Genomic DNA, 1,153,433 nt, shown 5'->3' on the forward strand with positions numbered 1-1,153,433 from the left:
GGACAAGATTCGATGTTATGACAGTCGGAAATTACTGTCGTACTAAATGAGTATACTTATGGTAAAGTACAGCATGGGGTATGAGTTACTCCACATGGTACGCCATGTTGACTTTTTCCACATGATTCATGGAAGGTTAAAGAAACATGAGTACGGGGAAAGATCAGGCTGGGGGCAGAGGGGGATTGGGGGTGATGATGGTCAGTTAAGGTGCCATTGCTCTTTGCAGCTAATTTGCAGCTAATTGACTCGACCCCATAAATGATATGGTAGTCGTTTTATGCTTCAGTTCAATGTTAATGTATACCTACCATATTAAAGTTTCAATACTTTTAAGCCTCTGCTTGGTTATATCAATTTTTATACCCTTCAGAAACAGGTCATGCTAACCAGCATCAGACTGAGAAGCACTAGAATACTCATGGCACCTTACACGTACCAGGGATATAAAATAAATCTTGTACCCTCTTTGCATTATATTAATATACTGAATCCACTTTGTATTATACAGTATAATGAATAATTGTGCCCCATTGTATTTAATAAGTTCCATTAATTTTTCTGATTTTTTTTTTCAGTAGCATAGTGTGATGATTAATTACCTACCATTCTCTCTTTTTCTTGATTTAACATAATCCAAATTGAGAAATAAAAAAAAGCAAAATTAGAAAAAGTCTACTTGACAGATGGGCATCCAATTAAGAGTGGTCATCTCTGATGGATATGTGGATTGGATTGGACATCTCAATACATTTGGGTCTCCTCCCTAGAGGACTGGGAACGATTTTTGAGAGGAATGGGATGCTACTGAAGGGCAATATTTTTTTTATTATACTACTGAGAAGGAGGGTTGACTGGTTTAAACTACTTTGGTTTAAACCAAATGTTGTTTTGTTTTTTTGTTTTTAATATGCTGTGACTACAGGCACAGTGTCATGACTTTTTTTTTTATTATTATTTATTTAAAAGCCTATTATAAGGGAATCCCCATGGCATTATTCCATATTCATGTTGCTTGTGGTCTTCATTTGAGTGAGTTGAACCAATACAGTGAATTCACACACACAACAGAGAAATAAGGAGGGTGGGATGGTGAACCATATCAGAGAGGTACTAAATCTGCCACCATCAGCTAAGGCTCTACAAACTCATCCCCTGACAATCCTATAGGACAGGAGAAAACCACAACTAACATTCTCAATCTTAAAGGGTAAACAACTCTAACACATTAAAGAGGAAATACACATTCCTCATGGTTTAATCTTCATGTTTATTTCAATTCAAAACCTGAGATGAGTAGAAGGAAGAAAGACTCAGGACCTCATTTATCAAAGAGTGATATTCTTATTATCACTCGTTACTATTCATAAATGGTGCTCCAACCAATCAGCTCCTAACTATAATTTTTCAAACCCATGACAGTTAGAAGCTTATTGGATGAAGCACCATTTAAGATTAGTAACGAGTGGTGACCAGAATATCAACCGTTAATAATTGAGGCTCTGAGTCAGGTTCTCTTTTGATGAAATACAAAAAATACTAATAACTTTGGTGTTAATGTTAGAAAGCATTACAACATTGTTAGTCATGGTTTCTGATACATAGCAATGTTTCACTGTATTAAAATAATAAGCAGGATTCCATTTTGTCTCATTAAGGGGTCTATTCATTATGTTAATTATCGGACCCCGATAATTAACAATCTATCTCGAAGCAAGTGCCAGAGCAATTCATCATTGTTCCGACGTGGAGACAGCTGATCCGAAAATCAGCTGTCTCCCCGAAGCAGGTGCGCATGCGTGACCTACAGGAGGAAGGAGCCGGACAGGGGCGGAGGGAACCAAAAGGATCCCTCTTCGCGACCCGGGACTCTTTCCCATAGAGAAGGAGCAGGTAGGGGGAGCAAACACCATCTGAGGATGGCGAAAGCTCCCTCACTCAAGCTCCAAAAATATTGTATTTTCGGGGCATTCCGCGAGAGGAAGGTAAGCAGGAGATACAGTAGCTGTCATATCTCCTGTTTTACCTTCTTGATGAATGGCCGATAACGTAATTTCTACAATTGCAGGTGAAAATTTTAATTTTCACCTGCTTGTGATGATGAATAGGCCCCTTTAACATTAATGAAAAAGAAACTGTTTTTAAACAAAAATAATGGTTTAAACAAAAAAAAACATTTTTTTTTTCAACTCTGTTGAGAAGTGATATAGCTCAAAACTCCTCTCACAACCGTGTCTTTTTCCTGCAAGATTTTTTATTTTTTATTGTCAGTGGTTGTACAGAGGGCCTGATTCAGACCCGGTCGCAAGCGCTGAGCGCTCGCAACCGGGTCGATGATGGCCCAGAGCGCATGCGCGCGATGGAGCCGGCTCCGTCGTGCGCATGCGCGAGACCCGGATAGCGACGGGCAATCAGTCGCTCTGGGTCTCGCACCAAATGGGGCGTGCTGTCGATGTTGAGTGACAGCATGCCCCCTTTGGTGGGCGGGATGGGGGGGTGGCTGCCCAAACGGAGGCGTTCCCATGAGAACGCCTACCGTTTGGGGCCGGCCCCACTGACATCACAAGTGATGACAGTGGAGAGATTCCGGCTCTGTTAGAGATGAAATCTCTCTGGGGCTTGCGGCCACGAGACCCTACCACAAGGGTCTCGTCTCAAGCCCGATGGTCGCGATGGTCTTGACCATCGCCACCATCATCATGGCTGCTCGCTATAGCTGTGGGTGACCACCCACGGCCAGGAGGCCGTTCTAAAAAAAAAAGACCGGCCCTGATTCAGAGCGAGCACTCTGTCAGAGCGAGCGGCTCTGTATCAGGCCCAGATTTCCAAATTATTTTTTTTTTCTCTTTACATTGCAATACAAATTAGAATAGCCATTTTGAATACGACGCTTTGTAAAACTTTCTGGCAGTTTTGCTGCGGCTTTAGTAAATCTATTGGATTAAATCATTTTTTTACAGAAATCTACTACGAATCGCACTTTAGTCACTATCCCCCCCACGTCTTGTCACAATTTGAAACCTTCTTATTCTTGTCTTTATAGAAGCCCATTTTTCCAACGTCTAAGGCAGCTGGTGTAACACCTCCAATGCCAGGAACATATAAGATGGCGATTTTGTTTTTTCAATTAATACATTTCTACATAGACATGTGGTTGTAGCAATGACTCATGTTTGTGCTTCAGTTCAATTAGTTATACGACTAACGGGGAAATGTATCAAGTCTTGAGTAGAGATATTGTGGAGTAGTTGTCCAAAGCAACCAATCAGCTTCAAAGACACATTTCAAAGCCTGTGCTAGATAAATAACAGTTTAGAGGCCAATTGGTTGTATAGTACAACTTCTCCACTTTATCTCTCCAAGGCTTGATACATCTCCCCTTACGGGCAATATTTATTGTAATATAAATGCAGGATATCCCTCAAAACCAGTCGTTTTGGGGGGATATACGTAAATATTAAACATACCCTGAATGTATGCGCTGCAATCCCCCATTTTTTTATTGCATAACCAGCCGCCATATGTTTTTAATGGGGGCTGCTAATCTGTGACATTTCCCTAGCTCTGGAATGCAAAGTATTCTGGAGCTTGGCACCAGTAGTTAATGCCAACAGAAGATGTCGTTAGCCTTGTAGCCTGTGGGCTACATTCCACAAGGTTTTCCAGGAGAAGGATCCAAAGGATATCTCCACGGCATTAGCGATCACTTCTTACACATCGTAGGGGCGCTCTCCTATCGGAGCCGCTGTCCCTGCATGTGAGCACACCAGACGCATCAGATGGTAATGCAGCATCTATAGACACTGAACATGGGCATCTCAGTACTGGCACCAGAGCCGTAACTAGACTTTTTGGTGCCCTGTGCCAGAGAGAGCATTGGCGCCCCCCTCCCATTTTTTAAATAGGGACATAATATAGAGTACCTGAAAAAGGGCCGTGGCCTAATGGGTAAGGGCCAGGGAAGAGATAGGGGAGGCCAGGAGATGCCGGGGATGAAAGAAGAGGAAGCTACAAGTGAGAATGATAATAAACAGGAAGATTGACAGTTCCAAACAGCGCCCCCTGCCCTGCGGTGCCCTGTGCCATGGCACTGGTCGCACTACCCTAGTTACGGCCCTGCATGTGGCCATCACTGTAATGTAGGGGCACTGGGAAAACTTCAGGAGACTGAAGCGTGCCTTTACGTATGCCATGCCTTCACAGATTCCAAATGACCCAAAGATGAGCACCACTTATGTACTACAATTAAGAAACTTCCTATCAATCAAATTTCAAGGTTTCATGTTAAAAAGGAAAAATCTATTAAGAATGACAGGGAAAAAAGATAACGCTGGTACACTCTGTATTCCAATTTCTGGTGAAGGGGACTTTCTAGACGTGCGGAGATGAAAATGATATGATTTTGAATCCCTAGGTAAAATATATACAAAATAATCAGCCTGCAATATACATATCAGCCGCAAGTGTTGTTGCAACGTCGTATTCGTTTTGAGGTGAAGAATATGTGTGTAATTTCATTCCCCTGGAAAAAATATACACAAATTATTATAAAGAAGAATTGGTGATTGCAACCATAACTACTTTAGCGTTGTTTACTTACCTGAGGGCCTGATTCAGAGCCAGACGCTCTGAAAGAGCGCTCGCTCTGAATCAGGGCGTTTTTTTTATTTTTTGGTGCGGCCTCCGGGCCACTCGCATAGCTGTGGGTGACCACCCACAGCTATTGCAAGCGGCCAGGAGATGGTCGCGATGATATCGACCATCACGACCATCGGGGCTTGCGACGAGACCCTTACGGTAGCGTCTCATTCCCGCAAGCCCCAGTGATGAGCTTCTGGCTCTTAATAGAGCCGGAAGCTCACCACTGACATCACTCGTGATGTCAGTGGGGCCGCCCCCAAAAGGCAGGCGTTCTGTCGGGAACGCTTCCATTTGGCCAGCCACCTCCCCTGCCCGCCTACAAAACGGTGCAAGCTGTCGATCAAAATCAAAATCGACAGCCACCACCTTTTGGTGCGAGACCCGGAGCGACGGAGCACCCGTCGCTAGCCGGGTCTCGCGCATGCGCATGTCGGAGCCGGCTCTGGCGTGCGCATGCGCAGTGACCAAACATTGACCCACTCGCATGGTGTTACAATGGTTGTTTGTTTTTTTTAAATCCTGATAGCTATGCCTCCCCTGGCTCCTTTCTGGTTACTGTGAAGGCACCAGGGCATCTACATGGGTTAGTTGGAGGCTATCTCTCACTCTCTGTCTGCCTCAGACGTGACACTGCTCACAGTGGCGTAACTTCATCCCAGGTGCCCGGAGGCAAGATGAATGTTGGTACCCCCCAAATTAAAATGTACCACCCCCCAGCACCTATGCCAGCCCCAGCTGCCGCCACCCCCCCTATACAGTTCATTTTATACAATGCCCCCAGTAGAGGTCCCCCTATGCAGTGCCCGCCTATGTATCGCACCCCAGTAATGGTCCCCCTATGCAGTGCCTCCACTAGTGGTCCCCCTATGTAGTACCTCCAGTAGTGAGCCCCCTGCAGTTGCCTCCAGTAGTGAGCCCCCAGTAGTTGCCCCCAGTAGTGACCCCCCTATAGTTGCCCCCAGTAGTGAGCCCCCTGTAGTTGCCCCCAGTAGTGAGCCCCCTGTAGTTGCCCCCAGTAGTGAGCCCACTGTAGTTGCTCCCTGTAGTGAGCCCCCTGTAGTTTCCCCCAGTAGTGAGCCCCATGTAGTTTCCCCCAGTAGTGAGCCCCCTGTAGTTGCCCCCAGTAGTGAGCCCCCTGTAGTTGCCCCCAGTAGTGAGCCCCCTGTAGTTGCCCCCAGTAGTGTGCCCCCTGTAGTGAGGCCCCGTGCGCACACGCACAAAAAAAAACCAAACACTTACCTTTATCCCTGCTCTAGTGCTGCTGCCGTCCATCCCCGGCATACGCTCCTCGGCACTATGGGAATGACGTCACTCACATAGCGCACTGCGGGACCAGGAAGACGGAGCTCACTCCTGAGCTCCGTCCCCGGCGTCCGCTCCTCGGCACTATGGGAGTGACGTCATGACGTCACTCCCATAGTGCACTGCGGGACCCGGAAGACAGAGGTAGCTCCGTCCTCCGGCTGCCGCCGGGGGTTTGAATAGGATCCGGGCGCCCACTGGTAACACACTCAGTGGGCGCCCGGCAAATGGAGGGAGCAGGGGGTGTGACCGCACCCCCTGCACCCTCAGTAGTTACGCCAATGGAGGTGGAGCGCCGATCAGCGGCGCTCCTTCTCCATGCAGCTCCAGGGGACAATGGAGCCAGGTGCCCCCTTCAGGGCTGGTGCCTGGCGGCAAATGACTCCATAGTCTCCAGGACTTCCGCCACTGACTGCTCAGCCCCTGACTCCCTCCCGTCTCTAGGCTGCACCTAAACAAAAGGGCACATTGCTATCTCCGATTGACTCAGTTTCAGATGCTCTTTTGCTGTTTCAGCACCCTGGTCCGCTCCTATACTGCAACTTGGTGCAAGATTTTTTTATCTGTGACTTGCTTCACTAAGATCGTGACTGCTCGGCCAATACACCATCATCGAACCAACTCACAAGTACTTTCCATAGGCAGAAAAATAATACGGGAGAATGGTGTCTGCAAACACAAACGTAAATGGTGCAAACTCAGGCCAAAATAGACCACCTCCTCAGCAGCATATTCAGCAGAAGCACTGCACAGATCTGTGCAGGCTTATGTACGCTATACAGGAAATAAATGGTTAAAATAAATTAAAAAAATTATGTGTGACCTTTTCTCCCCAAAAGCACAACCAGCCCTGGATCTTTGAGCCCATTCTGGGACAGGAGAATTGGGGTAAAACCCTGATATGGAGTTCCCCTTATTTTCCTATTACCAGCACTGGGTGGAAATGCCACAGCCCAGTTCTGGCAATCCTCGGGAAGTGGGGACCCCAAAAATAAAATGGGGTCCTCCCTCCTAAGGATTAATCAACCCTGGACTGAAAGTCCATGGCTCTTCCCTGCACCCCTGGTGGCGGTGGGTGCAGGGGTAACAGGTGAAATACAGTAATAATAATATTCTTCACAGTGGAACTACAGGTTCCAGCCAGCCTGCCCTGCAGCACCTGTAGAACCACAAGTGCCAACAGGCCCCTGGCACCTGTACCCCCACTGTAAATCAAAAGATTGAAAAAAAAACAACAATACACACACACCACATGTTTAAACACTTTATTACACATTCATTCATTCACCCGCATTCACACTCCATACTTACATACTCACTGGCGCTGGGCGGTCCTCTTCTCCATGTAGAATTCAGTCTTCTGAAAATAACAAATCGCTTTGCCCGGAGGCCACAGACAGCTATACTGTATGTACAGGATAGCGCTACCCGAAAAACAGGTAACCCACGTTAGCCTTGATTGGCTGCTCTTAGCCAATCAGCGGCCATTGTCATAGTAACCTCCTTAGTTGCCATGTCCTCTCCTTTTTCTGCATTTATCCTTTGTGGTGCTGATGCTGAGTTTAAAATCAGTTATGCCATAAAACACCTGTAATAATAACATATTAAAGCACATTTGGTGAGCTCTGCAGGATAGGCATATATGCGTCACGTTTATGCCAGACATACATACACCCACATATTCATACACACAACCAGGTCATAAGCAGAGGAACATTTGTTTACATTAGTTTTGATAGCAATAAGTGCATAAGTTATTATGCTATATGGCAGATATAATATTCTATCTCATCTACCAGTGAAAGTAGCAATCTATGAACTTCAGGGGTGAATCTGCAATAATCCCCTCAGATGCTTCCATGGGCACGTACAGTACATGGGCTGCCATGGGCACGTACAGTACATATGCCTCTGTGCAGGTCTGCATCTGTTCACAATTACGTGAACATGTCCTTACTATAGTCAGCGGAGCAGTCTGGGGGCCCGGGCTTGCTGAGGAGGTGCAACCAATTCCCCATTATGACATTGCTTCTCCTCTTTCAGTGGCGCTAAGAGATCCCTGGTAATCACAACAGGAAGTGTACTGCGCTTGTACATGTATATGTCTGCAGACCATTCTGTGGGCATTTGCAGTACTAATTTGTGGACTTTGCACAATGCATACAAGTGTATGTCTAACGGCATAAAGCACTATGACCCGTATTCAATTTGAGGCGAAAAATCCAGACTTTTTTCGGCTGCTGGACTTTTCGCCTCCTTCGCCTGTTTTCCAGGCGGAAAAGTATCGCACGCGTGCCCGCTATTCCCCGTATTCAATTCCAAAGTGGGCAACGGGAACAGGCGAAACTTGGATCAGCAAAAAAATACTGGGTTTTTTTGGAAATAATTGTAGGACCCCCCTAAAGATGTCCAGACCTGGGGGATCACTATAGGTACCCCCGTTTTTGCCTGCAGAAGAAAGACAGGTTTTAAAATAGCCACGGTAGGTGCTTTTTTCCCGACATTGAAGAAGTGATGCAGAAGACTCCTTAGCTTTTTTTTTTCGTTTTTAAAAGTGGTCCCATCAAATTTGGGGTACTTGAAAATGGGTACTAGTATATTTTTAAGTTCCTAAACAAATTTTTTGAAAATTCTGCAAAAATGCACCTGCCGCTACTCTGTGCAATGAAGAAAACACCTGCCATATATAAGGGAACCCCTGTGGATTTAATTTGTGTATTTTAGAAGTGATTTTTAGTTTTTTTTTCACCCCAAATTTTTTTTTTTTTTTTGTGGGGTGTCACGATTTTTTTTTACTTTTATTGCACATTTCATTTTAAGGGGACATTCCCAAGGGCTATTTTTTTAAAGCCTGCACCCCTAAAACCCAAATCTGCACTTTTTTTCACCTGCTAAAGGTAATTGAAAAATTATCCCTGTTTTTTTAAAATTACTTTTTGCACCATCTACGAAAAAAAAACGGGAATTTTCGGGAAATATGCCTGGGACCCCCCTAAAGATGTCCAGACATGGGGGATCACTATGGGTACCCCCATTTTTGCATGCTGAAGGAAGTCGGGGTTTGTAATAGCCGTAGCAGGTGCATTTTTGCGGCTATGAAGAAGTGGTGAAGAATAGCACTTACATTTTTTTGTGGGGGAAAATAGCTATTCCTATCAAATTTGGGGTACATGAAAATGGGATAAGCATTTTTTTAAGTCCCTAAAGTTATTTTTTAAATTCTGCAAAAATGCACCTGCCGCTTGTCCCCGCAATGAAGAAAACACCTGCCACATACATGGGGACCCGACCTGAATTAATTTAGATAGTTTGGCACTTTGTTCCCCTGTTTTGTTTTTTTTACCGCCAAAATTAAACTTAATTTTTTTGGGGTGTCCCAATTATTTTTAAACTTTTTTTGACGCAGTTTTTTTTGTAAATGACACTCCCAGGGGTGCAGGCTATTTTTTGCAAGCCTGTACCCCTAAACCCCAATTCAGCACTTTTTTTCACCAGCAAAAAGCTGGTGAAAACTTATCCCCGTTTTTTTATCGTTGACTTTTCGCACCACCGAAAAGTCAATGTAATTGAATACGGGGATAATGCAAAAGGCGAAAATGACGTCATCGGCGTTAGATTATTGCCAATTCCGACATTTCGCCTCAAATTGAATACGGCCATATGTGTATTAATGTACACTTTTCTATTTTTTACATTTTTTCTGATTTGATTTTCATTTATCGGTTCTAAGGAGAAAGAAACCCACAGCCATATGTAAGGGGTAATTTTCTGGCATGCGGTTAAGATACCGTCGGCCGGAATGCTGCCTGTCGGAATCCCGACACTGGAAGCTCAACCAGGGACTAAAGATAGGCATCTAAATCCCGACGCCTATCTTTAGCCCCACGACGAAATCCGGATGCCCGGCATCGCGTACGAAAGTAAGCCGAGGCTTTCTAGCTGTTAGCTGTGGGGGGGGGGATTTAGGGTTAGGCATCCCCCAGGGAGGGTTAGGCTAGGGGAAAGGGGGGTTAGGTATAGGCACCACTGGGGGGAGGTTAAGGTTAGGCACCCCCCCAGAGGGGTATATTTAGGGTGCGAGAAGAGGGATTAGGGTTAGGCACCACTGGGGGTGGGGAGGCTAGGGTTAGGCTCCCCTCCAGGAGGGCTAGGTTTAGGGTGCGGGATGGTGGATTAGGTTTAGGCACCCCATGGGAGGTTAGGGATAGGCACCACTAAGGGAGGGGAGGGTTAGGGTACTTACCAGTCCTAATCTGGATCTTCAATGTTCGGGCTTCCAGAATTGGTTTAGGGTCCTCCTGGAATTGATCCGGCGGCATTGCATAACGATTCCAATTTTCTAACCCTGCGGAGAGACACAGAAACACTAGAAATGGTCCTAAATGTGACCATTTCATGGGGCTTCCCAATTTCCTTGCAGTACTCAGGTCTTAAATTCTGAATTATCAATTGATATCTAATGCATTCATATTTATATTATACACTGTATATGGCTGGGTATGTGATGAGCTAGTTATCTTCAGCCTGATTGTAGATATGTCTCTGAGGACTCAGGAGTCCCACTCAGAGACTAATGGTCGTGACTTGTGACTCCCTTTCATCAGCCCGATGATCAGACTACCTGGGAAACATGCAGCTTGTTGTGATTCCTCTATCTGGAGACAGAATTGCAAACTAGATCATTGTCATTATTCCCATGCTGAGTTAATGGGGTTGGTTTAAGCTTTATAATTATGTGCATTTATTACGCTATAATGTACAGCACAAAGGATTAATTTCAGGCAATGAAATCAGCATTTATTTCAAACCGAGCCTCTGGAAGATTTGTGTACGAGTATCAGCTGGTCATGAAGATGGAATGAGAAACAATTCACAATACTTGGAATGTTGTGTTATTAGCAGACACTTTGATATGCTGTAACTTCTAAGGAATTTCTATATTGCGCTTTCATCTATGTCAAAATGTATATCCTTAGTGCATGCAATGCAAGGAATCTGGTCTAACTAAAGCCACAAGCATTTAATACAAAATAACCTACAATAAATATAAACATTTCATGTATTTACAGGTTGAGTCTCCGATATCCAAAATGCTTGGAACCAGGGATATTTTGGATAACGGAATATTCCGTATTTTGGAATAGTTGCATATCATAATGAGATATCTTGGGAAGGACACCCAAATATACACACAGAATGCATTTATGCGTTATATGCACCTTATATACACAGTCTGCAGGTCATTATATACACATTATACACACAGCCTGCAGGTCATTATATACATCTTATACACACCTGCAGGTCATTATATACACCTTATACACACAGCCTGCAGGTCATTATATACACCTTATACACACAGCCTGCAGGTCATTATATACACCTTATACACACAGCCTGCAGCTCATTATATACACCTTATACACACAGCCTGCAGGTCAATATATACATCTTATACACACAGCCTGCAGGACATTATATACACCTTATACACAGCCTGCAGCTCATTCTATACACCTTATACACACAGCCTGCAGGTCATTATATACACCTTATACACACAGCCTGCAGGTCATTATATACACCTTATACACACAGCCTGCAGGTCATTATATACACCTTATACACACAGCCTGCAGGACATTATATACACCTTATACACAGCCTGCAGCTCATTCTATACACCTTATACACACAGCCTGCAGGTCATTATATACACCTTATACACAGCCTGCAGCTCATTATATACACCTTATACACACAGCCTGCAGCTCATTATATAAACCTTATACACACAGAGCCTGCAGCTCATTATATAAACCTTATACACACAGCCTGCAGGTCATTATATACACCTTATACACAAGTTGCCGGTCATTATATACACCTTATACACACAGCCTGCAGGTCATTATATACACCTTATACACAAGTTGCCGGTCATTATATACACCTTATACACACAGCCTGCAGGTCATTATATACACCTTATACACACAGCCTGCAGGTCATTATATACATTTTATACACACAGCCTGCAGGTCATTATATACACCTTATACACAAGTTGCCGGTCATTATATACACCTTATACACACAGCCTGCAGGCCATTATATACACCTTATACACACAGCCTGGCGGTCATTACATACATCTTATACACACAGCCTGCAGGTCATTATATACACCTTATACACACAGCCTGGCGGTCATTACATACATCTTATACACACAGCCTGCAGGTCATTATATACACCTTATACACACAGCCTGCAGGTCATTCTACACACCTTATACACACAGCCTACAGGTCATTCTATACACTTTATACACACAGCCTGCAGGTCATTCTATACACCTTATACACACAGCCTGTGAGTCATTATATACATCTTATACACACAGCCTGTGAGTCATTATATACATCTTATACACACAGCCTGCAGGTCATTATATACACCTTATACACACAGCCTGCGAGTCATTATATACATCTTATACACACAGCCTGCAGGTCATTATATACACCTTATACACACAGCCTGCAGCTCATTATATACATCTTATACACACAGCCTGCAGCTCATTCTATACACCTTATACACACAGCCTGCAGCTCATTCTATACACCTTATACACACAGCCTGCAGCTCATTATATACATCTTATACACACAGCCTGTGAGTCATTATATACATCTTATACACACAGCCTGCAGGTCATTATATACACCTTATACACACAGCCTGCAGCTCATTATATACACCTTATGCACACAGCCTGCAGCTCATTATATACACCTTATGCACACAGCCTGCAGCTCATTATATACATCTTAGACACACAGCCTGCAGCTCATTATATACACCTTAGACACACAGCCTGCAGGTCATTATATACACCTTAGACACACAGCCTGCAGCTCATTATATACACCTTATACACAGCCTGCAGCTCATTATATACACCTTATACACACAGCCTGCAGGTCATTATATACACCTTATACACACAGCCTGCAGCTCATTATATACGCCTTATACTAGGGATGTGCAGGCTCGGTTCTACTCGGTTCCGTTCGTTTTTTTTACCGAATCTTATTGGGTATCAGCTGTCACAAGTTTTGGATAGCCAATAAGATTCGGTAAAAATAAACGAACGGAACCGAGTAGAACCGAGCCTGCACATCCCTACCTTATACACACAGCCTGCAGCTCATTATATACACCTTATACACACAGCCTGCAGGTCATTATATACACCTTATACACACAGCCTGCAGCTCATTATATACATCTTATACACACAGCCTGCAGCTCATTATATACACCTTATACACACAGCCTGCAGGTCATTATATACACCTTATACACACAGCCTGCAGCTCATTATATACACCTTATACACACAGCCTGCAGGTCATTCTATACACCTTATACACACAGCCAGCAGCTCATTCTATACACCTTATACACACAGCCTGCAGCTCATTCTATACACCTTATACACACAGCCTGCAGCTCATTCTATACACCTTATACACACAGCCTGCAGGTCATTATATACACCTTATACACACAGCCTGCAGCTCATCTATACACCTTATACACACAGCCTGCAGCTCATTATATACACCTTATACACACAGCCTGCAGGTCATTCTATACACCTTATACACACAGCCAGCAGCTCATTCTATACACCTTATACACACAGCCTGCAGCTCATTCTATACACCTTATACACACAGCCTGCAGCTCATCTATACACCTTATACACACAGCCTGCAGGTCATTATATACACCTTATACACACACCCTGCAGGTCATTCTATACACCTTATACACGCAGCCTGCAGCTCATTCTGTACACCTTATACACGCAGCCTGCAGCTCATTCTGTACACCTTATACACGCAGCCTGCAGCTCATTACATACACCTTATACACGCAGCCTGCAGCTCATTCTATACACCTTATACACGCAGCCTGCAGCTCATTATATACATCTTATACACGCAGCCTGCAGCTCATTATATACACCTTATACACGCAGCCTGCAGGTCATTCTATACACCTTATACACGCAGCCTGCAGGTCATTCTATACACCTTATACACACAGCCTGCAGGTCATTATATACATCTTATACACACAGCCTGCAGCTCATTATATACACCTTATACACACAGCCTGCAGCTCATTATATACACCTTATACACACAGCCTGCAGGTCATTATATACACCTTATACACACAGCCTGCAGCTCATTATATACAGCTTATACACACAGCCTGCAGGTCATTATATACACCTTATACACACAGCCTGCAGCTCATTATATACACCTCATACTTGCCGACTTTTAGGCTGGGGAATCCGGGAGGGGGCTGGCAGGTACGTCCAGCAGGGAGGATGGGGGCAGGTCAAAGAGGCGGAGCGGGGGAGTGCCGACACGACCGCGTCATCGTGGCCCCGCCCCCCGGTTTATAATGCCAATATTACTGGCATTATAAGGCGGGGGCGGGGCTAGGATGACGCGATTCAGCGCGAATCGCGTCATCACACCCCCGCACCGCCCACTTTTGCGGCTGGCGCGGGGGATAGAGGGGTGCCGGCATCCATTCCGGGAGACTTGTCTAGTCTTGCGGGGTGTCGGGAGCGGCACCCGATTTTCGGGAGGCTCCCGACAGTCCCGGGAGAGTAGGCAAGTATGATACACCTTATACACACAGCCTGCAGCTCATTATATACATCTTATACACACAGCCTGCAGGTCATTATATACACCTTATACACACAGCCTGCAGGTCATTATATACACCTTATACACACAGCCTGCAGCTCATTATATACATCTTATACACAGCCTGCAGGTCATTATATACACCTTATACACACAGCCTGCAGGTCATTATATACACCTTATACACACAGCCTGCAGGTCATTCTATACACCTTATACACACAGCCTGCAGCTCATTATATACACCTTACACACACAGCCTGCAGCTCATTATATACACCTTATACACAGGGCCTGCAGCTCATTATATACACCTTATACACAGCCTGCAGGTCATTATATACACCTTACACACACAGCCTGCAGCTCATTATATACACCTTATACACATCCTGCAGGTCATTATATACACCTTATACACAGGGCCTGCAGCTCATTATATACACCTTACACACACGGCCTGCAGCTCATTATATACACCTTATACACAGCCTGCAGGTCATTATATACACCTTATACACACAGCCTGCAGCTCATTATATACACCTTATACACACAGCCTGCAGCTCATTATATACACCTTATACACGCAGCCTGCAGCTCATTATATACACCTTATACACACAGCCTGCAGGTCATTATATACATCTTATACACAGCCTGCAGCTCATTATATACACCTTATACACACAGCCTGCAGGTCATTCTATACACCTTATACACACAGCCTGCAGCTCATTCTATACACCTTATACACACAGCCTGCAGCTCATTCTATACATCTTATACACACGGCCTGCAGCTCATTATATACACCTTATACACACAGCCTGCAGGTCATTCTATACACCTTATACACACGGCCTGCAGCTCATTCTATACACCTTATACACACGGCCTGCAGCTCATTCTATACACCTTATACACACGGCCTGCAGCTCATTCTATACACCTTATACACAGGGCCTGCAGCTCATTATATACACCTTATACACACAGCCTGCAGGTCATTATATACACCTTATACACACAGCCTGCAGGTCATTCTATACACCTTATACACAGCCTGCAGGTCATTATATACACCTTATACACACAGCCTGCAGCTCATTATATACACCTTATACACACAGCCTGCAGGACATTATATACACCTTATACACAGCCTGCAGCTCATTCTATACACCTTATACACACAGCCTGCAGCTCATTCTATACACCTTATACACACAGCCTGCAGCTCATTCTATACACCTTATACACACAGCCTGCAGCTCATTATATACACCTTATACACACAGCCTGCAGGACATTATATACACCTTATACACACAGCCTGCAGGACATTCTATACACCTTATACACAGCCTGCAGCTCATTCTATACACCTTATACACACAGCCTGCAGCTCATTATATACACCTTATACACACAGCCTGCAGCTCATTCTATACACCTTATACACACAGCCTGCAGCTCATTATATACACCTTATACACACAGCCTGCAGCTCATTATATACACCTTATACACACAGCCTGCAGCTCATTCTATACACCTTATACACACAGCCTGCAGGTCATTCTATACACCTTATACACACAGCCTGCAGGACATTCTATACACCTTATACACAGCCTGCAGGACATTCTATACACCTTATACACACAGCCTGCAGGTCATTATATACACCTTATACACACAGCCTGCAGGACATTATATACACCTTATACACACAGCCTGAAAGTAATTTTATACAATATTTTCAATAATTTTGTGGCTCAAACAAAGTTTGTGTACATACATAAAATTCAGTTATGTTTTATATACACCCTATACATACAGCCTGAAGGTAATGTTATACAATATTTGTAATAAGTTGTGCCTTAGACAAAGTTTGTGTACATTGATCCATCAAAAATCAAAGGTTTCATTTTCTCAGTCAAGCCAAAAAAATGCCGTATTTCAGAATATTTGGATATGGGAGACTCAACCTGTACTCACTGTACATTGCTGATAACAACAAGCTTTCAGTTGTATTCTATCAGTACTTAAAATTACCAATTCATAATAAGTTCAACACCCTGTGTTCATGTCCGGCCGTGTCCATGCGCTGGCATCCTATGCAGCATAAGTCATAGTGTCCCCCCGCCGCCTGCCTGGCTGGCTGGCATCACTCCTATGGAGGGGCTGTCTGGCATCTTGTACACATAGTAATGGGCAGTGTTGTTTTTGTTCAGCCTTCCCTGCCATGTGCCCCCACATGTTCAGCCTTCATTACCATGTAAGAGGTTTAACTTTCATTGCCATGTGCCTCCCCCACAGTCCAGCATTCCCTGTCATGTCTCCCCCCCCCTCCCAAGTCCAGGGTTTCCTGCCCTGTGCCCTCTCAGGTCCAGTATTCCATGCCACGTGCCCTCCCAGGTCCAGCATTCCCTGCCATGTGCCCTCCCAGGTCCAGCATTCCCTGCCATGTGCCCTCCCAGGATCGGTCTTCCCTGCCATGTACCCACCACCAAGTTGCAGCCTTCCCTGCCCTTTGTCCCTCCTCCCTAGTCCAGTCTTCTCTGCCCTGTGTTCCCTCTACTAGTCCAGCCTTCCCTGCCCTGTGCCAACCGCCCAACATCTATTGCCATCTCTGTGCCCACAATAGGTCTAGACCACTCTGTCCAGCACTTTTTCTTAGTCTAGCCCTCCTTGCCCTGTGTCTTTCGGGTCCAGCCCTCCCCCAGGTCTAGCCTTCCCTGTTCTGTGACTTTCCAGTTGCTGCCCTCCCATATCCAGATATCACTGCTCTCCCATACATTAACCTCACCACCAACGTTGCCGCTGTGCCATCACCACCCACCTTTTCCTTGTGCCCTTCACAAATCACATTTCCTCTTCCCGACACCCCCTTTTCATCTTTCACTTCTCCCTTCCTCATCTCTTACCATCATCCTCCTAAAGGCGATGGAGTCCTGCTGTGCGACGATAAAGAGTGACGTGTATGGCAGGTGAGCACAATCTTCTGATATTATTTTTTTCCCTATCAGTGGCGTCCCCATTTGAACTGCATCCACCTCCAAAGCCGAAACTTTGACAATTTTTTTTTTATTTGCTCATGCACCAATGCCCCACCCCCACTGCAGCTCCACCTACATTTCCCACATCTCCACCCACCTCTGCCCTTCCCCAATTGGTTCCTGAATGTACAGTATTTTTCTACATAAATAGCACTATATCTATCTATCTATCTATCTATCTATCTATCTATCTATCTATCTATCTATCTATCTATCTATCTATCTGTACTCTATATATCTATCTATACTAGGGGTGTGCACCGGCCACTTTTCGTGTTTTGGTTTTGGATCTGGATCTTTCTTCGTGTTTTGGATCTGGATTGGTTTTGCCAAAACCACCCTTCCGTGTTTTGGGTTCTGGGTTTTGTGTTTTGGATCTGTATTTTTTTTGAAAAAAGCATAAAAACAGCTAAAATGACAGAATTTGTGGGTTTTTCTGCTCCTATGCTATTATTAACCTCAATAACCTTAATTTCCACTCATTTCCAGTTTATTCTGAACACCTCACACCTCACAATAGTGTTTTTATGTCCAAAAGGTAGCTGGATGACTATGCTAAGAGATTGGAGTGGGCGGCACAAACACGTGGTCCATCTAGGAGTGACACTGCAGTGGCAGACAGGATGGCAGTTTGAAAAACTAGGCCCCAAACTATACATAATGCAAAGAAAAAAAAGAGGTGCAAGATGGAATTGTCCTTGGGCCCTCCCACCCACCCTTATGTTGTATAAACAGGACATGCACACTTTAACAAACCAAACATTTCAGCGCCAGGGTCTGCCACACGACTGTGGCTGAAATGATTGGTTTGTTTGGGCCCCCACAAAACAAGCTGGCAATTAATCTGTCCCTGCACAAACTGGCTCTACGGAGGCAAGATGTCGTCCTCATCCTCCACATCCACCGATTCCTCTTCAGTGTTGTGTACATCCTCATCCTCACAGAGTATTCATTTGTCCCCGCTGGAATCCACAACCACAGGTCCCTCTGTACGTTCTGGAGGCTGGTCTCCCTGGAAGAGTTGATAATTCATTTTATGAACATCATCTTCTCCACATTTTGTGGAAGCAACCTCCTACGCCTTTCGCTGACAAGGTTCCCGGCTGCACTAAACACTCTTTCGGAGTACACACTGGAGGGGGGGCAACTCAGGTAAAATAGAGCCAGTTTGTACAGGGACCTCCAAATTGCTTCTTTTTCCTGCCAGTACAGGTACGGACTGTCTGACATGCCTACTTGGATGCTGTCACCGATGTAATCCTTTAACAGACAGACGCACGCTTGTCGCTGCTGCTTTGAGGATGCAAGTGCGGCTACAGCCCACACAATTCACAAAGACAGAAAAAAGAAGAAGAATATTTTTATTGTTTGTGGAGCGCACTTTGAGGGTTACACCACCCTTTAACAGACAGACGCACGCTTGTTGCTGCTGCTTTGAGGATGCGTGCGGCTACAGCCCACACAATTCACAAAGACAGAAAAAAGAAGAAGAATATTTTTATTGTTTGTGGAGCGCACTTTGAGGGTTACACCATCCTTTAGCAGACAGACGCACGCTTGTCGCTGCTGCTTTGAGGATGCAGGTGGAATCTAGACGGGATTTGGAACCGGGGACGCACTACCTCCATCAATTGTCTAAATCCCACTGCACTAATGGCGGATACCGGACGCACGTCTAACACCAACATAGCAGTCAAGGCCTCAGTTATACGTTTTGCTTCAGGATGACTGCTGTCGTACTTCATCCTCATCGCTAGGGACTGTTGAAGGGTCAATTGTTTAGTAAAAGTAGTGATGTTCCTACTTCCTCTCTGGGATGATGAACAACTCCCAGCAGCAGCAACAGCACTAGGAGGAAGTGGTTCTTGATCTTTCCCTATTTTATTTTTATCGGAGAAAGTTTGGTCCTCCATTTATGTTATATTGATATATACGTGTGGCTATGGCGCACACAAACACAGAAAATATTTTTTTATTTTTGCTGGAGAGTAGTGCACTTTGTGGGTTACACCACCCTTTAAGAAATGAGCCAGCCGGCTCTTTACTTATGGGACACAGGCGCACGCTTGGCGCTGCTCCTTTGTTGATGCACGTGCGGCTACTGCGCACACAATTCACAAATACAGAAAAAATATTTTGTTTTGGTTTGGACTGGAGTGTACTTTGGGGGTTACAGCACCCTTTAATGGTCAAGCCAGCCGGCCCTTTACTTATGACACAGGCGCACGCTTGGCACTACTTTGTTGATGCACGTGCGGCTACTGCACACACAATTCACAAACACAGAAAAAATATTATTTTTTTAGCACTTGGGAGCACCCCTGATGGACAGAGCAACCCCTGGACAACACTACAGCACCCCTTTAGGACTGGGACACTGCACAGGACTTTGGAGTGGACACAGCCCCTATGGAGAACTGACTGCACAACACAGTCCAGCCAGCCCCTAAGAACTTTGAAGTAGTGGACACAGCCCCTATTAACAACAGCAGCACAGCACAACACAGCCAGCCCCTATGGACTTTGAAGTAGTGGACACAGCCCCTATGGACAACAGCAGCACAGCGCAGCACAACACTACTCTGCACTACACTACTCTACACTACACAGCCCAGCCAGCCCTAACTCCCACCCTCCCTCTTCACTGTCCACAGCCGAGTGAGAAAATGGCGCCGAAGCGGGTACCTTATATAGGATCCAAAACCCGCGAGACCCGAAAGGCGGGATGATGACGTTTTGCCTCGATTTCAGATCCGAGTCAGGCGGGAAAAGTCGAGCCTGACTCAGATCGGCCTCGGATCGGGGGGGCTCGGGGGGGTTCGGATTTCAGAAATCCGAACCCGCTCACCCCTAATCTATACTGTATCTATCTATCTATCTATCTATCTATCTATCTCTCTATCTATCTATCTATCTATCTATCTATCTATACTGTATCTATCTCTCTATCTATCTATCTGTACTCTATATATTTCTCTATCTGTACTCTATCTATCTATCTATCTATCTATCTATCTATCTATCTATCCTGTTTCTATCTCATATCTATCTATCTATCTATCTATCTCATATCTATCTATCTCTTTATCTATCTATCTCATATCTATCTATCTCTCTCATATCTATCTATCTATCTATCTAACTATCTATCTATCTCCTCTAAGGTCTGTCACGTCTCCAACATGTATGCACAGTGAGAGCCAGCATGCCGCTGCTAGAGGGAAGAGGAGAAGAAGCAGGAGAAGAGGAGGGTGAGGACCAGCACCACCAGGAACACAGTAAGTATAGGGGTGGGACTGAATGGGGAGCAGGACTAATGGGGCAGGACAAGTGGGAGGCCCAGGGTGGAGCAGGACAGAAGAGTAGGCAGGGAGGGGTGGGTGCAACAGCAGCAGGTAGAATGGGGGGAGGGGCAGAGCAGAGACGCATGTGGTCCAATTATTCAAAACTGGTGGGCATGCGGGTGAACACAAGTATATCGTCAAGGCACTGTAGGTTTCACAATGCAAATCCCACCCTTAGAATTCTGCTGTTCCAATACAAAAATTCTCTGGGGAAGAGACACAATGCAGATACAAATAGATGAATTGCAGCTCCTGCCAACCAGCGCTGTCTCTCAGAGGCCTGGAAAAGAAGCTGATCTTTACGAAAGAGCTACCACACCCAGTAGATGGCTTCCAAAGCAGGGGAAGAGATAGATCCCCTTCCGTAGATGTACGATGACATCATCTGCCAGTGTCCAACGTCATTCCCTACCATCCAAGTGGGCACAGAGGGGGAATATATTCATGTGGTGAGCGAAGCGAGCCACCGTGCCCGCAGCGTGCTGACCGAAGCGAGCCCGCAAGGGGCCAACTTTCTTATTTTTGGGTAAAGTGTGGGCAGAAATCTCTCCTTCCGCCCTCACTCATGTCACTTCCAGGTACGGCTATGGAAGGGGTTTTATGCTCTTCCCTCCCAGCAGTTGGCTGATAATTGTGGGTTATCTCCAATCAGTACAATGAGAACCTACCGACACTCATGCCTTTATATGCAAAGCTAAAAAACAGGTAAGGCAAACAAAGAAGTCACGGCGTTGTACTACACAGTGGTTAATGTGACAATAATTGGTGGTGTGATAAACTCCACCGGACACGCCCACTTCACCTTGTGTATCTGTCTTTATCTGTATATAATATTTGTGTATTTATTGTCCCCACACGTATAGTACATAGCATTGCGGGAGATTTATAAATAATCAGTAATAGACATTATACTGTGCCACGGAGTAATAGACCCAGATGATGACTGGATGATGGATGAGAGGCTCAATCAAGTGATATTGGAAATATAAAGCATGATCTTCTTACTGTCTGGCAGGTTTATGTGACTGTATGAGTTTATATGCAGCTGCCAGAATATACTGTACATATATCTCAGTAAAAGCGAATATAACTTTGCATGTTTCCAGATAAGGAGGAGACTGGTCAGTAATCATTATGTAAACCCTTGCATTAAACTTTCTTTAATGAATTGCATTATTTTAGAGAAATTATGATTACTATAATATGTGATTCTCATGTTAGTGAAATGAAAATTATATAAAAGAGAAAGAATACAGCACATGCATTTACTAAGTCTATTGCAAATGTTATTGTAATATACAGTAACAAGGAGAAATAGAAATGGGATAGTACTGTGAGTATACAAAAGCACAAGGCTGCTAACTGGCTTGTGCATGCACAGGGGGGCTGAGAGCCCAGACTTTCAGTTCCACTAATAAAAATAAATATATAAAAATATTTAAAAAAGAAAAAAGTTAATTAAAAAAAAAAATGGACCTGGAACCACACCGTGCAGCCAGGATCGTTGCTGCAGCGTCGTCGGAGCGCCCTTTAGACGGTCCCTGCAATCTGTGCCGCTGATTATAGTGTCCTCTGGACGCCCCAGTCAGCGATGCACTTACTGTACTGATTTATTCAAATTATATGATTTTTTTAAAATGATTTTCCTCTATTATTTCTTTTCTGAGATGGTGATAACCGAACAATTGTTGCGCCTGTATATGTACGCATATGTACTGCTGCAATGCTTGTTAATTAGGTTTCCCAATGCACAACATGAGAATACTATCATATAGAAATTCAGCAAATCTTATCATCGATGGGGGCTATCAATGGACGTAACCACTCGATGTAGTATGGGCTAAATCTCTGCTGCCAGGCTTTTAGACCCTTTGATAACCATGCAGCTTAGTTACTTCGGTGTCTTGCTACATTTCAATTCATTATATTTTAATAATACTAATTTGTCTGTCTAACTAAACATTTACATGGTTATCAGGGAAATGTATAAAATCTTGGAGAGAGTTAAAGTGAGGAGTGACAAAGTACCGAGCAATCAGCTACTGTCATTTTACAGGCTATGATGGAACGACATATCGCCTACATCGCTCAGTGTGTACGCATGATTGCACGCTCCCGTGGTCGCTAGCGATGGTCGCTAGGTTTGATGTGCTGCACATCAAACCTAGAGATATCACTAGAGGCCAGCGCATTGTTAATGAATGACGTAAGGGTGATTGTTCCGTTGTTCATTAAAGTCATCCAATGTGGACACACAATCACTGTTCATGGGCATTCACTCTGATGTCGGAACGAATGCCCATCACTCCTGTGTGTACCCACCCTTAGTTAAACCCCTGTCCAGAGGCGCCGGAACAGGAGGGGCCAGGGAGCAACTCGTCCCCCCACAAACATTGGCGAGACATTACGACTGACGCACAGGAGGAGAGATGTGAGTTCAGATTAAAGGCCGCACATTACATCCCCCGTTCAGTACAGGGACAGGGCAGCTGCAGCCTTTTCATGCTGCATAATATGCAGCCTCTCCTACGCCCCGGTGGTCCTGGCAGGCAGTCACACCTTTAACATACTGATGGTGCTGGTTGCAATGCTGCTGCGGTCCCAGGCTCCTCCCCCCCGTCGTAAAGCCTCCGTCCGGACTCCCGGCCTCATCCTGCCTCCATCTCCTCCCAGTGGCAACGCCATCCTAGTCCCCAGTGGCTCCGCCTCCAGGGCACCTCACAAGGTAGGCACCATGACAGTTTTACCTAAGAGATCTGAATTTCCACGGATCGCAGATGCAACACAGGGGCTCTTATTGGCTGCAGCAGGAGCACCATGGCAACAGAACAGAGAGAAGATATTTGTACCCAGCAACAGGTAAGTTTGAAGGGGGGCTTAAAGGGTATAGTTAAGGACTGAGCAATTTAAGTACGTCAAAATGAGATTATATCTTGGGCCCCTCAACCTAAAAACGTTCTAACACCTGCGACCCTGTCGCTGGGGCACAACAGTGATGGTGGCTCCAATGTTTTATTGGTGTGTTTATCAAGCAGTGAAAAGCGTGGAGTAGTGACCCAGTGGAGAAGCTGCCCAGAACAACCAATCAGCTCCTACCTATTATTTTATAGACTGTACTTGATAAATGCTACTTCAAAGCTGATTGGTTGCTATGGGCAACTTCTCCACTGGTTCATTTCTCCACACTTTTCACTGCTTGATAAATAGACCCCATTTAGCCTTTTGACTTTTCCTGGCTCCCAGTTAGTGCTGAGTGGAGCTGAGCTGTTTAGTATCGAGCAATCCTGTGTATAAGAAATAAGCCCCCAGCCCAATCTTAGGGTTTCTCACTTGACTCGTCTGATGCTCTGGGGACAGGAGGTTCACTGATCGTCCCTCTACCCACAACCTAGTACTGTGTGGGATGCACAAATTTATTTAAAAAGGAGGAAGATTATTTTTAAAATGATGTGTAAAGCAAAAGATTTTCCTATTTGAATAGCTGTAAAAACAGTTAAGTCTGGTAAAAAGTGCGCAATTAAAAATGACGATACCTAGTATTTCATTCTCCCATACTGCAGGAGTTCTGCCTGATCTCTGTAGCTTCCCCGCATGCTATATTTCTAGTGCTAAGATCTCAATATGATCTTTACAACTAAAAATAAAGTCTATCACCTTATCTAGTTCATTCTGCAGAGCCAGCGCTCTCGCTAAATCTTCCAGACTTTTATATCACTTGAACACTGGAACTTTTTCTAAACTTGGTAAATGAGAATTTCGCTAGAAGTCTCCTTGTCCAAAAACATTCTCAGGATCATTTTTGGGCAGCATAAACTTTAGGGCCTGGTTCAGCACGGAACGCAAGTCTGCATACGCACGCACCCGCCCGCTGCGAAAATACGCTAATGAATGCAATCACAATGCCACCGCAGCACAAAATACAGACACCCAGCACTACATAATACCACCCCCTAACCTTTACTCACATCCACAATACCAGGCTATACTGCGTAAACATCGGTAACATCGAGAACTATCGAATCCATTAGCATAACAATGGCTGACCTCACTCAGGATTTTGGATGCTTCCTGGGTGCATCTAATACTCAAGCTGCGTCTTCCGACGCTGGGGCTTAATTATGCATGCCCCTGTAGTGGCGTTAAAACGCACAGACACGTCTGCGTTTCACTGACCACCCCTCGTCACCACCCACAAACGGCCACTTACTGTCAATCTCTTTACGAGGGGACTGCGTGCTCATTGTGTTCACTGCACGATCGCAGCGGGTGGTTTACGCACGCGCACTGCAACTTACAGTATATGCATGCGCAGAATGCAAACATAGGCCGGGTGCGTGCATCTTTGCACTTGCGTTCCTTGCTGAATCAGGCCCTTAGTCAAGTGCTGAATATGAGTTTTAAATATAGTTGCATAGCCCTCGCCTGTAATTACTGCAGGAGAAGTGTGGGTAGAGGCGCAATAGTGACATCATCATCACTGTGATGAATGTGTGAGGGGGCGGGGCTTACCCTGCACTACAGAAAATAAATCTACCATCCCGGCACCTACAGAACTGGAGTTGGCCTTGCATGAAAGAGGGTAATGGTCTCTTTCAAAACATGGAATTAGCCAATAACACCAACTGTACGCTGCAGAAAACATTAGAAAGTCCAGGGATGAAGGGGATCTCTCCCATCCTGGCTTCAAATAGCACAGGGTTACCCACGTTTCGAAGACCGGAGTCCACTCTTTCAAATGATGTGCAGATTTGCCCACTTTGTTGGTCTGTGGGAAGCATCAGGTTTTCCAGGAATAGGGGTAAGCCCAAGACTGTAGGATTATGGTTTGAAAGACCCCCCCCAGTAAAATCCATCACACCCCCAATGAGCCTCCATCATCCCAGTAAGCTGCCCCCGGTTTGTTATTGCAGTTTACTACACTCAGGGGTCTATTTACTAAGCAGTGTTCGGAGACAGAGTGAAAAGTGATAAGGTGCCAGCCAATCAGCTCCCAACTGTTATTTTTCAAACACAGCCTGTGAGATGATGGTTGGGAGCTGATTGGCTGGCACCTTATCACTTTCCTATCACTTTTTACTCTGTCTCCTAATGGGGGGTATCCACTTAGCGATTTAAACAAGCCATTGCACGATAACAACGTCGTTATGTTGCAATCGTTTGCAAATCACGCATGCATCGGGCATGTTTTGGACAGAAGCGACCCGTGATGCGCGTGCCCGCGGGTCGCTTCCGACATCCGACATCGCCCGTACATGCAGGTCAACCTGACAATCTCGTCAGGTTTCTGCATGTGCGGGGATGAGGGATGTGTCGGGACTGCACGAGTGAACGTTCAGTCTAGCACATCACTAGCTATACAAACGAGAGCATGATTGCAATGTCGCAATCGTGCTCTCGTTTGTATATCGCTATGTGGATACCCCCCATAACACTGCTTAGTAAATAGACCCCTCAGTGGCTTCAAAACCGTGCTTCTAGGGTCTGCGGCTGATGGATGCCCCTTTAAAACATGAGGCAGACTCGCTGGTAACTCTCCGATGCCTGCAAGTCGTAGGCTATTACATTTACAGACCTTCCAACATTACCCCTTCCATCCGGTACATATTGTTCTGCTCCTGGACTTCCTTCTTAATTGATGATTGCAGACACCTGTCTCATCTATTAACTAGTTCAACACAGGTCTCTGCAATCATTAATTAGGTGGGAAGTCCAGGAGCAGAGCATTTTCTATCGGGTGGAAGGGGTCATGTTGGAGGGTAGGTGATTATCCCATTGATTTTGTCAGCTTTTGTTACCATTTCCAAAACACTTAAAATAACTGAAACTGTTTAATTTACACAAAATCTGTCTCACACCATGATACCTGCCCAGTCCTTTTGCTGAAAGCTGAAATTGTTTACGGATTGCACTATAAAGATTGGTTGGTTCTTATTTATCTAGATTTACCCTGAATTACGAGAAGTATTTTGAAAGACTCAGTTGAGAGCATAGTTATGCAAATTGCTGCTAAACTATGGGTGTGTATTAAAGGAAATATATGACTGCATAATGCATTTAATTAAAATCTGTGTACATAAGAGAAAATACACACTGGAAAGCGGATTAATGTGCTCTGCACAACATAGAAACAATAGCAGCCGCCAGCCCTGGCTATGATCAGTCACTTACTAATTATTACAAATAGTCTTTTGAAAATGCTAATTATCTGGAGTACGCTCTCTCTCTCTTTTCCAATACTATACCCAAGGAGTGATGACCTCATATTTTTCATCAGTCTAACACTGGTTCCCATTCATCTTCATGTAGGCTTTTTTCTGTAGAATATGTACATTTATTGCACAGTTGCTCACTTACCATGTGCCCTTCACGTCTGTTTTTTCTGCATGTTAAGTTGACAATTAATTATATTTAGCCCCATTGATCCCCCGGGTTCTCTGACCCAATACTATCATCACTTATCTAGGAGATAGACATTGTACCGCACCAGTAAAATTTAGCTGAATTGCAGGTTGAAGAAACAAGTCAAGAGAATACAGCCATACTGGAATCAGAGATGTGCGCCGACCCCATGTTTTGGTTTTAGTTTTGATTCTAATTCGCAATCTGGTTATGGTTTTGCCAAAACCGCCTACGCGTATTTTGATTTTGGATCTGTATTTTTTTCAAAATTGGCAAAAAAACCAGCTAAACCCACATAATTTGGGCCTGTTTTCATCCCTACAGTATTATTGGACTCAGCATCAGATAATTTGTCACAGCATCGGCCAGCTTAGTGACCCATGGCCGACGGTGATCCTGGCCTCTTTCCTTCTCCCCAAAGGCGGCAACACGCCTTCATTTCGGGAAATGGAGGCCTTTGCTGCCTCCTTCCGCCCACAAACGACAGCAGACTGTCAATCACTGACAGTCTGCTGTCACTCTGTGTGCATTCACGCAAGACCCATACTGAACATGCGCAGAGGGGTCAGGTTCCTGCGCAGATTCCCGACCATTGGCAATCTGCATTCAGCAGTGCACTGCTGAATCAGGCCCTGTGTCCATTGGAAAGAAAGACACAATGTACAACTTATACCTGGGATCAAACACGGTTGCCAAAATGTATTGATTCGATTTTAAGATGCTGACAATACTTGCAACCTGGTAAAGCGAATAAAGGACTTGATTTACAAGTCCGACATACTTAGCGGAATCGCTTTGGCTCCTTCAGTTTCTCGAGCTGCTTTTCCAAAAGACTAATTAGGGGAATGACCTGACTCAAGCTGGCAGTGTCTGAACTCACTTTACAGGTAACAACTGCGGAGGGTTTTAGCACCTTGCACAACATGGAAAGTATTCTCCACTTCTCTGGAGTAAGGTACATTCTCCCTATGTCATGGCTTATTGTGTAGCTTTGGATGGCTTTTTGCTGTTCCTCTGTCCACTAAAGCATATAAAGGGTGGAATTCCACCTTGTTACTACCTTTTGCTTCAGCTGGTGGCAGGACAAATTAAACTGTTCTTGCAAGTGCTGCAATCTTCTAAATGCACCTGCTGAAAGCCGAAAATGTCCTGAAATTTTTCAAGCCACAGACAGCATATCCTGCACACCACTGTCATTTTTATAAAATTCTGCACCACCAAATTGATTGTGTGAGCAAAACATATCACATATTCTAAATCACCCAGCTGTAATGCTTTTACAATATTTGTGGCATTGTCAGAAATCACAAATCCTGAGGAGAGTCCAAACTGGGTAAGCCATTTTTCAATGAGTTTTTCTCAAGACCTCAACTATCTGTCTAAGACCCACTGCATTAATGGCAAATATTGGACGCAGATCTAAAAATAGCATAGCTATTATGGCATCAGTTATCCACTTGCTTCCTCTATTAAAGGATTGTTTAACAGTCAATTACTACTTACGAACATGATTGAGGATATTGATGGTGAAGGTGTTGGTGGTGGAGATTGCAGGTGCTTGGATCTAGCAAAGAGAAGGGAGCTATCTGACACTGGACTGCATGTTGTTACTTTTTTAGCATACATTTCTGATTTTGCCAAAAAGATTTCAAGCACGTGCTGCAAATGATGTTACAGGGAGGAGGTTCCAAGATAGTTAAAGTCCCTACCTGTACTTGCTGTGGCTTTACAAATGCTACAGATGGCAAGACAATTGTTGCCGGATTTGGGTAAAAATAATTCCACATAAGAGGTTGATATTTTTGCAATTTTCCCAGACATGACAATGGCCTTCTTCTTATCACGGGCAAGAATTGTTACCACTGGTGCCTTTTTTACACAAACAACATCCTCATCATCAACATTCTCATTAGTGCCTGCATCAGCTACACAAATATCCCTCTCATCTTGTGACACTTCCACTGTAGAATTCTCAATGTTTAGGTCAGCATCTTCTTGACATGTGCTGCTCATCCCCACATTGGTAGAGGGTGCGGAAATGGAGGAAGGAGGCTTCTCTACAAGTATCAGAAAGGTCTGGCTCTCAAATAGCACTAGCAGACACAATAAGACTCTCCTCAGGGATTTGTGATGTTTCTGAACAACACACAGTTTGTTCTACTGCCTTAGTGTCTTTTTCACCACTGATATTCCGGTTTAATTTTTTTGACACCTCTGCTAGAGTTAGATGCTCTTGCATCATTATGTGAGGCAGAAGAATATGCCTGACTGATAGCAATTGCATAAGCACCACTCAGAATTAAAAGACAAGGCATGAACCTTTCCTTGCCACTGTTTGTGATGTATGGCAAATTAGCAATTTTATGTTTTTCAGCCAGAAATTTTCCATTTATTAAAGGTGTTTTTTTCTTTAGCAATATAGTAAAATATACTTTATTTATTTTAGATCCCCTGGCTCTATGCCCTTGAGCATCAGCTTTAGTAGATGACATTGAAGCGGAATCATCATGATGACTGGTGTTGGCAGCAGCTGCAGCACTAGTGATCATTGTGTTTCATATTAATGCCTGAATTTTCTTTCACAAAAAAATATAATTGAAAAGAAAAATGTGCCCACAGACTGCAACACACTGTGCAGATAGTATAAGAGGTGGCCCGTGACCTACTGACCATTACTGACTATTATATATCACAGACACAGTATCATTGCCTGAAGTTTTTAGCCAAATAAAAACATTTTCTTTTTTAAAGTATTTTAAATTAAAGCAATGAGCGTTACATTGAAAAACATACACATAAATCAATAGAATGACCATCACTGTGTACATTTCTTAAAAGTCAGAAATAAACTTTTTTTTTTAAGCCACACAATATTAATTATTAAATGATGTTCCTGCACTATAAAAACAAACAAACAAACAATGATTTGCTGACTGCCAATTGAAAAAACTAGCTCGGCCAGTTTTACCTAGGAAACTGTCACTGTGGGTGGTACTGCCCATCAAAGACAGTGGGGTCTATGTACTAAGGTCCTGATTCAGAGCCGCTCGCTGCTGGCGGGCGCTCGCTCTGAATGTGGGCGTTTTAATTTTATTTATTTTTTTTACTCCGGCCACTCGCAAAGCTGTGGGAGACCACCCACAGCTTGTGCGAGCGGCCAAGAGACCGTTGCGATTATTGCGACCATCGGGCTTGTGACGAGACCCTGGGGTAGGGTCTAGCTGCTGCAAGCCCGAGTGGACTTCCTGCTCTAAAAGAGCAGGAAGTCCACTACTGACATCACTAGTGATGTCAGTCAGCCCTCTTACAAACGCCAGGCATTCCTAAGGGAACGCCTGTGTTTGTCCGGCCACCCCTCCCCCTAACCGCTTACAAAATGTGGCAAGCTGTCAATCAATATCGACAGCCGCCCCATCTTGTTGCGAGCCCTGTAGCGACTGAACTTCAGTTGCTCAGCAAGGCTCGCGCATGCGTATGCCGGACGCAGTGCATGTGCAGTGTGCAACCATCAAGCCTCTTGCAAGTGCACAGCGCTTGCGCGCTGCTCTGAATCGGGACCTAAGCCTTGGAGAGAGATAAAGTGGATGGAGATAAAGTACCAACCAATCAGCTCCTAACAATCACTTTACAGGCAGTGTTTGAAAAATGACAGTTAGGAGCTGACTGGTTGGTACTTTATCTCCGTCCACTTTATCTCTCTCCAAAGCTTAGTACATATACCCCAGGGTCAATAAACCTGTCCTACTCCTGATTCTCACTGTCTCACTCAATACTAACTGTCACTTACTACTATTAGCTAAGCCAGGGCCGGCCAAGATGTCAATCGCGATCTACTGGTAGCTCACGGAGCTCCTGTGGGTAGATCACAACCAGCTTGCTACAGCAACTGGGAACGCTGGTCTCTGAAGTGATCAGAGACTAAAGAAGCCTCTAATCGCTTCAGAGGCCAGCGTTCTCAGCGATTCAGTGCGCTGGTGTGTGGGTGACGACATGATGTCACTTGCGATGAGGAACCTGCGCATCTGTTGGATCTAGTTAGATCCAGTCGGTGGCAGCATCTACTGGAGTGAAAGCAGGAGCACTGACGCCGTGGAGAGGTGCCCAGCATGAAGACAGGTAAGTGCTGCACAGTAGAGTATGGCCTGTTGTACACTGGGAGGGGGCACAGTATTGCGGGCACAGCATAAGGGTCATTACTGGGGGCACTGCATAAGGGGCACTACTGCAGTGGTCATTGTAATGGGTACTACTGTGGGCATTGTGTATAAGTGGCACTTCTGTGTGTCGTAACGTGAATAAGGTCACAACCCCTTTTTTGCCTACCACGCCCCCTTTTTTAGGGCTTGGCAGAGCACAAAAGGTTTTTAGTTTTAAAAGTAGATCACTGAGTCCAAAAGTCTGGCCACCCCTGACCTGAACTAAGTAAATTGCCTACCCTCCTTCCCCTCGTGTAGTCCTGTGACAAATGACTCCGAATCACTGTGGTAGGGATTTATATCAGATCCAAAACACATGAGATCTGATGCCGGGAAGATGATGTCGCTTCTCGTTTTTGAATCCCAAAATGGCGCCAAGATCCGAGAAGCGTATTTTATCCATACTTGCCAACTCTCCCTGATTGTCAGGGAGACTCCCTGAAATAGTAGCAATCTCCCTGATTCCCTGACGAGCCTAGCAATCTCCCTGATTGCACCTTACCCCCATTATAAAGCTGTTATATATAAAAAAAACAAAAAACAGATATATACATTCAAATGGGATCATTAGAATAACTTCCCTGCATTGATTATAATGCACAAAGAAACCGTGTGTACCCAGCCAATGAGCGGCCACTGCATGTAAAGCGGCTGCTGATTGGCTAGCGGTCCATGGGAAATACAAATGACAGCGATCATCTGTCATTTTGTGTAGTGTATGTGACAACATATACTTACACGTGTCCTGCATGGGTTGGGACCAATCGTGTTTTTATTTTGACAAGTACAGGGATGCTACAGAGAGTTGCGCGAGGCTGAAGGTGAGTATGGAATCTTTTTTCCAGGTACTCCCAGTGGATTTCTACTTGGAGAAGGGGACAGAATGACGGGCAACAGGTAAGTATGTGTGAGTGAGGTAGGTAGGGGTATGTAATAAAGTTGTACTTGTCACAGTGTGTGAGTGTTGTGGTTATTTAACTACCTATTTTACAGTGGGGGTACGGGTGCTGGCCACATGCTGGCACTTGTAGTTCCACAAGAGCCAAAGGACAGGCATGCAGGCACCTGTAGTTCCACTGTAAAATACAATAGTTTATTTATACACCATTATTACCCCCATATCCACCGCTCCAGGGGTGTGGGGAAGATCCCCGGGCTTCAGACTAAGCCTGGGGTGTCGGGAGAGGGAGGACCCCTTCTTGGGGGGGTGGTTTCCACCTCCCCTGAGATTCCTGGCTTGGGCTAACTGGCTTGGGGTGTGAATGCTTTGGCTGGGGAGACCGGGTGATAGGGTCCCCTGGCTGTGGTATTACACCCTGGTTGGTTTGGGTCTAGTGCTGGTTTAAAATATAGGGGGATCCCTATATTTAAAACCAGGACTGGCCCTGCAGCCAGGTGCTGGTTCCTAAATTATGGGGGAACCCTACACGTTTTTTTTCCTTGTAAATTTAGGAACCAGGACTTGCTGAGCAGCCCAGGACTGGTTATGCTTTTGGGGGGGATCCTACGTTATTTTGTTTAAACATTTAACCCTTTTTTTACAGGTACAACACACAAGCAGGCTTCACATATCTCACTGATATGTGCAGGCTGCTTGTTCGGGAGAGTTTGTCAGAGAGAAAACACTTGGTATGTGGATGTGATCTTATAGGGCGCACCTAATGGAACTGTATAGGTTAAAATCTAGGGTCAATGCTGTCAACAGATGTTCTATCGTATACTACTATGCGTGTCTATATATATATATATATGAGTAGATGGATATAATGTATACAGATGAAAGTATATAGTTCCATTAGGTGCGCCCTATAAGATCACATCCACATACAAATTACTTATTCTGGTGACCTTGGAAGGGGTCACTTTGATCTGTGGCAGCCCTAAGGATTTATAATACAATTTTTATATCACTCCCTGTCATAATAGCGCGGATTTCACCCTACTACTATACTAGAGAGAAAACACTGCAAACTCGGGTGAGTGATCTCATCTAAACTTGCTACTCGAGGGTGATATCTCGATCTGCTTTACCATCGGAAAACACAATCTCAGCTGGCTGAATTCCAGAAAAAACATAATGTTGGTTTTTCACTGCCTGGTATTGATAAGAGTAAAAATAGTGACATTTTTCATAGACCAATAAATGTTGAAAGAAGTGTAAAATCTGTTCAGAGGAATGCAGTGATAAAGCCTGTCTCACAGACAGAGAGAGTAAGCCTGAATTCACATTGTCCCAGAAATTCCATGGGGAGGGGGAGTGAATCGTCACAAGTAAGAGTTGAGATGTCAGCTAGCGCAGAAATAAGTGCTGATTTATTACACACAGAAAGTGTAGAAATTAGTGAGCTTGAAATACAAAGAGAAGTGTGTCAGAAAGAACTTGAAACAGAAAATATGATTGATCAGAGGAGTCATTGTGTGATGAAAATGTCTGATGGTTTCACAAAATGTGAACAAAATGTTGAAATCCATAAATGCAAAGAATATGTCCAGAAATCAGAGTCAAAATTGAATGCAAATGAGGTTTCTGATAATATGCCATTGATTTCTGGTACTCATGAGTTGAATGATGATATGTCTGAATTGCCCAGGACTGTCCAGCTTGCCATCCATTGTGATATGAATGCAGAACAGGATGTATGTTTGTGGCCATTCAAATGGGTGTCGTTAAGTGAAGGGGTGGTGATGATGCCTTTTGCCTTGCCCAATGAGACATGGGAGTTGCCCAAAGTCAGGAGGTAGGAATTAGGTAGGATTTCAGTAAATGACCATGCCCCTGAGACTGAAGACTCCCCCCATGACAACATTACTTTTACATGGCATAATCAACGTGTCATTGTTGAGTTTAAGAATGCAAAAAGTGAACAAGATGTGTTTTCTGATGAAACATCCATTGTCAATAATGTTCATGGTTTACTTGCTCATTGTGAAGGAGGGGTTGGTGGGTACACACTGACTAACCACAAGGGACTTACATACATCACAGACACACTGATTGTGGGAATATTTTGTGACAAAGTTGCAGATTTTGTGATTGGTAATGAAATTCTCATCCCAATGTATTTCCTTACAAATCCTTACCAGCCAAAGGTTTTGAAGCAGCTGAAAGACACACAGTTGCTAACGACAATGGCAGAAACTCTCATGCTGATTAAGGAGATCAAAGCGCTACTTGCTGGCCGTGTGAAATTTAAACCAATGTTTGAACTGTCAATATTGGATTTCTTTATGATCACAGCTCCACAGTGGTGGGAAGATTTCCAAGACAGAGAGCATTATTGGTTCATGGACTATGGTGTTGCCTGTGCCCATACAGGACTGTTGTGGACCTTTGCTGGAGCAAAGCAGCTATCTTTACAAGCTGACAGCTGAAAGACAGAAGAAGGGGCTAGCGAACTTGTGGAATCTATGACTGTTTTATTAGTCACTCACAAGACTGGATGCCCTGTAAATCTTCACACTGAGAAATGGACATTTGACACAGAGTCTATATGCGCTGCTGTCCAAAGCTGGAAGATCGACATGGGACATGCTGATACGCACACCTACAGCTTCAATGGTGTGTGCACAAGTGAACTACAACACTGATGGTGCTAGGAGAACTGTTAAGCCATAACGGAGCTGAAGCTGCATTCAAGCAAGCTCAAATCAAAGGGATTCCTTATATCCAAGCCATGGTCAGAGACATTGCAAAAACCTGTTGTGTTTGCCAACAGCTGGAAATGTGGCCTACCTTGCTTGCTACTGATAAAGGCCTCAATTACTGTGAAATGACTGTGCAAGTCTGGCAGGTTGAATTCATCATTTGCCACCAAGAAGATGGCGGACGAGTGTTGTACTGAACAGCTACAAAACACTGTTATTCAGGAGTGAAGTTGTCTTAATCAGAGTAATACAAGATAAGAGACGTTCCTGAAAATGTGACGCAGACTGACTTGTTGATATTATGGGATGTCTGAGAAGACTCAAGCAGACAAAGACACCCATTTTACAGAAACAACATGGAGTATATTGGGTTTTTCTATGCTTCATACCATTCACAAAACATTGTTTAGGAAACAGGAATGTTTATTTTTATATGCAATGTTGGGGTTTTTAGAGTAGGATGTACAGTATATATATTTTGATAACCGGAGGGTGGTAAAGGTTGAACTTTTAAAGTAGGATATCTGGTGCACAGACACAAACACTTATGATAAGCTTGTTGTGATGAAATATTTAGTAGGAAGAGAAATAGAGACAGGTAGAAGAGATATTTGCTGCAGGATAAGTAAATGCTTATTTTGTTTTGTTGTTATGGTTTATCTCACACTGTTTAATTGTTTAAGCCAACAGGTTGCTGGTTGGAGCAGAAGGTGAGAGAACGTCGCTGGAGGCATACCTGAGATGATGATGGCCAGAGAGTGATTTCTTATACAGAGGAGAGAGTCCAGGAGGACAACAGAGTTATAAGATCTGACAGCACAACCATTACATACATCTATGTGTATTGTGCAAGACTGAACTTGTGCCTTATATTGGTTGGATTCACACACTCACCAATATTCTCAAGACTTTTCCAAGATTTCATTGAACTGAACTGAATTTTACTTTACTTTAGTGATATTAATTACTTTATTAATACTGATATATTTGATATAATCATATGTATTATTCACTGTTTTATTAGTGTATTCACATATTAAAGGGGATTGTTTATGTTTGAGTGTATGGTGGGTAGGAAGATATTTCATATACGGGATGTAGAAGCTCAAGTGGTTAATACTGCCAGGGAATGGCGGGCTCTGTTAAACATTACACGTAATTGTAGTAATACCCCAGACATGATGCAATTAACACTTGATCCTGATAAGAGCAGAGATCTTTTGGCCAATGTATACACTGTGGTGGCTAATATTCCATATATTTTTCCAGATGATGTGTATTACCTTTGTGGGAGAAAAGCCTACAAATGGCTGCCCTATGGGGGATTTGGTAATTGTACATTCTTTACCGATGGGAATCAAGTTAATACCAAACAGATTCCGCATCATTTGTTAACCAAGAGAGCAGTGCGGCCTTTAAAACAGTATTATGAGGAAAGTTGGTTACGGTGGTTCAACCCTGTAATAGGGGGTTGGTTCATTGGCTTACTGCATATGCTTATTTATGGAATCATGATTATAATATGTATGTATCTTGGGATCAAGGTATTATTTCTTTGTGCAGGGAAATGTTGTAAGACGCTGGATTCTGTTACATTGATGCCGATTACGAGGAAAGATTCCTATGAGAACATGATATACATGTCTTCCACATCATAACCCCAAGGGTGGACTGTATTGGGATAGCAAAATGGCTACTGACAGCCATTTCTATTCATGGTTTTTATGTGTGTATCAGACATGAGGTGATATATCAGGCATGAAATGGTACAGGAATGTGGAAAGCAAACAGGCCATAAATCCACAAGGCATTGTCTACTGTGATGTATGCTTGCGTTAAGTTTTAGAAAGTTCTTATCAGTAGTTAACCAATAAAGTAGTTTGAAGTATGTTTATGCCCATATTAGTAAGAGTTAGATGGGTATGCAAGTAGGATACAATATAAACGAAGAACAAAGGAGATTCCAGTGGCCTGCCCTAAACCTGGACCAGACTGCAGTTGGTGGCCAGGAAATTGTTCATTCCAGCCCTCCATTCTGAGAGAAGAGGCTCCTGGATCGTGTAACCATCTTATATTCCGAAGCTAAGTAACTATTATTCTTTCATATCTTGTTATTTGTTGTAATAAATTATATCTTTTTTCAAGATACTGGTTTGTGTGGCTTAATTAACCTTCTGTATCCAAGAACCTTATTTCATTCCACCGGGAACAGTGATGATGATGACTCCAGCAAGAAGCACAATCCTCCAGCCAACGGCACATTATTTATTCGCTTTGCAGCTATATTCAGTTAAGATGCCTATTTGCCTTTTTTATTTACCAGTTGGACTACTGGAGGAAAGATCCCTATTTTTTAAGCTTTGCGGATCATGTTAAATACCGTGCCCATAGAAAACTGTGGGCTTGTCAGCTGCGGGATCCGGCGGGCAGAAAGCAGGAGCTGCAGGATCCGACGGACAGCATGCGCAGAACGGATCCTGTGATCTCACTCACAGATTCCCCATGCAGCTGCAATGATCAAAGTGATCCTGTTACATGCAGCATGTAACAATACATTGCGCCATCGGGCGGCGAATCGTGCAGTTTGTACGACGAGTGTGATGTATCATTACATCACTCGCCGCAACGCTGAGTCGCACCACCAAGCCCTGCCTGTTGTCTCACATTGACTCATTCTGAAAGTGTTACATGATGGAATTCATAACAGAATAATCACTTATGAGTTACTTGTTTCCGTGCAGCTTTAAAAAAGATACACAATCCTGCTTTATTACGTTTTATTGCCGATTCTAAAGCTGTAAAACAAACAGACACAACACATTGCGCTGTGTCTGAACAATTTCACTTTTATGCAAATAACTGGATGCTTTGAGGCTGGCTGCCGGTTTAGAATTAAACCTATCTCAGTAGCATCATCATTGCAAGGGCAGGGTTGTATATAGTATCAGCGTTGCCTTAGGCATTGATAATAAATATGCCGTTATCTAGTTACCGCGCTCCCTCCCCTGTTATTTTTACAAGGGAAAACAGGTGGCTGGCACGGCCAGGAGGGACTCAGACTAAAACTATTCCTATGCATCACCACAAGCATCTCTATCGTCCGTTCTGTGCAGCGATGTACACTATCAGACACAGCTGTCCTGCCAGTGCCAGCTTGCAATATTGTTTCTGCTGCCTGGGATACACAGATTGGGACAACAGCTTGAACCTGATAGGCTCTCTGGGTCCACAAAGTGTCTTTGGGGGAGATATATCAAACCTATGAGAGAGATAGTGTATAAATTCTACAGTGAGGAACCCAGGATCCTTTTCAACTCACCTAAAATAGGTGAGATGCATTCATCAAAAGGTATCATTGTTATTCTTACTCCTCGTGTATTAGTATGTGTGAAGCAACAGATCAAAGAAGAGGTCCAAAAAAGGGTATTTTATTCCTTAAAAGACAGCGCGCACAATTTAAAAAAATCCTTGTTCCATTGAAGTTGATGATTCCCTTTCCATAAATATGAGGCTTGTGAAGACACTTTAATCTGCAAAAGTGACTTTTTCCTTTTAGAGGAATAAAATATCTATATGGAAACTACCGTGATCCTTAGAATCCATTCATGTATATGAAGTTCTTAAGGATATAACCGTGTTGTTGGTTTATACAGTGTCAAAGGCAGGATTTCTAAAGGGGGGGTTTCCAAATGCTTGACTTTACGAGTATGTCCAGTCCATGAAGAGGGCATAATTAGCACTTATCCAGCTTTAATATGCATCATACAAAGTGTTTAAAACTTTTGAGTGTCATAATTCCAGCCTACACAGGACCAGAGATCACAGTAAGCCATTAGATGCGGCAGTAGGGCCATCCTGCCTGAGCTGAATGTTTTTGTTTCAGATGTGGGCACCATTCCAGGGCATGGGAGCAAGTCCGATTGTCTGAAGGAGCAGCAGAAGAACCTAGCACTTAATTAATAATTCGACGAAAAACTAAATGCAAATAATTCTTTAATACCATCCGGTTTCAATAAGGATTTTGAATGAAAGTGGTTCCTTTAGATAATGGTAATTTGATGTGATGTTTTTAATATATGATTTTTAGTGAATTTTTAATTTTTTTATTTATATCACCGCTTTTAAGCACAACTCCGAGATCACGGTTGCTAATTCATTGTTTACAAAACATATGGGAAAATGTCTGCCGCTACAACAAAAGGAAATAAGCAGGAGAATTATTGTTTCCTCTAGTGAGGATCCCCGAAGTCCGAGGCCCGGAAGTGTGTCACCGGAAGTGACGTGTAATGAACTGCCGGTGGAATGCAGATGGCAGCCGTGTAACTTCCGGTCTTTTGGCTGGAGGATAGATACACGTGGATGGAGATTTTTAGAACAATCAACACACCTGAGGAAAATAACTTTAGACTATGCACCGGATCATGTGGATGGGAAGTTGCAATATGCATATGGGCACTTATTACAGTTAGTTTATTCCGTGTCTGGCAATAGGTTTCTCCTGAGAGGGAGTGTCTTTATGTTTGGGGGTATAAATATGGGATCATGTATGCCTTCTCCTCATGCCTTGAGGAAGATACCTTGTGTATTGAAACGCGTTGGAAGGGAAGGATACGGGGGTGCTTTGGACCTTACCTTGGTTGGGGGACATGGACTTCCGGGGATGCCTGGTTTTTACTTACCTTTGCCTTTTAGTCTACCTGTGTTATATGTAGACCATACCATCTGGTAAGCATCCATCCGCATCTCTCTTTTTATATATGTACAATGGTTATTCTTTTAGCTCAATAAAACAATGTTACACTATCGAGAGTTTTATCTCTTTTTATATACAATACGGGAGTACATCATCTTCTGAATATAAGAAGAAGGCCCAACATCATTTATGCCATATGGGACGGTGTCTTCTCCATGAAAAGATAATTTGTCTACGTATTCTGGTAGACCTCTATTTCTGGTACGAGTTTATGTGTCACATATTTTAAGGATGTACTTATAAGGTCATAAGTTTTACACTACAGTCTTTTTTTTCTCTTTCTTCGAGTGTAAAACAAAGATTACATTTGAAGGATATTGATTACCTCTACGAGTTGGAAGTCATCTAGTACTTCTGACCATAATCATAGTGGCGCCTGACGGACCTGGTGGTGAACTCTTGATATTCCGATTGCTTTTAGGCGGCCTTAGGGTGATACCACTTTATATCACCGAGTCTGTTTGAGCAGCTTATTTTAGGCGCACTGATTTTTATCATCAATATATTGTTTACTGCCCTGAACATACTGTATATGTAAATATTGGTCTCATTATGCACTGAATAGTGTATTATTATATGGTATTAATAATTAACCCTATTGATGGTCTATAGCAGTTTACCCCTAACAGTGCATGTTTTCTAGATCTCCTAATTGATGCACAGGTGTATTTATTACTGACTGACACATGTTAAAAGATCCAGAGGTGGTGCTAATTATTTCATTTGTGATGCTTAGAAGAATATGCAGCATTAGTAATATTCTGTATTTATATTGTGGGCTGGGGAGGGGGGTTTCCAGGCAACTGGAAACCCCCCTTCATTTGCCTATGGGTGTATATAAAGATACCTATAGAGGAACGTCTATACCTGTACCTAGGAGAGTTATTCCCTTAAGGGACATATATATATATATATATATACCATTTACCTGGAGTGACAATAACAAAGATACCCTTTGATGATTGAATCTCACGAATTTTAGGTGAGTTGAAAAAGGATCCTGGGTCCCTCACCAACGAATGTTTACACACTATTGACTAATTGACACATTGTGTTTTTCTTCTTTATCTGAGAGTGGCGTATTCCATTACATCTGTGATCTAGAGAAGACCACTACACTACATTTAAAGACAGCGCCTTTTGGACCACTCATTTTTCTATATACAGTATGTATATCATGGGATGGTGCTCTTGGGTGAGGACTGGGCTATAGTCCTGGAGTGCAGGCTGTTTGGACATTTGTTTTGTAGTATAACCAGTTTAATGATAAAAGTAGTTGACATCGATCAGCAACCATTGATGTTTTGAAAACATTGATGGTCGATGTCCACCCCTATAACATTGCGAGGGGGCCTAATGATGCAAGGTGCCCCCATTAGCAACCTGCCGCAGCTGCTGCATCAATATTGTAAGTATGTTTGTGTACTGTGTAAATATGTGTATCTATGTGTTAGTGTGTATGTATGTGTTATTGTGTAAGTGTTAGTATGTGTATACTGTGTATGTGTATGTATTTGTTATTGTGTATATGTGTTAGTGTGTGTATGCTGTGTATGTGTTAGTGTGTGTGTATATATATATATGTATGTGTATGTATGTGTTATTGTGTATATGTGTTAGTGTGTGTATACTCTGCATGTGTTAGTGTGCATTTATGTGTATGTATGTGTTATTGTTTATATGTGTTAGTATGTGTATACTGTGTTAGTGTGTATATATGTTATTGTGTATATGTGTTAGTTTGTATACTGTGTATGTGTTAGTGTGTATATATGTGCTATTGTGTAAATGTGCTAGTGTGTATACTGTGTATGTGTTAGTGTGTATATATGTGTATGTATGTGTTATTGTGTATATGTGTTAGTGTATATACTGTGTATGTGTTAGTGTGTATATATGTGTTATTGTGTATGTGTTAGTGTATATATGTGCTATTGTGTATATGTGCTAGTGTGTATACTGTGTATGTGTTAGTGTGTATATATATATATGTGTATGTATGTGTTATTGTGTATATGTGTTAATATGTATATATGTGTATGTATGTGTTATTGTGTGTGTTAGTGTGTATATATGTTGTTGTGTATATGTTTTAGTGTTAAAAAGTGGGAGGCACATATAGAAACCGTTGTAATTCCTACACCGTTCACCTGATTTGGATGTAATTACCCTCGAATTAAATCTGAAAGTCTGCAGTTAAATCACATCTTGTTTGTTTCATTTCAAAGCCATTGTGGTGGTGAATAGAGGCCAAAATATGAAAATTCTGTCAATGTCCCAATATTTATGCACCTGACTGTATATACATACATAGAATTTTTAAGCAATATGAAACAATATTAGAACATACTGATAAAATAACATTAGTTCTACTTTAGAGTATTCATTACACACATATATATATATATATATATATATATATGTATGTATATATAAAATTTTAAACACACTAATAAAATGAGGTTACTCACAAAATATCTCCTTAATTGTTTGCTCCTGTTGTATAACAGATCATATATAAATCCCAGACTTCTCTAATGCTTCTTTAACCTGATATTCAAATTATCCAATGTTAGGCTCAATACTATAGTAAGGCTAGTTTAGCCAAAATAAAATAGTGATTACTTACAGAAGTATAATCCTTGTGAGTCTGGGAGTGAATGACCTGCATTGTCCTGTTGCTCCCTTTTATACCTGACAGTCTATTACATCACTTCCTTTATTGAAGTATCTTATCTTAATCCTAAAAACCACATAAGATGATATGCTATATATATATATATATATATATATATATATATATATATATATATATGTGTGTGTGTGTGTGTGTGTGTATGAGTGAATTTTCAGAAAAACACATTTACCATTTACCATCCAGGGTTCTAAAGTTAAAAGATCTGTTGAAATCTCTTGTGGCAAGTTCCCCCGAGCCCTTATATAATGAAATCATGAAATTCATTTTTGCCATTTTGCTGTGTTCTACAATAAGGAATACATTATATATCTGTCACTTGGCGCATAAATTGCACCCTTCACCTGTAATTAGTGATTCACTATCTGTGTGTAATGCTTTATCATTATAACACTGCCTAAAATTAAAACACAGAGGGTACTGTACAGATATATGAAGAGTATGAATTGCATGGAAAGCATTGGAAAGTAGTTTGTTTAGGAGATTTCTTTCAAAGAGAGTTCTCCTACTGTTCAAAGGTGAATGCGTTTGTTAGGATTACCTATTGGGCTTTCTGGACTACACTTAGCAGGATGAGGTAACGGGATCGGTATGAAACACCCGATGCTGGAAGACCGGCAACAGAAGATCCCGACAAGTAAGTTTTTCACTATTACTAACCCCCCCCCCCCAACCCTCCCTTAGTGGTGCCTAACACTAACCTCCCCCCAAGTGCCTAACCCTAACCCCCCCTCCCCCTGTAAGAGCCTAAACCTAAACCCCTTTCCCGGCAGCCTAAACCTAATCCTCCTGGGGAGGGTGCTTATCCCTAACCTCCCCCTTGGGGTGTCTAACCCTAACCTCCCCTTTCCCTAGCCTAACCCTCCCGGGGGGTACCTAACCCTAAGTCCCTCTTTCGCGACTGTGATGATAGGCGTTGGAATTTTGACGCCTTTCATTAGTCCCCTGTCGGGATTGCACAGTCGGGAAGCCGGCGGTCGAGGCTTTTGGGAGAACAGAGGCGGTAGGGTGAAGTTTTGCCTACGTAGCCTAGAAACCTTACACAGGGCCAGAGTTTGTAGCGATACTTGCATAAACTCGCAGACGGGCAACCCCCAATAGACGCTGCTTCATGCGACTCAAAAACCAGCCATTATACAGAAAAAGTTATATGGCTTTATTACACTTTAGATTTTAATTTTACATTATTATTATTTTATATTTTGCAGTTTTCTTTCTACTTGTATTATAGAGAGGTTTGAAGCTTTCTATCCCGTATGTTTTATTTACGAATTCTCTACAAGAGCCTACTCCAGTTTTATGACACCGACGCCAAAAAAAAAAAAAACAGCCGCAAACTAATTAAACCGAATAAGATTGGAACAGCTGTCCCTGAGAGGGTTCCTGGCTCTGCTCTCACCTGGGCTCTGATTTAAAAGCTGCAAACATATGTCTATGGAAATCCGTACTCAACAGAGAAAGCTGCCATTTTTAAGGATTTTATCTTTTTCTTTAGAGAGATTAAACCTAAATTAGTATTTGAGGATTCCAGTAAGTCTATCAATCTGCATCGTTTTCCAGGGCAGTATTCTATTTGTACCCCAGCTCTGATTTCTATCAGATAGATGAGGATTTTAAGGACTCAGCTTTCACAAATGAAATATTATTGATTGAGATGCTGAAACCATTGGACCGGCTTGACGTTAACTTTTGGTAAAGCCAATCGAGAAACTATTTGAATTTTTTTTTTTTTGTATACTTCCACCACTGTGGTGCATGCTGTGTAACTGCTAAGCTGTTATGGCCAATTTGAAGTTCAAAGTCAAAGTTTGCGTTCGCAGGTCATGGTTTAAAATAAAATGTCAAATTTTGCCTTTTCTGTCCCTTGGATCACTGGCCCTGATTCACTACCGACCGAACCTGCGATTACTCATGCAATCGGACGATAGTTGCTGTCTACACATGCGTATGTATCACAGCGAGCATAAGCGAGCCGGCAACTGCGATCGGGACTGCGATCACAGTGACTACGCAGACCCATCGCAGAATGATTGACAGGAAGTAACCATATGGGGTGGTGACAGGGGGGTTGGTCAGCAAAACGCAGACGTGCCAGTGCGTTTGAATGCGGTCACATGGGCGTGCATAAATTATCCACTGCGATGCCGTAAGCAGCTTGAGTATTATTATAATTTTTTTATTATTATTATCCTTTATTTATATGGTGTCACAAAGGGTCCGCAGCATGCGCAGACCACCGGTGAAAACTTATCGGTGGTCTGCACAAGTGTCAAGTTTCAGTAGTGATGTCACTGAGGTTTTACTTGCAAATTGATTGACAGGCAGAGACCGTTTGTGGGTGGCAACAGGGAGGTTGGCGACTCAAATGCCGGCGCATCGGGACCGTCGTCATTGTCTGTGACTGCGATCTGATACACAGTGAAAATGGCTCCAGCATCTTGGTTCCAACGGCCATTTTGCGCAACTAAAGTTACTCAGAAGTCCGATAATCAACTGAGCTGTGTCCTAGTATGCAGTCGCTTGGATTTGTAAACCCGCCGGTGGGTGTCTCACTCCAAATTTGCATACAGATTTGCGGCTGCAGCGTCATTAGTTTCCATCTCTGATTCAGACCCTGTAGTCAAGTCCAAAGATTAATGTCGCAGTTCACATGCAAAATAATTATAAATACTATACAATGCAGACATTTACCATTGAATGTCCTCACCAGACTGAACATTGGGCCTGATTCAGAATTGTACGGTATTGCACAGCCGCAGGGAAGCGCAGGGGAGTGGCTGTGTAATACCGTACGGCTAATATGCTAATGCATCAGGTGTAAATAGGCGCCTCTTGCCGGCATCACAGATCCGAGTGCTGCGTTCTAAGACACAGCATCAGATCTTCTGAGAGACCATCGACCATCTGAGTAACCCTGAGGTTACTCAGATTGCCCCTCGCAGCTCCGCAGCTGAAGCCAGGAAGTCTGCATCAGAAGATGCAGAACCTGGCCTCGGCACTCCCAGAAATTGGGAGCGATATGCCCTCCAGAGCTGTGCGTCCGAAAATGGGATGTTGCCTAACATAAAGTGGGTGTGGACTCACGGGAAATACCTCTGTGGGCATGCCCAGCGTCCCCGGTGATGCTGGGCTGCCCTCGGAGACCTGTGTCTGCACTGTCAGCTCCTTCTCTGACAGAAGCCGAGTACTGCATGAGAATGTCACACCATGGCACCCGGCTCCTGTCACTGAAGAGAAGCTGGCATTTTGGTGTCACCCCCTCCGAGGGTGACCGAGGGTGACCTCCGGTGCGGCCCGCAACCCCAAAGCGACACAACTGAAGACTAATTTTTTCAAAACAGAGGATAACCTCGCCACCAAACGGCCTCAGCATGTCAATCAGGGTGAGGCTTTGGGGAACTGCAAGAGATCTAGCAGTAGGAGACCGGTGCATCCATAGTAGAGACCAATCTTCTAGCATCGGAGTAGTTTCTGCGTACTAGGCCCATCGTCAGTCCTGTTCACCTCGCACGTTGAACATAAACCATTATACCCGTCTTTTAACAGTCACATTTTTTTAGAAACTCAAAGTACACATAACCTAGGGTTTATTCTTCACTGTTTTACTCTATCTAAATAAAAGTTATGTGTTCTCGGTGGAACAAGGTGAGATTCTTGGATACAAAGAAGTTAATCAGGCCAAACAAACAAATATCTCAGTTAAAACGACATTTATTACAAAGTGAAAGAAAATATATTATAAAAACTTAACTTGCTCATCAGCTCATCTACTTAGGACATAAATGGTTAATACTGGATCCAGGAGCCTCAATACGTGGGGCTGGATACAAAGATGACAATTCCTGGTCACTGTCTGTAGATTAGGTCCAGGCAAAGGCAAAAAGCAAAGGCTGATGAAACTCCTTTGTCCTGAACTTTTTATACAAGGCTGCCATCAGGCTCCAGAAACCACTTACAAAAATGGGTATAAATCAGTTTCAAGCTACTGCATTGATTAAATACTGGAAAGAAAGGTATAACAATGCATAGAAACCTAAAGGCAACGTCTTGAGGATTTATGGCGTGTCTAGTTTTCACATTCCTTTGTACCACCTAATCAGTGATCGCGCTGAGCAAAAAAAAATGTGGGTCCTAGGGACCCCTTACTTTAAAAATTGGGGTCCTACTACACAGTTTCTGGGTCCCGTCACACATTATGGGAGGTGAAGGCAGGCAGCAGTTGGGACAGTGGTGGGGGCAGAGCCGTAACTAATCTATTTGGTGCCCAGTGCCAGAGAGAGCATTGGAGTCCATCCCCATTTTTTAAATAAGGACACAAAATAGTGCACCAGAAAAACAGTCATGGCCTCATGGGGAAGGGCCAGGGAAGAGATAGGAGAGGCCAGGAGATGCTGGGGATAAAATAAGAGGAAGCTACAAGTGAGAATGATAATAATCAGGAAAAGTGACAGGCCCAAACAGCGCCCCCTGCCCTGTGCCATGGCACTGGTCGCACTACCCTAGTTACGGCCCTGGCTGGGGCAAGTAGCAGTTGGGGTAGAGGGGCTTAAGGGCAAGCAGCAGTTGGGGTAGAACTGGGAGTATAGGCAGGGAGAAGTTGGGATAGAGCTGTGGCTAGAGGCGAGTAAGGGCAGGCAGTGCCACGGGTAGGGCGATGTAAGTGAAGACAGTTGTGACAGTGCTGGGGGCAAGGAGGGAGCTAGGGCAGGCAGTGCTGGGAGTAGGGAGGGGTGGCAAGGAAATATAGCAGCTGGTGCAGTACTGGGGGGACAAGAAGGGGGTTATGGACATGCAGTACTGGGGACAGGGAGGGAGCAAAGGTAATTAGCAGCTGGGGCAGTACTTGGGGCAAGGAGGTGGTTAGGGTCAGGCAGTGCTGGGGGTAGGGAGGGTATAAGGGAATGTAGCAGCTTTGGCAGTACTGGGGGCAAGGAAGAGGCTAGGGGCAAGCAGTACTGGTGGGTAGGAAGGGGGTAACGGTAGATGGCAGTACTGTGGGGGCAAGAAGGGAGTTAATGGCAGACAAGACTGGGGGCAGTCCTGGGGTTAGGGAGGGGATCAGAATAGCAGCTGGGGCAGTACTGGGGGTTGGGATGGGGTCAGGATACAGCTGGGGCAGCACTGGGAATAGGAAAGGGGTTAAGAGATAGCAGTTGGGACTGTTACCTTCTTCCTTCGGGTGGCCTTCTGCATGTAGTGAGCTGGGATGGAGCGCAGGTAGCGGTGCTGCAACCAACCGAGGGGGATTCGCCGGTGCCAATGTCAGGAAGGACTGAGTGCGCTGGTGGGCAGGGAGGTAAGGAGGTGCTCCGAGGTGGTCTCTGGTCAGTGATGGATGACACACTGCCGACAGCAATTGGTTGAGAGACACTACCGGCAGCGATTGGCTGAGAGAGAGGGGCCTGCAGGATGCACTGTTTGTGCTATGTCCACAGTAACCAATCACTGCCGGCAGCGTCTCTCAAACCAATCGCTGCTGGCAGTGATTGGCCGGGGAGACGCTGCCGGTGGTGACTGGCTGCTGCGGACAAAGAAGTCACACAGCGCATCCTCAAGGACCCGATCTGTTTTGAAAAATGGGTCCTCAAATGCCTGTAGTGCGTATTTTGCGATCACTGCCTAATGCAAAGCCTGACCACTATCTAATGCATGATACATTCATAAAATAACTGCACACAACATGGCTTTCCGCAGCCATTCTGCTCTCCCATTACATTATGTTATAATAAATCACTGCACTGAGCGCCCCAATAAAGAATACTGGGCCTGATTCAGAGGCGTTCCTAAAAAGCGAGCGCTCGCTCTGAATCAGAGCGGCCGCTTTTGTTTTTTGAACCGGCCTCCTGGCCGCTCGGTAAGCTGTGGGACACCATCGCGACCATCGGGCTTGCGACGAGACCTTTGCGGTAGGGTCTTGTTCCCGCAAGCCCCAGTGAGCTTCCTGCTCTAATAGAGCAGGAAGCTCACTACTGACATCACGAGATCCAGGAACGCCTCCGTTTGTCCAGCCACTCCCCCTCCCCGCCTACAAAACAGGGTGATCTATCGATCAACATCGACAGCCGCCCTGTTTGTAGCAAGTGAGCCTGCGCAATGCCCCACCATCGACCTGCATGCGAGCGCATAGCGCTTGCGAGCGGGTCTGAATCAGGACCACTGTCTTCTCGTTTTTTCCTAAAGACTTTGAATTAACAGAAGAGTGTAAATATAATTCTTCTCCTGACTCTTATAGCATTCAATGTACACAAAATAACTTATTTTCTTTTTTTGTAATCCCACCACCCTCCATACTTATATAGAAATCATTTAGCAAAGTTTATTATTAAAAAACAAAATAAAAAAACATTTGGTAGCTGGGAGGAGCCACCTGTTGTTCCTCGGTCACTTATGTATACTTAGAATTAGACACTTGTGCAACACTGTTTTTTTAAATGCTATTTTTGTCATTATCTTTACTTTTTCTAGTCTATATCTCCCATTTACTTTACTGTTTACATGGATGGCGGCTGACCACAGAACGCCGCCATCTATGTAAACAGGAAAGATGAGGGAAAGAGGCCAAAAAAGCCGACGGAGATCCTGGCCTCTTCCTTTCCCCCAATGGCAGCGACACGCCTCCGTTTGGGAAACGGAGGCCGTCGCCACCCGCTCCCCGCTTTCACAAATGGCAGCACACTGTCAATCACTGAACAGGCAGGACCCATTCAGCACATGCGCAGAATGGGTCCAGCGCACACACGCAGATTCCCAATAATCGGAAATCTACGCTCAACAGTGTAGTTGTGTGCATTGCTGAATGAGGCCCAAAGTCCTTAGTATATTGAGAATAAAAAAGTTAAGGGGTCCATGTACTTAGTGAAAAATTTAGTGTATTAAATGTTTAGAAGATAAAGGGGTCTATTTACTAAACCTTGGATGGAGATAAAGTGAACAGAGATAAAGTACCAACCAATCAGCTCCTGTCACTTTATAGGCTGTGTGAAAAATGACAGTTAGGAGATGGTTGGCTGATACTTTATCTCTGTTCACCTTATCTCCATCCAAGGCTTAGTACATAGACCCCAGAGTTGCAAAAGACATGAAGACACTTGAACAATGACAATAGCTAAAAAGTGTCTTGGGAGAAGAGTGAACGAGGCTAGACCATAAAAACTTGCAATGTTATCAAATAGAAAAATGTAACAGCTTTACCAATCATGTCATGCCATAACTGTTAGTAGAAAGTGACATCACTGTGTCTTCTCTTTCTGCTGCTGACTGAGGCCCTGATTCAGAGCCGGACGCTCTGACCAGAGTGCTCGCTCTGAATCAGGGCCGTCCTATTTAAATTTGGAGCGGCCTTTTGGACGCTCGCATAGCTGTGGGTTACCACCCACAGCTTATGCGAGTGTCCATGATGATGGTCGCGATGGTCAAGACCATCGCGACCATCGGGTTTGCGACGAGACCCTGCGGTAGGGTCTCGCTGCCGCAAGCCCTGGAGTGATTTTGGCTCTATCAGAGCCAAAATCACTCCCACTGACATGTCAGTGGGGCCAGCCCCAGACGGTAGGCGTTCCCATGGGAACGCCTCCATCTGGCAGCCACGCCCCTGGCACGCCCACCAAAGGGGGCGTGCTGTCAATCACCATCGACAGCATGCCCCCTTTGGTGCGAGACCCGGAGCGACAGCATGGCTGTCGCTATCCGGGTCTCGCGCATGCGCACGACGGAGCTCCCTCCATCGTGCGAATGCGCATTTGGGTACCATCGACCCGCTTGCGAGTGTCCTGCGCTCGCGAGCGGGTCTGAATGAGACCCTGAGTTCTGATCTCTAAACAATGTAGTGCACTTCCTGGCCACTTGACACATCCAAGGTGTCCATCAGTGCTCAAAGCACGCTCCCATACTCAGAGACATGCCTCTATTAGCTCTCTTTCTGGGCAGCTTACTGCCCGTGGTGTGGCCCCACCATCAGCTTTGCAAGCAGTGTCTGGCTATACAGAAGAGAGGCTGAGCTGTTACTGCCTCATCTCTCAACTCCCTGCAGTCCCAAGGAGCTCCACAAAGCTGGCGAGTGTTAACTTTAAAAATGAATACAATGAACAAAGCAGATGTTTATAAGTTATAAATACCTTCTTTGTATTATTGTAATAATTTTATATCAAATCACAGGAGTATAACAGGGGAGGCTACTTGTTAGTAGATTATGGCAGTTAGGAGCTGATTGGCTGGTACCTTATATCTGTTCACTTTATCTCCATCCAAGGCTTAGTGAATAGATGCCTCAGTCTTGCAGCCAGGGACACTCACACCACACAGCAGGCAGTGGTATCCGGTGGCGGTCTTCCAGACTTAGTAACACTGTGACAGTGTCACTCACCACCAGTGGCTCACAGCAGGCAGTGGCTGGCACACACGTGGCTGCACTCTCTCCGTCTCCTCTCCACTGTCTTCTCTCCAGTCAATTACTTCAGGCAGCGGCTCAAAGTGAAAAGTAGAAAAAGGAGGGGGATTTAACCCCCTATTGTTCCTCAGCACACTGAATAGTACTTGCAACAATATATGAAGACTATATGGTCATAGAAATTCAGAGATATTAGTTGCATGCATTTGCAAATACATGGAAAGCTGCTAGGCCTCGTCACGGCTTCTCTGTCACTAGCAGTCCCTAACATTAAGAGGTTCACGTCCGGGGTGCAGTGCACCCTGAAAAAACGTCCAGCCCAGGACCCCCCCAGGGCATCACATGAAAAATGGAAAAAGAGTGACAGTGCAGTGTAAAGTATAGATGTGTAAGACTAATTAATGAGTTGAAAAAAGGGGTTAAAATATATGTGAAATATTACATGAAAAAAATACAAACATAATATGTGATGTAAAAAGCAACTATGTGTATTAAGTGGTGATGCCATGAGGGGGCCCAGCCAGACCAGCCTAGGGGACCTTACGCCCAAACGCTCACCCCAAATGTAAAATATACCAATTATAAGGCCTCAAAGTGCACTCAAAGTGAGTCAGTGCATAGTTGCTCACCTCCGCGGGTGGCGGACGCGCAGGGACGGCTGTTGAGGGGGTGGGCTGGCGCAGCGCTGTAACTAGGGTAGTGCGACCAGTGCCATGGCGCTGTTTGGGACTGTCAATTTTTCTATTTATTATCATTCTCACTTGTAGCTTCCTCTTCTTTTGTCCCCAGCATCTCCTGGCCTCCACTATCTCTTCCATGGCTCTTCCCCATGAAGCCATGAAATGGGGGGGGGGGCGCCAATACTCTCTCTGGCGCAGGGCACCAAAAATTCTAGTTACGGCTCTGGGCTGGCGTGGGGCTGCGTAGCGTGACCTCTGACTTCACGCCCGCTGAGCCTCACAGCCTGCCCTCCACACTGAATGCCCGCCAGGCCGGAGCAGCGCGCTCTTACTCAGGGCTGCCTGGCTAAACTCATGTGCAGGTCACTCCCATAAATCCCAGGATTGGAAGCACCAATCCTGGGAATCAAATCCCGGCATATTTGACCTCAAACCCTGGGATCCCGCCGATCCTGATCCAAGAATTGGCCTCCCTACTGGTCGACGCAAATGTGAACTTCAGCCTTACCACTGACAGCCAAGGAGCTGACTCTCACTCAGCTGAGTCGACGTCACTTTCTTACTAAATTACGGTGATAACTGATTTTCTATGGCCATGAAAATCAATCTGATTCCTGCGTATCCCATGCATCGCCAAACTGACATCATTTTTCAATGGCACCAAATATAAGATGTAAGCTTTATGGCACAAGAACTGATGCATCTGCTTAAGTTTACCTGAATTATTTTATCATATACTATACTATAAATACAATCACAACTACTGGGAGACTATTACATGGATCTATCACACTTTCTATAAAAATATTATTTTCTTATGTTACCAGTCAGTCTACCCCCAATTCTAAGATGTGTCCCCTTGTTTTAGAAGTCCTCTTTTTTTAAACATGAACACTGCCATTAATAGGTTTGACATATACTGTATGTTTATATCATATCATCCCTGTACCTTCTCAACTCTGACCTGTACAAGTTGAACTAAAAGTCTTTTCCGATAGTATTTAGTTATGCAGACCATGCACCATTATAATTGCCCTTCTCTGAATGTGTTTCTATTTTGGTAAGAACAGCTGAATGATTAACTAAGAATGAGGCATATTAAACCCGAAGGCCTTATTTTTGTGTGTGTAAAGGCCCCTATACATCAGAGATTGATTGCAGCAATCGTGCAATTTGCAATCGATTGTGTATAAAAATCTTTCCCTTTTTCAATCGATTGTGGCAATTCTGCAATCGATTGAAAAAGGGAAAGATTTTTATACACAATCAATTGCAAATTGCACGATTGCTGCAATCAATCTCTGATGTATGGGGGCCTTAACCTGAGTGATATAAGGGTTTAAATATATCTGTTTTGATAGTAAAGTTCTATGATCATGTTATTAACATAACTGTGACTGGTTACGTGATTTGTGTGGGAGGAGTTTGGGGGTTATGTGATATATTGTACAGCCCTTCCTAATTCAGGCTCTTTACATCCCAAAGTTTTCCCTCCCGTCCTCTCTAGTGCTTTGTTTTGTCTGGTTTGGGGTTGAGTGTCCTGGTGTGGTTTGGGTGTTGCCGTGTGGAACGGCTCATGTTAGGTTTAGCAGTTTTATAAGGCTGTTGGGTGCATCCTCCCTTAGTTTGGTGATGGTGACAGACCTGGACGGGCATAGTGTTACTGTCCTTACTGGACAGCGGCACCATCATTTCTTCTGCCTATTTTCAAAGGCAAAAACAACATGCACAGGACAACCAGTTTTTTTTTTTTGTGTTCTAAAGAAACCAGACCACATTCAATTTTGTCACGTGGCAAAATGTTCCACAATGTAATGTGCAAGTCAATGACTGCAAAGCCCCTCTTATATCACAACTATTCCAATATATAAATACATACCAACGGTTGTTGAAAGTCAATATGTCGGCAGTAGTTTGCCGATGGTATAATGCTAACACCGTTCCAATGTTACTTAAAGAATATTTTTTCACCATGTGGGAACTATAACTTTAAATATGGTCATAACATATCATGTTAAAGTTATAATTTCAAAATAGTTCAAATGCTCTAACATTACAAGTGTGTCGGCATTCTCCCATCGACATATTGACAGTCAATATAATGACAGCTTTTACGCTTGTAACTACTAAAATATGTATACACTCAAGAGCTGTTTATCTCAATTTATTGCTACAATGTAATAATACACAAATACAAAGAGAATTGCAGTTCCTATAAAACATTACATACAAAGCTCAACATAATGTTACCAATATTGAATCAATGCATCGGTGGTCACAAGATAAAAGAATAATTCTATCAATCCTGATAATCCCATTGGGTAAAAACCTCTCTATTTAGGCAGCTTATTCCTCTCAGGATAATAGTTTGTTTAATATATTCCAGGAGTCAATCTCCAAGCTTGGTATATTGCAATCCACATTATTAAAGAAATGTGGATTCCTTTCAATTCCAAGAAAAATCTGACGACAGGAGTAAGCTGATGTCATTCACCGCTTCAACATCCAGCAGCAATATCAATCCGAGCAGCCCGGGATGTTACCTTTACTCGGCAGTAGCACTCAGTGTGGCCGGGATATGTCTCCTACATTCAGCACTGATTATTCATGCACCCGGAATGATTCTCCCACACATGGCAGTGTGTATACCATCTGTGTGTGTGTGTGTGTACACAGTATATATTTACTATATTTTAATAAATATATATAACCCCTATTGCAAATTTACTATAATAAATGTGTGTGCATGTATATATATCTATAATATTATTATCATTTATTTATATGGTGCCACAAGTGTCTTACAATAAAGTGACTTACAGTACAATACAATACAATACAGGACAAGGACATGGATAATATACATTGCTGCATTAGCGACCACAACACCCACATAAGCAGCAGAGTATAAGCAGCCAAGTGTTAGGTGCCCTAGTGGGGAGTAAGAAGTAGATGAAAGTAAATTAGGGAAAAGCACAAGAGGGTAGAGGGCCCTGCATGTAAAAGCTTACATTCTAAAGGGGAGGGTAGACAAACAGGTGTAACACAGACGGGTAGGATGGGGACAAAGTAATATGTAGCAGCATGTTAGGATGAGATCTGGAAGGCATTAATGAAGTTGTGGGTCTTGAGAACCTGTTTGAATGATTGATATGGAATCAGTATGTAATACCGCCAGACCCAAAGCCCTGCGGATAAAATCCCAATGCCGGAAGGCCGGCAGATGAAGATCCCGACTAGGGTACTTAAGTTCCCTAACCCTCGCCTGTCCCCCCCTAACCCTCCCTTAGTGGTGCCTAACCCTAACCTCCCCCCAGGGGTACCTAAACCTAACCCCGTTCCTCATACCCTAAATCTAATCCTACCGGGGGAGTGCCTAATCCTTACCTCCCCCAGATGGTGCCTAACCCCCCCCCTTTCCCTAGCCTAACCATAAACCTCTCGGGGGGCTGCCTAACTTTAAGTCCCCCCGGGAGTCCCTAAACCTAACCTTCCCCTCCCTCGGCTAAGAGCTCCCGACGCCCGGCTTACCTACATTCGGTATGCCAGGCGTCGGGATTTTGGCGTGGGGCTAATGATAGGCGTTGGTATTTAGATGCCTATCTTTAGTCCCATGCTGGGCTTTCACTGTCGGGAAAAGTGCCGACCGCCGGGATCCTGACTACATCCCGGTTGATATATATATTTTAGAGATGTGTGAGTCCGGATTTCTAAAATCCGAACACACCCGAATTTGGGGATTCAAGGTTCGGATTCACTTTTGTGACCTGGTTTGAACCGACACCTGGCCCGTTCTTTTGCCGGTTTGGAACTCGGATTTAAAAACCGAAGTCGGGTTTTGGATTCGGACATATTAGCTGTTTTTATGGAAGGATTTGTGTACAGCAGCGAAACTAAAATGCTTTGTGGCTCTTGTTCAGGACCTACACTGCTTGGCAGCCATTCCTTCCCTGTCCACTAACAGTGTCAGGGACGTGGGTACATTGTACACCACACAGATTACACCTCATATTTCCTCTATTGAGATCTGTCCCATGTACATACATTACACCTTTCTGGGGATTCTTCTGCATTTTCCTGCTATACTGTAACTAACATTTTTCAGATGAATTCATTAGAAACATTAGTCAATATCAATAGTCATATATATTAAAGCTCTTATCACCTGGGCACCCATAGATCGGAATCGGTATGAAATACCGCCGGCCGCGGTTCGATTCCCGTCAGCGGCAGCCCGACATGAGCAGAGTTCGGAGCAGTGGAAGCCCGACAGCGCTGGAAATCCCGATCGTGGATAGGTGAGTATCTACTAACCTAACCTAACCCCCCTAACCCTAACCGTCCTTAGGGGTGCCTAACCCTAACTTCCCCCCCAAGTGCCTAACCCTAACCACCCCCTTCCCCGCTGCCTAAACCTAAGTCCCCCGGAGGGGTGCCTAACCCTTAGTCCCCCCCAGGGGTGCCTAACCCTAACCCTCCCTCCCCCTAGCCTAACCCTAATCCTCCCGGGGGGGTGCCTAACCCTAAGTCCCCCCCAGGACCCCTAAACCTAACCCTCCCCCTAGTGGCTGTCCGCTCGCGGCACCCGGCATCACTACGATCGGGATGCCGGGCACCGGTCTCCCGGCGTCGGGGAAATGCCGGCGTCTACATCTAGACGCCCGCCATTTCACCCTTGCCAGGATATGACAGTCGGGAAGCCGGCTGCCGGTATTTAGGCAGTCGGCTTCCCGATTGCATACCCATAGATCTACTCCAACCTACAGTACATACTTTATGTGATAAGTGTCTCATTTGGTGATTGAAAGTCTGTTTAAGCTTGGTTACTCTAACATTATATTTTAATACCATTGTTTAAAATGGGATGCAGTTAAGATGCCAACGGTTGAAAAACCGGTGCTGGAATCCCAACCCGCAGGCAGAATACCGGCACCAAAATCCTGACATCACTTGAGATGCCGACACCGCAATCCCAACAGCCGGCATCCCGACCATAAGTATAGTTGGGTGGGTTAGGTCTAGGCCGAGCAGTTAAGTTTAGGCACCACCGGGGGGCTACAGTTAGGCTGCGGGCAGGAAAGTTAGGTTTAAGCACCATCAGGGTGGGGGGGGGGGTTTGGGTTAGGTACTAAGGGGGGAAGGTTAGGTTTAGGCACCTAGGGGGAGGATTAGGTTTAAGCACGGAGGGTTAGGCTGCGGGCATGGGGGTTAGGTTTAGGTGCCACCGGGGGGCGGGGCTTAGGCACTAAAGGGGAAGGGTTAGGTTTAGGCACTACCAGGGAGGGTTTGGGTTAAGTTGCGGGGGGGGGGGGTAGAGTTAGGTTTCAGGAAGGGAGGATTAGATGGTGAAGGGGGGTGGGTTAGGATATTTACCTACCATGCCCGTCGAGATTCTGAGCATCGGGATGCCGCTGTCGGTCTTCTGACCACCGGCATCCCGACCGCTGGTCTCCCGTATGAATTCTGTCTAGACTTGCTAGCACAATTCACTGTGAATTATTATCTATATAAATAATCTGCTAAGGTCTGTCCTATCTCCAACATGAACATTGGGAACCGGGCTGCGCCCTATGGGTGCTTCTCCGTGCAACGGCTCCCACTGCAGAGAGTGACGGGACAGGTCAGGTTGGAGGATCTCTCTGTGCCGGAAATAGGCAACTATACAGCTGGAAAGGGGCGGGACAAAGCAGGAGGCGGAACAGGGCAGAGCAGATGGGGGACCAAGTTGACCTGGCATATGCCGGTTCCCTTTACTACTTACTGATAATAATAATAATAATAATAATAATAATAATAATAATAAAATGCAAGCATAGACAAATATTTGTAAACATAAAATTATTTTTAAACAAACAATAGCTTAACATACAATTGAGCTCTATACCCTGTTAAGTTGTGTGATGCCCTGCACATGACATACATCATGTTTTAGTCTATCAGTGCTAACGTGTGTAGGAGGCTGCATGCTGAATGCCTGATTCACACAAGCCCCTAGGAAAATACTTTAAAAAATTGATGCAAACATTTTAAAAAAAAATTGTATAATTTAACAAATTAGTTGATACTGGCGTACAAAAATATGCATGGAATCTAAATATCTAAATAAAAAATGGTATTTATTTTTCTTCAATATGACAATGTTGTGAACTTTTTATGGTTTTATTTCCTGGCTAGTATAACAACTTTGTGGCACAAAAATATAACCACACTGAACATGACACACTCTCATCTCAGCATGTTACTATAGAAACTGTCTTGGCTCCAGCTCCTGCAATCCACAGAGGGTGGTACAGGTGCAGCATGTAGGTATATATGGTGAGTGACAGGGAGTCAGAGGAAGGGTGACTGAAAAACTTGCACTGAACATCGGTAACAGAAGGTGACAATTACAGTTCAGTCCCATCCCTGCTGCTGGGTCTTGTAAGCTCTTGAGTCTTCAGTCCTTGCAGCCAGTGATGCTGATGATGTAACTCTTCAAACTAGCAGATATGTTTATCAGAGCCTGGCAGGGCATTCTGTGAATTGTAGTTCCCCAACTGCTGGAAATCCTCAGGCTATCCTTGTTTCAAACAAATCTTATATCTTTGCACACAAGTACCCCCAGAAATAGAGCTGTCTAAGCACCTGGGGTGACTACCCATCATCCCTTGACCTTTCTAAGCTGTGCACAAGCCAGTCCCTGCCTGCTCTATCGATCCCCTCCACTAGTTTATTCATCAGGAGCAGGTGAGAGGCTGCTGTAACCTTCCCCACTATTGGAGCTACATGCACTGATCAGTCCTGAGGGTGGTCCCAGCAATTCTCATTGGGAAGGAAAGGGATGTGAGTTGTTACTTTGTACTTACATGTTGCTGCTGGTGGCATTGCAGACTTAATCATCATCATCCCCTCTTCTCCACTCCCAGCCAAACATGGAGATTAGACTGCTGGCTTTTATCATCAGATTCCAAGCAGCAGAGATGCAATCATCCCCGGCCAGGGGAGCGCTGTAAAGTACTTGCAGGGAGTGAATGTGGCTCAGACTGGAGGATAATCTGCTGGAGATCAGAGACTGTGCAGGCTTCCTGCTCACTGTGCTGCTGCTGGAGTGGGCTCTGGCTGGTGGGCTGCTGGAGAGGAGAGGGGCCCCAGGGAGACAGTGATGGGCTAGTGTGGGGGCCACACTCAGGAGCTGAGAGAACAAGTGACATAGGATGAAGGGGGGATCTCGCTGGCAGCATCTGCTCCTTACAGCCTGGGAATAGCTCCTGACTGCTGGGGAATAAGGGAATGCCAGGCATATGCAGCACAGAGCCGTCATTGTGTACCATGGATCTCTCTGCCAGCTGTGGACTTTTACTCCCCCTTCTCTGCATTTTCACTGGCATCATCCCCCAGACGTCCCAACAAGTACTACGGATCGGTGAGTGCAAATCTAATCAGTGACCTGCAGTGCTCTATGCATTGTACTGTATGGGGCTGTAACTCTGTGCATTGCACTGTATGGGATTGGGAGCTATTTGCATTGCACTGTATGGGGCTGTGAACTGTGTGCATTGCACTGAATGGGACAGTGTACTGTGTACATTGCACTCTGTAGGGGGGGGTGTACTCTGTACATTGTACTGTATGGGGGTGTGTACTCTGTACTTTGCACTGTATGGGATTGTGCAGTGGGTGCATTGCACTGTATGGGGGTGTGTCCTGTGTTTATTGCACTGTATGGAGCAGTGTACAATACACATTAACTGTATGGGGCTGTGCACTGAATGTATTACACTGTATGGGGCTGTCTACAATATGTGTTACACAGTACGAGGCAGTGTACAATACACATTACACTATATGGGGTAGTGCACTGAATTAATTATACTGTATGGGGCTGTGCACAATAAGCATTACACTAAATGGGGCTGTGTATTAAATGTATTGCACTGTAATCGGGCTGGGGGGATGTGTCCTGAATGTATTGCATTGTATAGGGCAGTGTACAATATCCATTACACTGTATGGAGCTTTGTATTGAACTGTATGGAGCTATGTACACTATGCTTTACACTGTATGGGGCATTGTACAATACACATTACAGTGTATGGGTCTGTGCACTGAATATTGCATTGTGTAGGGCTGTGTACAATATGCAGTACACTGTATGGGGCTGTGCATGGAATTTATTACACTGTATGGGGTAGTGTGCAATATGCATTACATTACAGTATATGGAGCTGTACACTGAATGTATTGTACTAGATGAGGCTGTGAACTCTGTATCGCACTGTATGGGGGGCTGTGTCCTGCATGCATTGCACTTAATAAGGCTGTGTACAATACACATTACGCTGTATACTGCTGTGCACTGAATGTGTTGCATTGTATGGGGCAGTGTACAATATGCCATACACTATATGGGGCTGTGCACTGAACGTATTGCACTGTATGGAGCTGTGTACTCTATGTATCGCACTGTATGGAGGCTCTGTGTCCAGTATGTGTTGCACTGTATGGGGCTGTGTAACAATACATGTTACACTGTATGGGACTGTGCAGTGAATGTATTGCACTGTATGGGGCTATGTACTCTATATAGCACACTGTATGGGGGAGGCTGTGTCCAGTATGTATTGCACTGTATGGGACTGTTTACAATACGCATTACCCTGTATGGGGCTGTGCAACTAATGTATTGCACTGTATGGGGCTGTGTACTCTGTGTATCAAACTGTATGGGGTTTTGTACAATACATAGTACACTGTTTGGGGCTGTGTACTGAATGTTTTGAACTGTATGAGGCACTGTATGAGGCTGTGTACAATATGTATTGCACTGTATGGTGCTGTACAATGAATGTATTGCACTGTATGGGGCTGTATACTCTATGTATCACTTTGTATGGGGGGCTGTGTCTCATATGTATTGCACTGTATGGGGAATCAGTATGATTTACCGCCGGCGGTTCAAATCCCGACAGCGGAAGCCCGGCAGTGAAGATCCCGACAGGTGAGTATTTTTTCTGTTTACTAACCTAACCTCCCCCTGTAACCCTAACCCTCCCTTAGTAGTGCCTAAGCCTAACCTCCCCTCTTCTCCGCAGCCTAACCCTAAGTCTCCTGGGGGGGGTGCCTAACCCTAACCCCCCCCCCTTCCCCAAGCCCAACCCTAACCTCCCCTCCAAGTGCCTAAACCTAACCCCCCCTCTTCTCCGCAGCCTAACCCTAAGTCTCCTGGGGGGGTGCCTAACCCTAACCTCCCTCTGGGGGTGCCTAACCCTAACCCCCCCCCCTTCCCCAAGCCCAACCCTAACCTCCCGGGGGGCTGCCTATCCCTAAGTCCCCCCCCAGGAGCCCTAACCTAAAACGTCACCGCCCCCCCTCCCCGCGGCTGTCCGGGATTTCGATGCCTGTTATTAGACACTTGCCGTGATTAGACAGTCGGGATGCCAACCGTCGGCATTTAGACCGTCGGCTTCCCGACTGCATACCCTGTATGGGGCTGTGTACAATATGCATTATACGGTATGTGGATGTGCAATCTATGTATCGCACTGTATGGTGGGGCTGTGTCCAGTATCTATCACACTGTATGGGGCTGTGTTATGTATGTATTGCACTGTATGGGGCTGTGTTATGTATGTATTGCACTGTATGGCAGATTAAGGTAGACTTTTGTCATTTGATACTAATGAGTATAGAATATATACATGTAATTCTATATACTCACCTTTGTTACCTATGGTTGGTTTGCCGAACTCTTAATCAGATCCCTGTATTAAGCTTTTTTAACCTCCAAACTGCCCAGGTGCCCATTGTGCTCCCCCGGCAGGGGTGGCTGCTGATGTGAGAGGGGGATGATGATGATGATGATGATGATGATGATGATGGGAGTATTCCCCAAAAGTACCAGGATACTGAAAGTACCAGGATACCCGATGCATAGGGAGCCACTTACAGTAACACGGACAAAGTGCCTCAGACTTTCTCAGGTCTGGCTGTCATAGAGACACGCTTGTTCTAACAGCCGGCTGCTTCTTCTCATCTACACAGCAGTTTATATACCTACAGTCTGTTATTATATCCCCCTATATCCTTATCTCAGCTGACATATAATCTATATATCAGCTGAGATAAGGATATAGGGAGATATAATAACATAGAGTGTTACGGTGCAGGGCAGTATTAGTTAGGTAGCAGTATACTCTTTTTTAAATATTCAATGTTAATTTTATTTCATTTTCAGTAAAGAATGTATTGTTGGGCACTTTGACTAGCCGACAAGTTTATTTTACAAAAGATTGTCAGGGCAATGTCTCATGTACAGTAGTGACATGAGCCTGACCCGTGCCCAGACACAGCGCATTTACATACAGCTCCCGGGGCAGCGCTAACTGGTAAAACATCCCTGGATTAGTGGTGAGCGACAATAGTGACTGTGTGCGACATAAAACTGTGCAAGGACATTGGGATGGCATGGGGGTGTCTATAATGATTACAGTGGCCATTTGTCCATTTAGAGTCATAGCATATGCTGTATGTACAGTACTGTACTTTGAAAACCACTGATACCCTTTACAGCGTTAGAGCGGACGTGTAATATATATCTGTACTATGTGTCACTGTTTGCAATCAGTACGTATTGACCCAGCGTAAGTTACTGCACACGGCAGAGAAATGTATTATTTATTTGCAGAGATCTCTTTTTTTTTTCTGAATGAAGTTCTGCTCCGTTGATTTCATTCACTGGCACAAAACTGCAGGATTTTTCTCTTTATTCTGCTGTACAATAGTGTAAAGATCCTGCAGAACTTAGAGCGTGCACGTACGGTGTAATTCCATATACATATCACACAGTATAATGTGGTATAATAGCGGTGGTGTGCTCAGTGAGTATAATGCACAGAATGTAGACGCAGAACCCTGTGAGACTTGGGTGTAGGGGAATTCATATTTACTGTAGCAGCTGTGTGCTCCTGTGTGTACCAGTCTCACTTGGTAGAAAAGTTATTATGAGTGACTGTGGTTTACACACGTTACCTAAAAGACAATTAGACAATAGTATCCCCACGGTTAACGTGAACGGGGCGTTGCACTTTAAAAAGCCATTAAAGGTAAACTTTATGAACATCTAGGCTATACTGTGGGGTCTATGGGGTCTAGTTACTAAGCAGTGTTAGGAGGCAGAGTGAAAAGTGATAAGGTGCCAGCCAATCAGCTCCCAACTGTCATTTTTCAATCACAGCCTGTGAGATGACAGTTAGGAGCTGATTGGCTGGCACCTTATCACTTTTCACTCTGTCTCCTAACACTGCTTAGTAATTATGCCCCTCAGTAACTAGAGTTATCTAGCAGTGAAAAGCGTGGAGAAGTGGAGAAGTTGCCCATGTCAACCAATCAGCTCCTACCTGTTATTTTGTAGACTGAACTTGCTAAATACTACTTCAAAGCTAATTGGTTGCTATGAGCAATTTCTCCATCTTCTCACTGCTTGATACATAGACCCCTGTAACCTCATAATTACTAAGGACTGATGATGTTTCATAGACTTGTGGTATCACCGTGTGAGTATAAAAGTCTGTAACTTTCTTGGAAAAAGTTCCACTTTGTGTAGGGGTTATTAAGTGAGCACCTATGGTTATTCTTGAAAAAACAAGCAATGTGTGATCATACAGAAAGGGTCATTACATCTCCCTGATGGGTTTCCTAATTATAGGAAACAGTTGGGATGTCCTAATCAAATCACTTTCAAATAGGTTTGGAGGCTTTGGGGTGACTTCTTAAGCTGGCCACACACTACACCAACTTTCATCCAACCATCCAACTAGCTGATTGGTTGGAATGAAAATCTGGTAACGTATGGGAGTAAATGATGATCAGCAATTTGCTCCTAAATGCCAGAAAACAGATGAAAATGGTCGTCCAGACAAGTTTGTTAAATGTTTGATCTAAACTATTTGTTCAAACAAAAGTTTTTGTCCATTTCCAGCATTTGGGAGCAAATTGCTGATCGTCATTTGCTTTCATACCTTAAAAGATTTTCATTCCAACCAATCAACTAGTTGGCTGGTTGGATGTAAGTTGGTCTAGTGTGTGGCCAGCTTTACACACCTGTGATTTGATGAGGTTCAACCTGGAATTAGTACGTTTTGGGTTTTCTTTTTTATGTGAAACTGTTTATTAAAGGTATCACATAGTGCATTACATGGGAGGCAGAACAGGCTATAAATACAAATTGTTGAATAAAACAGTTGACACAATCTAAGTCAAGCATACAGAAACGAGGTTATAATGCCTGGATAGACAATCCGATAACGTTATTTATAGAAGCAGAAGACAAGATCAGAGAGAAAAAGAAAAGAAAAAAAAGAGCGTGATTGGAAATAAGAAAAGTAATGAGAGGGAAAAAGCCAAGATAGACGAAGGAGGGAAGAAGGGTGATGCATCCACTCGGGGGGCAATCCCTGTAAGGTAGGGACACACTGAGACACTCCCAGAACCTGGCAGAGTTTAGCAGACTGGAAGGGTTTGGTTACGGAACTGAGCCTTATAGTTCCAGGTCTTATGCCAGGTACACACTAGACCAGGCCTGGCCAACCTGTGGCTCTCCAGCTGTTGTGAAACTGCACATCCCAGCATGCCCTGCCACAGTTTTAGCATTCCCTAAGAGCAAAACTGAAGCAGTGCATTTTAGACTTGTAGTTTTACAACAGATGGAGAGCCACAGCTTGGCCAATCCTGCACTAGACAATATGTCATCCGATCCGGCGGATCAGACGACATATCGGGCACATCGGCCAATGTGTACCCACTATGTTGCTGATGATTCGCGCTCCCGCCTGTCAGCGTCATCGTCCGTCGGGTCTGTATGCAGGTCCGACGGGCGTTATCGTCAGCGGGGGGCCATGCTGCTTTGATTCAGTCGCTGCCGGCATCGGCAATTGTGTTTGCACTTGCCGATGTCGACACCCCCTCCAGGTCCCGCCGCTCGTGATATCGCGCTGGGTACACAACGTTTAGTGTGAACCCAGTATTAGGAGACAGAGTAGTTTATGTTTCTAGTAGTTAATAGGCTACATGAAAATATTTATTATCAGTTTATTTATTTATTACCAGTTATTTATACAGCGCAGACATATTCTGGAGCGCTTTACAGAGATTATCTCAATGATTCACATCAGTCCCTGTCCCAGTGGAGCTCACAATCTATGTTCCCTACCACATGTACAAGCACACATACATACACACTAGGGTTCATTTTGTCAGGAGCCAATTAACCTACCAGTATGCTTTTGGAGTGTGGAAAGAAATCAGAGTACCCAGAGGAAACCCACGCAGGCACGGGGAGAATATACTACCACACAGTTAGGACCTCATACAGAGGCGGTCGCACGGAGCGATTGGACGTAGCGAGCCTTGTTTTTTTTCAACTGCGCATGCATACATATGGCAGTGCGCGTGCGCAAGCCTGTCTTTCCGACCGCAGTCCTCTTGCTCGCTAGTCACTACGAGGTCGTAGCTGTGATTGACATTTCGTGCCATTTGTGGGTGGTTACAGGGGAAGGTGCTTGTGAACGGGGGTGTGGTGGCTCGAACGCAGGCATGGTTGACCTTAAAAAGGGCGTTTTAAGGGCGTGCATATATTACTGAGCGAGTCATCACACACGTCATCTCGTTGCAATAACGATGCTACTGCTCGCAGTGCTAAAGGTAGCCCAGGGTCTACCTTAAGCATTGCGAGTGAAGGCGATGGTTTCGGCCTCAACCGATGTCTGTAGGCAATTAACAATGTAACAGGTGTTAATCGTCCTGACGTAGGTTGCCGCCTGCGACTGACTCTGAATTAGCCCGTAGAGATAGGAGGTATGCTTTCATTGTTGTGGGTGTTTCCGCGCTTACGATGTGCGTTGCGATTGAGCGCTCGGTTTGCATATTTTCGATCACTTTGGGTGCGACCGATCGCTCCCGAGCGACCGCCTCTGAATGAGGTCCTTAGTACCATGGTGGGAATTGAACTCAAGACCTCAGTGATGTGAGGCAGTAATACTAACCATTACACTAACTGTGCTACCCCCCAAAAAAACATATATGAGATTTTGGGGAATGGGAGAGAAACATATTTATGGTTGGAGGGGGTGTATCCACAATGGCAGTGTTTAAAAAAGATTCCTGACTTCTGGCAGAATCTTTTTGGACAGTCTCATCAAAGCTGAAGTAAACAACTGCTTCCGTGTACAGAGGGTAATGTAATGGATACACCAATTGAGCCTTGTAATAGTGTTTGTTAAGGACGGGGACTCGAAGATATCCTTATGGATCTATGGAGGATTTGTGAGTGGCACTAGGATTCTTTTTGGAACATCTTAAAAATAATAAAAGCGTATCTGGGGGTCTATTTACCAAGACCCAGCGCTAATATTCATTATGGCTGCTGCATTTTGCAGTGATACATGATGTCCTAGCACTGCAAATTACCATGCCAGTTCTTTACTGGGAGCCTTGGCAAAAACCTTGCACCTCAGGGAGGGTCTTCGCCAAAATGCATATCCCTGTGCATGTGCTTAGTGGTTTGACCCAGATTGGATCCAGTGAAGCATCTCTAGCTTCACTGGTCCCCGTAGCCCACTATTAGAGGTATTCAATATGGGAGCGAAAAGACTGTGCTGGACTTTTCGCTCCACATCAGAGATTATCCTGGGATAAAGTATCGGGCGCGCGCCCACTTTATCCCCGTATTCAATATAACAATTACGAAAACGGGAAGCTGCGAAGTGGGATCTGTGTAAAAAAATGAAATTTTCCTGGAATAAATTGTAGGACCCCCCTAAAGTTGTGAAAACATGGGGGATCACTATGGGTACCCCCGTTTTAGCCTGCAAATGAAAGTCGGGGATTTAAATGGCCGCAGCAGGTGTTTTTTCCCGACATTGAAGAAGTGTTGCAGAAGAGCACTTAGGTTTTTTTTTTTTCGTTTTTTTTATGTGGTCCCATCAAATTTGGGGTACATGAAAATGGGTACTAGCATATTTTTATGTCCCTAAAGTAAGTTTTAAAAAATTCTGCAATTATGCACCTGCCGCTATAAATCTATTCTAGAAAACATCTGCCGCATACATGCAGAATAGCCCTGAACCTATTTCCCTATTTTTAAACACTTTTTTCCCATTTTTTTTTTTTTCACCCTAATTTTTAAAATAATTTTTTGGGGTGTCACTATTTTTTTTTAAAACTTTTTTTGAAAGTTATTTTTAAAATGTTGTTCCCAGGGGTGCAGGGTGCATTTTTTTTAAGCCTGCACCCCTAAACCCCAATTCTGCACTTTTTTTGGTGAAAAGTTATCCCCGTTTTTTTTCAAAGACTTTTCGTACCTGCGAAAAGTCTTTGAAATTGAATACGGTGTAAAATCAAAACCTCCGAAAATGACGTCATTGGTGCTAAAACATCGCAAAAACTGCGTTTTCGCTCCATATTGAATACCCCTATATAGCTGATGTTATCCTGAGATGACTATGCATTTCGACGCTTTTTAAATTGAGTCCAGCTTCAGTCCCAGAGAGTTCCATGGGGGTGGCAGTCAGAGCGGTACCACAGGAGAAATCACTAATTTCTCTCAGATTTACCTCTTGGTAAATTGTGAGAAGCTGACAAAAGCCCTTTTCTCCAGCACAAACGCAAGAAAAAGACCTCCTCTTAGCTTCATAGATAGAACCCTTTGTATATGATTGGTAGGGCTTGCAAAATATATAATAGTTTTGTCAGTGCCTAACCCTAACCTCCCTCCAGGGGTGCCTAAACCTAACCCCCCCTCCCCGCACCCTAACCCCCCCTCAGGGGTGCATAACCCCCTCTGCCACTAGTCTAACCCTCCCGGGGGTGCCTAACCCCAAGTCCCCCCGGGAGCCCCTAAACTTAGCCCAACACCCCCCCCCCCGTGCAGCTGTCCACCCGCGACGCCCGGCTTACCTTCGTTCGGAAGAGCCCGTGGCGGGCCCCGGTAATAGCGGGCGTGGCCTAATCGTGGGAGGCGTGGCCACGCCCCCATGCCGAGAAAAAGAAAAGATTTGCAGCGCCGCCGCTGGGGAGAGGGGGCGCTCTGAGCACCCTCAGCCCAGCGCAAAGCCAGGGGGGGCGCAATCAGTGTGATCGCTCCCCCGCACAGGCATAGGAGACTGCTGTGGTTGTTGCTCAGCAGCCACGTGCAGTCTCCAACTGCAGCTCAGCACACGCTGTGTGCTGGGCTGCTGTGAGGGGGGGGGCTGTGGCGCTGGACCCGGGCCCCCACCGGGCCCCTCAGGAAGCCTGGGCCCGGGTGATCTGTACCCGCTCCCCCCCGCCCTCTCGGCGCCCCTGATGGCAGGCATCGGGATTTAGGCGGGTGGATAATGATAGGTGCCAGGATTTCACAGTCGGGAAGCCGGCGGTCGGCATTTCGACCACCGGCTTCCTGGCCGCATACCCCTTCCAGCATATGATCATCTTATATCAGCCGTCCAATTCTGAGTGACCTGGTGCTAAAAGGGATGGAAAATATTCACTATATATATTGCATCAAGGTTACTAGTCAGAAAAATCCCTGTAGTCGGGACTTAGCTCAGCGAGGCAGCAATAGTACGTCGCCTTCTTCTAAATGACAGACCTGACTCCTTATTAGTATAAAACATTTGCCCTTGTAAAGTCTGGTGAGATTAGATAATACCATAAAGATGTCTATGTATTGAGATGACACTGTACATGGAATTATTACCGTGTGACATGTGATATTAATTAAATTAAAAGCTTTGTGTAATGAGGTTATCATGACTTTTTACTGTGGTTGAGCTGTAAATTGCTTTGGGTATATTGTGCTTTTGTATAAGGCTTATTTTGTGCTAAAGGATATAAACTAAATGATATCACGTCTTAATTATGAAGGTCTCAGGGTTGTATGGATATTGAAATGGGTATAACATAGGACCTGACAGCTGGCAAGCTATACCCAAAACATGATCATATTTATAGGAATACAGGACCGATAGATAAAATACATTTCTCACTGTTACTTTGTTGCTATATGACTCTTACTGCTCCCAGTCTTGTGTTCCAACATGAGGGACTGCATAGAGTCATTGTTATCTCCTTGAAAGTAGAAAGTAATAGACAGGAGTAACTGCAGATTAGAAGTTATTCAAATGTCAAACAAGCTGGAGGTGACTATTAGGGAGAGTGATGGAAAATGGCCTTTATCTCTCAGAGTAGCAAGGTACCACTCTTGGGACCAGATTCGATTAAGTTCGTGGTCCCGTTGGAGCCTCGCACAATGTGTCTCCATGAGCTCTTTCTGGCACTAAACATAGCTTCATTTTGCTTGCACCTCATCTGGCTGAATATTGCATCAATATTATATTCAGAGAGTTGACTTGTTCTAGGCAAGGGATTGACTAGGTCACCTTATTACAGATGTGTACACCTTTCCTCAAAATTGCGCCAAATAGTCCCGTTTGGTGTGCCATGAAAATATGACTAAGCTGCGGCCGTGCATCTTTTTCCCTCAATAATTTACTCAATTTGTATTTTGATTTTTGGGGGTTTTTTAACGGTAAAAGCACGAAGTACGTGTATGCTGTACGCCATTAGCGGATTTACATGCTAAAGCAGTGCGGAAATGATGCTAATCTGAATAAAAAAGGCAAGAGACCACAGACATGTGTCACGCCACTCACATTAAGGGCCAGATGTACTAAGCTCTGAAAAGTGATAAACTGGAGAGTGATAAACCACCAGCCAATCAGCTCCCAACTGTCATTTTTTCAAACACCCTGTAACATGACAGTTGGGAGCTGAGTGGCTGGTAGTTTATCACTCTCCAGTTTATCACTATTCAGAGCTTAGTACATCTGCCCCAATAATTAATTAACACAGCCACGATTGCGAGAAAAGTACAAATTCTAAGCCCTCAGTACACTACGGTCGTGTTTGTGCGGCTGCAATGTGAATAAGACGCTGTGTGGTGCGAAATATATGCTAAAGTGCACAAATTCAAAACTGGATATCCATGGCGCAGCATCTAAGCGTCTTGCTCCACATGTGGCAAAAATGCTAGGTGTATGATCACACATCTATATATTACATTTCCATCTATAGATTATGTTCTGAACTTACAGGGATACAAAATCCTGTAGTCAATCAGATAATTGGCATGTTAACAGCAGCACTAAGTATTTCAGCAAGTGTGCTGATCTTGTGGGAGTCAGTGCATTAGGGTAGCGAGGGCAGGAGCAGAGTCATGTTATGAGGAAGGGGTAGCGGCAGAAGCATGGTCCTCCTGCAGCAAAGCTACAGTACTTGAGTTATTTCAACAGATGCAGGAAGATTTGGGGGTCTATTTACTAAGCAGTGTTAGGAGACAGAGTGAAAAGTGATAAGTAAGTGATAAGGGGGCCTATTCATCATACCTAAAGTTTCTCAGGAGGTAATTAGGCTTAGAACTCACATGGAGTTCTACCTAATTACCGGAGGAATTCATCATTCCTGCTCCCCATAACTATCTATTCCAAAAAGCTGTAATTTTTGCGATGACAGCTTTTCAGGAAATAGATAGTTTTCCCTCTCTACACTAACTGACCGCAGCTGTAATCAGTGCTGCGCATGTGCTGTTACATCTGTATAACCAACGCATGCGCAGCACTGCCTACACCTGCGGTAAGTTTGTGTCCCCCCTCCGCTCACCTGCCCCTCTCCTCCCCTGCTCACCTGCCCCCCCCATGTCCAGCACTTACCTGTCCGCGCAGCAGCCTCCGGCTCCGACTGCTATGCTGTCATGTGTTCTCCCAGCACACCACAGTACTGTTTAGAAAATAAAACAAGAAACGTTTTTGTTTTCCTTTCTAAACTTTATTGTGTTCTGCTGGGAGAACACGTAACAGCATAGCAGACGGAGCCAGAGGAGAGACCAGAGCGCCAGAGGGAGACGCCGGGGGACCTGCCCAGCTGGAAGCAGGTAAGTGTTACATACTATACGCCACCTCACAGTGGCAGATAGTGACACCATCAAATTCCGAAAATACATAATTTTACGGAATTTGATTAATACCATAATTACTAATGTATGGGGAGTGTGGAAATTAACGCAGGGGGACTTAGCAAGGAGATATCAGTGATATCTCCTGTGCTAAGTGTGTTCATGAATACTAAAATAACGTTAATTAAGGAAAATGTCCTTAAAAAGTTATTTTAGTGTTGATGAATAGGCCCCAAGGTGCCAGCCAATCAGCTCCCAACTGATATCTCACAGGCTGTGTTTGAAAACTGACAGTTGGGAGCTGATTGGCTGGCACCTTATCACTTACTTATCATTTTTCACTCTGTCTCCTAACACTGCTTAGAAAATAGACCCCTTGGTGTTACATGTCTTTCTGTAAGAATTGTAGGACATATAACCAGCTTGAGTTACCTTGCGGCATCTTTCATCCATGCCACCAATGCCACTGATGTAGTTTCTGACCTGGACTGACGCCTCTGACTGCTCATGGCATAAAAAAATGGTTACAGCACCCAGATGTAATAAATGCTATACAGGAGGAAGCCATGTTTCTGAATACCTTAGTACCACTATTGAAGACGTACATTCTGTCTGGATCTGAGGGCCCGATTCAAACCCGCTTGCTAGGAAGCGTTCGCACGCTGCCAGACAATTTTTGCATTCTGCGCATGCATATGCATGGCAGTGCCTGTGCGCGAACCAGTCCAAGCGATCGGGAAGCGTTCGCTCGCTGCGCATAGACTGCCCAGCTGAGTGAGTGACAGGAGAAGCCGTTTGTGGGTGGTGACGGGTATTGGTCTGAGAAAATGGGGGAGTGGAGGTGCGAGTGCAGGTGTGCCTGTGCGTCTCAACGCTGTTTCAGAGGCGTTCATAATTAAGATGCTGCGTCATAGTACACATCACCTGGCTGGATTGTACACTGAAGTGCTTGCAGTGCTTGTGGTAGGGTATGGTCAACCACAAGCTCTGCGTTGGCTCCCGATGGTTGCATATACTTCCTGTAGATGCCGTTTATAAGTGGGAGTAGCACGCAAAGACATAGTGGGCGTGCTTATGCCTTGCCGTGCGATCGCCTGCCTTGCTGTTAGCCGAATTTGCATACGCATCTAGCGAGCGTATGCATATAGCGAGCGTACGCATCTAGCGAGCGGGTCTGAATCAGGCCCTGAGTGTGATCCACAGACTTTCCCTGTATAGTAGCTGTTTATATCTACTACTTTATTTTCCATTTACGTGCACTCTAACTGAGGCGTAATTATATATCACAGCGGTGGAACAGATTGAAATGAGATGAGAAAGTAGTAAATTGGAAAGCGTAGGAAAAACAACCACTGGGAAAAAGATCAGAGAAAAGACAGAACGCAGAAGGGGTGAGCGGCACAGACGGAAGAACAATAATACACCCTACACATAAAAGAGAATAAACTGAAATGTTTTTTTTTTACCTTACCCAAAACCACCATTACTTTTATTTTGCACATTAAGCTTTATGAACTAAGTGAAGCACATCAATATAATAAGACTCTTATACAATGAGCGCTGTTAGGGCGGTCAGCCGTTTTGATGATGAGGATAATAATTGTATTTTGTGTTGCACTTTATTTCTATAAAGAGGACCCGACAGCTGTCAGCGAATGGACTGTTGCGGACCACATTCAGGGCCTGATTCTCAGTCACACGCTAGGCAAAAAGCTGCCGTGTCTAGCGATTCTATACAAACCGCACGTGCGCCACACCATGCATTCACACTTGTCGGTGGCTTTGAACGTGGCCGGTTCTCTGCATCCGTGAAATGGGTGTTACTGGGGTGGTAAACGTACTAAAGGTCGATTTCAAACCGATCTAAATCGATTGTGTTTCTGGAGTTAAATCACACAATTACTGACAGACAATTTTTTTTATTTGCGTTTTTTTTTTTTTTTTTAAATGGTAGTAAATGTGTGAATTAGTCCCAGAAACATAACATCGATTTTGATCAACGTGAAATTTAATCAAATTGATTGACATCGAAATTTACCCCTTGGTGTCAGCTGGGCAGCGACCTTGCAAATGCGCACAAGTGGTTCGAGTGTTGCCAGACTTCCATGCTATTCTGAGGCGTGCTTACAGATATGGGACTCTTATTCTGAGGCGTGCTTACAGATATGGGACTCTTATTCTGAGGCGTGCTTACAGATATGGGACTCTTATTCTGAGGCGTGCTTACAGATATGGGACTCTTATTCTGAGGCGTGCTTACAGGTATGGGACTCTTATTCTGAGGCGTGCTTACAGGTATGGGACTCTTATTCTGAGGCGTGCTTACAGATATGGGACTCTTATTCTGAGGCGTGCTTACAGGTATGGGACTCTTATTCTGAGGCGTGCTTACAGGTATGGGACTCTTATTCTGAGGCGTGCTTACAGGTATGGGACTCTTATTCTGAGGCGTGCTTACAGGTATTTGACTCTTATTCTGAGGCGTGCTTACAGATATGGCATTCTTATTCTGAGGCGTGCTTACAGATATGGCACTCTTATTCTGAGGCGTGCTTACAGATATGGGACTCTTATTCTGAGGCGTGCTTACAGATATGGGACTCTTATTCTGAGGCGTGCTTACAGATATGGCACTCTTATTCTGAGGCGTGCTTACAAATATGGGACTCTTATTCTGAGGCGTGCTTACAGGTATGGGACGCTTATTCTGAGGTGTGCCTACGCACCCCTGACTCCACAGGAATGCATGGTGCGATCACAGTGTGCGTCATAGCGTACCGTAATGTATGCTGCGGGTAATCGCATGGTGCAATGCGTGCGCACATTTGTAGCGCGATTGGCAAGGATGTAAGAGGACACATCTGTATGATAAAGGGACGACCATTGCAGACGGATCTCTTGCATCCAGAATGGAGTAGGTGACATTCTGACATTCAGTACTGATAGTCTGGTTTACATGCATTAGGAATCTCTAGTCTAGAGTGATTAAGGAATGAACGCACAAGGAGCCATGTTTAGTTCTCACGAGTGGAGATATAGGGGCATATTTATTAACCCTTTCTTTGCTAAGGGCGAGTGGCTTGAATGGCGGTGAAAGTCGCTTTGGGTAGATTGGTTTTGCCATGTGAGGAGAAATAAGCAAACTAATGGTATTCTCAGGAAATGTCAATTATTCTGAAAACAAAAAAAAAACCTGCATAAATAATTCCTGATACTGACGTTGGAATGTGACCAGCCCAAAAAGTGCTAATATAGGCTTAGCAGCAAAGGGTTTAATTGGGGAAAACTCTCTCTCCACTTAGGGCTGATTCAGAGATACACGTAATGCCGATATTTTCTGCAGATCGAGCGATTGTTTGCCTCGGTGCATGCGTGTAAGCCGCTCTGTGCATGCGTGTAAGCCGCTCTGTGCATGCGTGTAAGCCGCTCTGTGCATGCGTAGCAATTGTTTTGCGATTATGCTCACACAGAGGATTCACTCGCAAAGTGAGTGACAGGTAGTCAGCGTTTGGGGGAGGTAACGCAAACGCAAGCTTGTCTGAGGATTTAACCTCTGTTGCAGTCTCCTTCGAAGCATGAGAGCTCTCTGTGTGTCAGCAGAGCTGCAGTATATGAGGCAGGTCAGACTTGACTGACAAGCTGCGTGACTGACCGATCTGCATCGATGTTACCGATGTTTACACTGTTGTACGTCGACGGACAAAGAATGACAAAGAATGAGAAGGCAGCGGTGGCCGTCCCTTTGCTCATGTAAGCTTTGGAAACATTAGCATATTTTTGTAGTTGCATTCTGTGTGAAATTGCACCATCTCTGAATCAGATCCTTAGTGTTTCCTCCTATTTATTATCGGCTACTACTGATTATAGCCATCAGTGAGGCTATCCCGTAAAGGTTTACATATATATATATATATATATATATATATATATATATATATGTATCATACTTGCCTACACTCCTGGAAGTCACGGGAGCCTCCTGATCTTTCGGGCAGCCCCCCGCATCCCAGAAAGTGTAGGCAGATCTACCGCTCCTGCCCACTTCCTAGTGAAGCGGTTAGGATGGGGAGAATTAATAGGCAATTCGCCAGTCCACTAGGAGGGGGCGGGGCTAAATGGTGCACTTTGCATGATTAGCCCCGTCCCCTCCTCACAGCCCAGCGAATCGCAGACTTTTCTAGGAAAAGGGGTGGGGCCTACTTACGTCACCAGTCCGGCCCCGCCTGGTCTGCAGCAGCAGCTCTCTGTGCTGCTCCCGGAAAGCATGTATTCTGAGTCGGTAAGTATGATATATACACACACACAAGGGCTGATTGAAAAGTAATAAGACTGCCTCTGCTTTTCTGTCCCATAGGTAAATATATATATATATATATATATATATATATATGTCAGAAATCCACTGCACTCGCCACTCCTAGATTTGGGGTGCAGACCTGCACTCGCCATTCCCAGGACTGAGGTGCAAGTGGCCTGTGACCACATTGCTTAAATAAATAAAAACAGAAAACCCAGCACTCACCATGTTTAAACACTCACAATGATGTATAAATAAGTAAATAAATAATGGGGATTTAGTTCATGGATTGATCAATGCATTTAAGCCCGCAGCCCACATCACGGGACCCCACTTTCTGCAGGTCCTACACTATCCGTCACACTGATGGAAACCTGTTAGCTGCTATCACATAGTTTAGACTGAAAAAATGTTACCTGGTTTAAAGCTCACCTGCCAGCTAATGGCTTTTAAAGGTAAGACAGTCACCTGACATAGCTTCTATCACACTACCAAAAAGACAGCTGACACAGGTTAATATAAACGAGTTTGCACATGGGGTGCATGAGAGAGCTATGATCACAAAAGGTTAATAAAAATTAACCACATAAACAAAGTCAGAAATCCACTGCACTCGCCACTCCTAGATTTGGGGTGCAGATCTGCACTCGCCATTCCCAGGACTGGGGTGCAAGTGGCCTGTGACCACATTGCTTAAATAAATAAAAACAGAAAACCCAGCACTCACCATGTTTAAACACTCACATTAGCTGGCAGGTGAGCTTTAAACCAGGTAACATTTTTTCAGTCTAAACTATGTGATAGCAGCTAACAGGTTTCCATCAGTGTGACGGATAGTGTAGGACCTGCAGAAAGTGGGGTCCCGTGATGTGGGCTGCGGGCTTAAATGCATTGATCAATCCATGAACTAAATCCCCATTATTTATTTACTTATTTATACATCATTGTGAGTGTTTAAACATGGTGAGTGCTGGGTTTTCTGTTTTTTTTTCTTTTTATATATATATATATATATATATATATATATATAAGCAAGGTACCCATCAGAATACTGGATCACACTTGCGCAGAGGCTCCCTGCACTGAGCTGGTGAGGGCTAAGGGTACTCTTACCGCTGCCGGGCAGTATTGACGTGGAGCTGAACATCACTTAGCTGTTCCGTTTATATTTTTATAAATATCGAGGGTAAATTAGAATTTTACATGGCTGTGATAAGTAATAGAACTGGATGTATCAAGCATTGCATTGTGGATGTAATGCGTCCCGCCACTGATCGCACGCATAGCGGCTTTTAGCACCGCCGTATTCATGAAGATTTACGCAAAGTACAGCTCTCCCGATAAAAGCTGTCCCTTGCGGTGTGGGTACTTCTGGGTTTATGACCCGGGAGTCTTTCTGCCTATGCGCAGCCTTCGGATAGATGGCGCCATCGGCTATTGGATCCCTTTCAGGGAGAACTCAGATAAGAAGCCCATAAGCTTCTATTAGGCAACACCATCTATAAACGGCATTGCCTAACGGGTACAAGCTCTGGAGCTTGGTGCACATGGAAAATGCGGTCAGACCTCCGAAAACTGGATTTTCGGAGGTTTGACCGCATTAGTGTTGATTCCTCCTGCCCATTATCACCCCAGCTTAGTAAATTGAACCTATAATATCAAATGTGTCTATAGAAAATAACTTGGGGTCCAGTGTCCATTGCTCAGTTTGATTATATACAGTCAGCAGTGAACACTGACAAAACAGAGGTTTGAGATTTTAGAGAAGGACATTTTAGTGTAATGAGAAATGGTTTATGTGATGCCAAGCAGAGGAGCGCAGGAACAGTGGGAAAAACAAAAATGCATTATTTAATGTAACAGAACTGTGTGCCAGATATGTTAGTAAAAGCAAGTGGAAGAGAGAGCCAATATAGCTCTCCAAGAAATTGGCTAAGAAACCTGGATATAATACATATAAGCAGAGCCAATCACAGGAGAATAAAAAACACTTACAGCTAGTCTAAAAGAGAAACAACATACTAAGGAGTACACAGAAGATAAGATGACTGAACAAACATTCTTTATATATATAAAGTAAAACGTTAGCAAACTAAAAACAAAACAAATACAGCCCTACTGCATACTTGCCTACTTTTGAAAAAGCATTTCAGGGAGATTGTGAAAGCAGCACCTATGAGTGCGGCTGTAAAGTGGGCGTGTACTGCTATATCTGGGAGGCGTGTCATAAAATTGATTTACATCCACATGTAAATGAGCCCCAAAGCAGTTAGTAATATCTACTTGTCGATGAAAACACACTGATACTTCTCAGAAAATACATGTAGCCATAGGGATCATTGTGCCTTATAACCAATGCAGGGAAATTATACTAATGACGCCATTTGAATGTATATATCTCTGAGTTTTCTTTTATATAACAGCTACATAATAGGGGTAAGGTGTAATCAGGGAGATTGCTAGACTCTTCAGGGAGTCAGGGAGATTGCTGCTATTTCAGGGAGTCTCCCTGACAGTGAGGGAGAGTTGGCAAGTATGCCGTAAATCCTGTGAAATCGTATCGCAGGGCATTCTGTGATGCTTCCCCATGCAATTGCATGGGATATGTAATTTATCATGGACAATGTGAGTATATGTATCACTGTTATCCTCCAATTGCTAACGACAACTCAGGAGGATAAATCTTTTTTTTTTTTTTTTATGTTTTTCTATTTTTGTTTTTCAAAATAAATAGGACCCAAAGAGAGAAGTTTTAAGGCTAAGGGGTCTATTTACTAAGCAGTGTTAGGAGACAAAGGGAAAAGTGATAAGGTACCAGCCAATCAGCTCCCAACTCATTTTTCAAACACAGCCTGTGAGATGGCAGTTAGGAGCTGATTGGCTGGTACCTTATCACTTTTCACTCTTCTCCTAACACTGCTTACTAAATAGACCCCTAAAACTGAATGGGTAGAGAAAAAAAAATGCAGACCACTTATAGTACAATCTTTTTCTCTATTTCATTGTTGAAAAGTCAAAAATTCGCCTACACTAGCAAGGCCGGATAAGGACCGCATGGTCTAGTGGTTGAAAATATCAAGAGCCTATTAAGAGAAGTGAAAGAGCTGAGGGCCTGATTCAGACCCGTTCACTAGGATGCGTTCGCAAGTATGCAAATCCCGCTATCGCTAGCAAGACATTAGCTCGCCCACTATGCCGTGTGATCGCGGTATGTATTTAGACGCCCACCAGCCTGACACAAGACGCCCACTTTCCCTTAGTAACACACATCATCTCCAGGAAGTGTATTAAACAATCGGTAACATCGGACCCATACGCAGCACTTGTGGCTGACCATACCCTACCGCAAGCACTGCGAGGCGAGTGCTGCTGTGTGTAATTCAACAATTTGACGTGTATGCTGACGCTGCGTCTTAATTATGTACACCCCTGAAACGGTGTTCAGATTCACAGACACGCCTGCGTTTGCACCACCACACCCCCGTTACCATCGACCACCCCCTGTCACCACCCACAAATGGCACGTCCTGTCACTCTTTCTAGCAGAGCGTCTATGTACAGGTGCGAATTCTTCCCGATCGCATGGACTAGTTTGCGCACGCTCACTGCATCTTATACGCATGTGCAAATTGCAAACATCAGCAGGCTACGTGCGAACGCAGCCTAGCGAACAGGTCTGAATCAGACCTTGAGACCAGTGCTGTGTGGGTGTGGCCAGTACTGTGCAGGTGTGGCCAGTGCTGTGTGGGTGTGGCCAGTGCCGTTTGGGTATGTACAACCCCTACACTATCAGCCCCAATGTCACATCATTTTGTAAAGAAGATAGAAATACAATTTCAATACTTATGATTTATGGCCGACAGTATGGTCATCATTATGCTGTCATGATGATGGGCCTATTTTAGGAGGCCTGGTGCTGGTTGTTGGAAAATAGGGGGGACCCTAAGCTATTTTAACCCCCAATTTAACAATTGCAAACCTGGATAAGAGGTACAGGGCTGGATATGGATTTGGGGTCCTCAGGCATTTTTTTTTTAAATTAACCATTTCTTCTCTTTAAACATAACAAAAGTCTGCACAGATCATACTGATTTGTGCAGTGCTTTGGTCAAATGCAGCGCTCACAAGCAAGTCTATTTTTTTTTTCATATACTATTCATCTGTGATGTTTCTGTGGCTTCTATCGACAGTTAGTAAATCCGCGGTTGCTGTCTAAAGTCTGGCTTTTTTCCGATTTCCCAGTGGATTCGCCTTTAGTAAATCTCTGATTGCTAAATCAATGGAAAATCGCACCCCCCCTCAAATCGACACTTAGTAAATTTACCCCTGAATCTCTTCAATAAAATAAGTGTTGACTAATTCCGCAAGGAACGCACGCTAGCAGACGCACGCACTCGTCCACTACGAGAATATGCTAATTAATGCGTACACACGGAGACCGCAGTACAAGATGCCGATGTCCAGCTCCATATTAAGCCGCCCATCTCCCTCTACTCACAGCCCCATCAGTACGCAAGATAGCGTAAACATCGAGAACCATCGGACCCATACGCACAATAGTGACCTGCCGCAGGATTTTGTCCACTTCCTGTGTACAGCTTACGGTATTGCTGCGTATGCCGCCGCACTGCCTTAATTATGCACGCCCCTATAATGGCGTTATTAACACCTGCATTCGCCAGACCACCCCCCGTCACCACCCACAAACGGCACTTCCTGTCAATCAATATCGGAAGGGTCTGCGTACACACTGCATGTAGTCTGCGTACCATAACCCGAATGCACTGACTAGTTCACACACACACAGCGTGATGCATGCGCAGAGCAGAAACATCGGCCAATTGCGTTCCTTGCTGAATCAGGCCCTAATTACACATCACATAATCCAAGGCAGCATGGAATTGCGGTTAAGATATCATGTTAAGCAAATCTAGTGGATTACTTGGACTCAGTAACAAATGTAATTACTGTGGGCTTATGAAAATATATTCATTGTTTCAATTCTAGAAAGGGGTTTGATACAATATCCCACATTAAATGAATTCAGAAATCCTTGGAAAAAGTACCATTACTATCCTTTAGTTATATAGCACAACCGTATTACGCAGGATTATACAGAGAATATTTCTTCATTAGTCCCTGTTCCTAACTAAGGGCCTAATTCAGACCCACTCGCAAGCGGCTGTCCGCTCGCAAGTGGGTCGATGTTGTGCACTGCGCATGCGCACGACGGCGGGAGCTCCGTCGTGCGCATGCGCCAGACGCGACGAGCGAAGGACTTTCCTTCTCTCGTTGTGTCTGATCAAAGGGGGCGTGCTGTCGATGTTGATTGACAGCACGCCCCCTTTGGTGGGCGTGCCGAGGGCGTGCCTCCCTGACGTGGGCGTTCCCAAAAGAACGCCTACCGTCTGAAGCCGGCCCACTGACATCACTAGTGATGTCAGTGGGAGTGATTTTGGCTCTGATAGAGCCAAAATCACTCCGGGCCTTGCGGTTGAAAAACTCAACCGCAGGCTCCGGCTCGCAGTGGCGATGGTCGCGATGGTCAAGACCATCGCGGCCATCAAACTGCACGCTCGTATAGGCTGTGGGTGGTGACCCACAGCTATACGAGCGTCCAGGAGGACGCTCCATAATTATGGAGGGCGGCCCTCATTCAGAGCGTGCGCTCTGCTCAGAGCGTACGGCTCTGAATGAGGGCCTAAGACTCCGAAACCACTACGTACAAAGACGCGGTTGCAGGCTGCGAAGTGCCCCCAAAACACATCTACGTTTAGTCACCTCTCCCTGTTACCTCCCCCAAATGGTCTCTGTCTGTCTATCACTCAGCTTCTAAATCACGCTGCGACTGCTGTAAAATCGTCGCAGCACATTCGCAGTGCGGCACAGACCCAGTAGATAAAACATTGTAACTGCGTACATCTCTCAATTAGACTCATATACACTTGAATGAGTTGAGGCAGCAGCCATTTAACTTACCGGTATGTTTTCGGACAGTGGATTTGGTTTGGAGGTGGACGCAATTCACGTGCGTCTGCAATTTCGTACGGATCCGCAATAGTGAAAATATGCAAATGCCAGTTTCACCATTCACCTTCTGTACTAGCGTGAGATGCTCACTTCCATTACCTGAGCAAACCCGCTGGTGGTTAAGAACACTCCGCCATCAGTTGCACCATCGACCCCTGGCGCCGCCTATGGGTGGCACAGTGTATGCATCTCAAATCCCTCAATATATGGCCTCCGTATGCATTAATACGATACTCCCTATGACTTGCCCATAAAGTGGCCTCTTTTTGCGTTCACTTCAGGTCACGTCCCAGAAATGCCCGTGATTCGCGGTGACCTTTTCTAATGATACCATGACGTATCTTACAGTTACTAATGCCGGTATGCATGAAGAAAATTGCAAAAGACAGCGCTCTCGAAAAGAGCGTGTTTATGAACCAGAGTTCCCTTTGCACCTGCACAGAACGATGTGTGCGCCAACGGGGGTGCTGGGAGGGATCCGATTAGATCCCTCTCACAGCACTTTGCGGTGAGAAGTCCATAGGCTTCTATTGGGTAACGTCATATAAAGATGGTATTACCCATCAGGTCCAAGATGTGGAAAGCTTAGCTTGGTGCATATGAGAATTGCGGTCAATCCCACAAAAACTGCATTTTCTGAGGTTTGCTCACATTATTAATGACAGTGCATTCCATCGCTTGTACCAAATAGAGGACCTCATTCAGAGTCGGTCGAAGCGGCCGCACGGTCGTACGCCACCGATGTTCGCTATACTACGCATGCGTAAAATTCACAATGCGCGTGCGCAAACTAGCCGCTACGATCAGAAATTTCTCTCTCCTTGAACACAGCCAGGTCAGTAGTTTGAGTGACAGATGGAGGCGTTTGTGGGTGGTAACAGGGGAAGGTGCTTGAAAACGAGGTAGTGGAGATCCGAACGCAGGCGTGCCTAATTATGCGAACGGCGTTTTATGGGAGTGCATACGGTTTATGGGAGTGCATAATTAACAAAGTAGCGTCATGGCACATGTGACACTGACATGATCATAGAGCTTAAGAGAGGGTATGGTCAACCTTAAGCTCTACGACCAGTTCCGATGGTTCCCGATGGTCTCGATTAATCCTTATATGCCCGGAGATGACGTGCAATGCGTACGAGAAGGGGGCGTTTTTTTTTTTAAATTCCGGCCGCTTCCTCCCCTTGGTCACCAGCTACCGATCCGAACTTAGGGACGCAACTTGCGAGGGAATCATTTGCATATCCGGACCCTTTTCCCGTACGACCGTGCGGCCGCTTCGACCGACTCTGAATGAGGTCCAGAGTCCCATGAGCAAAGAAGATCCTTCATAGATAATTGGCTCCTATATTCCTCGGCTGTAGCATAAAGATATAAGTTCCGGTTAGCTAGTGATGGAAACAATTCCATAATTATGACTAAGGGGTCTATTTACTAAGCAGTGTTAGGAGAAGTGAAGAGTGAAAAGTGATAAGGTGACAGCCAATCAGCTTCCAACTGTCATTTTTCAAACACAGCCTGTGAGATGACAGTTGGGAGCTGATTGGCTGGCACCTTATCACTTTTCACTCTTCATTTTTCATTTCTCCTAACACTGCTTAGTAAATAGACCCCTAAATGTCTGAATTAGCGTCACCACAGGGGACCTAATGCCTTGCGCCAATCCCGCAGCATCGTCAGAGGTATCTGTAAGGATTCCTAGATCAGGTTGGCACATTTTGGAATTAGAGGGCCTGCGTCTGAGTCCCTCTATGCAGTTTCCTGGCCTTGCAAGCCGACCAGTGTGCGCAAGCTGATGATTAGTTAGCTGGCCGGCGGTGTCCACCATCGCAATGGTGATCCCAGCCTGCGACGTAGGTCGCAGTGCCGGGATCGCAGATGCAGCAGGTGGTGTCAGGAGCTTTTGCATATTTGCAGTGATGGAATAGCAATCTGTTTGCGTGCAGCTTTGCAATTCCGTCCACTACTGAATCACCTCCATAGATACAGTTGAAGATATTAAATATTAAATAGAACCAGACAACCCCCCACAGGCACAGCCACCCAAAAAAATCACAGTAAAGACCACCATGGAAAGGGCACAATAGACAGACCTATAGGGTCTATTTTTACTATCCCATTCTGCTTCTACGTTTCTGTGTGTCATTGACTCCGTCTAGGTAAACTCAATAGAGCAGACACATCAGTTCATGCCCCATAAAGTTTACATCCTATTTTTGGTGCCTGTGAAATGAGGAGATGATGTCAATTGGCCAATGTCACAGAGGACAGGGGTACTGTACTCTATTTGCAGAACATGTCTTTTGCATCAAATATCCCATAGGAGGAGATGATACAGTTGGTTACAGCTGTGAGTACAGACAATAGCTGGGATTCTGTAGTAAAGCATTAGTCCGCCTTTGATTTAAAGGCGTTTTTACTTTCAGACAAATGTATTTTGTTGCTTTTCCCATCAGCTGGTTTTTAAAACACAAATTGCTGGATCTTTTTGACTTCCGCCTGTTTTTTTTTTCTTAATCAGATTTTTTTTCCCCCTACTCTATGTTGCCCATGGATACATCACAGCTCAGCTATGCTCTGCATTGGATACAACTGTAACCATAGAGTAGCTCTGTGTTGTTTCCAAGGGAATAAAAATAACAGTTTGCTTGGAGGATGCAAATATATTCAGTATTATGTGTATGTACTGTGTGTGTATGTGTATGTATATATAATATATATATATATTTATATATACATATATACTGTATATAATTAGCCATTCCGCCCAACCATCGCTCCTCAGCATAATATTTCCCATTTTGGAGTACTGTCCTGCAATTAGATCCCTCCCAGCACCCCACACGGTACGAGCGGCACTCACAATATGCGCAGAAGGACTCCCGCGTCCTAAATCCTGAAAGTCCTTCTATCGCAAAGGACAGCTCACACCAGTGTTAGTTACACAGGTATGCATGCAACAGACAATGCTTTATTCCGCCCATAAAGTTGGGTATAATTCAATTTAGTTTTATTTTTATTTAAAAAAATAAAATAAAATGCATCTCTCCGTACTGCACCCCCCCTAAAAAAAGACGTGTCCCATTAGTCTGTGTGGAGAATGTCTAAGTTAGGGCTATTGGTAGGAGCCCCAGTGCTATCAGTGTCAGGTTATTTTTCATAAGGGCTGACATATCGCGTAGCGCTGCACTTAGGGGCCTATTCATCAACACTAAAATAAAATTTTTGTTGACATTTTCCTTAATTATTGTTATTTTAGTATTCATGAACACACTTAGCACAGGAGATATCACTGATATCTCCTGTGCTAAGTCCCCCTGCGTTAATTTCCAGACTCCCCATACATTAGTACATTAGTATGGGGATATGGAAATTATGGTATTCATCAAATTCCGAAAATTATGTATTTTCGGAATGTGATGGAGGTACTATTCGCCACTGTGAGGTGGCGAATAGCAGGTGACACTTACCTGCTTCCAGCTGGACAGGTCCCCCGGCGTCTCCCTCTGGCGCTCTGTTCCTTTCTCTGGCTCCGGTGGTTGCTTGGACAACTGTGTTCTCCCAGCAGAACTCAATAAAGTTTAGAAAAAAATAAAAACTTTTTTTTTTATCTATATAGTACTGTGCTCTGCTGAGAGACCTTGTGTCAGACCAGCAGGACGGAGCCGGAGGCTGCTGCACAGGCAGGTAAGTGCGGGACGGGGGGAGGTGAGTGGAGGGGGGAGGAGGGAGGGGGGCTTGGGGGGGCTACACAAAATTACCGCAGCTGTAAGTAGAGCTGCGCATGCGCTGGGTTTCCGAATGTAACAGCGCATGCGCAGCACAAATTACAGCTGCGGTAAGTTAGTGTAGAGAGGGGAAACTATCTACTTCCCGAAAAGCTGTCATTGCAAAAATGACAGCTTTTCGGAATAGATACTGATGGAGAGGTGGAATGATGAATTCCTCCGGTAATTAGTAGAACTCCATGCGAGTTCTAAACCTAATTACCTCCTGAGAATTTTAAGGTATAATGAATAGTGAGGTTGTGGTGACCTTGCTGGATGTGAGCCAGCATGAAACCACTGTGTCTAGTGACTAGAAAGCATGATATTAAGACAATCACTAGACTACACTGTAGTCTAGTGATTGTCTTAATATCATGCTTTCTACTGGCTACTGGAGCCAGGAAAGCTTTCCCCATGTTATTTGGCAGCTGCTGCCCCCAGGTAGGGAGTGGAGATCACCAAATAAGGGACAGAGATGATAAGAGCAGTGCTCACTGGTTCCATCAGCTGAGCTGAGATGGTTCCAGTAGAACTTCTAAATAACTTTGTCCTTGGTGATGCCTCCGGTGTCATTTCCCGCTGCCCGTACAAATCTGAAACTGTTTTATGTTTGTGAGAAGCTGATCTAATGCCCAGCCATATATATATTGCCTTACACATGGCGCTGCAAATTCACATGCGATGTCTCAACCAGCCGTGCCTGAAGATCTGACCCTTTTCGTACATACTGTAGGTTGGTTTGTGTAGAAGGCTCAGGGTTAAGCATAATGTAATAACACTTGTGAACACTAGAGGGCTCTGCCCTTATCGTTTCAATAAACAGGAACTCTATTTTGTTTTCCATTGAATGCAAATAAAATAGGTAATGGTAGAACTTAATGCCAATAATCATGTGGAGCGTTCTGAGTGCAGGAATACTATAAGTTTTATCTTTTATTGTTATATGTTGTTAATATATCAGGTTTAATTTGAGCGTAATCTAACCAAACAGCAGCTGCTATTAAAAACAACCCATCCATAGAATTTGCAGGGAAAGAGACTCATACACCTATTGTGGTATGTACTAAAGACAATGGTTTTATTGCAGTATTATTATTATATTATTTAGAAGGCACCATAAGGTTCCAACTGTCACAACTGTACATAAATGCATAATTACAATGTGCTATTAGCCATGCTTGCCAACATTCTGTCAGCCCCCTCTGGGAGGGGGCAGCCAGGTCGGCCAAGTGGGGGGTGGGCATGGTGCGGCATAGGGGTGTGTGGCCACCTGATCGCGTAATTTTGACCCCGCCCCCACGCTACATAATGCCGAGATTACCGGCATTGTGAAGCAGGGAGCAGAGTCATGATGACGCGATTCATAACCCCCCCCCCGCTGTGGGGGTTTGTCTGTGAATTGCGGAAGGATCCAGGGGGCCGGGAGGCTTGCCTACTTTTCCGGGGGGCCGGGAGGCTTGCCAATTTTTCTGGGGGGCCGGGAGGCTTGCCTACTTTTCTGGGGGGCCGGGAGGCTTGCCTACTTTTCCGGGGGGCCGGGAGGCTTGTCTACTTTTCCGGGGCCCGGGAGCAGCACATGATTTTTGGGAGGCTCCCGGCCGAATCGGGAGAGTAGGCAAGTCTGGACTTATATAATTACATAGAGAACTCAGCGGGCAAGACCTGGCAATCTAGAAGTGCTATGGGTGGATACAAAAGGGAGAGTACAGAGGGAGCAGTTTAGAATAAAAAGATGAGTTATAAAGGCACTTTTGACAGTTGGATGAAAGTCTACGTGAGTGTGGGAGGTTATTGCAGAGAAAGGGGGCGTCCAGGGAGAAAATCCTGAAGACGAGAGTGTGAAGTGGTGATCAGGGAGAAGTGGGTAGTGGAATTTTGCAAACCAAGTATTGGTGCATGGTGGCCAATATATTTATGCAAACCCTATCAAACAGAACAGTTTGACCAAAGACATGCATGCTTTATATAGTCTTCCACAATCCTTCATGGCTCTTTGGATCATTTAATAGGATGACAGACCATTTGCTCAGCTTACAAAATGGCTGCCTTCTCTGTGCTTAGGCGATGGACGCTAGTTATGCATTGGCTGTAAGTGATGTCTGATTTTCAATCCATGCAGGAGATGACTAACTGGTTACGTTTGGTGAATTGTAAATTCTGCATTTAAAACATTACAGTATATTCCACTTCCTTCAATTATATTCACATGTATGGCGTGGGTCTTCTTATTGCTTGTCAAAAGTGCTTAGGCTGAAGGGCATAATTAGAGTAGACCTATAAAAAAAAGAAATACATGCTTTAACACTAGCGTATGCTCCCAGTACACAGCAGGTGATGGTTAGTATTCCAGCTGCATTAATAGCAGTGTCCTAAGCATATAAAGTTCTTCCCGTTATAACACTGCAATCCCTCCTGCAGGCAGAAAAGCCTGATGATTATGTAGCATTGTCTGATATGACTGGGGGAGACGGAACGACTTTGCATTTCACAGATAGGAAATAACCCAATAGCATGAATGGATGAAACGCATTCTGAAATATAAATTGCTGTACTGTTTTCTATTTCCACCGTACTTTTCAGTATGGAATTTGTACAAAAACTAGACAAGCAAGAAATGACGAGTGCCCCAACATACATACCAGGTCAGAGAACCGCTAAACCCCAAAATTAAAATTTGCAGATAAGAACCAAAATTTACTGTTCAGTGTGACCCTGAGATTAGTTTCCAGCTATGTGAAAGAGTATAGTATTTCCTTTATAATGGGTTCAGGGTGGGCGGTGCACACGGCCCCCGGGTCCGGGGGGTGTCTGCACCGCACACCCTGCACCCATATTACTTAAAACTTACCTCTACGAGGTCCCGCGTGGGTGTCAGCGCTGTACAAAAAGCCGGAAAAATGGCCGCCACCGCCATTTTTCCGGCATTTTGTGCATGCGCAGTAGACTCCAGGGACACTCTAGTGCCCAGAGTCTACTAATGCTCCGGTGGCTGGCCAGCCGCGTTAGTCGGCTGCCAGTCGCCGATTAGAGAGGAGGGGGCCCCGGGCAGGGAATGCACACGGGCCCCCTCCTCTCTAAAGACGCCCCTGCCTGTGTCTTTACAATTATTCCCCAAACATCATTGACACTATAAATTTTTTTTACCCAAACGAGATACTTCTCCTTTTTTCAATATATACAGTAGCCAAATAATAAATCAATCTGTCATTTTCCATCAAATTATATTACATTATATATTTATAGATCAGCATAGATTTGGGATATATTTAGTTCTACGACATATTTTGCAAGCTCATCAGAAATTCAGAATGCAGGAAAAACATTATATAGTTGCTGGTCTCCTTATAGAAAGAGAAGCATTGCAATATACAGTATGAGGAGATTTATAAAACCTAAAGAGGAAAAGTGGAGGTGTTGCACGATAGCAACCAATCAGATTGTAGTTATTACTTATCGAGTACATTCGATAAAATGAAAGCTATTATCTGATTGGCTGCTGCTGCAACGCCTCCACTTGTCATCTTTAGAGGGTTCAACAAATCTCTCCCATAGTCTCGGGCTATAATATTAGAAGGGGGCAGCCAGATCGGCACAGATGGGGTGTGATGGCCTGTTAGTGGATGGCAATGGGGGGGGTATGAGCAGGTGGAGGAAGGCGCGTGGGTGGGTGTGGAAGACTTGACCACTTTTCTGGTTAGCCGGACTGCCACCTGATTTTCGGGAGCCTCCCAGCCATTCCAGGAGAGTAGAGAGTCCTAAAGCGTACATTGGGCAGTGACATTGGTGGGGTGCAAAATCACAAGACATAAATTATAATTCCGCATTTCATTATTAACATCATTATCATCATCATCATTGTTATTGTCGTTTTATAGAACATACTTGATAAATGATAGCTAGACATTAATTGATTGCTATGGAGCAACTTCTTAATTTGTCCTCCTTAGAAGGTTTGATACATCTCGCACTAGTGAGGAAGACCATCCTCAACTAAAATGTGCATAATGAAAGGATGTGTTTTGTACAAGCAAATTCTAGTGTACATCTCCTTTTACAGGTATCCCTGTAAAAGGGGGTATGGTCATACCTCATGGGGGCGTCACCAGGTAATGCTCGCATTACACACCCCCTACTAAACATGCAGAGCACTGAGAGGCGGAGCTAGGCCTTCATGCGGATGGACCGACCCATCTGGTTATCGGCCCTTTTGGCATTTGCTAGTATTGCCAGAATTATCCGAATGCCAGTCCGACTGCGGGGTTAGTGGATTCCAGTCTGTTGTCTCTTCTGATTCTTTCTCATTGTTCTATTCATCATCTTAGGCATGCCTTGTCCACCTCGTAAGGACAAATTATGCAGCTATTGTTATGGTTTACGTTGTAACATTTCCAATTTCTCCAACTGCACCACATTTGCAATCTAGTCTGAGGCTCAAATTCACCCCAGGTGTCAAAGATCCCACCAAACCAATTCCACTATACGTTGGTCCTGCGTGCTGCTGTCTGACCCACAAATATTTTACTAACGTCTGGACAGTTGCCAAAGAGGATTCTCTCCTCTACAATTGGTCTTAAAACGTAATAACAATTATATATTATAAATGTCTTTGTTAAAACTCCATAGCTCCATTCCTCCCTGTGTATTTCTTAAGTTTTTAAGAGTTAATGACTTTCTGATTTACAGAAAAGACCTTTTCTAATTTTTTTTTCCAGTTGCTGCCTCTGTTCAGAGTTTGACATATAAAGCAATTTCATGGGTTCTCTGTGGCTTTACTGTAGCAGATTAGAAGAAATTGGGTTACCAGCAATTAATCTCCCACAGAAGGTCTCATTGTAATGCCGGTAATCTCTGAATTTCTCATTGATTTAAGCTATAGGAAGGATGTTCACCAAGGATCATTCTTATAAGGAGAGGAATGGTCTGACACTGAGGGAATCAGTGGTTTACATGAGAACTATACAACCGTAGTCATTTAAAGAACAGGACAATACCAAAGCCAACTTGGCGCCACTTGTGTCTATTGTCACGTGCCTTGATGCTCAAGTCTACAGTGCATGTCAAAGATGGTAGTTTGAGTTGGTGCAGTGTAGCCTTCTACTCTTAGCATAGACACATCTCTGCTATGGTAGAACAATGGCCTATGTCCCAAAATCTCTGCCCTTAGCATTGCATATTCTACTGATCATGTCAACCTAATAGGAGCCAAACATGGGCCTATCCCGCTGCTATATCCAAGAGTTGAATGACCTGTGCATCCTCTTATTTGGGTATGCATGTTGGTGGCCAAATCAGACATGACCTCTCAAGTTGAGCAGTTGAGTTTCTTCCAGGTCTATTTTGGCTTTGGAACGCAGTCATCTTCTTCTTTCTCCATCCTCAACATTTGACCTATAGCTATTGGATTATTATCTAACACCGACATTGTTTTGGAGGACACAAAAATTATTTGTATTTATTTCTTACTAATGTGTTATACTTATAATTACCTCTTCACCAGTTGCCGAGATGATGAGTAGCGGATTTTGTCCTTCCTCTAGGACAGTGATTTTCAACTCGAGGCACACTACACAAGATTTTAAATTTGCCAAGGAACACTATCCGGCTATGCGGTGTGCATGACCAATAGGAAAAACATAAACCTTGGCTCCCACATATAAATATACACACAGAAATAAAACACACTACATTTGGCCTCCTTAGGAATAAAATACACTACGGTAGTAGTGCAATGAGCTAACTGCCGCGGCACACTTGACAACTACTCGCGGCACACTAGTGTGCCACGGCACAGTGGTTGAAAAACACTGCTCTAGGAAGACCAGCTAACTGATTGATACATATATGAATATTTAGGTAAAAAGTACCCTCTGTTATTTCCTGTGTTCTAAACCAGCAAATGGCTGCAAACAAAATACCAGTTGAGAGTTTTCAGCTATCTTAGAAACATTGTCAAGTACAATATCTCTACATGTTGCATCGGTTCCTGCGAATACTGTTTATCGTTTTTATGTTCTATTTCTTTATTGTGCTTTTGTTTGCATATTTTTATAAATCATTTATACCCTCCCAGTATCCAAGGAATACTATGCAGAGCAGAACATTAATGTCAATTCAAAATTTTCAGATGCAAAAAACACTAACAAAATCACAGGGAGGAACTGTTGTAATTACCTTTCTGCAAAACTACACGGACTGCTAGAACACCGCTATAATACCTAATACATTTGTAAATACCCTGTAATTTGCCTACTCGCTACACTGGAAACACTATGGAAAATGGAAAACGTTAAAACAACAGTTAAAAAAAGAATTACTTAAAAAAAAAAGATATATATATATATATATACAGTATATATATATTACTGCAGCCTTTTGAGTGAAATGCATTACTTAGGGTTAGGATTAGGCACTGGGGGGGGTGTTAGGGTTAGGCACCAGGGAGGGTTAGGTTTAGGCACTGGGGGGAGGGTTGGGGTTAGGCACTGAGGGGGAGGGTTAGGGTTAGGCACCAGGGAGGGTTAGGTTTAGGCACCGAGGGGGAGGGTTAGGGTTAGGCACTAGGGGGGGTTAGGGTTAGGCACTGGGGGGAGGTTAGGGATAGGCACTAGGGGGGGTTAGGTTTAGGCACTGGGGGGAGGGTTAGGGTAAGGCACTGGAGGGAGGGTTAGGCACTAGGGGGGTTAGGGTTAGGCACTGGGGGGAGGGTTAGGGTTAGGCACTAGGGGGGGTTAGGTTTAGGCACTGGGGGAGGGTTAAGTCTAGGCACTAGGAGTTAGTTTTAGGGTGCGTGGAGGGAGGGTTAGGGGTAGGGTACTTAACGGCTGTTGTCAGGCATCGGGATTCTAACCGCTGGAATCCTGAGCACCGGCATCCTGTACCCAACCTAAGCAAACAAGAAAACAGAAAAGAACTACATCTATCTATGGTTTGGGTACAGGATGCCAACTATCAGGATCCCAGCAGTCAGAATCCTGGTGCCCTTTATATATATATATATATATATATATATATATATGCAGTCAGGTGCATAAATATTGGGACATTGACAGAATTTTCATATTTTGGCCTCTATTCACCACCACAATGGCTTTGAAATGAAACAAACAAGATGTGCTTTAACTCAGACTTTCAGATTTAATTTGATGGTAATTACATCCAAATCAGGTGAACGGTGTAGGAATTACAACGGTTTCTATATGTGCCTCCCACTTTTTAAGGGGCCAAAAGTAATGGGACAAACTAAACAATCCTAAATCTAACCTTCACTTTTTAATACTTTGTTGCGAATCCTTTGCAGGCAATTACAGCCTGAAGTCTGGAACGCATAGACATCACCAGACGCTGGGTTTCATCCCTGGTGATGCTCTGCCAGGCCTCTACTGCAAATGTCTTCAGTTCCTGCTTGTTCTTGGGGCATTTTCCCTTCAGTTTTGTCTTCATTAAGTGAAATGCATGCTCAATCAGATTCAGGTCAGGGGATTGACTTGGCCATTGCATAACATTCCACTTTTTAGCCTTAAAAAACTCTTTGGTTGCTTTTGCAGTATGCTTCGGGTCATTGTCCATCTGCACTGTGAAGCGTCGTCCAATGAGTTCTGAAGCATTTGACTGAATATGAGCATATAATATTGCCCAAAACACTTCAGAATTCATTCTGCTGCTTTTGTCAGCAGTCACATCATCAATAAATACAAGGGAACCAGTTCCATTGGCAGCCATACATGCCCACGCCATGACACTACCACCACCATGCTTCACTGATGAGGTGGTATGTTTTGGATCATGAGCAGTTCCTTTCCTTCTCCATACTCTTCTCTTCCCATCACTCTGGTACAAGTTGATCTTTGTCTCATCTGTCCATAGGATGTTGTTCCAGAACTGTAATGGCTTTTTTAGATGTTGTTTGGCAAACTCTAATCTGGTCTTCCTGTTTTTGTGGCTCACCAATGGTTTACATCTTGTGGTGAACCCTCTATATTCACTCTTGTGAAGTCTTCTCTTGATTGTTGACTTTGACACATATCCACCTACATCCTGGAGAGTGTTCTTGATTTGGCCAACTGTTGTGAAGGGGTTTTTCTTCACCAGGGAAATAATTCTTCTGTCATCCACCACAGTTGTTTTCCGTGGTCTTCCAGGTCTTTTGGTGTTGCTGAGCTCTCCGGTGCATTCTTTCTTTTTAAGAATGTTCCAAACAGTTGATTTGGCCACACCTAATGTTTTTGCTATCTCTCTGATGGGTTTGTTTTGATTTTTCAGCCTAATGATGGCTTGCTTCACTGATAGTGACAGCTCTTTGGATCTCATATTGAGAGTCGACAGCAACTGATTCCAAATGCAAATGTCACACCTAGAATCAACTCCAGACCTTTTACCTGATTAATTGATAATTAAATAACGAGGGAATAGCCCACACTTGTCCATGAAATAGCTTTTGAGTTGATAGTCCCACTACTTTTGGCCCCTTAAAAAATGGGAGGCACATATAGAAACCGTTGTAATTCCTACACCGTTCACCTGATTTGAATGTAATTACCCTCAAAGTAAATCTGAAAGTCTGCAGTTAAAGCACATTTTGTTTGCTTCATTTCAAAGCCATTGTGGTGGTGAATAGAGGCCAAAATATGAAAATTCTGTCAATGTCCCAATATTTATGTACCTGACTGTATATATATATATATATATATATATATATATATATACATACATATTCCAATTTTGTAGTGCAGGACTGTAAGCATCAGGTATAATGCACATATTAAAATTTCAGTTTTAATTTCTGTTGTCTAAATAGAGGCTGAGCCGATAAAAACCAAGATATTTGTTCTTGTACTGCTCGGTACTTTATGAGAATGTTTGTTCCATGGTAACAGAGAGAGAGAGAAAGAGAGAGAGAGAGAGAGAGAGAGGATCCCTTTCTACACTGGGCTTCTTGTGTCAGCCAGGCGAGCTTGTCAGTGAATAGAAAACATGAGCACTGATAAAAGAATAGAGATAATTAATAGTCCGTATTCTTATTCCTACATATGCATTTAAATGTTTCCTGTTTGTGTATCACTGGTAAGAGCATACGGAACGGAAAACACTATTATCAGGAGCCAACGCAATTAAAATGACATAAATAATAGAATACTTTTATCACTTCTCTATTTGTGTGTATATTATCTATGTCATTTTAGTTTTTTCTCATTTAATTAACACTTATTGGTTTATCCTTACACATCTTTTCTTTACACTTCACTATCACCCTTTTCCCTTTTTCGTGTGATGCCCTGGGGATGGCCCTTGGCTGGATTTTTTTTGGGGTGCCTTGCTTCTCGGACGTGAACCCCTTAATGTTAGGGACGCCAGTATAGAGGTGCCTTGACGATGGCCTGGCGCTTATTCATATATTTGCAAATGTATGTAACTAATACCTCTAAATCTCTATTATCATGTAGGATTTAAGTATTGTTTTTGCTGCAGTGTGCTGGGGGCCAAATCTCTTTTTTTCTGTGTTCAGTGTAAACCCCGCCCTTTACAAGCACCTGTGTTATGCAATTAAGTTGATTTGAGCAACTACCATTTTTTTTTGCAGTTTGGAGAGGCATGAAGGGAGTCAGCATTAGGAGGATGTGCTGATGCTTATAGTGCCATGTGGAGGTTTTTTGGGGTACCTCCAAGGTAAGTTAGCTCTCAGCTTATATATGTACTATCATGCAGTATTCCAATTGTAATTATATGACCCAGAGTGGGTGCTAGTATTATGTAGCAATGATTATTTTGGGGTGAGCATTTGGGAGTGGGGCCCCCAAGGGGGTTCTGACTGGGCCTTTCTCATGGCATCACTACTTAATTCACATAGAATACTTTTATCACTTCTCTATTTGTTTGTATATTATTTATGTCATTTTAATTCTTTCTCATTTCATTAACACTTATTGATTTATCCTTACACATCTTTTCTTTACACTTCACTATCACCTTTTTCCCCTTTTCGTGTGATGCCCTGGGGATGGCCCTTGGCTGGAATTTTTTTGGGGTGCCTTGCTTCTCGGACGTGAACCCCTCAATGTTAGGGACGCCAGTATGGAGGAGCCTTGACGATTGGCCTGGCGTTTATTCATATATTTGCAAATGTATGTAACTAATACCTCTAAATCTCTATTATCATGTAGGATTTAAGTATTGTTTTTGCTGCAGTGTGCTGGGGGGAAAATCTCTTTTTTCTGTGTTCAGTGTAAACCCCACCCTTTACAAGCACCTGTGTTGTGCAATTAAGCTGATTTGAGCAACTACCATATTTTTTTTGCCTTATATGGAAGGGGGAGGCCAGGAGATGCTGGGGATAAAAGAAGAGGAAGCTACAATTGAGAATGATAATAAACAGGAAAACTGACAGGCCCAAACAACTCTCCCTGCCCTGCGGTGCCCTCTGCCACGGGACGTGCCACACTACCCTAGTTACGGCCCTAGTCATTACCTAGTATGTACTTGATGAATGATAGTTCAATTTTAATTGGTTGCTACGGGATACTGCTCCACTTTTTATTTAAACAAAAAAGGTTTGCTAAATCTCCCCCTATATAAAACTAATGCTAGCTACACACATGAACAATGTCACGCCTGATCCCACCGATTTATGATTATGACAGTATTACAATGATCTTGATAACATCCAATTTCTGTTGTACACACTCCTGATTTACTGTCCGGATCCAACTGTTTTTGGAATGATAGCCAGCCCAGGGTGCTGCATACAGTACATGCTCAGATGTTATCAGAACGAGCTGTGTAGTCAGGGCTGCCAAGAGAAATCCTGAGACCCGAGGCAGCAACTTCCCAGGGCCCCCCTGTAGGGGGTGTGGCCACAGCATGTTAGGGACAGGGCTGCACCTCTTTGGGGCAGTGTCTAGCATGTGAGAAGCACCCACAGGAGCATGACATGGCTACCAGCAGCTGGGACATAAGTATTCACTATTAGGATCATACCTTCCAACATTGGTGATCCAGCGGTCGGCACATCCGCGCGCTTACGTAGAAAAGGGTAGAATGATATAATGACACGTCCCTGTTACATCACTCCAAGGGCGAGCCCAGCATCCCCAGAGATGCAGGGCTTTCCCCAGGCCCTCCCTGCACAGTGAAGAGATGCTGTGCGCATGCGCACGGCATTTATTCACCCGCCAGTGGTGAAATTGATTTCTCCCAACACTGCGGCCCGCGGGTGGGACGGCGGGACAGTTCCTGAATAGCAGGAGAGGAAGAGAGGGAGAGAGAGAGGGAGGGAAATTTATACACACATATATTACACTTAAACATATATATATGGGCCACTGGGCCACCATCGACCCGCTTGCGAGCACATAGCATTCGGGAGCGGGTCTGAATCAGGCCCAGTGTGCGTAATTGCTATTGCATTCGCAGTTGCGTTCCGTAGTGAATCAGGCCCTTTTACTTCATGTCTTACATACCTCACCATAATTTCTGACACAAAGTAGCATAAGACGCATTTTTCTGACAGCTAACAACATTTGTTACTTATTGAAACTCACATATAAAAACAATGGAGTCGGTCGCAAAATAGGCATATATTACCATATCATATTCGTTTGGCTTAGGCCAGGCACACATCACTGACACTTACATCCCTCTTCTGTGCGCGTTGTAAACCATTTATTTTCTGTGCAACAAACGCATTTGCTATTACACACATACATGCCTACCCTCCAGTTAGTGACGTGGGCAGAATGGGGAAAATGTTCTCACCGATCGGTGGGTCCGCGAGTAGGGAGCGGGACCTAATAACCCAATTCTATGATAATAGCATCATTCTGCCCCGCCCCTATTCAGATATGCAGGGCTTAATGATGTGATTGTCTGGCCCCGCCCCTAACTCCACCCACCTGCTTCTCCTCCCCAGGCCTCTCCCGGGGAGGAACTTTTAAAAGTCGGCAAGTATGGCTACAGTCAGAACTAAGGGTCTCCCATGGGAATGCCTACCGTCTGGGTCCGGCCCCACTGACATCACTAGTGATGTCAGTGGGAGTGTTTTTGGCTCTGATAGAGCCAAAAGCACTCCTGGGCTTGCGGCAGCGAGACCCTACCGCAGGGTCTCGTCGCAAGCCCGATGGTCGCGATGGTCTTGACCATCGCGACCATCTTTTTGGCCGCTCGCATAAGCTGTGGGTGGTCCATTTTAAGCTAGGCCGGCCCTGATTCAGAGCGAGCGCTCTGGTCAGAGCGTCCGGCTCTGAATCAGGCCCTAAGTCCCTGTGGCACATATACAAGGCAACAGCAACAAACATTTGCCTAAATATGATCACAAAAGCACAATCTGCCTCTGACCTTCATCATATAATACATCTCTCACCTGCGTACAGTATATGTGTCTTTTACCCAGTATGCGTGTGTTACACAAACACACCCTTACTGTGCCCGTGTCAGCTGCTGAGGAGGACAAATGCCGGAGGGGGCGTGGCTGCTCCTCCCAGATTTGACAAGTGTTAATAAAACCTCCTCCCCTTCCTGTGGCCAAAGAGCACCCTCCTTTCATTAACCCATCAATGCCTTTCCCCCTGTGGCACTACCCCTCTGAGCGTGGGTCAGAGGGTACTGGTCACCAGTCCTCGCTGCTGTAGCTGATCACTGCACTTGCAGTACACTTGCCAACTTTATAAATCTCCACCCAATTTTCAGGAGTCCCAGACGATGCGGGAGAGTGACTTGAAATAAGCCAATTCATGTAGACGGACCCGGGATTCCCGGTATTATTCTTTCCATCCTGCCCACTACACTAGAAAGTGGGTGGGATGCGGGAGACACTTCCGGGGGACTCCTTGAAAAATGTGGAGTCTCTCGGACCTTCTGGGAGAGTAGGTGAGTATGCCCACCAATAAGGTCTGCTACAGCCCCATAATGCCTCATAATGCCTCATAATGCCTCATGCTCTGTGTAAAAGCAAAGCTTTAATTTCCACTGCTGTTAAGAAAAAAAAAAGCCTTTTCCTCCAGAACTGATACTCCGATTCTGGGGTGAGGGTGAGGGTGTGTGTTGAGCAATAGCTGATTTACTCAATACATAGATATTGGAATATTGTTATATCTCTGTAGGAAATGATTGGGTGGCAAGCAGTGTGTGAACACTATAACCTGCCACCGCAGCAAGGCTCTGGCACTGATGGGATTACATTTGGCATTCTTGCCGCATTGCTCCTGTTATTCGGGGAGTGCTGTCCCGCAGTGTCAGCATCTTTTTGTGGTTTCCACTTCCAAATTGATTTTTTTTTTTTCTGTAACAAAAACATTTATCAGACATTGGCGGTTGGAGAGAAGCTAACGCTTAAGATGGGAAGAGGTCACTGTACATTTTACTGTTCCGAGTTCTCTGTCTGTGGCTAAAGAAAGTGTTTGACCAGGATGTTCTAAGCATCGCATGCACGATGCGGTACATCCCACCTCTCTTGGGGTACATTCCACGGTTCATTACCGCGGTATGTACCTAGGATATTGCAAAGGCCAGCTCTCCCCATAAGCGCTGTCCTTCGTGATGGCTACGGAGAGAGGGAATTCTGGATTTGACACCCAGAAGTCCCTCTGGCGTCCTTCTGCGCATGCGGGGGGGCTGGTGGGAGCAATCCTATAGGATCCCTCCCAAGGGGGAGTGTACCGATACGCAGGGCCGGCTCCAGGGGTTGGCACACCGAGAATGGGGGCATGGCCTAATTACCATAGGCCACGCCCCATGCGTGACGTTATTAGGCGTGTACGCCTCCAAATAATGTTAGGCTTGGGGGAGCCTCACTAGCTGGGCTTCTCCCAGCCCTCTCCCGTCACTGAATGGATGCCACACGCATGCGAGCAGCTTTCATTTAGAGTCTCCGGGGTCCGGCACCGCCGCACAGCTGTGGCAGTGGGGGGTCCCCAACCTCCCGATTTAACCACCCGTGGGCCACTTCGGCCCACGGGTGTAACAGTGGGACAGTAATGTCCCACTGAAATCGGGATGTTGGGGAGGGGTGCACCCCTACAGCCGGCCCTGCCGATAAGAGCCCCATACCCACCGGGACGAAGCACCGGAGTACATTGCATTCTGGTGCTTTGTAAATATGGGGAATGCAGTAAAACCTCTGAAAACCACTTTTTCCCCGTTAATACATCCCATCTGGCTTGTGGGGGGGCGTAATTGCTGTTCGTTCCCTCTAGTGCTGCTCCACGATCCCAGGAACAGAGCGATTCACTGTAAAATCCCCTTCACTGCTAGGAAAATACAATCTACATTTGTGAACCTTAAAGGGATTATAGGGGAGATGTATGGAACCTTGGAGAGAAAGTGTTGAGGTTACCCATAGTAACTAATTAGCTTTTTGCTATCATTGATCTAGCCCAGTCTATAAAGTGTTAAAATATGATTGGTTCTCAACTTCTATCAAACCTACTACCTTTGAGTGACACAAGAGTGCCAGGATAGGAAGGGGGACCCAGATCATATGACCTGCTTGGTTAAATTACAAACCAGGACGGAAGTGGCTTGTAAACTTCCCCTAAACATTGAGTCTAGATCTGCCCATGTCCTTACCAGTAATCTCCTTTTAGGTTGGTTACCCACTAGTGTTAGAGAGTTGCAAGTGACACTAAAGGCCTGATCATGAGTCGTACATAAAGCGGTATCAATCCTGTCCACTTTCAGTGACTGGAAATCCATGCTAACATCCGACTGTATACCTTTACTATGTGTGAATGCCCTGTTGCCATCCAATAACACCCATTCAGCTGTAACAGTGACTTGCGGTGAGGTCACTGGCAAGCGTGCCTCCCCCCCCCCAAAAAAAAACCCAGTAACTAGCCCCGGACCTCTCAGCCTGGTCCGGTTTTGGAAAACCAGTCAAAAAGACAACATAATGAATCTCCACCTGGAGGGTAATGGCTCGTTTAAGCTCTTTTGCATGGCCGCTGCCCCCCAGGACTTCTGACATCTTCTTGATACAAGAGCTTTTGCCTGCTGCTTCACCAACGGACTCTCTGCTGCCCCCTGCTGGCTAATATGCTTCGGGTGATGACGTGGTGAGCCGCGATTGGCTCGCAGTGGCCATCTTGATTATCACATATTGTGCCAAGAGCGAGCCATTAACAGCTGGCAGCACCATTTTGTAATTGGGCTATGCTGCCGAACTCTGTAGTAATGGCCGTCCATGGCATCAGAGGTGTACATCAGAGCTCTACCATCTGCCTCACTGAGAGGGGCGTGTCTTGACATAAGCTTAAGGCATTGCCCCCTCAGTGAGGCAGATGTGATAGCTTCCACCCTGGTGCTTCATGTCAATGCAGTATTACTGCCCGCTGCGCGGCCCTGGCCTGCTCTCCAGGCAGTCTCTTATTGTCAGAATGGGAGGCTGAGTTTGTCGCTGTCTCACCTCTTGTCTCTTTCTTTACAGCGGAGCGCCGCAAATTTGGGAAGGTTTGACTATGGAAATTACTAGCAAAATACAAAGAAGATATTTATAACACAGCATCTGACTGTTATTAAATGTTCTTTGTATTATTCTTATCATCAGATCAGTGGAATATGGCAGGTGAGGCTCTGGCTCGCATGCCTCCCCTGACTGCACGTCACTGAGCTGTAAGTGAGGCACTACCGAGATGCATAAGGCTCTGAATCGCACACAAATGCTCTGAATTGCGTATGCTAGCAGCAATCTGACCACATTTGGTAGTATGTGCAAATCTGTATCAGGTCCTGGATGTCGATCGCATTTAACATGCAGCGGATCGGGACTCCGCTGCCTCCAATGAACATCCAAGGGGATGCCAACACTTATGTCTGAAGGCACTAATGCTTAGGGTGTCATTTGCAATAGTTTCCATACCCACATAGCTTTTGAATGCTGTTGCTAGCAGTACTGGTCAATAACAAAAATCCTAATTGTTATGGTGTTGGATCGGTTCCCTAGAATCGACACTGTCCCACCTGGGACTGTTGGGAGGAGTTTCAGTTACTACTTCTGTCCCAATAAGCATGCACAATCTGAGAATGACAGAATCAACCTGCATGTACGATTAGTGGGAGGAGACATGCAAATATTACCTTCTGTTCCAGTATATAGATAATTGCTTTCCAAGGTTCAGGCACATCCTTCATATGTAGAAATGGAGAATAACATGCAAAACTTCATTTAAAATATACAGTCACCTGTTACATATGTAAGGTTTCACCAGTACACAATACTGAATATTCCTTCTTAGAAGACAGTATTGACCAATGGTTCCCAAACCCAGCGCCATGGCACCCTGGGGTGCTGTGGGACTTGCAGGGGTGCCACGGATTAATGGTCCAGGATCAAATTAAATTACTTATGGTCAATGTGATAAGCAAAACCAGTACTGGTGGCTGCCAGTCATAAAATGTGAGTAACCTGAAGCTTAACCCTGGCCACCGCCATATAACTGACCCTAAGGGCGACAGGTCAGCACAATTTACTTAATTTAATCATCTTTTCTGAATTTCTCAATAAGAACATTTTGGCCTAGGGATGCCTTGAAAAACAAATGCTGATAAGCTAGGGCGTCGTGATTCAAGAAAGTTTGGGAACCTTTGGTATAGATCACTGTACACAGGGTGGAATGCCCATCCAGCTGTAGTTACCATTCACATACTGCAGATTAATGGCTTTAAGGTGTGCCATCAATTTTTCAACCCTGGCACCACCTATTGTTGCAATGGCTTTCAAATTGTCACAGTAGATAAATGGGCTAGAAGACAGTTAACTGGAACTGTGCATGACGACTAGTGGAAAAGACGAGGAGGAGCAGCCTATAAAGTATATGAGCATAAGAAAATAAATTGTAAATATTGTTACGTATTGGGGCTGCTGCAAAGCCGAACTTGCGCCCGTTTGTGGATCGTATCTTGTGCAAATTACTGTAGCTCTGCACATGCTCAGAAAATGAATTCAAGCAAGTATGGGCAATGCAGAGCACTACGCATTTCTATCACCGCTACACGTGCAATAGGCGAGGCGGAACGCGTGTGTGACTGGCTGGGCACAGAACAGTGAGGGTTCGTTCATGCAAATGTGTTGCATGCAGGCCTGGACACAAGCCAAAAGCTCCTGTTTGGAGGGGTATCTTATGCAGGTGCAAGTGCATGATAAGGATTATGGGGTATATTATTTACTAAAGTGAGAGTTTTTAGAAGTGGAGATGCATACTTACCTACCCTCCCGATTCGTCCGGGAGCCTCCCGAAAATCGGGTGCCGCTCCCGGCCCCCCGGAAAGGCAGGCAAGTCTCCCGGCCCCAGCGACTCACCTGAATTAACCCCGGCAGCGGGGGACCGATGACACGATTCGCGCTGAATCGCGTCCTCGTAGCCCTGCCCCCTGCATCACAATGCCATTAATCTCGGCCAAAAGACGTGTCATCCTCTGAACCACGCCCCCTTTCCCCGCGACACGCCCCTTTTTTGCCTGCTATACTCCCCCGTGTGGTTGCCGGTCAGCTCCCTCCCGGAAGGAGGGAGCTCAGTGTCGGCACCCCTGGGAGATGTTGAACCACCAGCCCCCCCTGATGGCAGCCCTGGTCAGGGGAGCCGCATCCGAAGAACGGAAGAGCCGCAGGTTGGACACCGCTGTTCTAGAAGGTGCTAGTTAAATGTTAAGTAGAGTCTGATTGGTTGCTATGGGCAACATCTCAACTTCCAAAATCTCTCACTTTAGTAAATATACCCCTATGAGTGATAGCAAACCATCTACGTTACACAAACAAATTCAGCCTCGTACAGCCCTTCCCCACAACCTTTTCGTAGACAGCAATACTTACCTTAGTCCATGATGTTGGGCAGCTCCTACCGCTGAGATTCCCAGCCTGTGTCAGCAGTGCAAGTCTCATGAGATTGATGATGTCATCCCGCCAGTGGAGAGATGTACTAAGCCCAAGCTTGCCGACATTCTGGCTGCCCCCTCTGGGAGGGAGCAGCCAGGTCGGCATAGCAGGGGGGGGCGTGGCTGGCATAAAGGAGCGGAAAGATCAGCTTTCCGTTCCTCTCCTGCGGCACAGATTCGCCATCTGAGGATAGCATATCTGTACCGCAAGGCGAGCAGAGAAGGGAAGTACCATACTTCCCAGCTATCTGCTCGGCACTCTGCGTTTGCTCCTCCCCCTTCTCCCAGCGTGCATTGCAGCAGGTCTGACCTGCTGCTCTAGGACACCGGCGCATGCGCAGTTAGAATACAGACATATCGGGCTCCTGATATGTCTGTATTCTCACTGCATCCAGGGATCGCGGAGGGGCCAGACAGGTTACTGTCAGGTTCCAGTCATCAAGAGCCAGAGGGCCTGATTTAAAGCTGAAAGCTCTGACCAGAGCGCTCGCTCTGAATCAGGGCCGTCCCAGCTAAATTTGGAGCGGCCACCTGGCCGCTCGCATAGCTGTGGGTGATCACCCACAGCTTATGCGAGCGGCCAAAAAGATGGTCGCGATGGTCAAAGACCATCGCGACCATCGGGCTTGCGACGAGACCCTGCGGTAGGGTCTCACTTCCGCAAGCCCAGGAGTGATTTTGGCTCTATCAGAGCCAAAATCACTCCCACTGACATCATTACTGATGTCAGTGGGGCCGGACTCAGACGGTAGGCGTTCCGGGTCTCGCGCATGCGCACGACGGAGCTCCCTCCGTCGCGCGCATGCGCAGTGGGGCAACATCGACCCGTTTGCAAGCGTCCTTTGCTCGCGAACGGGTCTGAATGACCCCCACAGTGCCATGCACCTGCGTCAACCCCAATAGCTCTGCCGCTGCGTGCTTCGTTTCAGCAATGTATGCCTAGTTTTCTTCAAACGCTGCATCTTCCCCATTGTGGGTATCTGAAGCTAATTGAGAAGGCTTTTGATTACAAACTACTTAGGTATTATTTTGCCTTTATACACTGTTTTATTACGCTACTAATAAAGCCTGTTTTATTTTTATGTGATAATGATCTTAAAACAAGTAAAGGAAGGAAAGGAATGATCGCTTGCTAGTAGCTATCCAAAATCCCTGGTCCTGGCCGCTTAACGCTCCAGTGACTCTGTGTGGAAATGTTTGTCTTATACTGATTTGAACTTGTACTGACTCTGTATGGATCCTTTACTTAAGTTCTTATCGATCCCAATGGAAAAAAAACCCACATCATCTATTCTATTCACAAAGACAGATGTGAGAAAGGACCACACATCAAAATGTTCTTGGCTTGTTATCGCTTACAGACAGTGAGGCAGCAGTATAGAGAGGAAACACAGTTTAACTCCTATTTGCATGGAAGGATTATGGTGATGAATCCACCAGTGATGACACCTACCCACAGATGACCTGATGCAGGAACGCCCTGGTGTAGCCCAGCATCTCGCATTCCAGGGAATATCGGTGAACGGGCAAACATGCTAATGGCGATGCATGGACACAAGTGGTAACAATAATGAGCAATAGGTCATCTTCTGATCGTGAATAAATTACATAACACTAATTTACAAGGTGACTTTATAGATGTCCCCACATACATCTTACTTCCTTGCGCGGTAATCAGCCCTTCTAGTCACACGGTGGCGTGATTCGGTAGCACAGAGCTTCTTTTCAAGCGACTTTTTACCTACAAATGCGTCTTATTCGCAAAACGATGGGAATAGGACACACGACCCGCTTCTGCTGATTAAAATGATATGCAGCATGCTAATATTCTGTGTGCGACTGCGGGTGTCGGCATGCAAAATGCTACGTTACGGTATCAGCGTCTGTGACACTCCACGCTCTCCCAGAACTTCCCTTAATTCCTCAGCCTTGCCCCCTTTAGGAGGGGGGGGGGTGTTCGTGAGCACCTGCCTCGTTCTGTGAGACAATCAAGAATTGCCTAAAAAGACTTAACCAGTTTGAATGCCAAATAAAAGATTACAAGCTCCTTGGGACAGGAACTTCTTTGCTCCTGTATTTAACATCCAAAACTTGCTGCTACTCCCCAACTTGTTTGTTATAGGATGATCTACATCTTTATTTAAATTGTGTGGCACTATATATATATTTATAAATATATGCATCCATCCATATGCTACAAATGTAGGACATAAATAAGTTGATTGCCTCAGTGTGCGTTTAATGATATACACCTCACTCCTAATTATGTGATGCACTAAATGTATGGATAGCGCAGGTTTAACGTATCCAAGTGGCGCCAGGAGCAGCATGTGCTGGCCGGGTCACAGCAGCTTCCATCCTGCCCACTCCATCACACATAGGCCCGTATTCAATTTGAGGCGAAAAGTCTGTATCCGCGATACTTTTTCGCCGATGACGTCATTTTCGCCTCTTTTGACTTTACTCCGTATTCGATTTGAAAGAGTTTCCACCTAGGCGGAAAGTCAATGCAATGTAATAGGCAAAAAAGTTTCGCCTATGAATAGCAGGCGGAAAAAAGTGTAGAATTGGGGTTTTGGGGTGCAACGTTGCGGGAACCCCTCTGCAGCCTTCAGACCCCAAAGGTAAACTGTGTCAAGAAAATAAAAAAAAAACACTTAAGTACACCCCAAAAAATGACTTTGAAAAAGGGGGCAAAAAAATTTTGGGGTACAAAGTTAAAAACTAGCGAACTTGACTCTGGGGGGAGGGCACCAAATATGCCCCAAGTGTTTTTTTGATTGCAGGTGCTTGCGGCAGGTGGATTTTTTCAAGATTTTTCAACTTTACTTTAGCAACTTTTAAATATGCTGACCCCCATTTTCAAGTACCCCAAATTTGCTGGGATAAGTTATTTTCTGGAAAAAAACTCCTGAATACTATTCTGCATCACGTATAGAAAAATGCTATTTAGCTGCTATTAAGCCCGTTTAAAAAAACCAAATACCTTCAGCAAGCCAAATCGGGGGGTAACATAGCTAACCCCTATGTCAGAGCATCTATTGGGGCGTGTCAGGCTGATTTCCCCAAATATGACAGTACTTTCTGCCTGTTCAAGCTTCGCTGGGTCCCGTTTTCACGTACTGAATACGGGGTTAAGCGGGCACGCGCCTACAAAACAGGCGAAGTAGGCCAAAAGTCCGGGACGCAGAAAAGTATTGCGGCTCGGCTCAAATTGAATACGGCTCTAAGGTGGTAATAATGGTCGGTCCAATCAGAAGGATCAACGCACCTTACAACTTGATCAGGACAATCATGAAAATTAATTAGATACAAGAACATTTACAGAGGAGAAGGTCCTAACAGAATTCTCAAACCTGAAAGTGGAGAAATCAATAGGGGCAGATAGTATACATCCAAGGATACTAAAAGAACTTACAGGGGTGCTGGTAACACCATTAACGGAATTATTTAACCAGTCACTAGCTACAGGATTAATTCCAGAGGACTGGAAAAGAACGAATGTAGTCCCCCTGTACAAAAATGGAAGCAAGGAATAGGCAAGTAATTGCCAGCTAGTGAGCCTTACATCATGCCAAACAAATCCTATTGACTTTTTTGACTGGGTGACTAAAATAATAGATGAAGGAGGGGCGTCGATGTAGCATATCTAGACTTTAGTAAGGCTTTTGACGTTGTCCCAAATCGCAGACTGCTAAATAAACTTGAAAACTTGGGATTGGATTCTAAGACGGTTGAATGGATAAAAGTGGCAGGATAGGAAACAGAGAGTTGTAGTAAACCCTCTGGAGGGGAAGGTTACCAGTGGAGTACCCCTGGGATCTGCACTTGGACCAGTGCTTTTTAATATCTATGCTGGTGAAATTGCAAATGGGATCGAAGGGAAAGTATGACTTTTTGCAAATGACACAAAGGTATGCCACAGGGTAGACACACCAGGAGAGGTGAAACAAATTATTGAGGTTCTAAGTAGACTAGATAAATGGTCAAGAACGTGGCAACTACAGTTTAAAGCAAAAAAAAGCAAAATCTTGCACTTGGGTTTTAAGGCTAAATATAGTTGGCACTATAATGGAAACTACAGGGGAAGAAAGGGATTTAGGAGTCGCTATTTCAGGTGACTTAAAGGCAGGTAAGCATTGTCAAAGCAATGAGGAAGGCAAGTCAGATGCTTGGTTGCATTGGGAGAGGAATCAATAGCAGAAAGAAACAATTAATAATACTACTGTATAGGTCATTGGTACGGCCTCATCTAGAATACCGTGTTCAGTTCTGGAGGCCACATCTCCAGAAGGCTATAAATACATTAGAGACTGTACAAAGAATTGCAACTAAAATGGTGAATGGCCTACATCACAAAGCTTACCAGGGAAGACTAAAATATCTTAATATGTATAGTTTGGAGCAGAGAAGGGAAAGGGGGGAATATGATAGAAATTTTAAAATATATCATGGGTTTTAACAAAAGAAGTACTAGAACACGAGGACATGCACTGATACTGGAGGGAGGTAGTTTCAAAGGAAATTTGAGAAAAAATGACTTCACAGAAAGGGTGGTAGATAAGTGGAATAGTCTCCCATCAGAGGTGGTAGAGGCTAAGGGCTCTATTTACTACAATCCGCATTTTTAATGCAGATTGTAGTGTGATATTACCGACTGAATTCGCATTGCGAATTCAGGCAATATTACAGGGATATAGTAAAAATCCCTTGCAGGGACAGAGCTCGCAATTAAGCTCTGTCCCTGCGAATCCCCTCTGCAGCCTTATCACGATATTTTCGCAAAAAATACAGCGACAAGTGTCCGTGCATGCGCCGATCGCCCGCCGCTGCTACCCCCCCACCGGTGCTAAGCCCTGCCCCCCGCGACCCCCCCTCCCTTATTTGCACTTACCTGCATAATCCGGGCTCCGGTGATGTCCTCCATTGCTCCGGTCAGCTGACATCCCATACTGCACTGGGACCCGGTCACCTGATGATAGGGTCGCAGTTCAGTATGGGAGACCAGCCTACCGGAGGGAGGACATCACCGGAGCCCCGAACTCCGGTTCCTGGACTCAGGTAAGTAAATTTTTTTTTGACTATTTATTTTTTGCAGTGTATCAGAATGTGGTCTGTTTAGACCACACAGCTGATCAGTGGGGCCGGCTCCGGGCTCTGCTCTGCACTTTAGAGTGGAGCAGGAGTCCGGTAACCGGGGGAGAACCTCCAGGTGGCATTATTGTCACAGGGCCTCCCCAAGTATTTTTTTCACAATTTATTCTTAGTAACTTGCACACAGATCACATTTCCCATTACAATTATGGGAAATGCGAGCTGATTACTAAAAATAAGTGATACTTAGGGGATGAAGTAGAATTTTATGAATTCTACTCCAATTGCCCTTTAGTAACTTTAGGTGAAACTAAAATAATGTGAAAAGGGTGTTTCACTTTATTTTTCACTTTATTTTAGTAACAAAAATGATAATAAATAGAGCCCTAAGACAGAGCAAATTAAAGGGCATACATAGGGTTGTGGATACCAAACAGGTAAAAATAAAAAAGGGGCAGACTAGAAGAACCAAATCCTTCTTTTCTGCAGTCTAATTCTATGTTTCTTTATCAAAAAGAAAATGATCCGTCTCTATGCTGGATGAAAGTAGCAGTGGTATGGTTTGGTGCTGTACGCAATGTAGACATAATGACTGTAATGAGGGTTTAGCTTAGTAGATGTTTGCAAAGTACTTATAGTGTTTTCGCGTTTATTGATTTGATTTCGCAATGGATTTATTTTCAATCAGCTCACGGGAGGAGGTGCTCTTTGTAATACTTATTTGCAGACTTCTTAACATGGCTGTCCTTGGTAAATGCAATAAATCTTTGGGAAGATCAGTGAAAAGGTCAATAAACCCTAAATCCATTCTAAAGTCATTTTGTAACTTCTACAGGTAACAGTCTGCACAAGACTGCAAATAATTGCCCATGACCTTGTAAATAGCCGAGTGATTTCTTTTATTATGAGCCTCTGAAAGGAGCTCTGCCGTTTCCGTCAATACGGTTATAAACAGAATGTGTGTATAAAAGAAAGGCATTCTTCATCATCACAACCTTACCTTAGAAAACAATTTGATTTAGTAATGGTCTACGCTCACGCAGTGTATATCGGCTGACATTGGCTAACTGGAAATTTTGGGAAGTGGTTTTGTTGCTTTGGGAGGTAAAACCTACATGGAAACGTGCCCCATCCCTCAAAGGTGTGTCTAGCATTTAAGAAGCACACCTCCCCCCACCCCTGTAAACACCCTCGCCTTGAGGACATGTCTCCTAAGTTTTCTGCAGATGGAACAAACATGCCAACTGTTGGGACAGTGGGACAGCCCCCTCTAGTTGGAAAAGTCCATCCAGAATCAGGACAGGTGGCAGGTATTCACAGAGGAAGTGGCTGTTTTGTAAGCTGAGCCATCATTACTGCAGAATATCCAAGACACTGGACCATTTATCAATAAATATTTTCGGGGGAGGGGGGGTAACCGCATATATTTAGTATCTCCCATATTTATGGTAGAGGGACCGCAGCAAATATCTCCAATATGTGCTGTGATCCCTCCATTCACGCCGCAGCCCCCATAGGTTTCTATAGGGGGTGCGATGCTGCCATATTTACCAAATTTGGGAATGCAATGAATTCCACAGACTGGCTCCCGCGGCTGAAGCTATCTGAAGATGGCGGTAACCCGCTGCAGCCTATGAGCTACACAGGGCAGATTTAGTCGGTGGAGAGTTCCCCGAGAACCAGGGGCGTATCTGTAATGGGTGCAGGGTGTGAGGGGTACACGGGCCCCTGGGTCCAGGGGGGCCCCGCACCGCACACCCTGCACCCATAGTATTACTTACCTCTCCAGAGTCCCATGTCGGCACGGGGGTCCGGCGCTGTAAATACGACTGGAAAATGGCTGCTGCTGCCATTTTCCAGTCGTTTGTGCATGCGCAGTACAGGGAAAATGGCTGCCGCGCCCATTTTCCCGATGACTTGCACATACACTATAGCGCCCAGAGTATATAACTCTGGCTCTGGCCGCGCACAGCTCAGTGCGCTGCCGGCCGCCAGCCAGAGAGGAGGGGGCCCGTGTCGGAAACTGCACACGGGCCCCCTCCTCTCTAGAAATACCCCCTGCCGAGAACCTTTCCCGTCAATGGCGGCACCGCATGTGCGGTCAGCGGTACTATACATGCATAGTAGCTTCGGCAGCACATCGCAGGGTGCCGGCTCCTTTCAGAGCCCCTGTCCCTGTGGTTGCCGGTTAATACATGCCATCCTGCAATGCCATCTTGGTGGCGATAACATAGTGCCCAGAACGCATTGGAAATACGATTTTTAATAAATGCCCCCCACAATGCATATAAGAAAAATATGTTTAAAGGCAGAACTATTGCAATGAGGGGGCCCAAAGCAAGCTTCTGAGTGCAGGTTCCGGCTCCTGGGTACATTCACAGGAGCAGGGGTGTTGGACATGTATTGCAGGAACACCCCGTATTTTGCTAAGGGGTGAGTGCATATATCACCCCAGCATAAGTAATTTCAATGTTCTACTTCCATGCCACTTTTATTTCCAATTGCAATAACCTGACTTTAACATCAAAATGTCTGGTCGACCGAACATTTAATTAAGCTCTACAGCAATTATTACAATTTAAATGTAAGTGGGCAAATCAGCAGGAATTAAAATGGATTGCACTTTCCGCATGACCTGTTTCCCCTAGTACACCATAGTTTGTTTCCATCATTATTTAATTTTCATTGACCTGGGGTGAATTCAACAATCCATTATGTTATTTATTTATGCATTTATTAACATTTGTTTATAAAACGCCAACATATTTTTGCAGTACTTTACAATGGGGAATAAACATAGTTATAAAGCAGGACTGTGTATTAGCAAACAGATAAACAGGTGAGTGAGCTATCCTCTCAGGCTTACACTCCATATTGTAGCAAGGGGAATCTGTGCTTACAAAGTCCTCCAGAAGGAATAAAATCTCAGTAACTGTACAATGTCAGGCACAGAACTGAGGGAATTATCCCTTCACTTATTTTATTTATGCTTTGTTTTGGATTTTCCCTTCAGTCTTCAGGCTATACACTGGCAGAAGCTGACTGCTACGCTGACGCATGCACTGGGTAATGCATCATTACAATCCAGCGATAACTCTCTCAATAATTGAGAACAAAATTTAACATATTTGAAATTTTTTATTTCTGGAGAGGAAAATTTATTAAGTTTACACCATAATTTTAGCGAATGTTAAGAAAAATAATTAAATAATACTTTAAAAGGTTTGTGCAGAATCGCTGGGTGATCACTTAAAGCCAATAGTACCTCACCCTTCTCCAAGATGGAAACAGAACTACCCCTGATAATATTCCTTAAGGGGCCTATCCAATAGCAGATAAAATGAACGATTGAACGATATATCGTTCATTACATCTGCTAATGGATAGGCCCTGAACGATGACAGATACGCACTCCTGCGGCCGAAAAATCGCATCTATCATCTCTCCAACATGTTGGTCAATTATCGCATTTATACGCGGTAAATGACGTACGATAAACGACGATAGATATTAGCAGCAGCTACAGAGCGCTGCAGAGAAACAAATCCGCTCCCTGAATGATGTCATGCGATATCGTTCATCATTCGTCGTTTGCCAAAATCTGTCATGTACATGACAGATATCGTTCAGCACAGCCACCGGAATTTTCAAGGGATAACTTTTCTCTTTCATCGCTCAGAAATACATCTGCTAATGGATAGAACCCTTTAGCAGATACAAGATAACATATTGGTAGTTCTGTATGCAGCGTGTGTTCTAATTTTGCACTAGTTGTTGGCATTGCCGGTTGTTTTTCTCCCCTCCATTTCCTCCTGTGACTCTCTTTAATTAAATTATTATACATTATGCAGGTAATGCATATATATATATATATATATATATATATACACATATATACACACTTTGTATATGTATATATATATATATATATATATATACAGTCAGGTGCACAAATATTGGGACATTGACAGAATGTTCATATTTTGGCCTCTATTCACCACCACAATGGCTTTGAAATGAAACAAACAATATGTGTTTTAACTGCAGACTTTCAGATTTAATTTGAGGGTAATTACATCCAAATCAGGTGAACGGTGTAGGAATTACAACGGTTTCTATATGTGCCTCCCACTTTTTAAGGGGCCAAAAGAAATGGGACTATCAACTCAAAAGCTATTTCATGGACAGGTGTGGGCTATTCCCTCGTTATTTCATTATCAATTAAGCAGGTAAAAGGTCTGGAGTTGATTCTAGGTGTGACATTTGCATTTGGAATCAGTTGCTGTTGACTCTCAATATGAGATCCAAAGAGCTGCCACTATCAGTGAAGCAAGCCATCATTAGGCTGAAAAATCAAAATAATCCCATCAGAGAGATAGCAAAAACATTAGGTGTGGCCAAATCAACTGTTTGGAACATTCTTAAAAAGAAAGAACGCACCGGAGAGCTCAGCAACACCAAAAGACTCGGAAGACCACGGAAAACAACTGTGGTGGATGACAGAAGAATTATTTCCCTGGTGAAGAAAAACCCCTTCACAACAGTTGGCCAAATCAAGAACACTCTCCAAGAGGTAGGTGTATATGTGTCAAAGTCAACAATCAAGAGAAGACTTCACAAGAATGAATATAGAGGGTTCACCACAAGATGTAAACCATTGGTAAGTCACAAAAACAGGAAGACCAGATTAGAGTTTGCCAAACAACATCTAAAAAAGCCATTACAGTTCTGGAACAACATCCTATTGACAGATGAGACAAAGATCAACTTGTACCAGAGTGATGGAAAGAGAAGAGTATGGAGAAGGAAAGGAACTGCTCATGATCCAAAACATACCACCTCATCAGTGAAGCATGGTGGTGGTAGTGTCATGGCGTGAGCATGTATGGCTGCCAATGGAACTGGTTCCCTTGTATTTATTGATGATGTGACTGCTGACAAAAGCAGCAGAATGAATTCTGAAGTGTTTCGGGCAATATTATATGCTCATATTCAGTCAAATGCTTCAGAACTCATTTTACGGCGCTTTACAGTGCAGATGGACAATGACCCGAAGCATACTGCAAAGGCAACCAAATAGTTTTTTAAGGCTAAAAAGTGGAATGTTATGCAATGGCCAAGTCAATCCCCTGACCTGAATCCGATTAAGCATGCATTTCACTTGATGAAGACAAAACTGAAGGGAAAATGCCCCAAGAACAAGCAGGAACTGAAGACATTTGCAGTAGAGGCCCAGCAGAGCATCCCCAGGGATGAAACCCAGCGTCTATTGATGTCTATGCATTCCAGACTTCAGGCTGTAATTGCCTGCAAAGGATTTGCAACAAAGTATTAAAAAGTGAAAGTTAGATTTAGGATTGTTTAGTTTGTCCCATTACTTTTGGCCCCTTAAAAAGTGGGAGGCACATATAGAGACCGTTGTAATTCCTACACCGTGCACCTGATTTGGATGTAATTATCCTCAAATTAAATCTGAAAGTCTGCAGTTAAAGCACATCTTGTTTGTTTCATTTCAAAGCCATTGTGGTGGTGAATAGAGGCCAAAATATGAAAATTCTGTCAATGTCCCAATAATTATTATGCACCTGACTGTGTGTGTATATATATATATATATATATATATATATATATATACACACAAAGCCACTAGTAATGCAGGTTGAAGAAAAGTTTCAGAACCTTTGTCAGTAATAGCGGCGACGCTCAGGTTGGAGCAAAACTGTATTTTTAATAATATATATAATTTATTTATTTATATTTATTTTGTTTTTAAATATATTAGTATCATGTCTTAAATTGTACTAAGACACATAAGATTATCTCTGTCTTTCCCATAATGACAGTCCACTCTTTAGATCTCCTCTTAGTGAAATGCAAGAAGAAACGCTCTATTTACTACAATCCGGATTTGTAATGCAGATTGTAGTGTGATATTACCGACTGAATTTACATTGCAAATTCAGGCAATATCACAGAGATTTACAACAAATCCCTTGCAGGGACAGAGCTTGCGATAAAGCTCTGTCCCTGCGAACCCCCTTTGCACACTTATCACGCTATTTTCGAAAAAAAATAACATGACAAGTGCCGGCGCATTCGCCTTCCGACCGTCGCTAAGCCCTGCCATCCGGCGCTAAGCCCCGCCCATCACTATCGCGGACCTACCCTCCCTTAATTACACTTACCTGCAGTCATCGGTGCTCCGGTGATGTCCTCTGTGGCTCCGGTCAGCTGACATCCCATACTGCACTCACTGGACGACCGGGTTCCAGTGCTGGCTGGGAGACCAGCTGACCGGAGGAAGGACATCACCTGGAGCCCCGATCACCGGTCCCTGGACTCAGGTAAGTTTTTTTTTTTTTAACTATTTTTTTTTTCTTTTTTTTACAGTGTATCAGCGTGTGGTCTGTTTATTATCACTGGGCTTTCCCCGGTATTTTTTCCCAGTTTATTTTTAGTAACTTTGGTCAGATCGCATTTCCCATTACAATTATGGGAAATGCAATCTGCTAACTAAAGATAAGTGATAATTAGGGGTTGGAGTAGAATTTTACGAATTCTACTCCAATTGCCCTGCAGTAGCTCTAGGTAATACTAAAATAATGTGAAAAGGGTGTGAAAACACTCTTTTTCACTTTATTTTAGTAAAAATAATGTTAATAAATAGAGCCCTTGGGACAGTCCGCGTGTCTAACAATATGATCAAACGTCAACATTAATTCACTTTTTTGTCTCATATGGTTTTCCGAGCTTCCTGGGTTACAGGTTTGCCAGATTCCTAAAGGTGCGTACACACACAACGATTTTTTGAACGATTTAACTATAACGACGTCGTTATCTTTCAATTGTTCAAAAAAATAGTTCAGTGTAAAACGATGCGCTTTCACGTTTGTCGATTGTAGCTTGTAGTTCAGTCAGACTGGCCAACTGAACAATTTTCAATAGAAGTTGCAACATTTTTCCTTCAACACACAGAAAATCATTTATTAAGTAAAGTAAAACCAACTACTTTGTAAAACAATTTTCGTTCACTTTTTCAAGGGAAAAACTGAACGAAAATCGTTCATTACTTACATCGTTGTGTGTGTATGCACCTTTAAGTGGCAAAAACCACAATGGATATTTTTAAAAATTTTGTTACATAACCGACTGTATCATTATACCAAGAACATCGACATATTAAAGGACCATTTGTACCATTCTATCCATCGATGTTATTGCCTGTGGTAACATCTGCTTCAATTGGTGCAATTATTTGCAAATCATTTGAGAAGGAGCCGTAATGCTTACAAATAAACAAATACACTCCAGCTAGCGAGGACAAGATGATGTCCTTGATGTACCTCATCCTCGTAATCAGATGTTCTTAAATCTGCAAATTTGCACAGAAAAAAAATAATACACTGCTCCTGATTTAATGGTCTCCGCGATCATTTGCTTCATCAGTTGTTGCTGTAAATGCTAAGCTGCCCCATATGTCCTCGTCTCCAATTAACATGTTTTATTTATTCCGCGGGTACAACGTCTCTGCTGCTTTTTCATTACTGACATCCGTGTATATCCTGGTAAGTAATACAGCTTAAGTCTTCTCCCGGTGGCATGTATTATAAACAACTGACAATAAGCTTCTTTTCTCAGAATTACTTCATTTAACTAACCAGACCAAAGATTGTAAGATGTTGAGCATCCTGGGCAGCCTGTGATTAGTTTTACTACCAGCCTTCGAACTGAGACCCTCCAGCTTATTCTATCCTATTTAGCTTCTGCTGTTGAGCTTAACGGTAACCCTTTTGTATCCAGGGTCCGAGCAAACCAACGACTAAGAAATTTGCTCATGATGGCTGAAGTCAGGTTGAAGACAGGTGTGGAGGTATTGTGAATCTACCCCGGAACTAGGGATTGGCACTGGCTTACCTGAGCACCTGATGAGTAATGAGTGACTGGTCTTCGCCAGGCACTTCCACAAGGAGGAAATGGATTGTGCTCGAGATATTCAGTTTGCATCCCCAAAGTTTTGCACACTTGGCGGCAGCGGGCTTTTGTACAAACCAGTAGGTCAAGAAACAAGTGGCAGGCCCAAAGCCAGGTTCATAATCTTACCATTGCAAAGTCAGATATCTTAGTTTGTGGTCATGGTTAGATGAAGTTAAAGGTAAGGTCAGACAAGTTCAAGTTGGCCGAGGAAATTCAAATAGACTAACAAGAAGCAGGAACAAAATGATAATATCAAAGTAAAAAACAATGACCAGCACCAAGGGACTGAGGACCTCATTCAGAGTCAGTCGAAGCGGCCGCACGGTCGTACGGGAAAAGGGGCCGGATATGCAAATAATTCCCTCGCAAGTTGCGTCCCTAAGTTCGGATCGATAGCTGACCGACCAAGGGGAGGAAGCGGTTGGAAGAATAAAAAATACGCCCCCTTCTCGTACGCATTACATGTCATCTCCGGGCATATAAGGATTAATCGAGACCATCGGGAGCCATCGGAACTGGTCGTAGAGCTTAAGGTTGACCATACCCTCTCTTAAGCTCTACGATCATGTCAGTGTAAAAACCTCCCATGTCACATGTGCCATGACGCTACTTAGTTAATTATGCACTCCCATAATCCATATGCACTTCCACAAAACACCGTTCGCATAATTAGGCACGCCTGCGTTCGGATCTCCACTCCCCCGTTTTCAAGCACCTTCCCCTGTTGCCACCCACAAACACCTCCATCTGTCACTCAAACTACCGACCTGGCTGTATTCAAGGAGAGAGAAATTTCTGATCGTAGCGGCTAGTTTGCGCACGTGCATTGCGAACTTTACGCATGCGCAGTATAGCGAACATCGGTGGCGTACGACCGTGCAGCCTCTTCGACCGACTCTGAATGAGGTCCTGATTGTGGCTCTGATGCAAGAATTGTGGATCTCATGGATATCTGCATACTGCGCTTTAGCTGTAGAAAGACATCGCCGACTGTGCGTGCAAGGAACAAGACCTACGCCCACAGACTGAGATCGCATGTGCGGACGGATCTTGTGCAAGTCCATATATCACTGATAACAGCAGTAACTGCTGACATAAATACAATGGTCGGAATGACCTTCCACGGGAAGATGCACGGATTACTAGTATAAACGGGCAGAACCTCGCATTGGCATCAGGAAGTAAGTAAGCCTCTGTGGCCATACGGAATAGTGTCCCCAGATGATTCTGACTCAGGGTTGGCATCCAAGTCTCTATATGACCTTTTCTCTGGCACTGCAGCCAGCACTGAGCTGGTCTCTTATATCTGGTGCAGGGGCGCCGAGAAGGGGGGGGAGCGGGTACAGATTACCCGGGCCCGGGCTTCCTGAGGGGCCCGGCGGGGGCCCGGGTCCGATGCCGCCCCCCCTCCCTCACAGCAGCCCAGCACACAGCGTGTGCTGAGCTGCAGTTGGAGACTGCTCGTGGCTGCTGAGCAACAGCGACGTCTCCTATGCCTGTGCGGGGGGGGAGCGATCACACTGATCGCACCCCCCCTGGCTTTGTTCCGGGCTGAGGGGGCTCAGAGCGCCCCCCTCCCCGGCGGAGGCGGCGCTGTAAATCTTTTTTTTTTTTTTTTTTCGCAAGGGGGCGTTACCACGCCTCCCGAGATTAGGCCACGCCCCCTATTACCGGGGCCCGCCTTGGCTCTTGGCGGCCCTGATCTGGTGCATACTGCCATCACCAGGCACAGCTCTGATCTCCCAGATGTTGTACAGAGGAGAGAGGATGTGGCCAGCCCCATAAGTACCTGCACTGAGAATGGTGTTTTACATGATCAATAGGTCCTAGACAGCCCAGGGTTTTGCCACAGGAAGAATGCCTTTACACACCAATCAAAATAAGTAATGCAAATGTAGGAAATGATATGTTTTGTAACCCGACAGTGACCTCGGACTGCAGCCCCTCCCATAACCACTAAACTTCTCCTCTTATATAGTGACAACCCGCGAGAAAAGGGGTGGTGTATCCTTAAGATGCGCCCCCTTTTCGTCACTCTTGGGGGCGTGCTCAGCACTTACCGACATGCCGGGCTGCCTCCAAGCCCTCCCATTGCTGTGATGGTGTGCAGCACCTAATCACCGGCGTTGATCGCTGCATCGAAATCCCCCCTCCGCGGGACACTGCAGCACTCGGGTGGGGAAAGCACCCGGCAGGTAGGGCAGGGTGCATTTTGCTGTTTTAAAATCAGGCAAGCAGGAAGACTATTATAGGATTAAGAGTGTTTACAATCCCCTTTGATAATAAAAAACACCTCAAGCGTCCTCTTTCTCGCTGCCCCCCTTGTAGCCAGTATGTGGGTGCTGCTCTTCATCTCTTTAGGAGAGAATTGAATTAACCGATGTTACATCATTTGGAAGGCAAAACAATGCCTACAATACATGAATATGCTAAAGCTGATGAGTAACAGATGATGTCCTTGATGTAACTCATCCAGATTATTATTAAATCTGCATATCAGCCCCTGCATCCCTTGCACACATCATTGGGAGAAGAAAACATTATATCTGCACAAGGTTTGACTGTGATTATTTTCATTGTTTCACTGATTGATACAAAGGAAGCAAAGGCTATTTCGTGTGGACAAAGAAAACGTCAATCCACATTGGTTAAGTTTGAAGGCACTAATCATAGGACACAATAATGATGGGCTACGTCGTGAAATCTGAGGACATTGTCAACTTGCAGCTGTTTGATAAATAGCAGATCGACCCACTGCAATTATAAGGCAGTTTAGTTGTGACATCACTTTCTGCCATTAGAATTGGCAGAATATAATATGTTTCCCATAATAGACTTGACGTAGTGTGGTTTTATCCAGCAGCTGTTGGAGTCTGTCTCTGATTGTCACCAGCTCTGTGAAGATGTGATGACACATTGTCATGTAGTTGGTGCTCCAAACGCATTTCACTTTGCACCACTGATCAGAGAAACCTCCATATTATAGGATAGGGGAGGTAGAAAGATCTTATTTTCCATTAGGTATGATTGAATTGCTGGGAAGGGCAAAAGACATGAAAAGTAGAAGATGAGACCCAACCTCCGTCAGCTCTGAGCTGGTGCAAGGTTCCAGAGCCATGGCACAGTGAGAATTGCTATTTGCCTTTCCACAGTGTGTATTCCTAATAATGTGCCCTCTCTGCCCCTTCTTCTAATTTCAATATTCTGGCTCCTAAAACTTGACCACATTGCCTCTCACAATCTCGGCACTTGCTCATACCTTGCCCGCTTACAGTATATAACAACTCCCCACTGGTACTGTCCTCTTCTCCTTTAAACATGCCCTCATCTCTCCCATTATAGAAAAAATCCTCCCTTAATCCTGACTCCCTCTCAAACTACAGCACATCATCCCATGTGTATGCACCTTCACAGGGGCGGCAACACAGCCCAAAATTAAAATAGGGGAGCCATACCAACTGCCATCCCAAAGACTGGCAGTTGGTGTGACTCCCCTATTTGAATTTTGAACTGTTCTGCAGCCCCACCGCTGGAACCGCCACTGCTCTCTTCCTCTTGGAAGGTTCTGTCCTTGGTCCCATCTCTTCTCTCTCTGCACATTATACTGTATTGTGTGTTAGTTGGTTTATTCTATTGTAATTTTCCATGTATGGGGCTAGGAACACTTGGTGGCACATTATAAATAAAAGTTAATAATAAAACAAAAAATTAGGATCTAATAAAAAAATAAAAATAAACTACTCTACTACAAAGAATGCCCAATATCCATTTCTGACCCATATAATCACTTACTGTATCCCCGCTCAATCCGTCTCTGCTCCTGTGTTATTTGCGTTTTGTTACACAACTAGCTATGCTTATTTTTTACTTAAACTTTGTGATATCTTAAGTGTAGGGTTATTTGGCATATTGAGATAATTGGCCAAGGGTCTGAATACTTTTGCAAAGTACTGTAGGTGGCACACAGTGCATGCAAATGATTGTATTACACTGGTAGAAGTTCCCCTTGAGCTTTCCTGTAACATGCAGCTGGAAGGTATAGTATGCTTCCCATTAAAAGCATAGAGGCAAGAATGGGTTTCCATTACATCTGATCAGCCAGACAGGAAAATAAGGAGAGCTAACCCATAAAAGAGAGAATTTCTAGTCCCCTATCCACTCCCATCTGCTCAGTAAAACATTCAAGTCCCACAAAATAAAATCTCCTTTTTCTACAAAAGTGCTAAATAAGAAAGATCCTTTATTTATAGGGACAAGATGTAAACTAATACAGGTTCTGTGGCAGAGTAGCGGAGTGTCTGTATGTAGGTTACGTGTGCCTTGTGGCGTGTGTTCCATGTCTCTTCTCTATCAGATCACGTCCACCTTTACAGCCGTCCCTGCTTATACCGTGAGTTTTGCAGCAGTTTAGCGCTCAGTGTGAACATTAACACCGTATATCACTCTGGTCAATAAGTGGAATTATATAGCAGCAGGATGCATTCGTGAGTTACAAAACATCAATTTTTGGAAAGTGCTCTCAACGATATAGATTTCGGATGGCTGTGTGCCAATACGCAAACCAAATGATGAGGGATATGGATTAAGCTTTATTCGTAAACGTTAACAACATGTAATAAAGAGCAATTTAGCGCATATGAAATCTATGATGAGCAGTAAATCAGTCTCAAGCTGCATCAACGATATAGATTTTGTGCTCTACATCCACTGTTTGCCATCTGTACTTTACACTGAATACATCACTTAATTGTGTATATATATATATATATATATATATATATATATATAGTTTCCTGTTTTTTATCACTAGTGCTTTTATATCAGACTAGGGGCTCTATTTACTACAATCCGCATATTGAATGCAGATTGTAGTGTGATATTACAGAGTGAATTCGCATTGCGAATTCAGGCAATATCACAGGGATTTACTACAAATCCCTTACAGGGACAGAGCTTGCGATAAAGCTCTGTCCCTGCATATCCCCTTCGGAGCCTTATCACGGTATTTTCGCAAAAAATACCGTGGTTAAGTGCCCGCGCATGCGCCAACCGATCGCCGCTGCTACCCCCCGGCGCTAAGCCCCGCCCCCTGCGCTAAGCCCCACACCCGCGATCACGGAAAAGAAAGTACTTTTTTTTTTTTTTACTATTTTTTTTTCTTTTTTTTACAGCAATCAGCTTGCGGTCTGTTTAGACCACACAGCTGATTACTGGGACCGACTCCCGGCTCTGCTCTCCCCGTTAGAGCAGGAGGCCGGTAGCCAGGGGAGACCCTGGATAATTCCACCTCCAGGTGGCGTTATTATGACAGGGCTTCCCCCGATATGTTTTCACATTTTATTTTTAGTAACTCTGGTCGGATCACGTTTCCCGTTACAGTTATGGGAAATGCGATCTGCTTTACTAAAAATAAGTGATACTTAGGGGTTGGAGTAGAATTTTACAAATTCTACTTCAATTGCCCTTTAGTAACTTTAGGTGAAACTAAAATAATGTGAAATGGGTGTGAAAACACCCTTTTTCACATTATTTTAGTAAAAATAATGTTGATAAATAGAGCCCTAGGGGGTAGATGTATTAAGACTTTGGCCCGTATTCAATTCGCGGCGAAAGCCGAGCAGCAATGTTTTAGCCGCCTTCGCGTGTTTGTAGGCGATACTTTTTCCCTGCGCTTCAGCTTATCTCCATATTCAATTCCAAAAGACGCGAAAAGGCAAACAGGCGAAATCGGCGGAAAGCGAAACTGGCGAAAAATCCCTAAGATTTTGGGGAAATCAGTCTGTACCCTAGAAAAAGCTGCAGTAACATTAGACATCAATATAGAAGTGTCCTAATAGCCCTAATAAAAGTGTTTTGTGTACTTAAAGTGTCAGAATTGGTTGTTATATGCTTATATGCATAAGTGCTGAAAAATTATAGAAAGCAATTTCTTTTGGGAAAAATAAGTACCGAGGTGAAATTTGGGGTACATGTAAATGGGTACTAGCATATTTTGATGTGTGTAAAGTGAAGTTTAAAAAAAAATCTCAAAACTGCACCTGCTGCAGCCTCGTGCAATCCCAAAAACACCTTGTGCAATCCCAAAAGCACCTTGTGCAATCCCAAAAAAACACCTGTCCCATCTATATAGCCCCCTAAAGTACCAGGCCCCCCACTTTTTACACATTTTCCAACAATTTTTTATAATTTTCGCCCCAAAAATGACATGACGTAATTTTTGGTGTCTTCTCAAAAATGTTTAAAAGTTTTTTTTGGACTGATTAGTCATTAGCGGGGGGTGTCCAAAGGGTTCTTGACCAAATCCCCACTTTTGCACTTCAAAATAGAGATTTTGCACTTCCAATTCGCCTGCCTATACATGGAGAAAACTTTTCGCCTGTCTTTTTCCCGCTTAGGCGAAAACTCCTGGAGTTGAATACGGTTGAAAACAGGCAAAAACATTCCTCCAAACGGCACATTTTGCGGCTAATTGAATACGGCCCTGTGAGAGAGATAAAGTACCAACCAATCAGCTCCTAGCTGTCACTTTACAGGCTGTGTTTAAAAAATGACAGAAGCTGATTGGTTGGTACTTTACGGTATCTCCATCCACTTTATCTCTCTCCAAGGCTTAGTGAATTACACCTTAGTTACCTTTTGGATACGTCACGGTCCCTAACTGCCTTGGTGATATAACTGCTTTGCTGAAGTAACAGGGATATCAGATTAAGAAATGTTACACACTGGAATTGTCAGGTAATGTCCTGTAAGCCGGAAATGAGGTACAAAGGTGATATAATTATTTTCAATGTATTAATTGAAGCTTCTACCACCTTGTCAAATCCATATACACATGTATGTGTATATACAGTATATATAATATGTGTACATAGATAGATATATACACAGATAAGATCAGAGCGAGTGCCCTATTTGGCACATCTATATTTACGTACACATATTTAGCTCGGAATGTATTCTGTCTACAATTATGCCATTCATTTCCGATAAGCGCAGTGTATATGTCCAGATTAATCCCATCTATAGACTTGCAGCACAAACCATAATTATAATCAACAAGACCATCCTGAATGTATTTATATTCTTCCTGAATGTACAGTAACACAAAGGGCGGGATGCACTAACCTCAAATATATGCTTAAGGCCCCCGAAAATGCTGTTTCCGCATGTTAGACAGTATTCCCTGTATGCACCAAGCTACGGAAAGCCAAACTTGCCAAAACTTGTTCCTGATAAGCAACGCCATCTATAAATGGCGCTGCCTAATAGAAGACTATGGGCCTCTTACCGCAGACTTCCCCCAGAATCCCTCCCTGTGTCCACCACGGCTCGCGCATACGCTGACTAATGGGAACGCATGCGCAGAAGTTCTCCCGGTTTATCACATCGCAAAGGACAGCTATGCACGCCATCAGTGGCGGGATGCATCACATTCAGAGGGTGATGTGTGAAGTATCCCCCGCCCAATGTATCCAAATAACTTCCCGTGTTTCAGGGATTTAAGGTGATGACCACTAAGTTTACCTGTCCCTGCGACTTGTAAGAGTGAAGTAATTGCATTAGCAATTACTTTACTGTTAGTTTATGGGGGCCGCCGCTCTGCCTCACATGAGTGGTCTACTGATTGCACATGCGTGAGTAGTGAGTGCTGGGTAGAGATCCTGTGGATCCCTCTCCCGCCACTTTTTGTGAAGTGTAGCCTGTAGACTCAGGGGCGTATCTATAATGGGTGCAAGGTGTGCGGTGCGGTCTGGGGCGGGGCCCACACCCATGTTATCTAAAACTTACCTCTCCGAGGTCCCGCATTGGGTCTCTCAGCGCTGCTCAAAATGCCGGAAATGGCCACCGCTGCCATTGTTCCGGCGTTTTGGGCATCCGCAGTGCGGAAATCGCTGGGAAAATGGCGGCCAAGCCAGCATGCGCAGTAGACTCTAATGCCCAGAGTGTACTGATTCTGCAGTGGCCGGCCAGCCACGCCAGTCAGCTGCTGGGGTGAGAGGAGGGGGCCCGTGGCAGGGGATGCACACAGGCCCCCTCCTCTCTAAAGACACCCCTGTGTAGACTACAATAGCTAACGCCATTTCTTCGCATTCTGGCGCTTGGTAAATTCAGCAAGATAGCAGCCCCCATACAGTAGCTTTCTACTGGGGCTGACTTTGCAGTCTAAGGGGTCTAGGTACTAAGCAGTGGTAGGAGACAGAATGAAAAGTGATAAATCTGTGATAAGGTGCCAACCAATCAGCTCCCAACTGTCAGTATTCAAACACAGCCTGTGACATGACAGTTGGGAGCTGATTGGCTGGCACCTTATCAGTTACTTATCACTTTTCACTCTGTCTCTTATCACTGCTTAGTACATAGACCCCTAAAACTGGAATCGCTGCAGACTTCGCCGATACCTGATGCACTCCACTGTAGATACATTTGGGGGATACTTATTATTTGCGGGTTTACCCGGAAGGCGGGTGTTTTCGAAGGATATCCTACAAATAGTAATTGATAAATAGCCCCCTTTCCGTGTAATGTCATTGTAAGCAGAACTTGTCACCATGAATTCACATTCTGTAGTACACACTGTATATGGTTCTAGCCATTTGATCTAAAAATGGCTTATTTATATCTATATTTATATATATATTTTTTTTTTTACTAATAAACAATTTATTTAGCAAAAATTGAAGGAGAAGATTCAGCAGCATTCTAGCCTTTTTAAAAGAAAGACTATCTGTTTTTGTAGCTTAGAGGAGAGTAGTAAAAATGTACTGGAAACAGTTGAGTTCTGACAATTTTTGTTAAAAAATGTCGGTAATTTACCCTGCATCCTCAATGTACCAAAAAAAAATCACTCAGTAATTGTCTTTTATTTAATAAAGTTTAAAAAGTATTTATTTTTTTAAATATATTTCAATATTTTATTGAAAAGAAAAAATTCCCAGGGGTGTTTCGCACCACCCAGTGTCCATGGGCCCCAATTGTACACTTGCCCCTTCCATCTCCCATTGACAATAGACCCCCCTCAGTGGCAATAGATTCCATTTACATTACCCCCCCACACACACACACACACACACACACACCTCCCGGGGGGGTGCCTAACCCTAAGTCCCCCCCGGGTGCCCTAAACCTAACCCTCCCCCCCCCCCCGCGCGGCAATCCACTCGCGGCACCCGGCATCCCTTCGATCGGGATGCTGGGTGCCGCTCTGCCGGCGTCGGGGAAATGTCAGGCGTCTACATTTAGACGCCCGGCATTTCACCCTCGCCGGGATATGACAGTCGGGAAGCCGGTTGCCGGTATTAAGGCAGCCGGCTTCCCAATTGTATACCAGTGTAATACATTCCTGTTTTTTTTACCCAGTCGTGGCAAAATGCAGTGAATCGCGGGACTGTGGGGAGGGATGGAGATTCAATTCCTGTCATTTAGCCCTACCCGCTCCCCATAGACCGGCGATTCAGGTATCATGGGGTCTATCTTCTAAGCCTTGGAGAGAGATAAAGTGGATGGAGATAAAGTACCAACCAATCAGCTCCTAACTGTCACTTCACAGGCTGTGTTTGAAAAATAACAGGAGCCGATTGATTGATAGTTTATGACATTTCTATCTCTCTCCAAGGCTTAGTCCATAGGCCCCCATGTCCCAATTCTGCCCACTTCACTACAATGAGGGCGGGATGCGGGAGATCCACCCACTTTTCTGGGGGTGCGGGTGACTATAATAATAATGTTATTTATATAGCGCTCTTCTCCTAAAGGACTCAAGTGCTTTACATTTACCTTTACTGTACAAAATACAGTACTAAACAAGCCTAACAAGGGACATCAGTGAAATGCTTGGGTGAATAGGTGAGTCTTGAGTCTATTTTTGAAGGATTCTAGAGTGGAAGCCTCTCGAACTGTGCTGGGAAGTGAGTTCATAAAGTCAGAGACACAAAGTTGAAAGCTCGACCCCCAGACGAATTCCGGGAGATTCTAGGTACTGTTAATAGTCCTTCATCAACGGATCGCAGTAATCGAGTCGGATACTAAGGAATCAGAAACTGCTTCAGGTACCTTGTGTCCTGGTCATGTAGGACTTTGAAAGTCAGTAAGCCAATCATGAAAACAATTCGCCATCTGACAGGCAGCCAGTGAAGGGAGTAGAGAATGGGTGTTATGTGGCTGGAACGGGGCTGGTTGGTTAATAGCCTGGTGGCTGCCTTTTCTACCATCTGCAAGCGGTGCAAATCTTTTGCTAGAAGACAACGGTAGAGGGTGTTGCAGTAGTCTAGGCGTGATGATATAAATACATGTATGATTTTAGGCAGACCTTCTGAGGGAAGTAAGTGCTTGATCTTGGCTATGTTCCCCAGATGAAAGAATGAGGATTTGGTTGTGGCTGGTACCTGATGTTTAGGTGTCAGATGCCACTATCCAGGACAACACCAAGATCCGCACATGTTCAGTGTTTTGTAATTCTGATCCCTCAAGTGTAAGTCCTGTTGGTTGGCTATTCTGTAGCCCTGTCCTGTGACCTATCATATGGACCTCTGTTTTATCAGGGTTCAGTCGCCGCCAACTGGCATCATCCTCTCCTGGAGCTCAGCTAGGCAGCCATTTAGGGTTGTTCTGGGGTTCTCAGTACCTGGAGCAAAGGACATGTACAGTTGTTTATCATCCTCATAGCAGTGGTAGACCAGGCCATGACGTCTGATTATTTCACCCAATGGTAGCATGTATACTGCAAAAATTATGGGAGATGGTATAGAACCCTGTGGGACACCACATGGAATTGGCACTGGTGATGAAAAGTTTACTCCAGAAGAAACTCTCTGTGACCTGCTGGTCAGAAATGATTTGAACCAGCTAAGGACGGGGCCATCCAGTCCACAGAAATTTTTCAGGCGCTCAAATAGAATCCTGTGGGCCACGGTATGAAATGCTGCTGAGAGATCCAGAAGGATTAAGACTGAACAATCACCTCTGTCTCTTGCCATCAGAAGATCATTAAGCACACATACCAGGGCTGTTTCAGTGCTATATATTCTCCTGAATCCTGACTGGAATGGAGCATAAATATCATGGGTAGACAGGGGGGTTTCCAGTTGTGTTGCCACCACTTTCTCAATTACCTTTCCTAGAAAAGGAAGGTTTGATACTGGTCTATACTTAGTTGGTCATGCAGTCGGAGTCTCTAAATTAATTTTTTTAAGAAGTGGTCTAACAGTTGCAAAGAGCATTGAGCTATTTTTGCAATTACAGGGCCAATCATGTCCGCACACGTTATGAGAAGCTTGGTTGAGGCAGGGTCCAGATCACAGGTGGTGGATCACAACATTCTGATAATTTTAGCAATGTCTTTTACATCCATTATGTCAAAGCTGTTCCATGAAGACAGGTGGTTTACCTTGGCAGGCTTGGTAGTTTGGCACTCCTTTGATGGCACTGTGGGGATTCCAGCCCAGATGGAGGATATTTTATCTGCAAAGAATTTAGCTAATTTATTGCATCTTGACTGGGAGAGGGTTTCATCAAGCTGCAGGCATGCTGGTTTGCAACTGTACGGAACTACTGAGCTGGCCTATTCTGTGCTGCCTTGATCTCATTTGAAAGGAACTCTGTTTTCTTGCGGGTGATTGTTGATTGATGTTCTCCAATATGTTTGATTAGTAACACCACCCGAAAATTCGGGAATCTCGGGAAAGTAGGTAAGTATGCTTACATGTAAAAATAAGAATTTCAGTTACTCTTCTAATCCCAATTCCAATGTCCCCTTCCTCGCTCTAAACCATAAATTGCTGTTATCAAGTCCACTGGAGAAACATTTACTGATGCTTTTAGAACACCAATTTGTCATATCAAGTAGCTTTTAAGCAGCATGTACGCATTTTTAAAAGTATGTATCATTATGTCTTATACATTCAGGGGCCTATTCATCAACACTAAAATAAAGTTTTTAAGGACATTTTCCTTAAATAACGTTATTTTAGTATTCATGATGACATTTAGCAAGGAGATATCAGTGTTATCTCCTGTGCTAAGTCCCTCTGTGTTAATTTCCACACTCCCCATACATTAGTATGGGGATATGGAAATTATGGTATTCATTAAATTCTTAAAAGTATGTATTTTCGGAATTTGATGGAGGTACTATCCGCCACTGTGAGTTGGTGTATAGTAGGTGAGACTTACCTGTGGTCAGCTGGACAGGTCCCCCGCAGCTCCCTCCGGCGCTCCGGTCCCTCCTCTAGCTCCGGTGGTTGCTCGCACGCTGTGTTCTCCCAGCAGAACACAATAAAGTTTAGAAAAAAAAAAAAAGTTTTTTTTTCTAAACTGTACTGTGGTCTGCTGGGAGACCACGTGTCAGACCAGCAGGACAGAGCCGGAGGCTGCTGCGCGCCAGGTAAGTGTGGGACGGGGGGGGAAGTGAGCGGAGGGAGGGGAGTTTGGGGGGGGGCACACAAACTTACCGCCGCTGTAGGTAGTGCTGCGCATGCGCTGGGTTTACGAATGTAACGGCTGTTTCCAGCTGCGGTAACTTAGAGTAGAGAGGGAAAATTATCTATTTACCGAAAAGCTGTCATCGCAAAAATGACAGCTTTTCGGAATAGATAGTCATGGAGAGGAGGAATGATGAATTCCTCCTGTAATTAGGTAGAACTCCATGCGAGTTCTACACCTAATTACCTTCATCGATTTTTAAGGTATGATAAATAGGCCCCTCAGTCTTATGGTGTTAGATGTAGGACTAACATTTGTTTCACCAAGGACCTAGTTCACATTCATTTTCCCTTTAACAGTATTGTACTTTTCCTTTAAAAAACCAGGTACACACTACACAATAGAGAATACCATATATCGATCTGACACGGATCGTAACGATATATATCGTACACAACGTATAGTGTGTACGGTCGTCTATGGCATTCTTCCATCTGCTGTCCTGCACAGCAGATGGGCTGTTGCAATGAACAACCTGGTGCTATTAAAAGCACCATGTAACAAAACATTGCGCCGTTATACCCCAGATCATGCAATGTGAATAGCGCACGCAATGTATTGTTACATCGCATTGCACCGCCGCTGGGTTCTACGCACATCGTATAGTGTGTACCCAGCTTAAGAGCCCTTTAGCATCTTGATTTGTGTGAATGCAAAGGGTTAATTTATTAACTTATTGTTAGTGTCATCTAGTCTAAAGACAACAAGATAAGCACTAGGCTGAAGAAAGTCAAAACTGGTCCTGTCAATTACAACTACAAGCATAGGGGTCTATTTACTAAGCAGTGTTAGGAGACTCACTGTGATAAGTGATAAGAAAGTGATCAGGTGCCAGCCAATCAGCTCCCAACTGTCATCTCACAGGCTGTGTTTGAAAAATGACAGTTGGGAGCTGATTGGCTGGCACCTTATCACTTTTCACTCTGGGCCTGATTCAGAACCGCTCGCGAGCGCTGAGCTTTCGCAAGCGGGTCGATGTTGGCCCAGAGCGCATACGCACGAGGGAGCCAGCTCTGTCGTGCGCATGCGCGAGACCCGGAGAGCGACGGACAAGCCGTCGCTCCGGGTCTCGTACCAAAGGGGGCGTGCTGTCGATGGTGAGTGACAGCACGCCCCCTTTGGTGGGTGTGCCGGCGGTGTGGCTGCCCAGACGGAGGCATTCCCATGGGAACGCCTACCGTCTGGGGCCGGCCCCACTGACATCACAAGTGATGTCAGTGGGAGTGCTCTCGGCTCTGATAGAGCCGAAAGCACTCCAGGGCTTGCGGCAACGAGACCCTACCACAAGGGTCTCGTCGCAAGCCCGATGATCGCTATGGTCTTGGTCATGGTCACCCACAGCTATACGGGCGGCCAGGAGGCCGCTCTAAAAATTAAGAAGGACGGCCCTGATTCAGAGCGAGCGCTCTGTCAGGGCCCCTGTCTCCTAACACTGCTTAGTAAATAGACCCCATAGTATTAAATGTAAAGTCATCCTTTTTCGCTCTCATAACTGCAGCAGCTGTTGACATCGGTAATGTCGAGCCATTGACTACATTCCTACTTGGTTACAATTACGACTCTAAACTCCGTCATTTTTTTAACTTAAATTAATAATACTGTAGGTGTGATTACAATTCTTTTTATACGATCAGTGCATTCAGTATACATTTGCCTGCCTCTTGCTCACAGGTATAATAGATGTAAGAAAGTGAGTAAACTGGTTCTGGGACAGGATTTTCCTGTAGTGATTGCTGTTTAAGCCGGTGATTCAGTTCAATCATTTGTGGATTTCTAAATTTGGTGATTGAATTTATGGATTGGTCACAAAACAGACATTCTTTTAAAACAAAAGCAAAAACCATTCTAATTATCATTATATAAACAGTATGCACTATTAGGTGGATTACTTACTACAACGTTACAAATCCACCTTAAGTTAAAACTAACTAATAATTACATAATAGCTGTCATTGTCTTACAGTTGCCAATATCCTAAAATAATTTTCAGGGACACCTCCTGCGCGATACTGTGGCGATAGACCCTGGGGAACTACAACCCCCATTATGCCGTGTTTTCCCAATTTGATTTTAGGGGGTCATTCAGACCCGCTCGCGAGCGCAGGATGCTCGCAAGCGGGTCGATGTTCCCCCACTGCGCATGCGCACGACGGAGGGAGCTCCGTCGTGCGCATGCGCGAGACCCGGCGAGCGACGGGCTCTCCATCGCTCCGGGTCTCGCACCAAAGGGGGCGTGCTGTCGATGTTGATTGACAGCACGCCCCCTTTGGTGGGCGTGCCGGGGGCGTGGCTGCCAGACAGAGGCGTTCCCATGGGAACGCCTACCGTCTGAAGCCGACCCCACTGACATCACTAGTGATGTTAGTGGGAGTGATTTTGGCTCTGATAGAGCCAAAATCACTCCAGGGCTTGTGGCAGCGAGACCCTACTGCAGGGTCTCCGTCGCAAGCCCGGTGGTCGCGATGGTCAAGACCATCGCGACCATCATCATGGATGCTCGCATATGCTGTGGGTGGTCACCCACAGCTATGCGAGCGGCCAGGAGGCCGCTCCATTTTCATGGAGGAGGGCACTGATTCAGAGCGAGCGCTCTGGTCAGAGCGTTCGGCTCTGAATCAGGCCCTTAGTTTGCTGATGGTATTTCAAATATTCCTTTTGTTATACAGTACATAACATATCCAATCAGAAAAGGCGGAGAATAAAGGAATGTAGTTGGTCAGTATTCATCATCTCTATTGTGTATGCAGACTGTGTAGCATCTGACATAGTCGTACAGATATAACATAGATAAAACGATATAGATAATAACAGGTACGTGGGTACAGTGCAGAATAACAATTACATGGATGCATTGAACAAAACAAATGGCATAACATGCAGAAACATGTCAGTATGACAGGGACAAACCAGTACAGCAAGGAGTAGACAGACAGGAGACATAATATAGAGAACACTGGGCCTGATTCACTACAGATCGCAATCGATAGCGATCGCAATGCCGCCCCAGCACTACATAAGGACGCCCACTTTACCATACATGCACATCCGTAATGATTAGCAAGACTGCGAAAACATCGGTACAATCGCATACCATCGGACCCATACGCACAGATAAGGCAGGTCAGACCGCACTCAGGAATTGCTTCAGCGCACGCTATGAGGCCTCAGGCTGCGTATGGTATCGCAGTGGATAATTTACGCATGCCCATGCAACGGCGTTGTAATAACGCATTGGCACGCCTGCATTCTGCCGACCACCCGTCACCACCTACAAACGGCACTTCCTGTCAATCGCTGTGCAATGGGTCTGCGTGGTCACTGCGATCACAGTCCAGATCGCAATGACGTTCACACACGCGCACTGCGATGCATACGCATGTGCAGAAGGCAACAATCGTCCGATTGCGTGCGTATTAGCAACTGCGTTCCAAGCTGAATCAGGCCCACTGCCCCTAAAGCCTGGTACACACTATTTGATTTCTCAGACCATATGGCCGATTCCAGCGGATTGGAACGTCATAACGTCCAAATCGTGCAGTGTGTATCCACTATGTCGGCTGTTGCGCGCTCCTGTGGGGTCGTCAGCCGCATCGTCAGGTCGTCCCTACATGAAACTCAACCTGACGATGCGACTGACCGACTGATGACGCCATGCAGTGGGATGCAGCAGGGGCCGACTTACGAGGTGGGCGAGCAGCGGATCATCTAGCAGGTACCTGCTGCCCGATATGTCGGCCCGTCGACTTGGGGGGGGGTCGGCAGTTGCATCGCTGGGTACACATATCTTATAGTGTGAACCCAGCTTAAGAGCTTACATTCTAGGGGGGGGGGCTAATGAGCGAGAATGGCCGCTAAGGTTACGTTAATGTTAGCGGTCCAGGCAAGTAGCACAGCAGGTGGAGGCTAAACAGTAGAAGTGGCAGAATGGTGAAACTCAATAGGGACATTTGCAGGGAGATATCTCCAGAACTTGTGACACTCCCTGGACAGCAGGGACAGTAGGCAAATACACTGTCTACCTTTCATTAGCCCTAGTATAAACACATTGTGCACTGGTTTGCCATGGATGATGTAGAGTAGGGGTGTGCACCGGCCACTTTTCGTGTTTTGTGTTTTGGTTTTGGATCAGGAACTTTCTTCGTGTTTTGGATCTGGATTGGTTTTGCCAAAACCACCCTTCCGTGTTTTGGGTTCTGGGTTTTGTGTTTTGGATCTGTATTTTTTTGAAAAAAAGCATAAAAACAGCTAAAATCACAGAATTTGTAGGTTTTTCTGCTCCTATGCTATTACTAACCTCAATAACCTTAATTTCCACTCATTTCCAGTCTATTCTGAACACCTCACACCTCACAATAGTGTTTTTATGTCCAAAAGGTTGCACCGAGGTAGCTGGATGACTATGCTAAGCGACACGAGTGGGCGGCACAAACACGTGACCCATCTAGGCGTGATACTGCAGTGGCAGACAGGATGGCAGTTTGAAAAACTAGGCCCCAAACTGTACATAATGCAAAGAAAAAAAAGAGGTGCAAGATGAAATTGTCCTTGGGCCCTCCCACCCACCCTTATGTTGTATAAACAGGACATGCACACTTTAACAAACAAATCATTTCAGCGCCAGAGTCTGCCACACAACTGTGGCTGAAATGATTGGTTCGTTTGGGCCCCCACAAAACAAGCTGGCAATTAATGTGTCCCTGCACAAACTGGCTCTACAGAGGCAAGATGTCATCCTCATCCTCCTCATCCACCGATTCCTCACCCTCTTCAGTGTGTACATCCTCATCCTCACAAAGTATTAACTCGTCCCCACTTGAATCCACCACCACAGGTCCCTCTGTACGTTCTGGAGGCTGGACTCCCTGGAAGAGCTGATAATTCATTTTGATGAACATCATCTTCTCCACATTCTGTGGAAGCAACCTCCTACGCCTTTCGCTGACAAGGTTCCCGGCTGCACTAAACACTCTTTCGGAGTACACACTGGAGGGGGGGCAACTCAGGTAAAATAGAGCCAGTTTGTACAGGGGCCTCCAAATTGCCTCTTTTTCCTGCCAGTACAGGTATGGACTGTCTGACATGCCTACTTGGATGCTGTCACCGATGTAATCCTCCACCATTCTGTCAATGGTGACAGTATCATATGCAGTGACAGTAGACATGTCAGAAATTGTTGCCAGGTCCTTCAGTCCGGACCAGATGTCCAAACTTAGTCCTGCCTGCCCTGCATCTCCGCCAGCGGGTTGCTTAGGATACCTAAGTTTTTTCCTGGCAGCCCCAGTTGCGGGAGAAAATGAAGGAGCTGTTGACGTGTCACGTTCCGCTTCAGCTGACAGTGTGTTCACCAGCAGGTCTTTGCACCTCTGCAGGCTTGTGTCAGCCGGAAAGAGAGACACCACATAGGCTTTAAACCTAGGATCGAGCACGGTGGCCAAAATGTAGTGGTCTGATTTCAACAGATTGACCACCCTGGAATCCTGGTAAAGCGAATGAAGGGCTTCATCCACAAGTCCCACATGCCGAGCGGAATCGCTCCGTCTTAGCTCCTCCTTCACTTTCTCCAGCTGCTTCTGCAAAAACCTGATGAGGGGAATAACCTGACTCAAGCTGGCAGTGTCTGAACTGACTTCACGTGTGGCAAGTTCGAAGGGCTGGAGAACCTTGCACAACACGGAAATCATTCTCCACTGCGCTTGAGTCAGGTGCATACCCCCTCCTTTGCCTATGTCATAGGTGGATGTATAGGCTTGAATGGCCTTTTGCTGCTCCTCCATCCTCTGAAGCATATAGAGGGTTGAGTTCCACCGCGTCACAACCTCTTGCTTCAGGTGATGGCGGGGCAGGTTCAAGAGTGTTTGCTGGCGCTCCAGTCTTCAGCACGCAGTCGCTGAATGGCGAAAGTGGCCTGAAATTTTTCGGGCCACCCAAAGCGTCTCCTGCACGCCCCTGTCGCTTTTCAGAAAATTCTGCACCACCTAGTTTATTGTGTGAGCAAAACATGGGACGTGCTGGAATTTGCCCAGATGTAATGCCCGCACAATATTGGTGGCGTTGTCAGATATCACAAATCCCCAGGAGAGTCTAAGTGGGGTAAGCCACTGGGCGATGATTTCCCTCAGTTTCTCTAAGAGGTTGTCGGCGGTGTGCCTCTTACTGAAACCGGTGATACACAGCGTAGCCTGCCTTGGAACGAGCTGGCATTTCTGAGATGCTGCGACTGGTGACGCTGCTGCTGTTGCTGCGTAAGGTGATACATCTACCCAGTGGGCTGTCACAGTCATATAGTCCTTAGTCTGCCCTGTTCCACTTGTCCACATGTCCGTGGTTAAGTGGACATTGGGTACAACGGCATTTTTCAGGACACTGAGGACACTTTTTCTGACGTTTCTGTACAGTCTCGGTATCGCCTGCCTAGTGAAGTGGAATCTAGACGGGATTTGGAACCGGGGACACACTACCTCCAGCAATTGTCTAAATCCCACTGCACTAATGGCGGATACCGGACGCACGTCTAACACCAACATAGCAGTCAAGGCCTCAGTTATACGTTTTGCTTCAGGATGACTGCTGTCGTACTTCATCCTCCTCGCTAAGGACTGTTGGAGGGTCAATTGTTTAGTAAAAGTAGTGGTGTTCCTACTTCCTCTCTGGGATGATGAACGACTCCCAGCAGCAGCAACAGCAGTAGCGGCAGCAGGAGGCGTAGCAATGCAGGATCCTCCGGAGGAATCCGGGATAGGAGAGTCAGTCATGCCAGTGACATGGCCTGCAAGACTACTTCCAATCCTGACTAAGGAGGAAATTGACGAGGAGGGAGTTGACGGTGTGGTTTGCAGGCGCTTGGATACAACAGGACAACGGGATTTAGGTGTCCCTGGACTGCTTACGGTCTTAGCCAAAGTTTCTGAACTTGACAGTAACTTATTATGAACACGCTGCAGGTGCCGTATAAGGGAGGATGTTCCTAGGTGGTTAACGTCCCTACCCCTACTTATTCCACCTTTACATAAGGTACATATGGCAAGACAGTTGTTGTCCGGATTTGGATAGAAATATTGCCAGACCAAAGAGGTGGAATGTTTGGTCTTCTGCCCAGGCATGACCGTGATGGGCTTTTTCATCCCACGGACAACAACTGTCTCCCCCGGAGCCTGATTTAAACAAACCACATCACCATCAGAATCCTCCTCGCCAACTTCCTCCTCAGCGCCAGCTACACCAGTATCCTCATCCTGTTGTACTTCAACAGTGACATCTTCAATTTGCATATCAGCAAGTGGACTGTGGGTGCTCCTTTCAGCACTTGCAGGGGGCGTGCAAATGGTGGAAAGAACCACCTCTTCCCGTCCAGTGCTGGGAAGGTCAGGCATCGCAACCACCACCACACTTGGACTCTCCTTGGGGATTTGTGATATCTTCTTAGAAAGCACAGTTCTTCGCTGTGCTTTTGCCAGCTTAACTCTTTTGATTTTTTTAGTGGGAGGAGGGCTTCCATCGTCATGTGAAGCTGAACCACTAGTCATGAACATACTAGGGATCGATCTTAGCCGTTCCTTGCCACTCCGTGTCGTAAATGGCATATTGGCAAGTTTACGTTTCTCTTCAGCTGATTTAAATGTTTTTTTCAAGGTCATTTTCCTGAACTTTGTCATTTGGGATTGTATGTGCCCTCTATTATGACATTGGGCATCGGCCTTGGCAGACGACGTTGATGGCATGTTATCGTCTATGTCATGACTAGTGGCAGCAGCTTCAGCACTAGGAGGAAGTGGTTCTTGATCTTTCTCTATTTTATTTTTATCGGAGAAAGTTTGGTCCTCCATTTATGTTATATCGATTTGATATATACGTGCGGCTAAACACAGAAAATATTTCTTTATTTTTGCTGGAGAGTAGTGCACTTTGTGGGTTACACCAGCCTTTAAGAAATGAGCCAGCCGGCTCTTTACTTATGGGACACAGGCACACGCTTGGCGCTGCTCCTTTGTTGATGCACGTGCGGCTACTGCGCACACAATTCACAAACACAGAAAATAATTTTTTTTTTGGTTTGGACTGGAGTGTACTTTGGGGGTTACAGCACCCTTTAACGGTCAAGCCAGCCGGCCCTTTACTTATGACACAGGCGCACGCTTGGCACTACTTTGTTGATGCACGTGCGGTTACTGCGCACACAATTCACAAACACACAAAAAATATTATTTTTTTGGTTTGAACTGGAGTGTACTTTGGGGGTTACAGCACCCTTTAACGGTCAAGCCAGCCGGCCCTTTACTTATGACACAGGCGCACGCTTGGCACTACTTTGTTGATGCACGTGCGGCTACTGCGCACACAATTCACAAACACAGAAAATATAATTTTTTTTGGTTTGGACTGGAGTGTACTTTGGGGGTTACAGCACCCTTTAACGGTCAAGCCAGCCGGCCCTTTACTTATGACACAGGCGCACGCTTGGCACTACTTTGTTGATGCACGTGCGGCTACTGCGCACACAATTCACAAACACAGAAAATATTTTTTTTTTTGGTTTGGACTGGAGTGTACTTTGGGGGTTACAGCACCCTTTAACGGTCAAGCCAGCCGGCCCTTTACTTATGACACAGGCGCACGCTTGGCACTACTTTGTTGATGCACGTGCGGCTACTGCGCACACAATTCACAAACACAGACCACATATATTTTTTTGGTTTGGACTGGAGTGTACTTTGGGGGTTACAGCACCCTTTAACGGTCAAGCCAGCCGGCCCTTTACTTATGACACAGGCGCACACTTGGCACTACTTTGTTGATGCACGTGCGGCTACTGCGCACACAATTCACAAACACAGAAAAAAAATTTTTTTTTGGTTTGGACTGGAGTGTACTTTGGGGGTTACAGCACCCTTTAACGGTCAAGCCAGCCGGCCCTTTACTTATGACACAGGCGCACGCTTGGCACTACTTTGTTGATGAACGTGCGGCTACTGCGCACACAATTCACAAACACAGAAAATAATTTTTTTTTTGGTTTGGACTGGAGTGTACTTTGGGGGTTACAGCACCCTTTAACGGTCAAGCCTGCCGGCCCTTTACTTATGACACAGGCGCACGCTTGGTACTACTTTGTTGATGCACGTGCAGCTACTGCGCACACAATTCACAAACACAGAAAATAATTTTTCTTTTGGTTTGGACTGGAGTGTACTTTGGGGGTTACAGCACCCTTTAATGGTCAAGCCAGCCGGCCCTTTACTTATGACACAGGCGCACGCTTGGCACTACTTTGTTGATGCACGTGCGGCTACTGCGCACACAATTCACAAACACAGAAAATATATTATTTTTTTAGCACTTGGGGGGAGCACCCCTGATGGACCGAGCACCCCCTGGACAACACTACAGCACCCCTTTAGGACTGGGACACTGCACAGGACTTTGGAGTGGACACAGCCCCTATGGAGAACTGACTGCACAACACAGTCCAGCCAGCCCCTATGGACTTTGAAGTAGTGGACACAGCCCCTATTAACAACAGCAGCACAGCACAACACAGCCAGCCCCTATGGACTTTGAAGTAGTGGACAACAGCAGCACTACACTACACAGCCCAGCCAGCCCTAACTCCCACCCTCCCTCTTCACTGTCCACAGCCGAGTGAGAAAATGGCGCCGACGCGGGTACCTTATATAGGATCCAAAACCCGCGAGACTCGGAAGGCGGGATGATGACGTTTTGCCTCGATTTCAGATCCGAGTCAGGCGGGAAAAGTCGAGCCTGACTCGGATTGGACCCTAGCCCCCCAGTGGTGCCTTACTCTAACCCCCCCTTTCCCTGCCCTAACCCTCCCAGCTGGTGCCTAACCCTAAGTCCCCCCGGGGGTCCCTAAACCCCCCAAACCCCCGCCACACGCGGCTAGATGCTAAGAGACCCAGTTTACCTTCGTTTGGTGTCAGTATTTTGTAGTGGGGCTAATGATAGGCGTCTGGATTTCGACGTTTATCTTTAGTCCCCTGTCCGGCTGTCAGTGTAGGGATATCGGCGGGCGGTATAGCACACGCCGGTATCCTGACTGCATCCCATATTAGTGAAGGGCCTATTTTACAGAATATGTTGGTATGTGTTTGCTACAGATTTGTCCTCATACATCTAGCCTCAATACGGCATAAGGCGCGAGATGCCTGGCATGAGTGAGCCGCCAGATCTTGTGCAGCATGTGACAGGCGTCTTTTCTGCTAAAAATGCGTCAAGAGACTGCACTGAGTAATGTGATATGTGACACTTATATATCTGTGTGTGACTGAGCCTGTATATGGGAGACTGCACTGAGTAATGTGATATGTGACACCTGTATATCTGTGTGTGACTGAGCCTGTATATGGGAGACTGCACTGATTAATGTGATATGTGACACCTGTATATCTGTGTGTGACTGAGCCTGTATATGGGAGACTGCACTGATTAATGTGATATGTGACACCTGTATATCTGTGTGTGACTGAGCCTGTATATGGGAGACTGCACTGATTAATGTGATATGTGACACCTGTATATCTGTGTGTGACTGAGCCTGTATATGGGAGACTGCACTGAGTAATGTGATATGTGACACATATATCTGTGTGACTGAGTCTGTATATGGGAGACTGCACTGATTAATGTGATATGTGACACCTGTATATCTTTGTGTGACTGAGCCTGTATATGGGAGACTGCACTGATTAATGTGATATGTGACACCTGTATATCTGTGTGTGACTGAGCCTGTATATGGGAGACTGCACTGAGTAATGTGATATGTGACACCTGTATATCTGTGTGTGACTGAGCCTGTATATGGGGGACTGCACTGAGTAATGTGATATGTGACACTTATATATCTGTGTGTGACTAAGCCTGTATATGGGGGACTGCACTGATTAATGTGATATGTGACACCTGTATATCTGTGTGTGACTGAGCCTGTATATGGGAGACTGCACTGATTAATGGGATATGTGACACCTGTATATCTGTGTGTGACTGAGTCTGTATATGGGAGACTGCACTGATTAATGTGATATGTGACCCATATATCTGTGTGACTGAGTCTGTATATGGGAGACTGCACTGATTAATGTGATATGTGACACCTGTATATCTGTGTGTGACTCAGCCTGTATATGGGAGACTGCACTGATCTATGCGATATGTGACACTTGTATATCTGTGTGTGACTGAGCTTGTATATGGGAGACTGTACTGATTAATGTGATATGTGACACTTGTATATCTGTGTGTGACTGAGTCTGTATATGGGAGACTGCACTGAGTAATGTGATAGGTGACACCTGTATATCTGTGTGTGACTGAGCCTGTATATGGGAGACTGCACTGATTAATGTGATATGTGACACCTGTATATCTGTGTGTGACTGAGCCTGTATATGGGAGACTGCGCTGAGTAATGTGATATGTGACACCTGTATATCTGTGTGTGACTGAGCCTGTATATGGGAGACTGCACTGAGTAATGTGATAAGTGACACCTGTATATCTGTGTGTGACTGAGCCTGTATATGGGAGACTGCACTGATTAATGTGATATGTGACACCTGTATATCTGTGTGTGACTGAGCCTGTATATAGGAGACTGCGCTGATTAATGTGATATGTGACACCTGTATATCTGTGTGCTCCTGAGTCTGTATATGGGACACTGTGCTGAGTAATGTGATATGTGACACTTGTATATCAGTGTGTGACTGAGCCTGTATATGGGAGACTGCACTGATTAATGTGATATGTGACACTTGTATATCAGTGTGTGACTGAGCCTGTATATGGGAGACTGCGCTGAGTAATGTGATATGTGACACCTGTATATCTGTGTGTGACTGAGCCTGTATATGGGAGACTGCGCTGAGTAATGTGATATGTGACACCTGTATATCTGTGTGTGACTGAGCCTGTATATGGGAGACTGCACTGAGTAATGTGATAAGTGACACCTGTATATCTGTGTGTGACTGAGCCTGTATATGGGAGACTGCACTGATTAATGTGATATGTGACACCTGTATATCTGTGTGTGACTGAGCCTGTATATAGGAGACTGCGCTGATTAATGTGATATGTGACACCTGTATATCTGTGTGCTCCTGAGTCTGTATATGGGACACTGTGCTGAGTAATGTGATATGTGACACTTGTATATCAGTGTGTGACTGAGCCTGTATATGGGAGACTGCACTGATTAATGTGATATGTGACACTTGTATATCAGTGTGTGACTGAGCCTGTATATGGGAGACTGCGCTGAGTAATGTGATATGTGACACCTGTATATCTGTGTGTGACTGAGCCTGTATATAGGAGACTGCACTGATTAATGTGATATGTGACACTTGTATATCTGTGTGCTCCTGAGTCTGTATATGGGACACTGTGCTGAGTAATGTGATATGTGACACCTGTATATCTGTGTGTGACTGAGCCTGTATATGGGAGACTGCACTGAGTAATGTGATATGTGACACATATATCTGTGTGACTGAGTCTGTATATGGGAGACTGCACTGATTAATGTGATATGTGACACCTGTATATCTGTGTGTGACTGAGCCTGTATATGGGAGACTGCACTGAGTAATGTGATATGTGACACCTGTATATCTGTGTGTGACTGAGCCTGTATATGGGAGACTGCACTGAGTAATGTGATATGTGACACTTATATATCTGTGTGTGACTAAGCCTGTATATGGGGGACTGCACTGATTAATGTGATATGTGACACCTGTATATCTGTGTGTGACTGAGCCTGTGTATGGGAGACTGCACTGATTAATGGGATATGTGACACCTGTATATCTGTGTGTGACTGAGTCTGTATATGGGAGACTGTACTGATTAATGTGATATGTGACCCATATATCTGTGTGACTGAGTCTGTATATGGGAGACTGCACTGATTAATGTGATATGTGACACCTGTATATCTGTGTGTGACTCAGCCTGTATATGGGAGACTGCACTGATTAATGGGATATGTGACACCTGTATATCTGTGTGTGACTGAGTCTGTATATGGGAGACTGCACTGATCTATGCGATATGTGACACTTGTATATCTGTGTGTGACTGAGCTTGTATATGGGAGACTGTACTGATTAATGTGATATGTGACACTTGTATATCTGTGTGTGACTGAGTCTGTATATGGGAGACTGCACTGAGTAATGTGATAGGTGACACCTGTATATCTGTGTGTGACTGAGCCTGTATATGGGAGACTGCACTGATTAATGTGATATGTGACACCTGTATATCTGTGTGTGACTGAGCCTGTATATGGGAGACTGCGCTGAGTAATGTGATATGTGACACCTGTATATCTGTGTGTGACTGAGCCTGTATATGGGAGACTGCACTGAGTAATGTGATAAGTGACACCTGTATATCTGTGTGTGACTGAGCCTGTATATGGGAGACTGCACTGATTAATGTGATATGTGACACCTGTATATCTGTGTGTGACTGAGCCTGTATATAGGAGACTGCGCTGATTAATGTGATATGTGACACCTGTATATCTGTGTGCTCCTGAGTCTGTATATGGGACACTGTGCTGAGTAATGTGATATGTGACACTTGTATATCTGTGTGTGACTGAGCCTGTATATGGGAGACTGCACTGATTAATGTGATATGTGACACTTGTATATCAGTGTGTGACTGAGCCTGTATATGGGAGACTGCGCTGATTAATGTGATATGTGACACCTGTATATCTGTGTGTGACTGAGCCTGTATATAGGAGACTGCACTGATTAATGTGATATGTGACACTTGTATATCTGTGTGCTCCTGAGTCTGTATATGGGACACTGTGCTGAGTAATGTGATATGTGACATCTGTATATCTGTGTGTGACTGAGCCTGTATATGGGAGACTGCACTGATTAATGTGATATGTGACACATATATCTGTGTGACTGAGCCTGTATATGGGAGACTGCGCTGAGTAATGTGATATGTGACACCTGTATATCTGTGTGTGACTGAGCCTGTATATGGGAGACTGCGCTGATTAATGTGATATGTGACACCTGTATATCTGTGTGTGACTGAGCCTGTATATGGGAGACTGCACTGATTAATGTGATATGTGACACCTGTATATCTGTGTGCTCCTGAGCCTGTATATGGGAGACTGCACTGATTAATGTGATATGTGACACTTGTATATCTGTGTGCTCCTGAGTCTGTATATGGGACACTGTGCTGAGTAATGTGATATGTGACATCTGTATATCTGTGTGTGACTGAGCCTGTATATGGGAGACTGCACTGATTAATGTGATATGTGACACATATATCTGTGTGACTGAGCCTGTATATGGGAGACTGCGCTGAGTAATGTGAAATGTGACACCTGTATATCTGTGTGTGACTGAGCCTGTATATGGGAGACTGCGCTGATTAATGTGATATGTGACACCTGTATATCTGTGTGTGACTGAGCTGTGTGTATCTCTCTGCAAGGCTTAGTGCATATCCTCAAAGAGAAGCTGCAATGCCCACTGTTCGTCATCCTGGTCATCATTAGTGTTGGCACTTGCACCAGCCCCATGCTAGATCTGTAAAGAACAGGCTACCCCATACTTGCCTACTCTCCTGAAATGGTTAGGGTCCTCACGAAAATCAGGTGTCGCTCCCGGCCCCCGGAAGAGTGGGCAAGTCTCCTGGGCAGCTCAGCTCCGATCAGGCAGTGTTACTGTAGTTAAAAACATGGCCGACACAGCAGCTCCCCCCCATAAGTCTTTGCGGTCACCACTGACAGTTCCGCCTCCAACCTGTCAGCAGCGCAGCCTGGCCCTTCCCTGCGCACACAGTCACACAGCATGTGTCACGCATGCGCACAGCCACGCTTGGATACCTCTTCGCATCCCCGGAACTCCTTCCCATAGGAAGTAGTGGGGCTACGAGAACAAGCACCGTCTGAAGATGGCGCTTGTTCTCATGAGCAAACTCTGAAAGCTTTCAGTTTTTGGAGTTTGCTGAATATAAGGGGTTCCGCATGGTTACCAGACCATTTATCATTTGATGAATAGGCCCCAGAGTCTTGATATGAGTGACCTGCGCCATGCCACGCGCCATGTATAATTATACTTAGGGGTCTATTTACTAAGCAGTGTTAGGAGACAGAGTGAAAAGTGATGAGAAAGTGATAAGGTGCCAGCCAATCAGCTCCCAACTGTCATCTCACAGGCTGTGCTTGAAAAATGACAGTTGGGAGCTGATTGGCTGGCACCTTATCACTTTCTTATCACTTTTCACTCTGTCTCCTAACACTGCTTAGTAACTAGACCCCTTAATCTGTGGTTTATACCAATTCCTTTGCAACAAAAGTACTAATCAAGAGCACCCGGCACGCTGTGAAGGACTTTGTATGCGGCTACAATATAAATCAGATGAAAAATTTAGCAAAGAGTACAGCTGTGGCTGTGGCTGTACGTCTTATTCACACCAAGCATGTCACCTGGACCGGTGCTACCAATAGGCAGCTTTAGGCGGCTGCCCAGGGTCACTGGCCACTGGAGGGTGCCGTTGAGTTTAAAAAAAGCAAGGATGTCTCTTTCAGTCCCTGCTGGGTCTACTAATGCACGTGTGTGTGTTTGTGGCACATGTGTGGTATATGTACGTATTAGGGGCATTGTATAGCATAATTCATGGCTATGTGGCATACAATACATTTTGTGCACAGCTGTGTGGCATATGTATTGGAGGTATTGATGTGTAGCATAATTATGAATTGGGGATACAGCTGTGTGGCATATAATACATGTGTGGCACAGATGTGTGGCATATAATGAATTGGGGCAGTGTAATGAAGAACAGTATGATTTTGGGGCTCTGCTGTGCGTCATATTAGTTGGGACATTTCTATATAGTTTATTATGAATTTGGGACAATGCTGTGTGGCATATTATAAATTGGCATCACTAATATGTGGCATAGTATGACATAGAATTGGAGGAAGCCGGGGCGGTGAATGAAATGTTGCCTAGGGCGCCCAGACAAATTGCACCGGGCCTGCGTGTCACGCCATATGGCGCAAAAACGCTGGTTGAATGAGGACACACCATGAATCCCCTCGTTTCCAGGTGATTGAAAAGACACCCACAGAAACTTGTTGATTTTTCTACATGATAAATAATGGAAAAGCATTTTCTACATAAATTGGATGATTCCCATTATAAGTGTAAAGTGTGTAACAAAAAGAGCCTGTAAAAAGCTCTGTGTGATGGTTTCACACAATCCGGTAAAGCTGTTTAATTTGCATCATTTCCATACACAGAAGACTGACACTTATTTCTCTTGCTGTAGTGGGTATAAGACTGAACACTTTGTAATCAGAACTCACATCTGCATTGGTTTTATGAAAAAATATTTCTACAAGAATGTAAGAAATTGGATTCACTGCTTGGATGCTCTGTTAGCGATCAGAGGCATAAATCGAGAATCTCAATTCATCTAACTGTCAGAGTTTGTACATAAGCGGCGGCTCAGTTTCTGTGTGGAAAGCGAAGGTCTAATTCATTAACCACTGGGAGACGTCTTGTGTCGGTCATTATAATAAGTCTTGGGCAACTTGTGTCAACTTTATATTTGCATTTGTACCTTTCTGGAGTTGGTAGGAAATTGTCATGGCCGTTTTAGGAAAATGGTGCTTTTAAATAGCTTTATTGTTAATAAGATTAGTGTGTTCACTGCTTAAAAAAATGATAATATAAGGTGAATTGAAAATAATATATGTATGTTGCCTCCTAATTTTAAAATATAAGTATAAATTAGTGTTGTTCTAAACTGTCTACTTGTGAGCTGGAGTCTTCAGTAGACATGTATCAAATCAATATACTTTAAAGATTAATTGGGAAATGTATCAAGCCTTGGAGAAGGTTGGGTATGGTATCCCAGCGGTCAGAATACCAACAGCGGCATCCTGACAGAATCCCGAGAATATACTTTAAAGCTGCAAGGGGAGATGTATCAAGCCTTGGAGAGAGATAAAGTTGAGTAGTTGTCCTAAGCAACCAATATGCTTTTAACTGCCATTTCACAGGTAATCGGTATGAAATCCCGGCAGTCGGGATACCTGCTATCAATATACCGACAGCGACATCCTGATGCTCAGGATCCCGGCAAAGGTCTGGTAAGTATACTAACCCTCCCCGCTACTCCCCCTAACCCTCACCCTCCTTTCCTGCATCCTAAAACTAACCCTCCCCACCCCGCACCCTAACCCTTCCTGTTAGTGCCTAAACCTAACCCTCCCCCCTTGATGCCTAAACTTAACCCTCCCCCTTTAGTGCCTAACCCTAATCCACCCCTGGGGGTACCTAACCATAACTCCCCCTTTCCCTTGTCTAACCCTAACCCCCACCCGTGATGCCTAAACCTTACCCCCCCTCCCCCCGCGGATCAGACCTAACAAGCCCCGCTATACTTACGATGGGCATCCCTTCTGTCAGAATACCGGTGTCAGGATGTCCACTACTGTCGGTATTCCAGCACCGGTCTTCTGGCCGGGTAGTGAGATTCTGTTTAGACCACACAGCTGATCACTGGGGCCTGTTAGAGCAGAGCAGGAGTCGTGGAACCAGGGGGAAGCCCTAATAGCGCCATCTCCAGGTGGCGTTATTATTACAGAGCTTCCCCTGGTATGTTTTCACAATATATTTTTAGTAACTTTGGCTAGATCACATTTCCCATTAAAATTATGGGACATGCGATCTGCTTACTACAATATGTGATAATTAGGGCTTGGAATAGAATTTTACGAATTCTACTCCAATTGGCCTTTGGTAAATTTAGGTGCTACTAAAATAATGTGAAAAGGTTGTGAAAACACCCCTTTTCACTTTATTTTATTAAAAATAATGTTAATAAATAGGCCCCCAAGGCTGATACAGTTCCTCCAGAACTCTGTGGCTCTTGAGCTCCACCCAATGGAGGAATTTCATCCCTGGCAGGAAAAAGTCTCTTCCACCCAATCCCCCACCCAACCCCCTCATTCCTCTTACTAACTCGTAGTTTTGATGAGAGTGGAGCCTGGAGGTTAAGGGATAGGGACAATTGCACGACAGGTAAATACTGAAGCCTCTCCCTCACATCCAACTCCCTCCATTATTTCTCACCGCAAAAAGTGCGGTATTCAGTGGTCATGTGATGTCAGCCTCTGCACAGGACTGAAGGGTGTATTTATCACAATCCTCATTATTAATGCGGATGTGATCAATTTTTTTCGCTCAAATTCGCAGTATGAAAATGAATATTTTCACACAAATTGATTCAGTTTCTCTTGCCAGGAGACGGGCTCCTATAAGGGCTGGAAGCAGTGTGATAGCATAACGCTATCACACTGTCCTCTGGTTTGGGTCCTCAACAGCCAATGTTCGGACGCCGGCCGGTGCATGCATCACTGGAGGTCAACAGAAAGGGAGCCAGAGGATACATTCTCTTTAAGGTAAAAACAATAATTAGAATGAATTACTGGCAGAATACAATTATTTCTTACACTAGTTTCTTTTATACAGATGAGATGTTGATAACGATAGCACCATCAAGCTTTATTATATTGTTAGTACTTTTTCTATGGTTATCTTCAGCTTGTTGAAGGTGCTGCGGCCAGGTTAGTGTCATCTTGGTGAATAAAGTAACTGGAAAAGAGAACTTTAGTGATACAAGTTCCAGACAGGAACTTGTATTACTAAAGTGTTAAAATATACCAGTGGTGATGGTAGAGGAACTTCCTGTTTCTGGAGGGAAAAAGGTGCTGGTATTGGTATACAATCGGGAAGCCGGCTGCCTTAATACCGGCAGCCGGCTTCCCGACTGTCATATCCCGGCGAGGGTGAAATGCCGGGCGTCTATATCTAGACGCCTGTCATTTCCCCGACGCCGGGAGACAGGCGCCCGGCATCCAGATCGAAGGCATGCCGGGTGCCGCGAGCAGACAGCCGCGGGGGGGATGGTTAGGGGATAGGTTTAGGGCACCCAGGGGGAACTTAGGGTTAGGCACCCCCCGGGAGGGTTAGGGTTAGGCTAGGGGGAGGGAGGGTTAGGGTTAGGAACCCCCGGGGGGGACTTAGGCACTTAGAGGGGGGATTAGGGTTAGGCACGGGGGGGAGGTTAGGGTTAGGCACCCCTAAGGAGGGTTAGGGTTAGGGGGGTTAGGTTAGTAGATACTTACCTTAGGACGATCAGGATTTCCAGCGCTGTCGGGCTTCCGCTGCCGGGCTCTGCTGGTTTGTCGGGCAGCCGCTGCTGGGATTCGAACTCCCAGCCATGCGGCAGCCGGGATATCATACCGATTCCATAAAAACACTGTTTATTTTAATGAGAAGAGGGAAGTGGCTTGCAAAAGGTTAGATCTAAGCCCAAGACCCACTGACCCAACTAGTCTATTACTATGCAAACTGAGAACAGGGGGATTAGTGGATAAACTCCATTCCGTCAATGCTGGAACCCGAATTAGGTAAGTACTCGTATAAAATGTACAAACTAATTTACCATGTAATCTGTTTGCAAGATTTATTCATCATTAGTCTACTGACGAATTTAAAAAATAAAAAAAGGATTATGCTCTGTTAATATATATAAAAAAAATTTACATTTGTACTGCAGTTTTCCTCTTAATTGAAATCAAACATGCGCACGATTCATCGTGCAGTAAATATACGTGTAATGAATTTTATTTATTAGCCCTCTAAAAACATTCCTGGACCGCCGCCACAATAAAAAAAAAAAAAAACCCTGAAAACTGTGCAATATAAATTAAAGACTTTATTACGCGCACCTTTTCATTAAGAGCCTGTGTGATAAACTTATTAGGCGTTTTGCCTCAGACATATTTTTCTTACGAGCTCTTTTAAATTGACTTCACTAAATGTTGATACTTTTATTATTAATATAAAATAACCTGGTCGGTGTCAAACAAGAGCCATATTCCTCTCTATTCGGATGCCTTCTGCTAGGTAATCATTCTTAACATAAATGTGTCTCACATGCCAGGTACTGGGTATTTTTATGGTCCGTTTTATCTCCAAGGTACAGATTTAACTGGTAGAGGCAAGAGCTAGTATTTATCTGCAATATTTACATACGTCCTGTTTATTACAGCTGTCGCATAAGCATGGCATTCTGCTTTGGCTCATGTTTAGTAAAATGCAGAATTGGCTGTAATTGCTCTCGCAATGTATGTGCGGAACTCGATCTGTACCGTATATTTGCCTGAATGCAGAGTTTCATGCCTCTCTGTAGCCAGGCTGCCCTATCTATATGCTTTTACCAGCACTATTTTTGTTGCAAAAAATCTGTCTGAGAACATGTGCAATTATACATATGCATAACTCTGCATAACCCGCAATTCTGAGAGCAATAGTGTTCATTCTAGGTAGGGCACGGGGGCCGTACAAGGGGCACTTTAGCGCTCGTCCGAAAAGGGGGTGTGGCCACGAGAAAATGGGCGCGCCTTTAAGACGCGCCCCCTATTCATCACTCTTGGGGGCGTGCCCAGCAATTAAGGACATGAGAGCTGCACATCGGGTGGGGACAGTAGCTGGCATGTTGTTTTAGCAGGATGCCGACAGGGTGCCGCCAAAAGGGCAGGGTGCATTCTACCATTTTGAAATTGGGCAGGGTGCGGCACCCCGCTAAAACAGCCTAATTGGGAACGCTACAGCAGTTATATAATACACACTTATTAACAGTCGAGTAAGAAGAGTATTAAGAATATTAATCACCTAACATCTGAAGCAGGATGAGCCAACATAGTTGGTTTGATGTGTTTAGCATATTATTACTTACCGTTCCCGGTGGGTTCTCCACCTCTCAGGCTAGGTTAGGATCTGTCCCATCGCTTGCCTGCGGTGCGCCCCCTGGCTCCTACTGCGCATGCATGCATGAGACGGGACAGGCTTTAGGAGATTACTATATAGATTAGAAGTCACTGAGGAGTTGTGTGACCATAGAAATGTACAAGGAGAAACAGGCCTGGCTACAAATATCCGAGACCCTCATAATCTGCAGTAGGCAGAAGTTTCAGGATATGGCCTGATCTGCAGACAAATGGCAATAAGACACACTTTTTACCTGGAGACAGTTGCCAGCATAAGTGATATTTTGGTAGCTCAGTAGACAATGTGGAATGCATGTATTTATTTATATATATGGCATGGTGCAAATATGAATCATGCCAACACAGTGTTGGACTGGGGCATAAAGGGCCCACTAGGGAATGCAGCGGTAGGGGCCCAAGCTTGAGGGGTGTGGCCAGACACCAGAGGGGTACATAAAGTATGGACTTAGCAAACCATTAGAGAGGACATGTAAGTAACAAGGCCTCTTTATAAAAGGGGACATCGGTGTGTCAGGACCATCAACTGTGATTGGGAGGAGGGCTAATCTTGGTGTAGTTTCCATAGAAACAAATCAAGCACCCAAGTTCATCCATGATCCTGATTTACTCCAAGAGGAGTGGGTGGAGCCCTCAGACAGTGGGGTCCACCGGGGATTTCCCCTGTACCCCTGTGGGCCAGTCTGACCTTGTGCCCACTGGAAAACCACAAATGTGTATGTCAGCTCATAGACACCAATAACAGCCAGACTGTCCTTCAATTACTCAAAAACTCTGGTGCAGGGGGTGCAATTGCTATGGGGCCTAGAGACTTATGGGGCTTACCTCTGGGGCCTAACTCAACTGTACCCAGGTCATAAAGTTGTCTACCAGTTTCCCAGGATTGCCCGCTAAGCACTTTGTGGCATAATGTGGACTCGGGGCTGGGGGCACTATGTGCCTTGTGCACTGGCAGCAGCACAATGTGGTATATTGTTGACTTGGGGCACTACAATGTGACATAATATGAACTGGGGGTACTGTGTGGTATAATGTGAACTAGGGCACTTTTATGGGGCATAACATTAACTAGGGCACCACTATACAGTAGTTTATAAGTGAACTAGATCACTATTCGTATGGTGCATAAAATGAAGAACTGCTGTGGAGAGGGGTGCCCCCCAAGAAGGTGGAAGGTGCCACTTCAGAATGTTGCTATGGGGCCCACAAAGTTCTGGTTATGCCCTTAACTACACACGTAGGAATTGGGTGCTATGAAATGAATCCACGTAATGTAAGTTAGAAAACATCTACTGTAATTGTTGTATAACTTGTGGCCAACCAGATATTCATTGTAAGCGATCATGATCATGTGTGCCAGAATATCCCACACTCCTAATTATAGTGATGTCTTATAAAGCAGAATAACCATTTTTGGCTCATATGTCAGTCTGTAAAGGAGGAAGGAAGGGCCGAGATGTTGCAGCATGAGCACAGCGCATTTCCGTACCTGGGGCTCGATTTGGAACGTGGATCTATTGCTAATTCAACTATACCTGCCTCTCTCTTAATGTGTACGTATCGTACCGCCCCACATTTTCCATGCATACACATAGCCATCATCATTAGTATCGGCTGGGTGTGAGAGATCCGTCCCCTCGATATATGTACGACTCCGAATAGGAGGCAACGCGCCCGAGAAACTCCCACAAGATGGTTTTCTTCAGTGAGTCTACCCAATTGAGGCCCAGTTGACATCCAGAAACACCAAATTCATGTACAGATGTGTCCACATACATCTTACCTCCGTGCGCTACAAGTTGTGTTAAACATAACGCGTGAGCGCCGTGCAACTCGGTAGCGCTGAGCGTCTTTTTGTGCAACTTTTTACCTTCAGATGCGTCTTATTCGCAAAGCGATGCAACTTCTGCTGATTAAAATGATATACGGCATGCCTATATTCTGTGTGTCAGCTGCGGGTGTATCCGAGACACATTTGTTGCACGAAAAGATGCTCAGAGCTACCGAGTCACGCCACGGCATGGCGCAACTAGAAGGGCTATTTAACGTGCAAGGAAGTAAGATATATGAAGCGCCCGAGATCAGATGGAATCACTCAGAGATCACAAGTGATGTCAGTGGGAGAGAAATCTCTCTGGGGCTTGCGGCAATGAGACCCTACCACAAGGGTCTCGTCGCAAGCCCGACGGTCGCGATGGTCCTTGACCATCGCGACCATCTTCCTGGCCGCTCGCTATAGCTGTGGATGGTCACCCACAGCTATGCGAGCGGCCAGGAGGCCGTTCTAAAAAAAAAAAAGAGACCGGCCCTGATTCAGAGCGAGCGCTCTATCAGAGCGTCCGGCTCTGAATCAGGGCCACTATTCATTATATCTACAAATGGATGTGACCTGTTATTGTCAGCAGTGCAGAGGAGCAAAGGTGCTGTACATTTAGAGCTGTTGAAAACTGCATTTCTAATGAAGTAATAACTTGTAGTAAATCATCTAGGAAAATACTAAAACCACAGCATGTGATGTGACTAATAGTTAATTTAACACTTATTAAATGTTGTTGTTTTTTTTGCATCTATTACACAGTAATTAATCTGAAATAACTACTAATGGCTGCTGCTACAACTACAAATTCCAGCATGCCATGTAAGCCACAGTTCGGGATTTCTTGTGAATTATCCTGCTCTGCTCACACTGTCTCTCCTATGCATTGCATACATTAGTTGTTTCAAGTGACCATACAGTGTACAGTATATACAGTACTAGTCAGCCCTCTGTGTTTACATGCTCCACATTGTCATGACACAGTCTGCAGTGCAATACAGTAGCACAGTACTCACTGTCAGATCTCTTCCTGGCCTGCAAGCAGTGATACATATGCAGTATACGGGAGCCACTGGCTGCCACAGGGGGGTATCTTAGCAGGGAAACAGCTAGATCCCCTTCTGTAGATTGACCCTGGCATCATCAGCCAGTGTCCAACGTCATTCCCTACCATCCAAGTGGGCATAGAGGGGGAATATAGTCATGTGAGCGTAGCGAGCCACCGAGCCCGAAGCGTGATGAGCATAGCGAGCCCGCGAGGGGCCAACTTTCTTTTTTTGGTGGACTGTGTGGGAAGGAAACTGCACTTCCGCCCTCAGTTCACGTCACTTCCAGGTATAGTATCTGAAGGGGAAATATACCTTTCCGTCTTAGAGTGTCGGCTAGCTAATGAGCAGCTCAGCACTCAGTAGGTTCAGACTGCAGCAGACAGTTTAATCAATCTGCGATCTGTGATCCCGGCCAAGTACTGACATTACAGACACAAGGAACCTGATTGCAGCTACACTGTGCTACGGGGGCGATCGCTCCCCCGAGGATCCGCCACTGCATAGTGCAGCAGTTCCCGGAGCCACCACGGCATGGTGCCTACCTGTAGTGTCCAAAGGAGGAGACACTGTAGTCCCGGGCCAGGTGGCTCGGTCCCAGCACCTGTGCAATGGAACTGGCAGGCGCTGGGACATGTGTAGAAGCAGCAGTGGCGCCGCACGCACATAACTCCGGACATGCATCGGTTGCAAGATTAGAGATGTGCGGTTCGGTTCTCCAGAAATCAGAATCCACCCGAATTTCCTGAATCCGGGTAAATCCAAGTCCCGGTTCTAATCTCCTGAGGAGATCCTGGTAAATCCCGGTCGCGGCTCTGATCTTTTTGCGGTCCGGAGTTCAGATTTTAAATCCGAATTTCGGGTTTTGGATTGCATAAATTACATGATTTTAGCTGTTTTTAAAACTTTTTATCTATTTTTCATTTAAAAAATCCAGATCCAAAACCAAAACACTTGAGGGTGGTTTGCAAAACCAAATCCAGATCCAAAACCTTGAAGGAGATACAGATCCAAAACCAAAACACAGGGGTCGGCGCACATCCCTATTATTGATATTGTAAAAAAAAAATGTTGTCCGCAAAATATTAAAGTATACAATGATGTGAAAATAAAATGAAAATAAATTAATCAATAAATAATAATGAATAAAAATTGTGTTACTGCATCAAATTCCTTGTATGTCTTGTTTATATATGAATTATTATCATATTTAATAATCCATGATTGATGTATCTATTGGGTGTCAGTAGACAATGGACAATTCATAAATGATTTATATTTGACAACATAACTCAAAGATCTGATTGACTCACATATACTGTTGCTGTCATCAGCAGATATGTATAATAAATAGCCCAAAAACTCCTCACTGTCAGCCTAAGACACCGACTGTGTAGGAGCTCAATATATGTTGATGAATTAAATCTATATAGCCCAAAATATAGTTCACTTATGGTGATATAGTCCTCTAATTTAGGAATAATTAGATTCTATGTTGAACGTCTCAAATAGCATTCCCTTAAATTATAGTACACTGTTGTGGGAATATATGCCAATCCTAGATATCTCATAGAGAACAAAACCCAAGCGCTGTCAGGGACCAGCTGGAAATAAAAAACACATAAACAAGAAACCAAAAGGAATCCAGCGCTACTAATATAAAGCGCTACTAATAAAAAAAAAAATGGGATGGACAATGGTCAGTTGGAATGATAATTCTAATACAAAATAATACAATATTACATATAATGAAGAAATGAAACACAAAGAAATATGAAAATAAAAATGAGAATGATAAAATTAACTATTATAAAAAATCCACATATAGGTGTAGGTGAACCATATCTGATGATTCTAACATGGATCCTCTTTCCAAATATAACACAGTCATGTGCTGGCTGATGAAAAAATAGATGGATAAAGTGTCGCTTAGGCGAGAAGAGTTACCGGTATTGGATGAATGATTTTTCCACAGTCCTTGGCAACATTCAGTGGCCGATGCAGGTATTAGGGCTGTAATATTCCACCGGAAAATGTGTACTCCGCCAAAGTCATCAGGGGTTCGTGCAATCCAAGATAGTGTAAAGCCAGTTTAAATGGATAGGAGAGTCTCCAAGGCTCAACGCGTTTCACTGGTCCAAATCACATCCAGCTTCCTCAGGAGCATCCTAGATATCTAGTGAATGGGAGCTGTGTGATTAATATGCACTGGTCCAAATAATTTTGGATCAGAAAGCTGTGCTGACCTTGCACTCTCACCCACATGCATTCACCAATATGATCCTCCAAATCTTAAACAGAGGACTGAAATCAAACTGGTCTTTATCAGGTTAGTTTACATATAGATATCTAGGGCTGACTTATACCAGTTATTATTTTCCTCCACAGATTGAAATATACCATAGATCCACTATAACGGGCTTGGAGTTAGGTACATAAATTGCAGGTAATTGTGATCCTTTGTTGATACATGCATAAGCTACACTTTTAACACAGCAGCATGTTTACTGCTGCGAACCTGATCCAATTATCTTTGACACAATGGCCCTCATTCAGAGCCGTACGCTCTGAGCAGAGCGCACGCTCTGAATGAGGGCCGGGCTCCATGAAAATGGAGCGTCCTCCTGGACGCTCGTATAGCTGTGGGTCACCACCCACAGGCTATACGAGCGTGCATTTTGATGGCCGCGATGGTCGTGACCATCGCGACCATCGAAATTGCGAGCCGGAGCCTGCGGTTGAGGTTTTCAACCGCAAGCTCCGGAGTGATTTTGGCTCTATCAGAGCCAAAATCACTCCCACTGACATCACTAGTGATGTCAGTGGGCCGGCTTCTGACGGGAGGCGTTCCCGTGGGAACGCCCCCGTCAGGGAGACACGCCCCCGGCACGCCCACCAAAGGGGGCGTGCTGTCAATCAACATCGACAGCATGCCCCCTTTGATCAGACACAACGAGCGAAGGACTTTCCTTCGCTCGTCGCGTCTGGCGCATGCGCACGACGGAGCTCCCTCCGTCGTGCGCATGCTCAGTCCAGAACATCGACCCACTTGCGAGCGGACAGCCGCTCGCGAGTGGGTCTGAATCAGGCCCAATGTCTCTTGTAATGTGCACGGATGCACTGTATCGCATCTGCCTGCTTATAAAGTCCAATCGTCTCTCCGACACCCTTCTAATATTATAATAATGTATTACACAAGTTCATAGTGGTTTTTACACAATATACATAGCGCCCGTGAGGTAGCGAGCGCTGCGTGTCTCCTGACGCGCGTTTTGCTTCCACAGCTTAATCATAGGGTCAACCCGACTCCCAGGCTGACAGCTCTTATATAGCACTTTCTGGCCAATCACAGCGCTATCAAGGTTGATGGGCGTTCACCATATCCAATCAGCATTGTTGCTTATGAGTGACTGTTCTAAGAACCAATCACTGTTGTGTCTTTTGAGTGATAGTTATTGTAACCAATCGGGGCAGCCTGTCAGCTCTCCCATAGGTCCATTTCTGTATCATAGGAGTCTTTAGAATGAATATACAGGTAAGATTAGTTTTTGTATCAAAAAGTATATAAACAAAATCTCTAAGTCAGGCTTGCCGACTTTCTGGCTGCTCCTTCCGGGATGGAGCAGCCAGATCGGCATGACAGGGGGTCGTGGCCAGCACGAGGAGGCGGGGCCGGCCAGACTATGAGCATTTATTTGCAGGGCCTCATGATCGCGTCATTTTGGCCCCACCCCTGCTACACAGTGCCGATATTACAGGCATTGTGAAGCAGGGGGCGGGGCCAAAATGACGCGATTCAGGGTGAATCGTGTCACCAACCCCCCCCCACTGCGTGGGTTTCAAAGGTAATTGCGGGGGGGATAGGAGGGGTGGGCGGCAGCCGGGAGGATTGCCTGCCTTCCCGGGAGGTCTGGAGCGGCACCCGATTTTCGATTTGGGTCCCGACCAAATCGGGAGGGTAGGCAAGTATGCTCCAAGTTAATTACCTTTCTGCATACATATAATATTAAACTAAGATTCATAATGTCTTTGTCCCGTTACTGTTTAGTATATCATACCACGGTCTATGCAGAAATGGAGATACAGGGTGTGTCTCAATCCAAAATTCATCACTGTCAATCTATCTCTAACTGATATATATTATATACTGTAAATATATCTCAAAGCCAAGTTGTCATGTATATGGGTATAAACGCATACATATATAAGTAAGTTCTTCTCCTGACTAATTTTACGTAGTCATCTATCGTGAGAATGTGCCAATACACCAACCATCGATGGTCGCAATGGTGGATGGCACCAGGCCTCCGGCCAGCTGAGTAAACCTCAGCTTACTCAGACTGGCTGGGTTGTGAGCCCAGATCCTGGGTTGACCACCCCTGAAATACGGGGTGGACACGCCCGTTTCCGGGAACGACGGTCAAACCCCGCACCCGCACCGCCCCTTAAATGCCTCTGCCTGTCAATCAGGCTGAGGCATTCAAGGATTTGCGTGCAACTACACCCCTAAAAAAGTAAGTACAGAGTGATGGCTTAAAGGTGCATATCCACTAGTAGACATGGAAACGACAGCACAATTACGACATTGTAATCGTGCTGTCATTTCCATGTCTAGTGATGTGCCTAGAGTGAACGTTCACTCGTTCAGTGTAGGCACATCCATCATCCCCGCACATGCTGAACCTGACGGGATCGTCAGGTTTACCAGCATGTACGGGCGATGATAGATGTCGGAAACGACCAGCGGGCACGCGCATCGCTGGTCGTTTCCGACCAAAACATGCCCGATGCATGCGTGATTTGCAAGCGATTGCACAATAACGACGTCGTTATCGTGCAATCGCTTGCTAAAATCGCCTAGACAGCTTAAGCCGTCAGTCTGCTTCTAGCTCTTTTTCCCGAGATGAGCTCTTATAAGAACTTGTCTCCAGGCAAGAGGACAATATAAAAATCCCATGAAAATAATAATTTTCACAATGCGAAATCCAGTCATTCAAATTGATGGCAGTACAGAACGTTATATGCGCTTCTGTCTCAGAAATTCACTAGGTTACAAATGGACTTTCTTATTTTTTTTCTTTAAATTTACATAATCTTAAACATTCTGTACCAAGTCTATATATGTCAGCTTGCAGATGCTTTGATTTGTAAAGGTCACCAGCGCGGGGAGAATTGATTGAATGTGGATGTGTTTGTTTGTATTTTCTGTAAAATATCGTTTGTTTTATTGACTGGTTTACATGTCAGTGTTTCAAGGTTTCGGGAAGGGAAAATAAATGCACTTAGCTTTTTATCTGATTCATAACTTGGAAGGATGGCAATTTCTATTTTGGTTTGCTGAAATGAAATACATCAAAGTTCTGAGCCGTAAAAGAGAAAAAAAATGCCAGCGAGAGATAAAATAACTGCTGTGGTCAGATATTAAGCTGTTATATCTGTAAATTGGGCATTACTTAGGGAAGGCAAAAGAAAAAGTTGACCTACAGCCATGGCCAAAAGTTTTGAGAATGACACAAGTATTGGTTTTCACAAAGTTTCCTGCTTCAGTGTTTTTAGACCTTAGTGTCAGATGTTACTATGGGATACTGAAGTAATATTACAAGCATTTCATATGTGTCACAGGCTTTTATTGACAATTACATTAAGTTTATGCAAAGAGTCAATATTTGCAGTGTTGATCCTTCTTTTTCAAGACCTCTGCAATTCGCCCTGGCATGCGGTCATTCAGCTTCTGGGCCACATACTGACTGATAGCCGCCCATTCTTGCCTAATTAATGCTGGAGTTTGTCAGAATTTGTAGGTTTCTGTTTGTCCATCCGCCTCTTGAGGATTGACCACAAGTTCTCAATGGGATTATGGTCTGGGGAGTTTCCTGGCCATGGACCCAACGATGTTTTGTTCCCCGAGCCACTTAGTTATCACTTTTGCCTTATGGCAAGGTGCTCCATCATGCTGGAAAAGGCATTGTTCCTCACCAAACTGTTCTTGGATGGTTGGGAGAAGTTGCTCTTGGAGGATGTTTTGGTACCATTCTGTATGCCGACTGACAGGTGTCGGTATCCTAACCCTGTTGAGATGCTGGCGTCGAGATTCTGACCGCCGGATCCCTAGTGCCGGCATCCCGAGTGTCAGCATCCCGTACCCAACCCCCGCTAGCCTTATAGATAATATTAGTGATTCATGTGGGGGACGTCCTGCGGGCTGCCATAAAGTAACAGTGCCTCAGAGTGTAATGAACACCTGTAAGGGGACTAATTGAAGTAAAACATATAACTTGTTATTTTATACAGGATTTATTTGAATGGCATAATTAAAAATATGTTGTCCTTTTAATCTGGATTGCTCTGTGATAATGCTCCTCTTCATTAGTGTTTTGCTTCATCTGCTTCTCCCCTGCAGTTACCAATATTGCCATAGCTGTCAGTGAGGACATGTATTTTAATATAATGGTCACTTGTCATCTAGATAAATACATTAGAGTGCTATGGGCAACATCACTTTTAAAACTCACTTCTAAAAACTCTCACTTTAGTAGATTTATCCCTTATTGTATTAAACAAGTATTTCACAAAGTAAGATGCACTCTGATAGAAGTAACACACAGGTCGTGTTAGAATAATAATATAGTCAAGTTCAATGATGGTGGACTATGGGCAAAACTGGATAGCAAATCCTTAGGGCCATTAGTTAGATAATACCATTGGTCAGGAATCTTGCTCCTAGAACCAGTCCTCTCATTGGGGGAGTTGTATGAAGCCTTGGAGACAGAGAGAGAGAGAGATACAGTGGAGAAGTTGCCTATAGTTATCAATCAGCTTCTAACTGTTATTTATCTTGCACAGTCTTTGAAATTACAGAAGCTGATTGGTTGTTTGGGGCAACTTCTCCACTATATCTCTCTCCCAGACTGGATACATCTTCCTTTTGTCTGTAACATTCTGGATAGTGTAGAATTATTATTATTTGTGTTATTATTATTATCATTATTATTATTATAAATATTATTATTATTATTATTAAACCTCTTGCCAGAGTAATGGTGCCCACACACGGAACGACTCGCAAACGATTTCCCTTGAACTCCCCTGCAGCTCCCTGGCAGACCTGGACTGACAATAACGTGCATAAAGTGTTCATTTTAACAAACGAACTACTAACGACCTATCATGGGTCCTTAGCTATTTCCAGTGCATTGCTAACGAGATTGCCAGATCTTACCAACAGGAGGGGATATCTGAAGATGCGATGTACAACCCCCGGGTATGCACATTGGCATCGTGATCTTGTGTGGACTCTCACGATTTGCACATATTTTGCACAATTTGTCGTTCCGATGCATCAAAATCGTGCAAAATATCTGACAGTATGTGGGTACCTTTAGGTTGTGTTATTTGTATTGTTGGTATGTTATGTCCAATTACTTGCGGCCTATCTCATACCTATCTCAAACAGTTAATAATGTATGAATACAATCTTATATGCATTACTGACCTATTCCGCTGCTAGGGAATTACTCTGCAGACTTATCTTACATTGTCATATGCTTATACTGTCGTGTCACATTATGTCCATTTTGTGTTATACTGCTTAGTACATTTGGGTTGTTATTATTATTAGACTTCCATCTTCTCTCTTATTAATAATACCAATCCATGATAAATCCTTACTGTCCATGCTGAAGACCATGTAAGCAGAAATACTGAAGCTTTAGGAGTGAGTGACAGGAGAAGCCATTTATGGGTGATGACAGGGGCTGGCCATTAAAAACGGGGGAGTGGAGGTGCAAACGCAGGCGTGCCTGAGCATCTCAACGGCGTTTTAGAGGTGTGCGTAATTATAAGACACATCATAGTACATGTCACGTGGCTGGTTTTTACACTGAAGTGCTCGCAGTGCTTGCGGCAGGGTATGGTCAACCTCATGCGCTGCGATAGCATCCGATGTACCGATGTACCGATGGCTGCATACACTTCCTGGACATGACGTGCACAAGTGGGCATCTTAAGACAGGCTAGTGGGTGTCTGCATACACTATGTGATCGCTCTCTAAGAAATACTCGTCGTGCTAATGTATTGCTGTGCGATTGCACTGCCTACACAATCTGCATACACATTGGGCCTGATTCAGAGCAGCTCGTAAGCGGCCGCTCGTTCGTTCCGAGCGATGTTTGCCCAACTGCGCATGCGTACGGATCGTAATACGCATGCGCGAACCAGTCAGTGCGGCCGAAAATCGTTTGTTCGCTAAAAAACGAATGCCTGCTAATATGAGTGACAGGAGGAGGCGTATGTGGGTGGTAACAGGGGAAGGTGCTTGAAAATGGGGAGTGGAGATCAGAACGCAGGCGTGCTTAAAGGTCAAAACGGGCGTTTTATGGGTGTGCATAATTAATACAGCAGCGTCTCTGACCACGTCACTGGGTTATTTTATAGTCAGAACTGCTCACAAATTTGTGGTAGGAAAAACCAACCACAAGAATAGCGAGCAGTTCATACGCTGGTCGATGTACTCGATTAATCTAATAAATAGCAGACATGACGTAGGATGCGAGCGGCCAGGGGGCGTAGTTATCCAAAAAACGACCGCAAGTTTTGTTCGCTCGTTCAGACATAGAGGCGTGACCAGACCGCAAAGAGCGAACGGTTCATTTGAATAGCCACCCTTTTTTTTGGAACGAACGACCGCAAATAGCGACCGGCTCTGAATCAGGCCCTTTGTGCGAGCGGCTCTGAATCAGCTCCTGAGTTCTAGTTCTAAGGCTATACTGTATATCACAAGTATATGAAATTATTCATAACAATTATATGTAGGAAACATTGTCATTCATCCAGCTGGCTGCAGCCTTTGATCAAGGTTGTCCACTAAAGGATGGAATTCCAGTTAGGAGAAAATATGGCTGGTTGCAGACTGGCTACTGAGAAAACAAGGCTGTACTGTAGGAGGGGCAAATGCAAACTTATTTAGCATTACAATTCCAACATTGTATTTATAATTATTATTATCTTTTATAGCCAAAGCACTGACATACTACACAGCACTGTACATTATATTGAGGAAAACATGACAGAAGTAAATTACATAAAGTACAATGAAGTAGAGATGGTCCTGCCGAAATGAATTTACAATCTTAGGGCTCAAACCATACTTGTCTACTTTTGAAAAAGCTTTTCAGGGAGATTGTGAAAGCAACACCTATGAGCGCGGCGGTAGAGTGGACTGTACTGCTACAGATGAGAGGCGTGTCATGAAACTGGCTTACATCCAAATGTAAATGAGCCCCAAAGCAGTTAGTAAAGTCTATTTGTTGATGTAAACACACTATGGGCGGGTTGCATGAAGCACCGCACTCGCGATGCGATGCATTTCGCCGGTCATCACATGCAAGCCAGTGTTGGTAACGCCGGTATGCACGACGATCCTGGCAAAAGACCGCTCTGTCGGTGAGAGCGGCCCTTTGTGATGGAGGGACTTCCAGGTCTATGACCTAGAAGCCCCTCCGGCGTCCTACTGCACAGAAGGACGCGTGTGCCGAAGGGGGTGCTGGGAGGAATCCGATCGGATCCCTCTATCAGCACTCTGCGGAGAGAAACCCATAGCCTTCTATGGATAACGCCATCAGGAAGATGCTGTTACCCACCACAACCAAGCCCCGGAGTACGAAGGGGGTAAGGTGCAATGAGGGAGATTGCTGGACTCTTCAGGGAGACAGGGAGATTGCTACTATTTCACGGAGTCTCCTTGACAATGAGGGAGAGTTGGCAAGTATGGCTCAATCCAGTGAGATGCGAGTATGCAAATACGAGTCTGTTCCGTGAAACTCGCACACTTCGTACTATTGAGTGCTTCCGAGGAACTCGCATTCCAATTAGGAAGAGAGATAGCAGGGAGGAGCGCTTAGAGAAGGGTGGGTATATAAAGTTTTTGCCCCTAGGATCGTGTGGCCACACCTGTTTGGATTGCACAACCACCCTCAAGTATTGACCTTGATCGGCTCCTTGGCTGCCATAAAAGCAGGTTAGAAGGTGAGATGTGAGAGTGTAGCAGGGAATTTGTGCAGAATTACAAAAGCGAAAGAGGATCAATCAGTAAGAATCAGCTAATTGTTGCAACGACTACTGTACTATACTATACATGCATTTTGTTAATTGAAAAATGTCTAGAACAGTGGTTCTCAAACTCGGTCCTCAGGATCACAAATAGGTCAGGTTTTCCAGGTTACCCAGCAGGTGCACAGGTGTGTTCATTCCTCACTGACATATTTTATAAGATCCACAGGTGGAGCTAATTATTTCACTTGCGATTCTGTGAGGAAACCTGGAAAACATGGCACTGGCTGTGGTCCTGAGGACCGAGTTTGAGAATCCGTGGTCTAGAAGACAGAAAATGATAAAGTGACCAGTGACTGAGAGGTATGTCGCTGCAGTGTGAGAAGCAGCGTGTAAGATTTTCTCTCACGTCTGGATAATGTCCTGAATTAACAGAAGCTGATAGAAGGAGAAAGTGAGGGAAACTTCTGAGGAGACAGCATTTCAGAGCCTGTGACAGCGCCTCTACATATTCTGTGAGCTGACGTCTGCCGGCTGCTATAGCTATTGCTGCTGTGGACAACATAAACGTGAAAGGACTTTACTATAATACCTGAAGAGCTATTTGTGTACCTGCACAGACTGTGAGAGACTGCTGCCAAGCGACAATCACTTCAGAGCTGGTTAGCAGCATTCCATTGTAAGCTTTGTACATTGCTGTTGTTTTCTTGCACCATTCTAGTAAAGATATTCAAAACCATAATACACGCTCGGTTCATTATCATAGCAAAATTATTACGTAGCAGGCAGGGCCATATTAAGTGCTGTTGGAGGCACCAGGGCAGCTAATTTGTTGGGGCTCCGACCAATAAAAATGCATTATGCCACAGTTCCCCCAGTAAAATCATTATGCCACACAGAGGCTGTCTCAGCCAATGAACGCTCAGCCCATGCATAAGTGAAATCCCACGGCTGATGGTACCTATGTTCGTGGCTCGGGACTTTGCGTTTTTTTGTTTAAGGAAGACGTGGATGCCTACATGGAGAAGAAGACGCGTATAGGGATTGTAGGTGAGTATGTGTGAATGGGAGTGTAATAAAGTTCTACTTTCATGGTGTGTGTATCTTGTGTTAATTTTAATATTTCTCTTGCAGGTGAACTAGAGGTACCTGTGGGCCCTTAATGCACCGCATGCTGGTACTTGTGGCTCTCCAACTACCAAGATAAGACCCCTCCCCGGGGAGGCTTGCTGGGCCCTCTAGTTCTACTGTAAAAGACAATGTTATTTTGTCTAATTTTGTACACAATCAACCTGGCACCCACTGGCCAGAGGTCTGGGCAGACTAGCGGTCAGGTATAATGCTTTGGCCAGGGGACCCGGTGAAAGGGTACACCGCATACTTACCTACCCTCTCGATTTGGTCGGGAGCCTCCCGAAAATCGGGTGCCACTCCCGGCCCCCCAGAAAGGTAGGTAAGTCTCCTGGTCCCCGGTGATCCATCTGGCTTTCTCCGCGAATACAGTATTATCCCCGGCAGCAGGGGGCCCGATGACGCGATTCGTGACATCATGGCCCCACCCCCTGCTTCACACTGCCATTTATCTTGGCATTGTGAAGAGGGGGCGGGGCCGTGATGATGCGATCACGTTGTCACGCCCATGACCCACCCCCTTTGAATAGTCATGGTCCAGGTCACACCCCCTTTTGATGGGACACGCCCCCCTGCTGAGGATGCCCGACAGCTCCCTCCCGGAAGGAGGGAGCTACAAGTCGGCAACTCTGGTACACCGGCTGTGACATTACCTGGTGCTGGTTGTGCTTACAGGGGAACCCCACGTCATTTTTTACAACCTTTTTACTCATAGAATCATGCACAGATCTCACTGATCTGTGCATGCATCTGTGTAATTCATACCAGCTCATGCTAAAATCGACAGCATTAAGCACTAAACTGCAATGAATGGCTCAAGCACTGGACGGCAGGACAGTCCCCTGAAATGAAGGGGCTCATTTACATTTGGATATATATTTTAGTTTATTTTTCTTGTGTAAGATATCCATTATATGCATTTGCACCATATACCTTCTTTGATAGACATATAGATTTTTTATACCTCAACAGTGAAAACAAATGTTATAATTTAACCACACCCACCACCCGGGGAAATGAGAGGAGTTCTAGCGATATCAGTGGGTGGCTGTTTTTTACTTAGGCGGAAGGGGAGGGCATATTTTTTATGCAGGCCTGATCTCCCTTGGGAATACAGCCTGGACTAGGACTGGTTGGTATTGTGGCACTAGTGCTGGCTGGAATAGCCTAGTGAATGTAATTTTGGAGGGGCCCCACTTTCTTTGGCCCCCTGATTTTTATCATTGCCAGCCAAGGCTTCAACCAGCCTAGTGATGGGTACTATTTTGAGGGGTACCCCACACAAATTCTTCTATTTTTAAACATCCAAGGGGTACGTGAGCCTCTTTACACAAACATGCCTCTCAGAGGCTACCCATGCAAACAGGCCTTTTAGTAGGGATGGATGTAGTTAGGAAGCCGTCAGTCGAAATGCCGACAGGCGGCTTCCTGACAGTGAAATCCCGGCATGGGACCAATCCAAATACTGATGCCTATCATTAGCCCCACACCGAAATCCCGATGCCCGGGCATACCGAACGTAGGGAAGCCAGGCGTTGGGAGGTGATAGCCCCGGGGGGGGGTGGGTGGGTTAGGTTTAGGAACTCCCGGGGGTCTTAGGGTTAGGCACCCCCCCGGGAGGGTCAAGCTAGGGGAAGGGAGGGTTAGCGTCAGGTACCCCGGAGGGAGGTTAGGTTTAGGCACCCCCCCGGGTGGGCTATGTTTGGGGTGCTAGGAGGAGGGGTTAGGTTTAGGTACCCCGTAGGAGAGGTTAGGGTTAGGCACTAGGATGGGAGGTTAGGGTTAGGCACCCCTAAGGGAGGTTTAGGATTAGGGGGGGAGAGGGGCGGGTTAGGGGGTCTTACTTACCTCTGTCAGGATCTTCATGTGCCGGCCTTCCAGCGTCGGTATTTCATCCGCCGGGCTCAGGTCCGGCGGTAATTCATACCGATTCCCTTTTAGTGAATTTACACTGTATATGTACAAATTTGCACACCCCCTGAATGCTGCTATCTTAAAAGTCGTTAGATGATGTCACCAGAAAAAAAACTGCGCTGCGCTGTCACTTTTACAGTTGGTGAATGACCTTTATTGTCAAAGTTAAGTTTAACCTCTTCCGAGTTCCAGCCACCGAAAACATCATTAGAATCTGTATGTGGATAACAAACATTTTCATTTTATCCGGGGAGATTGAAGACAGCGCCTCGCTCCTTATCTCATATAACCTAGAGGCACATCAGTTATCTCTATGCGGTTTATTTATTATTATTATTTTTTTTCCCCAAGCATTATCTCTGAAAGATGACCCCGGGTTCAGAAGACGGTCAGCTTGTTATTTCTTTCCCCCCGGCTATTATCAGGTGACGATGATCTGCAAATATCCGAACCTTTCAAAACCTGGCGTTGTGTCAAACAGTCCAAAAGGGGCCAAGTGCCCTTAGAGTAACCTGTAAGCTTCATATTTATATTGCAGGATTAGGAACCCTCAAACTGCTCTGGGAGCAAGGTATAATCCTTGACTTGACAGTGACAGGATTGCTCAGAGACTGGCACGGTTATTATTCCTGCTTCCCTCCCAGCATGATGTCCTTTTATAGTGTGTGAAACGTCATCACCTTTGCCCAAGACTCCTTGTAAGAGGTTAAGAGACGTTTACACCATTATCACATCATCATCAATTATATAAGGAGCCTTCCAGGTGTAGCGGCTGCTACAGAGGTGCGCGCTATTGCGGCCGTGAATGTGTCTATTGCCGCAGCGCGGCTGTATCTTTATACTAAAGCCACGATCAATGGTTTTTCTACTGAGACGCCCACCTACTGCGATGCTGTTCCGCCGTTGTGCTTATTAAGATGCGCTATCGGTTGCACCGCCCCTATAGAGACGCAGAATCTCTGGCTGAACATGACCGCCTGTGACAACGCAACTGAGTCTTAAGTCGCAGGCGTTGACCGTGACACGCCTACATCTGGCTAGCTGCACCCATGTTAACACCCTAATCTCCCACCAAAATTGCCTCTCTCTGCATCCAAATATGTGCGGTAACCATCGGGGCGCAAGCGCAATGCGACTAAAACACAAGTGCAGACTGAAAACATCGGCTGCTTGCACGTGGCATCAACGCTGCGTCCACGTCTGAATGAGGCCCTTTCTGTATTAATGTAGAAGTACAGATGTGTCCACATACAGCTAGCCTCCGTGCGCGCAAAACAGATATAACCGCAGTCACACACAGAATATAGACCTGCCGCATATCATTTTGAAGCTTATTGTGCATCCTATTGGCATTGCTTTGTGAATAAGACATATTTTAAGTGGGAAAAAGTTGCACAAAAAGATGCTCTGCACTTCCGAGTGAAAAGGCGCTCACAGGGTGTTATGTGTACCGCGACTTGTAGCGCACGGAGGATAGATGTGTGTGGACACATTTGTATCTATCCAATTCCAGTGTGAGCTCCTGTGATTAGCGCATATACCTGCGGCCGGGAAGCTCACGCAGGCATCGCAATTTAGTTGGGGATTACTGTTGAAAAATATTTTAGTTGTCAGTAACAGACTGCAGACAGAAAATTATTATTGGCCTGTGGCGAAGGCAATTAGAGGACGACACAGAGCTGATCATTTACGGTGGGTCTCTGCAAGTTCATACTTGTCCAGCGTTTGTGTACCTTTGTGCCAAGAAGCACCGACTGTTGCGAAAAGCAGACACTTATTATAGTTGTTTTGATTATACTGATAAATGTGTTATTTGGAAATATATATATGTATTGTAATTCTTTTCAGATAATAGCTGTAAAGTTTAAATGGATAAGTTCACATAATATATAAATCTAAAATAACTATGGGAAATACATATGGGATTGGTTAGAATGTCTGTAAACACACACATCACTAATAGGAATACATGTCTTTTATTCATTGTAACCTTGTCTACGCTGTGTTACCACCTCCCTGCGACTTTGTCCATTCATGAGTCCGCATTATGTGGACGCGAGACTGGTTGTATACAGCTTCATACTAAGGACTGTAGGAATAATGTGACTCAACGCTGCTCTTTGTTTCAGATGATTTATTTTCTTTATATGTTACCAGAGGCAGCTGGGGGAAATGAGATTGAAACAATGTGACCTCAGCAGGGAAGGAATTGTCCTCGGTATTATTATACATAGTCAGCCAATCACAACACATGAGGCATTATATACCTCTCACTTTCTTATTGACTGATTGATGTTGTGTGCTTGGCAATGGCTAACAAATATATATATATATATATATATATATATATACACGAACGGAATCTCTCACCTATTCATTATGCGTGTATATATATATATATATATATATATATTCATGTGAATGAGTTTGTGCATAAACTTGACCGGACCCCATGACTTCAGCAGTATTATGCGAACAGCTGCATCTCAAGTGGGAGTTTGTGTTATAATGATTGGCAGGCTTTATCCAAGTCTGTGCCTGTGTCTATTATGCTGTGCGTCTTTACTTGTGCCATACTTGCCAACTCTCCCTCATTGTCAGGGAGACTCCCTGAAATAGCAGCAATCTCCTTGTCTCCCTGAAGAGTCTAGCAATCTCCCTAATTACACCTTACTCCCGTTATCAAGCTCAAAAGGGATCATTAGTATCATTTCCCTGCATTGGGTGTGAGGTACAATGATCCTTATGGCTACATGCATTTTCTGAAAAGTATCAGTATGTTTTCATCAACAAGTACTGTAGATCTTACTGACTGCTTTGGGGCTCAGTTACATTGGGATGTAAGTCAGGTTTATGATATGCCTCTCAGATGTAGCACTCCACGTCCACCTTACCACCGCGCTCATAGGCGCTGCTTTCACAATTTCCCTGAAATGCTTTTTCAAAAGTAGGCAAGTATGACTTGTGTGTATCTGTTTTTACGTATGTCTGTGCTTCTGTTTGTGTGAGTGTGTTTCTTTTATTCTGTGGGCGTTGTGTCTGTTATTCTGTATATCAGTACTTATGTGTGTCTGTTATTCTGTATGTCTGTACTTGTGTGTGTCTGTTATTCTGTACTTGTGTGTGTCTGTTATTCTGTATATCAGTACTTATGTGTGTCTGTTATTCTGTATGTCTGTACTTGTGTGTGTCTGTTATTCTGTACTTGTGTGTGTGTCTGTTATTCTGTATGTCTGTACTTGTGTGTGTGTGTTATTCTGTATGTCTGTACTTGTGTGAGAGTCTGTTATTCTGTATGTCTGTACTTGTGTGTGTGTGTTATTCTGTATGTCTGTACTTGTGTGTGTGTCTGTTATTCTGTATGTCTGTACTTGTGTGTGTGTGTTATTCTGTATGTCTGTACTTGTGTGAGTGTCTGTTATTCTGTATGTCTGTACTTGTGTGTGTCTGTTATTCTGTACGTGTGTGTGTGTGTCTGTTATTCTGTACGTGTGTGTGTGTGTCTGTTATTCTGTATGTCTGTACTTGTGTGTGTGTGTTATTCTGTATGTCTGTACGTGTGTGTCTGTTATTCTGTATGTCTGTACTTGTGTGTGTCTGTTATTCTGTACTTGTGTGTGTGTGTTATTCTGTATGTCTGTACTTGTGTGAGTGTCTGCTATTCTGTATGTCTGTACTTGTGTGTGTGTTATTCTGTATGTCTGCACTTGTGTGTGTCTGTTATTTTGTATGTCTGTACTTGTGTGTCTGTTATTCTGTACTTGTGTGTTTGTTATTCTGTATATCTGTATTTATGTGTGTCTGTTATTCTGTATGTCTGTACTTGTGTGAGTGTCTGTTATTCTGTATGTCTGCACTTGTTTGTGTCTGTTATTTTGTATGTCTGTACTTGTTTGTCTGTTATTCTGTACTTGTGTGTGTGTCTGTTACTCTGTATGTTGTACTTGTGTGTCTGTTATTCTGTACTTGTGTGTGTGTGTGTCTGTTATTCTGTATGTCTGTACTTGTGTGTGTGTGTGTGTGTTATTCTGTATGTCTGTAACTGTGTGTGTGTGCGTTATTCTGTACTTGTGTGTGTCTGTTATTCTGTATGTCTGTAATTGTGTGTGTGTTATGCTGTATGTCTGTACTTGTGTGTGTCTGTTATTCTGTATGTCTGTACTTGTGAGTGTCTGTTAATCTGTATGTCTGCACTTGTGTGTGTCTGTTATTCTGTATGTCTGTACTTGTGAGTGTCTGTTATTCTGTATGTGTGCACTTGTGTGTGTGTCTGTTATTCTGTATGTCTGTACTTGTGTGTGCCTGTTATTCTGTATGTCTGTACTTGTGTGTTTGTGTTATTCTGTATGTCTGTACTTGTGTGTGTGTGTTATTCTGTATGTCTGTACTTGTGTGTGTGTGTTATTCTGTATGTCTGTACTTGTGTGTGTCTGTTATTCTGTATGTCTGTACTTGTGTGTGTCTGTTATTCTGTATGTCTGTACTTGTGTGTGTGTGTTATTCTGTATGTCTGTACTTGTGTGAGTGTCTGTTATTCTGTATGTCTGTACTTGTGTGTGTCTGTTATTCTGTAAGTGTGTGTGTGTGTGTGTCTGTTATTCTGTACGTGTGTGTGTGTGTCTGTTATTCTGTATGTCTGTACTTGTGTGTGTGTGTTATTCTGTATGTCTGTACTTGTGTGTCTGTTTTTCTGTATGTCTGTACTTGTGTGTGTGTGTCTGTTATAACGAAACTGGATCAGAACCTTTATATACCCCTGCCTATACCTTCTAAAATCCTTCCTATAAACCTCTAAGAATAACGCTAATTTGCGTACGCAGTCTGACCGCAAATAAAGACAGGAGTGGAATCTGTGGTTCCAACGCACAAGTATTATTCACGTAAAAGTACAGTCAGTTACACGCAATTGATACATACACAATTTAGGCATAAAAGGAAATATTACAGACCCAAGTACAGTATACATATGCTGCGCCTCCGGACCCAGAGATAGACCTCAGAATAGAGACCCTCAGTTCATACAGCATTCAGCATGGACTAAAAAAACAGTATACGGGCACACATATTTATCCCCCTCAGACTAAAACAGGACAAAGGGGAAGTTTCTTGCTGATGTCATTGGTTCCCAGAGGAGAAGCATATGTTACAGCACATTTAACAGGCTGGTTCAAATAGACTCTCCCTGCCTCTAACAGCAGGGGAATCTTTCTAGTAACGCCTTCTGTACATTCCAACAGTTAAACATTTTGTTGCTTGTAGGTTCTGCGATCCATAACTTGAGTTTGCATGATGCGATCTCTCAACCGATAATACCGGAATGCTGTAAAAAGCGTACGCATCAGACCAAACACAACTTGCTTATCATGTATAATACCTTAGTTATCAAAAACCTTTATTTCTCAGCATTGAAACTAACTTAACCGACTTAAATCATACATTTTGATGCTTATGGAACCTTATGTGTGAATATGGAATGTGTGGGTATTCAGGGTTTGATATAAGGACGCTAGTTAACTTGGGGAAGATGTGTGCGCATAAAGCTACTTTTACAGCGGTTTCATTCAAAGTCTTATGCATTCGCTAATATGCGACTAGTTAATAGCGCTCTTGTGGGTATGATTGTGTGTATGAGAAATGATGAAAGAAGCGATCGCATAGTGCTAACATAAATATCGCCACATGTACTATACTGTGAGTTTACCTAAAATGGCGCTTAGGCGGCCATTCGCAAGATGGCATCGCTGCGATTAAATTTTAAACCGAACTTGTCTCAGCCAATTATTCAGCTTCGACAGTTATTCTGTACTTGTGTGTGTGTGTCTGTTATTCTGTACTTGTGTGTGTGTCTGTTATTCTGTATGTCTGTATTTGTGTGTGTGTTATTCTGTATGTCTGCACTTGTGTGTGTCTGTTATTTTGTATGTCTGTACTTGTGTGTCTGTTATTCTGTACTTGTGTGTGTGTTATTCTGTATGTCTGTACTTGTGTATGTCTGTTATTCTGTATGTCTGTACTTGTGAGTGTCTGTTATTCTGTATGTCTGTACTTGTGTGTGTGTGTTTGTTATTCTGTATATCTGTATTTATGTGTGTCTGTTATTCTGTATGTCTGTACTTGTGTGAGTGTCTGTTATTCTGTATGTCTGCACTTGTTTGTGTCTGTTATTTTGTATGTCTGTACTTGTTTGTCTGTTATTCTGTACTTGTGTGTGTGTCTGTTACTCTGTATGTCTGTACTTGTGTGTCTGTTATTCTGTACTTGTGTGTGTGTGTGTGTCTGTTATTCTGTATGTCTGTACTTGTGTGTGTGTGTGTGTGTGTTATTCTGTATGTCTGTAACTGTGTGTGTGTGCGTTATTCTGTACTTGTGTGTGTCTGTTATTCTGTATGTCTGTAATTGTGTGTGTGTTATGCTGTATGTCTGTACTTGTGTGTGTCTGTTATTCTGTATGTCTGTACTTGTGAGTGTCTGTTAATCTGTATGTCTGCACTTGTGTGTGTCTGTTATTCTGTATGTCTGTACTTGTGAGTGTCTGTTATTCTGTATGTGTGCACTTGTGTGTGTGTCTGTTATTCTGTATGTCTGTACTTGTGTGTGTCTGTTATTCTGTATGTCTGTACTTGTGTGTTTGTGTTATTCTGTATGTCTGTACTTGTGTGTGTGTGTTATTCTGTATGTCTGTACTTGTGTGTGTGTGTTATTCTGTATGTCTGTACTTGTGTGTGTCTGTTATTCTGTATGTCTGTACTTGTGAGTGTCTGTTATTCTGTATGTCTGCACTTGTGTGTGTCTGTTATTCTGTATGTCTGTACTTGTGAGTGTCTGTTATTTTATATGTCTGCACTTGTGTGTGTCTGTCATTCTGTATGTCTGTACTTGTGTGTGTGTCTGTTATTCTGTATGTCTGTACTTGTGTGTGTCTGTTATTCTGTATGTCTGTACTTGTGTGTGTCTGTTATTCTGTATGTCTGCACTTGTGTGTGTCTTTTATTCTGTATGTCTGTACTTGTGTGTGTGTGTGTTATCCTGTATGTCTGTACTTGTGTGTATGTGTTATTCTGTATGTCTGCACTTTGTATGTGTCTGTTATTCTGTATGTCTGTACGTGTGTGTGTGTGTGTGTGTGTGTGTGTGTGTGTGTGTGTGTGTGTGTTATTCTGTATGTATGTACTTGTGTGTGTGTGTTATTCTGTACTTGTGTGTGTGTGTCTGTTATTCTGTATGTCTGTACTTGTGTGTGTCTGTTATTCTGTATGTCTGTACTTGTGTGTGTCTGTTATTCTGTATGTCTGCACTTGTATGTGTCTTTTATTCTGTATATCTGTACTTGTGTGTGTGTGTGTGTTATTCTGTATGTCTGTACTTGTATGTGTCTGTTATTCTGTATGTCTGTACTTTGTATGTGTCTGTTATTCTGTATGTCTGTACTTGTGTGTGTGTGTGTGTGTGTGTTATTCTGTATGTATGTACTTGTGTGTGTGTTATTCTGTACTTGTGTGTGTGTGTCTGTTATTCTGTATGTCTGTACTTGTGTGTGTCTGTTATTCTGTATGTCTGTACTTGTGTGTGTCTGTTATTCTGTATGTCTGCACTTGTGTGTGTCTTTTATTCTGTATATCTGTACTTGTGTGTGTGTGTGTTATTCTGTATGTCTGTACTTGTATGTGTCTGTTATTCTGTATGTCTGTACTTTGTATGTGTCTGTTATTCTGTATGTCTGTACTTGTGTGTGTGTGTGTGTGTTATTCTGTATGTATGTACTTGTGTGTGTGTGTCTGTTATTCTGTATGTATGTACTTGTGTGTGTGTGTTATTCTGTACTTGTGAGTGTGTGTCTGTACTTGTGTGTGTGTGTTATTCTGTACTTGTGTGTGTGTGTCTGTTATTCTGTATGTCTGTACTTGTGTGTGTCTGTTATTCTGTATGTCTGTACTTGTATGTGTGTGTTATTCTGTATGTATGTACTTGTGTGTGTGTGTTATTCTGTATGTCTGCAGTTGTGTGTGTCTGTTATTTTGTATGTCTGTACTTGTGTGTCTGTTATTTTGTACTTGTGTGTGTGTTATTCTGTATGTCTGTACTTGCGTGTGTGTGTTATTCTGTATGTCTGCACTTGTGAGTGTCTGTTATTCTGTATGTCTGTACTTGTGTGTGTCTGTTATTCTGTATGTCTGTACTTGTGTGTGTGTGTGTTATTCTGTATGTCTGTACTTGTGTGTGTGTGTTATTCTGTATGTCTGTACTTGTTTGTGTCTGTTATTCTGTATGTCTGTACTTGTGTGTGTGTTATTCTGTATGTCTGTACTTGTGTGTCTGTTATTCTGTATGTCTGTACTTGTGTGTGTCTGTTATTCTGTACTTGTGTGTGTCTGTTATTCTGTATGTCTGTACTTGTGTGTGTCTGTTATTCTGTACTTGTGTGTATGTGTGTTATTCTGTATGTCTGTACTTGTGTGTGTCTGTTATTCTGTACTTGTGTGTATGTGTGTTATTCTGTATGTCTGTACTTGTGTGTGTCTTTTATTTTGTATGTCTGCACTTGTGTCTCTGTCTTCGGTGCAGAAAAATTGCATTATTTGGTGAAGAACATAGAAATAAAATGTCAACAATTATGATTTAGATTATGGAGGCCAGTGTGGCCGGCTGGGCAGCTGGTCATTATCATGCTGTCCTGATAATGGGCCTATTTTTAGGTGGAGCTGTAGCTCCATCCGCCCCTTTGCTAATCTGGTGCTGGTGCTGTGTGTAAATGAGACGCATTTAGTGGTTACAGCATGACTTCGGGTACCAAGGACTGTGTTACATTTATTTGTAGACTGCAGTGTTTATAAATGACACCTGTCTATATAAGAGAGAACAGTCCATTGCGCTGCTAAACTAGTTAGATAAACATGAATAATTAATAGTTTCTATAGCATAAGGGTTTACTGGAAAATAACAGCTGTCCCATCGTATGACACAGAACACTGTAAATCCTGGAAATATTGTTGGGCAAACACATTTACAAGGATATAGAAAAGCAGACAAGCGGAATGTGCTCTGCAGCTTTTGTTGGTCTAATAAGGGGGTGACAAAAGGCCTGATTCAGAGCCGGACGCAATTAGCGCTCGCTCGTCCTCAAAATAGGGGTGGCTATCCAAATGAACCGTTCGCTGTTTGCGGTCTGTTCACGCCTCTAGGTCTGAACGAGCGAACAAAACTTGCGGTTGTTTTTTGGGAAACTACGCCCTCTGGCTGATCGCATCCTACGTCATGTCCGCTATTTATTTGATTAATCGAGTACATCGACCAGGGTATGAGCTGCTCGCTATTCTTGTGGTTGGTTTTTGCTACCACAATTTTGTGAGCAGTTCTGTCTTAAAAAAAACCCAGTGACGTGGTCAATGACGCTGCTGTATTAATTATGCACACCCATAAAACGCCTGTTTTGACCTTTAAGCACGCCTGCGATCGGATCTCCACTCCCCGTTTTCAAGCACCTTCCCCTGTTACCACCCACATACGCCTCCTCCTGTCACTCAAATTAGCAGGCATTCGCTATTTTGCGAGCACATGAATTTCGGCCGCACTGACTGGTTCGCGCATGCGTATAACGATCCATACGCATGCGCAGTTGGGCAAACATCACTCGGAGCGAACGAGCTGCCGCTTACGAGTGGCTCTGAATCAGGCCCAAAGTCATTTTCGCATACGTATCCTCAGATGAGAAACATTTAATTGTGAGTTTCTAAAAAAGAATTGGAGGACTATAACTTAGTTACGTATAAAGGTGTCTATTTCCTAAGCCTTGGATGGAGATATAGTGAACTGAGATATAGGGGTAAATTTACTAAGAATCGAGTCGGGGAGAGTTTGCATTTTTTTCAACTCGATTAGCTGCGCCTAAATGAGTGACTTGAGGCTCCTGAGACTCTCAAATTTACCAAGAAGTGAGTTTAGCTGAGAGTGAGATGTCCGATGGTGAAGCAGAACGAGATTTCTCCCCCGAGTAGCACGTTTTGCAGGAGATGACTCTCCCGAGCAAGCAGCCTGCACATATCGGTGAGACATGTGAAGGCTGCTTGTGTTCTAGCCTGTAAAAAAATGGGTTAAAAGTAAAAAAAAAAAAAAATGACATAGGGCCCCACCCCCTAAAGCTTAACCAGCCCCAGAGTTGCCAGCCTGTCCTGGTTTCTAAAATTACGGGGAACAAAATGTTTAGGGTTCCACCGTAATTTAGAAACCAACACCAGGCTGCAGGGCCAGTCCTGGCTTTAACTATAGGGGGAAAAATTGCGTAGGGTACCCCTTATATTTAAAACCAGCACCGGACCCAAAACGCCCAGTCTGTAATGCCACAGCCCAGAGACCCTTTCACCGGGGCCAAAGCATTATCACCCCAAGAAGGGGACCCCCCCCTCCCAAAACCCCAGGCTTGGGCTGAAGCCCGGGGCTCTGTCCTGCACCCCTGGAGCGTTGGGTACGGGGGTAATAATGTAAAGAACAGAATTAAACTATTGTATTTTACAGTGGGACTACAGGTGCCAGCATGCCTGCCCTTTGGCACTTGTGGAACTACAAGTGCCAGCAGACGGGCGGCACCTTTACCCCCACTGTAAAATAAACACACACACCGTGACAAGTAAAAGTTGCATTGTATTACATCTGCTCTTGTATCCAATGGTACAGTAGCTTTAATGTTTCATCTGAACTTGCATCCAATAATATTGTTGCCTTTTTTGTTTGTTTGTTTTTTTAAGGACTTGTATCCAATGATGTTGCTTTCAGTTTTTATTTGTATCCAATGGTATTGTAGCTTTCATTTTTTTATTTGGACTAGTATCAAATGACATTGTTGCTTTCATTTTCTATCTGCACTTATATCCAATTATATCCAATTACAATTTTGTTTTCACTTTCTATCTGCACTTATATCCAATGATATTGCTGCTTTCATTTTCACAACTGAACCAAGGGCCTGATTCAGAGCCGGACGCTATTTGCGTCCGCTCGCTGGATAAAAGGGGCCTGCTATTTAAATCTTGTGCTCGCACTGCGTCGCGTAAAGGCGCCCACTAAGTAATAGCGAGCGGCCGCACTATGCGCTCGCAGCTGTATAAAGACGCCCCTTTGCCTCTCGCAACACACGTCATCTCCGGCAGTTGTAGGATTAATCTGGAACATCGAGAGCCATCGGAGCTGCTCGCAGCGCTTGTGGTAGCCTTTTCCCACCAAAACATTGCGAGCAGTTCAAGCTAAAATACAACCCAGTCACGTGTGTAATGATGCTACTTTGCTAATTATGCACACCCATTAAACGCCGTTCTGACGGTCGGGCACGCCTGCGTTCACACATCCACACTCCCATTTACAGGCACCTTCCCCTGTCACCCAAAATAGCGGCCCGACTGCGGGCGAGCACTTTCCCATCGCACTGGTTGGTTCGCACACACGTATTGCGACTCTTACGCATGCGCAGATTGCGATAAATCACTCAATGCGAGCGAGCGCAGCATAGCGTCCTGGTCTGAATCAGGCCTCAAGTCCATTAGGGCTGAAACTTTATGCAAAAAAAAATTGGCATATATTCAATATGGACAATGTTATCCTTATCGTGAAAGCGGGAAAGAGCTCTCAAATAGGGACTGTCCCACAGAAATCGGAATGGTTTAGAGCAGGCATGTCAAACATGCGCCCAAATAAACATTTTATGCGGCCCGACAGTGTGGGCCCAAATACATATATTATGCGGCCCAGCCTGGTCCCCGCCCATTTATTTACACTCTCAGTGTGTCAGTGTGCATCCGCGCAGCCCGGCAGTGCCAGCAATGACAGTCACATCACTCACTCATATTTGCTGCTGTTGCTGGGCTGCCCGGCTGCCAGCGTCTCTCCGCGGGCCCTCCCCAGACATGCGCAGTAGAACTCTGGGGATGCTGAAGCGGCGCCATCTTCAGCAGTGGATTGGGGTGCCGTGGCCGGATAGTGGAGGCAGTCATTGCAGTATATAGCGCAGGTATTGTCTCTCTTTTATTCTCTGACTGTGAGAGTGCAGCTGTGGCATATTATGGCGGACCGAGGGGGGGGGGGGAGGGGCACAGTCTAGTTCAGTGCACATGTGTGTGGGGAGGTGAGCAGGGGGGTGCTGGAGCATATATATAATTTTGAGGCGAGGGAGTCTGGAGCATATTATTGGGGGGAGGAGGCTGGAGCATATAATTACTGGGGGAGTGGGGCTCGTGTTTGTGGAGTATATTAATACTGCGGAGTGGGGCTGGTGTTTGTGGAGTATATTAATCCTGGGGAGTGGGGCTAGTGTTTGTGGAGCATATCATTACAAGGGTGGTCTGAAGCATATTATTATATTGTCATGTGGGGATGGGGTCTGGAGCATATTATTATGTCATGTGGGGATGGGGTCTGGAGCATACTATTATATTATTATGTCATATGGGGATGGGGTCTGGAGAATATTATTGAGGGGGGGTTGTCTGGAGCATATTATATTATTATGTCATGTAATTGTTATATGCACTTACATTGCAACCTAACTTTGCCTGCAATTTTTATAATGCTATATTGATTGTTTTGTGGCACTTACACTGCAAAGTTGAAAATATGGCCCTCATTCAGAGCCGCTCGCTATTTGCGGTCGTTCGTTCTAAAACAAGGGGTGGCTATTCAAATGAACCGTTCGCTAATTGCGGTCTGTTCACACCTCTAAGTCTGAACGAGCGAGCAAAACTTGCAGTTGTAATTTTGAAAAATACGCCCCCTTGCCGCTCGCAGCATATGTCATGTCCGCTATTTATTAGATTAATCGAGTACATCGAACAGCGTATGAACTGCTCGCTATTCTTGTGGCTGGTTTTTTCAACCGCTATTTTGCGAGCAGTTCTGAGTAAAAAAACCAAGTGACGTGGTCAATGACGCTGCTGTATTAATTATGCACTCCCTTAAAACGCCCGTTTTGACCTTTAAGCACGCCTGCGTTCGAATTTCACACCCCCGTTTTCAAGCACCTTCCCCTGTTACCACCCACATACGCCTCCTTCTGTCACTCAAAATAGCAGGCATTCGCTATATAGCGAACAAACGATTTTCGGCCGCACTGACTGGTTCGCGCATGCGTATTAAAATCTGTATGCATGCGCAGATGTGCGAACATCGGTCAGAACGAACGAGCGGCCGCTTACGAGCGGCTCTGAATCAGGGCCAATATCTTATTATATCTTACTGAGCCCTAGATCAAAATTACATATAAGACTTTTTTTTTTTCTTGCGACCCACACACTCTAAAGCGGCCTATACACTGTGTGATTTTTTGCACATTGTGCACGTTTTCGACAGATCGTAACGATCAATCGTTTACATCGTGTGTTGTTTTGGTATGTTTGCGATGCCGATGCATGTCCCCGCCGTCATATAGTTGGATCATACATCTTACAGAAAAACCGCAAGATTGCGATCTATTGTGTAAGATGTATTATGATTTATGTATGATCGTAACGATCAATCGTACACCATTTGACCACATCGTATGGAGACTTTCAAAGGAAGAATCGCAAGGGCAATTGTACAACTCATCGTGAGGTTTCTAATCGCACTGTGTATGGGCCGCTTTAGGTGTATATTTATCAAAGTTCGATTTTGCATTCGATTTTATGTTCGATTTAGCTTACCTGAATCGAATCAAATCGAATGTAAAAATCCCTCATTAAACCCCACCTATACTAAAATTAGATTTTAGAAGCCTTTTCTAAATCTAATTCAATTCGGTTCGATTTTGAACAGTGATTTGATGTTCGATTTTGCAGGCCCATGTACAAATCAAACACAAAATTCCTTTCAAAATCGAACTTCAAATTAATAGACCTGCTTCATGTTTTAATTTTAGCATGAGCAGGTCTGATTGACACAGATGCATGCAAAAGAGTCCGGTGCTGGTTATGGAAAATACAGGGGACCCCTACTCATTTTGTCCCCTGTAATTCCAAAACCAGGACTGGCTCGCTTAGTCCAGTGCTTACTGTGGTTTTGTCCCCTGTATTTACACAACCAGGACTTGCTCTGAAAAGTCCGGGGCTGATTGTGCTTTTAGAGGGGGACCCCACGTAAGTTTTTAAAAAAATCTTAACACTTTAGATTTTTGCAGACAGATGCATGCACAGATCTCACTGATCTGTGCATGTATCTGTGTCAATCAGACCTGCTTAGGCTAAATTCGAAAACATGAAGCAGGTCTATTCATTTGGGGATATGAAGTTTGATTTTCATTCGATTTTGAGTTTGATTTCAAATCGAATATTAGTAAATAAGGGATTTGTGTGTTGGTGTATGTAAAAGTACCAATGTTTTTCCGATGTTCGATTTTGAGTGGGATTTGAGTGAAATTGGCTTTTATGTTCGATTTGACATTCGATTTTGTAAATCTCCAAAAGCACAATTGAATGAAAATCAAATGAAAGATCGAATGTCAAATCACACTGAAATCAAAATGGAACATTAGTAAATATACCCCTTAGACCTTGAATATTCAGCTCGGTTGGGGTTTTGAGTTTGACATGTCTGGTTTAGGGTATGAGGTTATATTTCTTGTTTTGTAATCGTGTTGTGGTATGTTTGCATTGTTGTTCGAGCCAGAAAATCGTTCAAGTTGACTTTGGATCAAAAGAACTACCAGATTACTGACTTTGAAACTGAGTCAGTGTTTTTGTTTCCCAGAATCCTTTACTTTAAGGTTTGGCGTCATCAACGTAACACACACACAAAAAAAATAGGCTATATGTGTGAACAAACTACAATGATTTAGACTAAGTGCTGACAGCTTTATATCACATATTTTATTATTATAATTAAACTCTTTATTTTTAACGCTCAAGGACAACCATGCAATGAAGTATTGTTAAGAACAAGAATGCTCATGAATAGTATTAACTGGGCCCATGAATTAGCTTCCACCATTATGAGTAGGAATACAGGCCCTGATTCAGAGCCAGACGCTCTGACAGAGTGCTCGCTCTGAATCAGGGCCGGGCTATTTTTTTTTTTGAACGGCCTCCTGGCCGCTCGCATAGCTGTGGGTGACCACCCACAGCTGTAGCGAGCGGCCAGGAAGATGGTCGTGATGGTCAAGACCATCGCGACCATCGGGCTTGCGACGAGACCCTTGTGGTAGGGTCACGTTGCCGCAAGCCCCAGAGAGATTTCGGCTCAAACAGAGCCGAAATCTCTCCCACTGACATCACTTGTGATGTCAGAGGGGCCGGCCCCAGACGGAGGCGTTCACATGGGAACGCCTCCGTTTGGGCAGCCACTCCCCCGGCCCGCCCACCAAAGGGGGCATGGTGTCACTCAACATCGACAGCACGCCCCCTTTTGGTACGAGGCCCGGAGCGACGGAGTGCCCGTCGCTATCCGGGTCTCGAGCATGTGCACGACGGAGCCGGCTCCATCGTGCGCATGCGCTCTGGGCCACCATCGACTCAGTTGCGAGCGCTCAGTGCTTGCGACCGGGTCTGAATCAGGCCCACAGTTACACTTTAGAGATCGCTCGCTTTGCTGCGAGACATTAACTGCTATTGGGATGCTAATATTAAAAAGATTTGATCTAACTTTTGGAACATGAGGTTGGAGCAGCAAATGTCGCCTCCACTTTCTGTCTTGTTTCCGCTGCTATATCCTCCCTCCTGTGTTATTAATGCTACAGTGTGCGATGTGAAAATCAATCCTATCTGTGCCGGCAAAGCAGAATATGATGTGGGAGTGAAATAAAGATGAATTATTCATCTCTAGCTATTGAAGACCATCAACCAGGACTCCAACGTTGAAACTTGTCTGCCCCCCAAAAAGAGGCTTCTTAAATCCATCTGCATCAGCTTATTGCATTCCTGCTTGGGTGGCAGAATCGATCATATGCGATGAATAATATGTCATTCAGTAATGTTTCTAAAAGGAAGAGTTACGCCAGCCAGCGTAACGCCAGCAGAGAGCCAACAATCCATTCAAGCTTGGCACTTGAGCGATTGCATAGTAAGGAATCCTCCTCAGACAATGCCATTAACTTTGACAACACAGCTCCTAGTAATTATAAATAAATTTACAAAATCAATCGGATTTCGCAAGTCCGCTCTTCCAGCGCCAGTTAACATTAAACAGAGGATGCATTTCAAGTCTTTGAGATCGCTCATTATAATCACAGAGCTTTAAGTTTACCTCCTCCTAACCGTTTGAATAATTTATTGTTAGCTCTGTAGCAGTATTAATTAAACTCTTACTTCTGAAGTCCTCGGGAGGAATGTAAATAGCGTTCCGCAGATATCCGCAGGGCGATTCTTCCCTATTCTAATTGCACTAAATACACCATAGTATATTCAACTCCAAATAGGATTTTGTCTTTTACCTTTTTGTCTGCAGTCTTATAAAGATTTTTTTTATCATTATTATTTTATTTTAATTGTACTGAAGTCTCTTCATGCCTTTCATGGAAGGGAGGTCTTCAGGGCTGATTTAGACGTGGGCTAAAGAAGCGACAGTTTAGCAGATTACACACTCATTGCTCCAAAGCTCGGGGTCATGTTGCCTGTCTTCTGACAAGAGGGTTAGGTAAAAGACACAGAAAGGGTCATTTATCAATGTGTAAAAATGCACTAACTTTTTCCATTTTACGAGTTTGGTTCAATAAGTAAGGTTACAAGACCTCTCAGGTGTGTAATGTTCTCTATTTCATGCTAATTTCCCACCAGGCCAGAGCAGGTACACCACTGCTTCCCCTCACGGCTATTTGACTACGCCTCATATCAGTCATACAATCCCAACGTCAGTTGTATGATGGCGGTGCTGGTGGATATACACGGTCAAACATTGAGGTGCGTAGTGTGCTCAGATATCTGCGGCTAAAGGGCACAGCAGCAGCTGAAATTCATCGCCAACTTGTCAAGGTGTACGGTGATAACGTCATGTCACCGAAACAGGTTTGGGTTTGGTGCACCGCCTTTGATAACAGCAGGACAGACGCTCAAGACCAGCAGCAATCCGGACAACCAAGCACGTGCACCACAGAAGACAATTTGTCCCGCATTGAAGGTCTGATTCAGGAGGACAGATTCATTCGAGTTAGTGATATTGCTGACGAACTGCACATCTCACTGGGTACTGCGCACAACATCATTCATGAGCAACTGGGGTACAGGAAAAAGTGTTCATGCTGGGTACCGAAGCAACTCCCAGAAGTTCACAAAACCAATAGGATGGGATTGACTCGCAGTCGACGGTGAAGGTCAGCGAGCCGTCATGTCCTGGCTTCAGGCGCTTGACACCGATTAACAAATGCTTAGACAAGTATAGGGACTATGTGGAAACCTGTACCAAGGCCATACTATTGAGTATATATATATGCACGAGTTTAATAAATTTATGTAGAATTTTGTTACCTTATTATTAGCAGAACTTATAGATGTCGGTATGAAATCGCCCAACAGAGGAGGAAATCCCAATCGTCCCCAGGTAAGTATAAACTAACCTAATTTTACCCCCTAACCCTAACCCTCCTTTAGGGTTCCTAACTTTAACCTCCCCCCCTGTGCCTAACCCTAATCCCCCCTCTAAGTGCCTAAACCTAACCCCCCCTTCCCTGCCGCCTAAACCTAAGTCCCCGGAGGGGGATGCCTAACCCTAACCTCCCCCTAGGGGTGCCTAACCCTAACCTGCCCCCCCCCTAGCCTAACCCTAACCTCCCGGGGGGGTGGCTAGCCCTAAGTCCCCCCCGGGAGCCCTAAACCTAACCCTCCTCCCCCACGGCTGTCCGCGCCTGGCATCCCTTCATTCGGGATGCCGGGCGACGGTCTCTCGGTAAAATGACATGTGTCTAGATTTAGACGCCTGTCATTTAACCCTCGTCTGGTTTAAGTAGTCTAGAAGCCGGCGGTCGGGATTCCGTCCGCCGGCTTCATAAACGTATACCGTCGGTATAGGTGTCATCGGTGTCCAATGGAACTCAGCCCACACAGTAGTTAACCTAACCAGGCTTCAGGTTTCTTAACTGGCAGGAAACAGGTGGCAGAGTATCACAGGGCTAACTTGTGCAGGTACAGGTAATATGCAGCCTGCGTAATGGAGAGGCTCAGGGGTAAGTCCTTTGTGGTGAAGGACGTAGGAGAAAAGCCGTGCATGCACAGCAGCGCATTCTGGCCAGGGCTGGAGGTTGCACAGACTGTCTCTAAGAGAGGAGGGGACACGTGTGCATTCCCTGTCCAGGGCCCCCTCCTCTCTCTTCCCGGCAGCCGGCAGCAGACTGACGGCTGACTGGCGACCACAGCAGCAGTAGATTCTGGGCACTAGCCTGTGCCCAGAGTCTACTGCGCATGCGCAGGTCACCGGGAAAATGGCGCCATTTGCCCGGTGATTTCCTCACTGCACATGCGCTGAACACCAGGAAAATGGCCACGGTGGCCATTTTCCGGCATTCTGTGCAGGGCTGAGACACCCAACGCGGAACCTCGGAGAGGTAAGTGTTAGAAAATATGGGTGCAGAGTGTGCGGTGTGGGCCCCCTGGACCCAGGTGCCAGTGTGCACCGCACTCTCTGCACCCATTATATTATATTCTCTAGGGAACGGCAGCAGCAGAGGGAGAGGCAACGCAGAGCGCACACCCCTCTCCGCATTAATGACATCAGGCACCTGTTTCCATGCTGTCTTGTCTGCTTTTATATAAAGTGCATGGTGGGGGCAGCACAGCGCCTGTGAGGAATGCAGAATAATAAGGTATAGGCAGGGCTGGTTTTCCCACTAGGCACATAAGGCTTATGCCTAGGGGTGCAGCTAGCTGGGGGTGGCACAGCAGTCCCTTTACATCAGAGCTTTTTCAGTGCCTCAAATGAGCCGTGGCTATTTAGATACAGAACAAACACTCTACACCCCCCAGACTCACTTCCGCTCATCCTATAGTAGCTCACTCACTCACAGTCTGGGACAGCGCTAAACGGAAACATCTGTTTTCTCCCCATCCTTCCTCAATTATTCAAATTTTTCATAATCCTGACTTCCCTCCAGGCACCTCCACCAATTCATTCACTCAGTGCAGGGCGGATGGCATCAGATACCTAAACGACCTTGGTCAGGGTAACAGTTATCCGTCATTTTCAGATATATAGTCTAAGCTTGCCATACCTTCTAGGAACTTGTATCAATTCCTCCAGCTTAGACACTATCACTCTAAGATTAAACAGCATCTCTCTCACAGACCCCTCACAATGTTCGAAGCTCTTTGCCTTAAACTATCCTCAACAATAGGCCTAATCTCCCTCCTATACTCTGAAGTGATTGAGGTGTCGACCTCTCCGCATGACTCCCATGAGACGACTTGGGAAGCAGACTTGGGAGACACACTGGATGAGGGTGACTGGTCAGAGATTTGGGAAAACTGGTCAGAGATTTGTGTTAAAATGAAAAGAGAATGGGGGCGATGTATGAAGGAGCGTTATGGGGCTTAGTGTTATCAGCGCATGTTATGTACATAGATACCGCTTCTCCCCCATGTATTAATGTTGGGCTGGGTGTTGAATGACAAGGGCGCTATGTGCGCGCCGATGAGCCAGCCAATGTATAAACGGTCAGCTGCAGTTATCGGTTTCGACAGCTGCAGCTGTCGTTGCTCCAACGCAACATTGACAGCACGGTCCCTGGCTGCCGGGCTCCGAGCTGTGTACAGGAGATCTCGCGATGCTTGTGAGATTTCGTGCATGCCCACTAGAGCCGGCTGGGAGGAGAGACACAGCGCATCAGCACTAGGCTGACAGGTATCGCCGGTGGGAGTAGTTTTCACTCCTCCACTCTGGTCTACAAGATGTTCATACATCTTATCGGTACTGCTTCCTGCTGCACCTCAGTAATAAGGCGAAGCAGGAAGCACTATACCGGCATCAGGGGGCGTCTCTGGAGCATTCGCATGTGCCTGGAAGAGGAGGTTCTTAGGCCATGATAGAAGCCAGCGAAAGGCCAAAAAAAACCCACAAGTAGCCGGAGGGGAAGAAGTCTCGACAGAAGCCTGCAAGGATGGGGGCAGTAATTAATATTGTGTTTAGGAGCTGTGTGACCTCTAAATCCGTCCCTGGGTATAGGGCGTGCCTAGTAAAATATGGGCAGCATGCGGCAATGCACCGCAAACTGTGTCTAACTGCAGAAACAAGATTCTGTTTGCTGGACAATATATAGGGGTCTATTCATTATGTTAAGTATCAGGGTACAAATGGCCGCGAGCGCCGGAGTAACTCATCATTGCTCCGGCACGGAGACAGCTGATCGAAAATTAGCTGTCTCCCCGAACGCTTTCACTGCTCCTTTTGGAGCAGTGACACAAGTGCGCATGCACAAGAGCCCAGATGTCAGACGGAAGGAGCCGGACAGGGGCGGAGGGATCCGAACGGATCCCTCTTCGCAACCCGGACCTCCTTCCCATAGGGAAGGAGTGGGTTGCTCACAGTGAACGGGAGCAAACGCCATCTGAAGATGGCGAATGCTCCCGCACTCAAGCTCCATATTTCTGGAGCTTGATGAATTCTGTCCCCATACTAGTGTATGGGGACAGCGGACCATTCTGCCAGAGGAATGTATGTAGGAGATATCTGTGATACTAGTGTATGGGGACAGCGGGCCATTCCAGGAGAGAAAGGTAAGCAGGAGATATCTGTGATACTAGTGTATGGGAACAGCGGGCCATTCCGCCAGAGGAAGCTAAGCAGGAGATATCTGTGATACTAGTGTATGGGGACAGCGGCCATTCTGCCAGAGGAAGGTAAGTAGGAGATATCTGTGATACTAGTATATGGGGACAGCTGCCATTCTGCCAGAGGTAGGTAAGTAGGAGATATCTGTGATATCTCATGCTTTACCTGTTTGATGACTGGCCCGATAACTTAATTTTTACAATTGCAGGAGAAAATGTTCATAATCACCTGCTATTGTAGAAATTAAGTGATGATGCATAGGCCCCACAGTATTTAACTAAGATTCAAGCAGCGATGAGGGGACATATATGGAAGCATTCAATGATAGCAATAAGAAAGACCTTAACCCAGTGGTTCCCAAACTGTGCGCCGTGGCACCCTGGGGTGCCTCGGAACACTTGCAGGGGTGCCTCAGGTTGGTGGTCCAGCACCAAATCAAAATATTTATGGTCAATGTAATGTAAATACGTGGACAAACAGAAGCGCAAACCTGTCCAGCACCATATAACTGACCCTTAGGATGACAGGTCAGCACGATATGATTGACTTTTAGGGCTATATTGACTAACAGCAGAATTTCAATGCCACAGATTATTGGCGGCTTTGACCACGGTATTTAAAACATCAGTAGTAATAAATGCAAAACATGACTGGTTTAGCATTTATTTCTATCGCCGATAATCAGCAGCTTTGAAAGCCTACTGATCAGTAATTAATATACCCCTTCAATCTTTTCACCGTGTGCCTTTTTCAGGTGGACCCACTGTCCTGTAAAAGTCCAGTAGGTGCAAAGTGATGCTGCAGGGGTTCTATAAGTCAGGGATTATGAGTGGGATATACTAAGCATCGCATCCGCGATGTGGTAAATCCTGCCTCTGAACTGGTACATACCGGGGTTAATTACCCTGATATGTACTTAGATATGCGATTATCTCCCGATAAGAACTGTGCTTTGCGATAGCCTCGAATAGAGGGTCCTCTAGGTTTAACAAGTCCATAAGCTTCTATTGGGTAACACCATCTATATTTGGGAAATGTGGTAACCCCCCAAAACTGCATTTTGGGGGTTTTACAGCATTTTTCAGTTTAGTACATCCCGCCCTGGAGCATTTGTTCAAACTTATTGTGAGGCCACTATGTTTGCACTCGAGTAGGTAGCCTGTAGAGCAGGGCTGCAACTAAGGGTGGGCGAGTGAAGCAGCGTCGAGCTTTGGGGGAGCAACCATCACTGCCTCGTAGCACCTGAATTTAGCTTACAGTGTCCAGGGCATGCTAAAACTGTGGCAGGGCATGCTGGGATGTGTAGTTCCACAGCAGCTGGCGGGCCACATGCTGAATGCCATGGCTCAAGTCTAGAGCAGTGATTTTCAACCTTTTTTAACTCGCGGCACACTACACAAGATTTTAAAATTGCCAAGGCACACTATCCGGCGATGCGGTGTGCGCGGACTATGAAAAAACACACTACATTAGTTCCCACGGGAACAAAACACACTACATTGGCCCCCACAAGAATAAAAAACACACTACATTGGCCCCCACAAGAATAAAACAATCCCATTGGCTGGCCTAACAGAAAAAAAAAAACCACATTGCTCCGCACAAAAAAAACAACCATACCACATTGCGCCCCACAGAAAAAGAAACCTATGGCTGGCCCCACAGAAACAAAAAACAAAACAAAACACATTGTTCCCCATTAAATAGGCAAATATACGGCTGGATAACATATGGCTGGTTCTCACTAAAAAAAATGACATGACTGGTTCCCACGAAAAAATAAACTATGGCTGGTACCCACGAAGAAGAAAAAAATGTCTGGTCCCCACAAAACCCACATTTCTTCCCCCCTTGTCACTCACACTGCAGCAGGATCGCGTGCGGGCGGGCTTCCAGGCAGGCTGGCTGATTGGCGCGGGGCGTTGGCTGGCAGAGCAGGTTGGAGGGCAGTGGACAACGCGGCGTGCGTGACCTGTGATGTCACGCCCCCGCATCTTTGCAGGTCACTACCCGATCGCGCCTGAGTCTCCCAGAGGAGCTCAGCGGCCCGGGATGCTGAAGTACAGTAAAATGTGCCCGGTGGCTCTGACACACTTCACAACCGGCCACGGAATACTAGTGTGCCGCGGCACACCGGTTGAAAACCGCTGCTCTAGAATCTATGGCGTCAGAGCTGCTTTCCCTCTGTATGATCAGTTAGGACAAGAGCCAACAATTTCACTGACTCAGAAATCAGGGGCTCATCTGTGGGAAACTGTCACTTCTCATTGGCCAACTATACTCTCCAAAGAAGAGTCAGATTAGAATGTAGCTTCTAACCAACTATACTCTCCAAAGAAGAGTCAGATTAGAATGTAGCTTCTAACCAACTATACTCTCCAAAGAAGAGTCAGATTAGAATGTAGCTTCTAACCAACTATACTCTCCAAAGAAGATTCAGATTAGAATGTAGCTTCTAACAACTATACTCTCCAAAGAAGAGTCAGATTAGAATGTAGCTTCTAACCAACTATACTCTCCAAAGAAGATTCAGATTAGAATGTAGCTTCTAACCAACTATACTCTCCAAAGAAGAGTCAGATTAGAATGTAGCTTCTAACCAACTATACTCTCCAAAGAAGAGTCAGATTAGAATGTAGCTTAACCAATTAGAAGCCTCCACAACTATGACCGTCACAATGCAGTATCCCCCGCTGGAACTGTTATCTGGCTCTCCAATACTGACAGAGTGGCACAAAACATCAAGGGTTGATATATCTAAGATTGAAAAGGGTAATCCGTACCCAACCCCTCTCGCACCCCTGATCATCAGGGCCCACCTCCCACAGTGCAAGGACATAAATTATGTCTAATAGTGGTCGATATATGTAAGGTTGAAACTAGAGATGTGCACTGTCCCCTGTCTTTTAGTTTTGGATCCGGATTAATCTTCGTGTTTTGGTTCTGTATTTTTATTTTTTTTAAACAGCTAAAATGATGTAATTTTTACCTGTTTACATGCAATCCAAAATCCACGTTCAGTTTTAAAATCCGAATTCTGAACTGCGGGAAGATCCGAACCGGGACTCTGTTCCGTACCCCAAAGTTACTCCGAACGCCGACTTGGTTTGACTCGGAACCTCTAAATCAGGTTGTTGTAGGTTCTCTGGGAGCCAATGGCCTAATTCAGCAAGTAACGGACAGGAGAGAACGCACACACTTGGCTGATGGTTTTTTACTGCGCATGCTCGAACTAGCCAGTGCAATTGGGTAAGCGTACGCAGAACTACACACAGCGTGTACGCAGACCCCTTCAGATAATGACTCACATGAAGTGCCGTGTGTGGGTGGTGACGGGTGGTGATTGGGTGAACGTAGGCGTGACTGTGCATTGGGACGCCATTTTTATAATTAAGCCAGTGCGGGGACGGACGCAGTGATGAGACTCCATGCACACAGGAAGTTGCCAAGATCCTGTGAGAGGTCTGGTCGACCACTATTATGCAAATGTGGTCGATGGTTCTCGATGTTACCAATGTTTACACTATCTTGCGTACTGATCAGGCTTTGAGTAAAGGAAGATGGGCGGCTATATATATATACGACTGGGCGTCTGCATGTTGTACTGCGGTCCCTGTGCGGATGCATTGATTAGCATATGCTCGCAGCGGCCGGGTGCGTGCGTTCTCTCCTGTGCGTTCCTTGCTGAATCATGCCCTAAACCCCGCACATCTCTAGTTGAAACAGGTAATCACTACCCGGCCCACCCCTCTCGCACCCCTGATCATCATGACCCACCCTCATCTGTGCAAGGGCATAAATTTTGGCTTTACGCCACAGGGGGGGCGAGGGCCATGACGATGCAGTACCCAGTGCAGTGCCTCCTGCAACTCCCACCTGGACCCCCCCCCCCTCCTGGAGTGTGGTATTAGACAGTACATATGTATTTATATTGTACCTCTTTGTCTGTTTGTTAACACATAGCATTTTTTTATTACTATGTTTTTGCTTTTTTTTTTAATTGCGGAGCACTGCATAGTGTGCTGGCACTGCACAAATACATGCTGAGAAATAAATCAATAGCACCGGAACAAAGCTACTTGTGAATGTAAAGGCGCAACAGCCGATACAGTCCGAGGGTCTGTATGCAAAGGTAGAGATAAAATGTAATTGTATTTTATTTGCTCTTGATGTTCCAGCACAATGACTGAGCCCTGTGTATCTATTTATATATTCATTTAATTCTATAGGAAATAGTGGAAGCTTTAACAATGCAGTGTAAGGTTACTGCGTACATAAATGTGTTACATTTTACATTGGAAGCGCAAGTATGGGATCTAGTATCAGAATAGCTTGGGACTAGGTTTTTTTTCCCCCGAATGTAAAGCATCATACTCAAAATACATTAAAATTACATTTAAAAACAATCCATTTCCATGCCCCTCACATCCCCTCATTATTAAACTGTTTTGGAGTAATTAGAAGGAGAAATGCTCAGTGGTCCTAGGACTTATTATCATTGGTCACTATTTTCTAGACAATTTGCCACAGATGCACTAAGGGCCTGATTCAGACCCGTCAATGGCCAGGCAGTGTGCACGCGTGGCATGCGCACTGCGCGTGCACGAGCCCCGGAGCGAGTGAGAACTTCACTCGCTAGGGGCTCGCAGCAAAATGGGGTGGCTGTCGATGTTGATCAACAGCTCGCCCCGTTTTGTAGGCGGGTCAGGGGGGTGGCTGCACAAACGGAGGCGTTCCCGAAGGAATGCCTGCCGCTTGTTGGCGGCCCTACTGACATCACACGTGACACGTGATGTCAGTAGTAAACTTCCTGCTCTATTAGAGCAGGAAGTTCACTGGGGCTTGCGGTAGATGAGACCCTACCACAAGGGTCTCGTCGCAAGCCAGATGGTCGCGATTATCGCGGCCATTGTTATAAAAAAATCGGCCCTGATTCAGAGCGAGCGCTTGCAAATAGCGAGCGCCTCTGAATCAGGACCTAAATACTGACCTGCAGTGATAACATTTACATACTGGCACTCGCATATGCCTAGTGGTGCTAAAAGCCCAGTTTTGGAGCTGGTTCCCATGTCAAACATTTTTCATATAAAGTTTTAAGAAAACAAACACATGCACAAATAAGTAGATAGGTGTACTGTTTTTAGTGACTGTCTAGTTTCTAGTGAGTGCGTTTATATAAGCAGACAGTATTAAATCAGCTGATAGATAACTGTGTTTTAGCTGAGTTATAAAGTGCAAGTGAATAAATAGCAATGAAGTGAATGAATACACACTACGGTGGTGAACTTTTAGATATCAAAATATATTTAATCTACACAATATAAAAACTAAAACAGTGATGTTCATTAAATACAAGAAAACATTACATGTAAAAATATATATACTGATGGGTCTATACAATACGGTTTAAAATAAGAGAGGTAAAGGCATACTTGCCTACCCTCCCAATTTGGTCAGGAGCCTCCCGAAAATCGGGTGCCGCTCCCGGGCCTCCCGGGAAAGCAGGCAAGCCTCCCGCAAGCTGCCGACCCCTCATGCCCCCCACCCCACCCCCCCGCGATTACATGAGAATCCCCAGCAGCGGGGGGAACCTGTGACGCAATTCATGCCGAATCGCGTCATTTTGGCCCCACCCCCTGCTTCACAATGCCGGGAATTTTGGCATTGTGTAGCGGGGGTGGGGGCAAATTATGCAATTGTGTGGCCACGCCCCCACAGCCGCCGGCCACGCCCCCGATTACAAGAAGGGACAGCCAGAATGTCGGCATCTCTGGGTAAAGGTTGTGACAAATAATGGGGAAATTAGGAGCAAGCTATTTAAAAGAGTTCATAGGATTACATTTCATAACATATATGTTAAAAGAAATACTCAGTAAAAGAAATTCTTAAATACATAAATAAATAAAAGAATAATAATATAATTGACAATAAAAAGACTGTTCTTCTTATCTGAGTCAAGTATCAGCACAAAGTTCATGAGGCAATAGGGATCACTGCCCTATACCCTAAATGCACAAATAAACTTACACTAATGAACATTACATATTATTGTGAAATAAATAAAAATAATGTAAGCAGTTTATTTCAAGATTTTTTTTTTTATTATTATGCTTCTGTTCTGGTAACGAAATTAGCTAACTTATGAATAAACATTATCGGCGAAGGGAGTGAGAGAAATAGAGTCAGCGGCAGTAACAGCATTAATAGATTAGCTGAAGCAAAACCAAACTGGTAAAATTCCCCTTTGCTGGGAAAATATCTCCCAACCAGATTAACAAGCGGGCGGATGGAGCTCCAGCTCCAGGCCTCCACATAAAAATAGGCGCATCTTCATGTCAGCAGTATGATGACCAGCCTGCCTAGCTGACCACACAGTTGGCCATAAGTCATTGGTATTAAAATTGTATTTCTATTTCTAGTTGTCTCACTAGCGAGACTGTGGGGCTGATAGTGTAGGGGAGGACACACCCATGTGACTCTGACCACACCCACACAGCACTGGTTACAGCTCCTCCCTTCTCAGTATAGGCCCTTGAACATTTTCAGCCCCAGGCCCATGTGGCCCTTAATCCGGCCCTGCTCCCGACAGGACTTATACTTCTGCCCTATTAATAGCACGGCATCCCTTTACACAGTAAAATACAGACTAGGTGGCAGACTAGTGTGTTACCAGTGATTGTACTAAAAAAACGTTGCAGATCTTGTGATTATGGAGTGTTTTGGTCCTATTCAGTCAGCAATAGGCACATATTGGAGAATGACGTCCAATGACCATTGCTAGGCCAAAACAGTATCAGCCTATTTCTCATAACTTCCAACATTTGTGGCAACCACAAAGGGACAAGTGCGCGTTTCACTGCCTAGCAAACACGAGAAAGGGACACGGCCACGTGTCGAGGAGGTGCTTCTGAAGAGCTGGACCTACACCCTACACCTGTCCCATTGTCCTTCCCTTTGAATACTATGGGAGGTCCACATGGCACCCGCTATAAGACTAATGCCGCACATCCACTAGCAGATGGGTACACAACAGTACGATTACGACATCGTAATCGTACTGTTGTTCCCCATCCCGATTAGTCGTTCAGTGTAGGCAGTGGCACCCTCCGTAATCCCCAAACATGGTCAATTTGTTGTTATCGGCAGATTGACCAGCATGTTCGGGCGTTGATCGATGCCGGCAACGACCAGAGTGAACACGCATCGCTGGTCGTTGCCGACATTTTGCTGCCCGACCAGTGCACGAGTAATGGACGAATGAACGATAACGTTATCGTTCAGTCGTCCATTAATATCGTGTAGTGGATACGCACCTTTACAGTACCTGTCCAACTATCCGGCCGATCTGGCATGCCAGAAGGCAGGACAGCTGTGGTGTCTCTATAATGAGTGCACCGGTGCGGTATTTCGAAATAAAAGATAATGCCACATGTGCACGCGAACCCCCAATAGCCTTAAACACCCTTGCAGGACACAGCACTTACTGTAAATCGGACTCTCCCTCCAAATTTGGGACAATTATGAGAAATGTTTTACCTGTGTATGGAGGATGCAACTGTCTGAAATCATCCGTTTCGTTCCTGCATGGTATTGTAGAACAGATATACCATTATTCCATGCCGGTATGCAGATATGCAGAACACTTCCCAGGAAGGTTCAAAGAGAAGGTAAGCAGACACAGCCGTGCTCAGAGGGAGAGGAAGCCGAGGCCTATAATTAGTCTTAAGTGTGTCACTATAGCAGGAGAATAATATGGATCTTCTTTTATCTCAGGTGTCGGAGAAACGAGCAGTGTCAGAATGTTCGCTGTGTTTTCATACAGCCCTTTTAAGCCTCCTTGTCATCTTTTTATTCAGTAGAAATAACTTTAAAGAAATGCAGCCTATAGAAATATATAACACTGAATTATTATTATTATTATCACCGTACAAAGGGAATAGAACAAACAGCAATTTGCATATCTACAAATTGATACAGACATTTTCACTACTTTATATACATACATCATTACACTTTGCAGTTTAGGATGCTTAGGTTTAGGCTGCGGGGGGAGTGTTAGGGTTAGGCTGCGGGGGAGTGTTAGGGTTAGGCTGCGGGGGGAGTGTTAGGGTTAGGCTGCGGGGGGAGTGTTAGGGTTAGGCTGTGGGGGGAGTGTTAGGGTTAGGCTGCGGGGGGAGTGTTAGGGTTAGGCTGCGGGGGGAGTGTTAGGGTTAGGCTGCGGGGGGAGTGTTAGGGTTAGGCTGCGGGGGGAGTGTTAGGGTTAGGCTGCGGGGGGAGTATTAGGGTTAGGCTGCGGGGGGAGTGTTAGGGTTAGGCTGCGGGGGGAGTGTTAGGGTTAGGCTGCGGGGGGAGTGTTAGGGTTAGGCTACGGGGGGAGTGTTAGGGTTAGGCTGCGGGGGGAGTGTTAGGGTTAGGCTGCGGGGGGAGTGTTAGGGTTAGGCTGCGGGGGGAGTGTTAGGGTTAGGCTGCGGGGGGAGTGTTAGGGTTAGGCTGCGGGGGGAGTATTAGGGTTAGGCTGCGGGGGGAGTGTTAGGGTTAGGCTGCTGGGGGAGGGAGGTTAGGTTTAGCCTCCAAGGGGGGTGGTTAGCTTTAGCCTGCGGGGGTGGAGGGTTAGTTTTAGGTGTAGGGGTAGGGTTAGGGATACTTACTGGGCAATTATGAGAAATGTTTTACCTGTGTATGGATGCAACTGTCTGAAATCATCTGTTTCGTTCCTGCAATCCCTAAATTGGCACCAATATGTTTCTTTCTGTTATTTCTGTCATTACTGGTATTGGCATTTATGTTTCCTGTCCGTACATCTGTCTCTGCACCCATGCTGCAACCGGACTTTATTGTGACTGGCACTATGTTTAAGGAAGAATTGCTATTAGTGTGTACAGTAAGAGGTTCCTGAGTGCACAATTAGTTAAATTAACAGGTTCCACCTCTATACAATATTTAGAGGTTGGCAAGTATGGAACATGTCTAATGTAGCTGCATGGCTCTTACTGGCAAGCTCCAAACCAGTCAGATACTCGCCAAATCAAATCCACGCCACTGCACCGTAACGGCATCAGACAGGGTTAAAATAACGGTGTACACAGTGTGAGGGACATATATAGCACAAGCAGATATACTGTCTATTCCGCACCACCCATGTTTGCTAAATGTGCAAGGAAAAAGTTTAATCTCTCCCACAGACTGCGGCTGCGAAATCTCCTGCTCTGGAATCTGAGCCGCGGGGAGCCGGAAGCAGCTTTTCACAGCTTATCTGAAAATGTTCTACAGTGTAAAATAACTCAAAATATGAAAATAAGTGACAGGGAGCTGTTAAAGAGAAATACGCCAGAATAGCTTCAAGAAACTGATCTAAGGCTGATTTACATGCTGGAACACAGAGAGGCCATGTTTAGCTCGGATTGTTTGGAGTTGTTAAACAACACTTGGTAAGGACAGCGCACCCGAAATGAGGCTGTCCCAGCTAACCACTTTCCCCATTGTGAACTTTCACCTCCTATATGTCCATCGCGCCTACATGCGCACAGTATAGGTTCTGGAGAGGGATCTGAAGAATGATCTCCTGCAAACCAGCAGCCAATGGGCTACAGTGGCTAACACCATCTTGGGCTTAATATATTGACCAGGCAGTCAGCAGTCCACATTAAGGGGCACATTCATCACAATCCACATCTCAGATGCAGATGTGATGTGATAATATCGGCCAAATTTGCAATGAGATATTTGATTACGTTGCAAGGATGTATCAAATGCAGGGACAGAGCTTGCAGGAAAGCTCTGTCCCTCTGAATCCAAACCAACCCTCCTTTCCCCACTGCGACCCTTAGCTAACACCCTGCACAAGGCTCGTGATCTTCTCTGTGACTCCAGTCAGCTGACCAGGGTCTTGGAGCAGGAGTCCAGTATCAGCTGACTGGAGTCACAGCTCACGGATCACCAGCTCCTGGTGCAGTTGTTTTTTTTTTTATTATTATTTTTGTTGTAATCAGCCTGTGGTCTATCAGTCACACATGACTGATCACAGAAGCCTACTGTTCTCTCCCTCAGCAGGCAGGGTGAGCTGAGCTGGAGTAGGTGAAACGGTGGGGAACCCTGCATAACACCATCTCCAGATAGCATTATTATGGCAGGGCTCCCTCCCGAGATTTTTTCACAATTTCTTTTAGTAAATCTGAAACTGATCGCATTTCCCATTACAAGTATGGAAAATGCGATCTGCTTACTAAAAGAATGCGAATTTACGGGCTTAGAGTAGTGTTTTACAAAAACTGCTCCAAAATCCTTTTAAAACACTTAAGTAATACTAAAATAATGTGAAAAGGGTGTGAAAATACACGTTTTCGCATTATTTTAATAAAAATAATATTGATAAATATGCCGTAATTATAATAACGTTTAAGTGAAGTACAGTGGAGACTTGTTTCGGTATGATTTTCAAGAAAAAAGTGTCTGATAGGCCATTATGACTGGTTGATTGGTTGGAAAGAAAATCTTTTAGATGTGTGGCCAGCTTAAGGGTCCTATTCATCATTACTAAAAAAATCGATGTAGGTAATTAGGTTTAGAACTCGCATTGAGTTCTACCTAATTACCAGAGGAATTCATCATTCCTCCTCTCCATAAGTATCTATTCCAAAAAGCTGTAATTTTTGCGATGAAGACAGTAGCGCATGCAGGGGGGGTTTCTGGATACCCTGACAGACTGGAGTGCAGGCACTGGATTCTTAAGCCCCACCCCCTCATGGAAAATTGCTGCGATTCGCAGGTCAATATGGAGGAGGCGGAGCCAATATGATGCAATTTAATTAGAATCGAGCCATTTCGCCCTGCCCCCTCCCGATTGACCCGCGAATCGCAGCAATTTGCCGTGAGGGGGCAGGGCTTAAGAACATGGTGCCAGCCTGCTAGATCCTGTCCCTATCAGATCTATGTAAGGTAAGTTTTTTGTAATGTATGTGACGTGTGTGTAAGGTATGTGTGACATATGTATGAGTGTATGTGTGTGTGGGTGTATATATATATATATGTGTGTGTATTTGTATACATATATATATATAAGCATATATACAGCATATATATACTGTATATACACACAGTAAATATGGAACCCCCCCCCATTAAAATCCTGCGTTTGACCCTGGAAGATATGTGTTTTTGGAACTCTTAAACCTAGAGGTGCGTGGTTTGGTTGTCCTGAAAAAAACTGTACACACTTGAAATCAGGGGTTCGGAGTCGAACAGAGTCCCGGCTCGGATCACTTTTGGGGTTCCTAGTGAAACGAAGTACCGGCTCGATTCTGCTGTAAATTCGGATCTCGGATTTAAAAACTCGAATCTCTATAGTAAACAGGTCCAAAATTATATGATTTTCGCTGTTTTTATAAATTTTAACAAGCCAAAACCGAACCTGAACCAAAACGCATAAGGATGATTTTGCCTATACGAAAACCGTAACATTTGAGGGTGGTTTTGCCCCCCCAAAAATAAGGGGTCTACTTAACACACATACACACACCCGCGCACACCAAAAACCCAGAGATGTACAGTATAAGCTTTATTGTAACTTCCCTTTTCCCATCTTGCTTTTTGTGAACCCATCTGGAGCAATATTAAGGAAACCTCCTGTTTCTGAGGTTATATTGCACAGCAGAATTACCTCCTGCTTCCATCCCTTTGAGCAAATCTAAGTGAGCATAAAAAAAGCCATATGAAACTGCCTGTCAGACCTGCATGAGACCGGGGGCTATATTAAACACAGCCTAGTTTAATAATATGTATTATTATTTTTCCCTGTGATAACAGTCTCAAGGGGAATAAAACACTACACTACCTCGGTCCTGCAGATGCGGAAATGTTCAGGCTTTTTTTTTGTTTGCTTCAGGTGGATTAAACCTCATAGAGAGGGACAGGAGTCTGGGAATGACAATTATTACAGAGATATGAAATCTGCATGCAGGGAGGTTCCTTGTTTGCACAATCCTAACTATATATATATATAGAAGATGCATTTCAGGGAGTAAAAGAAACATTGTAGTCTCCATACAAAGGCTGTTCTCAGATTTTCATGCACTGCAGTAGAAAACATGATATATATTTTGTTCGGATGAGTCTAGAGTTACCGGCTATGTAACCTGCAAGTATTATACTGACGAATGAGGAGCTGGGAATCTGGCGTGGCGTAAAGGGAGTGTCGCTCATGAACATTCTTTTCCCAGTGAGAATAATATTATGGTAATTAATTATTATTATTATTATTATTATTATTATAATTATAATATTAATTTATAAAATGCCACCATACTACTCAGTGCTGAACATTGAGGGTCTCAGAAATATAAAATTTGATTTAGAGTCACGTGTCGCTGCGACCGCGTTAGCGCTCTTTACTGTAGTCGCGTCTGCAACTTTATATGAATGCTAGCATCAGCTCTTTCGCTGGTGTACAAGTGTGCATCTGACTGTGCAAGGACCGAGACTCCCACTTTGCGCGTCTTTAGACACAACTAACGGACGCACCAACGAAACAACCGCCTGCCCCATGCTAGGCGCAGAATCTCCTTCAGAGTACGGCCTCCGATGCACTCGATTAGGCGTCTGAGGGCCTGATTCAGAGCCGCTCGTTCGCTCCGAGCGATGTTCGCACTTCTGCGCATGCGTATGGGCCGTAATGCGCATGCGCCAACCAGTCAGTGCGGTCGGAAATCGTGTGTTCGCAAAATTGCGACTGCCTGCTAATTTGAGTGACAGAATGAGGCGTTTGTGGGTGGTAACAGGGGAAGGTGCTTGAAAACGGGGAGTGGAGATCCGAACGCAGGCGTGCCAAACAGTCAAAACGGGCGTTTTAAGGGTGTGCATATTTAACAAAGCAGCGTCATCGGCCACGTCACTTGGTTGTCTCTTAGCCTGAACTGTTTGCATGATTGCGGTAGGAAAATCCAACCACAAGCACTGCGAGCAGTTCAGACGCCTTTCGATGTACTCGATTAATCTAATAAATAGCGGAGATGACGTATGATGCGAACGGCCAGGGGGCGTCTTTACAAAATAGCGAGCGCATATTTCATTCGCTCGCTCAGACATAGAGGCGTCAACAGACCGCAAAGAGCGAGTGCTCAATTTAAATAACCAGCCCTTTTTTCTGAACGAGCGAGCGCAAATAGCGTCCGGCTCTGAATCAGGCCCTGAGTTCACAGCAGATTAAGACACTTGCGCAGTTGGAAAACATCGACCATTTGCGTGTGAATATCGGCATTTAGCTTGCGACTCGGAAACAGGCCTATTGTGTACAATGATATGAAGTTAAAGATGGCGCAGCCCAAATCCGCTCACAATCTATAGGTGTGGGGAATATTTGATACATAAGGGAGCAGAATAGCGATTGTAGGTGTTGGTCTGGAAGGTCCTGTGTGGCTTAAGCAAGGTACTGTAGGAGTATTATCAGAAAATATTGTATAAGTGCACCCATTGGCAACTAGCATGTTTGTGTGGCAACTGATGGTGTGCATTTCCTCCAACATCGGAAGTAGGGATGGACATCGGAAGCCGGTAACGCAAATGTATAATATCTCCCTTTTGTGCTTGGCGCTACAGCTCAGGGATAAGATCTATATTATATAACAGACCAATGTATATATCTTTTAAATCACAATGAAGACATAATTATATCTTCAAATGCTGTATGTGTAAGATAGTTTTGAAGGAGAAAAACCTCCATATAGTACCTAATTGACATTTTGAGTAATGGGATTATTGCCGCCTGCTTGTCTCCGCCATTCAGGACTGCGTAGCGAATGGGAAAAATGTTATTATAAGTTGCTGCAATTCTACATTCCAGGAAAGCTGCCTGAGAGAGAGATTTGTTTTGTTAACACCATTGTGATATAAAAGCTATACACTTTGGTCCGATATATCATTCAGACCTGATCCCTGAGCTTTTATTATAATAGCGCCATTATAGCGCCATTATTATAAAAGAGACATACGATGCTGTATGCATTGTGGATGGTAGCTGATGGTGGTGCTACCTTGTGGTTGCCCGGTGCGCCAGGCTGCTGGAGGTGTGCCAGCTACTATTTCCATGTTTGATTACAGTAAGCCGATAGTTTATGGCTGGCAACCATAGACATTCCCAGCTCAATGGAAATAGTTTTTTACGTTCGGTGCCGGGATTGCGATGGTTTCCAACCAAAGCGTGTCCCCTTCTGATGCCCATCTGATGGTTTGTATCTTCAGTGCATCTGCGTACACCTGGAAGCCATGTCTATAGCACAGAGCCTTTTGTTTCCTTGCAATGGCTGCTTACAGCATCACTGCAACTATGCAATGACCATCTTGTGATGACCATCCCTAATTGGAGGTAGGGATGGCCATCGATATGGTTATCATCGATGGTTGCCATCGATGGTAAAATAGCAAGTGGCCATCAATGGTAACCAACTATGCAATGGATGACCATCGATGTCTTCACCAAACCGACGGTCATCCTTGTTCTGTCACTGACTGGCTCATGAGGCAATCAGAACCGGAGGGGGCAGTTTGGGGGTGGCTTCGCGCATGTCGGGGGCGGAGCTATGCTCTGTGTTCTGGCACCTTGTAAAAAAAAAAAAAACTATTTGGTTCTCCCCTATCGATAGGAAAAACATTTGACATAGTCTTTAAACCATCGATGATTATGAATCATCGTTGGTCGATGGGAGGTGAGAGTACAGGGAAAGGGCGCGTGGTTGTGTCATGGATGGGGCATGTTTGCATAATGGAGGGAGTGTGACTATGCACCAGTGGGTGTGCTTGGTACTGAAAAGCACTAGGAAAACCCTAATCTGCCTCCCGTCACACTGACAGCAGCAGGTCACTCAGATGGTGATGTATCAAACCATCGAGAGAGATAAAGTAGACAAGTTCCCCATAGCAGCCAATCAGCTTCTATCTCTCATTTATGTAGCATAGTTAAAAAAAAATGACAGTTAGAAGCTGATTGGCTGTTTTGGACAACTACCCCACTGTATCTCTCTTTAAGGCTTGATACATCTCCCCCCTCCTTCACAGCTGCTCTGTTATGCAAACCAGTAGTGAAAGGACACACCTCCTCTACGGCCCGGCAATCAGGGTAATTCAGTCCCGATCATAGCCATGAGACAGAGCCCTCAAATCGGGAGTATCCTGCTGAAATTGGGTAAGGTGGGTAAGGTGTGGTATGGCTGGAGTGAGAAGAGACAGCGGAAGGTGGAGCTCTGAAAGTTGAAATAGGCATTGTTAAATAACATGTGTTGTTTGGTATCATGATGGCCGCTGGTTACAGAGCCAGGCCTCTTGTTCCCCATACAAGGTTTGGCATAATACCGTCATAGCGCAGCAGCGGGCAGTGCCCTGGTGACACATATTCACTGTCCCGCCCACTTCACAGGAAAAGTGGGCAGGGTCCGGTGGGAAGGTCCTCCGCTCTCCCTGGAGCCCAGGAGTGCACCCTTGTAAATAGTGAGTTTCCCAGTTATTCCAGGACAGTAGGCAAGGTACAGTACTGTTCACACCATGAGGCTGACTGAACTATCTAATCCAGGAGGAGATGTACCAAGACTTGGAGGGTGATAACGTGGAAAAGTAACCCGTAGCAACCAATCAGCTCCTAACTGTCATCACTAGCACAGCCTGCAAAAATTGCAGACAAAAGCTGGTTGGTTGGTATACGCAACTTCACCACGGGGTCTATTTACTAAGCAGTGTTAGGAGACAGAGTGAAAAGTGATAAGGTGCCAGCCAATCAGCTCCCAACCGTCATCTCACAGGCTGTGTTTGAAAAATGACAGTTGGGAGCTGATTGGTTGTCACCTTATCACTCTTCACTCTGTCTCCTAACACTGCTTAGTAAATAGACCCCACAATCTCTCTCCAAGGCTTGATCTCCCCCCCCCCCCCCCCCCAGTATCACAAAATCTTGTTTTTGGATGTGGACACAATAGGAAAAAAAACTAAAAATGTATCAGCGCATGATATTCATATTCCTGAGAGTTACCCTGCGGTCAGCTCGTGGGTTATTACAACCCGGCAAGTACCGAGCGATCGGGCATATTCATCCTTTGCTCCTGTGACCATATTACTGTAGCTTCGTTCACGGGGAGCTTAGATACTGGAGTTTGTCAGAAAGATGCATTATCCAGGAAGGCCAGAGATTAGAGATCTAATATACTTGTATCATGAGAGATATATTGGAGTAGCTCTACGTTCATAACCTCTGCCTACTGCAATTATGAATATATGGTGAAATATAAAACAGTCACAGGTAAAAATGCATTGAAATTCTATGTGCAGTATAAGTCCTTCCACTAAACCCATTGTCTAACGTAGTTAAAAAAATATAGTTTGCTTAAAAATCATCTTTCACTGCATAGTCTTGTTGAAAACATTTCCAAAGAAATGTGCTTTGCATTGTAATATATGGAAATCCATGAGGAAAAATGATAGAAGAACAGGGCCCTCCAGGGCTTCTCCTGCTCTCCACAGCTCCCCGAGTACTTGGCTCGTGAGCATATACTGTAGTGACAGCATTAACATACAATATATATAGCTGCCTTCAGTAAGTACTTGGACAGTATTGCTGCAGGCAGCCACTGCTACAACATTAAGTCAAAGTCTCACGGTTGTCAATCCGTATAAATGTATTTTTTTTTTGCTGTCAATTTACTGACCGGTTTTTTTTTGCTGACACCTTATTATCTTAAACCAATGTTTTCCCAAAAGTTAAGATAGTTAGGGTGGGATGTATTAAGCATCAAAATGCTGACAAACCCCAGAAAGCGGAACACATATGTAATAAAATGGTCGACAGCAGATATCAGGGATCGGCACAGTAGTCCTCGTAGACTTCTGGGACTGTAATCAGGAGCGCCGAGAGAGGGGGGAACAGATACTAATTACCCGGTCCCGGGTTTGATGGATGGGCCCGGCACGGGTCCGGCGCCGCGCCCCCCCCTCTTACCTCACAGCAGCCCAGCACATACTGCTATGTACTGAGCTGCAGTGGGAGACTGTGGATGATCGCACCCCCCCCCCCAAATTTGCGTCGGGCTGAGGATCTCACAGCACCCCCCTTCCCAGTGCGCCGCACTGTAAAAACATTTTTTTTTTTATATCTGAAGGGGGCGTGGTTATGCCTCCCTGGGTTAGACCACGCCCCTTTCCCAGGGCCCAGGCACGGCTCTCAGCGCTCCTGACTGCAATATGCCCATATGTATCAAGCTCTGGAAAGCGTTGTCTGTAAAAGCCTATGGTTTCCTTACCGCAATGAGTTCCCAGAGAGGGATCCCTAGTCTAGATCCGGGAGAGGCTCAAGGAAAGTAAGGAATGTTTTCCAAAAATCTCGCAAAATAATGAATTTGCTACATAGAAGATTATAGAATATTTACGAATGTCCTACACTTGCCTTGCTACAGGACCTGAGTAACAATCGTTACATCTATTCTTTTTTTTTTTGGCCCTAAAAATCTTCAATCTTAAATGTGTTTCAAAAAGTTATGGTTATATCATTTTAATTTGCTACCATAACTCCTCATTTGCAAAAGCCAAGCACCCAGCACTGCAGCAGTTAGTGCTCTTGTGTACAGACACTTTAGTCTGGCACCACTCTTTACAAATGCAATCTGCTTTATTTCTAACTCCATAAGATCCATAATTGCAAAATCATTTATTTATGACTAATAAATACATTTACTCTGATATTCATTTATGGATTTCCAGAAAGACACAAGTAGGAAGCAAATAATGTCCAATGCTTTATTATTTTCCCATTAAGACAGTGACTATAACAGCAGACAGTGACTATAATAACAGACAGTGACTATAACACCAGACAGTGACTATAACACCCCTTCAGCGTGTTTTCCAGTTTGCATTCTTACATCATAGAATCAAAATCGATTTATTCAGGAATCTCTAAAACCGAAGAAAAGAAAATACGCTGCAATGCCAAATAAAACAACTGTAAAACTTTCTCCTAATTAATTACAAACAAACATATGGGGCTAAATGTAATAGAGTTCGAGCTGGCGCTGCTGCGGGAACACATGCGAGTATTCCAGTACTTTTAAAACAGCAAGCATGTTATAGGTAACACCAAGCTGGTTTTGCCTTTAACATGCTTACACCCAGTGTTGGGCAGAATCTTCCATAGAGTGTGTCAAGGAGGGCTGGCACACATAGGAGTATCTATAATGGGTGCATAGTATGCAGTGCACACGGGACCTTGGGTCCAGGGGGCCCACAGTGCATACCCTACACCCATGCTATATAGTTACCCAGGGGCGTCTTAAGAGAGGAGGGGGCCCGTGTGCACTTCCCGTGTGGGGCCCCCTCCTCTCTCCCTGGTGGCCGACAGCTGACTGACGCGGCTAGCCAGCCACCAGCGCCTTCATAGACTCTGGGCACTAGAGTGTGCCCGGAGTCTACTGCGCATTCGCAGAAAACCAGAAAAATGGGCGTGGCGGACATTTTCCGGTGTTCTGAGCAGCGCAGACACCCGATGTGGGACCACGGACAGGTAAGTCTAAAATAATATGGGTGCAGCGTGTGCGGTGCGGGCCCCTCTTGGACCCGGGGGCCCGTGTGCCCCGCACACACTGCACCAATTATAGATACACCACTGTAGTTACCTCTCCAGAGTCTAACATTGGCGCCGCAGAAATTACAGTGAAAATTGTGCAAGGCGCCATCATTCCAGAGTCCTGCGCCAGCGAGTGAGAGGGGACACGCACAGAGACTGCACACGGGCCCCCTCCTCTCTTAAGCCACCCCTGCGGGCAACTTTTTGTTTGGGCAGCAAACACAAGCATGTGACCCAGGCTCTGCTACCTGCTCAGCAATGGGTAAACGGGTACGACGTGGTTAACCTAACGCTGGTGTGGGTTTGGATTAGAGATGAGCGGTGGATTTTGACTCTGATCTTTTCGAGTTTACCCTATTAGCCATCCAAAGCAAGCGAGAGCCAGATAGCCTATAAGATGCCGTTTTTGAGATCCAAACGTAACCGAGTAAAACTGAACAGCTCATCTCTAGTTTATGTATCCGATATCTGAAATATTAAATATATATGAACATTATTTTTTTCTTAAACTCCCCATCACCAGATGCATGTCTTCCCACTCCCAGTGTAGTGCAAAACCAGTAACCATAACAATAACGATATAGCGACACTGATTCTTGCTTAAGGGGAGAGGAAAGTCAGCTTTTATTTTTTTTCCTAGTTAAACTATTAATAACTATTTACACTAGCAGATAACTAAAATACTGAATAACTAAAATACTAAACTAATCTCAGAAGAAGGAAAAGACAGACAAAGAATGGTGGCACCAAGAGAACGGCCCCACAATGCAAGATCCACCATCTGTCACTCCATACTCCACCCCTACCAAAATGGGAGGCGACCAGCCAGCCCATTACCGCGCTCAAGGTATCCACCTCCCGCTCCAATGACATAACATGAGCTCACCTGGAGCCAAAGCCAGATTAAGGTTTTGTGGGTCCCCGGGGGAACTAAATTGTGGGGACCCCCACCAATAAAATTGACAAAGATCCCCCTGCCACCTGCATAATAGTAGTAATAATACAAATATGTACATACTAGAGATGGTACTTTGGGAAGCAGTTGGGCCAGCGGGGAGGGTGGTCTTTGGGCAGCAAGGTGCCACCTTGCTGTGCCCAGTTGCCGGCTGGAACCCCTCATCACAGCTGCTTTTGCAATGGGCAGGGGGAGGGCAGAGCGCATGCACACACACAATAGAGGGCCAAGAACCGGGCACCAGTGCGCTACCATTATCAGGACCCTGGTCTGGTGGTCCCGGTCTTCATTCTGCTGGAGCCGCTGTCACCAGTCACTGGCTGTTCAGAGGAGGAGCAGCAGCAGCCTGTGTTGGGAGAGCACAGAGCAAGGCGAGGGAGCCAAGCACCTATCACATCCATTCCGGCTGAACCTCGGAGGTAGGAGGAGAGGGCTTTTGCAGTCACAGAAACTGCAACGCTGCTGGGAGGCAGGAGCTGGGCAGGCCTGGGAGAGTGCATTGTGACCAGGTAGGAGCAATATGTGGGGCCCCCAATGTGTGGGGGCCCCTGGACGACCGCCCCATCCGCCCTCCTTATAATCCGACCCTGCCTGGAGCGATGGTACCGCTGACCCCAGTAGGGAAGAATCAGCCAAAGCCATTTATTGGGAAGGGAGAGCACCTGAAGCTCCATAGACAGATGGCGACTGCAACCGTTCTAGCCCACCAAACGCCAAAGCTGACACCAATAATAAACAAAAAACAGGGAGGGAGGGCGGGGAACAAACCGAAAGGAATATCTCCTAAAATGGCTGCTGCAGCAATGTCCCTGAAACCCCATCCCCTTGCATCTCTCCTATAGGCTGACCCCACTCACCCCATCCCATAATACTTATCTACAAACTAAAACATTAACCCTCCCTAGCCTGTAGTCAGACATTAACTGGCTCGGGTGTTTAATTTACTGTAACTCGTTGCATATAAGATGCACTCCGTCCTAATTCTGAGAGGTATAATAAATACAACCCAGACCCAACTGACTAATATTAAGTCTAAGACTTTTTTTTTAGTGATCGCTATACACTACAAAGAGCATCTTAATAACTGACATACTTTATAATAGTATACTAGAGAGAGCATTCTATACAGAGAGCATTCATTCATACAGAGAGCATTCTATACAGAGAGCATTCTAGTGAGCTTAACACAGGGCTAGCCTTTGCAAATAGGGGGAACCTGCATAATATTTATGGCACCAGCACACACACACCTCCTTTCATTCCCTCTGTCTCTTTCTTCTCACCCCACCGCTGGTCCTGCCTGCTGATCCCACTTCTGGTTCTCTCTCCTCTCCCCTCACTCTGTGTCACAATCCGGTGAAAGTGATCCTCTGTGGAGGACGGTGAGCCGGGGGGTTCAGGTGACTATCGGAGTGACTGTGGCTAGGTCTCCTATTTGCGGCCGAACCCAGGTTTGGCTAGACCTGCCCAGAGGCACGGAGTCTAACTCACTTGGTGGTTTTCTCCAGTGACCCCTCCAATTGGGATTTGGTTTTCCGCTGCACCAAGTGAGCAGGTCGCGGCCCTCTGGACAGGTACCTGGGAATGGCAGGAGACCGGAAACTATGGCCCTCATTCAGAGCCGCACGTTAACAACAGTACGCTCGTTGCGTTCCGATGTTGACTAACCGCGCATGCGTCGGTGTTACACTGCGCATGTGCGTACGGCAGATTGCGAGCTTTTTTTCTCTCGTTCCTAAAATAGCGTACAGGAAGTGACATGTCAAATGTGATTGACAGAACAGGGCGTTTTTGGGTGTTGACGGGGGTGGAGATGAAAAAACGCAGGCGTGGCGAGGCGTTTTTGGGGCGTACATACATTAGCAGATGCGAACGTCAAATGTGTTCGGACCGTCTCATACGTCACTGGAACATCCGCTTTCCCTTCAAAATGCTCGCACAGCTTAGGGTCAGGATTACTCGACCACATTGGCGATGGCCTTCTCCTCCGTCCCGGGACTCAACGATGGTGCTGCGATTAATCGCGGCTGGTCAGTAAAGTAATTAGTGTTGGATTGAAAACCGGCTTGGTATGTGTTTGGAAAGCAGTTTATTGGGATAGCACAAAAGCGTACGCAGGTGGAAATCAGAGCTGCTAATGTCATGATTACACAATCAATTAGCGTACATTTTTGGGGTTTTATTTTGGCCACAATTTGTTGGTTATGGCCTATTGTAACAATAATGTCATCATGTTTTAATTAGCTCCCCTTTTTTTTGGTTTACTGTGGAATTTGCATCGCTATGTGATTTTTTAAACGTTCCTTAAAGAGGCCTTTTTTTTTTTTGAAGAGGGTCAGTTTTTGCCTTTAGGGCCAGGATTAAATGTAACCCATTTGTACAATAATGTCACAATACAATCTCATTTTTTTGTTTTTAATTTATTGTTTAAACACAAACAAATTGGCCTAATATTTTGTTGCCTTTTTTTGTGGCAAAGATATTTGTTAAAAAAACAAAAAAACCATAACTGCTAACATAAGCGTAAATACAAAATTTAAAAACATTTCACAAGAAAGGAGAGGGAAGTTTTGACCAGAAAGGAATATGAGCCAAGCACAGAAGGAGTGTGGGAAAAGTCGCCATTGCTGTCACCGTTTTCTCGCCCGTTTGGCTGGGTGAGGGTGGGCGCCAGACCGGGTCCGGGATGCCATCGGGCTGGCCTGTCCAGAGGCAGATGTTGTGGCCTCTGGACTAGGCACAGGGCTAGGCACATTTGGAGGATTGGCTGATGTTGTGCCAGAGGTGGAGGATCCGGATGTTCCGGCAGGAAGGGAGGTCGGCTCCACCATGTGCTGGCGAACGAGCTGCTCCAGGGCATCGGCGATGCGGATGTTGGCCCTGGTATTTTCCGCCAGGGCCTGACCAATGGTCACGTTGGCCGCAGCATTTTGCTCCAGGGCCTCAGCCACCCGTATCAGACTGGCGTCCATCCTCTGCAGAATCTCCGTATGGCAATCCGATTTAAAATTGAGTTCTGTGAGGAGACCCACTGCCTGCGAGGGGGCACGCCCTGGACTGGCTTCTGCAGGGTCCTCAGCCGGATGTACTGGTTCCTCCCCTGCAGAGCCAGCAGAAATTCTGCGGCCAAGGCTCCCCTCTGGAGCAGACTCATCCGCCTCTGTCTCTGTTAGGAAAATTGCGAAAAGACTCACATTAGAATCTACATATTGGCACAATAGCATTTCAGAGTTGGTGACATCACAAGACTTACCTTGGCCAACATGAGGAGCCGCAAAGTCTGGCATGTCCGTATCCATGTTGGACATGCCAAACACCTCCACAGCCTGCACACACCCCTGTGCCAGCTCTTCTAAGTCTGTCAACTCCAATGACACAGGGGTGGGACCCCCACCTGTCCCCCTTGCATGCCTAGCCCTGTCGGCAAGTTTTTGCTTGAGACGATATTTGAAGTCTGCCCATCTGTGGAATGAAATTGGACCCATTATCCTTTTTTTTACAATGGGGTTTGTTTATAGGATGGGAAAGTGTTTACTTACCGCCGTTTGACATCCCGGGCTAGACGGACATAATCACCCACCCTATTGACAGCAACGGCGACCTCCTCCCACATTCTCCACTTCTGGCTTTGGCTCATATTCCTGGCTGCCTGGGGCAGGATGTCAACGCACTTCTGGATCAAAACCTCCATCTCCTTGCTTGTGAAATGTGGCTGCCTTTTTTTTGGGGCAGCTTTGGCGGGTTGACTGGGGCCAGCAGTCTCTTCCATGTCATCCTCCTCACCTATTTGGGTAAATATGCAGATTTAGCCACTTCACAACTTGACCAATATATTTGTTTTAAAATAATCATGGAGACAAAATGCATGAAGGCCTTACCGCCGGATTTTTGGCCATTGTTTCCCTGGTCTGAAGCCATGTCTCTGCTTCCAGAATGAAATCAACCAGAAATTCAATGTGATTTCGTGACGTATTTATACATGCGTCCTTTGTTTGCGGCCGCATCATTGATTGTGCGTCCCTATGATTCATCCTTAATTTGTGCGGGAAAATAAACACTATTTATGGCTTGGTGTGTGTGGAGTCGAGGTGGGGTTGTTGGATTGTTGGCGGTTAAGTTGTTTGGATTTGGTTGTTTGCGGTTGGAGGATTTGGCAGAGTTGGTTTTTTGTTTGGTTTTGCTACAGTTGTTTTGTTTTTCCGTTCGCATTTTTTTGCTTTTTTCCACATCCTTTCCTGATTTGGTAAGTTTTGTGCAGTCTAATTTGTGGCCAATTGGTGTCTACTTCTGTTTTTTGGTTAGCTAATTTTTTTTAACACTAATTTCATCTTTTTTAGTTTGTTTTGGCTTTCGGACCCAAAGACCTTTTTTTTGGAAATCTTATATATTCGAGTTGGGTAAGTCCATTTTTTGTCTTGCATTTGCGAACTAATTAACGCATTTTTGACTGTTGGTGTAGTGACTTGCATTTGCGAATTAATTACCGCATTTTTGACTGTTGGTGTAGTGACTTGCATTTGCGAATTAATTACCGCATTTTTGACTGTTGGTGTAGTGACTTGCATTTGCGAATTAATTACCGCATTTTTGACTGTTGGTGTAGTGACTTGCATTTGCGAATTAATTACCGCATTTTTGACTGTTGGTGTAGTGACTTGCATTTGCGAATTAATTAACGCATTTTTGACTGTTGGTGTAGTGACTTGCATTTGCGAACTAATTAACGCATTTTTGGCGGCTTATTCATCATGTAAACCAGTTTTGCTTTTCCCTTTTCCATTTTTGGGGTCCATTTGAACCCTATTTGACGTACGGTGTGCAATGTCGTTTTCATCGATGGCCAAATGTGTGTTTCGCCTATTTTATGTGTTGGCTTGCAACAATTTGAAAAACAAAAAATCACCCTCTAAATTTTTGATGTCTCATTTTTGGCTTTTTTACAGTTTATACGTATCATGACAATACCCCGGCATGTAAGCAGCTATGGATGGTATCAGAAAGCTAAGTTGTTTTTTGTTACTTTTGGGGTGGCTCAAAAGCCTTACATTGTAAACTTTGAATTTCAGGTAGATCTGGGGCGAATTGTTCTGGCCCTGCTCCCGGAAGACGACCAACCTCAAACTCGTCCCAGGCGTAGGCATCGTAGGCATGCAAGGCCCCAGATATTTCGAACACGTGTCACCCTTTTTGGAATGCCCGATGATGAGGTTTTAAGACGCTACCGTCTACCTCCCAAAATCATCATAGACACTCTCTCATTAATAGAAAGTGATCTTGAGCGGCAAATTGACAGTCCAACAGCAATACCACCACTGACGCAATTTATGGCGGTGTTACATTTCTGTGCCTCAGGATCGTTTCAAACAACGGTGGGAATAGTGGCGGGCATCTCCCAATCCTCCTTTTCCCGGATCCTGAGGGCAGTGATGGAGGCACTTTTCAAGCACCTCCATCATTTTATTAAAATGCCTTTGGATATGGGTGCCCTTAGTGTGGCCAAGGCCAATTTTTACCAAATAGCTGGCTTCCCACACATCATAGGGGTTGTGGATGGTACTCACATACCACTTCAGCCTCCAGCACGGCTGGAGGCAATATTTAGAAACTGTAAACACTATCACTCCCTGAATGTAATGGTGGTATGTGATGCCTCCCTCCAGATCCTGTCCCTGAATGCTAAATTACCCGGAAGTGCTCATGACTCCTTCGTCATCCGGCAATCAGGGATATGGCAGAAATTAACCAACCTACAAGCTGGTGATGCGTGGCTTCTGGGTAAGTGGAGACCTTTAGTACATAACAATGTTAAGCTTGATACACAGTGTTCCTGATGTGGTCTATTTTTGTTCACAGGAGACAGTGGATACCCTTGCATGTCCTGGCTGCTCACTCCTTATTTGGCTCCCACACCAGGGCCACAAAGTGCGTATAATTCCGCACTTACAGCCACCAGGCAAGTGGTGGAGCGCTGTATCGGCCTTTTAAAAGGCCGATTCAGATGCCTCCACCGCTCTGGTGGCGAGCTCATGTATGTGCCGGATATGGTGTCGAAAATTGTGGTCCTGTGTGGGATATTTCACAACATTGCCATAAGGAGTGGTGTCCCAATGCAGCCAGAGGATGCCTTACCTGAGGATGGCCCCCCCGAGGTTGGTCGAAGGTCAGTATGTGGGGGGGCCATACGCGATGATGTGGTGGCCAGATTTTTTAGGTAAGTTTGAACAAAACTCCAGTGTTTATACCTAATGTGTTTGTGTTTGTTTGCGAACATCTAATTTTTTTTTTTTTTTCTCACCATCTTCTGTTTGTTCACATAATCTTTGGCACTCCAACGCTCACTACTTCCTGCTACCCTTACCAAACCTGGATCTGGTCCTTTTGGGCATATATTCTGGAACCCATATCGCAACGCCATGTTTGTGGAATCATGTTGGCATGGTCCTTCGTCAACCAGTTCTTGATTTTTTGTTTTTATTTAATTATTTCTTGGTATGTGTTGTATTTGAATTTATCACTGTGTTCTTTTTTTGGGAGTGACCACTTTGTTTTCTCTGTTATGTTGTGAATAAATTTTTGGAGAGTGAAATGGTCTTCCTTTTTTGGGACGTTAACAGCAAGTGTAACCAGGTTAACACAAGTTACATTTGACTAAGGGGTAAACCAGTACTGACGCCAGTTGAGCTAAACTGAAATATGTTTTCAGCTTCCCAATCCACACCAAAAGGAAGCCTGGCCCAACCTTGGGATTTGTAAGATTGGCCTAAGCAGCTTGCGCACCAAGTAGGAACCTGGAAAATGTAGAAATATGTAATTGACACTACACCCAAAAAAGGGAAATGACATTGTTACTGTTATGTGTTTCTTGTGTCTGTTTGACATACAAAGACAAAACACAATCTAACTTTTAAAAAAGGGAAATCCTTGCAGGAACAGTCTACTTATGTCATGCTAAACTATCTTGGTTTGGGTTTTTAAAAATGAGCCACAACGTATATTTGTCTTAATAAATTTAATTTGAAAATATAACAAAAATAAAAAAACTACTGCCGAAGGAGGCCAGACAGCCGGTCGAGGGCCACCAGAATGCCGATGACATGTTGGCGCATCTGCCCCACAACATCCGCCACCTCTTGCCGACGCCTCTGTTCCTCTGTGGGTGAGAAAAGTGTGTGGGTTAATATAACAATAGGGAATCCACATTAAAAAAAAAAACACAACCAAATCACTCCTAAACCCAAACCAAAAAAAAAAAAGGGGGGGCTGGCAAAAATACAAGGTCTAGGTACAAATTCCCACAGGTATGATATGTGTATGTTTAAATCACCAGGAAGAGGTAAAGGCAAACCTTCACAATCACCAAAAGTCAAGCCACAAAAACACGAAGAAAGGCACGACACATGATTACATACAAACAGTTTGTGCTTTAAAAAAAAAAAAAAAAAAAACATACCAGGAGACAAAACGGGAGCTCCGGAAAAACCTCCATGATCCTCCTCGGAGGATCCGTCATTACCCAAAGAATGGGGAGGAGTTATGATGGACTCCGGGGAGGGGGTAATTGGAAGAGGGGTGGGTGGAGGAGAGGGGGAAGTGGGACGGAGGGGAAGGAGGCCCGACATTTCCGGGAGAGGGTCTGGGAAGGATGGGGAGGAGTGGGGAATAGGGGAAAGATTTGGGGTGGAGTGTTGGCTGGGGGTTGGGGATAGTGGCCGGGAACGCCATCTGGACGGACGGTGACGGCGGAGTCTTGGCTGTCCCCCTAAAATATGTCAAAGAAATTGCGGTTAGTTTATGGACAAATCCGGGCAACCAAACTAAAAAAATAAAAAAAAAAACAACAAATAAGCCAAATAGCAGTAGAATGAATAAATCAGAAATAGAGGGGAAACATGCACACGCAGATATGAGTACAAATAATAAATAGAACAGACAGGAAAACATGCACACGCAGATATGAGTACAAATAATAAATAGGACAGACAGGAAAACATGCACACGCAGATATGAGTACAAATAATAAATAGAACAGACAGGAAAACATGCACACGCAGATATGAGTACAAATAATAAATAGAACAGACAGGAAAACATGCACACGCAGATATGAGGACAAATAATAAATAGAACAGACAGGAAAACATGCACACGCAGATATGAGTACAAATAATAAATAGAACAGACAGGAAAACATGCACACGCAGATATGAGTACAAATAATAAATAGAACAGACAGGAAAACATGCACACGCAGTTTGCCCCACAAACACAAACATTAAAACCACAATACATAACACTTACTTGCCAGGATCTGCATGCGAAAGCATGCCAGCAAGCGGGGCGTTCGCCGTTGCAGGTCGGACCACCTGCGCTCCAGCTGCCCGATGTTGCGGCGTGAGCTGAAGGACCGCAGGCGGGACCGTGCCTCCGCATACGCGGAGCGCTTCTGCCGGTTGGTCATGGGTTGAGGTTGGCTGGTGATCCGGCGATCCATGACCTCCGTAAGCACCAGCAGCTCGCGCCTGGTGAATGCGGAGGCTCTCATGATGGCAATGGTGTTTTTCTTAAAAATCATTTTTGATAAAGTGTGTAAAAATTTTCTGATTGGCTAATGTATTTTGGAAATTAACAGGAGCAATTTTATTGGTTAGTGTATGAGTCATGTGTTCGACAGGGCCAGAAATCTCTGGAGAGTTATGATAGGCTTGATGCAGTGACATGCGTAAGCAAATTTAAATAAAGAAATGAACCCAGGGAAATATGCGGGGATCCACAGCAATAGTACAATTGTTTAATTGTGGTTCACATGTTTTTTGAACAATAAAAGCGAATGTTTCATCCGTACGTATTCTGCGGGTAAACACAAACACGGACAAGAGTAAAGTTTCTTGCATTGTATTGAAAAAAACAAACAATTAAGCTAATTGATACATTGATTGGCATGATACGATTGATGGAGGTAGGCAGAATAAAGGAGCAGGTAATCGACATCTGACAAGGCCACTTCCTGTTTATACTTGTGCGTGCGTTCCTTTCAAGCCATTTCGGGGATGTACGCTCGCTATTTTGTACGCTCGTTAGTTAGAGGAGGGGTTGTCAGAGTTTTGGGAGGCATTTTAGATGCGAACGAAAATACGAGCGAGCCATTGAATTTAAATATTTTTGTACGTACGCCTAACGTACGTGCGCCCGCTTGCGAGTGGGTCTGAATGAGGGCCTATATTACGTTAAGTTATTGCTAGAACACTGGAGATACACTGGAACACAATTAGAAATCCTGATCACCGGCTTGCATGAGATTACTGAGAATGTACTAAGAATCACTAAGAAATCCAGGAGCTGACTAGCTCAGCAGCTCAGGGAGATGTGGACACAGGCAGGTACTGGAGTTTGCTAAATATGCAGGAAAACACAAACATATACTAGGGATTGCACATACAAGAGTAGAGTGGACTCAAGGAATATATTGGGAATGCTAGAAATGTGGTACTGGACAAAGGTCAAATACTGGGAGAGCTAGAAATACTGGTACTGGGCAAAGGCAAAATACTGGGAATAATTTTATATGCAGGTGCAGATTGCACAGACAAGACATATAGAGAAGATAGGCATACACTGGGAGAGTGCTAACTGCAAGTGCAGATTTGCACTGACAAGACACAGAGCAGATTCACACAGACATGTGCTGGGAGGACCAGCTGTGAGCTAATTAATACCAGCAGGTAATCTGACACTTCAGTGATACAGGGTAATAGCCACAGGAAAGCTGCAATAGAATTAGCAGCACATATACAAAGACACACAGGGAAGGGACATGAAACACTGAAGTACTGTGAGAAAGCTAAAGTCTCAGAGTAAGGTTTAGCATGGAAGCTAATACAGGAAACTGGGAAACTGTGAGCAGGCTGAAGCAACACGCTGAAGGATTTAGCACAGAGCAACAGTGGGAGTAACACAGGCACTTGGAATAACGAAGTTGAACAGCGTCATTCTGGAGGCAGATTTATACCCAGGGGTAGCAGATTACTGGAGCACAGCATCAGCTGACTGAAATCATGCTACCATAGGTTAGGAGTACTGTCACATGAGAGGAACTGTCACGGCGGCGCCCATGATGGGAACTCCGATCCCCAGCACACATAGCCGACCATGGAAGCTCGCAAAAAGCATCTAAGGCAGAATACTCAGCCCACATCCATCACTGCACCAGACGTCTGACCGCAAGGAAGTCAGGGGAAGCCGGCAAGGAGGTGAGAGAGGCCGATCCTAGGCTGAACCCTGACAATCTGGCTCTTTTTCACCCATCTTTTTCTCCCATCTCCACCAGTTTTCTTACTTTAATTAAGGTCGGGTAGCAGCTCTTCTACCTCGGAAAGTAGATGTGGTTTCCCCTTTAATTGTTGCAAATGTAATGGGGTCACAGGGCTTAAAGGACAATTTATTCCTTATTGCTGTGTGACCGCAGCACGGTGTAACGCCTAGCACTGATGGCGCGACCGTGGAAGATGAACGCCACGCCCCCCTGACTCCAGTGTAGCAGACTTTACAGGCATCCTATTGGACAATTTATGCATAAGTATATTATTCACACAATCGCCCCCTTATTTAACACTGCATATTGCTTTGAAGTGCTCTTTAGTTACATTATTACAATTGTATTGAGGTCTGAACAATTCCTGCCTGGCCTCATGTCACATTTTCATTTTGATCTCGTGCCATTTATTTAAATTTCTTAAATTTCATTGTATCCAATGGTGGAACTAGCCAGTGATGGGCCTAGGTGTTAGCGAGCAGTGGACTACTTCACTCACTCACTTGTTCATTGTGCGCCACTGCAGATAGAAGAGCAGACCCCCTGCCCGCCAGCCCCTTTCCATCCTACTGCAGTGTGAGTGGCCAGTGCTTGTGTACACTGGGCCTACACAGACCCTTACTGCTCATTGCTTGGCTCAGGATCCTATGCCATGGGGACTGATAGCGGCTGCTGTTTACTCCTCTGACCCAATCGCCTGGGGGCAGGGCCCTCTGAGAGAGGGAGGCCCAGGGCATGTGCCCCCCTAACCCAGCTCTGGTTGCGGTGGCAGGTCCTTGAGTACACAGGGGCCATGTACTGTGCACCTGCTGCATTTCCAGTGGTTCTGCCACTGATTGTGTCTTATTTCGGGCAGCACAGATAGTCTAATGGTAGCATTACTGCCTCACAGCACTGAGGTCGTTGTTTCGATACCCTAACTGTGTGGAGTTTGTATATTCTCCCTGTGCTTGCGTGGGTTTCCTCCGGGTACTCCAGTTTCCTCCCACACTCCAAAAATATACTGGTAGGTTAATTGGCTCCTAACAAAATTACCCCTAGTGTGTGTATGTGCATGTGGTAGGGAATATAGATTGTAAGCTCCACTGGGGCAGGGACTGATGTGAATGGCCGAATATTCTCTGTAAAAGCGCTGCGGAATATATGTGCGCTATATAAATAACTGGTAATAATAATAATAATAATTTCATCTTGTTTTAATTTATGTTTACACTATTTTGTTTTTTGGACAATTTCACTATGAAAATCAAAACTGATTACAATGCTGCCCATACGCAGAGATATCAAACCTATTGGTATCCAAATTAAATTGAAGAGGTTGGGGGCTAAGGCAGTAAACTATCCTATTGCAAAATATGTAGCCTCCATCCCTTCATTGGATAAGATGCTTTGTGTATTACAAATGTTTCAGCTGCGGCTGCGGCTCCTACCTGTAACTCTCGGGGGGTCTGCTGTCCATGCACTCAAATTGACAAGCAGCCCTGGCTTCTAGGGACTGCATGGCCTGCAGCTCCTAGAAGCCAGAGAGAACTGACGTTATAGCAGGAGGGTGGCTTCCCATTGGTGGCGCTCTCTCTGCTAATTACAGTCCGGATTGGCAGTGCCAGGGGAAGAAAGCACCTCTTCCTGGAGATGCCTGTCCGGCTGTGATTAGCAGGGGGGGTTTCCAATGGGAAGTCACTACCACTACTAGGCAGTTCCTGCGGTTGGTGGATTTTACTGGGGGGAGGGGCTGACATACAGGAAGGAGACTGATCATGGAAACTTGATGAAAGAAAATTATAATTATAAGAAGTATTTTTTATTCTCTCATTGGGGTAAATTCAACTCTACAGGAAGACCAGCAGGGCATATAGGCCAATTACAATAGTGCCGACATCTATGGGGTGTGAAGGAAAACTTGCGATGACAGGTTGATGTAGGGAATTGAATTCACTTCTTTGCAGATAAGATGAACGAGTTTATGGCACATTTTCTTGTAAATCAAATTTGACAGCAGGACTGGCCATTTCTAAGAAGTCAAAGGAAAGGAGATAGTTTCTGCACAGAACTAAAGATAAATTATATACCAACCATGTCACAGAATAATAACTATCATCAATAATTGTTGGTGATGCTTCCAAAGCCCAATATATATGTATAGAACAACAAAGAAGAAGAAAGTAGGGCTATTGTCTGGGGCACTCTTATGTAATAATTATTGTTTAATTAAAATATAACTTTTATTAGCATCAATAAAATGATAAAGTACCATACAGTTTATTCAAAAAAATCAGATGGTATGATGAATCCATCATAAAAATCAGACTTCATAAACATAATGAAATCTGGAGGCGAATTGTTAATACATTGCACAAATAGAAACTGGGTATAATTAATTGATACTATATAAAAATACTGAGATGTATTTATATTGCTTGGCCGTGTGCAAAAACAATCCCAAATAGATATTTTAACCTACAGCACCTGGTATTCCCTGGAGGTCACCCTTCAAGGTACTAACCAGGCCAAATACAGTTTGGCTTCCAAGATCAGACAAGATTGGGCAATCAAGTAATGTATGGCTGTAGGTACTATAGGGAAAATTGCACCATTAATGTCACTTTGAGATCACACATAAACCTATAAGTATGCAGTAAAACAGGTCCTAGGACACTGGCACACTTATACCCCTTTTAACACCGGAGCTAAAACCCGGGTTTTTGAAGGGTTAACCCGGGCAGCTCGCTGGTGTAAAAGGGGAGAGATTTGGATCGCCGGGTCGGGTGACCCGGCAATTCAACCCAGGTAAATAGCAGGGTTTAACACGGGCATAGCCCGTGAAACACTGCTGTGAGAACAGCGCATTGCGGGTCACGATGACCTGGAGTGCGCTGCTGGCCGGCCGATTGGTCCGGCTTCAGTAGCGCTTGGAGATTATGTCATCTCCAAGCGTCCACTTTCACTCCGGAAAAACCGGGTCTATGCAGACCCGACTCCGGTGTGAGCGGCGCCGACTCGGGAATATCCCGAGTCGGCGCCGGCAAAATTCCGGGTCTGATCCGGATAGGAACTCTGTTCCAACTCCGGGTCAGATCCGGAATTTAGGTGGAAAAGGGGTATTACACAGCAGGACCTCCTTGTCCTAGGACCCATTTTACTGCATACTTATAGGTTTATGTGTTATCTCAAAGTGACATTTTGTTCACCTATTCAATGTATGTAGATATATATGTACTAGATATTTATTGCCAACTTTGACCGTCTCTTATATCTAACATCTTTATTCAATATATATGCACCCTGTCTATGCTATTCTCACACTGGTACTTTTGTTCACTGGCTGTGATCTTATTTTCTACACTTACATGTGAATATTTCTTTCTTAGCTAGTTTACAGCAGCACATGTTCATACAGTCTCTTCCACTTCTTAGTGAAGAGATCTCTTTGTGTCACTTGTATTTGATATACCACCTAACATAATAGTCAGTTTGACTTTTCTACTGGTGGATTTCATTATGTAATTTGCTTGATTGACGCATATTTAATAGGACCTTTGTGGTCAGGATTTGGGTAAGAGTATATATTATACCCCTTTTCCACCAAAATTCTGGGTCTGACCCGGAGTTGGAACAGAGGGCCTGATTCAGAGCCGGACGCTATTTGCGCTCGCTCGTTCAGAAAAAGGGGCCGGCTATTTAAATTGAGTGCTCGCTCTTTGCGGTCTGTTGACACCTCTATGTCTGAGCGAGCGAACAAAAAACATGCGCTCGCTATTTTGTAAAGACGCCCCCTGGCCGTTCGCATCATACGTCATCTCCGCTATTTATTAGATTAATCGAGTACATCGAAAGGCGTCTGAACTGCTCGCAGTGCTTGTGGTTGGATTTTCCTACAGTTCAGGCTAAGAGACAACCAAGTGACTTGGTCGATGACGCTGCTTTGTTAATTATGCACTCCCTTAAAACGCCCGTTTTGACCGTTTGGCACGCCTGCGTTCGGATCACCACTCCCCGTTTTCAAGCACCTTCCCCTGTTACCACCCACAAACGCCTCATCCTGTCACTCAAATTAGCAGGCACTCGCTATTTTGCGAACACACGATTTCCGACCACACTGAATGGTTGGCGCATGCACATTACGACCCATACGCATGCGCAGATGTGCGAACAGGATATTCCCGAGTCGGCGCCGCTCACACCGCAGTCGGGTCTGCATAGACCTGGCTTTTCCAGCGTGAAAGTGGACGCTTGGAGATGACGTCATCTCCAAGCGCCACTGAAGCCGGACCAATCGGCCGGTTTGCGGTACACTGCATGTCATCAAGACCCGGAGTGCACCGTACACACAGCAGGGTTTCACGGGTTACTCCCGTGTTAAACCCAATTTACCTAGGTTGGATTGCCGGGTCCCTCTCCCCGGCGATCCAACCCTCTCCCCTTTTACACCAAGGAGCTAACCGAGTTAACCCTGCAATAACCCGGATTTTAGCTCCGGTGTAAAAGGGTTATAATATTCAAGAGCATTTTCATAGTGACACTCTGCTCACCATTCTGGTTACAGCCCAATCTTTGCATTAGTAGTAGGGATGTGCGCCGGACCTTTTTTGCCGGATTTGGATTTGGTTCTAATTTGTCGTCCGGCTTTGGATTTGGATTTGGATTTGCCAAACTGCGGTGACTGGCTTTGGATTTGGATTTGCATTTGGATTTTTTTTACAAAAATTGACAAAAAAAGCTAAAATCACATAAATTGGTCTTTTTTTTCTTCCTAGAGTATTATTAATCTCAATAACATTAATTTCCAGTCAATTTAGACCATATCACAGCTTATAATATTGTTTTCAACATTATTGGCCAAAGGTTGCAGTGAGCTGACTGGTTACTAAGCGACAAAGCAGCGGCACAACGACACAGACACCACAGTATAAAGCACATCTATGACACATTGCCACACAGCAGTGGCAGAAATGAAAAGTAGTGCACCCACCCAGTGGGGTACGGCCAGCAGAGTCACAGTACTTGTTTACAAAGTGGGCTACGGCCCTAGGAGTCACAGTGCACAATCTTATTCGCATTACACCGCACATAGGGCCTGATTCACATTACACCATAAAGTAGTGTCTCTTATTTATGTTACGACACACAGTAGTGCCCCTTTTACACAATGCCCACAGTAGTGACCCTTTTACACAATGCCCACAGTAGCGGTGTCCCTTACACAATGTTCCCCAGCAGTGGTGCCCCCTATGCAGTCCCCTTAGTAGTAGGGTCCACTATGCAGTGCCCCCAGTAGAATGCCCCCCATTAGTATGCCCCCCATTAGCAGCCCCCCCAGTAGTATGCCCCCCATTAGCATGCCACCCAGTAGTATGCCCCCCATTAGCAGGCCCCCCCAGTAGTATGCCCCCCATTAGCATGCCACCCAGTAGTATGCCCCCCCAGTAGTATGGCCCCCCCAGTAGTAGGCTGCCCCAGTACCAGGCCCCCCCCAGTAGTAGGCTGCCCCAGTAGTAGCCCCCCATGTAGTATGGGCCCCCCTGTAGTATGGCCCCCCCTGTAGTAGGCTGCCCCAGTAGCAGGCCCCCCCCAGTAGTAGTAAGCCCCCCCAGTAGTATGGCCCCCCCCAGTAGCAGGCCCCTCAGTAGTATGGCCCCCCCAGTAGCAGACTCCCCCCCAGTAGTATAGCCCCCCCCAGTTGCAGGCCCCTCTGTAGTATGGCCCCCCCAGTAGTATAGCCCCCCCCAGTAGCAGACCCCCCCAGTAGTGCAGACCCCCCCCAGTAGCGCCCTCGGCCCTTGCACAAATAAAAAAATAAAAAATAAAAACTTACCTGTATCCCCGCTCCCGCGCCGTCCGCTCTGTCACACGCTGAGGAGGGAGCCAGAAGACGGAGCTCATGTGTGAGCTCCAGCCGGCTCCCTCCGTGCAGCAGCCAATGAGAGTCTGTGTGACTCTCATTGGCTGCTGTAACAAACACACAGCTGCCGCTGGCGGCTGTGTGTCTGTGTCTGTGTAGGGCAGACCGCTATCACAGCGCTCTGCCCTACACGCGAGGAGACCTGATGTCGGATTCTCTAGTGAGAATCCGACATCAGGCGGCCGCCGTTCGGCCCCGAACGGGGATCCGAGTCAGGCGGTGAACACCTGAACAGGGTTCTGGTGGACTCGGATCCCCAATGTTCGGAGCGGTTCGGATTCCACAGAATCCGAACCGCTCATCTCTACTTAGTAGTAGTTGCCATTTGTGATAACACCATATATTCATTTTTTACCTTGTTCAATGTAACATGTGATCTTTATATATTCTGAACATGTGACTTTTCACAGCGATTTTTTTGTTGACTAGCTGCGAGCTTATTAATCAATGTGGACTTTTGTTATCTAGTTCACATTAACTTTCACAGAGGCAGTGAGTGTCCAAAACCTTAATATTCTTAGATGGTTTCAGAAGATACCTGTTGTGCTACCTGTGCCCGTTATACCAATTATAATTGTCAGGTGATGACATATACTTATATTATGTTGGTGTATACAATGCCGTTCCTAGCTTAATTGACAATGATACTACAATTTATTACATGCTAATCTGTACAACCAACTTAATATGTCCTCCATGCGGTTTCAATTAATGTATAATATATATGATTTGCCTTCTTATTGAATAAAGGGACACAGAAACATTCAATATTGCCTGTGTATCTAATCAGGTGATATTTTTGACTTATTAAATATACATGTGTAACAAATAAAGTTTGCTTGTGCATTCGTTCTTTAGAAGTTGCATTTGGAAGTTGCAATTCATCAACAAATGGACTATAGATGTAATTAGTCCTACATACATATTGCTCTGACCTGGTAATGGTGCAATTTTCCCTATAGTACCTACAGCCATACATTACTTGATTGCCCAATCTCGTCTGATCTTGGAAGCCAAACTGTATTTGGCCTGGTTAGTACCTGGAAGGGTGACCTCCAGGGAATACCAGGTGCTGTAGGTTAAAATATCTACTTGGGATTGTTTTTGCACATGTCCAAGCAATATAAATACATCTCAGTATTTTTATATAGTATCAATTAGTTATACCCAGTTTCTATTTGTGTAATGTATTAACAATTCGCCTCCAGATTTCATTATGTTTATGAAGTCTGATTTTTATGATGGATTCATACCATCTTATTTTTTTTAATAAACTGTATGGTACTTTATCATTTTATTGATGCTAATAAAAGTTATATTTTTATTAAACAATAATTATGACATAAGAGATCCCCAGACAATAGCCCTACTTTCTTCTTCTTTGTTGTTCTATACATTTCTAAAGCTGCATACACACACAACGATTTATTGAACGATTATCGTTTAACGATAATCGTTTGAAAAAATCGTTCACTTTCTGAGTCAAATGATGAATGATAATCGTTCATGCGCGTTCACATTTGTAGTTTGTAGTTCAGTCAGACTTGTGAACTCAACGATTTTCATTAAGGGAATATGCAAAAATCATTTGTAGTTCATAAAAATCATTCATTACACTTGAAAAAATCTGACAGATAATCTGACAGGAAATCGTTCATAAAATCGTTCATAAAATCCTTGGTAACAAAATTGTTGTGTGTGTATGCATTTATGATATTTTAAATACATACATTTGTGTGTGTATGTATTTAAGAAGTGCAAAGTCTCTCTAAAGCTGCATACACAAGTAAAGATTTTCTGTCCAACCATCCAACTAGTTGATTGGTTGGAATGAAAATCTGGTAAGTTATGAAAGCAAATGACAATCAGCAATTTGCTCCCAAACACCGGAAAATGGACAAAAACTGTTTGTACAAATTTTTTAGATCAAACATTTAACAAACTACCATTTTCATCTGTTTTCTGGCATTTAGGAGCAAATTGCTGATCATCAGTTACTCCCATACATTACCAGATTTTCATTCCAACCAATCAACTGGTTGGTTGGCTGGCCAGAAAATCTTTACGTATGTACCCAGCCTTTCCCTTACCCTAATCTCAGCCATTACAGTCCAGGTTTTAAGGATATCCATGGTTGAGCACAGGTGACTTAATTAGTACCTCAGTCAATTTGATTTAAGCATCTGACCTCAATCAAGGATATCCTTAAAGCCTGGACTGTAATGGCAAAGTTTGTGAACCTCTGCTCTACAGTATAGAATAGAACAGTGGTTCCCAAACTCGGCCCTCAGGACCCCACACAGGTCACGTTTTGCAGGTCACCCAGCAGATGCTCAGGTGTAGTCATTAATCCCGATACATTTTAAAAGATCCACAGGTGGAGCTAATGATTTCACTTGTGATTCTGTGAGGAGACCTTGAAAACATGCACTGTTTGGGGTCCTGATGACCGAATTTGACGGTTTTATAGGTGTCGTTGCGCACACAGAAGACTAATGGTAAAAAAAAATAAAAAAATCACACCTGCATCTATTTATTTCTTGTTTTCCCTTTTGTTTGGTCAAATGCAATTCCATGCAATTAACTGCAGCCTAATTAATGTTGCATCTGAGTATTGCAGATTGTGTTTTCTCAAAAGAAGAAACAAAGACTAGACATGATTAAAGAAAATGATTTTGCAGACTACAGCATTGATGAAGACATTGCAATGAAATCCCTACAGAGTTCCTAACATTATCTTTTAGGACAATATAAAAATAAAAGACCTTAAACAGGAAAGGTTATTAAACAGTATTGCTAATCCGTTTGTAAATGCTTATTTGCATACAGTTTAATTTTTTTTTAAAGCAAGGTGGTATTTCTTCAAATAGAACAGATGGGATTTATTGCTATGAAGAATTGCTATCAGACGCAAACCAACAGTCTGCAGAAAGATTTAATTGTAGGTTTTAGCAGTCTTGTATAAGCCGTGCACATATCACATATGGTGTACTGAATTATAAGAGAGCTTCTTAAAAAACTTTGCTAAAAGTTACATTTATAAACTCTTTCATGCCTCATTTTTGCTATGAGACAATTATCTTTTTGCATCTTAAAATATCATATCTAATTGAGCGAACATCCATTTTTATTCAACCTACTTATCAAAGTGCAAAAAACAAACATGTCAAGTTGAATTGTATTTAAAGCAGAGCTGAGTACAACCATGTAGAGGAATTAATGACAGCCTAATAATAACGTTAATTCTCTAAATTAAAAAACAGGACCATATAACACAAAAGAGAGATGTTGTACGTTTAAGGAGGCCCTAAAAGCCCCCAACAATTCATTCTTCTTTTTTTTTTTTTTAACGTTAATAGAAAGTTAAAACAGTTTCAAACGACAAACCTTAATAGCCATATTCAAAGTAATGGATCCAAAACAAATAACCGTTTACACCCAGGGATCTATTAATGCTTGAGGATGTATTACCGCTTGCGCCATCATTACTGGGAAGATATCGCCGCAGAGAAGGAGGGATCCGCTGGCACAAGGGAAAATGCGGCCACCCCACAAAGCCAGAGACTTTGCTTTCACTGCTCGGTGCCATCTTCTTGAAAATGTCACTGAGAAGATGGCACCGCAGGGACGGAGGGACCCGCTTGCTGGCACAAGGTAAAATGTGGGGAGGAGAGACCCGCTTGCTGGCACAAGGTAAGTATGCTAGGGGCCCGTGTGCATCGCACACCCTGCACCCATTATAAATACACCTATATCTGCATCCAGTTTCTGTTTTTTCTGTGGACTGGTGGAGTTGTTCGAAATTTCTCTGAGCTCAGTTGCTAAAATGAAGCAAAAAAAAATCGCACAGCGCATTTGTCCCACGGTGTGTACGCTTAGAGGTGCAGCTGCGATTGAGACGCACAATGTATTGGAAATGTGCTAGGCGTTCCTGGCTGGTGACTGGGAGGAGATTATGTGGACGCACGCAGATGCTTCATCTTATGGGCGTGTTATGGGAGTGTGGCGGGTATATCGCTGCATTTGTTGAAACTCAGACACACAGTTGTTCACATTGTAGGCCACACTCTGACAGAGATTATGCACCTGGCTAGCATGGGGCTGGTGCACATTTTGATAGGGTGGCCGTTGGTCGGGTCTAAAGACGCACAGGCGGTATTTGAGTTGCGTTCTTAGAATGTCCACTGCTGATATTGGAAGGATTGTAACTACCGCCAGATTAGTTTTGGTGTTCACTTTCGGGAGCCCTCTTTGAATTAAAACCGAGCCATACAGAGGGACTGGTGACCAGTGCTACCACCTAGGGTGCATTGCTGAGATATGGACAGCATCTTGTCAATATATACGCATTCCTGTCTCTGCATGTACTCAACTTGGTACCATACAGAGGAGCTGATTCAGACCCGCTCGCTAGGATGTGATCGCTCGTAGCTGGCCGATATTTGCAATCTGCGCATGCGTATGTATCGCAATGTGCGTGCGCGAACCACTGCAAAAGATTGGGAAGAGCTCGCTCCCCCAGCATAGACAGCCCAGTTGAATGAGTGACAGGAGAGGCCCTTTGTGAGTGGTAACAGGGGCAGGCCACTAGAATCGGGGGAGTGGAGGTACGAACGCAGGTGTTTCAATGCCGTTTCAGAGGCGCGCCTAATTAACAGGCAGTGCCATAGTACACGTCACCTGGTTGTACTTCACACCGAAGTGATTGCAGTGCTGACGGCAGGGTATAGTCAACCTCAAGCGATGCGGGCACATCCGATGGTGCTCACAGTGGTAATTCAGGGTAAACAGCGGTGGGAAGAGTTGTAATAGGTCTCACCTCCAGAGGAGCTAAGTACTGTGCGTCTGCACATCCAGCTGACTCCAGGTCCTAGAGCCCAAAGTGTATGGCAAATGACACAGTGGAGGAGCGCACTCCTTTCCAACAATTGTTTACTAGCCTATTGTCTTATTCTGTAGGCGTTCAATTTTCAATTATTGCTTTTACAGTAAATTTTTATATCAACTGCCTCTGTTTTTCCACTGTAGCTTTATTCACTGGCATCATTTCCATTTAATAAATTATCTAGTCTTGGCTTTGGCACATGATAAACGATGGCGCTGGTATAAATTGGCTCACAACGATAAGTAGTTCATCAGCCTTATATACAAATATTAGCAAACGTTACGGTCTGGCCACACGCCATGAGATGACCATAATTTAGTCTTCGCTCTAAAACTCCTTAAGAATTCTCTGGAGAGTTGATTGTCAACACATTAGGTGATCGCAAACAGGCGTCTGCATTGTAAATGCAGCATGCAAAGGCTCTAGAAAGAGGCACACTGTAATAAACGGCTTTACAGAACACGTTTTTGTCATTCCTGACACATTACTGTATATATACAAACATTATCAAGTACCCATGTAAGGAGCAATTAAACCTCACAATTCAAAGATGGGAGCTAAGAGTGCTTGTTTCACATTACAGTTGAACACAGAGGAATACTTCTGTACAGATGAAGCACAAGTTATCCCAAGTATACTCAGATTAACTGGAGTTATCTTAATCAAACTAACAACAAAGTAACCCCGATGAATACAAGTTAACAAATGGTTTCTGAAAAATCTATTTGTGATAGTCTGATGCATGAAATTGGGATAATAAAGGCTCTGCTTGAAACGACAAATTACATTAATTCATATAATAGCTACATGTGGTAGTTATACATACAAAGAAACGTGTCCATTCACTGTAACAGCAGTGCCTCACATCATTTGGCGGCATGAGGAAAAATATCAGCTACACTAATTATTAGAAAAAGAAATTGTAGAAGTCTAACATAGAACACGTATGAGGCTCAGGTTTCCATAGGGGCTGCTACGCTGTCAGATTTACAAAGCTCCAGAATGTGAAGCGGAAACTCGAGATGATTCTTTAGGAGAGGTCTCCGTCTGCACCCACTGATTCATGTGCAGGCCGATGCGGTACACAAGCCCCAATGAGCATGCGCAGGCCGATGCGGTACACAAGCCCCAATGAGCATGCACAGGCCGATGCAGTACACGAGCCCCACTGAGCATGCGCAGGCCGATGCAGTACACGAGCCCCAATGAGCATGCACAGGCCGATGCAGTACACGAGCCCCACTGAGCATGCGCAGGCCAATGCAGTACACGAGCCCCACTGAGCATGCACAGGCCGATGCAGTACACGAGCCCCAATGATTCATGGGCAGGCTGCAGGGGCGTATCTATAATGGGTGCGGGAAACACGGGTCCAGGGGGGCAACGCACCGCACACCCTGCACCCATAATATTACTTACCTCTCCGAAGTTCTACATCAGCATGGGGGTCCGGCGCTGTAAATTACTGGAAAATGACCGCAGCTCCAGGTCTCACACCAAAGGGGGCGTGCTGTCAATGGCTCTCCCTGGTACTGTGTAGATGCCATGCACACGTGCACGCCATCTATACAGCACTTGCTTTGGTGTGCAGAGCAGCGGTGAGCGAGTGCTTCCCTAATAATGTGCGGAACAGCGGGACTGTCATTTTTCAAACACAGCCTGTGAGATGACAGGAGCTGATTGGCTGGTACCTTATCACTTTTCACTCTGTCTCCTTAGTACATAGACCCCTATGTTTCTATGACACACACACATACTTCCCTCTAACCATATAAGCCAAGTAGTTCAAGTTGTCACTCTGGGGAGATTTGACTGCAGCAGTATGTCCGCCCCTCGTATCTCCCATGGTGCCTAAATGCCCTTTCCATCTGCTCCTCTGCTTACAGTTACAGGTCAGGGCATGTTTAAGGGGGGCCCTCTGAACAGGGCATATTCAAAGAGAGGGCATCAGGGGCACTTGCAGGGGTTCCACGGGTTGGTGGTCCAGGACCAGATTAATTTTTTTTCATGTTAATGTGATAGCCAAACCCAGAGCTGATGGCTGCCAATTATAAAATGTGTGGGCAAACAGAAGCACAACCCTGTCCACGACCATATAACTGAGCCTAAGGATGACCTGTAAGCACAATTCATTTAATTCATACTAGCCTACTCTTCCGAAATGGTCGGGAGGTTCCCAAAAATCATGTAGCGCTCCCAACCACCCGGAAGAGTAGGTAAGTCTCACAGAACCGGCTGCCGCCGGCATGCAGCACCCCTGTTGCAGCTCGCACCCCCTGTGGCTGCCCACTTCCTGAGCAAAAGTGGGCAGTGCGGGGACCCCATGATCCTTCATCCTAGCCCTGTCTCCAGCTGTACAGTGCCTGTAACATCGGCTCTGTACAGCGGAGGGAGGGGCACGATGACGCGATTGAGCCACCACGACCCCCACACTGCCCACCCATTGCTATACCACGCCCCCCTGCTTTAATGTGCACGCAGACGTCCCGAGGAGGCAGCCAGGAAGTAGGTGAAGCCTGATTTACTTTTGTTGAATTTCTCAATTAGACATATTTGGTTTAGGGGTGCTGTGAAAAAATACTGTAGGACACCATGGACCTCATTCAGAGCCGCTCGCAAAAAGCGAGCGCTCGCTCTGAATGAGGGCGACCGCTCTTTTTTTTTCAAAGCCTCCTGGCCGCTTGCTAAGCTGTGGGTGACTACCCACAGCTTTTGCGAGTGGCCAGGTGATGGTTGCTACCATCAGGCTTGTGACGAGACTCTTGTGGTAGGGTCTCGTCTGCCGCAAGCCCCAGTGAGCTTCCAGCTCTAATAGGGTCGGAAGCTCACTGCTGAAATCACTGGTGAAATCAGTAGGACCACCCACAAACAGCAGGCGTTCCTTCAGGAACACCTCCGTTTGTCCAGCCACCCCCCCACCCCGCCTATAAAACGGGGCGAGCGGTCGATCAACATCGACAGCCGCCCCGTTTGTAGCGAGCCCCGGAGCGAGTGAATTTCTCACTCACTACGGGGATTGCGCACGTGCATTGCGCACGCCGCGCATGCGCAATGCACAACCATCGACCCACTTGCGAGCGCATAGCACTTGCGAGCGGGTCTGAATGAGATCCCATGTTTCAAGGAAGAAACCACTGCCAAAGGATGAGGCACGTAACTAGACCTATTGGGGCCCCATAGCAACATTTTCACAGGCATCCCCTGCTAATGCATACCTGAGCGCCGTGGATGGCTCCTCCATTCTTAACAGTGTGCTGCTGCAGGCACATCTGCTGTCTCATCCCGCTCAGTCTCTCTTCACTGATGCTGGGAGAGAGCGTGGATATGGTCCGGGATGTCCCAGCAGGCTCAGCATGGCCCCGCCTCCTTCCAGCATCAGTGAGGACTCGGAGAGACGGATACGGCCGGGACAGCATATGTGCCTGCAGCAGCACACTGCTAAGAAAAGGAGAAGCCACCCCCATGGGCTCAGGAGGCGCCTCAGTGTGGCGTGGCCTAACTGGGTAGCAGCCGCACCCTATGCACCTACTGTAGCTACTACGCCTTTGGGCTGAGATTTTCCTCAGCGGTTTGACTGTTCCCATTTATTTCTGCGCTTGTACCTGCATACAGTGCAGTTTTGTTCTTTTTCATCTCGCTCATCTCTAGGTCTTCCTAAATCAATATTTCATACACTCGTCTGTTCTACATTTGTAACTGAAAAATAGGTGATTTGAATGGATTGATGTTTTTTGGGCAATTTTTATTATTAACACAAAAGGGCCTGACAGAGTTGAACATAAGTCGGCCATAACGGCTCCTGCACTGCGTGTGCGTAAATAAAGGTATGCACTAAGGGCCTGATTCTGAGTCAGACCAAATGTAGACACTGAAGTGCAGATGCGTTGACGCAATTGCAGACTGTGCATGCCCTGCAGCACGGGTACATACGCGCACAGATGGTGCTTGAAAGTGCGGAGGGATTGATAGACGGACCACTCTTTTCATTGGTCGTAATTGGGCACCAATCGTGCAATCTCACAGAACTAATCCGTCTCCTGGGAGTGTCATGGGACTATCATGATGATGATGATGATGGCTGCGGATGGAAAACCATTGGGGAGGGCCGCCTTCTGCATACTGGCGCATGGATTATTTGGCATATACTGGTGGATATGAACATTAGAGTAAGCAAGCAAGCGTCTGTATGGAAAAGTGGCTGCAGAACCAGCTCTATAAATGTATATTCGCCCATACAATCACGCACTCAGGGGGGGTTTCTGGAGCCCACTTCTCCCCGACCAAAACTTTATGCAGTTCAGAATTATAGCATACCTCCCAACATGACCCTCTTCAGGAGGGACACAATGCTCTGGTCCTGGACTTCCCTGGTAATTTATGATTGGTGGCAGATCCAGGGGTGGGGCTGCAGTACAGTCCAAAATTCAAATAGGGGAGTCACACCAACTGTCAGTGAGTCCCAGCCAGTGATGTTGGGCAGTGTGTGAAATGACAGTTGGTGCGGCTCCCCTATCTGAATTTTGAACTGCGCTGCAGCCTATATCATATAGCAGTGACTCTTACCAGGGAAGTCCAGGACCAGAGCATTGTGTCCCTCCTGGAGAGGGTCATGTTGGGTGGTATGTTATAATAGATAGTACTAAGGATCCAGAACTGTCTCTATATTAGAGATTTACTGCTTCTCTCTACAGTCTTGAAGCGCTGCAGCTGCAATACATGGCAGGAACTATCGCTGTGCAGTTCCTCACATGGGCCATTAATAGGACAGGATCTGGGTATACTGTATATGGAAGAAGAGATGACTTGGAGCATTAAGGATAAGTTAAACTACATTCATGAAATTCAGGTTGATTCGGATCTCTGGAGAATGGAACCACACATCTCTAGTCCTAACACGTTTTTGTTGTTATGGGGCCTATTCATCATCGAAGGCCGTCTGGCCTCCGATGATGAAGTACTGAAATCGTTATGAGGGATACTTATGCATCCAACTTGCAGCGAGGGAAACGTGACACTGGAGCAATTCATCATTGCTCTGGTGAGGGGACAATTGCTCTGAAAAGCAGTTGTCCCGGTGGTTAGTAGCACAGCTACAGATGTAGCTGCGTTACTTACCTCCTTCCTGTCGGCCCGCCTACGTATGCGCACAGCCGCCGGGGAGGTAGTGAGGAGGCGGCGGAGGGATTCCTCTTCGCATCCCCGGAACTCCTTCCCATAGGAAGGAGCAGGGCTACACGAGCAAGCACAGTCTAAAGATAGCGCTTGTTCTTGGCAGCAAACTCCGAAAACTTTCATTTCGGAGTTTGCTGAATACCAAGGGGGTCCTATCGGACCCCTGATGATGAATGGCCCGGTAACTTAAATATATGGAAACTAGTGTTTCCGCATGGTTACCGGGCCAATTATCATTTGATAAATAGGCCCCTATGTCTCCACTCCCCACCCAACAAAAAAAAAAACCCTTTTCAAATGGTTCTCTATAAATGTATTAGAAAAAAATATGATGCAATGTTTTCCCCTTAAATGGTAACTTGCCATTTGATACCTGACTCTGAAAATGCATCACACTGTACTGTAGTATATATTTCATTGTTATTGTGCAATTGCGCCAGTGAGATAGTTCTAGCGATTTCTAAATGTCACTGAAACTAAAAATTGATCTTCTGGATATTAAGCCAGATGGAATAAAAGATTAGTAAAATTTCATGTACAGCTAAATCACACGCCTGGAAAATTTACAGAGTTTAAGTTGATTTATTTCTTAATCCAAAGGGAGAGAAAAATCATGACACATGACCTGCAGGCAGACTCGCCTAAATAAGAGCTGGAAGAGCAGAAAACGGTATTGCTAAAATAAAAAGAAATCATTATTTTTTGTAGATATTATTTTAATGCACAATATAAACCGTATTGGCAATTCAATGCCACATTTAGGGGATTTCTGGGTATTATTGGGAATTGTGTGAAATCAAGTAAAAAGCAGATCATACATCTGACCTGTAGGCAGAGGCGTTCGGGATCCCAGAGGTCAGAATCCCAATGCTGGCATCTCAACAGGGTTAGGATCCTGACACCTGTTGGTTGGTATCCTAACCCTCCCTCCCCAGTGCCTGAACCTAACCTCCCCCTCCCCACACCCTAAACCTAACCATCCCCCCTTAGTTCATAACCCTAACCTCCCCCTCCCCACACCCTAAACCTAACCCCCCCTAGTGCCTAAACCTAACCTCCCCCTCCCCACACCCTAAACCTAACCTCCCCCTCCCCACACCCTAAACCTAACCCCCCCTAGTGCCTAAACCTAACCTCCCCCTCCCCACACCCTAAACCTAACCATCCCCCTTAGTGCATAACCCTAACCTCCCCCTCCCCACACCCTAAACCTAACCATCCCCCCTTAGTGCCTAACCCTAACCTATCCACTAGTGCCTAACACTAAGGGCCTCATTTACAAACGAAGGGAAATACCAGCTGGATTTTCGTTTAGTATCACTGTGATACAAACGAAAATTCCACTGGTATTTTTTAGTAATACTTACCCCTCTGGTGAAGTCCAGCGGAATCCTCATCCTCGACGAGGTCTGCTGCCAGCGACGGGGCTCCAGGGTCATGCGCATGCGCGATGGTCCGTCTGCGCATGTACATGACATTCGTTGAAGCCTGAAAGGCACCGCCGGGTCTCCATTGCCGGCAATGGGGCCCGCATCGCTCTCGCCATCTTTTAGATGGCGAGAGCGATGCTGTACAAACAGCGGTAATCTTAGATTATCGCTGTTTACTAAATACAGCAAGAAGGTATAACCCCTTTAGCGAGCGCTAGAGGGGTTATATTTCGTTTGTAAATGGGGCCCTAAGTCCTAACCCCAATACTTACCTTTGGGATCCCAGCGTTCGGGATTCCGGCGTCGGCATTCTGACCGACAAAATCCCCGCAGGCGGAATATTGACCGCATCCCCTCCTAACAGTGCACGTTCAGTGTTGTAACAAGAACAGACCATGAACTGCTGTACCGAGCAGTGGAGAGAAGTGATATGATGAGACGAATGACCCTGCACCATGTTTTCCACAAACAGACAATTTGCAGGAATGGCACCATCCTAATGACCTCTACAGACGTGAGTGCTTGTTTCCAACAGTGAAGGATTCCGGTGGCGAAGTAATAAAGCATGCTCTTCCCACCAGCACTCCTATCTTCCCCAGCATTTTGGCTCCGCTATGGCACAATGGGCCTTTCATACTGTAGGAACCCTACGTAGGAACCTGCTAGAAATCAACCTCACCTGCGACATGTCCTGGCATTCTATTTGCGACTGTTATAATGACCTGAAACCTCTGCACACAATCTGCAGGGCCTGCACATGCTGCTGATGTTTTTTGGGCAATTTTTATTATTAACACAAAAGGGCCTGACAGAGTTGAACATAAGTCGGCCATAACGGCTCCTGCACTGCGTGTGCGTAAATAAAGGTATGCACTAAGGGCCTGATTCTGAGTCAGACCAAATGTAGACACTGAAGTGCAGATGCGTTGACGCAATTGCAGACTGTGCATGCCCTGCAGCACGGGTACATACGCGCACAGATGGTGCTTGAAAGTGCGGAGGGATTGATAGACGGACCACTCTTTTCATTGGTCGTAATTGGGCACCAATCGTGCAATCTCACAGAACTAATCCGTCTCCTGGGAGTGTCATGGGACTATCATGATGATGATGATGATGGCTGCGGATGGAAAACCATTGGGGAGGGCCGCCTTCTGCATACTGGCGCATGGATTATTTGGCATATACTGGTGGATATGAACATTAGAGTAAGCAAGCAAGCGTCTGTATGGAAAAGTGGCTGCAGAACCAGCTCTATAAATGTATATTCGCCCATACAATCACGCACTCAGGGGGGGTTTCTGGAGCCCACTTCTCCCCGACCAAAACTTTATGCAGTTCAGAATTATAGCATACCTCCCAACATGACCCTCTTCAGGAGGGACACAATGCTCTGGTCCTGGACTTCCCTGGTAATTTATGATTGGTGGCGGCTCCAGGGGTGGGGCTGCAGTACAGTCCAAAATTCAAATAGGGGAGTCACACCAACTGTCAGTGAGTCCCAGCCAGTGATGTTGGGCAGTGTGTGAAATGACAGTTGGTGCGGCTCCCCTATCTGAATTTTGAACTGCGCTGCAGCCTATATCATATAGCAGTGACTCTTACCAGGGAAGTCCAGGACCAGAGCATTGTGTCCCTCCTGGAGAGGGTCATGTTGGGTGGTATGTTATAATAGATAGTACTAAGGATCCAGAACTGTCTCTATATTAGAGATTTACTGCTTCTCTCTACAGTCTTGAAGCGCTGCAGCTGCAATACATGGCAGGAACTATCGCTGTGCAGTTCCTCACATGGGCCATTAATAGGACAGGATCTGGGTATACTGTATATGGAAGAAGAGATGACTTGGAGCATTAAGGATAAGTTAAACTACATTCATGAAATTCAGGTTGATTCGGATCTCTGGAGAATGGAACCACACATCTCTAGTCCTAACACGTTTTTGTTGTTATGGGGCCTATTCATCATCGAAGGCCGTCTGGCCTCCGATGATGAAGTACTGAAATCGTTATGAGGGATACTTATGCATCCAACTTGCAGCGAGGGAAACGTGACACTGGAGCAATTCATCATTGCTCTGGTGAGGGGACAATTGCTCTGAAAAGCAGTTGTCCCGGTGGTTAGTAGCACAGCTACAGATGTAGCTGCGTTACTTACCTCCTTCCTGTCGGCCCGCCTACGTATGCGCACAGCCGCCGGGGAGGTAGTGAGGAGGCGGCGGAGGGATTCCTCTTCGCATCCCCGGAACTCCTTCCCATAGGAAGGAGCAGGGCTACACGAGCAAGCACAGTCTAAAGATAGCGCTTGTTCTTGGCAGCAAACTCCGAAAACTTTCATTTCGGAGTTTGCTGAATACCAAGGGGGTCCTATCGGACCCCTGATGATGAATGGCCCGGTAACTTAAATATATGGAAACTAGTGTTTCCGCATGGTTACCGGGCCAATTATCATTTGATAAATAGGCCCCTATGTCTCCACTCCCCACCCAACAAAAAAAAAAACCCTTTTCAAATGGTTCTCTATAAATGTATTAGAAAAAAATATGATGCAATGTTTTCCCCTTAAATGGTAACTTGCCATTTGATACCTGACTCTGAAAATGCATCACACTGTACTGTAGTATATATTTCATTGTTATTGTGCAATTGCGCCAGTGAGATAGTTCTAGCGATTTCTAAATGTCACTGAAACTAAAAATTGATCTTCTGGATATTAAGCCAGATGGAATAAAAGATTAGTAAAATTTCATGTACAGCTAAATCACACGCCTGGAAAATTTACAGAGTTTAAGTTGATTTATTTCTTAATCCAAAGGGAGAGAAAAATCATGACACATGACCTGCAGGCAGACTCGCCTAAATAAGAGCTGGAAGAGCAGAAAACGGTATTGCTAAAATAAAAAGAAATCATTATTTTTTGTAGATATTATTTTAATGCACAATATAAACCGTATTGGCAATTCAATGCCACATTTAGGGGATTTCTGGGTATTATTGGGAATTGTGTGAAATCAAGTAAAAAGCAGATCATACATCTGACCTGTAGGCAGAGGCGTTCGGGATCCCAGAGGTCAGAATCCCAATGCTGGCATCTCAACAGGGTTAGGATCCTGACACCTGTTGGTTGGTATCCTAACCCTCCCTCCCCAGTGCCTGAACCTAACCTCCCCCTCCCCACACCCTAAACCTAACCATCCCCCCTTAGTTCATAACCCTAACCTCCCCCTCCCCACACCCTAAACCTAACCCCCCCTAGTGCCTAAACCTAACCTCCCCCTCCCCACACCCTAAACCTAACCTCCCCCTCCCCACACCCTAAACCTAACCCCCCCTAGTGCCTAAACCTAACCTCCCCCTCCCCACACCCTAAACCTAACCATCCCCCTTAGTGCATAACCCTAACCTCCCCCTCCCCACACCCTAAACCTAACCATCCCCCCTTAGTGCCTAACCCTAACCTATCCACTAGTGCCTAACACTAAGGGCCTCATTTACAAACGAAGGGAAATACCAGCTGGATTTTCGTTTAGTATCACTGTGATACAAACGAAAATTCCACTGGTATTTTTTAGTAATACTTACCCCTCTGGTGAAGTCCAGCGGAATCCTCATCCTCGACGAGGTCTGCTGCCAGCGACGGGGCTCCAGGGTCATGCGCATGCGCGATGGTCCGTCTGCGCATGTACATGACATTCGTTGAAGCCTGAAAGGCACCGCCGGGTCTCCATTGCCGGCAATGGGGCCCGCATCGCTCTCGCCATCTTTTAGATGGCGAGAGCGATGCTGTACAAACAGCGGTAATCTTAGATTATCGCTGTTTACTAAATACAGCAAGAAGGTATAACCCCTTTAGCGAGCGCTAGAGGGGTTATATTTCGTTTGTAAATGGGGCCCTAAGTCCTAACCCCAATACTTACCTTTGGGATCCCAGCGTTCGGGATTCCGGCGTCGGCATTCTGACCGACAAAATCCCCGCAGGCGGAATATTGACCGCATCCCCTCCTAACAGTGCACGTTCAGTGTTGTAACAAGAAGACCATGAACTGCTGTACCGAGCAGTGGAGAGAAGTGATATGATGAGACGAATGACCCTGCACCATGTTTTCCACAAACAGACAATTTGCAGGAATGGCACCATCCTAATGACCTCTACAGACGTGAGTGCTTGTTTCCAACAGTGAAGGATTCCGGTGGCGAAGTAATAAAGCATGCTCTTCCCACCAGCACTCCTATCTTCCCCAGCATTTTGGCTCCGCTATGGCACAATGGGCCTTTCATACTGTAGGAACCCTACGTAGGAACCTGCTAGAAATCAACCTCACCTGCGACATGTCCTGGCATTCTATTTGCGACTGTTATAATGACCTGAAACCTCTGCACACAATCTGCAGGGCCTGCACATGCTGCTGATGGGATTAATTTTTGTCCTACTGCTGTGCAGATGCATCGTTCTCAGAATCGCTTATGTTCTCCTCCATGTTGGTTCAGCAATCTGTAGCCATGAAATTAAAAACAAAGCCAGAAGATTTGTAGGAGTGCAATGGTCAGGGGTGGATGAAACGCTTCTCCCCCGCTGCACCTCCTCCGTCAACAGAGATCCATTTGGAGTCTAAACTTGCCACAATTTGCTAAAATAAAGTCGACCTTGGAAAGTAAAAAAGAAAAATATGTCATGAACTTTTTCACAGGAAGCTTCGAGAAAGCAATTTAAAACACGAATTGCACAAATATATTTTCTTGGAACGCCAGAGTCGTATTACTAGAAACTTCACATTTATAAACAGCAAATTAGATTTTAGACAAGCTTTCCTGAAAGGGCTGATCTGAGTTCAGTTCAGTCAATCACACTGGCAGATCCATTGGTTTTTGCTTTTAAAGAATGTTCTATGATATGTACATTAGTTCACAAAGCTTTTAAATCAGGGAATTAAAGTCAGTTGTTTACTGCGCAGTTATACATGTAAGCCCAGTCCTAGTTATGACACTGATGGTAATCATGTTGCAGTCTATTTAATGTATAGGCTTTAATGAAAACTATAATTAAAGTTATTAATACTACATAAATAATTTAATTATGTGACTACTCTCCTGCAAACACCCTTTTTAATGTTACATGATTGAGGACCAGACTTCTCCCTCATTGTACAGGGGGAGATGTATCAAACCTTGAAGAGAGATAAACTGGAGATCGATAAAGATCTAACCAAGCAGCTCCTGACTGTCACTTTAGAGGCTGTGCTTGAAAAATTATAGTTAGGAGCTGATTGGTTTGTACTTTATCTCTCTCCAAGCTTTGATACATCTCCCCCTCTAGCACTAGAACCAGGCTGTCAATGGCCATCTTGTTTTAGGGGTCATTTCACAATTATCAGGTTCTAGACCCGATAAGTTATAATTTCTTATCTGCAACTGTAAGATATAATAGATGGCCGAGGTATTATAAATACACCAGCAGGGACAGGGACTCTGAAAGGAGCCCATCCTTGCAGTGTATTAGAAGTGAAATGATCGCTAATAATAACGTCTCCTTTGGAAGACGGGCGCTGTTTTACTCATGTGCGGTCTACTGAACATTCGAGGGAGAGATCCTAGGGATTCGTCTCCCCGGACTTTTTGCGGAAAGCAGCCTATAGGCTACAGTGACGAACTGGGGACCAGGCTTTGTACTCCGTAGCTTGGTAATTTTGGCAAATAGGCAAATTTGGTTGCTTTTTAGATCAAAAATGGGGAGATCGCAGCTGATATCTCCAATATCCACAGTGGTCCCCTGTGGATACATTCGGGGGATAATGAATATGTGCGGCTACCCCCTAAAACCAGGTATTTTCAGTGATATCCTGCAGATATACAGTAAATTGATAAATATGCCCCTTTGTCTCAACATGTACACTTCAAACCTTCAAATGAGGTGTAGCCCAATACAACCAATCAAAATTTGCGTATCATTTATAGATTGCACTAGATAAATGATAGCAAGAATTTCATTGGTTGCTGTGGGCATTTCCTATTCTACCCCTGTTTATCCCAGTGTGGAATTGGTATATTTGCATGTGGGTTACCCTGGAAACCCAATGATGGCACTGGCCAGGCCAGGCCTCTGTTCTAGCTCTGACCACTGATAAAGATGATATATTGCTAGCTGGTATGATAAACAATATATATGCATACGTGACAATGGATGTATCTGATGATAGGCGGGAGGTTCATCCCGCCTCTTATCGGGTACATACCGGGCTTAATTATCCTGGTATGTACTTAGAAATGCGATTAAAATCACAAAGGACAGCTCTCCCGATAAGAGCTGTCCTGTGCAATAGCCTTGGATAGAGGGACTTCCGGGTTTAACACGTTCTTCTGCGCATGTGCAGAAGGATGCGCCGGCCGCGGAGGGAGCTGGGAGGGATCCTTATCAGAGGGCGTCCCGAAAAGAAGTCCACAGGCGATGCATTCCGGTGCTTCGTCCCAGTGGGTAACGCCATCGCATTCTTGTGCTTACTACATATGAGAAATGCGGTAAAACTCCAGAAATCATAGCATAGAAATTCTGCTTGCAAATTGCACTGATTCACCCACTTCCTGCCCGCCACCTTCAGTTTCTGTCACAGCGCCTGGGCATCTGGCAGCACAACATAGCAAATGAAAGCTTAGGAAGCTGGTTAAAAAGGGATGGCTACGGGATCCCGGCGGTCAAAATTCCGACGCCGTCATCCCGACAGGGTTAGGATACTGACACCTGTCGGTAGATATCCTATCCCTCTCCCTACCCTAACCCTCCCTCCCCAATGCCTGAACCTAACTTCCCCTCCTAGTGTCTAAACCTAACCTCCCCCTCCCCACACCCTAAATTAAACCTTCCCCCCTTAGAGCCTAAACCTAACCCTACCTCTAGTGCCTAACCCTAACCCTCCCCCTAACCCCGCTACTTACCTTTGGGATTCAGACAGGTGTCAGGATTCCGGTGTCTGCATTCTGAGCGCCTGAATCCCTGTGGTCGGGATATTGACTGCATCCCGGTTAAAAGACAACTAGGTTCTTGCTATTTTGGTTTTGAATTTCCAAAATAGCTCAGATACAACAAACCTGTAATGCATCATTTCTAAAACTATCATGATATAAAGTGTATAATTAGGGACAGTGCTCTATGATGTATCCTGCTGTACTTTTGTGTGACTGGCGTTCCAGTGCAGCTTCAGTCTTGCAATGATCAAAATGTACATCATCATCATCCCACACCTCCCAAATGTTCTGTTGCAACTGGATAGTACTGATATGTGGACACAAAGGGGGATTGTCTAATAAAGAACTGGGTGGCACTTAACAGGAAAGTGCATGTGATTAGGCAGATTAAAATGTTTTATGTGAAATTGGTGTGTAGCTTGCATATTTGTTGGCCAGGCCTATCATTTTTATCCCAATACTGCCTAGTTAGACTCCAGACACACACAGATATGCAAGTGTCACATGTCAAATTAGTCAGTGCAGTCTTGTGAAGTGGTTTGTCCCTCCTGATTGCGACTAAGGGCCGTATTCAATTTGAGGCGAAATGTCGGAATCGGCGATGGTTTCATTTACGCCTATTTCAATTCTCCCCGTATTCAATTACATTGACTTTTCGCCGGTGTGAAAATTCAATGTAAAAAAAAGGGGATAAGTTTTCACCAGCCTTTAGCTGGCAAAAAGAGTGCAGAATCGGGGTTTAGGGGTGCAGGCTTAAAAAAAAATAGCCTGCACCCCTGGGAATGTCCTGAAAAAAATATGTGTCAAAAAAATAAAAAATCGGGACACCCCATAAAAATTACCTTTAAATTTGGGGTGAAAAAAAAAAAATACAGAACACATAAAAAAGCCAAATTAAATCCAGAGGGGTTCTCTTATATGCGGCAGGTGTTTTCTTCATTGCCGGAGTAGCGGCAGGTGCATTGTTGAAGAATTTTTAAAAAAACATTTTAGGGACTTTAAAACATGCTTGCACCCATTTTCATGTACCCCAAATTTTATGGAACAAGTTATTTTTCCTAAAAAAAAAAACTAAGTGCTACTTTTCACCACTTCTTCAATAGCCGCATTTATGCACCTGCCGCGGCTATTACAATCCCAAACTTCATTCAGCAGGCTAAAATGGGGGTACCCATAGTGAACCCCATGTCTGGACATCTTTAGGGGGGAATTTTACGGAAAATTCCTGATTATTTTGCGATACTTACCTTTCCGCCGGGTCCCGTTTTCGCTGCTTCCTAATTGAATACAGGGATAAAGCGGGCTTGCGCCCGATACTTTATTCCCAGAAAAGCTGCGATGTGGAGTGAAAAGTTCAGCACAGACTTTTCGCTCCCAAATTGAATACCCCCCTAAGACACATTTGTGGGCAAAAGACGACCACACAGGACCTGGCATGCAGGGAAGGGCTTTTTGGCACAACTGCAGCAATAGTGTTTGTTGTATATATACAATTAACATGTTAATGTGTATTTTTGAACGGAATAGTATTGAAATACTGACGGCTCTGTAGTCGCCGGTTCAAATGCCACCTCCGGAAGCCCGACAGCAGGAGATCCCAACGCGACTAGGTAAGTAATCTAACCCTACCCTGCCCCCCTAACCCTAACCCGCCCTTAGTGGTGCCTAAACCTAACCTTCCCGGGGGTTGTCTAACCCCAAGTCCCCCACAGTGGTGCCTAACCCTAACCTCCCCCCCTGGGTTGCCTAACCCCCCTCTCCCCGCACGTTAACACTAACTCTAAGTCCCCCTGGGGGTGCCTAATCCTAACCACCCCCATCCCTGCAGTGGTGCCTAAGTCTCCCAGGGGGTGCCTAACCCTAACCTCCACCCCTGGGTTGCCTAACCCCCCTCTCTCCACACGTTAACTCTAACCCTAAGTCCCCCTGGGGCTGCCTAATCCTAACCACCCCCATCCCCGGCTTACCTTAATACTTACCCGCCATCTGGACATTTGGGGTTTCCGGTGGTCGGGATGCTGATGCCGGTATCCTGATGTCCATAGGGATATCGGCGTCGGCATTGTGCCCGCACAACGGAATTGCGACATCAGTATTTCGACTGCCGGCATAATAACTGCATCCCTTTTTGAACTGCTTCTCTTTTTTCATGTCTTGCCTGTTTCTCCCCAAAAAAGATTCTTATGATTGTCTTTACATACTGTGGCTTTGGGTGTGAATAGGGGGTGTTTGTTTCTTGGGTCAGACAATATTTTTAGGCATATCATGGACCTGCTGAAAGGCAGCTGTATATAGTTGCATAGTTCATCATCACCACTTTACTCATCACAAACTGCTTTGAACATAGTAGATCTAACACCATTTAATTTTGTCAGACTGTGTCACCAGAATCTGCAAACATAGATTGTACTGTGCACAACTGACAAATGTTTTGGACCATTAATTGTTGTAGTAATTCAAATGAGGTTACATCAGAACTACTTATCTTTGCTTCATATCCCCTGCACAGGCATTGCTCCTTGTCCTCAAAAGCAGTGGTTTCCACAGTGTGTGCAGTTCCTTAACCCTTTTGAGTATAAATAAAGTCACACAATTGTATTCACAAATAAAAGTTTGATTGAATTTTTCAGCAGGCTTCCAGTGCATGTTGGAGGGGCTGTGGGGAGGAGGGAACCTTTGCACACATTTGGTGGCATTGTCCCAGGATTAAGGTATTCTGGGCAACAGTTCATCAACTCATCCTAGATATCACAAATTTCTCTCTCCCCTCTTGCATGTCTTATTATTTATTCCCGAGACCTATCCATAATTGTGACAAATATACCCAAACGCTCATAAGACATATTACTAATGCAGCTAACTGTGCAATCGCGGCCTCTTGGAAGAAAACTGACCCCCCCCCCCTTCTCACACTGCTCTGATTAATTCCATTTGGCAAGTACTCAGTTTGGAATATATTACTAGTCAAATACATGAAAGCCCTAATAAATTTGGTCCCCTTGGTTGACCTACCATGAGACGCACTCTTGAATTTGGTTGGCCTCTCGGTAGACGCTCTTTTCGCCACCCTTCCCTTCTTTGCCCCCCTCCTCGCCAGTCTCCCCTTACTAACATTCCCCAATTTCCCGCCTATTGTGGATCTTCCTCCATTTCTAGTTGCGTAGTCTTTTTCCAACCCTCATAAAAATTACCGGGTTTTAGCTGCCTTTCTAAACAGAAGTTAAGTTGTCCAATGTTTATATTATCTGTACTTTTGTTTTTATGCCAATTCATATGGACTTATTTATATATGTCTAAAGACGTACCTTTTATATTATGTACCCGTAGAAAATTTAATAAAAACTTTTCTCAAAAAAAAAAAATTTTGATTGAAGGCATCTCCACCTTGTTACAATTAACAGGATGCAGTTACCATGTCGACAATCACAATGTTGTTACCACAATGTCAACAGTTATGATGTTGACATTGTTGAACTGTCCACATGGAACATGTTGACACCCGCAGAATGTCGACATATTCACAATGCCGACATATTAGCTATTGACCTTCTGTAGGATATAGCTATCTACTGCATGTATACATATATATGCGCGTGCATATATCATATATATATATATATATATCTAACAACAGGTAAATAGGCGGCACTCAGACGACTTGTACAAAATCCACGAAGTCCAGTTCAAATATCAACGTTTCAGAACCTTTATTTGTTCTTTCGTCAGGAACAAATAAAGGTTCTGAAACGTTGATATTTGAACTGGACTTCGTGGATTTTGTACAAGTCGTCTGAGTGCCGCCTATTTACCTGTTGTTTGTTACATAGTGGCCCTGGATCCAGTGGTACACACAAGGAGGGCACCAGACGCAGTTGGCGATTACAGCATTTGGAGTGCCGACCTACAAAGCAAGTATATGTGTGTGTGTATATATATATATATATATATATATATATTGTTATCCTTTATCTATATGGTGCCACAAGTGTTCCGCAGCGCCTTACATAGTACAGAGAACTAATAAGTGAACAAGAAACATGTAACTTACAATATATTACAGTGCAGGACAAGGACACGAGTTATATACATTGCTGCAATAGCGATTAAACACTCACAGTAAGCAGCAGGGAGTTGGCAGTCATGGATATATATATATATATATATATATATATATATATATATTTATTAGTGTGAGAGTGAACATTTCAAGAGACTCCATGGGACTGAGCCTATAAGTGAGGAGGAAAATGTATCCATTTGTTATGATTATCTATGATAGCTGTGACCAGAGGGCTAAATTGTGTGATAAAAGCCTGATATCTGAGAACAATTCTCCACACCACCTGTCTCTAGTGCCCTCTAATTCACTTTTATTGTGATAGAGACTTCTGGAGAGAACAGTCAATCACTGCATTGGGCTGCACAGAGGCAAGTCCAGATCAGGTTACTTCTGCAAGAATCCCAATACTTTATTTTAAATGGATCTTGTTGTTCCATTAATCCTTTCATTTTTACTGTAGTTGCTGCATCTACATTGGGCCTTGGAAGCTATGATTGTCATATGTCTTACCTTGTGATTGTAATGTACTGCAATTGTAACAAAGACAAGGTTCAGCGCACATTGTTACTTTTTTTAAAGACAGTGCAAGTGGCTCTTGAGTTGGATCAGGCATATGTAAGTTATGTGCTATTTACAAATGTGGATGCTGAGCGTTTTTGTGCGACTTTTTAGCTTCAAATGTGTCTTATTCGCACAGCGATGCGAATAGGCTGCACAAGTAGCTTATGCTGATTACAATGATATGCGGCATGCCTATATTCTGTGTGAGACTGTGGGTGTATCTGCTTGCAAAATGTTGTGCTACAGTGTCAGCGGCTGTGACACTGAAACGTAGCGTTTCTAATGCAGATTCACCCGCAGTTTATGAATAAGACGCATTTGGATTTAAAAAGTTGCATGAAAAGACGCTCAGTGCTACCGAGTAATATCACGGCATGGTACAACTAGAAGGGCTGTGTAACACGCAAGGAGGCTGGATGTATGAGGACACATCTGTACACCTGCTAATGTGTGTGCTTTTTGTAATTCTATTATAACTGCAATTCTTATCAATTATCAGCTATAATTAAATACACTTTATGGAGTAGATTTTAAATGTCATATTCACAGGGAGATCGTGGTTCAAATCCGCAAAAAGTTTCATTTCCTTCAGATACATGGTATATTCTGCACCACAAGTTCTAAAAAGTAAAACAATCAACAGTATTTTCCGTTTTTTAAGGTGATCCGGAGATTAACGAGTTAAAACTTTAATGCGATGCAAAGTTTGCCCTTAATACAGATGTGTCCTCAGTCACCTAGCGTTTTTGCGCCATATGGCCCCAGATGCTTGGCGCTTCTTAGACGATCTGCCACGGCTAGCGATTTGCATTCTTGAGTTTTGCGTTTTATTCACATAATAGTCACAAAAATGCTCACAGTATACAGACCCGCTACATTAGTACTTTAGTTGCACAGGAATTGGTATAATGTTGCAGCCAGGGCCGGTTCTATGCATACGCATGGTATGCAGCTGAGTAGGGCGCCACATAGTGGAGGGCACCTCAGCTGCGACCATGCAGGCCGCGGGCAGACTGTGTCTCTGGGACACAGCTGCACCGCGCGTGTAGTGCTGACCGGACGGAGTTCGGTCAGCTCTACACAGTGACAAACACACAGCCGCCGGCACCAGCAGCAGTGAGCCAATGAGAGTCTGTCAGACTCTCATTGACTGCTGCGCCCACTGCCGGAGCCGGGCTGGAGCTCACCCATAATGCAGAGCGCGCCGGCCCGGGAGGACGGACGGAGGAGCGGATGGCGGTGGCGGGAGCAGGAGCCGGAGCGTGGATTCAGGTAAGTGTTTTTTTTTTTATTACGTGTGTGTCTACGGGGGGGGGGGCACTACAAGGTGGGGACCACTACTAGGGGCACTACAAGGGGGGGCTACTACTGGGGGGCACTGCATAGGGGTGGACCTCCACTGGGAGCACTACAAGGGGAACTACTACTGGGGGCCACTATTTAAAGGGCACTGCTTAAGGGGTACCACTGTTGGGGGCACTGCATGGGGAGACTACTACTGGGGGCATTATATATGGGCACTGCATAGGGGGTACCACTTCTGGGGGCACTGCATAAGGGGGACTACTACTGGGGCACAAGGGGTACTGCACAGGGGGGACAACTACTGGGGGCACTGTATAAGGGGCACTGCATGGGGGGATCACTACTGGGGGCCTGCATGAGGACGACCACTACTGGGGGCAATGTATAAGAGGCACTACTTGGGGCCTTCATAAGAGGGACCACTATTGGGGGCATTGCATACTGGGGGTAAGCTGCGGGTCGCTCGTATCTGACCTCTATGTTTTGCCTTTTTACCCAAATTAGCACCCTAGCTGCACATAGAAGTACAAAAAGTGCCAGTGCCAGGGGTCAGTGTACCCTCGCATTGCACTTTTGTTGCAATAATGAGAGTCAGACTCATATCTTAAGAACAAGTCTCTTGCTGGACGCTTGGCACAGCCCCTGGTGCACCAAACTGGGCTATTTGGCTCAATTTGATCAAAGGTGTATGTGGACGCTTCTGTAGCTGCGTGGAGCATCTGCTGTTCGGTGTAACCCAGGAGAGTGAAAATCTGCCTGTGTGGATAAATATCATTTTAGAGGTCGATTTAAAGGTCACTGCACACCTAAAGCTGGCCACACACTAGACCAACTTACATCCAACCAACCAACTAGTTGATTGGTTGGAATGAAAATCTGGTAAGGTATGGGAGTAACTGATGATCAGCAATTTGCTCATAAATGCAAGAAATCAGATGAAAATGGTCATCAGACAAGTTTGTCAAATGTTTGATCTAAACTATTTGTTCAATCAACATTTTTCATTTTTGTCATTTGCTTTTATTCCTTACCAGTTTTTCATTCCAACCAATCAACTAATTGGCTGGTTGGACAGATAATCTTTAGCTGTGTGGCCAGCTTAAGACCTGTTTATCACAACTCACTAATACCCCTTTTACACCGGAGCTAAAACCCGTTTTTTGAAGGGTTAACCCGGGCAGCTCCCTGGTGTAAACGGGGAGAGGGTTGGATCGCCGGGTCAAGTGACCTGGCAATCCAACCCAGGTAACTAGCAGGTTTTAACACTGGCGTAGCCCGTGAAACCCTGTTGTGAGAGCAGCGCACTCCGGGTCACGATGACCTGGAGTGCGCTGCTAGCCGGCCGATTGGTCCGGCTTCAGTGGCACTTGGAGATGACGTCATCTCCAAGCGACCACTTTCACTCCGGAAAAGCCGGACCCGACTCCGGTGTGAGCGGCGCCGACTCTGGAATACCCTGAGTCGGCGCCGGCAAAATTCCGGCTCTGATCCGGATAGGAACTTTGGGGGTCATTCAGACCCGTTCGCAAGCAAAGGACGCTCGCAAATGGGTCGATGTTGCCCCACTGCGCATGCGCACGATGGAGGGAGCTCCGTCGTGCGCATGCGCGAGACCCGGATAGCGACGGGCTCTCCGTCGCTCCGAGTCTCGCACCAAAGGGTGGCGTGCTGTCGATGTTGATTGACAGCACGCCCCCTTTGGTGGGCGTGCCGGGGGCGTGACTGCCAGACGGAGGCATTCCCATGGGAACGCCCACCATCTGAGTCCGGCCCCACTGACATCAGTAATGATGTCAGTGGGAGTGATTTTGGCTCTGATAGAGCCGAAATCACTCCTGGGCTTGCGGAAACGAGACCCTACCGCAGGGTCTTGTCGCAAGCCCAATGGTCGTGATGGTCTTTGACCATCGCGACCATCTTTTTGGCCGCTCGCATAAGCTGTGGGTGGTCACCCACAGCTATGCGAGCGGCCAGGAGGCCGCTCCAAATTTAGATGGGACGGCCCTGATTCAGAGCGAGCGCTCTGGTCAGAGCGTTCAGCTCTGAATCAGGCCCTTTGTTCCATCTCCGGGTCAGACACGGAATTTAGGTGGAAAAGGGGTATTACATGGAAAATATACAGTACCATTCTTATAGGTGATAGCTGCTACTGACTTGCATGTCTCTAAAGAGGAGATCTATCACGCCTTGGAGAAAGATAAAGAGAAGTTGCCCAAAGCAACCAATCAGATTCTAACTGATTTACCTAGGACAGGCTACGAAACAGTTAGAAGCTGATTGGCTGCTTTAAGGAGCTACTCCACTGTCTTCCAAAGCTTGATACATCTCATCGTATATATGCAATACTGCTGCCTGTGAAGAAATATCCTATTATAAAGGACGGCCTCGCTTCTTTACATACATTAATATGAGCAGAGGCTGCCTTTTTCTCACTCTGAGGAGATATAGGGGTGTATTTACTAAAGTGCGGGTTTTTAGACGTGGAGATGTTGCCCATAGTAACCAATCATATTCTAGCTATTATCTTCTAGAAGGTGCTAAATAAATGATAAGTAGAATCTGATTGGCTGCTATGGGCAACATCTCCACTTCTAAAAACCTGCACTTTAGTAAATATACCCCATAATGTAGCATTTTGTGTAGACAGCAAAATAACTGACCATCTGGAATCTGCGTTCAGCCGTGCAATAACGTTCACTGCTGAATCAGGCCATAAGAGCCTTATTTTACTTCTCAAAAAGTTATGTACAAGTACAGATGTATATTATTTTCTATTTATGGTTTTGTACATTGTTCCTTTGAATACATCTACAAGTCCATCTTTTAACTTTAACAGCATGCCGCAAAAAGTAGCCATTTTAGGGTTTAATAAAGATTTATATAGTAAGAATGCTAGGATCTACTGACTTGACGTCACTGAGGCATAAGGCATTTTGAAGTACTGTGCCTCATTCATCCACGATATCCATAGGTACCAGTGAATTTTGTTTGATATGCTGCCTAGACAAGTATTAGAATACTAAATAAGTATATAGTAGAATCTGTTTGTTTTCACTTGGTTGTTTTTTATGCTACACTTTAATATGTTATTTCTTAATAAAGTAGATAATTTGGATTATCCGCTATTACTGTGTTTTGCAGATGAATTGGCACTTGGAGTTACCCAAAGGTATAATATCCAGTACGTACTGTAGCAGTGGAACACATTGCAGCTAAATATTATCTGGGTGTACGCGTTTCTCACCAAACACCTGCTTTAGTTTGCATTCACCTCTCAGCTCAGCTCCTGCTGCAATAAATAATGACAGACTTCAGACAATTATGCAGCCACCATCTGTGAAGTGTTGCTTGTGTTATTTTTCCTTAGCACGCGGCTGTCAATAGCAAGCACCCGCTAATATGTTACCGACTTCATCTGTGGTTTACATGGCTTCAAGGTCCTCGGAGGAAGAGGGTAAAAGCCGGAAACATAGTAAATGTTAGAAAAGCCGGAAATCATATTACATGCATTGAAAAAGCAGGAAATCCATAGTAAGTGTATTAGAAAAGCTGGAAATCATAGTAAATGTATTAGAAAAGCCGGAAATCATAGTAAGTGTATTAGAAAAGCCGGAAATCATATTACACGTATTGAAAAAGCCGGAAATCATATTACACGTATTGAAAAAGCTGGAATTCTATAGTAAATGTATTAGAAAAGCTGGAAATCCATAGTAAATGTATTGGAAAAGCTGGAAATCATAGTAAATGTATTGGAAAAGCTGGAAATCCATAGTAAATGTATTAGAAAAGCTGGAAATCCATAGTAAATGTATTAGAAAAGCTAGAAATCATAGTAAATGTATTAGAAAAGCCGGAAATCATATTACACGTATTGAAAAAGCCGGAAATCATATTACACGTATTGAAAAAGCTGGAATTCTATAGTAAATGTATTGGAAAAGCTGGAAATCATATTACACGTATTGAAAAAGCCGGAAATCATATTACACGTATTGAAAAAGCTGGAATTCTATAGTAAATGTATTAGAAAAGCTGGAAATCCATAGTAAATGTATTAAAAAAGCTGGAAATCATAGTAAATGTATTGGAAAAGCTGCAAATCATAGTAAATGTATTGGAAAAGCCAGAAATTCTATTAGGTAATGTTTTCGCATGTGCAAACTTTTTGCACCCTTCACTCGAATGTGTCACTTTTCTCCGCTATTGCATACTGTATGCAGGTTTTCGGCAACTCTATTACAAAAGACGTGATGTGGCATTTGCCTAAAAAAAATAAAACTTGCGGCTAATAGGATGGCATGATACGCATTTTTGGTGAAAAGTTTGCACAAGTGTAAACTTTTCGACAAACCGCAGCTTTCATAGCTAATTGGATATGGTCCTTAATATGATTTCCAGATTTTTTCAATGCACTTTATATGGTTTCCGGCTTTTTCAATGCATTTACTATGTTTCCGGCTTTTACCCACACCCGTCCTCGGAGCACTACAGTATAATCCGCATCATACGAAGTTCCTTTCATTTTATTACATGAGCATTGAAACATGGGGAGATTTCCATGGACAAATCTCTGGGACTATCCCTGGAAATTAGGGACAGTTGACAACTACAGTATGAAGTTATCTCTTTTTGAAAATTCTTCTAAGATGAATAATTGTAAAGACACTTTTCTTTAGTAGTTTATTGTAAACTGAATGCAGAAGTTATCAGACATATCTCCCGCATTCACTAAGTAATGTAGAATATTGCTGTCCCCATTATCCTCAATGAGGGCTACGGTCTGGGCCAATTTACCAAGCTCCAAAAAGCTTTTCTTCTCAGAGCTTGGCCTCAGCAGCTAATTGCACTACAGATGGGGTCCGTCTTTCTGTCTCTATGGATCGCCAGAGAGGGAATTTCTGATGCCTCCCCACCTGGCTCCATGCTCCTCCATGTGCAATGCTGTATCGGAACCCAGAAGTAAAGTGATAGCCGAGACAGACTCTTAAGGGTCGATCAAATTAGCCAAGAGGGGGAAGGGCGAATTGCTGTTCAATAGTGTGGAAACGCCGGCAAGGGCACCTTATCTCGCCCACTCTCGTGGCTTGATTTCACCACGGACTCGCAGGCTTAATACACAGTCTTGAGAGGCTGCAAACAAGAATCCGTGAGTCCGGTGCTACCATACTGTAAGTGCAGCATAGCCGATTTGTCCCTCATTGAATTTCCCTGTTAATCAGAGCCACTGTACCGGCAGGAGTTTTATGGTAAACAGGTACAGAAAATCATTTCTTATCACAGTGATAAGAAATGATAGTTTATGGGGCCATACAGCATTTTTTTTTTTTTTAAATAAGCCCTTAATAGTCCTGAATATAGACATATTAACCTAGAGTTGTTGTCCAGTGGGGATTTATGCCTGTGCTCAGGGCAGGGCCGGATTAAGGCCCAAATGGGCCTGGAGATGAAAATATTCAAGGGCCTATACTGAGAAGGGGAAGAGCTGTGAACGGTGCTGTGTGGCTGTGGTCAGAGTCCCCTTGGTGTATACACTCCCTAAACTATAACCACAATGTCTCCCTAACTACATAGAAATAGAAAAATTGCATAATTTTGTTTTTTTGGGGAGGACGGGGGACTAGAAAAACTATTTAAATACTTAAAAAATATGGCCAGTTAGGCAGCTGGTAATCATTCTGTCATGTTGATGGGCCTATTTTTATTTGGAGGCCTGGAGCTGTAGCTCCATCCGCCCCATTGTTAATCTGGCCCTGGCTCAGGGGAACCCTGGATAAGCTGGGCCTACTCAGAGGAGGAATCATTATTCACAGTAATCTACATCAGTGTTATGACACACATGCAGTGTCCGCCTCTTACTTAGTTACCCCATTTCACCCTGCTCCGCATTACATGCACCAAAAGCTGTATTGCAGGTACAGTTAGGTTTAAGTGCTGGAATTTTTTTTTATAAACTAGATTTAAATTTAATAAGCAATTTGCAATTTTGCATCACTATACTAAAGTCCAGGTATCAGTAAGGTAAAATGAATGGATAATGGGGTCTATTTATCAAGCAGTGAAAAGTGTGGAGAAGTGGACCAGTGGAGAAGTTGCCCATAGCAACCAATCAGCTCCTACCTATTATTTTATAGACTGTACTTGATAAATGTTACTTGAAAGCTGATTGGTTGCTATGGGCAACTTCTCCACTGGTTTACTTTTCCACACTTTTTACTGCTTGATAAATAGACCAATGTCTGATAAAAAGCACTTTAACAGCAACTTCACAGCAGTGTTCATTGTTATTTTAAAATGACAATGGGGTCTATTTACTAAGCAGTGTTAGGAGACTCACTGTGAGAAGTGATAAGAAAGTGATAAGGTGCCAGCCAATCAGCTCCCAACTGTCATCTCACAGGCTGTGTTTGAAAAATGACAGTTGGGAGCTGATTGATTGGCATCGTATCACTTTCTTATCACTTTTCACTCTGGGCTTGATTCAGAGCCGGACACTATTTGCGCTCGCTCGTTCAGAAAAAGGGGCCGGCTATTTAAATTGAGCGCTCACTCTTTGCGGTCTGTTGACGCCTCTGAGCGAGCGAACGAAACATGCGCTCGCTATTTTGTAAAGACACCCCCTGGCCGCTCGCATCATACGTCATCTCCGCTATTTATTTGATTAATCGAGTACATCGAAAGGCGTCTGAACTGCTCGCAGTGCTTGTGGTAGGATTTTCCTACCGCAATCATGCGAACAGTTCAGGCTAAGAAACAACCAAGTGACGTGGTCGATGATGATTTGTTAATTATGCACACCCTTAAAACGCCTGTTTTGACCGTTTGGCATGCCAGCGTTCGGATCACCACTCCCCATTTTCAAGCACTTTCCCCTGTTACCACCCACAAACGCCTCATCCTGTCACTCAAATTAGCAGACACTCGCTATTTTGCGAGCGCTCGATTTCCGACCGCAATGACTGGTTGGCGCATGCGCATTACGACCCATGTTCGGAGGCATTTATCATGCCTCATTAATAGAGATGAGCAGGTTCAGATCTCAGAGATCCGAACCCACCCGAACTTAGGGGATCCGAGTCAGATTCGAGCCAGCTCGGGTTTTCCCGCCTGACTTGGATCTCAAAACGAGGAAAAACATCATCATCCTGCTGTCGGATTCTCGCAGGTTTTGAATTGCATAAAAGGTCCCACGATCAACGCCAGTTTTCATTCTTGCTGTGGAGAGTGAAGAGGGAGGGAGCTGGGACCTGTGCTGCTGTGCATAGGGGCTGACTACAGTTGTGTTGTCACTCGGGCTGGCTGCTTAATGTCCATAGGGGCTGGCTGTTGTCCATATAGGAGCTGGCTGGCTGTTGTGAGGTTGTCTTGTCCATAGGGACTGGCTGGCTGTTGTCCATAGGGGCTGGCTGGCTGTTGTCCATAATCCATATAGGGGCTGGCTGGCTGTTGTCCTGTCCATAGGGGCTGGCTGTTGTCCATAGGGGCTGGCTGGCTGTTCTGCTGTGTTGTCCTCTGTCCATCAGGGGTGCTCTTCACCCCCAATGTGAAAAAAATAAAAATATATTTTATTTCTGTGTGTGCGTTAGCCACATTGATTATCAGCAACGTAGGTGCGCAGGTGTGCTGCCTGTGTCATTTATCAAAGGGTTGCTGCCTAATTCAGGGGTCCTCTCCCCCCCAAGTGCCCCCCAAAAATTTTAATAAAAAATATTTGTTTTCCCTGTGTGTGTGCGTGTTAACAATCCCCACTTATCCGCAACGTAGTTGCACTAGGGGTGTTGCCTGTGTCATTTATTAAGGGGCTGCTGCCTCTTTCAGGGGTGCTCTTCACCCCCAGTGTGAAAAAAATAAAAACTATTTTTTGTGTGTGCCCACACTTATCAGCAACGTAGGTGCGCAGGGGTGCTTTGCTGCCTGTGTCTCATTTATCAAGGGGCTGCTGCCTCGTTCAGGGGTGCTCTTCACCTAACAATTTTTTCTGTGTGCGTGTTTGCCACACTTATCAGCAATCTACGTACGCAGGGGTGCTGTGCTGCCTGTGTCATTTATCAAGAGGCTGCTGCCTCATTCAGGGGGCTCTCTGTGTATTTGTGTTCGTTAGCCGCAACTTAGCTGCACTATTATTGCTTGGTGACACTGCTGTAAAACCGCATTGAGTATGGAGGACAGTCACATGACAGGAGAGCAGGATCCACATATCAGTTTTTTAGCTGCTGGCAGCAGTCATGATGATGATTAAAGGCCGTGAACGTCATCTATGAAGGCCGATGTACCAGGGCTTAACTCAGGCCATGTAAAAATCAACTTTTACCCTGTTAGAGAAAAAAAAATCTAAAGCTAAGTCAGCTTTAGAGAAACAAAAAATTGGCAATATGCAATTCACTACACGAAGTGGCAAGGAAAGAATAAGGCCTTGGCCTTTATTTATGACTGGCGGTTATAGTTGTGGTGATTTAAGCCCTTCTGCTTGTAAAAGAGGTACAAAAAAAATGTAAATTGTCTCCAAAAAGTCATAGATCCCAGAGGAGAGTCCAAGTGTGTCCGCGGTTGCCATGTGTGAACCTGACCTTTCTAATACTGTACATGAAGAGGATCCTCCTTCCACCATTTGTGTGCCCTCTGCAAATGTGGGGATGAGCAGCACAAGTCAACATGCTGACGTAGAAATCGAGGATGCTTCTGTGGAATTGCACGAGCGAGGAGGATGAGGTGGATATTTACGTAGTTGGTGATAACAAGGATGATGAGGATGTTGATGATGATGATGATGAGGAAGTTGCTCCAGAGGATGTTTCTGTAAAAACTGTAAATCAGGCAACAGTTGTTGCCCATGGTGGGAGAAATCCCATTGTTGCCATGCCTGGGCAAAGGACCAACATATCCACTTCTCATGTGTGGAATTATTTCCAGCCAAATCCAGATAACCTTTGCCAAGCCATTTGTAACCATTGCCAAGTAACATTGAGTAGAGGTAAGGACCTTAACCATCTAGGAACCTACTCCCTGTTACGTCATGTGCAGCGCATTCATCAAATTGGAAAGGGTATTTCAAATTCTAAAACTTTGGGGACAAAAAACACAACAATCAGTCCAGTGTCACCCACAGTAGCTGCTCCCTTCTCTCTGGATCCAAGTGCCTGCAATCTCCACCACCAACACCTGCATCATCATAAAACATCCTCAATCATGATCAGAAGTAGTTCTGCTTCCAATTTCATAAGCATGACTGACTCGTCTCCATCTGTGATTCTTCAGAAGGATCCTTGAGTGCTATGCCTGTTGCTGCCACTGGGGGTGGATCTTCATCCCAGAAAGGGACCAAGAAGACTACTACTAGTAGTAATTAAAAAAACAATTCACTATTAAACAGTCCTTTAATAGAGGAAGTAAGTATAACAGCTGTCACCCAGTTTCACAGCAGATCACTGACGCCATGACGGCTGTGCTAGTATTAGATGGTAAAATAAAAGAAAATGAGGATGATAGTGTGTAGGAAGTGCAAAAGGAGGATGAGGGGGTAATTTGTGTCCTATCCATTGCTAATGAGGATGATGAGGATGTTTGCGTAAATCAGCCACCAGTGGCATCAGTTCTTGCTCATGATAAAAAAGCCAGAAAAGCCACGTCTTGGGTGTGGAATTATTTTAATCTAAATTCTGACAACAGTTGTGAAGGCATTTGTTCCATTTGCAAAGCCAAAATTAGCAGAGGAAGGGACGTTGACCATCTAGGCACCTCCTCCCTGTTACGTCATTTGCAGCGAAGTTCATGCAATTTGTTTGAAAAAATTATAATAATTTGTAAATTAATAACAAACAGTCCAGTATCAGCTACCAGCAGTTTGGACCAGCACATGCAATCTCCACTACCAACACCCTCATAAGCGACCTCCTCCTTAATAATTGAAGGTAGTCCTTCCAAAAAATGTTTTGTGGGGGCCCAAACAAACCAAGGAGTTCAGCCGCGAAAGTGTCAGTCCTAGTGGCTAAAGTGCTTGGTTTGTTAAACTGTGCATGTCCTTTTTATATCCCACATAAGAGTGGGTGGGAGGGACAATTCCATCTTGCACCTCTTTCCTTTACATTTGGCACAATTTGGGGCATTGCCGACTGACATTATTATGGTTTATTAAACTGCCATCCTGTCTGCCACTGCTATGTGGCAATGTTTCATAGATGTCCTATATTTTTTTAAACTGCCGTGCGTTTGTGCCGCTGCTCTGTTGCTTACTTTAGCCAGCCAGCTCGCTGCAGCCTTTGGCCTATATTGGTGAAAAATAGTGAAATCAATATTGTGAGCTTTGAAGTGGTTAAAAATGCCTAGAAATGCCTGAAAATCATTGTTATTGAGGTTAATAATACTGTAGGAACAAAAATAGGCCCAAATTATGTGGTTTTAGCTGTTTTATATCATTTTTTGGAAAAAATACAGATCTTAAACCAAAAAACAAAACATCAAGGAAAAAAATCCAAAACCAGATCCAGATCCAAAACCAGGGGAGATACAGATCCAAAACCAAAACACGGTGGTCTGCGCACATCTCTACTCAATAACTAAAGTATCACTTCCGAAAAGCTGTTCTTTTTGCGGAGTCAGCTCTTTCTGAATTGTGATACTTTTCTCATTTATCTAGAGCCCTCTCTCTTCACCCAGCCTGCAGTCCCTGCTCCCTGTATCTCCTCTCCCTACCTGCAGACGCTGCTCCGTCTCTCCTCTTCCCAACCGGTGTCTATCCCAGGCCAATCTTGGCCCCACCTACTCCCGCTGGGGTCCTATGCGGCCCCTCCGCGCAGGTGTCCAATCACCCCCGCGGTTGTCCGATCACCAGCCGCCCCCACCCGCGGATGGACAATGCACCCCCCGTGCCCCCACGGGTGTCCAATGTCCGCTCAGCACCTCCCCTCTCCCGCATTGGTGGGTATACGATCCAGAGCTGCCGCATCTTCTACCCACCCCAGCACGTCTGTGTTCTCTCGGTGAGTCCGGGTCATATGTCTGGAGCTCTCAGCTCCAGGACTCGGCAGTGCAAACACAGCAGGGAGGGATCTGAATAGATCGCTCTGCAGTGTCTGCCATGTAAATCTCTCTCTGTGTAAACAGCAGCCTGTTAAGATTATCGTGGGCTGAATGCCATCTCAGGATGGCGTTCAGTAACACCATCAGGTTCCGAAAAAAAAGCTTTTTCGGAACTTGATGAATGACCCTGACAATTATTTCTTACAATATTATGTGAAAATGTTAATTTTCATATGCTTTTGTGAAAATGAAGTGATGATGAATAGGCCCCTCAAGCACTGGTATCACACTACTGCCTAGGGAACTGGTGTCACACTACAGCTTAGAGCACTGGTTACCCGGGCCCGGACTTGCTGGAGGGGACCGGCAGGGACCCGGGTCCGACGCCACTCCCCCCTCCTGCGACTATACCCCACTCCCTCCCCAGCAGCAGTCTCCTCTGCCTGTGGGGGGAGCGATCACGCTGATTGTGCCCCCTCCCTGGATTTGCGTCGGGCCGAGGGACTCACAGCATCACACTACAGCCTAGAGCACTGGTGTGACACTACAGCCTAGAGCACTGGTGTGACACTGCAGCCTAAAGCACTGGTGTGACACTACAGCCTAGAGCACTGGTGTGACACTACAGCCTAGAGCACTGGTGTGACACTACAGCCTAGAGCACTGGTGTGACACTACAGCCTAGAGCACTGGTGTGACACTACAGCCTAGAGCACTGGTGTGACACTACAGCCTAGAGCACTGGTGGGACACTGCAGCCTAGAGCACTGGTGTGACACTACAGCCTAGAGCACTGGTGTGACACTACAGCCTAGAGCACTGGTGTGACACTACAGCCTAGAGCACTGGTGTGACACTACAGCCTAGAGCACTGGTGTGACACTACAGCCTAGAGCACTGGTGTGACACTACAGCCTAGAGCACTGGTGTGACACTACAGCCTAGAGCACTGGTGTGACACTACAGCCTAGAGCACTGATGTTGGAGCATGCTGTACAGTCACTCACTGTACAATGTGTATATGTTCACAGAAACTGATGCAGATGTTGTCCTGCTTTGTATATACGGAAATAAACACACGTTAATAATAGCCATATGCATAGTTATACGCATCTAGCGTTGTATACAACTTGAACAACCAGTAACTGGCCTGAAGAGTAAAAGAGAGTTCAACCATAAGTATGTGTGTGTGGCCTGCTGGATGTATTACTCTGCATTTCTAATCCACTGCATGTGTGACCCTGTATCTGTGAGTCCTCGCATGTGACCCACTGCATCTGTGATCCACTGCATCTGTGATCCACTGCATGTGTGACCCTGCATCTGTGATCCGCTGCATCTGTGATCCACTGCATGTGTGACCCTGCGTCTGTGAATCCTCGCATGTGTGACCCTGCGTCTGTGATCCACTGCAATATAACTTTATTTTGATCATGACCAGTGGTCAGGTCATGTTGGGTGGTGTATTGTCCAATGTCTGTATAAAGTGTAACCGAATTGCATTATTCAGTTTTCAATTGTGGCTTTTAAGTAGGGATGTGCGCCGGACCATTTTGCCGGATTTGGATTTGGATTTGGTTCTAATTCGTCGTCCGGCTTTGGATTTGGATTTGGATTTGCCAAACTGCGGTGACTGGCTTTGGATTTGGATTTGGATTTGGATTTTTTTACAAAAATTGACAAAAAAAGCTAAAATCACATAAATTGGTCTTTTTTTTCTTCCTAGAGTATTATTAACCTCAATAACATTAATTTCCAGTCAATTTAGACCATATCACAGCTTATAATATTGTTTTCAACATTATTGGCCAAAGGTTGCAGTGAGCTGACTGGTTACTAAGCGACAAAGCAGCGGCACAACGACACAGACACCACAGTATAAAGCACATCTATGACACATTGCCACACAGCAGTGGCAGAAATGAAAAGTAGTGCACCCACCCAGTGGGGTACGGCCAGCAGAGTCACAGTACTTGTTTACAAAGTGGGCTACGGCCCTAGGAGTCACAGTGCACAATCTTATTAGCATTACACCGCACATAGGGCCTGATTCACATTACACCATAAAGTAGTGTCTCTTATTTATGTTACGACACACAGTAGTGCCCCTTTTACACAATGCCCACAGTAGTGACCCTTTTACACAATGCCCACAGTAGCGGTGTCCCTTACACAATGTCCCCCAGCAGTGGCCCCCTATGCAGTCCCCTTAGTAGTACGGTCCACTATGCAGTGCCCCCAGTTGAATGCTCCCCAGTAGTATGCCCCCCATTAGCAGGCCCCCCCAGTAGTATGTCCCCCATTAGCAGGCCCCCCCAGTAGTATGCCCCCCATTAGCATGCCACCCAGTAGTATGCCCCCCCAGTAGTATGGCTCCCCCAGTAGTAGGCTGCCCCAGTAGCAGGCCCCCCCAGTAGTAGGCTGCTCCAGTAGTAGCCCCCCCTGTAGTATGGGCCCCCCCTGTAGTATGGCCCCCCCTGTAGTAGGCCCCCCCAGTAGTATGGCCCCCCCCAGTAGCAGGCCCCTCAGTAGTATGGCCCCCCCAGTAGCAGACCCCCCCCAGTAGTATAGCCCCCCCCAGTAGCAGGCCCCTCTGTAGTATGGCCACCCCAGTAGTATAGCCCTGCCCAGTAGCAGACCCCCCCCAGTAGTGCAGACCCCCCCAGTAGTATAGCCCCCCCCAGTAGCAGGCCCCTCTGTAGTATGGCCCCCCAATAGTGCAGATCCCCCCCAGTAGTATGGCCCCCCCAGTAGCAGACCCCCCCCCAGTAGTATAGCCCCCCCCAGTAGCAGGCCCCTCTGTAGTATGGCCCCCCCAGTAGTATTGCCTCCCCCAGTAGCAGACCCCCCCCCAGTAGTGCAGACCCCCCCCAGTAGTATAGCCCCCCCAGTAGCAGGCCCCTCTGTAGTATGGCCCCCCCAGTAGTATAGCCCCCCCCAGTAGCAGACCCCCCCAGTAGTGCAGCCCCCCCCCCCCAGTAGCGCCCCCGGACCTTTGACAAGTAAAAAAATAAAAAAAATAAAACTTACCTGTATCCCCGCTCCCGCGCCGTCCGCTCTGTCACACGCTGAGGAGGGAGCCGGAAGACGGAGCTCATGTGTGAGCTCCAGCCGGCTCCCTCCGTGCAGCAGCCAATGAGAGTCTGTGTGACTCTCATTGGCTGCTGTAACAAACACACAGCTGCCGCTGGCGGCTGTGTGTCTGTGTCTGTGTAGGGCAGAGCGCTATCACTGCGCTCTGCCCTACACGCGAGGAGACCTGATGTCGGATTCTCTAGTGAGAATCCGACATCAGGCGGCCGCCGTTCGGCCCCGAACGGGGATCCGAGTCAGGCGGTGAACACCCGAACAGGGTTCGGGTGGACTCGGATCCCCAATGTTCGGAGCGGTTCGGATTCCACAGAATCCGAACCGCTCATCTCTACTTTTAAGTAGCATAACTTCCATGAAAAATAGGTGTACCCTTTATAATTCACTAAAACTAAACTTTAAAAATATTTGACTGCAACTACCAATCTCAATAGCAAATAAAGCAACCTGGTGAAGGTGAGGTATTAATAGACCACTAACACTAGGTCCGAATTATAGATTATAACTATTGAACTAATTTGAGATAATAGCTGCAGTACCGGGTTGGTTTAATGCCGACTGCTGGGAAACTGTCTGTCTAAATACCGACGCCGCAAGCCTGAATGCTGAAGATCCCGACTGGGGCTGGTAAGTACCCTAACCCTCCCCTCTCCCCCCCTAACCTTCCCTTAGTGGTGCCTAGCCCTAAACCCCCCCGGTGGTGCCTAAACTTACCCCTCCCTCCCCGCATCCTAAACCTAACCCTCCCGGGGTGGTGCCTAACCTCCCCCCAGTGGTGCCTAATCCTAACCCCCCTCCCCACACCCTAAACCTAATCCTCCCGAGGTGGTGCCTAACCCTAAGTCCCTCAGGGGTGCCTAAACCTAACCCCCCCCCCCCACAGCTAGGCGCTAACGGTGCCCGGCTTACCTTCAATCGTGAAGCCGTCTGTCTAGAATCCGGCGTCAGGATTTCGACGCCTGTCTTTAGTTCTGCGTTGAGATTTAGACGCCGGGATTTAGTCAGTCGGCTTTCCAGTCGTCGCATCCCGAAGTACCCTGCGTTGCACGGGTTTAAATCTTCAAGTTATTACGTTTTATTATGTGTTGGCACCAAATCCATCCAGTGGAAGGCCCAGAACAGGCTCCCTGGGTCAAAGTTCTTCCCAACGCACTCCGCCATGAGGTCCAACCGGGACCACAACCCCTCTGTGATGTTTTCATCTAAAGCCAGCCAGTGGAAGGCCCAGAACAGGCTCCCCCTGTCAAAGTTCTGCCCATCATCCCCGGGTCAAAGTTCTGCCCAGTGTACAACAATGGGAGGTCCGACCGGGACTTCAACCCCCAAGTATGTCTTTTTTTGATCCAATGTTACCACTCTGGGAAGTTTTCGTCCAAATCCATCCAGTGGAAGACTCAAATCAGGCTCCCCGGGTCAAAGTTCTGCCCAGCGTACACCAATGGGAGGTCCAACCGGGACCCTAACCCGACCAAAACTTGGCCAGGAACCATCTGGACCACCATGCATTGGTTTCATCTCAATCAGTGCAAGAGTGTCCGAATGCATAACCGGACAGACAACAAACAGACCAATTAATTTTATATAAGATTGTAGACTGTTCTAAGAGTGAGATTTTTTTTTTGTATAGATCTGTATACTCCATTCCATTGCCAATTATATTGGGCATTTTTGAAAAATATACTGTACATTCTTACACTTATTGGTTGAGTGTAAAGCCCACAGTTCGTAGGCTATTTGGAATAGATATCTTATTATGTTGAATTCCGAGACCATGCAGAAATTTACCCTATGGAATGGTGGTTACATATTTTAGTGCTCAACCTACAAATTCACGGTATCTGCAAAACAATGATCAAGCCAGGTTTAGAGTCTACATTTCTGGACGAACTTTGCTTTATTCACACTCGTATTATATTGAAATTTACATTCTAACCCAGCACTGGCTGATACACAGGAGAGAGGGAGCGAGGAAATGAAAATTCCTAAACCATTTAGAGAAAAAGAGACACGTGGGATGATCAATATGAAATGCTGTCTAGTTGGAGTGCAGGCTTCTGACACGTATGCCCTGGAAAGCAAATGTCAGTGCACGGAGACGTGATTGTTATAAGAATTGCAGACTGCATAATACAACTAGGAATGCACTTAATGTATAATTGGCTGAATATCCAACCAAATTCAAACTGTAATTTGCATATTACAATTCAACATCAGGATAGTCAATTATATAGTTGATAATATATGGTTATTAAGTCACCCTGGCGTTCTGTGGTCATATTAAATTTTACAATGAAAAACACAGGTGACCGAAATCTGAAAAGGATTAGGTCAATTCTAATCTCTATAGTAAATAACAGTAAGGGGTTTTATTTCTTATTATACCAGGGACGTACTGGGGCCAAGAACTGGTCCGGCATGCTATGTGCACAAGAAAAGGGGGCGTGGCTCTGCATCATAGGTGTGTGGCCACGCATCACGTCCTGACTCCCGACAGAGTGCCAAAATGCAGGGCTTCCTGGCCAGGTCTTCAGGCAATCGGACCGGCCCATCAGACCCTGTATAACACACATTTTCTCCATATAAATACTGTAGTAACGAGATTAAGATGCACCAATTCTAAACATGTACAGTAGTCAGGTTCTATAGATATTTACTATCAATATTACAGATTATTTAGATATTTCTACTTCAGGGTCCATAGGGTATACACAGGATACCTTGGGGTATAGGTGATGACGTCAGGCATCGTGCACCATAGAGTTAAGCTTTCAGCCTCCCAGGATGCACTAAGGTCCCCCTCCTATACCCCGCCCCCGAGCCAAGGCATCTCAGTTTCGTTTGGTGCCCGGCCGGAGTCGGATGTACCTGCTAGAGTGGGGCTTAGTAGAGCCCCTGAAGTTTTCTTCATGCAGCTGTGGCTGCACATCTGGAAGTACAGCATGGACAGTCAATACTGACGTCCATGCTGTCTTCCCTACACCCCGCCGGTACCAGAACGCCGGTACCGATCCGGGAATGCTGGTAAGCATCTGGGGTCACAGCTAGCGGTGACCCCAGATGTTTTGGACCATGGCCGGATCTAAGGGGGGCAAAGGTAAGCAGCAGGGGTCCCGCGGTGGGACCCTGCTGAACATGGTCCGAAGTCCCCAGGCAGGGGGCTCCCTGGGGACTGGCTGCAGCGTGGAGCCAGGTATTAACCTGCGCTTCCACTAACCCCCTGGGACAGCGGACCGCGGCAGAGCGGTAGCGCTGCGGCATCCCAGGGGTTAAATGCATGCCAGGGGAGCGTGCCTTCCCTGTCCCACAGCCGGCGCCTCCCCCGCTGCACGCAGCCCTTTCTGCACACGCCGACTGGCCCTGTGGCAGCGCTCCTCCCCTAGGCCAGCCTCCTCTATGCTCCTCGGTGGCCATCTTCTGTAACGCATCGTGAACGCTGCTGGAAGCCTAAGATCGGAGGCATCGTGGCCTGGGTCCCCCCGCATACCTCTCCTCCGCTTGGTCAGGTCTGTGTATGCAGCGCTGTGTCCTACCAGACTCTGTGTCTGTGTAGTTGAGTATCAGCGCTGATAGTGCAGGATTTATTTTTCTGTGCATTGTATGTGACTGTGCTAGCGCTGCTGCCTGTACTTTTTATTTCTTACTATCAGCCTTATCACTGTCCCTGTTCTTTCTGCTAAAGCCCTTGCGGTGCGGTGCTTGCAGGGTGGTCTCTCGCTATACTAACAAGTATTGGTAAGAGGGGTCACATACTTTCCATCATGTCTGAGAGTGACTTTCCTCTCCAGCTTCAGTGTACTACGTGTAAAGTACCTGTAGCGGAGGGGGAGGGTAACGCGGAGGGGCTATGCCGGCAGTGTTATTTATTGGCGCGGCCAATTACGGTCACAGCACCGGTACAGGAGCTGCCCTGGGCTTGTTTCGCCAAGGCGCTTACAACCCTGGTGGGCCAGTTAGCTCCGCAGCCCGCGTTCTCACAGATGGGATTGTCCCAGCAGTCAGTGGTGTCGTCACCCATGCAGGGTTTCCCGAGGCAGTTGATGGTACCCCACAGTCTCCCTGTTTCCCCTCCCCCGGTCTCTCAGGAGCCTGCGTGGGTTAATTCCCTGACTAGTTCTGTTCAGCACTTGTCGGATGTGTTACAAGGGGAGTCTGTGTTGCGGCCACATAAACGGCCGGTGGCGTCTCTGTCTGCTCCTTATGAGGATGACGACGTAACGTCTGATGATGGGGAGATTCTGGATCTTTCGGACCAGGAACCTCTCCGTACTAAGGAGGCAGACGCTAGGTCCAAGGTGTATATTCCTGAACTTATTCGGGCAGTCCGCACAGCTTTGGTGATTGAGGTCGAAGAGCCTCCGGTGTCCAAATCTAAATATGCCTTTTTTAAGGATATTAAGGGTGACGCCACAGTGTCTCCTCTTTCGGGTCAGTTGGTGGACCATTTAGAGGAGGCGTGAAAACAGCCTGGCAGACGATACCAGCCGCAGAGGCGTTTGGCGGTGGCTTATCCGCTCGCGGATAATTATTTTTCTAAGTGGGAATCCCCTCCACAGGTGGATTCTCATGTGACACACCTAGTCCGTAGTGCCACATTACTCATGCCATCCATGTCTTCCCTAATGGATGCTACTGACCGCAAGGTGGAGATCTGCCTAAAGTCCGTTTATTCCGTTGCGGGGGGGGGGGCAGCTAGGCCGGCTATGGCCATTTGTTGGGTTGCCAGAGCTATGGAGCGCTGGGCTGACACTTTGGAGGCGTCCTTCGATTCCGACTGTTCGGCTGAACAGACGGAGTTGATCGGCAATCTCCGGGATTCAGCCACTTATATTAACGAAGCGGCCTTAGATATCAGTACTCTGGCGTCTTGGATTTCTTCGGCAGCTGTAGCTGCTCGTCGCACCTTATGGTTGCGATCTTGGAAGGCGGACGCTGATTCCAAAAAGGGCTTGGAAGCGTTGCCTTTTAATGGAGAAGTTCTATTTGGTCCGGACCTGGACAAAATTGTAGCCACACTGGCGGCAGCCAAATCGGCATGTCTCCTTTCAGCCCTATAGGGCCCAGGGTAGGCCTAAAGCACAATCCTTTCCCCGACAGGCTGGCCCAAAAAAATCGGCCAAGCCCCGGAAGCAGGCCTGGAGTACCAGGTGTCCGGCCCCTAAGCCAGATGACAAGCCTGTGGCCTAGCGGTCCGGGCCTCCCTTTGGGGGATCCCAAAGTGGGAGGCCGCCTGCTGCAGTTCGCCCGGTGTTGGTCAGTCACCACGACAGACACTTGGGTTCTCGAGGTGGTTTCTTACGGGTACGCCCTCTCCTTCCGGCACAGACCCCCGTCTCGATTCTTCACCACGGGTCTGCCATCAGACCGGAACAAAGCCTTGGAACTGCGGAAGGTCTTGCACACTATGCTCCAGGCTGGAGTTATAGTGCCTGTTCCATTCTCCCAGAGGGGCCAGGGTTTCTATTCCAATCTCTTTTTGGTGCAGAAACCCAATGGGTCATATTGTCCGATTCTCAACCGCAAAGCTCTCCACAAGTCTTTGCGGGTGCCGAAGTTTCGGATGGAGACCCTGCGGTCCATCATTCTGGCGCTGGAACCTGGGGACTACATGGTGTTGTTGGACATACAGGACACTCACCTGCATGTCCCTATTATGTTACGTCATCAACAGTTTCTCAGGTTTGCAATCCGCAACGAACACTTTCGGTTCCGGACGTTGCCTTTTGGCCTGGCGACAGCACCACGTGTTTTCACCAAGGTGATGGCGGTCATGGCGGCTTCCCTGCGGCTGCAGGGAGTCCGCATGTTACCGTACTTGGACGACCTTCTCTTGATGGCAGGATCTCCAGAGCTCCTTCTACGCCACTTGGACCTGACCATTGCGGCACTGCAATGGCACGGCTGGTTAATAAACTGGCAGAAGTCCACCCTGAGTCTCAGCGGATTCTGCACCTCGGAGCCTTATTGGACTCCGGACAGCAAAGGATCTTTGTGACGGGGGAAAAGATCTCTGCCTTGCAGTTGTCTGCAAAGCCGCCAGGTGTCTCTGCACTCGGCGATGAGGTTACTGGGTTCCATGGTGTCGGTATTCGACATGATGGAATATGCCCAGTTTCACTCCAGACCTCTGCAGCACCTGATCCTGTCCAAATGGAATGGACTGCCTCAGTCTCTGAAATCTCAGACAATGGTGCTCACTCCGGAGGTTCGCCTGTCCCTAGCCTGGTGGTTGCAGACGACCCATCTCAACAAAGGTCGTCCGTTCTGGGTGGCGAATTGGGTCCTGTTGACAACGGACGCCAGTCTTCAGGGCTGGGGAGCAGTCTCGGGTCCACACTTGTTCCAGGGCAGGTGGACTCAGACAGAAACAGAGCTTCCAATAAACATTTTGGAGCTCCGCGCGGTGTTAAATGCTCTCCAGCAGGCACATCGGGTTCTCCAAGGTCACCCAGTGCAGGTCCAGTCGGACAACACTACCACCGTGGCCTACATAAATCGACAGGGAGGAACCCGAAGTCGGGCGGCTCTCGTAGAGGTGTCCCGAATCCTGGTATGGGCAGAGCGCAATCTCCCGGCCATATCAGCAATATTCATCCCGGGAGTGCTAAACTGGGAGGCGGACTTTCTCAGTCGCCAGAACGTTCATCCGGGGAATGGTCCCTGCACCCGGACGTTTTTCAACTGCTGGTGGACAGGTGGGGTCTTCCAGAGATCGACCTCATGGCGTCCCGGCACAACAACAAGTTGCCGGTGTACAGGTCTCGCACAAGAGACGAAAAGGCGTCTCTGGTGGATGCTCTGTCCGTCCGGTGGACGTTCCGGTTCGCTTATCTGTTCCCTCCGTTTTACCTTCTTCCGCGGGTAATCTGGAAATTCAAACAGGAAGGAGGGACGCTTCTGTTGATAGCTCCCGCTTGGCCCAGACGGCACTGGTTCTCAGACCTTCAGGGTCTGTCAGTGGACAGTCCTCTGCGGTTGCCGCTACGACCGGACCTTCTGTCACAGGGTCCCTGTCTTCACCCGGACCTGACTCGGCTGTCTTTGACGGCGTGGCTGTTGAGACGGCCCTGTTAAGGTCCAGGGGTTTTTCCAGCTCTGTAGTGCGAACCATGCTAAGAGCTCGGAAACCGTCTTCCGCGAGAATATACCATCGTGTGTGGCATATATTCTTCCAGTGGTGTCGACCGAGAGGTTATGCACCTCGGGAATTTCGTCTATCTAGAGTGCTAGCCTTCCTGTAAGCGGGACTGGACCATGAGCTTCGCCTTGCTTCTTTGAAGGTGCAGGTTTCTGCCCTGTCTGTCTGGTTCCATCGTAGGATTGCTACAATCCCTGATGTGCGCACCTTTATGCAAGGTGTTCTGCGAATTCAGCCGCCTTTTGTTCCACCTGTGGCGCCTTGGGATTTGGCTGTGGTCCTGAGGGCTCTCCAGGGATCGCCGTTTGAACCACTGGGCTCAGTGGATCTTAAATGGCTAACAGCTAAGACTGTTTTCCTTCCGGCCATCGCTTCGGCCAGACGTGTTTCTGATTTAGGGGCTCTCTCTTGTAGACCCCCTTTCTTGATTTTTCATGGGAACAGGGCAGTGCTGCGCACTCGTCCTGAATTTCTTCCCAAAGTTGTTTCCTGGTTTCATATTAACGAAGAAATCGTTGTGCCGACTTTTAACTCACCTGGTCTTTCAGTGGGTGAGGCCACTTTGGATGTTGTGCGGGCCTTAAGGACTTATGTTGACCGCACTTCTTCGTTTAGGAAGTCGGACGCCTTGTTTGTCCTCTATGGCTTCCGTAAAAAGGGTTGGCCTGCTTCAAAACAAACTTTGGCAGCTTGGATCCGTATGGCCATTTCAGAAGCTTATCTTCATGAGGGCCTGCCGGTTCCATCCTCTGTGAGGGCTCATTCCACTAGGTCTGTGGGTCCTTCGTGGGCTGCTCAACGTGGTGCCTCTGCAGTACAGATCTGCAAGGCTGCCACGTGGTACTCGGTCCATACATTTGTGAGGTATTACGCGTTTGACACCTTTGCCTCTCAGGATGCTTCCTTTGGGCGGCGGATTCTCCTTTCAGCACAGGAGCGTCCCCACCCTTGAAGGATACTGCTTTGGGACATTCCCAAGGTATCCTGTGGATACCCTATGGACCCTGAAGTAGAAAATATGAGATATGGTAAGAACTTACCCTTGTTATCTCTATTTCTACGAAGTCCATAGGGTTCCACAGGACTCCCGCCCTGTCGCACCTGTGCTGCAGATGGGCTTTACTCTGGTCACCGGTTTTTCCGTCCCCCTTTGGTGAGAATGTAATTCTTGTGTGTGTCCAGATCTTTTTTCTCTCTCTTCCTTCTCCTCCTCTGGCCTATGGCTTGGTACGTAACTGAGATGCCTTGGCTCGGGGGCGGGGTATAGGAGGGGGACCCTAGTGCATCCTGGGAGGCTGAAAACTTAACTCTATGGTGCCCGATGCCTGATGTCATCACCTATACCCCAAGGTATCCTGTGGAACCCTATGGACTTCGTAGAAATAGAGATAACAAGGGTAAGTTCTTACCATATGTCATAATTTTTTAGGTGTCTATTCATCATCCTTTAATTTCTACAAATTAGGTAAAAATTAAACATTTTCACCTACTTTTGTAGAAATTAAGTATCTGGCCATTCATTATAACGGTAACGCAGGAGATTTCACGAATATCCCCTACTTTCTCCTGTCCCCACACAATAGTATGGGAACCTAAATTCATCAAGCTCAGAAAATTAGAAAAAATTTTGGAGCATGACAGCGGGAACCTTCGCTATCTTCAGATGGCGTTTGTTCCCAAAACCCTGCTCCTTCCTATGGAAAGTAGGTCCAGGGTTACGAGGGTTGGATACTTTACTATCGGGGGGCTACTCAGCAACAATAAATGAACTGAATGTACAGGCCCTGCCCCCTTAATATAATATATTTTACATACATAAACTACTGTTATATCGTCATTGCTTAAAATTGGTGATTTCCGATGTCATAACTTAAATGTTCATTAGTCAAATTTGTTGGTTGAGTCTCCCATATCCAAATATTCCGAAATACGGATATTCCGAAATATGGATTTACATTGATTGACCTAGTAAAACTTTTGTTTTTTGATACTTCAATGTACACAAACTTTGTTTAAAGCACAAAATTATTAAAAATATTGTATAAAATTACCTTCAGGCTTTGTGTATAAGGTGTATATGAAACATAAATGAATTTCATGTATAAAGACAAACTTTGATTGAGCCACAAAATTATTGAATAAAATTACTTGCAGGTTGTGGGCCTCATTCAGACCCTCTCGCAAGCGCTGAGCACTTGGGTCGACGTTGAGGCCCTGCGCACACGCAGCTGCCGCACTGCGCGTGTGCAAGCCCCGGAGCGAGAGAGAAATTCTTTCACTCCGGGGCTCACTACAAAAGGGGCGGCTGTCGATGGTGATCGACAGCTCGCACCGTTTTGTAGGCGGGGCGGGGGGGGTGGCTGGCCAAACGGAGGCGTTCCCGAAGGAACGCCTGCCGTTTGGGGGCAGTCCCACTGACATCACTCGTGATGTCAGTGGTGAGCTTCCGGCTCTATTAGAGCCAAAAGCTCACTGGGGTTTGCTGTAGACAAGACCCTACCACAAGGGTCTCGTCGCAAACCCCGATGTTCGCGATGGTCTTGACCATCGCGACCATCAACCTGGCTGCTCGCTAAAGCTGTGGGTGGTCACCCACAGCTTAGCGAGCGGCCAGGAGGCCGACGCTTTACAGAGAAGCCGCCGTCCTCATTCAGAGCGAACGCTCGCATTTTGCGAGCGGCTTTGAATGAGGTCCAGTGTGTATAAGGTGTATATAAAACATAAATGCATTCTGTGTTTAGATTTGGGTCCCATTCCCAAAATATCTCATTATGGTATGCAAATATTCCAAAACACAGAATATTCCGATATCCAAAATACCCCTGGTCCCAAGCATTTTGGACATGGGAGACCCAACCTGTATAAGGTATAATCCACATACTAATACACCGTAACATGTTCCATTTGTAAATTATTATAAATCGTTGCAGACACCTCAGATTTTTGTGATTGTTAAATATACTCAGCCTACATCTTTTATGTGGTCACAGAACTTCTCACTGGCTCCAGACAGCAATATCATTTACAGCAGGCCATGTATTATCCCAACCATTAACATCACCTTTGTATCAACAAAGTCATATATTTCATTTTTTGCTCCACAAAGTACTAACTCTGTGTCGTTGCATTGAATTGACCAAATCTTTGTCAACATTTAAGTTAGAAAAAAATTAAATTGTAGACTGGAAGTGGCTGTTAAAAGAAAATATATTTTTTAAGTGAATCTGTCAACCCAACATTGGAGGCAGCCATATAGTGGGTTCAACCGATAGGCTTATCCATTGACTAGTAAACAGCGACAACTGAGGCACCGCCTGACTCATAAGACAGACGTATATTCATGAGGTACACTGATTGGCTGAATTCTCATGAATATCGCAAAATGGCTACCTCTATTGTATGCAGTCCACTTTAAGGTGTACTAAACTGAAGATACAAGTTAATTTATAGGAAAGAATTATTAGTAAAACATTCACAAATATATATTTAAAAGTTTGAGAACAGTTTAGATAAAGTTGTAAATGTGAGGGAAGGTTGTTCTCTAGACACTGCAGACTTCCAGTTGACAATCCCAGTGCAACGCACTATGGGCCTGATTCAGACCCACTCGCGAACGGCTGTCCGCTCGCAAGTGGGTCGATGTTATGGACTGAGCATGCGCACGACGGAGGGAGCTCCGTCGCGCGCATGCGCCAGACGCAACGAGCGAAGGAAAGTCCTTCGCTCGTTGTGTCCGATCAAAGGGGGCGTGCTGTCAATGTTGATTGACAGCACGCCCCCTTTGGTGGGCGTGCCGGGGGCGTGCCTCCCGGACAGGGGCGTTCCCACGGGAACGCCTCCCGTCAAAAGCCGGCCCACTGACATCACTAGTGATGTCAGTGGGAGTGATTTTGGCTCTGATAGAGCCAAAATCACTCCGGAGCTTGCGGTTGAAAACCTCAACCGCAGGCTCCGGCTCGCAATTTCGATGGTCGCGATGGTCACGACCATCGCGGCCATCACAATGCACGCTCGTATAGCCTGTGGGTGGTGACCCACAGCAATACGAGCGTCCAGGAGGACGCTCCATTTTCATGGAGCACGGCCCTCATTCAGAGCGTGCGCTCTGCTCAGAGCGCACTGCTCTGAATGAGGGCCTATGTCAGCCATTTTAACTTTCTCTTCAGAAAGGATCTCTGGCTTTATTTCAAAGTTGGTTCATACAAGGCAAATGAAGGACATGCAGATATAAGATAAAGGGTAGAGATTATAGAGGACATTGACCATCGATGATCCAATGGTTCTCCGCCATCAATGGCACAGAAGGCAGCAACATTTTTTTCCCTCGGTGCCAGGGTATTGGAGCTTAATCTTGCCTCCTTCAATGTCTTTCCCAACAACAGGGTCAGCAATCGATCAGTACAAACTACCAATGGTTCACCATCAATGGTTTCATGCCATCAAGGTCATCAACTGAAGGCACCATCGATGGTTAAACTACCGATGGGCATCCCTAGTAGAGAGGGCATTGCACTTGAAAATCTAATTTATCAGATCTGATGCTTGTTGCCTGTATGCAAAGCAGGAGCAAATGGGAGGAGCACATTGTAAAATGGGCTTTGGAACTAATAAAATGTCCCTCTCTTGTGGTGACCTATAGACATTGGGCTAACACAACTTCACCTGCTATTGACATTGAACTGCTGTCAACAGTACTTTGTACTATTGATGTTACAATTACAGCCATGTTGTTTATCTCTTTCCCACAGGAGGGATTTTTGAGACACAGGAAAATGAGCCAATTAATGTTGAAGAACTAGCCTTCAAGTTTGCAGTCACCAATATAAACAGGAACCGAACGCTGATGCCCAACACCACACTCACCTATGACATCCAGAGAATCAACCTCTTTGACAGCTTTGAGGCATCCAGGAGAGGTAATTCTTTCTTAGTTCTTTCAGTTATTTTGAATTTTTATGCCGAGACTTCAAAATATGGCTGCACTCAATATTGGAGGCGTTGATGTACGCCAACTCAATAGTTAGCGCACATCTCCAATGTTTGGGAGTCTGCGTTTGCATGTGCAGAACGGGTCCTGCTATCTCCCTCACAGACCCCCCCCCAAGCAGCAGCATGATTTACATGCTACTTCAATTGCTGGGGGAGGGAGTGGGGTCGAGGCTGGCCACCATTCCCAGAAACGGGGGCGTGACGACCTGTTTTCCAGGAGGGACAAGGCCAGGGAGGACACAAATTTCTTGGCCTCGCAGGTGCCAGGACCTGGCCAGGCTGCGGTAAGCTTCACCTTCTCCAGCCTGACCAACGAAGTAACCATTGTGACCATCGTTCGCTATAGTGATCCCAGGCTGTGACCTCGGTGGCAGCGCTGCGGTCGCAGATGCAGCAAGGAGGGGGTCTGTTTCCTACATACACCACCAGCTGCATTTGTATTTTAGATGGACGGAATTATATAGCCGCTTGTGTGCAGCTCTGCAATTCCATCCATCTCTGAATCAGATTCAAACAGCGCTATTCGTCGCGATTTGGGGATAGTTGTAGTGGACACGTGTATACAAACTATCTCTGCAATACCCCACTCATGGGTTCTCAATGAAATGATGGCACTCAAAAAAAGAAAAGAAATAATACAATTTATACAGACTGTATTATGCTATGATATTATTTTCTTTTCTTTGTTTGAGTGCCGTCATTTGATTGAGAACCCATGAGTGGGGTATTTTGAAGAAATTGCAGTTGTTTAGAGCGCCCAGTGGATCAATTTGGTGATATTTTTTTAATTTGTTCTTATTCTGTGGAGTTTTTAGGTGATACCACTGCACCAAAGGTCTATAGGCAGCTTCCCATATAGCTCACCTATCCGTTACACACTTTTTCTGTATTTATCTCTGCAATGCTGGAGGAGTCCATTGGGAGAATCACACTTTAAGACCTAGAATTTGGGGGGCACATCTAACATGCACAGACTGATTTAGAGCTGGGAGGGGTACAGGTCCTTGCTCATCTCTATATATCAGTATAAAATTAACCATCCAGTATTTGTGTGTTACATGACAGAGCAGGAGGCATTTTCCCTGCATCAAAAACAAATTTGCTTTGGTTTTTTTTACCCTTTAGCTGGATGTGCTCCTAAATCTAAATGAGGCCCTTAGTGTGGATAAAGGGATAGACCGCTGACATACAGTATAAGGCATGGGCAATATTGGAACAAAGGCAACATCATTTTCAGAACAAAAAATAAAACAGGTGTCATTAGTTTTCTTGGCAAAGATTATACTTGCAGCTGCTGAATGTGGTTACATTACTATAATGACCCAGCCTTTGCCAGCTGACGTCCCTAGAGTGAGAGGAGGAGACTGGATGGGCGATTATTGCACCTTTCCAAGCTGTTATATTACTATACTGGATCACCATTTGTCAGCTGATACCTCCTAACTATGTAATGATAAAGTGTCTCTTTTAGCTGATAACACAGATATAAGCCCAGACGAAGAAACTAATATATATTTTCTTCACTTAGTATTCCATTTCTTCTCCTCAGCCTGTGACCAGCTTGCTCTTGGCGTGGCGGCATTATTTGGACCATCGCACAGCTCCTCAGTCAGCGCTGTCCAATCTATCTGCAATGCTCTGGAGGTACCCCATATCCAAACACGATGGAAACACCCCTCAGTGGATAATAAAGACCTGTTTTTTATCAACCTCCACCCAGACTATGCTGCAATCAGCCGAGCAGTGCTGGACCTGGTGTTACATTACAGCTGGAAGATTGTTACCGTGGTGTATGAAGACAGTACAGGTACCCATCATCACCTAAACTGTTAATACTCATATGACTTAGACGGGTTGTAGGTTTAACCACATATCACATATATACGGCCACATTGTACTGCAGGCTGGTCTTCTAGGAATGTGCAACAATTTTGTCCAATGGGGCACAGTCATCAGCGATTGATTGCCGCAATTCCCAATTCTGCCGATGGTGGGGATGAGGAATCGGGAAAATCTAACATGTTGGACAATCTTGATTCCCTGATCCGACCCGAAAATAGTCAGAATTGTCAAGTCAAGGATTTTTTACATATTCGATTTCCCCGATGCGCCGACGGATCGATGATCATCGATGGCCGCAGATCCGCTCGGTGTAGTCTCCCTGCGGTAGTTACAATTGAATTAATTAGGCTTGTTTGAGTGATTTTTGGATTAGAAGTTGACGCAGGGCCCTATGGAAGGGTGTGTGACCAATGCCATCACCCAGAGAGCAATGACAATGGGGCGGCTCGGTTGTTGCCCCCATGGCATCTGTTTCTATTTTGTGGGGTGCCTGGAGAGGAACATCACTACTTTGAAAGGCACAGGGCGTGTCCTTTGGACATGTCCGGTATATATTTTCCTGCTCGGTCATAGTGTCCTGGCACAAGGTATATACACTCTCTGCTACGGCTCTGAGTTAACAATCGACATTGTGGAAGATTTAATACCTGGCATTTAAGGGACAGTTGCTAGATAATATTTTGACTAGGGTCAGATGAATTAAGTTCCACATTACAGTGTGTCTCTATTACTGACTGAGTTGTATAAGTGGCAGCCATTTTTCTGGAGACTAAAACTTAGCTGAGACTTATTTAAACTCGGACACTCTGGCTACCAATGAGTGGAAGTGAAGGAGAAAGCTCTGTCTCTGATGGGATTCCCCGCGTTGTACCTTTGAAGGCCCAGGCAAGTTACAGGTGTACCCTCCATGATCACCTGATGGGGGCGCCCTGTGTGTATTTCAGCCATCTGTCTATGCCTATGTATTATGTGATGCACATACAGTACATAAGGGGGAAATAAAATTTACATTTTTGGGTAGCCAACAAACCAGCACTGGCGCAGTTCTACAGAACAGACACTGCCAGGCCATTAACGTGTGTGTGTTGTTAATGTAGCTAGTACGGACTCCTATGTCATCCATATAAAAATACATAGTGCACTGTCGCACACACAACACTTGCACAGTATCAAAAACATGGTTTTCCCAATGTTATATCATTTATTAACATATTTCTGAATCAATGAATTGCATATTTGTAGCAGAATAAGAAAGTTTTGAATTTGTGATCCAAACAACTTAGGGTCTGATTCATTAAGGAATGCTATTGCGATCTCAACTGCGATTACGCATTGCTGCGAAAATATGCCAATGGCTGCAATCGCAAAGCTATTGTAGAGACTCCCAAAGCCGGCATAGAGACGCCCACTACCGCTTTCGCACATCCGTAATACCTTGCAATCCTGTGTATACATCGGGAAAATCGAGTAACATCGGCCCCTCGCGCACAATTACAACAGGTCAGACCTTACTCAGAAATTGCTAACCTCGTCGCACGCAGTGAGCACTCAAGCTGCGTGCGCTGTCGTAGGGGCTAATTTATGCACACTCATGCAACGAAGTTCAAATGGACAGGCACGTCTGCGTTTCTCCGACCACTCCCCTGTCACCACCCCCAAACGCTGAACTGACGTCACTCAGTCTGCAATGGCTTTGTATCTGCATAGGTGAACGCAGAGTGATCGCCAGGGGCGTATCTATAATGGGTGCACACCCTGCACCCATAATATACTTACCTCTCCGGAGTCCCACGTCGGCACGGGGGTCCGTCACTGTAAAAACGTCTGGAAAATGGCCGCGGCAGCCATTTTCCTGTCGTTTGCACGTGCGCAGTACAGGGAAAATGGCATCCGCTATAGACTTTGAGCACACTCTAGTACCCAGAGTCTATAACTCCGGCGCTGGTCGCGCACAGCTCAGTGCACTGCCGCCTGCATGATTCAGATCCGCTCACGAGCGCTGAGCGCTCGCAAGCGGGTCGATGTTGGCCCAGTGCGCATGCGCATGACCCGGTCTCTTGCATGCACGAGACCCGGATAGCGACGGGCTAGACGTCGCTCTGGGTCTCGTACCAAAGGGGGCGTGCTGTCGATGGTGAGTGTCAGCAAGCCCCTTTGGTGGGCATGCCGGGGGCAGGGGCGCCGAGAGGGTGGGGAGCGGGTACAGATTACCCGGGCCCAGGCTGCAGTTGGAGCAACAGCCACAGCAGTCTCCTATGCCTGTGGGGGGAGCGATCACACTTATCGCGTCCCCCCTGGCTTTGCGGCGCTGAAAAATCCTTATTTTTTTTTCCTGTTACCAAGGGGGCGTGGCCACACCTCCCGCGATTAGGCCACCCCCCCTATTACTGGGGCTCTTGGCGGGCCTGGCCGGGGCGTGGCTGCCCAGACGGAGGCTTTCCCATGGGAACGCCTACCGTCTGGGACCGGCCCCACTGACATCACAAGTGATGTCAGTGGGAGTGCCTTCGGCTCTGATAGAGCCGAACGCACTCCAGGGCTTGCGACAACAAAACCCTACCACAAGGGTGCTCATCGCAAGACCGATGGTCACGATGGTCTTGACCATCGCGACCATCTTATTGGCCGCTCGCTATAGCTGTGGGTGGTCACTCACAGCTATACGAGTGGCCAGGAGGCCGCTCTAAAAATTAAGGACGGCCCTGATTCAGAGCGAGCGCTCTGTCAGAGCGTCCGGCTCTGAATCAGGGCCAGAGATTACACATGGGCCCCTTCCTCACTAGAAACGCCCCTGGTAATCGCAATGCTAACTCGCGCACTGCGATGCATGCGCAGTACGCAACAATCGTCCATCTGCGTGCACTTTCGCAATAGCGATCCATGCTGAATCAGGCCCTTAGTCACTTGATCTTTATCTGAATTCTCTCAAATGCCTTAGTAACTACATTAGCAGGTGTTCGGAGAGAAGGGATTTGCTTTTAACATGCTTTAGATGTGACATGTCATAACCTGTTATTAGTGAGATTGTTATGTTGCTACAAATAAAATCATCACTGCAAGACAATAATTACTGACAATGGACTGTGGGCTGGAGACGGCATAAGAGAGAGACAGAGATTATGGAAATTGTAGCAAGGCAATAAAGTGGAGAGTGATAAAGTACCAACCAATCAGGTCCTAACTGTCACTTTACAGGCTGTGTTTGAAAAATGGGAGTAAGGAGCTGATTGGTTGGTACTTTAGAACTCTCCACTTTATAATTATTCAAGGCTTAGTGCATCTCCCCCAATATCCACAAAGGTAACGTTTTGTTTTTTTTAACACAAATATGGAAACATACTGTAAATTCTGGAGCTGGGTACACACTGCAGGATATATGGTTTGTACAGCCTACGAACGATATATGGTTCAGTGCATCTGCGGGTGTGTATGCTTACCAAATCCGTCGCTCGGTTGGCGGGACGGTTGGCCGGCCGCTGGATCGGTCAGGTGCAGTGGCGGCTCCAGAGGTGGGTCTGCAGCGCAGTCCAAAATTCAAATAGGGGAGTCACACCAACTGCCAGTGAGTCCCAGCCATCTATGTTTGGCAGCGTTTGGGGTGGCAGTTGGTGTGTCTCCCCTATTTGAAATCTGGACTGCGCTGCAGCCTCACCTCTGGAGCCGCCACTGGTCAGGTGTGTACCCCACATAATGAGATCTATGTTTCAACAAGCCCTTTGTCTCAGCGCAAAGACCCAAACTGCATCGCTACTTATCGCAGCGATGCAAGACGTGTTTGGCTGCCATGTATCAATATAACTGTCACCAGAGATCGTTCTTGCACAACTCACTCCTCCGGTGAACTTTCCTGCTCCTGTGTTGCATCGTCTTAGTGCTGACGCGATAGAGTTAATGCATGACTCTAATGCACAAGCGCAGGATTAAAAATAAGCACACAATGCTATGATTTCAAGACTGAGGGGTCTATTTTCTAAGCAGTGTTGGGCTACAGAGTGAAAAGTGATAAGAAAGTGATAAGGTGCCAGCCAATCAGCTCCCAACTGTCATTTTTCAAACACAGCCTGTGAGATGACAGTTGGGAGCTGATTGGCTGGCACCTTATCACTTTCTTATGACTTTTCACTCTGTCTCCTGCTTAGTAAATAGACCCCTGAGCCTGAAAAGCCGCCCCTGCACATACATTGGAATGAGCATCCAGATGCCATAGCTGCACTGTGAGTGGGCATAACGCCAAGTTCCTGGACACTTTGCCGCCATAGCAATGCTATTAAGAGAAAAGGAGCTGCCGGGGAAATCTCTGAACCACGCACTATGGAGAAGCAGTATAATAACCTATTTTTGGAGTGAAAATGCGCAAAGAATGGGTTGACACCATATCTTGACAAGGAAATGGTGCAGAGTCCCATCCGTGGTGCCTTATATAGAATCCAAAACCCGCGAGAATCCGACACCTTGAGGAAGATGTTTTGCCTGGAAGTGGAATCAGACAGGAAGATCCGAGCTGCCGCTTCCCGATTCGGATTCCCGATGTTCGGGCATGTTTTGATTCCAAGGAATCCGAACCGCTCACCTCTACTTTAAATTATTCTGAGTCACCTTAAATTTCCATGACCTGCATATGAAAGCACAGGGGAATTCCAGGTACTTGGAATCAACCGTCTAGACCAGATGTACCCGCGTGCACGGATGTGTTGTGGTAGTGTCTTCCAAGTCACCTCTCATACCGGGGGAGATATACTTTGGAGAGAGATATTCTTTATTTGTGAAACCACCCCCCCACCACGCCTACAAAACGGGCGGAGCTGTCGATCAAGATTGACAGCCGGCCCTTTTGTAGTGAGCTTCGGAGAGAGAGAATTTCTGTCTCGCTTCGGGGCTTGCGCACGCACAGTGCGGCCGCTGCGTGTGCGCAGGGCCTAAACATCGACCCGGTTGCGAGCGCTCAGCGCTTGCTACCGGGTCTGAATGAGGGACATATTCCTCACAACAAAAAGGCTTCTGAGGAACCTGTGCAAATTGCAATTGTTGCTATAATTTTCAGAATTGTCACATTCAGACAAGCAGGAGTGGATTTTATGTTTCCAATTGATTCATGCTACACATGTTTCATTTAAATTGTTGCAATTGAAGCTAATAATTCATTATTAGAAGGATTTATTCCTTGTGTTTTATTGTTTTTATTTTGATGTTTATATTTTTATTTATATTTTTTATTTATTAATTATAATAATATTGATTTTTTTTTTGTGTATATCATTATTTGAATAAAAACATTTATGTGCAAACCAGACTTTTAGATTGGAACGTTACCAATTGGACTAGCGCAATTATATTGGTTTTTTTTATTTTCTAATTTTCATTGGAGGGTGCAGATCCATCTTTTAGTTGCAGCTGTCTGTTTTTTGTTATTTTTGTATATCAATAATTAGATACTGTGATTAGGCACCATCAGATTTGATCTTTTTGTTTTTTGTTTATATAATGTGTATATAGGGGGGTGCATACTGCTGTGTTGTACTCTGCTGTGTAGGCTGTGCTGCTTAGTTAATATGTATATAGGTTTTTTTTATCGCTGCTGTGTTGTACTCTGCTGTATAGGCTGTGCTGCTTAGTTAATATGTATATAGGTTTTTTTTATCGCTGCTGTGTTGTACTCTGCTGTATAGTCTATGTTAAGATTCAGAACAAGTCACAGGTGGCTGTGCTGCTTGGTCAATGTGTATAGGGGGTGCATGCTGCTGTATGCTGTGCTGTACTCTGCTGTATAAGCTGTGCTGTGTCCATCAGTAAGACCTTCACGTGCATATATAAGCCATGTGACTCCATGCAGTTTGAATACAGCTGCGCCTGCGCCATCAAAAAAATGTAAATAAAAAAATTAAATAATTGTATTGTTTGTAATGTCTGGTGCTCTTTGTTCACGTGCAGATATAAGCCCTGTGGCTGCAGTTCACGCAGGAATACAGCTGCGCCATAAAAAAAATAAATAATTGTGTTGTTTGTACAGTTTTGTGCACTTTGCTTTGCTCACGTGCATATATAAGGCCTGTGGTACCAGTCCACGCAGGAATAGAGCTGTGACATAAAAAAATGGTATTGTTTGTACGGTTTGGTGCGCTTTGTTCACGTGCATATATTAGCCACGCAGTGATCTGCGAATTGAAAAATGGATAACGTTCCGTTTAAAGAAGAGCAACCAATTACTGGGCCTGATCCAGAGATGGACACTAATGCAATTTTCACGCAGACCGAGCATTATTTGACATTGCGAATGCATATAAGCCGCACTACGCAAGCACAGCGATCACATTGCGTTTGCGTACGCACAGGAGATCCCATCACAAAGTGACTGACAGGTTGTCAGCGTTTGGGGGTGGTAATGGGGAGTGGTCAGAGAAACGCAGGTGTGCCTGTCCGTTTAAACGTCGTTACATGGGCGTGCATAAATTAGGCACCGCTAGTGTATACGCTGCTCTGCGTATAAGGAAAGCACCCAAGGCTGCGCAGTTCAGTTCTGCCGCAAAGGTAAGATGGCCGCCAATGTGTGTCGATGTTACAGATATTTACGCAGGCATGCGTCATCGCAAGCAGGTAAAAAGGCAGCAGTGGGCTTCTTTATGCTTGGGTGATCTTTGCTAACATTAGCATATTGTCGCTGCTGCGTTACGTATGTAATCGCAGCTGCGATCACATTAGCGTCCATCTCTGAATCAGGCCCCCTATTGTTGCAGCTGCTGCCACCAGTAACGATGACGATGCTAGTCCTTCTTCAACGTCATCTACTAAAGCCGATGCTCAAGGGTATAGAGCAGTGTTGGCTAACCTTGACACTCCAGCTGTTATGGAACTACATAACCCAGCATACACTGCTACAGTTTTGCTATTAGGGCATGCTAAAACTGTGGCAGGGCATGCTGGGATATATAGTTCCACAACAGTTGGAGTGTCAAGGTTAGCCAACACTGGTATAGAGGGTCTAAGTCAGGGCATCTAAAATCAATATATTTGTGTAGCTGACGCCACCACTAATGAGGATGTTGAGGACGGGGATGTTGTTTGTGTAAGTCAGGCACCAGTGGAAACAGTTCTTTGACATGATAAGAATAAGGCCATTTTCATGCCTGGGCATAGTACTAACAAATCCACCTCTAATGTGTGGAATAATTTTTTACCCAAATCTTGATGACAATTGTCAAGCCATCTGTAACGTTTGTAAAACCACGGTAGGTAGAGGTAGGGACGTTAACCATCTCGGAACCTCCTCCCTGTTTCATTTGTAGTGAAATCATGAACATTTTTTGACAACATCAGAAACTGGTGCTAAAAAATACCAACAAGCAGTCCAACATCAGGTAGCTCCCTTCTCTCAACTATATACCAGAACCTAAAATCTCTACCGCCAACACCTTCAATCAATATTCCTTCAACACCTACATCAATATCCACAGTAATAATCAGAGGTAGACCTGCATCCAATTTATTAAGGCTAGATGACTCCTCCCCTATTCAGGATTCTTCTTCAGTGCTAGGCCGGCTGCTTCTGCTGGGGAAGGATCTTCATCTCAGGAGGGGACCAAGAAGACTAGTATTTAAACAAAAAAAAAACTGACTGTGAAACAATCCTTTGCAAGGGGAAGCAAGCATGACAGCTCTCACCCAGTCGCACAGCAGATCACTGATGCCATCACGGCTATGCTTGTATTAGAGCTGCATCCAATATCCGCCATTAATACAGTGGGGTTCACACAGTTAATTGAGGTCCTGTGTCCCTGGTACCAAATTCCATCTCTGTTCCATTTAACCCGAAAAGCCATTTCTCGGCTGTACCAGGACGTTAAAAAAATATGCCAATATACCCACTGTCCACCTAATCACAGATATGTGGACAAGCGGTAGAGGGCAAACTAAAGATTACATGACTGTGACAGCCCACTTGGTGGGTGATTCGTCTTTAGCAGCAGCAGTATCTAACAAACAACACCACCTCATTCAAAGGCAGACTACTCTGTGTACTGTATCACCAGCTTCACTAAGAGGCATACAGCTGACAACCTCTGAGAAAAAAGGAATTTGTGACTTCTGACAATGCCACCAATATTGTGAGAGCATTGCAGCTGGGTGAATTCCAACACATCCCATGTTTTTTTCTCACAATCAACTTGGTGGTACAGGGTTTTTTAAAAAGACGGGCGTGCAGGAGATGCTTTCTGTGGCCCGAACAATTTTGGAACATTTTCGCCATTCAGCCACAGCATGCAGGAGAATTTCAGCAGCTGCAAGAACAGTTGAATTTGCCCTGCCACCAACTGAAGCAAGAGTGGGTAACCAGGTGGAATTCCACCCTTTTATATTCTTCAGAGGATGAATGAACAGCAAAAAGCCATCCACAGCTATACAACAATCCATGACATTGGGAGAGGAGGGGGAGTGTTCCTTAGTCCAGCACAGTGGAGAATGCTTTCAGTCTTGTGCAAGGTGCTCAAACTCTTCGAAGTAACCACCTGTTAAGTGAGTTCAGACACTGCTAGCTTGAGTTAGGTGATTCCCCTAATTAGGAATTCCTCTAGGTATGTTGGACTTGTAGATCAAGTTCTTTGTTCACTTCGACAGGATCCACGGGTTGCCAATATCTTAAAATCAGATCACTAAATTTTTGTGACTGTGCTTGATCCTAAGTTTATGTCGTACGTTGTGTCTTTCTTTCCAAATGAGCAGTGGCATAACTAGGTTCTTTGGCGCCCCCCCCTCCCCCTACCAGATAGTACAATATATTATGCGCGCCTTTGGTGCGTGGCAAAAAATGGGCACAGTCAAATACCTGAAGGGGCATGGCTACTTAAAATAGGGTGTGCTATCATGGCACACCACCCATTTCTTGTTAGTCTGGGAACATTCCTTTCTATTCCATATGCCTCTTACCTATACACACTGAAAGCCTACACAGACACACACAGATACAAATCCTATACAGACACACACTGCAAGCCTATACAAACACACACTTGCACACAAACAAAAACCTATACAGACACACACTTACACACACAGACACACTTATACACACTGAAAGCCTATACAGACACACTTGCACACACTGAAAGCCTATACAGACACACACACACAAAGCCTATACAGACACACACTGAAAGCCTATACAAACACACACTTACACACACACAAAGCCTATACAGACACACACACTGAAAGCCTATACAGACACACACACTAAAAGCCTATACAGACACACCACACACAAAGCCTATACAGACACACTTATATCACACACTGAAAGCCTATACACACACATAAAGCATATACAGACACACACACACACTGACAGCCTATACAGACACACACACACACACACTGAAAGCATATATAGACACACACTTACACACACAAAGCCTATACAGACACACACTGCAAGCCTATACAAACACACACTTGCGCACACACAAAGCCTATACAGACACACACAAAGCCTATACAGACATGCACACAGAGCCTATACACACACTTACACACACATACACTGCCTATACAGACACACACACTGAAAGCCTATACACACACACACTGAAAGCCTAAACAGACACACACATACAAAGCCTATACAGACACACTGCAAGCCTATACAAACACACACTTGCACACAAACAAAAACCTATACAGACACACACTTACACACACAAAGACTATACAGACACACACACACAAAGCCTATATATATACACACACACTAAAAGCCTATACAAACACACTTACACACACACTGAAAACCTATACAAACACACACACTAAAAGCCTATACAGACACACACAAAGCCTATACAGACACACCACACACAAAGCCTATACAGACACACACTCTGAAAGCCTATACAGAAACACTTATATCACACACTGAAAGCCTATACACACATAAAGCCTATACAGACACACACATACACACTGAAAGCATATATAGACACACACTTACACACACAAAGCCTATACAGACACACACTGCAAGCCTATACAAACACACTTGCGCACACACAAAGCCTATACAGACACACACAAAGCCTATACAGACATGCACACAGAGCCTATACACACACTTACACACATATACACTGCCTATACAAACACACACAAAGCCTAAACACACACACACACACTGAAAGCCTATACTGACACACACACACACACTGAAAGCCTAGACACACACACACTGAAAGCCTATACAGACACACACATACAAAGCCTATACAGACACACACTGCAAGCCTATACAAACACACACTTGCACACAAACAAAAACCTATACAGACACACACTTACACACACAGACTATACAGACACACTTACTCACACTGAAAGCCTATACAGACACACACACAAAGCCTATACAGACACACCACACACAAAGCCTATACAGACACACACTCTGAAAGCCTATACAGACACACTTATATCACACACTGAAAGCCTATACACACATAAAGCCTATAAAGACACACACTTACACACACACACACTGACAGCCTATACAGACACACACACACACACTGAAAGCATATACAAACACACACTTGCGCACACACAAAGCCTATACAGACACACACAAATCCTATACAGACATGCACACAGAGCCTATACACACACATACACTGCCTATACAGATACACACTTATACACACACAAAGCCTATACAGACACACAAAGCCTATACACACACACACACTGAAAGCTTATACTGACACACTTACACACAAAGCCTATACAGACACACACACTGAAAGCCTATACAGACACACACTTACACACACAAAGCCTATACAGACACACGACACACACAAAGCCTATACAGACACACCACACACACAAAGCCTATACAGACACACACACTGCAAGCCTATACAAACAAACTTACACACACTGAAAGCCTATACAGACACACACTTACACACACAAAGCTTATACAGACACACAAAGCCTTTACAGACACATACTTACACACACACACACACACTGAAAGCCTATACAGACAAACACACACAAAGTCTATACACACACACATACAAAGCCTATACAGACACACACTTCTATCACACAAATGCAGCCAGCAGCCCCCCACATAAAAAAATGAACACCTCCCCTCCCCTCCTGCGGTAGCTTAGCCATCCAAATTCCCCCCGTGGCAGCTTAGCCACCCAATCCCCCTCCCTGCAGCAGTTTAGCCATGCAGTACCCCCCTCCCCGCATCAGTTTAACCATCCAATACCCCCTGTGGAATTTAGCCAGTACCATCCCCCCCCAAGCTGTTTAGCCATCCACCCCCGACCCCCCCAATAGCTTACCTGTGGTGAGCGGAGACGGAGAGCGCTGGGGAGGGAAGAATCACTCCTCACCTGGTGCAGACGGCAGCTCTAGTCCAGGTCAGGAGGAGGTTAGAGCTTGGTAGGAAGGCTGCCTAGGAGGTGCTGCGAACTTCCACTGCAGCTCCCCCTACAGGCAGCCAAACCAACACCAGGCTACCAGGCACACTTGCCTGCTCTTTAAAGGGCAGACTCAAGACACGGTGGTGGGGGGCGTGCAGGTACGATGTCCTGGCTGGTGGCACCCCCCTCTGCAGGCTTGCCATGGTGTCCAAGGCACGTGCCCTGCTCGACCCCCCCCCTAGTTACGCCACTGAAACTGACCCAATCTTAAGAGATACAAATAGCTCCTGGTGAGAAAGTTGGCAGCTCAAGTGGTGCACGACACATCTCCTCCATCAGTTTCTCCGGCAGCTGTCAAGAAAAAACACAGCTTTACCAAAAGACCTAGTGGTGATGCAGAGGAGTCAATTTGTGACATCTGGTTTTGTCTAAAGAATTGCCGAAAATTTGTTACATCACTACCGCGACTCCATCTGATAGGGTCACCATCCAAAGGATGGTGGAGGATTAACATAGGCATGTCACAGAGTCCCTTGGAAAGACACAAAGGCAATTTGGAGGCCCTTATACAGACTGGCTTTGCATTACCTAAGCTGCCCACCCTCCAGTGTGTACTCAGAAAGAGCTTTCAGCACCTTTATCAGTGATCGGCATAGGAGGCTACTTCCTCAAAATGTAGAAAAGATAAGGTCCATCAAAATTAACTGGAAATTCCATGAGGAAGACTTTTACCGCCAATTACATCAACAGAATTCAGAGGTACCTGTAATGGTGGACTCCAGTGGGGATGAATTAATATTGTGTGAGGATGATGTACAGATTGATGAGGGTGAGGAATCAGATGAGGAGAATGACCTCTTCCAGGTCCAACTGTAGATAGGATTAACAACACTGTTGGCGGCCTTATGCTCATTGGTAGCTTGTTTTGTGGGGGCCCAAACAAAGCAATCACTTCAGCCACAAGTGGCAGTCCCTGTCGCTGAAAGTATTGTTTTATTAAACTGTGCATGTTCTGTTTACTATATACAACATACCGGTGAGTAGAAGGGCCCAAGGACAATTCCATCTTGCACTTCTTTTCTTTGCATTATGCGCTGTTTGGGGCATTGCTGACTGACATTTTTATAGTTTATTAAAATGTTTCATAGATGTCCTATATTTTATTAAACTGCCGTGCGTTTCTGCCGCTACTCTGTCGCTTACTGTTATTTTATTTTTTTTGTTTCATCATACTATATTTCAACTAAAATCACAAATAGTTATACTTGATATATTTTTATGTCTATTGCAACCTTCATTTGTAGATACCAACCTGGTTGCATTTTTTCTTAAATTTTCATTCTATTGTGTAACAACAGACGGGCTTGGCTTTCCTTGATCATAAAAGCCATGTTTGGTCAGATGCTACTCAACAAAAAATGGAGAGGATATTTTGTGATGGTATCTGGAGATGTTCTCCCCCCTCCCATCCCATATATAATCCCAGAAGTACGATGACGACAGATGTTTAGTACCTTTGCCCCCTTACTATTCAGTGCTTCCTTTTGGTTTGCTGCCACATTAATAGTTCTTCCACTCGTTCAAGAATCGAATCGGGCAGGTGCAATGCCGGCATTACTCCCATCGGTGGGAGGGCCCGAAGACTATTCCATCTTGCACCTCTTTTCTTTTCATTATGGGCTGATTGGGGCATTGCTGACTGTCTTTTTGTGTAGATGACAAACATATGGTTATAGTTTATTGAACTGCCATCCTGTCTGCCACTGCAGTGCCATTCTCTTATCTAGATGTGCCATGTCGGTAATTGATCTGCCACATCCACTGAAATCCTTCTACATGCAGTTGATGAATGCCAAAAATGTTCAGAAATTTTTATGGCCACAGACAGTATCTCCTGCATGTTCCTTCATTTTTAAAAACAATTCCGGAACCACCAAAGAACTCAACTGGGGCAAGGACTGATGTGAATGAGTAAATGTTCTTTGCAAATGCCTCCCCTCCTCCCTCATAAATTTGCTTTGGAATCCAAAACTTAAATTAAATTTACTACGAATCAACCCTTCCTTTCCCTGCCTTCAACTACATACATACTCCTTCTCCCTTGGGCCTCTGACTTAGTTATTGATTAATGAAAACATTCTTGGGTTCTTTCTATGGGGTCGTATAATTTATTAAACTGCCATCCTGTCTGCCACTGCAGTGCCATTCTGTTTCCTAGATGTGCCATGTTTGGAAGTTAAACTACCACAGCCACTGAAATCTACATGCGGTTGATAAATGCCAAAAATGTCCAGATACTTTTATGGCCACAGACAGCATCTCCTGCAAGCCCCTTTGATTTTTATAAAAATAAATTTGGAGCCACTGAAGAGCTCAACTGGGGCAAGGACTAATGTGAATGACTAAATGTTCTTTGTAAATGCCTCCCCTCCTCCCTCATAAATTTGTTTCGGAATAAAAAAATTAATTAAATTTACTGCGAATCAACCCTTCCTTTCCCTGCCTTCAACTACATACATACTCCATCTCCTTCAGGCCTCTTGATAAATGAAAACATTTGTTTCCTGATGTGCCATGTTGAAAGTTGAACTTCCACGTGAACTTCCACATGTTTGTGTCGCCTAGCTAAGTCAGCCAGCTAGCTCGGTGCAATCTTTTGGCCTAAACTGGATGAAAACAATATTGTGAGTTGTGAGGTGGTGAAAGATGTTATTGAGGTTAATAATAACATAGGAACAATAAAAGGCTTAAATTATGTTATTTTTAGCTTTTTTTGTTCCGTTCAAAATGTTGGGGCTGTTTCCTGGGCGTGTACTAGCCTAGCGTTTGCGATCGCGATGCAGAGAATAAAGATCCAATGTCTCAGTTACCGCGGACATTCTGAGCGACCATAGACTCACTCGAGGAGTCGATGTTTTGAGGATTTGCGTCCATGGCTGCATTTGTGTACACAGTTGCGGGCAGCTGCGAGGACTCCAGCGGGCATCTCAAAACAAATTCCGCCGGCTCATGCATTCGCATATTTTAGCAATTGCTAAGCGGCAAAATTCGCTAATGCGTTTTCAATAGCGTACAAGTCTAACTCAGGCCCTATAACAGTTGATCTGCGCACTGTGATTGAGAGAGACTTCAGTGCATTAGAGAGAACGCTAATTCAGTTACCTTGCATACTGAGTGGGAGACTTAAGCCAGCTACACACGGTACGATATGTAGCCAGAGGTGCGAGGCATGATCCGACAGCCATCATATCGTGCGGTCCCCACACATGGAGCGATTCGCTGTCCGACCGCCCAATATGCGCCCCCCCCCTCCTCCCCCTGCATAGTCGGCACTGCATCTTTGGCAGAGACGTCACCGGGTCTGGTGACACCCGGTGCACACTCTGGATATCCCCCATGCACCGAAGTGGCGCCTGGCCAAAAAGTGGGTGTGGTCCAAATAAAGGGGGAGTGGCCTCACAGAGGATCCAATAACATCACTCTGGGGCAGCCCAGCATCACCCTAAAAGCTGGGCCGCCCCTGGAGACTGGGCTGTCTGCTCCTCTTCTATGACAGGAGCCGGGTGCTGCAGGAGAATGTCAAACTGCAGCAACCGACTCCTGACCTCAGAGCGTGACACCCGGATGCAGCCCGCACATACCCCCCCTCACACACCCCTCATGAGACCACTGATCTTTGGTAGCATCAAATCTGAGACATTAGGTTAACGCAGCAGGAGGTGTCTTCTGTAAAGCCAACTCGGCCCCGTTTTTTCAACGCTCCCCCTCCCTCCCACCCCCAAACGGCAGCAGACTGTCAATCAAACTACGCCTGCTGCCGCACTGTGTCCGACAACGCAGGACCAGATCTGCACAAGGGCAGTGTGGCTCCTGCGCAGATCGTAAACCATCTGTCAATTGCGGCTGAATCGACACAGCTACACTAGGATTTGGTGCCTGTAGGAAACAGACACCTCCATGCTGCATCTGCGATCCTAGCACTGTGACCAGGCTCGCAGCCTGGGATCACCATGGTTGGTTTGGCCAGGCTTTGGAAGCTGAAGATTACCGCAGCCTGACCAGGTCCTGGTAGCTTGCGAGGCCAAGACATCTGCGTCCACCGGCACAGACCCTGGCCTCATCCTTCCCGGAAAAGGTGGGAGACACGCCCCGCTCTGCCCCCATAAATGCTGCAGCATGTCAGTCATGTCAACGCAGAACGGGTCTTGTGCATGCGCAGACCCCAAAACATCGGAGTGTCATGTGCTTTGACTGATGTCTTCTACCTAACCGTGATCCCTACCTTTGCCAACCATCAATCAACATCGATGTCTATTGATTTTTTCAAATATTATCTATTGTCTTTTTCTCTGTTCTATTTATTTGTGAATTAATTCTATTTCGTTCTCTATAATTGTTTCATTACTATTTGGCAGGCGTTCCTTCGGGAATGCCTCCATTTGGCCAGCCAACCCGCCTGCCCGCCTCCAAAACGGGGTGAGTTGTCAATCAAAATCGACAGCCGCCCTGTTTTGGTGCGAGACCCGTAGCGACGGAGCGCCCGTCATTGGCCGGGTCTTGCGCACGCCGGAGCCGGCTCCGGCGTGTGCATGCGCAGTGGGGGACCATCGACCCGCTTGCGAGCGGGTCTGACTCAGGACCAAATTCTGCACTTGAACAGTTCCCACTTCTTTTGATACATCTCCCCCATAGTTGGCCACTAACAGAACTGATTCACTGGAATCTCTGAATCTATGGATCATAATTCAGTTTACATCAGCTGAGTATTCAGCTCGCCCTCAATGTCGAAAAATACAATTATGGAAACAGGTTGAGCAGTTAATATATACTGTATTATATACTGTATATACATCTAAAATGATAAATAAAATACACTGAATACAGTGAAGAGTAATAATAGTGAATGATGTGTAAGCACAGATAAGAGACGGGTATTGTGTGAGCAATAGGATGGAGATGGTAATAGGTTGATGAGATCCTGATTTTCCTTGAGATAACTGGTGCCTGGCTGAGGGCCTGTCGCAGGAACTATGCCTGTATAAATGCATAAAGGACTTTATAGCACCCAGTAGAGCAATCTTAGTTTCCTAATGATATTCCAGCGTAATTCCGAATGCTTTATCTCTCTGCTCCATATTGATAAAAAGGGTTAAAGGTTCACAGCTGTGCAATAGAAGCCGCAGATAACCCCAAAGGCTTCAGCCAATAATACATTTAATGAAGTTAAATTGCCCCCAAAGACCCTTTTTTTTTTCATGTTTGTCTTTTATGCTCGATGTCCCTTAAGAATCATGTCAGGGCGGCCCCTCTGCACCCCCTTGTATACATGTCCTTATCATTACGAAGCCGGGTTGTTAGAAACCTTGCCATTGTTACTGTAATAATGCCAGCTGAGATGAATCCTGATCTACTGAACACAGCACATGGCCCTGAGTGCCGTACTGAAAATACCTTTAATCTGCTAGTGCATCCGAAATGCTGTACAGAAAGTATTTTTGGTAAATGCTCCATAATTTATATCAGCAGTCTATAGGTATAGGGGCCTATTCATTAACCAATAAATGGCCCGGTAGTGATGCGGGAACGCTAGATATTTACGTTACCGGGCTATTCATCATCGGGGATCCCAAATGGACTCCCTGATATTCAGCAAACTCCGAAAACTCCATCTTCAGACGGCTCTTGTTCTTGGAGATGCGAAGAGGGATCAGAGCGTATCCCTCCACCGCCCCCTCACTACTTCCCCGGCGGCCTCCGATGATGAATAGGCCCCATAGTCTGTATTAAGACTGGACTTTATTTTAGTTCCTAAAATGATGTTATCCTGCTACCTCACTGTTTATTTTCGAATTTTATTGCAGCCTTTGTAGTGGGAGGAAGGTTTTGCAGGTTGATTGTAGTTAGTGTACACACATGTTTGGTAACCAAGGAGAAGTTCCTAGGATGTATAGCCGTTTAGGCTGTGCAGTGTGCTTTATTCAACATTTATTTTTTTAAAGTATAATTAAATTTAAAGCATAATTCAGCATTTACCGGATTTTGTCACAGCGCGCCGGATGCCGGAATACACTTACTGGGTCCGGCGGCGCTGGTCTGAGAGGGGACAGCGGGCGGGGTGTTCCCGGCACCTGCCGCTGGTCCCCGTCGCTCATCCTCGCTCCCCTGATGCAGGCAGGCACGGCTCCCTACGGGAGCGTGCTGACCTGTTAAATATTTAAAGGGTCATACACGCCCCTTTTGTGATGTCACAGGAAGTGCATGGAATTGCTCTGCATATAGAAGGGAGACTCTGGGAGCACTCCAGTGCCAGAGTATAGGCTCCATACCATACTCCAGCGTTCCTGTGCATTACCAGTTGTGCTGATCCTGACCCTGGCTTGTTTGTGACTGCGATTTCGTTTGACTCCCTGGTACTGCGCCTGATATCTGGTTCTGACCTCGGCTATTCCCTGTGACCTGATTACGTCTGCTCCCTGTACTGTCTCGCCTGTTGGTATTGACCCGGCCTGTTGACTACGTTTATTCTTCTGCACTTCATCCAGTGTGCACCAGCACCTGTATAGGGGAACCTAACCTGAGGGCCACGACCTGTGTGTCGGACGCAGCCAAGTCCAAACCTTCCTGCAAGGGTCCCAGGTGAATACCGCCGGCACATTAGTCTCCAACTCAAACACCTGATTTCTCCATATTCTGGGCCCTCCTTAGTGAAGTGCCTGCTTGGACATTGCAAAGAGTTACCACTTTGCTTGCTGGACATATTGAGTCCCCACCAACACATCTCTATTGATAACACTTATGTGCCAGTCTATTGTTATACAACTGTAATACCCCTTACACACTGCCGAAATAACCGCGGTTATTGCCTGGTTGACGCGGGTCGCAATTCAGTGTGAAAGGATCCTTGGAAAATAACACTGGTCAAGTGACCTGGAAATCCATCCCAGGTAGCAACCAGGGTTGGACACAGGAAAGACCGGGGTCACCGTGCAGTGTGAAAGATCCGACTCAGGTTATACGACCCGGGTCATGCCTGAAATTAGCTGATTGGTGGAGCAGTCGCCTACCACTTCTTATGACCTCACAAGTTTAGCAGAGTAGACCCTGGTTCAGCATGGGGATAACCTGGGTCGAAGGTGCATTGTATACTACGTTTACATCTGACTGTCGGGTCTCAACCGGGATTATGTTCACGTGCCCATCCCGGGTGCAACCCGGCTGAGACCCCTGCCAGACTGGCAGCCTGACCCGGCACTAATGGCAGGTCGATGACGTCATGGCCATCACGTGATCTCATCTCCAAGTGCCTGCTTTTCTTATGCATAGAACAGGACCCGGGTTGTATCGACCTGGGTTACCCGTTCATCCTGTATCATGAGCAGGGTTGAATGCGCGTTCAACCCTTCTTGTGACCAGGGTTGAAATGCCCGGTATAAAAGAAGGTGCACAGAAAAGTCAATATGAGACCTGAATTTGTCTATAGAGTGGGGACTGGAATGGAGACAAAAATGTAAAGGAAGGTAGCGCTAATAGACAAATTTAATACAATTTAATATACCACAGTAATACAATGAAACAAATATAAAACAATGTGTCGATATGACAATGATAAATGAGCTGCTGCTCTAATCGGACAATGTAAAATAACTCCCCAGTATAACATAAGTGTCCTGATATAGTATGGATTTCCTGATGGTATTAGAAGATGAGAACAAGTCCCCGTAGGTGAGCAATCTCACTTATAACAAAAGTACTTTTATCCGTTGTATATAAACTTAAGGGAGAAATTACCTCAAAGTAAAGCTGCACAGACAGTCACATAAAACTAATTAGGATCCTCGTGGAGTATGTAATAATGGAGGCTACGTGGTGTATTACCTTTCTGGTCCTTCGGCTCACCTCAGCCTCGGTCGGCTTCCTGCTCGATCGTCTCCATTAGAGGCTCCCGGCCTGTGTGCGCTGATACCTGAGTCCGTCAGTACAGATGACACGCAGCTGTTGTGCAATTGTGGCAAGGTGGACGTGGCTTAGAGGGCTCCCGTCAGTAAATTAGGTAACACAATGTAGCAGGGTTGTTATTTTTCCATGGAGAGGTTACATTTGTATCCGAATGTCTCTATCCGACAGTGGCAGCATAAAACAAAGCCTAAGTAGCCTCAACGCTTTTCTCTGGTACTAAAACTCCCAGTTTCTTTAGAAGGAGGGCATCACTGGACCCGGCTTATTTCAACCCTGCCCTTTCACACTGCTCAGTAACCAGAGTCTCTGTGCGTTCCCGTGCAATAACCAGGGGTTATGGTTTGTAGTGTAAAAGGGGTATAAATGGCATCTGACCCTGGTCTCATCCGGGACTGACCTGTGTTTGAAATCCCGGGTAGCACCCAAGATTTTGGTGTGAAAGGTGTAAAATTCTCACGTGAATTCCCATTGTGAAAGGGGTTGATCTGGTAATAACCCGGGTCCAAGGTGCAGTGTGAATGGGGTATAGGAGCCATGACCTGTGTTCAACCCGTGCTCAATAACCCGGGTTAAAGCAGGGTCGAAGCCCCTGCTTCTGGTCTGAAACTTTTCTCACATTGCAATGCCGGGTCGCACCCGCGATTTTGTTCACGCGTCCATCCAGGGTGCGACCCGGCTGAGACCCCTTTCAGACTGGTGGCCCGATCTGGCTTATTCCCGAGTTTTAACGTCACCGCCATCACGTGCCGAGCCGGCGCTTAGAAATAAGATAAGATCATCTCCCAGCACCCCATCGATTAACCATAAATCCTATGAGCGCTAACCATCCCTCATCGATTGCCATAAACAAGGAAGTAAGGACACTCCCTGGGGTTAGCAGCTAGTGGTATCTATAAGAACACACCTTAATCCTATGAGCGCTAACCATCCCTCATCGATTGCCTTCCTATGCTGTGTACGTGACCTGGGGCGCATCAACCCGGGTTACCCGTTCACACTGCGCTGCAAGCTGGGTTGAACCCTGCTTGTTACCGGCTTATTTCAACCTGGCCCTTTCCCACTGCACCGTAACTTGAGTTGCTGCACGTTCACGTGCTATAATAACCCGGGTTATTGCAGAAAGTGTGAAAGGGGTAGCAAGTGGTATTATACCCCCATCAGGCATAGCCAAAAACCGGGGAATTTGTCAGGGCAAGTTGACTAGACCTGTGTCCTGCTTTTGTCTGAAAGGATCAGACCCGAGTAATTCCTGGGACTTGCCACGATTAGTAAGGTTGCGATGACTGGCGGATTGGTAACCACAACCTTAGTACATCCCTAAACCTCTTACATCTTTAGTATCTTAGTACATCCTTAGTATCAACCTTAGTAATCTCCTAAACCTGCCAGTAAAAGTAAGGGCTGTCCAGTACAGTGGTGTTCCTTCTCTAAACCAAAGTTCTCAGATTGGTTTGCTAAAGTAGACTTTTTTATGGAGATGGACGATATATTAACATCTGTGGATGGCAAATACAATACTTTTAGGGATATTTGGTTTCCTTGGCTGGACTTTAAAGAATCTGTGTCCTTCAAGGACACCCTCACTCCGACCACATCGATTTTCGATAATTAGGCTCTCTGGCGCTTCAACCCTTTGGTGCTGGTTGCGGCCTGTGTCCCGATTTGGTCACTAGCCTCGCCTATGGCCTCAGTCTTTCTCACCCTTGCACAAGGGTAATGCAGTGATTTTTCCTGTGAATTTTGGAGATGTCGGTTCTGGGACCTAGTTAGGGTTGCATTAAATTGTTGATGTATTCATACATTTCCCTCTTGGAGAGACACTCTGTGGTAGGCCAGTGTACGTGTAATCATTTATCTTATTATGTTGATTCTGGCAGATGCCAGAACTGTCCATAAGATCGTATGAAGCTTTTTCTTCTCTTCATTCCGTCCCATCTCTTCCCCTGGACTCTTTCCTTTATTACCTTCTCTCTGTTTCCTTTCTGTAATTGTCCTTTTGTCTCCTTACTCGGGATATCCGACAAAGTGATTTTTGTCGTTTTATCTACAATTATTATATTTCCCGCTGTAATTGACACTTCTTGCTATATATTTTATATATTGTATTTGTTTCTGTTCTTTGTTCTTTTTTGGGGTTTTTTGTCAATAAACCCAATAAAGATAATTGACACTAAAAGTAAGGGCTGCGCAGTAAATAATGAATAGATATTGGGTAACAGGCTAGAGTCAACAAGTCAATATTCAGAATGTCGACACCAGAATGTTGACATGTTCTTAATGTTGTGGGGAGATGCAGGTGCACACTATAAGCACTAAGGGGCCTATTCATCATCACCTAATTTTCATAAAAGCAGGTGAGAATGCAATTGTAAAAATTAAGTTATCGGGCCATTAATCTAGCAGGTAATGCAGGAGATATCACAGATATCTCCTGCTTACCTTCCTCTCACGGAATGGCCCACTGTCCCCATACACTAGTATGGGAACAGAATTCATCAAGCTCCGAAAATATATTTTCAGAGCTTGACTATGGGAACATTCGCCATCTTCAGATGGTGAATGCTCCTGCCCCGGGATCGCAACCCGCTCCTTCCCTATGGATCCCTCCGCCCCTTGTCCGGCTCCTTCTGCCGGACGTCTGTGCCTTTGTGCGCATGCGTGACCTGTAGTTCACGCATGCGCAGTCCTGTCACTGCTCTGAAAAGGAGCAGTGAAGCCGCTCGCGTGGACAGCTGATATCGCTTCAGCTGTCGCCGTGCCGGAGCAATGATAAATTGCTCCGGTAGCCGTAGCGATTTAGAATGTTAATTAGAATGTCCATTCGGACCCCGTAATTAACATCATGAATAGGCCCCTAAGAATTCTAATAATCAAAATATTTATAATAAACTCCAACAATTAACATGGTTTTTAAAGTAAGATTTCTTAGTACATGTTTGGCCAAAGATGTCTGCCAACCTACCACGTCACGGTGAACCTTATAAGGTGGGTCCCTAACATCCCTAATACTAATTTATCTAGGACTTTCCTTTCATAGAGCCCATTAAATATGTGTACTGCATTGCAAAGGACCCATACCAATTATGGGGCAGGTAGGAGGAGTGCCAGTCCAAGAGAAGGGGTCTCACCTTCAAATGTTCCTTAAATACACACTTAATGTTGACATTCACAGATAACATGTTGAGATCCACAATGTCGACGTCGACTTAATGTCAACATGTTCAAAATATTGACAGTGAGAATATCGTCAGTAACAAATTGATAGTTGGGCTGCAATTAGTATTAGGGTTAGTTTTAATCCAAAATAGCGCTATTGACATTTTGACAGTCGACATTTGGCGTTTGTGCTTTGTAAAGTGCAGCTCCTGTAGATAACATTCTCAAATTTATAAAAAAGCCTAAAATTATGTTTATTCAATACATTACTTGTAGTTATTCGTCTGTCTCATACCCATTAAAATGATTCCAGCATGAAATAAATAATTATACGGCCGTGAAAGATCTGATCACATAGAGCTTACTCTGTAATCAGCACTGATCTTAGAGTCAGACGCCGTCGGCACAATGTATTGCATTTAGCATAATTAAAAGGACAAACTTTTAATAATAGCCGAAAAGAAAACATATATTTGCAATGGGTTCTTTACTGAATAGTCAGCACTTTTAAAAGAAAGAAATAGATATTTTTTTGTACAGACAGAAGGAACCTGTCAGCAGCAGTGCAACTAAAGTTCAGCTATCTTAAGCGCTTGCAATAATGGGCAAATTGAGGAACACGACCTGGAGATGTGTCGGTGGGTACAGAACTGACATCAGTACATCAGTAACGCTGCGCGAATGGCAATCAGCATTCTGAAAATGATAAATGAAGAGCTGCATTAATTTGACGGCAGGAGTCAGTTACTCTGAAACTATGGCACCCATACACTCCTTTTATTTGGGGGGGGGGCTGCTGCTGCTGTCGGACCCAGCGTCTGTGCCATAGATCTGGCAGGCACTGGGACTGGCATATGTGCATGAGCAGTGGAGGCGCCGTGCATGCTCATAACACCAGCTTTTAGGGACTGCGTCGGGTGCAGCCCCTAGAAGTCGTGTAGGGCTGCCAGAAAGCCAGAGCAGGGTCTTCCACTGACAGCTGCTCTCTGCTAATTGCTGCCCGGACTGGCAGTCCCAGTGGGAGAAAAAAATACCTCCCCCTGGGGCTGCCTGTCCTGTGTGTGACTGGCAGGTAGCACTTCCAATGGGAAGCCTCTGCCAGTCACGGTGTAGCCAGTGCAGTCATGGACTACAACTGGATCACTGACGTGGCGGATTTACTGGGGGGGCTACAGCCCTGCAGCCCCTAGGTAAAATCTGCCAGTGAGCCTATGGGTTCACTAGGAACCAGTTACATCATCAAGGAATTAGCACTTTGTGCTATAACGCATGTTCTCGGTCACTGTACAGCACAGTATTTAATATCAGTTTTCATTATTGCACATTCTGCTGAATATTATATTATTTGGGAAGTCAGTAAAATATTCCACTGGTCATGTTATGTTAGATTAGAGATGTGCTCAGACCCCCGTGTTTTGGTTCTAAGGGGGAGATTTACAGTAATAAAGCTTGGAGAGAGATAACATTGTGAGAGATGAAGCACCAAGCAATCAGCTCCTAAAGGTGGGTACACACCTAGCAGCTCTATCTGCAGATCGAGTGATCTGCAGATATATCTGTAGATAATGGTCGTTCATACAGTATACACTGAACGACCATCATCTTGCAGGAAGCCACGGGGTGCCGCTGGGCGGGGGGCGGGTCTGCTCCCCTCCCCATGGCTGCCGCTGCATATGTACGCCCGTACACACTCTCCGATGGACAGATATATCTGCCCATTACCTGTGCAGCGCAGCCAACGCGATATGTATGTGAATGACGCCATTCACAGACATATCGCGGGTACACACTGGCCGACGGGCACCAGGTATATTGGCCCATCAATTGATCGGCCAATATATCTGTCAGTAAGTACCCAGCTTTACTGTCATTTTTCAAACATAGGGGCCTATTCATCATTACTAAAATATCGATGGAGGTAATTAGGTTTAGAGCTCGCAAGGAGTTCTACCTAATTACCGGAGGAATTCATCATTCCTCCTCTCCATAACTATTCCGAAAAGCTGACATTTTTGCGATGACAGCTCTTCGGAAAATAGATACTTTTCCCTGCCTGTACCTACCTTACCGCAGCTGTAATCAGTGATGCGCATGCACCGTTCAGTTCACAGAAGTGGCGCATATGCAGCACTGATTACAGTTGCGGTAACTGGATTTAAAATCTGCACCTACCCCCACCTACCTGACCGCCTGTCTGGCTGTCCCCGACCTCCCACCCAGGCCCAGCGGCTACAAGAACGGCCAGGCAGAGGGAGATCTAGATTTTTTTTTTTTTTCAAAATTGTTATCACTTTATTATATTCTCCCTGCTGCAATGCTGCTGCGGCTGCCGGGCAGCGTCTCCCCTCTGTTCCCCGGTGGCACTTGTAAGTGCTTCTTTATTTAACTGTTTATAGTAAATAGTTAATTGAAGAAGCACTTACAAGTGCCCGGCAGCAGCCGCAGCATTGCGGCGGGGAGAACACACAGCCGGAGCCTGAGAAGAGAGACCAGAGCGACAGAGAGAGACAGGCGAGGACCTGCTCACGCTGAAAGTAGATAAGTGTAACCCGCTGTACGCCACCTGAGAGTGGCATATAGTAACACCATTAAATTCTGAAAATACATAATTATCGGAATTTGATTAATAGCCTAATTTCCATATCCCCATACTAACGGACTTAACCAGGAGATATCAGTGATATCTCCTGTGTTAATGAATACTAAAATAATGGTAATTAAGGAAAATGTCCTTAAAACCGTTAATTTAGTGTTGATGAATAGGCCCCACACCCGCTGAAAGTGACAGCTAGGAGCCGATTGTTTGGTACTTTATCTCTCACTATTTTATCTCTCTCCAAGCTTTATTAAATTGCCCCCTAAATCATCATGATGTTTTGGTTTTAGTTTTAGCAAAACCACCCTGAAGTGTTGTGTTCTGGTTTTGTATTTCTTTAAAAATTGAGAACAGCTAAATCATGTAACTTGCACCTGTTTTTGTTCCTATAGTATTGACATACAGTAAATAGCCTTAATTTCCACTCAATTTTGAACACCTCACAGCACCTGAGACACAATCACAAGTGAGGGACTTAAAAGTAGGGGTGAGCGGGTTCGGATTTCTGAAATCCGAACCCCCCCGAGACCCCCCAATCCGAGTCCGATCCGAGTCAGGCTCGACTTTTCCCGCCTGACTAGGAACTGAAATCGAGGCAAAACGTCATCATCCCGCCTTCCGAGTCTCGCAGGTTTTGGATCCTATATAAGGTACCTGCGTCGGCGCCATTTTCTCACTCGGCTGTGGACAGTGAAGAGGGAGGGTGGGAGTTAGGGCTGTGTAGTGTAGTGTAGTGCTGCTGTTGTCCACTACTTCAAAGTCCATAGGGGCTGGCTGTGTTGTGCTGTGCTGCTGTTGTTAATAGGGGCTGTGTCCACTACTTCAAAGTCCATAGTGGCTGGCTGGACTGTGTTGTGCAGTCAGTTCTCCAGAGGGGCTGTGTCCACTCCAAAGTCCTGTGCAGTGTCCCAGTCCTAAAGGGGTGCTGTAGTGTTGTCCAGGGGGTGCTCTGTCCATCAGGGGTGCTCCCCCCAAGTGCTAAAAACATAATATATTTTCTGTGTTTGTGAATTGTGTGCGCAGTAGCCGCACGTGCATCAACAAAGTAGTGCCAAGCGTGCGCCTGTGTCATAAGTAAAGGGCCGGCTGGCTTGACCGTTAAAGGGTGCTGTAACCCCCAAAGTACACTCCAGTCCAAACTAAAAAAAAAATATTTTCTGTGTTTGTGAATTGTGTGCGCAGTAGCCGCACGTGCATCAACAAAGTAGTGCCAAGCGTGCGCCTGTGTCATAAGTAAAGGGCCGGCTGGCTTGACCGTTAAAGGTGCTGTAACCCCCGAAAGTACACTCCAGTCCAAACCAAAAAAATATATATTTTCTGTGTTTGTGAATTGTGTGCGCAGTAGCCGCACGTGCATCAACAAAGTAGTGCCAAGCGTGCGCCTGTGTCATAAGTAAAGGGCCGGCTGGCTTGACCGTTAAAGGGTGCTGTAACCCCCAAAGTACACTCCAGTCCAAACCAAAAAAAAAATTATTTTCTGTGTTTGTGAATTGTGTGCGCAGTAGCCGCACGTGCATCAACAAAGTAGTGCCAAGCGTGCGCCTGTGTCATAAGTAAAGGGCCGGCTGGCTTGACCGTTAAACGGTGCTGTAACCCCCAAAGTACACTCCAGTCCAAACCAAAAAAAAATATATTTTCTGTGTTTGTGAATTGTGTGCGCAGTAGCCGCACGTGCATCAACAAAGTAGTGCCAAGCGTGCGCCTGTGTCATAAGTAAAGGGCCGGCTGGCTTGACCGTTAAAGGGTGCTGTAACCCCCAAAGTACACTCCAGTCCAAACCAAAAAAAAAATTATTTTCTGTGTTTGTGAATTGTGTGCGCAGTAGCCGCACGTGCATCAACAAAGTAGTGCCAAGCGTGCGCCTGTGTCATAAGTAAAGGGCCGGCTGGCTTGACTGTTAAAGGGTGCTGTTACCCCCAAAGTACACTTCAGTCCAAACCAAAAAAAAAATTATTTTCTGTGTTTGTGAATTGTGTGCGCAGTAGCCGCACGTGCATCAACAAAGGAGCACCGCCAAGCGTGCGCCTGTGTCCTATAAGTAAAGAGCCGGCTGGTGTAACCCACAAAGTGCACTACTCTCCAGCAAAAATAAAGAAATATTTTCTGTGTTTAGCCGCACGTATATATCAAATCGATATAACATAAATGGAGGACCAAACTTTCTCCGATAAAAAGAAAATAGAGAAAGATCAAGAACCACTTCCTCCTAGTGCTGAAGCTGCTGCCACTAGTCATGACATAGACGATAACATGCCATCAACGTCGTTTGCCAAGGCCGATGCCCAATGTCATAATAGAGGGCACATACAATCCCAAATGACAAAGTTCAGGAAAATGACCTTGAAAAAAACATTTAAATCAGCTGAAGAGAAACGTAAACTTGCCAATATGCCATTTACGACACGGAGTGGCAAGGAACGGCTAAGGTCGATCCCTAGTATGTTCATGACTAGTGGTTCAGCTTCACATGACGATGGAAGCCCTCCTCCCACTAAAAAAATCAAAAGAGTTAAGCTGGCAAAAGCACAGCGAAGAACTGTGCTTTCTAAGAAGATATCACAAATCCCCAAGGAGAGTCCAAGTGTGGTGGTGGTTGCGATGCCTGACCTTCCCAGCACTGGACGGGAAGAGGTGGCTCTTTCCACCATTTGCACGCCCCCTGCAAGTGCTGAAAGGAGCACCCACAGTCCACTTGCTGATATGCAAATTGAAGATGTCACTGTTGAAGTACAACAGGATGAGGATACTGGTGTAGCTGGCGCTGAGGAGGAAGTTGGCGAGGAGGATTCTGATGGTGATGTGGTTTGTTTAAATCAGGCTCCGGGGGAGACAGTTGTTGTCTGTGGGATGAAAAAGCCCATCACGGTCATGCCTGGGCAGAAGACCAAACATTCCACCTCTTTGGTCTGGCAATATTTCTATCCAAATCCGGACAACAACTGTCTTGCCATATGTACCATATGTAAAGGAGAAATAAGTAGGGGTAGGGACGTCAACCACCTAGGAACATCCTCCCTTATACGGCACCTGCAGCGCGTTCATAAAAAGTTACTGTCAAGTTCAGAAACTTTGGCTAAGACCGTAAGCAGTCCAGGGACACCTAAATCCCGTTGTCCTGTTGTATCCAAGCGCCTGCAAACCACACCGTCAACTGAGGCCTTGACTGCTATGTTGGTGTTAGACGTGCGTCCGGTATCCGCCATTAGTGCAGTGGGATTTAGACAATTGATGGAGGTAGTGTGTCCCCGGTTCCAAATCCCGTCTAGATTCCACTTCACTAGGCAGGCGATACCGAGACTGTACAGAAACGTCAGAAAAAGTGTCCTCAGTGTCCTGAAAAATGCCGTTGTACACAATGTCCACTTAACCACGGACATGTGGACAAGTGGACAAGTGGAACAGGGCAGACTAAGGACTATATGACTGTGACAGCCCACTGGGTAGATGTATCACCTTACGCAGCAACAGCAGCAACGTCACCAGTAGCAGCATCTCAGAAACACCAGCTCGTTACAAGGCAGGCTGCGCTGTGTATCACCGGTTTCAGTTAGAGGTACACCGCCGACAACCTCTTAGAGAAACTGAGGGAAATCATCGCCCAGTGGCTTACCCCACTTAGACTCTCCTGGGGATTTGTGATATCTGACAATGCCACCAATATTGTGCGGGCATTACATCTGGGCAAATTCCAGCACGTCCCATGTTTTGCTCACACAATAAACTTGGTGGTGCAGAATTTTCTGAAAAGCGACAGGGGCGTGCAGGAGACGCTTTGGGTGGCCCGAAAAATTTCTGGCCACTTTCGCCATTCAGCGACTGCGTGCCGAAGACTGGAGCGCCAGCAAACACTCTTGAACCTGCCCCGCCATCACCTGAAGCAAGAGGTTGTGACGCGGTGGAACTCAACCCTCTATATGCTTCAGAGGATGGAGGAGCAGCAAAAGGCCATACAAGCCTATACATCCACCTATGACATAGGCAAAGGAGGGGGTATGCACCTGACTCAAGCGCAGTGGAGAATGATTTCCGTGTTGTGCAAGGTTCTCCAGCCCTTCGAACTTGCCACACATGAAGTCAGTTCAGACACTGCCAGCTTGAGTCAGGTCATTCCCCTCATCAGGCTTTTGCAGAAGCAGCTGGAGAAAGTGAAGGAGGAGCTAAGATGGAGCGATTCCGCTCGGCATGTGGGACTTGTGGATGAAGTCCTTCATTCGCTTTGCCAGGATTCCAGGGTGGTCAATCTGTTGAAAACAGACCACTACATTTTGGCCACCGTGCTCGATCATAGGTTTAAAGCCTATGTGGTGTCTCTCTTTCCGGCCGACACAAGCCTGCAGAGGTGCAAAGACCTGCTGGTGAACACACTGTCAGCTGAAGCGGAACGTGACACGTCAACGGCTCCTTCTTCATTTTCTCCCGCAACTGGGGCTGCCAGGAAAAAACTTAGGTATCCTAAGCAACCCGCTGGTGGTGATGCAGGGCAGGCAGGACCAAGTTTGGACATCTGGTCCGGACTGAAGGACCTGGCAACAATTTCTGACATGTCTACTGTCACTGCATATGATACTGTCACCATTGACAGAATGGTGGAGGATTACATCGGTGACAGCATCCAAGTAGGCATGTCAGACAGTCCATACCTGTACTGGCAGGAAAAAGAGGCAATTTGGAGGCCCCTGTACAATTTGGCTCTATTTTACCTGAGTTGCCCCCCCTCCAGTGTGTACTCCGAAAGAGTGTTTAGTGCAGCCGGGAACCTTGTCAGCGAAAGGCGTCGGAGGTTGCTTCCACAGAATGTGGAGAAGATGATGTTCATCAAAATGAATTATCAGCTCTTCCAGGGAGACCAGCCTCCAGAACGTACAGAGGGACCTGTGGTGGTGGATTCAAGTGGGGACGAGTTAATACTTTGTGAGGATGAGGATGTACACACTGAAGAGGGTGAGGATGAGGAGGATGAGGATGACATCTTGCCTCCGTAGAGCCAGTTTGTGCAGGGACACATTAATTTGCCAGCTTGTCTTGTGGGGGCCCAAACGAACCAATCATTTCAGCCACAGTTGTGTGGCAGACCCTGGCGCTGAAATGATTGGTTTGTTAAAGTGTGCATGTCCTGTTTATACAACATAAGGGTGGGTGGGAGGGCCCAAGGACAATTCCATCTTGCACCTCTTTTTTTTCTTTGCATTATGTACAGTTTGGGGCCTAGCTTTTCAAACTGCCATCCTGTCTGCCACTGCAGTATCACGCCTAGATGGGTCACGTGTTTGTGCCGCCCACTCGTGTCGCTTAGCATAGTCATCCAGCTACCTCGGTGCAACCTTTTGGACCTAAAAACACTATTGTGAGGTGTGAGGTGTTCAGAATAGACTGGAAATGAGTGGAAATTAAGGTTTTTGAGGTTAATAAGAGCATAGGAGCAGAAAAATCAACACATTCTGTGATTTTAGCTGTTTTTATGCTTTTTTTCAAAAAAATACAGATCCAAAACACAAAACCCAGAACCCAAAACACGGAAGGGTGGTTTTGGCAAAACCAATCCAGATCCAAAACACGAAGAAAGATCCAGATCCAAAACCGAAACACAAAACACGAAAAGTGGCCGGTGCACACCCCTACTTAAAAGCAATCCGTAATACGACAGATCTGGTTTATACTTACATCCGAGTTCCGAACTTGGGAAAAAGACCGGAGTCGGGGCTCGGTTCTGTTCGGAACCTCTAAGGTTGCGTACATACGGTACGACTTTCATGAACAATAACGTTATCGTTCCTATCGTTCACTTTTTTGCAGTCACCAACCTGACAACGACCAACGACGCGCGTTCCCGAATGGACGATAAAGATATTTTTCATGCATGCCAACTTGGACGATATCGTCAACTTTGCCTGGCAGGATGACTTCACTGAAAGATATCTTTCAAGTCGTTGGTACAAATCGTACCGTGTGTATGCACCATTAGTGAACTAAGCTGGGACTCGATTTGACTCGAACCCCAATGTTCAGATGTTTTTCAGATTTCAGCAAAACCGAACCGCTGATCTCTACATTAGATGTCTGTAGTGGCCTGTTGGGTTGTTTCTTAGTTGGCAGCAAAGCAAAGAAAAGCAGTAACTTTGCACCTGGACAAACCATGCTGCATTGCAGGTGCATATACATATGCATTTATTATTTTTGCATGCATGGTAAATACTGTCTGCTTTTGCATGGAGCCCACAAACAGTGTCGGACTGGGGTGTGAAGCGTCCACCAGGGAAGGCAGTGGTAGGGGCCCATGCTTAAAGGGTGTGGCCAATCATTATAGATGACATATCCTGCAGACAGCATGGATACTACAGTGCATGGTCTGTTCATCCATGTTCCTGCTCTACCAACTAACTGACTCTGTAATAGAGTAACAATGTATAATTCAAGATCACTGTATGAAACATGAAAAGGAGATGGGGCCCTCATGCAATGGGGCCCACCGGGGATTTCCCCTGTACTCCTGTAGGCCAGTCCGACTCTGCCCACAAATACTAAACAGTTATTTATACACTGCAATTTAGATCTGACTTTGGACATGCTCCTTGTTCATTAGAGGAAATTATTATAATTAGCAGTGGCGAGCCCCACCTGCCCCATCCTAGTTATGTCACTGTAACTAACGATGTTGCGGTATAAAGCCACAGACATTTTGTAAATCAGTATTTTATTGTGATTTGCCCAGATTCATGACATCCCACATTCCTACAGTATGTGGGACCTAATTCAGACCCGCTCGCGATCGCTCGCAAGCGGGTTGATGGTGCCCTAATGCGCATGCGCACGACAGAGGGAGCTCCGTCGTGCGCATGCGCGAGGCCCGCATAGCGACAGCCAAGCTGTCGCTATGGGTCTCGCACCAAAGGGGGCATGCTGTCGATGGTGAGTGACAGCACGCCCCCTTTGGTGGGCATGCCGGGGGCGTTGCTGCCCAGACGGAGGCGTTCCCATGGGAACGCCTACCGTCTGGGTCTGGCCCCACTGACATCAGTAGTGATGTCAGTGGGAGTTCTTTTGGCTCTGATAGAGCCAAAAGCACTCCTGGGCTTGCGGCAGCGAGACCCTACCGCAGGGTCTCGTCGCAAGCCCGATGGTCATGACCATCGCGACCATCTTTTTGGCCGCTCGCATAAGCTGTGGGTGGTCACCCACAGCTATGCGAGCGGCCAGGAGGCCGCTCCATTTTTAGGTAGGAGGGCCCTGATTCAGAGCGAGCGCTCTGGTCAGAGCGTCCGGCTCTCAATCAGGCCCTCTGTCCCATCCACGTATCCACAATGTCTGTGGGAACAGCAAGCACCATATGTATACTTGTCTACCCTCCCGAAAACTGTCCTGAACTCCCAAGAGAGGATGCCACCCTCCCGCATCCACCTACTTCCCCAGAGGATATCAGCATTGTACAGTGGAGGGTGGGGCCATGATTCAGTGTCACGCTAACACTCCTCCCACCTTGGTTACCGTTCCTCTTTCCCAGGTTGTCCTGGATAAAAAGTTGGCAAGTATGCAACATTAGTGAGGGTGCCTAAAAGTTATATTGGCAGAACCTGTGATGGCATAGGTTTCTTAACAGTCAGAAAGCAGGTGCAAAATAACGTGTTTAATGCAGCAGGTACAGGATATAATATTTCCAGTTGCAGCCAGGAGCATATAGAGCTGGTTGTTGTAGTGCACCAATTTGCATACACACACAGTGGTAACAGCGGGATGTATATATTATATGTATACCGGTGGTGACGCCGTGTTATTGGGGTCCTTGGCATGTAGTATACAGTCTCAGTTATTGGAGACACTCAGGCCATACATCCCAACATGCTGACACCCTGCTGCGGAACTTCTCACGCACACCTTTGGCGCACACAAAAGGGGGCATGGCCTCATGCCCTCTAGGCTACCACCACTGGTGTATGACGTTTTGGTGGTCACGCTCCCATTTCTCATCACTCTGGGGACAAACCCACCTCTTATTGGCTGCCCCCAGATTCTCCTGGCACTAGACGGACAACATGCACATGTAAAGCAGCAGTGACAGAGTGTGTATCCCCAGCCTCCCCCTCACCGTGGGATTGTCCCTCCAAACTCTGAACAGTTGGGGGTATGTCAGAGGCACGTCCTTCACAATGGGACGCTGAAAGGACAAGATGCGCTGAGAACAGCACATGCGCTATAGCACATTTATCAGGTCGGAGCTCCCGCCTCTGGTGGTCTGGGTCCTTGTGCCCTGGACTAAAGAGAGAGAGACCGCGTGCAGAGCTCTCTCTCCAACAAGCAGGGGCTTGTACCATTTGTATGCAATTGTTCCTAAGTCCAGTCCCCGTCAACCAGAGTTTTCTTCCTGTCCCTCTACTTCTTATGTTTCTACTGCGCTGGAGCAATCAGCTACCTGCCTCACACATACAGTATGCATACTGTCATTGACATCGTAATCGTTCAATCGCTCATTAAATCACTCATTAATCGTACAGTACAATGCTGGCAACGACCAGTGATGCGTGTTCCCGCTGGTTGTTGCATTTGTCATCGCCTGAACATGCAGGCCATCCCGTCGATATCGACAGGTTGTGCATGTTCGTGGATGAGGGAGGGTGCCTGCACTAACCGACCTATCGCTCGGTGTGGGCACATTGCCCACTGCATAGGATGATGAACAATTGCACGATTGCAATGTTGTAATCGTACAGTCGTTCAACTCTCGTGTAGTGGATACAGGAACCGGGTCCATATCATTGCGGCAGTTGAGCGATATCTGATATTTGTGTTGGAAAATAATTGTTTAACCTTGCAGTTAAAAAAAAAAAACTTTATTGCCAGAAAAAGTGGCCTATTAATTATTAGGCCCTTTAGCTTTACTGCTTCGTGTTAAATGTACAGTATACCCCTATCTGACCACCTCTGAGCGTGGAACAAGAATAACTTTCTTACTCAACATCTCTCGATGACAGTAACATCACAGTACTTCTGACTTATGTCATCCTGAAACGAGCATGAATAGTCACCAGTAATTCGGTATCAGCACTGCTAGGATCTGTCACGTTGTACTGCACAGGTGTGACTGTATAATGACAGCTCTGTCTTAGCATCTGATGAAGGGGATGATAGAAAATCACAAGTTTCCTAATTGCGAGAACTGTCATGTATGACTGGTGTCTACTGCTGTGACTTACATAGAGTTTGGGTACTTTTTGTCACTCTTTGCACTGATTGATACTTGAAGCAAACTTCCACCAGTTAAATAGAAGGAACAATCTGAATGGACATTTAAACTCAGGCCGGCGCTTAGAACTCACCAGTAATTCGCAAAGTGAACAGACTGGTAGCTGTACAGAGTGAAAAGTGATAAGGTGCCAGCCAATCAGCTCCTAACTGTCATTTTTCAAACACAGCCTGTGACATGGCAGTTAGGAGCTGATTGGCTGGCACCTTATCACTTTTCACTCTATCTTCTAACACTGCTTAGTAAATAGACCCCCAAAGTACCAATCGGCTCCTAAATGTCATTTTTCAAACACAGCCTGTAAAGTGACAGTTAGGAGCTTATTGGATCGTACTTTATCCTCAATCCACTTTTTCTCTCTCCAAAGCTTAGTGCATAGACCCCTAAATAAGCTATTTGGGCCTTAAGCGCTGTCCACATTCTGCGCGTATGTAATGTCTGCCCTTTTTATAATTAAACCTGGCATTTAACAGCATGTAAATCAATGTGTGGATCTGTGTGCTGCACATCTGCATTCCTTTACTAATGAAGAAATCCTCATTAGATTAGTGTAAATCAGTGTTTTTGTTTAATTCTTTTTGGCTGCTGGTTTCCTGGAAATATTGTACTTTCCAATGTAACATTGCTAAAGACGAATGTCGGCTTCTTCAAGCCTTGTGCATTTCTGGCTGAGTTCCTAGGCTGGGTGTTTGCTAAGGATCCCAGATAAACAGATTTATATTTAACTGGCAAAATGAAGATAGCTGACACTCTTCTCACAAGCTAGTTATGTCAATTTACCAACATGGAAAATCAGAAGGAGTCAGGGCTGGGTGGGTGGTAGCATAGAAGTTACTGCTTGTGCCGTAGACTTGTAGATGAGGGTTCCCAGATAGACACACTTCCTGTGACCTCATGACTTGAGTCTGTGGACAAGATGAGGTGTACTGCACTCTTCACTGGAATGTCTTTGGATTGATGAATTTAATGCCAACACTAGACAGCAGCCTGTATATGGTCATTGCTATACTTTTTAAAGACTATCAGACAGAACACTAGACGCGCACTAGCAAAGGCACGATTATCGGCGGGCCTCCATTCACTGCCAGATGTTGTTACTTCATCTAATCTGAACGATTGTCATTCAATGTATGGCCATCTTAAGTCAGCACCCTCAGCAGGGATGGAGAAGTTGGTTAGTAAGAATAGGAGATGGGGAAAATCACTAGATTGCCGAACTCCACAGCGAGAGAATGCCACCACTGATAGCTAAAGCAGCTGAGACCTCATCATGTTTGTCTTGCCTTTACCTTAGTGACAGCAGGTCCTGGTTCAATTACTAAACCGCAATGAGCTCGACGTCCATGTTCACACTTCAATCACCAGACGTCAGTTTCACCATGGATATATTTCTCTTCATTTTAATTTCATTCAGACAGGAATCACAATGAACGACTTTCCTTGGATAACCAGCTTTGCTTCCTTCTCACCACCCAGAAAATGACCCCAGAATCTAATGTTAGTCTTTACCTAAGAATAATGCAGGTGGAGCTGAGGTATTTACAGTATAATGGCAAATAGAGATGGCTTGGAGAATCACTATCATCTCCGATGGGTTATTTTCAGTACTAATATGGGTTTAGCAGTTAGATTGACACAAACTGGATCTAATACTATCAGAACTGCCTTCTGTGTTGATCTCTAGTGATATCAAATGAAAGCTCCACGGGGATATAAACAAGAGGGCGAAATGCATTGATATTGAATGAAACATGTTCCTCCTTCAGATCAGGAGCCCTGGAATTGAATAACATGGTTCTGAGTCAGCCAGTTGGAGGTCCCTGCTGCAGTCTACTTACTGTACTTAAACTAATCCGCAAATCCGACTGTATAAGCCAAAGTTCCGTGAAGCCTGTCCACCTGACTGTTTTAATGTCCGCAGCCTCAGACGTCATCAATAGTATCAGGGCTTGGACTCATGCTGGGTGCAAGAGATTGGTCAGAAAAATGTGTCCTTATGTTGTACGCACACCTCGGATTAGCGCGGACCTCCATGCCCGTGACAATCCCGTGGGAAGGATATCTTGCAAGCGTTCACAATGTTGCCACCCAGAAACTGCCATTTCACGTGTACATCCAAGATCCGCCTGAATCGGAAATATGCAAAAATACTTAAATTTGCTACTGCGCCTGTGCGGTTTACTAAAATTTGTTATTTACGGCCGTGTAAGGAGCTGCTTCCGACTCAGAATCCGGTCCAAGAAAATTTATTTGAGGGAGATCTATCAAGACAAGCAAGTGGAGGTGTTGCCATAGCAACTAATCAGATTAAAGCTAACATTTTGTCTAGTACATTCTATAAAATGATAGCTATAAGCTGATTGGTTGCTATGGGCAACATCTCCTTTTGTCTTTTTAGAAGGTTTAATCAATTCCTCTCTTTTGGCATAGTGCTGCGTATGGAAGCCCGCAGTTGCCATTTCTAAATTTGTATTTAAAAGATTATGGGCAGGATGCACTATCATCAATAATGCAGCCACATCCCGGAAAATGCCTTTTTCAGGGGTTTGAACGTACTTCTGATATGCACCAAGCTTTCCGCAGCTTGGTCCCAGCTCAATGGAAGCCTATGGGCGTCTTTCCGCAAAGTGCTGTGAGCGAGATCCAATCGGATCCCTCCCAGCACCCCCGGCGGTGCCCAATTTGTTCTGCGCATACACAGAAGGACTTCGGGGTCATAAACCCGGTATCGCATGCAAAATGTGATGCTTGAAGCATCCGGTCCCGTGTATTATTAATATAATTCTATTGCAATTTTTTAATAAGACATAACTAGCATACCTAACGGCACTCTCCAGTTTTTGCGTTATGGTGCCGTTATGGGTCTGTTTATTTTCACACTTCTGACATTGTGTGTATTTTGGTTGGGAGGTGACGACAATTGTTGAGTGTTTTAGCTGAGAACATGTCTAAACCAATAAGAGACTTGAAACAGTGGATTGGATTAGGGGGAGATTTATCAAGCCTTGGAAAGAGAGAAGTTGTCCAAACCTTCCAATCAGCTTCTAATTGTCATTTATCTAGGACAGTCTTTAAAATGACAGAAGCTGATTGGTGGAGAGCGTGGAGGTTACTAAAACATGCTCTCTTATTACTGTATTACTTAAACACATTACTGACGGGATTTTACTAACATTAAAATGTGGTCAAACCTCAGAAAGGAGGTTTGACCGCATTTCACCATACAGTATGTATCAAGCTCCAAAAAGCTCAACTTTTGCATAATACTGTCCTGTGACTTATTCTGATGCATCCCCTAGGCCTTACCCTCGTACCCCAAATCTCTGATGGTGACTGGGGTAACCCTCCATTCATTACACATTCCTCTGAGACATCCTCGATCACTCTACAATCCAGAGTGGTAGAGCTAATTAGCTCCTATACTTCCCAACCTTGACTATGTCTACACTAAAGCGTGGCCTACTGTTTTCCCGAAAGTCCCATCCAGCTAGTATGTAGTTGGAGTTGTTCCTTAATATGTATAGTAATATGTGTTTGTCCCCACTAAGAGGTCACCATATGGGAATCTCTCCAAGCCACAATTGTCCAAAATGTGATAGACCACAGGCTGATGTTTTTCATTGTATGTGGGCCTGTCCATTAATTAAATATTTCTGGCATCTTAGAAGTCAATGTGCAGAACAACACCTGCTTAATGATGTACCCTTCACTCCTGAGTGGGCTAATGACAGCAGTAAGTGCTGCGGGAAGGAAAACAATCTTGCAGAGTAGATACAGAGGACACCTCTCAGTTGCCTTGTTTTTTGGACAAATTGTATTTCCTATTCTGACTGGATTGGGTAGAGACTCAGGAAAAGCAGATGTCCCTGTTTTTTGCCATGCGGGAACCCTACATTGACACACTACTGTCTGTAACTAAAGCCCAAATGTATAGGGACATGATGCACCAAACTTCCTGGTACAACTGAGAGTTTTGACCCACAATTCCCCGATCTGCTTCTTATCTCTGGAGACAACTGTCTCTCTCCCTGGGCTAAGAAGATCTTAACCCTTTCCTCAGCCTCCCTGTTGAGCACAGCTATGATACGGGGGGAGGATCTGCAAAGATTCATACCCTCTCCCAGCTGCAGAATGGAGGAAAGCCTCTGCTAGTGCCTTCTGAAGAATATGACCTATTGCATTTCCCATCAGAGGTATGGGAAATGCGATCAGGATTTGGATCAGATGCAAATTTTAGGCAATGGAGGACATTTTTATGAAATCTCCTCCACAAACCCCGTGGTCAATTTAAATAATACTAAAACATTCGTTTTCACTTTATTTTCGTAAAAAAAAAAAAAAAATTAAACCTAGTCCTATACTTGGGTGACAAACCTCTAATTGTGCCCTCTTCTGTGTATGCATTCTGCTTTATACATCTGGCAGAGATCAGATTAACAAACAAGTATCACATTGATGCATACGGGTGTGGTAATGATGACCCATTTATCTGTCTTCGTGAAAATCACAGTTCAAATGTCTTTTCCCAATGAAGAAAGAAACACAAATCCCTCTGCTCACTTTATAGAATTTAAGAAACTCTCTTAGGATTCTATTCAAGCCATGAAATATTCAATCAACACAGTCAAGTGCACGGGGTAATTCATTACATATTAAAGCCAATCTCCATTCCTCTTAGCTTGATTGAATATAATCTCTGTATAAAATAACTGCAAGTTCTGTTACTAATCTGTAAAATATTTGCATGTGTAATTGATAGTGTAGTGTGCTTTAGAATCAGTAACAAACGGTAGATCTTCACAGGCCGTCACTTAAATACTGAGATTTAAGAATAAAAGTCAACTAACTCAGACTAGTCTCTGGTTATGTAATAAAGGAATAAACCGCATGATGCCTCTTGCAATATACTGTAATATATGGCCATAAATGACTAAAATACCAACTGAACAGTGTGAAACTGTAAGAAATAAATGTAAATATTAATGAAAGGTAGAAATATAATTTGTTTATTATATTATTAGTAACTCACGTATAGCAACACAAGGTACAGCAGCCATGTTCCATTGGGTTTTCGGTCATAGTATTATGACACAAATACTTGTGTTGATCATTTTATATTGAGTGGAGAGTGTTACAGGAAAAACATGGATTTAATTTTAAATAATAAACAAATAAAAAATTGGAACAATTTGGCCATATTTCCGGATTTCCAATAAACTTTACCAAATCTACTGCATTAGCCTTGGGTAACAGACCTTTTAGACCTAGAGACAATTTACAATATTCCCTCCGCACATTGACAGCTACAACCTATAGAGAAATGTTTTATAGGCCAATTTACAGGGGATATCTTTCTTCTACACGTCATCTTATCGGTATCACAACCTCCTCAGCGTGTCCAAAATGTGCCCAATTAGAGGCCCAATCACTGCTTATGGGATTGCAGGGTCATTAAGAAATTTTGGATTGAAGTGAAGCAATATGTGCTTGCAGACCTAATTAATTATCTTCCATTAACACCAGAATGGGCAGTGTTGGGTTATATTCCAGGAATAATTAGAGTTTCTAAGGGATGTAGAAAACTATTATTAATTATCTCGGTTGTAGCTAAAAAATGTATCCTGCAACAATGGATTACTCCTGCCCCTCCTTCATTAACTATGTTCAAAGAGAAATTATTCTATATTTTCAAAATGGATTGGGTCAACTCCTCTCTCAATAAGGAAAAGAAAACATAACAATTCTTCTCAATTTGCGAGAGCTTCATTGATACTTTAAATCCTCAGATTAAAAAACAAATACAAAAATGTTTCAAATCAACACAAGGGTACGAAACTAGACTGCTCCTACAAGATCCCCCAATAAATGACACTTAATAATAAAAAAAAAAGGGATTAAAAAAAACAAAGTAGAAAGAGACTGAGGCTGGGAGTGCATGGCTCATATCCCCCTTCCCATCTTATCTCCTCTTTCTTTCTTCCTCCCCCCCCCCCAAACTACATGTTTTCTATCTACCCTTATATTACCTTTACTATGGTTGAAGTCACTACAATAATTTCTTGATTATATTGATATGGTACGGTAAAATAAGAAAATTGTGGCGCAGTCATTTTCTCAAAACCACAAGTAATTTGTATTTTTTTATGTTATGAATGTGGCATACTTTTGTGATTATATTTGCATGTGTATCATAATTTATCTGATGACATCAATAAAAACATTTAAAAAAAATAAGAAATAATAATAAACAAATATAGGAAGAGACAACTTGGTGGCGCTGCTACATAAAATATATATACATAACACAATGTTAAATACGTCCCTTAATGATGCGATGTTCTGGTAAGAAGATGTCGGGACTGTGGTGATTCTATCGCTTTTGAAGTTCACTCAGTAGGCATATATAAATAAAAATATTGAAAAAAAGAAACAATGTGTAGTAATTCCTTTTTCAGCAAAACATTGGAAATTCTTAATTCTTCCCACTGTATATAATAGCGTACCTCACTCACAAAAGGATCGGGGTATATCTATACTCCCATGCTTTTTGCAGTATACATGCTGCCACTGGGTGAAATAATCAGACATCATGGCCTGGTTTACCACTGCTATGCAGATGATACACAACTGTACCTGTCCTTTGCTCCAGGTACAAATGACCCAATAACAGCCCTAAATGGCTGCCTAGCTGAGCTTCAGGAGTGGATGAGTGCCAGTTGGCTGCGACTGAACCCTGATAAAACAGAGGTCCTTATGATAGGTCACAGGACAGGGCTACAGCATAGCCAACCAACAGGACTTACGCTTGGGGGTTCAGAATTACAAAACACTAAACATGTGCGGAATCTTGGTGTTGTCCTGGATAGTGGCTTGACACTTAAACATCAGGTATCAGCCACAATCAAATCCTCATTCTTTCATCTGTGGAACATAGCCAGAATCAAGCACTTAATTCCCTCAGAAGATCTGCCTAAAGTCATACATGCATTTATATCATCACGCCTAGACTACTGCAACGCCCTCTACCTCGGTCTCCCAGCAAAAGAATTACACGGTACAAGACGCAGCTGCCAGGCTATTAACCAACCAGCCACGTTCCAGCCACATAACACCCATTCTCTACTCCCTTCACTGGTTGCCTGTCAGACGGCAAATTGCTTTCAAGATTGGATTAATAACTTACAAAGCCCTACATGACCATGGCCCAGGGTACCTGAAGCAGCTTCTGATTCCCTACTGTCCCACTCGATTACTGCGATTCATTGACGAAGGACTATTAACAGTACCTAGAATCTCACGGAATTCGTCTGGGGGTCGAGCTTTCAGTTTTGTGGCTCCAACCTTATGGAACTCACTTCCCTGCACAGTTCGAGAGGCCTCCACTCTAGAATCCTTCAAAAATAGACTCAAGACTCACCTATTCACCCAAGCATTTCACTAATGTCCCTTGTTAAAGCTTGTTTTGTATTTTGTACTGTAAATGTAAAGCACTTTGAGTCCTTTTGAAGAAAAGTGCTATATAAATAAAATTATTATTATTATTATTATTATTAAGGTATCTTTTATGGATAGTCTGGTAAAGTCCAATAGAAAAAGAATTGTTTTGAAAAGAAACAAACTCTGAGTGAGCGTACCCCAACTCACATTGTATAAGCAATGTGTATTCTCGTCAAGGTATCTTTTTGTGGAGTAATTCAATTTAGCGTACCCAAACTCACATAAGATTCGTAAATAAAGGGATCATAAAGGTATCTTTAGTGCCCGAAATGGAGATGCGTACCCAAACTCACATAAAGCATGATAAGAGTGTCATTAAAAGGTATCTTTCACGATTTAATGGTAATAGCGTACCCCAACTCACTCTGTATATGGTGGTGGAACTCCCATAAAGGTTTCTATTATGTATCAAGGTCCCAGTATATTTCTCAGTAAGGATCCCTCCAAAAAGTGATAGAGTTTGGTAATTTAAAAATATTTTTTAATACAAAACATAATGGGGTATATAAAATTGGGGTACCCAGCATAGAGAGTGTTGGGAATTGTTGCAGTACATACATAAAAAGGTTCCTCCAAAAATTTGTAGTAAAAACATTCAGTATATAATACCGGTTGAGTCTCCCATATCCAAATATTCCGAAATATGGAATATTCCGAAATACAAAATATTTTTAGCATGACTGAGAAAGTGAAACCTTTTGCTTTCTGATGGTTCAATGTATACAAACTTTGTTTAAAGCACAAATTATTAAAAATATTGTATAAAATAACCTTCAGGCTGTGTGTATTAGGTGTATATGGAACATAAATGAATTTCATGTATGTACACAAACTTTTTTTAATGCACAAAATTATAAAAAATATAGTATAAAATGACCTTCAGGCTATGTGTATAAGGTGTATATAAAACATAAATGCATTCTTTGGGTCCCATTCCAAAGATATTTAATTATTTTATGCAAATATTCCAAAATACGGAATATTCCGATATCCAAAATTCCCCTGGTCCCAAGCATTTTGGATATGGGAAACTCAACCTGTAGAATACAATAGAAAAGTTTCCATAAGAGACAAAAGTGAAATTAGTCCATAAAGTCAAATAGCTACTCACACCCCTTCATATATCAACGCATTTCGGTCAAAGACCTTTCTCAGGATATGTTAGTGGTGTGAGGGGCTTGATATTTAAGGGTCCATGAGCCTATCAGCTATGGTAGGAAGTAATCAAACATCCAAACGCCAACTGTTTTCAATAAGTTACATAGAAGTAATACAGATTTGGTCCTAAATTATCATAATTTTAACAATCAAATTTTCTAAACCATATTAGTGATAAAACATAGTAAAAGACAACTTTAGTAAAGTAAAAATAGCCAATTATATGGCAAAGGAAAGAGGCATGTTCACCGAAAGTGAAAATTCCTCGATGCATAATGGGAAATGTAGTTCATTTCTTTCCTCCGTATTGTGTATCTGTCATCAATACAGCAATCACCAACCAAATAGCAAGACAACAACAAAGAAGACGATCACCCGATACGGTGATAGCTTAATGTTCCCCATATGGTCCGGTCTTTTGTGGAGGATATCTGGTGTTCTTAGCATCCGAAAGTCACTCCGTACTTTAACCGGACGTTGTCACAGTGGTTTTGGAGGATTGTTGGGAATTGTAGTTTCGGCGGTATCTATTTCAGATCTGACGAGACTTTCTATTATATGAGTAGCCCAAGTGTTTGCGCCGTGGGGAACTCCAGTGTAACCATGCAAACTGTAAACAATTTGGAGATAATGTCCCGTGGGCGTGTCTTTAATAAAGTAAGTTGTACACATCCTCATCAATATTAGGGATAATTATGTATACTCTACACATCACTATAACTAATTGATCATTATTCCAAATTACATCGATAAAGAAAAAAACAACTAATAAATGTTATTTCTAAAAAAGCATGTTAAATCTATCGTGGATTATGAAAATCAAGGTAAAAAAAGAGCAGATAAAGGATGACAATGAAAACATCTTAAAGAAGGTGTTTGGACTATAAGAACCATTTCAGCTCAGAATTCTCATTTTGGATAAATATTTAATTTTAAATAAGTGTAACCAGTATGCGGTCAGGAAGCCGGCGGTCGAAATGCCGACTGTAAAATCCGGAATGGGACTAATGATAGGCGTCGAAATACCGACACCTATCATTATCCACCCGCTGAAATCCTAACACCTGGCATACCAAATGAAGGCAAGCGGGACGTCGGGAGCGGACAGTCGCGCGCGTGGGGGGGGGGTTAGGTTTTGGGGCTCCCGGGGGGACTTAGGGTTAGGCATTAGGGTTAGGCTGGGGGAAGGGGGGGTTAGGCTCACCTGGGGGTAGATTAGGGCTAGGCCCCCCTCCTGGGAGGGTTAGGTTTAGGGTGCGGGAGGGGGAGGTTAGGTCTAGACAACCCTGGTGGAAGGTTAGGGTTAGGCACTAGGGGAGGAGGTTAGGGCTAGGCACCCTTAAGGGAGGGTTAGGGGGTAAGAGGGCCAGGGATAGTTAAAATGCTTACCCTGTTGGGATCGTCAGTCTTCTGCCTTCCGGCATCAGTATTACATACGCCGGGCTTATGTCCAGTGGTATGTCATACCGATACCGTGTAACCAATGGTAACGTGGGTGGGCGCATATGGATAGATCACTTACCAGTCATCAGGTACCTATAGGAAATCTCCACTTGTCTTCTATGTGCGTTCTTTAAAACAATGGGCCTGATGCAGTAGCAATCGCAACTGCTAATTCGCATGGAACGCAGCTCCGAAAATATGCTAATGCTTGCCAAAGGACAGCCGGCATAAAGACCCCACTGCTGCCTTCTCATATCCGTTTTACCTCACTCGTCTGTGTAAACATCGGTACCATCGATGCACATTGGCCATCACGCAACATTTACAGCAGGTCTGACCAGCCGCAGATATTGCAAGTGTCATCACATGCAGAGAGCTCTCATGCAGCGTATGCAATCACAGTGGCTAATTTATGCACGTCCCATGAAACGGCGTTCACACGGACAGACACGCTTGCGTTTTTCCAACCATCCCCCGTCACCACCCCCAAATGCTTGTATCCTGTCACTCATTCTGTGATGTATTCCTCTGTGTAATCGCAGTACGATCGCAGCTCACGCACAGTGCGGCTTATACGCATGCGCAATGGCTAACAATCGCTCGATCTGCGTACATAGTTGCATTTGCAATCGCTGTTGAATTAGGCCCAATGTGTTTTATAAATTTCCCTATCAAAATATTAATAGATAATTAAGAAATCTCACCTATGGACCAGTAAGCGATGCTATCATTAGCACTGCGAAGGAGATAGGAGACGCAATACGCTTTTCCTTCACTAGTGGTGCAGACCCTGTTATCCTTAGTTCTCAATTACAGTAAGGGTATTTTCATATCATGATGATACAATTAGGTGGGGAATCACATATAGACGTATATGTAACAGGTCCTGGAGGACAAATGCAACAGTACCAATGATGATGATCAAAAACACTCTGTAGCCACTTCTGATTGGTCGATTCACCCGCTCCAGCTGATAGTGCTTAATTCATTAGTATAAAGCGATTTATTTGAAATGGCAAGTTGTCTATTTGCACTTAATTGTCATTTAATTTTGGATTTACAGCAGGAAGGGATTGCCTTTAGATTTTTAAAGGGATAACTAAAATATTTTTGCATTTCATTTCATTTTGTTTGTGTTTTTGTTTAAATTTAGTTTTGTTTTATATGGAAAGCAGGACTTTCACATTTATTGGTAACACTGTTCAGACACTTGTTCTTTTTGCATATGCAATTTCATTATGTTATCATTTTGTTTACAAATAGGGCTTTGCAGCTTAAAGCATTTACTATACACAATGTAAAGTCGTGTCTATACTCTATAAGCTATTAGGGGAGATTTATAAAATATATGAGAGAGATAAAGTAGAGAGAAATAAATTACCAACCAGTCAGCTTCTGTCACTTTACAGGCTGTGCCAAAAACAAATTATAGGAGCTGATTGGTTGGTACTTTATTTCTCTCCAAGATTTGACAAATCTCCCCCATTTTGTGGTGTATGAGCTGAACACAAATATTTTTTTTTTTTTGTGCGTCCACAGTCTTTAGACTAGACGAGGCTGTATAAGCATGAGACTATATAAGAGTCCTCAATTTTTTGTGATGGGTAGTTTAAGGAATCTGTTGCCAGGCAGTTTTCTATTTTGTGAGGCCTTTTATTTTATTAGTTTTCGGTCAGCCAATTAGGGGTTATAGGGGCGGGTACATCTAGGTTTTGCTATTTAAGGCCGAATTTGAATAGGTTCAGTCTCTTTTTCAGTTGGAAGCCCCCCCCCTCTCTACCCAAAAAACGTGTTTTTGTCTTTGTTTTGTTCGTCTTTACTAAACAATCTTAAAACATTGGGCAGGAAGGCGCTACTAACCAGTGGCCACATGTGGTGTAAGCGGTCGTTGTGGGGCACTTGCCCCTTTGAAGGACGGTGAGTGTGTCCTACCTTTGCGGGTTGGACAATAGGGCATTTTCTTTGCGGAAGCGTCCGGACTGTGCCAAGGTAAGGGGCGGTGAGACTTGCACAACGCAGGTTACACATATTGAAAGGGGGGGGGCGTTTTTAGTCATCCCCCATTTATTTTTGTGGTAAGAGGTATTTTGGCTAGAGCAGGGTTGTGGTAACGCCTTCTTTTGCCACCTTCCTTCATTAAAATAAATTTGCAATTAATAAATACATCAATTCTGATTTGAACCAAGCAGTTGTTGTCAGTGTCGTTATTTCTTTTAGAAGTTAAGCTTAGCATAAGAGGTTATTATGTTTCTCACAATAAATGAATGTACGCCTTATTAAAAACTCACTTGCAGAAGATATTATCATGAGCATGTCCAGGTCAGTAACTATGTGGTATTATGGGAAAGATGGATCAAGCCTTGGAGAGAGTTCAAGTGCATAAGTCACCCAAGTTGCCCCCCTCCACCCCAATCTTTGGATTGGATTCTGCTTTTGCACTTTAGGAGCCTGCCCTGGCCTCAGCCCGTTTCCATTATTCTTCTACCTGTCAGCCATTCCCTATATCTTTAGGGAAACTGCACAGTTTTTTTAATTCCCTATTTTATATGTGAAAAGTTTTTCAGTTATTAACTGAATATATATTTCTCTGTCAACCAGAAATTAACTCTGTAGTCTGTGGAACTGCAACTTTAACATGTAATGTGCTAAAATGAATGATTAAATCCATTTAACAGAAATTACATTTAATTAATACTGCAATTAAAAAGGAATACTGATTGTAAAAAACATATTAGACGTTATGACCTGTTCACATTACAATGCTACATTTTATCTGCCATCCTTAATGTGTATCATCAATTTAATACAGTAAGATAAAAAAGTGGCTTACTTAATACTTTCTAGCTATGAGCGCAAATGTGTTGTAACTCACAGCAACCAATCAAATCTCACCTTTCATTTTCTAAACTGCTAGAGAAACAACAGCTAGAATCTGATTGGTGGATAACAATAAATCAACGATGGGAGGCGAGAATCGGCACATTTTTGCTTGTTATACCCCTTTTACACCAGAGCTAAAACCCGGGTTATTGCAGGGGTAACCCGGGTAGCTCCTTGGTGTAAAAGGGGAAAGGGTTGGATTGCCAGGTCGAGTGACCCGCCAATCCAACCCAGGTAACTAGCAGGGTTTAACACGGGAATAACCCGTGAAACCCTGCAATCTAAACGGCGCAATCCGGGTCACGGTGACCTGGATCGTGCCACATGCCTGCCGATTGGCCGGCCTCAGTGGCGCTTGGAGATGACATCATCTCCAAACTTCCACTTCAACACCGGAAAAGCCGGGTCTATGCAGACCCAGCTCCGGTGTGAACGGTGCCGGCTCGGGAAAATCCTGGGTCGGGCACCTGTTAAATTCCGGGTCTGTTCCGGATTGGAATCCTGTTCCATACTCCAGGTCAGATCCGGAATTTAGGTCTAAAAGCGGTATTAGCAATAAAAATTTAAATAACTAAAAGCTACGGCAAATTCTGGCAGTATTAAAGTTTACATAGCATTCACACTGCAAGCATTTTGTGTCTGTATATGGGAAAGAGCCTGTATTATTTGTCCTTTGTTACATTGTTTTACAGCATATTTAGGCACATTGAACTACTGTATGTAATAACAATGACAAGATGATACATGTTCTGGGTGAAGAATTACATTTCATTGGATGATATCAGAATGTGAATTTCTTCCAAAATTGTTATTATTAAAAACGCAGCGGAAATTTGTCATTGTGTTTTTGGTTTTTTTTACAATATAACAATTCTCTTATCTGACTCTATCACTCTATTGATTAATGCTATTCTATTTGATATTCTACAACCGTATAGTAAAGGGCCATATTATTAGTTTCAGGAGTATAAGATATATATTCATTGATCACAGCTGACAAGGAAATGTATTGATAATATTGTGTGTACACCTTGTTACACTGTGTCTACTTTCAAAGATATAAACATTAATATTGCAACATTTGTATCTGTCCGTGTTTAATAAAACAGTTACAACATGATATATTTGTAAAGAATGGGATAGATGCTACAGAGATATATTATATATTAACGGTGCATAAAGGCTGAATGAGTTACTCTTTGTTACTAATCTAGAATTGACATTTGACTTGGTAAATAATGGCCAGATTATTTATATGATAAAGGTTGCAGAAATAATTTGCCAGGTGTGATACTAAATTGGTGGTAATTAATGCTGATGATGAATCAATGGTAATTAGTCCTAGAGATGGAGCGGAGGAGGGCCGGTTATTAGCATAGTGTCCTCTGTAGAATTACGCATTTGGATCCATTACATAATATATTGACATAGAGAGGGAATAAGTAATTCTATCCTGCACTCTAATCTACAGTTGAACAACTGCGTTGTTTGAATGTTAAATGTTTGTGAAGCTGCTCTGCCCAGCCATATGCAATGTACGGTAGGACTAGCCCTCCTGCAGTCCCGATTTTCTCAAGACTGTCCATCGTTCCCACTATAAAGGGGTACATTTACTAAAGTGAGAGTTCTTAGAAGTGGAGATATTGCCCATATCAACCAATAAGATTCTAGCTATTATCTTCTAGGTGCTAGTTAAATGTTAAGTATAATCTGATTGGTTGCTATAGGCAACAACTCCATTTCTAAAAACTCTCACTTTAGTAAATATACCCAGAAAATATTTTTTTAACAATGCTTATTTTCCAATAATGCAGACACTAATTGGGCCCAAATGAATAGGATAGGTTTCTAGTTTTCTGGATCTCTGTAGTTAGGGTATTTTTTTATGTCTGTGCAGAGTTCTGGTCATCAGGTTGTCCTGGATTATCCTTTAAAAACAATGAGAGCCCAAGGTAAAGGCAGTAAAAAGCAAATACTACTAAGGATACACCTCTCCAAGAGGCACTCACTAGGGCAATAATAATTAGCCCCTCTCCCTGCCTGAGACAGGTGTGAAGGCACATGAGGGGTTGCAAAGTGGTGTGATTGTGAAACGCGTGGGTTTCCTCATCTGATTCACTGTCCAAACACAGTGGGCATCAAAAATAACAGTAAACAAATAGTTTCAAAGCAACAATTCTGTGACACTATATGCTCTGCTATTCAAGCAGTTGTGACTTCTTTGTACTGAAATGATCACATCCAGTTGCACAATATCACCATTTAATCCCCATGAACTGCAGGCGTTTGTTTTTTTGTAGAGGTTAATGGGATGAGTGATTAATGGGCAGTACTGGGCAGAAAATGCTCATTGACATACTGTAGAGAACACATGGAGGTTTTGTCTCCTTTGGATGATTTCACAGATTAATTATTGTGTTTTGTTTTCTTGAGTGTATAATCTCAGTGTTTAATTGGAGCAAGTGAAAATTGACATAACCCTGATGTCTTTATCGCTTACTGGAAACGTTACAATAGAGATGGTGGTTCTATACCAGTTTATCCCATTTTCTCCTATATTTCCTGACCAGCAAAAATTTAAGACCTCTAGAAACGTCACTTTTACAAGGAAGATCATCACATTCCCCATTAACTCACCATCTTCTCCAACTGTAACCTTTTTTTTTTTTTTCAATCTTTGGACCTGATTTAGAGATAAATGTTCATCTGATGATGAAAGTACATCTCTGACGGTTAGGGGTTTGCACAGGACCCATTCCGTGCATGTGCAGAACGGATCCTGCGATTACGCTTGCAGAGCCTTGGCGTTTGGGGGGGTGGAGCGGGGGCATGGCTGGTCACTGGACCCAGAAATGGGGGCGTGGCGCCCCCGTTTTTTCAGGAGGGATGATCACAGGGTCTGCAGACCTTGACTAAACCATACTGCACTGCTGGTGGGGCAGATGTAACACATGCAGAGAGATTTAGATTTGGGAGGGGTGTGTCCAAACCAAAATCTAAAAAAATTTGCCCAGTTGTGTGGGCTGCATGCAACAGCAGCCAGTATTTACTAATAGATAAATGTATTCGCACCACTTGGACTGCAGCAGGGTTTGTTACAGGTGCAAAGTTACTTTTTTTTTTTTTTTTTTACTTCTCTTCCAACTCTAAATCAGCCCCTTGTCTTCCATTTTCACATCTATGTAAGATAATGACATCTACTGTAATACACAAGTTCTGGCAAATATATTATCTACATCTGACCACTTCACGTTTACACTAGGGGTGTGCACCGGCCACTTTTCGTGTTTTGTGTTTTGGTTTTGGATCTGGATCTTTCTTCGTGTTTTGGATCTGGATTGGTTTTGCCAAAACCACCCTTCCGTGTTTTGGGTTCTGGGTTTTGTGTTTTGGATCTGTATTTTTTTTTTAAAAAGCATAAAAACAGCTAAAATCACAGAATTTGTTGGTTTCTCTGCTCCTATGCTATTATTAACCTCAATAACCTTAATTTCCACTAATTTCCAGTCTATTCTGAACACCTCACACCTCACAATAGTGTTTTCATGTCCAAAAGGTTGCACCGAGGTAGCTGGATGACTATGCTAAGCGACACGAGTGGGCGGCACAAACACGTGACCCATCTAGGAGTGACACTGCAGTGGCAGACAGGATGGCAGTTAGAAAAACTAGGCCCCAAACTGTACATAATGCAAAGAAAAAAAAGAAGTGCAAGATGGAATTGTCCTTGGGCCCTCCCACCCACCCTTATGTTGTATAAACAGGACATGCACACTTTAACAAATCAATCATTTCAGCGCCAGGGTCTGCCACACAACTGTGGCTGAAATGATTGGTTCGTTTGGGCCCCCACAAAACAAGCTGGAAATTAATGTGTCCCTGCACAAACTGGCTCTACGGAGGCAAGATGTCATCCTCATCCTCCTCATCCACCGATTCCTCACCCTCTTCAGTGTGTACATCCTCATCCTCACAAAGTATTAACTCGTCCCCACTTGAATCCACCACCACAGGTCCCTCTGTACCTTCTGGAGGCTGGTCTCCCTGGAAGAGCTGATAATTCATTTTGATGAACATCATCTTCTCCACATTCTGTGGAAGCAACCTCCTACGCCTTTCGCTGACAAGGTTCCCGGCTGCACTAAACACTCTTTCGGAGTACACACTGGAGGGGGGGCAACTCAGGTAAAATAGAGCCAGCTTGTACAGGGGCCTCCAAATTGCCTCTTTTTCCTGCCAGTACAGGTATGGACTGTCTGACATGCCTACTTGGATGCTGTCACCGATGTAATCCTCCACCATTCTGTCAATGGTGACAGTATCATATGCAGTGACAGTAGACATGTCAGAAATTGTTGCCAGGTCCTTCAGTCCAGACCAGATGTCCAAACTTGGTCCTGCCTGCCCTGCATCACCGCCAGCGGGTTGCTTAGGATACCTAAGTTTTTTCCTGGCAGCCCCAGTTGCGGGAGAAAATGAAGAAGGAGCCGTTGACGTGTCACGTTCCGCTTCAGCTGACAGTGTGTTCACCAGCAGGTCTTTGCACCTCTGCAGGCTTGTGTCGGCCGGAAAGAGAGACACCACATAGGCTTTAAACCTAGGATCAAGCACGGTGGCCAAAATGTAGTGGTCTGATTTCAACAGATTGACCACCCTGGAATCCTGGCAAAGCGAATGAAGGGCTTCATCCACAAGTCCCACATGCCGAGCGGAATCGCTCCGTCTTAGCTCCTCCTTCACTTTCTCCAGCTGCTTCTGCAAAAGCCTGATGAGGGGAATGACCTGACTCAAGCTGGCTGTGTCTGAACTGACTTCACGTGTGGCAAGTTCGAAGGGCTGGAGAACCTTGCACAACACGGAAATCATTCTCCACTGCGCTTGAGTCAGGTGCATACCCCCTCCTTTGCCTATGTCATAGGTGGATGTATAGGCTTGTATGGCCTTTTGCTGCTCCTCCATCCTCTGAAGCATATAGAGGGTTGAGTTCCACCGCGTCACAACCTCTTGCTTCAGGTGATGGCGGGGCAGGTTCAAGAGTGTTTGCTGGCGCTCCAGTCTTCGGCACGCAGTCGCTGAATGGCAAAAGTGGCCAGAAATTTTTCGGGCCACCCAAAGCGTCTCCTGCACGCCCCTGTCGCTTTTCAGAAAATTCTGCACCACCAAGTTTATTGTGTGAGCAAAACATGGGACGTGCTGGAATTTGCCCAGATGTAATGCCCGCACAATATTGGTGGCGTTGTCAGATATCACAAATCCCCAGGAGAGTCTAAGTGGGGTAAGCCACTGGGCGATGATTTCCCTCAGTTTCTCTAAGAGGTTGTCGGCGGTGTGCCTCTTACTGAAACCGGTGATACACAGCGTAGCCTGCCTTGTAACGAGCTGGCGTTTCTGAGATGCTGCTACTGGTGACGCTGCTGCTGTTGCTGCGTAAGGTGATACATCTACCCAGTGGGCTGTCACAGTCATATAGTCCTTAGTCTGCCCTGTTCCACTTGTCCACATGTCCGTGGTTAAGTGGACATTGTGTACAACGGCATTTTTCAGGACACTGAGGACACTTTTTCTGACGTTTCTGTACAGTCTCGGTATCGCCTGCCTAGTGAAGTGGAATCTAGACGGGATTTGGAACCGGGGACACACTACCTCCATCAATTGTCTAAATCCCACTGCACTAATGGCGGATACCGGACGCACGTCTAACACCAACATAGCAGTCAAGGCCTCAGTTATACGTTTTGCTTCAGGATGACTGCTGTCGTACTTCATCCTCCTCGCTAAGGACTGTTGGAGGGTCAATTGTTTAGTAAAAGTAGTGGTGTTCCTACTTCCTCTCTGGGATGATGAACGACTCCCAGCAGCAGCAACAGCAGCAGCGGCAGCAGTAGGCGTAGCAATGCAGGATCCTCCAGAGGAATCCCGGATAGGAGAGTCAGTCATGCCAGTGACATGGCCTGCAGGACTACTTCCGATCCTGACTAAGGAGGAAATTGACGAGGAGGGAGTTGATGGTGTGGTTTGCAGGCGCTTGGATACAACAGGACAACGGGATTTAGGTGTCCCTGGACTGCTTACGGTCTTAGCCAAAGTTTCTGAACTTGACAGTAACTTTTTATGAACGCGCTGCAGGTGCCGTATAAGGGAGGATGTTCCTAGGTGGTTGACGTCCCTACCCCTACTTATTTCACCTTTACATATGGTACATATGGCAAGACAGTTGTTGTCCGGATTTGGATAGAAATATTGCCAGACCAAAGAGGTGGAATGTTTGGTCTTCTGCCCAGGCATGACCGTGATGGGCTTTTTCATCCCACGGACAACAACTGTCTCCCCCGGAGCCTGATTTAAACAAACCACATCACCATCAGAATCCTCCTCGCCAACTTCCTCCTCAGCGCCAGCTACACCAGTATCCTCATCCTGTTGTACTTCAACAGTGACATCTTCAATTTGCATATCAGCAAGTGGACTGTGGGTGCTCCTTTCAGCACTTGCAGGGGGCGTGCAAATGGTGGAAAGAGCCACCTCTTCCCGTCCAGTGCTGGGAAGGTCAGGCATCGCAACCACCACCACACTTGGACTCTCCTTGGGGATTTGTGATATCTTCTTAGAAAGCACAGTTCTTCGCTGTGCTTTTGCCAGCTTAACTCTTTTGATTTTTTTAGTGGGAGGAGGGCTTCCATCGTCATGTGAAGCTGAACCACTAGTCATGAACATACTAGGGATCGACCTTAGCCGTTCCTTGCCACTCCGTGTCGTAAATGGCATATTGGCAAGTTTACGCATTTGGGATTGTATGTGCCCTCTACTATGACATTGGGCATCGGCCTTGGCAGACGACGTTGATGGCATGTTATCGTCTATGTCATGACTAGTGGCAGCAGCTTCAGCACTAGGAGGAAGTGGTTCTTGATCTTTCTTTATTTTATTTTTATCGGAGAAAGTTTGGTCCTCCATTTATGTTATATCGATTTGATATATACGTGCGGCTAAACACAGAAAATAATTTTTTTTTTGGTTTGGACTGGAGTGTACTTTGTGGGTTACAGCACCCTTTAACGGTCAAGCCAGCCGGCCCTTTACTTATGACACAGGCGCACTCTTGGCACTACTTTGTTGATGCACGTGCGGCTACTGCGCACACAATTCACAAACACAGAAAATAATTTTTTTTTGGTTTGGACTGGAGTGTACTTTCGGGGGTTACAGCACCCTTAACGGTCAAGCCAGCCGGCCCTTTACTTATGACACAGGCGCACGCTTGGCACTACTTTGTTGATGCACGTGCGGCTACTGCGCACACAATTCACAAACACAGAAAATAATTTTTTTTTGGTTTGGACTGGAGTGTACTTTCGGGGGTTACAGCACCCTTTAACAGTCAAGCCAGCCGGCCCTTTACTTATGACACAGGCGCACGCTTGGCACTACTTTGTTGATGCACGTGCGGCTACTGTGCACACAATTCACAAACACAGAAAATAATTTTTTTTTTGGTTTGGACTGGAGTGTACTTTCGGGGGTTACAGCACCCTTTAACGGTCAAGCCAGCCGGCCCTTTACTTATGACACGGGCGCACGCTTGGCACTACTTTGTTGATGCACGTGCGGCTACTGCGCACACAATTCACAAACACAGAAAATAATTTTTTTTTGGTTTGGACTGGAGTGTACTTTCGGGGGTTACAGCACCCTTTAACGGTCAAGCCAGCCGGCCCTTTACTTATGACACAGGCGCACGCTTGGCACTACTTTGTTGATGCACGTGCGGCTACTGCGCACACAATTCACAAACACAGAAAATAATTTTTTTTTGGTTTGGACTGGAGTGTACTTTCGGGGGTTACAGCACCCTTTAACGGTCAAGCCAGCCGGCCCTTTACTTATGACACAGGCGCACGCTTGGCACTACTTTGTTGATGCACGTGCGGCTACTGCGCACACAATTCACAAACACAGAAAATAATTTTTTTTTTGGTTTGGACTGGAGTGTACTTAGGGGGTTACAGCACCCTTTAACGGTCAAGCCAGCCGGCCCTTTACTTATGACACAGGCGCACGCTTGGCACTACTTTGTTGATGCACGTGCGGCTACTGCGCACACAATTCACAAACACAGAAAATAATTTTTTTTGGGTTTGGACTGGAGTGTACTTTCGGGGGTTACAGCACCCTTTAACGGTCAAGCCAGCCGGCCCTTTACTTATGACACAGGCGCACGCTTGGCACTACTTTGTTGATGCACGTGCGGCTACTGCGCACACAATTCACAAACACAGAAAATAATTTTTTTTTGGTTTGGACTGGAGTGTACTTTCGGGGGTTACAGCACCCTTTAACGGTCAAGCCAGCCGGCCCTTTACTTATGACACAGGCGCACGCTTGGCACTACTTTGTTGATGCACGTGCGGCTACTGCGCACACAATTCACAAACACAGAAAATAATTTTTTTTTGGTTTGGACTGGAGTGTACTTTCGGGGGTTACAGCACCCTTTAACGGTCAAGCCAGCCGGCCCTTTACTTATGACACAGGCGCACGCTTGGCACTACTTTGTTGATGCACGTGCGGCTACTGCGCACACAATTCACAAACACAGAAAATAATTTTTTTTTTGGTTTGGACTGGAGTGTACTTTGGGGGTTACAGCACCCTTTAATGGTCAAGCCAGCCAGCCCTTTACTTATGACACAGGCGCACGCTTGGCACTACTTTGTTGATGCACGTGCGGCTACTGCGCACACAATTCACAAACACAGAAAATAATTTTTTTTTTGGTTTGGACTGGAGTGTACTTTCGGGGGTTACAGCACCCTTAACGGTCAAGCCAGCCGGCCCTTTACTTATGACACAGGCGCACGCTTGGCACTACTTTGTTGATGCACGTGCGGCTACTGCGCACACAATTCACAAACACAGAAAATAATTTTTTTTTGGTTTGGACTGGAGTGTACTTTCGGGGGTTACAGCACCCTTTAACGGTCCAGCCAGCCGGCCCTTTATTTATGACACAGGCGCACGCTTGGCACTACTTTGTTGATGCACGTGCGGCTACTGCGCACACAATTCACAAACACAGAAAATAATTTTTTTTTTGGTTTGGACTGGAGTGTACTTTCGGGGGTTACAGCACCCTTAACGGTCAAGCCAGCCGGCCCTTTACTTATGACACAGGTGCACGCTTGGCACTACTTTGTTGATGCACGTGCGGCTACTGCGCACACAATTCACAAACACAGAAAATAATTTTTTTTTTGGTTTGGACTGGAGTGTACTTTCGGGGGTTACAGCACCCTTAACGGTCAAGCCAGCCGGCCCTTTACTTATGACACAGGCGCACGCTTGGCACTACTTTGTTGATGCACGTGCGGCTACTGCGCACACAATTCACAAACACAGAAAATAATTTTTTTTTTGGTTTGGACTGGAGTGTACTTTCGGGGGTTACAGCACCCTTAACAGTCAAGCCAGCCGGCCCTTTACTTATGACACAGGCGCACGCTTGGCACTACTTTGTTGATGCACGTGCGGCTACTGCGCACACAATTCACAAACACAGAAAATAATTTTTTTTTGGTTTGGACTGGAGTGTACTTTCGGGGGTTACAGCACCCTTTAACGGTCAAGCCAGCCGGCCCTTTACTTATGACACAGGCGCACGCTTGGCACTACTTTGTTGATGCACGTGCGGCTACTGCGCACACAATTCACAAACACAGAAAATATATTATTTTTTTAGCACTTGGGGGGAGCACCCCTGATGGACAGAGCACCCCCTGGACAACACTACAGCACTCCTTTAGGACTGGGACACTGCACAGGACTTTGGAGTGGACACAGCCCCTATGGAGAACTGACTGCACAACACAGTCCAGCCAGCCCCTATGGACTTTGAAGTAGTGGACACAGCCCCTATTAACAACAGCAGCACAACACAGCCAGCCCCTATGGACTTTGAAGTAGTGGACAACAGCAGCACTACACTACACTACACAGCCCTAACTCCCACCCTCCCTCTTCACTGTCCACAGCCGAGTGAGAAAATGGCGCCGACGCGGGTACCTTATATAGGATCCAAAACCCGCGAGACTCGGAAGGCGGGATGATGACGTTTTGCCTCGATTTCAGATCCGAGTCAGGCGGGAAAAGTCGAGCCTGACTCGGATCGGACTCGGATCGGGGGGGCTCGGGGGGGTTCGGATTTCAGAAATCCGAACCCGCTCACCCCTAGTTTACACCAAGCTACATGACATTTATTTTCACCCATATACTGTACATGACAATTACATGCCTCCCAGTACAAAGAGGGACATTTGCCTCTCTTAGGGGCGTGGCCTCATGGGAAATACCATGCTTGTGAGCCACTCCCCCCATTTTCATCACTCTGGGGGCATGGTCTGTGAGCTGCTGGGCTGTCCCCAGTCCATCTCTCTCTCTCGCCCCATGAGGAAGCCCCATAGGGCTGTGTGCAAAAAAAATATGAGTCCAGAGCGAGATTGAACCAAGAGGAGGACGAGTTCAGCTGCCGTTTCTACGCCGTTACAACAGCAACTCGCCCCCTTTGTGGATAATTACTAGGGATGTGCGCCGGACCATTTTTGCCGGATTTGGATTTGGTTCTAATTCGTCGTCCGGCTTTGGATTTGGATTTGCCAAACTGTGGTGACTGGCTTTGGATTTGGATTTTTTTACAAAAATTGACAAAAAAAGCTAAAATCACATAAATTGGTCTTTTTTTTCTTCCTAGAGTATTATTAACCTCAATAACATTAATTTCCAGTCAATTTAGACCATATCACAGCTTATAATATTGTTTTCAACATTATTGGCCAAAGGTTGCAGTGAGCTGACTGGTTACTAAGCGACAAAGCAGCAGCACAACGACACAGACACCACAGTATAAAGCACATCTATGACACATTGCCACACAGCAGTGGCAGAAATGAAAAGTAGTGCACCCACCCAGTGGGGTACGGCCAGCAGAGTCACAATACTTGTTCACAAAGTGGGCTACGGCCCTAGGAGTCACAGTGCACAATCTTATTCGCATTACACCGCACATAGGGCCTGATTCACATTACACCATAAAGTAGTGTCTCTTATTTATGTTACGACACACAGTAGTGCCCCTTTTACACAATGCCCACAGTAGTGACCCTTTTACACAATACCCACAGTAGCAGTGTCCCTTACACAATGTCCCCCAGCAGTGGTCCCCCAGCAGTCCCCTTAGTAGTAGGGTCCACTATGCAGTGCCCCCAGTAGAATGCCCGCCATTAGCAGGCCCCCCCAGTAGTATGCCCCCCATTAGCATGCCACCCAGTAGTATGCCCCCCATTAGCAGGCCCCCCCAGTAGTATGCCCCCCATTAGCATGCCACCCAGTAGTATGCCCCCCCAGTAGTATGGCCCCCCCCAATAGTATGGCCCCCCCAGTAGTAGGCTGCCCCAGTAGCAGGCCCCCCCAGTAGTAGCCCCCCCTGTAGTATGGGCCCCCTCTGTAGTATGGCCCCCCCTGTAGTAGGCTGCCCCAGTAGCAGGCCCCCCCAGTAGTAGTAAGCCCCCCCTGTAGTATGACCCCCCCCAGTAGCAGGCCCCTCAGTAGTATACCCCCCCCAGTAGTATAGCCCCCCCAGTAGCAGGCCCCTCTGTAGTATGGCCCCCCCCAGTAGCAGACCCCCCCAGTAGCGCCCCCGGCCCTTGCACAAATAAAAAAATAAAAAATAAAAACTTACCTGTATCCCCCCTCCCGCGCCGTCTGCTCTGTCACACGCTGAGGAGGGAGCCGGAAGACGGAGCTCATGTGTGAGCTCCAGCCGGCTCCCTCCGTGCAGCAGCCAATGACAGTCTGTGTGACTCTCATTGGCTGCTGTAACAAACACACAGCTGCCGCTGGCGGCTGTGTGTCTGTGTCTGTGTAGGGCAGAGCGCTATCACAGCGCTCTGCCCTACACGCGAGGAGACCTGATGTCGGATTCTCTAGTGAGAATCCGACATCAGGCGGCCGCCGTTCGGCCCCGAACGGGGATCCGAGTCAGGCGGTGAACACCCGAACAGGGTTCGGGTGGACTCGGATCCCCAATGTTCGGAGCGGTTCGGATTCCACAGAATCTGAACCGCTCATCTCTAATAATTACATTTACCCCAAAGTATAATACAAAACATGTTGGTGAAGTGTCTGTAATGTTATATGTAATAGTACAAATTATAATACTAATGTGATCAAAAGCTTCTGTTTCTGTAACCCAATTGGATGTTTGCATTATATATATATATATATATATATATACTGTATGTAAAATCAAATGTCCTCACTGACTGACTGACTCATCATTGCCCAGCCCAAACCCCGGACCTGGAGATTTTTCAAAATTCAACTCCTAAAATATTTCCCCCCCTGTGCAATGTCCTGCCTGTCTGTCTCATCAAGGTTGCAGCACAGTTCAGTATTCAAACACCAACTGTCACCCCAAGTGCTGCCAAACATCACTGGCAGTTGGTGTGGCTCCCCTATTTGAATTGTGAAGGAAGGAAATGTGCTACTAGTACTACAGAGGTGAGAGAGGAAAATGTGTTACAACACGGGCGAGGGAGGGGAGTGTCACATGTGTTACTACAGGGCGAAGGAAGGGAATATGTTACAACACAGGTGAGGGAAGGGAATGTGTTATTACAGTGGTGAGCGGGGGTATTGTGTTACTACAGAGGTAAGGGAGGGGAATAATTTACTACAGGAGGAGGGGATTGTGGGGTCGATTCAGACCTGGACACTAAGCTGTGCTCTCTCGCTGCCAAAAGGGGCCGGGTATGCAAATTCCACGATCGCACTGGTGTAAGAACGTCCTCTATGTTTCAGAGAACGACGGCAGAGTGAGCGCACGCCGGTATAAAGACGCCCACTTTTCTTTCTTAGCACACGTCATGTCCAGGAAGTGTATGATTAATCAGAACTATCGGAGCTGCACACAGCGCATGAGGTAGCGCCTACCTGGCCACAAGCACTATCACTGCAGGCTGAAATACAACCAGGTGACGTGTACAGTGATGCTTCCATGCTAATTATGGACACCCATAAAACTCTGTTTTGACGCCCAGGCACGCCTGCGTTCACAGCACCACTCCCCTGTTCACAAGCACCTTCCCCTGTTACCACCCACAAACGGTGCTATCTGTCACTCAAAATAGCTCTCAGTCTGTGTACAATGAGCGCATGATTCCCGATCGCAGTGACTGGTTCGTGCACGCGCACTGCGATTCATGCGCAGACGGGCGACAATAACCCATAGCGTGTGTCCGCGGCTTAGCGTCCGGGTCTGAATCGGGCCCTGTATTTCTACAACGGTGAGGGAGGGGAATTTGTTACAACACGGCGAGGGAGGTAAAGATGAGAGGTGGGGGAGTGGAATGTGTTAGTTCATAGGTGAGGGGAGGTAATGTCTTACTGTAGCAGTGATGCATTATTATAGAGGTGAAGGATTAATGTGTTATTGGAGTGGTGAGATGGAAATAGAAACAGTAAATATCTAAGGCCATCAGCTAGTATTGTATAAAAGTGACAACATCTGATTGGTTCCAGTGCTATTTATCAGCAGGAACTCGGGGCCTGAACTTCTCATTAACTATGACGTACCGTCCTGTGCCAAAATGTATACTTCATAAGTTGTTTCATTTTAAAGTCCCCTTTGAGTGCCTTTATATATATATATATATATATATATATACTTGTTTTCTCTATAGCTGCTCCCATAGTTCCTGAACCTATTTTTCCAGAAAAATAGCCCTGCCTGCAGCTATACTGCACCAGTTTTATACAAATCTATACACAATCTGTATCAGTGAACAGACTTGAAAGGGTGGATTTTTTTTTTTACGTTATGAATTCAACCAAGTTTAATCCTGCTAATTATTCATCACGTTACAGATGGAGACTCACAGCTTTTTGCTGGTTTGTAAGTTCTTGCTGGGAATCTGCTGAAACAGCTTGATTATTTTATCTCTTTCATCCTGATGAAATACTATGCCGTAAAACCCTGAAAATACCCCAGCTTTCTCTCTGGTCCAGGTGTTCACTAGAGCTATTTTGGGCTCTGCAAGTTCTGCGGTGGTTCTTTATTGAGATGTTAATTTAGTTTATATATGGCTCTGCTACATAATTGTATCTTCATGACAGAGCAACTTTCCGATGACTTTTGGAACCTGGCAATTATAAGAGACAAACCGCGCTTAGGAGCTGATTCAGCAAGGAGCGCTATTCTGCTAATACGCACACAACGCGGTTGCTAATATCAGCGGTGATATGCAAATAATTGTATTCGCATTGCAATCGCAGCCTAACATAAGGACACCCCATCCCATACGATTCACGTCATTAAGCCCCATGCAGAATCACATCTTAAGCCCCGCCCCCTTCATGGAGACCTGCGATCGCCGCGGTCATTCTCCTCATTCTGCCCACTTCACTAGGAAGTGGGCAGAATGCGGGAGAAATGCCTACCCTTCCGGGGGTGCGGGGGGTTACCCGAAAAATCTGGAGCCTCCCGCGAAAACCGGGAGGGTAGGCATGTATGCCCCATCCCCCTTACTCACATCCGTATACTTTAGCAATATAGCAAAATAATCTGTAACATCGAGTAACATCGAACCCATACGCACAGTTAAAGCACTGACACGCCTGCGTTCGCCCAACCCCGCCCCCCCGTTACCACCCATAAACGGTGCTTTCTGTCAATCACTCTGTGAGGGTCTGTGTCACCACTGTGGTCACAGTTCCGATCGCAGTGGCTGGTTCGCGCACTGCGATGTGTATGCATGCGCAGTGCGAAACAATCGATTGCGTGCGTATTAGCAAATGTGTTCCTTGCCGAATCAGGCCCTTATTTTTATATGTATATAAAAATAGCCACTTGTGGCTTTGAGACAATGAGACCAATCATGGATAAATATAACCTCAAAGTTAATCATTATCTCAAAATACAAAAACTAGAAAGAAAAATGTTATATGCCATCCTCGGCCCATTCCAGATCACTTATGAAGCCGTGTTATAAAAGAAGAGTCCTGTTATCTCACAATTATAATATTACACAGTGAGATTGCAATTATTAATTAATTGCACAATCCTCATGTCTTATGCCAATAGTGCCTATGTACAAGGAGGCAAATGAACTGGCAAGCCCAGATGGTGGCATCTGTAGTGGCACAATATTTTGCACAATCTGATGAGTGTACTTGAGTGGTTTGGGGGGATCTTCTTGCTGATTTAGGTTTATAAATGGGACTCAAGGGTTACAGAAAGACCATTTAAGGAAGACATTCCATGTGTAATGTGGATCTGTAGACAATGTTCCTGGACCCAAAAGGACTGGCATTTTGTGGATGATCAGGATGCCCTGGCAATTAGGAGACATCTTATACTTTTATCGGGATGTCCTCTGCCCATGCCAGGGACATTTACTGATATGCCCAGCTAAATCCTTGCCGCCTGTGCGGCAAATCACGCCTCGCACAGAGTGAGACGTGTGCCCGCGAGCGGATACACGCACTCTGTACGCGACTTTGCCTCCATAGTAATGCATGGTGCGATCGCAGTGCACGCCATAACGGACCGTAGCGTATGCAGGTGCGGGGAATCGAATGGCGCCATGTGTGCGCACATTTGTGTAATAGTGCCCTAGTTCATTTTATGACCCATAGTAGTGCCCTAGTTCATTATATGCCCCATAGTAGTGCCCTAGTTCATTATATGCCCATAGTAGTGTAGTAGTTCATTTTATGCCCCTTAGTAGTGTCGTAGTTCATTGTGTGCCCCATATTAGTGCCCTAGTTCATTGTATGCCCCATAGTAGTGCCCTAGTTCATTATATGCCCATAGTAGTGCCCTTGTTTATTATATGCCCATAGTAGCGCCCTAGTTCATTGTATTCCCCATAGTAGTGCCCTAGTTCATTGTATACCCCATAGTAGTGCCCTAGTTCATTATATGCCCATAGTAGTGTCCTATTTCATTTTATGGGCCAGACCCAATTGCTTAGCAGGCAATTTCGGGAACTTGACAACTACATGACCTGGGACTGGTGACCCCTTAGACCTCTGGGCAATATTCACCCTCTGCACCCACTATAGCTACGCCCATGCTCTCACTCTTCAAGACTGGTCCTAAAAGCGAAGCTCTACATGACTGCAAAGGAAATACAGAGAGGAGCTTTTAGCAAGGCATTGGGACTATTAGCGTCCTCACTATAATTAGTTATGTATAGATACATTATTTGCCTTAGTAATAGTATTCTATTACATGCATTCTCACTGATTTAATTAACATGGTTCAGTAAATTCTTTTACCGCTGCATTGTTCACTTTGGTAAATATCTTCTGTTGACCTCACAGTTTATTTTTATCCCCCATCCCCTGTTCATTTCCATTCTTTGCTGTATCTTTGTCTGGCAGCCAGTGTTTTAGCTCTCTAGTAAGGATGAAGAATGCCACCCCTGGACGTGTAGAGCATCTCGAGAGTACCACAATCTCACAGAGGAGAGTGATGCATTACATTCTGTGTAATGTTTTGTCCAGGCCTCGCAGGAGCTCCCCGGCTCTGCCTTAGATAACATCAGCCCCAACATGTTCAGAGAGGAGAATGGATTCATTGAATCACGAATGACACAAATGTGTTTGTCACAAAGCTTTGCATAGAAATCAATAACTAGCTGCTGTTTTCAGCTGGAGGCCCATATAGCAGATTGATGCTATTCAGCAATATGTGGAATCCTGATTTACATCAGGCTCTATGATGCAAGACCAAACGTGGTAACTGCTTGTGCAGCGATCCGCCCTGATCTCATCAGGCACTCAGAGAAGGATTTCAGTCTAAATAGAAGATGCGTCCAACCTCTCAATTACGTTTACTTAACAGAACTCTGTTTCAGTGTCGGGGGTCTGTACATTATGTTAATTAGCGCGGTTCGATCGGACCCCGATAATAAACATACTAACTCTCCGTGAGCGTCCAAAAATCAGCTGTCTCCCCGAATGGCTTCACTGCTCCTTTCAGAGCAGTGAAACTTAGTGCGCCTGTGTGACCTCGAGTTCACGCAGGCGCAGAAAGCCCCGACGTCACATCGGGAGAAAGGAGCCGGACAAGAGTGGAGGGATCCAAAATCCCTCTTCGCAACCCAGGACTCCTTCCCATAGGGAAGGATTGGGATGTGCACTGTGAGAGGTAGCAAACGCCATCTGAAGATGGCGAATGCTCCCGCAGTCAAGCTCCGAAAATATAGTATTTTTGGAGCTTGATTAATTTCTGTCCCCATACTAGTGTACAGATGTAGCCACGCTCATCTATCCCACAATGAGAGTGCATCGCGGCAAGGTTACTTAAGGTTACATTCGCGGTTCTCACCATTCATTGGCTGAGAGACGGAAGATTCACCTCTCTCAGGCAATAAAAGCTCAGCACCGGGATTTCTATACTGAAATCCCACGGTGGTTCGTTCATTCGGGTAGTACTGTCCTTAGAGGACACTACTAAGTTCGTGGGTCTGCGATTTTTAGTTTTTTTTTCTTTTGCCAAGCCCGTGGATGCGAACATGGACAGAAGAGGACATGATCCACGCATAAGAGGAGGTGAGTATGGATTTTTTATTACAGGTACCCTATGGATTAGCTACTTGGAGAAGTGGACGTGATGGCTTCTTGGATACATAGGCGAGTATGTGAGATGGGGAGTGTGAGTGTACACGTGTGTGTGCATGTATGTGTTATTAAACTTGTATTGTCACGGTGTGTTCTATGTTTTTTTAAATATTTATTTTCCTGTGGAACTACAGGTACCAGCAGGCTGGTAATGCCCCGCATGCTGGTACTTGTGGTTCTCCAAGTACCAGCATGAGGGGGAGGCTTGCTGGGACCTGTAGTTCCACAGCAAAAGACAATATTATCTCATCTATTTTTTTACACCACACTACACTATCAACCTGGCACCCACCAGCCAGGGGTGCCGGGGATAGGGATCCCCAGGCTGGGCTAGCTAGCAGTCAGTGGTAATGCTTTGGCTGGGGGACCTGGTGAAAGGGTTTCCCTGGCTGTGTCATTAACCCCCAACTAGAAACAGTCCGGTGTTGGTTCTGGAATTTACAGTGGAATCCTACGCATTTTTTTCCCCTGTATTTCCAGAACCAGGACCAGCTCAGAGCCCAGTGCTGGTTGCACTAAATCGTCTTTTGTGTGTTCTTTATATGTACTAAAGAAAACAGGTTTTGCCCCATCTTCAGGGCCAGCTCTAGCCCTTGTGGAGCTCAGGCGAAAGTTTCCTTTGGTGCACTGAGCTCAGGTGGCGTGGCCATGGGCACAAAAAAGAGACATAAAAGAACTAATTATTAGCTTTGAAACAGTGTTGTGTAAATTAGGCAATTGTTTGTGTGGGTGCTATGGGTTACTGAGCTTCTAAGGTGCCTACACACTTAGCAATATTTTACACGATTTGCCCGATTCCGACGCATCGTGACAACAAATCGTGTAAAATATGTCCTAATCGTGAGAGTCTACTCACGATCACGATGCCAATGTTTGTACCTGCCAGTCACAATCCACTGGAATAGTTAGGAGGCACAATAGATCGTTTGTCACATTGGACAGTTTTTAACTCCAAATCGTGCCCACAACTGCCGGGGAGCTGCTGGGGAGAGTTCAAGGGGAAATCTGACACAATATCGGATCGTGAGCACATCGCCAAGTGTTTAGGCACCTTTAAAGTTGCAGTCATTTACTAATAACACCCAATACATCAGTTTTGCAATTTTGGATTTTCTTACATAAAAAAAAAAAATTTTTTTTTTCAATGGAACTGTGCAAAGATAGGCAGGTAATAGCCTGAGCCCCTGGTGAGTGGATCGGCATTAGGTCCAAGTCACTGTCTGTACCCAAAGGTAGGTAGTATTAGCCTGAGCCCCTGGTGAGTGGCTGGACAATTAGGCCCAGTCCACTCTTTAGTAACAGATAGTTAAGGGGGCTCCTACTATGTGGCATAATGTGCTATAAGGGGCACTACTGTATGGCGTATCGTGAATAAGTAGCACTACTATGTGGCATAATGTGTATAAGTAGCACTACTATGTGGCATAATGTGTATAAGGGTACTACTGTATAGTGTAACGTGAATAAGTAGCACTACTATGTGGCATAATGTGTATAAGGGGTACTACTGTATGGCGTAACGTGAATAAGTAGCACTACTATGTGGCATAATGTGTATAAGTAGCACTACTATGTGGCATAATTAGGGGTGTGCACCGGCCACTTTTCGTGTTTTGTGTTTTGGTTTTGGATCTGGATCTTTCTTCGTGTTTTGGATCTGGATTGGTTTTGCCAAAACCACCCTTCCGTGTTTTGGGTTCTGGGTTTTGTGTTTTGGATCTGTATTTTTTTTTTAAAAAGCATAAAAACAGCTAAAATCACAGAATTTGTTGGTTTCTCTGCTCCTATGCTATTATTAACCTCAATAACCTTAATTTCCACTCATTTCCAGTCTATTCTGAACACCTCACACCTCACAATAGTGTTTTCATGTCCAAAAGGTTGCACCGAGGTAGCTGGATGACTATGCTAAGCGACACGAGTGGGCGGCACAAACACGTGACCCATCTAGGAGTGACACTGCAGTGGCAGACAGGATGGCAGTTAGAAAAACTAGGCCCCAAACTGTACATAATGCAAAGAAAAAAAAGAAGTGCAAGATGGAATTGTCCTTGGGCCCTCCCACCCACCCTTATGTTGTATAAACAGGACATGCACACTTTAACAAATCAATCATTTCAGCGCCAGGGTCTGCCACACAACTGTGGCTGAAATGATTGGTTCGTTTGGGCCCCCACAAAACAAGCTGGCAATTAATGTGTCCCTGCACAAACTGGCTCTACGGAGGCAAGATGTCATCCTCATCCTCCTCATCCACCGATTCCTCACCCTCTTCAGTGTGTACATCCTCATCCTCACAAAGTATTAACTCGTCCCCACTTGAATCCACCACCACAGGTCCCTCTGTACCTTCTGGAGGCTGGTCTCCCTGGAAGAGCTGATAATTCATTTTGATGAACATCATCTTCTCCACATTCTGTGGAAGCAACCTCCTACGCCTTTCGCTGACAAGGTTCCCGGCTGCACTAAACACTCTTTCGGAGTACACACTGGAGGGGGGGCAACTCAGGTAAAATAGAGCCAAATTGTACAGGGGCCTCCAAATTGCCTCTTTTTCCTGCCAGTACAGGTATGGACTGTCTGACATGCCTACTTGGATGCTGTCACCGATGTAATCCTCCACCATTCTGTCAATGGTGACAGTATCATATGCAGTGACAGTAGACATGTCAAAAATTGTGGCCAGGTCCTTCAGTCCGGACCAGATGTCCAAACTTGGTCCTGCCTGCCCTGTATCACCGCCAGCGGGTTGCTTAGGATACCTAAGTTTTTTCCTGGCAGCCCCAGTTGCGGGAGAATATGAAGAAGGAGCCGTTGACGTGTCACGTTCCGCTTCAGCTGACAGTGTGTTCACCAGCAGGTCTTTGCACCTCTGCAGGCTTGTGTCGGCCGGAAAGAGAGACACCACATAGGCTTTAAACCTAGGATCAAGCACGGTGGCCAAAATGTAGTGGTCTGATTTCAACAGATTGACCACCCTGGAATCCTGGCAAAGCGAATGAAGGGCTTCATCCACAAGTCCCACATGCCGAGCGGAATCGCTCCGTCTTAGCTCCTCCTTCACTTTCTCCAGCTGCTTCTGCAAAAGCCTGATGAGGGGAATGACCTGACTCAAGCTGGCTGTGTCTGAACTGACTTCACGTGTGGCAAGTTCGAAGGGCTGGAGAACCTTGCACAACACGGAAATCATTCTCCACTGCGCTTGAGTCAGGTGCATACCCCCTCCTTTGCCTATGTCATAGGTGGATGTATAGGCTTGTATGGCCTTTTGCTGCTCCTCCATCCTCTGAAGCATATAGAGGGTTGAGTTCCACCGCGTCACAACCTCTTGCTTCAGGTGATGGCGGGGCAGGTTCAAGAGTGTTTGCTGGCGCTCCAGTCTTCGGCACGCAGTCGCTGAATGGCGAAAGTGGCCAGAAATTTTTCGGGCCACCCAAAGCGTCTCCTGCACGCCCCTGTCGCTTTTCAGAAAATTCTGCACCACCAAGTTTATTGTGTGAGCAAAACATGGGACGTGCTGGAATTTGCCCAGATGTAATGCCCGCACAATATTGGTGGCGTTGTCAGATATCACAAATCCCCAGGAGAGTCTAAGTGGGGTAAGCCACTGGGCGATGATTTCCCTCAGTTTCTCTAAGAGGTTGTCGGCGGTGTGCCTCTTACTGAAACCGGTGATACACAGCGTAGCCTGCCTTGTAACGAGCTGGCGTTTCTGAGATGCTGCTACTGGTGACGCTGCTGCTGTTGCTGCGTAAGGTGATACATCTACCCAGTGGGCTGTCACAGTCATATAGTCCTTAGTCTGCCCTGTTCCACTTGTCCACATATCCGTGGTTAAGTGGACATTGTGTACAACGGCATTTTTCAGGACACTGAGGACACTTTTTCTGACGTTTCTGTACAGTCTCGGTATCGCCTGCCTAGTGAAGTGGAATCTAGACGGGATTTGGAACCGGGGACACACTACCTCCATCAATTGTCTAAATCCCACTGCACTAATGGCGGATACCGGACGCACGTCTAACACCAACATAGCAGTCAAGGCCTCAGTTATACGTTTTGCTTCAGGATGGCTGCTGTCGTACTTCATCCTCCTCGCTAAGGACTGTTGGAGGGTCAATTGTTTAGTAAAAGTAGTGGTGTTCCTACTTCCTCTCTGGGATGATGAACGACTCCCAGCAGCAGCAACAGCAGCAGCGGCAGCAGTAGGCGTAGCAATGCAGGATCCTCCAGAGGAATCCCGGATAGGAGAGTCAGTCATGCCAGTGACATGGCCTGCAGGACTACTTCCGATCCTGACTAAGGAGGAAATTGACGAGGAGGGAGTTGACGGTGTGGTTTGCAGGCGCTTGGATACAACAGGACAACGGGATTTAGGTGTCCCTGGACTGCTTACGGTCTTAGCCAAAGTTTCTGAACTTGACAGTAACTTTTTATGAACGCGCTGCAGGTGCCGTATAAGGGAGGATGTTCCTAGGTGGTTGACGTCCCTACCCCTACTTATTTCACCTTTACATATGGTACATATGGCAAGACAGTTGTTGTCCGGATTTGGATAGAAATATTGCCAGACCAAAGAGGTGGAATGTTTGGTCTTCTGCCCAGGCATGACCGTGATGGGCTTTTTCATCCCACGGACAACAACTGTCTCCCCCGGAGCCTGATTTAAACAAACCACATCACCATCAGAATCCTCCTCGCCAACTTCCTCCTCAGCGCCAGCTACACCAGTATCCTCATCCTGTTGTACTTCAACAGTGACATCTTCAATTTGCATATCAGCAAGTGGACTGTGGGTGCTCCTTTCAGCACTTGCAGGGGGCGTGCAAATGGTGGAAAGAGCCACCTCTTCCCGTCCAGTGCTGGGAAGGTCAGGCATCGCAACCACCACCACACTTGGACTCTCCTTGGGGATTTGTGATATCTTCTTAGAAAGCACAGTTCTTCGCTGTGCTTTTGCCAGCTTAACTCTTTTGATTTTTTTAGTGGGAGGAGGGCTTCCATCGTCATGTGAAGCTGAACCACTAGTCATGAACATACTAGGGATCGACCTTAGCCGTTCCTTGCCACTCCGTGTCGTAAATGGCATATTGGCAAGTTTACGTTTCTCTTCAGCTGATTTAAATGTCTTTTTCAAGGTCATTTTCCTGAACTTTGCCATTTGGGATTGTATGTGCCCTCTACTATGACATTGGGCATCGGCCTTGGCAGACGACGTTGATGGCATGTTATCGTCTATGTCATGACTAGTGGCAGCAGCTTCAGCACTAGGAGGAAGTGGTTCTTGATCTTTCTCTATTTTATTTTTATCGGAGAAAGTTTGGTCCTCCATTTATGTTATATCGATTTGATATATACGTGAGGCTAAACACAGAAAATAATTTTTTTTTTGGTTTGGACTGGAGTGTACTTTGGGGGTTACAGCACCCTTTAACGGTCAAGCCAGCCGGCCCTTTACTTATGACACAGGCGCACGCTTGGCACTACTTTGTTGATGCACGTGCGGCTACTGCGCACACAATTCACAAACACAGAAAATAATTTTTTTTTGGTTTGGACTGGAGTGTACTTTCGGGGGTTACAGCACCCTTTAACGGTCAAGCCAGCCGGCCCTTTACTTATGACACAGGCGCACGCTTGGCACTACTTTGTTGATGCACGTGCGGCTACTGCGCACACAATTCACAAACACAGAAAATAATTTTTTTTTTGGTTTGGACTGGAGTGTACTTTGGGGGTTACAGCACCCTTTAACGGTCAAGCCAGCCGGCCCTTTACTTATGACACAGGCGCACGCTTGGCACTACTTTGTTGATGCACGTGCGGCTACTGCGCACACAATTCACAAACACAGAAAATAATTTTTTTTTTGGTTTGGACTGGAGTGTACTTTCGGGGGTTACAGCACCCTTAACGGTCAAGCCAGCCGGCCCTTTACTTATGACACAGGCGCACGCTTGGCACTACTTTGTTGATGCACGTGCGGCTACTGCGCACACAATTCACAAACACAGAAAATAATTTTTTTGGGGTTTGGACTGGAGTGTACTTTCGGGGGTTACAGCACCCTTTAACGGTCAAGCCAGCCGGCCCTTTACTTATGACACAGGCGCACGCTTGGCACTACTTTGTTGATGCACGTGCGGCTACTGCGCACACAATTCACAAACACAGAAAATAATTTTTTTTTTTGGTTTGGACTGGAGTGTACTCTCGGGGGTTACAGCACCCTTTAACGGTCAAGCCAGCCGGCCCTTTACTTATGACACAGGCGCACGCTTGGCACTACTTTGTTGATGCACGTGCGGCTACTGCGCACACAATTCACAAACACAGAAAATAATTTTTTTTTGGTTTGGACTGGAGTGTACTTTCGGGGGTTACAGCACCCTTTAACGGTCAAGCCAGCCGGCCCTTTACTTATGACACAGGCGCACGCTTGGCACTACTTTGTTGATGCACGTGCGGCTACTGCGCACACAATTCACAAACACAGAAAATAATTTTTTTTTTGGTTTGGACTGGAGTGTACTTTGGGGGTTACAGCACCCTTTAACGGTCAAGCCAGCCGGCCCTTTACTTATGACACAGGCGCACACTTGGCACTACTTTGTTGATGCACGTGCGGCTACTGCGCACACAATTCACAAACACAGAAAATAATTTTTTTTTTGGTTGGGACTGGAGTGTACTCTCGGGGGTTACAGCACCCTTAACGGTCAAGCCAGCCGGCCCTTTACTTATGACACAGGCGCACGCTTGGCACTAGTTTGTTGATGCACGTGCGGCTACTGCGCACACAATTCACAAACACAGAAAATAATTTTTTTTTTGGTTTGGACTGGAGTGTACTTTGGGGGTTACAGCACCCTTTAACGGTCAAGCCAGCCGGCCCTTTACTTATGACACAGGCGCACGCTTGGCACTACTTTGTTGATGCACGTGCGGCTACTGCGCACACAATTCACAAACACAGAAAATAATTTTTTTTTTGGTTTGGACTGGAGTGTACTTTCGGGGGTTACAGCACCCTTAACGGTCAAGCCAGCCGGCCCTTTACTTATGACACAGGCGCACGCTTGGCACTACTTTGTTGATGCACGTGCGGCTACTGCGCACACAATTCACAAACACAGAAAATAATTTTTTTTTTGGTTTGGACTGCAGTGTACTTTCGGGGGTTACAGCACCCTTAACGGTCAAGCCAGCCGGCCCTTTACTTATGACACAGGCGCACGCTTGGCACTACTTTGTTGATGCACGTGCGGCTACTGCGCACACAATTCACAAACACAGAAAATAATTTTTTGGGGGTTTGGACTGGAGTGTACTTTCGGGGGTTACAGCACCCTTTAACGGTCAAGCCAGCCGGCCCTTTACTTATGACACAGGCGCACGCTTGGCACTACTTTGTTGATGCACGTGCGGCTACTGCGCACACAATTCACAAACACAGAAAATAATTTTTTTTTGGTTTGGACTGGAGTGTACTTTCGGGGGTTACAGCACCCTTTAACGGTCAAGCCAGCCGGCCCTTTACTTATGACACAGGCGCACGCTTGGCACTACTTTGTTGATGCACGTGCGGCTACTGCGCACACAATTCACAAACACAGAAAATATATTATTTTTTTAGCACTTGGGGGGAGCACCCCTGATGGACAGAGCACCCCCTGGACAACACTACAGCACCCCTTTAGGTCTGGGACACTGCACAGGACTTTGGAGTGGACACAGCCCCTATGGAGAACTGACTGCACAACACAGTCCAGCCAGCCCCTATGGACTTTGAAGTAGTGGACACAGCCCCTATTAACAACAGCAGCACAGCACAACACAGCCAGCCCCTATGGACTTTGAAGTAGTGGACAACAGCAGCACTACACTACACTACACTACACTACACTACACAGCCCTAACTCCCACCCTCCCTCTTCACTGTCCACAGCCGAGTGAGAAAATGGCGCCGACGCGGGTACCTTATATAGGATCCAAAACCCGCGAGACTCGGAAGGCGGGATGATGAAGTTTTGCCTCGATTTCAGATCCGAGTCAGGCGGGAAAAGTCGAGCCTGACTCGGATCGGACTCGGATCGGGGGGGCTCGTGGGGGTTCGGATTTCAGAAATCCGAACCCGCTCACCCCTAGGCATAATGTGTATAAGGGTACTACTGTATAGTGTAACGTGAATAAGTAGCACTACTATGTGGCATAATGTGTATAAGGGGTACTACTGTATGGCGTAACGTGAATAAGTAGCACTACTATGTGGCATAATGTGTATAAAGCATTGGTTCCCAAACTGGGTGCCGTGGCACCCTGGGGTGCCTCAGGGCACTTGCAGGGGGTGCCTCAGGTTGGTGGTCAAGTACCAAATTAAATCATTTTTAGTTAATGTGATAGGCAAAACCAGTGCTAATGGCTGCCAATCAAAAAATATGTGGACAAAAAGAAGCACAGCCCTGTCACCCACCACATAACTGACCCTAAGGATGACATATAAGCACAATTTTCTTAATTTAATGATTGCTGAATTTCTCAATAAGAAAACTTTTGGCCCAGGGGTGCCGTGGAAAAACTTTTGGCCCAGGGGTGCCGTGCAAAAGGAGCAGTGCCGTGATTCAAAAAAGTTTGGGAACCACTGGTATAAGGGGTACTACTGTGTGGCATAACATGAATAAGTAGCACTACTATGTGGCATAATGTGTATAAGGGGTACTACTGTATGGCGTAACGTGAATAAGGGGTAAATATGAAACACTAAAGAGACATGTCAAGAGGACCAACAGTTTGCAGGGGGGCGTCGAACACACCCTAACACCGACCCTGTGTCGGTACTTGAGGGCTGGAGTTGACAACCACTGATATACAGCATATCAAACTGTTTTTTGGCGTTTAGTTCCTCTTTAAGGTAATTAAAGATGTATCCGTATGATCGAAGGCTGCATTCTTATGCATTATTATTTAGGCTGACTGTGAATTGACAATACAGATAGAGTAGACATTACTGCACGTATAGTTCACCAGGGAGAGTGATAACAGAAACCTGTGCCGGTGTTTTGCTCCTAGCCGTGTGTCCCTTCACCGATCTGCCTTCTCCTCATAAACAAATAAAGGCAGTCGGGGAGCATCTATCTTTCTGCTGAGGTTTAAACGAAACATATAGACTCTTTTTAGAACAAACATTTCAAACAAGATCTCTCATGCAGACGGAGATTATAGAGATAAAGTTTCCTCATTTGTATATATAACACATTCTTTGTTCATTTGCATAAGATGGGCATTCTGTAAAGACACCTGCTGAATAACTTGTTTCCTGCGCACATTAGTCCAATCTTTGATTCCATCAGTGTGCGAGAGAAGTACTCTGACAAAGTGCATCATTTCACGCTTACTGCTGGAACAGGATCCCAGCTAATGGATTTCATGCGGATTCTGATGCCGATACTCCATGATAGCTGAGGCATAAGATAGTGGCTGCAGGAAAAGTAATGTGCAGGATTAATATTTACAGTCACAGTTTACATCATTAGATTGCACCCAAATTGTCTTGTATTACAGGGACAGTTCTAGTCCAAGTGACCCAGGGCAAAAAGACCCCGACCCCCAAAAATAAAAAGGATTTACTCTGCCATCTCTCAACAAATCTCTCTCTCTCTCCTTATGTGCCTTAATACTGTAGTATATACATATCCCTACTTATAAAAGCCTCGATACTGTAATATATACATATCCCTACTTATGTGCCTCATTACTGTTATATACATATCCCTACTTATGTGACTCATTACTGTAATATATACTTATCCCTACTTATGTGCCTCTTTACTGTAATATATACATAGCCCTACTTATGTGCCTCATTACTGTAATACTGTATATACATAGCCCTACTTATGTGCCTCCTTATTGTATTATATACACATCCCTACTTATGTGCCTCATTACTGTAATGTATACATATCCCTACTTATGTGCCTCATTACTGTATTATATACATAGCCCTACTTATGTTCCACAATACTGTAATATATACATAGCCCTACTTATGTGCCTCATTACTGTAATACTGTATATACATAGCCCTACTTATGTGCCTCCTTATTGTATTATATACATATCCCTACTTATGTGCCTCATTACTGTAATGTATACATATCCCTACTTATGTGTCTCAATACTGTAATGTATACATATCCCTACTCATGTGCCTCATTACTGTAATATATACATATCCCTACTTATGTGCCTCAATACTATAATATATACATATCCCTACGTATGTGCCTCAATACTGTAATATATACATATCCCTACTTATGTACCTCAATACTGTAATATATACATATCCCTACTTATGTACCTCAATACTGTAATATATACATATCCCTACTAATGTGCCTCAATACTGTAATATATACATATCCCTACTTATGTGCCTCAATACTGTAATATATACATATCCCTACTTAGGTACCTCAATACTGTAATATATACATATCCCTACTTATGTACCTCAATACTATAATATACACATATCCCTACTCATGTGCCTCATTACTGTAATATATACATATCCCTACTTATGTGCCTCATTACTGTAATACTGTATATACATAGCCCTACTTATGTACCTCAATACTGTAATATATACATATCCCTACTTATGTGCCTCAATACTGTAATATATACATATCCCTACTTATGTGCCTCAATACTGTAATATATACATATCCCTACTTAGGTACCTCAATACTGTAATATATACATATCCCTACTTATGTACCTCAATACTGTAATATACACATATCCCTACTCATGTGCCTCATTACTGTAATATATACATATCCCTACTTATGTGCCTCATTACTGTAATACTGTATATACATAGCCCTACTTATGTGCCTCAATACTGTAATATATACATATCCCTACTTATGTACCTCAATACTGTAATATACACATATCCCTACTCATGTGCCTCATTACTGTAATATAACCATACTTGCCAACTCTCCGTAATTGTCAGTGAGAATCCCTGAAATAGTAGTGATCTCCCCGACTCCATGAAGGTCTAGCAAACTCCCTAATTGCACCTTACCCCCATTATATAGCTGTTATATACTTTGATAAATAAAGAAATCAGAGATATATACATTTAAACTGTATAATCAGTGCCATTTCCCTGCATTGGTTATACGGCACAATGATCCCTATGGCTACATAAATGTTCACATAAGGTTTTTCGCGGCCACTTACAGATGGGTCCTCATACATCTAGCCTCCTTGCGAGTTAAACAGCCCTTCTAGTCGCGCCATGCCGTGACTCAGTAGCGCCGAGCGTATTTTGTGTGACCTTTTACCTTCAAATGCATCTTATTTGCACAGCGATGCGAATAAATAGTACAAGCAGCTTCTGCTGATTAAAATATTATGCAGCATGCCTATGTTCATTGTGTGTCTGTAGGTGTATCTGCATGCGAAACGCTACGTTACACTGTCACCGGCTATAACTCTATAACGTAGCGTTTTACATGCAGATACACCGGCACTCGCTCACTAAATATAGGCGTGCTGCATATCATTTTAATCTATTCGCGTCACTGTGCGAATAAGACACATTTGATGGTAAAAAGTCGCACAAAAGACGCTCAGCGCTACCAAGTCAACCAGAGCTCCCGTGTTATGTGTGGCTTGACTTGTAGCGAACAGAGGATAGATGTATGTAGACACATCTGTATATGGAATCCCTTGTAAAACACAACACATGAGCAAGTCCTGGAAAGTATCAGTGTGTTCTCATCAACAAATAGATCTTACTAACTTCTTTGCGGCACGCTTATATTTGGATGTAAGTGAAATGGAATGCAATCGGGAAGCCCGACAGCCGGCTTCCCGACTGCATTATCCCGGCGTCTAAATCTAGACGCCTGTCATTTTTCAAACGCCGGGAGACCGGTGCCCGGCATTCCGATCGAAGGGATGCCGGGCGCCGCCAGCCGACAGGGCGAGGGTTAGGTTTAGGGTGGGACTTAGGTTTAGGCAGCGGGGAAGGGGGGGGGGTTAGGGTTAGGCACTTAGAGGGGGGATTAGGGTTAGGCACAGGGGGGGAGGTTAGGGTTAGGCACCCCTAAGGAGGCTTAGGGTTAGGGGGGTTAGGTTAGTAGATACTTACCTTAGGACGATCGGGATTTCCAGCGCTGTCGGGCTTCCGCTGCCGGGCTCTGCTGTTTTGTTGGCCTGCCGCTGCTGGGATTCGAACTCCCGGCCATGTGGCCGCCGGGAAATCATACCGATTCCAGTGAAATGTATGACACGCCTCTCAGATGTAGCAGTACACGCCCACTTTACCACCGCGTCTCATAGGTGTTGCTTTCACAATCGTCCTGAAAAGCTTTTTCAAAACTAGGCAATAATGATATATACTTATCCCTACTTATGTGCCTCATTACTGTAATATATACTTATCCCTACTTATGTGCCTCTTTACTATTATATATTCATATCCCTACGTATGTGCCTCATTACTGTAATATATACATATCCCTACTTATGTACCTCTTTACTGTAATATATACTTATCCCTACTTATGTGCCTCATTACTGTAATATATACATATCCCTACTTATGTGCCTCATTACTGTAATATATACATATCCCTACTTATGTGCCTCATTACTGTAATATATACTTATCCCTACTTATGTGCCTCTTTACTGTAATATATACTTATCCCTACTTATGTGCCTCATTACTGTAATATATACATATCCCTACTTATGTGCCTCATTACTGTATTATATACATATCCCTACTTATGTGCCTCAGTACTGTAATACATACATATCCCTACTTATGTGCCTCATTACTGTAATACATACTTATCTCTACTTATGTGCCTCTTTACTGTAATATATACATATCCCTACTTATGTACCTCTTTACTGTAATATATACTTATCCCTACTTATGTGCCTCTTTACTGTAATATATACATATCCCTACTTATGTACCTCTTTACTGTAATATATACTTATCCCTACTTATGTGCCTCATTACTGTAATATATACATATCCCTACTTATGTGCCTCATTACTGTAATATATACATAACCCTACTTATGTACCTCTTTACTGTAATATATACATATCCCTACTTATGTACCTCTTTACTGTAATATATACATATCCCTACTTATGTGCCTCGTTACTGTAATATATACAGATCCCTACTTATGTGCCTCGTTACTGTAATATATACAGATCCCTACTTATGTGCCTCATTACTATAATACAGATAGAGTATCCCAAATCCAAATATTCCGAAATACAGCGAAAGTGGGATACGGCGTAAAACGTATCCCATTGTAACCCCTCGGAGCTGACAGCCACCACAGTGCCGACGTGCCAACATTGTCGCAAGTTGTGGTTTTAAATTCACAATCAGTTCGCTCCCTAAACCCATGACATCATGAAGTCACGCCTAGGGGACAGGGCCAACGGCCCTGGGAACTAGAGCACTCCAGGACATTCCAGGCAGCTCCATTGGCTGTAGTGTGCCAGCCCAAAGAGTCCCTTGGACGCTCTGGGCAGCTCTGCAGTAGCGCTACTGGCTGCAGGGTGCCGTTCCAGGTACCCCACAAGCGACATGCAGGTGTTGCCCCCAGGGCCTGTGTAACCGTCCCTCTCGCACAGCCTTGTGTAAATACCTTTTTTTCTCCTTCCTTTCACCCAGAACCTGACTAAGACCCCCATGGGGCCCTGAGCAAGATACTGTGTTAGGGCCACCTTTCCCTCACTCCTTTTGTCAAAAACAAACACACAAAAACAGGTTAAAGCAAAGGTTCCCAAACTTTCTTAGATTATGGCAACTCTAGGCCAAACGTTTCTTATTGAGAAATTCAGGAAACATTATTAAATTACGTTAATTGTGCAATGCAGTCATCCATAGGCTCAGTTATGCGCTGGCGGACAGGATTGCACTTCCGTTTGTCCATTTATTTTATAATCGGTGGCCACGGCCACTGGCTTTGCCTATCACATCAACTTTAAATAATTTGATTTAGCCCTGGATCACCCAAGCCATGGCACCCCTACAAGTTCCCTGTGGCACCCAAAGTCGCCACGACACCCAGTTTGGAAACCACTTGGTTAAAGCAATCTGAGCAACTCAGTCCCCAGTGAGTCCTAGGCTGGAGCTTAGGTTGCCTAATGGATTACCTATTTGCCAGCTTTGCTTTCACCTGCTTCCATTTCCCCTCAGTGAACTTAGACTTGTCTACTTCTCTAAGCAGGATGTCACCAGATAGATGAAAGCAAAGACACATTGCCCCTGTCCGTCTGCGACATCACTATTAGTGCGGATTTGCTCCAGCCCTATAGATCCAACTTAAATGGGACCAATCTCACTAATGCCACTTCTCTGCCCCACATTACCATATACACTACTAAGTGGATGAAGCTTAAATGGCACAAGAGCTTTACATTTTCTATACTTCTGCTCTGCATGCGCTGTGCTGCGCCATTTGTCTCACATAAACCCGCTCAATCTGCGTATCTTTATCCCTAAGTGGCTTGACTTCCAAAGCCCAGCATTAAACCAGGCCTGTAAAACTTCCCATCTTATAGAGCTTTTTAACAAATATGGCTAATTACTTTTTTTTTTTGCCGAGCTATCACAAGAGATCTTTAATATCCAGTCCCAGGGATTTTACTGTTCAACTAATTCACTTATTATTTTCTCCCCTAGGATTAATTCGCCTGCAAGAACTCATCAAGGCTCCATCAAGATACAACATCAAAATAAAAATTCGCCAATTACCCTCAGGAAACAAAGACGCCCGTCCTCTGCTCAAAGAGATGAAGAAAGCCAAGGAATTTTATGTGATATTTGATTGCTCGCATGAAACTGCGGCCGAGATCCTCAAACAGGTAAGACAAGTTACTTTTTATTTTTGTACCTTCAAAGTGACAGTTCTGCTTGCATACAGCACATCAAGGCGGGAACACGGCCATGCATTTCTCCATTAATTTATCCTTTTCATAATGAAAAGATCACAAAATACCTTGACTTCACTACCTTGATTTTATCTAGTGTTCGATGGAACACTACGTCTAATAAATGAGAATGTTTCTCCTTAAAGAGAACCTGTTTTTATATGAACTAGATACTTGTGTAAATAATTTGGAAAAACAATGACATCTTTCACCCAGGGGTGGCAGTGATTAAAGGACATAGGTCCTCATTTATCAACGAGCTTTATCATTCATAACGAGTGATGAAACTTTTTGCATATGATAAATGGTGCTCCAGCCAATCAGCTCTCAACTGTCAAATTTCAAACAGAGACAGGAGCTGATTGGCTGGAGCACCATTATCATACTGTACGTAACAAAGTTTATCACTGGTTGTGAATGATCAAACTCGCTGATAAATGAGGCCCATCTGGCTAATCTGCTGCACTAGAAAGCTAATAACTGTGCCCGGCATTTGGTAGGCGGCACTTGGTCAGCCCCCGATCCACGTTACTGCTGTCAGTGCTCTTGAGTGGTAAATAGTACTCATGTGTATTATGCTGGCCAGCCTTGGAGAGACCGAGCGCTGTCCAGTAAGTGATTAGCATAGCGGGCACACCTCTTACCTGTTGCCCTGGTGAGAACCTTTTGTAGACTGACTGTGGGACTGATTCAGCAAGGATCGCAACTGTGATTACGCACACTATCAGCCGATTGTTGCGTTCTGTGCATGCATGGCAGTGCGCGTGCGTGAACCGGCCACTGCGATCCGGACTGCGATCGCAGTGACTACGCAGAGTGATTGACAGGAAGTGCCGTTTGGAGCAAGGTGACGGGGGGGGGGGGGGGGGGAATCGACGAAATGCAGGCATGCCGGTGCGTTTGAATGCCGTTGCAGGAGCATGCATAAAATATCCACTGCGATGCCATACGCAGATTGAGTATATACTGCGTGCGATGAGGCTGGCAACTCCTAAGTAAGGTCAGAGCTTGTGCAAGTGTGCGTGAGGCTGCGATGGTACTCCATGTTACCAATGGTTCTGCAGTCTTGCTAAGTATTGCGGATGTGTGTAAGGAAAGGTGGGCGTCCTTATGTAGTGCTGCAACGGCATAGCAATCACAATGGATTAACGTATCATCAAAGTGAGACTGCGTGCGTAATCGCAGCCGCGATCGCAGTTGCAATCCTTACTGAATCAAGCCCTATGCACCTAGAACATCAACAGCAGTAAACGAATTATGTCTACATTTTCTAAACCCAGAAATCCTTATATTGCAAAGGACAGCTCTCACCGGCAGTGCTGTCCTTTGTGATTTTCTTCAAGCATTAGTAAACGCCGTCATGCTTGCGATGAGTGGTGGGATGCATCACATTCAGAATGTGATGTGTCATGATTGTGTCTCTCCCTGAATGTTCTCATTGTTGGAGTATGAAGTCCTGGCACTGCTTGATGATCTGTAGTCAAGCATGACTATTGGTTCATCCCGAGTTACAGCATATTCTGCATGTAGGGTTTGGTTACAAGGTACAGGACCTTAAACTGGTGTGTACAGTGGTCATTATGTCGAAATGGTCTGAATGTCAACATTCAGAATGTCGATATGGAAGTAATGTTTACATTGTGAATGTCAATAGTCACAACGTCGACATTACAGGGTTAGGCTGCGTTCAGGGTTAGGGCTCTAACAGTAGAAAAACATAATATCGACATTTTGTACCACACCCCTTAAATCTGTTAAAACGGAGTCTTCTGACATATTGTAGGTAGATTTATAGTTAAGGTATATCTATATACTTCTCAATAAGGGCCTGATTCGGAGTTGGACGCAGTATTGGTGTTAGAATTCTTAGTGCTCGGAGGCCCAGTAAATATTCGGACTTGCGGTCTGTGAATTTTAGTGGGCGTACCTGGGAGAAAGCAGGGGGGTGATTAAGCCGACGCAGGTGTGTTGCTGAAAGTAGCTTCGTCCAGAGACCCTGATCCGCTCACACAGGATGCAATACGGAGACGGAGGAACTGCACCTGCCATACGGTTGGTGCAAGTATTGGTGGTGCACCGAAGGTGCATCTAAAGATCCACAGAGAGAAAAATACGCTTTCAGAAGATGCTGCAAGTGGGCGTCTGAGTTATAAGAAAATAAGATGAAGACGCTACCACGACAAAGGACATACTGTACCTGCGCCTGTCTCAGAATCAGCCCCTAAGGGGGAGTTGTATCAATAAAAAAATAATGCGGTAAAACTTCACAAAACTACCATTTACTGCAGTGCATATGTTTCCCAGGGTGTACAGTATTTAAGTGGTCTGAGATATCCGCAAAAGACCGCCGACACTGCAAGCCACATGGAATTCTACCGGGGCTGCCTGGTGCCCATATGCAGCATGCTCCAGAAAGTGTAACTATAGACGGCGTTGCCTATAGAAGCCTATGGACATCTTTCGTGATGCTTCGCTGGAGAGGGATCTCGGCAGCGGCAGCCCGACACAGGTGGAAATCCCGAACGTTGGAAGGTAAGTATAAATTATTAATTCTACCCCCTAACCCTCCCTTAGGGGTGCCTAACCCTAACCTCCCTTCCCCGCCGCCTAAACCTAAGTGCCCGGAGGGGGGGGGTGCCTAACCCTAACCTACCCACGGGGGTGCCTAGCTCCATCCTCCCCTTCCCCTAGCCTGAACCTAACCTTCCGGGGGGTGTCTAACCCTAAGTTCCCCCCGGGAGCCCTAACCCCCGCGCGGCTGTCCGCGCCCGGCATCCCTTCGATCAGGGTCTCCCGGCGTAGGTAAAATGACAGACGGCGACTTTTCGACACCTGTCATTTAACACTTGCCGAGATTTAGCAGTCAGGAAGCCGTCCGCCGGCTTCCCGACTGTTTCCCCATAGCCGCATAGGCTTGTTCAGAGGTTCGCTGTGCGACCGGATGTGAGACGCCGACAGTGGGCATCTCTGTGCACAAGACGGCGCCTGAGTCATTAGCAAGTGTGAAAGGGTTATTGTATAATCGCACTCTATTACATCCCCCCATATATAACTAGAAGGGGTGGAGAGGGGACAATAACTGGGGTACTCCCTGCTTTGTGAGAGAGCTGTTTCACTACTGTGGGTGACCTAATAATGCTAAAGTTATATTATAGCGCTACAAATGTTATGGGTTAATATATCAAGCGGTGAAAGAGTGGGGAAGTGGACCAGTGGAGAAGTTGCCATAGCAACCAATCGGCATCTGCCTATCCTGTTATATAATGTATTGGATAAATGCTTCCTCAAAGCTGATTGGTTGCTATGGTCCCCTTTTTAATGCTTGATACATTAACCCCAAAAGTGACCTGTTGCACGTTACCGATGGCTGCTGTTCAACAACAACGCGTAAACACCTCACAAAGCGCACAAGAATCCAGTCACGTATTGTCTTGAAATTCATTGAAAGGGTTACACGTCTTCATTACCTATGGCAGTGACTGCCGGGTCTTAATCTTTTTAAGTCATTATAAATATCTGTTGTCGTTCACCTATCCAAGGTCCCATCTGCTGCGTCTATTATGTGATTTTCCCCATACAGGAGACGGAGCGGAGCTGATAAAGGGTTTGTCTCCGCCGCACGCACAATAGAGCGGTGATGGAAGGTTTTTTTTTATTATTCATGAGTAAATACCACTGGCGCCATAAAAGAATAAGTTAAATGTTACGGTTCTTCCTTTGGCGCCTTCCGGAATAGTTTTACATTTTGAGAAATACATGCAATTATTGCAAAGATGCTGAGATTTGAAAAGCCTGATTGAGCTTAAGTGTTCATAGTTGAGTCTGTGTAAGGGAAGCGGGGATGGTGAATACCTTCCAAACTCAGCTGCAGACTATGAAGTCAATATTGTACCATGTCATCCGCAGCTTATGGTTACTATAAAATATAACGCCAGCAGAAAATATGGAAAACAACTTCTTCCAAGTGACATTTTTAGATGTCCTCGACTCGGAAATTGAATCGATGAAGGCCGGGTGCTTGGTCTAACCTGTCACCACTTCCAGCCAAATAAATGATGGGCTTTTTTCTTCATTTCAAAGGACAAACATACTCAACTCTATAAGTAGGAAAAACCCTTATAAGTATAACTAATTCTAAAGTAATATAAATAATTATGATTTCCCTACCCAAGCCACATGCTGCTGCAGCAGGTCAGGGCCAGTGCAGCCCCCAGGGCCCTGCATCCTCTACGATGGCGCTGCTCGCACACACCTACTACTGGGGGCACTGTATAAGGGGCACTACTGGGGGCACTGTATAAGGGGCACTACTGGGGGCACTGTATAAGGGGCTTTAATACAGGGGGTATTGCATAATGGGCAAAACTACACGGGGCATTGCATAATGAGCACAACTACAGCGGCGCTGTGTAGGTAGACCTATGGGGGCCCTGAGGAAATTTTGCTATGGGGCCCCCATACCTCTGGTTATGCCAATGCCCGGTCTCCTTACGATTGGGATGCCAGCTGCCGGCATTCAGACGTCTGCATCCTCAGTCATGTTGGGTTTCCGACGCTGGTGTTCTCTTGGTGATCGGGATTTCGGCAGTCGGGTTCCCGCTCATCGAGGAATTAACTGCATCCGGTATACATATTTATTGTTGTAAAACATAAAGGTTAATAGGCAAGATGTACTAAGGTTGCGCTGACCATTCCGCCAGTCACCGCAACCTTATTAATCGCATATATGTACTAACGTATGCGATTAGTATCACCAAGGACAGCTCTTGCGATAAGAGCTGCCCTTTCCTAAGCAGCTGACACCGGGTGAGGGGGTCTCCGTGGGATCCCGCCCCCTCCGAGCCCCAGGAACTTCCTGCTGGTGACCTGTGCAAGAAGCCCCGGGCTCCTCCTCCTCCTCCCTGCATCCGGAAGATTAGGAGGAGGCGGAGGACCCAGGAGGAGCATGGTCGGCGACAATGGAGAGTCAGGTGAGTGGGGGCCATTGCTGGGCGGTGGCGAAATGTCAGGTGCAGGGTACGGTAAGAAGCCCAGATTTTTCTGGCGGTACCCTCCACACTGATAATAGGGTGGCCGGGGCTTATTACATATGGAAATGCAGTAAAAACCCTGAAAAATGCTTTTTTTACCGCATTTTTCCTTTAGTACATCCCATTGGGTAAGATAAAATATAAATCTTTGTGATGTAAAGGTGTTTTGGTATAATTATTATCATTACTAATGTCTGTTTAGGATCTAACAAGAGCCTGTTTTCTCTATCTAGCTGTTTTACATTTTACTTTTTCTGCATCTTAATTTTGCACAGGTAACTTACTTGTTTACATCATACTTGTCGTACCTACTCTCCCTGACGTTGCACCCCCAGAAGAAGAGTGTCCGTCTCACACGCCTCACCCACTTCCCAGTGAAGTGGACAGGATGGGGAAATAATTGCCTGGAATCGTGGCAGTGTATGGAGGGGGTGGGCCTAAATGACTCATAAATGTGTAATTTAGCCCCGCCCCTCCTTGCAGTCTTGCGAATAGCGGCAGTTTACTGTGATGACATAATGACATAGGAGTGGCCAGCTGCATCTCCCCTCCGGGCTTTTCTCGGAGAGGAGATATAAAATGTTGGGGTCTAGTTACTAAGCAGTGTTAGGAGACAGAGTGAAAAGTGATAAGGTGCCAGCCAATCAGCTCCCAACTGTCATCTCACAGGCTGTATTTGAAAAATTACAGTTGGGAGCTGATTGGCTGGTACCTTATCACTTTTCACTCTGTCTCCTAACACTGCTTAGTAACTAGACCCCTATGTTTGGCATGTGTTTCTGTTATCATCAATGATAGTTTCCAGAAATATTACTCTCCCGTAGTAAATTAAATATGAACCAGAGACTACAATGAAGCAGGGGCCAAATCATTATAAAAAGTCAAGTCACCAGTTTTTGTGAGGTACATAATACTATTTGGATATCTCTTGGATGTATATACGCAGGGACCGCAGCAGATATCTCTGGATCCCCCGTTTTCGTTCACAAAAACAGCCCCTATAGCTTTATTTTAGGGGGCTGCTTCAATGCCAAATTTACCATTCCAGAGCTTGGCTCTGGTAGCAAACGCAATCTTCAAATGGCATTGGCCACAGATTTCGTCAGGAGAGGGATCTGTAGATCCTCCCTCAGTGACGTCTGCTTGCACATATGCCGACAGACGCCATTGCATGCTCAGTAATGAATGTATATATATTCTTATATTCTCCTCCTCCTTTAAAATATATTTTCATGGTAAACGCAAATACTTCTCAAACCTGCTGCGAAAGCTGGGTGCAGACCACTGGTGGCTCCAGCGGTGAGGCTGCTGTGCAGACCAAATTTTAAATTGAGGAGCCACACCAACTGCCACCCCAAATGCTGCCAAACATGACTGGCAGTTGGTGTGGTTCTGCTATTTGAATTTTGGATTGTGCTGTAGCCTCCCCTCTGGAGCTGCCACTGGTACAGACGTTATTCTGCAATGAGGTCTCATCACACACCTACTGTAAATATACTGTAAGGACATGAAGGAATTTATTGTAAAGCACAACAGAATATTCTGGGAGGATTGGGTATGGGATGCCGGCACAGGGTTAGGATACCGACACCTGTTGGTAAGTATGCTACCCATCGCTCCCCGCAACCTCCCCCCCAGTGCCTAAACCTAACCTTCCCCCCTAGTGTCTAATCCTAACCCTCCCCCCTAGTGCTTAACCCTTGCCCTAGTGCCTAACCCTAACTTTTCCCCTAATCCCACTACTTAGCGTCAGGATGCTGGCGCTGGGATTCTGACTGGTGTCGGGATTCTGGTGCCAGCATTGCGAGCGTCTGCATTCTGGCTGTTGGGATTTCAACTACCTCCCATCTGGGACAATAGCAATAACTGTTATTACATAAATAAATTATCGAGACTATTCTTATTTATTTTAATAGGGGCAGCATTCTGTAATACTTTCCACAGCATTGAGACAAGTTGTACAATGCAACAGATTAAATAACAAATTTAATAATAATAATCAAATAATTCAAAATAAATAACACTTTAATGGGGTAAAAGGCTGCAAAAGTCACCAGTGTTGGATCTATATCCCATTGCGGTATCACTGTATAGACCGTATTATTTACTACCACCGTGTTAGGCAGATGATAATGGAATGCAGGAGGGACACTTCTCTATTCCGATGTTTATGGCCACAGCATGGCTGGTATCAAGAACGCATGTCCCCATAATGTATTGATGAGGATGACATTTATTTCTGCCATGGACAGAAAATCATATTTGCAAACATTAGAGTCCGGGGACCCCCTTCTCTTCTCAGGGATGATTTGTGTTCCACCCATGCCTTAAATATATATTTTATTGTTGTAATGGCAGCGTGGACAGTGGGTGACATAGGTGCCCGTTTATACAACAGTGGGGACCTGCAATAAGTACAGATAAAGGTTCAGCGGACGAGCCATGAATCTGCCGCACAACATGTTTGAAGATAAATCTTGGATATTGGAAAAGCTTCTTCTTGTCAGGAAGTCGGAGAATAATTTCTTGAAGTAGCAGTTACACAGATAACACACTGTACATAGTGCTCAGTGCTAACGTCTGCTCATAGTGTTTCTGTGTAACAGAGCCGCCATTATTTGCTGTAACATAATGTCTGCACTGTCTGCTTTGCTTATAGCGCTACATTTTTGATGTACTGTACTAAAAGGGCCAGGCTGTGAGAAAAACTATACGCCCCCTTGCTGTGCCTTTTCGGGGTGTGCCCACGCCCCAGCTCAAGTACCCAGCCCCCAGGGATCCCTCATCACAGTGTGAGTGACGCATGCATGTAGTCTTATCCATCACCTCTGGGGCTCTGCTATAGTGCTTGGTGACACCATCCCAGCTCTGCTAATTTGGTGTCACCCCCTCGTAGAGTGTCATCCTGTGCGGCACACACCCCATGTACCTCACCTAGTGACGCCACAGCATTGTTATATATATATATTATATATATATATATATGTGTGTGTGTGTGTGTGTGTGTGTGTGTGTGTATATAGATATATATATGTGTATATATATATATCAGGATTATTAATAAATCTGAGGTGGGAATTCTTGTATAAACAGCTGTGAAATATTTCCTCCTTACATTTCATGACTGGCTTGGGCGTCGGAACGGGAGGGGGACGGGGGGGCGGCGGCATAGGGGGCGCCTCGCTCACCTTGCTCCCCCAAAAAACTTTTGAAAGGTGCCGCGGACGGTCAGGGGCTGTGCTTTATAGCAATAAGCTGCACAACTCCCGCACTGCGTGGAGGAGGAAGTGTAATGTGCGGTCTATAAGTTAAACCACCACACATTACACCTCCCCCTGTGTGCGGTGCAGGGGCTGTGCAGCTTATTGCTATAAAGCACAGTCCCCGAACGTCTGAGGCCGCGCTACAGCCAGTGGCGTCACAAGGGTGCGGGGGGTGCGGCCAGCACCCGGGTGTCACCCGCCGAAGGGTGACACCGAGGTGCATACTGACACTCCCCCCACAGCGACAGGAGCCGGGTGCTGCACTGTAGTATTAAGTGCAGCATCTAGCTCCTGACACTGTGAAGGAGCCGGGCACTGCAAGACAAGGCAATCAGCACTCACCCCTTGCACCCCCCCCCCCCCCCTGTAATATTAAAAATGGGACCACGGGGATTCGGGCCGTGAGGCCACACCCCCATCCTGTGATGCCCCGCCCCATCTTATGAAGCCACACACCCTTTTTGGGGCGCGCGCAGCTTTGCCGTGCTCACAACGTCCCTCCCCGCACTGGGTGACATCACGGGGAGGGACGCCACTGGCTACAGTCCCTGCGCATCCCAGGATAGAGAGTGATGGGAGGGGAGCAGGGGCATCAAAACGATTTTATGTTGCCCCACCAAACTTAAAGTCATTACAAGGCCCCTGATGACTAGTGATGTGATAGAGTGACAAAGATAACAATAACTATAGGGATGACATATGTAGTGGCAGATTTTGCCTAGGTGCTGTATGGCTGCAATCCCACCCCCCTCCTGAGTCCATGACTTCCCGCACCTGCCAGATCCATTGTGCAGGCACCAGGACCCAGCTGGCAGCCTCCCTAATGCAAGAGGGTAGGAACCGCTGCTGGACATATTCATGCCAGAGTAGTATAAAACATACCCTCCTACTGTAGTTTACACTCTATACACTGCATTTAAATAATATCTACTGCTTCCGTGCTTCATTCTGCTATACCTCAACTATATTTACTTCCCAACCAATGGTGCACCCAAGGCAGGTCTAACAAGTACAGTATAGTCCTAATGTAGTCTTCATCGTGATTACACAGAATCCTCACACAGCTGGGAGAGAAGATTATAGTCTGTAATATAGATAGATAGATAGATAGATAGATAGATAGATACTGTAGATAGATATGAGATAGACAGTTATGAGATAGATAGATAGAGCGCTGATCGGCTCCAGCGGAGTGCTCATACGCTTCATAGCTCCCCCTTCCTCCGGCTGGTACTGTTCATAGTGCGCAGCGTGACGTGAAGTCATGCTGCGCTGCCCAATGCTAGCTGGTCCAGACCCACTGCAAGCCCCACCGGTAACTAACTGTGGGGGCTGGGTGGGGGGCATTTAATTTTTTTCAACCAGGCCAATCCCAGGAATTCCGGGATTTCGTTTTTTTCAATCCCGGGATTTAAAAAAAGCCCTGGGATTGGCCTACCTAATAGATAGATAGAAGACAGTTGCATACACTTCAAGACTGAGAACAGCAACAAGACACAAGGCAAAGATTTCAAAGCAGACTGGGGTTGCAAGATGTGCTGTTCAAACTCTGTTTTGAAGATGCACAAAGAAACTGTCAACGTTGAGGGTCGTAGACGCAGTGGCCGGCCAAGGAAACTTAGTGCATCAGATGAAAGACACATCATGCTTACTTCCCTTCCAAATCGGAAGATGTCCAGCAGTGCCATCAGCTCAGAACTGGCAGAAACCAGTGGGACCCAGGTACACCCATCTACTGTTCGAAGAAGTCTGGCCAAAAGTGGTCTTCATGGAAGAATTGCGGCCAAAAAGCCATACCTTCGACGTGGAAACAAGGCCAAGCAACTCAACTATACACGAAAACATAGGAACTGGGGTGCAGAAAAATGGCAGCAGCTTTTAAATATTTTGCTGTAACAGAAGGCAGTTTGTTCATCAAAGCACTAGAGAGCAGTACAATAATGAGTGTCTGCAGGCAACAGTGAAGCATGGTGGAGGTTCCTTGCAAGTTTGGGGCTACATTTCAGCAAATGGGGTTGGTGATTTAGTCAGGATTAATGGTGTCCTCAATGATGAGAAATACAGGCAGGTACTTATCCATCATGCAATACCATCTGATTGGCTCCAAATTTATTTTGCAGCAGGACAATGACCCCAAACATACAGCCAATTTCATTAAAAATGATCTTCAGCATAAAGAAGAGCAAGGAGTCCTGTAAGTGATGATATGGCCCCCACAGAGCCCTGCTCTCATCATCATCGAGTCTGTCTGGGATTACATGAAGAGACAGAAGGATGTGAGCAGGCCTACATCCAACAGGAGATCTGTGGTTAGTTCTCCAAGATGTTTGGAACAACCTTTTTGCCGAGTTCCTTCAAAAACTGGGTGCAAGTGTACCTAGAAGAATTGATACTGTCTTTACGGCAAGGGGTGGTAACACTATATATTGATTTGATTTAGATCTCTCTTCTGCTCATTCACTTTGCATTTTGTTAATTGATAAAAATAAACTATTAACACTTCTATTTTTGAAAGCATTCTTACTTTGCAGCATTTTTTCCACACCTGCCTAAGACTTTTGCACAGTACTGTATAATTACATATAAAAGCAAAATGTTAAAACATTATTTAATACCATAGTATTAAAAATGTTAAGAATGTATTTCAGAAAAGTAAAAGTCAAAATAAGAATTATGCATTGTAGGGATTGGTTTCCCTTATACAAGGCTGATAGAAATAGCACAGGAGGTCAGTGATGATATAGAAGCCCAAAGCCACATTTTTAAATTTTTCTATGTATTAACCTTCTTTTACTGTAGCTGACCCTGCTAGAAATCCTTTACGTATAATGGACTGTACCTAATTATGGCGAGGAGCTCTTCCTGAATCTTCTGGAGAGGAGGATTAAAGGGAGGTAGTTGGGTGTAGCGGGTGTGGATTAAGAGATAGACAGTAAAAAGTTTGACAGTGATCAGTGGTTCTCAAACTCTGTCCTCAGGACCCCACACAGTTCATGCAGGTCACCCAGCAGGTGCACAGGTGTACTCATTACTCACTGACACATTTTAAAAGATCCACAGGTGAAGCTAATTTTTTCAATTGTATTCCTGTCAGGAAACCTGGAAAACATGCAATGTTTGGGGTCCTGAGGACTGAGTTTGAGAACCTGTGGTCTAGATACACACCAGATGTTAGACAGTCAATAGGTCGACCGGGACAAAAGGTCGACACACTAAAGGTCGACGTGTAAGAAGGCCTACAGGTACAAATGGTCGACATGGTCAAATTGTCTACACAGAAAAACTGGTCGACACATGAAGTTTTTTATTTCTATCCCTAATCTTCTCCCTAACGCTCCCCTTGGTGTCTAACCCTCCCTCCTGGTGCCTAACCCTAACTATTGGTGTAGTTGCCTGACCCTAACCGTCCCTTCTAGTGACTAACCCTCCGGTAAGTGCCTAACCCTAACCCTCCCTCCTGGTGCCTAACCCTAACTGTTGGGGTAAGTGCCTAACCCTCCAAATAAGTGCCTAACCCTACACCTAACCCTAAAAAACAAGAGAAAAAAAATCACGTGCCAACCATTTTTTTTTGTGTTGACCATTTTTGTGTCGACCTTTTGACATGTTGACCATTTGCACCTGTCGACCTTCTTACATGTTGACCTTTTGTACCAGTTGACCTATTGAGTGTCTAAAGGTGCCCACACACTAGACGATTATCTGCACAATTTGGATGCATTGTAACGATAAATCGTTCAAATTTGTGCAAATCGTGCAGTTTCCGCTGAATGATAATGATCCGATGCACGGTCCCACGGGTCGTTAATCGTATTTTCAGATCTTACCTACTGCAGGTAAGACTTGGCAATCTCTTTAACGATACGCTGGAAATCGTTAAGGATGCACAATAAGTCGTTAGTAGATCGTTTGTCAAAATGAACACTTTATATGCACGATATCGTGTGTCCAGAACTGCCAGGGAGTTCAAGGGAAAACGACAGTGCATCGTTTGCGAGTCGTTTAGTGTGTGGGCACAGTAACATCTGGGGCCAACTGTAATAGGGTTTGAGTTAAAGTAAAAATCCAACTCGCACCTTCTCGCATTTTTTGAAGGTGCGAGATAGTGCCGGGACTCGCAAATATAATAGCCTGCAAACTTTTGAGCTCGAGGCTACTACACTATGCGAATCTGTGCAAGTATTTCCCTATGTAAACTCACACCTTTTACTGCGTCTAGCATTAAAAGGCTCGAGTTATACAGAAGCCTTCACAGATCAGTAAACAAAAGGACGTGCACCCCCCACCCCCCTGAAGCATAACCAGCCCCGGGCACTGTACAGCCTGTGCTGGTTTTTAAAATACAGGGACCAAAATGCCTAGGGTGCCCTGATGAAAGGGTTTCCCTGCTGTGGCATTACCAACCCCGCTAGAAAGTCTGGTGCTGGTTATGGAAATTACAGGGGACCCCCTACTCGTTTTGTTCCCTGTATGTACACAACCAGGACCGGAGCAGAAAAGTCCTGTGCTGGTACAGGTTGAGTCTCCGATATCCAAAATGCTTGGGACCAGGGGTATTTTGGATAACGGAATATTCCGTATTTTGGAATATTTGCATATCATAATGAAATATCTTGGCAATGGGACCCAAATATACACACATAATGCATTTATGTGTTATATACACCTTATACACACAGCCTGCAGGTCATTTTATACAATATTTTCAATAATTTTGTGGCTCAACAAAGTTTGTGTACATACATTAAATTCAGTTATGTTTCATATACACCCTATACACACAGCCTGAAGGTAATTTTATACAATATTTGTAATAATTTGTGCCTTAGACAAAGTTTGTGTACATTAAACCATCAAAAATCTAAAATTTCATTATCTCAGTCAAGCCAAAAAAATTCTGTATTTCGGAATATTCCGTATTTCTGAATATTTGGATATGGGAGACTCAACCTGTACTTAAAATACAGAGGCCTCCTACGTCTTTTGTCCCCTGTATTTTAAAAACCTGGGGAGAGGGTGCATGTCTTACTTGTTTTCTTTAAAAAAAACAAATGTCATATGTACACACAGAATGATGCACGTATGTCATGGATATATGCATGTTTCTGTTTTACTCTGACCTGTTTAGGATAAACTCGCTATCCTGAAGCTGGTCTATTGTTTTTGTAAGTTATAGTAAAGCCCGAATATTGCGAGTTTTACTATAGTCACACCGTAATACATTTGCGAGTGAGTAAAAAAATGCAAGTTTAGCGCTACACTTTAACTTTTTACAAATCCGCAACCTATTACATTTGGCCCCTGGTGTCTATCTAGACATTGTCAACCTTTTTACGGTCTATCTATAGTCCGGAACCCGGGGGTAGCGATAATAAAGTGACAAACTTGCTTCAACTTCTTCGTATTTATATAGGCATTGCCAGCTTGCCTATAGTATAGTAATGCTGGGTCACCAGACGATTAGTAAGCGATACACACTTAACCGATCGGCCACTTGCTACGTCTAGCCTGACATCACAACTGGATTGGCATTTCTGTCAGTGTCGGCGGTCCCTGCAGTCAGTGTATGGTTGGTCGGCGGGTCGCCCCGTACACATAGCCAAAAGTACAGATATATCTGCAAGGTATATCGGCATTGGCTGTGCTGCAGGCCGGACTTGATAAGTCTGTGAACAACATCGTTCACAGACATTTTGCGTGTACACAACCCCTGATGCGCTTGTGATATATCATTCATCGATCGAAGGTGCAATATATCGACAAGTGTGTACTCAACTTTAGATTTTATGTTTTCAATGGTGCCAAGACATATAAAAGTATTTTCTTCTGTTGCTAGATAGTACTGTGGATGTGGTCTGTCTTCTGGGATCCCAACACACCCTCACTGAAGTTAGGTAATATGTTACACTCCTGCACTCGCAAGTGGAAATGATACTGAGTTGCATATAACTCAACATCACCATAAGTTACACATGTATTTTAATTCCTACAGGAAAAGAAAAGGGTTGCTAGGCAACATGAGTTCAGCGTGACACCAGTAACCCTGTGTCTTCCCCTCCCTGTTCCTGTGTTACTGTTCCCTGTTGTTCCTCCGTTTGGATGCGTTTCAGTCAAGTCAATCTGTTTTGTTTATCCTGGGTACACTTAATACAGCTTAATTCTTATTCTTATTCCCCAAGTGTACCCATCTGTCCTTATTTACAAAGAACCTGAATTTACACATCAGAATTCTAATATAGGATACTGTCAAACATTCCCTGGGGAAACAAATGTAAATGTGTAAATTAATTTGTTTTCATTGATTTAAAAATGAATGAGCAGTTTCAGCACATATCATAGTTATACAATGTTCTGCCTCTTTGTGATACTAAACTTTTATACACCTTAAGGATTTTATTTTAAAGTGATCAATAGAAAATTAATATGATTTAAATGACCAGGGCCCCCATTTACTAACGGGTTTTATCACCAAAACGAGTGATACATGTCACTGTGTATGATAAATGGTGTTCCAGCCAATCAGCTCCTGTCAACTGTTAGAAAAATGACAGTTGGGAGCTGATTGGCTGGAGCACCATTTATCATACACAGTGACATGTATCACTCGTTTTGGTGATAAAACTCATTAGTAAATGAGGCCCTTATTATTAACAATATTATCCACATATATAGATAACTATTTGCTAGTTAAACAAATTCATTCATAGGACAACTGGGATTTTAAGTGGTCTATTCATTATCACTTAATTTTTACAAAAGCAGGTGAAAATGAACATTATCACCTGATTTTGAGGAAATTAAGGGTCCGGGCCATTCATCAAAAAGGTAATGCAGGAAATATCACAGATATCTCCTCAGGGCCATCTCTTCCATTGGGCTTTTTGGGCAATTGCCCAAGGGCCCGAAGCTCCAAGGGGCCCGCCTGCCCCCTGCACAGTGCAGCCGCAGCCAGTTGGTTAATGTTTTTTTTTCAAAGCAGTGTATTCCGACCTGCCCGCCTGCCCCGCCCCCCTCCCTCCTGTGGAGGGCGGCCGGCGCAACCCACTCAGCAAAGCCTGCAATGCAGGGAGGCGCCAGGCTGGAGAGGCGCTCTCCCTGCAGCTGCTGCTGAGTCAGTTCTTGCTGCTGCTGTTGCCCCTGTCACACTGTATGACAGGCAGCACGGCAGCGGCAGCCTGCTGTAAAAATCGGCTCCTCACACAGTCCCACCCTCTGCTGCTTGCAGGCTGGGCACTGGTTACTTCCTCAGGAAGTCTTCCTGAGTCCTATGAATGGCTGCCTGCTCAGTATGGATGCCCCAGAGTCCGGGATCCCTCTCCTCTCTGTCTGAGTCCCCGAGTCTTCTCCCCTCCTATCCACTACCCTGTCACTACCCTGAACATACACTCTTCTATTAAATCTCTTGTGTCACCTCCTGTCCCTAGCCAAGACCCCGCCTCTCACACCGAGGCCCCGCCCTCTCTTCTATATCCAGTGTGACTATTCTAATCTATTCCCTCCTGGCTAAGATCCTGCCCCTCACCCGAGACCCTGCCCACTCATATACCCTGTCTGATTTTTTTCTCCTGTCCCTTGCCAAGACCCCTCCCCCTTGCCCAGAGTCTCCGCCCCTTTCCCAGTCTATTCTGTCTCTGATCTTCATGTAACCTGGAGCTCCGCAGGGAGACGCTTCCTCTTTCTGGACAGGTAAGTGCTAATGGAGGGGCAACATTTTTTAAATGGTATACTTATGCAATGAGATGGGGTGTATTTGTTTTTTACTTGGGTGTGTTAACGCTATCTGTGCTGGGGATGGTGTATTAATGTGTGTGCATGGGTATTATTGTGTGTGTGTGTGTGTGAGGGGTGTATTCAAAGCTGGGAGAGAGGGCACAAATTTATAGTTTGCAGGGGGGCGCCGAACACACTAGCACCGGCCCTGTGTGTGACAATGGGTGACTGCTGTGTGTGTGTCTGTATGTGTGTGTGACAAGTCTGATACACTATGCTATTATTGCTATACACATGCATAGTAGCCATATCTATCCAATTTTTCATTTACATTGGATGCAGATTACTGTAATTGTTTTCATTGCTCAGATCACAGTCTGGTAGCAGTAAGGGAGTGGTGGCATGCTGACATTTGCTGCACGGTTTCAGTCTGGCTTATTATCACCTTATACTGACCATGTCCCCTCCCCGTCTGCACCTTCGTAGAAGTGGGGTGGGGCAGCAGCATGCATTTGTTCCAGGCAGCACAGCTACGTGCTACACCTCTGGCAGCACTGCGTCGTTCCCTGGCTTGCAAGGGGCGGCCCATTTGGTTGGAAGGAGATGTGACAACACGTCACATTGTAGTGCGGGCAGGATAGATGCCGCGGTGGGGGAGAAGGGGAGCCACAGCGGCGGTCATATTCCTGCTCAGTGTGCCTATTTCCTCAGTTTAAAAAAAAAAAAAGCAGCTTAGAGGAGGCTGTGGAAAAATGCTATGCGCATGTGTGCTGCATCTATTCACTAGAGAGGGGGACTGTGGGCATGCATCCAGTGTGACAAAATGGGGTGTGGTCCAAGGGTACGGCTAGGGGCCCCTGTGCATTGCTTTGCCCAGGGCCCACACTGCTGTTAAGACAGCCCTGTATCTCCTGCTTACCTTTCTCTCCCAATGTCGCCCGCTGTCCCCATACACTAGTATCACAGATATCTCCTGCTTACCTTCCTCTCCCAATGTGGCCCGCTGTCCCCATACACGAGAATGGGGATCTAAATTCATCAAGCTCCAAAAAATTATATTTTCTGAGCTTAACTGCGGTAGCATTCGCGACCTTCAGATGGCGTTTGGTCACACAACCAGCTAGTTACCTATGAATAGGAGTCCCGGGTTACAAAGAGGGATCCTTTTGGATCCCTCTGCCCTGTCCGGCTCCTTCCGTTGCACGCCGGCGCTATTGTGCGCCTGTGTGAACTCTAGTCAGGGCCAGCTCCAGGCGTCGGAGCACCCTGTGCCAGCTCTCTATAGTGCCCCCCAACATCGCTACCGGAAATGGGGGCGTGGTCTAATTACCAAAAGGCCACAACCCCAATGTGACGTTATTTGGCGGGGTGCCCGCATGGCACACCTCCAAATAACATCAGGCTGGGGGGGAGCCTCACTAGCTGGGCTTCCCCCAACCCTCTCCCGTCACTGAATGGATGCTGCGGGCATGCGCGCAGCATCCATTTAGACTCCGGGGTGCACAGCTGCGGCGGTGGGGATCCCCAACCTCCCGTTTTGACCACCCGCGGGCCACTTTGGCCCACGGGTGGTACAGCGGGATAGTACTGTCCCGCTGAAATCGGGATGTTGGGGAGGGGTGCGTCCTCTATGGGTGGTGCACCTGTTCGACTGCTCTGATCCTGACTCTAGTTCACATGGCCGCACTAGCACTGCTGAGTCAGAATTGGCAGTGTTAATTGTCCAAAAGGAGCAGTGAAAACGTTCGGGGAGACAGCTGATTTTCGCATCAGCTATCTCCGCCCTGGAGCAATGATGAATTGCTCTGGTGCTTGCTGTGAGTAGGATTAATTATTGGGGTCGATAATTAACATAATGAATGACCTCGATAATTAACATAATGAATAGGCCCCTGTGGCTCAACTGCCCCTGACATAAACATTGTGGGTTACTTTTTTATTATGTGCTGCTCTTGCGCTGTAAAGGGACTCACGGCTAATTATATGTGTATGTAGTACATCAGCGCTCACACTAAGGCCCGTATTCAATTAGAAGCGAAAAACCGAGATCCGCAAAAAAGTATCGCCGATTGCCTGTCGGAAACTGATCTCCGTATTCAATTCCATACTCTTTTCGCATACACGGAAACGCAATGCAATATAATAGGCGAAAAAGATTCGCCTCTGAATAGCAGGCGAAAAGAAGTTAATTTTTGTTTTGGGGTACAAAGGTGGAGAAACCACTCAGAACCCTTGGGCCAGCCCCCCAATGGACAACTGCGTCAAATAATTCCTAAAAAAAAAAGGTAACACCCCAAAATTTGGGGGTGAAAATGCACAAAGTGGGGGGACAAGTTCGCAAACCAGCGAAATAAGGTTCTGGGGGTGCTCTAAGAAGGGGTCAAGTGTTTTTGGGATTGCAGGTGCTTTTAAGAGGATGGAAATTTGCATTTATTAAAACTGTACCTTGGACACATTAAAATATGCTTTTCCCCATTTTCAGGTACCACTAAATTTTACAGGAATACTTATTTTCTCCAAAATATACTGCTTTATGCTATTGTTCACCAATTGTGCAAAGGCGCTAATTAGTGCCAATTGTGCGAACTTAAGTACCCCAAACTGTTCCAATAGGGCTATTCGGGCACTACTACATTGATCCCCAAAGTTTCTGCATCTTTTTTGGGGGGTTCAGGCTAGGGATGAGCGGGTTCGGATTTCTGAAATCCGAGCCCCCCCGATCCGAGGCCGATCCGAGTCAGGCTCGACTTTTCCCGTCTGACTCGGATCTGAAATCGAAGCAAAACGTCATCATCCCGCCTTCCAGGTCTCGCGGGTTTTGGATTCTATATAAGGTACCCGCGTCTGCGCCATTTTCTCACTCGGCTGTGGACAGTGAAGAGGGAGGGTGGGAGTTAGGGCTGGCTGGGCTGTGTAGTGTAGTGTAGTGCAGTGTAGTGTTGTGCTGTGCTGCTGTTGTCCATACGGGCTGTGTCCACTCCTCCAAAGTCCATAGGGGCTGGCTGTGTTGTGCTGTGCTACTGTTGTCCATAGGGGCTGTGCCCACTCCTCCAAAGTCCATAGGGGCTGGCTGTGTTGTGCTGTGCTGCTATTGTCCATAGGGGCTGTGGGCCTGATTCAGACCCGGACGCAAGTGGCCGTTCGCTCGTCTGCCGTACGAGCGAAAAAATGTAAATTCAAGCGCTCGCTCGTATGTTCGCTCGCAGCTAATCTTCCGCCCCATATTCTCACAACCCCTCCTCTAGCTAGCGAACGTTCGAAATAGCGACCGTCCGTCTCCTCTTTGGTTGCAGGGAACGCTCGCACAAGTCAAATCCGAAAGTGGCCCTGTCAGTTTTCGATTGCCTGCTATTTCATTCAGCAAACATACTTGAATCGATTAATAGCAATCACTATATTAATTAGCTTAATTGTTATTCACATGTTTGCAATCCTTTTTTTTTTTTCAATGTCAATAAACTTTATTATTGTTAGTGTGTGTCATTCCTTCCGCAGAATACGTACGGTTGGACCAAGATTAACCAAAATTAAAAGTTTGTTTGAATGCTACTCTTGTTTTGCGTTTTGTTTCTAGCCCGATTTTTCATCTTTTTTATTAATATTTAAATTAGCTTACACATGTCATTGCATCAAGCCTATCATAACTCACATTATATTTGTGAGGGTGTAGGTCACATGACTCATACAATAACCAATAGAATGCTTTTTGTTAATTTACAAAGTACATTAGCCAATCAAATTTTTTCTAGGACCTTTATTAAAACTGTTTTGTGTAAAAAAAATCATTGCCATCATGAGAGCCGCAGCTTTTTGTAGACGTGAGCTCCTGGTCCTCACTGATGTGATGGACCGGAGAATCACACACCAGCCGCACCCCATCACTAACCGCAAGCGGCTGGCCTACGCGGAGGTGAGGCGCCGCCTGCGTACGATCGGCTACCGCAGGAATATCGGCCAACTGGAAAGGAGGTGGTCCGATCTGGGGCGCAGATCCCCACGCCTGTTGGCCAATTTGCGTCAGCAAATAGAGGAAAGTAAGTGTTTTTTTTAATTATATTTAAAATGTAAGCATACCTGCGTGTGCATGTTTACTGTATAGCCCTGTTTCTTTATTTTGGCCATACCTGCGTGTGCATGTTTACTGTATAGCCCTGTTTCTTTATTTTGGCCATACCTGCGTGTGCATGTTTATTGTATAGCCCTGTTTCTTTATTTTGGACATACCTGCGTGTGCATGTTTACTGTATAGCCCTGTTTCTTTATTTTGGACATACCTGCGTGTGCATGTTTACTGTATAGCCCTGTTTTTTGTGTTTTTTTTGGTGTGTAAATTGTGGAAACAAAAAATGAAATATGTAATAATCAAAATTTTTCAATATCATTTAGGGGCTGAGCGCAGACTACAACGTCAGCGACGTCGGGCACGTCCCCTATCCCAGACTCCCACCCAAACCTCCTCTGCCCATTCTTCCCCAAATTCCCCCTCCAACCTAGACATGGCCGACTGTGAGGCCCCTCTTCTCACATTCCCATCCCTCCCAATTCATACTCCCCTCAACCCCCCCTCTCTTTTCCTCACCCTCAACTTCATCCCAAATCACCCCTCCTCCATCCCTGCTGCACTGGCCCACCTCTGATGAGGTCGATTTTGGGGCTCCAGGACCAGGCACCATTAGGACCGGTATGTTTCGCTTTAAAACTATGGCTGTTTTTTCATTATTTTGATTTTGGTTGATGTCCTTTTGCCTGTGCATTTCAAAATTGTAAAGTATTTCTAATGTTTTTGATATATATCTTTGTGAAACAATGTCTATGATGTTTTCCCCTTACACATATGACACATGTCCAAACACTCATACTTGTGTCTTTCTTGTTTACGGTACCAACAAATGTTGTATTTTTGCGTAGTTGTAACTCTCTTTTATGTTATTTTTACCATAGATTTTTTGGCTTTGTTTTTCGACAATCTTTTCATTTGGCATTCCTTTTGTTTTGTAGTTTTTTTTTGTCACCTTTTTTTGTATAGTATGATTTTTTAGTTGTTTTTTCACATATAAATTAAGGTGCCATTTTAGTAATCCGCCCATTTTTTTTACCCACAGAGGACCAGAGGCGTAACGCTGAAATTTATGCAGGCTTGCTGAATTTGAGGGGCCATGTAGTTGCCATGCTTGTGGCCTTGGATCACATTTTGGCGCGCCTGCACCACTAATTATTTTGTTTCACTCCAAAAATTTCAAATAAATCAAAATAATTTTATTTTTTTAAAGTCTCATTCCTTGTGTGTAAATCTTAGATTGTTGAACCTTACATAAGTCTACTATTTGTCCAGGATTTTTTAAGAAATGTAAATGTGTTTGTCGAAAGCTCAAGTAAGTATGTAAGCTTGCACATTAAACACATAACAATACCAATAGGTTTGGAGAAGTAACCTCAAAATGTGTTTTTTTTTTGGTGTGGGTAATGTTAAATTTAAAGGTACCTGCTTAGGCCTACAATTGCAAACATACTGATTCACCATAATACCTTTGGTGTTTGATTTTAGCAACAAAGCAGGGTACTAAACGTTTCCAAATAAGAACTTACAGTATTAGGCATTAAGCAACTTTGCATTTTTAGAAACAGGTTACACTTGGTTGTAATTTACGATGGAAATCGTTGGTGAACGTAAAATAAAATTTTAATACACACAAATAATAAACACCAAGTGAATACACACAATAAATACAAAAATTCAAAACTAAAATAACGAAGAAAAAAAGCCAAAAGATCAAAATAAACCAGTCCTCCTTCTCCAAACCAATCGCCAACAATCAACTCCAACGCTAAACCTCCAACAATCAAAACATGCCACCTCGACTCGAGTCACACCAAGCCATAAATAGGCTTTATTTTCCCGCTCAAATTAAGGACGGACAATAGGAGCACACAAGGAATGATGCGGCCGAATAATGCTGACGCATGTATAAAAACGTCACTGAAGGCCAAAATCGGTCTGCTACATTGACCGAAAAAAATGAGTACAGAGCAGCAAAGTACTAGCCAACAGGCACCATGTAAGTTTTTTTTTTTTATGGGAAAATGCGTATATGTTTAACATTACATTTTAAAACATTTTACTAAAAAATTTTTTTAACATTTTTTAAAAAAGGTGTGGCGGATGCCATGGAAGAGGCTGCTGGCCCTAGTAGGCAAACTAGGGCCAAAAAAAAAAGACAGCCACAATTCACAAGGAAGGAGATGGAGGTTTTGGTGCAAATGTGCAATGACAACCTGGCACAGGCACCAAGGAATATGGGTGCAACCCAGAGATGGAAACTGTGGGACGACATAGCCAGTGGTGTCAATGGTGTGGGTGAGTTTGAACGTTCAACCCGGGAGGTCAAACGCCAGTACGTAAAAACTACATTTTAGTAAAAAGTGTTTACAGGTCCAAATACTGCAGGAATAATGCCAAATTTTAAACCAACAGATGGAGTGACTTCAAATATCGGCTTAAACAAAAACTGGCTGATAGGGCTAGGCATGCAGGGGGGACAGGTGGGGGTCCCACCCCTGTGTCACTTGAGCTCACAGATTTGGAGGAGCTGGCCCAGGGGTGTGTGCAGGATGAGGCGGTGTTTGGCGTGTCGAACATGGATACCGACATGCCAGACTTTGCGGCTCCTCATGTTGCCCCAGGTAAATGTTGTAAGGTTACCAACTTAGAAATGTGTTTTTGACAATATCTAGATTATAATTTTACTCTTTTCTCTTTTTTTCTCACAGAGACAGAGGCGGATGAGTCTGCTCCAGAGGTGAGCTTTGGCCGCAGAATTTCTTCTGGCTCTGCAGGGGAGGAAATAGTAGATCCGGCTGGGGACCCTGTGGCAGACAGTCCAGGGCATTCCCCCTCGCAGGCAGTGGCCCTCCTCACTGATCTCAATAGTCCGAGATTCTGCAGAGGATGGACGCCAATCTGCTACGGGTGGTGGATGCCCTGGAGCAAAGTGCTGCGGCCAACGTGACCATTGCTAAGACCCTTGCAGAAAATACTGGGGCCAACGTGCGAATAGCAAATGCCCTGGAGCAGCTCGTTCGCCAACACATGTTGGAGCCGGCCTCCCTTCCTGCTGAAACATCAGGACCCTCCACCACTGGCACAACAACAGCCATCCCTCCAAATGTGCCTAGCCCTATGCCTAGTCCAGAGGCCACAACATCTGCCTCTGGCCAGGCCAGCCGAAAGACTTCCCGTACCCGTTTAGGCTCCCTCCATCCCCCGGCCAAATGGCCTAGCGATGACAGCACTGGCTAATTTCCCCACAATCCATCTCTGTGTTTGCCCCATATTCCTGCATGGCAAAAACCTCCCTCTCCTTTCTTGTGAATTGTTTTTATTTGTTTTATTTGTGTTCAAATGCCACTTATTTTGTTGGTGTGTGGGCAAAATGATTTCTAGATTTTGGCCCATGAAAAAAAATATGTTTACTTTAAAAAAAACAAAATATTAATAAACTTTGGAAACAAAATGGCAAAATTCTATTGTTGATTTATTCACAAACTGGTTAAAAGGCAATCCCTCTAACAAACTTACAAACAGTACAACGGAAATAGAAACATTTCATATTTTGCCTAAAAGCAAGGTTTAAAATTAGGGATGTGCAGGCTCGGATTTACTCGGATCTCAAAATGGCATTTTATTGGCTACCGCCTATCATGTGTTTTGGATAGCCAATATAATAAATCCGAATTTGCGGTAAAGTGGCGATAAGAACCGAGTAAATCCGAGTAAATCCGAGCCTGCACATCCCTAGTTAAATACAATTTATGCGTTTTAATTAACAATTATCAAAAAACAAAAGGACGATTGGTTTCTTGGTCAAAAAATAAAATAGAAAAAAAACAAACATGCGTACAATATTGTTTGCCTACAAATTAAACACTTACAAATATGTAAAAAGCACTCAAAAAACCCAAACATTTGTAAGCTAATTGATTGTATGCCCCAGAAATTAGCAGCTGAGTAGTTCACCTGCGTTCGGTTTTTAGCTACTAAAAAAGGTCTATTTGCTAAACACCTTACAAGCTGTTTAGTAATTCAAAGTTAATTGTTTTTGTTGCCTCACTTGATTAATCGCAACACCATCGATGAGTCCGGGGAAGTACGAGGAGACCATCGTCATTGCGGTAGACTATACCAGACCCAAAGCTGAGCGAGCAATCTTAATGGAAAATGGATCACACAGTGACGTGTACAAAATAGCGTCCACATTGGACATTCGCACAAGATAATACATGTACGCCCAAAAAACGCCTTGCCACGCCAGCGTTTTCTCATCTCCACCCCCGTTACCACCCATAAACGGAACATTCTGTCAATCTAATGACATAGGTCACTTCCTGTTTGCTGTGTATACGAGCGATCGAGAAATGACCGCAATGATCCGGCCGCACATGCGCAATGAGATCTGGACACATGCGTGGTTTAAAACAATCGAATGCGTACGAACGAACGGCTGATAGCGTCCGGCTCTGAATGAGGTCCCTTGTCCACTCCTCCAAAGTCCATAGGGGCTGGCTGTGTTGTGCTGTACTGCTGTTGTCCATAGGGGCTGTGTCCACTCCTCCAAAGTCCATAGGGGCTGGCTGGACTGTGTTGTGCAGTCAGTTGTCCATAGGGGCTGTGTCCACTCCAAAGTCCTGTGCAGTGTCCCAGTCCTAAAGGGGTGCTGTAGTGTTGTCCAGGGGGTGCTCTGTCCATCAGGGGTGCTCCCCTCAAGTGCAAAAAAAATAAATATTTTTTCTGTGTTTGTGAATTGTGTGCGCAGTAGCCGCACGTGCATCAACAAAGTAGCGCCAAGCGTGCCTCTGTCTGTTAAAGGGTGGTGTAACCCCCAAAATGCACTCCAATAAAAATAAAACATTTTCTTCTGTGTTTGTGAATTGTCTGCACTGTACGTGCATCCTAAAAGCAGCAGCGCCAAGCGTGCGTCTGTCTGCTAAAGGGTGGTGTAACCCTCAAAGTGCGCTCCACAAAGAATAAAAAATTCTTTTTTTTTCTGTCTTTGTGAATTGTGTGCACTGTAGCTGCACGTGCATCAACAAAGGAGCAGCGCCAAGCGTGCGCCTGTGTCCCATAAGTAAAGAGCCGGCTGGCTCATTTCTTAAAGGGTGGTGTAACCCACAAAGTGCACTAGTCTCTAACAAAAATAAAAAATTATTTTCTGTGTTTGTGTGCGCCTTAGCCGCACGTATATATCAATATAACATAAATGGAGGACCAAACTTTCTCCAATAAAAATAAAATAGGGAAAGATCAAGAACCACTTCCTCCTAGTGCTGAAGCTGTTGCCACTAGTCATGACATAGACGATAACATGCCATCAACGTCGTCTGCCAAGGCCGATGCCCAATGTCATAGTAGAGGGCACATACAATCCCAAATGATAAAGTTCAGGAAAATGACCTTAAAAAAACATTTAAATCATCTGAGGAGAAACGTAAACTTGCCAATATGCCATTTACGACACGGAGTGGCAAGGAACGGCTAAGGTCTTTCCCTATGTTCATGACTAGTTGTTCAGCTTCACATGATGATGGAAGCCCTCCTCCCGCTAAAAAAATCAAACGAATTAAGCTGGCAAAAACACAGCGAAGAACTGTGCGTTCTAAGAAGATATCACAAATCCCCAAGGAGAGTCCAAGTGTGGTGGCGGTTGCGATGCCTGACCTTCCCAGCACTGGACGGGAAGAGGTGGCTCTTTCCACCATTTGCACGCCCCCTGCAAGTGCTGAAAGGAGCACCCACAGTCCACTTGCTGATATGCAAATTGAAGATGTCACTGTTGAAGTACAACAGGATGAGGATACTGGTGTAGCTGGAGCTGAGGAGGAAGTTGGTGAGGAGGATACTGAAGGTGATGTGGTTTGCTTAAATCAGGCTCTGGGGGAGACAGTTGTTGTCCGTGGGATGAAAAAGCCCATCACGGTCATGCCTGGGCAGAAGACCAAACATTCCACCTCTTTGGTCTGGCAATATTTCTATCCAAATCCGGACAACAACTGTCTTGCCATATGTACCATATGTAAAGGTGAAATAAGTAGGGGTAGGGACGTTAACCACCTAGGAACATCCTCCCTCATACGGCAACTGCAGCGCATTCATAAAAAGTTACTCTCAAGTTCAGAAACTTTGGCTAAGACCGTAAGCAGTTCAGGGACACCTAAATCCCGTTGTCCTGTTGTATCCGAGCGCCTGTAAACCACACCGTCAACTCCCTCCTCGTCAATTTCCTCCTTAGTCAGGATCGGAAGTAGTCCTGCAGGCCATGTCACTGGCATGACTGACTCTCCTATCCGGGATTCCTCCGGAGGATCCTGCATTGCTACGCCTATTGCTGCCGCTTCTGCTGTTGCTGCTGGGAGTCGTTCATCATCCCAGAGAGGAAGTAGGAACACCACTACTTTTACTAAACAATTGACCCTCCAACAGTCCTTAGCGAGGAGGATGAAGTACGACAGCAGTCATCCTGAAGCAAAACGTATAACTGAGGCCTTGACTGCTATGTTGGTATTAGACGTGTGTCCGGTATCCGCCATTAGTGCAGTGGGATTTGGACAATTGATGGAGGTAGTGTGTCCCCGGTTCCAAATCCCGTCTAGATTCCACTTCACTAGGCAGGCGATACCGAGACTGTACAGAAACATCAGAAAAAGTGTCCTCAGTGAACTGAAAAATGCGGTTGTACCCAATGTCCACTTAACCACGGATATGTGGACAAGTGGAACAGAGCAGACTACGGACTATATGACTTTGACAGCCCACTGGGTAGATGTATCACCTTACGCAGCAATAACAGCAGCGTCACCAGTAGCAGCATCTCAGAAATGCCAGCTCGTTCCAAGGCAGGCTACGCTGTGTATCACCGGTTTCAGTAAGAGGCACACCGCCGACAACCTCTTAGAGAAACTGAGGGAAATCATTGCCCAGTGGCTTACCCCACTTAGACTGTCCTGGGGATTTGTGATATCTGACAACGCCACCAATATTGTGCGGGCATTACATCTGGGCAAATTCCAGCACGTCCCATGTTTTGCTCACACAATAAACTTGGTGGTGCAGAAGTTTCTGAAAAGCGACAGGGGCGTGCAGGAGACGCTTTGGGTGGCCCAAAAAATGTCTGGCCACTTTCACCATTCACCGACTGCGTGCCGAAGATTGGAGCGTCAGCAAACACTCTTGAACCTTCCCCGCCATCACCTGAAGCAAGAGGTTGTGACGCGGTGGAACTCAACCCTCTATATGCTTCAGAGGATGGAGGAGCAGCAAAAGGCCATTCAAGCCTATACATCCACCTATGACATAGGCAAAGGAGGGGGTATGCACCTGACTCAAGCGCAGTGGAGAATGATTTCCGTGTTGTGCAAGGTTCTCCAGCCCTTCGAACTTGCCATACGTGAAGTCAGTTCAGACACTGCCAGCTTGAGTCAGGTCATTCCCCTCATCAAGCTTTTGCAGAAGCAGCTGGAGAAAGTGAAGGAGGAGCTAAGACGGAGCGATTCCTCTCAGCATTTTGGACTTGTGGATGAAGCCCTTCATTCGCTTTGCCAGAATTCCAGGGTGGTCAATCTGTTGAAATCAGACCACTACATTTTGGCCACCGTGCTCGTTCCTAGGTTTAAAGCCTATGTAGTGTCTCTCTTTCCGGCCGACACAAACCTGCAGAGGTGCAAAGACCTGCTGGTGAAAACACTGTCAGCTGAAGAGGAACGTGACACGTCAACAGCTCCTTCTTCATTTTGTCCCGCAACTGGGGCTGCCAGGAAAAAACTTAGGTATCCTAAGCAACCCGCTGGTGATGCAGGGAAGGCAGGACCAAGTTTGGACATCTGGTCCGGACTGAAGGACCTGGCAACAATTTCTGACATGTCTACTGTCACTGCATATGATACTGTCACCATTGACAGAATGGTGGAGGATTACATCGGTGACAGCATCCAAGTAGGCATGTCAGACTGGCTCTATTTTACCTGAGTTGCCCCCCCTCCAGTGTGTACTCCGAAAGAGTGTTTAGTGCAGCCGGGAACCTTGTCAGCGAAAGGCGTAGGAGGTTGCTTCCACAAAATGTGGAGAAGATGATGTTCATAAAAATGAATTATCAACTCTTCCAGGGAGACCAGCCTCCAGAACGTACAGAGGGACCTGTGGTGGTGGTTTCCAGCGGGGACGAATTAATACTTTGTGAGGATGTTCACAACACTGAAGAGGGTGAGGAATCGGTGGATGAGGAGGATGAGGACAACATCTTGCCTCCGTAGAGCCAGTAGTGCAGGGACAGATTAATTGCCAGCTTGTTTTGTGGGGGCCCAAACGAACCAATCATTTCAGCCAGAGTCGTGTGGCAGACCCTGGCGCTGAAATGATTGGTTTGTTAAAGTGTGCATGTCCTGTTTATACAACATAAAGGTGGGTGGGAGGGCCCAAGGACAATTCCATCTTGCACCTCTTTTTTTTTCTTTGCATTATGTACTGTTTGGGGCTTAGTTTTTCAAACTGCCATCCTGTCTGCCACTACAGTGTCACTCCTAGATGGGCCACGTGTTTGTGCCGCCCACTCGTGTCTCTTAGCATAGTCATCCAGCTACCTCGGTGCAACCTTTTGGACATAAAAACACTATTGTGAGGTCTGAAGTGTTCAGAATAGACTGGAAATGAGTGGAAATTAAGGTTATTGAGGTTAATAATAGCATAGGAGCAGAAAAAAAACACAAATTCTGTGATTTTAGCTGTTTTTATGCTTTTTAAAAAAAAAATACAGATCCAAAACACAAAACCCAGAACCCAAAACACGGAAGGGTGGTTTTGGCAAAACAAATCCAGATCCAAAACACGAAGAAAGATCCAGATCCAAAACCACAACACAAAACACGAAAAGTGGCCGGTGCACACCCCTAGTTCAGGCTGATTTCCCCGATTCTGAGACCACTGTTCTGACTTCGTGTGTCTCCGTTTTCGCGTCTTTTGGAATTGAATAGTGTGAATAGCGGGTACGCGCACTATAAGTTTCAGCGTCTAAAATACGTGCTATAAGCGAAAAGTCCGGCATGCAAAACTTTATGGTGTACGCGAAACTAATTGATTACAGGCTTTAGTGGCTGATTTATCAAAGGGCAAAAATCTCTATTGCAGACAAAAATGTGAGGGCTAATCTTTGTTTCGCCCTATACACAGGGTTGCCGGACATACAGACAAGCCGAGTGCTGGGGGTGTGGCCAAACACTGGTCATGGCCACGCCTACTCATTAAACTCATTTACTTAAAAAATATACTATGGTGCATTCAATCCTTCTACTTCATGGACCCCCATACAAGCCCAGACTAAATAATTAGTACTCGCCCTACTCCGCGCCCCTGCCTACACATCATAGAGTGAATCAGCGTCATAGTTTCATCGGTCTTTGGAAATCTTGAGTACTTGTCCTCTGCATTACCTATACTGTTATCGTCACCTCAGGACAGTAATGTCAGTTTAAAATCATTTTAAAATATGAAGTATTCTTTGAAAAAACAAAAATAACATTTAATGAATAAGAAAAATATTTTTTTTCCGTATGTTTGTAAAACAGTGGCGTCACAAGGGGGGTGCGGTGGGTGCGGGCCGCACCGAGTGTCACCCTCCAAGGGGGTGACACCAAAATCTGACTCATCCCCGCCCCCCGCTCAGCAGAGCCTGCACTGCAGGGAGACGCCAGGCTGGAGAGGCGCTCTCCCTGCAGCAGCTGCTGAGACAGCTTTTACTTCTGCCGGCTGCCGCTGCGCCTGTCACACTGAGACGGCCAGCGGCAGCTACTATACAGTAAGTGCGGCTGTGCTCTTCATACAGTCCCCTACATGTGGGGGGGGAGTGCTAGAGGCAGGGGGCTGATTACCTGCTGTCAGTGTAAAGACCATCAGCCTGACTGAAGCCGCTGGGGTGGATCATGGCAGCTGAGCTCCTGCTCCTCCTCTCTTCAGTGAATCAGCTCACTCCCTGCCTTACAGATCATCACGCTGGGAGCAGGCACTGGCAGGGACAGTCTACAAAACATTTGCCAGTTTACAAGTGTATTCAAATACTGTTGATTACACTTGAATACTGACAAGTAGTTTGTACACTGTCCCTGCTTCTTCCCAGCGTGACCCTCTGACCTCCCACTCAGAGAGGATGAGAAGGAGCTGGGAGACAGCAGCAGCCAGCACAGTGACTATGGTCTAATGTATACAGTATGTGTAATGGGAAGTAACTAATTCAGTGAGGAGAGAGTGTCTATGCTGGGGATGGTGTATTAATGTATGTGCATGGGTATACTCATTGTGTTTCTGTGTGTATAAGGGGTGTATTCATGTTATGGGTTATATGTGGGTCAATGATGGTCTCTGCATTATCTGGCGGTTACTACGATGCTCTCTGTATTATCTGGCGGTTACTGCGATGCTCTCTGAATTATTTGGCGGTTACTACAATGCTCTCTGTATTATCTGGCGGTTACTACAATGCTCTCTGAATTATTTGGCGGTTACTACAATGCTCTCTATATTATCTGGCGGTTACTACGATGCCCTCTGCATTATCTGGCGGTTACTACGATGCCCTCTGTATTATCTGGCGGTTACTACGATGCTCTCTGTATTATCTGGCGGTTACTACGATGCTCTCTGTATTATCTGCCGGTTACTACGATGCTCTCTGTATTATTTGGCGGTTACTACGATGCTCTCTGCATTATCCGGCGGTTACCATGACGCTCTCTGCATTATCCGGCGGTTACCATGACGCTCTCTGCATTATCTGGCGGTTACCATGACGCTCTCTGCATTATCTGGCAGTCACTGTTACACTCTATGCAATACAATAGGGGTCATTACTTCTGGGGGTAATATTATAGGGGGCATTACCACTGCCATTGTGGGCACTATTAGGGGGCACTACTACAGGGAGCATTACTTTTGATGGCACTACTACAGGGGGCATTACTACTGAAGGCATTACTACTAGGGACACTACTAATGGGGGCATTACTACTAGGGGCATTTCTACTAAGGGCATTAATACTGGGGTCACTACTATAGGGGGCACTAATACTATAGATGGCACTACTATAAGGGGCATTACCACTACCGCTGGGGGCACTATTAGGGGTCATTACCACTGGGGACATTGCATAGGGGCACTGCATAAGGGGCACCACTACTGTGGGCACTACATACGGGACACCAATACTGGGGGCATTGTGTAAATGTGTCTGCTGGACTGGTATTTGGGGAGAGTTTGCGGAGCTGCGCATCAATTTTTTATTTTTTTTTTGGTGGGGGTGGGGTGTCACCATGAGTTATAGCACCGGGTGACACCAACACTAGTGACGCCTCTGTTGTAAAATACATGTAATCTATATTTATTTATTTTTTAATGTATTTCTCACATTAGTTAAACTGAAATCTCAGATATGGGTTTTCAGTTCCACCGTGCAAGACGACTCGCACACATACACACCTTTCCAAAGACTGGCACGGTGTTGACACTTATTTATTTGTGTTACATTGTACTGAGAGGTGATTTTTGGGTAATGAAAGACAAAAAGAAAGAATTATCACCATTAATAAATAGGTCCCATAGTGACTAAGTAACATATATATAGAGAGAGAGAGAGAGAGAGAGAGAGAGAGAGAGAGAGAATAGGGTTTATATATAGATGTAAGTAGCATATGTGCGTTTTGGTACTTGACAGGTAATTTTCACCTGCAAACAGTCTGAGAGTTTGTGCCCTCATAGATAGCTGTATTGCAAGTCAGTAATTGGCGTCCTTCCACCAGAGTATTACCAGCTTTTATTACAGTAATAAGTTTGTGAAAGTGATTTTTATCTCCCACAGCAAGGACCGCATGGCCCGTGTGTCCTAGTAGGAAGGTCTTTAATCACCTTTCTACATTATCCACAGGCAGTTTGACAAGCTGTCTGTGTTAGCGCCTTGTAGAGAATGCACAAAGCAATATCAGTAAGAAACATTCTGTAAACCTAACGCAAGTTATTTTACAAAAGATACAGGATATCAACGTTCTGACATAAAGCTCTCCCTATGTCCAGGGGTTTGGACAACCAGTTTGATTGCTTTGAACCCTAGTTAAACATGTGGCCTAACGTAACTGCCAATCCCAATGAACATTTGTTTGGGGGGTTGATAAGGTGGTGATTTGGGATGGTGGTAAATTTAGTTGGCCAATGTTCACAAATTTCCTGGGACCTTAAGGCCGGATTTCATGGCGCATTGACACCTGATGTGGTTGTTTTATCGCAGTTAGTTATACAGTGGCTTTTTGAACTACCCTACTGTAAGCCTTAATGATACTGGTGATATTGGCGGATAATGGCAGGGACTTTTTTGAGGATAAAGGAGTCCTTGGGACGGAGCTTGTGCTGGTGGCCAGAAACCTGGCTGCAGAGAAGGAGCTGGACGCCCAGTTGGCTGGCACCCCTGGCGAGTGCCATCCTGGCCAGGGGGTAGATATGCCTGTTTGACCCTAATGTAGTTAATTATATTTTTACCCAACATCTATTAAAATGCAGGTAACTGTCACTCTTTTACAGTTCACTGCAATTCAGCCACTTGTGTATTTCCTGCCGGTGACTGACAGTTACTTCCACTCAAACCACATACTGTATGCTGCCGATTAATTCATTTAAGCTGGGACGTGAATATGCCTGTACTGGCTACATTTCATTCCTCCGCCATGTGTTGTACGATTCTCTCAAACTGCCATCTGGTTTACTATTACATTTTGGGAAACATACTTGATGTGATTCAGCGTGTTTCCTTGCATCAGGACTTGGAAGAATAACAAATTCATACAGCAGCATTACAATACAATATGGTCCATCTGTAGAACAGATTGTTAGATGAGATGAACATGGGTGATCCCATTTTTACTTTACCATATGGCAAATGCTGGTAATCCACCTGACATAAGTGCCGCTTTCTCCCTCACTTGTTGATGTTGGCACTTTTGTGGCTGGGCATTGCAAGCTGTGAAAACGCTGAGTTCCTGGTTTGTTTTCCGGAGCTTGATGCATATGGTGCATACATTATACTTGCCAACTCTCCCTGAAATAGCAGCAATCTCCCTGACTCCCAGAAGAGTCTAGTAATCTCCCTCATTGCACCTTACCCCCATTATAAAGCTGTTATATGAAATAGAAACAGAGATCTATACATTCAAATTGTATCACTAGTTTCATTTCCCAGCATTGGGTATAAGGCACAATGGCCCTCATTCAGAGCCGCACGTTAACAACAGTACGCTCGTTGCGTTCCGATGTTGACTAACCGCGCATGCGTCGGTGTTACACTGCGCATGTGCGTACGGCAGATTGCGTATTTTTTTTCTCTCGTTCCTAAAATAGCGTACAGGAAGTGACATGTCAAATGTGATTGACAGAACAGGGCGTTTTTGGGTGTTGACGGGGGTGGAGATGAAAAAACGCAGGCGTGGCGAGGCGTTTTTGGGGCGTACATACATTAGCAGATGTGAACGTCAAATGTGTTCGGACCGTCTCATACGTCACTGGAACATCCGCTTTCCCTTCAAAATGCTCGCACAGCTTAGGGTCAGGATTACTCGACCACATTGGCGATGGCCTTCTCCTCCGTCCCGGGCCTCAACGATGGTGCTGCGATTAATCGCGGCTGGTCAGTAAAGTAATTAGTGTTGGATTGAAAACCGGCTTGGTATGTGTTTGGAAAGCAGTTTATTGGGATAGCACAAAAGCGTACGCAGGTGGAAATCAGAGCTGCTAATGTCATGATTACACAATCAATTAGCGTACATTTTGGGTGTTTTATTTTGGCCACAATTTGTTGGTTATGGCCTATTGTAACAATAATGTCATCATGTTTTAATTAGCTCCCCTTTTTTTTGGTTTACTGTGGAATTTGCATCGCTATGTGATTTTTTAAACGTTCCTTAAAGAGGCCTTTTTTTTTTTTTAAGAGGGTCAGTTTTTGCCTTTAGGGCCAGGATTAAATGTAACCCATTTGTACAATAATGTCACAATACAATGTCAGTTTTTTGTTTTAAATTTATTGTTTAAACACAAACAAATTGGCCTAATATTTTTTGGCCTTTTTTTTGTGGCAAAGATATTTGTTAAAATAAAAAAAAAAGCCATAACTGGTAACATAAACGTAAATAACAAATTTAAAAAAAATTTCACAAGAAAGGAGAGGGAAGTTTTGACCAGAAAGGAATATGAGCCAAGCACAGAAGGAGTGTGGGCAAAGTCGCCATTGCTGTCACCGTTTTCTCGCCCATTTGGCTGGGTGAGGGTGGGCGCCAGACCGGGTCCGGGATGCCATCGGGCTGGCCTGTCCAGAGGCAGATGTTGTGGCCTCTGGACTAGGCACAGGGCTAGGCACATTTGGAGGATTGGCTGATGTTGTGCCAGAGGTGGAGGATCCGGATGTTCCGGCAGGAAGGGAGGTCGGCTCCACCATGTGCTGGCGAACGAGCTGCTCCAGGGCATCGGCGATGCGGATGTTGGCCCTGGTATTTTCCGCCAGGGCCTGAGCAATGGTCACGTTGGCCGCAGCATTTTGCTCCAGGGCCTCAGCCACCCGTATCAGACTGGCGTCCATCCTCTGCAAAATCTCCGTATGGAAATCCGATTTAAAATTGAGTTCTGTGAGGAGGCCCACTGCCTGCGAGGGGGCACGCCCTGGACTGGCTTCTGCAGGGTCCTCAGCCGGATGTACTGGTTCCTCCCCTGCAGAGCCAGCAGAAATTCTGCGGCCAAGGCTCCCCTCTGGAGCAGACTCATCCGCCTCTGTCTCTGTTAGGAAAATTGCGAAAAGACTCACATTAGATTCTACATATTGGCACAATAGCATTTCAGAGTTGGTGACATCACAAGACTTACCTTGGCCAACATGAGGAGCCGCAAAGTCTGGCATGTCCGTATCCATGTTGGACACGCCAAACACCTCCACAGCCTGCACACACCCCTGTGCCAGCTCTTCTAAGTCTGTCAACTCCAATGACACAGGGGTGGGACCCCCACCTGTCCCCCTTGCATGCCTAGCCCTGTCGGCAAGTTTTTGCTTGAGACGATATTTGAAGTCTGCCCATCTGTGGAATGAAATTGGAACCATTATCCTTTGTTTTACAATGGGGTTTGTTTATAGGATGGGAAAGTGTTTACTTACCGCCGTTTGACATCCCGGGCTAGACGGACATAATCACCCACCCTATTGACAGCAACGGCGACCTCCTCCCACATTCTCCACTTCTGGCTTTGGCTCATATTCCTGGCTGCCTGGGGCAGGATGTCAACGCACTTCTGGATCAAAACCTCCATCTCCTTGCTTGTGAAATGTGGCTGCCTTTTTTTTTTGGCAGCTTTGGCGGGTTGACTGGGGCCAGCAGTCTCTTCCATGTCATCCTCCTCACCTATTTGGGTAAATATGCAGATTTAGCCACTTCACAACTTGCACAATATTATGTTTTAAAAGAATCATTGAGACAAAATGCATGAAGGCCTTACCGCCGGATTTTTGGCCATTGTTTCCCTGGTCTGAAGCCATGTCTCTGCTTCCAGAATGAAATCAACCAGAAATTAAATGTGATTTCGTGACGTATTTATACATGCGTCCTTAGTTTGCGGCCGCATCATTGATTGTGCGTCCCTATGATTCATCCTTAATTTGTGCGGGAAAATAAACACTATTTATGGCTTGGTGTGTGTGGAGTCGAGGTTGCGTTGTTGGATTGTTGGCGGTTAAGTTGGTTGGATTTGGTTGTTTGCGGTTGGAGGATTTGGCGGAGTTTGTTTTTTTTTTGTTTTGCTACAGTTGTTTTGGTTTTCCGTTCGCATTTTTTTGGGTTTTTTTTTCCCATCGTTTCCTGATTTGGTAAGTTTTGTGCAGTCTAATTTGTGGCCAATTGGTGTCTACTTCTGGTTTTTGGTTTTATATATTTTTTTTACACTAATTTCATCTATTTTAGTTTGTTTTGGCTTTCGGACCCAAAGACCTTTTTGTTGGAAATCTTATATATTCGAGTTGGGTAAGTCCATTTTTTTTCTTGCATTTGCGAACTAATTAACGCATTTTTGACTGTTGGTGTAGTGACTTGCATTTGCGAACTAATTAACGCATTTTTGACTGTTGGTGTAGTGACTTGCATTTGCGAACTAATTAACGCATTTTTGACTGTTGGTGTAGTGACTTGCATTTGCGAACTAATTAACGCATTTTTGACTGTTGGTGTAGTGACTTGCATTTGCGAACTAATTAACGCATTTTTGACTGTTGGTGTAGTGACTTGCATTTGCGAACTAATTAACGCATTTTTGACTGTTGGTGTAGTGACTTGCATTTGCGAACTAATTAACGCATTTTTCGAGGCTTATTCATCATGTAAACCAGTTTTGCTTTTCCCTTTTCCATTTTTGGGGTCCATTTGACCCCTATTTGACGTACGGTGTGCATTGTCGTTTTCAGCGATGGCCAAATGTGTGTTTCGCCTATTTTATGTGTTGGCTTGCACCAATTTGACAAACAAAAAATCACCCTCTAAATTTTTGATGTCTCATTTTTGGCTTTTTTACAGTTTATACGTATCATGACAAAACCCCGGCATGTAAGCAGCTATGGATGGTATCATAAAGCTAAGTTGTTTTATGTTACTTTTGGGGTGGCTCAAAAGCCTTACATTGTAAACTTTGAATTTCAGGTAGATCTGGGGCAAATTGTTCTGGCCCTGCTCCCGGAAGACGACCAACCTCAAACTCGTCCCAGGCGTAGGCATCGTAGGCATGCAAGGCCCCAGATATTTCGAACACGTGTCACCCTTTTTGGAATGCCCGATGATGAGGTTTTAAGACGCTACCGTCTACCTCCCAAAATCATCATAGACACTCTCTCATTAATAGAAAGTGATCTTGAGCGGCAAATTGACAGTCCAACAGCAATACCACCACTGACGCAATTTATGGCGGTGTTACATTTCTGTGCCTCAGGATCGTTTCAAACAACGGTGGGAATAGTGGCGGGCATCTCCCAATCCTCCTTTTCCCGGATCCTGAGGGCAGTGATGGAGGCACTTTTCAAGCACCTCCATCATTTTATTAAAATGCCTTTGGATATGGGTGCCCTTAGTGTGGCCAAGGCCAATTTTTACCAAATAGCTGGCTTCCCACACATCATAGGGGTTGTGGATGGTACTCACATACCACTTCAGCCTCCAGCACGGCTGGAGGCAATATTTAGAAACCGTAAACACTATCACTCCCTGAATGTAATGGTGGTATGTGATGCCTCCCTCCAGATCCTGTCCCTGAATGCTAAATTACCAGGAAGTGCTCATGACTCCTTCGTCATCCGGCAATCAGGGATATGGCAGAAATTAACCAACCTACAAGCTGGTGATGCGTGGCTTCTGGGTAAGTGGAGACCTTTAGTACATAACAATGTTAAGCTTGATACACAGTGTTCCTGATGTTGTCTATTTTTTTTCACAGGAGACAGTGGATACCCTTGCATGTCCTGGCTGCTCACTCCTTATTTGGCTCCCACACCAGGGCCACAAAGTGCGTATAATTCCGCACTTACAGCCACCAGGCAAGTGGTGGAGCGCTGTATCGGCCTTTTAAAAGGCCGATTCAGATGCCTCCACCGCTCTGGTGGCGAGCTCATGTATGTGCCGGATATGGTGTCTAAAATTGTGGTCCTGTGTGGGATATTTCACAACATTGCCATAAGGAGTGGTGTCCCAATGCAGCCAGAGGATGCCTTACCTGAGGATGGCCCCCCCGAGGTTGGTCGGAGGTCAGTATGTGGGGGGGCCATACGCGATGATGTGGTGGCCAGATTTTTTAGGTAAGTTGTAACAAAACTACAGTGTTTATACCTAATGTGTTTGTGTTTGTTTGCGAACATCTAATTTTTTTTTTTTTTTCTCACCATCTTCTGTTTGTTCACATAATCTTTGGCACTCCAACGCTCACTACTTCCTGCTACCCTTACCAAACCTGGATCTGGTCCTTTTGGGCATATATTCTGGAACCCATATTGCAACGCCATGTTTGTGGAATCATGTTGGCATGGTCCTTCGTCAACCAGTTCTTGATTTTTTGTTTTTATTTAATTATTTCTTGGTATGTGTTGTATTTGAATTTATCACTGTGTTCTTTTTTTGGGAGTGACCACTTTGTTTTCTCTGTTATGTTGTGAATAAATGTTTGGAGAGTGAAATGGTCTTCCTTTTTTGGGACGTTAACAGCAAGTGTAACCAGGTTAACACAAGTTACATTTGACTAAGGGGTAATCCAGTACTGACGCCAGTTGAGCTAAACTGAAATATGTTTTCAGCTTCCCAACCCACACCAAAAGGAAGCCTGGCCCAACCTTGGGATTTGTAAGATTGGCCTAAGCAGCTTGCGCACCAACTAGGAACCTGTAAAATGTAGAAATATGTAATTGACACTACACCCAAAAAGGGAAATGACATTGTTACTGTTATGTGTTTCTTGTGTCTGTTTGACATACAAAGACAAAACACAATCTAACTTTTAAAAAAGGGAAATCCTTGCAGGAACAGTCTACTTATGTCATGCTAAACTATCTTGCTTTTGGATTAAAAAAATGAGCCAGAACGTATATTTGTCTGAATAAATTTATTTAGAAACGTTAACAAAAATAAAAAAACTACTGGCGAAGGAGGCCAGACAGCCGGTCGAGGGCCACCAGAATGCCGATTACATGTTGCCGCATCTGGCCCACACAATCCGCCACCTCTTGCCGACGCCTCTGTTCCTCTGTGGGTGAGAAAAGTGTGTGGGTTAATACAACAATAGGGAATCCACATTAAAAAAACAAAAACACAACCAAATCACTCCTAAACCTAAAAAAAAAAAAAAAAAAGGGGGTGCTGGCAAAAATACAAGGCCTAGGTACAAATTCCCACAGGTGTGATATGTGTATGTTGAAATCACCAGGAAGAGGTAAAGGCAAACTGCAAAATCACCAAAAGTCAAGCCACAAAAACACGAAGAAAGGCACGACACATGATTACATACAAACAGTTTGTGCTTTAAAAAAAAAATAAATAAAAACATACCGGGAGCCAAAACGGGAGCTCCGGAAATGCCTCCATGATCCTCCTCGGAGGATCCGTCAGTCCCCAAAGAATGGGGAGGAGTTATGATGGACTCCGGGGAGGGGGTAATTGGAAGAGGGGTGGGTGGAGGAGAGGGGGAAGTGGGACGGAGGGGAAGGAGGCCCGACATTTCCGGGAGAGGGTCTGGGAAGGATGGGGAGGAGTGGGGAATAGGGGAAAGATTTGGGGTGGAGTGTTGGCTGGGGGTTGGGGATAGTGGCCGGGAACGCCGTCTGGACGGACGGTGACGGCGGAGTCTTGGCTGTCCCCCTAAAATATGTCAAAGAAATTGCGGTTAGTTTATGGACAAATCCGGGCACCAAAACTAAAAAAAAAAAAAAACCAAAAAATAAGCCAAATAGGAGTAGAATGAATAAATCAGAAATAGAGGGAAAACATGCACACGCAGATATGAGTACAAATAATAAATAGGACAGACAGGAAAACATGCACACGCAGATATGAGTACAAATAATAAATAGGACAGACAGGAAAACATGCACACGCAGATATGAGTACAAATAATAAATAGGACAGACAGGAAAACATGCACACGCAGATATGAGTACAAATAATAAATAGGACAGACAGGAAAACATGCACACACAGATATGAGTACAAATAATAAATAGGACAGACAGGAAAACATGCACACGCAGTTTGCCCCACAAACACAAACATTACAACCACAATACATAACACTTACTTACCAGGATCTGCATGCGAAAGCATGCCAGCAAGCGGGGCGTTCGCCGTTGCAGGTCGGACCACCTGCGCTCCAGCTGCCCGATGTTGCGGCGTGAGCCGAAGGACCGCAGGCGGGACCGTGCCTCCGCATACGCGGAGCGCTTCTGGCGGTTGGTCATGGGTTGAGGTTGGCTGGTGATCCGGCGATCCATGACCTCCGTAAGCACCAGCAGCTCACGCCTGGTGAATGCGGAGGCTCTCATGATGGCAATGGTGTTTTTCTTAAAAATCATTTTTGATAAAGTGTGTAAAAATTTTCTGATTGGCTAATGTATTTTGGAAATTAACAGGAGCAATTTTATTGGTTAGTGTATGAGTCATGTGTTCGACAGGGCCAGAAATCTCTGGAGAGTTATGATAGGCTTGATGCAGTGACATGCGTAAGCAAATTTAAATAAAGAAATGAACCCAGGGAAATATGCGGGGATCCACAGCAATAGAACAATTGTTTAATTGTGGTTCACATGATTTTTGAACAATAAAAGCGAATGTTTCATCCGTACGTATTCTGCGGGTAAACACAAACACGGACAAGAGTAAAGTTTCTTGCATTGTGTTGAAAAAAAACAAACAATTAAGCTAATTGATACATTGATTGGCATGATACGATTGAGGGAGGTAGGCAGAATAAAGGAGCAGGTAATCGACATCTGACAAGACCACTTCCTGTTTATACTTGTGCGTGCGTTCCTTTCAAGCCATTTCGGGGATGTACGCTCGCTATTTCGTACGCTCGTTAGTTAGAGGAGGGGTCGTCAGAGTTTAGGGAGGAATTTTAGATGCGAACGAAAATACGAGCGAGCCCTTGAATTTAAATATTTTTGTACGTACGCCTAACGTACGTGCGCCCGCTTGCGAGTGGGTCTGAATGAGGGCCAATGATCCCTATGGCTACATGCATTTTCTGAGAAGTATCAGTGTGTTTTCATCAACAAGTAGATCTTACTGACAGCTTTGGTGCTCATTTACATTTGGATGTAAGTCAGGTTTAGGACACGCCTCTCAGATGTAGCAGGACACGCCCACTTTACCGCCACGCTCATAGGCGCTGCTTTCACAATCTCCCTGAAATGCTTTTCCAAAAGTAGGCAAGTATGATACAGTATGGTGATGGTGGTCAAACCTCCGAATATGGCATTCTCGGAGGTTTGACTGCATTTTTCAGTAGAGTGCATCCCGCTCCTTATCCTGACCTCACCGGGAAAGATTGAAATCTTAGTTGGGTCCACCCCTTAAAACTCCCACGACTCCATAAAAGTAACTTACGGAAACTCACAAACACAGTTAAGGTGTGATTTTTTTTTTAAACGTTACGACAATTTTGTTTAATCATCTAGTGTGTATGCACCAGATCGTTAACGATATCCCCTGTTGTCTGTATTTGCAGTACAATCTGGGGATATCGCTACGATGCCCTATTGCCGAATGCAGCATGGCCCCGCTCACCCAGCCATTGTTCGTTGTTGCCGGCATCGGCAAGTGTGTATGCACTTACCGATGACGCCACACCCGGCCGATTCCCGACGCTGCCAATATCGCTGGGTACACACATCGTTATGTGTGTACCCACCTTAAAGCAACGGTGTTAACATGGCCATTTTATGACAACCTAATAGCCTGAAATCTGATACAGTAAGTAGTGGCCTGATTCCCATTTGTACGGTGCAATACCGTACAAGTGAAATGCAGACGCAGCAGGAGGTGTCTGTAGCAAATAGGCGCCTCCTGCATGCAACTGCGATCCGAGTGCAGCGTCTGTACATGCTGATTCGGATCATTATTGTGACCATCAGCCAATCTGCATTATCTGAAGCTTACTCAGCTTAGCCTGGCCTTTAGAACCCCTCTGCCGGGTCCAGGAAGCCTGCAGTTGCCGGTGCAGACCCTGGGCTCCGCACCCCTACAAAACGGTGTTGATGTCCCTGTTTTGTAGAACGGTCCTGGTCGCTGCTCTTGCTCTGCCCCCCAAACTCCGCAGCATGTCAGTCATGCAGCAGCTGCGAACAATCAAGCTGGACCCAGGGGCCTATTCATCAACACTAAAATAATGTTTTTAAGGACATTTTCCTTAAATAACGTTATTTTGGTATTCATGAACAGACTTAACACAGGAGATATCACAGATATCTCCTTGCTAAGTTCCCCTGCGTTCATTTCCACACTCCCCATACATTAGTATCGGGATGTGGAAATTATGGTATTCATCAAATTCCGAAAATTATCAATTTTCGGAATTTGATGCAGTTACTATTCGCCACTGTGAGGTGGCGAATAGCAGAATCCACTTACCTGTATCAGCGTGTGCAGGTCCCCCGACGAGTCCCTCCGGCGCTCTGCTCCGTCCTCAGGTTCCGGAGGCTGGTCGGACATGTGTGCTCCCCAGCAGAGCACAAGAAAGTTTAGAAAAAGAAAAAATTTTTTTTATTTTTTTTCTAATCTGTCATGTGGTCTGCTGGGAAACCACATGACAGACCAGCAGGACAGAGCCGGAGGCTGCTGCGCAGACAGGTAAGTCGGGGGGGGGGGGTGAGCGGAGGGGGGTGGGGGGGGTCGGGGGGGTACAGAAAGTTAACGCATCTGTAGGCAGTGCTGCGCATGCGCTGGTTTTACAGATGTAACAGCGCATGCGCAGCACTGTTTCCAGATGCGATAAGGTAGTGTAGGCAGGGAAAAGTATCTATTTCCCGAAAAGCTGTCATCGCAAAAATGACAGCTTTTCGGAATAGATACTTATGGAGAGGTGGAATGATGAATTCCACCTATAATTAGCTAGAACTCCATGAGAGTTCTAAAGCTAATTATCTCCAGAGAATTTTAATGTTTAATGAATAGGCCCCCCATTCTGTACATGCGCAGAATGGGCCCTGCATCTGCGCAGACCCAGAACCATCGGATTTGTACGTAAACCATCGGGATTGCACACAAATCCGAATCACGCCCATTGCACTACAAATTCAATCTGTGAAGTGATGTGATGGAAAAAGTGTGGATCAGTGTTTCTCAAAGCCCCCTAAGAGTCCTGGTTTTAAGGATATCCATGTTTTAGCACATTAGGTTAACCATGCTTGAGCACAGATGACCTCAGTCATTTAAAATTAAACATCTGTGTTCAAGCATGGATATCCTTAAAGCCAGGACTGTAAGGGGGCTTTGAGGACAGTTTGGGAAACAGCAGTATAGTGCAATATAACCACAAGATGATACATGGATAATAATATACATTTTAAGAATTAAAGTATGTGAACAATAATGCACAAACATAATATTTGGAGATAGACTAAAATTAAATATCTGAGCACAGTTGCTATGAGCAGTTTCAGTACAATAGATGAGGTACCATATGAGCGCAATGCAGCCGCCCTTACTCACAGGTGCAAGTAATTTGCACCTAATTAAGACCCTTAAATTACTCTTATGGGGAGATGTATCAAATCCTTAGGGAGAGATAAAGTGGAAAAGTTGCCTATAGCAACCAATAAACTACTGATGGTCATTTATCTAGCACAGTATTAAATAACAGAAGCCGATTGGTTGCTACGGGCAACTACACATTATCTTTTTCCAAGCTTTGGCTCTGAATAAGAATGAGGTGGTACTGTATGTCAATATCACTTCACTTATGATATTGATATTTACATTTTGGATACTAACTCTGGTGGGAAAGCGAGGTATAACTCCTGATACAAGAATCACTGAGGGCAAGTGCACTTTCTGGACTATAAATAAGCTTAGATTTGAACAAGATGAAGCAGGGCCGGCCCCAGGTCTACTCACACCCTATGCTAGAATTTAACAAGCGCCTCCCCCTCCCATCCAACTCTGTACAAAAGAAACTATGGGCCTGATCCAGCTTGGATCGCTAATACGCACTCAATTGGCCGACTACGCAGACCCATCGCAGAGTGATTGTCAGGAAGTGCCGTTTGTAGGTGGTGCCAGAATCTACTGCGCATGCGTGGGTCTCCGGGGACAGCAGTGCTGTGCATGCGTGGGTCTCAGGGGACAGCAGTACTGCGCATGCGTGGGTCTCTGGGGACAGCAGTGCTGAGCATGCGTGGGTCTCCAGGGAGAGCAGTGCTGCGCATGCGTGGGTCTCCGGGGAGAGCAGTACTGCGCATGCGTAGGTCTCCGGGGACAGCAGTACTGCGCATGCGTGGGTCTCCGGGGACAGCAGTACTGCGCATGCGTGGGTCTCCGGGGACAGCAGTACTGCGCATGCGTGGGTCTCAGGGGACAGCAGTACTGCGCATGCGTGGGTCTCCGGGGACAGCAGTGCTGAGCATGCGTGGGTCTCCGGGGAGAGCAGTGCTGAGCATGCGTGGGTCTCCGGGGACAGCAGTACTGCGCATGCGTGGGTCTCCGGGGACAGCAGTGCTGAGCATGCGTGGGTCTCCGGGGACAGCAGTGCTGAGCATGCGTGGGTCTCCGGGGACAGCAGTGCTGAGCATGCGTGGGTCTCCGGGGACAGCAGTACTGCGCATGCGTGGGTCTCCGGGGACAGCAGTACTGCGCATGCGTGGGTCTCCGGGGACAACGGGGCTGCACATGTGCAGAGTCACTGGGAAAATGGGCGCAGCCATTTTCTCAGCGATTTTTGTTGCTGAGCAGCACGCTGGTGACATACGGACGGGTAAGTTTGAAATTATATGGGTGCAGGGTGTGCGGTATGGGTCCCCCTGCACCGATTATAGATATACCCTGTTAAGGGGGTTCTGTAGCTTATCTGTGTTAAACGTGCACCTTGTAGCTCTGTCAATGCGATGTGTAGCCCTTCTCTCCTACAGGGTCTAAGGTATATAGGGGGCTATTTACTAAGCCTTGAATGGAGATTAAGTGAACAAAGATAATGTACCAGCCAATCAGCTCCTTACTGCCATGTCACAGGCTGTGTTTGAAAAATGACAGGAGCTGATTGGCTGTTACTTTATCTCCGTTCACTTTATCTCCATCCAAGGCTTAGTAAATAGACCCCATATTTATGAAAGTAATTTTGTGGGAGTTCCCTGTAAAGCAACAAAAGCTAAGTATCCCAGGGATGCAAAAAGGATGGTCTGCAGCAGATATCTTCAATACGAGAACAACCACACAACCAGCCCTTATAGGTTTACCTGTCAAATTTACCAAGCTTGGCCCTGGCAGCTAACACCATCTTCAGATGGCCCCCACTGACGTATTACTCTTCCTGGGCCCGAAGCTACTGTATCATTGTCCCTCCAACCTTCCACTGGGAGAGAGCTCTTTGGGAAGCTTTGTCCCAGCGCCCAAGCGATGATAAATGCTTCCTTGCCAGACTCTTGCATCACATCATGTGGGCAGGCAGCTCGGGCAAGCTGGAAACTGCAGGTGTTCAGCACTCATCACCATTGAACAGCCCTTTACAGCTGGTAGCTCTTCCTCCACTAACCATCAATAACTGACCCTCCCACCATCCCCGCCACAGGCTTCCCCATTACACAGGTGAGCACTGGATCTGGGAACACAAAGCACTGATCTATTATGTGCTACAGGCTCTGCTTAGTAGCAGGTGATCCGCCCCCCGTCTGATGGCTGATCCCCGGCGCCCTGCAGCAGTGAGAGGGGGGAGGAGATCTAAGTAAGGTGGGCTACTGTGTGTGTGAAGGGAGTGGATGGGAGCTATGTTAAGGGGAATAGCTGTATGTGTATGAGGAGGGAAGATCTGTGTGGGGGGGATCTCAGTGAGTGGCTGAAAGATGTGTGTGTGAGGGGGTGGCTGAGTGAGTGGGGAAAGCTGTGTGTGTGTGTGTGTGTGAGGGGATAGCCTACCCTTCAACATGACCCCTTCCATTAGGTACAAAACACTCTGCTCCCACCTAATGTATGATTGCAGCCACCGGTGCTGAACTAGGTAATTGATGAGACAGGTGTTTCAGCACAGGTGTCTGCAATCATACATTAAGAGGGAAGTACAGGAGCAGAGCATTTTGTACCTAATGGAACATGTTGGAGGGTCTGGGATAGCTGTGAGGGTGTTCCGACTGAGGGGGAGATGATCTGAGTGAGGGGGAGCACTGTGTGTGTGAGGGGAGGCTGAGTGAGGGGGGGGAGGGCTGTGTATAAGGAGAGAAAATCTGAGTGAGGGGGAAAGCTGTGGGGGGCTGTCTGAGTGAGGGGGAGCACTGTGTGTGTGAGTGGAGGCTGAGTGAGGGGGGGAGGGCTGTGTAAGGGGAGATAAGCTGAGTGAGGGGGAGAGCTGGGGGGGCTGTCTGAGTGAGGGGGGAGCACTGTGTGTGTGAGTGGAAGCTGAGTGAGGGGGGGGGCTGTGTAAGGGGAGATAAGCTGAGTGAGGGGGGGGGAGGGCTGTGTAAGGGGAGATAAGCTGAGTGAGGGGGAGAGCTGTGAGGGGTTGTCTGAGTGAGGGGGGAGCACTGTGTGTGTGAGGAAAGCTGATTAAGGGGGAAGAGCTGTGTGTGTTAGGGGGATATGTGTGAGGGGGGGGAGAGCCATGCCCCCTACCTGGCACACTTGGGGGGGGGGGCGCAGTAGAGCACACATGCTCTGGGCGCCATGGCCACTCACTACTCCCCCGAGCACAGGTACAGTATACCACAAATACAAGTTTCTTAAGGTGCGTATCCACTACACAAGAGTGGAACGACTGTACGATTACAACATTATAATGGTGCAAACGTTCTCCATCCTGTGCAGTGGATAATGTGACCACACTGAACGATATGTCATTCAGTGCAGGCACCCTCCCTCATCAACCTGTCGATATGGGCAGGTTGTGCAGTATGTTCAGGCGATGATGGATGTCGAAAACAACCAGCGGGAGCACGCATCGCTGGTTGTTTCCGACGTTTTACTACACGATTTATGATCGATTAATGAGTGATTGAACGATAACGATGTCGTAATGCTTCAATCGCTCATTTTAATCGTCTAGTGGAAATGCTCCTTGAGAAATACGCCAAACAATTCAACTGTCCTTTCTGAGTGCACCATTTACGCCCTGATTTTTTTCATCTTGTTGGATGCTTTAAATAAATGAACCGGATAACAAATCAGCCATTTCTGACACAAAAGCTGCATTTTATTGTCTTTAACATCTATTCATGTCAGGGAGGGGGCTTCAGGTTGTATCTCAACCACCATTTGTCCATAATGAGTGCAAATGAATAAGCAGCGAGGAGAACGTATCTTATTTTTAGCTCACACGGGCGACGTCTTTATCTTTTTTTTCTTTTACATAGAAGCAGGAAAAAGACCTTCTTTTATCACATGGGAGATTCATCTGCCTGTATTCTTCCTTCTTAGTGATTTCAAACGGTATCCCTTTTCTTTGCGGAATTGTTTTGACAGGCGGCAACGTACCATCAATGTGGCTTTAATTAACTGAACAAAACCATTGCTTAAATTTACAAAGCTGAATAGATTTTCTCCATTAATTCACATATTCAGGTTTTATTAAACTCCGTGCTGTCTCCAGTTTCTCATTCATGGGGCACTGGATAATACGTTGATCCTGGGGCAGGAATGTGATTTCATGAACAAGTTTGGGATCAGCGCCAGTGGTCGAAATTGAAATGTTGAAGTAGAGGTAATGGAATATCGGGGGAAGGGGGGGGACTTAGGCAGGGACAAATCCTGAGCTCCCTTGATATTTCCATACCCCCACTTCCCCCCCTTACAGCACACCTCCCCCCCAGCACACACCACACCTCTCCTCCCACCACAACCCAACGCACAGTGCTGCGTTCCACACCGGTGACCGCTCCCTTCCCCCTCACTCCTCGGCAGCATTTTTCATTTATCGCCAGGCCGCGAGCCAATGACATCTCACAGACCGGCAGCCAATTGGGGGCGACCACGCGGCCTCCCCTGATTGGCTGACAGTCCACGATTCGTGATTGGCTCACGGCCGGCCATAAATTCAATATGCCACTGATTGGCCAAAGTCCGCAAGCTGTGATTGGGTCACGGCCGGAGTCAAATTTAAACAGTCAGCCGTTTGTGGACAGGCTCTGGGACAGTGACAGTCCCAGCTCCCGAAATGAAGTGCTGATACCATTTTATACTGGCACGCTTCTAGCACTGATCAGCGATCTGTAAGTAGGCAGGGCAAAAATCAACATTAATTGTGTCTGATTAGAGTTGGCAGCAAAACTGCAATAAACGCCTGAAAATTGCCTTTTTATGTGTTTATTTTCACTTGCACATATACACTAGTGTATGTTAACATTTAATGATATCCTTCAGGTAGGGGGCAGCCAACTGGGAATTGCACAAGCGCCCACGAGCCGCTATCTTCACTATGTCTCATAATTGCTGATAAGATAGGTGCGGTATGAAAAGTCAACATTCAAAGTGTCAACATTGTCTTTAGGTCAACATTCAAGAATGTGTACATGGTTTAAATGTTGAAATGTTCATATTGTCGACATTTAATGTGTCGACACCAGAATGTCGACATACTATTTTTTTTCTTATTGTAATTTAACCCTAAGCTGAATCCTAACCATAAACGTAACCATAAAAATAAGCTCATTAAATGTCGACATATTGGTTGTTGATCTAAAGTCCATGTCGACATGCTGACTGTTGACCTTTTGAATGTGAACATGCTGATCAGATCCCATTAGGAGAAGATACCCTTAACCCAGATGATGTGGGTAGGATGTTTAACAAGTGATTACAACAAAGGGCCGTATTCAATTTGAGGCGAAAAGTCAGTTTTTGCGTGTTTTTGACGAACACTTTTCGCCGATGACGTCATTTTCGCCTGTTTGGCTTACCACATATTCAATTTGGAAGACTTTTCGCCTAGGCGGAAAGTCAATGCAATGCAATAGGCGGAAAAAAGTGCAGAATTGGGGTTTGGGGGTATGACATTGCGGGATCCCCCGTGCAGCCTTCAGACAGTCCCCCAAAGGTACACTGCATCAAAAAAAAGTTTAAAAATAATCAGGACACCGCAAAAAATTATGTTTTAAGTTTGGGGGTAAAAAAAAAAAAGGATAACAAAGTGCCAAACTATCTAAATTAATTCAGGTTGGGTCCCCATGTATGCGGCAGGTGTTTCCTTTATTGCGGGGACAAGCGGCAGGTCCAATTTTGCAGATTTGTAAAGATAACTTTAGGGACTTAAAAATATGCTTACCCCCATTTTCATGTACCCCAAATTTGATTTTTTTTTTGGGGGGGGAAATAACTATTCCTAAGTGCTATTCTTTACCACTTCTTCATAGCTACAAAATTGCACCTTGCGCGGCTATTACAAACCCCGACTTCCTTCAGCATGCAAAAATGGGGGTACCCATAGTAATCCCCCATGTCTGGACATCTTTAGGGGGGTCCTAGGCATATTTCCCAAAAATTCCCGTTTATTTTTTCGCAAATGAGGTGAAAGGTCATTCTAAAAAAACAGGGATCATTTTTCAATTGTCAATAGCAGGTGAAAAAAAGTGCAGATTTGGGGTTTAGGAGTGCAGGCTTAAAAAAAAATAGCCTGCACCCTTGGGCATGCCCCCTTAAAATGAAATGTGCCAAAAAAAAATGAAAAAAAAAAATTGGGACACCCCCTTTTTTTTTCGCTTTTTTTTTTCACCCCTGTAAAGTGCTGCATAATATGGGGCTGATTCTCAGTCGAACGAAAGTGGCTATAATTGCGAGCAGCCCCGGAAGCCAGATTTACTGCTTCAAGCTCAAGCAGGAATTCACTATTGTTCAGTTCACAGCCGCTGGGTGCAAGAGATCCATCAGACACAGGTTTCCTGACTCACATGGAAGCATGGTTACACTCCCGTGACAGTCCCACAAGTGAAGCAGTCGGGAAGCCGACGGCCGAAATCCCGACCGCCGGCTTCCCGACTGTCTAATCCCGGCAAGGTACTAGTGACAGGCATCGAAATCCGGACGCCTGTCATTAGGCCTATGCCGGGAGCCCGACACCGGGCATACCGATCGAAGGTAAGCCGGATGCCGGGCGCCGACAGCCGCAGTGGGGGGAGGGTTAGGTTAGGGGCTCCCGAGGGGGACTTAGGGTTAGGCACCCCCACGGGAGGTTAGGGTTAGGCTAGGGGAAGGGAGGGTTAGGGTTAGGCACCCTCGGGGGGAAGTTAGGGTTAGGCACCCCCCAGGAGACTTAGGGTTAGGCTGCGGAGAAGGGGGAGTTAGGGTTAGGCACTTGGGGGGGGGTTAGGGTTAGGCACTTGGGGGGGGTTAGGGTTAGGCACTTGGGGGGGGTTAGGGTTAGGCACTTGGGGGGAGGGTAGGGTTACGCACGTCTAAGGGAGGGTTAGGGGGTAAAAAAAGGTTAGCGATATTTACCTTTTCTAGCTTCGGGATTTTCACCCATGCCGGGCTTCCGCTGTCGGGAATTGAACTGCCGGCCGTGCAGCCGGCAGTAAACCATACCGATTCCCTCCCACAAGTCACATATCTTACGTGCGTCCGCAGCACTGCCACCCAGTTACATCCCAGAAAAACCTATATCATGAAAAGAGACATCCGACCAATATCCATCTAAGGGCTGTATTCAATTAGTTTCGCGTACGCGATAAAGTTTTGCATGCCGGTCTTTTCACCTACAATGCGTATTTTAGCCACGGAAACTTATCGTGCGCGTAGCCACTATTTGCCCTATTCAATTCCAAAAGACGTGAGAACGGCGACACGCGAAGTCAGAACAGGCGAAACCCCCCAAAAAGATGCCAAAACATAGGGAATCAATGTAGGAGTGCCTGATTAGCCCTAATAAAACTGTTTGGGGTACTTAAGTTCGCACAATTGCCTCTAATTAGCATCTTTGCACAAGTGGTGAAGAATGGTATAAAGCAGTATTTTTTGGAGAAAATAAGTAGTCCTGGCAAATTTGGGTGCAAGCATATTTTAATGTCTCTAAAGTGTTTTAATAAAAGTGAATTTCCACTATCATAAAAGCACCTGCAATCCCAAAACACTTGACCCCTTCTTAGAGCACCCCCAGAACCTGCTTTCGGTAGTTTGCGAACTTGTCCCCCCACTATGATTTTTCGCCCCAAAATTCAAAGTAATTTTTTTTGGTGTTAAGTTTTTTCCAGGAATTTCTTGACACAGTTATCCATTGGGGTTCTGTCCAAAGGGTTCTGAGTGGTCACCTTTGCACCCCAAAATAAAAAAATTGCACTTCTTTTCTCCTGCTATTCTGAGGCGAATCTTTTTCGCCTGTTAGATTGCATTGACTTTCCGCGTACACGAAAAAGCGGATGGAATTGAATACGGAGATGAGTTTCCGACAGGCGAAAAGTCGCAATCGACGATACTTTTTCACGGATCTCGGCTTTTCGCGTCTAATTGAATACGGGCCATACTTGGAATCACCTGAAGATGCGCGAAAATGCACGGTATGCTAAGATTCGATTTTGGCGCCCATCTAAGGTGCTGAGTGTGACTGAGAATCAGGCCCTATCTGTGCAATATTTAACTGACAATAAATATATTGTTTCCATTTCCTCCTACTAAACTAATTAGTATTTTTGTGTGAATACATATTTTTTTCTTTTTTAGTGGGCGTCACAGAACTCTGCAACCAGTGGCGGGCTGGGCCGGGGGGCAGGGTGCCATGTGCCCCCCTGGCCACAGCGCCATGCGGGCCACGGGCAGTCTATGCTTCTGTGACACAGCTGCACCGCGCATGTAGCGCTGACCGGATGGAGGTCGGTCAGCGCTACACAGTGACTGACAAACACACAGCCGCCAGCGCCGGCAGCTGTGTGTTTGTTTTGAGTGGCAGCCAAAGAGAGTTTGTCAGACTCTCACTAACTGCTGCTGCGCCCACTGCAGGAGCCGCTCCATCTTCCGGCTCCTGCAGTGGGTAATGGGAGAGACGTCATGATGTCATATGACATCTCTCCCATAATGCAGAGCGGCCCGGCCCGGGAGGAGTAGCGGAGGATCGGATGGCTGCGGCAGGAGCGGGGATTTAGGTAAGTGTTTTTATTTTTTTAAGTGTGTCTACCACACTACAAGGGGGAGACCACTACTGCGGGCACTACAAGGGGGGGCTACTACTGGGGGCACTACAAGGGGGGGGACTACTACTGGGGGCACTACAAGGGGGAGACCACTACTGTGGGCACTACAAGGGGGTGGGGACTACTACTGGGGACACTACAAGGGGGGGACTACTACTGGGGGCACTACAAGGGGGAGAGCACTACTGGGGGGACTTCTACTGGGGGCACTACAAGGGGGGGGGACTACTACTGGGGGCACTACAAGGGGGAGAGCACTACTGGGGGGACTACTACTGGGGGCACTACAAGGGGGGACTACTACTGGGGGCACTACAAGGGGGGCTACTACTGGGGGCACTACAAGAGGGGGTTACTACTGGGGGCACTACAAGGGGGAGACCACTACTGGGGCCACTACAAGGTGGGGGATACTACTGGGGGCACTGCATAGGGGTACCACTACTGGGGGCACTATATAAGGGGATTACTACTGGGGGCACAAGGGGCACTGCACAGGGGGGACCACTGCTGGCACTATATAAGGGGCTTACTACTGGGGGCACAAAGGGCACTGCACAGGGGGACCACTACTGGGAATATTGTATAAGGGGCACTGCATAGGAGGATTACTACTGGGGGTACTGTATAAGGGGCACTGCATAGGGGATCACTACTGGTGGCACTACTGGAGGCCTTTATAAGGGGGTCCTCTCCTGGGGCACAGGGTGCACTGCATATGGGCACCACTACAGGGGGCTGCCCCATATCTTTATTTTTACTTTACATTAATTCCATATGGACCCGCCTCCTCCCTGGAACACTTGAGGGGGGGGGGGTGCCGTAGCACACACGTGCTCCGGGCACCTTGGCTACACGCTACTCCTCTGCCAGGGCCACCTGCATACATTTGCCCCCCAGGCTAAAAGTTGCCAGCCAGCCCCTGTTTGCAACCCGTATACAGTAGTGTCTGCTTTTAGAATAATCTAATAATCATGGTCCCTGTACCTTCAGGCAATATTATTACCAAACGGGAAGACTTTTGCTATAGGCACTAACAATAATATACTGCAAATCCGTGTGTATCCAGCAAATAAAAGCCTTGGGTATTTGTTCATATTTTGATCAAAACATTTCAACTTTCAGTCCTACAGTGATCACATACATCTCCCCTCTGGGATCTTTCCCGGATTAGAAAATTAAAATGTTGGCAAGTATGCTATGATGTCACAGTCCAACCAGAGGAGTAGCGTGGAACCATGGCGCCCAGAGAAAGTGCATGTCATACCCCCCCCCTCCCTCCCTGTACTGAACTGTGCCAGCGGGGTATGGCCAGCCTGTGGGGGAATACTGAAGTGAAGAGAAAAAGAGCAAACAGTGGCAGTATGACACTTGGCATTGAGGTCCCATTGGGGGAATAGAATGCTTCAGTGATACACTATCTGACATTAAGGGTAGTTCCTTTAGCACTGCGTTATTTATGTATAGCACCTGGGATCTAGCTTTTATCTCCTTTGAATCATTGTTATTAGTCAATAGTGGAGATTGTATTATATATTCTGATAATTTGACTTAAATTGACAACATACGTACAGTATATGTGCTAGAGTGAAATTCCACAGGGGGCACAGTTTATGACTGCAATTACTGCCCCAAGGATCTTTCACTGGAGTGGGAACACCTATGGGAAGCTCCCTTGTTAGCTATACTCCTACTTCACAAATATACATTGCACCCATATTAATGTGAGTACTACTAATCATGTTCTTTCTACCACCATTATTATTATTTCAGGTCTCCTAATATTTTTTAAAAGACCTTTCAATTAACACTTTGTGGTCATGCCTGGGAACATCTCATTACTTTAAATAGCAAAGCAGTGACTTTGTTTAATCTAATACCTTAAAATTGAAGTTTAGGATTTTACCTCAGATGTGTCACTTTTAAGTCCATTGAAGCACAATGAATGAATGAAGAGAGAAGGAGGGAGGGGATCAAAGAGGAGAGGGGAGAGGAAAGTGCTGATCAGAGAGGGGAGGTGACAGAAGCCAATAAGAAAGGAGTGGACAGGGGCAAAGAGCCAAACACAGGGTAGAGAGGGGAGGGAATTAAAGAGGTGAGAGGTGAATGTAATTAATCTGATAGGAAAGGGGAGGTGACAGAAGATGATCACAGAGGAGGGAGAGCCGGAGGGGAGGCAATCTGGGCAGCTTGAGGGACCAAGAAATGTAGAAACGGATCTCAGATCCTTGACTTATTTAGGATATAGAGCAAACAAATCGAGATAAAACTAACAGGCGGCCATCATACTGAGTAGCGCCCATGAATTCCGGAACCCTGGATGGCGCCCTCCGTCTATTTTGGCACCCAGAGCTCATGCTCCACCGGAGCCACCCTCACTACTCCCCTGAGTCCAATGCATACTTGCCTACTCTCCCAAAATGGTTGTGAGCCTCCCGAAAAATCGGGTGTTGCCTCCCGGAAGAGTGGGCAAGTCTCCCTGCCGGCGCTGTCCGCCGGCGTCCGTTCCTACCTTTGATAACTGGCCGGTCTGGGGACAGCTGATGACACGATTTGCGCTGTCACGCCCCCTGCCACGCCCTCAAAACAGTGCCACGCCCCCCCAGCTGTTCCGAGCTGGCTGCCTCTCCCAATCTGACGCACAGATGCATAAAATGCCCCACATACACTAAGGATACTGGATTTGAACCTCTATATGCTTCTACCTATACCTTCTAAAACCTGCCTATAAACCTCTAAAATTAACGCTATTTGCGTACGCAGTCATACAGTAAAATAAAGACCTTAGACCTTGAACATGTGTTTCCAAAGCACAAAGTATTATTCAACCAAAGTACAGATCATACACGCTGTGATCTAAGTACAATTTAGCGCAAAGAAATTACACAGACCCAAGATACAGTTATTACATATGCAAAAAAACAGTGATTAAACTTCAAACAATGAGAGCGAGATAGAGGGAGAGAGAGAGGGAGAGAGAGAGAGAGAGAGAGAGAGAGAGAGAGATGTCTGCTGTGAGCACATTTCCAAGATGGCTGATGAGGGGGTGTGTGTGTGGGGGTTGTTAGAGCCCGTCCTATTGTTCAAACCGCATAGTCTCCGAAATCAAACTCCATTTTGAATGTAAGAAAACTCACATAATGTTGTAATGCTGTAAATCATATATTCATTAATGATTATACTTATAATAACTACAACAACCTATTTGCACTATACAACAACAAAACTGAGTAGAATTATAACTATAATAACAAGACTATTAATTCAGAACTTCCATGAATCAAGCACATGTTTCAATGGGGGGGGGGGGGGGGGGAGTATCACATGTAATGCCATTGTCTAACCCATGTGCTGGTAGCCATCTTTAACAAAAACTGCAGTGTCTATCTTACACACGATTATTACTTGTACCATTCAAAGCTGCTATTAAATAAACTTCCATGATATAACACTGATACCAGCCTATGATTACATTCATGATACTATACAAACTTATTCAGATAGTAATTATCATATAGTAGCCAAAATACCAGTACTCACAGTACACAATTCTATCATAACACTGAAATAACACCAAACCCATGCCAGTCTTATTGCCATAATCACACTATTAATAATTCACCATTCCAATGAATCAAGTACATGGTACCAGGCCCATATCACAAAAGGAACAACACATGGAACCCTGTATGTATGTATATCGCAGTCAGACACATACTGAATACTACTTTTACAAATTCACTTCATTATTAAATGTTAACACAGCCTTTACCAGACTACAATACAAACGTGTTACACATATACAGGGGTATTCAATATGAAAGGTTAACTTCCCTGGCGAAGTTAACGTTTCATATCAGAGTTTTTTTCTGCGTAAAGGTATGGTGCGCGCTCCCGCTTATCCCCGTATTCAATATCAAATTAACGAAAACGGGAAACTCCGAAGTTGGATTTGCATAAATTTACGAATTTTTCCTTAAAATAATTGTAAGACCCCCCTAAAGTTGTAAAAACATGGGGGAACACTATGGGTACCCCCGTTTTAGCCTTTAATTGAAAGTCGGGGCTTTAAATAGCCGCAGCAGGTGTTTTTTTCCCGACATTGAAGAAGTGATGCAGAAGAGCACTTAGGTTATTTTTTTTGTTTTTTTAAGTGGTCCCATCAAATTTGGGGTACATGAAAATGGGTACTAGCATATTTTTAAGTCCCTAAAGTCAGTTTTTAAAAAATTCTGCATTTGTGCACCTGCCGCTATAATTCTATTCTAGAAAACACATGCCGCATCCTTGCAGAATAGCCCTGAACCTATTTCCCTATTGTTTAACAATTTTTTCCCATTTTTTTTTTTGCACCCCAATTTTTAAATAAATTTTTTGGGGTGTCCCTATTTTTTTTTTAACTTTTTTGACACAGTTCTTTTTTAAATGTCAATCTCAGGGGTGCTTCTAAAATGGAGTCTAGCTGCCATTCGCAAGATGGCGTCGCGCAAGCTAATTTTTACGCTGATTCCGTCTCAGTCACTAATCTAGCTTCGACAACACAAACACCCATTTCCATTATTACCATCATACAATTGTAATGATTAAGTAGAAATATTAATTTAGTCTACCTATTTAACCGCGATCTGTCAAAAATGTATAAAACCTCTTTTATCATTTAAGCAGGTAGAAACTTTTATTGTACTTTTGACCTTTTTTTTTATTCCATGTATAAAAGGGAACTCCGTCATACAGTATTTTTCCAGTGATATGTATTATTAGCTTGCTTTCTGGTGTACACATAAGCATACTAAAATCAACCTTCCAACACTATTGTGCTTGGCTGGTTACATACACCTCATGGTATAGTTTATCTAACAGTACCTGCAGGTGTACAAAGCTCTGCAAATGTTCCAGGACTGGCCCTAGCATGCATTGGTTGGTTGCTTAGAATGGGAAGGTGTAGGAGGCGCTAGGTATGACAACCACTGGTCTTCCCGATCCAATGCAAATGCTTTTTCCATTGAATACTGGGTTTGCGATGGTTGACAGCTATAGGGGTCTATTCATTAAGCCTTGGATATAAAATGGAGATAGATAAAGTACCAACCATTCAGCTCCTAGCTGTCACTTTTCAAACAGCCTGTAAATTGACAGTTAGGAGCTGATAGGTTGGTACTTTATCTCTCTCCACTTTATCTATCTCCAAGGCTTAGTGAATAGACCAAATAGTATCATTCTTTCAGATGCCCATCCGGTGACTGCTGGCTAGTATTCAGCTATAAGCAACCGTGAATGATGGCCCGCAGCACAGCTCATTTGTGCATGCACAAAGCTCTGGCTGCTTCTGCACATGCACACGGTTTAACCTTTGAAGGGCAACTACCTGTCACATCTTCGGAAGCCTGGCCACCATCCAATGTCTGGCTTCCACTGTCCTTCACTAGGAGGTGCCTATGAGGGGCATAATGTGACTCCTCCAGTGGGTTTCCATTCCCAGCAGCACTCCTTCCACACTGGGAGGTGGCCACCTACCTGGAGGATTAGCTGCTGCTTCCCCATATCAGTGAGAGAAGACTACAGGCTATGATGCATACTTTCTTACTTTCCCAGAATGTCTGGGGCTCCAGTGAGAGTAGGTCACTGCCCACCCCAATTAAATGGGCAGAGGACATGATCAAAAAGTTCTCAGAGAATCGTATTAACTTCATCCCACCTACTCTTCTTGATCCCAACGAATGATGCAAACGGCTACATATATCTGAGACTGTTGAAGTGTTTGCAGCCTATTGAGGCAATATTTATATAACATTACTTTCATCGTGATTTATGAATATTGTATCGTTGTAGCATCAGTAAAAAAGCATGAAGCGAGGGGCGCCAATACTTAATACCATCGATTGATTATTGATAATGAATAAAGCCCAGTAGCAGCGCATTTCACTAGGACTAATATATGGACCCATTTACAAAACATTTAAATGATTCTTAAAAGTCAGGAGTTATATGTCATTCTTTATAGACAACCAACTATTGTCACAAGAGAAATTAATTACTTGTTTAGAACTCACATCAACCGTCTATTCATTTTCTGATCTTTAATAAACAAGTTACACTCGGGGACCTACAGTAGCTATCGAAAATGTATTTATTTTTTTTATCACCACTTATCGCTGCAATTTTAAATCACTTTAAAAAAATATATCTATTGTGCAAAAAAAATAAAATAAATGTTCTGTACAGTTCCACATCTTTAACATGTATGAATAAATCCCCATGTTTTATTCCATTATATTGACTGTATTTACAGTATATCAGCTTTTTTTATTCAACTCTGAATTAGATACATGCAAAGGTTTATTCTCCGGCCTAAATGTGCAAAATAGACCCATAAGTATATTTTTACAAATATGACCCATGTTACAGTATATACAGTATATACCTAACCTTTGAATAAATATACACTATATAGCGTTTTTATTGTCTTTGGTCCCTAACATAGGAAGTCCTACGTCTATGCCTGGCCCCACTGCTGCATCATCTGGCTGACATCAGCGGTCTGAAATGAACAGGGGGGAAAGCTATTGTCACTACTCAACTAAAATCTCCAGTGATGCCAAGTCTGTGACACATTGGTGGATAACGGACCGGTTAGCTGCACATTGACGGGTATATAGAAGTGGAGATGTTGCCCATAGCAACCAATCAGATTCTAGCTATTGTCTTCTAGAAGGTGCTAGATAAATAAGTAAAATCTGATTGGTTCTTATGGGCAACACCCTCCACTTCAATAAACCCGGACTTTGGTAAATATACCCCTGAGAATCCAAAGGACAAAACATGTTAGATACACTTTGCCAGTGTATGTATCTATCCAATTGCTTTATGTTTATAGCTGCAAAATAGCCTATTGGGACTATTTTGCACGTTGAATTGTAAAAATATAAAGTCCACAAAGGTTGTAATAATGCAAAATTAAGATAATTTTGGCTCCTTTGAGGGCAGCATTTTACTAAGAAGTCTAGCATTGTGATTCCCTGACAATAAAGTTTTATTTGCCTTGAAGAATAATTGAAAAAGGTCTATTTTTCTTACTGTTTTTGTTTTTTTTCCCCCCCGGCAGATCCTCTCTATGGGAATGATGACTGAATACTACCATTACTTCTTCACAACAATGGTAAGACTCCGTGCTGTAGCAATATAGGGGCTGATTCTGAGACACACACTCCTACACCCGGTACATTGTACTCAGAAACAGGCGTCTCTTCCCCGTACACACGACTCTACTACGCGACAGTCTCCGTTCGCACAAGATGTGCGGTGTATGCACCTACTCGTGACTTCGGACACATCATGCGGCACATGTGCACACCATGTTTTGCGATTCAGATGCATGCGCAGTCAGTTCCAAATCGGGGGCTACGTCCTATTCCACAGAGGCATCTGACTCAGGACCACCTCCATACTGATTAAGCTTCCATGCTATTACTCTGTATATCTCGTTCCTTGCTTGATTGACATGGAAGAGGGTACAAAATTGGGAAGAGAAGAGGCAGACAATCCCCCTACATGCGCACCTGGTAAAATCGCATCATAGGTGTGTGTGTGGGGTTATAAGTACCTACCTGGGCCTGTTCGAGGAGCACGGGACAGCTGCTGAGGGATTCCCAGTCATGGGCTGACCATTTTGGGGCTGGTTTAATGCATTGGAAGGAAGACCCCACGCTGTGTGTCTTCTTGCTGTGGCATTACCACCTGGTTGAGCCTGGTGCTGGTTAATGGCAAATAGGGGGAACCCCACACCGATTTTTCCCCCGATTTTTCCCCCGATTTTCATGACCAGGCTGAAAGGTGCAGGGCTGGTTATGGGCTTAGGGGGGGACCCCATGCTGTTTTTTTTTTAACCATTTAGCTGCATTTAAGAAGCATGGACACATCATAGTGATTATAGTGATGATAGTGATCTGTGCATGCTTCTTATTTACATCATTACATGTGTTTAAATTAGATTTGTAGGGCATACTTGCCGAATGCCTGCAAACAGTGGGGGGCATGGCTGGGAAAAAGGTCTGTGTTGGGGGTGGGGCCAGGGGTGGAGCCGCACGATCACATCATCATGGCCGCGCACCCTCCTCACAATGCTGCAAATAAAGCAGGGGGCGGAGCCACTATGACGCGATTCAGCGCGAATCGCGTCATCCGCCTCCCCCGCTGCGTGGGTTTGTACTAGGCAGTCTGGGGGTCGGGAGAGGCACCCGATATTCGGGAGGCTCCTGATCAAATCGGGAGGGTAGGCAAGCCTGTTTTACCGTGTATTTGCAATCATTTTTGAACAGAAAGTTCATAACCGAATGCATTTACACCAGCCAAATCCGACAAACATCGATGTTGATTTTGACATCGATTTAAAAAATCGAATGCTAGTAAATTAGTGATTTGTCCAGTGATTCATACGGTCAATTTTGAATCGATTTTAGTCAATTAAAAATTTAAAATCGAACCGAGAATTGACCTTTAGTAAATATACACCCAGCTAACATTCATCTGATGCATTCCATAAAATAAAAGCCAGAATCTGATTGGTTACTATGGGAAACGCCTCCATTTGTCATCTTTAGAATTCTTCATACATCTCCTCTTCAGTATTTTGTCTGTTTAAGGCGATAACACAGAGCCGCCACTAGACTTTTTGGTGCCCTGTGCCAGAGAGAGCATTGGCGCCCCCCCCCCCCCATTTTTTAAATAGGGACATAAGATAATGCACCTGAAAATGGGCCATGGCCTCATGGGAAAGGGCCAGGGAAGAGATAGGGGAGGCCAGGAGATGCATTGGGGGGATGAGCCCAATATTAATCTCCACCTTGGAAAGCGCTAAACATTGAGTCCTCCTTTGCGTAACACTGATTTCTTCAGGGGTCTACAGTTGCAAGGTGTAAGGATCCACCGATTGCTCATGTGCAGCTGGTGAGCATCACATTTATGTGTTCATTTAACACATTGGAAACTGAAATTAATTTCCTATAGAGTTGAGTTTGACTCCTTAATCTATTTCTCTATTAGCACACTCACAGTCTGGGCCTAATTCAGAGATGTATGCTATTCCGATATTTATGCAGTTGAGCGATGAACGGTCGCACTGCGCACGTGCCAAAGTTCCTTTGTAATGTTGCTTGCAGTGAGGATAACTTTGCAAAGTGATTGACAGTCAGGGACCGTTTGGGGGAGGTAACAGGGAGTGGCGGCAGAAAATGCAGCCGTTTACGAAGGCGTGTCATAGCCTGAGCCTGCGATTCTGGATGCAGGTAGAGTGGTTCAGGCGGCCATTCTGCGTGACCATAGTTCTACTCAGATGGCCGATAATCAAATGATCAGCGATTGTGGTTGCGTATTTGTGCGCAGTTTCTTGGATCTGCAAAGTAGTCCCAAAACATTTCGGGATCGCAGCTGCGAATAAATTAGCGTACATCTCTGTATCAGGCTTTCTGTCCCTTCCATCTGGCCTCTATTTACCTCCTCACATCATGACATTGTCCTCGTTACCAGCAAATCCACTAACACAGTGGTTCCTAAACTGGGTGCCACAGGTCACTTGCAGGGGTGCCATGGGCGAAGGACCAAAACTAATTATTTGTGATCCATGTGATGGGCAAACCCAGTGCTGGTGGCTGCAAATCATACAATATATGGACAAAGAGGAGCGCATCCCTGTCCCCCACCATATAACTGACCCTAAGGATGACATGTCAGCACAATTTACTTCATTTAATAATTTTTGTAGAATTTATCAATAAGAAACGTTTGGCTTAGCGGTGACGTGTAAAAAATGCGGATACTCCAGGGCGCCGTGATTCAATAAAATTTGGGGACCACAGCACTAACGCATTCATACTATTAAACAGGTCGCTATCTCCAGTGCTGTTGGAAGCGCCGCCGGGCCCCGGTACTGGGAGGGGGTGTGGCCAACTCATGGAGGTGTGGCCTGCCCCCACCCCTTCCCCCTTACAAAGCATAAAAAAAAACCAGTCAGTTTACGTGCCTGCGAAATGTCGTACAGGGGGCGCCGGTGTCACACCTGGTGGGGTGAGAGGTGGGGTGGGGTGGCGCCAGTGCGAGCGCTCCTCCCCCACACATTACAGATTGAGAGAACACTGACTGCTGCTGCAGAAGCCTCTCTCCCCAGCCCGGCGCACATCAGCGTGTACTGGGCTGGGAAGAGAGGCTGCTGCAGGAGCAGTCAGTGCTCTCTCCCTGCCCTGGCTGCTACATTTATGTGGGCGGGGCTACAGGACCCATGCCCTGGGCCCCGCCGGACCCCTCCAACAGTCCCAGGCCCGGGTAAAGAGTACCCGCTCCCCCTTTCTCTCGGCGGCCCTGGTTATCTCCAACAAGATCAGCCCACTCCATCTGCGCTAAACCCTCCGACGATCTGATTGGCTACATGCAGTCACAGCCACACCCCATTCTAAATGTAGGACATCCCGGAAGGCCAGGAGAAGAAGACTATAATGATATGCGCAATCCCTCATCATACTCTCCTGACAACCTGAAATGTCCATTAACATTTGAACACCGGCAATGGTCATGATTGTGGGATCTCAATTTGGGGAGATGCATTAAGCCTTGGAGAGTGTTAAAGTGGAGAGAGATAAAGTACCAACTAGTTAGCTCCTACATATCAGTTTACAGGCTGTGTTTGAAAAATGACAGGAGCTGATTGGTTGGTACTTTATCACTTTCCAAGGCTTTGTACATCCATATACTGAATCTGCAATACTCAAGTTACTTGATGCTGGAATACATGGCTTAGAATTCCTAAATTACCCTTCTTTGTAACCGCTAGCTCAGAAATATCTATTCATTATTATTGTGGCATTTGATCATACTAAGCGTGAAATTTTAGTTTGGGCTCACGGAGTCGTTAATCATGATTTAATGACTCCAAATTCTTTATGACTCACTCACAATTATTGGACTTTTTTTTTTTCCTAGCAATTGTATTACGACTTCTACTGCTCAGCTTCCACATGGGAAGGAGGACGGGAGCACAGGCATGTAATGAGCTCCCCTCTGGGATTAAAGCAATGAACCTTAATTCAATTCATTCAATCATCCCAGGGTTAGTGGAATAACTTTGAGCTATGGCGCTGTGCTAATAGCCTCCTATTCTGCTATTTCACTGAGAGAAAAAAACATTTAGACTTTTTAGTATTTAAAAACAAAAAATGAAATCGAAAACATTCAGATGTAACATGGGATAATGGTCCTGGTCCAGGTTGCAAACAGTTAGCATCGCTTCTGCGTCTGTGGATGCAGCACCGAGGCAAACATAGGCTAATGCCGCAAGGGGCGTCTTGTGTAAATAGACGACTCCTGCCGGCTTCTGTAGTTTGTTGTGATCGCCATCGGGTGGCCATTGGATGCAGCCAGGAAATCTGCCCCCAAACAACCGCAGCCTTTCAGTCAAGCGGTGGCTTCTCACACACTGCTCCGCGTATGCCCGTCAACCCGCTATCGGAGATGTACGCAGCAATCCGGTTTGTCTACATCTCCGAAACAGGCTCAATGACACCAAGAGTGTTCTGAAAGTCAGTGGCGGTGTGCTATAAATGTGTGTGTGTATTCTTTATACACATCAGCCATAAAATTAAAACCACCTGCTTACTATTGTGTAGGCCCCAATTGTGTCGCCAAAATAGCTCTGATCCAGAATGAGACATGGACTCCACAAGACCTCTTAAGGTGACCTGTGGTATCTGGCACGAAGACGTTACAGCAGATCCTTTAAGTTGCAAGGTGGGGCCTCCATTGATCAGTCTTCTTTATCCAGCACATCCCACAGATGATCAATCAGACTGAGATCTGGGGAATTTGGTGGCCAAGTCAACACCTTGACCTCTTTGTCATGTTCCTCATTCCATTCCTGAACAATATTTGCAGTGTGGCAGGGCGCATTAGCCTGCTGACAGAGGCCACAGCCATCAGAGAATATTGTTGCCATGAAAGGGGGTACTTGTTCTGCAACAATGTTTAGGTACTTGATTCGTGTCAAAGCAACATCCACATGACTGCCAGGACCCAAGGTTTCCCGACAGAACATTGCCCAGAGCATCCCACTGTCTCTGTCGGCTTGATGACACACACACAGGCACGTGCCTGTCCACATGATGTAAAAGGAAATGTTATTCATCAGACCAGGCCACCTTCTTCCATTGCTCCATGGTCCAGTTCTGGTCCAATTCTGATGCTTATTCGCCCATTGTTGGAACTTTCAGCGGTGGACAAGAGATAAAATGGGCACTCTGATCGGTCTGCGACTAGGCAACCCCATACGCAGCAAGCTACGATGCACAGTGTGTTCTGACACCTTTCTATCTTAGGGCTCTATTTATTAACATTATTTTTACTAAAATAAAGTGAAAAAGGGTGTTTTCACACCCTTTTCACATTATTTTAGTATCACCTATAGTTATTACAGGGCAATTGGAGTAGAATTAGTAAAATTCTACTCCAACCCCTAATTATCACTTATTTTTAGTAAAGCAGATCGCATTTCCCATAATTGTAATGGGAAATGTGATCCGACCATAGTTACTAAGAATAAATTGTAAAAAAATACCGGGGGAAGCCCTGTGATAATAACGCCACCTGGAGGTGGCGTTATCCAGGGTCTCCCCCGGTTACCGGGCTCCCACTCTGCTCTAACGAGGAGAGCAGAGGCTGGAGCCGGTACCAGTAATCAGCTATGTGGTCTAAATAGACCGCAAGCTGATTGCTGTAAAAAAAAGAAAACAAAAAATGAAACATTTTTTTTTTACTTACCTGAATCCAGGGACCGGTGATCGGGCCTCCGGTGATGGCTCCTGTCCGGTCAGCTGGTCTCCCACAGTGCACTGCTGCCCGGTCATCAGGTGATCGGGCCCCAGTGCAGTATGGGAGATCACCTGATCGGGAAGCCCGGAGAAGATCACTGGAGGCCAGTGGGGGGGTAGCAGCGACGGTGGGTCGGCGCATGTGCGGGCTCTTAGTCGCGGTATTTTTTCCAAAAATACCGCGACTAGAGTGCGGATGGGATCCGCAGGGACAGAGCTTTATCGCAAGCTCTGTCCCTGCAAGGGATTTATAGTAAATCCCTGTGATATTGCCTGAATTCGCAATGCGAATTCACTCGGTAATATCACGCTACAATCCGCATTCAATATGCGGATTGTAGTAAATAGAGCCCATAGCCAGCATTAAGTTTCAGCAATTTGTGCTACAGTCGCTCTTCTGTGAGAAAGGATTAGACATGCTAGCCTTCGCTCTACCAAGCGCATCAATGAGCCTTGGGAAACCATGACCATGTCGCCAGTTTACCAGTTGTCAATACTTGGACCAGTTTTGGTTGGTACTAATCACTGCATACCGGAAAACCCCACAAGACCCGAGATTCTGGAGATGGTCTGACCCAGTTGTCTAACCATCAAAGCCATTCAGATCCTTATGTTTGGCCTTTTTTCCTGCTTCCAACACATCAACTTCAAGAACTGAGTGTACACTTAGGGGTAAATTTACGAAAGTGAGAGTTTTTAGAAGTGAGTTTTAAAAGTGATGTTATCCATAGCAACCAATCAGATTCTACTTAACATTTAACTAGCACCTTCTAGAAGATAATAGGTAGAATCTGATTGGTTGCTATGGGCAACATCACTTTTAAAACTCTCTTGTAAAAACTCTCACTTTAGTAAATTTATCCCTTACTGCCTACTATATCCCAGCCCTAGTCAGGTGCCATTGTAACAAGATAATCAATGTTATTTACCTAACCTGTGGTTTAATGTTATGGCTAAGGGAGAGAGAGAGTGGGGGAGAGAGTGGGTGAGAGAGTGGGGGGGGAGGGGGAGAGAGAGAGAGAGAGAGAGAGAGAGAGAGAGAGAGAGAGAGAGAGAGAGCGCTCTGTACCCTAAATAAGATTGTGAAAGCTTATCTGTATTTCATTCTAACGATCCTTAAGTATCTTCTGGGAGAATAATACACTTTGCTCCAATGCCTTATAACTCAAAATAATAAATATCATATGTGTTCCAAGAGATTATGAAACCTTTGAAGCTCAGAGATAAAATGATCTACAGTGTAGTATTGTAATAAATAATATATACATTTAAAAATGCACATAAATATAATACAGGTATATATATCTGGTTGTACTAACAGTCGCCAAGTGGCTTGTATGGATGCGACCCACCCTGAGGACTGGATACTGTAACCTAGCATAAAAATGCTAATTTATTTACAGTATTTATGACCCGCCAGTATATGACCCTTCAGGGCGCCTTATAAATAATGTGTAACGATAATATACAGTATGTGCGCACCTTGTTGAATTTAAGCAGTATTACTGTGCCCAACCCAGACTAGGGTAGGCTGTGCCTGGTTTGTATTAAAGTCTCCTAATAGTAATACCTACCGTAAGAAACTCATTTAAATCTTTGTGTCTTTGGCACTGACGCATCTTTTTACTCTGTATCTTGTCTAATAGGACCTGTTCGCACTTGACCTTGAGCCATACAGATACAGTGGAGTAAATATGACTGGGTTCCGCCTACTGAACATTGACAACCCTCAGGTGTCATCAGTGGTTGACAAGTGGTCTATGGAACGTCTACAGGCACCGCCGAAACCCGAGACCGGCCTTCTGGATGGGATGATGACAGTGAGTACTTGTTGAAACAGATTACAAAACAGAACTTTTTTTTTATGTGCTAATAATGGGCCTGGTTCAGAGGTGCACGCTAACGCCACTTCCGCCGCTGCGATCCCGTACGCAGCTGCTGGATGTAGATATGCAGATGTCGTGCCCATCGTCTTTGTTCGCAGCTCATTTGAGGTTAGCAAGTCTGAGTAACTCTATGGTAGTTTGGAATGGCCGCAGGAACTGAGACTCGGGAGCCATGTTTACTCGTACGTTATCGCAGACCCAAGATGTGACACCCTGAAATGGTCGCCAAACGCCCGCATTTTTAGCCGACACTGCCTATTACCACCCCCAAAAGCTCCTTGACTGTCAATCATACTGCAACAAAATACTCGCTGCGAGGGACTATGGTAATGTACCTTGAGTGCAACTGGGATGCATGCGCAGACGGACGATAATCGCTCAACTGCGGAAATATCTGAATAGCGTACATCTCTCGGTCAGGCCCAATGTGTCATAGGAGTTCCAGAAACAGAGTCATCCATCTCTCTCGTCAGTGCTTCATTATCATTTCATTGATGCATAGGGCTTAGTAGGACATATAAACCACGAGATTGTTCGTGCGTGGCCCCTTTTATGATCGATATGGCCCCATTGAATAACGAGTGATATGCTTGTTGTTAGGCATTACTGATTTTAAATGGTGCTCCAGCCAATCAGCTCCTAACTGTCATTTTACAGGTTATGGACGGGATGTACTAAGGCTAAAATGCAGCCAAAACTGGCCACATTCTCCACATGTACTAAGTTCCGGAATGCGGCACCTTCCAGAGCTTGGACCCATTAGTCTACGCCATCTATAAATGGTTTTGCCTAATAGAAGCCTATGGGCTTCTCTTCCCAATGTTCACTGAAAGGGATCCAAACGTAGTGTTCCCGCTAGGCTGTTTTAGTGGGGCGACGCGCCCTGCCCTATTTCAAAAGGGCAAAAAGCACCCTGCCTTCCGGTGCGGCGCCCTTCTGAAACAGCCTGCGGGTGCCGTCCCCACCTGCGGGTGCTGTCCCGCAGGTGGCGAAAACTGCAATGTAGCGGTCACCGCCAGTGAATGGATGCCGGATGCATGCGCCCGGCATCCATTCACACTGATAGCAGCCTGGCATGTCCGTAAGTAACGGGCACGCCACCAAGAGTTACGAAAAGGGGACATGTCTTAAAGACACGCCACCTTTTTCATTGGTCACGCTCACTTTTTCAGACACGCTCGCGCCTTTGGCGTGCGGGGATGTGCCCTTTCTCTAGGACCTAGAGTGAACACTACAATCAGATCCCTCCCAGGGTCCCCCGTGGCGGCCGCGCATGCACAAATCTCCCGGAAGTCCTGTCATCGCAAAGGACGACTCTTTTTGAAAGCGCTGTCCTTTGTGTTTCTAATCGCAATACTAGGTATTAGCGCCGGTATCTACCCGATAAGTGTCGGGACGTACCGCATCCATAATGCCATGCGTAGTACAGACGTGTCCTTTTCCATCTTGGCCGCGACTCGCAGGCACGTTTTCCGCTGTCACATCTGTACAACACATGCCATTATGGATGCGGCACATCCCGCCAATTATCGGGTAGACTAGATACTGGTGTTAATACCTAATATTGTGATTAAAATTCGCAGCATGCATGCCGTGGCATGACGCAGTGCCGGCACAGATGGGAGAGGACACGTCTGTACATCCCAAACTGTATTTGAACAGTGACAGGGAGCTGATTGGTTGGAGCACCATGTAAGATTAGTAATAAGTGATAACAAGCATATCACTCGTTGTTTAATGTGGCCCTTAGTGTTTTACCTTTCAATATTAATGTCAGTTAAGTTAGTGTGACAGTCTATCACAGCTAATTAGGGTGTGTTTCATTGTTTTATATTGGTGTTGGTAGCCATTTTAGGCCTCTTTGCCTTTTGGAAATATGTCACTCCCTGCTCTTGTTTATAGTTTGTGTTTGTTATCTGTGGTGTCAGTAAGAACGGTTTCAGATGAGTTGCTAGGGATTTTGCTACTGGGTGCACTCTCCGGTATGCAGTCGACTGCTTACTCCCGACGAGGGTTTGCTACTGGGTGCACTCTCCGGTATGCAGTCGGGAAGCCGACGGACCTAATTCCGACAGCCGGCTTTCCGACTGCTTACTCCCGACAAGACTAAATCTAGACGTCCGTAATTTTACCGACGCCGGGAGAATTGCGTACTCTTCCGGGGGAGCGGAAAGTTACCCGCAAAATCGAGGGGGCTACTGCAGGTCCCGGGAGACAGGAGCGTATCTACCCATTGGCCAGGATGGCACTCGCCAGGGGCGCCAGCCAGGGGGGGGCGCCATCCGGGGTGCCACCCGTGGCCAAGGGGTAGAGTGAAAATAGGGCTGGCAGGGCTGCAGTCCCGTGTATGCCCCTGTGGCTCGGCGGCTCCTTAGTGCAGCAGCAGCATCGATGAGACGCACATGACGTCACAACGTCAAGAGCGCCTTGTTAAAAAAAAACTTTATTTCTTCTATTGTACATGGCAGCCGCCGGCAAGCAATGGCGGCTGCCCGGACCTTGACATCTAGGAAGTTCCTAGATGTCAAGGTCCGGGCAGCCGCCATCGCTTTCCGACGGCTGCCTGGTACAGTCAGGGGCGTAGCTCCAGGCGCCGTATAGAATAGAGGGTGCGCCGGAGCCCGACTCTGCTACAACAGATACTGCATGGCCGTATACAGGTCACAGCTGTCTAATCAGACAGCCGCCTGAGCCACGTAAGCTTCCCCCCTCCGCGCTCCCAACCAGAGTCATGCGTGTGACGTCATACGCACGCGTATATGACTTCAGACGGGCGGAGGAGATTGGACTGGAGAGATGAGGTTCCCGGATGCACCTACCCACCGTGGAGGGCGCTATCCATCAGGATCAAGTAATCCACAACTTGGACACTGCTGCACTACTGGAGCAGGTAACCTGCATTCAACAGGCAGCTGGGATTTAGCAAGGGGGAAGGGGTACAGATGGAGGCAGAAGGGTGCACATATGACACTGAGAGGAATACGGGGTACAGACAGGCTGAAGACGGTACAGTTAAAGGCACAGAAAGAATAGGGGGTACAGAAAGGCACAATGGAGCACAGATAGAGGCACAGAGATGAATTTGGGATACATATAGAGGCACAGAGACGAATATGGCGTATAGAGTCAGTGGGGGGTACATATAGAGACACAGAGAGGCAGACGGATGAAAAGAGAAGCATGGACAGACACAAGGAAGTACAGAGAATTATTCCGAAAATATGGGGGGGAGGGGGCGCCAGTCTATGACTTTGCCAGGGGCGCTCGGACCCCTAGATACACCTCTGCCGGGAGAATACGCATGTATGGTTTAATGTTGCCCTTTCTTCTTATTCGTTTCCATACTACCTCTATTATTATTTTAAACATAATCTAAATATATCAACTAAAGTTTTATCTAATTTGATGCTAACTCCTCTTGTTGCGTGTTTTATTTCTAAGTTAAGTTTTATATGGGGAGGGTACATATTTAGTGGAATAGAGATGGAGAGGGTACATATTTAGTGGAATAGAGATGGAGAGGGTACATATTTAGTGGAATAGAGATGGAGAGGGTACATATTTAGTGGAATAGAGATGATAAGGGTACATATTTAGAGGAATAGAGATGGAGAGGGTACATATTTAGTGGACTAGGGATGGAGAGGGTACATATTTAGTGGAATAGAGATGGAGAAGGTACATATTTAGTGGAATAGAGATGGAGAGGGTACATATTTAGTGGAATATAGATGGAGAAGGTACATATTTAGTGGAATAGAGATGGATAGGATACATATTTAGTGGAATAGAGATGGAGAGGGTACATATTTAGTGGAATAGAGATGGAGAGGGTACATATTTAGTGGAATAGAGATGGAGAGGGTACATATTTAGTGGAATAGGGATGGAGAAGGTATATATTTAGTGGAATAGAGATGGAGAGGATACATATTTAGTGGAATAGGGATGGAGAGGATACATATTTAGTGGAATAGAGATGGAGATGGTACATATTTAGTGGAATAGAGATGGAGAGGGTACATATTTAGTGGAATAGAGATGGAGAGGGTACATATTTAGAGGAATAGAGATGGAGAGGGTACATATTTAGTGGAATAGAGATGGAGATGGTACATATTTAGTGGAATAGGGATGGGGAGGGTAAATATTTAGTGGACTAGGGATGGAGAGGGTACATATTTAGTGGAATAGAGATGGAGAGGGTACATATTTAGTGGAATAGAGATGGAGATGGTACATATTTAGTGGAATAGGGATGGGGAGGGTACATATTTAGTGGACTAGGGATGGAGAAGGTACATATTTAGTGGAATAGAGATGATAAGGGTACATATTTAGTGGAATAGAGATGGAGAGGGTACATATTTAGAGGAATAGAGATGGAGAGGGTACATATTTAGTGGAATAGAGATGATAAGGGTACATATTTAGTGGAATAGAGATGGAGAGGGTATATATTTAGTGGAATAGAGATGGAGAGGGTATATATTTAGTGGAATAGAGATGGAGAGGGTACATATTTAGTGGAATAGAGATGGAGAGGGTACATATTTAGTGGAATAGGGATGGAGAGGGTACATATTTAGAGGACTAGGGATGGAGAGGATACATATTTAGTGGAATAGGGATGGAGAGGGTACATATTTAGTGGAATAGGGATGGAGAGGGTAGATATTTAGTGGAATAGGGATGGAGAGGGTAGATATTTAGTGGAATAGGGATGGAGATGGTACATATTTAGTGGAATAGAGATGGAGAGGGTACATATTTAGTGGAATAGAGATAAGGGTACATATTTAGTGGAATAGAGATGGAGAGGGTACATATTTAGAGGAATAGAGATGGAGAGGGTACATATTTAGTGAAATAGAGATGGAGAGGGTACATATTTAGTGGAATAGAGATGGAGAGGGTACATATTTAGTGGAATAGGGATGGAGAGGGTACATATTTAGAGGACTAGGGATGGAGAGGATACATATTTAGTGGAATAGGGATGGAGAGGGTAGATATTTAGTGGAATAGGGATGGAGAGGGTAGATATTTAGTGGAATAGGGATGGAGAGGGTACATATTTAGTGGAATAGGGATGGAGAGGGTACATATTTAGTGGAATAGAGATGGAGAGGGTACATATTTAGTGGAATAGAGATGATAAGGGTACATATTTAGTGGAATAGAGATGGAGAGGGTACATATTTAGAGGAATAGAGATGGAGAGGGTACATATTTAGTGAAATAGAGATGGAGAGGGTACATATTTAGTGGAATAGAGATGGAGAGGGTACATATTTAGTGGAATAGGGATGGAGAGGGTACATATTTAGAGGACTAGGGATGGAGAGGATACATATTTAGTGGAATAGGGATGGAGAGGGTACATATTTAGTGGAATAGGGATGGAGAGGGTAGATATTTAGTGGAATAGAGATGGAGAGGGTACATATTTAGTGGAATAGGGATGGAGAGGGTACATATTTAGTGGAATAGAGATGGAGAGGGTATATATTTAGTGGAATAAAGATGGTAAGGGTACATATTTAGTGGAATAGAGATGGAGAGGATACATATTTAGTGGAATAGAGATGGAGAGGATACATATTTAGTGGAATAGAGATGGAGAGGATACACATTTAGTGGAATAGGGATGGAGAGGGTACATATTTAGTGGAATAGAGATGGAGAGGGTACATATTTAGAGGACTAGAGATGGAGAGGATACATATTTAGAGGAATAGAGATGGAGAGGGTACATATTTAGTGAAATAGAGATGGAGAGGGTACATATTTAGAGGAATAGAGATGGAGAGGGTACATATTTAGTGGAATAGGGATGGAGAGGATACATATTTAGAGGAATAGAGATGGAGAGGGTACATATTTAGTGGAATAGGGATGGAGAGGATACATATTTAGTGGAATAGGGATGGAGAGGGTACATATTTAGTGGAATAGAGATGGAGAAGGTACATATTTAGAGGAATAGGCATGGAGAGGATACATATTTAGTGGAATAGAGATGGAGAGGATACATATTTAGAGGAATAGAGATGGAGAGGGTACATATTTAGTGGAATAGAGATGGAGAGGGTACATATTTAGTGGAATAGGGATGGAGAAGGTATATATTTAGTGGAATAGAGATGGAGAGGATACATATTTAGTGGAATACTGATGGAGAGGATACATATTTAGTGGAATAGAGATGGAGATGGTACATATTTAGTGGAATAGAGATGGAGAGGGTACATATTTAGTGGAATAGAGATGGAGAGGGTACATATTTAGAGGAATAGAGATGGAGAGGGTACATATTTAGTGGAATAGAGATGGAGATGGTACATATTTAGTGGAATAGGGATGGGGAGGTTAAATATTTAGTGGACTAGGGATGGAGAGGGTACATATTTAGTGGAATAGAGATGGAGAGGGTACATATTTAGTGGAATAGAGATGGAGATGGTACATATTTAGTGGAATAGGGATGGGGAGGGTACATATTTAGTGGACTAGGGATGGAGAGGGTACATATTTAGTGGAATAGAGATGATAAGGGTACATATTTAGTGGAATAGAGATGGAGAGGGTACATATTTAGAGGAATAGAGATGGAGAGGGTACATATTTAGTGGAATAGAGATGATAAGGGTACATATTTAGTGGAATAGAGATGGAGAGGGTACATATTTAGTGGAATAGAGATGGAGAAGGTACATATTTAGTGGAATAAAGATGGAGAGGGTACATATTTATTGGAATAGGGATGGAGAGGGTACATATTTAGTGGAATAGGGATGGAGAGGGTACATATTTAGTGGAATAGAGATGGAGAGGGTACATATTTAGTGGAATAGAGATGATAAGGGTACATATTTAGTGGAATAGAGATGGAGAGGGTACATATTTAGAGGAATAGAGATGGAGAGGGTACATATTTAGTGAAATAGAGATGGAGAGGGTACATATTTAGTGGAATAGAGATGGAGAGGGTACATATTTAGTGGAATAGGGATGGAGAGGGTACATATTTAGAGGACTAGGGATGGAGAGGATACATATTTAGTGGAATAGGGATGGAGAGGGTACATATTTAGTGGAATAGGGATGGAGAGGGTAGATATTTAGTGGAATAGGGATGGAGAGGGTACATATTTAGTGGAATAGGGATGGAGAGGGTACATATTTAGTGGAATAGAGATGGAGAGGGTACATATTTAGTGGAATAGAGATGGAGAGGGTACATATTTAGAGGAATAGAGATGGAGAGGGTACATATTTAGTGAAATAGAGATGGAGAGGGTACATATTTAGTGGAATAGAGATGGAGAGGGTACATATTTAGTGGAATAGGGATGGAGAGGGTACATATTTAGAGGACTAGGGATGGAGAGGATACATATTTAGTGGAATAGGGATGGAGAGGGTACATATTTAGTGGAATAGGGATGGAGAGGGTAGATATTTAGTGGAATAGAGATGGAGAGGGTACATATTTAGTGGAATAGGGATGGAGAGGGTACATATTTAGTGGAATAGAGATGGAGAGGGTACATATTTAGTGGAATAGAGATGGAGAGGGTATATATTTAGTGGAATAGGGATGGAGAGGGTACATATTTAGTGGAATAGAGATGGAGAGGGTACATATTTAGTGGAATAAAGATGGTAAGGGTACATATTTAGTGGAATAGAAATGGAGAGGATACATATTTAGTGGAATAGAGATGGAGAGGATACATATTTAGTGGAATAGAGATGGAGAGGATACATATTTAGTGGAATAGAGATGGAGAGGATACATATTTAGTGGAATAGGGATGGAGAGGGTACATATTTAGTGGAATAGAGATGGAGAGGGTACATATTTAGTGGAATAGAGATGGAGAGGGTATATATTTAGTGGAATAGGGATGGAGAGGATACATATTTAGTGGAATAGGGATGGAGAGGGTACATATTTAGTGGAATAGAGATGGAGAAGGTACATATTTAGAGGAATAGAGATGGAGAGGATACATATTTAGAGGAATAGAGATGGAGAGGGTACATATTTAGTGGAATAGGGATGGAGAGGATACATATTAAGTGGAATAGGGATGGAGAGGGTACATATTTAGTGGAATAGGGATGGAGAGGGTACATAGTTGAATAGAGATGGATTGGGTACATATTTAGTGGAATAGAGATGGAGAGGGTACATATTTAGTGGAATAGAGATGGAGAGGGTACATATTTAGTGGAATAGAGATGGAGAGGGTACATATTTAGTGGAATAGAGATGGAGAGGGTACATATTTATGGAAATATAGATGGAGAGGGTAAACATAGTTTGTAAGCTTGCGAGCAGGACCCTCTTACCCTTATCTATTTATGTATGTATGTCTTTTACAACCCAGTAAAATGTTAATGTTGATTCAAATTGAAAAATCGTAACGGAATTTGCTGCGCTGTATAAGAAACTGTTAATAAATAAATAAATAATATTTAGGAGTATATGGATGGAGAGGGTACATATATAGGGGAATATGGATGTAGAGGTTATTTATTTAGGGGAATACGGATTAAGAGGATAGTTATTTAGGAGACTATGAATGGAGAGGGTACATAGTTAGGGGAACTCCTTGCTGGGTGGTGTGCGAACAGTCATTATTACACCTTTAGAAGACTTGAATCTTGCACCAGCTTTGTGTTTTGATTATTGTCCTATATTGCACCTTTGTTTTGCTTTCGGCATAGATGCACTGGATCCATTTTGTAAATAAGGCCCATTATATTAAACACATCTTCCGATGTAGAATGTTAAGTCATCTCTTATATGTCTATGGGCCTGATTCAGACTTGGGAATAGAGTGAGAGATCTCTCTCAACTGATCATCTTGGTGAAACCATGCTGCACTGCAGGTGGGGCAGATTTATAATGTGCAGAGAGATTTAGATTTGGGAGGAGTGTTTCCAAACTGACATCTAAATTGTAGAGTAATAATAAAGTTGTGCAGTATTTGTGGGCTACATGCAAAAGCAGCCAGTATTTACCCCAAATGTAAATTTTTTTTTACGTGATTACACCCCTTGCATTGCTACATGGTTTGTTCAAGTTCACAGTTGAGAGGGATATCTCACTCTGGCCCTGATTGAGAGCCGCTCGCGAGAGCTATGCACTTGCAAGCGGCCAGACGTTTCTGCACTGCGCATGCGCCACGTCCAGCATGCCTGTTCGCGAGCCTCGCTGAACGACTGAAGTTCAGTCGCTACGGGGCTCGCAACAAGACGGGGCAGTTGTTGATGGTGAGTGACAGCTCGCCCCGTTTTGTGGGCAGGTAGGGGGGGGTGGCTGGACAAACGCAGGCGTTCCCTTAGGAACGCCTGGCGTTTGTTGGGAGGTCTAACTGACATCACTACTGATGTCAGTAGTGGACTTCCTGCTCTATTAGAGGAGGAAGTTCACTCGGCCTTGCGGCAGTCTAGACCCTACCGTAGGGTCTCGTCGCAAGGCCGATGGTCGCGATTATCGCGATGGTCTCCTGGCCGCTCGCACAAGCTATGGGTGGTCTCCCACAGCTTTGCGAGCGGCTGGAGAAATAATACTAAATAAATAAATAAAAAACGCCCACAAACACAGCGAGCGGCCAGCGGCCGCGAGCAGGTCTGAGTCAGGGCCTCTATTCCCAAGTCTAAATCAGGGCCTCTATTCCCAAGTCTGAATCAGGGCCTCTATTCCAACTCATACTCACATAGGGCCTGATTCAGAGACACTCGTAAGCGGCCGCTCGTTCGCTCCGAGCGATGTTTGCCCAACTGCGCATGCGTACGGATCGTTATACGCATGCGCGAACCAGTCAGTGCGGCCGAAATTCATGTGCTCGCAAAATAGCGAATGCCTGATAATTTGAGTGACAGGAGTAGGCGTATGTGGGTGGTAACAAGGGAAGGTGCTTGAAAACGGGGAGTGGAGATCCAAACGCAGGCGTGCTTAAAGGTCAAAACGGGCGTTTTATGGGTGTGCATAATTAAAACAGCAGCGTCATTGACCACGTCACTGGGTTATTTTATAGCCAGAACTGCTCGCAAAATTGTGGTAGCAAAAACCAACCCCAAGAATAGCGAGCAGTTCATACCCTGGTCGATGTACTCGATTAATCTAATAAATAGCGGACATGACGTAGGATGCGAGCGGCCAGGGGGCGTATTTTAAAAAAAAACGACCGCAAGTTTTGTTCGCTCGTTCAGACCTAGAGACGTGAACAGACCGCAAAGAGCGAACGGTTGATTTGAATAGCCACCCCTATTTTCTGGACGAGCGAGCGCTAATTGCGTCCGGCTCTGAATCAGGCCCATAGTTCTTTATTTATTTTCCACCTCTTAAGCTTTGTAGTTACTCATTATTCTGCCTGCATTATACGTCTTTCATCTTCACTTACATTTTATTGTCTCTTTGCGCATCATTTTATATCAGTCTGTTATGTCTTGTTTTTGTCTTGCTATATTATAGAACCATCTGTATGGCCAAGTTGATGATAACATAAAATGCCTTGCAGTGCGTGCATAAACCAGGGCTTAATTTATAAATTGCAGTGACATTAAAATATTATTGCAGCATCAGCATTATTTCCACTTTAGGAAATTGATTAATGGTCGTAGACATCTGCTGTTGCGCTATGATAATGAGGTCTTAGATTTACGAAAATGTCCAATGTCTGATATTATTGATAAACATCACACGTGGGAATTATTAACTCTATCAGAACCACTGTGCACAGCTTGGCACCATCAGCATCAGCATAAAAGAAGATATTTTTTTCTTCTTAACAAGGACTGTGTCCAACCCAATTACTAATGGGGCACAAAGAATCGCCAGTCATCACCAGGCTGATCAAATGAGGAGATAGGATAAGGTTATATAGGAGTGTGTAGCAGTATTGTATCCTTGCTCACATCCAATAGAAGGTATAAATAGTGAAGTCGGTCTGTAGGAGTTGGATACTTTTAAGTATAACGTCTTTGCTGCCATTTATGATCTGTGTTTTTATGACATTCAAAATTAATACTAGACAAATACAAACAACATATTGTGTAGTTGGAGTGTTCTTTCTAGCACCCTGCATCGGTCACAACCCGTGCAGTTTCTCTTTGCTGCCTGGGGTGTCGCTCTCTGCTCTGGTGCTTCTAGCACACTCAGCTGGTGCAACACACTGCTGATATACAGACCAGTGTGTACTAGAAGCACCAGAGCAGAGAGCGACTCCCCAGGCAGGAAAGAGGAACTGCATGGGTTGCGACAGGTGCAGGGTGCTAGAATGAACACTAGACTAGTTGGTACCATGGACATCATCCTCAGTACCCATCATTAGTCTTCCGTGTGAAGGGCTTGCCATGTAATAAAGTAAAGGAGCACAATGTTGAGTGACAATCTGCCAAAGTTACACAGGGCCTGATTCTGAGAACCTGCCGGTGTCCACGGAGTTGAGAGATCTTTTGGCACTGCGCGTGTGTCTAAGTCGCTGAAAAGTCGCACAGTGCACGTGTGACACAGTGTGTATGCACAGAGGCGCGGTTGCAATTAAAATGCACTGTATCAGAAATGTATTAGATATGTGATCGCCATTCCTGGGCGGTGACTGGGAGGTGGCTTAGCAGACTCATGCAGATGTCGCGGTTTATGGGCGTGTTATGGGAGTGTCGCATGTGTAACGCTGAGGTGGTTGCATTCTCAGATGCGTAATGGCTCGCATAGGAAGCCATATTCTGACGGAGAGTCTGCACCTAGCATCAGGCTGGTGCACGTTTCATTTATGTGTCTCCGTCCTTGCACATGCAGATGCACGAATGTACACCAGGGAAGGGTTTGCAGCGGTATTATCAAGTCACAGAAGCAATACCGGACACACACAGACGCTGCAGCCCCTGGCTCAGATTCAGGCCCACAGTGTCCACATACTTGCCTAGTCTCCTCGAATTTCTGGAAGACTACCGAATTTGAGGGAGTTCTCCCAGGCACCAGGGATATTACCCTCTCGAATCCTGCATACTTCTCCAGTGAATTGAGCAGGATGGGGCCAATATGACGCATTTCGCCGTGAATCAATTACGATGCAGTGTACAGGGCCACAATGACAATGGCGCTAAACGTCCATTGATGTTTATTACAACGGTATTACACAGTCGAGTCACATTATTATGACCACCTCCTACATTTGACGTTGGCAGCACGTAGCCCATGGAGTACGTCACGTGCCGTGCGCTGGCTTGGTGAGTATATAAGGTGTGCCATAAGCCTTCTGCACACATATATCACTTGTTGCTGTCATGGGTAAAAGGGGGCTTTATCCGATTGGAAAAAGGGATGATTATTGGCTTTCGGGCCAAGGGTGGCAGTATTTCTGAAACAGCGCAGTTTGTGAACTGTTCGCGTGTTGCAGTGGAGAAGGAGTATCGTGACTGGACAAATGGCACCATTGCGAATACAGACGTGGAAGCTGCAGAGCACCACGTGTCATTGATGAGAGAGGTGAACGTCGGCTACGAAGGTGCTGATGGAGGAGAACCCGACAGCAGAGGTAAGTTTACTATTCCTAACACTCCCCCCCCCTAACCCACCTTTAGGGGTGCCTAACCCTCCCCCCCCAACCCACCTTTAGGGGTGCCTAACCCTAACCTCCCCCCTTAGTGCCTAATCCTAATCTCCCCCCTTAGTGCCTAACCCTAACCTCCCCCCTTAGTGCCTAATCCTAACCTCCCCCCTTAGTGCCTAATCCTAACCTCCCCCCTTAGTGCCTAATCCTAACCTCCCCCCTTAGTGCCTAACCCTAACCTCCCCCCTTAGTGCCTAATCCTAACCTCCCCCGTTAGTGCCTAACCCTAACCTCCCCCCTTATTGCCTAATCCTAACCTCCCCCCTTAGTGCCTAACCCTAACCTCCCCCCTTAGTGCCTATCCTAACCTCCCCCCTTAGTGCCTAACCCTAACCTCCCCCCTTAGTGCCTAATCCTAACCTCCCCCCTTAGTGCCTAATCCTAACCTCCCCCCTTAGTGCCTAACCCTAACCTCCCCCTTAGTGCCTAACCCTAACCTCCCCCCTTAGTGCCTAATCCTAACCTCCCCCCTTAGTGCCTAATCCTAACCTCCCCCTTAGTGCCTAATCCTAACCTCCCCCTTAGTGCCTAACCCTAACCTCCCCCCTTAATGCCTAATCCTAACCTCCCCCTTAGTGCCTAAACCTAACCTCCCCTCCCATCCCCTCCTCGCACCCTAACATCCTCCCTTAGTGCTTAAACCTAACCCCCCCTTCCCCTAGCATAACCCTCCCCGGGGGGGGGGGGGTGCCTAACCCTGTACCTCTGGGGGGGATCCCTAAACCTAACCCCCCCCATCCCTGGCTCCTTGGATATTTACCCGCGGTGTTGGACATTCGGACCAGGCATCCGGTCGGAGTTCCGGCGTTGGGATTAACATAGGCGTCGGTATTTCGACGTCTATGTTAGATCCCTTCCCGGGATTACACTGTCGGTATTGAGACTGGCGGCCACGCGTCCGCCGGTCTCATAACTACATATACCATTATATGTACAGCATCTGTATGGCCCGTTTATCTTATAGATGTTAGATCTGTTGCACGACTGAATTTTTTGTGTATAAATCTGGGAAGATAAATTCATGCTAGAAAAGCAGATAACACAACAAGGCAGCTTTAGATGCTAATGTGGTTTCTCTAACTCCCCATTCCTGCTGGATAAATCCATTGGAAAGCAAATCTTCCCTGTCTAATGAGGCATCATTTTATTATGTTTGCTGCCGTTTTTTATAGAAATGTATCATTGTAAAGAGTTATTACTATAAATAGAGAATGTATTACTGTTATTACAACTATTATAAATGAACACAATGACAGCCTAAATCATCAGTGCATCTTATGCAGTATTTGGCTTATGTGACTGCGATCTACACCTTTACAACTAGCGAGATGGGAGCTTAATGGGACATTATACAGAAAAAATGACTTATCCCAAAAAGCAGATACGTTCTGTAAAGCTCATCTCCTTGTATACAACAGTGTCTGAGATGCTTTGTTTAATAATTATGGTTTCCTAATAGAGTTACAATTTTTCAAAATAATGGCAGTATTCGGCGGCAGTGCTTATTTGCTCTGAATGGATGTTTTTCGTTTTAACATGGGTTTCTAGAACAATGACACTCAGGGTCCCAGGACAATGACACACTGACACTCAGGCTCCCAGGACAATGACACACTGACACTCAGGCTCCCAGGACAATGACACACTGACACTCAGGGTCCCAGGACAATGACACACTGACACTCGGGGTACCAGGACAATGACACACTGACACTCGGGCTCCCAGGACAATGACACACTGACACTCGTGGTCCCAGGACAATGACACACTGACACTCAGGATTCCAGGACAATGACACACTGACACTCGGGGTACCAGGACAATGACACACTGACACTCAGGGTCCCAGGACAATGACACTGACACTCAGGCTCCCAGGACAATGACACACTGACACTCATGATCCCCAAACAATGACACACTGATTCTCATGCTCCCAGGACAATGACACACTGACACTCATGGTCCCAGGACAATGACACAATGACACTCAGGGTCCCAGGACAATGACACACTGACACTCATGCTCCCAGGACAATGACACACTGACACTCATGGTCCCAGGACAATAACACAATGACACTCAGGGTCCCAGGACAATGACACACTGACACTTGGGGTCCCAGGACAATGACACACTGACACTCATGCTCCCAGGACAATGACACACTGACACTCATGGTCTCAGGACAATGACACAGTGACACTCAGGGTCCCAGGACAATGACACACTGACACTCCTGCTCCCAGTACAATGACACACTGACACTCAGGGTCCCAGGACAATGACACACTGACACTCAGGGTCCCAGGACAATGACACACTGACACTCAGGGTCCCAGGACAATGACACAATGACACTCGGGGTTCCAGGACAATGACACACTGACACTCATGGTCCCAGGACAATGACACAATGACACTCAGGGTCCCAGGACAATGACACACTGACACTCGGGGTCCCAGGACAATGACACACTGACACTCATGCTCCCAGGACAATGACACACTGGCACTCATGGTCCCAGGACAATGACACAATGACACTCAGGGTCCCAGGACAATGACACACTGACACTCATGCTCCCAGGACAATGACACACTGACACTCAGGGTCCCAGGACAATGACACACTGACACTCAGGGTCCCAGGACAATGACACACTGACTCTCATGGTCCCAGGACAATGACACACATGGTCCCAGGACAATGACATAATGACACTCATGGTCCCAGGACAATGACACACTGACGCTCAGGGTCTACTATAGGTGGGGCACTAGTAATGTGGGCAATACTATAGGGGCCATTAATACTGCAGGCACTACTATAGGTGGGGCACTACTAATGGGGGCATTGCTACTGGGGGCACTACTGATGGGGGCACCACTACTGGGGGCATTTTGTAAGTTGTATCACTGCTGTGGGCATTGTAAAAGGGGCACTACTACTGTGGGCATTATGCGCAGTAGGAGCACTACTGCTGTGGGCATAATGTGTTATGCAGGGCATTACTGCGTGTGGCATAATGTGTTATGCAGGGCATTACTGCGTGTGGCATAATGTGTTATACAGGGCATTACTGCGTGTGGCATAATGTGTTATACAGGGCATTACTGCGTGTGGCATAATGTGTTATACAGGGCATTACTGCGTGTCGCATAATGTGTTATACAGGGCATTACTGCATGTGGCATAATGTGTTATACAGGGCATTACTGCATGTGGCATAATGTGTTATAAAGGCCATTACTGTGTGTGGCATGTGTTATAAAGGGCATTATCGTGTAAGACATACTGTGTAAGGCACAATACTGCGCATGGCAATTATTCACCGTGAGGGGAGAGCTTGGGGGAGGCCCAGCACCTCCGTAAGTGCTAGGCACGCCCCAAAGTGTGATGTCCGCAAGGACATCTGAGTAACCCTGACTTGCAGATGCATGTCATGGGAAGTGGGCGGCTTTATACAGTGATGGGCGTCTTGGTATAGTGCTGCAGTTGCCGTGCGATTGAATTCATTAGTATATTTTCGCAGCTAACAGGTGCGTGCGAATGCCGTTCTGAATCAGGCCCTTGATGAAGAGTTGAATGTAATTCGGTGTGTGCATTTCTGCATTGTGTGCAAGGAAAAAAACTCATATCTTTGTCCGTATGCAGAGTTGAACTCCTCTTGCTGTATGTCCACCCCCCATCCATACTCTTGGTTTGCTACTTGTCATCTTCATCAATACTTGCTGTAAATGATGTGTCTGGAAACTTGCATATTTATTGCTTACTTCCAAACTTGTATAACCTGCAGTTACTTCAACTAACACAGACCTAAGTAAGGAAATCCAATGGAACAAAACAGGAACAGGAGCAGTAACAGCTAGATTATGAGTAGACCTAAAAAATGAGACTGCATTAGAGCCTCCCTTCCTTCTTTGTATGTCCACAACCTGCAGGGGATTGGCTGAGGCCAGGAAGTGGGCGGATGCTAAACACACTCAAATGTGCTGGTCAAGTATATCAAAGCCGGGGCCTAGATTAACAAGAGCCAGGGATGGCCATCAAACATCCATAGTTAAGAACCATTGTTGTTTAACTACCGATGGACCATGGTTTTGTCATCATTGGCAGAGATCGAGTGGTTCTCCCCCATCGATGGCAGACTGGGAACCAGTGGGGTGCAAATCATCGATGGTTCACTGGAGATGGTTTTGTGCCATCGACAGTAATCACAGATGGAACAATCGATGGTAATCGATGGAAAGCTAACCAGCGGCCATCCCTAACAAGAGCTGCTGTGGCTTTACTGGAAGTTCAAGTCCCTTGAGGTGATCAGAACTCTTTCATGCATGGATATTACATGTACATTGAATGCAGCATCTTTCCCTTAGTGATTATTATTATACTTTCATAAACTCATATTTGACTTTATTTATCTTTCAAAACAATGCTGTATTATTGAGCTAAAATACAGTGTTATTATTACACAAAGGTCTTAGCATATATATATTCTACAACCCTGTCACATGTGTATATCCACATGTGCTTACAGGATGTGTTCTGTTTTCTCTCAAGGAATAGAATCTGCGCAGTGTGATAAATCCAGGTGCACCCAGACTGTACCACGTGCTGTGGATAATGATATAAGCTCCTTCTCATCCAAAGCTTTCCATTTGTTAATCCCATCTGCAATTTGCTATTTTCTTCAGCTCTATGTATTTGTCCTAGCAATATGTGTGTGTTATCTTCACTGCTGAGTGTGTTGATTAACAATTGCAGATAAATTGGGATCACATTTATCTCCCAACAAGAAAGCGGAGTCTGCTGATAGCACCACAGAAATGTTATGGTTAAAATGAAAAAGCACAAACTTTAGTTCCCCGGAGTTAGAGAAGAACTTAGGGGTATATTTACAAAAGGTCGATTTTTGAGTACATTTTTTTGTCTATTTTAATTGACTGACTAAAATCAACTCAAAATCGACTGTATAAATCACTGGCCAAATCTATCATATACCAACATTCGATTTTTAAAATCGATTTCAAAATCAAATTTGATGTTAGTCGGATTTGTCTGGTGCAAATGCATTTGGTTTTCAACATTCTGTTCAAAACGAGAATGCAAATACACCCTAAAAGTTGAATTTAAACACATGTAAAAAAGAAGCATGCACTGATCATTATGATCGCTATGATCTGTGCAGGCTTCTTAGGCTTAAAAGAAGCTAAAGAAGTTTTAAAAAAACCAATAACATTGTGGGATTCCCCCTAGTGCCATAACTAGCCCTGGACCTTTTAGCCCGGTCTGGTCATGGGAGAAAAACTGGCGTGGGGTTCCCCCTATTTTGCATTTACCGACACCAGGCTGAACCAGGCCGCTTTGTAACCGCTTGTGCGGCGTCTTGAATAAATGTTCGCTTGATTTAATGGTTCTGTTGATCGAAGAGGTAGGCACTGAATTAAAGCAGATCAAAACAGAAATTGACCAATTTAATACATTACATCTCTCCAGGATTAGGAGTGATAAAAATGAGTGAAAACTCAAAAGCCAAATCGAGACATAGGGGCCTATTCATCATCACTTAATTTCTACAAGAGCAGGTGAAAATGCACATTTTCACCTGCAATTGTAGAAATTAAGTTATCGGGCCATTCATCAAGAAGGTAAAGTAGGAGATATCACAGATACAGTATCTACTGCTTACCTTCCTCTGGTGGAATGGCCCATTGTCCCCATACACTAGTATCACAGATATCTCCTACTTACCTACCTCTGGCGGAATGGCCCGCTGTCCCCATACACTAGTATCACAGATATCTCCTGCTTACCTTCCTCTGGTGGAATGGCCCGCTGTCCCCATACACTAGTATCACAGATATCTCCTGCTTACCTTCCTGTGGTGGAATGGCCGCTGTCCCCATACACTAGTATGACAGATATCTCCTGCTTACCTTCCTCTGGCGGAATGGCCCCCTGTCCCCACACACTAGTATCACAGATATAGTGTTCACTCTAGCTCCGGCGGCAGGCAGGGCGCCGGAGCTAGAGAGGGCAACCTTGTGTGCGCGCCTTCGGCGCGCGCACACCCGAAAAGGGGGCATGGTCATGAAAAGGGGCATGTCTATAAGACGCGTCCCCTTTTCGTCATACTTGGGGACGTGCCCGGCGCTTACGGACATGCCGGGCAGCCCCCAAGCGCTGCCGAAAGGGAGAATAGATGCCGGGCGCATGCGCCCGGCGTCTATTCTCCGGCGGTGACCGGGTCACCGCATGTTTGTCCACCCGCGGGACACTGCGTCCCGCGGGTGAGAACGGCACCCGCAGGCTGTGAGGGCAGGGCGCTTTTTGCCTTCCTCCTGGAGGGCAGGGTGCTTTTTGCCCTCCAGAAGGAGGGCAGGGCGCCGCGCCCCGCTAAAACAGCCTAGCGGGAACGCTAAGATATCTCCTGCTTACCTTCCTCTGGTGGAATGGCCCGCTGTCACCATACACTAGTATCATAGATATCTCCTGCTTACCTTCCTCTGGTGGAATGGCCCGCTGTCCCCATACACTAGTATCACAGATATCTCCTGCTTACCTTTCTCTCCCGAAATGGCCCGCTGTCTCCGGTATGCAACGGTATGGCATACCGGCACTTCAAGAATTTTTTTTTTTTCTTTACAATTTTCAAGTTCGGGTGCGGCGTACCTTTATGAATTTGGCCACCAGTACGCAGCACCTCCACTCACTTTTTAGCTGCCAGACTGCGCCGCCAAGCAAGACGGTGGTGCTCGGCGGCATGACAGTATCTCCGGCTCCGCTGCCCCCTGCAGTTCCAGCCGGCGCTGTCCAGGGCTTCTAGGAGCGCCCCTACGGCTTGCGCAAAGAAGTCTGGGGGCTGGGCGCACTTCTCCTGTCTGTTGCTGTATTCACCGCCGGGTGCCGGCCCTCCTTGGCTCCTGCCTCCTCCTTCATCAAAGAGAGCGTCAGTGGCTGGTTAGTGATGTTGAGAGTGGAGCGGGGAGGGGGTTTCTTACTGAAGCAGGGAGTTCTGGGAGTGGGGTTGTTAATGATGCTGGGAGTAGTAAGGGGGGGTGTTAATGGTTCTGGGAGCAGGTTGTTTTCATGGTGCTGGGGGTGGTTGTTTGTGGTACTGGGAGCGGGGGGGGGGAGCTGTTAGTGGTGCTGGGAGCAGGGAGGGTTGCTAGTGGTGCTGGGAGCAGTGTGGGGGGGTGGTAGTGGTGCTGGGAGCAGTGGGGGGCTGTTAGTGGTGCTGGGAGTAGTGGGGGGTTGCTAGTGGTGCTGGGAGCGGGGAGGTTTGGTAGTGGTGCTGGGAACAGTGGAGGGGTTGCTGAGGGGGTTGTTAGTCGTACTGGGGGCAGGGGGGGGGAGTTGGTAGTGGTGCTGGGAGTAGTGTGGGGGGTTAAGAGTGGTGCTGGGAGCAATATGGGGAGTTAAGAGTGATGTCTGGGAGCAGTAAGGGGAGTTGGTTTTGGTGCTGGGAGCAGTGAGGGGGGGTTGGTAGTGGTGCTGGGAACAGTGGAGGGGTTGCTGAGGGGGTTGTTAGTCATACTGGGGGCGGGGTTGGTAGTGGTGCTGGGAGTAGTTTGGGGGGTTAAGAGTGGTGCTGGGAGCAATAAGGGGAGTTGGTAGTGGTGCTCGGAGCAGTGAGGGGGGGTTGGTAGTGGTGCTGGGAGCAGTGAGGAGGGTTGATAGTGGTGCACGGAGCAGTGAGGGGGGTTGGTAGTGGTGCTGGGAGTATTGTGGGGGGTTGGTAGCAGTGCTGGGAGCAGTAGGGGGGCTGGTAGTGGTGCTGGGAGCAGTGGGGGGCTGTTAGTGGTGCTGGGAGCGGGGGGGGGCTGTTAGTGCTGCTGGGAGCGGGGGAGGCTGTTAGTTAGTGGTGCTGGGAGCAGTGGGGGGTTGCTAGTGGTGCTGGGAACAGTGGAGGGGTTGCTGAGGGGGTTGTTAGTGGTACTGGGAGCAGGGAGGGGAGTTGGTAGTGGTGCTGGGAGCTGTGAGTGGGGGTTGGTAGTGGTGCTGGGAGCAGAGAGGAGGGTTGGTAGTGGTGCTGGGAGCAGTGAGGGGGGGGTTGGCAGTGGTGCTGGGAGCAGTGAGGGGGGGTTGGTAGTGGTGCTGGGAGCAGTGAGGGGGGTTGGCAGTGGTGCTGGGAGCAGTGAGGAGGGATTGGTAGTGATGCTCGGAGCAGTGGGGGGGAGTTGGTAGTGGTGCTCGGAGCAGTGGGGGGGGGTTGGTAGTGGTGCTTGGACCAATAGGGAGGTTGTTAGTGATGCAGGGAGTGGGGGTTGTTAGTGATGCAGGGAGTGGGGGTTGTTAGTGATGCAGGGAGTAGAGGGGGGGTTGTTAGTGATGCAGGGAGTGGGGGTTGTTAGTGATGCAGGGAGTAGAGGGGGGGTTGTTAGTGATGCAGGGAGTAGAGGGGGGGTGGTAGTGGTGCAGGGAGTAGAGGGGGGGTTGTTAGTGATGCAGGGAGTAGAAGGGGGTTGTTAGTGATGCAGGGAGTAGAGGGGGGTGGTAGTGGTGCAGGGAGTAGAGGGGGGGTTGTTAGTGATGCAGGGAGTAGAGGGGGGGTTGTTAGTGATGCAGGGAGTAGAGGGGGTTGGTAGTGGTGCAGGGAGTAGAGTGGGGGTTGTTAGTGATGCAGGGAGTAGAGCGGGGTTGTTAGTGATGCAGGGAGTAGAGGGGGGTGGTAGTGGTGCAGGGAGTAGAGGGGGGGTTGTTAGTGATGCAGGGAGTAGAGGGGGGGTTGTTAGTGATGCAGGGAGTAGAGGGGGGTGGTAGTGGTGCAGGGAGTAGAGGGGGGGTTGTTAGTGATGCAGGGAGTAGAGGGGGGGTGGTAGTGGTGCAGGGAGTAGAGGGGGGGTTGTTAGTGATGCAGGGAGTATTGGAAGAGGCAGAAGTTGTTAGTGATGCTGGCAGTAGGGTGTGTGTGTGGGGAGGTGGGGGGGGGGTCCCAGGAGGTGTCCCCAGGGATGTGCAGCCTCTGCTCCCTATAGATGGGCTCTTTGCATATCAGAAGCCTGCAATATAGTCAACAGTATTTCCACCTGATAGGGAGAAGCCAGTCACTAGGATGGGGAGAGAGTGCAGAAGGCAGGGAAACAGGTCAAGGAATGCAGACAGGACTCCTCAGTCTCTCCCTCCTGGACTGTGTGTGATCCTGGAGCCACACTGGACCTCTGGATTAGGCTGCAGGTCAGTCCCTTGCTTTCCATCCTCATTACGCTACACTACAGACACCTGCTGTTTAGTGTCAGACAAAGCCTTAATGCAGAGGGGTAGGGGGGCGCAGAGACTGCGCAGGGGGAATGTACACTGCCAGCTCTGTACTTTTACATGTAAAATTTTGTATGATTTTAGCTGGTGCACCCTGCTGTTATAGAGGCTGCACTTAATCAATATAGATCAATCATCCCCTATAGTGACAGCTGCTCTAATTTTGTCCATCATGCAAAAGATCTGATGCCAGGCAGCCAGCTGATTACTGGCACACCTGCAGATATCTATGGATGGAGAAACAGCGGCACCGCTCCACCGGCATTTCAGATCTGGGAGCCAAATAGTACTTGTGGACCGGCAGCCCATCAGGAGCCGCCACAGCTCCTGATTAGCTCGCAGACGGCATCCATCTGATTTGAAATAACGGCAGCGCGGTACCACTGTCTCGGCATGGATGTCTGCCGGGTAGGGCACTAAATACACATGGAGATGAGTCTCCTCTCATCATGTAATCTCATCATGAGACTGAGCTGCTGAAGGGACACCAGGGGGAGTTAAGCTGCAGGGGGATTTACTGTGGGGCATAATGTTAGAAGGGGCATTACTATGTGGCATAATGTGTAAGGGGCATTTATTACTGGGTGACTTCATTTGTACTACAAATTTTGTAAAGGACACTACTGTGTGGCATCACTTTTAAAGGGCAATACTGTGTATGTGGCATAATATGTAGATGGGGCATTGCAGTGTAGCATTATGTGTTATAAGGGGCACTGCTATTGTGTAGCATAATGTGTTATAAGGGGTACTACGGTGTGGTACACTTCACTGATTAAAAGGGGGTGTGCCTTAAGGCCATGCCCCCTTCTGAGTGACTACACCCCCTTTTCTGGCGCGCGTGCCTCCGACACGTGCATAAACATTATCATAGAATCTTCATACCCCCACTTCAAAAGTCCCACTTCGACCACTGCATACAATAGTATCACAGATATCTCCTGATTCAGACCCGGTTGCTATGAGCGTGCGCTCGCTCGATGCTTATGCAGATATTTGAAAGTGACGCGGCGGGGACCGATCGCTCGCCAAGGCATAAGCACGCCCATCTTACCTGTACGAGCGTTCGCTTTGTGTATGCAGACCCCTCAGTGAATGCAGACACGCCCATTGCCCCACGTCATCACCTGGAAGTTTGTGAAAACATTGGTACATCGACCACTAACGGATGTGAACGCAGTGCTTTTGGTAGCTTTTTTCTACCGCAAGCATTGCGAGGAAAACAGAGTAAAAAATGGCAGGTGACGTGTACTATGATGCTGCCTGTTAATTATGCACGCCTCTAAAACGGCGTTGAAACACTCAGGCACGCCTGCGTCCGCACCTCCACTCCCCCGTTTTTACTGCCCTGCCCCTGTTACCACCCACAAACTGCCTCTCCTGTCACTCACTCTGCTGGGCTGGCTTTGCTGTACAAGCGAGGGATCTGCGAATGCACTGTGTAGTTTGCGCACGTGCATTGCGATGCATACGCATGCGCAGATTAGCAACCATTGGCAATAGCAGCGCACTGCGGATAGCGTCCGGGTCTGAATCAGGCCCAGAATTCATCAAGCTCGAAAAATACAATATTAGTGCTCCAGCAACCCGCTCCTTCCCTATGGGAAATAGTTCTCGGTCGCGTAGAGGGATCCTTTCAGAACCCTCCGCCCCTGTCTGGCTCCTTCCGCTGGACGTCGGCGGGGCTCTTGTGCACATGCATGACCTGTAGGTCACGCATGTGTACTTGTCTCACTGCTGGAGCAGTGTAGCCGCTTGTGGAGACACCTGACTTTCAGATCAACTGTCTCCGCACCGGAGCAATGATGCATTGCTCCGGTGATCGCGGTGAGTTAGTATGTTAATTTTTGGGGTCCGATAATTAACATAATGAATAGACCGCATAGAGAGAGAGAGAGAGAGAGAGAGAGAGAGAGAGACAATTTTTACCTCATATTCTCTAGCTAAAATGTGTTCAACTTCTGATAGCGCTATATCTTAACCTTGATCTTAAAGCCCGGCAGCTACTTTTTCTGTTTCGTTCACTCGAACTACAGACGTTACTTTCATTTAATATCTAGTTTGCTGACACCCTGTCTAGTCTTGTTATATATTTATTAAACTGCTGTCTCATATTTATAACCTACTGCTGTTGCTGTTGTTGTATACAACCTTGACATCAAGGCGAGTACAATAATATACCAACTGGTTGTCTGAATACGGCAGTATTAGGTATAGGAAAGACAGGAAACCTTTGTGATTTACTTACATATTGTACTTTACAAACACTCTCGGCTACGTACAGTACAGTAGGCAATTTGAAAAGTGGCAATCAGCTGACCCACTGTGCAGACACAGCCTGGTGCAGTTTGTTTTGCACAAGTGCGCCCTGATCTCTGCCAGGCCGAATAGGTTTGAGCACCAGCTCAGATGCGACGAGTCTCAGATGATGTCAAGTCTCATCCTATACTCAGGGCCAAATTAACAATGGGGCGGATGGAGCTACAGCTCCAGGCCTCCAAATAAAAATAGGCCCATCATCATGACAGCATGATGTTGACTGACCATCTGCTGTCCACATGGTCAGCCATAAATCATAAATAGTAAAATTGTATTTCTAATTACCTCACAAAATCGAATTTTTTTCTTTTATATATTTATGGAGAAATTGTGTTGAGATTATAGCGGGTGTATATGCCCATGTGGCTCTGGCCACACCACACAGCACTGGTCACACCTCATCTGCTTTTCAAAATAGGCCCTTAATCATTTTCAGCTCCAGGCCCATGTGGCCCTCAATCCGGCCCTGCCTATACTTTGAATAAATATGATAATACTTCACACACAAATTAGACACCTGTAATATAGCCCCCATAACCAGTACTGTTTTTGAAAAATAAATATATATATATATCAACAATGGTGCAGCACTCCTTGCGACTTGATAGAATAATGGTCTCTTAGGGCGGCATGTAATATGGCAACGTTTCAGTACCTTTTATTGCGGCACTTTCATCAGGCTCAAAGGGTAAATGAAAATAATCTTACCTTAAATACCATCTATAGCACCACAAGTGACACCTGGAGCCGGAAATGGGACGGAGTACCCGCCCGGCATGCGCATAGTAGATGACATTATCAATTGATGAGTCATCATTGTGCTCCCCAGCACCATGGAAACAAAATAAACAATCAAGAAAAAAAAGGGGGGAAAAAGGAAAAACCGCATAATGTATAATGATTGATGCAGGCATAATTAGATCTGCACAATGTATATAATAGGACTAAATTTTTTTTATAGATATCCAAGTATCAAAATACTATATGAATCACATGAATGAGACAACGTATAATACATAGACGAAAATCAGAATAATAAACTTTAGAACAAAAAACAACTGACAAACTCCAGAGCAGAATATGCATAGTATCAAAGGGACATGTACTATGGAAAATCAAACCAGTTATACTAAGAGATACAATCATAATAATACAGTGTTGCTAACCAATAAGAAATATAGGATATTGATCCATATTTACAGTATAGGTAACTATTGAGACCAAAGTGTTCGTTGAGCCCCTTGGTAGCAAGGGTTCCCAGCTGAAATATCCAGCGGGTCTCCATTTGTAGCAATTTCACTGATCTATTACCTCCTCTGATAGATATAGGAGCTTGATCTATCATTCAATATTTTAAAGAGGCATTGGAATGATGGGCCTGGCAAAAATGGCGAGCCACAGGTTGTTCACTGTTACCATTCACTATAGCCGCTCTAGTAGCTGACCTGTGGACTGCCATACACTCCTTAAACATACGTTCCGTTTTACCGATGTATGACAGTCCACAGAGACAGATCAACTGATATACTACAAACCTAGAATTAGAGGTTAATCGATGGCGTTTATACAGGGTCGGTTCTAGACATTGTGGAGCTCAGGGCGAAAGTTCACAGTTGCACCCCCCCTAAAAAAAAACAACAACAACTTTTTGCAGATGACGTTCCTCTGCGCGCGCTGAAAGTACACGCGCTTCCGGAAAGGGGGCGTGTCCTTGCGGAACACCCCCAATTCATCACACTGTGGGGCATGCCCAGCACTTATGAAGGTGCTGGGCTTCCCCCAAGCTCTCCCCTCGTAGCGAATAATTGCCATGTGCAGTAATGCGCCTTACACAGTAATGCCCTTTATAAATACATTATGCCACATGCAGTAATGCCCTTTATAAACACATTATGCCACACGCAGTAATGCTCTGTATAACACATTGTGCCACATGCAGTAATGCCCTGTATAACACATTATGCCACATGCAGTAATGCCCTGTATAACACATTATGCCACACACAGTAATGCCCTGTATAACACATTATGCCACAGGCAGTAATGGCCTTTATAAAACATTATGCCACACGCAGTAATACCCTGTATAACATATTATGCCACACGTAGTAATGCCCTGTATAACACATTATGCCACACACAGTAATGCCCTTTATAACACATTATGCCACATGCAGTAATGCCCTGTATACCACATTATGCCACACGCAGTAATGCCCTGTATAACACATTATGCCACATGCAGTAATGGCCTTTATAACACATTATGCCACATGAAGTAATGCCCTGTATAACACATTATGCCACACGCAGTAATGCCCTGTATAACACATTATGCCACATTAAGTAATGCCCTGTATAACACATTATGCCACATGCAGTAATGGCTTTTATAAACACATTATGCCACATGCAGTAATGGCTTTTATAAACACATTATGCCACATGCAGTAATGCCCTGTATAACATATTATGCCATATGCAGTAATGCCCTGTATAATACATTGTGCCACACACAGTGATTCCCTTTATAATACAGTATCCCCAATTCAAATTATGCCACACATTAGTCCCTTATTCATGTTATGACACACAGTGGTGCCCCTTTTACACAATGCCCAAATTAGTGCCCTTTATACACAAGGCCCACAGTACTTAGTAGTGCCCCTAATGCAATGCCCACAGTAGTAGTGCCCTCTATAGCAGTGCCCACATTAGTAGTGCCCCAGTAATAATGCCCCCTATAGTAGTATATAGTATATGAAGTCCCTCCCATAGTGCTCTATGCGGGAGCAGGAACTCTGGAGTGAGCTGCGGCTGCCGCTGCAGGGAGGGAGCCGGGTGCCAGCTGATAACAAATATCAGCGGACGCCTGGCAACACAGGGGGGACCGGCGCTGTTTTTTTTTTATTATGGGATTTTTTATTTTTTTGCCTTCTGGGGACTCAGTGGCGCCCTCTAGGGGCCGGCACCCCGGGCGACTGCCCTGTTAGCCCACCCCTAGAACCGCCACTGCGTATATACATAGTTCGTCCTGTCTGAGGATGTCAAAAGGTGTCACCCAGGATCATATACTGACAAGTAGTACGTGAGCATTTTATACAACCTTTCTTAGTCCCTAAAACACTCTTGTCATCCTTCCGTGTAACGTCAGATTTAACAAGGATGTCTCTAAGATTTTTACCACGGGTATAGCAAGACATCAATCTTGTATCACCCAAATTGAGTTCTGGATCGGACTGAATAATGTGCCAGAGGTTCTTGGATATATTATTAATACCTGTACTGGCCGGATTATATTGGCATACCCAGGGAATCATCAATTGTTGCTTCTTCTGTGTATTCTGGTTAAGCAGAGTATTGCGGTCTATTTTCAATACCTTTTTGTTTAGCCTGTGCCAGTAAATTAGCCTGATACCCTCTCTGCTTGAATTTAAATATCATACTGTCCATCTGTTGTCCTGCCACTATTGGATCAGAGGTAATCCTTTTAATACGTAGCAGCTGCGAGTAGGGTAATCTCCTTTTCAATGGTTTAGGGTGGAACCTATTATACTGCAATATGTTATTTCTATCGGTAGGTTTGGAGTATAAAGCTGTAGATATTTTACCACCAAACAATTTAATCTCTACATCAAGGAAATTGATAATCGAATCACTCATAGTGTATGTCCATTTGATTGGATGCAATTTTTTATTGTGCTCCTCAATGGTGGAATCAAGACTCTCTTTAGTGCGTGTCCAGAACAGCAAAATATCGTCTATATATCGACAATAAAAACAGATATTATCTGCTATCAATGGGTTACTAAAGAAGATGTCTTGTTCTACTTCAAACATAAAAATGTTTGAGTAAATGGGCCACACTAAAGCCCATGGCACAACCTCTGCCTTGCAGGTAGAAATTACCATCACAATAAAATAAAAAATTTTGTCAAAACCAAATGTAACATTTCTATACAGAGCTCAAGGTTCGGACCTTTATATTCGGGATGGCCAGATAAATATTTAGCAACGGCAGACAAACCCTTATCTTGCGGAATCACAGTGTATAAACTCTGTACATCGATGCCACATAGAATTATATCTGAATCAAAACTAGACAATGCATTTAATTTCCTAAGTAAGAGGGCTAGTTGTATCAAGCAGAAATCTTGGGTTAGACTGAATACAGGGTTGTAAATGTGAGTCCAGAAATAAGGCTATTGGTCAGACGTCCTGGCGGTTTTCCAAGAGATTTGTGAATCTAAGGGATGGTATATAGCAGAGGTACTATGGGGCATGATGGAACCAAAGCCTATTTAACTTAATTTGAAATCATGTTCCTTTGTACTGCAGTATCCAAGATGTCAATGAGTTCTTGCTTATAGACTTTTGACGGATCTCGAGATAATCGGCTATAAGTGGCTGAATCACCCAGCTGTTTCTCAATTTCTTCCTTATAATCTCGGATATTCTGGATAACCAAGGCACCGCCTTTATCTGCCGGTCTAAATATCAAATCCCTATTGGACGCCAGGTTATCTAACGCTCTCCTCTCCTGAATAGTCAGATTATTATGTGTCCCAGCAAGATGTGAAATATGATTGTCCGTTCCATTTTGAAGAAGTCTCATAAAGGTGCGTATTGACGCATTATGTGACTGCTGTTCAAAGGTAGATTTTGGTAATAATTTTTTTAACCTGTGCGGGCACCTTGTTCTGAATCAATAGTGGTGATGGATTTGATGCTAAATATTCTTTTAATTTCAGTTGTCTATGGAGATGGTATTTCTCTATTTCCCATTGTAATGCAAATCGTTAGATCGTGCACAATATATCGTTTGTCAGATTGTACAGTTTATGCACCATATCGTGCCCTGGAGTGCCGGGGAGAGTTCAAGGGAAATCACTGACGACATTGCATCGTTTGCAGGTCTTTATGTATTTGTGGATGGTGTAGTGCACTACTAAGGAGCCGTCTATTCTGATGTTGTGTTAGTTGGGGTCTGGAGGTGGATGTGTGCATAGACTATATATTACAGCCACAGACACTGGTGGCCTCTCCTTTCCACCTGTAATTCTAGTGTGTAATTGTGGGGGGGTGTCTGTGTGGTGCAGAAATATAGTCTAGGAGTAGCGAAAAATTTATATGAGTTTATTATTTATACTTAAATAAAAATGATTGTTTAAAGAGAATAATAACATAGATAAAAAAGGATGCATAAGAGTGTGTGGGCATGTAAAAATTATAAAAAACATAAAAAATCATAAAAAGATCCAAAAGGTGCATAAAATTTCAATTTATGATTTGCTTCTAAGTATGGAGTGTTATACTATTGTTGTTACTGATTCACATGTATTTTATGCAGGTTTTGTGTTCTTTTTATGATTTTTTAAGTTTTTTATGCTATTTACAAGCCCACACTCTCTTATTTATCCTTTTTTTATCTATGCTATTATTCTCTTTAAAAAACTATTTAATTTAAGTATAAATATTAAACTAATTAAAATTTTTAGCTACATGATATCCTAGACTATATTTCTGCGCAACACAGACAACCCCCCCACAATTACATCGTTTGCAGGTTGTCTAGTGTGTAGGCACCTAAAGACGTGAAGTTAGGCAGAAGGGGCCTGATTCTTGGAAATCTGAATAGTGTGCGTGCACCACCCCATGCATGCGCCAACGGATACTAATGATGACAGCTGCAGACGGAAAAATAGTGGGAGGACTTTTCACCTGCAAACGTAGGGATAATCGGCATAGAACGGCAGATACTCCACCAACATATAATAGCAAGCCGGCAGTTTGTGGCCGCAGATTCATCCAGCTCAGAGTAAGGCTCAAGGGCTGCATGACTAGTACCGGGAAGGGAATGATAAAATAGGCTACTTTGTATCAGGTAACAGGTTTTGCTATTTCCTAATAAGAAGGGAGATTGGTAAGACAGCTCCACATACTCGCCATACTGGACAACAGAAGATGATGAAGGCCGTCATAAATCATCCCAATTAGCCGAGTAATGGACAATTGTAACAGTATGCTTTCTCCTTATATTTTGTCATTTTCATAATAAAATCAATTAATGCCTTTGATGCCTTATGCCACTTTAATAAATGTTGTGCTTTATACATTCCAAGAGTTCTATGGTGTTTGGAGACAGGGTGTGCCATTACTTAGAATTAAGTATTTATCTTATAACTACCAGGTGAGCACTAGTCATGCAACCTAAAACATCTCTAAAAACAAGTATGTTCCGTGTAAATGTTGCAGAGTGAACCCTGCTCACTGGTGCATGCAGAGGGGGTTTGTGAGTGCCCAGAAAACCTCCCTGATTGAATATAATTTCCCCACGCAGCTTGGGTAACTAAATCCCCCCCCCATGGATGGTGTAGCAGCTGAGGTAGCACTGTCCGGTCATGAGTATTATAATAAAATATAGTCTGTCTATGTGTTTAATACAGACTGATGCAGCCTTGATGTATGATGCTGTCTATATGGTCGCAGTTGCAACACAGCGAGCCGCTCAGATGACTGTCAGCTCTTTGCAGTGTCACCGACACAAGCCATGGAGATTCGGACCTCGATTTATGAATCTCATTAAGGAGGTAAGATTTTTGCCTGTTTTTAATGATCCTTTAGGAGAAAAGGACCTGTAAGTTCTCCATTCTGATTTACAGATGGAGGTCAGCACTGAGTGCAGGCAAGGAATGACTTCTGTGATGCAAGTAGGGTACAGGCTTCTTATGGTTTATAAACTTTGAGTCTTTGGGCTCTATTCATCATGTTAATTATCGGGGTCTGAACGGACCCCGATAATTAACATTTGAACTCGCCACGAGTTCCGGAGCAATTCATCATTGCTCCAGGCGCAAAGACAGCTGATCAGAAAATCAGCTGTCTCCCCGGAACTTTTCAGTGTTCTTTTCTGAGCAGTGAATCTTTTCACTACTCCTTATAGAGAAGCGCAACTAGTGCGCCTGCGTGACCTACAGGTCACACGTGCCCTCAAGAGCCGGAAGGATCTAGACAGGGGCGGAGGGATCTGAAAGGAAACCTCTTCACAACCCGGGACTCCTTCCCATGTATCTGTGATATCTCCTGCATTACCCTTTTGATGAATGGCCCAGACACTTATTTTCTACAATTGCAGGTGAAAATGAAAATTTTCACTTGCTTTTGTAGAAATTAAGTGATGATGAATAGAGCCCTAAAACACAAATCCCAAATTTTTGTGTTTAAAATTTGTGTGAAACTTTACACATTTGGATGAATCGTAGGGTGCGTGCAGCTCTACACCAATAGCATATGTGCCCTGTTTATGTAAGATACACTTTTTTAACTTTTGATAGCAAAATACTGTAAACATTGTCTATTATGCTGTATTGAAATCAGTGGTGTAACTAGGGTATTTGGAGCCCAGGGCAAATTTGAAAAGGGAGCCCACCACCCCCCCCCCCCCCCCAGTGTGACAAAAAAAAATGGGCGTGGTCACTTAAAAATGGGGCGTGTCAACTTGACACACCCCTTTATTTTCAAACTGAACATTCCTATCCATATGCACCTTAACCCCAGTAGTACCCCTTATACAGTACCCCCAGTATGCAGTTGTGGTCCCTCTTATGCAGGCCCATAGTAGTGCCCCTTATACAGTATCCCCAGTAGTGGTCCCCCTTATACAGCCCCCAATTAGTTCCCCTTACTCAGTACCCCCAGTAGTGGCCCCCCAAATGCAGTGCCCCATGTAGCGTTCCCCCTTATGCAGTGCCCCCAGTAGCAGTCCCCACAATGCAATGCGCCCAGTAGCGGTATCCCCTTATGCAGTGCCCTTTATATGGTGCCCCCAGTAGTAGTCCCCCTCCCGCTATGCAGTGCCCTTTATATAGTGCCCCCAGCAGTAGTCCCCCCCATGCAGTTTTCCCAGTAGTGGTCCCCTTATGCAGGCACCCTGTAGTGATCCCCCCTATCCAGTGCCCCCTGTAGTGGCCCTTCCTATTATTGCCCCCAGTAGTGGTCCTCCCAGTGCAGTGCCTCTAGTAGTAGGCCCCTTTTATAATGCCCCCAGTGGTAGTTCCCCCCCAAGTAGTAGTCCCCAGTAGAGTAGCCCCCCCCAGTAGAGGTCCTCTCAATGGCACCCCCAGTAGTAGCCACCCCTCCCCCAGTAGAGGTCCCCCCAGCAGTAGCCACCCCCCTCCCCCGTTGTGCAGATAGGTTAAAAAAAAAATAATATATATATATATATATATATAAAAATATACTTACCTGAATCTCTGCTCCTGCTTGCGACGCCGCTCCCGCCCGGGCTGGCGCGCTCAGCATTATGGGACAGACGTCATGACTTCAGTCCCATTACCCACTGCAGGAGCCGGACGGAAGTCCGGCTCTTGCAGTGGGTGCTGCAGCAGTCAATGAGAGTCTATCTGACTATCTAGAAATCACCATCCCTTGATATGGGATGTAGTTTGAGTCCCGGCTGTCGGGATGCTGTTGCTCAGAATGCTGGTGCTGGATTCCTGATACCAACCAGAATCCCAGCGCCAGCATCTGTATTGTGGTGTTTTTTTTTGTTATTAATAACAAGAACAAGAAACAAGTTATTAATAACAGCAAGAATCGAAGGAATCTTTAATCTAAGTACAAGCACTCTGAATGAAACTCACATACAAGTACTCAATAAAGGCCTCAAATTTGCTCCACATAAAAATATGAACAAGTTCGAAACGTATCTAGATTTAAACAGATTCATTAGGAAACTCACACTAAAGAAGTACTTTAGAAATGACAACAGACTAGAATACAAACCCAAAACAGATTCCCTCGGCTTCCAGCACTCAGAACTAAAACCAGCCTCAAAGTTCTACCCACAACATCTACGTGGTCCATTTATCGACACATTGGAAGCATTGGTTACCAAAGACCTGGACAATCATAAAAGCAAAAACAACATTAAAGTAAATCTTACAAATACAGAGCAAGTTGCTCTACGCGAACGGATGAACAACACCAATCTCATAATCAAAGCAGCGGATAAGGGAGGTGGAATTGTCCTTCTAGACAAATCAGATTATTTGGAGGAATGCAATCGCATTTTAAGAGACAAAAACACATACACAGTCATGGATGCAGATGCCCCAAAACAATACCAAATGCAACTACAACTCCTACTTAGGGCTGGCCATGACAGAGGCATCTTAACCAAAGCAGAACATCAATACCTAGACAATCAATAACCAATAATACCTGTCTTTTATTACCTCCCCAAAGTCCATAAAAACATAAACAAACCATCAGGCAGGCCCATCATCTCAGGGATTAATTCCCTGACAGCCAATCTATCTCAATATCTTGATAGGTTTCTACAACCATACATCAAGCAACAAAAGTCGTATCTAAAAGACACATCAGATGTACTCAAAACCCTCACAGACATACAATGGGAACCCGTTTACTGGCTATGCACTAGGGATGTGCACCGGACCATTTTTGCCGGATTTGGATTTGGTTCTAATCCGGATTTGGATTTGGATTTGCCAAACTGCGGTGACTGGCTTTGGATTTGGATTTGGATTTGGATTTTTTTACAAAAATTGACAAAAAAAGCTAAAATCACATAAATTGGTCTTTTTTTTCTACCTAGAGTATTATTAACCTCAATAACATTAATTTCCAGTCAATTTAGACCATATCACAGCTTATAATATTGTTTTCAACATTATTGGCCAAAGGTTGCAGTGAGCTGACTGGTTACTAAGCGACAAAGCAGCGGCACAACGACACAGACACCACAGTATAAAGCACATCTATGACACATTGCCACACAGCAGTGGCAGAAATGAAAAGTAGTGCACCCACCCAGTGGGGTACGGCCAGCAGAATCACAGTACTTGTTTACATAGTGGGCTACGGCCCAAGGAGTCACAGTGCACAATCTTATTCACATTACACCGCCCATAGTGTCCCTGATTCACATTACACCATAAAGTAGTGTCTCTTATTTATGTTACGACACACAGTAGTGCCCCTTTTACACAATGCCCACAGTAGTGACCCTTTTACACAATACCCACAGTAGTGCCCCTTTTACACAATGCCCACAGTAGCGGTGTCCCTTACACAATGCCCCCAGCAGTGGTGTCCCCTATGCAGTCCCCTTAGTAGTAGGGTCCCCTATGCAGTGCCCCCAGTAGAATGCCCCCCAGTAGTATGCCCCCCATTAGCAGCCCCCCCCAGTAGTATGCCCCCATTAGCATGCCACCCAGTAGTATGCCCCCCATTAGCAGGCCCCCCCAGTAGTATGCCCCCCATTAGCAGCCCCCCCAGTAGTATGGCCCCCCCAGTAGTATGCCCCCCCCAGTAGTAGGCTGCCCCAGTAGCAGGCCCCCCCAGTAGTAGGCTGCCCCAGTAGTAGCCCCCCTGTAGTATGCCCCCCCAGTAGTAGTAAGCCCCCCCAGTAGTAGTAAGCCCCCCCAGTAGTATGCCCCCCCCAGTAGTATGGCCCCCCCAGTAGCAGGCCCCTCAGTAGTATGGCCTCCCCAGTAGCAGACCCCCCCAGTAGCAGACCCCCCCAGTAGTATAGCCCCCCCCCAGTAGCAGGCCCCTCAGTAGTATGGACCCCCAGTAGCATAGCCCCTCCAGTAGCAGACCCCAGTAGTATAGCCCCCCCAGTAGTATGGCCCCCCCGCACCACCAGTAGCAGACCCCCCCAGCAGGCCCCGAACGGGGATCCGAGTCAGGCGGTGAACACCCAAACAGGGTTCAGGCGGACTCGGATCCCCAATGTTCGGAGCGGTTCGGATTCCACAGAATCCGAACCGCTCATCTCTACTATGCACTAGTGAAATGACATCACTATACACAGTGATCCAGCACGAACAAGGTCTACTAGCCATAGAGCAAATCCTAAAAGCAGACAAGACTTACAGATAGATCAGACAGACTTCATAGTAAAGAGAGTCAGATTCATATTACAACACAACTATGTGTGGTTCAACAACAAATTCTACAAACAAACCAATGGTACAGCCATGGGGACTAGATTTGTACCGAGCTACGCAAACCTCTTCATGAGCGTTTGGGAGGACAGTACCATCTGGTCCCAAGACAACAAATTTGGTGCAACTTTAGTCCTCTGGTGACGCTATATCGACGACATCCTCTTTATTTGGAAAGGGGATGAATCTTTCCTAAACATATTTTTGAGCTACAGCAACAAAAACGACAAAAACTTAACATTCACCACAGACTATAGTCGCAATAGAGTAAACTTCTTAGACCTTACGATATTCACTCATGATAATCAACTACTAACAAAAACATACCACAAGACAGTAGATGTCATTAGCTATATTTTATCAACTAGCTGTCACCACCCCAACTAGTTAGGGAGCATACCCATGGGACAATTCCAGCGAATAAGACAAAACTGTACACTAACACAAGACTACATTGAACAGGGCAATGACATGAAGAAACAATTCAGATCTAAACCATATGATTCCAGAGTAGTAGAGGAAGCTTACAACAAAGCTCTACTAACAGATAGAAACAAGCTCATCATGCACAAACCAGAACTGGTTACTACCAATGACAAATTTAAAACATGTATGGAGACACACTTCAGTCGTGATTCACCATCTCTTTAAAGGATCATGAAAAATCACTGGCACATCGTCCTGCAGGATGAAAAACTGACAGATATTCTCCCAGACAAACCACACATAATTTTCAAAAAAGCACCGGACCTCAACTCTAACAAAAACCATATTGCACCCACCAGTCTAACATAAAGAACACTGACCAACCACAAATTGGGGGGGTTTCTATTCTGTGGACACTGCTCCTACTGCCGTTTGCACAATAGTACCACTAAATGCACAACATCCTTTAGGTCCAACTAAACCAAACAAGAGTACCAGATCAAGGAACAAATCACTTGTGACAATACAGGACTCATATCTATACATATTAAATTATAATTTATTAAAAGTTATGTTTTAATTAATTGTGCACCACCCAGGACAGTTTTCTTTCCTTTCTTTCTGTGCTTATAGGACTCATATCTAGCAGAGTGCCCTTGCGGCCTACAATATGTGGGAAGTACTAAGAGGAAACTATGTGTAAGGACTGCAGAACACATACGAACATCAGAAAAAGCCTAGACACCCACAGCCTCTCAAGCCACTTCAAAGATACCCACAACAATGACCCTAACGGACTACACATAATAGGGATAGAACTGATCCAGAGGAATTGGAGGGGTGGCAACTTTGAGAAACACCTAGATCAGGGGTCTTCAAACTTGGCCCTCCAGATGCTGTGGAACTACACATCCCAGCATGCACTGCACATAGTTTTAGCATGCTGTTATATTAAAAAGGTGGCAGTGCATGCTGGGATGTGTAGTTCCACAGCAGCTGGAGGGCCAAGTTTGAAGACCCCTGACCTAGATAAAGAAGAACTTAAATGGATATTCACACTCAAGACACAAACACCAAGAGGACTGAACATCTATAACATAGTCAAATCAATAATTAATTATTGATTACCATACCCCAAGCTAGTTCACTATAACAGCTGCCAGCTAGTTCTCATTACTCTTTCTTCTCAAACCGATGATGTATAACAATTTACCTATTTATCGATTGATCACTATCCACATTTTATCTAACGTGTCCCCTTTACAAATATTAACCTGTAATACCCAGTCTTGATAAAAAGACAGATTCATGCAAGCATGCTTACCACATTGATTTTAGTCAGGCGATCCAGATGCATTAGTAAGTCACATCAATGAACAATGCAATATTGATGAGAATGGTCTGATTCACAACCGCACATCATATGCAGTCTATATCAATATTCGCCACAGACTTGTCAGTGTAAGGAAATTATTCCTACAACGGACTAGGTTATACAGTAGGACTACTAAATGCACTCTTTGGTCAGGTAATTTTATTTACTCGTAATTCATTGCATTAGTAATCATGCAAGTGACAAGGCATAAACAAGCTCAAGCATGAATGAGGTCATAATTCCTTTATGTACAACATTCCGCTATCCACAGAATTTACTGCAAGTTCCCAATTTGTGGAGTAACTATCCATATACATAAAGAATCACATGCAATGCTCAGGTGATGCAGAGCAACCAATTACCCACCTTTGTTCACTTTACCATGATTTGTATCCATGACAACTGTCAATCATCATGTCTCAAGTCATGAGCACTCCCCTTATAAAGGAACTACTAGCTCACTTACTTCAAGTCCCTGAAGAAGGTTAACCAGCCGCTACGCGTTGGACAGAGACAGCCTTACACACACCATCATCTTGATTTATTGCCAGCGAATCCATCAACGAACCCACTGACTTCGTCCGGCACACAGCACACCCGGCGCTGCATAATAGAACTACATTTCCCAAGTCTTCGCCGTGGCCGGCGAACAGGAAGGAACCACAGCGAGTGTGTAACGTGGCACACACTCAAGCAGCAGGCAGCGGGTCGATTACCATCAAGGAGAGTGGAGGATCGTGGTGTTTCACAGGACATAGGGTAAGCTGACGGACCGGAGGGCACGGGACACCTCCCCTCCAGAGCGCCATCACCTAGATTTTTTTCTATAATTTTTTATCTATCTTTTATCCTAATTTTTTTTTAAAAAATTTCCACTATCTATTTGGATGCTCCATGTGACAATTACCCACCCTCAAAGATCATATCCATTGTGCTATATGCACACAACCCCTCTAACAACAATTACTAGTCCCAACCATTTTGGCACTAGACACCTCCGGATTCAATCCAGCATCCATCACTATCCCCGTTCCCTATACCTTCCCCTCTACCCACACTGCATCAGAAGTGTCATAAACCTGCACCCCAAAAACAGTTAGTGAGTTAGTAAGATCTGCTTGTTGATGAAAACACACTGATACTTTTCAGAAAATACATGTAGCCATAGGGATCATTGTGCTTTATATCAATGCAAGGAAATTATACTAATAATCCCTTTTGAATAGATAATCCCTTAACAGCTTCATAATGGGTGTAAGGTACAGTCAAAGAGATTCCTGGGCTCTTTAGGGAGTCGGGGAGATTGATCGGAATGGGTATGAATGATCAGAATGGGTACCAACTACAGAAGTCCGACGCAGGCTGGTAAGTACCCTAACCCTCCTCTCTCCCCCCTAACCCTCCTTTAGCTGTGCCTATCCCTAAGACTCCCCAAATGGTACCTAACCCTAAATCCCCCCCCCAGGGGTGCCTAAACATAACCCTCTCTTCCCGCACCCTACACCTAACCCTCCCCCCAGTGGCGCTTAACCATAACTCCCCCTCCCCCTAGCCTAACCCTTACCCTCCCCGGGGGGTGCCTGACCCAAAGTCCTACCAGGAGTCCCTAAACCTAAACCACCCCACCCCCCTCATTGATCGATCCGGCGTCCTTCTGTATTCCGTCGTCGGGATTAAGATAGGCGTCGGTATTTCGACGCCTATCTCAACTCCCCTGTAGGGCTTTAGTTGTCCGGCTATAGACCGGCGGCACGTAGTCCGCCGATCTATTAACTACATCCCAACTGATCCTTTTTCAAGGAGTCTCCCTGACAAACTGGGAGAGTTGCCAAGTATGATTATATGGCGGTCACTGCGATGTTCTCTGCATTATCTGGTAGTCATTGTGATGTTCTCTGTGTAGTAATGTTGTCACTGCGATGCTCTGTGATGGGCGAGGTCGTGTACTACAGGCAGCAATATTTAGCCATTGAGTTTTGAGACAGTTGAGTCTGCATGCTCCATTGAAAAGTGTAGATACCCACAGCCATGGAGTTGAGCCTTGTCTTTGCCCCTATGTACAGTATATACATACATATAAATATTCCCAACCATCCCCATATATTATAAATAATATACTGACTATATACACACACATTAATGTCAGGATATGTAAGATCTGGGTAAATATTTTATATTTTAGACTTTATTTGTATTCTTTTAATACATGTTGAAATCCCGGCATCGCATTCTGACAGCCAGCATCCTGAACATAAATATAGAGGGGTCGGGTTAGGTGTTTGCCGCTGGGGGGAGGATTTAGGTTTAGTCATCACGGGGGGATAGGTTCAGGCACCAGGGGGGGAGGGTTTGGCTTAGGCACTAACGGGGAGGGTTAGGGTGCGGGGTGGGGAGGGTTAGGGTGCATGGAGGGGGGTTAGGGTTAGAGGCAGAAGGAGGGAGGGTTAGCATAGTTAGGTACCCCTGTCGGGATACTGAGCATTGGGATGCCCCTGTTGGTATATTGACAGCTGTCATCCCGACTGCCGATATTTCATACCCTTCCAGTATATACTACTGTTCTCTCTTGACGTAAGCCTTGGCACATTTGCTACTGTTTTCTGCTGCCATCAATCTGGTGCATATGCCACACATATGTAACTGGTCTGTCCTGGCGTTTAAATTGGCACATATGCCACTGGTCTCTCCTGGCATAAAACTCTCTTGGTGTAAAACTGGTCAATATCACCGGTGACTGCAAACACTCCACCATAGGCGCACCATCGTTTGCACCATTGATACGAAGGCACAGTGTCTTGAGAAAATGAAGAAAACATGGCCTCTGTGGTTTTGGATCTGCGTAGCCTCATTACCTGACACGCCAGTGACACTCCCATAACAGGCCCATGAGACGGCCACCTCCCAGGAACGCCCGTAGCTTTCTGCCGCCAGCTCAGATGGAAGCGATCACACACGCATCGCTCCCACAGTGCTTTCTGCATACACTCAGTGCTATACATGTGCCGTAGTGGAGTTCAGGACTTTTCGCTCATAGGCAGCAACAAACAGTCGCTCAGCTGCGCCCACATCGGCATTGTGTCCTCCTGTGAAACAGGCCCATTACGTATTTGCACATATAAGTTGCTCTGTGGTAAGATCAGGGGTGTCAGACGATGAGAATAAGGGTTTATACCACTAAACAAAGCCTTCTCCCCAGAGTGTGCATAATTATGTGTAAAATTTGGAAATCGGGTGCCGCTCCTGCCCCCTCTGAAGGCAGGCAAGCCTCCCGGCTGCCCCCGACTACTCCCACCCAAATCCCATGTCCCCGCAGTTATAAGTGAATCCCCCGCAGCGGTGGGAGGGGCGGTGACGTGATTTAGGTTGAATCGCGCCTGAAATGCTTCGCCCCCTTCTTCACAATGCCTTTAATATCAACATTGTGTAGCCAGGGCGGGGCCAAAAAGATGCAATAGTGTGACCACGTCCCTGCTCCACCCCAAAATGCCGGCCACGCCCCCTGCTATTCCGATCTGGCTGCCCCCTCCCAGAAGGGGTAGCCAGAATGTCGGCAACCATGCAGCAAGGTCACACAAGAGCCCCGACCCTTCCAGCCAAACCCCTCCCCCCCACGCGCAGTTATAAGAGAATCCCCCGCAGCGGTGGGGGGCAGTGACGCGATTCAGGCTGAATCGCCCCTGAATCGCCCCACCCCCTGCTTCACGATGTTGGGGACGTCCCAGGAACAGCCCAGGTGACAAATAAATCATAGTGAGACCAGGAGGGTTTAAAAAGTGTAGTCACAGCAGCATTTGTGTGTTGTGGTTGGATGTAACCTGATTCGGGGTAACGGCTCTGGCTGGACTGGATGCAGGCTAGCAAGAATCAAAGGGGGGGATGGGGGCTGTGCATCTGGGTGTGCTTTTAATATAAGAAATGGGTGTATTTTTGCCCAATATTTGCCTAGGTATTTTACTCAACACCATGTTGAGGTACAGCTGTGATGCTAAAAGCTAAACATAACCCTGGTATCCTCTCACGCGCACTCTCTTTTGGTTCACCATAGTAAGTCAATTATATATACCTGCCCCCCCCCCCCCACACACACACACACACACACACACCTCCCGGTGATCCTATATAGAATCAGCCCCTATATTGGCAGTCGGCGCCGTCAGTGCCCGAGGGCACCTGCATGTGGCTTGTTGGTTGCCTGAAATAGGCACCCTGCAGCGATTAGTGCTACTGCAGAACCCCTAGGCAGCTGGAGGTAGTGTGATACTTACTGGAGCCAGCAGTGGTGTCAGCGGCGGGTGTTAGGAGGCGGGGCAGGCACAGGGCGTAGTGCCGCCTTGATACGGTACTGCAAAATCCATGGAGTGCGGGGAAAACTTGCGATTACAGCGACACCACAGTGTTGAAATAAATAATAGCATGAAAATGACATAAACAAAGAAATAAGTAAACAGATAAATAACAAAGTGCTGCAGTGATTTTCCACTGTGTACAAAACAAGTTTTGCCGCTTATTGGTATCTGCTTTAGTGGTTACTAAAAATCCCAGTACTTAAACCCTGCGGAAAGAGCACAGAACATTACTTAATGGAAACATTTCATATAAAAGAACATTTGGCTGTGAAGACAGAAATTACTAGGTGATAATCTGATAGATGTTTCTGCCAGTAAAAGTATTTGCACATTAACTTGGTCATTTTGAGCACTTCTCAATTACATCACTGTAGTAGACAATATGACCAATTATAGACGGATTTATAATAGAGCTAAAATGTGTTATAAGTTAAAGTTACAGGTGTACTTACAGTGCATCCGGAAAGTATTCACAGCGCGTCACTTTTTCCACATTTTATTATGTTACAGCCTTATTCCAAAATGGAATAAACTAATTTTTCTCCTCAAAATTCTACACACAATACCCCATAATGACAACATGTAAAAAGTTTTTTTGAGAATTTTTTCAAAATTTAATAAAAAAAAAACCCTAAGAAATCACTTGTACATAAGTATTCACAACCTTTGCTCAATACTTTGTTGATGCACCTTTGGCAGCAATTACAGCCTCAAGTCTTTTTGAATATGATGCCACAAGCTTGGCACACCTATCTTTGGGCAGTTTCGCCCATTCCTCTTTGCAGCACCTGTCAAGCTCCATCAGGTTGGATGGGAAGTGTCGGTGCACAGGCATTTTCAGATCTATCCAGAGATGTTCAATTGGATTCAAGTCTGGGCTCTGGCTGGGCCACTCAAGGACATTCACAGAGTTGTCCTGAAGCCACTCCTTTGATATCTTTGCTGTGTGCTTAGGGTCGTTGTCCTGCTGAAAGATGAACTGTCGCCCCAGTCTGAGGTCAAGAGCACTCTGGATCAGGTTTTCATCCAGGATGTCTCTGTACATTGCTGCATTCATCTTTACCTCTATCCTGACTAGTCTCCCAGTTCTTGCAACTAAAAAACATCCCCACAGCATGATGCTGCCACCACCATGCTTCACTGTAGGGATGGTATTGGCCTGGTGATGAGTGGTGCCTAGTTTTCTCCAAACATAACTCCTGGCATTCATGCCAAAGAGTTCAATCTTTGTCTCATCAGACCAGAGAATTTTGTCAGGTGCATTTTGGCAGACTCCAGGCGGGCTGCCATGTGCTTTTTACTGAAAAGTGGCTTCCGTCTGGCCACTCTACCATACAGGCCTGATTGGTGGATTGCTGCAGAGATGGTGGTCCTTCTGGAAGGTTCTCCTCTCTCCACAGAGGACTGCTGTAGCTCTGACAGAGTGACCATCGGGTTCTTGGTCACCTCCCTGACTAGAGCCCTTCTCCCACGATCGCTCAGTTTAGACGGCCGGCCAACTCTAGGAAGAGTCCTGGTGATTTCGAACTTCTTCCATTTATGGATGATGGAGGCCACTGTGCTCATTGGGACCTTCAAAAGGAGCAGATATTTTTCTGTCCCCTTCCCCAGAATTGTGCCTCGAGACAATCCTGTCTCGGAGTCCTACAGACAATTCCTTGGACTTCATGCTTGGTTTGTGCTCTGACATGCACTGTCAAGTGTGGGACCTTATATAGACAGGAGTATGCCTTTCAAAATCATGTCCAATCAACTGAATTTACCACAGGTAGACTCCAATTAAGCTGTAGGAACATCTCAAGGATGATCAGTGGAAACAGGATGCCCCTGAGCTCAATTCTGAGCTTCATAGCAAAGGCTGTGAATACTTATGTACATGTGATTTCTTAGTTTTTTTTTATTTTTATTAAATTTGCAAAATTCGCAAAATAACTTTTTACATGTTATCATTATGGGGTATTGTGTGTAGAATTTTGAGTAGAAAAATTAATTTATTCCATTTTGGAATAAGGCTGTAACATAACAAAATGTGGAAAAAGTGACGCGCTGTGCATACTTTCCGGATGCACTGTATACTGTAATATGCGTTACACAATGGGGCTAGTGGCAAGTTGCCACGGTTATGCCCCAAATCACAGACACAGTTTGTGTCCTTTAAAAAACTCACAATTGCGACCATACGCAAACTGACATCTGTCTTAAGAAGCGCGCCGGTTGGCAACATTAGCGCCTAGTTTACGCCAGGCACACGCCGCATATACTTACACTCCACTTGTTCCCATGTTTTTAGCCATTTATTTTATTTGCAACAGAAATATTTGATAACTGGCTTCAATAAAACAGCAAAACCCCTCTAATGCGGCAGTATCAACCTGTCTTGTGTTAGGAAAATAAAATTTTTGCTTTTAAAGATGCAAACAAATCTAATATAGGCATAAGCAAAAAGAAAAAACAACACTATCAGCTTAGGAGAGCATAGAATGGGGCACAAGCAGGCATACATGCCACAACCAAATCTGCATGGGCAGGCACATATTCGGGCACCCCGTTTTCCAGGGTTGGGCAGAGCTGAATCACACAATTTACATTTTGCAAACTGTCAGGTTCGCACTATGCGCCAGCCCCGGCCCTCGGTGTTCTCTCACGTTTCTAGTAAGGTGGTCAAGAAAAGTTGTATTGAGATGGCAGGTAAGTAACTCTGAGCCCAGGGGCAAGCAGAGGTAAAGGCCCTTTGAAGGCAGCTTCAAGTCTATGCTTACAATAAGATACAAAGGAATACAGAGGTAGATTGGCCTAATGTTTTTGAAGCTACAGTATGTCCTTCAGCAGGATACTTCCTCTCCTGGAGCCTCAGAGTGAGATCTGTTATATGTATAGTTATAATTGCAAGTGGTAGGATTGTTCTTCAGACCCCTGTTGCTGGCTCCATGCAAGACGAAGGACCCAACTGCCATCTTGTAGCCTCTGCCAGCCCCCCCCCCCAAACACATTTTCTAGTAGAGAATACTACAGTAACAAGACTGCTGTTCCTCCTACTTGACTTTCACCCACTTCTTGGTGGGATGTATCAAGCTTTGGAGAGAGATAGTGGAGTAGTAGCAAAGCAACCAATCAGCTTCTGTCATTTCAAAGACTGTGTTAAGTAAATAACAGTTAGAAACTAATTGGTTGCTTTGGACAACCACTTTATCCCTCTCCAATGATTAATACATCTTCCCCTAGAAATGCACTTACAAAAATATGCCACTCATATGTTTTCTGCTCACCATATTGTGACAAACCCAAATACATTTTTTTATGCATTTGGACATCTAAAAACAAAAAAAAGATTTCTTATGACTATAATAAAATGTTACTACCTGGCTCTTAACTTTTATGGAGTAACAAATGTATTTTTATTGCACTAGAGCAACAGGACTAATTTCTAATTTCTTTGTAGATAATTAGTTTTGTTATAATGTTTTACCCCATAAAGTGTCTTTTAATAAGCTTAAGTTATATGGAAACCTAGATTGGTTTTCCAGGAACAGGGAGGAGGCACAGTAGTAAATTAAACCAGTCATGTACACGCAGTGGAGGCAGCCATTTTGTCTGCTGGACTAATACTCCGCTTCAGGGACAGACCCAGTGACTGAAATGAGAAAATGAAAGTCACTAAGTTTTACAACAGAGCATACGTTCTTGTTTATATCTATCCGCTACTGTTATGGCTGCACTTTTCAGTGACTAACGAATGCCTGAGAGTTGAAGTAAAACTAGGGTGAGGGGTTATCCATGGGCTCGTTCCCATTGTTGTCTTCTAAAATCGGAAGGGTGCTTTTAATATTTTGCAGCATAATACTGTCACAAAAAATTGGAAATTGCGTTAAAAATCCATCTCTGAAATGTACCTAAAGTGCAGATTAGTTTTAATTTGCTTTTCCACTGCAAATATGTGAGCGAGCCCCAAAAGGAACTAAGCAATGTAAAAGCTAATATACCAACACAACCATAAGCCAGTAAGTAATTTACACAAAAAAATCATATGTTCAACTGGTCTTCTGAAACAAGGTATAAGAAGCTCTATTTATTTATAATTATATTTTCTAACTACTTTATATTCTTCATGAATTTTTCCTTCATGCTTTGTGGCAGTGAGGATCTAATCCTTCCTGTAAAGATCTCTGCAGGATACAAAAATAATGAGAAAACAAGAAGAATTAGTTAGGGAGATGCAGATGTAGTTTTGGCGCAAAGCTACAGAAGTTTAAACCATTTTATATTCATATTGCTTTTAAATGCTAATAACTATTTATGACACCAACGAGACAAGGGAACATGTAAATGAAGGGGGTATTGATCAGTCGTATCTGATTGGTTGTGAGCCGGAGAAGGTGGCATGTGATTGGACACTGTGAACTTGCTCCCCGTCTTCTCTAGGCCTGATCACTCTCATAAGCAAAAATTCCCACTTACAAGTAGATCAACGATTAGGATCTTATACTTGGTATTGCCGGAACTAAAATTTCATTTTCAGTTAATTAAATATATTACAGCACAGTTCATTTTAATTTGACCTTTTATAACATCGGAAACCAGATTTTTTTTTTCAATTAATTTTGCTTTAGAGAGAATGAAAAAAAAAATAAATGTTTTGCACAATTCCGCCATAAGAAATCTAGGAATTGTTTCATGTCAATTTAGAGAAGGATCTCCGCGTGGTAGGGATTTGACGGATAGCGCGCTCGGCTTTAAATATCTTTTCTTGTCTATGTGTCCGCAGGCACGGTGGGATGGTTTGACAGGTCGTATCACCTTCAACAGAACGGATGGCTTGAGAAAAGATTTTGATTTGGATATTATTAGCCTAAAGGAAGACGGCATGGAAAAGGTATTCAGTATTTCTTCAGTGCCCCTTTTACAGATGAGATATTCCTATGAATTCACTTAAATACATAGTTATTAAAGCCTCAGGAATTATATATATTTAACCGTGCTGTGTTTCCTGTCATACTTTATCAGGACAGAAATGTCAGGGTGTCCTGGTGTTACAATGAATGACTGTGTAATTGAGATCTGAAAATCCAGAGACTAAAATTGGAGAGAAGGATTTTCGCTCTCAATTTCTACATAGAAATGGTATTAATGGTATATAGCTGTCATAACTTCAATATTAGTTAGGACAAAACATCTGATTGGTTACTATGCAATACTAAAACATGTTTATAAGGTCCAACCTAAGTGTCTTTGATATCTGTAATTGTATTTTCGATTAACGCTGTAATGCAACTTTTAAAGGCTTCCACAATCTGAAGAAATAAAAGAACATTTATTTACGAATTAAAGTCTGTGGCTTGATCAGAAGTAGGAGACAATTGTCCCCAGCTTACTCTTTGAAAAGCTGGACTTAATTTGGTTCCACAATAATATATTAGGCAGTCCTCTGTGACTGTAAGTGGGTAAGGGAATTATGCTGGGTACACACAAGACAATCTGTTCAGCGAACGATCTCCCTTGAAATTCCTGTTGTGCTGGATGAACGATATTGTTCATCCACACACCAAAGATATCACCAACGATGAACGGCCAACGATCACAAACCCCTATGGAAAATTAACAATATTGTCCAGATTGGCCTGCAGGCATGCCCGATGGACGATATCGTTATCGTCCAGTGGGAGCAGGCATCGTTGGTCGTTCATTGCATACACACAGAACGATATGAACGATATATCGTTGAACGATATCTTTATCTTTCATATCGTTATGATATATCATTCCGTGTGTACGCACCTTTACTCTACAATCCACTACAATGTTTGCACCATTACAGATCAAATGGACTGTGCGGGAGATTGATCAACTATTGGACAGACATAAAGCAGAGAGAAAATGTACCGACCAATCAGCTCCTAGCTGTCATTTTACTGTCATTGGGCAACACAGATGGTGTAATGGTTAGTATTACCGCTTCATAGAAGCGGTAATACTAACCATTCTTCAAAGAATTCTCCCTGTGCGTGCATGGCTTTCCTCCGTGTACTCCAGTTTCCTCCCTCAATCCAAAAATATACTGATAGGTAAATGGGCTCCCAACAAACAAAAATGAACCCTAGTGTGTATGCATGTGGTAGGGAATATAGAGTGTAAGCTCCACTGGGGCAGGGACTGATGTGAGTGGCCAAATATTCTCTGTAAAGCACTGCGGAATATGTCTGCGCTATATATGTATCTAACTGGTAATAAATAAATAATGTCACAGGCTGTGTAGGTTCTATGTACTAAACCTTGGAGAGAGAGAAAGTGTTAACCAATCACCTCCTAACTGTCACTTTACAGGCTGTTTTGGAAAATGACAATTAGGAGCTGATTGGTTGGCACTTTATCTCTCTCCACTTTATCACCCTCCTAGGCTTAGTACATCTCCCCCTGAGTTCGAAAAATGACAGTTATGAGTAAATTGGTTGGTGCCTCTCTCCACTTTAACTCTCCCCCCGTGTTAGGTATTTGCTTCAAACATTTTCTTGCCTCTATCAATGGCAATAGAGAATTCCAGAGTTAATGTGAGGACAGAGGTTGTGTACCACCTTGACTGCCATTGCTCCTACTAAGTAATCGGAGCAATTTAGGCCTGATCCCATGACACACCCAAACCTCTCCCTGAGTCCCACAAACTTTGCCGATGTGTGATGCCACGCCTCTTTTCTTTAGGTCACTCCCCATGTGACTGCCCAAAACCAGGACTGTCGGCAGGTATGGTATATTACCAGGGTTTCCATACGATATGTTGTGGTTTATCCAGGAGAGTCACAGAGTTTTGCACTGTATGTCTTTTTCCTGGACTTCCCTGAATGTAAAAGGTATAATAAAATCCAGGCTATGGATACAACCGAAACAATCTTTATAGTTCCTATGACATATTTAATGATTTTGTTAGTGAAGAGAAGACATGATATAACATGTATGAAGGAGCTGAAGGTAAGATACCGTCGGTCGGAATCCCGGCGCCAGAATCCCAACCACCGGCATCCCGATGGTAAGTATCAGGGTTAGAGGGGGGTTAGGTTTAGGGTTAGGCACTAGGGAGAGGGTTAGGCTGCAGGGGGGGAGTGTAAGGGTTAGGCTGCAGGGGGGGGAGTTAGGCTGTGAGGGTGGAGGGTTAGAGTTAGGCTGCGTAGGGAGGGGTTAGGGTTAGGCTGCGGGGGCGGAGGGTCCCGACCGCCGGAATCCCATACCAAACCCATACGGACTTAGTGAATTCCCTGCTAATACTACATCCTGGATTATTTTAATATAATAAATATGGCCAGCAGGGTTGTAACAGGGCTAAGTTCTACCCTTTTCTACCCTGCCCTAGAACATGTGACATCACAATGATGGGGAGGGGCCGCCGGGACCAGGAAGGAGCTGAGCACACAGAGCATCGTAAGGACGCCCCAGTAGGCTCTCTAGGCTGCAGTGTGCTGTTGCAGCTAAATGCCAGTTCCATGGGGAGCAACAATGCTGCAACCTAGGCTCTGCGGCCTTGGCAGCGGCACCACTCTCCAACCCTAGTTCTGGCGCTGATGCCCAATATGCTCAAATACACTAAGGGGTGATGCCAAGTTATACACTAGTCTGTTGAGGTTAACTTGCTTCTGGACATACTTCTCATGCCCGGGAACCAATTTTTGCATCTAGAGGCAATGCGGTGTTGTACATACCTCAGGAGTAACTGGACTGTATCTGGGCGTTCTCACATAGGCTAAGTCTAGATAGGGCGTGTCCACGGAAGTGTGAGTTGTAAACACGGATGGATCCTTTTGCACCAAAGATAGGGCTGGGGCAAGCTCGCACTGATAATGATGCTGGCTGTGAGAACACGCATAGGATAGAGGTGGTCATATGGGCGAATATACGCATTTAGTACCGTGCACACAGTGTAGGAGCAATTACAGCCGACTTACATACATCTCTGCATCAGGTCCTCGCCATCTAACTAATGAAGACACTCTGTGAAGTGTAGAAACAAACGATATTCAATGTAAAAATCAAAAGCTGGCGACCACCTTCCCTGGCTCTTATTCACATTAATTCCACCAGCAGGAAGGAAGAGATGACTCGTCGTGGGGGAACCTCCTTACATAGAGCCTCCATGTAAGCTGTGAACCAATCAGCCAGTGTGTGTGTGTCTCAGTCATTTGTGATCAAACTTGTAAATCATTATAGTTTTGAAATCTTTAAAGATTACCTCCAGTTGTAATGAGGCTTCTGGTTCTGTAATAATATGCAAGTTATCGTTATCAGAAATAAAAAGAGAAGCCCTGTAAAAAGGAACTTGACTTATTGCTGCTACAAGTTTTTACATCGAGACACTCTGCCGCCATACTAAAAAAAGTGTTATAGTCAGTGGGGGACTGTCTGGGGTCCTGAGCTTAGGGTTATCCATCGAATGCTTATTTAACCATTGATAGTTTCCATCAATTCTTTTCATTGATGGTAGAAATCCTACCATCAATGGAAAACCCTCAGTGGGTCAAACCAACTATAGGGCGTCATTAGCTGGTATCACAAAATGACATAATGGCTGGGAGCCAATCGGAGGGGAGGTCAGAGTTTGAAACTTACGATGGGCTGGCGATGCTAAGGTCAGTGCAACTTAAAAACCCCAAACTTCTGTGTCACTATTGGATCTCCATTATCGATGGAAGAGAAATATTGGACATCTATAATTATTGATGGCAAAACCATCGACCATCGATAGCACACCATCAATGTTTTCTAACCATCGATGGTAGATGGCCAACTTTACCCGGGCCTAGTGACCCTAATTATAACAATGAATCTGTGCAAAAACAGATATTGTCAAAACCATAGTAGAGCATGGGATTTGTTGCTGTCCCCAGTATGCTGTATCCACAGCAGCCTCAGGGGCCTATTTTCTAAGCAGTGTTAGGAGACAGAGTGAAAAGTTATAAGAAAGCGATAAGGTGCCAGCCAATCAGCTCACAACTGTCATCTCACAGGCTGTGTTTGAAAAATGACAGTTGGGAGCTGATTGGCTGGCACCTTATCACTTTCTTATCACTTGTCACTCTGGACCTCATTCAGAGTCGGTCGTTGCGGCCGCACGGTCGTACACCACCGATGTTCGCTAAACTGCGCATGCGTAAAATTCGCAATGCGCGTGCGCAAACTAGCTATTACGATCAGAAATTGCTCTCTCCTTCAACTTGGCCAGGTCGTTAGTTTGAGTGACAGGATAAGGCATTTGTGGGTGGTAACAGGGGAAGGTGCTTGTGAACGGGGGAGTGGAGATCCGAACGCAGGCGTGCCTGACTATGCAAACGGCGTTTTATGGGAGTGCATAATTAACTAAGTAGTGTCATGGCACATGTGACATGGGAGGTTTTTACACTGACTTGATCGTAGTGCTTAAGAGAGGGTATGGTCAACCTTAAGGTCTACGACCAGCTCCGATGGTTCCTGATGGTCTCGATTAATCCTTATATGCTCGGAGATGACGTGTAATGGGAACGAGAAGGGGGCGTTTTTTTAGTCTTACGGCCGCATCCTCCCCTCACTCGTCCAGCTAACGATCTTAACGACGCAACTTGCGAGCGCTTCATTTGCATATCCGGCCCCTTTTACCTTACGACCGTGCGGCCGCAACGACCGACTCTGAATGAGGTCCTCTGTCTCCTAACACTGCTTAGTGAATAGACCCCTCAGTGTCTTATGTGCTTGTCACATGTATCACAATCAGTCTCCCAGCTTTTACTTACAGTAACCCTGCTCACAGTTCCAATCTATTACTTGTACCCCTTCACAATATCATCCTGCATTCAAGCAAACGTTAAATAGTGAAAGGTCTCAGAAAGGGTTGTTTGGCAATGACAATTTACCTTGAGATTCCGAAATGTCCTTTGATCTGAGTCATAAATACCATTCGAGAGAGTCCGGTGACCCTTGTATTGAAGCTGCAGGATTTTTCTTATTGAATGTCATCAGCAATTTAATCATTCCAGCCCAACGCCAGTCCCATTAGTGCACTGCGGAGTGTTTGCACAACGAGATGGGAGTTGCATTTACATAGAAAAAAAACCTTATACTCGTCTGCGTTAACTTTTCCATTATGAAAATTGAACATATCCGCTTTTATGAAAACATACTGCAGTGGCTAAATTGGGTGTAGCTGTGAATATCGTGAAATATTCCTCATGTTTGTTTGTTTGTTTTTTCTCCCTGTATTTTTGATGTTTTCAAAAATAAACGCAGCACTTTAACTGTCAGTGCTAAATGCAACATGGGTAATTTGCCTATGGTGTATCATTGATTGTAACAATGCATTTATTTACTCAATGAATAAACAACTAGATGTCAGCTTGAAATAAATACATAAATAAATAATAGTAATACTTATATGCTGTTAGTTATAAAAAAAAAACTGCGCACCCTGAAATGAATAAAAATCCCCATGGATAGAAAGTGTGCCACTTAGAGAATATTTGCATATATAAACTTCCCTATGAAATACTTGTTATATTTTGATTTAATGCAGCAACAAACACCAACTGCCTGCAATGGATGCCCATAACCTAAAATACATTATTCAGTGGTGGTAAGTGAGTAAGTATGTTTCCTTAAAACATCTTTAAGAGCCCATTCCAAAAGAGATGCATTATCCTGATTCACTACGGATCGCAATATTGCGTACGCACGCAGTTCAACTGCGATAGCATGCTAATCCATAGCGATCTCAATGCAAACTCAGCACCACATAAGGACGCCCACTTTACCTTGCACACATCCGTAATACTTAGCAGAATAGCGAAACCATCGGTACAATCGAGCACCATCGCAGCCTCACGCACACTTGCACAAGCCCAGACCTTACTCAGAAATTGCTAACAACCACGCCCCTATGAGACCTTACACTGTGTAGGGCATCGCAGGCGCAGTGGCTAGTTTATGTACGCCCCTGCAATGGAGTGCATAAATTACCACCAAGTCGAGCATTTTTAGTTGTAAGAGGATATGACACTGATTGTGTATGACACTGCATCACCTGTACTTGCATGGGTTCAGTTATGGAGCATTCGCAGTGTGAAAACACTCAATGCCATACTACTCTAATTTATAAGGCTTTATACCGTAGTGCTCCTCTACCCTGTAAGACTATATGCCATACTACTCTACCCTGTAAGACTATATGCCTTACTACTCTACCCTGTGAGGCTATAGGCCGTACTACTCTACCCTGTGAGGCTACAGGTCGTACTACTCTACCCTGTGAGGCTACAGGTCGCACTACTCTACCCTGTAAGGCTATAGGCAGTACTACTCTATCCTGTAAGGCTATAGGCCGTACTACTCTACCCTGTGAGGCTATAGGCCGTACTATTCTACCCTGTGAGGCTATAGGCCGTACTACTCTACCCTGTGAGGCTACAGGTCGTACTACTCTACCCTGTAAGGCTATAGGCAGTACTACTCTATCCTGTAAGGCTATAGGCCGTACTACTCTACCCTGTAAAGCTATAGGCCGTACTACTCTACCCTGTAAGGCTATAGGCCGTACTACTCTACCCTGTGAGGCTATAGGCCGTACTACTCTACCCTGTGAGGCTACAGGTCGTACTACTCTACCCTGTGAGGCTATAGGCAGTACTACTGTATCCTGTAAGGCTATAGGCCGTACTACTCTACCCTGTAAGGCTATAGGCCGTACTACTCTACCCTGTAAGGCTATAGGTCATACTACTCTACCCTGTAAGGCTATAGGCAGTACTACTCTATCCTGTAAGGCTATAGGCCATACTACTCTATCCTGTAAGGCTATAGGCCATACTACTCTACCCTGTAAGGCTATAGGCCGTACTACTCTACCCTGCAAGGCTATAGGCCGTACTACTCTACCCTGCAAGGCTATAGGCCGTACTACTCTACCCTGTAAGGCTATAGGCCGTACTACTCTACCCTGTAAGGCTATAGGCCGTACTACTCTACCCTGTAAGGCTATAGGCCGTACTACTCTACCCTGTAAGGCTATAGGCCGTACTACTCTACCCTGTAAGGCTATAGGCCATACTACTCTACCCTGTAAGGCTATAGGCAGTACAACTCTACCCTGTAAGGGCAAAGGCCGTACAACTCTACCGTGTAAGGCTACGGGCCATACTACTCTACCCTGTAAGGCTATAGGCAGTACTACTCTATCCTGTAAGGCTATAGGCCGTACTACTCTACCCTGTGAGGCTATAGGCCGTACTACTCTACCCTGTGAGGCTATAGGCCGTACTACTCTACCCTGTAAAGCTATAGGCCGTACTACTCTACCCTGTAAGGCTATAGGTCGTACTACTCTACCCTGTAAGGCTATAGGCAGTACTACTCTATCCTGTAAGGCTATAGGCCGTACTACTCTATCCTGTAAGGCTATAGGCCATACTACTCTACCCTGTAAGGCTATAGGCCGTACTACTCTACCCTGTAAGGCTATAGGCCGTACAACTCTACCCTGTAAGGCTATAGGCCGTACTATTCTACCCTGTAAGGCTATAGGCCGTACTACTCTACCCTGCAAGGCTATAGGCCGTACTACTCTACCCTGTAAGGCTATAGGCTGTACTACTCTACCCTGTAAGGCTATAGGCCGTACTACTCTACCCTGTAAGGCTATAGGCCGTACTACTCTACCCTGTAAGGCTATAGGCCGTACTACTCTACCCTGTAAGGCTATAGGCCGTACTACTCTACCCTGTAAGGCTATAGGCAGTACAACTCTACCCTGTAAGGGCAAAGGCCGTACAACTCTACCGTGTAAGGCTACGGGCCATACTACTCTACCCTGTAAGGCTATAGGCCATACTACTCTACCCTGTAAGGCTATAGGCCCTACTACTCTACCCTGTAAGGCTTTAGGCCCTACTACTCTACCTTGTAAGGCTATAGGCCCTAGTACTCTACCCTGTAAGGCTATTGGCCCTACTACTCTACCCTGTAAGGCTATAGGCCCTACTACTCTACCCTGTAAGGCTATAGGCCCTACTACTCTACCCTGTAAGGCTATAGGCCGTACTACTCTATCCTGTAAGGTTATAGGCCGTACTACTCTATCCTGTAAGGTTATAGGCCGTACTACTCTACCCTGTAAGGCTATAGGCCGTACTACTCTACCCTGTAAGGCTATAGGCCGTACTACTCTACCCTGTAAGGCTATAGGCCGTACTCTTCTACCCTGTAAGGCTATTGGCTGTACTACTCTACCCTGTAAGGCTATAGGCCGTACTACTCTATCCTGTAAGGTTATAAGCCGTACTACTCTACTCTATAAGGCTATATGCTGCACTACTCTAGGCTATATACCGTACTACTCTACAAGGCTACAGTATATGCTATACAGCTCTACTCTATAAAGCTATATGTAATCTCTACTTGTAAAAGCCTTGCATTTGCACATATTAATGACCTGTCTGTCAGAGTATGAGTATACCAGATGAGTGGATTCAGTACCCAAGCTATGCTTAGGAAATTTAAAATTACTCAATTAAATTAAAAGTCTCACCTGCATAAATTAATGTCACTACTAAAATGTGGAGTGACAGAGGTTCCAGCCGTGAGTGCTGCAAATCACCCCATGTGAACATGATTAATGTCCAGAACTTTTTAAATTAAAAAGAGACAGGCAGATGTATAGTTTAAATGTGGACTAAAAGGCCCGTGTAATTATTCCTGGGAATGTATCCGAGAGGTAATCAAGATCTGTAGAATTCAGATGTTGAAAGAAAACGCATTTATTAACTTTAACGTCTGTAGAATCACACAGCCATTCTGTAAATGTGGAAATATAACTGAGTATAATGTAACGCAGGCAGCTCCTGAAGGCACAAGTGACGGTTATTCAAATACTGTATATTGTGGTACAACACAATGCCGGAATCTGAGTTTTGAAACAATTAAACAACCCAAAAATGTTCGTTCCTTAGACTGACCCAAAACTTAAAATCTAGTGACATTTACTATTTTAATTTTATATTCTGAATATTATTTTCACCATGTCCTTTTTGTATCAATGTTCTGTACGGCGTTGATGAACTTTTTGACACCCAATAAATAAAAAAATAATAATAGTAATAATAATAATAGTTTATCACTCCTGCTTACCACAATAAAACAGGCAGACTAGGGGACGGGCAGTGAGTATGTTTACGCACATTTAGGTTACTGTAATGTGTTTAACACCCTGATATTAATGCCTATGTATGCGAACACTTACTGTACATACTGTAGAGCGTACATTCTTTTTAGAAATTAGGTTATAGGACAATTAAGTAACACTTTGCATTGGATTTATACTCTTTAAACTTCTTTCGTATTAATTTGTGGACAGGATTCAGCATTAATTTTTAACCTTTACCCCCTTTTTGCAGTGAAAGCCCATGGCTGGATTAGATGTTTGAATTTTTGTGCTCTTTGGCTGAACAAATAGGAGGTAGGGCTGACCTTGGGGAAAAAAACCTGATGATTCACAACCATCGATGTTTCCGATCCAACAGTGATGGTTTTGCTATTAGAATCCGGGACTGTGATGGTCGCCACAATCACATGCTCCTTTTCGATGTGTGTTCTCTCAATGTATGGTGGCCCAGTGGTAGTGTTCCTTTGCACATGCGTAAATCCAGCTCTGCATTCTGCACAAAACTGTACCATTGATGGTTTAAACCATTGAATGGTTTAGAAACAATGGTCACATACCATCGATAAGTGAAAATGCTTCAACAATCCGATCACTCTCTTCTGATGGCCAACCCTAGGAGGTGTGTAGGGTTAATCCTAAGCTAAGCATGCAACCTTGGTAAAAGCTTGGGCGGTGGACACAGCCTGGGGAGCACCATTGCTAGGACCAATAGGAAGCCAGTGAGGTTGGGGAGGAGGAAGCTGTGCATGCAGAGGGGGGATGGAACGTAAGAGGGGGAGGCAAGAGTGAATATACCTGAATTAAGGCCACTTACAATAGCATGGCTGGTCCCAATGGAGGGCCAGTTACATGGAAGCATATCAATGTCTGGGCCGCGGCCACCATTGGCCAAGAGTGACCCTGTTGAGCCTGAGTTAAAAAAAAAGGTTCAAAGAATGCAGAAAACTTCTGCATAACTTCTTGAGGTCTACAGCCAGTCCACCTCTAGTCTTGATCCAATAGGAATTACTGTTTTAGATCTGTGGGCCTGATTTAGAGCCGCTCGCAAAAAGCGAGTGCTCGCTCTGAGTCAGGGCGGCCGCTTTTTTTTAAACAAAACGGCCTCCTGGCTGCTCGCATAGCTGTGGGTGACCACCCACAGCTTTTGCGAGCGGCCAGGTGATGGTCGCGATGCGATGGTGTGGTAGGGTCTCGTTCCCGCAAGCCCCAGTGAGCTTCCGGCTCTGATAGAGCCGGAAACTCACCACTGACATCACTCGTGATGTCAGTGGGGCCGTCTCTTCGGGAACGCCTACGTTTGGCCAGCCACCCCCCCCCCCGACCCGCCTACCAAACGGGGCAAGCTGTCAATCAGCATCGCCAGCCACCCCTTTTGGATGCGAGCGCCGGAGCGACTGATTTCTCGCTCGCTCCGGGGCTGGCGTGCGCACTGCCCAGCCATCAACCCGCTTGCGAGCGCAAAACGCTTGCGAGAGGGTCTGAATCAGGCCCTGTGACCCTTAATAAATAAGGTTAACAGGTTAACTTGTACAGTACAACACCTCCTCCTGCTGTCATTCACAGTACATCACTTACAGTAATTCTGTTAGACAAGTAACAATGATCTTGTTCATTTGCTTCAGATACTTCCACTGTTTTAGCTGTTTACATAGCAGTCAGCCTTGTAAATCTGAAGGCAAATGAAATCTGACAGTATGATGTGCGCAATCAGCAACCAGGGCCGTATCGCTCATTTGGAATGCGTCCACAATCTACGTCTTTGTTTTTTTGCTGCGATTATTGTCAGTGCTGGGGGCTGACCCAAGAAAACAGCTGTTTTACTGCCAGCTCTAAATGATTATCTTTCCTGTGATGAAAATGACTGAGGATCTAGAAGGCTGATGGCAATCATGTGTAACAAACGCAGAGCCGTGTAACTCATCCCTTATACTGTACTCTGCAATGAGATGCACAGAAACAATGGCATTGGAAACTTGGACAACAAAATACATTACATTCACAAATACAGCCTTTTATTGCATGAGCTAAAATTCCTAAGGTGTTTCGCTATCATCTTTAATTAAGTATTTCTTCATTTTCCCAAGGCTGCTGGAGAAACTTCTAGCCATTTAAATAAAGTGTGGAAAAAGGTTTGTACATTGATGTGATATCAGAGACCTTACCCCCCCACACCCTCCCCCACGGCTGTGTTTTTAGCCTTTAGTAGCTTTGGTACCTGTCTACATCATCGATAATTGCAGTTTATCGACAAGATCATCATTATGAGCTTAATGAATTTGTTTAAATAGACATATTTTTTAGAACATAAGAAAGTAATTCTCATCTAAACAATAAAACATTTAATTGTCACAAAATATGAGCTCAAATACCTGTATTTCCCTCTAGCATCATATTTTACTGTAGAGCTATTAAGATAAAACATTGTGTTGGATATAACTGTAATTATGACTGCTCCGTGGTTTCTGCAGTCTAGTTACCTGGGGCACAATACAATTATTTTTTTTTTGTGTGTTCATTAGATCTTATGCTCCATTGGCTCTGTTCTGCTAAATCACCCCAAGGCGTGTTTAAATCAGATTTAACTTGTTCCATTTTATATCATCATTCTTTGCAGAATGGTTTTATTTGTACGAGGCAATGTTCAGTCTCGTTTCATGGTCCGCTTTGGTCTACTAAGGGATGGACCGGACATGTCCCTCGGTCATTCCTGTCCATATGGTTCATGCCGTTGGCTAGAGTTCAAAAGAGATGACACCGTATAAATAACTGATATCCTTCTTTGAGGCTATTTTGTTTCACGTAGTGACATTGTTGTCTCCTGGCAACAGATGAGACCGTACAAGGTTACTACATTAATATTCTGCGGCTTAGTACGACAACCTGGGTCAATTAAACTGCAATTATTTGAAAACAAATGTTGTTGTCAAACTTTACCCCTGTTAGTTTGGTGTTACGTTGTCGTAGTCACTATTGTAGTAGTGTTAAGTCTGCTCGCTCTCTGTAGCTTGCTGTACAATACACACATTGTTGATTGTTACAGTACCTTACTGTTCTTGTCAATTGTCATATATTTACACCTTTCATTATATTGTTCTGGTGAAATATTGTTGATCAATGTTACTGTGTATATATGCATTATGTTATTTTATGTGTTTCGGGGCTGTGTTTGATTGTGGGAAATTATATATCGGAAGCAAAGCCTAGCAGACACAATAGGACAAGAAAGGCAGCAGAAACTTTGCATTTATCTGTTCACATGAAGCAAATGATGATGTCTAATTCATGTGTGCATGTGCGAGAATGTTTTTAAACATGTTGCATTACATGACATAACACAGATGTGCTATGGGTATATATTATATTTGCCTTACCAGTGCATAATGTACCTAGTTCTCTTACTACTTTCTTTAATGTACACTTTGCAGGAAATAAGAATAAATGTTATTGTGATTTTAATTAATGACATGGTAAAATCTCTGCTAATGTTCTTTTAACCCTTAAGCCAGTATTCAATTTGAGCTGAGCCGCGATACTTTTTCGCCTCCTGGACTTTTCGCCTACATTGCAGGCGGAAAAGTATCGCGCACGTGCCCACTTATCCCCGTATTCAATATGGAAGTATGTGCGCATGCGTGAGACCCGCTACGACCGACAGCGCCGGTCGTAGCGGGTCTCGATCCAAAGGGGGCGAGCTGTCGATGTTGATTGACAGCTCGCCCCGTTTGGAAGGCGGGCCGGGGGGGGGGTGGCAGCCCAAACGGAGGCGTTCCCATGGGAGGGCCTACCGTTTGGGGGCGGCCCCACTGACATCACTAGTGATCTCCGGGGCTTATGACAAGAGAGACCCTACACTAGGGTCTCGTCGTAAGCCCCGATGGCCGCGGTCTTGACCATCGCGACCATCACCTTAGGCGGTCGTAAGGCTTACCACCGCAAAGGAGGACGTCTTGAAAATTCAAGACGTCCTTCCCTCATTCAGACCGACCGCACGCTCTGTGCGACCGGCTCTGAATGAGGTCCTTGGTCTTTTTAAACGGGCTCAATAGCTGCTAAATAGCGTTTTTGTATAAGTGGTGCAGAATAGTATTCTGGAGGTTTTTTTTGCAGAAAATAACTTATCCCAGCATATTTGGGGTACTTGAAAAGAAAACAGGGGTCAGCATATTTTAAAGTTGCTAAAGTGAAGTTAAAAAATCGTGAAAAATCAACCTGCCTCAAGCCCCTGCAATGAAAAAAACACCTGGGGCATACTTGGGGACCCCCCCAGAGTCAAGTTTGCTAGTTTTTAAGTTTGTCCCCCAACATTTTTTTTTTCGCCCCCAAATACAAAGTGATGTTTTTCGGGTGTTCTTAAGTGTTTTTTTTTTTTAAATTGATACAGTTTACCTTTGGGGGACTGTATGAAGGCTGCAAGGCTGTTCCCGCAATGTTGCACCCCAAAACCCCAAATCTGCACTTTTTTCCGCCTGCTATTCATAGGCGAAAAGTCTTCCAAATTGAATGTGGAGTAAAATCAAAACAGGTAAAAATTATGTCATCGGCAAAAAGTTTCCGCCAAAAACACGCGAAAACGGCTTTTCACCTCAAATTGAGTATGGGCCTTAGCACACAATCGGGTTATAATGGTCGGTTTTCTATCATGTGTTTTCTATAATCAGTACAGAAATGGTAAGGTAACGCCTGATTGGCTCCTCTGGGTAATAGCGCGTTTGTGCCGAGTAGCTAACGCGTTTCTTTAGAATGCGCGGCATTCAGGGTCGGCCACCGCTTCTTTTGGAGGCCAGGGGCCAGCGTGAACCCAGCCAAACTGTAGCGCTCTGTGAGAGACTACTGCAAATTTCTACAGTGGCAGCTATTGTGTCTCTAATAACAAAGAGAAGTCCCCATAAGGCTACAGATGTGTCCGCATACATCTTACTTCCATGTGCGATAAACAGTACTTCTAGTCGCCCGATAGCATGGCGACCTTTTATGCAACTTTTATCTGTGGAATGCGGCGAATTTCTGCCATGGGTGAATGGGCGACCACCTGTCAGCGGGTACACTTAGGGCCTGAGTGGCTGCAATTCCGCATGCCTATAGCAATCCTACACAGCACGACTGCTCACATGGTATGCAGACTGTCTAATCAGGCATCGAAATCCCTACGCCTGTCATTTTACCTACATCGGGAGCCTGACGCCTGGCATACCGATCGAAGGAAAGCCAGGCGCGGATAGCCGCGGGAGGGGGAGGGCTAGGTTAGGGGCGTCCGGTGGTATTTCATACCAATCCCGCTCACACAGTGGTGTCAAATCAATATACAGGTTGTCTCCCATATCCAAGTTGCTTGGGACCAGGGGTATTTAGGATATCGGAATATTCCGTATTATGGAATATTTGCATACCACAATGAGATATATTGGGAATGGGACCCAAAACTAAACACAGAAAGCATTTATGTGTTATATACACCTTATACACACAGCCTGCAGGTCATTATATACACCTTATACACACAGCCTGCAGGTCATTATATACAGCTTAAACACACAGCCTGCAGGTCATTTTATACACCTTATACACACAGCCTGCAGCTCATTATACACACATTATACACACAGCCTGCAGGTCATTATATACTACCTTATACACACAGCCTGCAGGTCATTATATACACCTTATACACACAGCCTGCAGGTCATAATATACACCTTATACACACAGCCTGCAGGTCATGATATACACCTTATACACACAGCCTGCAGGTCATTATATACACCTTATACACACAGCCTGCAGCTCATTATATACACCTTATACACACAGCCTGCAGGTCATTCTATACACCTTATACACACAGCCTGCAGATCATTCTATACACCTTATACACACAGCCTGCAGGTCATTATATACACCTTATACACACAGCCTGCAGGTCATTATATACACCTTATACACACAGCCTGCAGCTCATTATATACATCTTATACACACAGCCTGCAGCTCATTATATACACCTTATACACACAGCCTGCAGGTCATTATATACACCTTATACACACAGCCTGCAGGTCATTATATACACCTTATACACACAGCCTGCAGGTCATTATATACACCTTATACACACAGCCTGCAGGTCATAATATACACCTTATACACACAGCCTGCAGGTCATTATATACACCTTATACACACAGCCTGCAGCTCATTCTATACACCTTATACACACAGCCTGCAGCTCATTATATACACCTTATACACACAGCCTGCAGGTCATTATATACTACCTTATACACACAGCCTGCAGCTCATTATATACACCTTATACACACAGCCTGCAGGTCATTATATACTACCTTATACACACAGCCTGCAGCTCATTATGTACACCTTATACACGCAGCCTGCAGGTCATTATATACACCTTATACACGCAGCCTGCAGCTCATTATATACACCTTATACACGCAGCCTGCAGGTCATTATATACACCTTATACACGCAGCCTGCAGGTCATTATATACACCTTATACACACAGCCTGCAGGTCATTCTATACACCTTATACACGCAGCCTGCAGCTCATTCTATACACCTTATACACGCAGCCTGCAGCTCATTCTATACACCTTATACACACAGCCTGCAGCTCATTCTATACACCTTATACACACAGCCTGCAGGACATTATATACACCTTATACACACAGCCTGCAGCTCATTCTATACACCTTATACACACAGCCTGCAGCTCATTCTATACACCTTATACACACAGCCTGCAGCTCATTCTATACACCTTATACACACAGCCTGCAGCTCATTCTATACACCTTATACACACAGCCTGCAGGTCATTATATACACCTTATACACACAGCCTGCAGCTCATTATATACATCTTATACACCCAGCCTGCAGCTCATTATGTACACCTTATACACACAGCCTGCAGGTCATTCTATACACCTTATACACGCAGCCTGCAGCTCATTCTATACACCTTATACACGCAGCCTGCAGCTCATTCTATACACCTTATACACACAGCCTGCAGCTCATTCTATACACCTTATACACACAGCCTGCAGGACATTATATACACCTTATACACACAGCCTGCAGCTCATTCTATACACCTTATACACACAGCCTGCAGCTCATTCTATACACCTTATACACACAGCCTGCAGCTCATTCTATACACCTTATACACACAGCCTGCAGCTCATTCTATACACCTTATACACACAGCCTGCAGGTCATTATATACACCTTATACACACAGCCTGCAGGTCATTATATACACCTTATACACACAGCCTGCAGGTCATTATATACACCTTATACACACAGCCTGCAGGACATTATATACACCTTATACACACAGCCTGCAGCTCATTCTATACACCTTATACACACAGCCTGCAGCTCATTCTATACACCTTATACACACAGCCTGCAGCTCATTCTATACACCTTATACACACAGCCTGCAGCTCATTCTATACACCTTATACACACAGCCTGCAGGTCATTATATACACCTTATACACACAGCCTGCAGCTCATTATATACATCTTATACACCCAGCCTGCAGCTCATTATATACATCTTATACACACAGCCTGCAGCTCATTATATACACCTTATACACACAGCCTGCAGGTCATTATATACACATTATACACACAGCCTGCAGGTCATTATATACACCTTATACACACAGCCTGCAGGTCATTATATACACCTTATACACAGGGCCTGCAGGTAATTGTATACAATATTTATAATAATTTTGTGCCTTAAACAAAGTTTGTGTGCATTGAACCATCAAAATTCAAAGGTGTCACTATCTCAGTCATACTAAAAAAGAAAAACAGGATTTCGGAATATTTGGATTCCGAGACCCTGTAAAAGGTTTCAATTGAGTTACATGCGATGTAAGATCGCATATTCCAGCGTGAGGTACTGGCAATGTGCAGTGCGTATGCCTGCGCATCAGTAAAATGTACTATCTAGGAGTGATGCAGGGTGCCGTGCCAGCATTCAAATGCCACCACTACAGCACATTGCCAGCATTGGGCCTACATGGCATTTAGTTTAATTGCCTCCACGCTGCCTTTTATTTTAAAGCATTTAAAAAAATAAATCATTTAATTCTTAACTTCAAACCCAAAACAGTCATCCCTAGAATTTAAACCCCATCATCAAAGGCTTTCAAGATGGTGTTATTGTACATTGGTGTTACCATGTCATAACCGCACGTCCTACTGTAACTCCCCCACAAGCTCTCGGCAAAACACAAAACCTTTTTATATTGGACTTTATTCAGTGTGTTATGACCAGAACTTAACATTCCCAGAACAAATGATGGAATTCATTAGGCGGAAAAGGCCTAAATGAATCTGAAAAACCGACATATGTGCCATCATAAAACATGCACATTAATTATTATGATATGTAATATGTCACCTGAAATGAACCAATCCCCCGTCCTCCCCTTCGCTGAGTCTTTCTGCAGATTTAGATATTGCATTGTCTCAGTGCACTTTATTAGATGGTATCCAGACCTTCTGTACTTCTCTATGAATGATCCTGAAACTGGAAATGAATACTTCACAGTCAGTAGGGTTTAATTAACACAAAGCAACACTGCTGTGACCCCTTTCTTTAGCTGTCACCTGCTTATTTATGACCCTGCTTTCAGCAAAGTCTACAAATTGGTGTTGGAAATGGATAAAGGAAGTTTTGCTGACTCGATTGCGAAAGAGGCTAAAAAAATAATAACAAGCGCACAAGATGTGTAATTTACACCTTGAATGTATCATGTCTTGGATTTGATTGGTCCACCTAGAGGCTCTTAACCACTTAACCAGCAATTGTTTTTTCACAAAACCGCTCAGAAATTGACATTGTTTTTATTACTTAAAAAGTATTGCTGATAATATATTTTAATATTGAATTTTAATATATATATATATCTAGGGGGTGTTTTGCACCCCCTATGCCCCTGTGTCCGTAGGCCCCATTATAAAATTACTTCCCACCTCCCACTGACAATAGATCCCCCAGTGGTCATAAATCAGAATAACAGGTCCCCCTACATCCCCAGGAGTAGCAAAATCAGTTCGCTGGTGGCTGGTCCGGTGCTTGGCACTAACAGTTATCAGGGCCGGATTAAGGGGCCCCTGGGCCCCCACACACAGAGGGCTCCCACACAGGATCGGTATGATCCTGCCGAGAACAGGTGCCGGCAGCACCTGTTCCCGGGAGGGCGCTCTGCAGCTGCGGCCATTCTTCTGCATGCAGCAGCACAGTCAGTGCTGCTGCATCAGCTTGGGGCAGGGTGGTAGTGTGGACGGCACATAAGTGCCATCCCCACTACACAGCACAAACACACAGCCGCCGGCGCCGGCAGCTGTGTGTTTGTTTTAGCAGCCGATGAGAGTCAGTCAGACTCTCATCGGCTGCTGCTCCCACTGCCGGAGCCTCCGGCTTCCCGGGAAGACGCCGGACGGAGGAGCAGACGACAGAGCGGGGATTAAGGTAAGTGGAAGTTGTTGTTTTATTGTGTGTGTCTGGGGGGGAGTTCTAGGGGCACTGCAGGGGGTAGTACAAGGGTCACTGCTGGGGGGGTACTACAAGGGGCACTGCTGGGGGGTACTACAAGGGGCACTGCTGGGGTGTACTACTAAGGGCACTGCTGGGGGGTACTACTACTAGGGGCACTGCAGGGGGTACTGCAAGGGGCACTGCTGGGGGGTACTATTACTAGGGGCACTGCACACTGATGGGACCACTACTAGGGGACACAGCATAGAGGGGGATTACAAGGGGTACTCCTGGGGGGACTACTGTTGAGGGGGGACTGCTACTGGGGGCACTGCAGGGGCAGACTGCTACTGGGGGCACGGCTGGGCTGGGCTCGACTCTGTGTGGCTTGAAGGGGCCCCCCCGCAACTTAGTTGCCCTGGGGCCCCCACAAGCCTTAATCCGGCCCTGACAGTTATAACAGTATCTTTATCCCAATTGCACAGGCTCAGTGTCACAGATGACCACACAAATCGCTGAGAGCGCCTCCTGCTTCTAGAAATTAACAATAGATGTAGCGTTATCCTAGCGGACTCATAATCTCTGGGATTCAGTTCATTTACCGGCGTCCAGAATGCCGGACGTCGGAATCCCGCCGCTGGAAGCCCGACTCTGTACTAAAGATAGGCGTCTACATACTGATGCCTTTCTTTAGCCAAACACCGACATCCCGACGCCCGGCATCCCAAACGAAGGTAAGCGGGGACTGTTAGCCGCAATGGGGGAGGGTTAGTTTTAGGCACCCCCGGGAGGATTTACGGTTAGGCACTCCCCGGGAAGGGTTAGGGTTAGGCTAGGTGAAGGGGGAGTTAGGGTTAGGCGCCACTGGGGGGAGGTTAGGGTTAGGCACCCCCCAGGAGGGTTATGTTTAAGGTGCAGAAAGGGGGGTTATGGTTAGGGTTAGGCATCACTGAGGGTAGGTTAGGGTTAGGTACCAACAGGGGAAGTTTAGGATTAGGCACCACTAAGTGAGGGTTATGGGGGGGAGAGGGGAGGGTTAGGGTACATACCAGCCCCAGTCGGGATCCTGACGGTTCGGGCTTCCAGCGCCGGTATTTAGTTCGCCGGCATTTAGTTCGCCGGCAATACATCTGGCGGCATTACATAACGATTCCGTAATCTCTCCAAAGACTGGGTTTGGGGGCATATATGACATAAACTAATAAAGAATACTTTATTTACCAAAGGAGTTTAGTAAAAAAAAAAAATGTTACAAAGAACAATGGTTACACAGTTACATACATGTATCACAATATAGAAATGAAAAGGTACACATACAGGTAACATGCAGAAGTGCTATCTATAACACGCAGATATCTTTCCGGGGAGAACTGAAGGAAAATACTGGATGCAGGTTACAAACCTTCAATGCCGGCATTGATCTCCCAGTCTGTACCCAGAACAGAAGGTTCCAATATCAGCCGAACATCACACCTTGGATGATGTCATCTCAGTCCTGGCTGAATGGTGGGTTAGTTAATTAGCTCTAGGACCCTCCCAGCTAACTGCCAAATACCTTTAAACTTAAAGCCAAATAATCCTTCATAACTTCCCCTGTGGAATCATAACCTAACATATGAGGTGTTCACCTTAATTATCCTTATATTAGCTACCATAAACATAAAAATGTAAACTTTGCTTTGGGTACGGGATCCCGGCGGTCACAATACCAACAGCGGCATCCCAACAGTGAGAATCCTGACCCAACTAGGTAAGTACCCTTTCTCCAAAGCTTCCCCATTACCCTAACCCTCCCCCAACCCCCCCGCAGCCTAACCCTAACCTTCTCCCCCCCCGCAGCTGAACTTTCCCCTAGTGCCTAACCCTAAATTTACCCCTCCCCCTGACCAACATACTTACCGTTGGTTTGCCGGCGTTTGTGATACTGGCTCTATGACTTTGGCTGCTGTTGGGATTCTGGCGCCGGTACTTTGGACTCCAACATCGAGACCGCCGGGATGCTGACTACGTAATTCGCAATACAGTAGGTGCTATATCTCTATATTCCAAAAACACACTCACACATATACTGTGTGTGTGTATGTATATATATATATATGTGTGTGTATGTGTATGTGTATATATATATATATATATAATGTATGTCAAGTTATATTTTTCAGATCCTATTAGAGTACTTCAATGTAACCTGCCGGAAATCACTTCACTATAAAATATGTTTTGTTACACAGTGTTTTCATTCTAAACCGAAACCTAATTTCCTGTCTAATAAAACTTGAAGATAATCACGTAAAGCAAGAGAGACGCACCAGACAAAATAAAAGCTTCAATGTCAGGGTAATTTACACATCACTAATAATAATGTCCCTGTTTTGTTCCAGCAGGATGCAGCAGTAATATTCTAGTACACGCATTAAGCTAGACTAGGAGCACTTACTGATTTCCTATAATGGGAGCAGGATACTCTCCTTCCTAAACACTGAGCCAGCAGCTCTTATACTTTATGCATCAAGTGCTTTTGAAAAAAGAGATACTAGGAAATATAGCAGTGTCCTGTGGCTGTGCTCATTTGTAACCCAAGGTAAAAAGTGCAAACAGGTACTATAAATAGGGAAGTGCAGTCTGGGGAGGCAGAGCCTCCCCTGTCATACTCCTGAGATTTGATTTTAAAATTATTAGAATAATACAAAGAATATATTTCTAACTTATATACATCTGCTTTGTTTATTGTAATCATTTTTATAGTTAACACTCACCAGCTTTGTGGAGGTCCCTGAAACTGCAGGGAGACTAGAGATGAGGCAGCAACAGCTCAGCCTCGCTTCTGTATAGTCAGACACTGCTTGCAGAGCTGGGGGTGGGACCACACCACACCACAAGCAGTAAGCTGCACAGAAAGATAGCTAATAGAGTCATGCCCCTGAGTATGGGGGAGGACGTGCCTTGACCACTAATAGACACCATGGATGTGCCATGTGACCAGAAAGTGCACTGCAGTGTTTAGAGATCGGAGCTCGGTCAGCAGAAGCAAGAGAAGACACAGTGATGCAGGTGGGATAATCAATGGACAATGAAGATTAGTGAGGGGAGAGTTACAGTGAGTAGTGGGTGAGACAGGCTCCCAGCGCTCAGACCCATCTTCATGTGTAGCTCCCTAGCCATTGACCTCACCGCACATCACTGACTATAAACTGTGCCAGAAGAAGTCCTGTTATGAAGCCATTAAATATTGTTGTTATTACTAGGTTTGTAGTGTGCTACTTTGCTAGATTGAAAAAAACCTATAGGCCCCCATACATCAGCAATCTGAAAACCACAATTGAAATTTGGAAGATTTATTGCCCGATTTTAGGATTTTCCAATCTAGCAATCTGCGCCCATACAATACAGATCGTTTACAGTGATTCACAGATCGTTTTCAGCAAACACAGATCTGCCAATCTTGAAAGGCCCATCATTTTACTAGTGATGGTCTGCAAATCTGCTCATCATGTCCATACACTAGCAATCTACAGCCCCAATCCATCTGTGAAATCCAACATGTTGGACAATCTGATTTAACAAATCCAATCACTTTTTGGTTGCAATCTGCTATCTGTGAAGCCCATACATTGCAGATTTTTATACACAATCGATTGTCGAATTGCCACAATCGATTGCTGATGTATGTGAGCCTTAAGATCGGGCAACACGTGCTGTATGTCACCCATAAGGCAACACAATCTGTATTCCACCGATAAGGCTACACATGCTGTATATCACCCATAAGGCAACACATGCTGTATTTCACCCATAAGGCAACACATGCTGTATTTCACCCATAAGGCAACACATGCTGTATTCCACCCATAAGGCAACACATGCTGTATTTCACCCATAAGGCAACACATTCTGTATATCACCCATAAGGTAACACATGCTGTATATCACCCATAAGGCAACACATGCTGTATTTCACCCATAAGGCAAACCATGCTGTATATCACCCATAAGGCAACACAATCTGTATTTCACCCATAAGGCAACACATGCTGTATTTCACCCATAAGGCAACACATGCTGTATATCACCCATAAGGCAACACATGCTGTATTTCACCCATAAGGCAACACATGCTGTATTTCACCCATAAGGCAACACATGCTGTATTTCACCCATAAGGCAACACATGCTGTATTTCACCCATAAGGCAACACATGCTGTATTTCACCCATAAGGCAACACATGCTGTATTTCACCCATAAGGCAACACATGCTGTATTCCGCCCATAAGGCAACACATGCTGTATTCCACCCATAAGGCAACACATGCTGTATGTCACCCGTAAGGCAACACATGCTGTATTTCACCCGTAAGGCTACACATGCTGTATTCCACCCGTAAGGCAACACATGCTGTATTTCACCCGTAAGGCAACACATTCTGTATTTCACCCGTAAGGCAACACATTCTGTATTTCACCCATAAGGCAACACATTCTGTATTTCACCCATAAGGCAACACATGCTGTATTTCACCCATAAGGCAACACATGCTGTATTTCACCCATAAGGCAACACATGCTGTATTTCACCCATAAGGCAAACCATGCTGTATATCACCCATAAGGCAACACATGCTGTATTTCACCCATAAGGCAACACATGCTGTATTTCACCCATAAGGCAACACATTATGTATTTCACCCATAAGGTAACACATTCTGTATTTCACCCATAAGGCAACACATTCTGTATTTCACCCATAAGGCAACACATTCTGTATTTCACCCATAAGGCAACACATGCTGTATTCCACCCATAAGGCAACACATGCTGTATTCCACCCATAAGGCAACACATTCTGTATTTCACCCATAAGGCAACACATGCTGTATTCCACCCATAAGGCAACACATGCTGTATTCCACCCATAAGGCAACACATTCTGTATTTCACCCATAAGGCAACACATGCTGTATTCCACCCATAAGGCAACACATGCTGTATTTCACCCATAAGGCAACACATGCTGTATTTCACCCATAAGGCAACACAAGAACCAATAGCAACTGCACAGTTGCTGCAAACTTCCAGCATTTGTGGCCTTGGCTTCCATATGTATCAGGGTGCTGGAGTCTGAACGCCATACATGTAGAGTTTAGGGTATTTTCCCATGGTCTAAATACATACTGTTGGTGAATAGCTTTCTGTCTTAATTAGTCATAATTTGCGTATGTGGTCATAATAAAAGCTCCACTGGAGCAGAGACTTTAATGTCTGAGTAGAGTTCTCTGGACGGTACAATGCTGTGTAATAACGTTGTTGCTGTATAAATAAATCAAAACAAAATTGAAAATAGGCCGCATACATTTTTGGGCTCCCTTTTAGACCTCGCTGCTGTTCTGCAAATTAGATGAAATATCTATTCAGCCTAAAAGACCTCTCTGGCAGCAGCCTCCTTTGCATCTGTGTGCGGTTGGCAAGGCTCAAGTCTTCAAGCTGTTATTTTTGCAACAGTGAACACTGATTACCTTGTAAACTGGCTTCCTGAACCATCACCAACCGGTTTGTCTGCGGCATTTGGCCCGAATGGGTTTTTTTTTTTTTTTTGCTCTCCGCTATGTGCCAAATGACAACCCATCCAAATCAGTAATTAAAGATATTGGTCTCTTATTGACTGCAAGACATATGTTTTAATTTATTGCAGTTTTTTTTGTCTGTATATACCTCTTGCAGTATAGGAAAGAAAGGAACAATATACAACGTACTGTTATAGAAATGTACACGCAATCAATCATGCCTTTGCTGTGAAATTAAGTAATGGCGGTTCATCATTCAGGCCAGGACACCGCAACGGAACTCTGTACTGCAGAGATGAAAATGAAATTAAAACTCCCTCTTGTTAGGTAGATGGGTTTATAAATGCATGTCTGGGTCCTGCATATTCCAAGCTGATCATTAATTCTTCACAGTCAATTTCTTACAGGACAAATCGTCCTCTTGGCTTTCCTTACTGCTGACAATAGAAGGTGATTTATTTATCAAGCCGCAAAAGTAGGTGGTTACTGGTGTTACATACAGTAATTATATATAACAGCCTTATATAGCATCTGGGTCCGCATAATCGATCAGAGGATGGAAAGCTGTAGCTCTCCAGCAGTAATGAGAATCAAATCGGGCATGCTGGGATTTGCAGTTCAACCACAGCTGGAGAGGTGCAGGTTGTGTATATCTAATTCTGCCATGTTAGGAAGTAAAGGCAGGATTCAGAATAAAAAAAAAATTGGCTTTTCCAACATGGTGTAAAGAGCAGTCATGTGCTGTAAACCAGGGTAAGCAACCAGGATCAGAGATGGTCTAGTACTCAGGCTAATAAGAGCTTATATACAGGGCCGTAGCTAGGGTAGTGCGGCCGGTGCCATCGCACAGGGCACCACAGGTCAGAGGGCACTGTTTGGGCCTGTCAAATTTCTGTTTATTATCATTCTTGCTAGTAGCTTCCTCTTATTTCATCCCCAGCATCTCCTGGCCTCTCCTATAAAAATGAGGGGGCGCCAATGCTCTTTCTGGCACAGGGCACCAAAAAGTCTAGTTACGGCTCTGCTTATACAGGTTGAGTCTCCCATATCCAAATATTCCGAAATACGGAATATTCCGAAATACGGCTGTGTGTATAAGGTGTATATGACACATACATGAATTTCATATATGTACACAAACTTTGTTTGAGCCACCAAATTATTGAAAATATTGCATAAAATTACCTGCAGGATGTGTGTATAAGGTGTATATAATAAATCATAAATGTATTCTGTGTTTAGATGTGGGCCCTTTTCCTAAGACATTTCAATATGGTATGCAATTATTCCAAAATACGGAATATTCCGATATCCAAAATACCCCTGGTCCCAAGCATTTTGGATATGGGAGACTCAACCTGTATATGATTGGGTGGTATGGGATATATCACACGTTCTACTTACACTATCTGAATAAATAAAAATTGCGTGTGTGTGTATGGGTGTGTTTTCATTTGGCTTTATGTAAGACAAAGAAAGGTAATATCTGTATTTTTTGTTGTTTAGATTGGAGTTTGGAATTCAAACATTGGCCTTAATATGACTGACAACTTAAAGGACAAATCCACCAATATCACAGACTCACTCGCCAACCGGACGCTCATAGTCACCACCATTTTGGTAAGAGCCAAGTGTGTTGTTCGTTTACACTCAAGTGCAAGAACGATGTCCTTATATTTTTCCCGGTTATTCTCATCATAATGATCGCTTCTATTGCTGTTTATTTATTTATTTATTTTTTTTGGGGGGGGGGGGTTGCTGAAAAAAAGGAGAACTGTGGGGTCTATCCCCCCCATGTTACTATACAGATATGCCTAGCTATATCCTTGCCGCTGGCGCTGCAAATCCTGCACTGTGTACGCGACCGAGCCTCCATAGGAAAGCATGGTGCGATCACAGTGCACACAATAGCGTCCCGTAGCGTATGCAGGCGCGGGGAAACGCATGGCGAGATGCGTGTGCACGTTTGTGGCGTGATCAGCCACAATGTAACTGGGAGCATCTGTACAATAAACGAATTCCATACCAGAGTAGTCACAAAATAAATATGGATGGACAGCTAACTGAACAGTGCCACCTGCTGGGTATTCAACTGTAATGCTAAATAATAGAGGGTGAGACTGTCAAGCAGTGCAAAGGCGGGAGAAGTGGGGTCCATAGCAACCAGTTAGCTTTGAGGTAGCATTTATCAACTACATTCTAGAAAATGATATGTAGAAGCTGCTCGGTTGCTATGGGGAACTTCTGTACTCTTTACACCACCTTCAGCTGCCGTAAGCTGCGGGGGCCAAACTACGGAATGCTTCTAATTCTGGAGCTTGGTAAATCTGACAGTATTGCATCCCCCATAGAAACCTACGGGGGGCTGCGGCTGCTGTCGGAAATGGAGGGACGGCAGCAGATATCCCCCCATAGTGCATCTTTGGGATACTTAATATTTGCGGATATGGGGAATATGCCACAAATATTTTATGATAAATAGGCCCCTTAGTATTATATCATTTTCCTCCCTTCTCATAGGCTCCTAGCTTCCATTCACTTCCCCGTTAGGTGGGTGGGGGGACGTAATGATGCAGTTTGCTGTGAATATTTTCATTGTTCCCCTTCCCCCCCCCCCCCATTCCCGGGAGTAGAACCACAATGACGCAGGTTGCAGCGCAACCCCCCATTCGCGCTCCTCACCACCCACCTGGACATGGCCCAATCCGAATCTCCCAGAGGTCAGCATGAATAATTAGGGTTAAAAACTTTCGGGAAAACTTGAGTTGTCTCAATACACAAAAGATAGCTGCAAAGTTTGAATTCTTATTTCCAAAATCACTGAAATACCATTTCTTACAATGCTGAAGAGTAAGCAGACATGACAGCTATATAACCATGTAATTAAGGTAAGAACGATGTAAGCAATATGCTCCTCTCAGTAATAACGTTGCTTGATTACTATTGTCGTACTTGAAAGCTTTAACTCACAGGGGAGGAGAGACGCCGAATAAGTTCCTCTGCCGTAAACAAATGAAGGGTCAATAAGCTCAACCTATAGCTTTGTATATCCTTGCAGGCATCTTGGAAAATCCAGTTATCCGTCTAATGAACTAATTATGTTAATATCATTTTGTGCAATGAGAATTATTGATTTGATACAATGCATTACATTAAGAAATAATAAGGACTGACACTTTCCTGAAGGCCAGAGAAAGCCACCAATCAGAGCGCGGCTCTCACACGGTCAGTCTGCCGTGTCCCTGTACAAGCATTGAGCAGTGTCATGGCTGGGGAGATGGGGAGGGGGCTAGGGACAGAGTAAGGATGTATAAGAAGAAAAACTTAAAATTGGTTATCTTGAAAAATAATTCATTTGTATTGAAATGGAAATATATATTTCAGAATTTACAGAACATTTACAGAGCACAAAAGATATTTCATCTTATATGCTGGAGTTTCCCAAACTCCGCCATTATAGTCCAGGTTTTAAGGATATCCTTGTTTGAGTCCAGATGGTTAAATCAAATTGACTGAGTTATTAATTAATACCCCTTTCACAACGCCTTTTCGACCCGGGTTATTGCCAAGTTGACCCAGTTTGCCTCTCGGTGTGAATGGGTCCCCATAAAAAACCCGGGTCCAGTGTCCCAGCAATCCAACCAGGGTAGCTTAAAGGGTTGGACATGGGAAGTACCCAGCTTAAGGGGCAGTGTGAACGGGTAACCTAGGTCATCCGGTACACGTCCCGTTTACAGCATAGGGATCGGCGGCTTCCTTGCGCTTAGAGAAGATCTCCAAGCGCTGGCAGAACAGTTCCACTACACCCGTGTGCAGTGTAAACGGTGCCAACCTGGGAATAACCCAGGTCGGAGCTGCGGTGTAAAAGGGGTCTGACCCTTATTGGAACCATGTTCCAAATCCTGGGTCAGACCCGGGATTTTGGTGTGAAAGTGGTATAAGTCACTGTGCTAAAGCATTTGATATCCTTAAATGGCTAGTATAAGAGCCAGATTTACAGATACATATATGAACCCGAGGGTACATGTGGGCATTATACGGAGGTGCAGCAGTATATAGTGCTGGAAATTGGGTGTGTTTTGATAAGGGACGTGCCGAAAAGGTAGACAGGGGAGGCAGTGCCTCATATTTACAGATAGACTGCGCATGTACTAACCAAAATAACAGGTCTTATTGTTCATCAAGCTCTATATGAAAAAATCATCACATTAAAATATGCAAGATGTTGTTAAACATGGATTATATAATACACCAAAAGAAACAAACATAAAAAATAGAAATAAAGTACACAGTGAGTAATACTGAGCTGTACTGTTCGTTAACATTGATTACATGGACATGTATTATACCCCTTTTCCACCTAAATTCCGGGTCTGACCCGGAGTTGGAACAAAGTTCCTATCCGGATCAGACCTGGAATTTTGCCGGCGCCGACTCGGGATATCCCCGAGTCAGCGCCGCACACACCGCAGTCAGATCTGCATAGACCCGGCTTTTCCGGAGTGAAAGTGGTCGCTTGGAGATGACGTCATCTCCAAGTGCCACTGAAGCCGGACCAATCGGCCGGCTAGCAGCGAACTCCAGGTCATCGTGACCCGGAGTGCGCTGTTCTCACAGCAGGGTTTCACGGGCTATGCCCGTGTTAAACTCTGCTATTTACCTGGGTTGGATTGCCGGGTCACTCGACCCGGCGATCCAACTCTCTCGCCTTTTACACCAGGGAGCTGCCCGGGTTAACCCTTCTAAAACCCGGGTTTTCGCTCCGGTGTAAAAGGGGTATTAGACTGCAGACACTTCATGTCTTAGCTTTTTCATCCCATGTTGTTATGTTGGTACCAGAGGCGTCTTTAGAGAGGAGGGGGCCCGTGTGCATTCCCCGTCTGGGGCCCCCTCCTCTCTTCCCGACGGCCGGCAGCCGACTAACGCGGCTGGCCAGCCACCGGAGCATTAGTAGACTCTGGGCACTAGAGTGTGCCCGGAGTCTACTGCGCATGCGCAAAACGCTGGAAAAACGGGGCGCGGCTTTTTGTACAGAGCTGACACCCGGCACGCGACCTCAGAGAGGTACATTTTAAGTAATATGGATGCAGGGTGTGCGGTGCGGACTCCCCCTCGACGCGGGGGCCTGTGTGCACCACACATCCTGCACCCATTATAGATACGCCCCTGGCTGGTACTATGTGATATCACATGAAAAATGTATTTTAATTATTATTAACCAGTACATTTCTGTTGGTATGCCAATGGGAAGGATAGTCTCTATTGAGACTTAGGTCCAATATCTTCTCTGTACACGTCATACACAGTAACCGGTATGTGTATGAATGAAAAGAAGAAAAAAATTTATATATATTTTTACTGTTTTTATTGCAGTTTTTCCATATTTTTTTCTGGGGAACTCTGCACGATCCCTTATCCTGACCGTCGCTCTTTCTGACCATACTCAATTCATTTAACCCCTATCAAAGTTCTGACCACTTTTGTCTTTCTACCATAGTATTTTTCGAGGCAGTGCCTCACCTACCATGCACTTTTTACTCCAGAGTTTTGACTATAAAAATTATTAGAATAATACAAAGAAGATTTTTATAATATTATCTTTTAAAACTTTTTATAGTCAATACTCCTATGTATGACAGGAAAGACTCTGCCTCACCTGACCGCACATCACTGATATTTACTACATCATATTGGGATTCTTTTATTCTTTTTGTCTATTGTATTGCTATTTACTACATGCCAGGGAGCTGTGTCTGAGCCTTTACACTGCAGATTTTGAAGAGACATACGAGGTCCCGGATTGGTGGAGGTTTACCTATCTTAAAACTAAATTAAATAGTATTTGAGATATGAAATCCGAACCTAGCAAACTGTTACAGGTCGTGTCAGCATTTTTCATTTTTCTATTATGCTTTATTGTTAAGCTTGATTTTTAACTTGTGATACTGAATTTTTAATTATTCCTCTAACCAGTGTTGTCTACAATAGTGAAAATAATTTTTGTCCTTTTTGAATTTCGTTTATCCATCACATTAGTGAGTTGTGTTATGATGACGCCATTAGTCTAACAAATCATTTGATTATCGATGTTACATTTTTTGTTGGGTTTTCCCTGATTTGCCAATTGCAGCCCATATTTCATGTTTGGGTAAGAGGGTATTTGACCACTTATATCTTAAGTGCAGACACGATCCGTAACAGTCCTATATTGTTCGCCTCCCATTTATGGAGAATAATACCCCTTTTACACCAGAGCAAAAACCTGGGTTTTTGCTGCGTCTACCCAGGTCGCAGCTCAGTGTAAATGGGTCCCTGAAAAATAACCTGGGTCAAGTGACCCTGCAATCCAACCCAGGTAGCTACCAGGGTTGGACCCAGGATGGACCCGGGTAATGGTGCAGTGTAAACGGTGCAACCCCGGTTATCTGACCTGGATCATGCCTAAAATGAGCTGATTGGTGGTTGTGGAGCAGTCACCTCCCACTTTTAATGACCTCACAGGTTTAGCAGGGCAGACCTGAGTTCAGTGTGAACAGGGCTGACCTGGGAGTAACCCAGATGAAAGGTGCAGTGTAAATGGGTTCGAACCATGTCCAAAAACCCAGGTCGGACCTGGGTTTTTGGTGGAAAAGAGGTATTAGTGACTGGTTTTGCTTAGCGGAAGTGTCACAGTGAAGTTTTGATCTATAAAGTTCCCTTCCCAGCCCCGGAGACTCTCTCCTGTTTTCAATTCTATTCCCTTTGGTTTTAGTTGGGAAACCCACTAGTTCCCCGATAGGTCGCAGAGATTGGGGACCAGATGGCACCGCCAACATTCATTTTTACATAGACAAAATGTGGACACTGGAATGTCGATATGTTGTGAAAATGTCAACCTCCACAATGATAACTGTCGACATTTTGACTATCGACATTCACAATCTAGACATTCTGAAAATGACAACATTATGTCAGATTCGACACTGTGGATCTTGACAAGTCATCTATCGACATTGCGGACATACAGACATCCTGCATGTCGACATATCATACTCAACACGGAGACATTGAAGCTGGTGCTTACATCATATGACTCGTGCGCAGGTTCAGTGTAATTATATAGAAGTCAGCAGCAGCAGGAGTCCCCTTTCTGATCGGAGATTGTGAGAGTATACAGCAGCCGGGTCTCCTGCTCTGAGAGCCCAGGAATCACATCATTTACAGAGGGGATATTCAAGGAATATGGGCAGGGATTAATGATTAGAATAAAATAAGTTACTATGGAGATAATGTAATCAGTTTGCATAATTTTTATCAAGCTTAAATTTCCCGTAAATCGCAGCGAGATTCCGGCGACTTTTGCGTCTCAAAATTGCCAGTTGTAATAGATGAAATAGATGGCAATTTTGAGACCTAGCAGGAAAATCAACGGCAAGAAGTCCCCAGTAACTCGCTAAAAACTCGCCAGAAAATGGCTCTGAGCAGAGAGATTGAAATGACTGTACATGCATTCTGAGCTTTCTGTCCAGACAGAACATAATACAGAGCGGGATGGGTACAGGATGCCAGTACTCGGGATCCCGGCGGTCAGAATCCTGACGCCGGCATCCAGACAGGGTTAGGATACCGACACCTACCGGTCAGTATACTAACCCTACCCCTAGCCCTATCTTCCCCCCTAGTGCCTAACCCTAACCCTCCCCCAGCGCCGAACCCTAACTTCAACTCTAACCATAGCCCTAGTACTTACTATCAGGATGCCGGCGGTCGGGATTCTGGTGCCAGAATTCTGACAGGTATCGGGATCCGGCGTCGGCATTCTAAGCGCCATCATCCCAACTGTGGGATTTTTGACGAATCCCTACAGACCCACATTAAACAAATAATATAGTACTCTATAGTCCCTAATTAATACTAATATTAATTGATGCCCCCCCCCCAGAAGTAATAAAAATATTGGCAAGCCATAATTATTTAAAGATTGTATTATTTTTTGGGGCCTGTTAATTGAGTACTAAGGGCCTGATTCAGAGTTGAGAATAGAGAGAGATATCTCTCTCAACTGATCATCTTGGTGAAACCATGCTGCACTGCAGGGGGGGCAGATTTATAATGTGCAGAGAGATTTAGATTTGGGAGGGAGGTGTCCAAACTGACATCTAAATTGTAAAGTAATAATAAAGCTGTGCAGTATTTGTGGCTACATGTAAAAGCAGCCAGTATTTACCCTACATGCAAATTATTTTTATGTATTTACACCCCTTGCATTGCAAAATGGTTTGTCCGGGTACACAGTTAAGTGCTATCTCTCTCTCTATTCCCAACTCTGAATCAGGCCCTAAGTACAGATGTGTCCTCATACACCTCGCGTCTATACACCATACGGCAGGAGATGCTCGGCGCGACTGAGACACTCAGGGCCTGATTCAGAGCCGCTCGTAAGCGGCCGCTCGTTCGCTCCGAGCGATGTTCGCACATCGGCGCATGCGTATGGGTCGTAATGTGCATGTGCCAACCAGTCATTGCGGTCGGAAATCGAGCGCTCGCAAAATAGCGAGTGCCTGCTAATTTGAGTGACAGGATGAGGCGTTTGTGGGTGGTAACAGGGAAAGGTGCTTGAAAACGGGGAGTGGTGATCCGAACGCAGGCGTGCCAAACGGTCAAAACGGGCGTTTTAAGGGTGTGCATAATTAACAAAGCCGCGTCATCAACCACGTCACTTGGTTGTTTCTACCACAAGCACTGCGAGCAGTTCAGACGCCTTTCGATGTACTCGATTAATCAAATAAATAGCGGAGATGACGTAGGATGCGAGCGGCCAGGGGGCGTCTTTACAAAATAGCGAGCGCATGTTTCGTTCGCTCGCTCAGACATAGAGGCGTCAACAGACCGCAAAGAGCGAGCGCTCAATTTAAATAGCCGGCCCCTTTTTCTGAACGAGCGAGCGCAAATAGCGTCCGGCTCTGAATCAGGCCCTCAGAGAGGTGTAGCGTACCATCGAATGTCGACCTTCTGAATGTCGACTACCTGACCGGATACCCTTTAAAAAGATAGGGGCCTGGGCCCAGAACGCATGCCCCCCACAGTGCCCTAATCGTTGCAGTAACAGACAGACAGGACTATTCATTGCTTTCATTGTTATAACCGTGACCATTGATGCTGATGAATTTTAATCTTGTAATAAATCTTGTTATCAGCCGCAGAGGGGCAGAAAAACCAACATTAATTTGCAGAACATCTTATTATCAGATGAAGGATAGCAGTAATGAGTGGGCATCACGCAGCAGTGTGCTATATCTGAGCATGTGTTCATTTAATAAATGCATTCATTATATCGCTTTTCTCCATTACAGGAGGATCCATACGTAATGTACAAGAAGTCCGACAAGCCCTTGTACGGTAATGACAGATTTGAAGGCTACTGCTTGGATTTGCTAAAGGAACTCTCTAACATACTGGGTTTTATCTATGAAGTCCGGCTGGTAGCAGATGGCAAATACGGGGCACAGAACGACAAGGGAGAGTGGAACGGAATGGTCCGAGAGCTTATAGACCACGTAAGAAACGTTACCTCTAATGTGTGACATATACTGTAATAATAACTCACAGATGGAGCGCATTTCATTGTCACATGGCGTAATCGAGAAATCCCCAAGTAGCTCTACTAACCCCACCCGATCCATTTTATTACAATGGGGTAAGCAGCAAACAGTGGTGACTGTCGCACAAAATGTCCTGCTGCTGCCCCCCCCCCTATTACCAGAGACCCCGGTGATGACTACCGCTGGCAACACTCGGCAACAGCCACCGATGGCGGTGGTCTCTGATGAATAATTGAAAGCCCTATGTCAGGCAAAAATGGTGCTTAAACAGCTTGGCGCCTTTGAATGCAGACACAGTTCTAGATTTTTTTCTCACCACTAAGGGGCATATTCAATTAGACACGAAGAGTCCTGTACTTTTTGCATGCCAGACTTTTCGCCGACCTCACTGGTTTTCCATGTGAAAAAGTATCACGCGCGTCCCCGCTTATCCCCGTATTCAATTACAAATCGGCTAAAACGGGTCCCGGCGAATAAATCAGGCTGACACCCCCCAAAAGATGAATTAACTTTGGGGATGATGGTAGATGCCCCCCGAATAGGCCTGCTGAAGCTATTTGGGGTACTTAAATGTTCTCATTAGCTGCTAATTAGCGTCTTTGCACAAGTGGTGTAGAATGGCATTTAGGATTTTTTTGTGGTGAAAATAACTAGTCCCAGCAAATTTGGGGTACATGTAAATGGGAGCAAGCATGGTTTAAAATCGCAAAAGTGAGGTTTTAAAAAACGTGAAAAATGCACCTTCAGCATGCACCTGCAATAAACCCCCCCCCCCCATACTTGTAGACCCCCCCCCCCAAGTCTATTTTGCTACTTCTTAAGTTTGTACCTCAACTTTGAACTTTTTTTGTCCCCTTTTTCAAAGTCATTTTTTGGGGTGTTCTTTAAAAAAAAAAAATTGGATTGTTTTTTTGACGCAGTTTACCTTTGGGGACCTGTCCTAAGGGTGCAGGATGGTTTCCTCACCTTTGCACCACAAAACCGCAATTCTGCACTTTTTTTCGACTGCAAAACTTTTCCGCCGGGTTCATTGCATTGAGTTTTCGCACCGAAAAGCCGCCACAATTGACTACGGGGAGAAGTTTCCGCTGGCGAAATGACGTCACCGCCGCCAGTTGAGTACGGCCCGAGAATCCTAAATTGTATCTGTTTAACCCATGGGAGTGTATGGCTGTTCCTGGGTAAGGTGGGGTTAAGGGCTGCCATGCCTAGGAAGCTATTTTGGCTTTCAATCTAGGGCATCATTTATCAATGAGTTTTATCATTGACAATGACTGATAAATGACGCTGTGTATGATAATGGTGCTCCAGCCAATCAGCTCCCAACTGTCATCTGTTTGAAAAATGACAGTTGGGAGCTGATTATCCTACGCAGCCAGTTTTATCACTTGTTGTGCGTGATAAAACTCGTTGATAAATGATTATTATTATTCAGATTGTTATAAACTAGCTGTAAGCATGTTCTTACAAAAGCATTTGCTCAATACCAATCCACACGATTCAAAGCCCTGAGTTTGTGTTGTAGATGGAAAATCTTAACAGCCACTAATCATATACTGTAACTCGCCAGTCTTTACCGCAATATATACTTCTGTTGAAGAAGTTATCATACATGGGGGTATATGTAATAAACCTTGTAGAGAGATAAAGTGGATGGAAATATAGTACCAACCAATCAGCGCCTAACTGTAAGTTTTCAAACACAGGCCGTATTCAATTAGCTGCGATAATTTAGCTGACGGAATCTTGTTTACGCCGTCATTGCGTGTTTTGCCCGCGGAAACTTATTGGGCACACCGCGCTATTCGCCCTATTCACTTCCAAAGGATGCGAAAATGGCAAGCCGCGATGTTGGAACAGGCGGAAAGTGCTGTAAGAGATGGGGAAATTTGCCTGAACCCCCCAAAAAGGTGCACTAACATTGGGGATCAATGTAGATGTCCCCGAATAGGCCTAATAAAGCTGTTTGGGGTACTTAAGTTGTTTCAATAGCTTCTAATTAGCGTATTTGCACAAGTGGTTAAGAATGGCATGTAGTAGTATTTTTTGGTGAAAATAAGTAGTCCTGTCACATTTGGGTACTCCAAAATGGTATGCAGTCAGGAAGCCGATGGTCGAAATGCCGACCGCAGGCTTCCTGACTGTGCAATCACGACAGGGGACTAATAATAGGTGTCGAAATCCCGATGCCTATCAATATCCCTACGCCAGGAGCCCGACGCCCGGCATACCGAACAAAGGTAAGCCGGGCGACGACGCGGACAGCCGCAGGGGGGGAGGGTTAGTTTAGGGGCTCCTGGGGGGGACTTAGTTAGGCACCCCCCCGGGAGTGTTAGGCTAGGGGAAGGGGGGGTTAGGCACCCCCGGGAGTAGGATAGAGTTAGGCACCCCCCCAGGATGGTTAGGTTTAGGCTGCTGGGACGGGAGGGGGATTAGGCACTAGAGGGGGAGGTTAGGGTTAGGTACTAGGGGGGGAGGTTAGGGTTAGGCACCCCTAAGGGAGGGTTAGGGTAGGGGGGGTGAGGGTTAGGTATAGTTAGTTTACTTACCTATTGGGATCTTCACTGCTGCCGGTCTTCCGGCGTCGGGATTTGAACCACCGGACATAGGTCCGGTAGTCATTCATACCGATCCCCTTCAAAATGGGTGCTAGCTAACATATTTTAAAGTCACTTCAGTGTAGTTAAAAGAAATCGTGGAAAACCTACTAGTTGCAAGCACCTGCAATCAAAAAGCACCTCACCCCTACTTGCTACTTTTTATGTTTGTACCCCAACTTTGAACTTTTTCACCCCCCTTTTTCAAAGTCCTTTTTTGGGGTATTCCTAATTTTTTTTTCCAAGGGTGCTGAGTGGTTTCCCCACCTTTGCACCTCAAAACCACAATTCTGCACTTTTTTTTCCCGCCTACTTGCAACTTTTTGAATACGGGCCACGGCCTGTAAAGTGACAGTTAGGAGCTGATTGGTTGGTACTTTATCTTCATCCGCTTTCTCTCTTCAAGGCTTAGTAAGTCTCCTCCATATTCTTACAATATGCACTGACAAATAATGGCAGAAATGAAATAAAATGCAGTAATCCCCCGTTATTTGTTTAACCTTGCTGAAAGGCTCTCTGGCCCACATGCGGTCAATGAAAGCCTTGTTCTGCTTTCAACTATTTAAATATCAGAGCAGGCAAAGTAAACAGAAAATGAAAAGTGCATTGATGTTTATACAGAGCAAATGCCACAAATAGATGGAAATGAGAGATGTGCTGGTCAAAAACAGCAAAAAGCAATAAAACTGACATTTAGTGGAGTAGTGCTGAGCACACTCCCTGCTATATTGCTAGCAATATTGGTATATCTTTACAGTAAAGCTGCACGGGTAGCCACCTATCAGACACATTAGCCAGGAATGTTACAGTGAAAGCCATCAATCATTTTTGGACCTGTCCATACATCCAGTCAGCGGTTGGCTGCTATCTGCTTATGAGTTCAGGCATCCGTCAATCCTGTCCCCTGAGAACCGAGCATCCAGATCTATTTAGCTTGGTCACTCGTATATTGTACGTGTCCATATTGGAAACAGAACCTACCACTTACCACTCAGGTTGGTTGAATGAATGATCTTTGGACACCAGCTTAAAACCAGCTTTTAGATGGACCACATTTTATCCATACTAAAAATGTGATCGGAAGCTCAACTGGGAAAGGAACTTCATGTTGTTCTCCTGTAGCATTATACATGATGTAATCAGCACAATGCGGAAAGCTAACTGAGGTTTCTATTGACAGAAAGCGGACCTGGCTGTTGCTCCACTCACTATCACCTATGTCAGGGAGAAAGTGATAGATTTCTCCAAGCCATTCATGACGCTGGGAATCAGCATCTTATACCGAAAACCCAATGGTACAAATCCTGGAGTCTTCTCTTTCCTCAACCCCCTGTCCCCCGACATCTGGATGTATGTCCTGCTGGCCTGCCTGGGAGTCAGTTGTGTTTTGTTTGTCATTGCAAGGTAATTCGCTAATTGTTCTCTTATCCCCCTCTCAGTACAGATGTAAATTAGCATATATTAATTTGTTACATTCTTTTGAAATGTTTGCCTTACTTTGTGTTTTTAATTGCAGAGGTAAATAATTGAGGGCTTAGTATGCGCCCCATCTCCACCAGATGACAGCGTTATATTAGTGACGGTCTAGTACGGTCCATATTTACAGTAGAATTAGGGAAACAACAGGTCTTGGGTCCCTCACTATAGCAAAAAAACAGCTCCCAGGCTCGTCATGGCGGGACTGATGTCTCTATAACATGGGGAGGGGAAATTAAAGTGCCAAGCTCCTTTAGGCCCCACAAGGTGTTGGGGGCCTGGGTAATGAGAATGTGGGACACCAGTGGCCAGGGAGTAACTGGCATAGGTACAGAAGGTGCAGCAGCTTTTATGAGGCCCATAGCTGAGGGGGCCCTTCCTTCCATGTCAACGCACCATGCATATCTGAGTTTTCATCATTAGGTGGTACATTGGAGCCCTTAATAAATTCTTACAATGGTGTTGACAAATGTCTATTTCCCAAGAGTATCAATTTTACCACTTTCAGGTATGCCACTCCTGGATATCTCCTCTCAGTACCTATAATATGTCATGGAAGTACCAACCCTGCACTAACAAGCCTGGAGGACAGGGTAACCCCATGCTTTTAGTTTCCCAGTTATAGGGAGAGATTTATCAAACCTTCTAAAAAGCTGAGGTGTTGCCCATCTTAACCAATCGGAATCTACTGTAATTATCACTTATTTAGTACAGGCTACTGTAGTATCTGATTGGTTGCTATGGGTAACATCTCCACTGTACCTTTTTAGGGGGTTTGATAAATCGCCACTATAGAGAGAATTACCCCCGGATAGCTGACGCTGGGGCTGGTTATAGAATTGGCAACGGGGACGGCACATTCCTTTTAAAGAAAATTATGAAATGATTAGTAATGATCAATATTGGTCATGTCACATGTGGTGAATCTGCCAATAGTAAGCCACTTGTCATATCACCTGATAGTGGTGTTTGGTAAACTATTTCTGTCTGTAGAGAATTTAAGACCATTGGCAATGAGGCTTACAAACTAATTTCTCATATAAGGACAATGGGCTTCATTCAGAGGCGGCCGTACGGTCTACGACCGCACGGCCGCCTCGATGTTTGTCCAGTGCGCATGCGCACGAGGGAGCCGGCTCCTTCGTGCGCATGCGTGAGACCCGCTACGACCGACAGCGCCGGCCGTAGCGGGTCTCTTTCCAAAGGAGGCGAGCTGTCAATGTTGATTGACAGCTCGCCCCGTTTGGAAGGCGGGCCGGACGGGTGGCAGCCCAAACGGAGGCGTTCCCATGGGAACGCCTGCCGTTTGGGGGAGGCCCCACTGACATCATTAGTGATGTCAGTGAAGAGCTTCCGGCTCTGACAGAGCCAGAAGCTCTCCGGGGCTTACGACAAGTGAGACCCTACCCTAGGGTCTCGTCGTAAGCCCCGATGGTCGCGATGGTCTCTGACCATCGCGACCATCACCCTAGCGGTCGTTAGAGCTGTGGGTGTAAACCCACAGCCTAATGACCGAAACAGGTGGCCGGTCAGGATGCAAGCGGCCGCCCAGTTTCTGAACGACTGCTTGCATCCTCCGACCGCCTCTGAATGAGGCCCAATGTGTAATGTAATATAATAATAAAAAAATATAAAAAAAAAACATTTAATTTAGTTGTTTTTTTCTCCGTATTTAATTTAGCAAATAATTTGTATTTCACTTGTTAGTTTTCCAAAGTAATCTGAGCTTGTACGTAAAATATATTTTATGTTTTAGCTGTGAAAAGTGAGAAAGTTATAATGCAAAACAGCACATACTGTATAGGGCTGATTCAGAGATGTGCGTTCATCCTATGATGAACGCACATCTCCGATGTTTCCGGGTCTGCGTCTTGCAATAACGCTTGCAGACCCCCCCCATGACATGCTGCGGCGTTTGGGGGCGCTTTTCCAGGAGGGGCAAGGCCAAGGTCTGCGTCGGCGGGACGCAGATTCCTGGCGTCTTATGTTACCAGCACCCGGTCAAGCTGCGGGAAGCTTCACCTCCCACAGCCTGACCAAAGGGGCAACCGGTTGCGATGGTTGCCATGGTGATCCCAGTCTGCAACGTCAGTCATAGTGCTGGGAGCACAAATGCAGCAAGGAGCTGTCTGACATCTCATTCTGCGTTTGCATCTGAGATGGACGGATTTGCACAGCCGCTTGTGTTCCTGCTGTACATAGGTCCTGATTTAAGATTTGGGAATGCCCTCCTTGCATTGCAACAGGGTTTGCCCAGGTACACAGGGCCTGATTCAGCAAGGAACACAACTGCGAGTGCAATAGCGATTACGCACGCAGTCTCGCCGCGATAGTACGCTAATTCATTTCGACTGCAATGCAATCTCAGCACAACATAAGGAATCCCCCTTTACCTTACACACATCCATAATGCTTAGCAGAATTGCGAAACCATCACTACAATCGAGTACCATCGCAGCCTCACGCGCAATTGCACAAGCCCTGACCTTACTCGGAAATTACTAACTTCAGCACACGCTATCAGGTCTCAGGCTGCGTAGGGCATCGCAGTGGATCATTTATGCACGCCCCTACAATGGCATTGAAACACACTGGCACGCCTACGTTCGCCCGACCACCCCCCGTGTTACCACCCACAAACGGCACTTCCTGTCAATGACTCTGCGATGGGTCTGCGTAGTCACTGCGATCGGGACTGCATGCACAGTACGCAACTATCTGCCGATTGCGTGCGTATTAGCAACTGCGTTTCTTGCCGCATCAGGCCTTCAGTTACTTGCTCTGTCACTCTATTCCCAAATACAAGTCAGGCCCATAAAATGTTTCCCTAGGGTGTCCCATTTATGTTTTTGTTATATTTCCACAATGACTGAATTACCAACATAAACAATAATAATACATACATTACGGTGTCTTTTTTTGCAATCTAAATATAAACAACTGAAGACAGGAACAAAATCTTCTGAGCTGCGTTGACATGATGAAAGTTTTACTATTATTCTATTATTTAATTTAATGTAGATAATAATATAAATTGACATACAATATGCACTAGTATATGTGGCAAAGAATTGTCTTGGTAAATTTACTGCATTGTATTAATTTTTTTGAACCCCAACCCTAATAAGTATATAACACACAAGTGACATTAGTATATTGAGACGCTCCTGTAAGTGAAACCGAAAGATTGCATAAGAAAAGAGGTGTGTTAAACCTCTAGGATGGGGGCCGGCATGTATGCAAATTACTGTTTAGAGTTAGCCTATCGTTAGCAGGGGCGGGTTTTCAATAGAGACATTATATAAGGGGCTAGAAGTGAGGGCCAAAGCCTCTTGGTTCCAGATTCCTCCAGGACAGGGAAGTGCATTTTGTCAGTTGTCATTTTCCTTAATAAAACTCTCTTAGTGCTTCTCCTTCTTCTCCTCTTCTCTCCTCCTTTTCCTTATTGTATTTAGTCTCTTTTCATTTACTTCATATCATTGCTTTTACTTTTCCTTTCTGTCCTCAATCACTGTCTTTTCTGATTTCTTGTTCTGCTGGGGGTGGGTGTAGCTATGTCCTGCCTAGTAATGAGCCTCCCCAGACCCTGGTACCTGGCTCCACAGTGTCCCCATGTTATTAGGAGCTGCAGGTGTGGTTCCCCTATTGATAGTTCTATCCCCCCTCAGGCTGCAGCAGCTTTGTGGAAGGTGTGCCAGTGTGGGGGAGGGGTGCTTCCCTTTAGTCCTTAATGCCCCTGGTCAATATTATCTTTGTGGCTGCAATGGCCAGCACCATAGGCAAATGCAGGAGGGGTTTATGAGTGCCTTGCCTGAACCCCCCCTCAGCCCACACCATGATGACTACAATAGAAATAGCATATAATACTAAAGTTGCATGTTTTTTTAGGATCCCCTCAGTGTCACAAATGAAATAACTAGCACTACAGTCCCTGTTGATCTTTTAAATGTGTCAGCCAGTAGAAAAAGTTAAAAAGCCAGTAATGAATATTGTTGTGCACCAACTAGATCTGGAAAACATGCACTGTACGGGGTGCACTGATATGGATCACCTATTGGATCAATTATTAATACTGGATAATACACCATCCAGTACATGGGGGGACCAATCTGTGCATCTGTTTCCAGGACAGTGCATGGTTTCTTTTTCTGCCCTCTCCCAGATTCCCCAACTTGCTCATATGATCTGTAAAGGAGCCGGCACATGAAATAAAAAGATTCAGCTCAGACAGGATGGCCCTACTTCTACATATAATTACTTACTGTGTTTGCTGGTCCTGTATATGCCAGAATTATATCATTCAGTACATTCGTATGATGTATTTTATAGATGGTCTAAGTGCTGATTATGCCCTCTTAATGGTAGAAAACAGTTCCAGCAAACAGTGTCAGTATTATGCTGGGCATTGAGGTATCATTGGGGGAATAGAATGCTTTAGTGATGCGTTATATGACAGTAAGGGGTAATGGCTTTGACTCTGCTTTATTTATCTATAGCACCTAAGATCTAGCTTTTATCTCCTTTGAATCATTATTATCAGCCAATAGAGGAGATTGTATTATATACTGTATTCTGAGCATTTAACTTACAAAATAGACAGAATACATGTGCTACAGTGAATTTCTACAGGGTGCACAGCTTATTATTGCAATCACTGCCCCAAGCAGCTATCACCGGGAAGCTCCATTCTCAGCTATGCTCCTACTTCGACAAATATACATTGCTGGAGGTCACGCAGCCTTCGCGTCCTGCCTATGAGGGGTACAACGCGTGCAAAGCAGCTAGTTCAGTTCGTCAGGGCTAACAGCAGGCGTCTGGGGAAAATGCTTCGCCTTTAATAATTCCACATTAAAATGTCGTTTTCGTCACCTCTGCTTGCGATGTGGTGGCAATCACCCAGTTGCCAAGTGTTTCAAGGGGGGTGCCCAGCAGCAGCCTGCACAGCCAGCAAAAGGCACAAGTGCTAAGTAAAGTTCCATCCCCTGTCCGTGTCACAGCGATAGCAAAATGGTTGAGTTGGTACCCGGTTCTGCAGGACGCAGAATTTTCGTTAAAAGGCTTCAGTTTTGGTTTTCGTTTACCTATTTGCAGGGATGTCGACACATATTCGCCTAGAAATTTGAAGTCTGCCTTTGAATTGCCTCACATTCTTAGGGAAAAAGTGGCTGGCGAGGTTAGTGCAGGCGCATTGCTGGGCCTTTTGCAGAACCCCCATTAGGGATCTTGTGAATTCCCCGGTGGGAGTGGTTCCCAAGAAAATTCCAGGAAAATAAGGGCTCATGCAACATCTGTCTTATCCGCCAGGCTCGTCAGTAAATTATGCCATACCAGTTGAGGTTTCCTCGGTGGTGTACCAGTCTTTTGACGATGCTTTGGACGTCATTAGGTGTTATGGTCCGGGCGCACTGATGGCTAAGATAGATGTTGAGTCAGCTTTTCGTCTACTTCCTTTGCACCCAGAGTCATTCCAGTTTATGGGTTTTTAGCTTGGACAACGGATATTGCATAGACAAATGCTTGCCTGTGGGGTGTTCTGTGTCCTGTGCGTTTTTCGAGCATTTTAGCACCTTCCTACACTGGTGCGCGGAATTTATTTATTTAATTTTTGCGGTAGTCATGGAATAGCCCACTATCTCGATGACTTTCTGTGTGTCAGCCCTTCCGGTTCAGGCAGATGCAGTTATCTTTTGTTTTCTTTACGAGCGCTGTTTTTTCATTTGGAGTTCCCGTTGCTGTGGACAAAACGGAGGGCCCTTCCCCTTGTCATTCCTGGGTATCGAGATCTGTACCTCGGTGGGTTCTTGTCGCATTCCTCTCGATAAGCCTGTCAAGTAATGCCATAGCGGAATGCACGGCTTCCAATAGAATTACCCTGCGCAATCCCTCCTGGGCCTGTAAAGTAATTCCAATGGGCAGAGCTTTTTCACGTAAATTGGAAAGGGCCACGGCTGGTGTCACTAACCGAGACATTTGCTACGTTTATCCTCAGAGATTAAGCAGGACCTCTCTGTCTGGGTCTCGTTTCTTCGGGATTTTAATGGCGTTCGGTTGTGGATGTCTCCAGCCGCTGACAATTTGCAGCTGCAGCTGTTCACCGACGCAGCAGGCACCACGGGGTTCGGATGTTACCTTGATTGCTCCTGGTGCGTTGGCCGTTGACTGGAAGAATGGGTGGGAAAGGGTTTGACTAAGGACTTACTCCTTCTCAAACTCTTTCCCATAATGGTTTCCTTGGAAATCTGGGGGGAATGGTTACGCAATCGCAGCATCATTATCAGGTGTGACAACCTGGGCATGGTCCATGCGATACAATCAGCAACATGCGGCTTCCCTGCTGGTTTTGCGCTTGCTAGCGCAGCTGTGCTCACATGTTTGCGCTGTAACATCATGTTTAAGGCAAGACACGTTCCTGGGGTGGAGAATGAGATAGACGATGCGTTATCACGTTTCCAGTGGGCTAGGTCCCGATCTGTGGCCCTGGTGCTGACGTTGTGCTTTGCCCCTCTTATGTTTGGCAGGTGATCGAGCCGGCATGGAGGGCTAAGCAGAACAGTCTTTAGCCCCCTCCACGTTGCGAGCATATCGGCAGGCATGGAATGAATGGGAAGATTATTCCCGTAGCAGCAAACAGGCAGGTAAGAGTCAGCATCGTTCGATGCTTTCTATTATTTGGAGTCTCCGTTTGGCTGGCAGATCCAGGGCTTCTGTTGCGCGCTCTTTGGGGGGCATGCATTTTATTGTAAATTGAAGGGCCAACCTGACTTTACTAAAAGTTTTCTGATAGTGAAGGCTTTAAAGGGTTGGGCACGGGTCTCCCGGCCAGTAGCTGACCGTAGGAGACCTGTGGACGCTCATCTGCTTCCGGCAGTATTAGGGGCGGTTCTCGGAGTGGCTCTTACTGCGTATGAGGCGGTCCTGATTCAAGTGGTGTTTTCGGAGGCTTTTCACGGCACCTTGAGGGTATCGGAGCTGGTGGCATCATCCAAATGGGTTGATGCCGCCATGCTCCTCTCGGATATCCTGGTCAGTGAGAGGTCTGTTCTCTGTAGGATTCGGCAGTCGAAGACCGACCAGACTGGTAGGGGTAGGTGGATCTCGTTGGGTCCATCTAGGGACGAACAGATCTGCCCCGTGGCACTAGCTATGCGGTATGAGTTATTGCGGCCGGATGTTCCTGGTTCATGACTCATGCATATGGACAGGACTCCGCTTACCAAATACCAGTTTGGTTGGTTTTTGAAGAGGTGTGTATCAGTTTTAGGCCTCCCGCCTCAAGATTTTGGTACACACTCGTTTCTGATCGGAGCCGCAACTTCGGCGGCAGCTGCGGGTTTCTCGGCATCAGAAATTAAGGCCCTAGGACATTGGAAATCGGATAGTTATAAAGGTTACATTCGACCTAGGCATGAAGGCCCTTTGTTTAAAGTCATTTCACAGTCTGTTCCGGTTACGTTTATATTTTATGCTTGCCTGGTTTTTGTCTTGTCTCATGTACTGTCCTGTCTTGTCTGTTACCCCTGTCCGTCCTACTCGGGATTAGCTACTCGCCATTGCTGGCAATGGGAGTCTTGAGGGATTTTACAATTTTTACCTGAACTGACGGATTCAATTCGGCTATTCTCAATCATTTAATTAGGCCATAGTCCATCCCTCAGCAGGTTTTTATTTTACCTCTTGCCGAGTTCACCTGTTTTTTCCCAATTCCCCCCCACCCATTCTTCCCCTTTGTGTCTTCTGTTTGTCTCAGCCACTTCAAATAGTAAAGTCGGCGACCAATAGAAAATTTGTCTTTTTGGCAGATACTCACTTATGTTCTATCAGATCCCACTAATACACCATAAAATTTTATTGTTTTATGACAATTACTAATTTTTTATTTACTGCTTTCCTCCACCTTTAGGATTGCTCTTTGACACGCAGGACATTTGGGTTATAGGCCACTCATATATTTTCTGGGCTGCTAGGTTTGAGTTCAGATCAAGCTCCAATTTTTGAATATTCAGCTAGGGTCCGTTGGATAGGTTCCAGAGGTATGAGATGGCATTCCTTTTGTCCTAAACTGTTAGAGTATGCAAGGCTTTTTGGTAGGCCACGTATTTTGGTGGCTTATTTAGGAGGCAACGACTTAGGGCAGAGGTCCACTGTAGAATTACGAGTTGATATTGTCAACGATTTGGCGAGGGTGCTATCGGCCTGGCCCTTGTGTAAATTAATTTGGTCTTGCATTGTACCTCGACAGGTCTGGCGTGGGGTTAGGAGTTTTCCTGCTAATGACGAAGCCAGGAAGAAACTTAATTTCGCAGTTGCCAAATTTGTGATGGCCAATTATGGCCGTTTCATTTACCATAATAACATTCAATTTCGATTTAGTTATATGTATAGACCTGATGGAGTTCATTTAACAGAGGAGGGTGTGTCATTGTTTATTGGGGATCTTTTTGAGGAGTTGGCGTTATTGGGGTAGTACTTGGTATGGTGGCGGTGCGGCGGTTCTATAAGCTGAACCTTGCTGTGGCGGGAAAGAACGGCAGTTCACCAGTCCAGGTGCAATTATGAGTTAAGGGCGCTCCCTTCGTTGACTGGTAGTTGGCTGTACCAACCTAACGGGGGGCAGTATCATCACCTAAACGGGTGGGTAGTCAAGTTAGAGGGTGAGCGTTACCTTTTGTGTTTGACATGGTTTACATGGTTATGTGTATGCACTCTGGGCGATCTACGCCTGCTATGTCTTTTGTTGTTTGTGTGTGGGCATAGCAGATCTGGCTGATTTCTGGCCGTCCTTTCTTTGCCACCATACATCCTTAATTAATTTAAGAATTAATAAATAATATTAATTTCTCCAATAAATCGCCATCAAGTTATCTGCCAAATCCACGTCTCAGTGTCTTTATTTTATGTTAGTATGATAAGTGGTTTGCACACATGACAACACCTCATCCGATAGAAGGTTTAATGCTTCCATGTAGCGGGCTCAAGATATTAGTACTTATAATCATTGTAGGTGCTATAATTCACTAGTAAGAGTATTTATGCACAAAAAAAAAAACAAATACAAGTAGATAAAAATGCCCATTACTTTGTAGAGATTGCACAGACCTTATATATGGACTTTCAGCAAAGGAGAGGAAGGATATATATCCCCAAAGTGTGGTGACTTTACCAGGATTGTCCTAATTTGTTACAGGGCTCAGTGGCAAACGCAGGATTTCTAGAGGGGGGGTTTACAAATGCTCGATTTTAGAGTGAGTGTGGCCAATCCATGAAGAGGGCATAATTAGCACTTAACCAGCTTTAATATGCATCATACAGAGGGAATTGTGTGTCATAATTCCAGCATATAGAGGACCAGCAATCACAGTAAGCCATTAGATGCGTCAGTAGCGCCATCCTGCCTGACCTGAATGTATTTATTTTAGATATGGGCACCATTCCAGACTATTGGAGCAAGTCCTGCAGTCTGGGGGAGCAGCAGAGGAACCTAGCACTGCCCTGGACATATATGTACATATTGGGCTCTATAGCAGCACATCCCTAACAGTGAATGTTTTCCAGATCTCCTAGTTGGTGCACAGGTTATATATTACTGACTGATACATGTTAGAATATCCATAGGTGGTGCTAATTATTTCGTTTGTGATACTGAGAAGAACATGCAGCACTAGTAAAATTCTATTATATTACTATTTCTATTGTGGTCATGGTGTGGGCTGGGGAGGGGGGTTTCCAGGCAGACGGAAACCCCCCCTACGTTTTCCTATGCGGCTACGTTGCTGTCCTGGTGTTCTTTTATCCCTGCACCGTGGACCAAGTGGTCTGAGCAGGGCATGAAAGCTACTGTATATCACATGCCCCCCCAACTGTCCCTATTTAAGTGGTATAGTCCAGAGGGCTGGGGCATCCAATGACATAGGCTGAATTTCTCCATATAGTGGCTGTAGAGTTGGGAATCGGGTTGGTTTTTGGGTGCATCAGAGGTGGGGCTTATTTTGACCTTTATTTCGCATGTATGGCTGTTGGGAGGTACAATACACAATGTGTGTTTGTGTGGGGGGGGGGGTCGCTATACAGGTACATTGTCATATTCTTCCACTTCTCATTACTGAGAATTTAGGAGTCATAAACATATGAGAAATGCAACTAGACAAGTTGTGTTTTATATTGAGGTGCAACTATCCTTGCGCCTCAGTTGGGCAGGCAGCAGCACACATCACCTCTCTGTGCTTCTGGAGGACCCTGCTCTTTCTACAAGGTGATTCTTTGGAGTATATTTATTTACTAGTGCAGGTTTATAGAAGTGGAGATGTTGCCCATAGCAAACAATCAGATTCTACTTATCATTAATCTAGCACCTTCTAGAAGATAATAGCTAGAATCTGATTGGTTGCTATGGGCAACACCTCCACTACTATAAACGAGCACTTTAGTAAATATACCGATTAAGGGTAAATTTACTAAGAATCGTGTCTGGCCTGTGCTTGTCCGAGATTAAATACGGGTAGGGATGATCGTACACGGGGGTTTTTATAAAAGAAATTCCGAAATTTACTAAGCTCCCATGTTTAACGGTATCATGTTTTCCGATGGTGTATGTGATCGTTCCTACTCGTATTTCCTCATTCCCCTAGCCCAACACTCCCGAACAAGCAGCCTGCACATATCAGTGAGATACGTGCAGGCTGCTTGTGTGTATTAATGTTTAAAAAAAGGGCTAATTTACAGTCATTTAAAAAAAAATCGCTTAAGGTTCCCCCCAAAAGCATATCCAGCCCCAGGCTCCGTGAGCCAGTCCTGGTTCGGGGGACAAAATGTGTAGGGGTCCCCCGTATTTTGTGAACCAGCACTGAGCTCTGTGAGCCTGTCCTGGTTTTAAAAATATGGGGGAAAAAAGGCGTGGGGTTCCCCGTATTTTTAAAACCAGCTCCGGGCTCACACTAGCCGGAGTGTAATTCCACAGCCAGGATCACCCTGGCCAAAGTATTAACACCCCAAACTATTAGCCCAGGCCAGGGATCCCAGGGGAGTTGGGGTCCCCCCTCTCCTGAGCACCCCTCGCCTGGACTGAAGTCCACGGCTCTTCCCTGCACCCTTGGCAGGTGGATGCAGAGGTAATAGTGATAATAAATGGCTACTATTATTTTTTGGAGTGGGACTACATGTGCCAGCATGCCTGCCTTATGCAACTACAAGTGCCCGCAGTTGGTCGGCACCGGTACCCCTACTGTAAAAAAAATTTGTAAAAAAATGACAGTGCACACACCGTGTAATATATACATTTATTTATAAAACACACACATACATACCCAGCTTGTTCCCGGTGATCGGTCCCCTTCTCCAGTAGTAATTCACGAGTATCCCTAAAAATAAAATGAAATATTCACCTACCTCCTGGCGCAGGTCAGTCCTCTTCTCCAGTAGAGTCCCAACCATACAAAATAACAAACCGAGTAACGCGAACCACGGACACTGGAGAGATGTATGTGTTTGGTATGTGGCCGGGAAGCCGGCGGACGTAATCCTGACAGCCGGCTTCCCGACTGCTTTATCCCGGCGAGGGTTAAATGACAGGCGTCTAAATATAGATGCCTGTCATTTTGCCGACGGCGGGAGACCGGCGCCCAGCATCCCGATCAAAGTGATGCCGGGCACCGAGCGCGGATAGCTGGGGGGGGGGTTAGGTTTAGGGCTCCCGGGGGGGACTTGGGGTTAGGCATTCCCCGGGAGGTTAGGGTTAGGCTAGGGGGAGGGAGGGTTAGGCACCCCCCCCGGGGGACTTAGGTTTAGGAGGCGGGGAAGGGGGGGTTAGGTTTAGGCACTTAGAGGGGGGATTAGGGTTAGGCACTGGGGGGAAGGTTAGGGTTAGCCACCCCTAAGGAGGGTTAGGGTTAGAGGGGGGAGGTTAAGTTAGTGAATACTTACCTTAGGGACAATCAGTATTTTAACCCATGTCGGGCAGCCGCTGTCGGGATTCCAACCGCCGGGCAGGCGCCCGGTGGTAAATCATACCGATTCCATGTGTTTCCACATACATCTCTTCCCAGGCATATGACGGAAACCTCGTGGATTCCGTCACTTCCCGGGCAACCAGCCAATCAGAGGCCGCTCTAGAGTAAGTGGCCACTGTTTGGCCGTGAGCCGCTTGGCTTTCAATCAACAGCCACATGGCTCACAGCCACTAAGTGGCTGCTTACTTTAGACCGGCCTTTGATTGCTGCTTGGAGTAGTCTGATCATCTGATTGGCTAAAGGTTCATCTAGTGCAGTGTTGGCTAACCTTGACACTCCAGCTGTTATGGAACTACATAACCCAGCATGCACTGCTACAGTTTTGCTATTAGTGCATGCTAAAACTGTGGCAGGGCATGCTGGGATATATAGTTCCACAACAGCTGGAGTGTCAAGGTTAGCCAACACTGATCTAGTGCAACCCACTTCAAAGCTGGGAACATATTATGAACACAAAAGAGATGAACAATATCAACAATAACAAAAATCTGAGTTAAACACACCTTCAACATGTAAGGACTCCGAGCTTGATATAAGCTCTGTTCTACTAACAACTCCAAAACTGTCTCTCTGACAAACATTCACGATGACAGGTCCAGTTTAGCCTGAAAAGTTGTTTCTTCTCCCACCTGAGAAAGTGCTTCTTCCAGTTTTTGCAAGACTTGTGTATCCTTTTTTGCATAAAGCATTATCATAATGCAGCCTATTGGCAAACACTATGATAAATAGCACAATAACTTCTCATTTGATATGCAGATGAGATTCGGAGAACAACCCTGACACATTCCTTTGTATTCAAAAAATGCTAAAAAATCTGTTTCCAGTCGGCTAAGTGTGTTCAAAGTCATCTTTGAATATTTACCTGTTAATTAGTGGGTTTATTACAATCTGGTTTCATTACTGCAGCGTAACTAAGCCCCCAGAGTTATAAGAGTTAATAAATTCGCAAATTAATCATAGTGTTCAAACAGTAATTAAAATGTATTCGGTATGACATTGGCAATTAAAAGAGTTTTGCAATTATAAATGCCATAGACGGGCTCTGAAAGCACTGCGGGGAGGAGTGGGCTCCTTGGCTGGCTCGCCAATTATTGCCTAAACTCAGTGGATTAATTTTTAGCACTTTATAGTACAGAGAAACTTTTTATTTTTTTTGCAATTGAGTGATTTAATGAATGAATACGTTACCTTAGAATTACCTTTTGACGATCCCTGTAAGTACGGCTGGCAGGCACGGTAGCAAGTTCCCCAGGGAAGAAATGAAGTTTAATATTACTTTTAAAAAGTCTTCCTATCTCTCATTTTCTGCGTACAGCTGCTCCTCTCCTAACTCTGCTAATTATAATAATGAGCAGTAAAGTGGTCCATGGATAATTTTAGCTATTCATTACCATCCGAATGGTTATGGCAAAATCCCATTGCACTTGGCGTTATTTTAATTACTTTTATTGCATTTTTTTTTTATTTTACATATTAGCCGGATACATTTCAGGCTCACAAACACTACAGTGGTATATGGGCCTAATTCAAGGGATGTAGGCAAACCCAATGATTTACGTAAATCTCCGACTTTTATTGAACTGCGCAGACGCGGGTCCCGTACTGCGCCTGTGCCTCCGACTTTTATTGAACTGCGCAGGCGCGGGTCCCGTACTGCGCCTGTGCCGATCGGGTCCTGCATCATCGGACGCAGGGCGGCTGCAGACATCTGGTGATTTGCAATTTGGAGGCGGGGAGGGGGGCAGTGATGGTGAACGTCTTGCAAAACAGGGGCATGTCAGCACCATTTTGTAGGCGTGCGGAGTTCAGGGTCTGCGTCCTCCGACGCAGCTTCACCGGCCCCGGCACTGTGAAAACACTAGCTACCCTGAGTAACCTGAGGGTTACTCAGATGACAGATTGCCACACAGATGAAGTCGCGGGGAAGGAGGGTTAGGTTTAGGCACCCCCTGGGGAACTTTGGGTTAGGCACCCCCGGGGGGAGGTTAGGGTTGGGCACCATCCTGGGAGGGTTAGATTTAGGGTGCGGGAAGGGGGGTTAGGTTTAGGCACTCACCGGGGGGGACTTAGGGTTAGGCACCACCCTGGGAGTTTTAGGATTAGGCACCACCAAGGTAGGTTAGGGAAGAGGGGGGTTAGCATACTTACGAGCCCCTGTTGGGATGTCCTCCCTTTGGGCTTCCGGCGTCGGTATGAGAACCGGCAGCTGTTCAGCTGTCAGTATATCATACCGATTCCGTTGTCAGTTATTGCTGCAATTTACTAAGTTACCCAGTGGTGCAGATCGGCAGCGGTGAGAGCATACTTGCCTACTTTGATAAGCCCGGAAAGGAGTTGCCTGGACGGTGATGGGGTCCTTATTAGACCCCACCCCCTAGAGGAAAAATGCCAGAAATTACGCTTCTATAAAGAGGGTGTGGGGCCAAATGATGCAGTTATCATAGAATTGCAATAAATTGGCCCCGCCCCTACCAATGGACCACGACTCACTGCATTATTCTCCCCATCATACCCACTTCAGTAGGAAGTGGGCAGGATGCGTGAGAAACACCCACTCTTCCGGGAGCCCGGGGGAGGACTAGACATTTTTTGAGTCTTCCGCAGGTTACGGGAGAGTAGGGAAGAATGGGTAAGAGGAGTCTTACCTCTTTGTCTGCCAGTCCTACATGTATTTAATTTCAAGGTAATTTTAATAAACAATGTTTTCAAATAGGAGATCACCACTAATTACTCATTTGCATGATATATCAGTAATAGGGTCATATTCATCATCACTTAATTTCTACAACAGCAGGTGAGAATGCACATTTTCACCTACTTTTGGGGCAATTCATTATAAAGGTAACGCAGGAGATAACACAAATATCTCCTGCTTACCTTCCTTTGGCGGAATGGCCCGCTGTCCCCATACACTAGTATCACAGATATCTCCTGCTTACCTTCCTCTCCCGGAATGGCCGCTGTCCCCATACACTAGTATCACAGATATCTCCTGCTTACCTTTCGCTCCCGGAATGGCCCGCTGTCCCCATACACTAGTATCACAGATAACTCCTACTTACCTTCCTCTCCCGGAATGGCCCGCTGTCCCCATACACTAGTATCACAGATATCTCCTACTTACCTTCCTCTCCCGGAATGGCCCGCTGTCCCCATACACTAGTATCACAGATATCTCCTGCTTACCTTTCTCTCCCGGAATGGCCCACTGTCCTCATACACTAGTATCACAGATATCTCCTGCTTACCTTTCTCTCCCGGAATAACCCGCTGTCCCCATACACTAGTATCACAGATATCTCCTACTTACCTTCCTCTGGCTGAATGGCCCGCTGTCTCCATACACTAGTATCACAGATATCTCCTGCTTACCTTCCTCTGGCAGAATGGCCCTGTCCCCATACACTAGTATCACAGATATCCCCTGCTTACCTTTCCCTCCCGGAATGGCCCGCTGTCCCCATACACTAGTATCACAAATATCTCCTGCTTACCTTCCTCTGGCGGAATGGCCTCCCGTCCCCATACACTAGTATGGGGACCTGAATTCATCAAGCTCCAAAAATTACAATATTTTCGGAGCTTGATTGCGGGAGCATTCGCCATTTTCCCTGTGGGAAGGAGTCCTGGGTCACGAAGATGGATACTTCCATATCCCTCCGCCCCTGCCCGATCCTACTACCGGACGCCGGGGCAACTAGAGTTCACTCAGCACTGCCAAATCAGACTCGGCATTGCTAAGTTTCACTTCATTTTTAATGCGGATGTGAAATGTTTTACGGAAATTCACAAACTAGAGATGGCGTTGTCCTGTAGGGGCCAAGCGGCTTGGTAAATTTGATAGCTTAAAATTGGATATCGATGATATCTGCTGCGATCCCTCTGTACCACATCTGGGGATTCTTAATATTTTCGGGTATTCCTTAAAATGTCTGTGTTCAGGGAATATCCCTCAAATATTATTTGATAAATAGGCCCCAATATACTAAATAAAATATAAATGTTACTATTGCATGATCTCTCTATTATTTGATAGCTCATGAAAATTAGTATATAGTGGATCTCCTATTTTGTTTATTAGAAATCATTTTGAAATTAGAGCCCTCAATTATTTAGAGTTTGCACGTTTTTGGGGGGGATATCATTCATCCATCATATAATTTTTGGGGGGTCCCTAGTCCAGCGTCGGAGATAAACAAATCTATCTTGCTGTATACCCTGGAACTGTTTGGGAAGTTCCTATTCTCCTGAGCTGCAGGACACATACCACGTTTAAAATAAATAAATTAATAATATTAATAATAAAAAAATAAATAAAATCACAATATATATATATATATATTATATATATATATAAAGTCAGAAATCTACTGCACTCGCCACTCCCAGATTTGGGGTGCAGACCTGCACTCGCCATTACCAGGCATGGGGTGCAAGTGGCTTGTGATCACATTGCTTAGATAAGTAAAAACAGAAAACTCAGCACTCACCTTTGTTAAATCACTCACAATAATATATAAATAAATAATGGGGTTTTGGTTCATGGATTGATCAATGCATTTAAACCTGCAGCCCTCATCACAGGACCCCACTTCCCTGCAGGTCCTACACTATCTGTCACACTGATGGAAACCTGGTAGCTGCTATCACAGAGTTTAAACTGAAAAAAATGTTAACTGGTTTATATATATATATATATATATAGATAGATAGATAGATAGATAGATAGATATAATATATACACACACAAATGTTACATTTAAATAAATTAAGCATTTTTTTTTCTGTGGGATGCCCCAAGCTAGCGATAACAAAGCGAGGATTGTGACCCTACATGTACCACTCCGATCCTTCTTACGTAGAATACACGCCAGTTACTTAATCTGGCAGGGTCTATACCATGGGTGTTTGCGTTGGAGATGGGGCTTATCTATATTTAACGAATGTGAGTTATTTCTGAAAACAAACTATATTCTAGATTAGTGATGTTAATGTGGTGAAGACTGTAGACTTCCAGACAGTGCAGGACTGCAGCAAGTTCTACACTCATCATTGTAATTCTACAGGCACTTGCTTGTTTTCTTCTGCGAATTTCACGCACCCTGAAAATTACCTGCTCTTTCCAAGTGCATATTAGACTACTTCAGTGTAGCTGTCCCATCCCGTAATGTATGTGGAAGGTAATCTTGGAGGGGCCATTCGCTCCTCTGAAAGCAGATATAAGATACTGATTACCGCCTAAGTAGTTCTACCATCCAGTGACTTCTGGCTATGAGTCAGTATCGTGCTGCGGGCTCTTATTATGTATGATTCCTTAGACATGACTTGGAAATCCTTTCAGCATTCAGAAAATTGTTAGTTCCAGAAGAAATTAAGTTGCAGGTGTCCTTCAGACAAGAAGACGCTTCTGCCCTTAATGTATCACATAGAGGAAAGTTGTTGATCATTTTTGTAATCAGTCAATGTGAGTCTACAGTATTTTTTTTAAAGACACAGTGTATACATGTAAAAGTAAGACAGAGGTGCGCATTTGGGGAACTACCTTCTGGATAGTATTTGTACCGTACCCAATGTATAGATGTGGGGATAAGTTTATCTGATCAGGCAGTATCTGGAATACTCCCAAGACCCAGGTATATAGACCGTCACAAGCGTGTGGCGCACTTATGTCATGGAATATGCTGTAGGAAGTAAGATATGCAGCATTAATAGCGTAGCATTACTGTCTCACAGCTCTGGGGTCAGTAGTTTGCTACCAACTAGAGACTTTCCTGCGTGGGCTTCCTCTGGGTGCTCCAGTTTCCTCCCACAATCCGCAGACATACTGTACTGGTAGATGAATTGGTTGTATCATAATTAACCCTGGTGCGTGTAGTAGAGACTATAGACTATGAACTCCACTGGGACATAAACTGACGTGAATGATAAAATATTCTCTAAAAAGTGCTTTGTAATATGGAGGTGTTATATAAATAGCAATAAATACTCCACAAATGATGGTGATACTGGTCCCATTCTTTCAGTGCTGTATCGGGCCAAAATGTGCCCTGTTCTGGCCCCGCCACCCAAACATGTGACGTTATGACATCACAACAAGGGGGGCAGAACCGCCGGAACCAAGGAGAAGCCAAACGTCCAAAAGGTCCCTGATGCAAAACCATGGGTGAAACAGAGGTAACGTGATCTCGAGATTGCGTTATCTAGCGGCGAAAGGCAAGAGTTTTCACCGATTGATAAATAGAGCTTAGCCGCTGTCCCCATACAGTCCAAGGGGACAGCGTTAACCCTTTCATAAATAGGGAGAAGCTGCGACAGGGTCTTTTACAGTCGTTTACACCAGCAAAGATGCTCTTAAATGCATGATAAATAGATGACTATAAGTTTGTTGAGACTGGTACTGAAATAGGTTAAAATCAAGCAGGCTGTTATTTGTCTTAGTTCTATCTAAAGAAGAATCAAATCCTAATTTAAAAACAAAAATATAGACCATAATCAAAGGCGCTAAAACAAACCATAATTATATATATAAAAAAAATACAAATGCAAGAATAAATGCATAACATATAATAAATAAAGGTCTCAATGACTGCCTCGTGGAATAGTCACCCTTAGCCTAGTACAGTCATGCCTCATCTCGGTCCTCAAGGCACACTAACAGTCCTGGTTTTAGTGATATCCATGCTTCAACACAGATGGTTAAATCAAAATAACTGAGGTTCTAATTAAGGCACCTGTGCTCAAGTATGGCTATCCTTAAAGCCTGGACTGTTAGTGTACCTTGAGGACCGTGGTTGGGAACCCCTGGCCTAGTATGTTACACATTTGTCCCTTGAGAAGCCTGGAACCACTCAGTGGCTGCGTCACAATATCTTTGCAATGCGGGCAGACATTAATCGGAGCTTCAGACACTTTAGAGGTATATTTACTAAAGGTCTATTTTAATCGATTTAAAATAGATCATTGTCGATGTTGTGCATCTGGGGCTAAATTACACATTTACTAATAGGCAATTTTTTTTTATGTTTAAGTATTAGTAAATGTGTGATTTAGCGGTCTATTCATTATGTAAATTATCCGGGTCCGGGCGGACCCTGATAATTAACATTCCTACTAGCAGCAAGTGCCGGAGCACTTCATCAATGCTTCGGCGCGGAGACAGGTGATCCGAAAATCAGCTGTCTCCCCGAATTTTTTCACCACTCCTTTCGGAGCAGTGACACGTAGCGCTGCCTGCTTGAACTAGAGTAAGCGGCTACCGGCAGAAAGGAGCCGGACAGGGACAGAGGGATCTGCAAGGATCCCTCTTCGCACCACGGTACTCCTTCCCATAGGGTACAGGAACAAACGCCATCTGAAGATGGCGAATGCTCCTGCAGTCAAGCTCTGAAAATATAGTATTTTCGGAGCTTGATGAATATAAGTACCCATACTAGTGTATGGGGACAGCGGGCCATTTCGGGGGAGAAAAAAGTAAGCAGGAGATATTAGAGATATCTCCTGCGTTACCTTTATGATGAATGGCCCCAAAACTCACTTTCTCTGAAAGTAGGTGATAATGTTCATTTTCACCTGCTTTTGTAGAAATTAAGTGATAATGAATAGACCCGATGTTGATCGATTTTAAATCAAAATCGACTTTTAGTAAAAATAGCACACAGAAGAATGTATTGAACCAGTCTAGGATTGTATGAGCTTTCTCTTCATTGATGATGTGTCTCTTTATACATCCAACTAGAAAACGTAACACTACAATTCTTCTACTTCAGCATAAAAGAAAAAAAAAGATAAGATTGACAAAATATTGCACTATGTTTACCAAGAAAATCTTTCACATATACTAATCTTTGTACTAGTAATTATACAGTGAGACTTATGTAATAAGCCTGCGGGAACTCTGAGTCTTCTGGGTTTTTTTTTTTTGAGTGGCAATCTTATTACCAGCTTGGTTTTGCCTTTAAAATGTTTGCCACTTTAAAAATACAGGAAGACTCACAGAAGTTCCCGCATCGGTTGCAAGTCGCAGGCTTATTACATAAGCCCCCATGCTCTGACTGTTTTTAGGTAGTGAACAAAATGATGTCTGCATGTCTACGATAAACTTATGTCACTCTCTTTTCTCCACATTGTTTTAAGCAGGTTTGCTGATGCTCAGTGTGTGTATCTGATGTTTACAGACTCTCTCTGTTAAAAACTACAGGTTCACCCCATACGAGTGGTATAACCCACACCCCTGCAACCCTGACTCAGATGTGGTGGAAAACAATTTTACGTTGCTAAATAGTTTCTGGTTTGGAGTTGGAGCTCTCATGCAACAAGGTACTAAGGTCACAACTTTATTGTCAGACACATCCCACAGTCTGCTTGGGGTCTTCAGTGCTGGTAAACTCCTCCTTCGTACCCCCCATCATAAGCTGTAAACCCTTATGTTAGCTTGCTGATATCTCACCTGTTACTAATAATGAGGATGCTGATGGTGTAAAGAATTGCGGCTCTGTGCACTTCTGGGTACTCAATGCTGCAACAATCTAATAAAAACTCATTTTCAGACATTCTAAATGGCAAGGATTTTACTTAAAGCCATGATGGACAAGAATATATAAAATTCAAATTTAGCAGCCAATGGAATCATTACGTATCCAGGGAAGAGGGGCATCTATTAGCTTCAGTAGAAATACTTTCAAAAAGTTGACAGCAGTAGGTGCTAGCGGACATTTTTTGGCGTTTTGCCTCTGGCTCTTTGGATTTCCAGCACTAACGTAAAGCAATGATCAGACATTCTGTAACATGAAGAAATGAATAGGTAACAGCCATACCTACCGGCTCTTTATATCCATTCTGAGGCCCTTTAAGAATAGCACCCACAGGCCCCCATTTATTAACGAGTTTTATCACCAAAATGAGTGATACATTTCACTGTGTATGATAAATGGTGCGCCAGCCAATCAGCTCCCAACTGTCATTTTTCTAACAGTTGACAGTTGGGAGCTGATTGGCTGGAGCATCATTTATTGTACACAGTGAACTTTATCACTCGTTTTGGTGATAACTCGTTAAGAAATGAGGCCCTCAGTGTCTACTTATCATTCCAGTCCATGATTTGTTAGTGATGTCAGAGGTCCGTCTATGATTGGTCGGTGATATCAGAGAGTTAGCACAGGGCATTCACACAGTCTATCTATCTGGTCAGTCCATTATTGGTTGGTGATGTCAGAGAGTTAAGGGGGGTATCCACTAGACGATAAAGTTGAATGATTGAAGAACGATAATGATAAAATCGTTCGATAATCGTTCAAACATCATTTGAACATCGTTTGAACATCGTTTGAACATCGTTTGCAAATTGTGCAGTAATTGTTTCTAACGATGTACGATGCGCGCTCCCGCTGGTCATTTGATCGTCTCCTCCATCAACTGAACATGCAGGTCAATTTCACTTGATTGCTTACAAATCGTTTACACATCGTTTACACATCGTTCACGCTGAACGATCAAACGATGAACCACTATCTGCCCACTATAGCTGAAAGCTCTCAATCACAGATTGAAACAACATAGTTTATCGTTAGATCTTTTGCAAATCATTTGCAAATCTTTTGCAAGTTGTTCAGAGTGGAAGATCATATTTCAAGGGAAACTTCAAGGGAAAATCGTTAAGAGGTTGGACAGGGATAAAATCGTCTAGTGGATGCCCCCCCTTAGTGCAGGGCATTCACACAGTCTATGTATTGGGTCAGTCCATGATTGGTTGGTGATGTCAGAGAGTTAGTGCAGGACATTCACACAGTCTATGTATTGGGTCAGTCCATGATTGGTTGGTGATGTCAGAGAGTTAGTGCAGGGCATTCACACAGCCTATGTACCAGGTCTGTCTATGATTGCTCGGTGATGTCAGATTGTTAGCACAGGGCATTCACACAGTCTATGTATCTGGTCAGTCCATGATTGGTTGGTGATGTCAGATAGTTAGTGCAGGGCATTCACACAGTCTGTGTATTGGATCAGTCCATGATTGGTTGGTGCTGTCAGAGAGTTAGTGCAGGGCATTCACACAGCCTATGTACCAGGTCTGTCTATGATTGCTCGGTGATGTCAGATTGTTAGCACAGGGCATTCACACAGTCTATGTATCTGGTCAGTCCATGATTGGTTGGTGATGTCAGATAGTTAGTGCAGGACATTCACACAGTCTGTGTATTGGATCAGTCCATGATTGGTTGGTGCTGTCAGAGAGTTAGTGCAGGGCATTCACACAGCCCATGTACCAGGTCCGTCTATGATTGGTTGGTGATGTCAGAGAATTAACACAAGGCATTCACACAGTCTATGTATTGGGTCAGTCCATGATTGGTTGGTGATGTCAGAGAGTTAGTGCAGTTCATTCACACAGTCTATGTATTGGGTTAGTCCATGATTGGTTGGTGATGTCAGAGAGTTAGTGCAGTTCATTCACACAGTCTGTGTATTGGGTCAGTCAGTGATTGGTTGGTGATGTTAGAAAATTAGTTCAGTACATTCACACAGTCATTGTATCACGTAAGTCCATGATTGGTTGGTGTTGTCAGAGAGTTAGTGCAGTGCATTCACATAGTCTTTGTATTGGGTCAGTCATGATTGGATAATGGTAATAGAGAGTTGATCGGATGGTGATATCTTTCCGGTAGCCAAAATGGTAGATTAAGCTAGGATTTTTGTATGTGATGTAAAGCTTCTCTGTAATGTGCAATGATAAAGTGCATCTCTCTTTTGGGACTGTGGTCATTTCGTGAGTTTCCGTGGAACTGTCATTGTTCTTATGACTATATTCCCCATTTTATAATGCTAGAAAATAAAGGTGTTATTAACAATGAAACTCTGTAACACAAATTACTACATATTACACAGCTGTTAGCATTATTTGTATTGTGCATGTGCATTTGTACAGTAAAAACATTTATTCATTGGCAATAAAAAGTGATTCTTTATATTTCCTTTTAGTTCAATATGTAATCAGTTAGCATAAATAATAGAAAGCAATGTATTTAATGCACCTATGGCCATAGAGGAGGCAGCCATTTTATCTACTTATCAATGTACTAATAACTAGTGACATCACTGCGGTACCCAATGTGTCTAGTCAGGTACACAACGTAGGCAGCCATTTTATCTACATTCATGAATTGCTACTATGCACTAGGAACATCACTGCGGCAACAAGTGTGTCTACTCAGGTACACAACCAAGGCAGCCATTTTAATTCTCATATTACAGTGCAGCTTAAAAGTTCACTAGGAAAGACGTGCCCTAGTGATGACTGCTGTAGTTACTTTATAGCTTACCTACCTACTATTTTGCTGCTGCTTTCTGGGAAATCCTAGAGGGAGGCACAGGGGGCAAGTGTGTGTTGAGTGTTGGGGCAATTCGCATATTCTCTGCCCTGCTACAAAATGCTGTGACTCGCGGCATCACGCAGCGAGGCAATAATGACGCGAATCCCTTCCATACACGTTTATGATTTGTAGCATCGAGCAGGGGAGATGGCATATTGATGCGTTTCACATTGTAGGAGAATAGGCAAGTAGGGTTTACAGGCCGCAACCTCATGAATATTTACTTAGCCCACAAAATGGCTGCACCCATCATCTGTAGACAAAGGATCCACTTTAATACATGTGTAAATGCACGGTGGGAATTGTAGAGCAAGGACAGTTTCTGATGTATTTTACTTTTAATTCACAAGAGCAGCTCCATAGACAGCGTTGATCATTCTTTCCGATTACTCGTTCCATCCTTGCTAAAACATGAATGGGGCACATCAAACCTGACGTTGTCGCATGCGACCGCCGGAGCGCGTTTATCGTGCATACAGACTGCACGATATGTCGTTACGATTTGTCCAAATCGTAACGAAAACATCCCAGTGTGTACCCGGCTTTATAACAAGGGCAACCAAAATATACAAATGTATTCTATGAAAGTGGGGTTCTCTTTTACAGGGTTACTCCTATGTTGTAGGTAACCCTCAGCTAATCAGTGACACCACACCGCCTTATAGCTACATATCCATTCATAGTTATGCAAAGGACTGGTGATTAATTACAGATGGGAAGGTACTGTAATCTAAGAACAAAATAGTATGTCTATAATATTATGCAAATTCGATGAAAACCCTTATGTACGGTAACGGTAATAATAGAGTGTGCACCGACTTCCTGATTTTTAATTGGTGCATGGGTGATCAGTGTCTGTGAAATACATTATAAATAGTCTAATCCCAGTAACAGAACGTTACAGAGAATGATCTAATCACTCATCAATCACACGCGTGCCTGTTACCTTCCGTAACCGAGAGAAACAGCCATCCGATCCTCACATTTTCTTATTGCTTTCTTTCTATTTTATTCTTAATAAAAATAAGTTATTCCTTAGTGATGGGTGTACAGAGGTTCTCTACATCAATTGTGTCTGTCAAATAAATCACTAGATCATAGAACTCCGATGGAGAATAATAATATTGTATTATTGCTAAATACTAGAGATGTCTGTGTGGACCCCCGTGTTTTGGTTTTGGTAAAACCACCCTCTAATGTTTTGGTTTGGTTTTGTTATTGTTTTTAGGGTTAAAAACAGCTAAAATCATGTAATTTGGACCTGGTTACATGTAATCCAAAACCCGAGATCTGTTTTTTTTATCCGAAATTACGTGTTTTATATGTTAATGTCTGCAACTGTTCACCCGGCATAGAGACGACCACTACCGCTTTCGCAATCCTGCGTATACATCGGTAACATTGAGTAACATCGGACCCGCACGCAGAATTACAGCAGGTCTGACCCGTCTCTCGTCGCACGCAGTGAGTACTTTATGCACGCCCAGTAAACGGCGTTCAAATGGACAGGCACGCCTGCGTTTCTCCAACCACTCTCCCGTCGCCACCCCCAAATGCTCGCATCCTATCACTCACGCTGTGATGGCTTTGTATCTGCGTACGTTATCACAGTGCGAATGCAATACTGCCCGACGCACTGTGATGCATACGCATGCTTAGTACGTACCATCGGCCGATCTACGTATGCTGTTGCCGTTGCGATCCATGATGAATCAGGCCCTTAGTACATATGTATATAACAAATTAAAGGAGAATCCCAACTTGATCTTCCAGGCAGTTATTGTTGTTGCCGTTCGATGCAGCAACAGATACAGTTTGTTTTCCTGTGGTTTATCTGCTTCCACTACCAGGGTCGAGGAAGGCTGCATGATAAAGCTGTTTACTGGTGTCTCATCCTCTGTGAAATATTTTTGCATGGCGATGTCTAATTTTGGAGAAGCAGCCAATTGTCAGATTGCGAGACATCCCCTGGTTAAACACATTACCGCTTATGAATGACTATGCCTGTGGCCAAGCATTAATTTCGTTAAAATATGTTTCATCATTAACGAGGCATAGAAAATATATCCCAACATTTGCTAGAGGGGAAAATCTTTTTTTTTTTTACAACCGTTTCGTGTCGTTTTTTTATTTTTTTTTCCATTTTATATGTAGCTGAAAAAAACTGCCTATTTTTTGTCCTAACACATTGTCCATAATAACAAGTTAATTGTGTACTGTTACCGTATCATTTTATATACAACCATTTTTGAATTTACAACTTGAACGGCAACTAAAGGGCTGCTATCAAGAAACATTACAAGGGCAAATCACATATCTCAACATTTAGACATGCAAAATATGGAGAAATTAAGCCCCGTCACAGCTCCGTCCAAACTCTGCACAGATCCTCCCCAATTTACCTATAATTGGGCAAACTCCACCCATTTAAGGGTAGCTCCACCCCTTTTGAGGCTCATGATTCGGAACTGTTGCTGAACACAGGGGACATATATCAAGCAACCAATTAGCTTCTGACTGTCATGTTATAGGCTGTGCTAGATATATAATAGCTTGAAGCTGATTGGTTGCTCAAAGGTTTAATACAGTACTCCTTTTTCATTTTTTTTTCTTTATTAAAAACCAGTGAGGAGCCTGCACTATTTAACACTATGTACAACATTTTTAATTAACGTTTCCTCCTAATTCCATTTTAAGCCAGTGTAAGCAGCATAAGGTTTTACAGTAACGGGCCTGTGTATTTGGCTGTGTGTTAGAAACCCCAGTTCCTTTTGTGTACATCATCCGCACCGCCTCTGGAGTTTACCAGCATCCGCCACACACTGTGGGATGCCGTGTCCGCTAGTTACCATTACCTTGGGTACATGACAGTCAGCCCCAACCAGACTCTGCTTGTCTGTCAAGGAACAAAATAAATAAATAAAAAAACAATGGCGAGTGTTTCCGTGCACAGACTGTGAGGCTCTCGTGCTGGCAAGCGAGTCACCGAAAGCCCCTTCACCACTGGAAGAACCCGGACTTCTTCAAAATGGCTGTTTCTTCCATGGGTGAAGGGGCTTGGCCTACAAAGCAATGATCAGCGTGTACCCTCTGCATTTAGTGTCATGCTCTCTTTTTTCATTGTAGAAACGTTGGTGTTGTGCTTGACGGGAAGCCAGTGTTGTTTAAATTCTCGATGATCAGACTTTCTCTTTTCTACAGAGCGTGAGCAAAGTCTGGATCAGGATTGGCTGTCATGTCTGCCATATAAAGGCACTAAAGAGACTTCAGCAAGTATTGTCTCTGACCCAGATTAATGATAGACACATTTGCATGTTCATTCTTATTCTATTTATACACTCTCAAGTGGCTTACAAGTTACAATGAACTGAATTTCTAAGCCAGGTGGTAGAACTCTCTGGTGGAAGTTCCCTCTGGTTCCTCAGGTGGTGCGTGGCAAGGCATGCTGGGAATTGTACATGCACCACCCCCGAAGAGTCAGAGAATGGATGCCGCTGAATATACTGTATGCACTAAGCATCTCACTAATGTGTCAGTCCAAGGTTTAATCTTAAAGGGGAACTATCATGGAAAGGAAAAAAAATAAACGATTCTTACAGCAAAATAATATATTTTCAATAAGGTTATTTTATAATATCACAACTGGAACAATATATAAATCAGATTTTGAGGTAAAGGCTTATGCATATTTACATAGTTATTAGGTAAAATACATGGTAATGTTTTTATTCTTAAAAAAAATAATAAATCACCGGCAAATCCAAATGAAAAAAAAAAAAGATCATAATTAAAATGTATTATTTTGCTCAATAGTTCTCCATTCAATATTTTGCTTTAATTTCTCTTTCAAAAGAATTGCACATATTTGCACAATACGGAAGGAATTCAATTCAGTGAAATGTGCGACATGATTTTCGGCTGCGTGCATTACCGCTTAATATGGTAACCAAACATCACAAATGTTCCTATGAAACTCTATAGGGTGTGAGGGAAGTCAGCGATATTACTGGCCGCAAAGTGCCTTCGCCCAAGTGTTCTGGAGGAACTTTGCGGCCATCGCGCTGAATTGAATTCCCTTCAACAAATCCGTTTCGCTTGTATTCTACATTTTGCCTCAAAGTTTTCATAACGATATATTGGCGATTATTGTCTAAAATGGCATACAGATGGCAATTCTGTCTAGATTATTATATATATTGTAGTCCTATCTCCACATTATAGTCTAGACTCTAATAAGAATCACATCACAAATTAATGTAAGGCTTCTGTGGAACCCAATTTGCAAACAAATATTCTGCATGTAAAACATGAGATTGGTAAATGGTAGATAGATTAGTATTACATTATGAAAGCATGCATGAAAATAGCAAAGATTACATTCATTGTAAATAAACATACACAGCCTGAGAAATCGGCACACATTAAATGTCATAGCTGCTAGAGGGGTAATTATTAGAGTGGGTGGTATTTAAAGATAAATGAAACCTTATGGTTTTGGCCAATGGAAATTAAATAATTTCCCTCATCTTTTTACTAACAGTGATTAAGCATCTATAAACATACTCAGTGGTGAGATGGACTAAGCCTTGGAGAGAGAGAAAGTGTAGAGTGATAAAGTACCAACCAACCAGCTCTTGTCCTGGCAGTGACCACAGCTTCAATTATAGTTCTCTAACTTTGTAGGTGGCAGATCAGTTGGGTTAGCGGTTACATTTTCATATACATCCCTGCCACCCCCCCCACGCCTTTCCCCAATCTCCTTAAAGTGTGAAAATTTTAATAGGAGCAAATTAAGAAAGATATTTCCTTTCAATTACACACATTGGGCCTGCATAAAAGATGGACGGTAATGCACACACGACTGGGCTTATTTCCGCAGTGCGACTGCGTCTTTATGCTAATCTGATGCTTTGCATATGAAGGTATGATTCAGCAAGGATCGATATTGCATTCGCAGTAACGATTACGCACGCAGTCTCACTGCGAAGATAAGCTAATGTATTGCAATCACAATGCCGTTGCAGCCTAACATAAGGACAACCCCTTTACTTTACTCACATCTGTAATACTTAGCAATATAGCGAATCCTTCGGTAACATGGAGTACCATCGCAGCCTCACGCACACTAGCACAAGGTCTGGCTAACCTCAGCGCACGCAGTGAAAGTCCAAGCTGCGTATGGCATCGTAGTGGATCATTTATGCATCAAATGCACTGACATGCCTGCGTATCACCGACCAGCCCCCCTCCCCCCGTCACCACCCCTCTAATGGTACTTCCTCTCAATCACTCTGCGATGGGTCTGTGTAATCACTGCAATCGCAGTCCAGATCACAGTGGAGCCTTTGCGCACATTCACTGTGACGCAAACTCATGCGCAGCATGCAACAAATGGCCGATTGCGTGCGTAATCGCAATAACCATCTTTGCTGAATCAGGCCCTCAGACCCAACATCGGATGAACATCGGTCGCACCATGGAACATTGCACCAGTCCTATGGAGGAGCAGAACGTCCATCTGGACATGGGCGACATCAGCCCACAATTGTCATGAGATTAAAATGAAAAATACTAAATATTTAAACATTATATTACAATGAGCTGCAATAATCCCCGTCCAGTATGTATTACTTTAACATGCCAGTGTATGGTAGTATGCCGATATATCAGTAGTAATGTGCTTTTAAAATGGACAGATAATATGCTTCCACTATTGTGTGTGAGTGCCAAAAATGACTCCTACAGATCAGTGGTAACACCCCATTAGAGAATACATAACATAAAGAGAATTTTGTGTACTTTTTGAAAAGCTTAGTAATCATTTCACTGCTATGGACAGTCCAATGTGGTGGGACCGTGCTTACTGCCCCGCCCACCTTTCCCCTCACCTCACTACATCTACCTTTTATTTTAATCAGTCCCACATCTTGTTGTATTAGCACCCACCTTCTTGTCTATCATGTCCTCCTCTCTCTCACCATTAACAGTGATGTGTCCCTCATCCTCGTGCTTCTTCCCTTTGAGCCATGGTTCTCCACATATGGTGAGGCTTAGTGGTGCCCCACATTCTGTGAGGCTAAGGGGTGCCCATAATACAGCATTAGAGTTTAGTTGGTGATACAGTGATTACAGGGCACTGACCTGAAGTCATTTTCAAACTAGACAGATCATTTGTGTTTTATGATCATTATGTGGGCTGATTAGCTATATCTGAAATAATTATATAATTATTATGTAGCACTAATAATTTTCAGCACCTGACTACTTATTTTGGACTTACTGTCTCTGCTCAATATATATGACTGTGCTCCCACACTAAGGACCTCATTCAGAGTCAGTCGTTGCGGCCGCACGGTCGTACGCCACCGATGTTCGCTAAACTGCGCATGCGTAAAATTCGTAATGCGTGTGCGCAAACTAGCTATTACGATCAGAAATTGCTCTCTCCTTCAACTTGGCCAGGTCGTTAGTTTGAGTGACAGGATGAGGCGTTTCTGGGTGGTAACAGGGGAAGGTGCTTGTGAACGGGGGAGTGGGGATCCGAACGCAGGCGTGCCTGGCTATGCAAACGGCATTTTATGGGAGTGCATAATTAACAAAGTAGTGTCATAGCACATGTGACATGGGAGGTTTTTACACTGACTTGATCGTAGTGCTTAAGAGAGGGTATGGTCAACCTTAAGGTCTACGACCAGCTCCGATGGTTCCCGATGGTCTCGATTAATCCTTATATGCCCGGAGATGACGTGTAATGGGAACGAGAAGGGGGCGTATTTTTAGTCTTACGGCCTCATCCTCCCCTCGCTCGTCCAGCTAACGATCCCATCTTAACGACGCAACTTGCGAGCGCTTCATTTGCATATCCGGCCCCTTTTACCTTACGACCGTGCGGCCGCAACGACCGACTCTGAATGAGGTCCTAAGGTTGTGTGAAATGGCCAAGTCTAGATAAGGAACAACTTCTCCACTGCTCCACAATCATCCCCCTCTCTCATACTCCTTTCCTTCCCCCCCTCTCATGTCTCATTACCCATCTAGTTGTCCTTCTCACTGCCACTCTCTTAATCCCCGCCCACTGGCATGGATTCAGTGGGGTAAAATTAACAAGGGTGTAGGTAAACTTAATATGAGGCAATTGCCACCTGTATGAGGAATGGACTGTGCACACAAACCACCTATGGTATCATGTCCCATGTCATGTTGTGTTATAACACTGCTGTGTCTTGCAACAGGATCAGAGCTAATGCCCAAAGCCCTTTCTACCAGAATAGTGGGCGGTATATGGTGGTTTTTCACCCTGATCATCATCTCTTCTTACACGGCAAACCTGGCCGCCTTCTTGACGGTGGAGAGGATGGAGTCGCCCATTGATTCTGCAGATGATCTGGCCAAACAGACGAAGATAGAGTATGGGGCTGTCAGGGATGGCTCCACCATGACCTTTTTTAAGGTGAGGAGAGGAGTGCAATTATTTATTACTGGTGTAATTATAAGTAAATGTCCATACTGATGCTCACTTACTAATCACAAACTCACTGATAAAGCACTAATTATCCAAAAAGATTTGCCAGTGTGACTGTGACCTATGAGATTTCCGTGCCCCAGTCTGGGTGAAATATTAAGCAGCTCTGCGACTTTATGCAAACGCCGCAACAAACTCCTCCCCTTGTGTACATCTGTGCGGCCAAATGTGCAAGGACCGAGACGCCCACTTTTGGCGCCCGTGCGCGCTGTAATAAAGATTGGTGTGTCCTTAGACACCATCATCAATCGCATCACCGAAACCTGCGCCAGCCCAGTGGCAGGTGCATTCTCCCAGTTCGTGTATGACCTTCTATGTGGGCAATTGAGCCTCTGTGTACACAACCGCTTTCACCAACACTGTGGCAGGTGCAGTTCCTTCGTCTGACCACGGCCCCCTATGCCTGTGCGTCTGACCATGGCCCCTATGCCTGTGGCTGTGCGTCTGACCACGGCCCCCTATACCTGTGGCTATGCGTCTGACCACGGCCCCCTATGCCTGTGGCTGTGCGACTGACCACGACCCCCTATGCCTGTGGCTATGCGTCTGACCACGGCCCCCTATGCCTGTGGCTGTGCGTCTGACCATTGCCACCTATGCCTGTGCATCTGACCACGGCACCCTATGCCTGTGGCTGTGCGTCTGACCACGGCCCCCTATGCCTGTGCGTCTGAGAATGCAGCCACTTGCACTGACACGCCCACGACACTCCCATAATATGCCCACTGATCGGCCCAATTTTATATTTAATTTTTTGCATGTGCTGAACTATGTGACAATCACGTACGTGCGAGAAAGGGGGCATGGCCTCGTGCCCACAAGGTCACATTCCCTGATACATTCCGTTTGTGGGGCTTGGCGTATCATGCCCACCCCCTCGTCACACTGGGGACTTGCCCAACGCTCCAGGAGCTGCCCAACCTCTCCGGACACAGGTGTGTGTGTGTGGATGGGTTGGGTACGGGATGCCTGCGCTCAGGATTGCGATGCCAGCATCCCGATAGGGTTAGGATACCGACACCTGTCGGAAAGTTTCCCCCACCACTAAACTTAAACCTCCCTCTCCTCTGCGAAAGCCTAACTCCCCCCCAGAAGACAAACCCAACCTCCGACCTATGCAGCCAAACCTAACCTCCCCCGCAGTGCCTAACCCTAAACCTCCCCCTAGTGCCTAACCCTAACCTTCCCCCTAACCCTGGTACTTACCTTTGGGATGCTGACGACGGGATCCTTCTGAGGGCCGACATCCCGACAGCCGGGATGTCAACTTCATCCCGCGCAGATGACGTGTGCATGTGTGCATCATCCATCTGCGTCATCCATCACCACTGCTGCACCACTGCCCGGTGACACTATCAGAGAGGGTGACACCAAAATAACAGAGCCGCTCTGCTATTTTGGTGTCACCCCCTTGAATGGTGTCACCTGGTGCGACTCGCACCACCAGGCTGACGTCAATGATCATCACGTGTACACCGGTCAGTGCATTAAGAGTTTAGCATTACAGTGACTACAAGTGGAAATTATGAACGATGTGGTTATTCACAAATTAATTGTACAATGTTCTGTTCCGAGTTTGTAATGAAGTTGTGAAGAGCTATGGAATATGTTGGCATTATATAAATAAATGTTAGTAAAATAAATAATATAATGTTGTATCAGAGACCAATCCATGGCTTTTCAATGTTTGCATTACTGTTTGAGATACATTTCCAATAAATGTTTTGTTTTATTATTTTTCTGTGAAGAAAAGCCTTTTTACCACATTCACACAGTATATGCTGGGAATGCTGTGTGTGCAGGTGCTGATGCTGCAGAGTGATGTAGGCACACACCAGCGGATGGCTCACACTATGAACGGCCCAGTTACTTGGCCAGTGGTATTGGTTTATTGAAAAATAACAGGTACAGCCGTACTCACTGTTAAATGTATACTGGCAATGGAATCAGGGTGGAGTTCTAAACAGCTCACCAACCAGTGAGTGTATGCTGCAAACAGGTAGATGTGCAGGGATCTGGAACAGCGTTATATGGAGGTATTAACCGGGTCTCTCATAGGAGCTAAGTAGGAGACTTCTGTTTCTCATCGTGTCACTCTACACAGTACACAGTAAAAACAAGATGGCCCCTGCACATGCTCCGTGGTGAGCTCTGCAGCCATGTTGGAACAGGGCATGGAGCCTCCCTGGAGTGCACTCCTCTTTCAAAAATATACAAAGGTGTAGCATGTGGCCATGGTGCAGAGACCATGGGCATTCTATGCCTTAAGCATTATACTCCTTTACCCTCTTACCCCACCCCTCTCCCACCCATGTGTGTATATAGGCAGTATACTACTTAACCCTCTCCCTCCCTTGTGTGTGTATATGTATATATATATATATATATATTAGAGATGAGCGGTTCGGATTCTGTGGAATCCGAACCGCTCCGAACATTGGGGATCCGAGTCCACCCGAACCCTGTTCGGGTGTTCACCGCCTGACTCGGATCCCCGTTCGGGGCCGAACGGCGGCCGCCTGATGTCGGATTCTCACTAGAGAATCCGACATCAGGTCTTCTCGCGTGTAGGGCAGAGCGCAGTGATAGCGCTCTGCCCTACACAGACACACAGCCGCCAGCGGCAGCTGTGTGTTTGTTACAGCAGCCAATGAGAGTCACACAGACTCTCATTGGCTGCTGCACGGAGGGAGCCGGCTGGAGCTCACACATGAGCTCCGTCTTCCGGCTCCCTCCTCAGCGTGTGACAGAGCGGACGGCGCGGGAGCGGGGATACAGGTAAGTTTTTATTTTTTATTTGTGCAAGGGCCGGGGGCACTATTGGGGGGGGGGGGTCTGCACTACTGGGGGGGGTCTGCTACTGGGGGGGGCTATACTACTGGGGGGGCCATACTACAGAGGGGCCTGCTACTGGGGGGGGGCTATACTACTGGGGGGGTCTGCTACTGGGGGGGATCTGCACTACTGGGGGGGTCTGCTACTGGGGGGGGCTATACTACTGGGGGGCCATACTACAGAGGGGCCTGCTACTGGGGGGGGCTATACTACTGGGGGGGTCTGCACTACTGGGGGGGGTCTGCTACTGGGGGGGGCTATACTACTGGGGGGGCCATACTACAGAGGGGCCTGCTACTGGGGGGGGCTATACTACTGGGGGGGGGTCTGCTACTGGGGGGGGCCATACTACTGAGGGGCCTGCTACTGGGGGGGGCCATACTACTGGGGGGGCTTACTACTACTGGGGGGGGGCTGCTACTGGGGCAGCCTACTACAGGGGGGCCATACTACAGGGGGGCCCATACTACAGGGGGGGCTACTACTGGGGCAGCCTACTACTGGGGGGGGGCTGCTACTGGGGCAGCCTACTACTGGGGGGGCCATACTACTGGGGGGGCATACTACTGGGTGGCATGCTAATGGGGGGCATACTACTGGGGGGGCCTGCTAATGGGGGGCATGCTAATGGGGGGCATACTACTGGGGGGGCCTGCTAATGGGGGGCATACTACTGGGGGGCATTCTACTGGGGGCACTGCATAGTGGACCCTACTACTAAGGGGACTACATAGGGGGCACCACTGCTGGGGGACATTGTGTAAGGGACACCGCTACTGTGGGCATTGTGTAAAAGGGTCACTACTGTGGGCATTGTGTAAAAGGGGCACTACTGTGTGTCGTAACATAAATAAGAGACACTACTTTATGGTGTAATGTGAATCAGGCCCTATGTGCGGTGTAATGCTAATAAGATTGTGCACTGTGACTCCTAGGGCCGTAGCCCACTATGTAAACAAGTACTGTGACTCTGCTGGCCGTACCCCACTGGGTGGGTGCACTACTTTTCATTTCTGCCACTGCTGTGTGGCAATGTGTCATAGATGTGCTTTATACTGTGGTGTCTGTGCCGCTGCTTTGTCGCTTAGTAACCAGTCAGCTCACTGCAACCTTTGGCCAATAATGTTGAAAACAATATTATAAGCTGTGATATGGTCTAAATTGACTGGAAATTAATGTTATTGAGGTTAATAATACTCTAGGAAGAAAAAAAAGACCAATTTATGTGATTTTAGCTTTTTTTGTAAATTTTTGTAAAAAAATCCAAATCTAAATCCAAATTCAAAGCCAGTCACCGCAGTTTGGCAAATCCAAATCCAAAGCCGGACGACGAATTAGAACCAAATCCAAATCCGGCAAAAATGGTCCGGCGCACATCCCTAATATATATATATATATATATATATATATATATATATATATATATATACATATATATATATATCTTACAGCCTTGCAAGAAGAAGAGTGGAGAGCTCCCCCTAATAATGCAGTTAACACCAGCTCCCGCTCCAGGGAGCATCCCACTACCATTTACCTCTGAACGGGTCACCTTCCTCCCACTGGGTCGAAGCTCTGGAATCTATTGCATTTCGGTGCTTTGTACATATGAGAAATGCGTCCAAACCCCGAAAACTGCATTTTGGGGGGTTTAACTGCATTTTTAGCCTTAGTATATCCCGCACTATAGGCACTTGATCCTTTTCAGCCCTAGGCCCATGTAGATCTTAATTCGACTCTGTGCTCATCTCTCCTCCATATGCCCTGATAGTTGGCTGTAACTCTTGGAGAAATACATTTGTCTTTTTGCTCTGCTCGGCATTACAGCCCAGCCTTTTTGGGTCCAGTGCTGGGTTTAAGTATAGGAGGACCCCCACGAAATGTTTTTCACCCTATAATTAAAACCAGGACTGGCCCTGTTAATTTCTAAATTATGGTGGAAACCTACTCATTTTGTTCCCCGTAATTTTAGAAACCAGGACTGGCTGGCAAGTCCAGGGCTGGTTAAGCTTTAGAGGGGGGGGGGGGGGGGGGTCCCTGTGTCATTTTTATTCTATCATTTAACCTTTTTAAACCTATTTACAGGCAGAAACATACATGGATCACAGTGATCCGTGTATGTTTCTGCCAAACTCGCAGATCACAGGCAATTTATTTCACAAGTTTTTACAGGAGAGTTGTCCCATCTCATAAGAGTTTAGAAACTCTCTGCTTGGTAAATTCCCGAATCCTATCTTCACTAGTGAAAAGGTTCTCGAGTTTAGCCGATGGTGAATTGAAGAGAGTTTGCTAACTCTCCAGTATTTTCCCGTAGTAAAGGAGATCTCTCTCCCTAGTTTAACATTAGTAAATTTGCGAGTGGAAAAAAATGCCCAAACTCTCCAGAGTTTGCTAACGCGACCAGACTCGATTCTTGGTAAATTTACCCCTTATAGTAAAGAACTCTGCCTCTTCTCATGTGGATTACCACCGTCACAGTAAAGAACCCTTCCTCTTCTCATGTGGATAACCACCCTTACAGTAAAGAGACCTTCGTTTTCTCATGTGGATAACCACCTTTACAGTAAAGAGCCCTTCTTTTTCTCATGTGGATAACCACCTTTACAATAAAGAACCCTTGCCATATTCATGTGGTTACCTGCACTTACAGTAAAGAACTTTTACTATGCTCATGTGTATAACTACACATACAGTAAACCCTTCATATGCTAATGTGTATAACCACCCTTACAGTAAAGAGCCCTTCCTATGCTCATTCTGATAACCATCCTTACATTAAAGAACCCTTACTATGCTCATTTGGATAAACATCCTCGCAGTATAGAACCCTTTCTATGCTCATGTGGATAGCCATACTTACAGTAAAGAACCCTTTCTATGCTCATGTGGATAGCCATACTTACAGTATAGAACCCTTTCTATGCTCATGTGGATAGCCATTCTTACAGTATAGAACCCTTTCTATGCTCATGTGGATAGCCATACTTACAGTAAAGAACCCTTTCTATGCTCATGTGGATAAACATCCTCGCAGTAAAGAACCCTTTCTATGCTCATGTGGATAGCCATACTTACAGTAAAGAACCCTTTCTATGCTCATGTGGATAGCCATACTTACAGTAAAGAACCCTTTCTATGCTCATGTGGATAGCCATACTTACAGTAAAGAACCCTTCCTTTTATCATGCGAACAAACACCCCTACAGAAAATTACACTTTCCTGTGCTCATCTTCTTTTTCATTTGCAGTTGTGACCGCTTGTCCTATATTTGTACATACAAGGATGCATGTTAGATAAATCTTTTTTTTTATTGACCTTGAAAATATTTCGACATAATAATTAGGCCACATGTAAGGCATCTAATAAACAAACCTAGTTTTTGTAACCACACTTTGGGCTCTATTTACTACAATCCGCAGGGCCGGATTAAGGGTTTTGGGGGCCCCGGGGCAATTAAGCTGTGGGGGCCCCATCAATAAAATTGCCATGGCCTCACGCTGCGCCTACTATGCCCCTTACCTTGTCTCTGGCCTCTCCACTTACCGGCAAAGTTGCAGCATTCTACATCATGTCCGCAACACTGCTGTGAACCGACTGCCGGCAGCATAGCAGGCATGATCTAGTACACTGCCAGGGGCAAACGCAGGATTTTGAGTGTGGCGTTAGAGAGAGAGAGGAGGGAGGGAGAGACGAGGAGGGAGACAAAAAGAGAGAGAGGTGGGAGAAAGGGAGAGAGTTATAGGCCCCCATTTCTTAATGATCACAATTGCAATGTGATCAGGGCATGACATTACCGGTCATGATCGCATTGCAAGATACGATCACAGTGCCCGGATGTATCATTCGGTACATACAGGGAGAGGGGCTCCGAGAGGAACCCGTTCCTGCGATGTGCCCAGAGAGCTACGGTGGCTGCTGCACATGGGCAATCAGGCTGACTGCACATGCACGGCCGCCATAGCCGGGGAGGGTTCAGGTTTTACAGATATCCATGGTTGAGCAAAGGTGGTAAAAATAAAATTGACCGAGGTACTAATTAAGTCACCTGTGGTCAAACATGGATATCCTTAAAACCTGGCCTGTTCACATGCCTTGAGCTTACACTATGGAGCTGAGAAATAAACTTTTAACCTCTCTGGAAAACCACCATAAGGTCTGGTAACCAGGCAGGTATCACTATGGAGCAGAGGAGCTGATTCAGACCCAGATGCTAAGCTGCGCTCTCACGCAGCTAAAAGGGGCCGGGTATGCAAATGCCGCGATCGCACTGTCTGGTGTAAGGACGCCCTCTATGTCTTAGAGAGCGAAGGCAGAGCGAACACACGCCGGTATAAAAACGCTCACTTTTCTCTCTCAGCACACGTCATCTCCAGGATGTGTATGAAAAATCGGAACCATCGAGAGCCATCGGAGCTGCACGCAGCGCTTGAGGTAGACCTTACCCTGCCGCATCACTGCAGACTGAAATACAAGCAAGTGACGTGTACAATGACGCATCTTTGCTAATTATGCACACCCATAAAACTCAGTTTTGACGGCCAGACACGCCTGCGTTTGCAGCACCACTCCCCCGTTCACAAGCACCTTCCCTTGTTACCACACACAAACGGCGCTATCTGTCACTCAAATTAGTGTCCAGTCTGTGTACTGCAAGAGCACGATTCCCGGCCGCAGTGACTGATTCGCGCATGCCCACTTTGATGCATGCGCAATTGTGCGATAATCGCCCATGATGTGCGTTTGCGGCTTAGCGAATGGGTCTGAATCAGGCCCAGAGATCCAACACTGTTACAGTCATGATCTAAGATCTATTCCCGGGACTAGATACCAAAAACATAATAGCAGGAGTTGTCCTTCTTACTGAATAATACAAGATCAGTAATGGATGACTTAGTAAGAGAACCTAATGAACATGAATTTATACAACTATTAGCGTAAGTAGAGGACTATTAATTAGCATAAGTAGAGGAATATTTAACAACTGCACTTCAATAGAGTTTAATGAAAAAATAGGGATTATGGGTGAGGCCTGACATAAAAATATATGTCTTAATTAGGAAAAAAATGTACATAGCATTGGCATAGAGCATTATTGCCATGAGGCAGCAGCATGTGGCATCGACTGTTGTCGGCCTTATGGCAGCCTCATAATTTTCAAGCTGATGGGGTGCACACTGTAACTGCTGGCATCTTATCTTAAGAGTGAGAGGGAGGGAGAGAGAGTAGGGGAGAGAAGTCATGAGGGAGACAGAAGAGGGAGAGAAAGAGAGGGGGAGGGAGAGAGGAGGATGGGAGGGAAGAGAGGAAATGAGTGAGATAGACATAGGGAGAGAAAGAGGGGGAGGAAGTAGGGAGAGATGATTGGAGAGAAAGAGAAGGAGGAAGGAAGGGATAGAGAGCACACACATCACTAACCTGGCTTAGGCTTGCAGCATCAGGCCGGCAGGCTTCTGATGGGGGCGGGCAATTCACAACATTAGGCTCCGCCCCCTACGCATACACCCGCGAATCGCGGCAGGGGGCGGGGCTTACATTGTCAGCCACGGACGGTCCAGCAGTGACTGTGCTGTGGCTGCTGGCTGTCACCAATGTTTCTGCCTGCTGCTGGGAGCTGGCCAGAGAGTGTGTAGTGTGGCCCTGAATGAATGCGGCACTGTGGGGGCCCTCAATGTGTGGGGGCCCCTGGACGACCGCCCTGTCCGGCCCGCCTATAATCCGGCCCTGACAATCCGCATTAGTAATGCAGATTGTAGTGTGATATTACTGACTCAATTCGCATTCGCATTGCGAATTCAGGCAATATCACAGGGATTTGCGAGAAAGCTCTGTCCCTGCGAATCTCCTCCGCACACTAGTCATGGTATTTTCGCAAAAAAATACTGTGACTAGTGCCCCGTGCATGCGCCGACCGGCCGCCGCTGCTACCCCTCCTGGTGCTAAGCCCCGCCCCCGCGACCCCCCCTCTCACCCCTCGACCGCCCCCTCTCCCTTAATTACACTTACCTGTATGATCTGGCCTCCGGCGATGTCTTCCATGTCCTCCGGTCAGCTGATCTCCCATGCTGCACCATGACCCGGTCAGCTGATGACTGGGCCGCAGTGCAGCATGGGAGACCAGCTGACCGGAGGGGAGTCATCACCGGAGCCCCGACCACTGGTCCATGGAGACAGGTAAGTGAATTATTTTTTTTGCAGTGATCAGCTTGCGGTCTGCTTAGACCACACAGCTGATTACTGGGGCCGACTCCCGGCTCTTCTTTGCCTGTTAGAGCAGAGTAGGAGCCCGGTAACCGGGGGAGACCCTGGATAACGCCACCTCCAGGCGTTATTATCACAGGGCTTTCCCCGGTATTTTGTTTTACAATTTATTTTTAGTAACTTTGGTCGGATCACATTTCCCATAACAATTATGGGAAATGCGATCTGATTCCTAAAAATAAGTGATACTTAGGGGTTGGAGTAGAATTTTACGAATTCTACTCCAATTGCCCTGTAATAACTGTAGTTGAAACTAAAATAATGTGAAAAGGGTGTGAAAACACCCTTTTTCCCTTTATTTTAGTAAAAATAATGTTAATAAATAAAGCCCTCTATAATTTAAAAAGTCCACTCCTTTCATTAATAAGATTGCCCATCTCTAGTCCTGCCGTGTCCATCTTGCAGTGCGGGGCCCAAACCTGTACCCTGCATTCGCCATGTGACTTAACGATAATACAATTTTAACATCAGCTGCGTCTATCTCTCTTTTATCTGAATTCCTTTATTTGTGTCAAGGAGTATTCCTCAACTCTATCCTTTTCTATTTGTGAGCCCTTTAACTTGTGCAGCAGGTATGAGCCCAAATTCCAGGTTTATAAATATGTGGGTTTTATTTATGAATAGAATAGTGTGCATAGTTACAAGGCTGCTTGATTGCTTTGCACTGAGAGACTTTCATGGGTTACCACCTGGTAATGTTTAGCCATTATCAGTAATGTGTATATTTTACAATACGCATTTAAAAAAAAAAAAAGCACACACACGCTGCAAATGTTTGTACTCTATTAGGGTATAAATAGCATAGTTATTACTACGACATGGGTGCATAACCCTACATTTATTTACATTAAGACTTCATGAGAATGAAAATAAAAAAGGCCTAAACTGCTCATTTATTTGAAGTGGATGAGTAATGCCCAACTCGCTGGTCTCTCAAGGTCATCGTTCCTCGGGAATATAATGCGTTATATTAGAAAGGAGACATTCCTGCATTTTATTTTACCATTTTGTCTTTAAAACCCCAATCAATTATATTGTATCTGCAGAAATCCAGGTTAGGAAAATGTCATTGTTCTTTAAATTTGGTTTCTAGGAAACCGTTGAACTTCAGTTTGTTTTCAATTACAGTTTTTTAAAGAATCACTGGCTAGATAATTAACTGTATGTTAGAAGAGAAAGGCAGCTGTACGAGTGCATTACGTGTGCGGAGCCCATGATTTGTTCTGCTCTAGTCAGGTTAAACAATCTCATGTTTCAGTGTGTAGGGAAATATAACATGTTCTTAGTTTGGCAGCCTGTTTTACTGGGAATGATTAACTCATTCCTCACTCTGAGGGGCCCGTATATTAATGGGTTCTAGACCAGATAATTATCATTTCTAATCACTGCTATTTGCAGCAATAAGAAACACAAGCATGGACAGTGGCTCCGAAAGGATCCCACTCCGATACCTTTTGTGGAAACGAGCCTATAGGTTACAACGGAATCGGTATTAATGCCGGCTGTCGGGATGCCTCCTGTCAAAATACCGACAGCGACATCCAGATGGTTGGTTTCCTGACAGGGGTCGGGTAAGTATACTTACCCTCCCCTCTTCTCCCCCTAACCCTCCCTTCTTGTAGTCTAACCCCAACCCTCCCCACCCCGCACCCAAACCCTCCCTGTTAGTGCCTAAACCCAAGTCTCCCCCCATCGTGCCTAAACGTAACCCTCCCCCCTTAGTGCCTAACCCCCTCCCCCAGTGGTGCCTAATCCTAACCCTCCCCCCTAGGGGTACCTAACCCCCCCAACCCAACCCTAACCACGCTACGCTGCCTAAACCTAACCTCCCCCCCACGGCTAAAATCTAAGGGCGCCCCGGACTTACCTCGTTCGGGATGGCGTCCTTCTGGATTCCGACGTTGGGATTAAGATAGGCGTCAGTATTTCGACACCTATCTTAAGTCCCTGTGTCGCACTTTCAGCGTCGGGATTCATAACTACATCCCGTTACAACAGCTAGCACCACCTGCTTCACATTCCGGAGCTTTGTAACTTCAGCAAATAAGCAGCCTCTATATTTCTATGGTTGCTGCTTTTGCGATCGAAAACGGGGTTTCGCAGCAGATATTTCAGCTGCGGCTACCCATAGATACAATCATATGATCTTTAATTTGTAGCGAGTAACCCCGAAAACGAGTGTTTTCGGGGATAGTCTGCAGATATTCATTGATAAATAGACCCCTGAGTTTTTTTAATGTAAACTGCCCACAATTACTTCTGAAAATGAGGAAATTGATTTTTTTAATCAGCGGTTCTCAATCATTTTCCATCGGGATGTCCCTGGCAGCCCATTTGCTTTATTTGTACCCCCAACATTTGCCAAGCAATACTTCTGAAATTAATATAATTGCTATTAGATAAAATGTGCTATAAACAAGTTTAAAAAAAAAAAAAAATGACACAAGAATAGAAAGGACAGTACCTACAGTATATGTTTTTCACACATTTACAATATACTGTATAAAAACGTAACACTGACAATAATACTGCTTCTATACCAAGGTTCAGGGTCTGACCCGGAGGTTGGAACAGAGGGCCTGATTCAGACTCGCGAGCGAGCGCTGAGCACTCGCAAGTGGGTCGATGTTGCCCAAGTGCGCATGCGCACAACGGAGGCGGCTCCGTCATGCTCATGCGCGAGACCCGAATAACGATGGCCAAGCCGTCGTTATGGGTCTCGCACCAAAGGGGGCGTGCTGTCGATGGTGATTGACAGCATGCCCCCTTTGGTGGGTGTGCCGGGGGCGTGGCTACCCAGACGGAGGTGTTCCCATGGGAACGCCTACCGTCTGGGGCTAGACCCACTGACATCACTAGTGATAGATACTGATAGAGCCAAAAGCACTCCAGGGCTTGCGACAGCGAGACCCTACCGCAAGGGTCTCTTTGCAAGCCTGATGGTCGTGATGGTCTTGACCATCGCGACCATCATTTTGGCCGCTCGCTATAGCTGTGGGTGGTCACCCACAGCTATGCGAGCGGCCAGGAGGCCGCTCCAAAAAGTAGGAGGGACGGCCCTTATTCAGAGCGAGCACTCTGTCAGAGCGTCCGGCTCTGAATCAGGGCCAGAGTTCCAATCCGGATCATACTGTACCTGGAACTTCCCCTACGCCGACCCAGGATATTCCCAAGTCGGCACTGTTCACACCAAAGCTGGGTCTGCAGTGACCCGGCTCTTCCAGCGTTGAAGTGGATACTTGGAGATGACGTCATCTCCATGTGCGACTGAAGCCGGCCAATTGGCCGACATGCGGCGTGATCCAAGTCATCGTGATCCGGGTTGTGCCGTTTACACTGCAGGGTGGCATGAGAACGACCCGTGGCCAACCCTGCAAAATGAGAGTTGGATCCCCGGGGATGCGCATCCCCGGGTAACGGGGCGTAGCCTAATCACGGGACCTTCGAAGAAAGAAAAAAAAAAGATTTTCAGCCACTGAGCCCCCTCAGCCCGGCGCAAAGCTCACTGAGCTACTATGCAACATGTCCGTGTTCGACTGTGGTGCTCGAACACAGTGATAAGATGGGATTGTGCATGCTCAGTAGTACAGACGGTGGCCATCTTGGTTAGACAACAGTGCCTTAGTGTAGTATCTAAACATACATGTGACTAATCACTAAGAACCCTGTGGGGTCTATGTACTAAGCCTTGGCGAGAGATAAAGTGGATGGAGATAAAGTACCAACCAATCAGCTCCTGTCACTTTAAAGGCTGGATTTACAAAATGACAGTTAGGAGCTGATTGGTTGGTACTTTATCTCTCTCCAAGGCTTAGTACATGGACCCCCTATGTTTCAGATGGTGGCTCTTATAGACGGATATAACCAATGTGATCAGCATTTCATTGCAGCACTTAGATGTTTCTAGCGCCTGTACTGTACCATGCCAGCCTAGAGTGGGGATAACCCTGATGTTATGTCACAACCCCACTTCACATTGGCAGATCCTCCAACATGATCCGTTCCATTAGGTACAAAATGCTCTACTCCTGGACTTCCCTCTTAATTGATTATTGCAGCCAGCTGTGGTGAAACGAGAGATAATGTATAACACCTGCGCTCCAATAAGTCAGGAGTGCAGCTCAAGAAATAGTGACCTACACACGTCACAAAATAAGCATAAAAAACAGAATATATAAACTTGAGCGCTCCTCCTCTGGAGTAGATAATCTCAATAAATGGTATTAGAAGAAGTCCAAAGAGTCTCTTTAAATAAATATAGTAGATTCTTTTAGATGTAATTTTCTTATTAGTACATAGTCCTTCAGCGAACAAAATAATAATAATAATATAGTTTCCTTTTTCAACACACTAGTATATGACCCCTTCAGTGTCAAGCAGCACCTCCAAAACAAAATCAGAACAAGTGATCTCCCATAGTGAAGAATTGTAAATTTATTTCACATAAATACAAAGTAAAAATGCCAGCGTACCATAAATACCCTTTTCCGAAAGGCACAGTGTAAAAGCAATAAGGGATTTTTTGCTTCCCTAAAAGCAGTTCACCTTTTCCTGTTAGGTGACAGGTCCCTTCAAAGGTTCCAGGTAATTTCACACTCTAACAATAGTTTCCAATGGTTAGAAACACTGCTGAGGGAACAATAGGGACACTAGCTTAATAAGAGCACAGATCTGATTGGCTGCTATGGGTTACCGGCACGAAGTCCTCACCTGTGTTATGCTGGGCATACACAGCCAGATAAAATGTCTGTCAGACCGACAGACTTTTTATCTGGCAGCCTGCCAGCCGCAGATGTCACCGGCATACACTGTGATGATTTCTCTCACAGTGTATCAGCCCGACATCCGCGCTCCGCCCCCGGGGGAGGAAACATTTCCCTGTTCCTTCCGTAGGAAGGAACACAGGAAATGTCTGTCCCAATGCGGCCGACAGTTTTCCGGGAAATATCGCATCGGACGGGCACGCTGGACAATCTGGCATGCCCGACCAAGCAATATTTAACCCTCGGTCGCCCCCCCACGCTACAATTATCGGGGCGATCCACCGATATCAGGTGGATCACCCTGATAATTGTAGCGTGTATGGCCAGCATTACACGTTTGTGTTACTACTGATCATTTATGTAATATGGACAATGCCTACCCTCCAACATGACCCTTTCCATTAGGTACACAATGTTCTGCTCCTGGACTTCCCACCTAATGTATGATTGCAGACACCTGTGTTGAACTAGGTAATTGATGAGACAGGTGTTTCAACTGCAATCATAAATGAAAAGGGAAGTCCAGGAGCAGAGTATTTTGTACCTAATGGATCGGGTCATGTTGGAGGGTCTGCATTGTCATAGGATCGCCATGCCACCGGTTAATTACGCCCCTGTAAAGTACCAGGGCCCTGAACTTTTCATGATGGCCCTCTTGAATTATGCTGCCGTTTGTAAACAACCCTAATACTCCTTCCAGCTAACAATTACCTCACTAAGGGCTACATCCATTTGGGCCCCATTCACAAAATAAAATGTTCGCACAGAAAGTGTGTTGTATGTTGAATCGGATGTACTGTATTGCAAAATTTCTCCAGGACCACCAGGATACTATGGGAAAATTGCATTGAGCATAGCCACTTGCCTACGTTTTTTTTTTTTTTAACATTTCTTTTACTTTGACAAAGGCTCAGAGCGCCCAGTGCAGATAAACACCTTGCTACTGGTGCGTGACATCACACAGCAGGCAGTAGAGCAGCAGAAAGGAAGCAGACAAGCTGTAAACTGAACCACAGAAAAAAGATTCACTCCAGCTCACTGCAGCAATATCAACAAAAAAATACTTAAATCCTACATGATAATAGAGAATCAGAGGTATTAGTTGCATACATTTGCAAATATATGAATAAGCGCCAGGCCATCGTCAAGGCACCTCTATACTGGCATCCCTAACATTAAGGGGTTCACGTCCGAGAAGCAAGGTACCCCAAAAAATTCCAGCCAAGGACCATCCCCAGGGCACCACACAAAAAGGGGAAAAAAGGTGATAGTGAAGTGTAAAGAATAGATGTGTAAAGATAAATCAATAAGTGTTAATTAAATGAGAAAGAATTAAAATGACAATTTTTGGGGTACCTTGCTTCTCGGACGTGAACCCCTTAATGTTAGGGACGCCAGTATAGAGGAGCCTTGACGATGGCCCAGCGCTTATTCATATATTTTCAAATGTATGTAACTAATACCTCTGAATCTCTATTATCATGTAGGATTTAAGTATTTTTTGTTGATATTGCTACAGTTTGTTGGAGGGAATCTTTTTTTCTGTGGTTCAGTGTAAACCCCGCCCTTTACAAGCACCTGTGCTATGTTATTAAGCTGATATGAGCGACCACCATACTTTTTGTAAGCTTGTGCCCTTGGGCGCCAGCATTGGTCGCACACCTCTCAAAATGGTCCTGGTCAGAACCAAATATTTGACCTTTTTTGATTCATATTTCACTTTTTCCATGTGACCCCAAGCATCAAGGGAGACAGCACAGCAAGTGAAGGAGCCCTGGCAATGTGTAAATGCCCGTTTGTACGGCCATCTGTCTGTCTGTACATCTGTATGTCTCTCTGTATTTCTCCCTCTCTGGCTCTGTTTGTAGCTTTTACTCTTTTTATTAGAAAAAAACCCGCTGCCTTATCCTGACCAGGCTGCAGCTCTATATCCGCAGCGGATGACGGTGTACTACGTTTGTGCTGGAGGTTTCTTGCGGAGCAGTCATGATGGAGGGTTTAATACTACTATATTATGGTATAGTAAAACAGATGGGCTGGCTGTCCACAAACCACACTAAATCAGAAAGCAAGATGGCACATTTCTAAACTATGTATTATCAGTCCTTGAAATAGGATCTGCTCACAGTTTGGGGAAAATAGCAAAGACGTGAATGTGATACAGTCACCGAGCTAAGCAATGGCTGATTTTCCCATCTGCAAGATGTTGTATCCTCTCCCTGACAATGGCTTTTATCATTTACAGAAATCCAAAATTTCCACCTATGAGAAGATGTGGGCGTTCATGAGCAGCAGGCAGCAGACGGCGCTTGTAAAAAACAACGATGAAGGCATACAGCGGGTACTGACCACGGACTACGCCCTGCTGATGGAGTCCACCAGTATTGAATTTGTAACGCAACGAAACTGCAACCTCACCCAAATTGGAGGGCTAATAGACTCCAAGGGTTATGGCGTCGGCACTCCCATAGGTGAGTGTTTTTTGTTGCGACCGTGTAAATCAGTTTTTGGGTAGGACATAATGGGTGTCAGTAGTAGTCACCACTAGAGGGCAGAGCTACGTATACTGTGTCCTGGCTCAGATCACATTTGGGGTTCCAAATAGAACTCGGGTATTCTCACAAGTCGGATCTCAGATCTAAAAACCAGATCTCGCATGTTTTTGATTGCATGTAAGTCCCTCCCTGGTGAAAATAAATGTTATTGATGTTAATAATACTGATTTTAGCTGTTGTATACATTTTTTAAAGAAAACCTAAACATTTCAGGGTGGTTTTAACAAAACCAAAAGATAAGGGTCCACGCACATCTCTATCTATCTATTTATACAGTATCTCAGTGGTTCCCAACCACGGTCCTCAAGGCACACTAACAGTCCAGATTTTAAGGATAGCCTTACTTGAGCACAGGTGTGTTAATTAGTACCTTAGTTATTTTGATTTAACCATCTGTGCTCAATCATGGATACCACTAAAACGTGAACTGTTAGTGTGCCTTGTGGACCGAGGTTGGGAAACATTGCACTAAACCAAACACATTAAATAGATGTCTGATTACATGGTGCAGTGGCTCCCAAGCTCCGCCGTTACAGTCCAGGTTTTAAGGATATTCATGCTTGAGTCCAGCTGGTTAAATCAAATTGACTGACTAATTAAGTAACCGGTGCTGAAGGATGGATAGCCTTAAAACATGCACTGTAACGGGTGGGTTTGGGAACATCTAACACGGTCTATTAATAAACGTGTAATGCCTGCTATTAACCTGTCTTCTATAAATATTAGAGATGTGCGCCGACCTCCATGTTTTGGTAAAAAGAGTAAAGCTTCTATTTTTTGTTTTAATGATTATACTCTGTTCTCAGCATCCTGTATTATTGCCAGTATCTGTTCTGGTCATACAGCAAAATCTGCCCAATCATACTGCCCCTCATGCCACAGGCATGGTACAATATGGGCTGCGTTCCTTTCAAGAATGCAGCCCGTCACCGCGCACAAACAGTCGCAGCATGAAATCATGCATCAGCTTAGGGGGCACTGCGCCTGTCCTCGCAGACACCGATCTGCACACGCGCAGTGCAGAACCTGATACAGAGCTGTACGCAGAAGATACAGCCGCTACGTCTTTGTATGCAGCAGCTGTGCCTCAATATGCTAGTGTCGCAGCAGCTGTGCCTCAATATGCTAGTGTCGCAGCGGCTGTGTGATCACCGTACATCTGTGAAATAGGCCCTATGCCCGCTGCCGATGCCTCACACTCTGGGCCTGATTCAGACCCGGTCGCAAGCGCTGAGTGCTTGCAACCGGGTTGATGGTGGCCCAGAGCGCATGCGCACGACGGAGCCGGCTCCGTCGTGCGCATGCGCGAGACCCGGATAGCGACGGGCACTCCGTCGCTCCTGGTCTCGCAACAAAGGGGGCGAGCTGTCGATGTTGAGTGAGAACACCTACCGTTTGTGGCCGACTCCACTGACATCACAAGTGATGTCAGTGGAGAGCTTCCGGCTCTTAGAGCAGAAATCTCTCTGGGGCTTGTGGCCACGAGACCCTACCACAAGGGTCTCGTCGCAAGCCCGATGGTCCATCATCATGGCCGCTCGCTGTAGCTGTGGGTGGTCACACTTGTGGCGCTATATAAATAAACGATAATAATAATAGTCCCGCTTTTTGCAGGACAATCCTGGTTTTTGGAGGACTGTCCCACCATCCTATGATTCCACCGCATGTAACAGATAAATACTGCGTTTTCCTTATAACATACACGCCAGGGGTGTGGCCACGTCTACTATGACACAGTCACACCCCCAGCATGCTACAATCTAACCCCTTTTTCCAATTTTCATTCTTCCAGTGTTGGGAGTTGCATATATTACATTACATACATTGGACATAATTCTGCTTTGCATTAACCGCTTAACTGTCTAATATTTTTACAAAAATCGCTGTTGTCTGGGGTTTTTTATGATTGAATTAGGTTAAGAACATCTATTTACAAATTAACACAATTTTATTTAAAAAAAATAATAATTTTTTTAAAACACATTTTTATATACAGTCAGGTGCATAAATATTGGGACATTGACAGAATTTTCTTTTTTTGGCCTCTATTCACCACCACAATGGCTTTGAAATGAAACAAACAAGATGTGCTTTAACTGCAGACTTTCAGATTTAATTTGAGGGTAATTACATCCAAATCAGGTGAATGGTGTAGGAATTACAACGGTTTCTATATGTGCCTCCCACTTTTTAAGGGGCCAAAAGTAATGGGACTATCAACTCAAAAGCTATTTCATGGACAGGTGTGGGCTATTCCCTCATTATTTCATTATCAATTAAGCAGGTAAAAGGTCTGGAGTTGATTCTAGGTGTGACATTTGCATTTGGAATCAGTTGCTGTCGACTCTCAATATGAGATCCAAAGAGCTGTCACTATCAGTGAAGCAAGCCATCATTAGGCTGAAAAATCAAAACAAACCCATCAGAGAGATAGAAAAAACATTAGGTGTGGCCAAATCAACTGTTTGGAACATTCTTAAAAAGAAAGAACGCACCGGAGAGCTCAGCAACACCAAAAGTCCCGGAAGACCACGGAAAACAACTGTGGTGGATGACAGAAGAGTTATTTCCCTGGTGAAGAAAAACCCCTTCACAACAGTTAGCCAAATCAAGAACACTCTCCAGGAGGTAGGTGTATATGTGTCAAAGTCAACAATCAAGAGAAGACTTCACAAGAGTGAATATAGAGGGTTCACCACAAGATGTAAACCAGTGGTGAGCCACAAAAACAGGTAGACCAGATTAGAGTTTGCCAAACAACATCTAAAAAAACCATTACAGTTCTGGAACAACATCCTATGGACAGATGAGACAAAGATCAACCTGTACCAGAGTGATGGGAAGAGAAGAGTATGGAAAAGGAAAGGAACTGTTCATGATCCAAAACATACCACCTCATCAGTGAAGCATGGTGGTGGTAGTGTCATGGCGTGGGCATGTATGGTTGCCAATGGAACTGGTTCCCTTGTATTTATTGATGATGTGACTGCTGACAAAAGCAGCAGAATGAATTCTGAAGTGTTTCGGGCAATATTATATGCTCATATTTAGTCAAATGCTTCAGAACTCATTGGACGGTGCTTCACAGTGCAGATGGACATTGACCTGAAGCATACTGCAAAAGCAACCAAAGAGTTTTTTAAGGCTAAAAAGTGGAATGTTATGCAATGGCCAAGTCAATCCCCTGACTTGAATCCGATTGAGCATGCATTTCACTTGATGAAGACAAAACTGAAGGGAAAATGCCCCAAGAACAAGCAGGAACTGAAGACATTTGCAGTAGAGGCCTGGCAGAGCATCACCAGGGATGAAACCCAGCGTCTGGTGATGTCTATGCGTTCCAGACTTCAGGCTGTATTTGCCTGCAAAGGATTTGCAACAAAGTATTAAAAAGTGAAAGTTAGATTTAGGATTGTTTAGTTTGTCCCATTACTTTTGGCCCCTTAAAAAGTGGGAGGCACATATAGAAACCGTTGTAATTCCTACACTTTACACCTGATTTGGATGTAATTACCCTCAAATTAAATCTGAAAGTCTGCAGTTAAATCACATCTTGTTTGTTTCATTTCAAAGCCATTGTGGTGGTGAATAGAGGACAAAATATTAAAATTCTGTCAATGTCCCAATATTTATGGACCTGACTGTAGATATATAAAATGTAAATCACTGATATATCGGACAGTTGATTGAAATATCGTGACTTCGCATTTCTCCGGCGGCTGCTCCTCTCTGTAGAGGCCGTGTATACACTGGGGGTGGGGGGCTGAGGGCTGCTGGGTTTACATTTCCCCATTGGCTGCTGCTCTCTGCAGCCACCAGGTGTGTGTGTGTGGGGGGGGTACTGCCATGCTGCTAAACCAGCAGTATTTCGGCGGCATGGCAGGTATTGGAGGAGGGTGCAGGGATGCAGTGGGTGTTTCTGTCTGGTTGCATTGTTTGCGACCATGTCAGGGAGCGCACAGCCTGCCATGGCCACAAATGATGCGACCACGCCAGGGAAGTGGTTAAATATACAACACCTGCAGCAGGTGACAAAGGGCCTGAGTCAGAGATGGACGCAATGATGATTTTTACTCTATCGTGACCTGTGCATGCGCCTGAGACCCACTGCGCATGCGTCAAGTTTCTGTGCCAACGGTGGTCACGGTGAGGATTTGGCCGCAGTGTGATTGGCAGTCAGGGAGTGTTTGTGGGAGGTAACGAGGGAGTGGTGACATAAAACGCAGGCCTGTTTGGCCATTTTGGAAGCGTGTCACAGACTGCGACTGCGATTCCGTACGTGGTTGAAAACGCTCCGGCGTCTCAGTAACCATACCGTTACTCAGAATCTGTCATTATCTACTGCTCTGTGACCAATGCTGCCTCTTCGTACGCAGTCGCTTGGATCTGCAGAGCTGCCGATGGGCGTCTCAATACAAATCCCGGCGGCTGCGACCTATTCATATTTTCTCACAGTGACTGCGTACAAATTCGCAGCAGCAGCAGCGGTGGCATTAGTGACATCTCTGAATCAGGCCCTCAGGCTAGCAATCAGGGTAGGACTGGACCACAGGAGGACAGGGGAAATCCCCGGTGGGATATCGGTTTTTGGTTTTCTTCTAAAGAAACCACACCAAGATTTGCCTAATGGTTAGCCAAGCAACTGTGGTGGCTAACACACCCGCTCTGGTGGATGACCACAACCCTTAAGCATGGACCCCTATCACTGCATTGCCCCGGTGGGCCCTTTATGCCCCAGTCCGACACTGATTACAATGATTATTTTACCAGCTGTACAATTCTACTTTGGCTATGGAAATAAAAATGACCAATCCTTGCCGGCCCGAGCATACTTTGTATAAATGTATAGCTTATGTTCTTTTTTTATTTTTAAACTTAATAAACTGTTTCTGGGAACTGTTGTTATAAAATGTTAATAAAAGTGACAAGTACATAATGACAAATATCATTTGGACACGCTGAAAGAATATAAAGGGCAACAGATAGGATTAATGGTGCAGGGAGAGATTCTGATAAAAGTGATTAATGAATTGGCTAGTATTATTTACTCTTTCAGTTCCACCGCCTTACATGTTCTTGATACTGGTTTACAATAGTTTGTTATATTTTCATTTTTATTAATACTTTGGGGGTCATTAGTAAGGTAAAGCATAGGGTGATTCTTTAATGATTGTACATCTTTTGTGTATCATACATAATTATGTACACACCCAAAGAGATTGTCAGATACGTTGTGTGATCATTGCGTGGTTTGCTATGGGATATACTGTATGTACAGTCAGGTGCATAAATATTGGGACATTGGCAGAATTTTCATATTTTGGCCTCTATTCACCACCACAATGGCTTTGAAATTAAATAAACAAGATGTGCTTTAACTGCAGACTTTCAGATTTAATTTGAGGGTAATTACATCCAAATCAGGTGAACAGTGTAGGAATTGCAACGGTTTCTATATGTGCCTCCCACTTTTTAAGGGGACAAAAGTAATGGGACAAACTAAACAATCCTAAATCTAACTTTCACTTTTTAATACTTTGTTGCAAATCCTTTGCAGGCAATTACAGCCTGAAGTCTGGAACGCATAGACATCACCAGATGCTGGGTTTCATCTCTGGTGATGCTCTGCCAGGCCTCTACTGCAAATGTCTTCAGTTCTGCTTGTTCTTGGGGCATTTTCCCTTCAGTTTTGTCTTCATCAAGTGAAATGCATGCTAAATCGGATTCAGGTCAGGGGATTGACTTGGCCATTGTATAACATTCCACTTTTTAGCCTTAAAAAACTCTTTGGTTGCTTTTGCAGTATACTTCGGGTCATTATCCATCTGCACTGTGAAGCGCCGTCCAATGAGTTCTGAAGCATTTGACTGAATATGAGCATATAATATTGCCCGAAACACTTCAGAATTAATTCTGCTGCTTTTGTCAGCAGTCACATCATCAATAAATACAAGGGAACCAGTTCCATTGGCAGCCATACATGCCCACGCCATGACACTACCACCACCATGCTTCACTGATGAGGTGGTATGTTTTGGATCATGAGCAGTTCCTTTCCTTCTCCATACTCTTCTCTTCCCATCACTCTGGTACAAGTTGATCTTTGTCTCATCTGTCCATAGGATGTTAATGGCTTTTTTAGAAGTTGTTTGGCAAACTCTAATCTGATCTTCCTGTTTTTGTGGCTCACCAATGGTTTACATCTTGTGGTGAACCCTCTATATTCACTCTTGTGAAGTCTTCACTTGATTGTTGACTTTGACACATATACACCTGCCTCCTGGAGAGTGTTCTTGATTTGGCCAACTGTTGTGAAGAGGTTTTTCTTCACCAGGGAAATAATTCTTCTGTCATCCACCACAGTTGTTTTCCGTGGTCTTCCGGGTCTTTTGGTGTTGCTGAGCTCTCCGGTGCGAAGAATGTTCCAAAGAGTTGATTTGGCCACACCTAATGTTTTTGCTATCTCTCTGATGGGTTTGTTTTGATTTTTCAGCCTACTGATGGCTTGCTTCACTGATAGTGACAGCTCTTTGGATCTCATATTGAGAGTCGACAGCAACTGATTCCAAATGCAAATGTCACACCTAGAATCAACTCCAGACCTTTTACCTGCTTAATTGATAATGAAATAATGAGGGAATAGCCCACACCTGTCCATGAAATGGCTTTTGAGTTGATAGTCCGATTACTTTTGGCCCCTTAAAAAGTGGGAGGCACATATAGAAACCGTTGTAATTCCTACACCGTTCACCTGATTTGGATGTAATTACCCTCAAATTAAATCTGAAAGTCTGCAGTTAAAGCACATCTTGTTTATTTCATTTCAAAGCCATTGTGGTGGTGAATAGAGGCCAAAATATGAAAATTCTGTCAATGTCCCAATATTTATGCACCTGACTGTATATGTATATGTATGTGTGTATATATATATATATTGTGATAGGATCACTGGTAAAGTGGTCTTTGACAGGAACATTTATCCCAGATTCCTGTCTTATGTGTTTTAAAATGCCCAGGAGAAAGTCTGCAGGGAAGCAGTCTTGAGTTTCGGCTTTTTGAAAAGCCGATTTGGGACCTGGGGGTTGTGGGTGAGAGGAGAGGGAGGGCTCCACCCACGGCCACTCCAGGTTTTGGTTCTCGCAGCCTGGTAACAGGCTTGTTAGGGTTTCCACCTGAGAGTGGCCAATATAAGCCTAGTGTGTTTAGGGCTGATTGTCTCACCTGGGAGAGCAGACAGGGAGTTTGCTCAGAGACACTTGAAAACCTATCCGTGAGTGTTGTGCTGTGCTTTTGTTGCTGGTGAGGGCATTAGGCCCTGCCAGGTTCTGGTAGTGAGGGAACTACCTGTGAAGTTAGTGCCCCGACAGGGCTAGGATTTATGTTTATGTTTTCTTTATGTTGTTTCTGATATTGTACAATAAAGACTGGCACCGACCAGCTTGTACTTGCATCCAGTCTGGCGTACTGTTTCCCAGCTGCTGTGTGTGAAAGGAAGGAGTCCTCTACCCAGGAGAGGGACCCCCTAACCTAACTGTGTTACAATATGGTGGAGAATGCGGGCACCCACACACACTGAAGTTGCAGCGAGAGGAAAACTTTCCGTTTAAAAATTAAAGGGACAGACACCCAATTTGTGTGTGGAAATAACACTGTGTCCTTGGAGTCCCATAGAGGAGGCGTCAGCCAATGCTCAGAGAGGCAAGGTTCAGCTTCCAACCTACACCCCAGGACAAAATGGAGGAAATTATTAAGGCCTTGCTCCAAGCTACAGGAGCTCAGCAGGAGACGAACTAACTTCAGCAGGAGACGAACCAACTTCAGCAGGAATCTACCAGGGCTCAGCAGGAATCTACCAGGGCTCAGCAGGAATCCACCAGGGTGCAACTGTTGGCCTTGGAGACAGCCCAGAGGCAACAACAGGTCACCATCGCGGAAAACAGCCAGGCCATAAAAGAGGTGGTACAGCACCTGGTCGCCCGGCCCAGAGATGTTAATACTGGTCCTCCCACCACCACTCACTCCGTACGAGCCAGTCACTTCCTCCAAAAGCTGACTTTGGGCGATGATGTGGAGGCCTATCTCGCCGCATTTGAAAGAACGGCCGAAAGGGAGAGTTGGCCCAAGGAGCAGTGGGCAAGTCTGGTGGCACCTTTTTTGTCTGGGGAGCCACAAAAGGCCTATTTCGACTTATGCCTGGCTGATGCCAAGGACTATAAAAAACTAAAACAGGAGATCCTAACTCGCTTGGGAGTCACCACCTTTGTTCGTGCCCAACGGGTCCACCGCTGGGAGTTCCATATGGACAAGCCTCCACGTTCACAGATGCATGACCTCGTCCATCTGTCCTCAAAATGGCTACAGCCCGAGACGCTGACGGGACCACAGATCGTGGAAAGGGTTGTGATGGACCGGTACCTGCGATCATTACCTGTGACTCTGCGCAAGTGGGTGAGCCATGCAGACCCTAAGTCCGCAGACCAGTTGGTCGAGCTGGTGGAGAGGTACGTGGCGGCTGAGGAGCTGATGAGTATGCCCCACCGAGCCCCGATGGCGCACCGGCGAACTCCCACAGACACTGGTAAGACTGTTCCAGGGGAGAAGGGTGCTGGGCGGTGGGATGTACCTAAGACTGAGGGTGAAGAACCTGGAGACAGGCCTGCCAGGCCAGGACGGTTCTTGCCCCGTAAACGACCAGACATTAATATGATACAGTGTTTCCGGTGTGGTGACTTCGGCCAAATTTCCGCTAATTGTTCACTTACAACTGAACCTATGCAATGTGATACTGCTCATGTCTACCGCAGGGGGTCTTTCTTTGCACAGACAGCCTGTACGGCTGACCGGCAGGCTGAGACTGATAAGCACATGTGTGTACTCACTGTAGATGGCAACCGAGTAGAGGCACTGTTAGACTCTGGTAGCTTGGTGACACTTATAAAAGCTGAGCTGGTGAACCCCTTGCAGCATAAGGGGAAAACTGTTGCTGTGACCTGCATACATGGGGATACTCGATATTATGTTACTGCCGAGGTGAACATCGAGACACCATCTGGTTCTGCTATAGTTTCTGTGGGTTTGGTGCATGGTCTGATGTACGATGCAATATTGGGGAGAGACTTTGGGCCTGATTCAGACCCACTCGCAAGCGGCTGTCTGCTCGCAAGTGGGTCGATGGTGTGCACTGAGCATGTGCACGACGGCGGGAGCTCCGTCATGCGCATGCGCCAGACGCAACGAGCGAAGGACTTTCCTTCGCTCGTTGTGTCTGATCAAAGGGGGCGTGCTGTCGATGTTGATTGACAGCACACCCCCTTTGGTGGGCGTGCCGGGGGCGTGCCTCCCTGACGGGGGCGTTCCCAAGGGAACGCCTACCGTCAGAAGCCGACCGACTGACATCACTAGTGATGTCAGTGGGAGTGATTTTGGCTCTGATAGAGCCAAAATCACTCCGGGCCTTGCGGTTGAGAAACTCAACCGCAGGCTCCGGCACGCAGTGGCGATGGTCGCGATGGTCAAGACCATCGCGGCCATCAACCTGCACGCACGTATAGGCTGTGGATGGTGACCCACAGCTATACGAGCGTCCAGGAGGACGCTCCATAATTATGGAGGACGGCCCTCATTCAGAGTGTGCGCTCTGCTCAGAGCGTACGGCTCTGAATGAGGGCCTTTGCTCACTTCTGGAAGTTGTGGGAAAGCCGCTTTGTTCCAGACGTGAACAACCCCGATCCATTTGAGAAGGTTGTCGATGTAGTGGAGGAGGGAGTTTCTTCTGAGTCAGAGTTATTCCCTTTTTCTACTATGATTGGCGAACTAGAGAATGCGGAGCGTGACGATGGCCCGCCAACTGATGTGCCTCCCATTGAGGTGGGAAGTGTTGTTGGGCCAGTAGATCGTCTGCCTGATTTAGAGGTCAGAAGAGAGGTCTTTGCCGTGGAGCAGTTGAATGACCCTACTTTGGTAAAAGCCAGGGAGAATGTAAAAGTAGTTGATGGTAAACCCGTAGACCCTGATAGTCCTTTGTCCTATCCCCACATGGTAATGTGTCAGGATTTGTTATATCAGGTGACTAAGAAGGGGGAAGATAATGTGGAACAACTAATAGTTCCCAAAGCCTACAGAAGAACAGTGTTGGATCTGACCCATGGTCATATAACAGCAGGCCATCTAGGGGTAGAGAAAACCACTGAGCGAATAATGCAGAGGTTTTTCTGGCCCAGGCTTCATAAAGAGGTATCTGACTTCTGCGCATCCTGCCCTGAGTGTCAGTATCATGCTCCCAGACCACATTTTAAGGGTCCACTAGTTCCATTGCCTATTATAGAGGTGCCGATAGTGAGAGAGCACCTGGAACAGGCTCAACAGTCACAGCAGAGGGTATACAACCACAATGCTCGGTTACGCAGCTTTGCTCCTGGGGACAGAGTGTTAGTGTTGGTTCCCACTGTGGAAAATAAACTTTTGGCTAAATGGCAAGGCCCCTTTGAAATCTTAGAAAGAGTGGGACAGGTCAATTACAAAGTTTACCAGCAGGGGAAAAGAAAGCCGGAACAGATATACCATAAAAATCTGTTAAAGCCCTGGAAAGATAGAACGGTACTGTCGGCCGACCGAGCCCCTCCAGTAAATCTAAAGCCCTATAGGTTACCAGTAGCACAAAGAGAATCGGTGTCGAAAGAAATTAAAAATATGCTAGAGTTAGGGGTTATTGAAGAATCACATAGTGAATGGTCAAGTCCCATTGGGTTGATTCCAAAGCCCGACGGGAGTGTGCGTTTCTGCAATGACTTCCGAAAGTTGAACAGTGTTTCAAAATTCGATGCCTACCCGATGCCACAATGGAGAAGGAGGCGTTGGCCATAAAGTGGGCGTTAGAGGCTCTCAGGTACTACTTGGTTGGTAGAAAGTTCAAATTGATCACTGACCATGCCCCTTTGAAGTGGATGTCCGAAAATAAGGACAGTAATGCGAGAATTACGAGATGGTTCTTGGCGTTACAAACTTTTACATTTTCAGTGGAACACAGGCCAGGGGGCCTGTTGTCTAAAGCAGACGCGTTGTCACGCGTTCATTGTTTGGGGCTTCAGTTGTTCCGCCCCATAGGTCGAAACAAAGAGGGGGGATATGTGATAGGATCACTGGTAAAGTGGTCTGTGACAGGGACATTTATCCCAGATTCCTGTCTTATGTGTTTTAAAATCTCCAGGAGAAAGTCTGCAGTGTAGCAGGCTTGAGTTTCGGCTTTTTGAAAAGCCGGTTTGGGACCTGGGGGTTGTGGGTGAGAGGAGAGGGAGGGCTCCACCCACGGCCACTCCAGGTTTTGGTTCTCGCAGCCTGGTAACAGGCTTGTTAGGGTTTCCACCTGAGAGTGGCCAATATAAGCCTAGTGTGTTTAGGGCTGATTGTCTCACCTGGGAGAGCAGACAGGGAGTTTGCTCAGAGACACTTGAAAATCTATCCGTGAGTGTTGTGCTGTGCTTTTGTTGCTGGTGAGGGCATTAGGCCCTGCCAGGTTCTGGTAGTGAGGGAATTACCTGTGAAGTTAGTGCCCCGACAGGGCTAGGATTTATGTTTATGTTTTCTTTATGTTGTTTCTGATATTGTACAATAAAGACTGGCGCCGACCAGCTTGTACTTGCATCCAGTCTGGCGTACTGTTTCCCAGCTGCTGTGTGTGAAAGGAAGGAGTCCTCTACCCAGGAGAGGGACCCCCTAACCTAACTGTGTCACAATATATACACAATAGTTTTTTTTCAGCATCTATGAACCTACCCCCCCACCGTCCAATCCCCATGCAGAGTGAGGGCTGGGTGGCAACTTTTCCTTTTTGGGAGTGTAGTATTGGGCAGTGGCATAATAGCCCACCACTGCACACCCAGCCCATTGCCAACATGGAGGAGCAGCAACTGACAGCTACTTGAGCTTGTATTATTATTATTATTATTGTTATTATTTTATAGGGATCATAAAACTCAAAAGCAGCAGGGCATCAGCAACCAAGTGTTAGGTGCCCTCTTGGGGAGTTTGGAGTGGCTGAGCGTATCAGTAAGGGAAGGAGAAACACATGAGGGAAGAGGGCCCTGCTCGTGAAAGCTTACATTCTAAAGAGGAGGGGCAGACAGACAGGAGTGACACAGATGGGGTAGACAGTGAGGAAGAAGCATGGAGCAGCAGGTTAGCATGAAGGCTTTTATGAAGTAGTGGATCTTGAGAGCTTGTTTGAAGATTTGTAGAGAGGTGGAGAGTCTGATAGGGTGGGGGAGAGAGGTCCAGAGGTAGGGAGCAGCACAGGCAAAATCTTGGAGGCGGGAGCAGGAAGAAGTAATCAGTTGGCAAGAGAGGCGGCATGCATTTGTTAATGGAAGTGGACGGATAGAAGTGTGAAGTGAGATGAGATCAGCGATGTAAATGGGAGAGGATTGGGTGAGGGCTTTGTACGTTAGTGTAAGAACCTTGAATTGGGTTCTGAAGGTGAAGGGAAGCCGGTGTAGGGCTTGTAGGAGAGGGGAGGCAGATGTAGAACGTTTTTTAGAAGAAGATGAGCCGAGCAGCAGCATTGAGGACAGATTGAAGAGAGGTGGGAATCAGGGAGACCAGATAAGAGGAGGTTACAATAGTCCAATCTAGAGACGACCAGTGAGTGGATGAGGGTCTTAGTTGCCTCCAGGGTGAGAAGGGGTCTGATCCTGGAAATATTTTTGAGATGGAAGCGGCATGACTGTGAGAGATACTGAATGTGTGGTTTGAAGGAGAGGGTGGAGTCACAGATAACTCCAAGACAGCTCACTTGGGAACTAGAGGAGATAGTTGTGCCATTAAAAGATAATGAAGTTGTGGGCAATGAGGTTATCACGGAGGGTGGGAAGATGATTAGCTCAGTCTTAGACATGTTAAGTTTAAGAAAGCGCTGGGACATCCAGGAAGAGATAGCAGAGAGACAGTTGGAGATACTATTGAGGAGTGAGGGGGAGAGGGCAGGGGAGGAAATGTAGTTCTGAGTATCATCAGCATAGAGATTATATTGTAGGCCAAAAGAGCTGATGAGTTTACCTAAAGAAGATGTATAGAGGGAGAAAAGGAGAGGTCCAAGAACAGAACCTTAAGGAACACCTACCATTAGTGGAAATGGGGGGGGGAAGAGAAGACAGAGAAGGAATGGTGAGAGAGGTAGGAGCACAGCAAGGAGAGGGCAGTATCACATAGACCAAGGGAGTGAAGGATCTGCATGAGGAGAGAGTGGTCAACAGTGTCATAAGCAGCAGAGAGGTCAAGGAGAATGAGCAGAGAGTAGTGGCCCTTAGATTTGGCAGCAAGGATGTAATTGCTTACTTTTGTAAGGGTGTTTTCAGTGGAGTGGAGAGAATGGAAGCCTGACTGAAATGGATCAAGCAGGGAATTGGAGGAAAGAAAGGCGGTAAGGCGGTTGTAAATATCTTGCTGAAGGAGTTTGGAGAGAAAAGGGAAGAGAGAGATGGGTCAGTAGTTGGAGAGAGTGTTAGGATCAAGGGTAATTTTTTTTAAGAATGGGCGAGACATGGGCATGTTTGAATGCAGAAGGGACAGTACCAGATGAAAGAGAGAGATTGAGGAGGTGGGCAAGATGGGAACAGGCAAGGGGAGAAAGGTAGCAGAGGAGGCTGGAAGGTGGTGAAGATCAGATGAGGGCCATGACTTCCTCTCCAGATACAGGGAAGAAGGATGTCAGAGTCGGTAAGATGGATGGGGAGGAGTGGTCAGGGTAAGGAGGGGAAGGAGTGCTAAGGGTCTGTTGGGATATAATGTCGTGACATAATGAGTCAATTTTAGATGTAAAGTAGGTGGCAAAAGAGGGGAGGCGAGGAGGGGGTGGGCAGAGGAGGGATTTGAAGGTGGCGAAGAGATGCCAAGGGTTTGAGGACTGGGAGGAGATGAGGTTTTTGAAATATGACTGTTTAGAGAAGAAAGCACTGTAGGATTAGAGCATAAACTTGTAATGGAGGAAATCTGCCGTAGAGCGTGATTTTTTCCACTGTCGCTCGGCAGTTCTTGAACACTTTGGCATGTATCTGGTGCATTTGGAATGCCAGCCTTGAGGTGTGCTTCTGTGGGGGTGAGTAGTGATCACAGGAGCAACAGAGTCAAAAGCAGAAGTTAGAGAGGCATTGTAGAGGGAAGTGGCCTGTTCAGGGCAGGAGAGAGAAAGGATAGGGAAGAGAAGTGAGTCAATCAGGGAGGAAAAAGCAACAGTGTTGATAGCCTCAATGCTGCGCTTAGTAATGGTAACCTTAGGAGGTAGAAGAAGGCAAGGAGAGAGGGATAGGTTAAAAGAGAGAAGGTGATGGTCAGAGAGGGGGAATGAGGAATTGGCGTAATCAGAAATGTCACAACTGTGAGTAAAGACCAGGTCAGTTAGTGCCCACTCACATGGGAGGGTGAGGAGGTCCATTTTGGAGAGACCAAATAAAGATGTTAGGGTAAGGAGTTTAGAGACAGTAAATTCTGTGGGAATGTCAATTGGAATATTAAAATCATGTAGGATAATGGAGGGAAGGTCAGAGGAGAGAAAGTGAGGGAGCCAGGAAGCAATATTGTCCAGGAATTTGGAGGGAGGGCCAGGAGGACAGTAAATGACAGCTACTTGGAGGTGTACTGGTTGAAAGAGGCGTATACAGTAGCATGAACTTCAAATTCAGAGAATGCAAGGGATGGTTCCGAGAATATGAGTCGGTATGAGTAACTGGGGGATAGAAGTACCCCAACACCACCACCATGACGACCCCCAGGCCGGGGGGGGGGGTGTGTGGGAGAAGTTGAAGACCCCAGAGGATAGAGCTGCAGGAGAACTGGTGTTAGAGGGTGAAATCCAGGTTTCAGTAATTCAGGGAGTTGGAGATGAAAAGGTCATGGGCTGGGACCAGTTTATTACATACTGACCTGGCATTCCAGAGGGCACAGGATAGAGGGACATAGTTTGTGGGAGAGATGTGAATGAGATTATCAGGGTTGCTGTGGCATGGAGGTGAGATTAATTTGGGGGACTGAGATGAATAGAGTGTAGTGATTGTGCGGGCCCCAGTGCTAGGAAGGGGGAGGGGGGCAGGGAGGGAGTTTAATGAGATGGAGGTGGGGTGAAGCGACAGGGAGAGGAGGGTGGGAGGAGAGATTAGCAGTGGGGTAGAAGAGAATGAAAGTGGAGTAATGGGAGCAGAGTTGGGGAGGAAGGCAGACAGAGGAGGGGAGATAAGGGAAGGAGGAAGCGGAGGAGACCAGGGGGAAGGATAAAGGTGGAAGCAAGGGGCAGAACAAAGGAGTAGGTAGACACTGAGTGAAGCGGGGAGTTGAAGAAAACATGGTCATGGTGAGGATGACGTAAATAGGGGAGAAAAACTGAAGTATGAGGTAAGAATGTGAGAGGAAGTGCAGGAGATTTCAAGAAATATAAGTAAAAGTACAATGCAGGAAAAGGTGTCTGCACAACAAAAGTTTATTATTGAGTATAATAAAAGTGGAGATTTGATGGGAGCAGAAATTGAATATAATGTAGACAGTGGTAGTAGCTAGATGATGTAAGACTAGGCAAAAGAGCGAAGGTAAAAATACATTATTAGAGAGGCAAACTGACATTAACACAGATACAGTATGCATTGAGATTTATATACAGAGTCAGCACAAACAGTAGAAAGTGAGGCACAAGGTTTTTGTAGCGACCAAACAGGGAGTCCAGTGATGAATGTCCTGTCTTGTACTAAAGAGATTGTGAACTCACATTTGTTGATCCAATTTTGTCCATATATAGTTTGGCTTTTGAAAGAGTGAAGTTAGATTGTTTTCATTCTGTTTAATGCCAAAATTAGATTTATAATGTAAAGCGCACTTTTAAATTCAGCCCTTATATACTTATATAATTATATAAGGCCCTAATGATGAACCTTACATAGGAGACCTGGCATGTGAATCCACTGATTGCTAACAACCCCCAAAACACTCCCACTAGTATGTCCAGCAATAAATTAACTTAAACAAACAGGCCATCCCACAAACCTAACACCTGGGTCTATACATCTATAAGCTAAATAAAAAAATAAATAAAAACACATCAAATAGAGATGATATGCGATTTAACATTACTTATAAGTTAAAAACTGAGAGTTGAAGTAATTTACCTAAACACGTTTTTAAGGCTGGGCAATAGAAATGCAATTAAGCAAGATGCTGGGTGCTGTAGTCATTTACCTGTATGACGAAGAGAGAAGAGAGGATGCATTATTTCACGAGCAATAGCAGCTGAAGATATAAGATATAATGCCGGTATAACGCCAAAATTAGATTTACAATGTAAAGTGCACTTTTAAATTCAGCACTTATTATTTTCAGCACTACAGCCATGTCAGCAGCCATGTCAGCAACCAAGCGAGCACAGCTAGGTTTTCCCTATATTATGGAGCCCTAGGCAATCGCTTGAGTTCGCCATCAGCTTGTGCGACCACAGACAGAATGTGAGATGTGAACCAGTAGCAGAAGGCAGGCATGGCATTACTTAGGGCATGAGCAGGCCCAGACAAACCAAAATGTACAAAATAATGAGACAGAACCAAACACCTACATTTACTTATACTGTGAGATAAAATAGAACTGTGGGCCTAATTTAGACCTGCTCGCGAGCGTAGGACGCTTGCAAGCGGGTCGATGGTGCCCTAATGCGCATGCGCACGACGGAGGGAGCTCCGTCGTGCGCATGCGCGAGACCCGCATAGCGACAGCCAAGCTGTCGTTATGGGTCTCGCACCAAAGGGGGTGTGCTGTTGATGGTGACTGACAGCACGCCCCCTTTGGTGGGCGTGCGGGGGGCGTGGCTGCCAGACGGAGGCGTTCCCACGGGAATGCCTACAGTTTGGGTCCGGCCCCACTGACATCACTAGTGATGTCAGTGGGAGTGATTTTGGCTCTGATAGAGCCAAAATCACTCCTGGGCTTGCGGCCACGAGACCCTACCGCAGGGTCTCGTCGCAAGCTCGATGGTCGTGATGGTCTTGACCATCGCGACCATCATCATGGACGCTCGCTATAGCTGTGGGTGGTAACCCACAGCTATGCGAGCATCAAAGACGCCGCTCCAAGTTGAGGTAGGAGGGCCCTGATTCAGAGCGAGCGCTCTGGTCAGAGCGTCCGGCTCTGAATCAGGCCCAGTAAACCATGTTTAATACAGGTTGAGTATCCCATATCCAAATATTCCGAAATACGGAATATTCCGAAATACAGAATATTTTTAGCATGACTGAGAAAGTGAAACCTTTGCTTTCTGATGGTTCAATGTACACAAACTTTGTTTAAAGCACAAATTATTAAAAATATTGTATAAAATAACCTTCAGGCTGTGTGTATAGGGTGTATATGAAACCTAAATGAATTTCATATATGTACACAAACTTTTTTTGATGTACAAAATTATTAAAAATATAGTATAAAATGACCTTCAGGCTATGTGTATAAGATGTATATAAAACATAAATGCATTCTGTGTTTAGATTTGGGTCCCATTCCCTAGACACTTCATTATTTTATGCAAATATTCCAAAATACGGAATATTCCGATATCCAAAATACCCCTGGTCCCAAGCATTTTGGATATGGGAGACTCAACCTGTATTATTATTATTTTTATTGATAAGATTCTGCAAAATTCTGCAGCACTGTACAGTGGGCAAATAGAAAACGGGCATATAAATGAAAGAAATGAATGATGTTAGCGAGTTTAAAGGCAGACCGGTAATATATTGCTGTTTGCTGACGCCAGTAGACTAATGTAACGTCCTAAGCAAAACACTAAAGAAAAAGCATCACCATAAAACAAACTAAAAACTGTTTTCTGTGTTTACTTTATGTTTGTGTATAGCACAATAGTATTTCCCATAGAATGAGTACTGTGTAACTGCATGTACTACTACGCCTTCCCGCAGGCTCTCCGTACAGAGATAAAATCACCATCGCTATTCTCCAGCTGCAAGAGGAAGGGAAATTGCACATGATGAAGGAGAAGTGGTGGCGGGGGAACGGGTGTCCGGAGGAGGACAGCAAGGAGGCCAGCGCTTTAGGAGTGGAGAACATTGGCGGTATCTTCATAGTGCTCGCTGCAGGACTCGTTCTATCAGTCTTCGTAGCAATTGGAGAATTCATCTATAAATCCAGGAAAAACAGCGATATAGAACAGGTGAGAATGTCGTTCCTTTGTGCATTAGCGTTAAAGCAGGTGGCTGTTATAATAATCAGCTGGGAGCTACAAATATGTCCTCTTGCATCTTTGCTACGCACGCTGCAAATCGCGCCATGCATGGTGCGAGGCATGCGCCCGCAAGGGGGTACGTGCACTGCGTTCGCATCTGCGACCCCGTGGGATTGTATGGTGCTATCGCAGTGCGCGTGATGCGTGCGGACATTTGTAGCACGATCGGCAAGGATGCATGAGGACACATCTGTAGTCTGCATTGTGCGAGATACATGGCTGCACAGGTCTGTAACCCTCGACAACCAATCAGATCCTTGCTTTCATTAGCCTGCCTTATACACAATCAAAGCTTAATATTAATTGGTTGCCATGGATTACATTATTGTATACATTTTAGAATATTTATTATTTGTTAGTCATTAGGAAATAACTCATGGTATTTACTAAAGTAAGTGGAGTGGAGATCTTGCCCATAGCAATCAATCAAATTCTAGCTATTATCTTCTAGAAGGTATTAAGTAGAATCTGATTGGTTGCTATGGGCAACATCTCCACTTCTAAAAATCCGCACTTTAGTAAATATATCCCGTAGTGAGGCAATGTCTCACAGTTAACCTGTGGCCTACGCTCAGTTATGGTTTATACACAGAACTAATGAGCATACAGCCTATATTTGCACCAGTAATAACCAGTGACTCCATTGAGTTACAGCTGTTCGGGGGCGAGGTGTTGTTACAATAGCCATGGGAACAGTACTCATCAAACAAATGCAGTTTATAGACAATTTTTATGCACTTTTATAAATATTGGTTGAGCACATAGAATGGCCGCCTTGCATACTTGCCTAGCCTCCTTATTCGGCCGGGAGCCTCCCTAAAATCGGGTGCAGCTCCCGGCCTTCCCCCCGGAAAGGCAGGCAAGCCTCCCGGCAGCCGCCGACCTCTCCGTTCCCCTGCAGTAATAAGATAATTCCCCTTGTAGCAGGGGGGGCGGTGACGTGATTCTCAATGAATTGCGTAATTTTGGCCCTGCCCCCTGCTTCACAATGCCAGTAATCTCAGCATTGCGTAGCGGGAGCGGGACCAAAATGACGCGATCGTGTGGCCATGCCCACAAATGTCAGCCAAGCTCCCTGATTTGCAGATCTAGCTGCCCCCTCCTGGAAGGGGCAGGCAGAAAGTCAGCAACCCTGTTGGGGTGTATGCCGCATGTGCTTCGAAATTGTGATGGTGTCACAAACCAAAAAAGTTCTTTGAACATTATTTGGATATTATATAAATATAGCTGCATTCATTGTACAGGCCAGGGTTAGGCAACATACAGTGACCCAGCTGCTGTGGAACTACACATCCCACCAGCATGTCCTGCCACAGATTTAGTATGCCCAAACAGCAAAACTGTGGCAGGGCATGCTGGGATGGGCAGTTCCACAGCATTTGGAGTGCCACAGGTTGCCTACCCCAGAGCTGGATTTAGACCTAATGGGGCCCTAGGCAAGATACCAGTTTGGGGCACCCCTCCCTCAAACAATCCATAGTACTTTATTTGCATTCCTGATTCATGCAAAGCATCCCTACCCTAATCCTGACCCTAACTCAACCCTAAGCTCAAACCTGACCCTAACCATAACCTCTAACCCTAATACCGTAACCGCTAAACCCTACACCATCAGTAATACCCCAAGTCAAACACCTAACCTGACCCTAATACCCTAACCCAAACTGATACACCAACCCTAATACCTTATCCCTAATACCATAACCCAAACTAAACCTAATAGCCTAAGGTTATACTCCTCATTATCCATTGATTACATCACATAGGCCTGAGGAGTGCTAAGGATTAGAAGGTAGCTGCGAGGTGGCATCTGCAGTGGGGGCTGTGGTGTGGCCATGTCCAGTATTGTTTGTGACTGTGCTCAGCTTAGTGCAATGATGGGGATGAGTCATCACCATTACACCCCCCCCCTTATAGGATTTATTTTTTTATGGTAGGTGGGGAGTGGACAGGACTGCATTATAGTATAGTATATTACAAGTACCTAACATGAAAATGCCATCTTCCTGGAATGATGTACTAATAATATCATGATCATCATAATGTATATTACTATATGCTTGTAATATAAGGCAGTCCTATCCACTTCCCAGACCCCATCTAAAATAAGAAATAAATCCTACATAATTCAGTCTATATTAGAGTAGTTGAGAATAGCACAGTACTTACCCTATCTGCCTGGCTGCTCTGATTCCCTGAGATCTGGATCCTTGGTCACTGTCTCACTCAGCCAGACTCTGCCTTGGCCTGTCCCTCTGCTCCTCGCTGGGTGCCGCCAATGCATACTGCTGGTGGCAAGCTGCAAGCCTGGCAATCAGTAGCAGAGGCTGCTGTGCTGGGGGTGGGCTGGAGCTGGATGGGGCTGGTCGGTGACCCTCCTCCTCCCTCTTATGCACAGTCACTCTGTGACAATGCAGACAGCGGCGCTGCAGCAGGACTCTATATGCGGGTCCTCGTGACAAAATGCTGGGAGCATTTTGACCGGCCAGATGTCTTGGGGAAAAGGGGCCCGTCTAGGACCCTGTGAGTCAAAAGGGGCCCATCCACGGGCCCCTTGGGATTCGCGGGGCCCTAGGCGAGCGCCTAGGTTACCTTGTGGGAAATCCGTGCCTGGCCTACCCCTGGAATAGGCATTGTTTTCTGGACAATTTAATGGGGTTCTACATGTAAGAAACATAATTTTATTTCATAATGTGCCATTTTATTACATCAGAACAGCTAAGTTAATGCGGCTTGAATCGGTTTCGTTAATTCGTGGTTAAAATAGATGCAACAATTTACAGGTGGAAGCAGTGTGCTAAATTTCCCCATTAATCCAGTAACTAATGATGCGTACACACATAGCGATTTAAAAGGACGATTTGAACGATAACGATATTGTTATACCGTTAGCTATCAAACCGTCCTTTTAAATGGTCCCTACCAACTTACCTTCGACCAGCAATGCGCAGCCACATTTGGATGATAGCGATATCGTCCATCGGCCGTGCATGACGGTCACCTTGCTCGATATCGAGAAAACTACTACAGGGACCCGCAATCGTTCATCGCGGGTCGCTAGAGTTGGTGGGCAGTTGGTGGTGTGTTGATGATATACAGTCAGGTGCATAAATATTGGGACATTGACAGAATTTTCATATTTTGGCCTCTATTCACCACCACAATGGCTTTGAAATGAAACAAACAATATGTGTTTTAACTGCAGACTTTCAGATTTAATTTGAGGGTAATTACATCCAAATCAGGTGAACGGTGTAGGAATTACAACGGTTTCTATATGTGCCTCCCACTTTTTAAGGGGCCAAAAGTAATGGGACTATCAACTCAAAAGCTATTTCATGGACAGGTGTGGGCTATTCCCTCGTTATTTAATTATCAATTAAGCAGGTAAAAGGTCTGGAGTTGATTCTAGGTGTGACATTTGCATTTGGAATCAGTTGCTGTCGACTCTCAATATGAGATCCAAAGAGCTGTCACTATCAGTGAAGCAAGCCATCATTAGGCTGAAAAATCAAAACAAACCCATCAGAGAGATAGCAAAAACATTAGGTGTGGCCAAATCAACTGTTTGGAACATTCTTGAAAAGAAAGAACGCATCGGAGAACTCAGCAACACCAAAAGACCCGGAAGACCACGGAAAACAACTGTGGTGGATGACAGAAGAATTATTTCCGTGGTGAAGAAAAACCTCTTCACAACAGTTGGCCAAATCAAGAACACTCCCCAGGAGGTAGGTGTGTATGTGTCAAAGTCAACAATCAAAAGAAGACTTCACAAAAGTGAATATAGAGGGTTCACCACAAGATGTAAACCATTGGTGAGCCACAAAAACAGGAAGTCCAGATTAGAGTTTGCCAAACAACATTTAAAAAAGCCATTACAGTTCTGGAACAACATCCTATTTACAGATGAGACAAAGATCAACTTGTACCAGAGTGATGGGAAGAGAAGAGTATGGAGAAGGAAAGGAACTGCTCATGATCCAAAACATACCACCTCATTAGTGAAGCATGGTGGTGGTAGTGTCATGGCGTGGGCATGTATGGCTGCCAATGGAACTGGTTCCCTTGTATTTATTGATGATGTGACTGCTGACAAAAGCAGCAGAAAGAATTCTGAAGTGTTTCGGGCAATATTATATGCTCATATTCAGTCAAATGCTTCAGAACTCATTGGACGGCGCTTCACAGTGCAGATGGACAATGACCCGAAGCATACTGCAAAAGCAACCAAAGAGTTTTTTAAGGCTAAAAAGTGGAATGTTATGCAATGGCCAAGTCAATCCCCTGACCTGAATCCGATTAAGCATGCATTTCACTTGATGAAGACAAAACTGAAGGGAAAATGCCCCAAAAACAAGCAGGAACTGAAGACATTTGCAGTAGAGGCCTGGCAGAGCATCACCAGGGATGAAACCCAGCGTCTGGTGATGTCTATGCGTTCCAGACTTCAGGCTGTAATTCCCTGCAAAGGATTTGCAACAAAGTATTAAAAAGTGAAAGTTAGATTTAGGATTGTTTAGTTTGTCCCATTATTTTTGGCCCCTTAAAAAGTGGGAGGCACATATAGAGACCATTGTAATTCCTACACCGTTCACCTGATTTGGATTTTGAATTACCCTCAAATTAAATCTGAAAGTCTGCAGTTAAAGCACATCTTGTTTGTTGCATTTCAAAGCCATTGTGGTGGTGAATAGAGGCCAAAATATGAAAATTCTGTCAATGTCCCAATATTTATACACCTGACTGTATATAGATCATCCAACACACCAGGCACAGTGCAGGGCGATCAGCCAGCGATATCGCATCGCTGGCTGATCGTTACGTGTGTATGCACCGTAACACTCTTAAATTAAAGACATGTTTTGCAAAAATACTGTAGGATCAGCATACTAAATAAAGATTTTTTTTCTATAACCTTATACTGGAATTGATGCCATAATTTAGCATTATCTGAATTGTTTGCATGGACTTGCACGATGAACTTACCACTGTGCTCTAATTTATGTTCGGTTGATATGCTGTGAGCAGGCATACATTATGGGCACCACTGGAGAACCCATAACAACAAAACCATTGGTTGAAGCTTAATATCCCATAGACATCTCCTGTTCGCGCTGCTCGTGGCTTTTATCCCAGTGGTTTTGCACACTGTCCATTGATAAATCTTCTGGGTTGAATTTTTCTCTTTTGAAATAAATTGTACGGCAATTTATTAGGGGGTGGTTTTGCCTGTAGTAATTTATTAGGGGATGCTTTGCCTGTAGTAATTCTGTTGGTTTGAAAACTGCCTAAAAAACGCAGTTTTACAAAACTTCCATGGAGTAAATCTCCCAATAGGTATTTTCCATCACGTGCTTTCCTATAAAGTTTGCTGCCTGAGATCTGCCCCAATTACATCCAACAGCCATCAGGAAGGCAAACTGTAATCGCCCCACTTGTCTGTGCCTGTCTAACATTCACTGATAGTGGAACATTGGGAGGTGGCCAGAAAAAGTTCCAGGTGTCCTGTCCGTGCAGTTCCCAAGACCCAACATTAGGGGGCATTTGCCCTGCAAAGAGGATGGAGCATATCCTGGAAACACTATTGTAGGGCTGCTTCATAACCGTCACTGTCCAACTTCACATTCCCATCTAAGCACGAAACATAGAGCATGCTGGGATATCTGCATACAGTATTGCACATGAAAGTGAGAAGTATTTACCATGCGGATCAGAGCATTGTTTCCAGCTGTTTCGGGTGGCTTGCCTGCACAAATTACATCACTCTACCTCACTAGGATCCTTACACTGTGCATGTACAATTACATTTACAACTTACAGTATTGCATGTATTTTTCATTTGCATTTATGATCTAGTGTTTTCCCATCATTTCTGTTGTATTTGCTTTGACGTTATGTTGAATTCTATGTACTGCGATTATATCATTGTCATATTATTATTTGTTTATGCATGTCTTATTTTGTTTTCCATTCCTTTTGCATGCAAAGGCCTTTTGTTTCTTTTATGGGCTACAATGTAAACCAGCTCACCCGTCTAACTCTACTTCCGGGACCACTCTATCAACCGAACTAGACTGTGGCAAATTACTTCGGGAGGAGAGAGGAATACGGACACAACCTTCTATTCACACCGTATAATATAAATAAAAGGTGTGTCCTTGTATATCAAGAATATCAGTGCACATTTGTTTTGCTGGTGATGGAGGCGAGGTCGGCTGATACATAAACTACCTCAGTGCATAACTGTATGATTTTAGATAGATGACAGACAGATAGATAGATAGATAGATAGATAGATAGATAGATAGATAGATAGATAGAGGACAGATAGATAGATAGATAGATAGATAGATAGATATGAGATAGATAGAAGACAGATAGATAGATAGATAGATAGATAGATAGATAGATAGATATGAGATAGATAGATAGATAGATAGATAGATAGATAGATAGATAGATAGATAGATAGAGGACAGATATATAGATATGAGATAGATAGATATATATGAGATATATAGACAGATAGATATGAGATAGATAGATATGAGATAGATAGATAGATATGAGATAGATAGATAGATAGATAGATAGATAGATAGATAGATATGAGATAGATAGATAGATAGATAGATATGAGATAGATAGATAGATAGATAGATAGATATGGGATAGATAAATAGATATCTATAGATAGGGATCGATAGCTATGAGATAGATAGATATGAGATAGATAGATATCAGATAGATAGATATCAGATAGATAGATATCAGATAGATAGATAGATATTAGATAGATATGAGATAGATAGATAGATATGAGATAGATATTAGATAGATAGATAGATAGATAGATAATGGGATCGATAGATATGAGATAGATCGATATGGGATAGATAGATAGATAGATAGATATGAGATCGATAGATATGAGATAGATAGATATGAGATAGATAGATATAAGATCGATAGATATGAGATAGATAGAGAGATAGATAGATATGAGATAGATAGATATGAGATAGATAGATATGAGATAGATAGATAGATATATATGAGATAGATAGATATTAGATAGATAGATTTGAGATAGATAGATAGATAGATAGATAGATAGATAGATATGAGATAGATAGAGAGATGGATAGATATGAGATAGATAGATAGATATTAGATAGATAGATATGAGATAGATAGATATGAGATAGATAGAGAGATGGATAGATATGAGATAGATAGATAGATAGATAGATAGATATATAGATAGATAGATAGATATGAGATAGATAGATAGATATGAGACAGATAGATATGAGACAGATAGATATGAGATAGATAGATATGAGATAGATAGATAGATATGAGATAGATAGATATGAGATAGATAGATATTAGATAGATAGATAGATAGATAGATAGATAGATAGATATGGGATACATACATATATGGGATAGATAGATATGAGACAGATAGATATGAGATAGATAGAAAGATAGAGAGATATGAGCAGAGCCGTAACTAGACTCTTTGGTGCCCTGTGCCAGAGAGAGCATTGGCGCCTTCCCCTTCCCCACCTATTTTTTTAAATAGGGCATAAGAGAGTGCACTTAAAAAAGGACCATGGCCTCATATGGAAGGGCCAAGAAAAAGAGAATTACGGGAGACCAGAAGATGCTGGGGATTAAAGAAGAGGAAGTGAGGATGATAATAAACAGGAAAATTGACAGGCCCAAACAGCGCCCCCTGCCCTGCGGTGCCCTGTGCCATGGCACTGGTCGCACTACCCTAGTTAAGGCCCTGGATATGAGATAGATAGATATGAGATAGATAGACAGACTGACAGACAGATATATAAATAGATAGACTGATAGATCGATAGACAGACTGATACGTAGATAGATAATTTTATTAACATATCAGTTTTTTGGGTTTTTTGTAAGTGCTTGCTTGTGGTCAAGTAAAATCATTAATTTCTAATATATCTGCATTATGCTCTTATTCCAATTTAAGAAATTAAGGTCCAAATGTGATTATTTAATTTTTTTAGTGGGCTGCATATGCATCTTATAGTAGTTACCAGCAATTCTGACGTTTACGCATCTCAGTCTATCTTTGCAATGGCTGAATGAGCAAAATTTCCACAGGGCCCCCATAGGTTCCGTGTCTAATGCATGAATTCCCTTCATTGCGCAGTGGGAGGCAGGGCTAATAGGATGCAGTTCACCTCGCCCGCACACTGGCCAGCTGGAGGGGAGAAAATAAAGGTAGGTAAGTATGGTATACAGGGGTGTAGTCTATGCTCAATGCCCACTTATTCATCATAACCAATGTCCATGAATTTGAATGAATAACAAATATCTTTTCATGCTACTTAGCCCAAAACCATCAGCAAGATGATATGAACAATGGGCAGCAAAACCACCCTTGTGTAAGTGCTCTATGTACTAAAAATGTTCATAAAACAAAACAAACCTTCAGGATATTGGGAGTGATAAGCGTGCGCTGCTGATCGCAGATTCCCGATGTATTGGTGGCATTGCTGTGATGTTGGGGACCATACTTGCCTACTTTTTTTTTTCTCTTCCCGGGATAAGCCCAGGTAAGAGAAGCAGGAGGATGGTGATGGGGGGGCGGGGCCTGACGGGTTTCATCACTAAACCCCACCCCCTCGCTGCAAAGTGCAGCGATTGGCTCAAATTTCAAAAGGGGTGGTGCCAAATGACACACATCATGAATCGCAACATTAAGCCCTGCCCCCTGCATGGAGACCCGCGATCTCCCAGAAAATTCTCCCCATTCTGCCCACTTCACTAGGAAGTGGACAGGAATGCGGGAGAAGTGCCTACCCTTCCGGGGGTGCGGGGGGTTACACGAAAAAATCGTAAGCCTCCCGTGACTTTCGGTAGAGTAGGCATGAATGTTGGAGTCTTGAGAAAGGTCCTTCGGGACTGAAACGTCGACAATTTATTACCTGGCTTTATCATGATGCTGAAAGATTAAATAATGTGATACTCTGGTGAGCCTTATTTGGGAAAAACTGCTGGATTTTTATATGTATATATATATATATATATATATATATATATATATATGATATGCTATTTGCCCTCCATTAATTAAAATTCAGCCCTTCTTGTTTCTCCAGGAACTGACCAATGAAAGAGCACAGGGCCTGATTCAGACCCGTTCGCTATATGCGTGCGCTCGCAAGCGGCCTGATGATCTGCATATGCGCACGCTTTGTTCTGCGCGTGCGCGAACTACTCACTGTGATCGCATACTGCTCACTCGCCCAGCAAAGGCAGCACAGGGTAATGAGTGACAGGAGAGGCCGTTTGTGGGTGGTAACGGGCAGGACACTAATAACGCGGGGGTTGGAGATGCGAACGCAGGCGTTCCACAGTGTTTCAATGCCGTTTTAGAGGCGTGCATAATTAACAGGCAGCGTCATCGTACACGTCACATGCCTTTTTTCTACACTGATTTCCTCGCAATGCTTGCGCTAGGGTAAAGCTACCGTAAGCACTGCGTTTACATCCGATGGTGCTCAAAGTACCAATGTTTTAATACACTTCCTGGAGATGACGTGTTGCCGGTGGGCGGCTCTGCCTGTGCGATTGGGCGTACGCATACACAAAGTGGCCGCTCGCTAAGACACGGTGGACGTGCTTATGCCTTGGCGAGCGATCGCTTCCTGTGGCGTCACTTTAAAAAATTTGCATACGCATCCAGCGAGCGTACGCAGATAGCGAACGGGTCTGAATCAGGTCCACAGTTCACACATCTCTTATATATAGAATTTTTCAGCTCAATATGAAAACCTTAATGTGGATCAATTTTTTTTTAAAAACAAATGGAAAGGCCGCGCTGCTGATCTGGGAAAGGTCACATGTAATTGCTGCACACAGCACGAAGGTCCTGCTGGTGCAATGCTCAGACCTAAGTGCCGGCGTCCTGGACGAGAAACACAGAACATCCATCATTTCCGCGGGTTTAAAAGCTTACTGTATATAAATAGAGACGAGCGACTCTGCCGTAGCTCAGTTCATGAAATGAGGCAAGATGAGACTCGTGTCTCAGGTGGCAGAATTCTCAGTTATATTTGTTCTCCTTGTTTTTTTTCTTAAGACACTTTTATATTCAGTAGCGTGAGCACAGAGACATTCTAATACTAACAAACAGATATTATTTATCAGAGAGAATGATAGAATCATGATAAATACAGCGTCCATTGTCTATAGGCCATTTATTCAAAACGCAGATTGTCTGCAAAAAATGGAAATAATTTGATGTCATATTAGCCTATGTATACTAATGACAGAAAAAAGCATCATACATACATAGCTTAATCCACATCCAATTATCTGAATAAATTTAATATGCAAACTATTTCAGATAATCAGGGTAGCACGGTGGTGCAGTGGTTAGCTTTGCTACCTCATAGCACTGGGGTCAGGAGTTCGAATCCATCCAGGACCCTGTCTGTGTGGAGATAGTGGGCCTGATTCTGTTCATGGAGTTAAGTATTATTTTGCTACTGCGGGTGTGTGAAAATCCCTAAACACTCCTAGGGCGCATGCGTTACGCTGGGTACACACAGAGGCGCAGTTGCTATCAGTGTTTGGGAAATGTTGCGGGTGTTCTTGGGAGGTGACTATTCAGACTCACAGAGATGGGCCGTCTCATGGGCGTGTTATGGGCGTGTCGTTAAACTGGTTGTGTACACAGACGCTACCATAGGACTAGTGCAGTGGTGTCAAACTTGCGGCCCTCCAGCTGCAGTGGAACTATACATCCCAGCATTCACTGCCACAGTTGTGCTATTAGGGCCTGCTAAAACTGTGGCAGGGCATACTGGGACATGTAGTCCCACAGCAGCTGGATGGCCACTAGTTTGACACCCCTGGACTAGTGCAAGCTTCAATGGTGTGACAGATGGTGACGTCTACAGACTCCTTATCAGTATTACAGACCATACTTGTCTACCCTCCCGATTCGGTAAGGAGCCTCCCGAAAATCGGGTGCCGCTCCCGGACCCCCGGAAAGGCAGGCAAACTTCCCGGCGGCCACCAACCCGTTCAGCCCCCCTGCTATTACTATAAAAAACCCCGCAGTGGGGGGGGGGGGGCGGTGACACGATTCGCAATGAATCTCATCATCGTGGCGGGGCCAAAATGACGCGATTCCGTGACTACGCCCCCATTGCCAGGTAGTATCCCTGGCCATGCCCCCTCTACCGTGCCACGCCCCCTGCTTGTCCCACCTCCCGGAAGGGGCTGCCAGGATGTGGGCAAGCCTGTTGCAGACACTCAAAGTGGGCATCTCAGTCCCGTGGGATGGGCTGGTCTGGCTGCTCGCTCCCGGAAGAGGTCGTCCAAAGCTCGGCAAGTATGCATTAGCATAAATACAATGCGCTGTGAGGGGTTCTAAATTGACTGGAAATTAATGTTATTGAGGTTAATAATACTCTAGGAAGAAAAAAAAGACCAATTTATGTGATTTTAGCTTCTTTTGTAAATTTTTGTAAAAAAATCCAAATCCGAAGCCAGTCACCGCAGTTTGGCAAATCCAAATCCAAAGCCGGATGACGAATTAGAACCAAATCCAAATCCGGCAAAAATGGTCCGACGCACATCCCTAGTTGTAAGTGTAGACGAGATCCAAATGTATATATTATACTGCGAACCAAGGGCCTGATTTAGCACGGATCGCTATTCTGCTTATACGCACGCAGCGCAGTTGCTAATATCAGCGGTGCAATGTAAATGTTTGTATTCGCATTGCGATCACAGCCTGACATAAGGACGCCCACTTCCCCTTACTCATATCCGTATACTAGGGCAACATAGCGAAACAATCGGTAACGTCGAGTACCATCGGACCCATACGCACAGGTAAGGCAGGTCAGGCCTCACTCAGGAATTGCTTCAGCGCACGCTATGAGGCCTCAGGCTACGTACGGTAACGCAGTGGATAATTTATGCACACCCCTGCAACGCCGTTAAAACGCACTGGCATGCCTGTGTTCACTCGACCACCCCCCCATCACCACCCACAAACGGCACTTCCTGTCAATCACTCCATGGGTCTGCGTAGCCTCTGCGATCGCAGTCCTGACCGCAGCATCTGGTTCGCGCACTGCGATGCATGCGCAGTGCAAATTAATCAGCCGATTATGTGCGTATAAGCAACTGCGTTCCTTGCTGCATCAGGCCCAAAATCTGCATCGATATGCGGCAGTTAAAGTGGTAAAATCGCCGGCATTTATAAAAATACTTCTGATTGTTTGCAAAATCTAAACTATATAAATACATGTAATTTTGATGTACCCACACTATAAAAGCCTGCCCACATATGTATATATTATTTGGTAAGGCTCAAGGGTCCTTAGTAATCACATGGTCTGCACAGGCAGAGCAGTAATGTTATTCCAGCTTATCAGGTAGCAATATCCATAGGAGGGCAGGCAAATACCAAGCGCATGGGAAAACTTTCGCCAGTCAGGGGACTTGTAATGGGGCTTTGTCACATAAGTGAAGTACGGGCTATACAGACATATGCGTAACTATGTCTGCTGCCATACGTATCTCCTGCACCTAGTACAGGGTACTGGAAGTGCGCACTGGTGTTGATGACTTGTAGCAAACCAAGGCCCTCATTCAGAGCCGCTCGCAAAAAGCGAGCGCTCGCTCTGAATGAGGGCGGCCACTTTTGTTTTGAAAGGCGGCCTCCTGGCCGCTTGCTAAGCTGTGGGTTACCACCCACAGCTTTAGCGAGTGACCAGGTGATGGTTGCGATGGTCGAGACCATCGCGACCATCGCGGCTTGCGACGAGACCCTTGCGGTAGGGTCTCGTCTACCGCAAGCCCCAGGTAGCTTCCTGCTCTAACAGAGCAGGAAGCTCCCTACTGTCATCACTGGTGATGTCAGTAGGGCCGCCTACAAACGGCAGACGTTCCATCAGGAATGCCTCCGTTTGTCCGGCCACCCCCCCACCCCGCCTACAAAACGGGGCGAGCTGTCGATCAACATCGACAGCCGCCCCTTTTGTAGCGAACCCCGGAGCAAGTGAATTTGCCACTTGCTCCAGAGCTAGCGCACGCGCTCTGCGAGTGCTGCACGTGCGCAGGCCCTCACCATCGACCCGCTTGCGAGCGCATAGCACTTGCGTGCGGGTCTGAATGACGGCCCAAGTGTACACATAGAGGGCAGGAGCATCACAAGATGTTATGCTACAGCTCTGTATACAGTCAGGGAGCACATGTGCCTGATTTCTGCCCAACTCAGGAGCTTATACACATGTCTATTGTATTTTATCTGTGAGCACAAGTGTGCAAGAGCTCCTGAGTCAGGAAATTGGTGTCTATACAACACAACAGAACTATAGGTAGAATACATGGGAGAAAATGGCATTTTGCACACCCGCCTACTCTCCCAGAACGTCCTGGAGACTCCGGAATCTCGGGTGGTTCTCCTGGACGCCTGGCAAAGTGGTCAAGTCTTTTTTTCAGAATCAGCCTCTTTAGGTGTGTGAGCACCTACTCTGATTGCCTTTGATGTGGGCACGCTTGGAGGGGGGGGGGGGGCACTTGCCCAACGCAGGCATGAAATGAAGATCTGCTCACTGACTATGCTTTAGAACACACATGTAGTTTTTCTCTGTTTTGATAAAGTTAGTTTTCCTGAAACAGCGAGAAAATAAGTATGTGACCCAAACCTCTGTGAGAAGTGAATACATCCAGCCTGCTCAGTATAATATTTCAAAAGGTGTTGTGCTATTGAGAACACTGCAATATTCACAAACAGAGCAGCGATCCTGGAACCGGCATTCCGCTCCTTCCCAGTAACCTTTCACATTTTATTTCTCTTTTCCCATCTCTTTAATAAGTATCGTTCCTTTCTAGTATAACCCTCGTCGTACTGCATGACCCCCGCTACATTTTCGGTGGAATTAAAGGATGAAATGTTCTTTTACCCATAAGCCCCTGTATAGATATCATGGCCTCCGCCTTCAGTGGACCAGACCGAAGCAGGGAGCAGACATCAAAAGGTTTTCTTTCTGCAGTAATCTCACCTAACATACGGAGCATTTAATCAGACATTGTTAGTCGAGAAGGTTAAAGCTATAACATTAAAGAGTTTTCATTTTGGATAAAGGAGCGCTAGATCAAAGTCTTATAATTCTTAAAAGGGAAGTTCACATTTTTTTAATTGATCATCGGATGATAAAATATCCAATTATTGTTTTTGTTTTTTATTTCTGCTGTCATAAAATAAGCATATATTAAAATTGTTTCTAACCTATCTACTTGTGAGCATATGTATCCAGTGAGTTTGATGGGATAGTTTGGGCTGTGACATACCCCTTTTTTTTTTTTTTAGCTATACAGAGATTACATTTTATTAAAAAAAACAAAAAAAACAAACCCCTATTCAGCTGAATTTTTGCCGCCTATCACATTTGGGGGGGCGGAATCTGGCCTCAAGTGCAGCCGAGCTGAGTTACACCTGTAGATCTTGGCAAACAGCAATTACTACTTTTCTCTTTGTCTGAAGAATGCTGCTACACTCAGCAAAATAACCCCCTTGTGCTCTAGAGCAGGGCTCGACAAATCCCGGGGGCCAGGTTGCCATGGCTACCAGATTTTCCTGCCTGGCTACTAGATTTTGCAGTGAGGGGGGAAGCAGATCCTCATCAGCTCTGGCGAAAATTCGTGCCTATAGTATTGCGGTGTTCATATCATGCACAGGAGTACATGTGCTGAGTGTCGCCTGTAGTGACTGCTGTGCCTCTGTCCGTCCCGGTCTGCACTGACGACTTCTCTACATCCTGGCCTGCTTTGATCCCTGCTGTCTGTCCCAGTCTACGCTGATCCTCCAGTACGTCCCATCTGTCTACTTTCTCCTATCTCCGGCTGCATAGAGCTCTTCAGTAGTAGGGTCTATGCGTGGCCAGGGATTCTGGAGTGGATTCAGAGGGATAGTGGTGTGACCACGAGGGGAGGGGGGATTTGTTGTACCTTCTGGCACCATTATTTTATGTGAAATGTGGTCCGTTATTACTGGAGGGTGGGGGGTGGAGCAGGGGAGCTTTGCAGAGCAGTGAAGGGGCCTCCATTTTACTGTATCCATTCAACTGTGACCATTTTGTGGACTAGTATAGCGTGTATAACAGTTGCATAACACACAGAGCAGCGCTCCTCACTCACTCCTGTAATTCTTTTGGGGGGACGGTGATCTGGCTCCTACACTTTCATCCTGTCACCTAGATTTTAGAATAAATTGTCAAGCCCTGCTCTAGAGACACCAGTAATTCTACTTTGCTGGTTACAGCCATGAGAAGAAAGATGAATCATAGTGTTTGTGAGTAAATAAAAATCCAAAAACAGATCAATGGTTATCTCCTTTGATTTCATGACCTTAGACAGGGAAGCTCCATCCCTCAAACTCTAATTATAATAGCAGTCATAGTAACGACACAGCAAATATGGCTACAGCATTGTATTTTCATTATACCTTTACGAGCCTTTGGAAACCAAACCAAAATAACCAAATCAAGAATCAAGTGTGCCAGGCCCATCGAACTGGCTATCTGACCCCATCACCCGGTGATAACCATAATTGTGGTCTAACGACTCTTTCCATGCAATGGGATCCCATCAACAGGGGTGTAGAGAGGGGCGTAAGCGGGAACTAAATACCCGGCACAAGCTTGTTGGAGGTGCCCGACGGGGGGCACGGTCCGGGTCAGCTGCTAAAGCAGATCATCTGTGCATCCTGTGCAGTCATTGGTAATGAAATACAGATGTGTCCTTATACAACTAGCGTCTATACTCCGCATGGCACGAGCTTCCACACCACTCACAGTGTACTGGGAACGCTGGGCTGTGACTTTAACCGCACAGGAACTGAAACAGACACGTACAAGGATGCAGATTGAACACAACGGAAACGCTCTCTATTAAATGAGTGTGTGTACAGTGGTATAACTAGAGCTGTAGCAAAGCTGAGGGCTATGACTGGGCCCGGGGGGACTTATATCCCATACAATTCGGTGTGAGCTACGGCATGCACCTCTATACATGGAATTCCGCCAGGTGTCATAAACAGCCAAGAAACTCATTGTTAGTGCTGGGAACAACCAGCTGCTTCCTGGCACCGTAGTTAGTGCAGGCAGCGTTTATACTAAACTCGGGGTATTCATATTCTAAAATATTGCAGTACCAGTGCCTGATATATTAGAATGTATTTTCCCAAAATCTGGGGGAATGATGGGATGTATGGAAGTAAACAATTGAGGCCCCATAATACTGTGCTTCACCTTTGACCCCTGATTCACCTTAAAATGTCTGGAGGTTTAACTTTAACAGAGTTTTCAGAAAGTGTTTTTTGTCTGAACTGTAGGCTCCATTGATGGACAGAGCGTTGGCAACACTGGGGCTGATTCTTTTTCCTTGTCTAGTGGTAATTAACTTTGTTGCGTTAAATTGAAAGGATATTCAAAAATAAATGCTTCCTTCCGATGTCTCCCGATGGGCTACGGTATCCTGATCCCCCTGGGAACTTCTGACTAGCCCTTGGTAGGGCTTCTCTACAACCACAGACTGTGTTTAAGGGGTCTAGTTACTAAGCAGTGTTAGGAGACAGAGTGAAAAGTGATAAGGTGCCAGCCAATCAGCTCCTAACTGTCATTTTTCAAACACAGCCTATGAGATGACAGTTGGGAGCTGATTGGCTGGCACCTTATCATTTTTCACTTTGTCTCCTAACACTGCTTAGTAAATAGACCCCTTCAGTATTGTGCATGAGTTACTGTAGCTTTCACACTGGGCAGACTCCCATCTCGCACATGCGCAGTACCACTTGTGCCACGGAATGCAGACAGGTAAGAACAACCTGAGATGATGTTCTGCTTTTATCTAACACTGTGTTAAGCAGAGATTACCGCAGTGTACTGCATTGCTGGCTGGTCACTTTCCCATACTTGTGTATGGGGAAGCGACATTACTCGGGGGAACTTTAGAAGAAATCTGCAATCACATTCCAGTAACCCGTTCCGCAAATAGCCAGAGCCTGTGAAAAGTCCTTTATTAACGTGATCCGGGTGTAGTGGGAAAAGAGGTGCCTGGTTCACGCTAACTTATTGTCACATGTGGATTTTTTTTAACAGCAGTGGGAAGGGGCTCCAAACCAGTATCTCACCTAGTTCCCATTGCCTCGTGGGGTCTTCATCAGGTTCTTTCAGCAATAAAGATTTCTTCTCTGCAGACAATGCCATCTTAGCGTCTGATCACAGTTGGGAGCAAAGCATTGGCAAAACCATGTGGCCCTGCAGGTAGGGGCTGGGGCAGATTTAAAATGTACAGAGAGATTTAGTTTTGAGAGGGGCGTGTCCAAACTATACTCACTTACTTTTCAGCTCTCTCCTCCGGGAGAAGTCCAGAGGGGAGTTCTCAGATGACTGGAGGTGGGGGCAGGGCCCAACACTACACATCATTAGGCCACGCCCCCTCACTGGGAATACCGTAATTCTCGGGTCAATAAAGAGAGGGTGGGACCAATATGACATGATTTGTATAGAAACACAACATGTTTGCCCCTCCTATTTACCAGTGATTCCGGACATTAACCTCACCATAATGTCCACTTCATTAGGAAGTGGGCACTGAGGGCCTGATTCAGACCCACTCGCAAGCGCTGAGCGCTCGCAACTGGGTCGAGGTTGGCCCAGAGCGTATGCACACAACGGAGCCGGCTCCGTCGTGTGCATGCGCGAGACCCGTATAGCGACGGGCACTCCGTCGCTCCGGGTCTCGCAACAAACGGGGCGAGCTGTCGATGTTGAGTGACAGCTCGCCCCCTTTGGTGGGCGGGCCGGGGGGGGTGGCTGCCCAAACGGAGGCGTTCCCATGAGAACACCTGTCGTTTGGGGGCGGCCCCACTGACATCACAAGTGATGTCAGTGGAGAGATTCCGGCTCTGTTAGAGCCGAAATCTCTCTGGGGCTTGCGGCCACGAGACCCTACCACAAGAGTCTCGTCGCAAGCCCGATGGTCGCAATGGTCTTGACCATCGCGACCATCATCATGGCCGCTCGCTGTAGCTGTGGGTGGTTACCCACAGCAATGCGAACGGCCAGGAGGCCGTTCTAAAAAAAACAAAAACCCAGCCCTGATTCAGAGCGAGCGCTCTGTCAGAGCAACCGGGTCTGAATCAGGCCCTCAATGCGGGAGGACTACCTACTCTTCCTGGACTGCCTGCAACTTCCAGGAGAGTAGGCGAGTATGGTCCAAATTGCTGTGTAAAAATAATCTAGCATTTGTGGGCTACATGCAAAAGCAGCAAGTATTTACCCTGCATGCAAAAACAATAAATGTACAATATGGTTTGTCCAGGTTCAAAGTTACTAACTTTTTCTTGCCTTACTACCAACTCAGAATCACCCCCTTTATGTGCGGATCCGTGTACTTTTCTAAGCAAACCTTCTGCGATCTTACAAATACAGTCTGAAATCATTGCAAAGAGGGAAGAAACTGCATTTGTACAATAGCTCTATCTTCTTCCAGCTTCGTAATTGATACTGAATGTGTTTTCTAGTAGAGACGCTTATTAATCAACTGCTGTGACTTCCCTGGCCCAAGAACAAGTATGACCTCTGAGCACTATATTATGCCCAATCAAGAGCTAGCTGCCAACATCAGCACAGGACTCAATCGGGGGCGGACAAATATCCCAGCCGAGGTATAAAATACTGCATGAGCCAGGAACAATAGTATCTGCATGATTTTAACAACTGCAAAATAAGTCCTACACTATGATGCTGTGTACTTAGCCATTTAGCTGGAACATTCATCTAAGCAAGAGCAGAAGCTCGATATCACTAAATCTCCATTGGATTACATTCCCTGCTTCCTCTAATTACACTGCAAACCTGTGTGCACGCTTTCTTACATTATCTCCCTGCCTGACAAATGACAGCATAGAATAATGCACTATGGAAGCAATTCATATTTATCTTGGGGATATTAACGTTGCTTTGATAAATACTCCCCTCAAAGGTAAGGTAATTCTAAATTGAAATAGAGGTCTATATGCACTTTCCACAGCACCTGATAGCAGAGCTGTTAAGCTGGAAATGTTTTTGCACATTGAGGATCACTGCGACCAAACGGGCAAGCAAAGGCTTAAATTAGTGCATAGCATGAAACAGGATGTAGTTTATATATATCCTATATCTATATCCCGACAGCAGAAGCCAGACAAGGGAATTATCACCGACGCCTGTCTTACTACCGATGCCGGAATGCCGAAGGTAAGTGCGGCTGTCCTTAGCACTTAGGAACCCCCGGTGGGACATGGTTAGGTACCCCGCAGGAAGGGTTTTTTAATATAGAATTTGGGCGCAACGATGTGTTACTAACAACAAATATATACTTAAAAGTATTTATAAGAATACCTTGCCAACTGTTCCAAATTGAGGTTCATCCTGCTACCCCAAAACATAACCAATATAATCTGCTTGTTTAATAATAATTATAGTGAACATCTCAAAAGAGCGCTTATACAAGGATTAGATACAATTTAATATATATGCACATCAATACAATTACATACATTCAATAATAAAAAAAATTAACATTAACATCCACTACTAAAAAAAAAAAAGAATATATGATGTTTCAATTCTCCGAGGATACCTCTGCAGTAGGTGCACCTCTGTAATTAATGTCTTTTAACAGCTAGCCCATATATATATATAGAGCTATTGGACAAAATACAATGTAGTAGGTAATGAATCCAATCCCCTGGAAGTTGTACAGTATCTCAATGTTTTCTTATCAGGTCAGTAATAGTATGTAAGTATGGTTAAATAGCCCATGCTCAGACGGCCCCTGAAAAAAATAAATATAACATGGTATGCCGTTAGTGTTTGGGCTCTCTTCCCAATTTCAGTATGCCCGCTCTTGTAAACATCAGTATAGTTTATGATTGGGATGGGGGCAGTTCATAGTAAGTACTTTAGATTACACACCTGAGCCGATGCTCACTGGTGTAGTTAATGACGTAGAGACAGCTACAGATTCTGTGATCTACTGAGCTGAACCGAGGGAGAGCCTTCAATGTCAGCGGCGTGGCTTAGCGCTGAATCACCTGCCATAGACGGCGTCTTTAGACAGAGCGACAAAGAGACCTGGGTTTTAAATGGACAGCCAACAGACCTCAAAGGTAACAACCAGGGGTTCAGGGGTCTATTTACTAAGCCTTGGGTGGAAATAAAGTGAACAGAGATAAAGTACTAACGAACCAGCTCCTGTCATTTTTCAAACACAGCCTGTGACATGGCAGTTAGGAGCTGATTGGCTGGTAATTAATCTCTGTTCACTTTATCTCTATCCATGGCTTAGTAAATAGACCCCATAGTCTGTTGAGAAGAATATTCTAACGCGTTTCTCCACCCAGGGGTGTAGCGGTTTCATCAGAGGGGATGGTGCCATTGTCACTACTTTTATACTCCTGTCCTTACTCCTGTTATACTCCTGGAGAAGATAAATCATTAGGCTGAATAGGTTGCTCCTGTGATTGTGTGCATTTAAAAACCAGCGTAATATCAATAGTGTAAAAAATAAGACGCTTAAATACATGACAATGAAATAATAATAAAATAAAAGCAATTTAGCATATTTAAACTAATACACAAAAAAACTATGCAACCCAAAAAAACTTATTTGGCACTGTAAATAAATGAGACCTAAGCTTTGTCTAAGTGATTTGGGGGTAATTCCCCTGTGATAATAACTACTTCCCATGCCGGCATTTGTAATAAGCCGTTCATTGCTGCATTTGACACTTTCTAAATTACCTTCTATATTGCCAAATAAACAATACAAACGTTAGGTAAAATGAGAGGATTCTGATTTATTATCCTGGACATTCTACAAATGACTGCGCACAACATAAAATGACAAGTACCAAATATGACTGTAGTTTCACATACAGTTTTCCAGCCATAATTGTAGATCATTGTAAAATGGGTTTGTGCAAATTCAGCATTTGGAAGCCAGTGTGAGTTTGCTTAGGCAATGTCTGTGCTGCCAATTACAGCTAGTGTTTAATGAGAATCATCCACTGGTGCTTCATGCAGTGTGTACTGTGTGCTTCTCTTATTAAATAAGCCAGTAAAGGTCATTTATGCTGCTTTTATACTTTTACAAATGAGTCACCTTAATCCATTATGAGACATGAATTTCACAGTTCTTAGAATTACCTTCATCTACTTTTGTCAGTTTCCAGGTTCCCCTAGAGCAAGGGTGGGGAACCTTTTTTCAGCCGAGGGCCATTTTGAAATATATAACATTTTTCGCGGGCCAGGTGCAGACCACGCCCCCTCCGTGTGATGTCACACATGGGGGCGGGGCCACAATAGCCAGTGATTATAGCAATGCCCGGAGCATCCTGAGGATGCTCCAGGCGGCACTGCTGCATAGATTCTGGCTGCAGGATGCCATTCTAGGCCCACTGCTAGCCAGATGAGGCTAGCAGAAAAAACCTTGGAGGGCCAGACCAAATGATTTTGCGGTCCTTATACGGCCCCCGGGCCTGAGGTTCCCCATCCCTGCCCTAGGGCCAGATTTCCCGCTAGGTGATCGAGGCCTCTGCCTAAGACCCAATAGGCCCTCCGGCGTTCTAGTATACAAACACCTTTTTTTTCACAGTGGGGCCTGGACTTAGTAGGATGGGGGAGAGCAGTGCCCCTTAAGGCTACCACTGGTGCCGCAGCCATTATATTTTTTGTAGGGAAATGAAAGTACAGTATATAGAGGTCCTCTGCAGAGAAGTGTATTGTGCCCACATTATTGTATTTCTAAATTCTTCCTGAAAAATGTAATCAAAGTATGATGAGAGAGAGTGTGCACGTGCTGTCTCTGTCCGGTGGCACTAGGACCCTGGAATTCCAGAAGCGCAACCTCCGGCCTTGTGAGCTACTGCGCATACGCGGCATAACACCGTGTCTTCAACTCCGTAGTGATTGGGAGGAGCCACTGAGAGTCTCCATAATGGAGAGAGACTGAGTTACAGAGGTCAGTGACCCTGCACCACCACCGCTATACCGCTGTATATAGGCCAGTGTGTGCATACCCCACTGCGGGTTTGGTATAAAAGATCTATGTGAAAAAAATAGACATAGAATCTATCTAGATAGACTCCACATGGTAGCCAGTCAGTAAGTTGACAGACTCAAAAGGTTGAAGCAAAAATGGTTGACACAAATATGGCCTACCTATTTTTTTTTGTTTCTAGCCCTGATCTTCACCCTAACCCTCCCCTATCTGCCTAACCCTCCCTCCTGGTGCCTAACCCTAACCGTCGGGGTAAGTGCCTAACCCTCCCTCCTGGTGCCTAACCCTCTGATAAGTGCCTAACCCTAACTGTCCCTCCTAGTGCCTAACCCTAACCATCGGGGTAAGAGCCTAATTCTTCACCGTCCCACCTAGAGCCTAACCCTAACCATCGGAGTAAGTGCCTAACCCTCTCTCCTGGTGCCTAACCCTCCGATAAGTGCCTAACCCTAACTGTCCCTCCTAGGCCTAACCCTACCCATTGGGTAAGAGCCTAATTCCTCACTGTCCCACCTAGAGCCTAACCCCAACCCTCTGGTAAGTGCCTAACTCTTAAAAAAAAAAAAATTGTGTCGACATTTTGACCCTGTCAACCTTTTGTACCTGTATATCTTCATCCATGTCAACCTGTTGACTGTCTACCATGTGGTGTCTACAGTATCTAGACATTGTCGACCTTTTTAATGTACAGTATATCTATTGACTGGAACCCCTCCACTGCCACCACAGTATGTATACACACAGGTGTGTGCTACTGTTTGTCCGCATATTACCTGTGCTCCCTTCTATGTTTCTGTCTGGATCTGGTACATCCATTATATGTGCACTGTGTACCTGTTATACATACCTACTGCATTAACCCTTTGTCACACTGTCCAGACCTGGTTAAGTTATCTATCGTGTGGACTGACCTCCCTCACACACAACTGACACCTATACTAACTATAGGGTATGCCTATAAAATAAACCATTTTCCCCACACCCATCAACTGTCCTATATATGAGACAGTGCACTCTAATGAGAGTGTGTCTCTTCTGGATAGGGGGGGCTGGGATCTCAGCAGTGTGGGGTGTGACCTTGGCAAGGAATGTACAGGAAACATCATTGCCCCTGTGAAGGTGTGGGGGACAAATGACTTCATTTGGACCCAGGGGGGGATTGGGCCACCGGAACAGTGGGAAAGTTTTCGCTGGCCAGGCCAATTCACACTGGTGGCCGGTAGCCGCGCTTCTGGGATTTGCATTCAATTGTGAAATGTAAACCGGAAGCTGTCATCTGCTTCAGACTCACCCACTCTAAACGCCGCAACGCTGGACTCCTTCCTACTTCTGGCGGGTACTGCTGATCAAAGAGCCTCTCCAGCTCCTCCTGCTGCTGCCCGGCTGGACTCCCTTGCGGTAGGACACCTTCCGCCTCCGCAACTGTTCTCCCCCCCCCAAGCATACTGTATCTAGGGACTGGCATTATTATCTAGAGCCTGTGCCTCCTCCAATGTGACTGTGTGGGTTGCTTTGGGATTCACTTGTGGTACCTGGCCCAACTGATACCATCCTCTACCAGCACCATTTGTGTGAACTCCTTGAAAGGACGCAGCATCTCAACTGGGGACCGCTGGGTTCTCACATATTGTGCTGCTCTCTTCCCCAGTATTGGTCACTGCACTTACTGACATTCAGCAGCTACCTAGGTCTCATATGCACTCCCAGCCCCTGGGACATACACTAACCCCAGCCCCTTGAAATAAACTAACTCTTCTCCACCCTACTCCCGTCCCCCTAGACATACAGTACCCCCCCATCCCCAGAGACATACACTACCCGCCCTACCACCAATGGCTTAAGGAACATACCCCCTCTCCCCGGCCCTGGGGACATACACTACCCACCCTATTTTTTTCTGTGGTGCCAATGTGTTTGTTTTGTTTCCTTTCCGTTGAGGGCCAATGTGTTTTTTTTTCTGTGGGGGTCAACGTGCATTTTTTTTTCTTGTCGAGGCCAAAGTTTTTACTTTTTCTTGTGCAATTTTTTTCATCTGCACATGCGTCTGAGTGGCACGGCGCAAGCGTCCCGATGGTGTTTGTACAGAGTCGCAGTGCAGATTCAGACGCATGCACCAAGAAGTGTATTAGAAATGTGTTGGGCATTCCTAGGCGATTACAGTGGATTGGCTAACCGAAAGCAGATGTAGCGTAGTATGGGCGTGTTATTGGTATGTCACAGGTATGTCGCTGATAGTGGTTGCGTGCAGAGACGCTGAACCACTCACGCTGGAGGCCATACTCAGATGGATGATCTGCATCTAGCAAAGGGCTGGTGAAAAGTTTAATTGAGGCAACCGATGGTGGCGTCTAAACACGTACAAAGCATTATTGCTGCATCTGTAGACACTGACTCTGCGTCTTTGTCCTTGCATATGTGGATGCACGGCTGTACACCAGGGAGGGGCATTGTAGTGGCATTAGCATAAAGTCACAAACGCAACTACTGGCCAACTCAGAATCAGGCCCTATGAGAAGGGATCCCGACCCGATCGACAGACCCCGCCCCCATTAGGGCTGCTTCCATAAATTTCCGAGGCTGGTTTTCCATCCCAATCCACCCTTGTTTGGCCCTGTCCCTCGAATCGTGGCATCACGCATAGTGAGCAAGGCTATTATGACATGATTCACCAAGAGTCGCATCATCTTGTCACCCATTTCACTAGGAAGTTGGTGGGATGCCCAAATCCCCTGACAGTCTGTGGGCAAATATGCCATAAATGCCCATTAAAGGAAAACTAAAGTGGAGATTTTTTTTTAGATATTACATTTCCAAATTAGACCCCAAAGGATCAATAGTGGAAAGTTTATAGCACTTGCCAGTCCTGAAGTCCCCACCCTCTTTGCTGACTGGTCATAATTAGTCCTCCATTTATAGCAAATCCCGCCGCAAACCAACTCTCATCATACTCTCATCATATGTGATGAATCAGGAGCGTGGTTCCATGTTCCCCCCAGGCCGCAGCGTCATTCGGGCCGCGGGCCGGTGCAGTCTGTGTCACTGTGACACAGACTGCACCGCGTGTGTAGCGCTGACCGGACGGAGTTCGGTCAGCGTTACACAAGTGACAAACACACAGCCGCCGGCTCCGGCAGCTGTGTATTTGTTGTAAGCAGCAGCCAATGAGAGTCTGTCAGACTCTCATTAGCTGCTGCTGCGCCCACTGCAGGAGCCGCTCCATCTTCCGGCTCCCGCAGTGGGCAATGGGAGAGGCGTCATGATGTCATATGACGTCTCTCCCATAATGCAGAGCGGCCCGGCCCGGGAGGACAGACGGAGGAGCAGATGGCAGCGGCGGGTGCGGGGATTCAGGTGTTTTTATTTATTTTGTTTTTTTATATTATGTGTGTCTACTGGGGGGGGAGAGAGAGAGGAGACCACTACTACTACTACTGTGGACACTACAAGGCGGGGACTACTACTGAGGGAACTACAAGGGGGGGGACTACTACTGGGGCACTACAAGGGGGGGAACTACTACTGGGGCACTACAAGGGGGGGGCTACTACCACTGGGGGAAGTACAAGGGGGGACTACTACTACTGGGGGCACTACAAGGGGGGAACTACTACTACTGGGGGAACTACAAGGGTGGACTACTACTACTGGGGGCACTACAAGGGGGGCTACTACTGGGGGCACTACAAGGGGGTACTACTACTACTGGGGGCACTACAAGGGGGAGGACTACTACTAGGGGCACTACAAGGGGAGGGGACTACTACTAGGGGCACTATATAGGGGGAGGGGACTACCACCGGGGGCACTGCATCGAGGGACCACTGCTGGGGGCTCTATATAAAGGGCAATACTGGGGGTACTGCATAGGCAGGAGACTACAACTGGGGGCCACTATTTTAGGGGCATTGCATAAGGGTTACCACTATTGGGGGCACTGCATGGGGTGTGGACTGCTACTGGCGGCACTATTTAAGGGGCACTGCATAGGGGGTACCACTACTGGGTGCACTATATAAGGGGCTTACTACTGGGGGCACAAGGGGCACTGCATAGGGGGGATCACTACTGGGGGCACTACTGGAGGCCAGCATAAGGGTGTTCTCTCCTGTGGCACACGGGGGCATTGCATATGGGCACTACGACAGGGGGCTGCCGCTAATCTTTATTTTTACCTTACATTAATCCCATATGGACCCGCCTCCTCCCTGAAACACTTGAGGGGGGCGGCGCCATAGCACGCACGATCTTCGGGCACCCTGGCTACACGTTACTCCTCTGCCAGGGCCGCCTGCATGCATTTGCTCCCCAGGCTAAAAGTTGCCAGCCAGCCCCTGCCCGGTCCACCAAAGATGACAGGAGTTAGGTTATACAGTATAGTATATATAGATGCTGTGTGAGAATGCTTCCAGATAGGAGAACTAGGAGTTTGTTATGCACAAATAGGACCTGATTTAAACTTCCAACCACAGGCCGCAAACATCCGCAGTATTGGAGTGGTCAAGAACAATCGGAGATCAACTGAGCACCCGTATGCTTTCTTGGCCACATCTCAGGAGGCATATATATATTGCTGCTCCCTAAAGCTTGATGTAGAGATATGACAACATCACTGGGGGTGATAAGTTTTGGGGTCACCCTGCAAACGTGGCAGCTAACACCACGCTTTGCTGGTCACACTGCTTACTGGGAGACCTGCAATGTGGGCTTCACTTGTCATAATGTGACACCAGCCCTAGACTGGTCAGCAGAAGGCTGAAATCCCCAAGGAAGTCATGCCCACCAAAAACATATATTCCCCCTGCCGGGTATTACACAGCCCATTGCTAAATAGGTTTGGGGCTCTTCCTGGCATAATTGAAGTGGTGGTTGCCATGGTAATTGTGGAATGGAAACATTATAGTATTATTATTAACAGTTTCTTATATAGCGCAGCATATTCTGTTGCGCTTTACAATTGTAAACATTAATAGAACAAAACTGGGTAATAACATACAGATATATAGGTAGGAAGGCCCTGCTCGCAAGCTTACAATCTATAGGAAAATAGGCATTGATACACATGGATAGGTGCTATATATTGAATTTTGGTCCAGCCAGAACGCAGTTTCTTGGTTGACTGCATGATCCATTCACACCGGAATGTCGGCCAAATGTCATGATGATGTGAGAGAAAGACGATGTTTGAGGTTGTATGTGGACTGTGAAAGGGGATGTAATTAGATATGGAAGCTATGAAGGTTATGTGGGCGGTTCTGGGATCTGATAAGCTTGCCTGAAGAGGTGAGTTTTCAGGGATCGCTTGAAGGATTGGAGACTAGAGGAAAGTCGTATTGTGCGAGGTAAGGACTATTAAGTAATTAGTAAGTACTATTAGAGAACTGCAACTCACAGCAAAGCCTGGTAGTCATTGGCTGCTTGCTCAAGAACTACAAGCGCCAGCCAGTACCCCTGATACAAGTAGTTCAACAACAGTACCTAAGTTAAAAAAGGTAAAGAAAAGAAAAAACATGGTAACATAAATTCAAAGGATAGAAATGAAAATTAAACCTCACCCAAAGCCTTCCTATAGCGCTTAGGTGGATTTATATACAGTACCTATAGGGATTCTCTTGTTTTACAATCTTGATATAACCCGAAGGGATTAAAGTAATAACAAAATAGAGAATCTTCTGCCAGTCAGAGAGGTCTGAGTCTGATTGGCTGGAGCATCTGATTAGCTGGAGTGTCTGATTGGTGGGAGTGTCTGATTGGCTGGAGCTAGGATAAATGGATCCATAAATTCAATGGCATTTTTGCTGGCATTAGGGCCCTTCACCGCTTCATAAATAGATCCCTCGGCCTTTCACTTCAGTTCCTTTTCTTTTTGAGGACTTTATATGAAACATGCAACAGAGAACATTAAAAGTAACACCTTCTGGAAACCAGATAATTGAAGATAATAAATTAACAAAGTCCTCACCGACACCCCTGCTGTGATCACAGGAACAAATGATGATTCTCAGGGAAAACTTCACTCAATTATTTTGTGTTAGTTAGAACAAGAGGCTGAGATGAAAAAATAAATAACTAAATAAATGATGGCTTTGAAGACCATTAGCTTGAAGCTGTTGCATCCTGAATTAATTATAGAGTGACATAAAGGCACAATGCAGAAATGAAACATTGTAGAAATAGACAACTAAAAAAGATGTATCCATTATTAAGTATTATTTTGATCTGGTTACCATAAAAAAATGTATAGTACTTACAGGTCTTAACCCACAGATGACTTTACTTATTTAATATACATGCCCTTCTTAAACTGTAGCAAAGGCATTGATGTATCTTTGGCTTCTGTGCTTTATTGTCATGTATTCGTATTATCAAGAAGACTCGTTTATTTTGTTTTCATTAGATGGGACACATCGGTGCTCTCTGCATTGTATACACTTATATCCAGAAGTCAGACATGAGGAATGAGAACTAACGCCTCTGACAGATGATATAAAGATATGGCTATATCATATACCTCCGAAACTGTCCTAATTTAGGCAAGATAGTCCCAATGTAAGAGCTCTGTCCAGCTGTTTTGATTGGTAGTCCCATTGACTGGAAGATTAGGACTTATGTAAGGGGTAACCTAGTGCCTCACAGGTGATGCCATGGCAACGCATCCTGTCCTGATCCCCAATGTCCCACTGTTGGGAGGTACAGATGTGTCCTAACTCATCTTTGCTGCAGTCACACCAAATGACCCCTCTCGGCGCACCTGGTCCCATGAGACTCTGCTAGTGCCAAGTGTCTTTTTTGAAGAAAATACGTTTAAGTCGCAATGCGTCTAGGAATCACTGAGAGACGGCGCTAATTCAGGCCCTTAGTCTGTAAACGGAACTTGGAGTGGAAAAAGGCTGCACCTGCTGCATGGTAGCACTTTGCATGCTGATTGCGATACTCAGTCACACACAGATATACAGGTGTCACATATCAAATTAATCAGCACAGTCTCAAAAAGACGCTCAACACTAGCAGAGGTGCATGGGACCTGGTAGCTCACTCATGCCAGGCATGTGGTGCTGCATGGCCTATTGAGACTAAGGGCACCTGCAATGGGAAGTCTGACCAGGACCTCAACCCCCTAGTATGTCTTCTGGGATCCAATGTTATCACTCCGTGAAGTTTTCATCCATATTCATCCAGTGGAAGGCTCAGAACAGACTCCCCGGGTCAAAGTTCTGCCCCGCGTACACTACCGGGAGGTCCAACGGGACCCTAACCCCCTTAAAATCTGGCCAGGATCCAACTGGATCACCTCGCGTTGGTTTCATCCCCATCGGTGCATGGGTGTGTCTTCAAGTTATTAAGTTTTATTAAGTGATGTCGTCCAAATCCATCCCGTGGAAGGCCCAGAACAGGCTCTTTGGGTCAAAGTTCTGCCTGGCACATTCCGCCGTGAGGTCCGACCGTGACCCCAACCACTGCATTAGGCATCCCAGACCAATTGCCACCCCTCTGTGAAGATTTCATCCAAATCCATCCCGTAGTAGGCTCAGACCAGGCTCCCCGGCTCAACGTTCTGCCCAGCGTACACCAACGGGAGATTAGACTGGGACCTCAACCCCCCTAGTATGTTTTCTGGGATCCAATGTTACAACTCTGTGAAGTTTTCATCCAAATCCATTCAGTGGAAGGGTCAGAACAGGCTCCCCGGGTCCGAATAGGCTTCCTGATTCAAAGTTCTGCCGGCGCACTCCGCCGTGAGGTCCGACCGGGACCCCAACTACTCCATTAGGCATCCCAGACCAATTGCCACCTCTCTGTGAAGTTTTCATCCAAATCCATTCAACGGAAGGTCTCCAGAAGAGGAGGACTGTCCACTAGAAATGGGGTAAGTATGGGAGTCGGGGGGGTGACTGACGCGACCTGGGCCAGTGTGCAGGCAAATGCATATGCATGACACGGCTTGGGGCACGTATAAACAGCGGACTAGTTGCATCTCCAGGGGGTAAATTTACTAACGTGAGAGTTTTTTTAAATTGGTTTTAGAAGAGATGTTGCCCATAGTAACCAATCAGATTCTACTTAAAATTTAACTAGCACCTTCTAGAAGATAATAGCTAGAGTCTGATTGGTTGGTATGGGCAACCTCTCTTCTAAAACTCACTTCTAAAAACTCTCACTTTAGTAAATTTACCCCCAGGTTTTAACAATTCGCCTCTGGGAACTTTTGTCCATGGAAATAACCTTGTTTGCAATACTAACCATCTGCACGGTGCGCTTCCTGCTTATTTTGCACGCAAGATGCAATTCTAACAATAATTCTATATTTCCAGAAAAGGACCATTAATCACTACCTAAATGGAAATTGTCCCAGTCCTTAATAGGGTTTGGGCATTTTACTGTTTGTGATATTGATTTATTTGGCAGAGTCTTTTCTGCTGTGAAGGATAGCCTGGCATCGTGCCGCCTAAAATGCCAAACGTCCCATTTACCAGGAGCAACAAACAGTTGGAGCTGATGTTTTGTAACTGAAAGTAATTGATTATTCCACACTACATCCACTCCCATTTATTCTGCTCTGCTGTGATGTTGTACTGTATTAGTGTTGCTGACCCAACATCGTTCACTTCAGCAGAGAGAGGGCTTAGCCGCTTGTATCTTCATTATACTGCATTCTGTACCACACCACGGTGTGCGAGGTGCAGTCTGTACTTTGTTCTATTACCACTATTTAACAGGCATTCTGGGCTCCAAATAGTTACTGTACACAGGTGCCCATACATACGGCAACTCAACAGCCAGCTAGGGGTCTGATTTTGAGTCACATGCACGTTCCAATGCTGTCACGGCAAACGCAGAATTTCTAGAGGGGGGTTTCCAAATGCCTGATTTTAGAGTGAGTGTGGTCAGTCCATGATGAGGGCAGAATAAGCACTTATCCAGCTTTAATATGTGCTATACAAAGTAAAGTGTATGTAATAATTCTGATATATACTAGACCAGAGATCACAGTAAGCCATTAGATGTGGCAGTAGGGCCATCCTGCCTGAATGTTTTTGTTTCAGATGTTGGCACCATTCCAGAACATGGGAGCAATTCCGGGAGTCTGGGGGAGCAGCAGAAGAACCTAGCACTGACCTGGACATACTGTATATGTACATATTGGTCTTCTTAAAAACTAGATAGTGTATTATTATACAGTATTATTAATTAACCCTATTGATGGCAGGTAGTTGTCTACCTTGAAGAAGAGAGTATCACCTCTCGAAACGCGTTGGTGTGTTCTGACTATTAGGAACTTTGTTGGAGGAATTATCCAGTACCTGGTCCCCCGTTTAAGGTGCCTGGCAAGAGGTGTCCGGAGACCTCCATTATTTGTCTATAGGCCCTATCACTAGGGACATCTGGTAATTCTCCCCTGTATAACCAGTTGTATCCTGATTGTTTGATTTTGCTGTACGTTCAGTACTCACTTTCCTATTGTATGATTTTAGAAGTTGTTTATTATAATAAATTCAGTGTTTACTTTTTACACTATGGTCTATACCTACTTTATATTTGACATGGTATGAATGGCGTTCTACAATGAAATGAATATCAGATCCAGCAGCCAGACCTGCTACTACTGAAGGGGAAGTGAAGTATTTTCTTCCTTCATGTGTGAATTTTTCATCTCTTTCTTGTCACTAGCGCTATTGGGTTTTCATCATTTTTATTACTTCTGTTTCACACAGGTGTTATAGGGTGACACCATGGATTACCCAATTGCAGCTGTCACAGTGTCTATGCGCCCAGGTTGTGGCATAAAATGTACCTTTTAATTTGTTAATTTCCTATTAATCTACTGTATTTTAAAACCATTGTTATTCTGCCACTTTACATATCAATGGTTCCTCACACCTCACTTGTAAGCTTGCTTGGGTAATGCCATCCTTGCCTTTCCCTTCAATGTACAGCGCTGTGCATCAGGTTGGCAGCTTATTAATGAAGAATAATGTTATTAACTGGGCGCACCTGGGGCCTGATTCAAAAGGTGGAGGCAGTGCAGCTGCCGCCTGTAGACGGACAATGTTGTCGGCATAAAAACGCAGCCGCAGTAGCATTCTGTGTCCAGACTCCTGATGCTGTAAGGGTCTTACACACGAACATAAACCAGGTTAGACCGCTAACAATACTTATATCATGCTCCAGGTGCAATGCACTGTATATCAGCTTAGGGGGGCGCTAGCAAAACTACCATGTTCATTTCCTGTCCATACCTCTCCTCCAGGGGATGTGGATGGATGATGAAGTGGGTGGGACCTAAGGATTCATTAGCATCATCAAGTGGGCGGGGCAAGGTTTAAGATGAGGTCTAGTTATCAGTACAATGCTATGGGCATATGTTGTCACTATATAAAGTATGATCATAACCCATCTGCCAAGTCCCGTCTAGACAAGTTCTCCAGTCTGCGGTTCACTTTTGTTTCTGTTGCTAGTAGGGAAACTTTTTCTTCAAAATAAAACAATCTGTGTGTGAGAGAGTTTTCTGCAGTACAAGCAGTAAAAGCCCAGAGGGGCTGAGACCCAGGAGTCTATTCTTCTGAGGATGGTTAGTTTAAGGGGTCTATTTACTAAGCAGTGTTAGGAGACAGAGTGAAAAGAGATAAGAAAGTGATAAGGTACCAGCCAATCAGCTCCCAACTGTCATTTTTCAAACACAGCCTGTGAGATGACAGTTGGGAGCTGATTGGCTGGGGCCTTATCACTTTCTTATCACTTTTCACTCTGTCTCCTAACACTTCTTAGTAAATAGACCCCTAAGTCTCTTTCTAACTTTCTGATTGTTTCAATAAAACCTCATTTTGTTTTCTTTGCTTTTCTCATTGAACAAAGGGACTGATCCAGAGACGGACGCTCTGAAAGAGCGCTCGCTCTGAATCAGTCCGTTTTATTTTTTTTGGAGCGGCCTCATGGCCGCTTGCATAGCTGTGGGTGACCTCCCACAGCTATTGCGAGTTGCCAGGATGATGGTCGCGATGGTCAAAACCATCGCGACCATCGGGCTTGCGACGAGACCCTTGTGATAGGGTCTCGTGGCAACAAGTCCCCAGAGAGCTTCCGGCTCTAAAAGAGCTGGAAGCTCTCCCACTGACATCACTGGTGATGTCAGTGAGGCCGCCCACAAACGGCAGGCGTTCGCATGGGAATGCCTCCGTTTGTGAAGCCACCCCCCCGCCACGCCTACAAAACGGGGCAAGCTGTCGATCAACATCGACAGCCGCCCCTTTTGTAGTGAGCCACGGAGCGAGTGCTTTTTGCTTACGCATGCCGCGTGTGCGCACTGGGCCATCATCGACCCGCTTGCGAGCGCCATGCGCTTGCGAGCGTGTCTGAATCAGGCCCAAAGTACTTTTCTGACCTCCGCATTCACAAAAGTCTGACATCATTTTGGAATGAAAGCTGTGACCTTAAAGTATAACTGAAGTGCTTACTTACTGCATTTGATGCACTCATACTAGTATTGGATCTGTGGGATCCCTGATGAGTTTAATGACCCTACACCCCACTCTGGTCACCTCTTTCCACTTGGTTGTCAATGTTCTCTGTAAATTCCTTATTCGCATGCAGGGCTGGTCCATGTGGGAGGGGCATTGACAACCACTTGGTTTAAGTTAGATTAGAGAGGGACTGTGGCCCTCATTCAGAGGCGGTCACTCGGGAGCGATCGGTCGCACCCAAAGTGATTGAGAATATGCAAAACGAGCGCTCAATCGCAACGCACATCGTAAGCACGGAAACACCCACAACAATGAAAGCACACCTCCTATCTCTATGGGCTAATTCAGAGTCGGTCGCAGGCGGCAACCTACATCAGCATGATTAACACCTGTTACATTGTTAATTGCCTACAGACATCGATTGAGGCAGAAACCATCGCCTGCACTCGCAATGCTTAAGGTAGACCCCTTTAGCACTGCGAGCAGTAGCATCGTTATTGCAACGAGATGACGTATGTGATGACTCGCTCAGTAATATATGCACGCCCTTAAAACGCCCTTTTTAAGGTCAACCACGCCTGCGTGCGCACCACCACACCCCCGTTCACAAGCACCTTCCCCTGTAACCACCCACAAACGGCACGAAATGTCAATCACAGCTACGACCTCGTAGTGACTAACGAGCAAGAGGATTGCGGTCGGAAAGACAGGCTTGTGCACGCGCACTGCCATGTACACGCATGCGCAGTTGAAAAAAAACATCGCTCACTACGTCCAATCGCTCCGTGCGACCGCCTCTGAATGAGGTCCTGTGTAACCCTTCCCGGATCCTGGTGTATCCAGTGAACTGAACATAGCAGGCTAAAGATGGGCAACCGATAGTCCCATATCGATATTTTGGATCGATACAGCATTGGCTTCTTTGTATTTAAAACAGAGATTAGTCGTGGATATAATATGAAGCTTGTCCTGGATTGATACTATTTTCACTCACTCACAGAAGAAAGGAAAAACAAAAAGGCAACAAATGCGCTATGTAGCAAGAGACGCCTGGGAACAGGTATCATATTTTTTGGGATCAATTCTGTTGATACATCATGCTTCTAGGTTCAATCCTCCTCTAAAAAAAAAAAAAAAATCACAATGTATTGGAAATGAAGAACTACAGTATTTTTCCAATAGATCAATCGCCGATGTCCATCCCTAAGCAGGTTATCGTATGTTTTTTATTATAACTCTTTGTTCTCCGCAGGAATTGTTTTTTGTTTGTTTTCTGTAGAATTATTCGTTAAAAGAAGGCAATGTACAGTAATTAAATAACTGTGACTACATAATGAATGTAGGAGGGTGCGGGGCCAAAATGACGCAATTACATTGTAGCCCCGCCTCCCCCAGCCATTCCCGGCAATTATCTCCCCATCCTGCCCACATCACTAGGGAGTGGGTGGGATGCGGGAGTTCCGGCCATTCTTCCAGGGGGTGCGGGGGACTGTCTGAAACCTCAGGGGCCTAGTACGCTATTATTGAGACATTATTTATGAAGTGTTTCTGACAATATCTTCTCCTGTCACCAGTGTCTTTCTTTTAATGCCATAATGGAAGAACTTGGAATATCGCTAAAACATCCGAAAAGACTAAAGAAGAAGGCTAAGGTGAAGGGCCGGTCGTCGTTCACGAGTATGCTGACGTGTCACCAGAGGCGGATAATCAGGAAAGAGACTATGGCATAGGATCAGGATGTCACTACTGGCTGCGACTGTACCAATGGGTTTTTTTTAAAAGATGTTTCTCCTTTTTTTAAAATTCTTTACATGATTTTTATAACAACATCTAGGATCTAACTACATAGAGAATGTGGGGATCGCCGATGAGCTGCTGATCGTCTCATTATACAGAATCAATTAGAAAACGAAAAACAGAAGTGAGAATTTGTATGATGCATTACCTGCAGCCTCACATCTCCATGTACAAATGATCTGTGTGCTTTCTAAATAAAACACAACATTTTGTTTTTTTCCAGTATGATGTCTGTGTTGTCTTGGTACACTAAGCGTAGGGTTCACAATTAAAGGGTTTGTGTCATAAAGAAGAATATAAGCTCTGTAATGTTTGTGCCAAGTGATTGCATTTTAATGTTCCTTCTACCATGGAGGGTCATCAGGGCCGGTGCAAGGTTTCCGGACACCCTAAGCAACATTTCACCCACTGCCCCTGATCCCTCCAATTCATAATATGGCACACATTAGTGGCCCCAATTTATAATATGCCACACAGCAGTGTCCCAAAATAATAATATTCTGTATAGAAATGCTCCAACTAATATGCTACACAGCATAGCCCCAAAACCATAATGTACCTCATAACATTGCCCCATTCATAATATGCCACAAATTCATTATTTGCCACTCAGCTATATTCCCATTTCATAATTATGCTACACATCAATGCCTCCAAAATATAAAACATGACGCACATTTGTGTCCCCAATACATAATATGCCACACATTTGTGCCCCAATACATAATATGCCAAACATACAGTACAGTATGTGCCCCCAATACATAATATGCCACACATTTGTGCCCCCAATACATATGCCAAACATACAGTACAGTATGTGCCCCCAATACATAATATGCCAAACATACAGTACAGTATGTGCCCCCAATACATAATATGCCACACATTTGTGCCCCCAATACATATGCCAAACATACAGTACAGTATGTGCCCCCAATACATAATATGCCAAACATACAGTACAGTATGTGCCCCCAATACATAATATGCCACACATTTGTGCCCCAATACATGATATGCTACACATGCAGTATGTGCCACAATACATAATATGCCACACATTTGTGCCCCCAATGCATAATATGCCAAACATACAGTACAGTATGTGCCCCCAATACATAATATGCCACACATTTGTGCCCCCAATACATAATATGCCAAACATACAGTACAGTATGTGCCCCAATACATAATATGCCACACATTTGTGCCCCCAATACATAATATGCCAAACATACAGTACAGTATGTGCCCCAATACATAATATGCCACACATTTGTGCCCCCAATACATGATATGCCACACATGCAGTATGTGCCCCAATACATAATATGCCACACATTTGTGCCCCAATACATATTTTGCACATTTGTGCCCCCAATAAATATGCTGTGGTCAAAATGTATTGTATGCCACATAGCCGTGAATTATGCCACACAATGCCCCAAATTCTTTATGCCATACATCTGTGCACATTGTCAGTGCTCATTAACTCACACACACTCACTCTGCCAGCACTCATTAAACCCCACACACAGTAACACTATAAGCACTCAATAAAACCACCTTACACACACTAACCCTGTAAGCACTCCATAAAACCACCCTACACACACACACTAAGCCTGTCTGCACTGCTTAACACACAGAAGCCCCCACACCCTACACACATACCACTAACCCACCCATGAATCCTTTCTCCTTACCAAAAAGTCAAAACATACTTTACCAGGGTCCATTCAGCAGTAGCAGCTCCTCGTGTTATCTTGGGGTAGGGGTGGAGATTCTTCTGTGTGACAGGCTGGCACCCAGAGGAAAAGACTGGAGAGGAAAGGCAAGGCCACCACTGCTGTTAACTCTACTGCACTAACAGCTGAGAGTGCAGTGCCGGGGCTGAGGGAGTTCCTGCGTTAGCCTTGGTCATCAGAAGTCCCAGCCGGTACTGAAAGAGAGAGCCTATTTTTTTTTTATTTACTCAGTGTCTCCCTCTAGTGGCTGGCGCCCTTAGGCAGCCGCCTAAAGCTGCCTAATGGTAGCACCGGCCCTGAGGCTTGTGTTATGATTGCCGCTATTTTCCTGGACCTGGCGGGGGATCCTGGTGGGAGAGGTGTGTATGGGAAGCGCAGGTTGATGTGAAGTATCCTTCTGACTTTTTTCTACAGAGTTTGATTTTGCTGAGATGTGACCGACCGGAATCTCTGCTCCCCTGTCTGGCTCCGTCAGTTTCCTCGTTTACATGCTCACTCAGTAGATTCACTCATTGAGGAAGATCTGTGTTCCACAGCAGCTGTCATTTATGCACACAAAGTACCAGGGCCTGCTCCAGGAGGAGCAGAACAGGACTGGAGCGCCTGTTCACCCCGTGTGGTGCAGGGTGAATAGGCCTAATTACCATAGGCCATGTCGCCGAATTATGCTATTTGGGGGCGTGTCCGTATGGCATACCTTCCGTTTAACATCAAGCTAGGGGGGGAGGCAGATGATCAGTTTCCCCTGTCAGATGCTCCATTGCTCTCTGCTTTAGGAGGGAGGGGCAATTGCAAGGGGGAGGGGCATTGCTGGAAGGGTAACGGAGGCTACTCTTTTGCCACTGGGGGCAGTAGGGGGGGAGGCAGTTTTACAGTTATATAGAGACACATAGGGGATAATACTACAGGGGAGCCTCTAGACACTGCTGGGTGTGTCGGTGGATTGTGACACTGGGGATCAATCACCACTAGGGGGGTGGGGGGTAATGCCACTGGGGATCTGTTGCAGCTGGGGAATTTATTGACACTGAGGGTGAGAGGCAATCTTACAATGGGGGACAATGGACACAGGGCCTAATTCAGACCTGCTCGCGAGCGCTGAGCGCTCACAAGCGGGTCGATGTTGGCCAAGTGCGCATGCGCACGAAGGAGCCGGCTCCATCATGCACATGCGCGAGACCCGGATAGCGACGGCCAAGCCGTCACTATGGGTCTCGCTACAAAGGGGGCATGCTGTTGATGGTGAGTGACAGCACGCCCTCTTTGGTGGGCATGCCGGGGGCGTGGCTGCCCAGACGGAGGCGTTCTCTGATAGAGCCGAAAGCACTCCAGGGCTTGCGGCAGACGAGACCCTACCACACAAGGGTCTCGTCGCAAGCCCGATGGTCGCAATGGTCTTGACCATCGCGATCATCTTTTTGGACGCTCGCTATAGCTGTGGGTGGTCACCCACAGTTATGCGAGCGGCCAGGAGGCCGCTCTAAAATTCAGAGGGACGGCCCTGATTCAGAGCGAGTGCTCTGTCAGAGCGTCCGGCTCTGAATCAGGGCCACAGTGGGGTGAGACACCCCCTATGATTTTTTTTTTTTTTTTTATTAAATATTGTTGGTTTTTTTATGACAATTTCTGTCCAGTTTTTGAAAGAACAAAAAAAATAGCCAGTTGCTGTGGGTGGTTAAATAAAATGGAACCCCATCTGACTAGTATGGAACTCAGAACCTATTCTAGTAACCAATTTACAATACAGAGAGCATTCTAATGATTACAGTATTTGCATTCTGTACTGTCACGTGAATACAGTAGTGATGTTCGGAGGATGTCCCCCATTGGCTGAGGTTCAGAGATGGTGCTCAGATTGGAGTAACAGCAAAACAGCATGGAAAGAGCAGATGTCATAAAACCTAAGGCTATGTAATACGGTACCTTGCAGCTACTAGAAGGTAGTTACATTTGCAAACAGAATTATATTCGGAATATACAGTAGTCAAGCACCGTGACCGAATATTGTGCAAATTACTAGTACACATATGAGTGTAGCTGCAGGTCTTAAACATTTCCAGGGGTCTGATACACAGTGCGAACAAGCAGTAGCAAACTGGTCAGGTAGTAAGAGTTACGGTGAGCAAATAGCTGAGTTGTGACACAAGAAACCACAAGAACAGGGTAGCATAGTGATAAGCAGCAAATTAGGCTTGATAGACTGTACAATCACCTAGCAGTGAGGTTTAGGTCTGTATATCCTTTATGTACAGAGGCAGAGACCGAGATTATAAGAGACTTCCAGCAGCATCATGCATGCACAGTGCACTCTGAGAGTCGCCACTCTTTGGTGCAGGTAAGTCCTTCTTGTCTTACAGGCAATATTATAATACATTTGTGAGCCATAACGACTTGCCAATCATGCAAATTAAGGGAAATGAGCATCACGAAGCTACAGAATGGATGATCAAGTTTCCTGACATTTACAAGCGCATTTAACAACAAATCAATACATTGTTTTATAAGAACAACAGACGTTAGGAACAAACTTTCAAAAGATGAGTACAGCAGTAAAGAAATATAAACTTGCTTGGGATAAACACGGATATTTCGGAAACTATGCTATTTTTATATAGCCATTCTAGATGAACCAATTGGTCTTTATTTTCCTTAGATAGTCTATGTTCCACAAATTAAAGAAACGAGAAAAGGAAATGGGAATGACCTGCACAAGAAATTGAAAAATATTAAATCAGAATGTCCTGTATTAAATATAATCGTGAATTACAATGAATTCAGGGTGCTGTCTAGTACAACTGATGATAATTTACAACCAAGGAGGAAGAGATGTCTTTAGCTGCACACAAAAATAAAAAAGTGTCACTTGTATTAATCCTTTAAAATAGCTATATTTAATCATAGTAATTTGAAATATAATTTCAATTGAAGAAAAATATAATTATAATTTTCTATGTTCCAAATGGCATCGTCCAAATGTCGAGAAAGCCACCGTTCTACTAGAAGCTGTAAAAATAAACAACAGCATATAATACAATTACTGTCTAGGAATCCATCATTTCGTATATATATTTAGAGGCAAATAATCAGAAAGATTTGAGATTGGGACATAAGAGTCATGACAGCCATGTTTTATGAAATATATTCCCTATGTCGGGTGCGCACTATGCAAAAGTCTTTGTAACCAGTGTCATACCAGGGAGAGTTTTAACCCTGTGCTGGCTCCAAGTGCGGGTACCATGGGGTTGCGCCCTGGGTGGCAGAACCACACGCACACCCTAGTTAAGGTAATGCTTGTAACAATATCGCTTCTGACAATGCACCTTTTTTTCAGGGGGAGGGTTAAATGTGACTACTAAGTTATCCATTGCGCTCAGTAAGTGGCATGCATGAAAGCATGTGCTATACCCTAGAAGTTGGGAATGCCCCTCAGCATTGCTTATCAGACCAATCACAAAATAGAAAGTGAGTGGTAAAGGAAAACTGGTGTTATTAAGGCATTTGTCATCAGGTCACTTGTTATTAAGGGGACTTTAAACAAACTGGTAAATTTTTTATGGCCCTTCCCCTCATTAATTCACTACAGTTTTTCTGGACAAATGTTTTTATGAATATTGCCGAATATATTTTTTCTATCACATATTATGTATATAATTTATTATGTACATCTAACTTCTATTGTGCCCCTGTCTTAGATGGTCTATGTACTCAGGGCCTGAATCATTGAGGATCGCAACTGAAACAGCACACGCAATAGGCCAATTATTGCGTACAGGGCATGTGTATGCATCGCACTGCGCCTGCACAAAGGCTACACTGCGATTACTCAGAGCACAGTGAGCCATCGCAGAGTGAGTGTTAGGTCGTCAGTGTTTGGGGGTGGTGGTAGGGGAGTGGTCGGAGAAACACAGGCGTACCTGTCCGTTTGAACGCCGTCACATGGGTGTGCATAAATTAGGCATTGCGAGGACATACGCAGCCTGAGTACTTACTGCGTGCAACGAGGTTAGTAATTTCTAAGTAAGGTCAAGGCTGCTGTAATTCTGCGTGAGAGGCCGATGGTACTCGTTGTTACCGATGTGTACGCAGGACTGCGAGGTATTACGGATGTGAGATATCGGTAGTGGGAGGCAGTGGGCGTCTCTATGCTGGCAGTGTGACGGCATTGCAGAGCTGCGATCGCAAAAGCCATCCTTAATGAATCAGGCCCACAGTCTAAAAGGTGTTCCTAAAGCACAATTATTTAGCCTGAATGCCACGTTAGAAATACCTGTGAAAGGGTTTATGCTCAAATTTTGTATTTATTCATTACTTTTTAATTACAGAATAGCAAGTGCAGAAATCCTACCGTTACAAAGACATGTATAGGAAAATCTGAGCATTACAATAGACTGCATTGTTAGATGCAGACAAGCCATGACAGAAATGTATACAGTATAGTGTACATACATAGAAATGTATACAGTATAGTGTACACACATAGACATATATATTGTACATAATGACAAATGCTAATAGATTACAATGTACATTTTTTTCCTTCAAAATACAAGTGTATAATACAAGTTCATGCATGCGTGACAGAGCTAAATCAGACACACACTGGAGAAGGTGAGTAAGGTGCTTTCTTTGTTATTTTATGACAATTGCTGTAACGAAATGGCAAACCTAACAGCAATCAGTAGAGGGGTGGAATGCCACGAAGGCCGACCTGTCATCTAATTAGCATTACTGCGAGTTTTTAAAAGTAGCCGCATTATCTAAACATGAAAAACTCTCGTAGCAAGACATGGAAACCTGTCATTTTGTAAAAATATATGTTTAAATGAAATAGACCCTTAATGTTCAGTGCTTATTAATTCTAAGCATATGAGTTTGCAGATATCTGTACCCTATATACACATATAAGATTAGTGGCTTTATTTTAGCTTTTTGTTTTATGCATGTAATGTACATTGAGAATAATGGTAAAACAGAGCATGCTGATACTGTAGGTGACCCATAGGCAATCTGCCAGTCCACACACCAAATACTGTATAACAGCTAATGTACTATCAGGACTAGATTATGGGCCACATGGGCCTGGGACTGAAAATAAACAAAAACTTATTGTGAGAAGTGGAGGAGCTGTGACCAGTGTCATGTGGGTGTGGCCAATACCATGTGGGTATGGCCAATACCATGTGGGTGTGGCCAGTGCCAGTGGGCGTACTTACCAACTCTCCCTCAGACTTTCCTCTAGGAGGGTGTGGTTTCAAAATTAATTGTGACCTCCCATTTCCACTCATTACTCCTCCCACTTACAGTTCTGCCCCATTAGTCATAAACAATCTCAAGCCACATTTGCGGCCGAAAAGATGCAGATTACAAAAATTTTCTCAAAAAGACACAAATCACATTTCCATCTGACCAAAACACCTGAAGGAGAATAAGTGCATAGATTTTCACTCATTTTAGTAAAATTACAATTTTATAACTTTTTTAAAATTAAACTTACATTTATGTTATTTTTTTTTTGTAAGTGAATAATGTGAAGATTGCTGGAGGGTAGTGGGCTCCAGCACTGTCTCCTCTGCTTTACAATCCTGGCACTAGGACCTCAGATCTGAAGATGTCATGGCACATGCACAACCTGACATGCCACTGTGTAGAGTACCACAGTTCTGTGTGGACACACAACACTTAGCTCCTCCAGGTTAGACCCTATAACGCTGTGATAGCCACCACAGTGACCACTACTGTTTACCTGTTCAATACCACTGTATTGCTCTTACTGCTGTTACCTGTGTGTTTACCTGTTGTTACCAATAAACCTGTAAGCAATGCTAAAGACCTAACATCCACTTTCACATTCCACTGACAGCTATTGTGATCACCCAGGTTCCACCAACAGGTCATATCAATAAAGATTCTATGAGGAAGTTGATACAATACAGCTATTTTGAACACCCAGCTACTTAGGAAGATTATTAAAAAATGACGACTGCTGATTTCAGTTTATGGAGAGAACTGAACAATTAACAAGAAAGCTTTAAAAAGGTGTCAAATTGGTTGATGATGCACCTTTCTCTCCCTCTCTCCTCCCGCTGGTGCTGCACCTTTCCTGCTCCTCACGCTGATGGGCTTGGGTTGTCAGGTGTCACTAGAGTGTAGCAAACTGTAGTCAGCAGTGTCTCTAGGATCCCTTCCTCAGAAGCATCCTCAATTTCTATGTCAGCATCCTTAGTTGTGCAGCTCGTGCAGAAATGGTGGAAGGAGGATTCTCTACGAGTCCTGTATCATAAAGGTCAGATTCAAATTTCAAATTGAATTGTAGTCAAATCGGCCTCAAATCGAACATCGATAAAACATTGGTACTTTTACATAGCCCAACACACAAAACCCTTATTTACTATCATTCGATTTGAAATCGACCTCAAAATCGGACTTCAAATCGAACTTCAAATCACCAAATGAATAGACCTGCTTCATGCTTTCGATTTGAGCATGAGCAGGTCGGACTGACACAGATTCATGAAGACATCAGTGAGATGCCTGCATGTATCTGACTGTAAAAAGTAAATAAAGAATTAAAAGTAACAAAAAATTGATGTGAAGTCCCCCCCAAAACAGAACCAGCCCCGGACTTTGCAAACCCAGTTCTGGTTGACTAAGTACAGGGAAAAAATGATGTAGGGTGTCCCTCTACTTAGTACAATCAGCACTGGGCTATGCGAATAAGTGCTGATTCTGGAATTACAGGGAAAAATTTGCGTAGGGCAATGTTGGCTAACCTTGACACTCCAGCTGTTATGGAACTACATAACCCAGCATGCACTGCTGCAGTTTTGCTATTAGGGCATGCTAAAACTGTGGCAGGGCATGCTGGGATATATAGTTCCACAACAGCTGGAGTGTCAAGGTTAGCCAATACTGGCGTAGGGTCTCCCTGTAATTCACAGAACCAGCCCTGGACCCTTTCTAACAGGGGACTGATGCCACAGCCAGGGGAGCTCTATCACCGGGCAGCATCAGCCCTGACCGCTAGTCAGCCCAGGCCAGGGATCCTTGGGGAGTTGGAGACCCCTCCAATAAAGGGGTCTCCCTCTCCAGGGCTTCAAAGGAGGAAGCCGCATCTGAGCGCTTCATTCGGGAAGCAATATTCATCCTGCTTAGGATGATTATTACTATGCTGTCGGGGATTTACAGTTCGGTTTGAAGTGTGATTTGCCGTTCGATTTGGACATGAACATGTCAAATCGAACTGCAAATCACTGTTCAAAACCGAATCAAATCTAATTTGTTTTGCAAATCGCAAAACAAATCGAACTATAGTAAATCTAGTGGAAAAACGGTTTAGACACAATTCTATTTGAGTCGATTTGAGAAGAGCTAAATCACTCCTCAAATCGACCATCAAATCGACCTTTGAGTCCTAGGAGGAAGGTTGTGTAGGTTGTGTTTGTGTCTGACTCTGCACACACCATAAAATAGAGAACACATTTATATATTTATAATTATAACCTCTAGTCTAATGTATGTACAGTATCTCTCAATCTCAACTTCTCAAGTCTCATTCAGTCTCCCAACTGAACTAAATGAGGTCAGCTCAGTCAGCACACAGCTCTTTCTGGCGGTCTTGTGTGAAATAGCACCCAAAACACAGCAGGAGGGACTTACAGGCGGTAAAATAAGGTGTTGACCACATCAACATTTCTTGAGAGAGATGTGTGCAGACCCTCGTGTTTTGGTTTAGGTTCTAAACCATCATTGGGTTTTGACAAAACCACCCTCAAGTGTTTTACGTAGTTCAGTTTTGGATTTCTTTGAAATTTATATAAACAGCTACAATCACATAATTCGGGCCTGCTTTTGTTCCTACATTATTATTAACATCAATCACATTAATTTCCACAGATTTCCACTCAATTCTCTGACAAACCCACAGCTCACAATATTGTTTCCACCAATGTAGCCAAACAATATGAAGATCCAAACAATGATGTAGGCTCAATATTAGGGTGTGCGGACAATATGTAAATGTGGCTTTCACCACCGCATGCTGCCTGAGACACTGCACAGCAGTCACACCAGCAGCACCACCTCTACACGCAAGGAGGCACAGCGAGACATGTCACTGGGTGATTCCTCCTGCAGTCAATTTATGAGGAGCCCAGTGATTACATTAGGACGGAAGGAGGTACAGCATGTTTTCCCATCCTCATCCCATAAATCCTGGATGTCAGTCACTGCACTCCTCATAAAGCAGCTCAGTTATATATATATATATATGTATTGGTTATTATTTTAATATATGGTGTTTTATTCCCATGACAACACATTCTTTTGGTTCAAGGGTTAGTTCCTTACTGTATTGTCGACACAAATGCCTCCGTTTACTGATGACTAATTGTCTCAATTCATGTAGATTTTTACTGCACACCAAGGACAGAAGAGCCCCCTCACCGGTGGGTCTATGGAAAGGTCATTGTAAGTTACTTAGTTTTTCAATTATCTTTGTTTTTATACACTCATGAAATTGGCATGGGGAGAAACTGCTCAAGATAATGTCCTGTCATCAAATAAGCCATGAAATCAGGGTATACAAGGGCTCACGTGTCTCATTATAGCAGGAGAACGAGCCTCAAGTAATGCTAGGAATTATCTCCTGTTCCTGACGGCAGAGCTGGATGCAGCCTCTAATGGGCTCTTGTCATGATACATTATAAATTATTATATCTCCTAACCTTCTAAATTACACTCTCAAGTCTCTCATAGGCTCCTATAATCCCAGAGACATAGATATTTTGCAGGGATAATTATCACTAATGGAGGACAAGTTGGAAGAAAGGTCTGTGAGAGGGATATGGTTTTGGAGAGGGGCCTGGGAGACATGAAGAGCGAGAAAGGCCTGGGAGATGCTAATGAAAACCCTTGACAGTACCACATTAAGTCAAATAGACAAGAGGTTATGTGGCTGAAAGAGATGAACGCAAATGGTCAAGCATTGTGTGTGCGGACCTAAAAGTGTATATATTCTAGAGATGAGCGTGTCCGGTTCTCTGAGAACCGAACCCACCCGAACTTCCACATCCGAGGCGAGAAACGAGCTAGCCTCGGGTTTTCCCGCCTGCCTTGGATCAGAAAATGAGGCAAAACGCGTCATCCTACCGCTGTCTGATTCTCGTGGGTTTTGGATTATATAAAGGTCCCTGTGATCTGCGCCATTTTCACTCCGGCTGTAGAGAGAGAAGCTAGCAGACATAGTCAGTCACTATCAGTCACTCAGTGTGTGTCCAGTTGGGGTCTTGGCCTGAAGACTGCTGCCGTGTTGTCCATAAAGGGGCTTAGGCTGCAGTATATAAAGGGGGTCTTCCTTCAGTCGGTGCTGCAGTTGACGTGTCACTTGTCCTGTCAATTAACTGTGGCTGCTGCTGTGTTGTTGTCCTGTCCATCAGGCTAGGGCTGAGTCAGTCCATAGAGGGGTGCTGTGTTGTCCAGGGGGGTGCTCTGTGAATTAGGGGTGCTCTTCCCCAGTGTAAAAAAAATAAAAATAATTTTTTTTCTTCTTTTTTTTTGTGTGTGTGTGCATTAGTAACTTAGTTGCGCTATTATTGTACAGTGACACTGCCGCAGTTTATCATCCATGTATTTGTGACTGCAGGTGGTCTGTCCACACAAGGCAGGGGTGCTTTGTTGTCCATAAAAAAGGGGTGCTGTCTGTGTTGAACATCAAGGGGCTGCTGCCTCATTCAGGGGTGCTCTTCCCTTGTGTAAAAAAAAATAAAAGTGCTTTTTTGTGTGTGTGTGTGCGTTAGCAACTTAGCTGCGCTATTACTGTTTGGTGACACTGCCGGCCAGACCGCAGTTTATTGTCCATGAATTGTGACACTATAAGTGGTAGCGCAGTGTGTTATTCTTATTCATAAATAATTAATATTGTGACACTGTAAGTGGTAGCACAGTCTAATATTCAACTTTGCACTTCTTTCCTCAATTGTGAATAAATGATTAGTCTACACCCCGACTACAAGACCACAACAAAGTGCTAAATAACATGCATTATATATAAAACATAATGACATCACTGTAACTGGCAGTGAAGTGTGTTATTCTTATTCATAAATAATTAATCTTGTGACACTGTAAGTGGTAGCGCAGTGTGTTATTCTTTTCTTATTTATAAAAAATCTTGTGACACTGTAGGTCATTGATACCGCAGTGTAATATTTAAAATTGGTACAAATTGACGTGTGTGGTGTACCCCACTTCATTCGTGTTTGTTGATATGGAGAATGAACAGTTGAGACTTGAGAGGAGAGCAGGAACCACATACTAGTGCTGGAGCTGCTGCCAGTGCCACCAGTCATGACAATACTAGTCCATCTACATCATCTACTAAAGCCGATACCCAAGGGCATACAGGGCTTAAGTCAGGGCATCTAAAATCAAGAAACAATCTTTTACAGTGGTAAAGAAGAAAACATCAAAGGGAAAGTTAGCTGCAGAAAGACATAAAATTAGCTATATGCCAGTTTCACCACATGAAGTGGCAAGTAAAGGCTAAGGCCTTTATTTATGACTGGTGGTTCTGCCTCTTTTGATGATGTAAGCACAAGTGAACATGCTGACATAGAAATTGAGGCTGCTTCTGTGGAAGTGCACCAGGATGAGGATGATATTTGTGTAGCTGACTCTAATAAGGATGTTGATGATGAGGATGTTGATGGTAAGGATGTTGTTGATAAGGATGTTGTTTGTGTAAATTAGTCACCAAGGAAAAGACCATTGTCATGCCTGGGCACAAGACAAAAAAACTTGGTTGTGTTGACTCATCTGCATCACCAGTGTTTTTTTGGGGGAAAGTTTAGTTTTTTTCTCAATAGATGCACATGCTTGAGAAACTGAAGGAGAAGTCACCACTGCATCACGTGCCACTTGAGCTGACAATTTGCTTACCAACAGCTCTTTGCATCTCTTCAGATCTGTGTCCATTGGGAAGAAAGACACAATGTCTTCATCCCATCTGGGATGAAATCCCACTGGCAGCAGCAGGCATAGCGCTCAAGGACTCTCAAGAAAGACACAATGTAAGACTTAAACCTTATATCTTAAATCTTAAGTTTGCTCTGTTCAGCTTGTCCACATATCTTTGGTTAAGTGGACAGTGGGTACAATGACATTTTGGAGACCACTAATTTTTAGTGTCCCTGTACAGGTTGGGAATTGCTTTTATAGTGAAGTGGAATCTTTGCAAAGTATTGTTTAACAGTTAATTGTTTTTCAAAGCACTACTAGTAGTCTTCCTAGTCCCCGTCTAGGATGAAAATCCACTCCCAGCAGCAGGCATAGTGCTCAAGAATTCTTCTGGGGCAAGGACTGATGTGAATAAGTAAAATATTTTTTGTACATGCCTCCTCCCCTCCCCTCCTCCCTCATAAATTTGCTTCGGAATCAAAAAATGAAATAAAATTTACTACTAATCAAATCTTTCTTTCCCTGCCTTCAACTACATACATACTCCAACTTCTTCAGGCCTCTTGAATAATAAAAACATTTGTTTCCTGATGTGCCATGTTGGAAGTTGAACTGCCACGTGTTTGTGCTGCCCACTGCTGTCGGTTAGCTTAGTCAGCCAACTAGCTTTGTGCAAATTTTGGGCCTAAACCAGATGAAAATAATATTGTGAGCTGTGAGGTGATCAAAATTGCCTGGAAACAAGTGGAAATTAATGTTATTGAGGTTAATAATACTTTAGGGACGAAAAAAAAAAAAAAATTATGTGATTTTAGCAGATTGTATCAATTTAAAAAAAAAAAAATCGAGATCCAAAACCAAAACATGCAAGGGGCAGTTTTATATTCGCCCATAAACAGTTCTATTGTGTACCTCCCCCGTATCCATATGCCTAGGCGATCTTACACTATACCCAAACCTTGCATAGGCCGCAACTCCATTGCCGCGCCCTCTCTGACCTTTGCGTACATGAGAACACCCTATTACAGCCCAGTTATGGCCCAGCAGTTGCATGCTGATCTGTGGCTGAAATGCATGTGTCTCTGCATCTCTTATACATCCATACACTTGGTTACGGAGCAGGCGCAGAGAGATAAGTGAGGAGAAGACTTCGCTGGGACAGCTGAGTATCACAGAGCTGTCCCTGCAAAAAGGATGTTGAAGGACTCCTGCGGACAGTCCCGCAGGTACGTAGGCAAAGATGTCTGTTAATGATCATATTATATATACGATCATTAATAAATCTCGCCCCATACGAGGTGCTGCAGCATTTCCTCGGCTGAATATTGTAGAACATCCATCTATGTCAGGGATGGGGAACCTCAGGCCCGGGAGCCGTATAAGGCCCGCTGAATCATTCGGTCTGACCCTCTGAGCTTTTCTCTGCTAGCCTCATCTGGATAGAAGGGTGCCTAGAATAGCATCCTGCAGCCAGAATCTATGCAGCAGTGCTGCCTGGAGCGTCCTCTGGACGCTTCAGACAGTCACACAGCTGCCCTTACAGGATGCTCCAGGCATTGCTGTAATCACCGGTAACTGTGGCCCCGTCATCATGTGATGTCACACAGAGGGGGCGTGGCCTGCACAGGCCCGCGAATAATGTTATATATACCAAAATGGCCCTCGGCAGGAAACAGGTTCCCTGATCTATGTAGACTAGAGCATTGACCGTCCTACGTAATCTGGGGAAATACCGCTTTCGATTGTGTCATATAAAATGCATTTATATTTATGTAAATTATTCATAAAAGACTGATGGCTGCACCTAATCTGGGGTCCTTATATTACCTTTCTCACATTTGTTTAGAATAATACAAATATTAATCTCAGTATGTATTACAGAGCCACCTTGTGGCCAGGATAGAAACTGAGCTTCCGTTTAATACGTCGCAATTTAGAATTTTGCAATAAGTAAATTAAAAGGTTTTTTATTTCTATTATGTGAGATAAAATACTGACACGATGGGTTACAGAGTACATCGCTGGCAGATACAGTTGGTGAGAGAGGTGTCAAACTAACTTAATTTTAGTAATATGTTATGAGGTATGCCTTGTTATGACTGCAACAACCAGTTAGCCAGGATGGCACTCGCCAGGGGCACTAGTCGAGGGGAGAGGTGCCGCCCAGCTATCCACAAATTTTAAATCCTGGAGGGGGGGTCCTTGGCTGCCCGACGCTGGGGAAGGCTCTCCTGAAATTAACCCAGCCTAGCCTTTTGCTCCTGGCTTAGGGAGGGGATACAAGTGATGACACAGGACCCGTTCTACACATGTGCAAACCGGGTCATGTGCATGAGCAGATCCCCAAACATCGGATTTGAATGTTACCCAACTTCTTTGCATGCAAATCTGAATCAGGCCCACTATTAGTTGGAAATTGTAGATGGCTTGAAAATCTGTACAGGCCAAAGACCTGTTGCGTAAAAAGATTTTTTTCCCAAACTGTTTTTTAGTTTTCAGTATGTTGTCCACAATCAGGCCCGGCGACAGTGCTGTACAACAGGAACTTCTGTCCTGGGCCCAAAGTTTAGTGGGGCCCCGCTAAATGGGGCTATAGTGCCGGCAGCGCTGATCATGCCCCGGGATGTGACGTCGCCGGCGGGGATCTGCTACTGCTGGGTGATGGGTGTTGCTGTGGAGAGTGCTGGCGGCTGGCGGGGGAGGAGAACGGAGGTGCTGGCAGCTGTGTTGCAGTCAATTGTCCTGGCTGCAGTTGACCAGTAGAGAGCGCTGGCGCACACACACACCTCTCTCTCTGTGGAGAGGGGGGCGAGGCGGCCCTTAGAGACATCAATGTACCGGGCCCCAAAACTTCTGTTGCCGGCCCTGTCCAAACTATAAGTAAAATTATTAATTATATTGTTGCTTTTACATTGATGATGGTTAAACCATTTAAACTATTTATTGTATATGTGTTAAAGCTGCCAACATAAATTATTCATCACAAAAACAAATTATGTAATTTCTGCTTTTTAAAAAAAAAATTTTTTTTATTTTTTTTTAAATGTAAATCTAATTTGTCTGCACTTCAGTTTGGTTTGTGCAATGTTACTTCCATGTAAATCGGGTGATATAATCATTTTGTTGAAGAGCAATACAAGTTATTTTTTTTGCGGAGCAATTTCGTTAAATAGGCAAATTGAGTATGCAAATGTGTGTTTTGGAACATTACATATTTACGGGCTACACATGGAGACGGGAGCTGATATGTTTTGCATAAATGTTCTGAAAAGTAAAAGCACTAAACTTGGCAAATATAGGGGAATATAAAATTAGATGTTAATATAAGAAAAGATGTTATTGATAATTTGTAATGCACTTCGCCGCTTAATAGGATGTTCAAGCGGGGTTTTAACCAACACAAATCAAAATATGAAACCTTTGGGAAATTAAGAGAAAATCTATGTGCTCCAATGACTCCGAGTCTCTACAGAGAAGTGCTTGGCAGCTTCAAATTATTAGTGGGCCCGTAACAAAGATCACGTTAGTGGCTCCACTAGCATCAGGCAGCGGCTCCTCAATGGTAGAATGTAAGAAGTTTTCGCAAGTAAATAGAACAAGACAGAGGGGTATATTTACTAAGCAGTGTTAGGAGACAGAGTGAAAAGTGATAAGAAAGTGATAAGGTGCCAGCCAATCAGCTCCCAACTGTCATTTTTCAAACACAGCCTGTGAGATGACAGTTGGGAGCTGATTGGCTGGCACCTTATAACGTTCTTATTACTTTTCACTCTGTCTCCTAACACTGCTTAGTAAATACACCCCTTACACTATCCGGTGTTCGCGCTTTGCGCAGTTTTACGATTTAGGGAGACAAGATCAACACTTCTCGGATTGTTTAAGGAACTGGGATCCTGTTGATTGACAACCATGTAAGAGGGGAGGGTACCCGTGTCCAGTCTTCCTTGATTGCTCCCTGTCTCTCGCCGCCAGCATCAACCGCACATGCGCGAATCTCCGAAAACACGGCACCTGCATCAGCGCAGATAGGTAAGTATCATGTATGGGTGCCGGATGTGCAGTGTGGCCCTCTCCTAGACCCAGGGACCCGTGCGCACCACACACCCTGCACCCGTAAACGATACGCCCATGTTGACAACTAGGACAGAGGCTTCAATTAGGGTTTTGACACAAGTTAGGTTTTAGCCAAAAGCTTGTAATATATTTAGATGTAGGAACTGTGAGGGTTGACAATACACCTATAGGGCTATTGCCGATGTCAGGTGTCTTTGGCTATATTCAATATGTGTATCACATTAGTTCTCATGCCCTCGTCTAATCAGACTCTGTACCAGTCTCCCCAACTTTAAGCACTCCCTTACAACGCACTATTCTAGAAAAGTGTAGCAGCCCTCCTCATAATGCTTTCCTCCTCTAACCCTCTACCATGTATCCTTCCCAGCTACCCTCCAACTATTCACCCTCTCCTTGTAGTATGTAAACTCACGCAGAACTGGTATGACATACCGCCGGACTAAAGCCTGGCGGATGTAATACCGACGCCGGAAGGCAGAAGAATGAAGATCCCGACAGGGTAAGTATTTAAGCTATCCCTAACCCTTTCCGCCCTAAATCTAACCCTCCCTTAGGGGTTCGTAACCCTACCCTCCCCCTTAGTGCCTAACCCTAACCTCCCCCCAGGGGTGCCTCAACCTAACCCCACCTCCTAGCACCCTAAACCTAATCCTTCCAGGGGGGTGCCTAACCCTAACCACCCCTTCCCCCAGCCTAACCCTAATCCTCCCTGGGGGGTGCCTAACCCTAAGTCCCCCCGGGAGCCCCTAAACCTAACCCTCACCCCCACGGCTATCCGCTTCCGACGCCCGGCTTACCTTCGTTCGGTATGCCGGGTATTGGCGTGGAGATAATGATAGGCGTTGGGATTTCGATGCCTATCATTAGTCCCATGCCGGGATTTCACAGTTGGGAAGCCGGCGGTTGTCATTTCGAACTCCAGCTTCCTGACCGCATACCAGCTCACACAGGCAGGGCACTCCTTCCTCTTGTTCTTCCCTAGCACTATACTACCAGTGCTCCAACCCCTTGTCTCCTTCTCTACTTCAGCGGCTCTGGCGCTGTCTGCTCGCGTTGGGTACAGGATCACTGAGTACTAAATTGATTCCCAACTGTTACTCCTGCTGGCTTCAGTGAGTTGCCCCAGTCATCTGTCCTTTCCAGTCTGGTGTGATGTCAATACCTGGTACCTGTGCATTACTGTGTGTATAGTATTTAAGATCTAATGCCCTGTTAATGTGAAATGTTTTGTATGTTTCCTTATTTACAACTCTGCATGCATTTTGTAGCACCTTATAAATAAAAGAGAATAATAATAATAATAATAATAATAATAATGTGTATATAGTGTTTTTCTCCCAATTGTACTCAAAGCAACCTATCAATTGACTCAATATTGGTGATATAACTGAGGAATGAATCACATTGTGCTTTATGCCTCATTGATGTCGCTAGTGCCTAATCCATGGATAGACCGTACTTCATGTACCTTGGGCCAAGACACGCAATGACTGCCTCCTTTGTGTATAGGAGACAAGCAAGCCATTAGAGGGACATTTAATACGGCTGTGTGCAGAGGAATCCATATACTAAATGTATTTTATCTTGCATCAGTGATTTGCAAACATTGTTAAAATGTCCTAAAGGTATTAAAAATAGACAGTTAGCATTTTTGGAAAATGTCACAAACAGCGGCACAATTAGCATTATGGGCAATTCATAAAACGCCGTGGTGAAGCCACCAAGTTCTTATAGGTGTTATTTGCAATCAGGATATGATTGTTCAGGATATTTAGCAAACTGAAACAGCTCCTAAATCTGCTGTTGCTGAACTGTGCTTTCTGCAATAAGCAAAGAGGTACACGCTAAAGTTTTACCGTATTGGGCTATAAGTTACCCCTCCCATCACGTCGGTGTCACTGCTAATTACTGAGACTTGTACTACGCAACAATAAAGACAAATCACATCTAAAGGTGCCCACACACATAGCGATTTTTCACCCAATTTGGCCGATTTTGACGAATGGCGCAGACAAATCGTGTAAAATATGGCCAAATCGTGAATTTATACTCACGATCACGATGCCAATGCGCGTCCCCACTCGTCGTACCTCGCATCTTCAGATCAGCCGTGCTGTAGGGCAGATTTGCCAATCTGGGACATGATGGGTGCCGATCGTGAGTGTTTTTTTTACTCATACAATTCATTGTACTTCGCGGAATTTGACAGACAGGAGCCTGTACACGCCCATCCGCCATCTTGTGCAGCATCATGGAGAGGAGAAGGAAGCACGATTCAGCCTGCACACCTGAAGTGTGGAGTTCAACAGTTTGGTGAGTATTGGTGTTCTGTAGTAATGCAACCCCACTGCCCACCAATGTGTGCTACTCACCTAATAAATGCATGACCCAGCCAGCGCCCGCCGGAATGAGGTGGGCGGTGGCTGGGTCATGCATTAAGCTCCCACTGCCCACCAATGTGTGCCACCCACCTACACACCAATGTGTGCCACTCACCTAATAAATGCATGACCCAGCCAGCGACTGCGGGCTGGGTCATGCATTAAGCTCCCACTTATCCACCAATGTGTGCCACCCACCTACCCACTCACTGGCCACCAATGTCATGGGCCACCTAATAATTAATTAGAAAACACGACAAAATTTTTTACATTTTAAAAACAAATATATTACAAGATAAACAAATACATTACAACAACATAAACAATCATATTTAAACAACATAAAATATTTACAAAAACATGTTAAAAATTATATAAAATACAAATAAAAAAACACATGTCATTCCTGTAAAAAAGAACACAAAACATTACATTTAAAAACACATCATTGGGGTCTTCAACCTTTGGCCCTCCAGCTGCTGTGGAACTACACATCCCAGCATGCCCTGCCACAGTTTTGATATAACAGCATGCTAAAACTGTGGCAGGGCATCCTGGGATGTGTAGTTCCACAACAGCTGGAGGGCCAAAGGTTGAAGACCCATGCTAAAAGAAAGAAAAGCAGTAAAATAGAAAAAAAAACACATGATTCCTGTAAAAAAAGAACACAATACAATACTAATTAAAACACGTCATTCCTGTAAAAGAAAACATGATTACAAAACCATAACAAACATTAAAAACCTGTTAAAAAAAAATATTGAAACAATAAAAAATTTTTACCTTAACAAGATACAATATAACAAAACTATATACACTAATATTTATATGTCCTTTTTTTATTCTTCCTAGGAATGTCCATGGATAGTGAGCGTGAGTTTGTGACTGGATTCATAGAAATCCTACAGTCTAAAGAGTGTCTTTGGCGGATAACCTGTCGACAATACCATAACAAGTTGCACAAATTGGCAGCTTTACAGCTGTTGTTGGACTACTGTACATGAAAAGGTTCATTGCCGATGCTAACATCAAAACTGTCCATCAGAAAATTCAGAACCTGCGTACAGTGTACATTAAAGAGAGGAAGAAAGTCGATGACTCCAAAAGATCCGGAGCAGGCACCGATGACGTGTATCAACCTTCGCTGTGGTACTACAACCTGATGTCCTTCATAAGCGAGCAGGAGCCACGACAACAGTCTATGGTGTTGATGGCTGAGCGAGAGGGAGAAGAGGAGGTTACAGAAGTGACTGGACCGTCTGCTGAAGTTTTGGTAAGTAGAGACACAGGGCCTGATTCAGAGCCGGACGCTCTGACAGAGCACTCTCTCTGAATCAGGGCCAGCCCTCCACAGCTATAGCGAGCGGCCAGGAAGATGGTCGCGATGGTCACGACCATCAGGCTTGTGACGAGACCCTTGTGGTAGGGTCTCGTTGCCGCAAGCCCTGGAGTGTTTTCGGCTCAATAGAGCCGAAAGCAATCCCACTGACATCACTTGTGACACCCGTCTGGGCAGCCACGCCCATGGCACACCCACCAAAGGGGTGTGCTGTCACTCAACATCGACAGCACGCCCCCTTTGGTACGAGACCTGGAGCGACGGTTTGCCCGTTGCTATCTGGCTCTCGCGTATGCGCACGAAGGAGCCGGCACCGTCGTGTGCATGCGCACTGGGCCACCATCGACCCACTTGCGAGCGCATAGCGCTTGCGAGCGGGTCTGAATCAGGCCCACAGTTCATAAACCAAAACCTTTTATTGTTTTTGTAGTTCAATCCCTATTGTCTAATATAGTCAGTTAGCTCACAGACAGTCCTACTGCAATGGCACCGCACCTGGTCCATTGAAATAGGTCATATACTCCTCCCTCACTTCTGTGGCACGTGCTGTCGATGTTGTAGAGTTTGGTGGTGCAGACACAGATGTAAACTGAGCTATGTCCTCCGGAGGTCCTACATCTTCTGGTGTAGCTGGGACTGGTCCTCATTGTGTAGTTTTCTTTCGCAGAAAGTTATGCAGCACACAGCACGCCATCATGACCCAGTCTATCCTCTCCACACGTAGGCTGATGGGGATGTGGAAAATGCAGAAGCGGTTGCTCATTATTCCAAAGGCATTTTCCACAATGCGCTGTGCCCGGGATAGACGATAGTTGTAGATCCTCTTCTCTCTGGTCAGGCCCCTCTGTGCAAATGGCTTCATCACATGTTCATGTAATGCAAAAGCCTCGTCTGCGAGGAAAACATAATTTAGGCCGTGCTTTGTCTGGTCCAGTGAGGGCAAGTTAAGGGTTTTGTTGGTGAGTCTCTGGTAGAAAGTCGTCTGTTTGAAGGACCCACCATCTGAAGCACGGAAATTCTTGGCGACATCCACAAACAGAAATTCATAGGTGGCATTCACCACGCCATGAGAACGATGCTGAAGAAGCCTTTGTAGTTGTAGTAATATGATCCGGTGTTGGCAGGTGGATTGATGCGGATGTGTTTTCCATCGATGGCTCCTCCACAATTAGGGAAATTCCAACGTTGTTCAAACTCTTCAGCGATGCTCTTCCACTCCTCCACGATGTTAGGAAACTGTAAAAATAGTAAGAAATGGGTTAAAACATAACCATAATATTTTTTTTCATTTGTTTCCTATATATAGTCCCACCCAAGACCCCGATTTGGCCTCCACACCGGACCTTAGTCTGCTCGGGGAGAGCGATGTGAATAATACCACCCCACTGGCAACACCCATTTTCCCCGGCCATCATCCTCTTCCGTACCACCCCAAAAAAATAAAATACAACAGGGGAGAAAGGAAATTCACACAGAACGGGAGGACATATTTCTCCAGAATGCGGAACGCCTCATTCAAAAACCACCAGATGCTATTGACGACTTTACGGCACATATAAACAGTAGTATGAGGAAAATGGATGAGGATACTCAGAAAAATTACCTCAGACTCAATTATGACCTTTTAAGTAGGTGTATAAGCAAAAACTTTCACAACTCCATTTATATAGCTGACCCAATGCTATAGTCCCCTGCCCCAAACACCTATGTCAGGCCCCCCCAACCCAGTTGGAGATTACTCCCCCACCTAGCACCCCAAGCTCAATCACTACCATTTTTAGTGCTCTGCTGGATGCAGCGGATGAATCGCCCCGTTATTCACACATTTAATTTAATTCCTTTTCTTTTTCTTACTTGTACTAACACCAAATTTTATCTATCCCAATAGGTGCTGGCTGTATGGTATAGGGTGGTGATGACGCTGTTTGGACAAGGTCACTCACTACACACATGGCGCAAGTACAGATTGTTGGAAGCCGGGACCACAATCTATACTTGTGCCATGTGTGTATTGGCCTGTTCAAAATGGCGTCTGACCCACCCTATAACATACAGCAGGCTACCTATTGGGATTGATAAAATTTGGTAATAATGCTGTTTTGTTACATTTATATTGCAGTCTATATTGCATACAGTTCAGTGCACAGTTTGGTTCATGCAGCCTATTATTGGCTGTCTATTAATAAAAAAAGAGTTTAATAAAAAAAAAACAGCAAAATTGTGATGAACTAGTGTATAAGTGTTTTTTTACCACAGTGTCTGTGGATTGTAATAATGTTAAAAAAACTTTTACTAGTATGTAGTGTTGTTGACACAAGATGGCTGCTATGCAGCACAGTTTTCTGCCTTATTGGCTGTCAGTTAAATAGTTAAATTAAAAAAAAAAACACTTTTTTCTTGCACAAGAAAAAAATGTGTAGTGTGTGTTTTTCTTCTTAACTTGCAAAACTGGTACTGCAGCACTTTAACGATGGCCTTGCAGGTCTCCGGAATGATGATGCCCAAGGACTGAGGTGAGATGAGTGTCCCAAACTTCAGGTCTTCAAATGACCTTCCTGTAGCCAGGTACCTCAGGGTAGCCACCAGCCTCTCTTCAGCAGGGATTGCCCTCCGCCACCTTGTGTCCTGTCTCCAGATGTGGGGGGTCACCAGATGCAGCAATTCCTGGAAGGTGGCATCATCCATGCGCAGGTATTTCCGATAGTCATGCGGGTTGTTCTCCTTGATCTCCATCAACAGGGACATGTGAGAGCGGGTATCCCTTTGTAGCAGCCACTCTTTGGGCCAGCATGCTCTCGTCCTTCGCTGGGCCCTCTTCCTAATCTCCCTGACCCCAGCTTTGGCGACCAACACTCTATACTAATAGTGATGCATCAATACAGAATTCAGGAACAGGATAGAATGCAGGTAGGTAGCACACACTTGCAGGTAGAATAAACTTTGGAAAAGGCAAGCCAAACACAAAGAGCACAGTAGCAATGCACAGGGTTCAGCAGGAATACACCTAGCCTCACTAGTACCAGAGCAGACTGTGCAGAGTTTAAAGGGTGCCTGCTTTTTATACCCCCTAGCTAGCCCCTCCCATTGTTATGACTATTTAAATTTCCCACCAATCGTGAACAGCCTCGTGTATTCTTTTGGTAAACTCTCGATGCATCGTGCCCAATCTCACGATGCATACGATCCGATAGATTGTGACATCGTGAAACAGATTGGGTGTAATTTTTCAGAAATCGTGACCACGACGACCAGGGAGCTCCCGGGAGAGTTCACGGGGAAATCGTACACGATATTGGATCGTGAGCACATCGCTATGTCTGTGGGCACCTTCATACACCAATCATGGCAAGCTGCTGAAAATGTGATTTTGACAATGTTCTTGCAAAAACTAAGGGCCTGATTCAGAGCCGCTCGTAAGCGGCCGCTCGTTCGCTCCGAGCGATGTTTGCCCAACTGCGCATGCATACGGATCGTTAAACGCATGCGCGAACCAGTCAGTGCGGTCGAAATTCATGTGCTCGCAAAATAGCGAATGCCTGATAATTTGAGTGACAGAATGAGGCGTATGTGGGTGGTAACAGGGGAAGGTGCTTGAAAACGGGGAGTGGAGATCCGAACGCAGGCGTGCTTAAAGGTCAGAACGGGCGTTTTATGGGTGTGCATAATTAAAACGGCAGCGTCATTGACCACGTCACTGGGTTATTTTATAGCCAGAACTGCTCGCAAGATTGTGGTAGCAAAAACCAACCACAAGAATAGCGAGCAGTTCATACGATTAATCTAATAAATAGCGGACATGACGTAGGATGCGAGCGGCCAGGGGGCGTATTTATCCAAAAAACGACCGCAAGTTTTGTTCGCTCGTTCAGACATAGAGGCGTGAACAGACCGCAAAGAGCGAACGGTTCATTTGAATAGCCACCCCTATTTTCTGGACGAGTGAGCGCTAATTGCGTCCGGCTCTGAATGAGGTCCTAAATGCACAATACACAATATGTCAGTTTGCTAGTATAATTCTGTGCTCTTATACTGTCTTGGCACTAAGCACGTAAGCTTGGTCTCTACAGCAGAAACACTGGGTTCTGTATTTTATAATGCTCTGTGGGGTACATGTGCACTGGGGCTCAGTGACCTGATTTTACAGCTGTGCTGTAGTTAAGCTTTATTCTCCATGCAAGAGAAAAGCAAAGAAACAGAGAGAGATGGGGATTTCTAGCACAGCACAAGGCACTGTGGATGAGATGTCAGCACAAAAGGGGTCTTACAGGCATCCATGCACAGTTACCTCTTTTGTAATAGCGCACAGTTTTAAAGCTCTGCCAGAAGAGATACGGAGGGAGAAAGACTATAAATCCTAATCTGAAAATATCCTAGAGGAAGATTTCAAATACTTTAAACAAAACCAATAAATAAAGCACATTTTTTTTTCTCTCCGCTACAATGGATGCAAGCCATAGGCATGAATGACTTACCTAGGCTGATGACAAACATGTATATTTAGCTGCCTAGATGCACCAAATATTTATACATTTCAAAGAAAATTTTCATGTTCAGATAACTCTACTTTAGAAGACTATGGGCCGTATTCAATTTGGAGCGAAAAGCCGTTATCGGTGAAAACTTTATCGCCGATGACGTCATTTTCGCATTTTTCACTTATCCCCATATTCAATTTCCCCAACTTTTCGCCGATGCGGAATCACCTTTGAATCGGTGGTGAAAAAAGGTTTTGGGGTACAAACCTTAAAAAACCACCGAGCACCCATAGGACAGGTCCCCAAAGGTAATGTGGGTCCAAAATTTTTTAAAAAACAGTAAAGGACATCCCAAAAAAGTACTTTCATTTTGGGGGCGATAAAAAATTTGGGGGACAAACTTCTAAACTAGCGAAATAGACTCAGGGGGGGTCCCCACGTATGCGGCAGGTGTTTTTTTGATTGCAGGTGATTGCAGCAGGTGATTTTTCATGATTTTTAAAAATTCACATTAGCCACTTTAAAATATGCTGGTACCCATTTTCATGTTCCCCAAATGTGATGGGACTACTTATTTTTTCCCAAAAAAGTTGCTAAATGCTATTCTTCACCACTTTCCCAAAGACACTATACAGCACCTATTGAGACTGTTTAAAGACCCCACATACCTTTAGCAGGGCTATTCGGGGGTACCCATAGTGGTTCCCCATGTCAGAGCATCTTTTGGGGGGTGTCAGGCTGATTTCCCCAAAAATGACAGGACTATTCGCCGATTTCATTTTCGCCGGGTCCTGTTTTCGCTAATATGAAATTGAATACGGGGAATAGCGCGATACTTTATCGCTGGCAAAACCTCAGATGACAGCGAAAAGTCCAGCAACGGACTTTTCGCACCAAATTGAATATGGCCCTATTTGACTTGCTGGGACTTTTACTAAGTATATTGTAATAACTATCATTCTCTGCTTGTTAGTCATATAATCGCATACCTCCCAGCTCTGGGGAGTTTGTAATCAGGAGGACAGGACGGGTGGTTATATCCCTACCACCATGACTGATATTTCAAGCAATTACAAAACAAACACCATTTACGGGGTGATGAGAATCAAATGCTGGAGGTAGCAGAGGTAACTCTTGTGTTCAACTCAGTAATCCAGGATAGAAGATTTACCAAGCTTCGCTTGGCAGCCGGGGAGGGGTTTTCGTGGCACAGATAAGCCTCATGCATCTGCCTGTGCAATATTAGGCGCTGTGTATTGTGCATTTTTTTGCCCAGTATAAACATTAGCCAGCATTGCAATACAATGTAGTACTGTAAAAGGAGTGAAAACTTATCGGACACGTCCAGAGTCACCTTCAAGAAGCAGCCACTCACGTGGTCAGTCCTGGAATGAGTAACGTCACTGTTCCTCAACCAAAGCAAGGGAACCTGTGACTGCAGAACCTTCTACCAGGTTGGGTATAACATCATCCCAGCCGCATGCGCCTGAGATACCCATTATGATCTCTAGCGCCTGGGGCGTATTTATAATGGGTGCAGGGTGTGTGGTGCAAATGGGCCACTAGGTCCAGGGGGACCAACACAGCGCACCCTGCACCCATTTTTCAATACTTACCTTACCTCCCGGGACTCCCGCGTTGGAGTTACCATTGCTGTAGAAATCGCCTGGAAAATGGTAACAGCTGGCATTTAGAGGTGATGGTAATGGCGGGTATTGAGAGGTGATGGTAACAGCTGGCATTTAGAGGTGATGGTAACGGTGATGGCAACGGCAGGCTTTTAGAGGTGATGGTAATGGCGGGCATTGAGAGGTGATGGTAACGGCAGGCTTTTAGAGGTGATGGTAATGGAAAACTTTAAGAGGTGAAGGTCACAGGGCACCGCAGGGCAGGGGGCGCTGTTTGGGCCTGTCAATTTTCCTGTTTATTATCATTCTCACTTGTAGCTTCCTCCTTTTTTATCCCCAGCATCTCCTGGCCTCCCCTGTCTCATCCCTGGCCCTTTCCTATGAGGCCATGGCCCTTTTTCAGGGGCACTATCTTATGTCCCTATTTAAAAAATGGGGGGGAGAGGGGGCGCCAATGCTCTCTCTGGCACAGGGCACCAAAAAGTCTAGTTACATTTCTGGTAACGGCAGACATTGAGAGTTTATGGTAATGGCAGGCTTTGAGAGGTGATGGTAACGGCAGGATTTTAGAGGTGATGGTAACGGCAAGCATTGAGAGTTTATGGTAAAGGCAGGCATTGAGAGGTGATGGTAATGGCAGGCTTTTAGAGGTGATGGTACCGGAAATCTTTGAGAGGTGATGGTAACGGCAGACATTGAGAGGTAATGGCAACAGCAGTCTGTACCCCAGTGTATCCATACAAATACTGTGACACTGCAGGCTGTACCCCAGTGTATCCATATAAGTACTGTGACGCTGCAGGCCGTATCCCAGTGTATCCATATAAGCACTGTGACGCTGCAGGCCGTATCCCAGTGTATCCATATAAGCACTGTGACACTGCAGGCCGTATCCCAGTGTATCCATATAAGCACTGTGCTGATGCTATGACCTTACTTTATTTTTTTGTTTCATACTGTATTTATTTAAACTAAAATGACAAATAGGTGTACTTGCAAAATGATGCCATGTTTCAACCTTGATATGTAGATACCACCTGGTGGACTTGGCTTTCCTTGATCATAACAGCCATGTTTGGTCAGATGCAACGCAAACACCAAATGCAAAGGCTATTTTGTTATGGTATCTGGAGATGTTCTCCCCCCTCCGCTCCTAGCCTTCCCATACATAATCCCAGAAGCACCATGATAAGAGATGTTTAGTACCAGACTTTAAATCCAAATGCCCCTTTCCTTTTCAGCGTTTGTTTTTTGTGTGCGCTGCCACATTAATAGTTCATCCATCCGTTCAAGAATCGAAATGGGCAGGTGTGACACCAGCATTACTCTCGACGGTGAGAGGGCCCAAGGATAATTCCATCTTGCACCTCTTTTGTTTGTATTATGCGCTGTTTGGGGCATTGCTGTCTGTCTTTTTATGTAGATGACAAACATTATTGTTATAGTTTATTAAACTTCCATCCTGTCTGCCACTGCAGTGCCATTCTCTTTCCTAGATGTGCCATGTTGGTAATTGAACTGCCACAGCCGCTGAAGTCTTCGACAAGCGGTTGCTGAATGCCAAAAATGTCCAGAAATTTGTATGGCCACAGACAGCATCTCCTGCATGTTCCTTTCATTTATTTATTTATTTTTAAAATGCAGAACCACCAAAGAGCAAGGACTTATGTGAATGATTAAAATATTTTTTGTAAATGCCCCTTCTCCCTCATAAATTTGCTTCAGAATCCAAAACTTAAATTAAATTTACTACGAATCAGCCCTTCCTTTCCCTACCTTCAACTACATGCATACTCCAACTCCCTCAGGCCTCTTGATTAATAAAAACATTTATTTCCTGAAGTACCATGTTGGACGTTGAACTGCCACAGCCGCTGAAATGACATGCGGTAGCTAATGCCGAAAATGTCCAGAAATGTTTATGGCCACAGATAGCATCTCCTGCATGCCCCTTTAATTTTTTTAAAAAAATTCTGAACCGTGAAGTTGATTTTGTGCGCAAAACATGGGACATAATGTTCACCCATGCTCTCCCCTCCTCTCCCCTTCTACCTCATAAATTTGCTTCAGAATCAAAAATTTTTATTAAATTTACTATGAATCAACCCTTACTTTCCCTGCCTTCAACTACATACATACTCCATCTCTCTCAGGCCTCTTGATTAATGAAAACATTTGACTCCTAATGTGCCATGTTGGAAGTTGAACTGCCATGTGTTTGTGCCGCCCACTGCTTGCGCTTAGCTTAGTCAGCCAGCTAGGTTGGTGCAACGTTTTGGCTTAAACTGCATGAAAACAATATTGTGAACTGTGAGGTGGCCAAAATTGATTGGAAACAATTGTAAATTAATGTATTTGAGTTTAATAATACTGTAGGAAAAAAAAGCCAATAGTTCTCTGCCATCAATGGAAGAGTGGAAGCTGATGTGTTTTTTTCTTCTCTGAAAGGATGGAGCTTAGCCCCTCCCCAGCGGCCACTTAGCCCCACCCCCATTTTTGAGTAGTCCACGGCCTGCAGTGCACCTAGCAGCGGTGGCCATGGAGAGTGTGCAAACCATTGATGGTTCACCATAGATGGTTTTTGTGCCATTGATGGTAACCACCCACCAATGGTAACCATCGATGCACACCCCACCGATGGCCATCACTACTTCCAGCCTCTCTCACCTAGTTTCACTTTCAGCTTTGCTCTAAAGCACACACTGCCCAGTCTCCTGGGTCCTAGAGTCCCTCCTCACTGCAGTTCATTTGGGGAGTGAGAGGTTAACCCCGCAGAATTCCAGATACAAGGTACTGTAGTGGGGTATCACACAATCTAACTTGATTTAATTGATTTAATATAACATTGCATGAATGAGCAGTGAATATAAAGCTAGCCGAATAAGAAGCCCAGTGAACCTGCCAGCATCGTGAACCCACCAGCTCCCCATCCAGTGAGGAGAGCGACATCAACAAGCTGCTGTTGCTGCCGGACGTGCAGAGGTGTAGCGTGGGCGGTGCACCTGGGGTACAAGTTCTGGATGCTGACAGAGGCAGGGGGCTCCGCACAACCGGCAAAGTCAATAGCAGGACTAGAGTGATTCCTTACCTCCGGCAGGGGATGGGCACCAGCGGTACAGAGGTGGAGGGTGACACTTAAGCCGGACATGCACACTAGATGATATGTCGTCCGATCCAGCCAGATCGGACGTCATATCGGACACATCGTCTAGTGTGCAATGCACTTGCCAATGCCGGCACCTTGCCGGGTCCCGTCGCTAAGAAAGTCGGTACACACTAGACATCGTCGGCCTTTAACCTTCTTTTCCAGAATTCCGTGCTGAAAGATCCCAAGTGAACACAGATTTTTAGCCGGCAATGCCTGTGCCATCTGCTACAGATGTGCGTTAAAATGTTATAAGACTATTCCTTCCCTTTTAATGTTGTTACTGGCATGTCAGTATTTCACATTGTACAGAAGGAATCGGTATGATTCATCGCATGGGTGGCAGTTCAAATCCTGGCAGCCCGACAGAGGAGGAAATACCGATCGTCCCCTGGTAAGTATAAACTGACCTAATTTTACCCCCTAACCCTAACCCTCCTTTAGGGTGCCTAACCCTAACCTCCCCCCCCTGTGCCTAACACTAACCGCCCCTTCCCCGCTGCCTAAACCTGAGTCCCCCGGGGGGGGTGCCTAACCCTAACCTCCCCCTGAGGGTTCCTAACCCTCCCTCCCCTTAGCCTAACCCTAACCTCCCGGGGGGATGCCCAACCCTAAGTCCCCTCCGGGAGCCCTAAACCTAACCCTCACCCCCCCCCTCACAGCTGTCCGTTCTCGGCACCCGGCATCACTTCGAATCAAATGCTGGGCGCTGGTCTCCCGGCGTCGGTAAAATGACAGACGTCTAGATTTAGATGCCGGTCATTTAACCCTCGCCGGGATTACGTAGTCTAGAAGCCGGCAGTCGGGATTCCGTCCGCCGGCTTCATAAACGTATACCGTACAGAAGAGGTGAAAACACACTGATACTTTTCAGAAAATGCATGTAGCCATAGGGATCATTGGCCCTGATTCAGAGCCGGACACTCTGACAGAGCGCTCGCTCTGAATCAAGGCCGTCCCTCTGAATTTCAGAGCGGCCCCCTGGCCGCTCGCATAGCTGTGGGTGACCACCCACAGTTATAGCGAGCGGCCAAAAAGATGGTTTTGACCATCGCGACCATCGGGCTTGCGACGAGACCCTTGTGGTAGGGTCTCGTGGCCGCAAGCCCTGGAGTGCTTTTGGCTCTATCAGACCCATGGGAACGCCTCCATCTGGCCAGCCATGCCCCCGGCACGCCCACCAAAGGGGGCGTGCTGTCACTCACCATCGACAGCACGCCCCCTTTGTAGTGAGACCCATAGCGACGGCTTGCCCGTCGCTATCTGGGTCTCGCGCATGCGCACGACGGAGCCGCCTCCCAACATGCATACCTCCCAACATGACTCTCTCCAGGAGGGACACAATGCTCTGGTCCTGGTCTTCCCTGGTAAGAGGTGGGGCTGCAGGGCAGTTCAAAATTCAAATAGGGGAGCCACACCAACTGTCATTTCACACACTGCCAATCATCACTGGCTGGGACTCACTGGCAGTTGGTGTGACTCCCCTATTTGAATTTTGGACTGTCCTGCAGCCCCACCTCTGGAGCCTCCACCAATCATAACTTACCAGGGATGTCCAGGACCAGAGCATTGTGTCCCTCCTGGAGAGGGTCATGTTGGGAGGTATGCGCATGCACACTGGCCTAACATCGACCTGCTTACAAGCGCTCAGCGCTTGCGAGCGGGTCTGAATTAGGCCCATTGTGCCTTATAACCAATGCAGGGAAATGATACCAATGATCACAGTTACTGCTACATAATGGGGGTAAGGTGCAATCATGGAGATTGCTAGACTCCTCAGGGAGTCAGGGAGATTACTACTATTTCAGGGAGTCTCCCCGACAATGAGAGAGAGTTGGAAAGTATGTTACACAGCGCTTCTCAGTATGTACTAAAGGGATTTTCTCTGCCTGCAGCCTGCCAACGCTAAGTGGAGGCTACAATATCGCGCTGCACCTGGGTCATGTAGTGCTGCCACAGCCACCTATGGACGCGCTAAGTGTCCCAGGTATAACTAAGGGGAAAGGTCACTTATAGTCGCCTCCTGTAGCTGGTGGTATCTGCTGAGAAGCAGGAAGTGCTTGCTGTCATTTTCACGTTTGTTGCTAAAGTTTTTACAAAAAAAAAAAAAAAAGGTCACTGCTGCAGCTGCCGGATGGGAGATCTCGTTCACGACTGGACCCAGCGGGGGTCCCGGCATCGACACGTGCATACACACTTGCCGATGCCGGGAGCGATGGATCGATGACCATACTGCATGTCGATGATGACGGTTCAGGAGCGTGCATTGTCAGCGATATAGCCGGTACACACTGGCCGATGTGGACAATAAGTCCACCGGATCGGACAACATATTGTCTTGTGTGTGTTTAGCGTTCACGCTCCTCGGCAGGTCTATTTTTAGTAACAGCTGTGGTAGCCGGCTATCGCCGCGAAGCAGGAGTGGCAGTAACCCCACGGTATGTGGAGTGTTAGTAAATAGATCCTTTTATTACATACATTATTTAAAGCATTAACGATTTTTTCTACATCTTTACTATTGTAGGTTTTGGGATGTCCTCACCTCCTCTACAGTGTTATTCTCCTTTCTGTATGTGGCCTGTGCATCCCTGTGCGCTTTTTCCCTTTCTTATATACTGTTATACATTTTGTGGATAATGTTGTAATTGGCTGATTTCACACACATGGTGATGACTAAAGAGCCCCATACATCAGGCGGCCATTTCACCAATCCCCCGACTGGATCAGAACTGCCGATCACAAACGCTAATCGGCTGCCATCGATGTTTGCCGATCCATCATGGAAACGGTGAAATTCTTCATTTTGAAAATCCCCGATTTGCTGATCCCTATCATTTTAGAGTGTAAGCTCTTACGAGCAGGGCTCTCTACTCTCTTGTGCTAGTTTCATCTACCTCTTACTCACCACTAGGGCACCTAACACTTGGTTGCTTATGCTCTGTTGCTTATCTGGGTGTTATGGTCGCTAATGTAGTAATATATATTATCCATGTCCTTGTCCTGTATTGTATTGTTCTGTAAGTCGCTTGTCTACAACTTGTTTATGTACTGTGTAAGGCGCTGCGGAACATTTGTGGCGCCATATAAATAAATGATAATAAATAAATAAATATTTGGGTCGGGATCAGCAAATCAGGGAAATCCAACATGTCCTCTGGGAATCGGTGAATTGGGCATTACATTGTAGATGTATGGGGGCCTTCAGTATAGGGAAATGCAGAAGTGTTTGGAGACTGTAGAAGTGTGTTATGCCGAAACTCGCTGGAAGTAATATCACTGACACTGAGAGGTCAGAGTTTATACTAGAAATGTGCGGCCTCGGCCTTTCTGAAAAACTGAGCCCACCTGAACTTCATGGATCCAAGTGAATCTAAATGGCGGCTCGGATGTTCCCGCTTGCTCAGATTCCAAATCGAGGCAAAACGTCATCATCCCGGAGTTGGATTCTCGTGGGTTTCGGGGTTTATATAAGTCCCTCCTCTGGTGATTCAGGCATAATTTCACACTTACTCCAGTCTGCTGTGCTGTGCAATGTGTCCAGTGGCTGCTGTGCTGTGTCCATCTTCTCCACCTCCAGTAGCTGCTGCTGTGCTGTGCAATGTGTCCACCAGTGGCTGCTGTGCTTTGTCCATCTTCTCCACCTCCAGTAGCTGCTGCTGTGCTGTGTCCACTCCATTCCCCTTAGTGCTAATATTGGCCAAGCTAGTGTAATACCCTCTAGGGGATGGTATTTGTAAATACACCCCTCTCAGTGTTAAAGCTTGCTTTCTGTTGCAGATATAACATTCCTGAAACCCTGGGGATCAGTTTTCAGGTAAAGGAAGGGCTGGAGAGATAGATACGCAGGGGTGGGAAGACTGGGGCCCTCATTCAACGAGCGCTCGTTCTGAATGTGGGCGGCCGCTTGTATTTTGAAGTGCGGCCTCCTGGTCGCTAGCCAAGCTCGACCGACCAGGTTGATGGTCACAATGGTCTAGACCATCGCAACCATCGGGGCTTGCGATGAGACCCTAAGGTTGGGTCTCCGCAACCGCAAGCCCCAGGGATCTTCCTGCTGTGATCGAGCAGAGAGCTTCCCACTGACATCACTGCTGATGTCAGTGCAGCTGCCCACAAAACGGCAGGCGTTCCTTAAGGAACACCTCCGTTTGTGAAGCCACCCCCCGCCACGCCTACAAAACGGGGCAAGCTGTCGATCAACATCGACAACCGCCACTTTTGTAGTGGCTACGGGGCTTGGGCACGCGCAGTGCGGCTGCTGTGCATGCGCAGGGCCTAAACATCGACCCACTTGCGAGAGCTCAGCGCATGCGAGCGGGTCCGAATGAGGTCCTGGGTGTGTAGAAGGCAGATAAGAGAAAGGAGGGGGGAGGAAAAACATCTAACACCAAAGGAGAGAGAGGTCTGGAGTGAGACCACTGAGATAAAGTCTGTGAGAGACCACAGAGAAAGAGCTGGAATGTTGCAGCGTGAGCCGCCCAGTGAAGTGTTTAGCACCCATGAGAGGGGTAAGAGATGTCAGCATATGTGTTGGAGAGATGGGGAAGAGGAATTTCCAGGGAGCTTTATTGTTAGGGGACAAGAGGAGTCCCTTATGCATAAAAGCCCCCCAGCAGCCATTAAAGGGGGGGGTCACTGTGGTAGCAGTGTGGCTATAGGAGCCATTCCTGTAAGAGAGGGATGGGCTGCAGCTGAGAGTGTGATAGCTGCAATAGAAAAGTCTGTATATTGCTGTCCCATGTGAAAGAGAAGGGGAGCAGAGAGAGGCAGACTGGGTATGAGACACTCTGTATATTGTCTTAGAAGAGACAAAGAAGATGCAGAGTGCAAAGAAGTTATGTGAGAGGATTACAGGCACCAGCCAGCATAGGGCCAGGTGGACCTGCATGTATGAAGTGGAGAACTACAGGCACCAGCCAGCATAGGGCCAGGTGGACCTGCATGTATGAAGTGGAGAACTACAGGCACCAGCCAGCGTAGGGCCAGGTGGACCTGCATGTATGAAGTGGAGAACTACAGGCACCAGCCAGCATAGGGCCAGGTGGCCCTGCACGTATGAAGTGGAGAACTACAGGCACCAGCCAGTGAAGGGCTAGGTGGACCTGCACATATGAAGTGGAGAACTACAGGCACCAGTCAGCAAAGGGCCAGGTGGACCTGTGTGTGTAAAATGCAAAGCATTCATTGTGACTGTGCTTAAAGACTGTGCTGGTGAAGAAGAGTGTGATGTAATGTAACCATATCCATAAGATTGTCATATACCATCTGACATGCCAAGTATATGAGCTGGAGGGAGAGGAGAAGCTGCTGTAACCATATTCTTGTCCTTTAAAGTCATGTGCAGGAGGAGAGACATAAAGTGGTATATTTTTATAAGAGAAGGTCTGGCGCCCAAGTTATTCAATAGAACTATTACTGTATGTATCTATCTATAGCTGTATCTATATGTGTGACTGTTAGCCTACAGCCTACATGGGCAGGGAACCCCTTCTCAGGTATTGCCCACACCCTGGAGAGCTAGCCTGAGACAATAGGAGGTGTATCACTCCAAATGCACCTATGTACCACACCGCACACTGAAGGGGGTTACACTAGATTTACAGTACAGGCAGATAACAAATTATTGTTTATTATTTTTTATAGTGCAGGAATTATTATTATTATTACTAGTCTAACTATCACACACAGTGGTGCTGCACTGTGACTCCGCAGGCCATACCCCACTGCGATATAAGCAATGTGACTCCACAGTTGTCATTTGCGGAAAAAGTAAAAAGAAAAATTAGTAAGTTAAAAAAAAATATATTTTTGTTTATGCAACCTGTGTGCTCTGTCCCCCAGTGCATTTGTTCACCTACATATAAAAGCGCTGTGTCTCTCCATGCAGTGTCAGCTGAGCAGCGAATTTAATAAAGTGGGGGAAAAAAATTCTTCTATTGTTTGTACTACGCCTGGCCTGTGCGCTGTTCCCCAGTGCGTTTTTGTTGACGTACATATAAGCACTGTGACGGCATGCAGTGTCAGCTGAGCTGCTAATTTAAAAAAGTGGAAAAAATATCTTCTATTGTTTGTACTGTGTTTGTGCGCTGTTCTCCATTGCGTTTTTGTTCATGTACATATAAAGCGCTGTGACTGCACGAGTGTCAGCAGTAGCTGCGAATTACAAAAAAGTAGGAAAAAAAATATTTTCTTCCTTTGTTTGTACTACATATGTACACTGTCCCCAGTGCTTTTTTTGTTCATGTACATATAACCCTTTGCCTGCAAACGCAGTGTAAGCAAGACTGCAAATTTAAAACGTTGAAAAAAAAAATCGCTCGCATCTAGCGTATGCAAATTTTTCAAAGTGACGACATGGGAAGCGATCGCTCATGAAGGCATAAGCACACCCACTTTGGTTATGCGAGCGATCGCTCTGTGTATGCAGACACCCATAAGCGTACAGTCAGGTGCATAAATATTGGGACATTGACAGAATTTTCATATATTGGCCTCTATTCACCACCACAATGGCTTTGAAATGAAACAAACAAGATGTGCTTTTACTGCAGACTTTCAGATTTAATTTGAGGATAATTACATCCAAATCCGGTGAACAGTGTAGGAATTACAACGGTTTCTATATATGCCTCCCACTTTTTAAGGGACGAAAAGTAATGGGACAAACTAAACAATCCTAAATCTAACTTTCACTTTTTAATACTTTGTTGCAAATCCTTTATAGGCAATTACAGCCTGAAGTCTGGAATGCATAGACATCACCAAACGCTGGGTTTCATCCCTGGTGATGCTCTGCCAGGCCTCTACTGCAAATGTCTTTAGTTCCTGCTTGTTCTTAGGGCATTTTCCCTTCAGTTTTGTCTTCATCAAGTGAAATGCATGCTCAATTGGATTAAGGTCAGGGGATTGACTTGGCCATTGCATAACATTCCACTTTTTAGCCATGCTTTTGCAGTATGCTTCGGGTCATTGTCCATCTGCACTGTGAAGCGCCGTCCAATGAGTTCTGAAGCATTTGACTGAATATGAGCATATAATATTGCCCGAAGCACTTCAGAATTAATTCTGCTGCTTTTGTCAGCAGTCACATCATTAATAAATACAAGGGAACCAGTTCCATTGGCAGCCATACATGCCCACGCCATGACACTACCACCACCATGCTTCACTGATGAGGTGGCATATTTTGGATCATGAGCAGTTCCTTTCCTTCTCCATACTCTTCTCTTCCCATCACTCTGGTACAAGTTGATCTTTGTCTCATCTGTCCATAGGATGTTGTTCCAGAACTGTAATGGCTTTTTTTAGATGATGTTTGGCAAACTCTAATTAGGTCTGCCTGTTTTTGTGGCTCACCAATGGTTTACATCTTGTGGTGAACCCTCTATATTCACTCTTGTGAAGTCTTCTGTTGATTGTTGACTTTGACACATACACACCTACCTACTGGAGACTGTTCTTGATTTGGCCAACTGTTGTGAAGGGGCTTTTCTTCACCAGGGAAATAATTCTTCTGTCATCCACCACAGTTGTTTTCCGTGGTCTTCCGGGTCTTTTGGTGTTGCTGAGCTCTCTGGTGCGTTCTTTCTTTGTAAGAATGTTCAGCCTAATGATGGCTTGCTTCACTGATAGTGACAGCTCTTTGGATCTCATACTGAGAGTCGACAGCAACTGATTGCAAATGCAAATGTCACACCTAGAATCAACTCCAGACCTTTTACCTGCTTAATTGATAATGAAATAATGAGGGAATAGCCCACACCTGTCCATGAAATAGCTTTTGAGTTGATAGTCCCATTACTTTCGTCCCTTAAAAAGTGGGAGGCACATATAGAAACTGTTGTAATTCCTACACCGTTCACCTTATTTGAATGTAATTACCCTCAAATTAAATCGGAAAGTCTGCAGTTAATTCACATCTTGTTTGTTTAATTTCAAAGCCATTGTGGTGGTAAATAGAGGCCAAAATATGAAAATTCTGTCAATGTCCCAATATTTATGCACCTGACTTGTATGTTGAGACGCCCACTAGTGCACGTCATCCCCAGGAAGTGTATTAAAACATTGGTACATCGAGCACCATCGGTAGTGAACGCAGCGCTTGTGGTTAACTTACCCTTCCGCAAGCACTGCGAGGGCTTCAGTGTAAAAAACAGGCATGTGACATGTACTATGACGCTGCCTGTTAATTATGCACGCCTTAAAAACGGTGTTGAAACACCCAGGCAAGCCTGTGTTCGCACCTTCACACCCCTGTTATTAGTGTCCTGCCCCTGTTACCACCCACATACGGCCTCTCCTGTCACTCATTTCATTGGGCTGTCTTTGCTGGGCGAGCGAGTGGGATGCGATCGCACAGAGTAGTTTGCGCACGCGCAGACAAAGCGTGCACATACACAAACCATTGGGCCGCTTGCGAGCGCACAGCGCTAGCGAGTGGGTCTGAATTAGGTCCTATGACTGTGCGCTATCACCCAGTGCGTTTTTTGTTCATGTACATATAAGTGCTGTGTCTCCATGCAGTGTGAGCTGAGTGTGTTGCAATTTTTTTTTGTTTGTCTTTTATCAAAATCAAAATTTTATTGTGTGTATTATCCCTCAGACTCTCCGGTGCTCATAAATGTACTACAGTGGTTTGTAGGGGTTATACAATTAGAGGGAATAGTATGGCCAGCAGGTCAGTTTCCTCTTAATAATTTTTGAGTATACGATAGGCTGATTTAGAATTACTGTAGCTGCAACTATTAAGTTTCTTGGTTTCTCTTTCAACCCTCGAGAGCAGTGGTGGATTTTGCCTAGGGGCTGTGAGGCTGCTGCCCCACCAGTAAAATCCGCCACCTCAGTGTAGTCAGTGCAGTCCGTGACTGCACTGGCTACACTGTGACTGACAGTGGCTTCCTACTGGAAGCGCCACCTGCAGTCTCATATACAACAGGCAGTCCCAGGGGGAGGTGTCTCCTCCCCCTGGGACTGCCAGTCTGGTCTGCTATTAGCAGAAAGCGGCTTCCTGTAGGAAGCCGCTTCTCTGCTTTTTCGCCAGCCCTACCCGGCTCCTTGGGACTGCAGACAATGCAGCCCTTTGGAAGCTGGTGATATGACCATGCGCAGAGCAGCGCCCTACCACTACTGCACATGTTCCGGCACCTGTCAGATCGATTACGCAGCAGGCCCCTGGGACCAGGCCAGGGTGAGTGATTCTTGGCGGCGGCAGCCCCCTCATCTAAGAGGGTAGGTGCCACCTCTGCTTGTGAGGAATCCTTGGCTACTGACTATGTAATCTTTTATGGCCTTCCTAAGTTTAGAAATGTGCTACAGGGGTGTGTTCCCCAATTAGGGCTTTAGTATGGCCAGCAGATCAGTCTCCCCTTATTTTTTAGTATACGATAGGCTGATTTGGAGTTAGCTTCTCTGCAGTGCAACTATTAAGTTTCTTGGTTTCTCTTTCAAACTCTGTGAGGAATCCTTGGCTACTGACAATGTAATCTTTTATGACCTCAAATGTAATTTTCTTAATCAATCAATTATTAATTAAACAATGAATCAGTTAATTAATCAATACAGCACTTTCATTCATTTTGGCTGCTTGTTTTTTAATAGCATTTTCAACTTCTCTTCTTTTTTTTATAGCAGTAATAAAATAATGATTAATTAATCAATCAATCAATTACTCAATGATTCTCTCTTCCACTACATTCTCCTCTTCCATTTCCCTGTACTGCCCTTGGGCCTCTGATCTAGTTCTTGATTAATGAAAGCATTCTATACCATCATGTAGTTTATATTAAACTGCCATCCTGTCTGCAACTGCAGTGCCACTATGTTTTCTAGATGTGCCATGTTTTGGTCTGCAACCAACTAAGCGCAGCTAACAGTCGGCATTATTGGAACCCCCGCTCTCGCAGTACGGAATACAAACTTGCAGCCAAAGAGCTTTATAAACATTGTTGCATTAACATTTGTTTTTGTACAGGTATTGCGCAAACAAGTTATTACAAGCGCTACTTATTCTATATTATCAATTGGGAAAATGCCTTCCATTTTCTTTGTGTGCGACCTACCCCAATGAAGTTCCAATTTTACATAACAGAACCAACCAAATAACAAATGTCTGACTATGGCACATGATTGAATCCCCTGCAGAATTTGCTCTGTTGTGTGTATTTTAATGCAGAGTATGATGTATACTTGCATGTTGTTCTAATAGTTATATTTTTGTAAGGCGCTGCGGAACACTTGTGGCACCATATAAATAAATGATAATAATAATAATATTTGTAAGACATTTGGTGTGATTTACTGCCAGCCGCAGCCTGACAGAGGAGGAAATCCTGATCGTCCTAAAGGTAGGTATAAACTAATCTAATTGTACCCCCTAACCCTCCTTTTGGGTGCCTAACCCTAACCTCCCCCTCCTGTGCCTAACCCTAATCCCCCCTCTAAGTGCCTAAACCTAACCCCTCCTTCCCCGTCGCCTAAACCTAAGTCCCCTGGGGGGGTGCCTAACCCTAACCTCCCCCAGGGGTGCCTATCCATAACCCTCCCTCCTTCCCCCTAGCCTAACCCTAACCTCCCATGGGGGGTGCCTAACCCTAAGTCCCCCCCGGGTGCCCCTAACCTAACCCCCCCCCCCACGGCTGTCTGCACCGGGCGCCCAGCATCACTTTGATCGGGATGCCGGGCGCCGGTCTCCTGGTGTAGGTAAAATGACAAGCGTCTAGATTTAGACACCTGTCATTTAACCCTCGCCGGGATTAAGTAGTCAGGAAGCCGGCTGTAGGCATTGCGACAGCTGGTTTCCTGAACGTATACCTTTGTAAGAGCATAGACTAAGAAGTGGGAGGAGTCAGGAATAGTAAGGGGAGGAGTGTATGCCAGGAGCCAGATGCTGACGCGAGGTGGACCTGTGTGCTTTAAATACCAGGGCCTATTTTTAGTCCCAGTCCGGCCCTGGCTAAGTAGGTGATTATAACGTATTTCTGGCTAGCTAAGTGATTATAACGGGAATACCTGGTTAGCTAAGTGATTATAACTGGTAAACATGGCTAGCTATGTGATTATAACTTATACCTGGCTAGCTAAGTGATTATAACTGGTATACCGGTCTAGTTTAGTGTTTATAACTGGCATACCTGGCTAGCTAAGAGTTTATAACTGGTATACCTGGCTAGCTAAGAGTTTATATCTGGTATACCTGGCTAGCTACAAGTTTATAACTGATATACCTGGCTAGCTAAGAGTTTATAACTGGTATACCTGGCTAGCTAAGTGTTATAACTGGCATACCTGGCTAGCTACGAGTTAATAACTGGTATACTTGGCTAGCTAAGTGTAATAACTGGCATACCTGGCTAGCTAAGAGTTAATAACTGGTATACCTGGCTAGCTAAGAGTTAATAACTGGTATACCTGGCTAGCTAAGTATTATAACTGGCATACCTGGCTAGCTAAGAGTTAATAACTGGTATACCTGGCTAGCTAAGTGTTATAACTGGCATACCTGGCTAGCTAAGAGTTAATAACTGGTATACCTGGCTAGCTAAGAGTTTATAACTGGTATGTATGGCTAGCTAAGAGTTTATAACTGGTATACCTGGCTAGCTAAGAGTTAATAACTGGTATACCTGGCTAGCTAAGTGTTATAACTGGCATACCTGGCTAGCTAAGAGTTAATAACTGGTATACCTGGCTAGCTAAGAGTTTATAACTGGTATGTATGGCTAGCTAAGTAAATAAAACAGCATTCCTTCCTTTCTTTGTTGTAGTTAGATACAGTTTAGTGCCATCTTCTATAAGGTCAGCAACACAGATACCGTGCAGTGTCCTAGTTGTGTAGTAGGCCCTCCACCTCCCTTCCCTTTCTCTCCCTTCCATTTCCTACTACTCCCTTCCTTTACTTTTTTTTTTTTACTTCCCTTCCTTCTCTTCCTTTTCGTTGCTTTCCTTCCCTCCCTTCCTTTCCATTCCTTCCCTCCCTTCCTTTCCATTGCTTTCCATTCCTTTGCTTTCCTTCCTTCCCTCCCTTACTTTCTTTTCTATCCCATGCCTTTTTTCATTTTATTTCCTTCCCTGCCATTTCCTTTCCCTCCCTTTACTTTCCGTCCCCTCCCTTACTTCCCTTCCTTCCTGTCCCCTCCCTTACTTCCCTTTCCTTCCCTGCCATTTCCTTTCCCTCCCTTCCCTTACTTCCCTTCCTTCCCGTCCCCTCCCTTACTTCCCTTTCCTTCCCTGCCATTTCCTTTCCCTCCCTTCCCTTTCCTTCCCATCCCCTCCCTTACTTCCCTTCCTTCCCGTCCCCTCCCTTACTTCCCTTTCTTCCCGTCCCCTCCCTTACTTCCCTTCCTTCCCGTCTCCTCCCTTACTTCCCTTTCCTTTCCCTCCCTTACTTCCCTTCCTTCCCGTCCCCTCCCTTACTTCCCTTCCCGTCCCCTCCCTTACTTCCCTTTCCTTCCCGTCCCTTACTTCCCGTCCCCCCCTTACTTCCCTTCCTTCCCGTCCCCTCCCTTACTTCCCTTTCCTTCCTGTCCCCTCCCTTACTTCCCTTTCCTTCCCATCCCCTCCATTACTTCCCTTCCTTCCTGTCCCCTCCCTTACTTCCCTTTCCTTCCCCTCCCTTACTTCCCTTCCTTCCCGTCCCCTCCTTTACTTCCCTTCCTTCCCGTCCCCTCCCTTACCTTCCCCTCCCTTCCCCTCCCTTACTTCCCTTCCTTCCCATCCCCTCTTACATCCCTTCCTTCCCATCCCCTCCCTTACTTCCCTTCCTTCCTGCCTCTTCCGTCCTTTCCCTTTCTTCCTATATCATCAAATAAATATAAGTAATCAGGAAGTAGTCAACAATTTGAATGCATTACCCCAACATGAGCTGTCTACAGCCTGACACATAAAAACACTTGACATATTGTTTTATTTATTTTAAATACACTATTCTAAGCTTATGGAGAGGCCCAGAAAATGGCAGTGAAAACATGGGTCCGTGCAGCACCACTCCCTCCACTACTATTCAGCCTTCCGCTTTCTAAAAGAGAACTTGATTATCCTGCAACAAAATATCACATTTACAATTTCCTGCTAACGTAAGAGGAATGAAATGGCAAAAAAAATTAAATAAAAAAAGAGAATTTAATATCCCGGAAAAAAGAGCTATTTTATTACACCGGCAATTCACCAGCGATAAGTGGGAGGGAAAGCATTCAAATCCATTCAGCTTATTATAATCACAAGATAGGATCAAACTAATCTTAGGCTTTATATGTCAGAAAAATAGAAGCAGGCGTTTTATTGATGTTGCCATATTGACCTACATTTTCCATCATGTTATGTTTATTTTTGTGTTATCTGTTGTATTGGCAGCAACAGCGACTGGCAAACTGGGTCATGAATGAAATCTTTAAGGGATATCTTATCAAATGTATGGCTTCATTATACATTGCACACAAAGGCAACAATTCATCAGCACAGCACGAATATACAAATGCCCATCACACCGAAAGCGGGTCTATCTAAACTAATGGAGAGGACCAGCACCGAGCAGCCAGGGAACCAGGCTGAATAACGGGACCAATCTTTGTTCCCTGGAACTATTATGATATTGGGGCCCTATTCATGATGTTAATTATCGAGGTCCATTTGGACCTTGATAATTAACATTCTAACTTGCAACGTAATATTATAACTCGCCACGTAAATATTGTATTTTCGGAGATTGATGAATTCTAGTGTATGGGGACAACGGGCCATTCCACAAAAGGAAGGTAAGTAGGAGATATCTGTGATACTAGTGTATGGTGACAGCGGGCCATTCCGCCAGAGGAAGATAAGTAGGAGATATATGTGATACTAGTATATGGGGACAGCAGGCCATTCCGCAAGAGGAAGGTAAGTAGGAGATATCTGTGATACTAGTGTATGGGGACAGCGGGCCATTCCGCCAGAGGAAGGTAAGTAGAAGATATCTGTGATACTAGTATATGGGGACAGCGGGCCATTCTGCAAAAGGAAGGTAAGTAGGAGATATCTGTGATATGTCCTGTGATATCGCCTGTTTTACTTCCTTGATGAATGACCCGAATACTTTTACATATAGAAATGTTAATTTTCATCTGCTTTTCTAAGAATTAAGTGATGATGAATAGGCCCCTAACACTGTCCAGGAGGAGGAGATAATTGGTGGAGAATAAGGCAGTTAAGCTGGACATACCTTCGGGCGGGTTGGGCACGGGATGACGGCGCTAGGCTCACAGAGGTCAGAATCCTGCCGGCATCCCGACAGGGTTAGGATACCGACACCTGGCGGTAAGTATCCTAACCATAATTCTACCTCTAAACCTAGCCCTTTCTCCCCACAGTCTAAACCTAACCTCCCCCCAGCAGCCTAACCCTAACCTTGCTCCCTGCAGCTTAACCCTAATCATCCCCCCACAGGCTAACCCTCCCCCTAGTGTCTAACCCTAATCCAAACCCTACCCCTAACCACAATACTTACTGCCGGTATGTCGGCGGTCAGGATGCTTGTGCCGGAATTCTGACTGATGTAGGGATTTCGGCGTTGGCACTCTGAGCGCTGGTATCCTGATCACCAGGATTTCAACTGCATCCCCATCAGGCAGATGGAGGAGAGTCAATTAGCCTTCCAGGTTGTCCGGGAAGGAAGTCTCGCTCATTTTTGCTCATACCCTTTAGAGCTTTTTTCCCGTAATTACCTGCAATGTGAGCAAGCCAACGGAACTTCACGCTGAATTTTAATATTCCTGCAGACTGAACAGCCACCATTAGCCATACACTATTAGCACTGGTACAAAGGGCATTGCCTATGGTGATCAGGGATGTTGAATCAGGGTAGGCAGGATCGGTATGAAAAACCGCCGGACGCATGTAAAAGATTGCAGCACCTGCAAGAAATGTTGAATTTGCCCTGCTACCAGCTGAAGCAAGAGGTAGTTACAAGGTGGAATTCCACCCTTTATATGCTTCAGCGGATGGAGGAACAGCAAAATGCCATTCAAAGCTACACAGCGAACTATGACCTAGGAAGAGGAGGGGAATGCACCTTACTCAAGCTCAGTGGAAAATACTTTCCGTGTTGTGCAAAGTGCTGAAACCCTACGAAGTAGTCACATGTGCAGTGAGTTCAGATACTGCCAGCTTGAGTGAGGTAATTCCCCTAATTAGACTGTTGGAAAAGCAACTTGAGAAACTGAAGGAGGAGCTACAATGAACTGATTCTGCAAAGTACGTTTGATCAAGTCCTTTATTCGCTTCACCAGGAACCAAGGGTTGTCAGGACCTTCCAATTGGATCATTACATTTTGGCGACCGTGCTCGATCCTAGGTTTAAGTCATACATCATAATTTCCCAACAGACACAGATCTGAACAGATGCAAAGACCTGTTGGTATTCAAATTGCCAGCTCAAGTGGCACGTGATGCAGCGTTGGCTCCTCCTTCAGTTTCTCCAGCAGACTAAACTTTCCCAAAAGACCCACTGGTGATGCAGATGAGTCAACACAACCAAGTTTTGACATCTGGTTGGGTCTAAAAGAATTGCCTACAGTTAAATTAATGAGCCATCTATTGTGACTCCATCTGATACAGTCGCCATTCAAAGAATGGTTCAGGACTATTTTTAATGATAGCAAGCATCCAAATGGGCATGTCAGACTGTCTGTTTGACTACTAGCAGGAAAAAAAGGCAATTTGGAGGCCCTTGCACAAACTGGCTTTTCTTTACTTGAGCTTCCCAACCTCCAGTGTGTACTCCTAAAGAGTTTTCAGCACAGCCAGGAACCTTGTCATGATCGGTGTAGAAGGCTACTTTCTCAAAATGTGGAATAGATGATGTTCATCAAAATGAACTACAAATTCCATGAGGAAGACCTTTACCGCCAAGTACATCCAAAAATTACAGAGGCACCTGTAATAGTGACTTCCAGTACGGACGAATTAATATTGTGTGAAGAAAGATGATGTAGACATTGATGAGGGTGAGGAATCGGATGATGATGGCGACCACATCTTGCCTCTGTAAAGTCAGTTTGCGCACATAGATATCAATGCCAGCAATTTCAGCTGCCCATTGGTAGCTTGTATTCTTAAGGCTCAAACAAACCAATCGCTTCATGATTGAGGATTTTGTTGATGAAGGTGTTGGTGGTAAAGATGGCAGGTGCTTGGATCTAGCAGAGAGAAGGGAGCTAGCTGACGCTGGACTGCTTGTTACTTTTTTAGCCAAAGTTTCTGAATTTTACAAAATCTTTTTGGAAGGATGCGCTGCAGAGGACGTAACAGGGAGGCGGTTCCTAAATGTTTAAGGTCCCTACCTCCTCTACTTACTCTGGCTTTACAAAGGGTACAGATGGCTTAATAATTGTTGTCCAGATTTGGGTAGAAATAATTCCACACATAAGAAGTGGATTTCTTTGTCCTATTCCCAGACATGACAATGGACTTTTCCTTATCATGGACAACTGTTTTGTCCACTGGTGCCTGATTTATACAAACAACATCCACATCAACAACATCCTCATTATCAGCATCCTTATCATTCGCATCCTTATTAGCATCAGTTTAGGCTTGGACTGGGCTGCCGGGGAATTGGGTAATTCCCCGGTGGGCCCCACTACCTTGTGGCCATGCCCCTTTCTGTGAGGGGGCAGGGATTAGCGGGCCACAAATGGGGGGATTACACTGCCATCAGAGCTGTCTTACCAACAGGGCAGGTGGAGCTCCACTGCTCCAGACCCCTGTCCATTCAGCACTGACTCTCCGAAGCCCATGGCCTATGCACCTACACCCACCAACAGGCAGGCCAAGCTCCGCCCACCCATGGATGATCAAAGCTCCACCCCCTACCCTTCGATCCTCCATTAGTAAAAGAGCCGAGCTGGCAGTTGAGTGGGCACTAAAATTCTGAAAAAAGTGGGTCCGCAAGGCTAAGCTGCATACAAGTAGAAGGGAAATACCAATCAGAGGAATAAATGGATACAGCCAGGGCAGCTACATGCATCCCCACAGGTCAGTGGTGCTGCTCTGCCTGCTCTGTGTGAGTTTGAATTTTTCCTGGGAGGGGGAGGAGAGAGGATGTGTGTGTGTAATGTTTTAGAGTGTGTGTGTGTGTGTGTATCTTTATATATATATAGATATATCTGTGTACATATATATATATACATACAGATATGTGTTTATTTGTGCGTATATTATAAGTGTGTGTGTATATAGTATATATGTGCATATTTCATCAGTCTCCTGCAATGACCTGTCAGCAGCAGCAACTACAAATCAGCTGATCACACCTGGCAGCCACTTACTGCACTCCCCCTTAGTTACGCCACTGCCTGCAAGTTAAGCCCCAGAGGGTGCACTTAATGCAAAAAAATCTGTGTTAAATGCACTCTCTGGGGCTTAATATGTGGGGTAAACGAGAGATTCCAGACACAACGCAGAATCTATGGGTTAACAACTCAAGTTAGCCGCAGGCTTACAACACAGGGAAAATGCATAATATGTAAGTAATTCCTTCCGTTAAATCGGAAGCTTTACCTGCACGATTAACACTGCGACTAATTGAATTTGCCCCTATAAATTAAAGTAGATAAAGGTAGATGCTAGCTATGTCCCCCACGGAACTAGCCACACCCCATGGTACAACCCACACACCCTGTGATGGCCACTCCCACACAGCACTGGTCCTGCTACCACATCACTAGTCACAACCACTGTAGTGGGACATAATAGGCTCTTTATACATTTCAGTTCCAGGCCCATATGGGCATTTTGGAGGTCTATCGCTAGTTAACTCCTCCTTCATCTATTTGCACATATTATTGCCATGCCATTCTATTCACTGGGTACACCCACTTTGGCAGATGGTTAAGTTTTTCCTACTATTGCAGTCCCCTGGTGGGCCCTTCATGCCTCAGCCCGACACCGCATCAGCTACACAAATATCCTCCTCATCCTGGTGCACTTCCACAGAAGCATCCTCAAATTCTATGTCAGCATGTTCACTTGTGCTTACATCATCATAAGAGGCAGAACCGCCAGTCATAAATAAAGGCCAAGTCCTTTGCCTTTCCTTGCCTCTTCGTGTGGTGAAAGGCATATTACAAATTTTATGTCTTTCTGCAGCTAACTTTCCCTTTGATGTTTTTTCTTTAACAATGTAAAAGACTGCTTCTTTAAATTTAGATGCCCTGACTTAAGCCTGTGTGCCCTTGGTAGATGACTTAGACAGACTAGTATTGTCATGACTGGTGGCACTGGCAGCAGCTCCAGCACTAGTATGAGGTTCCTCTCAACTGATCGTTCTCCATATCAACTTCACTAATAAAGTGGGGTACAGCACACACGTGAATTTGTACCAATTTTAAATATTACACTGCGGTATCAATGAACTACAGTGTCACAATTTTTTTTTATGAATTAAACACTATGCTACCACTTAGTGTCATAATATTTTTTATGAATACACTGCGCTACCGTTTACAGTGTCACAATACGTGTTGAATATTACACTGCGTTTCCACTTAGTGTCACAATATTTTTTATGAATAAAACACTGCGCTGCCACTTAGTGTCACAATATTTGTAAGAATACACTGCGCTACCACTTAGTGTTACTATACATTTTGATAATTACACTGCGTTTCCATTTACAGTGTCACAATACAGCCCCTGCTCCTGGATGGATACATCAGCTCCTGCCCTGGATGGACACAGCAGCCCCTGCCCCTGGATGGATACAGAAACCCCTGGATGGACACAGCAGCCCCTGCCCCTGGATGGATACACCAACCCCTGGATGGACACATCAGCTCCTGCCCTGGATGGATACAGCATCCCCTGGATGGAGACAGCAGCCCCTGACCCTGGATGGACACATCAACCCCTGGATGGACACAGCAGCCCCTGACCCTGGATGGACACATCAGCTCCTGCCCTGGATGGACACAGCAGCCCCTGACCCTGGATGGACACAGCAGCCCCTGACCCTGGATGGACACATCAGCTCCTGCCCTGGATGGACACAGCAGCTCCTGCCCTGGACAGACACAGTACCCCTGGACAGACACAGCACGTCTGTTCACTTCACTCTCCACAGTTGGAGTGAAATAGTGCCGATTACCGGGTACCTTTATAATATCCAAAACTCGCCAGAATCCGACAATGGGATGATGCCATTTTGCCTCGGCTTAGGATCAGAGTCAGGCGTGAAAACCCGAGCCAAACTCGGATCCCGAACAGATTGCGAAGTTAAGGTGGGTCCGGTTCTCAGGGAACCAGACCCGCTCATCTCTAGTTTTTATACATCTGTGCTGAATCTGATGTCATACGTCACTGATGTTGATATTGCATACCCTCCGACATGACCCTTTGCACCAGGTACAAAATGCTCTGGTCCTGGACTTCCCACTTGATTTATGATCGCCCTAACCTGTGTATAAACACAACTCTCATCAATTACCTAGTTTAACGTAGATGGCTGTAATCATAAAGTCCAGGACCAGAGCATTTTGTACCTGGTGGAAAGGGTCATGTTGGAGGGTCTGATACTGGTTCATTTGAATTCTGGAAACATAAAATTAAAACAACTGATTCAACATTTTCTAAGGGACCCAGTGAAAGCGGTGTAGCACCTGTGAGACGTACGGCAAAATGGGTAAAAAGTTTCAAAGAAAAGAAATAAACAGACTCAGGGCCTGATTCAGAGGAGCACGGTATTTGAGTCAGGGCGTTTTTTTTAATTTTTTTAGTTTCGGCCTGCAGGCCCCTCGCAAAGCGCTAGCGCGAGCGGCCTGGCGATGGTCGCAATTATCGTATCCTTTACTTACAGACCTGGTTGGAATAGAACCTTTGGACCCCAGTGTTGTGAATCAACAATGCCAATCACTGTGCCACCATGCCATACCTACTTCTGATTGTCTAGCTGCTAGATGAATGGCAAAAGTTTTCTCCCCAACCAATGAGAGCGCACACTATTGGCTATCATAGCATGAAGTACCAAAAAGAATGCTGTAAAATCAGAGGAATGCTCCCACCTATTTCCAGGGAAGACTACGGGAAAGTGAATAGACAAGAAAAAGAAAAAACTGGAAACACAAAACCAAGCTTTCGCTCTATGTCTGGCACCTACAATAGTCTATGGTGTCTCTGTACTAAGCCATGGATGAAGATAAAGTGAACGGAGATAAAGTATCACCCAATCAGCTCCTAACCGTCATTTTTCATACACAGCCTCTAAAGTGACAGTTAGGAGCTGATTGGTTGGTACTTTATTGGGGCATACACACTAGACGATAAAAGTGAACGATATGAACGATAACATTCAACGATATATATCGTTCATATCGTCTAGTGTGTATGCACCTAACGACCAATTATGCGCGCTCCCGCGGGTCTTTACCGATGTTTGCTGTCGTGCAAACATGCAGGCCAATCCGACGATATCATCAGAAAGAGCCTGTTCAGGGATGTGGCAGGATGACGTTCAGTGTGTACACCCAATATCTTTCAGCACTAGTAGTGTGTATGACCCTTTACTCTCTCCACGGCTTTGTGCATCTCTGCATTTATCAGTTTCATACTTATACGCAAGTAGGAGATTTGAAACAGTTTCCACCAATGCCATGCACGGTTGCACCTCTTGTTTGTCAAGCACCTCATACAAAGTAATATATATTGCTGTGTATTTTGAATACTGTTGGCTTTTTCATTAGAAGAGTACTTAGGGGCCTATTCATCATCACTCAATTTCTACAAAAGCAGGTGAAAATTAACATTTTCACCTGCAATTGTAGAAATTTAATTATCAGGCCATTCATCAAGACGGTAAAGCAGAAGATATCACAGATATCTCCTACTTACCTTCCTCTGGCAGAATGGCCGCTGTCCCCAAACACTAGTATCACAGATATCTCCTACTTACCTTCCTCTGGCAGAATGGCCGCTGTCCCCATACACTAGTATCACAGATATCTCCTGCTTACCTTCCTCTGGCAGAATGGCCGCTGTCCCCATACACTAGTATCACAGATATCTCCCGCTTACCTTCCTCTGGCAGAATGGCCGCTGTCCCCAAACACCAGTATCACAGATATCTCCTACTTACCTTCCTCTGGCAGAATGGCCGCTGTCCCCAAACACTAGTATCACAGATATCTCCTACTTACCTTCCTCTGGCGGAATGACCCGCTGTTCCCATACACTAGTATCACAGATATCTCCTACTTACCTACCTCTGGCGGAATGGCCGCTGTTCCCATACACTAGTATCACAGATATCTCCTACTTACCTTCCTCTGGCGGAATGGCCCGCTGTCCCCATACACTAGTATCACAGATGTCTCCCGCTTACCTTCCTCTGGCAGAATGGCCGCTGTTCCCATACACTAGTATCACAGATGTCTCCCGCTTACCTTCCTCTGGCAGAATGGCCGCTGTTCCCATACAGTAGTATCACAGATGTCTCCCGCTTACCTTCCTCTGGCAGAATGGCCGCTGTTCCCATACACTAGTATCACAGATGTCTCCCGCTTACCTTCCTCTGGCAGAATGTCCTTTCGGATCCCTCAGCCCCTAATCTGGCTCCTGTCTCCGGACGTCGGGCCTCTTGTGCTCATGTGTGACTAATGTCACTGCCCCAAAAGGAGCTGTGAAACATTCCAGGGAGAAGCTGATTTTCAGATCAGCTGTCTCCGCGCTGGAGCAATAGTGAATTGCTCCAGCACTTGCATCGAGTTAGAATGTTAATTATTGGGAGCCCCCGATAATTAACTTCATGAATAGACTCCTAAGTCCTGTTGTTCTCTAGACCAGCTTTTGCAGGAGTAGATTTGTCAATGTAAAGCTACTGTATGGTATTTTGCGGACATTTGGTTAATGTATAAAGTTATAGGAGATTGGGGTAGAATATTTGGTAAAACACCAGAAGCCAATTAGATGCTGCTGCTCCCACATATGTCACTCTCCAGCTAATGTCTCCCATATACCACAAACTATATATATATATCATTTACTAGAGCAATTAAAACTAAGAAAAGCCAATATCTCCTAAGTACTCCATTAGGCAAAGCAATTTTAAAGATCCATCTATTATGCAAATTAAACTAATTTGCTACTAAATTGAAACATAATGAAATCTTCTGTACATTCTTCAAATTACCCTCCATGTCTGGTAAGAGCCTCTCTAAAGAGAACACTGCCAGGAGTATCTGTTTCATCTTGGACAGAGATAGAAACATTTTACTAGGAGAGAGTAGAATTAGCAGAAACTCATACCACTACTATCTCTGATTTATAGAGGGGAAGGGTCTACCAATGGGCAGGTACAGAGATACCACTAGTATCAGTATGCAGGATAACGTATGTATTATTAAAGCTACAGTATATACAGGGATATATACATACATACAGTGGTTTAAGTTCCTACAAGGAGCAGCACCGAGTCACACACTTTCTCCCTCTGCATTCAATTCCAACACCCAAGCATCACCCAGACACACACCCTGCATTCACTACTAATACCCCAGCAGCACCCAGATACACAGTCTCTCCCCTGCTTTCACTGCCAACACCCAAGCAGCACCCAGACACACACTCTCACCCTCCTCCGCATTCACTTCCAACACCTTAAAAGCACCCAGACACAAGTTCTCCTGCCACTGCATTCAATAGCAACACCCCAGCAGCACCCCCCCTGCATTCACTACTAATGCCCTAGCAGCACTCAGACACACACAATCTCTCACCTGCATTCACTGCCAACACCCCAGCAGAACCCTCACACTCTCCCTCCCTGCATTCACTGTCATGCCAAAACCCCAGCAGCAGCACCCAGACACACATTCCTACTGCAATTCCTACCACAAGTAACTACCAACACCCCCACACACAAACACTGCCTGTTGCTGATCAGGGTCTACCATTGTTGCTATTTGTTGCTCCCACAGCAAAATCAGAGGATGCAAGTCCCACGTGTGTGAGGGGGAAGAACCAACAAAGGAGGGAGAGGCCATGCACCCTAGGCTCTTCCCCTTTTCTGTATATTGGATTGGTTTCCTTGCTGGAGATCCCTCCCTAGAGTCCAGACTCCAGGGTGGGGGCCCTGGGAGAGGGCGGATCATTGCACATGCCCCTAGGGCTCCCTGCTTATTCCTGCCCTGGGGTGCATAAAGCAGAACCCGGACAAAGGAGATGATCAGTGTTGCCCCTTCAGGGCTGGGGATACATATATATATATATATATATATATACAGTCAGGTCCATAAATATTGGGACATTGACAGAATTTTCATATTTTGGCCTCTATTCACCACCACAATGGCTTTGAAATGAAACAAACAAGATGTGATTTAACTGCAGACTTTCAGATTTAATTTGAGGGTAATTACATCCAAATCAGGTGAACGGTGTAGGAATTACAACAGTTTCTATATGTGCCTCCCACTTTTTAGGGGGCCAAAAGTAATGGGACAAACTAAACAATCCTAAATCTAACTTTCACTTTTTAATACTTTGTTGCAAAACCTTTGCAGGCAATTACAGTCTGAACTCTGGACCGCATAGACATCACCAGACGCTGGGTTTCATCCCTGGTGATGCTCTGCCAGGCCTCTACTGCAAATGTCTTCAGTTCCTGCTTGTTCTTGGGGCATTTTCCCTTCAGTTTTGTCTTCATCAAGTGAAATGCATGCTCAATCGGATTCAGGTCAGGGGATTGACTTGGCCATTGCATAACATTCCACTTTTTAGCCTTAAAAAACTCTTTGGTTGCTTTTGCAGTATGCTTTGGGTCATTGTCCATCTGCACTGTGAAGCACGGTCCAATGAGTTCTGAAGCATTTGACTGAATATGAGCATATAATATTGCCCAAAAAACTTCAGAATTCATTCTGCTGCTTTTGTCAGCAGTCACATCATCAATAAATACAAGGGAACCAGTTCCATTGGCAGCCATACATGCCCACGCCATGACACTACCACCACCATGCTTCACTGATGAGGTGGTATGTTTTGGATCATGAGCAGTTCCTTTCCTTCTCTTCTCTTCCCATCACTCTGTTACAAGTTGATCTTTGTCTCATCTGTCCATAGGATGTTGTTCCAGAACTGTAATGGCTTTTTTAGATGTTGTTTGGCAAACTCTAATCTGGTCTTCCTGTTTTTGTGGCTCACCAATGGTTTGCATCTTGTGTTGAACCCTCTATATTCACTCTTGTGAAGTCTTCTCTTGATTGTTGACTTTGACACATATCCATCTACCTCCTGGGGAGTGTTCTTGATTTGGCCAAATGCTGTGAAGGGGTTTTTCTTCACCAGGGAAATAATTATTTTGTCATCCACCACAGTTGTTTTCCGTGGTCTTCCGGGTCTTTTGTTGTTGCTGAGCTCTCTGGTGCGTTCTTTCTTTTTAAGAATGTTCCAAACAGTTGATTTGGCCACACCTAATGTTTTTGCTAACTCTCTGATGAGTTTGTTTTGAGTTTTCAGCCTAATGATGGCTTGCTTCACTGATAGTGACAGCTCTTTGGATCTCATATTGAGAGTTGACAGCAACTGATTCCAAATGCAAATGTCACACCTAAAATCAACTCCAAACCTTTTACCTGCTTAACTGATAATGAAATAACGAGGGAATAGCCCACACCTGTCCATGAAATAGCTTGTGAGTTGATAGTCCCATTACTTTTGGCCCCTTAAAAAGTGGGAGGCACATATAGAAACCGTTGTAATTCCTACACCGTTCACCCGATTTGGATGTAACTACCCTCAAATTAAATCTGAAAGCCTGCAGTTAAAGCAGATCTTGTTTGTTTCATTTCAAAACCATTGTGGTGGTGAATAGAGGCCAAAATATGAAAATTCTGTCATTGTCCCAATATTTATGGACCTGACTGTATATATATACACACATTAATCCATCACTTGCCTTCAAAAATATATAAATAGTGCTCAGTTTTTTAATCTTCATACAAGACTTTCAGTACCGCCAGATTGCTATATATATATATATATATTTACACACACACACACTCACACATACATACATAGTAATCCAAACAATGAATAGGCACTCATGAGACACGATTTCAATGCAACAAAAGCGTGTATTATATCATGGTCAACATTTCAGGATACACTCGCACAGACAAGTGACAAGAACAGATACAACACGTACCCACCATAAATACCCCCAAAGTACATGCCACCTCCGCCATCCACATCCAGCCGCTAGACCCCCACCAAAGACGCACTTCCGGGTCCCGCCAGCCTGTGGCGGTTAGCAACCACAAAGCTTGCGGTTCACACAAAGCGCACTCCAGCAAACATCTCCCCGCCCGCCTGCCAGACGTAAGCATACAACGCTGGCACCATATATAACATACATTCTAAAAAACATACAATAGTAGTCTAAGTTAAAGACCGCATCTATAAATTACACTACGGAATGTATCAAATACTCTGCTACAAAATACAAAAAGCATTATCTATCTCACTGACTACATTAGACTATTCCAATTGATCTTTTCATTAAGACCTTTAGGAGACACTGTGCCAAATGTAATAGGGCGAGAGTTTAGAAAATGTGAGAGTTTAGCAGTAAAACTCTCACACTAATACAATGATTGAGTTGTATTTTCAAAACTATGAGAGTTTAAATCTTGAGAGATTTTTGAGACTGAAAAACACACAAATTTGCTTGTTCAGTGACTTTATTACAGTGCCTGAGGGTTTTCTCTCACATTTTCTAAAGTCTCACCCCATTACATGTGGCCCACTGTGTCTAACCTAAAGATCCACCGCGCTTCCATAACAAGATGGGCTTTATCCCCACCTCCTGGGGATTCAGGGACATGATCAATAAGTAAATACTTCAGAGCAGAGAGAGGATGTCCCTTAGTTAAGTCTTTGGCCACTGGCTGATCGATATCCCTACCTGATACCGCCAGATTAATGACCGACCTATGACGGAATTTCTGTGTAGTCTGGCCTACATGGTGCAGGCCACATAGACACCAGATATTATATACAACAAATGACGTAGTACAGGTAAGTACATGGCGGATCTCAAAACTCCTATCCAGATGTGGGGGCTTAAAGGATTTAGCTGGCACCAAATATCTACAGGTGGTACAGTTATGGCAAGAATAGCAACCTGGTGGCTTCACATACACATTCGGTGGACGAGGCACTCCTCTCCCCGAAATGTCAGTGATCATATGCCGATCTTTAAAGCTGCGGCCCCTTTGTAAAACAGCTACTGGTCGCAAATTCTTATAACCAGGCAGCTCCGGGTCGGACAACACAATAGGCCAAAGTGCCTTGGTGGCATGTTGGATAACAGGACTGGCCACTGTGAAGCTACTCGACCAGGTTGCATACACATTATATATGTGTATATATACAGTCAGGTCCATAAATATTGGGACATTGACAGAATTTTCAGATTTTGGCCTCTATTCACCACCACAATGGTTTTGAAATCAAGCAAACAAGATGTGCTTTAACTGCAGACTTTCAGATTTAATTTGAGGGTAATTACATCCAAATCGGGTGAACGGTGTAGGAATTACAACAGTTTCAATATGTGCCTCCCACTTTTTAAGGGGCCAAAAGTAATGGGACTATCAACTCAAAAGCTATTTCATGGACAGGTGTGGGCTATTCCCTCATTATTTCATTATCAATTAAGCAGGTAAAAGGTCTGGAGTTGATTCTTGGTGTGACATTTGCATTTGGAATCAGTTGCTGTCAACTCTCAATATGAGATCCAAAGAGCTGTCACTATCAGTGAAGCAAGCCATCATTAGGCTGAAAAATCAAAACAAACCCATCAGAGAGATAGCAAAAATATTAGGTGTGGCCAAATCAACTGTTTGGAACATTCTTAAAAAGAAAGAACGCACCGGAGAGCTCAGCAACACCAAAAGACCTGGAAGACCACGGAAAACAACTGTGGTGGATGACAAAAGAATTATTTCCCTGGTGAAGAAAAACCCCTTCACAACAGTTGGCCAAATCAAGAACACTCTCCAGGAGGTAGATGTATATGTGTCAAAGTCAACAATCAAGAGAAGACTTCACAAGAGTGAATATAGAGGGTTCACCACAAGATGCCAACCATTGGTGAGCCACAAAAACAGTAAGACCAGATTAGAGTTTGCCACACAACATCTAAAAAAGACGTTACAGTTCTGGAACAACATCCTATTGACAGATGAGACAAAGATCAACTTGTACCAGAGTGATGGGAAGAGAAGAGAAGGAAAGGAACTGCTCATGATCCAAAACATACCACCTCATCAGTGAAGCATGGTGGTGGTAGTGTCATGGCGTGGGCATGTACGGCTGCCAATGGAACTGGTTCCCTTGTATTTATTGATGATGTGACTGCTGACAAAAGCAGCAGAATGAATTCTGAAGTGTTTCGGGCAATATTATATGCTCATATTCAGTCAAATGCTTCAGAACTCATTGGACGGCGCTTCACGGTGCAGATGGACAATGACCCGAAGCATACTGGAAAAGCAACCAAAGAGTTTTGTAAGGCTAAAAAGTGGAATGTTGTGCAATGGCCAAGTCAATCCCCTGACCTGAATCTGATTGAGCATGCATTTCACTTGATGAAGACAAAACTGAAGGGAAAATGCCCCAAGAACAAGCAGCAACTGAAGACATTTGCAGTAGAGGCCTGGCAGAGCATCACCAGGGATGAAACCCAGTGTCTGGTGATGTCTATGCGTTCCAGACTTCAGGCTGTAATTGCCTGCAAAGGATTTGCAACAAAGTATTAAAAAGTGAAAGTTAGATTTAGGATTGTTTAGTTTGTCCAATTACTTTTGGCCCCTTAAAAAGTGGGAGGCACATATAGAAACCGTTTAAATCTGAAAGTCTGCAGTTAAATCACATCTTGTTTGTATCATTTCAAAGCCTTTGTGGTGGTGAATAGAGGACAAAATATGAAAATTCTGTCAATGTCCCAATATTTATGGACCTGACTGTATGTATATATATAGCTTACGAATTCTTTTATATATTATATACAGTATATATATATATATATATATATATATATAAAATGGAAATCACAGGGGCTCTGCACTCACCATAATAACTAATAATAATAAACATAATAAACAGTGGGGTTTATTATGTTTATTATTATTATTATTATTAGTTATTATGGTGAGTGCAGAGCTCTTGTGGTTTCTATTTAAACAATGTGGTCACATACCATGTTGCACCCCAAAACTAGGAATGGTGAGTGCCGTGGATTAGTGCTTATATATATATATATATATATATATATATATATAATGTATATATATATATATACACTGTATGTATATATAAACAAACATACATATACACACAAAGTATATATGTGGTTTCCAATTCCTGCTACTTGCAAGTGATGAATTTTCTTCTGATTTACAAACAGCTCTTTAATGATGTAAATATTTTAATTCCTGATCCAAGCTGAATTAAATCCCCATCTGGGTGGTTGATAGGACGCTAATGACATTATACCCTAGTGCACGAATGATAAACAAACCTCAGGGACAGAACTAATGAGTATATTATGAGGTTCTTAAAATGAGACTAATGTCTTCTAATTATAAACGAGCAAGCAGCTGTATTAAACCTTCTTCTCTGCGCAAGAGCTCACACCAAAAACGTCATTGGATGACCCAATTTGGAATACAGAAAAACTAGGAAACACCACGAGTTATGCTGTTTGCTTACTACAAAACAAAGCACAATATTCTATATTATCTTTTTGGGGTTTAATATTTTGTCCATGTTCCTAAATTGTTTGAGATCCCTCTAAAGATCCCACTTTCCAAATCTCATTCATATATATCCTATGGTTCTCTGTTGACATCGGGCCAGATTCGGACTTGTATGCAAAGCAAACCCGATGGTTTACGTACAAATCCGTTGTTTACACCTCTTGCCGCCTCTTCGGACGCAGCACTCGAATCGCAGATGCACGCAGGAAGCGATTATTTCCCACAGACTCCTCCTGCGCCATTTGCATTTTAGTTGCGGATATTAAAGTATTAGGACTCCTAATACTCATCATATAAATATGACCCTTCGTATATTTATATTATAATTGTTCAGACTCAATAATACGCTATAGATGTAAAAAAAACACATTCTGATTTCTAGAACATTTTTTTCTATATCTTTAAAACATTTTGCTGCTTTTAAAGTGACTATTATTTTGCTGTTAAGTAGTAAAAGTCATTACATTTTATATTCATTATGGTAAGTCAGCGCCACATCTATAAGTAGCCCCTTTTCTATCCTCTCTTATTTGTAAGGAAACCTTTTCAGGTTTTAATTCGCACTACAAATGCAGAGAGACCGAGATTATGGGCTCTCAGAGAAATCCTTTATATTCACAGTATATATAATGTGCAGACTTAGAATTAGAGACGTAAGCAGCATTTATAACACAGGTACGCTTTACTGAGATGCGCAACAAATTGGTTTTATGCATGATTTTGTATTATATATTATAATGTGCTCTTTTTCCATTCTCATGTACATTTAATCGCCTCAGTTAGCTGGAGTTCCTTTTTTAAATTCAAATTTTATATTTTACAACCAAAGTGTCTTTAAAGGGATTATCCGGTTAAGATTTTAATGTTTTTCTACTTTACTCTGATTCCTAAGTACCTTATATACTGAGAGGCATAGCCATACTTACATATTATGCTGTACGGCACTGTATAATGAGAGGCGTAGCCATACTTACATTATTACGTGGTACGGAACTGTATAATGAGAGGCACAGCGATACTTACATTATTACATGGTACGGCACTGTATACAGAGAGGCACAGCGATACTTACATATTATGCTGTACGGCACTGTATACTGAGAGGCACAGCGATTCTTACATAATTACGTGGTACAGCACTGTATACTGAGAGGCACAGCGATACTTACATTATTACATGGTACGGCACTGTATACTGAGAGGCACAGCGATACTTACATTATTACATGGTACGGCACTGTATACTGAGAGGCACAGCGATACTTACATATTATGCTGTACGGCACTGTATACTGAGAGGCACAGCGATTCTTACATAATTACGTGGTACGGCACTGTATACTGAGAAGCACAGCGATACTTACATTATTACATGGTACGGCACTGTATACTGAGAGGAACAGCGATACTTATATATTATGCTGTACGGCACTTTATACTGAGAGGCATAGCCATACGTACATTATTACATGGTACGGCACTGTATACTGAGAGGCATAGCCATACTTACATATTATGCTGTACGGCACTGTATACTGAGAGGCACAGCGATACTTACATAGTATGCTGTACGGCACTGTATACTGAGAGGCACAGCGATTCTTACATAATTACGTGGTACAGCACTGTATACTGAGAGGCACAGCGATACTTACATTATTACATGGTACGGCACTGTATACTGAGAGGCACAGCGATACTTACATTATTCCATGGTACGGCACTGTATACTGAGAGGCACAGCGATACTTACATATTATGCTGTACGGCACTGTATACTGAGAGGCATAGCCATACTTACATATTATGCTGTACGGCACTGTATACTGAGAGGCACAGCGATTCTTACATAATTACGTGGTACGGCACTGTATACTGAGAAGCACAGCGATACTTACATTATTACATGGTACGGCACTGTATACTGAGAGGAACAGCGATACTTACATATTATGCTGTACGGCACTTTATACTGAGAGGCATAGCCATACTTACATTATTACATGGTACGGCACTGTATACTGAGAGGCATAGCCATACTTACATATTATGCTGTACGGCACTGTATACTGAGAGGCACAGCGATACTTACATATTATGCTGTACGGCACTGTATACTGAGAGGCATAGCCATACTTACATTATTACATGGTACGGCACTGTATACTGAGAGGCATAGCCATACTTACATTATTACATGGTACGGCACTGTATACTGAGAGGCACAGCGATACTTACATTATTCCATGGTACGGCACTGTATACTGAGAGGCACAGCGATACTTACATATTATGCTGTACGGCACTGTATACTGAGAGGCACAGCGATTCTTACACAATTACGTGGTACGGCACTGTATACTGAGAGGCATAGCCATATTTACATTATTACATGGTACGGCACTGTATACTGAGAGGCACAGCGATACTTACATTATTCCATGGTACGGCACTGTATACTGAGAGGCATAGCCATACTTACATTATTACATGGTACGGCACTGTATACTGAGAGGCACAGCGATACTTACATTATTCCATGGTACGGCACTGTATACTGAGAGGCATAGCCATACTTACATTATTACGTGGTACGGCACTGTATACTGAGAGACACAGCGATGCTTACATTATTACATGGTACGGCACTGTATACTGAGAGGCACAGCGATACTTACATTATTACATGGTACGGCACTGTATACTGAGAGGCATAGCCATAGTTACATTATTACGTGGTACGGCACTGTATACTGAGAGGCACAGCGATACTTACATATGCTGTACGGCACTGTATACTGAGAGGCACAGCGATTCTTACATAATTACGTGGTACAGCACTGTATACTGAGAGGCATAGCCATATTTACATTATTACATGGTACGGCACTGTATACTGAGAGGCACAGCGATACTTACATTATTACATGGTACGGCACTGTATACTGTGAGGCATAGCCATACTTACATTATTACATGGTACGGCACTGTATACTGAGAGGCATAGCCATACTTACATATTATGCTGTACGGCACTGTATACTGAGAGGCATAGCCATACTTACATATTATGCTGTACGGCACTGTATACTGAGAGGCACAGCGATTCTTACATAATTACGTGGTACGGCACTGTATACTGAGAAGCACAGCGATACTTACATTATTACATGGTACGGCACTGTATACTGAGAGGAACAGCGATACTTACATATTATGCTGTACGGCACTTTATACTGAGAGGCATAGCCATACTTACATTATTACATGGTACGGCACTGTATACTGAGAGGCATAGCCATACTTACATATTATGCTGTACGGCACTGTATACTGAGAGGCACAGCGATACTTACATATTATGCTGTACGGCACTGTTTACTGAGAGGCATAGCCATACTTACATTATTACATGGTACGGCACTGTATACTGAGAGGCATAGTCATACTTACATTATTACATGGTACTGCACTGTATACTGAGAGGCACAGCGATACTTACATTATTCCATGGTACGGCACTGTATACTGAGAGGCACAGCGATACTTACATATTATGCTGTACGGCACTGTATACTGAGAGGCACAGCGATTCTTACATAATTACGTGGTACGGCACTGTATACTGAGAGGCATAGCCATATTTACATTATTACATGGTACGGCACTGTATACTGAGAGGCACAGCGATACTTACATTATTCCATGGTACGCAGAGCCGGATTAAGGGGGGGGCATAGGAGGCTAGTACCCCCGGGCCCCCCTTTCTTAAGGGGCCCCCTTCCCAGCCATACTCAGAGACACCTTGACTGAGTACTTGCACTGCTGTCCGATCTGGACACACTCCTTCTCACACTGGTTGGGGACTGTCACTGCGCTGCCTGCGGTGCTTGATCGGCACTGCTGCGCATGCGTGGCAGACGGCAGCTCCTCAGAGCAGAGCTCTCTGACTTGAATTTATCATGTATCCAAGGCCGGATGCTTCTTTTCTGCCTTCCGCTCAGCTCCCAATCACAGCGAGCTCCTGAGCACCGCTGATGGTTAGGTCGGATAGATTCTACTATCAACCCACTGCGGATGCCAGTTCCTCTGTGTCTACCCTGCAGAGACTGTGACTCGCACGCAGGAGCCCCTGCAAGTCAGCAGCTAGTGTCGGTGGCAGACAGTACACTACACATTGCCATTGCCATTTGACTTCAGGAGGTGAGTAGTGTGGGCACCATGCTCCACTGTCTGTCTGGGAGGCGGATTTCCCTCCAGGGTAATGGCTGTAGCATTATGCACTAATTACAATATGTTCCATAAGTCTTCTCCTGTCTCTAAATGAATTATGTGCTACTGAACCTCCAATATCATAGAAACCGACCTGATTGGCTACAAGGTAAAAGATAATGTATTCAGCTGCAATCAGTGCGCATGACTTTTCATGTACAGTGTGTATGTATGTGTGTGTGTGTATGTATATATATATTATATATATATATATATATATATAAACCCTCCCCTTCCTGTGTTTGCCACAGGTCCACGGACGATTCTACTCCTTTCCAGCCTCAGCTGCCAGCAGCAGCTCTCCCAGCAGCAACACAACAAAATGGCACGCTGCTGGTGATGGAGCCTGGAGGAGGTTTCCAAGTCTACCCCCAGTGCAGGTAGCACCTGCGCTGCTGCCTCATGAAAATGTTTGGGGGAGGAGGCACACAGCAGGCAAAGCCAGGGGGCAGTGCTGAGAAGAGGGGGAGGGCCCCTCTGTATTAAATGCCCCGGGCCCCCCAAGGGCTTAATCCGGCCCTGATGGTACGGCACTGTATACTGAGAGGCATAGCCATACTTACATTATTACATGGTACGGCACTGTATACTGAGAGGCACAGCGATACTTACATTATTCCATGGTACGGCACTGTATACTGAGAGGCATAGCCATACTTACATTATTACGTGGTACGGCACTGTATACTGAGAGGCACAGCGATGCTTACATTATTACATGGTACGGCACTGTATACTGAGAGGCACAGCGATACTTACATTATTACATGGTACGGCACTGTATACTGAGAGGCATAGCCATAGTTACATTATTACGTGGTACGGCACTGTATACTGAGAGGCACAGCGATACTTACATATGCTGTACGGCACTGTATACTGAGAGGCACAGCGATACTTACATTATTACGTGGTACGGCACTGTATACTGAGAGGCATAGCCATATTTACATTATTACATGGTACGGCACTGTATACTGAGAGGCACAGCGCTACTTACATTATTACATGGTACAGCACTGTATACTGAGAGGCACAGCGATACTTACATTATTACGTGGTACGGCACTGTATACGACTGCAGACTTTGTGTTTCCAGCTGGCACAAGCTCTGACTGTAATGACCTATACTGAGATAACACATTATAATCAGATAATGTATAGTGGGCCTGATTCAGACCCGCTCGCAAGCGCTGAGCGCTCGCAAGCGGGTCGATGTTGGGCTCGTGCGCATGCACGAGACCCGGATAGCGACGGGCAAGCCGTCGCTATGGGTCTCGCTACAAAGGGGGAGTGCTGTCGATGGTGAGTGACAGCACACCCCCTTTCGTGGGCGTGACTGGCCAGACGGAGGTGTTCCCATGGGAACGCCTACCGTTTGGGGCCGGCCCCACTGACATCCCACTGAGATCACAAGTGATGTCAGTGGGAGTGCTTTTGGCTCTGATAGAGCGAAAAGCACTCCAGGGCTTGCGGCAGATGAGACCCTACCACAAGGGTCTCGTCGCAAGCCCGATGGTCTTGATCATCGCGACCATCTTTTTGGCCGCTTACTATAGCTGTGGGTGGTCACCCACAGCTATGCGAGCGGCCAGGAGGCCGCTCTAAAAAAAGAGGGAGAGCCCCGATTCAGAGCGAGCGCTCTGAAAGAGCGTCCGGCTCTGAATCAGGCCCAGTGTCTGATAGGACACAGAGTGGAAAAGTGATCGCTTTGAGCACTGGGTTGCAGTAATTGGTTAAGCATAGCTAGAGTGTTCTACTTATATAAGGTCAGGGGAGCCAAGAGAGGGGGAGTAGTAAGTATTTGGGCCCAAGCTTGTATATTAGGGGCCCCGGCCAGCTGTGCAGGGGGATGAGTGCTCCCCCTTTTTTAGCACACAATGTCGCTGCCCAGTTTTTATTTTTTAACTACAGTTGCCATGTCCCCAGGATTTAGCCACACCCCCATCACCTGGGCCCGCCATTGCTCTCTACGGCCCTGTATAAGGTAGGTTAGGTGGGGATATACATTTTAACTGAATATTCACGTTATTGTGGACTGTGCAAAATTTAAATTTGTCCACTTGACATGACAAACGATCTGAATATCAATCTTTTTTGGAGTACATGAGGACTTTGTGAGAAAAGACAAACTGCCGGGATACAGTAAACTGTGAGAATAGATATTTATTACTAAAAGCAAAGGTGCTATAAAACTGTGGTAGCCAATCAAACGACACACTAAAGGACGACATGTAAGAAGGTCGACAGGTACAAATGGTCGACATTGCCAAAAGGTCGATATGAAAAAGGTAGACACAAAAATGGTCGACACGTTGTTTTTTTTTTTTTTTTTTAAGGGTTAGGTACCTGTCCCAACGGTTAGGCACCAGGAGGGAGGGTTAGGCACTAGAAGGGACGGTTAGGGTCAGGCACCTACCTCGACGGTTAGGGTTAGGCACCAAGGGGAGGGTTAGGGTGAAGATTAAGGTTAGCAAAAAAAAAAAGTGTCGACCATTTTTTGGCTACCTTTTTCATGTCGACCTTTTGACCCTATCGACCATTTGTACCTGACAACCTTCTTACATGTCGACCTTTAGTCCCTGTCGACCTTTTGTACCTGTCTATCTATTGACTGTCTAACATTTGGTGTCTATCTAGACATTGTCTACCATTTTACTGTATTTCAATCCACACCCACTAATTAGTGCTCCCATAACTTTAATGGACATATTTGCTCTAGGGGGAAAATTATTGTGATTGCCAGCAGTGTTGGAATTGAGGGCCCGATTCAGACCCGCTCGCACGCAGCCGTCAGCTGCCAAAGTATGCGGCGATCGCACAGCAAGAAATTAGCATGCCCACTATTTCTTGGCGTGAGATCGCAGTGTGCATATAGATGCCCACTTTCCCTTAGTGATACACATCATCTGCAGGAAGTGTATGCAACAATCGGTAACATCGAGTAACATCGGACCCATACGCAGCACTTGTAGCTGACCATACCCTACCACAAGCACTGTGAGTGCTTCAGTGTGTAATTCAGCCATGTGACGTGTACTACGACGCTGCAACTTAATTATGCACGCCTCTGAAACGGCGTTAAGACATACAGACACGCCTGCGTTCGCTCCACCACACCCCCGTTTCCATCGACCAACCCGTCACCACCCACAAACTGCTAATCCTGTCACTCATTCTAGCGAGGGCCGAGGCGGCTATGTGCAGCATGCGAACGCTTCCCGATCGCATGGACTAGTTCGCGCACGCGCACTGTGTCTTATACACATACACACATTGCAAACATCGGCAGGCTACGTGCGAAAGCAGCCTGGCTAGCGGGTCTGAATCAGGCCCTGAGTGTGAAGGGCCAACAAAACAGAAGGGTACTCACAAAATAGCATACCACCAGAGAGGCGTGACCGTGACCAGCTCCCAAATCGTCTCGTCAACTATCTCCATGCACCGTAATTGAACCCGAGTATGTGTTGGACACTCTATCACTGGGGCCATTCAGGGATTTCCTCAATAATGAGGCCAGTCCATCACTGACTGAGAAATAATTGCAGGTCTTTATCAGGTAAGATGTTTTGAAGAATTGATCTTGGACATAACAGAAGGACATTCATTTATGTCAGCATGAGGAGCTATCAAACATATATGTTATCTTGTGTTTTACTTTGAGCCAGAATTTTGTTAATACGATAAACAATGACCTATTAAAATAATTGAAAATTGTTAATTTCAAAGAGAAGCATTAGAAGTGATTAAGGGGTCTGTGTACTAAGCCTTGGAGAGAGAGAAAGTGGATGGAGATAAAGTACCAACCAATCAGCTCCTAACTGTCATTTTACAAACAGCCTGTAAAGTGGCAGTTAGGAGCTGATTGGTTGGTACTTTGGGGTCTATTCATCATCATTTAATTTCTACAAAGCAGGGGTAAATTAACATTTTGACCTACTTTTGCACAAATTAAGGGGTCTATTTATTTACTAAGCAGTGTTAGGAGACAGAGTGAAAAGTGATAAGGTGCCAGCCAATCAGCTCCCAACTGTCATCTCACAGGCTGTGTTTGAAAAATGACAGTTGGGAGCTGATTGGCTGGCACCTTATCACTTTCTACTCTGTCTCCTAACACTGCTTAGTAAATAATATGAGATATGGTAAGAACTTACCTTTGTTATCTCTATTTCTACGAAGTCCATAGGGTTCCACAGGATACCTTGGGGTATAGGTGATGACGTCAGGCATCGGGCACCATAGAGTTAAGTTTTCAGCCTCCCAGGATGCACTAGGGTCCCCCTCCTATACCCCGCCCCCGAGCCAAAGCATCTCAGTTACGTACCAAGCCATAGGCCGGAGGAGGAGAAGGAAGAGAGAGAAAAAAGATCTGGACACACACAAGAAGCACATTCTCATTAGAGGGAGACGGAAACAAAAGTAAGGTTCTCCACAGGATACCTTGGCGATGTCCCAAAGCAGTATCCTTCAAGGGTGGGGACGCTCCTGTGCTGAAAGGAGAATCCGCCGCCCGAAGGAAGCATCCTGAGAGGCAAAGGTGTCAAACGCGTAATACCTCACAAATGTATGGACCGAGGACCACGTGGCAGCCTTGCAGATCTGGACTGCAGAGGCACCACGTCGAGCTGCCCATGAAGTACCCACAGACCTAGTGGAATGAGCCCTCATAGAGGATGGAACCGGCAGGCCCCCATGAAGATAAGCTTCTGAAATGGCCATACGGATCCAAGCTGCCAAAGTTTGCTTTGAAGCAGGCGAACCCTTTTTACGGAAGCCATAGAGGACAAACAAGGCGTCCGACTTCCTAAATGAAGAAGTGCGGTCAACATAAATCCTTAAGGCCCGCACAACGTCCAAAGTGGCCTCACCCACCGACAGGTCAGGTGAGATAAAAGCCGGCACAACTATTTCCTCGTTGATATGAAAAAGGGAAACAACTTTGGGAAGAAAATCAGGACGAGTGCGCAACACCGCCCTGTTCCAATGAAAAATCAAGAAAGGTGGTCTACAAGAGAGAGCCCCTAAATCAGAAACACATCTGGCTGAAGCGATGGCCAGAAGGAAAATTGTTTTAGCTGTCAGCCATTTAAGATCCACTGAGCCCAGTGGTTCAAACGGTGGTCCCTGGAGAGCCCTCAGGACCACAGCTAAATCCCAAGGCACCACCGGTGGAACAAATGGTGGCTGAATTCTAAGAACACCTTGCATAAAGGTGTGCACATCAGGGATTGTAGCAATCCTGCAATGGAACCAGACAGACAGGGCAGACACCTGCACCTTCAAAGAAGCAAGGCGAAGCCCATGGTCTAGTCCCGCCTGTAGGAAGGCTAGCACTCTAGACAGAACGTATGCCACACACGATGGTATATTCTTGCAGAAGACGGTTTCTGAGCTCTCAGCATAGTGCGTACTACAGAGCTGGAAAACCCCCTGGACCTTAACATAGCCGTCGCAACAGCCACGCCGTCAAAGACAGCCGAGTCAGGTCCAGGTGAAGACAAGGACTCTGTGACAGCAGGTCCGGTCGTAGCGGCAACCGCAGAGAGATGTCCACGGACAGACCCTGAAGGTCTGAGAACCAGTACCGTCTGGGCCACGCGGGAGCTATCAACAGGAGCGTCCCTCCTTCCTGTTTGAATTTCCGGATTACCCGTGGAAGGGAAAACGGAGGAAAGAGATAAGCAAACCGGAATGTCCACTGGACGGAGAGAGCATCCACCAGAGATGCCTTTTCGTCTCTTGTGCGAGACCCGTACACCGGCAACTTGTTGTGCCATGACGTCGATCTCTGGAAGACCCCACCTGTCCACCAGAAGTTGAAAGACGTCCTGGTGCAGAGACCATTCCCCCGGATGAACGTCCTGGCGACTGAGAAAGTTGGCCTCCCAGTTGAGGACTCCCGGGATGAATACCGCTGATATGGCAGGGAGATTGCGCTCCGCCCAGATCAGGATGCGGGACACCTCTACGAGTGCCGCCCGACTTCGGGTTCCTCCTTGCCGATTTATGTAGGCCACGGTGGTGGCGTTGTCCGACTGGACCTGCACGGGATGACCGTGGAGAATCCGATGGGCCTGCTGGAGAGCATTGAAAAAGGCGCGGAGTTCCAAGATGTTTATCGGAAGCTCCTTTTCCGCCTGAGTCCATCTGCCCTGGAACAAGTGTGGACCAGAGACCGCTCCCCAGCCCCGAAGACTGGCGTCTGTCGTCGATAGGACCCAGTTCGCCACCCAAAACGGACGACCCTTGTTGAGATGGGTCGTCTGCAACCACCAGGCAAGGGACAGGCGAACCTCCAGAGTGAGCACCATCGTCTGGGACTTGAGACTCTGAGGCAGTCCATTCCATTTGGACAGGATCAATTGCTGCAGAGGTCTGGAGTGAAACTGAGCATTTTCCACCATGTCGAATACGGACACCATGTAGCCCAGTAACCTCATTGCCAAGTGAAGAGACACACGGCGACTCTGCAGACAACTGCGCACCCTCAACTGCAAGTCAGAGATCTTTTCCCCGTCACAAAGATCCTCTGCTGACTGGAGTCCAACAAGGCTCTGAGGTGCAGAATCCTCTGAGACGGGATCAGGGTGGACTTTTGCCAGTTTATCAACCAGCCGTGCCGTTGCAGTACTGCAATCGTCAGATCCAAATGGTGTAGAAGGAGCTCCGGAGATCCTGCCACCAACAGAAGGTCGTCTAGATATGGCAACATGCGGACTCCCTGCAGCCGCAGGGAAGCCGCCATAACCTTGGTGAACACACGTGGTGCTGTCGCCAGGCCAAAAGGTAACGCCCGGAAATGGAAGTTATCGTTGCGGATTGAAAACCTGAGGAACTGTTGATGGCGCGAAATAGGGACATGCAGGTAAGCGTCCTGTATGTCTAACGACACCATGTAATCCCCAGGTTCCAGCGCCAGAATGATGGACCGTAAGGTCTCCATCCGAAACCTCGGCACCCGCAAGGACTTGTTGAGTGCTTTTAGGTTGAGGATCGGACGGTACGACCCATTGGGTTTCTGCACCAAAAACAGATCGGAATAGAAACTCCGGACCCTCTGGGAGAAAGGAACAGGCACTATAACTCCAGCCTGGAGCATAGTGTGCAAAACCTTCCGCAGTTCCGAGGCTTTGTTCCGGTCTGATGGAAGACCCGTGGTGAAGAATCGGGATGGGGCCTGTGCCGAAAGGAGAGGGCATACCCGTGAGAAACCACCGCGTGAAGCCAACTGTCTGTCGTGGTTACCGACCAACACTGGGCGAACCGTAGCAGGCGGCCTCCCACTTTGGGATCCCCCAAAGGGAGACCCGGACCGTCAGGCTGCAGGTTTGTCATCGGACATAGGGGCCGGACGTCTGGTACTCCAGGCCTGCTTCCGGGGCTTGGCCGATTTTTTGGGGCCAGCCTGACGGGGAAAGGACTGTGCTTTAGGCCTACTGTGGGCCCTGTAAGGCCGAAAGGATGACGTACCTGAACTGGAAGGAACTGCAGCAGACGGGAGATGTGCCGATTTGACTGCCGCCAGCGTGGCTACAATTTTGTCCAGATCCGGACCAAATAGGACTTCTCCATTAAAAGGCAAAGCTTCCAAACCCTTTTTGGAATCAGCGTCCGCCTTCCAAGATCGCAACCATAAGGTGTGACGAGCCGCCACAGCTGCCGAAGAAACCTGAGAAGTCACGGTACTGATATCTAAAGCCGCTTCGTTAATGTAAGTGGCCGAATCCCGGAGATTGCCTATCAACTCGGTCTGTTCAGCCGAACAGTCGGAATCGAAAGACGCCTCCAAACTATCAGCCCAGCGCTCCATAGCTCTGGCTACCCAACAAATGGCCATAGCCGGCCTGGCTGCCCCCCCCCTCCCGCGAGGGAGTAAACGGACTTAAGGCAGATATCCACCTTACGGTCCGTGGCATCCTTTAAGGAGGACATGGAGGGCATCGTGGCACTTCAGACCAGGCGTGTCACATGAGAATCCACCTGTGGTGGGGATTCCCACTTAGCAAAATAATTGTCCGCAAACGGATAAGCCACTGCTAAACGTTTTTGAGGCTGATACCGTCTGCCAGGATGTTTCCACGCTTCCTCTAAGTGGTCCACCAATTGACCCGAAAGAGGAAACACTGTGGCATCACCCTTAACATCCTTGAAAAAGGCATATTTGGATTTTGATACCGGAGGTTCATCATCCTCAATAACTAAAGCTGTGCGGACTGCACGAATAAGGCCAGGTATATAAACCTTAGACTTAGCGTCCGACTCTTTAGTACGGAGAGGTTCTTGGTCCGACAGATCCAGAATCTCCCCATCATCGGTCGTTCCCTCGTCATCCTCATAAGGAGTGGACAGAGACGCCACCGGCCACTTGTGAGGCCGCAACACAGACTCCCTTTGTAACACGTCTGACAAATGCTGCACAGAACGCAGGCTCCTTAGAGACCTGAGGAGGGGAAATAGGGAGTCTGTGGGGTACCATCAGTTGTCTCGGGAACCCCTGCATGGGTGACGACACCACTGACTGCTGGGACAATCCCATTTGAGGGAACGCAGGCTGCGGAGCTAACTAGCCCACTAGGGTTGTAAACGCTTTCGCGAAACAAGCCCAGGGCGGTTCCTGTACCGGAGCCGTGACAGTAATTGGCCGCATCAATAAAAAACACTGCTGACATAGCCCCTCCGCGCTACCCTCCCCCTCCGCTATAGGTACCTTGCACGTAGTACACAGAAGCTGGAGAGGAAAATAACTCTCAGACATGATGGTAAGTATGTGACCCCTCTCACTGATACTCGTTAGTATAGTGGGAGAACCGCCCTGCAATCACCGCACCGCAAGGGCTTTAGCAGAAGAAGAGCAGGGCAAGTGAAAAAGCTGACAGTAGAAAGTGAAAGTACAGGCAGCAGACGCTAGCATAGGTCACATACTATGCAAAGAAATCAATCTCTGCACTATCAGCGCTGATCCTCAACTACGCAGACACAGAGCCTGGTAGGACTCAGCGCTGCATACACAGACCTGTTCCAACGGAGAGGTATTTCAGGGGACCCACACTGCAATGCCACCGATCAGCAGCTTCCACCATGCTTCCATAAAGATGGCCACCGAGGAGCAGAGAGGAGGCCGGCCTGGGGGTGGAGCGCTGCCACAGGGCCAATCGGCAGGTGCAGAAAGGGCTGTGTGCATCGGGGGAGGCACCGGCTGTGTTACAGGGAAGGCGCGCTCCCCTGGCATGCAATTAACCCCTGGGACGTCGCAGCACTACCGCTCAGCTGCGGTCCGCTGTCCCAGGGGGGTAGTGGAAGCGCAGGTCCGAAACCTGGCTCCACGCTACAGCCAGTCCCCAGGGAGCCCCCTGCCTGGGAACTCCGGACCATGTTCCAGCGGGGACCCACCGCGGGACCCCGCTGCTTACCTGCTGTCCCCCTTAAATCCGGCCATGGTCCCAAACATCTGGGGTCACCGCTAGCTGTGACCCCAAATGTCTACCAGCATCCCTGGATCAGTACCGGCGTTCTGGTACCGGCGGGGGTGTAGAGAAGACAGCATGGATGTCAAGAATAACTGTCCATGCTGTACCTCCAGATGTGCAGCCACAGCTGCCTTGTAGAAAACTTCAGGGGCTATCCTTAGCCCCCCTCTAAACAGGTGCATCCGACTCCGAGCCGGGCACCAACGAAACTGAGATGCCTTGGCTTGGGGTATAGGAGGGGGACCCTAGTGCATCCTGGGAGGCTGAAAACTTAACTCTATGGTGCCCGATGCCTGACGTCATCACCTATACCCCAAGGTATCCTGTGGATACCCTATGGACCCTGAAGTAGAAAGACCCCTAAGTGTCAGGGCCATTCATGAAACTAGTAACGCAGGAGATTGTGGACTCAATTTCCACAGCCCCCATACTTTAGTATGGGGATGTAGAAATTATGTAATTAAGGGGTCTATTTACTAAGCAGTGTTATGAGACAGAGTGAAAAGTGATAAGAAAGTGATAAGGTGCCAGCCAATCAGCTCCCAACTGTCATTTTTCAAACACAGCCTGTGAGATGGCAGTTAGGAGCTGATTGGCTGGCACCTTATCACTTTCCACTCTGTCTCCTAACACTGCTTACTAAATAGACCCCTAATTCATCAAGTGATAGTGTTACTGTGCACCATTCTGAGATGGCGTACATCTCCCGATAGTCTTCAGAGGAGAGAGGGCTGCGGGGACACTGACAGAGAGTACGGTGGAGTGGGCATCGGGAATGGCTGACAGTGACAGCGGCTGAAGGGGAAGAGAGGACTGTGGGGGCGGCTGCTGTAAGTGCAGGGAAGCAGGCTATGGGCATGGCTGACAATGGCTGCAGGAGAGAGCACTGCGAGGACAGTGACAGGCAGTACGGGGTAGCGGGCAGCGGACATGACTGACATCAGCTGGAACTGGAGAGAGCACTGCGGGGGGGTACAGGGGAGTGGGCAACTGGCATGGCTTACAGCGGCTGCAGGGAGAGAGAGGATTGCGGGGATTCTGGAAGTACATGGGGCTGCAGGCGGGAGCAGGCAATGGCCAGTGGATTCTGACAGGGAGCAGGCACTAGAGAGGCTGCGGGCAGGGTACAGGCAATTTTTTTTTTTTTAAATGATTAACAATTATAATTTTCTCATAATGAATAGACCCCTTTATCTCCATCCACTTTATCTCTCTCCAAGGCTTAGTACACAGACCTCTTAAATAAGTTACAATGGGCACGATTCAATTCAGCGCGATGTAAATAGCGCCGGGAGATAGCTCCCGGAGCTATTCAATTCATCGCGCTGTTAGGTCGGGGAAGGCTCGTTATCGCGCCTTAAACAGGGTGTTTAGGCGCGATAACGGGCATTCTCCGACCTAACTTCCCGGCGCGAGGCTGTTTTCCCGGCGCTAAGGGCAGAAAACAGCCTCGCGCCGGGACTTTTGTTGGATTTCTTCTCTCATCCCCGGAGGGATGAGAGAAGAAATCATTAGTCGGACTTGTCAGTGCGGTGTATTGAATAGCTCCGGGAGCTCACTCCCGGAGCTATTTACATCGCGCTGAATAGTATCGAGCCCAATGACTCTTTAGAAGTGAATTAGCATGAAGCCATTTTGTAGGCTGACCCGTTGTTCATGAGACGGCAGCCAATCAACCCATTAAGTTGAAGATGTCACTGGCTCTTAGTGAACTGCTAGACCAATCCATTCTGTTCAGACTACAAAATGGCTGCCTGTGTGCTGGTGATAATAAGTGAGGTAATAACCATTGTTACATTTCATGGAGTTGCAGCAATTCATTGCCTAAAGTATGACTTTAATTACTTGTAGTCCAAGATACATGAAATCGAACTTATTGAAAAAAAAAATAGAATTAAAATAGTGTAATGGCATAATATGAACTCTGGAAATAGCGGTATTAATAATTTATTAACCAGAATAATGATGTTACGACAGTCCCTTGGTCCACGCGTAATCAGGAATTTTCTCAGTCAATCCAGTTAATGAACCGTTAGCATTAATGTCTGATAATCAGTAATAGTCTATAATACAGTAAGAAAAAGGAAATGTATTCAATGTAAAATGACATTATTAGTATAATTCTGCAAGCTAGATATTGATTGCAGAATTATAGTACATGTATTGACCTTATGTACACTTTGCTTGCTAAACACTGTCCAGATTTGATTTTTTTTTGGGAGACAAATGAATTAACTCGAGTCTAGACCAGGAGTTCCCAACCACGGTCCTCAAGGCACACTAACAGTCCAGGTTTTAAGGATAGCCATACTTGAGCACAGGTGCCTTAATTAGTACCTCAATTATTTTGATTTAACCATCTGTGCTCAAGCATGAATATCACTAAAACCAGGACTGTTAGTGTGCCTTGAGGACAGAGGTTGGGAATCACTGGTCTAAACTAAATATAGTCTGCATTAAAGGATAAAGGTGAATATCGGTCATCTAAAGAAATTTAAAGAACCTCTAATTTAATATTACTCGGCGCTAAGAATTTGTAGATTATTATCTAAGTGACCACTGGAGAGTACGACAGGAGCGTTTCTAGAGAGGAGGGGGCCTGTGTGCAGTCTCCATCACGGGCCCCCTCCTCCCCGCCAGGCAGCGCAGTGAGTGGCCAGCGCTATGCCCAGAGTCTATAGCCTATGCGTAGGTCAACGGGAAAATGGGCGCGGTAGCCATTTTCCCTGTACTGCACATACGACGGGAAAATGGCCGCGGTGGCCATTTTCCAGCAATTTTTTACAGCGCAGACACCGGCGCTGACGTGGGACTTCGGAGAGTTAAGTATAATATGGGTGCAGGGAGTGCAGTGTGTTCCCTGCACCAATTATAAATATGCCCGACTGTAGAGCTTAGTCCTGTACTAGTTATCATCTAGAGATATTTATTTTGCCCCTTTACTAACAGCAGTAGCAATACGGGCAAACTCTGACTTTCTAGAAGCTGGTTTCCAAATGCTTCATTTTAGGGTATTGCCAGCACATGAAGAGGGCATAATTAACAGGTAATAAGCTATGGATCATCCCGCCTGAGCTAAATGCTTTCTTTTTCCAGACATGGGCATCATTCCACAAGTCAAGTACCTGCCTCTGCGGAGCACTGGAACCAGTCCGGGAGACTGGGGGAACGGCAGAAGAACATACAGTAGCATTAATAAATAACACTATAGGTGGTCTGTAGTATAGACTGTAGGAGAGGGAGTCTAAAAAATGAACAAAACAGTAATAAGACAAGACTGGATAATAACAAATAAAAGAGGAAAGCGGGCCCTGCTTTCAAGCTTACAATAGGGAAATAGGAATTTGGTGGTCTATTTGTAAAGAACATGAAGTGGCTCACGATGAATATATATATATAGTTATATATATATATATATAAAACTCCCTATGGTTGATATGTGCACTATACCTTACCGACTTAACACAACTAAAAACTTATCTAAAAACAAAACACACAGACAACAGGAGTTGGATTTAAAATTAAAGGTCAAATTTATTTGACATCAGATTATTAATAATTAATCATATTGAATTTGGGTTATTGAATTAGATAATTAGATGTTGCCAATTGAAATTGATTGTGAGCTTAAAGTTAGTATGGTAGCGGACAACAAAGAACGGACACACCCACAGACACATGCAGACCAAACCATCACTCATGGTGTTCAACTCTTCCCCAAAAAGCACGCCCGGATGGGCTGTGTCATTCCCGGAAGGGACGGGTTTGGCCTATCATTGAACCAGGAGAGCACACCCATCTAATTTGTATAACTAAAAGCACACTACCGTTCTTTCCGCCAAAGCGAGGCAACTCAAAGCTGCAGCCCGCCACCAAACAAACTAAACCCAACTCCACCAGCACCATAAACAACGCCTCCACAAAATGGGAGCAAAACTGCCCCTGACAAAAAAGGTCCCATCAGACCTAACAAATTCACGTATTAGATCATGAGTGCATGATAAACCAAGGTCCCCGTCAGACCTTTCAAATGCACGTATTAGATCATGAGTGCATGAAAAACCAAGGTCCCCGTCAGATCTAACAAATGCACGTATTAGATCATGAGTGCATGATAAACCAAGGTCCCCATCAGACCTAACAAATGCACGTATTAAATCATGAGTGCATGATAAACCAAGGTCCCCGTCAGACCTATCAAATGCACGTATTAGATCATGAGTGCATGATAAACCAAGGTCCCCGTCAGATCTAACAAATGCACGTATTAGATCATGAGTACATGATAAACCAAGGTCCCCGTCAGACCTATCAAATGCACGTATTAGATCATGAGTGCATGATAAACCAAGGTCCCCATCAGACCTAACAAATGCACATATTAGATCATGAGTGCATGATAAACCAAGGTCCCTATCAGACCTAACAAATGCACGTATTAGATCATGAGTGCATGATAAACCTACAACTCCGCCATCTTCTCAATCCAAGCGCATGATCAACACCTTTAGGCCAACCAAACATTTGCACCGTATACATCAGACGCCCCTTAAATTCACACCACAGCATTCCCCTACCCATCCACAGACAAGACAACATAAAACAACAATAACGATGTTAGTGACAAACACAAGCATGCTAACCAGGCTGGAGGTAAAAACAAAACCTACTAGGATCTTTTCTACTTATATGGGAAAAATAAAAATCCCTCCAAACTCCTGAAAGCTAATAGTCTAAACCCCTGGTTAGCATGCCAAATAAGAGCTAGCAAACACCCTGCCCGGTCGCACATAACGATGGAATGTTCCGGATTTTCACCTACCCAGAGCACGAATCTCTGACCGTGAAAAACAGGAAGCAGCAGCCGACGTGGCAGCCGCAATTCGGAACGAATGAGTGCTATATTCGTGTGAAGGGAGACCGAGAGCTGCAATACACCACTGCATAAACTGACCAAACTGGTATGTAATAACTGGAACCCCCACCCTGATGCACCAACAACGCTTCCTCACACTTTGAGTCTACCGCAAATATGTATGCGCCAAAAATACCGGGCAGATCCTGTTGTTCTGACACTTCTGCGAAACTAGCCAGCGATCCCGCTCAATCTGGTCAGTTTTAGAGCGATGCATCTTGTGCAACATAGAATCCTCGCCGCACAACACGTCCCAATGAAGCAGCGCAGACGCCGAATAGCGCACAGGAGCCACAAACTCACTAACCCAAAATGCGCCGTGAAACGCCAATGTTAATTTGAACAAATAAACCCAGACGTGACCGGGCCCTCTATTTTGCATGGTCAATGTGAATACTCATTCGGGGAGAACACCAGCCACTTTAACAAAGGCGCAATGCGAATAGGGGACTTACTTAGGTTCCCCCCCCCCCACCCCCGCCGGTCAGAAGGGGCAGTTTGAGAGGCCTTGCTGCAGTCCTTGGCTGGATGCTGCCCCCCGCAACGGAGGCAATCGTGCCGAAAATTACACCGCGCGCCAAGTCTGCAGAAGGACCTATTTAAGGCGTAACATTGTCCCCGTTCCCCCCCACCTGGGAAGCGAGTGCTCGCTGAAGATGCGCCGCTACCACTTGCGCGGAACCTGACGCCGGCTGAGTAACTTCCAGCAACACCTCCACATCCTTACATCCAAAATCTATGATGGCCAATCCTGATTGTTTCCACATCATATGTTTGCCACATGGACCCCTCATTGAGACGGGACATGCCATGGATCATATGAAAGTACTTCAACACGTTCGGATGTTATGCCGGCCTAGTGTCTAAATAGCAGGCAAGAAACGTATACATCCCTGCCAGCCAATTAGAATAAGACCGAAAATCCTCCTCTCCAATGCCCCCTTTTTTCTTGGCGGCTATAAACTCCTTCTTGGACTTAGAGGTAAGCGTGAACACATCCACGTTTTTACCGCTAGTGATACGATCACGCGCATGCCTGCGCAGTATGGCTGTAGTGTCGCAATGCACTACGCCTCCCTTCGGCTGCACATCGGCCTCAGACTCGCTGGAAAGTGTCGGAGCTGGACCGACGAGACCTATTCCGAGACTTTTGTCTCGCTCCTTTGGTCCGTTTAGGGGCCACCTCTGATGAAGAGAAATCATTGTCAGAGGATGAGGAAGAGGAGGAACTGTTAGCTTGTGCTGCGGTAACCCCCGCAACCAACTCGCTTGAGGTCCTAGGCCGATGACAGCCTGCCTGCGTCACTGCGTCAGCAATCTGGCCATCAGAAGATATAGCCCCTGCAGCGGAAGAAAAAGGAACAACAGGCACCACATCCATTGCAACAGTCCCAGATGAGGACGGAGAAGGTAAAGGCGTAGCACCCGAGCACAGACCCCCCTGCAAACCCAAACCACGCAAAAGTTGCCCTGTTAGAGGAGCCAAAACCACCTGCAATTGTGCTGGTGACTGGGCTGGTGCAGAATGGGACGTCGCCGATTGTGCTGTCAGTGAAGGCGTTAAAGCTCCCGCCAAAGCCACCAAAGGATCTGTGGCTGCTGCAGACGTGGCGGGGAGACATTACAGGAATATCCAACGCATGCTCGGTAATTGAGTTTACTGGTGGAGGGAGGGCTAACGCGACCCGCTGCACCACAGGTGCAGAATCACCCATCGAAAGGTGCCGAGGAAAAACCCGCAAATTACGTAGGCGTGCCCGCTTCACGCGTTGCGACAATGGCGGGGTGTATGAGGGACCCTGTGCCAATGGACCAAAAACTGCAGCACCCTGCATTGGGGAAGACCTGGAGCCACCCTGACCCGCAGTTATGTCCACGTGGGCCTCTGAGGGAGTCCTGCACCCCCTGACCCCCCTAGTGCACCTGCTAGCTGGGGCGGAAGCGCGTGGAAGCCCCACCCCCCGGCCAAAACGCAGCCGACTTCGTCCGGAGCCAGCAGCACCTAGGGGCCCATACAACATCTCCACACCAGAAGCGGAGGCACCGCTGACCCCACTGTGTCCAATAAAGCCGCCAGAGACGCGGACGCAGCAGCCGAGATGGGGCCCGACTACTGTTAAAAACGCCGCTGGGTGACGGAGTTGCTGGAGCAGCCTCCGACCCCGGCGCTGCTATCACCGCTGGTGGCCCACGTGACCGGCAGCCGCGCGTCTCCCGTCTGGCCCCGCGGGCAGCACATTTCATTGAGCGGCGGGGCATGGCACCACACTTAGGGTAATGATAAGGAATGAGGGTACAGAAAATGGGGGGGGGGGGGGTGAGTAAGAGACAGCAAGAACAAGTCAGAAGGAGAATAAAAGCAAAGCTCGGGAGACAAAAGAAAGATAGAGATAAATGACAAGGGTAGTAAAAAGAAATTAAAGTGTAGGAAATAGAGAGTAGGAGAAGACAAACAATAGGCACTGATAAAATCAAACACCCAGACCACTTCCCGACTCTTCTGCTGGAAATTTCCAGAAACGAAGAGGCTGAGCCTTTGCCTAACAGACCTAATATACCAGCAAGGCCACACCCCCAAGGATCCCTATAGGCTAACACTAATGACTGACACTAACATCAAAGGTCTTAAAGGTATACAGCTACCACAACTACGGGGTTTAAACTGGCTCAGTCAGCTTGCACCTGCCTTACGCTGTGCTTATCATCACATGGATGCGATATATAGTGAAGTTTAGTAGCCATTCATGTATACTTACATCTCTTCATGCGCTATCTGGCCCCTCTGCAATCCATGGCGAGAATACAGATATATCGGGTGCCCGATATGTAGGTCTGGTCAGACCTGCTGCAAAGGATGCTGGATAAAATGGGGCGGAGTCAGCACCAGGTGACGAGCAGACAGCAGGGATGTATGCAACTTCCCTGCCCGTGGTGCAGATCACGCCATATTCAGATGGCGAAATCTGTATGCAGGAGAGGAACGGATAGCTGAGCTTTCCATTCTTCTATGAATCGCCGCACTCACCATACAAAAGTATGGTAATGTGATGCAGGCATGGAGCAGGTACACTGCTGGAGAAGGAATCACCTTCTCCCTGGTGACTTGCTCCATGAGTTGCACAAAGTAGAGAAGAGCCCTGATTTCAGCTAAGCTTCATGTATAGACAGACCACTTCATACACAAGGGTAATGACTATATATTGCATATTAGCCTAGCTAGATTGCAGAGGTTCTTGGTGGGCTGTATGATCCAGTCACACAGCCATGTTGCCATGACATCAGCGGGATGCGTGAGAGTAAGACGAGAACTGTTATGTGTGAACTGCATACAGGGGAGCTAGTTGGATAGTAGCATGCTCACTGCCTCCCTAAAGAATATGATATCAAGCGGCCAACTTTCAGCACATTGGCTCTTTATGATCACATGAGCATGATGTCACAGCAACTTCTGCCCACATGAACAGCTAATTTAAGTCATGACAATCAGGAAGGTCTGATGGGCTTATTCATCAACACTAAAATAACGGTTTTAAGGACATTTTCCTTAATTACCATTTTTTTAGTGTTCATGAAGACACAACACAGGAGCTATCACTGATATCTCCTGGTTAAGTCCGCCTGCATTAATTTCCACACTCCCCATACATTAGTACATTAGTATGGGGATATGGAAATTATGCTATTCATCAAACTCCGTAAAATTATGTATTTTCGGAATTTGATGGTGTTACTATACGCCACTCTGAGGTGGCGTACAGCAGGTTACACTTACCTGCTTTCAGCTGGGCAGGTCCTCTCAGCCAGCTCCCTATGTCGCTCTGGTCCCTTCCTAGCCTCCGGCTGCTGCTCTGTGTTCTCACAACATGGCGGCTGCGAGAACAAATTAAAGTTTAAATAAAAAAAAAAAATTTCAGCTTCCTCTGCCTGGCCATGCTGTCCAATTGCAGACCGGGGCCGGGCGGGAGGTCGGGGTTGGCGGCTACAGCCGGCCTGGTAAGTAAAAGGGGGAGAGGGGGGGATGGACACAGAGTTATCGCAGCTGTAATCTGCGATAACTCTGCACATGCGCTGCTTTTGTGTGAACGGAACCGCGCATGCACATGACTGATTAAAGCTGCGGTAAGGTAGGTATAGGCAGGGAAAAGTATCTAATTCCTGAAAAGCTGTCATCGCAAAAATGACAGCGTTTTGGAATAGAGAGGAGGAATGATGAATTCCTACAGGAATTAGGTAGAACAAAATGCAAGTTCTAAACCTAATTCCCTCCAGAGAATTTTTAGTTATGATGAATAGGCCCCTGAGTCTATTAGGATGGGGGTGTACCTATGTATAAGAGCAAAGTTGTGTGTACAACATGACTTTTTGGACCTTGCTCTTATAGTAACCTCTATCTGTACAGTAACTTCCTGACGGTTCTAGAAAAAGAAACCATTGCTGCCCGGTTGCCAGAAAAGCCTCTCTATAATCCAGTGCTGTAACGAGAGCTTAGAAATTTGCTACATTGATGAATTCCAAGATTGGACTTAAATCTCTTTAATTTTTACTAGAATGTATTTATCTGTTAACGTCTATTCTTCTTAATCACAACTCCTAGCAGATCTTTAATCCTGTAGGCATAAGACTGTAGATTAGACACTGCTGAGCCATTTCTGGTGTACAGCTGCTTCTTAAGTCTCTTTCCTTTTAATGCTACCCAATGTGTATTTTATGTTTTTCAAAATTAATATAAGTTCCTGGACTGGAAAATAATTTTGGCATAGACTTAAGTAAGTTTGGTTGAGGGATATTCTTTCAATTTGTTGTTTAAGGGGCACTTCCAGTAAAATGGAAAATATGTCAAAAGTAAATAACTAGCTGAAAGCGCTGTCAGAACAAAACGCTGAAAATGTATTTCACAAACAATATCTACCACAAATTATTGGTGGTAAAGCTGATGCTGGAGTTCCGGGAAGCTGCATTCTGGTTGGCTATTTTTTACATGATGAGGTCATTTCATGAACCCCACACTACAATGCATTTAGACACATATACCTGTACATATATTATGTTGTGATAATGTTATCGATCACAAGATATTAGGCAACATGTACAGTAACTCTTTAATGTTTATTAAGTGTATTTCTTTTAATTACTAGCATGGTGATCTGCAATTTCCCCTTAAGGTGTAATATCCAGCAGCAGATTAATGTATAGCCCATTAGGACTGCAAGCAAATGATCCAGCAGAAAGATAATGATAAAATTAGAGGATCTTATACATTCTGGGCTTGCCCTTTCACCAACGTGATATTGGCCTAGTACCTGAGTGACAGCATGCTCTGGACAACGGACCATAAAACCTAGTTAGCAACTATACAAGTCTGTGAGCCAGCAGAAGGGGATGTGTGACATCCCAGGCAGGCACAAAAACACCATGTGGAAATCTGGGTACAAATCTGACATTGGAATTGCGCCATCTTCTTGCATCTCCCCGCAAACAGATTCATGTAAGTGACACTATTAATTTTTTTCCTTTTTGTTTCTAACAAAATTATTTGCCTAAGACTATCTTTGTATGTCACTCTTATTTATTGTTTTGTATATTCTTTAAGCATTGCATCTTCCACATATAAAACTTAATTTAATAAGTTTGGTCTCTGTGATTCTTATTGATTAAATTTTGCCTTTGGATTCGGTTAATCCATGCTACAAACTATACTACAGTTTACTGTTTAGATAATGATAACTTCGCCTTAATTGTAGTTGTAGCAGGACTTAAGGCTTTCAAGTTGGAGGGAGTAGCTCCTGAAAAAAACTTGTGATGGCAGACAACTTAATAGTGGGTGGGAAAGATTTGGGGGAGTGTAATCATTTCTGTGGACAGGCCAGGTGGTTGTTTTTGTATTAACTATGTGTCAGACCCATGTCATGCAGGCTCAAGGATATCTTGAAACCGGGTCTGTGACAATATATATAAATGGAATCAAATAGATACATTCTGCAGCCCCATTCTGATGTCACCATACACTTTTATTACTCATTCATTGGTGGCAATGATTACACTTGAAACAGCTTGTCTAGTAGGGAATCCACAACACTATCTCCACCGACTCAAAAAGGCCAGTGTGGGAAACTTGTGATTGGCTACCAGTGGAGTACCAAAGACTAGCTACTTTGATCAAATAGTGGTAGGCACAGGGTCAGCCCTGTCATTAGGTGAGGCTACCTAGGTCTATTCTATGCCACCACCAGCTCCTATTTACTTAGGTAAGAAGCAGCAGTAGAAGGGACCATTTTCTAGGAAAGGAGGGGTGCCACTTAGGGCACACCAAGGGCTTGCACCGGCCCAGAGCTGGCAATACTAGTGTTTGGATGAGAGAGGATTGGAGAGCATTTTATTTAAATACATGTTATTTGAGTATTTTGTATGCTTGTTTCTTTGTTTTTCTATTTTGACATAATTAAAAGGATCTTAGTGTTATTGGTCAATTGTACCAGAAGCTCTAAGGTTGCCACTCCAGGAGTCCCAATGTTTTTCATTACCCAGCCCCCACAGCCCAGGACTCCTTGAGGAGCACAGTGGCTTTCACTGCAGTGCAATGCAGTGTTTCTAACCTCTAGGGGGAGAGTTATTTTTTGTAGCTCTCCTGTCCCCGCCACTGCCATTGGACAGCAGGAGTAATGTCCCATGAACATGGTGACCTCTGTTGTAGTCGGAACCTGCCCAAGCTATATGATACTGGGGGAGACCACGCTGTCTCACTGTTGGTTGCGGATTATTTGAACCCATGAGGGAACTGCTGCTACTGGTGCTTGAATGACCTACCACAAGGTTCTCATAGCAAGTAATAGCCCTATATTAGCTCGGGATTGGCATTACCATGGGGGTAACTGGCATGACCCAATAATAATAAACCATGGAGATGTGTTATTCCAGGGTGGTGTGTGTGACTCACAGAGCACCCCCCCTCTATAATCTGCCTCTTAATGTTATTTATGCCTACAGTGTTTTATGCAAATAGGATATTTCTATGGACTCGAGCTTTGAGCCTGGTTGCTGGAGCTTCCTGCACGGACTGAAGGTGACAACAAGGGGGCAATGATGGGTGTCAGTGGCAGTGACTAGTCTGCCTATTGCAGGTATTACAGTGTGTGATGCAGCTGGGTGCATCTATTGTATTTATGGTGTTTATCACTCCCTGATGTGGAAACAGTAGTACTTATAGACTTGAAGCTGAACACATACGATGTACTGATTTACTTTGCTTGTATACAGTATACTGTATATTATAACAGGGAAATACCAAAAGGGACAAGTTGTTTTTTTTTGCGGACCACACTCCCCTGGGGGAACCAGACATTGTGCCAACTAGCATGGGGCTGGTGAAATTATGATTGGGGACACTAACACTATGGGTCTCTCCTCTATGGTTCCACTAGCCCTGGCTGGTCCAGCCTAGTGCTTGCAAAGGAAAAATCATGGAGGGACCCCACACACTTCTACCCCCCACCCCGAAATTTCTTACACCAGCCTAGGCACAAGCACCAGTGCTGCTGGTTAAGCTTAGAGGGAGGGTCCCCCATGATTTTTTTTTCTTTTAATTATTTATTTTTTATTTTTTTGAAAGACATTTTATTGGTGTCTCAAATTAGTACAAAGATATAACATAATGACCAAATGGTCTAACAAAGACACATTTTTGTATTTTTTGTTAACAACAAAATAAAATTATACAATATAGCTATACATTGAAATAATAGAACTAAATAATATCAAATAACAAGTAGCACATAAAGAATAATTCAAATAAAATACAAGACTGGGGTGGGAAGGGGGAGGAAGGAGGGTAAGATGGGGAGGAGTATATCGTTTGATGAGTCACATTTTATCAAACAAACTCATGACCAGAAAAATTCCATCACCTTGACGTTATTATTATAATTGTCTATTCAGATACCAAGTAGTCAACTCAAATACTTTACATATTCTTTGTACCAAATCTGACGTGATAGCAGGAAAATATGGTTCCCATTTAGTGTAAAATTGTTTGACTCCATTTTCGATGTTAAATAAAGCATTTCTTCTATCTATATACATATGATCTAGTAGTGCTGATTGTATTTCCCTTACAGATGGGACAGATTTTGTGATCCATTTATTGAGAATCACTTGTTTAGCTAGAGTAACTATCAAAGTTAATAGTGGAATCAAATGTAATATATATTACCCTGTACGAACCATAGTGCAAAAAGGCAGGCGGTGAGAACTGTAATTTTAACTGAAAGGTGTGGTTAATAAAATGAAAACTTTATACCAGAATTTTTTGATTTTTGGGCAGAATAGAAAAACATGCGCAAAAGACGCTTGTTCCCCAGAGCATTTGGGAAAACGTCCATCGTACTCTGGCACCATATATTTTCTACGGTTCGGAGCTATGTAAGTTCTATGGAGGGTTTTATAATGGATTTCTTGCAGTTTAGCTGAAGTTAAGATTTTTAAAGTTTTGCTGGTATTAGAGATTATTGTTGGGAAATCAGGAATGTTCTCCACTTCACTTTCCCATCTGTTCTGGATCTCAGACCATAGTTTATGAGGATCTTTAGGGAGTAGATCAGTATATAAATACTTAGTACGGTATGTAATTGTATTGATCTGACGTAGAAGAGAGTCTATACAATTTGGGGTCATTGTATTAGCTTGAGACCCTGGAGATAATAAACATAAATAATGTCTTACCTGGAGGTACATGAAGAAAGGTGTGTTTGGTAATGAATAAGTTGTGCACAACTGCTGGAATGTCAGCATTACTCCACCTGGGTCAAATACATCGCATATAGCTTTAATTCCTTTCATTTTCCAAATGTGGAACCATCTATTTTGAATAGAAGGTAAGAAAGCAGGGTTACCCCAAATAGGAGTATATTTGGACTTAGTAAAATCAAGTGAAAGCTTCCTGTGTATAGATTTCCATACATAGTAAGTATCACGGAATAACATATGGTTATATATGTGTGGTGGGATAGTGGATTTCTGAAGATGCAATAATGCTGCTGGAGCATATGGATGGAATATGATCTCCTCTAAGTTTCTATTAGTGTAGATGCTGCGTGATAAGAACCAGTCAGCAATGTAGCAGAAAAGGGTTGCCTGTGAGAATGCTTGGATATCTGGAAATGCTAAGCCTCCATTGTTCTTTGGTTGGTTTAATCGAATTCTAGGAATTTTCGTTTTTCTGCCTTGCCATATGAATTTTATAAAGGCCGTGGTGCAAATTTTAATGTCTTTTTGAGTTAGTTATTGGGAGCATTTGCATTAGATACGTCAGTTTTGGAAATAAAATACTTGTGATTAGTGCGATCCTGCCAAAAAGCGACAAGGGTAGGTGGAGCCAGTTATCCAATTGGTATTTTATGGATTTAATTATGGGTGTAAAGTTTTCTGAATACAGATCGCATAGTGACGTTGGTATCTGTACACCCAAGTATTTTAAAGAGGTGTTGTTACATTGCAATCTATATGAGGATACTATCTGTTTGGTCATGTCCAATGCATTCTCATTAGTAAAAAGTAAAGCTTCTGATTTTTGAATATTCTATAACCTGAGAAGGATCCAAAGTTTAAAATGGTATCTAGTATTATAGGAATAGATATATCTGGGTTTGATACAAACAACATCATATCGTCAGCGAATAATGTAATTTTCAGCTCCTGAGTCCCTATTTTAATCCCTGAATACATTGCAATATTTCGTAATTTAATTGCTAGTGGTTCTAGTGCTATTGCGAAGAGCAAGGGTGAGAGGGGGCAATCTTGCCTGGTCCCTCTTTGTATTGTAAATGGTGTTGATAGGTATCCATTAGATAGAATTTGAGAGGTAGTTGGTATATATAATTTTGATTATGTCTATATATGTATCAGGGAATCCAAATTTATGTAGGGTTTTCTGGAGGTGATCCCAGACCACCAAATCGAACGCCTTTTCGGCATCTAACGATATAATCAAGTCAGGACCACCTCCATTTCTTTCCTGTTCATGAGCAAGTATCGTCAAAACTTTCCGGATATTGGAGACAGAATGTCTGCCCCATATAAAACCCGTCTGATCGGGGTGAATTAATGATGGCATTATTATCTTCAATCTCTCTGCCAGAAGTTTGGTAAATAATTTATAAACGGTATTGAGCAGAGATATGGGTCTATAGGAGGCTGGAGAATTTAATTCTCTACCTGATTTAGGTAGGACTTTAATTAGAGCTGTATTGAAATGTAATGGGATAGATTTTGATATTAAGATTGAGTTAAAAAACTCTTAACAAGAAGGGAAGAATTTTAGGTTTTAGGATTTTGAAAAATTCTCCCGTTAGACCATCAGGTCCCGGTGCTTTCAGAGGTTTCAAATTTTTGATTGCTGTGTCTACTTCCTCTAATGTAAATTGTTTTAGTAATGATTCTATTTGTATATCTGATATCTGAGGGACACATAAATCGCTCCAAAACTGGGATTGTTTAAGTTTATCTGGTGTTTCTTGGGAGTACAGTTTTTCATAAAAATTTTTAATTTCTGTTATTTCTGTTCCAGATTAGTGCAAGGTATCATAGTCATCTTTCAATGATTTAATATCACACGAGTTGCGTGTCCCCTTTAGCAAGTTAGAGAGGAGGCGACCTGATTTATTGCCATTCTTATGGAACATAAATTTATTATATCTGAGTAATCTGTCACTTACTTGTGATAGTATATTATCATAATGAAATTTTTTATTGTTATAGTTTTGGACATTAATGGGTACTGAGGACCCTTTCAAAATATGATATGCTTCGGAGACTTCTTTTTGGGCATTTATTAGAGAGCTTGTAAGGCCTTTTTTAATATCGTGATGAGTAGGATATAATTATTCCTCGCAGTGTAGCCTTTGTCGCTTGCCACAACAGAATAGGTTCAGTTTGCTGTGGGGTGTTATTGAGGATATAATTATCCCATTCCAATTGTAACATGTCTTTAAATTTTTGTGAATGTGCTAGTGCTGTAGGGCAGTGGCATCAGAAGGGGGGTGCGGGGGGTGCGGGCCGCACCCGGGTGTCACCCGCCGAGGGGTGACACCAAGGTGCAGGCTCCCCCTCGGTGACAGGAGGCGGGTGCTGCACTGTAACATCATGTGCAGCACTCGGCTCCTGTCACAGAGAAGGAGCCTGCACTGCCTGCACCTCCGGCACCCCCCATTGATAACTAACTACCGGCGGTCTCGGGACGCGAAGCCACGTCCCGTTCCCAAGGCCACGCCTCCTCCATTGAGGCCACGCCCCTTTTCGGCGAAGTGCGCGGCTCCGCCGCGCTCAAGGCATCCCTCCCCGCACCGGGTGTCACCGCGGGGAGGGACGCCACTGCTGTAGGGAATCTCCATTGTTTATGTGAGCCCACGTCCGATGTCATAAGGAGTTTAACCCAGATGGGGGCATGATCTGATACAACTATAGAATCTATTCCCACATCCTGTACATCTAATAAAAGAGAGTCCGACACTAACCAGTAATCTATCCTAGTAAAAGTTGTATGCGGATGAGAGAAAAAGGTGAATTCTTTTGTAGTGGGATTATGTTAATTATTTATTTTTAATTGCATTTACACATATGGAGCACAGTGAGATAGCTGCATGAGAAACTCTCTCTGCCCTCTGGGTCATCTATTATTCTGGTGTGATTACAGCTAATTTACAACTCACACACTATTACACGCGGTGACTTTTACGATTAACATCAGAAACATCTAGAGGGTGGGTTGTGTTACTCTGAAAACAGTGGGGTCAAGATTCTGTCAAGTTGGCCTGTATTTACCTTATATACGGCGACTACAATATCACCCAAAAATATAAATTTTCACAAAATCGCAACATGTTACATTCCCCCCAATGTCTCCCATCTAAGAATCAGAGGATGCTGCCTCAGAGCCTGATTCAGAGCCGGACGCAATTAGCGCTCGCTCGTTCAGAAAAAGGGGGTGGCTATTCAAATGAACCGTTCGCTCTTTGCGGTCTGTTGCCGCCTCCATGTCTGAACGAGCGAACATAACATGCGGTCGTTTATTTCATAAAAACGCCCCCTGGCCGCTCGCATCATACGTCATGTCCACTATTTATTAGATTAATCGAGTACATCGAACAGCGTATGAACTGCTCGCTATTCTTGTGGTTAGTTTTTCCTACCACTATATTGCGAGCAGTTCTGAGTATAAAATAACCCAGTGACGTGGTCAATGACGCTGCTGTTTTAATTATGCACACCCATTAAACGCCCGCTTTGACCTTTAAGCACGCCTGCATTCTGATCTCCACTCCCCGTTTTCAAGCACCTTCCCCTGTTACCACCCACATACGCCTCATTCTGTCACTCAAAATAGCAGGCATTCGCTATTTAGCGAACAAACGATTTTCGGCCGCACTGACTGGTTCGCGCATGCGTATTAAAAACCGTACGCATGCGCAGATGGGCGAACATCGCTCGGAACGAGCGTACTGCCGCTTACGAGCGGCTCTGAATCAGGCCCTCAATCTCTTGCTTGCAATCAGCAGGGGTGTGGTTGCAGCATTCAAAAGTGGGTGATTCCGGGATGCTCTCAGTGCTTCTGCCTGCTGTGATCGAAGTTGGTACTGTATATTGGCAAGAGGACACACTTAATAAAGCAGTTCAATTAGAACATAACAACCAATCATGTATTAGCTTTCGGTAGTGCCAATTTACTATACTAATTAAAGCGGAAATCTGATTGGTCACTATAACTCACACCACATCATATTATACTAACCCTAATATCTGATAGGCTGCTTTGAGCTATACTCTACCCGTGCTTTGCCAGCAAGCTGCTACTGTACGTGAGGTGAGATGATGCCAGTAAGAATATTTCCTGAAATTACATAATTGTATCATTCTTCACGTTCTGTATTTCGGCCAACATAACAGCTGTTGACGTTCTATTGTTAGAGCAATTTGGCTAATTTGCCTATATGAATAATGCACTGCCCTTGCTGTAATTGATCATTAACAAACTGAAACGTGTTCACGAAAGACAACAGTTTTCCGTCAATAATATATTTTCATTACATCCCATCTCTGAAATGTGTCCAGCTGTGATCTGCTCTATCACACAATGTTTTTGTTATCAGGTATAATGAGGCATGCTAAGGACAGACTCTTCACTAGTGTTGGGTTGACTATTAAAAATATGCAAACACTGCTTTTGAAAAACATGAAGGAAGAGAATAACAGGGGAACAACCAGTATAAACTATAGGAAGGGGCCTCCCTCCAGTATCTAACAGGCAGGACTAAGCCGATGATCACTAGGACCTGCCGGAGCACAGCTCGCGAGGTCTGATCTCTGACTACTGCGCATGAGTAGTCCCCGCGCGTCTTTACTCCTTGGCGTCCTGCATGAACGGTCGGATCCAGGCAGTGTCGGGCTGAGGTATGAAAGGCTCACCGGGGGAATGCAGTGATAGGGGCCCCTACTTAGGGGTGTGGCCAGCCTTCAGAGGGGGTGTGGGCCCCTTTAAAAAAAAAAAATGTATATATATATATATATATATATATATATATATATATATAGTAAATACTGATAGTGCATGCATGATAATATACCAGATTAATAACAGCAATGCATTGTAGGAAATACACCATACTACTGTGCAATATAAGGTAACATGTATAATGTATAATTCAAGTGCACAGTCTGGAACCTGATCCCTTAAGGAGGGGGTGGGCCCTCAGGCAGTGGGGCCCACCGGGGGTTTCCCCTGTACCCCTGTGAGCCAGTCCGACCGTGGATCCAGGAGACTCTCACCAATTTAGAGCCTAGCAGTATACTATACCACCCCCGCTGTACACTAGGCCACCAGTGATATCATCCACCAGGGCCAATACTGTAATCACGCCCAGCGCACTATAACGCCCAGCAACACCCTGAACTCCAGGATGCCACAATCCATATATTACATCTACCACTGTTACACCTGGGATATTCCCTGTGTCGTATGCTACCTGTTGTTCTGCCCGATGTGGAGAACTACTGCACTCAGCACAATCCGCTTCACATTCTATATTAACATCAGCCTACAGGTAATATAATAGATCACTCTGCCATTGCTCTACTAATAGTCTATGGACTCAGGGCCTGATTCATTACCGATCGCAACTTCGATTACGCACGCAATCGACCGATTGTTGCGTACAGCTCATGCATCGTAGTGCGCGTACCGGCCACTGTGATTGGTACTGCGATTGCAGTGTCCACGTAGACCCATCGCAGAGTGATTGACAGGAAGTGCCATTTGTGGGTGCTGACGGGGGGCGGTCGGCGAAACGCAGGAGTGACAGTGCGTTTGAACGTCATTGCAGGGGCGTGCATAAATTATCCACTGCGATGCCATACGCAGCCTGAGGACTCATAGCGTGCGATGAAGTTAGCAATTTCTGAGTAAGGTCAGGTCAGTGCAAGTGTGCGTGAGTCTGCGATGGTACTCGATTGTACCGATGGTATCACAGTTTTGCTAAGGATTACGGATGTGTGTAAGGTAAAGTGGGCGTCCTTATGTTATGTTGCAGCGGTATAACAATTGCATTGGATTATCATAATATCGCAGTTGAACTGCCTGTGCAGCACTGTATCAGGACGGCAGTGTGCCCTGTGCTGCTCTGTCGCCCCTCGCACTCGCCCCCTCCCCCTGAGCACTTACCTGTTTTCGCCAGGGGGTGAGTGGAGGGCGGGGATCCTCTTCGGCGTTGCTCTGCGAGCGCCAAGCAACAATTGCAGGAGGTCTCTCTACAGACCTCCAGAGCCGGACAGTTAGCCACCGGTGACCTTGAAGGCTTCCACCCTGTGCGGAGGCACCGGCCGCACCACCCTCCCTACGGCACTGTGCGTGCGTAATCGCTATAGCATTCACAGTTGCGATTGGTAGTGAATCAGGCCCCCAGAGTGTTCAGCATATTACTCTGCTAATATAAACAGCATATTAAATGTAAAACAAAAAACATGAATGTTTATATATTATGTATTTATAGCAGCAAATTCCCTGACATTTTAAATGACATACTTTTATGGTTTTTATACACCATTATTCTGCTGGTGACATTAGCAGATACATATGGTAATTTATCCTTATTTAATTTAAAAAAACAAAAACAAAACTTAATGCAAATAAATTGAGTAAATCTCAGATTAGATTTACGGGAAACTTGATAAACCTGCTGCCAAAACTACAAGAATAATCTGTGTGTCCACATGGATTACTTTATTCCAGCCTACCCAACAGAACTGTTTAAACAAATTTGGAAAAAGATATAGGGCCATATTCAATTAGAAGCGAAAAGTCAGAGGTCGGACTGTTCGTCAGTAACGCTTTATCCTGGGGATAAAGTCTTGAGCGCGTGCCCGTGTATCCCCGTATGCAGTTAGGAATCGGCGAAAACGGGACCCGGCGAAAAGGTAAGTATCGAAAAGTCCTGTCACTTTTGGGGAAATCAGCCTGTCACCCCCAAAAAGATGGTCTGACATGGAGGATCACTATGGGTACCCCTGAATTGGCCTGCTAATGGTATTTGAGGTTTTCAAACGGTCCCGAAAGGTACTTTTATGCGTCTTTGGAAGTGTGGTGAAGAATAGCATTTAGCAACATTTTTGGGGGAAAACAACTAGTCCCATCAAATTTGGGGTACATGAAAATGGGTGCAAGCATATTTTGATGTCCCTAGAGAGAACTTTAAAATTTAAAAAATCCACCTGCCGCAACAAACTGCAACAAAAAAAACACCTGCCGCATACTTGGGGACCCCCCTGGGTCTATTTCGCTAGTTTTTAAGATTGTCCCCAAACTTTTTTTTTTCACCCCCAAAACAAAACCAATTTATTTGTGGTGTCCTATGGTACTTTTTAAAAAAAATTCACACAGATTACTTTTAGGGAACATTCTAAGGGCTGCATGGTACTTCTTTAAAGTCTGCACCACAAAACCCTTCTGCACTTTTTTTCGACACCTATTCACAGTTTTTGCCAAAGACTTTGGAATTGAATATGTGGAAAAGTCAAAACGGTCAAAATGACATCATCCCGTTTTCGCAGCCTAATTGAATATGGCCCATAGCTATCCTAGGGCCAGATTCATAGTTGTACGGTATTGCACTACTGTGCCATCAACAGAGATCATTAGGACACGACTGCTGCAGTTCCAAGAACATGTACCATTTGAATTAAATGCTGAGAATACTGTATTACACATTAAAGATGTAAAGCCCACAAAATTCAACTACACGTTATGTATGTCATAAGACAGGGCACAAAGCGCCTGAATGCAAACTGAAAAAAATGTGAAAAAATAGATATGATGTGAGTCAGGGCGCTAAAATTCTAGTCACCTTGGAGTTAAGCTGCATACACACCTAAAGAATTTCTGTCCAGCCATCCAACTAGTTGATTGGTTGAAATGAAAATCTGGTAAGGTATGAAAGCAAATGACAATCAGCAATTTGCTCCCAAACGCCGGAAAATGGACAAAAACTGTTGTTTGAACAAATTGTTTAGATCAAACATTTAACAAACTTGTCTGAACGACCATTTTCATCTGTTTTCTGGCATTTAGGAGCAAATTGCTGATCATCAGTTACTCCCATACGTTGCCAGATTTTCATTCCAACCAATCAACTAGTTGGATGGTTGGCTAGAAAATCTTTAGGTGTGTACCCAGCATTAATGTATGTATCAGATGGGGCGGTACACCTGTCAAACCGTAACGCAGGTGCCCTAAGGCGAGCTCAGGGAGGACAGAAACCTCCCGTGGAGCAGAAGAACTATCTTTTAAATATAGACAAGGATTCTATATACTGTTTGGCACGTCCACAATGTGGGTTGGATTCACCAAGGATTTATGCAAACAGATAAATAAATGAAGATAATGTAAAAACTGAAGAAAAACAGAATCAAATAGTCTCTTTCTCAACATAATTTATGAATCTATGCGAGATGAATTCAAGCGTACCCCCACTCACTGAGTAAAGGGAGGTGATTTTTCCAAAAAGGTATTGTTTATAGATTGTAAGCTCCGAGAGGGGGGGGAGCAAGTACAATTTACCCGGGCCTGGGCTTCCAGAGGGGCCCGGCGGGGGCCCAGGTCGGCGCCGCCCCTCCCTCCTCACTATCTCGCAGCAGCTCAGCACACAGCGTGTGCTGGGATGCAGTGGGAGATTGCTGTGGCTGCTGCTTAGGAGCCGCGAGCAATTTCCTATGCCTGAGGGGGGGAGCGATCACACTGATCGCGCCCCCCCCGGCTTTGCGCTTGGCTGAGTGGCTCTCAGCGCCCCTTCCCCGGTGTGCAGCGCCGCTACGCAGCACTGAAAAAGTATGTTTGTTTTCTTCGAGGAGGAGTGGCCACGCCTCCCGCGATTAGGCCATGCCCCCTCTTTACCGGGTCCAGGCAGCGTTCTCAACGGCCCTGGGAGCAGGGTCCTCCTCCCCACTGTCTCACTGTCTCTAATATGCAAGTAATGAAGCTTTAAAGGTATCTTTATAGGTCATTGGAAATAATACGTACAGATACTCACGAGTTATCGTGGTGGTAAAAAGCATATTAGCGGTATCTTTAAAAATGATTTCCAGAATATACTCCAATTTTAATAAAAGAATTATGTTTTATTCACACAAAGATAATTAAAGCAGCAGAATAATTAAACAAAAGTTAAATTAGACTGAAGGGCAGGCAACACTTAGGGAGAGTCAGACCAAGTAACGAGAAATGTATAAAAAAAAGTCCCAGGATTTATATAAAAAAAAGTTAAATGGTCATACCTTTGCTCCAGTAGTGTGTCTAAAAAAAGTCCCATCAGGTAGTAGGTCCTCTGAGGCCCAACGCATTTTGAGTTAATAAACTCTTTATCAAGGCATGGAGGTAGCGCTATTAATGGCTCATTTTATAGTGTAGACAGTACAATAAAAAATGGAGGCACTTCCAGTTCCGGGCCGTGGACTGGAAGTAGAAGTTCGAAACCGGAATTGGTCATGATGTTGATAGGGCATCTGGGAATTGTAGTTTTAAAGAAAAGAAATAATATATTTTTTTTCTCTTTTCCCTTTGGTCTCCAGCGTGCGTAGTTCTTTAGGTTGACGTGACCACCGGAAACACAAGTTCGAGACCGGATGTGGTCATAATATTAGATGGTGCTCTGGGAGTTGTAGTTTTCACAGGTAGTCCATCGAACTTAAGGGTCGTTCTTAAAATCGTCTAATATATAAATGAAGTTATTTGATGGATATATTTAAAAGAGGAGATGTTGAAGGAGTTTGTTTCTGCAGTAGACACTATATAATTGGTCTCCTAGGAAGTAAAGAAGGTTTAAAATCTACGATTTGCATATATAATCAATTAGAATATATTCAATCTTTTAAAATAATTTATAAACATATGAATATATAAAATATAAATAAATTAGGAGTATCTTATATAAACTGGGAGCATTATATATAAATAGAAGGCATAAAAGTAATTATCAATTATTATTATTATAATAGTGGTATATAAAAAATTGTTTTTGTATATATGTACAGTCAGGTCCATAAATATTGGGACATTGACAGAATTTTCATATTTTGGCCTCTATTCACCACCACAATGGTTTTGAAAGAAACAAACAAGATGTGCTTTAACTGCAGACTTTCAGATTTAATTTGAGGGTAATTACATTCAAATCGGGTGAACGGTGTAGGAATTACAACAGTTTCAATATGTGCCTCCCACTTTTTAAGGGGCCAAAAGTAATGGGACTATCAACTCAAAAGCTATTTCATGGACAGGTGTGGGCTATTCCCTCATTATTTCATTATCAATTAAGCAGGTAAATGGTCTTGAGTTGATTCTAGGTGTGACATTTGCATTTGGAACCAGTTGCTGTCAACTCTCAATATGAGATCCAAAGAGCTGTCACTATCAGTGAAGCAAGCCATCATTAGGCTGAAAAATCAAAACAAACCCATCAGAGAGATAGAAAAAACATTAGGTGTGGCCAAATCAACTGTTTGGAACATTCTTAAAAAGAAAGAACACATCGGAGAGCTCAGCAACACCAAAAGACCTGGAAGACAGCGGAAAACAACTGTGGTGGATGACAAAAGAATTATTTCCCTGGTGAAGAAAAACCCCTTCACAACAGTTGGCCAAATCAAGAACACTCTCCATGAGGTAGATGTATATGTGTCAAAGTCAACAATCAAGAGAAGACTTCACAAGAGTGAATATAGAGGGTTCACCACAAGATGCAAACCATTGGTGAGCCACAAAAACAGGAAGACCAGATTAGAGTTTGCCAAACAACATCTAAAAAAGCCATTACAGTTCTGGAACAACATCCTATTGACAGATGAGACAAAGATCAACTTGTACCAGAGTGATGGGAAGAGAAGAGAAGGAAAGGAACTGCTCATGATTCAAAACATACCACCTCATCAGTGAAGCATGGTGGTAGTAGTGTCGTGGTGTGGGCATGTATGGCTGCCAATGGAACTGGTTCCCTTGTATTTATTGATGATGTGACTGCTGACAAAAGCAGCAGACTGAATTCTGAAGTGTGTCGGGCAATATTATATGCTCATATTCAGTCAAATGCTTCAGAACTCATTGGACGGCGCTTCACAGTGCAGATGGACAATGACCCGAAGCATACTGCAAAAGCAAGGCTAAAAAGTGGAATGTTATGCAATGGCCAAGTCAATCCCCTGACCTGAATCCGATTGAGCATGCATTTCACTTGATGAAGACAAAACTGAAGGGAAAATGCCCCAATAACAAGCAGGAACTGAAGACATTTGCAGTAGAGGCCTGGCAGAGCATCACCAGGGATGAAATCCAGCGTCTGGTGATGTCTATGCGTTCCAGTCTTCAGGCTGTAATTGCCTGCAAAGGATTTGCAACAAAGTATTAAAAAGTGAAAGTTAGATTTAGGATTGTTTAGTTTGTCCCATTACTTTTGGCCCCTTAAAAAGTGGGAGGCACATATAGAAACCGTTTTAATTCCTACACCGTTCACCTGATTTGGATGTAATTACCCTCAAATTAAATCTGAAAGTCTGCAGTTAAATCACATCTTGTTTGTTTCATTTCAAATCCATTGTGGTGGTGAATAGAGGACAAAATATGAAAATTCTGTCAATGTCCCAATATTTATGGACCTGACTGTATATATATATATATATATATATATATATATATATATATATATATGATAAAAAGGAAATTGAAGGAAGACCCTTATTCTATAAAAACCATTTCAGTTAAAAATCATGATTGAGACCTCTGGGATGGAGGGTTTTAAGATTAAAAATGGTCCACATCTCTGCTTTGGTGAGATTTTTTATCTTTCCAAGTGCCACTAATATGTTGGGTGCCTAGAAACCTCTTTAAATTATGAGTTGAACAGTTATGAACTTGTTTGAAATGGTTGGATAGATGGTGAGTTTCTAAACCTTTTTTGATGTTCCTTAAATGTTCTGATATACCGGTATGTTTTTCAAAGGTCTTGTAGTTCACCTGGTATAGAATAAACCACACGAACATTCAACAAGATAGACAAGACTGGGTGTGTTGCAGGTGATGAAATCTCTGATTTTAAAAACGATGTAATTGATTTTAATCTCAGTATATTTGGTAGATGAATCCTTAATGTTTCTACACCGAATGCAGATGCCACAACGGTGGAAACCTTTAGTTCTTATAAGCTTTTTTGAGGTCAGAGGTAACACACTTTTTATCAGGTGGTTTTTAAGGTTTTTGGCTTTGCGATATACAGTATAAAGTTCAGTTTATTTGGGATGATATTGCATATAACTGGCTCTCTGGATAATAAATGCCAGTGTTTTTTAAACACTTTCTCAACTTGTTTGTGTTGAGTATCAGATTTGGTTATGAGAGCCCATTTTGTTTATTTTCTAGGTCTGTTGTATTTGTGTTCTTAATCTTAGGAGCAACTAGAACTGATCTATCCTGTTTTTCAGTTTGTTCTGTAATCTTTTCTAGCTCGTATTCCTCATAGCCTTTTTCTAAGAAATTATGTTTCATCTGGTTAATTTGTTGTTTGCAAACATCATTGTTGCTGCAGTTTCTTCTTATTCTTAGAAATTGGCTCTTGGGCATGCCTTTTAGCCAAGTGCTGTGGTGTTGGCTATCCATTTAGATATAGGTGTTGACGTCAGTCGGTTTTTGATATATTTTAGTATTGACTTTATTTCCCTCAATATATATTGTCAGATCTAGAAAATATATGTGTTCCATGCTGCAGGACATAGTAAACTCCGTATACATATTATTGTCATTCAATGTTGTGAAAAAGCTTTTGAGGTCATCTTCCGTGCCATCGCAAAGTAGAAGGACATCATCAATATATCGATGCCACATGGTGAGGTTGGTGCCCCAAGTTACGCTATTGTAGATGTTGGACTCTTCCCAAAAGCTCATGAAGAGATTAGCATAACTTGGGGTGAATTTGGTCCCCATAGCGGACTCAGTTAGTTGCAAGAAGTATTCGCCATTAAAGAAGAAAAAGTTGTTTTCCAAAATGAATTTAATAGATTCTATAATAAAGTTTTTTGTATAGAATAGTCTGATTTGTTTAAGAACCATGAAACAGCTTTCAAGCCTTTACTGTGGTGAATACAGATGTACAATGCAGTTACATCAGCAGAGGCTATTAAAAAAAGCCGCCTTTCCATTCCAAATTCTCTATTTTTCTAAGGACATCGCTGGTATCTTTTAAATAAGATCTGTTTTTAGTTACTAAAGGCTGTAGCATGGAATAAATCACAGAGGATAGATTTGATGTCAGACTGTTCGTCCCAGCAATGATTGGTCTTCCTGGTGGGTTGGTTAAACTTTTATGTAGTTTAGGAAGAATGTATATCGTCGGTGTAATTGGGTTTTCTATATCGATGTAATCATATTGTTCTTTATTGATCCCTCCTTCTTTAAGATGTCTATCAATAAGTGTTAGGAATTTTTATTTGATGACGTTGGAGGGGTCTCTTCATTTTCTTATAGGTAGTTGTGTCAGAAAGTTGTTTATATACTTCTTTGGTGTAATCTTCTTTATTTAAAATTGCGATCCCCCCCCCTTTATCACATGGTTTGATTACCGTATATACTCGAGTATAAGCCGAGTTTTTCATCACATTTTTTATGCTGAAAAAGTACCCCCTCAGCTTATACTCGAGTCAAGTGTAGCGCTGACCGGACGGAGTTCGGTCAGCGCTACACACTGCCAAACACACAGCCGCCGGAGCCGGCAGCTGCGTGTTTGGTGTAATCAGCAGCCGCTGAGAGTCTGTCAGACTCTCAGTGGCTGCTGCTGCTCCCACTGCGGGAGCCATCTTCCGGCTCCCGCAGTGGGTGATGGGATACACGTCGTCATGACGACGTCTCTCCCATACAAAGCTGCCGGAGGAGCGGACAGCGGCGGGACCAGGAGCGGGAGTTTCAGGTAAGTGATTTTTTTATTTTTATTCTTACTACTTTTCTCTCTACTGGGGGGGGGGACTACAGGGGGCGATTACTACAGGGGGCACTACCAGGGGGCAATTACTACAGGGGGAACTACAAGGGGGGATTACTACAGGGGGCACTACCAGGGGGCAATTACTACAGGGGGAACTACAAGGGGGGGATTACTACAGGGGGCACTACCAGGGGGGGATTACTACAGGGGGCAATTACTACAGGGGGAACTACAAGGGGGGGATTACTACAGGGGGCACTACCAGGGGGGTATTACTACAGGGGACACTGAAAGGGGGGATTACCACTGGGAGCACTACCAGGAGGGATTACTACTGGGGGCACAACCAGGGGGAATTACTACTGGGGGCACTACCAGCTGCTGCCATTTCCCACACTAGGCTTATACTCGAGTCAATACATTTTCCCAGTTTTTTGGGGTAAAAGTAGGTACCTCGGCTTATATTCGGGTCGACTTATACTCGAGTATATACGGTACTATTGTTTCATCTTTGCTGAGATTAAATATAATGTCCCTTTCCTTTTTTGTTAGATTTGATCGAATTTTAAGTTTTTTCAAGTGTTTGATTTCTTCTAAAACTTCTTTGCTGAAGGTTTCTATGAAATTACCCTTTACGTAAGATAGAACACAGATTTATTTTTCTCTTTTTCCTTCCAGCCTTGTTTCTGTATTTTCTTTACACATCTATACTTTACACTTCACTATGACCTTCTTTCCCTTTTTTCGTGTGATGCCCTGGGGATGGTCCTTGACTGGATTCTTTTAGGGTGCCCTGCGCCTCAGACGGGAACCCCTGAATGTTAGGGATGCTGGTATAGAGGAGCCTTGATGCTGGCCCGGCGCTTAATCATATATTTGCAAATGTATGCAACTAATACCTCTGAATTTCTATTATCATGTAGGGATCAAGTATTTTTTGCTGATATTGTTGCAGTGTGCTGGAGGGAATACCCTTTTCTTCTGTGGTTCAGAGTAAACCCCGCCCTTTACAACCACCTGTGCAATTTCATTAAGCTGATGTGAGTGACCACTATATTTTTTATTGCAGTTCTGAGAGGCATGAAGGGAGCCAGCATTGGGAGATGTGCTGGTCCGTATAGTGCCATTTGGAGGTTTCTAGGATACGTCCTAGGTGAGTCAGCTCTTGGCTTATATATTTATATATGTGCTGTTATTATGCAGTACATTAATATGTAATTATATGACCCAGAGTGGGTGCTACTATTAGGTAGCATTCATTATTTTGGGGTAAGCAATTGGGCATGAGGCCCCCGGGGTTGCTCTGGCTGGGCTTCTTCAGGGCATCACCACTTAACTTACATAGATACCTTTTATATCACCTTTTTGTTTGTTTATTCATGTAATTTTAATTCTTTCTGATTATATTAACACTTATTGATTATCTGTACACATCTATACTTTACTCTTCACTATCACCTTCTTTCCCTTTTTCGTGTGATACCCTGGGGATGGTCCTGGGCTGGATTCTTTTGGGTTGCCCTGCACCTCAGACGTGAACCCCTGAATGTTAGGGATGCTGGTATAGAGGAGCCTTGATGCTGACCCGGCGCTTTATCATATATTTGCAAATGTATGCAACTAATACCTCTGAATTTCTAATATCATGTTTGGTTCGAGTATTTGTTGCTAATATTGTTGCAATCTGCTGGAGGGAACACCCTTTTCTTCTGTAAGTCTGCAGTTTGGTCTATCAGTTCAACCAGCAAGTCTCCCAGTAGTAGATTCCAATACACACACCCTGCTGCTGATTACTCCTGCAGTGAACCATTGCCTGGCCGTGTTTATCAGCAACTTTACCTTATTGGTCAAGTTAACCAGTGTCCTACTGGGAATAGGTATGATTTACCAGCGGACGGGATGCTGGAGGTCAGAAGACCGACAGCGGCATCCCGATGTTGAAGATCCCGACAGGGGCCGGTGAGTAGCTTAACCCTCCCCCTCTTCCCCCCTGATCCTAACCCCCCTGTTGGTGCCTAACCCTAACCTCCCCCCGGTGGTGCCCTACCCTAACCTCCCCTCAGTGGTGCCTAAACCTGACCCCCCCATCCATAAACCTAACCATAACCTCCCCCCAGCGGTGCCTAACCCCCCTCCTCACAGCCTAACCCTAACCCACCCCGGCAGGTCCCTATACCTAACCCCACCCCCGGCCTAACGCTAACCATAACCCGCATACCTGCTGCATAATCAGTCTTCATTCAGTCCTGCAGTCCCCAATTACTATTTCTTGGTCAAGTCTGTCTGCTGTTCCCATCTTTGTGTCAAGTTATCCTGCAGTTAACTCCTACCTTGCCAGCTGCTAAACTCCAAGTTTTTACTCTGTATATCCATGCTTATTTCATGAGCCCCATCAGCGAGCTCTAGGGGTCTCATGCAAATAGTGCAGGTACATCCATAACACTACTGCAAATACATTTCTGTGGAAATCATTGGTATCTGACAGGATCCGGCACATGAAGCATACTCTTTGCTGTTAAACAACGATTTGTATCAGATTTTTCTGTGAAACTCCGTAATCTTCTAATGAAAACGCTTGATATTTAGAATAGTAACTTACAACAGCGAGTGGAGGCAGCGGAACATCATTCATGCAAATTCACTCAGCAATTTTCTGCCTTAGGCCTCAGCTCAGCGATTATCATATTGCCGGTTCTGATCCCAAATCTCCATTGTAACCTGTCTGATGTTCCAACCTCCTTTATGATGACTTAGGGCCTGTTTCATTACCGATCGCAACTGCGATTACGCACGCAATCGGATAATTTTTGCATTCTGCGCATGTGTATGAATCGCAGTACGTTTGCGCAATCCGGCCACTGCGATTGGGACTGCAATCGCAGTGACTACGTAGACCCATCGCGGAGTGATTGACAGGAAGTGCTGTTTGTGGGTGATGAGGCTGCAATGGTACTCCATTGTACCATTGGTTTCGCAGTCTTGCTAAGACTTACGGATGAGTGTAAGGTAAAGTGGGCATCCTTATGTTGTGCTGCAACGGCATAACGATCGCAATGGATTAGCGTATAATCACAGTGGAACTGTGTGCGTAATCGCTATTGCATTCGCAGTTACGATCCTTGCTGAATCAGGCCCTCAGTCTAACCACAAAAAGTGATTCCAGAAAATGATACAGATAATTCATCTCCTTCCCCATCACATACCCCAATCTCATCCATCAATACATGGCTCCAGATTCATACATAACTGCTGCCCCGTGTTAGTGGTGATATATGAACTGGTATTCTATTACTGGAAGTCCACATTTCTCATTAATGTGTTAAGAAGATTTTCGATATTCAGTTAAAGTGTCCCTTTAAGTCTTATCTTTATTTTACTTTCTTAATCAATAAGATGATAGTGAGATCCTTCTGCGATGTCACAGTGCATCAGCAATACTGCAGCTCGCTGAGCGCGGCTTCTCGTGTAAGTGACAGCGCACTGACCTCAGCTTCATCCTGTGCCGTTAATGGATCTTAACAGGATTATTGTGTGAGGTTTTTACATTTTGACTTCGTAATCATAAATGTATTATTAACACTGACTGATGGATATACAGGTTGAGTCTCCCATATTCAAATATTACGAAATACAAAAATTTTTTGACATGACTGAGATAATGAAACCTTTGAGTTTTGATGGTTCAATGTACACAAACTGTGTCTAAGGCACAAATTATTAAAAATATTGTATAAAATTACCTTCAGGCTGTGTATATAAGGTGTATATGAAACATAAATTAATTTCATTTCTGTACACAAACTGTTTGAGCCACAAAATTATTGAATATATTGTATAAAATTACCTGCAGGCTGTGTGTATAAGGTGTATATAATACATAAATGCAATCTGGGTTTATATTTGGGTCCTATTCCTAACATATCTCATTATGATATGCAAATATTCCAAAATACGGAATATTCCGTCATTCAAAATACCCCTGGTTCCAAGCATTTTGGATATGGGAGACTCTACCTGTATAAATATTATATATCCATCAATCATTCTATCTATCTATCTATATATATATTATGATAGAGACAGGGCCGTAACTAGGGTAGTGCGGCCGATGCCATCGCACAGGGCACCACAGGTCAGGGGGCGCTGTTTGGGTTTGTCAAATTTCTGTTTATTATCATTCTTGCTTGTAGCTTCCTCTTATTTCATCCCCAGCATCTCCTGGCCTCTCCTATCTCTTCCCTGGCCCTTCCCCATGAGGCCATTCCCCCTTTTTGGGTGCATTATGTCCCTTTGAAAAATGAGTGGGGCGCCAATGCTCTTTCTGGCACAGGACACCAAAAAGTCTGGTTACGGCTCTGGATAGAGAGGTAAAGTACATTTCCTCTTGCCATACTAGTGTAGTTTATTCTTTTCAGAGGTTTTTCTTTTTTTATATTGAAGTCCTATGACAGGCCTCCCATGCCTCTGATTATATTTACTCTCATCATTGTAACCTATAAGTTCTTTTACTCATTTTATACACAACACACCCCCTCCCGCCTCTCTCTCTCTCTTCTACTCCCTCCATCTCTTTCTTTTTCATGTTTTATCTATTATTATTATTACCAGTTATTTATATAGTGCACACATATTCCGCAGCGCTTTACTGAGAATATTTGGCCATTCACATCAGTATCTTTCTTTCTCTCTCTCTCTTATTATTATGTTACACTACATGATCTCCTTTGCTTAGCATTAATTCTCTGTGCCCCCTTATTCTTCCAATAACTGATCTTACAGTAGCTGCATTGCCTCTGCTTCCCCCTTTAGGGGGCTATTGATGAATATATGCGTTATAGAATTATTACTTATCACTATAGATCGCATCACTTCGATGCAATCTATAGTTTTGATAAGTAGCAATTCATGTACACTTACCTGTTTACTGAAGCGAAGCTGTATATCTATGTCCTGCGATCCGGTCTTCCCCTCTCCTTTTGTGCATCTTCGGGGGTTCTTCTTTCTTCTGTGCATACGCCGGCGTCTGTGCAAATCATTACGGCGGCAGCAGAGGAAGGTACAGGGGAGGGGGATGGAGGTGACCCAGCATATGCCAGATCACCTTACTTAGCGGTGGCAGGGAAAGGAACAGGAGGGAGGCGCGGGGGCCGTGGACAGTCAGGACGGAGGCGACCCGGTCTATGCATAAGCCAGGTCACCTTACTTAGCGGCTGCAGGGGACGGTACGGGGGTTGGGGGGGGAGCTGGGGCAGCCAGCAATTAGTACTGCAGGAGGTGCTCCGGGATATGCATATACACTGGACACCTCTGATTGGCTGCTGGCAGAAAAGGGGGCTGAGACAACAGGGAGAAGGCAGGAAGACAGGTGTCTCCCCTAACAGCACTGCTTATGCCATCCTGAGATAGAAAATGTAGTGCAAGCAGAGGAACGGAAAGCTGAGCTTTCCGTTCCTTTATTAATCGCACTCACTATACAAATGTGCAGGAGCAGGTGCCCCGCTGGAGAACTAATAAGCTTCTTCAACGGTACACGGCTCTATGAATAATACGAAGCAGAGAATGGCCCTGTTTTCAGATAAACCGGACACTTCACTGCTTCATGAATAGACCCCTCAGTCACTACCAGGGTGCGGTACTAGGCTAGAGTGCTAACAGCCAGGGATGGCATTAGCCTCACATGGAACACCTTGTGCCGTAGCTAGGGGTGTGCTACTGGTGCCGCAGCCCAGTTATCCCACATACGGTGGAAAATTTCTCCATTACTGAAGGGTAGAAAACATTTTAGGGAGTATATAGCTAGCTAAATGAACAGTAAAATAAAATGTACATGTATATATGTTGCCAGTATTGTGTACAGCTGAAAAAGAATACATTGTTGTACCAATAAGCAGCACTGCACACCTTGCAGAGCTAAACTGAATTACCAGGAGGAACATTAACACATAGCGCAAATTAGCTCCTAGCGCAATATCAGCTTCAAGACCAACACTCGCAGCAGCTGTTGCACTGACTACACGCAATAGAATCAGAGAGAAATTATTGTGATGACAATTTTTAAATAATATTTTTTACATTTTATTATAATTAAACTGCGAACACTACTGAGCGTGAGGTACTGTTTGCCTTTTGCATTCAGATTGACGTTTGCCGTTCGCAAAGAGTAAAGTTATGATGTCAACCAGTGACAGCTCAAGTGGTGAGGCTGCAGCACAGTCCAAAATTCTAATAGGGGAGCCACACCAACTGCCACCCCAAACACTGCCAAACATCACTGGCCGGGAGTCACTGGCAATTAGTGTGACTCCCCTATTTGAATTTTGGACTGCACTGCAGCCCCACCTCTGGAGCCGCCACTGATGTCAACATTGAACAAGTTGGTATCGATTTGTGAAATGTTGTCACGTGACATGTCGACATTCTTCAGGGACCCAAAGGTTAGGGTTAGGCTGTGGGAGGGGAGGGTTATGCTGTGGAAGTGGAGGGATAGGGTTAGGCTGCAGGAGGGGAGGGTTAGGGTAAGACTGCGGGATGGGAGGTTAGGCTGTGGGAGGGAAGGGTTAAGGTTAGGCTGTGGGAGGGGAGGGTTAGGGTAAGGCTGCGGGAGGGGAGGGTTAGGTTGCAGTGGATTAGGGTTAGGCTGCGGGAGGGGAGGTAAGGCTGCGGGAGGGGTGGGTTAGGCTGTGGGATGGGAGGGTTAGGTTGCGGTGGGTTAGGGTTAGGCTGTGGGAGGGGAGGTAAGGCTGCGGGAGGGGTGGGTTAGGCTGTGGGATGGGAGGGTTAGGTTGCGGTGGATTAGGGTTAGGCTGTGGGAGGGGAGGTAAGGCTGCGGGAGGGGTGGGTTAGGCTGTGGGATGGGAGGGTTAGGTTGCGGTGGATTAGGGTTAGGCTGTGGGAGGGGAGGTAAGGCTGCGGGAGGGGTGGGTTAGGCTGTGGGAGGGGAGGGTTAGGCTGCAGGCGGGGAGGGTTAGGGTAAAGCTGCGGGAGGGGAGGGTTAGGCTGCAGGCGGAGAGGGGAAGGTTAGGGTAAGGCTGCGGGAGGGGAGGGTTAGGCTGCGGGAGTGGAGGGTTAGGCTGCAGGCAGGGAGGGTTAGGGTTAGGGTAAAGCTGCGGGAGGGGAGGGTTAGGCTGCAGGCGGGGAGGGGAAGGTTAGGGTAAGGCTGCGGGAGGGGAGGGTTAGGCTGCGGGAGTGGAGGGTTAGGCTGCAGGCGGGGGGGTTAGGGTAAGCTGTGGGAGGAGAGGTTAGGCTGCGATATCGGACAGTTAGGGAAAGGCTACAGGAGGGAAGGATTATGCACTAAATGAGGGTTAGGCACTAGGGGGAAGGTTAGAGTCATACACTAGGGTGAGTGTTAGGGGTTAGGGACACTTACTGCTGGAGCTTCTATAGAATGAACTGGAAGTCATCATGTCACCACTGGACCCAGAAGACACTGCTGAAGCCGCCAAACCAGGTAAGCCACCACTAGACCACCAGTGACATTTTGTCGACATTCTAATCATGTTGACATTTTATCAGTGTCAACATGATGAATTTCGAAGTGTTCATTGTCGACATGCCAAGCAATGTTGACAAAATATACCACACCATGTGAAACTATTAACTAAATAATTTTCCATAAACATTCTCCTGTGCTGGGACTATTAGTAACTTTGCTTTTCTTGCTATATTTAATTTATTTTTTAGTAACTTCACCACCCAACCTAGTGCAGCAGATTGTAATAAGGGAATGCTTTGACAAGTTATGTTGCTCCAATTTGTATGGGTGCCAGGAAGGCGTAGCACAAATTATCTCGGCCCTGGCATGCCTTGGGGGCACAGTAGCAGCCAATTATAAGTTGGCAAATGGGCCAACTGTTTGGGGACAATGGACGGGACTATCCCCAATAGAGATTGTCAATAGCACTAGCTTTTCCAAATTCTGCACATGTAGCCAGGGTGGCACAAATATTTTCTTGGATGTTTTTCAGTTATATACTTACCCAATGACATGCAGAAAATGACCAAGGTAATACAATTTATATTTTACCCACAAGAGGGAGCCATCATCCAGCGGCAAATGGATAACTATGGGTAAATTTACTAAGATTCATGTTGGTCCCGATTTGCAATCTCGGGTGATAATATCACTTTTTTGCAAATCGGGAATTTACTATCAATAAAGTCGGGTGATTTGTGTTATTTTTGGTGTGAAATCGGGTGGCTTAATGCCGCAAATTCGTTTCATCCAAATCGGGAATTTACCATTATTCGTTTTGCTAAAGTCGACCGTTTTACACTGAAATCGGGGACTCAGTAGAAGTTTTTAATGCACCAACTCCTGAGCTGCGAGTTGTCATTCAACATAGACACATCTGAGTGATTTGTGTATGTATATTAATGGAAAGTGTGTTGTAAGGGTTCAATTAATATAAATAATTACGTAGTGTCTCCCCCCAAAAGCATAACCAGCCCCGGACTTGTCAGCCTGACCTGGTATCTAAAATTATGGGGAACAAAACGAGTAGGGTTCCACCGTAATTTAGGTACCAGCACCAGGCTGCAGAGCCAGCCCTGGTTTTGATTATAGGGGTCAAAAAATTGCGTAGGGGTCCCCCTATAATTAAAACCAGCACCAGACCCTTTGTAGTGGGCTGATGCCACAGCAAGGGGAGCCCTTTCACTGGGCCTCCTAGTCACAGCATCAGTGCCGCTAGTCAGCCCAGGCCAGGAATCCCTGGGGAGTTGGGCCCCCCCCCAATAAAGAGCTCCCCCTCTCCAGGGCACCCTTGGCCTAGGATGATAGCCCGGGGTTATCCCCGCCACCCCTGGGCGGTGGGTGACCGGTTGATAGTGTATGTGATGTGTAAAAAATAGAAGTATCAACATTGTCTTTACAGTCGAACTGCAGGTCCCAGCAAGCCTTCCCCACATGCTGGTACTTGGAGAACCACAAGTACCAGCATGCAGGACATTAAGGGCCCACTGGTACCTGTAGTTCACCTGTAAAGACACATCTAAAAAAACACAAAACACACACAGTGAATGTACAGTTTTATTACATACATACACACATATACATACTCACCTACATTACCAGGAGTGGTCCTCTTGTCCAAAGTAGGCATCCAAGGTCTTCTTAAAACAAAAAAACGAATATACCGATCCACGCAACAGATACCAACCAGGATTGTTGATATCTCCCGAATGAAACGCTCAGACGTGGCTTCTGCCTTTATAGAGCTGCATCTGAGCGTTCATTGGCTGAGAGAGGTGAGCCCCCGCCTCTCTCAGCCAATGAACGGCTCCTCCATTGAAGTCAATGGAGAGCCGCAGGTTACTAAAGTTTATTCTGCGGTTCCCACCAATGACTTCAATGGAGGAGCTGTTCACCATCAATCACAACGATCCTGTCAAAACTGGGAGCTTGGTAAATTCCCGATTTTTAAAGTGAAAAAAAAAAAACGTCCGTTTTTGATCGATCCTATCCGAGTTGAAAAACGGGACAAATCGGGAGCAGCACGAATCTTAGTAAATTTACCCCCTAGCCTGATGGGCAGCATGAATACACGACACCCCTGCTTCAGTACCTGACTAAAATCATGAAGACATCGCTGTTATCACAGCTACTGTGGCCTGATATGACCCAGACACACAGAAATGTAGGCACTGATCATTTATCCCGTCGTGGTTTTGAGTTCCCCAGATCACTTGACGTGGCATCTGCAGTGGCAGATCAGGGTGGGGGGGGGGGAGTTCTAGCAGGGCAATTGCCCCCACTAACACATCCCTTTTTAGGTGGAGTAGTACAGCTTGTGACGCAACCCCGAGAGGCCGCGGTAGGAGTGGTGGAGCCATTTGGTCGCAAGTGCCACTGTGGTGCCGCCACTGCCGACGTGTCACCTCTATGTCATGTATAATAAAGGGGCATAGATGCTGCGCTTCCTGTGCCCAATTGTACATCTCCCCTGCAGCTTCTCCTCCTCTTACTATATCATTTTTAGAGTATGCAATGTACTGAAGCATAAAGTAATACCCTGCTGCATATATACTGTAAGATGCATGAGTTTGGAAAATCACTATATACTGTATATATCCCTTAGAAGTAAACTTATTCAGAATGTCACATGACGAATGGTAGAAACTTCTTCACAGAACTTGACCTGCGCTACAAAGAGATGATCTATCTTGCAGAGTGAAGTAGCAGTGTCACCGCTGAAGGCGTTGTCTGTAATGCGCAGGGCAGCAAAAGGACTCACCAATCAAATTCCAGGATGACAAGTGTATTATTCCAAAACGTAAAAAGCTGATAGTCCTAGTGGATGGGCACCTATATTGTCTCCACACTACAGAGGAACAGCCGAGACTTAGCTCACACATGGTGGGATGTACTAAAGTAAAAACTGCAAAAAGACACCAAAAATGTTGTAACACCTGAAGATGGTAACGCCATATTCAGTTGGCGTTACCCAATAGAAACCTATGGGTTAAACCCGAAAGTCCCTCTATGCTAGGGCATTGCAAGGTCAGCTCTTATCGGGAGAGCTAGGGGCCTATCTATAATGGGTGCAGGGTGCACCCATATTATCTAAGACTCACCTGTCCATGGTCCTGCGTAGGGTGTCTGCGCTGCACAGAACACCGGAAAAATGGCCACCGTGGCCATTTTTCCGGCGTTCTGTGCATGCGCAGTAGACTCTGGGCACACTCTAGTTCCCAGAGTCTATTGACTCTGCGGTGGCTGGCCAGCCGTGTCAGTCGGCTGCCGGGGAGAGAGGAGGGGACTCTGCACGGGGAATGCACACGGGTCCCCTCCTCTCTTAGGATGCCCCTGGGGCATACTTGCTGACATTCAGCTCCCTCCTTCCAGGAGGGAGCTGAATGCCTGCAAACAGTGGGACCGTCACAGTGCCGAAAATAAGGACAAGCAATTCAACACGAATCGCGTCATCGGGCCCCCCGCTGCGGGGGTTTCTACTAGGTAGTCGGGAGGGCAGGCGGCAGCCGGGAGGCTTGCCTGCCTTTCCGGGGGGTCGGGAGCGGCACCCGATATTCGGGAGGCTCCCGACCAAATCGGGGGTAGGCAAGCCTGCCCTGAGGAGAGCTGTCCTTTGTGATTTTCATCATATTTCTAGGTACATACACTGGCATCACAAGGGGGGTGCGAGCCGCACCTGGGTGTCACCCGCCGAGGGGTGACACCAAGATGCAGACTCCCCCTCAGTGACAAGAGCTGGGTGCTGCACTGTAGTATTAAGAAGAATGGGACCACGGGGGTTTGGCCCTTGAGGCCACGCCCACATCCTCTGAGGTCACGCCCCTTTTTCAGCATCCCGTCCCGGGTGACACTGCGGGGAGGGACACCACTGGGTACATACCGTGGTAAGCAACCGCAGTATGTACCCGATGACAGGTGGGATGTACCGCATCGTGAATGCGATGCTTAGTACATCTCAGCCATAGACACTAACTTTCATATAAATATATGTAAGCTATCTGTAATTTTTAGCCAGAACCGGGTCCAGCTAGAATAGCGGCCTGTGTGAGAATTTTTTCTCACCCCCTCTCTCAGTGGAGGGCTGTAGCGACTTGGGAAGGTGGAGGGCTGCGGGGACCAGGAAGATGAAGGTTATTATTTTATAGAGTTGTCATCATGTATTGTTTCTTTTAATGCCATTGTCCAGTTGATCTGTTTCCATACTAATGGTATATCATTGTATTTCATTGTTACATTGCTCTATAAGACATGACCCTTATTAGAGTGAAAGCGTATTATATGTTACCCACTATTTATAGGTTACAGGTATTTAAGTTACAGGGTGAGGTGGGGCAAGCTTGCTGGGACCTGTAGTCCCACTGTAAAGAACAATATTATTTATAAATTTAACCGTGTACCTGCCAGGAGTGGTTAATCCTTGGGAGGGAATACCCCTTTTTATTTCTGGGATCCCCACTTTTCGAGGATTGCCAGCCCTGGGCTGACCTATTTGGAGCTGGATTACATTATGGCAGCGGGACCCCATGCTGCGTGTGCCCCCCTGTTGTAGTGTAAGCCCCTCGGCTGGTTTAGCCTGATGCTGGTTAATGGAAAATAGGGGGAACCCCACGCCGGTTTTTCCCCTGATTTTCAATGACCAGACCAGGCTAAAAGGTTTTTAGTTTTTGTTATAGGTTCTATTTGCATTCGGTTTTAAAGTGAACGTTTAAAACCCAGTGCATTTGCACCTGCCAAGTCTGACTAACATCAAAGTAAATGTAAATGTCAGTAAATGTGCAATTTGGATATTGAAGCACATAGTCGATTTAAGTCGATGTTGAAATCAACTACAAAATCGACCTTTAGTAAATATACTGTACCTCATAGTCTTTTAATAAATATGCTAAGTGGCTTACATCCTTTTCCTTGTATGTGAGTTGCAGACTCTCTAATCATTTGTAGAGAGTTTCTAGAGCCGACCCCTGGTGGCCATTCCAGGATCTACACCCTAAAGAGAGAATGTGACTCGGGTGGAGGCTTTGTGACATAGGTGATATTATCCTAACCATGAGATTTACCACCACTCTCCCCAGCCTGGGCTACTTTCACCATAGCTGGAAGTCATACAGCATGGAGTCCCCTTCATACCAGTCACAGCCTATCAGTACAGCTCATATTTCCCTAGGAAATAGGGTCCAAAAAAACATTGAAGCTCCTCAACCCTTACCAAAGTCTAATTGCCGTTTTGCTATATAGGTGGTATAAGGGTAATAATGACAAGTAACAATGAGAGTCTTCTGGGACATGCAGTTCCACAATTATTTTGATTGATTTAAAATATCATCATTTCCCTCCTCGGCTTCTGTAACTTTCTAAAGTCTGGATCTCCCCCAAGTCTCACCTCTAGTTTCAGATGAGTCTTCTGTTCTCCCCTGAGCTGGGCCCTCCTTACCCCTTGTCTTCATGTCTGCGTTTATTTTGTCTAACATGAATGTCCCTGTTTTCTGTATGTCTTGTTTTTATGTCGTTATTATTATCTCTGATAATACATAATAAATGAATAATACACATAATAACAGCTGCACGTCCATTTCACCCACAGAAAACAATATGCATAAAAGAACTTTCCCTTTTGGCTGCTATAATCAGTGTCGCTGACTGACACAAGCTATTTGTTTTCTATATTATAGCAGGAGTATAACATTTACACTTACGCCGTCGGGCCGCTGGCTGGAGCCGGTCATCCATCTGACAGACATGCTTTACATCATTTTCTACACTGCCTGCAGCATTCAGAAGCACTGATGGGAATTCTTATTAAACACAGAGTACATTATGCTGCCAAGAAGCTTTGAGATGTGTTAGTGAATGTACTTCTAACGCTGATCAGTGGGCACTAGTTACCACGCATTGCTTTTCATTACTGCATCTACACTCTGCTGCCACTAGTTCCTATTAAATAGGGCGAAGTTTCATTAACAGTGACCAGACATCCTGCGGACTCCAATGCTGACATTGGGGCCAATCCAGGGAGATGGTCCTGCCCCATTAGTCAGAGTGGGTGCTCACTGGCATTGCTCCTCCCCTCATGGCTAAGCCAGGCCCCCTCCGGGCCTCTCAGACAGGCATGGCCCAGGTAATCAGTACCCGCCCCACCTTTCTTTTAGTGCACCTGGATTCAGCACCCAAAACCTGGAAATATCTGGCATAATACAGTGACATCACAGAGGCAGTCATATTTTGGCTGCAGCAAAATTCAAGAGAATGCAACCTATCAAGTCCTTATGAACCAATGACATCATTGGGGCACAAACATTGGGGGCGGGATGCAGCAATGCTAATTTTTCAGTAAAATCTCAGAAAATTATGTATTCAGAGGTTTGGCCGCTTATCATATATGCACCAAGCCCTGAATTGAGATTCGGTCTTTAGATAGCGTTGCCCAATAGAAGCCTATGGGTTTCTGTTCGCAATTCCCCCTGCTCTTTCTTCCTGATGCTCCTTAGCGCAGCATCTGCTCATTTACCAAGATGGCCGCTGTTAGGTCTAATGCGCATGCGCAGTGCCATCTTGCCACTGTGTTTGAGCACCACGGTACTGCACAGATATGCAGTACTTAGCTCCAGGGGACCCCACATTATCCTGCATTATCTGCTGCCCAAGCTCCTGATTACATCTCAGTGGCGTCCCTACCTCTTGTGATATCTGGTGCGGGTAGGAGCGAGAGGGCTTGTAGCGTGCGGCAAAAAAAGGGGTGTGGTCTCGCTGGTGGGAGCATGGCCTCGCAGCCTGAACCCTGTATTAGTCACTCTGGGGGGGTCCGGAAATGTGGACTGCCCCCGGGGACCAGTCTGTGTTCAGTGCCGGCTCCCTCACGTAATGCTACAGTGCAGCACCCGGCTGTTGTCACTGAGGTGGAGTCGGCACTTTGGTGTCACCCGTCGGCGGGTGACACCCAGGTGCGGCCCACACCCCCAGCACCCCCTTGTGACGCCATTGTTAAGTCTATCCACCTGGTGTGCCTTAGATACTTCTTTTCTGCTGGTGTCTGCTATTTCTCATCACAAAATAGTACACAGATGTCACCAGAGGTAAAATAAAATCACATTGTAGTCTAACCAGCATATACCGTACACTCCTCCTGCACCTAAGCTATTTCAGTGTTTGCACTGATTTTTTATTTTTACTTTTCATAAAATAATTATTTCAAAATAAATGATCCAAATTTAGGACCTCTCAGACATGTGTATTTGTCATACATGCTGACATATACTGTATTCCTGCTCCTCCGGGCAGGCCTGGCAACGGGGGGATGCAAAGGGGCCACGAGATTCCGAGGGGCACTGGACCCTCAGGAATTTCGGAAACCCAGTTCACGTGTCCCCCTTCCTTGCCCTTGCCACCTGCTGTGTAAGCAGGGGATAGAGCCGCTAGAATAGATCCTTTCTTCCAGGTCCCGGCAGTGACAGGGAGGCCGGGCTGGCGCAGCATGTGTCACTTCATGACGTTGCACCGCTGAAACAGAGAGGAGCCGTCGTGTTGATAGAGCTTATTACCCCTTCATGCTAGGGACCTGGAAGTGATGTGAGTGAGGGCGGAAGTGCAGTTCCATATCCATTAAGGCCACCTAAAGAAGAAAGTTGTCCCCACCTAAAGAAGAAAGTTGTCCCCTCGCAGGCTCTCTGCGCTCGCCACGCTTCCGGCTTGGTGGCTCGCTACGCTCGCCTCAAGGTTATATTCCCCCTCTATGCCCACATGGATGATAGGGAATGATGCTGGATTGGTGTGATGACGTCAGGGTCCTCTCTGTGAAGGGGATTTAGACATTACCCCGCCGGGTCAGCCGTCCGCCAGGGAAGACTGAGGAACACAGACAGCGCAGCAGATAAGTGTTGGTTGGGTCTGGGCTGGGGGCTAAAGAGTCACAGGGTAAGTGGTGGGGAGCTGCAGATGAAAGGGGTGACAGACACAGGGTGGGGAAGAGGGGGAGAGTGTGATGGGTTGAGGAAGAGGGGTGTGTGTGATAGACACAGGGGCTAGGGAACGGGTGTATGACAGACACAGGGACTAGGGAACAGGGGTGTGTGACAGACACGGGCTTCGGAACAGGGGTGTGTGAAAGACACGGGCTAAGGAAGAGGGGTGTGTGATAGACGCAGGGGTTGGGGGAGAGGGGGAGGTGTGACAGACACGGGGGTTGGTGAGGAGGGAATTGGTATGAAATACCGCCGGTATAGAGGAGTATAGAGGAGCCTTGTCGATTGGCCTGGCGCTAATTCATATATTTGCAAATGTGTGTAACTAATACCTCTGAATCGCTATTATCATGTAGGATTTAAGTATTGTATTTGCTGCAGTGTGCTGGGGGGCAAATCTCTTTTTTCTCTGTGTTCAGAGTAAACCCCGACCTTTACAAGCACCTGTGTTATGCAATTAAGCTGACCTGAGCAACTACCATTTTTTTTGCAAGTTTGGAGAGGCATGAAGGCAGTCAGCATTAGGAGGATGTGCTGATGCTTATAGTGCCATGTGGAGGTTTTTTGGGGTACCTCCAAGGTAAGTTAGCTCTCAGCTTTTATATGTACTGTTATCATGCAGTACATCAATTGTAATTATATGACCCAGAGTGGGTGCTACCATTATGTAGCAATAATTATTTTGGGGTGAGCGTTTGGGAGTGGGGCCCCCGGGGGGGTTCTGACTGGGCCTTTCTCATGGCGTCACCACTTAATTCACGTAGAATACTTTTAGCACTTTTCTAATTGTTTGTATATTATTTATGTCATTTTAATTCTTTCTCATTTCATTAACACTTATTGATTTATACTTACACATCTTTTCTTTATACTTCACTATCACCTTTTTCCCTTTTTCGTGTGATGCCCTGGGGATGGCCCTTGGTTGGAATTTTTTCGGGGGTGCCTTGCTTCTCGGACGTGAACCCCTTAATGCTAGGGACGCCAGTATAGAGGAGCCTTGACGATTGGCCTGGCGCTTATTCATATATTTGCAAATGTATGTAACTAATACCTCTGAATCGCTATTATCATATAGGATTTAAGTATTGTTTTTGCTGCAGTGTGCTGGGGGGCAAATCTCTTTTTTTTCTGGGTTTCAAACAGCACCTAGAGATAGAGATAGGAAGGCACTAGGAGGGGCAGGCTCCTGTGCCCCCTTGCAGCGGAGAGGTGAGCGAGAACAGCTTTGTGGCGCCTGTCAGGCCAGCTGCGCCTGAAGCAGGGTTAAGGAAACTATTTATATATATATATATATATGTAGAAAGGGAAAGGTGGCACTCACAGGTCTGATGAAATGAAAGAATCAAACTTGACAACTGTGTCTGCCTTGTTAAACGTTTCAGCCTCACATGACTTTTATCAAGAACACTATATATATGTATTAAGGGAGAGTTCCAGGTGAGATAGGAGGAGGAGGTCAGCATGAAGCTATGATTTGTGTCATCACGGTCACCCATGACTTTTTTCTGGGTTTTGCAGCATTACGGCTCATGGGCTTGGCCGCATATCGCTATGAGTTGCGTCATCGCAGCTCAGCCTCTTAGAAGTGGGCGGTGTGCAGGAGAGCTCCCCATTATACCGGGAATATGTTCATGTCTCTCTATAATTCCGGTAGAGTGGGCCACAATGATTCAATTCTATAATGTAAGAAAATAAAAAAATTATGTTAAAGGAATATAAATAAGAATATATATATATGTATATATATATATATTATAATTAAAAGAATATATTTTAAGAAAGTAAACTATAAAACTGTCACAGGGGATTTTATTTTATAGCTGCTGTATGTTTCTCATGATACAAGAGGGACAGTTAGCGACAGAACCACCCACTGACAGGAACATTTCCCAGAAATCGGATAACCTTCATTTTATACTGACGAGATGTATTATAATTAAATTACAGTACTTGGAAGTTGAGGATGAAGTCACCTACGTTTGAGTAAAGTGCTTGTATATTACAAAAATAAATGCAAACTCAAGTGTGTGTCTTGTTTGAGTGTACAATAATACATATATTTTAAACTGTGCAGATTTTAGATTTAGTATTAAGAACAGTTGCCTTAACTTCCATTTTGTTGGATTATTCATTTTCTGTTGGAAACTCTGGGGCAGACTAGCTCAATGCGTTTCGTTATCTTATTAAATTGACCAGCCATTACACTGGATGTGGCCCCAGATGATGATCGCATAGGATCTCACTGGACAAAATTGTTACCCTGTCTGCCCGGTATGCAGTCGGCGTCCCGACTGTCTAATCCCGGCAAGGGTCTAATGACAGGCGCCTGTCATTTTACCTACGCCGGGAGCCCGGCATCCCCATCGAAGGTAAGCCGGGCGCCGGGCACGGACAGCCGCGGGGGGGAGGGTTAGGTTAGGGGCTCCCGGGGGGACTTAGGGTTAGGCATCCCCCCGGGAGGGTTAGGCTAGGGGTAGGGGAGGTTAGAGTTAGGCACCCCCCCTGGGAGGGATAGGTTTAGGCAGCAGGGCAGGGGGGGGTTAGGTTTAGGCACTTGGAAGGGGGACAGGCTTAAGCACTTCGGGGGGGAGGTTAGGGTTAGGCACCCCTAAGGGAGGGTTAGGGGGGGTTAGGTGTTAGGTTAGTTTATACTTACCTTTAGCACAGTCGGGATCTTCACTGGTGCCAATCTTCCGGCGTCGGATTTTGAACCACCGGACGCATAAATCATACCGATCCCGTCTGCCCATGGCCCTGGTTAAGCTAGGGGGGAATGTATCACACCTCCTAAAGAGGACTGGTGGAGATTTTACCCATAGCATCCAATCAGCTTCTACCTATCGTTTTATAGAATGTACTGTAAATGATAACAAGAAGCTGATAGGTTCTTTGCTTAACCTCTTTAGAAGGTTGATACATTATCCCCTGGAGAGGAGATCATTGCTACAGATAAACTGTATGACCGCCTTAACAGTATGGAACTATGGAATTGCTACAGTTTGGCAGCAGATGAACCGATTGCACCATTTATGTCCTACTTCAGTCCTTCTTTAGTGTTCTCTGGCTACCTAAGAACTCTAATTGTCTTTGCCAGGATCGGTATGTGATCAAATACCAACAGCAGCAGCGGGTCGAAATCCAGACAGGGAAAGGTAACCTGACCCTCCCCTCTCTCCCCCTTAACCCTAACCCTCCTTTTATAGGTGCCTAACCTTAACTTCCCCCCCAGGAGTGCCTAAACCTAACCCCCCCTCTCCGCACCCTAAACCTAACCCTAACCTCCCCCCTAGTGTCTAACCCTAACCCCCCCTTCTCCTAGCCAAACCCTAACCTTTCCCGGGGGGGATGCCTAACCCTGTCCCCCTGGAGGTCCCTAAACCTAACCCCCCCATCCCTGGGCTAAGTGTTCTACTTACTCGTCAGAGGACGATCGGGTTGGCGGGGGTCGGTCTTATGGTGTCGGGATTAAGATAGGCATCAGCATTTCAACACCTATCTTAAGTCCCTTGTCAGGAAGGACGAGTCAGTATTTAGACCGGCAGCATCGTGCCCGCCGGTCTATTAACTACATCCCGTCTTTGCCATGTAAAGTTTTCTGAAAAAACAGAATTGCTGCAATAGTGGGTTTTTATAAATGCTAATGATACGGAAATGAATATGAACTTTAATTTATAATCTTAAAACAAAGTCGAGTCGGTGTGCTGGTCCTAGGTCTGAACACGGATGTAGATAAAAGCCTAGCAAAAGGATTCTTTTTTACCCAGATTTAATATGCAGCCACTGGGTTGTGGTAGACCGTAGATGTACAATGTGTTATTAAAGAAAGCAGAGGTATATAAACAGTGATCACAATGATCACAATCTAATAATGAAATAAGGTCCCGCAGCCGGCATTTGGGAACTTTTGGGTGCAGCAACTGGAAAAGAAAGTGATTAAATATAAACACCTTAGAGCCATGGAAACAAGTTAAGTATGTCTGTGAAATATTAAAGGGATGAAGAATAATCAAAGACCTGCATTGGCAAGAAAAGAAGTATTACATTATTAAAGTAAAATACACCTTCAGTTTCAGAGGGAGCGGAAATTATTTACTAAGTAATACTGAGCCATGGCTTAAAAGGACCTCTAACCCTAAAATAAAAATGGTCATATAAAACCCCCAAAACAAAAGAAAAAATATTTTACTTCAATGGTGGGAACCGCTCCTTGGCTGAAAGACGGAGGCTCGCCTCTATCAGCCAATAATCGTTTAGCAAATGCAATTCTATGGGGATTGCCGTGACTGAACCGGCATTTGCGAAGTACAGTCCTTAGAGGATAGTGTTATGTCCGTTGGGTCCGGGCATTGCATTTTTCTATTTTAAGAAGACGGTGGATTCCTATATGGACCGAAGAGAACCGGAACCGAGGGGTATGTTTTTATTTAATTTTTACAGGTCCCGATGTGGTTTCTACTGGACAGGGGATAGACCGGCGCTAGAGAGAGACTAGGTATGCATGTAGTGTGATTGCAGGAGAGTGAGTGAGTGAGTGCATAACAAATTTAAACCTTTGGTGTGTATGACCTGTCATTATTCTTAATAATTATTTTGAACCAGAGGTGCCTGCGGGCCCTTAATGCCCTGCATTCTGATATTTGTGGTTCTCCCAAGAACCAGCATGCGGGGGAGGATTGCTGGGACCTCTGGTTTTCCTGTAAAGGACAATATTATTTATTCAATTTTTTACACAATCAACCCGGCACCCACCGCCCAGAGGTGCCGGGATATCCCAGGTCTATTAGCCTAGGTATCCCAAGGGAATCCCGGCCTGGGCTGACTAATGTGCGGTGGAAATGCTTTGGCCGGGAGACACTGTGAAGCGGGTCCCATGGCTGTGGCATTACACCCCTGCTAGAAAGAATCCGGTGTTGGCTGTGGCTAATACGGGAGACCCCTACTCATTTTGTCCCTTGCATTTCCACAACCAGAACTGGCTCACTGAGCCTGGTAGAAGCATGCATGGATCTCACTGATCTGTGCAGGCTTCTGTGTAACTCGCACCTGCTCAGGCTATACTCGCTGGCCTGAAGCAGATCTAAGTTTTAGGTAAGTTAAAAACTTCTACATCTGGATGCGAGTTTGTACAGTGTGAGTTGCGGGAGAGTGAGAAACAAATGCGAGTTTGCATGCTCTCGCTCCCTGTTACATCGGACAAGTTCTCACAGTTTATGTCGCGGACATCAGTGGCTGGCAGGCTGCCAGATAAAATGTCTGTCAGTCTGACAGGCATTTTATATGGCCATGTATGCCCAGATTTACTCATGAAACCTTAACCAGGCACTTATAAAGGTGCATACACACACAGCGATGTTAGTAATGAACGATTTTCGTTCAGTTTTTCCCTTGAAAAAATGAACGAAAATCGTTTACAAATTGGTTTTACCTTACATACAGTAATAAACGATTATCTGTGTTGAAGGAAAAATGTTGCAACTTCTATTGAAACTACAATTGACAAACGTGAACGCACATGAATGATAATCATTCATCGTTTATCATTTTACACTGAACGATTTTTTGAACGATAACGACGTTGTCATAGTTAAATCGTTCCAAAAAACGTGTGTGTACGCACCTTAAAGCTGCATACACACACAACGATTTTGTAAATTAACGATTTTAGTAAATGATTTTCGGTAATTTTTTCCAAGGGAAAAATGAGCCAAAATCGTTTACTAAAATCGTTAATTTACTAAATGTAATGAACAATTTTTTTGAACTACAAACGATTTTTGCATATTTCCTTATTGAAAATCGTTGAGTTGGTCAGTCTGACTGAACTACAAACTACAAACGTGAGCGCGCATGAACGATAATCGTTTTAACTCAGAAAGTGAACAATTTTTTCAACGACTGAACGATAAACGATATAAAAAAATCGTTGTGTGTGTATGCACCTTAAGTGTTCATTTTATGAAGGTGTCTTACAGCGAACTGATAGTGGATAACCGACATTCCATCAGTATTTGGGATTTAGCTTCACCTCCCCTTTTTCCTCCACTGACTTGTTCTCATTCATGCATAAATAATCAATTATGGGTTTTTTTCGGCCAAAACTTTTACCATGTCTGGATTCCAAGATCATTAAATCGTGAACAGTCTTCTAAAAATTGGATGGAACATCCAAAAACATGATTGTCCAAATGAAAAGAGACAGCTGGGAACCTTTAATTAAGCATCCGGATTTGCAGTAGGTCTATTTCACAGGTGTCCGCATTTTACAGCCTGATCAGATGAAGGTTTTTGTTTTATCAGATTGTCCACTTTGCAGATTGGACACAAGCAGAGCTCTTGGAGAACGCCAGAGGTAGGAAAGGGGGGAAGGGGTGCATCATCCCTACGTCAAGTTCTTGCGCTTCGGCATAGTGTGATAATTCTGCAGACACTATCAATGTTACCTAATTGGCAGATGAAGAATACGTTGTGAGACTATACCTGACAACAGTAACGATGCGCTGCCCTCTGTAGCATTATGAAATGACAACAGATGTTACACGGAATAAGAACCGATTACACAGCCCAACAAATGTCCTGCTGGGTTTAAAAACAGCTACATAAAGCATGAGCAATTTGAAATAATTAGATTGCTGGACTGCGGCCAAACGCAGCACTCTGCCAGCCGGTGTGGCTGAACGCAGTACGATTGTATTCATTATTAGTATGGAACGATTGTTGGATTTCCATGGCTAAGCTGTGTTCCTGTGTACCCAGCATTAGCATATTTCATATAGGGGGAGATAAAGTACCAACCAATCTGCTTTTGTCATTTTACAGACTATTTGGGGGAAAAATTATACTTAGGAGCTGATTGGTTTGTACTTTATCTCTCTCCACTTTATCTTTCTCCAAGCTTTGGTACATCTTCCCCTAGATCTCTTTCCACTTTATCTTTCTCCAAGCTTTGATACATCTCCCCCATACTCTCTCAAAGGGCTCTATTTATTAACATTATTTTGACTAAAATAAAGTGAAAAGAGGTGTTTTCACACCCTTTTCACATTATTTTAGTATCACCTTATTACAGGGCAATTGGAGTAGAATTCGTAAAATTCTACTCCAACCCCTAAGTATCACTTATTTTTAGTAATCAGATCGCATTTCCCATAATTGTAATGGGAAATGTGATCCGATCAGAGTTACTAAAAATAAAATGTGAAAAAATATCGGGGAAAGCCCTGTGATAATAATGCCTGGAGGTGGCGTTATCCAGGGTCTCCCCCGGTTACCGGCCTCCTGCCCTGCTCTAACAGGGAGAGCAGAGCCGGGAGTCGGTCCCAGTAATCAGCTGTGTGGTCTAAACAGACCGCAAGCTGATTACTGTAAAAAAGAGAAAAAAAAAATAGTAAAAAAAAAAAAATTTACTTACCTGACTCCAAGGACCGGTGATCAGGCCTCCGATGATGACTCCCCTCCGGTCAGCTGGTCTCCCATAGTGCACTGCTGCCTGGTCATCAGGTGATCGGGTCCCATTGCAGTATGGGAGATCACCTGACCGGAGGAATGGAGAACATCACCGGAGGCCTGGAGCATGCAGGTAAGTGTAATTAAGGGAGAGGGGGGTCGCGGGGGTGTCTGTGATTGCGGGGGTGGGGCTTAGCACCGGGGGGGTAACAGCGGCGACCGGTCGGCGCATGCGCGGGCACTTAATCATGGTATTTTTTGCGAAAATACCGTGATAAGGCTCCGAAGGGGATTTGGAGGGACAGAGCTTTATTGCAAGCTCTGTCCCTGTAAGGGATTTGTAGTAAATGCAATGCGAATTCAATCGTTAATATTAGGGATGTGCGCCGGACCATTTTTGCCGGATTTGGATTTGGTTCTAATTCGTCGTCCGGCTTTGGATTTGGATTTGCCAAACTGCGGTGACTGGCTTTGGATTTGGATTTGGATTTTTTTACAAAAATTGACAAAAAAAGCTAAAATCACATAAATTGGTCTTTTTTTTCTTCCTAGAGTATTATTAACCTCAATAACATTAATTTCCAGTCAATTTAGACCATATCACAGCTTATAATATTGTTTTCAACATTATTGGCCAAAGGTTGCAGTGAGCTGACTGGTTACTAAGCGACAAAGCAGCGGCACAACGACACAGACACCACAGTATAAAGCACATCTATGACACATTGCCACACAGCAGTGGCAGAAATGAAAAGTAGTGCACCTACCCAGTGGGGTACCGCCAGCAGAGTCACAGTACTTGTTTACAAAGTGGGCTACGGCCCTAGGAGTCACAGTGCACAATCTTATTCGCATTACACCGCACATAGGGCCTGATTCACATTACACCATAAAGTAGTGTCTCTTATTTATGTTACGACACACAGTAGTGCCCCTTTTACACAATGCCCACAGTAGTGACCCTTTTACACAATGCCCACAGTAGCGGTGTCCCTTACACAATGTCCCCCAGCAGTGGTGCCCCCTATGCAGTCCCCTTAGTAGTAGGGTCCACTATGCAGTGCCCCCAGTAGAATGCCCCCCAGTAGTATGCCCCCCATTAGCAGGCCCCCCCAGTAGTATGCCCCCCATTAGCATGCCACCCAGTAGTATGCCCCCCCAGTAGTATGCCCCCCATTAGCATGCCACCCTGTAGTATGCCCCCCATTAGTATGGCCCCCCCAGTAGTAGGCTGCCCCAGTAGCAGGCCCCCCCAGTAGTAGGCGGCCCCAGTAGTAGCCCCCCCTGTAGTATGGGCCCCCCCTGTAGTATGGCCCCCCCTGTAGTAGGCTGCCCCAGTAGCAGGCCCCCCCCCAGTAGTAGTAAGCCCCCCCAGTAGTATGCCCCTCAGTAGTATGGCCCCCCCAGTAGCAGACCCCCCCCAGTAGTATAGCCCCCCCCAGTAGCAGGCCCCTCTGTAGTATGGCCCCCCCAGTAGCAGACCCCCCCCAGTAGTGCAGACCCCCCCAGTAGTGCCCCCGGCCCTTGCACAAATAAAAAAATAAAATCTTACCTGTATATCCCTGCTCCCGCGCCGTCCGCTCTGTCACACGCTGAGGAGGGAGCTGGAAGACGGAGCTCATGTGTGAGCTCCAGCCGGCTCCCTCCGTGCAGCAGCCAATGAGAGTCTGTGTGACTCTCATTGGCTGCTGTAACAAACACACAGCTGCCGCTGGCGGCTGTGTGTCTGTGTAGGGCAGAGCGCTATCACTGCGCTCTGCCCTACACGCGAGGAGACCTGATGTCGGATTCTCTAGTGAGAATCCGACATCAGGCGGCCGCCGTTCGGCCCCGAACGGGGATCCGAGTCAGGCGGTGAACACCCGAACAGGGTTCGGGTGGACTCGGATCCCCAATGTTCGGAGCGGTTCGGATTCCACAGAATCCGAACCGCTCATCTCTAGTTAATATCACACTACAATCTGCATTCAATATGCGGATTGTAGTAAATAGAGCCCAGAGGCTCTTTAATAGTTCTCAGTGGTTCGTAAACAATTCTGAGTAGCGCTGCAGCTCAGTAGGGATGTCTCCCTTTTACAGCTCTTTTACTCCCAGCCTTCATGGATCTCAACTGCGGCTCCCAGTGCTGACATGCTGTCTCCAGCTTTCGGCCTCAGCTGGTGCTTCTGCGCCGTCAGTGGGTACTGAGTGGCTTCTGTCATCTCACCACTTCAGTGATAACGATATGCCCAGTCTCTTGTCTTTCACAGGAGATCTGCGGCACCTCACCCCATGCTGCACTCCTCTTCTTGGCGTCTCTTGTAAGGATTGTCACCCATCGATTGCGGATATATAAATGGTTTCCAGCCATCAATGGTAAGCCATAGGCTCGATAGTTTTCTTTTCATGCTTGCAGATAGAGTGCTGCAGCTGCTTCACACGACCACTAGGCTGTCAGGCAACAGCCCTGCACCGTCCCCGATTCAAGCTTATACACTACACACATATAACACAGTGTGTGCTGGGATTGCTGAGCTCAGCTGTCAGTCAGCAGCCCAGCCCCGCCCCCGATTCAAGCTTATACACTACTACACACGTATAACAGTGTGTGCTGGGATTGCTGAGCTCAGCTGTCAGTCAGCAGCCCAGCCCCGCCCCCGATTCAAGCTTATACACTACTACACACGTATAACAGTGTGTGCTGGGATTGCTGAGCTCAGCTGTCAGTCAGCAGCCCAGCCCCGCCCCCGGGGCTCATACATATGCTGGAATGTATTTTCATCTCTTCTGCACAAACATTCAATGGTTAAAACTAGAGATGAGCGGGTTCGGATCTCAGAGATCCGAACCCACCCAAATTTTGAGATCCGCGGCAAGATCCGAACGTGCGTTCGGTTCCTCCACCGGATCTCAAACCGAGGCAAAACCATAGAGATGAAATCTTGCAGCTCACGAGCTTTCATCTCTATGATCTATGTAGTATATAAGGGACCACGTGGCGGACGCCATTTCACTACGGTTTTATAAGGGTATATATTGCGGCGCTTGTAGGGGCTAAGCAAAAAAACTAGAGAACGTTCCGCAGCCTTGAACCACTTGGGTTCCTCCACCCATGAGAACCAAAACAAACTTAATGTATAAAGATAAGAGTAAGTGGTTCACTAGCGCTACCCCCACTAATCTTGACAAATTTCAAAAATCAGGATGTAGAGTTAAAAAGTGATTTTAATAATACATTTTTGCCCTCGAATCGGGCTAAAACATGGGATCAAGCACATACATAAAAAATAAGACAATAGAACATTCCCCTTTTCACAGGGACTAAAACAACATGACTGCATCACTATAACCATAAAGTGTCAGTGCAATGTAAACATTTCAATATAACAATGCCCTTTTTAGAAGGGACTATAATGTGTGACTGATTCATTAAAATAATAGTGTCAGTGCAATGTAGAAATTTCAATGGAAATCATACCATATACATAAACTTGGGGCCCCCTAACCATCAGGAACTCCGAGTGGCTATACAGGGGATCAATGTGGTGGGCCCCAAAGCTTATCTCTGGTGATTCCAATCATCAGTCACTGCTTCCCGCCGACGCGTTTTGACCACCGTTTTGGTCTTTATCAAGGCTTAGTGTGCACTGTGACTGATTAAGGTTTAAATACCCTAGTATGGTTCCACTTCCGGTTCAGGGTTAATTGGGCAAAATAATGGTCTATACACTTAAATATGTATTATCGGGGGTCTAGAAAATGACATCATATAATCAAGCTTGATTCATCAATTCAACAATACATTCAAAACTCCAAATGTCCGTATAAATAAACAACTTTTTCAAGGGAGTGATATCACTTCCGGTTTATATAAATGTCCTTGTATTAAATAATTCCTTCCAGGAGGAACAGACATTTCCGGATGTTCCCACGGCCTGATTCCCGCAATTTTTCTTCATGTAAACACGTGTCTTTGTAATGCACTGTAACACTTCCGGGTGCAGCCGGAAATGACATATCGCTATGATTTCACCATTTCACTATGGCTGTGGAGATTGACCAGGGAGGGTGGGTAGTGTAGGGCTGGGAGACGTGCTGTGCTGTCTGCTGTGTCCTGGGCTGGTGCTGATCCATTCTGGGCTGGTGATGTGCTGTCTGCTGCGTCCATCTGGGCTGGTGCTGATCCATCTGGCCTGGTGCTGTGCTGTCTGCTGTGTCCATCTGGGCTGTTGCTGATCCATCTGGGCTGGTGCTGTGCTGTCTACTGCGTCCATCTGTGCTGGTGCTGATCCATCTGGCCTGGTGCTGTGCTGTCTGCTGTGTCCTGGGCTGGTGGCGATCCATTCTGGGCTGGTGCTGTGCTGTCTGCTGTGTCCCTCTGGGCTGGTACTGTGCTGTCTGCTGCATCCATCTGGGCTGGTGCTGATCCATCTGGCCTGGTGCTGTGCTGTCTGCTGCGGTCATCTGGGCTGGTGCTGTGCTGTCTGCTGTGTCCATATGGACTGGTGCTGATCCATCTCGGCTGGTGCTGTGCTGCCTGCTGCGTCCATCTGAGCTCAAGTTCTGGACCCCCCAAAAATATATATATTTGGTCAATATATTTGTCTGTGTGTGTGTGCATGTTAGGCTTAGCCGCACAAGATACAGCAAGTTGCAACCTAGTGCTGCCTGACTCAAGTAGTCGTCAATCTGTGCTCTGGGCCCAAGTTCTTGACCTGAAAAAAAAAATAAAGTGTCTTTTTTGTCTAATATTTATCTGTGTGTGTATGTGTTAGGCTTAGCCGCAGAAGATACAGCAAGTCAGCAACGCAACCTAGTGCTGCCCAACTCCAGTCGTCATCAATCTGTGCTCTGGGCCCAGGTTCTGGACCTGAAAAAAAAAAATAAAAATAAAGTGTCTTTTTTTGTCTAATATTTGTCTATGTGTTTGTGCGTGCGTGTTAGGCTTAGCCGCAGAAGATACAGCAAGTCAGCAACGCAACCTAGTGCTGCCCGACTCCAGTCGTCAGCAATCGGTGGACCGGCAAAAAAACCAAAACATTTTTTGGTCAAATTTTTTTCTGTGTGCGCACGACTGCACTGTGTGAATTTTGTATCCGCACCTTGGCTACACTATTGGTGCTTGTGACACTGCTTCAAGACTGCAGAAAATATGGAGGGCTGTCACATGACAGGAGAGCAAGGCCACGAACCACATGTTGTAGCTGCCACCAGCAGTGCAAGGCCATCAACTTCCTCGTCCTATATGAAGGCCCATGCCCCAGGGCTTTAGTCACGCCATCGATATGGTAAAGCTACTTTTACTGAAGTTAAGAAAAAAAATTGAAAATAAATTTGCCTTTCGATAAACAAAAAATTGGCAATATGCCATTCACTACATGAAGTGGCAAGGAAAGGATAAGGCCTTGGCCTTTCTTTATGAAGACTGCTGGTTCAGATTCTGATAGCCCTTCTGCTTGTAGTAGTAGTAGTACTGGTAGCATTAACAAATTGAAAGTTGTTAAGATGAGTAAGACAGCTTCGGAAAAACCAACTGTGTGCCCTGAGAAATTGAAAACACAAATCCCTGAGGAGAGTGCAAGTGTGTCCGCGGTTGCCATGTGTGAGCCAGACCTAAATACTAGGCTACTGGAGGATCCTCCAAGTTCCAACATTTGTGTGTCCTCTGTAAATGTGGGGAAGGGCATTCAACATCTTACTCAAGCGCAGTGAAGAATAATTTCCGTGTTGTGCAAGGTTCTCAAACCCTTTGAACTTGCCACACGTGAATTTAGTTCAGACACTGCCAGCTTGAGTCAGGCCATTCACCTCATCGAACTTTTGCAAAAACAGCTGGAGAAACTGAAGGAGGTGGTGAAACGGAGCAATTGCACAAAGTATGTCGGACTGGTGGATCAAGCCCTTGATTCACTTCACCAGGATCCAAGAGTCGTCAATCTATTAAAATCTGAAAAATATATTTTGGCGAGCATTCTGGATCCAAGGTTTAAGTCCTACCTTGTGAATTTTTTTCCAACGGACCGAAATCTAAAACTATGCAAAGAGCTGTTGGTAAAGAAATTGTCAGCTGCAACTGCACGTGAAACCTCCTCCTTCAGTTTCTGAAGCTGCCAGGAAAAAACTAAATTTTCCTTACAGAATGCCTGCTGGTCATGCAGATCATTCACCAAAAAATGACATCTGGTCAGACCTGAGAGAACTGCCTACTAGTGACATGTCTTCTACCGTGACTATGTGTGATAGTCTTCATTCACAGAATGGTGGAGGACTATTTCAGAGATAACATCCTAATAGGCATGTCAGACAGTCCCTTTCAGTACTGGCAGGAAAAAGACAATTTGGAGTCCCATATACAAACTGGCTTTGCATTACTTAAGTTGCCCACCCTCCAGTGTGTACTCCGAAAGAGTTTTTGGTGTATCTGGCAACCTTGTCAGTGATCGGCGTAGGAGGTTACTTCCTCAAAATGTGGAAAAGATGATGTTCATTAAAATGAATTACAAATTCCACAAGGAGACCTCTACCAACAATTACATGAAAAAATTACAGTGGCGCCTATGGTGGATTCCAACGGGGATGAATTAATATTGGGTGAAGAAGAGGATGTACACATTGATGGGGATGATGAGGACGACGACAACTAGTAATGTAAAGCCAGCTTGTGTATGGGATAATTTTCATTTCCATGTCCAATGCACATTGGCAGCTTGTCTTATGGGGGTCCAAACAAACCAATAATTTCAGCCACAATTGGCAGTCCCTGTCGCTGAAATGATTGGTTTGTTAAACTGTGAATGTCCTGTTTCGTATACAACATAAGGGTGGGTGGGAGGGCCCAAGGAATATTCAATCTTGCACCTTTTTCCTTTCCATTATGTGCTGGTTGGGGCATTGCTGCCTGACATTTTAAATTAATGTTATGGTTGGTTTAGGAACCAATGATTTGTTTTTAAATTCATTTATTATCAATTTTACAGCCAGGGGCTACACCAATGAATTTTTTTATTAATTATTCAGCCAAGGGCTGCACCCAATGAATTGTTTTTTACTTTTTTAATTAAATTATTATAAATTTTTCAGCCCAGGGCTGCACCCAATGAATTGTTTTTTACTTTTTTAATTAAATTATTATTAATTTTACAGCCAGGGGCTGCACCAACTATCAATCCTCAAGGGTACCCCAACCATCATCTTTGCACAGCCGTCAACTCTATTAATAATTATATCAATCAGTTTTGAGCCAGCAAGCTGGACGCAACCTTTTGGCCCTGTAACTAGATGAAAAAAAAAATCAATATTGTGAGCTGGTCAAAACTGACTAGAAACGAGTGGAAATAAATGTTATTGAGGTTATTAATACTGTAGGAACAAAAAAAGGCCCATTTTATATGATTTTAGCTAGTTTTTTTTTATTTTTTAAGAAAAAATCCAGATCCAAAATATGAAAACAAAACACGGAGGTGAGGTTTTGGCAAAACCAATCCAGATCCAAAACACGAGGGTCGGCGCACATCTCTAGTTAAACTATTGATGGTCAATAGCTCGTGGCTTTGCCACTTTCGATGGCAGCCAAACCGTTGGCCATCCCAGGTCGCTCTCTAGCGCCCAAACAATTACCTAGTTAAATCTGTGGGCTGGGGACTTGTTGGCATGATTCATAGTAAATTGTGACATCATGACTGCGCCCCCCATTGTGTGATGCTGTGATTCGCAGCTTTGCCCAACAATGGTCATTAGCACCTACCCTCCAGGAACTGTTCTAGAGGCAATGTTTGCTTTTCCCTATTGCCACAGGCATCCCCGATCATAAGAGAGAGAGGCGGTACATTCAGTATGCTGCCAGTGTAAACAGACATACAGTATAACTCCTGCCAATGAAGGTTTGGGGTGGTAATTAAACTCTTTTTACAGAATTCATTTTCAATGTTATTTCCTACCAGAGAAAACCTAAATTGATGCTGCAAAAGTAAGTCATGCCATAAATCAATTACCCAATTGCAATATGGGAATGTCCACTTCCTGAGACTTATAATAAAGGTACTCGGGCCAAACAGGCACATTTCGTGTACCAAGACAACCCGCGCCTCAATCCAGAAGATACCGCAGAGCCTGTCACCTACTGTATAGAGCAATGCAGTTGCACTGGTGATCAGACGCTACTTGGAAGACTACTGGCTGTGACCTTGTATTTGGAATATGGCACTCAGAGGAAGTTCTCAAAGAATTGGACACTTGAACAATGGAAATTTCTTTGGTTCGCTGGATTTGGTTTGACAATTAGATCCACTTCTGCAATAACATTCTGAGCATGTGGCTGAAGTGACACCAGCTGGAGCACAAGAATTGAAGCTCTTCACCCAATAACTCAAAAATGACCAGTATTATTGAAGCAATAAAGAAAATAATGTCATTAAGAAAACATTTAAGTGAGGCTCATTCAGAAGTAAAAGGCCCAAAGCTGCGTATCCACTACATGATATAATGAACAATTGCATATCGTTCATTATATCATGATATATCGTTCAGTGCCGGCACCCTACCTCATCCCCGGTCAAGTTGGACAGCAGGTTTGGGCGATGAGCGACGGCGTCAACGACCAGTGGGAGCGTGCAACGCTGGTTGTTGAGGGCATATCCACCGCACGAAATTGCGGACGATGAACGATATTGTTAAAATCGACCAATTTATCGTGTAGTGGAGATGCTGCCTAAGAGATTACTTCTTGAGCTTCAAGTCTACACTTCTTTCAACATTCTGGATCATAATCCTGCAAAGTTTTGAAGAGAGGAATAAAATCCTTTAATCAAATTTTCATGGAAATAGGAGTAAAGCAAAGAAGAGCAGGTAGCCGTGCACCTGGACAAACCTAGGGCCTGATTCAGACCCACTCGCGAGCGGCTGTCCGCTCGCAAGTGGGTCGATGTTCTGCACTGAGCATGCGCACGACGGAGGGAGCTCCGTCGTGCGCATGCGCCAGATGCGACGAGCGAAGGAAAGTCCTTCGCTCGTTGTGTCTGATCAAAGGGGGCGTGCTGTCGATGTTGATTGACAGCACGCCCCCTTTGGTAGGCGTGCCGGGGGCATGCCTCCCTGACGGGGGCGTTCCCATGGGAACGCCTCCCATCAGAAGCCGGCCCACTGACATCACTAGTGATGTCAGTGGGAGTGAGTTTGGCTATGATAGAGCCAAAATCACTCCGGAGCTTGCGGTTGAAAACCTCAACCGCAGGCTCCGGCTCGCAGTTTCGATGGTCGCGATGGTCAAGACCATCGCGCCCATCAAACTGCACGCTCGTATAGCCTGTGGGTGGTGACCCACAACTATACGAGCGTCCAGGAGGACGCTCCATTTTCATGGAGGGCGGCCCTCATTCAGAGCGTGCGCTCTGCTCAGAGCGTACGGCTGTGAATGAGGGCCCTTGTCACACTGCAAGGGGTGCAAATACATTTATTATATTTGGGTGCAGGGTAAACACTGGCTGCTTCTGCATGTAGCCCACAACTGCTGGGCCTGGACAGCTTTATTTTTACATTTCAATTTAGATCTGACGGGCTGAACATATATTCCCGATAATCGGGAATCTGCACGTGAGCAGGTCCCGTTCTGCGCATTTGCAGAACGAGTCCTGCGTGATTGCATGCAGCCCCTGCTATGCCTCTACCTGATTGACAGGCAGAGGCATTTTCAGGGCGGTGCGGGGCGACCGGCGTTCATGGATGGTTTCCTGGCTTCGCAAGCCGGCCAGCCTGCGTAAGTTCAGGCTTACTCAGCTGCCCGGCGCCATCCACCATCCCGGTGGTTATCCCAACTTGCGGTGCTGGGATCGCAAGTGCAGCAGGGGGGTGTCAAGACGCCATTTGCTGCTTGTGTTTGGTGTTGCAATTCTGTCCAGTGCTGAATCAGCCCCCGAGATTGGCTAGGCCCTTCCAAAATCTATTCTCTCTGCGTATTGTACATCTCTCCCACCTGCAGCGCAATATGGTTTTGCCAAGGTGCAAAGTTCCTTCCTCTATTTGGCTTTACACCCACCTCAGAATCAGCCCTATGTGACTTCCGGATCATGTAACTTTCCTTCAGTTGAAAGTGCACCATAGGATTGCATAGAAGAATAAATACATATTCATGCTAAGCTTGGAGCCACTATTATGCTTCTCAATGACACATGTAATGGACATTTAAAAAATGAAGTCACAAAATCAACATTTCCTGTTTGTTCATACTCAGGGGCCTATTAAAGTATATTTGCGACATATCACCTGAAAACACCCATTTCCAGGGGAAACCCATAAATATTAACTATCCCCTAGATGTAAAAAGGATAAATGCTGTGGTCCCTCCAAGCCTGACATTAACAGCAGCCCTATAGGTTTCTATGGGGACTGTTGTGCTGCCAGATTACCAAGCTCCCACTGCTAATGCCATCTTTAGATGGCGTTAGTTTATAGTAGCCTATTTCTACTAGGGGTGTGCACCGGCCACTTTTCGTGTTTTGGTTTTGGATCTGGATCTTTCTTCGTGTTTTGGATCTGGATTGGTTTTGCCAAAACCACCCTTCCGTGTTTTGGGTTCTGGGTTTTGTGTTTTGGATCTGTATTTTTTTTAAAAAAAAGCATAAAAACAGCTAAAATCACAGAATTTGTGGGTTTTTCTGCTCCTATGCTATTATTAACCTTAATAACCTTAATTTCTACTCATTTCCAGTCTATTCTGAACACCTCACACCTCACAATAGTGTTTTTATGTCCAAAAGGTTGCACCGAGGTAGCTGGATGACTATGCTAAGCGACACGAGTGGGCGGCACAAACACGTGGCCCATCTAGGAGTGACACTGCAGTGGCAGACAGGATGGAAGTTTGAAAAACTAGGCCCCAAACTGTACATAATGCAAAGAAAAAAAAGAGGTGCAAGATGGAATTGTCCTTGGGCCCTCCCACCCACCCTTATGTTGTATAAACAGGACATGCACACTTTAACAAACCAATCATTTCAGCGCCAGGGTCTGCCACAGGACTGTGGCTGAAATGATTGGTTCGTTTGGGCCCCCACAAAACAAGCTGGCAATTGATCTGTCCCTGCACAAACTGGCTCTACGGAGGCAAGATGTCGTCCTCATCCTCCTCATTAACCGATTCCTCACCCTCTTCAGTGTTGTGTACATCCTCATCCTCACAGAGTATTAATTTGTCCCGCTGGAATCCACCACCACAGGTCCCTCTGTACGTTCTGGAGGCTGGTCTCCCTGGAAGAGTTGATAATTAATTTTTGTGAACATCATCTTCTCCGCATTTTGTGGAAGCAACCTCCTACGCCTTTTCCTGACAAGGTTCCCAGCTGCACTAAACACTCTTTCGGAGTGCACACTGGAGGGGGGGCAACTCAGGTAAAATAAAGCCAGTTTGTACAGGGGCCTCCAAATTGCCTCTTTTTCCTGCCAGTACATGTACGGACTGTCTGACATGCCTACTTGGATGCTGTCACCGATGTAATCCTTTAACAGACAGACGCACGCTTGTCGCTGCTGCTTTAAGGATGCAGGTGCGGCTACAGCCCACACATTTCACAAAGACAGGAAAAAAAAGAATTTTTTTTATTGTTTGTGGAGCGCACTTTGAGGGTTACACCACCCTTTAACAGACAGACGCAAGCTTGTCGCTGCTGCTTTAAGGATGCAGGTGCGGCTACAGCCGACACATTTCACAAAGACAGAAAAAAAAAAGATTTTTATTGTTTGTGGAGCGCACTTTGAGGGTTAAACCACCCTTTAACAGACAGATGCACGCTTGTCGCTGCTGCTTTGAGGATGCAGGTGGAATCTAGACGGGATTTAGAACCGGGGACACACTACCTCCATCAATTGTCTAAATCCCACTGCACTAATGGCGGATACCGGACGCACGTCTAACACCAACATAGCAGTCAAGGCCTCAGTTATACGTTTTGCTTCAGGATGACTGCTGTCGTACTTCATCCTCCTCGCTAGGGACTGTTGGAGGGTCAATTGTTTAGTAAAAGTAGTGGTGTTCCTACTTCCTCTCTGGGATGAACAACTCCCAGCAGCAGCAACAGCACTAGGAGGAAGTGGTTCTTGATCTTTCCCTATTTTATTTTTATCGGAGAAAGTTTGGTCCTCCATTTATGTTATATTGATATATACGTGCGGCTAAGGCGCACACAAACACAGAAAATATTTTTTTATTTTTGCTGGAGAGTAGTGCACTTTGTGGGTTACACCACCCTTTAAGAAATGAGCCAGCCGGCCCATTACTTATGGGACACAGGCGCATGCTTGGCGCTGCTCCTTTGTTGATGCACGTGCAGCCACAGTGCACACAATTCACAAACACAGAAAATATATTTTTATTTTGTTTGGAGTGTACTTTGGGGGTTACAGCACCCTTTAACGAACAAGCCAGCCGGCCCTTTACTTATGGGACACAGGCGCACGCTTGGCACTACTTTGTTGATGCACGTGCGGCTACTGCGCACACAATTCACAAACACAAAAAAATATTTTTTTTTATTTTGTTTGGCGTGCCCTTTGGGGGTTACAGCACCCTTTAGCGGTTAATCCAGCCGGCCCTTTATTTATGGGACACAGGCGCACGCTTGCCACTACTTTGTTGATGCACGTGCGGCTACTGCGCACACAATTCACAAACACAAAAAAATATATTTTTTTATTTTGTTTGGAGTGCCCTTTGGGGGTTACAGCACCCTTTAACGGACAAGCCAGCCGGCCTTTTACTTATGGGACACAGGCGCACGCTTGGCGCTGCTCCTTTGTTGATGCACGTGCAGCCACAGTGCACACAATTCACAAACACAGAAAAAATATTTTTTTTTTTTGCACTTGGGGGGAGCACCCCCTGGACAACACTACAGCACCCCTTTAGGACTGGGACACTGCACAGGACTTTGGAGTGGACACAGCCCCTATGGAGAACTGACTGCACAACACAGTCCAGCCAGCCCCTATGGACTTTAAAGTAGTGGACACAGCCCCTATGGACAACAGCAGCACAGCGCAGCACAACACTACACTGCACAGCCCTAACTCCCACCCTCCCTCTTCACTGTCCACAGCCGAGTGAGAAAATGGCGCCAACGCGGGTACCTTATATAGGATCCAAAACCCGCAAGACCCGGAAGGCGGGATGATGACGTTTTGCCTCGATTTCAGATCCGAGTCAGGCGGGAAAAGTCGAGCCTGACTCGGATCGGCGGGGCTCGGACTTCAGAAATCCGAACCCGCTCACCCCTAATTTCTACCTTTCGCAGGTTTTTAGGGAGAGGCATCCGAAGGATTTCTCCCCGGTGGTTTCAGCTTGCGCATTCGCTGAGGTCTGTACGCAGTAGAACATCTGATAGGGCAGAGCAGGAAGTATTTCAATGCTATCGCTTTACCTCTCTATGATCGCTGGGGCGGGCTCCTATCAGACACCCTGTCCGGGCTACTCAGTAATATTACATTCAGGCAAAGATACTTTATTGTCGTGAATTGTGGCGTTAAGTAAGCTTTAATATTGGGGGCTGGCCAAAAATAAATGTTACTAGGCCCTCCAAAATTTGCATTGACACTCCATACCTTAAGCATTTGTGGGGTATACATAATATACTGTATGTAATGTGGGCTCACACAGCAGTTTCTTACACACTGCACAATATGTTTCAGTGCAAATGTAAATAACTCAGTCAACAGCCTCGCGGCTCACTATCAGCGGCCGTTTACTCTAGAGCAGCCCGCTGAGGTCTCCCCATACTTGCCTACCCTCCCGATTTGGTTGTGAGCCTCCCAAAAATCGGGTGCCGCTACCGACCTCCCAGGAAGGCAGGCAAGAGCAATCCTCCCGGCTGGCGCCCACCCCTCTTAACCCACCAGCACTTACCTTAGAAACCCCCGCAGCGAGGGGGGAGGCTGTGATGCGATTAACGCCGAATCGTGTCATTTTGGCTCTGCCCCCTGCTTCACAATGCCTGTAATATCGGCATTGTGCAGCGGGGGCGGGGCCAAAATGATGCGATTGTGTGGCTCCGCCCCCGTTCCACCCAGTCTGGCCGGCCCGCCTCCTCACGATGGCCACGCCCCCTGTAATGCCGATCTGGCTGCTCCCTCCCAGAAGGGGCAGCCAGAAAGTCGGCATGCCTGGGTCTGCCTCATTTGCCAAGGAAGAGATGTATGTGGAAACACATACATTTCTTCAATGTCCGCAATACTTAACTCAGTTAGTTATTTTGAATGGCCGGGACTGGAGAAGAGGACCAACCTGCACCAGGAAGTACAGTAGATGAGTTTTTTTTGGGATCACCGTAGATTACTACTGAAGAAATGGACTGATCACTGGGGAGAAGATGAGTATGTGTGTTTTGTGCGTAATAAACATATTTGACACGGTGTGTGTTTACGGTTTCCTTTTTTTTGCTCTTTTATTTTCAGTGGGGTTACAGATGTTGGCCACCTGCAGACACTTATAGTTCCACAAGTGCCAAAGGCACTGTAAAAAATAATAGTAGCCATTTATTACCGACGAGGGGTACAGGGAAGAGCCACAGGCTTCAGAACAGGTCTGGGGTGCTCAGGAGGGGACCCCTTTATTGTTGGCTCCCCATCTCCTATGTGATCCCCAGTCTGGGCTGATTTTGGGGTGTTAATGCTTTGGTCAGGGTGACCCGGTGAACGGGTCCCATGGCTGTGGCATTACACTAGTTTGAGTCCAGTGCTGGTTTTTAAAATGCAGGGAACCGCCCACACGCCATTTTTCCCCTGTATTTTTAAAACCAGGACAGGCTCACAGAGTCCAGTGCTAGTTCAGAATATACAGGTGACCCCTACACATTTTGCCGCTTGTATTTTTAGAACAAGGACTGGCGCCTGTGGCCCGTAATTTTTTTTTTCTTCATTTTATACATTGAAGCAGAAACATACACGGATCACACTGATCTCTGTATGTTTCTGCAAGACACGCTGCCCAGGAGGGGGTCTATATAAAACTTTAATTTTTTAACAGAGTTTGCTTAAATTACACCCGTGATTATAATCACGATTCTTGGTAAATTCCTGTGTTGTATTCCTGTCCATGGAAAGTACTGCCACGTTTAGACAATGGTATATTCATTTATACTTGTATTTATGAGTGCATTTTAACTTCGGATTCAGCCGTGTTCACTCCAAAAAATACACCCGTTTTTGCCATAGTAAATTTCCGTGTTTGTAAACATGCCAAAATACGCCCGTGACTGCAAATTCTGACCAACACAGAGCTTAGCAAATTTAACCCTATGAGTCCAATTCAGAGATGGACGCACCTGCAATTTCGTTGCTTCCAAAGATAACCCGAGCATAGGGATGCCCACTGCTGCTTTCTCATTTGCATTACTACGACGGGTATATGCTTAAATATCTATGACATCGATGCACATTGAGCAGCCATCTTGTCCTTGTAGCAGCCTGACCAGCAGCAGACTCTGCAGCTCTCCTAACAGGCAGGGGGCTCTCATACTGCGTAGAACGCAATGACCGATTTATGCACGCCCATGTAACAGCGTTTAAATGCTAAGACACAGTTGTGTTTTAATGACCACCCCCCCCCCCCCCACAACACTGACAACCCATCACTCACTTTGCAGACGACTCTTCTCTGCATGCATAATCACAGCACATGTGCAGTGCGACTTATACGCAAGCACAATGGCAATCACTCGATCTACGTAAAAATCGCCATTGCGGCAGTCTCTGAATCAGGTCCTACGTCTTTATTAATGGACTACTGTAACGATTGTGGCTATTTTATACCTATCAACAATTGGCGCTTTAAATCCTGCAGCAAAAAATACTACTACAGGATTTGATTTATCATTGTTATTTCATATATTCTAAAGCGAAAAATTAAATAAATAAAAATTTGGATTTAATATACACTTAAATAGGAATAAGGTAGGGTTTTTTGAAAAATGTTTTCCTTTGTTCTTTAGTACTTCCAATTAGCCTCCAGCCTACACGGAGAGAAAGAATAATGCAATATGACCACAAAGGACGCTTGGATACAATCTTTATTGCTTTAATCTGTGCATCCAAAAGTAGAGTAAAAAGACGACTGCAAATTTGGCATTATCTGGTAACAATACTGAGACCTCATTGTCCTCACAGAGTAATAAAAGGGCACAGCATTGCTCTGCCTCACAATGTTGATTTGATTATCAAAAGACACAATTATTGAAAGAACACACAAACACACACAAAGGGCGATTAAAAAATAGCTTAGATATGTACTATGTAGCGTCACAAGATTTAGTATTTGTTTGGCTGAATAAGTTACAAGGATCAGGATTTATTCAGTGGAATACCCGGTGGTAATTCTACATGTAATGGAAACATACGTACAGGCTGAAGTACAGAGAGAGAAGTACCAGCGTACAATGTACAATTGGAGTAGGGATGTGCAGGCTCATAAAGATTTGAATTTTCCCGCCAAAAATCTGGTCTCAGAAAGAGGCAAAACATCATCTTGCATAGACTTTTGTCCAGGAATGATGATGTTTGTCCATGAAAGATGACTTTTGCCTCTGAGACCCGATTTTTGGCGGGAAAAATCCAAACTTGGCGGGAAAATTCTAACCTATCAGAGCCTGCACATCCCTAAATTGGAGCAGACATTAACAGATTTACTATTAGGTTTATATGCACAGATGGGACTGTTCCATATATACAATTCTGAAAACCAAATCTGCACAAATGTGACTATTTTTTAAATCTATTTGATGGTGTAAATATATTAGAGCAGGGGTAGCCAACCTTGGTCCTCGAGAGCTACTAACAGCTCACGTTTTCCAGACCACCTAGCTGGTGCACAGATGTAGTCATTACTCACACATTTGAAAAGATCCACAGGTGGAGCTAATTAGATCACTTGTGATTCTGTGAGGAGACCAGGAAAACATGCACTGTTGGTAGCTCTTGAGGACCAGGGTTGGCTACCCCGGAATTAGAGCATCATCGCTTCATGCAACAATTAGATTGCCGGAAACCTCAGCTACATGCCTGGTCAGGAGAAGGAATAACTAAACATTGGACACTTCTCAGCATCTTTTTAGAATAGATTAAATGGTGAAGGACAAACCTGAAGTAGACTTTGGGGGCAGCTGGTATTGCCATTGAAATCTATGATAACTCCCCCATAAAGGAATCAATAGTACTTGTATAAACATTGTGACTATCTGACTCCCAGGATTTCCGCTAGGGCAGGACTTTAATGTGGGGTCTTTAAATAGCCAAATAATGCATTTTTCTTTAAATTCAGAGACCTGAACTATGGCAAATATGGAGGAAACAGCAGCTCGTTCCCCCTCTTTTTCCTCCACATTTGCCCCCCAGAGAACAGTTTGCGCGGTCACTGGAGTCAGAGGTTGGGAGTGAGCGCGCAAAAGAGATAAATCAGGATTCCCTTCTAAGTACGCATATTGTACTGTAGACACGTGCCCACAAGTCAGGGGGAGTTCTGTGCACTCGTACTGTCCCCCAAGTTCCGCCCAACTCCGAATAGGACGGACATGCGCAAAAATGTGTAAGTTTGCATGTGCGCATCCAAAAATTTGCATGGAGATCCGTCTGACTCACACTCATCCCTATGTCACTCCCTATGTGCACTGAAATAAGTTGTTGCCTTGGAGGTGACAGAGGGCAGCACTACTATACGAAATAAATCTTATTATAAATGGCCCCACGTGGCTCAGAAAAGTGGTACACTGGGTCACGGAGGCTGTCTCTTTCTTTTAGGAACTCGGAAAGCGTGTTTAAGTTACAACGGACAATGCCAATAACAAAATAAATAGTTCCTGTGGTTTCAACAACTTACAGTCGTATCACCACATTTTGTGTGTGTAACAGCCACAATTTCACATCCATTACACAAAGCATCCCGCAATTGGGTTTCCACTGAATAGACCCTGTAGTAAGTGTGTAACTGTAGCCCTAAGTCATTGTCAGAAAGATTAGGTTAGTAAAATTACAAAGGTAACAAATTAGATTACATATTTCACCTCCTAAGCATATTGTGTACCTTTATCCCTGAATATGCGCCATAACGTATCGCTATGGCAGGTCTATAATATTAAGTACATTTCCAAATATGATCAAATAAAATACTTGTTTTACAAGACAGTTTAGCCCAAAGTCATTTTGTGCCCAAAGAAATATAATGTATTATCAATTATCAGTGATGAGAACAAACAGAGAGAGATGAACTAACCAGAGGTAATTATTTTTGCGAGCCAATATGACCAATAAAAAGTGGTGAACTCTGAAAATAAAATAATAATAAAAAAATTTTCAAAAAAAGTTCAATATGGCAGTGGCCGGATTCACGAGCGACTGAGTCTTAGGGGTAAAATTTACTAAAGTGAGAGTTTTCAGAAGTGAGTTTTAAAAGTGATGTTGCCCATAGCAACCAATCAGATTCTACTTAACATTTAACTAGCACCTTCTAGAACAGGGGTGGCTAAACTCTGTCCTCGAGATCTACCAACAGGTCACGTTTTCCAGGTCACCCACAGCAGGTGCACAGGTGTAGTCATTACTCAGTGACACAATTTGAAAGATCCAGAGGTGGATATAATTTTTTCACTTGTGATTCTGTGAGGAGACCTGGAAAACGTGAACTGTTGTTAGATCTCGAGGACCGAGTTTAGAAGATAATAGCTCGAATCTGATTGGGCATCATCACTTTTAAAACTCACTTCTAACAATTCTCAATTTAGTAAGTTTACCCCAGAGTGTCGCTGAGCACGGACATTGCGACAGCTTAAAACTCTGCTGTGCGAATCAGGCGAATGTTTCCTACCTAACCAGTCCGTTGGTTTGCCTCTAATATTTAATACTTGAGAACAAATCTGTAAACAAGCTCATTAAAATGTCATGTGTACATAGACGAATAGCGATAAAAACTCCCCCCAGCCCCCTCGAAATGTATCTACGCTATGACGGAGTACATACACAACACAAATTGCATAATACCGGATGCTGAGCTAGCACCTGCCTTAGGGAACTCTACAGGGAAAGTCAATAAAAAAAATCATATAATGCTTTAATTAGAAAAGAAGAAAATGACGGTGCACCCTGAAATCAGCTGGAAATGAGGTAGTGTATGTACATGCAGTTTTCTTTTTTCTTCAATAGACTTCGTTCATTCTTGAACATTGAGAGAACGACTGGATCTGGATTTAACATCTAGTCCCAAAATGCTGCTGCAAGTTCTTATTAGACAGACTCGAAATACAAAACATCAAGAACACGAACAGCAAGATAGGAGAAATATGAGGTTTACTCATAGTACAAAAGACATCCTGCGCCTACCTCTGTAATGCTATATATATATATATATATATATATATATATATATATATATATATATATATATATATATATATATATATAGCCACATAATGTGTTATAGCCCTAATTTATATCAAGGAGCTAATCATTGTATCCAATGGGTAAAAGTAGTCTTTAGGGTTCATTAAAGAGCGACGTTCCCCTCTCCGAGTCAAGAGTCCAAGGGGTCAGTTCAATAAAGGGGAGATGTACCGCTACACATTGCTGCGCACATATTTACACGTTACGGCCGCCGCGATATGGACGATTTTTCTTGCGCACCTCTATGGCTGCAAATCAAAATCAGGGATGAAGGGTCCCCACGATGTCCCGTTCCAGAAGTCAATATATGGCACATCGCCCCCTGGGGGGGGGGGCTAACAACGTGAGGTCCAGAGCTAATAGTTTGAGCACCTATATTGCAAATTAACAATAGTCACTGCAAGGAGAATCACATAAGCAACACTGGTTATCTGCAGACATACAAGAAGCAGGCCGCAGTGATGTACTTTGATGTTACCAACATCGTTTTATCACGGTAACTAAAGAGGCATCAAAACTATGGGGTCTAAGCTAAGTACAAAGCCTTGGAGAGAAAACGTGGATGCAGATAAAGAACCTACCAATCAGCTCCTGTCATTTTTCAAACACTGTAAAGTGACAGTTAGGAGCTGATTGTGTGGTAACTTTGGGGGTCATTCAGACCCACTCGCGAGCGGCTGTCCGCTCGCAAGTGGGTCGATGGTCCCCACTGCGCATGACGGAGGGAGCTCCGTCGTGCGCATGCGCGAGACCCGACGAGCGAAGGACTTTCCTTCGCTCGGAATGTCTCGTCAAAGGGGGCGTGCTGTCGATGGTGACTGACAGCACGCCCCCTTTGTTGGGCGTGCCGGGGGCGCGCCTGCCAGACGGAGGCGTTCCCAAGGGAACGCCGACCGTCTGAAGCCGGCCCCACTGACATCCCTAGTGATGTCAGTGGGAGTGATTTTGGCTCTGATACAGCCAAAATCACTCCGGGCCTTGCGGTTGAAAAACCCAACCGCAGGCTTTTCCTCACAGTTCCGATGGTCGCGATGGTCAAGACCATCGCGACCATCATTTTGCACGCTCGTATATGCTGTGGGTGGTGACCCACAGCTATACAAGCATCCAGGAGGACGCTCCATATTAATGGAGGTGGGCCCTTATTCAGAGCGAGCACTCTGGTCAGAGCGCCCGGCTCTGAATCAGGGCCTTTATCCACTATATTTCTCTCTACAAAGTTTAGTAAAAGACTACTACGTGTAATTTTTCATGGTAATGCCTGTCCCATTCACTAACATCTGACATCAATTTCACGATCCCTATAAATTGGGACAACAAGAGTGGAACATTTTTATTCGGCATTAACTCCAATATTTGGGCCAAGGATGTTAGAAAGGACGCATCACTTTTGGGAGACCATTCCTAACTTTGGGTTCTATGTACTAAGCCTTGGAGAGAGAGAGAGAGAGAGAGAGAAAGTGGACGGAGGTAAAGTACCAACCATTCATCTCTTAACTGTCACTTTACAGGCTGTGTTTGAAAAAGTTAGGAGCTGATTGGTTGGTACTGTTTCTTTTCCCAAGGCTTAGTACATAGCCCCCTTTATTCTCCTGGTAGAGAATCTGACCAGGGGGTATATATACTAAAGTTTCTAAAAATGAAAAAGTGGTCATGTTGCCCATAGCCACCAATCAGATTGTAGTTATTTCTCTATTGCACTTTAAATGATAGACAGGATCTGACTGGTTGCTATGGGCAACATGAACACTTTTCATTTTTAGAAACTTTAGTAAATATACCCCCTGGAGACCAGCTGGCACGCTGATTGGTGGCTGGCATGCTGGATGTGTTAGCTGTCTGGTGAGTATTTAGCGGAGACGAGGAGGGGGAAATGTGCGTGTGACTATATTTTCCAGTTTTACGGAATATATACAAACCCCCCCCCCAAAAAAAAAAAACATTATTTCTGGGTATAAATGGATCCACTATTACTTTTAGACTGCTCCCCAAGCAAAGGAAATTATATACAGCGTTGGGGGGACAGGATTTTATAGCTTAGTATATACAGCCACAATTGTGTTCACCTTTGAGGTAGGAGGTATTACATTTTCCCTAAACTGTACCTAATTATATGTTAATTATATACATGCCGATTTACCTCTTGTTCTAAGTTAATAATGTTTTTCGAGTGATTTTGCTTAACAATAAAAATAATAACATGTTCAATACTTATAGCATACCGATATACAGCTTTTGTTTAGAATTTCTACATAAAACATACACTTTTTTTTTCTGTTCAGCGTGTGAATAAGGTCTAAAAACAATCATTAAATCATGCCCACGTTGAACATGCAAATAAACTAATTTTAGGTGCGCGCAATTAGCAGAGGTTCTCTTTAAAATAGTCATCTCTATTAGATGCACAGACATTTTAATTCATGCAGAATCTATTTACATAATAAAACAAGCAAAGCAACTTGCTATTTTTCGGATTAAAGCAACTATCCATTGTAGCATGTAATGACTGTATAAAGGAACGGGATATATTGTCTTTCTTATAGAACCCTTCTATACTAAGTCATCATTGTAAGGACTAATTGAAATGACTGTAGTGCAGGGGTTTGACCTGCCAGGCGTAGTATGAAAGAACTTTAGCCCTGCACCACTGCAATCATGCTTCAGGCAGGGTGGTTTAACTTAAGGGAGGAAAACCGAGAACAGGAGGAACATCACTGGTTCCGGAGCACCGGCTCCGACCGGTATGTCTAACCACAGAACTGACACTCATTTTGCATTTGCTTGTGTTTGAGCAGGGAAGACGTCATTTCAGGATAGTGCCCATTTAAAGAACCTGCAACTTGGAAGACAGCATAGTACTGGATAGAGATGAGCAAAACATACAAACTTGCTTCGGCTGAATTACTGGACTCCCTCCGTCTCCTATTGTTCTGGAGAATTAGAGGACACTATTGGTGGCAGAGAAGATGTAGTATTGTATAAGGTTGGGGCCATTCCCCTCTTTATTATACATTTAAGATTTCCAACTCACTTAGCCACACGGAGAGGAAAATTTAATTCTAAGACTGGCAACGGCAACTGCCTCCATGAGAGAGTCTAGATTAGAGGTGGGCAAAACGCGCCCAGTGAAATTATTTTAGTGGGATTATCCAGCTATTATGAGCATATGGCAATTCCAGATTTACCATGGATACATCATCGAGCCATGGGGTTACGTTTACCAAGTGGCAGCCTGACCACAAAATTTTAATTGGCACTAATATTAAGTGTAAAACGCGTCGAGCTACGGGACTGATTCAGATATGAACGGATTTACACAGCCTCGCACAAGAGGCTGTGCAAATACGTCCATCTCACATGCAAATGCAGAAGGAGGTGTCAGACACCTCCTCGCTGCATTTGCGATCGCAGCACTGCGACAGACATCTCAGGCTGGGATCAGGTCATTGCGGTTGTTCTTTTGGTCAGGCTATGGGAGCTGAAGCCTCCCGCTGCCTGGTCAGGCAAGAGGCCGGGAATCTGCATCTGCCAGCGCAGACCCTGGCCTCGTCCCGATCTAGACGACATGTCTCTACGGCGCCCAGACATGCTCCCGCTCCTCCCCCCAAATGCTTACATTTGAGGCTAAGGCTGCCGCTGTGTACATATACCCCATGGTCTGAAAATCTCCATACATAAGAACTGCACATTTTGAAAGGTGGCGTTCAATACTAGCTTCTGAGTTCTTCCGATTTGCCCATTATTTCCCAACTATAATGCAAACAAATGAAAACAAGTAAAAACACAAACAACAAAACTTATTAAAATGTATAGGTCTAAACAACTGGACTATGCAGGAGAACATCATTTTCTTTAAACGCCAGCAAGTTGCTATGTATTATGATTTGAGTATGGTTAAAAGAATACATTATTGACATATTAAATCTTTTTTCAGTTTACTTACACTTGTGTGGGTTTTTTTTTTCCACCTAACAAAATAAAAAATAAAATATTGCTTCTTTTAAATAAACAAATCCATCCAATGTAGGAACAACCCTATTTTTGTTCATCAGTAGTGCATTTAGCAGTCATTTGTTGGCAAAAATCTGCAATGCCCACTTGAGAATTAGATTTCCCAGGTAAAGCAGGTTCAGGGGGTAAAGCTGGGACTGGACGCACATTGTGCAAACCAGTGTTGCCCTCTTCCGTCTGGCGACGGGCAGCCTCGCCGGCGTTCCGTCCTCCGGCGGATTCCTGCAATATGGCTTCACGTTGAAGTGGCATCTTGCCATTTTCGGGAACGAGGAAGGACAGGGGGCACTCGGAGCTGGAATACTTGGCTAGGATGTGGAGCTGCTCGTGGCTCAGGGCGGCTTCTCGGCAGACCTGCTGGCAGAGTCCGGACAGGTTCTGTTTGGTCTCTCCCAGTGTGGATAAAATCTGGTCCCTTTCCTTCAGCAAGTGATGCTTTTCTGTTTGCTGCGGAGATAGGAAAAAAATAAAAAGATATAAAATAGACCGCATAAAAGGCAGCCGGGTCACTTGAAAGTTAAAATGATAGTAATACCTCGACAGAAGATTTTCAAAACAGAAAACAACGTGAAAGGATAAATCGCAAGTAAAAATACTGTACAAGCCAAAATCCTTTTTACTTTTTTGCAAACATAATAAACTGCGCACCAAACTTTACTTAGTCACCTTTATCAATATACTCAGCACAGGCAACAAGTTGAGCTACACATAATGCGGGAGCTCAGTGTGACTCGGTAGCGCTGAGCGTATTTTCATGCAGCTTCTGGTGATTTAAATGATATGCAGCATGCCTATATTATATGTGCAACTGCAGGTGTATCTGCATGCAAAATGCTATGTTACAGTATCAGCAGCTGTGACACTATAACGTAGCGTTTTGCATACAGATACACCCACAGTTGCACACAGAATATAAGCATGCTGCATATCATTTTAATCAGCAGAGGCTGCCTGTGCGTCCTATTTGCTGTGTGAATAAGGCGCATTTGAAGGTAAATAAAAGTCACACAAAAAGACGCTCTGCGCTACAGAATCACGGCACGGCACGACTAAAAGGGCTGTTAAACACGTAAGAAGGTTAGATGTATGAGGACAAATCTGTACATCCGCAACCTTAGAAAAGAACAGCTGCACTGACTAATGTTTCATTTTAAATGCTCCCCCCCCTCCCCAAAATGACTACTGTCCTAAATTTAAAAATATTGCCTCTTATTTAACCTCTTGGCTGCATAGGACTCTCTCACCCCCGTGCTGGGCCTATGTTTGTGCTGATCACATTCCAATGTCAATAACAGTCATTTCCTATTCACTTCCCTTGAAAAATTAAACCTCAATTTATCTATAGCTCCTCATATGGCAAATGTGGCATTCTTCGGATACTTTTATCTATGTTTAAGGGATATTCCAAAAACATTGCCGATACACTGTAGCTTAATAAAACTATAATGCTTTCCCCATCTGAAGATAATTTGTTGCACAATTGTTGCTTTTCTGCTGGATCGTGTCTGCTTACATTACAAGCAGGAAAGTAAAATGACAAATCACTCCCATAAATGATAATAATTGAGAGCAGAATAAAAACAGATCTGTACATTTTACTGACCTCATGGAAATAACACAGTGCTTGTGCATAGATGGACACATTGTTTAACCTCTGCAAGCAGGCTGGACCATTATGCAATATGTAGCACCTATCCCTGTGTATCAATACCCATTTCCCTATAGATTGGAAGCTTCCCAGCAGGACTCTCTTACCTCTATGGCGTCTGTTACTACCCAGTTTTGGTCAATTAATGATGTCTCCAATTGCAAAGTGCGAGGGAATATGCTGCGCTATATAAGTAATTGATAATTCCCCTATGTGCGTCTCCTTCATGTAATTATACTTTAATATACAACAGCACCTAACCCTTGGTTGCTGCTTATTTAAGTGTTATGCAGCAATGTATAAATCATGTATTTGTCCTGCATTGTTTGTACTGTTAATAATAAAGGATAATAATAATTTTATATATATATAAAATTAGTGTTCTTATATTTTTGTTATTTTTTATTTCAGCTTAGTTACAATTAGTTACAATTCATTAGAACATTATTGGCCCCTAACACAATTGATTTGTGAATGACTTCGATTACATGGTTTCCAACTCCAGAAATGACATAAGGTACATACACACAAAACGATTTTTTGAACGATTATCGATAATGATATCGTTTATCGTTCAAAAAATCTTTCACTTTCTGAGTTAAAACGATGAACGATTATCGTTCATGTTTGTAGTTTGTAGCTCAGTCAGACTGACCAACTCAACGATTTTTAGTAAGGGAATATGCAAAAATCGTTTGTAGTTCAAAAAAATAGTTCATTACAGTTAGTAAACGATTTTCGTTCATTTTTCCCCTTGAAAAAATGAACGAAAATCGTTTACTAAAATCGTTCATTTACTAAATCGTTGTGTGTGTATGCAGCTATAAGCTGCATACACACACAACGATTGAGTTAATGAACGATTTTAGTAAACGATTTTCTACCTTTAAAAAATGAACTAAAATCGTTTACTAAAGTTGTTCATTTACTATGTTCATTTAAATGTAATGAACGATTTTTATGAACTACAAACGATTTTTGCATATGAACTTAATGAAAATCGTTGAGTTGACAAGTCTGACTGAACTACAAACTACAAACGTGAACGCGCATGAACAATAATCGTTCATCGTTTCACTCAGAAAGTGAACGATTTTTTCAAACGATTATCGTTAAACGATATCGTTTAACGATAATCATTCAAAAAATCGTTGTGTGTGTATGCAGCTATAGTAATAACCCGATAAAAGTAAACAGCAGCTAATTACTGTTCTGCAGGACACACGGTCAGTGGTGATTAGCTGCACAGTCTCTCCCTCTAACACGTCCTCACCTCCAGCACTCTGCCAAGTCATGCAATGTCATCCTACAGTGTTATCGCTTGCAAACACCAAGGAAATGCCTTAGTCAGAGTCTCACATCTGCTGATTTACACCAGTGCCCCATGCCAGTGTTGTCCTCCTCTCTGCTGATAAACGTTAACCCGCTGTGTTCTGTTTCTTACACACTTTCCTAAGAGCCTCACAAATTCATACCCAGGGGTGCCATCATGGGAGTAACTACAACTTTGTGGGCCCAAAGAGCAAATACTGAAGAGGCTCCCAATGCTTCTAGAGAAAACCCACACCCCGCAGCGCTCCATCAGAGTGGGCTTGCCTAGAGCTGCCCAGGAGGCGTACTTATTGCAGTCTATCATTCTAATGAATTTCCATCTTCTAGTCCAGCGGTGGCCACCCCACGGCTCGGCAGTGCAACGGCCACCACAGACCTCCACTGCAACTGTGAACGCTGGCCTCTGAAGAGGTCAGAAGCTAAAGAAGCCTCTGATCACTTCTGAGGCCAGCGTTCCCGTGATGCAGTCACCCGTTATGTCAGGAGCCTGCGTGCCTGCTGGATGTAATTATGCCCAGGCAGCGACAGCAGGTGCCGTCGATGTGATTAGGTAAGTACTGGGGCACTACATATGGGGCACAACTACAGGGGGCACTGCATAATCTGCGTTACTACAGGGGGGCATTTTATAATGGGCACTACTACAGGGGGCACTGCATGAGGTGCACTGCATAATTGGCACTACTACAAGGGGCGTTGTATAATGGGCACTACTACAGGGGGCATTCCTGTAGTAGTACCCATTATGGAGTCCCTTCTGCAGCATAATGGGCACTACTACAGGAAGCACTGCATAATGGGCATTACTACAGGGGGTACTGCATAATGGGCATTACTACAGGGGTCACTGCATAATGGGCACTACTACAGGAATAACTGCATAATGGGCACTACTACAGGGGGCACTGCATAATGGGCACTACTACAGGAATAACTGCATAATGGGCACTACTACAGGAGGCACTGCATAATGGGCACTACTACAGGAGGCACTGCATAATGGGCCCTACTACATGGGGCACTGCATAATGGGCACTACTACAGGGGGCACTACTACAGGGGGCACTGCATTATGGGCACTACTACAGGGGGCATTGTATAATGGGCACTACTACAGGGGGCACTACATAATGGGCACTACTGCAGGAAGCACTGTATAATGGGCACTACTGCAGGTGGCAATCAAAAAGGATTGAGAACACGGATTGCCAATAGTCCCACTAATAAAAAATGACAGCAAGGTAAACCAAATATTTATATTGGGAAGATTATGTAAATTGTGCTGGGCTCGCCCCCAGCGTGACTAAAAACGGGGGTGTGACACAAGGTCATGCTCCTGCAAATGTCATACCTAAGGCGTGCGCACAAAAATGGGGCGAGGTCTTGTGACCGCTAGGCCACGTCCCATTTTTGCGTGCGAGCCTTTGGCGCGCGCATGCTATCGGCTCTTTTACTTGACTACAGATATTTTTGGGCTCTTTGTCTCTGACTGGTTGGCCACCCCTGGTCTAGTCTCTTTATCATCTACGCATTCCCCCCAATAATACCATCATCTTCTTCCATATTAGTCATCACCCTATATTAGTGTTCCTGCTAGGCTGTTTCAGTAGGGCGCCTCGCCCTACCCAATTTTAAGGAGCTAAAATGTGCCCTGCCCTTACAGAAGTGCCCCAGCAGCCCGCTACTTACAGGCGGATGTTGGCGGGGCCTGCGGTGCCCAGCCTCCCGCTGTGCTTCTCCCTGTTCCAAACCAGCAGGTCTCAGTGTCCCGGGGTGGGGAAAGTTGTGAATAAACATTAATTGCTGGGGGAACAGATGCGCACAGTATCTGTTCACAGTGAGGGGAGCGTCTAGCATCTCTGTGAATGCTGGGCATGCCCCCTTGAGTATTGGAAAGGGAGGCGTGTCACGAGACCACGCCCCCTTTTTTGGCACACTAAAACGTGTCCTCTCCCATTATAATATACATCCACTTTCAATGACATAAGACAAATGAATAACCAAAACAATTTCACTTGGAAAAAGACGTTTTACATTTTATCAGCAAAAAAAATTCTCGAAACTGCAAATGTCATAAGTAGAATTCAAAACAGTAACAACATAGTAGTGCCCTAGTTCAGTCAATACCCCATAGTACACGTTATGCCCTACCATGGTGCAGACATGCCGACATTCTGGCTGCCCCTTCCGGGAGGAGGGCAGCCAGATCGGCAAAATCGGGGAGCGTGGCCGGTGCTGTGGGCGGAGCGGGGGGCGTGACCACATGCACATGTCATTTTGCCCCCGCCCCCGCTACACAATGCCGATAATCCCGGCATTGTGAAGCAGGGGGCGTGGCGAAAATGACGCGATTCAGAATGAATCGCGTCACAGGCCCCTCCGCTTCCTGGGGATTCTCACTGATCGCAGGTTGGGAAAGGGGGGGGTCGGCAGCTTGCGGGAGACTTGCCTGCCTTCCCGGGAGGTCGGGAGCGGCAGCCGATTTTCGGGAGGCTCCCGACCAAATTGGGAGGGTAGGCAAGTATGCCATGGTGCAATAGTTCATTTTATGCCCCACAATAGAGCCCTAGTTCATTTTAAGCCCCAAAGTAATGGCCCATCTACAGTATACCCCCACAGTAGTGCCCCAGCTCCAGATCATAATAGCACTGCATTAGTCTACTGTGTGCAGCCCAATCCCCACCACACACACACACACACACCAATCACTAGACCGCTGGGAGCTTCTCTCCTAGGAGCAAACAGGTTCTCAAGACCCACTATTTCATCAACGCCTTCCAGATCTCATCCTAACCTGCTGCTACATCCTCCTTCCTCCCTGCCTACCCCATCTGTGTCACACCTGTTTGTCTGCCCCTCCCCTTTAGAATGCAAGCTCTTGCGAGCAGGGCCCTCTACCCTCTTGTGCTTCTCCTTACTCTACTTCACCTACTTCTTACTCCCCACTAGGGCACCTAACACTTGGTTGCTTATGCTCCATTGCTTATGTGGGTGTTATGGTCGCGAATGTAGCAATGTATATTACCCATGTCCTTGTCCTGTATTGTAGTGTAAGTCACTGGTCAACCTATTTGCTTATGTACTATGTAAGGCGCTGCGGAACACTTGTGGCACCATATAAATAAATGATAATGATAATAAGGATAATAATACGAATAATGTGCAGGGTAGTGCAGTAGAACAGGGCACAGCTGGGAGCTGGGTGCAGGGGAAGAGGGCACAGAGACAGGCCCCCATACATCTCTGGGCTCCATAGTAACTGCACCCACTATAGTTACAGTCCTGTGCCATCATCCGGTTGCATTTTGATCATCTTAAAAGACTGTTGTTATTCCGCTACCTCCTGTATCACGTGTTCGCCAGAAGGTAAGCTCATCTGGGCAGGACCATCTTTAACTTCTGTTCATGTAACTGTATAGAATTTCCCCCAGGTCATGTCCCCTCCCCCCTCCCCCACCCAAATGTACTGAACTGCTTTATATATCACTGCTTTGTATATAGATAATAATAAACATAATCAAATACTTGCTGGGCTGCTGCATTGATACAATAGTTCACAAGTTCTCAAACTCGTTCCTCAGGACCCCAAACAGTGCATGTTTTCCAGGTCTCCTCACAGAATTACAAATGAAATAACCAGCTCCACCTGTGGATATTTCAAAATGTGTCAGTGAGTAATGACTACACCTGTGCACCTGCTGGGTGACCTGGAAAATGTGACCTGTGTGGGGTCCTGAGGACCGAGTTTGAGAACCACAGCAATGGTTCACACTCACGGAATGTGAAACTTGTGATTTGGACTTAGAATTCCCAAATACAACTCCCACCAGCAAACTCTGCAGGCAAGGAGCCATCAGCAACCAGGGTATGTACACAGTAACTGCGTAATGTGTTACTCATGGAGCTTAGTCATATGCTGGGATGGGGAAGCTGAATAACAGAAATAGTGGTTCTGCTTTTGCAACGATTTTTTATCAATATTAAGTCACGCGTTTCTCTTAGCTCTTAGGAACTGTAAGGTTTCCTCATATGCGATCGGCAATTGTGTCCAGTGTCACTTTCATAGAGCTCTGAGTGACTGCTGTTATTTAGTCATTGCTTAGCCTTGTATGTGATGCGATGTCTTTACCATGATGTCTGGGTTACAGCAGAGACTTAGCCACTATGGTAATTCTCTACATACATTCATTCATCCACATGAAGCATAGGACTCGGGTCATACCTGTATTTATTCCAAAAGTTCTACCGAAACGACACCTTCCTTCATCAAGCCTCCTGTTCCCAACTGCACGTGAGGTTCATATAGGGTTATGAGAGGAGTTTCTCTAAGTATCTAAGAGGTTTGAGCGTTTCAAATACTTGAATGACCATCTACGTCCTTCTCCTGCCAAGATCATTGGCATCACCTGAGCCATTGGTGCGTGAAAGATGTTCATTAAAGAAGGAACAAACTGTACACAATTACATGTAGCAGCAGGTCCTGCAGACTTTGTCTATGCCGCTAGGAAGGTGGAGAATGACTATTTCATGGACTTGACTGACCAGATTTTATTGTCCTAATAACATGGATGGAGGCACCAGGCGCTACTGCTTGTAGGCATTGGTTCAGATTAAACTGCTTCTTCATAATAGTGATTTGTAGTGTTCATTCTAGCACCCTGCACCTGTCACAACCTGTGCAGTTCCTCTTTCCTGTCTGGGGTGTCAATCTCTGATCTGGTGCTTCTAGCACACACTGGTCTGTATCTCAGCAGTTTGTTGCATCAGCTGAGTTTGCTAGAAGCACCAGAGCTGAGAGAGACACCCCAGGCAGGAGAGAGGAACTGCACGGGCTGTGACAGGTGCTGGGTCCTAGAATGAACACTGTTTGTAAGAATATTCCATATAAACCAGGCCAGCACAATTCATGCACAAAGTGTTGCTTTCTGCTAGAAAATTCATTTAACCTTTTAGATAGCTACAACAAGAATAGGACCAACATTTACACCGGACCACTAGTTCCACTGTAAAATACAATAATTGAATTATGAAGTTTACAAGTTATTGTTGGTATTATGTGGATGCGGAGCAGGCTAGTTGTTTACAATCTTTCTGGCCTATAACGCTCATTCGTCTTTCTCCTATCCAACCCGTCCTCAATCTCGCAGTGGGCGAGTGATCTTCCCCCTCTTTGCGTTCCACTCCTACAAATCTCTACACTAGCATCTTATTACTGTAACTCCATAATTCAATTCAAGCTTCTCATGCTCACCAACTCCCTCCACCCCAAAATACATCACTAGCCCACCAATACGCATTTACTCTTCTATGATGACTCCCTGTCATTTTTGTCTCAAGGACTTCTCCCCCTCTTATGGAACTCCCTGCCCTACCTGACCAGAAGCTCTTTCATCTTCAATCTTTTCAACACTCTTTGAAAACCCACCTCTTGGGTGGGTTTCCAGCGGTGAGACTACTCCAAGCCCCGATAGTCCCTATGGTCTGAACATTGCCCCTTCCCTCTAGACTTTGAGCTCTCACGAGCAGGTTCATCTACTGTGTGTCCCCATCTCCCATCAGTGCCACATTCGTCAATCTCATATATCCTTGGTTGTATTCATAAGAGCAATTTGTATTTTCCAGAATTTGTAGAGGACTGTCCAACGCTGCAGACATCTCTGGTGACTTAGAAATGAATAAAAAAAATGAGGATAATGTCACAAGTCAGGACCTACCAGCTTTCGGATCTCAGTCTCCAGGTTTTGGATGCAGTCCAGCTTCCTCTTCCGGCAACGCTGGGCCGCAACCCTATTCTTGCTCCGCCGCCGTATATCGTGGATACAGTCCAGCTGCTCGGGGGAGAGGTTGTGCATTTTTACCAAGGACTGGAAGTCATAGCGTGAAAGTGAAATTATTTTCTGTGTGTTGAATGGCAGTTTCTTCTGTAACAGAAGCCCAAGTATTAATAAAAAGTTACAAGGAATGCAATGCTACAAGAGAAAGTCTGGTCCCACCATGCCATGACCGAATCGGGAGCCATATGCTAGGGACAAGGGCCCATCTCCCTAACATTTAATACAGCATAGTTATATGGTGCAGGTTTCCTGATACTTTGGTGCCTATTCCACTCAGTAACTTCTACAGAGCCTGATAACTATTCCTAGTCACTATGTTGGTCAGATTTCAGCTGACTGTAATCAGTGCATATGGGACGTCAGTCTAGTAGATAAAAAGTGACAGGGTGGACTGTATCAAGAAAAAAATTCAAACGTCGGTGGTTTACCGCAATACATATGGTTCCCTATAAAAATATTAAAAGGGTCCGCAACATATATCAGAGATATCGCCGGTACGCACAGCAGTCCTCAGAATTCTAGGGGGCTGCAATGTGCTCACATGCATCATAGAAGTCTATGGGCTCTTTTACGCAAGGAGTCCCCAGAGAGGGCTCCAAAGGCTCCCTCACCTCCTCCCTGCAGTTCGTGCATGAACAGGCTGATAGTCGCATATGCGCAATAGGACTCCAGGGTCATAATCCCAGAAGTCCATCAGAAGAGCTGTCCCGGGAGGTAAGTATTCATGCATACTTTAATAAACGCCAGTATGCATGCAATGATATATTAAGTATAATGCATAGTACATCCCACAGTGATAAAACACCTATGGAAAGCTTTGCACTATTTGAATAACCCCAGGCTTGGAGGCTAGGGGAATGTATAGTGAGCAGAGAGGGAGCCGGCAATGAGTATCCAGCAAGTGATGAGACACCAGGGTAACTAGTTAGGGAGATGATGGATTTGTATATACATTTATTGGAGACTACAGTTCTGCTTCAAAATAGGCGATTTACTGATGAGGCAAAAGTTGGATCCTCCTGCCCAATTGCCCATCCCACAAACCTGACAGACAGACAGACACTGTCCCACAAAGCTGTTTAAAGTTACATATGGCACTCAGAGGGCTATCACGTGGCATAGCTAAACTTAAGACTTATATATGGAAGTGCTAACCTCGCATTCTTGCTCTTTAGCAGAACAGGATTCACCGCTGTCTTCCTCGCTGTCAGTTTCCGATTCGTCCTCCAGGCTAATGGAACAAGCATATGGGCACTGCTCCTGTGCCTTTCCTCGTGCCCCATCCTCGCTGCCTACTTCCGGGCTTTTGGCACGCGCTTCGCTAGAGAGGGTGCCTATAAATGGGCAGGTCACCGGATTGAGCGTTGTAAAAGTCCGCTCGGGGGTCTCATTAGAAATGGAAATGCCCAACCACGGACATTCAGTCCTTTTCTCTACGCTGCTCATTTCTCCTGGCTCCTTAGAAGTCATCATTTGTAGTTCCTGTTGACACGGGAAGTCAGCGGCGTAAATATCGGGCCAGAAGCCCTTTGCCAGATGTTCTGCCACCTCTCTCTCCTCATTACTACGTTCCCTGACCAGCGGGGGTTCCCCAGCAGGACAGAGTTCAGGTTCCGCCACCAATTCTGTGCTGGGGAATTCAGAGGCCTGACTGATGTCTTGTTCATTGTTGTCCCTCTCGGACAGAACTGCTGTGCTGGAGTTGCTGCTGTCGATGTAATTTAAAACCCGATATTGCTGATAAGTATATGGGACAGACATGGAGCTGAAATCTCGAGGCCCCGCAGGTAAACATGGGGGGTACACAGTAGGTGTAACTACTTTCTCATCATTATGTTTAAGGTTCTGATAAGCGACATTAGAGGCCGGTGAAGGCAACACATGAACGTCCATCTCTGACCTGGGCGGCTGTATGTCCTCCTCCCGAGACTTTGACTGAATGCTTATCTCCAACATCTCACTCGCTGGTGCCGGCGATGGGCTCTGAGCTTCTTGATTGCTGGAACATGTGCTCACCGATCGAACCCGGCCACTTTTACAAGCCTTCTGGAACTTCCTGTACTTGGGGCACAGAGAGGAGAGGCCGAAGGCATTGTCTCTGCCGAAGCAAAACGATTCACATGGCTGCTTAGGACTTTCAGGGGAGGGCGGAGTGTTTTCAATCTCCGTTTGGCATTCGAGGTTCTGGGAGAAGTCCCCTCTCCAAAGTTCCTCCACTTCATGTGCCACCACTCTCTCCGCTTTGTCTTGCTGGCGCTGAATGCTTGCCTTCGGGCAGAATGTCTTGCAGCACTTTTTCCTGGGGCATTCTGACAGCTCGGTTTTACTGTCCAGGAATTTTAAATTGAGGAACTCGAAACAGGTTTCCTCTACGTCGTGTACTTCCAGCAACTTTGCGCATTTCCTGATTTCAGACAAGTTATCTTTGTTGACGAGGAGTTTAGAGGTATAGGCGAACTGGAGCAGGGGCAGGAATCCTTTCACAGTTACCTGCAAATTTAAAAAGAAGTAAAATAATAAATGTTGTGCACATGTCAGTAAAACATTAGGCGTTACGAGCAAATTCTCGGACTTGTTTAAAGTCACCGATTTTCTGTTGGTAGCAGGAGAGGTAATTAATCCTAAAAAAATTTTGAATGTGCAAACAAAATGACTGGTAGTATAAAAGGTAATAAAAACGAGTTAGCAGCAAAGTTTAAAGGGGTCAATCCAAGTAGGAGTGGGATGTAGTCAACATCCCGCCATGTGTGATGCCGACGGCCAAAATACCGGTGCCGAAATCCTGACAGCGTCGGGATCCCGGCACCAGAATCCCGACCGCCGGCATCCCGAACGTAAGTATCAGGCGTTAGGGGGAGGGTTAGAGTGCGGGGTTAGGGTTAGCCATTAGGGGGAGGGTTAGAGTGCGGGGTTAGGGTTAGCCATTAGGGGGAGGGTTAGAGTGTGGGGTTAGAGTTAGCCATTAGGGGGGAGGTTAGGTTTAGGCACCGGGGAGGTAGTGTTAGGTTTAGGGTGCCTGAAGGGGGAAGGTTAAGTTTAGGCACTTAGGAGGGGGGGAAGGGGAGAGGTTAGGGTTAGGCTCCGGGGATGGAGGGTTAGGGGTAAGGGTTAGTCTTACCTTATGGGTTTCGGGATTCTGACTGTCGGGATGCCGCTGTCGGTATTCTGACCAGCGGTATCCCGACAGCCGGGATCTCATACCCATCCCATAGGAGCGAAATGAGCATTTGTTTCATGAAACTTGCAGACTTCGCACGAATGCGCACACCCGGGAATTCTCTAATCCAATAAAAAAAATGCATATTTGCGGTACTGTCAGCTGGAGTTTATAAAATGACTGCCAAATGCAATGTGAAAGAAATAGAAGAGAAAGTGGGGAGACCATCCTGGACCCTCAAAAATTGATAATTTCATTAGCAGGACCACATAGAAGGCTGTTTGTAGGCATAAGGAAAGTACTGAAGGTTTTCAAATGGCTAATTTGTGCTTTTTTAAAAAATAAAATAACAAAAACTTTTTGCATTTAATCTCAAACGTATTAGACGAAAAATAAGGAAAAAAAAAAAAGGTGATTTTGAGGTACTTTGCGGGTACTTTAAAAAAAACAAAAAAAACCTGAAGAAAAAAAGTAATTATTTTTCAATTAAAAAGATACTGTACCTAAACTAACGGAAAAATATTTTTGTGGCCATTTTTTTTTTTTTTAACCCGAAAAAATTACATGTCATTATTGGACTACAGTAATAAGCTAATTGGAAACTTCCAATTATCTATTTAGTCATTTGGGGAGAGTGTCCAAGGGGTTCAGCTAATGTCCTGACATTTTTTAAAATAAAGATTTTCCCTTCCATCTCTCACACTTAGGGAGGTGTGAATGGAAAACTGCGCGTTTATTCTGACTGGTTCAGTGCGAGTTGCTAGTTGGATTGCAAAATTAATTCGCTGTGCAAATTTGCAAAAAAAAAAACCCAGCAACTCGCACCTAATTGGACTGACCCCTAAATCTTAATGCAAAACTCCTGTGGTGAAAAATATAAATAAATGGAAAAAAAACCAAAAACGATTATGTGAGTTATTTATACGGACGCCATCTTGAACAGTTTTGCATGACTTGCATGCTGGATGCTTTCACCTTTTGTCGTGTGGACTCTGCACAGTTTCAGGGTCCAATCCGTTGAAAGGCCCACATCTAATTAGCTATTAACAAGCCATTTTGTATTGTACAATAAAGGAGATAGAGGTTGTGCTCATATCAAAACATTATCATCAGAAATCGCTGCCAGAGGCATTGGCGATATCTTCTGAGCGTATTCCGCACTATACAGCAAGAATGGAGTTTGAGACTTATAAAAAACGATGCAACCTCAAATAGCCTTATAGCTTACAGCAGGAAATAGGTTACTTGTTATGCTACCTGAGATCTAGCTATGAGGGAGATGTATCAAGCCTCCTAAAAAGAGAGTGGAGTAGACGCCCATAGCAACCAATTAGCTGGTAACCGGCATTTATAACGTACAATCTATAAAATGATAGGTCGAAGCTTATTGTTTGCGAAGGGCGACTTCCCGACTCTTTAGAACGGCTTGATAATCTCCCCCATGTCTCTAATACAGCATAGGCCAGTGACGTCACTACTTATTACATGACTACGCTCCAGTTACGCACTAACACACTCAGAGTGACCAAGTATGGCCTAAAGTAGAACAACCCGCACACTGACACCCCTCTATCCAACTCCCCACCCCTCCGTTATTTTCACAGGGGACAACAGACCAATAAAACAGGCATATGCAAGTGGTCTAAAGGGGCACATCCACTAGGCAATATTAATGAGCGATTACACGATTACGACATCGCTCATTAACCGTGCATAAATCGTGCACTATAATGTCGGAAACGACCAGTGATGCTCTCTCCCACTGGTCGTTTCTGACGTCAATCATCGCCGGAACATGCTGGTCAATCTGCCGATAACGACAGATTGGCCATGTTCGGGGAATGAGGAAGGGTGCCTACACTCAACGACTAACTGTTCAGTGTAGGCACTGCAGGGGAAGGGGAACGACGGTACGATTACGATGTCGCAATCGTACTGTCTTTCCCTAGTCGGCATGTGGATGTGCGCCTTTAGACAGATATATTACACAGATAATATATACACACACATACTAAATAAAGTTTATCAATTTCTTGAATAAATGCTGTGAAATAATGATGATAATAATAATAAAATGTGCAACTTAAGTACAACCAATTTCATATTTGGAACATATCAGTCAAATTAAAATTGGTTTAGATACAATATTGGGCTTTAAGGAAATGGAACACACAAAAGCAATCAAGACTAAATCAAATGTACGTACATTATTCGCGTGTTCCGGACTAAAGATAGACAGTAAAAAGGTCGACCATGTCTAGATAGACACCAGATGTTAGAAGTCAATAGGTCGACTGGGACAAAGGGTCGACACACTAAAGGTCGACATGTGAGAATGTTATGTACAAATGGTCGACAGGGTCAAAGGTCGACACGAAAATTATCGACACGTGATTTTTTGTTGTTGTTTTTTAGGGTTAGGCACTTATCCCGGCGGTTAGGGTTAGGCACCTATCCCGACGGTTAGGGTTAGGCACTAGAAGGGATGGTTAGGGTCTGGCACCTACCCCAACAGATAGGGTTAGGCACCAAGGGGAGGATGAAGATTAGGACAAGAAAAAAAAAAAGGGTCGATCATTTTGTGTGTCGACCTTTTGACCCTGTCGACCATTTGTACCTGTCAATCATCTTACATGTCGACCTTTAGTCCCGGTCGATTGACTGTCTAACATCTGGTGTCTATCTAGACATTGTTGACCTTTTTAACTGTCTGTTAATCCACACCCACTATTCCCCAGCTCCATAATGAAATATCTTGTGTGTGGGGTAGGGGAGAGCAGGCGGGGGCAATGATTTTTCAGGAACAATTTAAAGAAATAATATGTCTCTCCTCCAAATGGTTTTAAATCGGAACATCAGTCGGATATCTATGCGATACAATAGTAATAAATGAGTACCGCTGTCTTAGATATCACAATGGTTTTACACAATGCGGACAGATGTTCCCTTTGTACCATGACCTTGTGTGTGCCTCCTGTGCTGGCAGTGGAACAATACAGGACAGCAGCAGGGGAGGGGCACAGCCATTCTCACCTCCTCAGGCAGGGTGATGACAAGCTCCCCACCGCAGGGCAGCACGGCACGTGATAGGAAGTAGTCACTGGAGGCGGTGAGCACGCAGCAGTGAGCCCGGAATCTCTGCTCTTCCACTACAAGGGTCACATCACACAGCAGGCCCTGCTCCCGCTGGCTGTTCAGGCGGAGCAGGAGGTTTGCGCTGTGCACGGAGGACTCATAGGCAAAGTCAGCTTCCTTCTTCTCGCCGCTAGACATGTTGCACCGGAGGCTCAGCTAGCATGCTTCTCTGGATATCCACCGCTGCAACGGAACACAAGCAGGGTTACAACGCAAGGCTCTGCATACTGGGTCACTTATTTACCCTGTATTTTCACAGGGCATGACACGCTCCTCAGGGCACATAGGCTACAGAAAGTTACACAATTTCTTACAGAAAGTCCCATGTAGCTTACACTCATTAAAGAGAATATTTATATCATTTTGTTTTACATATTGTGCATAGGGTATTTGTATAAGCAGATAAACCTACGCCTAGCAGCTTACAGTTATTTATGCGGTAAAATATACTAAGGGCTACTAAAGTGGCCTGGCTACCAGAGGAAGCAGAGTGCAGGGAATCTGTATGATTTACCACCGGACCCATGCCCGGCAGTTGGAATCCTGACAGCGGCATCCCGGCAGAGGAGGAAATCCCATCGTCCCCAGGTAAGTATATACTAACCTATTTCTACCCCCTAACCCTCCCTTAGGGGTGCCTAACCCTAACCTTCCCCCCCAGTACCTAACCCTAATCCCCCCCCTTCCCCACCATCTAAAGCTAAGTCCCCCGGAGGGGGGGGCGCCTAACCCTAAGTCCCCCCCCCCGGGAACCCTAAACCTATCCCTCCACCCCTGCGGCTATCCGTGCCCAGCGTCCCGGGCGTCGGGCTCCCGGCGTATGTCTAATGACAGGCGTCGCCATTTTGACGCCTGTCTTTAGACCCTTGCCGGGATATGACAGTCGGGAAGCCGGCTGTCGGGATTAGGTCCGCCGGCTTCCCGACTGCATATCGAGTGCAGGGACACCCCCACGGGTCATTTGTCCAGGTAAGTAGCTTAATGATAGGCAGCCTGGGAGCACAGTTCAGCTTCCCCTCAGTTGTGTCCAATTGGTAACGTGGCCTAACCAGACCCCTTATTAGGGAATACAGAACATACCACTACATGGGAGGTAGCTTATGGACACTCGGGAGACAGAGGAAAATTAAAAACACATCTCCAGAGGGCCAGCAATAAACACAACAATCCATCAAAATAGTAACAGCAAAAGATAAAATATAAGGAAAGCACAGTGCAGAGTATTATTGCTGGCTCCCGGCCCCCTCCTGGGGCACTTAAAGGGGCTGGAATAGCAGCTGAATGCTCCCCACCAGTCTGCCTGCCCCTTGTAGTAAGTATCCACCACATTGCAGCTAATGACAGGCCCTGGTAACCGTTCCAGGATTATAACACTTCCAATATTTGTTTTTTGAACTGGGAAGACTGTGAAGAGGGCACTATACGATGTAACAATGCTGCAGGGAGCGGTGATGGATACAGGTCACACAATAGCGGAATCCTATGCGTTCAACACTATCCGCTCACTGCAGGAGGCAGCATTGCTGCAGGCCTGACTAGCCCACCCGGGACATCACAGGCTGCAGAGGGCAGTTAGTTTACAAAAAAACAAAAAACATTTACGAGTGTATGAGTGTAGGATGACTAATGTATAGTCAATATCGTATCAAGGGCCTGTGATAACCACATGTAAAACGCGTGTTAATCTTGCTGTGTGTGAGTGTATATAAATGCCAGTGAAGAGAACAGACAGCAACTGGTATGATATCAATTGGTCCCCAGACCCATAACTCAGTAATACAGATGTAAGAAAGTGGTAATTCACCATGAAGCACACACAGTATTACCTCGCTGCTAACAGACCGTAAGTAACGTATCACTGGGTGGAAGGTGCAGTCAATACGCCATTGGGGTCCATCGTCCCTAATCACAACACTGATTGAACTGCCGATACAGAGATTATAAAGACCTCTTCCCCACGAGTCTATCAGCATAACTCACATCTCATTTTGGTCCTATTGGGTATTACAGTATAATATGAAACATTTTCTATGGAACCTATTAAAGCAGTGGTTCCCAAACTGTGTACCGTGGCACTCTGGGGTACCGCATGGCACTTGCAGGGGTGCCACAATTTTGTGGTCCAATGCCAAATAAAGTTAGATTTGGTCCCTGTGAACCAGTACTGGTGGCAGCCAAACATGAAATATGTGGACAGACATAAGCACAACCCCGTCCATCACCACATGACTGACCCTTAGGATGACATGTAAGCACAATTTACCCAATTTAATCATTTTTGCAGTTTCTCAATGAGAACCTTTCGGCCTAGGGGTGCCATGGAAATAATGCTGATTCTCTAGGTCATCGTGATTAAAAAAAAAATTGGGAAGCACTGTATTAAAGAATAAAAGAAAACTAGACGCAAGTATATCAGGAGGTTGTGCTGATCTTGTGGGAGACCGGTCTACCAGTGTCATTATGTTGGTGAGAATGGGGCTGCAGGAGACCGGGATGGTGATATAATACGAGGAGGGGTATGGAGGCAGCAGGAAGCCGCATACAACAATATAATGGAAGGAGCCAGGTCCCAGTTAGCACAGAGAAGTGATGAGAGACTCCAGTCACACTGATGCAGGAAGATTGGGGTGATATATACACCCCTGTATGAAATAAGGACCATACATACACCTTGTTAAATCAGGATTCGGAGCTACTGAATTTGGGGGATGATCAATGTAGATTAATGAAGGATTCGTTTATCTCACACCAGCCCAGACCCATGCTGAAAGTAAACTATTCAACCGACTTATCCAAACATCTGGTTATGCAGCTGAGTCATGAGGACTGAATGCTGTAAATGACTTCAGCGATCATATGGCGTGTGTAATACTATTTATATTCAAAGTTGCACAACAACTGGAAAATAATGATACTACTAGCCATAAAGGGAGTCGCGGATATCATAGGGTTCCTGAAGGAACAGCGGAGAAACCGCAAAACACCAGATATGAGCGTAGGATCAAACATGCTCCATGACAATCGCCTATTTTGGGCCCCCCCCCCCAAACACTGACGCAATTGGGTTCCGGGCTATGAAGAGGCTCAGCCCCATTGTTCCAGTGACCTGAATAGTACACTGTATTTTCCACATACAGTACATGCCGCCTTTAGCTGCTTAAATCACAGTAACATTCTATGAGTGTGAGACCTGGCTGCATCTTGTGGTCCTATCTGGCTGATTATGCTGTTCATAAACCATAGGGCTTAACTGCATATATTTGCAATGAATCCAATACACATGACATGACCCAGTGAGCACGCACAGAAATAAGGTCACTTAATTATGATCGATTTATCTGCTCACTTAAATACAAATGTGTTCTCATAAACGGAGCCTCAATACGCCATACGGCGCGAGAAAACCTGCGCGCCTGAGCCAGTCTGAGACGTGTACTGTCTTTTTCTTATTCACATGACAGACGCAGCAGGCCACCACTCACAGTGTACTACCGGCGCCGGGATTTAACCGCACGGGAATTTGTTTTAAACGCAGTTGCAGATGAAGCACGACGTAACTTAGCGTGAGAAAAAGCCGCGGCGGCTGCTGCATCGTAGCACTTCCCCTACAGACTCATTAGCGCACAGACGTACAAATGTTGCACATAACATGATCAGTGCATTCTAGCAATGTAACTTTTATATGTGCACATGTTTAGCATAAAAGACACTCAGCACCTCCGAGTCGCACTGAGAGGGGCTGTTTGGCGTGACCGACGCTATAGTGTATGAGGACACATCTGTATAAGTACATTGTTTTCCAAGTGATTAAGCTTTCCAGCTAAGATTAGTGCACCTTAAACAGGTACTGTATGATCATAAGAGAGGGTCACGGACAGCGTGTTGGCACCTTTCGATCCACACGGTACAATCTGTTCAATAAACTATATCGTTCAAAGGTTTCCCTTGAACTTTCTGTAGTGCAGGACAAGTGATATTGGGTGTACACACTGAGAGATATATTATTATTATCGTTTATATGGCGTCACAAGTGTTCCGCAGCGCCTTACAAAGTACATAAACAAATAGGTTGATTTACAGTGACTTACAGTGCAATACAATACAATGCAGGACATGGATAATATACATTGCTACATTCGCAACCCAGATAAGCAACAATGCAAAGCAACCAAGTGTTAGGTTCCCTGGTAGAGAGTAAGAAGTAGATGAAGGTAGAGTAAGGAGAAGCACATAAGGGTAGAGGGCCCTGCTCATAGGAGCTCACATTCTAAAGGGGAGGGGCAGACAGACAGGGTGACACAGATGGGGTAGGCAGGGAGGAAGGAGCATGGAGCAGCAGGTTAGGATGACAGCTGGAAGGCTGTGATGAAGTAGTGGGTCTTGAGAGCCCGTTTGAAGGATTGAAGAGAGGTTGAGAGTCTGATGGGAAGCGGGGAGAGAGTTCCAAAGGTGAGGAGCAGCGCGAGCAAAATCTTGGAGGCGGGGTGGGAGGAAGTAATCAATTGGCATGAGAGGTGGCGGGCATTAGTTGAACGAAAAGGGCAGACAGGAGAGTGAAGGGAGATGAGATCAGAGCAGCGATTGCAGGCGATTCTTGACGACACCGTCCAGATTGGTCTGCATGTACGGACGACCAAAGATATATCGTTATCATCCATGCGCATCGTTGGTTGTTCATTGCATACAAACTGAACGATATATCGTTCAATGATATCGGTAACGTTCATATCGTTCAAAGTTATCGTACCGTGTGTACGCACCTTTACACTTAGGGATGGATTCAATTAACCGCGGTAATGTACCGCATGGGGGGAAAAAAGGGTGTAAGCCTTGGGCGTATTCAACCCCTTTTCCTCGCGCGGTTAACATGCGTTAACCCATGAGTTCTGGGATGTGTTTGTGGCACCCGTGATAAGGGCACTTACAGCAAATATCTGATCGAGCCTTCCTCAGGCGCGAATAGAAATCCGTGTTAAGTGCAGCCTGTGGGCGTATCACGGGCTGTAATTGAATAACCCAGGCCGACCAATTAGACCAGGGGTCTTCAACCTTGGCCCTCCAGCTGCTGTGGAGCTACACATCCCAGCATGCACTACCACCTTTTTGATATAACAGCATGCTAAAGCGATGGCAGTGCATGCTGGGATGTGTAGTTCCACAGCAGCTGGAGGGCCAAGGTTGAAGACCCCTGAATTAGACCATGGTTAATTATTGTGGCTAATTGAATTTGCACATTAATCCATCAGCGCTAACGCAGCTTCCCTTAGTTAGGAAAAAAGGGAATAATAATACATGTGCCATATAGATGGGACAAATACCACACACATTACCCATACATAGCACCTCAATACTAAGGGGAACAAGATCATTGCTAATCCAGGCAACTCCCTGTAGCTGCACAAATTGTGCAAAAGAAACTATGGGAAGAATAACTGCCTATTTATTCATGTATTCTTCTGCTGTATGATCTGTTTAAAGTTACGCAATGTATCTTTGTGATATATAAAAGCCCCGAACTTGCATTGGTTAAGCTGTGGAACCAGTTAGCTGGCAAAACAAAATTGTGATGCCCATTTGTGGGGTGACATGGCTTATTCCCAGTTCTAGGGGCAAAGTTTGCTGCAGGCGTGTGTACTTTGTCCTGGTAGTAGCTGTCTGCGTCCAGACTCCGATAACGTCCTGCACATAATCATTGCTACTCTATAATGCTCTGAAGGAAAAGGCAGCTTTGCAGACTGGTGCCCCTACTACTATTACTACTATTACTGAGATGGTGCAGAAGCAGCTTTTTAGCGTGGCTAAACTACTCCGTGCAGCGCTGCGCAATATAATAATATAATAAGTGTAATTACCTACAGTCTAATCCAGATCCCATTTCCAATTCGTTTCTCACTATGTTTTGTTTTAGAGCAAAACATACTCACAGAACAATCAGGATCAGTTTTCAAAGTAAAGTTTACAACTATAAATAGTTTGAAAAGCATATAGCCGATATTCATTATAAATACTGTATATTGTTATAATTATTACTGCTAGCTTATGATTACGTTTCCCAAATCCAGTAATCATGCGCACCTAACAGTCCAGGTTTCAGTGATATCAATGCTTTATTTTTTGATAAATCAAAATGACCCAGGTACTAATGAAGTTACCTGTGTGCAAGCATATATATCGCTAAAACTTTTATGGGGTATCACAAAATTCGGTAGCACCATACACCATACAGCATGGACATTCAACATAGTGCAAAAACGTAGGAGGATAAACAGACAAGATAGAAAACAAGCAAATGCAAATATAAAACCAAACTTAATAGGTAAGATGTATAAAACAAAGGAATGATTCAGAACACACAAAATGCAGAGTACTAAGGATGAACAGGTGGACGACGTTGGAGCACCCTGGTCCTGTGAGCTGACAATCTGATATAAAACTTTTCAATTATTATAGTTCTTTGCAGCACAGCTCTGCAGAATTGGAGGATACTTTATCATTAAAGGTAAATACTAAACTGTCGGCGTTGCTCTGAAATATAATCCATATAGCATAATAGAAGTGTATCCACCGTTCGAGCATTCGTGAGAACTTCTAGGATGTTGGATGCTGGCCAGGGAAGCTGGAGGTGGGGAATACCATTTTGACCAGTTCAGTAATTACATACTTGCAGGTTTCTGTTCTTTTATTTAAGTTATTATTAGTTTTAAATAATAAAAAAAAAAAAAGTCCTCTTCAGAATTCTTTAACTCAAGTTACTGAAATGTCTGCGACTTCTCTTCAGAATCTAACACAATGACCTTTACTATAAGTAAAAACTATGGCAATGTTCCCAAGGCAGAGATCTGCGCTCTATAGCTTCCCTGCCGCCTCGGCCTGTGATCTCTGCACCAGATACTGTAAGTAGACCTACTGTACCTCTGTGACTAGGAAGAGAATGGTGTAACTGATGTACAGCACCCAGCGTGTTCTCATGGCTCCCGTCAGGCACTGCCCGGTGAGAGTCTTACTTCCCGAGCACTCTATTAGTATAACTGCATACTGATTACCTAGCTCCAGTGGTCATAATCTGGCCCGTAGGTCTATACCTGGCATTGACACGATGACAGAGGGCACAAGTGAAGCTGAAGCCGTCGCAGCCAAAACATATCCAGGGGTTATCAGATCATTGAAAAACGACTAGTTTAGCCGAGGTATTACATACAGAACCACCTCACCTTTTCATTTGCTAAGTGCATTTTACCTATACGTAATGAACACATGGAAATTCCCAGCTGGGGCTACCGGTTTATTTGCTTCTGGCTTTAACTGTCTGAGTGCCGGAGTCCCGTGTACTGCGGCATGTATCACTTACACAGTCCCTGGGCGGGAACAAGCTTGCCAAGAATGCTGCGTCTTCATCTCATCTCCAAGGATACATTAGGTTACTTTACGTGGACATAAATAGTTACATATAAGTTTAAAAGGAATCCCTTGTACATATCTCCATATCCAGAATGTAAATCTTCCCATTGTTATTTGTAGGTGATCTCATTACCACAATACAGGTTGAGTCTCCCATATCCAAGATGCTTGGGGCCAGGGGTATTTTGAATATCGGAATATTCCGTATTTTGGAATATTTGTATAATATAATGAAATATCTTGGGAAAGGGACCCAAATCTAAACACAGAATGCATTTATGTTCTATATACACCTTATACACATAGCCTGCAGCTCATTTTATACAACATTTTCAATAATTTTCTAGCTCAAACAAAGTTTGTGTACATTCATAAAATTAATTTATGTTTCATATACACCTTATGCACACAGCCTGAAGGTGATTGTATACAATATTTTTAATAATTTGTGCTTTAAACAAGGTTTATGTTCTTTGAACCATCAAAAAGCAAAGGTTTCACTATGTCAGTCATGCTAAAAAAAATTCTGTATTTCGGAATATTACGTATTTCGGGAATATTTGGATATGGGAGACTTAACCTGTAGTACATTTCTGCCTCATTTGGCATAGTGTAATAGCAATCAATGTTTTGGAACGTGCTTATTTTACTTAAAGGACCATAAAACCACAAGGTGGAAGGCCATGGAGCCATACAGATAAAATACAGGGCAGGGTTGCCTACCTTTAATATTCTCTTCCCGGGAGAAGCCCGGGTAAGAAATGCAGCAGGGGGCCGACGGGGGCGGGGCTTGAAGATTCGCGTAATTAAGCACCGCCCCCTCGCGGTAAAATTGCCGCGATTGGGCACCATTTACATAGGGGGCGGGGCCAAATGCTGTGATTATACAGGGTACACCTGACAATTTGCTGTAATCATTTACCTCCCCTCGAATATAGGCAATAAAAGCACCTCCCAAAACTTTAGGACAGAACCCTCATGAGAACTCGCATACAGGAGGTGTTTCATATATACGTACCCTCAAACAAAACAAAAAAAGCCTCATTTAGCGTCTCACAGACTTTGCAACTTATGCTGGGTACACACCTGAACAATGGGCCTCCCTATTGTCAACATACAGTTTTTTGCATATTTTAGTCTAGCCCTAAAAAGTAACTAAAAAATGTACTGTCAACATTCTGGTATCAACATTACAAACATGTCGACATTTTGCTTGTTGACCATGGCGACATTCAAAACCGGTCGACATTCTGAACGGATACATTTTATGATAAACACTGACTGCTGTGTTTTATAGTAAATGATATTGTAAGTGGAATAGTTTTTGCGCTACTTCTGCTCATAAACATAGCACAGAGGATACTTGTAGAACCTCTTATAAGTTGCCGATCAAGGGCAATTAATAATGAGAAAAAAAAACGCAAACTGCGGAAGTGCGAAAATTCCTAAAAACTTGCACGGCACACGCATTACATAGATTGTACGTCACATGCCAGTGTGCACCCCAGGCTGTATTTTGTGCGTGCACCCTACTCGGCAAGAAACAGCCACCACCCGGCACTTTGGGAGCCTGCAAGTGGGGACAGTATCTGGGAGCTGTATAAAAAGGACCAGATCCTACAGACTTTGCATCTTTTTCATAATCCGACAACTGGGCCTCTAATAAGAGTAGAATTAATATATATAATGTTATTTCAAGTTTAAATCATTATAAGGTCAGGGTTTAAAACATTTTATTATTGTGAAGGCCCCCACCCGGCTACTTCTAGATGCCACCCGGCTAGAAAACTTTTCTGGGGAAAACACTGCTTGCATAACATAGATTGTGCGGCCCAGGCATTACATAGGTTGTGCGGCCCAGGCATTACATAGGTTGTGCGGCCCAGGCATTACATAGGCTGTGCGGCCCAGGCATTACATAGGCTGTGCGGCCCAGGCATTACATAGGCTGTGCGGCCCAGGCATTACATAGGCTGTGCGGCCCAGGCATTACATAGGCTGTGCGGCCCAGGCATTACATAGGCTGTGCGGCCCAGGCATTACATAGACTGTGCGGCCCAGGCATTACATAGGTTGTTCGGCCCAGGCATTACATAGGTTGTACGGCCCAGGCATTACATAGGTTGTACGGCCCAGGCATTACATAGGTTGTACGGCCCAGGCATTACATAGGTTGTACGGCCCAGGCATTACATAGGTTGTACGGCCCAGGCATTACATAGGTTGTACGGCCCAGGCATTACATAGGTTGTACGGCCCAGGCATTACATAGGTTGTACGGCCCAGGCATTACATAGGTTGTACGGCCCAGGCATTACATAGGTTGTACGGCCCAGGCATTACATAGGTTGTACGGCCCAGGCATTACATAGGTTGTACGGCCCAGGCATTACATAGGTTGTACGGCCCAGGCATTACATAGGTTGTACGGCCCAGGCATTACATAGGTTGTACGGCCCAGGCATTACATAGGTTGTACGGCCCAGGCATTACATAGGTTGTACGGCCCAGGCATTACATAGGTTGTACGGCCCAGGCATTACATAGGTTGTACGGCCCAGGCATTACATAGGTTGTACGGCCCAGGCATTACATAGGTTGTACGGCCCAGGCATTACATAGGTTGTACGGCACAGGCATTACATAGGTTGTACGGCACAGGCATTACATAGACTGTACGGCACAGGCATTACATAGACTGTACGGCACAGGCATTACATAGACTGTACGGCACAGGCATTACATAGACTGTACGGCACAGGCATTACATAGACTGTACGGCACAGGCATTACATAGACTGTACGGCACAGGCATTACATAGACTGTACGGCACAGGCATTACATAGACTGTACGGCACAGGCATTACATAGACTGTACGGCACAGGCATTACATAGGTTGTAGGGCACAGGCATTACATAGGTTGTAGGGCACAGTCATTACATAGACTGTAGGGCACAGGCATTACATAGATTGGACGGCACAGGCATTACATAGATTGGACGGCACAGAGGTGCTGTTGCAAACAATACGCAAGGTATCAGAAATGTCTTGGGAAAGTGATGAGCAATCCTGATGACTGCGGGCGTGTCAGTGACAGTGTCGGCATTCCCAGACGCACAGCTGCTGACATCGGAGTCCATAGTCATACAGAGAAACTGCACCAGCTATAGGGCTACACCAGCTATAGAGACGCTGACAGTCGCTGTCTTGAGCCGGGTACACACCAGACGATATGTCGTCCGATCCGGCAGATCGGACGACATATTGTCCACATCGGGCAGCGTGTACCGGCTATGTCTCCACATGCAGCATGGTCCCCGCCGTCACTCTCGGCATCGGCAAGTGTGTACGCACTTGCCGATGCCGGGACCTGCCACACGCAGTGTTAGTTTTGACAAGGATTTTAAATTTAGTTTTAGTCTTATTTAAAATTATAGTTGGTTTAAACTAAAATTTTAGCCTCTTTTTTGCTTTGTTTTAGAGCAGATGTAGTCGGCGGAGCTTAGTTTTCATTAGTCTCATTTTACTCATAGCTTTTGCCATCCGTTTAATGATACTGTAATGGATTTTACTGAAGAACTTTTCTCTAAAATTCCCCTGAGAACTTGAAGCATTTTCGGGTAGCTCCCCGCACCTGTAGGCAGATCTTCCACATCCTGTCCACTTCCTAGTGAAGCGGGCAGGATGGAAGATAGGATGGGAAATTTGCGGGTCAGTAGGGAAGGGGCGGGGCTCAATGCCACAAATCTCATTTTCCCCCACCCCTTCCTCGCGGACACGCGAAATTGTGGACTTTCCCGGGAAAGGGACGGGGCCCGAATAGTAAAATTTTCATCAACAAAATTAACACTGGCCGCACGAGACATCGCGCTGGGTACACATCGTTTAGTGTGTACCCAGCATTAGTCCTTTCACATTCAGCCTGAACCAGGCCCTGTCTGTCATTTGCTTGAGCTCACAGCCAGCAAATACAATGGGATCAATGTGATGTCTGTCCTCCATTGACCTCCTAACCCCAGAGTGCAAGCACTATTTACCACCATATGCAAAACACAAGGACATTAAACACGCAGTGTCACTGGCGTTCTTACATCGCCGGCAGGTGACCGGCCATAAGGGCTTCCAGCAACTAAACATTGGAAGAAATTTGGCAGCAGGAATGTGTAAATATCATCATCCCACTCGGGATTTCCACCCTGTAATTCCGATTCTGTTGCAGGCTAAAACCATTCAGTCTCATAAATAGCAGGTAATGTGCAAGACATCCGGACACATTTTAGAGCTTTTCACATTTTAGATTAAGAAGACACAAAGTCCTAACGTGTACCACGTTAGGGTGGTTAATTCCCCCCCCCGCATTAACCCTCTGATCCTTTGTGTTCACTAGCAGGAGCAAAAGAGGACTGAAGGTGAGGTCAGTGGAATCATTAGGACCTTAGGGCCTGATTCAGAGGCGCTCGCAAAAAGCGAGCGCTCGCTCTGAATCAGGGTGGACGCTGTTTTTTTTTTAGGATCGGCTCCATCGTGCGCATGCGCTGTGGGCCACCATCGACCCGGTTGCGAGCGCTCAGCGCTTGCGACCGGGTCTGAATCAGGCCCTTAGTGTACAGATAACTCTTACTAACAGTAATAAAAAAGCTGGTAAGCCCATCATTAATAATGTCAGTGAGTAGCCGACTTAATGAATGGGAATAAAACACTTGTCTTTGGAGCAGCAGAACACAGATTAAAAGCATAGCCATTTTTGTTAACACAAAGGGCGGTATTTATCAAAAAATCGCATTTCCAATGTGATCTGGGCGCAATGGGCCTGATTCAGAAAGGATCGCAGTTGCTTATACGCACGTCATCGGCCGATTGTTGCAAACTGCGCATGCATCGCAGTGTGCGTGCGCAAGCCGGCCACTGTGATCGGGACAGCGATTGCAGAGGCTAAGCAGACCCATGGCAGAGTTATTTACAGGAAGTTCCGTTTGGGGGGTGGTCGGGCGAAAGCAGGCGTGCCAGTGCATTGGGACGGCGTTGCAGGGGTGTGCTTAAATTATCCACTGCGATACCATACGCAGCCTGAGGCCTCATAGCATGCCCTGAAGTAAGCAATTCCTGAGTGAGGTCTGACCTGCCTTACCTGTGCATATGGGTCCAATGTTACCGATTGTTTTTCTATGTTGCCAAAGTATACTGATGTGAGTAAGGGGAAGTGGGTGTCCTTATGTCAGGCTGCGATCACAATGCGAATGCAAACATTCACATATCACAGCTGATAATAGCAACTGCGCTGCGTGCATATAAGCAGAATAGCGATCCATTGTGAATCAGGCCCAATGTTATCACCCAAGATCGCTTTGCAGAATGCGATTTTACCGGTGGCATGCATCAACAGGCACTCGCAGGAACAGAGTCTCCGAAAGGAGCCCGTCCCTGCGGTGTGCTCAGGGTTAGACTGGCCCACAGGGGTACAGGGGAAATCCCGGTGGGCCCCACCACTTGCTCTAGTGTCAGGTTCCAGACTGTGCACTTTAATTATACATTGTTACTCTATTTGAGGGTCAGATACATGTCCTCTCATTTCTGTCCAAGCTCTGTGGGGGCTGGCCTAATCCCCTGTGGTAACTGACCACGCCCTAATGCATAACCCTCCCCCCAAGGGGTGCTTAACCCTACCACTGCATTCCTCTGGTAGGCCCTTCATGCTCCAGTCCGACACTGGGTGTGCTCTGGGTGCTGCTGGGACTACTGTGCATGCGCATTCCCGCACATGCTTGGCCGCCATTGCCGAGGAGGGTTCTGAGGGAACCCTCCTCTGGCTAAATGTGTAATATGTAGCAAATAGACTACAGCGGGTTACTGCCATCTTCAGATGGAGGTAGCTGAGCTGCAGGGGAAAATATAGCAGCATCGCATCCACCATAGAAACGGGGTAACGGCTGCCGGCCACACATTCAGGGGATATTAAATACTTGAGGTTTCCCCCATAAAAAAGGGTGTTTTGGGGGAAGAAGCCGCAAATATTTATTGATAAATGGGCCTCAAAGAAACAAATAACAGCCTGTTGCAGGTACCGGCGTGATTCGGAAGATTTAGGGGGTCATTCAGACCCGCTCGTGAGCGGCAGTACGCTCGCAAGTGGGTCGATGTTCCCCCACTGCGCATGCGCACGACGGAGGGAGCTCCGTCGTGCGCATGCGCGAGACCCGGCGAGCGACGGTCTCTCCATCGCTCCGGGTCTCGCACCAAAGGGGGCGTGCTGTCGATGTTAATTGACAGCACGCCCCCTTTGGTGGGCGTGCCTGCCAGACGGAGGCGTTCCCATGGGAACGCCTACCGTCTCAAGCCGGCCCCACTGACATCACTAGTGATGTCAGTGGGAGTGATTTTGGCTCTGATAGAGCCAAAATCACTCCAGGGCTTGCGGCAGCGAGACCCTACCGCAGGGTCTCCGTCGCAAGCCCGATGGTCGCGATGGTCAAGACCATCGCGACCATCATCATGGACGCTCGCTATAGTTGTGGGTGGTAACCCACAGCTATGCGAGCGTCCATGGGGACGCTCCAAAAAAAGGTAGGAGGGCCCTGATTCAGAGCGAGCGCTCTGGTCAGAGCGTTCAGCTCTGAATCAGGCCCTTAGCCCATAGATTTGGTGGAGGATTCAATAGCTTTGCACTACAGCAGCTCCCACCTTAAGAGACCAGGAGTTACTCAATTGTTTGTTTGGGCGGTGTGACCAGTAATTTGGTGTATTTGGCTTCGACAGCCACGATAAAGTAATGGGCACCCAGCGGCAAACACAAATGAATAGCTCCCATCACTTTAGATGGGAACTACGGTCACATCTATTCCCCCCTTAAAGGCAAAAACCAACCTGGTTAAATCTACGAGCTAAATCACTTTAAAAACAATAGCCAAACCGAGTTACGTAATGAGTTCTGAGTTTAGCAACGGTAGCGTATTTAGTGAGTTCGCTACTAAAATTAAAGCGCCAATTAGTTATAAGGCAAAACAAGCCTTGTAACTGATTGCCGCTTTAATTTTAGTAGCGAACACAGTAAAACGATGCTGGTTCCTTAAATTCGGAACATACAATTATAAAGAAAGAAGTAAAAATCTCGCAGCTTTAAATGACGTGGATTTTTTGAAAATCAGTGAGTTTTGTGAAATTAACCCCTATGGCCGCTATGCACATAACTGATCAGACCAGGTTTCATGTGTGTGGTATGAATTGGTTAAAATGGCGAAAACAATTATTCCATAGTCAACCCAAATTAATTTATAAAATGACTTTAGATACATTTTATAAGAATGGGAGGTAGTTATAATACAGACAATTGGGATACCGGCAGCTAGAACGCCGGCACCAGAATCACAAAACCTGTCAAATACTGGTGCCGGTATCCCGACGGTAAGTAGAGGAGTTAGGTTTAGGCACCGGGGAGGGAGGGTTAGGATACTGACCGACAACGGTCGGTATCCTAACCCTGTCGGCATGTCGAGCTCCAGCATCCCGTGCCCAACCCTGCAGGAACACATCAGAATAACGGGTATATTCCATTAGGTGCGAAAAGTCAGTATCGCCGGTGACGTAATTTCCCCGTATTCAAAGGCAATGCATTGGAATAGGCGAAAAAGATTCACCTATGAAAGCTGTCGAAAAAAAGTGCAGAATTGGGGTTTTGGGGTGCAAACTATCGGGAACCACCCTGCACCTTTGGGACAGCCCCCCAAAAGGTAAACTGTTAAAAGAAATTTAAAAAATACTTAACACCCCAAAAAATTACTTTGAAAAAGGGGGCCAAAAAGTACAAAGTTGGGTGACAACCTTAAAAACTAGTGAAATAAACTCCAGGGGGGCCCCCTATGCCCCAGGTGTATTTAAGTTTGCAGGTGCTTGTGGCAGGTGGCTTTTTAGAGTTTTTTTAAAAACTTCACTTTTGCAACTTTAAAATATGCTAGCACCCATTTTCATGTACCCCAAATTTGCTGGGACTACTTATATTCTGCCAAATAAACTGCTAAATGCCATTCTTCATCAAAGACGCTAATTAGCAGCTATTGAGAACATTTAAGTACCCAAAATCCCTACAGCAGGGCTATTCGGGAGTATATATAGTGATCCCCAATGTCAGTGCTTCTTTTGGGGGGTGTCAGGCTTTTTGCCAGGTCCGAATTCGCCGGGTCCTGTTTTCGACGGTTTCTAATTGAATACGGGGATAAGCGGGGACGAGCGCGATACTTTTCCGCATGGAAAACCAGTGATGTCGGCGAAAAGTCCGGCATGCGAAAAGTACGGGACTTTTCGCACCTAATTGAATATGCCCCTAAATATGCTTTCATATCACCTGGAAAAGCAGACTTAAGATAATAGACAATAATAATTTAAACTGCTCATGCTGAAAACATCAGTGCGCACCAACCTCACAGTGCGAGAAAGGGTAGTGGGCACATGGGGGCTCTTTCTACTAACACTGATACCTCATTTTTATAGAAGTTCCCAGCTGGAGAAGCGCAGCACGTTTACAACTTACGTGCGTAATGGGCACTTAAAGCACGTGCAACATGGTCTTGCTCATTAGTAGGGTGTAAACGGAATGGGTATGTAATGCCGGCTGTCGGGATGTCTCCTGTCAAAATACCGACAGTGGCACCCTGATGGTTGGTATCCCAACAGGGGTCGGGTAAGTATACTTACCCTCCCCCATTCCTCCCCTAACGCTCCCTTCTTGTAGCCTAAACCTAACCCTCCCCATTAATGACTAAACCTAACCCCCCCCCCTTCGTGCCTAAACATAACCCTCCCCTCTAGGGGTGCTTAACCCTACCCGCCCCCCCCCAAAACCTAATCCTTACTCCGCTATGCTCCCTATACCTCACCCCCCGTGGCTAACGCTAAGGGCACCACAGACTTAGCTCGTTCGGCTTGGCGTCCTTCGCGTTCCGGGGGTCGGGATTAAGATAGGTGTCTGTATTTTGACGTCTATCTTAAGTCCCTTGTCGGGATTTGGATGTCGGTATTGAGACTGGCGGCTCTCATAACTACATCCCGTTTTCTAAATATAGCAGCCCCTTAGGGTAAACAGCTCAGAGTAGACAAGATGCGGTGTGTTAAAAAGCAAGCAAATACATATTGGTATATAGAAAGTGTTCACAATAAAACACATTAAAGAATTGAACTGTTTTTAATGAACTAAATAGGTCTATCATGCATTTATTTAACCCTCCGCATTACTATGCCATGTTATAGATTGCTAGCGTAGTTTGTTTAATACCCAGTTATATTTTACTACTGTGCTTTTTAGAACTGTGTGACAAGCTTATGGTCTTGCTCTGCAGAAACCCACTGCATGGGGGCGATTCACATGTTTTCGCCGCTGGCTGTCAGTGCCAGGTGCCTGACGGAGCAATTCGACCAGCCGCCGGTGTCGGCATTTCAGCTCACCCCCTCTTGATGAGTCGAGCAGAAATTACTTTAGACTGGTTTAGACAATTGAGGCGCTCCCCATGAGTTAACAGATCAAAGACGATGATATCACAGCAGCTTATCTGACCGTTCTATTCTATTTTACCTGATTTACACCTCCATAGAAAAGGGTCTGAAAAAAAAATAAAATTGTGGCTTCAGCTGACTGACTGTAATAGCAGAGGTGTAGTACTATTAACGTTTACTTCTGAAACTGCCACTTAGGCCGGCTGGTAGCAGAATGAGGGAGGGAACGGGCATACAAGTTCGACAACATGGAGATGCATTTACACCACAAAAAGCCATCTATTGTTAGTGCTTGAGGGTTGGTACGAATACATGCCAATGATGAGGACAGTCAACAGCACTAGCTAAAAGCTTCTGACTTGACTGACTTCATAGATGCGGGTACGTCAGGGTAGGTCAGGGCTCGACAAATCCCAGTCGCCAGCTCGCCATGCGACTAAGATTTTAGTATAGGCAACAAGGTTTTTACAAAAGACAGCGAATAAAGTTAATTGTCAAAGAAAAAAAAATTTGCTGCTCCGAAGGCGGTTACAGCAGTGGGTGAGTCGTGGCGTGCCGGTCACATCTCTAATGAGCTGAGAGTCTGGCTGTTTCATTGTCTACGCTGACACCATCCTCTTGTTTTATGGTCAGGGCTGGGGTACTACGCCTCTCTAGTTTCTTCTTGGGGTGCGTTGTCCTCTGATCAAAAACTGGTAGCCTAGTGGTTCCAAGAGCTACAGCTCTCGTCTTACATTTGTCTCCCATTTAGTGTGTACATAACAGTTATTGATATTAATAGGGATTTTACATTAAAACCATACAGGACCCAAGCCAGCAGAAGAAATTGCTTGCCCTCGTTTCAAATGTCTGTGTACTAGTCCTGACATCTTGGCCTGGATCTCAGAAAAGTTGTGGGTCAGAGACGCTTCACACCCAGACACATAGTGGGGCATGATTACTGTCCCACCACCAGCAGCTCCAGGCTCCCTGGGGACAGGATTAGATCCAGGGGTGGGACTGGATATTTCAGTTTTCACTTTCGCAGCAGGGGATGGTACCAATGCAGATCTGTCTCCGGTCTCACAGCTCCAGATTTGCTGATGGACTGGAACTAGACCAGTCTTTCTTTAATTTTTACTTTAGAGGAGGTTCCTCATTATCCGAGGAGGTGACTTAGCATCTGCATTTTGCAAGACCTCAGGATATTGCTCCCATTCAGGATCTGATGGGTCTTGACAGGCTGAAAGGTGAAAGGAAATGAAGCTGTAGCGTGTTGTATACTAAGAATTTAGGGCCTGACTCAGACCCGCTCGCGAGCGGGTCGATGTTGCCCAAGTGCGCATGCGCATGAGGGAGCCGGCTCCGTCGTGCGCATGCGCGAGACCCGTATAACGACGGCCAAGCCGTTGTCATGGGTCTCGCACCAAAGGGGGCGTGCTGTCGATGTTGATTGACAGCACGCCCCCTTTGGTGGGCGTGCCGGGGGCCTGGCTGCCCAGACGGAGGCGTTCCCATGGGAACGCCTACCGTCTGGGGCTGGCCACACTGACATCACTAGTGATGTCAGTGGGAGTGCTTTTGGCTCTGATAGAGCCAAAAGCACTCCACGGCTTGCGGCAGCGAGACCCTACCGCAGGGTATTGTCGCAAGCCCGATGGTCTTGACCATCGCGACCATCATTTTGGCCGCTCGCTATAGCTGTGGGTGGTCACCCACAGCTATGCGAGCGGCCAGGAGGCCGCTCCAAAATGAAGGAGGGACGGCCCTGATTCAGAGCGAGCGTTCTGTCAGAGCGTCCGGCTCTGAATCAGGGCCTTAGTCCCTACACTATAAATTAGGGACATGACATATTAAGAATTGAGGGGCCCGTTATGGGCATGTGGCAGTATCTGATAAGCATTGAAGGGGTCGAGTGTGGTGGTCTGATGGTATGTGGAGAGCTTGAAGGGCATTGAGGGGGCATGGGCAATGTCAGACTGGGGCATGAAGGACCAACCAAGGAAAGCAGTGGTAGGGGCCCAAACTTAATCTGGCCAACTCCAGACGGGGTGTGGCCAGCCACCACAGAGGGACTTGGCCAACCATAAGAGAGGAATGCCAAGAACAGGGCCCACTTTATAAAGGAGGGAGCAGGGTGTGTCAGGACCTCCCACGTCGAATGGTAGCAGGGCTAAACTTGGTTCATAGAAAGAAACCAAGCACCCAAATTCATCCATGATCCTACACTATAAAAAGTTACTGACCCACAGAGGACGAGGTGGGGCCCACAAGGGATTTCTCCTGTACACTTATGGGCCAGTCCGACCCTGGGCATGCGTTATGGTTTATACAAGTTTTCATACATTTTGGTCTGGCTCCTAAACTTTTTAAACTGTCTTCAAGATTTTACAGAAAATGTGTCCAGCTCTGTTATAGTGACTTTGTTATGTGGGCACAGATAATGTTTTTGCGCCCGTGATTTACACCTACTGTATTAGAGAGGATTTTTCAGTTTTATTTGTAACCCATGGGCAATGTGTGTTTTACAAGCAAAACAAACTGCTAAAAGCATGGTTGCAATTGTATGCGAGTAAACAGGGCGCACATGCAACCGGTGCAGACCTACCGGCATGTTGCAATGTGTACACCTCCATATAAGGCCATAAATCACACCCAATAGGTGTCCGACCTAGCACAGGGATAAATATATATTAGCCGGCTGATTCATATCTAAAGATTTCAATTGAGGGGGTTACAGATCTCTTAAAGAGACCCTGTCAGCATCTTTTTTTTGCCATTTTACTACTAAGCGCCTTTCCCCCATTACCGGGTACACATGTGGGAGTATTAAGGAAGCCAACAGGACTCAATCTGACAGCTCAACTCAGGTTACATTTCAAAAATTACAGAAAACTACAATTCAAATCAATTTCCTTACTCAGTTAAGCAACAGGAAACTTGAGTCCAGCAATCCAGTTTGTGAGTCAGGGCCACTAAACTTGCCATAAAGATGTGCCCTCATGCACTATCGCCATGTAAAACAGCTAAACCGGTCCTGGTCACAGTGCCTAAACAAGAGTGCGAGGATACGAGCAGAAATCTGGGCACCTCCGGCACTCACGTCCGATCGAAGCAACTGTATCGATTCGTAGGGCGCCCATTACTAACGGGCACACAAAAATACCAATTGAATTCCCCACAAGGAATTCAGGAGCTTATTAGGAAAATCTAGGAGCATTTTATGGTGCCAGGGAATGTTTACATCAATTGGTCCCAATAAAAAAAGTTTCCAATAAGTTAGCCACCAGCTGTCATTATTTTTTAGGCGTCGTGGGTACGTAGCTCTCAGGTTTTGTCTGACAGATCAAGAATGAGGGTGAAGAAAGAGGGGCCAAATGATCTTTCTGAGTTTTGGGGTTTTAAGCCAAAGGGGGCGTGCTGTCGATGTTGAGTGACAGCACGCCCCCTTTGGTGGGCAGGCCGGGGGAGTGGCTGCCCAGACGGAGGCGTGCCCATGTTCCCTCCGTCTGGGGCCGGCCCCAGTGGGAGAGATTTCGGCTCTTTTAGACCCAAAATCTCTCTGTGGCTTGCGGCAACGAGACCCTACCACAAGGGTCTTGTCGCAAGCATGATGGTCGCGATGGTCTTGACCATCGCGACCATCTTCCTGGCCGCTCGCTATAGCTGTGGGTGGTCACCCACAGCTGTGCGAGCGGCCATGAGGCCGCTCTAAAATACGAGAAGGCCGGCCCTGATTCAGGTCCTCTGTGCGAGTCAAGAGCTTGAGTCACAATTAAAATATGTCAGTTGCAGATGACAGACGCCTCAGATGCCTCCACTACACCTGTGGCGCTGAGAGTTTCCTGCTTTTAATTAGTCAACTTAATCCAAAACAATGGGATAGGTCCTCTACAAGATTATTTACAGATCTTATACCAAGTGGTTTGTGACAAAAATACTAATCCTTAAGCTGCATACACACACAACGATTTAGTAAATGAGCGATTTTAGCAAATGATTTTCGTTCATTTTTTCAAGGGAAAAATTAACGAAAATTGTTTACAAAAATCTAAATGTAATGAACAATTTTTTTTTAACTACAAACGATTTTTGCATATTCCCTTACTGAAAATCGTTGAGTTAGTCAGTCAGTCAGACTGAACTACAAACGTGAACGCGCATGAACGATAATCTTTCATCGTTTTAACTCAGAAAGTGAACAGTATTTTCAATGATTGAACAAAATCGTTAAAAAAATCGTTGTGTGTATGCACCTTAAGTACTTAGTAAACTATTAGTGAATTAAGGTTAAAGCGCCGAAAAGCCCTATAAGTTGGTTGGATTTCTGCTCGCACCTCAGGAGACTGTGAAGAGAAATCAGCAATATGTAATGGTCGCCCATGGCACTTGCGCCCAGCGGCACACACAATAGCACAGCTCCTGCCAGAGAAGATGGCAGCTGCGGCAACAACAAAATTTAATTGAACTCCCCACTGGGAATATGAAGAAACAGGTATACAATGAGTAGTAACCAAAGTTAGGCTGGGTACACATCAGACGATCGTGGTCGCGATGATGATTCGCAACGCAATACACATAGGACGCACAAGCAGGTTCTGTTGATTAAAATGCGGCATGCCTATATTCTGTGTGCAGCTAGGGTGTATCTGCATACGAAATGCTTCGTTACACTGTCACAGCCGCGTTGCGGATAATATACATGTGAAGGGAAACAGTGGCAGGAAAAGACACTCGGCGCTAATAAGTCGCACGACGCTCACGCGTTATTTTTAACTTGACTTGTAGCACACTGAGGTAAGATGTATGTGGACATATCTGTACATGCATGATAAATTATATACATGCAGCGATTTGGAGGTGTATAGTGCTCTGTCAATCCACAGCCACTTAAAGAGCCATATTCCAGAACTAGAGCAAGTATACATAGATCACTGTACTTTTTTTTTTTTTTTAAAGTGCATTCCTACAGAAAGGGTGTGACCTTGTAAACTACATGGAAAAAAAAGCAAACGGAATACAACGTAACAGACAAAAATGAAACGCGCTTGAAAAACGTTTGTCTTACAAGCTACTGACACCTGAACACATTTATAGAATACTCAGAGCACGTGTGTACCAAAGTTCTGCCCATAACATACCAGGAGAGACATGTTTATGACACTTAAACCAATAATACTAAACCTACCACACACTAGTGATCCCAAAAATACTGACACCCCAGGAGAGTCATACATATCACACGTGATGTACTAAGCCTTGGAGAAGGATAAAGTTGAGAGATAAAGTACCAACCAATCAGCTCCTGGCAATCACTTTACAGGCTGCGTTTGAAACATGACACTTAGGAGCTGATTGGTTGGTACTTTATCTCTCTCCACGGCTTAGTCCATAGTACCCAGGTTCTCTGAGTGCAGACTGGACAATCTCAATCAGAAGGGGTGTAGAGTGCACCATTTCCTGCTACTAATAAGTGTGTTTGTTTTATGTGAAGTAATATAACTCTTTGCTGATTATATAGGACAACACCTTGGAATATTATCCTATGGAAGTCATTACAGGCTGTGTTTAAAACATGACAGTTAGGAGTCGATTGGTTGGTACTTTCTATCTCTCCACGGCTTAGTACATCTACCCCAAACACATGTGTAGCAGAGAAACCTACCAACAGAAGAGTTCTTCTCCCGTAAAAGCTACAAGTACATATCTCACTTGCAGGTTCCTGATACATGTACAATAATAACCCCCCCAGCTGTAGACTCCCGGCACTGCATGTACAATAATAATCCCCCAATACCTGGCTCCTGGCACTGCATGTACAATAATAATCCCCCAATACCTGGCTCCTGGGACTGCATGTTCAATAGTAACCCCCCAACACCAGGCTCCTGGCACTGCATGTACAATACAAAAACCCAGCAGCAGGCTCCTGGCACTGAATGTACAATAATAACCCCCTGTCACCATGCTCCTGGCACTGCATGTACAATAATAACCCCCCGTCACCATGCTCCTGGCACTGCATGTACAATACTAACCCCCAGCAGCAGGCTCCTGGCACTGCATGTACAATAATAACCCCCTGTCACCATGCTCCTGGCACTGCATGTACAATAATAACCCCCCGTCACCATGCTCCTGGCACTGCATGTACAATACTAACCCCCAGCAGCAGGCTCCTGGCACTGCATGTACAATAATAACCCCCCAACCCCAGCTCCTGGCACTGCATGTACAATAATAACCCCCCAATACCAGCTCCTGGCACTGCATGTACAATAATAACCCCCCAACACTAGCTCCTGGCACTGCATGGACAATAATAACCCCCAACACCAGCTCCTGGCACTGCATGGACAATAATAACCCCCCAATACCAGCTCCTGGCACTGCATGGACAATAATAACCCCCCAATACCAGCTCCAGGCACTGCATGGACAATAATAACCCCCCAATACCAGCTCCAGGCACTGCATGTACAATAATAACCCCCCAATACCAGCTCCAGGCACTGCATGTATAATAATAACCCCCCAACACCAGCTCCTGGCACTGCATATACAATAATAATTCCCCAACACCAGCTCCTGGCACTGCATGTACAATAATAATTCCCCAACACCAGCTCCTGGCACTGCATGTACAATAATAACCCCCCAATACCAGCTCCTGGCACTGCATGTACAATAATAACCCCCCAACACCAGGCTCCTGGCACTGCATGTACAATAATAACCCCCCAACACCAGGCTCCTGGCACTGCATGTACAATAATAACCCCCCAATACCAGCTCCAGGCACTGCATGTATAATAATAACCCCCCAACACCAGCTCCTGGCACTGCATATACAATAATAATTCCCCAACACCAGCTCCTGGCACTGCATGTACAATAATAATTCCCCAACACCAGCTCCTGGCACTGCATGTACAATAATAACCCCCCAATACCAGCTCCTGGCACTGCATGTACAATAATAACCCCCCAACACCAGCTCCTGGCACTGCATGTACAATAATAACCCCCCAACACCAGCTCCTGGCACTGCATGGACAATAATAACCCCCCAATACCAGCTCCTGGCACTGCATGTACAATAATAACCCCCCAATACCAGCCTCCTGGCACTGCATGTACAATAATAACCCCTTCCCAGGAAGACAGCTGGGGAGATCTGTCAGGCACACAAGGGTTACTGGCAGCAGAGCAGAAAATGAGCGGACTCTCTGCCCTCACTGCCGCCTCTCCAGCACAGGACAGACCCCGGATTACACGGACTCACCACAGCCGGGGAGATGGATACATGTCAGCACAGAGCCACAGACTCTTCTTCCTAGTACTCTGCCAGCTTCCTGGCCTGTCTGGGGGCCTCCTGTACTGACGTCATAGGGTGATGTCACCGGCTACGGGCGCTCGCCTGGCACAAATGTCTTCACTTTCGAACGCGTCGCAGCCACCACTCCAGCTGTGTTATACTGAGAGCTGTGTCATACTGAGCTGTGCACTGTGCAGTTTGTACGAGGAGGAGCTGGCACTGACAGTCTCACAGCAAACCTCAGTCACCTAAACAGTGTTTCCCAATAAAGCATGGCTGTTATTGCATTAGACAGGGCATAGAATATAGAATGTTATAGAATAGAGTGTTTGTAACCAAGTGCAGTTGCCAGCAGTATAGAAAGATCATAGGTGAAAAGGTACAGCATGCAATCTGCTGTGAAACTAGAAGTTCCAGCAAGCCACAGTCCGCAAGCTGGGACTTGTAGTTCCAAGAAGCTGGAGAGCCACAGGGTGCTTAAGCCTGATCTATATAGATAAAGGAATATTGTAGCTGTCAATAGCTAAACAATTTAGCACATAGCTTTTTTATCACGTATTTCCTCCCTAGTTACCTGGGTATGAATTCACAAAGACGCATTCATAATGTCGACACTATAATGTTGATTGCTGTAATTCTGACATGATTATAATGTCGACAGGCATTATTGTAGTGTTTAGATGTCGACATTACGGCGTCGTCAACGTGTTGCAAGTCGCCGTGAATGTCGACACAATGGAGATGTCGATGTTCTCTGTTGATATGCAGTACAAGTCGTCATTATGTAGTTCACTTACTGTGTGCTGCATTAGAACTGCTGACACAATGTATGTATCTCCTGTAACATGCACAGTTCATATATACATACACATATATATATATATATATGGTTGCAAATCGCAATTTCAGATGCATCTCTTCATGCAGTTTCTACTAAAGTACAAAGCACACATTAGGCCCTATTTGTTCAAATCTGCAAATCACAAACCGCCAGAGGCACCAAGCTTGGGGTGGGAACAAAGTGCCTGATTCAGAGATGTACGCTAATGCGACTGCAACTGCGTCTAATGTTAGCAAAGATCACCCGAGCATAAAGACGCCCACTACTGCCTTCTCACCTGCACACAACTACGCATACCTACTTAAACATCAGTACCATCGAAGTTCATCAGCGGCCATTTTACCCTTGCCGCATGTCTGACCTGACGCAGTCTTGGGAGCTCTTCTGCCACGCAGAGCTGCGTATGCAATTGTAGTGGCTAAATTATGCACGCCCTCGTAACGGCGTTCAAATGGCCCGGCATGCCTGCGTTTCGCTAACCACCCCCTGTCAACACCCCCAAACGGTCACTTCCTGTCAATCAATCTGCAATGGGCCTCCATGGTCTGCGTGAACACACAGCGAACGCACTGCTGCCATCCCGCACGCTCACTGGAATACATGCGCAATGGCAAATAATCGCTCGATCTGTGTGCGATTTCCAGTTGTGTTCAGCTCTGAATCAGGCCCAAAGTACCCAGGCCTGGATCCTGTCGGAGGTGTAAACTCGCCCCACTTACAGTAGGTGGCAAAGAAATTCTGACGAGAGTCACAGTGCTTGGTCTGACAAAGCTCTTGGCAGTCCGGCAAACTGCAAATTCATAAATACTGCAGTTTGTGTTAAAAAAGGCAAAAAAAAAAAATTGTCAATAAATATATATCCACCTCCAATAGTATAAAAAAGGCTCACGCATTAAAATGCAAAGGGTGGAATATAATTATTATTTTTGTATAAAAAGCTGTGCAAAATTAGAGCTGTTTCAAATAATATGAAATATTGCCAAATATTTAGAAAAAGGTTTTTCCCACAAATAAGCTATCATGCTCGGGTCCTGCTGCCATCAATGCCTGATTTTATTTTCTATGGTACTCTACTGGCCGCCATTTGCGAGTACTATGGGGCCCATTTATCAAAATTGATAATATAACCATTAAATTCGCATAGGGAAAATTACAATTTTCATGCGACTTTAGTATAATTAACTTGCCAGGGCCCAGATCAGTAGCACACTGGGCAGGTAGAGAGAGAGGAGACTGCTGCTGCTCAGTGGCACTTAGGGCCTGATTCAGAGCCGCTCGCTCTGAATCAGGGCAGGGCTTTTTTATGTTTGGAGCGGCCTCTTGGCCGCTCGCATAGCTGTGGGTGGCCACCCACAGCTAATGCGAGCGGCCAGGATGATGGTTGCGATGGTCAAGACCATCACGACCATCGGGCTTGCGACGAGACCCTTGTGGTAGGGTCTCGCCCATCGCAAACCCCAGAGAGCTTTAGGCTCTAACAGAGCCGGAGGCTCTCCACTGACATCACTTGTGATGTCAGTGGGGCCGCCCCCAGACGGCAGGCGTTCTCATGGGAACGCCTCCGTTTGGGTAGCTAACCCCCCCCGGCCTGCCCACCAAACGGAGCGAGCTGTCACTCAACATCGACAGCTCGCCCCCTTTGGTGCGAGACCCGGAGCGACGGAGTGCTCGTCACTAGCCGGGTCTCGCGCATGCGCACGACGGAGCCGGCTCCATCGTGCGCATGCGCTGTGGGCCACCATCGACCCGGTTGCGAGTGCTCAGCGCTTGCGACCGTGTCTGAATCAGGCCTTTTGTTCTGGGCGGTGACGGTTCAAGGGATTCTGCTGCTGCAATCTTCTCTCTCCTTGCAAGTGTTACGGTGGAGGGACCACACCACCTTGATTTGCCCATGCCCCCAGTACCGGGGTCCATCAATGCTCTCGACGGCCTTGATCTGCTGCGCTCTCTTGTTACATTCAGGGTTATCCCGCATTATTTAATAAATATACCCCAATATTTGTAAAACCCTTTTATAAATGCCCTTTATATAGAGAACAATTTACACATAGGCCCTAGGCAACATACTGGATTTGACAACCTTCCTACATAAAAAAACTAAAAAGAAAAACTACTATATAAAAGCGAAAATTTGTTCTTCTGTCTTTCTATACAAATCCACAGTTTACAAGCCAAGATCGTGAAATGTTACATACGAGCGTATTAAAACAAAGCCGAGGCAACTCAAAAAATGTTATATCAAAATTAATTACTGTTAATTTATAATTATTTGAAAACCAAAATTTTTGCTGTACGCTCATTGTGGGGCCTCACTGCATATGGGTAGGGCTTCGGAGTGAGCGTTTTGTGTTGTCATGTTTTGTCATGATCTTAATGTTTATTATCGAAGAGAGCTGTTGCAGGCTTTCCCAGCATTCTCAGCTCTCTGACTATACCAAATTACGCAACAACATTGACTTCTTCCTTCTAACTGAGTCAAAATGATGACTTTGCAAGGATCCTGCTGTACTGTGAGCTGCCAAAATATTACACATGGAATGCTTCTCAAAGTTTTTCTGTGCAGAATACAGGGAGTCGCTGTAGATGGTCATCCTGGTATCAGAGCAACAGAAGCTCTTGGCCGTGTTTACACAGTACATCCGACAAATTTTCTATCTCCGAAGTTTGCTTTACATCGTTACAGGTCCTACTTCCTCCGAAGACCTTAGGACTGTTGATGGGGAAGTTTGTCACACTTTTCGTGAGGCCTGCCTAAGGAGAGGTTTGTTGGAGGATGATGTGTAAACAAACATTCTTAAAATCCCGTGCAACGCTGGGTACGCCAGCTTGTATACTAATATTTTATGGTAAACTGAGGAGCTCATTCAGACCCGGACACTAAGCTGCGCTCTCACGCAGCTAAAAGGGTCCGGGTATGCAAATGACGTGATCGCACTGTCTGGTGTTTGGTCGCCCTCTATGTGTTAGCGACGGCAGAGCGAGCGCATGTTGGTATAAAGACGCCCACTTTTCTCTATAACACGTCATCTCCAGGAAGTGTAGGAACAATCGGAACCATCAAGAGCCATCGGAGCTGCACGCAGCGCTTGAGGTAGACCTTACCCTGCCGCAAGCACTGCAATCACTGCAAGCTGAAAAACAACCAAGTGACGTGTACAATGACGCATCTTTGCTAATTATGCACACCCTTAAGGTTTGACGCCCAGACACGCCTGCGTTTGCAGCACCACTCCCCCGTTCACAAGCACCTTCCCCTATTACTACCCACAAATGGCGCTCTCTGTCACTCAAAATAGCGTCCAGTCTGTGTACTACGAGCGCATGATTCCCGAACGCACTGAGTGACGCACGCATGCACATATTGACGCATGCTCAAACCGGCGACTACCGCCCAAAGCGTGCGTCTGTGGCTTAGTGAGCGGGTCTGAACAGGCCCTGAGTCCCTTACTGCACACTGGGCCTTAGGTTGCCTAATGGATGATCCAGCGATGCTTATACTAGCAATTTTATACATTACTGTTACATGCCACAATAAGTAGCCTTGACGCTGAAGTGTCCTAAACTGCTATGTAAGGCCAAGCACATATACTCAGTAAGCAATGTGTAATATACAAATATATATTGCGTAAGCATACAGTTCCTAATAACTACATTCATTTTATTTGTTTCAACAATATGGGTCCATTTCAGTAAGTTTAAACAGGGGAAAAGGAAAGAGGTTGAGCCGGTATTGTGGACAGATAACAATTAGTGTTGAAGTGACCCCGTGGTGCTGATTCACTGTGAAGTGCTGATAAAGGATGAATCAGCATTTCCTACCACAGAACTGAAGCCGTTGTGCAATCCTGAATATTTCATCACAGGTTACAGCACAATTACCAGAAATGCGACTGGAATGTGCAATATGTTATTTAAATAAAAAATGTGCTCTTATTTTAGTAAAAGAACAGACGACAAATAAAAAAAAATTTCTATTGTTAAAAAAGAGATTTAGGGGCCTATTTATCATAACTAAAAACTCTCTGGAGGTAATTAGGTTTAGAACTTGCATGGAGTTCTACCCAAATACCGGAGGAATTCATCATTCCTCCTCTCCATAACTATCTATTCCGTCATTTTTGCGATGACAGCTTCTCAGGAAATAGATACTTTTCCCTGCCTGCTCTACCTTACCGCAGCTGTAATCAGTGCTGCACATGCACTGTTACATCTACAAAATCGGTGCATGCGCAGCACTGCCTACAGCTGCGGTAATTCTGTGTCCCCCACCAACTCCCCCCCCCCCCCACCGCTCACCTCCCCCTACCCCACCTACTTGGCCGCTGCAGCCACGGACCAAGACCTCCGGTCTGAAGAGGAGAAAACAGTAAAGTAAAATATATATACATATCTTTTTAAAATGTTACTGTGTTCTGCCGGGAGAACAACAGTCGGAGCAGCAGCCGGAGCCGGAGGAGGGAGTGACGGAGTGTGCCGGAGGAGGACCTGCCCAGCTGACAGCAGGTAAGTGTAACCTGCTATATGCCACCTGAGAGTGGCGTATAGTAACATCATCTGGAACGACAGATTGTGTAAAATATGGCCAAATTGAGAGTAAATCGTCCCCACTCACGATGCGATGCGCAGGTCGCACATCGCATCTTCAGATCTGCCGTGCAGTAAGGCAGATCTGGCAAACTGGGCCCCGATGCACTGTGAAAGTCTGGATGCAGGAGAGATCGTAAGAAGATTGGACACCAAATCGTGTGCAGATCGTGTGGAGATCATGTGCAGAGCTGCCGGGGAGAGTTTGAAGGGAAATCGTACACATCGGCTGATTGTGAGCACATCGCTATGTCTGTGGCCAGCATTAGATGTAGCAGTACACGCCCACTTTACCGCCGCGCTCATAGGTGTTATTTTCACAATCTCCCTGAAATGCTTTTTAGAAAGTAGGTAAGCATGATTTACAGACTATACTTTTTAATAACATCACCAGCATTTCTTATTGACAATTTTATTGGTAGGGGCCCCCACAAACCTTAATCTGTCCTTGTATACAGGAGTTATATGTGATTACGGTGGAACTAAGCCTTCAGATGGAATGGGATTGAAATACCGAAGGCTCAACAGCTCCCGGTTCAATTCCCGACAGTGGAAGGCTGAAAGTAGGAGATCCTGACGCCCGGTGGTAAGTAAGCAAACCCTAACCCTCCCTTAGGGGTGCCTAACCCTAACCTCCCCCCTAGTGCCTAACCTCCCCCCAGGGGTGCCTAAACCTAAGCCCCCCCCTCTCCGCACCCTAAACCTAACCCTCCCGGGGGAGTGGGCTGCCTAACCTACCCCCGGTGATGCCTGATCCTAAACCCCCTTCCCCTAGCCTAACCCTAACCTTCCCTGGGGGGTTGCCTAAGCCCCCTTGGAGGTCCCTAAACCTAACCCCACCCCATCCCCGGGCTAAGTGTTAAACTTACCCGGCACTCGACGATCAGGATGGCGGGGGTCGGTCTTCGGCGTCAGGATTAAGATAGGCATCTGTATTTCGACACCTATCTTAACACCCATGACGGGCAGGTAGTGTCAGGATTTAGGCCCTGATTCAGAGCCGGACGCTCTGACAGATCGCTCGCTCTGAATCAGGGCCGTCCCTCTGAATTTAAGAGCGACCTCCTGGCCGCTCGCATAGCTGTGGGTGACCACCCAAAGCTATAGCGAGCGGCCAAAATGATGGTCGTGATGGTCAAGACCATTGCGACCATCGGGCTTGCGACGAGACCCTTGCGGTAGGGTCTCGTTGCCGCAAGCCCTGGAGTGCTTTTGGCTCTATCAGAGCCAAAAGCACTCCCACTGACATCACTAGTGATGTCAGTGGGGCCGGCCCCAGACGGTAGGCGTTCCCATGGGAACGCCTCCATCTGGGCAGCCACGCCCCTGGCACGCCCACCAAAGGGTGTGTGCTGTCAATCACCATTTACAGTGCGCCCCCTTTGGTGCGAGACCTATAGCGACGGCTTGGCCGTCGTTATTCGGGTCTCGCAAATGCGCACGACGGAGCCGCGCGACGGAGCCGGCTCCGTCGTGCACATGCGCACTTGGCCAACATCGACCCGCTTAGACCGGCGGCATTGCGTCCGCTGGTCTATTAAATACATCCCCTTCAGATATATTTTTATTTTTTTGCAATTTGGTATTGATACATCTATACAGGTTTTGGATCTTTAAGTTATAAGATATTCCCTGATGTAGTTGGCTGCTAGTTGCTCATATATTAGGTTTGTGATGTGCCCAGTTGTGGATCTGCTAATACATTTGTGGTACAACTACACAAATAGGTATACAGTCAGGTTCATAAATGTTGGGACATCGAAAGAATTTTCATATTTTGACCTCTATTCACCACCACAATGGCTTTGAAATGAAACAAACAAGATGTGCTTCAACTGCAGACTTTCAGATTTAATTTGAGGGTAATTACATCCAAATCAGGTGAACGGTGTAGGAATTACAATGTGCCTCCCACTTTTTAAGGGGCCAAAAGTAATGGCACTATCAACTCAAAAGCTATTTCATGGACAGATGTGGGCTATTCCCTCGTTATTTCATTATCAATTAAGCAGGTAAAAGGTCTGGAGTTGATTCTAGGTGTGACATTTGCACTTGGAATCAGTTGCTGTCGACTCTCAATATGAGATCCAAAGAGCTGTCACTATCAGTGAAGCAAGCCATCATTAGGCTGAAAAATCAAAACAAACCCATCAGAGATAGCTAAAACATTAGGTGTGGCCAAATCAACTGTTTGGAACATTCTTAAAAAGAAAGAACGCACCGGAGAGCTCAGCAACACCAAAAGACCCGGAAGACCACGGAAAACAACTGTGGTGGATGACAGAGTAATTATTTCCCTGGTGAAGAAAAAACCCTTCACAGCAGTTGGCCAAATCAAGAACACTCTCCAGGAGGTAGGTGTATATGTGTCAAAGTCAACAATCAAGAGAAGACTTCACAAGAGTGAATATAGAGGGTTCACCACAAGATGTAAACCATTGGTGAGCCACAAACACAGGAAGACCAGATTAGAGTTTGCCAAACATCATCTAAAAAAGCCATTACAGTTCTGGAACAACATCCTATGGACAGATGAGACAAAGATCAACTTGTACCAGAGTGATGGGAAGAGAAGAGTATGGAGAAGGAAAGGAACTGCTCATGATCCAAAACATACCACCTCATCAGTGAAGCATGGTGGTGGTAGTGTCATGGCGTGGGCATGTATGGCTGCCAATGGAACTGGTTCCCTTGTATTTATTGATGATTTGACTGCTGACAAAAGCAGCAGAATGAATTCTGAAGTGTTTCGGGCAATATTATATGCTCATATTCAGTCAAATGCTTCAGAACTCATTGGACGGCGCTTCACAGTGCAGATGGACAATGACCCGAAGCATACAGCAAAAGCAACCAAAGAGTTTTTTAAGGCTAAAAAGTGGAATGTAATGCAATGGCCAAGTCAATTACCTGACCTGAATCCGATTGAGCATGCATTTCACTTGATGAAGACAAAACTGAAGGGAAAATGCCCCAAGAACAAGCAGGAACTGAAGACATTTGCAGTAGAGGCCTGGCAGAGCATCACCAGGGATGAAACCCAGCGTCTGGTGATGTCTATGCGTTCCAGACTTCAGGCTGTAATTGCCTGCAAAGGATTTGCAACAAAGTATTAAAAAGTGAAAGTTATATTTAGGATTGTTTAGTTTGTCCCATTACTTTTGGCCCCTTAAAAAGTGGGAAGCACATATAGAAACCGTTGTAATTCCTACACCGTTCACCTGATTTGGATGTAATTACCATCAAATTAAATCTGAAAGTCTGAGTTAAAGCACATCTTGTTTGTTTCATTTCAAAGCCATTGTGGTGGTGAATAGAGGCCAAAATATGAAAATTCTGTCAATGTCCCAATATTTATGCACCTGACTGTATATCTTGTTGAAGAAAGTGGTATTCTTCTCTAGTAGTTATTAATAAGGGAACTGAGATAGAATGAGTGGGTGAGCGCTGTCTGGAGATTTGTCTTTGTGGATCTGCTAATGCCTGAATCTAATACCGGGAACGGGAACTTCACACCAACAACAATTTTAATATATGCTCATTTTTTCCACCAAGAAACTGCAGAAAAGTTAATAACAGTTAAGTGCAAATAAAAGTATCACTGCAGGAACCTGCCGGTGACTGACATCTCAACTGAGTGGGCAAATTTAAATGCCCACCGGGTTATATTGCGGTCCTGCCACCGCTAAACAATGCCAAGATTACCGGTATTCTGCAGGGGGGGCGGGCCACAATGACGCGATTCAGTATGAATCACGTCATCAGCTCCCCCCAGACCACCCACTTGTATTGTATAAGTGGACGATTGCAGTGGAAAAGTGGACACTGTCAGGGAGGGGGGCAGCCGGCTGTGAGACTTGCCCACTCATCTGGGCGGCCAGTGGCATCACCTGATTTTCGGGAGCCTCCCAGCCGTTCTGGGTGAGTAGGCAAGTATTGCGTATGTTCTTTGGTACAAGGTCAGTTTCTTTGTGGTTGATTCCTGCCTGAAAACCCCACATTATATGACACTATAAATTAAAATTTACATTTTTAAATCCAGTGTCACCCTCCAGTGTACTCTTCATTGAATCTACATTGAAATAAATGATTCTAACAGCTACCACAAGCCTGCATTATAGCTAACTACCTATCTAGATCTAGCACCAGGCTTATATGCCCCCACCATCATGAGAATCTTAGATCTGATTATAATTCTTAGGGGTGGATTTACTATAACTTCTAAAAGGAAAAGATGTTGATGTTTCCTAGTGACTAGATAAACAATAGTTAAACTCTGGTTGCTATGGGCAACACAACATTCTTCCCTTTTTCAAAGTTTTAGTAAATCTAGCCCTGATTCAGAGCCAGACGCTCTGACAGAGCGCTCGCTCTGAATCAGGGCCGTCCTTCTTGATTTTCAGAGCGGCCTCCTGGCCGCTCGTATAGCTGTGGGTGACCACCCACAGCTATAGCGAGCGGCCAGGAAGATGGTCGCGATGGTCAAGACCATCGCGACCATCGGGCTTGCGACGACACCCTTGTGGTAGGGTCTCGGTGCCGCAAGCCCTGGAGTGCTTTCGGCTTTATCAGAGCCGAAAGCACTCCCACTGACATCACTTGTCAGTGGGGCTGGCCCCAGACGGTAGGCGTTCCCATGGGAACGCCTCCGTCTCGGCAGCCACGCCCCTGGCACGCCCACCAAAGGGGGCGTGCTGTCACTCACCATCGACAGCACACTCCCTTTGGTACGAGACCCGGAGCGACGGCTTGCCCGTCGCTATCCGTGTCTCGCGCATGCGCACTGGGCCAACATCGACCCGCTTGCGAGCGCTCGCGAGCGGGTCTGAATCAGGCCCTCTATTCCTTATTAACTAGGAACTGGTGAAGAGCTTTATTAAACAGGGAGATTCATCAAACCTTTGAAAGAGGACAAGTGGAGATGTTACCCATAGCAACCAACCACATTATATCTAGTATTTATCTAGCACATCCTATATAATGACAGCATATAATCTGATTGGTTCTACGGGCAATTTCTCCACTAGTTGTCTTTGGAAAATGTGATATTTAGAGCTAAGAGTAAATCCACCTAAAATGTGCAGTATTGCACCTTGATAAAACAACGTTGCAGTGTCACTGTTGAGGGACAAAAAAATAGGTGCTATGTAATATAGTGAGGACTACTGCACAACCATTTCATATATATTCATCGCTAAAAAGTCCAAAATATCCTAACTCCACATCTCACAAATTGCCTGGTAATTATCAGTGGTTCAAAAAATAGCAACAGAGATGAGAACATTTGTGATTAGTGGAACAATCTATTTCTAAAGGCCGGTGTCTAGTGTGTACCGATCTCATAAGCGACGGACCCGGCAGCTAATCCTCCACTATGCGCAAAAAGGGCCTGATTCACTATGGATCGCTACTCTGCTTATACACACGCACCGCAGTTGCTAATATCAGTGGTGATATATAAATGTTTGCATTCACATTGCGATTGCATTCTGACAAAAGGACGCCCACTTCCCCTCACTCACATCCATATACTAGGGGAACATAGCAACCATCGGTAACATGGGACCCATATGCACACTTGCACAAGCCCTGACCTTACTCAGAAATTGCTAACAGCCACGCACGCTGTCAGTGCTATGGCTGCTTATGGCCACACAGTGGATAATTTATGCACATCCCTGCAACGGTGTTGAAACGCACTGGCACGTCTGCGTTTGCCCGACCACCCCCCGGTTACCACCCACAAACGGCGCTTCCTGTCAACCACTCTGCTCTGGGTCTGCATAGTCCTTGCAATCGCAGTTCCGGTTGCTTTTGCTAGTTTGCGCACGCACACTGCGATGCATATGTATGCACAGAGCACAAACATCGACCGATTGCGTGCGTATTAGCATCTGCGTTCCTTGCTGAATCAGGCCCAAAGTCACATAATTGGATGCACATCAGTTGCACCATCGGACATTAGAGCAGCCCTACGACTGCTCAGAATGTGCGTCAGAACATGGCCGCTGCTACCAGTGCAACTATCAAAAAAGACGCTATCACTGTCAGCGACACGCCTTCATCTAGCTAGCCGCCCTCCTGTTACCAACTAGGAACTCCCACTGAAATTGTCTCTCTCTGCGTCCAAATTTGTTCTGCGTGCACAGGCGGTGACTATCGGGATGCATGCGCAGTATGACTCGGACCCATGTGCAGGCTGGAAACATCGGTGGCTTACGCCCGAAAACAACTCTAAGTCCAGCTCTGAATCCAACCCTTAATGCGCTGCATCTACATGTTAACACCCCAACCTGACTCTCCAAGTGAAACAAGTGGTAGATACGTCCAGCGCTAAATGCCGATGCAGGTTTTTCGTTTGCGCATTATAACAAATTTTAGGCAAGACACAGCTACAACAGTTATTGCTGACCCATGATTTGTCAGACGTTCCCAGTTGTTTTGCCCACTTACTGTACAATTACCCGCATGAGCTCATGAGAATACATATAACATGGTTCATGTTGCACGTAAACCTGTGTCTTATTTTGTGAGATACTTAATTGGTCAACACTTAAGCTGTCGATGGTTAAATTGACGACATCGTAATGTGGAACTGACATTGCTGTTGCGGTAGGATTGTTATTAATTATTAAAAGCTCCTTATATAACGCCAGCATATTGCGCTTTACAATTGGGAACAAACAGTAACAGAGCAATAATGGGGAAATAAAAAGACAGACAGAGAAGTAAGAGGGCCCTGCTCGTAGCATGATGGCCCAGCCAGATTGCAGAGGTTCTTGGTGGACTGTATAAACCAGTCACACAGGAATTTTGGCCTAGGGTCAGGAAATTGTTTGGACTGTATATAGGGGATGTAATTGGGTAAGCTAACTTATGGCATGTGGGTGGTTCTGGGAATTGATAAGTTTGCCTGAAGAATTGAGTTTTCAGGAATGCTTGAAGGTTTGGAGACGAGAGGAAAGTCTTATTGTGCATGGGAGGGCATTCCACAGGAAGGGTGCAGCCCGAAACAAGTCCTGTTACTTAAAGCATTTTAACTGTCTCAGCATTATAACTTTAAACATGATCTACAGGTTTAAGGTTATAACGCCAACACAGTTAAAATGCTTTAGGTAACATTACTACCGCCTCTGCATTCTTGGGTGGGCATTACAGTGTGTCGACATATCATACCAAACCTCTTATTTTAATCGTTCTACCATTGTGTTGTGTGTGTGCAGGCACTCGTGCCTTTGAGCATCCCTTGGCATGTTCTGCAATTGGTGCAGTTACAGTAAAACATCCTGACCTGGTGCTGCTAAGCCAACTGGTGGTAGTCTCATAATTCACCCCCGGACATGTTAGCAACTGCTTTATATTGGATACAGAGACATAAGGAGTAGCCAGTGTCATCTGAACATTTTCTTTGAATTTGTATCAAACCTTAGGCCTGATTCAGCATGGATCGCAATTGGGATTGAGTCCCAGGTCGCGATGGGAAGAAGTCCCAGGCTCCTTCCTCCGGACGTCGGGGCTCTTGTGCGCATGGGTGACCCGTAGATTGCGCATGCGCACTCCCATCACTGCTCCGAAATGAGCAGTGAAGCCGCTCGCGGGACAGCTGATTTTCGGATCAGCTGTCACCACGCCGGAGCAATGATGAAATAAATCCGGAATCCGCGGAGAGTTAGGATGTTAATTAACATAATGAATAGGCCCCTAAGTTACCATCTCATCAAGTTGTAATTCAGCCAGTATTGAGCATTCAACCCCTTGTATCTCCCAAAAAACACTCCTATTTCCTTTTCCTAATAGAATGCCAGCTCTTACTAGCAAAATCCCTCCCCCTTCTCTTGTTTCAACCCTCCCCGTATGTCCATAATCTTAGCCAGTTGGTTTACTGTATACTTGTAATGATGTTTATATTTTATTGTTTTATTCCGTTTACCCTGCTTTTTATTTGTGATCTGCCCAGCGCTGGGTAAATTTGGGGCACATCATAAATTATTAATAATAATAATAATAATAAAAATAATAATAATAATAAAACAACAATATCAGAATGGTTGCACAAAACTCATGACCTACAGCAGCCAACCTCGGTCCTCAAGGCACACTAACAGTCCAGGTTTTAAGGATAGCCATACGTGAGCACAAGTGACTTAGGGCCTGATTCAGAGCCGCTCGTTAGCAGCTGCTCGTTCGCTCCGAGCGATGTTTGCACAACTGCGCATGCGTACGGATTGTAATACGCATGCGCGAACCAGTCTGTGCGGCGGAAAATTGTTTGTTCGCTAGATAGCGAGTGCCTGCTATTTTGAGTGACAGAATGAGGCGTATGTGGGTGGTAACAGGGGAAGGTGCTTGAAAACGGGGAGTGGAGATCCGAACGCAGGCGTGCTTAAAGGTCAAAGCGGGCGTTTTATGGGTGTGCTTAATTAAAACAGCAGCGTCATCAACCACGTCAGTTGGGTGTCTTTTAGCCAAAACTGCTCGCAAGATTGCGGTAGGAAAAACCAACCACAAGAATAGCGAGCAGTTCATACGCTGTTCGATGTACTCGATTAATCTAATAAATAGCGGACATGACGTATGATGCGAGCGGCCAGGGGGCGTTTTTATCAAATAAACGACCGCATGTTTTGTTTGCTCGTTCAGACATGGAGGCGGCAACAGACCGCAAGGAGCGAATGGTTCATTTGAATAGCCACCCCCTTTTTCTGAACGAGCGAGCTCTAATTGCGAGCGGCTCTGAATGAGGGCCTTAATTAGTACCTCAGTTATTTTGATTTAACCATCTGTGCACAATCATGAATATAACTAAAACCAGGACTGTTAGTGTGCCTTGAGGACCGAGGTTGGGAATCACTGACCTACAGTATACAGGTAGTCCATCCTTGGTGAAGTGGGTGATGGCTGGTAGCATATTTATAAGTGCTGTGTATAGTACTAACATAGCATTTAGTATTTATGCGTATTTAAGTAAAGCTCTGTTATTTGATATACTGTATTACGTGTATAGTTATTTACATGCGATAAATGGGTTTGGCCGTTTATCTCCTTGCCCACATTTGCAATGCCTGCAGCAAGGTCTCGCCTCAGAGCCACAGCAGAACGCTTAGATTAGACCGCCCAGTTTGTTGATTTATAATGAGCTGCTGTATTTCACAGCCCAGAGCATATATAACACAGGGAGATGCTAAATAGAACAAAATAATGAAAACGTGAACATCCCTGACCACCAAACTGTCTCTAACATCGAATAATAAAGTATAAGACACACCACCATATATTGTATATATCTGTACTGTTATACAGTATATGACGTTTTTGGCTTGGGAACACCTTCGCCAGTGTGCAGTGCCGTGGAGGCGTCCTGACAACGCAACACCAATGTCATTTAGTGCAACAGAGGATCTACCGGAACATTAAGATATGGGGCCTGATTTTCACAGCTGAGCGATTATCAGAATACTGCGCATGCGCCTGAGTCGCACTTGGTATGCCCCAAGGTACATTGCTGTAGTCGTGCGCAGCGATTATTTACTCGCAGTGTGATGGACAGTCAGGGAGTGTTTCGGGGGAGGTAACGGAGTGGCCGCAAAAGAATGTAAGCATTCCACAACCGTTTTGAGGGGCGGGTCACCTCCTGCGCCTGCGATCCCGCACAGTAAAAATGGCTCCATCGTCTCAGTACAAGCGGCTCATTCTGCTCCACCATAGGGTTACTCAGAAGACCGATTATATTGAAGGATTTGCGACCGAAGCTGCGCTTTTGTAGGCAGGGGCTTGGATTTGCAAAGCCGCTGGTGGGCGACCCAATACATTCCACAGCGCCTGTGACATTTGCATAGTTTCGCGCAGCAGCTGCCTACACAGACGCAGCGGCGGCGGCATTGGCGTACAATTGTGAATGAGGCCCACAGTTCACTAACAGAACATATTGCCTACACATTCCTTCTTTATTTATCATGCTAACAGTTGAGTACCAAGAGACAAGCCCAGCAAGCTATGTTTTACCAGCTGTTTGTAACCTAAAGTGTGCATCTCTAAGGGGTTGGGTATGTGATACCAGCGCTCGGGATCCCGGCGTTCAGAAACCCGAAGCCGGTATCCTGTCAGGGTTAGGATACCAACAAGTGTCGGTAGGTGTCCTAACCCATCTCCTACCCTTATCCCTAACCCTCCCTCCCCACTGCCTAAACCTAACCCTCCCGCCAGCGCCTAAACCATACTTGCTGACTTTCTGTCTGCTCCTTCAGGGAGGGAGCAGCCAGATTGGCAGGATGGGGTGGCGTGGCCGGGACAAGGGGGAGTGACCAGGTGGGTGATGAGAATTTGCGGGCGTGACCACGCAATCACGTAATTTTGGCTCCGCCCTGCTACACAATGCCGATAATACAGGCAATGTGGAGCAAGGACAGGCCAAAATGAGGCGATTCAGTGTGAATCGCATCACCGGCTCCCTCCGCTGTGGGGGTTTAACTATTAATCGCGGGGGGGGGGTGGGGGGTTGGGGGGGGTTCGGGGGCAAGGTAGCTGCCGGGAGGCTTGCTTGCCTTTCCGGGGGACCGGGAGCTGCACCCGATTTTCGGGAGGCTCCCGGCAATATCGGGAGGGTAGGCAAGCCTGGCCTAAACCTATAAACCTAACCCTCTCCCTAGTGCCTAACACTTCCCCTAATCTCGCTACTTATCTTTGGGATGCCGGCGCCAGGATTCTGACAGGTGTTGTGATTACGGCACCGGTATTCTAGGTGCCGGCATCCCCTTTGCCAGATTATTGACCACATTCCATTCTAAAACATGTGAGTATCCCAGTCTTCCAAGACATGAACCTTTATACTGTAGCACAAAAATATACTAAATATTTTTTTAGTGTTCCTTTAAAATAATGTAGTTCCTATTTAAGCACTCACGAGAGGCTCACGACAAAATATAACAACTACTAGTGCAAACTAGAGATGAGCGGTTCGGATTCTGTGGAATCCGAACCGCTCCGAACATTGGGGATCCGAGTCCACCCGAACCCTGTTCGGGTGTTCACCGCCTGACTCGGATCCCCGATTTTAGCTTTTTTTGTAAATTTTTGTAAAAAAATCCAAATCCAAATCCAAAGCCAGTCACCGCAGTTTGGCAAATCCAAATCCAAAGCGGACGACGAATTAGAACCAAATCCAAATCCAAATCCGGCAAAAATGGTCCGGCGCACATCCCTAGTGCAAACGTGAATGGACATTCGTCAAAACAGGAACTTAGCTCAGAATACAATACTTGTGGATTAACATGTATACATATTACCTCTGTAAACTTTTTTTTTTTCTAAACTGTACTGGGGTCAGCTGGGAGAACACAGTGTCCGAGCAGCCGCCGGAGCCAGAGGCGCTGCAGCCGCAGATAAGTGCGGGACAGTGGGGAGGTTTTTGGAGGGGGGGGGGAGGGTTACACAAAATTACCGCAGCTGTAGGCAGCGCTGCGCATGCGCTGGTTTTACGAATGTAACAGCACCGATTACAGCTGCGGTAAGGTAGAGTAGAGAGGGAAAACTAGCTATTTCCTGAAAAGCTGTCATCGTAAAAATGACAGCTTTTCGGAATAGATAGTTATGGGGAGGAGGAATGATGAATTCCCCCGGTAATTAGGTAGAACTCCATGCGAGTTCTAAACCTAATTACCTTCAGTGAATTTATGATGAATAGGCCCCTCAGTCTGATGAGGGGACATCTCACAGATTCTGCGCTGCTACTTCAAAGTGGGTGAGCTCATTTTAGAACAAACCAAGGCCCTCATTCAGAGCCGCTCGCTATTTGCGGTCGTTCGTTCTAAAACAAGGGGTGGCTATTCAAATGAACCGTTCGCTAATTGCGGTCTGTTCACGCCTCTAAGTCTGAACGAGCGAGCAAAACATGCGGTTGTAATTTTGAAAAATACGCCCCCTTGCCGCTCGCACCATACGTCATGTCCACTATTTATTAGATTAATCGAGTACATCGTACAGCGTATGAACTGCTCGCTATTCTTGTGGCTGGTTTTTTCAACCGCTATTTTGCGAGCAGTTCTGAGTAAAAAAAAAACAAGTGACGTGGTCAATGACGCTGCTGTATTAATTATGCACTCCCTTAAAACGCCCGTTTTGACCTTTAAGCACGCCTGCGTTCGAATTCCACACCCCCGTTTTCAAGCACCTTCCCCTGTTACCACCCATATACGCCTCCTTCTGTCACTCAAAATAGCAGGCATTCGCTATCTAGCGAACAAACGATTTTCGGCCGCACTGACTGGTTCGCACATGCGTATTAAAATCCGTACGCATGCGCAGATGTGCGAACATCGGTCAGAACGAACGAGCGGCCGCTTACGAGCAGCTCTGAATCAGGGCCCAAATCAGTTTTGTTTTATGCCGGCATAACAAATGATTATTATACACCTCGGTTCTTAATCCAATTGAAATTTGTTTATATATATGTGGCCGGAGATTCAAATCCCGACAGCGGCATCCTGACATCACTGAAAATCCCGATCGTCCAAAGGTAAGTATTCTCTAACCTATTCGGCCCCCTAACCCTAACCCTCCCTTAAGGGTGCCTAACCCTTTTTCTCCCCCTAAGTGCCTAGCCCTAATCCCCCCTCTAAGTGCCTAAACCTAACCAAACCTTCCCCGCCGCCTAAACCTAAGTCCCCGGGGGAAGGGGGTGCCTAACCCTACCCTCCCCCCAGGGGTGCCTAACCCTTCCGCACCGTGGCTGTCCGCTCCCGTCGCCCGGCTTACCTTCGATCGGTAAGCCGAGTGTCGGTCCCCCGGTGTAGGGAAAATGACAGGCGGCAGGATTTCGACACCTGTCATTTAAGCCTTGCCGGGATTATACAGTCGAGAAGCCGACGGTCGAGATTCAGTCCATCGGATTCCCGACATATATATATATATATCCAGTGACTTTGATTGTGCCGGATCACAAACAATATATATGCAAGTGCATAAATAATACAGCTGTATTGTTCTCAACCGACTAAAACCTCATCCATACCTAAGACAATATTCTGCACATACAGGCTTCTTCACAAAATCTTTGAATCATTTTTCAAGACTTTATTTTTACTTTTTTAATTTACTTATTTTTTCCTGTCATCATTTTATTATGAATTTTTATAGTGTCTTTTTGGTAAATAAATGTATTCATTATAGAGAATTAGCTCAGCCAATTTTTCATTTTTCATTCATCTTTACCATTCACTATAGACCTACCTCCAGCCATTCATTATATACACCTACCTCCAACCATTCACTATGTACCTACCCCAATATTCACTGTATCTCTACCTCCAACCAGTCACTATATACACCTACCTCCAAACCATTCACTATATACACCTACCTCCACAACATTCACTACGTACCTACCCCTATATTCACTGAATACCTACCTCCAACCATTCACTATAGACCTAACTCAAAACCATTCACTATATACCTACCCCCTACATTCAGTTAATTTCATCCCTCTATATCTAGGCAGTAAATTCCCTACAAGACTATATATCAATACCGACCTTGTGAAATATTCTGTCTTCACTTCCAAACTGCAATTTTGCTTCCAATAAATGTGGCGCTTCCTCTGGGTTCTTTCTCGGGAAGCGTGTTCATCTGTTATGGGAGAAAAGTGTTCTGTTGAAATATTAAGGAGAGATAACTAAAAGGGAAAAAGTAGTAAGTGAGAGTATTGCCTGTGCTAATCTCCAGCAGCCAGCAGTGTGGGAGTCAGCTGACGAGAGAGAGACACTTTCAGGATGTATCATACTGTGGAATTCACCCAAACTCTTTGTCTTCAGAATATAATCATGTCACTAATGTTGTGAGCATCATAGACTGGTCCACAATGTAACTGTGCCCATATATAACATCATTCAAAAAGCACGCAATTATAAAAATGAAAAATATAAAAATTGTTCATAAAAATGTATATGAATGGGAAAAAAGGAAATTCTTATATATATATATATATATATATATATATATTTATTGTGACAAGAATCACATAGACCGGAGTAAAATTTAACAGAAGTTTTATTTTCTCAACACAGGCAGATATACAGGTCAGTGCAGTGTTCTTTTAGTGGACCCCTAGGTCCAGGATCCCTAACACTAGTCACCCCGGGGCCTATAACCTGGGCCACTAATTCACCATCAGGATCATTGTGGATTTGCACTGACACAACTTTAAAGACAGATAATAGGTGATGCTAATTGGCCTTGCTTGTGGCTTACAAGTGATCCCAGGAAAACCTGGACTGGATCTCATTACCATGCTGTTTATTGCTCCATCTCTGCACAAGCCTGCTGCTCCACATTAATGTCATGTGAAAGCATGCTGTCCCTGTCACACTCCTTCCACCTTAGCTTCAACCACCCTGGTGAAGCCAAAACTTTTTCAGGGCTAGCTCTCTGCCTCGCCCACCTCTATTTGCGTCATCCGACAGGGAACACAATCCTCTACCACTTTGACAAGCTCGCCTTGCATCCTCTCTTCCTCCCCTAGCTTCACCATTTGGTTGCTCTGAGGTGTGCGACCCACAAACCCTCTGGAAATTGCATCGGCATTGAGGTGCTGTTTTCCCGGTCGATGCTGTACCTTAAATTTGAATGGCTGTAATGCTAAAAACCAGCGGGTCGCCCGGGCATTCACCTCTTTGTTTGTGTGCATCCACTGTGAGGGAGCATGATCTGTGATTAGATATAATTCTCGCCCCAACAGATAGTATTTTAGCGACTCTACTGCCCACGTAATCGCCAAGCACTCCTGTTCCACAGTTGAGTACTTGTGTTCTCTGGGCAGCAATTTCCGGCTAAGATAGAGTGTAGGTTTCTTCTCCCCATCTACCTCCTGGGAAAGGACTTCTCCTAAGCCTGATCCCAGTGGCATCAGTCTGCAACACAAACTGCTTCTTAAAGTCAGGCGCTTGCAAAACAGGCTCTACGCACAAGGCTCGTCTTAAATCTTGCCAAGCAGTCTCTACTGGCCTAGACCACATTATCTGATCTGGGGATTGTTTCTTAAGGCACTCAGGGCCTGATTCAGAGCCGGATGCTATTTGCGCTCGCTCGTTCCAAAAAAGGGGCCGGCTATTTAAATTAAGCGCTCGCTCTTTGCGGTCTGTTGACACCTCTATGTCTGAGCGAGCGAACGAAACATGCTATTTTGTAAAGACGCCCCCTGGCCGCTCGCATCATACGTCATCTCCCCTATATATTTGATTAATCGAGTACATCGAAAGGCGTCTGAACTGCTCGCAGTGCTTGTGGTTGGATTTTCCTACCGCAATCATGCGAACAGTTCAGGCTAAGAAACAACCAAGTGACGTGGTCGATGACGCTGCTTTGTTAATTATGCACACCCTTAAAACGCCCGTTTTGACCGTTTGGCACGCCTGCGTTCGGATCTCCACTCCCCGTTTTTAAGCACCTTCCTCTGTTACCACCCACAAACACCTCATCCTGTCACTCAAATTAGCAGGCACTCGCTATTTTGCAACGCTCGATTTCCGACCGCACTGACTGGTTGGCCCAAGCACATTATGACCCATACGCATGCGCAGATGTACGAACATCGCTTGGAGCGAACGAGCGGCCGCTTACGAGCGGCTCTGAATCAGGCCCTCAGTCAGTGGAGCCAACCTAGTGGCAAAATCACGTATGAACCTGTGATAGTAACCGCCCATTTGGGTTTAGGCCAGGTGAGGATTGCTTCCACTTTACTGAGCTGAGGTTTAACTTGCCCTCTGCCTACGACATATCCAAAGTATTTTGCCTCCACCATTCCAATGGCTCATTTCTCAGGGTTAGCGATAAACCCATGTGCCTGTAAAGACTGTAACACTGCCTCTACCCATAAAAGGTGTGACTCCCAGTCAGAGCTAAAGATGACGAAGTTGTCTAACTATGCAGCTACATACTCCCTGTTTGGCCGAAGCAACTTATAGACCTCTGGAAAGTTGCTGGGGCTCCATGCAAACCAAAAAGCAGCATTTTGTACTGAACAAGCCTTCTGGGGTAGAGCGGCTGTTTTTGCTTTAGCAGCTTCAGTCAAAGAAATCTGCCAATACCCTTTTGTCAAATCAAGAGTGGTGAGATACTGGCTTTTTGCTAGATTCTCCACCAGCTTGTCAACCTGGGGCATAGGGTAGGATCAAACTAAGAAATGTTATTTAACTTGCAAAAGTCATTTCAGAATCTTAAAGCCCCCAAAGGCTTAGGCACTAAGACAATGGACCTATTCCATTCATTGTTTGACTCCTCTATGACCCCTAACTGCAACATCTTCTCCACCTCTCATTTTACTGCTGCCCGTTTTGCCTCAGGTATGCGATAGGGTTTCTGCTTTATTATCACCCTGGGAGGAGTAACAATATCATGCTGTAGTGCTAGATGTCATATTATGTAGCGTTATGGCCTCCGGGTGGCATAATCTACTACCACTAATATGTATTGATGCCCACGAGCAGATTTTTCTACCGGCCCTATCTGATCCATACCAATTCTCTCCAAAGGTACAGAAAGGACATGTAGGGGAACCAAGGGTGCCCGAGACCCTGGCTGTGGTCCTGTCTTCTGACACACTGGACATTCCTGACAATATTTTTTTACTGCTGCATGAATGTCGGGCCAAAAGAATCTTAACTGAATCCACTGGAGAGTTTTCCCCTCCCCTAAATGGCCACCCCACAGGTGTGTACGAGCCGCCCTCGACACCAACTGCTCGTATTTCCGTGGAACTAACAGTTGGTGTACATTTTTACCCTGCAAATATGTTACATGATATAACAAATAATTTTTCAATGCAAAGTATGGTACACCTTCTGTTGGTAAAGCCGTAATTACTTTACCATTTACTTCTACAACATTTTCAAATGCGTATATCAAGTTCCCATCATTCTGTTGGTTTTGGCCAAAGTCATGTAAAGACACTTCTTTGCCGATGGGAACCCACTCTGTCCCACTCCCATCCTGCTGCTCACTGGCCTAGGAGGGAGTTACAGCCACCAAACTTTGGGATACTGCAGAGCTTGGCTCTTGGGACACCTCTGATGTGGTCCGTCTGCTGTCATCATGCCAAGTAACTACCTCTTGTAGTAACGAAAAGTCCCGACCTAGGATCTATGGGTAGGGTGGTTTGGTCTGGTAGCTACTGCAGCTACCACCTTCAGAGATCACCCTTTTATCACTACCGGGAGGTGCACTCGGGAGCATTTTTCTGTCCCCATGTACACATATAACCTTTACCAGGGGTAGCACCTGATCAGCCCCGGGTGGAACCATGTTAGCAGAGATGATAGTTCATTCACTGCCAGTATCCACTATGGCCCAGATCTTCTTGCCTTCCACTTGCACCATCAAACGATATAAGGTGGTCTCCACCGGGGAAATGTTTCCAGCAGCCATGCTGAGCACCGGTTGAGTTGTTTTTCCCCGCACTGCAGTCCATCGACTCGCCCTGCTTTGTACAGTCCCGGTGCACATGACTGGGCTTGCCACAGTCAAAACACACAGCTGAAGGTGGGTTGTTCGCTTTAAGAACTGAGACCTGAGTTCTGGGCTTAGGTACTGACTGGAAACCTTGTTTGGTCAAGAGTCAGTTCCTGTTCAATCACCACCACTAACTCCTCAAACATTTGAGGATCAGCCTGTAGGGACCATTGTTGTACCACACGGTCTAATATTCGTACAGCATGATCTAGATCTAGAGCAATCATTTCCACCACATGCTGTGCAGATTTTTTATCTGGCTGCAACCAGGCTATACTTTGGCCAGTTTTGCCAATTGGACCCTTGGAGGCACAGACTAGTTCAGCCGCCATTCCTGAAACTCCTGAGCTTTGCTGGGGCCTGTCACTCCAACCTTTTCTGGTGAGGATAGGAGTCTGCCTCTGCCAGAGTCAAATTGACATATGCTCTCTGAGGTTCCCCTGTGAGACAGGGGAACCTCCTCCTCGGGCCATTTTAAACGTGCAGCAGTATACTCAAAGGTACACAGGAAAGCTTCAACATCATCAGATGGGGTAAACTTCTGTAACACCCGTAGCTCATGCCCATCTTTCCTCATTTCAGTTAATTCCTCATGTAATAACTGAATTTGAGTCTGTTGACCCTGTATCAAAGTTTGCTGTCCTTGCACCTGTGCTTACTGCCCTGCTTGCCAGAGTTTGCTGCCCTGCAGCCAGCTCAGCAAAACTCTTCAAAAGCTCCTCCATATTACACTGCTTTTCCACTTTGTGGATAAATATAGCAGGCTTAATTAACTATATCAGCTGGCTTCCCTTAAAACTGCTCTACATTCCCTGAGCTCCCAGCCCCATACACAAGAATTAAGCAGTTTTATATTGTGCACAATTTGCATATACACATGGACAGATTATAACTGTGAACAACTGCCATTTTATGGCTGTGCTGCCACACTCACCAAGCAGATGCGCAGCTGGTAGCGTGCAATGCATCTCACTGCCGCTGTGGGTGGATCCGGTCACTGTATCTGGGCTCCTGCTGTGCAGTAGCATCCAGCAAGGCCCCACGTTGGGCGCCAAACGTGACAAGAATCACATAGACTGGAGTAAAATCCATCAAAAGTTTTATTTTCTCACCACAGGCAGATATACAAGTCAGTGCAGTGTTTACAGGCAAGATGTTATAGCAGGTATACCGAATCTTCCATACACAACACAGTTCTTTTAGTGCACCCCTAGGTCCAGGATCCCTAAAACTAGTCACCCCCCCCCCCCCCCCAGGCCTATAAGCTCACTCACCATCAGGATCACTGTGGATTTGCACTGACACAACTTTAAACACAGATAACAGGTGCTGCTAATTAGCCTTGCTTGTGGCTTACAAGTGATCCCAGGAAAATCTGGACTGGATCTCATTACCATGCTGTTTATTGCTCCATCTCTGCGCAAACCTGCTGCTCCACATTAACTTCATGTGAAAGAATGCTGTCCCTGTCACAATATATATATATATATATATATATATATATATATATTAGGGATGTGCAGGCTCGGATAGGTTCGAGTTTGCACGTGGAGTTCGGATTTTTCCCTTCACAAAAAACGGAACTCAGAAAGAGGCAAATCGTCATCTTACATGGACGAACATCATCATTCCTGGACACTGTGCATTTATGCATCCTTTTGATATGCAGATCACATGCGATATGCTTATGACTTATATTCGCTGGACATTTCCCAATAATTCCAATAGCCCAGTCATTTAATGGATTATCCAGGGTATGATAGATGTAGAAACCTAATCGAAATGAATGGGATTTGGAAATTAATAGGATAATCTCTGGACAATAAAAATAACTAAAACCAGGCAGTGGTTTCCTCACCCCAAACTGATCAAAGAGCCCTAGCACTAGACAGCCTAGGCTGGTTCCCGCAACAACTGAGGGGCAATGAGCATTAGTTCCCACTCCTAGCCAGCCACCCATTATCAATAGCAGCATGGAATCCCCTTGTAATGACAGAATTAGATCAGGTGCTTATGGTTCAGGGTGCAGTCTGTATGGGTGGGGGCAATATGGCTCCCAGTCCCAATGACTACCCATTCAGGAAAGTGCATTGGCTCTTGGGGTTTAAAAACTAGTAAATTAGAAATATTGAATTACCCATGAGGTGGGGGGGGTGGTCTTGTAATACGAAGGGTCTACTGGTAATTAGGGATGTGCAGGCTCGGATTAGTTCAGATTTTCCCACCAAATTCTGATTTTCCCGCCAAAAATCAGGTCTCAGAAAGTGGCAAAACATCATCTTTCATGGACAAACATCATCTTTCATGGACTTTTGTCCAGGAATTATGATGTTTGTCCATGAAAGATGACGTTTTGCCTCTTTCTGAGAACCGATTTTTGGCGGGAAAAAACACGAATTTTGCAGAAAAATCTGAACTAATCCGAGCCTGCACATCCCTACTTGTAATGGTCGGAAAATGTTCTTTATTAGTAATCCTCATAATTTCTTCTTTTAATAAATGGGTATCTCTTCTTTTTGGATTCTGCGAGCAGCCCCTCCTCAGAATGCATGTGACTGAAGTTACTGTTTCCAATACTAGCCATGATGCGATTGGCTGATGGTAATTGAAGTACCAAGGACTCCCTGCTATAATCCTAGCTTCATTCAATACCCAATAATTCACTTCCCTATCAAATTCAATGGCCTACTCATATCTTTGAACTTCATTTAAATTAAATTGCTATTGACAAGAATGGCTAAGTTATAGCACAAAGTCAACCCTAGCAGCAGCCGATAGAACCGCCTGTCCCAACCGCCCCACAAAACAAAACATTCTGTTCAACACATACTGGCAGCAGACGAACCTCAAGGTGCCCACACACTGGACAACTCACAAAAGATGCGATGTCGTCAACGATTTCCCTTGAACTCCCCTGGCAACTCATCGGCAGTCCTGCACAGACAATATCTTGCTAAACTGTGCAATGTGACTAACGACCTATCGTGTGTCCTTAATGATTTCCAGTTGCATCGTTAAGGAGATTGCCAGATTTTACCTGCAGTAGGTAAGATCTGAAGATACGACAAACGACCTGCGGGACCACACAACGGATCGTTATCGTTTCTGGAGGCTGCACTATTTGCACGTTTTTAAATGATGTATCGTTCCAATGCATTGTTTTCGTGCAAATCTTGCCTAAAATCGCCCAGTGCGTGGGCACCTGACAGCCACCTGTGCTGCTCTGTGGATAATCCGGCTCTGAAATCTGGGATGTATATCTGTATCATATTACTAGTTAGCCTTAAAGGCAATTTACAAAGAATCATTTAATTAGTGGGTTCTAATCAGTTCTGTTTAGTTTCATTTCCACTTAGCAGCAGACTGTTTTTATTTCCTATGTTCCTGTTTAATTACACGGCAAGGAAATCAGTTTTATTAATTGCATTTATGAGTCATAGCCACAGTAACGCAGTCTGGAAGCAGAAGTCCTTTACTGATAGTGGAATGAAAACAGTTGTCATTAAAGTTCTGCTAAAGCTCCCGATACCAGTGCAATGAGCTCTGCCAGTGATTACTGGTGAGAGAATCATGGGTAATGGTAGATATTTTAGTAGGTGTGATGATGTTAAATAGTTGTTTAGTTTTTATTCGGGGTTTGTCTATTTTCTTTCTAATGACCTTTCAAAGAACACATACATGTCCTGGACACTGTAACATCACACCTCATACTTAGCAATGACCGCCATTCTCCTATCCAACATATAACCAGTAAATTGCCACCAATCTTTTACATACCTCTACAATTGCCAGACATATATTACAGACTAGCTGGGATGCCTGGCATTGACCGGGTGGAAGAATGAACTTTGAAGTCCACCTCCAGCTTTTATTTACAGGACAGAAATCAGAATAGCTTCCGAAATTACTGTGTTTTCAGAAAACAGAGCAGAACAGAAATCATTGCCGAGCAGAAATCTCTGCAGACCAACATTGGAAACCATACCATGCAAAACTGTGCTTGGAGGAGATTAGTAACTGTTTACCAACCGTTGGTTCCTCAGGGGCTCAAGTACCAAACCACTGTATTTACTATTCAATGGTTTTGATAGGGATGGTTTTTGTAAACCACTGTCAATGTTCATGTTTTACATCGTGTGACCGGATGACCTCTTTCCCGCTAAGCGGCCACAATTTAGTTTTGATCCCACTGGATCTTGGGGTACTAGGGATTCCCTCTTACCATCAGTAACCACCTGTTACTGACTTCTGCCACTGTGCCATGAATGGTTAACACGCTGCCACCTCCAAACTCCTACGATTGGAACCGCTTACGTACACTAAGGCTCCTACACTGGCACCTGGAACCGCTTCTCCCAGGCTCCTACCATCGGCACCTGAAACCGCTTCTGTTGTGTATGCATAGACAAGCTGTGGCCAGGGGCACCAAGAGGGGGGGGCGGGTACTAAGTACCCAGGCCCGGGCTTGCTGGAGGGGCTTGGCGGGGGCCCGTCTCTGGAATCGCTCGCCCTCCCTACTACATCACAGCACACAGCACTGCTGTGTGCTGGGCTGCACTGAGAGACTGCTCGTGGCTGCTAAAGCAGCAGCCAGAGCAGTCTCCTATGCCTATGGGGGGAGCGATCATGCTGATCGTGCCTCCCATTGGCTGTGCGCCGGGCTGAGAGGCACACAGCGCCCCCCTCCCCAGCGCTCAAGATTTTTTTCTCTAAAGGGGCGAGGCCACGTCTCCCATTATTAGGCCATGCCCCCTCTTACCTGGGCCTGGCACGGCTGTTGGCGGCACTGGCTGTGACCACACCTCCTAATTGGTGTCAGCTGATACTCACTGATCCCTCGCAATGGACCAGGCCCTGCATGGTAGCTGGCAGAGGGCTTGAGCTTGGAGACACTGGGCTCAATCCAAAACAGCCAGAGAATGGAATAATGTTTGGCGCAATTCTGTTGTCACAGGATTCAGATGCAGTAATTGTAAAGGCAAGATGTTTATTGCTCAAATAGTCTTCAAAAAGGCTCCTCCCCTTGGCTTAGGGGGTTCAGCATACAGATGTTCCCAGCAGTACAATCCTTCTTGATGTTCAAAAGATACACACAAACCAGACTCGCAGGCCTTCCTTTATCCTAATCCAATACACATTACCACAGGGGGTAAGTCTGCCCTGTGGTTTTTCCCAATACAGTTAAGTGCATGTGCCTAGCATGCACAAGGCATGCTCACCTTTAACATTGTTCCTAATGGACAGTGGGGAGTGGTCGCTGTTTTGTGCCTGAGCCCACCAGCATGGCTCGTCAATGCCCAGGTGCCATCACAATCTGGGATGAAAAAAGTTTCCTCCAAAACTTACTTCCTGAATCTGCTTTTAATTTACCAGGGATGGTGGCTGGGGGCCAGCAGGTAAGTGCATTTTAACTTTAAATTATACATTCAAAATATTTTACATTAAAATATATAGACACTCTCTGTGTCTGGTGCCTTGCACTGCAGCTCGTGATCTGTGTGCCCGGCTCAAGGCTGCACATACATGCCTGAGCACAGTTATACATTTTATTCAACATTATTTTTATATACGTGCTTTTATACTGTGCCCAGCGCTGAGCTTTGCTAAAACAACCCTGCAGTGCTGGGGCACTGGGAGCCGAACTCCCAATCCGCAGCGTATGGCACTTAGCTCTGCAACCTCGGACTATGCCTTAGCTGCCTTTTAAGTCTGGGGCGCTGGGAGCTAAGCTCCTGGGCCCCAGCGGTCTCGCCCATTAAAACAAACATAGTAATCTGGGCCCTCAGCGTTCAGCGGTCCCAAGACAGGTGCCTAAGTTTCTTTGGAATGGGTATGAAATGCCACCGGCCGCATGGCCGACGGTTCGATTCCCGTCAGCAGCAGCCCGACAGGAGCAGAGTGCGATGCAGCGGAAGCCCGACAGCGCTGGAAATCCCGATCGTGGATAGGTAAGTATCCACTAACCTAACCCCCCTAACCCTCCTTAGGGGTGCCTAACCCTAACTTCCCCCCCAAGTGCCTAACCCTAATCCCCCCTCTAAGTGCCTAACCCTAACCACCCCCTTCCCCGCTACCTAAACCTAAGTCCCCCGGGGGGGTGCCTAACCCTAAGTCCCCCCCGGGAGCCCTAAACCTAACCCTCCCCCCCGTGGCTGTCCGCTCGCGGCGTCCGGCATCACTACGATCGTGATGCCGGGCGCCGGGCATTGGGGAAATGCGGGTGTCTACATCTAGATGCCCGGCATTTCACCCATGCCGGGATTAGACAGTCGGGAAGCCGGCTGCCGGTATATAGGCAGTCGGCTTCCCGATTGATTCCCGTTTCTTTAGACAAATGAGTGATGATTCATATGTGAATACACATAAGCGCCTTGGTTTGGGGGAGAAAGGACAGCATAAGGTTAAATGGTTTCTTTTGTGTTATACGGCATAAGTGACAGGCTCTGGTTGCCTATCAGGTGTGTGGGGCTGAGTTTTATATAATGATAAATATTCTGATTTCCCTGCTTAGATACAGGAACCCATGATTCAGATACTTGGGTAATGGTAACCTAAATAAAACAACAATAAAGATCCAACTTTATTACAGGAAAATCCTGCCCCTCCTGTATCCCCATCAGTGATTCTATTCAGACAATTGATTCATCTCATGCAGAACCGCATCTGTAAATTAGATACTCCTTGTGAGTGGGAGAAAGTTGGGGAGTTCCCATGTCCTGATTCTTTAATTCTCTTGTTTACTTTTGTATTTTTTTTTATTATAGTCTTAATTATTACCCATGTTGTGTCTGAATTTAGAGATCTCTTTTAATTTCCGCATTTCTATGTCACTTCCTTCATTGGTTTTGATATTTTTTTGTTGCTTACTGATGATCTTTTTCATATTTTTTTTCAGCATTATCAAAGCAGACCCATAGAAGTTCCTATAATGACATTTTCATTTCAATTTTTCAGCTCAACAGTTAATTATAAAAAAAAGTGAAATTATATAAATTCTGCAAACGTCCTCCCGCTGAAGTATTACATTGTGCATACTGTCGTTTTTCGTGCAGGGTATTATTGCAGGTGAGTGATTTACACACATTTCGGTTTATAGAACTTTCTGGCCAGTTTACTTAAATTCAACAGAACCTTCAACTCAACCCTATAACTGCAGGTCCGAACTTCATTCATTAACCACTTAACTGATGATTTAATTCCCAGAAAACTGCTCATGGACGTTTTTTTTTATTACTTAATAAAGTTTAACATTTTTTTTTTATAATATTTGTAATTTTTTTATTTTAAAAATATATATCTATGGGGTGTTTCGCAACCCCCCCATCCCTCCGTGTCCATAGGCCCCCATTATAAAATTACTGCCCACCCCCTAAAGGCAATAGACTCCCCAGGTGTAATAAATCCTAAAAATAAAAATAATAAAATCCCTGTTTTCTAAACCAATACTCCCCCCCCTTTAAAAAGACCCTTTCTCTCCACCCCCTTCCTCCTCCCCTGTGGCCAGTATCATTTTTTTTTTTTTTTTACTATTTAACTATTGATGATCAGTCCCCCCAGCTGAAGCTGATCTTTGCACTTGCAGAGATCAACCATACAGTGCTTGGAGGGGAACTAAGCACTGTGATACCCGGAAAATCCTCCCCGGAGTGCCGCTCCCGTGGCATTCTGGGGCTCGATTCTGGAAGTGATGTTGGTGGTCACAGACCGCTGCATCACTTGCAGTGGGTCCGGGGCGTCGGAGGAGATTCGTTCTGCACAAGTGCAGAATGGATCTCCTCTGCAAAATCTGTGAGAAGCAGTGTGGCAGCGCGGGCGCATGTGATGAGACGTTACCAGCTGAAGCACTGCTGGCTGCGGTCACATCCCAAGCGATGATGCCAGTTAAGTGGTTTGAGAGTTAGAAGCAAAAGAAAATAAAGGACAAGGGGCCTGATTTACTAGAGATGTGCACTGACCCCCGTGTTTTGGTTTTGGATCTGGATTTCCCCTGGTTTGGGATCTGGATGGGTTTTGCCAAAACCTCACCTCCGTGTTTTGTTTTTTGGTTTTGGATCTGGATTTTTTCTTAAAAAATCATAAAAACAGCTAAATCACATAAAATGGGCCTTTTTTTGTTCCTACAGTATTATTAACCTCAATAACATTTATTTCCTCTAATTTCCAGACAATTTTGACCACCTCACAGCTCACTATATTGTTTTCATCCACTTTAGGCCTAAAATTTGCACCAAGCTAGCTGGCTGACTAAGCTAAGCGGCAGCAGTGGGCAGCACAAACACATGGCAGTTCAACTTCAAACATGGCACATCAGGAAACACTATTACTACTCAAGAGAGGCCTAAGGGAGTTAGAGTAGATAAAGGCACAGCAGGGACAGGAAGGGTGATTGGTACTAGTAAATTTAATTACATTTTTTGATTCCAAAGAAAATTTATGAGGGAGAAGGGGAGGGGAGGAGGCATTTACAAAAAAAAGTGATACATTCACATCAGTCCTTGCTACAGAAGAATCCTTGAGCATGGCTGCTGCTGCAGCTGGGAATTGATTTTCTCATCCCAGAAGGGCACCAGGAAGACTTCTAGTAGTGCTTTCCACATGAAAAAGCATTTCCCAACCTGTACAGGGACATTAAAACAAACATAGTTAGTTAGTAGCCTCAAGCGTAAGATTTATGATTTAAGGCAGGGGTAGTCATATAACATTAATGATAACATAATTTAAATGCATAGTTATAGAGGAGCGCTCCCTTTGCAAGCTGGATGTATAAGATGCCCGCCTCTTGGCTCCCATAAGTAGCACTTGTATTTCAGGTTTTAATATTTAAGCTAGTTTGCACCACTGGGTCGCATGCTTGACGGGATCCCGACGCTGAGAATCCCGACACCAGCATCCTGACAGGGTTAGGATACCGACTCCTGTCGGTAAGTATCCTAACCTTACCCCTAGCCATACTCCTAATCCAAACCCTCCCTCGCACCCTAAACCTAATCTCCCCACTAGTGCCTAACCCTAAACCTCCCCCCCTGTAACTAAACCTAACCATCCCCCTCTAGTGCCTAACCCTAACTCTAACTGTCCATTACTTACCGTCGGGATGGCATCTCCAGCATTCTGAGTGCCGGCATCCCAACAACCAGGATTACAACTACCTCCCCGCCGAGGGGTGACACCAAAGTGCCGACTCCTCCCCAGTGACAGGATCTGGGTGCTGCACTGTAGCAGGGGGGGCCACACCGCACACCCTGCACCCATATTATACTTACCTCTCCAGAGTCCCACATCGGCGCCAGTGTCTGCGCTTTAAAAACGGCACTCTAGGGCCCAGAGTCTGTAAGTGCCACACTGTCATCCTACAGTGGTGCCCTTTCCCTCTCTAAACAGCCATATTTCAAGAATCTCATCTCCTCCCAGTCCTCAAATCCCCAGCGTCTCTTTTACACCTTCAACTCCCTCCTCTGCCCACCCCCTCCTCGTCTCCCCTCCTTGCTCTCTGCCATTGACTTTGTTATCTATTTTACATCTAAAATTGATTCCATACATCAGGACATCATATCCCACCAGTCCTCCAGCACTCCACCTCCACCTTTCCAGGATAACCCCTCCCCATCCATTTTACCGACTCTGACATCCTTCTCCTCTGTATCTGGAGAGAAAGTAAAGGCCCTCATCCAGTCCTCTCCCCCTTCCACCTCTCCCCTTGACCCCATCCCCTACTTTTCTCCTTCTGCCTGCTCCCATCTTGCCCACCTCATTAACCTATCCTTCTCTTCTGGTACTGTCCCTTCTGCATTCAAACATGCCCTTGTCTCCCCCATTCTTAAAAAAATCTACCCTTGATCAAGACATTCTCTCAAACTACTGACCCATCTCTCTCCTCCCTTTTGCCTCCAAACTCCTTGAGCGTATTGTTTACAATCGCCTCACCACATGTCTTTCCTCCCACTCCCTCCTTGACCCTTTTTAGTCTGGCTTCCATTCTCTCCATTCCACTGAGACTGCCCTCACGAAAGTCAGCAATGACCTCCTTGCTGCCAAATCTCCCTGCTCATTCTCCTTGACCTCTCTGCTGCTTTTGACACTGTGGACCACCCTCTCTTGCTGCATATCCTTCACACTATGGTCTACATGACACTACTCTCTCCTAGCTGTCCTCCTACCTCTCTGACCGTTTCTTCTCTGGTTCCTCTCACGACTCCTTCTCCCCCCACAGCCTGTTAAGGTAGGTGTTCTCCAAGGTTCTGTTCTTGAACCTCACCTATTCTCTCTCTATACATTCTCTCTAGGTAAACTCATCCACTCTTTTGACCTCAATTATCATCTCTATGCTGATGATACTCAGATCTACCTTTCCTCACCTGATCTCTCCCCCTCTCTACTGACTTGTATCTCCAACTGTCTCTATGCTATCTCTTCTTGGATGTAGAAAAAAGAGAGATTTGCCCCCCAGCACACTGCAGCAAAAACAATACTTAAATCCTACATGATAATAGAGATTCAGAGGTATTAGTTACATACATTTGCAAATATATGAAGAAGTGCCAGGCCAATCGTCAAGGCTCCTCTATACTGGCGTCCCTAACATTAAGGGGTTCATGTCCGAGAAGCAAGGCCCCCCCAAAAAAATTCCAACCTAGGGCCATCCCCAGGGCGTCACACGAAAAAGGGAAAAAGGTGATAGTGAAGTGTAAAGAAAAGATGTGTAAGGATAAATCAATAAGTGTTAATGAAATGAGAAAGAATTAAAATGATATAAATAATATACAAACAAATAGAGAAGTGATAAAAGTATTCTATGTGAATTAAGTGGTGATGCCATGAGAAAGGCCCAGTCAGAACCCCCCGGGGGCCCCACTCCCAAACGCTCACCCCAAAATAATTATTGCTACATAATTGTAGCACCCACTCTGGGTCATATAATTATAATTGGTGTACTGCATGATAACAGTACATATATAAGCTGAGAGCTAACTTACCTTGGAGGTACCCCAAAAAACCTCCACATGGCACTATAAGGATCAGCACATCCTCTTAATGCTGACTCCCTTCATGCCTCTCCAAACTGCAAAAAAATATGGTAGTTGCTCAAATCAGCTTAATTGCATAACACAGGTGCTTGTAAAGGGCGGGGTTTACACTGAACACAGAAAAAAGAGAGATTTGCCCCCCAGCAAACTGCATCAAAAACAATACTTAAATCCTACATGATAATAGAGATTCAGAGGTATTAGTTACATACATTTGCACTTATTGATTTATCTTTACACATCTATCCTTTACACTTCATTATCATCCTATTTTCCCATTTTCATGTGATGCCCTGGGGATGGTCTATGGTTGGAATTTTTTTGGGTACCTTGCTTCTCGGACGTGAACCCCGTAATGTTAGGGACGCCAGTATAGAGGAGCCTTGACGATGGCCTGGTGCTTATTCATATATTTGCAAATGTATGTAACTAATACCTCTGAATCTCTATTATCATGTAGGATTTAAGTATTTTTTGTTGATTTTGCTGAAGTGTGCTGGAGGGCAAATCTCTTTTTTTCTGTGTTCAGTGTAAACCCCGCCCTTTACAAGCACCTGTGCTATGTCATTAAGCTGATATGAGTGAACACCATACTTTTTGTTTGCGGTTTTAAATGCACAATCCGTTTGTAATACAGAGACCTCTCTCTTAAAGACAGCCCACTACTAGTTTCTAAAGTCATGAAATCACTATGGTGTCTAAATCTGGGACAGCGCTGACAGTTCCGCAAGTGTGCATCTTAAAATGCACAGATTATAAGAAACCGACACATTCATAGCGTAATATTAGTTGTCCAAGCAGATGGCGGATGGCGTCCTTGGCAATGGTCACCATTCCTCTCCTTTTCAGGACACAAGGGCAGATCTTGAGCTGACAGCTTACAGTAAATGTCTAACAGAGCATCCTTTATTATGATCATTTGAAGTCTCTTGCTTCCTTTGGGGGAAGGGACCTGATGCACTATGAGTGACTCCCGACCCACTGGGCATATGCATTACTACTGTATGAGCCTCCTTACACCTCAGCTATGGAGCGGCTCCACTGGGCATGAGCCAGAGATCCCATGTCAAGTTCCTGAGCTAACAACCACCATAGTGCCGACGTGCCGACATTGCAGCAAGTTTGCGGTTTTAAACGCACAATCAGTTTGTAACACAGAGACCTCTCTCATAAACAGAGCCCACTACTAGTTTCTAAAGTCATGAAATCACTATGGTGTCAAAGTCTGGGACAGCGCCGTCAGTGTGCAACTTCAACCGCACAGTCAGTTTCTAATACAGACATCCCACTTTCGCTGTGTGTGACTCCCGACCTACTGGGCATGCACAGTGCTATGATCTTCCATATGCAAAGGCATTGCGCGAACTGGCGTATGGCGCAGCTCCACTGGGCATGCGCCAGAGATCCCATTGTGTGTGACTCCCAACCCACTGGGCATGCGCAGTACTATGATCTTCCGTACGCCACTGGCGTATGGAGCGGCTCCACTGGGCATGCACCAGAAATCCCATTGTAACCCTGCGGAGCTGACAGCCACCACAGCGCCGACACTGTCGCAAGTTTGCGGTTTTAAACGCACAGTTTGTAATAGTTTAGAAACTAGTCGCCACTGTGGTGGCTATCAGCTCTGAGGGGTTACAATGGGATCTCTGGCGCATGCCCAGTGGAGCCGCACCATACGCCAGTTCGCGCTATGCCATGGCGTATGGAAGATCATAGAACTGTGCATGCCCAGTAGGTCGGGAGTCACACAGTGAAAGTTGGATCTCTGTATTAGAAACTGACTGTGCGGTTGATGTTGCACACTTGCGGAACTGTCGGTGCTGTCCCAGACTTTGACACCATAGTGATTTCATGACTTTAAAAACTAGTAGTGGGCTCTGTTTAAGAGAGAGGTCTCTGTATTACAAACTAATTGCGGTTTAAAACCGCAAACTTTCTGCAATGTCGGCACGTCAGCGCTGTGGTGGCTGTCAGCTCTGATGGGTTACAATGGGATCTCTGGCGCATGCCCAGTGGAGGGGTTGCAATGAGATCTCTGGCGCATGCCCAGTGGAGGGGTTGCAATGAGATCTCTGGCGCATGCCCATTGGATCCGTGCCATATGCCAGTTCGCGCTATGCCATGGAAGATCATAGCACTGCGCATGCCCAGTGGGTTGGGAGTCACACAGTGAAAGTGGGATCTCTGTATTAGAAACTGACTGTACTAGTTTCATGCACCCTCCCATGGGTATGGGAAGGTGCATGCTGAGTACTGTATGGGTATGGGAGGGTGCATGCTGAGTACTGTATGGGTATGGGAGGGTGCATGCTGAGTACTGTATGGGTATGGGAGGGTGCATGCTGAGTACTGTATGGGTATGGGAGGGTGCATGCTGAGTACTGTATGGGTATGGGAGGGTGCATGCTGAGTACTGTATGTGTATGGAGGAGTGCATGCTGGGCACTGTGTTGGTATGGGGGGTATATGCTGAGTACTGTATGGGTATGGGAGGGTGTATGCTGAGTACTGTATGGGTATGGAGGGGGTGTATGCTGGGCACTGTGTGGGTATGGGAGGGTGCATGCCGAGTACCGTATGGGTATGGGGGGGTGTATGCTGGGCACTGTGTTGGTATGGGGGGTATATGCTGAGTACTGTATGGGTATGGGAGGGTGTATGCTGAGTACTGTATGGGTATGGAGGGGGTGTATGCTGGGCACTGTGTTGGTATGGGAGGGTGCATGCTGAGTACTGTATGGGTATGGGGGGTGTATGCTGGGCACTGTGTTGGTATGGGGGATATAAGCTGGGCACTGTGTTGGTATGGGGGGGTATATGCTGGGCACTGTGTTGGTATGGGATGGTGTATGCTGAGTACTGTATGGGTATGGGGGGTGTATGCTGGGCACTGTGTTGGTATGGGGGGTATATGCTGGGCACTGTGTTGGTATGGGAGGGTGTATGCTGAGTACTGTATGGGTATGGAGGGGGTGTATGCTGAGTACTGTATGGGTATGGGAGGGTGCATGCTGAATACTGTATGGGTATGGGGGGTATATGCTGAGTACTGTATGGGTATTGGGGATGTATGCTGAGTAGTGTATGGGTATGGGGGGGTGTATGCTGAGTACTGTATGGGTATGGAGGGGGTGTATGCTGGGCACTGTGTTGGTATGGGAGGGTGCATGCTGAGTACTGTATGGGTATGGGGGGGTGTTTGCTGAGTACTGTATGGGTATGGAGGGGGTGTATGCTGGGCACTGTGTTGGTATGGGAGGGTGCATGCTGAGTACTGTATGGGTATGTGCGGGTGTATGCTGGGCACTGTGTTGGTATGGGAGTGCATGCTGAGTACTGTATGGGTATGGGGGGATGTATGCAGGGCACTGTGTTGGTATGGGAGGGTACATTCTGAGTACTGTAGCTGTATGGGGGGTGTATGCTGAGTACTGTATGGGCATGGAGGGGTGTATGCTGGGCACTTTGTTGATATGGGGGGTATATGCTGAGTACTGTATGGGTATGGGGGGATGTATGCAGGGCACTGTGTTGGTATGGGAGGGTACATTCTGAGTACTGTAGCTGTATGGGAGGGTGCATGCTGAGTACTGTATGGGTATGGGAGGGGGGTGCATGCTGAGTACTGTATGGGTATGGGAGGGTGCATGCTGAGTACTGTATGGGTATGGGAGGGTGCATGCTGAGTACTGTATGGGTATGGGAGGGTGCATGCTGAGTACTGTATGGGTATGGAGGAGTGCATTCTAAGTACTGTATGGGTATGGAGGGGGTGTATGCTGGGCACTGTGTGGGTATGGGAGGGTGCATGCTGAGTACCGTATGGGTATGGGGGGGTGTATGCTGGGCACTGTGTTGGTATGGGGGGTATATGCTGAGTACTGTATGGGTATGGGAGGGTGTATGCTGAGTACTGTATGGGTATGGAGGGGGTGTATGCTGGGCACTGTGTGGGTATGGGAGGGTGCATGCTGAGTACCGTATGAGTATGGGGGGGTGTATGCTGGGCACTGTGTTGGTATGGGGGGTATATGCTGAGTACTGTATGGGTATGGGAGGGTGTATGCTGAGTACTGTATGGGTATGGAGGGGGTGTATGCTGGGCACTGTGTTGGTATGGGAGGGTGCATGCTGAGTACTGTATGGGTATGGGGGGTGTATGCTGGGCACTGTGTTGGTATGGGGGATATATGCTGGGCACTGTGTTGGTATGGGGGGGTATATGCTGGGCACTGTGTTGGTATGGGAGGGTGTATGCTGAGTACTGTATGGGTATGGGGGGTGTATGTTGGGCACTGTGTTGGTATGGGGGGTATATGCTGGGCACTGTGTTGGTATGGGAGGGTGTATGCTGAGTACTGTATGGGTATGGAGGGGGTGTATGCTGAGTACTGTATGGGTATGGGAGGGTGCATGCTGAATACTGTATGGGTATGGGGGGTATATGCTGAGTACTGTATGGGTATTGGGGATGTATGCTGAGTAGTGTATGGGTATGGGGGGGTGTATGCTGAGTACTGTATGGGTATGGAGGGGGTGTATGCTGGGCACTGTGTTGGTATGGGAGGGTGCATGCTGAGTACTGTATGGGTATGGGGGGGTGTTTGCTGAGTACTGTATGGGTATGGAGGGGGTGTATGCTGGGCACTGTGTTGGTATGGGAGGGTGCATGCTGAGTACTGTATGGGTATGTGCGGGTGTATGCTGGGCACTGTGTTGGTATGGGAGTGCATGCTGAGTACTGTATGGGTATGGGGGGATGTATGCAGGGCACTGTGTTGGTATGGGAGGGTACATTCTGAGTACTGTAGCTGTATGGGGGGTGTATGCTGAGTACTGTATGGGCATGGAGGGGTGTATGCTGGGCACTTTGTTGATATGGGGGGTATATGCTGAGTACTGTATGGGTATGGGGGGGTGTATGCTGGGCACTGTGTTGGTATGGGAGGGTACTTTCTGAGTACTGTAGCTGTATGGGGGGTGTATGCTGGGCACTTTGTTGATATGGGGGGTATATGCTGAGTACTGTATGGGTATGGGGGGATGTATGCAGGGCACTGTGTTGGTATGGGAGGGTACATTCTGAGTACTGTAGCTGTATGGGGGTGTATGCTGAGTACTGTATGGGCATGGAGGGGTGTATGCTGGGCACTTTGTTGATATGGGAGGGTGCATGCTCAGTACTGTATGGGTATGCAGGGGAGTATGCTGAGTACTGTATGGGTATGGGGGGTGTATGCTGAGTACTGTATGGGTATGGGGGTTGTATGCTGAGTACTGTATGGGTTTGAAGCGGTGTATGCTGGGCACTGTGTTGGTATGGGGCACTGTATGCTGGACACTGTATGGGTATTGGAGGGTGCATGCTGAGTACTGTATGGGTATGGGGGGGTGTATGCTGGGCACTGTGTTGGTATGGGAGGGTACATGCTGAGTACTGTATGGGTATGGGGGGTGTATGCTGGGCAGTGTGTAAGTATGGGTGTGTATACTGAACACTATGGGTATGGGGGTGGTTGCTAAGCACTGTATGGGTATGAGGGGTATATACTGGGTACTGTGTTGGTATGGGGTGTGTCAATGCTGAGCACTGTGTAAGTACAGTATGTGGGTATGGGAGGGTGTATGCTAGGCACTGTGTGAGTGTGTGCATATGGGGAGTGTATGCTGGGCACTGTGTGAGTGTGTGGATATGGGGGATGTATGCTGGGCACTGTGTGAGTGTGTGGATATGGGGGATGTATGCTGGGCACGGTGTGAGTGTGTGGATATGGGGGATGTATGCTGGGCACTGTGTGAGTGTGGATATGGGGGGTGTATGCAGGGCACTGTGTTGGTATGAGGGAGTGTATCCTGAGAACTGTATGGTATGGGGGTTGTGCGTATTCGGGGCACTGTGTAGGTATGAGGAGTGTATGCTGGACACTACATGGGTAAGGGACATTCTACTACCAACTATAGTCTTCCTGAAAGTAGTTTTCAAAAGTAGGCAAGTATGCATTGTTACACCTACTGTATGACATTCCTGTGTCTTATGCTACTTGTTGTTCTACCTGATTTTCAACTGGTTAAGCTGTACCATGTGTGGACTAACTGCCACCAGCACCAAACACCTGCATTGTATATTCAACACCACGTGTAACTTGGCCAAGTATATCATATCCAGGCATAGCAATTTGTCTGGAGGACTACTATACCCAGCAAATCAGCCGCTCGTACTTCACACTCCACTGAGAAAGTCATAGGCTCAGTGCCCAGTCTCTTAAGCATCTTGTTAATTCTATACTCTTCCAATAGGTTATGGGGTCAGAGTGTTGTCATAGATATCTCTGCTAATAAACCTGTCTGTGGGCCTGATATAGAGAAGGTTGGTGATGCAGCCGTGATCGCAGTGTGATACTCAGGACTCGGTGACAAATTCTTCTATTTTCCATCTGAATAGTTAGACGTCTACTTCAATTCAGAACAGTCTCAATTGGACTTTCCAAATGAGAACTCAACTTTATTGTGACAACACTTCTCTTTTGCAGGATTTTTAAAGTTGTCACACAAAACACTTTCATTTACAATAGCATACAATTACAAGGAACATCACATTATGTAATAGACCTCTACATGTAACACTTTAACAATGTTACTTTATAAAGATGAGGTCTCTAATCCAGAGTCGTAAAATTGAGTATCAAAGTGTAAGAACTGGATAACTTTCTCAATTTCAGAAGTTAATGTTTCTTTCTCCTGAAGGAAAGATTTGCAGCTCTTGCCACACGCAAAACTACCTGAGTCCTTTACGTAATGCTGAGGCTATGCTGTACTTTATTGTGCTACTGTGTACTACACAGACTGAGGAGAGCTGCTGTCCACGTTTTAGCATTCTGACTGAACTTATACGGGTGGTGTGCCCAGGGCCGGCGCTTCCACTAGGCAAGCTTAGGCAGCTTCCAAGGAGTGCCCACTAGAGGGCGCCCGGCCCTCCGATCGCACCCCCCATTTGCCACATAAAGTCTTCACAGAGTTCAAGTAGCAGACAAATCTAAACATCAACTGTTCAGAGGAGACTGCGTGAATCAGGCCTTCATGGTCATATTGCTGCGAAGACGCCACTACTGAGGATGAACAACAAGAAGAAGATAGTTGTTTGGGCCAAGAAACACAAGGAATGGACATTAGACCAGTGGAAATCTGTACTTTGGTCTGATGAGTCCAAATTTGAGATTTTTGGTTCCAAACGCCGTGTCTTAGTGAGACGCAGAGAAGGTGAGCAGATGGTTTCTGCATGTGTGGTTCCCACTGTGAAGCATGGAGGAGGTGTGATGGTGCCTTGCTGGTGACACTGTTGGTGATTTATTCAAAATTCAAGGCACACTTAGCCAGCATGCCTACCACAGCATTCTGCAGCGCCATCCCATCTGGTTTGCCCTTACTGGGACCATCATTTGTTTTTCAACAAGACAATGACCCCAAACACACCTCCAGGCTATGTAAGGGCTACTTGACCAAGAAGGAAAGTGATGGAGTGCTGCGTCAGATGACCTGGCCTCCACAATCACCTGACCTAAACCCAATTGAGCTGGTTTGGGATGAGCTGGAACGCAGAGTAAAGGAAAAGCAGCCAACAAGTGCTCAGCACCTCTGGGAATTCCTTCAAGACTGTTGGAAAACCATACCATGAGACTACCTCATGAAGCTGATTGAGAGAATGCCAAGAGTGTGCAATGCTGCCATCCAAGCAAAAGGGGACTACTTTGAGGAATCTAAAATATAAAGCATATTTTGATTTGCTTAACACTTTTTTGTTTACAACATAATTCCATATGTGTTCTTTCATAGTTCTGATGTCTTCAGTGTTAATCTACTATGTTGAAAATAATTTAAATAAACAAAAACCATTGAATGAGAAGGTGTCCAAACTTTTGACTGGTACTATATATATATATACCGGTTGAGTCTCCCATATCCAAAATGCTTGGGACCAGGGGTATATTGGATAACGGAATATTCCGTATTTTGGAATAATTGCATATCATAATGAAATATCTTGGGAATGGGACCCCAATATACACACAGAATGCATATATGTGTTATATGCACCTTATACACATAGCCTGCAGCTCATTTTATACAATATTAGCAATAATTTTGTGGCTCAAGCAAAGTTTGTATACATACATGAAATAATTTTATGTTTCATTTACACCCTATACACACAGCCTGAAGGTAATTTTATACCATATTTTTAATAATTTGTGCCTTAGACAAAGTTTGTGTACATTGAACCATCAAAAATCAAAGGTTTTATTATCTCAGTCATGCCAAAATTATTCCGTAATCCGGAATATTCCGTATTTCGGAATATTTGGATATGGGAGACTCAACCTGTATAAATATAAAACACTCCACCTGTGCAAAGTCATCTTCACCTGAGGGGCTAACTGAGTATATATATATATACTAGCTGGAGTACCCGGCATTGCCCGGGATTTTAAGAATGTTTGTTTACACATCATCCTCCAACCGACCTCTCCTTAGGCAGGCCTCACGAAATGTGTGACAAACTTCCCCATCAACAGTCCTAAGGTCTTCGGAGGAAGTAGGACCTGTAATGGTGTAAAGCAAACTTCGGAGATAGAAGCATTCAAAATTTGTCCGATGTACAGTGTAAACACGGCCAAGAGCTTCTGTTGCTCTGATACCAGGATGACTGTGTATAAGATTCATCCAATCGGTTTTACCCATCAGCGGCTGACAAAGGAATGAACCGGAAGTAGCCTCTGTGCATTCCATAGTGCGGTCCAGCAACCAAGGAGGTAGACAAAAAAGTTTGGTCGCCACTGTTGACACCATCTAGTTATGTAAGCTCATGCATGAGCAAGTATAAATAAACATTTGTGCTGCAGAGCTGCGTTTTTGCATCCAGGTATAGTTGCCATCTTTATGGGCCTGATTCTAAATCAGATGGATCTCTCCTCATGGATGCAGAAACTACTTTTTACCATATTCAGACTAATAAGCCTGGCTTAATATCAATAGCGGTTATAAATTCATATAGCATTTACAAGGTACTGTAAACTCCACGCGAGAGCCATAGTAAATGATGTTCAGAGACTTAGATTATATGCTACAGAATAAAATTCCATAATTCCATAGTATGTAGCAAAATGCATGTTATAAAATAAAATTATGAAATTAAACAAAAATAACATTTTAATATTTTTATTATTGACCTTGCAGATGGCCCAAGAAGAATGGTGTCCAAATCTGCATCTAACAATAAACCAAACAGGACAATGCTTTTATTCTTCTTTGATGTTATAGGTGTAGAACCATGAGAGATCTTGGCTTGTAAACTGTGGACTGTATAGAAAGACAGAAGGACAGAAGGAAAAACTTCGCTTTTATATAGTAGATAGTAGAGATAGAAAAAAATAAATAGTAGATAACCTAAATCATTTTCTAATTCCATACCTGACCTGTAGAGGGCGAACGCTATGCAAAAATTGTGGTTTTTAATTAATGAAAAATGAACAGTAATTTCAATTTCAAATTCTATTAGTTGCCTCCGCCGTATTTTAATACGCTCGTATGTAAAATTTCACGATCTTGGCTTGTAAACTGTGGATTTGTATAGAAAGACAGGAGGACAAATTTTCGCTTTTATATATATATATATATATATATATATATATAAATAAATATATATTTTTTTTAACACAAAACTTATCCACCACTTCACCTGTGCAAGGTCATTTTCACCTGAAGGGCTAAATGAGTACGGGGGGGGGGGGGGGGGGGGGAACCGCATGCAGAAGTTTTGCCTAGGGTGCCTAGAAGCCTAGCACCGGCCCTGGGTATGCCTACACCTTTATATTAGCTCTTATTAACCTCACAGTCTATGCTGGTAGTAAGAGGGCTGATTTCCTAATAGTTTGGATTTAAACAGTGCACTCCTGTATGATGATATACTAGTCCTTCATTCTTGCAATAAGACATCTGTAGCACAGTCTGCTGGGTTACGTGGTAATCGCTGGGGCTCTCACTGTTTAGTGATGCAGGAAAGTGTAGTCAGTTACCTGGGGCTTACAAACCTCCATCTAAGTGTTTGCTTTGCCCCCCTGAGCTGGCAGGACCTACCCAATGATCTGATGTTCCTCCCTCTGGCAGTCAATTATGTAGGAAGCTGTGCCCCTTCAATGTATTGCTCACCAGCGGTTGTACTGGAGAAGAGGGCGCCTCTCTGCCCACCTCCACTGGGAGTGAAGAAGCTGCTTGCTTGGCCGGAAGATGTGGGACCCACTGCTGCCGATCACCGCTGCTGTCTGAGAGCCGCTCTGCCGATCTCCGGTCACTCTAACAGCCTAGGTCTCACACCCAGTGGCGTAACTAGGACAGGGCGTGTGGGGTTCGTGCCCTGCGCGCCGTTGGACCGGCGGCGCAGGGGGGCGCCGCCAGCCACGGTACCGGCCCGCCCGCCCGCCCTAGTTAGCCAGTGTAACGCCGACCGCAATGAGTGCGGTCAGCCCTACACATTTACACAGGACCGGCGCTAGGCTTCCAGCGCCGGGTTTTGTGCTGCACGCCTGAGCCCGTTCCCTTCCCCTGAGCGCTTGCCCAATAGCGCCAGGAGGCGGGCTCAGGCTGTGCATAACACACGCATCACCGCCAGCGCTGGCGGCGATGCGTGTGTTAAACAGCAGCCAATGAGAGTCAGATAGACTCTCATTGACTGCTGCAGCACCCACTGCAAGAGCCAGACTTCCGTCCGGCTTCTGCAGTGGGTAATGGGACTGACGTCATGACGTCTGTCCCATAATGCTGAGCGCGCCCGCCCGGGCAGAAGCGGCGTCGCGAGCAGGACCAGGACCAGGAGCAGAGATTCAGGTAAGTATATTTTTATAGATATGATATATATATATATATATATATATATTTTACCTATCTGCACAACGGGGGAGGGGGGTGGCTACTACTGGGGGGACCTCTACTGGAAGAGGGGTGGCTACTACTGGGGGGACCTCTACTGGGGGAGGGGTGGCTACTACTGGGGGGACCTCTACTGGGGGAGGGGTGGCTACTACTGTGGGGACCTCTACTGGGGGAGGGGTGGCTACTACTGGGGGCACCATTGGGAGGACCTACTCTACTGGGGACTACTACTTGGGGGGGGAACTACCACTGGGGGCATTATAAAAGGGGCCTACTAGAGGCACTGCACTCGGGGGACCACTACTGGGGCAATAATAGGAAGGGCCACTACAGGGGGCACTGGATAGGGGGGATCACTACAGGATGCCTGCATAAGGGGACCACTACTGGGAAAACTGCATGGGGGGGACTACTGCTGGGGGCACTATATAAAGGGCACTGCATAGGGGGGGGGGACTACTACTGGGGGCACCATATAAAGGGCACTGCATAAGGGGATACTGCTACTGGGCGCACTGCATTGTGGGGACTGCTACTGGGGGCACTGCATAAGGGGGAACACTACGTGGGGCACTGCATTTGGGGGGCCACTACTGGTGGTACTGAGTAAGGGGAACTAATTGGGGGCTGTATAAGGGGGACCACTACTGGGGATACTGTATAAGGGGCACTACTATAGGCTTGCATAAGAGGGACCACAACTGCATACTGGGGGTACTGTATAAGGGGTACTACTGGGGTTAAGGTGCATATGGATAGGAATGTTCAGCGTGAAAATAAAGGGGTGTGTCATGTTGACACGCCCCATTTTTAAGTGACCACGCCCATTTTTTCGGTATGTTAAGGGGTGGGGAGGGCTCCGTTTTCAAATTTGCCCTGGGCTCCAAATACCCTAGTTACACCACTGCTCACACCGCTGATCTCCGGTCGCCGGGAACACTGGTCTGTCTCAGGTAAGTGTGCTGCGTCTCACCACTCCCCTCAGTCACCACTACAGTTGGGAGTCCGTGGCAGTTCAACTGTCTTCACTGCTGCATAATGCCAGCTCCTGCCCACCATACCCATGCCCAGAATGCCAGTCATCCACAAAGTTCTGCCACTGCAAACCTCAGCCTAATAAGAGTCTTATGGTGCTGGCCACTGAAGTGGGACGTCAATAAATTGTCCATTACCCCAAAACAATTAGCATAAGTGCAGAGTCCAGTATTCTACAATAAATACAAACAGTCCCTTTATTACAATAAATGAATGCTTACATAGCTGCTTATTACATAGCGTGGGCAGCCCAAGACTAGCGGGGTACCACAACAGTCACTCTCTCAATAGCGCTTGCAGAAATTTGTAATTGCTAATCTCATCCTAGGGCATACTTTAGCTCCTTTCCTCAAATCCAACTAAACATGGCCTCTGAAGCTGTGGATTTGCAATTGGGAATGCAACAGTCTCCCATACACACCCGTGACACCCCCCTAACACGCCCATAAAAGGACCCTTGTTTACGATTACATTAGGTCATCTACCAGTCTCCATCCTGATACACCCAGGGATCGCAAAACCTCTCCTCAGGTGTCATACAGAATTGCGAACGGTATAGGACATTTGGGTTTGCATGTGCGCAGTAAACGATTCCCCAGATTCTCCGCGCATACACAGTAGCTGAACACTGCTCAACTTTGTAAACATCGGAGGGAAGCGACCAGACATGGCACGCCTACAAAATGGGGCTGACACCTTCCCATTTTGTAGAACGTTCCTGGTCACCACCCCCAAAATGCTGCAGCATGTCAATCATGCTACAACTAAGGGAGGACTACAGGCGATTGCGCAGGACCCATTCTGCACATGTGGGTCATGTACAGGTTTGCTGAAAATCAGCCTGCCTCTTTCGGGAGAGGCAGCCAGCTCGGCATAGCTGGTGGAGGCGTGTCACAATTTTGAGGGCAAGGGCGAGGGGCGTTACCGGGCAACGTGTCATCACAGCCCAAATCCCAATACACAATGCCGAGATTACCGGCGGGGCCACGGTGATGGATTCAGCATGAATGGCTCATCAGCTGCCTCCAGACCGGTCAATTATCAAAGGCAGGAGTTAAACGCCGGCGGGGGTTGCAGGCGATCGGCGCCGGTCGGGAGACTTACCCACTCTTCTGTGAGGCAGGGAGCGACACCGAGTTTTCAGGAGGCTCCCGACCATTTTGGGAGAGTAGGTAAGTACGGTCATTCGCCTTCGCGCCTAACCAGAGCCATCGGATTTGTCCATAAACAATCAGGTTTGTGTACATATCCGAATCAGGCCCTTTGTACCTATGTTATCTACAGAACCCTTGTGGCTCCTTGTAAAGAAAAGATGACTAAGCAGCGTATCTTGTGTAGGCACCGGATCATGATAGCGATGATGATGACAGCAATGGCAACTGCTTTTGACTGGCTGCTTGCCTATAGATGCCTACTTTATTCTTGTGCCTTGCAGCTATACTATATAGTAGAGATGAGCGGTTCGGATTCTGTGGAATCCGAACCGCTCCGAACATAGGGGATCCGAGTCCACCCAAACTCTGTTCGGGTGTTCCCCGCCTGACTCGGATCCCCGTTCGGGGCCGAACGGCGGCCGCCTGATGTCGGATTCTCGCTAGAGAATCCAGCATCAGGGCTCTTCGAGTGTAGGGCAGACCACTGTGATAGCAGTCTGCCCTACACAGAACAAACACACAGCCGCCAGCGGCAGCTGTGTGTTTGTTACAGCAACCAATGAGAGTCACACAGACTCTCATTGGCTGCTGCACGGAGGGAGCCGGCTGGAGCTCACTCATGAGCTCCATCTTCCAGCTCCCTCCTCGTCGCATGGCAGCAGAGCGGACGGCGGCTGGAGCGGGGATACAGGTAAGTTTTTTTTTTTAAATGTGTTTATGGGGGCCTGCTAATGGAGGGGCCTACTACTGGGGGGGCATACTACAGGGGGCCTGCTACAGGGGGGCCTACTACTGGGGGGGCATACTACAGGGGGCCTGCTACTGGGGGGCCTACTACTGGGGGGGCATACTACAGGGGGCCTGCTACTGGGGGGCCTGCTAATCAGGGGCCTGCTAATGGGGGGCCTACTACTGGAGGGCATACTACTGGGGGGGCATACTACTGGGGGCCTGCTTATGGGGGCATGCTACTGGGGGGGCATACTACTGGGGGCCAGCTAATGGGGGGCATACTACTGGGGGGCCTGCTTATGGGGGCATACTACTGGGGGCCAGCTAATGGGGGGCTTACTACTGGGGGGGCATACTACTAGGGGCCTGCTTATGGGGGCATACTATTGGGTGGGCTTACTACTGGGGGCCTGCTTATGGGGCATACTACTGGGGGGGAATACTACTGGGGGCCAGCTAATGGGGGGGCCTGCCAATGGGGGGCATACTACTACTGGGGGCACTGCATAGGGGGCCCTACTACTAAGGGGACTGCATAGGGGGCACCACTACTGGGGGCACTGTATAAGTGGCACTACTACTGTGGGCCTTGTATAAGGGGCATTACTACTGTGGGCTTTGTGTAAAAAGGTAACTACTGTGGGCATTGTGTAAAAGGGGCACTACTGTGGGCATTGTGTAAAAGGGTCACTGCTGTGGGCATTGTGTAAAAGGAGCACTACTGTGTGTCGTAACATAAATAAGAGACACTACTTTATGGTGTAATGTGAACCAGGGGCACTATGGGCCTGATTCAGAGCCGGACGCTATTTGCGCTCGCTCGTTCAGAAAAAGGGGCCGGCTATTTAAATTGAGCGCTCGCTCTTTGCGGTCTGTTGACGCCTCTATGTCTGAGTGAGCGAACGAAACATGCGTTCGCTATTTTGTAAAGACGCCCCCTGGCCACTCGCATCCTACGTCATCTCCGCTATTTATTAGATTAATCGAGTACATCGAAAGGCGTCTGAACTGCTCGCAGCGCTTGTGGTTGGATTTTCCTACCGCAATCATGCGAACAGTTCAGGCTAAGAAACAACCAAGTGACGTGGCCAATGACGCTGCTTTGTTAATTATGCACACCGTTAAAACGCCCGTTTTGACCTTTTGGCACGCCTGCGTTCGGATCACCACTCCCCGTTTTCAAGCACCTTCCCCTGTTACCACCCACAAACGCCTCATCCTGTCACTCAAATTAGCAGGCACTCGCTATTTTGCGAGCGCTCGATTTCCGACCGCAATGACTGGTTGGCGCATGCGCATTACGACCCATACACATGCGCAGATGTGCGAACATCGCTCGGAGCGAATGAGCGGCTCTGAATCAGGCCCTATGTGCGGTGTAATGTGAATAAGATTGTGCACTGTGACTTTGTAAACAAGTACTGTGATTCTGCTGGCCGTACCCCACTGGGTGGGTGCACTACTTTTCATTTCTGCCACTGCTGTGTGGCAATGTGTCATAGATATGCTTTATACTGTGGTGTCTGTGTCATTGTGCCGCTGCTTTGTCACTTAGTAACCAGTCAGCTCACTGCAACCTTTGGCAAATAATGTTGAAAACAATATTATAAGCTGTGATATGGTCTAAATTGACTGGAAATTAATGTTATTGAGGTTAATAATACTCTAGGAAGAAAAAAAAAGACCAATTTATGTGATTTTAGCTTTTTTTGTCAATTTTTGTAAAAAAATCCAAATCCAAATCCAAAGCCGGACGACGAATTAGAACCAAATCCAAATCCGGCAAAAATGTTCCGGCGCACATCCCTACTATATAGCCCTCTATTCGGATTACTTATCTGTCAGTTCCTTTTGGACTAGTGCAGGAAAGAGGATTGCCATTAGACTTATTGCATTCATAAAGCGATCTTCTTTATATATCATTAGATTTTATATGGGAAAAAAATTGCCAAGGCACAATTCAAGCCTGTGTATGCGACACTTCATTGCATTATATGGTGTATGAACAGAGTAATGAAACTTTCGCATTTACTACTAACCCTGTCAAGCTGCAAATCTGTTTTTTATGTGTATTCCAACAATATCTTACTCTCGTTATGGCTTTTGCATATCTGTTTTAGCATAATCATACTTTGGAAGTGGCCTGTAGATCGTGAGTACATACAGTTTAAACAAAATATTGGGTTCATAGGTGCTGCTAATATAACATTGTGAACATGTAGTAGCCCCCTCTGCTGGCAGGAGGAGATAAAGCACCTGGGAATCTCGTTCCAATTGAAATGTATTCCGCCAGACCACCAGGTAAGTGAGGGGGAGCTGTGCGCGTGGGGTTTGGGAGGTGGTTGCGGGCATTGTGGGAGAGGGCAAGTATCAATAATACAATAGGTAGGAAATTAATGGATTTTTTAGGTGGGTATAAGTGCAAGTTTGATGTCAGAAGGGAATATAAGAGATGAATGAGGTGAGTAGTTTCCTGTGAGAATCCTTAGATTCTGTAAAGTAAACTCCAACAGCTTAACCAGGAAAACTCCTCTCTGGCGCCATATTTCACCAATGTTCTGCTCCAATCTGAAGTTACTCACTCTCCTCGGAAGTGGTAGCTCATCCCGGACTGATAGCTGGGAGAACTTTAAAAGTAAACTGAGATCACTGGATAGACTGAACGGAACTTAGCTGGGTCTATCTTTGTGTGAAATGAGCGTTTCAGGGCAGGATCTGGGCGATGATATTGCAATCGCACGGAGCTATTCTTTCATGTGGTAGTGTCTGTTACGATCACCTGAAAACCTCTATGTAAGACCTCTAGAGTCGCGGTGGTGAGGTCTTCTGCCAATAACATCCCCCCGTTGTTCCCTTATAGCTTGGATTGCTCACTGGTACTTACGTTGCCATCTGGACTTAAACTCGGGACTGTAGAGGCTTACACGCCAATTCAGGTGATTGCTAGGTGTTAAGCGGCTGATGGTACTTCAGGCAGACTGGTAGGTCATGACTGTGGTCGCTGTTCTTGGAAGGGTGACTGTGCTTGGACTTTGTCCAGGAATGATGATGTTTGTCCATGTAAGATGACGTTTTGCCTCTTTCTGAGTTCCGTTTTTTTGGAGGGAAAAATCCGAACTTGGCGTGCAAACTCGAACCTATCCGAGCCTGCACATCCCTACTAATAAGTAACACAAACATTTACTAAAGGTTGATTTTAAGTCGATTAATAATGAATCTAAATCGATCAACATCGATGTGTTTCAGGGGCTAATGGCCCGTACACACGGAACGATCAGACAATGATCAGATATCATTGTCTGATTGTCCTGCATGTGCTGGATGTTCGATATCGATGATAACCACCGACTATAACCACCCGCGATTAACGACCCTATAGAAAACAGGATATCGACCAGGTTGGCCTGCAAGCATGGGCGATGGTCGATATCGACCATCCGTGCCCGTACATTGACCATCGTTTGGTCATTTGAAGGTGCCAGAAACCTGTTCGATTTGAACGATAACGATATATCAATATCGTTATCGTTCAAATCGACCAGGGAAATCTGACCGTGTGTATGCACCATTAATCACACATTTACTAACAGACGATTTTTTTAATATCTATTTTTAAGTGTTAGTAAATGTGTGATACCTGTATAGCCCCTGAAACACAACATCAATCGATTTAGGCCAATTTGTAATGGATTAAAATCGACCTTCAGTAAATGAACTCCATATCGTCTGTGATATTCCATCACCTCAGCGAGGTATAATATTCAGTTTGTTTACCCAGCTTCACATTCATAATAACCCCTATAAATGCGGCACTCCAAGTATTTATAAAATAGCTTGAAAAAGGCTACAGTGTAGCCGAAACGCATTGCTGCTGTTGCCTCTCCTTAAGGATTTCCTGGATTCCTTCCCTGCTTGTACGAGGATTCATCAATTGCTTATTGGCGTGAGATTTTGGTGGAGAAAGCAAGATCGTGATGGAGAAGGGCGCGGACCTGGGATTTACTACATGCGGCTCTCCCCGTCAGTATTCACCACCTGATCGTGCTCTCTATTGGTAGGTCAGTGACAGGGTAGCTGCTGGCTGCTGACCGCTGCTTGTCCCCCGGCTGTGCTTGGTGAGCGAGACGGGACGACTGACCGCTCACCGCGACTATCCCATAGCCGCCCCGTCCAACACTCTTGGGACAGATCTCTCCTTATCCACGGAGCCGCCTATATACACAGTGCAAGTGCCCGACTGCTTCTGGCACGGAGTAGAATGATCCCCGGCATTTGGTCTGATTAGAGACAGGAGTCTCAGTCTGTGGGAGGTACTCAGGCCGAATTGTGACCTTCCCGGGATATGCTATTTCATCTATAGATTCCACTGCTATTTACCTATAATAAGTGCCTCATACACGGGATATATTAATGCCTGCAGGGATTTGAATTGGAACTTCTCCAGATTATGAATATGTCTTACGTGTCCTAATAAATTTGCATTTACTTGTGATACACGTAATAGTCGAATTATATATTTTTATGGCATTATTATTCTTAGTCATTTATTATTTGTATTTAGAGCTTTACCTATTGGTATAGTGGTACATCATCTATGTTTATGTGGACTAGGAACCTGATCAATTCCAGTCCTCTATCCAACTGATAGGTATTAGCATTTTATCTATATTGTATTGTATGTGTTTAATCCTACTAAGGTTGAATAAATTGGTCAATTTAGACTATATTTTTATACACATGTGTAGTATTGTCTATGGGCCTGATTCAGAGCCGCTCGTAAGCGGCCGCTAGTTCGTTCTGACCGATGTTCGCACATCTGCGCATGCATACGGATTTTAATACGCATGCGCCAACCAGTCAGTGCGGCCGAAAATTGTTTGTTCGCTATATAGCGAATGCCTGCTATTTTGAGTGACAGAATGAGGCGTATGTGGGTGGTAACAGGGGAAGGTGCTTGAAAACGGGGAGTGGAGATCCGAACGCAGGCGTGCTTAAAGGTCAAAACGGGCGTTTTATGGGTGTGCATAATTAATACAGCAGCGTCATTGACCACATCACTTGTTTTTTTTTTACTCAGAACTGCTCGCAAAATAGCGGTTGAAAAAACCAGCCACAAGAATAGCGAGCAGTTCATACGCTGTTCGATGTACTCGATTAATCTAATAAATAGCGGACATGACGTAGGATGCGAGCAGCCAGGGGGCGTATTTCTCAAAATTACAACTGCAAGTTTTGCTCGCTCGTTCAGACTTAGAGGCGTGAACAGACCGCAATGAGCGAACGGTTCATTTGAATAGCCACCCCTTGTTTTAGAACGAACGACCGCAAATAGCGAGCGGCTCTGAATGAGGGCCTATGTCCCAACATAGTTACTAGAGCGCAGTGTTTTTTTGTTCTATTGGTGTCAGTGAGGTTGACAATCACCTCTTTTTCACTGCTGCATTGGTAATAGATTGCTCTAGCTTATTAGCGCTGGGGTTCTTTCCCTGTGTGTGTTCATTTATAAAATAGCTGTCAAATTGCTCAGATGACATGTGCATGGGGCTGGTCTCAGATACAGGCAAATAATTGACCACCTTCCAATTAGGCTGCTTTGCTATTATTGCACCCTACAAATAGCAGAAACTTAATGAAGCAATTTGCTATCTCCGTCAGCTGTCCCTCTGTGACTAAAATGGGGACTGTGTTGTGACAGCGGTGCAATTATGGGCTGGTGGAAGTTAGAGCCGCTGCATAGTATGTTCAGCATGTTTAGTATTCCAATGACGCTCAGACCTTACTATAAATGGATGCAGTATCCTATCAAACGTGTGCCCCTCCAGTACAGCGATGTGAGTATCTAAATAGAACATTTCTGTTGGCGAGGGCCTACTTTGAGGTTCACACGTGTGCTGGGGACATAGGCGAGCACATTGGCGCTAATCCTGACTGGTGCAAAGTGGCTGTTTTTGCGTGATATGGCAGAAACCTGATTTACCATTTTCTGCTAATGTGAGTTTTCGTAGGGATAATGCCAGGATCCATGTGGCTTCACGCGGGGAACCGATACAACCCAGAGACTTCCGTCCACAGCTGCAACTGTCATTATTAATGTCGGCACGTGCACCACCCCCGTGCGACAGATCTGTCTGACTGTGTTTGTATAGCTGTGGCAGCCAAGCCAGGCTGGAGCTGGCGATAGACCTGCAGAGACGCAGGCAGAGACTTTATTGGCAGACTAGCTGCACCATTATAGTCAGGAGTCAGTGAGTTTGATGTCCTAAATAGGGGCTAGGCTGTTTATTATTTTCTGTTCACTATTGATTCTTGCTGACGTAAAGCTCCCTTTATTTGATTCTACCACGGAAGTTGCGTGTGGACCCTCATTAAAGCACCTAAACACTGCACCAATCCACCCTCTATCAAGCTAATTACCCCTGTGTCATCACAATATATATATATATATATATATATATATATATATATTAGGGGTGTGCACCGGCCACTTTTCGTGTTTTGTGTTTTGGATCTGGATCTTTCTTCGTGTTTTGGATCTGGATTGGTTTTGCCAAAACCACCCTTCCGTGTTTTGGGTTCTGGGTTTTGTGTTTTGGATCTGTATTTTTTTTTTAAAAAGCATAAAAACAGCTAAAATCACAGAATTTGTTGGTTTCTCTGCTCCTATGCTATTATTAACCTCAATAACCTTAATTTCCACTCATTTCCAGTCTATTCTGAACACCTCACACCTCACAATAGTGTTTTCATGTCCAAAAGGTTGCACCGAGGTAGCTGGATGACTATGCTAAGTGACACGAGTGGGCGGCACAAACACGTGACCCATCTAGGAGTGACACTGCAGTGGCAGACAGGATGGCAGTTAGAAAAACTAGGCCCCAAACTGTACATAATGCAAAGAAAAAAAAGAAGTGCAAGATGGAATTGTCCTTGGGCCCTCCCACCCACCCTTATGTTGTATAAACAGGACATGCACACTTTAACAAATCAATCATTTCAGCGCCAGGGTCTGCCACACAACTGTGGCTGAAATGATTGGTTCGTTTGGGCCCCCACAAAACAAGCTGGCAATTAATGTGTCCCTGCACAAACTGGCTCTACGGAGGCAAGATGTCATCCTCATCCTCCTCATCCACCGATTACTCACCCTCTTCAGTGTGTACATCCTCATCCTCACAAAGTATTAACTCGTCCCCACTTGAATCCACCACCACAGGTCCCTCTGTACCTTCTGGAGGCTGGTCTCCCTGGAAGAGCTGATAATTCATTTTGATGAACATCATCTTCTCCACATTCTGTGGAAGCAACCTCCTACGCCTTTCGCTGACAAGGTTCCCGGCTGCACTAAACACTCTTTCGGAGTACACACTGGAGGGGGGGCAACTCAGGTAAAATAGAGCCAGCTTGTACAGGGGCCTCCAAATTGCCTCTTTTTCCTGCCAGTACAGGTATGGACTGTCTGACATGCCTACTTGGATGCTGTCACCGATGTAATCCTCCACCATTCTGTCAATGGTGACAGTATCATATGCAGTGACAGTAGACATGTCAGAAATTGTTGCCAGGTCCTTCAGTCCGGACCAGATGTCCAAACTTGGTCCTGCCTGCCCTGCATCACCGCCAGCGGGTTGCTTAGGATACCTAAGTTTTTTCCTGGCAGCCCCAGTTGCGGGAGAAAATGAAGAAGGAGCCGTTGACGTGTCACGTTCCGCTTCAGCTGACAGTGTGTTCACCAGCAGGTCTTTGCACCTCTGCAGGCTTGTGTCGGCCAGAAAGAGAGACACCACATAGGCTTTAAACCTAGGATCAAGCACGGTGGCCAAAATGTAGTGGTCTGATTTCAACAGATTGACCACCCTGGAATCCTGGCAAAGCGAATGAAGGGCTTCATCCACAAGTCCCACATGCCGAGCGGAATCGCTCCGTCTTAGCTCCTCCTTCACTTTCTCCAGCTGCTTCTGCAAAAGCCTGATGAGGGGAATGACCTGACTCAAGCTGGCTGTGTCTGAACTGACTTCACGTGTGGTAAGTTCGAAGGGCTGGAGAACCTTGCACAACACGGAAATCATTCTCCACTGCGCTTGAGTCAGGTGCATACCCCCTCCTTTGCCTATGTCATAGGTGGATGTATAGGCTTTTATGGCCTTTTGCTGCTCCTCCATCCTCTGAAGCATATAGAGGGTTGAGTTCCACCGCGTCACAACCTCTTGCTTCAGGTGATGGCGGGGCAGGTTCAAGAGTGTTTGCTGGCGCTCCAGTCTTCAGCACGCAGTCGCTGAATGGCGAAAGTGGCCAGAAATTTTTCGGGCCACCCAAAGCGTCTCCTGCACGCCCCTGTCGCTTTTCAGAAAATTCTGCACCACCAAGTTTATTGTGTGAGCAAAACATGGGACGTGCTGGAATTTGCCCAGATGTAATGCCCGCACAATATTGGTGGCGTTGTCAGATATCACAAATCCCCAGGAGAGTCTAAGTGGGGTAAGCCACTGGGCGATGATTTCCCTCAGTTTCTCTAAGAGGTTGTCGGCGGTGTGCCTCTTACTGAAACCGGTGATACACAGCGTAGCCTGCCTTGTAACGAGCTGGCGTTTCTGAGATGCTGCTACTGGTGACGCTGCTGCTGTTGCTGCGTAAGGTGATACATCTATCCAGTGGGCTGTCACAGTCATATAGTCCTTAGTCTGCCCTGTTCCACTTGTCCACATGTCCGTGGTTAAGTGGACATTGTGTACAACGGCATTTTTCAGGACACTGAGGACACTTTTTCTGACGTTTCTGTACAGTCTCGGTATCGCCTGCCTAGTGAAGTGGAATCTAGACGGGATTTGGAACCGGGGACACACTACCTCCATCAATTGTCTAAATCCCACTGCACTAATGGCGGATACCGGACGCACGTCTAACACCAACATAGCAGTCAAGGCCTCAGTTATACGTTTTGCTTCAGGATGACTGCTGTCGTACTTCATCCTCCTCGCTAAGGACTGTTGGAGGGTCAATTGTTTAGTAAAAGTAGTGGTGTTCCTACTTCCTCTCTGGGATGATGAACGACTCCCAGCAGCAGCAACAGCAGCAGCGGCAGCAGTAGGCGTAGCAATGCAGGATCCTCCAGAGGAATCCCGGATAGGAGAGTCAGTCACGCCAGTGACATGGCCTGCAGGACTACTTCCGATCCTGACTAAGGAGGAAATTGACGAGGAGGGAGTTGACGGTGTGGTTTGCAGGCGCTTGGATACAACAGGACAACGGGATTTAGGTGTCCCTGGACTGCTTACGGTCTTAGCCAAAGTTTCTGAACTTGACAGTAACTTTTTATGAACGCGCTGCAGGTGCCGTATAAGGGAGGATGTTCCTAGGTGGTTGACGTCCCTACCCCTACTTATTTCACCTTTACATATGGTACATATGGCAAGACAGTTGTTGTCCGGATTTGGATAGAAATATTGCCAGACCAAAAAGGTGGAATGTTTGGTCTTCTGCCCAGGCATGACCGTGATGGGCTTTTTCATCCCACGGACAACAACTGTCTCCCCCGGAGCCTGATTTAAACAAACCACATCACCATCAGAATCCTCCTCGCCAACTTCCTCCTCAGCGCCAGCTACACCAGTATCCTCATCCTGTTGTACTTCAACAGTGACATCTTCAATTTGCATATCAGCAAGTGGACTGTGGGTGCTCCTTTCAGCACTTGCAGGGGGCGTGCAAATGGTGGAAAGAGCCACCTCTTCCCGTCCAGTGCTGGGAAGGTCAGGCATCGCAACCACCACCACACTTGGACTCTCCTTGGGGATTTGTGATATCTTCTTAGAAAGCACAGTTCTTCGCTGTGCTTTTGCCAGCTTAACTCTTTTGATTTTTTTAGTGGGAGGAGGGCTTCCATCGTCATGTGAAGCTGAACCACTAGTCATGAACATACTAGGGATCGACCTTAGCCGTTCCTTGCCACTCCGTGTCGTAAATGGCATATTGGCAAGTTTACGTTTCTCTTCAGCTGATTTAAATGTCTTTTTCAAGGTCATTTTCCTGAACTTTGCCATTTGGGATTGTATGTGCCCTCTACTATGACATTGGGCATCGGCCTTGGCAGACGACGTTGATGGCATGTTATCGTCTATGTCATGACTAGTGGCAGCAGCTTCAGCACTAGGAGGAAGTGGTTCTTGATCTTTCTCTATTTTATTTTTATCGGAGAAAGTTTGGTCCTCCATTTATGTTATATCGATTTGATATATACGTGCGGCTAAACACAGAAAATAATTTTTTTTTTGGTTTGGACTGGAGTGTACTTTGTGGGTTACAGCACCCTTTAACGGTCAAGCCAGCCGGCCCTTTACTTATGACACAGGCGCACGCTTGGCACTACTTTGTTGATGCACGTGCGGCTACTGCGCACACAATTCACAAACACAGAAAATAATTTTTTTTTGGTTTGGACTGGAGTGTACTTTCGGGGGTTACAGCACCCTTTAACGGTCAAGCCAGCCGGCCCTTTACTTATGACACAGGCGCACGCTTGGCACTACTTTGTTGATGCACGTGCGGCTACTGCGCACACAATTCACAAACATAGAAAATAATTTTTTTTTGGTTTGGACTGGAGTGTACTTTCGGGGGTTACAGCACCCTTTAATGGTCAAGCCAGCCAGCCCTTTACTTATGACACAGGCGCACGCTTGGCACTACTTTGTTGATGCACGTGCGGCTACTGCGCACACAATTCACAAACACAGAAAATAATTTTTTTTTTGGTTTGGACTGGAGTGTACTTTCGGGGGTTACAGCACCCTTAACGGTCAAGCCAGCCGGCCCTTTACTTATGACACAGGCGCACGCTTGGCACTACTTTGTTGATGCACGTGCGGCTACTGCGCACACAATTCACAAACACAGAAAATAATTTTTTTTTTGGTTTGGACTGGAGTGTACTTTCGGGGGTTACAGCACCCTTAACGGTCAAGCCAGCCGGCCCTTTACTTATGACACAGGCGCACGCTTGGCACTACTTTGTTGATGCACGTGCGGCTACTGCGCACACAATTCACAAACACAGAAAATAATTTTTTTTTTGGTTTGGACTGGAGTGTACTTTCGGGGGTTACAGCACCCTTTAACGGTCAAGCCAGCCGGCCCTTTACTTATGACACAGGCGCACGCTTGGCACTACTTTGTTGATGCACGTGCGGCTACTGCGCACACAATTCACAAACACAGAAAATAATTTTTTTTTGGTTTGGACTGGAGTGTACTTTCGGGGGTTACAGCACCCTTAACGGTCAAGCCAGCCGGCCCTTTACTTATGACACAGGTGCACGCTTTGCACTACTTTGTTGATGCACGTGCGGCTACTGCGCACACAATTCACAAACACAGAAAATAATTTTTTTTTTGGTTTGGACTGGAGTGTACTTTCGGGGGTTACAGCACCCTTAACGGTCAAGCCAGCCGGCCCTTTACTTATGACACAGGCGCATGCTTGGCACTACTTTGTTGATGCACGTGCGGCTACTGCGCACACAATTCACAAACACAGAAAATAATTTTTTTTTTGGTTTGGACTGGAGTGTACTTTCGGGGGTTACAGCACCCTTAACGGTCAAGCCAGCCGGCCCTTTACTTATGACACAGGCGCACGCTTGGCACTACTTTGTTGATGCACGTGCGGCTACTGCGCACACAATTCACAAACACAGAAAATAATTTTTTTTTTGGTTTGGACTGGAGTGTACTTTCGGGGGTTACAGCACCCTTAACGGTCAAGCCAGCCGGCCCTTTACTTATGACACAGGCGCACGCTTGGCACTACTTTGTTGATGCACGTGCGGCTACTGCGCACACAATTCACAAACACAGAAAATATTTTTTTTTTTGGTTTGGACTGGAGTGTACTTTGGGGGTTACAGCACCCTTTAACGGTCAAGCCAGCCGGCCCTTTACTTATGACACAGGCGCACGCTTGGCACTACTTTGTTGATGCACGTGCGGCTACTGCGCACACAATTCACAAACACAGAAAATATATTATTTTTTTAGCACTTGGGGGGAGCACCCCTGATGGACAGAGCACCCCCTGGACAACACTACAGCACTCCTTTAGGACTGGGACACTGCACAGGACTTTGGAGTGGACACAGCCCCTATGGAGAACTGACTGCACAACACAGTCCAGCCAGCCCCTATGGACTTTGAAGTAGTGGACACAGCCCCTATTAACAACAGCAGCACAGCACAACACAGCCAGCCCCTATGGACTTTGAAGTAGTGGACAACAGCAGCACTACACTACACTACACAGCCCTAACTCCCACCCTCCCTCTTCACTGTCCACAGCCGAGTGAGAAAATGGCGCCGACGCGGGTACCTTATATAGGATCCAAAACCCGCGAGACTCGGAAGGCGGGATGATGACGTTTTGCCTCGATTTCAGATCCGAGTCAGGCGGGAAAAGTCGAGCCTGATTCGGATCGGACTCGGATCGGGGGGGCTCGGGGGGGTTCGGATTTCAGAAATCCGAACCCGCTCACCCCTAATATATATATATATATATATATATATATATTAGGGATGAGCGGGTTCGGTTCCCTGAGAACCGAACCCACCCGAACTTCGGGGATCCGGGGCGATCCGAGCCCAAGCTCGGATCTCCCTGTCTGCCCCGGATCCCTCTCCCGAGGCAAAACCTCGAGATCTGCTGTCGGATCTCGAGGTTTTGCCTCGAGTGGCCATTTAAAAAAAAATGCCTTTGCCTTTAATGGGCAAAGTGCTGATTGGCTGACAGAGCCGTCTGTCACGGCTCTCAGCCAATCAGCATTATGGTGCTCATTTGCATGTAGCACGGACTCATGAGATCCGTGCTACATGCATCTGTGTGACTGACAGTGACACAGAGCACAGATGGGTCAGTGAGTCCCGTCTGTGCTGCTGTGTATTTCAATGACACAGATGCACGCATGGACCAGGAGATCCGTGCTACTTGCATCTGTGTCATTGACACAGAGCACTGACGGGTCCGTGAGACCCGTCTGTGCTGCTGTGGTAAAAAAAAAAAAAAAAAAAAAAAAAACCTGTGTAAAAAAAGAAAAAAATGGCGTGCCCCCCCCCCCCCCCCAAAAAAAAGAGCAACCAGCCCCGGGCATTAGTGACCCAGTGCTGGGTGTGCTTAAATACAGGGGACAAATGACGTAGGGGTCCCCTGTACTTAAGCACAACCAGCACCGGGCTAGTCAGAACCAGCGCTGGTTGCCAAAATACGGGGGACAAACGACGTAGGGGTCCCCCGTATTCTGCGCAACCAGCTCTGGGCTCTGATCCGGTCCTGGTTCTGGAAATACAGGGGAAAAAAATTAGTAGAGTTCCCCTGTATGTTCCAGAACCAGCACTGGACTTTTTCTAGCGGGTGGGCTGATGCCACAGCCAGGGGAGCCCTTTCACCGGGCCCCCCAGCCGCAGCATCAGCCCTGACCGCTAGTCAGCCCAGGCCGGGGATCCCTGGAGAGCTGGGGACCCCCCCAATAAAGGGGTCACCCTCTCCAGGGCACCCCAGGCCCAGGCTGATGGCCCGGGGCTATCCTCGCCACCCCTGGTGGCGGTGGGTGGCGGGTTGATTGTGTGGTGTGGTGTAAATAAAGAATATCAAACATTGTCTTTACAAGTAGAACTGCAAGTCCCAGCAAGCCTGCCCTGCATGCTGGTACTTGGAGAACCACAAGTACCAGCATGCAGGGCATTAAGGGCCCACTAGTACCTGTAGTTCACCTGTAAAAAAAATGTTTAAAAAAACACAGGACACACACACCGTGACAGTATAAGTTTATTAAACATACATACACACACATGTACACATACTCACCTATGTAACATCGTCCACTTGTCCGGTAAAGTATCCATAGGGGACCTGTGAAAAAAAACATACTCACCATCTCCTATGCGAGGTTCTGTCCTCTTCGTTCCAAAGTAGGCATCCCCGGACTTGGCAAAAAAAAAAACGAAAATGCGATCCACGAACTTAGTACCGTTCTATAGAACGGTACTTCCCGAATGAGAGCTTAGCGGCGGGGTATCACCATGGAAACCCCGCTGCTAAGCGTTCATTGGCTGAGAGAGGTCATCTCCCGTCTCTCAGCCAATGAACGGCTCCCTCCATTGTAGTCAATGGTGGGAACCGCAGGGTAAACTTTAATAACCTTGCGGCTCCCACCATTGACTACAATGGAGGGAGCCGTTCATTGGCTGAGAGACGGGAGATGACCTCTCTCAGCCAATGAACGCTTAGCAGCGGGGTTTCCATGGTGATACCCCGCCGCTAAGCTCTCATTCGGGAAGTACCGTTCTATAGAACGGTACTAAGTTCGTGGATCGCGTTTTCGTTTTTTTTTTTGCCAAGTCCTCCACACAATCAACCCGCCACCCACCGCCACCAGGGGTGGCGGGGATAGCCCCGGGCTATCAGCCTGGGCCTGGGGTGCCCTGGAGAGGGTGACCCCTTTATTGGGGGGGTCCCCAGCTCTCCAGGGATCCCCGGCCTGGGCTGACTAGCGGTCAGGGCTGATGCTGCGGCTGGGGGGCCCGGTGAAAGGGCTCCCCTGGCTGTGGCATCAGCCCCCCGCTAGAAAAAGTCCAGTGCTGGTTCTGGAACATACAGGGGAACCCTACTAATTTTTTTCCCCTGTATTTCCAGAACCAGGACCGGATCAGAGCCCAGAGCTGGTTGCGCAGAATACGGGGGACCACTACGTCGTTTGTTCCCCGTATTTTGGCAACCAGCGCTGGTTCTGACTAGCCCGGTGCTGGTTGTGCTTAAGTACAGGGGACCCCTACGTCGTTTGTCCCCTGTATTTAAGCACACCCAGCACTGGGTTACTAATGCCCGGGGCTGGTTACTCTTTTTTGGGGGGGTGCACGCCATTTTTTTCTTTTTTTACACAGGTTTTTTTTTTTTTTTTTTTTTACCACAGCAGCACAGACGGGTCTCACGGACCTGTCATTGCTCTGTGCCAATCACACAGATGCATGTAGCACGGATCTCCCGGGTTCGTGCTACATGCAAATGGGCACCATAACGCTGATTGGCTTCATGTCTGCCACTGCAGTGCCACTCTTAGATGGGCCACGTGTTTGTGCCGCCCACTTGTGTTGCTTAGCATAGTCATCCAGCTACCTCGGTGCAACCTTTTGGCCTAAAAACAATATTGTGAGGTGTGAGGTGTTCAGAATAGAGTGGAAATGAGTGGAAATTAATGTTATTGGGGTTATTAATAGCGTAGGAACAAAAAAAGGCCCATTTTATGTGATTTTAGCGTTTTTTTATTTTTTAAGAAAAAATCCAGATCCAAAACACAAAACCCAGAACCCAAAACACGGAAGGGTGGTTTTGGCAAAACCAATCCAGATCCAAAACACGAAGAAAGATCCAGATCCAAAACCAAAACACAAAACACGAAAAGTGGCCGGTGCACACCGCTAATATATATATATATATATACACAGTCAGGTGCATAAATATTGGGACATTGACAGAATTTTCATATGTTGGCATCTATTCACCACCACAATGACTTTGAAATGAAAGAAACAAGATGTGCTTTAACTGCAGACTTTCAGATTTAATTTGAGGGTAATTACATCCAAATCAGGTGAACGGTGTAGGAATTACAACGGTTTCTATATGTGCCTCCCACTTTTTAAGGGGCCAAAAGTAATGGGACAAACTAAACAATCCTAAATCTAACTTTCACTTTTTAATACTTTGTTGCAAATCCTTTGCAGGCAATTATAGCCTGAAGTCTGGAACGCATAGACATCACCAGACATTGGGTTTCATCCCTGGTGATGCTCTGCCAGGCCTCTACTGCAAATGTCTTCAGTTCCTGCTTATTCTTGGGGCATTTTCCCTTCAGTTATGTCTTCATCAAGTGAAATGCATGCTCAATCGGATTCAGGTCAGGGGATTGACTTGGCCATTGCATAACATTCCACTTTTTAGCCTTAAAAAACTCTTTGGTTGCTTTTGCAGTATGCTTCGGGTCATTGTCCATCTGCATTGTGAAGCGCCGTCCAAACACGTGGCCCATCTAGGAGTGACACTGCAGTGGTGGACAGGATGGCAGTTTGAAAAACTAGGCCCCAAACAGTACATAATGCAAAGAAAAAAAAGGGGCCTCCAAATTGCCTCTTTTTCCTGCCAGTACAGGTACGGACTGTCTGACATGCCTACTTGGATGCTGTCACAGATGTAATCCTCCACCAATCTGTCAATGGTGACAGTATCATATGCAGTGACAGTAGACATGTCAGAAATTGTTGCCAGGTCCTTCAGTCCGGACCAGATGTCCAAACTTTGTCCTGCCTGCCCTGCGTCACCGCCAGTGGGTTGCTTAGGATACTTACGTTTTTTCCTGGCAGCCCCAGTTGCTGGAGAAAATGAAGAAGGAGCTGTTGATGTGTCAAGTTCCGCTTCAGCTGACAGTGTTTTCACCAGCAGGTCTTTGCACCTCTGCAGGCTTGTGTCGGCCGGAAAGAGAGACACCACATAGGCTTTAAACCTAGGATCGAGCACGGTGGCCAAAATGTAGTGGTCTGATTTCAACAGATTGACCACCCTGGAATCCTGGCAAAGCGAATGAAGGGCTTCATCCACAAGTCCCACATGCCGAGCGGAATTGCTCCATCTTAGCTCCTCCTTCACTTTCTCCAGCTGCTTCTGCAAAAGCCTGATGAGGGGAATGACCTGACTCAAGCTGGCAGTGTCTGAACTGACTTCACGTGTGGCAAGTTCGAAGGTCTGGAGAACCTTGCACAACACGGAAATCATTCTCCACTGTGCTTGAGTCAGGTGCATACCCCCTCCTTTGCCTATGTCATAGGTGGATGTATAGGCTTAAATGGCCTTTTGCTGCTCCTCCATCCTCTGAAGCATATAGAGGGTTGAGTTCCACCACGTCACAACCTCTTGCTTCAGGTGATGGCGGGGCAGGTTCAAGAGTGTCTGCTGGCGCTCCAGTCTTCGGCACGCAGTCGCTGAATGGCAAAAGTGGGCAGAAATTTTTCGGGCCACCCAAAGCGTCTCCTGCACACCCCTGTCGCTTTTCAGAAAATTCTGCACCACAAGTTTATTGTGTGAGCAAAACATGGGACGTGCTGGAATTTGCCCAGATGTAATGCCCGCACAATATTGGTGGCATTGTCAGATATCACAAATCCCCAGGAGAGTCTAAGTGGGGTAAGCCACTGGGCGATGATTTCCCTCAGTTTCTCTAAGAGGTTGTCGGCAGTGTGCCTCTTACTGAAACCGGTGATACACAGCGTAGCCTGCCTTGGAATAAGCTGGCGTTTCTGAGATGCTGCTACTGGTGATGCTGCTGTTGTTGCAGCGTAAGGTGATACATCTACCCAGTGGGCTGTCACAGTCATATAGTCCTTAGTTTGCCCTGTTCCACTTGTCCACATGTCCGTGGTTAAGTGGACATTGGGTACAACCGTATTTTTCAGGACACTGAGGACACTTTTTCTGATGTTTCTGTACAGTCTCGGTATCGCCTGCCTAGTGAAGTGGAATCTAGACGGGATTTGGAACCGGGGACACACTACCTCCATCAATTGTCTAAATCCCACTGCACTAATGGCGGATACCGGACGCACGTCTAACACCAACATAGCAGTCAAGGCCTCAGTTATACATTTTGCTTCAGGATGACTGCTGTCGTACTTCATCCTCCTCGCTAAGGACTGTTGGAGGGTCAATTGTTTAGTAAAAGTAGTGGTGTTCCTACTTCCTCTCTGGGATGATGAATGACTCCCAGCAGCAGCAACAGCAGCAGCGGCAGCAGTAGGCGTAGCAATGCAGGATCCTCTGGAGGAATCCCGGATAGGAGAGTCAGTCATGCCAGTGACATGGCCTGCAGGAATACTTCCGATCCTGACTAAGGAGGAAATTGACGAGGAGGGAGTTGACGGTGTGGTTTGCAGGCGCTTGGATACAACAGGACAACGGGATTTAGGTGTCCCTGGACTGCTTACGGTCTTAGTCAAAGTTTCTGAACTTGACATTAAATTTTTATGAACGCGCTGCAGGTGCTGTATGAGGGAGGATGTTCCTAGGTGGTTAACGTCCCTACCCCTACTTATTTCACCTTTACATATGGTACATATGGCAAGACAGTTGTTGTCTGGATTTGGATAGAAATATTGCCAGACCAAAGAGGTGGAATGTTTGGTCTTCTGCCCAGGCATGACCATGATGGGCTTTTTCATCTCACGGACAACAACTGTTTCCCCCGGAGCCTGATTTAAACAAACCACATCACCATCAGAATCCTCCTCGCCAACTTCCTCCTCAGTGCCAGCTACACCAGTTTCCTCATCCTGTTGTACTTCAACAGTGACATCTTCAATTTCCATATCAGCAAGTGGACTGTGGGTGCTCCTTTCAGCACTTACAGGGGGCATGCAAATGGTGGAAAGAGCCACCTCTTCCCGTCCAGTGCTGGGAAGGTCAGGCATCGCAACCGCCACCACACTTAGACTCTCCTTGGGGATTTGTGATATCTTCTTAGAACACACAGTTCTTTGCTGTGCTTTTGCCAGCTTAACTCGTTTGATTTTTTTAGTGGGAGGAGGGCTTCCATCGTCATGTGAAGCTGAACCAATAGTCATGAACATAGGGAAAGACCTTAGCCGTTCCTTGCCACTCCGTGTCGTAAATGGCATATTGGCAAGTTTACGTTTCTCCTCAGATGATTTAAATGTTTTTTTTAAGGTCATTTTCCTGAACTTTGTCATTTGGGATTGTATGTGCCCTCTACTATGACATTGGGCATCGGCCTTGGCCGACGACGTTGATGGCATGTTATCGTCTATGTCATGACTAGTGGCAGAAGCTTCAGCACTAGGAGGAAGTGGTTCTTGATCTTTCCCTATTTTCTTTTTATCGGAGAAAGTTTGGTCCTCCATTTATGTTATATTGATATATACGTGCGGCTAAGACGCGCACAAACACAGAAAATATTTTTTTATTTTTGTTGGAGAGTAGTGCACTTTGTGGGTTACACCACCCTTTAAGAAATGAGCCAGCCGGCTCTTTACTTATGGGACACAGGCGCACACTTGGCGCTGCTCCTTTGTTGATGCACATGCAGCTACAGCCCACACAAATTACAAAGACAGAAAAAAAAGAAGAATTTTTTATTCTTTGTGGAGTGCACTTTGAGGGTTACACCACCCTTTAACAGACAGACGCACGCTTGTCGCTGCTGCTTTGAGGATGCACGTACAGTGCAGACAATTCACAAACACAGAAGAAAATGTTTTATTTTTGTTGGAGTGCTCTTTGGGGGTTACACCACCCTTTAACAGACAGACGCACGCTTGGCGCTGCTACTTTGAGGATGCAGGTGCAGCTACAGCCCACACAATTCACAAAGACAGAAAAAAAAGGAGAATATTTTATTTTTTGTGGAGCGCACTTTGAGGGTTACACCACCCTTTAACGGACAAGCCAGCCGGCCCTTTACTTATGGGACACAGGCGCACGCTTGGCGCTGCTCCTTTGTTGATGCACGTGCAGCCACAGTGCACACAATTCACAAACACAGAAAATATTTTTTTATTTGGTTTGGAGTGCACTTTGGGGGTTACAGCACCCTTTAATGGTCAAGCCAGCCGACCCTTTACTTATGACACAGGCGCACGCTTGGCGCTACTTTGTTGATGCACGTGCGGCTACTGTGCACACAATTCACAAACACAAAAATATATATATTTTTATTTTTTTAGAGTGCACTTTGGGGGTTACAGCACCCTTTAACGGACAAGCCAGCCTGCCCTTTACTTATGGGACACAGGCGCATGCTTGGCGCTGCTCCTTTGTTGATGCACGTGCAGCCACAGTGCACACAATTCACAAACACAGAAAATATTATTTTATTTGGTTTGGAGTGCACTTTGGGGGTTACAACACCCTTTAACGGTCAAGCCAGCCGGCCCTTTACTTATGACACAGGCGCACACTTGGCGCTACTTTGTTGATGCGCATGTGGCTACTGCGCACACAAATCACAAACACCGAAAAAATATATTTTTTTTTTTTGCACTTGGGGGGAGCACCCCTGGACAACACTACAGCACCCCTTTAGGACTGGGACAATGCACAGGACTTTGGAGTGGACACAGGCCCTATGGACAACTGACTGCACAACACAGTCCAGCCAGCCACTATGGACTTTGGAGGAGTGGACACAGCCCCTATGGACAACAGCAGCACAGCACAACACAGCACAGCACAACACTACACTACACTACACTACACAGCCCAGCCAGCCCTAACTCCCACCCTCCCTCTTCACTGTCCACAGCCGAGTGAGAAAATGGCGCTGACGCGGGTACCTTATATAGAATCCAAAACCCGCGAGACCCGGAAGGCGGGATGATGACGTTTTGCCTCGATTTCAGATCCGAGTCAGGCGGGAAAAGTTGAGCCTGACTCGGATCGGCCTCGGATCGGGGGGGTTCGGATTTCAGAAATCCGAACCCGCTCACCCCTAATTATATATATATATATATATCAGGACCAGAATAGGGGTCCCTCTCCTGGGGTAGATGGACTCCCTCTTCACACACGTGGCAGCCAGGAAAATAGTACACCAGTCTGGGGTCTCGTACTAGCTGGTCGGTACCAGTCTTTATTGTGCTACAAAAAAGGAAAACAAAAACATTAAAAGTAAATCCTAGCCCTGTCCGGCCGCTAACTAGACAAGAGGTTCCCTCTCTAAAGAAATAGTGGGGCCTACTGCCTCCACCATCAACACAAGCGTATGCACAAGACTTACAGGTAGTTTTCAGAAAGTGTCTCTGAGCCAGCCAGTCTGCTTGCTCTCCCAGGTATGAGACACTAGCTTACAATCACACACAGCCTATATCAGCCAGTTCCAGGTGCAGACCCTAATGAGCCTGCTATCAGGCCAAAAAGGACAAACCCCGGAGTGCCCTGTGGATGGAGCCCTCCCTGTCCTCACATCCACACCCCCAGGTCCCAAACCGGCTTTTCCAAAAAGCCGACACTCAAAACTGCTTCACTGCAGACTCTCTCCTGGGTTTTTTTTAGAACACATAGGTCAAAAACCTAGGACAAATGTATCTACCACTAACCACTTTACCAGTGCTACTATCACATAATAAATATATATATATACTATTATGAAACATTCTATCAAGCCCTGGCATAATTCACCACATGATGATATACGATGATGTAAGCACCTGCAGGTACATTCAATCCCCAGTTAATCAGAGGGGGAAATTTAACCAGATACCACCCAGCTTATATATTGTCTTTGAAAAAGTTGCATATGTACAACGAAACGTGTCTGTAAATGTTTCTATCTTGCTGGGCCCATCTAGGAGTTACTGCACTTACTAAAAACAAAGTGAATTCAATTAACCGTAGCGGGATACATAATAAGATGCCTGAAGCCGATCCAGCGGAGAGGATGCTCAGGGGCGCCCAATCCACTAACCAGTAACATCACACCTGACGTGAGTGATGGCGTATAACTGTTTAAACATTTTGGCAGAACAACCCTCCAACCTTGTCCATCCGTGTGGATATAGAGGTATACCTTTTCCCAGCAATAGGGTGCACCAGTCACACCTGGGACATATATTGTGGATCAACATATTTAAAATCTGATTTTGTTGCTGCATGTGACCCTATTTTTATTCATCAGAGATTGTGGTAACTATTACACTCTGACCCCGTGGAAATGATCAAAGTGCGGAAATAATTGAATATTTACTTTGATGCCCAGCAAGTATACCAGGAAATACTAATATGTGTGCTTACAGTTTTTATGTGGCTGAGTTCATGTATTTTTTAACAATGTTTGTTGCACTGTTTTTGATGTATTAGCATTATTGATTTGATACATATCTGCTCCATGGCTTCTTCTTGTTGTTTTATTATAGCTAGTAAGAAGCGCACTATCTTTACAGTAATAATAATACACCTTGTTCTAGGGGTGAGCGGGTTCGGATTTCTGAAATCCGAACCCCCCCGAGCCACCCCGATCCGAGGCCGATCCGAGTCAGGCTCGACTTTTCCCGCCTGACTCGGATCTGAAATCGAGGCAAAACGTCATCATCCCGCCTTCCGGATCTCGCGGGTTTTGGATCCTATATAAGGTACCCGCGTCGGCGCCATTTTCTCACTCGGCTGTGGACAGTGAAGAGGGAGGGTGGGAGTTAGGGCTGGCTGGGCTGTATAGTGTAGTGTAGTGTAGTGCAGAGTAGTGTTGTGCTGCGCTGTGCTGCTGTTGTCCATAGGGGCTGTGTCCACTACTTCAAAGTCCATAGGGGCTGGCTGTGTTGTGCTGTGCTGCTGTTGTCCATAGGGGCTGTGTCCACTACTTCAAAGTCCATAGGGGCTGGCTGGACTGTGTTATGCAGTCAGTTGTCCATAGGGGCTGTGTCCACTCCAAAGTCCTGTGCAGTGTCCCAGTCCTAAAGGGGTGCTGTAGTGTTGTCCAGGGGGTGCTCTGTCCGTCAGGGGTGCTCCCCCCAAGTGCTAAAAAATATTTTTTTTCTGTGTTTGTGAATTGTGTGCGCAGTAGCCGCACGTGCATCAACAAAGTAGTGCCAAGCGTGCGCCTGTGTCATAAGTAAAGGGCCAGCTGGCTTGACCGTTAAAGGGTGCTGTAACCCCCAAAGTACACTCCAAACCAAATAAAAAAATATTTTCTGTGTTTGTGAATTGTGTGCGCAGTAGCCGCACGTGCATCAACAAAGTAGTGCCAAGCGTGCGCCTGTGTCATAAGTAAAGGGCCGGCTGGCTTGACCGTTAAAGGGTGCTGTAATCCCCAAAGTACACTCCAAACCAAATAAAAAAATATTTTCTGTGTTTGTGAATTGTGTGCACTGTGGCTGCACGTGCATCAACAAAGGAGCAGTGCCAAGCGTGCGCCTGTGTCCCCATAAGTAAAGAGCCGGCTGGCTCATTTCTTAAAGGGTGGTGTAACCCACAAAGTGCACTACTCTCCAGCAAAAATAAAAAAATATTTTCTGTGTTTGTGTGCGCCTTAGCCGCACGTATATATCAATATAACATAAATGGAGGACCAAACTTTCTCCGATAAAAATAAAATAGGGAAAGATCAAGAACCACTTCCTCCTAGTGCTGTTGCTGCTGCTGGGAGTTGTTCATCATCCCAGAGAGGAAGTAGGAACACCACTACTTTTACTAAACAATTGACACTCCAACAGTCCCTAGCGATGAGAATGAAGTACGACAGCAGTCATCCTGAAGCAAAACGTATAACTGAGGCCTTGACTGCTATGTTGGTGTAAGACGTGCCTCTGGTATCCGCCATTAGTGCAGTGGGATTTAGACAATTGATGGAGGTAGTGTGTCCCCGGTTCCAAATCCCGTCTAGATTCCACCTGCATCCTCAAAGCAGCAGCGACAAGCATGCGTCTGTCTGTTAAAGGGTGGTGTAACCCTCAAAGTGCGCTCCACAAACAATAAAAAAATTCTTATTTTTTTTTCTGTCTTTATGAATTGTGTGGGCTGTAGCCGCACTTGCATCCTCAAAGCAGCAGCGACAAGCGTGTGTCTGTCTGTTAAAGGGTGGTGTAACCCTCAAAGTGCTCCAAAAAATAAAAAACTTTTTTTTTTATGTGTTTGTGACTTGTGTGCGATGTAGCCGCACGTGCATCAACACAGTAGCAGCGTCAAGCGTGCGCCTGTGTCATAAGTCAAGGGCCGGTTTGGACATCTGGTCCGGACTGAAGGACGTGCCAACAATTTCTGACAAGTCTACTGTCACTGCATATGATACTGTCCTCAAAGCAGCAGCGACAAGCGTGCGTCTGTCTGTTAAAGGGTGGTGACACCCTCAAAGTGTGCTCCACAAACAATAAAAATATTCTTCTTTTTTTTCTGTCTTTGTGAAATGTGTGGGATGTAGCTGCACCTGCATCCTTAAAGCAGCAGTGACAAGCGTGCGTCTGTCTGTTAAAGGGTGGTGTAATCCTCAAAGTGCGCTCCACAAACAATAAAAATATTCTTCTTTTTTTTTCTGTCTTTGTGAATTGTGTGGGCTGTAGCCGCACTTGCATCCTCAAAGCAGCAGCGACAAGCGTGCGTCTGTCTGTTAAAGGGTGGTGTAACCCTCAAAGTGCTCCAAAAAATAAAAAACTATTTTTTTATGTGTTTGTGACTTGTGTGCGATGTAGCCGCACGTGCATCAACACAGTAGCAGCGTCAAGCGTGTGCCTGTGTCATAAGTCAAGGGCCGGTTTGGACATCTGGTCCGGACTGAAGGACGTGCCAACAATTTCTGACAAGTCTACTGTCACTGCATATGATACTGTCCTCAAAGCAGCAGTGACAAGCGTGCATCTGTCTGTTAAAGGGTGGTGTAACCCTCAAAGTGCGCTCCACAAACAATAAAAATATTCTTCTTTTTTTTTCTGTCTTTGTGAAATGTGTGGGCTGTAGCCGCACCTGCATCCTTAAAGCAGCAGTGACAAGCGTGCGTCTGTCTGTTAAAGGATTACATCGGTGACAACATCCAAGTAGGCATGTCAGACAGTCCGTACCTGTACTGGCAGGAAAAAGAAGCAATTTGGAGGTCCCTGTACAAACTGGCTCTATTTTACCTGATTTGCCCCCCTCCAGTGTGTACTCCGAAAGAGTGTTTAGTGCAGCCGGGAACCTTGTCAGCGAAAGGCGTAGGAGGTTGCTTCCACAAAATGTGGAGAAGATGATGTTCATAAAATGAATTATCATCTCTTCCAGGGAGACCAGCCTCCTGAACGTACAGAGGGACCTGTGGTTGTGGATTCCAGCGGGGACGAATTAATACTCTGTGAGGATGAGGATGTACACAACACTGAAGAGGGTGAGGAATCGGTGGATGAGGAGGATGAGGACGACATCTTGCCTCCGTAGAGCCAGTTTGTGCAGGGACAGATTAATTGCCAGCTTGTTTTGTGGGGGCCCAAACGAACCAATCATTTCAGCCACAGTCGTGTAGCAGACCCTGGCGCTGAAATGTTTGGTTTGTTAAAGTGTGCATGTCCTGTTTATACAACATAAGGGTGGGTGGGAGGACCCAAGGACAATTCCATCTTGCACCTCTTTTTTTTCTTTGAATTATGTACTGTTTGGGGCCTAGTTTTTCAAACTGCCATCCTGTCTGCCACTGCAGTGTCACTCCTAGATGGACCACGTGTTTGTGCCGCCCACTCATATCTCTTAGCATAGTCATCCAGCTACCTCGGTGCAACCTTTTGGACATAAAAACACTATTGTGAGGTGTGAGGTGTTCAGAATAGACTGGAAATGAGTGGAAATTAAGGTTATTGAGGTTAATGATAGCATAGGAGCAGAAAAACCCACAAATTCTGTGATTTTAGCTGTTTTTATGCTTTTTTAAAAAAAAAAATACAGATCCAAAACACAAAACCCAGAACCCAAAACACGGAAGGGTGGTTTTGGCAAAGCCATTCCAGATCCAAAACACGAAGAAAGATCCAGATCCAAAACCAAAACACAAAACACGAAAAGTGGCCGGTGCACACCCCTACCTTGTTTCTTTGTCATTTATTACCTGTAGAATGCTGTTGCCACAACAAACAGAAAAAAAGCTGAAAGCGCCGGAACGTTATCACAATACATATTATTCCATGGTGGAGAGTGTTGTTTTGGCCAGCATTGTAACTGGGAGTAACGTCGCGGTGTAAGGTCAGGCCCCTTGAGTGTGTGACGTCAAGCCGAAGGGGGTGGGGCCGCCAGTGCCCGGGAAACAGCAGTGCATGGAGCACAGGGTTGGACTGATCCACAGGGGTACAGGTGATATCCCCGGTGGGCCTCACTGCCAGTGGGCAAATTCCCCACTTCTAGGCGTTAAGGCCCTGATTCAGAGCCGGATGCTCTGACCAGAGCGCTCGCTCTGAATCAGGGCCCACCTCCATTAAAATGGAGCGTCCTCCTGGACGCTCGTATAGCTGTGGGTCACCACCCACAGCATATACGAGCGTCCAACAAGATGGTCGCGATGGTCTTGACCATCGCGACCATCGGACTTGCGAGTGAAACCCTGTGGTCGGGTTTCTCAACCGCAAGGCCAGGAGTGATTTTGGCTCTATCAGAGCCAAAATCACTCCCACTGACATCACTAGTGATGTCAGTGGGGCCGGGTTCAGACGTTAGGCGTTCCCATAGGAACGCCTCCGTCTGGCAGGCACACCCCCGGCACGCCCACCAAAGGGGGCGTGCTGTCAATCAACATCGACAGCACGCCCCCTTTGATGCGAGACTCCGAGCGATGGAAAGTCCTTCGCTCGACGGGTCTCGCGCATGCGCACGACGGAGCTCCCTCCGTCGCGCACATGCGCAGTGGGGAACATCGACCCACTTGCGAGCGTGCTGCCGCTTGCGAGTGGGTCTGAATGACCCCCTAAGTTCCATACTTCAAATGATAGATTTTTACTCTATTAGATGTAATTTACCTGGTGGAGCAGGAGCACTGATCAACATGGAGGCTTGGTTCCATTCTATAGAAACTACACCAAGATTGATTAGCCAAGTGTCTGTTGTGGCTTGCACCCCCTCTGGTGGATGGCCTCACCGCTTAAGCATGGGCCCCTACCACTTCCTTCCCAATGTGGGCCCTTCCTGCTCCAGTCCGACACTGATGGAGCGTTCTGTGGTTGTTCTGGGGGGCTGTATAGGCTGTGGTCTCCATGTATGGAGGGTACAGAGAATGCTCCAGATGCCATCGTATCAGTGATTCTAGCTGCACCCTGCCAGCCAGAAGTAGGGTCCATGGGCCAGCGACGGCGCCGCCCATAGGGCTTGCTACTTTGTGTGGTGTCACCACCTGCACAAACCCCTAGTTACGGCCCTGGTTTTGGCCAAAATGTTAAATACCTGAAAATAAAGAATGAAATAACCAAAATATCAGACATCTTGGATAAGAATTCTACTATGAGATTCAATCTCCCTTATGTCATTTGATGGATAATCTTGAAAGCTCACAATGACAGACATTATAAAACAAATGATCTGTCTTGCCCAATGGCAAATAGTACATACAGCCTTTCATGATCGCACGGGAAACTGTGATTTTTGAATTTGATGCATTATACAGCCTGTTACTGTTTATCAAGTAAAATTACAAAAAAAAATACATTATTCATGAAACTGACAATGCAACGATGGTAATTAACCAAACCTTTCCTTATTGCAAAATGATTATGTATAAATAATATAGATAAACCCTACTGGAAGTTTATGCAACAAGCAGATGTTCCATTGAATGGTAGGAAATATTGCAACATTCTCAGTACAGTCTGGGAATTTATTTGTTGACTCAACAGTCATTGCTATTCATTTTCATTTCAACAATATGTTTCCATTTCTGCTTTTGTTTGCACGCATTTTAGGGCGTATTCAAATTTTTAATTAAGGAAGAACATTTTGGGGCTGATTCTGAGTTGGACAAGCAGTTAACTGTGCACCGGGATAAAAGCCATGCCGCACTGCCGGGGAGACTTAGTGGCATATCCAATTGGCCCCGAAGTTTTTCCCGCAAACAATTATGCGGACCGCGCAACCAATTTTAGATTACATGTATATAAGCGTTCCCGATACCCACGGTAGCCGTTTAAAAAAAAATGGTTGTAGGGTTTTTTGCAGGCAAAATCCCACGGGGGAGATGTGGCCACACTCACCAGTGTTCCGAGGCTCCTCTCCCAGCTGCAGATGCTCCACTCACCAATCACACACACAGACCACACACTACTGACAGGGGTCTGACACACACTACTGACAGGGGTCTGACACACAGCACACACACTACTGACAGGGGGTCTGACACACAGCACACACACTACTGACAGGGGTCTGACACACAGCACACACACTACTGACAGGGGGTCTGACACACAGCACACACACTACTGACAGGGGTCTGACACACACAGGACACACACACTACTGACAGGGGTCTGACACACACAGGACACACACACTACTGACAGGAGGTAACACACACAGGACACACACACTACTGACAGGGGTCTGACACACACAGGACACACACACTACTGGCAGGGGACTGACACACACAGGACACACACACACACTACTGACAGGGGTCTGACACACACAGGACACACAGACTACTGACAGGGGTCTGACACACACACTACTGACAGGGGGTCTGACACACACAGGACACACACACACACTACTGACAGGGGTCTGACACACACAGGACACACACACTACTGACAGGGGTCTGACACACACAGGACACACACACTACTGACAGGAGGTAACACACACAGGACACACACACTACTGACAGGGGGTCTGACACACAGCACACACACTACTGACAGGGGTCTGACACACAGCACACACACTACTGACAGGGGGTCTGACACACAGCACACACACTACTGACAGGGGTCTGACACACACAGGACACACACACTACTGACAGGGGTCTGACACACACAGGACACACACACTACTGACAGGAGGTAACACACACAGGACACACACACTACTGACAGGGGTCTGACACACACAGGACACACACACTACTGACAGGGGACTGACACACACAGGACACACACACACACTACTGACAGGGGTCTGACACACACAGGACACACAGACTACTGACAGGGGTCTGACACACACACTACTGACAGGGGGTCTGACACACACAGGACACACACACACACTACTGACAGGGGACTGACACACACAGGACACACACACTACTGACAGGAGGTAACACCCACAGGACACACTCACACACTACTGACAGGGGTCTGACACACACAGGACACACACACTACTGACAGGGGGTCTGACACACAAGACACACACACACTACTGACAGGGGTCTTACACACACAGGACACACACACTACTGACAGGGGTCTGACACACACAGGACACACACACTACTGACAGGAGGTAACACACACAGGACACACACACTACTGACAGGGGTCTGACACACACAGGACACACACACTACTGACAGGGGACTGACACACACAGGACACACACACACACTACTGACAGGGGTCTGACACACACAGGACACACAGACTACTGACAGGGGTCTGACACACACACTACTGACAGGGGGTCTGACACACACAGGACACACACACACACTACTGACAGGGGACTGACACACACAGGACACACACACTACTGACAGGAGGTAACACCCACAGGACACACTCACACACTACTGACAGGGGTCTGACACACACAGGACACACACACTACTGACAGGGGGTCTGACACACAAGACACACACACACTACTGACAGGGGTCTGACACACACAGGACACACAGACTACTGACAGGGGTCTGACACACACACTACTGACAGGGGGTCTGACACACACAGGACACACACACACACTACTGACAGGGGTCTGACACACACAGGACACACACACTACTGACAGGAGGTAACACACACAGGACACACACACTACTGACAGGGGTCTGACACACACAGGACACACACACTACTGACAGAGGGTCTGACACACAGGACACACACACTACTGACAGGGGTCTGACACACACACTACTGACAGGGGGTCTGACACACAGGACACACACACTACTGACAGGGGGTCTGACACACACAGGACACACACACTACAGACAGGGGGTCTGACACACAGGACACACACCATACTTACCTACTCTCCCGATGTAGCTGGGAGCCTCCCGAAAATTGGTTGCCGCTCCTGGCCCCCCCGGAAAAGCAGGCAAGCCTCCCTAGAGCACCCCGCAATTACAATAAAACCCCCGCAGCGTCATCGTGTCATTGTGGCCCACAATGCCGAAAATACCATTGCTGGGTAGAATCCCCGGCCACGCCCCCCTCTACAGCGCCATGTCCCTTTCTTGTCCAACCTGGCTGCCCACACACACTATACTGACAGGGGGTCACACACACACAGGACACACACACTACTGACAGGGACACACACACACAGGACACACACTACTGACTGGGTCACACACACACACACACACACACAGGACACACACACTACTAACTGGGTCACACACACACAGGACACACACACTACTGACGGAGTCACACACACAGGACACACACACTACTGACAGGGAGTTACACACACAGTACACACACACTACTGACAGGGAGTCACACACACACAGGACACACACACTACTGACAGGGAGTCACACACACACAGGACACACACACTACTGACGGGGTCACACACACAGGACACACACTACTGACAAGGGGTCACACACACAGGACACATACACTATACTGACAGGGGGTCACACACACACACACAGGACACATACTACTGATGGGGTCACACACACAGGACACACACTACTGACAGGGGGTCACACACAGGACACACGCACTACTGACAGGGGGTCACACACAGGACACACGCACTACTGACAGGGAGTCACACACACACACACAGGACACATACTACTGACGGGGTCACACACACAGGACACATACTACTGACGGGGTCACACACACAGGACACACACTACAGACAGGGGGTCACACACAGGACACACGCACTACTGACAGGCAGTCACACACATACACACACACACACAGGACACACACACTACTGACAGGGGTCTGACACACACACTACTGACAGGGGGTCTGACACATAGGACACACACACTACTGACAGGGAGTCACACACACACACACACACACAGGACACATACTACTGACGGGGTCACACACACAGGACACATACTACTGACGGGGTCACACACACAGGACACACACTACAGACAGGGGGTCACACACAGGACACACGCACTACTGACAGGCAGTCACACACATACACACACACACACAGGACACACACACTACTGACAGGGGTCTGACACACACACTACTGACAGGGGGTCTGACACATAGGACACACACACTACTGACAGGGGGTCTGACACACACAGGACACACACACTACTGACAGGGGGTCTGACACACAGGACACACACCATACTTACCTACTCTCCCGATGTAGCTGGGAGCCTCCCGAAAATTGGTTGCCGCTCCTGGCCCCCCCGGAAAAGCAGGCAAGCCTCCCTAGTGCACCCCGCAATTACAATAAAACCCCCGCAGCGTCATCGTGTCATTGTGGCCCACAATGCCGAAAATCCCATTGCTGGATAGAATCCCCGGCCACGCCCCCCTCTACCGCGCCATGCACCTTTCTTGTCCAACCTGGCTGCCCACACACACTATACTGACAGGGGGTCACACACACACAGGACACACACACTACTGACAGGGACACACACACACACACACACACAGGACACACACTACTGACTGGGTCACACACACACACAGGACACACACACTACTAACTGGGTCACACACACACAGGACACACACACTACTGACGGAGTCACACACACAGGACACACACACTACTGACAGGGAGTTACACACACAGGACACACACACTACTGACAGGGAGTCACACACACACAGGACACACACACTACTGACAGGGAGTCACACACACACAGGACACACACACTACTGACGGGGTCACACACACAGGACACACACTACTGACAAGGGGTCACACACACAGGACACATACACTATACTGACAGGGGGTCACACACACACACACAGGACACATACTACTGACGGGGTCACACACACAGGACACACACTACTGACAGGGGGTCACACACAGGACACACGCACTACTGACAGGGGGTCACACACAGGACACACGCACTACTGACAGGGAGTCACACACACACAGGACACATACTACTGACGGGGTCACACACACAGGACACATACTACTGACGGGGTCACACACACAGGACACACACTACTGACAGGGGCTCACACACAGGACACACGCACTACTGACAGGGAGTCACACACACACACAGGACACACACACTACTGACGGGGTCACACACACAGGACACACACTACTGACAGGGGGTCACACACAAACTCTACTGACAGGGGGTCACACACATACACAGGACACACGCACTACTGATGGGGTCACACACACAGGACACACACTACTGACAGGAGGTCACACCCACTCACAGAACACACACACTACTGACTGGGGGGTCACACACACAGTACACACACACTACTGACAGGGAGTCACACACACACAGAACACACTACTGATGGGGTCACACACACAGGACACCCTGTCACACACACACACTACTGACAGGTGGTCACACACACAGGACACACACACTACAGACTGGGTCACACACAACACACACACTCTACTGACAGGGGGTCACACACAAGGACACCAGCACTACTGACAGGGTCACACACACACACACAGGAAACACACACTACTGACGGGGTCACATACACTACTGACAGGGGGTCACACACACACACTACTGACAAGGGGTCGCACACACCGGACACACACTACTGACAAGGGGCCACACCCACACACAGGACACACGCACTACTGACAGGGAGTCACCCACACACACAGAACACACTACTGATGGGGTCATACACACAGGACCCCCTGTCACACACACACACTACTGACAGGGGGTCACACACACAGGACACACACACTACTGACAGGGTGTCACATACACAGGACACACTACTGACAGGGTCACATACACAACACACACACTCAACTGACGGGGTCACACACACAGGACACACGCACTATTAACTGAGTCACACACACAAGACACACACACTACTGACGGGGTTTCACACACTACTGAAGAAGGTCACACACACACAGTACACACAGTACTAACAGGGGGTCACACACACACTACTGACAGGGGGTCTCACACACACAGTACACACACTACTGATGGGGTTACACACTCTACTGACAGGGGGTCACACACACAGGACACACACAATACTGACAGGGGGTCTCACACACACAGTACACACACAGGACACACTCTACTGAGGGGGTATCACCAGGGCCGCAACTAGGGGGGCACGTGACCCGGGTGCCGCATCTGAAGGGCGCCGCGTTGACACCAGGGCTGGATTAAGTGCTGGGGAACATGGGACAAGAATCCTCAGGCCTTCATCTCTGCTGCAGGGGAGGTGAGTGAGCTGCGATCACGGTGTATGTGTGCATGGCTGCTACCTTCTGTCTGCCACTGCTGCCGGGCTGCTGGCTTCCACCTCAAGCCTCCCTCTCTGCAGCAGGGAAGGTGAGTGAGCTGCGATCGCTGTTTGTATGTGTGTGCACGGGTGCTGCCTTCCATCTGCCACTGCTGCTGGAGATTGCGATAGAACAAAGGCCCTGATTCAGAGCCGGACGCTCTTTTAGAGTGCTCGCTCTGAAACAGGGCGGTTCGGCCTCCTGGCAGCTCGCTAAGCTGTGGGTGACCACCCACAGCTTTTGTGAGCGGCCAGGTGATGGTCGCGACCATTGCGACCATCAGGATTGTGACGAGACCCTTGTGGTAGGGTCTCATCTGCCACAAGCCCCAGTGAGCTTCCGGCACTAGTAATGTCAGTAGGGCCGCCCTCAAACTGCAGGTGTTCCTTTGGGAACGCCTCCGTTTGGCCAGCCACCCCCCCTCCCCGCCTACAAAACGGGGCGAGCTGTCGATCAACATCGTCAGCCGCCCCGTTTGTAGCGAGCCCCGGAGCGAGTGAAATTCTCACTCGCTCCGGGGCTTGTGCACGCCGCGCGTGCGCAGTGCCCCACCATCGATCCGCTTGCAAGCACATAGCGCTTGCGAGCGGGTCTGAATCAGTCCCAAAGTCCATGCAGCAGCTGCCACCACCACCTGAGATGCTGCACTAGTCACACGGCGGCCAGGTAAGAGCACAGCCAGCCCCTCACCGTGACTCTGCCCTATTACCAAATTGCCAAATTACGTCACAAAAATCCTAGTTTCGACCCTGATCACACAAACGGGACACATACACTGACAGGGAGGCAATCGGGAAGCTGACTGCCTAAATACCGGCAGCCGGCTTCCCGATTGTCATTTCCCGGCAAGGGTGAAATGCCGGGCGTCTAGATGTAGACGCCCGCTTTCCCCCGACGCCGGGAGACCGGCGCCCGGCATCCCGATCGTAGGGATGCGGGCGCCGCGGGTGGACAGCCGCGGGGGGGGGGGGGTTAGGTTTAGGGCTCCCGGGGGGGACTTAGGGTTAGGCACCCCCCCGGGAGGGTTAGGGTTAGGCTAGGGGGAGGGAGGGTTAGGCACCCCCCCGAGGGACTTAGGTTTAGGCAGCGGGGAAGGGGGTGGTTAGGGTTAGGCACTTAGAGGGGGGATTAGGGTTAGGCACTTGGGGGGGAAATTAGGGTTAGGCACCCCTAAGGAGGGATAGGGTTAGGGGGGTTAGGTTAGATTAATAAATACTTACCTATCCACGATCGGGATTTCCAGAGCTGTCGGGCTTCCGCTGCGTCACACTATGCTCCTGTCGGGCTGCCGCTGATGGGAATCGAACCGCCGGCCATATTTCATACCAATTCCCACTGACACCCCTCCAAGACACCGGCAGCACCCCTCACACACTGACAGACACCGGCAGCACCCCTCACACACTGACAGACCCCGGCAGTACCCTCACACACTGACAGACACCGGCAGCACCCCTCACACACTGACAGTCACCGGCAGCACCCTTCACACACTGACACCTCTGCAAGACACCGGCAGCACCCCTCACACACTGAGAGACACAGGCAGCAACCCTCACACACTGGGGATCATTCAGACCAGCTCGCGAGCGGCAGTACGCTCGCAAGCAGGTCGATGTTCCCCACTGCGCATGCGCACGACGTAGGGAGCTCCGTCATGCGCATGCGCGAGACCCGGGAAGCGACGGGCTTTCTATCGCTCCGGGTCTCGCACCAAAGGGGGCGTGCTGTCGATGTTGATTGACAGCACGCCCCCTTTGGTGGGCGTGCCGGGGGCGTGGCTGGCTAGATGAAAGCGTTCCAATGGGAACGCCTACCGTCTGAACCCGGCCCCACTGACATCACTAGTGATGTCAGTGGGAATGATTTTGGCTCTGATAGAGCCAAAATCACTCCAGGGCTTGTGGTAGGGAGACCTTACCGCAGGGTCTCCGTCGCAAGTCCAATGGTCGCGATGGTCAAGACCATCGCGACCATCTTTTTGACCGCTCGCATATGCTGTGGGTGGTCACCCACAGCTATGCGAGCGGCCAGGAGGCTGCTCCATTTTCATGGAGGAGGGCCCTGATTCACAGCGAGCGCTCTGGTCAGAGCGTCAGCTCTGAATCAGGCCCACTGACAGACCCCGGCAGCACCCCCACATACTGACAGACACAGGCAGCACCTCTCACATACTGAAAGACACAGGCAGCACCTCTCACACACTGACAGACACAGGCAGCACCGCCCACACACTGACAGACCCTGGCAGCACCCCTCACACGCTGACAGACACCGGCAGCACCCCTCACATGCTGACAGACACTGGCAGCACACCTCACATGCTGATAGACACCGGCAGCACCCCTCACACACACTGACAGTCACCGGCAGCACCCCTCACACACTGACAGTCACCGGCAGCACCCCTCACACACTGACAGACACCGGCAGCACCCCTCACACACTGACAGTCAGCGGCAGCACCCCTCACACACTGACAGACACCGGCAGCACCCCTCACATACACTGACAGTCACCGGCAGAACCCCTCACACTGACAGACACAGGAAGCATCTCTCACATACTGATAGACCCCGGCAGCACCCCTCACACACTGACAGACACCGGCAGCACCCCTCACACACTGACAGACACTGGCAGCATCCCTCACACACTGATACCTCTGCCAGACACCGGCAGCACCCCTCACACACTGACAGACCCCGGCAGCACCCCCACATACTGACAGACACAGGCAGCACCTCTCACATACTGACAGACACAGGCAGCACCTCTCACATACTGACAGACACCGGCAGCACCCCTCACACACTGACAGTCACCGGCAGCACCTCTCACATACTGACAGACACCGGCAGCACCCCTCACACACTGGCAGACACAGGCAGCATCTCTCACATACTGACAGACACAGGCAGCACCCCTCACATACTGATAGACCCCGGCAGCACCCCTCACACACTGACAGACACCGGCAGCACCCCTCACACACTGACAGTCACCAGCAGCACCCCTCACACACTGACACCACTGCAATACAGCGGCAGCACCCCTCACACACACTGACAGTCACCGGCAGAACCCCTCACACTGACAGACACAGGAAGCACCTCTCACATACTGAAATACCACGGCAGCACCCCTCACACACTGACAGAGCCCGGCAGTATCCCTCACACACTGACAGACACCGGCAGCACCACTCACACACTGACAGTCACCGGCAGCACCCCTCACACACTGATACCTCTGCCAGACACTGGCAGCACCCCTCACACACTGACAGAGCCCGGCAGTATCCCTCACACACTGACAGACACCGGCAGCACCACTCACACACTGACAGTCACCGGCAGCACCCCTCACACACTGATACCTCTGCCAGACACTGGCAGCACCCCTCACACACTGACAGACCCCGGCAGCACCCCCACATACTGACAGACACCGGCAGCACCCCTCACCTACTGGCAGACACAGGCAGCACGTCTCACATACTGACAGACACAGGCAGCACCCCTCACACACTGACAGACACAGGCAGCACCTCTCACATACTGACAGACACCGGCAGCACCCCTCACACACTGACAGTCATCGGCAGCACCCCTCACACACTGACACCACTACAATACACCGCCAGCACCCCTCACACACTGACAGACACCAGCAGCACCCCTCACACACACTAACAGTCACTGGCAGCACCCCTCACACACTGACAGACACCAGCAGCACCTCTCACACACACTAACAGTCACTGGCAGCACCCCTCACACACTGACAGTCACCGGCAGCATCCCTCACACACTGACACCTCTGCAAGACACCGGCAGCACCCCTCACACACTGACAGACACAGGCAGCACCTTTCTCATACTGACAGACCCTGGCAGCACACATCACACACTGACAGACCGCGGCAGCACCCCTCACACACTGACAGACCACGGCAGCACCCCTCACACACTGACAGTCACCGGCAGCACCCCTGACACACTGACAGAAACTGGCAGCACCCCTCACACACTGACAGACACCGGCAGTACCCCTCACACACTGATACCCCTCCAAGACACTGGCAGCACCCCTCACACACTGACAGTCACCGGCAGCATCCCTCACACACTGACACCTCTGCAAGACACCGGCAGCACCCCTCACACACTGACAGACACAGGCAGCACCTTTCTCATACTGACAGACCCTGGCAGCACACATCACACACTGACAGACCGCGGCAGCACCCCTCACACACTGACAGACCACGGCAGCACCCCTCACACACTGACAGTCACCGGCAGCACCCCTGACACACTGACAGAAACTGGCAGCACCCCTCACACACTAACAGTCACTGGCAGCACCCCTCACACACTGACAGTCACCGGCAGCATCCCTCACACACTGACACCTCTGCAAGACACCGGCAGCACCCCTCACACACTGACAGACACAGGCAGCACCTTTCTCATACTGACAGACACAGGCAGCACCCCTCACACACTGACAGACCCCGGCAGCACACCTCACTCACTGACAGACCCCGGCAGCACACCTCACACACTGACAGACACCGGCAGCACACCTCACACACTGACAGACACCGGCAGCACCACTCACACGCTGACAGACACCAGCAGCACCACTCACACGCTGACAGACTCCAGCAGCACCACTCACACGCTGACAGACACAGGCAGCACCCCTCACACACTGACAGACTCAGACAGCACACCTCACATACTGACAGACACCGGCAGCACCCCTCACACACTGACAGACACAGGCAGCACCTCTCACATACTGACAGACCACGGCAGCACCCCTCACACATTGACATACACCGGCAGTACCCCTCACACACTGACACCTCTGTAAGACACCGGCAGCACCCCTCACACACTGACAGACACAAGCAGCACCTCTCACATACTGGCAGACCCCCGGCAGCACTCCTCACACAATGAGAGACCCCGGCAACACCCCTCACACACTGACAGTCACCTGCAGCATCCCTCACACACTGACAGACACAGACAGCACCCCTCACACACTGACAGACACAGGCAGTACCTCTCACATACTGACAGACACCGGCAGCACCGCTCACACACTGACAGAGCCCGGCAGTATCCCTCACACACTGACAGACACCGGCAGCACCACTCACACACTGACAGTCACCGGCAGCACCCCTCACACACTGATACCTCTGCCAGACACTGGCAGCACCCCTCACACACTGACAGACCCCGGCAGCACCCCCACATACTGACAGACACCGGCAGCACCCCTCACCTACTGGCAGACACAGGCAGCACGTCTCACATACTGACAGACACAGGCAGCACCCCTCACACACTGACAGACACAGGCAGCACCTCTCACATACTGACAGACACCGGCAGCACCCCTCACACACTGACAGTCATCGGCAGCACCCCTCACACACTGACACCACTACAATACACCGCCAGCACCCCTCACACACTGACAGACACCAGCAGCACCCCTCACACACACTAACAGTCACTGGCAGCACCCCTCACACACTAACAGACACCAGCAGCACCTCTCACACACACTAACAGTCACTGGCAGCACCCCTCACACACTGACAGTCACCGGCAGCATCCCTCACACACTGACACCTCTGCAAGACACCGGCAGCACCCCTCACACACTGACAGACACAGGCAGCACCTTTCTCATACTGACAGACCCTGGCAGCACACATCACACACTGACAGACCGCGGCAGCACCCCTCACACACTGACAGACCACGGCAGCACCCCTCACACACTGACAGTCACCGGCAGCACCCCTGACACACTGACAGAAACTGGCAGCACCCCTCACACACTGACAGACACCGGCAGTACCCCTCACACACTGATACCCCTCCAAGACACTGGCAGCACCCCTCACACACTGACAGTCACCGGCAGCATCCCTCACACACTGACACCTCTGCAAGACACCGGCAGCACCCCTCACACACTGACAGACACAGGCAGCACCTTTCTCATACTGACAGACCCTGGCAGCACACATCACACACTGACAGACCGCGGCAGCACCCCTCACACACTGACAGACCACGGCAGCACCCCTCACACACTGACAGTCACCGGCAGCACCCCTGACACACTGACAGAAACTGGCAGCACCCCTCACACACTAACAGTCACTGGCAGCACCCCTCACACACTGACAGTCACCGGCAGCATCCCTCACACACTGACACCTCTGCAAGACACCGGCAGCACCCCTCACACACTGACAGACACAGGCAGCACCTTTCTCATACTGACAGACACAGGCAGCACCCCTCACACACTGACAGACCCCGGCAGCACACCTCACTCACTGACAGACCCCGGCAGCACACCTCACACACTGACAGACACCGGCAGCACACCTCACACACTGACAGACACCGGCAGCACCACTCACACGCTGACAGACACCAGCAGCACCACTCACACGCTGACAGACTCCAGCAGCACCACTCACACGCTGACAGACACAGGCAGCACCCCTCACACACTGACAGACTCAGACAGCACACCTCACATACTGACAGACACCGGCAGCACCCCTCACACACTGACAGACACAGGCAGCACCTCTCACATACTGACAGACCACGGCAGCACCCCTCACACATTGACATACACCGGCAGTACCCCTCACACACTGACACCTCTGTAAGACACCGGCAGCACCCCTCACACACTGACAGACACAAGCAGCACCTCTCACATACTGGCAGACCCCCGGCAGCACTCCTCACACAATGAGAGACCCCGGCAACACCCCTCACACACTGACAGTCACCTGCAGCATCCCTCACACACTGACAGACACAGACAGCACCCCTCACACACTGACAGACACAGGCAGTACCTCTCACATACTGACAGACACCGGCAGCACCGCTCACACACTGACAGACACAGGCAGCACCTCTCACTTACTGACAGACCCTGGCAGCACCCCTCACACACTGACAGACACCGGCAGCACCCCTCACACACTGACAGACCCCGGCAGTACCGCTCACACACTGACAGACACAGGAAGCAGATCTCACATACTGATAGACCCCGGCAGCACCCCTCACACACTGACAGTCACTGGCAGCACTCCTCACAAACTGACTCCTCTGCAAGACACCGGCAGCACCCCTCACACACACTGACAGTCACCTGCAGCACCCCTCACACTGACAGACACAGGCAGCACCCCTCACACATTGACAGACACCGGCAGCACCCCTCACACACTGACAGTCACCGGCAGCACCCCTCACACACTGACACCTCTGCAATACATCGGCAGCACCCATCACACACTGACAGACACAGGCAGCACCTCTCACACACTGACAGACCCCGGCAGCACCCCCACATACTGACAGACACAGGCAGCACCTCTCACATACTGACAGACACAGGCAGCACCTCTCACACACTGACAGACCCCGGCAGCACCCCTCACATACACTGACAGTCACCGGCAGCACCTCTCACATACTGACAGACACCGGCAGCACCCCTCACACACTGACAGACACAGGCAGCACCTCTCACATACTGATAGACCCCGGCAGCACCCCTCATACACTGACAGTCACCGTCAGCAACCCTCACACACTGACACATCTGCAATACACCGGCAGCACCCCTCACACACTGACAGACACAATCAGCACCTCTCACATACTGGCAGACCCCGGCAGCACTCCTCACACACTGACAGAATCCGGCAGCACCCCTAACACACTGACAGACACCGGCATTACCCCTCACACACTGACAGACACAGGCAGCACCCCTCACACACTGATACCCCTCCAAGACACCAGCAGCACCTCTCACACACTGACAGACATCCACAGTACCCCTCACACATTGACAGACCCTGGCAGCACACCTCACACACTGACAGACCCCAGCAGCACACCTCACACACTGACAGACACCGGCAGCACCCCTCACACACTGACAGATACCGGCAGCACCTCTCACACACTGACAGTCACCGGCAGAATCCCTCACACACTGACAGACATCGGCAGTACCCCTCACACATTGACAGACCCCGGCAGCACTCCTCACACACTGACAGACCCCGGCAGCACACCTCACACACTGACAGACACCAGCAGCACCCCTCACACCCTGACAGATACCGGCAGCACCTCTCACACACTGACAGTCACCGACAGAATCCCTCACACACTGACAGACACCGGCAGTACCCCTCCCACACAGACAATCACCGGCAGCACCCCTCACACACAGTGACAGACACTGGTAGCACCCCTTACACACACTGACAGTCACCGGCAGCACCTCTCACACACTGACAGTCACTGGCGGTATCTCTCACACACACTGACAGTCACCGGCAGCATCCCTCACACTCTGACAGTCACAGGCAGTATCCCTCACACACTGACAGACACCGGCAGCACCTCTCACACACTGACAGACACCGGCAGCACCCCTCACACACATTGACAGTCACCGGCAGCACCCCTCACACACTGACAGTCACTGGGAGCACCCCTCACACACTGACACCTCTGCAAGACACAGGAAGCACCCCTCACACACTGTCAGTCACCTGCAGCACCCCTCACACACTGACACCTCTGTAAGACACCGGCAGCACCCCTCACGCACTGACAGACAAAAGCAGCACCTCTCACTCATTGGCAAACCCCGGCAGCACTCCTCACACAATGACAGACCCAGGCAGCACCCCTCACACACTGACAGACCCCGGCAGCACCCCTCACACACTGACAGTCACCGGCAGCATCCCTCACACACTGACAGACACAGACAACACCCCTCACACACTGACAGACACAGGCAGTACCTCTCACATACTGACAGACACCGGCAGCACCCCTCACACACTGACAGACACAGGCAGCACCTCTCACATACTGATAGACACTGGCAGTACCCCTTACACACACTGACCATCACCGGCAGCACCCCTCACACAATGACAGTCACCGGCAGCACCCCTCACACACTGACACACCTGCAAGACACCGGCAGCACCCCTCACACACTGACAGACACAGGCAGCACCTCTCACATACTGACAGACCCTGGCAGCACCCCTCACACACTGACAGACACCGGCAGCACCCCTCACACACTGACAGACCTCGGCAGCACCCCTCACACACACTGAGAGACACCGGCAGCACCCCTCACACACTGACAGACACCGGCAGCATCCCTCACACACTGACAGACACAGGCAGCACCTCTCACATACTGACAGACACAGGCAGCACCCCTCACACACTGACAGACACCGGCAGCACCACTCACACGCTGACAGACACTGGCAGCACCACTCACACGCTGACAGACACAGGCAGCACCCCTCACACACTGACAGACACAGACAGCACCTCTCACATACTGACAGACACCGGCAGCACCCCTCACACACTGACAGACACCGGCAGCACCTCTTACACACTGACAGACACAGGCAGCACCTCTCACATACTGACAGACCCCGGCAGCACCCCTCATACATTGACATACACCGGCAGTACCCCTCACACACTGATACCTCTGTAAGACACCGGCAACACCCCTCACACACTGACAGACACAAGCAGCACCTCTCACATACTGGCAGACCCCCGGCAGCACTCCTCACACAATGAGAGACCCCGGCAGCACCCCTCACACACTGACAGTCACCTGCAGCATCCCTCACACACTGACAGACACAGACAGCACCCCTCACACACTGACAGACACAGGCAGTACCTCTCACATACTGACAGACACCGGCAGCACTGCTCACACACTGACAGACCCAGGCAGCACCTCTCACATACTGACAGACCCTGGCAGCACCCCTCACACACTGACAGACACCGGCAGCACCCCTCACACACTGACAGACACCGGCAGCACCCCTCACACACACTGAGAGACACCGGCAGCACCCCTCACACACTGATAGACCCCGGCAGTACCCCTCACACACTGACAGAGACCGGCAGCACCCCTCACACACACTGACAGTCACCTGCAGCACCCCTAACACTGACAGACACAGGAAGCACATCTCACATACTGATAGACCCCGGCAGCACCACTCACACGCTGACAGACACAGGCAGCACCCCTCACACACTGACAGTCACTGGCAGCAACCCTCACAAACTGACACCTCTGCATGACACCGGCAGCACCCCTCACAAACACTGACAGTCACCTGCTGCACCACTCACACTGACAGACACAGGCAGCACCCTTCACACACTAACAGTCCCCGGCTGCAGCCCTCACACAATGATAGACCCCGGCAGCACCCCTCACACACTGACAGTCACCGGCAGCACCCCTCACACACTGACAGACACCGGCAGCACCCCTCACACACACTGAAAGACACCGGCAGCACCCCTCACACACTGACAGAGCCCGGCAGTATCCCTCACACACTGACAGACACCGGCAGCACTCCTCACACACTGACAGTCACCGGCAGCACCCCTCACACACTGATACCTCTGCCAGACACTGGCAGCACCCCTCACACACTGACAGACCCCGGCAGCACCCCCACATACTGACAGACACAGGCAGCACCTCTCACATACTGACAGACACAGGCAGCACCTCTCACATACTGACAGACACCGGCAGCACCCCTCACACACTGGCAGACACAGGCAGCACGTCTCACATACTGACAGACACAGGCAGCACCCCTCACACACTGACAGACACAGGCAGCACCTCTCACATACTGACAGACACCGGCAGCACCCCTCACACACTGACAGTCATCGGCAGCACCCCTCACACACTGACACCACTGCAATACACCGGCAGCACCCCTCACACACTGACAGACACCAGCAGCACCCCTCACACACACTAACAGTCACTGGCAGCACCCCTCACACACTGACAGACACCAGCAGCACCCCTCACACACACTAACAGTCACTGGCAGCACCCCTCACACACTGACAGTCACCGGCAGCATCCCTCACACACTGACATCTCTGCAAGACACCGGCAGCACCCCTCACACACTGACAGACACAGGCAGCACCTTTCTCATACTGACAGACCCTGGCAGCACACATCACACACTGACAGACCGTGGCAGCACCCCTCACACACTGACAGACCACGGCAGCACCCCTCACACACTGACAGTCACCGGCAGCACCCCTGACACACTGACAGAAACTGGCAGCACCCCTCACACACTGACAGACACCGGCAGTACCCCTCACACACTGATACCCCTCCAAGACACCGGCAGCACCTCTCACAAATTGACAGACACAGGCAGCACCCCTCACACACTGACAGACCCCGGCAGCACACCTCACACACTGACAGACCCCGGCAGCACACCTCACACACTGACAGACACCGGCAGCACACCTCACACACTGACAGACACCGGCAGCACCCCTCACACACTGACAGACACCGGCAGCACCACTCACACGCTGACAGACACCAGCAGCACCACTCACACGCTGACAGACACCAGCAGCACCACTCACACGCTGACAGACACAGGCAGCACCCCTCACACACTGACAGACACAGACAGCACCTCTCACATACTGACAGACACCGGCAGCACCCCTCACACACTGACAGACACAGGCAGCACCTCTCACATACTGACAGACCACGGCAGCACCCCTCACACATTGACATACACCGGCAGTACCCCTCACACACTGACACCTCTATAAGACACCGGCAGCACCCCTCACACACTGACAGACACAAGCAGCACCTCTCACATACTGGCAGACCCCCGGCAGCACTCCTCACACAATGAGAGACCCCGGCAGTACCGCTCACACACTGACAGACACAGGAAGCAGATCTCACATACTGATAGACCCCGGCAGCACCCCTCACACACTGACAGTCACTGGCAGCACTCCTCACAAACTGACACCTCTGCAAGACACCGGCAGCACCCCTCACACACACTGACAGTCACCTGCAGCACCCCTCACACTGACAGACACAGGCAGCACCCCTCACACACTGACAGACATCGGCAGCACCCCTCACACACTGACAGTCACCGGCAGCACCCCTCACACACTGACACCTCTGCAATACACCGGCAGCACCCATCACACACTGACAGACACAGGCAGCACCCCTCACACACTGACAGACCCCGGCAGCACCCCCACATACTGACAGACACAGGCAGCACCTCTCACATACTGACAGACACAGGCAGCACCTCTCACACACTGAAAGACCCCGGCAGCACCCCTCACATACACTGACAGTCACCGGCAGCACCTCTCACATACTGACAGACACCGGCAGCACCCCTCACACACTGACAGACACAGGCAGCACCTCTCACATACTGATAGACCCCGGCAGCACCCCTCACACACTGACAGTCACCGGCAGCACCCCTCACACACTGACACATCTGCAATACACCGGCAGCACCCCTCACACACTGACTGACACAATCAGCACCTCTCACATACTGGCAGACCCCGGCAGCACTCCTCACACACTGACAGAACCCGGCAGCACCCCTAACACACTGACAGACACCGGCATTACCCCTCACACACTGACAGACATAGGCAGCACCCCTCACACACTGATACCCCTCCAAGACACCAGCAGCACCTCTCACACACTGACAGACATCGACAGTACCCCTCACACATTGACAGACCCTGGCAGCACACCTCACACACTGACAGACCCCAGCAGCACACCTCACACACTGACAGACACCGGCAGCACCCCTCACACACTGACAGATACCGGCAGCACCTCTCACACACTGACAGTCAGCGGCAGAATCCCTCACACACTGACAGACATTGGCAGTACCCCTCACACATTGACAGACCCCGGCAGCACTCCTCACACACTGACAGACACCGGCAGCACCCCTCACACACATTGACAGTCACTGGCGGTATCCCTCACACACACTGACAGTCACCGGCAGCATCCCTCACACTCTGACAGTCACAGGCAGTATCCCTCACACACTGACAGACACCGGCAGCACCTCTCACACACTGACAGACACCGGCAGCACCCCTCACACACATTGACAGTCACCGGCAGCACCCCTCACACACTGACAGTCACTGGGAGCACCCCTCACACACTGACACCTCTGCAAGACACAGGAAGCACCCCTCACACACTGTCAGTCACCTGCAGCACCCCTCACACACTGACACCTCTGTAAGACACCGGCAGCACCCCTCACGCACTGACAGACAAAAGCAGCACCTCTCACTCATTGGCAAACCCCGGCAGCACTCCTCACACAATGACAGACCCAGGCAGCACCCCTCACACACTGACAGACCCCGGCAGCACCCCTCACACACTGACAGTCACCGGCAGCATCCCTCACACACTGACAGACACAGACAACACCCCTCACACACTGACAGACACAGGCAGTACCTCTCACATACTGACAGACACCGGCAGCACCCCTCACACACTGACAGACACAGGCAGCACCTCTCACATACTGATAGACACTGGCAGTACCCCTCACACACACTGACCATCACCGGCAGCACCCCTCACACAATGACAGTCACCGGCAGCACCCCTCACACACTGACACACCTGCAAGACACCGGCAGCACCCCTCACACACTGACAGACACAGGCAGCACCTCTCACATACTGACAGACCCTGGCAGCACCCCTCACACATTGACAGACCCCGGCAGCACTCCTCACACACTGACAGACACCGGCAGCACCCCTCACACACATTGACAGTCACTGGCGGTATCCCTCACACACACTGACAGTCACCGGCAGCATCCCTCACACTCTGACAGTCACAGGCAGTATCCCTCACACACTGACAGACACCGGCAGCACCTCTCACACACTGACAGACACCGGCAGCACCCCTCACACACATTGACAGTCACCGGCAGCACCCCTCACACACTGACAGTCACTGGGAGCACCCCTCACACACTGACACCTCTGCAAGACACAGGAAGCACCCCTCACACACTGTCAGTCACCTGCAGCACCCCTCACACACTGACACCTCTGTAAGACACCGGCAGCACCCCTCACGCACTGACAGACAAAAGCAGCACCTCTCACTCATTGGCAAACCCCGGCAGCACTCCTCACACAATGACAGACCCAGGCAGCACCCCTCACACACTGACAGACCCCGGCAGCACCCCTCACACACTGACAGTCACCGGCAGCATCCCTCACACACTGACAGACACAGACAACACCCCTCACACACTGACAGACACAGGCAGTACCTCTCACATACTGACAGACACCGGCAGCACCCCTCACACACTGACAGACACAGGCAGCACCTCTCACATACTGATAGACACTGGCAGTACCCCTCACACACACTGACCATCACCGGCAGCACCCCTCACACAATGACAGTCACCGGCAGCACCCCTCACACACTGACACACCTGCAAGACACCGGCAGCACCCCTCACACACTGACAGACACAGGCAGCACCTCTCACATACTGACAGACCCTGGCAGCACCCCTCACACACTGACAGACACCGGCAGCACCCCTCACACACTGACAGACCTCGGCAGCACCCCTCACACACACTGAGAGACACCGGCAGCACCCCTCACACACTGACAGACACCGGCAGCACCCCTCACACACTGACAGTCACCAGCAGCACCCCTCACTCACACTGACAGTCACTTGCAGCACCCCTCACACTGACAGACACAGGAAGCACATCTCACATACTGATAGACCCCGGCAGCACCCCTCACACACTGATAGACCCCGGCAGTACCCCTCACACACTGACAGTCACTGGCAGCACCCATCACAAACTGACACCTCTGCAAGACACCGGCAGTACCCCTCACACACTGACAGACACAGGCAGCACCCTTCACACACTAACAGACACCAGCAGCACCCCTCACACACTGCCAGACACAGGCAGCACGGCTCACACACTGACAGACCCTGGCAGCACCCCTCACATGCTGACAGACACCAGCAGCACCCCTCCCATGCTGACAGACACCGGAAGCACACCTCACACGCTGACAGACACCAGCAGCGCACCTCACACACTGACAGACACCGACAGCACCACTCACACACTGACAGTCATCGGCAGCACCCTTCACACACTGACACCACTGCAATACACTTGCAGCACCCCTTACACACTGATAGACACTGGCAGCACCCTTCACACACTGACAGTCACCAGCAGCACCCCTCACACACTGACAGTCACCGGCAGCACCCCTCACACCCTGACAGTCACCAGCAGCACCCCTCACACACTGACAGTCACTGGCAGCACTCCTCACACACTGACAGACACCGTCAGCACCCCTCACACACTGACAGACCCCGGCAGCACCCCTCACACACTGACAGACCCCGGCAGCACCCCTCACACACTGACAGTCACCCGCAGCACCCTAAAAATTCCATTCAAAATCAGGTGTTGTAGATATTTATTTTTTGACTTGTAATACTCTTTCTTAAGTAACTCAAAAGTTGGCAGTAACCCTCATACAGTAGGTGCCGTAACAGGATTAATGGTCATTATCAACAGAACATTCCTAAAACACAAAAAATTGTTTGGCTTTGGTATCTTAGCACAAACCCAACTAATGACAAATAACTTTCGATTTGAGGAAGAGACTGAAGTGTGGTAACAAAAAAAAATATATTACCAACTGGCAGAACACAAAGAATTACACATCCAAATGTGATTTATTTGTTCTGAAGGCGTCTAATAAGTCATAACTTACTGTACACTATTATAGCCCCGCCTCTTTTCCACATCATGAATAAATTAAAATAAGCAAAACTGGCACACCTTTGCTGGTATATTAATAGACCTTGCAATGGACAGTATACATGGGCACCCACCTATGCTGGCATGTACTTAAGAGCGCTGCAGCTAATATATGGAAACCCATCTCTGCTGATTTTCGGAGGTCTTTTGAGCAAAGGGGCCTGACATGAGAATACCCTGGTTGGTCAGCTCCCATGCATTGTGTTGCAATGCAGAGTGTTTACTTTCAATCTTCTCTCAGCTCTTAACCTGGGAGCATAATCAGTCACAGTAGCATAAGGTTGTCCTTTATTCCCTGGAGAACCCATTTTAATTGCAACGTCAATCTTTATCGCCAAATACAGTGGTTTAAAGTAGGGGTGTGCACCAGCCACTTTTCGTGTTTTGTGTTTTGGTTTTGGATCTGGATCTTTCTTCGTGTTTTGGATCTGGATTGGTTTTACCAAAACCACCCTTCCGTGTTTTGGGTTCTGGGTTTTGTGTTTTGGATCTGTATTTTTTTTTAAAAAAGCATAAAACCAGCTAAAATCACAGAATTTGTGGGTTTTTCTGCTCCTATGCTATTATTAAGCTCAATAACCTTAATTTCCACTAATTTCCAGTCTATTCTGAACACCTCACACCTCACAATAGTGTTTTTATGTCCAAAAGGTTGCACCGAGGTAGCTGGATGACTATGCTAAGCGACACGAGTGGGCAGCACAAACACGTCGCCCATCTAGGAGTGACACTGCAGTGGCAGACAGGATGGCAGTTTGAAAAACTAGGCCCCAAACAGTACATAATGCAAAGAAAAAAAGAGATGCAAGATGGAAATGTTCTTGGGCCCTCCCACCCACCCACCCTTATGTTGTATAAATTAGGGATGAGCGGGTTTGGATTTCTGAGTCAGGCTCGACTTTTCCAGCCTGACTCGGAACTAAAATCGAGGCAAAACGTCATCATCCTGCCTTTCGGATCTCGCGGGCTTTGGATTCTATAAAAGGTCCCCGCATCGGCGCCATTTCTCACTCCGGCTGTGGACAGTGAAGAGGGAGGGTGGGAGCTAGGGCTGGCTGAGCTGTGTTGTGCTGCTGTTGTCCATAGGGGCTGGCTGGTCTGTGTTGTGCTGCTGTTGTCCATAGGGGCTGGCTGGGCTGTGTTGTGCAGTCAGTTGTCCATAGGGGCTGTGTCCACTCCAAAGTGTATCGGGGCTGGCTGGACTGTGTTGTGCAGTGTCCCATAAAGGCTGTAGTCCTAGAGGGGTGCTGTAGTGTTGTCCAGGGGGTGATCTGTGCATCAGGGGTGCTCCCCCAAAGTGCACTCCAAAAAAAAAATTTTTTTCTGCGTTTGTGAATTGTGTGCGCAGTAGCCGCACGTGCATCAACAAAGTAACGCCAAGCGTGCGTCTGTGTCATAAGTAAAGGGCCTGCTGCCTTGACCGTTAAAGGGTGCTGTAACCCCCAAAGTGCACTCCAAACAAAATAAAAAATAATTTTCTGTGTTTGTGAATTGTGGGCTGATTCAGAGCCGGACGCTCTGACCAGAGCGTTCGCTCTGAATCAGGGCCCTCCTACCTCAACTTGGAGCGGCCCCTTGGATGCTCGCATAGCTGTGGGTTACCACCCACAGCTTATGCGAGCGTTCATGATGATGGTCCATCGGGCTTGCGACAAGACCCTTGCGGTAGGGTCTCAGTGACTGCAAGCCCTGGAGTGATTTTTGGCTTTATCAGAGCCAAAATCACTCCCACTGACATCACTAGTGATGTCAGTGGGGTCAGACCCAGACGGTAGGCATTCCCATGGGAACGCCTCCATTTGGCAGCCACGACCCCGGCACGCCCACCAAAGGGGCCGTGCTGTAGATCGACAGCTTGCCCCCTTTGGTGCGAGACCTGGATCGACGGCTTCCCCGTCGCTCCCCGGGTCTCGCGCATGCGCACGACGGAGCTCCCTGTGTCGTGTGCATGCGCACTAGGGCACCATCGACCCGCTTGCGAGCGCTCAGCGCTCGCGAGTGGGTCTGAAATAGGCCCTGTGTTCACTGTGGCCGCACGTGCATCAACAAAGTAGCGCCAAGCGTGCGCCTGTGTCATAAGTAAAGGGCCGGCTGGCAAGTCTGTTAAAGCGTGGTGTAACCCCCAAAGTGCACTCCACAAAAAAGAAACAATTCTTTTTTTTCTGTTTGTGTGCGAAATGTATGCGCAGTAGCCGCACGTGCATCAACACAGCAGCGCCAAGCGTGCACCTGTGTCATAAGTCAAGGGCCGGTTTGGACATCTGGTCCGGACTGAAGGATGTGCCAACAATTTCAATTTCTGACATGTCTACTGTCACTGCATATGATACGGTCACCACTAACAGAATGGTGGAGGAATTATTTTCTGTGTTTGTGAATGGTGTGCACTGTGGCTGCACGTACATCAACAAAGGAGCAGCGCCAAGCGTGCACCTGTGTCATAAGTAAAGGGCCGGATGGCTTGTCCGTTAAAGGGTGCTGTAACCCCCAAAGTGCACTCCAAAAAAAAAAAAAAATTTTTTTTTCTGTCTTTGTGAGTTGTGTGGGCTTTGGGCCTGATTCAGAGCTGGACGCTATTTGCGCTTGCTCGTTCTGAAAAAAGGGGTGGCTATTCAAATGAACCGTTCGCTCTTTGCGGTCTGTTCACGCCTCTAGTTCTGAACGAGCGAACAAAACTTGCGGTCGTTTTTTGGTAAACTACGCCCCCTGGCCGCTCGCATCCTACGTCATGTCCGCTATTTATTAGATTAATTGAGTACATCGACCAGCGTATGAACTGCTCGCTATTCTTGTGGTTGGTTTTTCCTACCGCAATCATGTGAGCAGTTCTGACTATAAAATAACCCAGTGACGTGGTCAATGACGCTGCTGTATTAATTATGCACACCCATAAAACGCCCGTTGCACAGATCACCCCCTGGACAACACTACAGCACCCCTCTAGGACTACAGCCTTTATGGGACACTGCACAACACAGTCCAGCCAGCCCCTATAGACTTTGGAGTGGACACAGCCCCTATGGACAACTGACTGCACAGCACAGCCCAGCCAGCCCCTATGACAGCTGCACGACACAGCACAGCCAGCCCCTATGGACAACAGCAGCACAACACAGCCCAGTCAGCCCTAGCTCCCACCCTCCCTCTTCACTATAGACAGCCAGAGTGAGAAATGGCGCCGATGCGGGGACCTTTTATAGAATCCAAAACCCGCGAGATCCGGAAGGCGGGATGACGATGTTTTGCCTCGATTTCAGTTCCGAGTCAGGCGGGAGAAGTCGAGCCTGACTCGGATACGACTCGGATCGGGGGGGCTCGGGGGGGTTCGGATTTCAGAAATCCGAACCCGCTCATCCCTAGTTTAAAGGAGTAATAATCCCCAAATTAACAAATTTTCCCTCCAATTCCCAGATCTGCAGGGCTTCAGTGGGAAGCCCTGCTGACGAAACACTGGGCCTGATTCAGAGCTGGACGCTCTTTGAGAGCGCTCACTCTGAATCAGGGCGTCCTTTTTTTTTTTTAAAGACTGCCTCCTGGCCGCTCGCATAGCTGTGGGTGACCACCCACAGCTTATGCGAGCGGCTAGGAGATGGTCGCGATGGTCAAGACCATCGCGACCATCGTTCTTGTGACGAGACCCTTGTGGTAGGGTCTCGTGGCCGCAAGCCCTAGTGGACTTCCTGCTCTAATAGAGCAGGAAGTCCACCTACTGACATCATGAGTGATGTCAGTAGGGGCGCCCACAAACGGCAGGCGTTCCTGCAGTAACGCCTCCGTTTGCCCAGCCACCCCCCCTGCCCGCCTCCAAAACGGGGCAAGCTGTCAATCACCATCGACAGCTGGCCCTCTTTGGTGCGAGACCCGTAGCGACGGAACGCTCGTCGCTGGCCGGATCTCGCGCATGCGCAGTAGGGGACTATCGACCCGCTTGCGCTGTGTGTTCACGAGCGGGTCTGAATCAGGCCCATTATTCCTTAGCAGCAGGGGACGGTCCGCTGCGGCTCAGAGCATGCAAGCGCACACAAGGCTAACCAGCTAGAATGCCAGCCTTGGTGAGTGTGAATGTGATGCTGCAGGATTTTCTCTCTAATAGAGTCCTGCAGTGTCTAATAACAATCTCACACTATGCACATCAAGGTCATCATACATACGGCCTGATTCAGAGATGGACGCCGATATTTATACAGATTAAGCGTTTGTTGGCTATTGCGCATGCATGTAAGCCGCACTACCGCACCGGCAGCGATTGAATTGTGATCACGCTCACACAGAGGATCCACTCGCAAAGTGAGTGGCAGGTAGTCAGCGTTTGGGGCAAGTATTTGGGGGGTGGCAGGCGTAACACTGTTTTTTGATTGTCCATGATTCAGCCATCTGCATCCTTGCTCACAGCAGGAGAGCCCTCTGCGTGTCTGGAGACCCTCTATGTCTGCAGCAGCTTAGACTTACTCAGAAGGCTGACGGCCGCCTGATCTGCGTTCGATGTTTCCGATTTTGTGCGTGAGTGGCGGATGTGCGATGCGGTCAGTGAGCTTTGCTAAGCGCTGGACAGCGAGTGAGTCATTAGCATATTTTCTCAATTGCGATCCGTGAGAGATCTCAGCTGCGATGACATTTGCGTCCATCTCCAGTCCCATAGTCATTATATGTTGCCAAACTGACCGGCAGCATTTTATCTCCCACTTCTTGTTGGACCCTTCCGCTATAAAAAACCCAAAGAGTGATGGGGCTTACATGCGACCAGCCCAGCGGGCACTCTCACCCTCCGCTTGCCAACCCTAGGATGGTGGCTGTGGAATAACAGGCTTATCCTTCCAGGGCTTTTCAGTTTTCTTTCAATAATAATAACTTGAACAAACGATTAACAAATATCAAAGTATTTGAAAGAAGTGTAAAGATAACCAGTGGTACGGATTGGAGGAAGGCTGAAAACGTCAGCATTGCTATAGACACATTGAAATACCAAAACTGTAGATCACATCACTGTACGGTGCGAAGATTTGAGTATCACCAGATTCCTAATAGTTTAACCTCTTTCTCAAACTAAAACGCAACTTCCCAACTCACCCACATGCAAGTTACTGGCTGTGTGGATGGAGAAGACTCCTCTCTTAGGGGTAAATGTACAAAGCCTTGGACAGAGATAAAGTACCAACCAATCAGCTCCTAACTGTCATTTTTCTAACACAGCCTGTAAAGTGACAGGAGCTGACTGTTTGGTACTTTATCTCGATACACTTTATCTCTCTGTCAAGGCTTAGTACATCTCCCCTTTATTAGGCAGGATGTCTCACCCCCATTCACCCACAATATTATCCACCCATGCCAACCTCAGTGAACAGGAGCATGACTTTGCATTGATGCGAATATGGATCAATGCAAACTTGATGGTAGACCGGTCTCTTATTTTCCGTTACTCCCCTTCCAGATATGAAAAGTAGGCAAGTATGATTAATCTATATGGAAGGAGGTGTGTTATTGAGCTGTATAATATACAGCTTATAGACATAATAAATGGAGTGTCCAGCATGCTCTCCATCATTCTCTCACCATTTCACCCCTGTGCAGCGGGCTGCCATGTTAGCAGAGAGGTGCTACGCTAACTCAGACAGAGAGTGACTGACAGCTTGGCAGACTTGCTGTGAGTAAATGCCCAATGTTGATTGGTTGATTTATAGACAGGGGCAGGGCGAGTGATATATTGGAGCCTATCAGGAAACTATCCTAAAGATATGGGAGGAGCTACAGCTGTGGATAATGGATTGAGGGGATAATACTGCACTTTTTAACAGAGATTCAGTAACTGTGTCAGGGCTATTTCCGGCTGTAACATGGCGACCGTGCCGTGTCCGTGCTGTCTGAAAGGACGGCCGGTTCTCACCGGGAGGCAAAAATCAGGGCGTTTTTAAAATTTTAATAAGCATGTAAACAGATGGGTCCTTTCAGACGGCACTGACTCAATGTTAACGATAGGGGAAAAAACAAAACACACGGCAAATGCAGCACACACAGCACTAAACCGTTGTGTGTGAAAGGAAAATTTCCACTGGAAAAAAAAGCCCTGATTTTGTACGCCCGGTGAAAGCCGGCAGGTGTGAAATAGCCCTCAGGGTCACACTCAGGGATGGATTGGCCCACAGGGGTACAGGGAAAATCCCCAGTGGGCCCCACTGCCTAGGGGGCCACTCCCTCTTCAAGGTGTCAGGTTCCAGATGTCAAACTATAAATTGTTACTCTGTTAGATGGTCAGCTATCTGGTGGAGCAGTATCACTGATCAGTATGGGAGCTTCTATAGAAACTACACCAAGATTTGCCTACTGGCATCAGGGGTGACTGGCCACAACCCTTCCGGTGGATAACCTCACCCCTTAATCATGGGATCCTACCACTGCATTCACCCGGTGGTCACACTGAGCAGTGCATTTAAACTTCAAGATCCATATCTTTAAATTTAGGAGTTAATGGTCTGATAACAAATGGAGGAAAAAACATAAAACCAAGAAGAAGATAACCTTTAATTATAATATTTTGTAATTGTCCTCTCACAATCACTGTATAATATAACATGTGTACAGTACACCAGTGAAATTTACTTATGCAGACTAATAGTAAAACAATGTATAAAGGTGTGATAATCTATTACTGTTCCACCACCTACTCACCAAAACAACAGAGCCGCAGTAACAGCATACTGAAAGTCTTCCTGTCACGTTCAGTGGATTTTGTGGGTCTGGCCAATATTCACGAGGAATCAGCCTTCCATTTAATTAGGAACTAGTGACATCACTGAGGCATGATGCACACTGAACCTCATGCCTCATTGATGTTGCTAGTGAATCGAAAGGCTGATGGTGAGTTCATTCCACAGAATAGCCGACGTAACGTTGTGTAGGCAGCAGGTAAAGTACATAGAAGACGTTCCCCAATTTGACAGGCTATTCCCAAACAAATTCCCGAAAAAAAGAGATTACAGCCTGCATCCGGAAATGATGGGTTGAGACATGTAGGTGCCACTAAACGCAGGGTAAAGGGCTCACAGCAGCTGACATACAAATCTCTTAAAAATAAGTCTGTTTGGAAGAAAAACACATATTCACAGATTTATAATGCATCCAATAAGTCAGGTCTCATGAAATTACCATTTAAATAAGCAAAAACTCCATAACTAACGCCCTTTAATATGTTGTGTAAAATTAAATAAAATTGCACTTTTTTGAAAAATAGAATAAATGATTAAATTATTGCTTAAAGTCACTTGAGTAGCACCGCCATACAACCTGCGAAATATGTCCAAGTAGGGCTTTCATTTCTAAAAGGGAGCACCCAAATAAAACAATAAATATTATAAAAATGAAGGATTTTATTTTCAAGGACAGGACAATATTCAATTTATATTTAATATTATGTAACATATGAAAATTATTTTTTTGCCCATTACACTTCACCTTTAAATAAAGATCAAAGGGGTTATTTACAAACAAAATTCAAAAGTGCAAAAACCCATAGCAACCTATCTGAGGCTTCCACGCTTAGGCTCATTAGCGCAGAGGTGCGAAGCGCAAATACCATTTTTTTACATCATGTGTGATGTCTAAGTGCACCAGGTATTATTGGGAAGTGCATTAATTTGCAGGGCACGGTTCACTGTGGCTGCTGGGGTGGAGAAATTGCGCCACCCAGTGGGAGGAGTGGGCAGTGGAACAAAGATGTTCATTGCCAAAACTACTTAATGCCTCAATACGCAAAAGTTTCATTTTGCTGGGCAGTATTATTTAAATGAGATAAAAGTGTAGAAACGGTGCCTTTATTGAAAGTTCCCTAATGGAGCTCAGCATTTTCTGCCCATAAAAGCTCTTACAGATGTGTCCTTTTACATCCTTGCCGATCACGCTAAAAAAGTGCGCAAGCATCACGCCATGAGAACACCTGCAGCAGCGTACACTATGGCGCGCACTGTGTTCACACCCTGCATTCCTATGGAGTCGCGGGTGTGAACGCAGTGCACTTATCCTCTCGCGGGCGCACGCCTCACGCCATGCATGGCACGATTTGCTACGTACGCAGAAAAGATGTAGCAGGGTACATCTGTATGACCTGATTTTGAGTCAGATGCAAAGTCAGAAAGTAGACGCATCCTGCAATCATTAACAGCTCACGCATGACTGTGCATGTGCTGCGCCATGCAGCCGGTTTTGTGCCCGACTCAGAATGAGGCCCCTACTCTTTCCAGGTTATCTGAGGTGCCAGAAATCAGTTGTTGCCCTGTAATTTTAAGGGTGCACTCCTGTAGACGCCCTGCGACCAACGTAATAAAACACACACAAGTCACATAATAATAAGACATTCAAAATATCCCCTCTCAGCCCCCAAATAATTTAAGACATAAATTAAGCTAAAGGGGCCTGTATTTTAGAGGAAAAATCCACATGGCTGTGAAAGGCGCTAGTCAGACCGACGTCGCACTTGCACGCATAGAGAAAAAGTGCGGATCTGCGTATTTTTGATCTCATCGTGTAATTATTTGTTAAAGGAGACTGTAAAAACCTAAATGCTCATTGGTTGCTTTGGGTTGCTGCACATCTGTAGTGTGTTGGTAAATAAGCTCCAATGTTGCTCTCAATCTCTGTCCTTCGCTGCCGTAAGTGTTGCCACATTCGCATCACTTAGAAAGTGTTGCGCAATTTGTTTTGCGACACGATAATATATATATTTTTTTAAAAGTGCTGATGTGTTGATCACTTTGTAGCGGGTTGTTGTGTATCAGGTAACTGTTAGGACGACCCCGGACGCTTCTGATACTGGATTTTCAGTTTCTCTAGTTGCTCTTTGCAGCGGGAATGAGCAAGATTGAGGCTCTGGTTCTCCTTACTCAGGTCCTCGTATTCATCCGCTAAGTGAGCAACGTCTGAATTTTCTTTTTCAAATTGATCCAGCCTGGCCATCAGCTCTTTCCTACAAGGAATCAGACGACAGAAACATTATGTTTGACATTCATCTGCGTATCGCCAATAGCAACCATTTGTGTAGCGGGATAGTGTCTAAATATATCCGCACATTGTCTTTGCCATTTGGTGCAAGCATCCTTAAGTGTAGCCGATGCCACCGTGTTTTGGGGAAAGGGTAGATCAAACGGATACTGTGCTAAGGTTCAAGAATAAGCATCTTGCAGCTCATCAGGTGTCCTGTGATGTTGTGAGCCCGTCTTTTACTGACTGCATGGCTTTATACCAGCTTGTGCATGTGTTAGTATGGCAATGCTAAATTTCGCTCATTCTGGATAACAAAAGTGGGCAGATCAGGGTGTTTCTTTCTGCACTGGATATTATTTATATAATGGGACACTAGAAATTTTGGGGGAAAAAAACAACTGACCCGTAGCCCTTTAAATAGAACCAAACAGACTTCATTATTGGTGTGGCCTCTATTGGTGTGGCCCTTATAGTAGGCGAAGGCTGGATAAGCATGAGTATATGTAAGATTACTGGTGTTTTGCTGTATGGCTGGCTATGACAGCCTTGTTGCTGGGCAGTTTATAGTGCTGGCTGGTCAGATGTTTGTTTGAGCCAATGATATTGCTTGAGGTAGTGGTCGGTTTATATGGGCTCGTTTGCATGAAGACAGCCTCTTTGGTTATAGATCTTTGAAACCCACCATCCCACCCATTAATGAATTTTGTGTCACACTAACCTTTCTTTTCCCAAATTAGGGGAGGCGCAGCATGGTGGGAGTACGCTGCAGCCCAGTGGCTTTATGTGGCGCAAGATAACTTTTGTGGGGGCACTTGCCTTCGAAGAACCTGGCGAATTTGTCCTTCTCCATGGGCGCTTTTGTACGGAAGCGTCTCGGATTGATCCAGGAGGGAAGTGGGACTCTCACATTGTTAGTGCGCCTTGAGGGGGGGCGTGTCAGTCATTCCCCGAGTACTTGAGTGAGGTGAAAGCTAGAACTGAGTCTGCAGCGTCTCTTGCCACCCTGGTTAGGTTAATTAATTAATTATAAATAACAGCTGTGATCTTTTTAGCCAAGCTATTGTTGTCTGTGTCGTTATTTATTAGCTTAAGTTAAGTAATCTTAACAAGGTTGTTAAGGGTTAGAAGCAATAAACCAATGTATTTCTTATTGAAACCACTGTAGTACAGATTAAAAAAATTATTAAAATGATAAAAACAACAATCATTAGGGGTTTAGATATGATGACCACACTTTCAGATGAAACAAGATAATAATAATAATAATATCACAATACAAAAAAGTTAGTTCATATAAGGACGGAATGCATCAAACATCGCATTTTGGATGCAATGCACCCCGCCATTGATCGCACGCATACCAGTGTTCAGTAACGCCATATACACGAGCATTTAAGCAAAGGACAGCTCTCCTGATAAGAGCTGTCCTTTGTGGTGTGAGGACTTCTGGGTTTATGACCCAAATGTCCTTCGGCGTCATTCTGCACATGTACGTCCGTCAGCCAGCGCATGCGCGAGCAGCGGGGCACCCTGGGAGGAATCCTATTGGATCCCTCTCTGGGAAATCTCAGAAAAAGATTGGATTCTATTAGGCATCTATAGATGGTGCATATGCGGAATGCGGGCAAACCTCTAAAAAACTACATTTTCGGAGGTTTGGTGATAATGCATCCCATTCAAGATCTTTTTCGTTTGGATCTGGTCCCACACTTTCTCCCTTGTGCAAACTTCTTACAGTAGAGTGTAAATCGCCTGTAGAAATAATCTCTCCAAATCGATTCTCTCTCAGATCTGCTTTTTTCAGGTATATATTTTATTTATTTGTCTTTGATTCCACTTCTGTACTCTGTATATTATATTCTCCTTTCCTGACAGACAGGAATCCTGCATTGACCATGGCCTCTACAGTACCTCCAGCTTATACCCCTTTCTCACACAGCCAAAAAACTGGGTTTTTGCACATGAACACGCATTGACCTGAGTACCTCATTCAGAGTCTCTCGGTAGCGCTGTGCGCTCGCTAGCAGCCCGATGGTTTGCATATGCGCCTGCTTCATTCTGCACGTGTGCGAACTACTCTGTGCGATCGCAGGCCGCTCGCTTGCCCAGCAAAGACAGCCCAGTGAAATGAGTGACAGGAGAGGCCGTTTGTGGGTGCTAATGGGCAGGACACTAATAACAGGGGAGTGGAGGTGCGAACGCAGGTGTGCCTGAGTGTTTCAACGCCGTTTTAGAGGCATGCATAATTAACACGCAGCGTCATAGTACACGTCACATGCCTGTTTTTTACACTGAAGTCCTCGCAGTGCTTGCGGTAGGGTAAGGCAACCACAAGCGCTGCGATCGCTTCCGATTGTCCTCGATGTACCAATGTTCTAATGCACTTCCTGGAGATGACGTGTGTTGGTGGGCGGCTCTGCCTGTGAGATTGGGCGTACGCTGGCTGCTCGCTAAGACATGGTGTGCGTGCTTATGCCTTGGCGAGCGATCGCTTCCTGTGGCGTCACTTTGACAAATTTGCATACGGTGGGGGCGAGCAATCGCATCTAACGAGAGACTCTGAATGAGGTCCTGAGTACGTCTTATGTGTGAAAGGTCCAACCTGGGTTGACAGTCCAGAGTCCGCGACTCTGGTCACTATCAGCGTTTTTCCCGGGATCTGCAACCCGGGTCCACGACCCGGCACAAGTCTGAAAGATGCAACCCAAGTCTTGATGACTAAAAGTAAATTGATTGGCCGGGGACAGCAGGGTCTTCTGGCATTCAGTAGGCTCTTTGAGATGATGTAATCTCCAAGTGCCTACTGAATGCCGGAAGACCCTGGTCACTGGAAGACCTGGGTCCAGTGTGAATGGTGACGACCCGGGTATAACCCACGTCGTCACCCATGTGTGACAGGGGCAACCCTGACTTCACCCATGCTCAATGTCCTGGGTCCGAGCTGTGTTGAAAGCAGGATTTTAGGTCTGAAAGGGGTATTAATGTCACCTATGAAGATTTTCTCATTCAGATCCTTATTCTTTGGAAACTTGATCTCTTGAGGCTGCTCACAGCCTGGGAGCCCAGTGATGGGTTACTACAAACTTTGCTGTATATAATCCTCTCCATGGGACTTCTCGAGACACATGCCAAGCAACCCGAGGAGGCCCAGTTTCCAAAGATCAAGGATCTGAACAAGAAAATCTTGATCTAACATAGGTGACATCACTAAGCTGGAGGTAGATGCCATGGTCAATATCATTTATTTAACATGGGAGCCAGCACTTGTAGTGCCCGATATTGTGGTTTTATAAGTGAAGGTTTGCAGCACTGCATGCTGGGACTACAAGTGTCACAAGTGCAGATACTACATATGAACATTTTCACACCGGAATGCATGCACCAGCCAGGGGTACCAGGAGTTGCCCAGTGCTGCTATTTAGCATTGGTCCACACCAGTGGTAGCCAACCCTGGTCCTGAAGAGCTACCAACGGTGCATGTTTTGCAGGTCTCCTCACAGAATCACAAGTGATATAATTAGCTCCACCTGTGGATCTTTTCAAATGTGTTAGTTAGTAATGAATACACCTGTGCACCTGCTGGGTGACCTGGAAAACGTGAACTGTTGGTAGCTCACGAGGACCAAGGTTGGCTACCCCTGGTTCAAACTCTCTAGGTGCGGATGGGAATGCTATCTCTACCTAGGCACACCCTGTCCAATGTAAAGGTGCCTGTCTAAAGACACCACTTGTCAGTGTTCCTAATACTACACCCCTCATTAAAAGAACTTCTTAGTGCACTTGACTGCCATAAAGTCACCCTACGAAGCCTAAGTTATGTAAACCTTAAACTACTTACTTCCTTTCTTCTAGGAGCGTGATTTCTCTCTTCACCTGGTGGTACTCCTCCGCGATTTTGCAGTGCTGTTTAAACACCTGCATGGACTCCTTGGAAGTGTTACATGGCGGAAGAGGCTGGAAGCAAAGATGAATGATGCATTAATGTAGGACAATGGCAGTCTAGAGAGGAGAGTAGTATACAGGTATTTAAGCCTTTCTTATTTATTTTCCTTGTTCTCTGGTGGTATGGGGGATGGGGCATTTCACTGAAGGTAATGGAAGAAGATGTATCTCACTACTGCCCCCATGCTATATTAAGATTCTGTGAGATACATTGTGAAAATATGAGGTACAGTTTACTGAAAAGCAGTATAGTACTATGGGCCTCATTCAGAGGCGGTCGGAGGATGCAAGCGGTCGCTCAGAAACTGGGTGGCCACTTGCATCCTGACCGCCCGCCTCTGTTGTGGTCGTTAGGCTGTGAGTTAACACCCACAGCTCTAACGACCGCTCCGGTGATGGTCGCGATGGTCAGAGACCACCGCGACCATCGGGGCTTACAACGAGACCCTAGGGTAGGGTCTCACTTGTCGTAAGCCCCGGAGAGCTTCTGGCTCTGTCTGAGCCGGAAGCTCTCCACTGACATCACTAGTGATGTCAGTGGGGCCGCCCCCAAACGGTAGGCGTTCCCCGTTTGGGTTGCCATCCCCCTGGCCCGCCTTCCAAACGGGGCGAGCTGTCAATCAACATCGACAGCTCGCCCCCTTTGGATCGAGACCCGCTACGACCGGCGCTGTCGGTCGTAGCGGGTCTCACGCATGCGCACGACGGCGCCGGCGCCATCGTGCGCATGCTCTGTAGGGGGCCATCGACCCGGTCCGAGCGCATCGGCGCTAACGACCGGGTCTGAATGACCCCCTATATCACTATGGCCCCTATGTATTAATAACCGTGGTAGTGCTGCCATTATTAACAAACCTGACTGCAGCGAGAATGGTCCTTTTGTACAAAGTTAGATGCGATTGCTCGCTCCCGGCGTATGCAAATTCGGCTAAGTGACGTCAAGACATCCGCTCGCAGGACAAGTCATAAGCACGCCTACTATGTCTTGGCGAGCGATCACTTTGTGTATATATAAGCCCAATAGCGTGTCTAGAGACGCCCACTAGCGCACGTCATCTCCAGGAAGTGTGTGTAAACATTGGTACATCGAGGACCATCGGAAGGGATCGCAGCACTTGTGGTAGACTCTACCCACCAGCAAGCACTGCGAGCAGTTCAGTGTAAAAACCAAGTGACGTATACTCTGACGCTTCTTTGCTAATTATACAAACCCACAAAACTCCGTTTTGACAGCCAGACACGCCTGCGTCCACAGCACCACTCCCCCGTTCACAAGCACCTTCCCCTGTTACCACCCACAAACGGCACATTCTGTCACTCAAAGTAGCGGCCAGTCTGTGTACTACGAGTGGTCGATTTCCCCTCGCAAATACTGGCTTGCGCATGCGCACTGCAAATTATACGCATGCGCACATTGCAAAACCTCGTCTGAATCAGGCCCTATGCCCATTATGTACTGAACATGTCCACAGGGACTGCACTTTATATAAAGCGCTGGCCCTGTGAATACTTCCCGGCACATTGGAGAATTGGACAATGTCTGACACCGCGCATGCAGCATACAGTGTCAGTTTCTGAGAACCTTCAGTAGTGGGCGAGGCTGAATCTTTTTTTTTTTTTGGAGTATCCTTAGATGCTACCATCATGTGCACCATCGAAACTTGCACCAGCGGCAGGTGCAGAATCTCCATCAGAATATGGCCTCTACTGTAAGTGATCCCACACATTGCTGAGACTGTACGCCTCAATTGCTACTGTGATTCTGGGCCTGATTCAGAGCCGGATGCTCTGACCAGAGCGCTTGCTCTGAATCAGTGCCCTCCTACCTAAAAATGGAGCGGCCTCCTGGCCGCTCGCATAGCTGTGGGTGACCACCCACAGCATATGCGAGCGGCCAAAAAGATGGTCGCGATGGTCGACGAGACCCTGCGGTAGGGTCTCGGTGACCGCAAGCCCTGGAGTGATTTTGGCTCAAAATCACTCCCACTGACATCACTAGTGATGTCAGTGGGGCCGGACCCAGACGGTAGGCGTTCCCCACCAAAGGGGTCGTGCTGTCAGTCACCATCGACAGCACGCCCCCTTTGGTGCGAGACCCGGAGCGACAGCTTGGCTGTCGCTGTCCGGGTCTCGCGCATGCGCACGATAGAGCTCCCTCCGTCGTGCGCATGCGCATTGGGGTAACATCGACCCGCTTGCGAGCGTCCTGTGCTCGCGAGCGGGTCTGAATGACCCCCTCTGTGTGTAAACACCGTGGGACTCATGCACTGTGAAACTTTTTAACTATTTAGATGCATACGCAGTTGAAAAATCTAGGCCATTTATGCAATATCGGCATTGCGTGCGACTCACAAGTCACAATCAGGCCCTTTGTGTCGATTTCTATTGCCTTTTTAAATACAGCACTCATTGGATCTTTAGTAAATACGTCCCTAAATATCAGAAATTTCAATAAAAAACACAATTTAAATGCAACCCCCAGACAGGTGATAAATAGCTGGGGAAACTTAGCAGGCCATGAGTTTCCTGCCTTCTTTATAATCCACAATTATCCCTATGATTGCTCATACTTGCCAACATTCCGAGTGGGGTATGCCAATGATCGGAGGTGCAGAGGACATGTCGCCATGAGTTGCATCATCACTGTCCCCGCCTCTCAACGCCACCATTGTCATATTGAGCAGGGAGGGCAGGACGACCACAAGGCAAATGTGCCATCTAGCCCTCGGACTGCCCCCTGCACTTGGGAAGTGGGCTGGATACAGGAACTTGGTCTACTCCACTGGTCCTACTTGAGTGCTCCCCGAAATTTGAGAGTCTCTTGGACATTCCGGGAAAATAGGTAATTATGTGTTAGCGGGTGTTGGCATGACATGTGCCCCCATAAGGAAATCTCCTTAGCATGACTTGCCATCCGTGCTTACCTGAAGCTGCTGGTCTAGATCTGGGAAGGAGAGGGGAAAGGCAGTCTCTGCAGACGATTCATCTGTAAAGAGAAAAGATCGTGAAACCGCACTTTGCAAAATGAGTTCTGCCCAGAATATTTTCAATTAAAGTGATGTTGTGCTGGAGCTTGGCTTACTGTATTATGTAAAACAAAAGATGTTCTGTATCGCTATGCAATACTAATTATACAATAGTAGTCCCAAGTCCTAACTAGGGGTGTGCACCGGCCACTTTTCGTGTTTTGTGTTTTGGATCTGGATTGGTTTTGCCAAAACCACCCTTCCGTGTTTTGGGTTTTGTGTTTTGGATCTGTATTTTTTTTTAAAAAAGCATAAAAACAGCTAAAGTCACAGAATTTGTGGGTTTTTCTGGTCCTATGCTATTATTAACCTCAATAACCTTAATTTCCACTCATTTCCAGTCTATTCTGAACACCTCACACCTCACCATAGTGTTTTTATGTCCAAAAGGTTGCACCGAGGTAGCTGGATGACTATGCTAAGCGACACGAGTGGGCGGCACAAACACGTGACCCATCTAGGAGTGACACTGCAGTGGCAGACAGGATGGCAGTTAGAAAAACTAGGCCCCAAACTGTACATAATGCAAAGAAAAAAAAGAGGTGCAAGATGGAATTGTCCTGGGGCCCTCGCACCCACCCTTATGTTGTATAAATAGGACATGCACACTTTAACAAACCAATCATTTCAGCGCCAGGGTCTGCCACACAACTGTGGCTGAAATGATTGGTTCGTTTGGGCCCCCACAAAACAAGCTGGCAATTAATGTGTCCCTGCACAAACTGGCTCTACGGAGGCAAGATGTCATCCTCATCCTCCTCATCCACCGATTCCTCACCCTCTTCAGTGTGTACATCCTCATCCTCACAAAGTATTAACTCGTCCCCACTTGAATCCACCACTACAGGTCCCTCTGTACCTTCTGGAGGCTGGTCTCCCTGGAAGAGCTGATAATTCATTTTGATGAACATCATCTTCTCCACATTCTGTGGAAGCAACCTCCTACGCCTTTCGCTGACAAGGTTCCCGGCTGCACTAAACACTCTTTCAGAGTACACACTGGAGGGGGGGCAACTCAGGTAAAATAGAGCCAGTTTGTACAGGGGCCTCCAAATTGCCTCTTTTTCCTGCCAGTACAGGTATGGACTGTCTGACATGCCTACTTGGATGCTGTCACCGATGTAATCCTCCACCATTCTGTCAATGGTGACAGTATCATATGCAGTGACAGTAGACATGTCAGAAATTGTTGCCAGGTCCTTCAGTCCGGACCAGATGTCCAAACTTGGTCCTGCCTGCCCTGCATCACCGCCAGCGGGTTGCTTAGGATACCTAAGTTTTTTCCTGGCAGCCCCAGTTGCGGGAGAAAATGAAGAAGGAGCCGTTGACGTGTCACGTTCCGCTTCAGCTGACAGTGTGTTCACCAGCAGGTCTTTGCACCTCTGCAGGCTTGTGTCGGCCGGAAAGAGAGACACCACATAGGCTTTAAACCTAGGATTGAGCACGGTGGCCAAAATGTAGTGGTCTGATTTCAACAGATTGACCACCCTGGAATCCTGGCAAAGCGAATGAAGGGCTTCATCCACAAGTCCCACATGCCGAGCGGAATCGCTCCGTCTTAGCTCCTCCTACACTTTCTCCAGCTGCTTCTGCAAAAGCCTGATGAGGGGAATGACCTCACTCAAGCTGGCAGTGTCTGAACTGACTTCACGTGTGGCAAGTTCGAAGGGCTGGAGAACCTTGCACAACACGGAAATCATTCTCCACTGCGCTTGAGTTAGGTGCATACCCCCTCCTTTGCCTATGTCATAGGTGGATGTATAGGCTTGTATGGCCTTTTGCTGCTCCTCCATCCTCTGAAGCATATAGAGGGTTGAGTTCCACCGTGTCACAACCTCTTGCTTCAGGTGATGGCGGGGCAGGTTCAAGAGTGTTTGCTGGCGCTCCAGTCTTCGGCACGCAGTCGCTGAATGGCGAAAGTGCCCAGAAATTTTTCGGGCCACCCAAAGCGTCTTCTGCACGCCCCTGTCGCTTTTCAGAAAATTCTGCACCACCAAGTTTATTGTGTGAGCAAAACATGGGACGTGCTGGAATTTGCCCAGATGTAATGCCCGCACAATATTGGTGGCGTTGTCAGATATCACAAATCCCCAGGAGAGTCTAAGTGGGGTAAGCCACTGGGCGATGATTTCCCTCAGTTTCTCTAAGAGGTTGTCGGCGGTGTGCCTCTTACTGAAACCGGTGATACACAGCGTAGCCTGCCTTGTAACGAGCTGGCGTTTCTGAGATGCTGCTACTGGTGACGCTGCTGCTGTTGCTGCGTAAGGTGATACATCTACCCAGTGGGCTGTCACAGTCATATAGTCCTTAGTCTGCCCTGTTCCACTTGTCCACATGTCCGTGGTTAAGTGGACATTGTGTACAACGGTATTTTTCAGGACACTGAGGACACTTTTTCTGACGTTTCTGTACAGTCTCGGTAACGCCTGCCTAGTGAAGTGGAATCTAGACGGGATTTGGAACCGGGGACACACTACCTCCATCAATTGTCTAAATCCCACTGCACTAATGGCGGATACCGGACGCACGTCTAACACCAACATAGCAGTCAAGGCCTCAGTTATACGTTTTGCTTCAGGATGACTGCTGTCGTACTTCATCTTCCTCGCTAAGGACTGTTGGAGGGTCAATTGTTTAGTAAAAGTAGTGGTGTTCCTACTTCCTCTCTGGGATGATGAACGACTCCCAGCAGCAGCAACAGCAGCAGCAGTAGGCGTAGCAAAGCAGGATCCTCCGGAGGAATCCCGGATAGGAGAGTCAGTCATGCCAGTGACATGGCCTGCAGGACTACTTCCGATCCTGACTAAGGAGAAAATTGACGAGGAGGGAGTTGACGGTGTGGTTTGCAGGCGCTTGGATACAACAGGACAACGGGATTTAGGTGTCCCTGGACTGCTTACGGTCTTAGCCAAAGTTTCTGAACTTGACAGTAACTTTTTATGAACGCGCTGCAGGTGCCGTATAAGGGAGGATGTTCCTAGGTGGTTGACGTCCCTACCCCTACTTATTTCACCTTTACATATGGTACATATGGCAAGACAGTTGTTGTCCAGATTTGGATAGAAATATTGCCAGACCAAAGAGGTGGAATGTTTGGTCTTCTGCCCAGGCATGACCGTGATGGGCTTTTTCATCCCACGGACAACAACTGTCTCCCCCGGAGCCTGATTTAAACAAACCACATCACCATCAGAATCCTCCTCGCCAACTTCCTCCTCAGCGCCAGCTACACCAGTATCCTCATCCTGTTGTACTTCAACAGTGACATCTTCAATTTGCATATCAGCAAGTGGACTGTGGGTGCTCCTTTCAGCACTTGCAGGGGGCGTGCAAATGGTGGAAAGAGCCACCTCTTCCCGTCCAGTGCTGGGAAGGTCAGGCATCGCAACCACCACCACACTTGGACTCTCCTTGGGGATTTGTGATATCTTCTTAGAAAGCACAGTTCTTCGCTGTGCTTTTGCCAGCTTAACTCTTTTGATTTTTTTAGTGGGAGGAGGGCTTCCATCGTCATGTGAAGCTGAACCACTAGTCATGAACATACTAGGGATCGACCTTAGCCGTTCCTTGCCACTCCGTGTCGTAAATGGCATATTGGCAAGTTTACGTTTCTCTTCAGCTGATTTAAATGTCTTTTTCAAGGTCATTTTCCTGAACTTTGCCATTTGGGATTGTATGTGCCCTCTACTATGACATTGGGCATCGGCCTTGGCAGACGACGTTGATGGCATGTTATTGTCTATGTCATGACTAGTGGCAGCAGCTTCAGCACTAGGAGGAAGTGGTTCTTGATCTTTCTCTATTTTATTTTTATCGGAGAAAGCTTGGTCCTCCATTCATGTTATATCAATTTGATATATACGTGCGGCTAAACACAGAAAATAATTTTTTTTTTGGTTTGGACTGGAGTGTACTTTCGGGGGTTACAGCACCCTTAACGGTCAAGCCAGCCGGCCCTTTACTTATGACACAGGCGCACGCTTGGCACTACTTTGTTGATGCACGTGCGGCTACTGCGCACACAATTCACAAACACAGAAAATAATTTTTTTTTGGTTTGGACTGGAGTGTACTTTCGGGGGTTACAGCACCCTTAACGGTCAAGCCAGCCGGCCCTTTACTTATGACACAGGCGCATGCTTGGCACTACTTTGTTGATGCACGTGCGGCTACTGCGCACACAATTCACAAACACAGAAAATAATTTTTTTTTGGGTTTGGACTGGAGTGTACTTTGGGGGTTACAGCACCCTTTAACGGTCAAGCCAGCCGGCCCTTTACTTATGACACAGGCGCACGCTTGGCACTACTTTGTTGATGCACGTGCGGCTACTGCGCACACAATTCACAAACACAGAAAATAATTTTTTTTTTGGTTTGGACTGGAGTGTACTTTCGGGGGTTACAGCACCCTTAACGGTCAAGCCAGCCGGCCCTTTACTTATGACACAGGCGCACGCTTGGCACTACTTTGTTGATGCACGTGCGGCTACTGCGCACACAATTCACAAACACAGAAAATAATTTTTTTTTTGGTTTGGACTGGAGTGTACTTTCGGGGGTTACAGCACCCTTAACGGTCAAGCCAGCCGGCCCTTTACTTATGACACAGGCGCACGCTTGGCACTACTTTGTTGATGCACGTGCGGCTACTGCGCACACAATTCACAAACACAGAAAATAATTTTTTTTTTGGTTTGGACTGGAGTGTACTTTCGGGGGTTACAGCACCCTTAACGGTCAAGCCAGCCGGCCCTTTACTTATGACACAGGCGCACGCTTGGCACTACTTTGTTGATGCACGTGCGGCTACTGCGCACACAATTCACAAACACAGAAAATAATTTTTTTTGGGGTTTGGACTGGAGTGTACTTTGGGGGTTACAGCACCCTTTAACGGTCAAGCCAGCCGGCCCTTTACTTATGACACAGGCGCACGCTTGGCACTACTTTGTTGATGCACGTGCGGCTACTGCGCACACAATTCACAAACACAGAAAATAATTATTTTTTTGGTTTGGACTGGAGTGTACTTTGGGGGTTACAGCACCCTTTAACGGTCAAGCCAGCCGGCCCTTTACTTATGACACAGGCGCACGCTTGGCACTACTTTGTTGATGCACGTGCGGCTACTGCGCACACAATTCACAAACACAGAAAATATATTATTTTTTTAGCACTTGGGGGGAGCACCCCTGATGGACAGAGCACCCCCTGGACAACACTACAGCACCCCTTTAGGACTGGGACACTGCACAGGACTTTGGAGTGGACACAGCCTCTATGGAGAACTGACTGCACAACACAGTCCAGCCAGCCCCTATGGACTTTGAAGTAGTGGACACATCCCCTATTAACAACAGCAGCACAGCACAACACAGCCAGCCCCTATGGACTTTGAAGTAGTGGACAACAGCAGCACTACACTACACTACACTACACAGCCCTAACTCCCACCCTTCCTCTTCACTGTCCACAGCCGAGTGAGAAAATGGCGCCGACGCGGGTACCTTATATAGGATCCAAAACCCGCGAGACTCGGAAGGCGGGATGATGACGTTTTGCCTCGATTTCAGATCCGAGTCAGGCGGGAAAAGTCGAGCCTGACTCGGATCGGACTCGGATCGGGGGGGCTCGGGGGGGTTCGGATTTCAGAAATCCGAACCCGCTCACCCCTAGTTTCAACCTTGTGTACTAGAGAGCGCCGGAACGTGCAAACACTGCAATGCCCACTTTCGGTCCACGTGCACACTGCAATACCGCGAGTGGTTCTGGACAATCCACCGTTGCGTGCACCATCGCCACTTGCACCTCCTTATGGCAGGTGTAGTGTCTCCTTCTAAAAATGGAGGCATTCAGCATATGAGAACGCAGCCGCTGTCCCTGACACGCACACGAAACTCCCATAAGACGCCCACGAGACAAATCTTCTTGCGTTCACTTCAGGCCATCTCCCAGCCACTACCCAGGAACGTCCATGGTTTTCCCTCTCCAAATCCCATACCAGCGGTCCCATATGCAACAGCACATTTGTCCATACACAGGGTAACACATGCACTGTAGGAATCCCAGAATATTTAGCACAGACGCGGAAGCAAATAATCGCTCAACTCCGTCAACATAGTTATTACGTGCACTTGCATTAAGTTGATATTCGAATGACTTATAATTATCACATGCTGTATTGTATTGGCCACTCCCAGAATAAGGTATAAAATGATCCTCCTATAAATCCTGTGTAGGGTGTATTCTTCTTTTCAAAGAAAAAGAAAGAAAATAAGAAAAGGGGAGACAATTTTTTGGGTATGACAAATGATTCCTCATCCAGAAGTATTTTTACAAGTAGTAATACACAGTAATTACAGCAAAAAGTGACAGCATGATTTCACAGATGAAAGGACAACATAGCAGGACTTAGATAAGGATTAACAGCAACATTAAGGGACAAGACTAAACAAGATGATAAAAGGATATTAGCTTTCTATTTCTTGACTATTAATATCAGTTATGACAGCTATGGCTCACTGCTATTTTATCGCTGGTAAATTTAACTCTCTCCAAGGCACAAATTGCCACCTTTAAAAATAGGTGAAAGTTCTAAAAGTGGAGGAATGAATCACGCGTTGCTGGGGGAGACTCCATCTGCCTCCTCCAGCTACTTAGTACGCACTTTGCCAAGTCGTTTTAGTGCAGTTTTTATTTTTATTTTCCTTTAGCGCAGAGATTGGCACTGTGGGTAGTGTCATCATCCATCACACTGTTGCCACTATGGTGGATAATTGCATTGGTGTAATCTTAACTCATGGTGCTTGAACAGTTCCGAAAAACTTGCAGGTCTAAAATATGTTTCTGTAGAAGCACAATATTCTAGATCAGTGTTGGCTAACCTTAACACTCCAGCTGTTGTGGAACTATATATCCCAGCATGCCCTGCCACAGTTTTAGCATGCCCTAATAGCAAAACTGTAGCAGTGCATGCTGGGTTATGTAGTTCCATAACAGCTGGAGTGTCAAGGTTAGCCAACACTGTTCTATAGCAATGTATAAAGCTATGGGGTCTATGGGCCTGATTCAGAGCCGCTCGTAAGCGGCTGCTCGTTCGCTCTGAGTTATGTTCACACAACTGCGCGTGCATATGGGTCGTAATGCGCATTCGCAAACCAGTCATTGCGGTCGGAAATCGTGTGCACGCAAAACAGTGAGGGGCTGCTAATTTGATTGACAGAATGTACCGTTTGTGGGTGGTAACAGGGGAAGGTATTTGAAAACGGGGGAGTGGAGATCCGAATGCAGGCGTGCCTAATGGTCAAAAGGGCGTTTAATGGGAGTGCATAATTAGTAAAGGAGCATCGACCACGTCACTTGGTTGTCTTTTAGCCTGAACTGCTCGCAGTGATAGCGGTAAGAAAAACCTACCACAAGCACTGCGAGCAGTTCAGATGCCTTTTGATGTACCCGATTAATCTAATAAATACCGGAGATGACGTGTGTTGCGAACGGCAATGGGGCGTCTTTACAAAATGGCGAGCGCGTTTTTAGTTTGCTCGCTCAGACATAGAGGCGTCAACAAACCGCAAAGAGCGAGCGCTCAATTTAAATAGCCAGCCCCTTTTTTGGAACGACCATCCGCAAATAGCGTCCGGCTCTGAATCAGGCCCTATGTGTACTAAGCCTTGGGGGTCTATGTGTACTAAGCCATGGGAATCTATTTACTAAGCTGTGTTAGGAGATAAAAGGCCATATTCAATTTGAGGCAAAAAGCCGTTTCCGCGTGTTTTTGGCGAAAACTTTTTGCTGAAGACGTCATTTTCGCCTGTTTTGATTTTACTCCGTATTCAATTTGAAAGTCAATGCAATGTAATAGGCGGAAAAGTTTAGCCTATGAATAGGAGGTCGGAAAAAACTGAAGAATTTGGGTTTTGGGGTGCAACGTTGCGGGAACCCCCATGCAGCCTTCAGACAGTCCCCCAAAGGTAAACTGTGTCAAAAAATAAAAAAAAAACACTTAAGAACACCCAAAAAAATCACTTTGAATCTGGGGGCGTAAAAAAAAAAGTTGGGGTACAAAGTTAAAAACTAGCGAACTTTACTCTGAGGGGGTCCCCAAGTGGTTTTTTCATTGCAGGGGCTTGCGGCAGGTGGATTTTTCACGATTTTTTCAACTTTACTTTAGCAACTTTTAAATATGCTGACCCCCATTTTCATGTACCCCATATTTGTTGGGATAAGTTATTTTCAACAAAAAAAACCTCCTAAATACTATTCTGCACCAATTATACAAAAACGCTATTTAGCAGCTATTGAGCCCGTTTAAAAACACCAAATACCTTCAGCAAGCCAAATCGGGGGTAACCATCGCTAACCCCCATGTCAGAGCATCTTTTGGGGGGTGTCAGGCTGATTTCCCCAAATCTGACAGGACTTTCTGCCTGTTCAAGTTTCGGGTGGTCCCGTTTTCGCCTACTTTGAAATTGAATACAGGGTAAAGCGGGCACGTGCGCGATACTTTTCCGACTACAAAACAGGCGAAGTAGGTGGAAAGTCCGGGGAGGCGAAGAAGTATCGCGGGTCCGTTGTAATTGAATTTGGCTCAAAGTGACCGGTGATAAGGTACCAGCCAATCAGCTCCTAACTGCCATTTTTCAAACACAGCCTGTGACATGGCAGTTAGGAGCTGATTGGCTGGTGCCTTATCACCGTTCACTTTATCTCATAACACAACTTAGTAAATAGACCCCTTAAATGAGAGTTTTTAGAAGTGGAGATGTTGCCCAGAGTGATCAATCAGATTCTACTTAACATTTATCTAGCACCTTATAGAAGATAATAGCTTGAATCTGATTGGCTGCTCTGGGCAACAAATCCACTTCTAAAAACCCCGCACTTTAGTAAATACACCCCATAAAGTGGAGGGAGATAATGTAACAACCAATCAGCTCCTAACTGTCACTTTACAAGCTGTGTTTGAAAAATGGCAGATAGGAGCTGATTGGTTGGTACTTTATCTCCCTCCGCTCTAACCTTTCTCCAAGGCTTAGTATATAGGGGCCTATTTACTAAGCCTTGAATGGAGATAAAGGCCCTGATTCAGAGCCGCTCGTAAGCGGCCGCTCGTTCGTTCTGACCGATGTTCGCACATCTGCGCATGCGTACGGATTTTAATACGCATGCGCGAACCAGTCAGTGCGGCCGAAAATCGTTTGTTCGCTATATAGCGAATGCCTGCTATTTTGAGTGACAGAGGAAGGCGTATGTGGGTGGTAACAGGGGAAGGTGCTTGAAAACGGGGGTGTGGAATTAGATCGCAGGCGTGCTTAAAGGTCAAAACGGGCGTTTTAAGGGAGTGCATAATTAATACAGCAGCATCATTGACCACGTCACTTGGGTTTTTTTTACTCCGAACTGCTCGCAAAATAGCGGTTGAAAAAACCAGCCACAAGAATAGCGAGCAGTTCATACGCTGTTCGATGTACTCGATTAATCTAATAAATAGTGGACATGACGTAGGATGCGAGCGGCCAGGGGGCGTATTTTTCAAAATAACAACCGCACGTTTTGCTCGCTCGTTCAGACTTAGAGGTGTGAACAGACCGCAATTAGCGAACGGTTTCAGTTGAATAGCCACCCCTTGTTTTAGAACGAACGACCGCAAATAGCGAGCGGCTCTGAATGAGGGCCAAAGTCTACAGAGATAAGGTACCAACCAACCAGCTCTTGTCATTGTCAGTGTGGTAAGGAGGTGGGGTAGAAATACTTTTGTCAAAGGTGATTGTGAATATGTTGAGGTTGGTCCATGGCCTGGGCCTTGGAAGTTCCTAAACTTAGAAGTCAGGGAGAGTGGGTGTAGCCGAAGCTGGTCTGGCCAGCACAGTCATGCCATAAGTTTCAGGACATCATGCTGCTCATCAATATTATACCCAACAGTGCCCCTCACTCACAATCATATGGGCAGTGCTGATAAATATAACCTTCAGTGTACTCCATTATACCAGCAGTGGCCATCATTATCATAACCAGCGAAGCTCACCATTGTGCCAGCAGTGACATCCATTATACCAGAAGTGCCCGTCTTTACTGTAACCTGCTGGAGTCATCATTGTACTGTATGCTAAAGTGATAACCATTATACATTACTAGGGGGCCCTTCATTATTATAACCTGCGGTGTCCAACTATATTCCTCCAATGATTGCCATGACACCAGCAGTGACAGCTTTTTTGACAACTTTTTTTTGCCAGCAGTACCCACCATTATACCAATAATGCCCACCGTTGACAGGGGCATGCATTCCAAGCCTAGAGCCAGCTTAGCTTGAGAGCAGGCAACGGCGGGACCGGGACAGGCAGACTGCGCCTTTGCTCTTGCTACCGCGATTGGAGCTCTCAGCTCAGCTCAGATCGGACGGCAGCTAATACAGCCAGCAGCAGCGGGAGCAGAGATAGTGGGGGCAGTGGGCAGCAGTATCGGCAGCTGGTCAAGATGGAGGTTGTGGGAAGTGAAGGATGGTCAGTAACAATCACGGTTCCTCACAAATGAACAGAAAATGCTCATAAATATGGGTCTATATAATATAAATAAGTATTCCAGATATTCTTTTATTTTACCAGGTCAGCAGCTAAGGGATATTGTCCCCCTTTGCAGTGATGCTGAGGGGGACAAATGTCCCTTTGTGTGGCCATTGGTGCCTTATTTTGAGACTGTGTGGCCACACCTCCCCGGGACTTGGCCACGCCCTCCAGCAACCGGGCCTCTTTCAGCTGTCAGTGCCCCTGACTGCTACTACTACAACTATCACTACCACTGCCAACAACAATACTAATTATAATACTTATCTATATAATAATCCGCTAAGGTCTGTCCTGTCTCTAACATGCATGCGCAGTGGTAGCCGAGGCTTGCGCCACCCTCCAACAGCTCCCACTACAGTTAGCACCGGGTCAGACTTGGACGGTGGGCCACTCTGCGCAGGGAGGGGGGCGGGACAGAGCAGAGGCAGAGGCAGGGCGGACTGAGGTGTTGTAGGTTCAGGGGTGTATCTATAATGGGTGCACCCTGCACCCGTTTATTAAATACTTACCATTCTAGAGTCCCACGTCAGCGGTACCATCACTCTACAAATCGCCTGGAAAATGGCTGCCACGGCCATTTTCCCAGCATTTTCTGCAGGCGCAGTATGGAATTCACTGGGAACATGGCTGCCGCGTCATTCCCCCAGCAACCTGCGCATTTGCAGTAGACTCTGTCATAGCACTACTCTAGTGCCTGAAGTCTGCTGTGCTCAGTGCGCTGCCAGCCGTCGGGCAGGGAGGTGGGGGCCCCTGGACGGAGACTGCACACGGGCCCCCTGCCCAGGTTTCCATAAACTAGTAATTGTAATAATAACTAGTACACACTCTGCACGACCGCATTTTTTCTGAATACTGATCTAAAATGATTCTGGCTGGGATGTACTAAGGTTGCGGTGACCATTCCTCCAGTCACCGCAACCTTATTAATCGCGAAAACAGGGTTTCTACCGCATTTTCCTTTAGTACATCTTGCCCTCTGGGCTTGATTCAGACCCAAGCGCTGAGCACTCGCAACCGGGTCGATGGTGGCCCACAATGCATGTGCACGATGGAGCCGGCTCCGTCGTGCGCATGCGCGAGACCCGGCTAGCGACGGGCAATCCGTTGCTCTGGGTCTCGTACCAAAGGGTGCGAGCTGTCGATGTTGAGGGATGGCTGCCAACGGAGGCGTTCCCGAGGGAACGTTTGCTGTTTGGGGCGGCCCCACTGACATCACGAGTGATGTCAGTGGAGAGCTTCCAGCTCTGTTAGAGCCGAAAGCTCTCTGGGGCTTGCGATGAATGAGACCCTACCACAAGTTTCTTGTCGCAAGCCCAATGGTCTTGACCATCGCGACCATCATCCTGTCCGCTCGCTATAGCTGTGGGTGGTCACCCACAGCTATGCGAGCAGCCAGGAGGCCGCACACAAAAAAAACAAAAACGCTTTTATTCAGAGCGAGCACTCGCAAGCGGGTTGATGTTGCCCAAGTGCGCATGCACACGACGGAGGCGGCTCCGTCGTGCGCATGCGCGAGACCCGAATAACGACGGCCAAGCCGTCGTTATGGGTCTCGCACCAAAGGGGGCGTGCTGTCGACGGTGATTGACAGAAAGCCCCCTTTGGTGGGCGTGCCGGGGGCGTGGCTGCCCAGACGGAGACGTTCCCATAGGAACGCCTACCGTCTGGGGCCGGCCCCACTGACATCACTAGATAGAGCCAAAAGCACTCCAGGGCTTGCGGCAGATGAGACCCTACCGCAAGAGTCTCGTCACAAGCCCATCGCGACCATCATTTTTGCCGCTCGCTTTTTGGAGCGGCCAGGAGGCCGCTCCAAAAAGTAAGAGGGACAGCCCTGATTCAGAGCGAGCGCTCTGTCAGAGCGTCCGGCTCTGAATCAGGGCCTCTGTCCCTATTGACTTTCTTTATTTTGTTCTTCACTACATAGAACATAAATGTGTGAATGACTTTTAGTGTTTTTCAGGTTTGACCTTGCTGAAAGTCTCCTTATTTTTACACTTTGAGCCATCTTCAATCTCACAGTAAAACCATGACTGGAAGGAATTCACAGTACTAATAAAGTCTATGCACAGCAACGTTATAGCGTAAATCAGTAATTTATTGCGTAATTAGTTCCCTGAACAGGCTGGAAGAGCACTTTATAAGCACAAAACAACTGAGTCAATGGCTCCAAAAATAGCCCGATCGCTATGCCGAGCATTATTGCATTCCATAGTACATTTCATAATGGGCTTGTCCGAGCGTCTATTGAACAGCTGCAATTTATATTTTAAGCTCAGTCATTCCAAGACATCTTTAAAGCTAGGTGCGAATACAGTGTCATGGAAATGTCTTAATGGGCCGGTGGCCACTGCGGCGCAGCCTAATTTGAGAAGGTGATAGACTTGCAAGATAAAATCATATATCAACAGCGATGAAGGCTCATTTGCTTTATGCAGTATGTGCAAAAGTCTTTCCTGAAAGTCCAAGGGGTTTATTTACTAAACAGCGGCTTTAAAAGTCACCGGTTAGTGCCGTGTTTTTGCGTGGCGGAATTTAATACAGCAATGTTATTACAGTAGGTGGGAAACCGGGATTGCGGTTTTAAATTCTTCATGCATTCTTTGAAGAGCTGCCTTTTAGTAAATAAACCGCTATGACATTAAGGAGGAACTACTACAAAAACTGCAACGTTATAATAATATTAATTATAATAATAATAATAAAAATAATTGACATTAATTAAGTTAATTGCACTTTTACAATTGAAATAAAAAAAATTTAGGTTTTCACATAGGGACTGATCCGAATCCGCACATGCAGATGCCATCGCAGCTGCGATATGTCACGGATCGCCACTGCTAAAATATGCTAATGGATCACCCGCCATCCACTGCTTCAAATTGTCGAGCACAGATCAGGCTGCCATCCGCCTTCTGAGCAAGTCTAAGCTGGCGCAGACACAGCGTGCCTCCAGACACGCAGAGGGCTCTCCTGCTGCGAGCAAGGATGCAGTGGCTAATTTATGTACGCCCTGATTACAGTTTAAATGGTCCTGACACGCCTGCGTTTTTCTAACTGCCCCGTTACCTCCCCCAAACGCTGACTACAGTAACTGTCACTCATGTTGCGAGTGAATCCTTTAAATGAGCGCGATTGCAAAACAATTGCTGCGCAGGCTCATGGCGGCTTTCAAGCATGCGCAATGGCTAACAGTCTTATTTCCAATCATTATCAGAGCAGTATTACCGATCCTTGGAAATATACTGTATGAAGATATTATGCTATATGCAATCGGAGTTTGTGAGAAAAGAATCCAAACCCTACATATGCGTATATTTATTATCGGTGGCTGTGGGGCCAGAAAAGTATAAAATGTCTTACATCAGCGATAAGAAACGATTATCAGGGGTATTTCACCAAAATCTCTTCCCGGGACAGCGAATCTGATAAGTTTTAGCAGCAAAGTGATCGCGCTAAAACTGCGCGTGTGCGGCCATTCGCATTGTGAGGGGAAACAGACCATATATATTTAGCAAACATGTACAATTCGGTTTCTAAAGGTTTCTATGTACTAAGGCCCTGATACAGAGCCGGTCGCTCTGACAGAGCGCTCACTCTGAATCAGGGCCGGTCTTTTTTTTTTTTAGAACGGCCTCCTGGCCGCTCGCATAGCTGTGGGTGACCACCCATAGCTATAGCGAGCGGCCAGGAAGATGCTCTCGATGGTCAAGACTAGGGGTGTGCACCGGCCACTTTTCGTGTTTTGTGTTTTGGTTTTGGATCTGGATCTTTCTTCGTGTTTTGGATCTGGATTGGTTTTGCCAAAACCACCCTTCCGTGTTTTGGGTTCTGGGTTTTGTGTTTTGGATCTGTATTTTTTTGAAAAAAAGCATAAAAACAGCTAAAATCACAGAATTTGTAGGTTTTTCTGCTCCTATGCTATTATTAACCTCAATAACCTTAATTTCCACTCATTTCCAGTCTATTCTGAATACCTCACACCTCACAATAGTGTTTTTATGTCCAAAAGGTTGCACCGAGGTAGCTGGATGACTATGCTAAGCGACACGAGTGGGCGGCACAAACACGTGACCCATCTAGGCGTGAAACTGCAGTGGCAGACAGGATGGCATTGAAAAACTAGGCCCCAAACTGTACATAATGCAAAGAAAAAAAAGAGGTGCAAGATGGAATTGTCCTTGGGCCCTCCCACCCACCCTTATGTTGTATAAACAGGACATGCACACATTAACAAACCAATCATTTCAGCGCCAGGGTCTGCCACACAACTGTGGCTGAAATGATTGGTTCGTTTGGGCCCCCACAAAACAAGCTGGCAATTAATCTGTCCCTGCACAAACTGGCTCTACGGAGGCAAGAAGTCGTCCTCATCCTCCTCATCCACAGATTCCTCACCCTCTTCAGTGTTATGTACATCCTCATCCTCACAGAGTATTAATTCGTCCCTGCTGGAACCACAGGTCCCTCTGTAAGTTCTGGAGGCTGGTCTCCCTGGAAGAGTTGATCATTCATTTTATGAACATCATCTTCTCCACATTTTGTGGAAGCAACCTCCTACGCCTTTCGCTAACAAGGTTCCCGGCTGCACTAAACACTCTTTCGGAGTACACACTGGAGGGGGGGCAACTCAGGTAAAATAGAGCCAGTTTGTACAGGGACCTCCAAATTGCTTCTTTTTCCTGCCAGTACAGGTACGGACTGTCTGACATGCCTACTTGGATGCTGTCACCGATGTAATCCTTTAACAGACAGACGCACGCTTGTCGCTGCTGCTTTGAGGATGCAAGTGCGGCTACAGCCCACACAATTCACAAAAACAGAAAAAAGAAGAAGAATATTTTTATTCTTTGTGTAGCACACTTTGAGGGTGTCACCACCCTTTAACAGACAGACGCACGCTTGTCGCTGCTGCTTTAAGGATGCAGGTGCGGCTACAGCCCACACATTTCACAAAGACCGAAAAAAAAGAACAATATTTTAATTGTTTGTGTAGAACACTTTGAGGGTGTCACCACCCTTTAACAGACAGACGCACGCTTGTCGCTGCTGCTTTAAGGATGCAGGTGCGGCTACAGCCCACACAATTCACATAGACAGATAAAAGAAGAAGAATATTTTTATTGTTTGTGTAGCACACTTTGAGGGTGTCACCACCCTTTAACAGACAGACGCACGCTTGTCGCTGCTGCTTTAAGGATGCAGGTGCGGCTACAGCCCACACATTTCACAAAGACCGAAAAAAAAAGAACAATATTTTAATTGTTTGTGTAGCACACTTTGAGGGTGTCACCACCCTTTAACAGACAGACGCACGCTTGTCGCTGCTGCTTTAAGGATGCAGGTGCGGCTACAGCCCACACAATTCACAAAGACAGAAAAAAGAAGAATATTTTTATTGTTTGTGTAGCACACTTTGAGGGTGTCACCACCCTTTAACAGACAGACGCACGCTTGTCGCTGCTGCTTTGAGGATGCAAGTGCGGCTACATCGCACACATGTCACAAACACATTAAAAAAATAGTTTTTTATTTTTTGGAGCACTTCGTGAGTTACACCACCCTTTAACAGACAGACGCACGCTTGTCGCTGCTGCTTTAAGGATGCAGGTGCGGCTACAGCCCACACAATTCACAAAGACAGAAAAAAGAAGAAGAATATTTTTATTGTTTGTGTAGCACACTTTGAGGGTGTCACCACCCTTTAACAGACAGACGCACGCTTGTCGCTGCTGCTTTGAGGATGCAAGTGTGGCTACATCGCACACAAGTCACAAACACATTAAAAAATTTTTTTTGATTTTTTGGAGCACTTTGAGAGTTACAACACCCTTTAACAGACAGACGCACGCTTGTCGCTGCTGCTTTGAGGATGCAAGTGCGGCTACAGCCCACACAATTCACAACGACAGAAAAAAAAAGAACAATATTTTAATTGTTTGTGTAGCACACTTTGAGGGTGTCACCACCCTTTAACAGACAGACGCACGCTTGTCGCTGCTGCTTTAAGGATGCAGGTGCGGCTACAGCCCACACATTTCACAAAGACCGAAAAAAAAAGAACAATATTTTAATTGTTTGTGTAGCACACTTTGAGGGTGTCACCACCCTTTAACAGACAGACGCACGCTTGTCGCTGCTGCTTTGAGGATGCAGGTGGAATCTAGACGGGATTTGGAACCGAGGACACACTACCTCCATCAATTGTCTAAATCCCACTGCACTAATGTCGGATACCGGACGCACGTCTAACACCAACATAGCAGTCAAGGCCTCAGTTATACGTTTTGCTTCAGGATGACTGCTGTCGTACTTCATCCTCATCGCTAGGGACTGTTGGAGGGTCAATTGTTTAGTAAAAGTAGTGATGTTCCTACTTCCTCTCTGGGATGATGAACAACTCCCAGCAGCAGCAACAGCACTAGTAGGAAGTGGTTCTTGATCTTTCCCAATTTTATTTTTATCAGAGAAAGTTTGGTCCTCCATTTATGTTATATTGATATATATACGTGCGGCTAAAGCGCACACAAACACAGAAAATATTTTTTTATTTTTGCTGGAGAGTAGTGCACTTTGTGGGTTACACCACCCTTTAAGAAATGAGCCAGCCGGCTCTTTACTTATGGGACACAGGCGCACACTTGGCGCTGCTCCTTTGTTGATGCACGTGCAGCCACAGTGCACACAAGTCACAAACACAGAAAATATATATTTTTTTGGTTTGGAGTGTACTTTGGGGGTTACAGAACCCTTTAACGGTCAAGCCAGCCGGCCCTTTACTTATGAAACAGGCGCACGCTTGGCACTACTTTGTTGATGCACGTGCGGCTACTGCGCACACAATTCACAAACACAGAAAATAATTTTTTTTTTTGGTTTGGACTGGAGTGTACTTTGGGGGTTACAGCACCCTTTAACGGTCAAGCCAGCTGGCCCTTTACTTATGACACAGGCGCACGCTTGGCACTACTTTGTTGATGCACATGCGGCTACTGCGCACACAATTCACAAACACAGAAAATAATTTTTTTTTTGGTTTGGACTGGAGTGTACTTTGGGGGTTACAGCACCCTTTAACGGTCAAGCCAGCCGGCCCTTTACTTATGACACAGGCACACGCTTGGCACTACTTTGTTGATGCACGTGCGGCTACTGCGCACACAATTCACAAACACAGAAAATAATTTTTTTTTTGGTTTGGACTGGAGTTTACTTTCGGGGGTTACAGCACCCTTAACGGTCAAGCTAGCCGGCCCTTTACTTATGACACAGGCGCACGCTTGGCACTACTTTGTTGATGCACGTGCGGCTACTGCGCACACAATTCACAAACACAGAAAATAATTTTTTTTTTGGTTTGGACTGGAGTGTACTTTCGGGGGTTACAGCACCCTTTAACGGTCAAGCCAGCCGGCCCTTTACTTATGACACAGGCGCACGCTTGGCACTACTTTGTTGATGCACGTGCGGCTACTGCGCACACAATTCACAAACACAGAAAATAAATTTTTTTTTTGGTTTGGACTGGAGTGTACTTTGGGGGTTACAGCACCCTTTAACGGTCAAGCCAGCTGGCCCTTTACTTATGACACAGGCGCACGCTTGGCACTACTTTGTTGATGCACATGCGGCTACTGCGCACACAATTCACAAACACAGAAAATATTTTTTTTTTTGGTTTGGACTGGAGTGTACTTTGGGGGTTACAGCACCCTTTAACGGTCAAGCCAGCCGGCCCTTTACTTATGACACAGGCGCACGCTTGGCACTACTTTGTTGATGCACGTGCGGCTACTGCGCACACAATTCACAAACACAGAAAATAATTTTTTTTTTGGTTTGGACTGGAGTGTACTTTCGGGGGTTACAGCACCCTTAACGGTCAAGCCAGCCGGCCCTTTACTTATGACACAGGCGCACGCTTGGCACTACTTTGTTGATGCACGTGCGGCTACTGCGCACACAATTCACAAACACAGAAAATAATTTTTTTTTTGGTTTGGACTGGAGTGTACTTTCGGGGGTTACAGCACCCTTAACGGTCAAGCCAGCCGGCCCTTTACTTATGACACAGGCGCACGCTTGGCACTACTTTGTTGATGCACGTGCGGCTACTGCGCACACAATTCACAAACACAGAAAATAATTTTTTTTTTGGTTTGGACTGGAGTGTACTTTCGGGGGTTACAGCACCCTTAACGGTCAAGCCAGCCGGCCCTTTACTTATGACACAGGCGCACGCTTGGCACTACTTTGTTGATGCACGTGCGGCTACTGCGCACACAATTCACAAACACAGAAAATTATTTTTTTGGGGTTTGGACTGGAGTGTACTTTCGGGGGTTACAGCACCCTTTAACGGTCAAGCCAGCCGGCCCTTTACTTATGACACAGGCGCACGCTTGGCACTACTTTGTTGATGCACGTGCGGCTACTGCGCACACAATTCACAAACACAGAAAATATATTATTTTTTTAGCACTTGGGGGGAGCACCCCTGATGGACAGAGCACCCCCTGGACAACACTACAGCACCTCTTTAGGACTGGGACACTGCACAGGACTTTGGAGTGGACACAGCCCCTATGGAGAACTGACTGCACAACACAGTCCAGCCAGCCCCTATGGACTTTGAAGTAGTGGACACAGCCCCTATTAACAACAGCAGCACAGCACAACACAGCCAGCCCCTATGGACTTTGAAGTAGTGGACAACAGCAGCACTACACAGCCCTAACTCCCACCCTCCCTCTTCACTGTCCACAGCCGAGTGAGAAAATGGCGCCGACGTGGGTACCTTATATAGGATCCAAAACCCGCGAGACTCGGAAGGCGGGAAGATGACGTTTTGCCTCGATTTCAGAATCCGAGTCAGGCGGGAAAAGTCGAGCCTGACTCGGATCGGACTCGGATCGGGGGGGCTCGGGGGGGTTCGGATTTCAGAAATCCGAACCCGCTCACCCCTAGTCAAGACCATCGCGACCATCGGGCTTGCGATGAGACCCTTGTGGTAGGGTCTCGTTGCCCCAAGCCCCAGAGAGATTTCGGCTGTAACAGAGCCGAAATCTCTCCAACTGACATCACTTGTGATGTCAGTGGGGCTGGCCCCAAACAGAGGCGTTCACATGGGAACGCCTCAGTTTGGGCAGCCACTCCCCTGGCCCGCCCACCAACGGGAGTGTGCTGTCACTGAACATCGACAGCACGCCCCCTTTGGTACGAGACCCGGAGCGACGGATTGCCCGTCGCTATCCGGGTCTCGCACATGCGCGCGACGGAGCCGGCTCCGTCGTGCGCATGCGCTCTGGCCACCATCGACCCGGTTGCGAGCGCTTAGCCCTTGCGACCGGGTCTGAATCAGGCCCTAAGTGCCAGATTCAGGGGTCTATTTACTAAGCAGTGTTAGGAGACAGAGTGAAAAGTGATAAGGTGCCAGCCAATCAGCTCCTAACTGTCATCTCACAGGCTGTGTTTGAAAAATGACAGTTGGGAGCTGATTGGCTGGCATCTTATCACTTTTCACTCTGTCTCCTAACACTGCTTAGTAAATAGACCCCTCAGAGATGTACGTTCATCCGACGATGAATGTACATCTCCGATTGTTAGTGGTCTGTGTCTGCTCATGAGCAGAACGGGTCCCACAAACCATACTTGACTACCTTTTTATTTCTCTTCCTGGGAGAAGCCCGGGTAAGAGAAGCAGGAGGGCGGCGACGGGGGCAGGGCCTGGCAATTCCTGTCATTAAGCCCCGCCCCTTGTGTTAAATTGGCTTAAATAGGGGTCGGGGTCAAATGACGCGATTCATGAAGAATTGCATCATTAAGCCCCGCCCCCTGTACGGAGACCAGGGAAGTGGGCAGAATGTGGGAGGTGCAGGGGGGGGGGTTACCCGAAAAATCGTGACCCTCCCGCGAATTCCGGGGAGGGTAGGCATGTTTGCCACAAACTCCCTTGTAGACCTCCCAAGCCGCAGCATGATTGACATACTGTAGTGTTTGGGGGGTGGATCAGGGGGCCCTGCCCGATCACTGTTCCCAGAAAAGGGGGCATGTCGCAGATTCCTGGCCTTTTATTTCACCAGCACCCGGTCAGGTTGCAGGGAGCTTCATCTGCCGCAGCCTGACCGAGAGAGTGACCATCGCATTGTGATGACTATCCCAGCCTGCGGCGTCGGCTGCAGTGCTGGGATCGCAGATGTCTGACACCTCCTTCTGCGTTTGCATCTGAGATGGACGGATTTGCACAGCATTCAAGCGCTTGTGTAAATCTGTCCATTTCTGAATCAGGCCCAGCCCTGGAGAGAGCTAAAGTAGATGGAGATAAAGAATCAACCTATCAGATCCCAACAGTTTGAAAAATGATAGGAGCTGATTGGTTGGTACTTTATTCCATCCACTTTATATCTCTCCAAGGCTTAGGGCCTGATTCAGCAGTGCATGCTAGTGCACCCCTGAACGCAGATTCCCTGAACTCGTGATCAACCCTGCTTGTGACCTTTATTTCAACCTGGCCCTTTCATACTGCTCAGTAACCCGTGTTATAAACTGTAGTGTGAAAGGGGTATAAGACATGAGACATACTGTGCCTCATACCTCAATTATGCCCATTTTTCTAAGTGAACTGATAGTTTGCATATTCAGGCTGCAAAATGTCCGTCTCTGATGTGTGTAGGTGACAGGTGCACTTTAAGTATAATTTTCCGTAAAAAAAAAAAAAAGCCTAGCCAATTCTAAGTGATATTGCTGAATAGACGCTTGGTTATTAGAAATGATCATTAAAAGAAAACCCAAGTTCTCTAGAACGTAACGGAGTAAGTTTTCAATTAGCATTGATTAAATAATTATTCTTAACATAATTGATTCTTCAAAAAAAATCAATAACAGCTTTCATTAGATATAATTATTTGTGAGATGGCGGCAGTTTGTCAGGGTGTCTGGCGCGTCTGTTATACCATTAGTCTATGGTGGAAATAAAAAGTCCACATTTTAGCAGCTTTTTCCAATCTCATTTTCACAGAACTTAAAAAGACAAAGGTCCTGATTCACTACGGATCGCGATATTTCGTACGCACGCAGTTCAACTGCGATAGCTTGCTAATTCATTGCAATGCAAACTCAGCACCGCATAAGGATGCCCACTTTACCTTACACACATCATTAATGCTTAGCAAAATAGCGAAACCATCGGTACAATTGAGTACCATCGCAGCCTCACGAACACTTGCAAAAGCCCAGACCTTACTCAGAAATTGGCAACAACCACACATGCTATGGGGCATCACAATGCATAGGGCATCGCAGTGGCTAATTTATGCACGCCGTGCGAACGCACTGGCACGCCTGAGTTTCCCCGACTGCCCTAATGACAGTGCCAGGTCCCGTCCCCATCTCTACAACCTGCAGCTGCTGCCACGTAAGTGTATGTGTAATGGGTGTGTGTGTGTAATTTGTGACATATGTATGTTTGTGCATACCTATATGCATGTGTATATATATGCTTGTGTGTATACTAGGGGTGAGCGGGTTCGGATTTCTGAAATCCGAACACCCCCGATCCGAGGCCGATCCAACTCAGGCTCGACTTTTCCCGCCTGACTAGGATCTGAAATCGAGGCAAAACGTCATCATCCCGCCTTCCGGGTCTCGCGGGTTTTGGATTCTATATAAGGTACCTGCGTTGGCGCCATTTTCTCACTCGGCTGTGGACAGTGAAGAGGGAGGGTGGGAGTTAGGGCTGGCTGGGCTGTGTAGTGTAGTGTAGTGTTGTGCTGTGCTGCTGTTGTCCATAGGGGCTGTGTCCACTCCTCCAGTCCATAGGGGCTGGCTGGACTGTGTTGTGCAGTCAGTTGTCCATAGGGACTGTGTTCACTCCAAAGTCCTGTGCAGTGTCCCAGTCCTAAAGGGGTGCTGTAGTGTTGTCCAGGGGGTGCTCTGTCCATCAGGGGTGCTCCCCCCAAGTGCAAAAAAAAATAATTTTTTTCTGTGTTTGTGAATTGTGTGCGCAGTAGCCGCACGTGCATTAACAAAGTAGTGCCAAGCGTGCGCCTGTGTCATAAGTAAAGGGCCAGCTGGCTTGACCGTTAAAGGGTGCTGTAACCCCAAAGTGCACTCCAAACAAAATAAAAAAATATTTTCTGTGTTTGTGAATTGTGTGCACTGTGGCTGCACGTGCATCAACAAAGGAGCAGCGCCAAGTGTGCGCTTGTGTCCCATAAGTAAAGGGCCGGCTGGCTTGACCGTTAAAGGGTGCTGTAACCCCCAAAGTGCACTCCAAAAAAAATAAAAAAATATGTTTTTTTGTGTTAGTGAATTGTGTGCGCAGTAGCCGCACGTGCATCAACAAAGTAGCGCCAAATGTGCGCCTGTGTCATAAGTAAAGGGCCGGCTGGCTTGTCCGTTAAAGGGTGCTGTAACCCCAAAGTGCACTCCAAACAAAATAAAAAATTCTTCTTTTTTTTCTGTCTTTGTGAATTGTGTGGGCTGTAGCTGCACCTGCATCCTCAAAGCAGCAGTGACAAGCGTGCGTCTGTCTGTTAAAGGGTGGTGTAACCCTCAAAGTGCGCTCCACAAACAAAAAAATTCTTTTTTTTTCTGTCTTTGTGAATTGTGTGGGTTGTAGCCGCACCTGCATCCTCAAAGCAGCAGCGACAAGCGTGCGACTGTCTGTTAAAGGGTGGTGTAAGCCTCAAAGTGCGCTCCACAAACAATAAAAAAATTCTTCTTTTTTTCTGTCTTTGTGAATTGTGTGCACTGTAGCTGCATGTACATCAACAAAGGAGCAGCGCCAAGCATGCGCCTGTGTCCCATAAGTCTGTTAAAGGGTGGTGTAACCCCCAAAGTGCTCCAAAAAATAAAAAACAATTTTTTTTCTGTGTTTGTGACTTTTGTGCGATGTAGCCGCATGTGCATCAACACAGTAGCAGCGCCAAGCGTGCGCCTGTGTCATAAGTCAAGGGCCGGTTTGGACATCTGGTCCGGACTGAAGGAGGTGCCAACAATTTCTGACAAGTCTACTGTCACTGCATATGATACTGTCCTCAAAGCAGCAGCGACAAGCGTGCTTCTGTCTGTTAAAGGGTGGTGTTACCCCCAAAGTGCGCTCCAACAAAATAAAATAATCTTTTTTTCTGTGTTTGTGTGTGAAATGTATGCGCAGTAACCGCACCTGCATCCTCAAAGCAGCAGCGCCAAGCGTACGTCTGTCTGTTAAAGGGTGGTGTAACCCCCAAAGTGCGCTCCAACCAAAATAAAATAATCTTCTTGTTTTCTGTCTTTGTGTGTGAAATGTGCAGTAGCCGCACCTGCATCCTCAAAGAAGCAGGGACAAGCATGCGTCTGTCTGTTAAAGGGTGGTGTAACCCTCAAAGTGCGCTCCACAAAAAATAAAAAACTCTTCTTTTTTTTTCTGTCTTTGTGAATTGTGTGGGCTGTAGCCGCACCTGCATCCTCAAAGCAGCAGCGACAAGCATGCGTCTGTCTGTTAAAGGATTACATCGGTGACAGCATCCAAGTAGGCAGCAAAAAGAGGCAATTTGGAGGCCCCTGTACAATCTGGCTCTATTTTACCTGAGTTGCCCCCCTCCAGTGTGTACTCTGAAAGAGTGTTTAGTGCAGCCGGGAACCTTGTCAGCGAAATGCGTAGGAGATTGCTTCCACAAACTGTGGAGAAGATGATGTTCATAAAAATGAATTATCAACTCTTCCAGGGAGACCAGCCTCCAGAACGTACAGAGGGACCTGTGGTTGTGGATTCCAGCGGGGACAAATTAATACTCTGTGAGGATGAGGATGTACACAACACTGAAGAGGGTGAGGAATCGGTGGATGAGGAGGATGAGGACGACATCTTGCCTCCGTAGAGCCAGTTTGTGCAGGGACAGATTAATTGCCAGCTTGTTTTGTGGGGGCCCAAACGAACCAATCATTTCAGCCACAGTCGTGTGGCAGACCCTGGCGCTGAAATGATTGGTTTGTTAAAGTGTGCATGTCCTGTTTATACAACATAAGGGTGGGTGGGAGGTCCCAAGGACAATTCCATCTTGCACCTCTTTTTTTTCTTTGCATTATGTACTGTTTGGGGCCTAGTTTTTCAAACTGCCATCCTGTCTGCCACTGCAGTGTCACTCCTAGATGGGCCACGTATTTGTGCTGCCCACTCGTGTCGCTTAGCACAGTCATCCAGCTACCTCGGTGCAACTGTGAGGTGTTCAGAATAGACTGGAAATGAGTGGAAATTAAGGTTATTGAGGTTAATAATAGCATAGGAGCAGAAAACCCACAAATTCTGTGATTTTAGCTGTTTTTTCAAAAAAATACAGATCCAAAACACAAAACCTAGAACCCAAAACACGGAAGGGTGGTTTTGGCAAAACCAATCCAGATCCAAAACACGAAGAAAGATCCAGATCCAAAACCAAAATACAAAACACGAAAAGTGGCCGGTGCACACCCCTAGTGTATACTGATAATATATATATATATAATTTATTTATATTATACATACACACACACATATACATAGAAACCCCCCCTTAAAAATCCTGCGTTTGCCCCTGGGATGCTATGGCGCCACTGCCACAGCGATACTGCCTGCAGGGGTTACAGTGCCACTGACAGAGTCCTGCGCTCTGTCTGGCGGCACCGGTTGCATACTCCTAGTTACGACCCTGAAAATGGATTTTGTTTAAACACAATGCACTTGCGAGTGAAGGGGCATAACTGGGTGGTACCGAGGCATTCGCACATAGGTGAAGTTTAGTGAGGTTGTTTTGGCAATATTGTGGACTATACAGAACTGTGTTTTTTAGATGAATCTCTCCAACGTAAGACAGGGCAGGTGCAAGTGCACGGAGACGTACTGCTCAGCCTTTGGCCGAACATCTGCATTTTGCTCCATGCATTCAAATGTGAATGTAATAATTATGCCCGGCTTCTGTTCAAATGTTTGGTTGGTTTTGGATCCGGATTCATCTTTGTGTTTTGGTTTTGGTTTTGCAAAACCACCCTCAAGTGTTTTGGTTTTGGATCTGGATTTAAAAAAAAAAAAAAAAAGATAAAAATTTTTTAACAGCTAACATCATGTAATTTATGCAATCCAAAACCTGAAATTCGGTTTTAAAACCAGAATACCGAAGTACGAAAATATCAGAACCGCGACTCAGATTTACCCAGATCGCCTCAGGAGATCAAAACTGCGACTCTGATTCACAAAATTTTGGGTGGATTGGGATTACTGGGGAACAGAACCGCACATCTCTACTATTTATCAAACCGTTGGTTAAAACGAGTTTGATGTATCTTGAAAACGTTGAATTCTACAGTATTTAAACTTTAAAGAAATAGGAGTTAGTATAAGTGACTAGAGGTGAGTGACGTTGCTGTGAGAGTTGTTTTGCTGAGGAACAGGCAGTTTATAGTAATACGTGCGTGGTAAAAAATTTCAACATTCAGAAGTTCTACATTAAGGGGGTCATTCAGACCCGCTCGCGAGCAGCAGTACGCTCGCAAGCAGGTCGATGTTCCCCACTGCGCATGCACACGACGGAGGGAGCTCCGTCGTGCGCATGCGCGAGACCCGGGGAGCGACGGGGTTTCCATCGCTCCGGGTCTCGCACCAAAGGGGGCGTGCTGTCGATGTCCATGCGAACGCCTACCATCTGAAGCCGGCCCCACTGACATCACTAGTGATGTCAGTGGGAGTGATTTGGGCTCTGACATTCTCAAAGGAACGCCTACCGTATGGGGCCGGCCCCACTGACATCACTAGATAGAGCCAAAAGCACTCCAGGGCTTGTGGCAGGGAGACCCTACCGCAGGGTCTCTGTCGCAAGTCCGATGGTCGCGATGGTCAAGACCATCACGACCATCTTTTTGGCCGCTCGCATATGCTGTGGGTGGTCACCCACAGCTTTACGAGCGGCCAGGAGGCCGCTCCATTTTCATGGAGGAGGGCCCTGATTCAGAGCGAGCACTCTGGTCAGAGCGTCCGGCTCTGAAACAGGCCCTAAGTGTGAACATCAGAATGTCAATATTTTTGTGCATCCTACCTTATCTCTAATCGCAGCCTAACACTAACCACAGCCTAACTCTAACCGCACCCTAACCATGCAGCATAACCCTCACCGCAGCCTAACCCTAACCATAGCATAACTCTAACCACAGCCTAACTCTAACCGCACCCTAAGCCTAACCACAGCCTAACCCTAACCACAGCCTAACTCTAACCGCACCCTAAGCCTAACCACAGCCTAACCCTAACCACAGCCTAACTCTAACCGCACCCTAAGCCTAACCACAGCCTAACCCTAAGCACAGCCTAACCCTAACCACAGCCTAACTCTAACCGCACTCTAACCACAGCCTAGCTCTAACCACACCCTAACTCTCACCACAGCCTAACTCTAACCACAGCCTAACCTTAACCACAGCATAACTCTAACCGCACCCTAACCACAGCCTAACTCTAACCACAGCCTAACTCTAACCACAGCCTTACCCTAACCACAGCCTTCCCCTAACTACAGCCTAACTCTAACCACACCCTAACCGTAATAACCACAACCTAACCGCACCCTAACCGTAACCACAGCCTAACTCTAACCGCACCTTAACCACAGCCTAACCCTAACAACAGCCTAACCCTAACCACAGCCTAACCTTAAGCGCGGCTTAAACCTAACTGCATATACAAATATAAAGGAAATGCTGGTTGTCAGATTAACCAATGCAATATGATAATAAAAAATTCATATACAATAAAACGACACTCAGCTGGTGTAGTTAATATAAAGATACAATATTAGCGTGAAACATTAGATAATCACTGCAGTTTTAGTATTATTAGAGAAAAGGCCTATGTATAAACATAAAAAGTTGAAACCGGGATGTAATTTGGTTAGTGGTGGAACTAATTAATTCCACATGATGTAAGTCTCTGCATTAGTAGGAGTAAAATATTTCCAATTATTTTCATCTGTAGTGACAGTGTCCCAATCTAGCTGTAAAATGTTAAAAAGTAAAAATGAGCAAGCCAGTAACAATTGGTTGATCCTTTAGCGATTCCTCACTAGTGAGCAGAAAGTTTAATTCCCCTCCTGGCTGCTGGTAAAATCCATATATTGCGGCCTATCAGAAGTGCTGCATTCAGGGCTGTCAAGTTTTCAGGACCTTGTGACCTCACCAATACAAGACAGCAAATCACTGGCTGCCATCTAAATATGCTCTTTTACGCATTTCTCCGCCTTAGCATACAGTCAGCGGCTTCATCAGAAGCATGTTCCTTATCAAAGTCGCTCAGATCCTTACGCCTGCCCATTTCTCCTGCTTCCAAACACATCAACTTAAAGATCTGAGTTTTCACTTGCTGCCTATTATATCCCAGCCCATGACAGGTGCCATTGTAATGGGATGATCAATGTTATTCACTTCACCTGTCAGTGGTTTTAATGTTATGACTGATGGTGTGTGTGTGTGTGCGACTTTTCGCAAGTTGGAAACTTATCTCCGTATTCAATTGCAAACACTTTTCGCGTACGCGAAAACGCAATGCAATGTAATAGGCGAAAAAGATTTGCCTCTGAATAGGTGGAGAAAAAAAGTGCAAAATCGCTATTTTGGGGTAAACAGGTAGGGAAACCACTCAGCAGCCTTGGGACAGCCCCCCAAAAGATAAAGGCATTAAAAAAAAACTAAAAAAAAGTGAGGAACACTCCAAAAAAGCACTTTGAAAAAGGTGCGAAAAAGTGCAAAGTGGGGGTACAAACATAAAAAGTTACGGAATAGACTTTTGGGGGTTCTGCAAGTATGGGTGAGGTGTTTTTTTGATTGCAGGTATTTGCTGAAGGTGCGTTTTTTAAATTTCTTATAACTTCACTCTAGCAACATTTAAATATGCTTGCACCCATTTTCAAGTACCCCAAATTTGTCTGGACTACTTATTTTCTCCTAAAAATACTGCTTAATGCTTTTCTTCACCACTTGTGCAAAGACGCTAATTAGAGGCAATTGTGCGAACTGAAGTACCCCAAACTGTTTCATTAGGGCTAATTGGGCACTACTACATTGATCCCCAATGTTTCCGCATCTTTTGGGGGGGTTCAGGCTGATTTCCCTGATTCAGACTAGGGGTGTGCACCGGCCACTTTTCGTGTTTTGTGTTTTGGTTTTGGATCTGGATCTTTCTTCGTGTTTTGGATCTGGATTGGTTTTGCCAAAACCACCCTTCCGTGTTTTGTGTTCTGGGTTTTGTGTTTTGGATCTGTATTTTTTTGAAAAAAAGCATAAAAACAGCTAAAATCACAGAATTTGTAGGTTTTTCTGCTCCTATGCTATTATTAACCTCAATAACCTTAATTTCCACTCATTTCCAGTCTATTCTGAATACCTCACACCTCACAATAGTGTTTTTATGTCCAAAAGGTTGCACCGAGGTAGCTGGATGACTATGCTAAGCGACACGAGTGGGCGGCACAAACACGTGACCCATCTAGGCGTGAAACTGCAGTGGCAGACAGGATGGCATTGAAAAACTAGGCCCCAAACTGTACATAATGCAAAGAAAAAAAAGAGGTGCAAGATGGAATTGTCCTTGGGCCCTCCCACCCACCCTTATGTTGTATAAACAGGACATGCACACATTAACAAACCAATCATTTCAGCGCCAGGGTCTGCCACACAACTGTGGCTGAAATGATTGGTTCGTTTGGGCCCCCACAAAACAAGCTGGCAATTAATCTGTCCCTGCACAAACTGGCTCTACGGAGGCAAGAAGTCGTCCTCATCCTCCTCATCCACAGATTCCTCACCCTCTTCAGTGTTATGTACATCCTCATCCTCACAGAGTATTAATTCGTCCCTGCTGGAACCACAGGTCCCTCTGTACGTTCTGGAGGCTGGTCTCCCTGGAAGAGTTGATCATTCATTTTATGAACATCATCTTCTCCACATTTTGTGGAAGCAACCTCCTACGCCTTTCGCTAACAAGGTTCCCGGCTGCACTAAACACTCTTTCGGAGTACACACTGGAGGGGGGGCAACTCAGGTAAAATAGAGCCAGTTTGTACAGGGACCTCCAAATTTCTTCTTTTTCCTGCCAGTACAGGTACGGACTGTCTGACATGCCTACTTGGATGCTGTCACCGATGTAATCCTTTAACAGACAGACGCACGCTTGTCGCTGCTGCTTTGAGGATTCAAGTGCGGCTACAGCCCACACAATTCACAAACACAGAAAATAAATTTTTTTTTGGTTTGGACTGGAGTGTACTTTGGGGGTTGCAGCACCCTTTAACGGTCAAGCCAGCTGGCCCTTTACTTATGACACAGGCGCACGCTTGGCACTACTTTGTTGATGCACATGCGGCTACTGCGCACACAATTCACAAACACAGAAAATCATTTTTTTTTTGGTTTGGACTGGAGTGTACTTTGGGGGTTACAGCACCCTTTAACGGTCAAGCCAGCCGGCCCTTTACTTATGACACAGGCGCACGCTTGGCACTACTTTGTTGATGCACGTGCGGCTACTGCGCACACAATTCACAAACACAGAAAATAATTTTTTTTTTGGTTTGGACTGGAGTGTACTTTGGGGGTTACAGCACCCTTTAACGGTCAAGCCAGCCGGCCCTTTACTTATGACACAGGCGCACGCTTGGCACTACTTTGTTGATGCACGTGCGGCTACTGCGCACACAATTCACAAACACAGAAAATAATTTTTTTTTTGGTTTGGACTGGAGTGTACTTTCGGGGGTTACAGCACCCTTAACGGTCAAGCCAGCCGGCCCTTTACTTATGACACAGGCGCACGCTTGGCACTACTTTGTTGATGCACGTGCGGCTACTGCGCACACAATTCACAAACACAGAAAATAATTTTTTTTTTGGTTTGGACTGGAGTGTACTTTCGGGGGTTACAGCACCCTTAACGGTCAAGCCAGCCGGCCCTTTACTTATGACACAGGCGCACGCTTGGCACTACTTTGTTGATGCACGTGCGGCTACTGCGCACACAATTCACAAACACAGAAAATAATTTTTTTTTTGGTTTGGACTGGAGTGTACTTTCGGGGGTTACAGCACCCTTAACGGTCAAGCCAGCCGGCCCTTTACTTATGACACAGGCGCACGCTTGGCACTACTTTGTTGATGCACGTGCGGCTACTGCGCACACAATTCACAAACACAGAAAATAATTTTTTTTTGGTTTGGACTGGAGTGTACTTTCGGGGGTTACAGCACCCTTAACGGTCAAGCCAGCCGGCCCTTTACTTATGACACAGGCGCACGCTTGGCACTACTTTGTTGATGCACGTGCGGCTACTGCGCACACAATTCACAAACACAGAAAATAATTTTTTTTTTGGTTTGGACTGGAGTGTACTTTCGGGGGTTACAGCACCCTTAACGGTCAAGCCAGCCGGCCCTTTACTTATGACACAGGCGCACGCTTGGCACTACTTTGTTGATGCACGTGCGGCTACTGCGCACACAATTCACAAACACAGAAAATAATTTTTTTTTGGTTTGGACTGGAGTGTACTTTCGGGGGTTACAGCACCCTTTAACGGTCAAGCCAGCCGGCCCTTTACTTATGACACAGGCGCACGCTTGGCACTACTTTGTTGATGCACGTGCGGCTACTGCGCACACAATTCACAAACACAGAAAATATATTATTTTTTTAGCACTTGGGGGGAGCACCCCTGATGGACAGAGCACCCCCTGGACAACACTACAGCACCTCTTTAGGACTGGGACACTGCACAGGACTTTGGAGTGGACACAGCCCCTATGGAGAACTGACTGCACAACACAGTCCAGCCAGCCCCTATGGACTTTGAAGTAGTGGACACAGCCCCTATTAACAACAGCAGCACAGCACAACACAGCCAGCCCCTATGGACTTTGAAGTAGTGGACAACAGCAGCACTACACTACACTACACTACACAGCCCTAACTCCCACCCTCCCTCTTCACTGTCCACAGCCGAGTGAGAAAATGGCGCCGACGTGGGTACCTTATATAGGATCCAAAACCCGCGAGACTCGGAAGGCGGGAAGATGACGTTTTGCCTCGATTTCAGAATCCGAGTCAGGCGGGAAAAGTCGAGCCTGACTCGGATCGGACTCGGATCGGGGGGGCTCGGGGGGGTTCGGATTTCAGAAATCCGAACCCGCTCACCCCTAATTCAGACACCACTTTTCGGCTGTTCTGACTTCGCGTGTCTCCGTTTTCGCGTCTTTTGGATTGAATAGGGCGAATCACGGGTACGCGCCCAATAAGTTTTCGCAGCTAAAAGATGCAATGTAGGCGAAAACTCCAGCAGGCGAAACTTTATCGCGTGCGCGAAACAAATTGAATACGGACCATAAAAAATAAATAAATATATATATATATATAAATACACAGTATATATATATATATATATATATATACATACATACATACACACAAACATACATATACATACACCGAGGAAGATGACCATGCCCTGAAGAAATGGAATGAGTTCTTGGTGACCCTCAAGGTGCTTTGGAAGGCAGCCTCTTACGACCGGAGAGAAACACACAGCACAGTCAGATATCAGTATATTTATCTGGTTCGTTTTTGGTTACCAGTTCTCCTTTATACATTTCAAGTTGCTAAGCAAACATAGAATCTGCTAAAGGCAGACGTTAAACCTGCAAGTTTAAGACAAGATGGAGTCTGTCTGAACAAGATGGCTTCTTCACTTTCACAATACACACATTGTATTTACAGATCTTACACTATCTACAGTACTTGGAATATCAATGACATCATTGTTCTTCGTCTGCCATTGAGAGCACGTTTTTCCCTGCATGGTACAAGTATATATTCTCATACTGCCACAAGACTAACATTTTATAGAACAAAAAGATTGTGACAAGAGAACTGCAGCATGGGTTACGTATGAGTGATATAAATAAGAGTTGTTAACCGTTAATAACAATGTCCTCCTATCATCAGATCCCCTGCGGCATTTCAGCAGCAGCCACAGAGACCGAGATGTAATCAATGTGTTTTGTAGCATTTACCGGTTTTAAAAAGGGATCACTTGTTATGACCCATTGAAGGGACATCATGAGAAGCCAGGAACATGCAGACCGACAGACCGAGTACACAGAGCCCAAGCCTACATTTACATCAGGTGCCAAACACAGCAGTAGTGAGCACGACTTGCATTGTGGAAACCGCCAAGGTAATTGCATCTGATGTGAGGCCATACTGGAAGACAGATTCTAAACTGAAAAGCGAATTGATAACAAGATGTAGTAATGAGGACTGTTTCTCATTAGTTTCAGCAAAACAGGTTTGCATTGCTTCGAGGTTTTCCACCTTGCTACTAATATATTGTATTGGTTTGTATACCCCCTACTGACGGTATAATGTACACACAGCCGCCGCGAAGGGAAATAGAAGGAGCCGGAATAGCAGCGGGCGTTGGGCACTCCCCACCCGCTGGCCGAGACCCCAGCACTGTTGGACCTGGTAAGTGGCCACCGGGTTTGGCCGCACTGTGACAATACTCCCCCACTAGGGGTGGCCACCAACACCCCACAAATACTTGCCAGGGAACTACTGATTCAATTTTCGAAGCAGTTGACGTGCATGGATATCTAAGGCCTTGACCCAATAACGTTCCTGTATCCTTTCCAGTAGACAAGGAATTGGGCTGTACCTCGAGGAACAAAAGTCCAAAATCTATTTCATCTTATACTCCTCCTGATGATCTTCTGAAACACCTGAAGGAAGGTGACAGGGTGTCGAAACCAATTCAGAACCAGTGGTTTCAAGAGGGAGTTGTGGAAGAAATTCGGTATCCTAAGCATTCCAGGAAGCTTAAGGCAGTACGCCACCAGGTTGATCACTTGGAGGATCTGGAATGGCCCACTGAAACTGGGAGCAAACTTCATCGTGGGCACCTTCAATCGCAGATGTTTGTTCGACAACCAAACTGTCACCAGCACTCCGTAAAGGAACCCTATTCCTCTTCCTATCTGCAAACACCTTATACCTCGAATAGGTTCTGCACAAATTAATTTTCACCTCTTTCCAGAATTTCAAGAACCGCTTTGCATGTCACAGACGACTGGAAGTGATACTGACGGAAAGACTGGTGATTCTGGTAATACAGGGTGCAGACTGTACTGGATGAATATTGGAGGATGGCCCAATGTCTCATGGAACAAATTGTTTTGAGTGAATTCAGCCCAAGGCAACAAGGTGACCCAATCATCTTGACTAGCCGACATGTACATTTGGATGAATTTTTCCAAATCCTAGTTCACTTGCTCTATCTTAATCCCAAAACACTTACATAATGCCCTCCATAATTTGGAGGTAAATTGCACCCCATGTTCCTAAACGATGTCCTTGAGGAACCCATGCAACCTGAAGATCTCCCTTATGAAAGCCTCTGATAGCTTTGGAGCCGAGGGTAGGCCTTTAAATGGAACGAAGTGAGCCACCTTAGAAAACCTGTCCACTACCACCCAGAGGTATTGAAGCCCTGACAGAACGGCAGATCGTCCATTGAAATATGGGTCCAAGGATGATCAGGCATTGTTCAGACAATGAGCATTCTTCTTATGATCAGTGTAAACCATTACAGGGAATTTTGCCCCCTCCAACAGGCATTGCCATTCCTGCAGGGCCAGCTTGATGGCTAACAGTTCTTTATCCTGGATGGTGTAGTTTTTCTTCGGAGCTGAGAACTTCGAGGGATTCGGAATCCGTAATGGGGCGGAAGCACCTGCAGCTTGAACTGCCACCATGGGAGGTGGTGCTGGTTGTACCGGAGGTGGTTGAGTGGAAGTGAGTCGTTGCATAAGCTTCTGTAGGCACTGCATAATCTGGTTCTGGTCTTGTTCTTCTAGACTCTGGCTAGGAGGTTATCCAGCAGATCTTGAGTTGACAGATTACTAGTGGCATCCATGTAGGCCAGAGTCACAAACTCACGGGTGAATAGTGGATGCTAGCCTGTACTTCAGGATTGGCGAGACCCAGTGAGGTGCGGAGTCTAACGTGCTGACTGTATTCACCAGGGACCCCCGCAAGGAAGTTTGGACTTAGCTGTGTCCGACATGCAGGTCGCGGCCCTGAGACTTGGTTCTCTTGTACAAGAGGTGCTAGTATATTCTGGATAGGAGCAGAGTACTATGAAGGCATAAACGTAGTCAACAAGCTGGGTCAGAACCAAACGGACAAGATGGTAACAGGAAGCAGAAGTAGACAGGTCACAGAGAAAAGTCAAACCGGAAAACCAAGCGCAGTACCAAAGGAGGAGATGAAGTCACGAACAGGATTTTAGTAGCAGGAGTCACTAGGAATACTGGAGTATGGTTGGGAGCCTATACTCTGGCTCTTGTTTATTGCCCTGAGACAACCTCTTATAGGGAGTAAATCAAATCTTGTGCCAAATGTGAGGTCACGTTTGGCGCGCATGTCCCTTTAAATCTTCTTACAGGTCGGCGCGTGTGCCCCCTAGGGAAGCCGTGGCCATCTGCACTGCAGCTGCTGTGAAGGGAGAGAAGGAGCTTGGAGCCGGAAAAGCAGCGGGCACTAGGGAACCCCGTCCGCTGCCCCACACCAGTCAAGACCACGATGTTGCCAGACCCGGTAAGTAGCCACCGGGTTCAGGTGACAGGATACAGATTGTGGGACATTGACAACCAAAAGCTAATTAAGTCAAGAGATGTATTAGTGCATGAAACAACTTCAACCAAAGATAAAATAGGCACTACAAACTGAATTTTTCAGAATACATTTGTTAGTTCTGTTAGTTACTCTGTGATTGAGACACAATTTAAGGTTCTATCACGTTGGTATAGGTGCCCCCTTACCCTAGCTAAGATGTTCCCTTGGGTGTCAGATAGATGCTGGCGATGTAATGCTGAGAATGGCTCCCTATTTACACATTTGGTGGGATTGCTGGCTTCTACGCCCCTTCTGGGACCAAGTGATATCTATTTCCAAGTCGGTCGTGGGCACGGGGACACCCTCTGATCCCTCATTCTGGCTTCTTAATTTATGCCATGGTCCTTCGGCAACGTATAAAAAAATCCCTATTAAAGTTCATCAATAGTGTCGCAAAAGCTGTTATCCCTGTTCGCTGGCAGTCTACTCCCCCCCCCCTCTTAAGGAATGGTTCGCCCGAATAGACATGTACATGTCTATTGGGGACCTTCCTGTGACCATGGAAAGGAAACAAGAGTTCATCTCTAGTTCCATGGCTGGAATTTCAATCTTCAGGAACATACCTAAAGTCTGTGGTATAATCATGGACATCTCTCCACTGATGGAGTTCTTATAGTAGATTTGGCTGACGGCAGGACTTCCTTAACAATTCTCTCTATTTGTATTTTGGGGTTCCCAACTCTCTTCCCACTTTTCCTTCCCCTTTCATCTCAAACTCTTCCTTTTCTGTGTTGTTTTAGTTTCTGTCAGATTTTTGTTTGTTTCTAATATTTATATATATATATATATATATATATATATATATATATTAGACTGGATAATATTAGATACTGTGGCTACGTTTTGTACATATTTGTATGATCAGTCTATGTTGTGCAACATTTTTATTCCGCATTCTGATGTAATGTTTTTGATTATTTTGTAATAAGCTTTGGATAAAAACATATATATATTGCAAAAATAAAAAAATTACAAAATTAACAAAAGCTATGTGTCCAACGTCAGAGGCAGAGATAGAGGAAATGAGTAGAGTTCCTTATTAAAGTGCCATTGGAAGCATTGGTCCATGCTTCACTCATGCAGTCAGTCGCAGGGCCGGATTAAGGCCCACATGGGCCTGCAGCTGAAAATGTTCAAGGGCCTATACTGAGAAGGAGAAGAGCTGTGATTAGTGCTGTGTGGGTGTGGTCAAAGTCACCTTGGTGTGTACACCCCTACACTATGAGGCACAATGTCTCCCTAACTACATAGAAATACAAAATTGCATAATTTTTTTTAGGGGGAAAACTAGAAAAACTATTTATGGCCAGTTAGGTAGCTGGTAATCATGCTGTCATGTTGATGGGCCTATTTTTATGTGGAGGCCTGGAGCTTTTTCTCCATCCGCCCCATCTGGCCCTGGTCATTCGTGTGTTAAGGAAGGTGGGAATATGTTAGAAAGAAAGTCCCGCAACCGCCTTGAAGGCTGGTATATCTTGGCTAGATGCTGCCGTGTAGCAGCTTAAACAGCTGATAGGATAGAATGGCTGAAGCCTGTGAGTTTGAAGCATGTGATATGGCCTTTGGGCCGGTAGCAGCCTTGAGGACTGGAAGTGCCTTGGCTGGCTGTGGCCTGTGGGCCTGAAGATGAGATGCGGCCTTTAGGCCAGTAGCAGCCTTGAGGCCTGGAGGTGTCTTGGCTGGTTGTGGCCGGTGGGCCTGAAGATAAGATGCGGCCTTTGGGCCACTAGCAGCCTTGAGGGCTGGTTTTGCTTTGGCTGGTTGTGGCCTTTGGGCCTGAAGATGAGAAGCAGTCTTTAGGCCGGTAGCAGCCTTGAGGGCTGGAAGTGCTTTGGCTGGCTGCTGTAGCAGAAGACTGTAGGAAACACGCTGGATTGCGACCCGTGCCGCCAAGTTGACACAAGCCACTGGTGCTGGAGTGCGGCCTGTGCCGCCAGGTTGACACAAGCGTGAGTATTCTGGCTTGCGTACTGAGGACGCTGGATGACACTAACGACAGGTAGATAGTATGCGAATCGTGCCGCCCAGATGACACAAACGGCAGATATACGAGACAAGCAGGAGGGCTGGATACTCGACTGGATACAGGAGACAATGCCAGAACCGGAAACACGTGAAACGGTATCACCGGCATCGGAGCAGTGTTCACAGCCGAGTAACATGGACGCAGGAGCCAATCCTGATCGATCCCAGAATGGACAGGAGGCAGGCGGAGTTTTCAGCGAACGCTGGCCTGGCATTCGCTTTGCACAGAATTAGCAGTGCGGCGGCTTGTGACATCGCGCTGGCCAGTTTGCTGGATGGGAGCACTGGACTGCCGTAAAACATATTCATAGATACTTGAAGAGTACAAGCTCCTTAAAACTTAAATTTTCAAAAATTGGAAATTTGAAAATGCAGACTTTCTGTGATGCCGATTAGGGATAAAATGAGGATAATAGGTGTAACTCCACTGGATAACTGTTTGAATTTGCAGACGCAGCCTTACTCCACTGGATACCTGTTTGCATTTGCAGATTCAGCCATCAGATGGGCTAGCAGGAAACAGCCTACTGTTGCCTTGTCTACAGCCACAGCTGAGTACATGACGCTCGCAGAATCACCGAAAGAGGCGTTGTTGCTGAAGGAAAACTTTGAAGTTTATTTAATAAGTGTCAGGTTGTAAAACCGTATACTTTTGTTTGTGTTAATGTCCGATATTTAAAAGAGCAGTGCTTTTTCTAGCAAGACACGGCTAGTAACTAATAGCACTTCCCTTTTAAATATGGGGCATAAACACATACAAAAGTGTGAGTAAAATTGGATCTTCTAAGTAGTGATGAGCGGTTCGGATTCTAAGCAATCCGAACCACTCCGAACAGGTGGAATCCGAGTCCACCCGAACGCAAGTTCGGGTGTTCCCGCCTGACTCGGATTCCACCTCGTGGCCGAACGTCACCTCGCAAGAGCCGGGTGACGTTCGGCCTCTATTAAAGGCGCGGCGCCCGGCTGTCAGCGCCATTTCGCGTGACTATCAGTCGGAACAGTCACGCTTAGTTAGTTTGTGATAGAGAGGAGAAAGGTTAGACTAGAGTTAGATTACAGTTAGAGAGAGTAGTTCTTGCCACTGTGTGCTCCGTGACTGGACTTAGGGCCTGATTCAGAGCCGCTCGTAAGCGGCCGCTCGTTCGTTCCGAGCGATGTTAGCCCAACTGCGCATGTGTACGGATCGTTATACGCATGCGCTAACCAGTCAGTGTGGCCGAAATTCATGTGCTCGCAAAATAGCGAATGCCTGCTATTTTGAGTGACAGAAAGAGGCGTATGTGGGTGGTAACAGGGGAATGTGCTTGAAAATGGGGAGTGGAAATCAGAACGCAGGCGTGCTTAAAGGTCAAAACGGGGGTTTTATGGGTGTGCATATTTAAAACAGCAGCGTCATTGACCACGTCACTGAGTTATTTTATAGTTAGAACTGCTTGCAAAATTGTGGTAGCAAACACCAACCCCAAGAATAGCGAGCCGTTCATACCCTTGTCGATGTACTCGATTAATCTAATAAATAGCTGACATGACGTAGGATGCGAGCGGCCAGGGGGCGTATTTTTCCAAAAAACGAACGCAAGTTTTGTTCGCTCGTTCAGACATAGAGGCGTGAACAGACCGCAAACAGCGAACGGTTCATTTGAATAGCCACCCCTTGTTTTAGAACGAACGACCGCAAATAGCGAGTGGCTCTGAATGAGGGCCTTAGCCCACTGTGTGTATTATACAAGCTCCGTAACTGGGTTTAGCCCACTGTGTGTATTATACAAGCTCCGTGACTGGGCTTAGCCCACTGTGTATTATACAAGCTCCGTAACTGGGCTTAGCCCACTGTGTGTATTATACAAGCTCTGTAACTGGACTTAGCCCACTGTGTGTATTATACAAGCTCCGTGACTGGGCTTAGCCCACTGTGTGTATTATACAAGCTCCGTAACTGGACTTAGCCCACTGTGTGTATTATACAAGCTCCATGACTGGGTTTAGCCCACTGTGTGTATTATACAAGCTCCATGACTGGGTTTAGCCCACTGTGTGTATTATACAAGCTCCATGACTGGGCTTAGCCCACTGTGTGTATTATACAAGCTCCGTGACTGGGCTTAGCCCACTGTGTGTATAATACAAGCTCCGTGAAAGGGCATAAGCCCAGTGAGTGTATTTACATATTACATATACTCCATAGTCTTTATTATATATATATTCATTGTTATTTTATATGGAACATTATTATAGTTTAACTACAGCAACCCAAACAGCTGCAGCCAGGTGCAGTGGGGTTTGTGGTCTTCCAATGGTGAAGCACTGGAATGTGGTTTGCTACGATTGGGCACCTTTCATTATTTTGTATTTAAAATTACATTGGGAGGGCCCAAGGACAATTCCATCTAGCACTACCTCTCATTTCTGCCACTGCTGTGTGGCATAGTTTCATAGATGTGCTTTAAACTGTGGTGTCTGTGCCACTGCGCCGCTGCTCTGATGCTTGGTAACCAGTCAGCTCACTGCAACCCTTGGCCAATAATGGTGAAAACAATAATTTAAGCTGTGAGGTGGTCTAAATTGACTGTAAACGACTGGAAATTAATGTTATTGAGGTAAATAACACTCTAGGAAGAAAAAAAAAAGCCCAATTTATGTCATTTTAGATTTTTTTGCGAATTTTGGCAAAAAATCCAATTCCAAATCCAGTCACCACCGCAGTTTGGCAAATCCAAATCCGGACGACGAATTAGAACCAAGGGCCTGATTCAGAGCCGGACACAATTAGCGCTCGCTCGTCCAGAAAATAGGGGTGGCTATTCAAATGAACCGTTCGCTCTTTGCGGTCTGTTCACGCCTCTAGGTCTGAACGAGCGAACAAAACATGCGAACGTAATTTTGAAAAAAACGCCCCCTGGCCGCTCGCATCCTACGTCATGTCCGCTATTTATTAGATTAATTGAGTACATCGACCAGCGTATGAACTGCTCGCTATTCTTGTGGTTGGTTTTTGCTACCACAATTTTGCGAGCAGTTCTGGCTATAAAATAACCCAGTGACGTGGTCAATGACGCTGCTGTATTAATTATGCATACCCATAAAACGCCCGTTTTGACCTTTAAGCACGCCTGCGTTCGGATCTCCACTCCCCGTTTTCAAGCACCTTCCCCTGTTACCACCCACATACGCCTCCTGCTGTCACTCAAAATAGCAGGCATTCGCTATTTAGCGAACAAACGATTTTCGGCCGCACTGACTGGTTCGCGCATGCGTATTACGATCCATACGCATGCGCAGTTGATCAAACATCGCTCGGAACGAACGAGCGGCCGCTTACGAGCTGCTCTGAATCAGGCCCCAAATCCAAATGCAAATCTAAATCCAAAGCCAGTCACCGCAGTTTGGCAAATCCAAACGACGAATTAGAACCAAATCCAAATCCGTCAAAAATGGTCCGGTGCACATCCCTACTTATAAGTCCAAATGACACTATCATGTGACAACAAGGGTGCAATTGACTTGTCTTCCAGCAACATACACCATGGTCAGACTAAGCACATTGCCATAAGATGCCATTTCATAAGAGAGCTGGTATATAGCACTTTAGTCAGAGAGAATTATGTGACTAGTGAGGGAAACCGTGATGTTCTGATGTCATATGTGCTAAATGCCTCACTATGAAAATATGGACTGGAGTGCATTTTGAAATGTTGATGTGTTATGCCATGTTATGTGTATTTGTGTAACTTTCTGTGTTTTTGGCTACAGGAAAGCAACCAAAGCTGGAATGTATTATGGCCCTCATTCAGAGCCGTACGCTCTGAGCAGAGCGCACGCTCTGAATGAGGGCCGGCCTCCATGAAAATGGAGCGTACTTCTGGACGCTCGTATAGCTGTGGGTGACCACCCACAGGCTATACGAGCGTGCAGTTTGATGGCCGCGATGGTCTTGACCATCGCGACCATCGAAACTGCGAGCTGGAGCCTGCGGTTGAGGTTTTCAACCGCAAGCTCCAGAGTGATTTTGGCTCTATCAGAGCCAAAATCACTCCCACTGACATCACTAGTGATGTCAGTGGGCCGGCTTCTGACGGGAGGCGTTCCCGTGGGAACGCCCCCGTCAGGGAGGCACGCCCCCGGCACGCCTACCAAAGGGGGCGTGCTATCAATCAACATCGACAGCACGCCCCCTTTGATCAGACACAACGAGCGAAGGACTTTCCTTCGCTCGTCGCGTCTGGCGCATGCGCATGACGGAGCTCCCTCCGTCGTGCGCATGCTCAGTCCAGAACATCGACCCACTTGCGAGCGGACAGCCGCTCGCGAGTGGGTCTGAATCAGGCCCTATGTTGCTTTGTAAACAGAGACAGTCTTGAGCTGGGGTAAGGTTCTCCTCGTTCCTACTGTCTGTGCTGCAGAGTTTCCATAGTAATGGAGGTGCACTGACATCATGTACGCGATCTCCAACCTAATGCACTTCTGCATATGCTTTACCACACATCTTCCTCTCCATCCTCCATAGGACTAGGAATTACCCCTGAGTGTCTCCTGAGAGAGACTGTGCCATAGACATACTGCGGTACATAATACACCACTGTGTCGCCACCGCTGGGTCATCCTTGCCTATTCTACCGGAATGGCAGGGAGGCTCCTGAAAATCGGGTGGCACTCCCTGTCCCCTGGAAAAGAGTGGCAAGTCTCCCGGCATTGTGTAGCGGGGGAGGGGCCACAATGATGCAATGGCGTGGTCACTCCCCCGCATTATCCTCAATAACGCGTCAAGTCCCCCGCCACACCCCCTTAAGCTGTGCCACCCCCTGCTGTGCCGACCTGGATGCCCCATAATTATCACCATAGATAATTATGTAATGATGAATAGACCCCATTGTGTGAAAATAAACATATAAAATACAGCATATTGCAAACTAAGAATGTCGTTTTGTAAAAAAAACTATTTAAAACGTAACCAACACTTATGTGATCTCAGTGGTCAGAATTGAGAGAATATAAACTATTTTTTACAGTGAGTATGGGGTCTCCCATCAGATGTGCAGTGGAATAATGTGGTTTATATAGACAGGATCACCATCATGGGCTTTATTATTATTACACACTAGCTGTGATACCCTGCCTTGCCTGGGTTGGAGACTGGACCCTGAAGTACACCTGCAGCATTGTCCTCGCCTATGACCCCATTCCATTGATCCTCGAAGGGACCCCACTGTTTGCTAACATGCGAGGGGTGCGGCTGCTTTGGTGCCCGAGCTGCCTCTGTGGTCCGCCCGCTCCCCCTTGACCCAGTCACACACACAAGGTGGGACGTTCCAGTCAGGGCCGTCGAGGGGGGCCCGGGTGTTAGCAATGATGATTTGGTGCCGGCCCACCAGCTGATTACAGCTGGCACACCGGCAGGCAGCTATGGAGAGACAGTACCGCCAATCGTAAGGCAATCAGAGCTTACTGCAGTGGCGGATCCTGATTGGCTGCTGACCCGCGCGCTCCGATTGGCTCGCGACCAACACCAGATTCAAATTGTGCCGGCACTGTCTATCCATGTCTGTCACTGTCTGCCGAAGTGGCAGCTGTAATTAGCTGGCTGTCCGGCCACAAATACACACCTGCTGGCTGCTGATGGCACACAGGGGAAGGCGAAAGGCTGCTGGAGGGACACAGAGAGGTGAGTTGCTTGGGGGGGGCATAATGTGCACTACTAATGTGTGGAATAATGTGCTATATGGGGCACTACTACTATGTGACATAATCTGTAAAGGGTATTGGAGCTCATTCAGACCCAGTCGCAAGCACTAAGCACTCGCAACCGGGTCGTTGTTAAGGCCCTGCGCACGCGCAGTGGCCGCACTGCGCGTACGCAAGCCCCGGAGCGAGAGAGAAACTCTCTCGCTCCAGAGCTCACTACAAAAGGGCCGGCTGTCGATGTTGATCGACAGCTCAGCCAGTTTTGTAGGCGGAGCGGGGGGTGGCTACACAAACGGAGGCGTTCCCAAGCGAACGCCTGCCGTTTTGTGAGCGGCCACACTGAGATCAGCAGTGATGTCAGTGGGGAGCTTCCTGCTCGATCAGACCTTAGGGTCTCGTCGCAAGCCCCAATGGTCGCGATGGTCTTGACCATCGCGACCATCAACCTGGTCGGTCGCTAAGCTGTGGGTGGTAACCCACAGCTTAGCTAGCGACGAGGAGGCCGCACTAAAAAAAAGAAGCGGCCGCCCTCATTCAGAGAGAGCGATCGCTTCTTGCGACCGCCTCTGAATGAGGGCCATAATGTGTAAGGGTGGGTACACACCTGAATGACCAGCAATCGTGCCAATGTTCATGCCAATTTGCCTTCACCCTGAACATCGCATGATTGCCGTTACACACTTAAAAGATTTAATGAACGACGGAACGATATGTACACCCTCATATGCGATATTGTTTGATTGGCTGTGCTGCAGGCCAATCACCCGATAACGCATGTGACCATGGGAGTACCAAAATCGGACCTACACACTGCATGATATGCCCGATTTGTCATTCCGATTTAGTCATATCGGGCAGATATCGTGCAAGTGTGTAGCCGGCCTAAAGGTCCCATGCAAGGCACGATAAAGCAGCTGATCCGACGAATTGGTACGATTTGGCTGCTCTATCGTACCGTGTATGGGCATGATATCGGACAGAGGCCCTGATTCAGAGCCGGACGCTCTGACAGAGCGCTCGCTCTAAATCAGGGCCATCTGCTCGCATAGCTGTGGGTGACCACCCACAGCTATAGCGAGCGGCCAAAATGATGGTCGCGATGGTCTCGCTGCAGTAGGGTCTCGCTGCCGCAAGCCCTGGAGTGCGTTTGGCTCTATAAGAGCCAAAAGCACTCCCACTGACATCACTAGTGATGTCAGTGGGGCCGGACCCATGGGAATGCCTCCGTCTGGGCAGCCACGCCCCTCGGCACGCCCAGGGGCGTGCTGTCAATCACCATCGACAGCACGCCCCCTTTTTTGCGAGACCCATAATGACGGCTTAGCCGTCCTTATTCGGGTCTCGCGCATGTGCACGACGGAGCCACGACGGAGCCACTGAACTTGCATGAGTCATCAAGTTTGCTTAAGGTCAAAAGGATACTTTTGTTGCATTCTCACAGGTTTTTGGCAGACTGCCAATTTCCACTGGAGCGAATCCCATAACCTGTGTAATTTAAGAGTGTCCCCTTTTTTAGAGATTATATGACAGTGTGTGGCCCTGACAAAGGCCCTGATTCAGAGCCGGACGCTCTGACAGAGCGCTCGCTCTGAATCAGGGCCATCCCTCTGTTTTTTTTGAGCGGCCTCCTGGCCGCTCGCATAGCTGTGGGTGACCACCTACAGCTATAGCGAGCGGCCAAAATGATGGTCGCGATGGTCGAGACCATCGCGACCATCGGGCTTGCGACGAGACCCTGCGGTAGGGTCTCGCTGCCGCAAGCCCTGGAGTGCTTTTGGCTCTATCAGAGCCAAAAGCACTCCCACCGACATCACTAGCGGTGTCAGTGGGGCCGGACCCATGGGAACGCCTCTGTCTGGGCAGCCACGTCCCAGGCACGCCCCCTTTGGTGCGAGACCCATAACGACGGCTTAGCCGTCCTTATTCAGGTCTCGCGCATGCGCACAACGGAGCCACCTCCTTTGTGCGCTTGCACACTTGGGCACAATGGACCTGCTTGCGAGCACTCAGCGCTCACGAGCGGGTCTGAATCAGGCCCAGAGCACGCACTTGTGTGGTAGTACATCGCACCCCCAGATTGTACTGCAGGTTCAGTCGATCAAGGGATGCAATGTGCGATCCTATGCAGCGCTATAACGTGGGGGAGGCAGCATATCAGGCGGTCGGCCACCCGATCGCAACACGTGACCACCCACAGCTATAGCGAGCGGCCAAAATGATGGTCGCGATGGTCGAGCCCATCGCGACCATCGGGCTTGCGACGAGACCCTTGTGGTAGGGTCTTGTCTGCCGCAAGCCCTGGAGTGCTTTCGGCTCTTATCAGAGCCAACAGCACTCCCACTGACATCACTTGTGATGTCAGTGGGGCCGGCCCCAGACGGTAGGCGTTCCCATGGGAACGCCTCCGTCTGGTCAGCCACGCCCCCGGCACACCCACCAAAGGGGGCGTGCTGTCACTCACCATCGACAGCACGCCCCCTTTGTAGTGAGACCCATAGCCATTGCTATCCGGGTCTTGCGCATGCGCACGACGGAGCCAGCTCTCTCGTGCGCATGCGCACTGGGCCAACATCGACCCGCTTGCGAGCGCTTAGTGCTCGCGAGCGGGTCTGAATCAGGCCCAAAGTTCCAACCTAGGCAAAAACCTAATTCTGGTCAAACTACACCACCATGCCAAATTTGGTGGAGCTAGGTGAAAAACTGTGGCCGTGCATAAAGGACAAAAAGAAGGACAGACAGACACGATTTCCCACTTATTATATAGATTTGTTACACTATTCTTGGACTATGGTGTATGCTCTACAGTGCATTGCTGTTATCAATCTAGTACATTATACTAGATGCATTATCTATATACTATACATTATAAAGGGGCTCAGACTGGTCACTGTAGTAGCCATGTTCTCTGCAGGCTGAATATGTCCTCTCTAATGGCTAGCCAAGCCTCTTGGGCCACATACTCTGGTGGCTGGCCAAACCCCCTTAAGCATGGGCCCTTACCAATGTATTTCCCTGGTGGGTCCTTCATGCCCCAGGCCGACACAGGTTCTGCTAATATACCAGGGGTCCTTTAAAGGGGGATTCCAATCACATATTTGAAGTCATTTCTCCGCCACAACAGCCTCACTTGTGAGTCACGGCACTGGCTGTGTCATATGCCGATCTATTTTGGTATTTAGAATGTCGTTAAATGCTTGGTGAGAACAGACATGTACTTACCACACAGGCTTCTCCAGACCCAGACTAAGAGCAGCGCTATTCAGCAAACAGCAGAGCTGTGGCCTTAAATTTGTTCTAGATTATTAATAACATATTTTCCTTAGCTTTACGTGATGATCGGCACCAATAGTACATGGCGCCTATACTGTCACAAAGCCATATAATAAACCTCCACCTACAGTGTGACCCTTGAATGAGAACACATTTTCCATTGGCATAGAAACAGATTTACTTTCCTGACACAGTGATGTCCTATGCATTCAAAACAACATATCGGCCAGATCGTCCGGTGTGTACAGACTATCTGCGCGCTCCCGCGGTCGCATGCGATATCGTCCGGTCGGCCGTACAACCAGAGGTAATGATAGACGGAATGAGGGGTCATGCAGTCGTTCATTACATCGCCCAATTTGTACCCATGGTACGATATGTCTGCCTGTCGGGCCGACATATTGTCCTGGTACACATTGCCAAGTGTGCACACAGGCTAAGAATCCCGGGTTGGAGTTTGTGTCCCTGCAGGTGTTTTTTTTATACATTGCCAAGATAATGAATTACTTACTGTATTGCTGTAATAATGTATGCGCCAATAAGAAATTCTAACTATCGAGGTTAAATTGCGATTGTAGGTAAATATACCCTATAAAAGGAGCACTTACCTGGAATTCATTATTACTCAATAGAGTGCATCTAACCCAGTGTTGCACAACATGCCACTATCACTTTGTTTCTGGGTAAGGACCTGGCGCGCGTAATCCGAATGCATGGCATTACGCTGCGTCAGTGGGGACTGACGCGGAGGGTTCCGGAGAATCGCTGTTTGGTAAAATAGGCAAACTTTGGTCAAAGACCAAGGCATATATTTTTGATACCTGCTGCAGTCATTCCCTATGTAGGTACATTATGGGGAGGATTGAAATTTGTGGACATCCCACGAGAATTGCTGCAAATTCCACTAATTTAATTTTGGCAAACATGCCCCAGTTGTTTTTTTTTTTTAGGTTTTTTTTTTTTAAATACTGTTGAATTTACAATCCTGTTTCAGTCATTGATTATGTTGGGTACACAGACACTGGCCGATATATTGGCCGATCAATTGATCGGCCAATATATCTTGCCCCCGTCGGCCAGTGTGTACAGATGATATGTCTGAGAACAACGTCGATCACAGACATATCGCAGTGGCTGTGCTGCACATATCTGTCCATCGGCACGGTGTACAGGCGATCGGCCAATCGCCCATACACAGGGGTGCAGAGGGGGGGGGGCGCGAGCGGGTACTACTAACCTGGGTCCGGCACAGCTCCCCATCCACAGCAGCCCAGCACAATGCTGCTGTGTGCTGGGCTGCACTGGGAGACTGACCGAGGTTGCTAAAGCAGCAGCCCGAGCAGTCTCCTATGCCAAAGGGGGGAGCAATCACCCTGATCACCCCCCACTGGCTGTGTCACAGATGTTTTTTTCCCCGTTGGGTAGTGGCCACACCTTCCGCAATTAGGCCACGCCCCCTACCTGCCCCCAGTTCGGCCCGAGCCGCTGCAGCATGCAGATGATGGTCGGTCAGTGTGTATGAACGACTATCATCGCTAGATCTGCAGATATATCTGTAAGATGTGTACCCAAAAAGGCAGGAACATGTCTGTATTGTAAACATTACTTTTTAACATACATGTTTTGTTTAACTTTAGTACTTTAAGGTTTATAGTCTAGCAGTAGATTTTATGTGCATCCGCCTTTCAAAGTATGATAGACTTAAGTCTTAAGGGGCCTATCCATTAGCAGATAAATTGGAACGATGAACGATTTATCGTTCAGTCGTTCAATTTATCTGAACGATAAAAATGCGCACTCCCACGGCCGAAAAATTGGGTCTTTTGCCTCTCCAACTTGTTGGTCAATTATCGTTTATCGCTGATAGATATTAGAAATATCTGTCGCGGTAAACGACGAACGACGAACAATTTTTTATAATGAAAATGAATAGAAACATAAAAAAAAAAATCCACTCCCAGAATGATGTTATGCAATATCGTTCGTCGTTCGCAAAAATCTGTCATGTACATGACAGATATCTGTCACCGCAGCCCCAGGAATTTTCAAAAGGTAAATCTTTTGTCTTTTGTCTGTCAGAAAGATCTGCTAATGGATAGGCCCCTTAACAGAATAGTGTGTTTGCTCATTACATACAGTATGCCATACAGGATGCGTGCGTTCTAACAAGGCCTATGTGACGATCACAGATAACAATCAGCCACAGGATGTGTCGCTGTTTCTCATTCGCCAGGCAGAAGAGACGGATCAGTACCTGTAGAGTCATTAAGACTGAAGGAAATTCGTACGGGTTTATCAGCAGGAACTCTTGCTGTGGTGATCATGTGGACACAATGGCTTCAACCACCTTATCTGGAATAATACTGAAAAGAGAATAATAAAAGACAAACAATTGGTAATGCAGAAAGAAAAACTCATTTTGACACATTGCAATAGAAAAGCGCGACGATATGCATCAACTAGAGATCATAGAAGATTTTCTCCACGAGATGTACATGAGAATCTAATAGTATTCGCAAACTAAGATAAGAATTATTTATAGGATGTTCTGTGCATTGCGTGTTTTACAAGATAAAAGTTACATTTCTGACGTTGGTATACGATTCATTTGTTATGTTTGAAAAGCTGTATATGATTTTTTTTATCTAAGTACTAAAGTGCATGCTATTTTTTTTTGTAAGTACACACAACAGACAGTGGGAGCAGGGGAACAGCATGTTGTAAGCTAAACAAATGTTCATGGCAATCTATTCTATATACTCCTGCACAAACGACAGTAGTAACTTCACAAATGCTGGGTGCACACTTACACGGCGCATCGGTCAGCAGACCAATCCTCCGTCCCAGCGGCCGATTGGTGAGCTATACATACTTACCAATTGGCTGCTCAAAATGTCTGGCCTGACATTACAGCTGGGAGGGCATTTAAATTTGGCCGCCCAGTTGTGATACGGTCCCAGCAGCCGGAGTTTGGGCGGTGAGAGGGGGTGGCATGTACACACATGCACCTATATATCTTTCAGGTATATCGGCATTGGCTGAGCTGCATGGCTGATCTGACATATCAGGTGAACACACACCACTGATGCACTCGCAATATATCGTTTGTGGATCGATCGAACGATATATTGACAAGTGTGTACCCAACATAAGGCACTTTATATGCAGAGGACGCAGCCTAACACTTGGAACCACTGACAAATGGACAATATTGTCATTCAATGTGCAGAATCAGGTTAAATAGGCCACATCCCCAATCTACAGATCCAATCGAATCCCGCCTTCATCCACCCGGAAATGTCCAGTTTGGGAAATTGGGACAGTCCTGTCAAAATCAGAAGAGTTTGGAGGTACGCTGAGGCACTGGCACAGACTCCTTGTCAATAATAGTCTGTACTTTTATAATGTTTCAGATCACAATATGTCCTTGCTGGGCACTGCCATTGGTAAAGAGGTTTAGGGGCAGTTTCACAGTGAGTTTGTACAGCGTTTCTAGCGCTAATTCTCACTGTATTTGCCTAAGAAGCGAATGCACACATATGCGCCTATGCAGACCGCATGTCTCAAACTTACAGTATGACTGGAACAGCCAGCTCTACACAGCCCCTTAGTCTGGACATAAAAGTCTAAGTTGCATATTATTTATCAACAAATATATGCGGGATATCCCCTGAAAATAACCTTTTTTGTACATTTTAGTAGGGGTGTGCACCGGCCACTTTTCGTGTTTTGTGTTTTGGTTTTGGATCTGGATCTTTCTTCGTGTTTTGGATCTGGATTGGTTTTGCCAAAACCACCCTTCCGTGTTCTGGGTTCTGGGTTTTGTGTTTTGGATCTGTATTTTTTTTAAAAAAAGCATAAAAACAGCTAAAATCACAGAATTTGTAGGTTTTTCTGCTCCTATGCTATTATTAACCTCAATAACCTTAATTTCCACTCATTTCCAGTCTATTCTGAACACCTCACACCTCACAATAGTGTTTTTATGTCCAAAACCAACATTGCACCGAGGTAGCTGGATGACTATGCTAAGCGACACGAGTGGGCGGCACAAACACGTGACCCATCTAGGCGTGAAACTGCAGTGGCAGACAGGATGGCAGTTTGAAAAACTAGGCCCCAAACTGTACATAATGCAAAGAAAAAAAAGAGGTGCAAGATGGAATTGTCCTTGGGCCCTCCCACCCACCCTTATGTTGTATAAACAGGACATGCACACTTTAACAAACCAATCATTTCAGCGCCAGGGTCTGCCACACAACTGTGGCTGAAATGATTGGTTCGTTTGGGCCCCCACAAAACAAGCTGGCAATTAATGTGTCCCTGCACAAACTGGCTCTATGGAGGCAAGATGTCATCCTCATCCTCCTCATCCACCGATTCCTCACCCTCTTCAGTGTGTACATCCTCATCCTCACAAAGTATTAACTCGTCCCCACTTGAATCCACCACCACAGGTCCCTCTGTACCTTCTGGAGGCTGGTCTCCCTGGAAGAGCTGATAATTCATTTTGATGAACATCATCTTCTCCACATTCTGTGGAAGCAACCTCCTACGCCTTTCGCTGACAAGGTTCCCGGCTGCACTAAACACTCTTTCGGAGTACACACTGGAGGGGGGGCAACTCAGGTAAAATAGAGCCAGTTTGTACAGGGGCCTCCAAATTGCCTCTTTTTCCTGCCAGTACAGGTATGGACTGTCTGACATGCCTACTTGGATGCTGTCACCGATGTAATCCTCCACCATTCTGTCAATGGTGACAGTATCATATGCAGTGACAGTAGACATGTCAGAAATTGTTGCCAGGTCCTTCAGTCCGGACCAGATGTCCAAACTTGGTCCTGCCTGCCCTGCATCACCGCCAGCGGGTTGCTTAGGATACCTAAGTTTTTTCCTGGCAGCCCCAGTTGCAGGAGAAAATGAAGAAGGAGCCGTTGACGTGTCACGTTCCGCTTCAGCTGACAGTGTGTTCACCAGCAGGTCTTTGCACCTCTGCAGGCTTGTGTCGGCCGGAAAGAGAGACACCACATAGGCTTTAAACCTAGGATCGAGCACGGTGGCCAAAACGTAGTGGTCTGATTTCAACAGATTGACCACCCTGGAATCCTGGCAAAGCGAATGAAGGGCTTCATCCACAAGTCCCACATGCCGAGCGGAATCGCTCCGTCTTAGCTCCTCCTTCACTTTCTCCAGCTGCTTCTGCAAAAGCCTGATGAGGGGAATGACCTGACTCAAGCTGGCAGTGTCTGAACTGACTTCACGTGTGGCAAGTTCGAAGGGCTGGAGAACCTTGCACAACACGGAAATCATTCTCCACTGCGCTTGAGTCAGGTGCATACCCCCTCCTTTGCCTATGTCATAGGTGGATGTATAGGCTTGTATGGCCTTTTGCTGCTCCTCCATCCTCTGAAGCATATAGAGGGTTGAGTTCCACCGCGTCACAACCTCTTGCTTCAGGTGATGGCGGGGCAGGTTCAAGAGTGTTTGCTGGCGCTCCAGTCTTCGGCACGCAGTCGCTGAATGGCGAAAGTGGCCAGAAATTTTTCGGGCCACCCAAAGCGTCTCCTGCACGCCCCTGTCGCTTTTCAGAAAATTCTGCACCACCAAGTTTATTGTGTGAGCAAAACATGGGACGTGCTGGAATTTGCCCAGATGTAATGCCCGCACAATATTGGTGGCGTTGTCAGATATCACAAATCCCCAGGAGAGTCTAAGTGGGGTAAGCCACTGGGCGATGATTTCCCTCAGTTTCTCTAAGAGGTTGTCGGCGGTGTGCCTCTTACTGAAACCGGTGATACACAGCGTAGCCTGCCTTGTAACGAGCTGGCATTTCTGAGATGCTGCTACTGGTGATGCTGCTGCTGTTGCTGCGTAAGGTGATACATCTACCCAGTGGGCTGTCACAGTCATATAGTCCTTAGTCTGCCCTGTTCCACTTGTCCACATGTCCGTGGTTAAGTGGACATTGTGTACAACGGCATTTTTCAGGACACTGAGGACACTTTTTCTGACGTTTCTGTACAGTCTCGGTATCGCCTGCCTAGTGAAGTGGAATCTAGACGGGATTTGGAACCGGGGACACACTACCTCCATCAATTGTCTAAATCCCACTGCACTAATGGCGGATACCGGACGCACGTCTAACACCAACATAGCAGTCAAGGCCTCAGTTATACGTTTTGCTTCAGGATGACTGCTGTCGTACTTCATCCTCCTCGCTAAGGACTGTTGGAGGGTCAATTGTTTAGTAAAAGTAGTGGTGTTCCTACTTCCTCTCTGGGATGATGAACGACTCCCAGCAGCAGCAACAGCAGCAGCGGCAGCAGTAGGCGTAGCAATGCAGGATCCTCCAGAGGAATCCCGGATAGGAGAGTCAGTCATGCCAGTGACATGGCCTGCAGGACTACTTCCGATCCTGACTAAGGAGGAAATTGACGAGGAGGGAGTTGACGGTGTGGTTTGCAGGCGCTTGGATACAACAGGACAACGGGATTTAGGTGTCCCTGGACTGCTTACGGTCTTAGCCAAAGTTTCTGAACTTGACAGTAACTTTTTATGAACGCGCTGCAGGTGCCGTATAAGGGAGGATGTTCCTAGGTGGTTGACGTCCCTACCCCTACTTATTTCACCTTTACATATGGTACATATGGCAAGACAGTTGTTGTCCGGATTTGGATAGAAATATTGCCAGACCAAAGAGGTGGAATGTTTGGTCTTCTGCCCAGGCATGACCGTGATGGGCTTTTTCATCCCACGGACAACAACTGTCTCCCCCGGAGCCTGATTTAAACAAACCACATCACCATCAGAATCCTCCTCGCCAACTTCCTCCTCAGCGCCAGCTACACCAGTATCCTCATCCTGTTGTACTTCAACAGTGACATCTTCAATTTGCATATCAGCAAGTGGACTGTGGGTGCTCCTTTCAGCACTTGCAGGGGGCGTGCAAATGGTGGAAAGAGCCACCTCTTCCCGTCCAGTGCTGGGAAGGTCAGGCATCGCAACCACCACCACACTTGGACTCTCCTTGGGGATTTGTGATATCTTCTTAGAAAGCACAGTTCTTCGCTGTGCTTTTGCCAGCTTAACTCTTTTGATTTTTTTAGTGGGAGGAGGGCTTCCATCGTCATGTGAAGCTGAACCACTAGTCATGAACATACTAGGGATCGACCTTAGCCGTTCCTTGCCACTCCGTGTCGTAAATGGCATATTGGCAAGTTTACGTTTCTCTTCAGCTGATTTAAATGTCTTTTTCAAGGTCATTTTCCTGAACTTTGCCATTTGGGATTGTATGTGCCCTCTACTATGACATTGGGCATCGGCCTTGGCAGACGACGTTGATGGCATGTTATCGTCTATGTCATGACTAGTGGCAGCAGCTTCAGCACTAGGAGGAAGTGGTTCTTGATCTTTCTCTATTTTATTTTTATCGGAGAAAGTTTGGTCCTCCATTTATGTTATATCGATTTGATATATACGTGCGGCTAAACACAGAAAATAATTTTTTTTTTGGTTTGGACTGGAGTGTACTTTGTGGGTTACAGCACCCTTTAACGGTCAAGCCAGCCGGCCCTTTACTTATGACACAGGCGCACGCTTGGCACTACTTTGTTGATGCACGTGCGGCTACTGCGCACACAATTCACAAACACAGAAAATAATTTTTTTTTGGTTTGGACTGGAGTGTACTTTTGGGGGTTACAGCACCCTTTAACGGTCAAGCCAGCCAGCCCTTTACTTATGACACAGGCGCACGCTTGGCACTACTTTGTTGATGCACGTGCGGCTACTGCGCACACAATTCACAAACACAGAAAATAATTTTTTTTTGGTTTGGACTGGAGTGTACTTTCGGGGGTTACAGCACCCTTTAATGGTCAAGCCAGCCGGCCCTTTACTTATGACACAGGCGCACGCTTGGCACTACTTTGTTGATGCACGTGCGGCTACTGCGCACACAATTCACAAACACAGAAAATAATTTTTTTTTGGTTTGGACTGGAGTGTACTTTTGGGGGTTACAGCACCCTTTAACGGTCAAGCCAGCCGGCCCTTTACTTATGACACAGGCGCACGCTTGGCACTACTTTGTTGATGCACGTGCGGCTACTGCGCACACAATTCACAAACACAGAAAATAATTTTTTTTTTGGTTTGGACTGGAGTGTACTTTCGGGGGTTACAGCACCCTTAACGGTCAAGCCAGCCGGCCCTTTACTTATGACACAGGTGCACGCTTGGCACTACTTTGTTGATGCACGTGCGGCTACTGCGCACACAATTCACAAACACAGAAAATAATTTTTTTTTTGGTTTGGACTGGAGTGTACTTTCGGGGGTTACAGCACCCTTAACGGTCAAGCCAGCCGGCCCTTTACTTATGACACAGGCGCACGCTTGGCACTACTTTGTTGATGCACGTGCGGCTACTGCGCACACAATTCACAAACACAGAAAATAATTTTTTTTTTGGTTTGGACTGGAGTGTACTTTCGGGGGTTACAGCACCCTTAACGGTCAAGCCAGCCGGCCCTTTACTTATGACAGAGGCGCACGCTTGGCACTACTTTGTTGATGCACGTGCGGCTACTGCGCACACAATTCACAAACACAGAAAATAATTTTTTTTTGGTTTGGACTGGAGTGTACTTTCGGGGGTTACAGCACCCTTTAACGGTCAAGCCAGCCGGCCCTTTACTTATGACACAGGCGCACGCTTGGCACTACTTTGTTGATGCACGTGCGGCTACTGCGCACACAATTCACAAACACAGAAAATATATTATTTTTTTAGCACTTGGGGGGAGCACCCCTGATGGACAGAGCACCCCCTGGACAACACTACAGCACTCCTTTAGGACTGGGACACTGCACAGGACTTTGGAGTGGACACAGCCCCTATGGAGAACTGACTGCACAACACAGTCCAGCCAGCCCCTATGGACTTTGAAGTAGTGGACACAGCCCCTATTAACAACAGCAGCACAGCACAACACAGCCAGCCCCTATGGACTTTGTAGTGGACAACAGCAGCACTACACTACACTACACTACACTACACTACACAGCCCTAACTCCCACCCTCCCTCTTCACTGTCCACAGCCGAGTGAGAAAATGGCGCCGACGCTGGTACCTTATATAGGATCCAAAACCCGCGAGACTCGGAAGGCGGGATGATGACGTTTTGCCTCGATTTCAGATCCGAGTCAGGCGGGAAAAGTCGAGCCTGACTCGGATCGGACTCGGATCGGGGGGGCTCGGGGGGGTTCGGATTTCAGAAATCCGAACCCGCTCACCCCTACATTTTAGGTACCATCCAGATGTATGCAAGGGGTACTGCAGCCAGTATCAGAGATATCTGCTGTGGCCCCCAATTTTCGACAGCAAAAGCAGAACAAATAGGTTTCTATGGGGGGACTGCTTAATTGCTGAATTTACATAGGATCCAATCAGGAGCGTAGTAAGAGAGAGGTGGCCCTTGTGCAGAGGGGCCACCTCTTCTCTCTGGCGGTGCCGCGGTGCAGTAGATTCTTGCCAGTATCTATTTTTCGCCTGTGCCATTTTCCCGGGGACAGCAGTACTATGCATGAGCGGTACTGGAAAATGGTCGCCGCAGAGCAGCACCCTGAAGACTACAGATAGGTAAGTATAATTCTATAAGGGTGCAGGGGCTCCAAGAGGGGGGGAGTGAGTACTAATTACCCGAGCACGGACTTGCTGGATGGGCCCGGGTGCGATTCTGCCCCCTGCCTCCCAGCTTCCTCTTACTTGTCAGCAGAGCAGCCCAGCACATGCTGCCGTGTGCTGGGCTGCAAAGGGAGACTGCTTACTGCTGCAGAGCAGCTGCAGTCTCCTCTGCCTGTATGGGGGAGGTGATCTTCTTGGTCGCGCCCCCCTTGATTTGCATGGGGCTGAGGGGCTCACAGCGTTCCCCTCCCCAGCGCTCAGCATCACCGCTAGGTTTTTTATTCTTTAGGGGGCGTGGCCATGCCTCCCGCTATTAGGCCATGCCCCCTTCACCCGGGCCTGGGCCGGCATTTAACAGCCCTGTAGTGATCACTTGACTTCTAACACACTACAGGGATGAGTACCTATCGCAGCCCATGTCACTGTATATATTATTTAATACATTTGGGCAATATTTAATTTCTTACTGCCCCGATATGCGCGAATATGAAATCATTAAAAAATATACCAATAAAGGCCCCCATATACGGCACGATGTAGGTGTTATATCGTGCCGTGTATGGGCACGATATCATACCTGATATTGTGCTGCGCGCTCCCACGGGGTTGTACATCAATCCCCAGATCTTCCAGCAAAACCATCTGATCTGGGATGCGATGTACGATCCCATTCAGATGAAGGAGGGGGAAGTCGGCATATCGTGCGGTCTGCAGGGACGGCACGATTGCCGGCGGTGACAACACGATCCGTCTGCCGTCTGACCCCTGCCCGGTGGTTGGAATCCCGACACCAGGAGTCCGGCAGAGGAGGAAATTCCGATAATCGAAGGTAAGTATTAGCTAACCTATTTCTAACCCCCTAACCCTCCTTTAGGGTGCCTAACCCTAACCTTCCACCCAAGTGCCTAACGCTAATCCCCCCTCTAAGTGCCTAAACCTAACCCCCCCTTCCCCACTGCCTAAACCCCTGGGAGGGGGTGCCTAACCCTAAGTCCCCCCCGTGGGTGCCTAACCCTAACCCTCCCTTCCCCTAGCCTAACCCTAACCTCCCGGGGGGGTACCTAACCCTAAGTCCCCCCCGGGAGCCCTAAACCTAACCTTCTCCCCCCCCGCAGCTGTCCGCAGTGGCGCCCGGCATCCCTTCGAATGGGATGCCGGGCGCCGGTCTCCCGGCGTCGGTAAAATGACAGGCGTCTAGATTTAGACGCCTGTCATTTAACCCTCGCCAGGATAAAGCAGTCAGGAAGCCGCCTGTCGGGATTAGGTCCGCCGGCTTCCCAACTGCATACCGATTTATCAAATCTTGTAGTGAGGTAAAGTGGATAAGTTACCCATAGTAACCAATCAACTTCTGTCATTTTTCTAGCAGTCTGTAAAATGAGAGATAGGGGATATATTTACTAAAGTGCGGGTTTTTAGAAGTTGAGAAGTTGCCCATAGCAACCAATCAGATTCTACTTAACATTTATCTAGCACCTTCTAAAAGAGAATAGCTAGAATCTGATTGGTTGCTATGGGCAACATCTCCACTTGCTAAAGTGCGGGTTTTAAGAAGTGGACCTGTTGCCCGTAGCAACCAATCAGATTCTAGCTATTCTCTTCTAGAAGGTGCTAGATTAGTGTTGGCTAACCTTGACACTCCAGCTGTTGTGGAACTATATATCCCAGCATGCCCTGCCACAGTTTTAGCATGCCCTAATAGCAAAACTGTAGCAGTGCATGCTGGGTTATGTAGTTCCATAACAGCTGGAGTGTCAAGGTTAGCCAACACTGTGCTAGATTAATGTTAAGTAGAATCTGATTGGTCGCTATGGGCAACTTCTCAAAACCTGTACTTTAGTAAATATACCCCTTACAGTCTGATAGGTTGGTTGTTTATGTCTCTCCACTTTAGAATAAAGCTGCATACACACACAAACGATTTTGTAAATGAACGATTTTATTAAACGATTTTCGTTAAAGGGAAAAATGAACGAAAATCGTTTGCTAAAATCGTTCATTTACTAAATGTAATGAACGATTTTTTGAACTACAAACGATTTTTGCATATTCCCTTAATGAAAATCGTTGAGTTGGTCAGTCTGACTGAACTACAAACTACAAACGTGAACGCTCATGAACGATAATCGTTCATCATTTTAACTTAGAAAGTGAACGATTTTTTCAACGATGAACGATAATCGATATTCTTTATGTATAATCGTTCAAAAAATCGTTGTGTGTGTACATTACTCTTTTCCAACATTTGATAAAGCTCCCCCAGTGTTCTCCATCTAACAGCACTGTATTACAGATTAACACTGGCAAAATCTACAGAAACGTCTCCACATGGAGGTCCTCAGTTACTGGAAGCAGATATTATAGAAAGGATCTCACACTGTCAGGTCGGTGAAATGATCCAGTCAAATACATTAATTCATCAGTGTGGGGAAATCCAGAATCTATGACATGCTGAGACAACTTGAGGGCCAGACTCCAGAAATCCTGACCTATGGCCAACAATGACCTTTCCATTGCAATTAACCTATTTATAAAATTTCACAATGGTCATTGGTTGGATGGCCACCATTGGCACAGGTGATAGTTACTAACAGTGGGTGCCAAGTATAGACCAAAGTGCAACATATTTTTACTTCTGAGCATTACCGAGGCTAATTCCCTATATAAATCCCCCAAAATGTTACTCTCTAGCTTGTTTAATGGTCTTTATTCTGGGCAATTATTACACTTTAGTTTATGACGGTGTCACATTTAAGTCTTTAACATGACAAGTTATAAGGATTTCCAAGACCTAAACACTGGTCTGAAATCTTCAGAGTACAGTTTACACCTGAGTGATCGAGGAGCCTAATCTATGTATCACGGCAAAAATTAAGCAATTGTGATTACAATGACAATTTCCATTAATTTCTACAAAACATTTGCATCAATGGGCTCGATTCTATTCTGCGCGACGTGAATAGCTCCGGGAATCAGCTCCCGGAGCTATTCAATACACCGCACAGAATAGAATCTCCGGGGATGCGAGCAGAAATCCGACAAAAGTCCCGGCGCAAGGCTGTATTTTGCCCATCACGCCTGGAAAACTGGTCGGGGAATGCCCGTTCTCGCGCCTTAAACAGGGTGTTTAGGCAGCGAGAATGGGCATTCTCCAACTAAACACCGCGCACAATTGAATAGCTCCGGGAGCTATCTCCCGACGCTATTTACATCGCGGTAATTGAATCGAGCTCAATATATCCAGAAAATGTTTCACTGATACACACAAAGCAATATCCGGCTGAGCACATTACCGATTTTTACGGTAGGCAACCCTCACTAATTTTTCCTACGCACCACTATGAGGTGTTAACATAAATGAGCCAAGGCACTGGCCGCGTAGTGCCATCACCCGCCCCGTTCCGGAGGCCCTCCGCGCACATTGCACTGAATTGCATTCCCTCCATAAAGTAGCCTGGCCTGGCTATGCACCTGACGTCACCACTGTCAGTGGGAGTACCATCACTGGTGCAGCTATGACACGTAACGGGATGTAGTTCAAATCCCGGCGGTCGGATGTCGGCGCTCAGAATATGTACAGGCCTCTCTTGAATCCCACAACATTTTTTTTTTTTAAGTTGATGAGCCGCAGACAAATGATCTGTTGCAGGTGCAGTAACATTATTCTTCTATAAATCAATGCCTAATATTTATTCTACAATTTATAGCACTCATTCGTTCATCGAGGCGGCAGATTGCAGACTTAGATTTACAATTCCGTATTTAAAATAATAAAATAAATTTAAAAGAAACACAACTCCATTGTACAGTATACAAAAAAAACAAAAAACCTCCTGATTGTATAAATGCTTATTTACGTCTCTGTCTTCCAGCGGTAACAAGTCGTTTCTTGAAAAAAAAAAACTCTGGGAAAGGGCTCAGCTATTATTCATAGCTTTGAATGAAAAAGAGAATTATGACCCAATTTGCCTGCTGTCAGGCTTGTAAACACACAGCCTGTATGTGTCTAATTCCAATCGCTTTTTAATACACTGAATGTCTCCCTTATCAAACGCAGTGTGTTATCTGGTGTTGCCCTTATTTGTATGTATTGGAAGGCAGAGCAACCAGACGATGATCTTAATCTGGATTTCCTTGCAATTGCCTTTGTTTTCCAGGCACACATTGATTGCAGCCATAGTGTATAGGGGCTGGGGTTCCTGGGAGCCTACAGCCTGGCACTCAGCACTACAGCCAGCTGCCTTGTTTGCAAAATCTGTGTATCATAGCAGCACAGATTAAAGCGATGTTAGAGCCTCAACTCTCCAGTCCAGTGTCCACACCTGTCGCCTTACCTCACTCTCAGCCGAGCGTGTCTGCACTTCAGTAATCCTAGGTCAGCCACTTCCTTGGCTGGTCCTTGTCTTTATGGAGGAAGGAGTCAATAATACAGGCAAAAGCCTGCACCTGCTGCATAGCAACACTGACAGCGAATGAACGGCTGGGAACAGCTGTCAGCGCGGGCAGGCTACCTGCAAGGCTAGCTGGCTCTGCTTTTTATAAAAAAAGAAAAATCACTGTCTTTTTCCGTCTCTATCCCCTTATCCTACTTTCCGTTCCTTCTCGTGGCTCAGTATGTTGTCATGCTCCAGGGGGGGAACGACAAAAAATAATAATCATAGAGAAAAAAAAAAATACGCCTGCCACAGTCTTTAAAAAAAAAAAAAAAAAGTGACAAACCAACGGGAGTTCAAGGCTTTTAATTCATTAGTCCCGGCGAACTTAAAATACAAACAGTCTTACTTCACTGGGCAGGAATGTTTTCAGCATGATCCAATTTGTGCCTGTGTCTATTCCAGCGAGCTGGCAGGGAGACTGACTGCTGTCAGCAGAACTGTCTAGGGTTGCAGTCACTGAGAGAGATGACATAGCCGACTTGGACCGGCTGCAGAAAGGTTATCAAGAAGGACCAAGTGCCAACCACACTGATTCAGAGACAGACGCTAATGCAATTTTCACGCAGATGCAGCGAGTAGTTGCCATTGCGTATGCGCCGCATGTGCGCAGCGGTCGCATTGCGATTACGGACGCACGCAGAGGATCCCATCACAAAGTGACTGACAGGTTGTCGGCGTCTTGGGGTGGTAACGAGGAGTAGTCAGAAAAAAACGCAGGCGTGCCTGTCCGTTTCTCTGCCACTGCGATTGCATACGCAGCATTGGGTTTCAGAAGAGCTCCCAAGACCTGCCGCGAGGGTAAGATGAGCGCCGATATGTGCGTCGATGTTACCGATATTCACATGGGCAGGCTTGCCTACCCTCCCGATTTGGCCGGGAGCCTCCCGATTTTCGGAAGGAGGGAGCTGAATGTCGGCAAGTATGTGGGTATGCGTCGTCACCTGCAGGCAAGAAGGCAGTAATGGGAGTCTTTATGCTCGGGTGATCTTTGCTAACATTAGCATATTATCGCTGCTGTGTTGTGTATGAAATCGCGGCGGCGATCGCATTAGTGTCCATCTCTGAATCAGGCCCACAGTTGTCATATGAAGAACTGCCCCCCCTTCCATAGTTTGGTACAATGCCTACAAGATGGGAAAAGATGGTGTGGGGGGGGGGGGGTATATTTACTAAAGTACGGGTTTTATAGAAGTGGTGATGTTGCCAATAGCAACCAATCAGATTCTACTCAACATTTATCTAGCACCTCCTGGAAGATAATAGCTAGAATCTGATTGGTGGCTATGGGCAACGTCTCCACTTCTAAAAGCTCTCACCTTAGTAAATATACCCCACAAGGTCTGTTTGTGGGCTAGAAATGACTAGTTTAATGGGGAACTTCCTTTTCCTTTCATATATGTTCATCAACCAATTTCTGATGAGCAGAACTGGGTGGGTTTTCCCCTGCTTGGGGCTCCTGTAGTTACCAACATGAGAGCCAACTTTTTTTTTAAACTATTGGGGTTGCTCATATTGCATCCCCCATATGATTCCAAAATGCTTGCAAGCAGCACAAATATTGGGGGTTCTTGAATGACCACAGAGTCCAGTGGTTTCCGATAGGCTCCCCCATGTGTCTGGGGGTAACAGTCAGTTCTCTAGAGTACTGCACCCAAACGAATCCTTATGGAACGGCAATGGTGGAATGAGAAAGCGAGTGAGAGGCCCTGATAGGCAGGGGTGTACGTTTGGCAGGGGGCAAGTGTTTAAAAATTGGTGCTCACATGCTCGGGGGACGCTTGGGGATGCTATGCCATTATGGCAAGCCAGTACGGTGGTTCCGCTGTAAGTTGCTATTATGCTGTTTGGGTGTGTAATGGAGAGTAGTTTGGATGCAGTGTCCCAGCACTCAGGAGCACCGGAGCCTCGCAATGCGCACGTAACTGCAATTTCAGTAGCTGATCTAGCATAAATGTGACAAGAGACACATCCTGCGAAAACTGCCTGGAAGTAGGGATGGACGATCGGGGAGTCTATAGCGAAATGAGATCGCTAATCGTGAATCGATCGGCGTGATTATTGTCAGAGGAAAACCAAACAGTTTTTTTTGTAAAAACACTGACCTGTGCACACACAGTAGTATCCTCTGTACACAGAACACTTCTCTACCAGTGCAAACAGCGCAGTTATCGATCCGGCTGATATAATACCACATTGCCTATATTGATTGGAAATTGGACCAAGACTGGACCCTTAATATCAATATTCCCGATATATCTATATTCAATGTCTGTCTCTGGCCAGGAACCATTCAGCAGCAGCTTGCATGTGATTGGATAGGCCCCATAGCCATAGGCGTTTCTATAATAGGTCCAGGGGAGGCCACACTACATATACACCCATAACCTATACTTACTGTATACTTGCAATCATCAGTGTAATCACCGTGCAGATGGCTCAGGCGCATGAACAGTAAGCCAGGGTGCATGCGTCAGCGAGAGTGGGGGGGCCGCACTGAGGGCCTGATTCAGACCCAGTCGCTCTGACAGAGCGCTCGCTCTGAATCAGGGCCGGGTTTTTTTTTTTTTAGAACGGCCTCCTGGCCGCTCGCATAGCTGTGGGTGACCGCCCACAGTTACAGCAAGCGGCCATGATGATGGGCGCGATGGTCTAGACCATCGCGACCATTGGGCTTGTGACGAGACCCTTGTGCAAGCCCCAGAGACATTTCGGCTTTAACAGAGCCGGAATCTCTCCACTGACATCACTTGTGATGTCAGTGGGGCCGGCCCGAAACGGTAGGCGTTCTCATGGGAACGCCTCTGTTTGGGCAGCCACCCCCCCGACCCGCCCACCAAAGGGGGCGAGCTGTCACTCAACATCGACAGCACGTCCCCTTTGGTGCGAGACCCGGAGCGACGGATTGCCCGTCTCTATCCGGGTCTCGCGCATGCGCACGACGGAGCCGGCTCCATCGTGCGCATGTGCTCTCTGGGCCACCATCGACCCGGTTGCGAGCGCTCAGTCCTTTCGACCGGGTCTGAATCAGGCCCTGAGACAGCACGCAGACCCCATCCTCTCTTAAACCACCTCTGCCCATAGCGAATGATATGGAGATTGCAACAGTGATGAGACAGAGTGTAAGGTCAGAGCAGGGTGCTGCTACCCTGATATACATATAAGTTGAAAGCTTTGGCTTGCTCTGGGAGGAGCCTTATATAAGGGCCGTAACTGGGGTGCATGAGTGCCTGCTGCCGCACAGAGCATAGGGCCCTATGGGGGCGCCGCCGATGCACCACGGCACCTGCATGTGGCTTGCAGAGGGCCTGGAACGGCACACTACAACCACTAGCGCTACTGCATAGCCGCCCATAGCGTCCAAGGAATGCTCCGAGCAGGCAGCCTGTGGAGCTCCGGGCAATGCTCCACTTACCGGAGCCGACGGCGGAGCTGACCGCCCTGCCCCCATGGCAGTACATATACTGTAGCAGTGGTCCCAAAACTTGAATTACGTTGCCCTAGCATACGGCACCCCTAGGCCAAAAGCTTCATATATCTATGATTGGGGACCACCAGCACTGGTTTTGCCTATCACATTGACAATAAATAATTTGATTTGGTCCTTGACCACCACCTGCAAGTACCTCGTGGCACCCAGTTTGGGAACCACTGACATATAGCATAGGCTGTATATTTAAATCTTTATAATTTATTTATCCATTCAAAAGATGACCTGGCTGGTAACCATTGTTTCATCCAGGGCATTAGTATCCCTGCTGCATATGCAGTACATCTCTTCTATTGCACCTGCTTGTAGACTTGAAATCACAGGACCCGCAGGTGGGAGAGTAATTATAAGGAAGGCGATGAGCATAATACTATTACTGCCCAAGCAAGCCAGGGTTACACATACATTTGCAATGAACTGTGGATAGATTCAAAGTTCTCCAAGGATTTGAAGTGCAGAGCACGTCACCATGGTGATTTCCTCAGAGGGGAATACTCATGGCAAGTTATTGGGCATTATTAGTCTGACAGCAATTTGTCTGATACATTGTTTCCTTCTATTAGATATACTAGTATTTTAGCTGTGTATTACTGAATAAATTGACATTTATATCTTACATCACGGTTGTTGCATAATGGTGGGTTTCGTTCTGATCGAAATGAATAGTTACACACGTGACCATTGCAGTGAGTACAAATTAACACACTTTACAGTATTTACAAGTAACTAACAAACAACAAACAAACAATTAACATACAAAGTATACAGTATACTTTTGTCTATATATTCAGATGACACCAGTGATTCATTATCTTCAACATAAGATGTACAGATGTGCCCAGCTAGTTTGTTGCTCCATACAGCCATGTAGCGCGCCATGCATCTTGTGCCACACAGTAGCCTTGAGTCGTGCCACACAGAATGTTTCATAATGGAATGTAGCGTAGCACTGGAAAAAAAGTCATATTGTGTAATACAACTTTTTGTCCACCAGCTGTCACTTTTCCTAAACTACACAGCACATGCATCAGATTTCCAATGCATTTTCTGTATCACCGCCCGATGATTGACTGACAGAAACTGTGATTTGGTACACTATAGTACAGCATTTTGGTCATGGAATCAGGGTTGTAGAAGAATGTGCAATAAAGTATTAAATAATTACAGTACAGTATGTCTGTGAGTCCTGTACTTTAAAAAAAAAAAAACATATATATTTTTGTCTCAAGGGCTCAGACAGGGGTCTCAGGCATGTACAGCTTTTACTGAGATGTGGTGAATGTTTACATGTACTGTACTAATATGTTGTGACTCGGTAGCGCGAGCGTCTTTATTATGACTTTTTACCTTCAAATGCATCTGACTCACACAGCGTTGTGAATTGATAGCACAAGCAGCTTCTGCTGATTAAATTGATATGCAGCATGCCTATGTTCTGTGAGACAGTATCTACATGTGAAACACTACGTTATAGTATCAGTGACTGTAACACTGTAACGTAGTGATTTGCTTGCAGATACACCCGCACTCGCTCACACAACATAGGCATGCTGCATATCATTTTAATCAGCAGAAGCTAATTGTGCCAATAAGATGCATTTGAAGGTAAAAAAGATGCACAAAAAAAGCTTGGCGCTACCGAGTCACACAGCACTCCTGCGCTATGTGTGGAGCAACTTGTAGCGCATGGAGGATAGATGTATGTGGACTCATCTCTATTACTGTGCTGCAATGTCCCTGTTCATCTTCATCTACTCTCAGGAACCCTAGTTTTAATCAACGCCCAGGTCTTCCAAATTACATTGCAGGCACCCTACTGCAGTCTCAGGTCCATACACGAGCCGAAGAGCCTTTGTCTAGGTCATGATTTATATACCATAGTCTGGGTGTTGGCTTCCCGGATATTAAGCCCATATTAGTTACATACTAGGTACCAAGCACTGATTGGTACAACATAGCATGGACCATTCTTATCTCTTGCATATGCACTAACATATACAAATATAAATACAGTTATGACGTCCTAGAATGTCTGGAGTTTCAAAGCCCCTGTGTGAGAATATGGACATCACTATCAGTAACCCATAATGCTTAGCGTCTCTACACATCTTACAATGGTCACCCCACTGGAATGTGGTGAACTGTGTACTGATAACACCACATAAGGTATGAATGGCTCATTAATATCTACTAATGACAGGTACAGGGGCCCCTGTCTTGTCTGACCCCAAAGGTCAATCTGACCAGTCTATGCATAAACTAGGACTACATGAATGCAAAGTTCTATTCAAACCTCAATGGTGCCTAGCATAGGATGTATGTTACAATTTATATGCCTATGTAGAAATTAATTATTTAACCCACTGGCTGTGTATGTGAATATTTGTGTATGTGTGACCTGATTACAGCACTGTGATTCTTTGGCCTTTATTTCTCTCTGTGGCTTGTGAGCCTGTCATGGCCGCTTGGATCAGATTCGCATACTTAATATATATATATATATATATATTTAAAATAAAATATTCTGCCAGCGATTACATGGAATATCTTGTTCTTTTCCAGTAAAGCACAGCTGTCAACATTTTATACACAGCGTGGCCCTAATTCTCCTTATTCAGAGCTGTCTCTAACAGGCAGAGTGCCACCAAATTTAGTAATACCTCTTTTACACCAAAGTGCCAGGTTGGAACACTGGGCCTGATTCAGACCCGTTCGCTAGATACGATCGCTCGCTCCCAGCGTATGGAAATTTGGCTAAGTGACGTCAAGATAGCCGCTCGCAGGGCAAGTCATAAGCACACCCACTATGTATTGCCGAGCGATCACTTTTTGTTTGTACGCGCCCACCAGCCTGTCTTAATATGCCCACTTGCATACGTCATCTCCAGGAAGTGCAAGAAACCATTGGTACATCGTGCACCATCGTATGCGATTGCAGCGCTTGGGGTTGACTATACCCTGCCGCAAGTACTGCAAGCCCTTCAGTGTAGATTTCAAGCAAGTGACATGTCCTATGACGCTGGATGTTAACTATGCACGCCTCTAAAATGGCGTTGAATTTCTCCGGCACGCCTGCGTTCGCACCTCCTCTCCCCTGTTTCCAGTGGCCTACCCGTTACCACCCACAAACGGCTTGACCTGTCAATCATTCAGCTGGGCTGTCTATGCTTGGTGAGCGAGAGTTTCCCCATCACTCATACCAGTTCACGCACGCGCAATACGAAGCGTATGCATGCGCATATTGAAAAACATCACTCGCTCCAATTGAGCGGCCGCTTGCGAGAGGGTCTGAATCAGGCCCACTGTTCCAATCCAGGTCAGACCCGGCACAGAAACCTTTCATATTGCGGCGCCGACCCAGGATATTCCTGAGTCGGCACCGTTCACACCGAAACCGGATCTGCAGTGACCCGCTTGGAGACTGAAGCCGGCCAATCGGGCGGCACGTGACCCAGATTGTGCTGTTTACACTGCAGGGTGGCACAGGAATGACCGGTGGCACGGGAACGACCCGTGGCCATCACTGCAAAGTACCCAAGTTGGATCCCCTGGTCCCTGGACCCAGGTGGATCCATTTACACCAACAAAAATCAACCCGGTATTTTTATGTTGGTGTAAAAGGGGCATAAGTGTACTATACAAAGCATGGGGTGATGAATTCTATGAAATACAAATTTAGTTCTAAAATCTGCCGATTGGGAAAATATGGCGTTGTACTGGTAAAATTCATGAAAAGGTAGAAACAAATGACTGATACCCCTTTCACACATAGTCTAAGTACCCGGGTTTTTGCTGGTGCACACGCACCGAGCCAGGTCTAGATTATTTGGGAAAGTGGCCGACTGGGGTAGGAGTCCCGGGTCCGCGACCCTGCTCGGTGGCAGGGTTATTCCCGGGTCACCTATAGTGTGAATGCCATAACCCGGGTTGCGATGACCCGGGTCGTGCCTAAAAGGGTCTGATTGGCCGGCTCAGTGGTGCTTGGATATAAAAGCATCACCCATGTGTGAACAGGGGTAAGTACAGAAAAGCCTGGCTTCAACCCGGGCTCAGTGTCCTGGGTCTGAGCAGAGTTAAAGGCTGGGTTTATATGTGAAAGCGGTACAAGAGAAACCTACAATTTCATTGCAAAATTTAGTTTTGTTATTTTTTAAATTGAGAAAGGACCTGAACTGACCTGAAATTCGAATTCCAAAAACAAAAAAGTGCATGCTTTAGATTAGAGATGAGCGGTTCGGATTCTACGGAATCCGAACCGCTCCAAACATAAGGGATCCGAGTCCACCCGCCTGACTCGGATCCCTGTTTGGGGCCGAACGGCGGCCGCCTGATGTCAGATTCTCACTAGAGAATCCGACATCAGGGCTCCTATTGTGTAGGGCAGAACGCTGTGATAGCGGTCTGCCCTACACAGAACAAACACACAGCTGTGTTTGTTACAGCAGCCAATGAGAGTCACGCAGACTCTCATTGGCTTCTGCACGGAGGGAGCCGGTTGGAGCTCACTCAGGAGCTCCGTCTTCCGGCTCCCTCCTCGTCGCGTGGCAGTAGAGCGGACGGCGGCTGGAGCGGGGATACAGGTAAATTTTTTTTTTTTAATGTGTGTATGGGGGCCTGCTAATGGAGGGGCCTACTACTGGGGGGGCCTACTACTGGGGGGGCCTGCTAATGGGGGCATACTACTGGGGGCCTGCTAATGGGGGGCATACTACTGGGGGCGCATACTACTGGGGGGGCATACTACTGGGGTGCATACTACTGGGGTGCATACTACTGGGGGGGCATACTACTGGGGGGCATACTACTGGGGGCCTGCTAATGGGGGCATACTACTGGGGGGCCTGCTAATGGGGAGCATACTACTGGGGGCCTGCTTATGGGGGCATACTACTGGGCGGGCATACTACTGGGGGCCTGCTAATGGGGGGCATACTACTGGGGGCCTGCTTATGGGGGGCATACTACTGGGGGGGCCTGCTAATGGGGGGCATACTACTGGGGGGGCATACTACTGGGGGCCTGCTTATGGGGCATACTACTGGGGGGCATACTACTGGGGGCCTGCTAATGCGGGGCATACTACTGGGGGCCTGCTTATGGGGGCATACTACTGGGGGCCTGCTTATGGGGGAATACTACTGGGGGCCTGCTAATGGGGGGCATACTACTGGGGGGGCATACAACTGGGGGCCTGCTAATGGGGGGCATACTACTGGGGGGGCATACTACTGGGGGCCTGCTAATGGGGGGCATACTACTATTGGGGGCACACATAGGGGGCTCTACTACTAAGGGGACTGCATAGGGGGCACCACTACTGTGGGCATTGTGTAAGGGACACCACTGCTGGGGGCATTGTGTAAGGCACACCACTGCTGGAGGCATTGTGTAAGGGACACTATTGCTGTGGGCATTGTATAAGTGGCACTACTACTGTGGGCATTGTATAAGGGGCACTACTACTACTGTGGGCTTTGTGTATAAGGGTCACTACTGTGGGCATTGTGTAAAAGGGTCACTACTGTGGGCATTGTGTAAAAGGGGCACTACTGTGTGTCGTAACATAAATAAGAGACACTACTTTATGGTGTTATGTGAATCAGGCCCTATGTGCGGTGTAATGTGAATAAGATTGTGCACTGTGACTCCTTGGGCCGTAGCCCTCTTTGTAATCAAGTACTGTGATTCTGCTGGCCGTACCCCACTGGGTGGGTGCACTACTTTTCATTTCTGCCACTGCTGTGTGGCAATGTGTCATAGATGTGCTTTATACTGTGGTGTCTGTGTCGTTGTGCCGCTGCTTTGTCGCTTAGTAACCAGTCAGCTCACTGCAACCTTTGGCCAATAATGTTGAAAACAATATTATAAGCTGTGATATGGTCTAAATTGACTGGAAATTAATGTTATTGAGGTTAATAATACTCTAGGAAGAAAAAAAATACCAATTTATGTGATTTTAGCTTTTTTTGTCAATTTTTGAAAAAAAATCCAAATCCAAAGCCAGTCACCGCAGTTTGGCAAATCCAAATCCAATTACAAAGCCGGACGACGAATTAGAACCAAATCCAAATGCAAATCCGGCAAAAATGGTCCGGCGCACATCCCTACTTTAGATTAATGAAAATTTATTGCTCCCTTAAGTTCAGCGTGCACATTTTTTTTGATTGTGGAATTAAAATTTTTGGTCAGTTCAGTTCCTTTTTGAATTGTTTTTAAAAAAATGTAATTTTGCAATGTAATTGTAGGTTTCATTTTTTGCAAAGAGGGAATATAAATAGTCTCCTCTGCATTGCCGGTAGTAACCGTGCCCTTCTTTAATAATAAGCCTTAATCCCATTGTTGCGGACAATAAGGCCCTGATAGTAACACACTTAGAAATCTGTTCAATTTATTTACTAATCTAGTGACTGTAAATAAATGTTTTACTTACAAAACATTAAGCACAGACAATTATTATTTTTAATAGCAATAAGGGAAGCTATGACTTACTCGGAATCCACACACAGACAGTTGTAAAACAGCGCCACATAGTACTGTACTATCATTATATAGGGTAGTAATTGCCCTTGAAATGTCTAAGCCAGGCATGTCAAACTCAAAATACCAACCAGGCCGAATCCAATGGATACAACAAAAGCGCATACTTTGTGATTCAAGGTCTATGAGTGTGTGGGCCGCAACAAAAAAAAGGTCTCATATCTCAATTTTGAAAGGTTTATTATTAATAAAAACCAATGCAGTGCCCCCTGTAGCAGTGCCTCTTATGCAATTCTACCCTGTATTACAGCCCCTTTTGTAATGCCCACTGAATTTGTGCCCCTTATGCAGTGCCCTAGTAGTGCCCAGTATGCAGTGCCCCAGTAATGCCCCTTATGTTGTGCCATCAGTAATGTTCTTAGTAATGCCCCTTATGCAGAGCCCCCAGTAATGCCCCTTATGTTGTGCCCCAAGTAATGCCTCTTATGCAGAGCCCCCAGTAATACCCCTTAAGTTGTGCCCCCAGTAATTCCCCTTTATGCAGAGCCCCCAGTAATTCCCTTAGTAGTGCCCCCATTAATGCCCCTTATGCAGAGCCCCCAGTAATGTCCCTTTATGCAGAGCCCCCAGTAATGCCCTTAGTAGTGCCCCTTATGCAGAGCCCCCAGTAATGTCCTTAGTAGTGCCCCCAGTAATGTCTCTTATGCAGAGCCCCCAGTAATTCCCTTAGTAGTGCCCCCAGTAATGCCCCTTTATGCAGAGCCCCCAGTAATTCCCTTAGTAGTGCCCCCAGTAATGTCTCTTATGCAGAGCCCCCAGTAATTCCCTTAGTAGTGCCCCCAGTAATGTCTCTTATGCAGAGCCCCCAGTAATGCCCCTTAAGTTGTGCCCCCAGTAATGCCCTTTATGCAGAGCCCCCAGTAATGCCCTTAGTAGTGTCCCCCATTAATGCCCCTTATGCAAAGCCCCCAGTAATACCCCTTTATGCAGAGCCCCAGTAATGCCTCTTATTTTGTGCCCCCAGTAATGCCCCTTATGCTGTGCCCCCTCCCAGTATAGAACACGGCCCCACTCACCTGTCTGTGCAGTACTTACCTTTCTTCATGTCGGCCGTTGGGCACCGCTCCAGTCCTCGCCGTCCCGCATAGACGCTGCCGCTAACTGGATCTAATTAGATCCAGAGCGGCAGGCACAGGCTCCGCTCATCGCGGGTGACGTCATGACGTCACCCGCGCGCTACATCACTGAGAACGCTGGCCTCTGAAGCGATCAGAGGCTTCTGATCGCTTCGGAGACCCAGCATTGCCAGCCTGTACTGCCAGATCGGAACTGTGTTCCGATCGTGGCAGGAGTGTGGGCCGCATATTATATATATGTGAGCCCACATTCTGGGGCCGCAGAAATAGTTGATTTGGGCCGCATGTTTGACATGCCTGGTCTAAGCAATCTCAAGGTGCATACACACTAGACCAAGCATGTCCTGCGTCCTGAATCAACTATTGTGAAGTAAGGGTGTTCATGCTGTGGACAAGGTAATAAGTGAGATGTATACTGGAGTGTAGGCTGTGAGATATAGAGACAGTGTGGATTAAAGTTGTTAAATGTTCAAAAATACATGTAAAGAACAGTGCTGCTAATGTATGAGCACAGCTCCAAAAGTGATATATAAAGAGAGGTGTGTGAGTAGTGGGTGCAGGAATTAGTTATTAAACAAATTATTAAAGTGGATAGATGTGACACAATTGGAAAAGGCAATACAAATTGAATGAGGACAAAATTACAATGTATCTGAGCTGATCCAGTCCGAAGTGTTCTTATCAACAAAGATCAATCAACAAGAGCAGCACACAGATAGGGGAGTATTTGCAGTGTCCAAGCAGTGAGTGCAGTAAGTAGTTGCCTGGATATGCATACAGCAGAAGATGTTGATTTTGTTCATTCACATAAGTATGTTGCTTGTTGTTGTGTAGAAAGTGTTCTGGTTTTGAGTTTCTTTTCCCTCAGTTTTCCTCCAGTTTTCCTCCGGCATAACTCCGACTTAGTGATCAAATTGTATTTACACTTATAATCTGAACACTTTGAATCTTAACACAGACTATGGCAGCCACCGGCTATGCAGCCTGAGTGAGCAGCAATATCTAAAGTTACAAACATGTGTCTCTGTGCTCACTGATTGGGACACCACCCCGAAAGCTCAAACACACACTAAGAGGGGTATTCAATATGGGAGCGATAACATCGTTTTTGCGTTAATATCGCACTTATGACGTCATTATCGCAGGTTTTAGTTTTACACCGTATTCAATTTCAAAGACTTATCGCAGTTTTGTAAAGTCTTTGATAAAAAACGGTGATAACTTTTCACCATTGAATAGGTGTCGAAAAAAAGTGCAGAATTGGGGTTTAGGGGTGCAGGCTTAAAAACAATAGCCTGCACCCCTGGGAATGACATTTAAAAAAGGACTGTGTCAAAAAAAGTTTTTTAAAAAAATAGGGACACCCCAAAAAATTAATTAAAAAATTGGGGTAAAAGAAAAAAATGGGAAAAAATTGTTTAACAATAGGGAAATAGGTTCAGGGCTATTCTGGAAGTATGCGGCAGATGTATTCTAGAACAGGTGCACAATTGCAGAATTTTTTAAAAGTTACTTTGGGGACTTAAAAATATGCTAGTACCCATTTTCATGTACCCTAAATTTGATGGGACCACTTAAAAAAACGAAAAAAATAACCTAAGTGCTCTTCTGCATCACTTCTTCAATGTCGGAAAAAAACACCTGCTGCGGCTATTGAAATCCCCGACTTTCAATTAAAGGCTAAAACGGGGGTACCCATAGTGATCCCCCATGTTTTTACAACTTTAGGGGGGTCTTACAATTTTTTTAAGGAAAAATTCGTAACTTTACGCAAATCCAACTTCGGAGGATCCCGTTTTCGTTAATTTTATATTGAACACGGGGATAAGCGGGAGCGCGCCCAATACTTTAACGCAGGTAAAAACTCCGATATGAAACGTTAACTTCAACAGTGAAGTTAACGTTTCATATTGAATACCCCTCTAAATTGGGATGCAATAAAGTCTAAGATAAACAATTTGTGAGAAGGGGGGAGGCCAACACAGATTCACAATACATTCCTAACTTCCTTTAGATAAATTGCTCTTAGTATAGCAGTAGTTGTAAATTACCCAGTATAAATTTTTCAAAACTGTGCTGAGGCAATCAATAAACAGCATCTGATGGGAGCATACCATAGAGTAGCTATTGGGAAAGAAAAAACTTGTTGATAATTGTATAAAAAAATAAAATGAAACATTTACAGGCTGTAAAAGCCAGGAATCTCCTCAGATTCTAAAAGGGCGCTATAAATAGCCTGGCTTCAGGTAAATGGGTTAGTGGGTGGAGGAGTAGGCTGTGACTGGGTGGGAGGCATCACAGAGGCAGTAGAGGCAGGTGGGCAGGGATGAGAGTCAGCGATGTGCGTAATTGGCGATAAATTATTTCTCATCGCCCTGATGACCAACTTGTACACCAGGCTCTGAAATACCAGCTGCATTTCCGGCCCCATCTGATGCATGGAGCTATTAATGTTAGATGTGAAGTGATGTAGGTGGTCGGGGGGCCTTCTTAAGACCACTTCTGCCTGTGTTTACACCTCTGCCTGTGTGCCAAACATTCCTAGTGATCTTCGTGCCTGACTACACATTACCAACGTGCTTCCTATACTACAAGTGTCCTAACATTATTATTGGAAAGTATTATTAAGTGCCTTGTTCTAGGCATGTCCTCCCAGGGCCATTGTTATTTGTGTCTCCATTCCCACGGGGCTTGGGTACCTGGTCAAAGGACCGCGACCTGCTTACAGGGTGCAGCTAAGCCCAAATCCCGCTTGGAGGGGTCACTGGCAAACACCACCCTGTGGGTTAGACTCGCACCTTTGCCCTGGTCTCGCCAACACCCAAGACCTGTGGATGAGGAAAACATATATCCAGGCCCCTCGTCTCCGCTTCCACCCGCAACTAAGGCCCACAGTTTCCCATACTCCTGCTACAGACGTGACAGTTTGTTCAGGACCAATGGAGGCTGTGGGCTCCCAAGGAACTGGGTCCCTTCAAGAGTTGACCTCTCGGATGGATAACCAAGAGGTGGCCCAACAGCAAGTGGCTCAGTATTTGCAGGAACTCTCTAAACAGCTGGTTTCTATTCAAACCATACTGAACTCTATTCTTCCAGCTCCTCCGGCTGCAGCTCTTTCATCCCCTCCTCCGGTTCAGCCTCAGGGGCCTCCGGTACCCAAACCCCGCCTCCAGCTGGTGACCCTGGAGAGGTTTGACGGCAACCCTAGATGGTGCCGAGGATTTATAAATCAGTGTGAGATCCAGTTAGAATGCCTTCCTCAGAACTTCCGCACCTCTCGGGCTAAGGTGGCATATGTGATCTCTCTGTTAACCAGAGCTGCATTATTTTGGGTCTCCCGTCTATGGAAATGGGCTGACCCCATCGTGTCTACCTACAAAGAATTCGTTTCGGCATTCAAAACAATTTTTGACGAACCAGGTCGCTCTGTTTCAGCTTCATCTGATCTGCTTCGTGTGCTTCAGGGGACTCGATCCGGAGGACAGTATGTAGTCCAGTTTCAGACCCTGGAGTCAGAATTAAAGTGGAATGAGGAGGCCCTTAAGGCATCCTTCCTTCACGGACTTTCGGAGAGGATGAAGGACGAGCTGGCCTCCAGAGATCTGCCAGAATCCTTCACAGATGTAATTTCTCTCTGCATCAAAATTGACCTGCGTCACTGGGAGCGATGGGCCAGTAGAGGTAGAGGTGAACGTTTTCAAGTCCAGTCTCCTTCCACAAGCCAGCCCTTGCCCTCTTCGGTTAGTGAGGAGGAACCGATGCAGGTCAATAGATCCAAGCTCACTCTTACGGAACACAATCGACGCTTTCAAAACAAGTTGTGTATTTACTGCGCTGCACCTGACCACATACTGAAGAATTGTCCTCTGCTTGCGGGAAATGCGAGACCCTGACTGAAGCAGGGAGTATTCAGTTGGAGGTTATTCTTAAGTCATCCCAAATATCAGATAGCCTTCTACAAGTATCGCTTTCCTATAAGTCCAGGACAAGAAGGATCAAGGCCTTAGTAGATTCGAATCCGGACTCTGGGTATTCCAGTTGTTTCACTACCTAATACATTATTACTCTCCGGTCTAGATGGCAAAACCATTCTGGGGGAATCTATTTCTTTCCTCTCCCATACCGTATCGATTAAGGTAGGATGTCTGCACCAGGAAATGCTGGAGTTTTTTGTGTTGCCCAAGTCTTACGAGCTAGTGTTGGGATTGCCCTGGTTAAAAAAACACAATCCTGTATTTGATTGGGATCAGATGCAAATCCTGTCCTGGAGTCCAGATTGTTTCCAGGGATGTTTGTGCAAGGTAATTCCCATATGTAGCCAAGCAATGGTTACCAGCCCAACAGTGAAGTCCTCCTGTTCCGAGATTTCTAAAACTCCCTCTCAGTCCTATTTACCTGAGATCTATCAAGACTTTGCTGATGTGTTCTGTGAACAGGCAGCGGATAAACTTCCTCCGCACCGACCGTGGGATTGCACCATTGATTTTCTTCCTGGGAAGATCCCTCCACATGGCCGTGTTTACCCCTTGTCCGTTCCAGAGACCGCTGCCATGGCAGAATACATTAAAGAAAATCTGGCTAAAGGGTTCATCCGGCCGTCCTCCTCTCCAGCCGGAGCCGGGTTCTTTTTTGTAGGGAAGAAGGATGGAGGGCTCCGTCCCTGCATAGACTATCGGGGCTTAAATCAAATTACCATAAAAAAACAGTACCCCTTACCTCTAATTTCTGAACTTTTTGACAAGGTCCGAGGAGCACAGTTCTTCACCAAATTAGATTTACGCGGTGCTTATAATTTAATTCGGATAAAGGCTGGTGACGAGTGGAAGACCGCATTTAATACCAGAGACGGGCACTTCGAGTACCTTGTAATGCCTTTTGGTCTTTGCAACGCACCAGCTATATTTCAAAGCCTGTGGGTTAGACTCGCACCTTTGCCCAGGTCTCGCCAACACCCAAGATCTGTGGATTAGGAGAACATATATCCAGGCCCCTCGTCTCCACTTCCACCCGCAACTAAGGCCTACAGTTTCCCATACTTCTGCTACAGATGTGACATATACAAGGTCTATTCCATATTGATCTCCATAGAGCCAGGGTCAAGCCCGCAGTGGTATGAGCAACAGAACGTAGGGTCAGTAGCCATGCCGCCAGCCAGAGGCTTACATGGATCCCTTGATTTCCAATCGCTTATTAATGTCTGTACATCTCTAGCCAAGACCACTCCAGGACTCTACTGAGAGACTCCGCTTCTTAGTAAGTGGGGAAGCGGGGCAAATGACAACCACCGAAATAAATCAAAGTGCAGGGGAAGACTATGGTGCAAAACAGCAGCCCAATCAAATATCTGAACCTGCCCAATAAAAGAAAATTAGATACAGCGCAAAGAAAGTGCTGATATATGATCAAAGGCGCTATTAGGATGTAACAGTTTGCAAAGGGAAAATTGTATTCTCAAGCATCGAACAAATGATGATAGTCACTTATGGAAAACTACCTAAATGTCTAAGAGCCTGTCGGAAGCATGGTTGTCGTTCACCAGAAACAAATTCCCTCGCCAGATGGTGAATGCTGAGAGACCAGCTCCTAGGCACGTGTATCTGGAGCAAGTAAAGTACTCTAGGTAATAAGTTCATTTTAATTTTACTTGCTTTGCCCAACCAAGAGTTGTACACTGTTTTTTAGTTACATTTGTAATGTTCTAAATAGTCATTCAGGGGTCAACACAAAAAAGCCATTATTGGCTGAGAAATCCATTTGTGTGGCTAGTTTAACATTCCCAAAAATTTATAAGACATGCCTATCATGAGGCAAACTGAGGTCACTGTTGGGGTGGAGATGATTGAGGAGAATTTATTTTTTAAAAATTTAAATTTTCTGGCAGTGAATATCTACAATAGTGGTTTCCAATATAGTCCAATAACAATTGTGGGAGTGCAATTTTTTTTAGTGTAGCATTTTCTAACACAAACAGTATGTTGTTTATGTGCAGGACCAGAAAGATTCCAGTTCACTTACCATCTCATGCAGCATCTAACAATTACATTGTCCTCAAAGCAATATAAGTGTCATATAGCGTATATTTTATTTTTTTTTAAAAATGAATATTTATAAATTCCTTAATACATTGTACTTAAACTTCATTTAGACCTGTCGAGCTGCAGAACTAGGCTAAATATATTTTTTACACTGTGAGGTTATTAAGTGCTTTCAGTAATCTTAATAATCCTTCTTTGATGAAGTGACCTATATACCATTCAGCCCACATCAAAGCACAGATTTTGAAGATTTACAATAAGGACACACTGATTTATTATATCATTTTCTCTATTGTCAGCATCATAATTGACTTGTGACTGCCTTATAGTATACTATTTAATTAGTTGAAGGTCATTCTGGTAAGCTCTACTCAATGTAGCTTGACAAAAAGGGAGGACCTATAGGTATGCAGTCTGAGTAGTTATATGTAAGAAATTATTATGGTGTCCTCTTATCATTATCGCTCCTCATGGTCATCGCAAGAATAATGACTATACGACTGACAGACCTGGGACTGGTGGCCAATGTCTGGCGGTAGCCAATGAGATCGGCGTGAGAAACGGATGTAAACAGACAATTGCTACGGACACCAAGTGAAGCAAAGCCTCTTACTAATCAGACATTACTACTCCCATCTCCAGACGGTTCCTCCCCTCAGAAGGAATATGTTTTTGGTTCCATACAGTGACCACCATCTTGACACACAATCCCACACATATATCTGCATATAACGATCAGCATGTCCAATCATTCCTGGCTGCATCTAACATACAAATAACCTGTTTAACCCTGTTCTAAAGCAGCCTGTATTTTACTTTACACCTAGGGCTCAGAGTACTGCCGGGCCAAGAATTTTCCAGGGGATTGGTGGGCCAAGAGTAGTGGGCGGGGCCAAAAGACACAATTCTCGGCCCCTGCCCCCTACTTAAATATGCAGGATTTGTGGTACTTTACTGCGAGCGGGCGGGCCTTAATGAAGCTGCCTCTTCTGGCAGCTCCAGATGACCCCGTGTATGCGCAGTCCATGTCAAATAACATCTTGCGTGTGTTCCCAAATCTCGCGCATGGACAACAGGGTTGTTCTGGAGTGATGCGGTACAGGGCATTCTGGGATTTTTCTCTCCCTCACCCCAGTTACTGATATATATATAGTATTATTAGTACAATCCTGTGCTAAAGCTTCCTGCTTCACAACGACAAACGGCAAAGCAGTAGGTGTATTCATACATTTGACTCTTTGTGCTTCACTGTAGATGTTAATGGAGCTACAGCCTGAACAAAGTAGAGACTTCCACAGGATATATATGTAAAGGAACAGCTGAGAGCTGAGGTGAGAGCATATGAGATGAGGTTCTCCTTTGAATCGTTATTAGCATTTTCAGGGCACTCATATCTCGCAGCATTGTGTAGAGAGGTTCCCAGCAGAAAGCCCAGGATGTACTTACCTGGCCCTAGTTTCAGCAGAGGCCATCCAAGGATTGGTCCATATAGGAGTCAAAGTCAAGCTGCAATCATCCGGTAAGTCTGACACCACGGTCGGCATTGTGGAGCTTGAATTTAGAGAGATTCAAGCTCCACCAATCTGAGTGTGGCAGATTGTGAATCAATAGCGGACAACATTCAGCTAGCCAATCGAGGGGGTTGCAGTTAGTCTGACTGCAGAGAGAGACAGCGGATGAGCTCTGAAGATGTCAAAGAGATCCAGAGGCACTTTGAAGAGCCGGAAGACACCAAGATCAAGTAGGAAGACAGAGGACTCAAATGGAGAAAGTCCAGACTTAGTTGCTGAGCAGTGAGGATGGCGGCTAGCCCCGAGAGGCAAGCAGAGAATTTGAGGACCAGAGAGAAAGCAGTGGTGGGAAGTATTAGAGCTATGAAGTCCCCCTCTCTGTCTCCTCTCCCTTCAGAATGTGTAGGTGGCAGTGGGAAGTGTGTACCTATCTGTAACCCCCTAGACCACCACGGATTCTAGCAGTAGGCCATTCCCTCCACTAAGTCAGGTGTTAGGCCCGAAGCCTCAGTTTGGTTGGTCATTGGGCCCGTAACCCCATTTAGATAGCAAATTTAGGTCTATGCCCTTAGTTAGGTCGGGTGCTAGACCTGTGCTTCATATATATTGGGCATTAGGCCCGTACCTTATCTCTGTTGGCCATTAGTCCTATGCCCCATATAGATTGGTCATTTGGCCCGTGTCCTTGTACAGATCGGCTGTTAGGCCTGTCTTGCATTTAGATCAGCTGCTAGGCCCATGACTATTTTTAAATTCAGGTGCTTGGCCCATAGCACTGGCTCTTGCTGTAAATGGGCAATCCAGTTACCACACCCCCATTTTCCCACCAAAACTGTTCCTGCCAAAACCATTTCTCTCATGTCACTCTACTGTAATTTCCCTGGCATAAAAAAAGAGGGAGTATTAGATTCTTTATACAGCTGGGCGGTTTACAAGGAAGATCTAGGAATGACAGGGCCGGGTCTAGGGATGTTCAACCAGTGTGGTCGAACAGGGGCGCCACCCAATAGAGGTGCAGTCCTCCCAACCATCTGGATTCCAGTCGGACAGTCCCGTTTCTCGGCCACTGTCTCGCTGTTCTACCTGCAGGCTGAAGTATCACGTGGGCAGTTGGGAGGTTGGGGACACTTAGTAAAGCAAAGCTGAGGCAGTGCCTAAGTAGAGAGCAGCGGTGCCGGTGAAGCTGAAATGATATCACCCGCTTGTGCGCAGCATCCATTCAGTGCAGGGAGACAGCTGAGGACAGTCCAGCTGCTGATGAAGAGATGGGCTTGCCCCAGGCATGACATAGAATGGGAGGTGTGCCATACGAGCACACCCTAGGGGCGTGTTCTATGAAAATTAGACCACTGCCTCTTTCTCACAGAGACACACAACCAGCGGGCATAGCCAGTGGGTGGGGCTGACAATAGGGGGAGGGGCCCCTGTCTAAAGGGGTTTCTGTCCCTCTGAAGGCCATGTGCTTCTTATGTATATATCAGCGACTCGCCCCAGTTTCATCTCACCACCGCTACCTGCTTCTTAGTCCTGCCTCCTGCATCCAACAATAGCCACCTGTGCACATTTCCACAGCCTCCATGCACACAGGGCTGGTGCAAGGTTTTTTGGCACCCTAGGCATTTCTTCAGCCTTACGCCCCCCCCCCCCCCTCACCCTTGATAGCTACACAATCCCTTATACAGAGCCCCAGTAGTGCCAGCAGTAGTGGTCACCCCTATGCAGTGCCCCCAGTAGTGGTCCCCCCAATATGGTGCCCTTTATACAGTGCCACCAGTAGTGGCCCCCCAATGCAGTGCCCCCAGTAGTCCCCCACCTATGCAGTGCTCTTTATATAGTGCCCCCAGTAGTAACCCTCCCTTTGCAGTGCCCCAGTAGTGGTCCCCACGATGCAATGCTCCTAGTAGTAGTCCCCCCCAGCAGTGCCCCCATTAGTAATCCTCCCAGTAACAGCCTTCCCCCAGCAGTGCCTCTAGTAGTAGTCCCCCCAGCAGTGTCCCCGGCAGTAATCCCTCCCTATGCAGTGCCCCCAGTAGTAGCCCTCCAGCTGTAATCCCCCCCATGTAGTGCCCCCAGTAGTAGTCCTCCCAGCAGTGCCCCCAGTAGCATGTCCCCCTCAGCAGTACCCCTAGTAGTAATCCCCCTCCATGCAGTGTTCCCAGTAGTGGTCCCACCAGTGTGCAGTGCCCCTAGTAGTACCCCCAGCAGTGCCCCTAGTAGTACCCCCAGCAGTGCCCCTAGTAGTAATCCCCCTCTATGCAGTGTCCCTCAGTAGTGGTCCCACCAGCAGAGCCCCCAATAGTACCCCCAGCAGTGCCCTTAGTAGTAGTAGCCTCCCCCCAGCAGTGCCCTTAGTAGTAGTAGCCCCCCCAGTAGTGCCCTTAGTAGTAGTCCCCAGCAGTTCCCTTAGTAGTAGTAGTAGCCTCCCCCCAGCAGTGCCCTTAGTAGTAGTCCTCCCCAGCAGTGCCCTTAGTAGTAGTCCATCCCCCCCCAGCAGTGCCCTTAGTAGTAGTAGCCCCCCCCCAGCAGTACCCCCCAGTCAGACACAAACACGCACGCACACAGAAAAAAAAAACTCCACTTACCTTAATCCATGCTCCGGCATCTGCTCCTCCATCCAGCATCCTCCCGGGCAGGCCCGCTCTGCATGATGGGAGAGACGTCATGACTGGGAGAGCCCAAAATCAGTAGTAAGTTAAAATTAAGGGCCTGAATCAGACCCTCTAGCGAGCGCATATCGCTCGCAAGTGGGTCGATGGTCAGCCAGTGCGCACACGCGGCAAGCGCAATGCGCGTGCGCAAGGCCCGGAACGAGTGAGAAATCACTTGCTCCGGGGCTTGCTACAAAACGGGGCGGCTGTCGATGATGATGTCGATGTTGATCGACAGCTCGCCCCGTTTTGATGTTGATTGACAGCGGCTGTCGATGTTGATCGACAGCTCGCCCCGTTTTGTAGGCGGAGCTTGCTCCGTGGCTCGCTACAAAACGGGGCGGCTGTTGATGTTGATCGACAGCTCGCCCCGTTTTGATGTTGATCGACAGCGGCTGTCGATGTTGATCGACAGCTCGCCCCGTTTTGTAGGCGGGGCAAGCTCCGGGGCGAGCTACAAAACGGGGCGGCTGTCGATGCTGTCGATGTTGATCGACAGCTCGCCCAGTTTTGATGTTGATCGACAGCTCACCCCGTTTTGTAGGCGGGGAGGGGGGGTGGCTGGACAAACAGAGGCATTCCCGAAGGAACGCTTGCCGTTTGTGGACGGCCCTACTGACATCACTCAGTGATGTCAGTAGTGGACTTCCTGCTCTATTAGAGCAGGAAGTCCACTTGGCATTGTGAGTGCTGAGACCCTACCACAAGGGTCTCCTCGCAGTGCCGATGGTCACGACCATTGCCAGGCCACTCGCCGCAAACAGGGTGCGCCTCTGAAACAGGCCCTAAGTTTTGTGGCAGCTACAGTACAGTAGTGGTATATTTACTAAAGTGCGGGTTTTTAGAAGTGGAGATGTTGCCCATAGCAACCAATCAGATTTAGCTATTATCTTCTAGAAGGTGCTAGATAGATGTTAAGTAATATCTGATTGGTTTCTATGGGCAACAACTCCACTTCCATAAACCCCAAAGTTCACCTTTAAGGATCAGACACGCCTTTTGGGGATTTGGTTAAAAACAGCTTATACATATTGCCAGCATGTAAACTGTTCTCCATTGAGGGTAGCAGAACGTCACTTTTGTGGTGACTTTGCTGCTCTAGTTCTTGTTGTTAGAAAGTAAAAAACACATTAGGGTACAGAAACCAGAGATCAGGGTTCGCCAGATATTATTAGCCATAACACGTGAGACTCTGCTGTCACTCCATCAGTCTAGCTGTCAATCAATGCATCAAGCATACAGGCATGTAGATTAATCCCCCCACCCCCGAAAAATAAATAAATGGAAAGTTACCCTTTTCTAAATGCAGGTTCTGTTATTTTTAGGATGAACGTTGCTATTCTGGGAAGTTCACTTTGTCTGAATACTGACATGCAGAATTTCCAACGCTGAAATAGAGTATTAGATCAGTTCCTTATATTTGTGGATGGTGACAAATACATTAAGGACACAAATAGCCCTGGCAAAGGTATTGATAGACTGTAATCTTCGCGTATTGTTGGCATTTAGTAATATAAATTACCTTGCTGTATTTGGTTCGTTCACATGGATTAGGATTCAGCATGGGGGCTTTTTCTTAAAATGGCAGCAGGTCAGAAACAGAGATAGAGCCTGATTCAGAGATGGGAGCAAATCAAAAATAGGGGGAAACGAACAAAAAAAAAGAACAATTTGCACCATGGTAAAATCATGTTGCACTGCAGCTGGGGCCGATTTAAAGGTCTGACACGGCCGCATCCATGACCACCATGCCATGTGGCTGCGGCAGCCTACGTACTAAGCGAAAATCTTCCAGGCTGACACAGGCGTCCCACCTACGTGCGCATGCTACAAATGAGCACAGAACTCAGCTTACACATCCATGGTTCAACCATGACAGTCCCACTCTCAGACGGAACAGTTCCGTGTATCCACATGGTGAATACCGATATCGTTCTACCTCGCATTCACAGTATGCAGATGTCCATACGATACATCCACATTTCCACTTGCGTTCACCTCAGTATCCGCCCCAATGGGAACAGTGGCGTATCTGTAATGGGTACAGCCTGTGCAGTGCACACAGTGTGTGGGGGACCTCACTGCACATATATATTATACTCACCTCTCCGGAGTCCCGCATCGGTGCTGCACAAATCACAGGAAAAATGGCGTGGCTACCATATTACCAGAAAATTGCGCATGCACGGTAATTAAATCATTGGGGACATGGTGTGGGTGCCATGTTCCTGGAGACCAGTGAATGCACAGTAGACGCTGGCACACTGCCAGAGTTTACTCACAACTACGCCATTGAATTAAAGGCGGGAACCTGCCCCCTCCTCTCTTAAACCGCCACTAGTTCCGAAATGGCGTATCCTAGCTAATTTCCATGTAAAAGCAAAGCTGCCTTGGATTTGTTTGAACCTTACAGAGAAGCCAGTGTTTTCCTTGCAAGCAAAAAAAAAAACTGCATTTGCACGTCTCGTGTGTATTATATGATTTTGTGGGCATATTTTATTAAGGTTTTTTATTTATTCATAAATGAGAAGGAAAGTTGTACAGTACTTTCTATATACAAGAGGCTTTTTTATGGGAATGTAGTTGGGATCCCAGCATACACAATGCCGGTGGTCCCAATACGACGCTGGAATCCCAACAGGTGGTCAGGTGAGGCAGAGCCTTTCCTATCATATTTAGGTATACTCCAGAGCAGGGCCGGCTCGATGCACGTTCGACCAGTGCAGTCGAACAGGGTCGCTACCCCATAGATGGTCCACCCTTCCCAACCATTCCTGATTTCAGCGGGACAGTCCCGTTTTTCGGGCACTGCCTCACTGTTCCACCCACTGGGTGAAGTGTCCCGCTGGTGGTCGGGAGCTTGGGCACCTCCACTGCTGCAGCTGTGCGACGGTGCCAGCCCCGGAGAAGAGGAGTGGATGCATGCGCGCTGAATCCATTCAGTGCAGGAAGAGGGCTGTGGGCTGGCCATCTACTGGCCTCAGGCTGGGCTTGCACCCAGCCTGAAGTTAACTGGAGGCGTGCCGTATGGGCACGCCCCCCAAATAAGGTCATTTAGGGGACGTGGCCTATAGTAATTAGACCACGCCCATATTTTCATCCGCACACAGCTTCGTCTCGAGCATGTAATGGGCGCCTAAGTCCCGTTCCGCACAGGGCGTGGCTCCCCTTGGCCCGGCCCTGCTCCAAAGTTTTGGCTATAAAAATTATAAGAAAAATGTAAAGAAAATATTATGAATATCTTCTTTGTATTATTGTAATAATTTTTATAGTCAAAACTGTGGAGCAAAAAGTGTATGGCAGGTGAGGCACTGCCTCCCCTGACTAGCTTTTCTGCACATCCCTGATCAAAACACCAAATTTCCAGCACTATATATTGCTGCATCTGTGTATAATGCCCACAGGAACCCTCGGGTCATATATGTATGTGTATATCTGGCTCTAATACTAGCCAGTGCCTCCACAGCCAAATACCTCACCCCACGTCACTGGGTTAGGGTAAGTTTACTTACCTGCAGGAGTCAGCATTTCCACCATCGGGATTCCGGCGTCGGTATTGTGACCGCCGGCATTGAGTGCGAAGGGGTCGCGTTCCCAACTAGTTTTTTTGTTATTCAAAACTAATGGTGAGTGCATATTTTGAAATAAAAACAAATGTTTAAAAATGTATCTTTGATTTACAATGGCCTAAACCTGTGTCAGACGTTACAGGGGCGGAGTGGCAAGCAACAGATCGTCAAATTAGCGTAACTGCATTTTGTGATGGAGGCACTTTATGTCTGCATTTATATGCCCCACAGCATTCCACGGAACGGATTGTACTGTCGATACGTCGCACCTCGACCGAAACAGTGTAAATCTTTACAACTATGCTCATATTTGGTTTGCACCCTCCTACCCAGCAATGTATGGTCCTAATATACACCTACCTCACCGCAGTCTTATTGCAGAACCTACTTCATATTTCCATGACCAAACCAGACACAACTGAGCAAATGACTGCACACCACAGCTTTGGCCAGTTTGCGCTCTGTAAATTATGCCCTCAGGCACAATTGTAGCTTGGCGCCACTCCTGTTGTAAAGCAGCCTGTCCAGGGGCATTTCTAGAAAGGAGGGGGCCTGTGTGCAGTCTCTGACACGGGCCCCCTCCTCTCTGCCCAGCGTCCGGCAGCGCACTGAGCTGTGTGCGACCAGCGCCGGAGTTATAGACTCTGGGCACTAGAGTGTGCCCAGAGTCTATAATGAATGCACAGGTCACCGGGAAAATGGCAGCCGCGGCCATTTTCCAGTCGTTTTACAGCACCTGACCCCCGCGCCAACGTGGGACTCCAGAGAGGTAAGTAATATTATGGGTGCAGGGTGTGTGGTACGGGGCCCCCTTGGATCCAGGGGCCTGTGTTCCCCGCACACCCTGCACCCAATATAGATAGGCCCCTGAGACCGTCATTACATGAACAATGAACCCCAAACAAGACCATAATACAAATACAAGTAAACACAATTTAAAATAGTCTCCTTCAATAAACATAAACTTTCTATCGTCAGATGATAGATGTTACCCATAAACTTAAACTAAACTTAACTAAAATAAAGACATGAGACCAAGTTATGCCGTTTAAATTAATTGGTCAGCTTTATTTAGTTACATGGTAGGTATGGTGGCAGGAGAAAGAACGGCAAATAACCAGCGCCCACTTGTCTTAGGCCAAAAGTATACCAACTATCCCAGACAAGGGTAGGGTGATTTTAAAACTTGCAAGGGCCAACTCTCCCTTTCAGAGCAAGTGATGCGGCCCCAACACCCATGCCAATGCACTATACATCCTGCTCGGTCGAGAGGTGCCGCTGACCCCAATAGGGTGAAATCAGCCTATCAGTGCATTGAAGGGGTGCGCACCGCTATTACTGCTGCAAGATGGACGCTTCAATATTGCCGGTCTTTCCCTGCTAATGAAATAAAGCCGACACAAGACACAATAGGGGAGGGAGGGTGGGAGATCAAATTCAAAGAGGCAGATTTTCAACAGTAGATTCCCCACACTCTCTCATATAACACGCCCCCTAGCCTATTGCCCTATCACATCTGCCTACCTGCTGTCAAACAAACATCTTTAACTTTATTAACCCCCTCTATCCCTGACTTGAAGTTTATGTGCCGTCGGTTCTAGCCCAAACCTCCGTTATATTTCTTTCACACACCAAATACACTAAGAACAGGGGGAAAAATCCTCTCCATACAATATATATATAGTACATAATATGTTCTCTATGTACTCTCACCAATGACACACTGGGGGTCATTCAGACCCACTCGCGAGCGGCAGTACGCTCGCAAGTGGGTCGATGGGAACGCCTGCCGTTTGGGGGAGGCCCCACTGACATCACTAGTGATGTCAGTGGAGAGCTTCCGGCTCAGACAGAGCCAGAAGCTCTCCGGGGCTTACGACAAGGGAGACCCTACCCTAGGGTCTTGTCGTAAGCCCCGATGGTCGCGATGGTCTCTGACCATCGCGACCATCACCTGAGCGGTCGTTAGAGCTGTGGGTGATAACCCACAGCCTAACGACCACAACAGAGGCGGGCGGTCAGGATGCAAGTGGCCGCCCAGTTTCTGAGCGACCGCTTGCATCCTCCGACCGCCTCTGAATGAGGCCCTAAGAGCCTGATTCAGAGCCGCTCCCTCTGAATCCGGGGCGTGTTTTTACTTTATCTCCAGGCAGCTCGCAAAGCTGTGGGTGACTACCCACAGCTTGTGCAAGCGGCCTGGAGTCGGTTGCGATTATTGCGACCATCAGGCTTGCGATGAGACCCTGTGGTGGGGTCTCGGCTCCCGCAAGCCCGAGTGGACTTCCTGCTCTAATAGAGCAGGAAGTCCACTACTGACATCACTAGTGATGTCAGTAGGGCCACCCACAAACACCTGCGTTTGTGCAGCCACCCCCCCCTCCCCGCCTACAAAGCTGGACGAGTTGTCACTCACCATTGACAGCCGCCCCGTCTTGTAGCGAGACCCGTAGCGACTGAGCTGTAGTCGCAGGACGGGTCTTGCGCATGCTCACGCAGGAGGCGGTGCATGCGCAGTGGGGAACCATCAACCCGATTGCAAGCGCTGTGCGCTTGCGATCGTGTCTGAATCAGCCCCTAAGGCCCTTATTCACTACGGTTCGTAATTCTGCTTATATGCACGCACCGCAGTTGCTAATATCAGCGGTGCTATTTAAATGTTTGCATTCACATTGTGATTACAGGCAGACATTAGGATGCCCACTTCCCCTTACTCACATCCGTATACTAGGGCAACATAGGAAACAATCGGTAACATCGGACCCATATGCACACTTGCACATGCCCTGACCTTATTCAGAAATTCCTACCAGCCACGCACGCAAACAGTGCTATAGCTGCTTGCAGTGGATAATTTATGCATGCCCATGCAACGGCGTTGCAATGCACTATCGGTTAGGTATGTACTAACAGATGTCCCACCACTGTAAAGTTCTAAATTGGAGGGGTATGTTCCAGCTCAGAGAGGGGGTGGGTATTATCACAGGGGGCATGCCAATCACTTTAAAGAAAAAATGGGACTGTCCTATAAAATGACATTATTGGCAGTTATGTGTTACTGATAAGTGACAAATATCACAGAGAACAAGGTATTGAAAGGTCAGTAAATGGCAATGCTACCATTGCTGCAACAGGGTGGGGGTTCATTTATATTAGCCGCCCACACACTGCACAAGTGGTCAATACAGAAAACAGGGGCCACAAACTTAGGGAACAAATACTCTAATGAAACACAAAGTATTATGAGCTTCATAGTTGGAAATTGTCCCTTGAAATCTCCATATTTTTTTGTTATTGTTCATCTGCTTTGTATAATTTCTCTCCGAGCGTAAATTATAATTCTCATTGTCTATTGTATTACTTGGTATTCATTAAATATTACAATGCTGAAAAAAATGACATCCTAATTGTTTTCACTGAGGATGTCATGCTGGGCACTGTTCGCCCAACAATGGGCTACACATAACATGATTACACATACCTGCCCAGTGTCAACATGTCATTAAAAATGATATACAGATGTGGGCAGCAATTATACCCTCCTGCAATAATCCTGACATTGCATAATTAAAAGTACCAAATATGGGCAGATTAATATGTTGCATAGTATTCGATTATAAATACCCAGCACTGCACATGTTTCAAGGGGTTATGTTTAGAGCCTTATAGCAATGATTTATGTATATCCGTGCTTGGAATTGCTTACATCTTTGTGGTTGGACCTTGATCTTTTTAGCTCTGCAAAGCTTAGTGTTAAAAAGAAAAATGTTTCCTTTGGTTGTCAAAGAATTACCATGTTACAGAGGGCAGTAGCCTGATCAGTAGTATTGCTGCTGAGATGTGGTCGGAAGTTACATTTGCATTATTAGAATGTACAGAGACAATGATGTAATATGTAAATAGCATGCTGATAGCAGATCTGTACATTTGCTTAGGGAGTGTTGTCAGTGGTACACTAGAAAGCACAAAATCTGTCTATAAATTGCCCTTAAAGCTACCCTACTAATTCCTCTCCTATCTGAGCTCTCTTTCACCTTTTGTGTCCACCGGTAGCCAAGCACAGGAGTGGCTCCTGGGGGGAGGGGCGGTCCAGGAGTGGCTCCTGGGGGGAGGGGCGGTCCAGGAGTGGCTCCTGGGGGGAGGGGAGGGGCGGTCCAGGAGTGGCTCCTGGGGGGAGGGGCGGTCCTCCTGTGTCAATTCTCCTCTCTGCCTCTGCAGCGGTAGGATAGGTGTGGACGATCGCTGATGTGGGCTCCCTCCAGGCCCCTCCAACCAACCAGACCCGGGTAAGTAATACCTGTTCCCCTCCTCTTGGTGCTCCTGAGAATCTGCAATCTGTAGCTATGTATATACTGTATGTAAAGTTGTAAAATTGCATCAGTTTCTAAATATGCAATTAGCTGTGTTGTCTATCCCCTTTGTGTGGCTCTACAGAGCCCAAGTGGCACCATATAAATCTACTCTATATATATTAAGGATACTGGATTTCAACCTCTATACGCACCTACCTATACCTTCTAAACCCTACCTATAAAACTCTAAAATTGACGCTATTTGCATACACAGTCATACAGTAAAATAAAGACTTTAGACCTTGAACATGTGTTCCAAAGCACAAAGTATTATTCAAGTAAAGTACAGTCAGTTACACGCTGTGATCTAAGTACAATTTAGCGCAAAGAATCATACAGACCCAAGATACAGTCATACATACGCATGCGCTCTGGACCAGATACCGGCATCAGCAAGAAACCTCCGTCAATCAGCAATCAGCAAGAAGACTAGAAACCCAGGGTCAGAGCACACATATTTATACCCCCCAGAAATAGACAACACAATAGAGGAGTTTGTAGCTGATCCCATTGGTTCCCAGTGCGGGTGCATTTGTTACAGGGCATTTAACAGGTTGATTCAAATGGCCACAGTCCAGCCTCCAACAGCTGGTTGCCTTCGTTTTCCCACCTCATGCAAATCTAGACTGTTGGTTTTACAAAGTACATTTTGGTTCTTTATGTCTTTACGGTCCATAAGTTGCGAACGCATGTTCCGATCTTCACACCGATGATACCGGAAAGCTGTGGATAAAGTGCGGATCAGTATAATATCAAACACGGCTTACTTATCACGCATTAAACCTTAGATACCAAAATAGTCTTTATTTCACAGCATATGTAATAAATGAATAAAACTTGGATCTTTTACTTTATAGCTATGGGACCTTTTATGTAAGTGTGCATTATGGAAGTATTAGGGAAAAGACGCTAGTTAGGTTTATCTGATTTGGGACAGATGTGCACGCATGCAGCTAATAAACAGCGTTCACATGCAGGATATTGTGCATTCGCTACTGAGCGTCATGTTAGCAGCGCAACTGTGCGTAATGTGCGGTGTTTATGCATGAGATTCTATCTATGATGGACTTAACATATATATATATACACAGTCCAGCAAACCGGCACTCCCAATGAAATAGAAACTGACCCTGCCTTGGGTTTGTATCCTCCAAAATAGAAGTAGGTTTAGCGGTGGCACTCACAGGACTTTCACATATAGAAAAAAAGGGAAACACAGCCCAATGGTATTGCCAACGTTTCAATCTCCTTTATTGGAGATTTGACCCACCGCTAAACCTACTTCTATATATATATATATATATATATATATATAGATAGATATAAATATATATATATATATATATATACACACACATATCTCATTCCTTACTAACAGTTTCAAACTGCAATGCAAATGTGTTACGGGCAGTGAGCTTCACTTCTCAAACAAGGTGGAGACTCCCAGCTGTGGGGCCATTCTGTCTGGGAGTGAGACTAAAACCTGTTTAGGATTCAGACAAATTCAATTGTGTAGATCAATGTCTGGGTTATATTACAATTGCCACAACTATACTTGTCTATATACAGGGATTCCCAATTTGTATGTTAAACACTCACACTGGTGTATTGTCTATTCTATTTACTTTTCTCAGGAGGCTGTTTTTCTAGTGGTTTTTGGTATTTCTCTGTGCAAGGTTGTCCCCAGAATGGGCCTGTCATGGCTTCTAAAAAGATTATCAAAAACATTGCCATCTGTACTTAGCTCGTGAGTTGTAACTTAAAATGGCGCTTGTCGCAAAATGGCGTCTTGCAGATTCTTGTTTCTAAAATGGAGTCTAGCTGCCATTCACAAGATGGCATCGCGCATGCTAATTTTTACGCTGATTCCGTCTCAGCCACTAATCCAGCTTCAACAGTATATAAAGAAGAAGTTTGTTTGTTGGCGAATATCTTCCACAGCTCTAAAGATAAAGCTGCCAAATCTTACATAGTTATTTAGTATAAAATAAGTAAGCTATTAGAGCACATAGCGACAACGCGACAATGCAACAGAGCGACAAATCTTATATATAAAATTCATTGGTCTGTTTGTTTGTCTATGCGGTTATACATTCAGACCTGGACTGATTGGGATGAAACCATCACAAGTTGGTTCAGATGGATCCTGGACAGGTTTTAGGGGGTTTAGGGTCCCGATCGGACCTCCCATTGGTGTATGCTGGGCAGAACTTTGACCCGGGAGCCTGTTCTGAGCCTTCCACTGGATGGATTTGGATAAAAACATCACAGTGGTAACATTGGATCCCAGAAGACATACTAGGGGGTTGAGGTCCCGTTCAGGCCCCCGTTGGTGTATGCTGGGCAGAACTTTGGGTATCAGAAAATTGCCTCAAATTACCCCAATATCAAATTTTTCGTTAGTTTAGGCACCCCAAATTTCATTACAGTATTTTTTTAATTGAAAAATAATTGGTTTCTTAATAATTTTTTTCCAGGTTTTTTAAAAAAGTTAAATAGGCCTCAAATTGACACAAAGTGACCATTTTTTATTTACTTTTTTAATATTTAATTCATTTGAAATTAAACAAAAAAAGTTTTTAATTTTTCCTATTTTTTTTTTTAAAAAAAAAGCATAATTCAGCTATTTGATACTATTTAAAAGCCTCCAGTACTTTCCTTATGCCCACTAGCAGCCTTCTGATTCTGTTAATAAAATTGTCGAATGCTATAGAAGATTAGCACACCCGCGCTCTGAATAGTGCACGTTGGCATTTCTAATTGGATTTAGCGTATCTGATGAGCAAGCATTCGTGCAAAGTGTACGAGTTTTAATGAAACAAACTTGCACTTGCAAGTTTGCACCTAATTGGATTGACCCCTATATTACAAAAGATAACTTTTGTGATGGTAATATGTTTTGTATGTATTTGGCAACATACCCACACAATGTAACATACCATTTACATAAAAAAAAATCAAACACACTGATGTGGCTGCAGGGGATTGGATCTGTGGCTGCACACTAAATAGATCTAGCTGTATTGGTTTTAAACTGGACATTACAGCTAGATTCATATAATCAGAAGTACCAGGCTTCCTACGCAGGAGCAAATATCACCATGTGTTAGGTGCCTGACTGCAGTGTATGAAGTTGTGAGTTAATCTAAATGACAAGGTGCACACAAATCACACATTGGGCGGAATTCAATTGATTTAATCCCCTATTGCGCCCGACGGAGCTATTCTATTCTTGCTCCTGTCGGGCGCGATCAGCTGCCAGCGCTACATTTCAGCTCGCACCCCCTGGGGGATGAGAGCTGAAATGTGCGAAAAGTTACATGTTTGGGCGCCCAAACATCACTTTTCGCGATCGCGCCCAGCACTTTGGTCGGGTTTAGCTGCTTTACGCGGCTAAACCTGACCTCTATGGGCGCGATCAGCGCGAACATCTTGGACAATTGTATAGCGGCCCGTGATCTCCTGTCACTTTAGACGGGAGATGCGGGCCGCGAATACAATTGAATTCTGCCCAATGACTGATAGCTCACAAGTTAAGTGTATGAATATGGCATAGGAGGTTTGTTCAAGCCCCTTGCTTTGCAGAAAGTGTGCTATATGTAATAAAGATGAGCAGTTCGGATTCTGTGGAATCTGAACCGCTCCGAACACGGGGATCCGAGTCCATCCAAGCCGCAGCTCGGGTGTTCCCACCTGACTCGGATCCCACTTCGTGGCCGAACATCATCCTCCTGACGTCGGATTCTAGTGAGAGTTTGTTTCTATATAAGGCGATTCGACCAGGACTCGAGGACATTTCACAGTTCACTCGCACGCTGCGCACTGCTCTGCAATGTCTCTCTGCATATGTTAAAGTGGCTGTGTCCATATTGGCTGTGCTGGTAAAGTGACTGTAGGGGGCACACTACACGCTGATGTATGCTGCGCTACTCTGCTTATTAAAGTGGCTGTAACCTGTGTCCAGACTCCAGACTCACAAGTGGCTGTGCTATTAAGTGACTGTGTATATGGGGCACACTGCACGGCACGCTGATGTATGCTGCGCTATACTCTGCTGATTAAAGTGGTTGTGTCCAGATTCACAAGTGGCTGTGTGTACAAGGCATGCTGATGTATGCTTCGCTGTACTCATACCCATCTGCTCCAGTGTAAAAAAATAAGTAAAATAATATTTTTTTAAAAAGTATAAAAGTAAAACAAAATTAATAAAAGTTTTTTGAAAAAGTTTTTTTGTGTTGTATCCCACTGTGTACTGTATACAAGCACTGTGTCTCCTTGGGCCGTAGCCCTCTGTGTATACAAGCACTGTGACTCCTTGGGCCGTAGCCCTCTGTTTATACAAGCACTGTGACTCCTTGGGCCTTAGTCCTCTGTGTATACAAGCACTGTGACTACTTTGGCCGTAGCCCTCTGTGTATACAAGCACTGTGACTCTTTGGGCTGTAGCCCTCTGTGTGTCCATAACACACAAGTACTGTGACTCCGCAATGAGTGGTGATTAGTAAATACATATTACTAGTAAGTAGTATTTGTACAACTTGAGTGTTTTCATTTCATTTTCATCAAATGCTAGCACTGCAGCTGCTGCATCCAGTCATGATGATGATACTAGCCCTTCACTATCATCTAAAGCTGATGCTCAAAGGCATAGAGGATTTCAAACTCTAGGGTATTTGAAATAAAAAAATTTATATTTCACAGGGGTAAAGACAAAAACACCTCTAAATGTTAGTGCAGAAAAAAATGAAAATTGGCAACATACCATTCACCACATGCAGTGGCAAGAAAAGTCTCAGGCCTTGGTCTTTATTTCTGAGTGGTGGTTCTGCAACTGTCAGTGAGGCATCTTCTGCCTCTCATGACAATGAAAGACCTTTTCACTGAGACTTTAGAAGCAGTGTAAAAAAAACTGAAAACCACTAAGGCAGTAGATCAAACTGTGCATTCAGAAACACAAATGTCACAAATTTCCGAGGAGAGTCTAAGGACCTCATTCAGACCCGGTCGCAAGTGCTGAGTGCTCGCAACCGGGTGCGTGCACAAGCCCCGGAGCGAAAGAGAAACTCTCTCGCTCCGGAGCTCACTACAAAAGAGGCGGCTGTCGATGTTGATCGACAGCTCGGCCTGTTTTGTAGGCGGGGTGGGGGGGTGGTTTCACAAATGGAGTCATTCCTTACGGAACGCCTGCCGTTTTGTAGGTGGCCGCACTGACATCAGCAATGATGTCAGTGGGGAGTCTCCTGCTCAATCAGAGCAGGAAGCTCCCTGGGGCTTGCGGTTGCCGAGACCCAACCTTAGGGTCTTGTCGCAAGCCCCGATGGTCACGATGGTCTTGACCATCACAACCATCAACCTGGTCTGTCGCTAAGCTGTGGTTGGTAACCCACAGCTTAGCTAGCGACCAGGAGGCCGCACTAAAAAAAAGAAGCGGCCGCCCTCATTCAGAGAGAGTGATCGCTTCTTGCGACCGCCTCTGATTGAGGGCCTAAGTTTGTCCATGAGTGATATGAGTGAGGCTGACCTTTTAAAGAAGCCACCTTCCACAGTTTCTGCTCCCTCTGTATTTGTGGGGATGAGCAGCATAAGTATTGCTGACATAGACATTGAGGATGCCAGCATGGAATTGCAAGAGGGGGATATTTGTGTACAGGTAACTGACACTAGCACTAATGAGGATTTTGAGGATGTTGTTTGTGTAAGTCAGGCACCAGTGGAAGCAGCTCTTGGCCAGGATAAGAAGAAGGCCATTGTCATGCCTGGGCATAGAACCAACAAATCCACCTCTTATGTGTAGAATTATTTTTACCCAAATCCTGACAACATTTGTCAAACTATCTGTAGCCAGTGTGGAACCACAGTAAGTAGAGGTAGGGACGTTAAGCATCTAGGAACCTCCAAGCTATTACGTCATCAACAAGCACTCCAGCATCAGCTAGCTTCCTTCTCTCTATTAGATCCCAGCACTTGCAGTCTCTACCACCATCACCTTAATCCTCAATATCCTTTGTAATGATCAGAGGTAGTCCAGCATCCAATTTGTTATTGCTAGATGATTCCTCCCCTTTCCAGGACTCCTTAGAAAAATCCTTGAGCACTAGGCCTACTGCTGCTGGGGGTGGACCAAGAAGACTACTAGTAGTAGTTTTAAAAAACAATTGACTGTTAAAAAATCCTTTGCAAGGGGAAGCAAGAATGACAGCTCTCACCCAGCTGCACAGCAGATCACTGACGCCATGACGGCTATGCTAGTATTAGATCTGCGTTCAGTATCCGCAATTAATTCAGTGGGTTTTACACAGTTAATTGAGGTCCTGTGTTTCTGGTACCAAATTCCATCTCGGTTTCATTTTACCCGAAAAGCCATTCCTCGGCTGTACCAGGACATTAAAAAAAAAACAAATTATTGGCCTACAAAATGCCATTGTACCCACTGTCCACTTCAGCACAGAGAGTTTTCAGCACAGCCGGGAACCTAATCGGTAGTGGGCAAACTAAAGATTACATGACTGTGACAGCCCACTGGGTGGGTGAATTGCCTTCAGCAGCAGCAGAAGCAGTATCTAACAAACAACGCCGGCTCATTCAGAGGTAAGCAACTCTGTGCATCACCGGATTCAATAAGAGACATACCACTGACAACCTCTTAGAAAAGAGATTTCATAGAGACATGGCTTACTCCACTTGGACTCTCCTCAGGATTTGTGATTTCTAATAACGCCACAAATATTGTGAAAGCATTACAGATGGGTGAATTTCAACAAATCCCCTGTTTAGCTCACACGATCAACTTAGTGGTGCAGGTTTTTTTTTTAAATGACAGAGGCGTGCAGGAGATGCTGTCTGTGGCCTGAAAATTTTGGGAAATTTCCGGGATTCAACAACAGCATGCAGGAGATTGCAGTACCTACAACTGAAGCATGAGGTGCTAACAAGGTGGAACTCCACCCTTTATATGGTTCAGCGGATGGAGGAACAGCAAATAGCCATCCATAGCTATACAACAAGCCATGACATTGGAAGAGGAGGGGGAATGTACCTTAGCCTGGCACAGTGGAGAGTACTTTCTGTCTTGTGCAAGGTGCTCAAACCATGTAAAGTAGCCACAGTGAAGTGAGCACTGCTAGCTTGAGTAAGGTGTTTCTCCTAATTAGGCTTTTGGAAAATCAGCTGGAGAAATTGAAAGAGAATAAACAAAGCGAATCCGCAAAGTATGCCGGACTCGTAGATCAAGTCCTTTATTTGCTTCGCCAGGATCTACGGATGGCCATGATCTTGAAATCTGGTCACTACATTTTAGCAACCGTGCTTGATCCTAGGTTTCAGTCATATGCTATGTCTTTCTTTCCAACTGACCTGCATCTTAAAAGATGCAAAGAGCTCCTGGTGAGCAAGTTGGCAGATGTCTCCTGTTTCAGTTTCTTCAGCAGTCAGAAAAAAATTCAGCTTTCCCAAAAGATCCAGTGGTGATGCAGATAAGTCAACCCAACATTTTGACATCTGGTTGGGGCTAAAAGAATTGCCCAACAATAGTGACACCTCTACCGTATCTCTACCTGATATGATCACCATCCAAAGAATGGTGGAGGATTATTTTCATGACACCGTACAAATAGACATGTCACAGAGGGCCTGATTCAGAGCTGCTCGTAAGCGGCCACTCGTTCGCTCCGAGCGATGTTCGCACATCTGCGAATGCGTAAGGGTCATAATGCGCATGCGCCAACCAGTCATTGCGGTCGGAAATCATGCGCTCGCAAAACAGTGAGGGCCTGCTAATTTGAGTGATAGAATGAGGCATTTGTGGGTGGTAACAGGGGAAGGTGCTTGAAAACGGGGAGTGGAGATCCGAACGCAGGCGTGCCAAACGGTCAAAACGGGCGTTTAATGGGAGTGCATAATTAGTAAGGGAGTGTCATCGATCACGTCACTTGGTTGTCTTTTAGCCTGAACTGCTCGCAGTGATTGCGGGAAGTAAAACCTACCACAAGCACTGCGAGCAGTTCAGATGCTTTTCGATGTACTCGATTAATCTAATAAATAGCGGAGATGACGTATGATGCGAACGGCCAGGGGGCGTCTTTACAAAATAGCGAGCACATGTTTCGTTCGCTCGCTCAGATATAGAGGTGTCAACAGACCGCAAAGAGCGAGCGCTCAATTTAAATAGCCGGCACCTTTTTCTGAACGACCGTTTGCAAATAGCGTCCGGCTCTGAATCAGGTCCAGAGTCCCTTTGAGTACTGGAAGGAAAAAAAGGCAATTTAGAGGCACTTGTACAAAATGGCTTTGCAATTACTTGAGCTGCCCACCCTCCAGGGTGTACTCAGAGAGAGTTTTCAGCACAGCCGGGAACCTAATGTGCAAATGGCGTAGGAGCCTACTTCCTCAAAATGTGGAAAAGATGAGGTTCATCAAAATAAACTGGAAATTCCATGAGGAAGACCTTTCCCAGCAATTACGTCACAGTACAGAGACTTGTGTAGTGGTGGATTCCATCGGGGATGAATTAATATTGTGTGAGGATGATAGACACAGTGATGAGGGTGATGGCAATGATGGTGACATCTTGCCACTGTAGAGCTGTTTCCTTAAGCCGATTGGTAACTTGTTTTGTGGGGGCCCAAACAAACCAAGACACTTCAGCCACAAAAGTGGCAGTCCCTGTCGCTGAAGTGCTTGGTTTGTTAAAGTGTGCATGTCCTTTTTAATATCCAACATAAGGGTGGGTAGCAGGGCTCAAGGACAATTCCATCTTGCACTATCTTTCATTTTTGCCACTGCTGTGTGGTAATGTTTCATAGATGTGCTTTAAACTGCGGTGTCTGTGCCGCTGCTCTGTCGCTTAGTAACCAGCCAGCTCACTGCAGCCTTTGGTCAATAATGGTGAAAACAATATTGTGAGATGTGAGGTGGTCTAAATTGACTGTAAATGACTGGAAATTAACGTTATTGAGGTTAATAATACTCTAGGAACAAAAAAACCCCAAATTATGTGATTTTAGCTTTTTTGTCGATTTTTGTAAAAAATCCAAATCCCAATCAAAAACCAGTCACGGCAGTTTGGCAAATCCAATTTTAAATACAGCTTTGAAATACTTTAGGGAGCAGGAGTGCCGCGTTTTCAGTATTTCTCTCTCTCTCTCTATAAATAATAGCTTTTTTTCTCGTTGATAAATACATATTGAGAAATGTTTCCTTTTTTTTAAACTATTTATTTAATTTTCTACTTTTTCTTATTATTTTTTAAATTTAAATCTTAGGTTCAAGTTTCCAGAATGACAATAAATGATTGTACGGGAACTGTTACATAAATATGTATAGTGAGCGAGGGGATTCCTGCGTTACCCCTGGCATGTATTGTATTTGCATATCATGTACCATAATGTATATATATAGATTGTGCCTAGGATTTCTCTTATATCATATTGTTGTACACTGTGTTGGTATTATTTACTCATCGTCTGATCTTTTAGTGCACAACCATCTGCAAAATGTGCTGTAATGAATATAGCAATTTACCCTTACTTAGCAACTACAACAAACAGAAACAAGGAACTCTATAGTCTGAGATGAGAACCAATGGAACCTGTCCTTTCAGGACAGCGCTCATAACAGGAAAACGCTGGGGAAATCTAAACATCTAAACTATGGACCTCATTTATTAAGAAAAAAATGGCTGAGGCACAGCACAAAATCTTCTTTGGGGTACTGTGCTGTGGTCACCTCAATTTGCATAGGTGTCATGATTGTCACCATAGCGCGAGGGGTCGCGTGGCAAGATGGCGGTGCTGGTGGAGAAACAGATGTCTCCACTGGCGGATAAAGGTGGAGTGAGGGCTCTGAGGTGCATTGGTTTACGGAGCGGTGCAATAAGAAACTGTCATTTTGCAGAGAGCGAGATTATTGAAATGAAATGCAGAGGTAGAGAGGCCGCACTTGGAGATCACTCCTTGCTCTGCAAAGAGAAGGGCACACATAGTGGGTTTTAAGGACACGTTTGGAGGCTGAGAAGCTGGACGAGAGTCTAACATAGCATGGGATGATATTCCAGAGATTGGGAGCTACGTGGGAGAAAAACAGGTGTGGGGGAGAAGAGGCAGCAGTCACTGTCCAGGTGAGTAGATGGGAGGGGTATGTGTGGTAATGAGGCAGGAGTTGTAAGGAGGATAAGAGTGGTTGATGGTCTTGTAGGCGAAGGTATGGAGTTTTCAGGTTAATTCTGATTCTAAGTGGGGCTATGAAGCAATTCAATGAGTGGCAGAGGGGAGCTGCAATGGTGGAGCAAGGAGAGAGGAATATGAGGCGGGGAGATAAGGACAGATTGAAGGGAGGCCATGCAGGATACCAGAAGGCCTGTGTGGAGCAGATTATAGTAGTCTAGGTTACAGATATGAGGGCATGGATGAGAAATAAACAAAAGTGCTTAAATATACAGTAACCTTGTTAGAGGCCTAGCTACCTCTAAATTTAATTAGGATTATCATGTACATTATGATCTTAAGGTGTGAGTTATACCAGCATTAATTTTTAAACTGATATTTTGAACCCTTCCTTTGTACATTGGGCTTTTTATCAACACTGTAATGTAGTGTATGGTATAAAGGGGTCAGTAGTTGGGAATCGGTATGTAAAGACAGTGGCATCCTGATAGTTGGTATCCCAACAGGGTGGGGTAAGTATATTTACCCTCCCCCCTTCTCCCCCTAACCCTCCCTTCTGGTAGCCTAACCCTAACCCTCCCCACCCTGCACCCTAAACATCCCCGATAGTGCCTAAACATAAGTATATCCCCATCATACCTAAACCAAACTAACCCCCCCAGTGGTGCCTAACCCTAACCATTCCCCCACTGGTTCCTTAACTCTAACTCATCCCCCAGTGGTGCCTATTCCTAATCCCGCCCGGTGGTGCCTAAACTTAAACCCCCCTAGGGGTCCCTAATCCCCCAAAACCTAATGCTACCTAAACCTAACACTCCCCTCCCCACAGTTTACAGCTAAGACGCCCCGGACTTACTTGCGTCTGTCTGTGTTAAGGCGTTGGGATTAATTAATTATATCGACACCTATATTAAGTGACGGACTTCCAGCATCTGGATTTAGACCGGTGGCATCCGGTCTGCTGGTCTGCTAACTACTTCCCGAGTAGTGTAGGGTATAGAGGGGTCAGTGATGCAGTGTAGGGTATAGAGGGGTCAGTAATGAAGTGTAAGGTATAGAGGGGTCAGTGATGCAGTGTAGGGTATAGAGGGGTCAGTAGTGAAGTGTAAGGTATAGAGGGGTCAGTAATGTAGTGTAGGGTATAGAGGGGTCAGTAATGTAGGGTAAGGTATAGAGGAGTCAGTGATGTAGTGTAGGGTATAGAAGGGTCAGTGAGGTAGTGTAGGGAATAGAGGGGTCAGTGATGTAGTGCAGGGTATAGAGGTGTCAGTAATGTAGTGTAGGGTATAGAGGGCTCAGTGATGTAGTGTAGGGTATAGAGGGGTCAGTGATGTAGTGTGGGGTATAGAGGAGTCAATGATGTAGTGTAGGGTATAGAGGGGTCAGAGGTGTAGATTGTAGAGGGGTAAGTGATGTAGTGTAGGGTGTAGAGGGGTCAGTGATGTAGTGTAGGGTATAGAGGGGTCAGTGATGTAGTGTAGGGTATAGAGGGGTCAGTGATGTATTGTAGGATGTGGAGGGGCAGTAATGTAGTGTAGGGTATAGATGGGTCAGTGATGTAGTGTAGGGTATAGAGGGGTCAGTAATGTAATGTAGTGTAGGTTATAGAGGGGTTGGTAATGTAGTGAAGGGTATAGAGGGGTCAGTGATGTAGTGTAGGGTATAGAGGGGTCAGTAATATAGTGTAGGGTATAGAGGGGTCAGTGATGTAGTGTAGAGTATAGAAGGGTCAGTAATGTAGTGTAGGGTATAGAGGGGTCAGTAATGTAGTGTAGGGTATAGAGGGGTCAGTGATGTAGTGTAGGGTAAAGAGGGGTCTGTTATGTAGTGTAGGGTATAGAGGGGTCAGTGATGTAGTGTAGGGATAGAGAGGTCAGTGATGTAGTGTAGGGTATAGAGTGGTCAGTGATTTAGTGTAGGGCATAGAGGGGTCAGTGATGTAGTGTAGGGTGTAGAGGGGTCAGTGATGTAGTGTAGGGTATAGAGGGTCAGTAATGTAGTGTAGGGTATAGAGGAGTCAGTAATGTAGTGTTGGGTATAGAGGAGTCAGTTATATAGTGTAGGGTGTAGAGGGGTCAGGGATGCAGTATAGGGTGTAGAGGGGTCAGTAACGTAGTGTAAGGTAAGAGTGGTCAGTAATGTAGTGTAGGGTACAGAGGGGTCTGTATGTTAGTGTAGGGTATAGTGGGGGTCAGTGATGTAGTGTAGGGTATAGAGGGGTCAGTGATATAGTGTAGGGTACAGAGGGGTCAGTGATGAGGTGTAGGGTATAGAGGGGGCAGTAAAGTAGTGTAGGGTAAGAGTGGTTAGTGATGTAGTGTAGGGCATAGAGTGGTCAGTGATGTAGTGTAGGGTATAGAGGGATCAGCGATGTATTGTAGGGTGCAGAGGGGCAGTAATGTAGTGTAGTGTATAGAGGGATCAGCAATGTATTGTACGGTGTAGAGGGGCAGTAATGTAGTGTAGGGTATAGAGGGGTCAGTGATGTAGTGAAGGGTCTAGTGGGGTCAGTGATGTAGTGTAGGGTATAGAGGGTTCAGTAGTGTAGTGTAGGGTAGAGAGGGGTCAGTAATATAGTGTAGGGTATAGAGGGGTCAGTGGTATAGGGTATAGAGGTGTCAGTAATGTAGTGTAGGGTATAGAGGTGTCAGTAATGTAGTGTAGTTTATAGAAGGGTCAGTAATGCAGTGTAGAGGGGTCAGAGATGTAGTGTAGGGTATAGGGTATAGGGTATAGAGTCAGTGATGTAGTGTAGGGTGTAGAGGGGTCAGTAATGTAGTGTGGGGTGTAGAGCGGTCAGTGATGTAGTGTAGGGTATAGAGGGGTCAGTGAAGTAGTGTAGGGTATAGAGGGGTCAGTGATGTAGTGTAGGGTATAGAGTCAGTGATGTAGTGTCGGGTGTAGAGGGGTCAGTAATGTAGTGTGGGGTGTAGAGCGGTCAGTGATGTAGTGTAGGGTATAGAGGGGTCAGTGAAGTAGTGTAGGGTATAGAGGGGTCAGTGATGTAGTGTAGGGTATAGAGGGGTCAGAGGTGTAGATTGTAGAGGGGTAAGTGATGTAGTGTAGGGTGTAGAGGGGTCAGTGATGTAGTGTAGGGTATAGAGGGGTCAGTGATGTATTGTAGGGTGTGGAGAGGCAGTAATGTAGTGTAGGGTATAGAGGGGTCAGTAATGTAATGTAGTGTAGGTTATAGAGGGGTCAGTAATGTAGTGAAGGGTATAGAGGGGTCAGTGATGTAATGTAGGGTATAGAGGGGTCAGTAATGTAGTGTAGGAGATCACTCCTTGCTCTGCAAAGAGAAGGGCACACATAGTGGGTTTTAAGGACACGTTTGGAGGCTGAGAAGCTGGACGAGAGTCTAACATAGCATGGGATGATATTCCAGAGATTGGGAGCTACGTGGGAGAAAAACAGGTGTGGGGGAGAAGAGGCAGCAGTCACTGTCCAGGTGAGTAGATGGGAGGGGTATGTGTGGTAATGAGGCAGGAGTTGTAAGGAGGATAAGAGTGGTTGATGGTCTTGTAGGCGAAGGTATGGAGTTTTCAGGTTAATTCTGATTCTAAGTGGGGCTATGAAGCAATTCAATGAGTGGCAGAGGGGAGCTGCAATGGTGGAGCAAGGAGAGAGGAATATGAGGCGGGGAGATAAGGACAGATTGAAGGGAGGCCATGCAGGATACCAGAAGGCCTGTGTGGAGCAGATTATAGTAGTCTAGGTTACAGATATGAGGGCATGGATGAGAAATAAACAAAAGTGCTTAAATATACAGTAACCTTGTTAGAGGCCTAGCTACCTCTAAATTTAATTAGGATTATCATGTACATTATGATCTTAAGGTGTGAGTTATACCAGCATTAATTTTTAAACTGATATTTTGAACCCTTCCTTTGTACATTGGGCTTTTTATCAACACTGTAATGTAGTGTATGGTATAAAGCGGTCAGTAGTTGGGAATCGGTATGTAAAGACAGTGGCATCCTGATAGTTGGTATCCCAACAGGGTGGGGTAAGTATATTTACCCTCCCCCCTTCTCCCCCTAACCCTCCCTTCTGGTAGCCTAACCCTAACCCTCCCCACCCTGCACCCTAAACATCCCCGATAGTGCCTAAACATAAGTATATCCCCATCATACCTAAACCAAACTAACCCCCCCAGTGGTGCCTAACCCTAACCATTCCCCCACTGGTTCCTTAACTCTAACTCATCCCCCAGTGGTGCCTATTCCTAATCCCGCCCGGTGGTGCCTAAACTTAAACCCCCCTAGGGGTCCCTAATCCCCCAAAACCTAATGCTACCTAAACCTAACACTCCCCTCCCCACAGTTTACAGCTAAGACGCCCCGGACTTACTTGCGTCTGTCTGTGTTAAGGCGTTGGGATTAATTAATTATATCGACACCTATATTAAGTGACGGACTTCCAGCATCTGGATTTAGACCGGTGGCATCCGGTCTGCTGGTCTGCTAACTACTTCCCGAGTAGTGTAGGGTATAGAGGGGTCAGTGATGCAGTGTAGGGTATAGAGGGGTCAGTAATGAAGTGTAAGGTATAGAGGGGTCAGTGATGCAGTGTAGGGTATAGAGGGGTCAGTAGTGAAGTGTAAGGTATAGAGGGGTCAGTAATGTAGTGTAGGGTATAGAGGGGTCAGTAATGTAGGGTAAGGTATAGAGGAGTCAGTGATGTAGTGTAGGGTATAGAAGGGTCAGTGAGGTAGTGTAGGGAATAGAGGGGTCAGTGATGTAGTGCAGGGTATAGAGGTGTCAGTAATGTAGTGTAGGGTATAGAGGGCTCAGTGATGTAGTGTAGGGTATAGAGGGGTCAGTGATGTAGTGTGGGGTATAGAGGAGTCAATGATGTAGTGTAGGGTATAGAGGGGTCAGAGGTGTAGATTGTAGAGGGGTAAGTGATGTAGTGTAGGGTGTAGAGGGGTCAGTGATGTAGTGTAGGGTATAGAGGGGTCAGTGATGTAGTGTAGGGTATAGAGGGGTCAGTGATGTATTGTAGGATGTGGAGGGGCAGTAATGTAGTGTAGGGTATAGATGGGTCAGTGATGTAGTGTAGGGTATAGAGGGGTCAGTAATGTAATGTAGTGTAGGTTATAGAGGGGTTGGTAATGTAGTGAAGGGTATAGAGGGGTCAGTGATGTAGTGTAGGGTATAGAGGGGTCAGTAATATAGTGTAGGGTATAGAGGGGTCAGTGATGTAGTGTAGAGTATAGAAGGGTCAGTAATGTAGTGTAGGGTATAGAGGGGTCAGTAATGTAGTGTAGGGTATAGAGGGGTCAGTGATGTAGTGTAGGGTAAAGAGGGGTCTGTTATGTAGTGTAGGGTATAGAGGGGTCAGTGATGTAGTGTAGGGATAGAGAGGTCAGTGATGTAGTGTAGGGTATAGAGTGGTCAGTGATTTAGTGTAGGGCATAGAGGGGTCAGTGATGTAGTGTAGGGTGTAGAGGGGTCAGTGATGTAGTGTAGGGTATAGAGGGTCAGTAATGTAGTGTAGGGTATAGAGGAGTCAGTAATGTAGTGTTGGGTATAGAGGAGTCAGTTATATAGTGTAGGGTGTAGAGGGGTCAGGGATGCAGTATAGGGTGTAGAGGGGTCAGTAACGTAGTGTAAGGTAAGAGTGGTCAGTAATGTAGTGTAGGGTACAGAGGGGTCTGTATGTTAGTGTAGGGTATAGTGGGGGTCAGTGATGTAGTGTAGGGTATAGAGGGGTCAGTGATATAGTGTAGGGTACAGAGGGGTCAGTGATGAGGTGTAGGGTATAGAGGGGGCAGTAAAGTAGTGTAGGGTAAGAGTGGTTAGTGATGTAGTGTAGGGCATAGAGTGGTCAGTGATGTAGTGTAGGGTATAGAGGGATCAGCGATGTATTGTAGGGTGCAGAGGGGCAGTAATGTAGTGTAGTGTATAGAGGGATCAGCAATGTATTGTACGGTGTAGAGGGGCAGTAATGTAGTGTAGGGTATAGAGGGGTCAGTGATGTAGTGAAGTGTCTAGTGGGGTCAGTGATGTAGTGTAGGGTATAGAGGGTTCAGTAGTGTAGTGTAGGGTAGAGAGGGGTCAGTAATATAGTGTAGGGTATAGAGGGGTCAGTGGTATAGGGTATAGAGGTGTCAGTAATGTAGTGTAGGGTATAGAGGTGTCAGTAATGTAGTGTAGTTTATAGAAGGGTCAGTAATGCAGTGTAGAGGGGTCAGAGATGTAGTGTAGGGTATAGGGTATAGGGTATAGAGTCAGTGATGTAGTGTAGGGTGTAGAGGGGTCAGTAATGTAGTGTGGGGTGTAGAGCGGTCAGTGATGTAGTGTAGGGTATAGAGGGGTCAGTGAAGTAGTGTAGGGTATAGAGGGGTCAGTGATGTAGTGTAGGGTATAGAGTCAGTGATGTAGTGTCGGGTGTAGAGGGGTCAGTAATGTAGTGTGGGGTGTAGAGCGGTCAGTGATGTAGTGTAGGGTATAGAGGGGTCAGTGAAGTAGTGTAGGGTATAGAGGGGTCAGTGATGTAGTGTAGGGTATAGAGGGGTCAGAGGTGTAGATTGTAGAGGGGTAAGTGATGTAGTGTAGGGTGTAGAGGGGTCAGTGATGTAGTGTAGGGTATAGAGGGGTCAGTGATGTATTGTAGGGTGTGGAGAGGCAGTAATGTAGTGTAGGGTATAGAGGGGTCAGTAATGTAATGTAGTGTAGGTTATAGAGGGGTCAGTAATGTAGTGAAGGGTATAGAGGGGTCAGTGATGTAATGTAGGGTATAGAGGGGTCAGTAATGTAGTGTAGGTTATAGAGGGGTCAGTGATATACTGTAGGGTATAGAGGGGTCAGTAATGTAGTGTAGGGTATAGAGGGGTCAGTGATGTAGTGTAGGGTAAAGAGGGATCTGTAATGTAGTGTAGGGTATAGAGGGGTCAGTTATGTAGTGTGGGGTATAGAGTGGTCAGTGATGTAGTGTAGGGTATAGAGGGGTCAGTGATGTAGTGTAGGGTATAGAGAGGTCAGTGATTTAGTGTAGGGCATAGAGGGGTCAGTGATGTAGTGTAGGGTATAGAGGGGTCAGTGATGTAGTGTAGGGTGTAGAGGGGTCAGTGATGTAGTGTAGGGTATAGAGGGTCAGTAATGTAGTGTAGGGTATAGAGGAGTCAGTAATGTAGTGTTGGGTATAGAGGAGTCAGTTATATAGTGTAGGGTGTAGAGGGGTCAGTGATGCAGTATAGGGTGTAGAGGGGTCAGTAATGTAGTGTAAGGTAAGAGTGGTCAGTAATGTAGTGTAGGGTATAGAGGGGTCTGTATGTAGTGTGGGGTATAGAGGGGGTCAGTGATGTAGTGTAAGGTATAGAGGGATCAGAGATGTATTGTAGGGTGTAGAGGGGCAGTAATGTAGTGTAGTGTATAGAGGGATCAGCAATGTATTGTAGGGTGTAGAGGGGCAGTAATGAGTGTAGGGTATAGAGGGGTTAGTGATGTAGTGAAGGGTCTAGTGGGGTCAGTGATGTAGTGTAGGGTATAGAGGGTTCAGTAGTGTAGTGTAGGGTAGAGAGGAGTCAGTAATATAGTGTAGGGTATAGAGGAGTCAGTGGTATAGGGTATAGAGGTGTCAGTAATGTAGTGTAGGGTATAGCGGTATCAGTAATGTAGTGTAGGGTATAGAAGGGTCAGTGATGTAGTGTAGGGTATAGAGGGGTCAGTGATGTAGTGAAGGGTCTAGTGGGGTCAGTGATGTAGTGTAAGTTATAGAGGGTTCAGTAGTGTAGTGTAGGGTAGAGAAGGGTCAGTAATATAGTGTAGGGTATAGAGGGGTCAGTGGTAGAGGGTATAAAGGTGTCAGTAATGTAGTGTAGGGTATAGTGGTGTTAGTAATGTAGTGTAGGGTATAGAGGGGTCAGTGATGTAGTGTAGGCTATAGAGGGGTCAGTGATGTAGTGTTGGGTATAGAGGGGTCAGAAATCTAGTGTAGGGTATAGAGTGATCAGTAATTTAGTGTAGGGTAAAGAGGGGTCAGTAATGTAGTTTAGGGTATAGAGGGGTCAGTGATGTAGTGTAGGGTGAAGCGGGGCAGTAATGTAGAGTAGGGTGTGGAGGGTCAGTGATGTAGTGTGGGGTATAGAGGGGTCAGTTATGTAGTGTGGGGTGTAGTGGGGTCAGTGATGTAGTGAAGGTGGGTCAGTGATGCAGTGTGGGGTATAGAGGGGTCAGTGTTGTAGTATAGCGTGTAGAGGGGTCAGTGATGTAGTGTAGGTGGTCAGTTATGTAGTGTGGGGTATAAAGGAGTCAGTTATGCAGTGTGGGGTATAGAGGGGTCAGTGATGTAGTGTAGGTGGGTCAGTGTTGTAGTGTAGCGTGTAGAGGGGTCAGTGGTGTAGTGTAGGGTATAGAGGGTCAGTGATGTAGTGTAGGGTATAGATGGGTCAGTGATGTAGTGTAGGGTGTAGAGGGATCAGTGATGTTGTATATATGGTATAGAGGGGTCTGTAATGTAGTGTAGGGTATTGAGTGGTCAGTAATGTATTGTAGGGTACAGAGGGGTCAGTAATGTAGTGTAGGGTATAGAGGGGTCAGAGATGTAGTCTAGGGTATAGAGTCAGTGATGTAGTGTCGGGTGTAGAGGGGTCAGTGATGTAGTGTAGGTGGGTCAGTGATGTAGTGTGGGGTATAGAGGGGTCAGTTTTGTGTGTAGCGTGTAGAGGGGTCAGTGGTGTAGTGTAGGGTATAGAGGGTCAGTGATGTGGTGTAGGGTATAGAGCGGTCAGTGATATAGTGTGGGGTATAGAGGGGTCAGTGATGTAGTGTAGGGTATAGAGGTGTCAGTAATGTAGTGTAGGGTATAGAGGGTTCGCAATGTAGTGTAGGGTATAGAGGGGTCAGTGAAGTACTGTAGGGTATGGAGGGCTCAGTGATGTAGTGTAGGGTTTAGAGGGGTCAGTGATGTAGTGTAGGGTGTAGAGGGGTCAGTGATGTAGTATAGGGTATAGAGGGGTCTGTAATGTAGTGTAAGGTATTGAGGGGTCAGTAATGTATTGTAGGGTACAGACGGGTCAGTAATGTAGTGTAGGGTATAGAGGGGTCAGAGATGTAGTGTAGGGTATAGAGTCAGTGATGTAGTGTCGGGTGTAGAGGGGTGAGTAATGTAGTGTGGGGTGTAGAGCGGTCAGTGATGTAGTGTACAGTATAGAGGGGTCAGTGATGTAGTGTAGGGTATAGAGGGGTCAGTGATGTAGTGTAGGGTATAGAGTCAGTGATGTAGTGTCGGGTGTAGAGGCGTCAGTAATGTAGAGTGGAGAGTAGAGCGGTCAGTGATGTAGTGTAGGATATAGAGGGGTTAGTGATGTAGTGTAGGGTAGAGAGGGGTCAGTAGTGTAGTGTGGTGTAGAGGGGTCAGTGATGTCGTGTAGGTGTAGAGGGGTCAGTGATGTAGCTTAGGGTATAGAGGGGTCAGTGATGTAGTGTAGGCTATAGAGGGGTCAGTAGTGTAGTGTGGTGTAGAGGGGTCAGTGATGTATTGTAGGGTATAAAGGGGTCAGTGATGTAGTGTAGGGTATAGAGGGGTCAGTGATGTAGTGTAGGGTATAGAGGGGTCAGTGATGTATTGTAGGTTATACAGGGGTGAGTAATGTAGTGTAGGGTATAGAAGGATCAGTAATGTAGTGTACGGTATAGAGGGGTCAGTGATGCAGTGTAGGGTAAAGAGTGGTCTGTAATGTAGTGTAGGGTAAGAATGGTCAGTGATGTAGTGTAGGGTATAGAGGGGTCAGTGATGTAGTGCAGGGTATAGAGGGGTCAGTAATGTAGTGTTGGGTATAGAGTCAGTAATGTAGTGTAGGGTATAGAGAGGTCAGTAATGTAGTGTATGGTACAGAGGGGTCAGTAGTGTAGTGTAGGGTACAGAGGGGCCAGTAATGTAGTGTAGGGTATAGAGGGGTCAGTGATGTACTGTAGGGTTTAGAGATTTCAGTGATGTAGTGTAGGGTATAGAGGGGTCAGTGATGTTATGTAGGGTATAGAGGGGTCAGTGATGTAGTGTGGGGTATAGAGGGGTCAGTGATGTAGTGTAGGGTATAGAGGGGTCAGAGGTGTAGATTGTAGAGTGATCAGTGATGTAGTGTGGTGTAGAGGGGTCAGAGGTGTAGGGTGTAGAGGAGTCAGTGATGTAGTGTGGTGTAGAAGGGCTAGTGATGTAGTGTGGTGTAGAGGAGTCAGTGATGTAGTGTGGTGTAGAGTGGCCAGTGATGTAGTGTATTGTAGAGGGGTCGGTATTGTAGTCTAGGGTATAGAGGGGCCAGTGATGTAGTGTGGTGTAGAGTGGTCAGTGATGTAGTGTAGGGTATAGAGGGGTCAGAGGTGTAGGGTGTAGAGGAGTCAGTGATGATCTGTGGTGTAGGAGGGCCAGTGATGTAGTGTGGTGTAGAGTGGCCAGTGATGTAGTGTATTGTAGAGGGGTCGGTAATGTAGTCTATGGTATAGAGGGGCCAGTGATGTAGTGTGGTGTAGAGGGGCCAGTGATGTAGTGTGGTATAGAGGGGTCAGTCATGTAGTGTAGGGTATAGAGGGGTCAGTAATGTAGTGTAGGGTATAGAGGGGTCAGTGATGTAGTGTAGGATATTGAGGGGTCAGTAATTTAGTGTAGGGTATAGAGGGGTCAGTGATGTAGTGTAGGATATAGAGGGGTCAGTGATGTAGTGCAGGGTGTAAAGGGGTCAGTAATGTAGTGTAGGGTGTAGAGGGCTCAGTTATGTAGTGTGGGTTGTATAGGGGTCAGTTATGTAGTGTGGGGTGTAGAGGAGTCAGTAATGTACTGTAGGGTATAGAGGGGTTCGTAATGTAGTGTAGGGTATAGAGGGGTCAGTGAAGTACTGTAGGGTATGGAGGGGTCAGTGATGTAGTGTAGGGTTTAGAGGGGTCAGTGATGTAGTGTAGGGTATAGAGGGGTCAGTGATGTAGTTTAGGGTATAGGGGGGTCAGTAATGTAGTGTAGGGTATAGAGGGGTCAGTAATGTAGTGTAGGATATAGAGGGGTCAGTGATGTAGTGTAGGATATAGAGGGGTCAGTAACGTAGTGTAGGGTATAGAAGAGTCAGTAGTGTAGGATATAGAGGGGTCAGTAGTGTAGGGTATAGAGGGGTCAGTAATGTAGTGTAGGATATAGAGGGGTCAGTGATGTAGTGTAGGATATAGAGGGGTCAGTAATTTAGTGTAGGGTATAGAGAGGTCAGTAATTTAGTGTAGGATATAGAGGGGTCAGTGATGTAGTGTAGGGTATAGAGAGGTCAGTGATGTAGTGTAGGGTACAGGGGGATCAGTGGTGTAGCATAGGGTATAGAGGGAACAGTAATGTAGTGTATGGTATAGAGAGGAGGTCATTGATGTAGTGTGGGGTGTAGATGAGTCAGTGATGTAGTGTGGTGTAGAGGAGTCAGTGATGTAGTGTAGGGTATTTAGGTATCAGTGATGTAGTGTAGGGTATTTAGGTATCAGTGATGTAGTGTAGTGCAGGGGCGCTGAGAAAGGAGGGTGGCGGGTACAGATTACCCGGGCCAGGGCTTCCTGAAGGGCCCGGCTCCCGCCCCCTCCCTCACAGCAGCCCAGCACACAGCGTGTGCTGAGCTGCAATGGGAGACTGCTCGTGGCTGCAGAGCAGCAGTCACAGCAATCTCCTATGCCTGTGGGGGGGAGCGATCACACTGATTCGAGCGGGGCTGAGGGGGCTCAGAGCGCCTCCCCTCCGTAGGGCGCAGAACAAAGCTTTTTTTGGGGGGGGGGATGGGGACGTGGCCACGCCTCCCATTATTAAGTAACGCCCCCTGTGATACGGGCCCACCGTGGCTCTTGTCTGGCCTCGTGTAGGGTATAGAGGGGTCAGTCATGTAGTGTAGGGTATAGAGGAGTCAGTGATGTAGTGGAGGGTGTAGAGGGGTCAGTGATGTAGTGTGTGGTATAGGATGGGTCAGCTATGTAGTGTGGGGTATAGAGGGGTTACTGATGTAGTGTGGGGTCTACAGGGGTCAGTGATGTAGTGTGGGGTGTAGAGAGGTCAGTGATGTAGTGTGGGGTATAGAGGGGTCAGTTATGTAGTGTGGGGTATAGAGGGGTCAGTGATGTAGTGTGGGGTATAGAGGGGTCAGTTTTGTAGTGTAGGGTGTAGAGGGGTCAGTGATGTAGTGTGGGGTATAGAGGGGTCAATGTTGTAGTGTAGGTTGTAGAGGGGTCAGTGATGTAGTGTGGTGCAGAGGGGTCAGTGATGTAGTGTGGGGTATAGAGGAGTCAGTGATGTAGTGTGGGGTGTAGAGGGGTCAGTGATGTAGTGTGGGGTCAGTGATGTAGAGTGGGGTATAGAGGGGTCAGTGATGTAGTGTGGGTTATAGAGGGGTCAGTATGTAGTGTAGGGGATAGAGGGGTCAGTGATGTAGTGTGGGGTATTGAGGGGTCAGTGATGTAGTGTTGCGTATAGAGGGGTCAGTAATGTAGTGTAGGGTATAGAGGGGTCAGTGATGTAGTGTAGGATATTGAGGGGTCAGTAATTTAGTGTAGGGTATAGAGGGGTCAGTGATGTAGTGTAGGATATAGAGGGGTCAGTGATGTAGTGCAGGGTGTAAAGGGGTCAGTAATGTAGTGTAGGGTGTAGAGGGCTCAGTTTTGTAGTGTGGGTTGTATAGGGGTCAGTTATGTAGTGTGGGGTGTAGAGGGCTCAGTGATGTAGTGTGTGGTGTAGAGGGGTCAGTAATGTACTGTAGGGTATAGAGGGGTTAGTAATGTAGTGTAGGGTATAGAGGGGTCAGTGAAGTACTGTAGGGTATGGAGGGGTCAGTGATGTAGTGTAGGGTATAGAGGGGTCAGTGATGTATTGTAGGGTATAGAGGGGTCAGTGATGTAGTGTAGGGTATAGGGGGGTCAGTAATGTAGTGTAGGGTATAGAGGGGTCAGTGATGTAGTGTGATGTAGAGGGGTCAGTGATGTAGTGTGGGGTGTAGTGGGGTTAGTGATGTAGTGTGGGGAGTAGAGGGTTCAGTGATGTAGTGTGGGGTGTATTGGGTTCAGTGATGTAGTGTGGGGTGTAGAGGAGTCAGTGATGTAGTGTGGGGTGTAGAGGGGTCAGTGATGTAGAGTGGGTTATAGACGGGTCAGTGATGTAGAGTGGGGTGTATAGGGGTCAGTATGTAGTGTAGGGTATAGAGGGGTCAGTGATGTATTGTGGGGTATTGAGGGGTCAGTGATGTAGTGTAGCGTATAGAGGGGTCAGTAATGTAGAGTAGGGTATAGAGGGGTCAGTGATGTAGTATAGGGTATAGAGGGGTCAGTGATGTAGTGTGGGGTATAGAGGGGTCAGTTATGTAGTGTCGGGTATAGAGTGGTCAGTGATGTAGTGTGGGGTATAGAGGGGTCAGTTATGTAGTGTAGGGTATAGAGGGGTCAGAGGTGTAGGGTGTAGAGGAGTCAATGATGTAGTGTGGTGTAGAGGGGTCGTGATGTAGTGTGGTGTAGAGGAGTCAGTGATGTAGTGTGGTGAAGAGGAGTCAGTGATGTAGTGTGGTGTAGAGGGGCCAGTAATGTAGTGTTTTGTAGAGGAGTCAGTGATGTAGTGTGGTGTATAGGGGCCAGTGATGTAGTGCGGTGTAGAAAATTCAGTGATGTAGTGTAGGTTTAGAGGGGTCAGTGATGTAGTGTAGGGTATAGAGGGATCAGTGATGTAGTGTAGTGCAGATGTGCTGAGAAAGGAGGGGGGCGGGTACAGATTACCCGGGCCAGGGCTTCCTGAGGGGCCCGTTCCCCCATCTCCCTCACAGCAGCCCAGCACACAGCGTGTACTGAGCTGCAATTGGAGACTACTGATCGCTCCCCCCGTGGCTTCGAGCAGGGCTGAGGGCGCTCAGAGCACCCCCCCTCACCAGCGCCCAGTGCAAAGCTTTTTTATCCCCTGGAAGGGGGCGTGGCCATACATCCCATTATTAGGCCACGCCGCCTGTTACACGGGCCCGTCGTGGCTCTCGGCAGGCCTGGTGTAGGATCTAGAGGTTCAGTGATGTAGTGTAGGGTATAGAGGAGTCAGTGATGTAGTGTAGGGTGTAGAGTGGTCAGTGATGTAGTGTGGGGTATAGAGGGGTCAGTGATGTGGTATGGGGTATAGAGGGGTCAGTTATGTAGTGTGGGGTATAGAGGGGTCGGTGATGTAGTGTCGGTGGGTCAGTGATGTAGTATAGGGTATAGAGGGGTCAGTGATGTATTGTAGTGAAGGGTACAGTAATGTAGTGAAGGGTATAGAAGGATCAGTAATGTAGTGTAGGGTATAGAGGGGTCAGTTACGTAGTGTAGGGTATAGAGGGATCATTGATGCAGTGTAGGGTAAAGAGGGGTCTGTAATGTAGTGTAGGGTAAGAATGGTCAGTGATGTAGTGTGGGGTATAGAGGGGTCAGTGAAGTAGTGTAGGGTATAGCGGGGTCCGTAATGTAGTGTAGGGTATAAATGGGTGAGTAATGTAGTGTTGGGTATAGAGTCAGTAATGTAGTGTAGGGTATAGAGGGGTCTGTAATGTAGTGTAGGGTACAGAGGGGTCACTGATGTAGTGTGGGGTATAGAGGGGTCAGTGATGTAGTGTAGTGTATAGAGGGGTCAGTAATGTAGTGTAGGATATAGAGGGGTCAGTGATGTAGAGTAGGGTGTAGAGGGGTCAATGACGTAGTGTGGGTTATAGAGGGGTCAGTGATGTAGTGTAGGGTACAGAGGGGTCAGTGATGTAGTGTAGGGTATTGAGGGGTCAGTGATGTAGTGTAGGGTATAGAGGGGTCAGTAATGTAGTGTAGGATATAGAGGGGTCAGTGATGTAGTGTAGGATATAGAGGGGTCAGTAACGTAGTGTAGGGTATAGAAGAGTCAGTAGTGTAGGATATAGAGGGGTCAGTAGTGTAGGGTATAGAGGGGTCAGTAATGTAGTGTAGGATATAGAGGGGTCAGTGATGTAGTGTAGGATATAGAGGGGTCAGTAATTTAGTGTAGGGTATAGAGAGGTCAGTGATGTAGTGTAGGGTACAGGGGGATCAGTGGTGTAGCATAGGGTATAGATCAGTGATGTAGTGTAGTGCAGGGGCGCTGAGAAAGGAGGGTGGCGGGTACAGATTACCCGGGCCAGGGCTTCCTGAAGGGCCCGGCTCCCGCCCCCTCCCTCACAGCAGCCCAGCACACAGCGTGTGCTGAGCTGCAATGGGAGACTGCTCGTGGCTGCAGAGCAGCAGTCACAGCAATCTCCTATGCCTGTGGGGGGGAGCGATCACACTGATTCGAGCAGGGCTGAGGGGGCTCAGAGCGCCTCCCCTCCGTAGGGCGCAGAACAAAGCTTTTTTTTTGGGGGGGGGGATGGGGACGTGGCCACGCCTCCCATTATTAGGTCACGCCCCCTGTGATACGGGCCCACCGTGGCTCTTGTCTGGCCTCGTGTAGGTTATAGAGGGGTCAGTCATGTAGTGTAGGGTATAGAGGAGTCAGTGATGTAGTGGAGGGTGTAGAGGGGTCAGTGATGTAGTGTGTGGTATAGGATGGGTCAGCTATGTAGTGTGGGGTATAGAGGGGTTACTGATGTAGTGTGGGGTCTACAGGGGTCAGTGATGTAGTGTGGGGTGTAGAGAGGTCAGTGATGTAGTGTGGGGTGTAGAGGGGTCAGTTATGTAGTGTGGGGTATAGAGGGGTCAGTGATGTAGTGTGGGGTATAGAGGGGTCAGTTTTGTAGTGTAGGGTGTAGAGGGGTCAGTGATGTAGTGTGGGGTATAGAGGGGTCAATGTTGTAGTGTAGGCTGTAGAGGGGTCAGTGATGTAGTGTGGTGCAGAGGGGTCAGTGATGTAGTGTGGGGTATAGAGGAGTCAGTGATGTAGTGTGGGGTGTAGAGGGGTCAGTGATGTAGTGTGGGGTCAGTGATGTAGAGTGGGGTATAGAGGGGTCAGTGATGTAGTGTGGGTTATAGAGGGGTCAGTATGTAGTGTAGGGTATAGAGGGGTCAGTGATGTAGTGTGGGGTATTGAGGGGTCAGTGATGTAGTGTTGCGTATAGAGGGGTCAGTAATGTAGTGTAGGGTATAGAGAGGTCAGTGATGTAGTGTAGGGTACAGGGGGATCAGTGGTGTAGCATAGGGTATAGAGGGAACAGTAATGTAGTGTATGGTATAGAGAGGAGGTCATTGATGTAGTGTGGGGTGTAGATGAGTCAGTGATGTAGTGTGGTGTAGAGGAGTCAGTGATGTAGTGTGGTGTAGAGGAGTCAGTGATGTAGTGTAGGGTATTTAGGTATCAGTGATGTAGTGTAGGGTATTTAGGTATCAGTGATGTAGTGTAGTGCAGGGGCGCTGAGAAAGGAGGGTGGCGGGTACAGATTACCCGGGCCAGGGCTTCCTGAAGGGCCCGGCTCCCGCCCCCTCCCTCACAGCAGCCCAGCCCACAGCGTGTGCTGAGCTGCAATGGGAGACTGCTCGTGGCTGCAGAGCAGCAGTCACAGCAATCTCCTATGCCTGTGGGGGGGGAGCGATTGCACTGATCGCACCCCCCCTGGCATCGAGCAGGGCTGAGGGGGCTCAGAGTGCCTCCCTCCCTAGGGCGCAGCGCAAAGCTTTTTTTTTTTTTGGGAAGGGGACATGGCCACGCCTCCCATTATTAGGTCACGCCCAATGGTATACGGGCCTGCCGTGGCTCTTGTTGGGCCTGGTGTAGGGTATAGAGGGGACAGTGATGTAGTGTAGGGTATAGAGGAGTCAGTGATGTAGTGTAGAGTATAGAGGGGTCAGTGATGTAGTGTGTGGTATAGAAGGGTCAGTTATGTAGTGTGGGGTATAGAGGGGTTATTGATGTAGTGTGGGGTGTAGAGGTGTCAGTGATGTAGTGTGGGGTATAGAGGGTTGAGTGATGTAGTGTAGGGTATAGAGGAGTCAGTGATGTAGTGTAGGGTGTAGAGGGGTCAGTTATGTAGTGTGTGGTATAGAGGGGTCAGTTATGTAGTGTGGGGTATAGAGGGATTATTGATGTAGTGTGGGGTGTAGAGGGGTCATTGATGTAGTGTGGGGTATAGAGGGGTCAGTTTTGTAGTGTAGGGTGTAGTGGGTTCAGTGATGTAGTGTGGGGTAAAGAGGGGTCAGTATTTTAGTGTAGGGTGTAGAGGGGTCAGTGATGTAGTGTGGTGTAGAGGGGTCAGTGATGTAGTGTGGGGTATAGAGGGGTCAGTGATGTAGTGTGGGGTGTAGAGGGGTCAGTGATATAGTGTGGGGTGTAGTGGGGTCAGTGATGTAGAGTGGGGTATAGAGGGGTCAGTGATGTAGTGTGGGGTATAGAGGTGTCAGTATGTAGTGTAGGGAATAGAAGGGTCAGTGATGTAATGTGGGGTATTGAGGGGTCAGTGATGTAGTGTAGTGTATAGAGGGGTCAGTAATGTAGTATAGGGTATAGAGGGGTCAGTGATGCAGTGTAGGGTATTGAGGGGTCAGTAATTTAGTGTAGGGTATAGAGGGGTCAGTGATGTAGTTTAGGATATAGAGGGGTCAGTAATTTAGTGTAGGGTATAGAAGGGTCAGTGATGTAGTGTAGGGTATAGAGGGGTCAGTAATGTAGTGTAGGGTACAGAAGGGTCAGTGATGTACTGTAGGGTATGGAGGGGTCAGTGGTGTAGTGTAGGGTGTAGAGGGCTCAGTTATGTAGTGTGGGTTGTATAGGGGTCAGTTATGTAGTGTGGAGTGTAGAGGGCTCAGTGATGTAGTGTGTGGTGTAGAGGGGTCAGTAATGTACTGTAGGGTATAGAGGGGTCAGTAATGTAGTGTAGGGTATAGAGGGGTCAGCAATTTAGTGCAGGGTATAGAGGGGTCAGTGATGTACTGTAGGGTATGGAGGGGTCAGTGATGTAGTGTAGAGTATAGAGAGGTCAGTAATGTAGTGTAGGGTATAGAGGGGTCGGTGATGTAGTGTAGGGTAGAGAGGGGTCAGTGATGTAGTGTGTGGTATAGAGGGGTCAGTTATGTAGGGTAGGATATAGAGGGGTCAGTGATGTAGTGTCGGGTATAGAGGGGTCAGTGATGTAGTGTGGGGTATAGAGGGGTCAGTTATGTTGTGTAGGGTATAGAGGGGTCAGTGATGTAGTGTGGGGTATAGAGGGGTCAGTTATGTAGTGTGGGGTATAGAGGGGTCAGTGTTGTAGTGTAGGGTGTAGAGGGGTCAGTGATGTAGTGTGGGGTATAGAGGGAACAGTTATGTAGTGTGTGGTATAGAGGGGTCAGTGATGTAGTGTAGGGTATAGAGGGGTCAGTGATGTAGTGTAGGGTATAGAGGGGTCAGTGATGTAGTGTGGGGTATGGAGGGGTCAGTGATGTAGTGTAGGGTATAGAGGTGTCCAATGGCGGGCTGGGCCGGGGAGCAGGGTGCCATGTGCCCCCCGGGCCGCAGCCTCATGCGGGCCGCTGGCCGGTGCAGTCTGTGTCACTTTGACACAGACTGCACCGCGTGTGTAGCGCTGACCGGACGGAGTTCGGTCAGCTCTACTCTGACAAACACACATCCGCCGGCTCCGTCAGCTGTGTGTTTGTTGTAACCAGCAGCCAATGAGAGTCTGTCAGACTCTCATTAGCTGCTGCTGCGCCCACTGCAGGAGCCGCTCCATCTTCCGGCTCCCGCAGTGGGCAATGGGAGAGACGTCATGATGTCATTTGACGTCTCTCCCATAATGCAGAGAGGCCCGGGAGGACAGACGGAGGAGCAGATGGCGGTGGCGGGAGCGGGGATTCAGGTAAGTGTTTTTTTTTATTCTGTTTTTTATATTACGTGTGTCTACTGGGGGGGGGGTCTGGCACTACTGGGTGCACTACAAAGGGGGGACTACTACTACTGGGGCACTACAAGGGGGGGACTACTATTACTGGGGGCACTACAAGTGGGGACTACTGCTGGGGGTACTACAAGGGGGAGGGGACTACTACTACTGGGGACTACTACTACTGGGGGCACTGTAAGGGGACTCCTACTACTACTACTACTGGGGACACTACATGGGGGGGTCTACTACTGGGGCACTACACGGGGGGACTACTACTACTGGGGGCACTACAAGGGGGGACTACTACTAATGGGGGCACTACAAAGGGGGGGACTACTACTAATGGGGGCATTGCAAAGGGGGGGACTACTACTACTGGGGGCACTACAAATGGGGGGACTACTACTACTGGGGGCACTACAAAGGGGGGGACTACTACTCCTGGGGGCCCTACACGGGGGGGACTACTACTGGGGGCACTACTGGAGGCCTGCATAAGGGTGTTCTCTCCTGTGGCACACGGGGGCACTGCATATGGGCACTACGACAGGGGCTGCCCTAATCTTTATTTTTACCTTACATTAATCCCATATGGACCCGCCTCCTCCCTGGAACACTGGAGGGGGGGGCGCCGTAGCACGCATATTCTTCGGACACACATGCTACTCCTCTGCCAGGGCCGCCTGCATGCGTTTGCCCTCCAGGCTAAAAAGTTGCCAGCCAGCCCCTGGAGGTATCAGTAATGTAGTGTAGGGTATAGAGGGGTCAGTTATGTAGTGTGGGGTATATAGGGGTTAGTGATGTAGTGTAGGGTGTAGAGGGGTCAGTGATGTAGTGTGAGGTATAGAGGGGTCAGTGATGTAGTGTGGGGTATAGAGGGGTCAGTGATGTAGTGTGGGGTATAGAGGGGGTCAGTGATGTAGTGTAGGTTATAGAGGGGTCAGTTATGTAGTGTGGGGTATAGAGGGGTTAGTGATGTAGTGTAGGGTGTAGAGGGGTCAGTGATGTAGTGTGAGGTATAGAGGGGTCAGTGATGTAGTGTGGGGTATAGAGGGGTCAGTGATGTAGTGTGGGGTATAGATCGGCCAGTAATGTAGTGTAGGGTATAGAGGGGTCAGTGATGTAGTGTGAGGTATAGATCGGTCAGTAATGTAGTGTAGGGTACAGAGGGGTCAGTGATGTAGTGTAGGGTATAGAGGGGTCAGTGATGTAGTGTAGGGTGTAGAGGGGTCAGTGATGTAGTATAGGGTGTAGAGGGGTCAGTGACGTAGTGTGGGGTATAGAGGAGTCAGTGATGTAGTGTAGGGTATAGAGGGGTCAGTGATGTAGTGTAGGGTATAGAGGGGTCAGTGATGTAGTGTGAGGTATAGAGGGGTCAGTGATGTAGTGTGGGGTATAGAGGGGTCAGTGATGTAGTGTGGGGTATAGAGGGGTCAGTGATGTAGTTTAGGGTATAGAGGGGTCAGTGATGTAGTGTGAGGTATAGAGGGGTCAGTGATGTAGTGTAGGCTATAGAGGGGTCAGTGATGTAGTGTAGGGTATAGAGGGATCAGTAATGTAGTGTAGGGTATAGAGTGGTCAGTGATGTAGTGTAGGGTATAGTGGGGTCAGTAATGTAGTGTAGGGTATAGAGTGGTCAGTAATGTAGTGTAGGGTATAGAGGGGTCAGTGATGTAGTGTAGGGTATAGAGGGGTCAGTGATGTAGTGTAGGGTATAGAGGGGTCAGTGACGTAGTGTAGGGTATAGAGGGGTCAGTGATGTAGTGTAGGGTATAGAGGGGTCAGTGATGTAGAGTAGGGTATAGAGGGGTCAGTGATGTAGTGTAGGGTATAGAGGGGTCAGTGATGTAGTATAGGGTGTAGAGGGGTCAGTGATGTAGTGTAGGGTATAGAGGGGTCAGTGATGTAGTATAGGGTGTAGAGGGGTCAGTGATGTAGTGTAGGGTATAGAGGGGTCAGTGATGTAGTGTAGGGTATAGAGGGGTCAGTGATGTAGAGTACTGGGCGAGATACTTACTATTGGATGTCTCCCACTAGCCCGGCCTGGCTCTCTACGGCCCTTCTCTGATTGGTGCTTTCACTGTATATTTTAAAATGGTGTTTGTGTTATAAATGTATTTTGTTTCACATGATGTCACCTGCGGTGCACATATAAGCTATTCATATATCTGTCAGCAAAACTCTGCACAAGCTGGGGAATTCAGGATTATAAATACTAATGGCTAAAGAGGAACAAAACTGAAATAGGAGAATGGCAGGTGTTTATTACCCGGCAGATATTGGTCCTTTTCACCGAGACCGACATGAATACTGTTAAACATGTATTATACTGTATACACAAATCTCTGTCTCGTTCTTCTACTGGTTGTGCTGTTTGCTGACTTCTCCGTGTTAAAATGTTTGGCTGTAACGTGATATCCTTGATATCATGTCCTGTTTGTAGATTATCTGAGCTTTCTGTGGGCAAATGAAAGAACGCCATTCGAGTCACAAACATTCTATGACTCAGAAGAGTCTGGCTGTTACCCGCGACCTCGCTGATGATGTCATTATACAGGAAAAGCTGTCAGGGATTATCTGCATTCTCGCCCGGATAGAAGATGCCAACTGGACTCTGACTGCTTGGAACGAGTGCAGCCCGCACACTTGCCATTTAATGTTGTGATCTCCCTGTGTGAGACAGGCATAAGTATACTGGATATGACCAGGGTCACAGGGTTATAGATTTGACAAGGATTTAATAGTAGAATGTTTTATTGCAATGTAAACAGGTCATTATGTCAGTTGTATTTTATAAATAAATAAAATACAATTGCACATCATGCATCTTCAACAGCCATGGCGCCTGTATTCTAGGGATGGCCATCGACCATCGATGGTTTACTACCGTTGATGATTTTCCACCAATGGTTGATGGTTTTGCTATCGATGGCGGAGATCCATCAGTATCAGGGCCTAACTCAGCAAGGAACGCACGTTGCTAATATGCACGCAATCGGCCGATTGTTGCGTACTGCGCATGCGTATGCATCGCAGTTTGTGTGCGCGAACTAGCCATTGCGATCGGGATTGCGATCGCAGTGACTACGCAGACCCATTGCAGAGTGATTGACAGGAAGTGCCGTTTGTGGTTGGTGACGGGGGCCGAGCGCAGACGTGCCAGTGCGTTTGAATGCCGTTGCATGGGCATGCATAAATTACCCACTGCGATGCCATATGCAGCCTGAGGCCTGTTAGCGTGCGTGGAAGTTAGCAATTTCTGAGTAAGGTCAGGGCTTGTGCAAGTGTCTGTGAGGCTGCGATGGTACTCGATTGTACCAGTGTTTTTGCAGTCTTGCTAAATATTACAGATGTGTGTAAGGTAAAGTGGGCGTCCTTTATGTAGTGCTGAGGCAGCATTGCAATTAATTAGCATACTATCGCAGTTAAACTGCGTGCGTAATCCCAATTGCATTTGCAGTTGCGTTCCTTGCTGGATCAGGCCCTCAGTCTGTTGCTTTAAATTATGTTGTGATTGTGAGGTTGCAGGAACGAGAACATAATGTTTAATTTATTTTATTAAGAAACAGGGGCCTATTCATCATGCGATAAATGGCCCGTTAACCATGCGGAGACGCTAGGTTATCGGGTCTTTTATCATCAGGGGTCCAAATAGGACCACCTGATATTAAGCAAACTCAGAAAACTGAAAGTAGTCCTGCTTCTTCCCATGGCAAGGAGTTCGGGGATACGAAAAGGGATCTGAGCGGATCCCTCCACCGCCTCCTCGATGACCCCCCTGGCGGCTTTACGCATGTGTGACCTTAGATCATGCGCAATGTGACAAATATACCCAACACAAGACCCAGAGGATGAAGCCAAAAGGCCCTCTTCATCCACTCTCCATTCCAAGTCAACCCTGGTCCAGGATCTCAATGGATTTTATCACTGAGCTGCCAACATCTACGGGATGTAACACCATCTAGGTTGTAGTGGATTGGTTCACCAAGGTGGCCCACTTTGTACCCTCAGCCACAGAACAGGTTTGCTACTCTGGGCATTCTAGTAGCTTGGGGTTTGTGTACTTGTAGCTTGTGTGCCTGGGCCCATAACCTGTCAGAAATATGTGTGTACAGGCTTGAGGATATAGCAGAGTTTCTGCGCACACTAGCGGACAATAACTTCGAACAGCCCAGTTACTTGAGCAGTGAAGTGGTTTATTATTGGTGTTATATAGCCATACTCACTGTTATACACACTCTGGTCATGGAGCAGAGCTTTAGCGGAGCAGGGTGTCATACAGCTCACCAGCTGGTGTATGCAGCTTGCTGGTAGCGGAGCAGGATGCTGGAAATGCTTTTGGATTCAGGTAATCAGAGGTTTCATCAGAGCTAAGCGCAAGACTACTGTCTCCCACTGTGGCACTCTGACACAATGACAGGATGGCGCCACACACGCGCAGTACTTAGTAAGTCCTCTGCTATACAAAGCCGTGATTCTCAACACTGCAAAACAAGCAGTAAGGCTATGATGACGCGATTCAGCATGCATCACACCATCAGCCTCCCAGACCGCCCACTTTGATCAGGAAGTGGGTGGCTGCAGGCAGCCGAAGGGTGAAACTGAGAGACGTACCTACTTTTCTGGGCATCCGGGGGAGCCACCGGAGATTCGCAAGCGAGTCTGTATAATAAATAAAATTGGTACACCTGGGGTTAAATTTACTAAGATTCGAGTTGTTTTTTTTTATCTCGATTTGCATCGCTGAATCTCGGGTGATTTTCCCATTTTTCATCTTGCAAATTTATTAAGTGAGTTTAGCTGAAAGTGAATTTTCCAATGGTGATGCAGATCGAGATATCTCCCCCGAGTTGCAAGTTTAGATGAGATTACTCACCCGAGATTGCAGTGTTTTCTCTTTGCAAATCTCTCCCGAGCAAGCAGCCTGCACGTATCAGTAAGGTATGTGAAGGCTGCTTGTGTGGTAGACCTGTAAAAGAAGGGTTAATTTGTATTAAAAATTATGTAGGGTCACACTCCCCCCAAAAGCATCACCAGCCCTGGACTGCTCAGCCAGTCCTGGTTCCAAAAATGACGGGAAACAAAACGAGTAGGGTTCCATCATAATTTAGGAACCAGCACCTGGCTGCATGGACAGTGCAGGTTTTAAATATAAGGGGGAAAAAATTGCATAGGGGTCCACCTATATTTTAAACCAGCACCAGACCCAAACTGACTGGGGTGTAATGCCACAGCCAGGAGACCCTATCACCGGGGCTCCATGGCCAAAGCATTAACAACCCAAGCCGGTCAGGTCAAGCCGGGGATCTCAAGGGCGATGTAATTCTATGAGAACTATACAATGTATCTCTCCTATTTCCAGCATTCATAACACAGATAGGAAACGTATACACATGTGTTAGGTATCTATATCGCTATCCCATACATAGGTGCAGTGATCTAATAGCCTGCATACAATTGTGCGGTGACCAGCAGCACTCAGCCGACGTGCATTTCGCCTGGGGCTGCCTTGAAAAAGCGATATAGATACCTAACACATGTGTATACGTTTCAGCTATTTATTAACAACGTCCAAAGAAATATTTATAGCTACTGTCCAATAACATATACATGCATTTTGCAAGTTAGATTTATATGTGTAGAAGCCACAATATATTGGCTTTCATAATATCCATCCGATAGTAGTGATGATATGAATACAGATGATGTTGTAACTATACTATAATAATAGGATCTAGCTGGCAGGCAGCAACAGGAAGTGTTTTGATCACTAATTCTAAATATTCTTCACATCTTTTTCTTTACTTATTTTATATTTCGCCATATATCTGAATACACTATATATATTTTAGAATTTACTAATAAAAGTTATATTTTATAATTTTTCCTGAGGATAACAATTCAACAGATTTATACTGAGACCTATCAGTGCACTGGACCAGAAAATCTTGTCTTTTTCTTTTCGTTTATGCTCAATATGTTGTATGAATAGAACATGGTCTGGGGGCACCTCCAGGAATAGATCTACCCACCCACAATTGGGAATCTAGGATATAGAGGAGTTATATAGGTCCATTAGTACTTTATAAACTATCCTCGGGATTGAGAAATAAATCTATATCATCATTGCGGGATCTAAACAGTGTTTCTTGAGGCGATACTTACACATGTTCGGCATGGTTCGCGTAAGTCATTTTACAATAGTTTTCTTCTATTTTACACTTTATTACCACCGTACCCACCACTCCAGGGGTGCGGGGAAGAGCCCCGGGCATCAGACCAAGCTAGGGGTTTCGGGAGAGGGGGGACACCTTTTTTGAGGGGTCCCCACCTCGCCTGAGATCCCCGGCTTGGCCTGACCAGCTTGGGGTGTTAATGCTTGGCCATGGAGCCCCAGTGATAGGGTCTCCTAGCTGTGGCATTACACCTAGGTTGGTTTGGGTCCGGTGCTAATTTTAAATATAGGGGGACCCCCTATGCAATTTTTTCCCCCTATATTTAAAACCAGCACTGGCCCTGTAGCCATTACGGGGGAACCCTACTCATTTTGTTCCCCATAATTTTAGGAACCAAGACTGGCTGACAAGTCCGGAGCTGGTTGAGCTTTTGGGGCGGACCCTATGTATTTTTTATTTATTTTAAATTAACCCTATTTTTCATATTTACAGGCAGAAACATACAAAAATCATACAGATCTGTGTATTTTTCTGGCAAACTCGCAGCTCCGGAGGTGAGTGTTTAAAACTTCAATTTGGCAGAGAGTTTGCTGTCATCTCATCCAAGATTGTTATCTCGATTCTTGGTGAATTTGTGAGCTGTATATAGGCCCTAATTCAGAGCCGCTCTCTATTTGCGGTCATTCGTTTAATAAAAAGGGGTGGCTATTCAAATGAACCGTTCGCTCTTTGCGGTCTGTTCACGCCTATAAGTCTGAACGAGCGAGCAAAACTTGCGGTCGAAATTTTGATAAAAACTACGCCCCCTTGCCGCTCGCATCATACGTCATGTCCGCTATTTATTTGATTAATCGAGTACATCGAACAGCGTATGAACTGCTCGCTATTCTTGTGGTTGGTTTTTCCTACCACAGTTTTGCGAGCAGTTCTGACTATAAATCAACCAAGTGACTTGGTCAATGACGCTGCTGTTTTAATTATGCACACCCATAAAACGCCCGCTTTGACCTTTAAGCACGCCTGTGCTCTGATCTCCTCTCCCCGTTTTCAAGCACCTTCCCCTGTTACCACCCACATACGCCTCATTCTGTCACTCAAATTTGCAGGCCCTCGCTATATAGCGAACAAACGATTTTCGGCCGCACTGACTGGTTCACGCATGCGTACTAAAAACCATACGCATGCGCAGATGTGTGAACATCGCTCGGAACGAGCGTACTGCCGCTTACGAGCGGCTCTGAATGAGGGCCATATTTAGGTGAAAAGTACTTCTGAGTTTGCCCGATGGTGATAAGATTCAAGTTTGCAATCTCACCCGAGTTTTACGAGTGAGAAGAGAGAACTCTCTCCCAAACTCACTAGAGTTTACTTTTAGTAAATTTGTGAGATGTAAAACATGCCTAAACTCACCTGAGATTGTCATCTCGACCAAACTCGAATCTTAGTAAATGTACCCCCTGGAGTAGCACCTTTTGTTACCTTGTAAGGTGGATGACAAGCTATGTTTTGCTGCCTACACAGGGAAGGCACCTGCTCTGTGTGGTCTCGCTGCCTTAGCTTTTGGGAATGGTTTTTATAGATTTGAGAAGTAGGTGCATACTGCAATTTTGTATTTATTTGTTACAATGCTTTATGGATTTCTATGGGATATAAACTAAGCTAAACTCCCAAAAATTAGTAGGCTTATCCTTTCATTTATGTATCACTGACTTGTCACTCTTTCCATCTGGAGAGGTGGAAAGGGGCTTCCAAGCATAGGAAAAATACAGCTAAAGCGTATTCACATAAGTGCAATTTATTACAAGTCAACAATGTTGCACAGGACGTGTATATTGCAGATGTTCTATGATGGTACATTCCATGAGTTCTAGCCATAACTAACCAATGAGAGCAGCTTTGTCATGCTTTGACCTATTACAATGGAGCTACTCTGTCATTCACAATCAGGTTCTCTGTTTTGATATGTTTAGTTTTCCTTCTTGAGGGTTTATTGGAAGACACGGAGAAAGATGAGGATCTGGTGGAGTTTGAAGTACAATAAAATGATGAGAGGGGAAATGTGTTTTTTGAAGAAAGAATTTTCTGTATAGTTTGTGTGTGGTTTTTTTTTCCACTTTTTTTTCCAATGTAGTACTACCCTAGGCAGAACATGTTTTGACACCGGTGGGCAGATGTCTATCGGCAGAGACAGAGCAGGCATATATGGGCGGGGAGGGGGGGGGGCAGAGAGCAGAGAAATGTAAGTTCCGGGGAAGCTGACAAACAGGACAAGAAAAACATGTAGGGGAAATTAAAATTGGACAGGTAGTACAGTGCACAGAGGCCAGGAGCAACCAATGTAAGACGTGGGTGGGCTGACTGCATGATGCCGGAGGTGGAGAACAGGGGGATGTATCTTGGTGGTATTAGCAGAGCGACCAAGGTTAGGTCACTGGGTCTGTAACCTATTAGCAGAGTATTAAATGAGTTGGGCCTATGGGAGTACTGATGGTGCGCACTGGATTGGTGAAACAGCAATGGTGCTGGTGGCGGTTAGTCCTCACGTGAAACAGCTTAATCATTAGTTAGGTTTATTAACCAGGCAGAAATCCAGGTGGCTGTAGACACAGGGATAAAACAGGTACAATAGAACTGAGTATTAGATGCGATTGGGTATGCTGGATGTTGTACTGTGGAATCAGAGCAAACGCCCTAGTGGTGGTGGTAGAGTGTGTTTGGGACACCTGTGGTGCCTTATACGGCAGAAACGCTGGGGAGAGCCTCAGGGCACGTCCATCTAACATGGACCCCAAGGAGAAAGACGTGAGAAGAAGCCGCCAAGTATGCAGTACAGCATGTAGGAGGTCAGACCTGCTGACAAAGCTGTGGCGGGTCCTAGAAACCGCTGACTTTCACTAGAATGGAGGGAGGGAGCGAAGAGCGCTCTTCATCCAACAGGGGCCCCTATGCTTTCCTTGGTTCAGCACTTGGGGCTAAATCTTCTTAGTGGCGGAATCTAAATCATGGTGGTTTTGCAACTCGCTGATTTACCAAAACCGCCACAAAACCCACTTTAGAATACAATAGAAAATACACTTTAGAATAGAATAAAATTGAATATCAAAGCACCATCAATGTTTTAGACCATGAATAGAAAAGAATAGGATCCCCTAATTTATCAAACAGTAATTTTGAAAATTGACGGCAAACCCGTCCAAAAACATGACTACGCTCAGGCAGGCGTGACTGCTGAAACAGCAGGTAAATTAGTTTATTTTGTCAGTCAAGATTGATTGACAGGAAAATAATCCAATTGGGCTATGTAGGATTACGATGCCTCTCATCAGACATGACTGGTCTTTAACAGAAATACACAAACAAACAAAATATAAAATGAAAAAAATATGTAACACAAACACACAATCACACCAAACTCACACACAAAATAAATCACACGCAGGATAAAAAAAACCATGAAAAAAACCCCTAGACTAAATGGAAAAAAATACCTCAAACAGATAAATATAGAACAAAAAACAATATAGCTTATAAAAAAAAAAAAAAATTTACCACAATTCAGAGGCGGATTGGGATGGAAAACCAGCCTGGTAAATTCCTAGAAGCAGCCGTAATGGGGTTGTGTCTGTTGAGGGGGCAGGGTCTATGGAGGAGGGCAGGATACTCCATCCTCTTAGGACCTGAAGGGGCTTTTGCAAGCCTAAGAGGGGAGCAGGGTCTGCAACAGAAATCTTGGTAAATGATACACACTTTTTGGGGCCCCCCATCCCTCTGCACTAGGTACAGGCCAGTCAGTTTGAAGGCTGCTTCTTATCTATATGGTGGTTTCTTTGCAACGGGGAACCTCTGAAGAATTTGAGCCTCACTGGGTAGCGTCTTCAGGCGGGATTCACTATTCACGTTGGAGATCACATTATCTGGAAGTTTATAACTAATGTAATCATCATAAACAGATAATATATAGTAACAGACATTATTGCGCAGGGCAAAATGTGAATTTCCCTGATCAAACAATTTTTGTGTCTCTTCAGGTCCACCTGTGTTACTCCAGACCCTCCCCCTACATCTCTCCATCCCCAGGCCCCCTTGTGCTTCTCCAGGCCCCCCTGTTTCTCTTTATCTTCAGGTCTCCATGTCTCTCCATCTTCAGGCCCCACCTGCCTCTCTCCAGGCCCCTTGTCTCTCTCGAGTACTCTCTGCATCACTCCAGAACCCTCTGTGTCTCTCCATCCCCAGGATCCCCTGCATCTCTCCATCCCCAGGATCCCCTGCATCTCCATCCTCAGGACCCCCTGTATCTCTCCATCCCCAGGGCCCCCTGCGATTCTCCATCCCCAGGCCCACCTGTGGCTCTCAGCCTCATTCCCCCAGCCCCAGTGCATCTCAGGCCCGTTCTCCCAGACCCAGTGTGTCTCACAGTCCCATTCCCCTAGATCCAGTGTGTCCCTCAGCCCCAGTGTGTCTCTCAGCCCCATTCCTCAGCCCCAGTGTGTGTCGCTCAGCCCCATTACCCAGCCCCAGTGTGTGTCTCAGCCTTTGTGTGTGTCTCTCAGGCCCTTGTTCCCAGTGTGTTAGCCCCATTCATCAGCCCCAATGTATGTCTCAGCCTGAGTGTGTGTCTCTCAGCTCCATTCCCCAGGCCCAGTGTGTGTCTCTCAGTCCCAGTATGTCTCAGCCCAAGTGTGTGTCTCTCAGCCCCAGTTCCTGTGTGATTCAGCCCCATTCCTCATCCCCAGTGCGTGTTTCTCAGCCCTTATGTGTCTCTTAACCCCATTCCCCAGCCCCAGTGCGTGTCTCTCAGCCCCTTTCCCCAGCCTCATTCTCCAGCCCCAGCCACTGCTTGTTGTCTGTGGCCGGCATCACCGTGCAAGCTGCTTTCTGTTACCAGCATGCACAGAGAATGTCCTGGAGGCCGGGCCCGGCCACAGAGGTGCTGGAGGCGGAGCCATCAGTGGTGACTGACAGGCTACGCAAAGACTTGTGGGAGGAGCTGCTGCAGTACGCTGCAGCATGCGCAGAAGCTGTAGAGCTGTCACGATCGGAGCTGAGCTCCGATCGCGGTAATAAGCGTGGGTGAGTGGAGGGCGGCTGCTGGCCACCATATGGACAGGCACAGCGGGAACCGGCTCGGCACCCCCATCAACCCAATCTGCCCCTGTCACAAATAGCAATCAATTTCTATCTTTCTCCTTACACTTTCCTAAAACCTTCTCCTTCTCCACTTACAGTACACTCCTCACAAATCCACAAAGTCCAAGCAGACAGCTGTCCATTTCTATGATGTCAGGTGAATGTTGTTTCTGTAAAAGCACCATTAAATTAATATCATTACAGAATAGCTTCTAATCCTCTGTGGTATGTTTCTATGATGTCAATTGAATGCTGCTTTCTATAACAAATAGAGTAGCACAAGTAAATGAATATGAATAGAACAGCTTCCATGCCACAGTGATTTCAATAGAAACCGCCGATAAATAGAACGCCCCACATCGGTTTTGTTATTTGTAAATGGTTTCAGTGTAGACACCATCCCGCTACTTAATAAACACTCCCAAGTAGACCCGAAACCAACGTCAATCCGCTGTGGTTTTTGGTGGTTATGAAATGATACCAAACACACCGCTTAGTAAATTTAGCCCTCGTTCAGCAGGGTCTGACAGTGCCATCATGGGCAAAGCTATAGTGAATGCAGGGGGCTACCATTGCTATGGACCCAAAGGCTTAGGGGCCCTGGACCCAGGAGGTATACTGTAGTTGCATAGCAATTTCCTGGATTTGCCTACTAGGGACTAAATGAGGTCCATGCATGACAACTAGACATAGATATCGGCTGGGCTGCAAGCAGGAAGAGAAACCATAAGCTGGAAAAGGACAACAGAGACTGCCTTGAAGAATGGGTCTTGTGGATTAAGCCTTTGGGTCTTGTGGATTAAGGTCCTGATTCAGAGGCCCTCGCTATTTGCGAGCGCTCACTCTGAATCAGGGTGGGCCATTTTTTTTTATCCCCGGCCTCCAGGCCGCTCGCTAAGCTGTGGGTTACCACCCACAGCTTTAGCGGGCGGCCTGGCGATGGTCGCGATTATCGCGACCATCGGGCTTGTGACGAGACCCTTGTGGTAGGGTCTCATCCACCGCAAGCCCCAGTGAACTTCCTGCTCTAATAGAGCAGGAAGTTCACTACTGACATCACGTGTGATGTCGGTATGGCCGCCAACAAACGGCAGGCGTTCCTAAGGGAATGCCTCCATTTGTGCAGCCAACCCCCCGACCCGCCTACAAAACGGGGCGAGCTGTCGATCAACATCGACAGCCGCCCCGTCTTGTAGCGAGCCCCGGACTGAGTGATTTCTTGCTCGCTCCGGGGCTCGCTCATGTGCAGTGCGCACGCCGCGCATGCGCACTGCCAGGCCGTCGACTCGCTTCAGAGCGCTATGCGCTATGCTATGTGCTCGCGAGCAGGTCTGAATCAGGCCCTAAGCCTTATCTGTTGACAAGGGATGCAGAAGTATAACAACAGACCGAGGGGCATATTTATTAACATTATTTTAGTATCACATAAATGTATTAAAGGGTTTTTGTGAAAATCTACCCCAATCCCTTCAATTCACATACTTTTTAGTATGCAGAACTCATTTCCCATACTTGTACTGGGAAATGTGATCTGTTTAGATGTACTAAAAATGTATTGTGAAAAATACCGGGGGGAAGCCCTGTGATAATAACGCCACCTAGAGATGGCGTTATCAGGGCTTTCCCCCGGTTCCCCGACTACTGCCCCACTCCGACAGGCAGAGCAGATCCGGGAGACGGCCCCTGTGATCAGCTTTGTGGTCTAAATAGATCACAAGATGATCACTGTAAAAAAAGAAGACATTTAAAAAAAAAAAACCTCACTTACCTGCAGCCGGGGTTCCACTGATTGGTGATCAGTGAACTCTCACCTCCGGTCGGATGTAGCGACCTTTAGAAGCTGTTGAACCCGGTCTGTGTCAGACAGAACTGTATCCATTTTAGTTGCACAAGGATTTATTAAGCCCAGAGCCACCTGCTTCACCAGTTATAGAACTACGAGTTCACCACCAAGACTCAGAGGACATTATTATTAGAACTTTAGTTGAGGAAATAAAATTTATCTCATTACCACCTCTGAACTCGTATTAGAAATCCGTCTAATTTTCATGCAAGGAAACTGCTCTAAATCACTCAGCAGCACGTCCAAAATATCAGCCGTATGATGATTGGTTTATATTTATGTGTCATCTGCTATAACTTTTAATATCCACTTTTCTATAGAAGGAAACCAGGGAACATTCACTTGAGCTCTAGGGATGGACACATTGCTTTTAATGCTTGGGGGTCTATTCATAGAGCAGTGAAAAGTCCTGTTTAGCTAAAAACAGGGCTTTTCACTGCTTTTGCCAATTCATACAGGGGGTTACCGTGGAGAAGGTTCTTCCTTCTCCAGCGGCACCCCTGCTTCATGTATGAAGGGCATCACCATACTTTTGTATGGCGAGTGAGATTCATAGAAGAACGGAAAGCTCAGCTGTCCGTTCCTCTCCTGTGTACAGATTCGCCATCTCAGGATGGCGTAATCTGTATAGCTCACCAAACAGAGCAGGGAAGATGCATACTTCCCTGCTCTCTGCCTGGCACCGGACACTGGCTCTGCCCCCTTTTGCCCAGCGTCCTTTGCAGCAGGTCTGACCTGACCTGCTGCTCTTGGACATCGGCACATGCGCAGTGAGAACCAGAGATAAATTGGGCTCCTGATATATATGTATTCTCACTGCTTTTCAGGATCGCGGAGGGGCTGGATACCGCACAAAGACGTCGGACAAGTAAGTGTATGTGAATGGCTACTAAACTTGACTATATATCGCATAGATTTGATGCGATATATAGTGATATTTTTCAGTAGCCACTTCATGTTCTTCATCATTACTGTAGACCCCTTAGGACTCTATTTGTCATATCCCGCATGTTTATGGCGACAGGGCAGGATTATAGGCAGGGTCACCCAGGGCCCCCCCAAAGTCATGGGACCCCCACAAGACTGCACCCTGTTGGTACTTTATCTCCTTCCACTTTATCTCTCTCCAAGGCTTTTTATATAGACCCCCTGGTTACCTTCCTGCTCGAGTCCTCTCTTAGGGCAATTATGTGTTACAAGTCACCAGCGCTCCAGGTGTCTCTCCTCCTGGTTGCCAGTCACTCTCCCGGAATCCTGCTCCTGGACAATTTACACGCTGTACTGGGATGGCATCTTCAGCTGCTAGGGGATTGGAACGTCGGTCTACGGCTCGTGATACTGGATGACACCTCCTTTCACCTGTAGATTCTATAGAGTGTTCATTTTGTGCTGTCTGCGGTACACCTGGTTGTGCTGTAGTCAGCTATAACCATCTCCACCTGTTACCATCTAGGCTCTCAGCCACATCATCCCAGCTATCAGCCCGACCTTGGCCCACAAGGTCGCACCTCAGCCTGTTACCAAATGCCAGTGAGTTCCGGCCGTACATGTTTGGCAGCGTTTGGAAGGCCAGTTGGTGTGGCTCTCCTATTTGAATTTTGGATTGTGCTGCAGTCCAACCTCTGGAGCCACCACTGGTTAAGATAATAATTTTTGGTGGGGGCCCCCACACACCTAAATCTGGCCCTGCCTGGCAAAGGCCTTCTTTTGCAAATTTATTTTTTTTCACTAGGTATTGGTACTGTGCTCAATTCGTAAGGCTGCACATGCGCACTGAATTTTATATGTTACTGGGTCTGCATTTCCGCGAGCTGGTTAGGCTGTTACATCCACAGTAAACATTTTGAAGAAAAAGAAGACCAGATTGGACTTCACACAAACTTCAGGTAAGCACGCCGGTAAGCACGCCATCCTGAGATGTTCAAAGGATACGTGGATGAAATTAACATCTGACTAGCAAGCAACTAATGACTTCTTTCACTTCAGCTTCTATGTGAGCGTGAGATGATGGACTTGGTGCCAGGCACACTGTGTGACCACTGACATATTGTTGCATGTGTTTAAATTTAGTCCATCTGTTGTGATGAACATACATCTCCGATGGTTAGAGTCTGCGCCTTTGCAGGACCCGTTCTGTACATGTGCAGAATAGGTCCTGCGATTACGCTTGCAGACTCCCCCAAGTATGATTGACATGCTGCCATGCTGCGGTGTTTGAGGGATGGATCAAGGGCATGGCTGGCCACCATTCACGGAAATGGGTGCGTGTTGCCCTGTTTTTCCGGGAGGGATGAGGCCAGGGTCTGTGTCAACGGATGCAGATGGCTTCGGAAGTGACCAGGACCCGGTCAGGCTGCGGAAAGCTTCAACTCCCGCACTCTGACCAAAGGAGCAACCATCGCGACCATCAGTCGGGATGGTTGCGATGGTAAGGTGGAGCAATAGCAACCCATTAGCTTCTAGCTATCATTTACTGTATCTAGCACATTCTATAAAATGGCAGTCAGATGCCGATTGGTTGCTATGGGCAACTTCTCCACTTTATGTCTTTCGATGGTTTGATACTTCTCCCCATAAATCTTTATATGGAATGGTTTCAACCTATATTTAGCAAACAAAAAATGTGTCAAAAATAGATGGCTTGACTTGTCTGTTTTACTGACCCCAGATGTCCTTTAGACAGAACAGCATGTGGCTAACATTACAGGTCGCATAGGGTGCACGTGAGTCACCGCCATGTCCCTTCAGTATGACAAACTGCGACTCTTATCTTGCATCTAAGCAGGTTGGAGAATCTGAGACATTTCTTGAGATCAAAAATAGAGTTGGGGGTTTCCAATTGTACAGTAATATATTTTGGCAAGAAAAAGATGGCCTGTTTGCCAAAACAAACCCAATGACCTTTGGCTGAGCCTCCTCCAGTCACATTGTAATGGAGTGCCTAAAATGGTCAAGGTCAAATAAAAGTTACGGCAAAAATATTGATTAAGTTGTATTAAAAAAAAATAAAAAAATAGCTTTCGTACATTATTGGCATGGGCATACAGATAAAATGCTGCCGGGTTTGGAAAAAATAATTTTGTTTTACTATTACTGAAGTATAATAGAGACAAGACAGATACACTTAATATGGATGACTTATCATTTAAATGTTTAATTGCACATAAATATGAAAACAAAGGAGAAATAACATCATTGTTAATTAAAAGTGGTTAAACAAATTTACAAACCAAAGCATAGACCCCAGCCTTTCCACTTACTAAGGTAGAATTTAACTAACAGTGTCCCCATCTATCATACCCACATAACATCCTTCTACGCTATCAGTATACAATTCAGATATCATTCTACTGACACATAATCAATACAATTAAGATGAATAGCATCCAATATAAATCTTAGAGTAGTAAGACCATACAATACATAGGGCTCTATTTATTAACATTATTTTTACTAAAATGTTTCACACCCTTTTCACATTATTTTAGTTTCACCTAAATTTACTAAAGGGCAATTGGAGTGCAATTCATAAAATTCTCCTCCAAGCCCTAATTATCAGCTCTAACAGGCAGAGCAGAGCTGGGAGCTGGGCTCCAGTGATCAGCTGTGTGGTCTAAACAGGTAAAAAATATAAATAAATAGTAAAACAAAAAAAAACTTACCTGAGTCCAGGGCCGGTGATTGGTGCTCCAATGATGTCCTCCGGGTTCTCCGGTCAGCTGGTCTCCAAGATCCGCAACTGTGACCCTGGTCAGCTGCTGCATAGAACAGTTGACCGGTCACAGTGCAAGATGGGAGACCAGCTGAACGGAGTCCAGGAGGGAGGACATCACCAGAGCAGCGATGACCGGAGGTATGTGAAATTAAGGTGGGAGGGTTGCGGGGGCTCCGAGGAAGGGGGGCGGTCACGGAGGGTTGTGATTGTGTGGGGGGGTGTAGCAGTGGCCAGTCGGCGCATACGCGGCACCTTGTCACTGTATTTTTTCCGAACAATACAGTCTTAAGGCTGCGGAGGGGATCCACAGGGACAGAGCTTTATCGCAAGCTCTGTCCCTGCCAGGGATTTCTAATAAATCCCTGTGAAACTGGCTGAATTCACAATGTGAATTCAGTCAGAAATATCACACTGCAATCAGCTTTCTAAATGTGGATTGTAGTACATAGGGCCCATAGGCTTGATTCTGATTCTGAGTTAGCAGTGATATCGGATGCAGTCAGGGTCAGACTGGCCGACAGGGGTACTAGAGGTTACCTAGCGGTTCTCACCATTGAAATAAATGGTGGGAACCGTTCATTGGCTGAGAAAGGCGGAGGCTCACCTCTCTCAGCCAATGAACGCTCAGCATTCAGCAACGGGATTTCTATAGAGAAATGCCGTGGCTGAGCGGTCATTCGGGAAGGGTCTCATTTATCAATTAATCTTATGATTCACAACAAGTGATAATAGTTGTTGCGTATGATAATGATGCTCCATCCAATCAGCTTCTAACTGTCATCTGTTTGAAAAATGACAGCTGGGAGCTGATTGGCTGGAGCACCATTTATCATATGCAACAAGTTTATAACTCGTTGTGAATGATAAAACTTGTTGATAAATGAGGCCCTAAGTTCGTGGATGCCTACTTGGAACAAAGAGGACGCGATCTACGCTAGGAATAGGTGAGTATGGTTTTTATTTTTACAGGTGTCATGAATCTGTACCGGAGAAGTGGACGTGATTGGCTACAGGGATTCTAGGTGAGTATGCGTGAATGTGTGTATGTATGTTTTAACAAAACTTTACTTTTACGTTTGTGTCTTGTCTTTATTTTAACATTTCTTTTGCAGGTGAACTACAGGTACCAGCAGGCCCTTAATGCCCCGCATGCTGATACTTGTGGTTCTCCAAGTACCAGCATGTGAGGGAGGCTTGTTGGGACCTGTAGTTCTACTGTAAAAGACAGTCTTTTTACATCTACTTTTACCCTACACTTTACTCTATTAACCCAGAACCAACCGCCAAGGGCTCCCGGGGATAGCCCAGGCTATTAGCCCAGGCCTGAGGTGCCATGGAGAGGGATCCCCGGCTTGGGCTGACTAGCGGTCAGACATAAAGCTTTAGGTGGGGGACCTGGTGAAAGGGTTCCCCTGGCTGTGGCATTACACCGTTGTTCGGTAGTTCGTACACACTGAACGATATGCTGCAAATTGTTTACAAGATTGCCAGATCTTACTGCATGTAGGTAAGATCTGAAGATACGACCAGCGACCGGCGGGAGCGTGCATCGGTATCGTTATTGATCGTGGACTCTGCACAATTTGTCATTACGATGCGTCGGAATCGCCCAAATCATGCAAAAAATCGTAGTACGTAGGCACCTTCAGCAGTAGTAATGTGCTTATTAATAAGCTCAAAAGTAGTATCACATGGAAGTATCACGCCGGAAGAGAGATAGATATTGATTGAACAGAAGTTACCTTTATTTACTCTATAAATTAATGAACGTGTTCATTTCCATTCAGACACGTACTGTAGCAAAGAGAGAAAGCAATACAATATAAATAACAAAAATAAATATATAGCTATAGCTGGTATATACCATATGTCAGGAATTTCCAGGCTCTCCCCTTAGCTGATTTAAATAAAACAACTTCAACAAATAAAAATAAAATGTTTCTGTTAGGTCACAAAACCGCAGTAAACTTATGTAATCACAGTAGTAGTGCCCCATTAATACATACCTCCCAACTGTCCCACTTCTGGCGGGTGAATAGATGCGGTGCGCATTTGCATGGGATCTCTTTACTGTGCGGGGGAAAGCCCAGCATCTCCTGGGATGCTGGGCTCGCTCCTGGAGCGATGAAAAGGGGCAGGTGCCACAAGGCCACGCCCCCTTTTGGACGCTCGTGCCTGCGGCGCTCCGGGGTCTCTGCCTTGCAATTCACAAAGTTGGGAGGAATGCTAATATGCAGAGCCAGATTAAGGGCCACATGGTCCTAGGGATGAAAATTAACAGGGGCCTATCGCGAGAAGCAGAAGAGGCGTGACCATTGTTTTGTGGGTGTGGCCAGTGAATGTGTACACCCCCTACACTATCAGCCCCAATGTCTCCTTAAATACAAAAAAGTTGTAAAATTGCATCAGTCTGTGAGGAAAATAGAAATACAATTTTAATACTTATGATCTATGGCTGACTGTGTGGCCAGCTGGGTTCCTAATTAGTGCCATATCAAGGCTATGGAGCGCCCTGTGACTGCCCCACCCCCTATGAGCATGACATCACACAGAGGGGTGGGGCTGCCAGCACTAGGAATTAGGACGGAGTGCATTTCATATGCAAGGAGTTAAAGTAAACACCTGAGCCTGTGGGTGTCGGCCTCTAGACAAGAAGGGGCTAGTTGTTTAGTGAGGTAGTGTTGTTGGGTTGGGTTAGGTTTGGTTAGCCTATAGGATTGGCAGAGGGTGGGTCAGTGCTATTTCAGAGTTGCTGCTTGGCAGCCATTTTATAGAAATTTCTCTGGTTGGCTGTGTGAGCAGGTGCTGTGCTAGTGACAGGAAAACTTCACTTTATGTGACTTATACTTCTATTTATTATATCCTGCTACTTCTATTTCTTCTCTCTGTCTTTTCATCTCCTTCTGTCTGCCCCTCTGCCTGTTTTCACTGTTCTTATACCCTGTATTCTGCCTTTTTCTTTTCCCATTTATTCAGGCTTGCCTACCCTCCCGATTTGGCCGGGAGCCTCCCGATTTTCGGGTGCCGCTCCCGCCCCCCCCCGGAAAGGCAGGCAAGCCTCCCGGAAGTCTCCGACCCTCCCTACCTCCCCCCTGAGAAAACAGAAACACCGCCGCAGCAGGGGGGGGCGGTGACGCGATTTGCGCTGAATTGCGCCATCGTGGCCCCGCCCCCTGATTCACAATGCCGAAAATAACAGCATTGTGAAGAGGGGGCGGAGCCACAATGACGCGATCGTGCGGCCCTGCCCCCGGCTCCACCCCGATGTGAAACAAAATGACAGGCCCCGCCCCCAATAGCCGGCCCCGCCCCCCGCTGTTAGCCGACAATCAGCTCCCTCCCGGAAGGCTGGAGCTGATTGTCGGCAAGTATGCATTTATTTATATATCTGCCTCCATTTCTGTCCTGTCTTCCTTCTTTCCATTGTGTATATATTTAATTATCCTCACTGAGGTGATCACTGATGGTAAACACTCTGCCATGTATATTAGTACAGTATATACACAGTGTGCAGTGATAACATGGAGGTGTACATACTGCTGTGTATAATATATAGTACAGTATATACACAGTGTGCAGTGATAACATTGAGGTGTGCATTCTGCTGTGTATAATATAGAGTACAGTATATACACAGTGTGTAGTGATAACATTTAGCTGTACACACTGCCATGTATAATACAGTATATACTAGGGGTGAGCGGGTTCGGATTTCTGAAATCCGAACCCCCCCGAGCCCCCCCGATCCGAGTCTGATCCGAATCAGGCTCGACTTTTCCCGCCTGACTCGGATCTGAAATCGAGGCAAAACGTCATCATCCCGCCTTCCGAGTCTCGCGGGTTTTGGATCCTATATAAGGTACCCGCGTCGGCGCCATTTTCTCACTCGGCTGTGGACAGTGAAGAGGGAGGGTGGGAGTTAGGGCTGTGTAGTGTAGTGTAGTGTAGTGCTGCTGTTGTCCACTACTTCAAAGTCCATAGGGGCTGGCTGTGTTGTGCTGTGCTGCTGTTGTTAATAGGGGCTGTGTCCACTACTTCAAAGTCCATAGGGGCTGGCTGGACTGTGTTGTGCAGTCAGTTCTCCATAGGGGCTGTGTCCACTCCAAAGTCCTGTGCTGTGTCCCAGTCCTAAAGGGGTGCTGTAGTGTTGTCCAGGGGGTGCTCTGTCCATCAGGGGTGCTCCCCCCAAGTGCTAAAAAAATAATATATTTTCTGTGTTTGTGAATTGTGTGCGCAGTAGCCGCACGTGCATCAACAAAGTAGTGCCAAGCGTGCGCCTGTGTCATAAGTAAAGGGCCGGCTGGCTTGACCGTTAAGGGTGCTGTAACCCCTGAAAGTACACTCCAGTCCAAACCAAAAAAAAAATTATTTTCTGTGTTTGTGAATTGTGTGCGCAGTAGCCGCACGTGCATCAACAAAGTAGTGCCAAGCGTGCGCCTGTGTCATAAGTAAAGGGCCGGCTGGCTTGACCGTTAAGGGTGCTGTAACCCCCGAAAGTACAGTCCAGTCCAAACCAAAAAAAAAATTATTTTCTGTGTTTGTGAATTGTGTGCGCAGTAGCCGCACATGCATCAACAAAGTAGTGCCAAGCGTGCGCCTGTGTCATAAGTAAAGGGCCGGCTGGCTTGACCGTTAAGGGTGCTGTAACCCCCGAAAGTACACTCCAGTCCAAACCAAAAAAAAAATTATTTTCTGTGTTTGTGAATTGTGTGCGCAGTAGCCGCACGTGCATCAACAAAGTAGTGCCAAGCGTGCGCCTGTGTCATAAGTAAAGGGCCGGCTGGCTTGACCGTTAAGGGTGCTGTAACCCCCGAAAGTACAGTCCAGTCCAAACCAAAAAAAAAATTATTTTCTGTGTTTGTGAATTGTGTGCGCAGTAGCCGCACGTGCATCAACAAAGTAGTGCCAAGCGTGCGCCTGTGTCATAAGTAAAGGGCCGGCTGGCTTGACCGTTAAGGGTGCTGTAACCCCCGAAAGTACACTCCAGTCCAAACCAAAAAAAAAATTATTTTCTGTGTTTGTGAATTGTGTGCGCAGTAGCCGCATGTGCATCAACAAAGTAGTGCCAAGCGTGCGCCTGTGTCATAAGTAAAGGGCCGGCTGGCTTGACCGTTAAAGGGTGCTGTAACCCCCAAAGTACACTCCAGTCCAAACCAAAAAAAAAATTATTTTCTGTGTTTGTGAATTGTGTGCGCAGTAGCCGCACGTGCATCAACAAAGAAGTGCCAAGCGTGCGCCTGTGTCATAAGTAAAGGGCCGGCTGGCTTGACCGTTAAAGGGTGCTGTAACCCCCGAAAGTACACTCCAGTCCAAACCAAAAAAAAAATTATTTTCTGTGTTTGTGAATTGTGTGCGCAGTAGCCGCACGTGCATCAACAAAGTAGTGCCAAGCGTGCGCCTGTGTCATAAGTAAAGGGCCGGCAGGCTTGACCGTTAAAGGGTGCTGTAACCCCCAAAGTACACTCCAGTCCAAACCAAAAAAAAAATAATTTTCTGTGTTTGTGAATTGTGTGCGCAGTAGCCGCACGTGCATCAACAAAGTAGTGCCAAGTGTGCGCCTGTGTCATAAGTAAAGGGCCGGCTGGCTTGACCATTAAAGGGTGCTGTAACCCCCGAAAGTACAGTCCAGTCCAATCCAAAAAAAAAATTATTTTCTGTGTTTGTGAATTGTGTGTGCAGTAGCCGCACGTGCATCAACAAAGTAGTGCCAAGCGTGCGCCTGTGTCATAAGTAAAGGGCCGGCTGGCTTGACCGTTAAAGGGTGCTGTAACCCCCGAAAGTACACTCCAGTCCAAACCAAAAAAAAAATTATTTTCTGTGTTTGTGAATTGTGTGCGCAGTAGCTGCACGTGCATCAACAAAGTAGTGCCAAGCGTGCGCCTGTGTCATAAGTAAAGGGCCGGCTGGCTTGACCGTTAAAGGGTGCTGTAACCCCCAAAGTACACTCCAGTCCAAACCAAAAAAAAAAATATTTTCTGTGTTTGTGAATTGTGTGCGCAGTAGCCGCACGTGCATCAACAAAGTAGTGCCAAGTGTGCGCCTGTGTCATAAGTAAAGGGCCGGCTGGCTTGACCGTTAAAGGGTGCTGTAACCCCCGAAAGTACAGTCCAGTCCAAACCAAAAAAAAAATTATTTTCTGTGTTTGTGAATTGTGTGCGCAGTAGCCGCACGTGCATCAACAAAGTAGTGCCAAGCGTGCGCCTGTGTCATAAGTACAGGGCCGGCTGGCTAGACCGTTAAAGGGTGCTGTAACCCCCGAAAGTACACTCCAGTCCAAACCAAAAAAAAAATTATTTTCTGTGTTTGTGAATTGTGTGCGCAGTAGCCGCACGTGCATCAACAAAGTAGTGCCAAGCGTGCGCCTGTGTCATAAGTAAAGGGCCGGCTGGCTTGACCGTTAAAGGGTTCTGTAACCCCCAAGTACACTCCAAACCAAAAAAATATATATTTTCTGTGTTTGTGACTTGTGTGCACTGTGGCTGCACGTGCATCAACAAAGGAGCAGCGCCAAGCGTGCGCCTGTGTCCCATAAGTAAAGAGCCGGCTGGCTCATTTCTTAAAGGGTGGTGTAACCCACAAAGTGCACTACTCTCCAGCAAAAATAAAAAAATATTTTCTGTGTTTGTGTGCGCTTTAGCCGCACGTATATATATCAATATAACATAAATGGAGGACCAAACTTTCTCCGATAAAAATAAAATAGGGAAAGATCAAGAACCACTTCCTCCTAGTGCTGTTGCTGCTGCTGGGAGTTGTTCATCATCCCAGAGAGGAAGTAGAAACATCACTACTTTTACTAAACAATTGACCCTCCAACAGTCCCTAGCGATGAGGATGAAGTACGACAGCAGTCATCCTGAAGCAAAACGTATAACTGAGGCCTTGACTGCTATGTTGGTGTTAGACGTGCGTCCGGTATCCGACATTAGTGCAGTGGGATTTAGACAATTGATGGAGGTAGTGTGTCCTCGGTTCCAAATCCCGTCTAGATTCAAAGTGTGCTACACAAACAATTAAAATATTGTTCCTTTTTTTTCTGTCTTTGTGAATTGTGTGGGCTGTAGCCGCACCTGCATCCTTAAAGCAGCAGCGACAAGCGTGCGTCTGTCTGTTAAAGGGTGGTGACACCCTCACAGTGTGCTACACAAACAATTAAAATATTGCTCTTTTTTTTTCGGTCTTTGTGAAATGTGTGGGCTGTAGCCGCACCTGCATCCTTAAAGCAGCAGCGACAAGCGTGCGTCTGTCTGTTAAAGGGTGGTGTAACTCTCAAAGTGCTCCAAAAAATAAAAAACTATTTTTTTAATGTGTTTGTGACTTGTGTGCGATGTAGCCGCACTTGCATCCTCAAAGCAGCAGCGACAAGCGTGCGTCTGTCTGTTAAAGGGTGGTGACACCCTCAAAGTGTGCTACACAAACAATAAAAATATTCTTCTTCTTTTTTCTGTCTTTGTGAATTGTGTGGGCTGTAGCCGCACCTGCATCCTTAAAGCAGCAGCGACAAGCGTGCGTCTGTCTGTTAAAGGGTGGTGACACCCTCAAAGTGTGCTACACAAACAATTAAAATATTGTTCTTTTTTCTGTCTTTGTGAATTGTGTGGGCTGTAGCCGCACCTGCATCCTTAAAGCAGCAGCGACAAGCGTGTGTCTGTCTGTTAAAGGGTGGTGACACCCTCAAAGTGTGCTACACAAACAATAAAAATATTCTTCTTCTTTTTTCTGTCTTTGTGAATTGTGTGGGCTGTAGCCGCACCTGCATCCTTAAAGCAGCAGCGACAAGCGTGCGTCTGTCTGTTAAAGGGTGGTGACACCCTCAAAGTGTTCTACACAAACAATTAAAATATTGTTCTTTTTTTTTCGGTCTTTGTGAAATGTGTGGGCTGTAGCCGCACCTGCATCCTTAAAGCAGCAGCGACAAGCGTGCGTCTGTCTGTTAAAGGGTGGTGTAACTCTCATAGTGCTCCAAAAAATAAAAAACTATTTTTTTAATGTGTTTGTGACTTGTGTGCGATGTAGCCGCACTTGCATCCTCAAAGCAGCAGCGACAAGCGTGCGTCTGTCTGTTAAAGGGTGGTGACACCCTCAAAGTGTGCTACACAAACAATAAAAATATTCTTCTTCTTTTTTCTGTCTTTGTGAATTGTGTGGGCTGTAGCCGCACCTGCATCCTTAAAGCAGCAGTGAGAAGCATGCGTCTGTCTGTTAAAGGGTGGTGACACCCTCAAAGTGTGCTACACAAACAATTAAAATATTGTTCTTTTTTTTTCGGTCTTTGTGAAATGTGTGGGCTGTAGCCGCACCTGCATCCTTAAAGCAGCAGCGACAAGCGTGCGTCTGTCTGTTAAAGGGTGGTGACACCCTCAAAGTGTGCTACACAAACAATTAAAATATTGTTCTTTTTTTTTCGGTCTTTGTGAAATGTGTGGGCTGTGGCAGCACCTGCATCCTTAAAGCAGCAGCGACAAGCGTGCGTCTGTCTGTTAAAGGGTGGTGACACCCTCAAAGTGTGCTACACAAACAATAAAAATATTCTTCTTCTTTTTTCTGTCTTTGTGAATTGTGTGGGCTGTAGCCGCACCTGCATCCTTAAAGCAGCAGCGACAAGCGTGCGTCTGTCTGTTAAAGGATTACATCGGTGACAGCATCCAAGTAGGCATGTCAGACAGTCCGTACCTGTACTGGCAGGAAAAAGAAGCAATTTGGAGGTCCCTGTACAAACTGGCTCTATTTTACCTGAGTTGCCCCCCCTCCAGTGTGTACTCCGAAAGAGTGTTTAGTGCAGCCGGGAACCTTGTCAGCGAAAGGCGTAGGAGGTTGCTTCCACAAAATGTGGAGAAGATGATGTTCATAAAATGAATTATCAACTCTTCCAGGGAGACCAGCCTCCAGAACGTACAGAGGGACCTGTGGTTCCAGCAGGGACGAATTAATACTCTGTGAGGATGAGGATGTACACACTGAAGAGGGTGAGGAATCGGTGGATGAGGAGGATGAGGATGACATCTTGCCTCCGTAGAGCCAGTTTGTGCAGGGACAGATAAATTGCCAGCTTGTTTTGTGGGGGCCCAAACGAACCAATCATTTCAGCCACAGTTGTATGGCAGACCCTGGCGCTGAAATGATTGGTTTGTTAAAGTGTGCATGTCCTGTTTATACAACATAAGGGTGGGTGGGAGGGCCCATGGACAATTCCATCTTGCACCTCTTTTTTTTCTTTGCATTATGTACAGTTTGGGGCCTAGTTTTTCAATGCCATCCTGTCTGCCACTGCAGTTTCACGCCTAGATGGGTCACGTGTTTGTGCCGCCCACTCGTGTCGCTTAGCATAGTCATCCAGTTACCTCGGTGCAACCTTTTGGACATAAAAACACTATTGTGAGGTGTGAGGTATTCAGAATAGACTGGAAATGAGTGGAAATTAAGGTTATTGAGGTTAATAATAGCATAGGAGCAGAAAAACCTACAAATTCTGTGATTTTAGCTGTTTTTATGCTTTTTTTCAAATAAATACAGATCCAAAACACAAAACCCAGAACCCAAAACACGGAAGGGTGGTTTTGGCAAAACCAATCCAGATCCAAAACACGAAGAAAGATCCAGATCCAAAACCAAAACACAAAACACGAAAAGTGGCCGGTGCACACCCCTAGTATATACACAGTGTGTAGTGATAACATTTAGCTGTACACACTGCCATGTATAATACAGTATATACAGTGTGTAGTGATAACATTTAGCTGTACACACTGCCATGTATAATACAGTATATAGTAGGGGTGAGCGGGTTCGGATTTCTGAAATCCGAACCCCCCCGAGCCCCCCCGATCCGAGTCCGATCCGAGTCAGGCTCGACTTTTCCCGCCTGACTCGGATCTGACATCGAGGCAAAACGTCATCATCCCGCCTTCCGAGTCTCGCGGGTTTTGGATCCTATATAAGGTACCCGCGTCGGCGCCATTTTCTCACTCGGCTGTGGACAGTGAAGAGGGAGGGTGGGAGTTAGTGCTGTGTAGTGTAGTGTAGTGTAGTGCTGCTGTTGTCCACTACTTCAAAGTCCATAGGGGCTGGCTGTGTTGTGCTGTGCTGCTGTTGTTAATAGGGGCTGTGTCCACTACTTCAAAGTCCATAGGGGCTGGCTGGACTGTGTTGTGCAGTCAGTTCTCCATAGGGGCTGTGTCCACTCCAAAGTCCTGTGCAGTGTCCCAGTCCTAAAGGGGTGCTGTAGTGTTGTCCAGGGGGTGCTCTGTCCATCAGGGGTGCTCCCCCCAAGTGCTAAAAAAATAATATATTTTCTGTGTTTGTGAATTGTGTGCGCAGTAGCCGCACGTGCATCAACAAAGTAGTGCCAAGCGTGCGCCTGTGTCATAAGTAAAGGGCCGGCTGGCTTGACCGTTAAAGGGTGCTGTAACCCCCGAAAGTACACTCCAGTCCAAACCAAAAAAAAATTATTTTCTGTGTTTGTGAATTGTGTGCGCAGTAGCCGCACGTGCATCAACAAAGTAGTGCCAAGCGTGCGCCTGTGTCATAAGTAAAGGGCCGGCTGGCTTGATCGTTAAGGGTGCTGTAACCCCCGAAAGTACACTCCAGTCCAAACCAAAAAAAAAATTATTTTCTGTGTTTGTGAATTGTGTGCGCAGTAGCCGCACGTGCATCAACAAAGTAGTGCCAAACGTGCGCCTGTGTCATAAGTAAAGGGCCGGCTGGCTTGACCGTTAAGGGTGCTGTAACCCCCGAAAGTACACTCCAGTCCAAACCAAAAAAAAAATTATTTTCTGTGTTTGTGAATTGTGTGCGCAGTAGCCACACGTGCATCAACAAAGTAGTGCCAAACGTGCGCCTGTGTCATAAGTAAAGGGCCGGCTGGCTTGACCGTTAAGGGTGCTGTAACCCCCGAAAGTACACTCCAGTCCAAACCCCCAAAAAAATTATTTTCTGTGTTTGTGAATTGTGTGCGCAGTAGCCGCACGTGCATCAACAAAGTAGTGCCAAGCGTGCGCCTGTGTCATAAGTAAAGGGCCGGCTGGCTTGACCGTTAAGGGTGCTGTAACCCCCGAAAGTACACTCCAGTCCAAACCAAAAAAAAAATTATTTTCTGTGTTTGTGAATTGTGTGCGCAGTAGCCGCACGTGCATCAACAAAGTAGTGCCAAGCGTGCGCCTGTGTCATAAGTAAAGGGCCGGCTGGCTTGACCGTTAAGGGTGCTGTAACCCCCGAAAGTACACTCCAGTCCAAACCTAAAAAAAAATTATTTTCTGTGTTTGTGAATTGTGTGCGCAGTAGCCGCACGTGCATCAACAAAGTAGTGCCAAGCGTGCGCCTGTGTCATAAGTAAAGGGCCGGCTGGCTTGACCGTTAAGGGTGCTGTAACCCCCGAAAGTACACTCCAGTCCAAACCCAAAAAAAAATTATTTTCTGTGTTTGTGAATTGTGTGCGCAGTAGCCGCACGTGCATCAACAAAGTAGTGCCAAGCGTGCGCCTGTGTCATAAGTAAAGGGCCGGCTGGCTTGACCGTTAAGGGTGCTGTAACCCCCGAAAGTACACTCCAGTCCAAACCAAAAAAAAAATTATTTTCTGTGTTTGTGAATTGTGTGCGCAGTAGCCGCACGTGCATCAACAAAGTAGTGCCAAGCGTGCGCCTGTGTCATAAGTAAAGGGCCGGCTGGCTTGACCGTTAAGGGTGCTGTAACCCCCGAAAGTACACTCCAGTCCAAACCTAAAAAAAAATATTTTCTGTGTTTGTGAATTGTGTGCGCAGTAGCCGCATGTGCATCAACAAAGTAGTGCCAAGCGTGCGCCTGTGTCATAAGTAAAGGGCCAGCTGGCTTGACCGTTAAAGGGTGCTGTAACCCCCGAAAGTACACTCCAGTCCAAACCAAAAAAAAATTATTTTCTGTGTTTGTGAATTGTGTGCGCAGTAGCCGCACGTGCATCAACAAAGTAGTGCCAAGCGTGCGCCTGTGTCATAAGTAAAGGGCCGGCTGGCTTGACCGTTAAGGGTGCTGTAACCCCTGAAAGTACACTCCAGTCCAAACCTAAAAAAAAATTATTTTCTGTGTTTGTGAATTGTGTGCGCAGTAGCCGCACGTGCATCAACAAAGTAGTGCCAAGCGTGCGCCTGTGTCATAAGTAAAGGGCCGGCTGGCTTGACCGTTAAGGGTGCTGTAACCCCCGAAAGTACACTCCAGTCCAAACCAAAAAAAAAATTATTTTCTGTGTTTGTGAATTGTGTGCGCAGTAGCCGCACGTGCATCAACAAAGTAGTGCCAAGCGTGCGCCTGTGTCATAAGTAAAGGGCCGGCTGGCTTGACCGTTAAAGGGTGCTGTAACCCCCGAAAGTACACTCCAGTCCAAACCAAAAAAAAATTATTTTCTGTGTTTGTGAATTGTGTGCGCAGTAGCCGCACGTGCATCAACAAAGTAGTGCCAAGAGTGCGCCTGTGTCATAAGTAAAGGGCCGGCTGGCTTGACCGTTAAAGGGTGCTGTAACCCCCGAAAGTACACTCCAGTCCAAACCAAAAAAAAATTATTTTCTGTGTTTGTGAATTGTGTGCGCAGTAGCCGCACGTGCATCAACAAAGTAGTGCCAAGCGTGCGCCTGTGTCATAAGTAAAGGGCCGGCTGGCTTGACCGTTAAAGGGTGCTGTAACCCCCGAAAGTACACTCCAGTCCAAACCAAAAAAAAATTATTTTCTGTGTTTGTGAATTGTGTGCGCAGTAGCCGCACGTGCATCAACAAAGTAGTGCCAAGAGTGCGCCTGTGTCATAAGTAAAGGGCCGGCTGGCTTGACCGTTAAAGGGTGCTGTAACCCCCGAAAGTACACTCCAGTCCAAACCAAAAAAAAATTATTTTCTGTGTTTGTGAATTGTGTGCGCAGTAGCCGCACGTGCATCAACAAAGTAGTGCCAAGCGTGCGCCTGTGTCATAAGTAAAGGGCCGGCTGGCTTGACCGTTAAAGGGTGCTGTAACCCCCGAAAGTACACTCCAGTCCAAACCAAAAAAAAATTATTTTCTGTGTTTGTGAATTGTGTGCGCAGTAGCCGCACGTGCATCAACAAAGTAGTGCCAAGAGTGCGCCTGTGTCATAAGTAAAGGGCCGGCTGGCTTGACCGTTAAAGGGTGCTGTAACCCCCGAAAGTACACTCCAGTCCAAACCAAAAAAAAATTATTTTCTGTGTTTGTGAATTGTGTGCGCAGTAGCCGCACGTGCATCAACAAAGTAGTGCCAAGCGTGCGCCTGTGTCATAAGTAAAGGGCCGGCTGGCTTGACCGTTAAAGGGTGCTGTAACCCCCGAAAGTACACTCCAGTCCAAACCAAAAAAAAATTATTTTCTGTGTTTGTGAATTGTGTGCGCAGTAGCCGCACGTGCATCAACAAAGTAGTGCCAAGCGTGCGCCTGTGTCATAAGTAAAGGGCCGGCTGGCTTGACCGTTAAAGGGTGCTGTAACCCCCGAAAGTACACTCCAGTCCAAACCAAAAAAAAATTATTTTCTGTGTTTGTGAATTGTGTGCGCAGTAGCCGCACGTGCATCAACAAAGTAGTGCCAAGCGTGCGCCTGTGTCATAAGTAAAGGGCCGGCTGGCTTGACCGTTAAAGGGTGCTGTAACCCCCGAAAGTACACTCCAGTCCAAACCAAAAAAAAATTATTTTCTGTGTTTGTGAATTGTGTGCGCAGTAGCCGCACGTGCATCAACAAAGTAGTGCCAAGCGTGCGCCTGTGTCATAAGTAAAGGGCCGGCTGGCTTGACCGTTAAAGGGTGCTGTAACCCCCAAAGTACACTCCAGTCCAAACCAAAAAAAAATTATTTTCTGTGTTTGTGAATTGTGTGCGCAGTAGCCGCACGTGCATCAACAAAGTAGTGCCAAGAGTGCGCCTGTGTCATAAGTAAAGGGCCGGCTGGCTTGACCGTTAAAGGGTGCTGTAACCCACAAAGTACACTCCAGTCCAAACCAAAAAAAAAATTATTTTCTGTGTTTAGCCGCACGTATATATCAAATCGATATAACATAAATGGAGGACCAAACTTTCTCCGATAAAAATAAAATAGAGAAAGATCAAGAACCACTTCCTCCTAGTGCTGAAGCTGCTGCCACTAGTCATGACATAGACGATAACATGCCATCAACGTCGTCTGCCAAGGCCGATGCCCAATGTCATAGTAGAGGGCACATACAATCCCAAATGGCAAAGTTCAGGAAAATGACCTTGAAAAAGACATTTAAATCAGCTGAAGAGAAACGTAAACTTGCCAATATGCCATTTACGACACGGAGTGGCAAGGAACGGCTAAGGTCGATCCCTAGTATGTTCATGACTAGTGGTTCAGCTTCACATGACGATGGAAGCACTCCTCCCACTAAAAAAATCAAAAGAGTTAAGCTGGCAAAAGCACAGCGAAGAACTGTGCTTTCTAAGAAGATATCACAAATCCCCAAGGAGAGTCCAAGTGTGGTGGTGGTTGCGATGCCTGACCTTCCCAGCACTGGACGGGAAGAGGTGGCTCTTTCCACCATTTGCACGCCCCCTGCAAGTGCTGAAAGGAGCACCCACAGTCCACTTACTGATATGCAAATTGAAGATGTCACTGTTGAAGTACAACAGGATGAGGATACTGGTGTAGCTGGCGCTGAGGAGGAAGTTGGCGAGGAGGATTCTGATGGTGATGTGGTTTGTTTAAATCAGGCTCCGGGGGAGACAGTTGTTGTCCGTGGGATGAAAAAGCCCATCACGGTCATGCCTGGGCAGAAGACCAAACATTCCACCTCTTTGGTCTGGCAATATTTCTATCCAAATCCGGACAACAACTGTCTTGCCATATGTACCATATGTAAAGGTGAAATAAGTAGGGGTAGGGACGTCAACCACCTAGGAACATCCTCCCTTATACGGCACCTGCAGCGCGTTCATAAAAAGTTACTGTCAAGTTCAGAAACTTTGGCTCAGACCGTAAGCAGTCCAGGGACACCTAAATCCCGTTGTCCTGTTGTATCCAAGCGCCTGCAAACCACACCGTCAACTCCCTCCTCGTCAATTTCCTCCTTAGTCAGGATCGGAAGTAGTCCTGCAGGCCATATCACTGGCATGACTGACTCTCCTATCCGGGATTCCTCCGGAGGATCCTGCATTGCTACGCCTACTGCTGCCGCTGCTGCTGTTGCTGCTGCTGCTGGGAGTCGTTCATCATCCCAGAGAGGAAGTAGGAACACCACTACTTTTACTAAACAATTGACCCTCCAACAGTCCTTAGCGAGGAGGATGAAGTACGACAGCAGTCATCCTGAAGCAAAACGTATAACTGAGGCCTTGACTGCTATGTTGGTGTTAGACGTGCGTCCGGTATCCGCCATTAGTGCAGTGGGATTTAGACAATTGATGGAGGTAGTGTGTCCCCGGTTCCAAATCCCGTCTAGATTCCACTTCACTAGGCAGGCGATACCGAGACTGTACAGAAACGTCAGAAAAAGTGTCCTCAGTGTCCTGAAAAATGCCGTTGTACACAATGTCCACTTAACCACGGACATGTGGACAAGTGGAACAGGGCAGACTAAGGACTATATGACTGTGACAGCCCACTGGGTAGATGTATCACCTTACGCAGCAACAGCAGCAGCGTCACCAGTAGCAGCATCTCAGAAACGCCAGCTCGTTACAAGGCAGGCTACGCTGTGTATCACCGGTTTCAGTAAGAGGCACACCGCCGACAACCTCTTAGAGAAACTGAGGGAAATCATCGCCCAGTGGCTTACCCCACTTAGACTCTCCTGGGGATTTGTGATATCTGACAACGCCACCAATATTGTGCGGGCATTACATCTGGGCAAATTCCAGCACGTCCCATGTTTTGCTCACACAATAAACTTGGTGGTGCAGAATTTTCTGAAAAGCGACAGGGGCGTGCAGGAGACGCTTTGGGTGGCCCGAAAAATTTCTGGCCACTTTCGCCATTCAGCGACTGCGTGCCGAAGACTGGAGCGCCAGCAAACACTCTTGAACCTGCCCCGCCATCACCTGAAGCAAGAGGTTGTGACGCGGTGGAACTCAACCCTCTATATGCTTCAGAGGATGGAGGAGCAGCAAAAGGCCATACAAGCCTATACATCCACCTATGACATAGGCAAAGGAGGGGGTATGCACCTGACTCAAGCGCAGTGGAGAATGATTTCCGTGTTGTGCAAGGTTCTTCAGCCCTTCGAACTTGCCACACGTGAAGTCAGTTCAGACACTGCCAGCTTGAGTCAGGTCATTCCCCTCATCAGGCTTTTGCAGAAGCAGCTGGAGAAAGTGAAGGAGGAGCTAAGACGGAGCGATTCCGCTCGGCATGTGGGACTTGTGGATGAAGCCCTTCATTCGCTTTGCCAGGATTCCAGGGTGGTCAATCTGTTGAAATCAGACCACTACATTTTGGCCACCGTGCTCGATCCTAGGTTTAAAGCCTATGTGGTGTCTCTCTTTCCGGCCGACACAAGCCTGCAGAGGTGCAAAGACCTGCTGGTGAACACACTGTCAGCTGAAGCGGAACGTGACACGTCAACGGCTCCTTCTTCATTTTCTCCCGCAACTGGGGCTGCCAGGAAAAAACTTAGGTATCCTAAGCAACCCGCTGGCGGTGATGCAGGGCAGGCAGGACCAAGTTTGGACATCTGGTCCGGACTGAAGGACCTGGCAACAATTTCTGACATGTCTACTGTCACTGCATATGATACTGTCACCATTGACAGAATGGTGGAGGATTACATCGGTGACAGCATCCAAGTAGGCATGTCAGACAGTCCATACCTGTACTGGCAGGAAAAAGAGGCAATTTGGAGGCCCCTGTACAAACTGGCTCTATTTTACCTGAGTTGCCCCCCCTCCAGTGTGTACTCCGAAAGAGTGTTTAGTGCAGCCGGGAACCTTGTCAGCGAAAGGCGTAGGAGGTTGCTTCCACAGAATGTGGAGAAGATGATGTTCATCAAAATGAATTATCAGCTCTTCCAGGGAGACCAGCCTCCAGAACGTACAGAGGGACCTGTGGTGGTGGATTCAAGTGGGGACGAGTTAATACTTTGTGAGGATGAGGATGTACACACTGAAGAGGGTGAGGAATCGGTGGATGAGGAGGATGAGGATGACATCTTGCCTCCGTAGAGCCAGTTTGTGCAGGGACACATTAATTGCCAGCTTGTTTTGTGGGGGCCCAAACGAACCAATCATTTCAGCCACAGTTGTGTGGCAGACCCTGGCGCTGAAATGATTGATTTGTTAAAGTGTGCATGTCCTGTTTATACAACATAAGGGTGGGTGGGAGGGCCCAAGGACAATTCCATCTTGCACCTCTTTTTTTCTTTGCATTATGTACAGTTTGGGGCCTAGTTTTTCTAACTGCCATCCTGTCTGCCACTGCAGTGTCACTCCTAGATGGGTCACGTGTTTGTGCCGCCCACTCGTGTCGCTTAGCATAGTCATCCAGCTACCTCGGTGCAACCTTTTGGACATAAAAACACTATTGTGAGGTGTGAGGTGTTCAGAATAGACTGGAAATGAGTGGAAATTAAGGTTATTGAGGTTAATAATAGCATAGGAGCAGAAAAACCTACAAATTCTGTGATTTTAGCTGTTTTTATGCTTTTTTTCAAAAAAATACAGATCCAAAACACAAAACCCAGAACCCAAAACACGGAAGGGTGGTTTTGGCAAAACCAATCCAGATCCAAAACACGAAGAAAGATCCAGATCCAAAACCAAAACACAAAACACGAAAAGTGGCCGGTGCACACCCCTAGTATATAGTATGATATACACAGTGTGTAGTGATAATAACATTGAGGTGTACACACTGCCATGTGTGGTAGTGCAGTATATACACAGCGAGTAGTGATAATAAAATTGAGGTGTACACACTGCTGTGTATAGTGCAGAATATACACAGTGTGTAGTGATAACATTGAGCTGTACACACCGCTGTGTATGATGGTGCGGTATATACACAATGTGTAGTGATAACATTGAGCTGTACACACTGCCATGTGTAATAGTGCGGTATATACACAGTGTGTAGTGATAACATTGAGCTGTACACACTGCCATGTGTGGTGGTGCAGTATATACACAGTGTGTAGTGACAATAACATTGAGGTGTACACACTGCTGTGTATAGTGCAGAATATACACAGTGTGTAGTGATAACATTTAGCTGTACACACTGCCATGTATAATAGTACAGTATATACACAGTGTGTAGTGATAATAACATTGAGGTGTACACACTGCCATGTGTGGTAGTGCAGTATATACACAGCGAGTAGTGATAATAAAATTGAGGTGTACACACTGCTGTGTATAGTGCAGAATATACACAGTGTGTAGTGATAACATTGAGCTGTACACACTGCCATGTGTAATAGTGCAGAATATACACAGTGTGTAGTGATAACATTGAGCTGTACACACTGCCATGTGTAATAGTGCGGTATATACACAGTGTGTAGTGATAACATTGAGCTGTACACACTGCCATGTGTGGTGGTGCAGTATATACACAGTGTGTAGTGATACTAACATTGAGGTGTACACACTGCTGTGTATAGTGCAGAATATACACAGTGTGTAGTGATAACATTGAGCTGTACACACCGCTGTGTATGATGGTGCGGTATATACACAGTGTGTAGTGATAACATTGAGCTGTACACACTGCCATGTGTGGTGGTGCAGTATATACACAGTGTGTAGTGATAATAACATTGAGGTGTACACACTGCTGTGTATAGTGCAGAATATACACAGTGTGTAGTGATAACATTGAGCTGTACACACTGCCATGTGTAATAGTGCGGTATATACACAGTGTGTAGTGATAACATTGAGGTGTACACACTGCCATGTGTAATAGTGCGGTATATACACAGTGTGTAGTGATAACATTTAGCTGTACACACTGCCATGTGTGGTGGTGCAGTATATACACAGTGTGTAGTGATAATAACATTGAGGTGTACACACTGCTGTGTATAGTGCAGAATATACACAGTGTGTAGTGATAACATTGAGTTGTACACACTGCCATGTGTAATAGTGCGGTATATACACAGTTTGTAGTGATAACATTGAGGTGTGCATACTGCTATGTATAATAGTACAGTATATACACAGTGTGTAGTGATAACATTGAGGTGTACACACTGCCATGTGTAATAGTGCGGTATATACACAGTGTGTAGTGATAACATTGAGGTATGCATACTGCTGTGTATTATGGTACAGAGTATACACATTATAAATACAGGTTGAGTCTCCCATATCCAAATATTCCGAAATACGGAACATTTTTAGCATGACTGAGATAATGAAACCATTGCTTTCTGATGGTTAAATGTACACAAACTTTGTTTAAAGCACAAATTATTAAAAATATAGTACAAAATAACCTTCAGGCTGTGTGTATAAGGTATATATGAAACATAAATGAATTTGATGTATTTACACAAACTTTTTTTGATGCACAAAATTATTAAAAATATATTATAAAATGACCTTCAGGCTATGTGTATAAGGTGTATATAAAACATAAATGCATTATGTGTTTACATTTGGGTCCCATTCCCAAGATATTTCATTATTTTATGCAAATATTCCAAAATACGGAATATTCCGATATCCAAAATACCCCTGGTCCCAAGCATTTTGGATATGGGAGACTCAACCTGTGCACACTTGTGCACTCACACTGAAGGAAGGCTGCTTAATACCTAAGTGATAAACACCAGATCACAAGATACAAATTCTTAAAAAATAAAAAGGTCCAAGCACTCTACCTTAAAAAGGTACACCACAACCCAGAATTAACGGGTAAGGATAAATACATAAAGTTTCAAAGATACGAATATAAGATCTTTGATATATAGTCACGTTTTTCATAGGAAGATAATTTCCTCCGGATAGTGATGTCACCAATACTTCAATATGATCCAGAAAGTCATAAAGTAATCCAAACTTGAATCCTCCAAAAAGCAGTTTTCAATACTATGTGTCCCTTAATATTCTATTGACGTCATAAAAAATATAAGGGGAACACATCCATAGTGTTAAGCAGTAAATCATTTATTGCAACATAAAATACACATGATAAATGGCTGCATACCACATAAGTCCTTTTTGGAAAAGGTACAAATCAATACATATAGGGGAACTTTTCATTAGCTCCCCCTACTGAGCTGTACAAAAATACTCCACCAATGCGTTTCAACCTATAGGTCTTTTTCTAGGTATGTTTGTATATCAGACCAGGATCAGGTCTTTATAGGGATTCAAGTCTCCACCCATTTCCTGTCTCGTGTGCGGACATAGGTATACATAAAAATAAAGCTCTACACATCCAAAGTACTAATATATAAGCTCACCGCTAATTAGGTACGCTGTATCCTCAGCTACTGCGTTATATAGCAAGCCATAGTCCCCTTTTGTTAGTGATAATCACCACTTCCTGTAACTCGAGGACGCTTCCTGCGTGCCTAGTAATGGAACGCATACTGCCGGCCACGTGACCCACGGAAATAAAGTGGTGGCGGGGGACTCGGTGTGTGTGCAATGCCATGGAGCACATGACACAAACCACAGGACCACTAGGTCTAGCATTACGGCAAAGTACTGGACAAGTCAGGGTGTACGTCTGCGTTCCAGCACTTGTCCGTCCACCGGAAATAACTACCTTGGGGACATAATTGTATAACATGAGTTCACTATTTTGATAAAAATGCAAAATAGGTAATTCTCTACTATAATTAGTATATAGCAAACGGCTTTGGTATTATAAACAACAAATATAAAACTGCATATCAATTATAATAAAAGTGCATATATGTATGTAAACAGTAATAAGATCTATAAAATAACCAGCATAAAAACACAATATAAAAATAATTTTAAATCATGTTATTATATGAATCAAAACCATTTAAAAATGTTAAAAACTATAAAAACCACTTTAGTTTGAATTCTGTATTTAAACCCCACGGCTGTAGCTTTTTAATTTCGTATATGGATTTAATTTCTGCCTTCACTAAAAATGTATCAGTACCTTTTGTATGCCGATTGCCTTCAATCTTTTTAATCCCTATAATGCTTTTGATATTTTTGAGGGAATGGTTGGCAACACCTTTTTTAATATTCCGCAGATGTTCTGCCTATCTGTTTCGGAATCTCCTTGTGGTTTTTCAAATAAATTGGAGGCCACAAACATTCGATTAAATAATACAATTGGTACTGTTGCACGTAATAAAATCTTACATTTTTAAACATTTGTGTAGTGGCATAAGATGTGATTTCTTACATTTTTCTGGCTTGATTGCTAGGAGAAATACATACATTACAGGACCCACAGCGGAATATCGAATACTGTGGTAAAATGTCTCATAAATGGGATCTTATAGAACATATTACATATAGTTTTTTATATATAGTTATTTATATAGCTATCAGTATATTGATAACACTGAGGTGAGCGCTCTGTATAAGAGCACTGAGTATACACAGTGTGTAGTTGTGACACTGCTCTGTATAGTAGCACTGAGTTAACACGGTGTATAGTTGTAACACTGAGGTGTGCACACTGCTCTGTATGATGGTACTGAGTATAAAAATGCTGGGTATGCACATTGTATAGTTACTCCACCAAGGTAAGATACACTGCTCTGTATAATAGTGCTGAGTATAGACAGGGTATAGTTATTACACTGATGATGACCACACTGCTCTGTATGATATTACTGAGTATGCAGTGTATAGTGATAACACTGATGATGAACACAACACTCTCTACACAGCGCACACCGTATAATGATACTCAGTATGCACGATTTGTAGTTATAACACTGAGTTGAGCACTGATGATGAGCACACCGCTCGGTATGGTAATACTAAGTATACATGGATAATGGTCACACACAGGGCTATGTGTGTGTTATAATTAATTTCTTTAGCTCCTCCCCCAGTAGCGCCACTCACAGTTCCTGAACCTACTTTTCTCGAAAAATTGCACTGGTCACACCACACCGTATAATACACTTTGACCCCGTTGGCAGTAGCGGTAACCGCAGCCCCCCCCCTTACGATATTCCATGAAGGGAGCCCTAATACTGCTACAAATGCGGGCAACATTCTTACACTCCTTTGTAGGATAGTGCAAGGTTTACAATGGCTGGTCCTGTTGTTCTTTGGTTTCTATTTCTCTTTCAGAGGCTGCGGTTCCAGAGAATGGTGCTCCCGCTGGGGAAGGAGATATAACTGCAGTTTCTGGACATAGCGAAAAGATGGTCAGCTCTGATGAGACAACTTTTGCGCTTTATGCAGATTCAGTGGCATACTTGGTCAAAGCGACGGCGAAGGCATAAGCCTAGCAGCCATAGTTTTTCCGTATTGGAGGACCTGGATGAAGCCGTACATTGTTCTAATAGTCTATTTCGGGCCAGGCATACCCCTGGTGTTAGCACATGCTTGTGTATTGTGCATTTTGATTAGTTGCATTTTTGCGATTTGGCCCTGCTAGCCTAGTTAGATCAGCGATTTTTGCCCTTCTGCTGTACAGCATATTATCAAGCCAGCATGGAGGGGCTAGCATATCATTCCTTAGCTCCCATGACCATGCAATTTATCAGGTTGCTTGGTGGGCATGGCGTTGCATTTTGGCCCATGGAGGGAGCCGAGGTAAGACAAGTTGAAAGCTTATTCTTGCTTTTGCGTAGAGCTTGTTTGCATTGGGACAGGTCCAGTGCTATAGTGGTAATGATGTTAGCAGGCCTGTCACAATTTTTTCTGTGTCTTGGGCCTGGAGGACCTTTAAAAGTGTTTCTTGGTCAAGAGAGCTTTGAAGGGGGTGGGACAAGTTGGTCCCTGCTCCTCCTGTTGGTCAGCGCCCACTCTATTTGCGTCTGCGTCCTGCATGGTTATTACAAGTTTTTTCGGCAGTTTTTCGGTTTTAGAGTCAAGATCAGTGCAGCTGCATTGACTATTGCGTCGGGTTTTTCCGTTGATCACAGTTAGGCCATGAGCTAAGGAAAGTCTAGTGCTTAAAAACGTACCTTAGACTTCGGTAAAAATTTTGCTTTACATCCTAACTTGAGGACTAGCTACTCGTCATATTTGGGGGTCCTGAGGAATTTTGTTTTACCACTAGCTTATAACTTTGGCTGCATGCCGGCTGGTGGACGTTTTGTGTTTTGCCTCAGGTCAAGTTAGGATCATCCCTCCCCGCCCTCCCTCTCTCTCCCTGTATTAGGCTTCTGTCTTTGCTATTTTCTTTCCTACTTGTGTTTTTGTTGTGTATTTATTTAATATACAGAATTTATTCCAGTTTTGGAGAGGGTTAGATGGTTTAGGGTTTTTGGAGTGTTCCATTTCAGCTCATTTGGGGACGATCATTGCCATGTGCCCCCTATTGCGGATTTTTTTGTTTTGATATAATTCCACAGCAGGTCTGGAGAACTGATTTTGTCTCCTGGGACCCTGTAGGTGGTCAGAAGATGGATAAACCTGGCTGTGAGTTGGAGAACTGGTTTTGTCTCCTGGGACCCTGTAGGTGGTCAGAAGATGGATAAACCTTAGCTGGGAACCGCTGTTGGTGGGAAAGAACGGTAGCAGTCGCCATCTGTCTTTGGAGCTTGAGGTGCTCTCCCTTCCAATACATGGCTTAGGCTGATTTTACCCTACTGGGGTCAGCGGCAACCACCTAAGCAGGTGGGCCTCACGTTGTGTCCTTCGGGTGGGAGGTGGATACCTTGGGCGTGGTAATGGGCTGGCTGCTCGCCTCCCATTTAGAAGATCGATGTGAGTATGCAGTTGGTGAGCTTGCATTGTGGGGCCGTTCTTTCTGCGCCACCATACTTTGTCTGTCTTTCTTTCTTATTCTATTAGTTAGTTCAGTTATACATTAAATAGTTTAATTAGTTTAAAATTAAATAAAGCTGACCTTCCTTTCCCCTTATATAAGTCTCTGTGTCATTATTTCATTATGACTATGGTTGATGATTTACCCTGCACTGTTAGGAGAGAACACTCATCAGGCGATGGGGAGTTTATTAGGACGGAGTGCATTTCATATGCAAGGAGTTAAATTAAACACCCGAGCCTGTGGGTGTCGGCCTCTAGACAAGAAGGGGCTAGTTGTTTAGTGAGGTAGTGTTGTTGGGTTGGGTTAGGTTTGGTTAGCCTATAGGATTGGCAGAGGGTGGGGTTAGGTTTGGTTAGCCTATAGGATTGGCAGAGGGTGGGTCACTGCTATGTCAGAGTTGCAGCTTGGCAGCCATTTTATACAAATTTCTCTGGTCGGCTGTCTCCCGCCCTCCGTCCCTTATTCATTGAGTTGTTTGGTGTTGGCTTTTCTTGTGGCGGGAAAGAACGGTAGCAGTCGCCATCTGTCTTTGGAGCTTGAGGTGCTCTCCCTTCCAATACATGGCTTAGGCTGATTTTACCCTACTGGGGTCAGCGGCAACCACCAAACCAGGTGGGCCTCACGTCATGTCATTGGGGTGGGAGGTGGATACCTTGGGCGGGGTAATGGGCTGGCTGTTCGCCTCCCATTTAGACGATCGATGTGAGTATGCAGTTGGTGATCTTGCATTGTGGGGCCGTTCTTTCTGCGCCACCATACTTTGTCTGTCTTTCTTTCTTATTCTATTAGTTAGTTCAGTTACATTAAATAGTTTAATTAGTTTAAAATTAAATAAAGCAGACCTTCCTTTCCCCTTATATAAGTCTCTGTGTCATTATTTCATTATAACTATGGTTGATGATTTACCCTGCACTGTTAGGAGAGAACACTCATCAGGCGATGGGGAGTTTAATGATTGGTAACATTCACAAGCACACTTTCATCTGCCGGGTCCTACTCCTCCTATATTGGCCACGAGAATGTCGGTGAATTGGGGGCACCATGATCCTCTCTACCTCAGGATTTGATGCAGGACATTGGATTTACTTAACTAAATGTTTTCACACCGTTTTTGCTAAACATAATTTAAAAAATCATATAAATATTATATTAGTGTAGTTGTTACACTATGTACAGTATGTGCAAAAATATATTCTGAGAGCGCATACATACGGGGAGATGTACTAAGCTCTGAGAAGTGATAAACTGGAGAGTGATAAACCACCAGAAACTCAGCTCCCAACTGTCATTTTTCAAACACAGCCTGTAACATGACAGTTGGGGTCTAATTGGCTGGTGGTTTATCACTCTCCAGTTTAGCACTTTTCAGAGCTTAGTACATCTCCCCAATAGACTGCTATAGAAAGAAAAATAGTTTGGCTGTGATCAGATCGCAATATCAGGGCCGCCATCAGGGGGGGACTGTTGGGACTGGAGTCCCGGGCCCGGATACTCAGGCATATTAGGGGGGCCCACCCGCTCCTACCGCATTTCCCCGGTACTACCCCCGTATAATATTGTTATGACAGGGGCGGGCTGAGCCTGGGGGGCAGGGTGCTATCTGTTCCCCGGGCTTGTACGTTTTTGGTTTTTCAGGCCGCCCGCAGCTGAGCTCTGCTTGTACATGGCACAGCTGCGGGAGGTAGAGAAATAGATGCTTCTTCCCAGGCCCCGTTGAATTGTTTCCCCCCTTTACCTGCGATGCAGAACTTAGTGATCAGCAGGCGCAGGATGTCTTCAAGTTTCTGCAGGGTAGCCGGGACATGTTGTCCCAGCACAATAAAGTTTTTATTGTTCAATTGACGGGTCAGTGCACGTGATGTCATGACATATGCGCGCTGCAAAGAAGAACAGAGAGGAGCCGCCATCGCCGCGATGAGGAGCCCAGCAGAGACCAGGTAAGGATAGGAGAGGTAAGTGGCTGCTGGAGGGGAACTAGCTGAAGGCGGCTGTGTGGTGGGAGACGAAAGATGGGAGCTTAAAATTATGGAGAGGAGTTGGAACCATGGAGACACACAGGGGGAGAGGAGTTGGAACCATGGAGACACACAGGGGGAAGAGGAGTTGGAACCATGGAGACACACAGGGGAAGAGGAGACAGAAGGAAGGCTGGTTGGGCAGACAGAGGGGGGACTAAAGAGAAAGAAGGGGACTCTGCGGTATTAGAGAGACAATGCAGGGCTGGAGTTTCAGAAACACGGGAGGGGAGGGGGGCCCTGTCTGTTTTGTCAGTCCTGGGCCCCACATTTTCTGATGGCAGCTCTGCGCACTATATGCATGGGATGGGAACGGGATGCTCGGGATCCCTGTGGTCAAAATTACGATGCCATCATACCGACAGGGTTAGGATACCGACACCAGTCGGTTGGTATCCTAATCCTCCCACTCCCCCAACCCCAGCCCTAACTCCCCAGTGCCTAAACCCAAGCTCTCCCCCTAGTGCCTAAACCTAACCTCCTCCTCCCCCTCCCCTGCACCCTAACCCTCCCCCTAAACCCGCTTCCTACCTTCAGGATGCTGGCGCAGGGATTCTGACCACCCGTGTCCCCTTTGTCGGGATACTGAGCATATCCCATATGCACTGAACCCAGTAGATTCTGGCTGAATCTACTGCGCATGCGCAGGTCACTGGGAAAATGGCCGCAGCCATTTTCCCAGTGATTTTTTGCTGCTCTGCAGCGCCGGTCCGCTCTTCAACATGAATCTCGTCACCGTTCCCCACCCTCCCACTGCGAGGGTTTCTCTTGTTATAGCGGGGGAGGGGGGAGGCGAGGGATCGTCGGCCGCCGGGAGACTTGCCTGCCTTTCCGGGGGGCTGGGAGTGGCACCCGATTTTCGGGAGGCTCCCAGCCGCATCGGGAGGGTAGGCAAGTATGACCTGCACAGTATTGTCTCATCTGTTAGAAGTTGAACATGCCCTTATCTTTTTTGACTAACATAATGCCATCTATAAATGCCATCTGGCTCCAGGTTCTCCGCTTCCCTGGCGTCTCCTACTCTCCCGGCCTGGCTGGCTTGCACTTCCCTGCCAGCCCATGACTGTAGTGTCTGAAGGACGGTACAGGCAGCACTCCTGCCTGCCTGTATTAGTTGCAGGCTTCCATTCCAGTCATTCTGCTAGCCAGAAGCAAGTCCCTTGGGGGAGCGATGGAGCTGCCCACAGAAGCACTGTTTATTCTAATACCCCATTAATGTGCCCCAGATCTTATTTGTAGTTCTTTTACATAAGGCAAAGCTTATTTGGGATTTAGTGACCCTTTAAGTGATCTCACATGGAGCAAATACGCCTGCTGTTGGCACCACCCTTAGGGGCCTATTCATCATCACTTAATTCTTACAAAAGAGGGTGAAAATTAACATTTTCCCATACTTTTGTAAAAATTAAGGCTCAGGGCTATTCATTAAGCATATAACACAGGATATCTCACTGAGATCTCCTGGTTACAATTCTGCCCGGATAATTTTCACAGTCCCCATAATTTAGTATGGGGATGTGGAAATTATGAAATTCATCAAGTTCCGAAAAAGCATTTTTTTGGAACTTGACAGTGATGCTATTTGCCACCCTGAGATGGCGTACAGGATCCAATAACATGCACAAGCTGCCTTTTACACGGCAGCTTGTGCAGCAAAAGGAATCTATTCAGATCCCTCCTGCTGTTTACTTACCTCCGGCATCTCTGGCTGTCACTGGCTCCCTCCTGTGCCCTTCTGCCGGGGGGAGCTTGTGCTGCCGGGAGCTGGACAAAGATTGTAAGGGGGAGGCAGCGGGGGTGAGGGACACCAGAGGGGGCGGAGACGGATGAAAACCGGCGACCCCATAACTAAGACTCCCCCGCAGCGTCGGGTGTTCATTCCCCAGCGTCCATGCGAGGGATGTTATGCACACCGATAGCCGCGGTGGGAAGGGTGGTCAGATGCCGAGCGTTGGGGAATGAACACCCGGGGCTGTGATGGGTGGTGAAGGGCACCTGCGGAGGGCAGAGGCGGGTGACGGACACCAGCGGCCAGTCGCAGGAAGGGGGGGGGAATGGGGGACGGATGAACACTGGCAGCCGCGGGGTTATGGACACTGGTGGGCGCAGAGGTAAGGGAGGCTAGAAAAGATACAAGCAGCAGCACGGCCAGGGTCACGTAGAGCAGCAGCAGTGGAGGAGGGGGGTTAAGGATGGACACCAGCGACTATGGGGGTGAAGGGGGTCTGGGCAGTGAGGTAATCCTTATGGATATCTCGGTGGTAAGGGGGAAAAGTATCACTTTTCCAAAAAACTGACTCCACATAAAGAGCAGTTTTTCGGAAGTGATACTTTTGTTAGGGAGGCATGATGAATGCCTCCAAAACATCTTTTAAACTTGCAGCGAGTTTAAAACATAATTATCACTTGTGATAATTATGTAATGATGAATAGGCCCATTAATACTGGAATGTAATAATGATAATTAGGAAAGTTGTAGACAAACACCTATGAGGAGAGACTTACTCAGGCCTTAGTTAGAGCTTATCTGAAACATTATAGTTCACAGCTTTGAGTAATGAAGTCTTTAGACATCGAAAGACTGAGCAGTTGCTCAAGGACTCCCCTGGTAATTACCTGCCAGTCCGCGGAGTTCTGTCCCAATGCCAGTCACATGCTGAAACCATTGAGCCTTCTGTCCTTCATGTTATTTTATTTATGTGGTGGAACCTGTGCTGCTGCCAAGCACTGAGACTGGGAATCACACCTGTTAGCACAGATAGATAGTCACGCTGGCATTATGAATCACCTGACGTGTGTGGTGGGGGGTGATGTGGGGGCAGGATGACCTGCTGCTGTGCTTTATGTAAGTCACTGTTTACCTGGGACCAGAGGAGTAGCGTGGAACCATGGCGCCCAGAGAAAGTGCATGTCATAGCGCCCCCATCCCCTGTACTGAACTGTGCCAGTGGGGTTTGCCCAGCCTGCAGGGGAATACTCAAGTGAAGAGAGAAACAGCAAACGGTGGCAGTATCACGCTGGGGCATGGAGGTCACATTGGGAGAATAGAATGCTTCAGTGATGCACTATCTGACATTAAGGGGTAGCTGCTTTGACGCTGCTTTATTTATGTATAGCATCTAGAATCTGTCTTTTATCTCATTTGAATCATTGTAATTAGTAATTAGAGGAGATTGTATTATATATTCTGATCATTTAACTTACATTATCAGAATACATGTGCAAAAGTGAAATTCCACTGGGTGCACAGCTTATTACTGCCCCGAGCAGCTTTCACTGGAGTGGGAACACCTATGGGAATCTCCCTTCTCATCTATGCTCCTACTTAGCAAATATACATTGCACCTATATTAATGTTACTCAGTGGCATCACAAGGGGCATGTGGGGGATGCGGTCCGCACCTGGGTTTCACCTGCCGTGGGGTGACACCAAGGTGCAGACTCCTCCTCACTGACAGGAGCAGGGTGCTGCACTGTAGCATTAAGTGCAGCACTTGGCACCTGATACTGAGGGAGCCGGCAAGCACTCCATGCAGGTACCTCCTGCACGCCCCCGCTCTCCCCCCAAGTAATAGGCATGGGGGTTTGGCCCATGAGGCCATACCTCCTGTCTGCATGGCCACGCCCCCTGCCCACATGGCCATGTTCCTGCCCACAGAGTCCCTCTCCGCACCGGGTGACACTGCGGGGAGGGACGCCATTGTGAGTACTACTAACCATGTCATATTCTGTCTACCACCATTATTATTATTTCAGGTCTTCCTAATATTTATTAAAGGACCTTTCAAATAACAGTTTGTGGTCATGCCTGGGAACACCTCATAGCAATGCAGTTATTTTTTTTAATCTCATACCTTTTAATTGAAGTTTAGGACTTTACCTCAGATGTGTCACTATTAAGTCCATTGAAGCACAATGAATGAATGAGGAGAGGGAGGGGATCGAAGAGAGCAGGGGAGAGGAAAGTGCCGATCAGAGTGGGAAGGTGACAGAAGCCAATAAGAAAGGAGAAGGGAGGGGCAATGCCAATCAAAGTGGGCAGTGACAGAAGCCAATAAGAAAAGGAAAGGGGTAATGACAGAAGCCAATAAGAAAGGAGAGGGGAGGGGCAATGCCAATCAGAGAGGGGCAGTGACAGAAGCCAATAAGAAAGGAGAGGGGAGGGGCAAAGAGCCGATCAGAGAGGGGTGGTGACAAAAGCCAATAAGAAAAGGAGAGGAGAGAGGTAGTGACAGAAGCCAATAAGAAAGGAGAGGGGAGGGGCAAAGAGCCGATCAGAGAGGGGTGGTGACAAAAGCCAATAAGAAAAGGAGAGGAGAGAGGTAGTGACAGAAGCCAATAAGAAAGGAGAGGGGAGGGGCAAAGAGCTGATCAGAAAGGGGTGGTGACAGAAGCCAATAAGAAAGGAGTGGACAGGGGCAAAGAGCCAATCACAGGGCAGAGAGGGGAGGGATTTAAAGAGGTGAGAAGTGAATGTAATCAATCTGACAGGAAAGGGGAGGTGACAGAAGATGTCACAGAGGAGGGGGGGCTGGAGGGGAGGCAATCTGGGCAGCTTGAGGGAGCATGAAATGTAGAAACGGATCTTCAGACCTGTAACTTATTAATGATATAGAGCAAACGAACCAAGATAAAACTAGCAGGCGGCCGTCATGCTGTGCAGCACTCCATGAATTCTGGACCCCTGGATGGCGCCCTCTGTCCATTTTGGCGCCCAGAGCTAATGCTCCACCAGAACCAACCTCACTAAACCCCTGTCTGGGACATCCATCTAGAAGGATACAATGAGTTACTGTAGGCTGCTACATGTACCTGTTGAATTGTGTATCAGTTAGGCAGCACTTTCAATAAGTTCTAGTAAAATTCCTGAAAATGTGAAGCTTTAATATTTCAACTACAGGAAATGTTAAGTGATATAGGGCCTGATTCAAATTTGTATGCTAATGGTGTGTACACACGTAACGATTTAAATGATCGATTTGAATGATAATATCATTCAAATCGGTCATTTAAATGGACTCTACCAACTCACCATCGACCAGCGATGCGCGGCCACGTATGGACAATAGCGATATCGTACATCAGCCGTGCATGCCGGTCAACTATCGAGCAGGTTACTATAGGGACCCGTGAGATCGCTGGTTGCTATAGTCGTCGGTGCGTAGGTGGTGTGCTGGATGATCAATATCGATCATCCAGCATACAAGGGAGGGTGCATGATGATCAGCCAGCGATATCGTATCGCTGGCTGATCGCTAAGTGTGCATGCACCATAATGCAAACACATTTGCGCATTAAGCCTCTGACAAAGCTGTTTGATACAGAGAAATGCGTTAGGAGTAGGGGTGTGCACCGGCCACTTTTCGTGTTTTGTGTTTTGGTTTTGGATCTGGATCTTTCTTCGTGTTTTGGATCTGGATTGGTTTTGCCAAAACCACCCTTCCGTGTTTTGGGTTCTGGGTTTTGTGTTTTGGATCTGTATTTTTTTTAAAAAAAGCATAAAAACAGCTAAAATCACAGAATTTGTTGGTTTCTCTGCTCCTATGCTATTATTAACCTCAATAACCTTAATTTCCACTCATTTCCAGTCTATTCTGAACACCTCACACCTCACAATAGTGTTTTCATGTCCAAAAGGTTGCACCGAGGTAGCTGGATGACTATGCTAAGCGACACGAGTGGGCGGCACAAACACGTGACCCATCTAGGAGTGACACTGCAGTGGCAGACAGGATGGCAGTTAGAAAAACTAGGCCCCAAACTGTACATAATGCAAAGAAAAAAAAGAAGTGCAAGATGGAATTGTCCTTGGGCCCTCCCACCCACCCTTATGTTGTATAAACAGGACATGCACACTTTAACAAATCAATCATTTCAGCGCCAGGGTCTGCCACACAACTGTGGCTGAAATGATTGGTTCGTTTGGGCCCCCACAAAACAAGCTGGCAATTAATGTGTCCCTGCACAAACTGGCTCTACGGAGGCAAGATGTCATCCTCATCCTCCTCATCCACCGATTCCTCACCCTCTTCAGTGTGTACATCCTCATCCTCACAAAGTATTAACTCGTCCCCACTTGAATCCACCACCACAGGTCCCTCTGTACCTTCTGGAGGCTGGTCTGCCTGGAAGAGCTGATAATTCATTTTGATGAACATCATCTTCTCCACATTCTGTGGAAGCAACCTTCTACGCCTTTCGCTGACAAGGTTCCCGGCTGCACTAAACACTCTTTCGGAGTACACACTGGAGGGGGGGCAACTCAGGTAAAATAGAGCCAGCTTGTACAGGGGCCTCCAAATTGCCTCTTTTTCCTGCCAGTACAGGTATGGACTGTCTGACATGCCTACTTGGATGCTGTCACCGATGTAATCCTCCACCATTCTGTCAATGGTGACAGTATCATATGCAGTGACAGTAGACATGTCAGAAATTGTTGCCAGGTCCTTCAGTCCGGACCAGATGTCCAAACTTGGTCCTGCCTGCCCTGCATCACCGCCAGCGGGTTGCTTAGGATACCTAAGTTTTTTCCTGGCAGCCCCAGTTGCGGGAGAAAATGAAGAAGGAGCCGTTGACGTGTCACGTTCCGCTTCAGCTGACAGTGTGTTCACCAGCAGGTCTTTGCACCTCTGCAGGCTTGTGTCGGCCGGAAAGAGAGACACCACATAGGCTTTAAACCTAGGATCAAGCACGGTGGCCAAAATGTAGTGGTCTGATTTCAACAGATTGACCACCCTGGAATCCTGGCAAAGCGAATGAAGGGCTTCATCCACAAGTCCCACATGCCGAGCGGAATCGCTCCGTCTTAGCTCCTCCTTCACTTTCTCCAGCTGCTTCTGCAAAAGCCTGATGAGGGGAATGACCTGACTCAAGCTGGCTGTGTCTGAACTGACTTCACGTGTGGCAAGTTCGAAGGGCTGGAGAACCTTGCACAACACGGAAATCATTCTCCACTGCGCTTGAGTCAGGTGCATACCCCCTCCTTTGCCTATGTCATAGGTGGATGTATAGGCTTGTATGGCCTTTTGCTGCTCCTCCATCCTCTGAAGCATATAGAGGGTTGAGTTCCACCGCGTCACAACCTCTTGCTTCAGGTGATGGCGGGGCAGGTTCAAGAGTGTTTGCTGGCGCTCCAGTCTTCTGCACGCAGTCGCTGAATGGCGAAAGTGGCCAGAAATTTTTCGGGCCACCCAAAGCGTCTCCTGCACGCCCCTGTCGCTTTTCAGAAAATTCTGCACCACCAAGTTTATTGTGTGAGCAAAACATGGGACGTGCTGGAATTTGCCCAGATGTAATGCCCGCACAATATTGGTGGCATTGTCAGATATCACAAATCCCCAGGAGAGTCTAAGTGGGGTAAGCCACTGGGCGATGATTTCCCTCAGTTTCTCTAAGAGGTTGTCGGCGGTGTGCCTCTTACTGAAACCGGTGATACACAGCGTAGCCTGCCTTGTAACGAGCTGGCGTTTCTGAGATGCTGCTACTGGTGACGCTGCTGCTGTTGCTGCGTAAGGTGATACATCTACCCAGTGGGCTGTCACAGTCATATAGTCCTTAGTCTGCCCTGTTCCACTTGTCCACATGTCCGTGGTTAAGTGGACATTGTGTACAATGGCATTTTTCAGGACACTGAGGACACTTTTTCTGACGTTTCTGTACAGTCTCGGTATCGCCTGCCTAGTGAAGTGGAATCTAGACGGGATTTGGAACCGGGGACACACTACCTCCATCAATTGTCTAAATCCCACTGCACTAATGGCGGATACCGGACGCACGTCTAACACCAAAATAGCAGTCAAGGCCTCAGTTATACGTTTTGCTTCAGGATGACTGCTGTCGTACTTCATCCTCCTCGCTAAGGACTGTTGGAGGGTCAATTGTTTAGTAAAAGTAGTGGTGTTCCTACTTCCTCTCTGGGATGATGAACGACTCCCAGCAGCAGCAACAGCAGCAGCAGCAGCAGTAGGCGTAGCAATGCAGGATCCTCCAGAGGAATCCCGGATAGGAGAGTCAGTCATGCCAGTGACATGGCCTGCAGGACTACTTCCGATCCTGACTAAGGAGGAAATTGACGAGGAGGGAGTTGACGGTGTGGTTTGCAGGCGCTTGGATACAACAGGACAACGGGATTTAGGTGTCCCTGGACTGCTTACGGTCTTAGCCAAAGTTTCTGAACTTGACAGTAACTTTTTATGAACGCGCTGCAGGTGCCGTATAAGGGAGGATGTTCCTAGGTGGTTGACGTCCCTACCCCTACTTATTTCACCTTTACATATGGTACATATGGCAAGACAGTTGTTGTCCGGATTTGGATATAAATATTGCCAGACCAAAGAGGTGGAATGTTTGGTCTTCTGCCCAGGCATGACCGTGATGGGCTTTTTCATCCCATGGACAACAACTGTCTCCCCCGGAGCCTGATTTAAACAAACCACATCACCATCAGAATCCTCCTCGCCAACTTCCTCCTCAGCGCCAGCTACACCAGTATCCTCATCCTGTTGTACTTCAACAGTGACATCTTCAATTTGCATATCAGCAAGTGGACTGTGGGTGCTCCTTTCAGCACTTGCAGGGGGCGTGCAAATGGTGGAAAGAGCCACCTCTTCACGTCCAGTGCTGGGAAGGTCAGGCATCGCAACCACCACCACACTTGGACTCTCCTTGGGGATTTGTGATATCTTCTTAGAAAGCACAGTTCTTCGCTGTGCTTTTGCCAGCTTAACTCTTTTGATTTTTTTAGTGGGAGGAGGGCTTCCATCGTCATGTGAAGCTGAACCACTAGTCATGAACATACTAGGGATCGACCTTAGCCGTTCCTTGCCACTCCGTGTCGTAAATGGCATATTGGCAAGTTTACGTTTCTCTTCAGCTGATTTAAATGTCTTTTTCAAGGTCATTTTCCTGAACTTTGCCATTTGGGATTGTATGTGCCCTCTACTATGACATTGGGCATCGGCCTTGGCAGACGACGTTGATGGCATGTTATCATCTATGTCATGACTAGTGGCAGCAGCTTCAGCACTAGGAGGAAGTGGTTCTTGATCTTTCTCTATTTTATTTTTATCGGAGAAAGTTTGGTCCTCCATTTATGTTATATCGATTTGATATATACGTGCGGCTAAACACAGAAAATAATTTTTTTTTTGGTTTGGACTGGAGTGTACTTTGTGGGTTACAGCACCCTTTAATGGTCAAGCCAGCCGGCCCTTTACTTATGACACAGGCGCACTCTTGGCACTACTTTGTTGATGCACGTGCGGCTACTGCGCACACAATTCACAAACACAGAAAATAATTTTTTTTTGGTTTGGACTGGAGTGTACTTTCGGGGGTTACAGCACCCTTAACGGTCAAGCCAGCCGGCCCTTTACTTATGACACAGGCGCACGCTTGGCACTACTTTGTTGATGCACGTGCGGCTACTGCGCACACAATTCACAAACACAGAAAATAATTTTTTTTTGGTTTGGACTGGAGTGTACTTTCGGGGGTTACAGCACCCTTTAACGGTCAAGCCATCCGGCCCTTTACTTATGACACAGGCGCACGCTTGGCACTACTTTGTTGATGCACGTGCGGCTACTGCGCACACAATTCACAAACACAGAAAATAATTCTTTTTTGGTTTGGACTGGAGTGTACTTTGTGGGTTACAGCACCCTTTAACGGTCAAGCCAGCCGGCCCTTTACTTATGACACAGGCGCACTCTTGGCACTACTTTGTTGATGCACGTGCGGCTACTGCGCACACAATTCACAAACACAGAAAATAATTTTTTTTTGGTTTGGACTGGAGTGTACTTTCGGGGGTTACAGCACCCTTAACGGTCAAGCCAGCCGGCCCTTTACTTATGACACAGGCGCACGCTTGGCACTACTTTGTTGATGCACGTGCGGCTACTGCGCACACAATTCACAAACACAGAAAATAATTTTTTTTTTGGTTTGGACTGGAGTGTACTTTGGGGGTTACAGCACCCTTTAACGGTCAAGCCAGCTTGCCCTTTACTTATGACACAGGCGCACGCTTGGCACTACTTTGTTGATGCACGTGCGGCTACTGCGCACACAATTCACAAACACAGAAAATAATTTTTTTTTTGGTTTGGACTGGAGTGTACTTTCGGGGGTTACAGCACCCTTAACGGTCAAGCCAGCCGGCCCTTTACTTATGACACAGGCGCACGCTTGGCACTACTTTGTTGATGCACGTGCGGCTACTGCGCACACAATTCACAAACACAGAAAATAATTTTTTTTTTGGTTTGGACTGGAGTGTACTTTCGGGGGTTACAGCACCCTTAACGGTCAAGCCAGCCGGCCCTTTACTTATGACACAGGCGCACGCTTGGCACTACTTTGTTGATGCACGTGCGGCTACTGCGCACACAATTCACAAACACAGAAAATAATTTTTTTTTTGGTTTGGACTGGAGTGTACTTTGGGGGTTACAGCACCCTTTAACGGTCAAGCCAGCCGGCCCTTTACTTATGACACAGGCGCACGCTTGGCACTACTTTGTTGATGCACGTGCGACTACTGCGCACACAATTCACAAACACAGAAAATAATATTTTTTTTGGTTTGGACTGGAGTGTACTTTCGGGGGTTACAGCACCCTTAACGGTCAAGCCAGCCGGCCCTTTACTTATGACACAGGCGCACGCTTGGCACTACTTTGTTGATGCACGTGCGGCTACTGCGCACACAATTCACAAACACAGAAAATAATTTTTTTTTTGGTTTGGACTGGAGTGTACTTTCGGGGGTTACAGCACCCTTAACGGTCAAGCCAGCCGGCCCTTTACTTATGACACAGGCGCACGCTTGGCACTACTTTGTTGATGCACGTGCGGCTACTGCGCACACAATTCACAAACACAGAAAATAATTTTTTTTTGGTTTGGACTGGAGTGTACTTTCGGGGGTTACAGCACCCTTAACGGTCAAGCCAGCCGGCCCTTTACTTATGACACAGGCGCACGCTTGGCACTACTTTGTTGATGCACGTGCGGCTACTGCGCACACAATTCACAAACACAGAAAATATATTATTTTTTTAGCACTTGGGGGGAGCACCCCTGATGGACAGAGCACCCCCTGGACAACACTACAGCACTCCTTTAGGACTGGGACACTGCACAGGACTTTGGAGTGGACACAGCCCCTATGGAGAACTGACTGCACAACACAGTCCAGCCAGCCCCTATGGACTTTGAAGTAGTGGACACAGCCCCTATTAACAACAGCAGCACAGCACAACACAGCCAGCCCCTATGGACTTTGAAGTAGTGGACAACAGCAGCACTACACTACACTACACTACACAGCCCTAACTCCCACCCTCCCTCTTCACTGTCCACAGCCGAGTGAGAAAATGGCGCCGACGTGTGTACCTTATATAGGATCCAAAACCCGTGAGACTCGGAAGGCGGGAAGATGACGTTTTGCCTCGATTTCAGATCCGAGTCAGGCGGGAAAAGTCGAGCCTGACTCGGATCGGACTCGGATCGGGGGGGCTCGGGGGGGTTCGGATTTCAGAAATCCGAACCCGCTCACCCCTAGTTAGGAGGATACCATAAGCTCCACACCTCATGCGCTGATCCCGATTGACTCATTGCACATCTTCACTGGACACATTGCTGCACGCATGTCTCCTGTCCTTGGATCGGATTCTGCCAAGCACCATTCAGGATTATAGGATCTCCCTCAGAATACTGCACCAAGATGCTCAGCTGCCAAACTGGTAACACCGCTGGGAGTAACCACCTGATTAAGCACCTTTAAGAATCCCCTGGACTTGGACTACCAAACAACACCAACCTGCAGGTTAGGTTTTTGGAACTCATCCAGACACGTGTTTGAAGCCCATTACTTTTACCAGGGTGTGGATGTTCATTTATCATTGATCATTTTATACTTCACAGATAATATTTATATTTCATTGCTGCACTGGATGACACAGTGTCTTTTTAAATGTCTTTTATGCATTAAATTGTTTGGTTAACACCAATCTGCTTTGTGACAGGTCCTTACATAGCCAATGGATTGAGTTTACATTGTCCACCCTTTCACATTTACACACCTGAATATTCTAGTTGCGCTATCACCTTTCCTTTTTTCTGATACATTTGCGCATTTTGCCTCTAAGCAATTGCAAAAATATGCTAATGCATCAGCTGGCAGAATTTTTATTGAGACGCCCATCACAGCTCTCACAGCTGCCCGCAACTGCATACAGCATACTTGCCAACTCTCCCTGATTGTTGGGGAGACTCCCTGAAATATTATTATTATTATTATTATTAAAATTATTATTATTATTATTATCCTTTATTTATATGGCGTCACAAGTGTTCCGCAGCGCCTTACACAGTACATAGAACTAATAGGTAAACAAGAAACAAGTAACTTACAGTACATTACAGTGCAGGACAAGGACACGATTTATATACATTGCTGCAATAGCAATTAAAGCACTTACAATAAGCAGCCGGGAGTTGGCAGTCACGTGTTAGGTGCCCTAATGGGGAGTAAGGAGTAGAATAAAATGTAAAGAGAAGCACATGAGGGAAAAGCTTACATTCTAAAGGGGAGGGGCAGACAGACAGGTGTGACACAGAAGGGGAAGATAGGGAGGAAAGAGCATGAAGTGGGTTAGGATGAGAGCTGGAAGGCCTTGATGAAGTAGTGGGTCATTAGAACCTGTTTGAGATTTGTAGAGAGATGGAGAGTCTGATAGGGAGAGGGAGAGAGTTCCAGAGGTAGGGAGCAGCAATCTCCCTGATTGCACCTTACCCCCAATTATGAACCTGTTATATTAAAAAAAAAATCAGATATATACATTCAAATGGGATCATTAGTGGCATTGGGTATAAGGCACAAAGGGCCTGACTCAGAGCCGGACGCTATTTGCGGTCGTTCTGAAAAAAAGGGGTGGCTATTCAAATGAACCGTTCGCTCTTTGCGGTCTGTTCACGCCTCTATGTCTGAACGAGCGAACAAAACATGCAGTCGTTTTTTGGAAAGCTACGCCCCCTGGCCGCTCGCATCATACGTCATGTCCGCTATTTTATTAGATTAATCGAGTACATCGACCAGCGTATGAACTGCTCGCTATTCTTGTGGTTGGATTTTCCTACCGCAATCTTGCGACCAGTTCTGACTATAAAATAACCCAGTGACGTGGTCAATGACGCTGCTGTATTAATTATGCACACCCATAAAATGCAAGTTTTGACCTTTAAGCACGCCTGCGTTCTGATCTCCACTCCCCGTTTTCAAGCACCTTCCCCTGTTACCACCCACATACGCCTCCTCCTGTCACTCAAAATAGCAGGCATTTGCTATTTAGCGAACAAACGATTTTTGGCCGCACTGACTGGTTTGCGCATGCGTATTACGATCCGTACGCATGCGCAGTTGTGCAAACATCGCTTGGAACGAACGAGCGGCCGCTTACGAGCGGCTCTGAATTAGTGGTGAGCGGGTTCGGATTCCTGAAATCCGAACCCCCCCGAGCCCCCCCGATCCGAGGCAGATCCGAGTCAGGCTCGACTTTTCCCGCCTGACTCGGATCTGAAATCGAGGCAAAACGTCATCATCCCGCCTTCCGAGTCTCGCGGGTTTGGGATCCTATATAAGGTACCTGCGTCAGCGCCATTTTCTCACTCGGCTGTGGACAGTGAAGAGGGAGGGTGGGAGTTAGGGCTGGCTGGGCTGTGTAGTGTAGTGTAGTGTAGTGCAGAGTAGTGTTGTGCTGTGCTGCGCTGTGCTGTGCTGCTGTTGTCCACTACTTCAAAGTCCATAGGGGCTGCTGTGTTGTGCTGTGCTGCTGTTGTTAATAGGGGCTGTGTCCACTGCTTCAAAGTCCATAGGGGCTGGCTGGACTGTGTTGTGCAGTCAGTTCTCCATAGGGGCTGTGTCCACTCCAAAGTCCTGTGCAGTGTCCCAGTCCTAAAGGGGTGCTGTAGTGTTGTCCAGGGGGTGCTCTGTCCATCAGGGGTGCTCCCCCCAAGTGCTAAAAAAATTATATTTTTTGTGTGTTTGTGAATTGTGTGCGCAGTAGCCGCACGTGCATCAGCAAAGTAGTGTCAAGCGTGCGCCTGTGTCATAAGTAAAGGGCCGGCTGGCTTGACCGTTAAAGGGTGCTGTAACCCCCAAAGTACACTCCAGTCCAAACAAAAAAAAATTATTTTCTGTGTTTGTGAATTGTGTGCGCAGTAGCCGCACGTGCATCAACAAAGTAGTGCCAAGCGTGCGCCTGTGTCATAAGTAAAGGACCGGCTGGCTTGACCATTAAAGGGTGCTGTAACCCCCAAAGTACACTCCAGTCCAAACCAAAAAAATATATATTTTCTGTGTTTGTGAATTGTGTGCGCAGTAGCCGCACGTGCATCAACAAAGTAGTGCCAAGCGTGCGCCTGTGTCATAAGTAAAGGGCCGGCTGGCTTGACCGTTAAAGGGTGCTATAACCCCCAAAGTACACTCCAGTCCAAACCAAAAAAAAAATTATTTTCTGTGTTTGTGAATTGTGTGCGCAGTAGCCGCACGTGCATCAACAAAGTAGTGCCAAGCATGCGCCTGTGTCATAAGTAAAGGGCCGGCTGGCTTGACCGTTAAAGGGTGCTGTAACCCCCAAAGTACACTCCAGTCCAAACCAAAAAAAAAATTATTTTCTGTGTTTGTGAATTGTGTGCGCAGTAGCCGCACGTGCATCAACAAAGTAGTGCCAAGCGTGCGCCTGTGTCATAAGTAAAGGGCCGGCTGGCTTGACTGTTAAAGGGTGCTGTAACCCCAAAGTACACTCCAGTCCAAACCAAAAAAAAAATTATTTTCTGTGTTTGTGAATTGTGTGCGCAGTAGCCGCACGTGCATCAACAAAGTAGTGCCAAGCGTGCGCCTGTGTCGTAAGTAAAGGGCCGGCTGGCTTGACCGTTAAAGGGTGCTGTAACCCCCAAAGTACACTCCAAACCAAAAAAATATATATTTTCTGTGTTTGTGACTTGTGTGCACTGTGGCTGCACGTGCATCAACAAAGGAGCAGCGCCAAGCGTGCGCCTGTGTCCCATAAGTAAAGAGCCGGCTGGCTCATTTCTTAAAGGGTGGTGTAACCCACAAAGTGCACTACTCTCCAGCAAAAATAAAAAAATATTTTCTGTGTTTGTGTGCACTTTAGCTGCACGTATATATCAATATAACATAAATGGAGGACCAAACTTTCTCCGATAAAAATAAAATAGGGAAAGATCAAGAACCACTTCCTCCTAGTGCTATTGCTGCTGCTGGTAGTTGTTCATCATCCCAGAGAGGAAGTAGGAACATCACTACTTTTACTAAACAATTGACCCTCCAACAGTCCCTAGCGATGAGGATGAAGTACGACAGCAGTCATCCTGAAGCAAAACGTATAACTGAGGCCTTGACTGCTATGTTGGTGTTAGACGTGCGTCCGGTATCCGCCATTAGTGCAGTGGGATTTAGACAATTGATGGAGGTAGTGTGTCCCCGATTCCAAATCCCGTCTAGATTCCACCTGCATCCTCAAAGCAGCAGCGACAAGCGTGCGTCTGTCTGTTAAAGGGTGGTGACACCCTCAAAGTGTGCTACACAAACAATAAAAATATTGTTCTTTTTTTTCTGTCTTTGTGAATTGTGTGGGCTGTAGCCGCACTTGCATCCTCAAAGCAGCAGCGACAAGCGTGCGTCTGTCTGTTAAAGGGTGGTGTAACTCTCAAAGTGCTCCAAAAAATAAAAAACTATTTTTTAATGTGTTTGTGACTTGTGTGCGATGTAGCCGCACTTGCATCCTCAAAGCAGCAGCGACAAGCGTGCGTCTGTCTGTTAAAGGGTGGTGACACCCTCTAAGTGTGCTACACAAACAATAAAAATATTCTTCTTCTTTTTTCTGTCTTTGTGAATTGTGTGGGCTGTAGCCGCACCTGCATCCTTAAAGCAGCAGTGACAAGCGTGCGTCTGTCTGTTAAAGGGTGGTGACACCCTCAAAGTGTGCTACACAAACAATTAAAATATTGTTCTTTTTTTTCCGGTCTTTGTGAAATGTGTGGGCTATAGCCGCACCTGCATCCTTAAAGCAGCAGCGACAAGCGTGCATCTGTCTGTTAAAGGGTGGTGACACCCTCAAAGTGTGCTACACAAACAATACAAATATTCTTATTTTTTCTGTCTTTGTGAATTGTGTGGGCTGTAGCCGCACTTGCATCCTCAAAGCAGCAGCGACAAGTGTGCGTCTGTCTGTTAAAGGATTACATCGGTGACAGCATCCAAGTAGGCATGTTAGACAGTCCGTACCTGTACTGGCAGAAAAAAGAAGCAATTTGGAGGTCCCTGTACAAACTGGCTCTATTTTACCTGAGTTGCCCCCCCTCCAGTGTGTACTCCGAAAGAGTGTTTAGTGCAGCCGGGAACCTTGTCAGCGAAAGGCGTAGGAGGTTGTTTCCACAAAATGTGGAGAAGATAATGTTCATAAAATGAATTATCAACTCTTCCAGGGAGACCAGCCTCCAGAACGTACAGAGGGACCTGTGGTTCCAGCGGGGACGAGTTAATACTCTGTGAGGATGAGGATGTACACACTGAAGAGGGTGAGGAATCAGTGGATGAGGAGGATGAGGATGACATCTTGCCTCCGTAGAGCCAGTTTGTGCAGGGACAGATTAATTGCCAGCTTGTTTTGTGGGGGCCCAAACGAACCAATCATTTCAGCCACAGTTGTGTGGCAGACCCTGGCGCTGAAATGATTGGTTTGTTAAAGTGTGCATGTCCTGTTTATACAACATAAGGGTGGGTGGGAGGGCCCAAGGACAATTCCATCTTGCACCTCTTTTTTTTCTTTGCATTATGTACAGTTTGGGGCCTAGTGTTTCAATCTGCCATCCTGTCTGCCACTGCAGTTTCACGCCTAGATGGGTCACGTGTTTTTGCCGCCCACTCGTGTCGCTTAGCATAGTCATCCAGCTACCTCGGTGCAACCTTTTGGACATAAAAACACTATTGTGAGGTGTGAGGTGTTCAGAATAGACTGGAAATGAGTGGAAATTAAGGTTATTGAGGTTAATAATAGCATAGGAGCAGAAAAACCTACAAATTCTGTGATTTTAGCTGTTTTTATGCTTTTTAAAAAAAATATACAGATCCAAAACACAAAACCCAGAACCCAAAACACGGAAGGGTGGTTTTGGCAAAACCAATCCAGATCCAAAACACGAAGAAAGATCCAGATCCAAAACCAAAACACAAAACACGAAAAGTGGCCGGTGCACACCCCTACTCTGAATCAGGTCCAATGATCCCTATGGCTACATGCATTTTCTGAAAGGTATCAGTGTGTTTTCATCACCCAATAGATCTTAGTAACTGCTTTGGGGCTCATTTACACTTGGATGTAAGTCAGTCATATGACGCCTCTCAGATGTAGCAGTACACGCCCACTTTACCACCGCGCTCATAGGTGCTGCTTTCACAATCTCCCTGAAATGCTTTTTCAAAAGTAGGCAAGTATGGTGTACACAAACGCAGCATTGGACGCAGATCCTGAAACATTGATTCCTCGTGTGAGTCTATGGTCACTCTGGTTGGCCGTGGTAACTGAGAGGCTGCAGATTTGTTCTCTGCGGGCACGATCACATACGCTGGCTAGTACACATCCTGGAAATGGCCATGACACGTCTGCGTTATGGCCTCACAGCGAGCTCTATCGCAAATCATTCACTGTGTGTGCGCAATGTGGCTGTGATTTATGCGCAGTCCACCGATTATTATTTGAAAAAATTGGCTGCGCTCAATTCATCACACTAGGTATATATATTATGAGCCACACTATAGTGAAAAATATATAATAAAGATATTTAATATGGCAATATTGTACACAGATAAAATTATAAAAAAAATATGTGGAACATATATGTGTTCCTGATAGAAAATACATACATATAAACAACATATAATTAATATCAATAAGAAATAAAACAAATTGAATAAATAAAGTCAGTATTCCTGGTCATATTATTGCCAGAAAAGGAATGAATAAAATGTTTCTCTTGAGTATAGGTACACTGTATCTGTGACAGCTTTTAAAATAGTGCAGCAATTAGATAGAATGTTGCTATTATGGTAACACGGAATGAGCTCACCCGATTCTGGTAGAGATAGTCTGTGATCTGCAGATCAGGAGTCTCAGTATTCCACGTGTGATGCTGTGTATGTCCTAATACTTGCAGCGCTTGTTCTTCATGTATCCGTCACTGGATATCAGAATATCTCCCTCTCATCGCGGAAACTCTTAGTATTATTGCTCCGCTCCGTATCAAGTAGTATGTAGTTGCTGGTGGAGCCGCCGGCCGGCTCAGCTGCAGAAACACCCGGGAGCAGGCGCTTACAGTCTCACGTGAAGGACAAACTACCCGGTGAAACTTCACACTGGTTTGGATGCCCGACCGAACTCCCCCTCTATACGAAGGAGCGGTGGAAGCAGGTACCTGCAAGAGCAGTTGAGGAATGTGGCTCTCAATATAAGCTCCTTAGCTGTTTATGAATCGCTGGAGTCTTTCTGTTTGAGAGAGCATATTACTGTATAATGATCGGGATGGTGGGTCCACTTGAAGGGATTTATGCGCAGTCCACCGATTATCACTCAATCACACTGATTACAATCCTGTACACAGATAAAATGGCTGCGGTTTCTCAGTTCCCGCGGCCATTCTGCGCGACCATATGGTTACTGAGATGGTCGTGGATTTGCGAAGCTACCCGTGGGCATTTCAAATCAAACCCTACTAGCTGCGGCATTTGCATAATTTTTTGCACAGCCGCTGCGTAGGAATTTGCATTAGCAGCGGCATTGGTGTCCATCTCTGAATCAGACCCACTGTTCTCTGATCACTTGTCTGATCTAAATAAATGCTCTATTAATTTAACAAAATATTATATTAAAATATATATTCTTAGATTTTTTTTTGCCTTTTTTATATACTTTAAAAAAAATGTTTTTGTTTTTTTTTCATTAATTTTTATTGATGAGTTGATCAATTAACAGTACAAATAGCATCTTTGTAGTAAAACAAACATTAAAGAACAATATTGTCATGAATGTACAGATTACAAATATCGTCAACACTGTACAAAAAGATATAATATACAATATAAATCCAGAAGTATCAGTCTGTATAACAAAAAAAATTAAATGTTTTAATGAAAGTGGAAAGTCCAAGCTGAGCTTTCAGTTCCACTGCTCATATGTAAGACCGCCAATGCTCTTACCATAACCAGCCATTATGATCGGTGCCACTTATTAATAAATTGGGGTGAAGCTATATTTCCAAAACTAAATCTATCACCCTGGTTTAAGCAGTAGACCCATTAACCTTAACAAATTGTAATGCAACATGTTCATTACATCTGATGCCTCATTTTTTGATGACCCCAGAGGGCCAATTTCATGTTGCTGCAATATTTTTGAAAACATATAGGCCCTCATTCAGACCTGCTCGCAAGCCAAATGCGCTCGCAAGCAGGTCGATGGTGAGGGCCTGCGCATGCGCAGCGCTAGCAATGCGCGTGCGCAAGCCCGGAACGAGTGACAAATTCACTCGCTCCGGGGCTCACAACAAACGGGGCGGCTGTCGATGTTGATCGACAGCTCGCCCCGTTTTGTAGGTGGGGTGGGGGGGTGGCCGGACAAACGGAGCCGTTCCTGAAGGAACGCCTGCCGTTTGTAGGTGGCCCTACTGACATCACCAGTGATGTCAGTAGGGAGCTTCCTGCTCTGTTAGAGCAGGAAGCTACCTGGGGCTTGCGGTAGACGAGACCCTACCACAAGAGTCTCATCACAAGCACCGATGGTCGCGATGGTCTCGACCATCGCGACCATCACCTGGTCACTTGCTAAAGCTGTGGGTGGTCACCCACAGTTTAGCGAGCTGCCAGGAAGTCGGCTTTTAAAACAAAATTGGCCGCCCTCATTCAGAGCGAGCGCTCGCTTTTTGCGAGCGGCTCTGAATGAGGCCCTTAGTCTTCCCCACATAAATAACGTAACAAAGACAATCTGGTTTTGGGAAACGACTGTTAATGACCAAACCCCACTGTGCTGCTAGTGGGTGGTGCAGGATAGATCTAAGATACAGGTTTTTTCATCTGGGATAAATACAAAGGGAAGAGAATCTGACCACAGTCCCTTTTACATCCCTACTGCTGTGTAAGCTCTAAAAAGCTGTGACAGGTCAGCGGCTGAATTGACTTCTGCTTTAAAGAACACATCTAACTCTTCACCTGAAAGCTCTCGTGTCACAGACCGGGGGCCAGAACAAGAGATTGATGATTGTATTTCTGAGCTTTCCCTTCTGTGTCATGCACCAGGACGCCGCTCGGTGATAAGTTCAGTGATTTTCTGCTGCGAAGCAGCTTTTTCAATGTGATGAAAATGAAACTTTTTCCACTTCACCGAAGAGTCATATTCAGTGAGTCACAGCGCCCCTGCAAGATTGGGAAAGTGTTTTTCTACCACATTATAAATAATGTGAAACTTGCTGAAGTAGAAATTATTGCATCTCAAAGCAATGTTTTTTAAAGGGCCCATGCAGCAACATGACTAGAAGCTTAGTGGGCCCCATAGAAACATTTTGAAGAGGTCCCCCCAGTGCTTCTAGGGAGACATCTGTCTATACAGTGGTTGTTCATTTTATTTCCCATAGTTATCGTTATGCCACCAGTTCACATTATGCCATCTAGTAGGGCTCCCAGTTCACATTATTCCACAGTGCTCACAGTTCACATTATGCCATACTGTACCCCCAGGTCACATTATGCCATACTGTACCCCCAGGTCACATAATGCCACACTGTACCCCCAGGTCACATTATGCCATACTGTACCCCCAGGTCACATTATGCCATACTGTACCCCCAGGTCACATAATGCCACACTGTACCCCCAGGTCACATTATGCCATACTGTACCCCCAGTTCACATTATGCCATACTGTACCCCCAGGTCACATTATGCCACACTGTACCCCCAGGTCACATTATGCCATACTGTACCGCCAGGTCACATTATGCCATACTGTACCCCCAGGTCACATTATGCCATACTGTACCCCCAGGTCACATTATGCCACACTGTACCCCCAGGTCACATAATGCCACACTGTACCCCCAGGTCACATTATGCCACACTGTACCCCCAGGTCACATAATGCCACACTGTACCCCCAGGTCACATTATGCCATACTGTACACCCAGTTCACATTATGCCATACTGTACCCCCAGGTCACATAATGCCACACTGTACCCCCAGGTCACATTATGCCATACTGTACCCCCAGGTCACATTATGCCATTCTGTACCCCCAGGTCACATTATGCCACACTGTACCCCCAGGTCACATTATGCCACACTGTACCCCCAGGTCACATTATGACATACTGTACCCCCAGGTCACATTATGACATACTGTACTCCCAGGTCACATTATGACATACTGTACTCCCAGGTCACATTATGCCATACTGTACCCCCAGGTCACATTATGCCATACTGTACCCCCAGGTCACATTATGCCTTACTGTACCCCCAGGTCACATTATGCCATACTGTACCCCCAGGTCACATTATGCCACACTGTACCCCCAGGTCACATTATGCCATACTGTATCCCCAGGTCACATTATGCCACAGTACCTGCAGTTCACATTAACAGGCTTATGCTTCTTATGTTCCGCAACCTCAGCCGTTTTATTATTTCCCCTTGTTATCTGTGCGCTGAATCAGCTGCATGCCATCGGCTGTGCGGTGGTGGGCTGGTAGAAAGGGACAGAGGGCCTGATTTAGAGGCGCTCGCTGTTTGCAAGCGCTCGCTCTGAATCAGGGCATTTTTTTTGTTTGTTTCACTTCCAGGCCAAACGCAAAGCTGTGGGTGACCACCTACAGCTAGTGCGAGCGGCCTGGTGATGGTCACGATTGTCGCGACCATCGGGCTAGTGTCAAGACCCTGCGGAAGGGTCTCGGCTCCCATAAGCCCGATTGGACTTCCTGCTCTAATAGAACGCCTGTTCCTTCCTGCTCCTAAGGGAACGCCTGCATTTGTGCAGCCACCCCCCTCCCCGCCTACAAAACGGGACGAACTGTCAATCAACATCGACAGCCGCCCCGTCTTGTAGTGAGCCCCGGAGCGATGGAGCTGCTGTCGCTCACTGGGGTTCACGCATGCACACGCCGGAAGTGGTGCATGCGCAGTGGGGGAGTATCGAACTGCTTGCGAGCGCTGTGCGCTCCCAAGCGGGTCTGAATCAGGTCCAGAATGCATACTATTCCCCACAAAATACTGTATTCAATACACTAGTATTGTGATGACTAGTTTGTAGACTGTCCCTTTTTGTATTCAATATAGTCATCTATTCTTGCTACATTGCTCAGCACTGGTGCTGATCTGGGATGGGTGCATTAGAGACAGGCTGTGGAGGCACACACCCTAAGCCTACAGTTCCCATAGCTATGGCACCTATTGTCCCCACAATACTGTAGTTACAGTAGGCCCCTGGGTCCATGTCCCTCATACTGCTATTCTACCTGCTATGCAAAGGTTTGGTCACTTGAGAAAACAGACAGTGCAATCCTTCTCATAACGGGGCCTATTCATCAAAAGATAAATGGCCCGGTAACCATGTGGAAATGCTAGTTTCCACATATTTAAGTAACCTGGCTATTTATCATCAGGGGTCCGATAAGTTTTTGGAGTTTGCTGCCGAGAACAAGACGACGCTTGTTCTCGGACCCTCGCTCCTTTCTATGGAAAGGAGTTCCAGGGATGCGAAGAGGGATCCGAGCAGACCCCTCCGCCGCCTCCTCACTACCTCCCTGGAGCAAGAATGAATTGCTCCGGTGTCACGTTTCCCCCCGCTGCGAGTTGGATACTTAACTATCCTTCGCGGCGAGTCCAATATTTCATCATCGGAGGCCATACGGCTCCTATGGAGGGGGTCAGCCACCAGGAATCCCAAATAAGCCCACACTGCCCAAACTAAGGGCCTGATTCAGAGCCGGACGCAATTAGCGCTCGCTCGTCCAGAAAATAGGGGTGGCTATTCAAATGAACCATTCGCTGTTTGCGGTCTGTTCACGCCTCTAGGTCTGAACGAGCGTACAAAACTTGCGGTCGTTTTTTAGGAAACTACGCCCCCTGGCCGCTCGCATCCTACGTCATGTCCGCTATTTATTAGATTAATCGAGTACATCGAACAGGGTATGAACTGCTCGCTATTCTTGTGGTTGGTTTTTGCTACCACAATTTTGCGAGCAGTTCTGACTATAAAATAACCCAGTGACGTGGTCAATGACGCTGCTGTTTTAAATATGCACACCCATAAAACGCCCGTTTTGACCTTTAAGCACGCCTGCGATCGGATCTCCACTCCCCGTTTTCAAGCACCTTCACCTGTTACCACCCACATACGCCTCTTTCTGTCACTCAAATTAGCAGGCATTCGCTATTTTGCGAGCACATGAATTTCGGCCGCACTGACTGGTTCGCGCATGCGTATAACGATCCGTACGCATGCGCAGTTGGGCAAACATCGCTCAGAGCGAACGAGCTGCCGCTTACGAGTGGCTCTGAATCAGGCCCTAAGACCTCAGGTACCCCCAACCTAATTGTTTGGTTCATTGTTTTTAGATTTTTTTTTTTAAGTTGTTGTTTTTCTTTAAATGTGAGGTGCCGCTTAATAGCTCAGTGCCCCGCCTTATTGACAAGCACACCACCCAATTGCACCAATATGTGGCTGCAGAACGGGGCAGTTCTTACTTGTAAGTGGGAGAGGCTTCGCTGCTGAACAGGACAGGTCAGCAGCAGAATAAAGACGATGAGGACCGGAGAGGCCTGCAGGGCAGGAAAGTAAAAGAGCCATAACGAAGCTCCCCACTGCTGACTCTCCCAGCCTAATAGGAAGGCACTCCGTGAGGCCTTCCTGTAATTAACCCCTCCCTAGACCATTAGGTTAGTCCATCAGTAGGCCCATGGGGTTAATCGGGCCTCAGGTCTGTTGTACTGATAGGCCGGCACTAGGCCACTGTGAATGATCCTGGACACTAGGCCCAGGCCAATAGATGTATAAGTAGACAGGCCAATGCCTGAGGCATCTGTAGGTGACACTGGGCATTATGCCCAGGTCACTTTAATAAAAGTTAGGCAGACCAAAGGCCTGAGGCCCTGATTCAGAGCCGGACGCTCTGATAGAGCGCTCGCTTTGAATCAGGGCCGTCCCTTCTCCTTTTTGGAGCGGCCTCCTAGCCGCTCGCATAGCTGTGGGTGACCACCCACTGCTATAGCGAGCAGCCACAATGATGGTCGCGATGGTCAAGACCATCGCGACCATCGGGCTTGCGACGAGACCCTGTGGTAGGGTCTCGCTGCCGCAAGCCCTGGAGTGCTTTTGGCTCTATCAGAGCCAAAAGCACTCCCACTGACATCACCAGTGATGTCAGTGGGGCCGGCCCCAGACGGTAGGCATTCCCATGGGAATGCCTCCGTCTGGGCAGCCATGCCCCCGGCATGCCCACCAAAGGGGGCGTGCTGTCAATCACCATCGACAGCACGCCCCCTTTGGCGCGAGACCCATAACGACGGCTTGGCCGTCGTTATTCGGGTCTCGCGCATGCGCACGACGGAGCCGGCTCCCTCGTGCGCATGCGCACTTGGGCAACATCGACCCGCTTGCGAGCGCTCAGCACTCACGAGCGGGTCTAAATTAGGCTCTGGGCCCACTAAGTAGGTCTGGTTAGCACCTAATAGCTTTGTTTAAGGACATAGAAAGTGCTATGATTAGGAAATTGTGGCCCTCATTCAGAGCCGTACGCTCTTAGCAGAGCGCACGCTCTGAATGAGGGCCGGGCTCCATTTTCATGGAGCGTCCTCCTGGACGCTCGTATAGCTGTGGGTCACCACCCACAGGCTATACGAGCGTGCATTGTGATGGTCGCGATGGTCGAGACCATCGCGACCATCGAATTTGCGAGCCGGAGCCTACGGTTGAGGTTTTCAACCGCAAGCTCCGGAGTGATTTTGGCTCTATCAGAGCCAAAATCACTCCCACTGACATCACTAGTGATGTCAGTGGGCCGGCTTCTGACGGGAGGCGTTCCCGTGGGAACGCCCCCGTCAGGGAGGCACGCCCCCGGCACGCCCACCAAAGGGGGCGTGCTGTCAATCAACATTGACAGCACGCCCCCTTTGATCGGACACAACGAGCGAAGGACTTTCCTTCGCTCGTCGCGTCTGGCGCATGCGCACGACGGAGCTCCCTCCGTCGTGCGCATGCTCAGTCCATAACATCGACCCACTTGCGAGCGGACAGCCGCTCGCGAGTGGGTCTGAATCAGGCCCTGTGTGCACAGCTATAGTTTGTATATTGCATTACACCAGGTTGTTTAGTATTGTAGTTTAGGGCTGTGTGTTACTTAAAAGACCTTAAACGCCCTGTCGGTATATGTGAACCTGAACCTAACCCAGTGTAGCCTAACAATAACCACTTACATTATCTTATCTAAAATAAAGACACAGACAACTTTATTGCAAATAAAAAATTTTGATCAGCCGTTATTTAAAATACTAAATTCTCAAAAATGCTGGTGGCGGAAAGAAAGAGTGGCATAAGACAAATGGCCAAATCTACTTAAAGCAATTCCACTATCCTCCACCATACTTGCAGGGCCAATTGCCATTTAGGCAAGTGGCATTTTAGGGTCTCCAAATCTTGCACCAATACACTCGAAAAAGGCCTAGCCAGTAAGCCAGTGCAGCTGACCCCAGTAGGATAAAATCAGTCGTGTATTGATGCAAATTGCACCCATAATTAATTGCTGTGAAATTAACCAATTCATGACGCTCTCTCCCGCCACGCCCGATGTCACCTCTAAATATGGGTCTGCCACCAGCCTAAACCAAACTGACTAAACCCCTAAAAATGCTCTCTAAGAAAAGATAAATCCCTTCCTTCGTAAGGTGAACCCCATCTCTTGAATGAAACAGGTGAGAGTCCCTAAACCGTATCAAGAGGAGAACTATCACCAAGCCTTCTAAAGCTAACATGCATTTAGCCACAAGGGAACTGACCTTACGTCTTGCCTTATCAACCACCACCCCTGGCATTACACTCCTCCAACACTGCCGGGGAGTGATAGATGACCAAACCAAATTACACCAGGGCCACCAAGTACCGATGATCTCGATGTCCCTAACCATCTCGTACCTCAGCTCCAGAGCCGACCGAGACCCCAGGTCATTTCCCCCTAAGTGCAAAACCAAAACTCCAGGAGCCCCAAAACCTGAAGCCACATCTAAAAGCAAACTCAAAAGGGAGCCCCATCGCATGCACCTCTTACCCAGCCACCTAATGCTGTCCACTGCTATAAATGAACGGGGGTCACTAGCAAAGGGCGATTTAGATGCCCAATGGATATATGAGTGACCCACGAACCATATGGGATGATGATACAAATGAACTCCTGAAAAAACAAAAATATATAATTGCTAAACTAAAGAAAAACCCTAGCGCTACCAGGCAAATGCACCAATTAAAGGTAAGAAAGAAAGAAACCGAGAAAAGAAAAGATGAGGGGAAGGGGGAGGGGGACTAACTTGGCAGAGGTGAAAACCTGAAAAAACCTGCCTGGATAACAATAGCCAATCAGTTTCCGTGGTTCAGGGCAAAAACAGGGCAAAATCCCTCAGGCCCCCCACCGATGGTGATGAGCGGTAAAAAGAAAATTCCAAGTTAAAGAACAATAAGCATAACAAGAAATTGTACACATTGCATAATCTGGAAATAATAAACATCTAATACCGGACATAACACTTATAAGCGTCATATTTCCAGCGCCCCAAAGCTTTAATCTCAGACACTGACCATCTGGCGCGAGCTGCTGCAGTAGCAGCCCCAATCCTAAAGGAATAGGAAACGTAAATGCCTCAAGGCAAACCGAGGGACTAAATGCAACACTGAAGCACGGCACAGAATTGATACATGGTCAGTGGTGAACCATCACCATGCATCAACCAAGCACCGGGGAACTTGGGTCTCAGGCTAATATACTCCCTGGCCAATGCCACTGGGCAAATACGCACATCAGCACATGATGTTAAGGACACCCAATGACCCCGACCCAGTTGATGCGTTTTAGATCGCCGAAGCTTGCAGAGAAGGGACCGGGAAATAATGACGTGGGACAAAAGCAGTGGATGGGGCACGTGATGAGAGGCCGATGCCAATTCGCTGATGCGAAAAGCCCCATGAAAAGCCATCGCAAGCCGGAACAGGACAATTTCATAATGAGAAACACAAACAGTAGACAAAACAAGAACAAACTTAACAAGTAATGAAAATGCAACAGGCCTTCTGGGGTCATCCGGAACAGGGGCCATTCTAGCCCAGCCTTTAACGGCCCTTTGGAACAAGAAACCCATGGTAAATTCCCGTGCAAGCGGAAGAAAAACGAGACGCCGGAAATTACCTGAGACACAACCGCCTTGGACTTACCAGATGAATAGAGATCCCAGATGAAGGACAAAAGTACCTGGTAAACATGTTTACCTCTGTCACGCTTATGCGACAAAAAGGCCTCCCACTGGTTCCAGGCAGACTGGTAAGACCTCAACGTACCAGGCGCTAGAGAGTGCTGCGCTAAACCCTCCATTCCGGACAAATAACCTGCCAAGAATGAGGGGGGCAAAGATCACCAATCGCAGCAGCGGAAGGGGCAAGCTCTCTAAATCTACCCCACTGAAAGCATGATAGCGCATCCGTGATGGGGTTATCCACCCCCGGAACATGATGCGCTTTGAAGTGAATATTGCACGCTAGACAGCGCAAAACCAGCTGTGCAAGAAGCCTGAGGACCAGCAAAGAAGTAGATCTCTGCCGGTTAATGGCATCAACTACCCCCAAGTTATCACACCAAAAAAATTACATGCCGGTTACTAAGTCGGTTCCCCCACAACTCAAGAGCAACCATGTTGGGAAAAAATTTCCAGCAACAGAAGATTCTTGGTCAGCCCCCCGCAACCCAAGAAGAAGGCCATGAGGAAAGGGACCAAGAACCCTCCAGGTATGCTCCAGAACCAGTGGACCCCGCTGTGTCAGTGAAGAGCTGTAGCTGCACACTGGCCAAAGGGGGGCCCAACCAGAAGCTAATGTCATTATACTGTAGTCTTCCAGAAAGACATCCCAAACCTGGAGGACCCTCCTAAGTTCAGACAACAACCTTATGAAATGATGAGGCTTGCGCAAGCCCGTCGTTGCTTTCTCCAGCTTACGACCAAAAATACGACCCATGGGTATATCTCTGCATGCAACATTGAAAAGCCCTAATAACAATTGCCCTTGATGCAAGGAAACCTTACAAGCGACAAAGCAAGCGTGATGGCGTCCCGAAGCTTCACTATCTTCTATGCAGGCAAATGACAGCACAGGCTGCCGTATCGATCTCAATGCCAAGGTACGACAATTGAGTGCAAGGGCCCTCCGTAATATTGGGTGCAATTGGGACCCAAAATTCCTTAAACAAAGCCTGCAGAGAAAACATAAGCTCCGAGCACCACGGGGAACCTGCCGGCCCTACACATAGGAAGTCAGAGAGGTAATGAGCTACCCTGGACTCGCCCATGCCCGTGCAAATTCACCAGTGTAAAAATGAACTAAAGGCCTCAAAATAAGCACCACACAGAGCACCCCATGGGGTGGCATTTATTGACGAGAAATCCGTCCACCAGCCAAAAGCCCATGAACCAAAATGAGACGGGGTGCAAAGACAAAAGGCGGAAAGCAGACTCCACATCGTCATTACCCAACTAAGCTCCCGGTCCCTGCAACTTCACTAAACTAAGGGCTTCCTCAAATGACTGATAACAAACCCGCGTCAAAGACTCAGGGATGGCTTCATTTCCTGACCCCCCGACTGGAAAGGATAGATGTTGGATTAACCCGAACTTCCCGGGAGCCTTCTCGGGCACAACTCCAACTGGAGAGAGAACTAGATTGTGCAAAGGAGGAGCACCAAAGGGCCCATCCATGCGACCCAGATGCACCTCCTTGGCCACTTTGTCTTTCAAAATTCCTGGCCATACTGTAGGTGAGCTGAACGCAGATTTTTAGGGGCACCTAGAAAAACATCACCACACACCAGGAGCAGAAACTCCTCAGTGAAACCTTCAAGCAAGAAAATTGCCACCTCACGCAAAGGATACCAATCCAACCATTTCCGGATGGCACCCACGCGGACCGGCGATGGAGCTCTATGGAGCGGTACTGGCACTGGCGGGCTTAGGGCCAGTGGAAGGGGCAGGCAGTCTGGGGCATTCCTTGATTGGGGGGGGCACCGCAGCGCAGACAGTGGTGTCGAAAATGACACCGGGCTCCCGCTGCTTAAGTACTATTGTTAAAAACAAAAAAAGGGCCTTTGGCAGGAGGAGCCTTGGCAGGATGAGCTGGCGCAGGGCCCTGACCACCTGTTTTCATTCCGAAGGAAGCATTATGCAGCCTGCAGAGCGGGTTGCATCACTTTCAACCAGACCTCGATATCTTTCCATCCCAAATCAAGGATCTCAACCCCCGATTGTTTACAACAAAACTCCTTGTTGTACCATCTCCAGACTGCGCCACATGACGTGCAAAAGAGACCACGAATGAGGTGCAGATACCGTATAACACAGGTTCTCAAACTCGGTCCTCAGGACCCCAAACAGTGCATTTTTTCCAGGTCTCCTCACAGAATCACAAGTGAGATACTAGCTCCACCTGTGGATCTTTTAAATTGTGTCAGTGAGTAATGATTACACCTGTGTACCAGCCTGGTGACCTGCAAAACGTGAACTGTGTGGGGTCCTGAGCACCGAGTTTGAGAACCACTGCCGTATAACATTCATGGCCTCGCCCGAATGCGTTTTTAGATAACAGGCGGCGAAAATATAAAAACCATTCAACCAATTAATTTATGAACTATGTACATCTTCCCCGATGCCACCCTTCTTTTTTGCTGCAGCCAGAGACATGCGAGCCCTGGAAGTAAGTGCAAAGACGTCTATGTCTTTGCCTTTATTAATCTTCTAGCGCATACGTGGCCGAAAATCACGAAGGATCGCCATATTAGCACAATGGACAACGTCCCCCGGGCTAATGCTTGCTTCCTCGCTACTACTAGAGGACTGGCGATGCCTATTGTGGCAACGCGATTGTCTGGATGATCGGCAGCGAAGCGGTCTCTTAGCCTTACTGCGACGCAGGTGTCTATGACCAGTATGAGGATGTAGAACTAGACTCTGTGCTGAAGACCCAATCACTATCCAACTCACCAGAAGCAGCCGCATTATCCGCCTGTGGTATTCCCATGGGACCTGTGACCCTCCGCCTCCATACTTAACACGGATACGCTGGGCGGACCTGCAACCAAAGAGGAAGAGGCCGGAGATGACATGCAGATATTCCTTCCAGTTACACCCCGTGTGGAGTAACTAGAGGTTCAGGGCCTGGGACAGTCAGCAGGCAGAGAGAGGACAGGAGACGAAAGCTGAGGAGGAGCAGAGGGGGGTGGCACAGTCGCCGGAAGGCCACATATCATGGACAATTGTGCAACGAGGGGTGCCAATTGTGCCTGCACAGCGGAACTCTGACCCATACCAACGGACACTCCACTCTCATCTGCGCTCTGCAAAAAGGGGTCAATGTGCCTATGAGGGAAACCAATACGCCCCCTCAAGTCCAGGGAATCTGTGGGCGCAGAAGCAGGGGCTAAACTGGCCTGAGGGAAACTCAGGCGACGCCTGGCATGGGGACAGGGAGGCCCCAACCCACAGAACTTTGTGTTCATAAAGCAGACCTAAAATCCCACCACCCCTATGTAGTGTAGGTGCAGCGGGTAAATGGCTATCCCCATACATACTAAGAAGATCAGGAGATCCTCCAGATAACTTGGAGGAGTGAAAATGGCCGCCACTATCAATATCCAAGATGGTGTCGGCATCTCTGCTGGACTCAGGCGCCATATCATAGACCTGTCTGGGGTGTCCGGGCACCCGTGATCGCAGGCTGCCGGGCTCCCCTCTAATACTGTGCTGCTGCTACTGTCAGGGGAGGAGGCTGGAGCGCACCGGCGCCTCCCCCGTCCGCGGAGAGCGACACTTACACTCCCGCTGCTGTCGGGGGAAGAAGTCCGGAGACGGAGTACCCGGTGGTTAAGAGAGGGCAACCACGGCCGGGGAGAGGCCAAAGGACACTCTATGAGTATTCTCCCCATCTGGACAGGAGAAGGCACGCCGGCGGGGAAAGGTCCCCAGGGGGGGAGGAGCTGTCTGTGCTCCCAAATACCTAGGGGTTTAAGTTCGTTCCTGTACATAAACTACACTCTCTCCTCATTCTGTGTGGTAGTTTTAATTAGATAGTTGATAACATGGTATTAGTATAGGTAGGCTGCGTTACATCTCTTCACAGGTGCTGCATGATCTCCAAGCAAGATTACAGCACCATCTGCTACACATGGCCTGAAGGTGACAGGGTGTAACGCCAGGTAGGTCATAAGACTACACCTGCGCGGCAGCAGGATTACATCACTCACGTACGCCCGCCCCTTTCACAAAACTATAAACATGAAATGTATTAACTTCTTATGTATACTATTTGATTAGAATGTTATTTTTTAAACAGTGTTATTTTTGCTAGGGGCATGTCCACTTAGCATGGCGACACACAGGGCCTGATTCAGACCCGGTTGCAAGCGCTGTGCGCTCGCAACCGGTCGATGGTGGGCCAGTGTACACCTGTCGCGTGCGCACTGCACGAGCGCTGGCCCCGGAGCGAGCGTAAAAAGCGCTCGTTCCGGGACTCGCTACAAAAGGGGCGGATGTCGATGTTGATCGACAGCTCAGCCCCTTTTGTAGGCGTGGCCGGGGGGTGGCTTCACAAAAGGAGGTGTTCCCAAGCGAACGCCTGCCGTTTGTGGGCAGCCTCACTGACATCACCAGTGATGTCAGCGAGAGAGCTTCCGGCTCTATTAGAGCCGAAAGCTCTCTGGGGCTTGCGGCCACGAGACCCTACCACAAGGGTCGTTGCAAGCCCAATGGTCGCGATGGTCTTGACCATCGCGACCATCATCATGGCCGCTTGCATAAGCTGTGGGTGGCAACCCACAACTATGCGAGCGGCCAAGAGGCCGCAACTTAAAAACCAAGCTCCCGCCCTGATTCAGAGCGAGCACTCGCTTTTTGTGAGTGCCTCTGGATCAGGCCCACAGGGCACATCGATGATGCAATGCAATTTGACCTGTCGTATCCAAACTCTTGAACACAACTGTAAAGTAGAGGTTTGGAGGACATGGGCCCTTTAAAAATGTTCAGTGGCATCACTATGTCTTGTGTTACCCGGTGTGGTAACCATCATATTTGGCATGCGAGCACCCAAAAGGGTGCGTAACTTTGTGCCCGTGAAGCCACATCCCCATGTTTTTGACATTTTGGGGGCATGACCACGAATCACGCCCCCATTCTCCCCCCAGCCTCTCTCGGCATGTGCACATCATCCATCACTACTGCTCCGTGACACCATCCGAGGGGTGACACCAAACTAGCAGAGCAGCATTATTATTTTAGTGTCACCCCCTGGGATGGTGTCACCCAGTGTATCTTGCACCACCCCCTTGCTCCCCTAGTGTTACCTCTGAAAATGTCGCTTTGAGATGCAGTAATAATAACTAGTTAAACAACAATCACTTTATATATAATGTGGTAAAAAAACACTTTCCCATTCTTGCAGGGGCACTGTGACTCACTGAATTAAGACTCTTCGGCAATGTAGAAAAACTTTCATTTTCATCACATTGAATAAGCTGCTTCTCAGCGGAAAATCACTGAACTTATCACCGAGCGGCGTCCTGGTGCATGACACAGAAGGAAAAGCTCAGAAATACAATCATCAATCTCTTGTTCTGGCCCCCGGTCTGTGACACGAGAGCTTTCAGGTGAAGTGTTAGATGTGTTCTTTAAAGCAGAAGTCAATTCAGCCGCTGACCTGTCACAGCTTTTTAGAGCATACACAGCTGGGTGGATAGAAAAGAGAATGTAAGAGATGAGTAAATAAGATATTCTTGGTATCAGTGACCCCAATAGTTACCCCTGATTTGGCCCTGACTAGGCCAGAGCCAATAACTGAAGATCTGCCCTGGAAGTCCCCCCTGTATGCGCTCCTTAGGTGCGTCCGCTCGCAAAGGGGGCGAAGTTACGTTTCAAGGGGGTGTATCGTGAGTCACAGGGGCCTAGCCTTGCGACATGCCCCCATCTCTTACCGGTTGAGCAGAGCGCACCAGCCCATCACTGTTGCCACCCCTTCCCTCCCCCTGAGCTCATACCGTGTACTCCAGGGGGGGTGAAGAGCAGGGACACTTTGAGTCGGGCAGGTAATTTCTGCCCTGTACAGTGGCAGCCACATTCCTTGTGCCAACCCTGAGGCCATCGTCCTTTCTGGTATTTGCCAGAAGTGCCAGTCTGGCCCTTTTACACTATCATCGGGACTGCTATCGCGCAGATCCCCAAATCCTGATGTAGTGAGGGTAGGATCTAATATAATAGTCATAATGAATAACTCTGCCTGTTATACCTCTCCCTACTGCCACCACCCGTGGCAGTAGGGAGAGGTCCCCTAACACTCTATCACAATTGCGCAGGCTTGGCGACACATCTACCACGCAGTTAGTTGGTCTACCCGGTCTTCCCCTACTTCTAGCAATAACTAATAGTTATAGCGTAACCTTAATGATCTAATATCTCCCTCAAAGTCTGGGTTCTGGATTACATATGAATATAGACTAATAAAGGAAGACTTGATTTACAAAATAAAGTACAATGCTTAGTTACAGAATGGTAAAAAATAAAAAATTATTACAGATTACATAGGCAAACATGTCGCAATCCCAAAATAACAAAGAGAAACTATAGGAAATACAGGTCCAGGATTCAAATAAAGCTGGGTACACACTGGAGCAATGTCAGGCCGATTTGCCTCGTTGTTTACTGGCAATCCTGTAAATGACGGAACAAATGGCCATCACTCCAGTGTGTATCCAGCTTTAGAATTGGTCCTCTAAGTCTGACACAGGATTACATGCTCCCATACATTGTTGTCAGCTTTTCCCACCCCAATAGTGAGGACATGACTTACTGGCTTGTTAATTAACTTAGGATCCATGCCAGGACTGACCAAATAACGTTTAATCTAAGTACAAATAACTGCACATTTCCCCTCTGTAAACATGAAATATGGAACGTTCACATTAATCTCTATGATTTAAGATATAAAATGAATGTAATTATGGCTGCTTTAGAATGTGTAATTGGTGAGATATCTAATTTCTCCCAAACCAAGGCCCTCATTCAGAGCCGTACGCTCTGAGCAGAGCGCACGCTCTGAATGAGGGCCGGCCTCCATGAAAATGGAGCGTCCTCCTGGACGCTCGTATAGCTGTGGGTCACCACCCACAGGCTATACGAGCGTGCAGTTTGATGGCCGCGATGGTCGAGACCATCGCGACCATCGAAACTGCGAGCCGGAGCCTGCGGTTGAGGTTTTCAACCGCAAGCTCCGGAGTGATTTTGGCTCTATCAGAGCCAAAATCACTCCCACTGACATCACTAGTGATGTCAGTGGGCCGGCTTCTGACGGGAGGCGTTCCCGTGGGAACGCCCCCGTCAGGGAGGCACGCCCCCGGCACGCCTACCAAAGGGGGCGTGCTGTCAATCAACATCGACAGCACGCCCCCTTTGATCAGACACAACGAGCGAAGGACTTTCCTTCGCTCGTGGCGTCTGGCGCATGCACACGACGGAGCTCCCTCCGTCGTGCGCATGCTCAGTCCAGAACATCGACCCACTTGCGAGCGGACAGCCGCTCGCGAGTGGGTCTGAATCAGGCCCCAAGTCTTAGTGACACTTACAGTAAATCACACCAGTCCAGTGTATCAACTTCAGTGTTTTTTCTATGATTTTGGGAACTCGTAGCTGTTATATAATTATTGATTTTATGTCAAAAAAAGATAAAATATGTTGAGGTCTTTAATCTCTAGGTGATGTCACACATTTGGTTAGATGGCTGTTTGGATACCCTCTGCAGTGTTAGGAGCCAGAAAGGCATCCTCACATCATCTATTTGCAGACATAGATGAAAGGCTTTGTTTATCCATGTCCTATCCAGGTTATTGGTTTATAGTCACGAATATATAACCACCATAGGTGCAAGGGGTGACACCATCGCTGGTTCCATTGATGATTACTGTCAATAGCACAAAACCATCTATGGTGAACCATCAATGGTTTGCACCCCTTGATGGCTACCACTGCCGTGGGCCAATCAGATTTAGGGGCTGTGCTTTGCAGGTGCCGGGTGCTGGGGTTAAGATCTGTGCCTTCAGAAATAGAAAATAATCATCGGTCCCTAGTCAGCCATTGATGGCAGAGAACCACTGAATCTCTGTCATCAATGGCAAAACTTTCAACCACTGATAGTTAACCATCAATAGTTGTTAACTATTGATGATCGATAGCCATGCCAAGCCGGGGAAGATTGATAATTTCAGACTAGAGGTTTCTAGGAAGTTCCAGAAAAATCCAGTAACATTCGGGTAAAAGGGACAGGTCCAAAACAGAACTAAAACCCCACTAATTTGCATTTAAATGGGAAGCTGTTGTGTGCTGTAAATACATTAGTGTGATGGACTGGTGCTGCTTCTAAACACTCCGGTAAGCCTGGAAGCTATTGCCCACAACAAGGTGCTGAGAGTCAGTGCTGGATTACTGTGGAGGAACAAGCAGGAATTGGCAACTTAAGTTCTGGAGGAAACAGTGTTACAGTTGTAGACAAGACAGAGCTCAAACACTACCAGCAGATTTCAGCAGGATTCATATGAAGACAGATTATGTGGTTCATGGTTTACTTTGCCTTTTTCTTAAGTGATTACAAGAAAACAAGTGAGAACTCAAGCTGCAGCCATTTGCCTATAGTACAGTTTGTTGAAGCCGGATAACTGGCTGAGACAGAATCGGTTTAAAATTAAATCTGCACAATGCCATTTTGCGAATGGCAATGAGACGCCATTTTGCGACTGGCCGCCCAGCACCATTTTAGTGAATCTCGCCCATTATAAGTACATACGGCGATGCTATTATTTAGCGTTGTGCGATTCCCACACAATAGAAAGATGTTAAAGGCCCTCATTATATAAATACCGACAGTCACTAAAACATATAAAATGATCAACCCTGCAAAACACGTACCATGGTGTACTCCACAAACAAGTAGTCGCACAACGCTAACTAGCGTCTTTTTTCAATACCCCAATACTTACACACTGCACACTTACATAAAAAGGTTCCTTAGCATTAAAGTGTAATATTCAAGGTTTTTTCAGTATTAGTAATGTTGTGAAATAAATGTTATTTGATATCTAAGGTTTAGTACATGGTAAGCAGACCGTGTTTGGTGTCGTTCTGATCCACTGTGTCTTTGCAGATTTCCAGTATCATCGGTGAGAAGATCGCAACATGTGTCTGCAAACTATGGACCATAGAGAGTTAAACATTTAAATGTACTCTGTAATGTAGCCAGCTTAGATTTATTATGCAGCGGGAAAATGGACACAAAGGGCTGTTGGAGGCTGGATTGTGACCATACGAACTGACCTATGAACTATACTGTAACAGAAGAACCAGGAAGAAGAACCAATGGAATCAAGCCAACCTGTTCTATTGTATTGCTTATCTCTGTAAGGGTATATATGAGAGCTCTCTGGAATTAGATCTCAGTCTTCTTGCTTTGCAATTGACGGAGGTTTCTTCTTTGATGCCGGGATCTGGATCCAGAGCGCATGCGTATGTAATGACTGTACCTTGGGTCTGTATAATTTATTTGCGCTAATTGTATTTAGATCACAGCATGTAACTATCTGCTTTTACATTGAATAATAACTTTTTGTGCTTTGGAACCACAAACAAAGTCTGAAAGCATTTCTTTCTTGTGCAACTCATAACGCTAAATAGCGACAATTTAGAGGGTATAGATAGGTAGGAATCGATAAGTTGTAATGTGAATATCTCTGACCGGGACACCGTAATATGCTATTGAGACAAGGGTCAGAGGTCGCACCTCCAACAGTGCAGGGTCCTAGTGCCACCAGGAAAGGAGACAGCGCTTGGCGTTCTCCCTTGATAATTCTCCCTACTATTTCCTCCATGGTAGGTAGAAAGCAATGATTGTTATGACGCTACAGTGTGACGCAAGATAAACCCACAGAGTCACTAAGTGCGATCTTCCACTTATAATTGAAACCTGGTGTTCCCTTAATGACTGGATATGCACACCGGTACTTAGGCTGATACCAGGACTTACTCTCGGCACAGTGTGAGCTCCCATGGGAACGCCTACCGTCTGGGGCCGGCCCCACTGACTAGTGATGTCAGTGGGAGTGCTTTTGGCTGTGATAGAGCCAAAAGCGCTCCAGGGCTTGCGGCAGTGAGACCCTACCGCAAGGGTCTCGTCGCAAGCCCGATGCTTGCGATGGCCTTGACCATCATGACCATCATTTTGGCCGCTAGCTATAGCTGTGGGTGGCCACCCACAGCTATTCGAGCGGCCAGGAGGCCGCTCCAAAAAGGAGGAGGGACGGCCCTGATTCAGACCGAGCGCTCTGTCAGTGCATCTGGCTCTGAATCTGGGCCCCAGTGCCTGCCTGAAAACATAACACAGTTAGGGTCTCGTTGCAAGCCCGATGGTTTTGATGGTCTTGACCATCGCGACCATCATTTTGGCCGCTCGCTATAGCTGTGGGTGGTCACCCACAGCTATGCGAGCGGCCAGAAGGCCGCTCCAAAAACTAGGAGGGGCGGCCCTGATTCAGAGCGAGCGCTCTGTCAGAGCATCCGGCTCTGAATCAGGGCCAGAGTCCCAGTTCAGGTCTGCTGTAAGTTCAGAACTCAGATCTAAAAACCGTATCTTGGGTTTTGGATTGCATGTAAACAGGTCCACTCCAAATTACATTATTTACTGTAGCTGTTTTTAGGAATTTTAAAGAAATCTAAAACCAAATTCGAACCAAAACACTTGAGGGTAGTTTTGCCAAAATAATAACATTTGAAGGTGGTTTTGACCAAACCAAAACACAGTTGTCGGTGCACATCTCTACTTTATTGTTCCATATGCCTTCAGGGCTTTCACATGCATCAGACCTTCCAAATGTCCATTTATGTGTTATCTGCTCCCTATGCCCCTCTATAGGCCATCAGTGCCCCCACATGCTCATTTATATGTCATCTGCTTCCTATGTCCCTTCATAAGTTACACTATGTAGACAAAAGTGATTGGGCACCCCCGCACAAGCGAAATGCATACCATTGCACACGAGTTCCAAATGGCCACTAGTGTGGCGGTCTTGACAAGAACACTTCGTAGGGAGTCCCAGGTATTTGCAGTTCTATAAAAAATTATGTTTTTATCAGAGAGACAATGCCACCTGTCATGTTTCCAGGGAGACGCTGGTATACAGAAAATTTGGTAACCCGGATGAACTGGCCATCTCAGAGTCCAGACCTTAACTCCATTGAGAACCTCTGGGATGAATTGGAGTGACGGGTGTGTTCTAGGCCAACTCGACTTTCTTCAGTGTCACAGTTGGTCACTGTACTTAAGGTGAAATGGGAACATATACCGCCTGCTGTTCTAGGAACTTGTGGACAGATTGCCAAGAAGGGCGTCTACACAGTAATCACTGTGCGTGGTGGACATACAAAGTACTGACGTCAATAAAATCTTGTTGAACTATTTGCTGTCAGTGTCCAATTACTTGTGTCTATATAGTGTATCAGTGCCCCCACATGACCAAAATATTTTAAGTGGGATCACTGTATAGTGATTAAGAAGATACAGTAAAGTGTCAATCAACCAGCTGCTGTCATACAGTATTTCAAACACAGCCTGTGAATGGCAGTTAGGTTCTGATTGGCTGGAACTTTATCTCCGTTCACAATTTCTCAGCATTCTGCTTTGGTAATTGGCCCCTATATGATTAGTGGCCGGTGGATTATAGGTCATTGTAATGTAAATTACTGGAGCAGCAACGTAAAGTTATGTATTTGTTTGTTGTTTTCAACAGTCCATTAGATAAAAACCACTTTGCAGAGCAAGGCAAAACAAAGTAGAGCAATAAGCTATGTAGAGCGTTCAGCAGGATAACTCAGCAAACACAAAGCAATACTGCACAGATACAATGGTGTTTTCCCTATTTCCTCTTTTTACAGCACAGCCCACTGTACACTGGGCCTGATTCAGACCTGCTCGCTGCCGAAGGCAGCTCGCAGGTCTGAAGGGCATTTTTTTTTTTTACTGGCCTTCTGGCCGCTCGCTAAGCCACTCGCTCCGGGGCTCGCGCGTGCGCACTGCCCGGCCATCGATCCACTTGTGAGCGCTATGCACTAGCGAGCGGGTCTGAATCAGGCCCACTGTAAAGCCCATTATTCAAATTTCCAGGGGATCCTATGGGAGGTTGTTCTAGTGTGTATGGTAGCAACAATAAATCGCATACGATCATACGATTTAATATATCGTTAGATTGTATGCGATATTGGACAGTGTGTGTGCTTGTTATCATATGTTCTGCTCTCAAGGGAAATTGGATATAAAATCGGTCCGATTACAAGTCTTTCAGGTGTGCATAGGTACAGTGGCCCTGATTCAGAGCCGGACGCTCTGACAGAGCGCTCGCTCTGAATCAGGGCCATCCCTCTGAATGTAAGAGCGGCCTCCTGGCCACTCGCATAGCTGTGGGTGACCACCCACAGCTATAGCGAGCGGTCAAAATGATGGTCGCGATGGTCAAGACCATCGCGACCATCGGGCTTGCGACGAGACCCTTGCGGTAGGGTCTCATTGCCGCAAGCCCTGGAGTACTTTTGGCTCTATCAGAGCTGAGAGCACTCCCACTGACATCACTTGTGATGTCAGTGGGGCCGGCCCCAGACGGTAGGCGTTCCCATGGGAACTCACCATCGACAGCACGCCCCCTTTGGTGCGAGACCCATAACGACGGCTTGCCCATCGTTATTAGGGTCTCGCGCATGCGCACGACGGAGCCGACTCCATCGTGCGCAGGCGCACTTGGCCAACATCGACCCGCTTGCGAGCGCTCAGCGCTCGCGAGTGGGTCTGAATTAGGGCCAGTGTTGCTAAATGTGTACTGCTTTCTCATAAGAGATTTGCCAATCCTGTCACTGTGACCCGTCCAAGATACTGCAGCACTCAGCAGAGAAGGTAGGACTGGAGCAGAGAGAGCTGGGACAGAGGCAGACAGGTAGGGCTGCGACAGAGGTGGAACAGGGACAGCGGTGGAGTAGGGAGGGATGGGACAGGGGTGGAGTAGGGAGGGATGGGACAGGGGTGGAGTAGGGAGGGATGGGACAGCGGTGGAGTAGGTAGGGATGGGACGGGTGGAGTAGGGAGGGCTATGATGACACAGAGAGGGCCAGGACAGAGGTGGAACAGAGGGCTAGCTGATGTTGTGATTTCCGGATGCTGCCCGTCCGGTATAGATGTCCTATTTTGCAGACTGTCCATAGCAATCCAGGTCTGTGGCAACCTTAACTTCAAGAGTACTTGTCACATATTTAGAGAGGAGGCATGAAAATGCAGTCTATTCATTAATTTACTGGGAATCAGTGGCATCACTGAGACGCTTTATAATGAGGGTTACCAAGGGAGCATGTCCAAATGTTTGGTTGGATGAACACTCCCCATTTCAATACCAGGACCCTCTACACATGCTGCATGCGACTGTACTGCCACACCATCTTGGGCCAAGGCCCTTAGGTTGAAATTTATAACCCATGTCTTTGTAGCCTTGTACACAAAACTTTTGAAATACAACACCGATAAAAAGTAAATGCAAAACCTTTTTTCTTAGCTGTAGCATTGGAAGTTTGTTTCTCTCGCAGCATTATATATTATATATTAAGTACTGAGCAGTCACTTTAGAGAAATCTGCAAGCAATATAGAAACTCATGTGATGGAAAGCAAGAGCTTGCTACTTTTACATGACATTTTATCAGCAATAAAGGACATTTAGCAAACTTTAAGAATGCTCATTGAATTCCTGATATTAACACCTTTGTGTATAAGCCTCTAGGATACAGCTGTATCTCTATCTTGCATCACCCTGTAGCAGAAGAGTATGAATAATGTGTAGATATCTTACTCTGCAGAACTCCTCTCTAAAGAGTTCAGTCCTATTAGATGCGAGCAGAGCCGTAACTAGACTTTTTGGTGCCCCGTGCCACAGAGCGCATTGGCGCCCCCCATATTTTAAATAAGGACATAAGATACTGTAGTGCAACTGAAAAAGGGCCATGGCATCATGGGGAAGGCCCAGGGAAGAGATAGGGGAGGCCAAGAGATTCTGGGGATAAAAGAAGAGGAAGCTACAAGTGAGAATGATAATAAATAGAAATTTGACATGCCCAAACAGCGCCCCCTAACCTGTGGTGCCCTGTGCGATGGCACCGGCCGCACTACCCTAGTTACGGCCCTGGATGCGAGTTGTGTCCTGCGAATCACATTTGCAGTCCAATTACAAACCCCGCATTGATTGTGCGCACCCCCTGAGCAGGTGAAAAAGTAGGGAAAATCTTTATTGTAAGGAAAAAATGTCTCGATATAGGGCCTCAGTAAAGATCGCTATTGCGAAGATATGCTAATGATGCCAGTCGCAATGCTATACGCAGCCTAAGGACGCTGCCTTCACCTTACACACATCCATATCAATTAGCAAGTCTGCAAAATCATCGGTAGCATCGAGTACCATCGCAGCCACACACACACTTGTACAAGCTCTGACCTTACTCAGGAATTGCTAACCTCATCACATGCAGTGAAAGCCCAAGCTGTGTATATGGGACACCTGCATTTCGCCGATCACCACCCCCAAATGGTACTTCCTGTCAATCACTCTGCGCTGGGTCTGCGACTCTGCGTAGTCAATGAGATCGCAGTCCCACTCACAGTGAAGTGTTCGCGCACGTGCACTGCGATAGATGAGCATGCGCAGAATTCAACAATCCGCCAAATGCATACATAATCGCAGTTGCGATCGGTAGTGAATCAGGCCCACAGTGCAGAACCTGTGATACACCCTCCCAATGAGTAATAATGGTTCTGGAGGGGATTAAATAGCATAATATGGCCAATAAAGGCATGTCAGTTTTCAGGTTAGTTTCTCTAAAAAACTCAATAATGGGTTAAATGTTGAGGGACAGGTATGTGGAGATGTATATAATGTAGGACAGGTATGTGGAGGTGTATATAATGTGGGGACAGGTATGTGGAGGTGTATATAATGTAGGACAGGTATGTGGAGATGTATATAATGTGGGGACAGGTATGTGGAGGTGTATATAATGTGGGGACAGGTATGTGGAGGTGTATATAATGTAGGACAGGTATGTGGAGATGTATATAATGTGGGGACAGGTATGTGGAGGTGTATATAATGTGGGGACAGGTATGTGGAGGTGTATATAATGTAGGACAGGTATGTGGAGATGTATATAATATGGGGACAGGTATGTGGAGATGTATATAATGTAGGACAGGTATGTGGAGGTGTAAATAATGTAGGACAGGTATGTGGAGGTGTATATAATCTAGGACAGGTATGTGGAGGTGTATATAATGTGGGGACAGGTATGTGGAGGTGTATATAATGTAGGACAGGTATGTGGAGGTGTATATATAATGTGGGGACAGGTATGTGGAGGTGTATATAATGTAGGACAGGTATGTGGAGGTGTAAATAATGTAGGACAGGTATGTGGAGGTGTATATAATGTAGGACAGGTATGTGGAGGTGTATATAATGTAGGACAGGTATGTGGAGGTGTATATAATGTGGGGACAGGTATGTGGAGATGTATATAATGTGGGGACAGGTATCTGGAGGTGTATATAATGTGGGGACAGGTATATGGAGGTGTATATAATGTAGGACAGGTATGTGGAGATGTATATAATGTGGGGACAGGTATGTGGAGGTGTATATAATGTGGGGACAGGTATGTGGAGGTGTATATAATGTAGGACAGGTATGTGGAGGTGTATATAATGTGGGGACAGGTATGTGGAGGTGTATATAATGTAGGACAGGTATGTGGAGGTGTAAATAATGTAGGACAGGTATGTGGAGGTGTATATAATGTATGACAGGTATGTGGAGGTGTATATAATGTAGGACAGGTATATGGAGATGTATATAATGTGGGGACAGGTATGTGGAGATGTATATAATGTAGGACAGGTATATGGAGATGTATATAATGTGGGGACAGGTATGTGGAGGTGTATATAATGTAGGACAGGTATGTGGAGGTGTAAATAATGTGGGGACAGGTATGTGGAGGTGTATATAATGTGGGGACAGGTATGTGGAGATGTATATAATGTAGGACAGGTATGTGGAGATGTATATAATGTGGGGACAGGTATGTGGAGGTGTATATAATGTAGGACAGGTATGTGGAGGTGTAAATAATGTGAGACAGGTATGTGGAGGTGTATATAATGTGGGGACAGGTATGTGGAGATGTATATAATGTAGGACAGGTATGTGGAGGTGTAATAATGTGGGGACAGGTATGTGGAGGTGTATATAATGTAGGACAGGTATGTGGAGGTGTAAATAATGTGGGGACAGGTATGTGGAGGTGTATATAATGTGGGGACAGGTATGTGGAGATGTATATAATGTAGGACAGGTATGTGGAGATGTATATAATGTGGGGACAGGTATGTGGAGGTGTATATAATGTAGGACAGGTATGTGGAGGTGTAAATAATGTGGGGACAGGTATGTGGAGGTGTATATAATGTGGGGACAGGTATGTGGAGATGTATATAATGTAGGACAGGTATGTGGAGGTGCAAATAATGTGGGGACAGGTATGTGGAGGTGTATATAATGTGGGGACAGGTATGTGGAGATGTATATAATGTGGGGACAGGTATGTGGAGGTGTAAATAATGTTGGGACAGGTAGGTGCAGGGCTGGATTAAGGCCCACATGGGCCTGGAGCTTAAAATGTTCAAGGGCCTATACTGAGAAGGGGAAGAGCTGTGATCGGTGCTGTGTGGGTGTGGTCAAAGTCACCTTGGTGTGTGCACCCCCTACACTGAGGCACAATGTCTCCTTAATTACATAGAAAAAGAAAAATTGCATTTTTTTTTTTTTAGGGGGAAAACTACAAAAACTATTTAAATACTTAAAATGTATGGCCAGTTAGGCAGCTGGTAATCATGCTGTCATGTTGATGGGCCTATTTTTATGTGGAGGCCTGGAGCTGTAGCTCCATCCGCCCCATTGTTAATCTGGCCCTGGATAGGTGGAGGTGTATATAATGTGGGAGAGGTACGTGGAGGTGTATATAATGTGGGACAGGTACGTGGAGGTGTAAATGATGTGGGACAGGTATGTGGAGGTGTAAATGATGTGGGGACAGGTATGTGCAGGTGTAAATGATGAGGGACAGGTATGTGGAGGTGTATATAATGTGGGGACAGGTATGTGGAGATGTATATAATGTGGGGACAGGTATGTGGAGGTGTATATAATGTAGGACAGGTATGTGGAGGTGTAAATAATGTGGGGACAGGTATGTGGAGGTGTATATAATGTGGGGACAGGTATGTGGAGATGTATATAATGTAGGACAGGTATGTGGAGATGTATATAATGTGGGGACAGGTATGTGGAGGTGTATATAATGTAGGACAGGTATGTGGAAGTGTAAATAATGTGAGACAGGTATGTGGAGGTGTATATAATGTGGGGACAGGTATGTGGAGATGTATATAATGTAGGACAGGTATGTGGAGGTGTAAATAATGTGGGGACAGGTATGTGGAGGTGTATATAATGTAGGACAGGTATGTGGAGGTGTAAATAATGTGGGGACAGGTATGTGGAGGTGTATATAATGTGGGGACAGGTATGTGGAGATGTATATAATGTAGGACAGGTATGTGGAGATGTATATAATGTGGGGACAGGTATGTGGAGGTGTATATAATGTAGGACAGGTATGTGGAGGTGTAAATAATGTGGGGACAGGTATGTGGAGGTGTATATAATGTGGGGACAGGTATGTGGAGATGTATATAATGTAGGACAGGTATGTGGAGATGTATATAATGTGGGGACAGGTATGTGGAGGTGTATATAATGTAGGACAGGTATGTGGAGGTGTAAATAATGTGAGACAGGTATGTGGAGGTGTATATAATGTGGGGACAGGTATGTGGAGATGTATATAATGTAGGACAGGTATGTGGAGGTGTAAATAATGTGGGGACAGGTATGTGGAGGTGTATATAATGTAGGACAGGTATGTGGAGGTGTAAATAATGTGGGGACAGGTATGTGGAGGTGTATATAATGTGGGGACAGGTATGTGGAGATGTATATAATGTAGGACAGGTATGTGGAGATGTATATAATGTGGGGACAGGTATGTGGAGGTGTATATAATGTAGGACAGGTATCTGGAGGTGTAAATAATGTGGGGACAGGTATGTGGAGGTGTATATAATGTGGGGACAGGTATGTGGAGATGTATATAATGTAGGACAGGTATGTGGAGGAGTAAATAATGTGGGGACAGGTATGTGGAGGTGTATATAATGTGGGGACAGGTATGTGGAGATGTATATAATGTGGGGACAGGTATGTGGAGGTGTAAATAATGTTGGGACAGGTAGGTCACAGGTGGAGGTGTATATAATGTGGGAGAGGTACGTGGAGGTGTATATAATGTGGGACAGGTACGTGGAGGTGTAAATGATGTGTGACAGGTATGTGGAGGTGTAAATGATGTGGGGACAGGTATGTGCAGGTGTAAATGATGAGGAACAGGTATGTGGAGGTGTATATAATGTGGGGACAGGTATGTGGAGATGTATATAATGTGGGGACAGGTATGTGGAGGTGTAAATAATGTTGGGACAGGTACGTGGAGGTGTATATAATGTGGGACAGGTACGTGGAGGTGTATATAATGTGGGACAGGTACGTGGAGGTGTAAATGATGTGGGACAGGTATGTGGAGGTGTAGATAATGTGGGACGGGTATGTGGAGGTGTAAATGATGTGGGACAGGTATGTGGAGGTGTAAATGATGTGGGACAGGTATATGAAGGTGTAAATATGTCGGACAGGTACGTGGAGGTGTAAATTATTTTGGACAAGTATGTGGAGGTGTAAATATGTCAGACAGGTATGTGGAGGTGTATATATGTCGGACAGGTATGTGGAGGTGTAAATATGTCGGACAGGTATGTGGAGGTATAAATGATGTGGGACAGGTAGGTGGAGGTGTAAATATGTTAGACAGGTATGTGGAGGTGTAAATGATGTGTGACAGGTATATGGGGGTGGGAATGATGTGTGACAGGTAAGTGGAGGTGTAAATAATGTGAGACAGGTATGTGGAGGTGTAAATGATGTGAGACAGGTACGTGGAGGTGTAAATGATGTGAGACAGGTATGTGGAGGTGTAGATAATGTGAGACAGGTATGTGGAAATGTAAATTATGTGGGTACAGGTATGTGGAGGTGTAAATCATGTGGGGACAGGTATGTGGAGGTGTAAATGATGTGGGACAGGTATGTGGAGGTGTAAATAATGTGAGACAGGTATGTGGAGGTGTAAATGATGTGAGACAGGTACGTGGAGGTGTAAATGATGTGAGACAGGTATGTGGAGGTGTAGATAATGTGAGACAGGTATGTGGAAATGTAAATGATGTGGGACAGGTATGTGGAGGTGTAAATAATTTGAGACAGGTACGTGGAGGTGTAAATGATGTGAGACAGGTATGTGGAGGTGTAGATAATGTGAGACAGGTATGTGGAGGTGTATATAATGTGGGTACAGGTATGTGGAGGTGTAAATGATGTGGGGACAGGTATGTGGAGGTGTAAATAATGTGAGACAGGTATGTGGAGATGTAAATAATGTGAGACAGGTATGTGGAGGAGTAAATGATGTGGGACAGGTATGTGGAGGTGTAAATGATGTGGGACATGTATGTGGAGGAGTAAATGATGTGGGACAGGTATGTGGAGTTGTAAATGATGTGGGACAGGTATGTGGAGGTGTTGTATTTATGTAATAATCTCCTGTCCCTGGCATGCTCAGTAGGTGTTGCAACGTTCAGGTGATGACATCAGTGACACTGGAGGGATTAGGCTATGATTAGGCCACGTCATCTACAGTACCATGTGACTGTTACTTAGTAACAGTGTCTTTGGTTACTCCTTTCATTAGCACCACTCTACAGAGACAGTGGTTAGGTGGGGAACATTCCAGCAGGTATTTCCAGAAGTGCTTTATTAGATTTATATACCACCACTCTACGGTGAGATGTATCAAACCTTGGGGAGTGATAAAGTGGAGAAAATATCAACCAATCAACATTTAACTATCACTTTACAGGCTGTGTTTGAAAAATGACAGGAGCTGATTGGTTGGTACTTTATCTCTCTCCACTTCATCTCTCTCATAGGTATGATACATCTCCCCCCAAGTCAGCTTGGCCAGGCCACTTACCCACTTTCACCACTTATAATTATTTGTTCGTAAACCTCTATCTGGACACTTTTCGGCCGCCAGTGAAGGAGGAGGCAAAGCATGGATGTAGGGCTGAGGTGAATATATAGGATGGGGGTGAGGTTGGAGACTTTGGATGGAGGCGGGGATGAGGGAGAGAGGATGGATGGGTGGATGGGCACAGACTTGTACCATTGTAGGATAGGTCCAAAATGACTCGTTTCGTATTATTGTAACAACTGTTTTATTCTGGTCGCCCGTAGCTAGTTACGGCCTTGCTTTACAGCGCTTATAGTAATGATAGCCTAATGCCGTTATTTTATAACAGTGCCTAACCACACAACACAGTGCCACACAGTGCTCCTAGTAATGGTCCTAGTAATGGCACCTTAATGACATCATTTTTTTAAAACAGTGCCTAAACACACAACACAGTGCCTCAGAGTGCTCCTAGTTATGCCACCCTAATGACGTTATTTATTAACACAGTGCCTGAACACACAACATAGTGCCTCACAGAGCTCCTAGTTATGGCACCCTTTTTTAAAAGACAACAGTGGTTTTTTTTTTTTTTAAATTTAAAACTGTGCCCGAAAAACACACAGGACCTCATTCAGAGTCTTTCGCTAGATGTGGTCGCTCGCACCCTGCGTATGCAAATTTGTCAAATTGACGCCACGGGAAGCGATCGCTCGCCATGGCATAAGCATGCCCACCATGTCTTAGCGAGCGGCCAGCGTGTGCCCAATCGCACAGGCAGAGCCGCCCAGCAGCACATGTCATCTCCAGGAAGTGTATTAAAAATATTGGTACATCGAGGACAATCGGAAGCGATTGCAACGCTTGTGGTTGCCTTACCCTACCGCAAGCACTGTGAGGACTTCAGTGTAAGAAACAGGCATGTGACATGTACTATGACGTTGCGTGTTAATTATGCACGCCTCTAAAACGGCGTTGAAACACTCAGGCACGCCTGCGTTCACACCTCCACTCCCCCGTTATTAGTGTCCTGCCCCTGTTACCACCCACAAACGGCCTCTCCTGTCACTCATTTCACTGGGCTGTCTTTGCTGGGCGAGCGAGCGAGCGGCCTGCGATCGCACAGAGTAGTTCGCGCACGCGCAGAATGAGGCGTGCGCGTACGCAAACCATTGGGCCGCTTGCGAGTGCACAGCGCTAGTGAGAGACTCTGAATGAGGTCCACAGTGTGGTCCAAATGGCTTTTTTATAACACAGTGCCTGAACACACAACACAGTGCCTCACAGTTTCCTATGGCAGTGGTACCCTATGGCCTTGTTTTTTTTTTTTTTTAATAACACAGTGCTCCTAATGGTTCTTTTTTGTTTGCACACAGTGCCTGCCTGAAAACATAACACAGTTGTTGTTGTTATAACTAGGGGTGAGCGGGTTCAGATTTCTGAAATCCGAACCCCCCGAGCCCCTCCGATCCAAGGCCGATACGAGTCAGGCTCGACTTTTCCCGCCTGACTCGGATCTGAAACGTCATCATCCCGCCTTCCGGGTCTCGCGGGTTTTGGATCCTATATAAGGTTCCCGTGTCGGCGCCATTTTCTCACTCAGCTGTGGACAGTGAAGACGGAGAGTGGGAGTTAGGGCAGGCTGGGCTGTGTAGTGTAGTGTAGTGTAGTGCAGTGTAGTATTGTGCTGTGCGGCGCTGTGCTGCTTTTGTCTATAGGGGTTGTGTCCACTCCTACAAAGTCCATAGGGGCTGGCTGTGTTGTGCTGTGCTGCTGTTGTCCATAGGGGCTGTGTCCACTCCTCCAAAGTCCATAGGGGCTGGCTGTGTTGTGCTGTGCTGCTGTTGTCAATAGGGGCTGTGTCCATACTTGCCGACAATCTGGCTGCTCCTTCTGGGAGGGAGCAGCCAGAACGGCAGAGCAGGGGGCGTGGCCGGCAAAAAGGGGTGGGTCCAAACAAGCAGAGGTCGATTTGCGGGTGTGACAGGGGCGGGGCCACGCGATCGCGTCATTTTAGCCCCACCCCCGCTACACAATGCAGGTAAAAAAGGCATTGCGAAGCAGGGGGCGGGGCCAAAATGACACGAATCGCGTCAGCGCCCCCCCCCCCCTGCTGCGGGGGTTTATCAGGTAATGGGGAGGGGGGGTCGGGGGATCAGCGGCAGGCGGGAGGCTTGCCTGCCTTTGCGGGGGGGCGGGAGCTGCACCCGTTTATCGGGATGCTCCCGCCCGAATCGGGAGGGTAGGCAACCCTGGCTGTGTCCACTCCTCCAAAGTCCATAGGGGCTGGCTGTGTTGTGCTGTTGTCGATAGGGGCTGTGTCCACTCCTCCAAAGTCCATAGGGGCTGGCTGTGTTGTGCTGTGCTGCTGTTGTCCATAGGGGCTGTGTCCACTCCTCCAAAGTCCATAGGGGCTGGCTGGGCTGTGTTGTGCAGTCAGTTGTCCATAGGGGCTGTGTCCACTCCAAAGTCCTGTGCAGTGTCCCAGTCCTAAAGGGGTGCTGTAGTGTTGTCCAGGGGGTGCTCTGTCCATCAGGGGTGCTCCCCCCAAGTGCAAAAACAACAACAACAAAAATTTCTGTGTTTGTGAATTGTGTGCGCAGCAGCCGCACGAGCATCAACAAAGTAGCGCCAAGCGTGTGCCTGTGTCATAAGTAAAGGGCCGGCTGGCTCATCCGTTAAAGGGTGCTGTAACCCCCAAAGTGCACTCCAAATAATATATTTTTTTTTTTCTGTGTTTGTGAATTGTGGGCCTGATTCAGACCCGCTCGCGAGCGCTGAGCGCTCGCAAGCGGGTCGATGTTGCCCAAGTGCGCATGCGAACGACGGAGGCGGCTTTGTCGTGCGCATGCGCGAGACCCGAATAATGATGGCCAAGCCGTCATTATGGGTCTCGCACCAAAGGGGGCGTGCTGTCGATGGTGATTGACAGCACGCCCCCCATGGGAACGCATACCATCTGGGGCCGGCCCCACTGACATCACTAGTGATGTCTGTGGGAGTGCTTTTGGCTCTGGGGCTTGCGGCAGATGAGACCCTACCACAAGGGACTCGTCGCAAGCCCGATGGTCGCGATGGTCTTGACCATCGCGACCATAATTTTGGCCACTCGTTATAGCTGTGGGTGGTCTCCCACAGCTATAAGAGCAGCCAGGAGGCCACTCCAAAAAGTAAGAGGGACAGCCCTGATTCAGTCCGGCTCTGAATCAGGGCCTGTGTGCGCAGTAGCCGCACGTGCATCAACAAAGTAGCGCCAAGCGTGCGCCTGTGTCATAAGTAAAGGACAGGCTGGCTTGACCGTTAAAGGGTGCTGTAACCCCCAAAGGGCACTCCAAATAAAATAAAAAAATATTTTCTGTGTTTGTGAATTGTGTGCACTGTGGCTGCACGTGCATCAAAAAAGGAGCAGCGCCAAGCATGCGCCTGTGTCCCATAAGTAAAGGGCCGGCTGGCTTGTCCGTTAAAGGGTGCTGTAACCCCCAAAGTGCACTCCAAACAAAATAAAAAAATATTTTCTGTGTTTGTGAATTGTGTGCACTGTGGCTGCACGTGCATCAACAAAGGAGCAGCGCCAAGCGTGCGCCTGTGTCCCATTAGTCTATTAAAGGGTGGTGTAACCCCCAAAGTGCACTCCACAAAAAATAAACAATTCTTTTTTTTCTGTGTTTGTGTGTGAAATGTATGCGCAGTAGTCGCACGTGCATCAACACAGCAGCAGCACCAAGCGTGCACCTGTGTCACAAGTCAAGGGCCGGTTTGGACATCTGGTCTGGACTGAAGGACGTGCCAACAATTTCTGACATGTATACTGTCACTGCATATGATACTGTCACCACTGACAGAATGGTGGAGGAATTATTTTCTGTGCTTGTGAATTGTGTGCACTGTGGCTGCACATGCATCAACAAAGGAACAGCGCCAAGCTTGCGCCTGTGTCATAAGTAAAGGGCCGGCTGGCTTGTCCGTTAAAGGGTGCTGTAACCCCCATAGTGCACTCCAAAAAAATAAAAAATTCTTATTTTTTTTCCCGTCTTTGTGATTTGTGTGGGCTGTAGCCACACCTGCATCCTCAAAGCAGCAGCGACAAGCGTGCGTCTGTCTGTTAAAGGGTGGTGTAACCCCCAAAGTGCGCTCCAAGCAAAATAAAATAATCTTCTTTTTTTCTGTGTTTGTGTGTGAAATGTATGCGCAGTAGCTGCACCTGCATCCTCAAAGCAGCAGCGACAAGCATGCATCTGTGTGTTAAAGGGTGGTGTGACCCTCAAAGTGCGCTCCACAAAAAATAAAAAAATCTTCTTTGTTTTCTGTCTTTGTGAATTGTGTGGGCTGTAGCCGCACCTGCATCCTCAAAGCAGCAGCGACAAGCGTGCGTCTGTCTATTGAAGGGTGGTGTAACCCCCAAAGTGCGCTCCAACCAAAATAAAATAATCTTTTTTGCTGTGTTTGTGTGTGAAATGTATGCACAGTAGCTGCACCTGCATCCTCAAAGCAGTGACAAGCTTGCGTCTGTCTGTTAAAGGGTGGTGTAACCCTCAAAGTGCGCTCCACAAAAAATAAAAAATTCTTTTTTTTTCTGTCTTTGTGAATTGTGTGGGCTGTAGCCGCACCTGCATCCTCAAAGTAGCAGCGACAAGCGTGCGTCTGTCTGTTAAAGGATTACATCGGTGACAGCATCCAAGTAGGCATGTCAGACAGTCCGTACCTGTACTGGCAGGAAAAAGAGGCAATTTGGAGGCCCCTGTACAAACTTGCTCTATTTTACCTGAGTTGCCCCCCCTCCAGTGTGTATTCCGAAAGAGTGTTTAGTGCAGCCAGGAACCTTGTCAGCGAAAGGCGTAGGAGGTTGCTTCCACAAAATGTGGAGATGATGTTCATAAAAATGAATTATCAACTCTTCCAGGGAGACCAGCCTCCAGAACGTACAGAGGGACCTGTGGTGGTGGATTCCAGCGGGGACGAATTAATTCTCTGTGAGGATGAGGATGTACACAACACTGAAGAGGGTGAGGAATCGGATGAGGAGGATGAAGACGAAATCTTGCCTCCGTAGAGCCAGTTTGTGCAGGGACAGATTAATTGCCAGCTTGTTTTGTGGGGGCCCAAACAAACGAATCATTTCAGCCACAGTCATGTGGCAGACCCTGGCGCTGAAATGATTGGTTTGTTAACGTGTGCATGTCCTGTTTATACAACATAAGGGTGGGTGGAAGGGCCCAAGGACAAATCCATCTTGCACCTCTTTTTTTTCTTTGCATTATATACTGTTTGGGGCCTAGTTTTTCAAACTGCCATTCTGTCTGTCACTGCAGTGTCACTCCTAGATGGGCCACGTGTTCGTGCCGCCCACTCGTGTCGCTTAGCATAGTCATGGACTGGAAATGAGTGGAAATTAATGTTATTGAGGTTAATAATAGCATAGGAGCAGAAAAACCCACTAATTCTGTGATTTTAGCTGTTTTTATGCTTTTTTTCAAAAAAATACAGATCCAAAACACAAAACCCAGAACCCAAAACACGGAAGGGTGGTTTTGGCAAAACCAATCCAGATCCAAAACACGAAGAAAGATCCAGATCCAAAACCAAAACACAAAAGTGGCCTGTGCACACCCCACACAGTGCCTGGAGCCCTTTAGTCCCTGAAAGTAAAGTGACAGTAGCTCACATTCCTGCAACCCACAGTCCACACCCTTTCCCTCTGGTCTCCTGTGTAAAATGGCGCGCAAACACAAGGGAGGGAGTTTTATATTCAATCCAAAAAATGCAAGATCTGGGAAGATGAAGCAATCCAAAACACGCGAGGTGAGGGGCCGATAAGATGATGTTTTGCCTTGTTTTCATCCAACATTGGCGTGAAGACCCGAGCTGGGGCTCAGTTCGACTCGTTAACCCTAAGTTTGGGTGTGTTCATATTGCAGGAATCCGAATCTGCACATCTCTAGTATTAACAAGACCAAAACCACAAAATTTCAGGGTTATACGCACATCTCTAATTTATAGCCATCCGGTACTATGCAACGTATGATAAAAAGCCCTGAGTATGGTGCAATAACACCTATAAGATTTAATGGTTTATGTAGTTTAGACTATTCTATTTATCATCCCTAAAATATTAAAAAATAATAAATAATTAAATTACATGACTGGAATTCACTGTATTACGTGCATTTAAAACAGCAATGTCCTGATCATCTGCAGTATATTATGATATATAGATAATGAGTGGGATTATTAACTTTTATTTCTCTGTGTATGCCATAGTGGTACCAGTACATTGTAATGCACTGCAAAGGCTATCTCTGTATATGAAACCTATTCCCAGGGCTGGAACAGGGCTCTATGCTGCCCTGTGCCGGTCAACGTCCTAAACCTGTGATGTCTTGAAACCATGCCTAGGAAGTAAAGGATGTATATACTGTACATTGGGGGAGATGTGTCAAGCAGAGTCTTTCACCAAAGCAATCAACCAGCTTCCAACTGTCATTTCGAAGTCTGTGCTAGATAAGTTGCTTGGGGAACTTCACTTTATCTCTCTCCAGGGCTTGATAAATCTCCCTCAAAGAGTGAAGTGGACAAGTATAGACGTTGGCTATAACAACAACCAATCAGCATCTAGCTAGCATTTATCAATGTAATTTTATAAAATGATAGGTAGAAGCTGATTGGTTGCTGTGAGCGATGTCTCCACTTTTTTAGAAGGCTTGATAGACCTCTATGACAATTGGCCCCTGAGACGCTACCTCCATTAACGCCTTCCATCGCCACCGACCACTTATTCAGTTCATAGGAAAGGCCCAAACCAGATACAATTTTTCAATAAAATGTTTAGACATGTCTTACTAATTATCACTTCAACCTAATTCAGTGCCCGTTTTTTTAAATAATATTTTCGCCCATGAGCACATACTGTAGCTGGGGCAGAAACGCAATCCTGTAGCCTAAAAATTTAAGTGCACTGATTTCATTGGCCGATGGAAAGAAGGAAGCACCTCCTGCCACCAATTATATAAATAACAGCATGAAGTTACAAACCACCGAACGCCGGCATGATAGTTCAGTCCGTCCTCTTATACAACACATTAAGAGGGAAGATGTACTGAGCTCTGGAAAGTAATACATGAAAGAGTGAAAACGACCAGCCACTCAGCTCCTAACTGTCATGTTACAGGCTGTGTTTGCAAAATGGCAGTTAGGAGCTGATTGGTTGGTGGTTTATAACTCTCCAATGTATCACTGTCCAGAGTTTAGTAAATCTGCCCCTAAGGGGCCTATTCATTAAAACATAATTATCACAGTTTAGGAGGCATTCATCATGCTTCCCCACCTAAACTATCACTTCTGAAAAACTGCTGTTTCTACGAGGCCAGTTTTTCGAAAGTGACAGACTTTTCTCCACTCCTCTTCAGTTTTCACTGACTGTCTTCAAGCTGCGCATGCACAGCTGGAAGACAGGCTGCAAAGAGAACCCCCGCCTATCTGCCCTCCCTCCAATTAGCCCTGCTGGGGTCTGTCACCCCATCCTGGTAAAGATGCCCCGCCGGAGACTGATCACACACCAGACTTGCTGCATCAAGTGAGTCCCCGCTGCTGCTCCTGTGTGGGGGACCTGCTCGACAAAGCTGATGCTGCTACCGCCAGAGAATGGAGACTTGACCTCCCACCCCCTTCCTGATCAGACTTGCTGGCTGACAGCCCTCCTTGCTCCTGGTCACATTTCAGCACAGCCCTCCTTCCCCCCGGTTACACTACTGTGCAGGGGACCTATTCAACAGAGATGCTGCAGCCACCACTGGAGACTTTGCTGCCCCCCCGTCACACCAGCAGCCCGAACCCCACTGACGACCGCTGCTGTGCTCTCTTCCTCCCCCCTCTGGCTCACAAGTAGACTGTGCTAGGAGCCGGGAGAGAGCTGCTGCAGGTAAGAGGACACAGCAGGGAGGGATCTGCTCTAACAGATCCTGTGCGCCATCTCAGGATGGCGTATAGTATCACTGTCAAGTTCCGAAAAAAATGTTTTTTCGGAATTTGATGAATTTCATAATTTCCACATCCCCATACTAAAGTATGGGGACTGTGGAATTTATCGATGCACAATTGTAACCAGGAGATAGCTGTGATATCTCTTGCGTTACATGTTTGATGAATGGGGCTGACACTTAATTTCCACAAAACTAGGTGAAAATCTTAATTTTCACTTACTTTTGTAGAAATTAAGTGATGATGAATAGACCCCAAAATATTTTTTTCATGTTTGGTTCAACTTTAAAGAAAAATACGTTTTATACTGAGCTAAGAACGCAAAATACCTGATATTGGAATTCTCAATGCATTCAGCGGAAAGGAAGACAATGTTCCCTATTATTTTGTTACAGCAAAACCATCAGACAGCAGACAGATTGCCAATACGGCGTGTTCCTGCTCTCTCAGACACTCAGGGGGATGGTCGGCCGGGGAATTCTTATAGGTGTGCATGGGGCTGATATTCTCCATCTGATACATATTTCCTTTCTTACCATGTCTATGAAGGTCAACTATGAAAACAATATTCACAGAATGTTATTCCTTTCGCCCTCGCTGGCTTGATCCCCCCCCCCAGCGCAGTTCCTCCGATACGTGTTATATTAACAGCTTTAACCTGTAGGTTAGATAGAAGACTACGCAGCGGCAGAGCCTGTGTACAGATGTATGCTGACATTTATGTCTTTTCATGTGTTTTACTGCTGAATACTACCTACAGTGAGGTCAAGCTACCTGGCTGCCATGGGATGCTGTCACTATGCCGTCAGCAGGGGCGTCTCAAGAGAGGAGGGGGACTGTGTGCACTCCCCATACGGGCCCCCCTCCTCTCTTCCTGGTGGCCAGCAGCCGACTGACACGACTGACCAGTCATCGGAGCATTAGTAGACTCCGAGCACCTGGACCCAGGGACCCGTGTGCCCCGCACACACTGCACCCATTATAGATACGCCACTGGCCGTCAGTCAAAATGTCAACAATCATAACTGTTGACGCTGCAATGTCGACAGTTATGATGTCTTGAACTGTCAATATAGAACATGTTGATATCTGCAGAATGTCGACATGTTCACAATGTCAACATGTGAGATGTCGACATGATAAAGGAGGCCAGGGGGGCAGGCAGAGGAGGCCAGGTACAAGCAGGGGAGACTGCTGCTGTCCTCCAGAAAGCCTGGGTAATCAGTACCCACTCCCCCCCTCTCGGCACCCCTGGTTAGGGTTAGGCACTAGGGGGAAGGTTAGGGATAAGCTGTGGAATGGGAGGGTTAGAGTTCAGCACTACGGGGAGGGTTAGAGTTAAGTACTAGGTGGAAGGGTAGGGTTAGGTGATGGGACAGGAGGGTTAGGAGAAGGCTGCATGAGGGGAGGGTTAGGCTATGGGATGGGAGGCTTAGGCTGCGGGATGGGAGGCTTAGGCACAAGGGGGAAGGTTAGGGTTAGGCAGCGGGACAGGGTGGTTAGCCTTAGTCACTAGGGGAAGGTTAGGGTTAGGCTGTGGGACAGGATAGTTAGGCTTAGGCACTAGAGGGAAGGTTAGGGTTAGGCTGTGGGATAGGATGGTTACGCTTAGGCACTAGGGGGAAGGTTACGGTTAGGCTGTGGGACAGGATGGTTAGGCTTAGGCACTAGGGGGTGGGTTAGGGTTAGGCTGCGGGACAGGGTGGTTAGATTTAGGCACTAGGGGGAAGGTTAGGGTTAGGCTGTGAGACAGGATGGTTAGGCTTAGGCACTAGGGGAAGGTTAGGGTTAGGCTGTGGGACAGGATGGTTAGGCTTAGGCACTAGGGGGAAGGTTAGGGTTAGGCTATGAGACAGGATAGTTAGGATTAGGCACTAGGGGGAAGGTTACGGTTAGGATGTGGGTCAGGATGGTTAGGCTTAGGCACTAGCGGGTAGGTTAGGGTTAGGCTGTGGGACAGGATGGTTAGGCTTCGGCACTAGGGGGAAGGTTAGGGTTAGGCTCTGAGACAGGATAGTTAGGCTTAGGCACTAGGGGGAAGGTTACGGTTAGGCTGTGGGACAGGATGGTTAGGCTTAGGCACTAGGGGGTAGGTTAGGGTTAGGCTGTGGGACAGGATGGTTAGGCTTAGGCACTAGGGGAAGGTTAGGGTAAGGCTGTGGGACAGGATGTTTAGGCTTAGGCACTAGGGGAAGGTTAGGGTTAGGCTGTGGGACAGGATGGTTAGGCTTAGGCACTAGGGGAAGGTTAGGGTAAGGCTGTGGGACAGGATGTTTAGGCTTAGGCACTAGGGGAAGGTTAGGGTTAGGCTGTGGGACAGGATGGTTAGGCTTAGGCACTAGGGGAAGGTTAGGGTTAGGCTGTGGGATGGGAGGTTTAGGCTGCGGGATGGGAGGCTTAGGCACTAGGGGGAAGGTTAGGGTTAGGCTGTGGGACAGGATGGTTAGGCTTAGGCACTAGGGGAAGGTTAGGGTTAGGCTGTGGGATGGGAGGTTTAGGCTGCGGGATGGGAGGCTTAGGCACAAGGGGGAAGGTTAGGGTTAGGCAGCGGGACAGGGTGGTTAGGCTTAGTCACTAGGGGAAGGTTAGGGTTAGGCTGTGGGACAGGATAGTTAGGCTTAGGCACTAGAGGGAAGGTTAGGGTTAGGCTGTGGGATAGGATGGTTACGCTTAGGCACTAGGGGGAAGGTTACGGTTAGGCTGTGGGACAGGATGGTTAGGCTTAGGCACTAGGGGGTGGGTTAGGGTTAGGCTGCGGGACAGGGTGGTTAGATTTAGGCACTAGGGGGAAGGTTAGGGTTAGGCTGTGAGACAGGATGGTTAGGCTTAGGCACTAGGGGAAGGTTAGGGTTAGGCTGTGGGACAGGATGGTTAGGCTTAGGCACTAGGGGGAAGGTTAGGGTTAGGCTATGAGACAGGATAGTTAGGCTTAGGCACTAGGGGGAAGGTTACGGTTAGGATGTGGGTCAGGATGGTTAGGCTTAGGCACTAGCGGGTAGGTTAGGGTTAGGCTGTGGGACAGGATGGTTAGGCTTCGGCACTAGGGGGAAGGTTAGGGTTAGGCTCTGAGACAGGATAGTTAGGCTTAGGCACTAGGGGGAAGGTTACGGTTAGGCTGTGGGACAGGATGGTTAGGCTTAGGCACTAGGGGGTAGGTTAGGGTTAGGCTGTGGGACAGGATGGTTAGGCTTAGGCACTAGGGGAAGGTTAGGGTAAGGCTGTGGGACAGGATGTTTAGGCTTAGGCACTAGGGGAAGGTTAGGGTTAGGCTGTGGGACAGGATGGTTAGGCTTAGGCACTAGGGGAAGGTTAGGGTAAGGCTGTGGGACAGGATGTTTAGGCTTAGGCACTAGGGGAAGGTTAGGGTTAGGCTGTGGGACAGGATGGTTAGGCTTAGGCACTAGGGGAAGGTTAGGGTTAGGCTGTGGGATGGGAGGTTTAGGCTGTGGGATGGGAGGCTTAGGCACTAGGGGGAAGGATAGGGTTAGGCTGCGGGACAGGGTGGTTAGGCTTAGGCACTAGGGGAAGGTTAGGGTTAGGCTGTGGGATGGGAGGTTTAGGCTGCGGGATGGGAGGCTTAGGCACTAGGGGGAAGGATAGGGTTAGGCTGCGGGACAGGGTGGTTAGGCTTAGGCACTAGGGGAAGGTTAGGGTTAGGCTGTGGGACAGGATGTTTAGGCTTAGGCACTAGGGGGAAGGAAAGGGTTAGGCTGTGGGACAGGTGGTTAGGCATAGGCACTAGGGGTTAGGTTAGGGTTAGACTGTGGGACAGGATGGTTAGGCTTAGGCACTAGGGGAAGGTTAGGGTTAGGCTGTGGGACAAGATGGTTAGGCTTAGGCACTAGGGGGAAGGTTAGGGTTAGGCTGTGGGTCAGGATGGTTTAGGCTTAGGCACAAGGGGGTAGGTTAGGGTTAGGCTGTGTCACAGGATGGTTAGGCTTCGGCACTAGGGGGAAGGTTAGGGTTAGGCTGTCAGACAGGATAGTTAGGCTTAGGCACTAGGGGGAAGGTTACGGTTAGGCTGTGGGACAGTATGGTTAGGCTTAGGCACTAGGGGAAGGTTAGGGTAAGGCTGTGGGACAGGATGGTTAGGCTTAGGCACTAGGGGGTAGGTTAGGGTTAGGCTGTGGGACAGTATGGTTAGGCTTAGGCACTAGGGGAAGGTTAGGGTAAGGCTGTGGGACAGGATGTTTAGGCTTAGGCACTAGGGGAAGGTTAGGGTTAGGCTGTGGGACAGGATGGTTAGGCTTAGGCACTAGGGGAAGGTTAGGGTTAGGCTGTGGGACAGGATGATTAGGCTTAGGCACTAGGGGGAAGGTTAGGGTTAGGCTGTGGGACAGGTGGTTAGGCTTAGGCACTAGGGGAAGGTTAGGGTTAGGCTGTGGGATAGGATGGTTACGCTTAGGCACTAGGGGGTAGGTTAGGGTTAGGCTGCGGGACAGGGTGGTTAGATTTAGGAACTAGGGGGAAGGTTAGGGTTAGGCTGTGAGACAGGATGGTTAGGCTTAGGCACTAGGGGAAGGTTATGGTTAGGCTGTGGGACAGGATGGTTAGGCTTAGGCACTAGGGGGAAGGTTAGGGTTAGGCTATGAGACAGGATAGTTAGGCTTAGGCACTAGGGGGAAGGTTACGGTTAGGCTTTGGGTCAGGATGGTTAGGCTTAGGCACTACGGGGTAGGTTAGGCTTAGGCTGTGGGACAGGATGGTTAGGCTTCGGCACTACGGGGAAGGTTAGGGTTAGGCTGTGAGACAGCATAGTTAGGCTTAGGCACTAGGGGGAAGGTTACGGTTAGGCTGTGGGACAGGATGGTTAGGCTTAGGCACTAGGGGGTAGGTTAGGGTTAGGCTGTTGGACAGGATGGTTAGGCTTAGGCACTAGGGTAAGGCTGTGGGACAGGATGTTTAGGCTTAGGCACTAGGGGAAGGTTAGGGTTAGGCTGTGGGACAGGATGGTTAGGCTTAGGCACTAGTGGAAGGTTAGGGTTAGGCTGTGGGACAGGATGATTAGGCTTAGGCACTAGGGGGAAGGTTATGGTTAGGTTGTGGGACAGGTGGTTAGGCTTAGGCACTTGGGGAAGGTTAGGGTTAGGCTGTGGGACAGGATAGGCTTAGGCACTAGGGGGAAGGTTACGGTTAGGATGTGGGTCAGGATGGTTAGGCTTAGGCACTAGCGGGTAGGTTAGGGTTAGGCTGTGGGACAGGATGGTTAGGCTTCGGCTCTAGGGGGAAGGTTAGGGTTTGGCTGTGAGACAGGATAGTTAGGCTTAGGCACTAGGGGGAAGGTTACGGTTAGGCTGTGGGACAGGATGGTTTGGCTTATGCACTAGGGGGTAGGTTAGGGTTAGGCTGTGGGACAGGATGGTTAGGCTTAGGCACTAGGGAAAGGTCAGGGTAAGGCTGTGGGACAGGATGTTTAGGCTTAGGCACTAGGGGAAGGTTAGGTTTAGGCTGTGGGACAGGATGGTTAGGCTTAGGCACTAGGGGAAGGTTAGGGTTAGGCTGTGGGATGGGAGGCTTAGGCTGCGGGATGGGAGGCTTAGGCACTAGGGGGAAGGTTAGGGTTAGGCTGCGGGACAGGGTGGTTAGGTTTAGTCACTAGGGGAAGGTTAGGGTTAGGCTGTGGGACCGGATAGTTAGGCTTAGGCACTAGAGGGAAGGTTAGGGTTAGGCTGTGGGACAGGATGGTTATGTTTAGGCACTAGGGGGAAGGATACGGTTAGGCTGTGGGACAGGATGGTTAGGCTTAGGCACTAGGGGGTAGGTTAGGGTTAGGCTGCGGGACAGGGTGGTAAGATTTAGGCACTAGGGGGAAGGTTAGGGTTAGGCTGTGAGACAGGATGGTTAGGCTTAGGCACTAGGGGAAGGTTAGGGTTAGGCTGTGGGACAGGATGGTTAGGCTTAGGCACTAGGGGGAGGGTTAGGGTTAGGCTATGTGACAGGATAGTTAGGCTTAGGCACTAGGGGGAAGGTTACGGTTAGGCTGTGGGTCAGGATGGTTAGGCTTAGGCACTAGGGGGTAGGTTAGAGTTAGGCTGTGGGACAGGATGGTTAGGCTTAGGCACTAGGGGGAAGGTTAGGGTTAGGCTCTGAGACAGGATAGTTAGGCTTAGGCACTAGGGGGAAGATTAGGGTTAGGCTGTGGGACAGGATGGTTAGGCTTAGGCACTAAGCGGTAGGTTAGGGTTAGGCTGTGGGACAGGATGGTTATGCTTAGGCACTAGGGGAAGGTTAGGGTAAGGCTGTGGGACAGGATGTTTAGGCTTAGGCACTAGGGGAAGGTTAGGGTTAGGCTGTGGGACAGGATGGTTAGGCTTAGGCACTAGGGGAAGGTTAGGGTTAGGCTGTGGGACAGGATGTTTAGGCTTAGGCACTAGGGGGAAGGTTAGGGTTAGGCTGTGGGACAGGTGGTTAGGCTTAGGCACTAGGGGAAGGTTAGGGTTAGGCTGTGGGACAGGATGTTTCGGCTTAGGCACTAGGGGGAAGGTTAGGGTTAGGCTGTGGGACAGGTAGTTAGGCATAGGCACTAGGGGAAGGTTAGGGTTAGACTGTGGGACCGGATGGTTAGGCTTAGGCACTAGGGGAAGGTTAGGGTTAGGCTGTGGGACAAGATGGTTAGGCTTAGGCACTAGGGGGAAGGTTAGGGTTAGGCTATGAGACAGGATAGTTAGGCTTAGGCACTAGGGGAAGGTTAGGGTTAGGCTGTGGGTCAGGATGGTTTAGGCTTAGGCACTAGGGTGTAGGTTGGGGTTAGGCTGTGGGACAGGATGGTTAGGCTTCGGTACTAGGGGGAAGGTTAGGGTTAGGCTGTGAGACAGGATAGTTAGGCTTAGGCACTAGGGGGAAGGTTACGGTTAGGCTGTGGGACAGATGGTTAGGCTTAGGCACTAGGGGGTAGGTTAGGGTTAGGCTGTGGGACAGGATGGTTAGGCTTAGGCACTAGGGGAAGGTTAGGGTAAGGCTGTGGGACAGGATGTTTAGGCTTAGGCACTAGGGGAAGGTTAGGGTTAGGCTGTGGGACAGGATGGTTAGGCTTAGGCACTAGGGGAAGGTTAGGGTTAGGCTGTGAGACAGGATGTTTAGGCTTAGGCACTAGGGGGAAGGTTAGGGTTAGGCTGTGGGACAAGTGGTTAGGCTTAGGAACTAGGGGAAGGTTAGGGTTAGGCTGTGGGATGGGAGGTTTAGGCTGCGGGATGGGAGGCTTAGGCACTAGGGGGAAGGATAGGGTTAGGCTGCGGGACAGGGTGGTTAGGCTTAGGCACTAGGGGAAGGTTAGGGTTAGGCTGTGGGATGGGAGGTTTAGGCTGCGGGATGGGAGGCTTAGGCACTAGGGGGAAGGATAGGGTTAGGCTGCGGGACAGGGTGGTTAGGCTTAGGCACTAGGGGAAGGTTAGGGTTAGGCTGTGGGACAGGATGTTTAGGCTTAGGCACTAGGGGGAAGGAAAGGGTTAGGCTGTGGGACAGGTGGTTAGGCATAGGCACTAGGGGTTAGGTTAGGGTTAGACTGTGGGACAGGATGGTTAGGCTTAGGCACTAGGGGAAGGTTAGGGTTAGGCTGTGGGACAAGATGGTTAGGCTTAGGCACTAGGGGGAAGGTTAGGGTTAGGCTGTGGGTCAGGATGGTTTAGGCTTAGGCACTAGGGGGTAGGTTAGGGTTAGGCTGTGTCACAGGATGGTTAGGCTTCGGCACTAGGGGGAAGGTTAGGGTTAGGCTGTCAGACAGGATAGTTAGGCTTAGGCACTAGGGGGAAGGTTACGGTTAGGCTGTGGGACAGGATGGTTAGGCTTAGGCACTAGGGGGTAGGTTAGGGTTAGGCTGTGGGACAGTATGGTTAGGCTTAGGCACTAGGGGAAGGTTAGGGTAAGGCTGTGGGACAGGATGTTTAGGCTTAGGCACTAGGGGAAGGTTAGGGTTAGGCTGTGGGACAGGATGGTTAGGCTTAGGCACTAGGGGAAGGTTAGGGTTAGGCTGTGGGACAGGATGATTAGGCTTAGGCACTAGGGGGAAGGTTAGGGTTAGGCTGTGGGACAGGTGGTTAGGCTTAGGCACTAGGGGAAGGTTAGGGTTAGGCTGTGGGATAGGATGGTTACGCTTAGGCACTAGGGGGTAGGTTAGGGTTAGGCTGCGGGACAGGGTGGTTAGATTTAGGAACTAGGGGGAAGGTTAGGGTTAGGCTGTGAGACAGGATGGTTAGGCTTAGGCACTAGGGGAAGGTTATGGTTAGGCTGTGGGACAGGATGGTTAGGCTTAGGCACTAGGGGGAAGGTTAGGGTTAGGCTATGAGACAGGATAGTTAGGCTTAGGCACTAGGGGGAAGGTTACGGTTAGGCTGTGGGTCAGGATGGTTAGGCTTAGGCACTACGGGGTAGGTTAGGCTTAGGCTGTGGGACAGGATGGTTAGGCTTCGGCACTACGGGGAAGGTTAGGGTTAGGCTGTGAGACAGCATAGTTAGGCTTAGGCACTAGGGGGAAGGTTACGGTTAGGCTGTGGGACAGGATGGTTAGGCTTAGGCACTAGGGGGTAGGTTAGGGTTAGGCTGTTGGACAGGATGGTTAGGCTTAGGCACTAGGGTAAGGCTGTGGGACAGGATGTTTAGGCTTAGGCACTAGGGGAAGGTTAGGGTTAGGCTGTGGGACAGGATGGTTAGGCTTAGGCACTAGTGGAAGGTTAGGGTTAGGCTGTGGGACAGGATGATTAGGCTTAGGCACTAGGGGGAAGGTTATGGTTAGGTTGTGGGACAGGTGGTTAGGCTTAGGCACTTGGGGAAGGTTAGGGTTAGGCTGTGGGACAGGATAGGCTTAGGCACTAGGGGGAAGGTTACGGTTAGGATGTGGGTCAGGATGGTTAGGCTTAGGCACTAGCGGGTAGGTTAGGGTTAGGCTGTGGGACAGGATGGTTAGGCTTCGGCTCTAGGGGGAAGGTTAGGGTTTGGCTGTGAGACAGGATAGTTAGGCTTAGGCACTAGGGGGAAGGTTACGGTTAGGCTGTGGGACAGGATGGTTTGGCTTATGCACTAGGGGGTAGGTTAGGGTTAGGCTGTGGGACAGGATGGTTAGGCTTAGGCACTAGGGAATGGTCAGGGTAAGGCTGTGGGACAGGATGGTTAGGCTTAGGCACTAGGGGAAGGTTAGGGTTAGGCTGTGGGATGGGAGGCTTAGGCTGCGGGATGGGAGGCTTAGGCACTAGGGGGAAGGTTAGGGTTAGGCTGCGGGACAGGGTGGTTAGGTTTAGTCACTAGGGGAAGGTTAGGGTTAGGCTGTGGGACCGGATAGTTAGGCTTAGGCACTAGAGGGAAGGTTAGGGTTAGGCTGTGGGACAGGATGGTTATGTTTAGGCACTAGGGGGAAGGATACGGTTAGGCTGTGGGACAGGATGGTTAGGCTTAGGCACTAGGGGGTAGGTTAGGGTTAGGCTGCGGGACAGGGTGGTAAGATTTAGGCACTAGGGGGAAGGTTAGGGTTAGGCTGTGAGACAGGATGGTTAGGCTTAGGCACTAGGGGAAGGTTAGGGTTAGGCTGTGGGACAGGATGGTTAGGCTTAGGCACTAGGGGGAGGGTTAGGGTTAGGCTATGTGACAGGATAGTTAGGCTTAGGCACTAGGGGGAAGGTTACGGTTAGGCTCTGGGTCAGGATGGTTAGGCTTAGGCACTAGGGGGTAGGTTAGAGTTAGGCTGTGGGACAGGATGGTTAGGCTTAGGCACTAGGGGGAAGGTTAGGGTTAGGCTCTGAGACAGGATAGTTAGGCTTAGGCACTAGGGGGAAGATTACGGTTAGGCTGTGGGACAGGATGGTTAGGCTTAGGCACTAAGCGGTAGGTTAGGGTTAGGCTGTGGGACAGGATGGTTATGCTTAGGCACTAGGGGAAGGTTAGGGTAAGGCTGTGGGACAGGATGTTTAGGCTTAGGCACTAGGGGAAGGTTAGGGTTAGGCTGTGGGACAGGATGGTTAGGCTTAGGCACTAGGGGAAGGTTAGGGTTAGGCTGTGGGACAGGATGTTTAGGCTTAGGCACTAGGGGGAAGGTTAGGGTTAGGCTGTGGGACAGGTGGTTAGGCTTAGGCACTAGGGGAAGGTTAGGGTTAGGCTGTGGGACAGGATGTTTCGGCTTAGGCACTAGGGGGAAGGTTAGGGTTAGGCTGTGGGACAGGTAGTTAGGCATAGGCACTAGGGGAAGGTTAGGGTTAGACTGTGGGACCGGATGGTTAGGCTTAGGCACTAGGGGAAGGTTAGGGTTAGGCTGTGGGACAAGATGGTTAGGCTTAGGCACTAGGGGGAAGGTTAGGGTTAGGCTATGAGACAGGATAGTTAGGCTTAGGCACTAGGGGAAGGTTAGGGTTAGGCTGTGGGTCAGGATGGTTTAGGCTTAGGCACTAGGGTGTAGGTTGGGGTTAGGCTGTGGGACAGGATGGTTAGGCTTCGGTACTAGGGGGAAGGTTAGGGTTAGGCTGTGAGACAGGATAGTTAGGCTTAGGCACTAGGGGGAAGGTTACGGTTAGGCTGTGGGACAGATGGTTAGGCTTAGGCACTAGGGGGTAGGTTAGGGTTAGGCTGTGGGACAGGATGGTTAGGCTTAGGCACTAGGGGAAGGTTAGGGTAAGGCTGTGGGACAGGATGTTTAGGCTTAGGCACTAGGGGAAGGTTAGGGTTAGGCTGTGGGACAGGATGGTTAGGCTTAGGCACTAGGGGAAGGTTAGGGTTAGGCTGTGAGACAGGATGTTTAGGCTTAGGCACTAGGGGGAAGGTTAGGGTTAGGCTGTGGGACAAGTGGTTAGGCTTAGGAACTAGGGGAAGGTTAGGGCTAGGCTGTGGGATAGGATGGTTACGCTTAGGCAATAGGGAGTAGGTTAGGGTTAGGCTGCGGGACAGGGTGGTTAGATTTAGGCACTAGGGGGAAGGTTAGGGTTAGGCTGTGAGACAGGATGGTTAGGCTTAGGCACTAGGGGAAGGTTAGGGTTAGGCTGTGGGACAGAATGGTTAGGCTTAGGCACTAGGGGGAAGGTTAGGGTTAGGCTATGATACAGGATAGTTAGGCTTAGGCACTAGGGGGAAGGTTAGGGTTAGGCTGTGGGTCAGGATGGTTAGGCTTAGGCACTAGGGGGTAGGTTAGGGTTAGGCTGTGGGACAGGATTGTTAGGCTTCGGCACTACGTGGAAGGTTAGGGTTAGGCTGTGAGACAGGATAGTTAGGCTTAGGCACTAGGGGGAAGGTTATGGTTAGGCTGTGGGACAGGATGGTTAGGCTTAGGCACTAGGGGGTAGGTTAGGGTTAGGCTGCGGGACAGGGTGGTTAGATTTAGGCACTAGGGGGAAGGTTAGGGTTAGGCTGTGAGACAGGATGGTTAGGCTTAGGCACTAGGGGAAGGTTATGGTTAGGCTGTAGGACAGGATGGTTAGGCTTAGGCACTAGGGGGAAGGTTAGGGTTAGGCTATGAGACAGGATAGTTAGGCTTAGGCACTAGGGAGAAGGTTACGGTTAGGCTGTGGGTCAGGATGGTTAGGCTTAGGCACTACGGGGTAGGTTAGGCTTAGGCTGTGGGACAGGATGGTTAGGCTTCGGCACTACGGGGAAGGTTAGGGTTAGGCTGTGAGACAGGATAGTTAGGCTTCGGCACTAGGGGGAAGGTTACAGTTAGGCTGTGGGACAGGATGGTTAGGCTTAGGCACTAGGGGGTAGCTTAGGGTTAGGCTGTTGGACAGGATGGTTAGGCTTAGGCACTAGGGTAAGGCTGTGGGACAGGATGTTTAGGCTTAGGCACTAGGGGAAGGTTAGGGTTAGGCTGTGGGACAGGATGGTTAGGCTTAGGCACTAGGGGAAGGTTAGGGTTAGGCTGTGGGACAGGATGTTTAGGCTTAGGCACTAGGGGGAAGGTTATGGTTAGGTTTTGGGACAGGTGGTTAGGCTTAGGCACTAGGGGAAGGTTAGGGTTAGGCTATGAGACAGGATAGGCTTAGGCACTAGGGGGAAGGTTACGGTTAGGATGTGGGTCAGGATGGTTAGGCTTAGGCACTAGCGTGTAGGTTAGGGTTAGGCTGTGGGACAGGATGGTTAAGCTTCGGCACTAGGGGGAAGGTTAGGGTTAGGCTGTGAGACAGGATAGTTAGGCTTAGGCACTAGGGGGAAGGTTACGGTTAGGCTGTGGGACAGGATGGTTAGGCTTAGGCACTAGGGGGTAGGTTAGGGTTAGGCTGTGGGACAGGATGGTTAGGCTTAGGCACTAGGGGAAGGTCAGGGTAAGGCTGTGGGACAGGATGTTTAGGCTTAGGCACTAGGGGAACGTTAGGGTTAGGCTGTGGGACTGGAAGGTTAGGCTTAGGCACTAGGGGAAGGTTAGGGTTAGGCTGTGGGATGGGAGGCTTAGGCTGCGGGATGGGAGGCTTAGGCACTAGGGGGAAGGTTAGGGTTAGGCTGCGGAACAGGGTGGTTAGGTTTAGTCACTAGGGGAAGGTTAGGGTTAGGCTGTGGGACAGGATAGTTAGGCTTAGGCACTAGAGGGAAGGTTAGGGTTAGGCTGTGGGACAGGATGGTTACGCTTAGGCACTAGGGGGAAGGTTAGGGTTAGGCTGTGGGTCAGGATGGTTAGGCTTAGGCACTAGGGGGTAGGTTAGGGTTAGGCTGTGGGACAGGATTGTTAGGCTTCGGCACTACGTGGAAGGTTAGGGTTAGGCTGTGAGACAGGATAGTTAGGCTTAGGCACTAGGGGGAAGGTTATGGTTAGGCGGTGGGACAGGATGGTTAGGCTTAGGCACTAGGGGGTAGGTTAGGGTTAGGCTGCGGGACAGGGTGGTTAGATTTAGGCACTAGGGGGAAGGTTAGGGTTAGGCTGTGAGACAGGATGGTTAGGCTTAGGCACTAGGGGAAGGTTAGGGTTAGGCTGTGGGACAGAATGGTTAGGCTTAGGCACTAGGGGGAAGGTTAGGGTTAGGCTATGATACAGGATAGTTAGGCTTAGGCACTAGGGGGAAGGTTAGGGTTAGGCTGTGGGTCAGCATGGTTAGGCTTAGGCACTAGGGGGTAGGTTAGGGTTAGGCTGTGGGACAGGATTGTTAGGCTTCGGCACTACGTGGAAGGTTAGGGTTAGGCTGTGAGACAGGATAGTTAGGCTTAGGCACTAGGGGGAAGGTTATGGTTAGGCTGTGGGACAGGATGGTTAGGCTTAGGCACTAGGGGGTAGGTTAGGGTTAGGCTGCGGGACAGGGTGGTTAGATTTAGGCACTAGGGGGAAGGTTAGGGTTAGGCTGTGAGACAGGATGGTTAGGCTTAGGCACTAGGGGAAGGTTATGGTTAGGCTGTAGGACAGGATGGTTAGGCTTAGGCACTAGGGGGAAGGTTAGGGTTAGGCTATGAGACAGGATAGTTAGGCTTAGGCACTAGGGAGAAGGTTACGGTTAGGCTGTGGGTCAGGATGGTTAGGCTTAGGCACTACGGGGTAGGTTAGGCTTAGGCTGTGGGACAGGATGGTTAGGCTTCGGCACTACGGGGAAGGTTAGGGTTAGGCTGTGAGACAGGATAGTTAGGCTTCGGCACTAGGGGGAAGGTTACAGTTAGGCTGTGGGACAGGATGGTTAGGCTTAGGCACTAGGGGGTAGCTTAGGGTTAGGCTGTTGGACAGGATGGTTAGGCTTAGGCACTAGGGTAAGGCTGTGGGACAGGATGTTTAGGCTTAGGCACTAGGGGAAGGTTAGGGTTAGGCTGTGGGACAGGATGGTTAGGCTTAGGCACTAGGGGAAGGTTAGGGTTAGGCTGTGGGACAGGATGTTTAGGCTTAGGCACTAGGGGGAAGGTTATGGTTAGGTTTTGGGACAGGTGGTTAGGCTTAGGCACTAGGGGAAGGTTAGGGTTAGGCTATGAGACAGGATAGGCTTAGGCACTAGGGGGAAGGTTACGGTTAGGATGTGGGTCAGGATGGTTAGGCTTAGGCACTAGCGTGTAGGTTAGGGTTAGGCTGTGGGACAGGATGGTTAAGCTTCGGCACTAGGGGGAAGGTTAGGGTTAGGCTGTGAGACAGGATAGTTAGGCTTAGGCACTAGGGGGAAGGTTACGGTTAGGCTGTGGGACAGGATGGTTAGGCTTAGGCACTAGGGGGTAGGTTAGGGTTAGGCTGTGGCACAGGATGGTTAGGCTTAGGCACTAGGGGAAGGTCAGGGTAAGGCTGTGGGACAGGATGTTTAGGCTTAGGCACTAGGGGAACGTTAGGGTTAGGCTGTGGGACTGGAAGGTTAGGCTTAGGCACTAGGGGAAGGTTAGGGTTAGGCTGTGGGATGGGAGGCTTAGGCTGCGGGATGGGAGGCTTAGGCACTAGGGGGAAGGTTAGGGTTAGGCTGCGGAACAGGGTGGTTAGGTTTAGTCACTAGGGGAAGGTTAGGGTTAGGCTGTGGGACAGGATAGTTAGGCTTAGGCACTAGAGGGAAGGTTAGGGTTAGGCTGTGGGACAGGATGGTTACGCTTAGGCACTAGGGGGAAGGTTAGGGTTAGGCTGTGGGTCAGGATGGTTAGGCTTAGGCACTAGGGGGTAGGTTAGGGTTAGGCTGTGGGACAGGATTGTTAGGCTTCGGCACTACGTGGAAGGTTAGGGTTAGGCTGTGAGACAGGATAGTTAGGCTTAGGCACTAGGGGGAAGGTTATGGTTAGGCGGTGGGACAGGATGGTTAGGCTTAGGCACTAGGGGGTAGGTTAGGGTTAGGCTGCGGGACAGGGTGGTTAGATTTAGGCACTAGGGGGAAGGTTAGGGTTAGGCTGTGAGACAGGATGGTTAGGCTTAGGCACTAGGGGAAGGTTAGGGTTAGGCTGTGGGACAGAATGGTTAGGCTTAGGCACTAGGGGGAAGGTTAGGGTTAGGCTATGATACAGGATAGTTAGGCTTAGGCACTAGGGGGAAGGTTAGGGTTAGGCTGTGGGTCAGCATGGTTAGGCTTAGGCACTAGGGGGTAGGTTAGGGTTAGGCTGTGGGACAGGATTGTTAGGCTTCGGCACTACGTGGAAGGTTAGGGTTAGGCTGTGAGACAGGATAGTTAGGCTTAGGCACTAGGGGGAAGGTTATGGTTAGGCTGTGGGACAGGATGGTTAGGCTTAGGCACTAGGGGGTAGGTTAGGGTTAGGCTGCGGGACAGGGTGGTTAGATTTAGGCACTAGGGGGAAGGTTAGGGTTAGGCTGTGAGACAGGATGGTTAGGCTTAGGCACTAGGGGAAGGTTATGGTTAGGCTGTAGGACAGGATGGTTAGGCTTAGGCACTAGGGGGAAGGTTAGGGTTAGGCTATGAGACAGGATAGTTAGGCTTAGGCACTAGGGAGAAGGTTACGGTTAGGCTGTGGGTCAGGATGGTTAGGCTTAGGCACTACGGGGTAGGTTAGGCTTAGGCTGTGGGACAGGATGGTTAGGCTTCGGCACTACGGGGAAGGTTAGGGTTAGGCTGTGAGACAGGATAGTTAGGCTTCGGCACTAGGGGGAAGGTTACAGTTAGGCTGTGGGACAGGATGGTTAGGCTTAGGCACTAGGGGGTAGCTTAGGGTTAGGCTGTTGGACAGGATGGTTAGGCTTAGGCACTAGGGTAAGGCTGTGGGACAGGATGTTTAGGCTTAGGCACTAGGGGAAGGTTAGGGTTAGGCTGTGGGACAGGATGGTTAGGCTTAGGCACTAGGGGAAGGTTAGGGTTAGGCTGTGGGACAGGATGTTTAGGCTTAGGCACTAGGGGGAAGGTTATGGTTAGGTTTTGGGACAGGTGGTTAGGCTTAGGCACTAGGGGAAGGTTAGGGTTAGGCTATGAGACAGGATAGGCTTAGGCACTAGGGGGAAGGTTACGGTTAGGATGTGGGTCAGGATGGTTAGGCTTAGGCACTAGCGTGTAGGTTAGGGTTAGGCTGTGGGACAGGATGGTTAAGCTTCGGCACTAGGGGGAAGGTTAGGGTTAGGCTGTGAGACAGGATAGTTAGGCTTAGGCACTAGGGGGAAGGTTACGGTTAGGCTGTGGGACAGGATGGTTAGGCTTAGGCACTAGGGGGTAGGTTAGGGTTAGGCTGTGGGACAGGATGGTTAGGCTTAGGCACTAGGGGAAGGTCAGGGTAAGGCTGTGGGACAGGATGTTTAGGCTTAGGCACTAGGGGAACGTTAGGGTTAGGCTGTGGGACTGGAAGGTTAGGCTTAGGCACTAGGGGAAGGTTAGGGTTAGGCTGTGGGATGGGAGGCTTAGGCTGCGGGATGGGAGGCTTAGGCACTAGGGGGAAGGTTAGGGTTAGGCTGCGGAACAGGGTGGTTAGGTTTAGTCACTAGGGGAAGGTTAGGGTTAGGCTGTGGGACAGGATAGTTAGGCTTAGGCACTAGAGGGAAGGTTAGGGTTAGGCTGTGGGACAGGATGGTTACGCTTAGGCACTAGGGGGAAGGATACGGTTAGGCTGTGGGTCAGGATGGTTAGGCTTAGGCACTAGGGGCTAGGTTAGAGTTAGGCTGTGGGACAGGATGGTTAGGCTTAGGCACTAGGGGGAGGTTTAGGGTTAGGCTATGTGACAGGATAGTTAGGCTTAGGCACTAGGGGGAAGGTTACGGTTAGGCTGTGGGTCAGGATGGTTAGGCTTAGGCACTAGGGGGTAGGTTAGAGTTAGGCTGTGGGACAGGATGGTTAGGCTTAGGCACTAGGGGGAAGGTTAGGGTTAGGCTGTGAGACAGGATAGTTAGGCTTTAGCACTAGGGGGAAGATTACGGTTAGGCTGTGGGACAGGATGGTTAGACTTAGGCACTAGGGGGTAGGTTAGGGTTAGGCTGTGGGACAGGATGGTTATGCTTAGGCACTAGGGGAAGGTTAGGGTAAGGCTGTGGGACAGGATGTTTAGGCTTAGGCACTAGGGGAAGGTTAGGGTTAGGCTGTGGGACAGGATGGTTAGGCTTAGGCACTAGGGGAAGGTTAGGGTTAGGCTGTGTGGGACAGGATGTTTAGGCTTAGGCACTAGGGGGAAGGTTAGGGTTAGGCTGTGGGACAGGTGGTTAGGCTTAGGCACTAGGGGAAGGTTAGGGTTAGGCTGTGGGACAGAATGTTTCGGCTTAGGCACTAGGGGGAAGGTTAGGGTTTGGCTGTGGGACAGGTAGTTAGGCATAGGCACTAGGGGTAGGTTAGGGTTAGACTGTGGGACCGGATGGTTAGGCTTAGACACTAGGGGAAGGTTAGGGTTAGGCTGTGGGACAAGATGGTTAGACTTAGGCACTAGGGGGAAGGTTATGGTTAGGCTATGAGACAGGATAGTTAGGCTTAGGCACTAGGGGAAGGTTAGGGTTAGGCTGTGGGTCAGGATGGTTTAGGCTTAGGCACTAGGGTGTAGGTTGGGGTTAGGCTGTGGGACAGGATGGTTAGGCTTAGGCACTAGGGGGAAGGTTAGGGATAGGCTGTGAGACAGGATAGTTAGGCTTAGGCACTAGGGGGAAGGTTACGGTTAGGCTGTGGGACAGGATGGTTAGGCTTAGGCACTAGGGGGTAGGTTAGGGTTAGGCTGTGGGACAGGATGGTTAGGCTTAGGCACTAGGGGAAGGTTAGGGTAAGGCTGTGGGACAGGATGTTTAGGCTTAGGCACTGGGGGAAGGTTAGGGTTAGGCTGTGGGACAGGATGGTTAGGCTTAGGCACTAGGGGAAGGTTAGGGTTAGGCTGTGAGACAGGATGTTTAGGCTTAGGCACTAGGGGGAAGGTTAGGGTTAGGCTGTGGGACAAGTGGTTAGGCTTAGGCACTAGGGGAAGGTTACGGTTAGGCTGTGGAATAGGATGGTTACGCTTAGGCACTAGGGGGTAGGTTAGGGTTAGGCTGCGGGACAGGGTGGTTAGATTTAGGCACTAGGGGGAAGGTTAGGGTTAGGCTGTGAGACAGGATGGTTAGGCTTAGGCACTAGGGGAAGGTTAGGGTTAGGCTGTGGGACAGAATGGTTAGGCCTAGGCACTAGGGGGAAGGTTAGGGTTAGGCTATGAGACAGGATAGTTAGGCTTAGGCACTAGGGGGAAGGTTAGGGTTAGGCTGTGGGTCAGGATGGTTAGGCTTAGGCACTAGGGGGTAGGTTAGGGTTAGGCTGTGGGACAGGATGGTTAGGCTTCGGCACTACGGGGAAGGTTAGGGTTAGGCTGTGGGACAGGATGGTTAGGCTTAGGCACTAGGGGAAGGTTAGGGTTAGGCTGTGGGACAGGATGTTTAGGCTTAGGCACTAGGGGGAAGGTTATGGTTAGGTTGTGGGACAGGTGGTTAGGCTTAGGCACTAGGTGAAGGTTAGGATTAGGCTGTGGGACAGGATGGTTAGGCTTAGGCACTAGGGGGAAGGTTAGGGTTAGGCTATGAGACAGGATAGTTAGGCTTAGGCACTAGGGGGAAGGTTACGGTTAGGCTGTGGGTCAGGATGGTTAGGCTTAGGCACTAGGGGGTAGGTTAGGGTTAGGCTGTGGGACAGGATGGTTAGGCTTCGGCACTAGTGGGAAGGTTAGGGTTAGGCTGTGAGACAGGATAGTTAGGCTTAGGCACTAGGGGGAAGGTTACGGTTAGGCTGTGGGACAGGATGGTTAGGCTTAGGCACTAGGGGGTAGGTTAGGGTTAGTCTGTGGGACAGGATGGTTAGGCTTAGGCACTAGGGGAAGGTTAGGGTAAGGCTGTGGGACAGGATGTTTAGCCTTAGGCACTAGGGGAAGGTTAGGGTTAGGCTGTGGGACAGGATGGTTAGGCTTAGGCACTAGGGGAAGGTTAGGGTTAGGCTGTGGGACAGGATGTTTAGGCTTAGGCACTAGGGGGAAGGTTAGGGTTAGGCTGTGGGACAGGTGGTTAGGCTTAGGCTCTAGGGGAAGGTTAGGGTTAGGCTGTGGGACAGGATGTTTAGGCTTAGGCACTAGGGGGAAGGTTAGGGTTAGGCTGTGGGACAGGTGGTTAGGCATAGGCACTAGCAGGTAGGTTAGGGTTAGACTGTGGGACAGGATGGTTAGGCTTAGGCACTAGGGGAAGGTTAGGGTTAGGCTGTGGGAGAAGATGGTTAGGCTTAGGCACTAGGGGGAAGGTTAGGGTTAGGCTATGAGACAGGATAGTTAGGCTTAGGCACTAGGGGGAAGGTTACGGTTAGGCTGTGGGTCAGGATGGTTAGGCTTAGGCACTAGGGGGTAGGTTAGGGTTAGGCTGTGGGACAGAATGGTTAGGCTTCGGCACTAGGGGGAAGGATAGGGTTAGGCTGTGATACAGGATAGTTAGGCTTAGGCACTAGGGGGAAGGTTACGGTTAGGCTGTGGGACAGGTGGATAGGCTTAGGCGCTAGGGAAAGGTTAGGGTTAGGCTGTGGGACAGGATGTTTAGGCTTAGGCACTAGGGGGAAGGTTAGGGTTAGGCTGTGGGACAGGAGGTTAGGCATAGGCTCTAGGGGGTAGGTTAGGGTTAAACTGTGGGACAGGATGGTTACGCTTAGGCACTAGGGGATGGTTAGGGTTAGGCTGTGGGACAAGATGGTTAGGCTTAGGCAGTAGGGGGAAGGTTACGGTTAGGCTGTGGCTCAGGATGGTTAGGCTTAGGCACTAGGGGGTAGGTTAGGGTTAGGCTGTGGGACAGGATGGTTAGGCTTCGGCACTAGGGGGAAGGTTAGGGTTAGGCTGTGGGACAGGATAGTTAGGCTTAGGCACTAGGGGGAAGGTTACGGTTAGGCTGTGGGACAGAATGGTTAGGCTTAGGCACTAGGGGGTAGGTTAGGGTTAGGCTGTGGGACAGGATGGTTAGGCTTAGGCACTAGGGGAAGGTTAGGGTAAGGCTGTGGGACAGGATGTTTAGGCTTAGGCACTAGGGGAAGGTTAGGGTTAGGCTGTGGGACAGGATGGTTAGGCTTAGGCACTAGGGGAAGGTTAGGGTTAGGCTGTGGGACAGGATGTTTAGGCTTAGGCCCTAGGGGGAAGGTTAGGGTTAGGCTGTGGGACAGGTGGTTAGGCTTTGGCACTAGGGGAAGGTTAGGGTTAGGCTGTTGGGTAGGATGGTTACGCTTAGGCACTAGGGGGTAGGATAGGGTTAGGCTGCAGGACAGGGTGGTTATATTTAGGCACTAGGGGGAAGGTTAGGGTTAGGCTGTGAGACAGGATAGCTAGGCTTAGGCACTAGGGGGAAGGTTACGGTTAGGCTGTGGGACAGGATGGTTAGGCTTAGGCACTAGGGGAAGGTTAGGGTTAGGCTGTGGGATAGGATGGTTACGCTTAGGCACTAGGGGGTAGGTTAGGGTTAGGCTGCGGGACAGGGTGGTTAGATTTAGGCACTAGGGGGAAGGTTAGGGTAAGGCTGTGAGACAGGATGGTTAGGCTTAGGCACTAGGGGAAGGTTAGGGTTAGGCTGTGGGACAGGATGGTTAGGCTTAGGCACTAGGGGGAAGGTTAGGGTTAGGCTATGAGACAGGATAGTTAGGCTTAGGCACTAGGGGGAAGGTTATGGTTAGGCTGTTTGTCAGGATGGTAAGACTTAGGCACTAGGGGCTAGGTTAGGGTTAGGCTGTGGGACAGGATGGTTAGGCTTCGGCACTAGGGAGAAGGTTAGGGTTAGGCTGTGAGACAGGATAGTTAGGCTTAGGCACTAGGGTGAAGGTTACGGTTAGGCTGTGGGACATGATGGTTAGGCTTAGGCACTAGGGGGTAGGTTAGGGTTAGGCTGTGGGACAGGATGGTTAGGCTTAGGCACTAGGGGAAGGTTAGGGTAAGGCAGTGGGACAGGATGTTTAGGCTTAGGCACTAAGGGAAGGTTAGGGTTTGGCTGTGGGACAGGATGGTTTGGCTTAGGCACTAGGGGAAGGTTAGGGTTAGGCTGTGGGACAGAATGGTTAGGCTTAGGCACTAGGGGGAAGGTTAGGGTTAGGCTATGAGACAGGATAGTTAGGCTTAGGCACTAGGGGGAAGGTTAGGGTTAGGCTGTGGGTTAGGATGGTTACGCTTAGGCACTAGGGGGTAGGTTAGGGTTAGGCTGTTGGACAGGATGGTTAGGCTTCGGCACTACGGGGAAGGTTAGGGTTAGGCTGTGAGACAGGATAGTTAGGCTTAGGCACAAGGGGGAAGGTTATGGTTAGGCTGTGGGACAGGATGGTTAGGCTTAGGCACTAGGGGGTAGGTTAGGGTTAGGCTGTTGGACAGGATGGTTAGGCTTAGGCACTAGGGGAAGGTTACGGTAAGGCTGTGGGACAGGATGTTTAGGCTTAGGCACTAGGGGAAGGTTAGGGTTAGGCTGTGGGACAGGATGGTTAGGCTTAGGCACTAGGGGAAGGTTAGGGTTAGGCTGTGGGACAGGATGTTTAGGCTTAGGCACTAGGGGGAAGGTTATGGTTAGGTTTTGGGACAGGTGGTTAGGCTTAGGCACTAGGGGAAGGTTAGGGTTAGGCTGTGGGACAGGATGGTTAGGCTTAGGCACAAGGGGGAAGGTTAGGGTTAGGCTATGAGACAGGATAGTTAGGCTTAGGCTCTAGGGGGAAGGTTACGGTTAGGCTGTGGGTCAGGATGGTTAGGCTTAGGCACTAGGGGGTAGGTTAGGGTTAGGCTGTGGGACAGGATGGTTAGGCTTCGGCACTAGGGGGAAGGTTAGGGTTAGGCTGTGAGACAGGATAGTTAGGCTTAGGCACTAGGGGGAAGGTTATGGTTAGGTTTTGGGACAGGTGGTTAGGCTTAGGCACTAGGGGAAGGTTAGGGTTAGGCTGTGGGACAGGATGGTTAGGCTTAGGCACAAGGGGGAAGGTTAGGGTTAGGCTATGAGACAGGATAGTTAGGCTTAGGCTCTAGGGGGAAGGTTACGGTTAGGCTGTGGGTCAGGATGGTTAGGCTTAGGCACTAGGGGGTAGGTTAGGGTTAGGCTGTGGGACAGGATGGTTAGGCTTCGGCACTAGGGGGAAGGTTAGGGTTAGGCTGTGGGACAGGTGGTTAGGCATAGGCACTAGGGGGTAGGTTAGGTTAAACTGTGGGACAGGATGGTTAGGCTTAGGCACTAGGGGAAGGTTAGGGTTAGGCTGTGGGACAAGATGGTTAGGCTTAGGCACTAGGGGGAAGGTTAGGGTTAGGCTATGAGACAGGATGTTTAGGCTTAGGCAATAGGGGGAAGGTTAGGGTTAGGCTGTGGGACAGGTGGTTAGGCATAGGCACTAGGGGGTAGGTTAGGGTTAAACTGTGGGACAGGATGGTTAGGCTTAGGCACTAGGGGAAGGTTAGGGTTAGGCTGTGGGACAGGATGGTTAGGCTTACGCACTTGGGGGAAGGTTAGGGTTAGGCTATGAGACAGGATAGTTAGGCTTATGCACTAGGGGGAAGGTTACGGTTAGGCTGTGGGTCAGGATGGTTAGGCTTAGGCACTAGGGGGTAGGTTAGGGTTAGGCTGTGGGACAGGATGGTTAGGCTTCGGCACTAGGGGGAAGGTTAGGGTTAGGCTGTGAGACAGGATAGTTAGGCTTAGGCACTAGGGGGAAGGTTAGGGTTAGGCTGTGGGACAGGATGGTTAGGCTTAGGCACAAGGGGGAAGGTTAGGGTTAGGCTATGAGACAGGATAGTTAGGCTTAGGCTCTAGGGGGAAGGTTACGGTTAGGCTGTGGGTCAGGATGGTTAGGCTTAGGCACTAGGGGGTAGGTTAGGGTTAGGCTGTGGGACAGGATGGTTAGGCTTCGGCACTAGGGGGAAGGTTAGGGTTAGGCTGTGGGACAGGTGGTTAGGCATAGGCACTAGGGGGTAGGTTAGGTTAAACTGTGGGACAGGATGGTTAGGCTTAGGCACTAGGGGAAGGTTAGGGTTAGGCTGTGGGACAAGATGGTTAGGCTTAGGCACTAGGGGGAAGGTTAGGGTTAGGCTATGAGACAGGATGTTTAGGCTTAGGCACTAGGGGGAAGGTTAGGGTTAGGCTGTGGGACAGGTGGTTAGGCATAGGCACTAGGGGGTAGGTTAGGGTTAAACTGTGGGACAGGATGGTTAGGCTTAGGCACTAGGGGAAGGTTAGGGTTAGGCTGTGGGACAGGATGGTTAGGCTTCGGCACTAGGGGGAAGGTTAGGGTTAGGCTGTGAGACAGGATAGTTAGGCTTAGGCACTAGGGGGAAGGTTACGGTTAGGCTGTGGGACAGGATGGTTAGGCTTCGGCACTAGGGGGTAGGTTAGGGTTAGGCTGTGGGACAGGATGGTTAGGCTTAGGCACTAGGGGAAGGTTAGGGTAAGGCTGTGGGACTGGATGTTTAGGCTTAGGCACTAGGGGAAGGTTAGGTTTAGGCTGTGGGACAGGATGGTTAGGCTTAGGCACTAGGGGAAGGTTAGGGTTAGGCTGTGGGACAGGATGTTTAGGCTTAGGCACTAGGGGGAAGGTTAGGGGTAGGCTGTGGGTCACGTGGTTAGGCTTAGGCTCTAGGGGAAGGTTAGGGTTAGACTGTGGGACAGGATGTTTAGGCTTAGGCACTAGGGGGAAGGTTAGGGTTAGGCTGTGGGACAGGTGGTTAGGCTTAGGCACTAGCGGGTAGGTTAGGGTTAGACTGTGGGACAGGATGGTTAGGCTTAGGCACTAGGGGAAGGTTAGGGTTAGGCTGTGGGACAAGTTGGTTAGGCTTAGGCACTAGGGGGAAGGTTAGGGTTAGGCTATGAGACAGGATAGTTAGGCTTAGGCACTAGGGGGAAGGTTACGGTTAGGCTGTGGGTCAGGATGGTTAGGCTTAGGCACTAGGGGGTAGGTTAGGGTTAGGCTGTGGGACAGAATGGTTAGGCTTCGGCACTAGGGGGAAGGTTAGGGTTAGGCTGTGATACAGGATAGTTAGGCTTAGGCACTAGGGGGAAGGTTACGGTAAGGCTGTGGGACAGGTGGATAGGCTTAGGCACTAGGGGAAGGTTAGGGTTAGGCTGTGGGACAGGATGTTTAGGCTTAGGCACTAGGGGGAAGGTTAGGGTTAGGCTGTGGGACAGGTGGTTAGGCATAGGCACTAGGGGGTAGGTTAGGGTTAAACTGTGGGACAGGATGGTTAGGCTTAGGCACTAGGGGAAGGTTAGGGTTAGGCTGTGGGACATGATGGTTAGGCTTAGGCACTAGGGGGAAGGTTAGGGTTAGGCTATGAGACAGGATAGTTAGGCTTAGGCACTAGGGGGAAGGTTACGGTTAGGCTGTGGGTCAGGATGGTTAGGCTTAGGCACTAGGGGGTAGGTTAGGGTTAGGCTGTGGGACAGGATGGTTAGGCTTCGGCACTAGGGGAAAGGTTAGGGTTAGGCTGTGGGACAGGATAGTTAGGCTTAGGCACTAGGGGGAAGGTTACGGTTAGGCTGTGGGACAGGATGGTTAGGCTTAGGCACTAGGGGGTAGGTTAGGGTTAGGCTGTGGGACAGGATGGTTAGGCTTAGGCACTAGGGGAAGGTTAGGGTAAGGCTGTGGGACAGGATGTTTAGGCTTAGGCACTAGGGGAAGGTTAGGGTTAGGCTGTGGGACAGGATGGTTAGGCTTAGGCACTAGGGGAAGGTTAGGGTTAGGCTGTGGGACAGGATGTTTAGGCTTAGGCCCTAGGGGGAAGGTTAGGGTTAGGCTGTGGGACAGGTGGTTAGGCTTAGGCACTAGGGGAAGGTTAGTGTTAGGCTGTGGGATAGGATGGTTACGCTTAGGCACTAGGGGGTAGGTTAGGGTTAGGCTGCAGGACAGGGTGGTTATATTTAGGCACTAGGGGGAAGGTTAGGGTTAGGCTGTGAGACAGGATGGTTAGGCTTAGGCACTAGGGGAAAGTTAGGGTTAGGCTGTGGGACAGGATAGTTAGGCTTAGGCACTAGGGGGAAGGTTAGGGTTAGGCTATGAGACAGGATAATTAGGCTTAGGCACTAGGGGGAACGTTACGGTTAGGCTGTGGGTCAGGATGGTTAGGCTTAGGCACTAGGGGGTAGGTTAGGGTTAGGCTGTGGGACAGGATGGTTAGGCTTCGGCACTAGGGGGAAGGTTAGGGTTAGGCTGTGGGACAGGATGGTTAGGCTTAGGCACTAGGGGAAGGTTAGGGTTAGGCTGTGGAATAGGATGGTTACGCTTAGGCACTAGGGGTTAGGTTAGGGTTAGGCTGCGGGACAGGGTGGTTAGATTTAGGCACTAGGGGGAAGGTTAGGGTTAGGCTGTGAGACAGGATGGTTAGGCTTAGGCACTAGGGGAAGGTTAGGGTTAGGCTGTGGGACAGGATGGTTAGGCTTAGGCACTAAGGGGAAGGTTAGGGTTAGGCTATGAGACAGGATAGTTAGGCTTAGGCACTAGGGGGAAGGTTACGGTTAGGCTGTGGGTCAGGATGGTTAGGCTTAGGCACTAGGGGCTAGGTTAGGGTTAGGCTGTGGGACAGGATGGTTTGGCTTCGGCACTAGGGAGAAGGTTAGGGTTAGGCTGTGAGACCGGATAGTTAGGCTTAGGCACTAGGGGGAAGGTTACGGTTAGGCTGTGCGACAGGATGGTTAGGCTTAGGCACTAGGGGTAGGTTAGGGTTAGGCTGTGGGACAGGATGGTTAGGCTTAGGCACTAGGGGAAGGTTAGGGTAAGGCTGTGGGACAGGATGTTTAGTCTTAGGCACTAGGGGAAGGTTAGGGTTAGGCTGTGGGACAGGATGATTAGAATTAGGCACTAGGGGAAGGTTCAGATTAGGCTGTGGGACAGGATGTTTATGCTTAGGCACTAGGGGGAAGGTTAGGGTTAGGTTGTGGGACAGGTGGTTAGGCTTATGCACTAGGGGAAGGTTAGGGTTAGGCTGTGGGCAGGATGTTTAGGCTTAGGCAGTAGGGGGAAGGTTAGTGTTAGGCTGTGGGACAGGTGGTTAGGCATAGGCACTAGGGGGTAGGTTTGGTTTAGACTGTGGGACAGGATGGTTAGGCTTAGGCACTAGGGGAAGGTTAGGGTTAGGCTGTGGGACAGGATGGTTAGGCTTAGGCACTAGGGGAAAGGTTAGGGTTAGGCTATGAGACAGGATAGTTAGGCTTAGGCACTAGGGGGAAGGTTACGGTTAGGCTGTGGGTCAGGATGGTTAGGCTTAGGCACTAGGGGTTAGGTTAGGCTTAGGCTGTGGGACAGGATGGTTGGGCTTCGGCACTAGGGGGAAGGTTAGGGTTAGGCTGTGAGACAGGATAGTTAGGCTTAGGCACTAGGGGGAAGGTTACAGTTAGGCTGTGGGACAGAATGGTTAGGCTTAGGCACTAGGGGGTAGGTTAGGGTTAGGCTGTGGGACAGGATGGTTAGGCTTAGGCACTAGGGGAATGTTAGGGTAAGGCTGTGGGACAGGATTTTTAGGCTTAGGCACAAGGGGAAGGTTAGGGTTAGGCTGTGGGACAGGATGGTTAGGCTTAGGCACTAGGGGAAGGTTAGCGTTAGGCTGTGGGACAGGATGTTTAGGCTTAGGCACTAGGGGGAAGGTTAGGGTTAGGCTGAGGGACAGGTGGTTAGGCTTAGGCACTAGGGGAAGGTTATGATTAAGCTGTGGGACAGGATGTTTAGGCTTAGGCACTAGGGGGACGGTTAGGGTTAGGCTGTGGGACAGGTGGTTAGGCATAGGCACTAGGGGGTAGGTTAGGGTTAGACTGTGGGACAGGATGGTTAGGCTTAGGCACTAGGGGAAGGTTAGGGTTAGGCTGCGGGATGGGGGGGTTAGGCTTAGGCACTAGGGGTAGTGTTAGGCTGCAGGTTGGGAGTGTTAGCCACTAGATGGAGGGTTAGGGTTCGGCAGTGAGGCAGGGGGGTTAGGGCTAGGCACTAGGGTGCGTGTTAGGGTTAGGCTGCAAAAGGGGAGAGTTAGAGGCTTAGGATTAGTGGTTACCGTTACTCATCGCCAAAATGCTCCATGACAGCCAGGAGTCATGATCACCTGACCTCCAGACATAGAAGACACTGACGGAGTCTCCAGAGATCCACCACCAGGAAAGTGAGCACAGCATCGGGACACACTGTTTTGTCGACATTCTAAACATGTTGACATCTCATAAGTGTCGCTATGATAAATGTTGACACAGTCGATGGTGAAATGCTGAGCAAGTCGACGTTACGACCATGTCGCCATTCTCATATTGACAAAATGTTGGCATGATGATTGTTGACAAAATATACAGAACCCTGTTGCCATTTCTCTTACTTGTTCCGTATGCTTGGCTTGTACAATAGATATAACAAAGACTGACCAGAGATGTGTTAAGTTACAACACTTCCTGCAAGTTTGCATTAATGTAAAATATATTTTCTTCTTCAGGGTCCATAGGGCTCCTCAGGGAGACATTGGGGTGTGGGTGGGACCTGGAGAACCGGACACCAACAGCAAAGCTTTTCAATCCCTGGATGCTCAGGACCTTCTCCTTCCCCCTATACCCCGCCCACAGCCTGAGGGCACTTCAGTTTCATTGGTGTCTGGCAGGAGCTGGACCGCGGTTATAACAGAGGGCTGCATTAAGCAGCCCAAGCTTTAATTTTATCATTTATTTTTTACCAAATGGGCGAGCAGGACCAGACTGTCCTCCGGATGTCTGTGCTGCCGACCCATCACCACCTCACGGCGCTGTGACACTAAGCCTGTGCTAGGTGCTCCCAGCGGTGCTCCGAGGAGGACTAGAGTGCAGGCTCCCCGGACTCCAGACTGCAGCCCGGAATCCAGGGGACAGGTAAGGCGGAACCCCGTTCATGGGGAATCGCGTCTTAGTGCAGTCTTGCCTCCGATCTCAGGAGACAGATCGGAAGCGTTGATGTGGACACTGGCTTGCCCACTACTCCACTAGACCACCGGGCATAACAATACTGGTGCAGAGACACGTTATAAAGGCAAGGAGACCCGGTGGTTAACGTCAGCCAGGGTGTAAGGCACTCTCCATGCAGCCCCTCCCCCAGCTCAGGGCGCCATTCCACTGCAGTCTTGGTGTTCCCTGAGCTGCTCCTCCCTCACCCTCCGCTCCCTCAGAAACACGAGGCAGCCATTTTAGTCAAGCAGGTCTCCGGGAAACACTGGGTCCAGTCTCCCCGTATACCTCTCTCATGGGCCAGGTTATACAGTGCTATATCCTACCAGCCACTCTGGTCTGTGTAGTTGATATTAGTGCCCATTGTAAACATGTAATGTTTTTTCTGCGTTTGTATGTGACTTATGCTAGCACTAATCTCTACTACTATACCCCGACATACTAGGGTATTGGGGGTTCATTGTTCCTCACATCTGCTATATAAGTGTGAGGACTATCACATACTATATACCGTGGTTGCACACTACATTGTGCCATATTACACATACTGCAAGGTGTTCATTGCACTGTATCATACTGTGTATTCTATTATTCTTGGGGCTATGGCTGGCAGAGGAAAGAATACCAAGCAACCTGATGCTGCTCCTTCTACTCTGGTGTCTTGTAAGTCCTGCTCTGTTGGCTGAGCCACAGAGGACCTCATTGAGGATCATTGTCTCTATATTAATTGTTACGCAGCCCCAGGTCCATTAGCCTCGGTGTCTCTCCCTCAGGACCCACCCTGGGGTGCCTTTCCACAAATGCTGGCAAAGCTTACGGATCAAGTAGCAGTCCCCTTGATAGCCCCCCCCCCCCCCCACAGCAAGTACCCCCTGCAAATCCTTTGCCTCTCCCATGGGTAGACGTACTGTCTACCTCAGTACAGAGTTTAGCTAATACCTCTACGGTTTTTCAGCAAATACTGCACTTATTAAGCCTACTAAACATACTATGATATCTTTCCAATCCACACAGTTATCTGATTCTGATATATCATCTGGGGAGGCAGAAGACGCAGATCTCTCTCACTCTGACTCCATCTCAGGAGAAGAGGATCCACCCTCTAAACCAAATATACCTGTTCTTGTGAGAGCTGTTTAAACTATTTTACAAACAGAAAAGGATGAACACTCTCCTAAGAAAAAACACACACTTTTTACGCATCAAAAGGTTGTTTTACCAGTTCCCTCACTCGGACCGGCTATCTGATCACATGAGTGAAGCTTGGAATATTCCCGGTAAAAGGTGTCAAATTCCAAAATGGTTCAGTTCCTTTTACCTACTTCCAACTACTGATTGTACTAAATGGGAAGTTCCCCCAACGGTGGATTCTCATGTAACACGTCTGGTTAAAAATACCACCTTGTCCATTTATACTGCAACCTCCTTGAAGGAGACTACAGATAGACATATAGCAAAAAAAAAAAAAGCCGCTGACTGATATTGGAGGCGGAGAAACGCGTAATCCGTTTGTGATCCCCACTTCCGGCTAGACATGCTGACCATCGTGGTGATCTGGCTGCATGATGAAAATTTCTAATTAGGTACCGGTACCTGTTAATGCAAGTCTGCCATGTCTAGGACTGTGTGTCTTATATGAAGCATTTAACCAACATAGCAATCTAGCTGCCTGCTACAAATGTTAAGCGGATCTGAAGGGGGATGTTTTAAAATGAGCCTTATATATATATATGATATAGTTGACCATGTACTAACCAAGTATATTGGATGAAGTCCCATTACTAATATTATGAAACAGACTTGTTTTCATTGATCTAAATTGCTCGGGATTCAACGGGTTTTCCATAATACTAAGAAGTAGTGGAACATGTCTTTTAATGGCTATTAGACTTTGACACAGACTACTAATATCATTATTATTTACTACTACTGGATATTCTCAATTGTAAAATACTAACATATGCTGGATTTATAGACTATGCTTTATAACACCAACGCATTCCAGAGCATTTTACTGACTGTCATTAAGGGACCAAACAGATGACTGTCCTTGTTCTTATGTATCACTTTTTTACCCTATATTTATTTTTATGGAATGTTTGATATTGTGAATCCACATTAATATTATAATGTTTTAATTATTTATGTGCCCATCTCTATGTGATTAAATATTGATTAAGCAGCACTATCTCACTAGAAGGATTTATTTCTTTCTAATTGTGTTGTGATAGACATATAGAAGCTTGTCAAAAATCTATATACTCTCTTACAGGAGCGATTACTCATCCTGCTAGGGCTACGGCCTGGGTGGCAAAAGCCATTGAAGGTTGGGCAGAGGCCCTAGAAGAGACTTTTCCCCTGATGCTTCAAGGGAACACCTCATAGGCAAACGCAGGGGGGGTTTCCAGCTCCCTGGAAACCCCCCTTCCCAGCCCACACCATGACTACAATAGAAATAGTAATATAGAATGTTACAAGTGCTGCATCTTCTTCTCCTTATCACAAATGACACAATTAGCACCACCTGTGGATCTTTTAACATGTATCAGTCAGTAATAAATAACCTGTGCACCAACTAGGAGATCTGTAAACCACGCACTGTTAGGGATGCACTGCTATAGAGTCCAATATGTACATATATGTCCAGGGCAGTGCTAGGTTCCTCTGCTGCTCCCCCAGACTCCCGGACTTGCTCCCATGCTCTGGAATGGTGCCCACATCTAAAATAAAAACATACAGCTCAGGAAGGATGGCCGTACTGCCGCATCTAATGGCTTACTGTGATCTCTGGTCCTGTATATGCTGGAATTATGACATACAATACACTTTGTATGACGCACATTAAAGCTGGATAAGTGCTAATTCTACCCTCTTCATGGAATGGCCACACTCATTCTAAAATCAAGTATTTGGAAACCTCCCTCTAGAAAACCTGCGTTTGCCACTGCACCTAGGCCCTGATTCAGACCCACTCACTGCCGGAGGCAGCTTGTAGGTCTGAAGGGCGATTTTTTTTTTATCCAGCCTTCGGGAACGCCTCCATTTGGCAAGCCACCCCCCTCCCCCCGACCCACCTACAAAACGGGGCGAGCTGTCGATCAACATCGACAGCCGCCCCATTTGTAGCGAGCCACGGAGCAAGTGAATTTCTCACTTGCTCCGGGGCTCGCGCGTGCACACTGCCCGGCCATCGACCCGCTTGCGAGTGCTATGCGCTTGCGAGCGCTATGCGCTTGCGAGCGCTATGCGCTTGCGAGCGGGTCTGAATTAGGCCCCTAGTGCTTAATCCTAACACTCCACTCCTGCAGCCTAACTCTAACCCTCCCCCTAGTGCCTAACTCTAACACTCCCATCCCACAGCCTAAACCTAACCTTCCCCCTAGCGCCTAACCCTAACCAGGGGTGCCGAGAGAAGGGAGGAGTGGGTACTGATTACCCAGGCTTTCTGAAGGACAAAAAGGTGAAGAAGGAAAGCGCTAACACACTGTTTTTATATATATATAAAAAAAAAACATTTATTAATAGCCTTCCTCAATGAAGGATTGTTACCAGCTATTTAGCAAATTGTTACTGAGCCAAAGTACAGTAATTTGGAAAAGCATACATTCACCATTAATAAAAACCAATCAGGAAAAATACTTATAGAGAATATTTGCTGTTTTGTATTTTACCTTCAAATAATAATAATAATAATAATAATAATAATAATAATAATAATAGCCTCTTGGTATTTATTATATAACCACAAGATCATTATTATTATAGAACCCTTAGCAGGGTATTATCTTTGCATATCAATCATAGCTGTAATCTCTTTTAAAAAATACACATAGTAACAACAAGTTCAATTTGTAACTGTTTCACAGTGACTGATGTTCTTCCACTCGTTGTTACACAAGTAGCCATCTAAAAAAGTGGATTCCTGTGTAACAGCTCTTTTTTTGCAGTGGGGTTATTCTGCTTAATTTGTCTGCACTATCCTGGATCTTCCATTTAAAGCACAGTCTTTATGCATTTTATTCCAAGGAAAAGCAGATATTAACTCTTTCCACGGCAATTTTAAATCAGAGCTCGCAGTCAGGTTCCCCGGCTGCTTCTAATCACACTGCACAGCTGTTTTTTTTCCCACATGGAGCTACACACGCAATTTAAAATTTAGGCCCGTATTCAATTTGAGGCGAAAAGTCTGATTCCGCGATACTTTTTCGCCAATGACGTCATTTTCGCCTGTTTTGCTTTTACCCCGTATTCAATTTGAAAGACTTTCCGCCTAGGCGGAAAGTCAATGCAATGTACTAGGCAAAAAAGTTTCGCCTATGAATAGCAGGCGGAAAAAAGTGCAGAATTGGGGTTTTGGGGTGCAAAGTTGCAGGAAGCCCCCTACAGCCTCCAGACAGTCCCCCAAAGGTAATCTGTATCAAAAATTTAAAAAAACCCACTTAAGGACACCCCAAAAAATGACTTTGATAAAGGGGGCGAAAGAAAAATGTTGTGGGACCAAATTCAAAACTAGCAAACTTGACTCTGGGGGTATGCCCCAGGTGTTTTTTTGATTGCAGGTGCTTGCGGCAGGTGGATTTTTCATGATTTTTTCAACTTCACTTAAGCAACTTTTAAATATGCTGACCCCCATTTTCAAGTACCCCAAATTTGCTGAGATAAGTTATTTTCATATAAAAAAAACTCCTAAATACTATTCTGCACTACTTATTAAAAAACACTATTTAGCAACTATTAAGCCTGTTTAAAAACCCCAAATACCTTCAGCAAGCCAAATCTGGGGTACCATATCTAACCCCCATGTCAGAGCGTCATTTGAGGGGTGTCAGGCTGATTTCCCCAAATTTGACAGTACTTTCTGCCTGATCCAGTTTCGCCAGGTCCCGTTTTCGCGTACTTTCAAATTGAATATGGGGTAAAC

At 46.1% G+C, this 1,153,433-nt stretch overlaps 3 protein-coding genes and 2 pseudogenes across 13 annotated transcripts; 2 read left to right on the forward strand and 3 right to left on the reverse strand.

The window, feature by feature from the left end:
* Positions 1-58,612: 58,612 nt before the first annotated feature.
* Positions 58,613-606,098, forward strand: GRIK1 (glutamate ionotropic receptor kainate type subunit 1). Of its 10 annotated transcripts, XM_088481658.1 has the most exons (20): positions 58,613-59,258; positions 271,966-272,133; positions 273,756-274,013; positions 353,822-354,003; positions 413,061-413,114; positions 420,453-420,626; positions 451,354-451,497; positions 466,790-466,897; positions 468,718-468,759; positions 478,270-478,314; positions 492,793-492,906; positions 500,619-500,822; positions 504,645-504,868; positions 525,140-525,258; positions 531,510-531,581; positions 535,541-535,758; positions 551,933-552,158; positions 570,179-570,429; positions 576,493-576,654; positions 605,654-605,725. In XM_088481658.1, exons 1-19 carry the CDS (start codon positions 59,126-59,128, stop codon positions 576,640-576,642), a joined length of 2,886 nt encoding a protein of 961 aa, XP_088337784.1. In that variant the 5' UTR covers positions 58,613-59,125; the 3' UTR covers positions 576,643-576,654; positions 605,654-605,725. The 10 variants fall into 10 exon arrangements, with proteins under 10 accessions (XP_088337784.1, XP_088337782.1, XP_088337785.1 ...); XM_088481656.1 differs by lacking the exon at positions 576,493-576,654 and having other exon boundaries at positions 58,616-59,258; positions 605,654-606,098; XM_088481666.1 differs by lacking the exons at positions 58,613-59,258; positions 576,493-576,654 and adding an exon at positions 146,755-146,803 and having other exon boundaries at positions 605,654-606,098.
* Positions 218,163-218,280, reverse strand: LOC148513617 (5S ribosomal RNA; annotated as a pseudogene).
* On the forward strand, positions 222,571-222,688 carry LOC148513618 (5S ribosomal RNA; annotated as a pseudogene).
* Positions 606,099-744,441: 138,343 nt separating the features above from the next.
* BACH1 (BTB domain and CNC homolog 1) lies at positions 744,442-810,156 on the reverse strand. 2 transcript variants are annotated; one of them, XM_088481669.1, is made up of 5 exons: positions 810,067-810,156; positions 766,833-767,117; positions 761,798-763,132; positions 760,523-760,729; positions 744,442-752,275 (listed from the first exon to the last, which is right to left on the reverse strand). In XM_088481669.1, exons 2-5 carry the CDS (start codon positions 767,070-767,072, stop codon positions 751,853-751,855), a joined length of 2,205 nt encoding a protein of 734 aa, XP_088337795.1. In that variant the 5' UTR covers positions 767,073-767,117; positions 810,067-810,156; the 3' UTR covers positions 744,442-751,852. The 2 variants fall into 2 exon arrangements, with proteins under 2 accessions (XP_088337795.1, XP_088337793.1); XM_088481667.1 differs by lacking the exon at positions 810,067-810,156 and adding an exon at positions 791,080-791,220.
* Positions 810,157-894,558: 84,402 nt separating this feature from the next.
* On the reverse strand, positions 894,559-964,757 carry MAP3K7CL (MAP3K7 C-terminal like). Its single transcript, XM_088481699.1, has 5 exons — positions 964,278-964,757; positions 952,510-952,618; positions 903,891-903,952; positions 900,863-900,978; positions 894,559-897,007 (listed from the first exon to the last, which is right to left on the reverse strand). Exons 2-5 carry the CDS (start codon positions 952,577-952,579, stop codon positions 896,827-896,829), a joined length of 429 nt encoding a protein of 142 aa, XP_088337825.1. The 5' UTR covers positions 952,580-952,618; positions 964,278-964,757; the 3' UTR covers positions 894,559-896,826.
* Between the last annotated feature and the right edge of the window lie 188,676 nt (positions 964,758-1,153,433).

This window comes from Taudactylus pleione, unplaced genomic scaffold, assembly GCF_031769625.1.
Source record: "Taudactylus pleione unplaced genomic scaffold, aTauple2 ptg000276l, whole genome shotgun sequence".
Lineage (NCBI taxonomy): Eukaryota > Metazoa > Chordata > Amphibia > Anura > Myobatrachidae > Taudactylus > Taudactylus pleione.

What these genes read in the sequence shown, in the direction of transcription:
- MAP3K7CL (XM_088481699.1), bottom strand. Translation starts at nt 952,579, where the DNA reads ATGATCACCACAGCAAGAGTTCCTGCTGATAAACCCGTACGAATTTCC. An exon ending in CAGTCTTAATGACTCTACAG is followed by an intron (nt 903,953 to 952,509) that starts GTACTGATCCGT and finishes TTCTCTTTACAG; the next exon opens with ATGAATCGTCTGCAGAGACT. An exon ending in ACGCTCCTAGAAGAAAGGAA is followed by an intron (nt 897,008 to 900,862) that starts GTAAGTAGTTTA and finishes GATTCCTTGTAG; the next exon opens with GAAAGAGCTGATGGCCAGGC.
- BACH1 (XM_088481669.1), bottom strand. Translation starts at nt 767,072, where the DNA reads ATGTCTAGCGGCGAGAAGAAGGAAGCTGACTTTGCCTATGAGTCCTCC. An exon ending in TCATCACCCTGCCTGAGGAG is followed by an intron (nt 763,133 to 766,832) that starts GTGAGAATGGCT and finishes TTAAATTTGCAG; the next exon opens with GTAACTGTGAAAGGATTCCT. An exon ending in AGACTGAGATCCGAAAGCTG is followed by an intron (nt 752,276 to 760,522) that starts GTAGGTCCTGAC and finishes CTATCTCCGCAG; the next exon opens with CAAACAGAAAAGCATCACTT.
- GRIK1 (XM_088481656.1), top strand. Translation starts at nt 59,126, where the DNA reads ATGCCAGGCATATGCAGCACAGAGCCGTCATTGTGTACCATGGATCTC. An exon ending in CTTTGAGGCATCCAGGAGAG is followed by an intron (nt 272,134 to 273,755) that starts GTAATTCTTTCT and finishes TCTTCTCCTCAG; the next exon opens with CCTGTGACCAGCTTGCTCTT. An exon ending in AAAACCAGGACTGTCGGCAG is followed by an intron (nt 468,760 to 478,269) that starts GTATGGTATATT and finishes CATTTTCCCAAG; the next exon opens with GCTGCTGGAGAAACTTCTAG.